The sequence below is a fragment of the Musca autumnalis genome, unplaced genomic scaffold (assembly GCF_047663935.1).
Source record: "Musca autumnalis isolate F117 unplaced genomic scaffold, ASM4766393v1 scaffold_4, whole genome shotgun sequence".
Taxonomy (NCBI): Eukaryota; Metazoa; Arthropoda; class Insecta; order Diptera; family Muscidae; genus Musca; species Musca autumnalis.
The window spans coordinates 201,008,539-202,161,971 of NW_027411977.1; the positions used below are offsets into that span (position 1 = coordinate 201,008,539).

At 35.8% G+C, this 1,153,433-nt stretch overlaps 24 protein-coding genes and 1 long non-coding RNA gene across 54 annotated transcripts; 13 read left to right on the forward strand and 12 right to left on the reverse strand.

Moving 5' to 3' along the window:
• The first annotated feature begins 510 nt into the window (after positions 1-510).
• sstn (stepping stone) lies at positions 511-10,391 on the forward strand. The gene is made up of 3 exons (XM_073981202.1): positions 511-917; positions 986-1,195; positions 7,312-10,391. Exon 3 carries the CDS (start codon positions 7,573-7,575, stop codon positions 10,267-10,269), a length of 2,697 nt encoding a protein of 898 aa, XP_073837303.1. The 5' UTR covers positions 511-917; positions 986-1,195; positions 7,312-7,572; the 3' UTR covers positions 10,270-10,391.
• Positions 10,392-19,997: 9,606 nt separating this feature from the next.
• Plp (Pericentrin-like protein) lies at positions 19,998-184,466 on the forward strand. Of its 19 annotated transcripts, none has more exons than XM_073981187.1 (17): positions 19,998-20,773; positions 76,114-77,509; positions 85,849-87,296; positions 87,355-88,040; positions 91,108-91,137; positions 91,200-91,434; positions 91,496-91,636; positions 99,730-100,116; positions 132,716-132,841; positions 133,655-134,824; positions 140,870-141,037; positions 144,644-144,838; positions 144,905-145,411; positions 172,371-175,450; positions 175,517-175,627; positions 176,257-176,346; positions 183,000-184,466. In XM_073981187.1, the coding sequence occupies exons 1-16, from the start codon at positions 20,747-20,749 to the stop codon at positions 176,339-176,341; spliced, it is 9,792 nt and encodes a 3,263-aa protein (XP_073837288.1). In that variant the 5' UTR covers positions 19,998-20,746; the 3' UTR covers positions 176,342-176,346; positions 183,000-184,466. The 19 variants fall into 19 exon arrangements, with proteins under 19 accessions (XP_073837288.1, XP_073837280.1, XP_073837285.1 ...); XM_073981178.1 differs by lacking the exon at positions 176,257-176,346 and having other exon boundaries at positions 20,002-20,377; positions 20,532-20,773; XM_073981182.1 differs by lacking the exons at positions 19,998-20,773; positions 176,257-176,346 and adding exons at positions 40,297-40,525; positions 40,839-40,928.
• A 13,532-nt stretch (positions 184,467-197,998) lies between these two features.
• On the forward strand, positions 197,999-692,137 carry Sytbeta (Synaptotagmin beta). Of its 5 annotated transcripts, XM_073981205.1 has the most exons (11): positions 197,999-198,039; positions 201,949-202,076; positions 202,158-202,225; positions 364,719-365,135; positions 682,312-682,527; positions 682,591-682,677; positions 682,743-683,145; positions 683,215-683,495; positions 683,560-683,709; positions 691,302-691,442; positions 691,646-692,137. In XM_073981205.1, the coding sequence occupies exons 4-11, from the start codon at positions 364,962-364,964 to the stop codon at positions 691,790-691,792; spliced, it is 1,599 nt and encodes a 532-aa protein (XP_073837306.1). In that variant the 5' UTR covers positions 197,999-198,039; positions 201,949-202,076; positions 202,158-202,225; positions 364,719-364,961; the 3' UTR covers positions 691,793-692,137. The 5 variants fall into 5 exon arrangements, with proteins under 5 accessions (XP_073837306.1, XP_073837308.1, XP_073837307.1 ...); XM_073981207.1 differs by lacking the exon at positions 197,999-198,039 and having other exon boundaries at positions 199,194-202,076; positions 202,161-202,225; XM_073981206.1 differs by lacking the exon at positions 197,999-198,039 and having other exon boundaries at positions 199,812-202,076.
• ind (intermediate neuroblasts defective) lies at positions 434,592-435,548 on the forward strand. Its single transcript, XM_073981995.1, has one exon. The coding sequence runs from the start codon at positions 434,592-434,594 to the stop codon at positions 435,546-435,548; it is 957 nt and encodes a 318-aa protein (XP_073838096.1).
• Positions 692,138-712,792: 20,655 nt separating the features above from the next.
• Positions 712,793-713,143, reverse strand: LOC141403209 (uncharacterized). The gene has a single exon (XM_073985391.1). The coding sequence runs from the start codon at positions 713,141-713,143 to the stop codon at positions 712,793-712,795; it is 351 nt and encodes a 116-aa protein (XP_073841492.1).
• Positions 713,144-738,358: 25,215 nt separating this feature from the next.
• On the forward strand, positions 738,359-951,079 carry Reck (Reversion-inducing-cysteine-rich protein with kazal motifs). Its single transcript, XM_073981199.1, has 9 exons — positions 738,359-738,976; positions 773,164-774,921; positions 850,245-850,300; positions 920,557-920,677; positions 932,051-932,262; positions 938,270-938,417; positions 938,500-939,732; positions 946,485-946,751; positions 946,823-951,079. Exons 2-9 carry the CDS (start codon positions 774,297-774,299, stop codon positions 947,626-947,628), a joined length of 3,468 nt encoding a protein of 1,155 aa, XP_073837300.1. The 5' UTR covers positions 738,359-738,976; positions 773,164-774,296; the 3' UTR covers positions 947,629-951,079.
• Positions 951,080-968,008: 16,929 nt separating this feature from the next.
• Positions 968,009-971,238, reverse strand: CtsK1 (C1 family peptidase 26-29-p). The gene is made up of 3 exons (XM_073986256.1): positions 970,881-971,238; positions 968,812-969,804; positions 968,009-968,755 (listed from the first exon to the last, which is right to left on the reverse strand). Exons 1-3 carry the CDS (start codon positions 970,927-970,929, stop codon positions 968,145-968,147), a joined length of 1,653 nt encoding a protein of 550 aa, XP_073842357.1. The 5' UTR covers positions 970,930-971,238; the 3' UTR covers positions 968,009-968,144.
• A 12,026-nt stretch (positions 971,239-983,264) lies between these two features.
• Positions 983,265-985,550, forward strand: LOC141404127 (CDAN1-interacting nuclease 1). 2 transcript variants are annotated; one of them, XM_073987445.1, is made up of 5 exons: positions 983,265-983,404; positions 983,540-983,857; positions 983,936-984,218; positions 984,331-984,542; positions 984,697-985,550. In XM_073987445.1, the coding sequence occupies exons 2-5, from the start codon at positions 983,601-983,603 to the stop codon at positions 984,893-984,895; spliced, it is 951 nt and encodes a 316-aa protein (XP_073843546.1). In that variant the 5' UTR covers positions 983,265-983,404; positions 983,540-983,600; the 3' UTR covers positions 984,896-985,550. The 2 variants fall into 2 exon arrangements, with proteins under 2 accessions (XP_073843546.1, XP_073843547.1); XM_073987446.1 differs by lacking the exon at positions 983,265-983,404 and having other exon boundaries at positions 983,459-983,857.
• Positions 985,526-988,687, reverse strand: GNBP1 (Gram-negative bacteria binding protein 1). The gene is made up of 5 exons (XM_073987443.1): positions 987,859-988,687; positions 987,187-987,787; positions 986,291-986,451; positions 985,838-986,223; positions 985,526-985,767 (listed from the first exon to the last, which is right to left on the reverse strand). Exons 1-5 carry the CDS (start codon positions 987,983-987,985, stop codon positions 985,582-985,584), a joined length of 1,461 nt encoding a protein of 486 aa, XP_073843544.1. The 5' UTR covers positions 987,986-988,687; the 3' UTR covers positions 985,526-985,581.
• A 126-nt stretch (positions 988,688-988,813) lies between these two features.
• Positions 988,814-991,795, forward strand: GNBP2 (Gram-negative bacteria binding protein 2). The gene is made up of 4 exons (XM_073987444.1): positions 988,814-988,953; positions 989,683-990,420; positions 990,490-990,800; positions 991,502-991,795. Exons 1-4 carry the CDS (start codon positions 988,824-988,826, stop codon positions 991,700-991,702), a joined length of 1,380 nt encoding a protein of 459 aa, XP_073843545.1. The 5' UTR covers positions 988,814-988,823; the 3' UTR covers positions 991,703-991,795.
• A 351-nt stretch (positions 991,796-992,146) lies between these two features.
• On the forward strand, positions 992,147-994,937 carry LOC141404128 (cilia- and flagella-associated protein 45). Its single transcript, XM_073987447.1, has 2 exons — positions 992,147-993,830; positions 994,398-994,937. Exons 1-2 carry the CDS (start codon positions 992,240-992,242, stop codon positions 994,409-994,411), a joined length of 1,605 nt encoding a protein of 534 aa, XP_073843548.1. The 5' UTR covers positions 992,147-992,239; the 3' UTR covers positions 994,412-994,937.
• Positions 994,834-995,798, reverse strand: Sgf11 (SAGA associated factor 11kDa). Its single transcript, XM_073987448.1, has one exon. The coding sequence runs from the start codon at positions 995,713-995,715 to the stop codon at positions 995,059-995,061; it is 657 nt and encodes a 218-aa protein (XP_073843549.1). The 5' UTR covers positions 995,716-995,798; the 3' UTR covers positions 994,834-995,058.
• Positions 995,799-997,283: 1,485 nt separating this feature from the next.
• LOC141402037 (uncharacterized) lies at positions 997,284-998,032 on the forward strand. The gene is made up of 2 exons (XM_073982661.1): positions 997,284-997,493; positions 997,563-998,032. Exons 1-2 carry the CDS (start codon positions 997,393-997,395, stop codon positions 997,957-997,959), a joined length of 498 nt encoding a protein of 165 aa, XP_073838762.1. The 5' UTR covers positions 997,284-997,392; the 3' UTR covers positions 997,960-998,032.
• Positions 998,033-998,624: 592 nt separating this feature from the next.
• On the reverse strand, positions 998,625-999,783 carry Chmp1 (charged multivesicular body protein 1). The gene is made up of 3 exons (XM_073987710.1): positions 999,599-999,783; positions 999,062-999,527; positions 998,625-998,994 (listed from the first exon to the last, which is right to left on the reverse strand). Exons 1-3 carry the CDS (start codon positions 999,618-999,620, stop codon positions 998,871-998,873), a joined length of 612 nt encoding a protein of 203 aa, XP_073843811.1. The 5' UTR covers positions 999,621-999,783; the 3' UTR covers positions 998,625-998,870.
• A 4,561-nt stretch (positions 999,784-1,004,344) lies between these two features.
• LOC141400924 (uncharacterized) lies at positions 1,004,345-1,013,834 on the reverse strand. 2 transcript variants are annotated; one of them, XM_073980623.1, is made up of 2 exons: positions 1,013,780-1,013,834; positions 1,004,345-1,006,024 (listed from the first exon to the last, which is right to left on the reverse strand). In XM_073980623.1, the coding sequence occupies exon 2, from the start codon at positions 1,006,021-1,006,023 to the stop codon at positions 1,004,797-1,004,799; it is 1,227 nt and encodes a 408-aa protein (XP_073836724.1). In that variant the 5' UTR covers position 1,006,024; positions 1,013,780-1,013,834; the 3' UTR covers positions 1,004,345-1,004,796. The 2 variants fall into 2 exon arrangements, with proteins under 2 accessions (XP_073836724.1, XP_073836723.1); XM_073980622.1 differs by having other exon boundaries at positions 1,013,669-1,013,798.
• Positions 1,007,866-1,011,520, reverse strand: LOC141403210 (uncharacterized). Its single transcript, XM_073985393.1, has 2 exons — positions 1,007,924-1,011,520; positions 1,007,866-1,007,877 (listed from the first exon to the last, which is right to left on the reverse strand). The coding sequence occupies exons 1-2, from the start codon at positions 1,011,518-1,011,520 to the stop codon at positions 1,007,866-1,007,868; spliced, it is 3,609 nt and encodes a 1,202-aa protein (XP_073841494.1).
• A 69,627-nt stretch (positions 1,013,835-1,083,461) lies between the features above and the next one.
• RpS12 (ribosomal protein S12) lies at positions 1,083,462-1,084,508 on the forward strand. Its single transcript, XM_073981216.1, has 3 exons — positions 1,083,462-1,083,606; positions 1,083,821-1,083,955; positions 1,084,016-1,084,508. The coding sequence occupies exons 1-3, from the start codon at positions 1,083,590-1,083,592 to the stop codon at positions 1,084,281-1,084,283; spliced, it is 420 nt and encodes a 139-aa protein (XP_073837317.1). The 5' UTR covers positions 1,083,462-1,083,589; the 3' UTR covers positions 1,084,284-1,084,508.
• LOC141401206 (uncharacterized) lies at positions 1,084,429-1,088,875 on the forward strand. Its single transcript, XM_073981214.1, has 2 exons — positions 1,084,429-1,084,736; positions 1,087,198-1,088,875. Exon 2 carries the CDS (start codon positions 1,087,381-1,087,383, stop codon positions 1,088,011-1,088,013), a length of 633 nt encoding a protein of 210 aa, XP_073837315.1. The 5' UTR covers positions 1,084,429-1,084,736; positions 1,087,198-1,087,380; the 3' UTR covers positions 1,088,014-1,088,875.
• Zmynd10 (zinc finger MYND-type containing 10) lies at positions 1,084,451-1,091,961 on the reverse strand. Its single transcript, XM_073981209.1, has 4 exons — positions 1,091,399-1,091,961; positions 1,090,209-1,090,626; positions 1,089,051-1,089,496; positions 1,084,451-1,084,623 (listed from the first exon to the last, which is right to left on the reverse strand). Exons 1-4 carry the CDS (start codon positions 1,091,845-1,091,847, stop codon positions 1,084,566-1,084,568), a joined length of 1,371 nt encoding a protein of 456 aa, XP_073837310.1. The 5' UTR covers positions 1,091,848-1,091,961; the 3' UTR covers positions 1,084,451-1,084,565.
• A 327-nt stretch (positions 1,091,962-1,092,288) lies between these two features.
• Grasp65 (Golgi reassembly-stacking protein 2) lies at positions 1,092,289-1,094,489 on the reverse strand. The gene is made up of 2 exons (XM_073981208.1): positions 1,094,299-1,094,489; positions 1,092,289-1,094,234 (listed from the first exon to the last, which is right to left on the reverse strand). The coding sequence occupies exons 1-2, from the start codon at positions 1,094,359-1,094,361 to the stop codon at positions 1,092,756-1,092,758; spliced, it is 1,542 nt and encodes a 513-aa protein (XP_073837309.1). The 5' UTR covers positions 1,094,362-1,094,489; the 3' UTR covers positions 1,092,289-1,092,755.
• A 1,588-nt stretch (positions 1,094,490-1,096,077) lies between these two features.
• Positions 1,096,078-1,096,677, forward strand: LOC141403647 (uncharacterized). The gene is made up of 2 exons (XR_012412869.1): positions 1,096,078-1,096,253; positions 1,096,367-1,096,677. It is a non-coding gene; the product is annotated as an uncharacterized lncRNA (long non-coding RNA).
• An 825-nt stretch (positions 1,096,678-1,097,502) lies between these two features.
• On the reverse strand, positions 1,097,503-1,142,768 carry LOC141401205 (protein Exd1 homolog). Of its 6 annotated transcripts, none has more exons than XR_012412287.1 (4): positions 1,142,611-1,142,768; positions 1,134,759-1,135,625; positions 1,133,714-1,134,691; positions 1,097,503-1,097,593 (listed from the first exon to the last, which is right to left on the reverse strand). XR_012412287.1 is itself a non-coding variant. In XM_073981211.1 (3 exons), the coding sequence occupies exons 2-3, from the start codon at positions 1,135,599-1,135,601 to the stop codon at positions 1,134,395-1,134,397; spliced, it is 1,140 nt and encodes a 379-aa protein (XP_073837312.1). In that variant the 5' UTR covers positions 1,135,602-1,135,625; positions 1,142,611-1,142,720; the 3' UTR covers positions 1,132,780-1,134,394. The 6 variants fall into 6 exon arrangements, 3 of the variants coding, with proteins under 3 accessions (XP_073837312.1, XP_073837314.1, XP_073837313.1); XR_012412289.1 differs by having other exon boundaries at positions 1,142,566-1,142,703; XR_012412288.1 differs by lacking the exon at positions 1,142,611-1,142,768 and adding an exon at positions 1,139,870-1,140,263.
• Positions 1,099,581-1,100,278, reverse strand: Pfdn6 (prefoldin 6). Its single transcript, XM_073981218.1, has 2 exons — positions 1,100,099-1,100,278; positions 1,099,581-1,100,001 (listed from the first exon to the last, which is right to left on the reverse strand). The coding sequence occupies exons 1-2, from the start codon at positions 1,100,169-1,100,171 to the stop codon at positions 1,099,697-1,099,699; spliced, it is 378 nt and encodes a 125-aa protein (XP_073837319.1). The 5' UTR covers positions 1,100,172-1,100,278; the 3' UTR covers positions 1,099,581-1,099,696.
• On the forward strand, positions 1,111,737-1,114,854 carry Rpn1 (regulatory particle non-ATPase 1). Its single transcript, XM_073981200.1, has 4 exons — positions 1,111,737-1,111,873; positions 1,111,944-1,113,047; positions 1,113,108-1,113,935; positions 1,113,993-1,114,854. Exons 2-4 carry the CDS (start codon positions 1,111,980-1,111,982, stop codon positions 1,114,818-1,114,820), a joined length of 2,724 nt encoding a protein of 907 aa, XP_073837301.1. The 5' UTR covers positions 1,111,737-1,111,873; positions 1,111,944-1,111,979; the 3' UTR covers positions 1,114,821-1,114,854.
• LOC141401207 (uncharacterized) lies at positions 1,115,607-1,117,343 on the reverse strand. The gene is made up of 3 exons (XM_073981215.1): positions 1,116,893-1,117,343; positions 1,116,489-1,116,826; positions 1,115,607-1,116,148 (listed from the first exon to the last, which is right to left on the reverse strand). The coding sequence occupies exons 1-3, from the start codon at positions 1,117,022-1,117,024 to the stop codon at positions 1,116,031-1,116,033; spliced, it is 588 nt and encodes a 195-aa protein (XP_073837316.1). The 5' UTR covers positions 1,117,025-1,117,343; the 3' UTR covers positions 1,115,607-1,116,030.
• Positions 1,142,769-1,153,433: the final 10,665 nt, after the last annotated feature.

The following is a 1,153,433-nucleotide window of genomic DNA, read 5'->3' on the forward strand; positions in this document are numbered from 1 at the left end:
TATGCCTTGAACCCGCAGATGTAATATGAAAGAAGTCTCCCTTGTCCCTTCTGGGATGTTTGTGGAATAATTAATAATTATTATTATAAGTTCGTAGAAAGAGTTCCCACGGCTAAAAAAGCCTACCTATTTTTTTTTTCCATAATATCATAGGTTGTCTACAAATGATCAACATAAAACAGTTTTCTTCTGTACAAAAGACCCTGTGCATGAGTTAGCAACTGCCGCATGAACTGTTTTTAGTTTTGGCTGGTAAATACATATTTCTCTGTGAAAATGAGTTAATTTTTCCAAATATTATTGGTAGTTAAATAAAATTCGCACTTAGATGATTAGCAGTTAAAAGTGTAATTTGCATTGAAAATTTGACAAAAATGCAAATATTTTACTTTTTTGGAAGGAAAATCAAATTCGCACTAAAACGATTGGCAGCAAAATCAAAACTACTGTATTCCTAAAACTCAACTGTGCCACACGTTACGTTTCCCACTAACCCATCCCAAAAATTGGTGTAACAACGGCCTGTAACTACGCCAACCATGCCGGCGTCGGTCTATTTTTCAATTTGACGCCGCAATAAATTTCTCTCAACTTAGTTCATTAGTTTTGGTCGGGGATAATTGATAATTGTTTTTTGTTAGTTCGCTTGACTTATTCTCGACATTTATTTATTTTATTTAAATAAAGAAAAAACAATGTAAAAACATAAACAAGCAAACGACCAAAAGATTTATTTAACAAAGTTCATTGAAATCTTATTAAATTTTCGTCAGAAATCCATGTCGAAAAAAATTCATTAATGTGTGTGTGTGTGCGTGAGAAAGAAATTTTAATTTTCTACTTTTTTGAAACACCACCAACAAACTTCATCATTAGCCAAACATCAGGCAACAACAAACCAATCATTAGAAAAAGTGGTAAATTATTTAAAGTTTCTAAATAAAAAGTTTATGATTTTAAAGCGTATTTTCCTAAATATTTGCAGTTTTTACATGCTTTTAACGTTACCTGTGCCTGCATTCAATTCGAGTGTGTGAAATGACTTCAAGAATCAGTATTGAAGCTTTGATGTTGTTGTTTTCCTGAAAGACTTGTGTATTTTTAAAAGTTGGTGTCATCGCGCAAAAACGAAGACAAGCTTGTTGTTTTTTTCTGTCTTTGAAATCAAATTCTATTGTTTAATTGGAGACAAAAGGTAAGTTTGGCTTTATTGTTGTTGTTCATTATAATATTAATAAGTTTATTGAAAATAGATTAATTAATTTACATAGCATTCAGTGTTGGTAGGCGTGGTTAATTGATTATGCATTTTCTTACACAGCCAGTGTTGGGTAATGCTTGTATGATGGCCGTCTTTTTGTTTACATTTCCAACAGTTATAACGAAGAAAAATATTTTGATTTTGTATAAAGTGAGAGCATAACATTTGTGCTTTTATTTATAGCACAGCGTGTGTGGGGTTGGGTTTGTTTATACCACATGCACACGAAACTAGGAAGTGTTATTGATGATCACCAAATTGTTTCAAATGTTTCTATCCACAAACTTCTTCACTAACAGGAAATTGAATATAATACTTTAGGAAATTGTTCATATGTTTATTGAGTCTTAAGTCATCTCATTTGTAACCTGTCATTTGTGTCTAAAAGATAAACATTTGTTTGAAGGCCATCTTTCAGAAAAATAAACGGCTTAAGTCCAGTGAGTTAAAATCAAAGATTACGGATCTTTGAAGGCCCATATCTCAAAAAAATACTAATAATGGTTTTACCATACTTTTACGGCCCTCTATGACATTTGCATAAACGTTAACACATTAAGACATCGTTGGGTCTGGGGACTAAAGGGACATGAATTGATTTACTTGTTGTTGCTGTTGTTTCAGAATGAGGTGACAGTCGTTGGCCGAGTAAACTCTGGTTGTTTCGAATCAAAACTTCCTCTGTGGCGGAAACATACAAAATGCAGTAATTCTAAATTCGAATTTACCGGGTAAGACCTCATTTTTAGTAATCACTAATAAAATAAAATAATGGTGGGTTACGATGGTAGTAAAGCTACCAGTAACCAATGACTGTCGCCGATTTTCCAATCTGAGTCAGCATTTTCATTGATTGCCACTCGAAGGTCTTCCTTGGGTACCATTGGAGCTGGCTTGTCATCACGAGCTTTGGAGGTTAGTTTTTTGGAATCGGGGTTAATTATTTTAGTGCTAAATTATTTCTACTTGGCTTTCTTGCCAAGAGTGACTGCGTTGGACGTAGATGAAGTGACAGTTTTTGACTGTGGAGAGTGATTCATCTTCCTATCAAAAGATACTGTTTTCTCAGACTGTTCACTTACCTTAGGGTTCTAATAAACATCCCACAATCATTCCAGAAGGTACAATGGAGACTTCTCTTATATCAATGAGTGCACTTCGATTAATATTAGTCCAATGATATGGGACCTACTTTTTATCGATCGATCCGAATGGGATGTCTTAAATTCCATTTGCCTGCGAAAATACATAGAGTGGTATTTTCACCATGGTTGTTGCTGTAACCCCAACAAGAAAAACTGGAACAAGACGGGAATACAAGCGCACACCCGATTTTTTTGAAATTGGACAGTTTTCGCGAAGTATGGGCTTCCCAGAGGTGGTATATATATTTTTGTGTTCAGGACGACGAGACCTACCTGTGGTAAAAATTTCATAAAAATCGGGTGTGCACTTGTATTCCCCTATTATGCCAAAAAAATAATGGAAAGAAATTTTGAAAGTAGATGCCTACTCACATCTAGTCCTAGGAACCGGGTCGCTGGATATGTCCATAGTAACTCCGTTGTCAGGTTTGTTGAATTTGCAGGACATGTGAAGAGGCGTCGTGTGATGTGTAGTGATTAGCCTGATATCTCTGATATCTCAGGTTTAATGAGGGAGAAGTAACTACTGAACCTAGAGATTCCAGACCGAAGTTGGGATAGCGTCGATTTGGTTTCTCTAGGTCGATCTGGTTTCATCTTCGCTTATGGGTGGGGGTGTCCCGCCCAGCACAACACTGCTCGCGTAAGTCCCGTAAGTCAGCGTGCAAGCCGGATGCCATTACACCACGATGACATTCATTATACCCTATACCACAATGTGGAAAAGGGTATTATAAGTTTGTTTTGGTAAAAATTCATGTAACACCGTCGGAGACCCCCAATGTGGTATACCAATCTTCATATCTCGACGAGATAAAGCGATTTTGAGATGTGTGTCCGTCCGTCCGTCCGTCTGTCCATTATAAATTGTAAACACGCTCCAGGCCGCAATTATGGACCGATCGTCACGAAATTTTGTATGGAGGTCGGGTTCAGATCAGAATAGATCCCTATTCTTATTGGTGATGATCGTGAAATGGACCAAAAACATAATATTTATCCAATTTTCTAGCGGCTATGTAGCTCTCAATAATAGTCCGATCAACGCGTAATTTTAAATAAGGTAAGAGTATATCACAAAGGAGAAGCTTGCAATTTGAGATGGCGATGAGATAATATTTAGAGGGTTAAATGGACCAAAACTTTTGTGTGAAAATTGTGAAAATTTTTAATATACAGCTTATATCTTAATTCCTGGAATGACATTCCGGACAAGTGAGATATACTTGAAAGTGGAACGCTTGACCTTTCAATTGATGCCAATTATGTTGGTGTGCATGATCAGATAACAGAGTTACAGCCTAATATATTCCGTTATTTGTTTGTAGTGTAATAATAAACTCGCTAGAAGTCGCAATTATACATCAATAATCACGAAATTTTGCACCGGCTAAGTGTATAGGTCGAAAAAGATGCCTACAATTTTGAATGATGATCTGATATTCTTTAGCGGGTGAAATGGACCATTACTTTTGTATGAAAAATATAAAAATTTTATTTTTGGTCGATATTTTAATTCCTTGAAGACATATATATTTCGCAAAGTAGCCTACATATGGAAAAAAAACTACTGACCTTTCCTCTGATGTAAATTGCAATAAAGTGTTTGCTAGATAACGGGCCTACTGCCTAATACATAATGGGTTCTGTGTAGAGAACCACATTTTTATCCCATGCTACATATTGTCTCTCCAAAAGTTTATGTAACACCACGAAATATTCGCCCCAGACCCCTTATTTGGAATGCCAAAATTCATATCTCGACGAGTTAAAGCTATTTAGCGATGTGTGTTCGTCCATTAAAAATTATAAACAAGCTTAAGGCCGCAATTATGGACCGATTGTAATGAATTTTTTAAGGAGGTTGGGTTCGGGCCAGAATAGAAATGATTAGTTTTTGGTGATGATCGTAAATGTTCAAATGGACCAAAAACAAAATTTTAACCAATTTTGTAAAATAATAACCCGGAGAGCGATTGTCCAGGGATAGTGGTATAGGGTATCCCATGGTCGGCTCCGTCCGACTATAGACTTTTCTTACTTGTTTTTACTACGTTTTCCTTCCTCCGCTTGCTTTCAATTTTCAATTTATTTCCATTTTATAATGCCCAGTCTTTCAACCTTAGGGCTGTATACTACATTTGAGTTTAAAATAACAAATTTCATAACTTAATATAGTAGCTTAAAATTAATAAGGAAAGGCTGTTAAACTACTCCAATCAAAACAGAATACTCATCATAATAAAGGGTAAAAAAAACATATAAATTTGCATCTCCTTACAGAAAACTTTTGATTTAAATGCATGAATTGAAACTACTCCAGCAAGGAGTGGGAGGGATGTTCAACTACTCAGAACAAAACATACAAGGTTTAAGAATTGATTGTATTAAAATATAACTTATATCATATAAAAAAAATCCTATTAAAAAAAAAAAGTTTTGATTGAGTTGAGACTACTCCAGAACAATATTCAATATAAAAAAGGAAAACAGTTAATGGAATTTGAACTACTCTCTTTGAACCAGACACACCTTTGTTGTTGTTGTTGTTGTATTAATTGTGAGGGAGTGTTTACCTTTGTTATTGTTGTTGTAACAGCATATGATATGTTTGTAAGATCGTTTTTATGCTTCATCTGGCTCTGGGTGAATTGCCGAAAAAACTTCGTAACCAGCGACAAATGGCTGTTCGGCAAAGTTCTAGATCATGAAGATCCATCCTGACATGTCTGGCGGGGGAGTCCTATCCACAATATTATGATTGGATTGGCTCTCACGGTAACACCCAAGTAAGTACAGCATTGTGTTGCTGTACTGGTCCAATGAAGATATGAAGAGGCACCCTGTTGCAGTTCTCAGGGCGCCATTCTGACAGGTTTGAATATTTTTTCATCGCATTGCATTTATATTCGCGAACCACACTAGCGCCGCATAGCTTACCACAGCCCGAACCATTGCGTTATGTGTGCTCAACAAGGTTTCTTTATCTGCACCCCAAGTGTTGCTGGCTAAGGACTTGAGGACTTTATTCGTACTTCTCAGCTTGTCGCAGATGCGATCACCTTGTCACTCCTGTTGTCCTTAAGAAACTGTCGATTAAAATAACTCGAAAACCTTTTCAGTCAGGATCAGTCAGCGTAACGCCGCCAAACGGGACTGAAGTCCAAGTCCCTTCTCGAGAGCTCCAATGTTGCAACTCTTCAGATGGTTTAGACACTTGTTTCGCTTATGCTCACCTACCAATCTGTACACTTCCAGTGCCAGCTCCTTGAATCTGGGTTCACGACGGTGCTCATTTGCTAATTCATTCAGTTGCCTCTGCTGGGTTATTTGGTCTCACTTTCAGTATTCGACCAACAGGGATTTGGCGTGAGGCTGCAGCTTATGACTCGGCTCTCTCCTACCCGAACATAAGACAAGCGTTGGTTGGTGAATTCTCTGAATCCTTGCAATTGGCCATGCTTAAGGAAAGTACGGCGTTCAGAGGTTAAGAAGTCGGTTAGTATATTGATGGAAATGAGGATAGGGAGATGGTCCAACCTGTGGAATATGACGGGTTGCCATGTCACGTCATTCGTGCTCAGCCAGCGCAATGCCTCTTTAGTCATTCCCTAGGGTTGAATGCCATAATTCATGATGCGCATGGAAATGTCTTAAGATCAGCCGGTTATCAGCTTCCAAATATGACCTCATGTTAGGTGAATAACGCTAGACACAACTGTGGGATATAAACATTTAGCATTTCTATCTTGGTGGTTCCACACTTTATCTCGACCCTCATACACTCTAAGTAGAGTCGAGCTCAAGCGAGATAGGTCTCTACTGATAGGTCTCTATACAAAGACCATCGTAGTTAAACTGCAGGAATGTCACATTGCGGCTGGTACTGCTGTTGGGGAGATTGTGGAGGAGTTTCATAATCCGATAACGACGACTCACTGGGGATCAGGTTGACGCAGCACGAAGCAACATAATCCCTATCGTTATACTGTCTCAGGAAGGTCTGGCATGAACGATTACTGAAATGTACACACTCACGGCATCCGTTGCATCTCACCGACACCACCCTATGGTGACTATGTAGTAATGAATGCCACAGTGATTCCCACCTATGATTTATCGACTAAGGGTAAGAATATGAACCTACGTTAGGAGATTGTAGGACATATTGTCTTGGATATCCTCCATGCATGTTCCATAAGCCATCTGCGGTGCGCCTTTTCATTTAAGACCTTAGGAAGTTTGCCGATGTATTGGTAAATTGATTGAGCCACCCCGAGCAAGTTCATCTCTTTATTCATTTCCCATTACATTACTGCATTGTTATCCTGGAACCAACGTATATTTTACAGAGGGGTACAAAAATGTTATTAGATTCGATTTACATTAGGCAATTTCACTTGGAGCAATTATCAGTTTGTAGGAGAGATATGTGAGGACTTTTCACCTCAGGAGTTCCAACTTGGGTTGTTTCTATACAAAAATCGCCTTAATTATTGCATTTTTTGAGACAAGATGGATAAAAGGAATCCATCCCCATCTTAACAATTTAGTTTTAATTTATTATAATAATAATTGTTCCACAAACATCCCAGACGGGACAGGGGGGACTTCTTATATAATTTTGCACATTAGTTTTATGTACCTGTTCCAAATAGTAGTGTAAGTTTGTGTTTATAAATAATTTTAAGACTGCTGTGTATACGCGTTTGTTTTGGCAAGTTCATTATCCTCTTATTTACCTAAGTTTAATTATGGTGTTAGTTTCATATGAAAAATGGTAAAAGGGTCCCTTTCACTTTTCATTTGCATGTTCTTCTTCCTAACTAACCACACAAATTTTAACATTTAAACGCTCAATTTCAAAACATTCAAGCTTTAATGCTTTCATTGTTCTATTTCTAGGGTAACGATAAAGAAAGAATAAGAAAGCAGGGGGCCAAATGAAGGTTAGATGAATTGTTGGGTTGTTGGTGCAAGGATTATAAGGACAATGACCTGGACTAAGGGGTGTCATAACATAAATTCATTGGTGTTGATGTTGTTTTTAACGTTGTCATTGATGTTGTTGTCTTCTGCCATGATTTGATAAATCATTTCCCTACCAACCACCAAAACACACACATCTCACAGACTTTCTTACCAGGACCACCTTCTCCAACTTCAATGCATTTGAAATTGAAAACCCAAAATCATACAGATTCGTTAGATTCCAAACACAAGAGTGCAAATAGAAAGTCTAAAAATATGGCTAGTAGTTTGGTAAATGATGATGACGACAATGCCAGTTCAACAACGCGTAGTACACAGCAGTCTCAGTCCCAGCAGCCGACAACTTCACAGACCAACAATAATAATAACAACACAAACAATGGAGCAAGTGCCGCCAATGCGTCGTCCACCTCCACCTCCAAAACACTGCCACCCAATGAAGCCAAGGCGAAAAAGGAAAATCTGCAACAAAGAAAATTGGAATTGGAAAAATTGTTAAATGAGAAAAATTGGCTACTGCAGCAGTTACAAAAACAAGAGTCAGAAATTCTAAATGGCAATTTTGAATATATGAATTTCAATGACTTCATACAAAGTTTGAATCTGCAGTATAAACAGGAGCAGGCAACAACAGAGTCAACAATCACAGGAGGTAGTAGTAGCATTGGTGGAGGTGGTGACGAAGCCATACTCAGACGTAAACCCTTAACGGCCAAAGAAAATCAACAACATCACAATGTTTTACATCGCAGGCAATCGGAAATATCGAATCGCTCCTCTGAATATGACAATTATCCACATCAGGATAACTTATCCACACACTCGGAGGGTGCAGCAAGTGGTGGTGGTGGAGCAAGGGGAGCCAGTGGAGGAGGTTCTGCAACAATGACAATGCAACAAGCCCAACAGGCCCAGCAGCAATACAATGCCAAGTCGGCATTGAAGAAACGTTCAGCCACAGTGGCAGGTACCACACAACAATCGGCAACTAATTTACAAATGATACGGCAGCAACATCAAATGGAACAACAACTAATACAACATCATAATTTGTACAAACAACACTATCATCATCCCCAACAGCATTTGTTCAAACAACACATTGAACATCATCAGGTGTTGATGCCACATTTACAATATGCCACACAGAAATTTTATTATACCACCCTGCAGCCAACCAGTAATCAACCATCAACATCATCGTCATCAAGTGGGGCGCAGCAGCAGCAGCAGCAACAACAACATCATCAACAAGTTGCCCAACAGCAACAAAAGTCAATGCAACAGCAGTTACATCAACAACAGCAACAATATGGTCGCTATATTAAATCTAATCAACTTCCTCAAGCTCAAGCCCAGGCACAGCAACATCACCATGCCCAACAGGCCCAACAACAATCACCAAATCACGCACAACAACAACATCACATGCAGTACAACACACAAAGCTCCCCGAGCTCCTCAAATGTCAATTATAATCAACAACAATTACTGCTAACACCCCCTGGTCATGGTGCAACCGCCTCACACATGGACAACATTTCTTTGTATTCTTTGAATTCCAATAATGTGGCCACCTTACATAGGCAGGCCCAGCAGCAACAACCCATTATAGTGCAATGTGATAAATATTATCTATCACCCACCACACATCATGTGTCACAGAATGATGGTGGGGGATTCATTAAGTCCAGTCAAAATATTAAGGAATATATATCGCCCATGAATTCACCACAACACCATCAACAGCTAATGGGAAATCCCGCACGAGACAAACGTTTAACTTCCCAAACAAACCTCTCCAATCGTGTAAATACCCCCTCCATAGATGCCATATCATTGGCACCGTCATATGTTTCCATGGAGACAATAGATTATATGACAGTACCCATATCACAGGCTCAGCAACAACAGCAGCAAACGCGATGGAAATCACAAACCAATTTACCTCCCCATCAGCCATCGGCCACAAGTTCTTCGGATATAAAATCCTACTCCAGTGATATGTTGAATAATAATCAATATTACAATAGCTCCCTACAACCACCACCACCAGCAGCGGGATCCACTTCCAATCAACAACATCCTCCCCATGTTACCCAAGTTAAACCATTTAAGCCCCTGGATGATATTTCCATAAATTCAGGATATTCTACCGAAACTCAAAAGAAAAACAAACCCAAACAATGGTTGGAGTCATCACTCGATGGACCAGTGATAAGGCAAACCGCACATAATCACCCCAATCACAATGAAGACAATTACTCCACGGATCACAATGCAAACAGCAACACTTCTCATCAACGTTCTAAACTTTCTTCACATTCTTTAAATACCTCAAGACACTACTCCATGTCGGCGGCAGCATCCCATTCTCCCTTGGCCCACTCAGCACAAGCTGCAAAATTAAGTCAATCCACATCATATCTTAATCAAATGGATGCAGCTGCAACGGGACAAACACCCGTCAACACAACACCCTCAATATCACAAGCCTATAATATAGAAATTGTATCACCTCAAACTCCAATTGCCTACAAATTTTTGCCCGTTTCTACAGGTGGTGGTGGTGTTAATACAAATAAACCACCAGCCAGGCCACCACTTTACATTAATGCCACAGCAGCCGGTACATTACACACCTCGGCATCACCTACCACAGGTTTGCTAAGTGGTGTTGCGGGATCTTCAGCTTCTGCCCTTTCGCCAGATATACGTGTAGAATCGCCCAAAAATGTTACAGTTGTACAGCCAGCTACCTTCCAACCCTACAAAGAGGTTACCAAACCATTTGAAATGTCAGATTTTTATAAGTATTCGACGAAATATCGCCAGAAGGAAAATAACAATAATAGTCAGGTGGATAATTGAGGCGAAATTAAGGGAATTTGATAGACATTTGCAAAGGATGTCGGGATTAAAATATGAGGGGAAGTTACCAAAAAGGGGTTTCAATTCAGTTAAACATTTATGTTAGCGCCACACAAGGCAAATTTAACAGGTCACACAGAAGGCGTAGCTCTTAATATAGCCCTTAAAGGTTATATTGTTGGAAACCCATTAAAGAAGAAGGGAAATTATAAAATGGGCTTCACAAATTTTAAATTTAAACGTTGTTGACACTAAAAAAAGCAAAAAATCATTAATGGGCCACTTTTTTTAAATTTTTAGATTAACAACGTCTGCAAGAAAATGAAAACAGATTAAAAACTACCAAACACCTTTGTGATCTTTATTTTGTAATTTACATTGAAACATAAAACGAAGAAAATGATATTACTAAAATAATGTTTGGTAGTTTCTCTTTTGTTTTTATATTCTTGTCTGTTGCATGTCCAGATTTGCATAAGGCAATTTGTCTTTACGACAATTGTCAGTTTATTTGGGCAGGAGGCGAATTATATGGGAATCCTTCACCTCTCAAAACCCCAAGGAAAATGACCAAAAGTAAATCTATACTAAGTTTTGGTTTTTTTCCGCATCGACATGGAGAATCAAGCCTCCAGGCCTTTTTGAACATTCATTATAATTTTATCCATGTTGAATCAAAATCCTCAAATCCCACTATCGACGTAGACAGGAAAGCCGGCCCCTATGGTAATTTTTTAGACATTTTACCCACAAAAGTTAAAGTTTTGACCACTGGGCCGCCCTAGAAATTGTGTTCCTGTGCGTTCCTGGTATGTTGAGGCCATATGTATGTTAAGACAAAATCAAATAATGTTAGACAATTTGGAGAAGTTTTAGCCATGAAATTGAAAGGAAAATTCTAGAAAAATCGCTTACTTTAAGTTCAAAGATGGGCTATATCGGGACATTTCTTTTTAACATACTTCGCTTTAAGGCATTTGTGGGCTTTTTCGAACGGTGTAAACGATTTGGTTTTAACTGTTTACAATCTCAAATATTTTTGGTTCCTCATAAAGAACCAGCATATTTCGCTTAAATTCATTTTAAGAGATTTTTTCAAATTTTGTCTAAATTTTGTGCAGTATGTATAATATTCCAAACATTAATGCAGTTTAAAGGCTTTTTTATGTAGCTTTGATTTTTTACCACAGCTAGTCCTTATTACAAATGTATAACTATTTTCACGGGAAAGACCTACAGAAGCCACCAAGAACAGTCATTTTTTTCTAAATACTTATTGAATCGAGTACTATAAAGCTCACCTTCACCTCATACCGTTTACATTTTTTTTGCGCAGGTAGTCCTTTTTGTCCCTGTTACAGAGAAATTATCATTTACTAAAGGAAGATTATGCTTTATGAGATAAAGGCTTCCACACTTAGGTAAAGTTCCAGAAAAGTAAATCGAGTTTAAGGTCACTTCTCCTTGTGGTTTTTGACCTACTCGATCGAAAATCGATTTCATAATGCCTGTCAGCATTTCTTAGAAGGCTGCCGATTCTACACTATATATACCGATTCTCCCAAAAAGGTTAAACATTTCGCTTAAATGAATTTTTAGGGCTGACCTCACAGAGTTTTGGAATATTTTTTCTTTATATTTCCATACTTTCTGAGATAATAACTCGAATGCTCTAAAAGCTCTTCGGCAGGCAATAAAAATTGATAATTCATGGTCCTCCCAATATTTCGCAATATTTTTGCACTTTAGATCAAATTCAAGGAAGAGCTAAAATATTATTTAATTTCTTCGGGAAAATTATCCACAAACATTTAACATGTTTGGGTTTAAGGTCTATTCTAGGATGATCTTAGGTTTTATGGAGCAGGTAGTCTTTGTGGAAATACCATAATTTCGCAGATAAGGTCCAAGTGTTAGACATTGTAAAATTTATCTTTCCTATATCCCCCCAAAAATGCGTTTAAAGCCTGGGGTTGCATTTACAGAATGTTGTTTTTGAGAAGTCAAAATAAAACGGAAGTCCTTCGGTTTGGTTGTAGGATATTCTACAACGGACAGCTAAAATATTCTTCGAAAAAAGGCATTTCAAAAATGTGTGGTAGAAGTCTATATTGCTTTTTGATCAGCTCAGCAGGTGCCACCAATTGTGAAGTCCCTAGCATAAGTCAGAAGCGATTTAATATAACGAAAGACCAGCTCTAAAAGTACCTTTAAACATGCTTCAAATGATTCGAAGAAAGGGTTAACATCTCTGAAAGTATGGATTTCCCCGTAATAAAGTGGAAAGTTCAGACCAGAGAGTTTATATATACATTCCTTTAAACAAATGTCCTCATTTTGGGTCTACAGGTAAGGTCACATTAGGCAAATATTTGCCCCAGCGACCGGCAGTGTATGCGTAAATAATGTATTTAAATTTATGCTCACTTGCATAAAAGCGCACATTGCCGTTCGCTGGAGCAAATATTTGCCTAATGTGACCTTACCTTAAGAGTCTTAGTCGCACAATTTGTATGGATATGATGTCGTTGATGAGCCGCGACACAATTTCGAAGCTGAATTCGATGCTCTAAGATATCATCTTCACTCTTTCACTGTATCGAATCTGTTCACTACGCTTGGCTGTAGACAAAACCGACTGAAAGTATAGTTTTCTGCTTAATCAAATTGGGACAGTCTTCAGGTGTGAATATTTATGATGGATCTGAGAAGAGCCCCATAAACTGGACTTAGCCAGGGTCGAAATTTTGTACGCAAAGCCAAACCCAGAAAGTTCATACCATGCCTCGGGATATTACCTTCATTCTAGATTTTCTGTGATACACCATCATGGGGCTCTTCATATCTCTTTCTAACGTGGGCATTGTTATTAATTCTGCTACACTGACCACGTCAATGTAATTATTGGATATCCTCCAATTGTCTAATTATATGGAAAATTTTTTTCTGTGATACACCATCATGGGGCTCTTCATATCTCTTTCTAACGTGGGCATTGTTATTAATTCTGCTACACTGACCACGTCAATGTAATTATTGGATATCCTCCAATTGTCTAATTATATGGAAAACTACAAGGAAAAATTCAGATCGGCTATAACAACGCAAAGTTCAGAATTTATGTTGATTTCTTCTTCATCTCATGCGGGAACTAACCTTCCCGTTATGTCACCAGTGCAACTACCTTTAACATCCGTAGCAGACATACTTTCTAGGCAATTCCTTACGTGAATGATATGATACTACACTTACCAATGGTTGTCTTTTCCACAACATTGTAAATTTGCAAAGCTTTTCCATTGTATTGTATTTATGTGAATTTTCAAATTTTCAATAGTTCAAGTTATTTTGTAGACTATTTCTCTAAAACGATTGCGTTTTTTGTTTAAAAATTTACTTTTAATTGTGTTTGTTTCAATTAAAAATGTATGTTTTTTATTTAATGTCTTTTCTTGTTAATCTTTTAAATTTTTCAATGTGTTAAACCTGTCTTTAACATCACTTGAAAACAAATTTACCTTTCCCAATATTCAATGTCTATATGTCGCGCTATGTGATTAATGATTATTATTAAACCAAAGGATTTTAAAGTAGAAACTACTTGGAATCGCTTGGCTTTGAATTATAGTTTACACTTTAAAATATGCTAAGATCGCTAGAAAAGCTTTTGATACTTACCTTTGTAAGTTGTTCAGTGTTAAATTTTAATATAAAGTCACCTTTTAGAAATGTGGACAGCATTAGGCAAGTGGAAGCCTCTTCCAAAGGTCTTGAATCTAAAGACGTGCTGAAGGCTGAGAAGAGTCTTTTTAGATTATTTTTATTAAGTCAGAGGATTTTAAATTAGAAACAGATTTAAATTAAATATCTGGGCTTTGATTACAGCTTTAATTTCAAAATATTCTGTGAACCCTTGAAAACCTGTACACACTTTCCTTTCTAACATGTTCAATGTGATAATATGGATATAATGGTAACCTGTTCCAGAAGACTTCATTCTAAAAGTATAATGAAAGCAATTCGTGCTTAAATATATTCTCAGACCCATAGAAATCTACAGGTTTTCTAATACCTTTTAAACTTGTTTAATGGTAAATTTTACTAATGTGGACCTCATAATGTAAATAGTAGCCTCTTCCAGAAGTCTTGATTCTAAAGGTGTAATGAAGGTCAGTCACATCGTTTTTATGGAACCTTGGCTAAAATTATTTTTTTCTTCTTCGATAATACATCATTAATACATCAAAAATCTTTCTATCATCTCGTAAAGCTTGAAATTTTTTAGGGGTTACAAATCCGTTTGTAGATGTTGTTATTCTACTAAAAGAGCACTTTTAAAACACGAACTGATGGGCGTTTTTATAGACGATCTGAAGGGAATCTTTATAGGAGAGCTGAAGGAAGTCTTTTTACATGACCTGAAGCTTTTTTATAGACGTGCTGAAGGCTATATTTATATAGTTTATTATACGAGTTATTTTACACGTTGCACCTTGTTATCTATTATATACTCAATAGGATTTTAGGCGACTGCAACATTGAGAACGCAGAAGAAACAGGAAAATTGAGACAACAAATTGTCGATAAACAAAGTTATAGAAAAACTTTATCTCCGACAAAAAAAAAAAAAAAAAAACGAATGTCCTTTGCTGGCTATCTTCCTCTTCTTTGATGTGAGGTACCTCTATAAAGGCTAAATTGTGTAGTTTCCCTATATCTTAGTTAGTATATCTTTACTATTCACAATTTCAATATTTATGTGGATTTTGTATAACAATCATCCCCAAAGGAGATGATTATTTAATGCCAAATCTTTTTTTTTCACTTTTACTTTTATTTTTTAAAAACATTTTAATTTAGCTTTTTATATGTAAAAATGTAAATCTTGTAAAAGAAAACATTTCTATACGAAAAACTTGACAATGAAATTGTATTTAAAAACATTTTTAATAATATATGTATAATTTTTAAGTTTTATTGTTATGAAATTATATGAGCATAGCTTTAAGTTGTTTTGTATTTCGCAGATACAGAAAATTTGTCAAATATTTATTTGAAATTTTAAAAATATCTTTTACGCATATTCTGTAGCATTTTAAACGAAAATCGATTTGTGTAAAAAAAATTAACTTGAAAGGTTTTGGAACAATAGTGGAATTTTTAACTCATTTTTGGAGGTACCGACAAAAATCGGCAAGTTATAATCATTTTAATTTTACCAATTTTTTTTGTCGGTAACTCCAAAAATGGGTTACAGAATTCCACTTTCTAAAAAGTTTTAGAATGAAATATGTCGTTAAAATGTTATAGCATAGTTTCAATTGCAACTTAAATATATTTTTCCTCCAATGTTACTATTTGACTTGCCCACAGCCCACCCCACATTTTTTAGCTTCTGTTTTTTTACTCTAAAAAAAATCGCCAAACAAAGCCTACAAGAAATACCAGTGTCTTATATTAAAAAAATAATAATAACAAATAAATCTAAAAGTCCCAAAGGGGCTTTAACATAACCACAAAGGCGCCTTATATAAACAAAAAAACTACTAACAATATACTAATGATATTTTTATACAATATATAAAAAATATATAACAGCAATTATATATGTAATGCTCAAATGTTTTGCCAAATTTTTTAAATGTATCTATTTGTATGTGTGTTATTTTTCTATATATAAATATTTTTTAATTAGTATTTTAGACAATAATTTATGTAATAATTCTAGTTATAAGCAAAATGTAAATTTTTATACAAAGTTTTTATACTTTTATACACATTTTTTATAGCAAATTTTATGCTAAACTAAAAGTTGAAATATTTGTATATTATCTTTTGTAAAAACTTTTTATATATAAAATAAAGAAAACAACTAATTTTTATATGTTAAAAAAGGTTATTAATTTGTTTTTTTTTCGATTGTTTGAGTGGAGTATTCCCCCATTGGCTCAACTTCATTTATTACCCTCTATTACAGAGAGTAATGTTTTTCAAAACGAACTGACAGTGTTGCAAAATTTTACTGATCGCTACCAATATCATGATTTCATCCCGGCGAAGGGAATTATCAATTGGCTTCTCAGTTTTTGAAATGATGCCTTTTTAGCGAAAAACCGAACTCTTTAAGTGTCTAGTATTCTCATATGAATGAGAATCACACTCACTTTTCGGCTTTTCCAAAGAAACACCAAAATCAAAATATTTTGCAACATGTCAGCACGTATCAACTAAGAATTCTTCGAATTCTATGAGTTGAAAAGAACACCAACACAGTTGCCTGTGAGGTTGTTTATTGGAATTTTGTTTTTTTTTTGTTTTTAACAAAGCTCCAATCCGCCCGTGCCTTGGCTGTTTTTTGTTTGTTTTGTTTATTGTTGAAGTTCAATCTCATTTTCGATTGTTTGTTAAGATTCAAATTAGAGAATGAAACACATTAAGGAATTCTTTATAGACGACTAGAAGTACAACACTATCGACCAACTGAAGGGAGTCTTTATAGACAAGCTATAGGGAGTCTTTATAGACGAGCTATAGGGAGTCTTTATAGACGAGTTATAGGGAGTCTTTATAGACGAGTTGAAGTGAGTCTTTATAGACGAGCTGTAGTACGTCTTTATAGACGAGCTGAAGGCACGTCTTTATAGACGAGCTGAAGGCACGTCTTTATAGACGAGCTGAAGGCACGTCTTTATAGACGAGCTGAAGGCACGTCTTTATAGACGAGCTGAAGGCACGTCTTTATAGACGAGCTGATGGCACGTCTTTATAGACGAGCTGATGGCACGTCTTTATAGACGAGCTGATGGCACGTCTTTATAGACGAGCTGATGGCACGTCTTTATAGACGAGCTGATGGCACGTCTTTATAGACGAGCTGATGGCACGTCTTTATAGACGAGCTGATGGCACGTCTTTATAGACGAGCTGAAGGCACGTCATTATAGACGAGCTGAAGGCACGTTTTTATAGACGAGCTGAAGGCACGTCTTTATAGACGAGCTGAAGGCACGTCTTTATAGACGAGCTGAAGGCACGTCTTTATAGACGAGCTGTAGCACGTCTTTAGAGACGAGCTGTAGCACGTCTTTAGAGACGAGCTGAAGGCACGTCTTTATAGACAAGCTGAAGGCACGTCTTTATAGACGAGCTGAAGGCACGTCTTTATAGACGAGCTGAAGGCACGTCTTTATAGACGAGCTGAAGGCACGTCTTTATAGACGAGCTGAAGGCACGTCTTTATAGACGAGCTGAAGGCACGTCTTTATAGACGAGCTGAAGGCACGTCTTTATAGACGAGCTGAAGGCACGTCTTTATAGACGAGCTGAAGGCACGTCTTTATAGACGAGCTGAAGGCACGTCTTTATAGACGAGCTGAAGGCACGTCTTTATAGACGAGCTGAAGGCACGTCTTTATAGACGAGCTGAAGGCACGTCTTTATAGACGAGCTGTAGCACGTCTTTATAGACGTGATGTTCCTATAGACCCTTTCTGAAATAAAGGGTGCTTCTATAGACCCTTTCTGAAATAAAGGGTGCTTCTATACACCCTTTCTGAAATAAAGGTTGCTTCTATAGACCCTTTCCGAAATGAAGGGCGCTTCTATATGAAATGCAGGGTGCTTTTATAGACCCTTTCTGAAATAAAGGGTGCTTCTAAAGACACTTTCTGAAATAAAGGGTGCTTCTAAAGACACTTTCTGAAATAAAGGGTGCTTCTAAAGACACTTTCTGAAATAAAGGGTGCTTCTAAAGACACTTTCTGAAATAAAGGGTGCTTCTAAAGACACTTTCTGAAATAAAGGGTGCTTCTAAAGACACTTTCTGAAATAAAGGGTGCTTCTAAAGACACTTTCTGAAATAAAGGGTGCTTCCAAAGACACTTTCTGAAATAAAGGGTGCTTCTATAGACCCTTTCTGAAATAAAGGGTGCTTCTATAGACCCTTTCTGAAATAAAGGGTGCTTCTATAGACCCTTTCTGAAATAAAGGGTGCTTCTATAGACCCTTTCTGAAATAAAGGGTGCTTCTATAGACCCTTTCTGAAATAAAGGGTGCTTCTATAGACCCTTTCTGAAATAAAGGGTGCTTCTATAGACCCTTTCTGAAATAAAGGGTGCTTCTATAGACCCTTTCTGAAATAAAGGGTGCTTCTATAGACCCTTTCTGAAATAAAGGGTGCTTCTATAGACCCTTTCTGAAATAAAGGGTGCTTCTATAGACCCTTTCTGAAATAAAGGGTGCTTCTATAGACCCTTTCTGAAATAAAGGGTGCTTCTATAGACCCTTTCTGAAATAAAGGGTGCTTCTATAGACCCTTTCTGAAATAAAGGGTGCTTCTATAGACCCTTTCTGAAATAAAGGGTGCTTCTATAGACCCTTTCTGAAATAAAGGGTGCTTCTATAGACCCTTTCTGAAATAAAGGGTGCTTCTATAGACCCTTTCTGAAATAAAGGGTGCTTCTATAGACCCTTTCTGAAATAAAGGGTGCATCTATAGACCCTTTCTGAAATAAAGGGTGCTTCTATAGACCCTTTCTGAAATAAAGGGTGCTTCTATAGACCCTTTCTGAATAAAGGGTGCTTCTATAGACCCTTTCTGAATAAAGGTTGCTTCTATAGACCCTTTCTGCAATAAAGGGTGCTTCTATATATAGACCCTTTCTGAAATAAACGGTGCTTCTATAGACGCTTTTTGAAATAAACGGTGCTTCTATAGACGCTTTTTGAAATAAACGGTGCTTCTATAGACGCTTTTTGAAATAAACGGTGCTTCTATAGACGCTTTTTGAAATAAACGGTGCTTCTATAGACGCTTTTTGAAATAAACGGTGCTTCAAAAGACCCTTTCTTGATTTCGTGGAGGGACTGAGGTTTATCGAGGTCTATTACTCATTGAGGCGCCCAGGTATCAATGAGGCCCCGATCGCCAGTGCAAACCTTGTTTATACACATTATACAAGATTATAGCTGGAATGTTGTCCTTCCTCAGACTCTCTTTGTAATATAAAATAAAGGATGGAGAAAAAATTTATGATTTCATTACTTCCATGCAAAAGGGTTAATAGTGTAGATCCATATATTGAGGTCGACTACATCCTTTCATCCCTTTCTTCTACAGTAGATCACCACTAACAACACAATATCCATTTGACCCACATTTGAAAGAATTGTGTAATGGGTAATCCAAAAAATTGAAACACGGAGATGATCACTTCAAACATGTGTAAACACTTTCCCTGGAATGTAAGAAATATCCATCCTTCCACACACATTTGTTATTTTTCCTACAGAAGAAAACTCATTACATTTTTCAGCACTTTGCCTCATTTGTGAGTGTCACCTAGCAATAATATTCCATATAATTCCCATCGTTCTCTGGTTTTTTGTGTACAAAGTGTCCCATTTTTCATGATGACTACATTTTTCGAGCTCATATTGCAAATAGATTTTTCCAACAACAACAACGAATGTTTTTCAATAAAATCTGGAAAAACAAGCAGTCAAGTGGCGACGATTTTCAAATAAAATAAGGTGGTGCGGTGATGGTGGTGGTGGTGGCGTATACAAGAATAGTATCTGCCTTTGCTTGGCTAGAGAAGAATTTTTCAAGATTTTCTGAGAGTCGCTTCCAAAGTGGGGGGAAAATTAATTTTCAAGAGATTTTATTTTAAATGCATTTTCGTTGTTTTCAAATCGAATTGCTGTTCTTCCCGCAGCAAAAAAGAAACTTTCAGTTGCAATTGGCGCGTTATTTAGAACGTTCGTGTGTCTCGTCTTCGTTGTCGTAGTAGTTTTTGCTTGTCTCTGAAAATTGAATTTGGAAAAAGATTTGAAATTTTTTGGAATTGGTTAAAAAAAATGTTGAAAAGTTAAAAATGTGAAAAATAAAATTTTTAGCAGACAATAGTTTAGTCAACCTTTCTCAAATTTCGTGTACGTGTTGCGTTTCGTTTTTTTGTCGTCTGAAATAATTACGTGAATATCTTAACCCTAAAATTTGTTTGATATCGTAAACATCTAAACAAAAAGAAATCTATTACGATTTTCTCCCAAATAAAAATTAATGGATGGTCCCAGTGTCAGTGGCCTAGTTTATGGGAAATTATTTGTACGTGTGTGCCCAATTTTTTGAAAAACGCATCATTTGACAAATTTGTTTGTGTGTGCCCTTTTTTCTGTTACAAAGTCAACATCATTATTCACGAAAATTTCTTTGCGATATGTTTGTTCATCATGATGCTTAACTAATTGGTGCGGCATAGTGCGGTGCTGATACAACAAAGAATACACAAAATTTTGGCAGTGCACTTAAATTGTTTGTTATTTAAAGTCGAAGAATAGAAGAGAAACGTGATGTGAGGAGAATGAAAATTCTCTTATTTTGTTCGCCACAATGAATGATTTGCCTCTCCACATCTACATTACCCACTTATGTTCCACATCTTCTAATGGGGCCCATTGAAATGCTCATTTAATTATGGATCTGTTTGCCGTTTACGATTGGGTAGGTATTACTTTGACATTGGGATGTTTCGAAATTGGAAATATTCAAATATAATTTTTAATGTAAAATAATACAATTTGTTGGCAGGCAGTGATCCCGTACCGTACTTAAACATGGGATCAAATTATACCCTCCACCATAACATGGTGGGCCATTAAGTTTGTTTTTCCGTTTGTATCACATTGAAATAATTATTTGCGACCCTATAAAGTATATAAACTCTTGATGAGGGTAAAATTCAGAGTCAACATTTGCGTGTCCTTTAGTCAGTCCACCCATCATTTTTTCGTCCCTAAATGGATATTATTTGTGGCCCAAAAGCTTCTACTCCAAAAATTGCGGACATATGTAGGCCCACGTTTCAGATATTTGAATGTTTTCATCGACATTGATATTTTAATAATTTTTTGTTCGACTGATGACACAATCAGCTTTCCGATGAATAAATTCGTTCTAATAGTAGAGGAATTCGAGGTAAAACTTAAAATTTTGAGTGTTTTTCAAGTTTTCCATCAAAATATTAGTGTTTTTGAGGTTTTCATATGTTCTTATCTAAAGGGTCAAACACCAATAAACAAGCCATATATTATAAATTATATATTTAAAAAATGTCAATTTGTGTAAAAAGCTGTAATTAATATGGGAAACGGTATGAAAAAAAATCATATTTTTTACCAATATAATTTTAATAAATTTGTTAAACGAAGAGAACGGTTGGCAACAAAAGTATACATACGAGGGCGGTTCGGAAACTCCTTAGCCTATCAATGAAAGAGAATAGTTAGTTTTTCAAAAATATTTTTATTTTTCAATATAATCTCCTGAAACTTCAATACACTTAGTCCAACGCTTTTCTAGCAATTCTATCCCTTGATTAAAATAGTTTTCCTCCAGGTCTTCAAAATAGTGGTTTACAACTGTAATTGCATCTTCATTTGAGGTAAAACGCTTGCCAGCAAGGAATTTTTTTATATTTGGGAACAAGTAAAAGTCACTGGGAGCTAAATCAGGAGAATAAGGTGGGTGGTCAAGCAACTCGTACTTTAATTCGTTGATTTTAGCCATTGTTAAAACACTCTTGTGCGCTGGTGCGTTGTCTTGATGAAAAATTATTTTTTTGTGTTGTAAGCCAGGACGTTTTTCTCGAATTTGTACATTTAATTGATCCAAAAGGTTGCAATAGTACTCTGAATTTATTGTTTTACCCTTTTGCAGATAGTCAATCAATAAAATACCTTTGAAGTCCCAAAAAACCGTTGCCATAACCTTACCAGCCGATTGAATTGTTTTTGCCTTCTTTGGGCCACTTCCTCCAGCTTCAGTCCATTGTTTGGATTGTTCTTTTGTCTCTGGAGTATAGTGGTGGATCCATGTCTCATCAACAGTTATGAAACGACGCTTATTTCGCTTAAAACGATCCAAACAAGCTTGAGAAATGTTCATTCTTATGCGTTTTTGATCGACTGTTAAGAAATGCGGCACCCATCTTGCAGAAAGCTTTTTCATCTGTAGTTCTTCATGCAAATGAACTCGATCATTTGAGATGCCCATGATATTAGCAATTTCACGCACTTTTATTCGTCGATCATTTAATACCATATCATGCCCTTTGGCTACAATTTCTGTTGTTGTTGCTGTTTTGGGACGTCCACTACGTGGTTCATCTTCAATGCTTGTACGACCACGTTTAAATTCAGCAACCCACTGTTGCATATGAAGGAGCACTTTCACCTAACCCATTCACCATATCATTATGAATGACTTGTCCCGATAAACCTTTTTATGTAAATATTTAATGACAGCACGCATTTCTAATTTTTCCATTGTAAAAAAATTGCGGATGCGTCTTTTTTGAACACCTGTTTCTATATGAAGGAGTTGCCAGATCGAAACAAAATTTAACATGTGTTCATAAAAGAGATGGAAGTTTCCAAAACACTTAACTTTTTTCTGTTTATACCGCGCTTTTTGTGCTAGGCTAAGAAGTTTCCCAACTGCCCTCGTAAAAGAAGACATTGTTCCATGCCATAGTACAATAATCTATAACGTAGAACAGGTTCGAAAAATTGTGAAAAATATGGCCTAAGTGTATTTGTTTATTCTGTAAGAATTACTAAAAATAAATATACAACAGGTTGTACTGTTTATTATACCCTATACCACAATGTGGAAAAGGGTATTATAAGTTTGTTTTGGTAAAAATTCATGTAACACCGCGAAATATTCGTCGGAGACCCCCAATGTGGTATACCAATCTTCATATCTCGACGAGATAAAGCGATTTTGAGATGTGTGTCTGTCCGTCCGTCCGTCCGTCTGTCCATTATAAATTGTAAACACGCCCCAGACCGCTATTATGGACCGATCGTCACCAAATTTTGTATGGAGGTCGGGTTCAGATCAGAATAGATCCCTATTCTTATTGGTGATGATCGTGAAATATTTAGCGGGTGAAATGGACCAAAAACATAATATTTATCCAATTTTCTAGCGGCTCTGTAGGTCTCAATAATAGTCCGATCAACGCGTAATTTGAAATAAGGTAAGAGTATATCACAAAGGCGAAGCTTGCAATTTGAGATGGCTATCGGATAATATTTAGAGGGTTAAATGGACCACAACTTTTGTGTGAAAATTGTGAAAATTTTTAATGTACAGCTTATATCTAAATTCCTGGAAGTGACATTCCGGACAAGTGAGCTATACTTGAAAGCGGAACTCTTGACCTTTCAATTGATGCCAATTATGTTGGTGTGCATGATCAGATAACAGAGTTACAGCCTAATATATTCCGTTATTTGTTTGTAGTGTAATAATAAACTCTCTAGATGTCGCAATTATACATCAATAGTCACGAAATTTTGCACCAGGTAAGAGTATAGGTGGAAAAAGATGCTTACAATTTTGAGTGATGATCTGATATTCTTTAGCGGGTGAAATGGACCATTACTTTTGTATGAAAAATATACAAATTTTATTTTTGGTCGATATTTTAATTCCATGAGGAAAGTAGCCTAAATATGGAAAAAAACTACTGACGTTTCCTCTGATGTAAATTGCAATAAAGTGTTTGCTAGATAACGGGCTTACTGCCTAATATATAATGGGTTCTGTGTAGAGAACCACATTTTTATCCCATGCTACATATTGTCTCTCCAAAAGTTTATGTAACACCACGAAATATTCGTCTTAGACCTCTTATTTGGTATGCCAAAATTCATATGTCGACGAGATAAAGCGATTTAGCGATGTGTGTCCGTCCATTAAAAATTGTAAACAAGCTTAAGGCCGCAATTATGGACCGATTGTAGCGAATTTTTTAATGAGGTTGGGTTCGGGCCAGAATAGAAATGATTAGTTTTTGGTGATGATCGTGAAAAGTTCAGGGGATGAAATGGACCAAAAACAACATTTTAACCAATTTTGTAGCGGCTCTGTAGGTCAAAATAAAACCCGCAAAATTTTAAACAAAGTTTGAGTTTATGATGAAGAGGAAGGGTACAAACCAACGTGGAGATCAGATAATACTTAGCGGGTTAAATGGACTAAAACTTTTGTGTGAAATTGGTAAAAATTTCAATAACGTAGCGGTTAAACAACGGAAGTAGTAGTACTACATAAGTGGGTTTCATTACATTTTAGTTTGTGTGAACTAAATTTTCCTTTCCTGCCACAAAAATGTCTTTGTCGTGCTAGATAACTTTTTGGTTTTGGTCATAAGTATTATACATTACATTTTTGATATTTGCTAATTAAATTTTCACAATCATTGAAAAGAAGTTCCGTGGAGAGCGATTGTCCAGGGATAGTGGTATAGGGTATCCTATGGTCGTCTCCGTCCGACTATAGACTTTTCTTACTTGTTTTTTTTTTGTGTTTGTTTTTGTGTCATTAGCTAAAAATGCGAAAAATGAATGGGAGGCCAAGTTTTCATTTAAAATATTTTGTCATATTTTTTCAAAACAATATACAAATTGTATATACTGATTTGACAGAAAGAGGGGACCAATAGAAAAAATTGTAATCAGGCGTTTGATATGGCCTGGTTCCATGCTGTTCCCTAAAATTTCTAGTCTACTAAGGTTGGAATTTAACTAAAATATAGTACCTGAGGAAAAATTGAAAACAACAACAAATACATGTATTTTGTTTTTGTATTTTTGAACGCACACGCAACACGCAGAGGTTTCGCCCTGACAAAAACAATGAACTCAATATGTTAGTCCCAATTTACATTAGGCGAGTTTACTTGCGGCAATTGTAAGTTTGTAGGTGAGAGAGGGTGTTGAGAGGCAAAGGATTACCATATGCCTCACCTCTCTCTCCTACAAAATGACAATTGCCGCAAGTAAACTCGCCCAATGTAAATTGGGACTTATAGTTTCCGAGAAATAATTTTTTTACAGAAATTTGTGGAAATGACGTATTGGGGAAAATTGTCGTGTTTAGAAGCACGCCACGCCCACGCCTTCCAATATTTTGACCTATGGTATTATTAACAAGTAAAGAAGTATCAGTCAGCTTTGCCGACAGAGATATACCCTCAGCCTGTGTATATTGAAACAATTTTTTTTCCCCAAAAACGTATGTATTTAGGGGGGTTTAAAAATGTTGGATGTATGAATGTTCATTACTTAAAGGAATGGATCGACATTGACCATTATAGAAGTGGATCTCTAGCCCTTACATATGGTGCCATGTTTGCTTAAGAAGTATGGACTTGCCCCTGAAAAAAATTTTACCATCGCAATTGAGGCAGCGAATGCAAGTTGCTTCAACAAAAACCAAAGTGATTCGATTGCAGGTCTTAAAATGAACTTATCCAAAATTTTGTGTGGGAGGTACCGGATGGAGTGGACAAATATAGTCCATATTTAAACCTGATCTATATCTGGTAGATATATTAGGATGTGTAAATTATGAATCAATTCGGCCACTCCCTTCAAGAGTTACGGTACGAACAATTTTTCCGAACATTTTTGAACTTTTGTGGGGGAGGTACCTGAAGGAGTGGACCGATATGGCTCATCTTCGAACTTAAATTATGTTTAGACAAAATATTACTAAGGCCAAATTTTGGACCGAATCGGCAGATCCGTTCGAGGGTTATCTTGCGCCTCAACCACCTCACACGGTGTCATAGGGGTTTTTTTTGCAACTTTCAGGCTATTTTCACAGGAAGTGTGGACTTGCCCCTGATGAAACTTGTACCGTCGTATGGGGATCAGTGAATACCAGTTGCTGAAACAAAAATCAAAGCGATTCGAGAGCAGGTCCTAAACTGAACTTATCCCAAAATTTGTGTGGGAGGTACCCGAAGGAGTGGACCGATTGAGTCCATATTGGAACTTCATCTAAGTCTGGTAGACATTTCACGATTTGCAAAGTATGGACCAAATCGGTTACTCCCTTCAAGAGTTATCGTACGTACAACATTTCCGAACTTTTGTGGGGGGAGGTACCGGAAGGAATGGACCGATATAGCCCATCTTCGAACTTAAACTAAGTTGGGACAAAATATTACGAAAGCCAAATTTTGGATCGAATCGGTTGATCCGTTCGAGAGTTATCGTGCGCTCCAGCCAGACAGACGGACGGACATTGCTCAATCGACTCCAAATTGTCTGAAACACATTTGGTCCAAACATACTTGGGGTCTAAAACCATTATTTCGATGAGGCACATTTTGCCCGCATGCAAGTGTATATACCCTCGTTACATAAATGCTGAGGGTATAAAAAACAAGTAAGATCGGCCAGGCCGAACTTGTTATAACCTCCACCCCCAGTTATATTGAAGTAAAATGCAACAATTAGTTTCCTTTCGTTTATGAAGAAGAATGCCAAATTTCGGCAAGTTCGGTGGCTAACCATCAACCGTTCCATGGGGGCTATATCAAAACGTCGATTTGTACCTAAAATTTCTGGGGGGAAAGTTTTTAGACTCAAAGAAGACTAAATACCAAATGTCCGATATTTCAGTAAAACCTTCAAAATACCGAAAATCAAGACGTACGCTTCTATCCCCCATAGAAGGAACCAACGGACCTATACTAATAACTCTCTTCTGGAATATTTGATAACCCCATGGAAGACTAAATAACAAATTTCAGTCTTTCGGTGTGATATTGACGTCACAACCTTCAGAATTACGAAAATCGCGAGATACCGTTCTATGGGGGCTAATAGAAGGCGTGAACCTATACCGACAAATTTCATATGGAAAGTTTAATACCCCAAATGAAGACCAAATACCAAATTTCAGCCTTTTCGGTGTAATATTGAGGCCACTACCTTCAAAATACCCGAAATAGGGAGGTACCGTTCTAAGGGGGCTATACTAAGGCATGGATCTATACCGACAAATTTCATATGGAACGTTAATTACCCCAAATGCAGACCAAATACCAAATTTCAACGTTTTCGGTGGAATATTGAGGCCACCAACCTTCAAAATACCCGAAATAGGGAGGTACAGTTCTAAGGGGGGCTATACTAATGCGTGGACTTGTATCGACAAATTTTTGGGGGAAAGTTTTATACCCCCCAACGAAGACCTAAGTGCCAAATTTCAGCCATTTGGGTGTGATAAGGAGGCTAAAACCTTCAAAATACGGAAAATCGGGTGGTACCGTTCTATGGGGGCTATATCAAAACGTTGACCGATATAGCCCATTTGCAATACCAAACATGCTAGGACTAATAGGAACTTCTGTACCAAATTACAAAACTCTATCTTAAAAATTTCGAGCTGTATCTTGATTTCAACAGACGGACGGACATGGTTATATCAACTTAAAATTTTACCCTGATCAAGAATATATATACTTTATACGGTCTCCAATGAAAATTTCGATGTATTACAAACGGAATGACAAATTTAATTATACCCTCCATATTATGGTGGAGGGTATAAAAATCCTAATTTTGTTGCAAATATATTAGCCACATCTGTAGGTCCATGTGTTGCAATAGTCCCCATATAAGGCTGCCACCCGATTTCTAGTTAACGTTTTGGAATATGCCCCATATAGCGCTACCACTTGATTTTGGGTATTTTGATGTTTTAGCGACATTTTAAGACCTAGTTAGTTATAATTTGTCATTCGGTGTTCTTAGCAGTCAATGCACTTATAATTGTTCCACAAACATCCCATAAGGGACAAGGGAGACTTCTCTCATATCAGTGAGTGCACCCCGATTCATATTAGCTTAATGATATGGGACCTACAGTTTATCGCCGAGTCCGAACGGCGTGTCTAAGACACCACTTTTGGAGAGAAGTTTTTCATGGCTGAAATACTCAGGAAATATCGCCAACATAGGTCCATGTTTTGAAATGAAACTCATATATCGGTATTACCGATTTCTGGTATTTCGATGTTTTTTTTTTAAATTTACTAAAAATCTTAGACATTGTTGACATTTTCGTCACAAATTGGATGTTATTTGGCATTTAAGACTAAAAGTCGTCAAAAAACTTCTACCCCAAAAATTGGGGATATAGGTCCACGTTCAGATAATTTTTTTTACACACACCCGCCTTGCACGCCTGGTTCGCAGGTTCCCAGGCCAGACAAACATCACATTTTCAACGAATGTGAAAATACCCCTGAGGGTAATGTTGGTTATATATCCTGAGTATTTCAGCCATGAAAAACTTCTCTACAAGTGGTGTAGTAAAACACGCCAATTTAAATCGGCGTGCACTCATTTAATTGAGAGAAGTTTCCCTTGTCCTTTCGGATATGTAGTGGGAATAATATATACTTTAAAATAAGCTAATAAAAGATTGTCATTTTTTTAAGTCATTTAAAATTAATTTTCACTGCAAAAAATGCTATAACTTTTAAATGAAGCTTTACCCTTTCCGTCTATAAAATCAAGTCAAAATCGGATCTGTGATCTACGAGGATTTTGAGCCAAGGTCCACCTTATAAAAGTTTGCATCTTAATGTTGGTTTTTATACCCTCAGCCTTTAGAATACACTTGCGCCCAAGAGATTGTATCGATCAAACTAGTTTCAGACACTTTGGTGTCGACTGAACCCTTTTCGGAACCCTGAACCCTGTTGGAAATTTTCAAGGGCAAGTCAATACTTCTTGAGATAATGGCCCAAAGGTACAAAAATACTCAGCGGCACCTACTAAAATGACTGAGGAGCATGATAACTTACGAATTGAGTATTCGATTTCTTTCAAAAATAAGTCAATTTCAAATACATCCCTCACAAAAGTTCCAAATTTTCGCATAAGTGCAGTTTAAGGACTGTTCGAGGATTATTTTTAAATTTCCATCAAATGTAGTCCTTGCTACTAATCTGATTACAATCGTATAATGGATGTCCATTAAGATATTTTCGTATTTAATTAGCGATGGCACAAATCACTCGAGCGAAGACACAAATCACTTTAGCGGTGACACAAATCACTTTAGCGGTGACACAAATCGCTATGTTAACGCTTTAGCTAACAACGCGTTAGCAGAGCACTGTTAATGTTAACAGAGCTATTCAAAAATGGTTTTCTTTGTAAAAAATACCTTTACGGAAAATTCTGCAATTGGAACGCTTATCGAGATAGCTATCCCATGCACTAATAAAATCTTTAAAAAATATTGTCCGATGTCGTGATTTTTACTGTTTTTGGGATAAACCCTGCAATAAGGATAATTCTTTTGACCACAGATCCTTTAAGGAAAATTCTGCCGGGACAACATGGGTACCATTGGAAAGCTTATGGTGATAGCTAGCCCCTGCGCTAACAAAATCTTTAAAAATATTGCCCGATGTCGCAGGGGATAGCTATCTCGATAAGCTTTCCAATGATACCCATGTTGTCTCAGCAGAATTTTCCTTAAAGGATCTGTGGTCAAAATAATTGTCCTTATTGCAGGGTTTATCCCAAAAACAGTAAATATCGCGACATCGCGACAATATTTTTTAAGGATTTTATTAGCGCAGGGGATAGCTATCTCGATAAGCTTTCCAATGGCACCCATGTTTTACCGGCAGAATTTTCCGTAAATACCCTAAAAAAGATATTTTTACAAAGAAAACCATTTTTTAATAGCTCTGTTAACATTGACAGTGCTCTGTTAGCAAAAGCGTTAACATAGCGCCTTGTGTCTCCGCTAGATTGATTTGTGTCTTCGCTAGAGTGATTGTATATTCGCTAATTAAATACGAATTTATCTTAATGGGCATCGTATAATGGCTGCATCCCGAAACGTCAAAGCAACTGACGTTTCGAAAATCAGCAAATTTTTCCGTGACCAAGCTCTATCAACTAAGAAGACCAACAAAAATGATTGCGTGGTACGATAACTATCGAATGATACGCTATATCGGTCAATATTTTCAGCTACTTCTACCGGAAAATTTGAACACTTTTTACTTCAATACAGTTTAAGACCACTTCGCGGTTCGTGATAATTTTTTTCTGGAGGAGGCCAGTACTTTCTGATTAGAGATAGGTGCGTGGCTAAAAAATGCACCGCCATGCACGAACACGGACCAACAATTTTATGCATTTTGTATATGTTGACTTTTTGCCCGTTGTAATTAATTTGGATGGTGTAAAGGAAGTAGCGATGAATAGAGGTAGACGTTATTCTTAATTATTACATAGTAAAGAGTATTTAAATTTACCAAGAAAACAATCTTAGATGTTTTACCAAGCCATGATAGTAGCAAAGATTGATTTATTGATTACAACTTTAACTCATATCTTAACAAATTACACGCTAAATGTAAAGAAAATTTGCCCATGACAGCTAAGGTCTTAAGCGAAAGTAGCAAAGTTACAGAGTATAATGGAATCTATTTCAGAAAAGAGCCTATATAAAAATCCATATTTAAATCATCTTCTATACCATTTCGATCCTATACCTAACCATGCTTTTCAGTGATGATGGTCGTGTGCTACGTTGCGCGAGGACGGGCCAGATTGCCTAGGATATTCTGGATCCAGATTTTAGTTTCCATATATGGTCCGAAAAGTGATTAACTATGTCTATCAGCGTTAACGTAGCCTGGATTCAAGTTCTGCAAGAATATCTACTGAAAAGATAAAGATAAAGGGATAACTGTAGGGTGTCCCTATGCTTGTATTCGTTTTTAATAAGGAACACCCATCTTAGATTTACCTGAATATACAGCCAGACCATTTAAAGGAGATCTATCTCCAGCCTAGTTATCTTAATAAGCAGTATACTTTTCGATGGCTGTAATCCTTGCTTGAAATACGTTGCAGTTTTCGTTTTGCTCTTATATCTGTCCATATATGCATATTACGAGATCGTCTAGAGGAGGCCTACCTCCAGCCCAGGTATTTTTGTTTGGAATAATTGCACTTAGTATGTCAAAGTTAATAGGGTAGACATCAAACCACTAATTTGATCATCGTCACGCTGTTTTTGACTCACGAAGCAGTCCTAGATGCTTGAAACATAACCACGCTGTCATCAGTGCGTTCATGTTCTCTTGCCAATTGGCCTTCTCCGGCAGAGAAGGTATTCTATCGGTTTGATTTCTTCCTAGTCTCCACAGAACCTGCAGTACTCAATTTTTTTCTCCTCTTACTTGTTTGTCATAGATCTAATGCCGCAGTATCCAGGAATGACCTCTACAGCAATTTTGACCTCTGACTTGCTAAGTGAGAGTAGGGATGTTTTTTTTTCGTCATGAGATTATTGGCCAGTTTGGCCTCGATACCTTGCATCTAGGTTCGTCATATCTGAACCTAAGGTAAGAATTGGTTGAGTTTGAAGCTGATCGGTTACTTGACACAGTCCTCCACCAGAAGACTGAGAACCCAGTCATGCTAGTTTATCAAGTACCTGATTTCAAAAAAAACCTTTGTACAAAAAAACTAAACACAAGATCAATAAAATCATCCTCAATCTCTTCTATCACAAAGGAGAAGAAGGTCAACGACCTTCACTGGGGAATCCCATACAACATGCATATTTACTTTTAATCGTTATCATTACATCTAAAATTGTTCCACTGTGTTACCCATACCTATTCAACTTATCTCCAAAATTTCTTTGTAAGCAAACATTTACAACATCTAACAAAACACATAGAGCCCAGTAGTCAGCCCAATTCATTGAACAGTTTTGATATAAAAGAAATACAACAACAAATCCATCCATCCAGTTGTAATGTGAAGAAGGTTTCTTTGTGTTGTTGTGCTATTCCTTGTTTCGCTGTGTGTTGCAGACACATGTTGGTCTTACTTCTTTCTTGGTGGGCCCAACTTGTTTTTGTTGCTGCTATTTTGGTGCACGGAACCGATTGGAACCGCATGTTTTGCTTCTTCTTCTACTTTTTCGACGACGAAGACTTTTAATTTCGTTTATATGTTTTATTATCGTAAATGCACACAAATAAAATATATAAAAATAAATATGTACAAATGTACATATGTTAGTATTTATGTATAGCAAACAAAGTAAACGAAAACTAAAGCAAATAAATTGACGGTGATAGACGACTTCAAAAGTCACCGACTGATGTTTGATTGGCGTCTTTGTGGGGATAGAAGAATTAGATTCGAATTAGAAAGTTGATGTATAATAAAAGTTTATTATTTCTGCTTACCGAAAATGCATAGGACTTCTGTTCTGCAAATTTCCCCTAGAGAGACCTTATGTTCTATTAAAGTCCTCTAAGGAGGCCTTCTGTTCTGTAAAAGTCCTCTTGGGAGGCCTTATGTTCTGTAAATGTCCTGTAGGGAGGAGTCCTGTTCTGTAAAAGTCCTCTAAGGAGGACTTCTGTTCTGTAGGGAGAGACCTTCTAGGGAGACATTCTGTTAAAGTCCTCTAAGGAGACCTTCTTTTCTGTAAAAGTCCTATAGGCAGGCCTTCTATTCTGTTAAAGTCCTCTAGGGAGGATTTGTTTTCTGTGAAAGTCTTCTAGGGAGGCCTTCACTTCTGTAAATGCCTCTTGGGAGGCCTTCTGTTCTACAAATGCATCTAGGAGCCCTTCTGTTTTGTCGAAATCCCCTAGGAAGACTTCATCTTGTGTAAAAGTCCCCTAGGGAGGGCTTCTCTTCTGTAAAAGTCGTCTATGGAGGCCTTCCCTTCTCTTAAAGCCTCCAGGGAGGCCTTATGTTCTGTAAATGTCCTCTAGTGAGGTCTTCTCTTCTGTAAATGTCATCTAGGGAGCACTTCTGTTCTGTAAATGTCCTCTAAAGGGACCTCCTGTTCTATTGAAGTCCCCTAGGGAGACCTCCTTTTATGTAAAAGTCCTCTAGGGAGGCCTTCTGTTCTATAAAAGTCCTCTAGGAAGGCCTGCACTTCTGTAAATACTTCTAGGGATGCCTTCTGTTCTGTAAAGTTCTTCTAGAAAGGCCTTCTCTTCTGAAGAAGTCCCCTAGGGAGACATCCTCTTGTGTAAAAGTCCCCAAGGGAGGCTTTCTCTTCTGTAAAAGTTGTTTAGGGAGGCCTTCTGTTCTGTAAAAGTCGTCTAGAGAGACCTTCTGTTCTGTAAATGTCCTCTAGGAAAGACCTGTTTTGTAAATGTCCTCTAGGGAGTATATCTGTTCCTTAGAAGTACTCTAGGCCTTCTTTTCTGTAAATGTCCTCCAGGGAGGCTTTCTGCTCTGCAAAATTCTTCTAGGGAGGCATTCTCTTTTGTAGAAGTCCTCTAGGAGGCTTTTCCTTCGGTTAAATACCTCAAGGGAGACCTTCTCCTATGTAAAAGTATTCTAGGCCTTCCCTTCTGTAAAAGTCACAGGCATTCTATGAGGAGGAAGACCGAAGAAGAGGCCTTCCGTTAGGCAAAATACAACTTCAGAGGCCTCATATGAGTCAGAAGACCACTTCAGAAGCCCTTCTATGAGGTAGAAAACAGCTTCATAGGCCTTATATGAGGCAGAAGTCCACTTCAGAGGCCTTGTATGAGGCATAGTAGAACAACAGAGGCCTTCTATGAGGCAGAACAGCACTTCAGAGGCCTTCTATGAGACAGAATACCACTTTAGAGCCCTTCCCTGAGGTAGAAAACAGCTCCAGAGGTCTTCTATTAGGCAGAAGACCACTTCAGAGGCCTTCTATGAGCCACAACACCACATGAGGGCCTTTTATGAGGCAGAATACAACATCAGAGGCATTCTTTTAGGTTGATGAAATCTTCAGAGTCCTTCTAATAAACAAAAGGCAACCTCAGAGGCATTCTATGAGGCAGACTACCACGACAGACGCCTTCTATGAGACAAAAGACCACGTCATAGGCCTTCTATGATACAGTAGACGACTTAAGATATTCTATGAGTCAGAATACCGCTTCACTGTTCTTCTATGAGGCAAAATATAACTTCAGAGGCCTTCTATGAGGCAAAAGACAACTTCTGAAGCCATTTTTGAGGCAGAATATAACTTCAAAGGTCTTCGATGATGTAGACGCAATATCAGAGGTCTTCTATAAAGCAGAAGACAACTTCAGAGGTCTTCTATGAGGCAGAAGAAATCTTCAGAGGCCTTTTATTAGACAGAATACCACATCAGAGGCCTTCTATGAGGCAGGTGACAACTTCAGGGGCCTTTTATTAGGCAGAATACAATTTCAGAGGAATTCTAAGAGGCAGCAGACAATTTTAGAGGCATTTTATAGCAGAAGAAATCTTCAGAGACCTTCTATGAGGCTGAGTAAAACATCAGAGGCCTTCTATGAGGCAAAACACTACTTCAGAGGCCTTCTGTTAGGCAGAAGACCACCTCAGAGGCCTTCTTTGAGGCAGACGACAAATTCTGAGGGCTTCTATAAGGCAGAAGACAATTAAAGGGGCCTTCTATGAGGCAGACAACATCATCAGAGGCCTTCTTTGAGGCAGAACACCATCTCAGAGGATTCTAGGAGGCAGAAGGCAATTTCAAAGGCCTTCTATGAAGCAGAAAATTACTTCAGAGGCCTTCTATTAAGCATAAGAAATCTTTAGAGGCCTTCTATTAGACTAAAGGTCACCTCAGAGGCCTTCTTTGAGACTACTATGAGTCAGAATACCGCTTCACTGCTCTTCTATGAGGCAAAATATAACTTCAGATGCCTTCTATGAGACAAAAAAAAAAACAACTTTTGATGTCATGTTTAAGGCAGAATATAACTTCAAAGGTCCTTGATGATGTAGTCGTCATATCAGAGGTCTGCTATAAAGCAGAAAACAACCTCAGAGACCATATATGAGGCAGAAGAAATCTTCAGAGGCCTTCTATTAGACAGAAGACCCTATCAGAGGCCTTCTATGAAGAAAACTTCAGAGGGCTTCTATTAAGCAGAAGACAACTTCAGAGACCTTCTGTTAGACAAAATATAACTTCAGAGGCCTCATATGAGGCAGAAGGCCACTTCAGAAGCCTTCTATGAGGCAGAACACCACTTCATAGGCCTTCTGTTAGGCAGAAGACCACCTCAGAGGCCTTCTTTGATGCAGAAGGAGCCCTTCATAGAAAACAGCTTCATAGGCCTTATTTGAGGCAGAAGTCCACTTCAGAGACCTTGTATGAGGCAGAGTACAACAGAAGAGGCCTTCTATGAGGCAAAACACCACTTCAGCTGCAATACAACTTGATAGGCCTTATGTGAGGCGGAAGTCCACTTCAGAGGCCTACTCTGAGGTAGAAGACAGCTTCAGAGGTCTTCTATTAGGCAGAAGAGAACATCAGAGACCATCTATGAGGTAAAATACCACATCAGACACCTTCTGTTAGGCAGACTACCACTACAGACGCCTTCTATAAGACAGAAGACCACTTCAGAGGCCTTCTATTATACAGAAGACGACTTAAGATATTCTACGAGTCAGAATACCGCTTCACTGCTCTTCTATGAGGCAAAATATAACTTCAGAGGCCTTCTATGAGGCAAAAGACAACTTCTGAGGCCATTTTTGAGGCAGAATATAACTTCGATGATGTAGACGCAATATCAGAGGTCTTCTATAAATTAGAAAACAACTTCAAAGACCATCTCTGAGGCAGAAGAAATCTTCAGTGGCCTTCTATTACACAGAAGACCCCACCAGAGGCCTTCTATGAGACAGACGACCACTACAGAGGCCTTCCAAGAGGCAGCAGACAATTTCAGAGGCCTTCTATAGCAGAAGAAAACTTCAGAGGGCATCTATTAAGCAGAAGACAACTTCAGAGACCATCTGTTAGACAAAATATAACTTCAGAGGCCTCATATGAGGCAGAAGACCACTTCAGAAGCCTTCTATGAGGCAGAACACCACTTCAGAGCCCTTCTATGAGGCAGAAAACAGCTTTATAGGCCTTATTTAAGGCAGAAGTCCACTTCAGAGACCTTGTATGAGGCAGAGTACAACAGAAGAGGCCTTCTTTGAGGCAGAACACAACTTCAGATGCCTTCTATGAGACAGAAAACAGCTTCAGGGGCCTTCTATTACGCACAATACAACTTGATAGGCCTTATATGAGGCAGAAGTCCACTTCAGAGGCATACTCTGAGGTAGAAGACAGCTTCAGATGTCTTCTATTAGGCAGAAGAGAACATCAGGGACCATCTATGAGGTAAAATACCACATCAGAGACCTTCTTTTAGGCAGAAGAAATCTTCAGAGTCCTTCTAATAGACAAAAGGCCACCTCAGAGGCCTTCTGTTAGGCAGACTACCACTACAGACGCCTTCTATAAGACAGAAGACCACTTCAGAGGCCTTCTATTATACAAAAGACGACTTAAGATATTCTATGAGTCAGAATACCGCTTCACTGCTCTTCTATGAGGCAAAATATAACTTCAGAGGCCTTCTATGAGGCAAAAGACAACTTCTGAGGCCATTTTTGAGGCAGAATATAACTTCAAAGGTCTTCGATGATGTAGACACAATATCAGAGGTCTTCTATAAATCAGAAAACAACTTCAGAGGCCTTCTATGAGGCAGAAGAAATCTTCAGAGGCCTTCTATTATACAGAAGACCACATCATAGGCCTTCTATGAGGCAGACGACCACTTCAGGGACCTTTTATTAGGCAGAATACAATTTCAGAGGCTTTCTATGAGGCAGACGACCACTACATAGGCGTTCTAAGAGGCAGCAGACAATTTCAGAGGCCTTTTATAGCAGAAGAAAACTTCAGAGGCCTTATATGAGACGGAGTAAAACATCAGAGGCCTTCTATGAGGCAAAATAGCACTTCAGAGGCCTTCTATTAGGCAGAAGACAATTTCAGAGGCCTCTTCTATGAGGCAGAAGAAATCTTCAGAGGCTTTCTATTAGATAGAAGACCACCTCAGAGGCCTTCACTGGACTTCTATGAGGCAAAATATAACTTTAGAGGGCTTCTATAAGACAAAAGATAGCATCTGAGGCCTTCGATGAAGCAGACGCTTCACTGGTCTTATATGAGTCAGAATACTTCTTTACTGGCAAAATGAGGCAAAATATAACTTCAGAGGCCTTCTATGAGGCAATAGACAACTTCATAGAGCATCTTTAAGGCAGAAGACAACGTCAGAGGCATTCGATGAGGCAGGATACCACTTCAGAGGCCTTCTATGAGGCACACGACAATTTCAGAGGCCTTCTAGGAGGCAGAAGACAATTTCGAAGGGCTTCTATGAAGCAGAAAACAATTTCAGGGGCCTTTTATGAGTCAGAATTGCACTTCATTGGTCTTCTATGAATCAGAACACCACTCTACTGGACTTCTATGAGGCAAAATATAACTACAGAGGCCTTCTTGCAGTTGTGAAGTATTTTTGAAGCTTTTTTACTATCAAGTCAGCCTAGTGTCTCTGGTCTTCCTAGAATCCTTCTTCAATACACATACATATAGAATCGAAGACTTTTTTCTTCATGAATTGTAATGCCTTCCAGTTCAGAAGTTTGATAGATTGGCAGTGGCTTAGAACGCTAAGACCTCGACAACATTGTCTGTTTGTTGGAGAGGACCCAGGTTCAAACCTCAGCCGGGGCAGCCGGGCAATAAGTTTAGTATATATACATGTTTTCAAACTCAGCCTTTGTCTAGCAGCACATCTAAATATGCCTTATGAGCTGGCTTAAACCACCAGCGAAACGATAGAAGCATATTGGTTGGATGTGTGTGGACTTCGCAAGATATCACTTTTTCAATACAAAACTCCTTAGGTTATGATAAGCTCAATTAATTATATTAAATAAATACTCTCACAAATAAATGAATGACCTTCCTTCGTCCTAAAAAGACAACGATTAAATAAAAACCAGTAAGGAAAGGATCAAAGTCGGGCGGGGCCGACTATATAATACCCTACACCACTGTGAATATGTAAAATATAAATCGGAGCTATATCCAGATCTTAACCGATTTTTATATAATTTGGCACATTTATTTCCAGACCGAATTCAGTCACACATTCCAAATATCATTGAAATCGGACTTATATATCGAGTTTGGAGCTGAAAATGCACGAAATCGGCCGAAAATATATATGGGTGCTATATCCAAATCTGAACCGATTTCGATATAATTTGGCACATTTATTTCTAGACTGAATTCGGTCAGACATTCCAAATTTCATCGAAATCGGAAATATATAGCGTGTTTGGTACAGAAAATACGTGAAATCGGCCGAAAATATATATGAGAGCTATATCCAAATCGGAACCGATTTCGATATAATTTGGCACACTTATTTCTAGACCGAATTCAGTCAAACATTCCAAATTTCATCAAAATCGGACGTATATAGCGTGTTTGGTGCAGCAAATACGTGAAATCGGGCGAACATATATATGGGAGCTATATCCAAATCTGAACCGATTTCGATATAATTTGGCTCAATTTAAGTGGCGAAATTTCGTGGCCACTGGGAACCACATATGTAAAATTTCAGCTAGTTCAAGCAAAAAATGTGGCTAAGATCCCTAAAATACCTTAAATCGGGAGGTGTCGTTATATGGGGACTATACCGAACCGTGGACCTATCTTGACAATTTTTAGTGGATCAATTTCGCGGCCATTGGGAACCTCAAATGTAAAATTTTCAGCTGGTTTGGGCAACAAATGCGGCTAAGATCCTTAAAATACCTTAAATCGGGAGGTACAGTTATATGGGGGCTATACCAAAACTTAGACCGATATAGCCCATCTTCGAACTTGATCTTCCGACGGCTAAAAAAATGGTATTCCCCAATTTTCAGCGAAATCGGTCAACAAATGCGACCTGTATGTTGCGAACGGACGGACGGACGGACATGCATAAATCGACTCAGAAAGTGATTCTATGTATATCCCTAGAAGGAACTATAGGTCTATCTCGCTTCCTTTTGTATGTTACATACAAATGCACTAACACATAATACCCCTTACCACATAGTGGTGTAGGGTATAAAAATCGCGATTCAAGTTGACATTTTAAGGGTTTTCTTTAGTCCCATTTCGATAACACTTGCGGTTTCCAAGCAAAATCGTGAAAACAAAAAAAAACCTACAAATCTGAACTTTGATAGCGATTTATTAAAAAATCCATCCATCGATTTTTTCTTGTTTTTGGATTTTTCTCATCTATAAACAGTGCTGCTTCAGAATCCGCAAAAACTTCCCTGGGGTAGCGGTTTTTATTTAAAGTTAGTTAAGGTGCACTGTGCGTAACATTGTAATATAAGGAGGCGATACAGTCAATCCATTGCCCTAATTTGAACTTCTATATCTCAATAACGGTAAAAACTACGAAGATATCATAAAAATTAATCTTGTAGAAAATCTTCATAGCTACAAGATTTTCTTTAGTCCCGCTCCGGCGATTTTTTTTTTGATTTTTCTCATCTATGAACATTATAGTTTCAGAATCCGCAAAAACTTCCCACGTCTAAGCTTCTTCCATTTAAATTTCAAGAGCACCGTGAAATACCTTTACCCAAAATCAAAGATAATTGATAATCCTCTAAATTATTCTTAAAATATCAAATAGGAAATTTTCTGATCTCTAAGAATGTAGGGTCTTACCTTGTCGGCGCCGGGCAACCATACTTTATTTTATTTATTTAGATTTTTCTTGTTGTTGTTGTAATTTTAATGTGATCATTCACCTGAAATATTGCATAGTCTCTATAATGTGCGGAATTATTCAAAATTATATAGGGTATGAAAATTAGAAGCAACACGAGATATGTGAATGTAAATTAGGCCTTAAGATGTTGTTGTTGGTGTTTTTGGTTCGAAGATTTATTATTTTATTTATTTTGCAAATTTTTACATCATCAATCTCTTCTTCAATATTGTTCTCTCCTAAACGCTAATTGGTTTGCTCCCTTGGATTTCGCATTTGAGGCACTCACTTTTTTCAATAAATGATAAGTTACCGCTGACTGCCGCATGAGAGTTCTCCTTTCTGTTCGTTTGCTGTGTGTCTTCCACACCAAGATGACTGCTGATATATGCGCCTATGCCGCGCCGCTAATTCAGTTTTTCATATCGTTCGTTCGTTGTTTGCTTCTGCTAGCTTTTTGTAGTGCCTGCCGCCAGCCACTCTTGGTGGGGTTTGTTATCGTTGAATAGAAAGTGAAACGTTTAGTTTTTCATGCAACGTCGTCGTGTGGCCTGTGTCGTTTTCCTACACTGATAGATATAACGCGTCTGTGGCGGCATTGAACGTTCTTTCCACATAGAGAACACCAAAAGTAGAAAAAAAGGCGCGCGTTATTTTCGATGTATTGTGTTCGATGATAATCAAGAGCATTTAATATCTGCTTTTCTTCAAGAAATGCAAATAGAAGAAGAAGGAATTAGAAAAAATGTGTTGTGCGTAATTTTATAAAAATTTGTGCAAGTGGATTTGAAATTGAAATCGTATTGAAGTTTTTGTTTTTTTGAATAATGGAAAAGCCATGTGTGTGTTTTTGGCAATAAATATAAAATTTTGAAATTGAATAATCGTTTGACTAGTTAATTCTGATGTGGATTTGAAATGAAAAATTGCAACATTAATTAAAATGACCTACCCACCTTTCAATGTGAAGTAAAAATATATTTTATGTGAATAATTGCATATTATGGAATAAAAAAAAAAACAAAATAAATTCACATCATTTAAAAAAATTATAATTTGTTTCAGTATTATTAAAAGCGTACATTGGACATCTTAAAGACATCTTTTCGCTTAAAAATGTTTTAGATTTCGGCTATCAAAATGCCAAAAATTCATGTAAGTTTTTATAAACCTTTAAACTTCATAAGCATTTGAACTTCGATTTGAAAAACTTGTTCTTCAAAAAAAAAAATGTCTTGAATTAAAGCAAAGTTTGCGACATCCTTTGCAATTTTATCAATTAAATTTCAAATGCAAAAAGAATATTTTGGATGGGATTTTTAAGAATATTTTCTTGGTAGTTTTTCAGATAAATAACCTCGGTTTTTTAGAAGGAATATCAGACGTAAATTGCTATCAAAAGCTATACATTTTTATACACTTCACGAAAGATATAAGGGGTTATTCTCAATGAAAACTCCCCGTGAGTTTTGTCTTTCTGTTGTTTCAACTTAAGGGAGAGAGTCACGGGGAGTTTTTGTTCAAAATAACCAAAATACAACAAGTCAAAACAATATCAACAGCAACGTCTAGGTCAGGTTAAATTAGGTTTATGTAATCGCCGGTGCCACGAAGAGCACTCCACAGGCGGACCTCAATGTTCTACTTAATCTCCATTCATCGGATCTTGTAGCGTAGGAACTGGCAGCCATTTAATGTATACATACCTCAAAAGGAAGCCTGCACCCACAACTTCCCACCTTTAGGCGGTATAGAAATTTATACCGATGGCTCTAAGATGGAAACTGGAATAGGAGCAGTCTTCTATAGCGATAACCCTAACTAATGATGAATTTTATGTAACCTCTATTTTTGGTCCGATTAATGTCAAATTTTGGGACTGGCATATTTTTGGCTTCTGATTAAATTGCAATTGAAACATATCACATATGCAAAATGCATAAATTTTCATATGCAACAAATGTTTCAAAAATATCTTCAAAAATATTTATGTGTAAATTTTTTCTGTTTAAAATTCACTTCAGAGAAGTCAATAAAAGAAAGAAATTTATAACCACAGCCACAACTTCAAAATACCAGAAATCGGGAGATACTGTTCTATGGAAGATTTATGAAGACGTGGAGCTATACCGACACATTTTAGGTGGAAAGTTTTATACTCCCAACGAAGACTAAATACAAAATTTCAGTGATATCGGTTGAATATTGAGGACGGAACCTTAAAAATACCGAAAATCGGGAGTTACCGTTCTATGGGGGCTATATGAAGACGTGGAAATTTCAGGTGGAAAGCTTAATACCCCAAACGAAGACTAAATACAAAATTTCAGTGGGATACTGAGGCCACAACCAACAAAATACCGGAAATCGGGAGGAACCGTCTTATGGGGGCTATATGAAGACGTGGACCTATAGCTACAAATTTCGGGCGGAAAGTTTTGTACCCGCAACGAAAACTTAATACAAACATTTCAGCCATTTCAGTGGGATATTGAGACACAACCTTCAAAATACCAGAAATCGGGAGGTATTGTTCTATGGGGGCTATATGAAGACGTGGACCTATACCGGCAGTTTTATACCTCTAACCAAGACTAAATACCAAATTTCAGTCATTTCGATGGGATATCGACCTTCCAAATACCGAAAATCGGGAGGTACCTTTCTATGGGGGTTATACGAAGACGTGGACCTATAGCGACAAATTTCTGGTGGAAAGTTAATAACCCCAGAGAAGGCGAAATACCAAATATCAGTCATTTCGATGGGATATTAAGGCCACAACCTTCAAAAAACCGAAACTCGGGAGGTACCTTACTCTGAGGGAGTGAAGACCTGGACCTTTACCAACACATTTCAGGTAGAAGTTTTATACCTCCAACGAAGACCTAATACAAAATTTCATCCATTTCGGTGTAATATTGGGGTCACAACCTTCAAAACACAGGAAATCGGAAGATACCGTAATATGGGGGCTACAGGAAGACGTGAACCTATAACGACAAATAAAAAGTGGACATTTTTATACCCCCAATAAAGACTTAATACCAAATTTCAGCCATTTCGGTGGGATATTCAGGCCACAAATCCTTGCAGATGGTTTTGCATATGCTCATTTCATGCAAATGTCTCAAAATATGCAAGATATGCAAAATATGCAAACATTTCTGGGCCTAGTTCGTTTTATTTTGTGATAAAACGAGTTTCTGTCTAATCAGATTTTCGCTACGACTACGATACTCAAGCGACCTTTAAATCACTCAGGTCCCATAGTGAGAATAGGAAATCACAAATTACTGCAGAAGCAGATCTATGCCTCGCAAATGGGAATGAGAAGAAATTGCTGACTACTGCAGGTGTCGCTGTCCAGTGCTCAGGACTGCGCAAAATAGGTGAATACTCGACCCAATATCTCGGACAGCCTTCTGTCAAACCATTCTTCCCGTTGCAGTCATTTTAGATGTTTGGCCAAGAAAAGCAGACTTTTCGTCTCAGTTTCGTAGAAAGTGAACGGTATATTCACCAATAACACACCGTCTTTTGATCGTGAACATTGGACAGCGACATCTTTAATGCTGGATTCTCTATTTTTCTTCATCGTCGGTATAGATTTCTATGTCGTAGGGCCTTATGGTTTCAGATCTCTGTAGGGAATGTGTTTATTGTTGGTTTGAAGTTTATTTGTAGGATCGCAGCGTGACCATCGAAACGGCGCCATAAGTTTAGCTCTTTGAGTCGTAGTACAGTTTTTGCACTTCAAACTCCAGTACCGCATTTAGGTCAGCCTGTAGAGTGATTTTCGTATAAAGCAGAAAAGTAGCTAAGTGCGTTTACTAACCCAATTTTTACCAATTTTCCTACTAATATTTCTGAAGAAAGAAAGGTAGACCTCACAACAATCAGTACAGTCTGATTCCAAATTTTGCCGGTAAGTCAACATGATTACGCTGAAAGGATATTGCCACTTACGAAAATATTTAATATGGACTAGCATGGTAATCGAACCCAATCATTCAGCTGAACATTGCACTACGGTGGCACTTTGCCAGGGGTTGTTCTTACAACGGTTACCCTTACTCGGATGACTCGTCGGAATCGGTGGTGGTTGAAGGGTTTGCTGGGTATCGGGACCCGGTGGTTTCGCTGGTGGTTTCGTGGATATTCGGTAAACTGGTATATTGAAGACGATGTGTAGATAATCGGGATGGCGGTTTGTAGGAGATCGGGGACCTGCTATGATGTCGACAGTTCGCAGGGAACCAGATGGATTTGGAGTCCGGGTGATAAGTTCCGGGTGCACGGTGGATTCGGCCGATGGTGCTTGGTGAACCGATGGATTCAACGTTCAGCTGTTGAAGTTTAGGGAACACTGTGGATTCAGCGTTTGGCTGTTGATGTTCGGGAACACGATGGGTACGATGTGCGGGTGTTGACACGATGAAATCGTCGCTCGGGTGTTAGTCTAGGACTACGGTCTAGTTTCTACAATGTACTACTACTACCCAAATAGTGGAACGTCTAGAGGTGGGGGTTGTGGCACCCAGGCCTCTCTGTAGGGAATGTGTAAATTTTTTGATTCGAAGTTTATTTGTATGATCCCAACGTGACCATATTCAGGTTTAGCTCTTTGAGTCGAAGTGTGCTTATATATACCAGTCTCTGCACTACAAGATATAGTGGGTGGAGATCCAGTAGTGCATTTAGGGCAGCCTTGCGGAGTGCTCTTCGTAGCAGCAGTGAAATAGTTTAATTCATTTACCAAGCCAGTGAATTTTCCTACGAATATTCCTGAAAAAAGAAAGAACGACTTCTCTCATAACAATTAGCACAGACTGATTTCAAATTTAGCTTGTAAGGCGACATTACGCTTAGAGGTTTTTGGCGACGCTGATACTATTTAATTAAGTCCAGCCTGACAATCGAACTCAGGTATTTAGCGTGCCTCATATACCCTTAGCCTTTATGCTAACGATGATATGTACAATTTGAAATGATCAAAAATGTACCTCATCGAAATAATGATTTTGGACCCCAAGTATGTTTGGACGTAATCCGTTTCAGACAATTTAAAGCTGTTTTACCCCAGTGTGTATGTCTTACTAACTGGCTGGGGTGCAAGATAACTCTAGTAGTTCAAGTTCGAAGATGTCCCATGTCGGTCCACTCCAAGGGCGCCTTAAAAGTTTAAATTTTTTGCTAAAGTGGTGCCTACGGGAACTCTCGAAAGAAGTAACAAATTTTACGGTTCTATGTTTTGCAGGGCCAAGTCCACACTAGGGTTATGACTTTTTTACAACCTCGTATCCCCGTATAATATTTTGATGAGTTTTTACCTAAGATTGCATAAAATCTTAATTATAAAGTGATTCGATAAAAAAGGTTCCGCACAAAAAGCTTTTAAAGTTTTTATTTTTCAGAACTTTTGATAATTTTTTGAAGTCACTAAAAGCAGATATTTCACTGAAAACAAGGTATGGGGGCACACGACATAACCAGAATGACATAACCGTTTGTTTCTAGCTAATTTTATCATCGTATTATACAAAATTAAAAGTGATTTGTGCGGGACCTTTTTTAAAATTTAAATGGAATAAAAGTTATTTTAGTTAGTAATAGGCAAACAAACGGCCATTCATTCGTGCAAGAGGAAATAATTTGAGATTTTTTTTTTATTTCACAGAATTTTTTCAATTTTTTTTTTTCAAAGTGATTCGTGCGGATCCTTTTTTATAATAAAATGGAATGAATGTTATTTTCTTACTACAGGAAATCATTTTTGGGAAGAAAAATTCAAAAAGTCATAGCCGTAGTATATACACTTTGATACGAGCAAAAATGTGCCTCATCGAAATAACGGTTTTAGACCCCAACTATGTTTGGACGAAATTCGTATCAGACAATTTGGAGCCGATTTAGACATGTCCGTCCGTCTGTCTGTCCGTCCGGTGGTGTGTATGATAACTTTCGAACGTATCAACCGATTCGAACCAAATTTTGGGTATCGTAATATTTTGTTCATACTTAGTTTAAGTTCGAAGATGGGCCATATCGGTCCACTCCTTCGGGTATCTCCCTCACAAAAGTTCAAAATTGTTGTGTAAAATGGTGTGAACGATAACTCTCGAAAGGATTAATCGATTTGGTCCAAGCTTTGTACATCGTATTATTCCTTCCAGATGTAGATTGGTTTCGAATATGGACTATATCGATCCACTTCTTCGGATACCTCCCACACAAAAAATCGGATAAAGTGAAGTTTTAGAGCTCCTGACGGATCGTTTTGAAAATTTTTTCATGAGGTTATCATTGCGGCTCCCTTTACGGCGGAACATTTTTTTCTTGCGCAAATCCATACTTCCTGAGATATTGGTCTAAAATCTCTAATAAACCCTTACGGACCAATCAAAATGGCAAATCCGCAAGATAATTCTCGCAGGTAGTTCCTGAGTGGTTCAGACTTTCCACATAGTATTATTCCATCCAGTCATGTATCATTTTGGAATATGGACTATATCGGTCCATTCTTTCGGGTACTTCCCACCCAAAATTCGGAAAAAGTGAAGTTTAAGAGCTCCACTCGCATCGTTTTGATTCTTTTTTCAGTAGGTTGTTCTAGCGGCCTCATTTACAACGGTACATTTTTTCCGGAGTAAATCAATAGTTCCTCCAAAACACTGCCCTAACCCTAAAACATAACGTAATTTAATATTTCGAGTCCTTTATGAAGAAGTTTAGAAATCAAAAATGTTTGGTATATGTCAATGATTTGGTATATCCCCATATTACGGTACATACAGATTTTAAAGCAAACTCGTTATACAAAATCAATATATTTCATATTTTTTATTGTCTGTGACTGAGTGTATATCTCCGTCAGCACAGCTGACAGATACTTTCTTACTTGCTTATCACTATAACATTAAAATTTTTTCTAAGAGAAGCCAATACTTCCCGAAATATGGACCGCGAAATGTCGCAAATATTTAAAGCCTGTCCTTCATACACATCCCGCACAAAAGACAATTAAGTCCATATTTTTACTGTAGGTAGACTTTTTACCGCTTACAATTTATCAGATTACAATTTACCTTTTAAGACACCTTCTTATTGCAATGATTTGCGATGGGGAACAAGAATTTAAAAATATGGTTGAAATTTAAACAATCTTCATTTAGTTTTCAAAAAGATTTTTTTCGGATTTCTACCTTTTGCCAATATTTCCCCAAATTTCATAAATTATCTCCTCGTTTTCACGAACATTTGCATCTATGAATTTTTCATAAATTGAATTTAATTGCAAAAGAAAAACAAAATTATTGATGTACTTTGTGGTTAATAAAGCAAAGCAAGCCAGCCGTGGCCACATTTGCTTCTAAATATATCCAATTTTCGTGTTTGAATTAAATAAAAAAGGAAAACTTCTGCTCCCATCTGCGTTTAATGACTCAATATTTTCCCAATTTCGTTGCTCCTTTTTTTCTTTCATTTGGCAAAAATAAATTCTATTTTCAATACATTTTTAGCATCAAATACATTGCTTTGCTAGATTTTTTTTCATTGAAGTTGTTGGTTTTTTATTGTTTAAATAGTAAAGTGTGAAAAGAAATGTGAACCATTAAAAAACAATAATAACAAAAACAACATCATGATCATCGCTTTATCGTCATCGTAGGTACTTCTTCTCTATTGAAGTGAAGTGTTTTCTTTGTGATTTAGCACGTGAATAAAATAGAATGGCATGGTTAATGTTTTTTGATTTGGCAAAGGAAATGCGGTGGTACCCTACCCTACAAATGGACTATGCCTCGGATAGATGTTTTTCGTAGTACTCAAATAGCCATGAGATGGAAATCATGCATATAAAACAGGATGCGAGTGTAAAAAATGTTAAGGACAAAATATTTTTATTATCTTATGACTTATTTAAAGGAAATTCCCATATGATTTGTTTGAAGACTCTGAACACATGTTTTAGCTTCTATGCAAGCAGCCATAGTGTGACTGGACAAAAAACACTGTCAATGTGACTTAATAGCACGGGGTGTCCTCAGTTTATATGTATACAATAAATGATGCTTCATAATTACAACAGAAAGAATTTTCATTGCATAGCTAGTTTCCAAATAGACATGCCATTGATGGATGAATAATGTGTCCATTGTTCGTTTAGTGGCATATCAGTTTCACGGCTGACACTTCAAAATGAATTTATATTTCCGCTTAGTAGTTGTATCACTATTGATTTTAATAAAATCATTTAGTGGGAGAAATTTATTTTAATACGTAGAAACATGAGAACTATGATCGTTGATTAGCTACAAATGTATGCAGATGAATGGTTTCGGAATAAAATAGTATTAGATAGACTATATTATGTCAAAGCAAGCTTCAGTAGATTAAAGGATGCTCGCTGAGCAGATGAGTGATTTAGAACTATTATTAAAAAATCGACTAGCTCTGATAGACCCCTAAATACTTCCAAAAATATTCAAAAATTCAAGAGTCTCTTAAAATATGTTTATAATATTTACGAGTCCGTTAAAATATTTTGAAAAGTCCACGAGTACCTTCAAATATATTTGAAAAAATTCACGAGTCACTTAAAATATTTTTAAAAATTCCTTGAGTTCTTTAAAGTATTTTTAAAAAATCAATGAGTCCCTAAAATATTTTTAAAAAAATTTACGAGTCCCTTAAAATACTTTTAAAAATAATCAGGAGTTCCGCGCACATGGTCTCAGTCACCCGGCGCCTTTAAATCTATATTTTATAAATTAATTTATAAAATATTTGTAAATAAATAAATAAATAAATAATCAGGAGTCCCTTAAAATACTTTTAAAGATAATCACGAATCCCTTTAAATATTTTTAAAAAATTCACTAGTAACTAAAAACATTTTAAAAAAATCGAGGAGTCCCTTAAAAATATTTTTAAACAATTCACGAGTCCCTTAAAATACTTTTAAAAATAATCACGAGTCCCTTAAAATACTTTTAGAGATAATCACGAATCCCTTTAAATATTTTTAAAAAATTCACGAGTAACTAAAAACATTTTAAAAAAATCGAGAAGTCCCTTAAAAATATTTTTAAAAAATTCACGAGTAACTAAAAACATTTAAAAAAATCGACGAGTCTCTTAAAATATTTTTCAAAAATCCACGAATTCCTTAAAATATTTTTAAAAAAATTCAGGAGTCTCTTAAAATATTTTAAAAAAATTCACGAATTCCTTAAAATATTTTTAAGAATATTCACGAGTCCCTTAAAATTTTTTTTAAAAAAATTCACGAGTCCCTTAAATATTTTTAAAAGTCTTTTAAAATATTTAAAAAAATCCACGAGTCCCTTAAAATATTTAAAAAAATCCACGAGTCCCTTAAAATATTTAAAAAAAATCCACGAGTCCCTTAAAATAATTCTAAAAAACCCACGAGTCCCTTAAAACGTCTAAGAAACAAGCAAAAAAGTATCAGTCGGCTTTGCCGACAGAGATATACCCTCAGCCAATGTGAACTGAAACACTTTTTGGATATTTGAACTTGCTGACAAAAATGTGGATTAGGATTAAAGTTCAAAAGTATTGCGGAGAAGGTACATAAAGGGATGGACCGACATAGTCCATTATTTAAGTGGATCTTATTTTGGGAGTCATATCTTTTCGATAGATATCGCGCCCACTAGTCATTTCGGTGTGTCATCGTATAACTTTTGGACCAGTATGCCAGAAAGCATGGATTTGTCCACGGAAAACATAATATCGCTGTAAACAGGACCGTATCGAACAGCATCGGTATGCATTTCCAAAGGATTTTCGAGCGGAACCTTAACTGCACATGGACACAAATGTTGAACTTTTGTGGGGGAGGTATCCTAAGGAGAGGACGGATATGGGCCATTTTAGAAGTTTAACTCAATTTGGACAAAATGTTAGGAGATCCAAAGTTTTGGACCAAATTGTTAGATCCGTTCAAGAGACATAGTGCACACCATTTTAGTGACATTTTTTAAATTTTGGGGGAAGTAGTGGAAGCTGTGGACCGGTATTGCCCATATTCGAACTGAAACTGAAGTTTGGACAAAATATGACGAATGCCAAATTTCGGTGCTCTGCAGCTACTACATATGGTGCCATAGGGGGTTTCACACCTTTCGGGTTGTTTTCTCAGGAAATATGGGCTTGCCCCTAAAAAACTTTTACCGTCATTAGTGAGGCAGCGTATGCAAGTTGTATCAACAAAAATCCAAGCGATTCGGAAGCATGTCTTAAAGTGAGCTTATCCGAAATTTTGTGTGATAGGTACCCGAAGGAGTGGACAAATAAAGTCCATATTCGAAACTGATCTGTATGTGGTAGATATATTTGGATGTGTAAAGTATGGACCAAATCGGTCACTCCTTTCAAGAGTTATTGCGCGCACAATTTTTCCGAACATTATTGAACATTTGTCGGGAAGGTACCTGAAGGAGTGGACCGATATGGTTTATCTTCGAACTTAAACTATGTTTGGACTAAATATTACGAAGGCCAAGTTTTGGACCAAATCGGTAGGCAGACAGACGCACGGACATTGCTAAATCAACTCCAAATTGTCTGAAACGGATTTCGGCCAAACATACTTGGGGTCTAAAACCATTATTTCGATGAGGCACTTTTTGTCCGTATGAAAGTGTATATGAGGAAAAGTCAAAATTTTTTAATATTCCATTTGAAAAAAATTAAAATTTTTTTTTGAAAAAATTCCCATTCTCAAATCTGTTCGAGATACTAATTTTGGTAATTGCGCGCAAAAGTTATGGCGGTTCCAATTCTGGATATAAAAAAAATCTTATAAAAACGCTATTCATTATATTGAGAAACAGTGTTAATTTATGGCTTCCTACATACTATATGTTTACTGAGGTCCCATAACTTTAGTAAAAAAGTTTTAAATTTTCGCGGAAATTAAGAAAGAATTCAAAAAATGGCTTGCTTGCAACTTGTTTAAATAAAATTTAAGCTGTTTATGCATCGGAAAAATATTTTAAAAATATGTACGTAATCTAAACATCGCGACGATTCGAATGAATATTATAGCAAAAACAAAAAAAATATATTGAGGGAAGTTATAAAATTTTTGTAAGAGAAAATATTTTTTCAAATTTATTTTGTGAGTTAGTTGAAGAAAATGTAAGAAAACTAGGTCGGAGTTATTCTTCTTACTTACTTACTTAGCTGGCCCATTACAGAACATTTGTTCTATAAGCCGAACTAAGAAAAGATCTCCATTCCTCTCTATTTGTTGCTTCGCACTCTGGAATACCGCGCCTTGGCCTGTCAATTCTGCGTGCACCGCCAAGCGGTCCGTATTTATACGCCTTTATTTATTTATTTATTTTATTAATCCATTTTGTAATAAAAGGCCTAACAGACCATATATAAATATTACATAGCTTTCTAAACCTGAGTTATAATAATTCATAAAAAATAAAAAAAACGCATTGTACATTCGATGATATGATATATACGTACATATTAATACTAAATAATATTTATTGGCTCCCCAGCCACAAAAAAATTTAATATAAGGGTGCTTAATATCCACGTTAACAATAACTCGTTTATTTGATAGTCAAATTAATTTATACTGCGCTGACATACAAAAATTTTAGGATGCAAATTGCTGCAGCAGTTTTAATCGAAAAACATTATTTGAATGTGAAAAGACTCTTAGTTGATAGGGCAATGTGTTCCAGCATCGTGCGACCCGAATCAAAAACGATCTTGTATAATTGTTTCTATAGATCCTAGGTATAACTATTTGAGGGTTCCTCGTTGAGTGAGAAAAAGCGAAATTCGTCCTAAGTGATACTGGTTTGCCACTGCATATTATATTATAAAAGGATAAAAGATTACGATAGTTAATGAAGTCGTTAAATGAGCATCCAATAAAACGTTTAACATATTCGGAAATATGTTCTCTTCTACGAACATTGTAGACAAACCGAACTACAGAATTTACGATTCTACGCAAACGGAGAAGAAGAACACCAGTAGCACCGGACACTATCTCAATGCCGTATAAGATTGAAGACATTAACAGAGTATGGGCCAACTTTTCCTTTATATAGCAAGGTAAATATAGATTACATATATAAAATCTTCGTTAAGAAGACCACACTTTTCCCGATAAAATGTCAATATGGTTTTTAAAAGATAATTCATTATCAATTACCACTCCTAAACATTTATGATGAGAAACAAATTCAACATCGTTATTGAGCAATTTTATATCAATAGTAGGAAACGGATTCTTAAATGCTCCAAACATCATGGCTTTTGTTTTGGTGGGATTTATTGTTAGTGAATTAATGGATGCCCAATTTGAAAACTGGTGAAGGCACGTATTAATGCGATTCTCAAATCTTAAGGATGACTCATTGTTACAACTAAAAAGAAGAAAAATGTCATCTGCAAATTGATAAGTTATGCATGACTCAGAGTCAGTGACATCCTTAAGTTCATTTACATACAATATAAATAAAAGTGGTCCTAATACCGACCCTTGTGGTATACCACTATAGGTCGAAACCGTATCTGACTGACAACCGTTTATAGCAACAAACTGAGACCTACCGCTGAGGTAGGAATACATAAGCCTACACGCCGTGGACGAAAAATTAAATGTATTCTTAAGTTTATTTACCATAATGACATGGTCAATGGAGTTAAAAGCTTTTGATAGATCAAGAGCAACAAGCACGCTTAATCTGCCTTCATTGATATTTTGGCGTATATCATCCGTTGCCTTTATAAGTAAGTGCGTAGCGCTGTGCCCTCGCCGAAATGCATATTGGGTATCAGATATTTGACTAGACGTATACTCCAAAATTTGATTTTTCATTAAAATTTCAACTATTTTAGACACTGATGGTAGTATAGAAATTGGGCGAAGGTCATCCGGACAGCTTACATTACTCATTTTGGGGATGGGGACGACCCGAGCTGTTTTCCATGCGAGTGGAAATGTTGAGCTTATTAAGATATAGTTAACTAAGTGCAAAATAATGTCACAGACATATGGGTATATTAACTTTATAAATTGTATGGGAATTTTATCAACCCCTATTGATTTCGAGTGAATTTTACACAAAGCTTCAAAAACTTCTGCCTCCTCAACGCATCGAAATGAAAATAACGAGTTGGATTCTACATCCTGCATAAACTCCATTTCCCCCGCAGGTCTATGATCACTGATTATAAAGGAACGATTTATGTCATCCACATTAATATCAAAATCAGAGCTTTTTTGGTTAACATACCCTGCCGTTCTAAGCAATTTCCAAATGCCAGATGCATCTAACCTACCAAATAGACCTGCAAAGTATTTCCTTTTTGCCCTTCTAATAACAGTCCTAGCCCTGTTTCTATATTTGCAGTAAATAGTCCAATTTCTCTCACAACGGTCTAATTGAAATGCATTAAATGCCAGATCTCTAACGGATCTAGCAAATGTGACATCACTAGCCCCAATCCAAGTTTCAGTACGAAAATGAACTCTCTTCCTTACAACAGGCACACAGGAAAATAAATTGTCTATTAGTGAAGTAATTTTAGCGGGTTCATCATCGATCATTCTTATGGCCTAGCCAACGCAATCGCTGCATCATGCGACGTCGATATTCACCGTCAACGCAGATTGGTCCGTAGATCTTTCGATCTGCCATGTCTGCTTGCGCAAGTACCCAGGCTTCGGAGCCATACATCAGCAGGGGTAGTATCAGTGTTTTGTAGAGAGTTATTTTAGTTTGACGAGATGTGGCTTTGTTTTTAAACTGCTTACTTAAACCAAACCAAACAAACGACACCATCAACTTGGTCTTCTCACCGTTTACCGCCAGACCCACTTTAGCAGATTCTCCTTCGACCTTTATAAAGGTATCAGTTACTTCTTTTACTGATCGGCCCATGATGTCTATATCATCAGCATAAGCAAGTAACATGTGACTATTGGTGTAGATTGTGCCACTTCTTTTGACGTTTGCCTCTCGTATAACCTTTTCTAGCAGGATGTTGAAAAGGTCACACGAAAGTCTCCTTGTCTGAAACCTCTTTTGGTAACAAACTATTCGGAGAGGTTCTTTCCTATTTTAACTGAGGACCTCGTGTCAGTTAAAATCATTTTACAAAGCCGGATGAGCTTTGCGGGGATACCAAATTCAGACATGGCTTGGAATACCTTTGAACGCTCCGGGCTGTCGAAGGCTGCTTTATAATCGACAAAAAGGTGGTAGGTGTCGATCTTCATCTCTTGGGTCTTCTCCAGGATTTGCCGCAGGGCAAATATCTGGTCAATAGTGGACTTGCCAGGTCTAAAGCCGCACTGGTATGGTCCAATTATCTCGTTGGCCATAGGCTTTAGTCGTTCGCACAATATCCCTGACACGATCTTGTAGGCAATAGCGAGTAGACTTATGCCCCTATAGTTAGAGCATACAGTCTTATCTCCCTTCTTGTGGACGGGGCACAGGATACTCAGGTTCCAATCGTCGGGTATTCATTCTTCCTGCCAGATGGTGCTAACTAGCTGATGAGTACACCTTATCAGCGTGTCGCCTCCGGTTTTGAACAGCTCGGCTGGTAAGCCATCGGCCGCTGCTGCCTTATTATTCTTCAGCCGATTTATTGCTGTCTTTACCTCATCTTGGCTGGGCGGTATATATTCAATACCATCTGCTGGGATTGGGACTGTGGTATCTTCGTCGTCTTCGCTGCTATTGGATACCAACGGATTTGAAAAATGTTCTTTCCATATCCTGAGTACACTATCTGTATCACTTACCAAATTACCTTGCTGGTCTCTACAGGAGGATGCGCCTGTACCAAAGCCATCAGTTTGATGCTTGACTCTTTGATAGAATTTTCGGACTTCATTCTGGCTCCTGTACATCTCGATTTTTTCACACTCCCGCTTTTCCATCTCTCTCTTTTTCCTGAGGAAAAGACGTTTCTCCTCTCTCCTTTTCTCCCTGTATCTCTCTCGTGCGCTACGCGTTGCTACGGATTGTAAAGTAGCCCTATATGCCGCATTTTTCTCTTCGGTGGCAGCACGACACTCCTGATCATACCATGGATTCCTTGGTGGAGGTCTCTGGTATACAAGTATGGATTTTGCGGCTGTTTGCGGCATTGACAGTGCCTTAAAATATTTCTTAAAAATCCACGAGCATTGACAGTGCCTTAAAAATATTTCTTAAAAATCCACGAGCATTGACAGTGCCTTAAAAATATTTCTTAAAAATCCACGAGCATTGACAGTGCCTTAAAAATATTTCTTAAAAATCCACGAGCACTCACAGTGCCTTAAAAATATTTTTAAAAAATCCAGATCATTGACAGTGCCTCAAAAATATTTTTAAAAAATCCACGAGCATTGACAGTGCCTTAAAAATATTTTTGAAAAATCCACGAGCATTGACAGTGCCTTAAAAATATTTTTAAAAAAACCAGGAGCATTGACAGTGCCTTAAAAATATTTTTGAAAAATCCACGAGCATTGACAGTGCCTTAAAAATATTTTTAAAAAATCCAGGAGCATTGACAGTGCCTTAAAAATATTTTTAAAAAATCCACGAGCATTGACAGTGCCTTAAAAATATTTTTAAAAAATCCACGAGCATTGACAGTGCCTTAAAGACATTTTTAAAACATCCACGAGCATTGACAGTGCCTTAAAGACATTTTTACAAAATTCACGAGCTCTGATAGTCCCTTAAAAATATTTTTAAAATATCCAAGAGCACCTGATAGTCCCTCAAAAAAATTTTTTAAAATTCACGAGCTCTGATAGTATCTTAAAAATATTTTTAAAAAATCCACGAGCTGTACTAGTCCCTTAAACATATTTTGAAAAAATCCACGAGCTGTGATAGTCCCTTAAAAGTATTTGTAAACAAGCTCTGATAGTCATTCAAAAATATTTTTGAAAAATCCACGAGCTCTGATAGTCCCTTAAAAGTATTTGTAAACAAATCCACAAGCTCTGATAGTCATTCAAAAATATTTTTAAAAAATCCACGAGCTCTGATATTCCCTTAAAAGTATTTGTAAACAAATCCACAAGTTCTGATAGTCATTCAAAAATATTTCTAAAAAATCTACGAGCTATGATATCCCCTTAAAAGTATTTGTAAACAAATCCACAAGCTCTGATAGTCATTCAAAAATATTTTTAAAAAATCCACAAGCTCTGATAGTCCCTTAAAAGTATTTGTAAACAAATCCACAAGCTCTGGTAGTCATTCAAAATTATTTTTAAAAAATCCACGAGCTCTGATAGTCCCTTAAAAGTATTTGTAAACAAATCCACAAGCTCTGATATTCATTCAAAAATACTTCTAAAAAATCCACGAGCTCTTATAGCCATTTAAAAATATTTTTAAAAAATCCACGAGCTCTGATAGTCCCTTAAAAGTATTTGTAAACAAATCCACAAGCTCTGATAGTCATTCAAAAATATTTTTAAAAAATCCACGAGCTCTGATAGTCCCTTAAAAGTATTTGTAAACAAATCCACAAGCTCTGATATTCATTCAAAAATACTTCTAAAAAATCCACGAGCTCTTATAGCCCTTTAAAAATATTTTTAAAAAATCCACGAACTCTAATAGTCGGGTTAGTTGTTTTTTTTTAAATCACGAGCTCTGATATTCCCTATAAAAATATTTCTAAAAAATCCACGAACTCTAATAGTCGGGTTAATTGTTTTTTTTTTTTAAATCACGAGCTCTGATATTCCCTATAAAAATATTTCTAAAAAATCCACGAGCTCTGATAGTCCCTTAAAATGTTATTAAAAAATCCACGAGCTCTGATAGTCCCTTAAAATGTTATTAAAAAATCCACGAGCTCTGATAGTCCCTTAAAATGTTATTAAAAAATCCACGAGCTGTGAAAGTCGCTTAAAAATATTTTTAAAAAATCCACGAGCTACGATAGCCCCTTAAAATTATTTGTAAACAAATCCACAAGCTCTGATAGTCATTCAAAAATATTTTTAAAAAATCCACGGGTCTGATAGTCCCTTAAAAATATTTTTTAAAAATCCACGAGCTCTTATAGCCATTTAAAATTATCTTTAAAAAATCCACGAACTCTAATAGTTCCTTTAATTATTTTTTTTTAAATCACGAGCTCTGATATTCCCTATAAAAATATTTCTAAAAAATCCACGAGCTCTGACAGTTCCTTAAAAATACTTTTAAAAAATGATAAAAAAGTCCTAAGTGACTGAAACACTTTTTGGATAAGGAAAAATCAGTCCCGATTAGATTGGATTCATATTGTATAGAATATTCAGTCAGAGGGATTGAGGATATATTAACTTTATGATCATTAATATTTCTTAAGGTCAGGCGGTTTTTTTCCTATATGATTCCATTGGTTGAAAAAGGGTTTTCCCGTTTTCCTATATCACTTCGCTGTAACTGAAAAATGGTTTCCTTTTTGAAAATATTTATGCACTCCAACTAAATGTCCTTGAACTTGTCACCCACTTTTACTTTTTCCTGCCTGCTAACATGCCAGTCAGTATGTTTACCAAAATTAAACTATTTTGCAAAGAAGGTTGGTTGGTTTGGCAAGTAGAAAAATGCGGAGAGGAATGTAGTGCCAGTCAGTGATTGAAAAGTAAACAAAGTAAAGTGAAATTGTTATGGAAACCATGAAAAGTTAAATAAAAACAAAATTCCAACAAAAACAGGACTACTCCTTAAATTCGCAATATCTTATTTCGTTTTACTTGGCAAAATTAATGGTTATTTTTTGGTAGGGAGGTGATAGTTAATCAAAACGATGCCCCAAATTAAAACAAAAAAATCACATATCAACGAAAATAAAAGAGAAATGAAAGACAGAAGGAAGGATGGGTGTGTCTAATGAACACCCGGGTGTTCCTTTATTAGCTTCAAATAATGTTAGAAAGTGTAGAAGAAAGGAATTATACACAAATTTAAGGTGTGACATATGACGTCCTAATTTTAAATTTACCTTTACAAATTAGGAGAGGCAAATGCATTTTCTAGACAAGACTCGCAAAAGCCATTCTCAACACACACGCAGTTGACACTTACCCTATGTAACGGTGTTGAACAAAGTTCTAGGTTAGTTTTTTCATTAGCTGAATTCCTTCCACCAAAAACGTTTACTTCACTTCAGTTCTGTGATGACATTCCAGACGTCACCAATAGGCACTCCTGTTCTAAACCAAAAATAGTAAAACAAAATCAAACACGCAATAGATCCAAAGATAATAATTCCTTAAGATTTACGGCGAAAATAACTTTAGAAGCATGACAAACAAAAATTAGCCCAGTCTAATTTGTGGTTATTAAGGAGCTTATCTATTTGCTTTAGATAGTTCTAAGGATGGGCAAAGGTGTTAGTTTATCTTATCATATGGAAACATTGAGAAATTACATTTTTTCAATACATCTTTGGATATAACTACGTAATCATCGAATACTTTTAGTACTGAGATTGTTTTAAAATATTTGTCTTAAAATCCCTATGGATCGCGGTTTCAACTAACCGTAAAATCGTCTAAAATTTTCTCTACTTCAAATTTAAAATCTTTGTATAATAAAGATATCAGAACAAAAAAATGTTAAATCTTTTTATAATAAAGATGTCAGAACAAAAATTCGATAAGAAGAATATATAAAAGAAGGCTTCTTTGTTATAATTATATGTTGAGGTACATATAATTATAACAAAGAAGCTTTGATACGATTAATAAATGTGTCTTATCGAAAGAATTTTTTTGGACCCAAGTATCTTTGGACGAATACCTTTTCAGATAATTTGGAGTCGTTTTTGCCCTGCGTCTCTAGATTTCTGGCTGGCTGGATGATGCGCCCGATAACCCTTGAAAGGATCAACCCATTTGTTCAATATTTCTCAATATTTCGTCAAAGGGAAAAAATCGATGTCGGATATTTTAGGCGGCACCCCCCTTAAGTGTTTAGTTTTGTTAGATTTTAAGATTGCCAAAGTTTGAGAACGATCGAAATATGTTAACACGTGCCACTGGGGCCTCAAAGTTTCCATAGTAATTTGTATGGGACCAAAGGTGAATTTTTACGAAATTGCCCTAAAGGCCGCATTTATTGTTCAATCGATGAGAAACTTTTACTAGTTCATTTCAGTGGCTAAACAAATAATCCTAAAAAAAATTTTGAAAATTGCGTCGGATTTTAATATTATCTATATGTACTTACTTACTTAGCTGGCCCATTGCAGAACATTTGTTCTATAGGCCGAACTAAGAAGAGATCTCCATTCCTCTCTATTTGTTGCTTCGCACTCTGGAATATCGCGCCTTTTTATCTCATCATCCACTTGTTTGCGCCATCTATTCCTTGGCCTGCCAATTCTGCACGCAGCGCCAAGCGGTCCGTATTTATACGCCTTTTTAGCGGGTTCATCATCGCTCATCGCTGCGTCTCGATACGTTTAACAATATTGATGTCGTTGTATAGCAGATACAGCTCGTGGTTCATGCGACGTCGATATTCACCGTCAACGCAAATTGGTCCGTAGATCTTTCGAAGAATTTTTCTCTCAAACACACCAAGCACTGCCATGTCTGCTTGCGCAAGTACCCAGGCTTCGGAGCCATACATCAGCACGGGTAGTATCAGTGTTCTGTAGAGCGTTATTTTTGTTTGACGAGATGTGGCTTTGTTTTTAAACTGCTTACTTAAACCAAAGTAGCATCTGTTGGCCAATACAATTCTTCTTTTTATTTCAAAACTGATGTCGTTTGTTGTGTTTACGGAGGTGCCGAGGTAGACGAAGTCTTTTACTACCTCAATACTATAGGAACCAACTTCAACAGTCGGTCCGAGCTCAATGGACGCATTGCGTGTCGACACCATCAACTTGGTCTTCCCACCGTTTACCGCCAGACCCACTTTAGCAGATTCTCCTTCGACCTTTATAAAGATATCAGTTACTTCTTTTACTGATCGGCCCATGATGTCTATATCATCAGCATAAGCAAGTAACATGTGACTATTGGTGTAGATTGTGCCACTTCTTTTGACGTTTGCCTCTCGTATAACCTTTTCTAGCAGGATGTTGAAGAGGTCACACGAAAGGCTGTCTCCTTGTCTGAAACCTCTTTTGGTACAAAACTCTTTGGAGAGGTTCTTTCCTATTTTAACTGAGGACCTCGTGTCAGTTAAAGTCATTTTACAAAGTCGGATGAGCTTTGCGGGGATACCAAATTCAGACATGGCTTGGAATACCTTTGAACGCAGCGGGCTGTCGAAGGCTGCTTTATAATCGACAAAAAGGTGGTAGGTGTCGATCTGCATCTCTTGGGTCTTCTCCAGGATTTGCCGCAGGGTAAATATCTGGTCAATGGTGGACTTGCCAGGTCTAAAGCCGCATTGATATGGTCCAATTATCTCGTTGACCGTAGGCTTTAGTCGTTCGCACAATATCCCTGACACGATCTTGTAGGCAATAGGGAGTAGACTTATGCCCCTATAGTTAGAGCATACAGTTTTATCTCCCAATCGTCGGGTACTCGTTCTTCCTGCCAGATTGTGCTAACTGCCTGATGAATACACCTTATCAGCGTGTCGCATCCGGTTTTGAACAGCTCGGCTGGTAAGCCATCGGCCCCTGCTGCCTTATTATTCTTCAGCCGATTTATTGCTGTCCTTACCTCATCTTGGCTGGGCGGTATACATTCAATACCATCTTCTGGGATTGGGACTGTGGTATCTTCGTCGTCTTCGCTGCTATTGGATACCAACAGATTTGAAAAATGTTCTTTCCATATCCTGAGTACACTATCTGTATCAGTTACCAAATTACCTTGCTGGTCTCTACAGGAGGATGTGCCTGTACCAAAGCCATCAGTTTGATGCTTGACTCTTTGGTAGAATTTTCGGATTTCATTCTGGCTCCTGTACATCTCGAGTTTTTCACACTCCCGCTTTTCCATCTCTCTCTTTTTCCTGCGGAAAAGACGTTTCTCCTCTCTCCTTTTCTCCCTGTATCACTCTCGTGCGATACGCGTTGCTACGGATTGTAAAGTAGCCCTATATGTCGCATTTTTCTCTTCGGTGGCAGCACGACACACCTGATCATACCATGGATTCATTGGTGGAGGCCTCTGGTATCCAAGTATGGATTTTGCGGCTGTTTGCATGGAGTGGGCAATGCTTTGCCATTGCGCTGATATGTTATCGGGATGAGGAGTGCTTTGATTGAGCAATTGGGCTAGTTGAGTGGAATATGCTGTGGCTATCTGTTGTGATTGCAGCTTACCGATGTCTAACTTTCGTGTTGTGTCTGTTCGTACTTTGTTTGCTATGTTTAAGCGGGTGCGTACCTTTGCTGCAACAAGGTAGTGGTCCGAATCAATGTTTGCGCCTCGGAACGATCGTGCATCCAACACGCTCGTTGAATGTCTTCCATCTATCACAACATGATCAATTTGGTTTCTTGTTTTCTGATCTGGAGACATCCAGGTGCCCTTATGAATATCGAGATGATTAAATCTGGTACTGCTAACTACCATGTTTTTTGCAGCTGCAAAGTCTATCAGCCTCATACCATTGTCAGATGTTTCACTGTGGAGACTGAATTTCCCGACTGTTGGGCCAAAGATATTCTCCTTTCCAATTTTGGCATTAAAATCGCCTAGAATGATTTTAATGTCATGGGCAGGGCAACGGTCATATGTTTCTTCTAAGCGCTCGTAAAATATATCTTTGGTCTGTTCGTCCTTTTCTTCAGTGGGAGCATGAGCGCAAATAAAGCTGATGTTGAAGAATTTAGCTTTTATTCGAATTGCAGCAAGTCTTTCATTCACTGGCGTGAAGCTGGATACCAGATGTTTTAGTCTCCGACTAACTACGAATCCACAACCAAACTCATGCTTTACGTCATGGCAGCTATAATACAGTGCGTCACCTTTAGGTGTTGTTGTGACGCCTTTCCCAATCCATCGTATTTCCTGTATGGCAGTAATATCGGTCTTGTACTTTTCAAGTACGTCTGCCAATGCGAAGACTGCACCTTCTCTATAAAGAGTGCGAACATTCCAGGTGCAGATTCGCAGATCATGGTCCTTAAAACGTTTGCGGGGTTCGTCCACTTTAGAGGGGTTTGTTTTTCTTTTCTTTCGTTTTTTTCATAGAAGGCTGTGTTTTCTAGGGGAAGGTTACTAACCCGACGCCCAAACCCAAGTTTTTAACGTTCTTATGGGTGAACGCGCGGCACATGTTAGCTCACTACCTTTAACGGGTGTTAAAGGCAGTTCCCCAGATGACACCACGGGGAGGTCAGTGTCAACTTGGGATGAAAGAGGGACCAAGATAAATCCTGGGCTTTGCCATGTTAAAACCGGTCAGGACCGTTGCTTGGTATCTTCCATCCCCTAGGTCACCCACCAACTAACATTAATACTGCAAAAATGGGATTTTCTCGTCCGATCGAGAACAATTTGGCAATCGCTCAAAAAAAGCTCTTGTCGATTGTTGCAAAGAAAATGTGAATGAATACAAGCGCGGTGCTTAAACCGACGCTTATAAGATCGTCACAGACGACCAATCTTGGATCTATGCGTATGAGCCCTAAACAATACAGCAATCGATCGTGTGGGTCTTCGAAGGCGAGCGAACGAAGTTGTTCGCGGAAAAAGAACTTCGAAGCAAATGGTCGCCTGTTTCTTAGACTAAACAGGCCATGTGGCTACTTACTATAAGGCTTGAGGAACGTAGGTCGGTTCATTCGGAGTGGTACGCTACAATTTGTTTGCCTGAAGTCTACTGAGAAATTCGAAAAAAAAACAAGACAAGCCGAGTCGTTGTGCACCATGACAATGCGAGCTCTCACACATCGATTGAAACCAGCCCCGTTTTGCCGGACAAAACGTGGAATTATTGGGTCATCTGCCGTACAGCCCTGACATGACATCCAATGAATTCATTTGATTCCCGCACATAAAGAACGTAAGGCGTGGTCAGCGGTTTTCGTCGCCAATAGATGTTGTCGAAGCGTTCAAAAACCACGTTTTGAGGGTATCTCAATCGGAGTGGATAAAGTGCTTCAACAATTTGATTGAGCGCATGTAAAACTGTGTAAATCGCACTTTTTGAAAATACCTTCTAATAAATAAATCATTTGATTTCAGTAGGAAAATCGGTATTTGATCAGGTCACAGCTGAAAGTCTTACCATCTAGCCGAAGGTCTGTCCCATATGAAAACTGCGAATAGTTCATGAATATGCATTCTCAGAAGATGTTTATAAAATAAATATCTGGGAATTATTGACGTCAGAACTAAATGGTTTTGGGTTTTGCCACTCTTATTTATCGGCATTCACTCCATTATATGAGGCAAGTCTACCGTTTTCCCTTCCATTCGTTTTTAATTTTTATAGTAAATCTCTTTTCCAGAGATTCATCACCTAGCCCAAGTCGCTCTACATTGTTTTCTGGGTTATCAACAGGATAAACCACGTGCAATATATGTATGTATATAGGCGTCAGTGCAATAGATTATTGCTTTAAAAAAAGTAATGAGAACTGATATCTAGTGACAGTTTCGTTTCCTGTAATAAAAATGTCTTTTGAACAAATGTTTTGTCAAAAACTAAATAATATTTACATCATGTGACAGTCCGCCAAATTCTTTTTGACATCAAAGCTCTTTTTGACATCAAATTTTTTGTCAGGACTTCAATAACAATTTCAAATATGTGAACATAAAAATTTCTTCTAAAAAAGAGGAAACCGAAGAGTATCTTCTTTCACCAATGAAAACATAGAACCGCATCTACAACAATACGAAGTTGAATGATTTATGGCAATGATTCCTAAGTTTCTTCTTTTCCACTTCCAAGTGATGAAAGGGCCGTGTAAGAGACATGCTGACTCTATGGCAAACAACAATGTGTGCTTTTGTGGGCGTGTGTGTGTGGTAGGGAGGGACCGACCACAGGAAACAAAATTAAAAATAAAAAAGTTTGAAAATAAAAATTCTCTAAAGATATAAACAAGCGTGGTGTATCCCCGAGAAGACGTAGATAAATTTATGGCAAGCATTGATTTTCTGAAGTTGTCGCTTTTTTGTTATAATAATTTCTATTATTATCGTCATCATCATCGTCACCATCCGCCTAATAATTTCATTCATCTGTAAAGGGAAATTTATGGGAACTTCTTGTAAAAAAATTATAGATGTTGGAATGGTAATTAGTTTTAATTTGTAATAAATTAAGGGCATAAAGGTGAACAAATAAGCTTTGGGGATTCATGGGGGAATTAGTTACAACAGCCCGGGGCATTGGTGTTTTGAAAATATGTCGGATAGTTTGTGTCGGCAATAATTTTGTAAAGCAAACAACTGCCAAGACCTCTCTACTTTATACTGGGCTCTTTACTTCCCAAAAATGAAGGGTTAAACGCGTTGAACGCCTCAGTAATGCTGGCTGCATTTCAGAGTATTTCGGCCATGTAAAATTAGCCATAAGCAGTGTTGTATTTTGTTTGTCATGCCGCTCGAATTCAGTGATAGGAATTAAGACCTCACAACATTTAAATGAAAATAGAATAGACTCTACTCTCTCGGAACGTATAAAAAGTTCCCTGCTAAAATATGAATGCTTCTTACATAGGAGTAGGTTTAAGAACGATCCAATGCCGCCGCTTCACTCTGAGATCAAAGGTCCTATAAGTGGAAGAGAAAAGAGAACTTCAAAATGGAATTCGTCAGCAATTTGTTTAAAGATTGAAGGGGATCAGAGTTTTTTTTCCCATAGCCATCTAAGACTTCTTGAGAAAACGAAAATAACTGTTGGGTCCATTTTGGACAAGTATGAGACAAACGAAAACTCATAACCACCAAAAAGTCTGTATCTAGTCTTGTTTAACATTGGACAGTGACATAGTAGATGCTGTCTGTCTCTTCCTCATCCTCACATAATCTGTTGTAATCCGAGATTGCTTTTATCCCACAAACATCTCAGTAATCTCCGCATTTAAAACATTCCTCTCTCCCTCTGCACTTACTCCCTTATTTGCACTTATTCCCTATGTACTGCCAAATAACCCAAGAAGTTTCATTGCCACCCAAATAGGTTGCACTTTTTCTTCTTTGCCAATAGCCTGAAAACATTCCCACATGACCCAAATAGCAACCTCCCCAATAAACTGCATTTATGTGCCCATTTTTTTTTTTAAGTATAAAATATTTTCTATTTTGTAGGCCACTAGAACATTTTGCCCAGATCGTTTTCGTTTTTTTTGCTGAATTCAAATATAACAGCAAAAAATTATTAATGTCGTAAATGACACAACAAGTACCCACCCGAAATGCCAGAACAGTGAACAAACATAAGTCGGTCATAAAACTAGAACAGACAAGTGCATTCTCATATTTGAACAAACAAATTTGTTATGAGATTATATAAAATTAATTACACGTTTGTCGTATTGTGAGGCAGTGAAGCGACTAGACTGTGCAAAATGTTTATATTGAGATTTGTATTTAAATTTTAGATCCTGATAGCCAGAAACAGACTTAGAAAAACAAGTTAGCAAAGACTATAGCCGGAACGGGAGCGACTATGTGATACCCTCCACCGCTACACCTGCGCATAAGCCTTTCCGTGATCAACAAGTATTATTGGAATTGTTCAATTTATTTACTAAATACCACTCCATTTACGGTTCATGGGTCATATAATCAAACTGGCGTGGCTATGAGAGTTGCCGTTCCCGACAATTGCATGAGAATTTCCCTTCGTTGTCAGTGAAATAGTGGCGCTCATAATTATCATCACTTTTACTAACCAAATCCATGGAAATATCTGTTATTCTCAGGCTAAAATTGCTTTCTTGAACGGCTCGTGTCCATGAGGAACGTTTCACGTTTTCACTCTTCGCTTGGAAATTTTCACGTAACGTAAGAAATTGTTTTTAGCCACAATAATGAACTGGTAATGTTTTTTCATGCTCACCCAATGTAATTTCCAATGAAGGATTTGTGGCCATCATCTCCTCCATTGATTGATCCTTTTCACTGAAATTCGACGAGGAGCCTTATAAAGGGTTTTTATATTGGGATTTTAAAATAATTTAGGCAGGGAAACATTTGTAGGTGGAATTTTTGTTGAAAAGTTCAAACAGAAGTTGACAGCATTCTTGCTATCGGTAGAACTTTACGACTGCTTTTTATTCGTCGCTAACTTACCGAAAAGGGTGACGTAGGGGGTGGAAGATACCAAGGAACGGTCCTGACCGGTTTTAACATGGCAAAGCCCAGGATTTATCTTGGTCCCTCTTTCATCTCAAGTGAACACTGACCTCCCCGTGGTGTCACCTGGGGAACTGCCTTTAACACCCGTTAAAGGCAGTGAGCTAACATGTGCCACGCGTTCACCCACAAGAACGTTAAAAACTTGGGTTTGGGCGTCGGGTTAGTAACCCTCCCCTAGAAAAAAACAGCCTACTATGAAAAAACGAAAGAAAAGAAAAACAAACCCCTCTAAAGTTGACGAACCCCGCAAACGTTTTAAGGACCATGATCTGCGAATCTGCACCTGTTCTGTATCTGTTCGCACTCATTATAGAGACGGTGCAGTCTTCGCATTGGCAGACGTACTTGAAAAGTACAAGGCCGATATTACTGCCATACAGGAAATACGATGGATTGGGAAAGGCGTCACAACAACACCTAAAGGTGACGCACTGTATTATAGCTGCCATGACGTAAAGCATGAGTTTGGTTGCGGATTCGTAGTTAGTCGGAGACTAAAACATCTGGTATCCAGCTTCACCCCAGTGAATGAAAGACTTGCTGCAATTCGAATAAAAGCTAAATTCTTCAACATCAGCTTTATTTGCGCTCACTGAAGAAAAGGACGAACAGACCAAAGATATATTTTACGAGCGCTTAGAAGAAACATATGACCGTTGCCCTGCCCATGACATTAAAATCATTCTAGGCGATTTTAATGGCAAAATTGGAAAGGAGAATATCTTTGGCCCAACAGTCGGGAAATTCAGTCTCCACAGTGAAACATCTGACAATGGTATGAGGCTGATAGACTTTGCAGCTGCAAAAAACATGGTAGTTAGCAGTACCAGATTTAATCATCTCGATATTCATAAGGGCACCTGGCTGTCTCCAGATCAAAGAACAAGTAATCAAATTGATCATGTTGTGATGGAATGCATTCATCCAGCGTGTTGGACGCACGATCGTTCCGAGGCGCAAACATTGATTCGGACCACTACCTTGTTGCAGCAAAGGTACGTACCCGTCTAAACGTTGCAAATAAAGCACGAACAGACACAACGCGGAAGTTGGACATCGAAAGGCTGCAAACACAACAGATAGCCACAGCATATTCCACTCAACTAGCCCAATTGCTTAACGCGAGCACTCCTTGTCCCGATAACATAACAACACAATGACAAAATATTGCCCACTCCATGCAAACAGCCGTAAAATCCATACTTAGATTCCAGAGACCTCCACAAAGGAATTCATGGTATGACCAGGAGTGTCGTGCTGCTACCGAAGAGAAAAATGCGGCATATAGAACTACTTTACAATCAGTAGCAACGCGTAGCTCACGAGAGAGATATCGGGAGAAAAGGAGAGAGGAGAAACGTCTTTTCCGCAGGAAAAAGAGAGATATGGAAAAGCGGGAGTGTGAAAAAATCGAGATGTACAGGAGACAGAATGAAGTCCGAAAGTTCTACCAAAGAGTAAAACATCAAACAGATGGCTTTGGTACAGGCACATCCTCCTGTAGAGACCAGCAAGGTAATCTGGTAACAGATACAGATAGCGTGCTCAGGATATGGAAGGAACATTTCTCCAATCTGCTAGTATCCAATAGTAGCGAAGTCGACGAAGATACCACAGATCCAATCCCAGAAGATGGTATTGAATGTATACCGCCCGGCCAAGATGAGGCAAAAACAGCAATCAACCGGCTGAAGAATAATAAAGCAGCAGGAGCTGATGGCTTACCAGCCGAGCTGTTTAAAACCGGAGGCGATTCGCTGATAAGGTGTATGCATCAGCTAGTTAGCACCATCTGGCAGGAAGAACGCGTACCCGACGATTGGAACCTAAGCATCCTATGTCCCGTACACAAAAAAGGAGATAAGACTGTATGCTCCAAATATAGGGGCATAAGTCTTCTCCCTATTGCCTATAAGATAGTGTCAGGGATATTGTGCGAACTACTAAAGCCAATGGTCAACGAAATAATTGGACCATACCAATGTGGCTTTAGACCTGGCAAGTCCACCATTGACCAGATATTTACCCTGCGGCAAATCCTAGAGAAGACCCAAGAGATGCAGATCGACACATATCACATTTTTGTCGATTATAAAGCAGCATTCGACAGTCCATTCCGATCAAAGGTATTGCATGCAATGTCTGAATTTGGTATCCCCGCAAAGCTCATCCGGCTTTTGACTTTAACTGATACTAGGTCCTCAGTTAAAATTGGAAAGAACCTCTCCGAAGAATTTTGTACCAAAAGAGGTTTCAGACAAGGTGACAGCCTTTCGTGTGACCTATTCAACATTTTGCTGGAAAAGGTAATACGAGATGCAAATGTCAAAAGAAATGGCACAATTTACACCAATAGCCACATGTTACTTGCTTATGCTGATGACATAGACATCATGGGACGATCAGTAAAGGAAGTAACTGATACCTTTAGGAAGGTCGAAGCAGAATCTGCGAAAGTGGGTCTGGCGGTAAACGGCGAAAAGACCAAATTTGACGGTGTCGACGCGCAAAGCGTCCATAGAGCTCGGACCAACTGTGGAAGTTGGTACCTACAATTTTAAGGTAATTAAAGACTTTGTCTACCTCGGCACTGCCATAAACACAACAAACAACATCAGTTGTGAAATAAGAAGAAGAATTGTATTGGCCAACAGATGATACTATGGTTTGAGTAAGCAATTTAAAAACAAAGCCACATCTCCTCCAACAAAAATAACACTATACAAAACGCTGATACTACCCGTGCTAATGTATAGCTCCGAAGCATGGGTACTTGCGCAAGCAGATAAGGCAGTGCTTGGTGTGTTTGAGAGGAAAATTCTTCGGAAGATCTACGGGCCGATTTGCGTTGACGGTGAATATCGACGTCGTATGAACCACGAGCTATATCAGTTATATAAAGACATGAATATAGTTAAACGTATCGAGATGCAACGATTGCGTTGGCTAGGCCATATCATAAGAATGAGCGATGATGAACCCGCTAAAAAGGCGTATGAATACATGCCACATGAAGGTGCACGCAGAATCGGCAGGCCTAAGCTTCGATGGAGCATACAATGTCATATGGTGGATGTGGATCTGGCAAACGGAACAGATTCATGGTCCCGGGTTCTTCTCAATCGCCACACGGACTAAAAGAGATCGGAGCAGGCATTACGAGATATACTACCGCTCCCATGGTGAAAAAATATAAGATCACAAACACATAATTGTTGAGATGATGGCCTATAGTCGAAGATTCCTCCGAGTCAATCCGGTACTTAGATCCGGCAGCCATGGAATTCGGATTTGTAATTTAGGATGGCGGTGTCTAATACACATGTATGTGTGAATAGCAGTTAGTCCTGACCTAGAGGTTCTCTATTGTATCTTTCGAACTCTCTCCCTCTCTAGATTATCAAGATATCGACTTATTAGGCTGGGCGGAGGGTATCTATCCATAAATTGGTGACCAAGCAGGTACTGCATCAACATCTTCGTCTTCTTATGTACAGTTTCAATTGGCAACATGAGAGTACACCCTGTTTCAGTTTTTATGCCATCATTTTGGCAGTTTTGGAGTTTCTTAAACTGAGTATTACTAACACGGGTATCGCATAGTTTATCAAAGGGTTGGTTAACAAGGTTTCCTTATCTGCACCCCAAGTTCTGCCGGTTGGGGCAAATAGTTCGGGCATGTTTGGATTACTTAAAAAAGACTGTCGAATGTGGCCCCTAAAATCTTAGAGTAATAGTCGGAATTTGTATTCCGCCGAACTGTACATTCAAGTACATACCCATTTTCACGTGGTGTATGCTGGACCAGACACCATGATGGACCAGACACCATTATCAAGCAATCAATCACAGATACGATTTTTATGCCGTCCGATGGTAGTTGAAGTCCAGAGTGATAGAGTTTGAACAGTTCTGTAGATGTTACCCACGTTGCAGCGCTTTGAATCTCTAAGCGGATTTGACTTGGGTTTGCTACCGCACATGTAGTTTAGGACTACGTTTCGAACTCGGCTGGAGGCTGGTGACATTAATGTAATCGAATGCCTGCAAAGAGAACCGTCCTGTTACACTGATGGTTTTGATTGAGTTCTCTGCTTACATAAAGGGTAGTCGTTGTGCTAGGCTGCTTCCGGAAACCATGCTACTGATCAGCTATTTGGTAACTTCTTCTATGGCTCGCTAAGGAGTAACGGCCCGAGTGCCTTTGCCGTTGGCAAAAGGTTCTCCCTTAACCGCAAATATCAGTAGCGGGACCACCATGTCCATTTTCTAGACTTCGGGAGCTATATGACGGATGTTCAATCGTTCGTCGTACCAGGTTGGAATGCTATTCAACCCGTGCTTATGTAGCATCGATTTCTGCAGCTTCTGCTGGGAAGTTAGATCTTATCTTGGATATTCTACCTCCAGGAATAGACCTGACAACTGCGGATTTGAATCATTTTCCGACAATTTGGTCTCGGTTTCACTGAGTCCAAACTTGTATTTTTCTTTTTATATGAAAAATTCCCTCTTTACGCCATGCCAAGTGAAGCATCTAAAGTTAGAACTAAGATACAATACTATTGAAAATCTCATATCCTACCCATCTCATTATGAAGTTCTTCCATCAATAACAATTTGTTTGATTTAAGAAAAATATCTGCAATCTACCGTTCAGCAAGACATCAAGCATTTCCCACTTTATCCAATTACGCTCTAGACAAATTGTAGCACTTCAAAATCATGCAACCAAAGATACTCAGTTACATCTTCATTGCTAGGGCATATGGAGTACTCAGATTTCAATTTGTCTGCAACTGTGGCAGAGATAACTTCTGCAAAATGATGATCAATTCCAAAAATTACCAAACAAAGATTGCCGCAGACTAACTGACTGACAGACTCACTGACTGAGTCTCTGGAAACGCTTATCTTTGTTCTGTAATAATTTCCAATTGATTTGACCTGCATTTCATCATCGTCAGAAGCAAAAGCAACAGTTACAGAAAAAGAACGACAGACAATCAACTTCTTCATCATCATCATGCAAACAATTCAATTTTTCTCTACTTCGGCAGGGCTATGCGTTTTGGATATTTAATTACACTCAAAGACAAGACATTGGTTATGATGGCATCATTATGGATGCGGATAATGGATTGTGAGGGGCCGGCGGCAATCCACCTTACCAGCAACGTCTCCCTGCAATTGATTTTTATTGAAATGCCGTACAAATGGCATTATTTAAGGCATGATGTTGTGGTGCATGTGAGCATTTTAAAAATGATGAAGATGACTTAATGAACATTTGATGGATTACATCTGTTGAAAATTTTGTTTGTGTGTATTGGATGTACATACGTATGTATTGAGTAATGGGTTAGAAGAGGGAAACTGAATGGATGCCCGCTGGGCTGCTTGTTTTTTTACGCAAAACAAGTGAATCGAAAATAGAAATTATGGAAAATATTGTTATTATAAATAGAGGATTATGCGTCTGGCAAAATTGAAGAAAATATTCAAATTTATTTCATTGAAAAATGCAAATGCGAAATATTGAGGCTGTGGGAGAATTTATTGTCCAAAACAGTTGCGGAGATCAGATTTATTTTCTTGGTAGTCATCTATAAAGACGTCTTGGTAGTAGTCTATAAAGACGACTTTATAGTTGTCTATCAAGAAGACTTTATAGTCGTCTATCAAGACGACTTTATAGTCGTCTATCAAGACGACTTTATAGTCGTCTATCACGAAGACGACTTTATAGTCGTCTATAATGACGACATTATAGTCGTCTATCAAGACGACTATATAGTCGTCTATCAAGACGACCTTATAGTCGTCTATCACGAAGACTTTATAGTCGTCTATCACGAAGACGACTTTATAGTCGTATATAATGACGACATTATAGTCGTCTATGAAGACGACTTTATAGTCGTCTATCACGAAGACGACTTTATAGTCGTCTATAATGACGACATTATAGTCGTCTATGAAGACGACTTTATAGTCGTTATAGTCATCTATGAAGACGACTTTATAGTCGTCTATAAAGACGACTTTATTTTCGTCTGTGAAGACGAATTTATTGTCGTCTATAAAGACGACTTTATAGTCGTCTATCACGACAACTTTATAGTCGTCTATGAAGACGACTTTATAGCCGTCTATGAAGACGACTTTATAGCCGTCTATGAAGACGACTTTATAGTCGTCTATGAAGACGACTTTATAGTCGTCTATAATGACGGCATTATAATCGTCTATGAAGTCGACTTTATAGTCGTTATAGTCATCTATGAAGACGACTTTATAGTCATCTATGAAGACGATTTTATAGTCATCTATGAAGACGACTTTATAGTCGTCTATGAAGACGACTTTATTGTCGTCTATCAGGACGACTTTATAGTCGTCCACGACTTTATAATCGGCTATTATGACGAATTTATAATCGTCTATGAAGACGACTTTATAGTCCTCTATGAAGACGACTTTATAGTCGTCTATGAAGACGACTTTATAGTCGTCTATGAAGACGACTTTATAGTCGTCTATGAAGACGACTTTATAGTCGTCTATGAAGAGGACTTTATAGTCGTCTATAAAGACGACTTGATAGCCGTCTACAAAAACGACTTGATAGCCGTCTACAAAAACGACTTCGTGGTCGCCTATATAGATGACTTCATGGCCGCCTATAAAGACGATTTCATGGTCTAATATATATATGATTCCATGTTCGTCTATAAAAACGACTTCATGGTCGTTTAAAACGGCGAATTCAGGGTCGTCTATAAAGACGACTTTATTGTCGTCTATAAAGACAAATATATATTGTTGTTATTGTAAAAGTGTTTAATATTGTGTGGTTGCGTGTTCGTTCTTCTGTTAAATCTGGCACTGTGTCTTTCTCTCTCCAGTTCCAGGAAAAAGGCTGCTTCGCTAGGATGTTTCCACAGATCACTTGGAGTTAGACGAGTAGGTTTGGTTGGGCAGTTAAAATGGTGCAGTAGGTTGTGCGGGCCCATACCGCATACTGAGCAGATGTTTTGCACGGTGCTTACGATCTTTGCCCTATAATAACTGCAACTATCCCGAGCGTAGTTGAGCCAAAACTACTATGGTTTTTCGTGGCAGCTCAAGCTTCACAGCTGCGATAGATGGGGGGAGGACTTCTATCACGCAATATTTGTTTATGACCTTAGCAACTCGGTTCGTGTGAATGCTATTCAAACCTTCTTGATATGCTTGTTTATCTAGGGGTTCTCTCCTGTATCGTTGGACCTCTCTCTCTAGAACGTGAAAATCCTTCTTGATGTGCCTGCGTGTTTCGGGCTTATCCACCATATAGTGATGGGATGGCTCTGTTGCTTGAAGAATCTTTGCCTTGTGATGTAGATGGTCCACTGAAGACTTGAGGCACCCTGTTGCTGTTCACAGGGCGGCATTCTGACAATTTTTGAATTTTTCCCCATTGCGTATCACATAAACTCGCAGACCAAACTGGCGCCGCATAGCTTACCACAGACCGACCTATCGCGTTATATATGTTGTCAACAAGGTTTTTTATCTGCACCCAAAGTGATGCCGGCTAAGAACTTGAGGACCTTGTTCCTACTTTTCAGTTTGTAACAGATAGCTGTGGCATGCGAGAACGAGATGATTGTGCTGTCGAATGTGACCCCTAGAATTTTCGTCCACATACCTTACGATCTAAATCCCATCTGGAGGGGGCGGAATACAGAAGAGGTAGATCTTGAAGAGTTCCGGAGATGTGCTTGGACATTTTGTTCCTGAATTCCACATATGGCTGGCGTAATTGATTATCCAGAGTTACAGACTTGGCTGAAGGGTTGTACGCTCAATGTCCTCAAACAGCGTGTAGTGCCTGACAGTATCAAAAGCTTTTGATGAGTCAAGCGCCACCATCACGGTTCTATCACACGGCTTATCCTCGAAAAATATGTGTGGAGATGGCGTGCAGCGCTGTTGTCGTGCTGTGCTGATTACGGATTCCATGCTGATGATCGGCGCCTATATAGCTAATTCTGACGCTGGGGAGAACTAAGGCCTCAAGGGTATTTGTTATAGGCGACAAAAACGAAATCGGCCTGTACGATTAATTTTTGCTGGCATCCTTGCCTGGCTTCAGTAGCGGGATGCCCATTTTCCAGACTACGGGTGGCTAGCGACAGGTTGAGAACTTTAGAGAGATACTCCACTCCCGGCACATCTAGCTGTTTCAGCATAACCATGGAGATTCCATCAGGTCAAAACGCCTTCTCAACATCATCCATTTTTAATTGTGGTAGTTCCTCCTCGGTAGGAAGAGATCTAATGCGATGTAGTACTCTCTTCTTTGCCCTGTCACTCCCTGGGTGCTCGACAAACTGTCGATTGAAATAACTTGCGCGCCTCTTCGGGTCAGTCAGCTTAACATGGCCATACGTGACTGAGGTCCTAACTTCCTTCTTTACAGGGTTTGAGAGTGACTTAACCGTTGCCTACAATTCACTTATTCCGGCTCCAATTTTGCAACTCTTCACATGATTTAACCTTTTGTTCCATTTATTCTCACCGACCAACCTGTTAACTTCCAGTGTCAGCTCCCTGACTCTGGGGTCACTGGGGTTGGCTCGAAGAAGTTCATCACGCTCACTTGGTAATCCCGTCGTTTCTGCTGAAAAAATTGGTCTAATTTCGGGCATTCAAGCAGCAGGTATGTAGCGACCGGCTGTAGATGTGATGATATCCTGGAAAATTCTTTCAGCTACCCTAGGATCTAAGGCAATGGACAGTTGGCTCTCTGAAGCGGTGATTTGCAAATTCTCTGAACCCTTGCCATGAAGATTCTTCGACTCATAAATTCTTAAATTTCGCTGACTTTGTTGGGGAGACCGTTGCAATTGAATTGCAGGAAAATGCATTCCCAGGACGAAGAACAACAACGTGGAGTGTGAGATGCAACGTTTGTTGCGTTGGGGAGACACCGACGACGAAGTGTGGGATACACTGGGAGATGGTCTGACGCATCAAGCAGCAACATAACGCCGATCGCAGTAGACATGGAGGCCAGATCAGCCTCGGAAGTGCATAAAATTTCTACATCTCACCGATGTTTGCATGTGATGAATGTGGAACTGGCAAACTGTTCCATGGCCCGGGGTTCTTCTCTATACCGGCACGGACCAAAAGAGCTCGGAGCAGTATTTCCGGGAAATATGTTGCCGCTGCCATGGTCAAAAAATACACGAATACACACGGCCCGTGGTCGAAGATTTCTCCGAGTCAATTCGTTGCATAGAACCCACCTTCGTATGATTGGCAGACTCTGTAGTTGATCCGATTGTGAATACCAGCCCGAAGACCGCGCTGACTACACCGGCTAAGGAAGAGTGGAAAAACCGCTGACTTCATGTTGCTCGAGTCCCTTGCGGACACCTGTGATGTTTTTTTTTTTACAAACATCCCAGACGGAAAAAGAGAGACTCGTCTCATATCAATGAGTTCACCCCGATTCATATTAGCTTAATAATATGGGCCTACAGTTTATCATCACGTCGGAACGACGTGTCCTAAGACACCACTTGTAGAGAAGTTTTACGTGGCTGAAATACTCAGAAAATGTCGTCAACATTACTGAGGGTATTTTGCCACCGTTGAAAATTTGATGGTGCCTGGCCGGGGAATCGAACCCACGACCTTCAGCGTGCAAGGCGGGTGTGCACACCATTGCACCACGGTGGCACCTGAGATGTTTGTGGTAGGGTCGATTCATTCTTCTGAGTAGAGTGAAGGTGGAAAAAGATGATGAGTCATTGCGCGGATTGATAAGTTATGACAAATATGATCTTGAAAGTAGGATCATTGAGAACTAATTTCTGATCCTGTGTCGCCATAACATCTGCAAGAAGATGCATTAACTTGTCGGATACATTTGTTCTGTTTTTTATTTTTTTTCTTTCCTCTGATTTTAACTATAATTGCCTTATATTTACCTCACTTTCGTCTTTCTTTTTTCTTCCACAGATCACAACGTTGTTGCGACCACGTGCAACATACAAAACATCGACGCCAATTACAACAGCAACACCAACAACAATCCATCCATATTTGAATGTGACCAATAGTCAAGATAACAATTCTGATATTGTGGTGTATGCAGCCAAACCCAACACCAACAATAAGGGCAACGGAGAATCCAAAGAGCAGCTAACTTCGTCACATCTGTTTCAACACGAAACAACAACAATAAATAATATTGAATTGATACCAACACTAGAATTTATCAGTCATACACCCCACAGCCACCACAGCCAATCACCGTGTGAACACTTGCAACAATGTTTACCAGGTTGCTGTGCAACACATCACGAACCAACACCACCGGAACAAGTGTTGCAGCAACATGAATCTGCAGCAACGGAATCACGGCTAACATTTACCATTGAACAGATAACAACGGCAAGTGAAAGTGGATCACCAGAACTTGATAAACAAAAACAACAAGGAGAAGAACAACAACAACAACTTCTTCACAAAAACTGCAACTCTCCATCATCTTCAGCAGCAGATACCAGTGAACTTTTACAGCAGGAGGCCGCACACTTGAGTCTAACAGACACAGCTTCCTTATCAACATATTTCGATGAGCCCACCAGCTCCATTACCATAGACATGATGGAGGGCTCTCAAAAGACAACAGCAACAACAACGGCCAGTGATAGACCAACAACGGCAGGAACATCAACATCCGGCCAGTCAGTTGCCGCCAGTAGAACCAGTAACACAAACACCACCACCCCAAGTCACAGTAATGTGCCACAACAAAGTTCCCATAACATACTCTCTAGTTTAAGTGATGAGCCCAGCGATGAAATTGAAGAGGAGATTGAGGAGGCTCTAGAAGTTAGCGATGAACAGCAAGTGGACTCCTTAGAGTCGCCTTTACCAGGGCCAAGTAAAAAATTCACCAGCAATTCCAAAACAGAACAAATGTTTGGTATTGATTTATCGGATTTATCAAGTGTTGACGGATCGGAAAAGTTATCAGCCACCATTAGTGGAAGTAAAAGTAAGAAAAGCTCCTCCGGTGATAATCAATTTAAAATCGATGATGATCAGTTATCGGGTGGTAAATTGGCTCAACATTTTGTGTTGGAAGATAGTGAAGAGTTATCCGTCAGTTTGCCAAAAGATAAACATGAAATTCATTCAGTGCCACAATCAGAGGATGTGGATGGTGCCAGTTTGGGTCTAGAAGATAATCAACAGCCAGAGCAAAGTTTAAGTAATCAAAGCACCTCACATGATGTCTCGGAATTACAAGAAGAACCAATAGGAGGGGAACCAGATTCGCTGCTCTCTGAAGGATATTATCAGCTATCATTACCCGAGGGCAAAGGTGATAAGAGTAGTAATAAAGGTAAGTTGTATAATGTTTTTGTTAATTGGGAGTAGAGAAAATCGCTTATAATCTCTGTGTGAGTTGTTTGCATAATTTTACTTTACTTGTTTGTGGCATAATTTTACTGGAGCAGGAGTTTCAGTAGCGATTTTAAGTAGAATAGTTTTCCGTATGAGGTTCGACAACAATATACACTATCATCACTGTTCCTCCGCCATCCTGGAAGTAGTTGACCAGTTTTTATCTACTAGTGTGATGGTTGGGAGCCACCATGGTGCAGTGGTAAGCACGTATACATTGCACTCAGAAGGTCTGCGGTTCAATCCCTGACGAGAACATCAAAATTTTCGGCGTTGGCATACATTTCTTGAGCATTTCAGGTATGAAAAACTTCTCTACAATTGGTTTCGTAAAACACGCGGACTCGGTCCGATATGATTGAGCCAATTTGAATCGACGTGCACTCATTGAAATAACAGAAGTCTACCTTGTCCCTTCGAGGGTGTTGTGGGAACATATGAAGGTATGCATGTATTGTGAAGGTTGTGATTCTGCTTACTGATCAGCTTAAACACCTCTACTACATCCGAATCAGGAGGTGACATCGGTGTTGTGGCTGGAAAAATGCAGTGGATTTCAGCAGTTAAGACCGTGTCTAGCTTACAGCCATCGAAAAGTGCGTCCATGTAATAATTTGTCTGTAGGTGATCCTGAGATCCCCCTTGACGACCTTGTAAATCGCTGCCTTTCTAAAATCGGTCTTGCTGATTTTGCGGAGGTTATGTTCTTCCTCTGGTGACACTTAACAAGTACCCAGGAATGATTTCTCGATGATCATACCTTCAGAATCAGACATATCTATGATCTGAGGCAATTATATTCTCAATAGACATGTGAAGAGTTTGTGCTCCATTCCGTTCATCACAGGATGAGCCCCCTTCCCCGTCTTACAAGAAATTATTTTCGCACAGAAAGTTCAGTGATTGCCCGACTGACATCCCACCCACCATCCTCTTTGCAATTGGTTGTGGGTCCTCAGATGAATGCACACATTTTCTTCCTATTGTGAATTGTTTAATATCGTCTTCGAGCTATTTGCCTGCTTTGAGGTTGATGGGACATCGGACGCTTCAGCCACTGAACGCCTTGCAGCACCTCTTCTCCTTCCACCTCCACTCTTCCCAGAAGGCCTAGTGACAGACAGACTGACGGCTCACCACTCTTTTTAAAAATGGTTGTTAATCCTCCCTCTTTCTTTACACTCGTCCGTTGTGATTTGACTAAAATCGACTTGGAGTCACTAGCCTGTTTTGAGGTTGGTGTCTCATCAGATGTTCCAAACACTTGGCTTCTTGAAACACCTCTTGTCCCTCCACATCTACTCTTCCCAGAAGGCCTAGTGATTGCCCGACTGACGACTCACCATCCTCTTTGCAATTGGTTGTGAATCCTCAGAAGATCGCACCAATTTTCTTCACACACGCCTGTTGTGATTTGACTAAAATCAACTTCGAGCCTCTAGCCTGCATTGAGCTTGACGTTAAGACGTTCTAGTCACTTGGCTACCTGCTACACCATCTCCTTTTCACCTTCCACCTCCACTCTTCCCCGAAAGGCCGGGATTTGTCTGCTGATTTACAGTGAATGATGTGCCAGTTCTCTGCAAGTTCGGAGTTCCTGAAACTTTTCTGATCTTTTTCGCCTGCAGTTTTAGTGACAGGTGCAGACGAAGCAGTCACACGAAGTAAGACTGACTTTTGTAGCTGATTCGTAGACGCCTGTCCCTTCTCTGCTTCTCCGATTTCGAAACGTTGGTGCCACTGTTGTTCGCAAGGTACCCGAGCATCTTGAAGCACTTTTCCGGAACCGGTGTAGTCAACACAACCTTTGGGCTGGAGTTTACAACCGAATCAACTACAGAGTCAGAACAATCCCACGGCGGCCGGTTCTATGTACCGAATTGACTTGAAGGAATCTTCGACCGTGAGCCGTTACCTGAATAATTATGAGTTTGTGTTCGTATATTTTTTCACCATAGGAGCGGCAATATATCCTTGAATGCCTGCTCCGAGCTTTATTGGACCGTGACGGGATAGAGAAGAACCTCAAACCGTGGATCTGTTCCTGCCCGTCACCTGTAGCTTGCAACGTAGCGATGGTTACATGTTTTGCGAAAGGATCGTAAAGGAAGCGGATGGGGGGAACGTGCATTTCTTTACACATCAGTCTGCTCAGTAAAGTCCTATCTCGCTTGAGCTTGACTCTAGTGTTCTATATAGCCGTAAAGTGTGGGACTGCCGAGGTAGAGGTGCTTAATGTCCTTGTGCTAAACCCGATTTCAAGCTCGGTTCAGAAAGAGAGAACAAAACGGGGTGTTATGCGACCACGTGCCCATCAGTGTTTCAGGTTTGGAGTCAGGGTACCTACTGTAATAGAATGGAGCCTTGTTGACACCTGGGCGATTCAACGAGATGCCAAGTCCTAATCTGGTAGTGAAGGGCTATGCCATGATTGTCCTCAGGTCCCTTAGATCTAAGACGGAAAAGTTCTCCCTTGAGCAAGTTGGAAGACATCCCTTTGGCGGATGATGAGATGGACATTACGGTCATACTATCAAAATCAAACAAGGAGGGAGGTGTCCTCCTCAGCTGCTCAAAGGAGCACAACCCAAGTGACAGGCAGGGGATGAAACGTATATCGGTGCCGACAAACCTGTCCTCCCCAGGCAGGTAGCCTTGGTGGATGAGGCTGTGGATGAAGAAATGGATCATTGGACTCGGGAAAGATCGAACAAGCAAGTCTATGAAACGCTCTGAATTATTGCTAAAAAATTGTGGATAAATCCTCAGGATAACTTTCACAGGCGGAATCCCGGGATATAAGGTTGAAGCTTAGCTTCGTGAAGTGCTCTGAAAGGAAATACCCTCACTTTGAGAAGCGTTCACTACCTATCGAAAAGATTTCGCACCCTGACACGGAGGCAGTCACTAGTCCAGAAACTAAGTTAACTACTCCGGAACCACTACTCCACCAAGGTGGTTCCCGCCCCGAAATTGCTATAAACTAAATTTGTGGATAAGTCCCCAGGATAACTCTTACAGGCGGAATTCTTGGAGATAATGTTGAAGTATCCTCACGTTGAGAAGGGTTCGGTAGCCATCGAAAAGATTCCGCGCCCTGACCGAGAGGTCACCAGTCCAAATACTGCGTTGACTACTCCGGAGCCACTACTCCACCAATGTAGGTGCCGCCCTGAAAACGAAGAAACCAAAGTGGCAGACACAGACGAAGTAGCCACACAAGGTCCCAGCTAGTGTGACAGCTCCGCCTGTGAATGCTGCTTAAGCTGCTGAGGGAAACAGAAGCTGGAAGAGATCATGAACCTCAAAACATGCTAGTAGTCAGAATACAACCTCTTCACAGCAGGCGTGCGCGAAATGAAGATGGTGAAACGATGGTGAAAAGTTTGGAAAACCGGTGGTTTCAAGCTGCCCGATTCCTTGTAGACATCAACGTTGTCTACGCAGGGCCATATTGATTCCATCGGCCCCAACGACACGGTCGGATTCTACCAAGGTGGTTCCCACACCGAAGTCGGAGAAGCCGAAGTGGCTGGCACAAACGAAGCTGCTGGGGGAAACAGGAGCTGGAAGAGTTTCGGAGCTCCGAATTTGCAGAAATCTGGCAAACAGACCTTTTGTAACTTCGGTGGCAAAAACAAGTACAGATCCTCTGCGAAACTAGAAGGATGGTGCTGCGGGAAGTCTGGTGACTTATACGACTGACGGTCCATCAAACTCTTCAGCACAGGCGTGCGTGAAGAGATAGGTGGAACGCCAGACATTTAAGGGAGATCAACCTGGTAAGACATGAAAAGGTAACCGGTCCGAAAACCCCAAAAACCTTCTGGTGATAAGACACATGAGCCACCAAGACCTATCAGGATGATCGCCCCCCGCTGACCTTCTGGTAGCAATAATTGATAAGTCTGATCCTGAAGGCAGGATAAGTGACGATCATTGGTTGCTGGTGACAAGTCGTCTGAAGAAGGTCATTACATCTGACGATGTGGACTTGTAGAAATATCGACAGACAGTGAACGGCAGTTTGGGAGGTTTGCAACGGTTGGGAGGTTTGCGAAATGTCTCGCGGAATTGCAGTCACAACAGTGTGCCACCTCCAGATTAGGATGTGACAGCAGTATTGAAGCTGATCCGTAAGCAGAACAGAGGCCTCCAAACCGGCAGTTGGAAATAGATGAACTCCTTCCAGGAGTTGGATAGCGAGAGCGCAAAATACATAAATGACTGTAAAGGAGAGCTGTACTTCGGATTGTGATTGTGGTTTCGGTTCCGCATCCCTGAGTCACAGTGAAGAACGTAGAGAAGGCTTCCCTCCAGTCGTGTCTGAAACGTGGGATAATCAATTATACATATGTATGTGTAGGCGGAAATAAGAGGTCGAAGTGTCGTAGAGTGAATCATGGAGTTCCCCAAGACGGGGTGATATCTCCAGGACTGTGGAACATCTACCTTTCTGAAATTTCACACCCTCCAGATGCCATAGAGATCGCAATGTATGCATATGATAACTTAGCACTGACTTGTATAAGTCGGCCGTCGACCCCACATATATTTTTTAAATAATTCACGATTATTGAAGAAATATATTTTAAAAAAATCCTCGATTATTGAAAAAAATATTTTTTTAAAAATCCACGATTATTGAAAAAAATATTTTTTTAAAAATCCACGATTATTGAAAAAATATTTTTTAAAAAATCCACGTTTATTAAAAAATTTTTTTAAAAACCCACGATTATTGAAAAATATTTTTTTTTATAAAAATCCATGATTATTGAAAAAATATTTTTTTATAAAAATCCATGATTATTGAAAAAATATTTTTTATAAAAATCCACGTTTATTAAAAATTTTTTTTTTATAAAAATCCACGATTATTAAAAAAAATATTTTTTATAAAAATCCACGATTATTGAAAAACATAATAAATAAATAAATATTTTTTATAAAAATCCACGATTATTGAAAAAAATAATAAATAAATATTTTTTTAAAAAATCCACGATTATCGAAAAAAATATTTTTTATAAACATCCAATATTATTGAAAAAATATTTTTTAAAAAATCCACGATTATTAAAAAATATTGAAAAAATTGATTATTGAAAAAATATTTTTAAATATATCCGCGATTATTGAAAAATACTTTAATAAATCCAAGATTATTGAAAAAATACTTTTTTAAAAAATCCGCGATTATTGAAAAAATATTTTTTATATAAATTCACGATAGCTGAAATAATATTTTTCAAAAAATCCACAATTATTGAAAAACTATTTTTTAAAAAATATTTTTTCAATAATGGTGGATTTTTTAAAAAATATTTTTTTAAATACGTGGATTTTTTGAAAAAATATTTTTCAATAATCGTGGATTTTTAAAAAATATTTCAATAATATTTTTTTAAAAAGTCCACGATAATTGGATACATTTTTTTCAAAACAAAAGATTATTAAAAAAATGTTTTTTTAAAAAATCTACTATTATTGAAAAAATATTTTTTAAAAAAAAATACACGATAACTGAAAATATTTTTTTTTTAAATCCACGAGTATTGACAAAATATTTTTTAAAACTACGATTATTGAAAAAATATTTTTTTAAAATTCACAATTGTTGAAAAAATATTTTTTTAAAAAATCCACGACTATTGAAAAAATACTTTTTAAAGAATCCACGATTATTGAAAAAATATTTTTTAATAAATCCATGATTATTGAAAAAATATTTTTTTTTCAAATCCACGATTATTGAAAAAATACTTTTAAATAAATCTGCGAATATTGAAAAAATAGTTTTAAATAAATCCGCGATTATTGAAAAAGTATTTTTTAAAAAATCCACGATTATTGAAAAAATATTTTTTTAAAAAATCCACGATTATTGAAAAAATATTTTTTTAAAAATCCACGATTATTGAAAAAATATTTTTTAAAAAATCCACGATTATTGAAAAAAATATTTTTAAAAAAAAATCCACGATTATTGAAAAAAATATTTTTAAAAAAAAATCCACGATTATTGAAAAAAATATTTTTAAAAAAAAATCCACGATTATTGAAAAAAATATTTTTTAAAAAAATTCACGATTATTGAAAAAATATTTTTTAAAAAATCCACGATTATTGAAAAAGTATTTTTTAAAAAATCCACGATTATTGAAAAAATATTTTTTAAAAAATCCACGATTATTGAAAAAATATTTTTTAAAAAATCCACGATTATTGAAAAAATATTTTTTTAAAAAATCCAAGATTATTGAAAAAATATTTTTTAAAAAATCCACGATTATTGAAAAAAGTATTTTTTAAAAAATCCATGATTATTGAAAAAATATTTTTTAAAAAATCCATGATTATTGAAAAAATATTTTTTAAAAAATCCACGATTATTGAAAAAAAAAAATTTAAAAATCCACGATTATTGAAAAACTATTTTTAAAAAATCCACGATAGTTGAAAAACTATTTTTAAAAAAATCCACGATTATTGAAGAAATATTTTTTAAAAAAAATCCTCGATTATTAAAAAAAATATTTTTTAAAAATCCACGATTATTGAAAAAATATTTTTTGAAAAATCCACGTTCATTGAAAAAAATATTTTTTAAAAACCCACGATTATTGAAAAATATTTTTTTATAAAAATCCACGATCATTGAAAAACTATTTTTAATAAATCCACGATTATTGAAAAAATACCTTTAAATAAATCCGCGATTATTGAAAAATATTTAAAAAAAAATCCAATAAAAAAAACATTGAAAAAATATTTTTAAAAAAATCCACGATTATTAAAAAAAAATATTTTTTAAAAAATACACGATTATTGAAAAAAAAATATTTTTTAAAAAATACACGATTATTGAAAAAATAATTTTTAAAAAATCCACGATTATTGAAAAACTATTTTTAAAAAATCCACGATAGTTGAAAAACTTTTTTTAAAAAAATCCACGATTATTGAAGAAATATTTTTTAAAAAAATCCTCGATTATTAAAAAAAATATTTTTTAAAAATCCACGATTATTGAAAAAATATTTTTTGAAAAATCCACGTTTATTGAAAAAAATATTTTTTAAAAACCCACGATTATCGAAAAATATTTTTTTATAAAAATCCATGATTTTTGAAAAAATATTTTTTATAAAAATCCACGATTATTGAAAAAATATTTTTTATAAAAATCCACGATTATTGAAAAAAAATTTTACAAAAATCCACGATTATTGAAAAAAAAATTTTACAAAAATCCACGATTATTGAAAAAATATTTTTTATAAAAATCCACGAGTATTGAAAAATATTTTTTAATAAATCCTCGATTATTGAAAAAATACTTCTAAATAAATCCGCGATTAATGAAAAAAAACTTTTTGAAAATATCCACGATTATTGAAAAAATATTTTTTAATAAAATAAATCCACGATAACTAAAAAAATATTTTTAAAAATTCACGATTGTTGAAAAAATATTTTTAAAAATCCACGATTATTGAAGAAATATTTTTTTTAAAATCCACGATTATTGAAAAAATATTTTTTTTTTAAATCTACGATTATTAAAAACATATTTTTTTTAAATCTACGATTATTGAAAAAATATTTTTATTTTTGAATCCACGATTATTGAAGAAATATTTTTCTACAAAATCCATAATTGAAAAAATATTGAAAACATATATTTTTTAAAAATATAGGATTTTTGAAAAAAATATATTTTTAAAAATCTACGATTATTGAAAAAAAATTAAAAAAAAAAAACGATTATTGAAAAAAATATTTTTTCCAAATCTACGATTATTGACAAAAAAATATTTTTTAAAAAATTCAAGATTCACGATTATTGAAAAAAATATTTTTAAAAAAATCCACGATTATTGAAAAAATATTAAAAAAAACACGATTCTTGGAAAAATATTTTGTAAAAAATCCATGACTATTGAAAAATATTTTTTTTTTTAATCCACGATTATTGGAGAAATATTTTCTAAAAATCACAGGTTATTAAAAAAATATTTTTTAAAAATCCTCGATTATTGAAAAATGATTTTTTTAAAAAATCCTCGATTATTGAAAAATTATTTCTAAACAATTCTTAACAATTTTGAACAATTATTCCACGATTATTGATTTTCCATAGAAGAGGTGCATTTTTTCTTTATAAATAAAATCAGATTTTCTGAGTTCGAGTTATGATATGAGTTTTTCTCCCTCCCTTTTATATCTTCTCTCAGACTTCACTTGATAATTTATTATTCTTTTGCATTTCAGAAACCTCCAAAAATGATCCCAAATCCGTTACTCTGCAAAGCCAAGAAAGTGATCAAGAAAAACTGGAACGAATGGAAAGAGAAAAATTGAAAATAAAAGGAAATGTCAGCCCCGAACAGCCACCAGAAAGTATTAAAACCTCATCAAAAACCTTGGAACCTTTGCAAAGTATTAAAAGTCCAGCAGTCTCCGAGGCATCACAAAAAATTTTACTAAAGCCATTGGCAAAAATTCCCCCCACAAAAGTTTCTCTACCAGAATTATTTGAAAATCCTGATATAAAACCTTTATCTGGCTCCTCATCGAATTACAGTGAAAAAGATCAATCAATGGAGGAGATGATTGCCACAAATCCTTCGTTGGAAATTACATTGGATGAGCATGAAATTAGCTCTTTGAATCCCAGTTATATTGCCAATAATGAGACACTGATCAATGACTTGTTGGGGGAGAATACCCCGGACAAGGTAAGCAGCAAGCGGGCGGAAGATAAGGAAAACAAAGATCCCCAAGGTGAGAGGTCATTGTCTTCTTTGGAGAAATTAAAATTTTTGGAGGTCTCCAAAGCTCCTTTTGAAAAGGCTGCCGAGAAGGAGAGCTTTAAATTAGCCGATTCCAGTCTAAAAAGCCTAAATTATGCCACGGAGGACTTTGTTAAGCCGGCAGATTTCCAACAAGTTGAGAGTTGTGGCGTTCTGCTGGTAGAACCAAATCCACCCATAGAAATTGTAACAGATTTGGATGAAAGTCTGCCGGATAACCATGAAAAGCCATTGACCTCCACTAAAATTAATGAAGATTTGGAACAAACTTTGAGTAGTAATTCAAGGGTAATGAAGGGTGGCAATGCTACACCAAGGTTAGGTGTGGATTCTACTGAAGAAGAAGATGATGAAGAAGAAACAGATTTAAAGCTAATGAAATGCCGCATTATGGCCATGCGAGAAAACATTTTGTCATCGGCTGAGGCACCAACCTCACCTGCTACTGTTAGCGTGGAGGCGGGCAACCAACAAGCTAAACCCATGGAACGGGTTTCCTTGGTGGAATTTGCCAAAGATGTTCTAGAGGATATAACCGAGGAAAGTGAACGTACTTCTTTGTCAACCCAGGAGGAGCAACAGTCCCTGGCTGCCTTGGCTAGCAAACTGGAAGCCCAGGCTAAACAAAATGAAATGGAATTAATGAACTCCAATGAGGCCACTTCCAGCAGTACATCTGTCGCTGTTAGCCTAAATATGATACAAATGTTGGAACAAAAGGTGGGGGAATTGCAGCAAATGTTGGCCACCAAGGATGCCTGTTTGGCATCGCTAAATATGCAGCTGGAAAATATCTCTAGAAGGGAATCTATTGATCAATTGGGTTCGGTATCTGGTCGGGAGACAAGTTCAGTGGCCACAAATTCCACCGAATATCGGACACTACAAGAAGATTTTGGACAACAGGTATGGTACAAGGCTATTCTTTTTCTTCCTAAAAATACTAATTTATATTTTCTTCCAGACCATGGACATCTATATGGAGTTGACCAAACGTGATGAACTGATTGCCAAGCTAACCGATTCCCTTCAGCAATCCCTTACGATACGTGAAAATCTCCAAGCGGAAAGTGAAAAATTGGCCACTGAAGTTCAACTGCTACGCAAACAGCTGACCGATGCCATGGACAGCCTTAAACGGCCCTCATGGCCGCGAGCCGATCAGGAAAGCAATTTTGGCCAAAGAATATCAGAAATTTCCATGGATTTGGTTAGTGAAAGTGATGATGATTTTGAGCGCCACTATTTCACCGACAATGAAGAGAAGTTCTCACGCAATTCTCGGGAGCGGCAACTTTCAATGCCACGTCAGTTTGATTATATGGCCCACGAACCAGAAATCCTTTCCACTCCCTTTAGTAAACAAATCGAACAATTCCAAAAATATTTGACACCCAGTGAAGTGCGTCTCTTCTTTATGGTTCAAAAGAAATTCGATGATTATCTGTGTCAGGAATTGGAAAAGACTAAAATGAAAAGTGAACAAGAGCTGAAGATTGTTATGGATCAATGGGAAACGGAAAAACGTGAGAAGGATGAGGAGATCCAACGACTGTTGACACAAAGGCAAGAGCGGGAGTTGAAACACAACCAGGAAATGGAGGATTTAAGAAAGTATTTTGAAGCCAAATGTGCTGAGCTGGAGAAACAGTAAGTTTTTTACAGGATGTGAGGATATCTGGATGTTCCTAACACAGATACATTTCCACCTTAACGAAAGTTTTAGTAAATCTATCTGTCATAAGAAGAATACAAAAACGCTTGCTGGCAAAAAAGTAGGGGCGAATCAATGAAACCAAAGGTTTTAGACAATGGTTGATAACTAGACCTTCGGCATTTACAGGGGCAAAATTGTTTTTCGTGATAAGCACAAGAGATTAATACAGATAATGAAAAGGATACCCACGTGTGATCATTCCAAAAGTGGCAGTTTTAAGAGAGGTTCTCTGATAGGATGAATGTAAATAATTCCACTGTTAGGTTTCAGTAGATACTTTTGGTAATCTAAAGAGGTACATATTAACCCTGGCGAACGTATTATTAATGCCATATATCGGTTCAGTCCTTCGATTACCTTCGCAACTTAAGTTTACAACATTTGAATTAAGTGCAATTTATGGGCTGTTCGAGAAGAATCGTTTATAATTTTTTTATTGAAAAAGAATAGAAGATCTTTTGTAGGAATTCTTTAGATAGGGTATCTTTTGGATGTATTCTTTAGAAAGGAGAGCTTTTTGGTGGTCTTAAATATATAGAATATCTTTTTGAGATCTTGTAGAGATGGGAAACCTTCTGAAGGTCTCCGGAGATAGGAAAGTCATATATAGAAGATCTATAGGAGACCTTTTGGAGGTATTCTTTAGATAGGAGACGTTTTGGGGTTTTTCTACATTTGTATAAAAAACTTTTTGGAGGTGTCCTTAAAAAGTTTTGCAAGTCTTCTGCAAATGGGAGACCTATTTGCGGTCTTCTTTAGACAAGAGTTTTTGGAGGTATTCAAGGTCTTCTATAAGTATGAAACCTTTTGGGGGTTTACCTAGAGCTAGGAGAGATTTCGGAGGTCATTTAGATATGAGAAAACTTTTGGATGTGTACCAGAGAAAACAAACCTTTTACGGGTCTTATATAGATAACAGGCCTTTGAGAGGTCTTCTGTGGATAGGGGGTCTTTTGGAAGTTTTCTGCAGATATCAAACCTCTTGGAAGTAGTCTAAAGGTAGGAGACCTTTTCAAGGTATTCTAGAGAGAGGAATCCTATTAGACCTTATTGAGGCATTTGAAAGATAGAAGATCTATTGGAGGTGTTCTAGAGAGAAGAATCCTTTTGGAGCTCTTCTAGAGACACTTTTAGGAGATCTTTTAAGGCAGGGCACCTTTGGAGGTATTCTACAGATTGATGACCTTTCGGAGGCCTTTCCTTTTGATGTTCTGATAACTGTTATGACAAGCAGTCATTTTAGTTGGGCATGTTGTTGTTCGTGGAATGCGGTTGCTTGGATGGGATGTAACCACAGATGAGTATAGATGAGTAGTTAGCAGGGCAGTTGAAAAGGTGCAGTGTGTTGTGCGAGCACATGCCGAATGCGGTGACCAAACTGGCGCCGCATAGCTTACCACAGACCGACCTATAGCGTTATATGTGGTCAAGAAGGTTTCTTTTTTGCACCCCAATTGATGCCGGCTAGAGACTTGAGGACCTTGTTCCTACATTTCAGTTTACCGCAGGTAGCTGCGGCATGCGCGGACGACGTGAACGTAGTGTCGAATGTGACTTCTAGAATTTTGGGGCAGTTTGTAGTCCGAATTCTGCTACCGTCGACCACGTGTTGAACAGAGTGGCCGTAGATTTAGTGGCGGATATCTGCATATTCATCGCTTGGAAAAAAGTGGCAAGATTGGTTAAATAGGAGTTCAGTCTTTCATAGTTGTCATCGTTACGATCTCGATGTTGTCTGGAGGGGGTGGAATACAGGTGAGATAGAGGTTAAACAGCTCCGGAGATATCATCCCACCTTGGGGAACTCCCTGTTTTACTCTACGGGGTTTTTTACTTCTTGTTCCTGAATTCGGGGTACGACGGGTGTTGGGTTAGTTTTAGGATGTGCAACTGCTGTGATGGCAGCTATTCCACATTAAGGTTTTAGTGTGATCAGGCTAATTGATTTGCAGGTTGATGATGGGCGTCCACACATATAATTGATTATCCATCGTTTCAAGCTTGGCCGGAGGGTTGTCTCCAAACAGAGTAGAGTACCTGACAGTATCAAGGGCTTTTGATAAGTCAAGCGCCACCATCACTGTTCTATCACACGGCGGTCTATGGTTGAGTCCTTGACAAATATGTGTGGAGATGGCGTGCAACGCTGTTGTGTTGTGCTGCTTACGGAAATGCTGATGATCGGCAACTGCATAGCTTTTTCTGACACTGGGGAGGACTAAGCCCTCAAGGGTCTTTGCTACGGGCGACAAAAGCGAAATCGGCCTGTACGATCCATTTTTGCTGGCATCCTTGCCTGGCTTCAGCAGTGCGACCACCCTCCCCCATTTGCTAGACTTCGGGAACAATGAGGGTGGCTAGGGACAAGTTGAGAACCTTAGTGAGATACTACACTCCCGGCTCATCCAGCTGCTTCAGCATTACCATGGAGATTACATCAGGACCCAACGCATTGGATGACTTAGCGTTCCAGATGGCATTCGCAACATCATCCATTGTAAACTGTGGTGGTTCATCCACGGCATGAAGAGATATGATGCAACGTAATACTCTTCTCTTCGCTCTGTCACTTTCGGGGTGCTCGACAAACTGTCGATTGAAATAACTTGAGCACCTCTTCGGATCAGTCAACGTAACGTTGTCGAACTGAGGTCCTATCTTCCCTCCTTCCAGGGTTCGAGAGTGACATAACCCCAGTTCAAATTACTATGAAAACAAAGATCGCTAGGTTAGCACGGGTCAACGTTAACCGATCGCCATAAAATTTCATATATAAGGTTTTTGGATCAAATGGAAAAAATGTAAGGGGTAGGAAATCCAAAAAAGATTTTTTTGGGTCACCCTATTGTACATTCATAGGCTGCGGGTGTTTAGGTGTCGGCAAAGCCGTTTGATTCATTTTTACTTGTTTATCCCCTAATATATCATAACAACTTTATAATATCCTTCTAATGCCCTTAATAATACTAAATCCAATTTCCAATTTCTTTCCTAACCAAGCATGCCAACCGAAACTAAAGGAAACCCGAAGTATTAACCTCTAATCATTATACCCCACATTAATATCTACTAAAAAAATCCTTTTTTTACAGATTCTCCGATGATGTGTTTTCACAAAAATCACAACGCCAAAGTTTATCCTCACCTGAATCATCGGATCAAGAACAATTGTCACTGGATTATAAGTCTCCCTCACTGCCACGATCCAAGGAGGCTTCACCGCGTAAACGTTATAGAGCTGAACTGCTACTAAGTCCCTCACATCGCCAAATGACACCCGGTAATGATGGTGCCAATGAAGAACCAATTGCACATGAAGGATCACAAGTAAGCTATTTTACCTTCATTTGCTTCCTTGATTAAAATTGTTTTCTTTTTTGTTTTCCAGTTGGCTTTGGAAATTACCGAATTAAAAACATTTTATCAAAATAAAATCCATGAAATTCAACGTTCCCAAGAAGATAATATCAAGAAATTAAATGATCGCTTGAAATATTATGAATCCCGTTATCCAGAAGATGAATTTGTGGTAAGTGATGGAATCATCATCGTTAATTTATTAATTCGTTTTTGTTTCATTTGGCATGTTGTTTTGCTTAAAGATTGTTGCATTATCCTTTAACAAAACAAAATTCACTAATTACATATAAACATACATACATACATATGTATTTATTTACATTATTAATTCTGATAAACAAACATAATCATGCTTTTTTTTTGGTGAGGAGGAGGTTTACATGTATATTTCTCATGCTTATCAGGATCATTTGTTATATTGCGCTAAATGTGAGGATAACTTAATTTTTGCCTAAAAATATGCTTTATTTTAATATGTGTTTGATCAAAGTGTTTGTATTGCCATTCACAACGTGTTTTGTCTATATGAAAGTCCCGGTCCACACTAGCGTGAATTTCATTAAAAAATTTCATGAAATTAGGCGTTCTTAAATCGAATTCCCCACTACAGCAATTTTATGATTTTACTCTACTATGGAAGTCGATCTAGAGACGCATAATTTCATGCAATTTTTACAATGAAACTACTCTAGTGTGGACCGGGACAAAAGATTCTAATTTAAATTATATTATTTAAAGATATTTATGAGAAGTCCCTCACCCGGATACCTTTAGCAGTATATCTTCGTGTAGATTTGACTAAGACAAGAGAATCTACTACTAACTCAGTATTTTGGTAGTTGCCTCTGAAGCAATTTTGAGAGTTAACATCCTAAGACTTTGAGGTAAATAGAAATCAGATCACAGATGGTCACAGAATTTTTCTAAGTTGAACTCAGATTCGATTCGAAAGGCCTGTTTATTCTATAACGATACATGTACGCGTTTTGTTATTGTTGTAGCAGCATTTAACCCTACGTAGACACATAGGTTTAATGTTGGGTTGGCAGTCTCCGGCCGAAACTCTATGGTTCCGGGTCAATCCGGAACGAAAGAACCCGCTGCCGTGGGATTGAGTTTTGGTATCTGGTCATGGTAAATGGCAATTTTCACTACATGACCTGCTTACTTCAGGACAAAATGGATTATTTGGTAGTTTTTTATTTAAAATTTTTGCTTAAAGGGAGAAACAATCGCGAGTTCATTTAGATTCCGTAAACTGTGTCAGGAAGAGAAAAGTCTTCTTTATTTAAATTATATTATATTGGCCCCATTAGGGTTATGTTAGTTAATCAACTATCTGATTTACCTGAGCATTACAGTACCCTGGTAGCCAGCAAAACTTAACAGCTCTATTACAAGTTTTTAAGATAGACCTATAACTTTGAACAGTCTTAGATTTATTCCCTCTAATAGTTCTAAGGCTTTCAACACTGCAAAAACTGCCTGAAAAATGCCTAATGTTCAGTATTTCAAAATACACACCAGTTCTCGTGCCTTCTACTATCTTCGATTTATCAGGAAGTGGTCTGCCCCTCGTCCACTAAATAACATGGAGGATTAATAACCTCAGCTGCGTCAAAGTCCAGGATTGGCGAAAGGTAGTCAGTTTACTAGTGCACCCTACATCAGTTCAGACAGCGTGGACAAACATTTGCCATAGATTAGAATGACTTGTCATAGATTAGAATTTGCCATAGATTAGAATGACTTGCCACCGTGGTGCAATGGTATGCACGCCCGCCTTGCACGCAGAAGGTCGGGGGTTCGATTCCCCGGCCAGGCAAAATCAAACATTTTTCAACGGTGGCAAAATACCCCTCAGTAATGTTGGCGACATTTTCTGAGTATTTCAGCCTTGAAAAACTTCTCCATAAGTGGTGTCTTAAGACACGCCGTTCGGACTCGGCGATAAACAGTAGGTCCCATATCATTGAGCTATAAATATGAATCGAGGTGCACTCATTGATATGAGAGAAGTCTCCCTTGTCCCGTATGGGATGTTGTGGAATAATGTTTTGTTTATGTAGAATGACTTGTCATCTGTATAGACAACTACCCTAGTCCCCAATCGATCAAATTCCTGGAGTATCAAATTCACCACCAGGATTCATAGTAAAGTATATAAAACACATCGCTGTGGGTTGGCTCTGGTGACTGACTTCCTTACGGAGCTCTTCCCAATGTTAGATTTGATTATTAGTCTGCTTTTCAGAATTCTATTAAACCAATTGGTTGGGATAGAGGGGACACTCAGTAGCTCTAGAGTCTAAAGGATGGATTCGAATTTCAAATTATTGAACGCTCCTTCTATGTCTAGAAAGGCGGTCAATGTGTGATTCAAGTCATCCATATTCCTTTCAATGTAACCCACAACCTCGTGTAACGCCGTTTGTGTTGATTTCACTTTGACATAAACCTGTTGCTTATTAGGTCACGATTTATTGAGGATCTTATTTCCAAGTCAAACAGCCTTTCTGGAGTTTTCATTAGAAAAGAGGTAATGAGTGACTTGGCATTCCATCCTTCGGGATGTAACCTCTTTCTATAGTGCCGGAACGTGCACTAGACAGGTGGTATTTTTTAAAGCATTTCCGGAATGACACCATCTGGAGATTTCTCTAGTTCAGGAGATTACTCTAATAAAGACAATGACTCTTCACCTTGAGATCATTTAATTTCCGACAACAAATCATTAATCAATCTCTAATTTCATGCTCATCAAATGAAGGATCTGTGACCATCATCTCCTCTATTGGTTGGTCATTTTCACTGTAATTCGATGACGAGTCAGATAGGGGTTTTATATTGCGATTTTCAAAGAATTCTGACAGAGAAACTTTTGTACGTAGAACTTTTGCCAATGCATTTAGTAAAATCTTTTGTGGTGCCTCGGATGATACTACAGGACTTTTAATACTTTACTACGGATCTATTGTTTTCGACAAAGTTTTAATACTTTCTGGCTGTGGGTGCAAAATTGCCTTTTAGTATCAATGTTTCTCTTTCCAAACTTTCCACATTTTCTTGATCACTTTCCCATTACGGATTTCGAATCATTCTTGGAGATTTCTGAAATGAAAATAAATAATTTTAATCAAGTGCGCTTTGGGATAATATTTTAAAAGGAAAGAAGAAAAAAAATCGAATTCAGGAGATTAGAAAAACAAGGCCAATCTCAATTGTTGCTGGTGAAAGAAATCGCTGTATGTGCAAGCGTTCGTTTTATGCTTAATCAGGCTCTGGTTGAACATGGACTAGTCACCTGACTCTCGGAAAAAGGGCTCTGTTGTTTTTGGAATGGTTGGTTGGTTGTGCAGTGCACAGTGTGTCATGCGGACCTTTTCTCATGCTAGATAAATGTTTGGCATGGTGCCGTTAATCCATTCCCAATAGGAATTAAGGCGGCTGTACCATGCAGAACGTTGTTAAGTCAAAACAATTCTGGTACGTTGTTGCAGGGACAAAAATATTATCTAATTGGATTAATCGAGTTAATATGGCCTAAGGAGTTTTGTATTGAAAAATGAATTCTAGCGAAATACCACACACTCAACCATTACGCTACGATCGTTTCGCCTGGTGGTTTAAGCCAGGCTCATCAGGCGTATTTGAATGCTAATGGCTAGAAGACAAAGGCTGATTTTGATAACTTCTATTTATACAAACATTTTTACAATTTTTTGTAATTATGAAGTATTTATGGAAGTCTTTTTCTTTATCAAGTCACCCTAGTGTCTTGTCTAGAAATCATTTTCTCAATACATACACATATACAATCGAAGGGGGTTTCCTTCATGAATTGTAATGCCTTCAGTTTTTGAAGTTTTGGATATCATGTCGACTAGTTTTGTTGATATGATACATTGGCATCATGTCGACTAGTTTGTTGATATGATACATTGGCAGTGGCTTAGAACGCTGAGATCTCGACAACATTGTCTGTTTGTTAGAGAGAACCCAGGTTCAAACCTCAGCCGGGGCAGCCGGGCTCTGCTGTGAAGATTTTTATTTATTATTGTCTTTTTTAGGACAAAGGCCATTATTTATGAAAGTTTTTAATTAATTAATTGGATTAATCGAGCTAATATGGCCTAAGGAGTTTTGTATTGAAAAATGAATTCTAGCGAAATACCACACACTCAACCATTACGCTACGATCGTTTCCAAAACTCCTTAGGCCATATTAGCTCGATTAATCCAATTAATTAATTAAAAACTTTCATAAATAATGGCCTTTGTCCTAAAAAAGACAATAATAAATAAAAAATATTATCGTTTGTATATCAGGAACAGGAGATAGGAGAGTGGGTTTAGCTGTACAGTAAAACAAATGCAGCGTTTCGTGCGGTCATAATTCACATTCAGGGGATTTGTTGGGTTTCGTGCTATTAAGTCGGGCCCAATACGAATTGAGGTGGTGGCATCGTCCGGATATTAATTGGGCTAAAACCACTCGTATTTGTCTTGGCATCTTTCTTCTCCTGTGATGGATGGGGGTTGATGTTGTTGTAGCAGCTTCTACATGTATGTGTGTGTGAAAGAACGCCACCTGAATAGGATTAGTCCACATTGAGAGTGGTGTTAGGTGAGTGAAGTTGGCTGGGTAGTTAAAAAGGTACTGCATAGTATGTTGCGGGCAGGTGATGTATGCTGGGCATATGTACTGCGTACCATCAATCTTGACCCAGTAAGAATTGAGGCGGCTTAGTTGCGTCAACATGGCTCTCGTTTGCCTTGGCAATTGTTGCCCTTCCGCCGCTCGGATGGTGGAAAACATTCACACAATAGGCTCCTAAAGCCTCAGCGACGGCATCAGTCTGAATATCTCTTAAACCTGCTTAATAAGAACGTTGATCTAGGGGTTCTCTATTGTATCTCTGGACCTCTCACTCCAGATTACGAAACCCTCCTAACTTATCTGGGGGGCTCGAAGATATCCATCAGGTGGTGATTTGGATGGTATATATGGCTTATAACATCCAAGTAAATATTGCATCGACAACATCTTGTTTTGTTGAAGCACTGGCAGGATCTTGGTCTCCTCATGCAAATGCTCCACTGAAGACATGAGCAGACGTCCTATTGCTGTTCTCAAGGCTGCATTCTGGCAGGTTTGCAAGTTATTCCGTTGCGTATCATTTACGTTAGCAAACCAAGACCGACCTATCGCGTTGTATGTGGTTAACAAGGTTTCTTTATCTGCACCCCAAGTGCAGCAGGCTAGGGACTTGAAGACCTTGTTCCTGTTTCTCCTCTTATCGCAGATAGCTGCAGTATGCGCTATCAAACGCGACCCTCAGGACTTTGGGGTAGTTTGTGGTCGGAACAATTCAACCGTCGACCTGCATGTTCAGTGGGAGCTTCATCTGCGTCGTCCATGTGGTGAACAGTATGGCTGTTGACTTAGTGGTGGATATTTTCATATTCCTCGCGTGGAAGAACTCAACAAGATCAATAAGTAGACAGCGGAATCCTATGGTTAGAATGGTCGTAGAGAAAATCTAATTAGACAGAAACTCGTTTTATTACAAAATAAAACGAATTGGGCCCAAACATTTTTGCATATTGCGCATATTTTGACATAGTTTTACATATCTGCATAAAATGAGCATATGCAAAACCATATGCAAAACCATATGCAAAAATATATTCAAGGATTTGTGGTCTAAATATCCCATCGAAATGGCTGAAATTTGGTACTAAGTCTTCGTTATGGGTATGCAACTTTACAACTGAAATCTGTTCGCATAGGTCCACGTCTTCATATAGCCCCTATAGAACGGTACCTACTGGTATTCGGTATTTTGAAAGTTGTAGCCTCAATATCCCACCGAAATGTCTGAAATTTGGCATTTTGTCTTCGTTGGGGGTATAAAACAATCCTCCTGAAATTTTTCGGCATAGGCCCAAGTCTTCATATAGCCCCCATAGAATGTTACCTCCCGATTTTCGGCATTTTGAAGGTTGTGGCCTCAATATCCCACCGAAATGTCTGAAATTTGGTATTAAGTCTTCGTTGGGGGTATAAAACTTTCCATCTGAAATTTGTGGGTATAGATCCACGTCTTCATATAGCCCCCATAGAACGATACCTCCCGATTTTCGGTATTTTGACGGTTGTGGCTGTGGTTATACATTTCTCTATTTTATTGACTTGTCTGAAGAGAATTTTAAACAGAAAAATTGTACACACAAACATTTTTGTACCTATTATTGAAATATTTGTTGCATATGTCATATGTTTTGACGGCAATGCAATCAGAAACCAAAAATATGCCCAGTCCCAAAATTCGACATGAATCGGACCAAAAATAGGGGTTGCATAAAATTCCGCTGTCTATCAATAAGATAGGCGTTTAACCTGTCACATGCCGTAGGGAGGGTGCGGAATCGCAGAAAGGTAGAGGTTAAACAGTTCCGGAGATATCACCTCTCCTTGGGGAACTCCATGCTTCACTCTACGGGGTTTGGACTTCTTGTCTCTGAATTCCGCGTATGACAGGCGACCAAACAAATAGTTTGTGACCCAGCGTTTCAGACAAGGTCGGAGGGTAGTATTCTCGATATTCTCGAACAGCCTAGCATGGCTGACCGTATCAAACGCTTTGGTCAGATCCAATGCTACCATCACTGTTCTGTGACATGGTTTGTCCTGGTGTACTCCTCTGCCAATATATGTGGAAATGGCGTGCAGTGCTGTTGTGGTACTATGCTGGTTCCGGAACCCGTGTTGATGATCCGGACAACTGGATAACACGCTCTAATGCTGGGGAGTAGTAACGTCTCGAGTACTTTTGCTACTGGCGATAGAAGTGAGATCGGCCTGTACGATTCACCTTTGCTGTCATCCTTGCCAGGTTTCAGTCGCGGGACCACCCTGCCCATCTTCCAGGCTTGGGTGGTTAGCGATAGGTTGATGACCTTACTTTTAAATACTCGAATCCTAGGTTATCCAGCTGTTTTAGCTTCACCATTAAAATCTCGTCAGGTCCGAGCGCTTTGGATAATTTTGCGCCTCGGCTAACATCTGCAATATCACCCATCCTAAATTGTGGTGGTTCTTACTCGGTTGGAAGAGATCGCAAACGACGTAAAACACTTCTCTTCGCCCGGTCGCAATCGGGGTTCTCGATAAATTGTCGGCAAAAAATGCCAAACCGAGCACATCAATATTGGTCCTGGGTTTCTTCTCCGTCCCGGTACGGACCAAAAGAATCGGGAGAAGGCTCCCAACACCGAAAAACGCTACAAATAGATACACTGAGATGGCACCGGCTGGCCGGATCACGAATGTAGTTGGGTTCTGGGTCAATCCGCCAACGAAGAACCCACTGCGGTGGCACAATGGTCGAAATCGCTTATTTATTGGCTCTAAATTAATAAGTTTCAGCTTAATTGGGATATATTACTGACAATTTGCATAAAATCTGGGTGAGGCAATTATGGTCCGAATATGGACAATATCGGCTCATGTTTCGGTGCAGCTTCCATCCAATTGTTTTGATATATGTAGCTCTCATACATACAGTCGAAATCGCTTATAACGTCAGTCAAGGGACCGACGGAATTGGACCCTATAACCTATATGTCGTTATATGCGTTATTTATTTTGTGTGGACTTTAAGGTCCCCAGAGATTTAGGACTTTTGGATGTCTTCGTTATAACAGATATGGCGTTATAAACGACGACTTTATAAGTGATACCCCACATCTTTGGAATTTTACTTACTGATTTTATTAACTGATTTAGCCATAATTTGGTACTTTAGTGTCTAAAGATCGGTTCATATTTTGATATAGCTCCCATACAAATGCGCAGCAAAATTTTGACTGATTTCAACCTAAAGCACATTTTTTATCAGAAGATTGGTAGATTTTTAACAACATTTGGTTATTCGACATATGCTGGCCAACATAATTCACCAATGATTCCGACAAGCTTGCGCAGTATTGATAGTTGTTTTGACAGCAAGCTTATAGAACCTCGTGTCCTTCTTCTCCCTTAAAAAGCTAAGATATGTTTGTTTTAATAAAAATTAAACTTTATGCTGTTTTGTTTTAACAAGCATGTATTTGCATTTGAATTTCTTTTTTATTTTATGGCTAAAACACACACACAAATACAACTATTTATATGGATGTTATTGTGCTAACCCAACAAATGTATTTAACCAAAAAATTTGCAAATGTCCACGGAAAATATATGCCACCCAAACATAGACCTCCAATAAAAATTCCACACTCAATTCAACGCAAGAAAGTTCAGTCAATACTGAAGATATGACACTAATGACTGTGCGTCATGTTAATGACTCCAGCAGGGAGCAGGATTTAAGTTCTGAAAATCCTACAAAGGATACAGCTATCAAAGAGGCCAATGTCAACGATTTTAATAATGTGCCTGCAACATCATCATCATCACCTGTGGCACAAAGTAATAACAATAACAACAACACTTCATTGATCATCATAGATACGGATGAATTAAACACGAATAATGAAACACAAATTATACAAAAAATTATCGATGAATATGAACGACGTTTACAAGAGCAGGTGGCATTGGCCCGTGAGGATATTGTACATGAATTGGAACAACAAATACAGGTAAGTAATTGCTCTATTTAATACATACTAATCAAAATTTTAGCAAATTTTCTTTGAACAAAAAGTCAAAGGACTTTTGTTGTTTCATTCATTTCTAAATAAGACTGTTTTGTTTCTTTTTTCGCTTATGTTCCATCCGAATGCATGAATCATTTTTATGTTAATTTATGTTTTCTTTTCTTAAATGTCTTTTGTTTTTTTTTTTTATTTTTTATTATTTGCTTTGTTGGTGTTTTCTAATGCCTTAACAAAATTAAATTTATTGATCACAAAATGAACAGTGTTTTGAAACAGTAAACAAATGTCTTTTACTTATTATTTTTGGATTCGGGTATAAAATAAAATACCTTTAAAACCACAGTACTCTTAGTAATATTAAGACCTATCCAAAGATTCTATAATATTATCACCTTCAATGATATCACATCAGCATAACCACCGTCATCGTCATTATTAGCCTCTAACAAATGTGGTGCCTAAGGTACGCACGAATGTTTTTTCCCTCTTTTTGTCGTCGTTATTTTTTTCTGACAATTTGCCAAAATTGTCGAGTGTTTTCAAAAACGTAACGTGTGGTCATCTAATTTTGTTTTATTTTTTTTTTTTTTCAAACTTCTGCAGACTCAATAAACGTGAAACGATTTGAATGTTGAATGTTATGTGGTGTCTTATGCACAACATTATCTCGGCTAAAGCATATGCTTTGAAAGATTTATATATAGAGCGTAAATACTCACAGAAGATCAGATCTGTTTGTTTGTATGTCTGTCTGTAAGCTATAAGGTCCAAAGTACATCGTTTTTAATTGAATTTTAAATGAAATTGTAATTGATTAGTGATTAAAAATCTTGGAAGGAATACATTGTTGTCGTAATTAATTTGAATTCACTTATATTGTAATATTAATAGATTTCCACGAAGTAGAATATGCCAAGAGCTATGAGAGATCTTTGTCTTTTAGTTCTAAAGTTTTTCATTAAAACCATGATTTCATCGGACATGAGAAGATCTGGCTATTATAACACTAAATTTAGAAATAATTGGAATTCTCTATAAGCTGTGTTCTTCAGGACGCGGCCGCTGGCTGCTGATAGTGGTACGGTCTGTGGGCATATTGCGCTCAGCATTAAAGATGCAGTACATGTCCAAATTCGATGAGGCAAGTTCTTGAAGCACCTAAAATATCCATATCGGATTCACCCATTAGAACGAAAACAAGTAAAAAACATTAAGTTCGGCCGGGTCGAACTTTTTATACCCTCCAACATTAAATATTCTGAAATAAAGTTGAATAATTAATAGTTTCCTGTTAGGTGCCAAAATTGTTCGATCACGGATAATCCAAATGCCATGGGGGATATACCAAAATATGGACCTATGTGGACGATTTTTGGTTAAGGAGTTTCGGTACCTCTGAGAACTTTAAATGTCAAATTAAAAAAAATCGAAAATCGGCAGGTACCGTTATATGGGAGCTATACCAAAACATTGACCTATGTTGACGACTTTTAGTGAAGAGTTTTCGTGACCACAGAGAACCTCAAATGTCAAATTACAGCTAGTTCGGTTAAAAACAGTAGGTAAAATCTTCAAAATACCGAAAATCGGGAGGTACTGTTATATGGGAGCTATATTAAAACATGGACCTATGTTAACGATTTTTGGTGGAAAAGTTTCGTGACCACTGAAAACCTCAAGTGTCAAATTACAGCTAGTTCGGTTATAAATTGTAACTAAAATCCTCAAAATACCGAAAATCGGTGGGTACCCTTATATGTGGTATATTCCAAAACAAATGTCAAATTTTAGTTAATTCTGTCGGAAAATATAGCTAAAAACCTCAAAATACCTTAAATCGGGAGGTACCGTTATATGAGGGCTATACCCAAACGTGGACCCATATAGCCCATCTTCGAACTTGGCCTGCCTATGGAAAAATATACTCGGGTGCAAAATTTTAGTGTTCTATCTCAATTATTGCCGATGCTAGAGAGATTACAACAGACGGACTTGGCTAGAATTGTATCCTGATCAAGAATATGGGTACTTTATATGGTCGCAAAAGATTAGTTCGATGTGTCACGAACAGAAAAACTTATATACCCTCCATATTATTGTGGAGGGTATAAAAACTCAATTCGACAAATTCAATCCCACAGCGCCCAGTGACTCAGAAATCGATTTTCCTGGCCAAACACCCAATTTTTGACATCACCGATTGTTAATTTTTGAAAGGGATTCGATAGTAATCTTATTTCTTACAAATCCGCATTCACCACATGTCGACATCGGTGAGATGCAATGGATGTAAGGAATGGGTGTACTTCCGAGGCTGCTCTGGTCTTAGTCGCCTCCAGGATTACTGCGATGGGAGTTATGTTGCTGCTTACTGCGCTAGACCATATCCCAGTGTGTCCCCGTGACTTTGTCGTCGGAATACGAGACACCATGCAGTCTTCCCAATAACAACAAACGCAGCATCTAACATCACAAGTGAATTGAAACGGCCTCTGTAACAAAGTCTGCGAAATTGTAGACGTCATGAGTCGAAAGAACATCATGGTCACCGCGATCCAGGGAACAAATCTCGCAGTCACCTGTAACCTGCAACGTTACGATGGTTACAACGTAAGGACCGAGAAAATTGATAGTTCCAAATTTTGAAAACGTTCCTATGATGATAAGAGGAGATTGCCACAGCACGCCAGACGTCATTATTGTGGCACCCGGTCTCATAAATGACTTGTCCTGACAAGCCGTTATTTCTCATGGTTCGGACTATCTTCCCATCTCTTCAAAACCTCTGGGAAAGCTGATTGCCCATTCCCTCCGATCCTCGGGTAGTTGAGAGAAAATCCAGGGATATCAGCACAGCTGCAACCACTCACCACATAGCTGCTATTCGAATAGCAGTTGCCTGGACTCGGTCTTATAAATAACGTGCAGTGATAACTCATAATTTCCCTTAGCTCAGACCATTTTCCGATCATCGTCTCCGTTAACAGTACTCTTCTGAACCATTGGAAAGCTGATTGACAAGGATTCAGAGAATTTACTAATCACCGCTTCAGAGAGCAGCCCTCAGATCCTCGGGTAGCTGAGAGAACCTTCCGGAACATCATCATAGCTCAGTTACTGGCCACATACTTGATATTCGAATACCCGGCATTATAACAAATTTCCCAGCATATGCGAAGAGACTAGCAAATGAGCGCAATGAGCTTCGTCGTGTGAACCTTGAAAACCCAAACGTTAGGGAACTTACTCTGGAAGTCAGTAGGCTAGTAGGCGAGCATAAACGGAAAAAGTTGCTAGACCCTATGAATCAATGCAATAGGATTGAATAAATTGAGGGCACTCTGGAATCCGGGAAAGAAGGAAGATAGAATGGTTGTTACTTTCAACGGCGTGACAGTGATAAGGCGAAGGGCTACTCCTTTAAGAGATCTCCTAGCAGAGGAGGTACCACCATAATTTACGATGAGCGATGTTGCAGATGTCATGCAAATCGGAAATCATCCAAAGCGTTGGACCCACACCGAATCTCAATGGTTATGCTTAAGCAACTTGTTGAATCCGGAGTTGAGTATTTTTCAGATGTCCTCAGTTTATCGTCGTAAGCCACCCATATTGTACCAGAAACCTGAAAAATTGGCAGGGTGGTCGCGCTACTGAAGCCAGGGAAGAATGCCAGCAGAGATGAATCGTACAGACCGGTATCCCCCTTCTCGCCAGTAGTAAATATTCTTGAGGTACTACTTCTTCCATGATAAGAAGAAGTTTCCCAGTTACACACGCCATATCCATACATATCTGTCAAGGACTGAACTAGAACAGGCCGTGTGGCCTATTGACCTATCGAAGGCTTTCTATTGGTCAACATAAAGAAGACTCCAGCCGTGTTTGAAACGTTGGGAAATCATTTATATGTGTGTCTTTTGGAGAATTCAGAAATAGGATGTTGTGAAAGAAGTAGTGAAACAGGGAGTTCTCCAAGGCGGGGTGATATCTCCGGAAATGTTTAACCTCTTCCTTTCAGAAATTCCACACCCTCCAGACGGCATAGTTATCGTAATGTATGAGGATGATTGTACGATCTTGGTGTCGCACTATGTCGCGAGTTCATATAAACGGTGGCCAAAAATAGAAGGAGTTGGCGTAGGTGGATGAATTTTGGTACAAGTACTTATTGTTTGCTGACAATGTCGAGGGCAAAAAATTTGGAAGGTAGGTCAACGTTTTAGTATAGCCCCCATATAACGGTATGGGGAATTTTTGCATTGAGGGTTCCCAGAGGACAAAAAATGTTCTTATAACAATTATGAGCATAGGTCCGCGTTTTGATATAGCCCCCATAGAACGGTACCGCCCAATTTTTAGTATTTTTAAGATATTAGCCACATTATCCAATCGAAGTACCTGATATTTGGTATTTAGCCTTCGCCAGGGCTACGAAATATACCTACTGGTCCACATTTTGGTATAGCTCTTATGGAACGGTACCGACCGATTTTCGGTATTTTGAAGGTTTTAGCCACATTATCCACCCGTAAAGACTGAACTTTGGTATTCAGTTTTCATATATTTTTGTGGACTTATTGAATACATCAATTATTTTTCTAAATAAGAGAATTTTCCTTTAAAAATTTTTTGACCGATTATTGGTCAAAAACTTCTCATTTTTTTCCCTAAAAATCGTAATTTGTTTTCCTTCTATCGAAGACCTTCGATACTGTCAACCATGCCATGCTGTTCGAGGTAATGGAGAAGACTTTCCTTCCCCGTGTGTGAAACATTACATACTCAAGTATATGTAAGCTCGCCAATCGTTTGTGGAATTCAGAAATAAGAAGTCGAAGACCCGTAGAGTGTAACAGAGAGTTCTTAAAGGCAATCTTGACGTCTGGTCCCATCATCCAAGATATATGTGGTAGTTTAAATGTTTTTATAGCTGACATAGTGCAATTCTTCCATTTGAGGAATATAAAAATATTTGCGGCTAAATTCACTGTTTTGGTGTTCTGATTCCATTATCTATTCAAACCTGCAAGAATGCTGCCCTGAGGACTGCTTCCTCATGATACCAGTGGACCATCTTCATCTGTGCATCAACTCAACAAGATGTTATCGATGCAGTACCTGCTTGGGTGTTATTGGCGTGAGCATCCCTGCCACGATCTCCAAGACACGCTTCCTCACCATAATCTGGAGAGAGAGGGGTCCAAAGGTACAAGCAAGAACCTCTGGATCAATGAGCCTATTAGGCAGGCATGAATAGCATTCATACTGATGTAGTTTCGCAGGCAATACAAATAGTATGAATACTGTATTGCATCGCTGTGCCCGCATCCATTATAACGAAACAACGCCAAGGAAAACACGAGTGGTTTTAGCCTAGTTAAGATTCTGAAGATGCAGCCGTCTCAATTCATATTGATGGCAATATACCCCCTCAGCATGTGGATTGGGATCGCACGACACACTGCATTTGTTTAGTTACCCAGCTAGCCCCAGTGAGGCTGTCCCACTCATCTGACAGTATAAATTTCTTCGCGCCAGGTTGCTGTTCCTCAGTTGACATCATGTGATTTTGGATTGGTAGTCTATGGACTAGCGATCTTTTACGTAGTTGACGCCGTCATATACCCATAATCAATACGTCTGTTCGCGTTTGCTCTTAGTCGGATGGTTCCCCTTTGTTCATCAACTGACTCACCTCTAACACCTTTTTATGCGGTATTGGAGTTGAGGCAGAGGTGAAACCATCTCGGGAGATTTGAGTACCTTCTTCAACTTTTTGGCTTCTTCTCAGTCTTTTTAAAGCTGTGATTTAGCCCCTTCAGACAAAGGTGTATGCTTTTTTGAGCAAGATGTTTCCTTAGTCTTCGCCTCCTTAGGGTCCTAAATCGGGGTTCCCTCTTAGCTGTGTGAAGATAGTTTCTCTCGAATTTCCTCACAAACTTGAGGTTCGATCTTATCGGCTGAAATTCCCTTCCATTGATAGTATTCGGATCTTTATTTGCGTAACGATTTCAGTATGAATCTGTGCTTCGGTACACTTTCTTGTACATTGCTTCTTTGGTTTTGACATTTTTGAAGGTTTGGAAGTATTGTCCGTCTTATTGATGGATGGTTCTCCCTTACCACTTTCCTCCTTCAGTGCCAAAGGGTTATCGGATTTTTTCGACGCTTAAACGTCCGTCTTGACTGAAGATAGAGCCTTGGATCATTGTGGTGTTCATGGCTTTATCTTGCTCCGTCATTGATAAATTATCCTAAATGGTGTTCGGGATGCTCTCTTACCTGAGATTTAAGGGGACTTTTTTTAATGAGATTACGGAGTACCCTGTCTGTCTATTTAGACTGTCGCTTAGATTGTCCAGCTCCGAGATGTCTTCCAGCCCTTACCTACTGTCCGTTTCTTTATCACACAAGAGCTTGAGTTGCTGGCGACAGCAGTGAGGGTTTCGCTGTCAATGTCCATATTTGCAATATTCAGGGAGAGTGGAGTTGATGCACTTGTAGGAGTGGAGACTTAGGGTATCCACACCTACATCAATCGAAGATTTATTTTCGGGTTCTTTGGAAGCTTTTTTACAATAAAATTTCATATATCAGTAGTCTGTCTACCACGGCAAGGAGTTGATAATTAAGCCTTTTATTGGTTGAGGCGCCCACTTATCAACGAGGTTTCGTTCAAATGCAGTTGGTTCCCTACTGCAAAGCTTGGAAAACACCGATAGGCACGTGGTCGGTTAACAACCAGGTATTTCGCGATCTCTTTTAAGAAAGAAGTAGAAGTAGTAGTCAGGTCACCTCCTTGGCTCACGATAGGATTCTTTCTGGCGACATTTCCTGAGTATTTAAGCCATAAAAAACTTCTCTACAAGTGGTGTCGTAAGACACGCCGTTCGGACTCGGCAATAAAAAGTAGGTCCCATATCATTGAGCCAATATGAATCGGCGTGCACACATTGATATGAGGGAAGTCCCCCTTGTCCCTTCGGGGATGTTGTGGAAACATATGTATGTATGTATGGCATCCTAATCTGTACTGATTTTCGTCTTATTGGCATTGTTATATAATTTCAATGTCTTTGTTATATGGGTGACCTTAGAGTCCTTTGATATTTGAAATCTTAGATTGACGTTGGCGTTCCATTTGGATCTATAGCTATATTTTTTGAACGGTTGGGTGTGTCCATTAAATTATAATCCCCATGAATTCTCCTCTATAAGGCATACAAAAATATATTTTTTCAGTTTTTTAGAATGTTATCGACATTTAAATAAAAAATATGTAAAAAAAGATGAATTTCATAAATTATATCCCAAAAATGTTATATTAATTCCTATACCACATTTATTTTAATATGTTTGTAATTTATTTGCAATTTATTTTTTGATTTTTTTCTGTTCATTCTTGACCTTCAAACGCAACAACCGTATATTTTTCCTTGACACCAGCTAATTTGAAATTTAGTTTAAAATTTATTATTGTAAAAAAATAACAACAAACCAACTGATTCCACTAAAGAAATGTAAATTTGTGTCTATCTACTAAACGTCCACTCGCTAATCTCCTGTGTGTCTGCCTATTCTCTCTGTCCCCTCTCTGGTGTGTTGTCAACCTTTAGAAAATTATATTGAACTTTTCCATTTCATTTGTGATTTTTCCACGGAAAATTCATGGCATTCAACTTAAACGGAATTTTTCTAATCCAAAAATAAATTTTTGATTTTCTTTTTTTTCAAATTTTTGTCAACGAACATTGTTGTTAGGGTCTTAGTGGATTCTTAGGTGGTGTTTGCTGTTGTTTGTGTCGATGATTCTAATTCGAAAAAATGTTTAGAATGATGTTCGAATTCGAATTAAAATTTGAAATGATTTTATGTTGGGTTAGTTGGTTGTTTTAAAAACAACAACAAGTAGTAGTAGTATAAACTACTAAACACTCCTAGCACGTGTCTCTGAAAATGGAGGGTAACACACACAAAAAATCTTCCCCAAAAACATTATTCAGCCATACATCGTGTAGGGATGCCAAGAGTGGTGTTGTGGGGTAAGAGGCGCCTGCTGTCAATTTCTGTTTTTGTTTTTCATTTGAAAATGTTGGTGTAACATGTCGAACCACAAACGACGACCAGCCCATCTATGGTCCCGCTTGTTGTATGTAGAAGGAAGAAGGCAATTCACAACAAAAAGGAGGTACATTCGGGAAATGGAAAGTGTGAAAAGTGTCTTCTAATGCTGAATATGTTGTCACCGTAACATTGGGTCAATGTGTGCGTAATGTTTTTGTTTTGGCGGCTCGTCTCGTTCGTTCATCGCCAATTGACAGTGAAAACGTGGTGTTCGTTGACATCGTGATTTGTCGTGCTAATGACATTTCTGTGTTTTTGTTTTCGTTTTCATTTCAAATTCAATTTCCATCATAAAAGAGGAAACTGTTTCAAAATATTTACCACATTGTTGAAAATTTTGACTAATTATTAAAATTATCGCAAAAGAGAATTTTAAAAATTTAAGCAACAACATTTAAAAATAATTTACTTTTTCCTATTCATAACAATAACATCATTAAGTTTCAATATTGTATAGAACTGTATAACCGAATACATACATTCACTGAAAATAAGTTACATAGTTTCGGATCTCGGCACAGATCCTCATCAGGTCCTTATGTTTTTTCTTTATTCAACGAAGAACATTTTACATCTGAGTGGGTATAATCATTTTCACTGAATAAACATGTTTATGCAGTAATAAACATGGTTTTTACAAAAATCCTTTTGTTTTTTTGCACTGATACAGGTAACAATTGCCTAATTGTTATATGGCTTTTTGTCAAAACATGTTTGTGCAGAATACAAAATTGTAAACACATAACTTTCCTACCTGCGTGGTATTACCAACATATTTCCATGGGATTTATATTTTTATTTGTTCTATAATCGTGGATTTTTAAAATATTTTTTTTAATAATCGTGTATTTTTTAAAAAATATTTTTTCAACAATCATGGATTTTTTAAAAAATATTTTTTCAATAATCGTGGATTTTTTTAAATATATTTTTCCAATAATCGTGGATTTTTTAAAAAATATTTTTTCAATAATCGTGGATTTTTTAAAAAATATTTTTCAATAATAGTGGATTTTTTAAAAAATATTTTTTCAATAATCGTGGATTTTTTAAAAAATATTTTTTCAATAATCGTGGATTTTTTAAAAAATATCTTTTCAATAATCGTGGATTTTTTAAAAAATATCTTTTTAATAATCGTGGATTTTTTAAAAAATATCTTTTCAATAATCGTGGATTTTTTAAAAAATATCTTTTTAATAATCGTGGATTTTTTAAAAAATATCTTTTCAATAATCGTGGATTTTTTAAAAAATATTTTTTCAACAATCGTGGATTTTTAAAAAAATATTTTTTCAATAATCGTGGATTTTTTAACAAATATGTTTTCAATAATCGTGTTTTTTTAAAAAAATATTTTTTTCAATAATCTGTATTTTAAAAAACTATTTTTTAATAACCGTGGATTTTTAAAAATTCTTTTTTCGTTAATTGTGGATTTTTTAAATATATTTTTTGAAATCGTGCATTTTTTAAAAAAATATTTTTTCAATAATCGTGGATTTTTTAAAAATATTTGTCAATAATCTTGGGTTTTTTAAAAATATTTTTTCAATAATCTTGGATTTTTTAAAAAATATTTTTTCAATAATCGTGGACTTTTAAAAAAAATATTTTTTCAACAATCGTAGATTTTTAAAAAAAATATTTGTTTAATAATCCTGAATTTTTTAAAAAATATTTTTTTAATAATTGTTGATTTTTTATAAAATATGTTTTCAGTAATTGTGAATCTGTTAGAAAATATTTTTTCAATAATCATGGATTTCTTAAAAAATATGTTTACAATAATCGTGGATTCTTTAAAAAATATTTTTTCAATAATCGTGTATTTTTTAAGAAATATTTTTTTGTTAATTCTGAATTTTTTTTTACAAAATATTTTTTCAACACTTGTGGATTTTTTTAGAAAATATTTTGTCAATAATCGTGGATTTTTAAAAAAAATATTTTTCAATAATCGCGAATTTTTTAAAAAATATTTTCTTCAATAATCGTGGATTTTTTAAAAAGATATTTTTCAATAATCGTGGACTTTTTAAAATAATATTTTTCAATAATCGTGGATTTTTTTAAAATTATTTTCAATAATCGTGGACTTTTTAAAAAAATATTTCTCAATAATCGTGGACTTTTTAAAAAAATATTTTTCAATAATCGTGAACTTTTTAAAAAATATTTTTTAATAATCGTGGACTTTTTAAAAAAATATTTCTCAATAATCGTGGATTTTTTTAAAATTATTTTCATTAATCGTGGACTTTTTAAAAAATATTTTTTCAATAATCGTGGATTTTTTAAAAAATGTTTTTACAATAATCGTGGATTTTTTAAAAAACGTTTTTCAATAATCGTGGATTTTTTAAAAAACGGGTTTCAATAATCGTGAATTTTTTAAAAAATATTTTTTCAATAATCGTGGATTTTTTAAAAAACGGGTTTCAATAATCGTGAATTTTTTAAAAAATATTTTTTCAATAATCGTGGATTTTTTAAAAAATATTTTTTCAATAATCGTGGATTTTTTAAAAAGATATTTTTCAATAATCGTGGATTTTTTTAAAAAATATTTTTTCAATAATCGTGGATTTTTTTAAAAAAAAGTCCTTCAATAATCGTGGATTTTTTTAAAAAAAATGTCTTTCAATAATCGTGGATTTTTTTAAAAAATATTTTTTCAATAATTGTGGATTTTTTTAAAAAATATTTTTTCAATAATCGTGGATTTTTTAAAAAATATTTTTTCAATAGTCATGGATTTGTTAAAAAATATTCCTTCAATAATCTTGGATTTAAAAAAAAAAAATATTTCTTCAATAATCTTGGATTTAAAAAAAAAATCTTTTTTAAAAAAATGTTTTTTCGATAATCGTGGATTTTTTAATATTTATTTCAATAATCGTGGATTTTTTAATATTTATTTCAATAATCGTGGATTTTTTAATATTTATTTCAATAATCGTGGATATTTTTTTAAATATTTTTTCAATAATCGTGGATTTTTAAAAAATATATTTTTCAATAATCGTGGATTTTTTAAAAAAATATATTTTTCAATAATCGCGGATTTAAAAAAACATTCTTTCAATAATCGCGGATTTAAAAAAACATTCTTTCAATAATGGCGGATTTAAAAAAACATTCTTTCAATAATCGCGGATTTAAAAAAACATTCTCTCAATAATCGCGGATTTAAAACAAATTCTTTCAATAATCGTGGATTTTTAAAAATTATTTTCAAAAATAGTGAATTTTTTAAAAAATATTTTTTCAATAATCGTCGAATTTCCTTAATATTTATTTCAATAATCATAGATTTTTTTAAAAATATTTTTTTAATAATCGTGGATTTTTTGTTTTTTTATATTTTTTTTTTTAATAATCGTGGATTTTTATTTTAAAAAATATTTTTCAATAATCGTGTATTTTTTAAAAATTTGTGGATTTTTTAAAAAATATTTTTTTAATAGTCGTGTATTTAAAAAAATCAATAATCGTAAATTTTTTAAAAAATATATTTTTAATAATCCTGGATTTTTTAAAAGACATTTTTCCAATAATCGTATATTTGTTTAAAAAAAATATTTTTCTAATAATCTGTATGTTAAAAAATATATTTTCGTTAATGGTGGATTTTTTAAAAATATTTTTTCAATGATCGTGGATTTTTACAAAATATTTGTTTAATATTTGTGGATTTCTTAGAAAATATTTTTTCTATAATTGTGGATTTTTTGAAAAATATTTTTTCCATAACCGTGAATTTTTAAAAAAAAGTTTTTTCAATTATCGTGAATTTTTTAAAAATTAGTTTTTCAATAATCTTTATTTTTTTTTTTTTTAATATTTTTCAATTATCTTATCGTGGATTTTTTTTTAAATATTTTTTCAATAAGCGTGGATTTTTAACAAAATATTTTTTTAATATTCGTGGAATATTTTTGAATATTATTTTTGAACAGTATTATTCTTCGATATATTTTTTGTAAAAAAAATTCAATAAAAAATCTGCGTTTTGTGGTCTAGGTTGTTGTAGAAAAAAAACATACTCAAAGCCACATAATATTGGTTTAGCATCGTACCTTTTGATAATCTCATTATAAAATTTTTCTTATACAGTTCGGCATCCCTTTGATGTTTCGATGAACAGCCATTAATAAATTAAAATTATTACAAAAATCGACAAAGGAATAGACTTTAAGTAATCCTCTGCAATTTATTTGTACTTTTAAATTAATAAATATTTAGAGATTAAATTGTCCGCACACACACTGATACAAAGAAATGTGTACATGAACAAATGAAGGGTGAATTATCTGTGCGATTTGGCTTTACACAAGACCAATCAAATAAATCTGTGGCAAAGTTTTCCAGCTTCCTCACTCAGTGTGTGAGTTTTATTTGAGATTTGTGGTGGCATTAGCTTACAAATCTAAACAACAACATAAACTGTCCCCTACATTTGGTGACTATATACAACTTTAATTGAAGTTCATTAACCATAAGTACCTGCATCTGCAAAGTGTATTACCCTCCGTCCCGTACTTTTTCTCTTTCTCTTCATCCTCCAACTTTCAAAAGATCATTTGGTGACAAATAACATCATAAACAAAGTTGTGGTGGCCCTTAGTTAAACAGTTTACCTAACCTAATCTATCTTAGAGATACTTTCATCTCTCTTGCCTGCTGGGGCTCTCTTTTTAGTACAAAAACAATTTTTAGCACACACATTTGCCTGACTACCTCTCCTCACTCAGTATCTGTGAGATACACAAACATTTTCCTCCTCAATTGATGTTTATTTTCGAATGAATTCAAAACAGTTCAACGGAAACATTCAAAGCGTTCGCTAGTCGTTTAACGCGTCAAAACGCTCGGAATTGAAGAAAATTCTAAAAATAATAAAATAAACGTGCGTGTGTGAGAATTTTTTTCTTATAAGAAAAATAACCGCCAAACAGATGACAATAAGAAATACATACATAGTTTATTTTCAAAAGAATTATTGCCAATGGACAATTTAAATGTGTGACAAATTCAATTAAAGTGTGTGATGAAAAGACGCTTAGCGCCTAAATGTGTTCTCAATTGAAGTGTAACGGTTTCATTTTTTTAAAAACATATTTAAATAAATAAAAGAAGCTTTTAGCAAACAATATGCAAATAATAAAAAGTGAACAGAAAAACAAGAATACAATAACAACAAATTGTGTCAAAATAAAGCAATAAAAAAACAATTTTGAAAATTGTGTTTGAATTTGAAATGCAAAAAAACAAAGATTGAAAGATAAACCAAAGTGATTCACAAAAGTGCCAAAAATATTTTTTATAAAAAAATCCTCTATATATTTTGTGGATACTTGAATGCCTGAATATATAAAGTGAGTTTTGATTTATGATTTTTAATATTTTTTTTGGAATTGTGTCAAATGTATTAAGGAAAGGTGGATACTTAAAACATTAATATATAAAAGAAGAGACTTGAAGTGATAATTTGTATCTGAGAATTTTTATTCCTAGAAATTTTAGTTTGATTTTAATATTGGGGGGAAATTGTGCATTGGGGCACCCATAAAGTGCCAAACGAAATATTTAAAAATTTTAAGAAAAATCTTATTGGAATGCTGTGACAATTTGGTATAAAAACTAAATTTTATTGTTATCTGTTAAATAATAAAAAACAAGGAAAAATTGCTGTATTTCTTGACAGCTAAATACCCGCAGCTATGACTGGACAAAAAAAGAAAAAATAGTAACAGGAGTGATAGAGCTAAATGTATTGTGAAAAGACCCCTAAATTTATAATGACTTTTGTGATCATTGAAAGAGTTCCACGTTGGGCGCCATTTAGAGTTTAAACTTATGAAAATAAAAGACGTTCCAAATGCGTGGTGAGTGCCACTTACTCTTCCGGTGTGAAGACTTTTTGCAACTGTTTCCCACTTTGTGTCCCATAAGAGTTACCACGTTGGGCGCCATTTAGAGTTTAAACTCAATGGTTAGTCTTTAAATAGTAGAGTTTCCCAGATGATCGCTCTGAAAAGGCTGCTGAAATGAAGGATTTTTGCGTTTCCCATTTTGGGCCCGATTTAAAGTTCAAACCTTGGGTCTCAGTTTTTAAAATGCGTTCCTAATGTGTGGCGGGTGCCATTTACTCGTCTTCAGGCTGTTTGCTGCCGACTGTTACCACTTTAGGCCCATTTTGCTTCCATTTACGGTCTTAACTTTAATTATCGCCCTGCATTTCAAGGAAGTTAATGGAAAACATATAAAAAATAATGCCTTGGCTCTGTCGACAGCTAAAATCCTCAGCATAGACTGTGAAAAAAAATAACAGGAGTGGTGGATCTAAATGACCTTATGAGCTGATCCCTAATTTTAGAAATAAATAGGATTCTCGTAGGTGACAAAAAAGTTATAGAAGTTTCTAGCGTAAACTATTCCACACAGTCTACCAAAAAATCTTATATTGCCAGAATACCACAAGGGTGTTTTTTTGGAACCTTTGGAACAATTAAAGGGAGAAGTATGGGGAATATAATCACGCCACAACAACGAAGTCCATAAGACTAATAAAAACTTTAGAACGAAAAATGTACGAAGAAGTAGTACTAAATATTGAGACATTTCGGTGCCTCACTTCGGCAAGTAATGGCTCCCCCAAGAAGTGATAAAGTTGTTGTCATGATCCTATCTTTTATCCTGCTACGAAAATGAAAACACGATCCACAAAGTGGCTTAAACTGCATCAGGGCACAAACGTCTTGAACAGTTGCGGAATGGATCGAAAAGTCCATCTTGGAAATAGATCGGATTTTAAGAGTCATGCCTTTCGATGGCAATTCTGTTTGGCACAACCGTTTTATCATTATTGAGGGAGGTACCCGAAGGTGCTTTTCGATATAGACCTTCTTGACATCTGATATACGTTTTGACAGAAATTTTACAATATGCAAATTATCAGCCAAATCTGAAATTTTAGTTGGCGCCGCTAGGGTTTTTTGAGCTTTTGTCCATTATCTCAGGAAGTATGGAATCGCCTCTGATGAAGATTACACCGCCGTTGCAGCGTTGTTGCTGGTCGTATAATTGTTTTCTTAAAAACTTACATACTTCTTGATATACTGGGCCGGAAGCCTATGGTACTCTATCGATATTCAAACTATCGTTTTGATTGCTGGCGTGAAACAAAGATTACGTCGGCTACCAAAACAAATTATTTGTCCGATATTAAGAAATCATTGCGACAGTGATCAAAACGATAGTCTGACTATCGATAGTTTGCCAGCTCTATGGTACACACGGTAACTAACAAATGGAACAAGATATGGAATTCAAATTTTTCTTATCATTCAATTCATCAATCCCTTTGAGTTTTTAAACTTCGATATAGTTCGAAGGCGAACTAATTCGAGTCATGCATACCTTCAAAGACCTTCCTCTTTTAAAATCCAAGTTTCAAAAATATTGACAATACAGATCTATCCATTCGAGCACCTAGGTTTTAAAAATATTTTGTAAGGCCCTAAGGTATTTTGAATTTTTAACAAATATTTTTGGAAGTCCAAAAGTCAAACAAGCGTGGATTTTTTTAAATATTTTTGGACCGCCCTATGGGATTTTTAACAAATATTTATGGGAGACCCAAATGCCTACAAGGGTGGAAAATTAAAAAAAAAAAAACATCCAAAATTCGAGCAATTCCTCATTTGTTTCGGGTTTATTTTTAAAATATCGGTCAATGTGTCCAGTTTTACTAAAAAATATTTAACACAACTGTACTACTTCTCGTCTTATAATGAAACTAAAACACATGAATGAACATTTGTTTAAATTTAGAAAGCTTAAATTTGCATGTGCAAAATGCTTATGCTGCGAACGTTAGGATGGCGCCCAATGCGAAATAAAAATATACGTACATTAAAGAGGGATAGATATGATAAAGTGCAAAAACGATAATAAATGGCGCCAAACGTAAATTATAATTTAATTGAATTATTTGAGTTATCATGCCTTCCAGTTCGGAAGTTTGAGAGCCCCGCTGAGGTTTGAACCTGGGACCTCTCCAACAAACAGACAATGTCTGCCAATCTATCAAAAATCCGAACTGGAAGGCATTACAATTCATGAAGGAAAAACACCTTCGATTTGTATATGTGTGTGTATTGAAGAAGGATTCTAGGAAGACCAGAAATACTAGGTTAACTTGATAGTAAAAGGGCTTTAAAAATACATCACAACTGCAAATTTGCAATAAGTTTAGTATATATACAAGTTTTCAAACTCTGCCTTTGTCTAGCACTACATCTAATATGCCTGATGAGCTGAATTAAACCACCAGCGAAACGATCGTAGCATATTGGTTGGATGTGTGTGGACTTCGCCAGATATCACTTTTTCAATACAAAACTCCATAGGTCATGATAGCTCAATTAATTCAATTAAATAAAACTCTCACAAATAAATGACATTCGTCCTAATACGACAACAATTAAATAAATTAAAATTGTTTTAGAGACGATTTCCCTTTTTATCACCAAGTCCGAACTTTTAGAGAAGTTTTGCACTGCAGAAAAACCCAGGATATGAACAATTAAAATTATCTAGAGCAAAAGCAATCATAAATGGCGCCCAATGTAAACCAAAATTAATTTATAGGCGAATATCCTTTTTTATTACCGAGTCCGAACTTTTATAGAAATTCTACATTGCAAAAAAACCAAGAAAATTAAAATGGCGCCCAACGTAAATCAAAATTATTTGATTAATATTGCAATTCTAAGAAGTTCGTGAGTCAAGTCTTCGGCAAGGCAACATATCAGTTTTATTCTGAATGTAAACTCTCTTTGAGTTTTGGCTCTCTGCTGTTTAAACTTAAAGGAGAGAGTGAGAAAACTCACGGGGAATTTAAGTTCAGAATAAGGTTGTATAATTGTTCAACGGTGGTTAAACCGATCTGGCTTAAATTTACTGCGTTTTTTTTTTTTGAAATGAAGAAATTTTCTACAAGTTCGAAATCGGTGATAAGAAGTTCAAAATAAAAATATTGAGCTAAAAATATAATTGAAGAGAAGAGGTCCTTTGAAATCATTTGAAAATATTTTTTTTTAATCCCAAGAAAATCCTCCGAACATAAGAAATTTAAATTTCTTAAATAAAAATATCATCAAGAATGGCGCCCAACGTAAGCCGCAAAAAATATTAAATAAAAATCTAAAATTTAAGCTGGATAATCCCACTACCCTATTATACGATTTCAAAAACAAAATTAAAGCATATTTTTGGAAGTTCTATTTTTAAACAGACGCATGCATGCATCTATGCAACTTTAGGCACGAGAAATAAAGGCGGACAGATATGGAAAGTTTTCACACACAGATACACAACATAAATTTGAAAATGCTATTTTGGGGATTTTTGGCGTTATATTCGTAATGTATTCGTAAAAAACATGAACATTAAGTGGCCAATATTTTCCAAAAATAAGAATTTCCGCATAGAAATTTTGGTGATGAAGTAGTACGAGTAGAATGTAAGTTTGGCAAATTAAAGTGGGTCATTTTGAAATAATACGCCATGGATTTCTTTGATGTTCGAAAAAAATAATTCTAACAAACTATAGCAAGAAATTACTAAATTCTTTTGAAAATTTCCCTGTCATGCCTTATTGAAACTATGTAGCAGAAATGTTCAAAATACTCCATCCATAATGTGGTGATAGAGAGAGTGTGTTAATCTATCTATGGTCAATTGCAATTTCTTGCCACAGCAGTGTTTGGTTCCTTATCGCCGGCTGCAACAGACGCACACACACACACCAGTTTAAAATTAAAGATGATGCGTTTTATGTCATTTTGCGATCAACAGTTCTTCCCATAATAAGCAGCTTTTACTTATTTTTCTACTGATAAGCGCTAATGATTATCAATTGAACTCTGAATCGTAACTTAATTTAGCACCAGTGGCTATGTTGGGTGTGCAGCTGATGGATGCAGTTGTCTTGCTTAATTTTAAATCCATTTAAAGCTGATAACAACAGTAGCTTCTTTAGAGAACAACAACGGTTAATAGCAAATTATTAAATCTAGCATAGGCGAATGGCTAGAATTATTCAGAAAAGTTGGTTGGCAAATGATAATATTGGCATTTAATGAAGAGAATATAGGAAAATGAGAAACAAAAAACATTTACTTTAGACTCGGTAATCTGAGGGATGAACATTCTTGGGGGTAGCTAAATTCAATTTTCAATCATTCGAAGGCATGTTTCAATCAGTTGAACGATTCACTGAAAGAAGCAAGTGAACTAGTTTAAGTAAAGGCTTTTTCTTGACTTTAAAAGCAATATTTTTGAAAGGCACCAAAGGACAACGAAAAACAATTTTTAGAAGTATGTATGTATTTTGGCAGTTTCTTTTATGTGCTAACTAGGAAACCCAATATTTGATATTCAATAAGGAAGGAATTATTTGTAAAATGATTCTGTGAAGTGAACTATAGGAACTACAGTTAGCTAGTTCATGCATTTAATTCCTTTATTCATCACTATTTTTTAATGCTAGAAAATCGGTAATTCAGAAAATAGCAGTTGTAATTCTGAAATTCCATTTGAAATTCAGATATTTTATTTTTAATTCAGATATTCCATTTGTAATTCAGAAATTCAATTTGAACTTCGGATATTTTATTAGCAATTCAGATATTCCATTTGAAATTCAGATATTTCATTTGAAATTCAGAATATTTTAATTGAAATTCAGAAAATTTCAATTGAAATTCAGAATTACTTTATAACGCTGTTGATGTAAATAAACCACATCAAATTTAAATTACATTTCATAAATTGATTATTTTCTGAAAAAAATAGTGAAGGGTTCTGAATTTTAAATGAAATATTCTAAATTTCAAATGAAATATTCTGAATATCAAATGAAACACCTGAATTACAAATAAAATGTCTGAATTTCAAATGAAATATCTGAATTACAAATAATATATCTGAACTTCAAATGGAAATTCTGAATTAGAAATAAAATATCTGAATTTCAAATGGAATTTCTGAATTACAACTGCTATTTTCTGAATTACAGTTGAAAATTGTTTAGTACTTACCACACAAAATTTAAATATATCTTCAAAAAATCCACATTTATTAAAAAAAAATATTTTTTAAAAAATCCACATTTATTAAAAAAATATTTTTTAAAAAATCCACATTTATTAATTTTTTTCTTTAAAAATCCACATTTATTAAAAAAATTTTTTAAAAAATCCACATTTATTAAAAAATATTTTTTTAAATCCACGATTTTTAAATTGAAAAAATATTTTTTGAAGTCCACGATTATTGAAAAAAATATTTTTTTGAAGTCCACGATTATTGAAAAAATATTTTTTTGAAGTCCACGATCATCGAAAAAATATTTTTTTTAAGTCCACTTCTTCTTCTTTATTTGCCGATCCGCATTCGGATTTTGGCGATCATACAATAACAAATTAAGTATTTTTAGCTGTATATATAGATATATGTTTATGAATATGTTGTGGTAAATTATTCAGCAATGGTGATCTCTCTATTCCTCGCAGCGTTGATAAGGCTTCTTTCATTTGGTTGATTTGTCCACTCCAAAATGTTTTTTATCCAGGATATTTCTCTTCTTCCTCTTGGCCTTTTTCCCTCAATTTGACATTTAATTATGCTCTGGCTGACAGAATACTTTTCGTTTCTCATTAAGTGTCCCATATAGGATATCTTCCTACTTTTTATGATATCAAGAACTTGTCGTTTAGTGTTCATTCTTCTCAGGACTTCTTCATTTGGTACTCGGCCAGTCCAAGGAATTTTCAGTGTTCTGCGATAAATCCACATTTCAAATGCGTTCAATTTTTGTTCGTCTATTGACTTTATTGTCCATGTCTCGGCAGCATATTGTCCACGATTATTGAAAAATATTTTTTTAAAAAATCCACGATTATTGAAAAATATTTTTTTAAAAAATCCACGATTATTGAAAAATATTTTTTTAAAAAATCCACGATTATTGAAAAATATTTTTTTAAAAAATCCACGATTATTAAAAAATATTTTTTTAAAAAATCCACGATTATTGAAAAATATTTTTTTAAAAAATCCACGATTATTAAAAAATATTTTTTTAAAAAATCCACGATTATTGAAAAATATTTTTTTAAAAAATCCACGATTATTGAAAAATATTTTTTTAAAAAATCCACGATTATTGAAAAATATTTTTTTAAAAAATCCACGATTATTGAAAAATATTTTTTTAAAAAATCCACGATTATTGAAAAAGATTTTTTTTAAAAAATCCACGATTATTGAAAAATATTTTTTTAAAAAATCCACGATTATTGAAAAATATTCTTTTAAAAAATCCACGATTATTGAAAAATATTTTTTTAAAAAATCCACGATTATTGAAAAAGATTTTTTTTAAAAAATCCACGATTATTGAAAAAACAATTTTTTTTAAATCCACTATTATTGAAAAAATATTTTTTTTTAAAAATCCACTTTTATTGAAAAAATATTTTTTACAAAAAAAAAACATGAAAAAACATTTTTTTTAATTCCACTATTATTGAAAAAATATTTTTTTTAAAAATCCACGTTTATTGAAAAAATATTTTTTACAAAAAAAATGAAAAAATATTTTTTTTTAAATCCACGATTATTGAAAAAATAATTTTTTAAAAAATCCACGATTATTGAAAAAACAATTTTTTAAAAAATTTACTATTATTGAAAAATATATCCACGATTATTGAAAAAATCCACGATTATTGAAAAAATCCACGATTATTGAAAAAATATTTTTTTTACAAAATCCACGATTGTTAAACAAATATTTTTTAAAAAATCCACGATTGTTAAAAAAAAATTTTAAAAAATCTACGATTGTTAAAAAATATTTTTTAAAAAATCCACGATTGTTAAAAAAATATTTTTTAAAAAATCCACGATTGTTAAAAAAATATTTTTTATAAAATCCACGATTGTTAAAAAAATATATTTTTGTTTGTTTTGTTTATTGTTGAAGTTCAATCTCATTTTCGATTGTTTGAGTGGAGTATTCCCCCATTGGCTCAACTTCATTTATTACCCTCTATTACAGAGAGTAATGTTTTTCAAAACGAACTGACAGTGTTGCAAAATTTTACTGATCGCTACCAATATCACGATTTCATCCCGGCGAAGGGAATTATCAATTGGCTTCTCAGTTTTTGAAATGATGCCTTTTTAGCGAAAAACCGAACTCTTTAAGTGTCTAGTATTCTCATATGAATGAGAATCACACTCACTTTTCGGCTTTTCCAAAGAAACACCAAAATCAAAATATTTTGCAACATGTCAGCACGTATCAATTAAGAATTCTTCGAATTCTGTGAGTTGAAAAGAACACCAACACAGTTGCCTGTGAGGTTGTTTATTGGAATTTTGTTTTTTTGTTTGCTGACATGTTGCAAAATATGTTGATTTTGGTGTTTCTTTGGAAAAGCCGAAAAGTGAGTGTGATTCTCATTCATATGAGAATACTAGACACTTAAAGAGTTCGGTTTTTCGCTAAAAAGGCATCATTTCAAAAACTGAGAAGCCAATTGATAATTCCCTTCGCCGGGATGAAATCGTGATATTGGTAGCGATCAGTAAAATTTTGCAACACTGTCAGTTCGTTTTGAAAAACATTACTCTCTGTAATAGAGGGTAATAAATGAAGTTGAGCCAATGGGGGAATACTCCACTCAAACAATCGAAAATGAGATTGAACTTCAACAATAAACAAAACAAACAAAAAACAGCCGAGGCACGGGCGGATTGGTGCTTTGTTAAAAACAAAAAAACAAAATTCCAATAAACAACCTCACAGGCAACTGTGTTGGTGTTCTTTTCAACTCACAGAATTCGAAGAATTCTTAATTGATACGTGCTGACATGTTGCAAAATATTTTGATTTTGGTGTTTCTTTGGAAAAGCCGAAAAGTGAGTGTGATTCTCATTCATATGAGAATACTAGACACTTAAAGAGTTCGGTTTTTCGCTAAAAAGGCATCATTTCAAAAACTGAGAAGCCAATTGATAATTCCCTTCGCCGGGATGAAATCGTGATATTGGTAGCGATCAGTAAAATTTTGCAACACTGTCAGTTCGTTTTGAAAAACATTACTCTCTGTAATAGAGGGTAATAAATGAAGTTGAGCCAATGGGGGAATACTCCACTCAAACAATCGAAAATGAGATTGAACTTCAACAATAAACAAAACAAACAAAAAACAGCCGAGGCACGGGCGGATTGGTGCTTTGTTAAAAACAAAAAAACAAAATTCCAATAAACAACCTCACAGGCAACTGTGTTGGTGTTCTTTTCAACTCACAGAATTCGAAGAATTCTTAATTGATACGTGCTGACATGTTGCAAAATATTTTGATTTTGGTGTTTCTTTGGAAAAGCCGAAAAGTGAGTGTGATTCTCATTCATATGAGAATACTAGACACTTAAAGAGTTCGGTTTTTCGCTAAAAAGGCATCATTTCAAAAACTGAGAAGCCAATTGATAATTCCCTTCGCCGGGATGAAATCGTGATATTGGTAGCGATCAGTAAAATTTTGCAACACTGTCAGTTCGTTTTGAAAAACATTACTCTCTGTAATAGAGGGTAATAAATGAAGTTGAGCCAATGGGGGAATACTCCACTCAAACAATCGAAAATATTTTTTTATAAAATCCACGATTGTTAAAAAAATATTTTTTTATAAAATCCACGATTGTTAAAAAAATATTTTTTTCTGTAAAATCCACGATTGTTAAAAAAAAACATTTTTTATAAAATCCACGATTGTTAAAAAAACATTTTTTATAAAATCCACGATTGTAAAAAAAATATTTTTTATAAAATCCACGATTGTTAAAAAAAATATTTTTTATAAAATTCACGATTGTTGAAAAAATATTTTTATAAAAACCACGATTATTGAAAAAATATTTTTTAAAAAATCGACGATTATTGAAAAAATATTTTTTTAAAAAATCAACGATTTTTCATTTTTTATATCCACTACTATTTTTTTTAAATCCACGGTTACTGAAAAAATATTTTTCAAAAAATTTACGATTATTGAAAATATATTTTTTAAAAAATCCTAGAAGGTCTATATCGGACAACAACTTCGGATCCCACGCTCATAAAAGTTCGAGGTTTTCGCTTAAGGGTTATTGGAGGATCATTTTGAAATGTTTACCAAAGGTATTCCCAGTGCACCTGATAACAACGGTATATTTCTTTTTGTGGGCAAGTTCATGCTTCCTTTGGTGACCAACTGGTTAGTAGGCACGATAATTGTTGAAAGGAATGACTGCCAAAATTCGATTCAGATCTAAGAAGGACTTTGTAGGTTTATTCTTTCAGGTACCGCCTCCGCAAAAGTTTAACATTATGCATTTTAATCCAATTTGAGGCCACTTCTCTCATAGTGCTAAAACTTTAATAGCAGATAGTCATTGTGATCATGACTAGAACATTATAATTTTTGTTCTATGAGAAGCTAATACATCCTGAGATATGATAAATATCCCAATGTTTAGTACCATTCCTTCATTTACCTCTTGCTAAAAACTTAAGTTCAAGAGCAGAATGAAGGAGTGGACCTAAATTTCGTATACATATCCCCGGATCGGATGTATTCATTTCCTTTTCCTAGAGATGAAAACAACCAACCGATATTAAAATTTTAACACGATCCTAGAATTGGTCTTATACTGTATTATAGAGCAAAAGTGTTGAACTTTTGCGGAGGAGTTACCTGAAGTCTTTGTGTGTGGGGGACCCAAAGTTTGAAACGGTTGGTCGCAAAAAACCTTTTATTAGAAGAATAAATTGGTCGTAAGATGCCTTTATATCAGAAGAGTAAATGGCGCTCAATACACATTTGGAACGTCTTTCTCCGAAGTTTGTCTTAAAGTGAAAATGGCACCCAACGTGTGACACTCACAGGATCCATAAGATGGATTGACGACATTGGATTCATATTTCAGTCAATTTCGTGGAAATATAGCCGACAAATAAAACGACTGTAGATAAAGATAAAATACTAGAAAGATAATTGGCGCCCAACGTGGAATATGGTTTCAGCGGGTTTCTCATAAACTTACATGAACATTTTTAATATTTACCTTTTACAGTAATTCTGGCATCAAACGTCAATACCAGAATCACTTTGTCGTGATTGTAAGTCAAAATGGCTCCCAAAGTGGGACACTCATTGCATTTATAAGAACGGTAATTAAATTTACTTCTATTGTAATCAATTGCTTGGAAATTCAAATAACACTGTGAACACAAATTTTGGGGCAGAGATAATTCCTTTGCAGATGAAAGCCCTTGGAGAGTATATTAAGAACCCCGAAGGATAGATCCGCCGTGAGTCGAACTTCCGCGTTATGGCGCGATGAAGTTTTTGCTAGAAAAGACATTGAAGGAAGCGACTTAGAAGGTCGAAGTGCTCAACGAAAATAATCCTCATTCGATTTGACTGCAGACATGTCATCTCAAAAATAAGCTTAAGCAACAGTGAACAAAGATATAACGCTAATTCATGATGGCTTACAGGGTCTCTAGAAAAAACTTAATCACGCCATAACGCGGAAGTTCGACTCACGGCGGATCTGTCCTTCGGGGTTCTTAATATACTCTCCAAGGCCTTTCTTCCCCAACAGGAATGTTCCATGCCCCAGACGTTCACCTCCGTTTTGTTGCGCTGTGTAATTAGACTATAGTTAAATCAATACTTCAATGTTAAATTAAATGGCGCCCAACATGGAACATGGTAATATCAAAAGCTTTCTATACAATTTTCAATTAAATATCCTTCTAAAACCCTGCATAAATTGACCCAAAGTGGGAAACAGTTGGTCGCAAAAATATATTTAGAACGTCTTTAAATTTAGAACGTCTAATTTCTTTAGGAGCTGGGATATTTTATTTAAAAACTAAAACCATAAGTTTAAAATCAATGGCGCCCAACGTCGTATCTTTAAATCAATTTTCATTCAACTGCTAACATGAATTGAAACATAGAATGAATGAATTCTCTCCTCCCTTACCATTTATCATCCATTGTTCATTGGCCAGTTAGCGATCTTGCTAATGAAAAGTTCGTCTATTGTTTTCATTATAAATTTGTTGTTGTTTTTATTTCAATCTGCGAATGAAAATTGGAAAACTAAAATCAATTCAATGATGCATTTCTCCAGATGCCATATTTATATGAGTGGATCTCTTCCAAGGACATTTAGATTCATCATTGCTCTTAAGTGCTCAAAGTGAGAATTATTTGGTCGTAAGGAAGAGTAAATGACATCTGTCACACCTTTAGTTTCCTTGATGTGTATATTACAAGCAGAGACGTTTTCCTTAGAAAATATAAACATATGTGTAAAATCTAAATGCCGCCCAACGTGGTATCTTTTATGGGTCCTGAAGTGGAAAACAGTTGGTCTTAAAAAGCTTTACATCAGAAGGACAATGACACCCTCCAAACATTTAGAAGGTCTTTCCTTGAAATGTATATAAAACAGAGACATTTTTCCTTAGAAACTAAGACCAAAAGTTTAAACTCTAAATGGCGCCCAACGTCGTATCCTTTTTTATTTGAAAATTTTGCCTTTTAGGGCGAAGATCATTTTTAAAATTAAATTTTTAATTAATTTCTCGTTGGAATCGAGCCTAATGACCAATGATGCAAGTGAAAAAGGAAAGCCGAAGATTCGAACCCACACAACCACCACTATGTGACATGCATGTTTCGCCTTTGGCAGAGGCTCTTCAGACATATCGGCTGTGGAGCAGCTTCTCTGTCATCGAACTTTTCTTCTTTCAAATGCGTTTTTTGTTTTTTTTTTAACAACAATGGACAATGGTTTGTTTATTGGTCACAAAAATTAGTTTTTATTCTACATATAACTTGCATTAACACTTTGAATGAATTAATTCTCCCTTCCCTACTAATTTCCACAAATAAGTTTCGAAGAATATCTGGAAAAGGTGTACTTAAATTCCTCACACTTCTAATGTAAAATTTCAAATAAACTCTGTTCCCCTTAAAGAGCTCCACTTTTACAGATTTCATCTCACAGCTATCACGTTTCAATTCTTCATCAGCTTTACCCATTTTAATAACACTTTCAATTAAAAAACATTATCTACAACCCAACACCACTCTACTTCAATCCTTTTCAGACAGGAAATCGATTTCTAAGAGGAAATGTCTACAAAAATAGAACACACGTGTGAAGTTGTCATCAAACTCATTGGAATTGATTAGAGTTTGACACTTTACTACAACATATAATATGTCAAGTATAGAGCAGTTTAGTATAGAATTAGGGACAACAGAACGAAACGACTGACTTCCAAATAACAAGAAGCAAACAAACCAATAACACATGCCAGACAACAGCAACAACTAATGTCTGTCTTGTATTACTTACACTAAACATTGGAAAATATGTTTATGTGGTACATACAAATTCATTAATGGGCATGTCTATGGATAAACATAAATATGTTCAGACAGACCGTCAGACCACTGTGACGATAAAGACAATGACAACCACCACGAAAAAAAACAAGAACACAAACTCTGGCGACTTTTTGTTTCCCAGATCATCATCATCATCAGCACAGCATTTAAATATGCCTGTAATTCTGGAGTTTTGTGGGTCATCAATCAGCATAATTCTTAATTAAACGCTTGGTATTTGTTTGCAGTGCTACAGAAGATGATGCGCAGAGAAAGATACAGAACATGCCTTAACATAAAAATTGTTTACTCTATAAAAATGAAAGTCTAAAAACGCCATTGGAAGTTGCATTATGCCACTCAACAATTTAAACGTAACAGTTTAGAGAACTTCTCTAATCTAAACACAGTCGTTTTTTTCTGAGAACACTTGTTCTAATAAAAATGGGGTCTTTTAATAAATTTGTTTTAATTGAATTTGATTTATTTGAAAGTTGCAATTGTTAAAAAGAGAAAAGAATCGCCATTCTTTCTAACACCAAATGTTACCTATCATTAATTGACCATAGCAAATGTGTGACCATTTGCCGGTCCAATCTTTAACGACCCCTCCCCACATGGCAACCAAATCAATTCAAATAAAATAATAATTTTGATTGCTTTCAAATTGTCCGTTTTATTTTGAAAAATGATGAGATTCATTCAATACACCCGTGTAGAAAAAGAGAGAGAAAAGTGACGCACTTTCTTTGTGTCTTTTTTGTTATACATTTTTTGGTTGGATTTCCTCCAAACAAAGCATCCAAATCTCTCATTTGGCCATTCAAAAATACTTTTACATGTAAATATGCCTTACACCCACCACCCAAATAAACTTGACCCTGGCATCTGGGAAAAATGCCATCATTGAATTTTGGTTTTTGTTTTCCAATTTTCATTCATCAACCAAATAAAAACAACAAAAATTGATAATGACAACAATAGCCGAACGTTTCATTAGCAAGATCGCTAATTGGTTAGAGAACAAAGGATGATGGATGGAAAGGGGAGCGGGAGAATTTATTCATTCAAAGTGTTAATGCAAGTTGTTGGTTCTATGAAAATGACTTTTTGTGAGCAATAAAATGGTACCACGTTGGGCGCCATTTGGAGTTTGAATTTATGGTCGTAGTTTCTAAATAAAATGTAACTGCTTGTTATATACATTTCAAACAAATAAGTCGTAATGAAGTTTTAGATGTTGTAAGGAAAGCTTTTCATATATGCATAAATATTCCACGTTGGGCGCCATTTAACTTGAGGCATTGTTTTAACTAAATTAATTTTGTTTACCGACTGAATAAAAAAAATGACTGAAATATGGGCCATTTCCATTACACTTGTTGTAGATGGTATAAGTCCCCACGTTGGGCGCCGTTTTGACTTACAATCACAACCATGATTCCGGTAATAATGACGATTAATACAAGAATTTGTACTGTTAACTAGCATTATATTTGATTGGAAACAAATTTCATTACAATGAGTGGCCCACGTTGGGTGCCATTTTGAGTTACAATCACGGCAGGTAAATATTCAAAATGTTCACAATTTCCTAAATATTCTGTATAAAATCCACAAGTCCTCAAAGTTGCCTAAAAATTCTTTGTAAACCCCACGAGTCCTCAAAGTTGCCTAAAAAGTTCTTTACAAACGTCACGAGTCCTCAAAATTTCCAAAAAAAAAATTATAAACACCACGAGTCTCAAAGTTGCTTAAAGAATTCTTTTTAAGCTCCACGAGTCCTCAAAGTTGCCTAAAAAAATTCTTTATAAACTCCACAAGTCCTCAAAGTTGCCTAAAAAGTTCTTTATAAACGTCACGAGTCCTCAAAGTTTGCCTAAACAATTCCTTATAAACTCCACAAGTCCTTAAAATTGCCTAAACAAATCTTTATAAACTCCACAGGTCCTCAAAGTTGCCTAAAAATTCTTTATACACTCCACAAGTCCTCAAAGTTGCCTAAAAACAATCTTTATAAACTCCACGAGTCCTCAAAGTTGCCTAAAAATTCTTTATAAACTCCTTAAAAAATTCTTTATAGACTCCACGAGTCCTCAAAGTTGCCTAAAAACAATCTTTATAAATTCCACGAGTCCTCAAAGTTGCCTAAAAATTCTTTATAAACTCCTTAAAAAATTCTTTATAGACTCCACGAGTCCTTAAAGTCGACTACAAATTCTTTATAGACTCCACGAGTCTTTAAAGTCGACTAAAAATTCTTTATAAACTCCAAGAGTCCTCAAAGTTGCCTAAAAATTCTTTATAAACTCCACGAGTCCTCAAAGTTGCCTAAAACAATCTTTATAAACTCCACGAGTCCTCAAAGTTGCTTAAAGTTGCCTCAAAGTTGCCTAAAAATTCTTTATAAACTCCACGAGTCCTCAAAGTTGCCTAAAAATTCTCTATAAACTCCACGAGTTCTCAAAGTTCACTAAAAAATTGGGCGCCATTTTGACTTACAATCACGACATTGATTCTGGTAATACTTACTTACTTACTTAGCTGGCCCATTACGAACATTTGTTCTATAGGCCGAACTAAGAAGAGATCTCCATTCCTCTCTATTTGTTGCTTCGCACTCTGGAATACCGCGCCTTGTCATCTCATCATCCACTTGTTTGTGCCATCTATTCCTTGGCCTGCCAATTCTTCGTGCACCACCAAGCGGTCCGTATTTATACGCCTTTTTAGCGGGTTCATCATCGCTCATTCTTATGATATGGCCTAGCCAACGCAATCGCTGCATCTCGATACGTTTAACTATACTGATGTCGTTGTATAGCAGATACAGCTCGTGGTTCATGCGACGTCGATATTCACCGTCAACGCAGATTGATCCGTAGATCTTTCGAAGAATTTTTCTCTCAAACACACCAAGCACTGTCATGTCTGCTTGCGCAAGTACCCAGGCTTCGGAGCCATACATCAGCACGGGTAGTATCAGTGTTTTGTAGAGCGTTATTTTTGTTTGACGAGATGTGGCTTTGTTTTTAAACTGCTTACTTAAACCAAAGTAGCATCTGTTGGCCAATACAATTCTTCTTTTTATTTCACAACTGATGTCGTTTGTTGTGTTTACGGTGGTACTAAGGTAGACGAAGTCTTTTACTACCTCAATATTATAGGAACCAACTTCCACAGCCGGTCCGAGCTCGGTCCGATCTTCTCACCGTTTACCGCCAGACCCATTTTAGCAGATTCTCCTTCGACCTTTATAAAGGTATCAGTTACTTCTTTTACTGATCGGCCCATGATGTCTATATCATCAGCATAAGCAAGTAACATGTGACTATTGGTGTAGATTGTGCCACTTCTTTTGACGTTTGCCTCTCGTATAACCTTTTCTAGCAGGATGTTGAAGAGGTCACACGAAAGACTGTCTCCTTGTCTGAAACCTCTTTTGGTACCAAACTCTTCGGAGAGGATCTTTCCTATTTTAACTGAGGACCTCGTGTCAGTTAAAGTCATTTTGCAAAGCCGGATGAGCTTTGCGGGCATAACAAATTCAGACATGGCTTGGAATACCTATGAACGCAGCGGGCTGTCGAAGGCTGCTTTATAATCGACAAAAAGGTGGTAGGTGTCGATCTGCATCTTTTGGGTCTTCTTCAGGATTTGCCGCAGGGTAAATATCTGGTCAATAGTGGACTTGCCAGGTATAAAGCCGCATTGGTATGGTCCAATTATCTCGTTGACCATAGGCTTTAGTCGTTCGCACAATATCCCTGACACGATCTTGTAGGCAATAGGGAGTAGACTTATGCCCCTATAGTTAGAGCATACAGTCTTATCTCCCTTCTTGTGGACGGGGCACAGGATACTCAGGTTCCAATCGTCGGGTACTCGTTCTTCCTGCCAGATAGTGCTAACTAGCTGATGAATACACCTTATCAGCGTGTCGCCTCCGGTTTTGAACAACTCGGCTGGTAAGCCATCGGCCCCTGCTGCCTTATTATTCTTCAGACTTTTATTGCTGTCTTTGCCTCATCTTGGCTGGGCGGCATACATTCAATACCATCTTCTGGGATTGGGACTGTGGTATCTTCGTCGTCTTCGCTGCTATTCGCTGCAGATTTGAAAAATGTTCTTCCCGTATCCTGAGTACACTATCTGTATCAGTTACCAGATTACCCTGGTGGTCTCTACAGGAGTATGTGCTTGTACCAAAGCCATCAGTTTGATGCTTGACTCTTTGGTAGAATTTTCGGACTTCATTCTGGCTCCTGTACATCTCGATTTTTTCACACTCCCGCTTTTCCATCTCTGTCTTTTTTCTGCGGAAAAGACGTTTCTCCTCTCTCCTTTTCTCCCTGATTCTGGTAATAATGAAGTTTAATACCAGAATTTCTTAACTTAACTAGAATTATATTTGATTGAAAATTGTTAGGAACACTTTTCATATGTCCATATTTCACGTTGGGCGCCATTTAACTTAACATTTAGTTATTGCTTTAACTATAGTCGATATGTTTGTCGTCAGAATTTCCAAAAAAATTACTAAAGTAGGAGCCAAATTTCATTACTTTTCTATAGCTGCTTCACGTTGGGCGCCATATTGACCCTCAATCACGACAAAATGATTCTGGTATTGACGTTTAATACCTGAATCGCTGTGTCAGGTGAATATTAAAAATGTTCATGGAAACTTATGAGAAAGTCACTTAAACTATATTCCACGTTGGGCGCCATTTAACTTCCTAGTATTGCTTTAACTGAAATTGTTGTTGTTGTAGCAGCATTTTAACCTACGTAGAAGCATAGGTTTAATGATGGGTTGGCAGGCGCTGGCCGAAACACTATGGTTTCAGGTCAATCCGGTACGAAAGAACCCGCTGCCGTGGGATTGTTTTAACTGCAGTCGTTCTTTTTGGTGGCTAAAGGATTTGAGTTATGATCCAAATACCATTGATACTTCCTATAGCTGCTATGACTGTCCCACATTGGGCGCCATTTATAGCTCAATCCCAAAGAAGTGATTTGATAGTGAACTTTAATATCATAGTCGCTCTGCCAGGCAAATTTCGAATTATGTCATCGAAAACTGATCGAAAGCTAATTGGAAAAAACATTGAAACAAATGGCTCCTAGTCCTGGGCGCCGTTTCAGTATCCCCCAGTTGGTTCGAAATTGTATTATTATTTTTTTAAACCAATTAGAAATCGGATTTCTTCGACGAAAAATTGTGTGTCCACGGTTTATTACGCCATGGTCATAGTTTTAGCCGATTCGATTTGGTGTCCGAACTTCTAATTACTTTAAATTTACATTTCATTAAAAAAAATAAACATTGCACAATTTTGGCCTATTTTTTAAACAGATATAGAAATGGGGAATACGGAGAAAAACAACATTTCTATTGAACTAAACTCCAACATATGCCACTCATATGTTTTGGAAACTAAAAAAAAACATAAAATATAAAAAGCGCCACAACTTTTTCTGACTTCTTTGTGAAACATTTTTATTTTAGTTGTTTTTTTCTTCTTTGAAACATTTTTTGTTTACGTCCATCAAAATCACAGCATTTCCGTCATGCAATGGCGCTGGACAGACAGTAGTGCAAGAAGTGTGTGGTATTGCAGCCATCGTCATCGTTCCCCATATGCATTAAATGCCTTTCATGTCATATTCATCCCTTTAAAGAAAGTTTTTTTTTCTTTAATAATTTTTTAATTTATTGACGAAAATTGGATGGGGGAGGAGAGCACGTCTTGTAAACTTTCTGCGTGCCAAGAAATAATTTAATGTGTCTGCACATTTGATTCTTGATTTTGTAAATATTTACAGAGATTATTTCCTTCATGAATTTTATAATTAATTTTCATTGAAATTGTTTACTAATTTTTGTTATTATTGTTTTTATTTTCATTTGCAGACCTTATTATCGGAAACAACAACGGATGACCAACATTGGCCCAAAGAATTGATTTTATTGCGAGAGAAATTCACAGCTAAAAGTCAATTAGAAATTGCCCAGCTGCAAATTAAACATGCTGAAGAGGTGAGTAGATAAAATGTCCAAATTACTCAAAAATTTTAAAGAATTCCACGAGTGCTCAAAGTTGCCTAAAAATTCTTTATAAACTCCACGGGTTCTCAAAGTTGTCTAAAAAAATTCTTTAAAACATCACGAGTCCTCAAAATTTCCTAAAAAATTCTTTATCAACATAACGAGTCCTCAAAGTTGCCTAAACAATTCTTTATAAACTCCACGAGTCCTCAAAGTTGCCTAAACAATTCTTTATAAACTCCACGAGTCCTCAAAGTTATCTAAAAAATTCTTTATAAACTCCACGAGTCCTCAAAGTTATCTAAACAATTCTTTATAAACTCCACGAGTCCTCAAAGTTGCCTAAAAAATTCTTTATAAACTCCACGAGTCCTCAAAGTTGCCTAAAAAAATCTTTATAAACTCCACAAGTCCTTAAAGGTGCCTAAAAAAATTTTATAAACTCCTCGAGTTCCAAGAGTCCTCAAAGTTGCCTACAAAATTCTTTATAAATTCCACGGGTCCGCAACGTTGCCTAAAAAATTCTTTATAAACTCCACGAGTCCTCAAAGTTGCCCAAAAAATTCTTTAGAACTCCACGAGTCTTCAAAGTTGCCCAAAAAATTCTTTAGAACTCCACGAGTCTTCAAAGTTACCTAAAACAATTCTTTATAAACTTCACGAGTCCTCAAGTTGCATAAAAAATTCGTTATAAAAGGCCTGAAAATAGGCTTCAAAATTCTTTTAAAATCTGCCTAAAATTAGACTTTAAAATTTATTTCAAACTAACATAATAATTTTTTATCTCTTTTCCTCCTCTTTCAGATGTCTCGCCTAAAACTAGACTATGAAAAACAACTAAATCGCAAGAACAAACGTCATTCAACGTTTGATTCTATACGCGATTATGATAAGCTACTAAGTGAACGTGATAATTTGCGTGAGCTATCCAATGCCTTCCGTCAGGTGTTGGCTGAGCTGCTAAAATGCTTGACAAATTGTGAAAATGAGTTAACCGAGGCCTTAATGGATGAGGTGCAACGTCTGCTGACCTGCAATCGCACCTTAGAAGAACATAACCTAGAAGATTTTACCCTCAACACCACACTACTCAATGAAACTTTGAATTCAACACGTATGCGTCTGATACCCGATGTTCACAATCTAATGGAAGTGGTGGAGGATCCAAGCCTCATTGAATATATTTCACAAAAGAACAATGATGTCGCCGAAGATTTCGATTTAAAAGATTGCCTGGAATGCCTACGTTCCGAGGCTTCCTATTTACTACATCTCTCCGAGGATTTGGTTAAGAAACACAATGAGAGTAGTGGTCGCAAAGATTCCTATTCCAGTGAAAGAGAGAAAAATGATAGTGAACAGGAGGATGGCTTGAAGCTGCAACAAAATCGTAGATTCATTCGTGGCAATTCTTTGAATGAACAACAATTGCCTACACATCGTTCTTCCCTTATCACTCAAGCCCAAAACCTTATTTCCCTACCACCAGATCTAAATCGTTTGTATTTGGATAACTCCTCCTCCACAACAGGTGGTGGAGTTAATGCCGCCGAATTGCATTTCCAATTGACAGAATTGAAAAATCGCCTTATCAAATCGGAAAATGATCGTTTGATGCTACAACAGGAATTGGATCATACCATTTCACGTAATTCTGATTTGGGTCAAGAGCTGCAGCATTTAAGAGATCAATTGTCGCAACTCTCCTCCATAAATAATGTGGAATATAATGAGGGATATGGTTTGGGTTCTTCGCTACTAAAATCACCACAAAGACTTTCCGGTTCAGATCATTCTTCGTCGGGTTTTGCCCAGTTACAAGAGAAGGCAAGAAATATTCTATCGACCCCAACACAGAAGCAGTCGAATAATGATTCCACCGCCCAGCTTCTGCAAATGATTGAAGATTTTTGCCGTGAAGGCGATAAGGTTGTTGAATGCAGCAAGAAAGATCGTGAAGATTTGCAATCGCAGGTAAGTTTTGAAATATTTTTTTGGTCTTTGGTTCACAAACTTAGATGAAGTAGAAGTGAATTGTAAATATTAGTAAAGTAGCAACAGAACTGCATGCAAAAATTGATATTGTGATTAAATTGTTATAGAAGTTATGACTCGATTTTTCTATAAGTTTAAAAAAATAAAAATGTTATTGTTCGAATTAATATTGAATTAAAAGCTGTATATAAGCTACGGATGTTCGAGCACCATGTTTGTTTTTATGAAGCCTACATGCATATAGTTCTAAGGGTAGGGTTTATAAAAATTCTTTAAAAACTAGTTAGTGACCTCAAAGTCGTCTCAAAATCTGTTTAAAAACTCCACATGTCCTCAAAGTTGCCTCAAAATATGTTTAAAAACTCCGCGTGTCTTCAAAGTCGCCTCAAAATCTGTTTAAAAACTCCACGTGTCCTCAAAGTTGCCTCAAAATCTGTTTAACAACTCCACGTTTTCAGAAAGTCACCTCAAAATCTGTTTAAAAACTCCACGTGTCCTCAAAGTTGCCTAAAAATCTGTTTAAAAACTCCGCGTGCCTTCAAAGTCGCCTCAAAATCTGTTTAAAAACTCCGCGTGTCTTCAAAGTCGCCTCAAAATCTGTTTAAAAACTCCGCGTGTCTTCAAAGTCACCTTAAAATCTGTTTAAAAACTCCACGTGTCCTCAAAGTTGCCTCAAAATCTGTTTAAAAACTCCGCGTGTCTTCAAAAGTCGCCTCAAAATCTGTTTAAAAACTCCACGTGTCCTCAAAGTTGCCTCAAAATCTGTTAAAAAACTCCGCGTGTCTTCAAAAGTCGCCTCAAAATCTGTTTAAAAACTCCAAGTGTCCTCAAAGTAGCCTCAAAATCTGTTTAAAAACTCCGCATGTCTTCAAAGTCGACTCAAAATCTGTTTAAAAACTCCACGTGTCCTCAAAGTTGCCTCAAAATCTGTTTAACAACTCCACGTTTTCACAAAGTCGCCTCAAAATCTCTTTAAAAACTCCAAGTGTCCTCAAAGTCGCCTCAAAATCTGTTTAAAAACTCCAAGTGTCCTCACAGTAGCATCAAAATCTGTTAAAAAACTCCACGTGTCCTCAAAGTTGCCTCAAAATCTGTTTAAAAACTCCGCGTGTCTTCAAAGTCGCCTCAAAATCTGTTTAAAAACTCCACGTGTCCTCAAAGTTGCCTCAAAATCTGTTTAAAAACTTCACGTGTCCTCAAAATCTGTTTAACAACTCCACGTTTTCACAAAGTCGCCTCAAAATCTGTTTAAAAGCTCCAAGTGTCCTCAAAGTCGCCTCAAAATCTGTTTAAAAACTCCGCGTGTCTTCAAAGTCGCCTCAAAATCTGTTTAAAAACTCCACGTGTCCTCAAAATCTGTTTAAAAACTCCGCGTGTCTTCAAAGTCGCCTCAAAATCTGTTTAAAAACTCCACGTGTCCTCAAAATCTGTTTAAAAACTCCGCGTGTCTTCAAAGTCGCCTCAAAATCTGTTTAAAAACTCCACGTGTCCTCAAAGTTGCCTCAAAATCTGTTTAACAACTCCACGTTTTCACAAGGTCGCCTCAAAGTCTGTTTTAAAACTCCGCGTGTCTTCAAAGTCGCCTCAAAATCTGTTTAAAAACTCCGCGTGTCTTTAAAGTCGCCTCAAAATCTGTTTAAATACTCCACGTGTCCTCAAAATCTGTTTAAAAACTCCGCGTGTCTTCAAAGTCGCCTCAAAATCTGTTTAAAAAATCCACGTGTCCTCAAAGTTGCCTCAAAATCTGTTTAACAACTCCACGTTTTCACAAAGTCACCTCAAAATCTGTTTAAAAACTCCGCGTGTCTTTAAAGTCGCCTCAAAATCTGTTTAAAAACTCCGCGTGTCTTCAAAGTCGCCTCAAAATCTGTTTAAAAACTCCGCGTGTCTTCAAAGTCGCCTCAAAATCTGTTTAAAAACTCCGCGTGTCTTCAAAGTCGCCTCAAAATCTGTTTAAAAACTCCACGTGTCCTCAAAATCTGTTTAAAAACTCCACGTGTCCTCAAAATCTGTTTAAAAACTTCACGTGTCCTCAAAATCTGTTTAAAAACTCCGCGTGTCTTCAAAGTCGCTTCAAAACCTGTTTAAAAACTCCACGTGTCCTCAAAATCTGTTTAAAAACTCCACGTGTCCTCAAAATCTGTTTAAAAACTCCACGTGCCTCAAAATCTGTTTAAAAACTCCGCGTGTCTTCAAAGTCGCCTCAAAATCTGTTTAAAAACTCCACGTTTAAAAACTCCGCGTGTCTTCAAAGTCGCCTCAAAATCTGTATAAAAACTCCACGTGTCATCAAAGTCGCTTCAAAATCTGTTTAAAAACTCCACGTGTCATCAAAGTCTCCTCAACATCTGTTTAAAAACTCCGCGTGTCTTCAAAGTCGCCTCAAAATCTGTTTAAAAACTCCGCGTGTCCTCAAAATCGCCTCATCTGTTTTAAAACTCGACGTGTCCTCAAAGTCGCCTCAAAATCTGTTTACAAACTTCACGTGTCCTCAAAGTCGCCTCAAAATCTGTTTAAAAACTCCACGTGTCCTCAAAGTCGCCTCAAAATCTGTTTAAAAACTCCACGTGTCCTCAAAGTCGCCTCAAAATCGGTTTAAAAAATCCACGTGTCCGCAAAGTCGCCTCAAAATCTGTTTAAAAACTCCACGTGTCAACAAAGTCGCTTCAAAATCTGTTTAAAAACTCCGCGTGTCTTCAAAGTCACCTCAAAGTCTGTTTAAAAATTCCGCGTGTCTTCAAAGTCGCCTCAAAATCTGTTTAACAACTCCGCGTGTCCTCAAAATCGCCTCATCTGTTTTAAAACTCCACGTGTTCAAAGTCGCCTCAAAATCTGTTTAAAAACTCCACGTGTCCTCAAAGTCGCCTCAAAATCTGTTTAAAAACTCCACGTGTCCTCAAAGTCGCCTCAAAATCTGTTTAAAAACTTCACGTGTCCTCAAAGTCGCCTCAAAATCTGTTTAAAAACTCCACGTGTCCTCAAAGTCGCCTCAAAATCTGTTTAAAAACTCCACGTGTCCTCAAGGTCACCTCAAAATCTGTTTAAAAACTCCACGTGTCTTCAAAGTCGCCTCAAAATCTGTTTAAAAACTCCGCGTGTCTTCAAAGTAGCCTCAAAATCTGTTTAAAAACTCCGCGTGTCTTCAAAGTAGCCTCAAAATCTGTTTAAAAACTCCGCGTTTCTTCAAAGTCGCCTCAAAATCTGTTTAAAAACTCCGCGTGTCTTCAAAGTCGCCTCAAAATCTGTTTAAAAACTCCGCGTGTCTTCAAAGTCGCCTCAAAATCTGTTTAAAAACTCCACGTTTTCTCAAAGGCGCCTCAATATCTGTTTAAAAACTCCGCGTGTCTTCAAAGTCGCCTCAAAATCTGTTTAAAAACTCCGCGTGTCCTCAAAGTTGCCTCAAAATCTGTTTAAAAACTCCACGTGTCCTCAAAGTTGCCTCAAAATCTGTTTAAAAACTCCACGTTTTCACAAAGTCGCCTCACAATCTGTTTAAAAACTCCAAGTGTCCTCAAAGTCGCCTCAAAATCTGTTTAAAAACTCCACGTGTCTTCAAAGTCGCCTCAAAATCTGTTTAAAAACTGCACGTGTTAATGTCCTCAAATTCACCTCAAAATCCGTTTAAAAAATCCACGTGTTAATGTCATCAAAGTCGCCTCAAAATCTGTTTAAAAACTGAACGTGTCACCAAAGCGGCCTCAAAATCTGTTTTAAAAACTCCACGTGTCCTCAAAATATGTTTAAAAACTCCACGTGTCCTCACAATCGGTTTAAAAACTCCACATGTCCTCAAAGTTGCCTCAAAATCTGTTTAAAAGCTCCACGTGTCCTCAAAGTCGCCTCAAAATCTGTTTAAAAACTCCACATGTCCTCAAAGTCGTCTCAAATCTTTTTAAAAATCCACGTGTCCTCAAAATCTGTTTAAAAACTCCACGTGTCTTCAAAGTCGCCTCAAAATCTGTTTAAAAACTCCACGTGTCCTCAAAGTCGCCTCAAAATCTGTTAAAAAACTCCACGTGTCCTCAAAGTCGCCTCAAAATCTGTTTAAAAACTCCACGTGTCCTCAAAGTCGCCTCAAAATCAGTTTAAAAACTCCACGTGTCCTCAAAGTCGCCTCAAAATCTGTTTAAAAACTCCACGTGTCCTCAAAGCTGCTTCCAAATATGTTAAAAAAACTCCACGTGTCCTCAAAATCTGTTTAAAAACTCCGCGTGTCTTCAAAGTCGCCTCAAAATCTGTTAAAAAACTCCACGTGTCCTCAAAGTCGCCTCAAAATCTGTTTAAAAACTCCAAGTGTCCTCAAAGTCGCCTTAAAATCTGTTTAAAAACTCCACGTGTCCTCAAAGTCGCCTCAAAATCTGTTAAAAAACTCCATGTGTCCTCAAAGTCGCCTCAAAATCTGTTTAAAAACTCCACGTGTCCTCAAAGTCGCCTCAAAATCTGTTAAAAAACTCCACGTGTCCTCAAAGTCGCCTCAAAATCTGTTAAAAAACTCCACGTGTCCTCAAAGTCGCCTCAAAATCTGTTAAAAAACTCCACGTGTCCTCAAAGTCGCCTCAAAATCTGTTTAAAAACTCCACGTGTCCTCAAAGTCGCCTCAAAATCTGTTTAAAAACTCCACGTGTCCTCAAAGTCGCCTCAAAATCTGTTTAAAAACTCCACGTGTCCTCAAAGTCGCCTCAAAATCTGTTTAAAAACTCCACGTGTCCTCAAAGTCGCCTCAAAATCTGTTTAAAAACTACACGTGTCTTCAAAGTCGTCTCAAAATCTATTTAAAAACCTCACGTGTCCTCAAAGTTGCCTCAAAATCTGTTTAAAAACTCCACGTGTCCTCAAAGGCGCCTCAAAATCTGTTTAAAAACTCCACGTGTCCTCAAAGTCGCCTCAAAATCTGTTTAAAAACTCCACGTGTCTTCAAAGTCGCCTCAAAATCTATTTAAAAACTTCGCGTGTCTTCAAAGTCGCCTCAAAATCTGTTTAAAAACTCCACGTGTCCTCAAAGTCGCCTCAAAATCTGTTTAAAAACTCCGCGTGTCTTCAAAGTCGCCTCAAAATATGTTAAAAAACTCTACGTGTCCTCAAAGTCGCCTCCAAATATGTTAAAAAACTCCACGTGTCCTCAAAGTCGTCTCAAAATCTTTTTAAAAACTCCGCATGTCTTCAAAGTCGCCTTAAAATCTGTTTAAAACTCCACGTTTCCTCAAAGTTGCCTCAAAATCTGTTTAAAAACTCCAAGAGTTAGGGTTCGTCCCCAAAACTTATTTAAAAACTCCAAGAGTTAGGGTTCGTCCCCAAAACTTATTTAAAAACTCCACGAGTTTGGTTTCGTTTCCAAAAATTATTTAAAAACTCCACGAGTTAAGGTTCGTTCCCAAAAATTATTTAAAAACTACACGAGTTGATGTTCGTTCCCAAAAATTATTTAAAAACTCCACGAGTTGATGTTCGTTCACAAAAATTATTTAAAAACTCCACGAGTTGATGTTCGTTCACAAAAATTATTTAAAAACTCCACGAGTTGATGTTCGTTCACAAAAATTATTATTCCACGAGTTCGACACCCTAAAAATTCTTTAAAAACTCCACGAGTTCGAATCCCCAAAAATTTTTTTAAACTCTCCACGAGTTCGAGACCCCAAAAATTCTAAGTGTTCTCAAAGTCCTCCAAATATTAAATTTTATAGAGTTTAGACAATTTTTAGTTTTAAATTTTTTAAATATTTTTATTTTATATTATAGACGTTATAATATAGAAATTATTACTTCAAATAAAATTTATTATCGATAATTGTCTAATTATTACTTATATTTTCTGGTATTAAAAATTATAATATATACATTTTATATATTTTAATTTAAATTTAAAATTTTGAAAAATATAAATTTATATATTTTATAAAATATATATAAATTATATAGTTTAATAGTTATAGTAATAATAAGATTCCCCTAAAATTAAGTAAAAATATGAAAATATACATGAATACAAAATGAAACACCTCTCATTCGCTCGCACCTACTCAGATTGATACTGCGGACAAACAATTGAAAGCTACCCGACAATTCCTCGAAGAGCAGGCCATTGAACGTGAACAGGAGCGTGATGAGTTCCTGAAGGAAATCGAAAATCTAAAGGCTCAATTACGAGATAAGGAAAAGGAGCGATCATCATATGCCAATGCCTCTGAGGAGGTGAGTTTAAAATTGCGATTTTGTAGAAACATCATACAAAATCTAACTACCTCCACCTGTTGCTATCAATCAAACGTTCCCTACTGCATTTGGTTTGGTTTTCTCTGTTCTTTTTCCTTTGCTTTGAAATGGTTATGGATCTTGTTTTTATTTGGGTTTGAAGGTTTAAATTTCCTTATAATTTACAACTTTTGCTGCTTTGAAATTAAATTTTTTTTATGAATTTTTGATATTGTTTTTGAATGAAATTGCTTTTAATTTTTATAAATATAAATTAGTTTTAAGTTGTGTGTCTTTTATATGAATTGGTATTAGTATTTGCTATATTCCTGTCCTTTGCCTTATACATATATTATTTTTTATATTTTTTTCTAGTGGTAATGGTTTTATTATATTTTTATGGAATATGTACCTTTAGTTTTATTTTGTATATAACATAATTATTATTTTTTATAAGAGAATATTTCATTTCCATTCTTTGTAATTTTAGACACAGATTGTGGGCCTTGTAGACCCAGAAATGCATCTTGTTGTTAGTCAAAGTTACGTGATAATTTGTAATATTTTACAAGAGAGTTGTATAGGTGTTCAGATTGTTTACGAATTTTGTCTAAAAAATTCTTTTTAAACTCTACGAGTTCTCAAAGTTGCCTAAAAAATTCTTTATAAACTCTACGAGTTCTCAAAGTTGCCTAAAAAATTCTTTATAAACTGCACGAGGTCTTAAAGTTGCCTAAAAAAATCTTTATCAACTCCACGAGGTCTTAAAGTTGCCTAAAAAATTCTTTATAAACTCCACGAGGTCTTAAAGTTGCCTAAAAAATTCTTTATAAACTCCACGAGTCCTCAAAGTTGCCCAAAAAATTCTTTATAAACTCCACGAGGTCTTAAAGTTGCCTAAAAAATTCTTTATAAACTCCACGAGGTCTCAAAGTTGCCTTAAAAATTCTTTATAAACTCCACGAGGTCTTAAAGTTGCCTAAAAAATTCTTTATAAACTCCACGAGGTCTTAAAGTTGCCTAAAAAATTCTTTATAAACTCCACGAGGTCTTAAAGTTGCCTAAAAAATTCTTTATAAACTCCACGAGGTCTTAAAGTTGCCTAAAAAATTCTTTATAAACTCCACGAGGTCTCAAAGTTGCCTTAAAAATTCTTTATAAACTCCACGAGGTCTTAAAGTTGCCTAAAAAATTCTTTATAAACTCCACGAGGTCTTAAAGTTGGCTAAAAAATTCTTTATAAACTCCACGAGGTCTTAAAGTTGCCTAAAAAATTCTTTATAAACTCCACGAGGTCTTATAGTTGCCTAAAAAATTCTTTATAAACTCCACGAGGTCTTAAAGTTGCCTAACAAATTCTTTATAAACTCCACGAGGTCTTAAAGTTGCGTAAAAAATTCTTTATAAACTCCACGAGGTCTTAAAGTTGCCTCAAAAATTCTTTATAAACTCCACGAGGTCTTAAAGTTGCACAAAAAATTCTTTATAAATTTCACGAGTTCTCAAAGTTGCCTAAAAAATTCTTTATAAACTCCACGAGGTCTCAAAGTTGCCTTAAAAATTCTTTATAAACTCCACGAGGTCTTAAAGTTGCCTAAAAAATTCTTTATAAACTCCACGAGGTCTTAAAGTTGCCTAAAAAATTCTTTATAAACTCCACGAGGTCTTAAAGTTGCCTAAAAAATTCTTTATAAACTCCACGAGGTCTCAAAGTTGCCTTAAAAATTCTTTATAAACTCCACGAGGTCTTAAAGTTGCCTAAAAAATTCTTTATAAACTCCACGAGGTCTTAAAGTTGGCTAAAAAATTCTTTATAAACTCCACGAGGTCTTAAAGTTGCCTAAAAAATTCTTTATAAACTCCACGAGGTCTTATAGTTGCCTAAAAAATTCTTTATAAACTCCACGAGGTCTTAAAGTTGCCTAACAAATTCTTTATAAACTCCACGAGGTCTTAAAGTTGCGTAAAAAATTCTTTATAAACTCCACGAGGTCTTAAAGTTGCCTCAAAAATTCTTTATAAACTCCACGAGGTCTTAAAGTTGCACAAAAAATTCTTTATAAATTTCACGAGTTCTCAAAGTTGCCTAAAAAATTCTTTATAAACTCCACGAGTCCTCAAAGTTGTGAAAAAATTCTTTATAAACTCCACGAGTCCTCAAAGTTGTGTAAAAAATTCTTTATAAACTCCACGAGTCCTCAAAGTTGTGTAGAAAATTCTTTATAAACTACACGAGTCCTCAAAAATTTGCATAAAAAATCTCCACGAGTCCTCACAGTTTCCTTAAAAATTCTTTATAAACTCCACGAGTCCTCAAATTTGCATAAAAAATTCTTTATAAACTCCACGAGTCCTCCAAATTCCACAAAAATGCATATATTATGACCCCATCTATACCTCAAATTTTGGATTTTTGATGGGAGAATTGGCTGGAAAATATTAATTGATGCAAGCATACTTTTAGGCGGAATATTTGAATAGTAAAATTTAATTCATAAGTTTTTGCTTCTTGGGTTCAAAAATTCCAATATTTTTCTAAATATTTTTGTTTGTTAAATTGTATTCATGATTTTTATTTGAATTGTTTGTTTTAGACTATTTTAAGATATTTTTTATTTGGTTACTGGTTCATATATACATATAAATTTATATACATATTAAATATATTTTTCTATTTCAATATTTTTGGTTTAAATTTGCATGTTTTGATTTCGTTTGTAATTTTGTAATTCTAAGGTTTACTAACAACAATTTTTATTAACATCAGCACTTGAACATACATTTTTCGCACATTTTTAACACATAACTAAGTAAAAACACTTGGGCCTCTTTTTACGCAGAAAAAAAATAAAAGTAGTTCTTGTTTTAAGACACCAAAATATTAGGAATATTTCCTCTTTCTCTCTAAATTTAGTATTTTTTCTAATATTTTTAAGTTTCTGAAGTCGTTAAATGCTGTAAACAGAGGCCTAATTGTTTCCCTTTTAAATCTAAAGCATTTTCTAAGCACCCATCTGCTTTCAATATGTTGTGATACAATTTCAAGGTTATTGTCTGCTCAACTTTTGTTTTGTTTTTCAAAAAAGAAAAAAAAAAAAAAATATAATTTTCAAATTCTATTTTTCGCACCTTGGTCACCTCACCCTCTGCTTATGTCTTTCACACTTTTACATCATAAACAAAACATAAATAAAAATATTCAAATTTGTTCTCAAAGTTAATAAAAAAATAAAAAAAAAAAAACAATTAAATACGGTTATAATGGACAATTTTGAATACAATCTATCGATTTGAAGTGATAATATTTTCATTTAAAAATATTGATCCCCTCTAGCTTCCTTATAACCGTGTTTGACTGTAATAAAAGCAGACCACCTAAAACTAACCTAACCTAACAAATAATTTTGTGTTTTTGCACGCTTCAATAATACAAAAACAAATACAAGTTTTTCAATTAAAAAAAGTAAGTTTTAACTCAACAAACTGAACTAATCACGTTTTTTTGTTTTCTGTTTGAATTTTGGGTTAAATGTTTAATTTTCTAATTTTTTTTAATAAAATAATTATCACTTTTAATCTCTACAACTTCCGAATTTTGTCATTTAGGTGGAACATTTAGAGTCGCAAATCCGTGATTTGACTCAACAACTGCAGGATTCGAATGCCAAACGTGATAAATTTGAAGTGGAACTAAAGGCCTCAATTGATAAGATTTTTGTGTTGCGTGAAATTATATCCGATTTGGAGACACAGGTGGAGACTAAGGCCCTTAATGAACATGTTATGGGTGAAAAGGTTAAGGTAAGGAGACACATAAACATTTTTTTCTTCAAGATACCCTCAAAACTCTAATTTTTGAACTTTTAGCAACTTGAGGACTACATCAACTCCCAGTCACGTTCCAATGATGCCCTACAAATGGAGGTGCAGTCCCTCAAGGGGGAAATAGAACATGGCTATCAAATGCGTATCAATCAGTTGGAAGAAAAGCTACAAAACATAAGACCCACCGCAGAGCAAAGTCTCATCATGGATCAAGTTGTTGAACAGTTAAGGGATATTGAAAATACCCTTGAGCAAAAAACTAAAGTTCTCGAGTCATTACATCAATCGAATGCCAGTAGTGTAACAAGCCTTAATTGTCCTGAAGATATTTCGGCAAGAGGTGTGGCTTCCAGCTCATTGCCAACCAACATTGAAACACCCAATCAAGGTTCACCCATCCATCCATCACCGCGTCAACACTCCTGGACCATGGAGGGGGTGCAACGTGTTGTCGATAAGCTATCTAAACATTCACGTGTTGAGGAGGCTGCCGTCAAGCGTATACGTGATTTGGAAATGCAAGTCAATCAAATGCGTGCCAATTGTGTGGTGAGTACGCAAGAATTTGAATTTTTATAGCTTTTACGATACAATGGGGGGTGAATTAACACAAAAAGCTTTAATAATATTCAAGTTTTAAAATGATGAAAGCTTATATGAAAAGGAAAAGTTTTGAACTGTTATAAGTGGAGAGCTTTTATAACAGTTTAACATAATTGGGAGTATTTTCATACATAGACTAATGAAGGTGTAGACGAAGAATTGTTCTCAGCATGTTAGTTAGTATGCTCTGTAATAGTTAGATGGCGTTAGTAGTATTTTTTTTTTAACTTGAGCTAATACACGACATATTTGAGTGAAAACCATAGCATATCGAGAACATATTGAGTGGAAGGGCAACATCTTTATGCATAAACTAATAAAAGAATAGACAGAGACATTTTAGTGTGCTTGTTTTTTGTAGATGGCGCCCATCCATTCAATATGCTCTCGATATCCTGAAGTTGTCACTCAAATATGTAGTGTAGTAGCTCCATAGACAAAATAATCAATAGATAGAGAGTTTTAATGTGTTAATTTTTTATAGATGTTGCCCTTCCACTCAATATGTTCTCGATATGCTATGGTTTTCACTCAAATATGTCGTGTATTAGCTCAAGTTAAAAAAAAACAAGTGAGCAAAGGTTATAGTCGGGACGGGGCCGACCATGTGATACCCTACACCACTACCCCTGTGCATAAACTTTTCACTGGTAAACATTTCTTTTAGGGAATATAATCCGACTACCACCAAAAATAATATGCCTCTTTCTCTCTGGGACCCCCATAAGCAACCAAAATTTCGTGACCATCCGATCAAAATTACGACCTGTAGCTTGATTGCAAAAAATGGAAGAATTTGATGCATTACCCACTATTGTGGTATCTCCCTTGTTTGGCCACCTTCGCCAACCTGCTTTACACCAATGTAAAGGTAATATTTTCTTCTTCCATTGACAGGCTTTGCCGTTGGAATACCCCTACCAGAAGCCGATATATTCACAAAGAATAAAACTTTGAATATGTCTCCAAATGAGTTTTTCCCCATTCCGACCCCTACATATTATCCGACTATCACCAAAATCAATAGGCTTCTTCCTCTGTGGGGCCCCCATCTACCCCCAAAAATTTCGTCACTATCCGATCAAAATTCCAACTTGTAGCGTGATTACAAAAAATTTATATATTGGGTATATTACTGAATTTTGCAATATTTCGGTTTGCTTTGGGAGTATTTTCATACATAGACTAATGAAGGTGTAGACGAAGAATTGTTCTCAGCATGTTAGTTAGTATGCTCTGTAATAGTTAGATGGCGTTAGTAGTATTTTTTTTTTAACTTGAGCTAATACACGACATATTTGAGTGAAAACCATAGCATATCGAGAACATATTGAGTGGAAGGGCAACATCTTTATGCATAAACTAATAAAAGAATAGACAGAGACATTTTAGTGTGCTTGTTTTTTGTAGATGGCGCCCATCCATTCAATATGCTCTCGATATCCTGAAGTTGTCACTCAAATATGTAGTGTAGTAGCTCCATAGACAAAATAATCAATAGATAGAGAGTTTTAATGTGTTAATTTTTTATAGATGTTGCCCTTCCACTCAATATGTTCTCGATATGCTATGGTTTTCACTCAAATATGTCGTGTATTAGCTCAAGTTAAAAAAAAACAAGTGAGCAAAGGTTATAGTCGGGACGGGGCCGACCATGTGATACCCTACACCACTACCCCTGTGCATAAACTTTTCACTGGTAAACATTTCTTTTAGGGAATATAATCCGACTACCACCAAAAATAATATGCCTCTTTCTCTCTGGGACCCCCATAAGCAACCAAAATTTCGTGACCATCCGATCAAAATTACGACCTGTAGCTTGATTGCAAAAAATGGAAGAATTTGATGCATTACCCACTATTGTGGTATCTCCCTTGTTTGGCCACCTTCGCCAACCTGCTTTACACCAATGTAAAGGTAATATTTTCTTCTTCCATTGACAGGCTTTGCCGTTGGAATACCCCTACCAGAAGCCGATATATTCACAAAGAATAAAACTTTGAATATGTCTCCAAATGAGTTTTTCCCCATTCCGACCCCTACATATTATCCGACTATCACCAAAATCAATAGGCTTCTTCCTCTGTGGGGCCCCCATCTACCCCCAAAAATTTCGTCACTATCCGATCAAAATTCCAACTTGTAGCGTGATTACAAAAAATTTATATATTGGGTATATTACTGAATTTTGCAATATTTCGGTTTGCTCACTTACGCCAACATACTTTGCATCAATATAAACGAGATATTTTCTTCTTCCATTGACGGGTAATCCTTTTGGAATACTCCAACCAGAAGCGGAGATATTCGCATAAAAAAAAACGTTGACTTTTCTCCACATAAGCTTTTCGCTTAGTCCGACTCCTGAATATTATCCGACCATCACCAAACTAAATAGGCTTCTTCCTCTGTTGGACCCGCATCAACTCCCAAAAAATTCGTGACGATCCGATCAAAATTGCGACCTGTAGCGTGATTACAAAAAAATTGGAAAATGGGATGCATTATCTACTATTGCCATATCTCGGCTATTTGACCACCTACGACAACCTACTTTACATCCTTGTAAAGGTGATATTTTCTACTTTCCTTGCCAGGTTTTGCTTTAGATATACCTCTTAAAGAAACAGAGATATTGGCTTAGAAATAAAACGTTGACCTTTCCCCAAATAAGTGTTTGCCCATTCCGACCCCTGAATATTATCCGACCATCATCAAAATCAATAGGCTTCTTTCTCTTTGGGACCCCCATTAACCCCCAAAACTTCGTGACGATCCGATCAAAATTGCGACCTGTAGCGTGATTACAAAAAAATCGGAAAATGGGATGCATTATCGACTATTGCCATATCTCTGCTGTTTGACCACCTACGACAACCTACTTTACATCGTTGTAAAGGTGATATTTTCTACTTTCCTTGCCAGGTTTTGCTTTTGATATACCTCTTAAAGAAACAGAGATATTGGCTGTAAAATAAAATGTTGACTTTTCTTCAAATAAGTGTTTGCCCAGTCCGACCCCTAATTATTATCCGACCATCACCAAAATCAGTAGGCTTCTTCATCTATGAGACCCCCATTAACCCTCAAATGTTCGTGACGATACGATCAAAATTGCGACCTGTAGCGTGATTTCCAAATAAATAGAAAAATGGGATGTATTACCGACTATTACGATATCTCCGTTATTTGGTTACCTACGCCGACCTAGTTTGCATCATTGTAAAGACGGGATCTTCTACTTTCAGAGTCAGATTTTGCTTTTTGAAATTTTTCAACCAAAGCTGTGATATTCGTCAATATAATTAAAATCGGAAAAATTAAAATTGGGGTTTTATTTGCTACTATTGTGATATCTTCGTTGTTTGATCACCTACGAGCACCTGCTTTACATCATTAGAAAGGTGATATTTTCTACTATCATTGTCAGGTTTTGCTTTTGGTATACCCCATATAGAAGCTGAGATATTCGCTTTGGAAAAAAACGTTGTCATTTTAACCACCTAAGTTTTTTGCCCTTTCCGACCCCTAAATATTATCCGACCATCACCAAAATCAATAGGCTTCTTCCCCTCCGGGACCCCTATCAACATGCAAAATTTCGTGACGATCCGATCAAAATTGCGACCTGTAGCGTGATTACAAGATTTAGATGGACAGACGGACAGACGGACAGACGGACGGACGGACGGACTGACGGACGGACACACATGGCCAGATCGACTCAGCTCGTCGAGACATTCATTTTGGTATATATAAGTATGGGTCTGCGACCATTATTTCGATGCGTTACAAACTTTTTGGCCAAAACCAACTTATAATACCCTCCCCACATAGTGGTGTAGGGTATAAAAAGGACCATGTTTTGGTATAGCCCCCATATAACGGTGTCTATCGATATTCGGTATTTTGAGCGTTTTGGCTAGATTTTTTGGCAGAACTACCCGTAATTAGACATTTGATGTTCCCTACAGTCACGAAACTTCTTCACAAATTGTCAACATAGGTCCATGTTTAGGTACGGCCCCCATATAACGGTACCTCCCGATTTTCGTTATTTTAATGGTTTTAGCTAAATTTTATAACTGAACTACACGTAACTTCACTTTTGAGGTTCCCCGCAGACACGAAACTTCTTTACAAAAACTTTTCAACATAGTTCCATGTTTTAGTATAGCCCCCACATAACGGTACCTCCCGATTTTCGATATTTTAAAGGTTTTACCTACATTTTTTTGATTGAATTACCAGTTAAGGTTCCCTGCAGTCACGAAACTTCTTAAAAAAATTGTCGACGTAGGTCCATGTATCGGTATAGCCCCAATTATCACTATAAATTTTTTTTTTTCGAAATAGGTCCAGTAATTTTACATTTGAGATTGCCAGTGGTCACAAAACTCCTCCCACAAAAACTGTCAACATAGGTCCATGTTTTGTTATAACCGGTATCTCCCGATATTTGGTGTGTTGAGGGTTTTAGCTACAATTTTTAGCTAAACTAGATGTAATTTGTCATTTGCGGTTTCCAGTTGTCACAAAGCTCCTTCACCATAGGCTTCTCCAAAAATAGGCACCATATAAAAGTGCCGCCCGAATGAAGACATTTTAGGTACATTATCTGATATTTCTAGGTACCCACTTAAAGTTTGGGACAGGAATGAAAACTAATTATTCCTTTTTAGTTCAGAATATTTTATGGCGGATGGTATGAAAAGTTCGGCCTGGCCGAACTAAACGCCTTTTTAATTGTTTTCCTTTATATTTTCGTGTCGCTAAAACTGCGTCCATAGAAAGTTTTTAGTACATAGTTACTTCATTAAAGCACTCCCATCCCTGGAAAGCTTTTTAACGTATAGCTTTCTGTTTTGCAAATCGAATTCAAAAACCATTTCAAAGCAACTTTCCCAGTATTTCTACAGAATGCATTTTCAAATTGTCTGTTTCCGCTCACTTAACATCATCCAACCCCCCAAACAATTCCCATAAACGCACAAAATCTCCTTCCTACATATCTATCGATCTATAGCATTTTATGATCTCTGTGCTGTTGTCAGTTTGTTGTTGTTGATGCTCATCTCGTTGAGAGATGTGTAGCATCATCTCTGTCTGCATAACATCATTATTTCATTCAATTACCCCACATTCCCTCCCTCTCCACCTACATATTCCTCTTTATGTTGTTGTTGTTGTAAATTTTAAAATTTTTCTGTTTATATCCGCTTTTTCCCGTAAACACAATTTAGAACGGTTAGTCTGTTTTCGATCTCTCTTGGAAGAACATTCACCCTCGCCAAACAGCCAGCTAACCAACCAAAAAACGGGAAAATATTGTTTTGCGCGCCAATTAAATTTAATTCAAAAATTTGTTGTTCGTTTAAAAAGAGGCAAACAAAAAGAGACTTTACAATTGCAAAAATGTAGTTTGTTTTTCGTTTTATAAAAATTTGTATTTTTTTATAAAAATTGAGAATAATTTAAAATCCATAACCATGTGAATTTTTTGTGGTGGTGGAATAACACAAATAGTGATTTGTTTTGTTGTTACCAATGTTGCAAAAACATGTAACCTTTAAAATGAGCCCGTTCAGGGTAAGTGTTTAAAGTAATTAGTTTTTTGTTATTTCCAAGTTTAAACAAATTGTATGACGATTTTAATAGTTTATTATAAGTGTTTTTATAATGTGTGAAGGATATATGCAATATTTGTATATAAAATGTTGAAAAAAATATTGTTTTGTTTTCATTGCCAAATTTTTTATGTTATTTTTTCTAATTAAGAACAACAACTTGCTTTGCGGCGTGGGACAGGTGTAGTAGTGTATATTCAATACATATTACACTAACAAAAACGACATATTTTTATAATTTATTATAGGAAATAATATTTAGTGCCAAATTATATCATATCCATAATGTTTGGTAGAAATCCATTGAAAGTGGCTCTAGGAGACAAAGATATTTTATTTTGTACTTTCTATATGTATGTGTGTATGCATTTGAAACAAAATACCACATATAGTTAACAAATTCTAATAGTAGCCTAGCTCGTACCGACCATGTGATACTCTATACCACTATTCCAGTGTATAAGCTTTTCGGGGATCAAAATTGAGTTTAGAAAGGTACTGTATTACACTGTGCGACAACAAAAAAAGTGACAAGGAAAACCGAGTAGAATATGAAAGTAGAGCTAAAAATATGAGAAATGTGTATCGGCGTTTTTAAAGTTTACATCGGAAGGTAACTAAAGTAGGCGGGGCAAGTTCCGCCCATGGGGAATATTTTTGTTAAATGTAAATTTCTAGGGTTAATTCCGTAAATGTCACCAAAGCAGGAGTTACTCCCATCATTATATTATTTTGGACCACGCCAAATCGTGCATGTGAGAGCCCATATGGCACCTATATTTTCACTGGACCATAGGCGTAGACCTCTCATGTATTTTCACATACAATATACGAGCAACCAATGACTTATCCTAACTACGTACTTTAAGTTAAAAGATTTTGGTCCAGTATGGAATTATGTAAAATTAACAGTCCAAAATTAAAAAAAAAATAATTTCATTCTAAAATATATAAATTCGTAATCTAATTTTCTTAAGAAAATTTTATACCTAGATATATGGCTTATTCTGAAACTCATAGTGAAATGTTGTGTAAAAATTTTCTTCTTTTGACACTTTTCACCTAGAACCAAGTTTCATATTACTTGCATGTATCAACTCGAAAAAGAAGGAAAAAAATTTCATCAAAAAATTGGGAAATATTTTCATGTTTTTCAGCAAAATTGATACTGATATTTTCATGATATATAATGAAAACAGACATTTAATTTCTTTGGTTGGTTACCCATAGTGAAATTTGACGAAAAATATTTTTGTCTTTGACGTCATCTCTCTAAAATTATGTTTTGTGGGATAATTTTGAATACACTTAGATGAAGTCCGACTTTAACCCTAAAACCTGTTTTTTATATTTAGAGATTCCTGGCGATTAGATAAGATTTACAGATTTGGTGTATTCTGAGACATGTAATAAAATCTTATGGCGAACAATTTTGTAGAATATTTGAATTTGATCACATTTTAAAGGAGTTTTTGTACGATTTTCGAAAAAAGGCCAAAAAATACCCCTTTGATGAACCACATGAGGATTAACATTTTTAACAAAAGTATTCCCCACATCCTCCTCTGTAAAGTTGCCAAAGACACTATATACCTAAAATGCAAGAATTCCAAGATATCTTAACTCGAATATTTCGAAAAAAAACTAGAAATGGGAGGATCTTGCCCCGCCTACTTTGGTTACTTTCCGATGTAAACGTTAAAAACGCCGATACACGTGTCTCATATTTTTAGCTCTACTTTCATATTCTAACAAGTTTTTCCCGTCATTTTGAAAAAAAAAAATGAATTTTGTTGCACAGTGTTATTTACCCCAAGACAGACGACGTTGGCTGAGAGATCATATTTCTAGCATTTGACAACTTTTGGTAACGAAATTAAGACCACATGAAAGATCAGGCGTGCTCTTCTTTAATATTCGTCACTTTAGTTGAAGCGCCCCCAAACCAAAGCACGTTATTCGACAATACAAATAGAAATCCACAAATAGTCAAAATGGGATTGGTTTGTGCCTATTATTATAGTATCTCTGTTACACATGTGCCAACCTAATTTACATCATTGTAAAGTTGAGATTTTCATGGATAGACTTTCCTTTTTGAGTACCCCTAATAAAAGCGGATTTTTCGCCTTAGAATTAAAACCTGGCTATTTCCCCACAGAACTGTATTGTCCATTCAGAATATTATCGGACCATCCAACAGACATCAATGAGTGCATCCCGATTCATGTTAACTTAATAATATGGGACCTAATTTGTATAGCCAAGTCCGAACTTGTAGTGCGGTTTTACATAGCTAAAATAATAAAAAATGTCGCCAACATTACGCTGAGGGGTATTTTGCCACCGTTAACAATCTGATGTTGCCTGGCTTGAGAATCGAAACCGCGCATACAGTGTGCAGGGCGAGTTTGCTTACCATTAATAGGCTTTTTCCTCTCTAGAATAGGTCAGCAAAACCATCGATAGTACGACCATCGTTTCGTGGTTCAGGAATCGATTTTCCCGTCCAAAGCTTTAATTTTTGTCGTCGCCGATTGTTAATTTCTATATAGGATTCGATAGTAAACATACTGAAACTAAAGAAACCAAAAAAATTAGGTCAAAATATTGGAAGGTGTGGGCAAGACGACCATTTTTTTCGAATTTTTTTGAAAATATGTCATTTTTGCAAATTTCTGGAGAAAGAAATAGCTATTTCTCGGAAACTTTAACAGATATTGTATTCATTGTTTTTTTCTTAGGTAGGTAGCCTTGTTGTCTTTAAGAACAGTTTCAATAAATTAACATAGCGTTTACACGAAGTGAACTATTTTATTTTTCCTCTAGTATTAATTTTTAGTGAAATTCCAATTTTATTGGACTAGAACGTTTAGGGAACAACTTGGAACCAAGTTCCGTTTTCACAGAACGATGCCCGAGAGTGTCCTCCTTCAGCCCATATATATTCTTTTGTACCCGTTCCGTCCGTTAAACACTTTTTTGCATTTTTTGAAATTACATGGGTAAAAATGTGTGTCTTTTCCATACCGTTTCCCGCATATGTAAATTATAGCTTTTTTTTACCGAAATGGACATTTCTTAATATATGAGGTTTTATAAGAGTTATATGAGTTTTATGAAAGCCCAAGGAGATTTTTTTAAGTTTGGAAAAAATTAAACATTTCAAAAATTTTTTTTTAAATTAAAAAAAATCCAAATATTTTTCTTAAATTTTTTGTATTTTTATGGTTTGTTTATTGGCGGTTGACCTATCTTAAATAGTTAGAATATATGAAAAACTCAAAACACTTATATTTTGATGCAAATATGAAAAAACTCAAATTTTTAACTTCGACCTTGAATTCCTCTGCAACACTAGACTGAATTCGAATGTTTTTAATGTATCGGAAAACTATGTTATCTGTAGAACAAAAAAAATTATGAAAATATCTCAACCTGTTCTAAAGTTACAGAGTTTTGACCGGGAAAAACGATTCTGAACTACTATGCGCCAGCGAATTATTTAAAAATAATAGGTTTAGAATCCGGTATAATTTACCAGCTCTGCGCTGGGACCCCCACGGAATTTCGTAACGATCTGATTAAAATTGCGACCTGTTGCGTGATTGCATGAGGGATCGGCTCAGTTCATCGAGAAATTCATTTTGGTATATACAAAGCTGGGTCCACATAAGGGTTCAGCAAGACGTATGCAGGGTTGAAAACATCCTACCTATGCCGACTACACCACAGTTAATATGTAAAATATAGGAGATATATATCAATTTGAACCGATTTCTATATATAATGGTTAACTTATTAAAAAATTCCGTCACACATTCCAAATTTCATCAAAATTTGATCGGGCGAAAATATATATCCTATATCCAAATCTGAACCAATTTCGAAGTAATTTGGCACACTCATTTCTAGATTGAATTCAGTCACACATTCTAAACTTCATCAAAATCGGACGTATATAGCGTGTTTGGTGCAGCAAATACGTCAAATCGGCCGAAAATATATATGGGAGCTATATCCAAATCTGAACCGATTTTCACCAAAAGCAATAGCGTTCTTCCTATGGCTAATAAAATTATATTCCACAATTTTCAACTGAATCGGACAATAAATGCGACTTGTACGTTGCGAACAAAAATACATGGACAGACGGACAGAGAAACGGACATGCGTAAATCGACTCAGAAAGTGATTCTATGTATATCCCTAAAAGCAACTATGGATATACCCATCGTTTCCTTTTGCATGTCACAAACAAATGCACAAATGCATAATACCCCTTACCACAGTGTGGTGTAGGGTATAATTAGTAGTTAACACGATTATTCTGGAAGGAATGCAGGATTTGGACCATAAAACATACATCCCGAGATTCGAAGCCATTCGGGCTGTTCGTACAGAAGTTGCTATTACTTCTAGGATGTTTTGTATTGAAAATGGCCCAATCAATCCATGTTTCGTTTAGAACGGTAACTCCCGATTTTCGGTTTTATCCAAATTAATCCACCGAAACTGCTTAAATTTGGTCTCCTTAAGGGGCATAAAACATTCCTGTAAAGAATAGTCGACGTTTTCATATAGACTTCATAGAAAGGCACCTCCCGATTTCGGATTTTTTGAAATGTCGGAAATTTTGAATTTTTTCTTCGTTGGGGCTAAAAAACTGTCCCCAAAAATGTGTCGGTAATGTGTCCACGTTGGGTGCCACCGTGGTGCAATGGTATGCACACCCGCCTTGCACGCAGAAGGTCGTGCGTTCGATTCCCCGGCCAGGCAACATCAAAATTTTCAACGGTGGCAAAATACCCCTCAGTAATGTTGGCGACATTTCCTGAGTATTTCAGCCATGTAAAACTTCTCTATAAAGTGGTATCGTAAGAGACGCCGTTCTGATTCGGCGATAAACAGTAGGTCCCATATCATTGAGCTAATATGAATCGGGGTGCACTCATTGATATGAGAGAAGTCTCCCCTGCCCCGTCTGGGATGTTTGTGAAACAATTATAAAATGTGTCCACGTTTTGATATAGCCCCAATAGGAGGGTACCACCTGATTTTAGGTATTTTCAATGCGGTAGTCGCACTATCCCACCGTAAAAATTGCTGAAATTTGGATCCTTGTTTTTAAAGAAATAGCTAAATTTGGTATATACGCTCCGTTAAACATTTCTGAAGAGAATTATCTGGAAAGGTCCACGGTTTAATATAGCCCCCATAAAAGGGTACCCTCAGTCTTTAAGCTAACAATGGTACACACACTTTAATACGATCAAGTGGATAATGGTTTTGAAACCAACGAACTCCGTTGCAGACAATTTAGAGTCGATTTAAACATGTCAGTCCGTCTGGCTGGTACGCACGATAACTCTCGAGCGGACCTACTGTCCGATTTGATCCAAAATTTGGTTCTCTTAATATTTCTTCCACACATAGATCATGCTCAAATGTGGACTATACGCATCGCTCCTTTGCGCACCTCCTACATACATTTTCTAATTTTTTCGCAAAAGTGTAGTTCGAGGACACGGGTCTATTTGCTTTGATCGGGGTTGTACTCGTACAATTTTACAGTACAGTCAATACATTCCGAGATCAAATGCCAACACCAAGTTAAATGGCAGATGATCTCGATAACATCCGAATTGAGTTTACGATTTGTTCGAAACTTTGCATCTAGTAAAATTTATATCAAACGTACATAAAGTTCCAAGAAGGTGTATATCGGACACAAAATGTTTTTGCAAAAGTGAAGTTTAAAACCACTCCTCGGATCTTTTTTTAATTTCACAGCAGGTAGCCCTCACTGCTCCTATTACTACGGTTTAAAATTTTGGCCGGAAGTCCATACTTACTGAGATAATGGTCGAGAAGCTCTAAAAACTCTGACGATACCAACTGAAATGACTGATAAGCACGATAACTTATGAAATGAATATCCGATTTGGCCGAAACTTTGCACACCGTAATATTTCTATCAAACGTGCATCAAGTTCCATAAAAGTCTATATCGGATAACACCTGCGGGTACTTCCCTCACACAGGTTCAACAGTTTCGCTTAAGTGTAGTTTAAGGAATGTTCGAGGATACTTTGTAAATTTCTGGTAACAATGGAATAATTTTTTCGTGGGCAAGTGCATGTCACCTGACAATGACCTAAAAGCTCTAAGTACTAAAAGTACTGCATAATATCTTAAGGCCTCGACACATAAGAAGCATGGCATTCTTGCTTAAGTCATATCTGGTAAATGACTAAAGACCAAGTTAGACCTAATTCAAATGTGATTGCGAAATCTTTTTATTAGGTCGAACTTGGTCTTTAGTCTTTTATTAAATATGGCTTCAGGAAGAATGCCATGTTCTTATGTGTCGAGGCCTTTAGGAAAGAAGAGATTCACTGTGATGCAATTTCATGTTCGTACAATACTACCAGCTTTACAAAACTTCAAAATGTTCGCTTAAGGGCTATTCAAGGATTGTTTTGAAACAAATACTTCCCGAGGTATGGGCTCCAAATGTCCCCAAATTTTGGGCAATTTTTTCATACACCTCTCATACTAACCTTGTTTAGTAGTCGATTACAATGCTATAATATTATTATCCATACTTATCCCGATAATGTTCGGAATCTTACAAAGACCCCGCCCAAATGGTATTGTTGCAGTATTAAAAATACCCACCCTGAATACGCCTAAAAATGTACGTTGGAAACTTTCAGTACTTCATTTGACACCTGCGAAAATAACCGACGAAACGACGAAAATAAACTTGTCGGTAGGTCTTACCGATAGCAACAGTGTTGCTAATGTATATTTATAGTTTTGGGTTATAATTCTGCATTTAAGTTTCTACCGAGTTTGTCGGTAATTTTAATATTGAAGATTAGTCGTGGAACTTCAATGTTAAGAAAGGATCCCTAATTTTAAAATTACTTTTGTAACCATTAAAAGGGTACAACGTTGGGCGCCATTTTTAAGTTTATTCATATGATCCAAGGAAAGACATTCCCAATTCTAAATGGCGCCCAACTTTGTGCCTATAGGAAGAAGTTGGCCGCAAAAAGTCTTCATATCAGAAGAGTAATGACACTCGCCACACATTTGGAACGTCTTTCCTTAGGCCATATGAATCAACTTTAAATGGCGCCCAACGTTGAACTCTTTTAATGATCACAAAAGTAAATTTGGGGCTTTTTGCTTCGACCCCTACTACCATTGTTTTATATATAAAGGATGAGAGTATTTAGCTGTAGGCAAAGCTGACTGATTCTTTTTTACTTATTTTTGTTCTGGAATCCAAATATTTTGTTGTGAATTATGTTTGCAGTTAATCTTCTGTCATTTTTTGTTGAACAAAAAAATTGTTTTTAATGTTTCTCCCCAAATCCGTTTTCTGGCAATGTGTTCGAGTTGAGTGACCTTTGTTTTGTTTTTATTAAATAATTGAAAAATAAATGTGTTTGGACATGTCATTATTTTGACATGTTTTGGCAGCATTTCATTAGTGCAATTATATTTCATCCTTGAGTTTCAAACAATAACAAAAAATCAATCATTGGAAATTGGTTTATTAACAGCATATCAGTGTGAAATTTGAAACGCAATGTTCAACAATTGCTCAGTTCCAGAATCTGCAAGAATCTACCATTTTTGAATGTTTTGACAAATTTATAAAGGAGAAAATGGTCAAAATTTCAAAAATCGTACACTCTTACAGGTTCTCCAACATAGCTAATACTTTTGTATTTTTACGTTTACATATTAGGGCGAACATAATTTTCAAATTAATTTTTGAATTTGTTATTGAATTAAATTTATATTTATTTATCTCTCGAGTTGAGTTGGATTATTGAATAAATTTTTGCAAAGGAAAATCGAAGAGATTTCCACACAACCACCAAATTAATAATACGATCGGTTCCCCTGTTTCTTATGCAGCTATTTATATTATCGAATTCCACTGTCGAACACAATATTAATTTTTCCCGCCTAATTCATGTCCGCATTCTATAAAGAAATTTGCCTTTCATATCAATTTCCAAATGAAAACATAAAAAAGGAAATCAACAAATTATTTCTTAAATTATCAAAATCAACATCAATTTTCCCCAGGTTATGTGCCAATTTCACTTTCTCGGTGTGGCACACATAAAAGCACAAACATACACACACACAAATTTCCCTTTATTGCTCTCCATTCCTATTCAATTTTCACCCATTTAGACATAAAAATTGACTTTACGCTGCTTATACAAATATTGTCATCTGGCGGAGGTTGTCATACCGTATAATAAATCGTGTTTTCTGTCCGATTCTATCACAACGTAAATATTTTCTTGTTTTCATTTTTTCGCAAGTGTCCGTGCTGTGCTGCTTGCTATCTATCTGATGAACCCGAAAACAGCACAAAATTTTTATTTTGATTTTTTTTCTCGGGTTTGCTTTGATGCTAATTTCGTAATGGGAGCGCATAAACAAATATACCGACATTAAAATTTGTGTTTTTTAGGGATATTTAGGTTTATGAGCTCAAATCAAAAATAAATTCTATGATTCCCATGTTATTGGGAAAAAACATTAGAGCAGAGCGAAAAGATATGGCCTAAATAAATTGGCGAAGTACGTGATGTGTTTTTATTGAACATTTTTAAGGATGAAATTCGGGGATTCATTTGGTATTGAAGAACAAATATTGAAGGGATTTTATATATAATTGTCTCAATATTATGCTATTTCAATATTATATTAAAAATGCCAACACCAATATTGAAATTAGGGAGGAATAGGTTTCATTATTTTGTAATAAAACGAGTAAGAAAAGAAACAGTCGGAAGAGCGAACTACATGGAGTGGAGTACCTAAATGGCGGGAGTGGAGTACCTAAAGAAGAAAAAATATTAATAAATATTTTTTCAATAATCGAGGATTTTTTAAAAATTTTGTCCATAATCGTGGATTTTTTAAATATTTTTTTTTCAATAATCGTGGATTTTTTAAATATTTTTTTCAATAATCGTGGATTTTTTAAATATTTTTTTCAATAATCGTGGATTTTTTAAATATTTTTTCAATAATCGTGGATTTTTTATATATTTTTTTCAAAAATCGTGGATTTTTTAAATATTTTTTTCAATAATCGTGGATTTTTTAAATATTTTTTCAATAATCGTGGATTTTTTAAATATTTTTTCAATAATCGTGTATTTTTTAAATGTTTTTTTTTTCAATAATCGTGGATTTTTTAAATATTTTTTTCAATAATCGTGGATTTTTAAATATTTTTTTCAATAATCGTGGATTTTTTAAATATTTTTTTCAATAATCGTGCATTTTTAAAATATTTTTTTCAATAATCGTGGATTTTTTAAATATTTTTTTCAATAATCGTGGATTTTTTAAATGTTTTTTTCAATAATCGTGGATTTTTTAAATATTTTTTTCAATAATCGTGCATTTTTTAAATATTTTTTTCAATAATCGTGGATTTTTTAAATATTTTTTCAATAATCGTGTATTTTTTAAATGTTTTTTTTCAATAATCGTGGATTTTTTAAATATTTTTTTCAATAATCGTGGATTTTTAAATATTTTTTTTCAATAATCGTGGATTTTTTAAATATTTTTTTCAATAATCGTGCATTTTTTAAATATTTTTTTCAATAATCGTGGATTTTTTAAATATTTTTTTCAATAATCGTGGATTTTTTAAATGTTTTTTTTCAATAATCGTGGATTTTTTAAATATTTTTTTCAATAATCGTGAATTTTTTAAATATTTTTTTCAATAATCGTGGATTTTTTAAATTTTTTTTCAATAATCGTGGATTTTTTAAATATTTTTTTCAATAATCGTGGATTTTTAAATATTTTTTTCAATAATCGTGGATTTTTTTAAATATTTTTTTCAATAATCGTTGATTTTTTAAATATTTTTTTCAATAATCGTGGATTTTTTAAATATTTTTTTCAATAATCGTGGATTTTTTAAATATTTTTTTTCAATAATCGTGGATTTTTTAAATATTTTTTTCAAAAATCGTGGATTTTTTAAATATTTTTTCAATAATCGTGGATTTTTTAAATATTTTTTTCAATAATCGTGGATTTTTTAAATGTTTTTTTCAATAATCGTGGAATTTTTAAATGTTTTTTTCAATAATCGTGGATTTTTTAAATGTTTTTTTCAATAATCGTGGATTTTTAAATATTTTTCAATAATTGTGGATTTTTAAATATTTTTTTCAATAATCGTGGATTTTTTAAATATTTTTTTCAATAATCGTGGATTTTTTAAATATTTTTTTTCAATAATCGTGGATTTTTTTAAAAAAAATATTTTTTTCAATTATGGTGGATTTTTTTAGAAACATTTTTTCAATTATCGTAAATTTTTTTAAAAATATTTTTTAATTATCGAACATTTTTTTAAAAATATTTTTTCAATTATTGTGGATTTTTTTAAAAATATTTTTTCAATTATCGTGGATTTTTTAAAAATATTTTTTCAATTATCGTGGATTTTTTAAAAATATTTTTTCAACTATCGTGGATTTTTAAAAGAAAATTTTCAATTATCGTGGATTTTTTAAAACTATTTTTTCAGTAATTTTTAAAATTATTTTTCTCTATTAAAAATACACAACAAAAATATTATTCCATTCAGAATTACAAACAAAATGATCCTCGAACAGTACTTAAACTGTTATTGTCGGACATAGTCCATCCTCGAACTTGATTTCGCTTTGAGAAGAAAATTAAGATGTTCAAAGGTTGAACCAATGAACCCAAATTTACACCATTACACAATTTACACCCCATGGTGCCAAATTTTTAATTTAATTTGAATGATATTTTTTTAATACTATCCTCCTTATTTAATCATATTTTTGCAATTACATCAATGCGTTAACTTTAAATCATCTCATCATTCATTTAAATCCATTCGTAATAGACGATTTCCATTGCCATCATCAGTTTCACTATGGGATATATCCTCCTCATATATTTATTGATGATGCAATCTGCTACTGTTGCACAAAACACCATCCGTTTCTTGGTGTTCTTGCTCCAGCTCCATTCCCGTTCATTACAAAACATATTCACCCATTCAACTTATACGATTTCTGTCAAGAGTTTATCGTGTAAACAATGAATTGTTTTGTTTACACAAAAGTGTTAAGAATTACAGCCCAGCACTCCAGCAGAATAAACCGACAGCCAGCCCTTTTTTCGAGTATTTAGGGATACTTTAAAGTGTATCGTACGCATTTTTTTTTTTGGCCAGATTATTTTCCCTTTATTTTGAAAAGTGTTTCATGTTTCTTTCTCATGTTGTTTTGTTCGGTGCAGCTTGTCTTATATTTATGGTTTATGTCATTTTACACTTGGCTGTAATAAATTGTGTGTTAGTGTTTTGTATTTCTTCATTTGCGGTTTCTTTCATTATCTCTTTATTTTTTACAAGTGGATTAGATGGAATTAAAGAGAAATTAAATTAGATTTTATAAATGAAAATAAATTTCAAGGTTTGGAATAAAAGGAGTAAGAAAAGAATCAGTCGGCAAAGCGGACTAGATGGAACCAAAATGCCGGGAGTGGAGTAACTAAAGAAGAAAATATTTTTCCAAGCATCGCGCAATGGTTCAGGAATCGATTTTCCTGGCCAAAAATCAAAATTTTATTTTGTCAAAGATATTTAATTTCTATATGGGATTCGATAGTAAACATATTGAAACTAAGGAAACCAAAAAATTGGGTAAAAATATTGGAAGGCGTGGGCGTGGTGTGCCCCTAAAAACGAACATTTTCCAAATTTTTGGGAAATACATAATTTTTGCAAGTTTCTGGAGAAAGACGTAGCTATTTCTCGGAAACTATAACATATATTGTGTTCATTGTAAGGTAGGTAGGATTGTGGCCTTTAAAACTCGTTTTAGTAAATTACCGTAGAGTTTACACAACATGAGCTATTTAATTTTTCCTTAGGTACTACATTTTATGAAATTCCAAATTTAGTGGACTAGAACTTTTGTGGAACAACATGGAATAAAGCTCTGTTTTTCAAAGAGATGCCCGAGAGTCTCCTATTTCAGCCCATATATACATTTGTATCCGTCCCGTTCCGTCCGTTTAACACTTTTTTCAATTTATTGAAATTACATGGGTAAAAATGTGTGTTTTTCTATACTGTTTCCATATGAATTAAAGCTTTTTGACAGAAATTAACATTTTTTTTAATATATGAATTTTTATACCAGTTATATAAGTTTTATGAAAACCCAAGGAGCATTTTTTTAATTTTTGAAAAAATTAAAATTTTTCTGTAAAATTTTTTTTACAAATTTTGAAAAAAATATTTTTTTTCGACATTTTTTTCGATTTTTTCTTTTTAGTTTTTTTGGTAATTTTTTTGTTTATTTATTGGTGTTTGACCATCTTTAATACATAGGAAGATATAAAAACCACAAAAACACTCATAATTTGATGAAAAATGGTTAAAAAACTCAAAAGTTGAACTTTGACCTTGAATTTCTCTGCAACTACCAGACCGAATTTGACCGCTTATGATTCGTCTGAAAGCTGATTGCGTTATCCGTCTAACAATCAAAGAATTATGAAAATATCTCTATCCGTTCAAAGTTACAGAATTTTGACCAGGAAAAAACGATTCTGAACCACTGTGCATCGTAGATTTTCTAAAAAATATTTATTCCATAAAAAATCTTTTTTCATTAACCCTGGATTTTTTTAAAAATAATTTTTTCAATAATCGTGGATTTTTTAAAAAATATTTTTTCAATAATCGTGGATTTTTTAAAATATATTTTTTTAATAATCGTGGATTTTTTAAAATATATTTTTTTAATAATCGTGGATTTTTTAAAAATATATTTTTTTTAATAATCGTGGATTTTTTAAAAATATATTTTTTTAATAATCGTGGATTTTTTAAAATATATTTTTTTAATAAACGTGGATTTTTTAAAATATAGTTTTTTAATAATCGTGGATTTTTTAAAATATATTTTTTTAAATAATTGTGGATTTTTTAAAATATATTTTTTTAATAATCGTGGATTTTTTTAAAATATATTTTTTTAATAATCGTGGATTTTTTAAAATATATTTTTTTAATAATCGTGGATTTTTTAAAATATATTTTTTTTAATAATCGTGGATTTTTTAAAATATATTTTTTTTAATAATCGTGGATTTTTTAAAATATATTTTTTTAATAATCGTGAATTTTTTAAAAATATTATTCATTATTTTTCGTGGATTTTTAAAAAAACATGTTTTTTATAATCGTGGATCTTTTTAAAATTCTTTCAATAATCGTGGATCTTTTTAAAAATTTTTCAATAATCGTGGATCTTTTTAAAAATTTTTCAATAATCGTGGATTTTTTAAAATATATTTTTTTAATAATCGTGAATTTTTTAAAAATATTATTCATTATTTTTCGTGGATTTTTAAAAAAACATGTTTTTTATAATCGTGGATCTTTTTAAAATTTTTTCAATAATCGTGGATCTTTTTAAAAATTTTTCAATAATCGTGGATTTTTTAAAAATATTATTCATTATTTTTCGTGGATTTTTAAAAAACATGTTTTTTATAATCGTGGATCTTTTTATACTTTTTTCAATAATTGTGGATTTTTTATAAATATTTTTTTTCAATAATCGTGGATTTTTTAAAAAATATTTTTTAATAATCTTGGATTTTTCAAAAAATATTTTTTCAATAATCGTGGATTTTTTTTAAAAAAAATTTCAATTATCGTGGATTTTTTTAAAAAAAATCAATTATCGTGGATTTAAAAAAAATATATTTTCAATAATCGTGGATTTTTTTTAAAAAATATTCAATTATCGTGGATTTTTTAAAAATATTTTTCAATAATCGTGGATTTTTTAAAAATATTTTTTCAATAATCGTGAATTTTTTTAAAAATATTTTTCAATATCCGTGGATTTTGTTAAAATATATTTCAATAATCGTGGATGTTTTAAAAAATATTTTTTCAATAATCGTCGATTTTTAAAAAAAATTTTAATAATCGTGGATTTTTAATAAAAAAAACATTTTGAATAGTTGTGGATTTGTTTTTAAAAATATTTTTCAATAATTGTGGATTTTTTAAAAAAACATTTTTTCAATAATCGTGGATTTTTTAAAAAACATTTTTTCAATAATCGTGGATTTTTTAAAAAAACATTTTTTCAATAATCGTGGATTTTTAAAAAACATTTTTTCAATAATCGTTAATTTTTTAAAAAACATTTTTTCAATAATCCTGGATTTTTTAAAAAACATTTTTTCAATAATCATGGATTTTTTAAAAAACATTTTTTCAATAATCGTGGATTTTTTAAAAAACATTTTTTCAATAATCGTGGATTTTTTAAAAAACATTTTTTCAATAATCGTGTATTTTTTAAAAAACATTTTTTTAATAATCGTGGATTTTTTAAAAAACATTTTTTCAATAATCGTGGATTTTTTTTTTAAATATTTTTTTATAAGTGTGGATTTAAACAAAAAATAATAAATAAATTTTTAAAAATATTTTTTCAATAATCGTGAATTTTTTCAAAATTTTTTTCAAAAAATATTTTTTCAATAAAAAAATAATACTAGTTGGGATTTTGAAAATATTTTTTTGTAATCGTGGATTAAAAAAAAATATTATATCTATAATCGTGGATTTTTACTTTTAAATATTTTTCAATAACCATGGATTGTTTTAAATATTTTTTCAATAATTCTGGATTTTTATTTTTCAATAATCATTAATTTTTTAAAAAAAAATATTTTTTCAATAATCATGGATTTCTTAAAATTTTTTTCAAAAGTCGTGGATTTTTTATAAAAATATTTTCTCCAGTAATCTTGGATTTTTTTAAATATTTTTTTAATAATCGTGGATTTTTTAAAAATAGTTTTTCAGTAATCTTGCATTTTTTAAAGGTATATTTTCAATAATAATCGTGGATTTTTTAAAAATATTTCTTTTAATTACAGTGGATTTTTTAAAATATTTTTTTTTAATTAACGTGGATTTTTTAAAAATATTTTTTAATGAACGTGGATCTTTTAAAAAAAGATTTTTCAATTATTATTATTACAGTGGTTCTTTTTTTAAAAAAAAAAAAAATTCAATTAACGTGGATTTAAAAAAATCTATTTAAAAAAATCAATCAATAATAATCGTGAATTTTTTAAAAATAGTTTTTCAATTAACGTGGATTTTTTAAAAATAGTTTTTCAATTAACGTGGATTTATTAAAAATAGTTTTCCAATTAACGTGGCCTTTTTAAAAAATTTTTTCAATAAACGTACATTTCTTTTTTAAATATTTTTAAATTTAAATATTTTTCAGTTAACGTGGATTTTTGATGTTTAATATTTTTTCAATAAACTTGGATTGTTTTAAATATTTTTTTTCAATAATCGTGGAATGTTTTAAATATTTTTTCAATAATATTTGGATTTTTATTTTTAAATATTTTTTCAATAATCCTGGATTTTAAACTTTTTTAAGTAATCGTGATTTTTTTTAAATATTTTTTCAATAATCGTGGATTTTTTAAAAACAATTTTTCGATAATCGTGAATTTTTTATAAAATTATTTTTCAATAATCGTGGGTTTTTTAAACAATATTTATTCAATAATCGTGGATTTAAAAAAAGCTTTTTTTATCAATAATCATGGATTAAAAAAGAAATTTTTTTCAATAATCATGGATTTTATTTTTTTTTTTTCAATAATCATGGATTTTATTTTTTTTTTTCAATAATCATGGATTTTAAAATTTTTAAAAAATGTTTTCAATAATCATGGATTTTTTAAAAAAATCCTGGAGTTTTTTAAGCAACATTTCTTCAGTAATCGTGGATTTTTTGAACAATATTTTTCCAGTAATCGTGATTTTTTTAAAAATACTTTTCATTAATCGTGTATTTTTTAGAAAAATATTTTTTCTATAATCTTGGATTTTTTAAAATACTTTTTTAATATTCGTGGATTTTTTAAAAATAGTTTTCAGTAATCGTAGATTTTTTTGAAGGCATATTTTCAATAATCGTTGAGTTAAAGTAAGTTCGCTGACAATTACACAACGTTAACTCTCTTTAATTCCCTGATGATGATTGGAGATTCCAATCGAAATATTGGAAATAAAAGAAATCATTAAAAATCACAACATCGATTTTTATTTATAAAAAGCCTATAGCCAAACGATAACAAAAACATAGTGGATTTTTTAAAAACTATTTTTTCGATAAACGTTGATTTTTTAAAAACTATTGTTTCGATAATCGTTTAATTTTTTAAAAATACTTTTTTAAAGCATTTTCCAAATTCGTGGATTTTTTGAAAAATTATTTTTTAATAATCGTGCATTTTTTGAAAAATATTTTTTCAATAATCGTATATTTTTTAATATTTTTTCAAAAATAGTGGATTTTTTAAAACATTACCTTGGATTTTTTTAATGTTTTTTTCTATAATTTTGAATTTTTTTAAATATTTTTTCCATAATCGTGTGTTCATTGACATTATTTTTTCCATAAACGTGGATTTTTTAAATTTTTTTAAATAATCGTGGATTTTTTAAAAATATGTTTTCAATAATATTTTTTTTCAATAGACTTTAAAAAAATCTTTTAAAAAATCGGTTATTTTTTAAAAATACTTTTTCAATAATCGTGGGTATTTTTAAATATTTGTTTCAATAATCGTGGATTTTTCAATAATCGATTTTTTATTTTGATTTAAATTTTTTAAATTTTATTTAAATTTTTTAGCAAATTTTTTTAAGCAAACCAAGTTATCCCTTTTATTGATTTATTGCCTACAATTCCGCACTTTTCGTCTTCCTTGATATGCTACCAGGGACCCTTTAATACTATTAACCTTTTTGTGTTTTTTGTCTCACCTTTAATCTGACATCCTCATACTTTCACCACACACTTCTACTAGATTGCCATGAATAAATCTACGTATGAATGTGGGTGGCCCTGATAAAAAATTATATTTTCCCTCCACTAAAATCCAATATTAAACGCCATGGGGTTCGTGACATTTTAACGCACAAAATATACCTTGCAGACTAGATGGCTGGTTGGCTGGATGACTGACAGACACACACAAACTGACAACATTATGAAAAAATATTAGCACTTCGTCACAGAAACCCCTACAGAATTATCATCACACTAACGTCACCTTCCTTTATTTCCACTTTTCGTACATTTTTAGTAGAATGGGCATTATGACTGCAGCAAGCAGCGTTTTAAGTTTATTGAGTCTGGTTCGGCTCGCTGGCTGGGAAGGAGGGTTTATAATTCAGATGAGCTTGGCTACTAGGTTTGCCACCACCCACCATAAGAGACAATATTGAAATAAAAACAGCAAGTGCTGAGATTGTTTTTATTTAGCACTGGCATAATAGTAAATGATACTCTGGATGAGAGAGGCATCAAGTGGTCTTCGGGGGGTGGTCTAAAGAATTTAGGAAATATTAAAACTCCAATAATTTTGTAATTAAAATTTTACTGTGAATTTATTTAAATGTTTTCTATTCTCAAAACCAAATAGGTTCCGAAGATTTTTTCTTAAGAGTTGTGGAATTTTTTTCAGGGCTTCACGTTGGGCGCCAATTTTTTATATTTGCAGTTTTTGTTGGGATTCTTAACCAACTACGTTTCGAAGTTTTTTCTTACGAATTGTGGATGGGCGTTTTTTTTTCAAGGCTACACGTTGGGCGCCATTTTTTTCTAAGAGTTGTAGAAGTTTTTTTCAATGCTGAGATTTTTGGGATTCTTAACCAAATATGTTCCGAAGTTTTTCTTACGAGTTGTGAAAGTTTTTTCCAAGACTTTACGTCGGACGCCATTTTTAGTATTAGCAGTTTTAGTTAAAATTCTTCACGAGATATGTTCCGAATTTTTTTCTTAGAGTTATGGTTGTGGGAATTCAGAGCTTCACGTTGGGCGCCATTTTTAGTATTTGCAGTTCTTGTTGGGATTGTTAACCAAATATGTTCCGAAGTTTTTTCTTAGATTTGTGCAAGTGTTTTTTTTCAAGACTTCACGTTGGGCGCCATTTTTAGTATTTGCAGTGTTTGTTTGGTATTCTTTTTACTTGGGGATATGGAATTTTTGTTCAAGGTTTCACGTTGGGCGCCGTTTTTAATATTTGCAGTGTTTATTGAGATTCTTAACCAAATAGGTGCCGAAGATTTCCCATAAAGCTGCGAGTTTTTTCCAGGCTTCACGTTTGGCGCCATTTTTAGTATTTGCAGTTTTTGTTGGGATTCTTAACCAAATATGTTCCGAAGTTTTTTTCTTAGAGTTGTGGAAGATTTTTTCAAGTCTTCACGTTGGGCGCCATATTTAGTATTTGCAGTTTTTCTTGGGATTCTTAACCAAGTATGTTCCGAAGTTTTTTTCTGGAGTTGTGCATTTTTTCAAGACATTACGTTGAGTTCATAATCAAAGGACAAATATAAATAAAAGTGGAAAAAAGCTGCCTTAGTATTTGTAATAAAGCATTGAAAAATAGGGTTACCATCCAAGTCGGACCATATGAAAGGTTTGGAATTAAATAACTAACATTAAAATAAATAAATAATTCGAATATACAATTTTCGAATGATTTGTGGTATAAATGCTAGTTTCCAAGCTTAGCCTTCGTCCACCCACTAAAATAACATTCTAATATGCCTGATGATTGGTCTAGAATAATGGTTGAATGTGTGGGGTTTCGGTGGATTCCTAATTTTCAATGTACCTCTTAGGTCATAACAGCTCAACTCGAAAGAGAATTAATTCAAATATCACTCTTAAAATGACCTTCGCCTTAATAGGACAAAACCAAATATGTTCCGAAGATTTTCTTAGAGTCGTGGTTGTGGAAGTTTTATTTTGGAATTTTTTAATCATAACAATCTTTTCACGTTGGGCGCCACTTTTTGTATTTCGCAGTTTTTATGGATATTCATAGCAAATCCTTTCACGTTGGGCGCCATTATGAATATTTTACTGTTTTTGTTGTGATTCATTAACAATACTTTCACGTTGTGCCCCATTTTTAGTATTTTATAGTTGTTAATTGGCCTCCACAAACAATCCCTTTTTACCAAATTGTTCAAACCACCTTCTTCAGTGTATCGAATGACGTGCCACATTGCAAACAAATTGAATTTTTGCCCTCATCTTATGGCATAATTCCGGAAGTGTAACTCCTTAAGCTTAAATATCCAAACAAACAATGCTTCCACTTCATTGCACCCTCTTAAAGGGCTAAGTTTTTAAAAGCAAAACAGTTTAAGATTTGTTTAAGAGGGAAACATAAAAAATTTGAACTCCTCTCTCTTTCACTCCCTCCTCTGATGAAGACGAACACTTTGCAACATGTGTAATCAGCAGCCATTTCTCCTCCTCAACATTCCATTCGAAATTTATTGGTGTTTATTTTGCATTGTTGACCTCATACTTGTTGTTTAATGGTCTCCCATTGTTGTTGGCCATTGAAGTTTTGTTCCGTCGTGGCAAAAAGAGTAGCACGAGTAGCATCTTCAATTGCCATTTATTTTTGCATTTTAAATTAATATTTGTTGGGTCAGTTATGACAAAAAAAAAAGAAAATTAATTCATTTCATTGAAAGGACTATGAACTCGTTAAGGCATTTAAAATTAAATCGCTATTGTGATTTAAAGAATAGATTGAAAATTTGGAGTACGATTTTGTGTTTATAAGAGGCGTCGTGTGGAAGCATTTAACATTTTCAAATATTTATTAAGTATGATTTCTTTACGTTGGGCGCCATTATGGAAAACTGAAGTCAGTTTAATTCTTATATTGGGATTTAATTTCAAAACTGGCACCCAAACAATATCAATTATAAATTTTTATAAATATAAAACAAGAACTACTTACGTTGGGCGCCATTATTCTTACGTTGGGCGCTAATTTCTTAAAAACTAACGCCTACGTAAGAATTAATATTCGGTTAGTTAACAATAATGGCGCCCAACCTAAAAACTTATTTTTTGAAATTGTGCCTGTTAGGGCGAAGATAATTTGTACTGATTTTTATTAATTTTCTAGTTTAGAGTTAAGCTTGATGATCGAAATTTTTTGCAAGTGAAAAAGGAAAGCCAACGACTCGAACCCACACAGCCACCAAATTATGTAACCGGTTTCGCTGTTAGTTGGGCAGCTCTTCAGACATATCGACTGTGGAATGGCTTCTCTGTCCTCGAACTTTTGGTTTTTCAAATGCAAATGTGTTTGCGCTCTATTATTGAAAACTAAATTCAGTTTAATTCTTATATTGGGATTTAATTTGACAACAATGACAACCAAACAATATCAATTATAAATATAAAACAAGGACTCTTTATGTTGGGCGCCAATTTCTTGAAAACTAACTTCTAGGGCGCCATTTGTGAAAGTTAACGCCTCCGTACGAATTTATAATCGGTTAGTTAACAAAAATGGCGCCCAACTTAAAAACTTATTTTTACCTATTCCATGCAAATTTTTACATTGGGTCGCCTTATTGTTGAAAACTAACCTAATTTAGATTCTTACGTTGGGCGCCATATTGAGATCTATTCCAATGAAGAAATTCCCCAACAGGTGGAAAAGGTGCTTAACTATTGCACCCAATTCAATTCGAATATTCTAAAGGCCATTGAAAGTGAGGAGGAGAATAATTCAGATCGTTCTCATGTGGATAAAAATGTGGGTGTTGAGGGCCCCGGCTGAGGTTCCCGGTCATGAAAATTTCACTGGCCAACGCGATCTACTCGATCAATTGGAGACTTTGCGGGTCATTTGTGAAATCTAACAAAAAAAAAAAAAATAAATAAAATAAAAAAAATATAATCCGGATAGTTTTTTAATAATGGCGCCCAACGTAAAAATTTAATGGGCGTCATAGTTCTAATTTTCGAATGTGGGACCTAAACTTTATCAGTTATAGATTTTTATAAATATAAAGAACGAACTTCTTATGTTGGGCGCCGTTATCGACAGCTAAACTAGGTAAATTCTAACGTTGGGCGCCATTTTCGACAACTAACCCAATGTCTCCCTAAGTAAGAATTTAGATTCGCTTAGTTTTCAATAATGGCGCCCAACGTAAGTCTTGCAAAATGTTAAATCTTCAAAATGAGCATCAATTATGAAATTTCGTTTTTTATACACCTTTCTAATCAAAATCTTTCTTCTCTCTCTCTCTCTCGCTTCTCCCCTAGGAACTTCAGGTTGAACGGGAATCGCTGCAGGAGCGTATGTCCGAGCAGACGCAACGCATTTCCGCCTTGCAATCCCGCCTCGAAGAACAGCGACAACGTGCCGAAGAACTGCAACGTGCCAATACCTCGGACCTCAACATACGTATCCATGATTTGCAAAGCGAACTGCAAACGGTGCGGGAAACTCTCTCGAATCGTGATAAACAAATTGCCACCATGAAACAACAATTGGAGAAGAGTAAAATGGTCATTGATCGTTTGGAAGCTGAGCTGGCGGTGGAACATCAACCCGATCGCAGTGCCATAGAACGTTTGGAGAATGAATTGAAGCTGAAACAGGCTGAAAATCAAAAGCTTAAGGATAAAATTAAAAATGAAATGATCAATAAATTGGCCTTGCCCGATTTGATGGAAACCATGTTGGCCGATAAGAATGAGGAGATTGATCATCTGAAGGAACAACTGGAAAACAAGGAGAAGGAGTTGCAAAATGCCTTGGATGCTACACAGGGTTCATCCATGGGTTTGCTGGGCGGCAAGAAACCTGAAGATGCTGGTGGTTCGAAACTTAGTGCCAGAACTTTAAGTGATATTGTTTCGATATCTGAATTTGATGAACCAGATGTGGTGCGCAGAGCAGTGGGTGGCAATACCAGCTCCCCCTTGTTATTGCCTGAGGGTAGTGGTGGATTCTTGCAACATACCATGGATACCACAAAGGGTGCTGTGGCCAACTTGACCCACAAACGCACCGAAGATCTGACAGGCTTTGCCACTTTGCATCAGGTCAACACCTTTGATCATCCCCACTACTTCCAGGATCCCAACATATTGCTGGGTTCGGCTCAATCTGCAGCCACCAATACCCCCACATTAGTGCCAAGACAAATTAATTTCTCGGAATTCAGTGAGGATTCAAAATTGAAAACTCCCGGCAACTATCAAAGTCCACGTCACATGGAGGAGGAACATGGTAAGGCGACAGCTGAAGAGGATAATGCCACCATAGAGGCTTTAAATAAACAAATCGAGGATTTGCACCAACAAGTTGATAAATTGCAAATGGAAAAGGAACTGAGTTGCGATGATTTGGTTTCGGCCCAATTGCGGCTCAACAATCTGCAGGATGAACTGCAAAGATGCCAAGAGGAATTGGAGGAATTCAAACAAAATACCCTAAAAATCAAGGAACTTGAAAAGGACCTTATGGAAAAATCATTAGAAATTGAGAAGCTACAAAGGGAACAAGAGAGATGGCAAAAGGAACGTTCCGATTTGCTTAGCAAACATGAAAAGAATATGAAAAATCTGCAGGAAAGTGAAGAGGTCTTTAAGCGCCGCGTCCACGAATTGGAACAAACACTGCTGAAAAATACCGAAAAAGAAGTTCTCGAAAGAGAAAGTCTGCGCAAAGAGTTAAGGGCCATTAGCGAGGCCCACGAACAATGCAAATACACTGCCAAAGACAACGAGAATCGAAAGAAGGAAATTGAAAATTTCAATTTGGAAATCAAGGCCAAAGATGAACGTCTGCTCAGCCTATCGACCAAACTGTCGATAGCTGAAGATAAAATCGGCGAATTGCAAAGACAAATTGTCAACTTAGAGCGGGAAGTGGAGAAATGGAAACAACAAAGCAGTGATAACAGCTCACGACAATTTTCCGTAGATGAAATTGCCCAACAAGTGGAAAAGGAACTAAACTACTCCGCCCAATTGGATTCGAATATTCTAAAGGCCATTGAAAGTGAGGAGGAGAATAATTTAGATCGTTCTCATGTGGATAAAAATGTGGGTATTGAGGCTCCCGGCACAACAGATGATGAGAATTTCACGGGAGAAAGGGATCTACTTAATCAATTGGAAGCTTTGCGGGCCCAAATTGCTGTGGAAAGAGATCATGCGGAAGAACTAAGGCGTGAACTATTGGAGGAGAAACAGCATTCCCAGGAAGTACAGGAACAAGATGTTCTTATTATTGAGGCAATGCGTAAACGTTTAGAAACTGCCTTGGCCCAAGAGGATGAGCTGCACAAACATTTGGATATCGAAAGGGAACGGTGTGAACTCTTACAAACCCAACTGACCACTCTGCAGAGGACGGATAGTCGCCGCAATTCTTCTCTGCTAAAATCCCCCACCGAATCGCCACGTAAATCTCCTCGATCCCTAAGTGATTTTGAATCGGAACTGGCCGAACGTTTGAAGAGTGAAATTAAATTACTCACTGCCCAAAATGAAAGGGAACGTGAAAGATCGGCTGATCTGCAAAGAAACTGTGAACGTGAACGCTCACGTTACGAAAAGGAACTGGCCGAACGAATTGAATATTGTGACAAATTGAAACGCGAAATGGATAAAGTGGCCCGGGACAAGGAAAATGCCGAAATGGAAATTGATCACTTGCAAGAAAGATTAACTCTACAAACCCAAGAAATTGAAAGCCTTGAAGCACGCATAGGAAGTTTACAGGCTGCCGAGACTCGACGTTTTACCCGCAAGGAACAACAACAAAAAGAAAATGCCCAACTAATGGCTGAAATGAAGGAACTGAAAAATCAACTTTCCCTCCTTGAACTTGAAAAGGAATCCCTCACCAAAACCATTACCCAGTTACGTTACGACTTGGAACGTTCGGCCCAACGTGAAGGCAAATTGGCTGAGGCCTTGGCCAATGCCAACTCACAGCTGGCAGCACGTGAAGGTACCACTTCCGTACCCGAACAATTCCTACAAAAAATGAAAGAAATTAATTCCCTCCTTGCCGAAAATACCCAAGAAAATAAACAAATGGCTGAAACGGTTCAATACCTCGTCGAGGAACGACGTCAGTTACAACGTAAATGTGAAGAACTTGAATCCCAATTGGGTGGCAGTGCCAGTGTTTCAGAACTTGAAGAACGTTGTAATCATTTATTGGGTCGATATCTACGCGTTGAATCACATCGTAAAGCTTTGGTTTATCAAAAGCGTTACTTGAAGATTTCCCTAAAAAATTATCAGGACAGTGAACAAAGGGCTCTGGAAGCCTTCCATGGTGGTCAACTGGTAGAGCAGACAAATCCCAAGAAGAAATTTAAGTAAGTTACATATTTTGTGAATAATTTTTTCGGGGGAAAAGGAACTAATTTGTGTTTGCTTTACAGGACTGTCGCTTTGGCCATTATTGCCATACAACGCATGAAGTACATTGGACGCATCTGGCACACGGGAAAACGGATTGTCTCGAAATCGGTGTTTACCATAACTCAACAGAAGTAAGTTGCAGAATAGATTTTAGGGAAATATTAAGGAGGATCTTCAGTAGATGGAAATGGAAGCTTTTCTTATATGGCAAAAAACGTTTAGGTTAGGGTGAATGGGTTCCCCATAGTTTCAGAAAAAAACACATTTTAAGAACAAAAATACATACAAATATGTGGAAGAATAGATTTTAACGACACCATTAAGACTTTTAATTAAATAAAATTAATAGAAATAGTTTAGAAAAAGGTCTGTGAGGTTGAGTTCAATCTATGTCTTTCCTATACATAATAACAAAATTAGAGCAAATATGTAGGATTAAAATAGTAATTTATTTAATTGAAAGAATTTATTTCTAGTATATCTTAGATTGAATTTAAATTAACTTAAATTGGAGGTAATTGGTAGTGTTTTCCACTATGTGAATATTAGGTTAGGTCGAATTGGGTTCCCTGTTTTTTTATTAATTAAAATACAATCAATTATAAAAATATAAGTCTCTTAATATAAACCTCTTAATATATATAGTGTTTTCAATCCACAACCCCCTTAAATTTGTTGTTATCACTCACATACCTAACCTCAATTTTCTTTTAATGTTTTAACTCTTATTTTCCAATCTTGTAAAAATTGTCCTGGCCAGCTCTGCTAATGGCAAAAAACCCTTGATGACCCTGAATTTACAAGTAAAGCTGAAAAAGGGTAGTAGAAGTAATAAAACCGAGTAACCAATGTTAGTAAATTAACCCAAATTTTATACTTTTCAAAATGTTGTAGATTAGAAAACATTTTTTTCAAATATTTGCACGGTAAAATCGATTGAAATGCACCTCTTCTAAGTTGTTCTGTAGGGTTTTATTCCATTGCACTTCATAATAATGAATATGTGAACAAATAAGTGAGGTTATGGTTGAAATGTAAAACTAAACCTCACTTCTTCTAATTTAGGCGAATAGAAACTACTTAAAATCAAACGTATCATACTAGCGGTATTCACTCATTGTGGTAGATTTACAACTCTTGTTAATGTACTATATGTACCAGGGTTTTTTACAACGAAGTGTGAATGTCTTTTTTGTGAATATCGTAAACAAATCAAAAAATCTTAACGTCGTCGTAAGTCTATCTTTTAGTTTCAGTTTTATTACACTTTTTTCATAAAAAATTGTTTTTTTCTTGGCCTCCATTCTTTTATTCTTTTTGTTATTCCCATTTTTCTACCAAAAAACAAAACTCCGACAAAAATAAAACTCACAACAAAGTGACGACACAACAATCAGCTGTTCTACACCCTTGTAAAAGTACAATGGAATGTTTACAATACTTTTAGGTCGAGTAAATTAACAACCCTGTGGTAAATTAAACTTTCATGTATTTTGTTGTTGTGGTATTGTAAACACTTGTAGATCTACAATATTAACAAGATTTACAAGATCTACAATGCCACTTTACCAACATGAGTGAATACCGCTACTGTATACTTAATATTTGTATTACAAAAGGTTTTGAAATCGTTCCTAGAGGGTTCAGAATCAAATCCATCAGCCATAACCTCATTTAATATAATGTAGTGTTGTTTGGACGTTGACTTGTAAAACATGTCTATTTTTAGCAGTTTTGTAGTCAATTTTCATAGTTAATCCATGTTTAAACGTAAAAATATATTTGTGATAGTGTCCTTGGTCGATAGTGTTTGGTTAGGGATCCTAACACCAACCGACGTGGAAAGAGGTGACCCTTCCCAATTTGTTGATTTTTAGCTATTTTTTTTTTTTACTCAAAAAACGTCAATATTTCTTTCAGTGGTATATAGTTTTGAGATGTATTTCTGCCAACGTCGGTGCTAGTCGAACATATTTACCATAACCTCACATTTTCAAACGTTTGTAATATAATTGTATAATTGTTCCACAAACATCCCGGTAGGGACAAGGGAGACTTCTATTATATCAATGAGTGCACCCCGATTCATATTAGCTCAATGATATGGGACCTACAGTTTATCCCCGAGTCCGAACGGCGCGCCCTAAGGCACCACTAGCAGAGAAGTTTTACATGGCTAAAATACTCAGGAATTGTCGCCAACATTACTAAGGGGTATTTTGTCACCGTTGAAAAATTTTTGATGTTGCCTGGCCGGGAATCGGACCCTAGACCTTCAGCGTGCAAGGCGATGTGCATACCATTGCACCCCACCATAATATAATTTTCCACTCAGTCCACTTCATTTAATTCACATCTCATGTAAACACTTTTTAGTGATTTTTAGTCAAAATTCCTTATATTTTTCTACAAACACATCGAATATGAGAGGTTATGTACTTTTTAACCTCAGTTATACACATTTGAAAGATTTAAAAAGAAAAAAATTACGAATTATCTGAATTCTGTAGTATTTCATTGTCAGTTAGCTATTGTATTCGACAGCTAATTCACTCGGAAACCTTGACTATTGACATAAATAGTAATGGGCCCTATGAAGCTGTTGCAAAGCCTTTCAAACCTACTCAGCTGACTTCCTGATTGACAGAATCGTCCCTTAAAATGAAGTAGGAGTTTGTTGTAGTTTTAATGGATTTTTGCAGTCATTACTGGTACCAAGCTATCCTTGATCTTAGATCCATTTGGGTGTATTGAGAGTCCGTCTGAGAGGGCTTACATCAGACCAGATATCTGTCCTGTTAATAATAACGTTTAATGGATCAACCAAACGGAGGCATACATCACTGATGTTATCAACATCAGGTCGAGTACTTTGCCAATGAAGATCGCCACAATTCCTACTTCGAGAATCTCAATGCAGTTCTTCATGTTTGGAACTAAACCGAAGTTGGAGATCTAGGATCATCTACATGAAATCCTGAGGAGTGTTTTTAATTGCTCTAGAAATCAGATGGGGCACAATACTTTGCACACTCTAAAACTTAGTCCCAATTTACATTAGGCGAGTTTACTTGCGGCAATTGTTAGTTTGTAGGTGAGAGAGGGTGCTGAGAGGCAAAGGGTTACCATATGCCTCACCTCTCTCTCCTACAAAATGACAATTGCCGCAAGTAAACTCGCCCAATGTAAATTAGGACTACGAAAGGAGTGCCTCAAGGCCTCGGTACGTAGGAAGCCTTACTAGCTGGCTTTCTTGCTCCGCTTCATTTCTGACATAATAAAAATGAAAGAATAAATAATGCCAAGCCAGTTTCGAAATAGGTTACCTCACAAAAGGCACAAATAATTTAACACCTAGAATGGCGAGGTATTTGCTAACCAATGGGTCAGCAAACTTTTGACATTGATCTAAGTTTCTTTGTGGTGACGTAGGTACAGAATAGACGTCCAAAAGGGAGTTTTTTTTTTATAGACAACCTGAAAATAGTCTTTGCAGGAATTTAGAGGGCCACAAATAAGTTGTTATAGACTGAAGAGAGTCTTTACAGGTGACCGGAAGAGAGTCTTTATTGGTGGTCACAAAGGGGTCTTTATCGACGAGGAAAATTGAGTTTTGTAGACGAAGGGGTAGAAGAAAGGTGTATTTATAGACGTCCGTAATTAGAGTCTGGAATGGAAACTTTGCAATTGACCGGAATGAAGTCTTCATAGAAGACGGGAAGTGAGTCTTTATAGAAAATGGGAAGGGATCCTTTAAAGAGAACAGAAGGTAGTATTTATTGACGACCAGAACAGAATCTTTATTGCGGACAGGATGATATCCGTTATAAACGACCAAAAGAGATTCTTTATAGAAATCAGAAGGGAGTCTTTAGAGAGACTAGAAGCTGGTTTTATAGACGACCAGAAGGGAGTCTTTATACACGGTTCGGTGTCCAAACCCGTTATTTCGGTGAGGCACATACCCTAGTTAACCCAAAGGCTGAGGCTATAAACATTGCTTGTGGCGGGAGAAATAGTTTCCATATGATGAGTCCCCCATTAAACCTAGTCGCTGTTCTATAGCTCGAATATTATGAAATCTGAAATAAATATAGAATGAAGAACAGACGCTAGAATGGAGAACAGCAGCACGGGCGACCATAAATTCATGAGAAATTTGGTTTTTTGTAGAGACTCACCCAGCTTTCAATAGGTCGGTATCTCCTCACCTCTTGAAATTATTGATATGATAGAAGTCCTTCCGGGATGTTCGTGGGGATTGATGGCTTTTATATCAGGGATTGGTGGTCTGCCCGGCTGACGGGTGCACACGACAACTCTCGACTGGAGCAACCGATTTGGGCCAATCTTTGCACCTCGTAATATTTTTTCCAAACATAGATCATGTTTGTAAATGGGCTACATACATAGGTCCACTGCTTGGGTTACCTCGCCTACAAAAGCTCAAATTTTTTCGCTAAAATGATGTGCATTATAACTCTCGAAGGGAGCAAGCGATTTGATTCCAAGTTTTTTCCTCGTAATTTCCTCTAAAGTCTAGACTTATATAAGGTTTGAATATGGACTATATCAATATTAGTCCACTTCTTCGGTTGGCTGCCACACAAATTTTCAAAATATTTCGGAGAAGTGCAATTTAAGAACATGTCTCGGATCGTTTTGTAGCAAGTTGTCCCTTGTTATGACACTATAACTTTTGTCGGCGACAAGCCCATACTTCCAAGCCTAAAAGCGCTAAAACTCCCTGCCGGTACCAAGTTTCAGGCATTTACGTGGGATTCTGATTCCGCCAAAACTTTGTTCTTTAGTTAATATCTTCCAAAAATACATGAAGTTCCAACATGCGCTATATCCGACAGCACCTTCGGGTACCTCCCTAAAAAAAGTTCCAAGTTTTCTCTTAAGACCAATTTAAGGGTGGTTCGATGATTGTTTTGAAATTTTCACCCAAGGTACTCCCTGTGGTCCTGTTTACAGCGATATAATGTTTTTCGTGGGCAAAGCCATGCATCCCAACATAATGGTCCCCAAAAAAATCGACGGTGACAATTTAAAATGGCTGGCGGGCACGATAACTATCGATAGTGTTTTAACCATTGCACGTTGTAATATACATATCTCTCGAATTTTAATCAAGTTCAAAGATGGACTACATCGGACAACTCATTCCGTTAACTATCTCACAAAAGTTCCAAATTTTTCATTTAAATGCAGTTTAGGAGCTGCTCGAGGATCGTTTTGAAATTTTCATCAAAGGTAGTGGCTTGTGATTCTGATTACAACGATGTAATAGTTTTCGTGAGCAAGTCCATACCCAAAGAAGGCCACTTCTCGTATCGTTTTGAAATGTTAATACCGGGTAGTCATGATTAAAACGACTACCCGGTATCGTATTGTATATTTTGCAAGGGGAAACCAATAGTTCCTAAGATATGGATCCCGATCTCAATATTGAGCCGTTTGTAACACATCGAAATATTCGTCGGATACCCTATAAAGTATATATATTATTGATCAGCATAAAATTCGATGTCGATTTGACCATATCCGTCTGTCCGACCGTCCGTCTGTCTGTCTGTTGAAATCAAGATACAGCTCGCAATTTTAAAGATAGAGAGTCAAAAATTGTTACAGAAGTTTTTATTACTTGCAGGATGGTTGGTATTGAAAATGGGATATATCGGTCCAAGTTTTGATATAGCCCCCATAGAACGGTACCTCCCGATTTTCGGTATTTTTAAGGTTTTAGCTTCATTATCCTACTAAAATGGCTGAAATTTGGTACGTAGTCTTCTTTAGGGGTATAAAACATACCCCCAGAATTTTGTCGGTATCGGCCCACGCCTTCAAATAGCCCCCATAGAACCTCCCGATTTTCGGTATTTTGAACGTTGTGGACTCAATATTCCACCGAAATGGCTGAAATTTGGTATTTAGACTTCGTTGGGGGTACTCAAACTTTCCATTTAAATTTGTCGGTATAGGTCCACCCCTTCATATAGCCCCCATTGAAAATTACCTCCCGATTTTTCGTATTTTGAAGGTTGTGTCTTCAATATTCCACCAAAATGGCTGAAATTAGGTATTTAGTCTTCAATGTGAAATATGTCTGTACAGGTCCACGCTTTCATATTGCCCCATTTCTGACTTAAATTCGTCGGTATAGGTCCACGTTTCGATATAGCCCCCATAGAACGGTACCTCCGGTACTGAAGATTGTGACGTCAATATCCAACCGAAATGGCTGAAATTCGTTATTTCGTCTTCCAAGAGTTATAAAATATTCCAGAAGAGTATTATCAGTATACGTAGGTCCTATATCCCCATAGAAGCTTACATCTTGATTTTCGGTATTTTTGTAGTTTTAGCCACATTCTCTTACCGAAATATAGGAAATTTGGTATTTAGTCTTCTTTGAGCATAAAAACTTTCCGTCAGAAATTTGTCGGTAAAGATCGACGTTTTGAAATAGCCCCCATAGAATGGTGCCTCACATTGTTTTACCGAAATTGCTGAAATTTAGTATTAAGTCTTCTTCATACACGAAAGGAAACTAATTATTCTATTTTACTTCAATATAACTTGTAGTGGAGGGTATAACAAGTTCGGCCCGGCCGAACTTAACGCCGTTCTTACTTGTTTTATCCATACTTTTCTCGATAATGGGCTGAATTTTCCAAAAATCCCGTTCAAGTGGTATTCTTGGAATATTAGTAGGATTACGGTTTAGAGTAGACTATGTTGATTGGGCATGTTTAAAAACTTCTTTTGCCAGTTTGAGCAAGCGGTGAATTTCAAAAAAGCGCCAGGATCCAAGATTGTCAATGATGGTTTTGAATAATTAACATATTTCCGCGACCGTTAGATCTACGATTCGAAAAGACCCGATTTGTTACACAATAGTTTCAGTTGACAGTGTTTGGTTGAGTATGATCCTAATCATTTCTGGTGATAAGCCCAATGGTCGTGAAATCGAAGGACATAGGAATTAAGATTTTTTTTAAAGGATCAACATACCAATCATCATGGATATTTAACAATAATTCATAAAAGGAAAAATTAACCAAAACCAAATGTCAAATCACACAGTATTTTTGAATAGTTCATATTTAACAATCCTAACTCATATGTAACCTCCATTCATTCTAACAACTTGCCCTAAACTACTGATATTTTTCGGTATTGATAATGGACAAATCTCGTAATGGAATTGTTTTTAATCATAACCCATACACATTCCCAACCAGCATGCATAAAACCACCAATATTTATTTCAGATAATCCATCAAAATCGGGATTTCATTCATAAACCCATCCCTATACCTTACTAGTAGCATACATGTAACCTCCAATATTTCATATTAGATAATTCATCAGCTTCGCTTTTTCACAAATCAGATCCATTTTCCCATCTCATTTATTCTTCGTTTATAAAATATTTGATTGATTTTAATACTAATTTTCTTTTTCTATGCTTCTTTTCTCTTCGCCGAAAAACAGACGTTCTCAAGCGCCAACAATAAGCAGTCCCATCATAACCTCCTCCTCGAATGGCCAACAACAACAGCAGTTGCAGCAAGTAACACAACTCAACAACAATGGACGTCTTTCACCACATGTCGGCGGCTATAACTCCCATAAGATACTGGATAGACCTTTGGCACCCTTGAAGACGCCGACATTACTGAATGGAGTTGGTGGTGGTAACAAAACCCCACTTTCAGCTGGTTCTACAGCATCGATTGGAGCCGCTACAACAGCATTTGAATGGCCTAAAGTAACAAAGAAAAAACTTTAAGAAGAACAACAACAGCAACAAACAACCTATAATGCTCAACAACAACAACAGAAAATAACCAAAACTAAAGCCATACATTTTTATAACAGAACAAAAAATTTAGTTTTAAAAATAATGTATTTTGTTAAGTTTTAGAATTTAAGAATATAGCACATCCCTCCCTAATTTAATTAATGTATCGTACTCCTATGCATTAAGGTATCATTTTAAGCACATCATCATACATATTGTAGGCAGTGGAGCTGCAAAGTTTGGAACAAATTTGAGACGACTACAAGGAGTCTTTTATATAAATTGAAGACTAAGTTGATTTCGTAATGGATTTTAAAGATTCTGTTTTAGTATACTTTCATATTCTTATCTTGGTTTGACGACCTGTTTTGATTTCGAAAACCGCCCCGGTTCTTTATTGTAACTAACCATATCCCATTACATGTCATCATTTGCATCTCCTAAGTTTTAACTTGTATATGTCATTTTGTATTCCTCGAATATTGCTTTAAAAACTATTTTGTAATATTTTATTGTTTAATTCTAAAGGTTCAGTATTTTTTCTCTTTTGGTTCAAATTGTACTAGCTAGGAATTAAACAAATAAACTTCACACTTCAAAACATACATTTATAATTTGCAACCTATTTTAAATATTATATATATTCATTAGTAGTTCATTAGTAGTTTTAAGTCATTATTAAATATGTCACTGACTTTCCCGCATCATCCTCTCCTCTTCCCCTTCATTGCAACTACCCCTAGAACATAAACTGTGTTGATCCCCCTCTTGTGTATACTTTTTTTTAATTTGTAGTTTTTAAAACCTAGTTTCCTAAGTGTAATCCCTAAGTCTAATATTTTAACCTTTTTTATGTTTTTTTTAACCATTTTTTGTTTTACCTTTTTTAACTTTAATTTATTTATTTATAAGCCATCTACTAAGTTGAAAAATGAAATAAAATTTTTTATAATAAACTAATTTTGAAAATCATATGCATTTTCTTTTATTCCCAAATATTTTATTATTTTAATTTTCCACGCTTTTTCGGACATCCTCTCCCACATTGCACCCATATTGAATCAAAAAGAAGTGCCTTCGTTAATCTCACCTGTTAATATAAGAGTTTATATTTTAGATATTTTATTCGAAAAATAATAAAAGTTTTAAAATGAGTATTTAAAATTAGTTTCACTTAAAAAAACAGAATCAAAAAAGTTTTACTGGAGAAATTGATGATACCTGGGTTTCGAAAAGTGGCATCTAAAAGAGAGTAATTTCTAAAGGTTGAGGAGCCATGTGTAGTCAAGATCAAGCGATTGTGTTTCGGCTGTTAGCTTGGCACCTACAGCTGTTTTTGCTACATTACTGATAGAAAATATATTACGTACAGGCGATCTCTAGGACAACAATAAAGCCAAGATTGATGCAAACCCGCCTACGGCTGACTGGACTGAAATAATGGACGCGGACGACCTACATCGAAAACTGTTGAGCATAATTAAGAGAGACAAAATAAAGAACTGCTTTTCGACGAACTGGAAAGACTTGCTCCAGAAGAGCAGAATCCGGACATGCTACTCAATCTTACTCTGGCCAAGCACGAGGTGAACACCACGGTGCTCCGAGCCAAATCTACTAACGAAGTAGAGCTGGTCCTATATCGGCACATGCCGGTAATAAACTTTAAAGACAGAATGCTATAGAGACACTGACGATGAAGAATCCAAGGAGACTCCAAAATCATTCCATAAATCGTAGGACAGATCTGCCTAACCTAACCTAATGGTCTAAGACCACATGTACTAATCTGGCTGTATAGGACAGTTGTCAGACCTATGGATGCCTCGTCTAGTGGGAGGCCTTATGTTAAATTTCAAACCTGTCCAGGGGACTGGATTCTTGTTTTATGAAAATTTGAAATGAAAAATGTTTTCTTTATATATTTTTTTCATTTGACATTTATTTCCTTTATGCAAGCCATTTTTCATTTCAAGTTTTCATAGAAACAGAATTGAGCCCGAGGAATTTGACATATGTAGCTGAGATAATAATCATCTTCATTGATGGTTCGAAGAAGGTATGGGAGCTAGTGTGTATTGTGATGAACTGAACATCAGGCGCCCGACAACTGCAGTGTTTTTCAGGCAGCAGTCCTTGAAGTGCTGAAAGCCTAAAACGATTTATCGTCATTTTGACGATTTTTTGGCCAAAAAAGGAAAAATGACGATTTTATGGTCTAAAAAGGGGATTTATCACTTATGAAAAATTTGCATCAAATAAAAAATTTAAACGGCAATTTCAGCCATTTCGGTTGGATTGTATGGGTAAAATTTTAAAGATATCGAAAAAATACTTCAAATTGTATTGCAAGGATAGTTAAAAAACAAGTAAAAAAGTATCAGTCGGCTTTGCCGGCAGTGATATACCCTCAGCCTATGTGAATTGAAACTTTCATCTACGGTCAGATCGAATGTATTTACGGTCTTTTCATTATTTTGTGGCCTTTTTTTGGACATTTGAACTTGCCGACGAAAATATGGATTGGGATTAAAGTTCAAAAGTGTTTGAGAGGAGGTACTTAAAGGAAAGGACCGACATAGTCCATTATGGAAGTGGATCCTATTTTGGGAGTCATATCTTTTCGATAGTCATTTCAGTGGGTCATCGTATAACTTATGGTCCAGTATGCCAGGAAGCATGGACTTGTCCACGGAAAACATAATACCGCTGTAAGCAGGACAACAACGAACAGCATCGGTATACATTTCCAAAGGATCTTCGAACAGAACTTAAACTGCACTTAGACACAAATGTTGAACTTTTGTGGAGGAGGTACCATAAGGTTCCTCCATTTTAGAAGTTAAACTAAATTTGGACAAAATATTAGGAGATCCAAAGTTTAAACCAAATTTGTTCAAGAGATATCGTGCATACTATTTAAGTGATATGTTTTAAATATTCGGGGGAGGTACCGGCAGTTGTGGACCGGTATTGCCTATCTTCGAAATGAAAGTATGACAAAATATGAGGAAGGCCAAATTTTGGACCAAATCGGTTAGTTCGAGAATTATCGTGCTCTCCAGCGTATGGTGTCATAGGGTTTGTTTTACACCTTTCGAGCTGTTTTCTCAAGGAGTATGGACTTGCCCCTGAAAAAAACTTTTAGCGTCGTAATAGAGGCAGCGAATGCAAGTTGCTTAAAAAAATCAAAGTGATTCGAGAGCAGGTATTAAAATAAACTTATCCGTAATTTTGTGTGATACGTACCCGAAGGAGCGGACAAACATAGTCCATATTCGAACATGATCTATGTCTGGTAGATATATTAGGATGTGTAAAGTATGGACCAAATCGGTCACTCCCTTCAAGAGTAATCGTGCGAACAATTTTTCCGAACATTTGTGAACTTTTGTGGGGGAGGTACCTGAAGAAGTGGACCGATATGGCTTATGTTCGAACTTAAACAATGCTTGGTCAAACTATTACGAAGGCCAAATTTTGGACCAACTCGGTTGATCCGTTCGAGAGTTATCTTTCGCTCCAACCACTACACACGGTGTCATAGGGGGTTTTTACATCTTTCAGGCTATTTTCTCAGGAAGTATGGACTTGCCCCTAAAAAAAACTTTTACCGTCGTAATTGTGGCAGCGAATGCGAGTTGCTACAACAAAAATCAAAGAGATTCGGCAACAGGTCCTAAACTGAACTTTTCCGAAATTTTGTGTGGGAGGTACCCGAAGGAGTGGACAGATTGTGTCTATACTAGAACCTCATCTAAGTCTGGTAGAAATTTCACGATGTGCAAAGTATGGACCAAATCGGTTGCTCCCTTGAAGAGTTATAGTGCGCACAAATTTTCCGAACATTTCTGAACTTCTGTGGAGAAGAAGGTAGGTAGGAAGGAGTGGACCGATATAACCCATCTTCGAACTTAAACTAAGTTTGGACAAACGATTACGAAAGCCAAATTGAGGACCAAATCGGTTCATCCGTTCGAGAGTTATAGTGCGCACCAGCCAGCCAGCCAGACAGACGGACATTCGGACGGACATTGCTAAATCGACTCCAAATTGTCTGAAACGGATTTCGTCCAAACATACTTGGGGTCTAAAACCATTATTTCGATGGGGCACATTTTGCCTCGTTAGCATAAATGCTGAGGGTATAATGAAACTTAAGCTAAAATACCAACTATTTTCAATGAGCTTTTAATTTATCGGTCCTAATAATATGAGGCCTGTCTGGTTACCCTAAAATTTGTAACAATTTGTTGTAGCAGGTAGGCTGCAACCGTATGTTTTTCCCTGTAGATGGAATGTAAAATCTCAATTAGATATGATTGTGTGCTGGTGTGTTATGTGTGGAGTGGGTGTGTATTGGGATATTGGTTGTGTGGGTGAGGGATATGAGTGTGTGGATTGATGTGTGCGAGTTAAATAAAAAGACAAAAAATTTACTTTTTTATACGTTTTATTTTTTATTCAATGCGGTGTTATACAACCGTATTGTTAGGAGTACATTAACAGACTGAATTCTTAAAATTAATACGCTCTTTACTTCCAAAGAATCGAATCTTAAGTTCTTTGTTTGACGTGGGAAAATCAGAATTTAATTATGCAGCTGAGTAAACAATCTCAGTTGCAATTTAATAAACAGTAGCCACTGATGGTGGCCGTTTGGTTTAATGTTTAGCCACTGATGGTGGTCTTTTCAAATAAACATAAACAATTCATAAGATGAACGGTTCAATCAAAGGATTGATATTAAGACATTGCAACAATGTAATCCAAAGTTAAGCTGTAAATACATTGTTGCAGTTTTCATTTCTAAAGTTGCATAGGTTTTATATTTAGCCACTGATGGTGGTCTTATCAAATAAACATTAAAATGGACAGTTCAATCAAAGGATTGATATTAAGACATTGCAACAATGTAATCCAAAGTTATGCTGAAAATACATTGTTGCAGCTTTTGTTTCTACAGTTGCATAGGCAAATGTGCTGTGCTGGTTATATGGCTTTCACATATAACTTGCGGATTTATGTGGTTGTGTAGGTTGTGTGATGGATATTGTGTATGTTGGATGGAAGTGTTATAAAATATATCTATTGTTGAACAAGATCATGTCATGGGCTATTGTTATTGTTGATCTGGAGGAACTGTGCCACTTCCACTGGTCTCACCCAGAGGTCCACAGGGCGCAAATCTGTGGGCCTCGCTGGGCAAGAAAACAAGTGCGACGTATTATGCGGGCTTTGGCGACAATTAGGGCACTGGTCTAGTGTGCCTGGAATAATTCTCGCTCGATAGCAGTTTAGGAATGTACTCCAACCAGATCTGAGCTGGGCTAGTGTTGTTCTGACGGATCTGGGGAGCTGCTGCTCGCTGTCTGAGATTGCTGGAGGGTGTTGATTTAGGACAACGTTAGGGCTGTACCCGTTGACGGCTTCATTAACCGCCCTGGTATGCAGCTGTTTCAGGCCTTGCGTTCCCGCGACAATTGGATCTACGTTCCGGAACGACCCGAGCCCAGCTCGGCCAGAGATTGTCAACTCAGCGACAGCTGTACAAACCAAGTGTAACAATTTGTACCAATTGTTGCTGGAAGTCGTCTGTTAACACAAAAAGTCAGCAAAATAGAGCGATTCGAGAGAGACACTTTGACAATTCTTTTACTGAGAGTTGGCAAATTCTTGCTGGACAAATTTCTTCTAGCAAGCATTTGCATCTCTTCTTCTTCCTGAAAACAATCGATCATCTGTTTTTAATTTTTTGTTGATTGATGTTTGTAAAAATTAAGAACAATTTTATTGCGGAAATATCAAGCCTAATTTTATAGTTTTTTTTTTTTTTTTTTTTTTTTTTTTTTGGAGAACAAAGTTGCAAAAGTGGAAAAAATCCTTTTTTGGATTATTTTCTTTTTTATTTTTAATAAAATAGAGCATTTTTGCTTCCTTTGGTTCATTCATTGGCGGACAAATTGTTCTGTTTTGGCAAGTCAGCTGATTTCTTGCTGGTTTTTGCTGGAAAGGTGTCTGTTTTTCTTGCAAAAGAGAATAAAAACTCCTTACTCTCTGAGAAAGTTCTTGCTGGGAAAGTAACCAGACAGACCTATGGCTAACACTTGGTATTTCCTTTCAGACAATTTTCGAAGCTCAGAAGAGATCTAACGAAATCAAAAAGTCATTTAAACTTTAAAAACTTTTAAAACTTTTTTGTTGGAATATTTCTTGATTTTATCTAAAAGTTCTTGGTAACTTTTCCAGGTGGAGAATTGAAACCACGTTCGTAATAAAGCGGGTCAATCTTGTTGTAGGATTTATCAGAATGTTCCATTTTACTAAACTAAACCAAAAAACTGCGCAATATTTGCATGGGTAGTACAATTTGTCAATTTTATTTGATTCAAACCTATTCTGATGATCACAAAAATTGGACACTTTTTTTGTATATTTTTCATTATAATTAGAATATTTTATTATATAATTAGGATATTTTGTAGTCTAGAGCGCACAACAGGCCTACTTCTGGCTAACCTAGGATATTTTACGAAAATATGGCAACACCATTATGTTTTTTCTTGTGAATGTTGGCATAGTTTAGGACAATGTTCGGCAAAAAATGGCACACGTGCCCTTGATGAGAATAACAACAGAACAACCACCTCTCAGTCTTCGCTCAGAAGTCAAAGAAGAAGGTTCTGTTGTCGGTTGTTTCAATGATTTTTAATTTTAGCAATGCATTAACGCACACGCTGTTTGTGGAGAGAGCGAGAGAGAGTCGTATGCGTGAGGCCGCAAACAATGCATTTGTATTGGTGCCGATACCTGGTTTAGGACTCTCAAAAACTAAATAGCAAGGCACATTTATAGAAGGTAGAAATGACAATCAGCTGTATTTTTACTTTTTTTTTGTAAAGTTGGTTTTCAAAATGTAATAGGGTCTACTCATGAAATTTGAAACTTCGAAATTCGTTACCAAAAAATACTTCTTTTCATCATAAACGTGTAATAAATATTACCTACTAGAGTTCTAAATGCGTTATATTTAAATTTTGATTCAAATTTGTTCTATTTTAGATGATTTTCAAAACGTATTTATGTTTTTCTTGAAAAAATTTTTGGAACGACCCTATTACTCAATATTTATCTTTGACAATTAATTTTCAATAACAACAATGTTGTTTTTGTATTTTTTTTTAGTTGTTGTAATTCATGCATATGGTAAATTTCAAATTTCCTTTACAATTACATAGAAAAAAAAAATTAAAAACTTTTTTGGCGAGCACATCCGCCATTTTTGGTACATGGGTTACGAAAAAAATCGTGGTTTCAAATCTGTTCGCGTTCACAAAATTAGATGCTGCACTCAAAAGTTGCATGCGGTTTTACTCTCTTGTAAAGAAAAAATATTTAAAAACTCCTATTGTGTTGTAATAAGAACATGTATATATGAATCGTTAGCAGCATTTGATATCTATCCGTAGGTGCTAAAATAGTTGCTAAATTTATTTTTATTTTCGCGGAAAATCAAAAAATATTGAAGAAATCTTGGAATAAATTTTATTTATTCTAAATCAGAGTCCAAAAAATCTTTAAAAAAAATAATTTAAAAATACGTACAGAATCTAGACAACGCGTAGAAAAATGTGAGACCAAAATTATAAAGATCGCGTTTATAACTTGCATATTACAGCAACAACAAAGAACGGAAACTTATTGTTGGAAATTATTTCAAAAATAGATTTTTGGTTAAATACGAAAAATTTGAAAAATAAATGTTGGGAGTTATTCTATTATTTCGCTAAATTTCGATTCAAATCCTGAAGTATTTTGCTTAAACTTCTACGAGAAAAGTAATTAGACATCGTGAAAGTATATTTGCTTACTGTGATAAGCAATAGAAATAAGAAGTAGAGAGTAATACTGAAATTACAATCAAAGAAAAAACATAGAAGTTAAAACCCGTATAATTCGCGAATTGGTTTAAATCGGTTGACGTGCATGTGCTTTTCGGATACAGGGAGTCCATGTCTATCAATATGCATGGATTTTCCCATGTTTCATTCAGCCAGCGTGACCGCTGGAAATTTTCAAAAAGTGTCACAAAAAGTATCATTTCTGAAAAAAGTGACACAAGTCTTTCGAAAAAGTGGCACAAAAGGTGGCACACTTTTTCACATTTTCTTTGATCTTCTACGGGCTAATAACCCAAAAATAGTATTGAATCACAATTATTTATTAAATAACTAGCAAAGTGCCCGCTACTTCGTATGCGTTAAATATATAAAACAAATAAACAATATATAATATAGAATGGTGGAAACATTTTGTGTACTAATACATACCACTTTAGGTCGATTTTCGTCACGCCTACACATCAAGAGCAATCCAAATTTTTTGAGATATTTTAATTGAGGTTCTCAGCGCAAATACGGCCCAACCCAACAACCGCCATCCTAATTTCTAGCTCTATCTGTTCCCCCAAAACCAATTATAGAACTATTTAGTACTTTACATGTAAATATATACATACGAACCTCCTCCTATTATATCAAAATTCCCATTACACAATAACAAATTGTACCAAATCCTGTGCCATTTACAACTTTTTACGTATATTTATGGCACATATTTCTTAAATCGGACGTTATAAGCAAATGATAACAGTAATCTTAATTCCAAATCCCACGAATCCAGATCTATCCGTTCATCCAATACAAAATTATACCATACATGGAACCATTTCGTACCCCTATGTGTACCTAATTCCACATTTTAGGATTCGAGCGCTATAATTTCACACAAATCCTAATTGTACAAAATGTAGTACTTTTTGTAAGCATAAGTACGCATTTCGAAAACTAAGTACGCATTTCCAAAACTAACCCCAACAGTAATATTAACTCCAAAATTCAGGATTCCAGCTCTAACCGTTCGCTCAAATCCAAGTTGGACCATATCTCAATCCTACACTCCAACAGTAATATTAATTCCAAATTTCTTGATTCCAGCTCTACCCGTTCGCTCAAATCCAAGTTGTACCAAATTTAGTACCGTTTAGTACTTTTCGTACATATAAGTACGAATTTCCAAAACTTCATCAATCCTACACCCCAACAGTAATCTTAATTCCAAACTTCAAGATTCCAGCCTTAGCCGTTCGCTCAAATCCAAATTGTACCAAATTTAGTACTTTTCGTACTCATAAGTACGAATTTCCAAAACTACTTCTATATCTCAATCCTACACTCCAACAATAATTTTAATTCAAAATTTCTTGATTCCAACCCTATCCGTTCGCTCAAATCCAAATTGTACCAAATTTAGTACTATTTAGTACTTTTCCTACCCATAACTAAAAATTTCCAAAATTTTTTCAATCCTACAATTCAACAGGTATTTTAATTCCAAACTTGGGGATGGCGGCTACATCAGATCACCGAATTCCAAATTGTACCAAATTTAGTACCATTTAGTACTTTTCGTACCCATAAGTACAAATTGTCAAAACTACCTCAGTGCTATGTTCAAACAATAAGCTTAATTCCGAATTTCAGGATTCCAGATATATCCGATAACTCAAATCCAAATTTGGTACCATTTAGTACTATTCGTATCCATAGTACAAATTTCTAAACCTACCTCTATCAACACTCCAACATCAAACTTTTAATTCCGAATTTCACGATTCCAAATGTATCCTATCACTGAAATCCAAATTGTACCAAATTTAGTACTATTTAGTACTTTTCCTACCCATAACTACAAATTTCCAAAACTTTATCAATCCTACACTCAAACAGTACTCCTTATTCCAAATCTCGGGTTTCCAGCTATATCCGTTCACCCAAATGCAAACTGTACCAAATTTGGTACCATTTAGTACTTTCGTGCCCATGAGTACGAATTTCTACAACTACCTACACGCCAACAGTAATCTTAATTCCAAATTTCAGGATTACAGCTGCATCCGATCACCGTAATCCAAATTGTACCAAATTTGATACAATTTAGTAATTTTCGTATCCAAAGTACGTACTTCCAAACCTTCCTCTTTCAACACTCCATCAGTAATCGTAATTCCGAATTTCAGGATTCCAAATGTATCCGATCACATAAATTAAAAGTTGGTACCATTTAGTACTTTTCGTACCCATAAAACTAAAAATTTCAAAAACTTCATCAATCCTACACACCAACAGTTATCCTTATTCCGAATCTCTGGATTCCAGTTCACCGTTCAACCAAATCCAAATTGTACCAAATCCAATGGTACCATTTAGTACTTTTCGTACACATAAGTACAAATTTTCAAAACTACCTCAGTGCTATGTTCAAACAATAAACTTAATTCCGAATTTCAGAATTCCAGATACATCTGATAACTCAAATTCAAATTTAGTACCATTTAGTACTATTGGTATCCAAAGTACGAATTTCCAAACCTACCTCTATCAACACTCCAACAGCAATTTTAATTCCGAATTTCACGATTCCAAAAGTATCCCATCATTGAAATCAAAATTGTACCAAATTTAGTACTATTTAGTACTTTTGCTACCCATAACTAAAAATTTCCAAAACGTTATCTATCCAACACTCCAATAGTACTCCTTATTCTAAATCTCGGAATTTCAGCTATATCCGTTCACCCAAATCCAAATTTTACCAAATTTGGTACTATTTAGTACTATTCGTGCCCAAGAGTACGAATATCCACAACTACCTCAATCCTACACGCCAACAGTAATCTTAATTCCAAATTTCAGAATTACAGCTGCATCAGATCACCGTAATCCAAATTGTACCAAATTTAGTACCATTTAGTACCTTTTGTTCCCATAGGGCCGAATTTCCAAACCTACTTCTATCCAACACTCCAAAAGTAATCTTACTTTCGAATTTCAGGATTTCAAATGTATCTGATCACCCAAATCCAAATTTTACCAAATTTGGTACCATTTAGTATTTTTCGTTGCCATAAGTACGAATTTTCAAAAGTATCCCAATCCCACACTTCAATAGTAATCATAATTTCAAATTTCACTATTCTTGCTCTATCCGATCACTCAAATCCAAATGGTACAATATTTGGTACCATTTAGTACTTTTCGTACCCGTAACCAAAAATTTCCAAAACTACCTCAATCATACACTCCAACAGTAATCTTAATTCCAAATTTCACTATTCCAGCTCTATCCGATCACTTAAATTCATATTGTACCAAATTTGGTACCATTTAGTACTTTTCGTACCCAAAAGTACGAATTTCCAAAATACTTCTATCCTACACCCCGACAGTAATCCTAATTCTAAACTTCAGGATTCCAGCTCCATCCGTCCCCCCAAACCCAAATTGTACCTTATTTGGTACTATTTAGTACCTTTCGTACCCATATGTACGAACTTCGAAAACTACCTCCATATCTCTAACCTACACTCCAACAGTAATAGTAATTCACAAATTTCAGAATTCCAACTTTATCGGTTAGCCCAAATTCTTATTGTACCAAATGTAGTACCATTTAGTACTATTCGTACTCATGAGTACACATTTTCAAAACCACCTCCTTATATCAACTCATCTTCCTAACCTTGATTTTCATTTCAAATTTCAAGATTTTAGCTCTATCCGTTCACGTAATACCAAATAGTACTAAATTTAGTAACTTTTAGTACTTTTCGTACACTTATAGTTCGAATTTCCAAAAACCATTTGGTACACCTTTCTAACTCTCCATCAGTGAACCTCATTCCAAATTTCAGAATTCTAGCTCTTCGCGTTTGCCTAATACAAAGGGTACCATATTTAGTACCTTTTAGTACTTTTAGTACAGTTCTAGTTCGAATTTCCAAAAATCCAGCCTTATCTGACACCTTCAGTCCAAGAGTGACCCTCACCCAAAATTTCAAGATTCTAGCTTTAGCCGTTTAGTCTGGGCGTTGATTATCAGTCAGTCAGTCAGTCAGTGAGTCAGTGAGTCATCATTACTGAACTCTTTTATAAGTATAGATTACTTTCAAAATATTGGCTTCTTTCCTTCGAATAGGGAAGTCACACAACTACTTTTTTCAACTAAACTAACCATCTGTTTTTTTTTGTTTTTTGAAAATTAAGAGCTGGCGCACTCCATGGCCCCGCGTATGTTGTTTAGTCCTGTATGTTGACAGAGGTTTTAAGCCAAGCGAAACCCTCTGTTTTTGTAACTAATTTTTGTTCGTTCGTCTATATTCGTAATAATTTTGGCATCCATAGCTCAGCCCCCAGATGACATACATAGATGGGATAATATTGCAAATATCTTCACTTGCAACTTGAGTGTAGCCGTTATGCAGACCAGACTGTCTGACTATCACTGTCAAACCTTTTCGCTCATTTCTACAAACCGAAAAGATGTTTTTTATATCACATAAAAACAACCAAATACAAAAACATGCTGCACGCTACTTCTACACCCTGCTTCAAAATCGTCTAGTTCGACGATTTGGTGATTTATGTAAAGGGTTTATATTACAATGTATTTAATTTAAAAAAATAGTGGCACAAGATATGAAAAAGTGGCACAAAATTTCAAAAAGTGGCACATTTGGTATCGAAATAAAAAAGTGGCACAGAAGTGTCAAAGCCGAAAAATAGTGTCAAAATTGATACTTTAGTGGCACAACGGTCACACTGCATTCAGCTGCCAAAGTGTGCCATCAGTTGCATCTTACTATTCAAAAAACCTTCAAGTGGGTAAAAATTACGCGATGTGCATATGATTATAAGGTGCATCCGATTTCAATGGCCCCCTATTAAAAATACGTCAATATAAATTATTTTAGACAGATTCGTCAAAAACTGCGGATGTGCCACCGCATTCTATTTTGGGATAAATAGGGATATTACTCCTGAATCTTTGTAATTTGTGACACACCTTGTTGGCAAATATTAAATTCGCGTATAAAGGATTACATTTATGCCAAAATAATCAAAGAAAATCGCGGTTCAATTCGCGGAATTGTCAAAATATATTTTTGCAGATTTTCCTACTTTCAAGGTATCTATATCCGGCGTTTTAGTGGATGGATTCGACCGCGGAAGAGCTCATTAGATCCGGCACGTAAAAAAACTAAAATCACGCGGGGTTCAGGGGTACCTGTACGACAGTTGTAAATTTTAAAGCCAAAAAATAGGTTTTTTCAGAAAATTTACGCACCAAATTTTCGCCTTTGGACTCCTATTACTAGGAAGGTGTACGGAGCACACTCATGAGATATACATCGAACGACGTGGAATCGCGAGTTCTACAATCCTATAAACTAGTTTGGGTTATTATCTAGTTGCACCATCTAATTATAAGAAAAATTCGAAAAACACTGAAATCAAAACTTCAAAATGTCAGCATCGATTTTAGGGGGATGCAGTGTATATATCCGAAAGTCATACACTAGAACCATGTTGCCCAAGGGGTATTGTTTAGTTTATTCTTTGAGCACAAGTTCGAATTTGGCGTGGTTTGGCCAGAAATCAAAAAAGAACACAAAAAACATGTTTACTTCAACACATTTTTGCCATTTTTTTATATTACCACCAAAGAAGCAGCCACGAAAATTATTTGTTTTGGTCCATATTATGAGATCGTGGCTAAAACCCTTCAATTAATATAAATATATTCATATTTTATAAAATATATTAACAGTTCGTGACTTATTAAATGGTGAACCTCAACTTCAACGATTGAAAAACTTTTTTGAATATTACCATATACCTTCTATAAATATGCCTTGCTAAATAGTATGGATTTGTAATACACATCAAAATATACCTTAACATATACAAAAATTCAGACCTATTCACATGATCGCGAGTGTATGTTTGGAAAGAATTCTACGACGTGCAAAGTTTTGGCTAAATTTGCGAGAATATTCTTTGTCTATACTAGAATAGACACGTTCTTGAACTGCACTTTTGCGAAAAAAGTTGAATTCTTTGTGATAGCTACCCGCAGGATTGAACTATTTGAACCTGGTCCATATCTGAAAGAAATATTACGACTGGCCAGGTTTGGGCCAAATCGTGGGCACCATTTTAGTGAAAAAATTTGTAGAAGATACGCTACTCAGTTGACCGATATTCCCACTTGATCTAAATGTTGACAAAATATGAAGTGCAGGGTTTAACCAATTTGGTTGATCCGTTCGAGATTTGTTGTGTGCACCAGTCAGACAGACAGAGGCACGGACAGGGCTAAATCTACTCTAAATTTTCTAAAACGTATTTCGTCCAAACATACGTGGCGTCCAAAACCATTGTTTCGATGATGCACATGTTTCATCGCATCGTATCGTTTGTCCTTAAGTCTGAGGATATATAAAGTAATGGAACGGATTGAAATGTTGAAATTGCCACTGACGATTTAATTTCCTATAGGGCAGTTGTGTGGGTCACATTCCTATGTTAAGAGAAACTCTAAGAGAAAACACAAGGCAAAGCTTTTGGTGAAAATTCAGAAAGCTTTTTGTTGAAAATTTTCACCACAGGCGGCAAATTTTGTAAACACAAACAAAACTTTTCTTTGGCTTTTCCACCATTCGGGACTATGGTGTGTGTACGTGTGTTGGTGTTGGACGTTTGATTCCTTTCGCTTGAATTGCAACAACATATGGTTGGTTGGTCGAATGGTAGGGCAAACGACATGGCGTATCAAAATATAAATAAACATTTCATATCCTGACGTGATACGGAATACATGTTTCTAACGGTAGATTTCGGTAGATTCGCATAAACGGCAAAAACACAAAAAAAATATTTTTTGAAAATTTTTGGACAACAAAAATGTGGCGGTTTCTTTGAAGAAATTCAGAGATTTTTAATTTCGAAAAAGGCGGTTATTTTCTTGGCGGTTTTATTTTTTGAAGACGATTGTTCCTAAAATTAGAAGTGATATTTTTTAAATTGTGGAAATTTTTTAAATAAATTTTGAAACCCTGAAAATGTGAATATTTGAAAATATAGAAAGAAATTAAAAAAATAGACGAACATTTTTATAAAGTTTTTAAAACTAAAAATAAAAAAATTAATTAAATAATTAATAAAAAATTATTAAATGAAATTTTTACAATGAAATGCAACTATTCTGAATAACTTTTATCTATACTTATAAAAGAGTTCAGTAATGATGACTCACTGACTCACTGACTCACTGACTGACTGACTGACTGATAATCAACGCCCAGACTAAACGGCTAAAGCTAGAATCTTGAAATTTTGGGTGAGGGTCACTCTTGGACTGAAGGTGTCAGATAAGGCTGGATTTTTGGAAATTCGAACTAGAACTGTACTAAAAGTACTAAAAGGTACTAAATATGGTACCCTTTGTATTAGGCAAACGCGAAGAGCTAGAATTCTGAAATTTGGAATGAGGTTCACTGATGGAGAGTTAGAAAGGTGTACCAAATGGTTTTTGGAAATTCGAACTATAAGTGTACGAAAAGTACTAAAAGTTACTAAATTTAGTACTATTTGGTATTACGTGAACGGATAGAGCTAAAATCTTGAAATTTGAAATGAAAATCAAGGTTAGGAAGATGAGTTGATATAAGGAGGTGGTTTTGAAAATGTGTACTCATGAGTACGAATAGTACTAAATGGTACTACATTTGGTACAATAAGAATTTGGGCTAACCGATAAAGTTGGAATTCTGAAATTTGTGAATTACTATTACTGTTGGAGTGTAGGTTAGAGATATGGAGGTAGTTTTCGAAGTTCGTACATATGGGTACGAAAGGTACTAAATAGTACCAAATAAGGTACAATTTGGGTTTGGGGGGACGGATGGAGCTGGAATCCTGAAGTTTAGAATTAGGATTACTGTCGGGGTGTAGGATAGAAGTATTTTGGAAATTCGTACTTTTGGGTACGAAAAGTACTAAATGGTACCAAATTTGGTACAATATGAATTTAAGTGATCGGATAGAGCTGGAATAGTGAAATTTGGAATTAAGATTACTGTTGGAGTGTATGATTGAGGTAGTTTTGGAAATTTTTGGTTACGGGTACGAAAAGTACTAAATGGTACCAAATATTGTACCATTTGGATTTGAGTGATCGGATAGAGCAAGAATAGTGAAATTTGAAATTATGATTACTATTGAAGTGTGGGATTGGGATACTTTTGAAAATTCGTACTTATGGCAACGAAAAATACTAAATGGTACCAAATTTGGTAAAATTTGGATTTGGGTGATCAGATACATTTGAAATCCTGAAATTCGAAAGTAAGATTACTTTTGGAGTGTTGGATAGAAGTAGGTTTGGAAATTCGGCCCTATGGGAACAAAAGGTACTAAATGGTACTAAATTTGGTACAATTTGGATTACGGTGATCTGATGCAGCTGTAATTCTGAAATTTGGAATTAAGATTACTGTTGGCGTGTAGGATTGAGGTAGTTGTGGATATTCGTACTCTTGGGCACGAATAGTACTAAATAGTACCAAATTTGGTAAAATTTGGATTTGGGTGAACGGATATAGCTGAAATTCCGAGATTTAGAATAAGGAGTACTATTGGAGTGTTGGATAGATAACGTTTTGGAAATTTTTAGTTATGGGTAGCAAAAGTACTAAATAGTACTAAATTTGGTACAATTTTGATTTCAATGATGGGATACTTTTGGAATCGTGAAATTCGGAATTAAAATTGCTGTTGGAGTGTTGATAGAGGTAGGTTTGGAAATTCGTACTTTGGATACCAATAGTACTAAATGGTACTAAATTTGAATTTGAGTTATCAGATGTATCTGGAATTCTGAAATTCGGAATTAAGTTTATTGTTTGAACATAGCACTGAGGTAGTTTTGAAAATTTGTACTTATGTGTACGAAAAGTACTAAATGGTACCATTGGATTTGGTACAATTTGGATTTGGTTGAACGGTGAACTGGAATCCAGAGATTCGGAATAAGGATAACTGTTGGTGTGTAGGATTGATGAAGTTTTTGAAATTTTTAGTTTTATGGGTACGAAAAGTACTAAATGGTACCAACTTTTAATTTATGTGATCGGATACATTTGGAATCCTGAAATTCGGAATTACGATTACTGATGGAGTGTTGAAAGAGGAAGGTTTGGAAGTACGTACTTTGGATACGAAAATTACTAAATTGTATCAAATTTGGTACAATTTGGATTACGGTGATCGGATGCAGCTGTAATCCTGAAATTTGGAATTAAGATTACTGTTGGCGTGTAGGTAGTTGTAGAAATTCGTACTCATGGGCACGAAAGTACTAAATGGTACCAAATTTGGTACAGTTTGCATTTGGGTGAACGGATATAGCTGGAAACCCGAGATTTGGAATAAGGAGTACTGTTTGAGTGTAGGATTGATAAAGTTTTGGAAATTTGTAGTTATGGGTAGGAAAAGTACTAAATAGTACTAAATTTGGTACAATTTGGATTTCAGTGATAGGATACATTTGGAATCGTGAAATTCGGAATTAAAAGTTTGATGTTGGAGTGTTGATAGAGGTAGGTTTAGAAATTTGTACTATGGATACGAATAGTACTAAATGGTACCAAATTTGGATTTGAGTTATCGGATATATCTGGAATCCTGAAATTCGGAATTAAGCTTATTGTTTGAACATAGCACTGAGGTAGTTTTGACAATTTGTACTTATGGGTACGAAAAGTACTAAATGGTACTAAATTTGGTACAATTTGGAATTCGGTGATCTGATGTAGCCGCCATCCCCAAGTTTGGAATTAAAATACCTGTTGAATTGTAGGATTGAAAAAATTTTGGAAATTTTTAGTTATGGGTAGGAAAAGTACTAAATAGTACTAAATTTGGTACAATTTGGATTTGAGCGAACGGATAGGGTTGGAATCAAGAAATTTTGAATTAAAATTATTGTTGGAGTGTAGGATTGAGATATAGAAGTAGTTTTGGAAATTCGTACTTATGAGTACGAAAAGTACTAAATTTGGTACAATTTGGATTTGAGCGAACGGCTAAGGCTGGAATCTTGAAGTTTGGAATTAAGATTACTGTTGGGGTGTAGGATTGATGAAGTTTTGGAAATTCGTACTTATATGTACGAAAAGTACTAAACGGTACTAAATTTGGTACAACTTGGATTTGAGCGAACGGGTAGAGCTGGAATCAAGAAATTTGGAATTAATATTACTGTTGGAGTGTAGGATTGAGATATGGTCCAACTTGGATTTGAGCGAACGGTTAGAGCTGGAATCCTGAATTTTGGAAATGCGTACTTAGTTTTCGAAATGCGTACTTATGCTTACAAAAAGTACTACATTTTGTACAATTAGGATTTGTGTGAAATTATAGCGCTCGAATCCTAAAATGTGGAATTAGGTACACATAGGGGTACGAAATGGTTCCATGTATGGTATAATTTTGTATTGGATGAACGGATAGATCTGGATTCGTGGGATTTGGAATTAAGATTACTGTTATCATTTGCTTATAACGTCCGATTTAAGAAATATGTGCCATAAATATACGTAAAAAGTTGTAAATGGCACAGGATTTGGTACAATTTGTTATTGTGTAATGGGAATTTTGATATAATAGGAGGAGGTTCGTATGTATATATTTACATGTAAAGTACTAAATAGTTCTATAATTGGTTTTGGGGGAACAGATAGAGCTAGAAATTAGGATGGCGGTTGTTGGGTTGGGCCGTATTTGCGCTGAGAACCTCAATTAAAATATCTCAAAAAATTTGGATTGCTCTTGATGTGTAGGCGTGACGAAAATCGACCTAAAGTGGTATGTATTAGTACACAAAATGTTTCCACCATTCTATATTATATATTGTTTATTTGTTTTATATATTTAACGCATACGAAGTAGCGGGCACTTTGCTAGTGGATTTATAAAATTTGGAAGCCATATCAATTCCTGCAGCACTTTTTTCGGTAAGTCTATTTTTCACCAAACCAAAAGATTATTTCCAAAATTTTCGAAAAAATCGAAAATTTTTCTTTCAATATGTTTTTAATTAACGTTTACATAGTGCGAGCGCGTGTGTGTGTTTGTTTTTCTAGGGATGCATTTGCCATAGTGTTGGTGGGCTGGTGTTAGGTTTGTTAGGCGTATTGGGTGTCCGCTGTGCTGTTGCTTTTTCTGTTGATGGCAGGCAGCAGTCAGTATTGGTGTGTGTGTACTTTCCCCACAAACAAGTGGGCCGTTTACTTGTTGTTATCATTCCTAGACCATTTCCATTACTTGCTGTTGTTGCTGTTATTATTATTTATTATTTTATTTTTGTTTCCATTTGTTTGGTTTGGTGTTTGTTTTGCCATTAATATTGCCAACAGAAAAAAGGGGTCTGTGGTTTTATCTACGAATTATTGTCTCCACTAACCGCCCACGCTATGGTTTTTTGATATAGATTTTTTCCAACGATAAGATAACATCGAAATCAGTTCGAATTATCTAGGCTGGTGACCATATTGGGGGAAATATTTACCCAGTCAGCATTTTTTGAAAATTTTAATCAAATTCGAGTCTTTTTTGATCCGACTGCACGATTAAAAAGCTAGAATATGAGCTCATTTTCTGATCATAAATGACTCCTTTGTCGGTAGGAAAACATAACCTCAGGCGACTCTTCTAAACAAATCACAAATGAGTCTTTTTCGAGTCGTATTTCAATCATTTATTGGTGTTTTGTTGATTAATTTCGGACCCTTTTTCGAGTCTTTTTAGAGTCATGTTTATAATCATTTATGAGTCTTTTTGTTAGACGAAATAAATTAAAAAAATTTTCTTTTTATTCTTCTTTGTTTCTTTCCTTTGTTTTATAGTCTTTTCTGCTTTGTTATGTCTTTTAATTATCCTTTATGTTGCTTGGTGGTTAGTATACTGCTTCTTCATTTCACTTGGCAAAACCTGTTGTGTTGTGTTTGTCTGTACCTTTAATATTATACGTTACATTTATATCAAAATTTTGTAGAAAGTGTATATGAGAATTTTATTTTTTTATTTATAAATATTTACAACCAAATAAAAATAAAACAAAACAATCAGTTTTTAATCACCTAACTGTTCAAAATATGATCAGAGTATACATAATTATAATCACTTTTCAAACACCTGTATGACCCTTTTTTGATTAAGCATTTTTCAATCTTCCAGATGATCAAAATGTGACAATAAATAACAAAAAATTGTCACATTTTAAACACCTCAATGATTTATTTGTGATTGCTACACATTTGTTGTTGTATTTTAAATTGAACTCTTTTTAATCATTACAGGGAGTCACTTTCGAGTCCCTTTCTGATCACACAAGCGACTTAATCAATTGTTGATCACCAAAAGGACTCTAAAAAGACTCCTCAATGTGATTTTTGAAAAAACAGTCTTCTAAATGCTATCTGGGTATTCAAAATATTTGATAATTTCCATAAATGAAACACGTACATATGTATGTATGTATGTGAGTATTTATAAAGGATATAATAAATGAGATTTTGTTGAGGAATTTGGTCTTCCCTTCAGACAGCCTATTAGTGGACTTACAAGGAAGGAACTAAAATAGTCACTGTCTGTTTAAAAGCATCAATTCTGGCACAAAATATTCAGAAAACTCCACCGACGGAAGAATCTGTGGAAAACATCTTTGAGAATTCAAATTATGAAATTGTTGAGAGAAATAAAATTAAGGTGAGACTAGCTTAAAACATTAAGTTCGCCAGAGCCGAACTTTTTATACCCTCCACAATAAAATATTCTGAACTAAAACGGAATAATTAGTTTCCTTTTAGGTGCAAAAATGCCTAAATTAGGTAAAAAATGTAGCTAAAAATTTCTTCCATCTGTTGTAGCTAAAATCCTCAAAATACCGAAAATTGCGAGGTACCACTGTAGCAAAAGATGGAACTATGTCGACGATTTTTGGTGGAGAGGTTTCGGAACCACTGATAACCTCAAATGTCAAAAATTGTAGCTAAAATCCTCAAAATGACGAAAATCGGTCAGTACCGTTATATGGGGCTACTCAAATGTGTTGCGGATGATTTACTTGAAGGAATGGACCGACATAGTCCATTTTGGAAGCGGATCATATTTTGGGATTCATTCTTTTTGATAGATTTTGTGCCTACCAGTCATTTCAGGTGGTTACCGTATAACATAGAGGTTTTGGACCACGATGTCAGGAAGCATGGACTTGCCCACGAAAAACATAAAATCGCTTAAACAGGACCACAAAGGATAGCATCGGTATAATTTTCCAAAGATTCTACGAACAGATCCTAAACTGCTCTTAAAAAAATGTTGAACTTTATGGAGGAGGTAATCTAAGGAGAAGATAGATTTCTGAAGTAAAACTACAAAATAGGATTTTTACAGCTTTCGGACTATTTTATCAGTAAGTATGTATTTTCCCCTGAAAAAAAATTGGTCATGGGGGCACCGAATACAAGGTGCTACAACAAAGAAAAAATCCATTCGAAAGCAGGACTTAAACTGCATTTTTCCAAAATTTTGTGTGGGAGGTATCTGAAGGAGTTGACGTATATAGTCGATTTTCAAGTCTGATCGATGTCTCGTAGAAATATCACGATATGCAAAGTATGGACCAAATCCGTGACTGCCTTCAGGAGTTATTGTGGGCACAAATTTTCCGAATATTTTCGAACTTTTGTGGGAGTTGTACCTAAAGGAATGCACCGATGTGACTCACCTTCGGACTTAAAATAAGTTCAGACAAAATATTACAATGACCAAATTTTAGACCGAACCGACAGATCCGTTTGAGACTTATCGTGCGCTTCAACCACTACACATTGTGCCATAGGGGATTTTTACAGGAAGTATGAGCATGCCCCTGTTAAATCTTATACCTTCGTAATGGGGGCAGCAAATACAAGTTGCTACAACAAAAGACAAAACGATCCTATAGCCGGTCTTAAACTGAACTTATCTGAAATTTTGTGTCGGAGGTACCCGAAGGAGTGGACCATTAGAGTCCATATTGGAACCTCATCTATGCCTGGTAGAAATTTAACGATGTGCAAAGTATGGTCCAAATCGGTTGCTTCCTTCAACAGTTATCGTGCCCACAAATTTTCCGAACATTTTTGAACTTTTGTGGGGGAGGTACCTGAGGGAGTGTACCGATATGGCCCATCTTCGAACTTAAACTAAGTTTGGAGGAAAAATATCACGAAACCCAAATTTTGGACCAAATCGGCTCATCTGTTTGAGAGTTATCGTGCGCACCAACCAGACAGACGGACGGACATTGCTAAATCGACTCCAAATTGTATGAAACCGATTTCGTCCAAACATACTTGGGGTTTAAAACCGTTATTTCGATGAGGCACATTTTGCCCGTATGAAAGTGGTTCATACGACGTCGATTTTCACTGTCAACGCAGATTGGTCCGTAGATCTTTCGAAGAATTTTTCTCTCAAACACACCAAGCACTGCCATGTCTGCTTGCGCAAGTACCCAGGCTTCGGAGCCATACATCAGCACGGGTAGTATCAGTGTTTTGTAAAGCGTTATTTTTGTTTGACGAGTTGTGGCTTTGTTTTTAAACTGCTTACTTAAGCCAAAGTAGCATTTGTTGGCCAATACAATTCTTCTTTTTATTTCACAACTGATGTCGTTTGTTGTGTTTACGGAGGTGCCGAGGTAGACGAAGTCTTTTACTACCTCATCGACACCATCAACTTGGTATTCTCACCGTTTACCGCCAGACCCACTTCAGCAGATTCTCCTTCGACCTTTATAAAGGTATCAGTTACTTCTTTTACTGATCGGCCCATGATGTCTATATCATCAGCATAAGCAAGTAACATGTGACTATTGGTGTAGATTGTGCCACTTCTTTTGACGTTTGCCTCTCGTATAACCTTTTCCAGCAGGATGTTGAAGAGATCACACGAAAGGCTGTCTCCTTGTCTGAAACCTCTTTTGGTACCAAACTCTTCGGAGAGGTTCTTTCCTATTTTAACTGAGAACTTCGTGTCAGTTAAAGTCATTTTACAAAGCCGGATGAGCTTTGCGGGGATACCAAATTCAGACATGGCTTGGAATACCTTTGAACGCAGCGGGCTGTCGAAGGCTGCTTTATAATCGACAAAAAGGTGGTAGGTGTCGATCTGCATCTCTTGGGTCTTATCCAGGATTTGCCGCAGGGTAAATATCTGGTCAATGATGGACTTGCCGGGTCTAAAGCCGCATTGGTATGGTCCAATTATCTCGTTGAGAACACAGGCTTTGGTCGTTCGCGCAATATCCCTGACACGATCTTGTAGGCAATAGGGAGTAGACTTATGCCCCTATAGTTAGAGCATACAGTCTTATCTCCCTTCTTGTGGACGGGGCACAGGATACTCAGGTTCCAATCGTCGGGTACTCGTTCTTCCTGCCAGATGGTGCTAACTAGCTGATGAATACACCTTATCAGCGTGTCGCGTCCGGTTTTGAACAGCTCGGCTGGCTGCTTTATTACTTCAGCCGGTTTATTGCTGTTTTTAACTCATATTTGCCGGGCGATATACATTCAATACCATCTTCTGGGATTGGATCTGTGGTATCTTTGTCCTCTTCATTAGTATTCGATACCAGCACACTATCTGTATCAGTTACCAAATTACCTTGCTGGTATCTAAGGATGTTGTGCCTGCACCAAAGCCATCAGTTTGATGCTTCACTCTTTGGTAGAATTTTCGGACTTTATTCTGACTCCTGTTCGTTTCGATTTTATCACTCTCCCGCTTCTCCTCTCTCCTTTTCTCCCAATACCTGTCTCGTGCGCTACGCGTTGCTACTGATAGTAGAGTAGCCCTATGTGCCGCATTTTTCTCTTCGGTAGCAGCACGACAATCTTGGTCATACTATGGGTTCCTTGGTGGAGGTCTCTGGTATCCAAGTATGGATTTTGCGGATGTTTGCATGGAGTGGGCAATACTTTGTTATCGGGACTAGGAATGCTATCATTAAGCAATTGGGCCAGTTGAGTGGAATATGCTGTGACTATCTGCTGTGTTTGCAGCTTACCGATGTCGAACTTTCGTGTTGTGTCTGTTCGTGCTTTATTTGCAACGTATAGACGGGTACGCACCTTTGCTGCAACAAGGTAGTGGTCGGAGTCAATGGTTGCTCCTTGAAACGAACGTATATCCAACAAGCTCGGTGAATGTCTTCCACCTATCACAACGTGATCAATTTGAATTATGGTTCTTCGATCTGGAGATAGCCAGGTGCCCTTATCAATGTCGAGATGCTTAAATCTGGTGCTGCTAACTACCATGTTTTTTGCCGCAGTAAAGTCTGTCAGCCTCATTCCGTTGTCAGATGTTTTACTATGGAGGCTGAATTTCCCGACTGTTGGGCCAAAGATATTCTCCTTTCCAATTTTGGCATAAAAATCTTCTTGAATAGTTTTAATGTCAGGGGAGGGTTATTAAACCGACGCCCAAAACCAAGTTGTTAACTTTCTTAACGGGTGAGATGAAAGAGGGACCAAGATAGATCCACCACGGGGAGGTCAGTGTCGACTTGAGATGAAAGAGGAACCAAGATAGATCCTGAGTTTTGCCATGTTAAAGCCGGTCAGGACCGTTCTTGGTATCTTTCATCTCCTACGTGACAACTGGAAGCCTCAAACATCAAATTGCAGGTTCTGTCATAAACGGTAGCTAAAATCCTCAAAATATCAAAAATCGGAAGGTACCGCTATATGAGGGCTATATCAAAACATGGACCTATGTTGACAATTTTTGGGGGAGAAGTTTGTTGAGACCCCTGGGAACCTCAAATGTCAAATTACACCTAGATTGGTGAATAAATTTAGCTGAAATCCTCAAGATACCGAAAATCGGGAGGTACCGTTATATGCAGGATATAGCAAAACGTTGGCCAATATAGGAAAAAGCTACTCCGGTGCAAAAGTATAGCGTTCCAGCTTTATTATTATTTTAAGAGTGATTTCAACCGGCGGACATGACTATATCGGCTCAGAATTTCATCCTGATCAAGTATACCTTACGATTATTCAATGCATTACGAACGGAAAAAAGCCATATAACCATACTATGGTGGAGGGTATAAAAGCATGTGTCCATTGAATTTGAAAACATTCCAAAGGAATTTCATCTAATGCGTCTCAAGCTGAACTTTGTGAAATGCATGTCCGAGTTTTCACCCATCAGATCTATGCTTGTGACAGATAGTATTCGACGTTATCCCCTTTAACTACTGCCATTGGTTTTGCGACTGACGCTACTGGCAGTTCGTTAGAGGAGGATCCTGCTAGTTCGTCTGATTTTTCATTGCCAACAAGTCCCCTATGACCTTCTCCAGCCTCTTTTAGCGAGAGAAATGGACTCATGCGGTTATTGTTGGGTGGCTCAGTGAAGATTACGGGCCGCTTGTCTACTGGAACATCCTTATTCATTTTCGCCAGACATTTTAGCAGTTTGGGGCAGTCGCGCACTGTATACTGGACAACCAAACTCTGACACGAGGTCTCATTGGCTGATGTCGTTTCAAACATTGTTATTGCATTAGCTACACTTTTCTAGGAATGGACCTCGCTAGAGTCGAAGTGGGGCACAGGAGAATTCGTTTCTAAAAGAACAGACAAATTAGTTTCTACTTTACCCCATTGCGCAGTGGTAATAGGGAACAGCCTTCCCTCCTTTTCGTTAACCACGGCAGATTGTGCTTAAAGTCTTCGTTCAAGGGGATGTCTTGGTATTAAGCATTAGCTTCTTGCTCTTAGCGAGCTTTATGTCCTCTGTCCGGGAACGTTTAAACTTGAATGTGGATGGGCGATCGTTGATTTGAAAAAAAAAACAATTTTGTGCAAACTAAGATCAAGTACAAAACAAATGTCGCTAACATTGTAGGCATGAAGGGTGTAACGATTTGGTTCAAAGTTTGCACCTCATAATATTTCATCCAGACGTAGAGTAGGTTTGAATAAGGGCTATCTATATTGGTCCACTCCTTCGGTACCTCACATAAAAAATTTCAACATATTTCCAGAATAAGTTTATTGTCAGATCTTTTTGATTTTTTAGCAGCAAATTGTACTCGTGCACTATTTTAAGATTGTAAAATTTGTTTTGGAATGTCAGTCCATACTTCCTGTAATAATGGGCCAAAACTCCAAAAACCCTCAAAAACCTCCAAAAAAATGTATATGACAAAATAAGAGCTTTTCGAGAATCGTTTTAAGTGCTTGCTGAAGTTACTCCTAGTGGTCTTCTTTACATCGATATAATGTTTAGTGGGCAAGTCCATGCTTACTGACATAATAGTCCAAAAGCTCTAAGTAATCCTACAGTGACCAACTAAAGTTTCTGATGAGCACTATAGCTTTCGAAAGAAATGACTAACATTTGTCCAGCCTTTGCACATCGTATGATATTTCTCAAACTTAAATCAAGTTCCAAGATGGACTATTTCGGACAAATCCTCTGCATACCTCCTTCACAAAAGTTGAAAATGTTCGCTTGTTTGGAAAATTTCATCGAAAACATTTCTTGTAATTATAACTATATAATTTTTTTCTTGGGTAGTTATCGTGTCAACCAGCCATTCTAGTTGGCTGCCGTAAGATTTTTATAGCGTTTGGATCAATATATCAGGAAGCATGGATATATTGATCCAAACGCTATAAAAATCTTACGGCAGCCAACTAGAATCGCTGGTTGACACGATAACTACCGAAAGGAATGACGCCTAAAATTAGATCCTATTCCAAGATGGACTATGTCGGGCCATTCCTTTAAGGCTACTTCTTCCTACGTTTTTGATTTAATAACGGAACTACCTGCTATGACAGCCGAGTATTCCAAAAATCTCGTTTAAGTGGCATTCATCGAATATGGGAAGGATCATTGTTATTGTAGTAACGCAAATATGTTCTTATGTGGATTGTTTCATCTGGAAGACATGTTAATGGGTGTAACGTGACAAATGTCACATACATACAACAACACCTTCGGTCTACCCATCCCTACCATCACAGTAGCAGTGAATCAGCCTGCACTCAACGGCACCTTCATCTACCCAAGTCATGCATTAAGATCATTCCCTTGCTGTAATCAATGCAGAATAATTCTCATACACTCTCCAGCTGAGCCTCAAGTATTTCACTTTTCGTCGTTGAAGTCAGCTTGCTACTGCTGGGGCTTGCATGCTTGGGAAGGGACTACCCATTGTGGCTGTCCCATTAACAAATTGCACACAGTGAGTTCTTGTTTACTGTCCCTCGCAGAGACTTCGGTTTCCTGTCCCACACAGAGTCTTCGCATTTCTGTCCCACACGGAAGCTTCGGTTTCCTGTCCCACACAGAGACTTCAGCTTTCTGTCTCACACGGAAGCTTCGGCTTTCCGTCCCACACAGAGACTTCGGCTTTCTGTCTCACATGGAAGCTTCGACTTTCCGTCCCACATGGGTACTTCAGGAGTCTATCCCCCGCAGGAACGTCTGTTCCCTGTTTATAGAGATACGTAGTAGTTTGTACACGTTCGTAGCAGTAACTATTGAAGCGTTAGCTAGTTATCACATCGTCGTACCCAATCGTCATCAGCCGAGCTCCCGAAATCATCAATCAACACTTTCCCGATCATCATTAAATCGTTTTATTTCGTAAGGTTTAGTGGGTCCTTATGGAGACCCTGGACGCGACTGGACCTACCCCAGCCGACGAGAAAACCACGTTACGTGGGTTTCTGAGCCCAATTTGAGCCCAATACTGCCGCAACCTCACGGATCTTAATTGAGCGTTTGTGTGGCTCCTAAAAATCGTTAAAAATTCCACGCCTATTGCCATTATTTGTGGCTAAAAAATGTTTGTAAACGTTACGCCTATTGCTCAGCTGCCTTGGCAGCTGGCCTTATTCTGCTGCGATGGATAGGGTGTGGTTGAGTACGGCATTCATACTATACTTGTACCTTTGAAATGGTTGTACAACTACATCAGAGTCAATGATATCCAATTTGTACCTTTGGACCTCTATCATAAAGATCTCTTCTGATCTACCTGCGTAGCGCTAAAGTTTGCATACTACACTGGCGTCTCATAGCTTATCACAGATCGCACCCCAAGTGCTGCCACCCTACGACTTGAGGACTTTGATCTTATCGGAAGTAGCTGTGGCTTGCGCAGACGACTTAAACTTGTTATCGGAATCAGTATACCATCGACCTATATGTTCCGTGGGAGCCGCATTTCAGCCATCCAGGTGGAGATCAGTGTGACAGTATATTTATCCGAAGATATTTTAATATCCCTTAGATGAATCAACTGAACAATGTCAGTTATGTAGATATTTAACCTATCATATACATGTGTCATTGACGATAGGGCCCAACACTAAGATCGTATAATGAATATATTGTAGCATCTCCATTTAAACTGGAAAGTTTTCAATTTCAGGAAGGTATCTGTTTAACAATTCCAGTGATATCACTCCGTCTTGGGGAACTTTTTGTTTCACACTACGAGTCTTTGATTAGCGTCCATACATTTAGTTGATTGCCCAACGTCTCATGCACAGCAGAACAGTTCAGTCCTCGACTGATATGTGTGCGTATATGGCATGTAATAATGCTGTTGTGGTGCTGTGTATTTTCCGGAATCCACAAACTGCCGGTTAAAATAACACGAAATTTAATGGTGTTCTATTTTCTATTTTTCCCGAATTAATGAGTGATTTAACCCTTCCCCACAATTTAATTACTCCAGTACCAATGTTGTGCTGCTTCAGTTAGTCTAGCCACTTTTTCCCACCTACGCTCGCCAACTAGCCTGTTGACTTAAAGAGTATGTTCCCTAACTCTTGGGTCTTCAGGTTTCGTGCGATGGAACTCATCACGCACATTTGCTAATCCCGTCGCCTCTGCTGGCAAATTTGGTATAATCTCGCGTATTCAACCGGTATGTATATTAGGGTGTGGCGATTTGAACACCACCACGGGCGCCTGGATTTTCTGATTATTGGGATTGTACTGAGCAAAAAAGTCCACTAGACCATATGTCTGTAGTGTTGAACTTGCCTCCCAATAGAATCATACTTTCTTACTGCTGTTGTTTCCTACAAGGCTAACGACTTTGAATTCTAATTTGCCATTTTACTTAATTAAGTTCTGTAATTATCTTCAGCGCCATCTGTGTATGGAGTTCAGGCCGTTTCAGCTTGCTATGTATCCGCTTGTGGGTATTTGCATCGTATTTCTTAGTTTGTCTTGCAACTAACTTTAGCTTTTATGGTTTCTAAATTAAGACTTGGTGAGTGGAAATCTTCATTTCCTCTGCCATTTTGCCGGTATTGCTTAAAGGAGGTACTTGGGAAAAATTCGTTTCGTAATTTGACTCTTGAACTATTCAGTTAACTAAATAAAGCGTTTGCCTATCGGATGAAAAGTTTTTACATACCCGAACTTGCAACTACTTATTTTGTTTTCCTAGTAAGTTTGCTAAGTGATTATTTTATTAATTATATTGTGCCGCTGATTTGGTAACTTCCAATTTTCAGTTTTTTACCTAAACCAGATTCTTACTACACTAAGCGGCAACAGTTATATTACGACGTGTTCCTTATTTGTGTGTTAATTCTCGAAGTCCGTTTGAAATATTTCATGTTGGTGCCAATTCGTTCAATCGGTAAGGTTTTGCTGTGGATTTGATAATCTCAATTTAAATGAGATTAAAATTTCATTTTGTTCTTTCTCCCTGTTAGATTGGCACCAAATCACATTTAAAGCACCATCAAAGAAGAATGACTGTAGATTCTACAGTGTAGAAGGTCATAAAAATACCGGTTCTTCTTTATCTGATCAACCACCCTCACAGTCTGTGTAGCCAGCCAGCCCATCCAATTGCAATTTACACGTTGGCATAGACATATTAAGAATTTATAGTGAAGAAGAAACATGCATGTTGATCGCTACTCGAGCCATATGTCCCACAAAAGTTCTAAACCCTCCGTTGAAGTGCTGAAATTGATTTTTGTTCAAACCAATTGCATTCAATTAACAAACTGCTTGGAAATAATCAGAATTTTTGTGAGAGTTCCATCTGAAGGAGATTTGTGGCTCCCGTTTAAAGCCGCTGGAAAAAAAAATACAACAGAACCAAACCCAAATGTGCCGAAATTAATTAAGTATATTTTAAGTTCAAAAAGTGAATAGTAAAAAAAGTGTGCTAACAATCACAAGATAGTGCAAATTCATAAAATTCGTTGAAATATTAATTTCTGATCATCTAAGTGCTTGCCAGAAAGTAAAGCCAAAATTAAAATTAAATAAGACCTTATAATCTGGTCAAAATGCCATTTTCAATAATTCAATAATTCTTGTTTGCAACTCTTGTTTTTGTCCACGCTTTTTTTTAATGTGCTAATAAGTGGTTAAAGAACTTCACATATTCCTGTTGTTTCAAAAAAAGTCTGCCAGCAATGCAGAGTACACAACCTTAATACACATCTAGCCTTACATATTCTCTACATTAACTTGATACGCAATTAGCATTACATACTCACTACATTACATACATACGATACCTCTATTTGAGTCAACGAAAAAAAAGGAAAAAGAAGGTTGAAGGTAAAGTTTCTGAGACATGGTTTGGCCAAACCATCCTTGAAAAAAATTTCAAGTCAAAATCCGGGGGCTCGATTTTCACCTAGGCATATGGTCTAGTGGACTTTTTTGCTCAGTACAATCCCAAGAATCAGAACCCCCAGGCGCCCACTATCACTTTTTTCCTTCCATACAAATCGCCACGGCCTAATGTATATAGCGAACGGCTGCAGCTGTGATAATGTCCCGAAAATTTCTTTCACATACCCAAGTATCTGAGGGACTTTACAGATATTTAAAGTGATTATTGGTAAATTCTCTGAACTGTCATTTCCCTTAGCGCTTGGAAGGTGTTCTGAGCTAAGCGGAATTACTAATTGCCAGGACACGTCATTTATCACTTCTTCTATTATGCTCGTTGGAACGTCTTCGTTCACCTTGAAAAATGTGGAAGTATGAATTTGCACAGTCAGGGTTGTACCTCTGGACGGAATCCCAAAGCTCATGATGAGCGTTGAAGTCCCCTAACTCCAGACGGATATTTCCCACCAAGTGATCGAATTATTATCAGGCATGTAACGCAAGGCACAGCCCTTCGACGGCGGCAGTCCCACACTTGATTTCAACTCCCATAATTTCCATATATGGGTCACTAGTGTAAAATTTAAGCGAGATAGGTCCGTACTTCTAAAGGTAGCGCAAGTCCTCCTCCTTAGCTTCTTGAAGGATTCTTCTGCATAAACAATGATTTTATTTGCTGTTGTGATTTGAGACCTTTTGAAAATTCCAATATATATGTACATGTAGATATACTTAATTAGTAGCGATTCGCTAAACGAAGGCAAGAACGTGTCCCTTGAGCATTATTATACCCTCAGCCTTTAGGCTAAAGAGGGTATTTACACTTTGATACGACCAAAAATGTGCCTCATCGAAATAATGGTTTTAGACCCCAAGTATGTTTGTACGATATCCGTTTCAGACAATATTGAGTAGATCTAGCAATGTCCGTCCGTCTGTCTACCTGTCCGTCTGTCTGTCTGTCTGGCTGGCTGGTGCGCACGATAACTCTCGAACGGATCAATCGATTCGGTTCAAATTTTGGGTATCGAAATATTTTGTCCAGATTCGATTTAAGTTCGAAGATGGGCCATATAGGCCCACTCCTTCAGGTACCTCCCCCACAAATGTTCAAAAGTTGTCGCAAAACTTGTGCGCACGATAACTCTTGTAGGGAATAACCGATTTGGTCCATACTTTACACATCGTGTAATTTCTACCAAACTTAGATGAGGTTCCAATATGGACTCAATCGGTCCTCTATACGACGCTGTTAATTTCATTAGGGGCAAGTCCATACTTCCTGAGAAAATAGCCTGAAAGTTACAAAAAACCCTACGACACCGTGTGTAGTGGTTGGAGCGCAAGATAACTCTCGAACGGATCTACCGATTCGGTCCAAAATTTGGCTTTCGTAATATTTTGTCCAAACTTAGTTCAAGTTCAAAGATGGATTATATCGGTCCACTCCTTCCGGTACCTCCCCTACAAAAGTTCGAAAATGTTCGGAAAATTTGTGCGTACGATACCTCTTGAAGGGAGAAACCGATTTGGTCCATACTTTGCACATTATGAAATTTCTACCAGACTTAGATGAGGTTCCAATATGGACTCAATCGGTAAACTCCTTCGAGTACCTCCCACACAAAATTTCGGAAAAGTTCAGTTTAGGACCTGCTCTCGAATCGCCTTGGTTTTTGTTGTAACATCTTGTATTCACTGTACCCTATACGAAGGTACAAGTTTCCTCAGGGGCAAGTCCATACTTCCTGAAAAAATAGCCTGAAAGTTGAAAAACAAACCCTATGACACCATGTTTATGGGTGGAGGCGCAAGATAATTCTCGAACGGATATGCCGATTCCGGCCAAAATTTGGCCTTCGTAATATTGTTTCCAAACTTAGTTTAAGTTCGTAGATAAGCAATATCGGTCCACTCCTTCAGGTACCTACCCCACAAATGTTCAAAAATATTCAGAAAAATTGTGCGCACGATAACTCTTGATGGAAGTGACCGATTTGGTCCATACTTTACACATTCTCATAATATCTACCAGATATAGATCAGGTTTGAATATGGACTATATTTGTCCACTCCATCCCGTACCTTCCACACAAAATTTTGGATAAGTTCACTTTAAGACCTGCTATTGAATCACTTTGATTTTTGTTGAAGCAACTTACATTCGCAAGTCCATACTTCTTGAGAAAACAGCCCTATGGCACCCCCATGGTCTATGTCGGTCCATTCCTTTAAGTACCTTTTCCGCAAAATTTTTGAACTTTAATCTTAATCAACATTTTTGTCGGTTCATACGACCAAAATTTTGAAACCTCCTAAATACATAATTTTTTGTGAAAAAGGTGTTTAAATTTGCACAGGCTGAGGGTATATCTCTGTCGGCAAAGCCGACTGATACTTTTTTACTTGTTTCATTTGAGGCGACGACGCACAAAAAGGTTATATTAAAATGTTGTATTCTATTCGAGTGAATTTTACCTGGTTTAATTCTTACAAAGTATAATAAAAAATTATCAATATCTACTTTGTTTTAAGTCCTCTAATAAATTTTCAACAAAAAATACGAAACCTCCGTCAAACAAATATATTATAAACAACATTTTTATTATTCTACGGTCGCCTGTTGTTATCCTTGCCCATCATCGACGTCGTGGTTGTCATCATCACACGCAACAACCTGCTGGCCAGCTAGCCAACCAGCCATCCAGCCAGCCAGCCAGCCAAGCAAGCAAACAATCCTCCTAGTAATGCAATAGACAATTGATGGCTACAAGGACAATCGCGCTGTTATTGATTTTTAAACCTCGTCTTTGTTCTTTGCATTGATTGACGTTGTCCACCGCATTCAACCTAAGTTAATAACAACAAAAGCAAGAAGCAACAAAATAGAACAATTCAACAAAATAGAACTCGAACAACAACCAGAAAACTTTGTAAGAAACAAAATGAAGAGTTCAATGGGAGGATGTCGATGGAATGAATGCCAATGATGGTACCCAAAGCTAGACAAAGTTAAAAAAGAACTGATAAGTGTTTACTGCAGGTAATTCGTAAGAATTTACCAAAATTTGCATTTTCTTTCCACACGAATAACGATTTTTTGGAATTAGTACCCCAAATGCTAAATGGGAAAGATGTTAGGGAATTTTCATAAAACGCAAATCGTGTAATCTCTTAAGAAGGATATTGCTTTATTTTAATTCGATTAGGTGAAAAGCAAAGACAGATTTACAAAAAAAACAAGTAAAAAAGCATTAAGTTCGGCCGGGCCGAACTTTTCATACCCTCCACCATAAAATATTCTGAACTAAAATGGAATAATTAATTTTCATTCCTGTCCCCAACTTTTAGTGGGTACGTTAAAATGTCAGATAATGTTTAGGTACATTTATGCTTCATTCGGGAGGCCCTTTTTATGGTGCCTATAACTAACTATGTATGTTGACAATTTTTGGTGGGCTAGAAATTGGGAGGTACTGTTATATAGGGGTTATAATAAAACATGGGCCTATGTTGACAGTTTTTGATGGGAGCATTTAATGTCAAATAACTCCTAATTCGGTTAAAAAATTTAGCTAGAATCTTCAAAATATCGAAAATCGGTACATAACGTGGGAACTTCAAATGTCATTAACAGCTAGTTCGGAGGTATCTGGGCTATACGAAAATATGAACTTAAATGAACCGTTATATGGGGGCTATACCAAAACGTGGACCTATGTCCGCAAGTTTTGTCATATAAGTTTATTGACATTTAAGAACTTAAATGTCAAATTATAGCTACATCGGTCTGAAAATGTAGCTAAAAACGTAAAAATACCGCAAATCGGAGGGTACCGTTATATGGGGGTATACCAAAACGTGGACCTATGTCCACAACTTTTGTTATATGTTTATTGATACTTAAGAACTCTAAGTGTCAAAATATAGCTAAATCGGTCTGAAAATGTAGCTAAAAACATCAAAACACCGTAAATCGGGGGGCACCGTTATATGGGGGCTATACCAAAACGTGGACCTATGTCCACAACTTTTGTTATATAAGTTTATTGACACTTAAGAACCCTAAATGTCAAATTATAGCTATATCGGTCTGAAAATGTAGTTAAAAACATCAAAACACCGTAAATCGGGGGGCACCGTTATATGGGGGCTATACCAAAACGGGGACCTATGTCCACAACTTTTGTTATATAAGTTTATTGACACTTAAGAACCCTAAATGTTAAATTATAGCTACATCGGTCTGAGAATGTAGCTAAAAACGTCAAAATACCGCAAATCGGAGGGTACCGTTATATGGGGGCTATACCAAAACGTGGACCTATGTCCACAACTTTTGTTATATGTTTATTGATACTTAAGAACTCTAAGTGTCAAAATATAGCTAAATCGGTCTGAAAATGTAGCTAAAAACATCAAAACACCGTAAATCGGGGGGCACCGTTATATGGGGGCTATACCAAAACGTGGACCTATGTCCACAACTTTTGTTATATAAGTTTATTGACACTTAAGAACCCTAAATGTCAAATTATAGCTATATCGGTCTGAAAATGTAGTTAAAAACATCAAAACACCGTAAATCGGGGGGCACCGTTATATGGGGGCTATACCAAAACGGGGACCTATGTCCACAACTTTTGTTATATAAGTTTATTGACACTTAAGAACCCTAAATGTTAAATTATAGCTACATCGGTCTGAGAATGTAGCTAAAAACGTCAAAATACCGCAAATCGGAGGGTACCGTTATATGGGGGCTATACCAAAACGTGGACCTATGTCCACAACTTTTGTTATATGTTTATTGATACTTAAGAACTCTAAGTGTCAAAATATAGCTAAATCGGTCTGAAAATGTAGCTAAAAACATCAAAACACCGTAAATCGGGGGGCACCGTTATATGGGGGCTATACCAAAACGTGGACCTATGTCCACAACTTTTGTTATATAAGTTTATTGACACTTAAGAACCCTAAATGTCAAATTATAGCTATATCGGTCTGAAAATGTAGTTAAAAACATCAAAACACCGTAAATCGGGGGGCACCGTTATATGGGGGCTATACCAAAACGGGGACCTATGTCCACAACTTTTGTTATATAAGTTTATTGACACTTAAGAACCCTAAATGTTAAATTATAGCTACATCGGTCTGAGAATGTAGCTAAAAACGTCAAAATACCGCAAATCGGAGGGTACCGTTATATGGGGGCTATACCAAAACGTGGACCTATGTCCACAACTTTTGTTATATGTTTATTGATACTTAAGAACTCTAAGTGTCAAAATATAGCTAAATCGGTCTGAAAATGTAGCTAAAAACATCAAAACACCGTAAATCGGGGGGCACCGTTATATGGGGGCTATACCAAAACGGGGACCTATGTCCACAACTTTTGTTATATAAGTTTATTGACACTTAAGAACCCTAAATGTCAAATTATAGCTACATCGGTCTGAAAATGTAGCTAAAAACGTCAAAATACCGCAAATCGGAGGGTACCGTTATATGGGGGCTATACCAAAACGTGGACCTATGTCCACAACTTTTGTTATATAAGTTTATTGACACTTAAGAACCCTAAATGTCAAATTATAGCTATATCGGTCTGAAAATGTAGTTAAAAACATCAAAACACCGTAAATCGGGGGGCACCGTTATATGGGGGCTATACCAAAACGGGGACCTATGTCCACAACTTTTGTTATATAAGTTTATTGACACTTAAGAACCCTAAATGTTAAATTATAGCTACATCGGTCTGAAAATGTAGCTAAAAACGTCAAAATACCGCAAATCGGAGGGTGCCGTTATATGGGGGCTATACCAAAACGTGGACCTATGTCCACAACTTTTGTGATATAAGTTTATTGACACTTAAGAACCCTAAATGTCAAATTATAGCTATATCGGTCTGAAAATGTAGTTAAAACATCAAAACACCGTAAATCGGGGGGCACCGTTATATGGGGGCTATACCAAAACGGGGACCTATGTCCACAACTTTTGTTATATAAGTTTATTGACACTTAAGAACCCTAAATGTTAAATAATAGCTACATCGGTCTGAGAATGTAGCTAAAAACGTCAAAATACCGAAAATCGGAGGGTACCGTTATATGGGGGCTATACCAAAACGTGGACCTATGTCCACAACTTTTGTTATATAAGTTTATTGACACTTAAGAACCCTAAATGTCAAATTATAGCTATATCGGTGTGAAAATGTAGCTAAAAACATCAAAACACCGTAAATCGGGGGGGACCGTTATATGGGGGCTATACCAAAACGGGGACCTATGTCCACAACTTTTGTTATATAAGTTTATTGACACTTAAGAACCCTAAATGTCAAATTATAGCTATATCGGTGTGAAAATGTAGCTAAAAACATCAAAACACCGCAAATCGGGGGGTACCGTTATATGGGGGCTATACCAAAACGTGGACCTATGTCCACAACTTTTGTTATATATGTTTATTGACACTTAAGAAACCTAAATGTCAAATTATAGCCAAATCGGTCTGAAAATGTAGCTGAAAACGTCAAAATACCGTAAATCGGGGGGTACCGTTATATGGGGGCTATACCAAAACGTGGACCGATATATCCCATCTTCGAACTTGATCTTCCGACGGCTAAAAAAATGGTATTCCCCAATTTTCAGCGAAATCGGTCAACAAATGCGACCTGTATGTTGCGAACGGACGGACGGACGGACGGACATGCGTAAATCGACTCAGAAAGTGATTCTATGTATATCCCTAGAAGGAACTATGGGTCTATCTCGTTTCCTTTTGTATGTTACATACAAATGCACTAACACATAATACCCCTTACCACATAGTGGTGTAGGGTATAATAAGAGGACACGGGGACACTTTTCTGTACTTAGGAAGTCATGGTATGAAAGGAATGAATAATTTTGTAGTTATTCTTAACTAGTAATGAATATTTTCAACATGTATCATATTCAATTGTAGTGTTTTAACAAAATCTCCAGTTATGTAGTTTTTCTTGACCATGAAAATAATAATGAAATTATCAACTGTCCGAGTTTCTCTATTCCCTGTTCTATAATCGCATCTGTGGAATATTGAAATGAATGGAATAAAGTTGAAAGAAACAGTTGTACTGCCTGTTGAAATTAAATGTGTATCCTCCATCTTCTTAAGTAAGTGTTGCTTTGACAACTTTTTAATTGCCAGATGCCAGGATACCAGGAAGACAAAAAGTGTTGGAATAATAATTTCGGTTAAGGAAAATTAATTTAAATCCCCTTGTACATCTAATCAACACAAGGTAATTTTAATTGTGATGAGTGGGTGGGGTGAATAATAATATTTCTCAACTGAAGCTGGGAATTAGGGTAATTATAATTATATACATATAATTGTTTCCTTATACATCGCAGAAGTTAAAAGTGAGAACGGCTTTAAGTTCGGCAGGTATGAACTTTTTATACCAAACCGACGAGTTGTATTGAAGTAAAATGGAACAATTAGTTTCCTTTGTGGAATACGTCACCTGAAGAATATCCAGAGGTTCGGAGTCTAGCATTCTTTCCTCCAGACCAATTTCAAAAAGCAACCAGTGACTGTCGCTGATTCTACCATTCGGGTCAACTCTGTCGATGATTGCCAAATGAAGGTCTTTATCATCTGCCACTGCAACTGGTCTACTGTATGGCTTCTTGCGTCCTTGACCGCGCGCCTTGGGGTTAACTTTTCCAGAGGAGGTGGATGCCTTCTCTGTACTTGGTTGCTTCCCCTTGATAGTACGCTCAACAGCCGCCGCATACGAGGTTGATGGTTCAACCAGCTGAGAAGTCATCGTCTTCTTTGGTGAGGGCTGTGGACCCTCGGAGGAACGAACGAGCTTCACAGATTTATTCTGCGTGACATTGCTCGTTTCTCCAGAAGACGATGTTTCCTTAGCTGGTCCAACCATCTTCCTATTGAGACCAGCATTTCCAGCCGATTCACCCTTGCCTTTCGGAGCAGAATCGGGCTTTGAGGCAGAGTCCTTTACCGGTCGGTCATCACTAGGGATGCCTGTAGGTTTGGGGGTGCACTCAATAGCCTTCTCCTTTACCTGACGGTTCGGGTTAAGCTTCTGAATAGGTTTAGGCGTAGCACATTTGCCAGAGGCAGTAGGCTTAGCCGGCTCCACTACTTTATCCGGGAGGAAGATCCGTTCCACCTGGAGCTCGTGATGAAATTCATGCGGGTAAGTTCTCTCGTACTTCCTTATAAATTTCAGCTTACCCCTGATGAGGTGGACCTCCCTCGCCGAATGCAAGTTCGCATCTCTCCCTACGAACTTGCGAAGATAGGATACAGCACGTTTGTAGTGCCTCGCAACTTTCGAGTCGATGCCCGTTGTCGGGGTCTCGTTAGAGTCCCCGTCGTCGGACATCATTTCTGTTGCAGTCTGTCTTTGAAGCCTATTGTCGGCAGGTGCCGACACAGGACCAGTCGGAATCGGACCCGCATCCGGTTGGGTATCAGGGTTCGCACTCCCTTTGTCAGTGTCACAACAACCTTCCTGTGTAGACTTGGCCGGGATCACCGTGGTGTCCAGCTCATCATCAGTCAGGGTTAGATTGTGTAACAGTTCCTTCGGGAGTGTGTCCTCACAATGCTCCTCCGGTACAAGCCTATCCAGCTGGTCGAGGAGTTCCCTACTTTGCCTCTCTAAACTGTCATGAATAGTTCTGAGGGTCCCGTGAAGGTCGTCCCCGCCCACAACTGCGGTCCTGTCTGCCGTAGACTGGCTTTCACCAGCCCTGGCTAAGTCATGTTCCTTTTGAATTGCCGGGTCGTCATCTAATTTGGGGGTTGGAATTGATGCACTTGTAGCAGGTACAGCTGTAGGTGCCAAGGCATCCACACCTAGAACAGCCGGATCACAATCACTTGATCTCGACGACACATGGCTTGTGGTCACACCAACGCTTGCCGCCGGTACTGGGTTATTAACTCCCTGCACCGTAACTTTATTTCTCCTATTCTTTCTACCCATTTTAGTTAATTTGTTTAAGGGAACTACCCCGATCCAATTTTTGGTCCACGGGGGGTCCGAGGACCCCCAGGGTCTCCACAATGTGCGGGGTCGGGTCCGGCTTTGGTTACCCAAGGACGGCTCAGACTCTACACAAGCAGTGATCCCCTTCCCATCCGCCACCCGGGAAGACGCGCCTGGTAGGAGAATGGCAAACTCCCCCAGGAGTTTGCAGGAACCGATTTGGTCCATACTTTACACATCGTGAAATTTCTACCAGACATAAATAAAGTTCCAACATGGGCTCAATCGGCCCATTTCTTCGGGTACCTCCCACACAAAATTTCGGAAAAGTTCAGTTTAGGAGCTGCTCTCGAATCGTTTTGATTTTTGCTGTAGCAACTTGCATTCACTGCCGCCATGCGACGGTACAAGTTTCATTAGGGGCAAGTCCATACTTCCTGAGAAAATAGCCTGAAAGTGCAAAAAGCCCCTGTGACACCGTGTGTAGTGGTTGGAGCGCACTATAACTCTCGAACGGATTTGCCGACTCGATCCATATTTTCGAAGTTCGAATATAAGCCATATCGGTACACTCCTCCCCCAGAAAAATTAAAAAATGTTCGGAAATTTTTGAATATAGACTATATTTGTCCACTTCTTCGGGTACTTCCCACACAAAATTTCGGATAAGCTCACTTTGAGACCTGCTCTCGAATCACTTTGATTTTTGTTGAAGAAACTTGAATTTGCCGCCTCGATTACGACGGTAAATGTTTATTGAAGAGGCAAGTCAATACTTCTTTAGAAAATAGCCCGAAAGGGGTTAAAAACCCCTATGGCACCACAATAACTCCCAACCAATTTGGTCCAAACGTTGAATCTCCTAATAGTTTGTCCAAATATAGTTTAACTTCTAAAATGGCCCATATAGGTCCACTTCTTAGGGTACCTCTTCCACAAAAGTTGAACGTTTGTGCCTAAGTGAAGTTAAGCCTCTGTTCGAAGATCGTTGGTAAATGTATACCGATGGTGTTCGTTGTGGTCTTGTTTAGAACGATATTTTGTTTTCCATGGACAAGTCCATGCATCCTGGCATACTGCCCCAAAATTTATGCGATGACCCACTGGAATGACTAGAGGGCGCGATATCTATCAAAAATATATGACTCCCCAAATAAGATCCACTTCCATAATGGACTATGTCGGTCCATTCCTTCAAGTATCTCTTCCGCAGGACCTTTTTACTTTAATCCTAATCAAAATTTTTGTCGTCAAGTTAAAATGTCCAAAAAGCTCCACAAAATTCTGAAAAGACCCCAGACATAGGCTGAGGGTAAAGCCGACTGATACTTTTTTACTTGTTTTAGTTTAAATTACACTATGCGACACGAAAATTTTTAACTATATTTTGATACCACAGCGTGATAGAAGACTGAAAATAAGAAGACACGAGTCCCGGCGTTTTTTCATATCACTTCAAATTTCGCGTTTATGGGCCCTCAAAGACCTGAGGCATTGATGTCAAATGGGATCATTTTGTCAGGCACATACCTTCTAAACTGCTAAGAATTTGGGTTTACTCGTGGAAGCAATGTTGTATCTTAGACCCCGCAAACTATATATATTCTTGATCAGCGTGCAATTCCATATTCGACATAGCCATGTCCTTCCGTCTGTGGAAATCACTCTAGCGTCCGAACGGATTGAAGTAGGTTGATAAAATGTTGGTAAAATGTATTGTATATACGTAGGATTTTTGGTATTGAAAACGGGCTATGTAGGTCCACGTTTTGGTATAGCCCCCATACAAAGTGACGCGTGACGCGTCGTCGTTTCAAGGAATTTTCAAGATATTTGTCCCATTTGACCACCGAATTGGTTGTAATTTAGTATTTTGCGTCTACAGATAATAAAAAACATTTCTACCAAAAATTGTTTATATAGGTCCACGTTTTGATATAGCCCCCCATAGGATGGTATCTCCCGATTTTCGGTATTTTTAAGGTTTTAGCCTCGATACACCACTAAAATGGTTGGAATTTGTTATTAAGTTTTCCGTTGGGGTATAAAATCTTCTACCTTAAATTTGTTTGTGTAGGTTAACGTCTTCATATAGCCCCCATAGAACGGTACCACCCAATTTTCGGTATTTTAAAGGATTTAGCCTCAATATACCACTAAAAAGGCTTGAATTTGGTATTTACTCTTCGTTGGGGCTAAAAAAATTTCGACCTGAAAGTTGTCGGTATTGGTCAGGGGGTTAATATAGCCCCCATAAAACGTTACCTCCCGATTTTCGGTATTTTGAAGGATTTAGCCTCAATATCCCACCAAAATGGCTGAAATTTGGAATTTAGTCTTTGTTAGGGGTATACAACATTCCACCTGAAATTTGTTGGTATAGGTCCACGTCTTCATTTAGCCCCCAAGAACGATACTTCCCGATTTTCGGTATTTTTAAGTTTTTAGCCTCATTATAACACCGAAATGGCTGAAATTTGGTACTTAGTCTTCGTTGGGGGTATAAAACTTTCCCCCAGAACTTTTCCGGTATGGGTCCACGCCTTCATATATCCCCCATAGAATGGCACCTCCCGATTTTCGGTATTTTGAAGGTTGTTGCCTCAATATTCCACCGAAATTGTTGAAATTTGGTATTTGGTCTTCATATGGGGTTAATACCCACGTTCCATAAGAAATTTGTCGGTATAGGGCCATGCCTTCATACAGTAAGTTAAGAACGGTACCTCCCGATGTGGGGTATTTTAAAGGTTTTTGCCTCATTATCATAACGAAATGGCTGAAATTTGGTAATTAGTCCTCGTTGGGAGCATACAACTTCCTCCCAGAAAATTGTCGGTATAGGTGCACGCCTTCATATAGCCCCCATAGAACGGCATCTCCCGATTTTCGTAATTCTGAAAATTGTGACGTCAATATCCAACCGAAAGACTGAAATTTGTTATTTAGTCTTCCATGGGGTTATATAGTATTCCAGACGAGAATTATCAGTATAGGTACGCGGGTTCCTATATCCCCCATAAAAGCTTACCTCTTGATTTTCGGTATTTTGAAGGTTTTACCGAAATATCGGAAATTTGGTATTTAGTCTTCTTTGAGTCTAAAAACTTTCCGCTAGAAATTTGTAGGTTTAGGTCGACGTTTTGAATAGCCCCAATGGAACGGTACCTACTGAATTTCGTTATTTTGAAGGTTAGCCACATTGTTTTACCGAACTTGCTGAAATTTCGTATTTAGCTTTCTTCATAAACGAAAGGAAGCGATGTGTTCCATTTTAATTCAATACAGCTCGTGGTGGAGCGTATAACAAGTTCGGTCTGGCCGAACTTAACGCCGTTATTACTTGTTTTGAAAAAAAAAAAAACATTTGCGACCCCATTTTTTATATTCTTGTCCAGGGTCAAATTCTGAGTCGATCTATCCAGACAAATTGAAATTGTACGCTGCATTTTTTGCCGACAGGTCAGGTAAGAAGATGGGCTATATTGGTCGACGTTAACGGTGACGCCTGATTTCAGATATATAGAGGAGTTTAGCTACATTTTTTGATGGAACTACTTGTAATTTGATTTTAATTGGTCACAAAACTTCTCCACCCAAAATTGTCAACATTGGAGCATGTTGTGGTATAGGCCACATATAACGGTACCTCCCCATTTTTATACCCTACACCACTATCTGGGGAGGGTATTATAAGTTGGTTTTGCCCAAAAAGTTTTTAACGCATCGAAATAATGGTCGTAGACCCATACTTATATATACCAAAATGATTGTTTCGACGAGCTAAGTCAATCTGGCTATGTGTGTCTGTCCGTCCATCTGTCCATCTAAACCTTGTAATCACGCTACAGGTCGCAATTTTGATCGGATCGTCGCCAAATTTTGGGTGTTGGTGAGGGTCCCGGAGGGGAAGAAGCCTATTGATTTTGGTGATGGTCGGATAATATTTAGGGGTCAGAATGGATAAAAAACTTATTTGGAGAAAACTTCAACGTTTTTCCAAAGCAAATATCTCAGCTTCTATAAGGGGTATACCAAAAGCAAAACCTGCTAATGAAAGTAGGAAATATCCTTTCTATCGATGTAAAGGAGGTTGTCTTAGGTTGTCAAACAACGAAGATATCGCAAAGCTGCTAATATAACACAACTTTTAATTTTTGCTATTTTAATAATAATGACGAATATCACAGCTTTGGTTGCGGACCTTCCAAAAGCAAAGCCTGACTATGAAAGTAGTAAATCCCATGTTTACAATGATGTAAAGCAGGTTGGCGTAGGTGGCCAAATAACGGAGATATCGTAATAGTCGGTAATACATCCCATTTTTTCAATTTTTTTGTAATCACGCTACACGTCGAAATTTTGATTGGATCGTCACGAAATTTTGGCTGTAATGGGGGTCCCACAGAGGAAAAAACCTCTTGATTTTGGCAATGGTCGGATATTATTCAGGGGTTGGAATTTGAAAGAAAAAACTTATTTGTAGAAAAGGTAAACGTTTTATTTCAAAGCGAATATCTCTTCTGTAAGAGGTATATCGAAAGCAAAACATGGCAAGGAAAGTAGAAAATATCACCTTTACAACGATGTGAAGTAGGCTCTCATAGGTGGTCAAGCATCAGAGATATCGCAATAGTCGGTAATGCATCCCTTTTTCCATTTTTTGTGTAATCACACTACAGGGCGGAATTTTGATCGGATCCTCACGAAATTTTGGGGGTTGATGGGGGTCTCACAGAGAAAGAAGCCTATTGCTGGTTGACGCACATTCCACTTTTGACCTGTGTTATTGAAGACATTCAGAACAAAGGCGCTAAGCTATCCCAATCTTAATATTTTGAATTTTACCAGTCAAAAGCTTATACACAGGGGTAGTGGTGTAGGGTATCACATAGTCGGCCTCGACCCGACTATAGCCTTGGCTCACTTGTTTTATATTTTGAGGATTTAAGCAACATTTGTTGATTGAACTACTGATAATTTGACATTTAAGGTTCCAAGTGGCCGCTAACTTCTACACCAATAATTATCAACAGTTTATAATATTTTTGGTGTTTAGAATTGTTTGGCTGTAGGCTTTTCAAAAAAAAAAAAAAAAATCCAAATACAATAAGACAAACGATACTCTCATCAAAAGTTTGAATATTTTTTTGCTGCCTTCATATGCTTTCTTCCGATATCATCTTGTTTTAGAGTTGTTTTTGCACTTTTACCCGAATCTTGCTCAGACAAATGCCATCTTGTGGTACTTTTATTGCGATTCTTGAAATAAAGTTTAAAAAGTACATGGAAGGTTAGGTTATGTTATCGGATGCGCAGCTGCTGTAAGTAGCAGCCACTCCACTCGGAGACCTTGTGGTTTGAGTAGTGTTGAAAGTTGGTATGTAGTTGACGGTGTAGGTGATGGTTGTAGGTGAAGTAAGTAGTTGCAGATCCGTTGTGGTGATGATTAATACTGGTGATGGAATGACAAATAAGCTCAGGAGATGGAGATTGGTTTTGGATAGGAGAAAGTAGATAGAAAGTGAAGAGACAGGGGAGAGGTAGAAAAGGTAATAAGAGAGCGAAGGAGAGGAAAACAGATGATATTTAGAAGGTAGATTAACTAATATACTTAAGTTAACCCGCCCCATAGCCATTTGAGGCCTCTGCAGTATGTTAGCAAGGCTGTGGGGTCGGAAGAGGAGAAGTAAGACAGGGATTCCGTCATGTGAACGCCAAAAAGCCTGTGCCTTTTGGCACTCAATCTGGGACACAGACAGAGAAGATGTTCAATTGTCTCCGTCTACTCCACGTCCTCACACAGCCTACAGTAGTCACTGCTGCTGTTATCCCATTTGCAGAACATAGATCTAATGTTGCAGTGACCAGTGATAATCCCAACAGTAACTCTGATCTCCGACTTGCACAACGAGAAAGGAGAAATAGTTCTACGCGCCGAGATTACCGGCCAGATTGACCTTGCAACCCGACATCCAGGAGCATCCAGCCAAGTTCTTTTGGCTTTCTCAACGTAGAACTTGGTGAGTTTGTCTATGAAATGACAAAGCGGAGGTTTCACACCAACCTCAATTTGCATGTTGCTTGATTGTGATCCCCGCCTCGCCAGTTCATCCACAATCTCATTTCCCTCAACACCACAGTGACCAGGTACCCAACAAAATCTTACTGACATACCACAGGTTTTCAAGATAGACCTACAATCCCGAACGATCCTAGGCTTTATATTGAAAGACCCTACTGCTTTTAGCGCTGCCTGGCTGTCAACATATATAGTGACTGCCCTGTTTGCTAAGTCCGTCCTTCCCATGGAAAGAAACAAGTTAGAAATTCAAGGTTCTAGGAAAAAATTTTTCATTAGATGTGACTGAAGACATGTCATCTCAAAAATTAGCTAAAGCAACAGTGAAAAGAGATATAACTCTAATTTCTGGTGGCTTTTAGGGTCTTCAGCAAAAAGTTCATCACTCAAGAGTTCGACTCACGGCGGATCTGTTCTTTGTAGTTCTGTATATACTCATCAAGGGGATTCACCTGCAAAAGGAATTTTCCATCCCCCAACTTTTCGGTTTACAGTGTTATATTTTTTTTTTTGTAAATTGTTTGAATTAATAGTTTTGCATATATAATTTAAACGTTATTCCGCCAAGTTTAGCATATTATCTTTCAATTTCTTTTCTCACTGAAGAATTATTATCACCATTATAATTTTACTGTAACAATAAAACATTTCCCACCATTAATTAGTCTCAAGACAAGATGATATTTAAATTTAAACAGTTTTGTGTAAAGGATTCATGTCATCAAAAAAATTTCAAAACGACCACCATTTCATAATAAAGACCAGCCAATTAATTAAACACCTTTGTTCTACAGTTTACTTGAAATTCTCACGAAATAAACAACAAGTACACAAATACATACATAAATATATTCAAAGACAAAATATTTATTTATCAAATAAAATTGTTCACAAATGACTAAACACTTGAAACAATTAAAGAAATTATTATTACTATTATTAGTTTTATTTAATGCCACTTGAATGTAATAAACATTGAATGAAGAATGTTTAATCCTTAAGAATTTGTATTAATGAAGTGCAATTTTTGTTGTTGTTGCTGTATTTGAACTCTTAAGTCCTTTACATTCATTAGCTTAAAATGTTCTTCTTCTGTTTCAGCTTTTTTGTATTAAGAATTGAGTAAATATTTTTGTAATTGTTTTTAATTCCATTAAAAATTATTACTCCCTTGAAGCATTACGCAAAACGTGAACAACAAGAAGAACAGGATAAGAAGAAGACGAAGCGAAGTAGATAATGAATAAGTTTTGTGTATTTCTTTTCTTTGCTTTCTTTGAGTTCAATAGCGTTTTCTATGCTTCTTAATAACAAGTTTGTCTTTATAATTTATTTTGTATCAAGTTTGTAAGAATATAATACAGTGCAGCGGTTTCAAAACAAAATTGAAAAACTTTAAGGGATTTTCCTGTAAAACATTTGAACATTTTATGATAGTCTGGATAAATAGAAAAATCCATCCCACAGTATATTATGTTATATCCATCGTTTTTTGAATTCGTAAAAATAACATTTCATTTTTCATTTCCAACCACTGTGCTTTTTAACAAAATTGTTGGTCTGATTAAGAATTTGTAGAACGTATTACCTTTGGTAGCTAATTGGATCAGTAAAGGTACAAAGTGTAAAGAACTATGTTGAATAGAATTAATTTTAACAAAAAAAAAAGCTTAAATAAAGTTAATTAAAATAGACAAACTAAAAGAGGATTAGTAAGGTTATACACCTGGTGAAATGCGTAACTACATTAAGTAAAATTGGATCGGATCAGAAGATAAGAAAATAGGTTATTAGTGCTTGTAAAAAAAATTATAAAGAAAATTTTGGTTCATTTTTGTAGAATACATTTGCCCTTTTACATACAAATGATCAGACAAATACGTTTCAAACAGCTTAGAGTCGATCTAGCAATGTCCGTCTGTCTATATGCCTGGTTAACACGGTAAATCTGGAAGGGAGTAATCGATTCGGCGTAAATGTTGTTATATTAATTATAACTTTGATTTATCACGCAAATAGGATCAAATTTTTTTAAGTTTGCATGTTGAGGGCTGTTCGAGAATTATCTTGAAATTTTTACTGAAGCTAGTTTTTAAGTTTAGACAGTTATACTGCCTGTACTTACGTACGAATTCGAGGCATGGTGTGTGGTGTAATGAGAGCAATTTTCTTCGAAAGATTTATGGACCAATATGCGTTGGCGGACTAATATGCTGTACCAGCCGACGCACATAGGGTTAAAATTCGAACAAAACGACGCTTAATTGGAAAATCAAAACATATTTTTTTAATAATCTGTCTTGACAGGAATAAGGAGTACAAGATTCTAACCCACTATCCAAAATAGCAATCCCTTTTGTTGTTTACTTTTCTTGTTGCACTGTGTTAAGTTTTTTCGAACAGCTGAAGAAAACACAAATTTGGGTGGTTGTGAACGGTGATAAAGTAGTTTTTAATATATAAAAGTGTCGTTTTTAGTACGGATGTATCAAGTAGAGGTACATATTTCTTAATATTTAAAAAAAATTGTTCTTACAAAAGTGTTGTAGAAATATGCCTAAACAAGTAAAAAAGTGTCAGTCGGCTTTGCCGACAGATATATACCCTCAGCCAATGTGAAGCGAAACTTTTACCTCCGGACAGGTCGAATGTACATATTTCAGGTCTCTTCAGAATTTGGCCCTTTTTGGACATTTGAACTTGCCGACAACAATGTGGATGTGCAAAGTATGGATTACGTCGGTCACTCCCTTCATGAGTTATCGTGCGCAAATTTTTCCGAACATTTCTGAAGTTTTGTGGGGGAGGTACCTGAAGGAGTGGACCGATATAGCCCATCTTCGAATTTAAACTATGTTTTGATAAAATATTACGAAGGCCAAATTTTGGACCGAATCGACAGATCCGTTCATAGGGACGTTTTGCACCTTTCCGGCCATTTTATCGGGAAGTATGGACTTGCCCCTGATGAAACTTGTACCATCGTATGGGGGGAAGTGAATACAAGTTGTTGCAACAAAAATCAAAGCGATTCGAGAGCAGGTCCTAAACTGAACTTGTCCGAAATTTTGTGTGGGAGGTACCCGAAGGAGTGGGCCGATTGAGTCCATATTGTAACCTCTTCTAAGTCTGGTAGATATTTCACGATGTGCAAAGTATGGACCAAATCGGTTACTCCCTTCAAGAGTTCAGGAGTCGTGCTCACAAATTTTCCGAACATTTTGGAACATTTGTGGGGGAGGTACCGGAAGGAGTGGACCGATATAGCTCATCTTCGAACTTAAACTAAGTTTGGACAAAATATTACGAAAGCCAAAATTTGAACCGAATCGGTTCATCCGTTCAAGAGTTATCGTGAGCACCAGCCAGCCAGACAGACAGACGGACGGACATTGCTAAATCATCTCCAAATTGTCTGAAACACATTTCTTCCAAACATACTTGGGGTCTAAAACCATTATTTCGATGAGGCACATTTTGCCCGTATGAAAGTGTATATACCCTTTCTAGCCTAAAGGCTGAGGGTATAAAAATATTCGAAATATGTCCATATTTTCCAAAATTTGGAATTTATTAGAGTATAGAAAAAAAAGAGTGTCGAGAAAGTCGTGAGATTTTTTTTTTTGTATTTTCTCTTGAGTGTTCTCTTTGATTTTCCGCTAAAACCCCATGCCGTTTTTGCGCATTTTGAGTTATGTCAAAAATGGTGAAAATAGCCATGGGTCATACTTTGTTTTTTATCTTCATTTTCTCTGGTCTTGTTGTACATTGTTGTCGTGTTTTGCATTGATGCCTGTGTTCACCCTAGATAAGACTATGAGTGCAGGTTTACTTACTTACTTAGCTGGCCCATTACAGAACATTTGTTCCATAGACCAAACTAAGAAAAGATCTCCAATTCTCTCTGTTTCGTGCTTCGCTTTTTGAAATACCGCGCCTTGTCATCTCTTCATCCACTTGTTTGCGCCATCTACTCTTCGGGCTGCCAATTCTGCGTGCACCGAATTTGTGGCTCGAATTTATACGCATTTTTAGCGGGTTCATCATCGCTCATTCTTATTATATGGCCTAGCCAACGCAATCGCTGCATCTCGATACGTTTAACTATATTGATGTCGTTGTATAGCAGATACAGCTCGTGGTTTATACGACGTCGATATTCACCGTCAACGCAGATCGGTCCGTAGATCTTTCAAAGAATTTTTATCTCAAACACGCCAAGCACTGCCTTATCTGCTTACGCAAGTACCCAGGCTTCGGAACCATACATCAGCACGGGTAGTATGAGTGTTTTGTAAAGCGTTATTTTTGTTTGACGAGTTGTGGCTTTGTTTCTAAAGTGCTTACTTAAGCCAATGTAGCATCTGTTGGCCAATACAATTCTTCTTTTTATTTCACAACTGATGTCGTTTGTTGGGTTTACGGCGGTGCCGAGATATACGAAGTCTTTTACTACCTCAAAGGAACCAACTTCAACAGTTGGACCGCCAGACCCACTTTAGTAGATTCTCCTTCGACCTTCATAAAGGTATCGGTTACTTCTTTTACTGATCGTCACATGATGTCTATATCATCAGCATAAGTAAGTAACATGTGGCTATTGGTGTAGATTGAGGCACTTCTTTTGGCGTTTGCCTCTCGTATAACCTTTTTTAGCAGGATGTTGAAAAGATCACACGAAAGGCTGTCTCCTTGCCTGAAACCTCTTTTGGTACAAAACTCTTCGGAGAGGTTCTTTCCTATTTTAACTGAATATCTTGTGTCAGTACGAGTCATTTTACAAAGCCGAATGAGCTTTGCGGGGATACAAAATTCAGACATGGCTTGGAATACCTTTGAACGTAGCTGGCTGTCAAAGGCTGCTTTATAATCGAAAAAAAGCTGGTAGGTGTCGATCTGCATCTCTTGGGTCTTCTCCAGGATTTGCCGCAGGGTAAATATCTGGTCAGTGGTGGACTTGCCAGGTCTAAAGCCGCATTGGTATGGTCCAATTATTTCATTGACCATGGGCTTTAGTCGTTCGCACAACACCCTGACACTATCTTGTAGGCGATAGGGAGAAGATTTATGCCCCTATAGTTGGAGCATAAAGTCTTATCTCCTTTCTTATGGACGGGACACAGGATGTTCAGGTTCCAATCGTCGCGTTCTTCCTGCAAGATGGAGCAAACTAGCTGATGCATACACCTTATCAGCGTGTCGCCTCCGGTTTTAAACAGTTCGGCTGATAGGCCATCAGCTCCTGCTGACTTATTATTCTTCAGCCGGTTTATTGCTGTCTTTACCTCATCTTGGCCGGGTGGTATACATTCAATACCACGCTCTGGGATTGGATCTGTGGTATCTTCGTCGACTTCGCTACTATTGGATACCAACAGTTTGGAAAAATGTTCTTTCCATATCCTTATCATAGTGTGTATCAGTTACCAGATTACCTTGCTGGTCTCTAGAATAGGATGTGCCAGTTCCAAAGCCATCAGTTTGATGTTTCACTCTTTGGTAGAATTTTCGCACTTCATTCTGTCTCCTGTACATCTCGATTTGTTCACACTCCCGCTTTTCCATCTCTCTCTATTTTTCTTGCGGAAAAGACGTTTCTCCTCTCTCCTTTTCTCCCGATACCTCTCTCGTGCGCTACCTGCAACAAGGTAGTGGCCCTATATGCCGCATTTTTCTCTTCGGTAGCAACACTACACTCCTGGTCATACCATGGATTCCTTGGTGGAGGTCTCTGGTATCCTAGTACTGATTTTGCGGCTGTTTGCATGGAGTGGGCAATGTTTTGCCATTGTCTTGATATGTTATCGGGACGAGGAGTGCTTTGATTAAGCAGTTGGGCCAGTTGAGTGGAATATGCTGTGGCTATCTGTTGTGATTGCAGCTTACCGATGTCCAACTTCCGTGTTGTGTCTGTTCGCACTTTGTTTGCTACGTTTAATCTGGTACGTACCTTTGCTGCAACAAGGTAGTGGTCCGAGTCTATGTTTGCACCTCAAACGATCGTACATCCAACACGCTTGATGCATGTCTTCCATCTATCACAACGTGATCAATTTGATTTCTCGTTCTTTTATCTGGCTACAACCAATATCGAGATGCTTAAATCTGGTACTGCTAACTACCATGTTTTTTTCCGCTGCGAAGTCTATCAGCCTTATGCCATTGTCAGATGTTTCATTGTGGAGACTGAACTTTCCGACTGTTGGGCCAAAGATATTTTACTTTCCAATTTTGGCATTAAAATCGCCAAGAATAATTTTAATGTCATGGGCAGGACAACGGTCATATGTTTCTTCTAAGCGCTCATAAAATATATCTTTGGTCTGTTCGTCTTGGTCTTCAGTGGGAGCATGAGCGCAAATAAAGCTGATGTTGAAGAATTTTGCTTTTATTCGAATTGTAGCAAGTTTTTCATTCACGGGTGTAAAGCTGGAGACCAGGTTTTTTAACCTCCGACCAACTACAAATCCGCAACCAAACTCATGCTTTGTGTCATGGATGTTGTTGTGACGCCCTTCCCGTTCCATCGTATTTCCTGTATGGCAGTGATGTCGGCCTTGTACTTTTCAAGAACATCTAACAATACGTAAACTGCACCTTCTCTATAAAGTGTACGAACATTCAAGGTGCAGATTCGCAGATCATGGTTCTCAAAACGTTTGCGGGGGTCGTCAACTTTAGAGAGATTTGTTTTTCTTTTCTTTTTTCATAGTAGACTGCTTTATCTAGGGGAGGGTTACTAACCCGGCGCCCAAACCCAAGTTTTTAACGTTCTTATGGGTGAACGCGCGGCACATGTTAGCTCACTACCTTTAACGGGTATTAAAGACAGCTCTCCAGGTGACACCACGGGGAGGTCAGTGTCCACTTGAGATGAGAGAGGAACCAAGATAAATCCTGGACTTTGCCACCCACCAAGGCTGCCTACTTCACCCACCAAGGATGCCTCTATCTCACGGTATGTCATGACGATGTTGCATTATCAGTTCACGCACGGGATCAATGTTTTCTAGTACAACGGCCATTTATGGACGATCTTGCCGACGTTCTAAGCAAGCGTTGGCCATGATTGAATTCATTAAACATTTTTCACAGTGCTACAAGATTGTGATTCATCGCCATACATAGATTTACTTTTATCGATGCACTGTTGCCGTTATAACCCACGTCGAAAGCTGTGAAAAACGATCCGAAGAAAATGTTCACAAGAAAATTTAATATTTTTGGCAAATTGATTTTTTCAAGTCGCTTAAACAAAGCAAAACATGATCGTACGTCAAACCGTATTGAGTACGCCTAGGCAAAAAACTGTCAAACTTAAAAAAAAAAATGTCAAATGGCTACATCTGTCAAATTTAAAAAAAGTCAAATGGCGTCTGGCAGCACTACGTATTGCCTAGGCCAGAAACTTTTCTAGTTCCCTATATATTATATTCTATAGAATACCTATAAATTAGTCTGTAAATTAATTTAAATTAGAAAATACTTTGTTTCACAATATTTAGAAGATATATAAAATACCTATTTACAAAAAGCCGGTAAATAGTTTTGTTATTATAGAAGGATGCCGAAGGTCTTCCAAAATGTTGACTTCTCTTTAAACATCAAGTAAGAAGGCGTTGAGTTCAGCCGAGCCGAACTGGTTATATCCTCCAGCACGAGTTTTATTTAAGTAAAATGGAACAATTAGTTTCCTTTCGTTTATAAAGAAGACTGAATACCAAATTTCAGCAATTTCGGTAAAATAATGTGGCTAACCTTCAAAATACCGAAATTTGGCAGGTACCGTTCTACTATATCAAAACGTCGATCTATACCGAAAAATTTCTGGAGGGCAATTTTTAGACTCAAAGAAGACTAAATACCATATTTTCGATATTTCGGTAAGATAATGTGGCTAAACGAGACACTACCAGAAACCTGGACGAAAGGTACCATAATAAAGTTACCCAAAAAAGACGACCTAAAGGTTTGCGATAATTGGCGCGGGGATAACTTTGCTTAACACTGTCTATAAAATCATAGCGACTATAATAAACGATAGACTGCAGAGCATTGAAAAATCATTACGTGATGAACAAGCCGGATTCCGCCCACATCGAAGCTGCGTAGATCAGACGAACACCCTAAGAGTCATTATAGAACAGTCCTTGGAATGGAGAACTCCACTTTATTTGGTATTTGTGGACTTCCGTAAAGCGTTCGACTCCATCAAAAGAAGTGCCATTTGACCAGCATTAAAAATGAAAAGCGTGCCCCAAAAAATTATACAAATAATTAAGGCGATGTACAGCAACACAACCCTGCAAGTAAAACATTGCGGAACGTTGAGCGATCCATTCACTACGAACGCGGGGGTGAAACAAGGATGCCCCCTGTCTCCACTGTTATTCGCAATTGTACTAGACGTGGTTATGGATAAAATATGCTCTAAGAAGAGAGGAATAGTTTGGACTTTCCACCGCCATCTGGAAGATCTTGATTATGCTGACGACATTTGTCTCATGTCGCACAAATTCAACGAAATGCAAGACAAATTAAATGACCTCGTTTTTCACGCTAAAGAAGTTGGCCTAGAAATTAATATAAACAAGTGAGAAAAGGCTATAGTCGGTACGGGGCCGAATATGTGATACCCTACACCACTACCCCTGTGCATAATCTTTTCACTCGAAAACATTTCTTTTACGGAGGCGAACTGAACCAAAATAATTAATATTTAGTTTTATATTTGACTACTCTCGACATCACCAACATCAATAGGCTTCTATCTCGGTGAGAAAATTTCGTGATGATCCGATCAAAATTCCGACCTGTAGTGTAATTGCAGAAAAAGTTGAAAAAAGGGATGCATTATCGACTATTGCGATATCTCTATTATTTGACCACCTACGCCAACCTAATTTGCATAATTTTAAAGATGGGATTTTCTGCTTTCTTAGTCAGGTTTTTCTTATAGAAGGTCCCCAAACAAAGGTGTGACATCCGTCATTATTATTAAAATCGCAAAAATTAAAAGTTGGGTTCTATTAGCGACTATTACGATATCTTCGTTGTGTGTCCACCTATGACAACCTACGTTACATCGTTTCAAAGGTGATATTTTTTACTTTCATTGCCAGGTTTTGCTTTTTATATACCCCTTATAGACGCTGAGATATTTGCTTTGGAATAAAATGTAGACTTTTTCTCCAAATAACTTTTTTGCTCATTCCGACCCCTAATTATTATCCGACCATCACCAAAATCAATAAGCTTCTTCCCCTCCGGGACCCTCATCAACACCCAAAATTTCATGACGATCCGATCAAAATTGCGACCTGTAGCGTGATTTCCAAAAAAATGGAAAAATGGGATGTATTACCTACTATTGCGATATCTCCATTAGTTGGTCACCTACGCCGACTTGGTTGCACCATTGTAAAGATGTGATCTTCTACTTTCATAGTCAGGCTTTGCTTTTGGAAAGTCCCCAACCAAAGCTGTGATATTCGTCATTATAATTAAAATCGCAAGAATGAAAATTTGGGTTCTATTAGCGACTATTACGATATCTTCGTTGTGTGTCCACCTATGACAACCTACGTTACATCGTTTCAAAGGTGATATTTTTTACTTTCATTGCCAGGTTTTGCTTTTTATATACCCCATATAGAAGCTGAGATATTCGCTTTGGAAAAAAACGTTGTCTTTTTATCCACATAAGTTTTTTGCCCATTCCGACCCCTGAATATTATCCGACCATCACCAAAATCAATAGGCTTCTTCCCCTCCGGGACCCTCATCAACACCCAAAATTTCGTGACGATCCGATCAAAATTGCGACCTGTAGCGTGATTACAAGGTTTAGATGGACAGACGGACGGACGGACGGACACACATAGCCGGATCGACTCTGCTCGTCGAGACATTCATTTTGGTATATATAAGTATGGGTCTACGACCATTATTTCGATGCGTTACAAACTTTTTGGGCAAAACCAACTTATAATACCCTCCCCACATAGTGGTGTAGGGTATAAAAAGTCACAAGCAATGCGTATAAATAACACATCGGACAACCAACTTAAAATATATAATCAACCATTAGAGTATGTCAATTCATTTTGCTATCTTGGGTGCTTTATGAATAGAAGACGATGTAAACTATAGACTTAACAAGGCTAGATCCGCATTTGGTCGACTTAATAAAACATGGAAATCGTCCCAAATATCACTTCGAACAAAGCTCAGCATATTCAACGCATGTGTTAAAACAATATTGCTATACGGAAGTGAAACTTGGCTACTATCTAACGCAGTAACACAAAGACTCCAAGCATTCATTAATAAATGTCTTCGCATAATATGCCGTGTATTCTGGCCGAATAAAATATCAAATACAGTGTTGTGGAATTAAACAAATGAAGAATCCATTAGGCGTCAAATCACCAGGAGAAAATGGAAATGGAAGGCCCAGAAAGCATTGCCAAAATCGCACTAGATTGGAATCCTCAAGGCTCCAGAAGACCGGGCCGCCCCAGAAATACATGGCGTAGAACGTTATCCCTGGAAATAAGACATATCAATAAGTCATGGGAAGAGATTAAAACTGTTTGTCATAATAGAGTAGAATGGAATTTTCTTGTAAATGCCCTATGTTCCCAAGTGGAATAAATAAAGGAAAAAAAATGTGGCTAAAACCTAAAAAAACAAGAGGTACGATTGTATGGGGGATGTTTCTGATAATTCTCTTCTGGAATATTTTCTAACCACATGGAAGACTTAACAACAAATTTCAAACATTTCGGTGAGATATTGATTACGAAAATCGGGAGGTATTGTTCTATGGGGGCTATACCGACGAATTTAAGTCGGAAACACCGAAATTCGGGAGGTACCGTTCTATGGGGGCTATATGAAGGCGTGGACCTATACCGACAAAATTATGGGGGAAATTTTTCTACCCCCAACAATGACTAAGTACCCAATTTCAGCCATTTCGGTGTGATAATGAAGCTAAAACCTTCAAAATACCGAAAATTGGGTGGTATCGCTCTATGGGGGCTATATGAAAACGTGGAGCGATATAGCCCATTTGCAATACCAAACATCCTAGGAGTAATAAAAACTTCTATACCAAATTGCAATGCTCTATCTTTAAAATTGCGAGCTGTATCTTGATTTCAACAGACGGACGGACGATAAGACGGACATGGTTATATCGACTTAGAATTTTACCCTGATCAAGAATATATGAGGAAAAGTCAAAATTTTTTAGTTTCCATGAAGCCAAGGTTTGCACTATTATAATACGCGAACTATTGTAGTTTACCAGTAACTGTGACTATTGCTGGATTATTTTAGATGTTTTTGTACATAGCTCAAAAATTTATTTAATTTAATTTACGTGGTAGTTACGACCGCGTAAAGGAAAAAACATAGGTAAAAACACGTTGAAGCTAAACAGGTTTTTTACATTGGTATTCGATTTTTGATTAAACCATTCAAATGACGGACATCTGTCCAAAGTAAAAGTAGGAGAATACAAAATGAAGATTACACTTCTAATGTATCACTTTCCAAAATTCCCACTGCATCCACCATTTATGGATGCTGACATTTTGAAGCCGGATTTCAGGTGTTTTTTGTATTTTTTATGTAACTGGAACACGCATTCGGATATTTCGAAAAACCAATTATAGGATTAAAGAACTCGCGATTTCGCATAATCTGATATGTATATTGAGTATGTAGCCCACACAGCAGCAGAGTAATCTACTGCCAAAGGCCAAAATTTAGTGTGATATTTTTTCTAAAAAACCTATTTTTTGGGTACAGTATTTACAATATCGTTTTGAGTGTGCTGGTACCCCGCGATATTTTAGTTTTTCGACGATCCGGATCATATGAATCACAGATCATAAAAATCCATCTACTAGAACGGCGGAAATGGCTACTGCAAAAATTGAAAAATTTGCGAAAAATGTTTTTCAAAATATCGCTGACTAATTCGCGTTTTATGTGGATCGTTTCCATTTCAATGAAGAAAGTGAATCATCACTCGCGTTTGTGCGAAACAGCGGCTTGAAAAATTTAGTGGCGTGGGAGCTGTATCCGATTTATCCAAAAAATACTGTGTGATGCTACATCCACGGTTTTTGATGGATTTTATTGAAATATGTTTAGATCGATGTATTTTTTCACGGTTGATTGTGAAATCGGATGCGCATAAAAAGTGTATGCACTTTGTGCAAAATATAAGCGTTATATAGTTTGTTGCACACTAAACTGCAGACGATGCTACATCTTAGCGGCCAAAGTAAATCCTGGCAAATGTGTACAAATTAAAAGAGAAGAATTCGCTGTATTGGTAAACCGCATGCGCATCAAGTGATTTTGAGGATTTCGCGCTTTACACGCATTTCAAAATGAACATTACCCGATACAATTTTATTTCAAGATTATACCCCATTTAAAGGAACCCAACATTTATTTGAAAGATATCCATATCTTCTGCTAGATGTTAGCGTGTTTTCGAGAAGTGACTAGAATAAAAAATGTGATTCATTGCGTGAAATTTAACTAAAATAGAAGAAAAACTCCGACCTATTTTGCTTACAGTTTGTTCAACTAACTCACAAAATAAATTTTAATAAATATTTTCTCTTACAAAAATTTTATAAATTTCCTCAATATATTTTTTGTTTTTTGCTATAATATGCAAACCGCTAAACGGATTTGTATAGTTTTGGTTTCATTTGAATCTTCGCGATGTTTAGATTACGTACATATTTTTTATATATTTTTCAGATGCATAAACAGCATGAATTTTATTAGAACAAGTTGTAAACTACCAATTGTTTTGAATGCTTTCCTAATTTCCGCGAAAATTTACAACTTTTTCACTAAAGTTATGGGACCTCAGTAAACATATAGTATGTAGGGAGCCCCTAATTAAGAGAGTTTCTCAATATAATGATTAGAGTCTTTTAAAGATTTTTTTCTTTTTATCAGAATTGAAACCGCCATAACTTTTGCGCGCAATAACCAAAATTAGTATCTCGAACAGATTTAAGAATGGGATTTTTTCCCAATCTATGTACCAAAAATCTTTCATGTAGCTTAAAAAAAATTTTTAATATTTTTTTTTATGGAAAACTAAAAAATTTTGTCTTTTCTTCATATACTTTATAGGGTATCCGACGGATGTTTCGATGTGTTACAAACGGAATGACAAATTTAATTATACCCTCCATATTATAATGGAGGGTATAACAATGATGCTGAATAGCGTTCACTTTAGAAATTTTTCACAGAGAAATTTGGGCTAGCAAAACGTTGCAACATGATTGCGGGCTTCTGATTGGCTGGTACATCGACTTTGACATTTATTCCAGGTTTTTGCTATTTTTCCGGTTGTAGTACTTTTTAAAGAAATTTATATGTTATTAAAACTTCGCTCTTAATTAAATTATTACTAAATTAATGGCCTTTGTTACTGAAAATTTGCCGACTTTTAAGAATATCAAGAATTTGTATTCTAATGTTTTATTTTACAACAGTGATGTATTTTGAGAATTTAATTTTACCTTTACCTCTTTGACATATGTTTAATATTATTCCGCAATTATTACAGTTTCTTTAAACTGAATACAATTCATAATATTATTCAGTTGCCTTTTATATTTTCCTGGTATACTGCCATCCTTGTTAATTAAAAAGTTGTCAAAGTATAGTCAAAGAAAATATGTGTATACAAATAAAATTCAGTTAACAGTGAGGGCGACAGTGGGTGGAATAGTTTTATCTTCTTTACTGCTATCTTTGGCATCTCCGTTGCAATGATAGAACTGGGAATAAGAAAGAAAAACTATGCCATTGGATAATGTGATTATTATTTTCATGATCATAGTTATTAAAAGAGGATAAAAAAAATATTTAAGATATTCTATATCGACTTGGATGTTCTAAAAATATTTTTAAGCCTCTCTTTATCGACTTGGAATTTTTGAAAGCATTTCTAAGCCGCTCTGTCTCGACGTGTTTTTTTTTACAAAAACCGACGTGGATTTTTTGAAAATATTTCTAAGCCTCTCTATATCATTGAGAAATGTTTAAAAAATGTTCTAAGCTTATCTATATTGACGTAGATATTATTAAAAAATATTTCTAAGGATCAATTTTGATTCTGATTATCCTTGATTGTTCATTTCCATCCTACAATCAAGACATTGAAATTTTTGAAGCTGCCAGACATACTCGTGTCGATATTGTAGCTAAATCTAAATAGATTTTCTTTCAATAATGATGTCAAAAATATGTATGTCTGTACATAACTTTCTCCAACAGGCACTCTTATCCAATCTCTACTAGCTAACCTCTTGCAACAACATAACGATGACATTCAATGAACTTAACATCTTTCATATGAAAACAATTGAAACTTTTGTAATGTTTTTTTTTGTCGAAGATGAAAGCAAAACTTGAAAAAGTTTTGATTACTTTATGGCATAGAAATTATTTTCGGGTTAATATTTCTTGGAATCCAAGACAATATGATGATAATGGTGAACGTGTTGTAAATATAAATCGGAAAATTACTCGTACATATGGCAATCTGCTTTGGGTAATTGTAATTTTCGATTTTTTACATTTTGAAAAGGAAAACTTTTGCAGAGCAAATAAATGTCAAGTGCAACATTTTTATTATGCTTTGTATACAAGGCTGTCAAATACAAAGCATACATCTTCAACTGTCATTGGGCTTCATTTTATAGTTATCTTTGAAAAAGTGGGTTGAGGTTAGATGTTCCTTTTTTTAAACTGACATTTGGAAGATATTTGGTATTTAAATTTTTTGATGTTATTAAAATCTATCAAAATTCTATGTATAAAAATCGAATGTCGATTAGAAAAAATGTCGACGTTGCAACGTGATTCAGAATTCGAACCCCCTCCACCTGCAACCTATTTACAAATTTTACATAAACATCAATATTCCCTCGCTTTTCCAAAAATTCGCTCAATTTTATTACACTTAAATTTTAAAACGTGTACAAAATTCAAATAAATTTCAACAAATAAATACATGCAAATACCCTGTCACCAACATGGAGGAGAGAGCCTGGCGACAATGATAACCAACTAGACGACGACAACAGCCACGCAAACAGCTGGCAACATTTGCATATCAAGCAACCAACCAACAACCATCCAAGGAACATTGATTAATATTCACTAATACCTTTATGTACCTGACATTCTTTCTTCTAGGTTCTTACCCAGGGCATAACTTTTGTTTTTCTTTTACATTTTTATGGGTTTATGTGTATTTTATTTAGTTTTTTTTTTCGTTTTGGTTTCTTTCATCTATTTGAAGCTTGTTATTGTTGTTGATGTTAAAATCTAAGAATAGTCACGGGAGAACATGTGGCACAAATCGCATACAACAATGTACTTGTATGCATGCCACCACAACCACCAAAAAGTAATCAAGAAAGAAAACGAAACTGAATCCTGTCACCGCATAATAGCTGTGAAGCGAAAAAAATGGATGGTAATTTAAACCTGTTGATTAATAGCGGTGTAATCGTATATAAATTCTTACGAAGAAGTAGCACCCAAGGTTGGGGACAGTAATGTGAATCAAACAGAAATTTTATATGAGTGTCAAAAACCATTCAAAAAGAAAATATTTTCTTCAGTGAAAAGGGTTATACAATCATCCATCTACAGCTCTATGGAGGGTTTTTTTTAACAATATATCAAAGAAAATCCTTAAATTTATTAACGTGACAATATTTATGAATGTGGAATTTTAAAGATATTTGAAAACAATTTGATTAAAATTTTTAGAATTTTTTAATATTTTTAAACCTCTTCTTATCGACAGGGATATTTTTAATATATTTCTAAGCCTCTCTATATCGACGTGGATTGTTTAAAAATAATTCTAAGCCTCTCTGTAGTGACGTCGATTTTTTAAAAATATTTAGAGTCCTCTCCTTATATCCGCGGTGCAATGGTATGCACGCCCGCCTTGCACGCAGAAGGTTGGGGGTTCGATTCCCCGGCCAAGCAACATCAAACATTTTTCAACGGTGGCAAAATACCCCTCAGTAATGCTGGCGACATTTCCTGAGTATTTCAGCCTTGAAAAACTACTCCACAAGTGGTGTCTTAAGACACGCCGTTCGGACTCGGCGATAAACAGTAGGTCCCATATCATTGAGCTAAATATGAATCGGGGTGCACTCATTGATATGAGAGAAGTCTCCCTTGTCCCGTATGGGATGTTGTGGAACAATGTTTTTTTTTTTTATATTTAAGCCGCTTTCTATAAAAGCGGATTTTTAAAAATATTTCTAAGACCTTATGTAACGACGTGCATTTTTTTAAAATATTTCTAAGCCCCTATGTAACGACGTGGATTTTTTAAACACATTTCTAAGCCTTTCTATATAAACGTGGATATTTTGAAAATATTTCTAAGCCTTTCTATATAAACGTGGATTTTTTAAAAATATTTCTAAGCCTCTCTATATAAACGTGGATTTTTTAAAAATATTTCTAAGCCTCTCTATATAAACGTGGATTTTTTAAAAATATTTCCAAGCCTCTCTATATAAACGTGGATTTTTTAAAAATATTTTTAAGCCTCTCTATATAACTTTCTAAGCCTCTCTATATAAACGTGGATTTTTTAAAAATATTTTAAGCCTATCTATATAAACGTGGATTTTATAAAAATTATTCTACGCCTCTCTATATAACCGTGGATTTTTTAAAGATATTTCTAAGCCTCTCTATATTAAAGTGGATTTTTTTAAATATTTCTAAGCATCTCTATATAAACGTGGATTTTTTAAAACTATTATAAACCTTTATATATAAACGTGGATTTTTTAAAAATATTTCTAAGCCTTTATGTAATGACGTGGATTTTTTAAAAATATTTCTAAGCCTCTATGTAATGACGTGGATTTTTTAAAAATGGTTTTAAGCCTCTATGTAACGACGTGGATTTTTTAAAAAATATTTTTAAGCCCCTACGTAGCGACGTGCATTTTTTAAAAATATTTCTAGGCCTCTTTCAATAAACGTGGATTTTCTAAAAATATTTCTAAGCCTCTCTATATAAACGTGGATTTTCTAAAAATATTTCTAAGCCTCTCTATATAAACGTGGATTTTTTAAAAATATTTCTAAGCCTCTCTATATAAACGTGGATTTTTTAAAAATATTTTTAAGCCTCTCTATATAACTTGGATACGTAACGACGTGGATATTTTAAAAATATTTTTAAGCCTCTCTATATAACTTGGATACGTAACGACGTGGATATTTTAAAAATATTTCTAAGCCTCTATGTAACGACGTGGATTTGTTAAAAATATTTTTAAGCTTCTCTATATAAACGTGGATTTTTAAAAATATTTCTAGGCCTCTTTCTATAAACGTGGATTTTCTAAAAATATTTCTCAGCCTCTCTATATAAACGTGGATTTTTTAAAAATACTTCCAAGCCTCTCTATATAAATGTTGATTTTTTAAAAATATTTTTAAGCCTCTCTATATAACTTGGATATGTAACGACGTGGATATTTTAAAAATATTTCTAAGCCTCTATGTAACGACGTGGATTTGTTTAAAATATTTTTAAGCTTTTCTATATAAACGTGCATTTTTTAAAAATATTTCTAGGCCTCTTTCTGCAAACGTGGATTTTCTAAAAATATTTCTAAGGCTCTCTATATAAACGTGGATTTTTTAAAAATATTTCTAAGGCTCTCTATATAAACGTGGATTTTTTAAAAATATTTCTAATCCTACCTATGTATATAAACGTGGATTTTTAAATATATTTCCTAGCCTATCTAAATAAACGTTGATGTGACAAATTGATGAGTCCGAGGAACAAAAATACAAACACCAACTTTTAATGTGTAGAGGAATGAAAATTTATTAAGAGACTGACAACAAAATGTGTGTACAATATTTTCTTCAATGCACATAAATCAAGGCCTACTATGTTAGAATCTAAACAATGAAATACAGTAGAAATGTATAAAGTATTATTTTGCCATTTACAACACTTCCCCTCAAAATATACTTAATACATTTAATTATCAATATTTACTAATCCTAATTTATCAATACATTTTTCGTGATTCGGTTTTGCCAAAAAAAAACATCCGCCGGCATCTCTTCAATAGGTAGATATTTAACTTCAATAACGTTCTCCATAACAGTCTGCCTAACAAAGTGATGTCTGACGTCCATATGTTTAGTTCTGTTGTGAAATACAGGATTCTTGCTTAACATTCCGGCACCTTAATTGTCATTGAAAATTATTGTCGTTTGTTGTTCACCAAATACATCAGTTAAAAATCTTCGAATATGAATGGCTTCTTTTGTACAATCTGAGAGAGACATGTATTCTGCTTCGGTGATTGATATCGCAACAGTTCTTTGCTTTCTTGAGTCCCAACTCACAACAGAATTAGCCAATTTAAAAGCATAACCCGTATATGATCTTCGGTCATCGATATTTGACCCCCAGTCTGCGTCTGCATATCCTACTAGCGACTCATTTGTTCTTTTAAATTTTAATTCATAATTCTCAGTGCCTTTTAGGTAGCGTAGAACTCGTTTTCCTGCAATCCAATGTTCTTTTCCATAATTCGTATTATATTGACTTAGAATGCTAACTGCATGGGCGATGTCCGGTCTGGTTTATGTTGCAAGATACATTAGGGAACCAACAAGATTTTGGTATGGTAGATTTTCTACTTCTGATTTTTCTTCTTTTGTCTTTGGGTACATATTCAAGTATAATTTTACACTGCAATTTAATGGTGTGCTTACAGGCTTGCACTCGTTCATATTAAACCGTTTAAGAAATGTCTGCACGTACTTCTTCTGTGACATCGTAATTTCTTTTGTATCTTGATCTTGATGAAATTCTATTCCAAGGCATAAATTCAAACGACCTAAATCTTTCATTTCAAAAGATTTCGCATGTTCTTTCTTCAATTCGCGCCATTTACCCCTGTTATTTGTTGCTACTATTAAATCGTCCACGTAAATTGTTACAAGTGTAATATTTTCTTCATCTTTTGACAAATAAATACAGTTTGAACTTCTTAATTTCTCATCCAGCTTCTGATACCACTGCCGACCAGATTGCTTAAGGCCATACAACGCCTTATTCAACAAAAACACTTTATCACCTCTATATGTTTTCATTTCAGAATCTTCCAAAATGTACTTAAATTCGTCGGGTACTTTCATATAGGTTTGCTCATCAATATCACCATTTAAATATGCTGTTACGAAATCTAGTTGGAAAACATCGAGTTTCAACTCAGCAGCAATTGCCATCTCTAAACGAATAGATGGCATTCTGGCAACCGGAGCAAAAGTTTCATTGAAATCCACGTCGGGTATTTGCGTGAAACCTTTGGCTACGAGACGGGCTTTGTAGCGATCAACATCTCCATTTGACTTATTCTTCTTCCTTAATACCCATTTAGCATCAATGATTTTCTTACCATTTGGTCGGTCTACTATTTCCCATGTCCTGTTCTTTTGCAGTGCTTCATATTCCTTTTTCATGGCATTTCTCCATTCTTCTGCTTCACAACTTTGAATCGCTTCTTTTACTGTCACTGGATCATTTTCGTCTATCAAATTAGCGATATTTATTTCCTGTTTACCATCTGCTGGCACTTCATTAAAAATCTTTTTCGGCCTTCCCCTGTTTCCTGTAAGAAGTTTCTTCGGTTGTCCAGGACCTCGTTTCTTCCATTTCTTCATCTTCTTCACTTATGGCTTCCTCTGGTTCAGTTGTATCGGAAGTTGCGTCATCATTTTCAGTTTTTTCACAATATTCTTCATCTTCTAGATCTTCATCTTCAAAAATTTGGTTTTCTTCAATTTTGTTTTCGATACTGGATTCTTGTGGAAGTGTCAATATATCGTCTCCTTGTTTCAATTCATCGTCAATAAAATCGCAATAATTGTTTTCTGGTTGGTACGAATTTGTAAACTTCACATCTCGTGAGCAAAATACTTTTCTGCTTTGGGGATCCCACAATCGGTATGCCTTCGACTTTACAGAATAACCAATGAATATGCATTTCATTGATTTGGCTTCAAATTTTCCATGTCGCTTTGACTTTCCTAACATATAAGCTGTTTGACCAAATTTTTGAAAATAACTCACCACAGGCTTTCGGTTCGTCCACAATTTGAATGGGATTTCTCCACCTAAGCTTCTAGCAGGACATCTGTTTCGTATATGGTTTGCAGTAAGCACAGCTTCTGCCCAAAAACTTGGAGCTAGACCAGATTGAATCATCCTACATCGCGCCATCTCGACTAATGTACGATTCTTTCTCTCAGCCACGCCGTTTTGCTGAGGTGTATATTCGACAGTGTATTCATGTTTTATACCTTCCTCCTTCAAATATTTCTTGAATGCATTATTAGTATATTCCGTTCCATTAGCCGATCTTAGTGCCTTTATTTTCCGTCCAGTTCGTTTTTCAACCATTCTCTGATATTCCTTGAACTTTTCCAACACTTCGGATTTCTTCTTCAAAAAATATATCTCGCACCATTTTGACTTGTCGTCAATGAAAGTCAAAAAATAACGACTTCCGCCATGAGAATTCAACTTCATGGGACCGCATACATCGGTGTGTATTAGCTCCAACAATTCTGACGAGTTTGTTGTTGATCTGGAAAATGGGACTTGAGCTTGCTTCCCCTTAATTCATGTCTCACACACCTGCAATTTCACATTAGTATTGAAATTTACACCAGTTACCTTCTTATTGCGAATAATATCTTTCAAATCGTTTTCATTTAGATGCCCAAAACGTTCATGCCATTCCTTTAAACACGTCCATTGAACTGATCTGCAATTTTCTTCAGGCTCTTCCGCAACATAATATAAGATTTGGTTCCTTTTCGATATCAACAATGTTTCCTTAGTTTTTGGATTAACAACTAAAGCCTTATCCTTGGAGAAAGTCACTTGAAAACCTCTATCTGTCATTTTTGCAACAGACAACAAATTAGATCTTAAATCCGGCACATACAAAGTATTCTCCAGTCTTGCGATACAACCACCTTTTGAGTTTAATTTGACGATTCCATCTCCTTCAATTCTTGTTGAATTATTGTTTGCCAAATGCAAAACATCTGTACTGGAGTCTCTCATACTGTAAAATTTTGCTTTATCAGAACACATGTGCGATGAGGCACCTGAATCCAAACACCATTGTTCTGCCTCTGCATTGATACCCATAGAAATTTCAGCATTTCCTGAAAATTCCTGTTTCTTTGGTTTCCATCTGTATCATTACTTGCATTTCTGATTCTGCAGTCTCTCGCCATGTGGCCAACCCTTCCACATGAAAAACATTCGATAATAAAATTCGATCCATTTTCCTTCTTTGTCACTTTTCTATTAAAACTCTTTCCAGACTTTTTCACATACATTGCATCTGTAGACTCACCGCTTTCATTTCTTTTTCTAGCTTCGTATTCCTCTAGTAATTTCACTTTTAACGTTTCTGGATTAGGTAGCTTCTCCTGGGTCTCTATAGCAATTCTGAATGATTCATATTCTTCTGGAATGCTGTACAATAGCAATATTGTAAGCAAGTCGTCGATTATCTCAAGCTCCATTTCATTAATTTTGTCCACAATGTCAAAAAACTTCCTAATATGGTCTCTGATGTCATCTCCGTTCTTCATTTTTAGAAGAATCAAGGATTTGAGAAGCATTGCCTTGCGAGCGGGACCTTTTGACTGGTATATGCTATGCAGTTTGTCCCAAACTTCCTTTGAGGTATTGCAATTCTTAATTTGTTTCAGTTCCGTAGGGGAAATTGACAAAATCAAATCAGATTTGGCTTTACCATCTTCTGTAATCCATTCTTCCACCTTATCCGGAGGCGCACTCGGCTTCGGGAAACTACCATTTACATATTTCCATGCATTGCAATGCCTCCACTTGAATTTTCCATGTGTCAAAACTCTCCTTACCAAGCGGCTCAATTTTCACATTTGTATAATTCATTTTTGCACAATTATTTTATCTTCCTTGATATTCCTTTAATTCAGCGCTGTGGAAGTGCCCAGGGACCATAACCTGTGACAAATTGATGAGTCCGAGGAACAAAAATACAAACACTAACTTTCAATATGTAGAGGAATGAAAGTTTATTAAGACACTGACAACAAAATATTTTCTTCAATGCACATAAATCAAGGCCTACTATGTTAGAATGTAAACAATGAAATACAGTAGAAATGTATAAAGTATTATTTTGCCATTTACAACAGTTGATTTTTTTTTTAAATATTTCTTAGCCTCTATGTAACGACGTGTTTTTTTAAAAAAAAAGTTAAACCTTTATGTAACGACGTGGATATTTTAAAAATATTTCTAAGCCTCTATGTAACGACGTGGATTTTTTAAAAATATTTCTAAGCCTCTCTATATAAACGTGGATTTTTTAAAAATATTTCTAAGCCTCTATGTAACGACGTGGATTTTTTTAAAAATATTTCTAAGCATCTATGTAACGAGGTGGATTTTTTAAAAATATTTCTAAGCCTCTATATATAAACGTCGATTTTTGAAAAATATTTCTAAACCTCTCTATATAAACGTGGATTTTTGAAAAAATATTTCTAAGCCTCTCTATAAAAACGAGGATTTTTAAAAATATTTTTAAGCCTCTCTATATAACTTGGATATGTAACGACGTGGATATTTTAAACATATTTCTAAGCCTCTATGTAACGACGTGGATTTGTTAAAAATATTTTTAAACTTCTCTATATAAAAGTGAATATTTTAAAAATATTTCTAAGCCTTTCTATATAAACGTGGATTTTTTTTTTAAATATTTCTAAGCATCTCTATATAAACGTGGATATTTTAAAAATATTTCTAAGCCTCTCTATATAAACGTGAATATTTTAAAAATATTTCTAAGCCTTTCTATATAAACGTGGATTTTTTAAAAATATTTTTAAGCCTCTCTATATAAACGTGGATATTTTAAAAATATTTCTAAGCCTATCTATATGAACGTGGATATTTTAAAAATATTTATAAGTGTTTTTATGAACGTGATTTTTTTTAAATATTTCTAAGCCTTTTCTATAAACGTGGATTTTTTAAAATATTTCTATCCCGTTTCTATAAACGTGGATTTTTAAAAAAATATTTCTAGGCCTTTTCTATAAACGTGGATTTTTTAAAAATATTTCTAGGCCTTTTCTATAAACGTGGATTTTTTAAAAATATTTCGACGCCTCTCTAAAGTGAAGTGAAGTTCTTCAACAATATTTCTAAGTTTTTCTATATAGATATGAAGGTCTATTCTGTAACTTTTATCGATTGAAAAGTTGTTAAAATTTCTTTTGTTTTTGTAACAACTACAAAACAAACAAATGAAATTGTTGTAAAATAAACAATGAGTAAAGTTGTTAAAAAGTTAAAGAATAGGCCCCATGGATTAAAAAAAATTAATTTCTATTTCCTTATTTTTTCTTAACCTCTCTATATCGATTTGGATTTTTTGAGAATATTTCTAAGCCTCTCTTTATCGATGTGGATTTTTTTGTTAATATTTCTAAGTCCTTCTACATCGACTTGGATTTTTAAAAACACCTTTCTGTATTGACGTGGATTTTTTAAATATATTTCTTTGCTTCTCTATAAACGCGGTTTTCCTACAAAATATTTATAAGCCACTCTGTATTGACGTGTATTTTTTAATAATATTTCTTAAACTATCTTTATCTACGCAGACTTTTTAAAAATATGCTAAAGACTATTTATATTGACGTGAAAAAATTTAGAAATCCATCCAAGGCTCTGTAGCAAATCCCAAGCAACTCTCTATAAAATTTCCTCAAACTGTCATAGTAGTTTTAACACGATTGTGTAGCCAAGTTAAGGAAATAAATGAATTGATATCCTTATTTCCTCTTTCAATTTCTAATTAATCAATCATTTATTTGTTTTTCAATCCATTTATCATGCCAATCAAGCAAAATATACTCTTCCAACAGTAGTCCAAGTCCCATTTGCCATAAATTGGACAGCTATTTTTAAAACAGTAATTCGAATATTTTGTATAGGCATTTTATTACAAAAATATTCATGGCCAACGGATACAACATAAAAATTCTCAGAAATCCTAAAATCAAATTTCATTTAAGCATATCGACAAAAATATATGTATGTTCCTTTTTATATTTTTATACTGTCCAAAAAACAAAAAACTCCGCAGTATTCGTAGTAATTGGAATCGCAATATGTTACCATATGTTTTGTTAGTGATTTTTTTCTCCGTTGTTTTTCATCTTTGATTCTTTGTTTTTGCCTATCTCTAAGTGCTAAGCCCCCATCCCCAAACATCAACGCTTTCACAGTGATAGTCGATTTCCAACCACATCAGACAGACAAATTTCCAAGCATTTGTTTTTATTTCCATACGACGCCAGTCAACAACCACCATCAAGTCAGTCAGTCAGTTGTGGTTGTGTAGTTCCATCATAAAGCCCATCATGTAGCCATGGCATTTATCTATCTGTTCTGTGTAATAAATTGGTTAGTTGTGTTGATGGTAGTTGTGGTATTGGTGTTGCTGTAGGTGTGCTGCGATGTATTTTGTCCTGATATTTATAGCGATTTTAACGTGTTTTTATCTAATCTCTTTTACCTGAGTAACTTGTACTAAATGTATTTATTTATTGTATAATTGAGTTAAGTGCTAAAGTGAAATAGGCTTAAAGAGGTGGGCACACTTGAAACAGCGTTGAATGGTAATAATGTGAAAAGAGCTAAAGGACAAAATAAGTCTATACGTGGATTTGTTAACGATGTTTCTAATTGCCTGTTTATGTATGTCGATAAGAAAAGGAATGCGGAAGAAAAACTACCAAATTTGAGTGTGTATTTCAAATTTGTTTTTTGTTTTGAAGCAAAAGCAAATGAAATAATATTTCAAAAACTAAAGTTTGGGTGTCTTTCATGCGCACACATTTTCGTTTCGAAATACATAAACTGGGGGTAAGCCTCTCGTTGAGTTTTAAACAAATGTTTTTATAAATATTTCCAAGTTTTTCTCTTAAAGTTTAGATTTTTTAAATATTAAAATGGATTTTTAAATATTTATAAGCCTCTCTCTATAACTGTGAACTTTTTAAAAAAATATTCTCAAGTCTCTCTTCATAAACGTGGATTTTTTTTAATATGTCTAGGACTCTCTATATGTGGCAAATTATTCCAGAGACGTATAGATCCTGTAAAAAATTGCCATTCGGAGACCAGGCTCCTTCGCCTAAGAGGTTTAATCTTTCTGCCTCTGTTGGATCTAGCAAATTGTAATTTCCGAAATAGATATGTGGGTTTCTGTTTCACTATGATTTTATGTAAAAATTGTAGAACTTTCAAATTAAGCAACGAATTTAAACTGAGACCAAAAAAGCTATTTGAAAATTGAGATACATGTTCATTTCTTCTAAGGCCATATACATAGCGCGTTATGCTGTTAAACGCTACATTTAGTTTACGCCGACTCGCTGAGTCACAGTGGGCAAAAAGTTCACACCCGTACAATAAACCAGGAATGAGAAATGTTTTGGCTAGTAGGTAGCGTATGTTCTGCGGTGTGTAAGAGTGAGATAGCCATAGTGTCCGTAGTTTGGCGTATGTTTGTCCTACAACATAATTGACATGGCTAGACCAAGTTAACGAGTTGTTAAATATGACACCGAGATTTTTTGCAGTTGTTACAATATCCACTTTCTCTTGATTTACCAGTATGTCAATGTTCTGCAGCGAAAATTTTCTATTTTTATGTATTATTAAGCACTTTGATTTAGAAGGATTGAGGCATAAACCGTTAGCTTTGGCCCATTTACAGACGCGCGAAAGGTCTTCATTAAGTTTGTTTATGACCTGGGATATATCACTAAGCGGACTACTCAAGTATATTTGTACGTCATCTGCGTACATATGTATACGGCTGTAGGATAATTGAAGAGGCAGATCATTTGCGTACATAGAGAAAAGTAGTGGACCTATAATAGACCCTTGAGGTACTCCTTTATCTACTGGCAACGGTCGGGATTTAATATTTCCCAAGTACACAGATTGCGTTCTATGAGTAAGATATGACATTATAAGATTACTGGCCGAATTGGTAAAATGAAAGAATCTTCTAAGTTTAAAAACCATGTTCCGATGATCAACTGTATCGAAGGCTTTAGAGTGATCGAGAAGCACAAGGAAACAAGCCTGGTTGTCATCAATGTCATTCCTGATTGACTCTGAGACGTCAACTAATGCTGTGATACAGCTATGCCCAGCTCTGAAGCCTGATTGCATATCGCTCAGCAACGATTCACGTTGAAGAAACTCAGACATCTGTTTATATATAATTTTTTCAAATACTTTAGACATATAACACAGTATGGCTATAGGTCGATACTCCATATTGGTTTTTGGAACTGGTATAATTTTGACATGTTTCCAAAGATTAGGATATGTGCTGGTAGTCAGAATAGTATTAAAGAAGTATGAGATATAGGGCAATAGTCGCGGGAGAATAATTCGTATAAACTTCGGATCGACGCCGTCTGGACCAATGGCATTGGATTTAACCTCTTTAAAGCTACTTAGGACTTCTTCATATGCAACACAACGGAATTCAAAATTTCCGACACCAAAAACAGCATCGGAAGTTTCATAGGTATCTGAATAAAAGGTTGGATCAGCCTTTGTAGCTGGAATGTTGATGAACATTTTATTTAGTTCATCTGCATCACCAGAAGAGGGGCCAATATCCTTATGTTTGCCAATACCAAGATCACTAATGGTCTTCCACTTGCTTTTGGAATCAACTGCGGAACTAAAGCGTGTAGCATAAAAATCAGTTTTAGCAGACTTTATGCATTTATTAGCTCTTTTTCTTGCAGAGGAGAATTCTTCATATAGATCAGGTGTTTTATATCTCTTCCATCTGGAATAGGCTATGTCCCTGGCCATTATACATTCTTTAACATGGTAATTAAACCAGGGTTTATTTTTCGATGTACACTTTTTAGTTGTAACAGGAACAGACGAATTATACAGAGAGAGAATATTTTTTTGCAGAAATTCGAGTTGTTCATCTACGGAACTTATACCATACAATTTATTCCAATCCATTTCCATAAATTTGTCCTCTAAGTCTATGTAGTTTAGACTTCTATAATCGCGAAAAGAGTATGTTTGTTCTTCTTCCTGCATGTTAAATCTATATGTGAGAAACAATAAATCATGTTTGGAAAAACATGGAGCAGAGATTTGGTCATAAAGAAGCACATTATCAAGGCTATTAACAAAAAATAAGTCGAGAAGTGTGTTAGCAGTAGCGGAGAAATGAGTGGGATTGCAGTCGTTAGTAGCATAAAGACCAAGCGAACCCATGATATTTGTTAAAGAAGAATCTACCAGTGTATTTGAGTTAAAATCCCCTGCTATAATGACGTCATTATAACCTAACGATACAGTTTCCAGGATGTTATGGAGTTGGCCAATATCAATGGTGTTGTTAGGCCTATAAACACAGCCGATAAGCATTTTCCTATCAAAGGATTTCAGTTCAATAAATACGTGCTCAATATCGTCGCCTGCACTTGATTTTATACGAAATTTTGTATTCAAAGTGTTTTTGGTGAAAATTGCAACGCCCCCACCACGACGTCGGACTCTGTCGGATCTAAAAACGGAGTATCCATTGATATTAATTAAGTTATTTGGTATGGTCGAATGGAGCCAAGTTTCTGAAAGACATATAATGTCAACACCAGAGTTTTCAAAAATGTAGGCGAATTCTTCTGTTTTATTCACTAAACTTTGAGAATTAATATGACAAATATTTAAACCCTTCTTTTGTTTAGCTAATACATTGACTAAGTTTTTAGTTACGTCTCTGGAATCTCTATTTGATCTATGAATATGAGTCAAAGATGTGAGTAGAATGGGGTTTTGAGGTACCAGCAACGTGTATACATTTTAAAACTGATATCCAGATAATGAAAGAATTTAAAAATGTGATCACAACATTTACAATGCTTGAGATGGTAAAGATTATCATATCAGAAGATTGAGTGGATAAGTAATAAATTACAAAGGAGAATGGAATGTTAATATTAATAAAGAATAATATGGTGATATTGTTAAAGTTAATTATGATGTTCCAAGTGCTGTTCGTTACCCATATTGCGAAATTCATCGATAATTTTTTGATGGTAAACGCAGATGGGTTCGTTGCTGTTAAGTCGTTTAATGTAAACGAGACCGCGAAAGGTATAAGCAGCTTGAATGAGGCCTTTTTTCTTAATGTGAATGGCATCCAGCAGGAGTTGGAAGTTGGTGTTGGAAATATTTTCATTAATATAGTACTGGCTGCTGGAATTATACCCAATGGTGTTCAGAATGAGTTTATTACCGTTCAGCTTTTTGTAGCTGGATAAGGACTTAAGAAAAAAATTCTTGTCATACGGCGACATAAATTTGGCAATAATAACGCCATCAGGTGAGTTAACATTCTTTGTGTTATTTCTGTTTTTAAGTCGATGAATAGATTTAGTACGCGGAATGGCTACCTTTATAGACTCGCAGATTCTTCCAAAAACATCGTGTAAGTTCTCATTTTCATAATAGGGGATCCCATTAATTCGAACTTCACATGCAACATTTGCGTTTTCTTGCCTCAGGAGTTCAATTCTAAGATCCTTTAAATCCGATTTTAAAAGTTCGGAGTCAGTAGAAGCCTTTTCAAGCTGGGAGACACGTTCGCTTAAATCATTTAATTCCGTTTTTAACTCACAAAATCTCCGATCTATCTCATTCAAGATGTGATTTTCTGTTTCCCGCAGAATTGACTTAAATTCATCCTTCAACGTCGACGTAATATCCTCCTTTAAACGATCGCTGAGTTTTGTAAACCGATCGTCTAACATTTGAAATAGACGAAGGGGTGAGTCGGATAAACGTGGCGTTTTGACAAAATTCGATCGTTGAATGAAACTTTCTCTGTCTCTTTTTGGAGCACGAGAATTTCTTATAACGCTCTCATCATCCATTACATGTTCCATTTGCGTATTGTCAGCTTCCGTTTGCTCATACATTTAAAAAAAAAAAAAAAAAAAAAAAAAAAAAAAAAAAAAAAAAAAAAAAAAAAAAAAAAAAAAAAAAAAAAAAAAAAAAAATAACGAATTTAGGTTTTATGTGAACAGGGTGATTCAAGACAAACGTGTGTATAATACGTAATGTTTAAAGAAAGATCTGTAGCACACCTTTAGGCTCTCGTTGATAAACTATTTAAATTAACAGTTTTTAAAGACAGAGCTTTTGCAGTATGTTGGTTCGTACTTTAACAGTTGATTGTTGAGTTCGTACTTTAACAGTTTGTTAAAATCAAAGCTTTTGCGGTATGTTGGACAAAATTTGTTTTGACAACTAGCACTTTACGTCATTTGTCATTACACTGACTCTCACTTTGTTTCTCTTTCAATACGGTTTGTTTACTTTATTGTTGTTGTTTTGCAATGATTATGCTCAGTTTAATGAAAGCAATTTCTTTTTTTTTTGAAATTTAAAACGCAATTAAATCCAAAAGCAAAGCTTTTCACAAAAGTAATTTTAGTTTTATGTGACACAGGGTGTTTTGTTTTGAAGATTTACGGTTTGTTACTTCAATGAATGCGTTTTATACCGTTGAATTTTAATATTTTAGGAGAGCTATGTAAAAACACGTCCACACGCGACACGATTGATACCACAACCACTATGTATTTCCTAAAAATAATTCTGAGCCTCTTTCTATAAACGTAGATTTTTCAAAGATATTTCTAAGCCGCTCCCTATAAACGTGGATTTTTTTTAAAAATGTTTCTAAGCCGATTCCTATAAACGTGGATTTTTTAAAAATATTTCTTAGCCGCTCCTTATAAACGTAGATTCTTTAACAATATTTCTAAGTCTTTCCCTATAAATGTGGACTTTTTAAATATAAGCCGCTCCCGTTAAACATTGATTTTTTAAAAATATTTCCAAGCCGCCTATTATAAAGGTGTATTTTTTTTAAAAAATGCACACACAAACAACTGGCGATACCAGCTACCACTGCATGTGGGATCTACAACTCTTATCTTAAAACACTTCCAATATCAAATCAATGGAAAATTTGAAAATCGAAGAGATGGCAACAACAAAATTCTGTTCAAAGTATTTTGAACATGCTAACCACTCACCAAGGGATGACAAATACAATTTTTATTTAACCTTAAAAAAGATCTATCTCTTGCGAAGCATTCTAAAACACTCTTACATTCTTATACAAATCTAAGCAATGTGAGGGCTATAAAAGGCATTATATTAATAATAAACTAAAATTAACCAGTAGTGAAATACATACAAAAACAAAATAGTCTAAAATTTAAAATATGAATAAAGAATAAATGTGACATATGCAGCAAACTCTATGTGATGGCACCCAGTACCTTTTGGAGCCATTCAACCATCGGGCCTCTCTTCCACCGATGTTTCACTTTCTTTTCGGTTATTGAATGTTGCTGGTCAGGATCTTTAAACACTTGAATTTGTTCAGATACATCAGTTCTCAACTCGTTTGTAGCGTCAGAATCACCGGCAGTCATGCCACCACCAAAAATGCTCCAATTGCCAGGTGACTCCTTGTTTATTGAACCATAAGTTCTCATCTTCGAATTCGAACACGTATAAGGACGCTCCAAATGTCTTCTTAAATTAGAGAATTTATAACATGCAAAAGACTTAATTTTACCATTGCTGATTCCTTTTGCCGGAGTTCGTCCTGGGTTTCTTTTGGTCATCTTATTATATTTGTATTTCTCCACTGCCTTTTTCTTGGATCTTTCGTACTGTATTTTGTGCTGTAATCTCTCTCTTTCAGTGGACTGTATTGCTTGTTTAAGTTAAAGTCATCTTGCTTTACCAGGTCAATAAATTGTTCGGCCTGTAACAGCTTCTGCTCTAGTACAAATTGTTGTCCAGCCTTTTCATCTTCATCCAAAGTATTTTCATCTATTTCTTCAACGTTGATTTTCTCCATATGATAAAACAAAAAATCAACAACGACTTTTTCATCGGAATTCGGTATAATTTGTTCTTCTAAATTCTGCTGGCACACAAAATTTTGTTCATTACTGGCGTTTGACGTAGATTCTATCTTGCGTTGTTCCGCTATATGTTCGCCTTCCATACGCAGGTGTTCCAGCGCAACTTCTTTCTCATCTTTATATACTATCTCTTCTTCGACAGCATTTACATCATTTTCAAGTTCACTGTCCCACAAGGAATTCCCTCCACAGTGAGGGCTTGCTGGGGGCACAAACATTTTGTTGGGAGATCTGAGCATATTATCTATCTCATCCAGTGTCTTCTTGTTGATAATCTCAACCCGATTAAACTTAAAAACCAATCTCCCAAATACTCATTCTCGGTCACCTTTGGAAAAAACTGATTTAGCTCCATATATATTTCATTCAATGTGAAAATCCATCCTTCAGCTACATACGTTGCCATATTTTCCAATTTATTTGACACATAGTCGCACTGGTCTAACAAATTGTCAGCTTTCCGAAAAAACATTTTCAGATTCGACTTTTTTTCTTTTACTGGTTCAGTAAATACCCACGTTTTAGACAGAGCGTTGAAATATGGAAAGTCCCATTTTATCGAACGCACTATGGTTTTATACATCTTCTCTATTAGCGGGTCACACAATTCTTTTAACTTTTCCATCCTAGGTATGAAAACTTCCTCACTAATTCTGGTCGCGAACTGCTCCAGATGATTTAAATTATCCTCTATGATGTCAACCCATTCCTTCAGTTGGATTACTTTGTAGACGGATACCCTTTTACATACATGAGAACAAGTTGCGATGAGCTCCTCGACATTTCGAGCAAATCGCCTAATTTGTTCTTTTAACTCCAGCTCCTGGAACATCTTCTCAAAACCTTCAATGCTTAAATCCAGTTTTGAGACCATTTTAATATTTTTTACTTTATGTCGTTGTCCAAGCCACGACAAACGCTTTACCGAACAATAAATCGGTTAATTAAAAATCACTCCTAACAATTCCTGAGCCAATTGCCACAATTGCTAGAGTATTTCTTTTCAGTTTTGATTTTTAAGTCAACTGCTTAAAAATCCCTTCACTAGTTCCATTGAGTCTCTTACCACGGGTTGGGGAAAACTAAATTTTTCGAAGGACCAAAATGATTAAATATAAATTTGATGCCGCAGCATCCAACAGACAGCCGCAGCTCGTCTGTTAAAAATAAGAAAAGACGCAGACGTCTTAGCATAATGAGTGGTTTTAAGTCACTGATTTATTTCAATAATATTTTGCTTAACTGTATCAATACAAAATATTTCTTAGGCTACCCTTTCATTACAATTCTTATCACTAAACTGTATGTTCTAAAAATACAAACATTTTATAATAGAATAATTTTCCCACAATGCATGTGCCATAAAATCTTAAGTGCATAGCGCACACACAAACAACTAGCGATACCAGCTACCACTGCATGTGGGATCTACAACTCTTATCCTAAAACACTTCCATTATCGAATCAATGGAAAATTTGAAAATCTGTTCAAAGCATTTTGAACAGTAGGATTTTGAAATATTTTTTTTTAAAAATCCACGTTTACTGAGCCTTTGAGGGGCTACAAACGTCGATTTTTTTAAAAATATTTCTAAGCCGCTCTCTATAAACGTTGATTTTTTAAAAATATTTCTAAGCCGCTCCCTGTAAACTTGGGTTTTTGAAATATTTCTAAGCCGCTCCCTATAAATGTGTATTTTTTAAAATATTTCTAAGCCGCTCCCTATAAACGTGGATGAAAAAAATTCTAAGCCGCTCCCTATAAACGTGGAGTAAAAAAAATTCTAAGCCGGTCCATATAAACGTGGATTTTTTAAAAAAGATTTCTAAGCCGCTACCTATAAACGTGGATTTTTTAAAAATATATCCAAGCCGCTTTCTATAAACGTGGAATTTTTTTAAAATATTTCTAAGCTTCTCCCTATAAACGTGGAGCTTTTAAAAATTTTTCTACGAATGTCTATATACGCGTAGATTTCTTAAAAGTATTTCTAAGCCTCTCTGTATAAACATGGATTTTTTTAAAAATATTTCTAAGCCGCACCCTTTAAACTTGATTTTTTTTAAAAAAAAATCTAAGCCGCTCCCTATAAACGTGGATTTTTTAAAAAAATATTTGTAAGCCGCTACCTATAAACGTGGATTTTTTAAAAAAATATTTGTAAGCCTCTCTGTATAAACATGGATTTTTTTAAAAATATTACTAAGCCGCTACCTATAAACGTGGATTTTTTTTAAATATTTGTAAGCCGCTACCTATAAACGGGGATTTTTTTTAAATATTACTAAGCCGCTACCTATAAACGTGGATTTTTTTAAAATATTTCCAAGCCGCTACCTATAAACGGGGATTTTTCAAAAATATTTCTAAGCTTCTCCCTATAAACGTGGAGCTTTTAAAAATATTTCTACGAATGTCTATATACGCGTAGATTTCTTAAAACTATTTCTAAGCCTCTCTGTATAAACATGGATTTTTTTAAAAATATTTCTAAGCCGCACCCTATAAACTTGATTTTTTTTTTAAAAAAATCTAAGCCGCTCCCTATATATTTTTTAAAAATATTTTTAAGCCGCTCATTTTAAACGTGGATAATTGAAAAATATTTCTAAGCCGCTCATTTTAAACGTGGTAAATTAAAAAAATGTAGAAGCTTCTCTAAACAGGTAGATTATTAAAAAATATTTATAATTTTAATATTTATTAAAAAATATTTTAAAAATATTTCTAAGGCGCTCCCTATAAACGTGGAGCTTTTAAAAATATTTCTAAGGCGCTCCCTATAAACGTGGAGCGTTTAAAAATATTTCTAAGAATCTCTATATAAACGTAGATTTTTTAAAAGTATTTCTAAGCATCTCTATATAAACATCAATTTTTTAAAAATATTTCTAAGCCGCGCCCTATAAACTTGATTAAAAAAAATTCGAAGCCGCTCCCTATAAACGTGGATTTTTTACAAATATTTATAAGCCGCCCCCATAATCGTGAATTTTAAATATTTCTAAGCCGATTCCTATTAACGTGGATTTTTTAAAAATATTTCTAAGCCCCTCTATACAAACGTGGATTATTTAAAATATTTCTAAGCCAAAGTGATTTAAAATAATCTTTAAATATTCACATTTACTGGGCCTTTGATGGACTTTAAAATAATCTTTAAAAAATCCACATTTGTAGCTGTGATAGTCGTTGAAAAATATTCTTTAAAAAATCCACATTTGTAGCCGTGATAGACGTTGAAAAATATTCTTTAAAAAGTCCACGTTTGTAGCTGTGATCGTCGTTGAAAATTATTCTTTAAAGCATCCACGTTTGTAGCTGTGGTAGTCGTTGAAAAATATTCTTTAAAACATCCACGTTTGTAGCTGTGGTAGTCGTTGAAAAATATTCTTTGAAAAATCCACGCTTGTAGCTGTGATAGTCGTTAAAAAATATTTCTTAAAAAATCCACGTTTGTAGCTGTGATAGTCATTGAAAAATATTCTTTAAAAATCCAGGTTTGCAGCTGTGATAGTCGTTGAAAAATATTCTTTAAGAAATTTACGTTAAAGCTGTGATAGTCGTTGAAAAATATTCCTTAAAAAATTCACGTTTGCAGCTGTGATCGTCGTTGAAAATTATTCTTTAAAACATCCACGTTTGTAGCTGTGATAGTCGTTGAAAAATATTCTTTAAAACATCCACGTTTGTAGCTGTGATAGTCGTTGCAAAATATTCTTTAAAAAATCCACGTTTGTAGCTGTTATAGTCATTAAAAATATTTGTTAAAAATCCAGGTTTGCAGCTGTGATAGTCGTTGAAAAATATTCTTTAAAAAATCCACGTTTGTTGCTGTGATAGTCGTTGAAAATTTTTCTTTAGAAAATTCCTCGTTTGTAGCTGTGATGGTCGTTGAAAAATATGCTTTAAAAAAATCCTCGTTTGTAGCTGTGATAGTCGTTTAAAAATATTCTTTAAAAAATCCACGTTTGTAGCTGTGATAGTCTTTGAAAAATATTCTTTAAAAAATCTACGTTTGTAGCTGTGATAGTCTTTGAAAAATATTCTTTAAAAAATCCACGTTTGTAGCTGTGATAGTCTTTGAAAAATATTCTTTAAAAAATCCACGTTTGTAGCTGTGTAGTCGTTGAGAAATATTCTTTAGCTGTGATGGTCCTTTAAAAATATTCTTTAAAAATCCACGTTTGTAGCTGTGATAGTCTTTGAAAAATATTCTTTAAAAAATCTACGTTTGTAGCTGTGATAGTCTTTGAAAAATATTCTTTAAAAAATCCACGTTTGTAGCTGTGATAGTCGTTGTGAAATATTCTTAAAAAAATTCAAGTTTGTAGCTGTGATAGTCGTTAAAAAAAAATTCTTCAAAAAATCTACATTGAAACATCTTGAAAGCCTTTTATGGTATAACTTGGAGTTTCCGGATTTGATTTTAAATTGCTAATATTGAAGTTAACATATTTTGCAGTTTATCTATTTCCGATTACTATCGTAAAAAATACGCAGCAAACATGATGCTCACCTTGCAAAAAAGCCTTCGATTTGTATAATAAAATTAAAGGTAACACTACCGTATGGTTTTTTACCCTAAAGCGTTTTTACTGTTACTCTCTCTAAAAATTTCCACCATAAACCCTAAATGCTGGAAAATTTAATCAACATGTAAATTTTTTTTTGTTCATCTTCTTTAGATTTTTATTGCAAACTCACTTCCATAAAGAAGTATTTTTTATAGTGGGGGGTGAAATGTGATGTTTGGATATTTGATGGCGATATTTGCATTTTATATGTATGTATATAGCTTTTGATGAACTAGTAGTAGTAGTGTTGAACAGGAAGTAACAGGTGACCATATGCTCAGTTTGCCTGTCTCTTGTGTACATTTATTGAAGTAGTTGAGATTTTTATGTCAGATATTTACATTTGAATTTAATGTCTGTGATTTAATGGCGATGTGAGAGATATGAAAACATTTTTAACAGTTAAAGAAAGGAAATTGACTATTTAGAATATAAACAACGCAATTTTCAAATATGATGAAATTTTAAGAAGGACTTCATACAAATTTTTTGTTCTGTTGGTCCAGCTTAAATTTTAGGAAAAATGTCTTGAATTTTGTGTACATATGCCTGTAAATACATCCACATGAATGAACGTATGTACATGTGGTTGCTTCCCCTAATGGTCTGCTTTCATTAATAATTGCTATACACAATAAGTTCCATATAAAATGTATATTTTGACATTAATTCAATGTTTGTGTATGTACAAATGTATCAAATGGGAGGATATGTTTATTTGTTGACGTGATAAGTCATTGACGTTGCAATCATGGGCGTAGCAAGTCTATTTGGAAAAGGTAAATCAAGTATTCAAGAATGCCTAAATATACACGCTTGAAGGTCTTTTGTGCATTGAGAAAAAAAACTATATTTAAAAATCCACGCTTGAAGGTCTTGTGTGGCGTGAAAAAATATATTTAAAAATGCACGCCGGAAGGTCTTGTGTGGCGTGAAAAAATATATTTAAAAATCCACGCCGGAAGGTCTTGTGTGGCCTGAAAAAAATATATTTAAAAATCCACGCCGGAAGGTCTTATGTGGCCTGAAAAAAATATATTTAAAAATCCACGCCGGAAGGTCTTGTGTGGCCTGAAAAAAATATATTTAAAAATCCACGCCGGAAGGTCTTGGTCTTGTGTGGCTTGAAAAAAATATATTTAAAAATCCACGCTTGATGGTCTTGTGTGGCTTGAAAAAAATATATTTAAAAATCCACGCTTGATGGTCTTGTGTGGCTTGAAAAAAATATATTTAAAAATCCACGCTTGATGGTCTTGTGTGGCTTGAAAAAAATATATTTAAAAATCCACGCTTGGTGGTCTTGTGTGGCTTGAAAAAAATATATTTAAAAATCCACGCTTGATGGTCTTGTGTGGCTTGAAAAAAATATATTTAAAAATCCACGCTTGATGGTCTTGTGTGGCTTGAAAAAAATATATTTAAAAATCCACGCTTGATGGTCTTGTGTGGCTTGAAAAAAATATATTTAAAAATCCACGCTTGATGGTCTTGTGTGGCTTGAAAAAAATATATTTAAAAATCCACGCCTGAAGGTCTTGTGTGGGATGAAAAAAATATATTTAAAAATCCACGCCTGAAGGTCTTGTGTGGGATGAAAAAAATATATTTAAAAATCCACGCCTGAAGGTCTTGTGTGGGATGAAAAAAATATATTTAAAAATCCACGCCTGAAGGTCTTGTGTGGGATGAAAAAAATATATTTAAAAATCCACGCCTGAAGGTCTTGTGTGGGATGAAAAAAATATATTTAAAAATCCACGCCTGAAGGTCTTGTGTGGGATGAAAAAAATATATTTAAAAAATCCACGCCTGAAGGTCTTGTGTGGGATGAAAAAAATATATTTAAAAAATCCACGCCTGAAGGTCTTGTGTGGCCTGAAAAATTATATTTAAAAATCCACGCTTGAAGGTCTTGCGTGACCTAAAAAAACATACATTTAAAAATCCAAACTTGAAGGTATTTTGTGGCCTGAAAAATCCCATCTACGCCTCTGCTTATTAATTATTGACACCATTCTAATGAGCTGAACAATTTCCGAACACACACCACACTAAAAAAAATACGCTTAAAGACAAGTCTTTAACTCAACTAACTGACTGTAACATGAAAATTAACAATAATCTTTGTGAATTGTGAGTTGTAGCTCGTTTTATGCCAAAAATACTCTTGTTGACTGTTGGCTGACATGGAAAAAATAAGCTGTGAATGTTATGACCACCCATTGTTTTGTTTGTTGTTCTTTTGATGCTTCATCATTTCCCTTTTATTTCATTTGTTTACAACTTTGCGCTGTGTATATTTACGAAGCGCGGCGTATAATAAAAGAGTATAACGGGCGTAAACAATTGACTCTGAAGGAAGTTCTAGGAAATGTAAGTATATAATAATGATTATTTATTTTATGTGGCAAGGAAAAGGAAGAAGGTAGAGAGAAACAGAGTGAAGGGGAGTTGTTGTGTAAATAATTTTCTATGAAACTGATATATGATATGTTTGTCGAACTGATAAGATAGCCCTTGGGTGAAAACATATAGATGTAAATATATAAACATGTTAGTAGGAACACACTTCTATGTGTGGTGTATGCGGTTATCTTTGTATACACACATGTATTTATATTTTTGTAGAATATTATTATTATTGGCCTCAAGGTCCAAGAATAAAATATTTTTAAAAATCCACGCTTATTGGCCTGATGGTCCATGAATAAAATATTTTTAAAAATCCACGCTTATTGGCCTGATGGTCCATGAATAAAATATTTTTAAAAATCCACGCTTATTGGCCTGATGGTCCATGAATAAAATATTTTTAAAAATCCACGCTTATTGGCCTGATGGTCCATGAATAAAATATTTTTAAAAATCCACGCTTATTGGCCTGATGGTCCATGAATAAAATATTTTTAAAATAAATAAATATTTTATCGGACTCTTGGTCCATGAATAAAATATTTTTAAAATAAATAAATATTTTATCGGCATCTTGGTTTATGTATAAAATATTTTTAAAAATCCACGCTTATTGGCCCGATGTTCCATTAATAAAATATTTTTAAAAATCCACGCTTATTGGCCCGATGTTCCATTAATAAAATATTTTTAAAAATCCACGCTTATTGGCCCGATGTTCCATTAATAAAATATTTTTAAAAATCCACGCTTATTGGCCCGATGGTCCATTAATAAAATATTTTTAAAATAAATAAATATTTTATCGGCATCTTGGTTTATGTATAAAATATTTTTAAAAATCCACGCTTATTGGCCCGATGGTCCATTAATAAAATATTTTTAAAAATCCACGCTTATTGGCCCGATGGTCCATTAATAAAATATTTTTAAAAATCCACGCTTATTGACCTCAAAGTCCATGAATAAAATATTTTTAAAAATCCACGCTTATTGGCCTCAAAGTCCATGAATTAAATATTTTTAAAAATCCACGCTTATTGGCCTGATGGTCCATGAATAAAATATTTTTAAAAATCCACGCTTATTGGCCTGATGGTCCATGAATAAAATATTTTTAAAAATCCACGCTTATTGGCCTGATGGTCCATGAATAAAATATTTTTAAAATAAATAAATATTTTATCGGACTCTTGGTCCATGAATAAAATATTTTTAAAATAAATAAATATTTTATCGGACTCTTGGTCCATGAATAAAATATTTTTAAAATAAATAAATATTTTATCGGCATCTTGGTTTATGTATAAAATATTTTTAAAAATCCACGCTTATTGGCCCGATGGTCCATTAATAAAATATTTTTAAAAATCCACGCTTATTGGCCCGATGGTCCATTAATAAAATATTTTTAAAAATCCACGCTTATTGGCCTGATGGTCCATGAATAAAATATTTTTAAAAATCCACGCTTATTGGCCTGATGGTCCATGAATAAAATATTTTTAAAAATCCACGCTTATTGGCCTGATGGTCCATGAATAAAATATTTTTAAAAATCCACGCTTATTGGCCTGATGGTCCATGAATAAAATATTTTTAAAAATCCACGCTTATTGGCCTGATGGTCCATGAATAAAATATTTTTAAAAATCCACGCTTATTGGCCTGATGGTCCATGAATAAAATATTTTTAAAAATCCACGCTTATTGGCCTGATGGTCCATGAATAAAATATTTTTAAAAATCCACGCTTATTGACCTCAAAGTCCATGAATAAAATATTTTTAAAAAATCCACGCTTATTGACCTCAAGGTCCATGAATAAAATATTTTTAAAAATCCACGCTTATTGGCCTCATAGTGTATGTATAACATATTTTTAAAAATCCACGCTTATTGGCCTCATGGTCCATGAATAAAATATTTTTAAAAAACCACGCTTATTGGCCTCATGGTCCATGAATAAAATATTTTTAAAAATCCACGCTTATTGGCCTCATGGTCCATGAATGGAATTTTTTGAAAAGTCCAAGGTCTATGAAAAAATATTTCATTTAATTTATTTGTGATTAGGCAAGATCTGCTGATTACTAACTTATATATACCTACCTATGTTATCGCTTACATTACATTCGAAATTTCATGCTATCAACTAATTGAATTGAATTTAGAAATTTCACCATTTAACACATTTCCACATAATCGAACAGCAATAACTCGTTATGGTATCTCATTCATCTCATATAGGCCAATGAAACAATAAAAACTCTTTGGTCACGTCAGGACATTTTGACGTCATATTGACCTGAAATCACGGCAGCTTTCCCATGATACTCCACTTAATTTTTTTATAAAGTTATAAACTTGTTGAGAGAAAACAATAGGAAATAGAAACCTTTTATGCTGCCACACCAAATTGGCGGCAAAAGCTATTTCCATTGTGTTATGCCACAAGAGATAATGCGTAGTTATTTCCCCTCCCACATGCCGGTTATTATTATCATAACCATTATTTTTGTTTTGTTTTTCATCCTTTCGTATTATTAGTTTTTCCATTTTTATGTTATTTTTTCCTTTTGTGTCGAGTTTTTGTTTTTTGTACAACATATCCTTTCGTGTGTTTATGTAAGACTGAATGCAGATGCGTATGTCTAGTTGTGTGCTAGTATATAATTGTTATTGTCTATTTCCTTCACAAGCCAGCAATAGAGAAGATTCAAAAGGGTTAAACCAGGTCAAGTGTCAAATGCGTATCACCATTATACACGCTGACAGAATTTAATGAATACTAATTTATGTAGATATTGGATATTTTGTACGGGTATTTGCATTTGGAACAATACACGCGAACACGAGGGGAGGAATGTACGGAACCATCAAATTTAAATATATTGAATAAATCAATAGGCCAAGATTTTTCTCATGCACCTTCGAACCAATAAGCGTGGATTTTTGAAAATATTTGTCTTATGCACCTTGGGACCAATAAGCGTGGATTTTTACAAATATTTTATTCATGGACCATGAGGCCAATAAGCGTGGATTTTTACAAATATTTTATTCATGGACCACGAGGCCAATAAGAGTGGATTTTTACCAATATTTTATTCATGGACCATGAGGCCAATAAGCGTGGATTTTTACAAATATTTTATTCATGGACCATGAGGCCAATAAGCGTGGATTTTTACAAATATTTTATTCATGGACCATGAGGCCAATAAGCGTGGATTTTTACAAATATTTTATTCATGGACCATGAGGCCAATAAGCGTGGATTTTTACAAATATTTTATTCATGGACCACGAGGCCAATAAGAGTGGATTTTTACCAATATTTTATTCATGGACCATGAGGCCAATAAGCGTGGATTTTTACAAATATTTTATTCATGGACCATGAGGCCAATAAGCGTGGATTTTTACAAATATTTTATTCATGGACCATGAGGCCAATAAGCGTGGATTTTTAAAAATATTTTATTCATGGACCATGAGGCCAATAAGCGTGGATTTTTACAAATATTTTATTAGTGAACCATGAGGCCAATAAGCGTGGATTTTTAAAAATATTTAATTCATGGACCATGAGGCCAATAAGCGTGTTCATGGACCATCGGGCCAATAAGCGTGGATTTTTAAAAATATTTTATTCATGGACCATCAGGCCAATAAGCGTGGATTTTTAAAAATATTTTATTCATGGACCATGAGGCCAATAAGCGTGGATTTTTAAAAATATTTTATTCATGGACCATCAGGCCAATAAGCGTGGATTTTTAAAAATATTTTATTCATGGACCATCAGGCCAATAAGCGTGGATTTTTATAAATATTTTATTCATGGACCATGAGGCCAATAAGCGTGGATTTTTATAAATATTTTATTCATGGACCATGAGGCCAATAAGCGTGGAATATTTTATTCATGGACCATGAGGCCAATAAGCGTGGAATATTTTATTCATGGACCATGAGGCCAATAAGCGTGGATTTTTATAAATATTTTATTCATGGACCATGAGGCCAATAAGCGTGGATTTTTAAAAATATTTTATTAATGGACCATCGGGCAAATAAGCGTGGATTTTTAAAAATATTTTTTTCATGGACCATGAGGCCAATAAGCGTGGATTTTTAAAAATATTTTATTCATGGACCATCGGGCCAATAAGCGTGGATTTTTAAAAATATTTTATTCATGGACCATCGGGCCAATAAGCGTGGATTTTTAAAAATATTTTATTCATGGACCATCGGGCCAATAAGCGTGGATTTTTAAAAATATTTTATTCATGGACCATCGGGCCAATAAGCGTGGATTTTTAAAAATATTTTATTCATGGACCATCAGGCCAATAAGCGTGGATTTTTAATAATATTTTATTCATGGACCATCAGGCCAATAAGCGTGGATTTTTAAAAATATTTTATTCATGGACCATCAGGCCAATAAGCGTGGATTTTTAAAAATATTTTATTCATGGACCATCAGGCCAATAAGCGTGGATTTTTAATAATATTTTATTCATGGACCATCAGGCCAATAAGCGTGGATTTTTAATAATATTTTATTCATGGACCATCAGGCCAATAAGCGTGGATTTTTAAAAATATTTTATTCATGGACCATCAGGCCAATAAGCGTGGATTTTTAATAATCTTTTATTCATGGACCATGAGGCCAATAAGCGTGGATTTTTAAAAATATTTTATTAATGGACCATCGGGCCAATAAGCGTGGATTTTTAATAATATTTTATTCATGGACCATCAGGCCAATAAGGGTGGATTTTTAATAATATTTTATTCATGGACCATCAGGCCAATAAGCGTGGATTTTTAAAAATATTTTATTCATGGACCATCAGGCCAATAAGCGTGGATTTTTAAAAATATTTTATTCATGGACCATCAGGCCAATAAGCGTGGATTTTTAAAAATATTTTATTCATGGACCATCAGGCCAATAAGCGTGGATTTTTAAAAATATTTTATTCATGGACCATGAGGCCAATAAGCGTGGATTTTTACAAATATTTTTCTCATGCGCCTTAGGACCAATAAGCGTGGATTTTTACAAATATTTTTCTCATGCGCCTTAGGACCAATAAGCGTGGATTTTTACAAATATTTTTCTCATGCACTTTAGGGCCAATAAGCGTGGATTTTTACAAATATTTTTTTCATACACCTTGGGGCCAGTAAGCGTGGATTTTTATAAATATTTTTTTCATACACCTTGGGGCCAGTAAGCGTGGATTTTTATAAACATTTTTTTCATACACCTTGGGGCCAGTAAGCGTGGATTTTTGTAAATATTTTTTTCATACACCTTGGGGCCAGTAAGCGTGGATTTTTATAAACATTTTTTTCATACACCTTGGGGCCAGTAAGCGTGGATTTTTATAAAAATTTTTTTCATGCAACTTGGAACCAATAACCTTGGATTTTTTAAGCGTGGATTTTGTAAGATATTTTTTATGCACCTTGGGGCCAATAAGCGTGGATTTTTAAAAATATTTTATTCATGGACCATGAGGCCAATAAGCGTGGATTTTTACAAATATTTTATTCATGGACCATGAGGCCAATAAGCGTGGATTTTTAAAAATATTTTATTCAGGGACCATGAGGCCAATAAGCGTGGATTTTTACAAATATTTTATTCATGGACCATGAGGCCAATAAGCGTGGATTTTTACAAATATTTTTCTCATGCACCTTGGGACCAATAAGCATGGATGTTTACAAATATTTTTATCATGCACCTTGGGGCCAATAAGCGTGGATTTTTACAAATACTTTTCTCATGCACCTTGGGGCCAATAAGCGTGGATTTTTACAGATATTTTAAGCGTGGATTTTAACAAATACTTTTCTCATGCACCTTGGGGCCAATAAGCGTGTATTTTTACAAATATTTTAAGCGTGGATTTTTACAAATACTTTTCTCATGCACCTTGGGGCCAATAAGCGTGTATTTTCACAAATATTTTAAGCGTGGATTTTTACAAATACTTTTCTCATGCACCTTGGGGCCAATAAGCGTGGATTTTTACAAATATTTTAAGCGTGGATTTTTACAAATACATTTCTCATGCACCTTGGGGCCAATAAGCGTGGATTTTTACAGATATTTTAAGCGTGGATTTTTACAAATACTTTTCTCATGCACCTTGGGGCCAATAAGCGTGTATTTTTACAAATATTTTAAGCGTGGATTTTTACAAATACTTTTCTCATGCACCTTGGGGCCAATAAGCGTGTATTTTCACAAATATTTTAAGCGTGGATTTTTACAAATACTTTTCTCATGCACCTTGGGGCCAATAAGCGTGGATTTTTACAAATATTTTAAGCGTGGATTTTTACAAATATTTTAAGCGTGGATTTTTACAAATACTTTTCTCATGCACCTTGGGGCCAATAAGCGTGGATTTTTACAAATATTTTAATCGTGGATTTTTACAAATACTTTTCTCATGCACCTTGGGGCCAATAAGCGTGGATTTTTACAAATATTTTAATCGTGGATTTTTACAAATACTTTTCTCATGCACCTTGGGGCCAATAAGCGTGGATTTTTACAAATATTTTTCTCGTGCACCTTGGGGCCCATAAGCGAGGATTTTTACAAATACTTTTCTCATGCAACTTGGGGCCAATAAGCGTGGATTTTTACAAATATTTTAAGCGTGGATTTTTACAAATACTTTTCTCATGCACCTTGGGGCCAATAAGCGTGGATTTTTACAAATATTTTTCTCGTGCACCTTGGGGCCCATAAGCGAGGATTTTTACAAATACTTTTCTCATGCAACTTGGGGCCAATAAGCGTGGATTTTTACAAATAATTTAAGCGTGGATTTTTACAAATAATTTAAGCGTGGATTTTTACAAATATTTTAAGCGTGGATTTTTACAAATATTTTAAGGGTGGATTTTTACAAATATTTTAAGCGTGGATTTTTACAAATATTTTTCTCGTGCACCTTGGGGCCCATAAGCGAGGATTTTTACAAATATTTTTCTCATGCACCGTGCGGCCAATAAGCGTGGATTTTTACAAAATTTTTTCATGCACCTTGGAATCCAATATTCTTTACTTTTATTACAAAAAAAATATTTGTTCAATATTTAAAATTTAAATCATCACACATGCATGAATATCTTCCCTCATATATAATAAAATAAATTTAAGCATAAATTATCTCCTTTTGACGTAAGAAGAAAACAGACAAGAAGAAGAAATGCAACTGTCTCCTATTAGATAATAATTTTATTTTCTTCTTTCAACCAACTTTCCAAGAAAACTTTTGCACTTTCATCTTTAAACCAGAAACAGACACAAGACGCACATATTTACATATGTAAAGAATATATTGATAACCGCATTCACAAACACACATTTTTATATATGCTTGTATATGTTTCCTTTGAACTTCCAGTTAGTAAAATCATTCAATTGTGAAGAGGGTGCAATGAAGAGCAATTCCATCTACTTCTGGAAACCAAATACGTTACGACGATGATTATCAACATCATCGTAAAATGCAAATGATAAAATATTGGTTTTATGCAATATTTTTCGTCGAATATTTTTTTGTTCTTTTGTCTACTGAAATGACGGTTTAGGGAATTTGGATATGAAGATTATTCACTGTCAATTTCATCAGTTTAGGATTGCAACTGAAATTCGTTTTCGAAGAAATGCAACATTTTATTTAAAATTGAAATATGGATGCCAAAAGAGCAATTTTGTGGAAATAACCAACAGAAAAATTGCAAAAATTTTACTTACAGCTAATATGAACAGAAATGGGGGAGCTAAATATACAACACTATGTGGCTTAAATTTTTAGGCGTTTGTGGGGTAGATATAATAAGCAATGGGTCCTTATTGTTCCGCTCACAGACTTCGTAGACTGAAACTGAGGGAGGATATCCAGAGTTTGGAGATCCAGGATGAGGTTCAAAGCAGCTTGAGCAGTAATGAGAATTGACGCAGCTCTTGTACACCTGATAGTTTGGACAGTAATGTCTTGTTCTCAAGTGCTAGCCACTAGTCAAGTCCATCATATGTTGTGATGGACAGAACCACGATTACTTTCAACCAGTGAATGGCTTGTTTTCTTAGTTCCCAACTTTTGCCAATGGAGTTCTTGCAGAAGTAAAGTACAATCAGACCTTTCTTCGTTCGCTCCTCTGTATTTCTTTTCTATGTCAATCATTGATCGAGAAAAAGTTCTAATACAACACCCTCCAAAACTGTTGAAGGGAAGATTGCATTTTCTAGTGAATATTAAGAGTTCTGTTTCTCTCAGCTTGACAGTTGTACATTGATGGTAAAAATATGTCACTAATCAGCAGCATATATCACCAACTTAGTTTTCAGCTGGTCGAGACACACAAGAATTTCATTTATCACAATATAAGTAAGGGAACCCCCACCCTGCGAGGTACTTCTGTTACAGTTTGTAAAAGTTTTGCAACAGTAGCAGCTTTGCAATGATGTAGATTCCTAATTCAAAGTTTTGCACCCCCTCGTCTTCTTAGATAGCCTTCCTCAGTTGCATCGGTGGCAAACTTTGTGACAAGTCCGCTATTTTTTGGAAGAGAATTCCCATACAAAGACCGACGTTCTCGACTAACCTCAGTATCATGTCCCACTCCACGGAAGGGGTGTACATATACTGAGGTTATCATCCCATAGGGCTGTTAGATTACTGTCTTCCCAAAGTGAGCCATTAACATAACCTGCCTAAGAAAATCTATCGATTCCATATATTTGCATCTTTTGACTTCGACGCCTTTGTACAGGGCTGACTGACAGAGTCATACTTTGCTCTGATCCACAACGTCTGAGATGATGATGCCCTTATTGGACCTTGGCATTGATTGCCAACCTGAGGTCATTTGGGATTATCCGTCGCACAGCATAGTCAACATGCTTCGGAAAAGACAAGCATGGTTTCTGCGAAGAACTAGGCTCCACACTGTCCTTGCTCGTCTTTGCTGACGTAAAAGGTTTCTGTGAAGATGCACTGACTAAAGAGATTTGATCTCTCCAGTAGTGATTTACTTCTCAACTTTATTCGGCATACGACACAGGCGTATGGAAGGGCTGTGAAAGTGAAGCGGCGCGTTGCTGTTCCTCAGAAGACCTTATCCTCTTCGTGATTTCGGATTGGCCGACTGAGGACTAGAGCCCTTAGAAACAGGGATATGCAATCAAAAGCAAAAGTGGACTTTTACACTTTTCGATTTTGCTTTCAACTTAAAAGTCTTAAAAGTTTGATTAAAAAAAAAAAAACAGTTCAATATCGATTTTGGACTTTTTCGAGCTAACTCAAAGTCGACATGGGGATCGAGTTTAGAGTTGTTTTATAAATATTGGTGTTATCTGAGGGTGTTCTTGAAAAATGTGTCCTCTAAGAACTTGTTAATAGGAAAATCGATAAATCAGAAATCGACTTTCGATTTGAACCATAGCCAACTTCGATTTTTAGACTTATCCACGACTTATCTATTCCTAGTTTGAAGTGGTTCGCAATGTCGCAAGACCCATCATAGCTCCATCTGCTCACATCTGCATTGGAAGTGGATGGATTCTTTCGGCCCATCTCACTATCACCCTTGTAAGGGGTTTAGAATTGGGGTCAGATGAGGAGCCTATTCTTCGCATTTTTTACTTCTACTCAGTCTTCTTAGTAGACTGTGTCTTATTGGTTGAGGACTTACCTTTACCTGAACAGCAGGTTCCCTCAGTCGTAACCTTCATAGGGAAGTGGGAATTTCACTGAAAGGAAGCTTCTTCTTAGCCAGGTGAGTATAGTTACTCTCGAACTTCCTCACAAACTTGAGGTTCGATCTTATCAGGTGAAATTTACTTTCGCTAATGGTATTGGGTGGGTGGCATCGTGGTTCAGCAATGTCAATCATTTCTACAAGTGCTTTCTTATACGCGCCGTTCGTCCTCGGCGATGAACAGTAGGCTACATATCACCGGGGTGCACTCATTAATATGAGAGAAGTGTCCCTTGTACCTTCTGGGATGTTTGTGGAACAATTATTATTTTTATTATTGATGATATTCGGATCCTTATTTATATATCGACCGCAGTATGTAACTGCCCTTCGCACGGTGGTCGAAAGCACTGATCTAGCGGCGCGAACTTAATAACTTGCAAACGAATTGAGATACGTCACTGAAATTTGGCACAAACTCAGTTTGTACCTGTGGGTAATAAGGGTCCAAATATGAACAATATCGGCTGATGTTTTAGTATAGCCCCCATATAACGGTACCTTAAAATTTTTGGTATTTTGAGGATGTAAGCCACAATTTCGTAGTAAATTACCTGTAATTTGTACTTATGGTTCCTATTGGTCACAAAATATTTTCACCAAAAATTATTGACATAGGTGCACGTTTTGATATAGCCCCCATGTAACCGTGCCTCCTAATTTAAGGTATTTTGAATATCATGACCACATTTTTAATTCAACTTGGCTGTAATTTTGCATTCCTTGTTCTCACTGCGTATAAAATCTTCTTGCAAAACATTTTCAATACGGATTTATGTTTCGATGTAGCCCCTTTTATGGTAACCCCGATTCGTTGAATTTTTACTTGTTATCCCATATTTAATAACATATTTAGCTATAATATGGTATTATAGTGTCTCCGGGGGGTAGAACTCCTCCTTGCAAACATTTCTCAAGATAGGTTCCTATTTTGATTTAGCTCCCATACAAATGCACAGCTAAATTTGTATAAATTTCATGCAAAATCCGTTATTTTAAAAGTGCAGTCATCAAAAGATTTGCAAATATTTGCAGCCCTAATGTGGTTATTCCGTATCCAGAGAGTCCAATTTCATTCCCCAAAAATAATCGAACCTAAGTTCGGCCAAGTTTACAAGATGCACTCTATGGAACAAGCGCGTACAATCCATACAAATACTAAAAAATTTAATTTTTTGAAAATTTATTGCAATATAACCAAGTACCTCCAGACCCCAAACTAATTTTTATAATTTAAATCACACTCTCTGCTATTAATTAAAAATAAATCTTGTCCAGTTTCATTACGAATTTATTTAACATTTAGACAAATATGAAGATAATTTTTTACAACAATTGATAGTGAATAACTGAGTGAATATTTGCAACAACAAAAATTAAAACAAATTCTTTGTCTGCAAAGTGTCTGTAATTGATACAATGGAAAATATTTCGCAATTTTATAGTTCGATTTTTTTACTTTCGCGCCGCTAGATCAGTGGTTTCGACCAGTGTGCTTCGGTGCGATTTCTTGTCCATTGCAAATCATCCGGAATACCACTTTCCTCTCCTTATGCTTCTTGTCTAAGAATTAATGGCTTGTCGGTTTTGTCTGACGCTAGAAATCCCGGTTGAATGGAACAGGTCAGTTCAGCATCATTTCCAACGGATTGACTGGAGGTGGATACATGGATTACTGTAGTGTCCATAGCTTCATCCTCTTATATCAGTGATAAATTACACAACTTTTTCTAAATTTTTTGAAATTTTGTATTGGAGTTATACGAAGGAGTGGACCACCATACTTCATCTTCGAACCTGATGTAAGTTTACAAGAAATATTGCGATGTGCAAAGTTTGATCCAAATCGGATTCTAACTCCACGAGCTTTCGTGCGTACCATTTTAGCAAAAAATGTTGAACTTTTGTGCGGAGTGGACTGATATGATCTTCGAACTTGATCTATGTTTGAATAAAATATTACTAGGCACAAAGTTTGGACCAAATCTGTTAATCGTTTCCAGAGTCATCGTGTGCATTAGTCAGATCGCCAGAAAAAAAAGGACGGACATGGTTTGAAAACATTATTTCGGTGAAACACATTTTTGATGGGCGAACTGAAAAACACCCAAAAAACATAAAGCCCAAAACTAATTTTTGGTCGTTATGACCATTTAGACCGGCGTTATGACCTCTCTATCGATTTAAGACTTTCAACCGTGTTCAGATGCAAAGTTGGCTGTGCGTATGGAACCTTTTTCAACTTATAATCAACACTTTATTTAAAAGTTCTTAAAATGGCCGGCTTTCTGGTATATTTAAGATTTTAACCCTTGGACAGTCTTCGATTCGGCTACACTTTCAATATTCTCTTTACATTAGTAACATTTTTAATAAAAACGGACTAAATGCCTAATGAGCGCTGTGTGACGGTCATGATGTTCAAAACTAAATTTGACCATATGATCGCGATCTGGACGGGCATAATTCCCAACATTCATTTTGAGCCTTTTGTCCATTGTGCGTTACGACAGGTCGTCATTTTGATTAGCCTAAGGATAAGGGTATATTAAAAATTAAAAAAAAAAAACTATTATTTGAAATTTTGAATTTTTCATAAAAATAATTTAATTATCACCATCTGACTATTTATACCCTACACCACAATATGGAAAGCTTATTATAAGTTTGTTTTTCCCAAAATGCATGTAACACCGCGAAATATTCGTCGTAGACCCCTATGTGGTATAGCAAAGTTCATATCTCCAAAGAGATAAAGCGATTTTAAGATGTGTGTCCGTCCGTCGTCACTAAATTTTGTATGGAGGTCGGGTTCCAACCAGAATAGAAACGATTGATTTTCTGTGGTGATCATAAAATATTTATGGGGTAAGATTGATCAAAAACAAAATTTGTATCCAATTTTGTAGTGGCTTTTAAATTTATGTAAGGTTTTTGTTTAGACTAAGAAAAAGCTGCAATTTAACATGATGATCAGAAAATATGTAGCGGGTGAAATGTACCAACAGTTTTGTGTGACAAGTAAAAACGTATCAGTCGGCTCTGCCGACAGAGATATACCTTCAGCCTGTGTGAATTGCAGCTTTCATCTATTGGCAATATTGAATCGAATGCCGGCTACGCAACCGAAATCCGTTTCCCCAATATTTATATATTAGGTGTTTTCAGATTTTGTGGCCATTTTTCGACGTATGAACTTGCCGAAAAATATACAAATTTGGATTGAAGCTCAAAAGTGTTGCGGATGAGGTACCTGAAGGAATGGACCGACATAGTCAATTTTACAAGTGGAACTTATTTTGTGTTTTCTTTTCGATAGATATCGCGCCCACCAGTGATTTCGGTTATTCACCGTATAACTTAGAGCTCTTGGAACACTTATGCACTTGGCGGTTATGTTAGGAAGCATGGACTTGCCACGAAAAACATAACATCACTGTAAATGGGACCACAAGGGGTAGCATCGGTATAAATTTCTAAAGGATCTATATACTTCGAGCACTTAAACAAAAATGTTGAACTTTTGTGATGAGCTACCCTAAGAAGGAAACCGATATGGGCCATTTTCGAATATGGACAAAATATTAGGAGATCCAAAGTTTGGACCAAATCGGTTGCTTCTTCAACAGATATAGTGTGTACCATTTAAGTGACATTTGAAAATAAAATCGGTCGAGAGTTGTAGTACGCTCCAGCCACTACACATGGTGCCATAGGGTTTTTTATTACAATTTTCAGGCTATTTTCTCTGGAAATATGGACTTGCCCCTGAAAAAGCTTGTACCGTAGTAATGGGGTCAGCAAGTTATTACAACAAAATCGAAGCGCTTCGAGAACTGGTCTTAAACTGAACATTTTTGAAATTTTTTGTGGGAAGTACCCGAAGAAGTGAACCGATTGAGTCCATTTTTGAACCTCATCTAAGTTTAGTAGAAACTTTACAATGTGCAAAGTATGGGTCAAATCGGTTACTTCCTTCAAGAATTATCGTGCGCATAAATTTTCCGAACATTTTCGAACTTTTGTGGGGGAGGTATCGGAAGGAGTGAGCCGATATAACCCATCATCGAGCTTAAACTAAGTTTGGACAAAATATTACGAAAGCCAGATTTTGGAATTTCGATCCGTTTGAGAGTTATCATGTGCTCGAGCCAGACAGACAGACGTACGGACATGGCTAAAGCGACTCCAAAGTGTCTGAAACGGATTTCGTCCAAACATACTTGGGGTGTAAAACCATTATTTCTATGAGGCACATTTAGACCGTATGAAAGTATATATGAGTGAATATCAAAAAAAATTAGTTTCCATGAAGCCAAGGTTTGCACTATTATAATACGCGAACTATTGCAATTTACCAGTAACTATGACCATGGCTAGGTCAATTCAAGTGTTTTTTAACAAAGCTTAAAAATTTGGCAAAATAATTTAATTTGCATGGAAGTTATGACCGCGTGAATGAATAAAAATAGGAAAAAAACGTTGAAGCTGACGAGGTTTTTTACGTTACTATTTGATTGCTGATTAAACCGTTCAAATGACAGACATATGTCCAAAGTTAAAGTATAAGAATACAAAATGAATATTGCACTTCTAATGTATCACTTTTCGAAATTTCCACTGCTTCCACCTTTTATGGATGCTGACATTTTGAAGCCGGATTTTAGGTGTTTTTCGTATTTTTAATTTAACTGGAACGCCCATTCTAGTATTTCAAAAAACAATTAATAGGATTAAAGTACTTGAAATTACGCATAATTTGATATGTATATTGGCTATGTAGCCCACACAGCAGCAGAGTAATCTACTGCCAAAGGCCAAAATTTACTGCGATATTTTTTCTAAAAAAATATATTTTTTTGGGTACAGTATTTACAATATCCTTTTGAGTGTGCTGGTACCCCGCGATATTTTAGTTTTTCGGCGGTCCGGGTCATATAAATCATAGATCGTGAAAATCCATCCCCTAGAACGGCGAAAACAGCAACTGCACAAACCGAAGAATGTGCCAAACATGTTTTTGAAAATATCGCGGATTTAGTCGCATTTTCTGTGGATCGTTTTCTTGTCAATGAAAAAACTGACACATCACTAGCGGTTTTGCGAAAACAGAGGTTTAAAAAATTTAGTGGCATGGGAGCTGTATCCGATTTATCCCAAAAATAGTGTGTGATGCTACATCCACGGTTCTTGATGGATTTGATCGAAATAGGATTAGATCGATGTATTTTTCCAGGGTTGGTAGTGAAATCAGATGCGCATAAAAAGTGTATGCACTTTGTGCAAATTATAAGCGTTATACAGATTGTTGCACACTAAACTTCAGACGACGCTACATCTTAGCGGCCAAAGTAAATCCTGGCAAATGTGTACAAATTAAAAGAGAAGAATTCGCCGTACTGATAAACCGCATGCGCATCAAGCGATTTTGAGGATTTCGCGATTTACACGCATTTCAAATGATACAGTTTTATTTTAAGATTATACCGCATTCAAAGGAACCCAACATTTATTTGAACGTTACCCATATCTTCCGCTAGATGTTAGCGTGTACTCGAGAAGTGATTAGAATAAAAAACGTGATTTTTTGCGTGAAATTTAACTGAAATAAAAGAATAACTCCGACCTAATTTTCTTACATTTTTTTCAACGAACAAAAAAATTTGAGAAATATTTTCTCTTACAAAAATTTTATAACTTCCCTTAACATATTTTTTTGTTTTTGCTAAAATGTGCAAACCGCTAAACAGATTTCTATACTTTTTGGTTCCATTTGAATCGTCGCAATGTTTAGATTACGTACATATTTTTAAAATATTTTTCCGATGCATAAACAGCTTAAATTTTAATTAAACAAGTTGCAAGCAAGCATTTTTTTAATTCCTTCTTAATTTCCGCGAAAATTTACAACTTTGCCACTAATATCATGGGACCTCAGTAATCATATAGTACGTAGGAAGCCCTTAATTAACAATGTTTCGCAATATAATGAGTAGCGTTGTTTTAAGATTTATTTCTTATTATCAGAATTAAAACCGCAATAACTTTTGCGCGCAACAACCAAAATTAGTGTCTCGAACATATTTGAGAATCGGAATTTTTTCCCAATCTATGTATCAAAAATCTTTCATGTAGCTTAAATTTTTTTTTATGGAAAACTAATAAATTTTGATTTTTCCTCATATACCCTCGTTAGCTTAAATGCTGAGGGTATAAAAATTATGAACTGTCAAAGTCAAAATTTCGGTTTTAACGAACAAAAATTGTCCGCTTTTTATCCAAAAATCAGGAAAAAAATAAATTTAAAAAAAATCTGTACCACTTATGTATTTGATTAGCTCACCAAAATATATGAATATCGGTTTATTCGTTTTCTAGCTATCGTTGTCACCGACTTCAAAAATTCCATTTCGAGAAAAACGCGTTCAAAGCTGTGGCTTTTCATACAAAACACCACATGTTCTTTACTTTGAACGTCATTTTTTAGCCAATTTGCCTCCGATTCACTTGATAATCTAAATAAACATGTAAAAAATGATGGAAATATCTCTATCGGAAACGAAAAAACGATTTTAAACCAATGTGCGATGCCCAAAACTAAATTAGGCCATATGACCGCGGTCTGGACGGGCATAAGTCCCAACATTAATTTTGAACTTTTTATTCATTGGCTTTATATTAGGGTTCATATAAAAAAAAAAAACAAAAAAAAATATTTGAAATTTTGAATTTTTATAAAAACAAGTTAGAGAGGGCTATAGTCACATCCTCTGGGCACTGTGACAAAATCTGGTTTCCAAGTTTCGTATTCGTAATTTGTCAAAATATGGCCAAAAAAATTTAAAATTTGGAGCAAAAACTAAATTTGCATATTTTTATACCCTCAGCCTTTAGGCTAAAAAGGGTATTTACACTTTGATACGACCAAAAATGTGCCTCATCGAAATAATGTTTTTAGACCCCAAGTATGTTTGTACGATATCCGTTTCAGACAATTTTGAGTAGATCTAGCAATGTCCGTCCGTCCGTCCGTCTGTCTGTCTGTCCGTCTGTCTGGCTGGCTGGTGCGCACGATAACTCTCGAACGGATCAATCGATTCGGTACACTCCTTCAGGTACCTCCCCCACAAATGTTCAAAAATTGTCGCAAAACTTGTGCGCACGATAACTCTTATAAGGAATAACCGATTTGGTCCATACTTTGCACATCGTGTAACTTCTACCAAACTTAGATGAGGTCCCAATATGGACTTAATCGGTCCACTCCTTCGGGTACCTCCCACACAAAATTTGGGAAAAGTTCAGTTTAGGACCTGGTCTCGAATCGCTTTGATTTTAGTTTACGCAAGTTGTATTCTCTGTCCTCTATACGACGCTGTAAGTTTCATTAGGGGCAAGTCCATACTTCCTGAGGAAATAGCCTGAAAGTTACAAAAAGCCCTATGACACCGTGGGTAATGGTTGGAGCGCAAGATAACCCTCGAACGGATCTGCCGATTCGGTCCAAAATTTGGCTTTCGTAATATTTTGTCCAAACTTAGTTCAAGTTCAAAGATGGATTATATCGGTCCACTCCTTCCGGTACCTCCCACCCAAAAGTTCGAAAATGTTCGGAAAATTTGTGCGTACGATAACTCTTGAAGGAAGTTACCAATTTGGTCATTACTTTGCACATTATGAAATTTCTACCAGACTTAGATGAGGTTCCAATATGGACTCAATCGGTAAACTCCTTCGAATACCTCCCACACAAAATTTCGGAAAATTTCAGTTAAGGACCTGCTCTCGAATCGCCTTGGTTTTTGTTGTAACATCTTGTATTCACTGTCCCCTACACGAAGGTACAAGTTTCCTTAGGGGCCACTCCATACTTCCTGAAAAAATAGCCTGGAAGTTGAAAAACAAACCCTATGACAACATGTTTATGGGTGGAAGCGCAAGATAATTCTCGAACGGGTATGCCGATTCCGGCCAAAATTTGGCCTTCGTAATATTGTTTCCAAACTTAGTTTAAGTTCGTAGATAAGCCATATCGGTCCACTCCTTCAGGTACCTACCCCACAAAAGTTCACAAATATTCGGAAAAATTGTGCGCACGATAACTCTTGATGGGAGTGACCGATTTGGTCCATACTTTACACATTCTCATAATATCCACCAGATATAGATCAGGTTCGAATATGAACTATATTTGTCCACTCCATCCCGTACCTCCCACAAAAAATTTTGGATAAGTTCACTTTAAGACCTGCTATTGTATCACTTTGATTTTTGTGAAGCAACTTACATTCGCTGCCTCAATTACGATGGTAAAATTTGTTTCAGTGGCAAGTCCATACTTCTTGAGAAAACAGCCCGAAGGTCCCATGGTCTCTGTCAGTCCATTCCTTTTCCGCAAAATTTTTAAACTTTAATCCTAATCAACATTTTTGTCGGTTCATACGACCAAAATATTGAAACCCCCTAAATACATAAATTTTTTGTGAAAAAAGTGTCTCAATTTGCACAGGCTGAGGGCATATCTCTGTCGGCAAAGCCGACTGATACTTTTTTACTTGTTATGTATCAAATTGAAAAAAGGCGGAAAATTTTTCATCAAAAAATCGGTAAATATTTTCATGCTTTGTCGTCAAAATTGATACTGCTAAAATTATGTTTTGTAAGGCAATTTTGAATAAACCTTAAAATAATTCTATCCCTTCAACTGGGCCAGGAAAAAAACTATTCCGAATCACTGTGTTCCGGTATAAAGACATAATGGAAGATGGAAATAGTGCTAACTTATCCTAAAAGTGTTCGTCCACGTGCTCCAACATTTCAATATTCCCACTAATCTATTAATATTTCTCTACTTATGTTCCCATCATATTTACTTTATCCTCATATTGTTCCCATCATATTTCCTTTAACCTCGTTATTGTACTCAAGTAAAACTCAAAGTATTTCTCCGATACCAATTTTCATTTAATTGTTTTGTGTCTGAAAAGTTTTGTTGTGTGTTTGTTGTTTGTTTGTGGTTTTACATGGCTAGTCTGGAATGAACTTATCAAAAGTAAACATATGAAAAAGCCTTTACATGTAGTAAACCATTAACATTAGATTAAAATAGTTTGGTAATTGTTTTTTCCTCAAAGCTATTTTATTCATAATAATCACCCTTTTTGATGGGAAAGTAAACATTTTAGTTACTATTCTAGTTTTAAAACAAATATTTGATAGAGTAGCAAAATTAATTTTAATTTAATTTATTACCAGAAAGTTTTTACAAAACTAAAGCAAAAGTAAACATTTCTACATTGTGTCCACCCAGACGTATGAGAAATATTCTTGCTTGGGAGGAAAACATGTTAACAATTATACGCCCCCTATAACGCGCCACAATATTTCTTTTCTTTGTGTTTAAACAAGCTCTTAAATTGCCAACTCAAATTGTGCGTTCGAATTTTTCTTGTTGTTTCATCACATTTTTTGTTGTCTGTCTGTGTGTTTTCTTCTAATCCTTCAATAATTCCTGAATTGGTTTTTTACTTCTCACCACAACTGAAGATTGAATAAACATAAAAAAAAAATATTAATTGAAATGCTAGAAAATCTAATAAAAGGATTTTAAGTTGAAACAATTGGATTTCGATTAAAGCCATACTCGGCTATTGTGGGCAAAAGAAAGCTTCATTTATTTTCCCAGCCATTGGAATAGTACAATTCCTATTGGCAACAGAAGAAAGGGGGATGCAATACACAATGAAAACGACAACGAACATTGGCCTGAATGGTGTTCATTAACACCACCACCACCTCCACAACATAAATAAAGTTAAAGAATGGAACCAGCAGAGAACAGTAATCACAGACGTTACCAAAAATAATAACCTTTAAAATCCAATTTTAGAAAACAACAGAATCTCATTCTTCCCTAAATATTAAAATAGATTAATCATTTAAAATCTTTTTAATCATAAAGTTCCTTTAACCTTTACTGTTAATAATTCGAACACTTTTAACATTTGAAACACTGTTACCCATGGTCCAGCAAATGCTGATAACAATCAAAGTGTCGGTTTATCCTTAGCAACTGTGTCAACAACACCACTACAATAAAAAACTTATAGTCTTGCAGTTGCTGCGTCTGCCGCCGTCTCTATTGATGGCTTTATTTTAGTTTCTTTCTATCATTCGTTGGCGAGGCGATGGCAATGATGATGTTGATGATGGTATTGCGGTTGATAGCTTTACTTCATGGTTGAATGCTTCTTTCAATCGTTGTGGGTTTTTTTTCTTTCTCTTTGCTCTTTGTTTTAATCTATGACAGCATTTAGTACATCTCTCTACATGTTTGTACATATGTACATACATGTATATGTACATGCATGTGATGTACTGGTGTCTGTCATGCATTCCCATATGCCATTCCCATTTACTTTATTTGATTGATTTATTATCTTTCTGTGTAAAGAGATTTTTGTTGTAACACAATCTTCCATTAGGAACATGATTTGATGGGATATTTTTTTCGGATTAAGCTATATTAAAGCCTTAAACATGTATTTTTTGTAAAATGATGACCCTTTTAAGGTCTTCCCTAAGCCGTTTTCTAAAGATAAGGAAATCTTCCATAGATAAAAATTTAATACAATTTGGAGGTCTTCTGCATTTAGAAGACCGTTTGAAGAATGAAAGAAGGGATATAGTTGAAACTCTGAATTTTAGTATTTTGGTAATTAGAACTATAAGCGTACGAAAAGTACTAAATGGTACTAAATTTGGTATTAGAAGAAGGACAGTGAACATAATATGAAGTTAAATATGTTAAGTTAAGAAGATGATTCTTGGAATTCAAACTTCGATAAGTGTATCAAAAGTACAAATTTTAGTACCATTGGTATTTGGAAGGTATATAAACGGAATTCTGAAATATGAATAATTGAATAATACCGGGCACATGCTAGTAGTTTTATATAGCAAATGGATTTGTTTTGGAATCTTTTTTAAGTGTATACGTATTTATATTAGTCATTTTTCAGAGGCTATCTTTCAAAAGTTTTGCGGTGTTCCGCTATAAAACTGGCACAGAAATTTCGAGGAGCTTTCGAACTATTAATTACCACGGTGCTCCTGAACTAACTTTAAATAAAAGGTATTTACAATTAATTGAATTTTTAATCGAGCTAACATGGCCTAAGGAGTTTTGTATTGAAAAAGTTCATTCTAGCGAAGTCACCACACACTCAACCAATATGTTATGATCGCTTCGCTGGTGGTTTAATTCAGCTCACCAGGTATATTGATTGTGAATGGCTAGAAGACAAAGATTGATTTTGATGACTTCTATTTATACAACCATTATTACAAATTTGAAGATATGAAGTATTTTTGAAGACTTTTACTTATCAAGTCAACCTAGTGTCTTTGTCTAGGAAATCTTTCTCAATACATACACATTATTTACAATCGAAGATGGGTTTTCTTCATGAATTGTAATGCCCTCCATTTCGGAAGTTAGATACTTCCTCCATTTCGAAGGTTTGATAGATTGGCAGTGGCTTAGGACGCTAAGATCTCGATAACATTGTTCGTTTGTTGGAGAGAACCCAGGTTCAAACCTCCTCCATTTCGGAGGTTTCATAGATTGGCAGTGGCTTAGATCGCTAAGATCTCGACAACATTGTTCGTTTGTTGGAGAGAACCCATGTTCAAACCTCAGCCGGGGCAGCCGGGCTCTGCTGTGAATTTTTATTTATTGTTGTCTTATTAGGACGAAGGTCATTATTTATAAATTTTTTAATTAATTGAATTTTTAATCGAGCTAACATGACCTAAGGAGTTTTGTATTGAAAAGGAGGATTCTAGCGAAGTCACCACACACTCAACCAAAATACGCTATGATCGTTTCGCTGGTGGTGGTGTTTACACCTGGGATTTTTTTGCGGATTCTGAAACTGCAATGTTCAAAGATGAGAAAAATAAAAAAACGGATTTTCCATTTTAGTTGTTGCCGTCATAGTTTCTTTGAGCTTTTAGGACATTATCTCAGGAAGTATGTACTTTAGATCGAAAAAATTTTACCGTCCTTAAGGAAGTCGCAAGGACAACCTGCTGAAAAAGATGAGAAAAATAAAAAAACGGATTTTCCATTTTAGCTATTGCCGTCATAGTTTCTTTGAGCTTTTAGGACATTATCTCAGGAAGTATGTACTTTAGATCGAAAAAATTTTACCGTCGTTAAGGAAGTCGCAAGGACAACCTGCTGAAAAAATTCAAATTTGTGTGGAGGGTATCCGAAGGAGTGGACCAATATAGTCCATATTCGTACCTGATCTATATATGGAAGGAATAATATGATGTGCAAAGTTTGGACAAATCTATTATCGGGAAGAGCTAGAATCCTGAAAATTGGAATAAGAACAACTAATGGATAGTTAGAAAGGCGTTTTTGGAAAATCGAACTACAAGTTTACGAAAAGTACTGAAAGTTCCTGAATTTTTTATCAATTGTGAAGTTTTAACGGATATAGCTGGAATCATGATATTTGGTATGGGAATCAAGGCCGGGAAGTGGCATTGATATAAGGAAATGGTTTTGGAAATTCTTACTTAAGTGTACGAAAAGTACTAAATGGTACTAAATTTAGTAAAAGTTGGATTTGGGTGAACGAATAGAGCTGGAAACATGAAATTTGAGATCAAGATTATTGTTGGATTGAGTTAGTTTTGGATATTCGTACTTATGGATACGAAAAGTACTAAACTTGGTACAACTTGGATTTGGGTTAGCGGATAGAGCTAAAAACCTAAAATTTGGAATTAAGATTATTGTTGGAGTGTAGAGTTCAGATATGGTGGTAGTTTTGAGGATATTTTGGAAAATCGTACTTATGGGTACGAAGGGTACTAACCGATCGTGTTAGAATTCTGAAATTTGGATTTAATATTGCTGTTGGACTGTAGGATTGAGGTAGTTTTGGAAATTTTTACTTATGGGTAAGAAAAGTACTAAATTTGGTATTATTTCGATATGGGTGAACGGATAGAGCTTGAATACTGAAATTTTAGAATTAAGGTTGCTGTGGGAGTGTAGGATTGAGGATGTTTTGGAAATTCGAACTTATGGGTACGAAGCTTACTAAATGTTACTAAATTGGTATAATTTGAATTTGAGCGAACGGATAGAGCTGGATAGAGCTGGAATTTGGAATTAAAATTACTGTAGGATTGATGTAGTTTTGGAAATTCGTACTTATGGGTTCGGGAAGTACTAAATTATACTAAATTTGGTACAATTTGGGTGGATGGAGCTGGAATCCTGAAATTTGGAAATAAGGTTGCTTTTGGAAATTTGTACTTATGGGTGCGAAAAGTACTAAATTTGGTACACTTTGGATATGGGTGAACGTATAGACCACAAATCGAATAGGGATTGCGATCCGAAATCCCAATTTTCGGTATTTTGAGGATTTTAGCTACATTTTTTTAACCGAACTAGCTTTAATTTGGCATTTGAAGTTCTCAATTATCCCAAAATATCTTCACTTAAAACCGTCAACATATGTCCATGTTTTGATATAGCCCCCATATACCGGTACCCCCCGATTTTCGGTATTTTGAAGATTTTAGCTAAAATTTTTGACCGAGCTACCTGCAATTTGACAGGTGAGGTTCCTAGTAATCACAAAATATCTCCATCGAAAACTGTCAACATAGGTCCATGGTTTGGTATAGCCCCCTTATAACGGAACTTCCCGATAGTAGCTAAATTTTGCGCCGAACTACATACAACTGAACATTAGAGGTTCTTAGTAATCACAAAACATCTCCACCTAAAACTGTCAACATAGGTCTATGTTTTTAAATAGCCCCCATATAACGGTACCTCCCGATTTTTGGTATTTTGAGAATTTTAGCTGCAATTCTTAACCGAACTAACTTTAATTTGGTATTTGAGGTTCTCAATGATCACAAAATATCTCCACTAAAAACCGCCAACATAGGTCCATGTTTTGGTATAGCCCCCATATAAAGGTACCTCCGATTTTCGGTATTTTGAAGATTTTAGCTAAAATTTTTGACCGAACTACCTGTAATTTGAAAGTTAAGGTTCCTAGTAATCACCGAAAACTGTCAACATAGGTCCATGGTTTGGTATAGCCCCCATATAACGGTACCTCCCGATTTTCGGTATTTTGAGGATAGTAGCTACATTTTGCGACCGAACTACTTGTAATTTGGCAGTTGAGGTTTCAAGTAATTACAAAGCATCTCCACTTAAAACTGTAAATATAGATCCATGTTTTGGTATAGCCACCACCTAACCGTACCTCCCGATTTTCGGTAATTTAAGGATTTTAGCTAAAACTTTTCACCGGACTACCTGTAATTTGGCAGTTGAGGTTCCATGTGATCACAAAACAACTCCACTAAAAACTGTCAACATAGGTCCATGGTTTGGTTTGGCCCCATATAACGGTACCTCCCGATTTTCGGTATTTTGAGGATTTTAGCTAAATATTTCCACCGAACTATCTGTAATTTGACAGTTGAGGTTCCTAGTGATCACAAAACATCTCCACAAAAAACTGTCAATATAGGTCCATATTTTGGTATAGCCCCCATATAACCGTACCTTCACATTTTCGGTATTTTGGTCACAGAACATCTCCACCAAAAACTGTCAACATAGGTCTATGTGTTTGTATAGCCCCCCTATATAAATTGTCAACATAAACCCATGTATTGGTATAGCCTCCATATAACGGTGCCTCCTCATTTTCGGTATTTTGACCGAACTATCTGTAATTGGAAAAACTGTCAACATAGGTCCTTGTTTTGGTAGAGCCCCCATACAGCGGTACCTCCCGGTTTACGGTTTTTTGAATTATAGCTACACATTTTGACCCAAGAATCTGCAATTCGACATTTGAGGTTCCCAGTGGTCACAAAACTTCTCCACCAAAACATAGGTCCACACTTTGATATAGCCCCATATAAAGTTCCCGACCGATTGAATATATTTTTATGCTTTTTTACCTTATTAAGGTATGAGTGATCAAAAAATATATCCGCCTAAAATTGTGGAAAGGAAAGAACATAATTATTCCGCTTTAGTTCAGAATATTTTATGGTGGAGGGTATAAAAAGATCGGCTCGGTCGAACTTAACGCTTTTTTACTTGTTTATTTGTTAATTAACATTTTCACCAAAAAACTAGTAATCAAGAGCTCTTCTTAGAGGGTGCCGTGGGAAGGATCTATCAAGAACTAGAGCTTTGTTTTGAGTTCGTAGCAGTTAATGATAGTCTATTTTAATTCAATTCTTCAACAGCAACCTCTGCGTTGAGGTAGCATTCATATACGAGTTAAATCGAACGGAAAATACAAATCTATTCAATGAAAAGTCTTAAGTTTTTTCACACCAGTACACAAAAGGCAAATTTATATAAGGTATATGCATGTATTACAACAACTAACAAATTTACAAAAACAACATTGTTGTTATTGAAAATTAATTGTCAAAGAAAATATTGAATAATAGGGTCGTTCCAAAAATTGTTTTAGGGAAAACGTAAATAAATTTTGAATATCCTCGAAAATAGAACAAACTTGAATCAAAATGTAAATGTAAAGCATTCAGAACTCTCGTAGGAAATTTTTATTACACGTTTAGGTAAAGCAGTATTTTATGGTAGCAAATTTCGAAATTTCAATTTTCATGAGTAGACCCTATTACATTTTGAAAACTAAATTTACAAAAACAGTAAGAATACAGCTGATTGTCACTTCTACCTTGTATAAATATGCCTTGAGTACACACAAACATGTCTTTTATGTTGGTCATAACAATATGTGTTTGTTGATGTTCTAGGTTTCATATGGAATCTGATTTCCAGTTCCTTGAAATAATTCGCTTTTTTATTATTCTCCATTGTTCTCCAAAGATACTTGAGTCTCTTTGTTATTTCTGTAAATTTCTCTTTTGCCTTGTAAAAATTTTGATTTGTTCGTCCTTTGAATACTAACTTAACACACACATCTTCTGAAATTACAGAACCTACCATTGTCTATGATATGCCAGTTTATCAATTACCACTACCACGCTTTTTTCACAAATGATAATTAGTTCCTCTCTCCAAAATTTGGTCAAACACATTCAGATTTCTTGAGAAACACTTGAATGCCTCAGAATAAATGAAACTTTATTTGCCTTGTTAAAACAGTTTGAAACTATTTCAGGAAAAACTCTTGTTGTGTTCGCATAGAAAATATTTTCCATACTTTGGCATCTTCAACATCATCACCATGGCCAACAGTTACTTGACATTAACCAGTCACAACAGTCGTTGTTGTTATTGTTATTACTCAACTTCGTGTTGATGACAACAACCTCTACAAAGATTGGCAGGATATTGAAATTTGCATTTGTCAATCTTTGGTGGCAATTTAAAGGAACACAAACAAAAGTTTCATTCAAGAACTAAATGTCTTTATCACTTCCTCTCGCCTACATCATCCTCCACACCATGGTTTCTCTCACCCACATTATTGAACAAATAATAACAACAGTATTGGCCAGACCATTTCCGTTGAAACCATCCATCCAGAGACGTAGTCATGGAAAAGTTGTTAATAAAATGATAACCTGCTGGGTTTGTTTGTTTTGCAAGTTTTCAAGTCCTGTAAGAAAATGTAGATACACACACATACACATATAAATTCCACTGAAGCAAAGTTTTTGTTTTGCAATTCTAACAACAACTTTTGTAAAATATGTTTGTAACGTCAAATCAATAGGATATATTCTGGAATTTTATTTATGTTTGTTTACATGCTAAAGACATGGACAAATGACAGCACACAGCATGAAATTTCATAATGCATGAAAAACAACAACAAGTGAATGAAAGGGCTTTTGTATTATTTGAAAGTGTGCGTGCATGTACGTGTGTGTGTTTAAATGTACCCTACGCAATCACGTGTATGTTTATTTTTGGTTTAAAAGTTGTTAATAGAGTTTTGAAACGTGGGCTTTTTTACAGAATAATTTTGCAAGGATTATCACAGAGGGTACCACGCGCAATTTTTTGAGAACAATTGGATGTTTGAAATAATTTTTAGGCAATTTTTATCAATAACACTGTGCTGCAGCAATTTGGGGGGGGGGGGGGATGTAAATCCAAAAGGAAATTTTCGCCATAGGTCAAGTTTCTGAGATATCACACGATGAAGTTTTTAATTTTTTCCCCTATAATACTTGGGAAAATAGCTCCATATCTATGTTTGTCGTTGTTGTAGTTTCATTTTGAGATGACATGTCATTTCAACCTTATAACTCAATTCCTTTCATGTCCTTTATGTCTTGAACCGTAGTGAAAATACCACAAATGAGATTTTTCAGCATTCAAAGTTTCATCAATTGATAATATCCAACATGTGGGTGTTACCGGAAGTGGGGCACCGATAATGCCACCTTCGAATATAAACTAAGTTTGGACAGAATATTACGAAGGCCAAATTTTGGACCGAATAGGCTTATCCGTTCGGGAGTTATCATGCGCTGCAACCACTGCATATGGTGCCATAGAGGTTTTTGTCACTTTTGGGACTACTTCGGACTTGCCCCTAATAAAACGTGTACCGTCGTAATGATAGCAGCGAACACAAGTTGTTACAACAAAAATCGAAGCGATTCGAAAACAGGTCTTTTAGCCATAGGTCAAGTTTCTGAGATATCACACGATGAAGTTTTTAATTTTTTCCCCTATAATACTTGGGAAAATAGCTCCATATCTCTGTTTGTCGTTGTTGTAGTTTCGTTTTGAGATGACATGTCATTTCAATCTTATAACTCAATTCCTTTCATGTCCTTTATGTCTTGAACCGTAGTGAAAGTACCACAAATGAGATTTTTCAGCATTCAAATATTCTACAAAAATGTTGCTCAGAAGATTTTACGTACGATTCTTATTGACAACTAATAGATTTTGTGCCGTTTTCATTTTCATTTTTGACATTTATTAGGAATTGGTTGAGAATTAAACTATGTTTTGTTTTTCTGTATATTCGTCATTGGTTATGTATAGGTATGTAGACATGCCTATTGGTGATTGCTTATATAGACATACTAGCAAATGCCCGCTACTTCGTATGCGGAAAGGAAATATATATATAAACAATATTTAATACGGGAATGGTGAATACTGGAGATTCTGTTGTACTAAGACCTATTTTTATTACCGATATTTTTCGATTGTAGTCAGAATTAAAAAACATTTGCCGTATCGCATCCCTACAGCTACCATATTTTTTATTTAGAGTTTCCAAAACTACGAATCATATTGCAAATTTCAGATTTGACATTGGTTTTACCCCTTCACTAACACAACATTCTCTTCCAGTACGAATTTCCAAACACTAAACTTTTTCTCACCCCTTCACAACAACAATCACGCACATTCACAATTCAAGGTTCTAGCTTTAGCGGTTTCGCCCAGAACCCGAATAGGTCCGTTAAATTTTCGGCCACGTTTTCGTATATCCCCATAAATGTATATTGTCCAATTTTTTTTTAAATTTGGACCTTGAATACTCAGAGGATATAGAAGTTTAATTTAACAAATATCCACTTCAATCCACGTTTATTAGAAGAGATATTTTGAAGATTTGGAGTATTTTGAAGATCTTCTGCACATTTTCCAACCAAAATTTGGAATTTGTGGCATGAAAGGTTAGAAAACTTCTTTACAAAAAATTGTACTTAATGTGCACCGGTATGTCAACCATATATAACGGAAAATTTTTCTGAAGGCATTTCAATTTAGGATTTTTTAATATCAGGGGTAAATACCTTCTAGTTAACAAAATTGTCGCATTGGACCACGTTTTCAAATTTACATACCAAAGCGGTCAGAACAAAAAACATTTTTTGCATTCACATTTGACTACTTAATTTCAGTACATTATTTAGGAACTCTTTGGCGTTAACATCAAATCAATGGGGTAATTTTCAGTACAATTTTTCAAACTCAGAACTTTGTCTCAAACTTTAGAGCGATCTTCATAACAAATATTTTTCCATTTCGTATTTTTTGTACAAATAGCGTATTTTTAAATTATATGATCCCAGCTTTGTTCCTACACCCAACACCAAATTTAGTACCTTAACTATTTAAAATGGTTTTGGTATCAACATGTTACCCAACTTTTCCTACCCATAGATAAACGTTTCAAAAATTACTTCCTTATATTCAACATATATCCTAACCCGAATTCAGTTTTCCAGTTTTACCAGTTTTCAAAACCTCCTCCCTACCTCCACTCTAAACACCAATTGCTAATCTAATACCGAATTTTAAAATTCCAGTTCTACCCTTTACAAAATCACAAATTGTACAAAATTCTATACCATATAGCAAATACCAAAAGGTACCAAATTTTGTACCATTTAGAACTTTTCGTACATGATTTTCAAAAATGTACTTTCATATCTCAGCTCTATCCGTTCACCTAAACCCAAATTATAGCCAATGTAGTTCCATTTAGCACTTTTCCATAAGTACGAATTTCCAAAAATACCTTAATCCTACACTCCAACAATAATCTGTTCACTCAAATACAAATTACAGCGAATTTCGTACCATTTAGTACTACTTCGTGCACATTAGTACGATTTTTCAAAGCTACCTCCATATCTCAATTCTATATTCCAACAGTAATCTTAATTACAAATTTCAGGATTCCAGCTCTTCAATCCAAATCTTACTAAACTCACTACCATTTAGGACTTTTCGACCTTTGGTACATCTTTCTTACTCTTCATCAGTGACCCCCATTCCAAATTTCAGGATTCCGGCCCTATTCGTTAACCCATACCCAAATTGTACTATATTTAGTACCATTTAGTATTTTTTCGTATAATTTTAATTCGAATTTCCAAAAACCTTTCTTTTTTACTCTCCATCAGTGACCTTCATTACAAATTTCAAGACTCCAGCTCTATCCGTTCACGCAAACCCAAATTGTACTAAATTTACTACCATTTATTACTTTTCGTACACTTATAGTTCGAATTCCAAAAACCTTTAATTTTTACTCTTCATCAGTGATCCTCATTCCAAATTTCTGGATCCCAGCTCTATCCGTTCACCCAAATCCAAATTGTACTAAATTTAGTACCATTTAGTACTTTTCGTGCACTTTTAGTTCTAATTTCTAAAAACCTTTCTTTGTTACTCTCCATCAGTGACCCTCATTACAAATTTCAGGATTCCAACTCAATCCGTTCACCCAAATCCAAATTGTACTAAATTTAGTACCATTTAGAACTTTTCGTGCACTTATAATTCGAATTTCCAAAAACCTTTCTTTCTTACTCTCCACCAGTGACCCTAATTTAAAATTTCAGGATTCTAGCTCCATCCGTTCACCCAAATCCAAATTGTACTAAATTTAGTACCATTTAGTACTTTTCGTACACTTATAGTTCTAATTTCCAAAAACCTTTCATTTTTACTCTTCATCAGTGACCCTCATTCCAAATGTCTGTATTCCAGCTCAATCCTTTCACCCAAATCAAAATTGTACTAAATTTAGTACCATTTAGTACTTTTCCTACCCTTGTAATTCGAATTTCCAAAAACCTTTATTTTTTACTCTTCATCAGTGACCTTCATTCCAAATTTCAGGATTCCTGCCCTATTCGTTCACCCAAACCCAAATTGTACTAAATTTAGTACCATTTATTACTTTTCGTATACTTATAGTTCGAATTCCAAAAACCTTTCATTTTTACTTTTCATCAGTGATCCTCATTCCAAATTTCAGGATTCCAGCTCTATCCGTTCACCCAAATCCGAATTGTACTAAATTTAGTACCATTTAATACTTTGCGTGAACTTATGGTTCGAATTTCCAAAAACCTTTCTTTTTTACTGTCCATCAGTGACCTTCATTCTAAATTTCAGGATTCCAGCTCTATTCGTTCACCCAAACCCAAATTGTACTAAATTTAGTACCATTTAGTACTTTTCGTACCTTTATAGTTCGAATTTACAAAAACCTTTTATTGTTACTCTTCATCAGTGACCCTCATTCCAAATGTCTGTGTTCCAGCTCAATCCGTTCACTCAAATCAAAATTGTACTAAATTTAGTACCATTTAGTACTTTTCGTACCCTTACAGTTCGAATTTCCAAAAATCTTTCATTATTACTCTTCATCAGTGACCCTCATTCCAAATGCCTGTATTCCAGCTCTATCCGTTCACCCAAATCCAAATTGTACTAAATTTAGTACCATTTAGTACTTTTCTTACCCTTGTAGTTCGAATTTCCAAAAACCCGTTGGTACATCTTTCTAGCTCTCCATCAGTTACCCTCATTCCAAATTTCAGAATTCTAGCTCTTACCGTTTGCCTAATACAAAGGGTACCATATTTAGTACCTTTTAGTACTTTTCGTACACTTCTAGGTCGAATTTCCAAAAACCCAGCCTTATCTCACCCCTACACACCAACAGCAACCTACACCCAAAATTTCAACTTTCTAGCTTCAGCGGTTTCGTCTGGGCGCTGATGAATCAGTCAGTCAGTCAGTCACTCACCTCACTACTCTTTTATATATATAGATAGATGGGGTGCATCTGAAATATTTACCATAAATAGCTCTCGTTAGGTCGAACACGTTAATGACAAATTTTCTTGGAGGATAGATCCGGTTTTCTAAATTTTTGAGCCGGATGTGCAGATATAAAACCTAGGTTTTTAACCGGTTTTAAGTAACCGATTAAGCTTATATGTATACCATTGGAAATCTTATAAAATCGTCAATCATATGAAATCAATTCTTTGATTGCAACCCTGCTACAATATAAAACCCGTTTTCTTAAATCGTTTTTAAGGAAAGGATCAAATTCGGGCCGAATTCTGAAACACATATCATATTTCATCAAAATCGGAAGTATAGAGCGTGGTTAGTGCAGCAAATTCGTAAAATCTGTCGAAAATATATATGGAAGCAATATCCAAATCTGAACCGATTTTCACCAAAAGCAATAGCGTTCTTCCTATGGCCAAAAAAATGATATTCTCCAATTTTCAGCTGAATCGGACAATAAATGAGACCTGTACATTGCGAACAAAAATACATGAACAGACGGACAGACGAACGGACGTACATGCATAAATCGACTCAGAAAGTGATTATATGTATATCGCCAACATGAACTATGGGCCAATTTCGTTTCCTTCTGCATGTTACATACAAATGCGCAAAGTAACAAGTAAAAAAGTATCAGTCGGCTTTGCCGACAGAGATATACCCTCAGCCTGTGTATATTGAAACAAATTTTTCCCAAAATACGTATGTATTTAGGGGGTTTTAAAAATTTTGGGCATTTGAACCGACAAAAATGTTCATTAGGATTAAAGATCAATAGTTTTGCGGAGGAGATACTACAAGGAATGGATTGACATTGACAGTTATGGAAGTGAATCTCCAGCCACAACATATGGTGCCATAGGGGGTTTTTACACTCTTCGGGCTGTTTGCACAAGAAGTATGGACTTGCCCCTAAAAAAACTTTTACCATCGTAATTGAGGCAGCGAATGCAAGTTGCTTCAACAAAAATCAAAGTGATTCGATATTAGGTCTTAAAGTGAACTTATCCGCAATTTTGTGTGGGAGGTACCGGAAGGGGTGGACAAATATAGTCCATATTTGAACCTGAATTATATCTGGTAGATATATTAGGATGTGTAAAGTATAGACCAATTCGGCCACTCCCTTCAAGAGTTACCGTACGAACAATTTTTCCGAACATTTTTGAACTTTTGTGGGGGAGGTACCTGAAGGAGTGGACCGATATGGCTTATATTCAAACTTAAACTATGTTTGGACAAAATATTACTAAGGCCAAATTTTGGACCGAATCGGCAGATCCGTTCGAGAGTTATCTTGCGCTCCTAACACCTCACACGGTGTCATAAGGGTTTTTTGCAACTTTCATGCTATTTTCTCAGGAAGTATGGACTTGCCCCTGATGAAACTTGTACCGTCGTATGGAGGGCAGTGAATACAAGTTGCTGAAACAAAAATCAAAGCGATTCGAGAGATGGCCCTAAACTGAACTTTTCCGAAATTTTGTGTGGGAGGTACCCAAAGGAGTAGACCTATTGAGACCATATTGGAACCTCATCTATGTCTGGTAGAAAGTTCACGATGTGTAAAGTATGGAGCAGATCGGTTACTTACTTTAAGAGTTATCGTTAGCACAATTTTTCCGAACATTTTCGAACTTATGTGGGGGAGGTACCGGAAGGAGTGGACCGATATACCCCATCTTCGAACTTAAACTAAGTTTGGACAAAATATTACGAAAGCCAAAATTTGAACCGAATCGGTTCATCCGTTCGAGAGTTATCGTGCGCTCCAGCCAGCAGGACAGACAGACAGACAGACAGACAGACGGACGGACATGGCTAGATCGACTCCAAATTGTCTGAAACATATTTCGTTCAAACATACTTGGGGTCTAAAACCATTATTTCGATGAGGCACATTTCCATCGTATCAAAGTGTATATACCCTTCTTAGCCTAAAGGCTGAGGGTATAATAACAAAGACATAAATTATTTTTGGCGATGATGAATGTCGATGAAAATAATATGATGAACCCAGAAGGACAGTTCTGCCGTAAGCCAAAATTCTGAGTTATGGCGCGATGACATTTATGTTACGTTGTTTTGTCATGCACTTAAAGTTCATCAAGAATGAATTCAGTTCGCCATAACTCAGAAGTTTGGCCTACGGCAGAACTGTCCTTCTGGGTTATCTAAATTTGGACAACATATTAGGATATCCAAAGTTTGGACCAAATTGGTTGCCCTATTCAAGAGATATCGTGCATACCATTTTAGAGAATTTGTTTAAATATGGGGGGAAGTACCGGTAGTTGGGAACGGGTATTGCCCATCTTCGAACCGAAAATAAGTTTCGACAAAATATGACAGTTAGAGAGTTTTCGTGCTCTCCAGCCACCACATATGGTGACATAGGGGGTTTCTACACCTTTCGGGCTGTTTTCTCAAGAAGTATGGACTTGCCTCTAAAAAACTTTTACCGTCGTATTTGAAGCAGCGAATGCAATTTGTTTCAACGGAAATTAAAGTGATCCGAGAGCAGGTCTTAAAGTGAACTTATCTGAAATTTTGTGTGGAAGTTATCTGAAGGAGTGGGCAAATATAGTCCATATTCGAACCTGATCTATATCTGGTAGAAATATTAGGATGTGTAAAGTATGGATCAAATCGGTTACTCCCTTCAAGAGTTATCATGCGCACAAATTTTACGAACATTTTCGAACTTTTGTGGGGGAGGTACCGAAAGGAGTTTACCGATATAACCCATCTTCGAACTTAAACTAAGTTTGCATAAAATATTACGAAAGCCAAAGTTTGGACCGAATCGGTAGATCCGTTCGAGAGTTATCGTGCGCTCCAGCCAGTCAGACAGACAGATAGACAGACGGACGGACATGACTAAATCTACTCCAAATTGTCTGAAACACATTTCGTCCGAACATACTTGGGGTCTAAAACCATTATTTCGATGAGGCACATTTTGCCCGTATGAAAGTGTACACTGCCGCTCACTTGAATAGAACCCCCTTGCAAATTTTTTTCAACCTCCATTTTTTTCTAAATTATACAAGATATAAAGTTTTTAAGGTTTATTATATTTTACTTCATGTGTTTGGATTAAACTTAGTCATTCATTTGCATTCAAATCCAATTTATATAAGAATTATACAAGGAAAACAAAATAAAGTCAAAAATTAGAGTAACAAGTAAGAAAGTATCAATCAGCTGAGCCGACAGAGATATACCCTCAGCCTGTGTAAATTGAAACACTTTTTTCACAAAAAACTTATGTATTTAGGGGGTTTCAAAATTTTGGTCGTATGAACCGACAAAAATGTTGATTAGGATTAAAGTTCAAAAATTTTGAGGAAAAGGTACTTAAAGAAATGGACCGACATAGACCATGGGGGTGCCATAGGGAGTTTTTACACCCTACGGGCTGTTTTCTCAAGAAGTATGGACTTGCCCCTGAAACAACTTTTACCATCGTGATTGAGGCAGCGAATGTAAGTTGCTTCAACAAAAATCAAAGTGATTCAATAGCAGGACTTAAAGTGAACTTATCAAAAATCTTGTGTGGGAGGTACGGGATGGAGTGGACAAATATAGTCCATAGTCGAACCTGATCTATACCTGGTAGACATTATGAGAATGTGTAAAGTATGGACCAAATCGGTCACTCCCATCAAGAGTTATCGTGCGCACAATTTTTCCGAATATTTTTGAACGATTCGAGAGCAGGTCCTAAACTGAACTTTTCCGAAATTTTGTGTGGGTGGTACTCGAAGGAGTTTACCGATTGAGTCCATATTGGAACCTCATCTAAGTCTGGTAGAAATTTCATAATGTCATCAAAACTTAAATTTTTGAAAAGAAATGCGGATATCCTGGAGGGGCCGCTATATTCTACAGTGGTGAGTGAATATTCTCTAAAATGTATGGGAATGACTTATGCGTAAAATATACGACTAAAGGAGACAGTACGCTTGGCCTTCGTAATATTTTTTCAAATCTTAGTTTAAGTTTGAAGATGGGTAACTCGGTAAACTCCTTCCGGTACCTCCCCCACAAAAGTTCGGAAATGTTCGGAAAATTTGTGCGCACTATAACTCTTCAAGGAAGAAATTTCACGATGTGCAAAGTATGGACCAAATCGGTTTCACTTTCACTTTCACTTCGTGAAATTCTACCAGACTTAGATGAGGTTCCCATATGGACTCAATCGGTCCACTCCTTTGGGTACATCCCACACAAAATTTCGGAAAAGTTCAGTTTAGGACCTGCTCTCGAATCCCTTTGATTTTTGTTGTAGCAACTTGTTTTCACTGCCCCCCATACGACGGTATACGTTTCATCAGGTGCAAGTTCATACTTCCTGAGAAAATAGCCTGAAAGATACAAAAAACCCCTATGACACCGTGTGTAGTGGTTGGAGCGCAAGATAACTCTCGAACGGATCTGCCGATTCGGTCCAAAATGTGACCTTCGTAATATTTTGTGCATACTTAGTTTAAGTTTGAAGATAAGCCATATCGGTCCACTCCTTCAGGTACCTCCCCCACAAAAGTTCAAAAATGTTCGGAAAAATTGTGCGGAAGATAACTCTTGATGGAAGTGACCGAATTGGTCCATAGTTTACACATCCTAATATATCTACCAGATATAGATCAGGTTCGAGTATGGACTATATTTGTCCACTCTTTCGGGTACTTCCCACACAAAATTTTGGATGAATTCACTTTAAGGCCTGCTTTCGAATCACTTTAGTTTTTTTTTTTTTTATTTTTGCCTTATTAAGGCGAAGGCCATTTATAGTGATATTTAATTAATTCTCTTTCGAGTTGAGCTGTTAGGCCTTTAGAGATACATTGAAAAATTAGGAGTCTACCGAAGTCCCACGCATCCAACCATTACACTACGTTTCACGGGTGGTAAATCCGATCTTCAGGTGTATTAGGATGTTGTTTTTGTGGCAGACGAAGGCAAAGCTTGGTAACTGGTATATATATCGAACTTCATTAGATAAATGTTTTTGTTGAAGCAACATGCATTCGCTACCTTAAGGACGGCAGTAACAGTTTTTTTCAGGGGCAAGTCCATACTTCTTGAAAGACTTTCGGGCTGAAAGTTGTAAAAACCCCTATGGCACCATACGTAGTGGTTGGAGAGCTCGAACCGAATACTGCGTTCATCCACACTTTGGATATTGTAATATTTCTTCGAATATTAGATGAAATTCGAAGGTGGTGCTTATAGGTCCACTCCTTCCGGTACCTCCCCCACAAAAGTTCGAAAATATTCGCTAAAATTGTACGCGCGATTTCTCATAGACGTAGCAACCGATTTGATCCAAACTTTGGATCTCTAATATTGTCGAAACTTAGTTTATGTTCAAATTTGGGCCCTATCTGTCCAATCCTTGTGGTACCACCCACACAGCATTTCTGTGTGGTTCAACATTTTTGTGTGGTTCGAGGATCCTTTGGACATTTTTAACGAAGGTTTTCCTAGTGACCCTGTTTATAGCGATATTATGTTTTCGTAGGCCACTGTGATAAAAAGCCCTATCTATCCGATTTCACTCAGAAATCCCCATATATAAGTATGGGTCTACGACCATTATTTCCATGCGTTACAAATTTGTTGGTCAAAACCAACTTATAATACCTCCCCACATAATAGTGTGGGGTATAAAAACTATAAAAACCATCTAACCCACCAACACAAGTTGTGGTACCCTGTGGTGCTGTTGCGTATATAAAAAATAGTTTTGTGGATTTTATCTTTAACCAAATTATTGTTTTGGTTAAATATCTTAGCTTCTGCTATATCATTGCCTGCACATGTGAACTCTTCAACGTTTTCTCTTTCCTCTTTGCAATATTCTCAACTCCCTATTGACTATTATTGTATTTGCTTGGCATTTTGTTTATTTTTCTTGTTAGCAGTGCAAAAGATTTTAGCTATGACCTGAGTTAGAATAGAACAAGAAAATTTCTCTCAAATGTGGTTAATTTATGGCCACAAAATTGTTCTAGATGCATTCGTATCTGTGAGCAGCAAACCAAGAACATATCGTTCATTTATCCAAAGAGTGGCATAACTTAAAAACGCGTTTTCTTTGTTAGCAATTTCTATTTTTTCTACGACTTATATTTTGTATTGTATTAAATTTTCATGCTGGTATCTCTAAAACTCAACGAGTTACAGCTCATTTACTACGAGTATGGCTTAATTCAGCAAAACTGTTTTTTGTATTTATGAAGCACTAACACACTTCAAATCATGCTTGATCTTGCACAAAAATTTAGTACTGATATCTGGCTAGCTGTTTACATAACAGAGTCCAAGTAGTTTTTATGTAATAATCTTTTTAAATTGTGAAGTCAAATTTCAATCGCCAACATAAAACACGTTTTTCTCGAAACTGGATTTTTTGAGATGTGTCACTCTTTGAGTAAATGAGCAATATGTAAGTTATATATACATTGTGCATACATGTGTATGTATATACGATGGTCACTGTGGTATGTGAATACGTTGATGGAGATATGTGTTGTGAATGAAGTTAAAATAAAAATGAATTTTCTGTGGTTAATTTGGCAAGGGAATCTACGGTCAGATAGGTAAAATGAAACGGTTGTACGTGTGTACATACAAAATGAATTATAAGTGTTGGAACTAATTTATAACAATTGTTTTTTTTTAACTGTGTATGAACATAAATAAGTTTCGTTCCGATTGTATGTACGAGTCTTCCACAACGCCTTTCTTACAGACTGAAATACATATGCATACGGAAGTGAAAAAAATTGTACCAAAAGATGTTAACGCGGTCAAATTTTTTGTCATTTTTATACTCTTAGCTTTTATGCTAACGAGGGTGCATACACTTTCATACGGACAAAATGTGCTTAATCGAAATAATGGTTTCAGGCAACAAGTATGTTTGGACGAATTCCATTTCAGACAATTTGGAGTCCGTAACTCTTGAACGGATCTGCCATTTGACCTACGCAATATTTTGTCCAAAGCCATAAGTCATATTAGTCAACCAAAAAAGTTTGAAAATGTTTGGAGAAGTTGGTGGACTATATTTTTTCACTCCTTCGGGTACTTCCCACACAAAATTTCGGATAAGTTCACTTTAAGACCTGCTCTCGAATCACTTTGATTTTTGTTGATGCAGTTAGCATTTTTTGCCTCAATTATGAAAGTAAACGTTTTTTTCAGAGCAAGTCTATACTTCTTGAGGAAACAGTCCGATAGGTGTAAAAATCCCCTATGGAGCCATATGTAGTGGTTGGAGAGCTCGATAACTCTCGAACTGATCAATCGATTTGCTCTAAAATTTGGCCTTCGTCATATTTTGTCCAAACTTAGTTTCAGTTCGATGATGGGCAATACCGGCCAACTACTTCCGGTACTTGAACCCCCCTCCCCCCAACCCCAAAATTTTAAATAAAGGCCACTGAAATGGTATGCACGATATCTCTTGAACGTGACACCCAATTTGGTCCAAACGTTGGATCTTCTAATATTTTGTCGAAATTTAGTTTAACTTCTAACATGGTCAATATCGGTCCTCTCCTTAGGGTACCTCAGCCACAAAAGTTGAACATTTGTCTGTAAGTGCAGTTAGGGTCTGTTCTAAGATCCTTTGGGAATGTAGAACGGTGCTTTTCGTTGTGGACCTGTTTACAGCGATATTTTTTTTCTGTGGACAAGTCCATTCTTCCTGGCATACTGATATAAAAATGTTACCCTGACCCACTGAAATGACTAGTGGGCGCAATATATATTGAAAAGACATGACTCCCAAGACAAGATCCACTTCCATAATAGACTATGTAGGTACATTCCTTTAAATACCTCCTCCGCAACACTTTTGAACTTTAATCCTAATCCACATTTTTGTCGGCAAGTTCGAATGCCCAAAAAGGGCCACACAATTTTGAAAAGACCTTGAATACGTTTGATCTGTCCGAAGATGAATGCTTCAATTCGCATACGCTGATGGTATATCTTTGTCGGCAAAACCGACTGATAATTTTTTACTTGTTATTCGATTGAAAAAGGTGGTTATTACAGCTGATTTTGTTAGAAAATGTTGCTAAAACCTTTCAAACATAAGTCAATAATTTTTCGCAAAAAGACTTTTTGTCCGTAGTAAACTCCAAATTCCGAATTAATTGTAAATCGATTGGAAAATGTAGCTAAACTTCCGAAGTAATTGATAGGTACCTTTGTATGGGCGCAATTGCTGGTAAAGAGCTTTTTTTGATTCTGAAGCGGATTTGTATCTAACACATGTGGGTTCATTATATCTATGACGCACATTTTCGATCGTATAAAATTGTATACACCACAAGATTAAAGGTAAGGTCACATTGGGCTAATATTTGCTCCAGCGAAAGTCAGTGCGCGCTTACTGTGTGCAAGTGAGCATAGACGTTAATGCATTATTTACGTTCACTTGCTCTAATTTGCCTAACGTGACCTTACCTTTAGGATATTAAGATCGGGCAACTTGATAGGATAGGTGATAGGATGCATATCTGTCATCTACTTCATTCGGAGACTAACAATCCATTACATTTATCTTCAAAAAAACATAAGAAGAGGAAAAGTGAAATGGAATGGTACGAAAGGAAAGGTTAATAGGAGTAGGAAAAAGAAAAACTAGAGTAAAACAGAGCTACTAAATTATAATAACTGTTATTTTTCTGTTCCGAACGCACCTACGTATTGTAGTAGAAACGACTAGCGTCTCTATTTGTTGTAACAACTAAAACACAGCAGCAGTTGATTTCCATTTTATTCTGTATTTTATTAATTTATTTTCTGCATCTATCTCCGATGTTGTCTGTAGATTTATTTATCTCTCCAGTGATCGGTTCCCGTTACGCTGTTGGCAGCCCACAATGCCTATGCCATGAGTACGAGAGCAAATAACATAATTGAGTAAAAAATAATCTCGCTTCCTTACGGTAGCGTAAAAACAAACCTCACGTATTCTCTCTTTATTTCTGATTAGCCATTGCTTAACCATGGGGAGAGAGTCTTACCACTACTAATACACCAACTATTCTGAGCACCCCTGATCTAGAGCACTGATGGGCAGAAATGCTCTGCCTCACACACAAAAGTGTAAAAAATACATGAGTCTCTCGCAATTTGCCCATCAGTGATCTAGAGAGTAATAAACTAAGGAACAAATAATTGAGTGCGAGATGACTTAGAGAGTAATACACTATACTACATTTCGACCAATCCTGACCATAAAGATCTCTTTCCGCCTCGGTTGCCTTATGGTGAGAAAGACGTCGTCATCTGCAATTTGTACAGTATTTTCTGTTATTGGCGATGGAAATTATTTCCAGTAATTCGTTTTTTTTTAAATTTTTTGTGTTGGCAAATTTATTTGTGGGCAACTGTAAATTTTGCACGTCGTCGAAAACACCAACAACAATTCTCGATTTCAGTTGTGTTGTTGTACGTTTCACCTCTTCTGATCGTTAGTTCCGTCTAAAAGTTTTTGTGTTCTCCGTTTTCGGTACTTTTGGGTGCCAACGTGGTGCAATGGTATGCACACCCGCCTTGCACGCTAAAGGTCGTGGGTTCGATTCCCCGGCCAGTCAAACATCAAAATTTTCAACGTTGGCAAAATACCCCTCAGTAATGTTGGCGACATTTCCTGAGTATTTCAGCCATGTAAAACTTCTCTACAAGTTGTGTCTTAGGACACGCCGTTCGGACTCGGCGATAAACTGTAGGTCCCATATCACTGAGCTGAATCGGGGTGCACTCATTGATATGAGAGAGGTCTCCCTTGTCCCTTATGGGATGTTTGTGGAACAATTATTATTGTTTTCGGAACTTTTTCCATAACCTTTTGTTGTTTCTGTGTCGGTAACTTGGTTGTGGATGGCTGAACGCCAACAGTAGGTTCGCCATTAATTGTATTTCTGTATACTATGTCTTCACCTGTAGTTCACTAGATTCGACTGCAATTTTCACATATCGCACATTTACTCAAAGAGTGACACATTTCAAAAAAAAAAAAAAAAAAAAAAAAATAGTTTCGAGAAAACCGCGTTTTAAGTTGACGATTGAAATTTGACCTTCCTATTTAAAAATAATATTACACAATAAATAAAATAACTACTTGAACCAATTTCTGCAAACAGCTAGCTAGATATCAGTGCTAAATTTCTGTGCAAGATCAAGCATGATTTGAAGTGTTTTAGTGCTTCATAAACTCAAAAAAACTGTTTTGTTGAATTATACCAAACCCGTAGTAAATGAGCTGTAACTCGATGAGTTTTAGAGATATCAGCATTAAAATTTGACACAAGATAAAGTAGAAGTCGTAGAAAAAATAGAAATTGCTAACTCAAAAAACGTATTTTTGAGTTATGCCACTCTTTGAGTAAATGAGCCACATGATTTTTTTGTACTTTTCTCTACATTTTTATACCCTCAGCCTTTAGGCTAAAGAGGGTATTTACACTTTGATACGACCAAAAATGTGCCTCATCGAAATAATGGTTTTAGACCCCAAGTATGTTTGTACGATATCCGTTTTAGACAATTTTGAGTCGATCTAGCAATGTCCGTCCGTCTGTCTGTCTGGCTGGTGCGCACGATAACTCTCGAACGGATCAATCGATTCGGTTCAAATTTTGGGTGTCGAAAATGGGCCATATAGGTCCACTCCTTCAGGTACTTCCCCACAAATGTTCAAAAATTGTCGCAAAACTTGTGCGCACGATAACTCTTGAAGGGAATAACCGATTTGGTCCATGCTTTACACATCGAGTAGTTTCAACCAAACTTAGATGAAGTTCCAATATGGACTCAATCGGTCCACTCCTTCCTGTACCTCCCACACAAAATTTCGAAAAAGTTCAGTTTAGGACCTGGTCTCGAATTGCTTTGATTTTTGTTTACGCAAGTTGTATTCGCTGTCCTCTATACGACGCTGTAAGTTTCATTAGGGGCAAGTCCATACTTCCTGAGAAAATAGCCTTAAAGTTACAAAAAACCCTATGACACCGTGTGTAGTGGTTGGAGCGCAAGATAACTCTCGAACGGATTTGCCGATTCGGTCCAAAATTTGGCTTTCGTAATATTTTGTCCAAACTTAGTTCAAGTTCAAAGATGGATTATATCGGTCCACTCCTTCCGGTACCTCCCCCACAAAAGTTCGAAAATGTTCGGAAAATTTGTGCGTAATTCTTGAAGGGAGTAGCCGATTTGGTCCATACTTTGCACCGTATGAAATTTCTACCAGACTTAGATGAGGTTCCAATATGGACTCAATCGGTAAACTCCGTCGAGTACCTCCCACACAAAATTTCGGAAAAGTTCAGTTTAGGACCTGCTCTCGAATCGCCTTGGTTTTTGTTGTAGCATCGTGTATTCACTGTTCCCTGTACAAAGGTACAAGTTTCCTCAGGGGCAAGTACATACTTCCTGAGAAAATAGCGTGAAAGTTGAAAAACAAACCCTATGACACCATGTTTATGGGTGGAAGCGCAAGATAATTCTCGAACGGATATGCCGATTCCGGCCAAAATTTGGCCTTCGTAATATTGTTCCCAAACTTAGTTTAAGTTCGTAGATAAACCATATCGGTCACTCCTTCAGGTACCTACCCCACAAAAGTTCAAAAATGTTCGGAAAAATTGTGCGCACGATAACTCTTAATGGGAGTGAAATCGTTCACTTCCATACTTTGCGCATTCTCATAATATCTACCAGATATAGATCAGGTTCGAATATGGACTATATTTGTCCACTCCATCCGGTACCTCCCACACAAAATTTTGGATAAGTTTACTTTAAGACCTGCTATGAATCACTTTGATTTTTGTTGTTTCAGGGGCAAGTCCATACCTCTTGAGAAAATAGCACGAATGCTGTGAAAACCCCGTATGGCACCCCCATTGGTCTATGTCGGTCTATTCCTTTAAGTACCTTTTTCCGCAAAATTTTTGAACTTTTATCCCAATCAAAATTTTTGTCGGTTCATACGACCAAAATTTTGAAACCCCCTAAATACATAAGTTTTTTGTGAAAAAAGTGTTTCTATTTGCACAGGCTGAGGGTATATCTCTGTCGGCAAAGCCGACTGATACTTTTTTACTTCTTGATAATTAGTTTCGTCTAAAATTTTTGTGTTTGGGTTTCTGTATTTTCGGTTTTGTTTTACATCGTTATCCAACGGTACTGTATTTTTTCCAGGGTTTCGGAGTCGATGTATTTTTGGCTCGACTCCGACTTCAGCCGAGATTTTTTCACGACTCCAACTCCGGGTCGACTCCGAGTGTGAATTCCTATACATACCACTAAAAATGAATAAAATGTTCACAAATTTTTAACTTTTTCCTAAATTTGGGCTATATAGGCTTATGTGTTAGTTTTTCCTTACATATTCATTTGAAAGGACTATCTTTGGAATATATTCGAATATATCAATATTGTATCGGCCGAATATTACATTGAAAAATAGCAAAGTTAGAAAGGTTTTTTCGGTTTTCCTTTTTTGCACGAGTATGTTCCGGACGGAATTCTTCCGCTTTCAAAATATCTGAAAATGAAGAGGCAATACAAATCATAAGGACTACATGCAATAAAAATTATAAGGAATTCATGACCAAGTTTTAGACTGCTTAGCTTTAAAAGGAGACCCCAAATTCCACAGCTCAATAAAAGCCATTTTTCATGACTTTTTTCGAGAAAACTACGTAACATTTTGACAGATTTTTTCTTCATCTGAAACGATGTTTTGGGGCCGTATCTGTTCCTGGCGGACAGACCCGGTTATTAGTATGTCTACATCTAAAGCCCTCATTTAGTATATAATGAATCCTAGAAGAAAGATTCGCCGTTTGTCAGACTTCTGAGTTATAGGGGTATGAATCTGTCGTTAACCAACAACGAATTTAGGATGCCTATTTCAGATGCGTAACCATGCGAATTTTATATATAGTTAATAGATTATGCGAAATTTACCGAAATACATAAACAAACATTTTTTTGAGAAAGTAACGGGTAAAACTGATAAAGGACAATGAAAACGTGACAATGTCGATTTCTTGGATATGGAAAACCTACATATAATTTTCGTTGGAACATTTTTGTAGAAAACTTAATTTTGTTTTACTTTTTGAGTTCAAGAACAAAAAGGACATGGAAGAAACTGATCTAGAAGGACAGCATATTTGACAGAAAGGTTCCTCATTCCATTTAACTGAAAACATGTCATCTAAAAATTATGAATCAATATCTCCAAACAGAGATAGAAAACTATTTTCTCAATGATTGATGGGGGTCAATCAAAAAAATCATTATGTCATGACTTAGAAATTTCAGCTATGGGATCCTTTGGGATTCTCGACTGGGGCTTTCATTCCCAAAAGGAATTTTCCTCTCCCAGATCCTAACTTTCATTTTGTGTCACAGGGTATTCAGTAAGATTTCCCATAGAGAACACAATGTCTGTAATAGGAGACAAGGATGACTTCTCATAAAAAACAAGATGAGAATACCAATAGACCTTTGTGAGAAGACCAGTAAGACTTCTGACGAAAGAGGTTAAAGGTCCAATCTTAATGCGATTGTCATAGAACTTTACTTTTGTTTGCAAAACTGTAACGAATCAATTGGATCAACAAAATAGGGATGAATAGACTACACTTCAAAGGATAATAAATATCCTGTGAATTGTCCTTTAACTTAGTATAAAATACCATACTCCGACTCCAGCAAAATTGCTCGACTCCGACTCTACAACATTTTGTTTAGTACCATTTTGAAAGGACTTGTCATTTGCAAGCAAAAAAAAAATGAAAACCTAAAAATGTGAATTTTGACCACGATCTATTTAAAAACCACTTCAGCGATTTTTTTGCTTTTGGATTTGTCTCATCTATTAACATTGCTCTTACAATATCTGTAAAAACTTCCCAGGTGTAAGCGGTTCTCATTTAAAGTTAGTGCATGATATTGTTTTTAAGGAGGCGATACAGTCGGTGCATTGTCCCAATTTGAACTTTTTCATCTCAAAAGTGGTAAAACCTACGAAAATATCATAAAGGGCAATATGATAGAGAATTTTCACAGCTATAACATTTTTCTAATTCTTTTCGATTTAACTTGCGGTTTCCAAGCAAAATTGTGAAAACCCAAAAAACTCTAAAAAATGTGAACTTTGATCGCGATTTATTTAAAAAGCGGCACATGTTAGCTCACTAACGTTACAGGCGTTAAAGGCAGTTCCCCAGGTGTGAAGATCAGAGTCCACTTGATACGAGTATGAAAGGGTGCCCGAAATATGACCTGGACTTAGCAATTTTAAAGCTTAACAGGTCTTGATATCCCATACGTCACTCATTGGAAATAATAACAAAGCAAAACTAGCATATCCACAAACAACATAATCTTATTCAAACAGCAACCGCATTTCTTTCTTGAAACAGATGTTTTGCAAAGCAAAATATAAATACAAACATTGCTGTATTAACCTTCAAAACAAAATCTATAACTAAACTTTAAGTTCGGTGAACTATTCTACACTTTATTTCAACCAATTAAGAGGAAAGCACACAATATGAACGTTTATTCAACGCTTCTATTTCTCATTTTGATAAACTTCAACAAACTCATATCGTCTAACAATATTGTAGAACATACAGAGAATTATTACACAAAATGGAATGTAACATCGGAAAGGAATCAAAATAATGACACAACAACAACACAATTGGAAATTAGAAAACCTGTAATGAGTGCGGATTTTCTAGGTTACTACAATGAAACGAATCTTCGTTTCAAAAGACAATCTAACATAAAAAGTCTGAATAACTCAAGGAGAATGGTGGGGAAACAACCAAATAAAAAGCAACAGAAAAGAAAATGTCGAAAACGTCCATATAAATGTATAAAAGGAAAAGTGCCCATAGATTATAGCAAGAAGCCGATTCTGCACCAAAAATTACCTCCAAGTAAAGTTGTTGGGATATTTAAAAAAAATAAAATTGATTATTTCGCTCAATAAATTATGTATGTGCAAATAAATAAAAGGATGTAGTTTGCCTCATGGAGAAGAAGCTGATGAAATTTTTCTTATTATGGATTTGTTCGCTTTTTTATGTGTTTTTATAGAAATTACTTTTGTAATACCTTTTTAAAAGGTATATTTCAACCTTATCTCTTTTATATATTAAATCAAGTTCATTGTTTGAACTAGAAACAATGCTGCTCGGTAATCCCTTTCAAATTTGTCTATAATAAAGCCATTTTTTAAGCTTTAATAAATTTTCTAGACAAAAACGATTTGTCATAGCCAAACAATTTATCGTAGCAAAGCAATGTAATCCTCAGCAGTTACACAAGTATATGTCCTATTCACGGTTGCATTGGTGTAGCAGAAATATTTTTCATATGGATGCCACAATTTTCATGATGCAAAGCTACAATCCTTTGCATGTAAAATCAAATAAAATTTGAGGGTACTCTATGACCTGTGGTAGTATTTATATTAGATCAGATTTTTGTTTTCCTCTAATAATAGAAGTACACACCCCTACGCCAATGTTAAGTCACAAAAAATAACTTCCCGTCACAAACTGCTTTGCCAACAACTGTTTGTCTCGTTTAAGGTATGTGACAACCTATTGTTGTGTCTGACAAATATTTACATAAAGACAAATGTAAAATTTCTGGTAGTCAATATTTATTGTGACACGATGGATGGTGGAAGAAAACGGCGGTAGTATGTTTTACAATAACAATGTAATAAAATAGATAAACCGACTACACGTTTTTAATCAACAAATATGGATATATATTCATGTAAATGTAATCAGAAATTTGATTCTTAATGTGACAGATTTTTTACCTTTTTGTTGATATCCATATACATAAATGCAAGTAGATATATGCATATGTATGTATATGTAACATATACAAATTCGATAGTAGGCGTTGTTAAAGTACATCGATTTAAAATGAAATTAGATATCGACACTTCTTTGAAGACTTCAATAACCACAAGGGAGCCGGTGAATGGAGTCATTGTAGGTTTACGTCATGCTAGTCTTTGAAATATTAAAAATATTTTTTAACAAAAAAAATTATTATTGTAACAAGTAAAAAAGTATCAGTGAGCTGTGCCGGCAGAGATATACCCTCAGCCTCGAACTTAAAGAAATGAAGCAAACACAATTCTTCTGACGTCTATAGGGGGTTTTGGGGCGTACAAAACATGCTGAGGATTTGCCATTTACTTGGTGCCGTCAAGGCTTCTTGGAGTTTTTAGGCCATTATCTCAGAAAGTATAGACTTGTCCCCGAAAAAAATTTTACCAATGGCCGTAAGAACAATATGCTGATTTTTTTTTTAAAACGTTCCGAGAAGAGATCTTAAACTTCATTTTTCCCGAATTTTGGGTGAGAGGTACCCGAAGGATTGGACCGATATAGTCCATTCTCCAACCCGATATTACCCTATGCTAAGTTATGACCAATTCGGTTACCCCCTTCGAGAGTTATCGTGCGCACCATTTTAGTGAAAAATTTTGAACTTTTTTTGGGAGGTTGTTTCCCCCGAAGGAGTGAACTTGGAACTAGTACCAATTTGGACAACATATTAGGAATACCAAATTTTGGACACGATAGGTTGTTTCGTGCGAGAGAGGACGGACAATCGACTAAAAATTGTCTGAAACAGATTTCGTCCAAATATACTTGGGGTCTAAATCCATTATTTCGATGAGGTATGTTTGGACGATGCCATGTCGAATTAGGCGATTCGGTTCAAAAGTTGACCTTCTTAATATTTTGTCCAAACCTAGTTTAAGCTCGTAGTTGGGCCATATCGGTCAACTACTTCAGGTACTTACCCCACAGAAGTACAAAACTTTTCGCTAAAATGGTGCCCAAGATAACTCGCGAAGGCAGTAGCCGATTGGGTCCAAACATTAATGTTTCTTCCAGACATAGATCAGCTTCGAATATGGACTAAGAAAATTTTTGGCACAAGTGCAGTTCAATGACTCTTGTCTCATCGATTTACCACCATTTATTACGGGGACAAGTCCATACTTCCTGAGGTAATGTCCCAACAGTTTTGAATAATACTGCCTCCTGCATTCCTCAAATGACTGATGAACACTAAAACTTATGAATTAAAATTTCTCCCAAACGTACATCAACTTCTAAGAAGAGTTATGTTGTCGAACATCTTAGGGTACATTCAATACCCTAATAACTGATCTTCGAGGATCGTTTGACAATTTTTACCCATAGTACATCTTTTGGTTCTGTTTACAGCGATACAATGTTTTTCGAGAGCAGGCCCATGGCCCTCACGCAAAAAAATACGCGGAGACCAACTGAAGTGCCTGATGGGAACAATAACTATTGAAAGGAGTGGTTGACATCGGTCCAACCTTTGCGCATCGTAATATTTCTTTCAGACATACATCATGGACTGTAACGATTCACTACTTCAGCTACCTCCTACGCGAACACGCAGAAAAATATATGTTAGAAATATGTTTGGATCCAAACAAATATTTGTTTGGGGCTGATTGCAAATAAATATATGTTTGCATCCAAACATAATTTGTTTGTGTCCAAACAAATATATGTTTGCAACATTTTGTAACATATCTCAATTTTATTTGTTTGGGTAAAAAAACACATTTTTTATGTTAGAACATATATTTTATGGGTGGACAGAGGATTTTTGTCAAAGAGAGTAACAACAGGGTTCTCGCGGCTGCGGAATGCTGTTTCTTAACCCAGCAAAATTTGAAGGAAGGGGTTCTTTGCGATGACGTGATTTCATGTCATCTTTTGAATTGGTTCAAAGGAAGTCGTGAAATATCCGATCTTTTCATTAGGATTTGAACCAATGCAAAGGAAGTCGTGAAAGATCCGATCTTTTCATCAGCACTTGTACCCATTCCATCGATCCAATAGAGATTATGTTTGTGTTTTTATTTACACACCTGTTTATTTTCATTTTGGTATGTTCCAGTACTGCAAAAATCTACTAATTTTTACTATTTTTTCCGATAACAAAGGAAAAATTGTTATCGTAGTAAAAATAAGTAGATTCTTGCAGGTTCTGGAACAGACCAAAGTTGTTAGAACGGTCGCCGTGATGTTGTCTTACATTTCCTGCATATCAGACAACTAAAACTTCTAAACAATTGGTATTGTATGAAGCTCGAAATGTCTGCAATAAAAATGAAGTCCCAATCATCGAGCTAAAAATAGAATCGGACTGCACACATTGCTATTTTAAAAGTTCCCTTGTCTGTTCTAAATCTGACATAGAATGAAGTCAATCAAATCTCGCTTCTTGGAATTTGAAAAAAAGTCCGAAACGAAAAGGAACAAAAATTTGAAAATAAATAAGAAACTTTTGGAAAGAAACAATTAAAAATAAATTAATTAACCATAAATGGTATTTTCCATAAAAAGTCTCTCCTCGCCGTTCGTTACATTTTGTTCTTAGAGATCCCTAAAGCAAGCCGGGTTGTAGATCCCTACATATTTTCGTCACTAAACAAAAGAGTATAAATTACCAAAATGTTGTTATAAAATAACAAAATTATAAAATAAACGTAATTTACGAAATAAAAATACTTAAAGGAGTGCATTTGGAGTCCATGTCGAAATCTGAACTGGTGATGGGAAGATAATAGAAAAAACCTTTTGTAAGATGAAAGAATATCAGTTGCGGAGAACGGAGGAAGTAATCTTTTGCGTTGTAGCGGTGGTGATTACATTGCAATTTTGGATGTAAACTTTTTGCTGATAAATTAATTGTAGTTATTTCATGAATTCGTTTGAATTAATAAAGAGTTTTGTTTTTCATGAAAACCATATTTCAATACAGCATTTCCATTTTCCAAACAAGACATGAAAATTTCATGCCAAGGCGTTGGTGAAAATGACATGCCAAAGCATTGGTTAAAATGACATGTCAAAGCATGGATGAAAATGACGTGTCAATGCATTGGTTAAAATTACATATCAAAGCATTGGTGAAAATGACATGTCTATGCACTGGTTAAAATGATATGCTAAGGATCCAAAAAAGAACGCCATCTTTTGGGGGTCACGCTCATATAAAATTCATGAGTGAAAATGACAAAAAGATGACATGCCAGATCACTTACACCCATGATTCAACTCATGATTTGTCATCGAAGATTTTACTGGGTAATAAACAGCTGTGTGTATAGTGTAATAGGAGACTCAGAAGCTTTGGTGTGTGTAAGCGGTAAATCACGTGTGTTTCGTGCTTTGTTGTTGTTAACCAACGCACAGAGGGGAAACATAGGCCTAAAGTTGCTCAAAACTCAAAATATGAAAATCGTTTTTTATGAAAAAAATGTTTATAAACGGCAACCAGACTCTTTTCTACATTTGCTATAACCGTCCTCGACTTTGTAAGATTAACCAATCCAATGCAGCAGTCGATTGAACTCAGCCATACTGAAAACAAAAAGTAAATTTTCGAAATCTAAGAAATTAGGTGAACATTAATATGACATTATTTTCGCGAAAATTTATATTTTTCAAGATTTATTGTTTTTGTTCAGTCTCCGAACAAGATTAGCATTTAAAATTTTCATATTGATTTTACATCTTTGCTTTTTAATAATGGTGATACATATCCTCTTTATGAAAATTTTTTATAATAATTTTTAAGATTACTACAATTTCAATAGAGAAAAAGTCTATTTCCCCGTCGCACGTTGGGGCAAGATTGAAAGAAACGGCTCTTAATTGAAAAATTGAAACACAAATTTTTGATAATCTGTCTTGACAGGGTTAACGAGTACAAAATTCTACCTCACTAGCCAAAATAGCAAAGTCGTATATTGTTTACTTTTCGTGTAGCACAGTGTTAAAGTTGAACATATTTTTAAAATTTAAGAAACAGGTGAAAAGTTTTAAATTTTGCTGCTTTTAAATCGCCATAACGCAGTTTTTGCTACAAAAACTTGGCATTTTCAAAATAGATATTTCAAGCAGAGGTAATTCTTAATATTTTAGGAAAAAATTGCACTGAAAAAGTCTTGTAGAAATGTGTTTAAAAAATTCCTCAAAATGTGTCCAGATTTTGCATAATTTTGAAATGTATTGGAGTATAAAAAAAAGAGTGTCGAGAAGGTCGTGAGAATTTTTTTTGTATTTTTCTCTTGATTGTTTTCTTTGATATTGCGCAAACAAAACTTGCTCCTTTCTTGCTCATTTTGAGTTATGTCAAAAATGGTGGAAATAGCTGTGGGTCAAATATTTGCATTTTGGGGTTTTTGTCTTCATTTTCCCTGTTACTGTTGTACAGTATGTCGTGTTTTGGTTTAATGTCTGTGGTCACCCTACATAACACAACTTGTGCAGGTCTACCATTATGTTATAGTTACTATATATAATGATTTATATAAAATGATGGCGATGCACAAGGGGTGAAATATCAAAAAATGGAGATTAATTAACATAAATTAAATTCGGTTTTTGGTATAGCTGTCGTTACATGGTAATATGGTACAAAATTGTAAGTCTTTAACCAAAATGTCAAGATCATATATTGTTTACTTCTACAGTTACACTGTCATAAAGCTAAAGTATTCTTAATAATTTAAAGAGCACCATAAAAAATTAAATTTTGGTATATAAAGAGTAATATTTTTTTACGCATCAAAAGTGCCCCTTTTAGAATGGAATCGTCAACTTCAGTTAGGAATCTAAGTCTTAGAAAAACATATTTATGGCAAAAGAAGTTTAGAAGCATATTAAAAATTAATTTAAATGTAGCCATTTTCCCTATTTTTGAAAAGTATTTAGAGTTAAAAAAGTAGCGGAATATTTTATATGGAGCTTATTCCAAAACGAGAATATATAGAGATGATGTTTGATAGAAATATTTTCAATCCCTTCAAAATGTACAATTCACAATTTGAACCAGTTTAGTAGCAATATATGCATATAATATTCGAAAACTCCCAAATTTGACTGCACCTCTATATGGGGCCTAACCAAAACATTGACTTATATTGACAAATTTTCACACTATGAATTCTTAGGCATTCAGAACTATAAATCCTAATTTACAGATAAATGTACTAAAAAATGTGGTCAAGACCCTCAAAATACATAAAATCGGGAGATACCGTTGTATGGGAGCTACACTAAAATATTGACCTAACTTAATAATTTTTTGCCAAATATTAGCTTAACCAATAATTTATCATATTAGAAGATTTTGGATTCATCAAATAAGAAATGAAGGCAAAACCGTAAAAACACTTCATAGTTTTTATGGTACCCATTTCTGAGGGCTTCGAATATACCTCTCCAATCCCTCAATTTGCACCAAAACTGTGTTCCGTTATATTGATTGAAGTGTAAACATTCGAAAAATATTAACATTAGTTCACTCAAATGCTTCCCTGAATTAATCTCCGTTTTTTGGAATCTTGCCCCAATGTGCGTCGTTTCCCGACCATAGTTTCTTCTAATGTTTTATGCGCTTGAGTCTCAAATATCAGATTCAATCATAAAAATTGCGCATATTTGCGCCATTCTGAAAAAATCTAATTTTTCTCAACTAAAATATGAAATATATTTATATGGAATTGCAAGGTTTACCCACACTAAATCTTGTTCCACCTTATAACCGGGACTCTTATTTATCAGACTAAACCAACACCTATCAAATATGTTTGCATTATTCAGAAACATTCACGGCTTTTCTCATGTGAATTGAGAAAAAAATAATTTAAGTAAGTTTCAAAAAATAAAATTTGGAATGAAATATATGTATATGGGACTATATATACATCTGTACTGATTTGTTTGAAAATTGGCTCAATGTTTTTAGGCTAGTTCAGGTTGCATGTGTCAAATTTCAGTGATTTTGGTGCATTTTTATCTCATATAAGATGCGAATATATATGGAAGCTGCATCCAAATCTGGACCGATTTTCATTATTTTCTATAGGATTACTCCTTGTACAGAAGATAGGCTTTGTGCAAAATTTTATATCAATCCGACTATAAATGAGCTTTCTAGGGCTTTTGATCAACTTTTAACACAAATTTTCCCTCTGTGCAACGTAGCAAGCGAAGAGGAAAAGAAAAATTTTATTAATTATATTGTTATTTTTTCTTCAGTTTTCTACATACAATCGATGAGTACAGGCGGTAAAATTAGTGAGTTTGTCTTTTCTTAAAGAAGCGGTGCTTTTTAGTAAATTAAATGCCCAATACCAACCAAAAAGGTGAATGGAAATATTTTATTGAACAATTACATCAATTCATTTTTCATATACATACATATGTATATTTGAAATATGGATGTACCTATTTATTGCATTATATAATCATTTGATTCAAGATTTCCATTTTCCCGCTCTTTCACATCTAAGACAAGCGTTCAACGATGTTTCTATATAATTTTTGCTTTTTAAAAGTACGACTTTTTATAAATTATTTCATTCAGTTTTTCTTTTATTAAAGTCTGTTATGTGTTTCTTTGGAATTTTTTATGTACCTATTGATTTTTTGCTATGTCCTTCAATAAACCAACTGTATAAGTTTGATTCGTTCCATCTCAACTTCCCGAGCTCAGTCGATCACGGATGCTGATTGACAACATCAGGCATCTCCTCTGCACGTTCCCCCTGCGGACACCATAGAGCGCAGATGTCAACGAGCGTTGGTTGTTGAGCTTTCTCTCATTGGAATATGTAATTGTAGTAGTATAAATCGCTTATTAACCAAACGCGTTTACTAAACGGCCTCTGTCGCCAGCCCAGATTACAATTGGTAATCTTTGTTGTTACTAACAGGCCTTTGTCGCCACCCCAGATTACAAGGTAATCTTTGTTGTTTGAAAAGAAATATCTTCTCCAATAAACCAATATATCTTTAATACAAGTAAGAAAAGTCTATAGTCGGACGGAGCCGACCATGGGATACCCTATACCACTATCCCTGGACAATCGCTCTCCAGGGAACTTCTTTTCAATGATTGTGAAAATTTAATTATCAAATATCAGAGATGTAATGTATAATACTTATGACCAAAACCAAAAAGTTATCTAGCATGAAAAAGACATTTTTGTAGCAGGAAAGGAAAATTTAGTTCACACAAACTAAAATGTAATGAAACCCACTTATGTAGTACTACTACTTCCGTTGTTTAACCGCTACGTTATTGAAATTTTTACCAATTTCACACAAAAGTTTCAGTCCATTTAACCCGCTAAGTATTATCTGATCTTCACGTTGGTTTGTACGCTTCTTCTTCATCATAAACTCAAACTTTGTTTAAAATTTTGCGTGTTATTATTTTGACCTACAGAGCCGCTACAAAACTGGTTAAAATTTTGTTTTTGGTCCATTTCATCCCCTGAACATTTCACGATCATCACCAAAAACTAATCATTTCTATTCTGACCCCAACCCAATCTCCTTAAAAAAAATTGTTACAATCGGTCCACAATTGCGGCCTTAAGCTTGTTTACAATTTTTAATGGACGGACACACATCGCTAAATCGCTTTATCTCGTCGAGATATGGATTTTGGAATACCAAATAAGGGGTCTAGGACGAATATTTCGTGGTGTAACATAAACTTTTCGAGAGACAATATGTAGCATCGGATAAAAATGTGGTTCTCTACACAGAACCCATTATATATTTGGCAGTAGGCCCGTTATCTAGCAAACAGTTTATTGCAATTTACATCAGGGGAAAGGTCAGTAGTTTTTTCCATATGTAGGCTATTTTGCGAAATATATATGCATGTCCTCAAGGAATTAAAATATCGACCAAAAATAAAATTATTATTATTTTCATACAAAATTAATGGTCCATTTCACCCGCTAAAGAATATCAGATCATCATTCAAAAGTGTAGGCATCTTTTTCGACCTATACTCTTACCCGGTGCAAAATTTCGTGACTATTGATGTATAATTGCGACTTCTAGCGAGTTTATTATTACACTACAAACATATAACGGGATATATTAGGCTGTAACTCTGTTATCTGATCATGCACACCAACATAATTGACATCAATTGAAAGGTCAAGCGTTCCACTTTCAAGTATATCTCACTTTTCCGGAATGTCACTTCCAGGAATTAAGATATAAGCTGTATAATTGTTCACAATTTTCACACAAAAGTTGTGGTCCATTTAACCCTCTAAATATTATCCGATCGCCATCTCAAATTGCAAGCTTCTCCTTTGTGATATACTCTTACCTTATTTAAAATTACGCGTTGATCGGACTATTATTGAGACCTACAGAGCCGCTAGAAAATTGGATAAATATTATGTTTTTGGTCCATTTCACGCGATAAATATTTCACGATCATCACCAATAAGAATGGGGATCTATTCTGATCTGAACCCGATATCTATACAAAATTTCGTGGCGATCGGTCCATAATTGCGGCCTGGAGCGTGTTTACAATTTATAATGGACAGACGGACGGACGGACACACATCTCAAAATCGCTTTATCTCGTCGAGATATGAAGAATGGTATACCACATTGGGGGTCTCCGACGAATATTTCGCGGTGTTATATGCATTTTTACCAAAACAAACTTATAATACCCTTTTCCACATTGTGGTATAGGGTATACTTAATAACACCGTCCGACAATTTTCAAAAAATTTTGTTACGCTTGAACCGGACTATATACTTTTGAAAGTATAGGTAAAATGGAGTATAATGGTATTTTCAATTTTTCGTTTTCTCATCGTTTTGACCTTTTAGAGGTTAAACAAATTTCAAAGGTCAAAACTTTTCAAAAAAACATTTTAAATACTTTTACTCGTCGTACAATGCAGGTATTGGTGTCATATTAAAGAGGAGAGTATAGGCTTTATATACAAATTATAAATTATTGCATTCCAGGATAAATAGGACATCAAACATATCCTTGAAAAATTAAGTCAAAAGTGAGCATTTTGGCAGGCGCATATCTTCTAAACCGCGAAGAATTTTAATTTGCTCATGGAGCAAAGTTGTAGCTCTTGTCATAAAGAACATCAATTCTGAACAAATGCAATCCACCAAACCGTCTTCTATAAACCGCTTGTGGTCTTCTATAGAACCCTTGAGGTCTTCTATAGACCTCTTGACGTCTTCTATAGGTAGCAGAACGTTTTAGAGGTCTTCTATAGACAACATAGAAAATGGTTCTATAGACAACAGAAGACATTTTGAGGTCTTCTATTTACAACAGAGGCCCTTTAAGGTGTTCTATAGACAATAGAAGACCTTTGTATGTCTTCTATAGTCCTCTTTGGGTCTTCTATAAAACCTTGAGGTCTTCTATAGACCTCTTGGGGTCTTCTATAGAACCCTTGAGGTCTTCTATAGACCTCTTGTGGTCTTCTATAGAACCCTTAAGGTCTTCTATATACCTCATAAGGTCTTCTATAGTCCTCTTTGGGTCTTCTATAAAACCTTGAGGTCTTCTATAGACCTCTTGGGGTCTTCTATAGAACCCTTGAGGTCTTCTATAGACCTCTTGTGGTCTTCTATAGAACCCTTAAGGTCTTCTATAGACCTCATAAGGTCTTCTATAGGCAACAGAACGTTTTAGAGGTCTTTTATAGACAACATAGAAAATCTTGAGGTCTTCTATAGACAACAGAAGACTTTTGAGGTCTTCTATTGACAACAGAGGCCCTTTAAGGTTTTCTATAGACAATAGCAATCCCTTGGGATGTCTTCAATAGCCCTCTTGGGGTCTTCTATAGAACCCTTGAGGTCTTCTATAGACCTATTGAAGTCTTCTAGGACTTCTCGAAGTCTCGAAGTCTGCATTGTTAAGGTCTTCTATAGACAACAAAGGACTTCTCGAAGTCTCCACTGTTAAGGTCTTCTATAGACAACAAAGGACTTCTCGAAGTGTCCACTGTTAAGGTCTTCTATAGATAACATAGGACTTCCTGAGGAAGTCCTTATAGACAACATAATACTTTTTGAGGTCTTCCGTAGACAAGAGAGGAAATCTTGAGGTCTTCTATAGACAACAAAAGACTTTTTGAGGTCTTCTATAGACAACAGAAGTCCTCCTGAGATCTGCTATAGACAACAGAAGGCATTTTAAGGTATTCTATAGACAACAAAAGACCTTTAAAGGTCTTCTACAGACCTTTTAAGGTCTTCTATAGACCTTCTAAGGTCTTCTATAGACCTTTTAAGGTCTTCTATAGATCTTTTGAGGTCTTTTATAGACCTCTTGAGGTCTTCTATAAACAGCAGAGGACTTCTTGGGGTCTTCTACAGACAACAGAAGACCTCTTGAGGACAATAGAATATCTCTGGAGGTTTTCTATAGACAACACATGACCTCTTGAGGTCTTCTATAGACAATAGAAAGCCTATTGAGGTTTTCTATAGACAACAGATTACCTCTTGAGGTCTTCTATCGGTAACACAATGACTATAAAGGAATCCTATAAAAAAGAAAAGGCTTATTGACAATAAAAGGCCTATTGAGGTCTCCTATAGACAACAGAAGATCTCTTGAACAGATCCATGACCCGTGGTTCTTCTAAATCTCGGCACGTATTTGGAAATGATGTCAACCTATTTGTGTGAGAATAAATCAAATGAAACTAAAGTCGCGTTAGCCATTTTTTTCAGAATGAAGAAGAATTGAAGAACGGCTTTATTTTATTTATGTAATTTCTAAATATGTATTCAATATTTCTAAATTGTCGAATAAAACTTATATCCTACAAATTGCACATTATTTTGGTGCTCAGAAGAGAGGAAATCTTTACAAAGAATTGTTATTCAATTTCCAGCGTGGGAAACCACGTGGATAACCGAATTTATTTCCTCGGGGCTTTTGAGGTCTTACTCTGTGGAAGGGTTCCGAGTCGTTAGATTCATCACGATCTTCTTCTGATGATTCAGAAGAGTTTGAGGAGGATTCAGAAGATTCTTCTTCATTATCACCAGCAGGTCCTTCATTATCTTCTGCAACTTTTTCGTTATCTTCAATGGGTTCTCCATGATCATCTTCGGGTTCTTCATTATTTTCAACAGGTTCCTCATTGTTTTCTACAGGTTCTTCATTATCTTCTTCGGGTTCTTCGATTTCTTCAGGAGGAGGAGTTTCGCTTTCTTGGTCGCCTTCGGTAGGTACTTCGATTTCTTCGACGGGTTCTTCATTATTTTCAACAGGTTCCTTATTGTCTTCTACAGGGTTTTCATTGTTTCCTACAAGTTCTTCATTATCTTCTTCGGGTTCTTCATATTCTTCAGGAGGAGGAGTTTCGCTTTGTTGGTCGTCTTCGATTTCTTCGACCGGTTCTTCATTATCTTCAGCTGGTAATTCGTTTTCTTCAACTGGGTCTTTCTGATCTTCAGCAGGTACTTTGTTTTCCTCCACTGGTGCCTCATTATTACCCACAGATGCTTCATTGTCCTCTACGGTTACCTCATTATTTTCATTTTCTACTGGCTCCTCATTATCTTCAACAACTTCATTGATGTCTGTAACACTTCCTTCACTAACTTCTCCGTTTTCTACATTATCTTCGACAGGGGCATAGTCGGGAACATTTGTCAGGTCAATTTCTTCTTGTGGTGCCGAATGGTCGTTATCATTATAATCGTATACAATATCAACATAATCTGGTTCGTAGTCTAATTCCACAACAGTATGGGTATCGGTGGTGACAGTACCATCCAGAGGGGCAGCTTTAACTATCGACTTAAGGCAAAGAGCCAACAACAGTAGAGAAATTTGTACACGCATGTTGAACCGAGTAATGTTTTCAATAAACTATCCATTCCATTTGAGGTTCTATAACTTATATACAAAATTTGGTAATTGAGATTTGAAATTTGTCACGTATTTTGCGTCATTACTTTTTCAGTGTTTGAACAGTTGCTAGTTGGCCGTTTCGCAAATGGGGGGCTCACATTGCCTTTGTTTACAAAATTAGTTTCAGAATGCGGAAGTTAAAAAATCGTAACATAAATACGAATTTTTAAAAAATATTTATTGTCCAATTTTAATTGCGAATTAAATTCTGGAAATTTTCCAAAATCAAATTCGAACAAAGACAACCATTTCTTCCAAACAATAAATCCCTTAGAACTCCACTAACAGTCCTTAACATCCATCCACCTGTCCCATCACAAACAACAACAGCAAATGTTCAAAATTATATTTTTTACAACAATGTTGCAATCTCTTTTCCTACCAGTTTTCTTTGCTATTCATTGAACAAATTGAAAATATACTCTGACACAAAATGTCACATACCTCATGGCAACGATGTCACCATTGGTATGGCAGATTGTGACATTTAAGTATAGCTAACGAACATGTTGTTAAGTGCAAGATGAAAGGTCCTGCTATTCTCATACACTAGAACTAACAAAAAGGTTTGTCATTGATACCAAATGCTGGAGGGAGGCAAGGCCAAGATGATGAAGAAAGAACATGTGATTTGTCTCGGCTGCTCTAATGCAATATGATATGACCAGGGCCCACCAAGCCATATGTCGCAACATATGAATGTGAGGGCATTTTCTGTTTTTCTTCTCCTGCTGTCAGCAGAGTTCATTTTCAACTGAAAATGTTGAAACTTTGTCGTGCGAGAATGAAATCAGAATAAGAGCAGAGTAGCCAATTGGCCAAAGGTCGTTTTGCGTTCTTAGAACTAGAAAAGCAAATAGCAATGACAACAGAACATTTGTTTTCGAAAAGTATTGGGTTAGGTCACAATAGGTTTAGGATTTGGGAAGTTGAGTGTTAAATAGAGAGATAAAATTAAATCAAGTCGAGTGCACTTAATTGTGAAATTGTTCAGGTAAAGCAGAATAATAGAAAGCATTACTTAAAATCCTAAGCCTATAAGTATACAAAAAACAAACAATTAAGCTTGGTCGGGCCGCACTTTTTATACCCTCCCCCAGGAAATATTATGAACTAAAATGTAATAAATAGGAAGTTTTCTGACCGCTGGGATTACCAATTACTGCAAAGTTGGACCGAAAATCTAAATTAAAAATACCTGAAATCTGGAGGTATGGTCATATTTGGTATATATCCCATGCCCACAATTTTAGGTGGAGAAGTTTTTTGGCCACTGAAAGTCCAAAATACCAAATAACCTATGCCCAAAATTGTTGGTGCAGCTAATTCAATTCTGCAAATTTATCTAAAATTCTCAAAATACCTAAAATCTGGGGGTACCGTTAATTTTTAGTGGAGAAGTTTCGTGACTACAGGGAACCTTAAATGTCATACTACGGTTAGTTCAGAAAAAATCTAAGCTAAAAACCTCAAAATATCGAAAATCGGGATGTTACGTCATATGGGGGCTGTACCAAAACATGGACCTCTACAGACAATTATTGGCAAAGAAGAGTTGTAACCACAAAGACGGCCCGCGGTAAACGATATTGTACATTGTCGTTTTTGAGCTTTTATGGTAGGAAGGTACCCCGAAGTGTTGTCCGATATAGACCATCTTCAAACTTGATATGATTGCGATCGGTCTGCAAGCAATTTGTGGTAACTTCTACATAAACTTGAGGCACCTTCCTCCAAAACTCCTTCAATAAATTCACAAATGATCGTCAAACATGGTACCGAATTCACTCTTCAATAATCCGTGCACGAATTAACTGCCAGCAGTTTAAAAACTTACTTAGTTTGAAGCAGAGCTCCGAATACTCGCTCGAATTCTACTCGCGAGTGAAACTCTACTCGAATTTGAGCAAGTTAAGGGGGCAAATTGCACACTCCGCAGCGCCAAACAAAAACTTTTCCCACCCTCAAATAAACTTGCCCCAAATTTTCATTCGCGAGTAAATCGGAGCTCTGGTTCGTAGTCGCTAATAAGTAAAGTAATTAGAGAGTTCCACTCAGAGTCAGATTTTTCTCTTGGCTTGCTAAAGGCTCTATTCTGAAAAGAAGACAGGAATACAGAACTACAAAAATAAATTTTTAAAGTCTTCCCTAAAAAAATTCTGTTAGAAGACCGAATGATCCTCCCAAAGAGATTAAGATGATTAAGAAAGAGATTAAGATGACCTTCTACAAACGACCAGAAGGTCTTCCTATGGAATATAAAAAGGTCTTCTTGTAGAAGACTAAAAACCTCCTGAGGAAAACCCGAAGTTCGTAATAAAAAAGCTTTTTTTAGAGAAAAAAAGAACTCCTCCCATAGAATAGCAGAAGATACTTTCTAAAAGACCAGGACCGGAAGGTCTTCCCAAAGAAGACCGGAAGGTCTTCCCATAGAAGGTCGGAAGGTCTTTCCATAGAAGGCCGGTAGGTCTTTCCATAGAAGTCCGGAATATATTCCCAGGAAGGTCTTCCAATTGAAGGCGGGAATGTCTCCCTATAGACGATAGAAAAGACTTCCAACAAAAGAACGGGAGGTCTTCCCATAAAAAAACCAGTCTTCGTATAGAACACAAGAAGGTCTTCATATAGTAGAACAGTAGTACATCTTCCCACTGAGAACCGCAAGGTTGTCCTATAGAAGACCAGTAGGGAAGGTTGTCCGCAAAAAGACAAGAAAATCTTCCTTGAGAAGTCCGTTGGGTCTTCTTACAGAAGACCAAAAATCTTTCTATTGAAGACAAGAAGGTCTTTCTTAAGAAGACCGGTGGGTTTTCTTGTAAAGACAATCGGCTTACACAGACAAGACCTTTGGGTCTTCTTATAGAAGACCAAAATATCTTCTTCTTCTTGAATACCAAAGTGTATTTCTATAGAGCACCAGAATGTCTTTCTATAGAAGAGCAGAAAATCTTTCTGTTGAAGACCTGCTAAAGAAGACCAAAAAGGCTATTGGGTCTTCTTATAGAAGACCAAAAGATCTTATTCTAGAAGACCAAAGTGTCTTTCTATAGAACATCAGAATGTCTCTCTATAGAAGAGCAGATGCTATTCTTTCGAAGACCTGCTAAAGAAGACCAAACTGTCGTCCTATAGAACATCATAATGTATTTCTATAGAAGAGCAAAAAGTCATCCTGTTGAAGACCAGCTAAAAAAGACTAAAAAGACCTTTGGGTCTTCTTATAGAAGTCCAAAAGATCTTCTTCTAGAAGACCAAAATGCCTTTCTATAGAACATCAGAATGTCTTTCTATAGAAGAGCAGAAGTCTTCCTGTGGAGGACCTGCTAAAGAAGACTAAACAGTCTTCCTACAAAAGGCCAGCAGGTCTTTCTAAATAAGGCCCGATGATTTTCCTATAGAAGAACAAAAGGAATTCTTTTAGTAGCACCGAAAATCATTCTGTAGAAGACCCGAAGGTTTTCCTATAGATGACCTGAATATCATTCTATTGAAGACCAGAATGCCTTCCTAAAGAAGACCAGATGATCTTCTTGTAGGAGACCTCCCTGTAGAAGACCTCGATGTACTCCTGTAGAAGTCAAGAAAGTCTTCTTAAAGAAGACCAGAAGGTATTTCTGTAGAATACCACTATGTCCTCCTGTAGAAGACCAAAATGTCTTCTTTTAGAAGACCAGAAAGTCTTCCTGTAGGAGACCACAAGGTCATCATGTAGAAGTCTTGAAAGTCTTCCTATAGATGACCAGAAGGTATTTTTTATATAAGACCAAAAAGTCCATATGTTCTTCTTATAGAAGACAAGAAGGACTTTCTATAGAGGATAAGATGTTCTTCAAATATAAGACAAACAACTCTTTCTATAGAAGATCCGAAGATCTTTCGATAGAAGACCAGATAGTCTATCGATAAGAGACTAGAAGGTCTTCTTCTAGAAGATCGGAAGGTCCGGAAGGTCGATAAATGACCAGAAGGTCAGTTAACAGAAGTCCAAAAAATCTTCATTTAGAAGACCAGAAGGTGTATCTTTAGAAGGCCAGAAGGTCTCTCTTTTGAAGACCAGAAGGTCTTTTTATAGAGGACCAGAAGTTCCCCTAATAGAATACCATGATATCTTCCTATAGAACAGCAGAATTTTCCTCTAGAAGACAGAAGGGTCTTCCAATGGAAGACCAAATGATCTTCCTAAAGAAGACCAAAGGGTTTTCCTATAGATGACTAGAAGATCTTTCTATAAAATATTAGACCAGAAGGTTTTCATTTAGAAGCCCACGTCTTTTTATAGAATACCTAAATATCTTTCTATAAAAGACCAGTAAGTCTTTCTATAAAAGATCAGAAGGTCTTCTTATATAAGAGTATATAGCCTTCTTATAGAAGACCAGAATATCTTTTTATAGAAGCTCAGAAGGTTTCCCAATAGAAAACCACCAGGTATTCTTATAGAAGACCAGAAGATCGATTTTATATTGATTTTATTTATGGAGTTTAACACAAGGTCCTTCTTCTTCTAATTCTAGACAAGCACAACGCTTTTCTTCTTCTTCTCACTTTTGGTCGTCATTGTAGTTTGTTCTTAAAAACAAACTTGTTTAGGCCCTTGATTTTGAAGGGGGGTTTTGCTCCCCATTTGCTTGGTTGGTATTCATTGTCTTATTGTATCCAAACTTGAGATCGTTATCTTAGTTCAGTCCGATTTGAAGTTAAGTTTTGCGTTCCTATGCGGTTGTCTATGCAAGTAAGGGTGCAGTATCCTTTTGAGGGACTGCGTTCAAAGCCAGACCCGTTTTAAATAGGACAAGCTTGGGCATTCACAACCACTTTGGTGGCGATAGAAATGAGAATGTTCTTCAAGACTTCCTAAGTTTAAACATGACGGAGACAGGTGCAGCATTAGCCTAGAAATCATTTCAGTCAGATTTCTGTGCATGTAATCAGGTTTCAGAATAATGCAACTGTCAGACCAAGGCACCAATAAATATAAAGTCATGTGTTCCAGTATTCCATAATTAAGATCTTACTGGTCTCGAAATTTGAGAGCCACCATGGTATAGTTATAAGCACGCCCGCTTTGCACCACCAAAAGATCTGGGGTTCAATCATCGACCAGAACATCAACATTTTTGGCGGTACATTTTGTTGAGTATTTCAGCCATGAAAAACGTCTCTGAAAGTAGATCCCATATCGTTAAGCCGATATGAATCGAGTGCACTCATTAATATGAGAGCTATGACAGAGTATCCCTTGTCCCTTCGGGGACGTTGTCGGAACTAAAAAAACAAAAACAAACATCGTTGTTTACTAAGCCATGGTGTATTTGCGAATGTAGATGGGACGTCTCGTCAATAGGTTTTCGCCTTGACGGCTCAAACATTGCACGGGAGAAGCAATACAATGCACGATGGGACCGATGATAAGTTTTTGAGGCAAAAAATCACAGGGGCAAGCTAGACCTTTAAAATTTCGTGCAGTTGTTTATAATCGGCCTAGAAGCTAATCAAATTTGGTTGATATCGGTTCATATATAGATATAGCTCTCATATATATGTTCGCCCGATTTCGAGTAATTGATGGACCAAACACGAAAATTCTGTTCAATTATGATGATATTTGGAATATGTGGCGGAATTCGGACTGGAAATAAGTTTGCCAAGTTATTTTGAAATCGTTTCAAATTTGGATATAGCTCCCTTATATATTTTCGCCCGATTTGAGGTATTTCGTGCAACAAACACGCAACTTCTGTCCAATTTCGAAGAAATTTGAAACGTGTGACAGGATTTGGTCTAGAAATATTTTTGCTAAATTATATTGAAATCGGTTCAGATTTGGATATAGCTCCCATATATATTTTCACCCGATTTTAGGTATTTGGTGCAACAAACACGCAAATTTTGTCAAATTTCGATGAAATTTAAAATATGTGACGAAATTACGTCTAGAACAAAAAGTATGCCAAATTATATCGAAATCGGTTTAGATTTGGATATAGCTCCCATATATATTTTCACCCGATTTTAGGTATTTCGTGCAGCAATCATTGACATTTAAAGTGTGTGACAGAATTTGGCCTAGAAAACGTTATTGAGACATCATATTGAAATCGGTTCAGATTTGGATATATCGTTCATAAATTTTCTCTGTCGACGTTAATTGTTTTCTCAATTTAGTTGGTTGATACCGAACTTCCTTGAAAACATAGTTTAAATATTTTTCTTTTGACAAATTGGCCGAAACAGAGGCGGCATGAATCAAGGGTTTGGTATTGTTGCCGTGTTCATAGCAGACTTACGAAGCAGGTTTTCTTCCTTCACTATAATCCACATTAGGGCGCCCTCTCTTCTTTTTATCATTACTGTGTCGCTAGCTAACCATAAGCATTCAAATTGTAATACACGACTTTTTGACCTCCAATTTTTTTATCCATTTTTGGTTAAGGCATGCACAAATATTATAAATTTGCTTTTTTACTTCCGTCATGAAGTTGTCTTTGACACCTCGATTAAATTTTGCAGAAACCCATTCTATAAGGTGTTTAGGTTTTCGCTAATTTTCCAACCAAAAATAAAAAATATCCAAATTTTTAAGTTTTACGAAATCTGGAAGTTGATAATTATTTTATTCGCAAGTATACGCAAAATTTTTTTCAAAATCTGTTAGCCGACACTGTCACCTTTCACCAGATACATATTTTTACGAGAAAGCACCCTGAAGCCGAAAGTTCTACTCCAAAGAACACATGGACGATACCACAGACTACATCAAAAACCATCACTTACTGAAACAACAAATTATTGACCACATATAATATTACATTTACACTTTTAATAATAATCCTAATTTACATACCATTACCCGTATTTTCCATTTTTAAAAAATAGATAATATCAACAGATCAGGTTTTGGCGCCAAAATACTTAAATTGTTTAATTACGACTGAATGTCAGAAATAAACGGAATCATAATTATGACATCTTTGACTGCTTGGCATGTCGCCGTAGGTCGTTGCCAGATTGTAATTTTTTGGTTTTGTAGGTTTGAAAGTGTTAAGAATATAATTCACTTGTTATTTGATTTCAATCGCTGACTTGAAAAAATGACTTTTTGCCTCAAAAACCTGCCATTGGCCCCATCGTGCAATGCACCGGCAAACACCCATTTGGAATTAGAGTGGTTGCCCTCGACAGAGCTTCCAGGTCTATTTCGAAGGCGCCAATTCGAAGATTCACTGTATGGCCTTCACTTGCCTCTTGGGAAGGAGGAATAGGTCTATATTTGGCTCCCCTTCTAGAGACAGACGCAGCACCGTAAGCCGCCCACTGAAAAAGAACGATGTTTACTATGGCATGGATATTTGCAAAGGAAGCGAGAACGTCATCAATATGTTATAAATGATTCTCGCATTAACGGCTCAAACCATGGTGCAACATTGCATGGGACTATCAATAAGATGCGTAGGCGAACGTCCATTTGAGCGGTTGCCCCCGACAGAGCTTCCCGGTCTATTCCGCAGGCACCAATGCTAAGATGCGCTGTATGATTAGGGATATGTGGTCTATTTTTCACTAGAAAAATGTCTCCGGTCAGACATCGTAGTCCACACTACGTCGACGAACGCCCCTTTGGTCACTACTTTTACTTAGATACCTCCTAGAGATTGTATGCCCTTCACAGAGCGTGAAGGTCGATTCCGCAGGCACCAAATAAAAGATCAATATAGGCTTCAGTTCTCTCTTGGTAAGGGGGACGAGCTTTATCTTCTACCAGAAAAATGATTCCGGTCAGTCTTCATCAACACTGCTTCCAGTTTTAGTTCCATAAAAATCAGGTCGCTCAGTTCGCGATAAACTAGTCAAAATCAGTGAAAATAGAAAATTTAACACAAGTGTTACAAGTGTTACCAAATCTTTTAATTTTTCAAAGTGGACTAATGTAATCCACACCTCCCATTATGCGGATTATTTACAATTCTCTTTGAATTATATCGATACATACTGAGAATAACAGCACTACAATGTTTCATATTCTTCATTCATTTTAACTAGTTCGTGGAAATCAAAACCATACAAGTTGGTAATCAGAGATTTCTTGATAATTCAATGGAAACTGGACACTGTCTGGTGTGTGTGTGTGCCAGCAATTTGCCAAACAAAAGAAGTAGAATAGAAACTAATACGAAGAACACAAAGTGTATGGACCATATGTGCTCAGAATTCATAGAGACAATAACTATGTCAGCAACAATATCGCATTGTAAATGTCAACCAGCAACACCCACTATCATGTTGGCAAATTTCGTCATATGGTCAACAACAAAATATGTAAATGAATGAATAACAGGGTGTTCCAAGAAAAACAACAAACATCCGCTGTTTGGCTGGGGCGAACAATAACTCTTGAAGAAAATAACCGACATGGTTCAAAGTTTGCGAGTCGTAAAATTTCTTCCAAACTTAGATCAAGTTCGAAGATGTACCGTTTCGGTACCCTCCTTCGAGTATCTGCCCTACAAAAGATCAAAAAATGTCGATAAAATTCAGTGTAAGGAATATTCGAGGTATCTATCGGAGATAACTTTTTTGAGTTAAGCATTACTATTAGTAATTTGCTAATTTTCACAAATTATTTTTCTGGACACTCCAAAGGACACCCACTTTCTTAAAAGCCACACTTAGGTATATGCACAGGACGAAAAAAAACTCGAAGACCATAAATACCAGAGACAAGACAAACAAAAACAAACAATGCAGTCAGTAACTTATTCCTCTTGTTGTTACTATTTCTCCCATAATGTATGTAACTGAGTCTGTTGTTGATGATGATAATCATAGAGTATAAAAAAAACATCACAACTATAAAGATGATAATAGTTGTGATGACACAGGAACTATATAATTGTAACTGTGATAACAATACCAACAAACATTGGTAATGACGAAGATTGTAAAGAGCTACAGCTCCTGCAACAGAGTATAGTAATTTTAGTAATGACATAGTTGTCATTTTTGTTATTGTTGACTTGGGTCGTGGGGTAAGTGTGTGACCATCATTGGAATGACGTCGAACGAACAAAATAAACTATAAACAATTTGCCTTTATATTTATGTTAATTTGATGTTGTGATAATATTTTAAGGATTCAATGAGTTGCGCGTGCAATAATTTTCTAGAGAAATGTTTTGACATAATTAAGCCTCCTCAAAAATATTGTTTACAAATCCAAGAGCCTTGTGCTGAAACCTCCTCAAAAATTGTCTTTAAAATCCACGAGCCATAAAAATATTTTTTTTAAATCCACAAGTCTTGTAAAGCCTCCTTGAAAATATTTTTTTTTAAATCTACGAGCCTAGTGAAGCCTCCTCGAAAATATTCTTTAAAGATTCATGAGCAATACAAATATTTTGAAATCCACGACCCATAAAAATATTTTTTTAAAATTTGGTGAGCCATACAAATATTTGTTTTTAATATCCACGAGCCATAAAAATATTTTTTTTTTTTTAATCCACGAGCCATAAAAATATTTCTGTTTAGAAATCCTACTTACTTACTTAGCTGGCCCATTACAGAACATTTGTTCCATAGACCGAACTAAGAAAAGATCTCCAATTCTCTCTGTTTCGTGCTTCGCTTTTTGGAATACCGCGCCTTGTCATCTCATCATCCACTTGCTTGCGCCATCAATTCTTTGGCCTGCCAATTCTGCGTGCACCGCCATGTGGCTCGAATTTATACGCCTTTTTAGCGGGTTCATCATCGCACATTCTTATTATATGGCCTAGACAACGCAATCGCTGCATCTCGATACGTTTAACTACATATATTGAAGTCCTTGTATAGCAGATACAGCTCGTGGTTCATACGACGTCGATATTCACCGTCAACGCAGGGTCCGTAGATCATTCGAAGAATTTTTCTCTCAAACACACCAAGCACTGCCTTATCTGCTTGCGCAAGTACCCAGGCTTCGAAACCATACATCAGCAAGGGTAGTATCAGTGTTTTGTAAAGCGTTATTTTTGTTTGACGATTTGTGGCTTTGTTTTTAAAGTGCATACTTAAGCCAAAGTAGCATCTGTTGGCCAATACAATTCTTCTTTTTATTTCACAACTGATGTCGTTTGTTGTGTTTACGGCGGTGCCGAGGTATACGAAGTCTTTTACTACCTCAAAATTATAGGAACCAACTTCAGCAGTTGGACCGATCGCCGTTTACCGCCAGACCCACTTTAGCAGATTCTCCTTCGACCTTAATAAAGGTATCGGTTACTTCTTTTATTGATCGTCCCATGATGTCTATATCATCAGCATAAGCAAGTGACATGTGGCTATTGGTGTAGATTGTGCCACTTCTTTTGACGTTTGCCTCTCGTATAACCTTTTCTAGCAGGATTTTGAAAAGATCACACGAGAGCCTGTCTCCTTGCCTTAAACCTCTTTTGGTACAAAACTCTTTGGAGAGGTTCCTTCCTATTTTAACTGAAGATCTTGTGTCAGTTAGAGTCATTTTAAAAAGCCGAATGAGCTTTGCGGGGATACCAAATTCAGACATTGCTTGGAATACGTTTGAACGTAGCGCGCTGTCGAGGGCTGCTTTATAATCGACAAAAAGGTGGTAGGTGTCGATCTGCATCTCTTGGGTCTTCTCCAGGATATGGCGCAGGGTAAATATCTGGTCAATGGTGGACTTGCCAGGTCTAAAGCCGCATTGGTATGGTCCAATTATTTCGTTGACCATGGGCTTTAGTCGTTCGCACAATATCCCTGACACTATCTTGTATGCGATAGGGAGAAGACTTATGCCCCTGTAGTTGTAGCATAAAGTCTTATCTCCTTTCTTATGGACGGGACACAGGATGCTCAGGTTCCAATCGTCGGGTACGCATTCTTCCTGCCAGATGGAGCTAACTAGCTGATGCATACACCTTATCAGCGTGTCGCCTCCGGTTTTAAACAGCTCGGCTGGTAGGCCATCAGCTCCTGCTGCCTCGTTATTCTTCAGCCGGTTTATTGCTGTCTTTACCTCATCTTGGCTGGGCGGTAAACATTCAATACCATCTTCTTGGATTGGATCTGTGGTATCTTCGTCGACTCCGCTACTATTGGATACCAACAGTTTGGAAAACTGCTCTTTCAATATCCTCAGCACACTATCTGTATCAGTTACCAGATTACCTTGCTGGTCTCTACAGGAGGATGTGCCAGTTCCAAAGCCATCAGTTTGATGTTTCACTCTTTGGTAGAATTTTCGGACTTCATTCTGTCTCCTGTACATCTCGATTTGTTCACACTCCCGCTTTTCCATCTCTCTTTTTTCTGCGGAAAAGACCTTTCTCCTCTCTTTTTTTCTCCCGATACCTCTCTCGTGCGCTACGCGTTGCTACTGGTTGTAAAGTAGCCCTATATGCCGCATTTTTCTCTTCGGTAGCAGCACGACACTCCTGGTCATACCATGGATTCCTTGGTGAAGGTCTCTGGTATCCAAGTACTGATTTTGCGGCTGTTTGCATGGAGTGGACAATGTTTTGCCATTGTCCTGATATGTTATCGGAACGAGGAGTGCTTTGATTAAGCAGTTGGGCCAGTTGAGTGGAATATGCTGTGGCTATCTGTTGTGATTGCAGCTTACCGATGTCAAATTTCCGTGTTGTGTCTAGAAATCCATGAGCCATCATAATATTTTTTTTAAATGTTCGAGACATAAAAATATTTTTTTAAAAATGTTCGAGACATAAAAATATTTTTTTTAAATATCCACCAGCCATAAGAATATTTTTTTAAATTCAAGATTCATAAAATATTTTTTTAAAAAATTAACGAGCCATAAAATATTTTTTTAAAAATCCACAAGCCATGCAAATATTTTTTTAGAATCCACGAGCAATAAGAATATTTTTCTTAAATCCGCGAGCCATAAAAATATTTTTTTTAAAAATCCACGAACCATACAAATATTTTTTTTAAATCCATGAGCCATAAAAATATTTTTTTAAAAATGTTCGAGACATGAAAATGTTTTTTTAAAAATCCACGAACGAATAACAATATTTTTTAAAAATCCAGGAGCCATACAAATATTTTTTAAAAAATCCAGGAGCCATACAAATATTTTTTTTAAAAATCCACGAACCATAAGAATACTTTTTTTAAAAATCCACAAGCCATAAAAAATATTTTTTTTTTAAATCCACAAGCCATAAAAAATATATATTTTTTTTTTAAATCCACAAGCCATAAGAATATGTTTTTAAAAATCTGCGAGCCATAAGAATATTTTTTTAAAAATCTACGAACCATAAAAATATTTTTTTTTTTAAATCCACGAGCCATAAGAATATTTTTTTTTAAATCTACGAGCCATAAAAATATTTTTTTTAAAAATCCACGAACGAATAACAATATTTTTTAAAAATCCAGGAGCCATACAAATATTTTTTAAAAAATCCAGGAGCCATACAAATATTTTTTAAAAAATCCAGGAGCCATACAAATATTTTTTTTAAAAATCCACGAACCATAAGAATATTTTTTTTAAAAATCCACAAGCCATAAAAAATATATTTTTTTTTAAAAAAATCCACAAGCCATAAAAAATATATATTTTTTTAAAAATCTGCGAGCCATAAGAATATTTTTTTAAAAATCTGCGAGCCATAAGAATATTTTTTTAAAAATCTACGAACCATAAAAATATTTTTTTTAAATCCACGAGCCATAAAAATATTTTTTTTAAAATCCACGAACGAATAACAATATTTTTTAAAAATCCAGGAGCCATACAAATATTTTTTTTTAAAAAAACCACGAGCCATACAAACTTTTTTTAAAAAATCCACGTACCTTAAAATATTTTTTTTAAGTCCACAAGCCATAAAAAATATATATTTTTTTTAAATCCACAAGCCATAAGAATATTTTGTTAAAAATCTACGAACCATAAAAATATTTTTTTTTTAAATCCACGAGCCATAAGAATATTTTTTTTAAATCTACGAGCCATAAAAATATTTTTTTTTAAAAATCCACGAACGAATAACATTGTTTTTTAAAAATCCAAGAGCCATACAAATATTTTTTAAAAAATCCAGGAGCCATACAAATATTTTTTTTAAAAATCCACAAGCCATAAAAAATATTTTTTTTTTTTAAATCCACAAGCCATAAAAAATATATATATTTTTTTTGTAAATCCACAAGTCATAAGAATATTTTTTTAAAAATCTGCGAGCCATAAGAATATTTTTTTAAAAATCTACGAACCATAAAAATATTTTTTTTTTAAATCCACGAGCCATAAGAATATTTTTTTTAAATCTACGAGCCATAAAAATATTTTTTTAAAGATCCACGAACGAATAACAATATTTTTTAAAAATCCAGGAGCCATACAAATATTTTTTTAAAAAATCCAGGAGCCATACAAATATTTTTTAAAAAATCCAGGAGCCATACAAATATTTTTTTTTAAAATCCACGAACCATAAGAATATTTTTTTTAAAAATTCACCTACCTTAAAATATTTTTTTAAGTCCACGAGCCACAAAAACATTTTTTTAAAAATCCACGAAACATAAAATATATTTTTTTTTAAATCCACGAGCCATAAGAATATTTCCACAAGCCATAAAAATATTTTTTTTTAAATCCACGAGCCATAAAAATATTTTTTAAAAAAATCCACGAGCCATAAGAATATTTTTTTAAATCCACGAGCCATAAAAATATTATTTTAAAAATCCACGAAGTATAACAATATTTTTTAAAAAATCCAGGAGCCATACAAATATTTTTTTAAACATCCACGAGCCGTACAAATATTTTTAAAAAATCCGCGAGCCATAAAAATATTTTTTTTTAAAATCCACGTAAAAATATTTTTTTAAAAATCCACAAGCCATAAATTTTTTTTTAAAATCCACGAGCCATAAGAATATTTTTTTTTTAAATCCACGAGCCATAAAAATATTATTTTAAAAATCCACGAACCATCAAACTATTTTTTTAAAAAATCCAGGAGTCATGCAAATATTTTTTTATAATCCACGAACTTTAAAAATTTTTTTTAAAAATCCACGAGCCTTTAAAATATTTTTTTTTTTAAAAATCCATGTACCTTAAAATTATTTTTTAAAAGTCCACGAGCAATAAAAATATCTTTTTTAAAAATCCACGAAACATAAACTATTTTTTTAAAAATCCACGAGCCATAAATGTATTTTTTTTTTTTTTTTTTTCTAAAAATTCACGAGCGATAAAAATATTTTTTTTTTTTTTTTTTGTAATCCACAAGCCATAAAAATATTTTTTTTTAAATCCACGAGCCATAAGAATATTTTTTTTTAAAAATCCACAAGCCATAAACATTTTTTTTTTAAATCCACAAGCCATAAAAATATATTTTTTTTAGCAATTCACGAGCCATAAGAATATTTTTTTTTTAATCTACGAGCCATAAAAATATTTTTTTAAAAATCCACGAACGAATAACAATATTTTTTAAAAAATCCAGGAGCCATACAAATATTTTTTAAAAATCCACGAGCCTTGTGATGAAGTTTTCTCAAAAATATTCTTTAAAAATCCACGAGCCTTGTGATGAAGTTTTCTCAAAAATATTCTTTAAAAATCCACGAGCCTTGTGATGAAGTTTTCTCAAAAATATTCTTTAAAAATCCACGAGCCTTGTGATGAAGTTTTCTCAAAAATATTCTTTAAAAATCCACGAGCCTTGTGATGAAGTTTTCTCAAAAATATTCTTTAAAAATCCACGAGCCTTGTGATGAAGTTTTCTCAAAAATATTCTTTAAAAATCCACGAGCCTTGTGATGAAGTTTTCTCAAAAATATTCTTTAAAAATCCACGAGCCTTGTGATGAAGTTTTCTCAAAAATATTCTTTAAAAATCCACGAGCCTTGTGATGAAGTTTTCTCAAAAATATTCTTTAAAAATCCACGAGCCTTGTGATGAAGTTTTCTCAAAAATATTCTTTAAAAATCCACGAGCCTTGTGATGAAGTTTTCTCAAAAATATTCTTTAAAAATCCACGAGCCTTGTGATGAAGTTTTCTCAAAAATATTCTTTAAAAATCCACGAGCCTTGTGATGAAGTTTTCTCAAAAATATTCTTTAAAAATCCACGAGCCTTGTGATGAAGTTTTCTCAAAAATATTCTTTAAAAATCCACGAGCCTTGTGATGAAGTTTTCTCAAAAATATTCTTTAAAAATCCACGAGCCTTGTGATGAAGTTTTCTCAAAAATATTCTTTAAAAATCCACGAGCCTTGTGATGAAGTTTTCTCAAAAATATTCTTTAAAAATCCACGAGCCTTGTGATGAAGTTTTTTCAAAAATATTCTTTAAAAATCCGCGAGCCTTGTGATGAAGTTTTCTCAAAAATATTCTTTAAAAATCCACGAGCCTTGTGATGAAGTTTTCTCAAAAATATTCTTTAAAAATCCACGAGCCTTGTGATGAAGTTTTTTCAGAAATATTCTTTAAAAATCCACGAGCCTTGTGATGAAGCCTTCTCAAAAATATTCTTTAAAAATCAACGATACTCAAAGTTTTTCTTTGGTTTCCTCATAAGTTTCCTCTTGCGAATTCTAGATTGACCAAATGTTTGGTTTTTATGATTACTAAAAATTATATTGCTGTATTAAATAAATTGCCTAAAGACCCATTGAAACGAAAACACTCCCACGTTTTGTGTCTATGATATAACTAAAAAATTATTTAATGGGAATACTCAATTTAAGGACTTTCTCTTTCTCTTGCCTCTTTGACTTGCTTTGCAAATACATATGCATATATTACGACATTGATTTATTATTATGCATTTTATCCTCGGTAGTTAACATTGTTAACAAGCGGTATTGAATAACTAATATTGTTGGCATTTCATATAATTTTTATACCCTCCACCATAGTATGGAGGGTATATTAAGTTTGTTTTTCCGTTTGTAACGCATTGAAATACTCATTTGCGACTCTATAAAGTATGTATATATATTCTTGATCAGGGTAAAATTCTGAGTCGATTGGTGCACGTCCGTCCGTCCGTCTGTGGTAATCACTCTAGCATCCACAAAAATGGAGATAGAACGCTGAAATTTTGGGAAAATACGTCTTTTGTTTGCAGGCAGGTCAAGTTCGATGATGGGCTATATCGGTCCACGTTTTGGTATAGCCCCCATATAACGGTACCCCCCGATTTACGGTATTTTGCTGTTTTTTAGCTACATTTTCAGACTGATTGAGCTATAATTTGACATTTAGGGTTCTTAAGTGTCAATAAACTTATATAACAAAAGTTGTGGACATAGGTCCACGTTTTGGTATAGCCCCCATATAACGGTACCCCCCGATTTACGGTATTTTGCTGTTTTTAGCTACATTTTCAGACCGATTTAGCTATAATTTGACATTTAGGGTTCATAAGTGTCAATAAACTTATATAACAAAAGTTGTGGACATAGGTCCACGTTCTGGTATAGCCCCCATATAACGGTACCCCCCGAATTACGGTATTTTGCCGTTTTTAGCTACATTTTCAGACCGATTTAGCTATAATATGACATTTAGGGTTCTTAAGTGTCAATAAACTTATATAACAAAAGTTGTGGACATAAGTCCACATTTTGGTATAGCCCCCATATAACGGTACCCCCGATTTATGGCATTTTGACGTTTTTAGTTACATTTTCAGACCGATTTAGCTATGAATTGACATTTAGGGTTCTTAAATGTCAATAAACTTAAATAACTAGTAGACATAGGTCCATGTTTTGGAATAGCCCCCATATAACGTTACCGCACGATTTTAGGTATTTTGACGTTTAAATTCACATTTCTAGACCGAATTAGCTATAATTTCATATTTAGGGTTCTTAGTGACCAAAAAACTTATGTTCGAAATAATTATGAACGTAGGTCCATGTTTTGGTATAGCCCCATACAACGGTACCTCCCGATTTTCGGTATTTTGAGAATTTTACCTACAAGTTTTGCCGAAATATCTGTAATTTGAACATTTGACAGTTGAAATTCTTAGTGGTCACCACACCTCTCCACCAAAAATTGTCAAGAAAGGTCGATGTATTGATAAAGCCCCCATATAACGGTACCTCCCGATTTTCAGTAATTTGATGATTTTAGCTACAATACTGAACCGAACTAGCAGTTATTTGACATTTGAAGTTCTTAGTGGTCACAACACCTCTCCATCAAAAATTGTCAACATAACTCCATGTTCGGATATAGCTCCCATATAACGGTACCTCCCAATTTTCAATAATTTGGCAATTTTAGCTACAATTTTTAACCGAACTAACTGTAATTTGACATTTGAAGGTTGTAGTCACCACACATCTGCATCAACAATTTTCAAGATAGCCCCAATATAACGATACTTCCCGATTTTCGGTACTTTGAGGATTTTATTTAAAATGTTTAACCGAACGTAGGTCCATGTTTTGGTATAGCCCCAAAACAAATCTCCTGATTTTCCGTACCTTAGCTCTATTTTTTGGACGAAATTTTTGTAATTTGAACTAGTTGTTAATGACATTTGAAGTTCCCACGTTATGTACCGATTTTCGGTATTTTGAGGATTCTAGCTACAATTTTTAACCGAATTAGGAGTTATTTGACATTAAAGGCTCCCATCAAAAACTGTCAACATAGGTCCATGTTTTATAATAACCTCTATATAACGGTACCTCCCAATTTCTAGCCCACCAAAAATTGTCAACATATATAGTTAGATATAGGCACCATAAAAAAGGGCCTCCCGAATGAAGCATTTTATGTACATTATCTGACATTTTAACGTACCCACTTAAAGTTGGGGACAGGAGTGAAAACTAATTATTCCATTTTAGTTCAGAATATTTTATGGTGGAGGGTATGAAAAGTTCGGCCCGGCCGAACTTAACGCTTTTTTACTTGTTATTTGTTTGTTTTTCGCCATTGATGATGATGATGGCTTTGATGATGGCTCGGATGATGATGACGATGATAATAACTAAAGATGTATATGTATAATTCCATTGTATGCAAGATGTTTACGTAATTGGAGTGCATATTTATTTAACAAACGAACAATAAGTCGGAGAAGACGAAGAACTTGAAGCTAAACAATGAAAGCTATTCAAACACTTACTGGAAATAAGTTCAAATACTGATGATGCTCTTTACAAAAGCCGACAGATGAAGACTAAGAATAAGAGCAAGAAGAACAAACTAAAACTAATGGCAACAATTTGAAGTGTTTTGTTTTGTTATTCAAAGAAATTATTGAGAGTAAATAAATAAATTAAATTAAGACCCGTGACAGCAAAATTTGAGTGTTACATAAATTTTATTGAGATGATGGTAATAATTATTTAATAGTTGTTGGCTGTTTTTTCTTTGGTAATAAATTAAGATAACACATTTAATTCAATTCATTATCGCAATTTATAAGAAAAAAAAACATAATATGAAGGATAATAATTGGACAATACTCACCAATGAACGGATACAAACAAAACGATTCCCGTACCAATCACACAAAGCCACAAACTTTTCAGCTTCTCTGAATCTCACAACCAAAACAAAAACACAAACTTTTCAATGTAAAAAGATGGAAACCGTACGATTGCGGAAATGTAACTTCGGTTATGCTTTGCCGAGTTGTTTCATTCACCACCGAAACAAGAAGTATTTTTGGGAAACGTTTGCCGTGCGTATTGTCAATGACACACTCAGCCACACACACATGTGATTGCTTAACAACCCTATAAGATAGCATCAGCATACCACAGTGAATTTTATCAACCACCAATCAGCATACCACAGTGAATTTTATCAACCACCAAACGTTTTTGATTTATTCACATGTGTTTAGTACTATTCCGTTTTCTATCTGCTCTTGTGGAGTTGAGTACTTTTCGCTTTTCGTTTTGTTCGCACTCACGAATATAAACAAAACAAAACCAAACAGCGAGCTCGGCCAACGAGGGTTATGTTTCGTTTTGTATTGTTCCTATGGAAAATACGAAACGAAACGATTGGAAATGTTATTTAAAGTATTTTTACGTACTCTGATACTCACACTTATATACTTACTTACTTAACTGGCCCATTACAGAAAATTTGTTCAATAGACCGAACTAAGAAAAGATCTCCAATTCCCTCAGTTTCGTGCTTCGCTTTTTGGAATACCGCGCCTTGTCATCTCTTCATCCACTTGTTTGCGCCATCTATTCTTTGGCCTGTCAATTCTGCGTGCCCCGCCATGTGGCTCGAATACGCATTTTTAGCGGGGTCATCATCGTTCATTCTTATTATATGGCCTAGCCAACGCAATCCCTGCATCTCGATACGTTTAACTATATTGATGTCGTTGTATAGCAGATACAGCTCGTGGTTCATACGACGTCGATATTCACCGTCAACACAGATCGGTCCGTAGATCTTTCGAAGAATTTTTCTCTCAAACACACCAAGCACTGCCTTATCTGCTTGCGCAAATACCCAGGCTTCGGACCCATACATCAGCACGGGTAGTATCAGTGTTTTGTAAAGCGTTATTTTTGTTTGACGAGTTGTGACTTTGTTTTTAAAGTGCTTACTTAAGCCAAAGTAGCATCTGTTGGCCAATACAATTCTTCTTCTTATTTCACAACTGATGTTGTTTGTTGTGTTTATGGCAGTGCCGAGGTAGACGAAGTCTTTAACTACCTCAAAATTGTAGGTACCAACTTCCACAGTTGGTCCGAGCTCTATGGACGCTTTGCGCGTCGACACCATCAATTTGGTCTTTTCGCCGTTTACCGCCAGACCCACTTTCGCAGATTCTGCTTCGACCTTCCTAAAGGTATCAGTTACTTCCTTTACTGATCGTCCCATGATGTCTATGTCATCAGCATAGGCAAGTAACATATGGCTATTGGTGTAAATTGTGCCATTTCTTTTGACATTTGCATCTCGTATTACCTTTTCCAGCAAAATGTTGAATAGGTCACACGAAAGGCTGTCTCCTTGTCTGAAACCTCTTTTGGTACAAAATTCTTCGGAGAGGCTCTTTCCAATTTTAACTGAGGACCTAGTATCAGTTAAAGTCATCTTACAAAGCCGGATGAGCTTTGCGGGGATACCAAATTCAGACATTGCGTGGAATACCTTTGATCGGAGGGGACTGTCGAATGCTGCTTTATAATCGACAAAAAGGTGAAATATGTCGATCTGCATCTCTTGGGTCTTCGCTAGGATTTGCCGCAGGGTAAATATCTGGTCAATGGTGGACTTGCCAGGTCTAAAGCCACATTGGTATGGTCCAATTATTTCGTTGACCATTGGCTTTAGTCGTTCGCACAATATCCCTGACACTATCTTATATGCAATAGGGAGAAGACTTATGCCCCTATAGTTTGAGCATACAGTCTTATCTCCTTTCTTGTGGACGGGACATAGGATGCTCAGGTTCCAATCGTCGGGTACGCGTTCTTCCTGCCAGATGGTGCTAACTAGCTGATGCATACACCTTATCAGCGCGTCGCCTCCGGTTTTAAACAGCTCGGCTGGTAAGCCATCGGCTCCTGCTGCTTTATTATTCTTCAGCCGGTTGATTGCTGTTTTTACCTCATCTTGGCCTGGCGGTATTAATTCTATACCATCTTCTGGGATTGGATCTGTGGTATCATCGTCTTCGCTACTATTGGATACCAGCAGATTGGAGAAATGTTCCTTCCATATCCTGAGCACGCTATCTGTATCTGTTACCAGATTACCTTGCTGGTCTCTACAGGAGGATGTGCCTGTACCAAAGCCATCTGTTTGATGTTTCACTCTTTGGTAGAATTTTTGGACTTCATTCTGGCTCCTGTACATCTCGATTTTTTCACACTCCCGCTTTTCCATTTCTCTCTTTTTCTTGCGGAAAAGACGTTTCCCTTCTCTCCTTTTCTCCCGATATCTCTCTCGCGCTCTACGCGTTGCTACTGATTGCAAAGTAGCTCTATATGCCGCATTTTTCTCTTCGGTAGCAGCACGACACTCCTGGTCATACCATGAATTCCTTTGTGGAGATCTCTGGAATCCAAGTATGGATTTTGCGGCCGTTTTTCATGGAGTGGGCAATATGTTGTCATTGTGTTGTTATGTTATCGGGACAAGGAGTGCTCGCGTTAAGCAATTGGGCTAGTTGAGTGGAATATGCTGTGGCTATCTGTTGTGTTTGCAGCCTATCGATGTCCAACTTCCGCGTTGAGTCTGTTCGTGCTTTATTTGCAACGTTTAGACGGGTACGTACCTTTGCTGCAACAAGGTAGTGGTCCGAATCAATGTTTGCGCCTCGGAACGATCGTACATCCAACACGCTCGATGAATGTCTTCCATCTATCACAACATGATCAATTTGGTTTCTTGTTTTCTGATCTGGAGACAGCCAGGTGCCCTTATGAATATCGAGATGATTAAATCTGGTACTGCTAACTACCATGTTTTTTGCAGCTGCAAAGTCTATCAGCCTCATACCATTGTCAGATGTTTCACTGTGGAGACTGAATTTCCCGACTTTTGGACCAAAGATATTCTCCTTTCCAATTTTGGCATTAAAATCGCCTAGAATGATTTTAATGTCATGGGCAGGGCAACGGTCATATGTTTCTTCTAGGCGCTCGTAAAATATATCTTTGGTCTGTTCGTCCTTTTCTTCAGTGGGAGCATGAGCACAAATAAAGCTGATGTTGAAGCATTTAGCTTTTATTCGAATTGCAGCAAGTCTTTCATTCACTGGGGTGAAGCTGGATACCAGATGTTTTAGTCTCCGACTAACTACGAATCCGCAACCAAACTCATGCTTTACGTCATGGCAGCTATAATACAGTGCGTCACCTTTAGGTGTTGTTGTGACGCCTTTCCCAATCCATCGTATTTCCTGTATGGCTGTAATATCGGCTTTGTACTTTTCAAGTACGTCTGCCAATGCGAAGACTGCACCTTCTCTATAAAGAGTGCGAACATTCCAGGTGCAGATTCGCAGATCATGGTCCTTAAAACGTTTGCGGGGTTCGTCAACTTTAGAGGGGTTTGTTTTTCTTTTCTTTCGTTTTTTCATAGTAGGATGTTTTTTTCTAGGGGAGGGTTACTAACCCGACGCCCAAACCCAAGTTTTTAACGTTCTTATGGGTGAACGCGCGGCACATGTTAGCTCACTACCTTTAACGGGTGTTAAAGGCAGTTCCCCAGGTGACACCACGGGGAGGTCAGTGTCCACTTGAGATGAAAGAGGGACCAAGATAAATCCTGGGCTTTGCCATGTTAAAGCCGGTCAAGACCGTTGCTTGGTATCTTCCATCCCCTACGTCACCCTTAGGACTATTGCTGGGTATTTGTAAGCAATAATTTTTGAATAAATATCAACAGGTTTTAAATTGTTACCGCAAAAAGTTGAATGGAAATTTTTACTGCTTAAATAGGCATTTAATAAACGACTACATACATAAATAAATATTTATGTGGTTTTTAATGACCAAGTGTGTTTGGATCTTATTCCAAAGATAGTAACTATGACATTCGTCATACCATAGCATTTCCCCAGGGAAGGTGTTTGCCATAAAAAGTTTGCCTGTGGTAAAATGTTTCTGAATATACATACGAGTATGTATGTATAGTAGGTGCATTAAACATTTTGCCATAAATACATTCCATTGACACTTGAACAATATTCAAATATTTATAGAAACAATTTTTATGATTGTGGTGGAGGAGTAGTGTGAGGCATCATTAAAATTCTTGAAGTTATTTATAACAAATCAAATAAAAAAGATAAAAGTAAAAAAGCAACAGCTGCAGCAATTCGTTAACAGATAAACAAATATGTAAATAAAATAATTTCATGGGAAATTCATAAATAGAAATAAGGTTTACAGAAGATAAAATTGAAAAAAAATAATAATAGTGTTTTTATATGAATTAAAAATAAATTTCCCTGGATACCTCATTTTGCTTTGAATATCAGGAGCCTCTTCGGAGATTCACACACACTTGCACTGCCTATAAAGCAACTTTATGTTAATTATTTTATCTTCGTAATCGGCTTAACGCACACATACATTTCACTGCTATTCTCTCTCATTTTCGCCATGATTTCAAGTGGAGGTCATAACACGCCGCGCTGTATAAAATTGGCCATGAAATTAACATCGTGTGTTGACGATGGTTTCCATTAAAGCGATAAAAGGATAATGTGAAAAGGAAATTGTCTTGAGAAAATATCTAGAAACAAGAAGAAAAAGACGAGGAAAACAAAGCAAAAAAAAGTTCGAAACGTGCTTTCACAAATGGGATTATGAACGATTATCTTGCATTACGAATGTTCCTGTTGTCGTCTGTAGACTGAAAGAAGCCATCAAATGGAGGAAAAAATGTAAAACGTGCACATAGCAAATAAAAAAGTTATGCATTTATTTTTGTGTATTTTTAGCAGAAATTGGTAGTTAGTGATTTGGATGACAATAGAAAAGCAAAAAAATAAAATAATTTATTTATACATATAGGACATGATATATTTAAAAGTAATAAAAAAAAGATTTCATTGGTGGAGTGGAAATTTGTCTACAGCTTAAAACCCTCAGCCAATGACTTTAGAAAAAACCCTTAATTGGAGTGGTGGACCACAATTTTTTGTATATTCGTTCCGTTATCGAGAGAAGTATGGAGAATAAAATCACAGCTTTGTAACAAAGACCTTAAATACTACTAAAAATCTTAGTGCGAACGGTTTATGAATTTTACATAAATTCAGCTTGCAGGGTGACGTAGGGGATGAATGATACCAAGCAACGGTCTTGACCGGCTTTAACATGGCAAAGCCCAGGATTTATCTCGGTCCCTCTTTCATCTCAAGTGGACAATGACCTCCCCGTCGTGTCACCTGGGGAGCTGCCTTTAACATCCGTTGAAGGTAGCGAGCTAACATGTGCCGCGCGTTCACCCATAAGAACGTTAAAAACTTGGATTGGGCGTTGGGCTAGTAACTCACCCCGTCAAAACACCGCCTACTATGAAAAAACAAAGAAAAAGAAGAAAATAATTGCCACAATCCGAATAAAAGCAAAGTTTTCTAACATCAGTCTCATCTGCGCCCATGCCCCGACCGAAAAAAAGATGAACAGACCAAGGATATATTCTACGAGCGCCTAGAGAGAGCATATGACCGCTGCCCTGGCCATGACATTAAGATTGTTCTAGGAGATTTTAATGCTAAAATTGGGAGAGAAAATATCTTTGGTCCCACGATCGGAAATTTCAGCCTCCATGAGGTAACATCCGACAACGGAATGCGACTGATCGATTTTGCAGCGGCAAAAAACATGGTAGTGAGCAGTACCAGATTTCAACACCTCGACATACACAAGGCCACGTGGATATCCCCAGATGGGAAAACAAGAAACCAGATTGATCATGTTGTGATAGACGGAAGACACTCGTCCAGTGTGTTAGATGTCCGATCGATTCGAGGAGCGAACATCGATTCGGACTATTTCCTTTTAGCAGCAAAGGTACGCACTCGCCTTAATGTTGCGGCAAAAGTGCGATCTAACACAGGACGGAAGCTGGATGTCGAGAAGCTGCAAACACAACAGATAGCACAAGCCTAGTCCGCTCAACTGACTCACATGCTGGAAGACGGAACTGCTTGTCCCGATAATGTGGAAGCGCGGTGGCAAAGAATAGCCCACTCACTTCAAACTGCCGCAAAATCTGTGCTTGGGTACCAAAAACCACCACCTAAAAATCTATGGTACGATCAGGAGTGCCGTAAGGCTACTGAAGAAAAGAACGCGGCATACAGAGCAACCCTGCATTCAGTAGCAACACGAAGCGCGAAATAAAAATATCGGGAGAAGAGGAGAGGAGAAGCGTATTTTCAGAAGAAAAAAGAAAGAGCAAGAAAAACGTGAGCGTGAGAAACTCGAGATTTTCAGGAGTCAGAATGAAATCCGTAAATTTTACCAGAGTGTAAAACACCAGACTGAAGGGTATGGTGCAGGCACATTCTCCTGCAAAGATCATGAAGGGAATCTGGTAACTGATACAGATAGCGTACTGAGGATCTGGAAGGAGCATTTCATGAAGCTCTTAGTAACCACCTAACCAAAGCGAGGTCATGGAAGCAATTAATCGGCTGAAAAACAATAAAGCAGCAGGAGCTGATGGGCTGCCCGCCGAACTGTTTAAGACCGGTGGCGAAATGTTGATAAGGAGTATGCATCAGTTAATTATCGAAATTTGGCAGGAAGAGAGCATACCCAACGATTGGAACCTCAGCCTCCTATGTCCCGTACACAAGAAAGGAGACAAGACGGTGTGTACAAACTACAGAGGCATAAGTCTGCTCCCAATCGCGTACAAAGTGCTGTCGAGTATGCTGTGTGAACGTTTGAAACCCATGGTCAATAACATAATCGGGTCATACCAATGCGGTTTTAGACCTGATAAATCGACAATTGATCAAATCTTCACACTGCGCCAAATACTGGAGAAGACCCACGAAAGACAGATCGGCACATACCACCTGTTCGTCGACTATAAGGCCGCCTTCGACAGCCCAATTAGATCAAAGGTGTTTCAAGCCATGTCTGAGTTTGGCATCCCTGCAAAACTAATTCGACTATGCAGGATGACATTGGCTGACACAAGAACATCTCCGAGCCTTTCAACACAAAACGAGGTTTCAGACAAGGTGACAGTATATCGTGTGACCTATTTAATATCCTACTGGAAAAGGTCATACGAGATGCGAATATATATACGGCCAGAGACAAAAACAGCACGATATACAATAAAGATGTAATGTTGCTTGCATACGCAGATTACATAGACATAATAGGTAGATCAGCGCGAGCCGTAACAGCCACCTTGGAAAAATTGAAAAAGAGTCTGCCAAAGTGGCTCTGGCAGTTAGAGGCGATAAGACGAAGTTTATGTTATCAACACGCAAGTCGTCCAGTAGACTCGGACCAACTGTGGATGTTGATAATTATAAATTTGAGATAGTGAATGACTTTATCTACCTTGGCACCGCCATAAATAAAACCAACAATATAAGCCTTGAAATAAAAAGAAGAATAATATTGGCCAACAGATGCTACTTTGGTCTAAGTAAACAGTTTAAAAGTAAAACCACCTCTCGTCAAAAAAACTTACGCTCTACCAGACACGGACACTACCCGTACTTATGTATGGATCTGAAGCATGGGTACTTGTGAAAGCAGATGAGGCAGAACTTGGTGTGTTTGAGAGAAAAATTCTTCGAAAGATTTATGGACCAATATGCGTTGACGGTGAATACCGACGTCTTATGAACCACGAGCTATACCAGCCGACCGACATCGATATAGTAAAACGTATCAAACTACAACGATTGCGTTGGCTTGGCCATGTCAGCAGGATGGTTAAAGATGCCCCCGCCAAAAAGGCATTTGAATACGAGCCACTCGATGGTATACGCCCCAAGGGAAGGCCAAAACTCCGATGGAAGGACCAAGATGAAGAAGATATCACAGAACATGGCATCCAAAATTGGAGAAGTAAAGTAAAAGATCGGTGCGTTTGGAAATCTATTCTTAGTTCGGCTTGTGGAACAAGACGTTCTGTTTAATACAAAAGCCACCTAAGTAAGTAAGTAAGCTTGCTGAATTACCTAATTTTGCACTACAACAGTAGATCATATAGCTTTTCCAATTTTATATTACTTTTCCTTCCAATTCAGCCAGCTGAATTTATTGAATTACCCAGCTGTTTAATACAAAAAGGACATAGAGCCTATTTGGTTAATTTTTAATGTATTTAACACTAATTCAGCCAGCTGATTTGAATAAATTTACACTAGAAAAGTAAACAATATACATTTTTAAATTTTTCATGACCATTTGCTCTAATTCAACTAGCTGAATTATAATTTTCATTGTTTTTTATTACTGTAACATTAGCCGAATTGTCAATTTCTTGAAGAAGAACTGTCAATTTCTTGAAGAAAGAAGAACGGAAATATTGCTTATAGATAACTGAGGTTAATAAATTCATATTCAGCTAGCTGAATTAATTGTATTTTAAAACTTTTTCGATATAATAAAAAGAAAGTACTTAAATATTTAAAAAATTACAAAAATGCTGGCTGAATTGAGTTATCTTCCTCTACAAAAGTAGCCTGTATTGAATTTTATAATTCTTATGAATTTTAATTACAATTCAGCTATCTAAATGTAAACTTTAAAATAGAAGAAATTCCATTTGCTGAATATTGATGTTTTTATTTAAAACCTTCAATCATTCAGCTAGCTGAATATGAGTAAAATTACAGCTTTCACGCAATTGAGCTTGTTGAATATTAATAATTAGACAGCAGAATTTTATGCAACCCTTATTTTTGGTCCGATTCATGCCACATTTTGGGACTGGGCATATTTTCCTACGCAACAAATATTTCAATAATAGGTACAAATATGTTTGTGAGTACAATTTTTCTAAGAGACGCATGGGCTGAGTGCATATCTCCTCTGGACGGTCTGGCAATTTATACATACGGGTCCAAGATGGAAGAATGTACTGGCGCTGGCGTCTACTGCGAGAATCCAATAATTAAAAACTCATATAAGCTGGACGATAATTGTAGTGTTTTTCAGGCGGAGATTCTTGCTATCAGGAAAACAGCTGAATTGGTTGAAGGGCTAAAAGGCAGTCTTACAGGACCGGTGACTATATATGTCGATAGTCAAGCGGCCCTCAAGGCTCTAAATTCATGGACCATAAATGCAAGAGCTATTCTTGATTGCAGGAGAGCTCTGCAGGATATACACGATATCGTAAAGCTATGTTGGTTTCCGGGCCACAGCAACATCATGGAAAATGAGGTAGCAGATGAACTGGCTCAAGGTGGCTCTAGGTCTATCGACTTATCAGTTGATGAAACCGTTCGGCCACCGAGGTGTCACTACATTGGCAAACTTCGGGAGTTCTTCAATGAGAAAGCACATCAAAGATGGCTATTGGTACTTGGTTGTAGAGTATCCAAGGCAATCTGGTCTGTGGTTTCTCGTCGAAGAACGGCTTCCATCCTTATAACTGCAGAGTGAGATCACTAACATCAAAATGGGACGACAGTGGCATTGACTACTGCATACTATGTGAAGATGCGAAGGATATAGATACTGTCGATCATCTGCTTTGTAGGTGCCCCATTTTGCAAACAAGGAGATACCGTACACTAGGCAGAAATGAGATAGACACTCTGACCTTCCTGTCTAACATAGATTCCATCGTCCTACTCAATTTTACCAGACATCTAGCATGGCTTGGCAAAGATCACTAGCAACCCTTAATAAAAACCTTTTCCAGATACGCCTCCTACACTCACCATCATTCTCTTCACCTCTATCCATCATCCTCATTTCATCAAGCTGCATCAACACTCTATCATCTCCTTCATTTTCAAACATCTAAGCAATACACCATCTTTAAATTATCATTTCCAGCATCTCAAAATAGCCTATAAAGGATGAACACAATGGACCAACGGTCTCCGAGTAAAGCAGTCACCTATTATAATAGAGGGTTGCGCATCCTTAAACCTAACCTAACCTAACAATTTTTCTGTTTAAAATTCTCTTCAGACAAGTCAATTTAATTGAGAAATGTATATACACAGCCATAACCTTCAAAATACCGAAAGTCGGAAGGTATCGTTCTATGGGGGCTATATGTAGGGCTGTACCTATACCGACAAATTTCAGGTGGAAAGTTTTATACCCCCAAGGAGGAATTAATACCAAATTTCACCCATTTCGGAGGGATATTGAGGCCACAAACTTCAAAATACCGGAAATCGGGAGGTACCGTTCTACGGGGGCTATTTGAAGACGTAGACATATACCGACAAATTTCAGGTCGAAAGTTTTATATCTCAATCGAAAACTAAATACCACATTTCAGTCATTTCGGTGTGATATTGAGGCCACATCCTTCAATTACCGAAAATCGGGAGGTACCGGTCTATAGGGGCTATTTGAAGACGTGGGCCTATACCGACAAACTTCAAGTCGAACGTTTTATAACCCCAACGAAGACTAAATACCAAATTTCAGTCATTTCGGTGGAATATTGAGGCCACAACCTTTACAATACCGAAAATCGGGAGGTACCGTTCTATGGGGGCTATATGAAGACGTGGACCTATACCGATAAATTGCAGGAGTAACGTTTTATACCCCTAACGAAGACTTAATACAAAATTTCAGCCATTTCAGTGGGATATTGAGGCCACAATCTTCAAAATGCCGAAAATCGGAGATACCGTTCTTTGGGGGCTATTTGAAGACGTGGACATATACCGACAAATTTCAGGTCGAACGTTTTATATCTCAATCGAAAACTAAATACCACATTTCAGTAATTTCGGTGTGATATTGAGGCCACATACTTCAATTACCGAAAATCGGGGTGTACCGGTCTATGGGGGCTATTTGAAGACGTGGGCCTATACCGACAAACTTCAAGTCGAACGTTTTATAACCCCATCGAAGACTAAATACCAAATTTCAGTCATTTCGGTGGAATATTGAGGCCACAACCTTTAAAATACCGAAAATCAGGAGGAACCATTCTATGGGGGCTATATGAAGACGTGGACCTATACCGATAAATTGCAGGTGTAACGTTTTATATCCCCACCGAAGGTTTAATACAAAATTTCAGCCATTACAGTGGGATATTGAGGCCACAATCTTCAAAATACCGGAAATCGGGAGGTACCGTTCTATGGGGGCTATATGAAGGCGTGTACCTATACTGACAAATTTCAGGTCGAAAGTTTTACATCTCAATCGAAAACTAAATACCACATTTCAGTCATTTCGGTGTGATATTGAGGCCACATCCTTCAGTTACCGAAAATCGGGGGGTACCGGTCTATGGGGGCTAGTTGAAGACGTGGGCCTATACCGACAAACTTCAAGTCGAACGTTTTATAACCCCAACGAAGACTAAATACCAAATTTCAGTCATTTCGGTGGAATATTGAGGCCACAACCTTTAAAATACCGAAAATCGGGAGGTACCGTTCTATGGGGGCTATATGAAGACGTGGACCTATACCGATAAATTGCAGGTGTAACGTTTTATACCCCCAACGAAGACTTAATACAAAATTTCAGCCATTTCAGTGGGATATTGAGGCCACAATCTTCAAAATGCCGAAAATCGGGAGGTACCGTTCAATGGGGGCTATATGAAGACGTGTACCTATACTGAAAAATTTCAGGTCGAAAGTTTTATAGGTCAATCGAAAACTAAATACCACAATTCAGTCATTTCGGTGTAATATTGAGGCCACATCCTTCATTTACCGAAAATCGGGAGTTACCGGTCTATGGGGGCTATTTAAAGACGTGGACATATACCGAAAAATTTCAGGTCGAAAGTTTTATAGCTCAATCGAAAACTAAATACCACATTTCAGTCATTTCGGTGTAATATTGAGGCCACATCCTTCAATTACCGAAAATCGGGAGATACCGTTCTATGGGGGCTATATGAAGACGTTTACCTATACCGATAAATTGCAGGTGTAACGTTTTATACCCCCACGAATACTTAATACAAAATTTCAGCCATTTCAGTGGGATATTGAGGCCACAATCTTCAAAATGCCGAATATCGGGAGGTACAGTTCTATGGGTCTATGGTCCGTGCCGGGATAGAGAAAGACCCCGGGCCATGGATCTGTTCCGTTTGCCAGATTCGCATCAACCATATGTCAACATCGGTGAAATATAATGGATGTATGGAATGGGTCACGTCTGAGACTGCTGTGGCCTTAGTCGGCTCCAGGATTACTGCGATAACAGTTATGTTGCTGCTTGCTGCGCCAGATAATCTTCCAGCGTGCCACTAACTTTGCTCAGTAATCATTGTTGTCGTCGGAATACGAGACACTGCTGCAGTCTCCTCAATAACAACAAATCCTGCAATCCAATTGAAAAAAGTCAGCGAAACGTAGACTTTATGAGTCGGATCCAGGGAACAAAGCTGTGACAATGAGCTTGCAGCTTGCAAAATTCGATGGTAACAACGTCTTGGGAAAGGATCGTACAAGAAGCGGAGGAGGAGGACTTGCTTTTACAGAATTACACGCCAGGTCTATACATAGAGGACTGAAACAGAAAAAGCCTTGCGACGGAACAGTTATGGTGGCTGTTGACTTATCGAAAGCTTTCGATACCATTAACCGTGTTTGAAACGTTAGATAATCAACTATATGCGTGTAAATCGTTTGTAGTGTTCTAAAATACGAAGTCCAAGACCTACCTCTAGAGATCGTAATGTATGCGGATAATTGCACGATCATGGCGTCGGGTCCTGTCGTCAATGACATGCGTGATAAGTTAAATGTCTACAAAGCTGACTTAGTACGGTTCTTCCATTTGAGAAATATGGAAACACCCGCCGCCAAATCCAATGCAAGTGAATAGAGTCACTTGGGCGGCTGAAATGAGTCTCCTCCTGACCAAATTGGTAGATCATATTCTGAATCCGACCACTAACTACCCTAATATATTGGGTGTAACGTTCGACCACATGTTTAGGTCGTCCTCCCAAGCCACAGCTAATTGCAACAAGATCAGAAGAAGGAACAAGGTTCTCAAGTTACTGGCCGACAAAGGGTACTGACAAAGAAACCTTGCTGATCTCTTGTAATGCAATCTGCCGGTCTGTGGTATGATATGCGGTGGCAGTGTGATATGTAAATGTTAGCGTTACGCAGTAGAAGAAAATTCAAACCTGCCAGAATGATGAGGACCGCAATATGTTGCACCTAATGACACCAGTTTAACATCGTCATGAAGAGACGAAGATTTTACCGGTACAACAACACAACAAGATGCTGTAGATGCAGGACCAATTGTTCATGATCTGGAGAGAGGGCACAAGCGAGAAGCTCTAAAGCTTATCAGACAGGTTTGAATAGCATCCACACTGATGCAGTTGCTCGGGAGGTACAAAGGTACAGGAGACCACCCCATCTATCGCAGAAGGAGAACGCCAGCTGTCAAGCCTAGTTAAAATCCGGACAATGCAGCCGGAATCTGCACACAAAGGAATCATAACCAGATACCATATTTCCGTTACTACAACAACAACTTTATCAGCTCTGAACGTCGCACTTTCATCAATCAGGGGATAGCTTGACCTATAGTTCACCAATCACCACTTCAGATAACTAGCCAAACCTTCTGATATTCGGATAGCAGAAAGCACGTCTGCTGCTGCTGAATATATACATGATATTCGAATACGAATGGGAATAAGCGCATTATGAACAGGAGTTAAGACACTCACGAGCCCTGCGAACAAGGCGACTTTATGCAGGCTGTGGCTAGATCATCTGAAAAGTTGCAACATTGGAATTAAAATTAATGAGTTGTTTGCAAGGTTAGGTTAGGTTTAAGGATGCCCAGCCCTCTATTAGAATAGGTGACTGCTTCACTCGGAGACCGTTGGTCCATTGTGTTCATTTCTATGTAGGCTATTTAAAGATGATGGAGATGATGATTTAAAGATGATGGAGGTGTGTTGTTGAGATGATTAAAGATGAAGGAGATGATAGGATAGAGGATGACAGGATAGAGATGATGGTGAGTGCAGGAGATGTAGAGATTGACGCCAAGGAATTATCTGGAAAAGTGAGAAGAGTTTGATTATTAAGGGTTGTTAAGGACCTTTGTCAAGCCATGTTAGATGTCTGGCAAAGTTGAGTAGGATCTATGTTAGACAGGAAAGTCAGAGTGTCTATCTCATATCTGCCTAGTGTACGGTACATCCTTGTTTGAAACATGGGGCACCTACAAAGCAGATGTTCGACAGTCTCTATCTCCTCGCATCATCACATAGAGTGCAGTAGTCAATGCCACTGTCATCCCATTTTGAAGTTAGGGACCTCACTCTGCAGTGACCTGTTATAAGTCCCACCGCGATTTTCATCCCTAACTTATCAAGTAAGAGGAGGGAAGCCATTCTTCGACGAGAAACCACAGGCCAGATTGCCTTGGATACCTGGAATAGCCATCATTGATGTGCTTTCTCATTGAAGATCTCCCAAAGTTTGCCGATGTAGTGGCACATCAGTGGCCGGACGGTTTCATCAACTGATAAGTCGATAGACCTAGAGCCACCTCGAGCCAGTTCATCTGCTACCTCGTTTCCCATGATGTTGCTGTGACCCGAAACCCAGCATAGCTTTACGATATCGTGTATATCGTGCAGAGCTCTCCTACAATTAAGAATAGAAAAGAAAAGAATAAGAATTTATGGTCCATGACTTGAGAGCCTTGAGGGCCGCTTGACTATCGACATATACAGCCACCGGTCCTGTAAGGCTGCCTTCAAGCCCTTTTATCAATTCAGCTGCTTTCCTGATAGCAAGAATCTCCGCCTGAAAAACACTACAATTATCGTCAAGCTTATATGAGTTTTTAATTAGTGGATTCTCGCAGTAGACGCCAGCGCCAGTACCTTCTTCCATCTTGGACCCGTCTGTGTAAATTGCCAGACCGTCCAGAGGAGATATGCACTCAGCCCATGCGTCTCTGCTTAGGAAGATAACGGCTAAGGATTCAAACTTGAATAAGGTAGGCATATAATCGCTTACGCAACCATTGTCACCTAACTCAAGTCGACTCGAATTAGTTTTAGGACATTTGAGTGTCCAAATTGTGAGCCACGCCAACACCCTGACTCCCGGAGTCTAAAAGCAGTTCTCGCCGCCTGAAACTGTTTTAGGATATCCAGAGGTTGGAGATCCAGGATGACGTTTAAAGCAGCTTGAGGAGTGCTTTTAATCGATCCGGTAATCAGCAGTGACGCGGTTCTTTGTACACTTGATAATTTGGAGAGTAACGCTTTGTTCCCTAGAGCTTGCCACCAGACCAATCCACCATACGTAAGTATGGGCAGGACCACGGTTACATACAGCCAGTGTATGATCTGTGGTCTCAATCCTCAGCTTTTCCCAATGGAGTTCTTCTGTAAGAATTGTTTGCAATCTCGAATCCAGGGAAGAAGGAAGATAAGATAAGACAGGGTGGGTCGATTTGAACACCTTATTGGGCCCTTCGCGTTTCTGATTCCTTGGATTGCACTGAGCAAAAATTTCAGCTAGACCATATCGCTCATTTACTCAATGAGTGGCATAGCTCAAAAAATGCGTTTTCTGAGTTAGCAATTTCTATTTTTTCTACGACTTCGTTGGGAAGTTAAATTTCAATCTCCAACTTAAAATTCCTTTTTTCTCGAAACTTGATGTTTGGAGATGTGTCACTCTTTGAGTAAATGAGTGATATGTCTACGGTGAAAATCGAGTCTCCCGATTTTGAAGTTTATGTTTTACCTTCCATACAAATAGCCCCGGCCTAGTGCGCAAGTTATTGTAATCGACAATTTGTATAGCAGGGTGAAGAGGGGAGTACTTGCCCATGAAATATGTACATAACATCGATGTAAACAAGACCGCGCAAGAAGTACCTTAGGTACCTTACTGCGCATAATCGAAAATCGAACTTTTGTGATGGAAGTACCCGAACGTTTTGTCCGATATGGACCTTCTTGGAACTTGATATATGATTTGAAGAAATTTTGCGTTGTGCAAAGTTCAGGCCAAATCGGGTACTCACCTCGAATGTTATCGTGTTCATCATCGTTATAGTTAGTTTCGGGAGGGCTTTTTTGAACTTTTGGACCATAAACTCAGGAAGTATGGACTTGACCACGAAAAAAATTTACCGTCCGCGCGGGCACCCCGGAGAAAATTTCAAAACGATACGAGACAGGACTGTATCGACTCCAAATTTTTGGCAACGGATTTCGTCTGAACTTAATTTTTTCGACCATTATTTCAATGAGACAAATTTTTGATCGTATCATAATATACATACATATATACTCTCATTAGCTTAAACACTGGGGTATAATAAGAGTTTGTATTTCGTCATTGACCATCTTAACAAAAATTAGCTTCAAAATGTGAGTCCTACTTACTTACTTAGCTAGCCCATTACAGAACATTTGTTCCATAGGCCGAACTAAGAAAAAATCTCCAATTCTCTCTATTTGTTGGTTCGCACTCTGGAATACCGCGCCTTTTCATCTCTTCATCCACTTGTTTGTGCCATCTATTTCTTGGCCTGCCAATTCTGCGTGCACTGGCAAGCGGTTCGTATTTATACGACTTTTTAGCTGGTTCATCTTCGCCCATTCTTATGATATGGCCTAGCCAACGCAATCGTTGCATCTCGATACGTTTAACTATATCGCTGTATAGCAGATACAGCTTGTGGTTCATGCGACGTCCATATTCACCGTCACACCAAGCACTGCCATGTCTGCTTGCGCAAGTACCCAGGCTTCGAAGCCATACATCAGCACGGGTAGTATCAGTGTTTTGTAGAGCGTTATTTTTGTTTGACGAAATGTGGTTTTGTTCTTAAACTGCTTACTTAAACTAAAATAGCATCTGTTGGCCAATACAATTCTTCTTTTTATTTCACAACTGATGTCGTTTGTTGCGTTTACGGAGGTGCCGAGGTAGACGAAGTCTTTTACTACCTCAAAATTATAGGAAAAAACTTCCACAGTTGGTCCGAGCTCAATGGACGCATTGCGCGTCGACATCATCAACTTGGTCTACTCACGGTTTACCGCCAGACCCACTTTAGCAGATTCTCCTTCGACCTTCATAAAGGTATCAGTTACTTCTTTTACTGATCGTCCCATGGTGTCTATATCATTAGCATAAGCAAGTAACATGTGCTATTGGTGTAGATTGTGCCACTTCTTTTGACGTTTGCCTCTCGTATAACCTTTTCCAGCAGGATGTTGAAAAGATCGCACGAAAGGCTGTCTCCTTGTCTGAAACCTCTTTTGGTACAAAACTCTTGGGAGAGGTTCTTTCCTATTATAACTGAGGAACTCGTGTCAGTTAAAGTCATTTTACAAAGCCGGATGAGCTTTGCGGGGATACCAAATTCAGACATGGCTTGGAATACCTTTGAACGCAGAGGGTCCAATTATCTCGTTGACCATAGGCTTTAATCGTTCGCACAATATCCCTGACACGATCTTGTTGGCAATAGGGAGTAGACTTATGCCCCTATAGTTAGAGCATAAGGTCTTATCTCCTTTCTTGTGGACGGGGCACAGGATACTCAGGTTCCAATCGTCGGGTACTCGTTCTTCCTGCCAGATGGTGCTAACTAGCTGATGAATACACCTCATCAGCGTGTCGCCTCCGGTTTTGAACAGGTCGGCTGGTAAGCCATCGGCTCCTGCTGGCTTATTATTCTTCAGCCGATTTATTGCTGTCGTTAACCCATCTTGGCTTGGGTCAATACCATCTTCTTGGATTGGGTCTGCGATATCTTCGTAGTCTTCACTGCTATTGGATACCAACAGTTTAGAAAAATGTTCTTTCCATATTCTGAGCACACTATCTGTATCAGTTATCAAATTACCATGCTGGTCTCTACAGGAGCATGTGCCTGTACCAAAGCCATCAGTTTGATGCTGGACTCTTTGGTAGAATTTTCGGACTTCATTCTGGTTCCTATACATCTCGATTTTTTCACACTCCCTCTTTTCCATCTCCCTCTTTTTCCTGCGGAAAAGACGTTTCTCCTCTCTCCTTTTCTCCCGATATCTCTCTCGTGCGCATTTTTCTCTTCGGTAGCAGCACGACACTCCTGATCATACCATGGATTCCTTGGTGGAGGTCTCTGGTATCCTGGTATGGATTTTGCTGCTGTTTGCATTGAGTGGGCAATACTTTGATTAAGCAATTGGGCTAGTTGAGTGGAATATGCTGTAGCTATCTGTTGTAATTGCAGCTTACCGATGTCTAACTTTCGTGTTGTGTCTGTTCGTACTTTGTTTGCTACGTTTAACCGGGTGCGTAACTTTGCTGCAATAAGGTAGTGCTCCGAGTCTATCTATCACAACGTGATCAATTTGATTTCTTGTTTTCTGATCTGGAGACAGCTAGGTGCCCTTATGGATGTCGAGATGTTGAAATCTAATGCTGCTAACTACCATGTTTTTTGCCGCTACGATGTCTATCAGCCTCATACCATTGTCAGATGTTTCACTGTGGAGACTGATGTTGAAGAATTTTGCTTTTATTCGAGTTTTAGGAAGTCTTTCATTCACTGGTGTGAAGCTGGAGACCAGATGTTTTAACCTCCGACCAACTACAAATCCGCAACCAAACTCATACTTTATGTCATGTCAGCTATAATACAGTGCGTCACCTTTAGGTGTTGTTGTGACGCCTTTTCCATTCCATCGTATTTCCTGTATGCCAGTAATGTCGGCCTTGTACTTTTCAAGTACATCTGCCAATGCGTAAACAGCACCTTCTCTATAAAGAGTGCGAACATTCCAGGTGCAGATTCGCAGATCATGGTCCTTAAAACGTATGCGGGGGTAGTCAACTTTTGAGGGATTTGTTTTTCTTTTCTTTTGTTTTTTCATGGTAGGCTGCTTTTTCTAGGGGAGGGTTACTAACCCTAACCCCCAGGTGATAACCCCCAGGTGATACCACGGGGAGGTCAGTGTCCACTTGAGATGAAAGAGGGACCAAGATAAATCCTGGACTTTGCCATGTTAAAGCCGGTCAGGACCGTTCCTTGGTATCTTTCATCCCCTACGTCACCCAAAAATGTGAGTCCATTAAACTTATTTTAGTCAAAGCCACCAATTACCCAAAATACTTCGAAAATGTAGCAAACACACAACCCTAATAAAGCGTACATTCACTTGCAATTTGTGGAATGGTCTCTTAATTGACAGTTTAAAGTAATTAAAATCATTTCAATCATTTAAGGGATACACACACACATTTAAGAAACACAAACGCATTTTGTACCAAACGAGAACACACACACGCACATTATACGAATGTAAATTTAAAGTTGGATGTTTTAATTTGTATTTTAAACTCTGCCCATACGTCCCCATATGCTCTTGATCACCCCCTACTTAACTCTTTTTACCAATTGTCTTTTGCAGGCTTTTCGAACGGACAACATTCATGCGCCCGAGGATTAGCATTGAACACACACACACAAAATCCCACATCAACAAGTGTTGCAAACAAATTTTTATCAAAAAATTAGTAAATATACCTTCCCATCAAAAGGGGTTGGACGGAATAACCCCATCGCCACCACAATCACACAGAGTGTAGCCATTCGATAAAACTTAAAACAACATTTGTGGAAATAATTTACTTTTGTCGTCGTCGCCGCTACAATGGTTATGGTCAGTTCGGCGGTACTCGGCGCCGCTGTTGGCAGTGGTTTAGCTTTGATGGTGGCTGTCACCATCGTAATGTATCGTTATTATCTGCTGCGTAGACGTGGCAAAGAATGGGATGAACTGGATCGCTGGGAGGCGACACGCATAATGCGCAAATTGCAACTGAAGGTAGGTGCAAATTTGTTTATAACTTAATTTTGCGTTTCAGTGATGTGGACTGAACGGGATGGAACATTTTATTGAATTATTAAAATGCCAAACTCTGAGGTTTTCGTGCGTCGAGAGTGAATATATTAAAAGTTTGTTCAATGTATTAAATTTGATGGTCATGTGGTTCTTTCGGTAATAGAATTGGATTGTGAATATGCGATGCATATTTATGGAATAATTAAATGCGAAACAGGAGCATATATTTTTATCTAATGGTAGCAATAATAAAATGTTAAGTTTTGAAAACACAATGAAATTTAATGTTGTTATTATTGTTTTTAAATTATAGGATCCAAAGTGTATAAGGCGGAGATAAAAAAAATTGAAGAATTCATCAAGCGTATCGAACAATAAAATACACATTCTAATCAATATTTTTTTGTCATGAAGCAAGAACAATGCCAGAAATTAAAAACTACTGGCGCTGCAACAGAATTCGACCCCCAAAATTTATATTTGTTCTCCATATGGTATGACATGGTATATTTTTTATAACCGCCATTTACATTTTATTTATTAAAATTTATCCATAAAAAATAACAAACCGAAAAAATTGGTAAAGCAAATTTCAACTTTCATTGCGGAAAATGAAAATCTAGAAAAAGTTTATCTTTAGTACATAATCCTGTTTTATTCTAGTTTTAATAGTTCCAATTAGAATTGTGCCCATCTAGTTAAATTGAACGACCCAGTTCACTATCTACTTTACTGAATTCCGGTCGTTTGCATGAACAAACTGCGTATACTTAATTTCACACCTTAACGTTACTCATTCTTTTTTGAATGGGACTCTAGTTCCAATATAGAGATAATTTTTACATCATTGTTTTCATGTAGACAAAGTTGGCAATTCCTATAATGGTTGTTGCCTTCACTAATTTCTTAGTACCTATAAATTTTCTACGGCAAGATGGCAACTTTGTCTAATTGGAAACCAACTAAATACCAAAAAATAGGCAAAAAGAATATTAAATAAGGGGAAATATTAGCTGAGATAACAACCACAGTACTGCCAATTGTAAATTATAGTGGGAAGGAAGAGGAAGTTAGGAAGAGTTTATCTTAACCCTGATGGCGTCATTATTATTTAAATAGGTCGCTAAAAACGGAAACAAAAATACATTTTACGTTTACTGGCAAATATTTTTATACCCTCCACACCCTCCACCACAATATGGAAGGTATAATTAACTTTGTCATTCCGTTTGTAACACATCGACATATTAGTCGGATACCTTATAAAGTATATATGGCAAAAACCAAAAATATTTTACAATCGATGAATCCGAGTTTCACCCTTTCAGAATTCGCGAATTGTTAACATATTCTATATATTATGACTGCAACTATTTAAAATGAAGTGTTTTAGGAGTGTTTTTTTTACCAAAAAATATGATGTGGAGGCACATCCGCGGTTCTTGAAGAATCTATTTGAAATAGGTGTATATTGACGTATTTTTGATGGGTGCTACTGAAACCGGATGCGCATCAAAATCAAAGCGCGACTTTTACCCACTTTAAGGTTTTTTGCATTGTGTGATGCAACTGGCACTTTGACCGCTGAGTGAAACATCGAAATACGCATAAATATTGAAAGAGATTGATTCGCTATATCCAAAAACGAATGCGCATCAATTGATTTTAACTTATTCGCGAATAATACACTTTTTAATTTCCACATTTTTTGAATGATTGAAATTTCAATATTACTCTTAATTTCCTATCCTTATAAGTTATCACAGTAAGCAGTTAAGCTCTTGAGATGGTGAACCATATTTCTTGATGAAGATTTAGCAGTATACATTAATTATTGTATGGGATTTTAGCGAAATAGTTGGAGAACTCCGAAATATTTATACCCTACACCACTATGTGGAAAGGGTATTATAAGTTTGTTTTGGGAAAAATTCATGTAACACCGCGAAATATTCGTCGGAGACCCCCAATGTGGTACACCAATCTTCATATCTCGGCGAGATAAAGCGATTTTGAGATGTGTGTCCGTCCGTCCGTCCGTGTGTCCGTCTGTCCATTATAAATTGTAATCAAACTCCAGGCCGCAATTACGGACCGATCGTCACGAAATTTGGTATGGGGGTCGGTTTCACATCAGAATAGATCGCTATTTTAATTGGTGATGATCGTAAAATATTTAGCGGGCGAAATGAACCAAAAACATAATTTTTATCAGATTTTGTAGCTGCTCTGTAGGTCGCAATAATAGTCCGATCGCCTCGAAATTTTAAATAAGGTACGAGTATATGACAAAGAAAAAGCTTGCAATTTGAGATGGTGATCAGATAACATTTAGAGAGTTAAATGGACCACAACTTTTGTGTGAAAATTGTGAAAATTTTTAATATACAGCTTATATCTTTTTTCCTGGACGAGACACTCCGGGCAAGTAGGCTATACTTGGAAGAAGAACGCTTGACCTTTCTATTGATGTCAATTGTGTCGGTGTACATGATAAAATAACAGAGTTACATCCTAATATACCCAGTTATTTGTTCGTAGTGTAATCATAAACAAGCTAGAGGTCGCAATTATAGCTCAATAATCACGAAATTTTGCATGAGATAAGAGTTTAGGTAGAAGAATATGCCTACAATTTCGGATAATGATCTGATATTATTTAGCAGGTGAAATGGACCATTACTTTTGTATGAAAAATACAAAAAACAAATGTTTGGTCTATATTTTATTTCCTGGAGGGCATATGCCGGCAAAGTAGGCTAGATATGAAAATAGAACTTTTGATCTTGCCCCTGATGCAAATTACAATCACGTGTCTGCTAGATGACGGGCCTGCTGCTTTTGCATTATTACAAATTACATGGTGTCCTAACGTTTTAATTGTCCAATTGGAGTTTTATACATACATTGTTGCATGGGTCGCTTTGTCAACTTTTTGCAAAGCGATTCCCCAGCCAGGCAAAATCAAATTGTCAACGGTGGCAAAATATCTTTCAGTAAGGTTTGCGACATTTTCTGAGTATTTCAGCCATATAAAACTTCTCTACAAGTGGTGTCTTAGGGCACACCGTTCGGACTCGAAGATAAGCTGTGGGGGTCATATCATTGAGCGAATATGAATCGGGGTACACTCACTCATTGATGTGAGAGAAGTCTCCCTTGTCCCTTCTGAGATGTTTGTGAAACCATTATTATATTATTATTTAAGCTTGGTGTGATACGGTACAGAATCCACAAAGTTATTTCTTACAATAAATTTATTTGTTCCATTAAGAAATTTTGATTAGTGAAAAGCTAATTCCCAGTGGTAAAGGTGTAGGGTATCGCATGGTCGGCCCCGTCCGACTATAGCCTCGGCTTACTTGTTTTTTCTATTTTTTTGGAAAAAAATTTTAACAATAAGGTTTTTATACCCTCCACCATAGTATGGAGAGTATATTAAGTTTGTTTTTCCGTTTGTAACGCATTTAAATACTCATTTGCGACCCTATAAAGTATATATATTCTTGATCAGGGTAAAATTCTGAGTCGATCTGTGCACGTCCGTCCGTCCGTCTGCGGTAATCACTCTAGCATCCACAAAAATGGAGATAGAACGCTGAAGTTTTGGGAAAATGCGTCTTTTGTTTGCAGGCAGGTCAAGTTCGATGATGGGCTATATCGGTCCACGTTTTGGTATAGCCCCCATATAACGGTACCCCCGATTTACGGTATTTTGCCGTTTTTAGCTACATTTTCAGACCGATTAAGCTAAAATTTGACATTTAGGGTTCTTATGTGTCAATAAATTTATATAACAAAAGTTGTGGACATAGGTCCACGTTTTGGTATAGCCCCCATATAACGGTACCCCCCGATTTACGGTATTTTGACGTTTTTAGCTACATTTCCATATAGCCTTCATATAGCCTCCATAGAACGGTACCTCCCGATTTAAGTGTCGCTGAAATTTTGGAAAAATGCGTCTTTTGTTTGCAGGCAGGTCAAGTTCGATGATGGGCTATATCGCTCCACGTTTTGGTATAGCCCCCATATAACGGTACCCCCCGATTTACGGTATTTTGACGTTTTTAGCTACATTTTCAAACCGATGTAGCTATAATTTGACATTTAGGGTTCTTAAGTGTCAATAAACTTATATAACAAAACTTGTGGACATAGGTCCACGTTTTGGTATAGCCCCCATATAACGGTACCCCCCGATTTACGGTATTTTGAAGTTTTTAGCTACATTTTCAGACCGATGTAGCTATAATTTGACATTTAGGATTCTTAAGTTCCAATAAACTTATATAACAAAAGTTGTGGACATAGGTCCACGTTTTGGTATAGCCCCCATATAACGGTACCCCCCGATTGACGGTATTTTGACGATTTAAGTCGCATTTTTAGACCGAATTAGCTATAATTTGATATTTAGGGTTCTTAGTGACCAAAAAACTTATATTCGAAATAATTATGAACGTAGGTCCATGTTTTGGTATAGCCTCATATAACGGTACCACGGTATAACGGATTTTCGGTATTTTGAGAATTTTACCTACAAGTTTTAACCGAATTATCTGTAATTTGAACATTTGACATTTGAAATTCTTAGTGGTCACCACACCTCTCCACCAAAAATTGTCAAGAAAGGTCGTTGTATTGATAAAGCCCCCATATAACGGTACCTCCCGATTTTCAGTAATTTGATGATTTAAACTACAATATTAACCGAACTAGCAGTAATTTGACATTTGAAGTTCTTAGTGGTCACAACACCTCTCCATAAAAAATTGTCAACATAGGTCCATGTTCAATATAGCTCCCATATAACGGTACCTCCCAATTTTCAGTAATTGGCAATTTTAGCTAAAAATTTTAACCGAACTAACTTTTGAAGGTTGTAGTGGTCACCACACATCTGCATCAACAATTTTCAACATAGCCCCAATATAACGATACTTCCCGATTTTCGGTACTTTGAGGATTTTACTTAAAATGTTTAACCGAACGTAGGTCCATGTTTTGGTATAGCCCCAAAACAAACCTCCCGATTTTCCGTACCTTAGCTTTATTTTTTTGACGAACTTTCTGTAATTTGAAATTTAAAAGCCAACAAAAATTGTTCATTTAAGTTCATATTTTCGTATAGCCCACATAGCTCCGAACTAGCTGTTAATGACATTTGAAGTTCCCACGTTATGTACCGATTTTCGGTATTTTGAGGATTCTAGCTACAATTTTTAACCGAATTAGGAGTTATTTAACATTAAAGGCTCCCATCAAAAACTGTCAACATGTTTTATTATAACCCCTATATAACGGTACCTCCCAATTTCTAGCCCCCCCCCCCCCAAAATTGTCAACATACATAGTTAGATATAGGCACCATAAAAAAGGGCCTACCGAATGAAACATTTTATGTATGTACATTATCTGACATTTTAACGTACCCACTTAAAGTTGGGGACAGGAATGAAAACTACTTATTCCATTTTAGTTCAGAATATTTTATGGTGGAGGGTATGAAAAGTTCGGTCAGGCCGAACTTAACGCTTTTTTACTTGTTTTGGTTTCATTCGATTGAAAATGGATTAGCAATTATTATACCAGCCGGGCAATAAACTTACTATACTGATAATCAAATAACTAGAGCTTGGGAATTATATGAATGGACATCCGAGCCGAATAATCTATCAAATATTAAAGTAATCTACTAGAGAGATGATTATTTAAGTACAAAGTATGATTTGAATTTGACATATTAAATGGCTAAATCTATCGCGGACACAAAAAAAAAAGTCGGATTACATTAAAAATGTTATCAATTTTTTAATAAATTCCGTGAATACTGAGTAACATTTTACAAATATTATGCAATCTACTCACTGACGTCCCTTCGTGATAACTTTTTAGTGACAATTGTGCCAATTAAAATATTTAGCGTTTTTATAAAAAAAAATCTTAAAAGCAGAAGTAAAACCTCAATACCAAAAGTTTTTTACATGCATACATATCGTCGCCTGAAATGGCCAAAGACGTTACTCTTTGAGGGTCATGTCTTTCTTGACCAAATTTCTAATCGAATGAGATGTAATTCGGATTTTCGAATTCTTTGTGCACAGTAGGGCTATAACCAGAAAATACCACTTCAGTACCCTGTGCGAAAAATTGTCCTGATAACAAAAACGCCTTTTTAGTACGTTACGATGAGAAAGTTCCCGCACCGACAAAGATTACTAAAGGCCTTTGGATAATTTTTTCTTTGTAAAAATATTGGTTGTAATTATTTGAACAAACATTTGTATACATAGTTAAAATTTATTTATGTTGAAATGAACGCTAAATTATCGCGATTTGGCCAACATTGCTTAATCGTTTCATAAAGAACGAATTTCTGTCGTAATGGAAGAAACTTGTATGCAATTGTTGTCTGAACTTTTTCAACGGTAGGAAAAAATTGATAACACATTTCTTAATATTTTTCCATGCATTAGACAGCTATGTGGTGATATTTTTGATATTTTTAAAAAATGTGGACAGGAAATCTCCTCTCACAATATTGTTGTTATTTGTCCATGTTTTAGTATTTCTTATTTCTTATTTATTTATTTGTTACTTCCTACACAACAAGATAAGGAAAACACATTCATCTTACTCTAATACAAAGTCGAATTTATATAAAAAAATTTAATTTGAATACAATTTAATTAAAAAGGTGGATAAAAATAGGATTATAAAAGACTAACACAAACTTGAAAAAAAATAAAGGAAGATTGAAAAAATATTGTGGAAATGCTGTTGAAGCTTTTTATGAAAGGAATGTATGTTGCTGGTGCCTTGTATTACGTGCGGAAGAGTATTCCATAGACGTGTTGTACCGACAAAAAATTGAAATTTCGATAACAAACTCGGTCGCCGCAGAGGAATAATATTCCTTCCCCTATTAGACCTAGTGAACTTAAGTTTATTAAATAAATATTTTGGTCTTTGTTTATGAATTATTTTGTGCAGGAATACAAAGGCCTTGATTTTAAGAAGAGAGTTGAAACTAACACAAAAAAAAAAAAAACAAACATTGTTCCACAACATCCCTTACGGGACAAGGGAGACTTCTCTCATATCAATGAGTGCACCCCGATTCATATTTAGCTCAATGATATGGGACCTACTGTTTATCGCCGAGTCCGAATGGCGTGTCTTAAGACACCACTTATGGAGAAGTTTTTCAAGGCTGAAATACTCAGGAAATGTCGCCAACATTACTGAGGGGTATTTTGCCACCGTTGAAAAAATTTTTGATGTTGCCTGGCCGGGGAATCGAACCCCCGACCTTCTGCGTGCAAGGCGGGCGTGCATACCATTGCACCACAGTGGCACCCAGTTGAAACTAACATCATAAAGAAAAATGGAGAAACGGGAGACATGCTGTGTTCTTCTCAAGCAGTACACATAACGAGCAATGCTGTTGAATGTAACGTTCAATTTCTGACGGATCAGTGATCCACAGTTTGCGAAAATTTCGCTTCCATATATTAGACCGGGTACCAGATAAGTTTTTGCAAGGAGTTTCCGAATGTGGAGTGGTGTTAAAGAATGGGTTATCCATAGGGTGCGTAATTTGGCATAAGTTTGACCAACGTCTTGATGTATATAACTCGGTCGAGATCCCTATTTTTTTTTTTTTTTTTGCTAACACAGTCACTAATATCATGCTCTGCACTGCTTTGATAAATTTGGACATCGTCAGCGTACATGTGTGTCCTACTATGAATAAACTTGCTTGGGCGGTCGTAAGAATAATGGATCCCTGAGGAACACCCTTATTAACTGCAAGTGGCTTAGATTTTTTATTTCCCGAAAAAAAACGTTTGCGATCGGCCAGTTAAATAGGATTTAATGAGTCTTGAGCAGGGTTTCGGAGTCGAGGTATTTTTGGGTCTACTCCGACTCCAGACCAATTTTTTTCACGACTCCGGCTCCGGCTCCGAGTGTAATTTAATAATGTAATAATTTTAACTTTTTCCCATATTTGGGCCCATATAGGCTAATCATTTGGGATTTCCTAACACATTCTTTAGAAAGAGCATTCGTTCGGATATAATACTCAACTACAGAACATAAATATGAAGTAAAATTAATTCCTATATTGTTTCGTCTGAATCTTACTTTAAAAAATGGAAACAAAATACAAGATATAAAGTATTTGTCGGTTTTGCCGGTTTTTTGACGAGTATATTCTGGAAGGAACTCTTCGCCGTGAAACAATTTTTAAGATTTTAAAATATGTGAAAACAAGTAAAAAAGAGTCAGCCAATGTGAAGTGAAACTTTCACCTACGGACAGATCGAATGTATTTAAGGTCTCTTCAGAATTTTGTGGCCTTTTTGCGACATTTGAACTTGCCGACAAAAATGTGGATTAGTAGTTAACTGCACTAAGACACAAATGTTGAACCTTTGTGGGGGAGGTACGCCATTTTAGAAGTTAAATTAAATTTTGACAAAATATTAGGAGATCCAAATTTTAGACCAAATTGCCCCATTCAAGTGATATCGTCCTAGAAGTTGTGGACCCCATGAAACTAAGTTTGGATATAATATGACGAAGACCAAATGTTGGACCAAATGGGTTGAACAGTTCGAGAGTTATAGGCATTTTTGTAACCTTTCGGGCTGTTTTCCTAAGAAATATGGACAGGCCCCTGAAAAACTTTTACCGTCGTAATGGAGGAAGCGAATGCAAATCGCTTCAACAAAAATGAAAGTGAACTTATCCGAAATTGTATGTGAGGGGTACCAGAAGGAGTAGAGAAATATGGTCCATATTCGAACCTGATCTATATCTGGTAGATATATTAGGATGTGCAAAGTATGGATCACATCGGTCACTCCCTTTAAGAGTTATCGTGCGCACAATTTTTCCGAACATTTTTGAACTTTTGTGGGGGAGGTACCTGAAGGAGTGGACCGATATGGCTTATCTTCGAACTTAAACTATGTTTGGACACAATATTACGGAGGCCAAAATTTGGACCGAATTGGCACATCCGTTCGAGAGTTATCTTGCGCTCCATCCACCACACACGGTGTTATAGGGGCTTTTTGTATCTTTCAGGCTATTTTCTCAGGAAGAATGGACTTGCCCCTGATGAAACTTGTACCGCCGTATGGTGGGCAACGAATACAAGTTGTTGCAACAAAAATCAAAGCGATTCGAGAGCAGGTCCTAATGTGAACTTATCTGACATTTTGTGTGGGAGGTACCCGAGGGAGTGGACCGATTGAGTCCATTTTGGAATTTGATCTAAGTTTAGTAGAAATTTCACGATGTGCAAAGTATGGATCAAATCGGTTTCTTCCTTGAAGAGTTATCGTGCGCTCAAATTTTTCGAACATTTTCGAACTTTTGTGGGGGAGGTACCGGAAGGAGTGGACCGATATAGCCCATCTTCGAACTTAAACTAAGTTTGGACAAAATATTACGAAAGCCAAATTTTGGACCGAATCGGCAGATCCGTTCGAGAGTTATCTTGCGCTCCAACCACTAACACGGTGTCATAGGGTTTTTTGTAACTTTCAGGCCCATTTTCTCAGGAAGTATGGACTTGCCCCTAATGAAACTTACAGCGTCGTATAGAGGACAGCGAATCCAACTTTCGTAAACAAAAATCAAAGCGATTCGAGACCAGGTCCTAAACTGAACTTTTCCGAAATTTTGTGTGGGAGGTACCCGAAGGAGTGGACCGATTGAGTCCATATTGGAACCTCATCTAAGTTTGGTAGAAATTACACGATGTGCAAAGTATGGACCAAATCGGTTATTCCCTACAAGAGTTATCGTGCGCACAAGTTTTGCGACAATTTTTGAACATTTGTGGGGGAGGTACCTGAAGGAGTGGACCTATATGGCCCATCTTCGAACTTAAATCGAATCTGGACAAAATATTTCGATACCCAAAATTTGAACCGAATCGATTGATCCTTTCGAGAGTTATCGTGCGCACCAGCCAGCCAGACAGACAGACGGACAGACAGACAGACGGACGGACATTGCTAGATCTACTCAAAATTGTCTGAAACGGATATCGTACAAACATACTTGGGGTCTAAAACCATTATTTCGATGAGGCACATTTTTGGTCGTATCAAAGTGTAAATACCCTCTTTAGCCTAAAGGCTGAGGGTATAATGAAGGGGCTATACAAAACATAAGGACTACATGCGATAAAACTTTTAATCAATTTATGACCAGGTTTTAAAATGGAAGTAAGCCAAAATTTTAGAGGGTGACATCCAGTTGAGAGCCCAATAAAACCCATTTTCATGATTTTTGTCCAAGAAAACTTTTGTGACAGATGTTTTCTTCATCAGAATGAGCATAACATAATCTGCTTTCTGAATTTTTTGCTGAAAAATATTAAGAAGTTTTGTGGCAAGTGGCCGTCTATGAAACCTTGTCTGTTGAAATCAAGATACAGCTCGCAAATTTTAAGATAGAGATCTATAATTTGGTACAGAAGTTTATATTACTTCTAGGATGGTTGGTGTTGAAAATGGGCAATATCGGTTCACGTTTTGATATAGAACCATTGAACTGTACTTCCAAATAGAACTGTACTTCCGAAATGACTGCGTGTATACAACTTTCTTTCTGAGATTTGTTGGTATAGGTCCATGTCTTCATATAGCCTCCATCGAATGGTACATCCCGATTTTCGGTATTTTCAAGGCTGTGGCCTAAAATGGTAAATTTGGTATTAAGTCTTCCATGGGGGTATTAAATATTCTTTCTTCTTTTTTGGTATTTTTAGGATTGCGCTCTCAATAATCGAAACTGCTGAAATTTGGTATTTAGTCTTCGTTTGGGGTTGTAAAACTTTTCACCTAAAACTTGTCGGTATTGCTCCACGATTTTCGGATTTTCCCATTGTTCAATCGAAATGACTGCAATTTGGTATTTAGTTTTCGTTGTAGTTACAAAACTTTCCTCCAGAAATTTCTCGCTAGAAACCTTCGTAGAACGGTACTCCCTATTTTCCTGATGTTGAAATTATTCTTCGCTAAGGTTACAGAATATTGCAAAAAATCAGACAGTATAGGTCCACGTTTCGGTATAGCCCACATATATATTTGTTGTCCCCAATTCTGTTTTTCTTGAAATTTTAAGTCACAAGTGTCTATCGAATTGGTTGTTAATTTGAATTTTGCATTCCCAGAAGATAGAAAACTTACTCACAAAAAACTATCCATATATGTATATCTAGGCTTAGGCCTATCCTCCACGAGCCGGTATCGCCCAATCTTATGTTTTTCAAGGGTTTTTTATTAAAGTTTCGAACCGAATTCCGTTGACGGCCGTTCTTAATCGTTCTTAAAGAGTTTTGCAGCGCCAACTGAAGATCGAAAACTAATAAACATCAAAACCTAGTCCTTTATCGATCGATTTTGTAAAAATATTAGATTTTACGGAAATAATAGTCAGAAAAAGGTACAAATTTAATTGTTGGCTTAAAAAGCTGAAGTTTTTGGTCATATATAAAACGGACAAACAAAAATTTAAAAATAAAATCAATCGATTAATTATTAGATTTTGATGTCCTTATTAATTTTTTTATAACTATGATTTCATATAATCTTTTGTAAAAGCTCATCACAATATCATATAAGAATATGAGGTTGTAAAAAATGCATATCCCTAGCAAGCATCTGAAATTCATACATAGTTGAGCCGCTCAGTGCAAACATTGATTAACTCTACTTTTAAAAATTGTAAATTTAAATGTCAAAGCTTAGAAGACGATAAATCTCCAATTATAATTTCGATTGTCATAGATCTTTTCTTTTGGTTTCAAAAGTTAAAGGATTAATTGGACCAAAAATATTCTCGACTCGCATTTTGTGATCAAAATAGAGATGAAAAGACTAGACTTCAAAGGATAGTAAATATGCTGTAAATCTTCCTCTAACTTAGTATAATATACCGTTTGCTTGTATTTTTTCTTATAGCTTTTTTATACCCTCCACCATAGTATGGAGGGTATATTAAGTTTGTCATTCCGTTTGTAACACATCGAACTAATCATTTGCGACCCTATAAAGTATATATATTCTTGATCAGGATAAAATTCTAAGACGATCTAGCCATGTCCGTCTGTCCGTCCGTCTGTCCGTCTGTTGTATTAAAGACATAACGCGGAAGTTCGACTCACGGCGCATCTGTCCTTCGGGGTTTTTAATATACACACACCAAGGGCATTAATCTCCAAGAGGAATTATCTCTGCCCCAACATCTGTGTTCACAGTGTAATTTAAGCAATAGTGGGAGGCAGTAGGAGTCTATCCATTGTCGAAAAGTTGTTACACCTAAAATTGTGAAAGGACCCTAATTATTCCATTTTAATTAAGACTATTTTATGGTGGTGGGTATAAAAAATTCGGCCCGGCCGAACTTAACAACTTTTTACTTGTTTAAAAATAAATAATGATTTTTGAAACAAATTTTGAAATCCCGAATTTAATGTCATATTTCCATAATGTAAAAAAAATTTTGCCCGGAGTCGGAGTCGATTTTTTTTTTTGACTCAGACTCCGACTCCAGCAAAATTGCTCGACTCCGACTCGTAGACTCCGAAACCCTGGTCTTGAGGAGGTACCCTGAAAGTTAAAAAGATGGTGCAGTTTACAACACAAATTTCGATGGTCTGCAGTGTCGAAAGCTTTAGAGTTGTCATATTTGTCACTCCTGATCGACTCTGAAACTTCCAACAAGGCACTTACGCAGCTATGGTCAGGAAGGAAACCAGACTGTCTATCGGTTAGAGGTAGTTGACACTATCTATCAATGTCATATGACACGAAATAAATGTGGAGACGTAAGTTTACTGCATTTTTGCTGGTGTGGACGCGTTAAATAAATGGCGGAAGGAAAATTCCCAATATTGCACAAATTTCAGGTCATATAGCATTGACAGATAGTGTAAACTACCTCTTAATAAACATTTGTTTTGCATATATTCTGAAATTTGTTTGTGCATTATCTTTTCAAAAACTTTAGATAGGAAAGGTAATATTGCGATAGGCCGATATTCCAAGTTTGTTTTTGGAACCGGAATAATCTTAGCATGTTCCTTGGATGTCAAAATATTGTTGAAAAGATGAGTTAGAAACGGCAATAGGTGAGGAAACAGCATGCGCGCGAATTTAGGATCTATTCCGTCCGGACCTATGGCGTTCGTTTTTTACATTATTGAAACACATGATTATTTAATTTTCCGTGACACATCTAAACTCAAAAATGCCCTGCCTAATGTTATCCATATGAGTATCATACTGGGATGTATCAGCTTGAGTAGTCGGAATCTTTACAAAAGTTTTGTTAAGAGCATCCGCATCGACTTGACAAGTTCTCTTATTTATTGACTTCCCCACACCAATATCTGGAATGAGTTTCCATTTACTCTTAGAATTTATGGCGGAATTGAAACGTCTTTAATACTGTTCAGACTTTGCAGAACTGATGCAGTTGTTTCCCCTTATTCGTGACTCTCGAAATTGTTCATGAAGTTCAGGTGTTTTGTATTTCTTCCACCTTGAATAAGCTTTATCTCTCTCGGCAATGTAAGATTTTATCGTTGAGTTAAACCAATGATTAGTTTTAGAGTTGATTTTTTTAACTCTAAGGGGAACATTTGCGTCATAAGGAGCAGTGATATTATTTTGTAGAAATTGAACTTGCCGATCGACGGAGATCAGACTATATATTTCGTTCCAATAGATATGATAGAACTTATCCACCAGGTCATCATTGTTTGTGGTTCTGGATTAATATTAAAGTTATAATCAAATCGTGTCTAGGAAAACATGGTGCCGATATCTGGCCGTAGAGAATGGTGTTCGACGGATTACTGACAAAGAATAGATCGAAGAGTATGATCGTCTTTATAACCGCCTACGCACATTTTTAAACCTATCTAAATTTGTTGGCCAAAAACCACATTTATTTCGAATTCCACAATTGTCAAGACAAATGCAAGTCGCAAAACAACTTTATACTTTATTGAAGTTCATACTTCCAGAAATAAGACCACACTTTTGTGATACTCTCCTAACGAAATATTTTTAAGAAAAAGGATTTCAATTGAGATTCCAGCATTTGATCAGTATAATTTCGACTAAAAGTAATTCCGAATAACTTTTGAATCTCCGTCTGTACTCGGACCATGTCTATAAAATAATCAGGAACGTTACTGGTGAATATTGTGAAATTATTTTTTTTTTCATATTTGCAATTCAATACTGAGATTCGTTTATTTAGGTCGGTGGTTATTGTTAATATTTCAAATCTCTCTCTCTTTTCTTATAATTTGTAGTCACATGTTCCATCTTCTCAAAGTTAAAATAACAATATTTAATTGTTATTGTTTTTCTTCACCTTTGTTTTATAGAACACAATGCACTTTACAGCCCGGTGCATCTTAAATTGGAAATCTAAATAAAAAATATGTAACTCGTGTAAGAAGCCAGAACAAAAACCGTATTTCGAAAACATATGGAAATTAAAAAACAAATCATTTCTGATACTGTAGCACGAGATTTGTTGTCACGTGAAAGAAAAGAAAACAACCAACCCTCTTTAAATATCCAACATCTTTGGATCTTTTGAATGAATGAATTTGGTGGTTATCATCATTCATAAGTAAGCAGGAACACATGCCTGCGACAAGGATATCATTGTATTGTTACTTCTCAATGATGACGCCTGCCGCCATGTTGCAAGTCCTTTCGCCTGTTGTTGTTGTTGAAGAGCTCGACAATCCAATTGTCCAACGACTGATGGTTGTTTGTTCATTCATTCATTCGAAGAGAGAGACAATAACAATCAATTTTCCACAATGGCTGCCAATGCAAAGCGTTGGTTGTTGCAACGAACGTCGCCGTCTTCGTTATATTATCATCCAACGTAACGAATGAATAGTTTTTTGATATAAATCTGAAACGGCTCGTACTACAATTCGAATGCAGCTGAAAATCCATGAATTGAAACTGAAATTGTTTGTGGATGCGAGATTTTAATATTTTATTCATTACCTTGTTTTGGTTTCCCAAAACAATTGTTGTATCATTCCATTTCATTGATATCCTCCTGCCCTTAACATACAGAAATACATGCGTATATTGTTGTTATACAAGCGTATCATGATAATTTATGAGATTTTCACGGTTCTCTCCCTTCTTTTTTTTTTTTTGAAATACCCATTTGAAAAAGTTACAAATGTTTCTTCCCTCCCCTTAGCAATGGTGGGATTTCCCTGAGAGGGTGATAATTTTTGTTGCGAGAATTTGTCATAGTTGTTGGGATTTAAACTTGAAATGTGTTTGGGGCGATTTTATTCGGCCCTTAAGTATGTGTTGGCTTGGCTGAGGATGGTGATGAAAACTCCATTCAAGTACATTTGAAAATATTTGGATATTTATGTTGTATTTATCTTATATTAAGTTGGATCAAATGCTAAGGGTAAATGGGATTTATTTTGAAGGGAATTTTGAAAATTGTATAACTGGTTAAATTAGATTAAAATACGCGCTTAAACAACTATTTCATAAACTTTGTTTAATAGGCTGGAATTATATTTGTTCCTCGAGAAATACGTAGCTACCTCACCAGGTTTGGCGCAATGCAAATCAAATATCTTACACGGATGGCCGGGAGTAGCATCAGTTTCACATTGGAAGTTATTAAAATCTTATTCCCAAGACAGACACTGGCCCATTAGGGAAAATTATTTTTGTTATACACATTGTGTCATAAATCGGGGAATTGAAGGAATTGAAAATACGTAGCTTGGCTTAGATATTTACGGAGTCATCAATATTTCCCATTTTACCTAGCTTAAAATTAACATCGTCCTCAACACCTCCTTGGGATAACATAATACATCCTACTTTATCTATATTAAATTTCCGCTTATGTTGCTGTTTATTTGAATGTCTTTAGTCTTTCGGATGTTAACGTCTAGGCCGATACGTTTGCAGAGGAATATTATATGTAGCTATGTTTATGGGATATTAGGCATATATCTTCTGCAAAGTCTAAAGGCTTCGTCACATAAGAGGATTTCTGGCTTAATTCATTAAGTTGCATGTTCTTCCGGCTTTAAGTCAAAAGTCAAAGCATACGAAAATCATGTTTTAGGACACATAAAGCCGCGTAGAGTTGCCGCATGTCTACGCGGATTATTTTCAAAGAAAAAAATACAATTTTATTGATCTGACGATCCGCACTTTTCCACTTGAAGAAGAAGAGTAACTCTTTTTGTTGGCGGTGATGAGAGCTTATCGATTACAACTATTCATCGATGTTTATGAGGTCCATATCGATGTCGTCATCGATTGGGATGGGCCGATTCCCAACATTGTATTCTGCTAAAACTTTATCAAGAAATGTGGTTTACAATCACGAAGGTTTTGTTGCTTACAGGGATAATTTTACACGCAAAAATTTACGCATAAAATTTTGAACTTTGGACTCCAATTACTAGGATGCTGTACGTGGCACGCTCATGAGGTAAACATATTCGACGTAAAATCACGAGTTCTGTACTCCTTTTGTCAGTTTTGAATATTATCTTGTTGAGCGTCCGTATTACACTTCTAGTATGCATTTTTTGAAAGTAGATATGGGACTACAAAAACACTAGTAGGGTTTTGTCAATTCGAATTTTATGGACTTATCTCAACCGGGCTAAAACTACAGTTTTTTGCATTTTTCGGGACTATATCTCAGAAACGATTAGGAATTTGGCCTTGCTGTCTTTGGCAATATTGTAGGCCTAAACTTGTAAAACTTATCTTTTGAACATACCACATAAGAAAAACTCCATCTAGGTCATCAAAATAGATAAAATATTGAAAATTTTACATAATTTCTGAAATTCTGATCGGTATCAACTAAACTATTGGGAGTTGAACCAAGTAACATAACGAATTCTGAAAGGGTGAAACTCGGATTCATCGATTGTAAAACTTTTTTGGTTTTGTACCATATATTGTTGTATCGAAATTTGTGTGATGCTTGCAAATCATTTAATATTGCGCTGAGTTTTACCGAATCGGCTTCCGTGAAGTCAATGAACAGTAGATATAGGGACAAATGTCATTCGATGGACTGCCCGATAAGTATTCGGAGTGTATTCGATTGGTCCTAAATCCAGCTTGTTCGTCACGTAATAAGCGCCCGACTGTACCTAATAAATTGAACATTTGTTGCAGTCTGATAAGTCGCTTTTTGGAGTTGTATGATTTCTTCGCGCGTTCAACTGATTGGTAGTCTTTATAGCAGCCAGACTACCGCTGATGTCCTCGGTTCTATCTGCAGAATTTCGTCTGGTTACCGTTTTCTCCTGTTGATTTGTTTGTCTTAAGTGCCATAATAACGTTTGAAATTGCGTATGTTGCTTCCATATTTCGGCATGCAAGTCAAGTTATTATAGCGGCATTTGTGACCTTGATCCCTCAGTTCCTGTTGAGTGATTGGTTATACCAAATAATTGAACAATTATTTAGTATAATTTGCGAATGTTGTGCGCGCCTGCTATGTATTCGGCATCTTTCACCATTTCTCATGGACTTTTCCTCTCCATTTCACTTGTTTTGCAAGGTTTTGATATGTAGCTAATAAGTTTGTTAAATGATTTCTTTCTTCGATCAATCTCCAGATATTGTCGGATATACAGGTTTTTTATCGGTTACTGACATATCTAATTTTATCCAATGTTGTGTTCCTTAGCATTTTACATATCGTCAGCTGAAATGCCGAAAGACGTAACCCTCAAAGGGTTACGTTGAGGGTTACGTCCTTGGGCATTTCAGGTGACGATATGTATATGTATGTAGTTTCCGATGAGTAGTTGTTATTTGGCTCTTTTCTTTTATTTGCGTTTGTACTTTTTCTGTTAAAGAACTTCTCCATTGCTTCTGAATATGATGAAACGCTCTCCGTTATCAATTCTTGTTCCCATCCTGTCTTTGTAATGTGTGTTCTTACGTTCAAAGTTTCTATTCGTATCATTTTACGTGTACCAAATAGAGTTTCTGGTCGGGAATTCCCGGCCCGGGATTTCCCGGGAATTCCCGAAATTTTTTGAACGGGATTTCCCGGGAACATTTTTTGAAATTCCCGGGAATACGGGTATTTGTATTTTCATGTATAATACCCCAGTTACACTAAAACGGATTAACCCAGTGGGTTTGGGTTTCAATTGTCAATTCCATAGCGCAAACGTGAAATAAATTCTCATGAAGTGGGTTAACCCGGCAAAAAACTCTAGTGCAACCGTACTATAAGTCAGATATTATTTGCCTTATAGTTATTTAATATTGGAAATATAATAGAATGGCGATAATTCGGTCCCCGATTATTCGTAATTGCGGGCCCATTGGAAAAATCGCCATAATTCGTACAAAAAATAAATGTATTGATCCTCTCGATAATTGGTGTTTTTTTCTGGAATTCGAAGTCTGTATAACCTCATATAATTCTTCATTTGTAGCTTATCACGGTTGTTCTACTCTAAATTTTTATTGGTGGCATTCTTGAAGGATATTAATTTGCTAACATATGTTGTTTTCTCCAAAATTATTGTTTGCAATATAAAACACTGTATAATGTGTAAGTGGAAAATAGAGCATATTAGGATCAACACGCCTTTCAAACCATAAGAAGAACATACGATATCGTTGACTTTAAAAATATAATCGGACAGAACTCTTTGATATCAAGGAAGCTTTGCTAGGATGGTAGTTGGAAAAAGATATCTTATATAACCTCCGCTAACGTGCTCAGATAACAGAGTTAGAGCCTAATATATCCAGTTGTTTGTTTGTATATAAAAATTTAAAATTTGGTCCATATTTTGCTTCCTGGAGGGCATGTACCAGCAAAGTAGCCTACATATGGAAAAGGAACTACTGACCTTTCCCCTTTCGTGGAACCCTAGCCATAAATTTGTTTGTATGGAAATTATTTCAATTTCTACTCATTATTAGTTGTTTTTACCGGTTAAAATATATTTTTGATATCACAATATATATCCACTATGAACTATTTTCGAAATACCCTAAAAAGCACAAAATCGCGTGCATTTCCAAACAATATGTATGGTACAAGTGCACTTTTTTTTGGACGATAGATCTTCAACAAACCACATGAAATTTTCAACGGTGGCAAAATACGCCTCAGTAATGTTGGCGACATTTTCTGAGTATTTCAGCCATATAAAACTTCTCTAAGAGTGGTGTCTTAGGACACGCCCTTCGGACTCGGCGATAAACTGTAGGTCCTAAGCTTAATGTGATAAGGTGACAGAATCCAAAAAAAGTATTTCTTACAATAAGCTTATTTGTTCCATAAAGGAATTTTGATTTGCTGAAAGCTAATTCCCAGGGACAGTGGTGTAGGGTATCACATGGTCGGCCCCGTCCGACTATAACCTTTGCTTACTTGTTTCCACATATGTACTTCTATTGATATTGGCCGAATTTTCCAAAAAACCCGTCCAAGCGGTGGTTTGTTTCTCTTTTTCGTTGTTACAACATAAATAAACATTTACGGGTTGTTTTGTTATTTTATTTTAAAAAAAAATCGTTTTTTTTGTAATTGTTTAGATGTCGTCTGTGTATTAAAAATATTAAAAAAGTAAAACATTTCTAACAAAAACGCTGTTTTATTTTTTGTGTGTTTCTGAAAGTATTAGTCCCATTTGCCTACCGAATCGTTTGAAATTTAGAGGTTTCACAAAAAGTTGTTTATATTGGTCCACATTTTTAGTATTTTTAAGTTTCAGCCACATCATCAAATCGAAATTGCTGAAATCTGGTTTTTAATATAACTTATAATGGAGGATATAAGAAGTTCCGCTCGGCCGAACTTAACTTACTTGTTTGATCTGATGAGAGCCTTTCCATTTTTATACCCTCCACCATAGTATGGAGGGTATATTAAGTTTGTCATTCCGTTTGTAACACATCGAACTAATCATTTGCGACCCTCTAAAGTATATATATTCTTGATCAGGATAAAATTCTAAGACGATCTAGCCATGTCCGTCTGTCCGTCTGTTGTAATCACTCTAGCGTCCGCAATAATTGAGATGGAGTGCTGAAATTTTGCACCCGAGGGTCTTTTTTCCATAGGCAGGTCAAGTTCGAAGATGGGCTATATCGGTCCACTCTTTGGTATAGCCCCCATATAACGGTACCTCCGGATTTGAGGTATTTTGACGTTCTTCGCCACATTTGCAGACCGAATTAGCTATAATTTGGCACTTAGGGTTCCTAGTGATCAACAAACTTATATCCCAAAGGATATGGGCATAGGTCCATGTTTTGGTATAGTCCCCATATAACGGTACCTCCCGAGTTTCGGTATTTTGAGAATTTTAGCCACAATTTTTAACCGCACTACCTGTAGTTTGACATTTGAGGTTCTCAGTGGTCATGAAAGATCTCTACCAAACATCGTCAACATAGTTCCATGTTTTGGTATAGCCCCCATATAGCGGTATCTCCCGATTTTCGGTATTTTGAGAATTTTAGCTACAATTTTTAACCGAATTAGCTGTAATTTGCCATTTGAGGTTCTCAGTGGTCATGAAACATCTCAACGAAACATCGTCAATATAGGTCCATATTTTGGTGTAGCCCCCATATATCGGTACCTCCCGATTTTCGGTATTTTGGGAATTTTAGCTACAATTTTTATCCGAACTGGCTGTAATTTGCCATTTGAGGTTCTCAGTGGTCATAAAACATCTCCAACCATACATCGTCAATATAGGTCCATGTTTTGGTATAGCCCCCATATAACAGTACCTCCCGATTTTCGGTATTTTGAGAATTTTGGCCACAATTTGTAACCGAACTATCTGCAATTTGACATTTGAGGTTCTCAGTGGTATATCAGTTGGTATATCCCCCATATAACAGTACCTCCCGATTTTCGGTATTTTGAGAATTTTGGCCACAATTTGTAACCGAACTATCTGCAATTTGACATTTGAGGTTCTCAGTGGTCATGAAACATCTCCACGAAACATCGTCAATATAGGTCCATGTTTTGGTAGAGCCCCCATATATCGGTACCTCCCGATTTTCGGTATTTTGGGAATTTTAGCTACAATTTTTAACCGAACTAGCTGTAATTTGCCATTTGAGGTTCTCAGTGGTCATAAAACATCTCCAACGATACATCGCCAACATAGGTTCATGTTTTGGTATAGCCCCCATATAGCGGTATCTCCCGATTTTCGGTATTTTGAGAATTTTAGCTGCAATTTTTAACCGAACTATCTGTAATGATCGGTATTTTGAGAATTTTAGCTACAATTTTGTCTATTCAAAAATAATCGTCAATATAGGTAGGTCCATGTTTTGGTATATCCCCCATATAACTTTACCTCCCGATTTTCGGGAATTTTCTGTGGTCACGAAATTTCTTCACTAAAATTCGTCAAGATGGGTCCATTTGTGAGGGTCTACATTGTTTTGATGAAAGTACCCTCAATTTGACTCTTGAAGCTCCCTGCAGCTATAAAACTTTTCCGCCAAAAAATGTAAAGATAGGTTGACTCTTTGATTTAGCACCGTAGGTGGTACCTTTCACCTAGCTGAACACATTTTTTAGATTAGATTAGATAACACTGTGCAACAAAATGGATGTGAAAGTGTGGGGCACGGAAAATTCCTCTTGGGGAAGAACGGCCTTGGTGAGTATATTATGAACACCGAAGGACAAATCCGCCGTGAGTCGAACTTCCGCGTTATGGCGTGATGAAATTTTTGTTAGAGACCCTGTGGGCCATCAGGAATTAGCTTTATATCTTTGTTCACTGTTGCTTAAGTGCTCTATAAAAACAACAAACAAAGATATAATGCTAATTCTTGATGGCTTACAGGGTCTCTTGCAAAAACTTCATCACGCCATAACTCGGAAGTTGGACTCACGGTGCATCTGTCCTTCGGGGTTTTTATTATACACACACCCAGGGGCTTTCATCTCCAAAAGGAATTATCTCTGCCCCAACATTTGTGTTCACAGGGTAATTTAAGCAATAGTGGGAGTAGGAGTCTATCCATTGTCGAAAAGTTGTTACACCTAAAATTGTGAAAGGACCCTAATTATTCCATTTTAATTAAGACTATATGGTGGAGGGTATAAAAAGATCGGCCCGGCCGAACTTAACGACTTTTTACTTGTTATTCTCTCAGGGTCTTCTTTTAGGACATAGCATTGAACATAGAACTCCATTTCCCGGCTTTCCTCTTCGTCGTAAACTAAACTTCCGTTTGATGTTATAAACATAGGATTCCGATCAAAGATTTCGATTTGGGATACAACCTTCGAAAGGCTTGTAACGTGTGTTCTAACGTTCAAAATTTCTATTCGTATCATTTTACGTGTACCGAAGTTGTCAACGTTACGGGTGTTGTTACTCCATTTCCAGTAGACATTTCGAAAATCGAATAAGTTTCAGGTAATCGGATGATTGCTCCACTATACCCTAGGGAATGCATCCTTTAAGCCACCGTTCGGACTTTATTTGTGTTTGTTATTGGATTTCTCACTCCGGAGCCAATTGCTCGCCGTGTCACTACAGGAATCACATACCAACACGGAAATTTGGGGCCTCTTATTGACCCGAGACTCGTTTACAGGGGGAACCGATGATATGTCCGCGATTGCTTATTTAATTCGCAGCTACCCAATATACCTGGGCTATCCGTTATGCGCAACCCTTGACTTAGCAAGGCAGAGTGAGGTCTTTATTACAACGTGATAATTTTTTCCACATACTTCTATTGATATTGACCGAATTTTCCAAAAACCCCGTACACGCGGTCTTCTTGCAATAAAAAAGGTTAGTGTTTTTATTTGCTGTAGACTGTGTTGACATTTGCCCTGTGAATTGGTTGTTATTTGGGATTTTGCTTTTCCAGAGGTTGAAAACATTTTACCAAAAATGTCTATATGGATCCATGATTTGGTAAAGGCCCTATATATAGCACCGCGTCGCTTTAAAGTATCGCGCTTAATTGGTTGTATCTTGGAAGTTTGTGTGTTTCTGATGTTAACGAATTCTGAAAGTATTAGTCCCATTTGCCTACCGAATTGTTTGTAATTTAGAGGTTTCACAAAAAGTTGTTTATATTGGTCCACATTTTTAGTATGGTCCCTATAGAACGGTTCCGCCTGATTTTCGGTATTTTTAAGTTTCAGCCACATCATTAAATCGAAATTGCTGAAATCTAGTTTTTAATCTATATATATAAAAGAGTAGTGAGGTGAGTGACTGACTGACTGATTGACTGACTGATTCATCAGCGCCCAGACGAAACCGCTGAAGCTAGAAAGTTGAAATTTTGAGTGTAGGTTGCTGTTGGTGTGTAGGGGTGAGATAAGGCTGGGTTTTTGGAAATTCGACCTAGAAGTGTACGAAAAGTACTAAAAGGTACTAAATATGGTACCCTTTGTATTAGGCAAACGGTAAGAGCTAGAATTCTGAAATTTGGAATGGGGGTAACTGATGGAGAGCTAGAAAGATGTACCAAAGGGTTTTTGGAAATTCGAACTACAAGGGTACGAAAAGTACTAAATGGTACTAAATTTAGTACAATTTTGATTTGGGTGAACGGATTGAGCTGGAATAATGACATTTGGAACGAGGGTCACTGATGAAGAGTAACAATGAAAGGTTTTTGTAAATTCGAACTATAAGGGTACGAAAAGTACTAAATGGTACTAAATTTAGTACAACTCGGATTTGGGTGAACGGATGGAGCTAGAATCCTGAAATTTTAAATTAGGGTCACTGGTGGAGAGTAACAAAGAAAGGTTTTTGGAAATTCGAACCACAAGTGCACGAAAAGTAATAAATGGTACTAAATTTAGTACAATTCGGATTTGGGTGAACGGATAGAGCTGGAATCCTGAAATTTGGAATGAGGATCTCTGATGAAGAGTAAATATGAAAGGTTTTTGGACATTCGAATTACAAGGGTACGAAAAGTACTAAATGGTACTAAATTTAGTACAATTTGGATTTGGGTGAACGGATTGAGCTGGAATCCTGAAATTTGTAATGAGGGTCACTGATGGAGAGTAGCAAAGAAAGGTTTTTAGAAATTCGAACCATAAGTGCACGAAAAGTAATAAATGGTACTAAATTTAGTACAATTTGGGTTTGGGTGAACGAATAGAGCTGGAATCCTGAAATTTGGAATGAAGGTCACTGATGGAGAGTAAAAAAGAAAGGTTTTTGGAAATTCGAATTACAAGGGTACGAAAAGTGCTAAATGGTACTAAATTTAGTACAATATGGATTTGGGTGAAGGGATTGAACTGGAATCCTGAAATTTGTAATGAGGGTCACTGATGGAGAGTAGCAAAGAAAGGTTTTTAGAAATTCGAACCATAAGTGCACGAAAAGTACTAAATGGTACTAAATTTAGTACAATTCGGATTTGGGTGAACGGATAGAGCTGGAATACAGACATTTGGAATGAGGGTCACTGATGAAGAGTAACAATGAAAGGTTTTTGGAAATTCGAACTGTAAGGGTACGAAAAGTACTAAATGGTACTAAATTTAGTACAATTTTGATTTGGGTGAACGGATTGAGCTGGAATACAGACATTTGGAATGAGGGTCACTGATGAAGAGTAACAATGAAAGGTTTTTGTAAATTCGAACTATAAGGGTACGAAAAGTACTAAATTTAGTACAATTTGGATTTGGGTGAACGGATAGAGCTGGAATACAGGCATTTGGAATGAGGGTCACTGATGAAGAGTAACAATGAAATTTTTTTGGAAATTCGAACTGTAAGGGTACGAAAAGTATTAAATGGTACTAAATTTAGTACAATTTTGATTTGGGTGAACGGATTGAGCTGGAATGCAGAAATTTGGAATGAGGGTCACTGATGAAGAGTAACAATGAAAGGTTTTTGTAAATTTGTTGTTGTTGTAGCAGCTAGAAACCTACGTATAAGCATAGGTTTTTTGCTGGGTTGGCAGCCGCTGGCCGAAACACAATGGTTTCGGGTCAATCCGGTACGAAAGAATCCGCTGCCGTGGGATTGTAAATTCGAACTATAAGGGTAAAAAAAGTACTAAATGGTACTAAATTTAGTACAATTTGGATTTGGGTGAACGGATGGCACTAGAATCCTGAAATTTGAAATTAGGGTCACTGGTGGAGACTAACAATGAAAGGTTTTTGGAAACTTGAACTATAAGTGCAGGGAAAGTTCTAAATGGTACTAAATTTAGTACAATTTGGATTTGGGTGAACAGATTGAGCTGGAATCCTGAAATTTGTAATGAGGGTCACTGATGGAGAGTAGCAATGAAAGGTTTTTAGAAATTCGAACCATAAGTGCACGAGAAGTACTAAATGGTACTAAATTTAGTACAATTCGGATTTGGGTGAACGGATAGAGCTGGAATCCTGAAATTTGGAATGAGGATCACTGATGAAGAGTAAAAATTAAAGGTTTTCGAAATTCGAGCTATAATATACGAAAAGTAATAAATGGTACTAAATTTAGTACAATTTGGGTTTGGATGAACGAATAGAGCTGGAATCCTGAAATTTGGAATGAAGGTCACTGATGGAGAGTAAAAAAGAAAGGTTTTTGGAAATTCGAATTACAAGGGTACGAAAAGTACTAAATGGTACTAAATGTAGAACAATTTTGATTTGGGTGAACGGATTGAGCTGGAATACAGACATTTAGAATGAGGGTCACTGATGAAGAGTAACAATGAAAGCTTTTTGTAAATACGAAAAGTACTAAATGGTACTAAATTTAGTACAATTTGGATTTGGGTGAACGAATAGAGCTGGAATCCTGAAATTTGAATGAAGGTCACTGATGGAGAGTAAAAATGAAAGGTTTTTGGAAATTCGAATTAAAATTATACGAAAAATACTAAATGGTACTAAATATAGTACAATTTGGATATGGGTTAACGAATAGGGCCGGAATCTTGAAATTTGGAATGGAGGTAAGAAAGATGGAGGTAAGAAAGAAAGGTCGAAAAGTCCTAAATGGTAGTGAGTTTAGTATGATATGGATTTGAAGAGCTGGAATCCTGAAATTTGGAATTAAGATTACTGTTGGAATATAGAATTGAGATATGGAGGTAGCTTTGGAAAATCGTACTAATGTGCACGAAGCTATACTAAATGGTACGACATTCGCTATAATTTGTATTTGCGTGAACAGATTATTGTTCGAGTGTAGGATTGAGGTAGTTTTGGAAATTCGTACTTATGGGAAAGTGCTAAATGGAACTACATTGGAAATCGTGTACGAAAAGTGCTAAATGGTTCAAAATTTGGTACCTCTTGGTATTTGCTATATGGTATAGAATTTTGTACAATTTTGATTTTGTAAAGGGTAGAACTGGAATTTTGAAATTCGGTATTAGATTAGCAATTGGTGTTTAGAGTGGAAGTAGGGAGGAGGTTTTGAAAATTCGTACTTATTTATACAAAAACTACTAAATAGTCCCCAAATGGGTTTCAGGTGAACTGGTAAAACTGGAAAAGTGAATTGGGGTTAGGATATATGTTGAATATAAGGAAGTCATTTTGAAAACGTTTACCTATGTGTACGATAAGTTGGGTAACATGTTGGTACCAAAACCATTTTAAATAGTTAAGGTACTAAATTTGGTGTTGGGTGTAGGAACAAAACTGGGATTATATAATTTGGAAATACGCTATCTGTACAAAAAATACGAAATGGAAAAATATTTGTTGAATATATTTGGTGAGTTTGAAAAATTGTACTGCATATTGTTCCATTGATTTGATGTTAACGCCAAGGAGTTTGTAAAAAATGTACTGAAATTAAGTAGTCAAACGTGAAGTATCTTTTCAAAAAATGTTTTTTTTTGTTCTGACCGCTTTGGTATGTAAATTTGAAAACGTGGTCCAATGCGACAATTTTGTTAACTAGAAGGTATTTACCCCCCTGATATTAAAAAATCCTAAATTGAAATGCCTTCAAAAAATTTTCCGTTATATACGGTTGACATACCCGTGCACATTAAGTACTTTTTTTTGTAAAGAAGTTTTCTAACCTTTCATGCCACAAATTCCGAATTTCGGTTGGAAAATGTGCAGAAGATTTTCAAAATACTCTAAATCTTCAAAATATCTCTTCTAATAAACGTGGACTGAAGTGGAGATTTTTTAAATTAAACTTTTATATCCTCTGAGTATTCAAGGTCCAAATTTAAAGAAAATTGGACAATATACATTTGTTCTTCTTTTTAAATACACTTGGTCGAGAGGTACCGTTATATGGGGATATCCGAAAACGTGGATTTTTATGGCCATTTTGAACGCCGAAAATTTAACGGACCTATTCGGGTTCTGGGCGAAACCGCTAAAGCTAGAACCTTGAATTGTGAATGTGCGTGATTGTTGTTGTGAAGGGGTGAGATAAAGTTAAGTGTTTGGAAATTCGTACTGGAAGGGAATGCTGTGTTAGTGAAGAGGTAAAACCAGGAGTCAAATCTGAAATTTGCAATAGTTTTGGAAATTCGTAATAAAAATATGGTAGATGTGTAGGGATGCGATACGGCAGATTTTTTTTTTATTCTGACTACAATCAAAAAAATATTGGTAATAAAATAGGTCTTAGTACAACAGAATCTCCAGTATTCACCATTCCCGTATTAAATATTGTTTATATATATTTCGTTTCCTTTCCGCATACGAAGTAGCGGGCATTTGCTAGTATAACTTATAATGGAGGATATAAAAAATTCCGCCCGGCCGAACTTAACGCCGTTTTTACTTGTTTGATCTGATGAGAGCCGGGTGCCCTTTTTGCCGCAGCGAGGTCTATCAGCCTTAATTCGAATCAGATGTTTCGCTGTGAAGACTTAATTACCCTACTGGTGGGCCCAAAATATTCACCTTTTCATTTTTATAGATTTTATTTGTCCACTCGTTCGGGTACCTATCACACAAAATTTTGGATAAGTTCACTTTAAGATCTGCTTCCGAATCGCTTTGTTTTTTGTTGAAGCAACTTGCATTCGCTGCCTTAATTACAACGGTAAATGTTTTTTTTAGGGGCAAGTCCATACTTATTGAGAAACAAGTAAGAAAAGTCTATAGTCGGACGGAGCCGACCATGGGATACCCTATTCCACTATCCCTGGACAATCTCTCTCCACGGAACTTCTTTTCAATGATTGTGAAAATTTAATTATCAAATATCAGAGATGTAAGGTATAATACTTATGACCAAAACGAAAAAGTTATCTAGCATGACAAAGACATTTTTGTAGCAAGAAACGAAAATGTAGTTCATACAAACTAAAATGTAATGAAACCCACTTATGAAGTACTACTACTTCCGTTGTTTAACCGCTACGTTATTGAAATTTTTACCAATTTCACACAAAAGTTTTAGTCCATTTAACCCGCTAAGTACTATCTGATCTTCACGTTGGTTTGTACGCTTCTTCTTCATCATAAACTCAAACTTTGTTTAAAATTTTGCGGGTTATTATTTTAACCTACAGAGCCGCTACAAAATTGGTTAAAATTTTGTATTTGGTCCATTTCATCCCCTGAACATTTCACGATCATCACCAAAAACTAATCATTTCTATACTGGCCCGAACCCAACCTCCTTAAAAATTCGTTACAATCGGTCCATAATTGTGGCCTTAAGCTTGTTTACAATTTTTAATGGACGGACACACATCGCTAAATCGCTTTATCTCGTCGAGATATGAATTTTGGCATACCAAATAAGGGATCTAGGACGAATATTTCGTGGTGTTACATAAACTTTTGGAGAGACAATATGTAGCATGGGATAAAAATGCGGTTCTCTACACAGAACCCATTATATATTAGGCAGTAGGCTCGTTATCTAGCAAACACTTATTGCAATTTACATCAGAGGAAAGGTCAGAAGTTTTTTTTCCCATATGTAGTCTACTTTGCGAAATATATATGTCCTCAAGGAATTAAAATATCGACCAAAAAGAAAATTTTTTATATATTTCATACAAAAGTAATGGTCCATTTCACCCGCTAAAGAATATCAGATCATCATTCAAAATTGTAGGCATCTTTTTCGACCTATACTCTTACCCGGTGCAAAATTTCGTGACTATTGATGTATAATTGCGACTTCTAGCGAGTTTATTAATATACTACAAACAAGTAACGGAATATATTAGGCTGTAACTGTGTTATCTGATCATGCACACCAACATAATTGGCATCACTTTCAAGTATATCTCACTTGTCCGGAATGTCACTTCCAGGAATTAAGATATAAGCTGTATATTAAAAATTTTCACACAAAAGTTTTGGTCCATTTAACCCTCTAAATATTATCCGATCGCCATCTCAAATTGCAAGCTCTCCTTTGTGATATACTCTTACCTTATTTAAAATTACGCGTTCATCGGACTATTATTGAGACCTACAGAGCCGCTAGAAAATTGCATAAATATATTTTGTTTTTGGTCCATTTCACCCGCTAAATATTTTACGATCATCACCAATAACAATAGGGATCTATTCTGATCTGAACCCGATCTCCATACAAAATTTAGTGACGATCGGTCCATAATTGCGGCCTGGAGCGTGTTTACAATTTATAATGGACAGATGGACGGACACACAACTCAAAATCGCTTTATCTCGTCGAGATATGAAGATTGGTATACCACATTGGAGGTCTCCGACGAATATTTCGCGGTGTTACATGAATTTTTACCAAAACAAACTTATAATACCCTTTTCCACATTGTGGTATAGGTTATAAAAAGCCGGAATGGTGTAAAAACCCCTGTGGCACCATATGTAGTGGCTATAACTCACGAGCTGATCAACCGGTTTGGTCCAAAATTTGGCCTTCGTCATATTTTGTCCAAACTTCAGTTTCAGTTCAAAGATGGGCAATACCGGTCCACAGCTTCCGGTACTTCCCTCAATATTTAAAAAATGTAACTAAAATGGAATGCACTATGCATCTTCAACCCGTTCAACCAATTTGTTCGAAACTTTGGATCTCCTAACCTTTTGTCCACATTTAGTTAAACTTCTAAAATGGCCCATATCGGTCCTCCCCTTAGGACAGTGCAGTTTAGGGTCTGTTTGAAAATCCTTTGGAAATGCATACCGATGCTGTTCGGTATGGTCCTGTTTACAGCGATATTATGTTTTCCGTCGACAAGTCCATGCTTCCTGGCATATTGGTCCAATGCCTCAAACCAACCTTATATTCTTATCATAGGTAAAAGTTCAAGCTGCCTTCAGATGAAAGAAAGTTCTATACTTCCCAAGTTAAATTCAATCAGGTCCGCTTCATGATATCTATCATCCCTTACCTCATGTAATAGGTTACTGATGTACATAACGAGGTAGACATTTTATACACATATGTTCCTGTAGAACAATCAAATTGGAAATCATCTTTTTCTCATCACATTTTAAGCCAATCAATTATAATAAAAGTCCACCTTCTTACACCCTGATGCATGCCATCCATGACTTATGTTTATGCGTTTTATTTGTTTTCATTACAGTAGCTTATCCAAGCCATCCCCTTTTTTATACCATTTGTTATTCTTTACTGATGTTATCAAATCCATTATGAATACAATTACAACATTTTAATAAGTTAACAATGTTTAAAAAACACTTTATCAATCATCAATAAAATAAAAGGCAGCACAACAACAATTACAACCGGTCTCAGCTGAACAGCCGCTGGTAGGAAGCACGTTTTTTTAGTTACAAAACCGAAAAATAAACAAATCAATGAACAAACGCTATTAAGGGGTTGCTGACAAAGGAAAAGAGGATGTTAAGGAAATAATAAGGGAATGTGGACAAAACAAAACCCAAATGTCAACATAACATTCAAGTATCATTTTAATGGGAAGACTGACGGCATATACAAGGCATCTAATCAAGGTCTTCTTAAAACTAATTAGTGACTTTTGATTAAAGTTATATAATGAAAAAATAAAATGTTCGATGACAGAGAAGCCATTCCACAGCCCATATGTCTGATGAACCTCTACCAAAGGCAAAACATGTCACTTGCAAAAATCATCGGTCACTAAGCTCGACTCCAACGAGAAATTAATTAAAAGTAAAAATATAATGTTTGTAACCACACAATTGTAATAACTTGAATTTTGAGCAACTTTTACACCATATTTCCCTATGTGCAAAATCTGCATTTTCGTTTAAGGGAACCAACATAAATCCTGGTGTCTATCATTCTAAAGAGGGTATATTAAAAAAGGTTTTCACCCTGCAACCTGATATCTTTACTATAATTTACAACCTGTCAATAGCATTTAAAACAAGTGAGCAAAGGCTATAGTCGGGACGGGGCCGACCATGTGATACCCTACACCACTACCTCTGTGCATAAACTTTTCACTGGTAAACATTTATTTTAGGGAATATAATCCGACTACCACCAAAAATAATATGCCTCTTTCTCTCTGGGACCCCCATAAGCAACTAAAATTTCGTGACCATCCGATCAAAATTACGACCTGTAGCTTGATTGCAAAAAATGGAAGAATTGGATGCATTACCGACTATTGTGGTATCTCCCTTGTTTGGCCACCTTCGCCAACCTGCTTTACACCAATGTAAAGGTAATATTTTCTTCTTCCATTGACAGGCTTTGCCGTTGGAATACCCCTACTAGAAGCCGATATATTCACAAAGAAGAAAACTTTGAATTTGTCTCCAAATGAGTTTTTCTCCATTCCGACCCCTACATATTATCCGACTTTCACCAAAATCAATAGGCTTCTTCCTCTGTGGGGCCCCCATCTACCCCCAAAAATTTCGTCACTATCCTATCAAAATTCCAACTTGTAGCGTGATTACAAAAAATGGAAATATTGGGTATATTACTGAATCTTGCAATATCTCGGTTTGCTCACTTACGCCAACATACTTTGTATCAATATAAACGAGATCTTTTCTTCTTCCATTGACGGGTATCCCTTTTGGAATACTCCAACCAGAAGCGGAGATATTCGCATAAAAAAACGTTGACTTTTCTCCACATAAGCTTTTCGCTTAGTCCGACTCCTGAATATTATCCGACCATCACCAAACTAAATAGGCTTCTTCCTCTGTGGGACCCCCATTAACCCCAAAAATTTCGTGACGATCCGATCAAAATTGCGATCTGTAGCGTGATTACAAAAAAATCGGAAAATGGGATGCATTATCGACTATTGCCATATCTCTGCTGTTCGACCACCTACGACAACCTACTTTACATCGTTGTAAAGGTGATATTTTCTACTTTCCTTGCCAGGTTTTGCTTTTGATATACCTCTTAAAGAAACAGAGATATTGGCTGTAAAATAAAATGTTGACTTTTCCCCAAATAAGTGTTTGCCCAGTCCGACCCCTAATTATTATCCGACCATCACCAAAATCAATAGGCTTCTTCATCTATGAGACCCCCATTAACCCTCAAATGTTCGTGACGATCCCATCAAAATTGCGACCTGTAGCGTGATTTCCAAAAAAATAGAAAAATGGGATGTATTACCGACTATTGCGATATCTCCGTTATTTGGTTACCTAAACCGACCTAGTTTGCATCATTGTAAAGACGGGATCTTCTACTTTCAGAGCCAGACTTTGCTTTTGGAAAGTTTTCAACCAAATCTGTGATATTCGTCAATATAATTAAAATCGCAAAAATGGAAATTGGGGTTTTATTTGCTACTATTGTGATATCTTCGTTGTTTCATCACCCACGAGCATCTGCTTTACATCATTAGAAAGGTGGTATTTTCTACTTTCATTGTCAGGTTTTGCTTTTGGTATACCCCATATAGAAGCTGAGATATTCGCTTTGGAAAAAACCGTTGTCATTTTATCCACCTAAGTTTTTTGCCCTTTCCGACCCCTAAATATTATCCGACCATCACCAAAATCAATAGGCTTCTTCCCCTCCGGGACCCCTATCAACGTGCAAAATTTCGTGACGATCCGATCAAAATTGCGACCTGTAGCGTGATTACAAGGTTTAGATGGACAGACGGACAGACGGACAGACGGACGGACGGACGGACTGACGGACGGACACACATAGCCAGATCGACTCAGCTCGTCGAGACATTCATTTTGGTATATATAAGTATGGGTCTGCGACCATTATTTCGATGCGTTACAAACTTTTTGGCCAAAACCAACTTATAATACCCTCCCCACATAGTGGTGTAGGGTATAAAAATTACAAACCTGTCACAATATTGTCTAAAAATGTTTATCTATGCTTCATGGTGGCATTAATGACGTATAGAAAGCGCAAAAATATCCTTTGATACGCCCAGTTTTTCTCCCGTTTCTTTTTTTTAGTTATCCAAACAAACCACAAACACGACATAATTAAAAGAAAAGAAAACAAAAAGTTGCATAAAAACAGGTCCATCCTTACTATTATGTAATGTGGGTAAACCACAAACAATGTTTAATGGTCAAGTGGGTCGGTCAGCAGTCAATGCGACAATGGTCTGTCTATTTTTATTATCAACAAAAGTTATAAAAACAATATTTTTCTATTTTATTACACGACGCATTAAAAATTGCTTAACCCAACCATAGACAAGAGTCCTTGTTGACCAAGTTAACCTATAAAAAGAATCACAAACACACACTACAAAATGCCTGACCTATAAAAAAGTGTCCTTCTTTACACAAAACCCCCGCACACACAAAATTCCATTTACCAAACAACGCTAACAAGACAAAGGTTGACGAATGGAACGAAGAAGAAGACGCAGTAATGAAACAAACACTCACTTTTTGATGAATGAAAAGGTACTTCAATTTATGAATGGACTCTTGGCGGACAACAATTGAAAACAATGACCCGTAGAAATAGCCAAACTATGAATGAAAAGACTGAATTCCATTCACAAGAGTTTTGGATGGATGGCTAAGACAATGAAACTGCAAGATCACTGCAAGTGCATTAAATAGCACTGCTTGAACTGGCTGGATATACGCAAAAGCAGGTCTCTTTAGTTGATAATTTGAAATTATCCTGCCATGATCCTGGTGGCCTTTTGTTTTCTAGAGAAAGGATACTTCATTCAATGATTTTTCCTATTCTTTTCGTTTTTTGCAATTGTTTCAATTTTTTTAAGATTTCCATTCATTATTTTGGTAATCGTTACTACTTTTATTTCATTACAAATGGATTTGAGTTTCTTCTTTTTTAAGAATTGCAGACTTAGTGGCGGCTTTGGTTATTTGATGTTTATTTTTTGGGTGATCTGTTTTTTTTTTCTTATGAAGGATTTGTCATTTTTCTTCTTCAACTATTCGAGAGAATTATAAATGAATTTTATTGTTTAGGTGACAATTTTGTTGGGGTTTATTACGCAAGTAATGATGGGATAGACAGCTCAAGAGGAGAGTTTTAAAAGAATTGAGCCAGACAGTATGACGCCTTAAAAAATTTAAAAAATAATTTCATATTTCAAATTCATTAATAAAATATTGGTTGAGTTGAATTTGTGGCCAATTTGTTATGGTCAAATGACGCAACATTTTTTTTTTTTAAATTCAGAATTCCTCATGGGATGCCTGGAGAACTAAGTGCTTCGATATTTTATGCGAATAATGAAAGAAGGTTATAGACTATTCCGTCATGATTATATTTGTAAACTTTGATTAATGTCGTAAGCGGTCACTGTTATAAGATAAGATCTCCTGAAGAACAAAACACCTCTAAACCGAGTAGAAAAAAGTGCTTTCCGCACCCAATTTCTTCGAGCATACCTATTCAAAACCCACCCACGGAGAAGACTGTCCAGAGTTATGCCTAAGTAAGGAAGATATAGACGGAAATGTTAACAAATTAACCGAGGTACTACTAAGGTCAATCGAAAAAGGTTGTCTCCTTCGAGAAAGAAAGTCTACATAAGAAAAACTGGACGACTGGGGAAATTCGCAAAAAGGGCACAGATGTCCAAAGACTATACAATAGGGCAAAACGTTACAAAATAAGTAAGTCTAATATTCTTAAGTTAATATGCACTCATCGATATGAGAAAATTCTTCCTTGACCCTTCGGGAATTTTTGTGGGAACGTAAGTATGTATGTATGATCCGGTACCTAAAGGAGTAGACCGATAACGTATTTTCAGTTCCATTTTTATTCGTATTTAAAAATGAAATTAAAAATAAAATTATTTGGATGAGGGTCACTAAAAGCTACCATTTGTGGTACCATTTGAGCTTGAACTCTGAAATTTACAATCCTAGTCACTGATGGAGTGTTGAATTGATGTACTGAAGGTTTTTAAAGGTGTTAAAATATACTAAATTCATATGTCCGAAAAGTACTAAATGATACAATTTCGATTTGGGCAAACGGTTAGAGCTGGAATTAAGATTGCTAATGGAGTGGTGGATTGAGATATGGAGGTAGTTTTAAAAATTCTTTCTTAAGTGTACGAAAAGTTCTAAAATTGTACTACAATTTTGGTACCTTCTGGTATTGGGCAAAATATAGAGCTGAAATTCTGAATTTTGGTTTAAATGTCGCTGTTGGTATGTAAGGTTGAGATATGGAGATGGTTTTGGAAATTAATATTTTATTACACGAATAATACTAAATGATAAAACATTTGTGGGTGTCTGAATAGAGCTGGGATTTCGAATCTTGGTATTAGAGTCACTTATCCACTAAAAATTGTTGACATGAGTCCACTTTTTGGAATAACCCCCATATAATGGTACCGCCCAATTTCAAGGTATTTAGAAGTTTTTATCGATGTTTTCGGCCCAAATTTGATGTAATTGGTAATTAGGATTCCCAGTGGTCAGGGTCATCACAAATTAAACTGCCCTTAAGCGGAGATTTTGAACTTTTGTGATGGAAATGGCGGATATAGTCCGTCTTCAAACATTCATCGTGCTATTTTAGTTGGTCATCGTAGAATTTTGTTAGGCTTTTGTTTGCACCATTATGTCAGGATGCATGGCCTTGCTTTAGAGCAGTTGAACCATATTATGTTTCAACTTTCAAAACGACCCGGTACATGCACTTTACAGACAATTTTTGAAATTTTGTATGCGATGTAGATGCGGATCGATGTAGAACATCTTCGAACTTGAGCTAGGTTTGGACAAAATATTGTGAGGTACAAAGTTATTGTTATTGTGCGCACCAGACAAATAGACGAACGGACAGGGCTAAATTTCTGATTCTTCTGAAACTGATTTCGTCCAACTTTTTTATGCGCATTTTTGATCGTTTGAATCGTTTACCCGTATAACGGTACCTCCCGATTTTTGGTATTTTGAGGATTTTAGCTAAAATTTTTGACCGAACTACCTGTAATTTGACTGTTGAGGTTCCTAGTAATCGCAAACTATCTCCACTAAAAACTGTCAGCATAGGTCCATGTTTTGGTATAGCGCCCCACAATTTTTGACCCAAATATCTGCAAATCGACATTTGAGGTTCCCAGTGGTCACAAAACTTCTCCTTCAAAAATATTAGTGCACACTTTGATATAGCCCCATAAAAGGTTCCCGACCGATTGAATACAATTTTATGCTTTTTACCTTATTAAGGTATCAAGGGTTTCAAAATATCTCCGCCTAAAATTGTGGACATGATAGAAAATAATTATTCCGTTTTAGTTCAGAATATTTTATGGTGGAGTGTATAAAAAGTTCGACCCGGCCGACCTTAAAGCTTTTTTAATTGTTTTTAAATAATAGCGCCTATACTTACAAAAATTTTATTGGTGTAAAATAATTCAGGTTGGTTTCGGGTTTTTGTTGTTTTAAATAAAAAAAAACAAGTTTTTAAAAGTGGGATGTATGTAGTTAAAATTGATTTAATTTCGGAAAAGGCAAAGAATACTAGTTTCTTGCAACGCCATTTGGAAACATCAGTTCTCTTAGTTCTTTTATTGAAACAAAGAACTCTTCCCCAATTTTATGACGACCAGAGCTCGAGAATAAACGTAACCGATTTGTTTAAATGCGAATTCAACAGAAATATTTAAAAAATCTCGTAGCCGCATACATATGTATGTATGTAAACCAAATAGCTACTTCCCACTGTTTTGGTCTTTGCAATGCAAGGAAACAACATAACAATTTTGATGTCTTGTTGTAAAGCAACAACAACCTTTCTTTCACCATGCTGTGTGTGTCTATTTTCAAATCAAGCTGAATTATTTTACAACAATAAAATAATACACATCTCAACAAAACTGCCAAATTGAATCTTACAAAAATATATAAAAAAAAATACAAATGCATCCAGATACCGTGAGAAATAAAATGAAGCCTAAGTCGTGAAGGTTGTAGCTATAATATTCACGTTAAAAACTGAAGAAAAAACAAGTAAGAAAAGTCTATAGTCGGACGGAGCCGACCATGGGATACCCTATACCACTATCCCTGGACAATCGCTCTCCACGGAACTTCTTTTCAATGATTGTGAAAATTTAATTATCAAATATCAGAGATGTAATGTATAATACTTATGACCAAAACCAAAAAGTTATCTAGCATGACAAAGACATTTTTGTAGCAAGAAACGAAAATGTAGTTCATACAAACTAAAATGTAATGAAACCCACTTATGTAGTACTACTACTTCCGTTATTTAACCGCTACGTTATTGAAATTTTTACCAATTTCACACAAAAGTTTCAGTCCATTTAACAAGCTAAGTATTATCTGATCTTCACGTTGGTTTGTACGCTTCTTCTTCATCATAAACTCAAACTTTGTTTAAAATTTTGCGTGTTATTATTTTCACCTACAGAGCCGCTACAAAATTGGTTAAAATTTTGTTTTTGGTCCATTTCATCCCCTGAACATTTCACGATCATCACCAAAAACTAATCATTTCTATTCTGGCCCGAACCCAACCTCCTTAAAAAATTCGTTACAATCGGTCCATAATTGCGGCCTTAAGCTTGTTTACAATTTTTAATGGACGGACACACATCGCTAAATCGCTTTATCTCGTCGAGATATGAATTTTGGTATACCAAATAAGGGGTCTGGGACGAATATTTCGTGGTGTTACATAAACTTTTGGAGACTATTGTAGCATGGGATAAAAATGTGGTTCTCTACACAGAACCCATTATATATGTTAGGCAGTAGGCCCGTTATATAGCAAACACTTTATATATGTCCTCAAAGAATTAAAATATCGACCAAAAATAAAATTTTTATATTTTTCATACAAAAGTAATGGTCCATTTCACCCGCTAAAGAATATCAGATCATCATTGAAAATTGTAGGCATCTTCTTCGACCTATACTCTTACCCGGTACAAAATTACGTGACTATTGATGTATAATTGCGACTTCAAGTGAGTTTAATATTACACTACAAACAAATAACGGAATATATTAGGCTGTAACTCTGTTATCTGATAATGCACACCAACATAATTTGCATCCATTAAAAGGTCAAGCGTTCCACTTTCAAGTATATCTCACTTGTCCGGAATGTCACTTCCAGGAATTAAGATATAAGCTGTATATTAAAAATTTTCACAATTTTCACACAAAAGTTTTGGTCCATTTAACCCTCTAAATATTATCCGATCGCCATCCCAAATTGCAAGCTTCTCCTTCGTGATAAACTCTTATCTTATTTAAAATTACGCGTTGATCGGACTATTATTGAGACCTACAGAGTCGCTAGAAAATTGGATAAATATTATGTTTTTGGTCCATTTCACCCGCTAAATATTTCACGATCATCACCAATAAGAATAGGGATCTATTCTGATCTGAACCCGACCTCCATATACAACGCCAATACAACGTCTTACACCCTATTTCTAGGTTTAGGTTCTGAAATCGTTTCAAAATGGATAGTTTTACAATGCTTTAAACAAGTGGGTAAATACTTGGGTAAATACCCGAGTAAAAACTCTTTAACTGTCGAACCACTTGACGTAGGCTGACGAAATTTGGCTCAAATCTTACTTATATAAAGAGAACATCTGGTATTGAAAATTTGGTGTCTGGGTCCATGTTTTGATATAACCCCCATATAACCGTACCTCCCGATTTAAGGTATTTTCACCTATTAGCCACATTATACAACCTATTTGGCTGTAATTTGGCACAGTGAGTCCTCAATGAGTATAAAATATCTTTGCAAAGTTTTGTCAAAGTAGGTTCACGTTTTCTTATAGCCCCATATAAGGGTACCCCGATTTCGAGTATTTACCCAAATATTGGGTAAAAACTCTTTATCTGCGAACCACTTGACGTAGGCAGACGAAATTGGCTCAAAGCTTTCTGCTATCAATAGTATTAAAGGTATTGAAAATGGAGTCTATGGGTCCATGTTTAGGTATAGCTCCCATATAACCGTACCTCCCGATTTTAGAAACCCATATTGTTGCTACAAGAAAACGTGGACCTACGTTGACAAATATTTGCAAGGATATTTTATACTCATTAAGGACTCGTTGTGCCAATTTGGTTGTAAAATGTGGATAATAGGTGAAAAATACATTAAATCGGGAGGTACGGCTATATGGAGGCTATATCAAAACACGGGCCCAGGGACTCCATTTTCAATACACTTAATAAAATTGATATAAGAAAGTTTTGAGCCAAATTTCGTCAGCCTACATAAAGTGGTTCGACAGTTAAAGAGTTTTTACCCAACATTTGAGTAAACACTCGGGTATTTACCCACTGTTTAAAGTATTGTAAAACTGTCCATTTCGAAACGAATTGGGTGTAAGATGTTGTATTGGCGATTCAATATAGTAAATACCCAAATAAATACCCATTTGTGGGTATTCACCGGGTATTTACCGGGTAAATACCCTGTAAATACCATCTCTATTGAAAGCTTCTTCTGTGTCTTAAACCCAAAGCTTAGCTAAAATATCGCGCCGATCAGATTATCATTGTATGTAGTAGACGCAGATAAAATTTTGAGAATTTACATTACATTAGTGAGATGATCCTTGACAGGAAAATTATGAAAAGTTTAACTTCGTCACAAATCGAGAGAAGACAAGAAATGACACGTTGGCTTCAACTCATAGCTTAACATCAATATAGTCACAGCGTTCACGCAAATTAACTTTTAAGGCCAATATTTGTTGCCACGTCCAAAAACATTTCATTATATCCAAAAGCATTCAATTTGTATAATACAATCGAAATTCGTGGGTTATAAAAGGGTTAAATTTGTTAAATGATAAATTTTCAAAAATATTGCCCATATACCTACCCTCAGCCAGTGACATTATGAAAGGAAGCAAACCCAAATACAGATACAGAGCACGCTCAACGTCGCACAATGGTTCAGAAATCGATTTTCCTGGCAAACACACAAAATTTTTGTCGTCACGTTTTAATGAATTATCGCAGCGTTTACATGTAATGAGGTATTTTATTCTTCCTCAGGTACTACATTTTAGATTATGAAACTACAATGTTCATAGATGAAAAAAAATCGCAGAGCGCCTTTTAAATAAATCGCGATCAAAGTTCACATTTGTAGGGTTTTGTTAGGTTTTCACGATTTTGCTTGGAAACCGCAAGTCCTATCGAAATGGGATTAGAGATAAGATAGATAGATGTTTTAGGTTCAGAATCGGTTTTTCCTGGTAAAAACTCTGTAACTTTTGAAAATCTTCGCATGTTCATATTCAGCAGAGAGCAAAATAAAAATTGGAAGTGTGTTGAAATTAAACAAAAATTCATCCCAACTCTTCTAAAAAAAGCACATGTTTTTTGGGCAATAACAACAATATTTTCCGAGGAGATTTGCTGCCTACATAGAGCTAGGTCAACGACTTTAGGCGCAGATGTTTCGTTCCATAGAAAACCCAAAATCGTGACCATAGAGAATTTACTGCTTTCGGTTGGAACACGAGGCTAAACATTTATGGCCTGTTTCACTAAGACGATTCGAAAACAAATTCGCTCGAACTAATACCAAACTTACGTTTTTTGAAAAATATTTGATTCATTTTGGTTTTCAATTAAACCAACATTTTCAATAACAACAGGAGTTTGGTAGTAATTCGAACGAATTTGAATTCGAATCGTCTTATGGAAACAGGCTATTAATAAAAAGGCATGTACCGTTATATATGGGTCTACCTATACCAATATATTGACGTATTTCAACTATTTCATGTAATAAGAACCACGAAAACTATTCAAAATAAACTTTATCCACGAACAGGTCTCAACATGTCCTCCGAAATTGACGTTTTGAAGAAGTACTACGATGTATTTGGTCCAAATTCGTTACTTCCATCTGGAGTTATCATGCGCTCTGGTGACGGTAGATTTTTTTACCGTTTTATGGTTAGTAAAATGCGCGAACAAATAACGAAATGCAAATTTTAGACCAAATCGGTTTATCCGTTTAGGATTTATCGTACTCACCAGCCAGATAAACAGGCGGCACGCAGGCCTAAATAGACGGATTTTTAAAGAATTACAAATATTCAATAAAAATAAGTAAAAACGAAGTTAAGTTCTGCCGGCCAAACTTTTTTTTACTCTCACACATAAATTATATTGAAACCACAGATTTCACCGATTTCTTGCTTAGAGGTTGTCATATATGCTGAAATTTTCCACAATGTGTGCAATATTGAGGATTTTTCTTACGCCATTTATTTTTGCATCCCCACCAGCAAAAATCGGGTGAAATTACGCTTCCACATTGCCAGCGTGGGTAGATATGGAATATTTTTGGTATCACTCTATGGAGGCTATATCAAAACGTGGACATATACCGACAATTCTCCGTACGTGAACCTATATAACGTTTTGGTATAGCCCCCATGCAATATAAAGCGTCAACAGAATATCATAATATCAGCAACTGGCCCACCATACCATTACTATGGAAAAGGATATCGCTTTTGAATGTTTCTCGATAGTTTTGCTGATATTTTGTTCGAGAACGACACACGAGAATGAATTGAAAACGATTCATTCGTCGCTCAGTTTGTGGCAGGAAAACCTTCGATTTCGAATATCGGCAATAGTATTATTAGCGAATGAATGACGGTAGTTTCTACGATAGTGGCGAAAAACATTTTTTGTGGAGTTTTTTGATGTTTCTGTTATGTACCTTTCTGTTTTTATTTCTTTGTTATGTTTGCGACTCGATATGTAACTGTTGATAAACATTGTTGTCTTGTGGATATTTGCCCGCTGAAATGTATTTTCTTCACGACAAACGCTTTTTTGCGCTGCCTTTGAAGTTTTGAGTTTTGGCTTTGAACGGTAACACGCCGTGACAACATTTTTTGATATGTTTTCAAGGATGTGGGTTTAAATCCCAGCCGGGCTCAGCCTGTTTTTTATTTTTTTGAAATTTTGCCTTTTTAGGGCGAAGATCATTTTTATTGATTTTTTATAAATTTTCTCGTTTAGAGTTAAGCTTGATGATCGGAAATTATTTGCAAGTAAAAAAGGAAAGCCAAGGACTCGAACCCAACATAGTCACCAAATTACGTTACCTGGTTTCACTGGTGGTGAAGCAGATCTTCGGACGTATCGACTATGTAGTGGCTTCTCCGTCCTAGAACTTTTCGTTTTTCAAATGCAAATGTGTTTTATACATATACGCGGATATTTGCCCGCTGAAATGTATTTTCTTATGTCTGGCAACCTACCCATATGGAGTCTTTATCAACACTTATTGTTTATATTATACGTAGCATTTATATCGAAATTATTTGAAAACAAGTAAGAAAAGACTATAGTCGGACGGGGTCCACTATCTGATACCCTACTCCACTACTTTTGCATAGACACACTTTTTTAAAAAAGGATTATTTTTCGAGAGACGTGGAATTATATTGGAAAAACAGAAGATCCTCATACAGGTTAAGATACAGGCAACATATAAATAATTGCGTGTACTTTAAATTAAATTTCAGATGGTATGTGATCAATATAGGAAAATGTTGACTCTATACGATATCGACCACATTATTGACATCATTTGTATGCAAGACCGACCAGATACTTTACGTTGAGGGGTCAAAAACTCCTCTTTCATATAATATAGCTCCACACATGGCACAATTACCCAAGTAGTGGCATCGTAAAATTTTGAATATGTTATGTCAAAATTTCTTTATGTTGTTGGGGAAATTACAACAAAAATATTTTTTTATAAAGAGATTCGACATTTCATATTCGAACAGCTGGTGTGATACATACCACTACCTTGGTAATTGTGCCATGGCTCCACAAAACTACAATATACTGTTTTTAATGTTTCACACAAGATGTATAGTCCATTTGACTCACTAAATAGGTCATGAGCAATATCTAAAAGTAGGGTTCGTCTTTGTCATAGGGTCCCGAATTCCGTGCCAGGTGGGACCGATATTTGCTATTGAATTTGTTGCAAAACATACAAACAAAAACATAAAATTCACGAGTTTATAAAGAAAAAGCAAAAATTGCAATAGTATCAAAAGTTCCTAATTTGCTCCGAAATGGCGCGATTTGCGAACAAATTGGTCCAGAACGCTTTGATAATGATTTTAAATTAGATTACGAAAAAATACAAATTTTAATTAAAAGCAAATATGTTGTCATAACAGCTAAAATTAAAAAATGCATTACTGAACTTCAATGCATTTGGTGCGGAAACTTTTTTCGCGATAGAGAAAAATTGACGCCGTATTTCATAATAGTTTTCCATGCTCTACACGGCTGTGTGGTGGTATTTATAGCCCTAATGTACATAGCATTTTGTAGATTGTCATTACTAGAAGGTCCAAGAACTAAATTGTGTATTCTACCCAAATTATATAAAGATCTGTGCCACCAAATGCGTATCTGGAATCAATATTTCGAGGTGGTAAAACAAACATAATGCCCTTAGCACATTGTGGTGTAGGATATGATACACAATAAGAAATGGAATGAACTTTTCTGCCAAATTCAGGACTAAGAATTTACGAATGAGTTGTTTTATCCATGTGTGACAGTCGTAATCATTATAGTTTATATATTTAGTATGTTTTATCTACTCGAAGTATTATGATCGATATACTTAAGGCACCAAAATTATATTTGAGCAAAATCAAAAATTATACAGAAATTTAAAGACTCTCAGCATCACCTAGATTATTCCGAATTACCTCAATGTAAAAGCGTAGAATTTCTTTGTCGTGGTTTCTCCACCATAATAGCGACAATTTCTTTATAATAAAGCGGCATTTCTTAGCATGAAATAAAATAGATAATAAAGGAGGGTTGGCGTTTTTTTGTTTGGGATGACGACTTCTATTTTGTTTTTCAAAATAGTCAGGCTTAATCCCATAGTCGTTGTTTTAATATTTTATTAAAACAACTTTAATTTATTAGTGGGAAAAATTGGCGGTGTTTACCAAGGGGTAAGGCAGGGAATACTATAGTTTCAGATCTCGCCACAGATCTTCATCAGTTCCCTTATTTCTTGTTTTTCAACAAGAAACTTTTTATACCCAAGTGCCAGTTGCTAGCTCAAATAGATACGTGTGCAAAGAAACACTCTGCTCGAGAATTTCTTTGGCACTACCTAAACTCTAGCAACTTCACTTGCAAACAAAACCACATTTTTCCCACTGCTATGCGTTCGTCGATTCTCGACGAAAAAACACATAACTAATTTGTTGGTATTGCATACTACAGCAATAAACAACATTTTGACGGTACCCGGTCTCAAAATGTTGTTTATTGCTGTAGTATGCAATACCAACAAATTAGTTATGTGTTTTTTCGTCGAGAATCGACGAACGCATAGCAGTGGGAAAAATGTGGTTTTGTTTGCAAGTGAAGTTGCTAGAGTTTAGGTAGTGCCAAAGAAATTCTCGATCAGAGTGTTTCTTTGCACACGTATCTATTTGAGCTAGCAATTGGCACTTGGGTATAAAAAGTTTCTTGTTGAAAAACAAGAAATAAGGGAACTGATGAAGATCTGTGGCGAGATCTGAAACTATAGTATTCCCTGCCTTACCCCTTGGTAAACACCGCCAATTTTTCCCACTAATAAATTAAAGTTGTTTTAATAAAATATTAAAACAACGACTATGGGATTAAGCCTGACTATTTTGAAAAACAAAATAGAAGTCGTCATCCCAAACAAAAAAACGCCAACCCTCCTAATTGTGAGACCGGGTACCGTCAAAATGTTGTTTATTGCTGTAGTATGCAATACCAACAAATTAGTTATGTGTTTTTTCGTCGAGAATCGACGAACGCATAGCAGTGGGAAAAATTTGGTTTTGTTTGCAAGTGAAGTTGCTAGAGTTTAGGTAGTGCCAAAGAAATTCTCGATCAGAGTGTTTCTTTGCACACGTATCTATTTGAGCTAGCAATTGGCACTTGGGTATAAAAAGTTTCTTGTTGAAAAACAAGAAATAAGGGAACTGATGAAGATCTGTGGCGAGATCTGAAACTATAGTATTCCCTGCCTTACCCCTTGGTAAACACCGCCAATTTTTTCCACTAATAAATTAAAGTTGTTTTAATAAAATATTAAAACAACGACTATGGGATTAAGCCTGACTATTTTGAAAAACAATAAATAATAAACTGAAATAAACTGCTCCCTAATATCTATATATTAGGTAGCAGTTCCGTTATCAAACCTCTGCATTGTTACAATAGGCAGAAAGTAAAATATCAAGAGTTAATTTTGTCTATATAAGCTAGTTGGCAGAAATATGCCTATACCTCCAGAAATTGAAATATGGACTAAAACTTGAGTTTAAATATTTTGCAAACAAAAGTTATGACCAATTTCACACGCTAAACACCATTCGATCATCATCCAAAATTATTGGTATTATTGGTATGACCTAAACTCTTACCTCGTGTAAAATTTTGTTAGCATTTAACTATAACTGCATTTTCTTGATCATAATACACTACGCACTGTGAGATCCCTTTATACATTAGGCTGTAACCCTACCATCTGACCACCTACGTCAACATAGTCGTAATTGACATCAATGGAAAGGTCAAGAGTGCCTCTTCCAAATATCACTTACTGGGCCGAAGTGGTTCTTCCAAGAATAAAGATACAGGCTGTACATTAAAATTTTTACAATTTTCACACAAAAGTTTTGGTCCATTTAACCCGCTAAATATAATCTGATCGTCTTCTAAGATGGCAAGCTTCTCCTTTTTATTATACTCTTACCTTACATGAAATTTCGAGGCGATCGGACTATTATTGCGACCTACAGAGCAGCTACAAAATCGGGTAAAAATTTTGTTTCTGGTCCATTTCACCCGCTAAATATTTCACGATCATCAGCAATTAAAAAAAAAATTAAACACACATCGCTGTATCGCTTTATCTCGTCGAGATATGAAAAATGGTATAATGGTCTACGATGAATATTTCGCGGTGTTACATGCATTTTTAGGAAAACAAACTTATAATACCCTTCCCACTTTGTGGAGTAGGGTATAAAAACAAGTGGGAATTTTATACAAACAACATAAAATTATTTTTTGAAACAAACAAATTTTCAAAGTAAAAAATGTTTCTCGAAACAATTTTTCTTGTGAAGCAAAACATTCACCAAATGTTCGAAAATGATATCGTTTTCGAACTTTTGACGAACAACAGAACAACGTGCTTGTGTACACACGAAAATCATTTGCCAAACATTCGACGATAGTAGTTTTCGAAAGTTGTGCCGAACATTCAAATAATATCAGCAAATGGTATGGGGGGTAGAGTTTCCAGAGGTTAAAAAACATTTCTACCAAGAATTGTTTATATAGATCCTCGTTTTGGTATAGCCCTCGGGATTTTGTGTTTCTAGATACAAGAAAATATCTTCACAAAGAACTGTCTATATATAGGTCAACGTTTAGGTATATAATGACACCACCTGATTTTAGGTAGTTTTTTTGTCTACACTTTCGGTCTTAGTTGCATGTTATTTGACAATTGGGGTCTCAAGTAGTCTTAAAACTCCCACAAATTACGGACATAGGTCCACGTTTTGGAATAGACGCCATACAACGGTACCACACGACTTGAAGTATATTTTGATTTTTTGTCGACATTTTCAGTCCAAATAGATTTCGATTTGCCACCATTCGGCCAAAGTGCACCATAAATAGAATTGGTTTGTACTCGTTATGTCCCTTCGAGCATGTTCTTGCTTTCTTTACCCCGAGAAAATATCGTTTATTTTTAAAAATCCTCAAAAGATCTCGAGAAAAAATTTACATACACCATTATTTTCTATCCACGATAATATGGACTAATTTGTAAATCCTCTTAATTCTAAATCAATCCTTGGCTTATTTTTAAATTACAATAACTTTTATTATATGAACAAAAGAAAGTACAATAACACAAATGTCAATGTCAATTACTGTCAATTATAATGACATAAATACCGCGCTTACAAGAGACTCCACACGCTCTGCACTGGAAATACGCCGATGAATGTTTAACAAATAAATGTTGCGGCTTTAGAAGAAAAAGAGAAAAAAAAAACAAATACAAGAGCATCAACATCCCCCAGGGCTTAGCGGAAGGAAACGATGAATTTTGTGTTGCCATTGATTCAATTAACCCTTAATTATGATTAGTTTTCATCAAATGAATATGGTTTCAATGTGTGATTGTGAAGGGAAGTGTATTATGATGCCGCAAAAATACACATACTTATCCGAATTTATTCGGTCGACCAATGATAATATTGGTAACTCTTAATCTATGTGTTTCCGTAGCCTTAAGGTGAGATCCTGCAAGTTTACTGTTGTGTTTGGTGGTGATGGTTTTGAAGGATCTTCTTAGTCCATTCACATCCGCAACGTATGTTCGGTACGGTTTGTTTGTCCAATTAAATGTGAATGAGATTGTGTGTTTTGTTATTATTTCTTTCATATTTTGATATTATTTTTATCATATTTTCTAAATTCATACGCGAGTATGTGGCATATACACATGTACATATTTACACATATTTATTTTTGATGGTTGTATATTTATGAGTACTGTGTGTGAAATATGAAATTTATGCTTGAGTGCTAACGAATAACGTGTAAATCCTTGTGGTAAGTTCCGGTTAAACAAGAATCCTTTGAGAAAATTAACTACTGGTGAATGTGAATGATAATTGGTGAGCATGTGAATTATTATTAAGATGTTTTTGAAACAATGAAAAAGGATACATTTGCCATAGTAACTAGTAATAGTATCTATGGGAGAATCATAAAACGAACTTGTCTCTTTAACGAAGCGAATTTTAGAATGAGAATTTCTGAAGAGGTTAAACATGGAATTTACAAAAAAACTGGCTAAATTATAATCTTTTGAAATATTTCATACCCAGTAAAATGTTAGATGCAAAGGATGCTATTTAATCATGGGCGCAAGTGATCGGGCATGCCATCTATTTAGAATTTTCTCTCATGAATATTATATGAGCGTGACACCCAAAACATAGCATTCATTTTTGGATCCTATGCAAGGCATTGGTTACATTGACATGTCATTTTCACCAACCCTTTAGCATGACACGGTGCACTTGAACCAACTTTAAATGGAAGGTGCTTACTAGGATTATGACTTTTTTACAACCTCATAACAATTTATCATAGCGTGATGAGTTTCTACATAAGATGACATAAAACCTCACGCACAAAATGATTTTAAAACTTGAATTGTAAGCAGATATATAATTGCAAATAAACTGTAGAGCCACCAAACTGACATAATATTTGTTTCTCACTAATTTTCTATAATTCTGAGAATCATTAAAATATCGTAAACGCTTCTCGTTGTTTACCGCCAGACCCACTTTAGCAGATTCCCTTTCGATCTTCACAAAGGTATAAGTTACTTCTTTTACTAATCCAGCAGTATGTTGAAGAGATCACCTTGTCTGAAACCTCTTTTGGTACAAAACTCTTCGGAGAGGTTCTTTCCTATTTTAACTTAGGATCTCGTTTCACTTAAAGTCGTTTTACAAAGCCGGAGGAGCTTTGCGGGGATACCAAAATCAGACATGGCTTGGAATACCTTTGAACGCAGCGGGCTGTCGAAGGCTGCTTTATAATCGACAAAAAGGTGGTAGGTGTCGATCTGCATCTCTTGGGTCTTCTCCAGGATTTGCCGCAGGGTAAATATCTGGTCACTGGTGGACTTGCCAGGTCTAAAGCCGCCTTGGTATGACCCAATTATCTCGTTGACCATAGGCTTTAGTCGTTCGCACAATATCCTGACACAATCTTGTAGGCAATAGGGAGTAGACTTATACCCCTATAGTTAGACCATACAGTCTTGTCTTCCTTCTTGTGGACGAGACACAGGACAGTCAGGATCCAATTGTCGGGTAATCGTTCTTCCTGTCAGATGGTGGTAACTAGCTGATGTATACACCTTATCAGCGTGTCGCCTCCGGTGTTGAACAGCTCGGCTGGTAAGCCATCGGCTCCTGGTGACTTATTATTCTTTAGCCGTTTTATTGCTGACTTTACCTCATCTTGGCTGGGCGGTATACATTCAATACCATATTCTGGGATTGGATCTGTGGTATCTTCGTCGTCTTCGCTACTATTGGAACCAACAGTTTGGAAAAATGCTCTTTCCATACCCTGAGCACACTATCTGTATCAGTTACCAAATTACCTTGCTGGTTTCTACAGGATGATCTGCCTGTACCAAAGCCATCAGTTTGATGTTTTACTCTTTGGTATAACTTTAGGACTTCATTCTGGCTCCTGTACATCGCGATTTGTTCACACTCTCGCTTTTTCATTTCTCTACTTTTCCTGCGGAAAGGACGTTTCTCCTCTTCCCTTTTCTCCCGATACCACTCTCTTTGCTCCTGATTGTAGAGTAGCCCTATATGACGCATTTTTTTCTTCGGTAGCAGCACGGCACTCCTGGTCATACCATGGATTCTTTGGTGGAGGTCTCTGGTATCCAAGTACTGATTTTGCGGCAGTTTGCATGGAGTGGGCAATATTTTGCCATTGTGCTGATACGTTATCGGGACGAGAAGCGCTTTCATTAAGCAATTGGGTCAGCTGAGTGGAATATGCTGTGGCTATCTGTTGTGTTTGCAGCTTAGCGATGTCCAACTTTCGTGTTGTGTCTTTCCGTGCTTTATTTGCAACGTTAAGACGTACGTACCTTTGCTGCAACGAGGTAATGGTCCGAATCTATGTTTGCTCCTCGGAACGAACGTACATCCAGCACGCTCGATGAATGTCTCCCTCTATAACAACGTAATCAATTTGGTCTCTTGTTTTCTGATCCGGGGACAGCCAGGTGCCCTTATGAATGTCGAGATGCTTTAATCTGGTGCTGCTAACTAACATCTTTTTTTGCCGCAAAGTCTCAAAGTCTATCAGTCTCATTCCGTTATCAGATGTTTCACTGTGGATACTGAATTTCATAGATGAGAAAAATAAAAAAACCAAAAAATTCGCGGGAGTGCTTTTTAAATAAATCGCGATTAAAGTTTAAATTTTTAGGTTTTTTTTAGGATTTCACCATTTTTCTTGAAAACCGGAAGTTTTAGTTATGAAAATTCTTTACAAGATTGGCTCTTATGAAATTTTAGTAAGTGTTACCATTTTTGAGATATAGAAGTTCAGATTGCTACAATGCACTGACTGTATTTTTTATTTTTTTTTTTATTTTTTTTTTTGGTTCAAGAGCACCGTGATGACATTTTCATGCCTTGTTTGGAAAATGGAAAATGCTGTACGGAAATATGATTTTCATGACAAACAAAACTCTTTATTAATTCAAACGAATTCATGAAATAACAACAATTAATTTATCAGCAAAAAGTTTACATCCAAAAATGCAATTTAATAATCGCCGCTGTACCGCAACAGAGTTTATATCCTCCACTCTTCCCAACCGATTATGTTTCACCTTACAAATGGTTTTTCTAATTATTATATTGTCATCGCTAGTTCAGATTTCGACATGGACTCCAACTGCACTCCTTAAAGAATTTCTAGTTCGTGAATTGCTATTAATTTATACTTTTGTTATTTTAAAATAAAAATTTTAGAAGTTTATACTTTTTTGTTTTGGAAAGAAATTATGCCGCTATTTGTAGGGATCTACAATCCGACTTGCTTTAGGGATCTCTAAGAATAAAATGTAACGAACGGGGAGGAGAGGGTTTTTCATGAAAATATTGTTTATGCGTTATTAATTTCTAACATTTCCAAAAGTCGTTACTACTTTTTTTCAGAATTTCGAGAAGCAAGATGTGATTGATTTCGCTCTATGTCCGATTTAGTTCAGACAAGGGGAATTTTATAAAATCTAACAATGCAGCTCGCTTCTATTTTTAGGTCGATGGTTGGTAATTTCCTTTTTATCGCAGAGTCTGAACGACGTTTCGAGCAACTTGTCTGATATACAGGAAATAAAAGACAACATTACGATGTTGGTTCCAACAACTTTGGTTGCGATTTCGAGTCTCCGACAACATCAAGTCTATTGTAAATAATAAACCTTATATAGATTTAAGCATATTTAGATAAATAAAAGAAATATACAAGTGTGTAAATAAAAATACAAACATCATCATTATTGGATCGATGGAATGGATTCAAATGCTGATGAAAAGATCGTTTCAAGCGAAATGTGGGCCAATATTGCCGTATTCTGCGGATTGATGATTCCTGCCCACTGAAAACATGGCAGACTGATGAAATTCGACCCGCAAATCGAAAGACACATCCGATTTTGGATGCTAGTTAGGAAAGATCTCTGATCGCATGTCATATGGAGTAGTTGACGCGTTGTCTGACCGAAATGTCGGATGAAAAACGAAACGTTCGACATTTAGTTTGGTGGATAATCCACCGAAACGGCTTGACTTAAATCAGTCATGAGCATTAGGTGACTTAAAAGTGGGTGTCAATTTGTCTTTGTTTTTTGAAACATCAACAAATCAACGCTTATGCAATTTGTTATTAACTCAATTTACTGATTAGGATTATTAATGATTTTAGACCTCATAGGTGTTTAAAATATTTTGGTTTAATTAAAGGAACATCAAGAAAGATTCAATATCAAATTGACTTAAATTGATGAAATGTTGCATGTATTTATGATAGTAGGTACGTAATCTTTACAAATCTGTTTAGCGGTTCACATATTATAGCAAAAACAAAAATATATATTGAGCAAATTTAAATAACGTTTGTAAGAAAAAAAATATTTTTTCAAACTTATTTTGTAAGTTAGTTGAAGAAAATGTAGGAAAACTAGATCGGAGTTATTCATCTATTTTAGGTAAAATTCACGAGAAAACACACATTTGTCATTGTAATCACTTCCCGAATACACGCTAACATCTTGAGGAAGATATGGAAGATGTTCATATAAATTTAGGGTATCTTTCAATGGAGAATAATTTTGAAGGAAAACTGTATCGGGTAATATACATTTTGAAATGCGTGTAAATCGCGAAATCCTCAAAATCACTTGATGCGCATGCGGTTTCCCGATACAACGAACTGTTTTCTTCTCATTTGTAAACATTTACCAAGATTTACTTCGGCATTTGCACAAAGTACACACACGTTTTATGCGCATCCGATTTCACTATCAACCGTGAAAAAATATATCAAACTAAGCCTATTTCAATAAAAACCATCAAGAACCGTGGATGTAGCATCACACAGTATTTTCGGGATAAATCGGATACAATTTCCATACCGCTTAACTTTTTAAACCTCTGTTTCCGCAATAACGCGAGTGATGCGTCGGTTTCTTAACTGAAAAAGAAACGACTCACAGAAAACGCGAATTAATCCGCGATATTTCCAAAAACATTTTTCGCAAATTTTGCAAAAGTAGCCGTTTTCGCCGATTATATGTTCCGGACCGCCGAAAAACTAAAATATCGCGGGGTACCAGCATACTCAAAAGGATATTGTAAATACTGTACCCAAAAAATAAGATTTTAGAAAAAAATATCGCACTAAATTTTGGCCTTTGGTAGTAGATTACTGTGATGCTGTGTGGGCTACGTATAATATACATACGTATCAAATTATGCGTAATCGCAAGTACTTTAATCCTACGATTGGTTTTTTGAAATACCCAAGTGCTCGTCCAAGTTAAATCAAAAATACAAAAAACACCTAAAATCCGGCTTTAAATGTCAGCATCCATAAAAGGTGGATGCAGTGGAAATTTTGAAAAGTGATACATTAGAAGCGTAATCTTCATTTTGTATTCTTTTACTTTACCTGTAAAAAACCTCGATAGCTTCAAGGTGTTTTTGCCTATGTTTATTCATTTACGCGGTCATAACTTCCAATCAAAATAAATTTGTTTGCTTCATTTTTGAGCTTTGTTCAAAAACACTTAATTTGATCCAGTAATAGTCATAGTTACTGGTAAACTACAATAGTTCGATCAGGGTAAAATTCTAAGTCGATATAATCATGTTCGTCCGTCCGTCTGTTGAAATCAAAATAGAGCTCTCAATTTTGAAGATAGAGCTTTGTAATTTGGTGTTTAAGTTCCTTACTCCTGAAGGTTTTAGCCTCATTATAACACCGAAATGGCTGACATTTTGATTTTACTGTAAGTTGGAGATACAAAACATTCCCCCAGAGACCTGTCGGTACAAGTTTAGGCCTTAGTATGGCCCCCATAGAACGGTACCTCCCTATTTCCGGTATTTTGAAGGTTGTGGCCTCAATATCCCACGGAAATCGCTGAAATTTGGAATTTAGTCTTAATTTCCATATGAAAATTGTCGGTATAGGTCCAGGATTTCATATAGCCCCCATAGAACGGAACCCCCAATTTTCGGTGTTTTGAATGTTTTAGCCTGATTATCACACCGAAATGGCTGAAATTTGGTACTTGGTCTTCATTTCGGATGTTAAACGTTCCATATGAAATTTGTCGGTGTTGGTCCACGTCTTCATATAGCTCCCGTAAAACTGTACCACAGATTTTCGGTATTTTGAAGGTTGTGGCCACAGCAACCCACCGAAATGGCTGAATTACCGAAATTCGAAATCTGTACCTTCCGATTTTCGTATATATCCGCAGGTTCTTATATACCCCATAGAAAGGTTTTTTCCGAAATATCGGAAATTTGGTATGTAGTCTTCTTCATAAGCAGAAGGAAACTAATTGTTCTATTTTACTTCAATACAACTCACGCATTTTTCAACCGATTTCATTGGTTTTCCCCATTTTGTAAAACTAACTAAATTTCCTCTTTGATAAAAGTAAATAATTACGTAGTTTGGTGTCTTCTACGCAGCCTAGAGCACCAGGAAAATCATTTTCCTGTTTTTAATGCGTTTTTGTCACACTTAAATCACTATAACTCAGCCGTTTGTTACCCGATTTTTAAAAATTATGGCTTGTTCGAAAGACATGATTCTCACCTTTTGTATAAAAAAATAAGCTGTTGTCGAAAAAAGAAGTTATGTCCGTTTTAATTTGAAAATCCAAGAAACCCAGTTTTTCACTACATTTCCCGTTATAAAATCAAAAAACGAAGTGATCCAAAGAAACCAAAGGTATTTTCGTCTTCCATGGACTCCGACAATACCGAATTTATGCATCACTTTTGTCCACTTTTGTATCACAGTGTTATTTACAATAGGCTTGATGTTGTCGGAGATTCGAAATCACAACCAACGTTGTTAAAACTCTCGTCGTAATGATAATGTCATTGCAAAGGGTTGATGAAAATTACAAGCCAAAGCATTGGTGTAAATGACTTGCTTTGAATCCAAAAATGAATAGCTCTTTTGGGTTCCACGCTCATATAAAATTCATCGATGAATATGCTAAAAAGATGACATGCCAGATCACTTTCACCCATGATTGAATGGCCTCTTTGGCATCGAACATTTTGCTGGGTTCCATTCATACGTTTTAATTTTACCGATTTTTTCGGTAACTTGAAAATGAGTTACAGAATTCCACTACTGGTGTATTTTAATTATTTTACATGAGTTTCCATTAATTGAAAAATTTTCAATTTTAGCGTAAACTTTTATTGAACATTTACTTTATTTAATTACATTTACAATAACAACTACTGTATAGAATTTAGCTCAATATTTTCTATGCATATTTTGCTACTGTTTTTGTTGTACTCTCTCTCTCTCTCCCTCTATCTCTCTCATAATTACTTTGACTATGAAGTTATGCTTCTATATTGTGACGTCATTCACTGTAACCGCTTCTCTCTTTTATTTCATATGTCCATTTGTTGTTTTGTATGTGTGTGTGTGTTTATTTGCGAATCGTGTGATTATTGTGAAAATTCTATAGTGAGGATGCTAGAATTGTCTATTAATCAGCGAGCGAGTATAAATACGTGAGGGTAGCAGGCAAACCGCGAATTAAAACCAGTACTGAAGTAAAGAGTAACCAGAAAAAGATCAAAGCTCTGTGCTTACTTGAATTAAGCTATGTGCTTAGTAGTAAATAAAGTCTTGTGTGAATAATTGAATTGCGTCAATAAAGCATTGTATAGTCGTAATCTAAAACGAACCCTTTTTTAATTTGGTACAAATCATATCGGGGAATAAAAAAAACATGTACACGGGCTTAAGTTAAAACTTAATTCCGTAACAATATTTTCCCGACATCTTTCTTTATATATTGCCAAAATGTCATGTTGGTATCTTCAAAACTAACCTCCAGTTTCACTAAGAAACCAAATTCGTTCGAATTACTTCCAAACTTTTGTTTTTGTGTGAAAAATATTTGATTCAATTTTATTTTCGATTAAACAATAAATGAATTCAATGAATTCATATTAATGAAGGAAAATTGCATTTTACATGCTTTATCTTGCGTAAAATATGCAGTGGTATAGACCCTAAATCAAGGTCAAATTAATCCCAATTAGCCGATCATCAACCAAAACCTAAAATTTTAACTATTACTTAATCTGATTTTCTATGTGAGTAGATCCGAGAACAAAACTGAGCACATCCGTTTTTGCTCACAATATGTTGGGAGTTGCAATATCAATTTGCATAATCGCCTCAAAATCCATGCTGCCACCTCGAATACAAAATATTTTAAATTTACGTGACTTCCTTGAAATCCTTCTTTTATGCAAAAGTCGATAATGCTTTAAACCTATTTTCCAAAAAAAAAGTTGACAAAGTGTTGGCATTGCCAATGAAATCCTTTGTCTGTGAAAGTAGTTGAAAAGGTAAAGGTATTCAAGAGAAAATTGTCATGCATAAGTCAGGACTAAGCTGATTGATCCTTGTGACTTTGTCTCATAAAAATGAAAAAAATGACACATTACCCAATGAATAGACCACAGACACAACGAAAGGCAGAGAGAGACAGAGAAGATATGGCTCAGAAAATAGTTGTGTGTGTCTTATAAGGATCACAATTTTGGTGAAGAAAAATTCCTTGTAATTTTGGCGGTAAAATTTTGATGTCGTTTAATTGTCGCATTTCATTGTGGAGACGAGAGGGACGACGAGTGGTCTTTTGTGGCTCCCTGTTCTCTATTTTGAAATGAAACAAAAAAATTAAAGAATTTTTATTTTTTGATAATTGTTCTTTTGTGAGTTTTGAATCGAAACGAAATAGAAGAATGAGCTGAAATTTAAAGTGTGTGCTGTTTTGTTGAGGGACTCGTGTTCAATCATTTTCACGAGAAACGATGTTTGGGTGAATGAATAAAATAAGGGGACACACACGTACCTTCTTTAGTTGTTCTTAGAGAGGCCACAAAAACAAATGTCATGATACTTAAAGGATAGTTTTATTGTGTGGTGGTTGTAATTGTTGTATTGTAAAGCTGTATATGTGTGTGTGGATGTATGTTAAGTGGTAATAAAATCTTGTTAATTGTGTAATTTCAACAATAAACCAATAAACATGAAAAATTTGTCACAGAGGAGGGTCCCTGCTTTCGGTTATTGTTATTTTTGTGTGTGTGTCCTGATGCCAGTCATTCATTCATTCACAATGCATTGTTGTTGCATTTGGAAGCATTTGTGTTTGCATTAACGTAATGACATTTATAAGTAGGTACTTAACACATTTTAATGTCAAATTTATAAATAAAAAATTGGCATGATCCTTTTTTTTTGGTATTTCCTCAATGAATGAATTCAATTTCTTTTGATTGCTGTTTATTGTGTTTTCTTTCTTTACCTTATTTCTGGTAACAGCTGCTTTCTACTGGTCCGCCTTAAATCTTGGCAAATATTTGCTTTTATTGTAACATTTTTTTTTTCTAAAAATATTTTCTTTTTTGCAAAGTCGTCTGCTTGAAGCGTGCGCTTGCCCTACATTGCCATTGCCACGGACTTACCTGCCCTCTTTGGTCAGTTGCTGCTAAATGGCCAATGCAGTTGCTTTTCTTAGCCTTTAGTCGTTGCTCTCTTTGTTATGGTTTTAATTCTTAAGTACTCTCTAATCTGTATCTGAATCCAATTGTTTGAAATTCTGTGTCGGCAACTTCCGTTTTGTATTAGCTTCGTTCGTTATGGATTTCCTGGTAAATTCATTATTGTAGGGGCTTTTGTAGGTGTTAGATGCAATTGTCCATTTTGCAATCTGTTACCTTTGCTGAGTGCGGACACGTGTAGTTTATTCTGAGGAAATTCTTCTTAAGTATTTTTTCATTTTTCATATTATGCAGTTTATTGAATGAGTAATACAATTATTGGCATATGGATTGGATATTTGAGTCATTGACTTTGAATATTGCTCCCTTAGTCAGTAATCTCACATAAAAACAAACAGACAGATCGACGTCGACGTCCCACAACTAGAAATGGCAATTGAGATGGAAAACATGGCCAGATACCTTGCACAAAGTTGGTAGGAAAATAGGTTTCACCATTTCTTTTTCATTGAATTTTTTATTTGAGGCATTGAATAATACATGCTAGGCCTTTCCCAGGTATACCATGTAGAGAGGCTGTGAGCGCTAAAATATTGCTAAAAGATCCGTAGTCATATTTCTTCTTTGAAACGTTTTGGATCTCTTTTCAGAATACAGAGAATACCAAGACCGGGACTACCTTAGACATGTTTATGATTATTCCTTCTTGCTTTGCCAATTTATTCTCGGAATAGATATTTTAAAGGTATATGACACAGTTTGTTGAAAGCATTAGAAGAGGGATAGCAGAACCACTGCAATGTAATTAAACGTTTTGGGAATAATAATTTTATTGCTTTGCTTATGCTGGACGACAGTGCATTGGCAGACGGGAATTTATTTTTTTTTTTCTTCAGGGGTAAGTGTCTCTAAAATCAAATTTTCGGAGACTACTGTATGATGAACCAAATCGGTTACTGCCTTCGAGAGCTATCGTGCGCACCATTTTAGCGAAAAAAATTAAATTCTGTGGGAGAGGTACCTGAAGGAGTGCACCGATATGACACATCTTCGTACTTAAACTAGGTTTAGGTTAGGTTTGGTGAGAGTGGGCAACTTCTTTCTTTCGTGATATATTTAGTTTTGGAAATTCGTACTGATGGGTACGAAAAGTACTAAATGGTACTAAAATTGGTCTTGGGTTTATTTTTTACAATAATGTTTTACCTTATTATTTCTATCCTCAGAAATCCCTTAATTTAAATGCATCAATAAATGTGGTTCGCTGTTGGTGTGTATTTTTCTGAAATTTCTGTACGGAAAATGTACATCATTAAGAATTTTTGGAAAAAAACATTTTAATTTTTTTATATACTCTTTTTGAGAGAAACTTCCAATGAAATCTGAATTACTTCTTAAGCTCATATCATTCCACTATTAAATACGAATTCCGTATTGAATATACTCCATGATATACATCGGTCTCGAGGCATTACACTCATCCTGCATCCCAAAAATACGAGTTCATTATTGTGAGAATGGAAGTGCATGAAAAACTGTTTATTAGACGAAATGAATGAAGTGTTCTTCGTGGACTATATCTTGAAAGTCAATCAGAAATTTGTTTCACCGCCTACACTATGTTATTCTATTTTTCACAAATTTTTGCAGGAGGAAATAATGAAGAAAAAAGAATTTTTGGGTGTCAAAACTGCTAAAATCTGTAGCACACCTACAAGAAATATTTCTGTTACTAGATTATATGGGGATTTCTGAAAAAATCGGACACTTTTTCAAAAAGTGCTTTTTGATTTCCTTTATTTTTTGCTGTGGTGATGCTGCTCATCAGCAATACATTTAAGTATATTCTCAGAATTTTTTGACTAACTGTTCCACAGATATCGAGCCTTGAAAAAGTTGAACTCTTTAAAAATTATATGCAAAGAAATACTCATAAATTCTTTTTTTGTTTTTTTATTGGCTATCTAATAAAAAATAGAATGAAAATTTGCAGAGTGGGTTTGGGTAAAATTTTCGAAAAGCTTTGAGTATTTCTTTGCCTATAGGTTTTACATAATTCTACTTGTTCAGGGTGCGATACATCCAGAAACGCTTGTCAAAAAAAAAAAAAACTGAAAATATACTTAAATGTTTTGCTGTTTTGCATCACCACATCTTCTGTAACTCTGTTTGTCTGGCAAGCTAGAGCGCATGATAACCCTCTAACGGATCAACCGAATATATCACTTCTGGTAAAGAAGTAAATTTTTTTAGGATTTTTATGACATTATATTCGTAGGTTATCGACACAATAGCCGGTTACAGAAGTTCAATCTGCACTCGCGTATTCCCGCGTATTACTTCATAGAAGTCGTTCAAGAATCTCGATATGAACTTTAACAAGTAAAGAAGTGTTAAGTTCGGCCGGGCCGAACTTTTTATACCCTCCACCATAAAATATTCTGAACTAAAACGGAATAATTACACTGGTCAACAGGACTTTTGTTTCAACCGATGTTGCGGTTGTTTCTACATGAAATCGGCGAGTTATTTTCAAATCCGGTCCCGGTTTTCTCCATCAGCTCTTGTTTTTGAGATATAGCTCAAAATCGGTTTTTACGAGTTTAACCCAGACTTTCGTTATTTACGGATACAAACAAATATTTTTGTGGGTTTTTCGACATTAAAATATTAAGGAGATGTTGTACGCTCGATACAAATCGTATTTGAAATAGTTATGGTGAGTATATATCAAAAAAATATAGAAAATATACGACGGACCTTGTAAAAATTGCATATTTTGAGTACTTTAAGCTGTAATGACGTCATCGGGGGAAGTCATAGGATCTCCATATGGTACCTGTCCACAATTTAAGGCGGAGATATTCTGTGACCACTGATACCTAAATAAGGAAAACAAAATGCATATAGAAATGCCTTCAATCTGTTGGCAACCGTATATGGTGATAAATCAAAGTGTGAACCCATGCTGATAGTTGTTGGTGGAGAAGTTTTGTTAGTTTTGTCGAACTCCAGATACTTCGGTCTAAAATTGTAGCTAAAATCCTCAAAAACCCAAAAATTGGGAGGTACCGTTATATGAGGGCTATACCAAAACATGGACCGATGTTGACAGTTTTTAGTGGAGATGTTTTATGACCACTGGGAACCTCAAATATCGAATTAGAAATAGTTCGGTTAAAAATTGTTGCTAAAGTCCACAAAATACCGAAAATCGGGAGGTGCCGGTTTATGGGGGCTATACCAAAACGTGAACCTATGTTCACAATTGCTAGTGGAGAAGTTTTATGACCACTGGGAACTTCAAACGTAAAATTACAGGTAGTGCGGTCATAAAATGTAGCTAAAATCCTCAAAATACCAGAAATCGGGAGGTTATATAGGGGCTATATCAAAGTGTGAACCTATGTTGACAATTTTTGGAGGAGATGTTTTGTGACCACTGGGAATCATAAGTGTTAAATTACAGGAAGTTCGGCCAAAAATTTAGCTAAAATCCTCAATATACCGAAAATCGGAAGATACATTTATATGGGGGCTGTACCAAAATGTGGACCTATGTTGACAATTTTTGGTGGAGTAGCTTTGTGACCACCGGGAAGTCCAAACGTCAATTCACAGGTAGTTATGTTAATATTGTAGGTAAAATCCTCAAAATTCGGAAAATCGGCAGGTACGGTTATATGGAGGCTATACCAAAACATGGACCTATGTAAACAGTTTTTGCTGGAGATATTTCAACTGTCAAATTACAGGTAGTTCGGTTGATAATTGTAGCTAAAATCCTCAAAATGCCGAAAATCGGGATGTGTCGTTATATGGGGGTTATACCAAAACATGGCCATATGTTGGCAATGTTTGGAGAAGATGCTTTGTGACTACTGGGAAACTCAAATGTCATAATACCGAAAATTGGGAAGTACCGTTATATGGGTGCACCTCCCTAGTACTTGACCATAAGGAACCAAATTGTAGCTAATTCTGTCTTAGAATGTGAATCTACGTCTATAATTGTTGGTGGAGAAAATTCATAGTCTCTGGGAACCCTAAATACCAAATTATATTTAATTCGCCAGAAAATGTAGCTAATAATGACAAAATACCTGAATTCGGTATGTACCGTTATATGGGGGTATACCAAAACGTGGACCGATATAGCTCATCTGCAAATTTGATCTGAGTTCAGGCCAAAGACACATGTATAAAAAATTTCAGCCCTCTATCTAAATTCATTTGGAAAATATCGCGTTTACAACAGACGGACGAACGGACATGGCTAAAGCGACTTAGAATTTTAAGCTGATCAAAAATGTATATACTTTATTGGGTCGCAAACGATTATTTCGATGAGTTACAAACGAAATGAAAAACTTATTATACCCTCCATATTATGGTGGAGAGTATAAAAAGCGTTATGTTCCGACCGAAATATACCCCCCAACACATTAAACCCCTGTATAAGTCTACTCGACCTACTCGCGAATAGGGTTATATATGGATTGAATTAAAACGTGGGCATATTTTAACCACTTTCTGCATGGGAGTTCTCAAACGAAAAGGAATCCCAATATCTGTATTACAGTCGATATTCTCAAAAATTAGGCTAATGACATGTTCAACTAAGACGATTAGAATACAAATTCCCTCGGACTTCTACCAAACTTTTTGTTTGAATATTATTTGAATTGTTTTTATTTTCAATCAAACAAACATTTCCCACAACAACAGGAGTTTGGTAGTTGATCGAACGGATTTGAATTTGAATTGCCTTAGAGAAACAGGCCATATGTTCTTCGAAATATGAAAATCTTGCGATATCAAAAATAAAAGCAATTCTCTGTGATTGTAAAATACTGGTATATACCACAACGTGGACGTATGTATGTATTTGATTTAGATCTTCAAAATACTGAAAACGAGGCGGAACTTTTATATGGCGAACGATATGGTTTATTTTCAATTCTAAATATCCGGGGCTTATACATATTTTATACTCTGTCAAAATTTAAAATTGTATCCTAAGTATATATTTAGAACACTCCCTATTGACTTTATATACATTGTGACAATATTTCATTTAAAATCAACTAACAACAACCTTTAAAATAGCTTTACATAACGCTACACTACATTTTAAATTTTCATGTTTTTTGGTCATGTTGGGCCCCGCCCGAAATGAAATCCTGCGTACATCCCTGATCATGAGTTTGTTTCAAAATATGTGAAATCAGTAGGTACCGTAGTCTGGGACGATACCAAATCATTGACATATCGTCTAAAAAATTTTAGTAAGCAATGTTCTGAACTAAGTTTATTCTTGCCATATTAGCCATATTAGTATGTCCGGGAATGGTTTTTTGAGCCATTATCTCAGCAGGTATGGACTTAATCCGGGAAAATTGTACAATTGTACAATAAACTTGCATTCTTGCAAGTCCATACTTCTTGAGAAAACAGCCCGAAAAGTGTAAAAAAAATCCCTTTGCCACCATATGTAGTGGATAACTCTCGAACTGATCAACCGATTTGGTCCAACATTTGGCCTTCGTCATATTTTGTCCAAACAAAGTTTCAGTTCGAAGATGGGCAATACGGGTCCACAAATTCCGGTACTTCCACCCAATATTTAAAAAATGTCACTAAAATGGCATGCACGATATCTCTTAAACAGGGCAACCAATTTGGTCCAAACTATGGATCTCCTGATATTTTAGTACACATTTTGTTTAAATTCAGAAATGACCCATATCGGTCCTCTCCTTAGGGTACGTCCTCCATCAAAGTTCAACATTTGTGCCTTAGTGAAGTTTAGGGTCTGTTCGGAAATGTATATCGATGATGTTCGTTGAGGTTCTGCTTAAAGCTACATTATGTTTTCCGTGGACAATCCATGCTTCACGGCGAACTGGTCTAAAAGCTATACGATGACCCACTGAAATGAATATTGGGCGCGATATATATAGAAAAAATATGACTCCCAAAATAAGATCTACCTCCATAATGGACTATTTCGGTCCATTTCTCCTCTATAACGTTTTTGAACTTTACTCCTAATCCACATTTTTGTCGGCAAGTTTAAATGTCCAAAAAGGGCCACAAAATTCTAAAAAGACCCTAAATACATCCGATCTGTCCGTAGGTGATAGTTTCAATTCACATAGGCTGAGGGATTATCTCTGCCGGCAAAGCCGACTGATACTTTTTTACTTGTTATTTGTTACTTTACTTTCGCAGTTTTAGATATCATTAATTTCGATCTTGTCTTCCACTTGTTTACTCTACCGGAACCTTGACCTTCCCGTTCTGCGTGTACATGGGCGCATGGTGCCCCGTATTTTTAGTGCGCAATACAATAGTTTTAACTCGTGGTTCACGATTTCGTTATTCCCTGTGAACGCAGATTGGTCCGCAGATATTTTGAAGAAATGCTCTCTCAAACACACTATGTTCTGCCTTCTCTGCTTGCGGAAGTACCCGGGCTTCGGGTCGGATAATATTCAGGGGTCGGAATGGGCAAAAAACTTTTTTGGAGAAAAAGTCAACCTTTTATTTCAAAGCGAATATCTCCGCATCTATAAGGGGTGTATCAAAAGCAAAACCTGCTAATGAAAGTAGAAGATATCACCTTTACAACGATGTATAGTACGTTGTCAAACAACGAAGATATCGCTAATACAACCAAGCTTTTCATTTTTGCGATTTTAATTATAATGACGAATATCCAGCTTTCGTTGGGGAGCTTCCAAAAGCAAAGTTTTTTTTTCGAAATCGCGCTACATGTCGCAATTTTGATCAGATCGTCACGATGGATGTCCCACGGAGGAAGAAGCCTATTGATTTTGATTATGGTCGGATAATATTCAGGGGTCGGAATGGGCAAAAACTTATTTGGAGAAAAGGTCAACGTTTTATTTTAAACCCAATATCTCTGTTTCTTTAAGAGGTATATCAAAAGCAAAACCTGGCAAGGAAAGTAGAAAATATCAACTTTAGAACGATGTAAAGTAGGTTGTCGTAGGTGGTCAAACAACAGAGATATGGCAATTGTCGGTAATGCAATTTTATTTGTAATCACGCTACAGATCGCAATTTTGATCGGATCGTCATGAATTTTTTGGGAGTCGATGCGGGTCCCACAGAGAAAGAAGCCTATTAATTTTTGGTTATGATCGGGTAATATTCAGGAGACGGAATATGCAAAAAGCTTATGTGGAGAAAAGTCAACGTTTTTATTCTTATGCGAATATCTTCGCTTCTGGTAGGAGTATTCCAAAAGGAAAGCCCGTCAATGGAAGAAGAAAAGATCGCCTTTATACTGATGCAAAGTATTTTGGCATAAGTGGGCAAACAACCGAGATATCGCAAAAGTCATTAATATATCCAATTTTTCCATTTTTGTAATCACGCTACAGGTTGGAATTTTGATTTTGGGGGATTGTTGGAGCCCCACAGAGGAAGAAGCCTATTGATTTTGGTGATAGTCGGATAATATTTAGGCTTCGGAATGGGGAAAAGCTCATGTGGAGACAAATCCAAAGTTTTATTCTTTGTGAATATATCGCTTCTAGTAGGGGTATTCCAATGGCAAAGCCTGTCAATGGAAGAAGAAAATATTACCTTTACATTGGTGTAAAGTAGGTTGGCGAAAGTGGTAAAACAAGGGAGTTGTCACAATAGTCGGTAATGCATCCAATTCTCCCATTTTTTTTTTGCAATCACGCTACATGTCGCAATTTTGATCGGATGGTCACGAAAAATTGGTTGCTTATGGGGGTCGCAGCGAGAAAGAGGCATATTGTGTTTAGTGGTAGTCGGATTATATTCCATAAAAGAAATGTTTACCAGTGAAAAGCTTACGCCCAGGGGTAGTGGTGTAGGGTATCACATGGTCGGCCCCGTCCCGACTATAGCCTTTGCTTACTTGTTTGACTAGATGTGGATCTGTTTTTAATCAGCTTAGTTCGCTGGACATGCTATTCTGCTCTGACTGTGCCTAGGTAAATGGAATTATTAATTACCTCAACACTTGATTCAAGTTCTGTCGACGCATTGCGCGTCGATATCGCCAATATCTCTATCAATTTTTTAAAGATATCAGTTACTTCTTCTACTAATCGACCCATGATGTCAATGTCGTTGGAACATTGGAATATCAAATTCAGACATGGCTTGGAATACCATTGAACGTCTGTCAAAGGCTTCTTTATAATCTAAAAAGTGTCGATCTGCATCAATTGCATTTGCGGCAAGTAAATATGTGGTCAATGGTGAATTTGCCAGGCTGAAAGCCGCATTGTTATGATCAGGTTATTTCATTGATTATTAGCTTTGGTCGTTTACACAATAGGAAGAAGACTAAAGCCTCTATAATTTGAGCACATGGTCTTATATTACACTGTGCAGCAGCATTTTTGGGGGGTGGAAAAATTCATTTGGAGATGAAAGCCCTTGATGAGTATACTAAAAACCCAAAAGGAAATTTTCGCCATAGGTCAAGTTTATGAGATATCGCGCGATGAAGTTTTGGATTTTTTTCCCTATAATACTTGGGAAAATAGCTCCATATCTCTGTTTGGGGTTGTTGTAGCATCGTTTTGAGGTGACATGTCTTCAGTCAAATCGATTGGCGAATCTTTTTGTAGAACATTTTATTCTTCTAACTCGATGCCTTTCATGTCCTTTTCGTCCTTTATTTCTTGAACCGTTGTGAAAGTACTACAAGATGAGATTTTTCAGCATCCAACTATTCTACAAAAATGTTGCTTAGAAGATTTTAGGTACGGTTCTCTTTGACACCTAATCGATTTTGTTCCGTTTTCATTGTCATTTTTGACATTTATTCGGACTTGGTTAAGAATTAAACTATGTTTTGTTTTTCTGTATATTCGTTATTGGTTATGTATAGGTTTCTAGACATTACCAATGGGTATTGCTTCTGTAGACATCTGGGGTGCTTCTGAAATATTTACCACAGATATCTCTTGTATTGATGAACATGTTAATAACAAATTTTCTTGGAGGATACATCCGGTTATCTCAGTTTTTGAACCGGATATTCCGACATTAAAACCGATTTTTGAACCGGTTTTAAGTAACCGATTAAACTTATATGTATACCATTAAAAAGCTTATAGAGTTGTCAATCAAATTAAATTAATGCGCTTATGAAAACTTTGCTAGTTGCAGTTCTAGAACTAAAAAACCGTTTTCTTAAACCGTTTTTAAGGAAAAATATCAGTACGCGGAAATATGGAGATCAAGGGCCGGGGGGTGAAAAATTCTTTTTGGTGATGAATGTCGATGAGGGTAATATGATGAACCCGAAAGGAGAGTTTTACCATAGGTCAAACTTCTGAGTTATGGCGTGATCAAATTTCGTTAGGGTTTTTGTCATGTAGGTATGTATAGTTTGCCAAGAAAGAATTCACTTCGCTATAACTCAGAAGTTTGACCTATGGTAAAACTCTCCTTTCGGGTTCATCATATTACCCTCATCGACATTCATCACCAAAAAGAATTTTTCACCCCCGGCCCTTGATCTCCATATTTCCGCGTACTGATATTTTTCCTTAAAAACGGTTTAAGAAAACGGTTTTTTAGTTCTAGAACTGCAACTAGCAAAGTTTTCATAAGCGCATTAATTTAATTTGATTGACAACTCTATAAGCTTTTTAATGGTATACATATAAGTTTAATCGGTTACTTAAAACCGGTTCAAAAATCGGTTTTAATGTCGGAATATCCGGTTCAAAAACTGAGATAACCGGATGTATCCTCCAAGAAAATTTGTTATTAACATGTTCATCAATACAAGAGATATCTGTGGTAAATATTTCAGAAGCACCCCAGATGTCTACAGAAGCAATACCCATTGGTAATGTCTAGAAACCTATACATAACCAATAACGAATATACAGAAAAACAAAACATAGTTTAATTCTTAACCAAGTCCGAATAAATGTCAAAAATGACAATGAAAACAGGACAAGATCGATTAGTTGTCTAAGAGAACCGTACCTAAAATCTTCTGAGCAATATTTTTGTAGAATGTTTGGATGCTGAAAAATCTCATCTTGTGGTACTTCCACTACGGTTCAAGAAATAAAGGACGAAAAGGGCATGAAAGGCATAAAGTTAGAAGAATGAAATGTTCTACAAAAAGATTCGCCAATCAATTTGACTGAAGACATCTCACCTCAAAACGAAGCTACAACAACGCCAAATCGAGATATGGAGCTTTTTTCCAAGTATTACAGGGAAAAAATCAAAAACTTCATCGCGCGATATCTCAGAAACTTGACCTATGGCGAAAAATTCCTTTTGGATTCTTAGTATACTCATCAAGGGCTTTCATCTCCAAAAGAAAATTTCCACCCCCCAGACTTTGAGTTCCATTTTGTGTCACAGTGTTATTTCCGTTTCCATCATTGTGTATGTGAGCTTCCTACCAGATGGTACCCGAAGCTGATACATACAACTTATCAGGGTGCCGCCTACAATATTGAACAGTTCGGCTGGTAAACCATAAGCTCCAGCGGCCTTATAATTCTTCAGACGATTTCAATACCGATTGTTATATCATACTGACCGCCAGGTATAAACTCAGTATCATCTTTGCGTAATAAATCTATTGTAGCCTTCGTTAGATGTGGATGCGAATAGTTTGGCAAAATGCTCTTTCTATAGCATCAGCACGCAAATTGTATATGTTACAAGATTACCTTGCTTATCTCTACAGGAGGATATGTATGCCCGTATCATAGTCATCGTGTGATGTCTCACATAATATGCTCTTTCTAAGCGCCTATAAATAAATATATTTTTAGTATAGTTTTCATCAAGGTAAATATGAAGCTAACCACAAATCCATTACTGCTATCGTGAGTCACTTTTACGAGTTGTTCTGATGTCTCTCACTTTTCCGACTACATCCACCAGTTTTGAAGCTGCAACATCTTTGAATGGATTCCAGAAATTAAATTGTTGAGGATTAATGAGGATTAGATTTACGATAGCTATCAGAATAATATTTCAAACAATTGTTAGCTCGTATTGCGTATAAAAATTTAAATACGAATATAATTCCGAAATTAAAAATTAATAAATCCACAATGAAAACTTAAAACTCATACGAAAAAGTTAAACGCGCCAAAAGTTAAATTCTAAAGTCTTATGAATAGCGTGAAGCGTAGAATGGTTCTAAATAAAAATTAGATTATGTAACTGCAAAGATGTCCATGAAGAAAACGTGTCACTGACAATGACCCCATCAATGAATGAATGGATGAATGAATAATTCTTAAATCAAATTCAAAAGATGAGCAGAAGACAATAACAACAATAACTACGCCACAAAAAACACAGGACAACAATGTTTCTTTTTGGCTAGTTTGCTGCTGGGTACCTGCATTTGCTAGCTGAGAACACATCTTAAGGGCGGAGCATAACATTTAGTTCAACAATTTGAAATCATTAACCGGGGATAACAATGCCTCAGTCAGTAATGGTAAACTATTTGTCTAATTTGTCAGAGGCATAGAGGGTTTTTGTGTGAATCAATGAATTGCACACACACACACACAAATAGACAATGGTGGCTGACTGGCTGGCCTGGCTAGAAGGTTGTTTCATTGAGTTAGCAACCAACAACAACAACCCTCAAATTATAATTTGTTGTGGTAGGAAGTTGGAAGGCATTGTCCTCCTAACAGTTATGGCAGTTTAGCAAACAGCAACAACAACAACAATTACTAAGGCCATGAATGCAACGAAGGGTAGTTTTGGTACAAGGGTGCCTGTCTGTCTATCTCTTCGGCCTTAAGGGTGGTTCACTATATAAGCCAGGATCATGAAGGCAAAGAGCATCAGTTCACCTTCATCCGTGATCAACTCAACAACTCTCGCTTTACGAAGAAAAAAAAAAAACAAAAACAAATTCGTGTTTTATTTTAAACGCTCGTTTATATCGAAATCTCAACAAACGAAAATGTCTCGCTCATTTTTAATGGATTCATTGCTCAGCGATAATATGCCCCTGAAAAAGGATACTTTGGGCTCTCCAACTGCTGTTACACCAACTGCCGCCGCCACAAATGCAGCCCATGCTGCCGCCGCTGCTGCTGCAGCTGCCGCCATGTTACCCCAAATCCCCATGCTGCCATATCCGGCCAGCTATGTGGGCAGTTATTTGTTCTCTTTGGGCATACAACAACAGCAGCAGCAACAACAACAAGCCGCTGCAGTAGCTGCTGCCGCCGCCTTGCAACAACAATCATATCATCCTTATGCCTCACTTTTGGCCCAGAAACGCAAGGCCTCCGCTGCATTTGACACCTACAATTCCCTGCCCGCAACCGTTTTACCCAACACCACAATTCCATATGGCACCATCTTATCTTTGGGATCGGAAAATGTATATTGTACCTCACCATCAGCCTCTTCATCCACCTCTACCATGGATTATCCCTCAAATGATGAACAGCAGCAAACGAAACGTTATCGCCACGATTCCTCCTGTTCACCATCCAGTTCTCCACTGAAACCCACTCCTGCCAACCACGCTTCAAATCAAACTCCCTGTGCCACCAGCTCCTCCAACTCCCCCAATGTGGATATAACCCCTGTCATCTCCGACTATGCAGATTCCAGCAAACGCATACGCACAGCCTTCTCAAGCACCCAACTTTTGGAATTGGAACGTGAATTCTCCATGAATCCCTACCTCTCTCGTTTGCGTCGCATTGAAATTGCCAATCGTTTGAGACTCTCAGAGAAACAAGTTAAAATCTGGTTCCAAAACCGTCGTGTCAAGCAAAAGAAAGGTTCCGAATCCCCCACTTTCAATATGTCCAGCAACAACACCTCAAGCCCTTCACAATCTCCCAAGCAACATCATGATGAGTGCTCGCCTTCAAAATCGGTGGAAATTAAAAGGGAACATTAATTCGTTTTGAGATAAACTTTTGTTTTGTAAATATTGTATTTTTTTTGTGAGGTTATGTAGTTTTTTAAGAAAATATTTTAAGATTCTGAATTTTTTATTTTATTTTTGCTTTTGCTTTAGTTTAAGAAATGGAATATGAAAATATAAAATAATTTTTGAAAAATTAAATTTATATGGATTTTTTATTTTACTTTGATGTGGGAAAGTACACTTACCGACGGCTTTATAAAATGAACAATGACAAAGGGAAGAGAAGCTCTCATAGCAGAAGCTTTTTGACTCGGAGAAATAGTGGTATATGGATTTTTCCTAGAGAATTTGGAACCTTGGATCATCGTGCTAATAATAGAATTACAACAAAATGCACTTTTTAATATGAGGAAAGTCTTCCCCTCTCCCTTCTGAGAAAGAAGATGAAAATGATAAAATTGAAGAAAAAACTAAAATATATTGCAACGACAGCTGTGTCAAGAAAAAATTGTTTTAAAATTGGTTAATATTTATTTTGTTCTGAGCGATACATTTTATCAGTACATTAAAACACGAAGATGCGCTACTTTACTGCGACTTCAACTCCAAGAGTCGATCATGAATAGTATGACCTTTGTTCCGAGCAAGAATATGTAGTTAGAGTGTCTATCTTTGAATACAGCATACTGTTTCGCTAAATGGACTTAAATGCATAACCTTTTTAGATAAAAAGGTTAGGCCAGAGGCGTGTATACGAATCCCATCTGATGGATGGTCGACAGAAATGAGATAAATTAGTGGATATACACTTTCATACCAAATCAATCCCTAACAAGTAAAAAAGCGTTAAGTTCAAGTAAGAACTTTTCATACCCTCCACCATAAAATATTCTGAACTAAAATGGAATAATTAGTTTTCATTCCTGTCCCCAACTTTTAGTGGGTACGTTAAAATGTCAGATAATGTACATAAAATGCTTCCTTCGGGAGGCCCTTTTTATGGTGCCTATATCTAACTATGTATGTTGACAATTTTTGGTGGGCTTGAAATTGGGAGGTACCGTTATATAGGGGTTATAATAAAACATGGACCTATGTTGACAGTTTTTGATGGGAGCCTTTAATGTCAAATAACTCCCAATTCGGTTAAAAATTGTAGGTAGAATCCTCAAAATACCGAAAATCGGTACATAACATGAGAAATTCAAATGTCATTAACAGCTAGTTCGGAGGTATGTGGGCTATACGAACTTAAATGAACAATTTTTGTTGCAGAATTTTTTTCGGCTTTTAAATTTAAAATTACAGAAAGTTCGTCCAAAAAATGAAGCTAAGGTACGGAAAATCGGGAGGTTTGTTTTGGGGCTATACCAAAACATGGACCTACGTTTGTAAAACATTTTAAGTAAAATCCTCAAAGTACCGAAAATCGGGAAGTATCGTTATATTGCGGATATGTTGAAAATTGTCGATGCAGATGTGTGGTGACCACTACAACCTTCAAATGTCAAATTACAGTTAGTTCGGTTAAAAATTGTATCTTAAATTGCCAAATTACTAAAAATTGGGAGGTACCGTTATATGGGACCTATATCCGTAGCTAAAATCATCAAATTACTGAAAATCGGGAGGAACTTTTATATGGGGGCTTTATCAATACATACATCGACCTTTCTTGACAATTTTTGGTTGAGAGGTGTGGTGACCACTAAGAATTTCAAATGTCAAATGTTCAAATTACAGATAATTCGGTTAAAACTTGTAGGTAAAATTCTCAAAATATCGAAAATCGGGAGGTACCGTTATATGGGGATATACCAAAACATGGACCTATGTTCATAATTTTTTCGAATATAAGTTTTTTGGTCACTAAGAACCCTAAATATCAAATTATAGGTAATTCGGTCTAGAAATGTGACATAAAACGTCAAAATATCTAAAATCGGGCGGTAACCTTATATGGGGGCTATTCCAAAACATGGACCTATGTCCACTAGTTATACCCTCAGCCTTTAGGCTAAAGAGGGTATTTACACTTTGATACGGCCAAAAATGTGCCTCATCGAAATAATGGTTTTAGACCCCAAGAATGTTTGTACGATATCCGTTTCAGACAATTTTGAGTAGATCTAGCAATGTCCGTCCGTCTGTCTGTCTGGCTGGTGCGCACGATAACTCTCAAACGGATCAATAGATTCGGTTAAAATTTTGGGTATCGAAATATTTTGTCCAGATTTGATTTAAGTTCGAAGATGGGCCATATCCGTCCACTCCTTCAGGTACCTCCCCCACAAAAGTTCGAAAATGTTCGGAAAAATTGTCCGCACGATAACTCTTGAAGGGAGTAACCGATTTGGTCCAAACTTTGTATATCGTAAACATTCTACAAGAGGAAGATGAGGTTCCGATATGGCCTCAATCGGTCCACTCCTTCGATTACCTCCCACACAAAATTTCGGAAAAGTTCAGTTTAGGGCCATCTCTCGAATCACTATGATTTTTGTTTTAGCAACTTGTATTCACTGCCCTCCATACGACGGTACAAGTTTCATTGGGGGCAAGTCCATGCTTCCTGAGAAAATAGCCTGAGAGTTGTAAAAAAGCCCTATGACACCGTGTGAGGTGGTTGGAGCGCAAAATAACTCTAGAACGGATCTGCCGATTCGGTCCAAAACTTGGCCTTAGTAATTTTTTGTCCAAAAATAGTCTAAGTTTGGAGATAAGCCATATCGGTCCACTCCTTCATGTACCTCCCCCACAAAAGTTCAAAAATGTTCGGAAAATTTGTTCATACGTTAACTCTAAAAGGGAGTGGCCGAATTGGTCTACACTTTACACATCCTAATATATCTACTAGATATAGATCAGGTTCAAATATGGACTATATTTGTCCAATCCATCCGGTACCTCCCACACAAAATTTCGGATAAGTTCACTTTAAGACCTGCTGCTTATAAAAACCCCTAAATACATACATACGTTTTTTGGGAAAAATTTTTTTCAATATATACAGGCTGAGGGTATATCTCTGTCGGCAAAGCCGACTGATACTTTTTTACTTGTTAAATATACGGTTTTTGACTTTTGCTCCATCGCTTCCACCATATTCAGGTTCGCTCTGTGACTCAATTTTATTTTCAATGAGGAAACAATTTTAAATACTTATTAACATTTAACTTAACAACTTACGAAAGCGATCGAGCAAAAGTCGAAAACGGTATATTTTATAAGAAATCGCGCACGCAATTTTTTATAAAATATACCGTTTTCGACTTTTGCTCGGTCGCTTTCAACATCTTAGGTTTTATCTATGACTCAATTTTTAATTTACAATAAGAAATAAATCACTCAACACGCTGTTAAACATTCCGTTTTGTCAGTATTCGTTATTTGGAAATGTGTTAATAAATTCCTGAGGAGATTTCGATTTTTCGGAGCTCCTTATGCGTCCAACTGGTTTAAAATCAACTGAATGATGTTTGCTATTTTAGGAATCAATCAAATCATTTTTAAAATCTACTTAACCATAATATAACCTGAAAGAGTCTACCATTTTGAAAATTTTAAAATTTTTTTTATAATAAAATTAGACAGGATGATCAAAATAATAGCTTATTGTAGGTTTTGGAACACAGCAATTGAAACCGGCCCTGCATTACAAATATTAGTTTTTAATCATTAAAATATGAAAAAACACAACATAATATTTTGGGTGTTATGTCCACTTACAAAGCGGACATAACGCCCACATTTTTCTGGCGTTGTGTCCGATTATTCTTGGGCCTTATGTCCGGAGTTAGGGCGGACATAACATTCAATTTTATTTTGGGGGTTAAGTCCGGGGTCGGGGCGGACATAACGCACAAAATTAATTTTGGGCGTTATGTCCTTGGGCGTAAAGTCAGGTCGCCGACAAACTTAATAAATAAAATAGCATTACCGAGGGTTATTTTGTCATCGTTGATTTTTTTATTGTTGCCTGGCTGGTGAATATAACCCACGATCTTCAGCATCAGCATGCAAGGGGGGTGTACATACCATTGCACCACAGTGGCACCAACCTTCAACCTGTACTTAAGCTAAAATAAATGAGCTATCTTGTGGAATATACATTTCAATTGTGGATCTATGTGTTTTCAACTCTTGGGTGATTATTTCAGAAAGTAAGGACTTGTCCCCCAAATTTATAACATCTTAATAGGTGCCGCGAGGATTAACTGCTACAAATATGTCAAAACGATGGGAGACATCCCCTTAAATTGCTCCTGCTAAACTCAGCCTTAAAGCTAAAGAGGGCATATACACTTTCATACGACCAAAATGTGTCTCATCGAAATACTGGTTTAGACCCCAAGTATGTTGGCGAAATCCGTTTCAGGCAAATTGGTGTCGATTTAGCTATATCTGTCCGTCCTACCTGGATGGAGTAAATATAAGCGATAACTCTCGAATGAATGAACTGATTTGGTCCAACATTTGGGCTTCTATTTTGTCCAAACTTAGTTTAAGTTCGAAGATGAGCCATATCAATTAACTTCTTCAGGTACCTCCCCACAAAAAATAAAAAAAAATGTTCGAAAAATTCTGCTCACGATAACTCTTGAAGGGAGTAACCAAATTGGTCCATACTTTAGTGAAATTTAATTTAGTTTAAGACCTGCTCTCGAATCGCTTTGATTTTTATTGCAGCCCCTTGCATTCGCTGACCCCATTACGAACAGAGAAAACCTCTACAGCTCTCTCAAACGGATAAACGATTCGGTCCAAAATTTCGACTTCGGAATATTTTGTCCAAACTTAATTTAAGTTTGAAGATGGGCAATATTGGTCCAAACCTTCCGATACGTCCCCCACAAAAGTTCAAAACTTTTTGCTAAAATGTTGCGCACAATAACTCTAGAAAGCAGTAACCGAGTTACTCACACTTTGTAACTGATCTACATATGTCTTTGAAATTTGATCTAACTTTAGACCAAATTCAGTTCAAATTTATATTAGCAAGAATGGATTTTGAACATATTGATAGTACGTCCGTGCAAATTTTTCCACGTTACTTTGTGTTTTACCACGAGTCCCAAAGGCAAAAGTCTGTCTTTTGAATAGACATGAAGGTTAAAACGACAACCCTGTTGTTATATTCAATCTTTCAAATTTGTCCAGTGTAACCCTCATGTGATGGGTGCCAGATTTGAGGTATATTGAAGGTATCATGGCATTTTGAACTCAGTGATTGGAAATCGTCCTTATAAAACAATTTGCAAGATAGGTCAATGCTTTGGCCCTAACTCCCCAAAGCATTTACATGCATTAAAAAATATAATCCAAAAACCGTATTTTAGATATTTATTTTTATAATGGTGTTGCTGAAATAACATTATTTGCAATACTAAATTGAACGATTCTGGTTTGATGTACCGTTATCTTGGGGACCTCAAATGTCAAATTACAGCTACTTCGAAAAAATGCATCTAAAATCTTCAAAATACCTAAAGTCCGACAGTACCGTTATATAAGGGTATACCGAAACGTGGTATGTGAAATCGGCTTGGGCTTTCATATAACTCCACTATGCATATTTGACCTATTTTAGGTATTTTGGGCCCTATATACATATATGGAAATTTGATACAAATTACATAAAGTTTTGTAGGTTTCGTTTGGTGATAATTCACCTTTGCTATGGAAGGGGACCATTTATAAAAAAATGTTTTTCTTTTTTTTTTTTTTTTTTGTTGAATCAGTCTACTGTATATGTGTTCATATTACATCTAAATTTCCCTACTTCCTCATTCATTTCACCCAAATCTCGTTAAACCGATAAATTATGATATTCATGAAAATCCAATGACAATTGCCAAAAAAAATATTCTTTCCTTTTTTGCTCTTTTCTCCTCTTTTGATGTATATTTGTCAGCTTAAAATATTTCACACATTTCATTTGAATTATGACCATCAAACTGCCTGTGACAGACACACATTTTGTCAACAGCTCGCTCACAAAGTAGTATGTCTGCATAGTCTGATCTAGTTATTTGCATGAAAGGATAATCCGACAAGCATTACTAAAGTAGTGAGGATAAGCCACAGTAATTGTTACTGATAAATACTTCCGTATAAGAATGAAATTTAGCAACAAAAACAATACAAACGAATGTTCGTTGGATAGAATAATGGCCACATCGTATTGTTAGGGAAATCATGTTAAAGTATGAAATTGAGGAAAGATGAGATATAGATGAATTCGGAAAGACAAATGAAATAATTCGTCATGAATAGCATTAAATTATCGATAGGAAATACTAAGGTTTTACTTCTTAGGTTTGAAGAAAAAATGCATGTATCCCTATGTCTATGCTACTGTTGCGTTAATATAATATATACATAATAGTAATTGTTTCACAAATATTCCAGAAGAAGGAGACCTCTCTCATATCAACGAGTGCACCCCGATTAAAATTACCTCAATGATATGGAAAGTTGATATCTTGTACCCAGCGGTCGGACAATGTAGTCTCCACAATGAAAAGTCCGATAGCGGAATGAGGTTGATAGATTTGACAGCGCCAAAAGAAACCAAATCGATCATAGACTAGCAAGAAAATGCTGCATCATATAGAGATAACATGCGTAGGTTATTAGAGAACCATTTTCCAAGCTGTTGGTATCCAGTAAAAGCGATGAAAGATAATGCCATAAATCCAATAGCAGGAGATTGTGTTGAATTTGTCAGAATGAGGTCAACGGGCCCATTGAAATATAAGACATTTTGATAAAGTGTATGCTTAAGCTAGTTACCACCGTCTGTCAAGAGGAACGCATTCCAGATGATTGGAAACTGAGTCTCCTCCTCATTGCATGCACAATTATATGAACCCTACGGTGTTCCAATGTAACTTTAGACCTAGCAAGTCACAATTCTTGAGAAGATTTAAACAGATCGACTATTGCAATCATTTCGGTCATGTTCCTGTCAATATCTGAATTTGGTGTCGCAAAATGACATTAAATGGTATGGGGTCCTAGGGTTCCTAAAATGAAAAGCAAACTTTCCGAATACCTCAATAATTTCCTATATCAATTAGAAGAAAATTTAAATAAAAATAAGGTGTATGTTGTAGCTGTATGTTGTGTTTGCAGCTTCCCGATGTTCAACTTCCATGTTGTAAAGTATTTTCAGTCTCCCCAATAGCAAGAAACGCAGCACCTTACACCACATGTTGTTGGATGTCTGACCCTCCGGAAATGCATCATTCCTGCAATTCAATTGCAATCATCTGTCCACAGCTCGGCAGATATCACCATTGGAGCAAACGGTCTAAAAAATACCGTGTCCAGGGATAGCCATTTCTCTTAGTTCAGATCACCTTCCTATCATCGAATTTCTTAACTTACCAACCGTCTAAATCTCTGACCAACGTAGTTTTCTGAATCATGGAATATCTGATTAGCAAGGGTTGAGAGAATTTGCCAATCAGCGCCCCAGAGAGCTGCCCATTCCATAAGATCCTCATGTAGGTCAAAAAATTTTCCAGGATATTATAACAAGCGCAGCCGCTCGCTATATATGTATCTGTAGGTCGAATGCTCGAAATTAACCCAAATTTCCCAGCAGAGGCGATGGGACTAGCAAATGAGCGTGATGAGCTTCTTCTTGCAAACCCTGAGGAAAAGTTAGGGAACTTACTTTTGAAGTCAAGAGGCTAGTAGGCGAGCATAAGCGGAAGAAGCGGTTAGACCACCTCAAGCAATGCAACATTGATGCAGGACTGACTAAATTGTGGACAACGAATAAATCACTCTCGAATCCGGGGAAGAAGGATGGTAGAACGGCAGTAACTTTCAGCGGCGTGACATATCCGAAAAGGCGTGCGTGTTATTTTAACCGGCAGTTTATAGAGTATCCTGAGAGTGACAGGGCAAAGAGGAGTGTGCTACCACGTATGGGAGCCGAGGAGGTAGCATTAGAATTTACTATGAGACATATTGTAGAAGTCATCCGAAGCGCAAAATAATCTAAAGGCTACACGAAACCTCAAAGGTAATACTTAATCAACTGGATAAACAATGAGTTGGGTACTTGACAAGTATGCTCAATTTATCGCTAGCCACCCATGTTGTACAAGATGCTTGGAAAGTTGCCAAGGTAGTCTCGCTACTGAAGCCATTCAAGGAAGTCGTCAAAGATGAATTGTACAGGCCGATTTCTCTTCTGTCGCCTGTAGCGAAGATTCTAAAGACACTACTCTTCCCCAGACACTACTCCTTTCCTGACATTAGTAGAGAACTGAACCAGCCGTGTGGAAGCCAGTCGTTTGTGGAATTCAGAAATATATAGGTTGTTGAAGAACTGAAGAGTGAAACAGGGAGTTAACCAAAGTCTATGACATAAAGTTGCCATCACTGCTGCTATCGCAGAACTTTCCGACTACTTTTTATTGGTCGCTAACTTATCGAATAATATCATTAAATACAGCATTTTAATTTTTTAATTTTTGTCGATAACCAAAAAATGAGTTAGAGAATATCCGCCACTAAATCTAGTGCCACACTGTTCACAACCTACACGGTGGTGTTAAGATTCCGACCATCATCTACCCCAAGAAATTGGGTGTAACATTTGATAGCATATTAAATTATGGAACAAGGTCCTCAAACCGTTGACAGAACTTGGTTGGCTGACAAAAAAATCCAAATTTCCTGACACAATGGTGCAAGAGCTCAAAAAAATCCTTAGGTGACCAACTCAAATGACTGACATTGATCAATCCTATACTGAAATCAAGTTTGAAAATGGATTATATCGAAAAACTCCTTCAGGTAGCTTCCCCACAAACCTTCAAAACTTTTATGTGCATATTTAGGGCTACTCGAGGTTTGTTTTCCATACAAAATCCATCAAAGGTAGTCCCTTCGATTCTGACATAGTTTTATACACCATATTATCTATCGATAATGACCCGAATATTCCTTAAACCCCTTCCAAGTGACATTCTTGCAATAAAAGCAGGATTATATTTTTTAGACGTAGACTGTGTAAATTGGGTCTGTCAGTGGAATAATTAGGAAAACCTACCCCAATAACTCTTAGAACAAACCGACTAACATTTTTATACCCTCCACCATAATATGGAGGGTATAATTAAATTTATCATTTCTTTTGTAACACATCGAAATATTCATCCAATATATATTCTTGATCAGGGTAAAATTCTATGTCGATATATCCATGTCCGTCCGTTCACTTGTTGAAATCAAGATACTGCTCGCAATTTTTAAGACAGAGCTTTGTAAGTTGGTAAAAAAGTTTCAATTACTCCTAGGATGTTTGGTATTGCAAATGGGCTATATCGGTCCACCTTTAGATATAGGCTTCATTATCACAACGAAATGGCGGAAATTTGGTACTTAGTCTTCGTTGGGGGTATAAAACTTTCCCCCAGAAATTTGTCGGTACAGGTCTACGCCTTCATATAGCCCCCATAGAACGGTACCTCCCTATTTCCGATATATTGAAGGTTGTGGCCTCAATATTCCAGCGAAATGGCTGAAATTTGGTATTTGGTCATCATTTGGGGTACTAAATGTTCCATATGAAGTTTTACGGTATAGGTCCACGCCTTAGTATAGCCCCCATAGAACAATACCTCCCTATATCAGGTATTTTGAAGGTTGTGGCCTCAATATTCCAGCGAAATGGCTGAAATTTGGTATATGGTCTTCATTTGGTGTACTAAACGTTCCATATGAAATTTGCCGGTGCAGGTCCACGCCTTAGTATAGCCCCCATAGAACGGTACCTCCCTATTTCCGGTATTTTGAAGGTTCTGACCTCAATATTTAAGCGAAATGGCTGAAATTTGACATTTGGTCTTCCATATGAAATTGGTCTGCATAGGTCTACGCGTTAGCATAGCCCCCATATAACGGTAGTTCCGGTGTTTTGAAGGTTGTCGCCTCCATATTCTTCAGAAATGGCTGAAATTTGGTATTTAGTCTTCGTTTGGGAGTACAAACCTTTCCCCCAGAAACTTGTCGTTACAGGTCCACGCCTTAGTATAGCCCCCATAAATCGGTACCTCCCGTTTTCCGGTATTTGGAAGGTTGTGTCCTCAATATTCCACCGAAATGGCTGAAATTTGGTATTTGGTCTTCATTTGGGGTACTAAACGTTCCATATGAAATTTGTCGGTATAGGTCCACGCCTTTATATAGCCCCACAACACGGTACCTCCCGATTTTCGGTATTTTGAAGGTTTTAGCCTCATTATCACACTGAAATGGCTGAAATTTGATACTTAGCCTTCGTTGAGTATAAAACTTGCTCCCAGAAATTTGTCTGTATATGTCCATACCTTCATATAGCCCCGATAGAACGGCACCTCCCGATTTTCTGTATTTTTAAGGTTGCAACCAACCGAAATGGCTCAGTCCCACGGCAGCTGGTTCTATCGTACTGGATTGACCCGAAACCATAGTGTTTCGGCCAGCGGCTGCCAACCCAGCATCAAACCTATGCTTCTACGTTGGTTTGTATGCTGTTACAACAACAACAACAACCGAAATGGCTGTACTTTGGTATTTAGCCTTTGTTTGAGATAAAAGCCTTCCTGACTGAGATTCCTCGGTATAGGTCCACGTTTCGATTTAGCACCCAGAGAATAGTACCTCCGTACCTCTTGATTGTTGGTATTTTGAAGGGTTTTCCGAAATTTAGTATTTAGTCTTCTTTGAGTCTAGATCGACGTTTTGATATAAGCCCCATGGAACGGTACCTTTCCGAATTTCGGTATTTTGAAGTTTGGCCACATTGTTTTACCGAACTTGCTGAAATTTGGTATTTAGTCTTCTTCATAAACGAAAGGAAACTAATTGTTCCAGTTTACTTCAATACAACTCGTAGTGGAGGGTATAACAAGTTCGGCCTGGCCGAAATTAACGCCGTTCTTACTTGTTAAAATTTAAAATTGTCTCAAGCACAACTCTGACTCTAATGATAGAGCAGTTCGAAACCACTTTAAGTAACCAACTTACGATTGTGCTGTTGTTTTATGGGATCCATGGAAACAGTTTTTCAATATTAACAAGAAATAAATTTGTTATGCTAATCATGTGTGAGGTCCTGGAATGTATTTCAATTAAAAAAAAAATTTGTTTACTCATCAGGTTACAATTAATCAACCAAACTACTACCAAAAAAATTCTCACAGGTTGTTGAGTGTCACAAAGAGTAAACCCCTCCCCAGCATTTCCCACGACACTTGAAACTGTCAAAGTAATTAAATAAATTAAAGTCTTAGCCTAAGCATTTTCTACAATTTTCGGCTTTAATGACAAGGCAAAATTATCTCTAATCTTAACAAGACCAACAAGCAACATCGTCGGCGAGAGAAGCAGTGAAATTGCAAATATTTGCCCACTCAATTGCAATTGAGCGTAAATAAGCCGAGTAAATGTTACAAACATTGAATGACGACAAGATTTGTGAAATACTTTTTGTTTGGCAATTTCTCTGTGATACCCTTGGGCTTGTCTGTGACCATACAACAATTCTTTTCTATTACTCACAGCCTATTTCAAAAGGGCAGTGGGTAATAAACGCAATTGCACCTACTCCTACAGATCTTAAGAATTTCCACAGTTCTTTTGTTTCTTCGTTTTGGCAAAATTCAATAACTCTGTCGGTGATTTTACAACGAAAATTCATTGTGAAATTCGTTCGTTTTGCATTGCCTCTCTACCTGCCTTTTGCAAACTGTAAACCTGACAATGATCTCCCATAGAGTTTTTCAATTTGAGAAATCTTCGTTCAAGTGTTGTCCACTCCAAACTCAAGTTGTTTGATCGATAGGTATCTGTGTGATCAACTCTTGAACGTTCAAGATGAAACCTCTTATCTTTCAAGTGTTGAGATTTTGTATTTTCAATTGGTTGTGTGTGTAACTCATTCATTAAAATCGCATCGTAAGATCCTGCTGTGTCCAGCCAAGTGATATTGGCTAGCAGATCGAGAGATATTTATTTGTGATTTTAAAATATTCCTAATTTTACAAGGTGAGAATTGTTACGATATGGATCGTAAAAATGTTTAATACGGATTTTCCAGTAATTAAAAGATGTGTTTTATGAAAATGTGCAAATTGTTTTATAGAGATTTTACAAGTTGTTGCTGGTATGGAAGCAGGATAAGGTTGGACGGATTAGATTTCACTTACAAAGGTTTTATGATATGGTGATAAATTAGATCACACCTTTAGGTGATGACGCAGGATCACTATCATAATCTTAACATTTAATTAGTAGATACTTATAAATATCCTTAAAGCTCGATTTCTTCAGGAATGGATTGATTTATTAGCGGTGAATTTCACATTCTGCTACTTGATGTCAACAGAGAAGACCTAACCCCATAGCACGTTTTATTGGAAAATGTATTTAAATATCATTAGCATCAGATGGGGAAACAAGTGAAATTCTGTGATATTAAGTAAAAAATATAAGACAGATATAGTCTCAGCCTGTGTGAATTGAAACATTAATCTATTGACAATATCGAATACTATTATAAGAGATCTTCGAACAGATCCTAAACTGCACTAAGACAACAATTTTGAACTTTTGTGGGGGAGGTACCCTAGGTACCCGATATGGACCATTTTCAAAGTTAAGGGGTTACGCCTACTTGTCCTTTTCAAAAAATCGAAAAAAAACTATATGGCTAATTTTTAAGTACAGGTAGTATAGTATGCCGCAAAAAATCAAGTCGATCGAAGGCTAAAATATTACCGTTCGACGTGAAGAACCCGTTGTGTTTTGTGTGTAGAGGCGCAACTGAAAATGCCTTTTTCTAGAAGTTAAAGTCGGTGCCAACGATAGCTCGAAACCGAACGTCATATATTTTGGTGAGGTTATTAAATACATAAAAACCTTGCCTTTGAGCTATACAATTTTTATACCCTCCACCATAGTATGGAGGGTATATTAAGTTTGTCATTCTGTTTGTAACACATCGAACTAATCATTTGCGACCCTACAAAGTATATATATTCTTGATCAGGATAAAATTCTAAGACGATCTAGACATGTCCGTCTGTCCGTCTGTTGTAATCACTCTAGCGTCCGCAATAATTGAGATAGAGTGCTGAAATTTTGCACCCGAGGGTCTTTTTTCCATATGCAGGTCAAGTTTGAAGATTGGCTATATCGGTCTACTTTTTGGTATAGCCCCATATAACGGTACCTCCGGATTTGAGGTATTTTGACGTTCTTCGCCACATTTGCAGACCGAATTAGCTATAATTTGGCACTTAGGGTTCCTAGTGATCAACAAACTTATATCCCAAAGGATATGGGCATAGGTCCATGTTTTGGTATAGTCCCCATATAACGGTACCTCCCGATTTTCGGTATTTTGAGAATTTTAGCCACAATTTTCAACCGAACTATCTGTAATTTGACATTTGAGGTTCTTAGTGGTCATGAAACATCTCCTTGAAACATCGTCAACATAGGTCCCTGTTTTGGTATAGCCCCCATATAACGGTACCTCCCGATTTTCGGTATTTTGAGAATTTTAGCTACAATTTTTAACCGAACTAGCTGTAATTTGCCATTTGAGGTTCTCAGTTGTCATGAAATATCTCCACTAAGCATTGTCAACATAGGTCCATGTTTTGGTATAGCTCCCATATATCGGTACCTCCCGATTTTCGGTATTTTGAGAATTTTAGCCACAATTTATAACCGAACAATCTGCAATTTGACATTTGAGGTTCTCAGTGGTCATGAAATATCTCCACCAAACATCGTCAACATAGGTCAATGTTTTGGTATAGCCCCCATATAACGGTACCTCCCGATTTTCGGTATTTTGAGTATTTTAGTTACAATTTTTAACCGAACTAGCTGTAATTTTCCATTTGAGGTTCTCAGTGGTCATGAAACATCTCCACCAAACATCGTCAACATAGGTCCATGTTTTGGTATAGCCCCCATATAACGGTACCTCCCAATTTTCGGTATTTTGAGAATTTTAGCTACAGTTTTTAACCGAAATAGCTGTAATTTGACATTTGAAGTTCTCAGTGGTCATAAAACATCTCCAACGAAACATCGTCAACATAGGTCCATGTTTTGGTATGGCCCCCATATAACGGTATCTCCCGATTTTCGGTATTTTGAGAATTTTAGCTGCAATTTTTAACCGAACTAGCTGTAATGATCGGTATTTTGAGAATTTTAGCTACAATTTTGTCTATTCAAAAATAATCGTCAATATAGGTCCATGTTTTGGTATATCCCCCCATATAACTGTACCTCCCGTTTTTTGGAATTTTCAGTGATCGCGAAATTACTTCACTAAAATTCGTCATCATGGGTCCATTTTTGAGGGTCAACATTGTTTTGATGAAACTACCCTCAATTTGACTCTTGAAGTTCCCTGCAGCTATAAAACTTTTCCGCCAAAAAAATTAAAGATAGGTTGACTCCTATTTCACCTAGCTGAACACATTTTTTTAGATTAGATTAGATAACACTGTGCAACAAAATGGAGGTGAAAATCTGGGGCACGGAAAATTCCTCTTGGGGAAGAAAGGCCTTGGTGAGTATATTATGAAACCCGAAGGACAGATCCGCCGTGAGTCGAACTTCCGCGTTATGGCGTGATGAAATTTTTGTTAGAGACCCTGTGGGCCATCAGGAATTAGCGTTATATCTCTGTTCACTGTTGCATAAGTGCTCTACAAAAACAACAAACATAGATATAATGATAATTCATGATGGCTTACAGGGTCTCTTGCAAAGACTTCATCACGCCATAACGCGGAAGTTCGACTCACGGCGCATCTGTCCTTGGGGGTTTTTAACATACACACACCAAGGGCTTTCATCTCCAAAAGGAATTATCTCTGCCCCAACATTTGTGTTCACAGTGTAATTTAAGTAATAGTGGGAGACAGTAGGAGTCTATCCATTGTCGAAAAGTTGTTCCACCTAAAATTGTGATAGGACCCTAATTATTCCATTTTAATTAAGACTATTTTATGGTGGAGGGTATAAAAAGTTCGGCCCGGCCGAACTTAATGGCTTTTTACTTGTTTTAAGTTTTTGCCAGATTTTTGGACAAAAAATGTACGTTTTTTCGTTAAAATCGAAATTTTGATTTTGACAGTTCACACTTTTTTAATTGATTTTTTTTAAATTCTGTTTCGCTTAAAGACAAGATTATTAAGTTCATAAAACGCCCATAAAAATTTATGAAGATCGGTTTTTGGTCTGCACAAGTAGGGATAACCCCTTGAACTAAATTTGGAAAAATATTAGGAGATAAAAAGTTTGGGTCAAGTCGGTTGCTCCGTTCAAGATAATAGTACGTACCATTTCAGTGAAATTTTTGGCACGTTTTTGGGAAAGTACCTGAAGTAAACTAAGTATGGACAAAATATTACGATGGCCAAATGTTGCACCGAATCGACTGATCCGTTTACACCAGCGCACCAGCTACAACACATGGTGTAGTAGAGCAGCTTTTGGACCATTAACCCAGGAAATATGTACTTATCGCTGAAAAAACTTGTACCAAATAATCAAAGCGATTCAAGAGCAGGCCTAAAACTGCACTTTTCCGAAATTTTGTGGGGAAAGTACCCGAAGGAGTTGAGATATATAGTCCATATTCGAACCTCATTTATGTCTCGTAGAAATATTACGATGTGCAATGATGGATCAAATCGGTTACAGCTTTCAAAAATTATAGTGGGCTCCATTGTAGCGAAAAGATTTGAACTCTTGTGGTGCAGCTGCCTGAAGGAGCGGACCAAAATGGCTCATCTTCGCAATTAAATTAAGTTTGAACAAATTTGGACCGAATCGGCCGATCTGTTCGATAATTATCGTGCGCTCCAGACACTACACATGGTCCCATAGGTGTTTTTTTTTAACCTTTCAGAACATTTTTTCAAGAAGTATTGACTTGCCCCTAAAACAAACTTGTGCCGTCGTAATGGGGCAGCGAATACACGTTGCTATAACAAAATTTTAAGTGATTTGAGAGCACATTTTAAACTTCACTTCTCCGAAATTGTTTGTGGGAGGATTGTAACCACAAAACTTCCGGAGTTAGTTGAGTAGGTTGAAAAAGTGCCCTATAGAAATTTAGACGGCTGCACCATCCCAAACGTAGTTGAGCCAAAACTCCTCTGACTTGTCTTGGCAGCTGGTGTTCTTCACCTGCGATTGATGGAGGATGTACTCCACTCCTCCACTTCACACGGTAGTTGTTTATTGTATCTGCGACTGCATCTGTGTGAATACTCATATAATGTTAGATCTCTCTCTCTCTCTCCATCTAGATCATAAAAATCTCCACTAATATTCTGCAGGTCCCTCCTAACATATGCATATTCGCGGACTACACTGGTGTCGCACAGCTTTCCAAGGAGCGACATATCGCATTATATGCTTTCAACAAGGTTCCAATATCTCCTCGTTCACTACTACCGACAAGGGACTTGAAGACCTTGTTCCAAAATTTTGGCTTATCGCAAATAGATGTAGCATGCCCGGACGACGTAAACATACTTGCGAATGTGACCCCTAAAAATTTGGGGTATTTAGTGATCAGAAATATGTTACCATCGACCAGGACATTCCGTTCTGTGCTCATCTCAGCAGTCCATGTTGAGTTGGCCGTATAATTGAGAGTGGCCGTATAATTAGCAGTGGATATTTGCATATTCCTCGCGCGGAAGAAGCTTGAAAAAATCATCAGATAAAAGTTCGGCCACCTGCAGTGGGTGACATACAGAAAAGTAGATTTAACCTAGTTCTCCTCTCTTCTTATATCGATTATGCTTCCAGCAGGTGTATAGTAAGAGGGTGCAGCAGTGATGATATACCTGTATATTAGATTATTGGACAGTTCTCTAAAGCGGTGATTAGAAATTGATCCCGAGATTGATGAAAGTGCGGTGTTCAGAGGTGATGAAATCGGGCGGTCTGCTAATGGAGATAATTATGCGGAGATTGTCTGACGTCATTTGTCAGACCAGGTGACACTATGGCGAACTGCGATACTCTCCGCTGATTCTGGTAAGGGTGTCGTCATTGACCGCGCAAAACGTAGAGCTATCAATCAACTCAGCCAGCCAATCTGCTTAGCCGGTTTATTCCGGTTTACAGCGAGGACAAGTCCATGCTTCCTGGCATAATGGTTTAAAATCCAACTGAAATGTCTGGTGGGTGCTATATCTCTCGAAAAGAACGACTCCTAAAATAACAATCACTGACAAAATGGATTAGCGCGACCCATTCCTTCAGCTAATTCCTTCGCAACACTATTGGGCTTTAATCCAAATTCATATTTTTGACATCAGTACTAAGCTATGGAGAATTTAGAACGCGTAGCAGTTATTTCAGTCTGTGAAAGGGTGAAAGTCTTAAATCCCTGCCGAAGGCCGCCTCATTACAAACATTTTGAATTAAAAGTTGTAAAAAATTTAGTTTTAAGTAGGTTCCATACGAGTAGCCGAATTTGCAGCTGTCCAAGGATGAAAACTTAAAATCCCGGCCGAAGGTCTTTGGGTGTAATTGACATTGGGCATATGGCCAATGGTTGTCAGGACGACTGATTGAGTCTTTTTTCAAAAAATATTTCCTGTTGCACAAATGAATGACCTTTTGAAAAAGGTAACGCACAAACCACTTTCACTTGAATGATATATGGAATAAAGTTATATATGATATAAAATTATATATATGAATTGATGTGGCGATAAAATTGATGAGAAACTAAAGCATATGTCATTTTTGTTATGTCGTGTGGATTTAAAGTTTGTTTTGAGTTAAATATGTGCTAAAAGTGACTTCAAAAATTTTTCAAAAAAAAAAAAAAAAACAGTAAGGAAAGGATCAAAGTCGGGCGGGGCCGACTATATGATACCCTACACCACTGCGAATATGTAAAATATAAATCGGAGCTATATCCAGATCTTAACAGATTTCGATATAATTTGGCACATTTATTTTCAGACCGAATTCAGTCATACATTCCTAATTTCATCGAAATCGGAACTATATAGCGTGTTTGGTACAAAAAATACGTGCAATCGGCCGAAAATATATATGAAAGCTATATTCAAATCTGAACCGATTTTGATATTATTTGGGACACTTATTTCTAGACCGAATTCAGTCAAACATTTCAAATTTCATCAAAATCGGACGTATATAGCGTGTTTGGTGCAGCAAATACGTGATATCGGGCGAAAATATATATGGGAGCTATATCCAAATCAGAACCGATTTCGATATAAGTTGGCACATTTATTTCTAGACCGAATTCAGTCACACATTCCAAATTTCATCGAAATCGGGCATATATAGCGTATGTGGTACAAAAGATACGTGAAATCGGCCGATAACATATATGGGAGCTATATCCAAATCTGAACCGATTTCGATATAATTTGGCACACTTATTTGTAGACCGAATTCAGTCACACAAGCAAAATTTTATCAAAATTGGACGTATATAGCGTGTTTGGTGCATCAAATACGCCAAATCGGGCGAAAATATATATGAGAGCTATATCCAAATCTGAATTGATTTTCACCAAAAGCAATAGCATTCTTCATATTGCTAAAAAAATTGTAGTCCCCAGTTTTCAGCTGAATCGGACAAAAAATGCGACCTCTAGGCTGCGAACAAAAATACATGGACAGACAGACGGACGGACGGCCGGACATGCATAAATCGAATCAGAAAGTGATTCTATGTATATCCCTCAAAGGAACTATATGTCTATCTCGCTTCCTTTTGCACGTTACATACAAATGCACAAAGACATAATACCCCTTACCACATAGTGGTGTAGGGTATAAAAAAAAATCATTTATAAAAATTTTAAAAGCATTTTGTGCTTGAGCTTTTTTATCGAATCACCTTATAATTAAGATTTTATGTAATCTTAGTTAAAAGCTATTCCAAATATGATACCGGAATACGAGGATGTAAGAAAATCATAAACCTAGTATAACATTATTATCCTAAAGACTACCATCAGCTAAAAATATGTGAATACAAGAATTTTTCTGAGTAATTTTGCTGCAAATGGGCAATTATAGTTCCGAGAGTAGAGAAAATGAAATAAAACCCAAAGTATATAGCAATCAAATAATTATGTAAATACATACATACGAAAATGTGAACATTTTTCATTATACCTTCAGCATTTATGCTAACGAGGGTAATAAACTTTCATACGGGCAAAATGTGTCTCATCGAAATAATGGTTTTAGACCCCAAGTATGTTTGGACGAAATCCGTTTCAGACAATTTGAAGTCGATTTAGCAACGTCCGTCCGTCTGTCTGTCTGGCTGGCTGAACGGATGATCCGATTTGGTCCAAAATGTAAAAAAAAACATTGTTCCACAACATCCCATACGGGACAAGGGAGACTTCTCTCATATCAATGAGTGCACCCCGATTCATATTAGCTCAATGCCCAAAATGTGGCTTTCTTAATATTTTGTCCAAACTTAGTTTGAGTCCGAAGATGGGTTATATCGGTACACGCCTTCCGGTACCTCCCCCACAAAAGTTCAAAAATGGTTCGGAAAATTTGTGCGCACGATAACTCTTGAAGGAAGCAACCGATTTGGTCCATACTATCCACATCGTGAAATTCCTAGCAGGCTTAGATGTGGTTCCAGTATGGACTCAATCGGTCCCCCCTTTCGGGTACTTCCCATACAAAATTTTGGAGAAGTTCAGTTTAGGACCTGCTCTCGAATCGCTTTGATTTTTGTTGTAGCAACTTGTATTCACAGTCCCCCATACGACGGTACAAGTTTCATCTGGGGCAAGTTCATACTTCCTGAGGAAATAGCCAGAAAGGTGCAAAACCCCCTTTGACAACGTGTGTAGTGGTTGGAGCGCAAGATTACTCTCGAACGGATCAACCGATTTGATCCAAAATTTGGTCTTTGTAATATTTTGTCCAAACAAAGTTTCAGTTCGAAGATGAGTTATATCGTACCTCCCCCACAAAAGTTAAAAAATGTTCGGAAAATTTTTTCGCACTATGACTCTTGATGGGAGTGACCGATTTGGTCTATACTTTACACATCCTAATATATCTACCGGATATAGATCGGGTTCGAAAATGGACTATATTTGTCCACTCCTTCGGGTATCTATCACACAAAATTTCGGATAAGTTCACTTTAATACCTGCTCTCGAATCACTTTGATTTTTGTTGAAGAAATTTCAACTCGCTGTCTCAATTACGACGGTAAAAGTTTTTTCAGGGGCAAGTCCATATTTCTTAAGGATACAGCCCGAAAGGTGTAAAAAACCTCTATGGCACCATATGTAGTGGCTGGAGAGCACGATAACTCACGTACTGATCAAACTATTTGGTCCAAAATTTGACCTTCGTCATATTTTGTCATAGTTTCAGTTTATAGTTTCCGCTGTTTGTTGTGGTGCTGTTTTTCGTGGACAAGTCCATGCTTCCTGGCATACTGGTCCAAAAGTTATACCATGACCCGCTAAAATGACTAGGGGGCGCGATACCTATCGAAAAGATATGACTCCCAAAATAAGATACACTTTCAAAAGTACCACCTCTGTAATACTTTTGAACTTTAATACTTATCCACATTTTCGTCCACACGTTCAGAAAACGGCCACAAAATACTAAAAAGGCCCTAAATACATTCAATCTGACCGCAGATGAAAGTTTCAATTCACCTAGGTTGAGGGTATATCTCTGTCGGCAAAGCCGACTGATACTTTTTTACTTGTTACCAATTCATTGGTAACTGGTTCCACAGTCTTGTTTTGAGAACTTTGTTTGTTTGAAAACAACATTTCTTACATTTTGTTATCCTTGCCAAAACCGAAACTCACGAGAAAGCAACAAAAGCTTTTATGTCATTCATTAAATTCCCAAACCTATTCTTATAAAGCTTAATTTTGCAACAGAAAACTACAAAGCACTACCACCGACGTAGCCAGGGGGGGGGGCCCGGGGGGCCCGGGCCCCCCCCGAAATGATTTTAGTTCCCATAGGATATTAGCTTATGTTACACATTTTTATAATTTTTGAGTAAAATTTTAAACTTTTTTAACTTGTTCAAGAAATATTTAAAGTAGTTGAAAGCATTACAGAGAAATATCTAACTACATTGGTATACTTATTGTCCAACATATTTGAAGATATAAAAATAATGAAAGTGTTGTTTAAGTGTTTAATCGGAATTTTAGGCTACTGTAAGTGTTACTGAGTTCAGAACAATACGTTTATTTGTATTTATTGAACGCTTGTAACATATTACGCCCAATACTTTGGCTTATAAAAAGCATCCAGAAAAAACATTTTTGCCATATTTTGTTTTTAAATTTTTTTTTTATAATTTAACAATAAAAGGTAAAACCGTTGCTTAATCTTTGTGGTTTTAAGTGTTTGTATATTTTCTCTAACACGTTTTTATGATGAACTATTTTGAAATTCATAACACTTACAAATTCTTTATTATGTTTGAAATTTGCAATAAAAAAACTATGTATTTCAACCATTTTTTATGATATAATTTCTGCAGTGTCGTAAATGTCTATTAAACAAAAGGATTTTTCTGCCGAATTTTTATGTCTTGTTGGTGCCCGGACATAACTCCTAAAATGATTTTGGGCGTTATGTCCCCTTTGCTTTGCGGATTAATTTTTTTTTATTATAGACATGTAAATATATTTTTTCTTAATTCGTAGTAGAAAAAAAATTGCATATTCTTACAAAAATTTTGTATTTTCTTAAATTGTGAAAATATTTTTGAAAAAATCGCGCGATTTTTTTTTCAAAAATATTTTCGCCTGCCGCGTTTTTCGTTTTTTTTTGAAAGTATTTGCATATTTTTTACAAAAATGGTTTATTTTCTTACATAGTGAAAATATATTTGTAAAAAATCGCGCGATTTTTTCAAAAATAATTTCGCCTGCGGCTCTTTTCGTTTTTGAGAAAGTAAGTAAAAAATTTGTTTTTTTAAAAAGTGAAAAAATTGTTTTAAAGAATCACACGATTTTTTCAAAAATTTACGCCTGCGCCAATTTTTAGTTTAAAAATGGTAATTGAATTAAATACAAAGTTTAAATATTTGTTAATAACTTCACATTTTCTTAAAATGAGCAAATATTTTTGTAAAAATCGCATGATTTTCTTTTTAATATTTTCTTCGGCGCTTTTCCACTTCCGACACATCACCAATTAGCTTCATAAGCCTCCATTCATCTTAATGGCTACTAAAAAACAAAAAATATATACACATCCGGCTGGCAAAGTTTTGTTGAAATGTTGATTTGTATTAGCTACTACTTAATTTTCTTAAAAATGTTGAATCAATTATAAATTGTTTTATGAAAGAAAAAATATCTTCGAAATAAAATTTATTTTGTAATTTTCTTCTAGATTGGAAATAAAAATTGTATTTAAAAAATTAAATTTTAAAAACGGACATAACACCCATTGGAAGTTATGTCCGCAAGGGGTGGTTGGACATATGTAGCTCCCAAAAATTTTGCGACTTATGTCCGCAAACAAAGGCGGACATAACTCCCAAAATCGTTTTGGGAATTATGTCCGTGGGGTTATGTCACGGCATCGTTTTGTTCGACCTTTCGATTGTTAATAAAATTAAGATTTTTGAGCTTGAGGTCAATGTTTATATTTCACTAGCTGAACCCGGTGCGCTTCGCTACCCCGAATAAGACAAATTTATTTGTAGGCCAATTTTTGTCACTCATTGCAACTTTCATTAAAATCGGGTATATAAAGCGTGCTTGGTGCATCAAATACATGAAATCGGACGAAAATATATATGGGAGCTATATCCAAATCTGAACCGATTTCAATATAATTTGGCAAATTTATTTCTATCTGTTACCATTCTATAGATATTTACATAAAAAATCTAAATTTTTTGGAGATACCTCCAATTCTAATGCTATATCTCCGGATCAACGATGAATTTCAGAAATTTTTATAGCCTATGTTACTTTTAGGCCATGTAGTGATATATTCTGAAAATTTCAGGAAGATCGGTTCAGCGGTTTTTGAGTCCATAAACTTCAAACAATCAAACGTACAAACATTTTTCTAATTTATATATATTGATTTATTACATATTATTTCCAATATTTCAAAATTACAATGAAGTTCATCTTCATGGATTTTTCTGTCGATTACTCTTTGAATAAAACCAGAAGAAAACGTCATAGAAACCCACAGCAATTGTATTTTGGGAAGTACTTTCAATGGATGCTCATTTCTAGAAATGTTAATTTTTCCATTTTCGGACGTATGAACTTGCAAACAAAATATGGATTTGTATCATTGATCACAAGTGTTGCGGAGGAGGTATGGAGGAATGGACCGGACCGACATAGTTCATTTTGGGAATAGATCTTAGTTTGGGAGTCATTCCTTTTAAAAGATAATTTTACCTTTTGACTCTTATGTCAGGAAATATGTACTTGCAACGAAAAACATAATACGGCTCTAAACACAGGGAATACCTTCAGTAAAAATTTCTAAAGATCCTAAAATAGACCTTAAACAGCACTTGAACAACTATTTTGAAGGTTTGTGAGGGAGGTACACCAGTATGGCCCATTTTCGAGCAAAAACTAAGTTTGGAAAAAATATTACTAAATCCAAAGTTTGGACCAAATCTGTTGCTCCGTTGAGAAAATTCGCGCATACCACTTTAGCTAAAATTCCAGAAGAAGTAGACCGAAAAGCACCATCTTCGAATTTTGTATATATAAGGCTTGCTGAAATATTGCGATAAACAAAGTTTGGACCAACGCAGTATCCGGTTCGAAAGTTGTCGTGCGCACTAGCCACTACACATGATTGCCTTAGGTGTTCTTTACAGCTTTCGGACCATTTTCTCTGGAAGTATAGACTTGCCTCTGAAAAACTTGTACGGTAGTAATAGGGACCCCGAGAACACTTGTTGCAAAAAAGCAAAGCGTTTCCAGAGAGTTCTTTTTATTTATTAATTTATTTATTTCACATTTTTACTTATAACTAAATTATTAGCATAAATGAAGCGAAGCCATGACCATTGAGGTCTTAAGCTTACACAGCTTATCCACAGAGGTCTTAAACTGCACTTCGCTGAAAATTTTTGCCGAAAGAGTAGATCGATGTGGCCCATCTTCGAAGTTGATCGAAATATCAGGAAGGCCAAATTTTGGACCGAATTGGTTGATCTGTTTGAGAATTATCGTGCACTCCAGGCGGCTACCCAGACTAACGGACATAGCTAAGTCGACTCCAAGTTTTCGATGAGGCACATTTTGGCTAACGGCTGAGAGTATAAAAAATGTAGATTGGAAAAAATTGTGTTTATGGATTTTTGCTAAAAGAATGTATACATGTATAGACCTTGGATTTGGCGACATAATTTCATTTTAAAAGAAGTTAAGACTAGGTTCCAGAGTTTCCCTTGTTCCTGATCAATTTATGAGAAGATCCAGAATTTCTGTAAGTGAAGTCCGACGATTTGACGCCAAAATTAGTCTATTGACAGATGCACGATATGACGACAGAATTTGTCATTTACATAACCGCGATTAGGTGCTAGAATTTCTTGATGGATAGACTAACTATTGCTCAGCATTAGTTCTCGGCATTCAGAAATTCTTTGTGATAAGTAGACATCGAATTTTTGCATATTTTTAAAAATTATAGTGTTAAGATATTTGAAACTTAAATGTTATGATATTTCTAAGGTTTTCCGTTCCATTCGCTTTCTTTTGGTCTTACCCAAGTGATATCACTGAATTTCATAACATTCACTGTAGTTGGGAATTATTTAATACGCCCAAAAATATATGGGATTATTAATATATTCATTGTTTTGACCATATATTAACTGTGACATATTGTCAAAAAAGTTCTAAAAACAAGATAAAATTATTAAAAATAGCATTTGAATTAAAATAATAGTAATGAAAATTATTTCATCAGTAGAATAAGTCTAAAATAAGGTTTACATCTTTGCTAAATAAGACATTTTCGCTAACATGAACTTTCAAAATTTTGGCCAGGTGGGCCCCCCCCCGAAATGAAATCCTGGCTACGTCCCTGAGCACTACCATGTCGAAAACTGTTAATTTATTAACTGTTAGTTAAAATTCTGTATAAGAAATTATATTGAAATATCCTACAATGATTTACTCTCACAAAATTCAGCCCTTTTAGTTCAAATACATATGTATATATTTCGTTACTTTTTAATTAATTTTAACAATTCCTAGAACAGTTAAAATCCTCACAAAGAAATAAAATCACCAAAACGAAATTTCTCTATAAATACATTTGTGGTTAGAATATATATCGAACATTTGACTTAAAAAGTCAAACCATTTAACAAAGAACATTTTTCAAGCCCTACTGTTCACAAATATTCACAAGGATTAAATAGACAAATTTCAATTGTCTTCTTTAAAGTAAAAATTTGCATATATGGGTATTTTCCCATGTTGATGTTTGCAAATCGAAAATCAATTATTCCCTAAAGACAAATTGCAATTAAACCATGGTCACTCCTTGAAGTCACTCTCTATTCAATTTTTGCACTTGAAAATGGGCAAAACAAAAACTTCAGTCGACCACACAAAGTAAAACAAAAGATTTGCAAATGCAAAAATCTAACAAAACACAGAAAAATTTCTCAATAAATTTGGCGACAAATTGTCTGGCAGGACATTGGACATTCAACAAAATATGAAAGTATGCTTGTGTGTGTGACCACGCAACTCTCTCTTTTTGCTCGACTAGACATTGTGTCCTTTGGGAAACATTGAACACCTGTGTGTGATATCCCCACAAATATTTTCAAAGAATTACACAGCAAGTAAACAACAATTTTAAACTAATGATGTTCGTATTTTAAAAACAACAACAAAATACGAAAGGTCATAAAAGGAATTTCCCAACCTTGACTTCACGTCTAGATCTCACCACACACACGTGCATAAGTCTCTCTCTGTCTTACCTGTCTAGGATATCCTGCCCTCTCCTTCTTTCCTACACACACACACTCTCCCTACCTTGATGCCTTTGTTCCACCTACCTTTTGTCCATCGCCAGCCTCAGGCAGCCTATGATCATTCAAGCTGATCTTTTGTTTACGCGCACCCACAAAAACAATCCCATTCATTAAAACGTAACGAAATGTTTCGTTATTCTCTCAAGTAGACTCTCATATTTTTTTGAAGGATCTCTCATCGGTTACGCAGTCTGTGTATTTGAGTTGAGTGTAGGTACTTGTGTTTCAAGAGTCTAACACTTCAAACTGAAGAGGATCTCATTGATTCATTCAAGTACGCCTTGTCCATTCTTCAATTCGTTTGCCATAATTGTATAGCTCAGCGGGGGCGTGTGCTAAGGCAATAGCACCGCGGGTCATTCGTCGGTATGACGATTTGTTTTGAAATTTAAAGGATAATTTGGCATAAAATTGTACAGCTGGCTGAGGTGAGATTTTGTTGCTATTTGTATTGTGTGTTTGGATGGATGTTCGAATGGTCATTTTGCAAACAGATGATTTGAGTTGTCTATTTCTTGGTAAATAAATGGTCTCTAGGGTGTTGTAGCATCGTAACCAGCGAAATGGTCAATGTTATTGTTATAATTTGTAAAGATGAGCAGTATCTTTAGTAGAGTAAAGAAAATGTAATAACATTCAAATTCCACATCAATTCCACAAATAATAACATAAAATACATTCAAAAGCTGGAAAAGTTCCATTACCATTTACATTAGAAATTGGTGATGGGTTTAACCAACTGTGTTTGTGTAAAAATTTCCTTAACATTTTGTTATCCTTGACAAAACCGAGTTTTACAAGAAACCAACAAACGATTTTGCCTCATTCATTTAATTCTCAAACCATTTCTAATAAAGCTTTTTAACAACTGAAAGCTACAAAGCACTACCTTGTCGAAGTTTACAGAAAACTGTAAATGTTTTCATGCTAAAAGAACAGTAAGAAAACTTTCCATAATACACAACAAAAGCTTTGGAGCGAGTTAACATGTGCCTCACATTTGAAAAGTAATACAAGCAAAGACTAATAAATGTATAGACAGAGAAATTGTAATGTGCTTGTTTTTTTCTAGGTGTTGCCCTTACGGAAACGGCGGAGAGTTTTCACTCAATTGCACATTGTTTTGGGGTAAATTGCAATATTTTGTTGAACATTTTTATATGAGGATGTAGATGCGGTCAAGATTACCCACATATTGTATTTTACCAGAATAAATACTTTAAAAGATTATAGTTATTGCCATTTTAAAAATTGAGTGCATAGCCAACTGACTCAATTCACACCCAGAGAATTTAGGTGAGAGGATTTCTCTGTCTATACTTCTATTAGTCCATGATACAAGCTTTTATCCTAGACTAATAAAAGTATAGACAGAGAAATTGTAGTGTTCTTGTTTTTTTGTGGTGTCGCCCAAACGGAAACTACTTAATGTTTGTTAAACGAAAAAAAAAAACAAGTAAGAAGCCGTTAAGTTTTGCCGGGCCGAACTTGGTATACCCTCCACCACGAGTTGTATTTAATTAAAATGGAACAATTAGCTTCCTTTCGCTTATGAAGAAGACTGAATACCAAATTTTAGCAATTTCGATAAAACAGCGTGGATAACCTTCAAAACACCGAAATTCGCCAAGTACCCTTCTACTATATCAAAACGTCGATCTATACCGACAAATTTCTGGCGGAAAATTTTTCGACTCAAAGAAGACTAAATACCATATTTTCGATATTTCGGTAAGATAATGTGGCTAAAACCTAAGAAAAAACAAGAGGCACGCTTCTATGGGGGATATATAAAGACGTCGACCTATTATGATAATTCTCTTCTGGAATATTTTATAACCCCATGGAAGACTAAACAACAAACTTCAGTCATTTCGGTGGGTTATTGACGTTCAGAATTACGAAAATCGGGAGGTACCGTTCACAGAGGGCTATACCGACGAATTTCAGTCAGAAATGTTTTAATCACCAACGTAGACAAAATACCAAGTTTCAGCGATTTCGGTGGGTTGTTGTGGCCACAACCGTCAAAATATCCAAAATAGGGAGGTGTCGCTCAATGGGGGCTATATGAAGTCGTGGACCTGTACCGAATAATGTCTGGGGGAAAGTTTTATACCTCCAACGAAGACTAAGTACCAAATTTCATCCATTTCGATGGAATTTTGAAGCCACAACCTTCAAAATTCCGAAAATCGGGAGTTATCGTTCTATGGGGGCGATATGGAGACGTAAACCCATACCGACAAATTAAGAGGGGTAAGTTGAAACCCCCCCCCCCCATGAATACTAAATAAAAAAATTCAGTCATTTCGATGGATTATTGTGGCCATAACCTTCAAAATACCGAAAATCAGGAGGTATCGTTCAATGGGGCCCTTTTAAGGCGTGGACTTGTACAGACAAATTTCTGGGGGAACGATTTATACCTCCAACGAAGACTAAATACCAAATTACAGCCATTTCGGTGCAATATTGAGGCCATAACCTTCAAAATACCGAAAATTGGGATGTACCGTTCGAAGGCATGTACCGTTAAGAGGGGAACTTTAAAAGCCCACCAACGAAAACTAAATACCAAATTCCAGCCATTTCGAAAATTGGGAGGTACCATTCTATGGGAGCTATATTAAGGCGTGGAGACAAATTTCTGGGGGAAAGTTTTATACCTCCAACGAAGACTAAATACCAAATTTTAGCCATTTTCGGAGAAATGTTGAAGCCACAACTTTCAAAATACCGAAAATCGGGAGGTAACGTCCCCATAGGCCTGGAGCCAGACCGACAAATTTCATATGGAAAGTTTTATACCCCAATGAAGACTAAATACCAAATTTCAACCATTTCAGTGCAATATTGAGGCCACATCCTTCAAAATACCGAAAATTGGGAATTGGGATAGGGGCTATATGAAGGCGTAAATCCATACTGACAGATTAAGAAGGGAAAGTTGAAAACCCCCAACGAGGACTAAATACGAAATTTCAGCCATTTCGATGGATTTTTTTGGTCATAACCTTCAAAATACCGAAAATCGGGAGGTACGTTATATGGGGCCATATTAAGGCTTTGACCTGTACCGCAAAATTTCTGGCGGAAAGTTTTATATCTCCAACGAAGACTAAATACCAAATTTGAGCCATTTTCGGAGGAATGTTGAGGCCACAACTTTCAAAATACCGAAAATTTGGATATATCGTTCTAAGGGGGCTATATGAAGGCGTAGGCCCATACCGACAAATTAAGAGTGGAAAGTTGGAAGGCCCCAACGAAGACTTAATACCAAATTCCAGCCATTTCTATGGATTATTGTGGCAATAAGCTTAAAAATACCGAAAATCGGGGGTACCGTTCTATGGGAGCTATATTAATGCGTGGACCTGTATCGACAAATTTCTGGGGAAAAGTTTTTTACCCCCAACGAAGACTAAATACCAAATTTCAGCCATTTCCGTTGAATATTGAGGCCACAACCCTCAAAATACCGAAAATCGGGAGGTACCGTTCTATGGGGGCTATATGAAGGCGTGGACCTATACCGACAAAATTCTGGGGGAAAGTTTTCTACCCCCGGCGAAGACTAATTGCCCAATTTCAGCCATTTCGGTGTGATAATGAAGCTAAAACCTTCAAAATACCAAAAAACGGGTGGTACCGTCTAATGGGGACTATATCAAAACGTGGACCGATATAGCCCATTTGCAATACCAAACATCCTAGGAGTAATAAAAACTTCTATACCAAATTACAAAGCTCTATCTTTAAAACTGCGAGCTGTATCTTGATTTCAACAGACGGACTGACAGACGGATATGGTTATATCGACTTAGAATTTTACCCTGATCAAGAATATATATATATATATACTTTATAGGGTCTCCGACAAATATTTCGATGTGTTACACACGGAATGACAAATTTAATTGTACCCTCCATATTATGGTGGAGGGTATAACAAGTACAAGTTTGCTACCCTTAAGCAATTAGTTTCCTGGTAAAATTTTCTGTTTTATTGGACAATAAATTTGATCTTTAGAGCATTTTCGTGAAAATTCACCTTTGGTCCCATATAAATTACTATGGAAAATTTTCGCATTCTTAAAATGTAATAAAACAAAACACTTTAGAGGGATGCCGCATAAAACAAATCCGACATCGATTTTTTCCCTTTGAGTTAAAAAGAGTCAAGTGTGGACCTATGTTGACATTTTTTGGTGGATAAGTTTTGTGACGACTGGGAACCCAAAATGACAAATTACAAACTGTTCAGTCAACAAATGTGGCAAAATTGTTCTAAACTCCTAAAATTATGAGAAGTCGTTTTATGCGGGCTATACCCAAACATGGACCTTTGACAATTTTTGATAAGAAGTTGTGACTACTGCGAAGCTCAAATGTTAAAATATCGGCAGTTCAGTCATATAATGTAGCTAAAGCCCTCAAAATATCGAAAATCGGGAGGTACCATTATATGGAGGATATACTTAAACATGGATCTATGTTCACAATTTTTGGTGTAGAAGTTTCGTACCTAAAGGGAATCTCAAATGCCAAATTACCGGTAGTTAAGTCAAAAAATGTAGCTGAAATCCTCATAATACCGAAAATCGGGAGGTACTGTTATATGGGGGCTATATCAAAAATGTGAAACCTATGTACATTAGAATGACCCAAAATTTCCTACCCCCTAATTTGTTTCCATTTGATCCAAAACCGTTAAATATGAAATTTTATGGCGATCGGTTAACGTTAACCCGTGCCAACCTAGCGACTTTTGTTTCCATAGTAATTTGTATGGAGCCGGAGGTGCACTTTCACGAAAATTCTCTAAATGCCACAATTATGATCCGATCGATGTAAAAACTTTACCAATTTGTGGCTAAAAAATGATTTCTACAACAAATTTTGAAAATCGATTCGGATTTTTATACCCTCCATGTATTATTAAATTTGCCATTGTTGTTTGTAACAAATCGAAATATTCATCGGAGACCCTATAAAGTATCAGGGTAAAATTCTAAGTCGATATAACCATGTCCGTCTGTTGAAATCTAGATAAAGCTAGCAATTTTTAAGATAGAGATTTGTAACCTTGTATAGGAGTTTCTATTACTCCTAGGATCTTTGGCATTCCAAATGGGCTATATCGGTCCACGTTTTGATATAGCCCTCATAGAACGGTACCACAGGATTTTCGGTATCACACCGAAATGACTGAAATTTGGAACTTAGTCTTTGTTGGGAGTAAAAAACTTTTTTTCCCAGAATTTTGTCTCCTCTGAAATTGCTGAAATTTGGTATTTAAAACTTTCCCCCAGAAATTTAATTAATATAGCCCCCCTTAGAACGGTACCACCCGATTTTCGGTATTATGAATGGCCACAATAATCCATTGAAATGGCTAACTTTTGGTATTACGTCTTCTTTGGGGTATTCAACTTTCCTCTCCAAATTTGTCAGTGTAGGTCTAAGCTTCATATACCTCCCGATTTTAGGAATTTTGAAGGTTGTGGCTTCAGTATTCCACCGAAATGTCTGAAATTTGGGGTATAAAGCTTTCCATATGAATTTTGTCGGTATTATACGCCTTCATATAGCCCCCATAGAACGGTTCCTCCCGATTTTCGGTATTTTGAAAGTTGTGGCCTCAATATTCCTCTGAAATTGCTAAAAATTGGTGTTTAGTTTTTGTTGGGGGTATTAAACTTTCCCCAGAAATTTGTCGGTACAGGTCTACGCCTTCATAGAACGGTACCTCCCGATTTTTGGTATTATGAAGGCTGTGGCCACAATAATCCATCGAAATGGCTGAAGTTTGGTATAAAGTCTTCGTGGGGAGTATTCAACTTTCCCCTCTAAATATACATAGGTATAGGTTCTCGCCTTCATACAGCCCGCCTAGAAGGTTATTTCAATATTCCACCGAATTTGCCAACATTTCGTAGTTGGTCTTCGATGGTTGTATAAAATTTTCCCCCAGAAATTTGTCCATACAGGATCACGCCTTCATATGGCCCCCATAGAACGGTACCTCTCGATTTTCAGTATTTTGAAAATTGTGGCCGTAACAACCCACCGAAATTTGGTACTTAGTCTACAGTGGAGGTAAAAACCTTTCCGATTGAAATTCGTCGCTATAGGTCCACGTTACGATATAGCCCCGTAGAACGGTACCTCCCGATTTTCGTAATTCTGAAGGTTGTGACGTCAATATCCCAACGAAATGACTGAAATTTGTCATTTACTCTTCCTTCCATGGGGCTATAAAGTATTCCAGAAGAGAATTATCAGTATAGGTCCACGTCTTCCTAAAAGCATATCACTTGATTTTCGGTAATTTATAGGTTTTAGCCATATTATCTTACCGAAATATCGGAAATTTGGTATGTAGTCTTCGTTGAGTCTAAAAACTTTCCGCCAGAAATTTTTCGGTATAGATGGACGTTTTGATATAGCCCCCACAGAACGGTACCTCCCGAATTTCGGTATGTGGGTATTTAGACTTCTATATAAACGAAAGGAAACTAATTGTTCCATTTTACTTCAATACAACTCGTGGTGGAGGGTGTAACAAGTTCGGCCTGGCCGAACTTAACGCCGTTCTTACTTGTCATATAGCTATATAGGGCCCAAAATACCTAAAACCGGCCAAATATACATACATATTGGAGCTATATCAAAATTTTTAGCCAAAAAAATGAACTGGTAAAGTTTTTTCATATATAGCCGGGACAGATTCACCATGTGATATCCTACATCACTACCCCAGTGTGTAAGTTTTTCACGAAATAACATTTCTTGCTCAAGTCTCCATTACTGTAATCAAATTGAAAGATTAAGCCGATTCCCTCCTCTTACAGAAAAGCGTGAAGTGGATTAAGATGGAATCGAATTCATCAAAAATCGAAATTCAGCTTTTTCTCACGCTTCCAGAAATCTACAACCACTCTTTTATCCATTCCTCCATTCTCTTTACAAAGGTTGATAGTGATAGTCCAGCCAGATGTAAGAAGATCTGGATCGGAAGCTTCAGCATTTTCAATATTAGCTCTATGTCAACGGTATGTTGGGGAAAGCCATTCTGGAAACCCTTTTTACCAATATTAGCTCCTTTCCAAAGTTCACCAAGGCAATTAACAGCCTAAAACAAGAAAATCTTGCGATTTCTTGTTATAACAGTTTTATGACCTTGACACCCTTCTGAAGGAAGGCGCTGCCGTACTGACGGTCGCCTTGAATTACCAATACAGAAACAATGACACTCCGAAGACCGGTTTCGACTAGCAACTAGTGGCTTTTGCTGATTCTACCATCCGGATCAGCTCTGTCAATAATTGTCACACGAAGGTCTTCAGCGGGCATCATTGGTGTCAGCGGGCATCATTGGTTTATTGCGTCCTCCTCCATGTGCCTTGAAGGCCGCTTTTCCCAAGAAGGTGGTTGCTTTCTCGGTACTGGGCGTATTCTCCTTGACTTTCTGGACAAGTGTAACTGCATCGAAGATCAATGGGTTGACGAACCTGAGAAACCATCGCTTTCTTGGGCGAAGGTTGGGGTCTTTGGAATAGCCAATTCACTTCACAGTTTTTCTGATGAAGTTTTTTCCGTCTTTACAGAAGATTATGTTGTTTTCAGTCGGCCCTAGAGCCGTTTGTCCGTCCGCTTTGTGCTTGACTCTTGGGTTTGAGTTGGGCTTAGAAGCAGACCTCATTCGCCAATCGATCTTTAGCCTTCTCTATTCCCATTACTCCACCTTTTTGCTTGGGACAGTAGGTTTCGTCATTTCAACTTTTTTGCCTTCGCTGCAGCTTCTTTAGAAGCTTTGGCATGAGAAGATACAGCGTCTTAAAGGAAGATCCTGTCCACCTGAAGTTCGCATCGGGGTACATTTGGGTATCTTCTGTCGAATGTCCTCATGTACCTTAGCTTATTTCTGATAAAGAAGGCCTCCTTCCCAGAAGGCAAATTCGGATTTCGTCTCATGAATTTACGAAGTTACATCACAGTAGTGTTTTGTATCTTTATCTTCTCTGGCAGATCTGTACTTAGAGTCATTGAGTGTTGTTGGAGTCTCCATCATTAGTCAGTAATCATGTGGTTTTCTGCCTTTAAAGTTTATTATCGGCATGTGACGACATAGGACCAGTTGGATATCTGAATCCATACTCCCATCTTACCTAGTAGACTTTGCTGGGATCACCGTGGTTTCCAGCTCATCGTCAGTTAGGGTCAAATTGAGTAACATGTCATCCGGAGTTATGTCCTGGTTCTGCTCTTCTGGAATAAGTCTTCCTAATTGGACGAGAAGCTCTCTACTTTGTTTCTTTAAGCTATATTCAATAGTCGTTATGGTACCGTGTAGGTCGTCCTCACCAAAAACTTCGGTCCTGCTAGCCCTAGACTGGTTCGCACCAATTTTGGATTAATCGTTGTCCTTAAAAATAGTTTGTTCGTCATATTTTCTACCATTAATGTTCAATGTGCTTGTAGCAAGTACAGTTATAGCTGCCCAGACATCCACACCTAAAACAGCCGGATCACAATCGCGTGATCTCTACAACACATGGTCTGTGCTCTCACCAAGCTTGTCGCCGGTACTGGGCTATTTAGGCACTGTTCCGTAACTTTATTCCTTTTATTTTTCTTCCCCATGGCAGTTGTTCATTTTTGGTCCACGAGGGATCCAAAGGATCCGCAGAAAGCAGAGGGAAGAATAGCAAATATCTTTTAGAGCTTACTCTCTATTATATGCAGGTCCATGAACTTAAAGAGACATGTTGAGTTAGGTCTCTCTCTAGCTAGCCTTCAGACAGTTCTGATTCAACTAAAAACCCCTTCCCATCCACCGCCCTGGAAGACGCGACCAGTGGGAGAATGGCATCTCCCTTGGGCACAAAACAAGTAAAAGAAGTGTTAAGTTCGGGCGAGACAAACTTTTTATGTCCTCCGCCATGAAATACTCCGAACTAAAATGGAATAATTAGTTTTGTTTTGTGGATATTTAGTTTTGTTTTGTGGATATTTATTAATATAAAGTATTTATTTATTAATATAAAGTGGTTTTCACTGGGCTGATAGTTATGTGATGGAATAAATAAAACTAATTTATTTCATTATCTACTCAACGTTTCGTTGGCGACATTCCAACATCTTCAGGAGTTTTTATTAGAAAATCCTATTGACGCAAATACAATATTTGTTTTATACAGTTTTTTTTTTATATATATCATTAGTTTAATTTACTTACAATTAGTTTTTATACCATTTCCAATAATTATTATTCTTATTATAAAAAAGATAAAAAAATCTGTATAAAACAAATATTGTATTTTTGTCAATAGGATTTTCTAATAAAAACTCCTGAAGAAGTTGGAAAGTCGCCAACGAAACGTTGAGTAGATAATTAAGCTCATGGACCTGAATATAATAGAGAGTAAGCTCTAAAAGATATTTGCTCTTGTTCACTCTGCCTTCTGCGGATCCTTTGGATAACTCGTGGACCAAAAATGAACAACTGCGATGGGGAAGAAAAATAAAAGGAATAAAGTTAAGGAACAGTGCCTAAATAACCCAGTACCGGCGGCAAACGTTGGTGAAGGCACAGACCATGTGTGGTGGAGATCACGCGATTGTGATCCGGCTGTTTTAGGTCTGGATGTCTTGGCAGCTATAACTGTACTTGCTACAAGCACACTGAACATTAATGATAGACAAGATGGCGAATCAACAATCTCTAAGGTCAACGATGAAGCCAAATTTGATGCAAACCAGGACCGAAGTTTCTGGTAGGAAGACCTACACGGGACTATAAAAACTATTGAATATAGATTAAACAAGTAAAAAAAGTGTCAGTCGGCTTTGCCGACAGATATATACCCTCATCCAGTGTGTAGCGAATCTTTAACCTCCGGACAGATCGAATGTATTTAAGGTTTTTTCAGAATTTTGTGGCCCTTTTTGGACAGTTGAACTTGCCGACAAAAATGTTGAATAGGAATTAACTGCACTAAGACACAAATGTTGAACTTTTGTAGGGCAGGTACCCTTAAGGAAGACCGATGGGCCATTTTGGAAGTTAAACCAAATGTTGATAAAATATTAGGAGATCCAAAGTTTGGACCAAATTTGTTGCCCCATTCAAGTGATATCGTCCTAGCATTTTAGTGACATTTTTTAAATATTGGGGAGAAGTACCGAAAGTTGTGTACCGGTTTGGATATAATATGATGAAGACCAAATTGTGGACCAAATCGGTGGAACAGTTCGAGAGTTATCGTGCTCTCCGACCGCACATATGGTGACATAGGGGTTTTTTACACATTTCGGGCTGTTTTCCCAAGAAATATGGACTTGCCCCTGAAAAAACTTTGACCGTCGTAATGGAGGTAGCGAATGCAAATCGCTACAACAAAAATCAAAGTGATTCGAGAGCAGGTCTTAAATTAAACTTATCCCAAATTTTGTGTGAGAGGTACCAGAAGGAGTAGAAAAATATAGTCCACATTCGAACCCGATCTATATCTGGTAGATATATTAGGATGTGTAAAGTATAGATTACATCGGTCGCTCCCTTCAGAAGTTATCGTGCGAAAAATTTTTCCGAACATTTTTGAAGTTTTGTGGGGGAGGTACAAGAAGGAGTAGGCCGATATAGCCCATCTTCGAATTTAAACCATGTTTTGATAAAATATTACGAAGGCCAAATTTTGGACCGAATCGACAGATCCGTTCGAGAGTTATCTTGCGCTCCAACCACTACACAAGGTGTCATAGGGGCTTTTTGCACCTTTCTGGCCATTTTCTCAGGAAGTATGGACTTGCCCCTGATGAAACTTACACCGTCGTATGGGGGGAAGTGAATACAAGTTGTTGCAACAGAAATCAAAGCCATTCGAGAGCAGGTCCTAAACTGAACTTATGCGAAATTTTATGTGGGAGGTACCCGAAAGAGTGAACCGATTGATTACATATTGGAACCTCATCTAAGTCTGGTAGAAGTTTCACGATGTGCAAAGTATGGACCAAATCGGTTACTGCCTTCAAGAGTTATCATGCCCACAAATGTTCCGAACATTTTGGAACTTTTGTGGGAGAGGTACCGGAAGGAGTGGACCGATATAGCTCATCTTCGAACTTAAGCTAAGTTTGAACAAAATATTACGAAAGCCAATATTTGAACCTAATCGATGCATCCGTTCGAGAGTTATCGTGCGCACCAGCCAGCCAGACAGACGGACAGACAGACAGACGGACATTGCTAAATCAACTCCAAATTGTCTGAAACACATTTTGTCCAAACATACTTGGGGTCTAAAGCCATTATTTCGATGAGGCACATTTTGCCCGTATGAAAGTGTATATACCCTTTCTAGCTAAAGGCTGAGGGTATAAAAAGAAAGTAGAGAGCTTCTCGTTCAATTAGGAAGACTTATTCCAGAAGAGCAGAACCAGGACATAACTCCGGATGACATGTTACTCAATTTGACCTTAACTGACGATGAGCTGGAAACCACGGTGATACCAAGAGCAAAGTCTACTAGGTAAGATGGGAGTATGGACTTAGATGTTCAACTGATCCTAAGTCGTTACATGCCGATAATAAACTTAAAAGGCAGGAAACCACATGATTATTGACTTATGATGGGGTATCCAAGAAAGCGATGGTTTCTCAGGTTCTATGCAACTACACTTGTCCAGAAAGTCAAGAAGAAAACGCCCAGTACCGAGAAGGCAACTAGCTCCTTGGGAAAAACGGCCTTCAAGGCACATGGACATGGACGCAATAAACCTTGTGACATACCGGCCCCAATGATGCCCGCTGAAGACCTTCGTGTGACAATCATTGACAGAGCTGACCCCGATGGTAGAATCAGTGACTTTTGTCACTAGTTGCTAGTCGAAACCGGTCTTCGGAGTGTCATTGTTTCTGTAATGGTAATTCAGGGTGACCATCAGTACGGCAGCGCCTTTCTTCAGAAGGGTGTCAAGGTCATGAAACTGTTATAACAAGAAATCGCGAGATTTTCTTGTGTAGGCTGTTAATTGCCTTGGTGAACTTTGGAAAGGGGCTAATCTTGGTGAAAGGTGTTTCCAGAATGGCTTTCCCCAACATACCATTGAAAAAGAGCTAATATTGAAATTGCTGAAGCTTCAGATCAAGATCTTCTTACATCTGCCTGGACTATCGCTGTCACTCTTTGTAAAGAGAATGGAGGGATGGATAAAGGTGTGGTTGTAGACCCCATAGGGGAGGGATATTTCAGAAAAAGCTGAATTTCGATTTTTGATAAATTCTATTCCATCTTAATGCACTTCACGCATTTTTCAATTTGATTACAGTAATGGAGACATGAGCAAGAAATGTTATTTCGTTGATGACCCTATATAACTATATAACAAGTAAGAACGACGTCAAGTTCGGCCAGGCCGAACTTGTTATACCCTCCACCACGAGTTGCATTGAAGTAAAATGGAACAATTAGTTTCCTTTCGTTTATGAAAAAGACTAAATACCCACCATCAACATACCGAAATTCGGGAGGTACCGTTCTATGGGGGCTATATCAAAACGTCGATCTATACCGACAAATTCCTGGCGCAAAATTTTTTGACTCAAAGAAGACTAAATACCAAATTTCCGATATTTCGGTAAGATAATATGGCTAAAACCAATACAATACCAAAAATCAATTGGTACGCTTTTATTGGAGATATAGGAAGACGTGAACCTGTACTGATAATTCTCTTCTGGAATATTTTATAACCCCATGGAAGGAAGAGTAAATAAAAAATTTCAGTCATTTCGTTGGTTTATCGACGTCACAACCTTTATAATTACGAAAATCGTTAGTTTTGTTTCTGTTACGAAAATACCAAAGGCCACAATTTGTGGTGACCACTGACCACACGAAATTTGGTCCGAAAATTTAGATAAAAACTTAAAAATACCTGAAATCGGCTGGTACCGTTCTGTGGGGTCATCATAAATAATCGCCATATTTGGTGGAGAACAAATTCGAACACTAAAATCCAAATTTCCACAAATTTGAGCCGAAAACGTCGATGAAAATTTCAAAATAACTGAAATCGAGCGTTAACGTTATATGGACTCTATGCCAACACGTGGACCTATATCCAACATTTTTAGCGCAGAAGTTTTTTTTTACCACATTGAACCCTAAATGACAAATTACATCCATATTGGACTCTAAATGTCAATTCTATTAAAAGCCCTATTTTAAATTTTATTGAAATATTTAAAATTTTATTGAAATATTTGTAATATTTTCGGCCGATTTCACGTATATGTTATTACACCAGACATGCTATGTATGTCCAATTTCGATGAAATTTTGAATGTGTGATGATATTTGATCTCATATATATTTTCGGCCGATTTCATCTTCATGTAATTCCAATTTCAATGAAATTTTGAATGTGTGACGGAATTTGGTTTAGAAATAAAATTGTCGAATTACACTGAAATCGGTTCAAAAACTTATATCTAAAAATTTTGACGGGATTTGGAATAGAAAAAATCGCCAAATTATTTTGTTTTATATTTAATTCAATGAAAATGTTGGTCAAACCTCCTTTGCCCTCCCTAAAATACACAATGATTATTATTATTATTATTATTTGAGCCCTAAAGTATGCTATCACGAACAAACAAAGTCTTTAAATATACCACATAATTATGCGTTAGGACGTTCATCATAACCATTGCGCACAGTTTACAGTTCTTTACAAACACATTCTGTTCAAGTCGCGATTTTTGGTGGTGTAGACAGACAGACACGCACAATAATCCGTAAATGCTACACATGCCACAAACACGCTCTCGAAATTACGCCCCTAAAGTATGCAATGGATATGTGTGTATTGTGAACATAAAAATACCAAAGCACCTGTAAAAGAATTCACGTGTTGCGGATTTTCCCGTTGATGATTGCGTGATTTTTAAAGATTTCCACAAAAGGTGATAATTTCGTTAGCCATAAAAAACCAGCGTTTAGTCAGGTGAATTGTTTGGCGAAGTAAGTACTTATATTGGTTGGAAGGTTCGGAACATGCACACGTAATCACTACAAAATTCTTCTTTATTATTTTTATGCTTAAATATAAAAAAGCCCACAAAGCTACATGACTTTGAAAGTCGTGTAAAATGTCTGGCAGTGGAATAGCAGAGGAGGGGGAAATCTAGGACATAATTTTGTTTTTGAACATACTTTAAGGCTGTTATATATAAAACAGAAAACATCGTATACTTTCGGGCAACTGGGACATCAAATAAATTCACAACAGCTGTGAAAATGTGAGAAAACAAAACGAGGACAATGACAAGAGGTAAATATTAAACATTTACGAATACCAAAAATTTTCCATGACCTTTATGACAGCCCTGACAAAATTTGCTTTTCCACTCTCATCAGCTTTGCCCTTTTTCCAAATTGCAAATGCGCCTCTCATTTGTCAAGAAGTTAATGATTTATTGATTACCTTTCAATGTAATTGAAATGAAATATAAACAAAGGCATTTACAATATCCGCAGGGTAAAAAGTGTTGGTGGCTGCTTTGCAATTTTATTGGAATTACTTTCTGTAAGTACAGGATGTGACCTTTACATTTGAACTTAGTTTTTCGTTACATCAAATTGTTGGGGTCTGGGGGTTTAATAAAACGAAGATCTTAATTAAGACATTCTAATGTTATCAAATGACATGAAAATTCTTTTAAATGCCCGACTGAGTTGTTGCGCGACAAATTAATATCTTATTTCTGCACTTTAAGGCCAATAACTTTGGATTTTTTTCAAATATTTTATTACTCCACCTTGAGGCCATTAAGCGTGGATTTTTAAAAATATTTTATTACTCCACCTTGAGGCCATTAAGCGTGGATTTTTAAAAATATTTTATTCCTACACTTTGAGGCCAATAAAAGAGGATTTTAAAAATATTTTATCCTCCACCTTGAGGCCATTAAGCGTGGATTTTTAAAAATATTTTATTCCTCCAACTTGATACCATTAAGCGTGGATCTTTAAAAATACTTTATTCCTCCATCTTGATACTATTAAGCGTGGATTTTTAAAAATATTTTATTACTCCACCTTGAGGCCATTAAGCGTGGATTTTTAAATATATTTTAATACTCCACCTTGAGGCCATTAAGCGTGGATTTTTAAAAATATTTTATTACTCCACCTTGAGACCATTAAGCGTGGATTTTTAACAATATTTTATTACTCCACCTTGAGGCCATTAAGCGTGGATTTTTAACAATATTTTATTACTTCATCTTGAGGCCATTAAGCGTGGATTTGTAAAAATATTTTATTACTCCACCTTGAGGCCATTAAGCGTGGATTTTTAAAAATATTTTATTACTCCACCTTGAGGCCATTAAGCGTGGATTTTTAAAAATATTTTATTACTCCACCTTGAGGCCATTAAGCGTGGATTTTTAAAAATATTTTATTACTCCACCTTGAGGCCATTAAGCGTGGATTTTTAAAAATATTTTATTACTCCACCTTGAGGCCATTAAGCGTGGATTTTTAAAAATATTTTATTACTCCACCTTGAGGCCATTAAGAGTGGATTTTTAAAAATATTTTATTACTCCACCTTGAGGCCATTAAGCGTGGATTTTTAAAAATATTTTATTACTCCACCTTGAGGCCATTAAGCGTGGATTTTTAAAAATATTTTATTACTCCACCTTGAGGCCATTAAGCGTGGATTTTTAAAAATATTTTATTACTCCACCTTGAGGCCATTAAGCGTGGATTTTTAAAAATATTTTATTACTCCACCTTGAGGCCATTAAGCGTGGATTTTTAAAAATATTTTATTACTCCACCTTGAGGCCATTAAGCGTGGATTTTTAAAAATATTTTATTACTCCACCTTGAGGCCATTAAGCGTGGATTTTTAAAAATATTTTATTAGTCCACCTTGAGGCCATTAAGCGTGGATTTTTAAAAATATTTTATTACTCCACCTTGAGGCCATTAAGCGTGGATTTTTAAAAATATTTTATTACTCCACCTTGAGGCCATTAAGCGTGGATTTTTAAAAATATTTTATTACTCCACCTTGAGGCCATTAAGCGTGGATTTTTAAAAATATTTTATTACTCCACCTTGAGGCCATTAAGCGTGGATTTTTAAAAATATTTTATTACTCCACCTTGAGGCCATTAAGCGTGGATTTTTACAAATATTTTATTACTCCACCTTGAGGCCATTAAGCGTGGATTTTTAAAAATATTTTATTACTCCACCTTGAGGCCATTAAGCGTGGATTTTTAAAAATATTTTATTACTCCACCTTGAGGCCATTAAGCGTGGATTTTTAAAAATATTTTATTACTCCACCTTAAGGCCATTAAGCGTGGATTTTTAAAAATATTTTATTACTCCACCTTAAGGCCATTAAGCGTGGATTTTTAAAAATATTTTATTACTCCACCATAAGGCCATTAAGCGTGGATTTTTAAAAATATTTTATTACTCCACCTTAAGGCCATTAAGCGTGGATTTTTAAAAATATGTTATTACTCCACCTTGAGGCCATTAAGCGTGGATTTTTAAAAATATTTTATTACTCCACCTTGAGGCCATTAAGCGTGGATTTTTAAAAATATTTTATTACTCCACCTTGAGGCCATTAAGCGTGGATTTTTAAAAATATTTTATTACTCCACCTTAAGGCCATTAAGCGTGGATTTTTAAAAATATGTTATTACTCCACCTTAAGGCCATTAAGCGCGGATTTTTAAAAATATTTTATTACTCCACCTTAAGGCCATTAAGCGTGGATTTTTAAAAATATTTTATTACTCCACCTTGAGGCCATTAAGCGTGGATTTTTAAAAATATTTTATTACTCCACCTTGAGGCTATTAAGCGTAGATTTTTTAATATATTTTATTACTCCACCTTGAGGCCATTAAGCGTGGATTTTTAAAAATATTTTATTACTTCACCTTGAGGCCATTAAGCGCGGATTTTTAAAAATATTTTATTACTCCACCTTGAGGCCATTAAGCGCGGATTTTTAAAAATATTGTATTACTCCACCTTGAGGCCATTAAGCGTGGATTTTTAAAAATATTTTATTACTCCACCTTGAGGCCATTAAGCGTGGATTTTTAAAAATATTTTATTACTCCACCTTGAGGCCATTAAGCGTGGATTTTTAAAAATATTTTATTACTCCACCTTGAGGCCATTAAGCGTGGATTTTTAAAAATAAGCGTGGATTTTTAAAAATATTTTATTACTCCACCTTGAGGCCATTAAGCGTGGATTTTTAAAAATAAGCGTGGATTTTTAAAAATATTTTATTACTCCACCTTGAGGCCATTAAGCGTGGATTTTTAAAAATATTTTATTACTCCACCTTGAGGCCATTAAGCGTGGATTTTTAAAAATATTTTATTACTCCACCTTGAGGCCATTAAGCGTGGATGTTTAAAAATATTTTATTACTCCACCTTGAGGCCATTAAGCGTGGATGTTTAAAAATATTTTATTACTCCAACTTGAGGCTATTAAGCGTAGATTTTTTAATATATTTTATTACTCCACCTTGAGGCCATTAAGCGTGGATTTTTAAAAATATTTTATTACTTCACCTTGAGGCCATTAAGCGCGGATTTTTAAAAATAGTTTATTACTCCACCTTGAGGCCATTAAGCGCGGATTTTTAAAAATATTTTATTACTCCACCTTGAGGCCATTAAGCGTGGATTTTTAAAAATATTTTATTACTCCACCTTGAGGCTATTAAGCGTAGATTTTTTAATATATTTTATTACTCCACCTTGAGGCCATTAAGCGTGGATTTTTAAAAATATTTTATTACTTCACCTTGAGGCCATTAAGCGTGGATTTTTAAAAATATTTTATTACTCCACCTTGAGGCCACTAAGCGTGGATTTTTAAACATAGTTTAGTACTTCACCTTGAGGCCATTACGCGTGGATTTTTAAAAATATGTTATTACTCCACCTTGAGGTCATTAAGCGTGGATTTTTAAAAATAAGCGTGGATTTTTAAAAATATTTTATTAATCCACATTGAGGCCATTAAGCGTGGATTTTTAAAAATATTTTATTACTCCACCTTGAGGCCATTAAGCGTGGATTTTTAAAAATATTTTATTACTCCACCTTGAGGCCATTAAGCGTGGATTTTTAAAAATATTTTATTACTTCACCTTGAGGCCATTAAGCGTGGATTTTTAAAAATATTTTATTACTCCACCTTGAGGCCACTAAGCGTGGATTTTTAAACATAGTTTAGTACTTCACCTTGAGGCCATTACGCGTGGATTTTTAAAAATATGTTATTACTCCACCTTGAGGTCATTAAGCGTGGATTTTTAAAAATAAGCGTGGATTTTTAAAAATATTTTATTACTCCACCTTGAGGCCATTAAGCGTGGATTTTTAAAAATATTTTATTACTCCACCTTGAGGCCATTAAGCGTGGATTTTTAAAAATATTTTATTACTCCACCTTGAGGCCATTAAGCGTGGATTTTTAAAAATATTTTATTACTCCACCTTGAGGCCACTAAGCGTGGATTTTTAAACATAGTTTAGTACTTCACCTTGAGGCCATTACGCGTGGATTTTTAAAAATATGTTATTACTCCACCTTGAGGTCATTAAGCGTGGATTTTTAAAAATAAGCGTGGATTTTTAAAAATATTTTATTAATCCACATTGAGGCCATTAAGCGTGGATTTTTAAAAATAAGCGTGGATTTTTAAAAATATTTTATTACTCCACCTTGAGGCCATTAAGCGTGGATTTTTAAAAATATTTTATTACTCCACCTTGAGGCCATTAAGCGTGGATATTTAAAAATATTTTATTACTCCACCTTGAGGCCATTAAGCGTGGATTTTTAAAAATATTTTATTACTCCACCTTGAGGCCATTAATCGTGGATTTTTAAAAATATTTTATTACTCCAACTTGAGGCCATTAATCGTGGATTTTTAAAAATATTTTATTACTCCACCTTGAGGCCATTAAGCGTGGATTTTTAAAAATATTTTATTACTCCACCTTGAGTCCATTAAGCCTGGATTTTTAAAAATATTTTATTACTCCACCTTGAGGCCATTAAGCGTGGATTTTTAAAAATATTTTATTACTCCACCTTGAGTCCATTAAGCCTGGATTTTTAAAAATATTTTATTACTCCACCTTGAGGCCATTAAGCGTGGATTTTTAAAAATATTTTATTACTCCACCTTGAGGCCATTAAGCGTGGAATTTTAAAAATATTTTATTACTCCACCTTGAGGCCATTAAGCGTGGATTTTTAAAAATATGTTATTACTCCACCTTGAGGCCATTAAGCGTGGATTTTTAAAAATATTTTATTCCTGCACCTTGAGGCCATTACGCGTGGATTTTTACAAATATTTTATTACTCCACCTTGAGGCCATTAAGCGTGGATTTTTACAAATATTTTATTACTCCACCTTGAGGCCATTAAGCGTGGATTTTTAAAAATATTTTATTCCTGCACCTTGAGGCCATTACGCGTGGATTTTTACAAATATTTTATTACTCCACCTTGAGGCCATTAAGCGTGGATTTTTAAAAATATTTTATTACTCCACCTTGAGGCCATTAAGCGTGGATTTTTAAAAATATTTTATTACTCCACCTTGAGTCCATTAAGCGTGGATTTTTAAAATTATTTTATTACTCCATCTTGAGGCCATTAAGAGTGAATTTCTAAACATATTTTATTACTCCGCCTTGAGGCCATTAAGCGTGGACTTTTAAAAATATTTTATTGCTCCACCTTGAGGCCATTAAGCGTGGATTTTTAAAAATATTTTATTACTCCACCATGAGGCCATTAAGCGTGGACTTTTAAAAATATTTTATTACTCCACATTGAGGCCATTAAGCGTGGATTATTAAAAATATTTTATTACTCCACCTTGAGGCCATTAAGCGTGGATTATTAAAAATATTTTATTACTCCACCTTGAGGCCATTAATCGTGGATTTTTAAAAATATTTTATTACTCCACCTTGTGGCCATTAAGCGTGGATTTTTAAAAATATTTTATTACTCCACCTTGAGGCCATTAAGCGTGGATTTTTAAAAATATTTTATTACTCCACCTTGAAGCCATTAAGCGTGGATTTTTAAAAATATTTTATTACTCCACCTTGAGGCCATTAATCGTGGATTTTAAAAAATATTTTATTACTCCACCTTGAGGCCATTAAGCGTGGATTTTTAAAAATATTTTATTATTCCACCTTGAGGCCATTAAACGTGGATTTTTAAAAATATTTTATTACTCCACCTTGAGGCCATTAAGCGTGGATTTTTAAAAATATTTTATTACTCCACTTTGAGGCCATTAAGCGTGGATTTTTACAAATATTTTATTACTCCACCTTGAGGCCATTAAGCGTGGATTTTTAAAAATATTTTGTTACTCCACCTTGAGGCCATTAAGCGTGGATTTTTAAAAATATTTTATTATTCCACCTTGAGACCATTAAGCGTGGATTTTTAAAAATATTTTATTCCGCCACCTTGAGGCCATTAAGCGTGGATTTTTAAAAATATTTTATTCCGCCACTTTGAGGCCATTAAGCGTGGATTTTTAAAAATATTTTATTCCGCCACCTTGAGGCCATTAAGCGTGGATTTTTAAAAATATTTTATTCCGCCACCTTGAGGCCATTAAGCGTGGATTTTTAAAAATATTTTATTACTCCACCTTGAGGTCATTAAGCGTGGATTTGTAAGGCCATTAAGCGTGGATTTTTAAAAATATTTTATTACTCCACCTTGAGGCCATTAAGCGTGGATATTTAAAAATATTTTATTACTCCACCTTGAGGCCATTAAGCGTGGATATTTAAAAATATTTTATTACTCCACCTTGAGGCCATTAAGCGTGGATTTTTAAAAATATTTTTTTACTCCACCTTGAGGCCATTAAGCGTGGATTTTTAAAAATATTTTTACTCCACCTTGAGGCCATTAAGCGTGGATTTTTAAAAATATTTTATTACTCCACCTTGAGGCCATTAAGCGTGGATTTTTAAAAATATTTTTTTACTCCACCTTGAGGCCATTAAGCGTGGATTTTTAAAAATATTTTTACTCCACCTTGAGGCCATTAAGCGTGGATTTTTAAAAATATTTTATTACTCCACCTTGAGGCCATTAAGCGTGGATTTTTAAAAATATTTTATTACTCCACCTTGAGGCCATTAAGCGTGGATTTTTAAAAATATTTTATTACTCCACCTTGAGGCCATTAAGCGTGGATTTTTAAAAACTATTTTATTATTATTTTATTTTTAATATTTTATTATTATTTTATTTTTAAAAATATGTTATTCCTTCACCTTGAGGCCATTAGCCGTGGGTTTTTTTTAAAATATTGTATTCCTTGAAGTAAAAACTTCACAAAATATTGCATATTTTAAGGCGTCCACTTACTTGGCATGCAGTTATCACATGTTTTTTTATTACCAATTCAAGTCATATATCCTTCTCAGGAGCATTTATACATTCACAAAATGTAGCATAGCAAAAGATAAACACAAATATTTCGATTATCAGTTGTTCTGTCACTTCTTGCAGTAAAAATGGGAATCATGTACGTATTCGTATTTGGTGTCAATGTCATTAATTCAATTAGAATTTTTCGTTTGGCAATAAAACAAAGGGTCATTGATTTTGAGATTGTAGTTGATAAGCATTTTCCCCTATAGCACTCATAAAATAAAGGTATTTCAATAAATTCGAAGTAATAGCAAAGTCATTGGCTTTGCTCTTAAAATAGATAATAGCAAAAATGTAAATAATACATAGTCAACGGAATAGTAAAAGCTTTGAGGTGAAAATGCTAAGAGAAGTGATAAGAATATCTAAAAATATGCCTCATAAATAATTATTGCGAATTTCATTGGAATTGTATAAAGGCAATGAAAGAAATTCGATTAAATGGAGGGGGAGATCAGTTAAAACACATAAACGTCATAATTGCCTTTAGAAGAAAAAATATTAAAATTAAATGCACATTATTAAAAGATTACTTTAAAATACTAATTTTATGGATTTTTTAATATTTTTCTTATGAATATTGAATAACCCTCAAATAATCACACAATTTTCGCACTCATTACATTTCTGTACACGCGTACTCGCCCTAAAATGATATTTGCTAAGCCTACCTTCAAAATTCAAGCGATTATTATGTACCTTTATGTGAAAATATTTTGTGGAATATATATGTATTCCACACATATTTATGTATGTATGTGTATATAGAAACATAAGAATGTTTGTATTACTTTCTTCTTCTTTATTCCTTCCTACTCCTCACTTGGTATTTCGGATGAATTTTTTGCAACTTGTTGCTGTTACCAACTGTAACTGATTGTATTTTGGCGAGTTTATTTCGTTTTCCTGCTTTGGTGTTCGGTGTTGTTATATGTTTATAGCACACAAGTTTTCAGCACAAGTTATATTTTGATTTATAGCATGTTTCTCTATGTCACTTTTAAAAGGGAGAGGAGGGAAAAACATCCAAATTTTGCTTTTTTTTGGAATTTTTTCTACGTTTTTTTTTTGTCTAAAGCAAAACTAATAAATAGGAATACTAGGACACACTTCGTTCCCAATTCACAAATTCTATATTGCCTTCCACAGTCTAAAACTGTTGCATATTTTCAGGCATAGTCTTTTAAATATTTTAATTGCATTTTTTAATCTCTATCTAAGAAGTTTGTTATTTTTTTCAAGTTACGGCTTGAAAACTTCTTTAAAAATCAACGTTTTATTTGGCTGAGGTTGGCTTGAAAAATTCTTAAAAAATCCACGTTTTATTTGGCTGAGAGTGGGTGACAAATTCTTTAAAAATTCTTTAAAAAAACACGTTTTATTTGGCTGAGGTTGGCTTGAAAAATTCTTTTAAAAAAAAACACGTTTTATTTGGCTGGGTTTGGCTTGAAAAAATCTTTAAAAAATCCACGTTTTATTTGGCTTGAAAAATTCTGTAAAAAATCCACGTTTTATTTGTCTGAGTTTGGCTTGAAAAATTCTGTAAAAAATCCACGTTTTATTTGTCTGAGTTTGGCTTGAAAAATTCTTCATTAATCCACATTTTATTTGGCTGAGGTTGGCTTGAAAAATTCTTTAAAAAATCCACGTTTTATTTGGCTGAGGTTGGCTTGAAAAATACTTTAAAAAATCCACGTTTTATTTGGCTGAGGTTGGCTTGAAAAATTCTTTAAAAAATCCACGTTTTATTTGGCTGAGGTTGGCTTGAAAAATTCTTTAAAAAATCCACGTTTTATTTGTCTGAGGTTGGCCTGAAAAATTCTTTAAAAAATCCACTTTTTATTTGACTGGGGTTTGCTTGAAAAATTCTTTAAAAAATCCACGTTTTATTTGGCTGAGGTTGGCTTGAAAAATTCTTAAAAAAATCCACGTTTTATTTGGCTGGGGTTGGCTTGAAAAATTCTTCAAAAATCCACGTTTTATTTGGCTGAGGTTGGCTTGAAAAATTCTTAAAAAAATCCACGTTTTATTTGGCTGAGGTTGGCTTGCAAAATTCTTTAAAAAATCCACGTTTTATTTGGCTGAGGTTGGCTTGAAAAATTCTTTAATAAATCCACGTTTTATTTAACTGGTGTTGGCTTGAAAATTCTTTAAAAAATCCACATTTTATTTGGCTAAGGTTGGCTTTAAAAAATCCACGTTTTATTTGTCTGAGTTTGGCTTGAAAAATTCTTTAAAAAATCCACGTTTTATTTGTCTGAGTTTTGCTTGAAAAATTCTTTAAAAAATCCACGTTTTATTTGTCTGAGTTTGGCTTGAAAAATTCTTTAAAAAATCCACGTTTTATTTGTCTGAGTTTGGCTTGAAAAATTCTTTAAAATTCCACGTTTTATTTGTCTGAGTTTGGCTTGAAAAATTCTTTAAAAAATCCACGTTTTATTTGTCTGAGTTTGGCTTGAAAAATTCTTTAAAAAATCCACATTTTATTTGGCTGAGGTTGGCTTGAAAAATTCTTTAAAATTCCACGTTTTATTTGGCTGAGGTTGGCTTGAAAAATTCTTTAAAAAATCCACGTTTTATTTGGCTGAGGTTGGCTTGAAAAATTCGTTAAAAATCCACGTTTTATTTGGCTGAGGTTGGCTTGAAAAATTCGTTAAAAAATCCACGTTTTATTTGGCTGAGGTTGGCTCGAAAAATTCTTTACAAAATCCACATTTTATTTGGCTGAGGTTGGCTTGAAAAATTCTTTAAAAAATCCACGTTTTATTTGGATGATGTTGGCTTGAAAAATTCTTTAAAAAATCCACGTTTTATTTGGATGATGTTGGCTTGAAAAATTCTTTAAAAAATCCACGTTTTATTTGGCTGAAGTTAGCTTCAAAAATTCTTTAAAAAATCCACGTTTTATTTGTCTGAGTTTGGCTTGAAAAAATCTTTAAAAAATCCACGTTTTATTTGGCTGAGGTTGGCTTGAAAAATTCTTTAAAAAATCCACGTTTTATTTGGCTGAGGTTGACTTGAAAATTTCTTTAAAAAAATCCACGTTTTTCTTGGCTAAGGTTGTCTTGAAAAATTCTTTAATAAATCCAAGTTTTATTTGCCTGAGGTTGGCTTGAAAAATTCTTTAAAAAATCCACGTTTTATTTGGCTGAGGTTGACTTGAAAATTTCTTTAAAAAAATCCACGTTTTTCTTGGCTAAGGTTGTCTTGAAAAATTCTTTAATAAATCCAAGTTTTATTTGGCTGAGGTTGGCTTGAAAAATTCTTTAAAAAATCCACGTTTTATTTGGCTGAGGTTGGCTTGAAAAATTCTTTAAAAAATCCACGATTAATTTGGCTGAGGTTGGCTTGAAAAATTCTTTAAAAAATCCACGTTTTATTTGGCTGAGGTTGGCTTGAAAAAATCTTTAAAAAATCCACGTTTTATTTGGCTGAGGTTGGCTTGAAAAATTCTTTAAAAAATCCACGTTTTATTTGGCTGAGGTTGGCTTGAAAAATTCTTTAAAAAATCCACGATTAATTTGGCTGAGGTTGGCTTGAAAAATTCTTTAAAAAATCCACGTTTTTTTTGGCTGAGGTTGGCTTGAAAAAATCTTTAATAAATCCACGTTTTATTTGGCTGAGGTTGGCTTGAAAAAATCTTTAAAAAATCCACGTTTTTTTGGCTGAGGTTGGCTTGAAAAATTCTTTAAAAAATCCACGTTTTATTTGACTGAGGTTGACTTGAAAATTTCTTTAAAAAATCCACGTATTATTTGGCTGAGGTTGTCTTGAAAAATTCTTTAATAAATTTAAGTTTTATTTGGCTGAGGTTGGCTTGAAAAATTCTTTAAAAATTCCACGATTAATTTGGCTGAGGTTGGCTTGAAAAATTCTTTAAAAAACCCACGTTTTATTTGGCTGAGGTTGGCTTGAAAAATTCTTTAAAAAACCCACGTTTTATTTGGCTGAGGTTGGCATGAAAAAATCTTTAAAAAATCCACGTTTTATTTGGCTGAGGTTGGCTTGAAAAATTCTTTAAAAAATCCACGTTTTATTTGGCTGAGGTTGGCTTGAAAAATTCTTTAAAAAATCCACGTTTTATTTGGCTGAGGTTGGCTTGAAAAATTCTTTAAAAAATCCACGTTTTATTTGGCTGAGGTTGGCTTGAAAAATTCTTTAAAAAATCCACGTTTTATTTGGCTGAGGTTGGCTTGAAAAATTCTTTAAAAAAATCCACGTTTTATTTGGCTGAGGTTGGCTTGAAAAATTCTTTAAAAAATCCTCGATTTGGCTAAGGTTGGCTTGAAAATGTCTTTAAAAAATCCACGTTTTATTTGGCTAAGGTTGGCTTGAAAACGTCTTTAAAAAATCCACGTTTTATTTGGCTGAGGTTGGCTTGAAAAATTCTTTAAAAAATCCACGTTTTATTTGGCTGAGGTTGGCTTGAAAAATTCTTTAAAAAATCCACGTTTTTTTTGTCTGAGGTTGGCTTGAAAAATTCTTTAAAAAAATCCACGTTTTATTTGTCTGAGGTTGGCTTGAAAAATTCTTTAAAAAATCCACGTTTTATTTGGCTGAGGTTGGCTTGAAAAGCTCTTTAAAGACTGATGAGCGATAAGCTTATATTGTAAGAAGAACACCGATTGTTATCACAACCCATTATGCAACTATAATAACAATTCAATTGCATACTTTAAGGTGCTGCCAAAATCATTATCTACTTTTAGGAAGCTTTCGTAGTAATACAACAAATATAGACTTAATATGGCTTAATATAAGCATCAAACTTCTTCAAATTATGTTTTCCCCCCTAACTTTGTAACGACGATATGTGTCCTTAACATATTTCTGTTAATGTCAAATGCACACAGTTTTTGTTGTGTCTCTTCCATGCTAAAGTTATACATGGCTTACTGCCGATTACTTTATATGTTTTGTTTTCTTCCCCACATTGTTTTACTTTTTTCACAACAATTTAACAACAATGACCTCTTCTCCACTCCCTTACTCCAAAGTTTCAAGGTGAAAATATAATAAAGTTGTTGTTCTTTTTTCTTTTGTAATTGTTGTGACTCTTTGCTTTGTGTAACTTTATTAAAGAATGCGGTAAGGGGAGTAGAACTCAAAAGCTTTGCTAACGCCTACGTCAATTCCTTTACAGACAAATACAGATTTACAGGATGTGTTCGTTTCGTTGTTTTTGTTCAAATAAAAGCTCTTTTATGGTATTGTTTTCTTAAACTTCTTTGATGTGTATGGCTTATAATCCGCCTTCACCTACATATTTCTTTTTTTCCCATTTACTTGGTAGTTTTTTTTTTATTTTCTTACTTTGATGGTAGTTACCAAGTCATTGACTTTTGTGAAGAGATATTTCCATTGTTTGGAAAACGTATTTATATTTTTCCTTTGATACTGCCTTTAATGTTTTATGTATTTAATTTTGGCAAAAGTCAGCACGAAAAGGGTTGATTTTAGGACTCGAAAATTGAATTTAGTTTTTAAGAAAATGCCATTAGAGAAGATATAAAAATACAGATTTTTTGTTAAATGAAGGAGCATTCTATCTGGATTGAGCTAAAAATAGACATATTTCAATTTTTTAGATTGAAGTTTCATCGTTGATGTATGCTGGAATGAGATTAGAAGGTAATATGTACTCCTAGTTTCGTTCTTTCATGGAGTGGGTATAAAACTTCTTAATCTTGTTTGTTTGTCTTGTTTCATCCTTCCGGAAGTGCTTAAGGTGAGTAAATGTGTGAATTTTTTTTGAGTCGTAGTTGAATAAATGTGTCGTATATGACATACTTTATGTCGTATAATACTTATACTTACTGACGTATTTACTTACTTAGTATACCTAGTCAAAAATAATAGGTTTTTGACAAAAGTAATACGATAAAAGATTGAGCGGATTCCAACAAAACCAGCAAGTCCTAAGAACACTGAACTGAATAGAACGAAAAAATCTTCCCCAGCTCTGACAAGGAAACTACATAGTGACGACTTCTATGTCGTGTTCGTCAGTGTTGAAACCTCAAACCGGATAAATGTCAAAAAGGATCATGAAAACGGGGAAATATCGATTAGTCATCAATGAGAACCCTACATAAAATCTTCTGAACAACATTCTTTTTAGAATATTAGGATACATTCGCCATTCGATTCCGAAGACATGTAATGTCAAAATTAAGCTACATTAACGATTAACAGAGATATAAAGCTATTTTTTTATAAATTAAGGGACCAAAATTAAACCATTAATCAAGCGAAATCTCAGAAACTTGACCTATGGTGAAAATTTACTTTTGGGTTCTTAGTACACTCACCAAGGACTATCATCTCCAAAAGGAATTTCCACCCACTGACTTTGTGTCCGATTTTGTAGCACAGTCTACACCTTCTCGAGGCCATAACGGCCTGAAGGAGCATTCCAATGTTTTTGCGGTGTACTAGAGAGTTCTTTATTATTGTCTTGGCTACAATTTTTATCTTCGCGTTGGATCGAAATTCTCAGCAGTTTGGCTGTTATATGCCAAAATATCCAAAAAACCTTGAAAAAAACTTTTAGCCAAAATCCGGGGGCTCGATTTTCACCGTAGACATATGATCTAGTAGACTTTTTTGCCCAAGAATCAGAAACTCCAGGCGCCCGTGATGGTGTTCAAATCGCCCCACCCGAATGTAGAAAGCTGCTGCAGCTGTCGTGATGTCCCGGAAAACTTTCTCAGCTGTCTGAAACGGTGATTGGTAAATTCTCTGCACCCTCACCAACTATCTTTTCCATAGTTTTGGAAAAACTACGGCGCACACTGGTTCATAATCGTTGACCCAAGGTGGTCAGATCTGGTGACCACATTGTAATATCTGGCGTGCTATGGTAATCTCTTGTTACATTATAGTAGCGGTTTCGTTTACTGTGCAAAATGTGGTGCTATCAATTTGCTCGCCAGAACTGTACCCTTGTGGTCATTTTCAAGGGCTACCCCCATAGATATGGCTCAATATAGCTAAGCTCGAACGTAATAGGTTTGTACTGGACAGTTTGGTGTATAAGGAAGTCAAGTCTTCCGCTTCTGCTACAATCTTTCCGCAAAACGATGTAACCAAAATTTATGCATTTTACATATTTTCTTATGCAACAAATATTTCAATAATAGGTACAAAAATGTTTGTATGTATAATTTTTCTGTTTAAAATTCTTTTCAGACAAGTCAATAAAATTGAGAAATATATAACCACAGCCTCAACCTTAAAAATACCGAAAATCAGGAGGTATCGTTCGGTATATGAAGGCCTGAGCCTAAACCGACAAATTTTAGGTGGAAGTTGTTTACCCCCAAGAAAGACTTAATACCAAAGTTCAGCCATTTGGCTTGATATTGAGGCCACAACCTTCAAAATACCGGAAATCGGGAGGTACCGTACAATGGGGGCTATATGAAGATGTGGCCCTTTACCGACAAATTTCATGTGGAAAGTTTTATGCACCCAAGGAAGACTTAATACCAAATTTCACCCATTTCGGAGGGATATTGAGGCCACAACCGTCTAAATATCGGAATTTGGGAGGTACCATACAATGGGGGCTATATGAAGACGTGGACCTATACCGACAAAATTCAGGTGGAAAGTTTTATACACCCAAGGAAGACTTAATACCAAATTTCACCAATTTCGGAGGAATATTGAGGCCACAACCTTCGAAATACCAGAAAGCAGGAGGGACCGTTCTATGGGGGCTATATGAAGACGTAGAAGTTTTATACCCTCAAGGAAGACTTAATACCAAATTTTAGACATTTCGGAGGGATATTGAGGGTACAACCTTCAAAATACCGAAAATCAGGAGGTATCGTTCTATGGGGGCTATATGAAGGCCTGAGCCTAAACTGGCAAATTTTAGGTGGAAAGTTTAATACTCCCAACGAAGACATTATACAAAATGTCAGCCATTTAAGTGTGATGTTTAGGCCACAACCTTAAAAATATCGGAAATCGGAAGGTACCGTTCTATGAGGCTATATGAAGACGTGAACCCATGCGGACAAATTTCAGGTGTAAAATTTCATACCTCTAACGAAGACTTAGTACCACATTTCAGCAATTTCAGTGGGATTTTTAGACCACAAATTCTTGTATATATTTTTGCATATGGTTTTGCATATGCTCATTTTATGCAAATATGTAAAAATATGTCAAAATATGCACGATATGCAAAATTGCAAAAATTTCTGGGCATACACGCAGAGAAGAGATATTGTAGGAGTAATCATATTCTAAGAACAAAATAGTGTGTTGTAAAAATCTGAAAATATGTATTGTTGTCTTAACCATATATATTGTGTCAGGCACCATAATGACACAAAATATATTGTGTACCAACAATATACATTTTCAGATTTTTACAATACACTATTTCGTTCTTAGAATATGATTGCTCCTACAATATCTCTTATCTGCGTGTAATTCGTTTAATTTTGTGATAAAACGAGACAGAAACTCGATTTTCTCTACGACCATCCTAACCATATATGCATTGGCATAGGATTCCGCTGTCTACTAATCACCTACTCCCGAAACTCTGAACATCGATGTTTTGAGTCCACGATGGAACCATCAACCGTTTGTCTGGCACGAAGCATCTAAGGGGTGTTTTACGCTATATGTAAATGTCATATGACATGAAATTTTCCATCGTTATATATTCGCTAATATGTGGAATATTGGAGATTTTCCTTACGCCATTTACTCTGTGCGTCCACACAAGCAAAAATGTAAAAAAACTACGTCTCCACATTGCCTCCGTGGGTAAACATGGAATGTTTTTATTTCGTGTCATATGACATTGATAGATAGTGTAAACTACCTCTTACTACCAAACGTCCAACCGGTTTGCCGATACACTTCCACATCAAATATCCGATCCTATCCCATACTGTTTAATTATATCTTTTCGCATTCAACACTGGTGGGTGTCAATAAAGAACCGAATTAACCTTCCAGAAAAGGAACAAAAATAGGCTTCATATTCCGTAACGTTAGGGGGTATTTATGAAGACCCTAGACTCGTATTAACTTACTCCAGCATATGATAGAACCGCTTTACCATTTCCCTATGAAAACACGTCATAGAAGAAATCTTAAATTTCCAAGAACAATACATCGATTATGCACAAAAATGTTTTTAATCTTTTTGTAAATATATTGCAAATATTGTGAGATTCGACTAAATTTTCTCTTCATTTTTTAATTTCAGGTAAGACGAAACGCTTTACGAAATCAAAAGTTATCGACAAGGTAATTTCTCCCTCATAGCTGTTAAGAATGCGCATATCGTTATAATATATGTACATAAATTTACTTGCAACACAAACGAAATTTCTGGAAATAACTGAATTTCAATCAACACTTTCCCACAAAGCGTTTTACTGTATATTAAAGTCTACTACAACTGACCTAACCTAGGCATCAATTTATTTCTCCACACTTACATTGTAGAAGACTCCTCAAATCTCACACCCACGCGTTCAAAATAACTGCATTACAATATAAAAAAGTGTGAATAGTGTAACAGGTTTTATATTAGATACGTCGTGTTTTTTTGCTGTGTTTGCGAAAAAGTACATCAACAGTTACACAAACAAAGCCAACCGAAAAAACGAAGAAGAAGGAAAAACATAAATCTTGCCACATTGCCATTATGGCAACTGCTGTTGCTGTTGATTCTTTTTTTTTTGCCGTAACTACATCATCAGCATCCACATCGTCGGTAAGCCCAAAAGTATGCAACAGCTGTTGAATTTTCACAAACAAACAAACAAACGAAAAAAAGAACTTGAATATATGAATGCCAAAAGCATGTACACTATAAACACTCCTATATTTCAAACGCAGATTCACTCGTTCTCATTCCTTTCCTAGAAATGTGGATGGCTGCAAACTTCGCCATCATCATTTCTCCCTGCCAGCCTGTCTGCTGCTAAGTTAAGTTATCGTTTATGGTTGATTTGGGCGTTTGAGTAAGACTAACCTCATCAACCTCATGGCATCACCTACCTATACCATGAAGCAAGTGTTGACAATTACGCACATACTTACAAACGGTGACCCAAGTAAGTGAAAGTGGCAACAAGTTGTGTTGAAAGCTTTTCTTGCTACGTTGATATTTGCAAAGCTTTTTTCATTGTTCAGATACAATCAGCCCCACAACTTGCTTGTCTGGCCCAGTAATTCACAAAAATTTCAATGTCATACACAAAATTTTAAAACAATAACAACAACAAGTTGTTCATTCGGAGAGCGAGAGAGAGTAACAACAACGGTAATAGTTCTTCGGGACTCAAAAGGAATGTCAACAATTTACTCCACAACCAAGAAGTAATTCACGGACAATGCGTATACGCTCTGTGGATGCCAGAGTTGCCATGCTTTGGGTATGATATCCCATTAAATTACAGTTATAGTTTTTTTGTGGGGGTTTTCAGACATAAACCACTATAACTTAGCCATTTGTTAACCAATTTAAAACAATAATTATTTAAAAGACATTATTCACCCCTTTAAAAGGAAGAAGGGTCAAAAGAAATCCGTTGGGGAAAAAATAAGATATGCCCGTTTAAATTTGAAAATATAAGAAACTCAGATTTTCGCTACTTTTACCCTTATAAAAAAATAAAACGAAGTGGCCCAAATGAACTAAAGGCATTTTCGTTCTCCATGGATCCTAACACGATGGAATTTTGCATCAGAACGCTTGAATATTTTTCTGGTCAACTTTTGTAGCACAGTGCCATTTATCGACATTTTCCGAAAAGTTTGCACCTTCTCAAGACCAAAACTGCCTGAAAAAGCGTTCCAATGCTTTTGCGATGTATTAGAGAGTTCTTAATTACTGTCTTGGCTACAATGTTTGTCATTGTTTTGGCTCGAAAATCTCAATGGTTTGGCTGTTATATGCCAAGATGTCAAAAAAAACGTAAATAAAAAACTTAAAGTCAAAATCGGGAGGCTCGATTTTCATCGTAGACATATGGTCCAGTAGATTTTTTTGCTCAGTTTAATCCCAGGAATCAGAAACGAGAAGGGCCCATTAAGGTTTTCAAATCGCCCGGTCTAGTATAAATACTTTCATACGGGCAAAATGTGCCTCATCAAAATAATGGTTTTAGACCCCAAGTATGTTTGGACGAAATCCGTTCCAGAAAATTTGGAGTTGATTTAGCCATGTCCGTCCGTCCGTCTGTCTGGCTGGCTGGAGCGCACAATAACTCTCGAAAATTTGGCTTTCGTAATATTTTGTCCAAACTGAGTTTAAGTTCGAAGATGGGTTATATCGGTCCACTCCTTCCGGTCCACTCCTTCCGTCGGGTACCTCCCACACAAATTTCCGATAAGTTCAGTTTAGGACCTGCTCTCGAATCGCTTTGATTTTTATTGTAACAACTTGTATTCACTGCCCCCCATACGACGGTACAATTTTCATCAGGGGCAAGTCCATACCTCCTGAGAAAATTGCCTGAAATGTGCAAAAAAACCTATAACAACGTGTGTAGTGGTTGGAGCGCTAGATAACCCTCGAACGGATCCGCTAATTCGGTCCAAAATTTGGTCTTTGTAATGTTTTGTTCGAACTTAGTTTCAGTTCGAAGATAAGCCCTATCTGCCTTCTCCTTCAGGTACCTCCCCCACAAAAGTTAAAAAATGTTCGGATAAATTGTGCGCACGGTAACTCTTGAAGGGAGTGACCGATTTGGTCCATACTTTACACATCCTAATATATCTACCAGATATAGATCAGGTTCAGATGTGGTCTATATTTGTCCACTCCTTCATGTACCTCCCACAAAAAACTTCGGATAAGTTCACTTTAAGACCTGCTCTTGAATTTCTTTTATTTTTATTGAAGCCACTTGCATTCGATGCCTCAATTACGACGGTAAAAGTTTTTCCAAGAGCAAATCCATACTTTTTGAGAAAACAGCCCGAAAGGTGTAAAAACCCCCTATAGCACCATACGTACTCGTAGTGGATGGAGCGCACGATAACTCTAGTACTGATCAGTTCGAAGATGGGCAATACCGGCCCACAACTTCCGGTACTTCCCCCCAATATTTAAAACATTTCACTAAAATGGTATGCACGATATCTCTTGAACGGGGTAACCAATTTGGTCCAAACTTTGGATCTCGTTATATATTTTCGAAATTTTGTTTATCTCGACCCGTATCGGTCCTCCCCCACAAAAGTTCAACATTTGTGTCTAAGTGCAGTTAAGGGTCTGTTCGAAGATCCTTTGGAAATGTATACCGATACTGTTCGTTGTGGTCTTGTTTACAGCAAAGTTGGTCCGAAAATGTAGCTAAAATCGTCATAATATCTGAAATCGGGCGGCATCGTTATATGGGGGCTATACCAAAACGTGAACCGATATAGTCCATCTTCGAACAAGATGTTTCTGCAAACAAAATAACATCTTTTCAAAATTTCAGCGTCCTGTGTCAATTTATGTGGATGCTAGTGTGATTAGCACAGACGGACTGAGGGACGGATTTGCATAAAAACCCCAAAAGTTAAAACACAAAAAATTATATAACTAATCTATTTTTCAACCGATTTAATTAGTTTTTCCGGTTTTCGAAAGCTTACCTAATTCCATTTTTGGAAAAAATAAATAATTATACTGTTTGGTATCTTCTAAGCAGCCTGGAGCACAAGGAAAAGCATTTTCCCGTTTTTGATGCGATTTTTTGCACTTCAACCAAAAGAACTTAATCATTTGTTAACCGATTTCAAAACTTAATGACTTGTTCGAAAGATTTTTTTTGCACCTTTATATGAAAAGACTACCAATAGAATTAGTTGTGAAAAATAGAAGTAATGCCCGTTCGAGCTATACCGACAAATTTCTGACGGAAAGTTTTTAGACTCAAAGAAGACTAAATAGCAGAATTCCGATATTTCGGTAAGATAACGTTGCTAAAACCGAAAAAAATATCGAAAATCAAGAGGTACGCTTCTATGGGGGATATAGAATACGTGGACCTAAATTTCTGGAATATTTTATAACCCCATGGAAGACTAAATAACAAATTTGAGCCATAATGAGGCTAAAACCTTCAAAATTCCGAAAATCGGTCGTACCGTTCTATGGAGGCTATATCAAAACGTGGACCGATATAGCCCATTTGCAATACCAATACCATCCTAGGAGTAATAGAAACATCTATACCAAATTACAAAGCTCTATCTTAGAAATTACGAGCTGTATCTTGATTTCAACAGAGGGACGGACGGACGAACGTACCTGGTTATATCGACTTAGTATTTTACCCTGATCAAGAATATACATACTTTATAGGGTCTCCGATTAATATTTCGATGTGTTACAAACGGAATGACAAATATAATTACACCATATTATGTAGGAGGGTATAATTATCTCTTATTTTCGGGTGAACGCTTTGAGGAGCATATGGCCACAAGTGGTATATGAAATATTTACTGAAAATGTAGTGCTCTCTTCCCGACATGTGGAGCTTGTCTCAATTGCGGAAGGATTTGGCCTATGTCTGTGATCTTCTAGGGGATCTTTATTTTTCTTTTGGTTATTTTTTCCATGTTCCGATGACAGGATTACTTCCTTGCTTGTGAGCAGAACGAAAAGCATAGTGAACCTGGAAAACGTCTAAGCGCTAGCGTTAACTTTTGGGAAATCTTTGGTCGCCACCGCTGACCCATACGAGCTCATCCGATGCCAAACCTACTGCCTTGTCCGTCCAAAACAACACAGATATCTGTAAAACACATTCCCCAAGTACATTGGGTTGGCCATTACAGAAATTTTAAAGGAACTATAGGTATTTTTTCTATAAAATGCCACTTGGCATTCGTCAAATTCTCGTTTGTGTGGTCGACTATTGAAGAGAATTGGCTATACCACCACACTTTCGGTTGCCCTTTAGCTGATATCTTCAATATACGCAATATCGGAAGATACCGTAATACAGGGGTCACAAACACTGACCGATACATTACGTTCTGCAAACGAAAGTAGAATCTGCGCAAAATTTTTACGTCCGATTTTGGATGCTAGAGTAATTACAACAGGGCTGGCGGACCGATGGACACTGCTAAAACGACTTATTTTATCCTGATCAAGATTTTTTTTCCATGCGTTACAAACGGAAAGAGAAAATTAATGTATTAAGAGGCCAACAATGACATATGTATGTTGGGCGCCATTTGGACATTGAAATGCTATTTTATCTGCTTCAATTTTTGTGGAGGAAGCAAATCTACTTTCAGACACAATTCAAATAATAACCGGAAAATCGAATATTAAGCTATTTAAATTATGTATCTTAACATCAAACTTAGCGAGAGAGCTCAACGTTGGGCGCCATTTGAAATCTCAATCACTACATTAAATGCATTGGTAGACTTGATTTATTTGACGTTTGTGCTATGGAATTGACATTTTAAATCCATTGAGTTTAAAGTGTAAATGGAATATTTCAAAAATTAGTGTAAAATTGGATGAAAAACAGTTTTCCTCCTACAGATGTGGATCTAAATAACACCGAGAGGCCACGTTGGGCGCCATTTTTACTTTCACACTTAAGGTACTAACGCTTGGCGAGAATTTCAATTTACGCTTGTGACTCCAATTCAGTTAATTCCCATAGCAACATAACTCAATTTCTGACGAAATGTAGAAGAAAACTGACTGAAGACAAGATGGGAAATATTCGTAGGTAAAACTAGATCAGTGATTGAAATCCAAAAAGTCTCCCCATGATTAGCGAGAGAGCTCTACGTTGGGCGCCATTTTAATGTTCTAGTTCTATCACGGTTAATGTGTTAACTTCAAAAGCAAAATAAACATGTCTGTCTTCAGTAGAAATTTCGCAATATGTGTCATGAAATTTAAAAGGAAATTGGCAGAAAACCCAAATTCTCCGTTGAGAAAAAAAGATTTTTATCGTTGGACATAATTTACATCATTCCACTCAACCTCAATGCCATTATTTTAACGGGTGAGGTACTTTTTCAACAGTCTTTTTTTGACAGATCACGCGTGAGTTGTGTCACGTGTTCATGTTATTTTTGTATAGTACTGTACTGACATTTTATTACGTTTACAAATAGTTAAATTTTATTACGAAAATTCGCGTTATATGGGGAGTGTGTTTCGAGTCTAATTTTGTTCAGTGATGAGGCATATTTCTGGCTTTATAGGTATGTAAAGAAGCAAAATTGCCACATTTGGGAAGAAGAGCAACTTTAAGAGATTTAAGAGCTGCCACTTCATCCTGACAAAAAACCGATTCTGGGTCGGTAGAATCGCCGGACCCTATTTCTTCAAAATGATGCCGGTTAGGACTTCATTGTCAATGTCGACCGTTATTGCGCCGTGATAACCGACTATTTGATGTCTGAAATTGAAGGTCGTAATCTCGACGACATTTTGTTTCAACAAAACAGCGCCACTTCCCACACATCGCATCAATCAATGGATTTATTGAAAGAACACTTCGGTGGGCACGTTCTGGACCAGTCGATTGGCCACCAAGATCGTCTCATATCACACCGTTAGACTTTTTCCTGTGGGAATATGTAAAGTCAAAATAGTATGCGGATAAAGCCGCTTCGATTCTGATATTGGAGAAAAACATCATACGTGTCATTCCCCAGTTCCCAGTCGAAAAGCTTGAACGAGTCATTGAAAATTGGACTCAACGGATGAACCGTCTGAGACGTAGCCTCGGCCAATATTTGTTAGATATAATCTGCAAAAAATAAATGTCATCGAATGTTCTTTCAAATTATAAACATTCCCATTCAATTTGATTTTTCGTTTTTTTTTTTCTTTCAAGAAATTAGGAACCTCTACATGGATCACCCTTTATTTGCCGTTTAATTTTGAAGGAAGCAGACTGAAAGTTGAATGGAAAGTCATACACATTTGGCAATCAACAAATTAAAATGAAATGAAGACTTAGATTGAAGAAGATCCCCGATTACAAGAAATTTACTGCGAGTTGAGAGGATATCCATTTGATGAAGGACTTTAGAGACAATCATTGGCCCACGTTGGGCGCCAGTTTTATTTTCTGTTATTTTCAGGCAGCTCATCAAACAAATTGCATAGTACTTGATTAGAGATTGGATGCAAAACTCAGTCAGTGTGGTCATGAAGGCCAGAGGCCTAGACAGCTGTGCAAAATAGAAATATCAGGTTCTAAGGGTACAAGAGAGGACCACGTTGGACGCCAGTTGTATTATAATTAAATTCAAAAATTTCAAGGTAATTGTGTGGAGATTAGATCGGTCCTTACAGAAGAAGAAAAAAAAACCGAAGAAAACAAGTAAGAACGGCGTTCAATTCGGCCGGGCCGAACTTGTTATACCCTCGACCACGAGATGTATTGAAATAAAATGGAACAAATAGTTTGATTTCGTTTATGAAGAAGACTAAATACCAAATTTCAGCAATTTCAAAATACCGAAATTCGGGAAATACTGTGCTATGGAGGCTATATCAAAACTTCGAACTATACCGACAAATTTCTGCCGGAAAGTTTTTAGACTCAAAGAAGACTAAATACCCCACTTCCGATATTTCGGTGAGGTAATGTGGCTAAAACTTTCTATGGCGGATATAGGAAGACGTGTACCTATACCGATAATTCCCTTCTGCAATATTTTATAATCCCATGGAAGCCTAAACATCAAGTTTCAGTCATTTCGGTGGAATATTAACGTCACAACCCTCAGAATTACGAAAATCGGAAGGTACCGTTTTATGGGGTCTATATTAAGGCGTGAACCGGGTTCGAAAAATTTCTGGGGGAAAGTTCTTTACCCCTAATGAAGACTAAATACCAAATTTCAGCCATTTCGGAGGAACATTGAGGACACAACCTGCAAAATACCGAAAATCGGGAGGTATTGTTCTATGGGGGCCATATGAGGGCGTGTTCCTATACGTACTTGTACCCTAAATGAAGACTAACTACCAAATTTTCAACAATTTCGGTTGAATATTGATGCCACAAACTTCAAAAATCCCGGAAATCCGGAGGTACCGTTCTATGGGAGCTATATGAAGGTGTGGACCTATACCGATAAATTTAATATGGAAAGTTTTGTAGCTCCAAGGAAGACTAAATACCAAATTTTAGCCATTTAGGTGGAATATTGATGCCACAACCTTCAAAATTCCGAAAATCGGGAGGTATTGGTCTATGGGGGCTATATGAAGGCGTGGACCTATATCGACAAATTTCATATGGAAAATTTTATACCCGAAATGAAGAACACCAAATTTCAAAAATTTCGGAGGAATATTGATGGCACAAACTTCAAAATGCCGGAAGTACCGATCTATGGGGGCTATATAAAGGCGTGGACCTATACCGACAAAATTCTAGGGAAAGTTTTGTAGACCCAACAAAAACTAAGTGCCAAATTTCAGCCATTTCCGTGGAATATTGAGGCCACAACCTTCAAAATACCGGAAATCCGGAGGTATCGTCCTATGGGGGCTATATGAAGGTGTGGACCTATAACGAAAAATTTCATATGGATAGTTTTATTCCCCAAATAAAGTCTTAATACCAAATTTCAGCCATTTCAGTGGATTATTGTGGCCACAACCTTCAAAATATCGAAAATCTGAAGGTACCGTTCTCTGGGGGGCTATATGAAGGCGTCGACCTATACCGACAAAATTCTGGAGGAAAGTTGTATACCTCCAAATGTCAGCCATTTCGGTGTGATAATGAAAATCGGGTGGTACCGTTCTATGCAAACGTGGACCGATATAGCCCATTTGCAATACCAAACATCCTAGGAGTAATAGATACTTCTATAACAAATTACAAAGCTCTATCTTAAAAATTGCGAGCTGTATCTTGATTTAAACATACGGACGGACGGACAGACCGACATGGTTATATCGACTTAGAATTTTACCCTGATCAAGAATATTCGTACATTATAGGGTCTCCGGTGATTATTTCGATGTGTTCCAAACAGAATGACAAGTTTAATTATACCCTCCATATTATAGTGGAGGTTATAAAGATGGATCGGTCTTTGGTTATGCTAAGGAAAAGGTGAGAATACCGACCATAAGCGGAGCCAATTTTTAAGAGGCTACATTCCACAGCTTTTGTAAATAGTTCGCTGATACCATATTTTTCCATTATAAGTTAAGGAACAGAAACAAATTCGAAAGTTTATTTGATACACCAGTCTGTGTTAACTTGGAGTTATAAAAGAAAACTATTTTCTATGAGCAACCCTTAAAGACAAGGATAAATTTCTCTCGCATCAATGTGTGCCACCTAATTCTATATTAAGGCTATGATTAAGCTCCCATCTATCTAAGCCAACTTACGCTGAGGGCTATTGGCACCGTTCAAAATTTTCGATTTTTTTGGTCGATTGGGAGTCAATCGTATGTAGCAGAACTAAGAACTAAGCACAATTCCCACAGGCGCAAAAAAAAGCACGGTCGGGTGCTCGTGAAGAAAAATAAATTCCAGCACAGGGAAATTTGTCATAAGGGCCGTGTCAGTCGATGGGTTTGGAATTGCTTTCTATATTCAAGAAGTATTCACTCGTGTAACCAGTCCCTGCAGTACCAAATTGCCCTTCATTAACCATAGGCGAATTACTTATATCGCCAATGGTTTAAAGTTAATGAGAATTATTCCCACTAGGTTTTTCTGTGATGTTATACATACAACTGTAAACTGTCCGTCAAATGCATCTCTATGGCGGCATTATATAAAGTAGCATTCTTCCTGAATCTGTCTGGGGGCTAATTCCGCTAAAGAAATTGTTTATACCGCAACAGTTTGATTGAATTCGTTTATAATGCAGCACATCTGTGACCCTTAAAGAACTTAAAGGACCTAAGAGCCTCATTTTCATTATCAAATGGCAACACTACTCCATGATAGGCTAATACTGAGAGAGTCAATTTCTTTGTGAATTAAAGTTCGGGATACATTGGCTCTCGCTTGCTCTCTTTCTTACAAATTCTCCCAAATTCTCTCGCTCATTCCTGACATTGTGCTGTTACACCCGCAAATTTTCCAGACAACTTGTTGGCACCAAGACAATTATTTAAGAGTGTGTGTGTGTAGCCTCTGTTACTTGGAGTGTAAGGACGACGACAACAACAACAACGAATACCAAAAAGTAAAGCATACAAACAGGCTGATACGCAGATACAGAAGAATACGCAAAAAAATAAAATAAAAACGAAGCGAAACCCCAAATGAAGTGAAACACACAACAGGGAGAAGAAAGTCCACATACAACAAACTCCTGTATCCTGAATGTTAAATATTTGCGCAAGAGTTTGTGAATGTAGCAGTTGTAAGCGTGCCGTGGCGAGTGACGATATAAGTTAACGCATAAAACTTCAAATATACAACGGAACAAAGCGCAAAAAATAAAAAGAAAAATAATTATAACCAAAAATATTGTGAAAATAACGGAAACCTTCAAAAAAATATTAAAAAATATTTAAAAAAAGTTTTCAAAAAAATTACAAAAATTGAAAAAGTGCTGAAAAAGAAAATTTGAAAGAACCATTTTGTGTTACCAATAACGGAAAATTTACATCTCTACAAAATTGTAATGGAATTTGAAATTATGTGAAATTTAAAAGAAACTTTTTGTGTTATCGCTAACGGAAAATTCACATCTCCCTACCATTGTAATGGAATTTTAAATTAGAATTTATTTCTATGCTGGTGTAGAGATAAAAATCGCGATACTTCTTTTGTGTGTGGCTGCTAATGGTCTGTCTATGTGTTTGTGTGTTTTTTGAATTTATATTCGATTTTTTGCCAAAACAACTAAATGGAGCCTGTCTGGCAAAAAAAAAAAAACAAAAAAACAATAGGTGTGTTTTTGAATTTATTTTCGATTTTTTGCCAAAACAACTAAATGGAGCCCGTCTGGCAAAAAAAAAAACAAAAACAATCGAATAACCGTAACAAATGATCCTGAAACTGAGTATATATTTGGTATACCACTGGAATTTACAGCCACAACAACAAAAACAACCACAAAAATAATAACAAAACTATCTAATAAACTCACTCACACACAACCGCAAACACATAAAAAATACATGTTCATACACTCATACAATAACAAAATACAAAACATTTGTTGTAATACTCCCTAGGTATTCTTTTCTGTTACATATGGATGACAAATTTGGTAAGGTTGTGTGTGCGTTCGTGCTTGCCTGCTAATATTATTACATGAATTTATATTCAAACAAAGTTTGTATTTAATATTAATAAGCAGACATCAAACAGAAATATTTGTTTGCTTTCAGTTCTTGTTTGGGAGGCCAGGGTGTAGGATTATGTCTGTGTTTTGTGAAACATTCATTTAATAATAAGTCAGATAACAAATTATGAATTTATTTTAACCCTGGGCATGCTGAGCTCAGTCGCAGACAGACAGACAGTCAGTCAGAGAGTTTAGGCAATGAACGAAAGAAATAAAGAAAATAAATAATTTTGCAAATCAGGTATTAACATAATAGCCTGTCGGGTATGCAACAGTTTTTATTCTATGCTTTTATTCCTAAGGTATGCTATAATAAATATACAAAGTTATTACTGAATGTAAAACAAATTATAGTAATTTTATATTCAGCTTTTTATCCAATGAAATATTGTGTAATTAAAATTAATAGCCTAAAATTATGCTATAATTTTCTTACAGGCAGCTATTAGGGTAATTAGGGTACATATACTTTGATAGAATCAATTATATGCCTCATTGAAATAATGGTGTTAGATCACACAGATATACAAAATAAATCCGTTTCAGACAATTTGGAGATGGTTTAACAATAGCTGGTGTTAACACAGACCAAAACTTTCCAGTTTTCGCAAAAGTCTTGAACTATTGTTTTGTAGGCCCAAACATATCTTAGACTCATATCTCAGGTTAATTCTTGAGGCAAATTTGTACCTCTTGTGATAAAGAACAGAAACATATAAAATGAAACAAGTAAGAAAAGCTTTAAGTTCGGTCGTGCCAAACTTTTTATACCCTCCACCACAAATTTCAGCCATTTCGGTGGATTAATGTGGCCACAACCTTCAAAATACAGAAATGCGGAAGGTACCGTTCTATGGGGGCTATATGATGGCGTGGACCTATACCTAAAAATTTCTGGGGGAAAGTTTTATACGCCTAAAGAAGACTAAATATCAAATTTCAGCCATCTCGGTGTGATAATGAGGCTAAAACGTTCAAAATATCGAAAATCGGGAGATATTGTATTATGGGGGGCTATATCAACACGTGGGCCTATATAAACATTTTATGGTAGAAATGTTTCTTAGCCTCTGGAAACACAAAATACAAAGTTACAACCGATTCTTTGGTCAAATGGGTCTAATACATTCAAAATATATTCAAATGACGCGTACTTTATAAGGGACCTTATGTGGGGGCTATACCAAAACGTGGACCTATATAACCCAACTTTGGTAGGAATGTTTTCTGGCCTCTGAAGACACAAAATACCAAATTACAACCAATTCTGTGGTCAAATGGGTCTAATACATTCAAAATATATTAAAATGACGCGTACTTTATATGGGGCCTTATATGGGGGCTATACCAAAACGTGGACCTATATAACCCAACTTTGGTAGGAATATTTTTTGGCCTCTGGAGACACAAAGTACCAAATTACAACCAATTCGGTGGTAAAATGGGCAAAATATCTTAAAAATTCCTTAAAACGAAGACGCGTCACGCGTCATTTTGTATGGGGGCTATACGAAAGCGTGGACCTACATAGCCCGCTTTCAATACCAAAAGTCCTACGTAAAAATAACATATTTTCCCAAAATTTCATCAACCTACGTCAATACGTTCGGACGCTAGAGTGATTTCCACAGACGGACAGACGGACAGACGGACGGACATGGCTATATCGATGTAGAATTGCACGCTGATCAAGAATATATATAGTTTGTGGGGTCTACAATGATTATTTCGAGTAGTTACAAACGTAGTGACAAACTTAATATACCCCCATCCTATGGTGGAGGGTATAAAAATCATCGTCATTGTAAAATTTTTATAAAACCCATTACAGCCTAAAATATGCTACATTTTAAATAAATCAAATAAATTGACGAAACCCAGTATAAAATGGCACAACGCATCTTGTGCGTCCTAAGCTTACTACGGTTTAAATTTTAACTTTCATACCCCGCACCATAGTATGCAGATCATTTGAAATTTATTAGTCAGTTCGTAACACCTCAAAAAATCGTTTGCGGACACATTTAGCATCAAATCTGGATCAGATCTATTTTCTAGGAAGTTGTTTTTTTTTAAACCTAGGAACCTAGATGGTTAAAAATACAATTACATATGCAATATGTATACCCTCTCCTAGAGTAGTGTCAGTCTAGTTCAACTGAAGGATGTAGTTCCCTAGGTAGTTCCAATAGATAAGAACCTTATATTCTTGTCTTTAGGCGAACAGAACTGTCAATGTCAAAATTTCCGTTTTAACGGAAAAAAATTTATAATATCGCAGCAAAAAAAATCCTACCAAAATAATGGGTTTTGTAAGGGATTTTTGGCAGCCGTAACTAATTTGGCAGCCGTAAAATTACATGAGGTAGTACACCATATAGAGAGAACCTTCGAGATGAAGTTGTATACTCTCGCAGTTTGCATCGACATCGAAGAAGCGTTCAAAAACGTCAGCACCGAAACGCTAATCCACTCCTTAGACGAGTTTCAGGTAAACCGAGCCTTGAGGCACTGGATAGACCACATGCTAAGGAATAAATGGATAAGCTGCGCACTACCAGATGTAACAAAAAGAGACAAAGTTGGTCAGGGGACGCCACAGGGAGGAATACTATCACCTCTCCTATGGGTTACCACCATAAATAGTCTACTAAGGATCTTAACAGACGAAGGATTTGAACCCATGTGCTATGCAGACGACGTTATAATACTTCTTAGGGGAAAGAATCCAAATATACTCTGTAGTAGGGCCGAAACGGCTCTAAAAATAGCATACAACTGGGCTAGACCGAGAGGTCTAAATGTCAACCCGAAAAAAACAGTATTATGTCTATTCACTAGGAAAGCGAAAATAGGAGCTTACGAAGAACCCGTTTTCCTAGATAAGATGATAAATATTTCTCCAACAATTAAGTACCTGGGAGTAACTATTCACTAGGAAAACGAAAATAGGAGCTTACGAAGAACCCGTTTTCCTAGATAAGATGATAAACATTTCTCCAACAATTAAGTACCTGGGAGAAATTCTAGACAGGAAACTTAAATGGAGAGACCATATTCAGAAAAGGGCTAATAAAGCCCACAGATGTTGGTCAACCTGCACAGGAGCTATAGGATCAAAATGGGGTTTCAATCCTAGGATGACACACTGGTTATACAGAAGCGTAATTATGCCGATTCTAACTTACGCTTCTGTGGTATGGTGGACAGCTACGGACAAGAAATGCAACGTAAAAGTACTGCAAAAAGTCCAAAGAACGTGCGGGTCTGGGTCTATATATCGAAGACCAGGAAACTAGAATCTCCCTTCGACTGCCGGATCATAATACGATCCTACAGGCCGAAATCCGAGCGATCACAGAGTGTCTGAACTGGTTTAAAGCTAACACAAGGCCAATCACTGTAAACACCCTAATGGACAGTAAAGCAGCAATTAAAGCAATAACAAGCAAGACGGTAAAATCAAAAACTGTCCTGCAGTGTAAAAAATCAATCAACGACTACTCCCACCATGGTTCTGTTAACATTATATGGGTACCAGGACATAAAGGGATTAGGGGTAACGAGATAGCCAACTCCTTGGCAAGGCAAGCCAGAGAGCAAACTACGATAAGCCTAGATAATGCTAAGCCTTTAAAAGCGGGGCGTCTAGAGTTAGAAGCAGGGGCAGAAAACGCCCATACATCCCTCTGGAATACTGAAGAGAAAGGGAAAAATACAAAAATCCTCTGGGGAAACCCAGACGAGGATAAAACAAAGGAACTCCTTCAAATGAGTAAAAAAGACATTAGTAGACTGACAGGCATCCTTACAGGACACCTAGGGCTACAAGCACACCTGCACAAAATCGGTTGTGCAGAAAGCAGCGAATGCAGAGCATGCGGAGAAGACGACGAAACGTTCGAACACTATCTCTGTCACTGCCCAGCCTTCGCGACGCTAAGAAACCAATTTCTAGGAAATAACACTATACCAGAACTCCACCAAATTAGGGCAAGCGAATTCAAAAACTTAAGAGATTATGTCAATGGCACAGAATTTCTTAACTGATAAATTTATTTTCTTTTCATAAATTAAGCAATAAAAAATGTATTCCCTTAGGCTTCCGCAATTAGAGCGCACAACAGGCCTATACTGGCTTAAGTGTATGTCCCATACGGGCATTTGGCGATTCTTATATTCGCCACTCTTTTCAACCTAACCTAACCTAACCTAACCTAACTAATTACAAATCGCCCTACTAACCCATTATTCTAACAAGGGCATGTCGCACTGAATTACTAGTTACTCTATGACCACTAGAATAACTAGTTATTCTACGGCCACTGGAAGTTGAAAAATAAGCTATATTTTTTATATTTATATTTTTTACTAGCGGACCCGGCGAACTTCGTCTCGCTATTAAGGAATAAAATTTCATACAAAAACTCAATTTTCGATTTTTCCAATTTTCCGACTTTTCCAGAGAGATTTTCCAAAATTTTCTTCCGTAAAGACCTTCTCCTCGAAAATACGAATAACTGACAACAAATTTTACAGAAATCGGCCTAGCCGTTCTCATTTTATGAATTACTATACATTTTTTACACCATTTTTATATATATAGATTTTTAGAACAGTGTATGTGGAATTTGTTTTCAATTTCAACACCCTTCATATTTTTATTTTATTTCGCCCCTTACTGGAACACACGAACTTTTGCTTTGTAGCCGAACACACTATATACTAGGCAGCGCACACGAACATTTAGGGTTGTTTCAAGGTTTACATGTGCACCACCAAGTGTTCATTGGTTTTTTAACAAAAAGTACCCGTCTGGCGGTGAGCGTTGAACACACAACACTCTGATTCGTTGTCGGACACACTAGCTCTGTGCCACCGTACTCATAACTTAATAAGGAGTAATTTAAGTAGTTTTTTTTTTGTTTACATTACTTTGTAATGGGTTACATAATGACTAACGGATCCGAATTTTTGCTGGGATTTTGTCAAAAATCGAGCAAAACAATTAAAAAAAAATCTGTCTCGCTTAAAAACAAGATTTGTTTGTATTTAATAAGCTCACCAAAATATACTCCTTTTCGTGCTATCGTTGGCACCGACTACAAAAATGCCATGTCGAGAAAAACGCATTTTAATTTGAGCTTCTACACACAAAACGCAACGGGTTCTTCACTTTGGCAGTCATATCTCAGCTAATTTTGCAATGAATTCGTAAAATTTTCTCATCGATTGGACAAAAAATGTTGCCTTTAAGGCCATTTCGTGAAAATTCACCTTTGGCTGCATACAAATTACTATGGAAACTTTGAGGCCCCGGTGCACAGTGGTGGCACTTACATGGGAAGGTGTGACTAAAATACTGAATTTTTTATCAATGGGTCCTAGTGGCCTAAAACACACTAACAAAAATATTGTAGTCCTATGTCCAAGTTATCGGGTGGTTCACATGTAACGAATCATCCTGAATTGAAGTATTTTACAATTACACTGTGACACAAAATGGAACTCAAAGTCTGGGGTGTGGAAAATTTCTTTTAGAAATGAAAGACCTTGATGAGTATACTAAGAACCCAAAAGGAAATTTTCGCCATAGGTCAAGTTTCTGAGATATCGTGCGATGAAGTTTTTGATTTTTTCCCTATAATACTTGGGAATATAGCTCCATGCCTCTGTTTGGCGTTGTTGTAGCTTTGTTTTTAGGTGACTTGTCTTCAGTCAAATCGATTGGCGAATCTTTTTGTAGAACATTTCATTCTTTTAACTCAATGCCTTTCATGTCCTTTTCGTCCTTTATTTCTTGAACTAGTGAAAATACCACAAGATGAGATTTTTCAGCATCCAAGTATTCTACAAACTTGTTGCTCAGAAGATTTCAGGTGCGGTTCTCTTTGACAACTAATCGATTTTGTCCCGTTTTCATTGTCATTTTGACATTTATTCGGACTTGGTTCAGAATTAAACTATGTGTTGTTTTTCTGTATATTCGTTATTGGTTATGTATAGGTAGGTAGACATAACAATTGACTGTTGCTTATGTAGACATCTGGGGTGCTTCTGAAATTTTTACGACAAATAGCTGTTGAAATGACGAAAGAACGAATTCATTTCGCTATAACTCAGAAGTTTGACCTATGGCAAAACTGTCTTCCCGGGTTCGTAATATTATCTTCATCGACTTTTATCGCCAAAATGAATTGTTCGCCCTCCAGCCTGACTGAAGACATGTCACCTCAAAACGAAGCTACAACAACGCCAAACAGAGACATGGAGCTATATTCCCAAGTATTATAGGCAAAAAATCAAAAACTTCATCGCGCGATATCTCAGAAACTTGACCTATGGCGAAAATTTCTTTTGGGTTCTTAGTATATTCATCAAGGGCTTTCTTCTCCAAATGAAATTTTCCACCCCCCAAAAATGCTGCTGCACAGAGTTACCAACAAATTGTTCAATCGAATAAGCTGTAATCCGGTAACAGCAGTTCTTATTGCATAGTAAACCTTTTTTTGTTTTGGTCCATAATTTTGTCTACTCCCATATGACTTATATCTCGATTTATTTCGGCAGATGTTTACCAAATATTCAAACCCAATGGGATCTACAAATTAATTTAGGACTCAGAAAACAACCTTATAAAGAAGTGTGATATCGGTCCAATTTTGACCACAGCCTCCATATAGGTTTACCATCCATTTTTCGGTACTTTATAAGATTAAATCACCTTCTTCTGCTGAATTATCTGTACGAGGGCGGTTCGGAAACTTCTTAGCCTATCAATGAAAGAGAATAGTTAGTTTTTCAAAAATATTTTTATTTTTCAATATAATCTCCTGAAACTTCAATACACTTAGTCCAACGCTTTTGTAGCAATTCTATCCCTTGATTAAAATAGTTTTCCTCAAGGTCTTCAAAATAGTGGTTTACAACTGTAATTGCATCTTCATTTGAGGTAAAACGCTTTCCAGCAAGGATTTTTTTTAGATTTGGGAACAAGTAAAAGTCACTAGGAGCTAAATCAGGAGAATAAGGTGGGTGGTCAAGCAACTCGTACTTTAACTCGTTGATTTTAGCCATTGTTAAAACACTCTTGTGCGCTGGTGCGTTGTCTTGATGAAAAATTATTTTTTTGTGTTGTAAGCCAAACGTCCTGGCTTCTCGAATTTGTACATTTAATTGATCAAAAAGGTTGCAATAGTACTCTGAATTTATTGTTTTACCCTTTTGCAGATAGTCAATCAATAAAATACCTTTGAAGTCCCAAAAAACCGTTGCCATAACCTTACCAGCCGATTGAATTGGTTTTGCCTTCTTTGGGGCACTTCCTCCAGCTTCAGTCCATTGTTTGGATTGTTCTTTTGTCTCTGGAGTATAGTGGTGGAACCATGTCTCATCAACAGTTATGAAACGACGCTTAAAATCCATTTTATTTCGCTTAAAACGATCCAAACAAGCTTGAGAAATGTTCATTCTTATGCGTTTTTGATCGACTGTTAACAAATGCGGCGCCCATCTTGCAGAAAGCTTTTTCATCTGTAGTTCTTCATGCAAAATTAAATGGACTCGATCATTTGAGATGCCCATGATATTAGCAATTTCACGCACTTTAATTCGTCGATCATTTAATACCATATCATGCACTTTGGCTACAATTTCTGTTGTTGTTGCTGTTTTTGGACGTCCACTACGTGGTACATCTTCAATGCTTGTACGACCACGTTTAAATTCAGCAACCCAATTTTTTACTGTTGCATATGAAGGAGCACTTTCACCTAACACATTCACCATATCATTATGAATTTCTTGTCCCGATAAACCTTTTTTATGTAAATATTTAATGACAGCACGCATTTCTACTTTTTCCATTGTAAAAAAATTGCTGATGCGTCTTTTTTGAACACCTGTTTCTATATGAGGGAGTTGCCAGATCGAAACAAAATTTAACATGTGACCATAACAGAGATGGAAGTTTCCAAAACACTAAACTTTTTTCTGTTTATACTGCGCTTTTTGTGCTAGGCTAAGAAGTTTCCGAACTGCCCTCGTAATAATGTATCTTTGGCGTGTTGCAAAGTTAGAGCGCCCCAAATTTATTCATGTGTATACCCCCAAAACCATTAGTTTTTCTTTCACGAATTTTCAGTGCGGCTCCAAGTTGCCATGAAAAAGGAAATCACTAATAGCACAAAAATATTATCTTAAACATAAATGAAAGAAAGGACAATAAATTTACTTAAAAATATTCCAAAAAATATAAATTCTGCACATAAAAACAGAGTTAAAATTTTGGTCATAACTGTCAAAACCACAAATTTTCACAAAAAGTCAAAACAGTTTCGAAATCTATAGACCCTTGGCTTCAATTTGGTACTAGTGGCGAATCTTGCATATGCTTGCAAAGAACAAGTAAGAACGGCTTTAAGTTCGGCCGGGCCGAACTTGTTATACCCTCCACCACGAGTGGTATTTAAGTAAAACGGAAAAATTAGTTTCCTTTCGTTTATGAGGAAGACTTAATACCAAATTTCAGCAATTTCGGTAAAACAATGTGTTTAACCTTCAAAATACCGAAATTCGGTGGGCCTTATCAAAAAGTCAATCTATAACGAAAAATAAATACCAAATTTCCGATATTTCATTAATGTTGGTGTGATAATGAAGCTTAAACCTTCATAATACCGAAAATTTATAAATAAATGCAATTTAAGGGCTGTTTTAAAAATATTAGTTGTGGGTAGTTTTTGTGGTCTTGAAAATGTCTGACTGCCAAAAAAATCCTACGGTAACAAACAATGCACATCTTAATATTTTTATACCCCCAGCATTTATGCTAACGAGGTTATATACCTTTTCATACGGGCAAAATGTGCCTCATCGTAATAATGGTTTTAAACCCCAAGTATGTTTGGACGAAATGTGTTTCAGACAATTTGGAGTCGATTAGAAATGTCCGTCCGTCTGTCCGTCTGTCTGGCTGGCTGGTGCGCACGTTAACTCTCGAACGGATGAACCGATTTGGTCCAAAATTTGGCTTTCGCAATATTTTGTCCAAACATAGTTTAAGTTCGAAGATGGGTTATATCGATTCACTCCTTCTGGGGTTTTGGGAAAAGAAGAAATATATTGTATAGAAGACAAGAATATGTATCACGGAAAGGAAAATACCCTAAATACATTCGATATGTCCGTAGATGAATGTTTAAATCCACATAGGCTGAGGGTATATCTCTGTCGGTAAAGCCGACTGATACTTGTTTACTTGTTTTGTTTCACGATTTTCTTGAAAACGGTAAGTCTTATCGAAATGGTACTAGAGAAAAATCAGTAAGTCTTATCGATATGGTACTAGAGAAAATCGTATAGCGGTTAAAATTCTCTACAAGATTGGCTTTCGTTATTTTTTCTTAGGCTGTACCATTTTTGATATATATATTAGTGTAAGTTGGGAAATTGCAGTCATGACATTGTTGTCCCAATTTCAACTTCTATATCTCAAAAATGGTAAAACCTACGAAAATATCATAAAAGTCAATATTGTAGAGAATTTTTACAGCTACAACATTTTAGTTCCATTTTTATAGGGCTTGCGGTTTCCCAGCAAAACCGTGAAAACCTAAAACAAAACCCTAAAAATGTGAACTTTGACCGCGATTTATTTATTTATGTATTTACTAGCAAAGTGCCCGCTACTTCGTATGCGGAAAGGATATAAAACAAAAACAAACAATATATAATATGGAAATGACGAACACTGAAAATTTTGTTGTACTAATACCAGTTTTAATCAATATTTTTTTTATTTTAGTACTTTTCATACCCCTTTATTTGATTTTCAAAAATATTAGCCGTATATCACCCTTACACATTAACAGCGAGACCAACGTTGCACGCCAATACTCACCCTAAATACGAAAAATACAGATTCCAGCACTGCCCCTACACCCAACAACAAATTGAGTACCATTAAGTACTTTTCGTATACTTATGGTACGTATTTCGACGACATATCCCAACCCTACATTGGCATTAATACAAAATAACAGTAATCGTAATTCCAAATCTCAAGATTCCAGCTGTATCCGTTCGTGCAATTCCAAATTGTACCAAACTTAGTACCATTTCGTATTCTTCGTACCCATATGTAAGATTTTCGGATTTTCAATCCTTCACTTTAACAGTAATCTTAATTCCGAATTTCAAGACTCAAGCCCTATCCGTTAAACCAAATCCAAATTGTACCAAATTTAGAACTTTCGTACCCATATGTACGAATTGTCTTTCCTCAATTCAACAGGCCTACAATAATCATAATTTCAAATTGCAGGATTCTACCGCTATCCGTTCACCTAAATCCATATTGTACCAAATTTAGTACTTTTTGTAACCATAAGTACGATTTTTCAAAACTACCTGAATTCTACCCTTCGTAATCGTAAACTGTAATCGCAATTCCAAATTTCAGGATTCCAGCTCTATTAATTCACCCAAATCCAAATTGTATGACTTTCCAAAACTACCTGAATCCTACACTTCTACAGTTATATTAATTAAAGAAGTCAACCAAAATATTGGAATAAAAATAAAAATTTAAAACTAAACATAAACAACGTCTTTTCACTGACCTTTAGCCGAAATATACATCAAATATAAATTACCATATTACAGTTCTACAATAAATAACAACAACATTAATTCCAAATTTCAGGATTCCACCTCTATCCTTTCACCCCAAATCCATATTGTACCATAATTAGTACCATTTAGTACTTCTCTTACCCATAAGTACGAATTTCCAAAACTTCCTCAATCCTGCAGTCGAACAGTAATCTTAATACCAAATTTCAAGTGTCCAGCTCTATTCATTTACTCAAATCCAATTTGTACCAAATTTAGTATCATTTAGTACTTATCGTACACATAAGTACGAACTTCCATATTTAGTACCCTTTAGTATTTTTCGTACTTTTCTAGGACGGCTTTCCAAAAACCCCTTTACACAAAAGCAAATTGTTCTAAATTCTGTAACAATTAGTACTTTTCATGGTATGACGCTACACTCGATACCAAATTTAGAACGATTTAGTACTTTTCGTGTATATATGGTATGCACGTACTTTTTAAACCACCTCCATATACGCTACACACCAACACTCATCCTAGCAACCACATATACCAATCCTACACTGACATTAATACCAAATAATAACAGTAATATTATTTCGAAATATCTAGGATTTCACATCTATCCGTTCGCCCAATAACAAATTGTATCAAAACTACCTCAATCCTTCACTTCAACAGTAACCTTAACTCCAAATAACAGGATTCCAGCTTTATTCGTGCACTCAAATCAAAATTGTACTATTTAGTACCAGTTGGTAAAATTCGAATTTCACAAACTACCTCCATGTCTCAATCCCACACTCCAACAGTAGTTTTACCAAATCCAAGGATTCTAGCTCTATCCGTCCCACAAATGCAAATTGTACCAAATTTAGTACCACTTAATACTTTTCATACCCATAATTATGAATTTCCAAAACTACCTCAGTCCTAAAATCCAACAGTAATCCTAATTTCATATTTCAGGCCTCAAGCGCTATCCGCTGACCATAAGTACTAATTTCCAAAACTACCTTTATCCTACACTCCAACTGCAATCTCAATTCCAAATTTAAAGATTCCAGGTCTATTTGTTCACTCAAATTTTACGAAATCTAGTACCATTTAGTACTTTTCGCACACTCATAGTTTCAAAAACCCTTTGGTACATCTGTTTTACTCTTTATCAGTGACCCTCAGTAAAAATTTGAGGAAATAAGCTCTATCCGATCCTAATTCCAAATATCAGGATTCCAACTCTATACGTTAGCCCGAATCCAAATTGTACCAAATTTAGTACCATTTAGTACAAATAAATACAAATTTCCAAACCTACCTAAATCGTACACTTCAACAATAATCTCAATTCCAAACTTCAGGCTTCCAATTCCCCGTTGTACCAAATTTAGTACTTTTCGTTCACATAAGTACGAATTTCCGAAACTACTTCAATCTTACACTCCAACAGTAATCTCAGTTCCAAATTTCGGGATTCCAGCTCGTTCACCCAAATCCCCATTGTACCAAATTTAGAAACATTTAGAACTGTTCGTTTCCATAAGTACGAATTTCCAAATCTACCTCAATCCTACATTTAAGGATTCCAGCTCTATCCGTTTACCCTAATCCAAATTGTACAAAATTTAGTATTATTTAGTGCTTTTCGTACACTCATAGTTTATAAAAACCCTTTTCTCACCCTCAGTCCAAATTTGAGAAATCAAGCTTTATCCGTTCACCCAAACCCAAATTGTACTAAATTCTGTACCATTTAGTGCTTCCCGTATCAATAATTACGAATTTACCACACTACCTCAATCCTACACTTCAAAAGTAATCTTAATTCCAAATTTCAGGATTCCAGCTCAATCCGTTCTTCCAAATGCAAATTGTACCAAATTTAGTACCATTTTGCTCTCTTTGATCCCATAAGCACGAATTTCCAAAACTACCATTCATTTATTCCTATTCTCCAACAGTAATTGTAATATCATATTTCAGGATTTCAGCTCTATATGTTTACCCAAATCTCAACTGTACCAAATTTGGTACCATTTAGTACATTTCGTACACATAAACACGAATTTCCAAAATCACCTCAATTCTACTCTCCAACAGTAATCTTAATTCAGAATTCCAACTCTTCCTGTTCGTCCAAATCCAAATTTAGTACTATTTAGTACTTTTACCACCCATAAGTACGAATTTTCAAACTTATCTCAATCTTACACTCCAACAGAAATCTTAATTCCAAAATTGAAGATTCCAGCTCTTTTCGTTCATCCAAATCCCCATTGTACCAAATTTAGTACCATTTAGTACTTTTCATACACATAAATACGAATTTCCGAATCTTCCCCAATCCTACACTCCAACTGTAATCTCAATTCCAAATTTCAGGTTTCCAGCTCGATTCGTTCACCCAAATCCCTATTGTACCAAATTTAGTACCACTCAGTACCTTTTGTACCCACAAGTACGACTTTAGTACTTTTCGTTGCCATAAGTACGAATTTCCAAAAGTATCCCAATCCCACACTCCAATAGTAATCTTATTCCAAATTTCACTATTCCAGCTCTATCCGATCACTTAAATTCATATTGTACCAAATTTGGTACCATTTAGTACTTTTCGTACCCAAAAGTACGAATTTCCAAAATACCTCTATCCTACACTCCGACTGTAATCCTAATTCTAAATTTCAGAATTGCAGCTCCATCCGTTCCCCCAAATCCAAATTGTACCTTATTTGGTACTATTTAGTACCTTTCGTACCCATATGTACGAATTTCGAAAACTACCTCGATATCTCAAACCTACACTCCAACAGTAATAGTAATTCCAAATTTCAGAATTCCGACTTTATCGGTTCGCCCAAAATCAAATTGTACCAAATTAGTACCATTTAGTACTATTCGTACACATGAGTACATATTTTCAAAACCTCATCCATATATCAACTCATCTTCAAAACCTTGATTTTCATTCCAAATTTCAAGATTTTAGCTCTATCCGTTCACGTAATACCAAATGGTACCAAATTTAGTACCATTTAGTACTATTCGTACACATGAGTACACATTTTCAAAACCACCTCCTTATATCAACTCATTTTCTAAACCTTAATTTTCATTCCAAATTTCAAGATTTTAGCTCTATCCGTTCACGTAATACCAAATGGTACTAAATTTAGTAACTTTTAGTACTTTTCGTACACTTATAGTTCGAATTTCCAAAAACCCTTTGGTACACCTTTCTAACTCTCCATCAGTGAACCTCATTCCAAATTTCAGAATTCTAGCTCTTCGCGTTTGCCTAATACTAAGGGTACCATATTTAGTACCTTTTAGTACTTTTCGTACCGTTCTAGTTCGAATTTCCAAAAATCCAGCCTTATCTGACACCTTGGGACCAAGAGTGACACTCCCTCAAAATTTCAAGATTCTAACTCCAGCCGTTTAGCCTGGGCGTTGATTATGAATCAGTCAGTCAGTGAGTCAGTGAGTCATCATTACTGAACTCTTTTATAAGTATAGATTTATTTTTTGTTTTTTGATTTTTCTCATCTGTGAACATTGTAGTTTCAGAATCCGTAAAACATCCCAGGTGTAATTCCTTTCATTTAAAGTTGGTTCAAACCTTAAAAAACTAATTAATATATGAGGCGCTCAGAGCCAAAACGGCCTACCCCATCCTAAAAAATCAAACTGACTGTAAAGATTTAACTGAAACCTTTTGAAATAAATTCTAGAAAAATCCATATTGCATTATTTTAGAAGGTAGTATAACCTAGTGTTATTCAATGCAATAAGGAATTTGTTTTTTGAGTCTGTGGGATAGGCCGTTTTGGCGCTGAGCGCCTCTTATCTTAATTGTGGATAGAATATAACCATTATTGTATCTCATGTTTGCATGCAAATATTTCTAGTTCAATATTTCTAGTTCAAACCCTAAAAAAAGTCTCCCATATGTACTAAAAGCAAGAAATAAAAGAAAATGTCGATAAACACCATCTCAACTCACCATATACATACATCTTCTATCTTCCAATAACCTATCTATTTGATTGAAAATTGTAATTTTCACCAATTATTTATGCAACAGTTTTTTTTATTCAAGACATTCTCTGAAAACTTCATTTTAATATACATATCCTCATTAAAATATTCCAACAAAATATTGACAAACTACGTCATCTCTTCTATCATCATTCAATATTGTCATATTTGTTGCCTATTTGATATGCAACAGTTTGCCATTACAACCCTTTTATCCTAAATGTATAAATGGGGTATGCAACAGTTTTTCCTTGCTGAACAACACATCATAATATTTTAAATATACTCCTAAAAGTATACTCTAACAACACTATGTATGCAAAGCAACACATTGTCGAAATATCAGAAAATAAAAAGATTGGGAAGTTATAAAACTGACACTTGAAAAAGCACGTGTCTTTCCATATGCTACGTTTGTGGAATACACAAAAGAAAGTTTTCAAGCTCTAATAAGCACGGAGAGTTTTACACGTTGTTTAAAAGTAAGGAAGTGAGTTTTTTGCTTTGTTCTTCAATCGAAATATGAAATTTATAAGCTTTAATAGAATTTCAAATTGACCTGAAAGTGTTGAAGAGAATATTAAATAGTAATGTTTGTGATAAGTGAAGTGTTTAAAGGGTATTTTATATGTTTTCTAAAATTTGTGCATCAAATTTTGAAGTTTATCATCTATTGGGTAGAAGTCGTAAGACGACCCAATATCGTAAGGTGGAATGGAGGACCCAAATTATGGTGTTATAAATAGAAGTGGGAAGTCATCGATAAGAGTTCCCCCTTGTCGACACAAAGTTTTCATGGGAAATATTTTATTTGTTTCTTATTTATTTACACGGTGCTCTTGAACCAACTTTAAATGATAGGAGGGAAACACCTGGGAAGTTTTTGCGGATTCTGATACTACAATATTCATAGGTGAGCAAAATAAAAAAAAAAACGCAGGAGCGCTTTTTAAATAAATAGCGGTCAATGTTCACATTTTTAGGGTTTTTTTAGGTTTTTACAATTTTGCTGGGAAACCGTACGCCCTATCAAAATGGAACTAAAGGAAAGTTGTAGCATTGAAATTTCTCTACAAGATTGTCCCTTATGATATTTTCGTAGGTTTTACCATTTGGAGAATGCACTGACTGTATCTCCTGTTTATAAAACAAGGACATGTACGCTGCCCAGTCAAAATAGGCATGCGTATAAGGGGGAAATAGCAAAAATTCCAACAAAGCTGTATTTTGGTGGAGAGCTAGTGTTTACCAAAGTCATCTAGGGCATCAAAATCTATAAAATATTGAACATTTTACATAATTGCTGAAATTCTGGACAGTATCAGCTAAACTATTGGGAGTTGAACCAAGTAACGTTTTGCAAAAATCTTCCAAATAAAGTTCTCAGTAATTCTTCAGAACATTCTGAAACTCTAAAATGCTTGATTCATGTTGTTTCAGCGGTATTTTGCATCATATCTTTTACAACAGGTATTTCAAACACAGTTCACACCAACAGTTTATTCTCGCATTTCGGATATCACCACATTATTGACATACAGTCGGACCTCGATTATCCGTGATGGTCGGGACCGGAAGCATTACGGATAATCGATTTTCCCGGATAATGGAGGCAATGCTTTTATGCAGTTTTTGAACATATTTTGAAGTAAAAATGGCATAGTATCGTACAATAATATGAAAATCTTAAATTTTTTAAGTTTGTTACGGCAATCCACCAAAATTTTAAAAGATACTTAATATCATCATCATCACTTTCATCTGAATTGACTTTGTCCCATTGTTTTTGTGATACCAAAAATACACAAATTCTGTAATACGGGAGAATTTCCAGTTTTTGTTTGTTTATCGTTTGTTTGCTTAATCAAATTAATTGGAAAGTGTTCTTTTAATGCCGGGTAATGAAGTTTATATCGAAAAATAGAGGAAATGGAACAAAGTCCAACATTTCTTGTCTATCACGGATAATGGAGGTTCACGGATAATCGATTCACGGATAATCGAGGTCCAACTGTATTTATAAAATCGTCGTTGAAATATGTACTGACAACAAAGTGATAGAGTCATTTTACAACAATGTCATGTTCTGAAGAGTTGAGTGATACATTCCAGCGAATATTTTTACAAAAGAAAACATTAAGAAAAGATTGACGGTTTTGGAGATATGGTGCGAAATGTATACAAATTATGGAAATTTTCGATATTGCATAAAATTTGAGGCAATAAATGTGCTTTTTCGAGCTCATTTTTTGTCCAAATATTTTATTCTTGATCTTTTCTACAAATTTGCTCCAGAGGCCAGATGAAGATTCACATAGGTTTCAGAGATATAGTCCAGAGTTGCTTTAAAAAGTCAATATTTAATCATGTTTAGATGGGGCAATAAAATCCAAGCTGGATCTGACACAACAAAACCCGACTGGGGTTTTTTGTCGTTTGGGTTTGTACTTTCAAAAAATCTTCAGTTCAAATTGTTTGCGCAAGATTACCTTAAAAATTTTGCACAGTGTAACCATACTAAGTTTTAGGTATTATTTTTTTTTTGTTTTGCTTGAAAACGGTTAGCCTTATCGAAATACGACTAGAGACAATCTTATTTCTGTGAAAATTCTCTTCAAGACTGGCTTTCGTAGTTTTTTCTTAGGCTGTACCACTTTTGCGATATATATGTTTAAGTTGGGAAATTGCAGTCATGACATTGTGTTATAAGCAGGAGATACAGTCAATGCATTGTCCCAATTTGAACTACTATATCTCGAAAATGATAAAACCCACGAAAATACCATAAGTTCCATTTTGATAGGGCTTGCGGTTTCCCAGCAAAATCGTGAAAGCCTAAAAGACCCCTAAAAATGTGAACTTTGACCGCGATTTATTTAAAAAGCGCTCCTCATCTATGAACATTGTAGTTTAAGAATTCGCAAAAACGTCTCCTACTTTCATTCAAAGTTGGTTCAACAGCACCGTGTTAATTTATTTAATTTATTTATTTATTTACAAGCAGACCGCGGTCCGCGTTGTTGATCCGTGGGCGTAGTCCGGTATTTTGGCTCCAAATATGTACCTAGGGTACACACAACCCCATTGCCTTAAAAAATTTATGCTGAAACCGATATAATCATAAGTTTGGCTTATGCATATAGCGCTTACCCACCATAGCCACCGTACCCCACCACCTCAGAAATGAGCTTTTGCTGCAAATTTGATGGCAATCGGTTCAGTAGTATTGGAGATATGTATAACATTTAAAACAAGTAAGAAAGACGTTAAGTTCGGCCAGGCCGAACTTGTTATACTCTCCACCACGAGTTGTATTGAAGTAAAATGGAACAATTACTTCCCTTTCGTTTATGATGAAGACTAAATACCAAATTTCAGCAAGTTCGGTAAAACAATGTGGCCAAACTTCAACGTACCGAAATTCAGGAAGGTACCGTTCCATGGGGCCTATAAGAAAACACCTCGATTTATACCTACAAATTTCTGGCGGAAAGTTTTTAGACTCAAAGAAGACTAAATACGAAATTTCCGATATTTCGGTAAAACCTTCAAAATAACGAAAATCAGAGGATACGCTTCTAGGAGGGTATAGGAACCCGCGAACCTATACTGATAATTCACTTCAGGAATATTTTATAAACCCATGGAAGCCCAGCTAAATTTGAGGGAAGGGGTTCCATGCGATGACGTGATTTCATGGCATCTTTTGCATTGGTTCAAACGAAGTCGTGAAAGATCCGATATTTTTTTATCAGCATTTGAACCCATGCAAATGAAGTCGTGAAAGATCCGATCTTTTCATCAGCATTTGAACCCATTCCATCGATCCAATAGAGATTAATTTTGTGTTTTTATTTATACACATTTTTTTAAATATATAAGATAAATTATTTACAATAAACTTGATGTTGTCGGAGACTCGTAATCACAACCAACGTTGTTAAAACTCTCGTCGTTATGATAATGTCATTGCAAAGGGTTGGTGAAAATGACATGCCAAAGCATTGGTGTAAATGACATGCTTTGGATCCAAAAATGAATAGCATCTTTTGGGGTCCACGCTCATATAAAATTCATCGATGAAGATGCTAAAAAGATGACATGCCAGATCACTTTCACCCATGATTGAATGACATCTTTGGCATCGAACATTTTGCTGGGAGACTAAATAACAAATTTCAGTCTTTCAGTGGGTTATTGATGTCGCAACCTTCTGAATTATAAAAATCGGGAAGTACCGTTCTATGGGTGCTATATCGAATCGTGGACCTAAACCGATGAATTTCAGTCAGAAAAGCTTTTACCTCCAACAAAGAATAAATACAAAATTTCAGCCATTTCGGTGGAATGTTGAGGCCACAACCTTCAAAATGCCGGAAACAGGGAGGTACCGCTCTATGGGGGGCTATACTAAGGCGTAGGCCTGTACCGTCACATTTCGTATGGAACGTTTAATACACCAAATGAAGACCAAATACAAAATTTCAGCCATTTCGGTGGAATGTTGAAGCCACAACCTTCAAATACCGGAAATAGGGAGGTACAGTTCTAGCGGGGGCTATTCTGGGGGAAAGTTTTATACTCCCAACGAAGACTAAATACCAAATTTCAGTAATTTCTGAGGAATATTGAGGCCACAACATTCAAAACACCGAAAATCGGGAGGTACGTTCTATGGGGGCTATGAACCGAAGTTGGGTTATGACGGCATTTGATTATACCCTCAGCATTTATGCTAACGAGGGTATATACACTTTCATACGGGAAAAATGTGTCTCATCGAAATAATGGTTTTAGACCCCAAGTATGTTTGGACGAAATGTGTTTCAGACAATTTGGAGTCGATTGAGCAATGTCCGTCCGTCTGTCTCTCTGACTGGCTGGTGCGCACGATAACTTTCGATCGGATCAACCGATTCCGTCTAAAATTTGGCTTTCGCAAATTTCGTCCAAACTTAGTTTAAGTTCGAAGATGGGTTATATCGGTCCAGTCCTTCCGGTACCTCCCCCACAAAAGTTTGAAAATGTTCGGAAAATTTGTGCGCCCGATTACTCTTTAAGGTCCGATTTGGTCCTACTTTGCATATCGTGGAATTTCTGCTAGACTTAGATGAAGTTCCAACATGGACTCAATCGGTTCACTCGTTAGGGTACCTCCCACACAAAATTTCGGAAAAGTTCAGTTTGGGACCTGTTATTGAATCGCTTCGTTTTTTGTTGTAGCAATTTGTATTCACTTCCCCCCATACGACGGTACAAGTTTCATCAGGGGCCACCTGCTCCTGAGAAAATAGCCTAAAAGAAACAAAAAAACCTGTGAAGATAACCCTCAAAAGGATCTGCCGATTCGGTCCATAATTTGGCCTTCGTAATATTTTTTGAAAATATAGTTTAAGTTCAAAGATAAGCCATATCGGTCCACTCGTTCAGGTTCCTCCACCACAAAAGTTCAAAAATGTTCGGAAAAATTGTGCGCACTATAACTCTTGAAGGGAATCACCAATTTGGTCCATACTTTACACATCGTAATATATCTACCAGATATAGATCATGTCCGAATATGGACTGTATTTGTCTACTCCTTCGGGTACCTCCCACACAAAATTTCGGATAAATTCACTTTAATACTTGTTCCCGCATGACTTTGATTTTTGTTGAAGCAACTTGCATTCGCTATCTCCATTGCGGCGGTAAAATCTTTATCAGGGGCAAGTCCATACTTTTGGAGAAAACAGCCCGAAAAGTGTAAAAAAATCCCTATGGCACCATATGTAGTGGCTGGAGCGCATAGCAACTCTCGAAGCTTTGAGCTTTTATCGTAGTCCATATTTTTGTCGGGAAGTTCATACGCCCAAAATTTTGAAACACCCCTAAATACATACGTTTTTTCACTGATGCTGACTGATACTGTTTTACTTGTTTTTATTCATAAAGACATAGCATTTTTTAAATATGGCAAAGCAAAGTACCCCGTCCCCTTTGAAATTCAAGAAAATATGCATCCTATTTTCGCCGAGGGCCACAAAAAGTCAAGTCAAGTCGTTGGGTCCTAAATAAGTATGTAAGGTCGGAGACATAACCACAATTGTCTCGCAAATTTATTTTCAAACCGATACATTCGTAATTATTTTAAATATATCATTTTTAAAAAATAGGGTATGGGGAAGTACCCCGCCACCTCCCAAACTAAATTTGTAAACTATTTTTACTGGGGGCCATCCCTGTACATTCCATGACAATTTCATGAAAATCAGTTCAGTAGTTTTTGTAGAAAAGATTAAAATTAAAAATTGAAGAAAGCATAAAAAATTTGACATCGATTTTTTCCGTTTGAGTTAAAACCACTCTAGTATACAAATCTACCGCAACCTCACTTCCAATGAAGTTACCTCCTAGCTCTAGATTTTTCAAATAACCCAAATTGTGTGTATTTAGTAATTTTTTTCCTAAAAGCTGTAGAAACCACTTCCGGCGTTATCATATTAAAGTGTCACGGTATACGTCAAACGCGAAACTCGATAGAAATGTGTGGAAAATTGGACTTCTTTCAAAAATATTTTTGCAAATTTTTCGCAGAATTTCTCGATTTTTTAGGTTTTATCCATTTCTGCCATAATACATTTCCGAATCGGTGCGAACTGTCAAAATCAGTTCAGCGGTTCTTGAGTTGTAAGCGTAATAACTAACATCATTTCCTTTTATATATAGATTGTTAATATTTTTTTATTTTATTTTATTTTATTATTTTTATTTATTTATTTTTTGTAAGAATTTGGGGGACATTTTCTTTTTTCTAGTATATTATACATTTACATGCAGACTACTTTAACATCATAAACCTTTTAAGCTTTAATTTTTAAAGCTTAATGTCGGAACTATGTTGGCTTTTGCAAAATTACAATATACAGTTTTAATAACCACTTAATAATGTGTAATTATGAAAAACCTTTTCTGTGGAAAGCAGCAACACCTTTTCAGGTATCATTTTGCTAATCTGTAAATGCAATCAACAATATTAATTGAGTGCGTGTTAAAATATGTAAAAAGTGTGTGTATATCGTTGTGGTCGTGTTCTTGCTAGTATTGACACCCCCTGAGGATAAATTGCAATTTTAAAAATTTTGTTTTAAATTAAATTGCTGTCATTTGATATATTTCGTGTTGGTTGTTCTTTTTTTATAAAAACAAACATGCGAACTAGATTAGATATAACATGAACGCATATGCTTTAGAAAATATTTTTTTTTAAAGTGGCGCCTAGAGATATGCAATAGATTGGCTAAAGTTAATATGACTATTAAAATCCCAAAGAGAACGGTAATTACTCTCAAAATGCACTGTAGTAAGGTGCATATTAAATTCTATACAACATGTCTATCTGGCTATTTAAGGAGAGATACGTAGTGGGCAGGCAACAATTAAGCCAAAAATTATTTTCATGATAGGCCCAAGTTTTGTCATAGTCTCCATATTTGATGTCCCATATACAGTAGATACATTTTTCATAAGATTTTTCTGTAATTTGGATTCTGAGGGGTTAATCGGCGATTCGGTGAAAAATAATCTGTATATAGTACAGTTATATGGTATGACTTCAATGTAACCGTACTCCCTGATTTGAGGCATTTTGAAGGTTTGCTATATTTTTCAAGAAATTTTACGATCGTTGGCGTTTTTTATTTGGTATGACGACTTCTGTTTTGTTTTTCAAAATAGTCAGTCTTAGTCCCATAGTCGTTGTTTTGATATTTTATTAAAACAACTTTAATTTATTAGTGGGAAAAATTGTCGATGTTTACCAAGGGGTAAGGCATGGAAGACTTTAGTTTCTGATCTCGCCACAGATCCTCATCAGTCCCCTTGTTTCTTCTTTTTCAAGATGAAACTTTTTATACCCAAGTGTCAATTGCTCGCTCAAATAGATATGTGTCCAAAGAAACACAAAGAGTTTCTTTGGCACTACCTAAACACGAGCAACTGCATTTGCAAACAAAACCAAATCTTTCCCACTGCTATGCGTTCGTTGAGTCTCAACGAAAAACACATAACTAATTTGTTGGTATTGCTTATGACAACAATAAACCACACTTTTGACGGTGCCGGGTCTGACAATTATTTTGCTTTTCAAAATAGTCAGACTAAATCCCATAGTACTTGTTTAAATATTTCATTAAAACAACTTTAATTTATTAGTGGGAAAAATTGGCGATGTGGCGTTTCTCTTGGAGTAGACCATTTCCTCATAATCGTCTTCATAAGCAGACAGCCCCACTTCGTCAACCCTGAACGCCACACTGTCGTCAATCATAGGAAAGATAATTGGTCTAGTTTCAGGGAGCTCATCGATCACTGCTTCAGTGAATGTCCCAATCCTTTGGATATTCAGGTAGCATATTCAATGTTCCGGAACAGCTACATGCGCTCGCTGTATACCTGGTAGTCGAATACTCGAAGTGAGAACAAATGAAGGTGATGAGCTCAGAGTTAGGGAACTGAAACTAGATGTTAATAGGCTGTGAAATGTGGCCAACGGTTTAGTCAATCTCGAATGCTGGAAAGAAGGAAGATAGGGCATAAGTCACGTTTGACGATGTTACGCTGATTAATCCGAAGAGGGGCGAAAATTATGTTACTGACAGGGCAAGGAGGAGAGTACTACATCGACCCGTAGACTGAAACAGAGAGTTCCCCAAGGTGGGCGATATATCCGGAACTATTTGCGGATGTGACAAACTGAGCACAGATATATTGGTCCTGGGTTTTCCTCCGTCCCGGCTCGGACCAATAGAATTCGGAGCAGGCATTCCGGGATATGTTGCTCCCAATACAGAAAAACGAAACAAATACGAACATGTACACACTGAGGTGGCAGCCGCTGGCCGGAACATTGGTTTTGTGTTGTTCCGGGTCAATCCGGTACGAAAGAACCCGCTGCCGTGGGATTGAGAAATGAGAAGTAGTTGCAGGTACTTGCAAGAACTTGCAAATACTTTTTACTTGTGAAGTTATCAAAAAGACCTAAAGCTTTACTAACACTACTTCACTTATTCCCACAAGATTTAACTTTACTAAGCACACAGCTTCGCTTAGGGGACTCTTAACTTAGCTGACGATTTAATTTCGCGGCCTAAATTACAATTTACTCACCCACCTGCTACTCTCACGTATTTATGCTCGTTCGCTGATGCATAGACTGTTTTAGCATCCTCAATCTGGGATGTTCTTCAATGTCAAGCTTAATGACAATTGATTCGCAATTACACATACACACACACACATACACACAAGGGCACATGAATTTAAACAACAAATGGGGCAGAGTAAATAAATACGAGAGAGTAGAGTACTAACCTAAAACTGAATATGGGAGAGAGTACAATAAAAACAAAAGAAACATTTTCTCTCCACCATACTATGGAGGGTATAATTAAATTTGTCATTACGTTTGTAACACATCGAAATATTCGTCGGACATCCTATAAAGTATATATATTCTTGATAAGCATGAAATTCTAAGTCGATATAACTATGTCTGTCTGTCTGTTGAAATCAAGATGCAGCACGCAATTTTTAAGATAGAAGTTTGTAATTTGGTATAGAAGTTTTTATTCCTCCTAGGATGTTTGATATTGAAAATGGACAATATCGGTCCACGTTTTGGTATAGCCCCCCATAGAACGGTACCTCCCGCTTTTCGGTATTTTTAAGGTTTAAGCCTCATTAACCCATTGAAATAGCTGAAATTTTGTATTTAGTCTTCGTTGGGGATATAAAACATTAATTCTGAAATTTGTAGGTATAGGTCCAAGTCTTCATGTAGCCCCATAGAACGGTTCCTCCCGATTTTCTGTATACTGAAGGTTTTGTCCCCAATATACCACCGAAATGACTTAAATTTTGATAGATAGTTTTCGTCGAGGTATACAACATTCTACATAAAATTTTTCATTCCGGTACCTCCCGATTTCAAGTATTTTAAAGGTTGAGGCTTCGATATCCCACCGAAATGATTGAAATGTGGCATTTAGTTTGCGTTGGAAGTATAAAAGTTTCCACCTGAAATTTGTCTGTAGAGGTCCACGTCTTCATATAGTCGGTATAGAACAGTACCTCTTGATTATCGTCATTTTGAAGGATGTGGCCTCAATATCCCAACGAAATGGCTGTGATATTTAGTCTTTGTTGAGAGTATACAACTTTCCATATCAAATTTTTCGGTATAGGTCCACGAATTCATATAGACCCCATAAAACAAAACCTCCCGATTTTCGGTGTTTTGAAAGTTGAGGCCCCAATATCTCGCCGAAATGCCTGAAATTTGGTATTTAGTATTCATTTGGGGTGTTCAACTTTCCACCTGAAATTTTCGATATAGGTCCACGCCTTCATATAGTCGGTATAGAACGGTACCTCCTGATTTTCAATATTTTGAAGATTGTGGCCGCAATATCCCAACGAAATGGCTGAAATTAGGTATTTAGTCTTCGTTGAGGGTACAACACTTTCCACCTGGAATTTGTCGGTAAAGGTCCACGTCTTCACATTGGCCCCATAGAACGGTACCTTCCGATTTTCGGTATTTTGAAGGTTGTGGCCTCAATATCCTACCAAAATGGCTGAAATTTGTTGTTAGTCTCCTAGTTTGGGGTATACAAGTATCCAAATGAAAATTTTCGGTATTGCTCCACGTCTTCACATAGCCCTAGTTAATTTTTCGGTATTTTGAAGATTTTCTCTCCAATATCCGCCGAAATGGTTTAAATTTGGTGGGTTGGTGGGTGACGTAGGGGATGAATGATACCAAGCAACGGTCTTGACCGGCTTTAACATGGCAAAGCCCAGGATTTATCTTGGTCCCTCTTTCATCTCAAGTGGACACTGACCTCCCCGTGGTGTCACCTGGGGAACTTCCTTTAACACCCGTTAAAGGTAGTGAGCTTACATGTGCCGCGCGTTCACCCATAAGAACGTTAAAAACTTGGGTTTGGGCGTCGGGTTAGTATCCCTCCCCTAGAAAAAACATGCTACTATGAAAAAACGAAAGAAAAGAAAAACAAACCCCTCTAAGTTGACGAACCCCGCAAACGTTTTAAGGACCATGATCTGCGAATCTGCACCTGGAATGTTCGCACTCTTTATAGAGAAGGTGCAGTCTTCGCATTGGCAGACGTACTTGAAAAGTACAAGGCCGATATTACTGCCATACAGGAAATACGATGTATTGGGAAAGGCGTCACAAGAACACCTAAAGGTGACGCACTGTATTATAGCTGCCATGACGTAAAGCATGAGTTTGGTTGCGGATTCGTAGTTAGTCGGAGACTAAAACATCTGGTGTCTAGCTTCACCCCAGTGAATGAAAGACTTGCTGCAATTCGAATAAAAGCTAAATTCTTCAACATCAGCTTTATTTGCGCTCATGCTCCCACTGAAGAAAAGGACGAACAGACCAAAGATATATTTTACGAGCGCTTAGAAGAAACATATGACCGTTGCCCTGCCCATGACATTAAAATCATTCTAGGCGATTTTAATGCCAAAATTGGAAAGGAGAATATCTTTGGCCCAACAGTCGGGAAATTCAGTCTCCACAGTGAAACATCTGACAATGGTATGAGGCTGATAGACTCTGCAGCTGCAAAAAACATGGTAGTTAGCAGTACCAGATTTAATCATCTCGATATTCATAAGGCCACCTGCCTGTCTCCAGATCAAAGAACAAGTAATCAAATTGATCATGTTGTAATAGATGGAAGACATTCATCCAGCGTGTTGGATGTACGATCGTTCCGAGGCGCAAACATTGATTCGGACCACTACCTTGTTGCAGCAAAGGTACGTACCTGTCTAAACGTTGCAAATAAAGCACGAACAGACACAACGCGGAAGTTGGACATCGATAGGCTGCAAACACAACAGAGAGCCACAGCATATTCCACTCAACTAGCCCAATTGCTTAATGAGAGCACTCCTTGTCCCGATAATATAACAACACAATGGCAACATATTGCCCACTCCATGCAAACAGCCGCAAAATCCATACTTGGAATCCAGAGACCTCCACAAAGGAATTCATGGTATGACCAGGAGTGTCGTGCTGCTACCGAAGAGAAAAATGCGGCATATAGAGCTACTTTACAATCAGTAGCAACGCATAGCGCACGAGAGAGATATCGGGAGAAAAGGAGAGAAGAGAAACGTCTTTTCGGCAAGAAAAAGAGAGAAATGGAAAAGCGTGAGTGTGAAAAAATCGAGATGTACAGGAGCCAGAATGAAGTTCGAAAATTCTACCAAAGAGTGAAACATCAAACAGATGGCTTTGGTGCAGGCACATCCTCCTGTAGAGACCAGCAAGGTAATCTGGTAACAGATACAGATAGCGTGCTCAGGATATGGAAGGAACATTTCTCCAATCTGCTGGTATCCAATAGTTCCAAATAGTTCCGAGAGCGATATAGTTCAATGAGTCTTTCTCTTTCATAGTTCTTTCTGTTTCCTTCATTCCAAATAGTTCCGAGAGCGATATAGTTCCATGAATCTATATGAATTATCGTTCTTTTTGTTTCCTTCGTTCCAAATAGTTCCGAGAGCGATATAGTTCTATGAATCTTTCTGAATTATCGTTTGGTGGAATTGACATAATAATAAATATATTGCAGCGATGTAACGCGCATGTCATTTACGTTTATTTGCCAATGTGGCAGAATCTGAAAACGTAACACAACGAAAAAGGATCGACGTAGGTGATAAATTAATGGAACGAGATGAACAAAAGGAACTATATATGCTAAAGGAACTATATAAAAGCAAGAGCTGGATATAGTTCCAATAGTTCCTTATTCGGAATAGTTCCTTGGAACTAGTTCGTTCCGGAACTACACAACTCTATTGGAACCTGAGCATCCTATGTCCCGTCCACAAGAAAGGAGATAAGACTGTATGCTCCAACTATAGGGGCATAAGTCTTCTCCCTATTGCCTATAAGATAGTGTCAGGGATATTGTGCGAACGACTAAATCCAATGGTCAACGAAATAATTGGACCATACCAATGTGGCTTTAGACCTGGCAAGTCCACCATTGACCAGATATTTACCCTGCGGCAAATCCTAGAGAAGACCCAAGAGATGCAGATCGACACATTTCACCTTTTTGTCGATTATAAAGCAGCATTCGACAGCCCCTTCCGATCAAAGGTATTCCACGCAATGTCTGAATTTGGTATCCCCGCAAAGCTCATCCGGCTTTGTAAGATGACTTTAACTGATACTAGGTCCTCAGTTAAAATTGGAAAGAACCTCTCCGAAGAATTTTGTACCAAAAGAGGTTTCAGACAAGGAGACAGCCTTTCGTGTGACCTATTCAACATTTTGCTGGAAAAGGTAATACGAGATGCAAATGTCAAAAGACATGGCACAATTTACACCAATAGCCACATGTTACTTGCCTATGCTGATGACATAGACATCATGGGACGATCAGTAAAGGATGTAACTGATACCTTTAGGAAGGTCGAAGCAGAATCTGCGAAAGTGGGTCTGGCGGTAAACGGCGAAAAGACCAAATTTATGGTGTCGACGCGCAAAGCGTCCATAGAGCTCGAACCAACTGTGGAAGTTGGTACCTAAAATTTTGAGGTAGTTAAAGACTTCGTCTACCTCGTCACTGCCATAAACACAACAAACAACATCAGTTGTGAAATAAGAAGAAGAATTGTATTGGCCAACAGATGCTACTATGGTCTAAGTAAGCAATTTAAAAACAAAGCCACATCTCGTCAAACAAAAATAACACTATACAAATCGCTGATACTACCCGTGCTAATGTATGGCTCCGAAGCATGGGTACTTGCGCAAGCAGATAAGGCAGTGCTTGGTGTGTTTGAGAGGAAAATTCTTCGAAAGATCTACGGGCCGACTTGCGTTGACGGTGAATATCGACGTCGTATGAACCACGAGCTATATAAGCTATACAAAGGCATGAATATAGTTAAACGTATCGAGATGCAACGATTGCGTTGGCTAGGCCATATCATGAGAATGAGCGATGATGAACCCGCTAAAAAGGCGTATGAATACATGCCACATGGCGGTGCACGCAGAATCGGCAGGCCTAAGCTTCGATGGGGCATACAAGTGGATGAAGAAATGAAAAGGCGCGGTATTCCAAAAAGTCAAGCGATAAACAGAGAGGAATGGAGATCTTTTCTTAGTTCGGTCTATGGAACAAATGTTCTGTAATGGGCCAACTAAGTAAGTAAGTAAGGTTTAAATTTGGTATTAAGTCTTCGTTGGTGGCATAAAACTTTCCTTCAGAAATTTGTCGGTATAGGTCCACATCATCAGATAGCCCCCTAGAACGGTGTTTTGAAAGTTTTAGACACATTATCAAACGGAATAACTAAAAATTGGTATGCACTCTTCGCTAAACGTACAATTATAAAGGTACCATTTATAAAGGTACAAAACATCCCTTGCAAAAAATCATACAGCATAGGTCCACGTTTTGATATAGCCCCCATATTAGCGTAGCCACCATGTCAGGTTTTTTTTTGAAGATGTTTGTCACATTTTTTACCGAATTGTTAGTTGGATTTTTGTGTTCCCAGAAGAAATAAAACTTATTCGTAAATAAACTGTCCATATATTGCCCAATTTTATGTATTTCGAGGGTTTTATTTTCAAATGTTCGAACCGAGATTGCTGTAGTTTAATATTGTGTGTTGCCAGCAGTTCCAAAAGCTCAATTCGGAAAATTGTAAATATTTATCAATGTTTTGGAAAGAATTACGATGACGCACCATATGAGCTCTTTTGAAGGGAGTATTATCAGTTGGGCTATACTACTCCTACAATAAGAGGAAGAGCTAGTTTCATAAACGAAAGGAAACTAATTGTGCTTATTCCCTTCAATACAGTACAGTTCGTGGTTTGTCTATCATTGCATTTTTAAAACATGAATTTTCCAGAAATTGCATGCGGTTAACATGCCCATATGAATACCTACCTAGAAATATTCAATAGATTGCATGGAGTTAATAGTGCCTCTTATCATTCTCACTTATCTCAACATAGTAATTACAGTTTTCTATTATTTATATAGTATTGTGGTATTTATTAATAATAATAAAATATCTTATTAGGTCAAACAACGTTGTAGTCCATGCCGTTAAAACTTGCATGAAGGACTATTTAGACATTCATTTAAAACAAATATTATATTGTTGTACATTAAGGACTTTTAGGACAATTTCTCTTTAAGTGTACTTCATTTATCCATTATATTGGCACTTGCCAATTTTATATTGACTAAAACAATATGGTTATTAAAATCTCTTTTCCGTTTCCTTGAAAATCCCACACAAACATATATGCAATTTTCTATGAAATGGAATAGATTTTTAAAGGTCCCCGCAGAGAATTGGCATGTCAGGCATGTAGCTAATATGGCTAATATGGCGTTTAGCCAATTGATATTAAAATCAATGTTAATGGTTATTTGCTAAATAATGTGGAACAATGGTGGCAAAATAAAACAGATAATGGGTGTCTTATATAAGTTGTTACAGCTCATGGCATTATGGAGCTATGGATGATTGAATTGGATTTAAGGCATACTTTAAAACGAAAATTTGAACAAGTATTTAGGAAAAGAATTAACAGTAGAAAATTTACACCAAAATCGTTTTCAGATCATGAAAACTCATTGGCATATGTCCTTGATTTGTTAAAGAATTTTTTTTCACTATTTTTGGATGGTAATCCAGTAAATAGCATATTTTCTAAACTCAAAATGTTCTTGGGAAGTATTTTTAAAGGCAAACATACTTCATAAATAAATAAAATATAATTCCTAGACAAAAGGCGGCTATTTTCATGTAAAGTGTAAAACTTCCTAGACCAAAAGTCTATTTATGAATTGGAATTTGAAAACAAACTGAAAACTAAATCTTGAACAAAACAACAATAAGAGGAGTGCTTTCCTGCTGGCAATTACTTTTAGTGTTTTCAAAGTAAAGAAAACAAAAGTATTAGAAAGTTTTATGAACTTGGAAGATTTCACCATAAACCCTTTAGGTGTTAGAAGAATCAGATGTAAAGAAAAATTTGTTTTTTTCCTTTCCTAAAAGTATGCAGCGGTTATTTGCAATATAACAGATTACAAATTGTGGATTATTGTTACAAGTTAAAAATTTATTGATTGGATTTTAAAAAATGAAATTTGAAAATTTAATACATTCGTGATTCATTTTGTGATTTTTATTATTATTATTTCTTAATGAAACGATGAACTATTAAAGCCTCCTGGATTGACGTCATTAACATATTATAATAAAATTTAACTCCTACTTATTCTGTTTTTCAAGGAATTATTTTAAAAGTGAGTATGTTTTAAATTAAATAAACTTTTTTAATTAAAAATTAATTATATCGTACATACTTGGAATATTAGTATGATGTCTAACGAATCTGTTGTAGTTCATGGAACAAACAAAGAGATTACGCGTGAACAAATTCTGAGGAAATGACATATACATATGTGCAACTGGAATATGATTCCACATCACATGCACTAAAGATAAAGTGATTTTAATTTTTTTTTAAGAACAAATGTGTAGCACTTGCTTCGGAATTGAAAACTTGAAAAAAAAATATTCGTTACAAAAATCCACGTATTGTGGTTACTTGAAAAAATATTCTTTAAAAAAATCCACGTATTGTGGTTACTTGAAAAAATATTCTTTAAAAAAATCCACGTATTGTGGTTACTTGAAAAAATATTCTTTAAAAAAATCCACGTATTGTGGTTACTTGAAAAAATATTCTTTAAAAAAATCCACGTATTGTGGTTACTTGAAAAAATATTCTTTAAAAAAATCCACGTATTGCGGTTACTTGAAAAAATATTCTTTAAAAAAATCCACGTATTGTGGTTACTTGAAAAAATATTCTTTAAAAAAATCCACGTATTGTGGTTACTTGAAAAAATATTCTTTAAAAAAATCCACGTATTGTGGATACTTGAAAAAATATTCTTTAAAAAAAACAACGTATTATGGTTACTTGAACAAATATTCTTTAAAAAAATCCACGTCTTGCGGTTACTTGAAAAAATATTCTTAAAAATATCCACGTCTTGTGGTTACTTGAAAAAATATTCTATAAAAAATCCACGTCTTGTGGTTACTTGAAAAAATATTCGTTAAAAAAATCCACGTCTTGTGGTTACTTGAAAAAATATTCTTTAAAAAACATCCATTTCTTTTGGTTACTTGAAAAAATATTCTTAAAAATATCCACGTCTTGTGGTTACTTGAAAAAATATTCTATAAAAAATCCACGTCTTGTGGTTACTTGAAAAATATTCTTTAAAAAAATCCACGTCTTGTGGTTACTTGCAAAATATTCTTTAAAAAAATCCACGTCTTGTGGTTACTTGCAAGATATTCTTTAAAAAAAATCCACGTCTTGTGGTTACTTGCAAAATATTCTTTTAAAAAATCCACGTCTTGTGGTTACTTGAAAAAATATTCTTTAAAAAAATCCACGTATTGTGGTTACTTGAAAAAATATTCTTTAAAAAAATCCACGTATTGTGGATACTTGAAAAAATATTCTTTAAAAAAAACAACGTATTATGGTTACTTGAACAAATATTCTTTAAAAAAATCCACGTCTTGCGGTTACTTGAAAAAATATTCTTAAAAATATCCACGTCTTGTGGTTACTTGAAAAAATATTCTATAAAAAATCCACGTCTTGTGGTTACTTGAAAAAATATTCGTTAAAAAAATCCACGTCTTGTGGTTACTTGAAAAAATATTCTTTAAAAAACATCCATTTCTTTTGGTTACTTGAAAAAATATTCTTAAAAATATCCACGTCTTGTGGTTACTTGAAAAAATATTCTATAAAAAATCCACGTCTTGTGGTTACTTGCAAGATATTCTTTAAAAAAAATCCACGTCTTGTGGTTACTTGCAAAATATTCTTTAAAAAAATCCACGTCTTGTGGTTACTTGCAAAATATTCTTTAAAAAAATCCACGTCCTGTGGTTACTTGAAAAAATATTCTTTAAAAAATTCACATCTTGTTGTTACTTTAAAGAAATATTATTTAAAAAATCTACGTCTTGTGGTTATTTGAAAAAAATGTTCTTTAAAAAATTCACATCTTGTTGTTACTTGAAAAATATTCTTTAAAAAATCCACGTCTTGTGGTTACTTGAAAAATATTCTTTAAAAAATCCACGTCTTGTGGTTACTTGAAAAAATATTCTTTAAAAAAATCAATTTCTTGTGGTTACTTGAAAAAATATTCTTTAAAAAAATCAATTTCTTGTGGTTACTTGAAAATAATATTGTTTAAAAATCCAGGTCATGTGGTTACTTGAAAATAATATTGTTTAAAAATTCCACGTCTTGCGGTTACTTGAAAAAATATTCTTTAAAAAAATCCACGTCTGGTGGTTACTTGAAAAAATATTCTTTAAAAATTCCACGTCTTGCGGTTACTTGAAAAAATATTCTTTAAAAAAATCCACGTCTGGTGGTTACTTGAAAAAATATTCTTTAAAAAAATCAATTTATTGTGGTTACTTGAAAAAATATTCTTTAAAAAAATCAATTTATTGTGGTTACTTGAAAAAATATTCTTTAAAAAATCCACGTCTTGTGGTTACTTGAAAAAATATTCTTTAAAAAATCCACGTCTTGTGGTTACTTGAAAAAATATTCTTTAAAAAATCCACGTCTTGTGGTTACTTGAAAAAATATTCTTTAAAAAATCCACGTCTTGTGGTTACTTGAAAAAATATTCTTTAAAAAATCCACGTCTTGTGGTTACTTGAAAAAATATTCTTTAAAAAATCCACGTCTTGTGGTTACTTGAAAAAATATTCTTTAAAAAATCCACGTCTTGTGGTTACTTGAAAAAATATTCTTTAAAAAATCCACGTCTTGTGGTTACTTGAAAAAATATTCTTTAAAAAATCCACGTCTTGTGGTTACTTGAAAAAATATTCTTTAAAAAATCCACGTCTTGTGGTTACTTGAAAAAATATTCTTTAAAAAATCCACGTCTTGTGGTTACTTGAAAAAATATTCTTTAAAAAATCCACGTCTTGTGGTTACTTGAAAAAATATTCTTTAAAAAATCCACGTCTTGTGGTTACTTGAAAAAATATTCTTTAAAAAATCCACGTCTTGTGGTTACTTGAAAAAATATTCTTTAAAAAATCCACGTCTTGTGGTTACTTGAAAAAATATTCTTTAAAAAATCCACGTCTTGTGGTTACTTGAAAAAATATTCTTTAAAAAATCCACGTCTTGTGGTTACTTGAAAAAATATTCTTTAAAAAATCCACGTCTTGTGGTTACTTGAAAAAATATTCTTTAAAAAATCCACGTCTTGTGGTTACTTGAAAAAATATTCTTTAAAAAATCCACGTCTTGTGGTTACTTGAAAAAATATTCTTTAAAAAATCCACGTCTTGTGGTTACTTGAAAAAATATTCTTTAAAAAATCCACGTCTTGTGGTTACTTGAAAAAATATTCTTTAAAAAATCCACGTCTTGTGGTTACTTGAAAAAATATTCTTTAAAAAATCCACGTCTTGTGGTTACTTGAAAAAATATTCTTTAAAAAATCCACGTCTTGTGGTTACTTGAAAAAATATTCTTTAAAAAATCCACGTCTTGTGGTTACTTGAAAAAATATTTTTTAAAAAATCCACGTCTTGTGGTTACTTGAAAAAATATGTTTTAAAAAATCCACGTCTTGTGGTTACTTGAAAAAATATGTTTTAAAAAATCCACGTCTTGTGGTTACTTGAAAAAATAGGTTTTAAAAAATCCACGTCTTGCGGTTACTTGAAAAAATATTCTTTAAAAAATCCACGACTTGTGGTTACTAGAAAAAATATTCTTTAAAAAATCCACGTCTTGTGGTTACTTGAAAAAATATTCTTTAAAAAAAATCAACGTCTTGTGGTTACTTGAAAAAATATTCTTTAAAAAAATCCACGTCTTGTGGTTACTTGAAAAAATATTCTTTTAAAAAATCCACGTTTTGTGGTTACTTGAAAAAATATTCTTTTAAAAAATCCACGTTTTGTGGTTACCTGAAAAAATATTCTGTTAAAAAATCCACGACTTGTGGTTACTTGAAAAAATATTCTTTAAAAAATCCACGACTTGTGGTTACTTGAAAAAAATATTCTTTAAAAAATCCACGTCTTGTGGTTACTTGAAAAAAATATTCTTTAAAAAATCCACGTCTTGTGGTTACTTGAAAAAAATATTCTTTAAAAAATCCACGTCTTGGGTTACTTGAAAAAATATTCTTAAAAAAATCCACGTCTTTTGGTTACTTGAAAAAATATTCTTTAAAAAATCCACGTCTTGTGGTTACCTGAAAAAATATTCTTTAAAAAATCCACGTCTTGTGGTTACTTGAAAAAATATTCTTTAAAAAATCCACCTTGTGGTTACTTGAAAATAATATTGTTTAAAAATTCCACGTATTGTGGTTACTTGAAAAAATATTCTTTAAAAAATCCACGTCTTGTGGTTACTTGAAAAAATATTCTTTAAAAAATCCACGTCTTGTGGTTACTTGAATAAATATTCTTTAAAAAATCCACGTCTTGTGGTTACTTGAAAAAATATTCTTTAAAAAATCCACGTCTTGTGGTTACTTGAAAAAATATTCTTTAAAAAATCCACGTCTTGTGGTTACTTGAAAAAATATTCTTTAAAAAATCCACGTCTTGTGGTTACTTGAAAAAATATTCTTTAAAAAATCCACGTCTTGTGGTTACTTGAAAAAATATTCTTTAAAAAATCCCCGTCTTGTGGTTACTTGAAAAAATATTCTTTAAAAAATCCACGTCTTGTGGTTACTTGAAAAAATATTCTTTAAAAAATCCACGTCTTGTGGTTACTTGAAAAAATATTCTTTAAAAAATCCACGTCTTGTGGTTACTTGAAAAAATATTCTTTAAAAAATCCACGTCTTGTGGTTACTTGAAAAAATATTCTTTAAAAAATCCACGTCTTGTGGTTACTTGAAAAAATATTCTTTAAAAAATCCACGTCTTGTGGTTACTTGAAAAAATATTCTTTAAAAAATCCACGTCTTGTGGTTACTTGAAAAAATATTCTTTAAAAAATCCACGTCTTGTGGTTACTTGAAAAAATATTCTTTAAAAAATCCACGTCTTGTGGTTACTTGAAAAAATATTCTTTAAAAAATCCACGTCTTGTGGTTACTTGAAAAAATATTCTTTAAAAAATCCACGTCTTGTGGTTACTTGAAAAAATATTCTTTAAAAAATCCACGTCTTGTGGTTACTTGAAAAAATATTCTTTAAAAAATCCACGTCTTGTGGTTACTTGAAAAAATATTCTTTTAAAAATCCCCGTCTTGTGGTTACTTGAAAAAATATTCTTTAAAAAATCCACGTCTTGTGGTTACTTGAAAAAATATTCTTTAAAAAATCCACGTCTTGCGGTTACTTGAAAAAATATTCTTTAAAAAATCCACGTCTTGTGGTTACTTGAAAAAATATTCTTTAAAAAATCCACGTCTTGTGGTTACTTGAAAAAATATTCTTTAAAAAATCCACGTCTTGTGGTTACTTGAAAAAATATTCTTTAAAAAATCCACGTCTTGTGGTTACTTGAAAAAATATTCTTTAAAAAATCCACGTCTTGTGGTTACTTGAAAAAATATTCTTTAAAAAATCCACGTCTTGTGGTTACTTGAAAAAATATTCTTTAAAAAATCCACGTCTTGTGGTTACTTGAAAAAATATTCTTTAAAAAATCCACGTCTTGTGGTTACTTGAAAAAATATTCTTTAAAAAATCCACGTCTTGTGGTTACTTGAAAAAATATTCTTTAAAAAATCCACGTCTTGTGGTTACTTGAAAAAATATTCTTTAAAAAATCCACGTCTTGTGGTTACTTGAAAAATATTCTTTAAAAAATCCACGTCTTGTGGTTACTTGAAAAAATATTCTTTAAAAAATCCACGTCTTGTGGTTACTTGAAAAAATATTCTTTAAAAAATCCACGTCTTGTGGTTACTTGAAAAAATATTCTTTAAAAAATCCACGTCTTGTGGTTACTTGAAAAAATATTCTTTAAAAAATCCACGTCTTGTGGTTACTTGAAAAAATATTCTTTAAAAAATCCACGTCTTGTGGTTACGTGAAAAAATATTCTTTAAAAAATCCACGTCTTGTGGTTACTTGAAAAAATATTCTTTAAAAAATCCACGTCTTGTGGTTACTTGAAAAAATATTCTATAAAAAATCCACGTCTTGTGGTTACTTAAAAAAATATTCTTTAAAAAATCCACGTCTTGTGGTTACTTAAAAAAAATATTTTATAAAAAATCTACGTCTTGTGATTACTTGAAAAAATATTCTATAAAAAATCCACGTCTTGTGGTTACTTGAAAAAATATTCTATAAAAAATCCACGTCTTGTGGTTACTCGAAAAAATATTCTATAAAAAATCCACGTCTTGTGGTTACTTGAAAAAAATATTCTATAAAAAATCCACGTCTTGTGTTTACTTGAAAAAATATTCTATAAAAAATCCACGTCTTGTGGTTACTTGAAAAAATATTCTTTAAAAAATCCACGTCTTGTGGTTACTTGAAAAAATATTCTTTTAAAAAATCCACGTCATGTGGTTACTTGAAAAAATATTCTTTAAAAAATTCACATCTTGTTGTTACTTTAAAAAATTATTATTTAAAAAATACACGTCTTGTAGGCACTTGAAAAAAAAAAGTGTTCAAAAGATCCACGCCTTGTGATTACTTGAAAAAAAAATAATGTGTATTCTCCCCTTCTTTTTTTGCGAGATATTGTAAAATGTCCATTACAACTTCGACGAAAAAAAGCACACCATCATTCTTTTCCGCTCAATATTGCATTGCTTATATTGTTCGCAACGCAATGCCTTACCATGGAAACATTAAAAAAGTGAAAATTAACATTTAAAATGTTGCAACACTATTAACAACCCACCCTCTAACCAGGATGGACAACATGTAATGGAAACTATTAAAATAGTAAGTGTATTGCAACAATGTTAAAAACTGTTAAGTCTCACTTTGTTCCCTCTTTTCTCCTCCTGTATTGCCTATTACAAGGTGAATGACTGCTATTAACGAAAGAGGATTTTAGTGGTTGCAAAAAAGTCGAATTCCTGCATTCATAGAAGTACAAAAGATCCTGTTGAAGTAAAATGTTTAATTGAATAGCACCTGACCATGAAGCTACCTCTGGGGAATGGGAAAACATTTTACATTACGAGTTAAGAAATACTTGTAATAGCCTCTCCCGAGGAATGGTAATAATTTGATTTGAGTGTGTTATTAAAGATCTTGAGAATTAATTGGATATGCTAAGTGTTTTGAGGTTTTGTCGAAACTTCTGTTGCATATTTTCAGTTGTTGTAATTGTTAAGTTAAGCAATTGCATACCTTAAGGCATTCTGTTGACTATTGCCTCCCTCCTCTTTATTCATAGAAGGAAAAAAATCCCTGAAAATTAAACTTTCATGAACGACTTTCACTTGTAATCCACAGCAATTAGTTTTTCGTTGTAATTACACGTTGACTTTTACGATTTTACTTTTAATTGCAAGAAACTGTTGCATACTTATGGGGCTGCAGATTTAATATAATGACAGCGTATAATTTTAAACCCTTTTCTCATTTTCCAATTAACTTAAATTACATGACTGAATATTCTTTTGTTTTTTTTTTCGATACGAGTGGGAAAAGTTTGTAGCCAGCTTTCCGTTAATTACCGTGTCGTGTATATTTCCAACGGGTTTGTGTAGGTCAAGTACATTTAGGGTGAGAAAAACAGTTTTAAATTCATTTAAAGAGAAGCAAAGGTTACATGTGAGAATTTTTTAAAGAATAATTTTGGTAATAAATTATTTTAAAATAAATAAAAATAAATTTTATCCCTGAAGATGGTTGACGATGTCAACCGAAATATTGGAATAAAAATTTGAAAACAAAAATAAACAACGTTTTTTACTGACCTTAAGCCGAAAAAACATCAAACAAAAATTAACCACCAACAGGTCAACAATAAACACCAAGAACATTTTAAAATAATATTTTTTCGAGAATCAGCAAACGTAAAGTAACCACAAGACAACGTGGATTTTTAAAAAAATATATATTTTTTTTCAAGTAACCACAATACTTGTTTTTTAAACAATATTTTTTTCAAGACGAGGATTTTTTTAGGAATATTTTTTTTCGAGTAACAACAATACGTGATTTTTTAAATAATTTTTTTTCAAGTAACCATAAGACTTGGATTTTTCAAGGAATATTTTTCAAGAAACCACAAGACGTGGATTTTTTAAAAAATATTTTTTCGAGTAACCAAAAGACGTGGATTTTTTAAAAAATATTTTTTCGAGTAACCAAAAGACGTGGATTTTTTAAAAAATATTTTTTCGAGTAACCAAAAGACGTGGATTTTTTAAAAAATATTTTTTCGAGTAACCAAAAGACGTGGATTTTTTAAAAAATATTTTTTCGAGTAACCAAAAGACGTGGATTTTTTAAAAAATATTTTTTCGAGTAACCAAAAGACGTGGATTTTTTAAAAAATATTTTTTCGAGTAACCAAAAGACGTGGATTTTTTAAAAAATATTTTTTCGAGTAACCAAAAGACGTGGATTTTTTAAAAAATATTTTTTCGAGTAACCAAAAGACGTGGATTTTTTAAAAAAATATTTTTTTGAGTAACCAAAAGACGTGGATTTTTTAAAAAATATTTTTTCGAGTAACCAAAAGACGTGGATTTTTTAAAAAATATTTTTTCGAGTAACCAAAAGACGTGGATTTTTTAAAAAATATTTTTTCGAGTAACCAAAAGACGTGGATTTTTTAAAAAATATTTTTTCGAGTAACCAAAAGACGTGGATTTTTTAAAAAATATTTTTTCGAGTAACCAAAAGACGTGGATTTTTTAAAAAATATTTTTTCGAGTAACCAAAAGACGTGGATTTTTTAAAAAATATTTTTTCGAGTAACCAAAAGGCGTGGATTTTTTAAAAAATATTTTTTCGAGTAACCAAAAGACGTGGATTTTTTAAAAAATATTTTTTCGAGTAACCAAAAGACGTGGATTTTTTTAAAAATATTTTTTCGAGAAACCAAAAGACGTGGATTTTTTAAAAAATATTTTTTCGAGTAACCAAAAGACGTGGATTTTTTTAAAAATATTTTTTCGAGAAACCAAAAGACGTGGATTTTTTAAAAAATATTTTTTCGAGTAACCAAAAGACGTGGATTTTTAAAAAAATATTTTTTCGAGTAACCAAAAGACGTGGATTTTTTAAAAATATTTTTTCGAGTAACCAAAAGACGTGGATTTTTTAAAAAATATTTTTTCGAGTAACCAAAAGACGTGGATTTTTTAAAAAATATTTTTTCGAGTAACCAAAAGACGTGGATTTTTTAAAAAATATTTTTTCGAGTAACCAAAAGACGTGGATTTTTTAAAAAATATTTTTTCGAGTAACCAAAAGACGTGGATTTTTTAAAAAATATTTTTTCGAGTAACCAAAAGACGTGGATTTTTTAAAAAATATTTTTTCGAGTAACCAAAAGACGTGGATTTTTTAAAAAATATTTGTTCGAGTAACCAAAAGACGTGGATTTTTTAAAAAATATTTTTTCGAGTAACCAAAAGACGTGGATTTTTTAAAAAATATTTTTTCGAGTAACCAAAAGACGTGGATTTTTTAAAAAATATTTTTTCAAGTAACCACAAGACGTGGATTTTTTAAAAAATATTTTTTCGAGTAACCAAAGGACGTGGATTTTTTAAAAAATATTTTTTCGAGTAACCAAAGGACGTGGATTTTTTAAAAAATATTTTTTCGAGTAACCAAAGGACGTGGATTTTTTAAAAAAGTAACCAAAAGACGTGGATTTTTTAAAAAATATTTTTTCGAGTAACCAAAAGACGTGGATTTTTTAAAAAATATTTTTTCGAGTAACCAAAAGACGTGGATTTTTTAAAAAATATTTTTTCGAGTAACCAAAAGACGTGGATTTTTTAAAAAATATTTTTTCGAGTAACCAAAAGACGTGGATTTTTTAAAAAATATTTTTTCGGGTAACCAAAAGACGTGGATTTTTTAAAAAATATTTTTTCGAGTAACCAAAAGACGTGGATTTTTTAAAAAATATTTTTTCGAGTAACCAAAAGACGTGGATTTTTTAAAAAATATTTTTTCGAGTAACCAAAAGACGTGGATTTTTTAAAAAATATTTTTTCGAGTAACCAAAAGACGTGGATTTTTTAAAAAATATTTTTTCGAGTAACCAAAAGACGTGGATTTTTTAAAAAATATTTTTTCGAGTAACCAAAAGACGTGGATTTTTTAAAAAATATTTTTTCGAGTAACCAAAAGACGTGGATTTTTTAAAAAATATTTTTTCGAGTAACCAAAAGACGTGGATTTTTTAAAAAATATTTTTTCGAGTAACCAAAGGACGTGGATTTTTCAAAAAAGTAACCAAAAGACGTGGATTTTTTAAACAATATTTTTCCAAGTAACCACAAGACGTGGATTTTTTAAACAATATTTTTCCAAGTAACCACAAGACGTGGATTTTTTAAACAATATTTTTCCAAGTAACCACAAGACGTGGATTTTTTAAACAATATTTTTCCAAGTAACCACAAGACGTGGATTTTTTAAACAATATTTTTCCAAGTAACCACAAGACGTGGATTTTTTAAACAATATTTTTCCAAGTAACCACAAGACGTGGATTTTTTAAACAATATTTTTCCAAGTAACCACAAGACGTGGATTTTTTAAACAATATTTTTCCAAGTAACCACAAGACGTGGATTTTTTAAACAATATTTTTCCAAGTAACCACAAGACGTGGATTTTTTAAACAATATTTTTCCAAGTAACCACAAGACGTGGATTTTTTAAACAATATTTTTCCAAGTAACCACAAGACGTGGATTTTTTAAACAATATTTTTCCAAGTAACCACAAGACGTGGATTTTTTAAACAATATTTTTCCAAGTAACCACAAGACGTGGATTTTTTAAACAATATTTTTCCAAGTAACCACAAGACGTGGATTTTTTAAACAATATTTTTCCAAGTAACCACAAGACGTGGATTTTTTAAACAATATTTTTTCAAGCAACCCCAACTCGTGGATTTTTTAAACAATATTTTTCCAAGTAACCACAAGACGTGGATTTTTTTAAACAATATTTTTCCAATTAACCACAAGACGTGGATTTTTTTAAACAATATTTTTCCAAGTAACCACAAGACGTGGATTTTTTAAACAATATTTTTCCAAGTAACCACAAGACGTGGATTTTTTAAACAATATTTTTCCAAGTAACCACAAGACGTGGATTTTTTAAACAATATTTTTACAAGTAACAACAAGACGTGGATTTTTTAAACAATATTTTTCCAAGTAACCACAAGACTTGGATTTTTTAAACAATATTTTTCCAAGTAACCACAAGACGTGGATTTTTTAAACAATATTTTTCCAAGTAACCACAAGACGTGGATTTTTTAAACAATATTTTTCCAAGTAACCACAACACGTGGATTTTTTAAACAATATTTTTCCAAGTAACCACAAGACGTGGATTTTTTAAACAATATTTTTCCAAGTAACCACAAGACGTGGATTTTTTAAACAATATTTTTCCAAGTAACCACAACACGTGGATTTTTTAAACAATATTTTTCCAAGTAACCACAAGACGTGGATTTTTTAAACAATATTTTTCCAAGTAACCACAAGACGTGGATTTTTTAAACAATATTTTTTAAAGTAACCACAAGACGTGGATTTTTTAAACAATATTTTTTAAAGTAACCACAAGACGTGGATTTTTTAAACAATATTTTTCCAAGTAACCACAAGACGTGGATTTTTTAAAAAATATTTTTCAAGAAACCACAAGACTTGGATTTTTAAGCAATATTTTTCAAGAAACCACAAGACGTGGATTTTTTAAACAATATTTTTTAAAGTAACCACAAGACGTGGATTTTTTTAAACAATATTTTTCCAAGTAATCACAAGACGTGGATTTTTAAACAATATTTTTCCAAGTAACCACAAGACGTGGATGTTTTAAACAATATTTTTCAAAGTAACCACAAGTCGTGGATTTTTTAAACAATATTTTTCCAAGTAACCATAAGACTTGGATTTTTTAAACAATATTTTTCAAAGTAACCACAAGTCGTGGATTTTTTAAACAATATTTTTTAAAGTAACCACAAGACGTGGATTTTTTTAAACAATATTTTTCCAAGTAACCACAAGACGTGGATTTTTAAACAATATTTTTCCAAGTAACCACAAGACGTGGATTTTTTAAACAATATTTTTCCAAGTAACCACAAGACGTGGATTTTATAAACAATATTTTTCCAAGTAACCACAAGACGTGGATTTTTTAAACAATATTTTTCCAAGTAACCACAAGACGTGGATTTTTTAAACAATATTTTTCCAAGTAACCACAAGACGTGGATTTTTTAAACAATATTTTTTAAAGTAACCACAAGACGTGGATTTTTTTAAACAATATTTTTCCAAGTAACCACAAGACGTGGATTTTTTAAACAATATTTTTTAAAGTAACCACAAGACGTGGATTTTTTAAACAATATTTTTTAAAGTAACCACAAGACGTGGATTTTTTAAACAATATTTTTCCAAGTAACCACAAGACGTGGATTTTTTAAAAAATATTTTTCAAGAAACCACAAGACTTGGATTTTTAAGCAATATTTTTCAAGAAACCACAAGACGTGGATTTTTTAAACAATATTTTTTAAAGTAACCACAAGACGTGGATTTTTTTAAACAATATTTTTCCAAGTAATCACAAGACGTGGATTTTTTAAACAATATTTTTTAAAGTAACCACAAGACGTGGATTTTTTAAACAATATTTTTTAAAGTAACCACAAGACGTGGATTTTTTAAACAATATTTTTCAAAGTAACCACAAGTCGTGGATTTTTTAAACAATATTTTTCCAAGTAACCATAAGATTTGGATTTTTTAAACAATATTTTTCCAAGTAACCACAAGACGTGGATTTTTTAAACAATATTTTTTAAAGTAACCACAAGACGTGGATTTTTTAAACAATATTTTTTAAAGTAACCACAAGACGTGGATTTTTTAAACAATATTTTTTAAAGTAACCACAAGACGTGGATTTTTTAAACAATATTTTTTAAAGTAACCACAAGACGTGGATTTTTTAAACAATATTTTTTAAAGTAACCACAAGACGTGGATTTTTTAAACAATATTTTTCCAAGTAACCACAAAACGTGGATTTTTTAAAAAATATTTTTCAAGAAACCACAAGACTTGGATTTTTAAGCAATATTTTTCAAGAAACCACAAGACGTGGATTTTTTAAACAATATTTTTCCAAGTAACCACAAGACGTGGATTTTTTAAACAATATTTTTCAAAGTAACCACAAGTCGTGGATTTTTTAAACAATATTTTTCCAAGTAACCATAAGATTTGGATTTTTTAAACAATATTTTTCAAAGCAACCACAAGTCGTGGATTTTTTAAACAATATTTTTTAAAGTAACCACAAGACGTGGATTTTTAAACAATATTTTTCCAAGTAACCACAAGACGTGGATTTTTTAAACAATACTTTTCAAAGTAACCACAAGTCGTGGAATTTTTAAACAATATTTTTCCAAGTAACCATAAGACTTGGATTTTTTAAACAATATTTTTCCAAGTAACCACAAGACGTGGATTTTTTAAACAATATTTTTTAAAGTAACCACAAGACGTGGATTTTTTTAAACAATATTTTTCCAAGTAATCACAAGACGTGGATTTTTAAACAATATTTTTCCAAGTAACCACAAGACGTGGATTTTTTAAACAATATTTTTCAAAGTAACCACAAGTCGTGGATTTTTTAAACAATATTTTTCCAAGTAACCATAAGACTTGGATTTTTTTAAACAATATTTTTCCAAGTAACCACAAGTCGTGGATTTTATAAACAATATTTTTCCAAGTAACCATAAGACTTGGATTTTTTTAAACAATATTTTTCCAAGTAACCACAAGACGTGGATTTTTTAAAAAATATTTTTCAAGAAACCACAAGACTTGGATTTTTAAGCAATATTTTTCAAGAAACCACAAGACTTGGATTTTTAAGCAATATTTTTCAAGAAACCACAAGACTTGGATTTTTTTAAAAGTCTTCGATAAGAAATCCACTTGTGTTGGATGCTTGAAACAATATTCTTCAAAGAATCCACGACTGTTGGATGGTTAAAACAATATTCTTCAAAGAATCCAATACTGTTGGAAGCTTGAAAAGTCATTAGTAAAAAAAATACTCATCTGTTGGATGCTTGAAAAATTATTCTTTATAATATCCACATTTTTTAGATGCTTGAAAAAATATTCTCTAAAAAATCGACGTGCGTTGGATGCTTAAAAAGCTATTTTTTAGAAAATCCGCGTGAGTTGGATGCCTGAAAAAAAATTCTTTAAAAAAAGCTTGAAAAATTATTCTTTAAAAAATTTACCTCTGTTGGTTGCTTGAAAAATATTTGATAAAAATTCCACGTTGGATGTGGGGCGTATGAGTACCGACAACACTTATACGATAGAGAAATTTCTGATTATTTATACAAATAGTTTCAATAAAATTGTGTGTAATTTAAACTTTTAAAATGGACCTTCCTGTTAAGCTAAACATACGATCTCCCCTGCAATTGACATTTCGTATAAAAGTAAACAGTTTAGCATCAAACTGTCTGTCCAAAACAAGTGGTGCTTTGCTTAAGATAGTGGAAGTAGTTCAAATTGTTGTGTTTTACTTTGTTTTTTTTTTTTTTTTTTTTTTTTTTTTTTTTGTTGTTTAACTTCGTTTGTCCATCGCAAAACGTAAAGTGCTTTTGTTTCTTTTATTTTAAAAAATATGTCCCTTGTTGACATTTAATTTGTGTTCATTTTTTTTTTTTTTGTAATTTTTTTACTTGTTTCTTCTCTTCATTTCTTTTGCTACGTCGTTTTTGTTTTTTGTTTTCTCCCCTCCTCTTTTGTTGACTTTAATTTTGTACAGTAATATCACCCCACTTTGACATACTTGTTTCTCGTCATCTATTTACTGGTTTATCGTTATATAAAAGCTTCATTTCTGTTGTACCACTGATAGTCATGGCCCCCTTCCCTTTCCCGTATTCGTTCCCTTAACGTGTTACCGAAGTACCGAAGCACAGCAACAATAGAGAGGACGACAACATCAACATAAACGCCCATTTTGTAGATATAGAATATTAATTCAAATTATAACGCTAGGGAGTTGTTGACAAAACACATACATTTGTAATCACAATTGATGCTATAGCACAGAGCGAGCGAATCTTCTTATCTTCTATGCACACTTCAATTCTGGCAAATTGTATTTACATTTCATAATGTTTTTTATATTAATTTGAGAAATTGATGAATATTAAATTAGGTTTCATTCCTTGTAACTAAGTTCAAATGATATTCATTGATTTTTCAATTATGAAATGGATAGATAATGAATTCAATGAATTGCAGATTTTGAGCAAAATTTCTGCACAAGTATGGCAATCTGCAATCTGAGGTGGCACAGTAAAGCCACGAGGAAAGTGGGCTCACATAAATTGGGGTTTAAAGTAGGAAAATATCCTTTTAATTCGTCTTATGTCCTATAAAGGGTTACTGAAGAAGAATACGGGTCTGTTTAATGCTTGAAAACATTCACGTCTATTGGATGCTTGAAGAAATATTTTTTAAAAAATCTACGTCTGTTGGGAGCTTGAAAAAATATTCTTTAAAAAATCTAGGTCTGTTGGATGCTCGAAAAAATATTTATTTAAGAATCCAGGACGGTTTATTGCTTGAAAACATCCACGTATGTTGGATGCTTGAAGAAATAATTTTTCAAAAATCTACGTCTGTTGGGTGCTTGAAAATAAATTCTTTGAAAAATCCACGTCTGTTGGAAGCTTAAAAAAATATACTTAAAAAAATCCACGTCTGTCGGAAGCTTGAAAAAGAATTCTTTATAAAATCCAGGTCTGTTGGATGCTTGAAAAAATATTCTTTAAAAAAATCCACTTCTGTTGGATTCATGAAAAATATTCTTTAAAAAAATCCACTTCTGTTGGATGCTTGAAAAAATATTCTTTCAAAAATCCACGTGACTAAATTTTATTGTTAATATTTGTACAGATAACCAGAAATTTCGTCAGTCGTATAAGTGGTGTCGGTACGCATACGCCCACATGCAATGATTACCAATTATTAAGATGCTTTGTTAGCTTGATTGTTCTAGATTCTAAATTCCTTCTAGATTTTAATAATAAACATATTCTTTATTTAACCGTCTGCAGGATATTTGAAAAAATATTCTCAAAAAAATTCAGGAGACTTGAATGTTTGAAAAAAATATTCTTTAAAAAATCCACGTCTGTTTGATGCTTGAAAAAATATTCTTTAAAAAATCCACGTCTGTTTGATGCTTGAAAAAATATTCTTTAAAAAATCCACGTCTGTTTGATGCTTGAAAAAATATTCTTTAAAAAATCCACGTCTGTTTGATGCTTGAAAAAATATTCTTTAAAAAATCCACGTCTGTTTGATGCTTGAAAAAATATTCTTTAAAAAATCCACGTCTGTTTGATGCTTGAAAAAATATTCTTTAAAAAATCCACGTTTGTTTGATGCTTGAAAAAATATTCTTTAAAAAATCCAAGTCTGTTTGATGCTTGAAAAAATATTCTTTAAAAAATCCACGTCTGTTTGATGCTTAAAAAAATATTCTTTAACAAATCCACGTCTGCTGGAAGCTTGAAAAAATATTCTTTCTTTAAAAAATCCACGTCTGCTGGATGCTTGAAAAAAAATATTCTCTAAAAAATCTAGGTCTGTTGGATGCTTGAAAAAATATTCTTTACAAAATCCACGTCTGTTGGATGGTTGAAAAAATATTCTTTAAAAAATCCACGTCTGTTGGATACTTGAATCAAATATATCTTAATTAAACCCAACTTTATTGATAATGTTTGTATAGAGAATCAGAAATTACGTAATTATACCCAATTTTATTGATAATGTTTGTATAAAGAATCAGAAATTACGTTTGTGGTATAAGTGTTGTCGGTACTCATACGCCCCCATACACTGAATACCAATTAGTAAGATTTTTTAAAGCATATTCGTTGTTTGATTGGTGCCACCGTGGTGCAATGGTATGCACACCCGCCTTGCACGCTAAAGGCCGTGGGTTCGATTCCCAGGCCAGGCAGCATCAAATTTTCAACGGTGGCAAAATATCCCTCAGTGATGTTGGCGACATTTCCTGAGTATTTCAGCCTTGTAAAACTTCTCTGCAAGTGGATCTTAGGACACGCCGTTCGGACTCGGCAATAAATGAGAGAAGTCTCCCTTGTCCCATCTGGGATGTTTGTATTATTATTATTCGTTGTTTGATTGTTCTAGATCAGCATCCGGCAAAAAGGGGCACACGTGCCCTTGATGAGAATAACAACAGATAAACCACCACTCAGTCTTCATTCAGAACTCAATGAAGAAGGTTCTGCTATCGCTAGTTTCAATGATTTTTAGTCTTAGCAATGCATTAACGCACGCGCTGTTTATAGAGAGAGACGTATGCGTGAGACCGCAAACAATGTGTTTGTATTAGTGCCGATAACTGTTCTAGATTCTAAATTCCTTCTAGATCTAAATAGCCCAGACCTGTTGAATGCTTGAAAAAATATTCTTTAAAAACCCACGTCTGTTGGATGATTAAAAAATATTCGTTAAAAAATCCAGAAAAAAATTAAAATTTTTTGTACCCGTCCCGTTCTGTCCATTTCTTTAACACTTTTAAAAAAAAAATTAAATGTCATGAATAAAAATTTGTGTTTTTTTCCATACTGTTTCCCATAAATATTATAGCTTTTTCACACAAATTGACATTTTTATACCCTACACCACTATGTGGGGAGGGTATTATAAGTTGGTTTTGGCCAAAAAGTTTGTAACGCATCGAAATAATGGTCGTAGACCCACACTTATATATATATCAAAATGAATGTCTCGACGAGCTGAGTCGATCTGGCTATGTGTGTCCGTCCGTCAGTCCGTCCGTCCGTCTGTCCGTCTGTCCATCTAAACCTTGTAATCACGCTACAGGCCGCAATTTTAATCGGATCGTCACGAAATTTTGGATGTTGATGGGGGTCCCGGAGGGGAAGAAGCCTATTGATTTTGGTGATGGTCGGATAATATTTAGGGGTCGGAAAGGGCAAAAAACTTAGGTGGATAAAAAGACAATGTTTTTTTCCAAAGCCAATATCTCAGCTTCTATATGGGGTATACCAAAAGCAAAACAATGAAATAACAATGAAAGCAGAAAATATCACCTTTCTAATGGTGTAAAGTAGGTCCTCGTAGGCGATTAAACAACGAAGATATCGCAATAGTAGCAAATAAAACCCCAATTTTCATTTTTGCGATTTTAATTATATTGATAAATATCACAGCTTTGGTTACAAATTTTCCAAAAGCAAAGCCTGACTATGAAAGTAGAAGATCCCGTCTTTACAATGATGCAAACTAGATCGGCGTAGGTAACCAAATAACGGAGATATCGCAATAGTCGGTAATACATCCCATTTTTCTATTTTTTTGGAAATCACGCTACAGGTCGCAATATTGATCGGATCGTCACGAAAATTTCAGGGTTAATGGGGGTCTCCCAGATGAAGAAGCATATTGATTTTGATGATGGTCGGATAATATTCAGGGGTCGGAATGGGCAAACACTTATTTGGAGAAAGGTCAACGTTTTATTTCAAAGCCAATATCTCTGTTTCTTTAAGAGGTATATCAAAAGCAAAATCTGGCAAGGAAAGTAGAAAATATCATCTATACAACGATGTAAATTAGGTTGTCATAGGTAGTCAAATAGCAGAGATATGGCAATAGTCGATAATGCATCCCATTTCCGATTTTTTTGTAATCACGCAACAGGTCGCAATTTTGATCGGATCGTCACGAAAGTTTAGGGTTTAATGGGGGTCCCACAGAGGAAGAAGCCTACTGATTTTAATGATGGTCGGATAATATTCAAGGGTCGGAATGGGCAAAAACTTATTTGGAGAAAAGGTCAACGTTTTATTTCAAAGCCAATATCTCTGTTTCTTTAAGAGGTATATCAAAAGCAAAACCTGGCAAGGAAAGTAGAAAATATAGGTTGTCGTACCTGCTTAAACAACAGAGATATCGCAATAGTCGGTAATGCATCCCATTTTCCGATTTGTTTGTAATAACGCTATAGGTCGCAATTTTAATCGGGTCGTCATGAATTTTTTGGGAGTTGATGCGGGTCCCTCATAGAAAGAAGCCTATTGATTTTGGTGATGGCCGGATAATATTTAGGGGTCGGAATGGGGAAAAACTCATTTGGAGACAAATTCAAAGTTTTATTCAAGCAAGGGAGATACCACAATAGTCGGTAATGCATCCAATTCTTTTATTTTTTTGCAATCAAGCTACAGGTCGTCATTTTGATCGGATGGTCACGAAATTTTGGTTGCTTATGGGGGTCCCAGAGACAAAGAGGCATATTATTTTTGGTGGTAGTCGGTTTATATTCCCTAAAAGAAATGTTTACCAGTGAAAAGCTTATGCACAGGGGTAGTGGTGTAGGGTATCACATGGTCGGCCCCGTCCCGACTATAGCCTTTGCTCACTTGTTTAATATATGAGTTTTTATAAGAGTAATAAGATTTTAATGAAAAGGAGTATTTTTTAATTTAAGAGAAAAAAATTAAACACTTTGAAAAAAAAAAATTAAAAAAAAATTTTTCCATTTTTTATTTTTTCGTATTTTTATGGTTTGTTTATTGAGGTTTGACTTTTTTAAATAGTTAGAACATATAAAAAACTCAAAAAACCTCATATTTTGATGCAAAATATGACAAAAACTCAAATTTTGACCTTGAAGTCCTCTGACTGAATTTGATGGCTTTTAATGTGTCGAAAAGCCGATACTGTTATCTGTCGAACGAAAGAGAATTATGAAAGTATCTCCATCCGCTCAAAAGTTACAGAATTTTGATCAGGAAAAAAACGATTCTGAACCACTGTGCCTCTGCTGGTTGCTTGACAAAATATTCTTAAACAAAATTCACGTCTTTATTTTAAAATATTGCCTATTAGGGCGAAGATAATTTTTAATATAATTTTATTTGAGTTAATTTTAATTAATTTCTCTTTAGAGTCGATCTTAATGATCAATGATGCAAGTGAAAAACCAACACAACCACCACTATGTTACATGTTTCGCCTTTGGTAGAGGCTCTTCAGACATATCGGATATGTAATAATTGTATAGATAATCAGAAATTTCCTTTGTCGTATAAGTGTTGTCGGTACTCATACGCCCCCATACACTACCAATTAGTAAGATGTTTTACAGCATATTCGTTGTTCGATTGTTCTAGATTCTAAATTCCATCTAGATCTAAATAATAAAAATAGTTTACTTATTTAATAGTTTCCTCAATTTCTTAAAATATTCTTCAAAATAAGTCCAAATTTTCAATATAAAATTTTATAATTTCATAACTAAAACTACAATCTATTCAATTCTTCCTGCATTATTTTTTTCTCCTCTGCACATTCATATCCTTGAGCCAATTACAATATGTATATCCACAGAAACAAAATTATAATAAAATTCACCATCACTAGCAGCAACAACAACAGCACAAAATTAAATATTTTTATTATGATTTATTAGCTAAAAAATTTCTATTCATTCATCTCAACTCCCAACAAACATGTGAAGCCAAAAACAAGCTGAAGCAACAATCATCAGTTGTCCTTGGGCAATGCGATATGCAACAAATGTTTTCAAATGGCTTATGGATATTGCTTTCATTTCCTCTGAATGTAATTGTATGTGTGTTTTTTTGGCTGTGTGGGGAATATTGTGGGTTCTTTATTTTTTTTTGTGGGGTGGAGGAGGGCAACCACAAACATTGTGTAGTTGGGATTTTGGCATTGGCTTAAATATGAAATGCTACAGAAATCGTATATGTGCATTGGTTAGTATAGCTTCGTATATATGCATATATGTATGTATGTGTGTTTGTAGTTTGGCTGGCTTGAAATGCAATTAAATATTGATAAATATTTGATGTTTCTTTTCTATGGTTTCAATTCAATTCAAAGATACGACGTAATTTCAACAAATGCTTTTAATAATGTCATGCCAACGCCAACCAACACATTTTGGTATTTGGTTTGGGATGGATTTTGCATAAAATTAGCAAACTTTGCATAAATAATTAATTTTTTTGTGAAATTGAGAGTTGTGGAATTAATAATTAATTGAAGGAAAAGAACAAATGTTTAAAAATAATTTAAATATAACAGGTAAAGAAGCGCTAAGTTCGGCCGGACCGAACTTGTTATACCAACCTCTATGAAACTCTTTAAAATATCACGTTTTTTTTTGCTGAGGTTAGCTTGAAAAATTCTTAAAAAATCCAGTTTTATTTGGCTGAGGTTGGCTTTAAAAATTCATTAAAAAATTCACGTTTTATTTGGCTGAGGTTGGCTTGAAAAATTACTTTAAAAATCCACGTTTTATTTGGCTGAGGTTGGCTTGAAAAATTCTTTAAAAATCAACGTTTTATTTGGCTGAGGTTGGCTTGAAAATTTCTTTAAAAAATCCACGTTTTATTTGGCTGAAGTTGGCTTGAAAAATTCTTTAAAAAATCCACGTTTTATTTGGCTGAAGTTGGCTTGAAAAATTCTTTAAAAAATCCACGATTTATTTGGCTGAGGTTGGCTTGAAAAAAATCTTAAAAAATCCACGTTTTATTTGGCTGAGGTTGGCTTGAAAAATTCTTTAAAAAATCCACGTTTTATTTGGCTGAGGTTGGCTTGAAAAATTCTTTAAAAAATCCACGTTTTATTTGGTTGAGGTTAACTTGAAAAATTCTTTAAAAAATCCACGTTTTATTTGGCTGAGGTTGGCTTGAAAAATTCTTTAAAAAATCCACGTTTTATTTGGCTGAGGTTGGCTTGAAAAATTCTTTAAAAAATCCACGTTTTATTTGGCTGAGGTTGGCTTGAAAAATTCTTTAAAAAATCCACGTTTTATTTGGCTGAGGTTGGCTTGAAAAATTCTTTAAAAAATCCACGTTTTATGAGGTTAGCTTGAAAAATTCTTTAAAACATCCACGTTTTATGAGGTTGGCTTGACAAATTCTTTAATAAATCCACGTTTTATGAGGTTGGCTTGAAAAATTCTTTAAAAAATCCACGTTTTATGAGGTTGGCTTGAAAAATTCTTTAAAAAATCCACGTTTTATGAGGTTGGCTTGAAAAATTCTTTAAAAAAACCACGTTTTATGAGGTTGGCTTGAAAAATTCTTTAAAAAATCCACGTTTTATGAGGTTGGCTTGAAAAATTCTTTAAAAAATCCACGTTTTATGAGGTTGGCTTGAAAAATTCTTTAAAAAAAACCACGTTTTATGAGGTTGGCTTGAAAAATTCTTTAAAAAATCCACGTTTTATGAGGTTGGCTTGAAAAATTCTTTAAAAAGTCCATTTTTTTTGAGGTTGGCTTGAAAAATTCTTTAAAAAATCCACGTTTTATTTGGCTATGGTTGGCTTGAAAAATTCTTTAAGAAATCCACGTTTTATTTGGCTGAGGTTGGCTTGAAAAATTCTTTAAGAAATCCACGTTTATTTGGCTGAGGTTGACTTGAAAAATTCTTTAAAAAATCCACGTTTTATTTGGCTGAGGTTGACTTGAAAAATTCTTTAAAAAATCCACGTTTTATTTGGCTGAGGTTGGCTTCAAAAATTCTTTAAAAAATCCACGTTTTATTTGGCTGAGGTTGGCTTGAAAAATTCTTTAAAAATCCACGTTTTATTTGGCTGAGGTTGGCTTGAAAAATTCTTTAAAAATCCACGTTTTATTTGGCTGAGGTTGGCTTGAAAAATTCTTTAAAAAATTCACGTTTTATTTGGCTAAGGTTGGCTTGAAAAATTCTTTAAAAAATCCACGTTTTATTTGGCTAAGGTTGGCTTGAAAAATTCTTTAAAAAATCCACATTTTATTTGGCTGAGGTTGGCTTGAAAAATTCTTTAAAAAATTCACGTTTTATTTGGCTAAGGTTGGCTTGAAAAATTCTTTAAAAAATCCACGTTTTATTTGGCTAAGGTTGGCTTGAAAAATTCTTTAAAAAATCCACGTTTTATTTGGCTGAGGTTGGCTTGAAAAATTTTTTAAAAAATCCACTTTTTAATTGACTGAGGTTGGCTTCAAAAATTCTTTAAAAAAACCACGTTTTATTTGGCTGAGGTTGGCTTGGAAATTTCTTAAAAAAAATCCTCATTTTATTTGGCTGAGGTTGGCTTGAAAAATTCTTTAAAAATCCACGTTTTATTTGGCTGAGGTTGACTTGAAAAATTCTTTAAAAATCCACGTTTTATTTGGCTGAGGTTGACTTGAAAAATTCTTTAAAAAATCCAAATTTTTTTGCTGAGGTTGGTTTGAAAAATTCTTTAAATAATCCACGTTTTATTTGGCTAAGGTTGGCTTGAAAAATTCTTTAAAAAATCCACGTTTTATTTGGAAAAATTCTTTAAAAAATCCACGTTTTATTTGGCTGAGGTTGGCTTGAAAAATTCTTTAAAAAATCCACGTTTTATTTGGCTATGGTTGGCTTGAAAAATTCTTTAAGAAATCCACGTTTTATTTGGCTGAGGTTGGCTTGAAAAATTCTTTAAGAAATCCACGTTTATTTGGCTGAGGTTGACTTGAAAAATTCTTTAAAAAATCCACGTTTTATTTGGCTGAGGTTGACTTGAAAAATTCTTTAAAAAATCCACGTTTTATTTGGCTGAGGTTGGCTTGAAAAATTCTTTAAAAAATCCACGTTTTATTTGGCTGAGGTTGGCTTGAAAAATTCTTTAAAAAATCCACGTTTTATTTGGCTGAGGTTGGCTTGAAAAATTCTTTAAAAATCCACGTTTTATTTGGCTGAGGTTGGCTTGAAAAATTCTTTAAAAAATTCACGTTTTATTTGGCTGAGGTTGACTTGAAAAATTCTTTAAAAATCCACGTTTTATTTGGCTGAGGTTGACTTGAAAAATTCTTTAAAAAATCCACATTTTTTTGCTGAGGTTGGTTTGAAAAATTCTTTAAATAATCCACGTTTTATTTGGCTGAGGTTGGCTTGAAAAATTCTTTAAATAATCCACGTTTTATTTGGCTGAGGTTGGCTTGAAAAATTCTTTAAAAAATCCACGTTTTATTTGGCTGAGGTTGGCTTGAAAAATTCTTTAAAAAATTCACGTTTTATTCGGCTAAGGTTGGCTTGAAAAATTCTTTAAAAAATCCACGTTTTATTTGGCTAAGGTTGGCTTGAAAAATTCTTTAAAAAATCCACGTTTTATTTGGCTGAGGTTGGCTTGAAAAATTCTTTAAAAAATCCACTTTTTAATTGACTGAGGTTGGCTTCAAAAATTCTTTAAAAAAACCACGTTTTATTTGGCTGAGGTTGGCTTGAAAAAATCTTTAAAAAATCCACGTTTTATTTGGCTGAGGTTGGCTTGAAAATTCTTTTAAAAATCCACATTTTATTTGGCTGAGGTTGGCTTGAAAAATTCTTTAAAAAATCCACGTTTTATTTGGCTGAGGTTGGCTTGAAAAATTCTTTAAAAATCCACGTTTTATTTGGCTGAGGTTGGCTTGAAAAAATCTTTAAAAAATCCACGTTTTATTTGGCTGAGGTTGGCTTGAAAAAATCTTTAAAAAATCCACGTTTTATTTGGCTGAGGTTGGCTTGAAAAATTCTTTAAAGAATCTACGTTTTATTTGGCTGAGGTTGGCTTGAAAATTTCTTTAAAAAATCCACGTTTTATTTGGCTGAGGTTGGCTTGAAAAAATCTTTAAAAAATCCACGTTTTATTTGGCTGAGGTTGGCTTGAAAAATTCTTTAAAAAATCCACGTTTTATTTGGCTGAGGTTGGCTTGAAAAATTCTTTAAAAAATTCACGTTTTATTTGGCTGAGGTTGGCTTGAAAAATTCTTTAAAAAATCCACGTTTTATTTGGCTGAGGTTGGCTTGAAAAATTCTTTAAAAAATCCACGTTTTATTTGGCTGAGGTTGGCTTGAAAAATTCTTTAAAAAATCCACGCTTTATTTGGCTGAGGTTGGCTTGAAAAATTCTTTAAAAAATCCACGTTTTATTTGGCTGAGGTTGGCTTGAAAAATTCTTTAAAAAATCCACGTTTTATTTGGCTGAGGTTGGCTTGAAAAATTCTTTAAAAAATCCACGTTTTATTTGGCTGAGGTTGGCTTGAAAAATTCTTTAAAAAATCCACGTTTTATTTGGCTGAGGTTGGCTTGAAAAATTCTTTAAAAAATCCACGCTTTATTTGGCTGAGGTTGGCTTGAAAAATTCTTTAAAAAATCCACGTTTTATTTGGCTGAGGTTGGCTTGAAAAATTCTTTAAAAAATCCACGTTTTATTTGGCTGAGGTTGGCTTGAAAAATTCTTTAAAAAATCCACGTTTTATTTGGCTGAGGTTGGCTTGAAAAATTCTTTAAAAAATCCACGTTTTATTTGGCTGAGGTTGGCTTGAAAAATTCTTTAAAAAATCCACGTTTTATTTGGCTGAGGTTGGCTTGAAAAATTCTTTAAAAAATCCAAGTTTTATTTGGGTGAGGTTGGCTTGAAATTTTTTTAAAGAAATTCACGTTTTATTGACTGAGGTTGGCTTGAAAAATTATTTTAAAATCCACGTTTTATTTGACTGAGGTTGGTTTGAAAAACTATTTTAAAAATCCACAATTTATTTGGCTGAGGTAAATATTGTGCGATTTGTTTAGAGATTTTATCAAATTTCAAAATATAAGGAAACGTCAGGCAACAAGATTTTCTAATTTAATTTTGAAATCTCATTTTTATAAATGACCACCTAAACCACTCACCTCATAAAATTTCAGGCTGAAATTACTGTACGTGCCGTTTGGTCAATTCATCAATCTACCAATTTAAAATTCAAATTGCAATGTCATGTAAACCGAATGAACGAATGATTCTTCTCCTTCCTCCTACAATGATCCGCATAAACTATTTTTCAAGCGAACAAACATATACAACTCAATAAAATATTTAAAAAACCATTTCACAAACCTTTTAAGGAATTTCCGGAATTTACTATCACTGAATCTCGGTTGTGGGAAGAAACAAAGAGAGAGCGACAGAGAAAACCAAACGATGAACATACAATTTTATTGCCTTAGGCTTTCAGTTGGTTTTTACACAAAACCATAGACAATTTACAGCCTATCCATTCCATTTACAGCAAATTTACTCAACAATGTCACCTTAAATGCCTGGGTGGATGGACCGGAGCCGGCAGTGAACAACCGCCACCACCAGCACCACCACAATCAATTCCATATGGGAGTACAAAACGCAGCCATCAAAAGCTTTCAACAAAATTGAAAATAATCCATAAAATGTCGAAGACAACAACTACAAACGACAAGAAGAGCAACAACAACAACAAGGAACGCATCAGTTTACTCTTACATACATACATATGTTAGTGGAGGAACAAGTTAAATAAAAGATAACACAAATACCCGCACTTAACTTCACACACACACATTACATTCTAACAATTATGTAAGGAACATTTAACACAGGATATGTTCGGGATATGTCAGAATACTTGAGGACCAACTAAAAGGAAATTGTTGTTCACCAATCTATGGGAATTTGTATTGTGGGGTAAATATTGTGTATGAGATTTAGTATACATGTATGAGCTTTTATATTTATCTAGATGTGTGTGTGCGTGTCTGTGGGGAAAACATACGTTTTGAAATTAGTGGCCTATCTGATGTTACTTCAACACAAGACGAGTAATCACTTGGCGTATCCATAAAACATCATGCAGTACTTTCATTTATCTTTCTTTCGCATGGTTTGTCTATCTATCTATCGGTTTGTTATTGTTGTTTTTCACAGATGTTTATTTTCTATCTCACCCAATCATAGAGTTGAAAAGTTAACAATGCTCTGGAGAAGCTTTTAGTTAGAAGTCGAGGGGTAACAATATCGTCAAATTTATGGATGATTGATGTTGAGACATATTTTATTAATAGAATATGTCTTTCAAGGACTATCGTGGAGTTTTTAAGGCATAATTATTTAGATGGGATCCACCGTAGTGCAGTGGCACTCAGAAGGTCTGTTCAAACTTTTTCAATAATAAAAGTAAATTCAGCGAACTTTTCATATAGAAAACGTCAATTCAGAGAACTGTTTCTATTGAAAAACTCAATTCAGCGACATTTTTCTATGGGGAAAGTCAATACAGAGAACTTTTTAAATAGAAGAGCGATCTTTTTTATAGAGAAAGAAAATTCAGCAAACTTTTTCTAGGAAAAAAGTCAATAAAACAAACTTTTTTCTATAGAAAATGTCAATTAACTGATCATTTTTTATAGGAAAAGTCAATTCAGCGAAATTAATTCAGCTAACTTTTTCCATAAAAACTGTCAATTCAGCGAACTTTTTTCTATAGAAAAACTCAATTCGGTGTACCTTTTCAAAAAAGTCAATTCAGCGAACTGTTTTTTTTATAGAAAAACTAAATTCAGCTTACATTTCCTACAAAAAAGTTAATTCAGCTAAGTTTTTTTTCAGAGAAAAATCACACCAACTAACATTTTATATAGAAAAATTCCATTCAGCGAAAAGTTCAATTCAGCGAAATTATTCTATAGAAAAAATCAATTCAGCGAACTCTTTCAATAGAAAAACTGATTTTAGCGACCATTTTTTATAGAGAAAGTCAATTCATCGATCATTTTCTATAGGAAAAGTCAATTCAGCGAACTTTTTCTAAAGGAAAAGTCGATTCAGCGAACTTTTCTATAGAAAAAGTCAATTCAGCAAACTTTATCTATAAAAAAGTCAATTGAGCAAACTTTATTTATGAAAAAAAGTCAATTCAGCGACCTTTTTTCAGCTCAATTCAGCGAAGCTTTTCTATAGAAAGTTAATTCACATAACTTTTGTTATAGGAAAAGTGAATTCAGCAAAAAAACTTAATTCAGCAAACTACATAGAAAAGCTTCGCTGAATTGACTTTTTGTGTAGAAAACTTTCGCTGAATTGACTTTTTCTATAGAAAATGTTCCCTGAATTGAGTTTTTCTATCGAAAAAGTTCGCTGAATTGACTTCTTGTATAGAAAAAGTTCGCTGAATTGATTTTTCTATAAAAAAGTTCGCTGAAATGACTAGAAAACGTTCGTTGAATTGACGTTTTCTATACAAAATGTTCCCTGAATTGAGTTTTTTTTATCGAAAAAGTTCGCCGAATTGACTTCTTGTATAGAAAAAGTTCGCTGAATTGACATTCTATAGAAAAAGTTTGCTGAATTGTCATTTTCTGTAGAAAACGTTAGCTGAATTGAGTTTTTATATAGAAAAACTGCGCTGAATTACTTTTTCTATAGTAAGAGTTCGCTAATGTGATTTTTCTCTTGAAAAACTTACCTGAATTAACGTTCCTTGTAGAAATGTTAGCTGAATTGAGTTTTCTATAGCAAAAATTCGTTAAATTTTTTTATGAATAAATTGTTTATATATATTTTTTTATTAATGTTAATTCTATATAAAAAATTTATTCATAAAAAAATAATTAAACGAACTTTTGCTGTAGAAAACTCTGTTCAGCTAACATTTCTACAAGCAACGTTAATTCAGTTAAGTTTTTCAAGAGAAAAATCACATCAGCGAACTCTTACTATAGATACAGTAATTCAGCGCAAGTTTTCTATATAAAAACACAATTCACCTAATGTTTTCTACAGAAACTGCCAATTCAGCAAACTTTTTCTATAGAATGTCAATTCAGTGAACTTTTTCTATAGAAAAATTCATTTCAGCGAATTCTTCTATAGAAAAAGTCAATTCAACGAACTTTATCTATAAAAAAGTCAATTCAGCGAACTTTTTCTATACAAAAAGTCAATTCAGCTAACCTTTTCGATAGAAAAAGTCAATTCAGTGAACGTTTTCTACACAAAAAGTCATTTCAGCGAAGATTTTTTATAGAAAATTTTAATTAAGCGAACTTTTGCTATAGAAAAAGTCAATTCAGCGAATTTTTCTTTAGCAAAAGTCAATTCTGCGAAGTTTTTTTATAGAAAATGTTAATTAAGCGAATTTTTGCCATAGAAAAAGTCAATCCAGCGAACTTCTTGTATAGAAAAATTCAATTCAGCAAACATTTTCTATAGAAAAATTCAATTCAGCGAACTTTTTCTATTGAAACAGTCAATTCAGCGAGCTTTTACCATTGTAAATGTCAATTCAATAAACTTTTTCTACTTAAAATGTCTATTCAGCTAAATTGTTCGATAGAAGAAGTCAATTCAGCTAACTTTTTTTATGAAGGTTCAATTCCTGACCAGGACATCCAAATTTTCGGCTGTGGCAAATCCCCTCAGCGTAACATTGGCATCCATTTTCTGAGTATCACCTCAGCGAGCTTTTTATATAGAAAAAGTCCATTCAGCGAAAAGTTCAATTCATCAACTTTTTCTATAGAAAAAGACAATTCAGCAAAATTTTTCTATAGAAAAATCAATTCAGCGAACTTTTTCAATAGAAAAAGTTAATTCAGTATAGAAAAAGTCAATTCAACGAACTTTTACTATTGAAAATGTCAACTTTTTGTACTGAAAATGTCTATTCAGCTAAATTTTTCTATGGAAGAAGTCAAATCAGCTAACTTTTTTATGAAGGTTCAATCCCTGACCAAGACATCAAAATTTTCGCCTGTGCAAATCCCCTCAGCGAACTTTTTATATAGAAAATGTAAATTTTATATAGAAAAGACAATTCAGCGAACTTTTTCTAAAGAAAAACTTAATTAAGCGACGTTTTTCTATAGAGGAAGCCAATAGGAGAACCTTTTCTACGGAAAAAAGTAAACTCAGCGAAGTTCATCAAAGACATCAAAATTTTCGCTTGTGGCAAATCCCCACAGCGTAACGTTGGTTTTCATTTTCTGACTATCACATCAGCGAACTTTTTATATAGAAAATGTCCATTCGGCGAAAAGTTCAATTCATCAACTTTTTCTTTAGAAAAAGACAATTCAGCGAACTTTTTCTAAAGAAAAGCTTAATTAAGCGAAGTTTTTCTATAGAGGAAGTCAATAGGAGAACCTTTTCTACAGAAGAAAGTAAACTCAGCGATGTTTTTCTATAAAAAAGTGAATTCAGCGAACTTTTTTATAGAAAAACTTAATTCAACTGACTTCTTCTACAATGAAAGTTAATTCTATATAAAAACTTAATTCATCGACCCTTTTCTATAGAAAAGGGCAATTCATCGATTTTTTTTATAGAAAATGTCAATTCAGGAAACTTTTTCTATAATAAAAGTCAATTCAGGGAACTTTTTCTATAAAAAAAGTCAATTCAGCTAGCATTTTCTACAAGGAAAGTTAATTCAGCTAAGTCTTTCCAGAGAAAAATCACATCAACAAACTTTTGCTAAAGAAAAAGTAAATTCAGCGAAATTTTTCTATATAAAAAGTCAATTCAGCTAACTTTTTCTACAGCAAACTTTTTCTATAGAAGATGTAAGTTGAGCGACCTTTTTCGATTAATTATGCATTTTTTTTCTATGAAAAAAGTCAATTCTGCGATAATTTTCTATGTGAAAAGTAAATTCAGCTAACTTGATTTTCTATGAAAAAATTATATTCAGTCAACATTTTCTATAGAAAAAGTCAATTTAGCCAACTTTGTCTATAGAAATATCATCTTCCACCATCTGACCAATAAACGTTGATTGTTTAATGAATATTTTTCAACAATATTTTCAAAAAATATAAAAATATATGTGGGGACTATATCCAAATCTACATTGATTTGAATCAAAATCGGCAGACTTTTTTTAATGAACTAATTTATGTATTCGTATGGTTCTCAAGAGAAAATCTTCCCTTGTCTCCTCAGAGATGTCCATGTGTAAAATGTATTTTTTTTTAATCAGACCTATGAAAGATCTCATCTTTTCACTGAAATACTGAAATAATTTGCTAATTCCAGCGAATTTTAAATGACAATGTGTGGATATTTCTAATGTATCATGTTTTTCAGCGGAATTTCATTACTTTCACTACATGACAACGTTATTGTGAACAAAAGGAAAGACGATGCTTTCCATAAGGATAACATTAAATAAAAAAGGTTGCCTAGCAAAAGCTACACAAAAAAAGGAGAGATAAATTTGATGGAAATATAATATTTTCTAAGTATTCATGTTGTTGCCATGGGTCACCAAAAAGCAAACGCATTTTCTGTACAACAAGTTATAGAATGGCAAAGAAAGTCAAGGTGAAAATATACACAAATATATTTTGAAAGCATTACTTGGCATTGCATAAATTTGTGAAATTATGGAGCATAGTTACATGTTGTGACAAGGGTTACAATGGTGTAGAGAAGATTTTTTCCTACTGAAATGGGTAAATATAAACTAGCTTGAGAGGCGCAGACAGGACAGTTTCAGAATGCGATTGTGCCACCACTGTCGAATACATCTTTAGGATAGTCTTTGACTGTTTCGGCTTCGTCACCGCATTTTTTAGAAGGTTGAGACTTAACAGCATTCGTGGAATACTTGCCTTTAATGATGACAGGTGGATCTGATATCCTTGGTATCAGGGTATCCCATAGCCATGACATCTTCTCCAACTTAGTAGGATGCGGCTGTACCATCATCTTGGGATCCACCATTCCGCTTGAATAGAAGATGCCCAGTCGTAACCTCCATAGCGGTGACGTGGGGATTTCGCTGATAAGAACTTTTGTTGTGGGATAGCCCTGTATGCGACCGCGTCATCAACCTTCTATCCGTCATTGGAGTGGTTTTTGACTGTTTCGGCTTCCTCGCACCTTTTTCAGAAGTTGGCGACTTAACCGCATTAGTCGCTGAATGGCTTTTGAAGATGAAGGAGGGATCTGATACCCTTGACACCTTCTCCAGATCTGATGGACTCGACATATTCTCCAATTTCTTAGGACGCGGCTGTGTCGTCGCCATAGGATCCATCATTCCACTTGAACCGAAGGTTCCCCCAGTCGTTATCTCCATAGAAGTGACCCTGCACTCGATGTGGAAATTTCGCGGAAATGAACTACCTTTGAAGCAATGTGAGGATAGTTTAGGGATGCCACTGTGTCATCACCCTCGGATTAATCGTTGTAGCAGGCTTTGAGTGTTTTAGCCTCGTAGCACACTTCATAAGACTGGTTGAAAATATTTATAACCTTCACCATAGTATGGAGGGTATACTTAATAAACTAATCATTTGCTACCATATAAAGTATATATATTCTTGATCTGGAGAAAATTCTAAGATGATGTAGCCATGTCCGTCTGTTGTAATCACTCTAGCGTTCCCAATAATTGAGCTAGAGCGCTATATTTTTGCACCAGAGTGTCTTTTTCCATATGCAGGCCAAGTTCGAAGATGTGCTATATCGGACCACTTTTTGGTATAGTCCATATATAACGTTACCTCCCGATTTTCGGTATTTTGGGAATTTTTGACTGAACTACCTACAATTTCACGTTTGGTCAGTGGTCATTAAATAGCTCCACTTTAAACCGTAAACATAGGTCTACGTTTGAGTTTAGGCCAAATATAACGGTACCACTCCATTTTCGATATTTTGAAGGTTGTGGCTGAAATTTGGTATTTAGTGTTTGTAGAAGTTAAAAGCCTTTCTGACTGAAATTCGTCGGTATACGTCCAAGTTTCGATATAGCCCCCATAGAACGGTACCTCCCGATTATCGTTATTCTGAAGGTTGTGACGTCAATATCCCACCGAAAGATTAAAATTTGTTATTTAGTCTTCCATGGTGTTATAAAATATTCCAAAAGAGAATTATTAGTAAAGGTCCGCAGGTTCCTATATCCCCCATAGAAGCGTACCTCTTAATTCTCGGTATTTTGAAGGTTTAACTGGAATATCGGAAATATGTTATTTAGTCTTCTTTTAATCTAAAACTTTCCGCCAAAAATTTGTAGGTATAGATCGGCGTTTTGATATAACCTCCATGGAACGGTACTTCCCAAATTTTCGGTATTTTGAAGGTTAGCCACATCGTTTTATCGAACTTGCTGAAATTTGGTATTTAGTCTTCTTCATAAACGAAAGGAAACTAATTGTTCCTTTTTACCTAAATACAACTCGTGGTGGAGGGTATAACAAGTTCGGCCAGGGCGCACTTAACGCCTAACGCCCTGTATTTACTTGTTCTATTTAAGTTGTTAAGTTTTCCTTTTTCTATTTACTTCCACGTCCCTTGTATAAAAAATTTAACCTTTCCTAAATGCAAAGCTCATCCATTAGGTGTAAATCCATTGTAGAATGTATCACATGGTAGCCCTTGCTTACTGATTATTATTTTATGTAATATATTTTATGATTTTGGTAAGCTTTCCTTAAATCTTACACAAAAATTAATTTTAATTACAACTAATGTAATACCTTTTGGCCCTAATATTGAAACCATGAACCTGCAGGAGATACATAACGGAAATATTAAAAGTAATTTCGATAACATTAAGTTATCACCATGGCACCATGACAGTAATCTTATTTGTAACCTTTTTCGTCCTTTTTTATTTGCCGACGTCTTTATCAACTTTTTCATGGTTAAAAGTGTAATTTCTTTACTTGTGGTAGCTGAAGAAGACATTTTTAAATTGTATATTACTAGCGGATGAAAGGGAAAGTTAAGACTTTGTTAAACGAAAAACAACAACAATTTTTTTTTTAAACTTCCATAAAAAATAACGACGAAACAAAAAATAATCTTTGATCTTCCTTGTCACAAACAATTTCCTTTTTCCTTCATTTAACGATGATTTTACTCCCAACCAAGAAATTCTTTTTTTGGCAAAGTTATTTCATTTAATTTACTCACAGTCAAACAAAGGTTTCACGGAGTTTGTTTTTTTACGATTTTAAATTTTTTGCTTCCCAATATATCCATGTCCAATGACCTGCTTGGAGTATAAAGAAATAGAAAACAAGTAAGAATGGCGTTAAGTTCGGACAGGCCGAACATGTTATACCCTCCACCACGAGTTGTATTAAAGTAAAATGGAACAATTAGTTTTTTTTTCGTTTATGAAGGAGACCAAATACCAAATTTCAGCAATTTCGCTAAAACGATGTGGCTAACCTTCAAAATACCGATATTCGGGAGGTACCGTTCTATGGGGGCTATATCAAAACGTCATGCTATAGCGACAAATATAAATACCAAATTTCCGATATTTCGGTAATGTGCCTGAAACCTTCAAAATACCGAAAATCAAGAGGTTTGCTTCTTTGGAGGAGATATAGAAAGACGATGTTGTTGTTGTTATTTTAACAGTGTTTTATTATAATGTTTGTATGTTCGTTCTCCTGTTCAATCTGGCACAGATCCAGTGGAGTCAGATGAGTAGGCTTGACGGGGCAGTTGAATAGGTGCTTAGTATCGTGCGGGCCCATGCCGCATACTGGGCAGATGTCTTGCACGGTGCGATCGATTCCCGCCCAATAGGAATTTAGGTGACTGCTGACGCTCTTCAGCTGCGATAGATGGGGGATGTACTCCGATGACTGCATTCATACAATAATTGCTTATGGTATTAGCAACTGTGTCAGTGTGAATGATGTTCTCTCCTATATTGTTGGACCGCCTTCTCTAGAGCATGAATATCCTTCTTGATATGCCTGGGTGAATCGGTGGCCAGCAGATGATGATTGGGATGGCTCTCACGGTAACACCCGAGCAAGTACTACAACGATAGCATCTCATTATGTTGTCGTACTGGAAGAATCTTTGCCCCCTCATGTAGATGGTCCACTGTATATTTGAGGAGGCACCCTGTTTCTGTTCTCAGGGCGGCGTTCTGACAAATTTGAATCTTATCCCACTGCGTGTCACATAAATTTGGGGACCAAACTGGCGCCGCATAGCTTAACACAGACCGACATATCGCTTTATACGTGGTCAGCAAGGTTTCTTTATCTGCACCCCAAGTGCTGCCGGCTAGGGACTTGAGGACCTTGTTCCTACATTTTAGTTTATCGCAGATAGTTGTGGCATGCGAGGACGAAGTGAAAGTGGTGTCGAATGTGACCCCTAGAACTTTGGGGCAGTTTGTGGTCGGAATTCTGCTACCATCGACCCTGATATTCAACTCTCTTCTATACTGCGCGGTCCATGTGGTGAAGAGAGTGGCAGTCGATTTAGTGGCGGATATCTGCATATTCCTCGCGTGGAAAAGGTGGTAAGATCGGTTAAATAGGAATTCAGTCTCTCACAGATGTCATCAGGGTAGGTACCTGACGCCAGGATCGAACAATCATTCGCATACGTTACGATCTCATTGCCGTCTGGAGGGGGCGGAATACAGGAAAGGTAGAGGATAAACAGTTCCGGAGATATCATCTTTCCTTGGGGAACTCCCTGTTTCATTCTACGGGTCTTGGATTTCTTGTTCCTGAATTCCACATACGACTGGCGACCACACATATAGTTGATTATCCAACGTTTCAGACTTGGCCGGAGGGTCGTCTGCTCGATGTCCTCGAACAGCGTGGAGTGACTGACGGTATCAAAGGCTTTTGATAAGTCAAGCGCCACCATCACTGTTCTATCACACGGCCGCTCCTGGTTGAGTCCTCGACAAATATATGTGGAGATGGCGTGCAGCGCTGTTGTCGTGCTGTGCTGCTTACGGAATCCATGCTGATGCTAGCTATTGATAGCTATTTCTAATGCTGGGGAGGACTAAGGCCTCAAGGGTCTTCGCTACAGGTGACAAAGCGAAATCGGCCTGTACGATTCACCTTTGCTGGCATGCCTTGGCTTCAGTAGCGGGACCACCCTGCCCATTTTCCAGACTTCGGGAACAATAAGAACTTTAGTGAGATACTCCACTCCCGGCTCATCCAGCTGTTTCAACATTACCATGGAAATTCCGTCAGGGCCCAACGCTATGGACGATTTAGCATTCCTGGTGGCATTCGCAACATCATCCATTTTAAACTGTGGTGGTTCATCCTCGGCAGAAAGAGATCTAATGCGACGTAACACTTTTCTCTTCGCTCTGTCACTCTCGGGGTGCTCGACAAACTGTCGATTGAAGTAACTTGCACACCTCTTCGGGTCAGTCAACGTAACGTCACCAAACGTGACTGAGGTCCTGTCATCCCTCCTTCCGGGGTTCGAGAGTGACTTAACCGTTGCCCACAATTTATTTATACCGGCTCCAATGTTGCAACTCTTCAGGTTGGTTCGAAGAAGCTCATCACTCTCATTTGCTAAACTCGTCGCCTCTGCTGGGAAATTTGGTCTTACTTCGGGTATTCGACCAGCAGGTATATGGCGAGCGCCTGCAGCATTGTTGATGTCTCGGAACGTCCTTGCCGCTACCCGAACATCAAAAGGATTGGGCAATTCTCTGAAACGGTGATTGGTGAACTCTCTGAAACTCGGCCAATCAGCTTTCCCATGATTGACGAATGTGCGGCGTTCGGAGGTGATGACTTTAACGCGATTATAATTGCTCGAGGCTCCCAAAAGTTGTTTAATGTTCACGAGTATTGTCACTTCGAGCATTCCAAATGCCATGCACGTATTGAGGCTCCCAAAAGACTTTTACAATCCTCCATTTTTTCACTTCGTACAACCACAAGCTTTTAAAATCAACATCTCGAGGCTCCCAAAAGCCTTACAATTACACGATTATTATCGCTTCGAGTGTCCCAAAAGGTTTGAAATATTCACCATTAATGCCGCCTTGGACCTCCGAAAAACCTTTAGAAATTCGGTTAGGTTAGGTTATAGGATGCGTAGCTGTTGTGATGACAGCCATTCCACTCGGAGACCTTGGGGTCCATTGTGATCATCCTGAATATTGGAACGGATTATAGATCTGGTTATGATATAAAGGAGATGTAGATGTGTGATAGTAGTTGTGGATAGATGAAGATTGTGAGTGATGTGGTTGTAGATGTGTAGTTTCCGATGGTTCAGGTGTGGTGGTGATGTGAAGGTGATGGTGGGTGTGAAGGTGATTGCGGGTGAGATGTAGTGATGTAAAGGTGATGTCTGTAGATAAGATGTCATTTTTCTGCAAGAAGTAGAAAGAGGTTGTAGATGAGACTGTAGATGTGGTAGTTATACAGATATAGATGTAGTGAAGATTGTAGTTATGAAGATTGTGGTTAGTTGTAGCTGGGACGTGGTTGACGAAGCTACTGTGTAGAGGTGGTGCTTGTCATGTTCTCAGCACGTTGAAGCCATTTCAGGCCTTTCGCCATGTGTAGTAGATCCAACGGCTCTGTTTGTCAGAATGCTGTTAAAGATTGGATGGTGTGCACATCCATGGTGTATTGTCTTCTAGAAAGGAGCATAGGACAGCGACATAATAGGTGCTCGTTCGTCTCTGTTTCTTCCTCATCTTTGCACAGCCTGCAGTAGTCAGCGGTGTCGTCTTCTTCCCATGTGCTCGTCATGGATCCCATTCTGCAGTGACCCATGATGATCCCCACTGTTAGTTTCAGGTCTGTTTTCCTCATTGAGAGCAGTGGGGCGGTTCCTGACTTGGACGGGATTGGCCAGATTGCCCTTGATGTGCTGCAGTTTGGCGTGTTTTGCCAATGTTGGCAGAATTTCTTCCGGCATTACTGCTCTATTGTTTCCCTGAAGAGGCACAGTGGTGGCTTGATGGAGTAGTCGATTTCAATGTTTTGTGATCCGATCCGTAGCATGCCAATTTGTCGGCTGCCTCGTTTCCTTCGAAGTTGCAACGCCCTGGGACCTAACACAAGGTGACGATTGATTTTAGTGGCTCCAAAGCGTGTTTGCAGTCTAGAACCGCCGCGGACTTGATATAATTGGACTTGAGTGATTTTAGGGCTGCCTGTTTATCAGTTCTGAGGCCTTTCTGATCGCAAAAACTTCGGCTTGGAAGACACTACAATATTCGTTCAGCTTGTATGATTGTCGTAGCCCAAGGGACTTGCTATAGACGCCTGTGCCTGTTTCCATCTTAGAGCCGTCAGTATAGATCTCTATACCGTCTAGAGGTTGGCCGCTGTGTGTCCATTCATCCCTATGGAGTAAGTGAACCTTCGTTGCCTCGAGGCACATTTGTAATGATATATAATCATTAATGTTCCCCGAGGCCGTTGATACTCCGAATCGACATAGAATTGCAGTTCTTCCGTGTTCGGAACTGCGCCATGAACCTAGCTCCTTAAGACGAAGTGCACTCATTGCTGCCAGTTCCTGTACTACTAGGTCCAGCGGATGTAGATCTACTAGCAATTTAGGGCTGCTTGTGGAGTGCTCCTCATGGCAGTAGTGATTAGGAGTGATGCCGCTTTTTGGACGCTATTCATTTTGTTTAGATTTGTAGTTTTGTTGAGAGCATTCCACCATACCAGAGAGCCATATGTAAGAATTGGACGTACAGTGGTCGTATATATCCACTGGATGACCGTTGGTCTCAGACCCCAACTCTTGCCAATGGAACTTTTGCAGGAGTGTAGAGGTATTAGAGGTATATCATTGAGCTAATATGAATCGGGGTGCACTCATTGATATGAGAGAAGTCTCCCTTGTCCCTTATGGGATGTTTGTGGAACAATTATATAGAGGTATTAGACCTCTCTTGGTGCGCTCCTCGACATTTCTTTTCCACGTGACGTGGTGGTCCAGGATAATACCAAGGTATTTGGCTTCCGAAGAGAGAGAGAGAATAACTCCGTCCGGCACTGGTAGGATGAATGGTCTGACCGTCCTTTGGTTTGTAAACCGAACTAGCTCAGCCTGTGATGGGTTCAATCCGAGGCCATTGTTGAGTGCCCATCTTGATAACTTGACCAGAGCTCCTTGCATAAGTTCTGATAGTGTCTGTGGAAACTTCCCGCTAAACTTGATGACAACGTCATCAGCATATGCGATTGTCTTTATACGCAGCCTATCAAAATCCTTGAGTATTTAATTTATCACTAGAAGCCATAGTAGTGGTGATATGACACCACCATGGGGTGCACCTCTGGTGACATGCTTCCGGATGGAACTTCCATCGATACTTCAATTGATTATTCGACTGCTAAGGATGCCATCAATCCAATTGACCAGTGTGGACGAGATCAGAGACTTGTGTATGGATTCGAGTCTAACGTTATTAAAGGCACCCTCTATGTTAAGGAATGCAGTTAGCGTATAGTACGAGCCCTCCATATTTCACTCAACATATCCTACTACCTCGTTTAACGCTGTTTCTACCGATTTGCCTTTTAGGTAGGCATGTTGGCCGGAACTTAGGTCTGTGGCTGAAAGCTTGGTCCTAATGTCAATATCCAGCAGCCTTTCTAAAGTTTTCAATAAAAAGGAGGAGAGACTAATTATTCTGTAGTCTTTTGGAGTGTGTGGCTTGACTTCCCCGCTTTAGGGATCTATACCACAGTTACTTCTCTCCATAGAGCCGGTATGTATTATAAGAACAGATAAGAAATTGACGATTATAATTGCCCGAGGCTCCCGAAAATTTTTAGGTGTTCACGATTATTTTCACTTCGAGCCTTGCAAAGTCCACTACAAGCCATGCTTGTGGCTCCCAAAGGACTTTTAAACTCCTACATTAGTTTCACTTCGGGCAACCACAAGCTTTTCAAAAATCAACATCTCGAGGCTCCCAAAAGCCTTTAAAATTTCTATTGCACACTCCCAAACTTCGGCAAAGTTGTAGCCAATGACTAGGAGAAAATAAACTCAAAAGGAACCATTGCTTTCACATAACATCTAGTGCGTCAAAAACTACACAAATTTTTGCTGCAAATTTGAAAACAAGTAAATTTTGGTAGTTACATTCTTTTCCATGTGAAAATTTTATTTCTCATACCATATACATAATTTTATCCTTGCTTTCTGAACAAGTCCTAAAATGAAGTTAGCTTTATCTCACATTCCTTACATTTTACACATTTAACATTATCATCCCATCATAATCATCATCTTCTTTGTATACCATATTTTAACAACATTACTACTACTAAAGCCCAAAAACATATTTATGAAATTTGTGTTTGGAAAATAACCTTATTAGAAGACTATTTACTTAGGGTGAGTAAGAGTGAACAAACGAAACCGATTCCCAGTGGGCGAACGGAATGTAAACAGTATTTCTAATTAAGATGAAATGCTCCCCAAATATCCTACCCGAGAAAATATGTTTAATAAAACAACAGGAGAGTCAATATTAAAAACAACAAACAGCAACAACAAAATCAACTCTGAATTGAGAACTTGAGATTTTTTTGGTAGAGAAGATTTACCATCCATATACCTTTGTATATATACATACATACCTATATATGTTTTGGTATATGTATCTTTGTTTGTATGTCTACCTTTTAATAAAATGTCCATGGCTTTATTTGTTCTAAATGAAAGATAAGATTCGGAGAATTGCCTCTGTGTATGCTGCTGTGCTGTATATGTTCTTATTAAATCCATGAGTTGTATATGTCGTTGTGAGTGTGTGTTTGTCAATTTGTTCATATGTAGTTTCAAAGGACACAGGGACTACCAATGTTGAATTACTTTGGGAGGATGATATGATAACAAGCATTCAAATAATGAAAATACTTTTCATACACGTGTGGTTTGTTCTCCTTCTGAGAAACTGTGTTTAACCTTTAAAATATTCACAATTTTTTAGATTTCTCGGAGGTGAGATATTGTCAAGATTTAAATGTTTTGTAATAGATTCAGATTTAAATATTTTATAATAGTAAATTGTACTTGTATTAAGGATATAATTTCTGAAACAAGAAGCAAAAGATATGGGACTTGCTTTGTAGGTGGTCCCCGAGAGAATTCTAGTTTCATAAGCAGAAGCTAAGTTCGATTCTAAGACTACCAAACGTAATATTGTTCACTACTTTTTCCAATATGATATACCATCGAAATGCCCTCTTTATTCGTCTAAAACGTCATACGATCTGTGTTCATATCAGGATCATCCTTAGAAACTATTTCTGAAGAGGCCTAATGTTCACAATCTGATCTCTTGAAAGAAAAAGGGGTGCATATTTCATAAATTCCGACGGGATTGCCTCCTTTCCCAAACCTGTGTATGTCCATGATCCATATACATATATATAGAGGACATAATCACTCATTCTCATAGCACAACCTTGCCCACGTAATTTTTTTTGTATATCTTTGCGTTTAAATATGTCGGTATGGGTATATAGCTTAGTATGTTCCATCTGAGATTCCAACATTTAACCTCGATGCTGATTAGACGAAATCATTGAAATTGTATCTGCTCCAGCGTTTCCTACGATATAGCGTTCTGGATTATATTTGTGGTATCACCCCTGCTAAATTGCGGTGATACTTCATCAACAGAGAGGGGTCTCATTCGTCGTACCACAGTTCGCCCTCTCAGTCTCGGGTGGCTTAATAAACAGTCGATCACAGAAACGCGTGCAGGAGCGATTTAATCTTAAAAAAGTAACAAAGCGTTAAGTTCGGACGGGCCGAACTTTTTATACCCTTCACCATAAAAAATTCTGAACTAAAACGGAATGATTATTTTCTATCCTATCCTTATACCTAAATAAGGTAAACAAAATGCTTATAGAAATGGCTTCAATCGGTTGGCAACCTTATATGGGGAATAAATCAAAGTGTGAACCTATGTTGATAGTTGTTGATGGAGAAGTTTTGTGACCACAGGGAACCTCAAATGTCGAAGTGCAGATACTTCGGTCAAAAATTGTAGCTAAACAAGTAAGAAAGTATCAGTCAGCTGAGCCGACAGAGATATACCCTCAGCCCTGTACCCGAAGAAAAACAGTTAACACAATACTTCTGTAGGTTTTTTAGCTGTTGGGAAAATTTTCCAGGATGGAAAGGGCAACAAAATTTAGAATGATCCAAGACGAGTGAATTTTTTCCAAACTTTGGGTAGAGTGTACCCATAGGAGTGATCCGATGTAGTACATATTCTAACCTAATACAAATCTGTAGGAAATATTTTTTTTTCTTTATTAGTCTATGGATATTTTCCTTACAGACTATATAATTAAATATGTTGTACTTAATTTTCTGAATTTAAATATATTACAATTTTACTTTTCAATTTACAAAGTTTGAGCTAAATCGATTTCTCTCTTAAAGGGTTATTTTACACATTAGCCAGTTTAGGTGGTGCCGGTAGGATTTTCTGGACCTTTCTGGGTCATTATCTCAGGAAGTATGGACTTTCCCACGAAAAAAAAAATTACAACGTCGTAACAAAGGCCGCAAGTGCAACCTGCTGCGTCACAAATTAATAAGATCAGAGAGGAGTTGTTAAACTATACTTTTTCCAAATTTTGTGTGGGAGTTACTCAAATGAGTGGACCGATGTAGTCCATATTAGAACTCGATCTATGCCTGAAAGTAATATTACCAATAGCAAAGTTTGGCTCAATTCGGTTATTCCCTCCTAGAGTTATCATCCCCACAATCTTGGCGAAAAATTTTGAACCTTTGTGGGGGAGGTACCGGAAGGAGTGGACCGATATGGTCGATCTTCGAATTTAAACTAAGTTTGGACAAAATATTGAAAGACCCAAAATTTTAACCAAATATGTTGATCCGTTCGAGAGTTATCGTGCACTCCAACTACGACACATGGTATTATATGGGTTGTTTGCAGTTTTCGTGCTGATTTCTGAGGATACATGGACTTGCTCCTGAAAAAAACTATATCGTCGTAATGGGGGTAGTGAATACAAGTGGCTGCAACAAAAATCAAAGCGATTCGAGAGCAGGCCTTAAACTGCACTTAAGCAAAATTTTGTGTGGGAGGTACCCGAAAGAGTGAACCAATGGGGTCCATATTGGAACCTCATCTATGTCTGGTAGAAATGTCACGATGTGCAAAGTATGAACTTATTCGGTTACTCCCTTCAAGAGTTATCGTGCGGACAATTTTTCCGAACATTTTTGAACTTTTGTGGGGGAGGTACCTGAAGAAGTGGACCGATATGGCCCATCTTCGAACTTAAATCAAATCTGGACAAAATATTTCGAAACCCAAAATTTGAACCGGATCGATTGATCCGTTCGATAGTTATCGTGCGCACCAGCCAGCCAGACAGACAGACAGACGGACGGACATTGCTACATCGACTCAAAATTGTCTGAAACGGATATCGTACAAACATACTTGGGGTCTAAAACCATTATTTCGATGAGGCACATTTTTGGCCGTATCAAAGTGTAAATACCCTCTTTAGCCTAAAGGCTGAGGGTATAAAAAGACTTGGACTTAGAATTACACGCACTTTCAACTTTTGAATTTCCAAAATTTGTTTAAAGATAAAAAATTAGAGTTCTAGAGTTTTGGAAAACAGTATGTGAATTAAGATGTGCAAATTCTGAACCATTATTTCCCATTTTGTCCAAATTTATTAAACATATTTTAGTCGTGAACCCAGGTCCACGATTTTTTGTGGATATGTTTTGTGACCACTGGGAACGCTAAGTACCAAATTACAGCTAATTTAGTAGGAAAGTGTGGCTTAAATATCCAAAATACCGAAGATCGGAAGGTACTGCTATAAGGGGGCTACACCAAAACATTAGCCGATATTGTTCATATTCATCCAAAAATGATGCTACAGCATCCTCTGGTCAAATACTAAATAGCTTAGGTTTAAAAATTAGCAAAAGAACGATTCACAGAAGAACGGCAGACGCCGGCTTATTCAGTCAGCAAAAAAACCTTTCATATCGACTAAAAATGAAGGAGTCAGACTGGAAGACCCATTTAAACTGGAGTAGAAAAAATCGACGACTGTGCGGTTTTCCGATGAATCCATGATTAATTTAAAGTAGTCAGATGGTAAAAGGCGTGGGCCAAATTGGCAACCGTTACATCCTAACTGTAAAACATGGAGGCGGAAGGGTTTTTTGCTTGTCGTTGGCTGAATAAGTCGGCGTCTAGCGTTCTTCTGTGAATCGTTCTTTTGATAATTTTTAAACCTAAGCGATTTTATATTTGACCAGAGGATGCTGTAGCATCATTTTTGGATGAATATGAACAATATCGGCTAATGTTTTGGTATAGCCCCCTTATAGCGGTACCTTCCGATCTTCGGTATTTTGGATATTTAAGCCACATTTTCCTACTAAATTATCTGTAATTTGGTACTTGGGGTTCCTAGTGGGCACTAAACATACACACCAAAAATCGTGAACCTGGGTCCACGTTTGGGTATAGCTCCCATATAACGGTAACTTCCCATTTTCAGTATTTTGGGGATTTAAGCTAAATTTTCCGAAAATCAATTATTTCGCCTGCAATAATTAATAATTTAGTATCCTCTATGTCTAAAAGATGTGATTGTATCATCCAGAATAGAGGATACGCAACGAAATATTGATTTCAATAGTTATTGTTATACCTCAAATTGGGGGGGGGGGTGCTTTAGTTTTGTCCGCTTATATTTGCGACCTAAAATGTTTTTTGAATTTTAACTTTTGTTTATTAAATTCTTAATTCCTTATTTTTGTGTTTTACAATAACAAAGATATAAACAAGTAAAAAAAAAATAAAAAATAAATTTATTACTTTGTATTCTTAAAAAAATTATCATTTAAAAAAATGTACTGAGGGGGTGCTTTAATATTGGCCGATACTGATATGGTAAAACCATTTATATTCAAAATATGAACTGTTGCCTTGTTTTATGAATTTTTAATTATTTATTGTACTTAAAATGTTATGTTTTTAACTTATGCTTATTAAATAAAGCGATAATATGAACTGAAATAAGTGCTTTTTAAGTTGCCGATTTTTTGCCGATTTTGAAAATTTTTTGCCGATTTTGCCGATTTTGGCACCCGAAAAGTGCCGATTTTCGACCAAACTTATCTGGCATCCCTGGGCGGAGATATTCTGTGACCACTTTACCTAAATAAGGTAAACAAAATGCATATAGAAATGCCTTCAATCGGTTGGCAACCTTATATGGGGATAAATCAAAGTGTGAACATATGTTGACAGTTTTTAGTGGAGATATTTTATGACCACTGGGAACCTCAAATGCCGAATTACAAATAGTTCGATTAAAAATTTTAGCCACAATTCAATCGGGAGTTACCGTTATTTGGGGGCTATACCAAAACATGGACCTACGAGGTCGGTTCGGAAACTTCTTAGCCTATCAATGAAAGAGAATAGTTAGTTTTTCAAAAATATTTTTATTTTTCAATATAATCTCCTGAAACTTCAATACACTTAGTCCAACGCTATTCTAGCAATAGTTTTCCTCAAGGTCTTCAAAATAGTGGTTTACAACTGTAATTGCATCTTCATTTGAGGTAAAACTCTTGCCAGCGAGGAATTTTTTTAGATTTGGGAACAAGTAAATGTCACTGGGAGCTAAATCAGGAGAATAAGGTGGGTGGTCAAGCAACTCGTACTTTAATTCGTTGATTTTAGCCATTGTTAAAACATTCTTGTGCGCTGGTCCGTTGTCTTGATGAAAAATTTTTTTTTTTGTGTTGTAAGCCAGGACGTTTTTCTCGAATTTGTACATTTAATTGATCAAAAAGGTTGCAATAGTACTCTGAATTTATTGTTTTACCCTTTTGCAGATAGTCAATCAATAAAATACCTTTGAAGTCCCAAAAAACCTTTGCCTTAACCTTACCAGCCGATTGAATTGTTTTTGCCTTCTTTGGGGCGCTTCCTCCAGCTTCAGTCCATTGTTTGGATTGTTCTTTTGTCTTTGGAGTATAGTGGTGGATCCATGTCTCATCAATAGTTATGAAACCACGCTTAAAATCCATTTTATTTCGCGTAAAACGATACAAACAAGCTTGAGAAATGTTCATTCTTATGCGTTTTTGATCGACTGTTAACAAATGCGGCACCCATCTTGCAGAAAGCTTTTTCATCTGTAGATCTTCATGCAAAATTAAATGGACTCGATCATTTGAGATGCCCATGATAATAGCAATTTCACGCACTTTTATTCGTCGATCATTTAATACCATATCATGCACTTTGGCTACAATTTCTGTTGCTGTTGCTGTTTTTGGACGTCCACTATGTGGTTCATCTTCAATGCTAGTACGACCACGTTTAAATTCAGCAACCCAATTTTTTACTGTTGCATATGAGAAGCACTTTCACCTAACACATTCACCATATCATTATGAATTTCTTGTCCCGATAAACCTTTTTTATGTAAATATTTAATGACAGCACGCGTTTCTAATTTTTCCATTGTAAAAAAATTGCGGATGCGTCTTTTTTGAACACCTGTTTCTATATGAAGGAGTTGCCAGATCGAAACAAAATGTAACATGTGTTCATAACAGAGATGGAAGTTTCCAAAACACTTAACTTTTTTCTGTTTATACCGCGCCTTTTTGTGCTAGGCTAAGAAGTTTCCGAACTGCCCTCGTATTTTGACAATTTTTGGTGAAGATGTTCTATGACCACTGGGAACCTCAAATGCCGAATTACAAATATTTCGGTTAAAAATTGTAGCTAAAATCCTGAAAATACCGGGAATGGGGGCTATACCAAAACATGGACCTATGTTCACAACATTTTATGACTTTAAACTTTAACTTCAAATTACAGGTAGTGAGGTCATAAAATGTAGCTAAAGTCCTAAAAATACCGAAAATAGGGAGGATATATGGGGGCTATAACAAAACGTGGACCTATGTTGACAATTATTTAGACAATTATTGGTGGAGATATTTTGTGACCACTGGGAACCATAAATGTTAAATTACAGGTAGTTTGGTCAAAAATGTAGCTAAATCCTCAAAATACCGAAAATCGGAAGGTACCTTTATATGCGGCTGTACTAAAATGTGGACCTATGTTGACAATTTTTGGTGGAATAGCTTTGTGACCACTGGGAAGTCCAAACGTCAGTTCACAGGTAGTTAGGTTACAAATTGTAGGTAAAATCTTCAAAATACCGAAAATAAGGAGGTACCGTTATATGGGGGCTATACCAAAACGTGGGCCGATATGGCCCACTTTCGAACTTGATAGAAAAAAGACATTCGGGTGCAAAAATATACCGCTCTAGCTCAATTATTGCGAACGCCCGTCTAGCGTTTTGAGCATTTCTAGATCGTCTTAGAATTTTATACGGATCAAGAATATACATATGTATATACTTAATATGGTCGCAAATGATTAGTTCGATATGTTACAAACAGAAAAACAAACTTAAAATACCCTCCATGCTATGGTGGGAGGGCCTTCTGTAGGTCTAAACAGAGAAAACCATTATTATAGTGGCCTCAAGCATCCGAAAAGTATTATAAAATCCACGCAAGGTGTTTTTACACTTTTGAAAAATTAAATGAATTCCTCGAAATCCTCAAAAATACACGATTACTGTCTCCTGGAGCCTACTAAAAATTCACCATTGTGGTCAGTCTCTCCACGACTGTAATGACCTCAAGCCCGCAAAGGCTTTAAACTCTGCTACTAAAGTCACCTTAAACCTGGTCACACTGAAGTCACCTATCGAGCATCCCAAAAAGTTTTTCCAATCCACGACTATAGTCATCTCCAGACTCTTCACGACTGCAGTCACCGCGAACTTCCCAAAAACGCTTTAAAAATCCACGACAGTAGTCATTTCAAGCCTCCCAAATGGTTATGAAATACACAACTGCTGTCAACTCAAACTCCTCCATGACATTAGTAACCTCGAGCCTCCCAAAAGGCTATAAAGCCCATCCTTTTTACGACTGTAACCACCTCGAGCCTCCCAAATGGCTATAAAACCCATCCCCTTTACGAATATAATCACCTCCAGCCTCACAAAAGTTACCTTGAGCCTCCCAACAGGCCTTAAAAATGCTCTTCACGACTTTAGTCACCTTAAGCCTCCTAAAGACTTTAAAAATCCACGACTGTAGTCACATCAAGCCTCCAAAAAGGCTATAAAAACCCATCATCTTTACGATTGTAACCAAAGCCTTTAAACATCTATCCTCTTCATGGCTGTAGTCACCTTTAGCCTCCCACAGGCTTTAAAAATCTATGACTGAAGTTATCTCCAGCCTCTTTACAACTGTAGTCATCCCGAGCCTCCCAAACGGGTTTAAAAATCCACTCTCTTTACGACTGTAGTTAACTCGAGCCTCCCAAAGTCTTTAAAAATCCACGACTGTAGTCATCTCCAGCCTCTACACGACTGTAGTCACCTCGAACCTCCCAACAACGCTTTAAAAGTCCACGACAGTAGTCATTTCAAGCCATCCCAAATTGTTATGAAATACACAACTGCTGTCAACTCGAGCTCCTCCATGACTGTAGTAACCTCGAGATCCCCCAAAATGCTATAAAACCCATCCTCTTTTCGACTGTAACCACATCGAGCCTCCCAAATGGCTACAAAAACCCATCCTCTTTACGACTGTAACCACCTCGAACCTCACAAAGGCCTTAAAAACTCTCTTCACGACTAAAGTCACCTTAAGCCTCCTAAAGACTTTAAAAATCCACGACTGTAGTCACATTAAGCCTCCCAAAAGGCTATAAAAACCCATCCTCTTTACGATTGTAGTCAAGCCTTTAAAAATCTATCCTCTTCATGACTGTAGTCACTGCAAGCCTCCCACAGACTATAAAAATCCACGACTGAAGTTACCTCCAGCCTCTTTACGACTGTAGTCATCCCGAGCCTCCCAAACGGGTTTAAAAATCCACTCTCTTCATGACTGTAGTTAACTCGAGCCTTCCAAAAGACTTTAAAAATCCATGACTGTAGTCACCTCCAGCCTCTACACGACTGTAGTCACATCGAGCCTCCTAAAAACGATTTAAAAATTCTCGACAGTAGTAATTTCAATCCTCCCAAATGGGTATGAAATACACTGCTGTCAACTCGAGCTCCTCCATGACTGTAGTAAACTCGAGCCTCCCAAATGGCTATAAAACTCATCCTCTTTACGACTGTAACCACCTCGAGCCTCACAAAAGGCTAAAAAAATCTATCCTCTTCTCGGCTGACTTTAGTCACCTTAAGCTTCCTAAAGACTTTAAAAATGCATGACTGTAGTCACATCGAGCCTCCCAAAAGGCTATAAAAACCCATTCTCTTTACGATTGTAACCAAAGCCTTTAAAAATCTATCCTCCTCATGACTGTGATCACTTTAAGCCTCCCACAGACTATAAAAATCCATAACTGAAGTTACCTCCAGCCTCTTTACGACTGTAGTCATCCCGAGCCTCCCAAACGGGTTTAAAAATCCACTCTCTGCATGACTGTAGTTAACTCGAGCCTCCCAAAAGACTTTAAAAATCCATGACTGTAGTCAAATCGAGCCTCCCAAAAAGCTTTAGAAATCCGTGACTTTAGTGACTTCCAGCCTCTCCACGACTGTAGTCCCAAAAGGCTTTAAAATCGAGCCTCTCCAAAACTCACACCAATTTTAATTGAAAGGTAACCTTTGGTGAAAGGTCGTCTTCTATGTATAAGAGAAAGCCTTTGAGAATAGCACGCCCTTTAGGAAGACATTCCTAGAGGACTTCTACGGATAGAAAAACTTGCTGAAAGTCTTCTATCAACGGAAAACTCTCTTCTATCAACTGAATATTTAGAGAATATCTTTTTCGAACTTCTGCTATAGATAGAACTCCGCCGGAATACTCTCTTCTATCAACTGAATATTTGGAGAATATCTTATTCGAACTTCTGCTATAGACAGAACTCCGCCTAAAGGTTTTCTTCGGACAGAAGACATAATAAAGTTCTTAACGATAGAAGATATTCTAAAGGTCTGTTATAGGCACAAGATATTCCTACAATTAATTTTCTATAGACGAAAGACTTCCCCAAATTCTTCTATTCAAAAATATTTTAATGGAAGGAGGCGCTTAAGGTCTTCTAAGGCCAGTGCGCTTTCTTAACGTTTTTTTTTTAAGGAAGAAGGCTTCGAATGCTCTTCCACGGATGGAAGATCTTTAAGGACATAAGACCTAGGGAAGAATTTCTTAAAAAAATTTTATTAATAGGATCGCCAGTACCGCTGAGTTACATGTATGACCTTATAAACAGAAAGCCTTCAAAAGGTCTTCTGATGCAGGATGTCTTCTAAACAGATTTTCTATTTACAGAAATGTCCTCTTATGGTGATCTAAGGGCAGGACACCTTGTAAGAGTCTTCTAGGGATAGAGTACATATCGACACCTCCAAATAATAGTATGCTAAGTCTAAAAAGTGAGTTTTGCAGGAGATGCTCTCAAAGCGTGGACATTTTTTTAAACTTCAGTACTATGCTAAGTCAATATTTGTTTATAACTTCTGTTCGGATTGACCGATCATTACCAAAATTTGACAGAATTTAAGTTAAAGGACGTTCGACACCTCCAAATAATAGTTTGCTAATTCTGAACAGTGAGTTTTGCAGGACAAGCTCTAAAAGTTTGGACATTTCTTTGACCTTCAGTACTATGCTAAGTAAATATTTGTTTATAACTTCTGTTCGGATTGTCCGATTATTACCAAAATTTGACAGAATTTAAGTTAAAGGACGTTAAATATAAAAATGTAAAGAACTTGAAAACATGCTAAGTCGACTTAGCATACTATTGTTTGGAGGCGTCGATATGAAGTTCTCCAAAGAACAAAAGTTCTTCCAATGTTGTCAAGCTTAATTTTCTATAGATCAGGACAAAAAGCATTTTAGATGTCATTTATGGTCGAAAGTAGTTCATATTGTTCTCTTAAGGGACACATGGTATTCTAAACGTCTTCTATCACCCAATACCCTCTAAAGGCATTCTATCAGGTTTTCTATGGCAGAAGACCGTTTTAAGAAGACCCTATAATTGTCCGTAATGACTTAATTCCACATAAAGGCCTCAGGACCTTCTAAGAGCTTTAATAGATGAAAAATTTTAATGGAAAGTTTCCTCTTACGGACAAAGATATTTTATGGGCAGAAAATCTTCTTAAGATTTCCAATAACATATGACCTACGGATGGCTTGTCCAATTGTTTTTATAAAGAAGGTCTTTTGTACACCTTCTATCGTTACAACCAAAGTGTAGTGCGATTCTCTAACACATTTTTTGAGTTACCGACAAAAATCGGTAAAATTAAAACGCAAAATTATTAATGAAAAGTTGGAATAAAACTTGACAACACTCTTGCGATCGGTAGAACTTTTCGACTTTTTTTTATTTGTCGCTAACATACCGAAAAACATCGGTAATTACCGAAATTATAAGCATTTTAATTTTACCGACAATTGTCGGTAACTTAAAAAATAAGTTAGAGAATCGCACTACTGGTGACCTTTCGAAAAATGTTTCTAGGCCACAGGACCTTCTAAAGATATTCCACAGATGAAAATCTAAAACCACCTTAGTTTCGATTGCTATGTAGGTATTCATGTGGTCCTGCCACTTTGTACACTTGTGTTCTCTCTCAAGCCTGCTTACTTCAATATTGCGGGTGGGGAAAACTGTGTGACTGAGGAAAGTTTTGCCAGGTTTAACTAAAAAGTCAACAAAGTGAATGAAGAAACTAACTACTCCATTGCGCTCATCCAAGCACCCACCGCAACAGAAAAATAAAAAGCCACAACAAATATGAGAGGAAAGAACAAGTTACGACCAGGCAGGTTACCTCCCAAAAACAATTCTCAGATTTTGCCAGTGTAACTCAACCATCAAAAACCAAAAAAAGAAAGAAAAAGAAAAAAAAAAATACGAATACAAACAAGAGTTATCAGAGTCTCCATTGTTGGTGTACATCAATGATAAATACAAAGAGAACATTTGTATGATGAGTGCGAGTGCTCATCTTGTTCCATATATGGTGTACATACACAGAAAAAAACAAAGATAAGCAAAACTCACCAAAATTGTTCTTTTTTCATCGAAAACCAAGAGAAGGGAATAAAATTGTGGAAGAAAAGAGAATAATATTGTCCAGTGGACAAAAACTATTGTTGGATATGACAAAAACAATTGTTGTAGTTGACAAAAACCATTGTTGGAGTTACAATACTACAAACGGAATCTTACAATATCTTTGCAATACATATTTTGTCTTCGAATATTCTTGGATCAATCATATTTTTTTCTCTGCGTGCAATGTTCAAAAAAGTTAGGGTGCAGCAACAATATCTTTTTAAAAAGTTACAATACAATATTTTACTGAAAAAACTGTTTTTGTTCTATTATATTTGCTCTCTGCGTGTATGTTTCCAAAGCAATTTCGCAATAGTTTTGTAATAGGTTCCGATTGGAGCGTCATCAAAATTGCACCACAATCATACATACACTGACGTCGACCTATGAAATATAAGGATATGACAAACGGTGCAGATCCAGGATTTATGTATGTCTATCATGGCATGGATTAACAAATCGGACATTTTGAAATTTATTGTGGTGTATTCCTATAGCCAACTTGACGCAAAAATTTCTGTCGCCTGGGTACTAATCTAACTTTTGTCCAGCTCTTATTATGTATGATAGTTGTCTATCGCGTCACTCCTACCAATTATTCTTTATATTGTCATATTATACGTTTCACAAGCAGCAAACTTTCACGGTAACCCTCACCTAGCATCCCAACATAGATCCCTCCCCAAATGTCATCTCCATGGCTTCTATGGAAACCGTTACCAAAGTTAATAAATATAGTAACAACAACAAAAACAAGGATTTCACATAACAAAAAAACCGCAAATATTTACATTATTTGTGCAAAATATTCTCAAATCAACAAATATGTACATATGTATGTATGTCTGTAGATTTCTTTGACTTTTGTATTTGTCACCACAACATTACTCCATTGACGACGACGGCCACGTATCTATCCATATCCCTTGGTTGTTATCGATGACATTTGTAATCATCATCACTCTTGTTGAAACAACGCACAACACACTGACAAGCGAAAAAAAAAATAATTATAAAACAGGCGACACTGATACATAACAACGGCAGCAACAACAAATCGGTGGGCCGACCAACAACTTCCTCTAGACAAGAAATAACATTGTTCGCCTTTGAACAACAGAGTAATAAAATCAACAAAAAGAATTCCAATAAAATTCTAGTACTATTCTCGATGTTCCCGATGCTGCTGCTGCATAAAATGATTACGGAAATTGTGTCGCCGGTGCCTGTCTTCTAACTGTCGCTACCAAACTGACATTTTCTTTCAACATCATCATTGTATCCTGTGACTGATAGTAATTTCTGGAATAGAATGAGTTTCGGGGTATAAGTCAAGGAGTGTGTATGTTTGTGCGACTTTTTATAATATTTATAAAACTCATCAGCATTTATGAAAAATTTTCATCAACATTCTATTTATTTTTTGTCGTTTATATTTGATTTCTCAAAGACACCATGGTAACCAACAAGGAGGTGCTACAGTCAAACATGGTTATAACAAGTAAAATAGTATCAGTCGGCTTTGCCGACAGAGATATACCCTCAGCCTGTATATATTGAAACAATTTTTTTCCCAAAATACGTATGTATTTAGGGGGTTTTAAATTTTTTGGGCGTTTGAACCGACAAAAATGTTGATTAGGATTAAAGACCAAAGGTTTTGTGGAGGAGATCCTAAAAGGAATGGATCGACTTTGACCGTTATGGAAGTGGATCTCCAGCCACAACATATGGTGCCATAGGGGGTTTTTACACTCTTCGGGTTGTTTGCTCAAGTAGTATGGGTTTGCCCCTAAAAAAACTTTTATCATCGTAATTGAGGCAGCGAATGCAAGTTGCTTCAACAAAAATCAAAGTGATTCGACATTAGGTCTTAAAGTGAACTTATCCGAAATTTTGTGCGGGATGTACCAGATGGAGTGAACAAATATAGTCCATATTTGAACCTGATCTATATCTGGTAGATATATTAGGATGTGTAAAGTATGGACCAATTCGGCCACTCCTTTCAATAGTTACCGTACGAACAATATTTCCGAACATTTTTGAACTTTTGTGGGGGAGGTTCCTGAAGGAGTGAACCGATATGGCTTATCTTCGAACTTAAACTATGTTTGGTCAAAATATTACTAAGGCCAAATTTTGGACAGAATCGGTAGATCCGTTCTAGAGTTATCTTTCGGTCCAACCACCTCACACGGTGTCATAGGGGTTTTTTGCAACTTTCAGGCTATTTTCTCAGGAAGTATGTACTTGCCCTTGATGAAACTTGTACCGTCGTATGGAGGGCAGTGAATACAAGTTGCTAAAACAAAAATCAAAGCGATTCGAGAGATGGCCCTAAACTGAACTTTTCCGAAATTTTGTGTGGGAAGTACCCGAAGGTGTGAACCTATTGAGACCATATTGGAACCTCATATTACTCTGGTAGAAAGTTTACGCTATACAAAGTATGGACCAAATCGGTCACTCCCTTCAAGAGTTATCGTGCGCACAAACCTTCCGAACATTTTCGAACTTTTGTGGGGGAGGTACCGGAAGGAGTGGACCGATGTAGCTCATCTTCGAACTTAAACTAAGTTTGGGCAAAATATTACGAAAGCAAAAATTTGAACCGAATCGGTTCATCCGTTCGAGAGTTATCGTGCGCTCCAGCCAGCAGGACAGACAGACAGACAGACAGACAGACAGACGGACGGACATGGCTAGATCGACTCCAAATTGTCTGAAACACATTTCGTCCAAACATACTTGGGGTCTAAAACCATTATTTCGATGAGGCACATTTTCATCGTATTAAAGTGTATATACCCTCCTTAGCCTAAAGGCTGAGGGTATAAAGAATGCTGATATAAATGTTTATAGTAATGAGTGCACTCCGATTCGTATTAACTCAATGACATGGGACCTACTTTAACAGAGTAAAAACGTTTTACATGGCTAAAATCTTCAAGAAAAGTCGCCTACATTACCGTTGAAATTTTGGTTTTTTCTGGCCTGGGAATCGAACGCGGGCACTCTTTGTGCAAGGCGAGTGTGCCTATCATTGCACCACTGTGGCCCCATATGAAAGTTTACATGACTGAACTTGAATCATTAAATTTAATGGCGCCCAACGTGAGGTTCTCATATTCCAGACATTCGACTACTTCCATCACATAATTTCCAAAATGTTCGCAAAAGTGCAGTTTAAGGACATGTATCGGGACCAAATCAATACTTCATGATATAATGGCTTAACGCAACTTCAAACCACTTTCTCGAGCAAAGCACCTTCAAACTTCTTAGTCGGCTATTAAACATCCTTCTCGAGTACCAAACGACCTTCAAAATTATTTTAGATATCAAAAAACCTTCAAACTTATTTCTCGAGTATTAAGTACCTTCTAACTTCGTTGTTGGATATCAAACTTCTTACTGGAAAACACAACTACCTTTGAACTTCTTTCTCGAGTATTAAAGCCCCTTTAAACATCTTTGTCGGGTACCAAAATACCTCGTTGAGTATCAAAAAACCTTTAAACTTCTTTGTTGGCTATCAAACTATCTCCTTGAGTATGAAACCACCTTCAAACTTCTACAATGGCAAACTTCGTAAGATCTAAATTGAAGAATGTAGTTTATGGAACCTACACGCAGAAAATCCAAATCAATCTGACCTGCGATCCCCAAAACAGAACCATTTTCCTTATCTCACTCTATAAGTTAAGCATAAAGATCACTGTGAGGATCATTACGGCAGTTTAATGGCATGCCTCGGATCATTTTATTTTTTAAGAAGGTAGCCCCTTTATCGACGATACAATTTTTTTTGGCGGCCAAGTCCATACTTCCTTATATAATGGCTCAAAATTTCTAACAAAAACATGCCGTCACCAACTAAAATTACAGCTGGGCGTGATAACTTGAGAATTTAGTACCCGATTTGGTTGAAACTTTGAACATCGAAAAACTTCTTCCAAATTTACATCGTGCTCCAAGAAGATCTATATCGGACGACATCTTTCTTCATAAAGGTTCGAAATCGCTTAAGTAAGGATTAAAGGGCTGTACTGATGGAGGTGGAGGAGTGTCTTACATTGGTTCAGCCTATGCATATCGTAATACTTCTCCCAAACATATATCTCAACTTCCAAAACGGACTAAGTCGGTCCAGTGCTGCAGGTATCTCTGCCACATAAGTTCAATACTTTTTACTGCCTCCTTGAGTAGGAAACCACTTTCAAGCTTCTATGTTGAGTATCAAAGCACCCTCAAACTAATTTTATGAATATCAAAGTACATTCAAACTTATTTGTTTGGTATTAAACTACTTTCTCGAGTATTACACCACATTCAAACTTCTTTGTCGGATATCAAAGCACTTTCAAACTTCTTTGATGAATATAAAACTACTTTCTTGAGTATATAACGACATTCTAACTTTTCCTCGTGTATCAAAACACTTTTAAACTTCCTTGTTGTGTATGAAACTACCTCCTTGAACATCAAACCACCTACAAAGGTCTTTATCGAGTACCAAACTACCTCCTTAAGTATGAGACCACATTTAAACTTATTTTCGGATCTCAAACCTCTTTCAAACTATTTTGATGGATATCAAACTACCTTCTATAGTAACAACCGACCGAGTATGAAACTATTTTAAACTTCTTTTCGGGTATAAAACCACCTAAAGACTACTTTCTCGATCATCAAACGACATTTAAACTTTGTTGGTTATTAACCTCCCTTCTCGAGTATCAAACGACCTTCAAATCAAACGATCTTCAAATTACTTTCTCTAGTGTTACACCACATTCAAACTTATTTTCGGATACTAAACCAGATTCAAACTTTTGTGGGATATCAAACCACTTTCAAACTTCTTTGATGGGTATCAAAGTGCATTTTAGACTATAAAATAAAACGACCATCAAAGTTTTTTTCTCGAGTATCAGAACACCTTTAAACTTCCTTGTCTGATATTAATACACCTGCAAATCTCGTTATCGGGTATTAAACTACCTTCTCGTGTTTCCAACTCTTTTGATGGGTATCAAACTACCTTCAAATTTCTTTGTCGAATATAAAATCACTTTCAAACTTATTTGATGTTATCCATCCATCCAGCTAGCTTCTCGAGTATAAAACTGCATTCAAACTTCTTTCTCGAGTATCAAACACCTTTAAAGTTCTTTGGCGGGTATGAAACTACCTCCTTGAGAATCAGACCAACTTCAAAAATCCTCATCGAGTATAAAACAACCTCCATGAGTATGAAACCACCATTAAACCTCTTTTAAAACACCTTCAAACTTCTTTGATGGATATCGAATCTTTCGAGAAAAAACCACCTACTTTCTCGAACATCGAACTACGAGTACCTTTAAACTTCTTTGTTGGTTACTAATCTACTTTCTCGAGTTTTAAACGACCTTCAAACTTCTTCCTAGAATATCAAACGATCTTTAAAATCCTTTCTCGGGTAACAAACCACCTCTAAATTTTTTTCAGATAAAGACCCACCTTCAAACTACTTTTAGGATATCAAACCATTTTCCAACTTTGATCTGTATTACACCTTTAAACTTGCTTGTCAAACATCTTTGACGAGTACCAAACTACCTCCACGAGTATGAAACCACCATTAAAGTTCTTCTCTGGTATCGAACCGACTTCAACTTTGTTTGATATATATCAAACTACCTTCTCTAGTAACAACCGACTTTCAAACTTATTTCTTGGGTATCAAACCACGTTCAGACAACTTTCTCCAGCATCAAACCAACATTAAACTTTTTTGTTGGGATTTAAACTACCTCCTCGAGTATCAAATGAGAGAAAGCTAAACTATCTCATTGAGTATTTAACAATCTCGGGTATCAAACCACCTTCAAACCTCTTTCTCTGGTATTAAACTACGTTTTCCAGTAACAAACGACCTTCAAACTTATTTGTCGGGTATCAAACCATCTTCAAAGTACTTTCTCGAGCATGAAATCACTTCTAAACTACTTTCACTGGGTATTTACCTACCATCTCGAGTATCAAACTACCTTGAAAGTTCTTTCTCGAATATCAAACGGTCTGCAAACTTTTTTCTCGTGTATCAAACCACCTTTAAACTTACTTTCGGGTATCAAACCAACTTCAAACAACTTTCTCGAGCATCAATCTGATTTGTTGGGTTTTGACGTACCTTCTCGAATGAAAAACGGTCTTCAAATTTCTTTCTCGAGTATCAAACCACCTTCAAACTTACTTTGGGATATAAAACCACCATCAAACATCTTTATTGGACATCGAACCTTTTTCAAACTATTTTATCGATTATCAAATCACCGTCTAACTTCTTTGGTTAATATCAGACTACTTTCTCGAGCATCAACGAAACTTTTAATTTCTTTGATGGATATCAAACTACATTCTCGAGTATAAAATGACTTTCAAACTTTTTCTTGGGATATCAAAACACCCTTGAACTTACTTGTCGCCTTTGAAACCACCTCTTTGAGTATAAAACCACATTTAAACTTCTTTTAAACCACCTTCAAACTTCTTTGATGGATATCTAACTGCCTTTTCGAGTAAAAACCACCTTCAGACCTATTTGTCGGGTATCAAACCACATTTACACTACTTTCTCGAACATCAAACTACCTTTAAACTTCTTTGTTGGCTATTAATCTACTTTCTCGAGTATTAACGACCTTCAAACTTCCTCTTCGAATATCAAACGATCTTTAAAATGCTTTCTCGAGTATCAAACCACCTCTAAACTTACATTCGGATATAGGCCTACCTCCAAAGTACTTTTCGGAATAAAACCATTTTCAAACTTCTTTGATTTGTATTACACCTTTAAACCTGCTTGTCAGGTATAAAACTACCTCCTTGGGTATCAAACCACCTTCAAACCTCTTTGACGAGTATCAAACTACCTCAACGAGTATGAAACCACCATTAAATGTCTTCTCTGTTATCAAACCGACTTCAAATTTCTTTGATGGATATCAAACTACCGTTTCTAGTAACAACCGACTTTCAAACTTATTTGTTGGGTATCAAACCACGTTCAGACTACTTTCTCGAGCATCAAACCAACATCAAACTTCTTTGTTGGAATTTAAACTGCCTTCTCGAGTATCAAATGACCTTCAAACTTCTTTATCGAAAGCTAAACTAGCTCATTGAGTATTTAACAATTTCGGGTATCAAACCACCTTCAACACTCTTTATCGGGCATTAAACTACCTTCTCCAGTAACAAACGACCTTCAAACTTATTTGTCGGGTATCAAAACATTTTCGAAGTATTGTCTCAAGCATCAAACCACCTTTAAATTACTTTGTTGGGTATTTAACTACCTTTTCGAGTATGAAAGTTCTTTCACGAATATCAAAGGTCTTCAAACTTCTTTCTCGAGTATCAAACTTTCGAAACCAGCTTCAAACTACTTTCTCGAGCATCGATCTACTTTGTTGGGCTTTGACCTACCTTCTCGAGTATCAAACTACCTTGGAACTTCTTTCTCGAATATCAAACGGTCTTCAAAATTATTTCTCGTGTATCAAACCAACTTCAAACTTACTTTCAAATATAAAACCACAATCAAACTTCTTTGTTGGATATCAAACTACTTCCTCGAGTATCAGATCACCTTCTAACTTCGTTGGTTGGTATCTTTGATGGATATAAACTACCTTCTCGATTATAAAATGACCTTCAAACTTTTTCCTCGAGTATCAAAACACCTTTAAAATTCCTTGTCGTCGTTGATACCACCTCTTTGAGTATCAAGCCACCTTCCAACTTCTTTTTGGGATATCAAACTACCTTATTGAGTACGAAGCACCGCCTATCAACTTCTTTTCGGATATCAAAGCACGTTTAAAATGCATCTTTTGCTTCACATTCAAACTTCCTCCTCGAGAATAAAAGTACCTTCAAACTTCTTTTCGGATTTTTAACCACCATCACTCTTCTTTTCTTATATCAAAACACGTTCAAACATTTACAACGGCACACTTCGTAAGATCTACCTTCAAGAATAAGGTGTATGGAACCTGGATGTAGAAAATGTCAAGCAATCTGGCCTGCGTTCTACCAACATAGAACCATTTTTTTCTGAAACAAAGGGTGCTTTTTAGACACTTGCTGAAAGAACGGGTGCTTCTATAGACCCTTTCTGAAAGAAAGAGCGCTTCTATAGACCTTCTCTGAAGGAAAAGGTGCTTCTAAACACCTTTTCGTAATGAAAGAGTTATTTGATAGTCCCTTTCGGAAAGAAAGGGTATTTCTATAGTCCCTTTTGGAAAGAAATTGGTGCTTCTATACTCCCTTTCTGAAAGAAAGGGTGCTTCTATAGTCCCTTTCTGAAAGAAAGGGTGCTTCTATAGTCCTTTTCTGAAAGAAAGGGTGCTTCTATAGTCCCTTTCTGAAAGAAAGGGTGCTTCTATAGTCCCTTTCTGAAAGAAAGGGTGCTTCAATAGTCCCTTTCTGAAAGAAAGGGTGCTTCTATAGTCCCTTTCTGAAAGAAAGGGTGCTTCTATAGTCCCTTTCTGAAAGAAAGGGTGCTTCTATAGTCCCTTTCTGAAAGAAAGGGTGCTTCTATAGTCCCTTTCTGAAAGAAAGGGTGCTTCTATAGTCCCTTTCTGAAAGAAAGGGTGCTTCTATAGTCCCTTTCTGAAAGAAAGGGTGCTTCTATAGTCCCTTTCTGAAAGAAAGGGTGCTTCTATAGTCCCTTTCTGAAAGAAAGGGTGCTTCTATAGTCCCTTTCTGAAAGAAAGGGTGCTTCTATAGTCCCTTTCTGAAATATGATTGCATTAAAGTCTCACCACTGCTATTGGCTCATATGATATAAATGATAATAAATTTAAATTTATCTCATCTTGGAATAAAAACCAACGATATAATAAACATGCAACAGCTATTGTTGCTGTTGTTGAAAGTGTGAAAATCCCCTTTATGAGATAGCAAACAAAAAATGATGTGAAGCTCCTCAATAAAGAAGAAAATACCATTATAAATTATGATGAAAACATGCATCATAAAATTTTCAAAGAGGGATAGCAACATGAAAGCTGTTTGGCATGAGAATTACGGATTATCCTGTGGAGAAGTGTGAATAGCTGGTCCATTATTATGGGGCGAGCGCCACTGAGTGTGATAACTCTGGGAGATTCAGTCTGGTGCAAACAAATGCAATCCATTGTGGTATTAATACCTCCTGCAAACTTTTTATATGACATGAAAAATTCTACTTATCCTCCTCCTGCTATTTTTTTTTTATTTTCTTCAAATGGTAAAATATGTTGCATGCAAAATAAAATTGCAAGCTGGAATAAAATGTACATATACATAAAATTGCAACACATGCCACAGTAATAAAAAACAACGCCAATAACAACAAGCAAAATTGAAAATAACAGCATCGTCATCATCATCAGCAGCAGGAATATAACAAACATCTGTGATAATGGCAGTTAGAAGCAACAGCTTCTAGCTGCAATCATGATGATACCATCAATGAGTGGCTGTTCGCCTTCCCGTCATCTCGCCTGCCTGCCAGGCTGGCGGCACCAGTTATTCACATTGGCTGGGGAACAATAGCTCGGCAAACTACAACGATGTGTTTATGACTACAATAAGGATTTAGTGTTGCTCTCTAGCTTTTCATTGGGAATGTTTCTGTTTTGTTTTTCTTCTTTTCTCACATTTTTTCTCCATTTATTCAACAACTAAGTTGCCATCAATGAATGTCGTGGTATAATGAATGAATGCCATTAACATTTGTATACAAAACAAAAAACACTCATGCCATAAATGAATCGAGGAGCAATAGAGAGCCAAGCCAGGCAAGGACAGTCACGTCAATGTCATTTTTTGTTGTTCAGCTCGTTCTCAACATTGGTAGTAAAAACTAGTGCTGGAGTAAGTAAACAATGGGTTTTTTCTGTTAGCATATATATTTTTTTTTTTGGAAAATTTGCATTTTGCATGCTAAATAATGCATACTTTTCGGGATTGCCAGGAGAAAGAAAATTGATGCCATAATAAAGTATATCGATTGTTCATCAATTGAATTTTTTACATTTTTCATAGTGGCAATTTTACACTTTCTTTAATATTTTCAAATTAATCGGATTTTATAAAAGGTTATTATGAAGGGTCAGAAAGCTGGGTAAGGGGAATGTAGTGAAACAAAATTTCGGAATATTTTCAAGGTAAATATCTATATAAATAAAAATCAAATGTCGTTCGCTGGTAATGGCATCAGTTGAGAACGGCTGCATCGATTTCGATAATTCTTTCTGTAAAATGTGCGCCATAACCCGACTTATGCAACGACCACGCCCACTTTTACACCCACTTTTTTCAACTTTTGTCATTTCTACAAAAAGTACTGAACCGATTTTTCTGAAATTGCCAAGGAATGTACAGGCATGGCCCCGGTTAAAATAGGCTACAAATTTTGTTGAATTTCAGAAGGGGCGAGGTACTTCCCCTATACCGAATTTCTTTAAAAATGCTACATCTATATAAATAAAAACCAAATATTTTGTTTTTCAAAATAGTCAGGCTTAATCCCATAGTCGTTGTTTTAATATTTTATTAAAACAACTTTAATTTATTAGTGGGAAAAAATTGGCGATGTTTACCAAGGGGTAAGGCAGGGAATACTATAGTTTCAGATCTCGCCACAGATCTTCATCAGATCCCTTGTTTCTTGTTTTTCAACAAGAAACTTTTTATACCCAAGTGTCAATTGCTAGCTCAAATAGATACGTGCGCAAAGAAACACTCTGATCGAGAATTTCTTTGGCACTACCTAATCTCTAGCAACTTCACTTGCAAACAAAACCAAATTTTTCCCACTGCTTGCAAACAAAACCAAATCTTTCCCACGCCAACCCTCCTAATTGTGAGACCGGGCACCGTCGAAATGTTGTTTATTGCTGTAGTATGCAATACCAACAAATTAGTTATGTGTTTTTTCGTCGAGAATCGACGAACGCATAGCAGTGGGAAAGATTTGGCTTTGTTTGCAAGTGAAGTTGCTAGAGTTTAGGTAGTGCCAAAGAAATTCTCGATCAGAGTGTTTCTTTGCGCACGTATCTATTTGAGCTAGCGATTTTCCTGAAATTGTGAGGGAATGTACAGGGATGGCCCTTTTAAAATTGTCCAAATTTTGTTGAATTTCAGAAGGGGCGGGGTACTTCCCCTATACCCTATTTCATTAAAAATGCTATATCTATGGTGAAAATAGGCTATATATTTTTTAATTTCGGAGAGCGCGGGGTACCTCCCCATGCCATATTTTTAAATACATTAAATACCCAAAAGTACTGAACCGATTTTCCTGAAAATTTCAGAGAATGTACAGGGAGGACCCGTGGTTAAAATAGGCTATACATTGTGTTGAATTTCGGAGGGGTTTGGTACCTCCACTATGTCTGATTTAATAAAACCGCTATTTTAGCAAAAATTAAACGAGTAATTGAATTAATTCTTCCGAACAACCACCCTCTGAACCACCCCGTTCCGAACCACCCTGCTGCGGACTTGCACTCTCCGAACCACCCCGCTCCGAACATTCACCCTCCGAACCACCCCTCCCCGAACTTCCACCTTCCGATCCACCCTGCTTCGACCTTCCACCCTGCTGTCCGCAGTCCACCCTCCGATGCACCATGTTTCGATCTTCCACCCTCGGAACCAACCCGCATGTAACTTCCACCCTCCGATCCACCCCGTTCGGAATTTCCAACCTCCGAACCACACCCTCCCATCCACCCTGCTCCGAATTTCTACATATCGAACCACTCTGAAACGAGCCACCCTGCTCCGAACTTCCACCCTTCGATTCTCCGACCTAGGTACTCATTTTGGGACCTTAAGACCCGACCACGCCCAATTTCTATCTCCGAAACTTCTGAGCCGATTTTCCTACAAATTTCAGGGAATGTACCGGGATAATCCTGGTGAAAATAGGTTGCTTATATGTACCCTGGTGCTTGAAAATTATTTCGATAGCCAATGGTGGTTGTGTCTCCGCCCCGAGGGACTTTTTTGTGGCTTTAAGACCCGGCCACGCCCACTTTTTTAAATGTTTTATATCTTCAAAACTTCTAAACCGATTTCCAAATAATTTTCAGATGATGTAAAGGACCATGGTGGAAAAATTCTATAAATTTTGTAAAATTTCGGAGGTGCTGGTTATACCCTGCGTCCTATTGTTTTTTAAATGCGCCACATATGTAAAATGTACAAACCATAAGACCCGACCACTCCTACTTTCTTAAATATGTTACAAATCAATGGAAATACCAGATGTTATGCATATCGAAGCTTTTATCTTATTGGAAAGCAAGTATTTAAATTAGAAGCCAACATATCGATAGCTATAGCTTCATCAGGTATATAAGATGTACATTATAAGAAGGTGGAAGGACGACACAGTTGGCCCTTAAGTTGCCACTGAACATTCATGTGAATGAAGGGCACATATGCAATATTAAAAATAAGTTATCACCTGGAACGAATTTACATAGGACATAATAATTTAAGAAGCAATGCACCTTTAGATTTCAGACAAACACTTCCAGTTATACTATTCCAGCAGATGAAATAAATGCATGCCTCAAGTCATCAGCTTTTTGGCGGTATGTTAAAATTATATATCGACACAAACAAATCTGAAGATTTTTTATTTATAATCACTTGCAGATCCCGACTAATTAGCGATGCAATAGAAATACAATCGCTGACTTAAGGTAACATAAAACTGCTTCAAGGGCCAGCAACGCGGACCGGGTCGGCTAGTATTTAATAAAAACATATGTAGGCAACTTCAATATACATGACTTCCATTTAAATTTTAAACCCACTTCCAAAATCTATACATATAAATATATACATATATGTAAATATGTATGTATGTATGTATATGTATACAATTCATATTAAAAATAAAACTCAATAAACTTCAACAGCAGTCATGTCATTTACATGACATTAAGTGTCATAAAAAATATTTTACTCAAACCTACTCCACTCTTTAAACGTACAACCTTTTTTAATAGGCAATTAAATATGCCTTAAAGGAATATATAGGAATTTATAAAAATAAAGTAATTATCTCATTGCATAAAAATGATTTTAATACTATTTTTAAAATTTAATTATTTAACAACAAAATCAACTAAATCGAATTATATTTTTTGAAATTTGATATGCAAAATAATATGTTTTATTTTACATCGTATCATCATGAACATATTATATTGCATACACACTATATGACCTTTTGCATATATTTTGTTGCATACTTTTAGGATATTGTTGTATACACTTAACATTTGCATACAAGCACAAATTTTGTTAGTAAACTTTTGTTCGTAACCCTCACAAATGCTGCAATTTATATTGTCAAAGTTCAGCAACTTTTTTTTTTTGTGCAAAGTAAAGTGATAATTATTTTGTTATATTACCATGCTGTTGGTAGTGGTGGCGTTGATGATGATGATAGTTTTCAAACAATTTTTTGTTTCGTTTTGTGGCAAAATAGTTTATTAACTGCCACAATTAACTTTGGTTTTTTGTGGGGGTACGTACGGCTGGGTGGAATTTAATAGCAAACAAGTTTTACAATAAAACTCAATAAAAATTGTTTTTAAGTGGATTTGAAAAAAAAAAGTTCATTACTGTTATACTCGTATGTACATATATGATTTTGAATAGAACAATAACGTATGTGATATACTGTTGATGTTGTTGTAATTAAATAATGGACACCTTTGTATACTATAAAGTCACATAGACTCTTTAAACAATTGGCCTAATTAAAAATCCTTTTAAATGCAACTTCTTTTCAATAATTCACATTTGTCACGCCCCATGCCTATCGCTGTACAAAAATACAACAACAGAAGTTCTTATATTACAAAAATACCACGAGGGCGGGATTTTCGGAACATATTTCGAAAGAAATATGGCGAATAAAATTATAGCATTGTAATAAAGACTACTAAAAACAAGTAAGAGGGCGTTAAGTTCAGCCTCCACCATGAGTTGTATTTAAATAAAATGGAACAATTAGTTTCCTTTCCTTTATTAAGAAGACTGAATGCCAAATTTCCGCAATTTCGGTAAAATACTGTGGCTTACCTTCAAAATACCGAAATTCGGCAGGTACCGTTCTACCGACAAATTTCTGGTGGAAAATTTTTAGACTCAAAGAAGACTAAATAACATATTATCGATATTTCGATAAGATAATGTGGCTAAAACCTAAAAATTTTATACCACCAACGAAGAATACGTACCCAATTTCAGCCTTTTCGGTGTGATAATGAAGCTAAGGAAGCCTTGGCTTTCCTTTGCAAAAAAATTATAATGTTGTAGTCATGATCACAATGACTACGCACTATTAAAATTTCAACAAGGTCCGAGCCTAAATAGACATAAGTGCAAATGTGTCTAAGTTTGAACCAATCTCAGCCAATTAAGCATTTAAGCAAATATTTAAATATTTGTGAGAGAGGTACCCGAAGGAGTTGTCAGATAGTGTCCAACTTGTGCAAAAGTTGGACCAATGTCAGTTATTTCGCCGCAGGTTTCTTTGAAGCTATTAGGCCATTATGTCCGGAAGCATGTACCTGCGCACGAAAAACATTATTACCTTCGTTAAATTTGCGCTGGAGCGAAATTTCACGGTGTGCAAAGTTTCCCATCGGATACTGTAGCAACACAAATTTGTTCGTTCGCATATCTTTTTCAATTATCTGGTTCCGACTCCTCTGCGTCCAGATTCAAAAATTCTCACCTCAGGAGATAGGTGAGCGCGTAGTTAAATAAATGCAGTGTATCGTGTTATAAATTCGGTACCAATGCTAATAGAGGCGGCTACATCGTCCGGATGTTAATTGTTTTGCCTTCTCAGTTGGCTTTCTTCTGCTGCGAAGGATGGGGGTGGTCTTCTAGTATAGCATTCACACTGTGTCATTGTATGTGGGCCAACAGTCGCTGCTCCGTTTGGGGACCAATTGGTTGTAAGTAGTCGTCGTGGTTACAAGGTCGTACCACAGACTTAATTCTGGGATCACGGGTGCCAGTTGCCCCTAGATCTTTTTGCTAGACTGGTATTTAGTGGCCAACTCTTGTGGGAGTATCGTGGTGGTTGTTCCAATATCGCGGGTAGAGTATTCGGTTGAATGTAGAGTTGCATTACAACCGGCTGTCTAAGTCATGGTTACAAGGTCGTACCGGGGACTTAATCTGGCACCACGGGTACCAGTTGCCAATCTCTTTGCCTAGACTGGTAGTTGGTGTGGAGTTGCATTTTGATTTTTTGGTGGCGTACTGGGCCAAATTCTTGAACACAATTTGCACTAAGGTGTAAGGAACGATGATTGGTAGCGCGTAATGAGTTCAGTGTTGTGTGAACAAGGTGTGATTAGACCGTAAAGTACGTACCCACGTTATCCACATATATTTGTGTCATTGTCTGCCAGCGCATCGGCGTCAGTGTCAACGCTATCCAACCCTTCCTGATAGCCTCAGTAATCTAGAGGACCTCGTTTCTACTTTTGGATCTCTCTATTGGTAGGGAAACTTACCCAACAGATTGTAGCAGGGATGCTCATGGTAATACACAAGCTGATTCTGTACCGACAACATCTTGTTTTGCTGTTGATCTGCTAAAATCTTCGTCTCCTCTTGTAGTTGATCCAATGGCGTCATATGGAGGCACTTCGTCGCACTCCTCAGTATGGTATTTTATTTTTTCTATTGTGTGTTGCCGGCCAGTGACTTGGGACCTTGTTGCTACTTGGATCTTGTTGCCAATAGACAGTGACATGTGGCGGACGACTAAAACATGCTATCGAACGTTACATCCAATATCTTTAGGAAGTTGAAGTTAGTTGATTATCCACCGTTTCAAACATGACTGAGGGGAGGTCGTCTCTATATTCTCGAACAGCTGGGCATGATTGACGGTATCGAAGGCCTTCGATAGTTCAAGACACACCATAAGTGTTCGGTCGCAAGGCCTGTTCTGGTTCAGTCCTCGATTGATATGTGTTGATATGGCGTGCAATGTTGTTGTGGTTCAGTAATGAATCCAACCTGATGTTGGTCAACTGGAAAACAGCTTATCATTATGTACAAGTGTAGTGCATCTAGAATCCTCGCTACTGGCGACAGGAGGTAAATCGGCCTATACGATTCGCCTCTGCTATAATTATTGCCTGGTTTCAGTAGTGGGAGCACACTGCACACTTTCCAGGCTTCTGGCACAATATAGGCGGTTGTTTAAGCATTGCCATTTAGATTTCATTTGTGTCCAACACTTTGGATGATTCCGTGTTGCGGATAATATCTGAAACATTGTCCATCGTAAATTGTGGTGGTACCTCATCGGCTGAAAGGGCTCTTCTTATACGGCGTAGCACACTCCACTTCGACCTAACACTCTTGGGGTGCTCTATAAACAGCCGTTTAAAAAAACATACGCACCTCTTCGCATCTGTCTTTTTCGCGCCGTTGAAAGTAACAGCCACTCTATCATCCTTCATTCCTGGATTCGAGAATGATTTAACCATTGTCCACACTTTACCAATGTTGCGTTCTCAGGTGGCCTAGACCTTTTTTCGCTTATATTCGCATACTGGCATGTTGACTTTAAGATCAAGTTCCTAACTCTTGGGTCTTCAGGTTACACAACGCTCATCACCCTCATTGTTTCAGCTAACCGAGGATTTCTCTGAAGGATTGAATTCTCTGAATCCCCACCAATCATCAGATCGATGCTGATGTAAGCCGCCACCACTCTATGTATTATCGAGGTTCATTGAGCAGCTATGACTTAAAATTTAGAGAGTCAGCGGTGCTATACATCCCACACTTTTTGACTGAACTACCTGTTAATTAACATTTAAGATTTCCAGTGGTCTCAAAAATGTCCATCAAAACTTCTCATTATAGGTGAACATTTTGATACAGCCTTCATGTATGTTCCGATTTTAGGTAGTTTGAGAACTTTTGGTACTTTTCTTGATCGAACTACCATTTGAGGTTCCCATTAGTCGTAAAACTTCTCCACCAAAAACAGTATAGCCCCCATATAACCGCACCTCCGAATTTTCGGTACTTTTCGCCGAACTACATATTCTTTGATATTTGAGGTTCCCAGTGGTCACAAAACTTCGCCAACAAAATTTGAGGATTTTGCTACATTTTTACCGAACTAACTGCATTCTGATATTTGAGAATTTTTGCTACAATTTTTAACCGAACTATTGATAATATGACATTTGAGGGTCTTAGAGGTCACAACGCCAAAAAAATGTCAACATAGCCCCATGTTTAGGTAAAGCCACCATATAACGAAACCTCCGGATTTTAGGCATTTGAGGATTGTTGCTACATTTTTTGGTCGACATTTGAGACATTTGAGGTTCCGAGTTGTCACAATAAACATATCCTTCAAAAATTATCAACATAAGTCCATATTTTGGTTTAGGTGACTCAACTACCTGTAATTTGATGTGTGAGGTACCTACTGATCGCAAAATTTCTCCAAAAAAAATTTTAACATAGGTCCTTAGTTTGGTATTGTCCCCATATAACGGTATCTCCCGATTTTCGGTACTTTGAAGGTTTTAGCAAAATTTATTGACGAACTACCTTTTTTTGACGTTTAAGGTCCCCAGATGTCACAAAAAATTTCTACCAAAAATGGTGAACATAGGGCCATATTTTTGTATAGGCCACATATATCGGTACCTGCCGATTATCGGCGTTTGGAGGATTTTAGCAACATTTTTGACTAAACTACCGCAATTGGACATTTAACGTTCCCAGCGGTCATAAGACATGTCCACCAAAAATGGTCAACATATGCCCATGTTTCGATATAGCCCCCATATAACTGTACCTCCGGATTTTAGGTATTTTGAGGATTTTTGCTAAATATTTTAACCGAACTAACTGTAGTTTGAAATTTGAGGTTGTCAGTTGTCACAAAACTTCAGCATTTTCAACATATGTGAAAATTTGTTATAGACCTCATACAACGGTACCTCGGATTTTCGGTATTTTGAGGGATTTAGCTACATTTTTTGACTGAACTATTCGTAATTTTAAATTTGAGGTTCGCTGCAATCACGAAACTTCTCCACCAAAAATTGTCAACATAAATCCATGTTTTGCCGTGGCCCCCATACAATGGTACCTCCCGCATTTCGGTTTTTTGAGAACTTTAGCTACAATTTTTAACCGCACCAGCTGTAATTTTACATTTGAGGTTCTCAGTGGCCACGAAACTTCTCCGCATATAACCACAACGCACTGTGGTCGAACTTGTATGGGAAGAGCGGCCAAAAATACTTCCTGTGCAGATATCAATACGAAAATTTCAATAAAGGTTAATTTAACAACACAAATTAAAAAACAAAACAAAAATGCATCATAGGTCCAACTTTAAGTATTTCGGTTTTTTGAGAACTTTAGCTACAATTTTTAACCGCACCAGCTGTAATTTGATATTTGAGGTTGTCAGTGATCACGAAACTTCTCCACCAAAAATCGTCAACATATATCCATGTTTTGGTGTGGCCCCCATATAACCGTACCCCCGGATTTTAGATAGTTTGTGGATTTTTGCTAAAATTTTAATCGAACTGTTGGTAATATGACATTTGAGGTTCTAAGAGATCGCAACACCAAAAATTGACCACATAGGCTCATGTTTAGATATAGCCCCGGATACCTCCGGATTTTAGGCATTTTGAGGATTTTGCTACATTTTTGGTCGAACATTTGAGGTTCCCAGTGCACGGTGCTCTTCAAACACTTTTAAATGGAAGGTGCTTACACCTCGGAAGTTTTTGCGGATTCTGAAACTACAATGTTTATGGATGAGAAAAATCAAAAAACAAAAAAAATCGCCGGAGCGCTTTTTAAATAAATCGCGATTTAAGTTGACATTTTTAGGGGTTGTTTAGGTTTTCCCGATTTTACTTAGATGCCGCAAGTCCTATCAAAATAGGACGAAAGAAAATGTTGTAGCTATGAAAATTCTCTACAAGATTGACCTTTGTGGATTTCTCGTAGGTTTTACCGTTTTTGAGATGGAGAAGTTCAAATTGGGACAATTCAAATTCAATTCAATTCTGTATAGTCCCCTTATAAAACAATGCCATGACTGCAATTTCCCAACATAAACTTATATATCTAAAAAAATTGCACAACCTAAGAAAAATTACATAAGCCAGTATTGTAGAGAATTTTCATAGCTATAAGATTTTCTCAGGTCCCATGCCGATAAGACTTGCCATATTCAAGCAAAATCGCGAAACCCTAACAAAAAAACCTTAAAATGTAAACTGAGTTTCTTTATCTCAAAAATGGTACAGCCTGAGAACAAATCATAAACGTTAATACTGTAGAGATTTTTCACAGCTACAACATTTTCTTTAGCTCCATTTCGATTGGTGTAAACTTCCCAGGTGTAAGCACCTTCCATTTAAATTTGATTCAAGAGCACCGTGAGTGGTCACAATAAAACATTTCCATCAAAAATTATCAACATAAGTCCATGTCTTGGTATAGCCCCCATATAACGATACCTTCCGATTTTCGGTATTTTGAGGGTTCTAGCAAAATTTATTGACCGAACTACCTGTTATTTGACGTTTAAGGTCCCCAGATGTCAGAAAACATATATACCAAAAATGGTCAACATAGGACCATATTTTTGTATAGCCCCCATATAACGGTATTTCCCGATTATCGACATTTGGAGGATTTTAGCTACATTTTTGACCAAACTACCTGCAATTTAACATTTTAGGTTCCCAGCGGTCACATCTCCACCAAAAATTTTCAACATATGTCCATGTTTCGGTATAACCCCCATATAAGATTATCTCCCGATTCTCGGTACTTTGAGGGTTTTAGCAACATTTTTTGACCGAACGACCTGTAATTTGAAATTTGAGTTTCCCAGAAGTCACAAAACTTCGTCACCACAAATTATCAAAATAGGTGCATATTTCGTTATAGCCCGCATAAATAGACCGAACTACCTGTAATTTGACACTTGAGGTTTTCAGTGCTCACAAAACTTCTCCACCAAAAATTGTCGGTACAGATCCACGTTTTGGTGTGGCCCCCGTACAACGATACCGCCCTATTGATGACATTTTTAGATACATTTTCTGGCCTTAGTTAGGGATTTGGAGTATCCGTGGTCGATAAACTTCTCCACCTAAGATTGTAGACAAGAAAGGAAACTAATTATTCCATTTTAGTTCAGAATATTTGATGGTGGAGGGTAAAAAAATTTCGGACCTGTCGAATGCTAGATTTTTTACTTGTTTATTTTTTGCATTGGTAAGTGCGAATTAGCGGGTGCTAAGGCAGTGCTCTAGGTATGCGTTTTGAATTTGTCATTTAAATCCCGATTTTATTTGAACTTTCTCTTAAATCTTCTTCATACATCGCCCCTCAATAAAAGTAGTGTTTCCAAAAATAGTTCAAATCGATTCGTGTTTAGAAATATTCTCCCTTTAAAGTACCTTAATGCTGTTATATTTCCAATTAAAATTCCGAAATTGCCCCATCATAAAAATTTCTTCACTAATTATAATTTCACCGTTTTCCCGACTTTGGAATGAGAGATTTCTTTAAGAGTTCGCAATTTCCTCCCCCACCCATTCGCATATTTGGCAATTTCATAATAATTACAATGAAAATTTCAATACCAAATCAAATTCCTTTGAAATTGCTCTTTTCCTCTGGTTCTCACTCTCCTTTCTCTCTCACTCCACCACAGCATTTTCTCTGTCAGTTATAATTTTTGACAGGTGAATAATTTAAATATGAATTCGCTTGATTTGCCTTTTGCCGAAAATTTTGTTCATTTTATCTAAACGGTAGAAATAAACTGAAATGTATTCATTATAAATGAATAAATATTTGAATAAAAAATGAGAGAGACACAACTCCCTGGAGGGTAGGATGGATTTTGACAAATGTCTAGAGTAATTCCAAGGAAATTGTTGACGAGAGTAAACACTTGTCAACTTTAGAATTTCTTCCCAGGGATTGCTTAGGTTATGGCGCTTAGAATTTTGTGCCATGATTTTCTTATGCTGAGTCCCCATCCATAATTCAACGTATTGAAGAATTTGACTTGAAATGATTTACTAAGGATGTTGTTGTTGCTGCTCTAAAGGCAACACATTTCCAACACACATTCACTCACACTTTAACATAGATGTTGATTATACTTTAATCTCCTCGTCAAACGTCAATACGTTTTTTCTTCTTCTTGTGCCAATACAAAAGCCAAAGAGGGATATGAGAACTGTAAAAATATATGTGGACAGATATGCTGCTATGCTGTTTTAGACGTATATCCTTGCGTTGTCTTGATTGTGAAATTCACAGTTGAGCACATCCAATGTTTGAGGTTATACTCATTTCCCGCTTCCTCTTTTTTTCTTCTTCTTCTGATGAAGATGATTTCTTTGCCATAATCGATAAGTCATAAACAATCGCTCACTCATTCAACAGCTTAGTGTTTGCTGTCACCGCCACCCTGAAGCCAAATTTATGAAAGAATCCGAAGCAGAAAATGTCGAAGCAAAAACAGAAATGGAGGATTAACATGAACAATCATCCAATAATGATTTTAAAATCAATGCACGAATCAAATCCCAAAACAAAATGGTAGGGAATTCTATTGAAAAAAAAAACCGAGAATCAACGAGCCAAGAACTTAAAAACAAATAACAACAAACAATGGCTGAATAATGAAGAACAAGAAGAAGATGAAAAAAATGAGAAAAATAATGGTATACCATAAAACAAAAAAGTAATAAAGCAACACGAATTAAATTAAAGCCCTTAGGCCACACACACACAGGATACGAATTTTCTCTTTTGCTTAAGCCTTTTTTCTTTATCTTCTGCTTCACTAACCTTAAACGCAATATGTGTGCCAACTCGACCTCTCAATCACTCAATTCACTCAACTCACTGACTCACATTGATGAAGTTCTGGAAAAATTATTTTCCGTCACCAACCAACAACCGTCGGTTGGTTCTATGCCCCAGTGTCTGTCTGCCGCCTAAGATTGACAAACAAGAAAATTCAATTCCTTGGCCATTTTAAGCGTAAACTTTTCCAACCAACCGTTACAGCTGGCTGTACTCTGGGTACATACTATACGCATACATACGCACGTACCAGGTTGATGACGTCAATGTTAATTTCCTTTTTTAATTGTTTTGTGTTGCAAAACAAGAAGACGTCGAAGGCGAAGAAGAAGGCGAGATGATTGTTTTCATTTTCCCCTTTTTATGTCATCATCATTTGGGAGCGACCCAACATAACAACTTCATTAGAATTGCATATTAGAGGTAAACTTTGCCATAGACGACAAGATTATCGGGAACTTTAAATGGTTTTCTTGGTTTGTTGGCCAAGTTGTACCTATATATAGATGTCATATACATAAAAATAACACAATGTTGTTCCTTTAACCAATGACCTTGTCAAAGTAATTCAATCCTACGCTTAGTTATAGCTACGTTAACTTCGTTACTGAATAAGCAGTCCTTCATCAATGAGAAATAAGTAAAAAAGCGTTAAGTATCATAGGGAACCCCAAATATGTAACTCTGGCTAATTCGATCAGCTAAAACTTAAAATTACCTGAAAAACGAAAAATCGGGAGGTACCGTTCTGTGGGGGCTATACCAAAACGTGGACCTGTGATAAAAATTTTTGTTGTAAAAGTTTCATGATTGCGTGGGACCTCAAATGTGAAATTACAGGCAGTTCGGTTAAATAATGTAGCAAAAATCCTCCAAATATATAAAACCGGGAGGTACTATTATATGGCGGCTATACCAAAATATGCACCAATGTTGAGCACTTTTGGTGGAAAAGTTATGTGGCCGCTGGAAAGCTTAAATGTCAAATTACAGGTAGTTCAGTCAAAAAATGTAACCAAATTACCCAATATACCTAAAATCGGGAGGTAGCGTTACGTGGAGCTAAGCCAAAACATACACCAGTGTTGACAATTTTTGTTGCAGAAGTTTTGTGACCACTGAGAACCCCAAATTTCAAATTACATGCAGTTTGGTAAAATATATAGCAAAAGTCCTCAAAATACCTAAAATCGAGAGGTAGTGCTATATGGGGGCTATACCAAAACATGGACCTATGTTAAAAAATTTTATAGCATTTATGCTAACGAGGGTATATACACTTTCATACGGGCAAAATGTGCCTCATCGAAATAATGGTTTTAGACCCCAAGTATTTTTGGAGGAAATCCGTTTCAGACAATTTGGAGTTGATTTAGCCAAGTCTGTCTGTCTGTCTGGATGGAGCGCACGATAACTCTCGAATGGATGAATCGATTCGGTCCAAAATTTGGCTTTCGTAATATTTTGTCCGAACTTAGTTTAAATTCGAAGATGGATTATATCGGTCCACTTCTTCCGGCACCTCCCCGACAAAAGTTCGAAAATGTTCGGAAAATTTGTGCGCACGATATCCGTTGAAGGAAGTAACCGATTTGGTCTATAATTTGCACATCATAAAATGTATACCAATATTAGATAAGGTTCTAATACGGACTCAATCGGTCAACTCCTTCGGCTACCTTCCACACAAAATTTCTCGAATCGCTTCGATTTTTGTTGTAACAACTTATATTCACTGCCCCCATACGATGGGACAAATTTCATCAGGAGCAAGTCCATACTTCCTGAGAAAATAGCTTGAAGGATGCAAAAAACCCCTGCGACACCGTGTGTAGTGGTTGGAGCGCAAGATAACTCTGGAACGGATCTGCCGATTCGGTCCAAAATTTGGCCTTAGTAATATTTTGTCCAAACTTAGTTTAAGTTCGAAGATAAGCCATAGCGGTCCACTCCTTCAGCTACCTCCCCCACAAAAATTCTAACTTTTTTCGGAAAAACTGTGCGCAGTATAACTATTGAAGGGAGTGACAGATTTAGTCCATACTTAGTACATACTACACATTCTAATATATCTACCAGATATAGATCAAGTTCGAAAATGGAATATATTTGTCCACTTCTTGGGGTACTTCACCTTAAGACCTGCTCTCGAAACACTTTGATTTTTGTTGAAGCAACTTGAATTCGTTGCCTCAATTACGACGGTAAAAGTTTTTTCAAGGGCAAGTCCACACTTCTTGAGAAAACAGCCCGAAATGTGTAAAAAACCTCTATAACCGATTTGGTCCAAAATTTGGCCTTCGTCATAATTTGTCCAAACTTAGTTTCAGTTCCACCGGTCCACAACTTCTGGTACTTCCACCAATATTAAGAAAATGTCACTGAAATGGTATACACGATATCTCTTGAACGGGGCAACCAATTTGGACCAAACTTTGGATCTCCTGATATTTGTCCAAATGCATTTTAACTTCTGAAATGGCCAATATCTCCTTAGTGTACCACCACCACAAAAGTTCAACATTTGTATCTATGTGCAGTTAAGGGTCCTTTGGAAATATATTTTCCGTGGACAAGCCCATGCTTCCTTGTATACTGGTCCAAAAGATATACAAGGAGTCACTGAAATGACTAGTGGGCGCGATATCTATCAAAAAGATATGACTCCCAAACTAAGATCCACTTCCATAATGGACCAAATCGGTCCATTCCTTCAAATACCTCCTCCATATTTGTCGGCAAATTCAAATTTCCAAAAAGGCCACAAATTTCTGAAAAGATCCTAAATAAATTCGAACTGTCCGTTTACATTCACATAGTCTAAAGGTATATCTCTGTCGGCAAGCCCGACTGATACTTTTTTACTTGTTGGTGGAGAAGTTCTGTGACCGCTGGGAACCTCAAATATTAAATTGCAAGTAGTTTGGTCAAAAATGTGATATAAATCTTCAAAGTACGGAAAATCGGGAGGTATTGTTATATGTAGACTATGCCAAAACATGAACCTATGTTGACAATTTTCTGTGGGATATTTTGTGGCTACTGGGAACCTCAAATGTTAAATTACTGGTAGTTCGGTCCAAAAATGTAGCTAACATCCACAATATACCGAAAATAGGGAATTATACCAAAACGTAACCCTAGGATCTATTTTTGCGGTGTATTAAGCAGTTCTCCGCCTTTGCTCACCGGTCATTCTGACTAAAAAAGAGGACTTGCCTTCCATATTCACCAATCCGTAAAATACTCTAGTGAGAAATGTATGGAATATATGGGGGCAACATACGATGAATACGATACGATGAATATTTATAATGTGTCTTATTTCCTTGATATTACTCCGCTATTGTGGGTCAATAACCGTGCCGAACCAGGGGACTTCAATGATCATCATGAGCGTTGGCATTCCGACGTTGGATAAGAGTAGATTGCCACAGCTCGCCAGAAATCAACATTGTAGCACTCGGTGTGATAAATGACATTTCCTTTTTTCCTTGACTCAGACAACCGTCATCATCGTGACGAGCTTCGTCGTACGAATCCTGACGACCCAACAGTTAAGGAACTTACTCTTGAAATCAACAAGCTAGTCGTAAGCGGAAAAAGTGGCTAATACAACCTAAAGCAATGCAATATTGGTACAGAATTAAAACACTCTCGAATCCGCACGGAATCTCAATGGTAATGCTTAAGCAACTGGACGAACACGGAGTTGAGTGTTTGAAAAGTGTCCCCAATGTATCCTTAGCCCCCCAGCCGATTGTGTCCTGATTCCCCGACCAAGATATGGGATGTAGCGGTGATAGCTTATTTAAGTCGTGCGGTAAGATCAGAAATTGGAACAAAGTCCTCAAGTCGCTGGTCGGCAGTACTTGTTTGCTGCTAAAGAAATCTTGCGGTAACTGCCGTAAGATTAGAAATGGGAAGAAATTCCTTGTTGACCTCTTTTAAAACAATAGGCAGTCCTTGTCCTTGCGGCAACAGTGTGGTATGACAATGTTTAAGCTGCTCAGTGAAAGAATATTCGAATCTGCAAAAATACCGCACCGAGGTCAAAATGCCGCCCTGAGCACATGAGGAGGCGAAGATTTTACCGGTGCATCAGCACAACAAGATGTTGTCGATGCCATACCTGCTTGGGTATTATCGCCGTGAGTATCCCTGTGCACAGGCTGTGGACTCCCAGACACGTCAGTAGAGATCTTCATGATCTAGAGAGAGAAAGAGGTCCGAAGGAACAACGCCTTAATAAGCTTTAGGTCACTTTCCGGGTCGTGCTGAAGTTGAAAGTTGTGGTCATGACTCCAACATTATGTTTTTTGCAAAGGATAATCAATACTTTCTGAGATTTAGACCCAACAACTCTATGATTTAATTAAGCAGAGGTCCGCCATTGCACTGTGGTCGAACTTGTATGGGAAGAGCGGCCAAAAATACTTCCTGTGCAGATATCAATACGAAATTTTCAGTAAAGGCTAGTTTAGCAACTCAAATAAAAAAGAGCAAAACAAATTCAACATAGGTCCAACTTTAGGTATAGCCCCTACAGAACGGTACCCCCTGATTTCTGGCATTTTGGGGGTTTTGAGCACAGATTTCAATGAAATTCGCTGAAATTTGGCTATCGGTATTCCCTAGTGTTAGAAAACCTTCTTGCAAAAATATTTTGTGAATTGGGTCCACGTTTTGATAGGGTCCCCATATTATGGTACCACCCGATTTTCGGATTTTTGAAGGTTTTATATAAATTTTTAATTCGAAATGGCCGAAATGCCACTAAATCTTTCCTGGAGTTAAGGTGTGAACAGAATGAAATACGCCGCTTTTTTCACGCTCAGTTTCATGTAAAAGATTAAAGGCCAAGTACTACCTAATTCAAATGCTGCCTAATTCATTCGAATTAGGTAGTACTTGGCCTTTAGTCTTTTATATGAAACTGAGCGTGGAAAGGCGGCGTATGTCATTGTGTTTCTACCTTTAGGCTACCCCCAGAAAATTGTCGATTAATGTAGGTCGACCCTTTGATGTTCTCCCCATAAATCGATACCGCCCGATATTCGGTATTTTTAGGGTTCTAGTCGTAATAATCAATCAAAATGGCTGAAATTTTTTACATTCAGGACAAATTTTACATTCAGTACAACATTCTGGCGTATCCTTCATATAACTGAACCGTGCAATATCTCTTCTATATATTTAAAAAGCTGAAATGTATCACTTGCGCATTTGAAAAAAATTACAAAACACCCTGAAAGGTACCCTTAGTATTTTGGGAACAAGTTCCAAAGTTGCGTAAAGTTGCAGCTGATATTTTGAAAATAGAATCTATAGACTACTACTAATCTTCTAAAAAAATTCGTTGGGGGGAAAGAGGGGGAACATAACTAAAACTTTACATGAAATTTAATTATACTGTAGAAATGACATTACAAAAGTCCTTCAGACAACACACATATTCAATAATTAATCTCAAAAATTAACAAACACAAGACTGAATAAAAATTAGGTTAATACATTGTTTTTCAATATTCGAATTAAGTTTGGCCAATATAGAGTTCATTTAGTTTGATATTAATATTTTACTTTCACCTAACTTTTGCATTGAATTCACCTCGAAATCTAACCTGTTAAAATTCCTCTTTTTGATGCTATTCTCAAAGAGTACAGTAATAAGTAATCCATAACAAATTTATTTTAGAGAAATTTAACATGCTAGGAGTAGACATGAACACATTTGGTACCAAAAATTATACATTCATTTTTTTTAATTTTGGCAAATGGCAGCGACCACTGTGCATTGTGCTCATTCTGAAAATAGATAAACATGTTAGGAAAAGATAGCAAGGGAAGTAAATAAAATAAAGAGATAGGAAAAATAAGGTAAAATGAACTCATTATTCTAGGATGACCCTACCCGTGTTAAGCTCCCTGAGCCTCAAAGCACCTCGGAATCTAGGGATGTTGGATAAAGGCCCCCTTCTGCTCGTCTATAAAGACTTCCTTCTTCTTGTCATCTGCATTATCAACTACCCTAATTCCTAATCTATCAAATTTCGTGAGTATCTCGTGAACCACCAAGAGCTAGAGTAAAGGAGATAAGACTCCTTCTGTGGGGTGTTTTGAAGAAATATCTCTAATGTTTGAATAGATTAGTCTTCTTTCCACCATTTAATCAATCCGATTAGTTAGAATACAGGGGAAAGCCAGTAGTTCTTGAGACGAATGGATGGTGGCCAACATGTGACTCGACTCACCCATTACTCGTCGACAAAATTCCATTCCGTTTGTCTATAAAGACTACCTTTTGTTTGTCTGCTTTTTGCCCGTCTATAAAGACTCCCTTCTGCTCGTCTATAAAGACTCCCTTCTGCTCGTCTATAAAGACTTCCATCTGCTCGTCTATAAAGATTCCCTTCTGCTCGTCTATGAGGATCCCCTTCTACTCGTCTATAAAGGCTCCTTTTCTTATTTATGTTCGTCAATAAACCAACTTTAAATGAAAGGAGCTTACACCTGGCAAGTTTTTGCGGATTCTGAAACTACAATGTTCATAGATGAGAAAAATCAAAAAATCTGAAAAAATCGCCGGAGCGCTTTTAAAATAAATCGCGGTAAATGCTCACATTTGTAGGGGTTTTAGGTTTTATTATTTTGCTGGGAAACTAAAGTAAATGATGTAGTAGTGAAAATTCTCTACCAGATTGTCCTTTATAACATTTTCGTAGGTTTTACAATTTTTGAGATATAGAAGTTCAAATTGGGACAATTCACTTACTGTATCAAATCTTTATAAAACAATGTCATGACAGCAATTTCCCAACTTAAATTTACGCAACAAAATTTGAATGAAGGGATTACATGCGATGACTTATTTCATGGCATCTTTTGCATTGGTTCAAACGAGGTCGTGAAAGATCCGATCTTTTCATTAGCATTTGAACCCATTCCATCGATCCAATAGAGATGAATTTTGTGTTTTTTATTTATACACATTTTTCTAAATATGTATAAAAGATTAATTATTTACAATAGGCTTGATGTTGTCGGAGACTCGAAATCGCAACCAACGTTGTTAAAACTCTCGTGGTAATGAAAATGTCATTGCAAAGGGTTGGTGAAAATGACATGGTGAAAATGACATGTCAAAGCATTGGTGAAAATAACATGTCAAAGCATTGGTGTAAATGATATGCTTTGGATCCTAAAATGAATAGCCTTCTGGGGTCCACGCACATATAAAATTCATCGATGAAGATGTTAAGAAGATGGCATGCCAGATCACTTGCACCCATGATTGAATGACATCTTTGGCATCGAACATTTTTCTGGGTACATATCTCAATAACGGTACAACCTAGGAACAAATTACAAAAGCCAATCTTGTAGAGAATTTTCACAGCTATAAGACTTTCTCCAGTCCCATTTCGATAAGACTACCCTTTTTTAAAGCAAATCCTTAAAACCTAACAAACAAGTAAAAAAGTATCAGTCGGCTTTGTCGACAGAGGCATACCCTCAGCGTATGTGAATTGAAACTTTCATTCATCGATCGAATGTATTTATGGTCTTTTCATATTTTGTGGATTTTTTGGACAGTTGAACTTGCCGACGAAAATATGGATTAGAATTTAAGTTCAAAAGTGTTGCAGAGGAGGTACTTAAAGGACCGTCATAGTTCATTATGGAAGTGGATCTTATTTCGGGATTCATATATTTTCGATAGATATCGCGCTCATTAGTCATTTCAGTGAGTCATCGTATAACTTTTAGACCAGTATGCCAGGAAGCGTGAACTTGTCCAGGGAAAACATAATATCGCTGTAAGCAGGACAACAATGAACAGCATCGGTATACATTTTCTTCGAACAGACCTTAAACTGCTTTTAGACACAAATATTGAACTTTTGTGGGAAGGTACCCTAAGGTACCTCCATTTTAGAAGTTAAATTTGTTCAAGAGATATCGTGCATACCATTTAAGTGACATTTTTTAAATATTCGTGGAAAGTACCGAAGGTTGTGGACCGGTATTGCCTATCTTCGAACTGAAACTATGACAAAATATGAGGAAGGCCAAATTTTGGACCAAATCGGTTAGTTCGAGAGTTATCGTGCTACGGTGCCATATGGGGGTTTTTACACCTTTCGGGCTGTTTTCTCAAGAAGTATAGATGTTCCCCTGAAAAAAAAGTTTACCTTATGTTCGAACTTAAACTATGTTTGGACAAAATATTATGAAAGCCAAATTTTGGACCAAATCGGTTGATCCGTTCGGGAGTTATCCTGCGCTCCAACCACTACACACGGTGTCATAGGGGTTTTTTGCATCTTTAGAGCTATTTTCTAAGGAAGTATAGACTTGCCCCTAATGAGACATGTACCGTCGCACAATGGTGCCTCAGTGGACAAAAATCGAAAAATGTGTTGTCGACTTTTTTATAATTTTATGGTTTTTTATAGGGAACACTTCAAATAGGACAATCATGAAAGAATTTTGTCGATATATGGTGTAACTATAAAGTTATAGCTCCTCAAACATAGAAAATTTTTCGTAGTTAGTTTATATTGAAATTTATACAAAAAAGGACCACTTGTTCATGGAACTGTATTTAAACAAGTTATTAGAAATGTTAAAACTTTTGAATTGGGAATCAAAGAGTGGCCAATATCTTTCCTTTTTGTGAACAAAAAAGTTTACATATAATGTTTATACATAAAGTACTGTTATGTTGATTGAAGCAATAGCATGTTATACATTACTCACGAATTTCGGTACTTTCATGGAGTGTATCTAAAAATTGCAGCAAATTGCAGCTTCGGGCATTTGGTACATGAAACACACATCCCTTTCGAATAAAATTATGCAAATATTACATCCGACAAAATCCAATTCTTTGAGACACAACCACATTTTCATAAACAGTGTGTAAGAAAAATGCAAGTTTGGTTAGTATAAACATGATTATAGTTTCAATTAATTTTATTTCAAATTTAAGCCAACTATGTGGCAACTCCAGGCAGGTTGTTAAAGAGAGAATATTAAAAACAAAAGTACCATTATACACAGGGACTTCAACCAAATCTGAAAAAAAAATTGTTTAAAACGGTAACATTGAAGCAAAAAATTGCATATTAAATATGAAGGCTATTAAATTCAAATTGACTGAGTTATATCAAAATCTGAAATTTGTATCAAAATCGATAACACTTATCAACGGCCTATGAAAACATCGCATATTCAATTTGAAGAATATTGAATTAAAATTGACGGATATTTGCAAAATTGGTAAAAGATATATATGGGGGTTATATCCAAATCTGAAGCGATTTTTATCAAAATCGCTAAAACTAATTAGGGGCCTAAGAAAATATCAGATATTTAATTTGGAGGCTATTCTCCTACAATTGACCGATTAATAGCAATATCGGGGAAAGATATATATGGGGGATATATCCAAATCTGAACCGATATGGACCAAAGTTGGTATTTTTCATTCCTATGCCCTCATAAGTATTTGTGCAAAAATTCATCCTTTTATTTTTGTCCACGTTCACATGGAAGCGGCACCACTGTGCGTCGTAAGCGGGGCAGTGAATACAAGTTGCTACAGCAAAAATCAAAGAGATTCAAGAGCTGGTCCTGAACTGTACTTTTCCGAAATTTTGGGTGGGAGGTACCCGAAGGATTGGATCGATTGAGTCCATACTAGAACCACATCTAAGTCTGGTAGAAATAACACGATGTGCCAAATCGGTTACTCCCCTCAAGAGTTATCTTGCGCACAAATTTTCCGAACATTTTCGAACTTTTGTGGGGGAGGTACCGGAAGGAATGGACCGATATAACCCATCTTCGAACATAAACTAAGTTTGGACAAATTTTGGACCAAATCGGGTCATCCGTTCGAAAGTTATCGTGCGCACTAGCAAGCCAGACAGACGGACGGACATTGCTAAATCGACTCCAAATTGTCTGGAACGGATTTCGACCAAACATACTTGGGGTCTAAAACCATTATTTCGTATGAAAGTGTATATACCCTCGTTAGCATAAATGCTGAGGGTATAAAAACCTAAAAATGTGGGCTGAACTTCCATATCTCAAAAATATAAAACCTAGGAATGTAGCGGCCCGTTTAATCAACATTATTAATAATTATTATTTTTATTATATGACAACTTAATTTCATTTAATTTTGTAAACATCTTTTTCAATTTCATTTATAAATGTATATGTTAACGTCATTTACATGTTATTTTACATCCGATGGTTATGTTAACCAAATAACAGTAGCTTCTGTTACAAAGATTAATTTATGTTTCACTCGAAGGAGCAACTAAATAACTTTCTCATTTACTCAATTAGAGTTGTACAATCTAGGTCATTTGAAAGATCTAGTTCAATAGCTCAGCTCTTTTAACTGAACTAGTTCAGTAATCTAGTTCATAGTTCACTATCCAGTTCAATCATTTGGATCAGAATCGTTCACGAGCTCTTAATCGTTCTCTTGATGAAAACACATACATACATACATCAAATAGGAACAAACATTAGAATAGTATAATTAAACTACAAAAATATTACATTTAGATATTTTTATTCCATTCATAAAGAAAGATTAAGTTTAGAAAAAAAAACATCCTTCGAAAAAAATGTATTTACAATTTCATTTAAGTGGCCGGCAAAAAATCTTACGTTGTGTGTTTGTAGAAATTATCACTGTATGTCATGGTAGAACAAATACAAGGTTAAGTTAATACTACAACAAATACAACTCGAACAACAACCACAAAGGAATTTGTTTTTGTTTGTAAACCTTAGTGTCAACGTAAATGTAAACAAAACAAGGAAATGTCTATAAATTATTGGAATTTAAAAAACTAATAATTTTTCACATTTGATTGAATATTTTGGAAAACATGAATGAAAACTCGTTAGATTTTCAATTTGAATGTTTCCATATCATTCCACTAAATACATAATTTCTCGCAGAAAGTAGAATACTTGCAAAAATGTTTCGGGTCGCTGGTAATTCATTGAAAAAAGAGAAGATGTTTCAATCATTTGCTTTTGAAAACAAAAAAGCACATGTTTATTAGGGCTTTATTCTTTTCAAGTTTAACAAAATACCACACATATTAACAAATATTGTACCGCCTCTATAAGCGGTGTTTTAGTGTGCGGCATGTCGTTCGGACCTGGAGGAGGTTACATGTCAATGATATGAAGCCGTCTTTATGGGAAATAGTTTTTTTTCTGATGAATAAATTTGTTCTTCAAAAATATATATCCCTAATAAATACATAAAATGTCGAATGGAATTTGACACTAACACTACAACCCAGTTCAGTCAGCTGGGTATTGCTGCTACCTTTTCTTGTTCTACCATGACTGTATGTATGTTTCTTTTTTTTTTCCTTTTTTTCTATTCGATATATTGGGATGGATTCGATATATTGGGATGCTCTTAAATTGATCCAAAACATAAACAAAACTTATTACATTACGAAGGCGTCACTTAGCACAGAGGATGGCGTCACTTTATGTGAATGACATGCTGAACTAGATTGTGAATCGTTCGTTCGTTGATCGTTCTTTTTGGATCTTTCGGTCGGCGCTCAGTGAGCTATTGAACTATAATGAACTATATCGACTGATCTAGTTCATACGCTCTTTTCAATGAATCGTTCAATTGAACTAGTTCGTTCATGAACTATACATCTCTATACTCAATAAATATGCTTCTTCTTTTTCGCTTAACGAACAAGTTAATGTCTTTGTTAGTGTATTGTTCTCGCAAATGTTTTCGTCATTGCTCTCGCGTACCATTAAACTTGACGATAATTGTATCTGTGTACACTCATTTGCTCAATAGCTCTCAAATACTCGATTTATGTAAATTAGCTATGATTGCAGATCAATAAGAACTCAATGTTTGTTGTTACTTATCATGTTAATATATTAAAGTACATTAAGTAGTAGATAAGTTCTAACCGATGTTAAAGATTTTAATGATGTCCAGCTGGTCATAGAAATGATTTTTATTCTTTCTATTGTGACCGAGCTGCAGACGAATAAAGTTGGTAAAACTGAAATAAACCTTGTTTTATTTGGAAAAACCAATAAAATATAAAATATAATATTCTCTTAGACTTTGGAAGCCTTAAGGCTACATTGCAATAGAGAAACTGAGGACGAATACTGCATTGCGACTTATTCATGTCCCAGTATAAAATAATAAAATTAATAAAAACAATAAACCCAAAACTTAAGGGAAGTATTTTCCAATATTTGGATATTTCTCCCCTTACAGGAACAAATAATAAAGGTTAATCCTCTAGAGAATTTCCACATCTGCAACATTTTCTTTAGCCCTTCACTTCAATATGACTTGCGGTTTCCAAGAAAAATCTCGAAGACATAAAATGTAAACTTTTGTTTTTTTTTTTAATTTTCTAATCTATGAATATTGCTGTTTCAGAATCCGCAAACACTTCTCAGGTGTAAGCGGTTTTTATTTAAAGTTGGTTCAAGAGCACCGTGTCTAACTATCGATTTTTTGACATTCTGCACCCACATGTATTCTACTTCTTGATGGTTAGTTTCACTAACCGAATTTGTGGCGTTGTGCGCCAACCTACATTTTGCTTGTTGATGAAAAGTTCCACTGATTGGATTTTTTACGTTGAGCACCAAATCCGCCATAAAAGGGGGTGCTAACCGTCATAAAAATATAAGTATTGCAGGGGCAATGTTGCCTAAAATTTTTTGTGACACCACACGTTTAAAAATTTTGTTGTCACAATTCAATATACCATGGGTATGAGATTTATTGTCACAATTCAAAGTACCATGGTGGGAGATTTAAAACAAAAGTTGTCAAAACATGCTTCAATGAGAAAATTCAGTTTCTTTCATAATACTCACCCATAACATAAATCCTCGCTATTAATTAGGAATTATGTGCGATCAATTACATCTAACACCACTAATTATAAACTGAGATTAACAGTTTCCACCTCAAAACATGCACTTTTGAATACACCTCCCATTGCTTTTGCAAAAATTCTCCCAATTTTAATAGAAAATCCACTAAGAACGCCCTTAAAACAGAACAAAATAAACATACATATTTTTGATGACAACCCTCTAATGAAAAGCAAAACATATAATTAAATGCTGAGTGTGTAGGTAACCTTCAAATGACCACTATCATATTACATACACATGTATGTATGTATGTATTTATGTTCGAGATACTTTATAAACCTCCCCTTAAACACATTAATGTGTATTAATGTTACAACCCTACAATAAGTGTGCAGTGGTAAATATCATAAAAGAGCATCATTTATTGAACATCATCGATTGAATAGACAGACCATTGAACGAACCATCAACGATACTTAACGAACACGTTTAGCTAAGTAAATGTGCATTAACTTTTTTGTTTGTCCATTTTTTGTTGCAACAAATTCATTCATTCTGATTCATTGCCGTGTTAATATCAACGCCCATCCATCAATCCATGGTACATAAATGCCAAATGGAAAATGAAATGTGAAATTCCATAAAATTTGAGCTATAAAATTTTTTCTCACCTGAAATGAGAATAAACATTGGAGGGTAATCCCCAAGTAAACACTAAATACGGCAACACGGAATATATGACACATTCACATAGCATGGGTGGGAGTGGGGTAGAGTGCCATCTTTAGCTTGGTGGTATGTTTGCATGTTCATCCTGCAATGTAACACCAAACCTTATCGACAAAACCAGATGACAAACGAGCCAGCATCATTATCATTGTTGACTTTGGATGGCGTTGTCGCTATTATCGTCATCATGGCCAGAGTATTAAATAGCCAACATCAAGTGAATGTTTATTGTACGGTACGGTGTCCAAAACATGTTGAAAGTTTGAAGATTATTGCAAAAAGGAATGACAACAACAAAATGTGAATTATACAAAGTATGCATCAAAAGCTTTCCATTTGGGGGAACGTGACACATGTTGGGTAAAATACGAGGATCAAATTTAAGAATTTTCACAAAAGGTCTTTGGAAAAAATAATTAAAAAAATTCGAATCAAAAAACACAATTTTCGACTCCCTTTTGATCGCAAAAAAAGACACCCTTCAAAGTCCCTCGAAAATAATTTAAAAAAAAACCAACGTTTATTGAAATTCCTCAAAAATAATTTAAAAAAAATACGTTTATTAAAAGTCCCTCAAAAATAGTTTTTTAAAAAATCCAGGTTTATTGAAATTCCCTCAAAAATAATTTTTAAAAAATCCACGTTTATAGAAAGTACCTCAAAAATAATTTTTAAAAAATCCACGTTTATAGAAAGTACCTCAAAAATAATTTTTAAAAAATCCACGTTTATAGAAAGTACCTCAAAAATAATTTTTAAAAAATCCACGTTTATAGAAAGTACCTCAAAAATAATTTTTAAAAAATCCACGTTTATAGAAAGTACCTCAAAAATAATTTTTAAAAAATCCACGTTTATAGAAAGTACCTCACAAATAATTTTTAAAAAATCCACGTTTATAGAAAGTACCTCAAAAATAATTTTTAAAAAATCCACGTTTATAGAAAGTACCTCAAAAATAATTTTTAAAAAATCCACGTTTATAGAAAGTACCTCAAAAATAATTTTTAAAAAATCCACGTTTATAGAAAGTACCTCAAAAATAATTTTTAAAAAATCCACATTTATAGAAAGTACCTCAAAAATAATTTTTAAAAAATCCACGTTTATAGAAAGTACCTCAAAAATAATTTTTAAAAAATCCACGTTTATAGAAAGTACCTCAAAAATAATTTTTAAAAAATCCACGTTTATAGAAAGTACCTCAAAAATAATTTTTAAAAAATCCACGTTTATAGAAAGTACCTCAAAAATAATTTTTAAAAAATCCACGTTTATAGAAAGTACCTCAAAAATAATTTTTAAAAAATCCACGTTTATAGAAAGTACCTCAAAAATAATTTTTAAAAAATCCACGTTTATAGAAAGTACCTCAAAAATAATTTTTAAAAAATCCACGTTTATAGAAAGTACCTCAAAAATAATTTTTAAAAAATCCACGTTTATAGAAAGTACCTCAAAAATAATTTTTAAAAAATCCACGTTTATAGAAAGTACCTCAAAAATAATTTTTAAAAAATCCACGTTTATAGAAAGTACCTCAAAAATAATTTTTAAAAAATCCACGTTTATAGAAAGTACCTCAAAAATAATTTTTAAAAAATCCACGTTTATAGAAAGTACCTCAAAAATAATTTTTAAAAAATCCACGTTTATAGAAAGTACCTCAAAAATAATTTTTAAAAAATCCACGTTTATAGAAAGTACCTCAAAAATAATTTTTAAAAAATCCACGTTTATAGAAAGTACCTCAAAAATAATTTTTAAAAAATCCACGTTTATAGAAAGTACCTCAAAAATAATTTTTAAAAAATCCACGTTTATAGAAAGTACCTCAAAAATAATTTTTAAAAAATCCACGTTTATAGAAAGTACCTCAAAAATAATTTTTAAAAAATCCACGTTTATAGAAAGTACCTCAAAAATAATTTTTAAAACATTCACGTTTATAGAAAGTACCTCAAAAATAATTTTTAAAAAATCCACGTCTGTTGAAAGTCCCTAAAAAATAATTTTTAAAAAATCCACGTCAGTTGAAAGTCCCTGAAAAATTATTTTTAAAAAATCCACGTCTGTTTAAAGTCCCTGAAAAATAATTTTTAAAAAATCCACGTCTGTTTAAAGTCCCTGAAAAATAATTTTTAAAAAATCCACGACTGTTTAAAGTCCCTCAAAAATAATCTTTAAAAAATCCACGTCTGTTTAAAGTCCCTGAAAAATAATTTTTAAAAAATCCACGTCTGTTTAAAGTCCCTGAAAAATAATTTTTAAAAAATCCACGTCTGTTTAAAGTCCCTGAAAAATAATTTTTAAAAAATCCACGTCTGTTTAAAGTCCCTGAAAAATAATTTTTAAAAAATCCACGTCTGTTTAAAGTCCCTGAAAAATAATTTTTAAAAAATCCACGTCTGTTTAAAGTCCCTGAAAAATAATTTTTAAAAAATCCACGTCTGTTGAAAGTCCTTGAAAAATAATTTTTAAAAAATCCACGTTTATTGAAAGTCCTTGAAAAATAATTTTTAAAAAATCCACGTTTATTGAAAGTCGCTCAAAAATAATTTTTAAAAAATCCACGTTTATTGAAAGTCGCTCAAAAATAATTTTTAAAAAATCCACGTTTATTGAAAGTCGCTCAAAAATAATTTTTAAAAAATCCACGTTTATTGAAAGTCGCTCAAAAATAATTTTTAAAAAACCACGTTTATTGAAAGTCGCTCAAAAATAATTTTTAAAAAATCCACGTTTATTGAAAGTCGCTCAAAAATAATTTTTAAAAAATCCACGTTTATTGAAAGTCGCTCAAAAATAATTTTTAAAAAATCCACGTTTATTGAAAGTCGCTCAAAAATAATTTTTAAAAAATCCACGTTTATTGAAATCGCTCAAAAATAATTTTTAAAAAATCCACGTTTATTGAAAGTCGCTCAAAAATAATTTTTAAAAAATCCACTTTTATTGAAAGTCGCTCAAAAATAATTTTTAAAAAATCCACGTTTATTGAAAGTCGCTCAAAAATAATTTTTAAAAAATCCACGTTTATTGAAAGTCGCTCAAAAATAATTTTTAAAAAATCCACGTTTATTGAAAGTCGCTCAAAAATAATTTTTAAAAAATCCACGTTTATTGAAAGTCGCTCAAAAATAATTTTTAAAAAATCCACGTTTATTGAAAGTCGCTCAAAAATAATTTTTAAAAAATCCACGTTTATTGAAAGTCGCTCAAAAATAATTTTTAAAAAATCCACGTTTATTGAAAGTCGCTCAAAAATAATTTTTAAAAAATCCACGTTTATTGAAAGTCGCTCAAAAATAATTTTTAAAAAATCCACGTTTATTAAAAGTCGCTCAAAAATAATTTTTAAAAAATCCACGTTTATTGAAAGTCGCTCAAAAATAATTTTTAAAAAATCCACGTTTATTGAAAGTCGCTCAAAAATAATTTTTAAAAAATCCACGTTTATTGAAAGTCGCTCAAAAATAATTTTTAAAAAATCCACGTTTATTAAAAGTCGCTCAAAAATAATTTTTAAAAAATCCACGTTTATTGAAAGTCGCTCAAAAATAATTTTTAAAAAATCCACGTTTATTGAAAGTCGCTCAAAAATAATTTTTAAAAAATCCACGTTTATTAAAAGTCGCTCAAAAATAATTTTTAAAAAATCCACGTTTATTGAAAGTCGCTCAAAAATAATTTTTAAAAAATCCACGTTTATTGAAAGTCGCTCAAAAATAATTTTTAAAAAATCCACGTTTATTGAAAGTCGCTCAAAAATAATTTTTAAAAAATCCACGTTTATTGAAAGTCGCTCAAAAATAATTTTTAAAAAATCCACGTTTATTGAAAGTCGCTCAAAAATAATTTTTAAAAAATCCACGTTTATTGAAAGTCGCTCAAAAATAATTTTTAAAAAATCCACGTTTATTGAAAGTCGCTCAAAAATAATTTTTAAAAAATCCACGTTTATTGAAAGTCGCTCAAAAATAATTTTTAAAAAATCCACGTTTATTAAAATAATTTTTAAAAAATCCACGTTTATTGAAAGTCGCTCAAAAATAATTTTTAAAAAATCCACGTTTATTGAAAGTCGCTCAAAAATAATTTTTAAAAAATCCACGTTTATTGAAAGTCGCTCAAAAATAATTTTTAAAAAATCCACGTTTATTGAAAGTCGCTCAAAAATAATTTTTAAAAAATCCACGTTTATTGAAAGTCGCTCAAAAATAATTTTTAAAAAATCCACGTTTATTGAAAGTCGCTCAAAAATAATTTTTAAAAAATCCACGTTTATTGAAAGTCGCTCAAAAATAATTTTTAAAAAATCCACGTTTATTGAAAGTCGCTCAAAAATAATTTTTAAAAAATCCACGTTTATTGAAAGTCGCTCAAAAATAATTTTTAAAAAATCCACGTTTATTGAAAGTCGCTCAAAAATAATTTTTAAAAAATCCACGTTTATTGAAAGTCGCTCAAAAATAATTTTTAAAAAATCCACGTTTATTGAAAGTCGCTCAAAAATAATTTTTAAAAAATCCACGTTTATTAAAATAATTTTTAAAAAATCCACGTTTATTGAAAGTCGCTCAAAAATAATTTTTAAAAAATCCACGTTTATTGAAAGTCGCTCAAAAATAATTTTTAAAAAATCCACGTTTATTGAAAGTCGCTCAAAAATAATTTTTAAAAAATCCACGTTTATTGAAAGTCGCTCAAAAATAATTTTTAAAAAATCCACGTTTATTGAAAGTCGCTCAAAAATAATTTTTAAAAAATCCACGTTTATTGAAAGTCGCTCAAAAATAATTTTTAAAAAATCCACGTTTATTGAAAGTCGCTCAAAAATAATTTTTAAAAAATCCACGTTTATTAAAATAATTTTTAAAAAATCCACGTTTATTGAAAGTCGCTCAAAAATAATTTTTAAAAAATCCACGTTTATTGAAAGTCGCTCAAAAATAATTTTTAAAAAATCCACGTTTATTGAAAGTCGCTCAAAAATAATTTTTAAAAAATCCACGTTTATTGAAAGTCGCTCAAAAATAATTTTTAAAAAATCCACGTTTATTGAAAGTCGCTCAAAAATAATTTTTAAAAAATCCACGTTTATTGAAAGTCGCTCAAAAATAATTTTTAAAAAATCCACGTTTATTGAAAGTCGCTCAAAAATAATTTTTAAAAAATCCACGTTTATTGAAAGTCGCTCAAAAATAATTTTTAAAAAATCCACGTTTATTGAAAGTCGCTCAAAAATAATTTTTAAAAAATCCACGTTTATTGAAAGTCGCTCAAAAATAATTTTTAAAAAATCCACGTTTATTGAAAGTCGCTCAAAAATAATTTTTAAAAAATCCACGTTTATTGAAAGTCGCTCAAAAATAATTTTTAAAAAATCCACGTTTATTGAAAGTCGCTCAAAAATAATTTTTAAAAAATCCACGTTTATTGAAAGTCGCTCAAAAATAATTTTTAAAAAATCCACTTTTATTGAAAGTCGCTCAAAAATAATTTTTAAAAAATCCACGTTTATTGAAAGTCGCTCAAAAATAATTTTTAAAAATCCACGTTTATTGAAAGTCGCTCAAAAATAATTTTTAAAAAATCCACGTTTATTGAAAGTCGCTCAAAAATAATTTTTAAAAAATCCACGTTTATTGAAAGTCGCTCAAAAATAATTTTTAAAAAATCCACGTTTATTGAAAGTCGCTCAAAAATAATTTTTAAAAAATCCACGTTTATTGAAAGTCGCTCAAAAATAATTTTTAAAAAATCCACGTTTATTGAAAATCGCTCAAAAATAATTTTTAAAAAATCCACGTTTATTGAAAGTCGCTCAAAAATAATTTTTAAAAAATCCACGTTTATTAAAAGTCGCTCAAAAATAATTTTTAAAAAATCCACGTTTATTGAAAGTCCCTCAAAAATAATTTTTAAAAAATCCACGTTTATTGAAAGTCGCTCAAAAATAATTTTTAAAAAATCCACGTTTATTGAAAGTCCCTCAAAAATAATTTTTAAAAAATCCACGTTTATTGAAAGTCCCTCAAAAATAATTTTTAAAAACTCCACGTTTATTGAAAGTCCCTCAAAAATAATTTTTAAAAACTCCACGTTTATTGAAAGTCCCTCAAAAGTAATTTTTAAAAAATCCACGTTTATTGAAAGTCCCTCAAAAATAATTTTTACAAAATCCACGTTTATTGAAAGTCCCTCAAAAATAATTTTTAAAAAATCCACGTTTATTGAAAGTCCCTCAAAAATAATTTTTAAAAAATCCACGTTTATTGAAAGTCCCTCAAAAATAATTTTTAAAAACTCCACGTTTATTGAAAGTCCTTCAAAAATAATTTTTAAAAAATCCACGTTTATTGAAAGTCCCTCAAAAATAATTTTTAAAAAATCCACGTTTATTGAAAGTCCCTCAAAAATAATTTTTAAAAAATCCACGTTTATTGAAAGTCCCTTAAAAATTAATTTTTAAAAAATCCACGTTTCTTGAAAGTCCCGCAAAAATAATTTTTTAAAAATCCACGCTTCTTGAAAGTCCCGCAAAAATAATTTTTAAAAAATCCACGTTTATTGAAAGTCCCTCAAAAATAATTTTTAAAAAATCCAACTTTATTGAAAGTCTCCCAAAAATAATTTTTAAAAAATCCAACTTTATTGAAAGTCTCCCAAAAATAATTTTTAAAAAATCCACGTTTATTGAAAGTCCCTCAAAAATAATTTTTAAAAAATCCACGTTTATTGAAAGTCTCACAAAAATAATTTTTAAAAAATCCACGTTTATTGAAAGTCCCTCAAAATAATTTTTAAAAAAATCCACGTTTATTGAAAGCCCCTCAAAAATAATTTTTAAAAAATCCACGTTTATTGAAAATCCCTCAAAAATAATTTTTAAAAAATCCACGTTTATTGAAAGTCCCTCAAAAATAATTTTTTGAAAAATCCAAGTTTAATGCTTTGAAATTTCCTGAAAAATAATTTTTAAAAAATCCCCGTTTACAGCTTTGAAATTCCCTGAAAAATAATTTTTAGAAAATCCCCGTTTATTGCTTTGAAATTCCCTGAATAATAAAAATCCACGTTTATTGCTCTAATAGCCCCTCCAATATAAAGTTCTTACATCATTCCCCTACCAAAACTTTCCAAGCCACCTCCCTATCTTCGACCACAACATTGTATTACTCGATAATAACATAACACGCAGTTTTCCCTCTTTTAATGGGAAGGACATTAAGTGTCGAATTAAAACAAGAGTCCTTTGTGGCTCCTCCAACCCCACTTCCAATACACTGGAGAGAGGGAATCATCATTATTATCAATACAAAGACACTCATCTATAAGCACCACCAACAATGACAGCAGCAGCAATAACAACAACAATAAACACAAGCACGCACTAAAACTCAACAGGAGAATGACGACAACGACATAAATCCATCTATTGAAAGGGATTTTCACTTTTGGAGATGGATTTACAAAGTTATTGTTGTTGTGCTTTGTTTGGGGTTTAGGGATTTGATGAGAGAGAACAACAAGAAACAAAACAAAAACATAACCACAAAAGCAAAAAATCTTTAATGTGTTTTTTTATTATTATTTTTAATATAAAAACGTGTTGATTAATGGGATTAGCAGAGTAGAGCAGCGTTTCCTTTTTCCCTCTCATAACCATCAAAACACTGAAAGTCTCCCAGATTTATTGTCGTCCTTTAGACGCAAACCACCAGAGTGACATTTAAGAGAGATGGCTGTTTTGGAAAAATATTGAGTGTGAAGAATATCACATGCCAAACACACATTTGTTGTTGATGTTGTTTTTGTTGCCATGGGATGCTTTGCCATTGTTTGTGGGTGGGTGGGCCAGTCCATCCATCCATCCATGCATGGCGGTCCTTTATTTATGTTCTTGCCATTGAAATTCAGTCATGTGTCAAGTAATGACCACACCTTATCACATGAACATTGTATTTTATTTGTTAAAGTACCCAAGGGATAGAGGAAAATAAACAACAAATTTTTATTGCAGTTGGTTTTTGTCAATATGCGCTAAATACACATAAGGTTGTCACTAGCTAAAATATTTAGGATATGCCATAGAAAGCGCAGAATATTTATCATTGCGAGTTTTTTTTCCCACCGCAGGAATGTGGAAAATATTAAATGAAATGGGTCTTCTTTTTATTTATGATGATATTTAATTTATTGCAAGAATGTTGTTTTGAAAGTCCTTCAAATATTATGGAAACATATACTCATGAGAACATATTAAAGGTCACCAACAGGCAGTTTTTGTAGGCGACCGCAAACAGTTTCAATAGACCTATTATTTTTGAGAGACGTTCAGAACGATAAACGTGGATGTTTTAAAAATTATTAGGCACTTTCAAAGCAATAAACGTGGTTTTATTAAAAACTATCGTTCAGAGACTTTCGAACCAAAAAACGAGGATTTTTTAAAATTTATTTTTCACGTACTTTCAAAGCAATAAACGTGAATTTTTTAAAAATTATTTTTCACGGACTCTCAACGCTGATTTTTTTACATTATTTTTGACGTACTTTCAAATCAATAAACGTGGATTTTTTAAAATATATTTTTGAGGGACTTTCAGAGCAATAAACGTGGATTTTTTAAAAATTATTTTTCACGGGCTCTCAAAGCAGTAAACGTGGATATTTTGAAAATTATTTTTGAGGGACTTTTGAAGCAATAAACGTGGATTTTTTTAAAAATTATTTTTGAGGGACTTTCAGAGCGATAAACGTGGATTTTTTAAAAATTATCTTTGAGGGACTTTCAGAGCAATAAACGTGGATTTTTTAAAAATTATTTTTGAGGGACTTTCAGAGCAATAAATGTGGATTTTTTAAAAGTTATTTTTGAGGGACTTTCAGAGCAATAACCGTGGATTTTTTAAAAATTATTTTTGAGGGACTTTCAGAGCAATAACCGTGGATTTTTTAAAAATTATTTTTGAGGGACTTTCAGAGCAATAACCGTGGATTTTTTAAAAGTTATTTTTGAGGGACTTTCAGAGCAATAACCGTGGATTTTTTAAAAATTATTTTTGAGGGACTTTCAGAGAAATAACCGTGGATTTTTTAAAAATTATTTTTGAGGAACTTTCAGAGAAATAAACGTTGGTGTTTTAACAATAAAAAATAAAAAGTGTAGTCTTTATAGATGCCCAATAGGGAGTCTTTACAGAAATCCAAAGGAGAGTCTTTATAGAACACCAAAAGTGAATATTTGTAGGCGTTTAAGGTGGAGTCTTTATAGACGAACAAAATGAATATAAATTGAATGTAGTCTTTTACAAGCGACCAGAAATACTTTAAAGATCTGCAGGATTGATGATTTAAAGGTGTGTAAAATGAAGAAAGGAAGTATAGGAAGGCAAAAATTAGTCGTAATTGACGACTTAAAGCGAGTCTCTTATAAACTACAAAAGAGAATTTTGAAAGAGCAAAAGAAGGGAGACTTTATAAACGACCAGAAAGGTTTCTGATTAAACAACCAGAAGTATGTCTTTCACAAATGCCAAGATAAGGGCACAAAGGTTACTTCCTGAAAAAAGGGCCACAAAATGCTGAAACACCTTCGGATATCTCCCTCACAAAAGTGTGCACAGCAGCTCTCGAGGGCAGTAACCCATTTGGTCCAAGCTTTGTCAAAGCATATCTTCCAGGCATAGATCAGGTTTGCATACGGACTTTATCGGTCCATTTCTTCAGGTAACTCTTACACACAAGTAAAAAATTTTCCCAAATGTGTAGATTAAGACCAGCTCTCGAATCTTTTTAAAGTTTTTCGCAGAAGGTTTTCTTGCGGTATTTATTACCAAGGTATATATTTTTCATGGACAAGTCCATGCTTCCGGAGATATGACCCAAAAACTGCAAAAAAAAAGCCTGCCTGCACCGTTAAACTAGCAAACGAAGTGGGTGTCCGGTTTGGCCGAAACTTTGACATCATAAAATTTCTTCCAAATATATGAGGAGTTCAGCGCCAAAATGGATTAACCCACATGTTCAAAAAAATCAATGTGACTAAAGATATAACCGGAATCTTTTAAAATAAACGCGAAACAAAACTCCATATTGCATTTTATAACACTAGGTTATACTACCTGCTAAAACAATGCAATATGGAGTTTTTTGGTATGTATTTCAAAGGGTTTCGGTTAGATTTTTAGTAACTTTGATTTTTTTTTTTTTTTTTGAACATGTGGGTTAAGCCGTTTTGGCGCTGAGCGTCTCATATATCAAGTTACAGGAATGTCTATATCGGACAACAACTTCGGGTACCTCCCTCACAATAGTTCAAAATTTTTCCCATAAGTGCAGTTTAAGGATTGATTTCTAGCAATTCTATCCCTTGATTAAAATAGTTTTCCTCAAGGTCTTCAAAATAGTGGTTTACAACTGTAATTGCATCTTCATTTGAGGTAAAACGCTTGCCAGCAAGGATTTTTGTTAGATTTGGGAACAAGTAAAAGTCACTGGGAGCTAAATCAGGAGAATAAGGTGGGTGGTCAAGCAACTCGTACTTTAATTCGTTGATTTTAGCCATTGTTAAAACACTCTTGTGCGCTGGTGCGTTGTCTTGATGAAAAATTATTTTTTTGTGTTGTAAGCCAGGACGTTTTTCTCGAATTTGTACATTTAATTGATCCAAAAGGTTGCAATAGTACTCTGAATTTATTGTTTTACCCTTTTGCAGATAGTCAATCAATAAAATACCTTTGAAGTCCCAAAAAACCGTTGCCATAACCTTACCAGCCGATTAAATTGTTTTTGCCTTCTTTGGGGCACTTCCTCCAGCTTCAGTCCATTGTTTGGATTGTTCTTTTGTCTCTGGAGTATAGTGGTGGATCCATGTCTCATCAACAGTTATGAAACGACGCTTAAAATCCATTTTATTTCGCTTAAAACGATCCAAACAAGCTTGTGAAATGTTCATTGTTATGCGTTTTTGATCGACTGTTAACAAATGCGGCACCCATCTTGCAGAAAGCTTTTTCATCTGTAGTTCTTCATGCAAAATTAAATGGACTCGATCATTTGAGATGCCCATGATATTAGCAATTCCCCGCACTTTTATTCGTCGATCATTTAATACCATATCATGCACTTTGGCTACAATTTCTGTTGTTGTTGCTGTTTTTGGACGTCCACTACGTGGTTCATCTTCAATGCTTGTACGACCACGTTTAAATTCAGCAACCCAATTTTTTCTGTTGCATATGAAGGAACACTTTCACCTAACACATTCACCATATCATTATGAATTTCTTGTCCCGATAAACCTTTTTTATGTAAATTTTTAATGACAGCACGCATTTCTAATTTTTCCATTGTAAAAAAATTGCGGATGCGTCTTTTTTGAACACCTGTTTCTATATGAAGGAGTTGCCAGATCGAAACAAAATTTAACATGTGTTCATAACAGAGATGGAAGTTTCCAAAACACTTAACTTTTTTCTGCTTATACCGCGCTTTTTGTGCTAGGCTAAGAAGTTTCCGAACTGCCCTCGTAGTTCTTCTTATTCTGATTATATCGACATATTTTTTCGTGGGCAAGTCCTTGCTTCCTGACATAATGGCCCAAAAGCTCTGAAAAATTCCATGGCGACCAACTAAAATGACTGCTTGGCACGATCACTATCGAAAACTATAGTGACTGGCATTGGTACTGCCTTTGCAAATCGTAACTATTCTCTGAAATTTAAATCAATTTCTAAGATTGAACTTCTTCTGGTATCTCCCAGCAAAAATTTGGATCCGATAGTCATTACGTAACCCATTACAAAGTAATGTAAACAAGCTTCTTTTCGCATTACAAGTAATCTGAAAAGTAATGGGTTACTTCTTAAAAAATTTACAAGGTATACCTACTTACTTTACTCCTCACTAAGTAATGAGGACGGTGGTACAGTGTGTGTGTGTGTGTGTCCGACTATAAATCCTACGGTTGTTTGTTCAACGCTCACCGTCGGCACGCAAGTTTTTGACAAAAACAAAAACTTTTTGTTAATTAAAAAATAACAGTTCGCGGTGCACTGCACATTTAAGTTCTTAAGCAACCCTTAATGCTCGTGTGCGTGCACAGTGTGTAGTGTGTTTGGCTAGAAATCAGAGGGTTCGTGTGTTCAACTCGGGCAGAGAGCGAAATAAAAGTATGAAGTGTGTTGAGATTAAAAACAAATTCTCCACATCAACTGTTCTAAAAATAGATTTCTTTCACCTTACTTTTCAACTTCTATTGGCCACAGAATAACTAGTTATTCTAGTGGTCATAAAATAACTAGAAACTGAGTGCGACATGCCCTTGTAAAAATAATGGCGAAGAAAGGGGATTTGTGAGTAGTTACGGCTGCCAAAAATCCCTTACGAAACCCATGATTTTGGTAGGACTTTTTTTGATGGGCTCCTATTTCCTCTTTCTTTTTGCCTAAGTGCAGTTTTAGGGGTTGTTCGAGATTTTTTTTTTTTTTAAATTATCTATAGTTACTTATAAAAGAGTTCAGTAATGATGAGTGACTGACTGACTGATAACACTGTGAACACAAATTTTGGGATAGAGATAATTCATTTTGGAGATGAAAGCCCTTGGTGAGTATATTAAGAACTCCGAAGGACAGATCCGCCGTGAGTCGAACTACCGCGTTATGGCGTGATGAAGTTTTTGCTAGAGACACTGTAAGCCATCAGGAATTAGCGTTATATCTTTGTTCACTGTTGCTTTAGCTTATTTTTGAGATGGCATGTCTTCAGTCAAATCGAATGAGGATTATTTTCGTAGAGCACTTCGACCTTCTAACTCGCTTCCTTCAAAGTCCTTTTCGTCCTTTATTTTAAGAGCCGCTATAAAAGTACCACTAGACGACGTTTTTCAGCTTCGAAATGTTCTGCAAAAATGTCGCTCAGAAATTTTTATTTAAGTTTGCTGTTGGAGTATAGGATTGAGGTAGTTTTGGAAATTCGTACTTATGGGTCCGAAAAGTACTATGTAGTACTAAATTTGGTACAATTTGGATTTAGGCGTACGAATAGGGCTAGAGTATTGAAATTTTGAATTAAGATTACTGATGAAGTGTAGGATTGAGGGAGTTTTGGAAATTCGTACTATGGGTACAAAAAGTACTAAATGGTACTAAATATTGTACAATTTGGATTTGGGTGAACGGACAGTGCTGGAATCCTGAAATTTGGAATTAAGATTACTGCTGGAGTGTAAGATTGAAGCAGTTTTGGAAATTCGTACTTATGTGTGCGAAAAGTACTAAATGGTACTAAATTTTGTACAATTTGGATTTTGGTGAACGGATAGAGCTGTAATCATGAGATTTAGAATTAAGATTAAATGGTACTAAATGAGCTGGAATCCTGAAATTTGGAATTACGATTACTGCTGGAGTGTAAGATTGAAGTAGTTTTGGAAATTGTAAAAGTACTAAATGGTACTAAATATTGTACAATTTGGATTTGGGTGAATAGACAGAGCTGGAATCCTGAAATTTGGAATTATGATTGCTGTTGGAGTGTAAGATTGAGGTAGTTTTGGAAATTCGTACTTATAGATACGAAAAGTACTAAGTGGTACTAAATTTTGTACAATTTGGATTTGGGCGAACGGATAGAGCTGGAATCTTGACATTTGGAATAAGGATTACTTTAGGAGTCAACGATTGAGGGAGTTTTGGAAATTCGTACTATGGGTACAAAAATTACTAAATGGTACTAAGTTTGGTACCATTTGGTATTGGACGAACCAATAGAGCAGAAATCCTGAGATTTTGAATTAACATTAATGGTTCTTTTGTGCTAATGTCAGTGTAATATACGTACTATAAGTATACGAAAATTACTAAATGGGTACTCAATTTGTTAATTTTATGACGGGTTGAATGTTGTTGGATAATTGGTTTAAGAAATACGTACCATAACTTTACGAAAAGTACTAAATGGGTCGAAATTTGGTATCGGTTGTAGGAACAGAGCTTGAATTCTAAAATTTATTCTTGGAGTCACTGTTGGTATGTGGGGTTAAGATATGGAGATGACTTTGGAAATACGTACTATGAAAAGTGTTAAATGGTACAGAATTTGGTACAATTTGTTATTGTTTAAAGAAAATCGTTGGCGAAGGTTTCGGAATAGTACTACGATTGGTTTTGGAGGAACAAATAGAGCTGGAAATGAGAATCGCGGTTGGTATATTGGGTTGATAAAGGAGGTAATTTTTTGAAGCTTATACCCAAGTGGGTTTTGGGTGCCACCGTGGCGCAATGGTATGCACACCCGCCTTGCACGCTGAAGGTCGTGGGTTCGATTCCCCGGCCAGTCAACATCAAAATTTTCAACGGTGGCAAAATACCCCTCAGTAATGTTGGCGACATTTCCTGAGTATTTTAACCATGTAAAACTTCTCTACAAAGTTGTGTCTTAAGAAGACACGCCGTTCGGACTCGGCGATAAATAGTACGTCCCATATCATTGAGCTAATATGAATCGGGGTGCACTCATTGATATGAGAGAACACATTTACTTCCTGAGGACAGAAAATCCTTAATTAAAATACCTTAAAAATATGACTCTTTTTTGGTGTGCAGGGGTGAGCTACGGCTGAAATCGGACTAAAGTGGCACAAACAGTACTTACATAAATATAAATATCATTTAAAATAGATATTAATACAACACAATTTTCAGTGTTCACAATTTGCATATTAAATATTGTTTATTTGTTTTTTTATATCCTTTCCGCATACGAAGTAGCGAAAACTTTCTAGTATCGATATATTTTGATTTCTAATGAGTGGGCTAACTAAAATGAATGTTTGGCACTTTAAGTTTCGAATGGAATGACTTCCAAGACATTACTTCCTTGAGAACTTTTCAAACCACTTTTTTCATTGTTCAAAGAGGCGTTAAGTATTTTAAAACGCCCCTTTTAAATACTCCAAAGTGTTTTCTCCATACTCAATGAAAAATCTATTTTCCATCACATTATGTGTATCAAATTTGCTATAAAATATTCTCGAATTCACATTTATCCGAAAACAATGAGTGTCAAATAAAACTTTCTACTACTGAACAGACACCGAAAAAAATATAATGGAAAATAAATCAAAAAATAAATACGACAGCGTGACAAATATTTGGCAAAAAAAAATGTTACAAAATACTCTCAGCATTCATGGACATCAACAACCAAGGGTAGTGGGCTGAATTATAGAACTTCCAGTCATACATCAACACAAATATCCTTTTCTCTGCATATCTAGCAAAATGTTCACCCATCATTTTTTAACAATTGACAATTTCCGTAACACGTTCTTGTATGCAGGATGTACCCTCTTAAAAGAGGACAAAGAAATTTCTATAAGCACACACTCAAACTCTATAGCAGCAATTTGTCATGCCCCAGCCAGCAATTGGGAGTGAGTGAGTCACTTCCTCTATCAGAAGTAATCGCATTCTGAACTTCTATTCTAGAAAATAGCGATCCTTTATCATTTTACAATAACAATTGCATTGCTGTCCCTTTTTGAACTTCTTGAATAACTACCTAGTGTCAGAAAAGGAGATCGAAATTCTATTATTGCTTTTTTACACTAACAATGCTACTACTTACGACTATCGCATGGGCAGACACTTTCTCTGGTCAATGCAGACACTTCGATTGTTTACGTTCATTTGAGGCGGGTACAACCTCAAACTAATATAAGACTTTAGTCTATCTGGTGTTTATAAGGTACGGTGGTGCAGTGGTAAGCATGTTCGCTTTGCATTCTTAAGGTCATGGGTTTGATTCCCAGGCCAGGCAACATAACATTTTTAAAAGTACAAAAATTAATTTCATTTAAGGATAGTTCTTTAAAAACGTTTGTAATTTGGAACATTAATTAGAATAGTAAAAAAATAAAAATTAAAAGAATAACAACAGATAAAATGAAAAACGAAAAAAATGTTTTTTTTTTCGTCACAACCAATTTTATCGCTAAAAGTACTTCTAGGAAGTCTCGAAAGCGGCATTCACAAGTAGTGTCGCGGACGTGGTTCATTTCTTCCCGAACGGTGTGCCTACTTCAATTAGAATGCGAGATCGCGGATGTGTATTTCTATCGCCTGGGAGTGACTGCTTCGGGTAATGGGCGATAAAAAATGCTTGCTGGGGCGTGTTTGATTTAATTTAATTTATTTATTACACTTTGACAATGATGTTCATGATGGTTGGCATATTACTAAATGTGTTACAATGTGTAAAAACGCTAAATGTTGTGAGATCGGAAGGGGATGAGAGCAATATTAATTTTTTTCTAACAGATAAGTAAGAATTCTGAGTATGTACTGATAAAATGGTGGTGGTTGAAGTACTCGACATTACTGATATTGATGACTGAAATCTCTGGAGTATCATTTTAATAGGCATTCATTGCCTTTAAACGATTTTATGCGTATTAACAATATTCGCTGGGTTTGTTAGGATACACCAAAATGGGTGTGTCTATCCTAAAGAGATGTGTTTTTTGTGTGTTAATGTTGCGTGGTATGTTCTTGTTGTTATTCTTAAGCATTATCAACTTCAAATAATGTTGTCGAATAATGTGTGTCTATTTTATATGTATTTTGTTGGATTTTTTGGGATGTATTTTAGGGGTTATTATTTTTGTCATTAACATCGTTGTAAATATTCACATTTTTGGTTTGCATATAAAATATTTAAATCTCCAAAAATGTTATTAGATATGTACCTAAAGTGTGTCGAAAATTTTGCAATAATAATCCATTTTGGAACTGTATAAAAACGATCCGAGAGGACCTCTTCAACATCACTTCTTCCTAATTTTATGTGGGAGGTACCCGAAAGAGTGGGTCGATATAATCCATACTCGAACCCGATATATATCTGGAAGGAGCTGTGCGATGTGTAAAGTTTGGACGAAATCGATTGTTCCCTTCGAGAGTTTTCGTTCATACCATTTTACAGAAAACTTTTGTGTGAGAGGTACCCGAAGCAGCTTATTCCTAACAATAAGCCTTGTTGTGGCGGAAGTGCTTAGGAGGAAAGGAAATTAATTGTTCCATTTATTTTAATACAATTACTGGTGGAGGTTATAAAAGTTCAAACCGAAATCAACGGCATTCGTATTTTTTTAAGGATAAGAAATGTACTACAAAATAATCCACAAATATTAAGTTAAAATTCTTCTTATGAATTTGTGAATTTCTTTTGAAATAAACTCATATTTACATCTTTATGTTTTCTGTAGAAATATAAACGAAGAACGAAGAGTAGAAATGTTAAAATTAAATATTTATTAAGAAATGAGAGCAAACTAGCACATTCAGAGAAAAGAATTCTCGGAATGATGTCAACTACTTGAACTAACTTTTAAAAAACAGCTCACAAAAGTCGGCAATAGTTTTGTTAATTAAGAAAAGCTGAAAAGTATACTTTGAAAAGTTTTTCTTGTTTGTTGCTGTTGATTTCAAAAACACCAGCCAATATTGTGTGCGGTTAAGTGACAAACAAAAAGAGTCTACAAAGTAACTTTGCAAGATGTTGGAATTTAATGTCATTAAAGGGGCTTCTAAAGTATTTGAATGTAAAATATTTGACTAAACCTTAACAAAACAAGTAAGAAAGTGTTAGTAAGCTGTAATAATTTTTAATTGTAATAAATATTTAAATAAATAAAAATTGTATATATCCCATATGAATGTTTCTCCCAATTTTATAATTATTCTACAAACATCCCTGAAGGGAGACTTCTCCCGATTTTAAGTATTTTAAAGGTTGTATACACATCGTCCCAATCGAATGACTATAACACGAAAGTGATATACTTCAGTTAGCAATTTTCACTTTCTTTCAGATACTGCTTAATACTTTAATTAAAGAAATGAAATCAATTGTTTCATTTTACTTCAATACTTACTTACTTAGCTGGCCCATTACAGAACATTTGTTCCATGGGCCGAACTAAGACAAGATCACCATTCCTCTCTATTTGTTGCTTCGCACTCTGAAATACCGCGGCTTTTCATCTCATCATCCACTTGTTTGCGCCATCTATTCCTTGGCCTGCCAATTGTGCGTGCACCGCCAAGCGGTCCGTATTTATACGCCTTTTTAGCGGGTTCATCATCGCTCATTCTTATGATATGGCCTAGCCAACGCAATCGCTGCATCTCGATACGTTTAACAATATTGATGTCGTTGTATAGCAGATACAGCTCGTGGTTCATGCGACGTCGATATTCACCGTCAACGCAGATTGGTCCGTAGATCTTTCGAAGAATTTTTCTCTCAAACACACCAAGCACTGCCATGTCTGCTTGCGCAAGTACCCAGGCTTCGGAGCCATACATCAGCACGGGTAGTATCAGTATTTTGTAGAGCGTTATTATACCCTACACCACTATGTGGTAAGGGGTATTATGTGTTAGTGCATTTTTTGTAACATACAAAAGGAAGCGAAATAGACCCATAGTTCCTTCTAGGGATATACATAGAATCACTTTCTGAGTCGATTTATGCATGTCCGTCCGTCCGTCCGTTCGCAACATACAGGTCGCATTTGTTGACCGATTTCGCTGAAAATTGGGGAATACCATTTTTTTAGCCGTCGGAAGATCAAGTTCGAACATGGGATATATCGGTCCACGTTTTGGTATAGCCCCCATATAAAGGTACCCCCGATTTACGGTATTTTCACGTTTTCAGCTACATTTTCAGACCGATTTGGCTATAATTTGACATTTAGGATTCTTAAGTGTCAATTAACATATATAACAAAACTTGTGGACATAGGTCCACGTTTTGGTATAGCCCCCATATAACGGTACCCCCCCGATTTGCGGTATTTTGATGTTTTTAGCTACATTTTCAGACCGATATAGCTATAATTTGACATTTAGGGTTCTTAAGTGTCAATAAACTTATATAACAAAAGTTTTGGACATAGGTCCACGTTTTGGTATAGCCCCCATATAACGCCCCCATAGCCCCCATTGACGTTTTTAGCTACATTTTCAGACCGATGTAGCTATAATTTAACATTTAGGGTTCTTAAGTGTCAATAAACTTATATAACAAAAGTTGTGGACATAGGTCCCCGTTTTGGTATAGCCCCCATATAACTGTGCCCCCCGATTTACGGTGTTTTGATGTTTTTAGCTACATTTTCAGACCGATATAGCTATAATTTGACATTTAGGGTTCTTAAGTGTCAGTAAACTTATATAACAAAAGTTGTGGACATAGGTCCACGTTTTGGTATAGCCCCCATATAACGGTACCCTCCGATTTGCGGTATTTTGACTTTTTTAGCTACATTTTCAGACCGATGTAGCTATAATTGGACATTTAGGGTTCTTAAATGTCAATAAACTTATGTAACAAAAGTTGTGGACATAGGTCCACGTTTCGGTATAGCCCCCATATAACGGTACCCCCCGATTTACGGTATTTTGACAGTTTTAGCTACATTTTCAGACCGATTTAGCTATATTTTGACACTTAGGGTTCTTAAGTGTCAATAAACTTATATAACAAAACTTGTGGACATAGGTCCACGATTTGGTATAGCCCCTATATAACGTTACCCCCGATTTGCGGTGTTTTGACATTTTAGCTACATTTTCAGACCGATGTAGCTATAATTTGACATTTAAAGTTCTTAAATGCCAATAAACTTATATGACAAAACTTGTGGACATAGATCCACGTTTTGGTATAGGCCCCATATAACGGTTCATTTAAGTTCATATTTTCACATAGCCCAGATACCTCCAAACTAGCTGTTAATGACATTTGAAGTTCCCACGTTATGTACCAATTTTCGATATTTTGAAGATTCTAGCTAAATTTTTTAACCGAATTAGGAGTTATTTGACATTAAAGGCTCCCATCGAAAACTGTCAACATAGGCCCATGTTTTATTATAACCCCTATATAACAGTACCTCCCGATTTCTAGCCCACCAAAAATTGTCAACATACATAGTTAGATATAGGCACCATAAAAAAGGGCCTCCCGAATGAAGCATAAATATACATAAACATTATCTGACATTTTAACGTACCCACTTAAAGTTGGGGACAGGAATGAAAAGTAATTATTCCATTTTAGTTCAGAATATTTTATGGTGGAGGGTATGAAAAGTTCGGCCCGGCCGAACTTAATGCTTTTTTACTTGTTTTTGTTTGACGAGATGTGGCTTTGTTTTTAAAGTGCTTACTTAAACCAAAGTAGCATCTGTTAGCCAATACAATTCTTCTTTTTATTTCACAACTGATGTCGTTTGTTGTATTTACGGAGGTGCCGAGGTAGACGAAGTCTTTTACTACCTCAATATTATAGGAAGCAACTTCCACAGTCGGTCCAAGCTCAATGGACGCATTGCGCGTCGACACCATTAACTTGGTATTCTCACCGTTTACCCCCAGACCCACTTTAGCAGATTCTCCTTCGACCTTTATAAAGGTATCAGTTACTTCTTTTACCGTAAGTAACATGTGACTATTGGTGTAGATTGTGCCACTTCTTTTGACGTTTGCCTCTCGTATAACCTTTTCCAGCAGGATGCTGAAGAGATCACACGAAAGGCTGTATCCTTGTCTGAAACCTCTTTTGGTACCAAACTCTTCGGAGAGGTTCTTTCCTATTTTAACTGAGGACCTCGTGTCAGTTGAAGTCATTTTACAAAGCCGGATGAGCTTTGCGGGGATACCAAATTCTGACATGGCTTGGAATACCTTTGATCGCAGCGGGTTGTCGAAGGCTGTTTTATAATCGACAAAAAGGTGGTAGTTGTCAATCTGCATCTCTTGGGTCTTCTCCAGGATTTGCCGCTGGATAAATATCTGGTCAATGGTGGACTTGCCAGGTCTAAATCCGCATTAGTATGGTCCAATTATCTCGTTGACCATAGGCTTTAGTCGTTCGCACAATATCCCGGACACGATCTTGTAGGCAATAGGGAGTAGACTTATGCCCCTATAGTTAGAGCATACAGTCTTATCTCCCTTCTTGTGGACGGGGCACAGGATACTCAGGTGCCAATCGTTGGGTACTCGTTCTTCCTGCCAGATCGTGCTAACTAGCTGATGAATACACCTTATCAGCGTGTCGCCTCCGGTTTTGAACAGCTCGGCTGGTAAGCCATCGGCCCCTGCTGCCTTATTATTCTTCAGCCGATTTATTGCTGTCCTTACCTCATCGTGGCTGGGCGGTATATATTCAATACCATCTTCTGGGATTGGGACTGTGGTATCTTCGTCGTCTTCGCTGCTATTGGATTGGATCCTGAGTACACTCTCTGTATCAGTTACCAAATTACCTTGCTGGTCTCTACAGGAGGATGTGCCTGTACCAAAGCCATCAGTTTGATGCTTGATTCTATGATAGAATTTTCGGACTTCATTCTGGCACCTGTACATCTCGATTTTTTCATACTCCCGATTTTCCATCTCTCTCTTTTCCCTGTGGAAAAGACGTTTCTCCTCTCTCCTTTTCTCCCTGTATCGCGTTGCTACGGATTGTAAAGTAGCCCTATATGCCGCATTTTTCTCTTCGGTGGCAGCACGACACTCCTGATTATACCATGGATTCCTTGGTGGAGGTCTCTGGTATCCAAGTATGGATTTTGCGGCTGTTTGCATGGAGTGGGCAATGCTTTGCCATTGCGCTGATATGTTATCGGGATGAGGAGTGCTTTGATTAAGCAATTGGGCTAGTTGAGTGGAATATGCTGTGGCTATCTGTTGTGATTGCAGCTTACCGATGTATAACTTTCGTGTTGTGTCTGTTCGTACTTTGTTTGTTACGTTTAAGCGGGTGCGTACCTTTGCTGCAACAAGGTAGTGGTCCGAATCAATGTTTGCGCCTCGGAACGCTCGATGAATGTCTTCCATCTATCACAACATGATCAATTTGATTTCTTGTTTTCTGATCTGGAGACAGCCAGGTGCCCTTATGAATATCGAGATGATTAAATCTGGTACTGCTAACTACCATGTTTTTTGCAGCTGCAAAGTCTATCAGCCTCATACCATTGTCAGATGTTTCACTGTGGAGACTGAATTTCCCGACTGTTGGGCCAAATATATTCTCCTTTCCAATTTTGGTATTAAAATCGCCTAGAATGATTTTAATGTCATGGGCAGGGCAACGGTCATATGTTTTTTCTAAGCGCTCGTAAAATATATCTTTGGTCTGTTCGTCCTTTTCTTCAGTGGGAGCATGAGCGCAAATAAAGCTGATGTTGAAGAATTTAGCTTTTATTCGAATTGCAGCAAGTCTTTCATTCACTAGGGTGAAGCTTGATACCAGATTTTTTAGCCTCCGACTAACTACGAATCCGCAACCAAACACATGCTGTACGTCATGGCAGCTATAATACAGTGCGTCGCCTTTAGGTGTTGTTGTGACGCCTTTCCCAATCCATCGTATTTCCTGTATGGCAGTAATATCGGCCTTGTACTTTTCAAGTACGTCTGCCAATGCGAAGACTGCACCTTCTCTGTAAAGAGTGCGAACATTCCAGGTGCAGATTCGAAGGTCAACTTAAGAGGGGTTTGTTTTTCTTTTCTTTCGTTTTTTCATAGTAGGCTGTTTTTTCTAGGGGAGGGTTACTAACCCGACGCCCAAACCCAAGTTTTTAACGTTCTTATGGGTGAACGCGAGGCACATGTTAGCTCACTACCTTTAACGGGTGTTAAAGGCAGTTCCCCAGGTGACACCACGGGGAGGTCAGTGTTCACTTGGGATGAGAGAGGGACCAATATAAATCCTGGGCTTTGCCATGTTAAAACCGGTCAGGACCGTTGCTTGGTATCTTCCATACCCTACGTCATCAGCGGGAAATGGGCATCTGGAATCAAATGATTATATAATGTAATAAATAGGTGGAAAAAAAGAACAACATAATTACATAATTCATATCATTTTTTTCTTTTCCTCTTCGCTTGCTAAGTTGGTTAACAACAACAAAGCACGTAACACACGTGTTTGGCCGCATACCACAAACAAAAACAAAAAAAAAAATTTTTACTCTCCATCTTCGCTTCTGCGTCTTCTACTACTCCATACACACATCTCTTTATTATAAAACAGCATTCCGCAGCCGCGAGAGCCCTGCTGTTACTCTCATTGACAAACATCCTCTCTCCACCAATAAAAAATATGTTCTAACATAAAAATTTGTTGGTACCCAAACAAATAAAATTGAGATATGTTACAAAGTGTGGCAAACATACAGTTTGTCAAATAATTGTTTTCGAACTAAGAAAACTAACATTTTTCTGTAATAATTTATGTAAAAATTACTGCTAATTGTGAAAAAATGTCGGGTGTTTTGCAAAAATTAGTTGGACGACTTATTTAAGACAAGATAGGATGTATAAATAAACAAGTGAGAAAAGGCTATAGTCGGTACGGGGCCGACTATGTGATACCCTACACCACTACCTCTGTGAATAATCTTTTCACTCGAAAACATTTCGTTTATGGAGATACGAAAGTTTTCACCTATCTGGCTTTTATACCAAATGACTTAAGGCGAACTGAACCAAAATAATTAATATTTAAGTTTATATTTGACTACTGTCGACATCACCAACATCAATAGGCTTCTATCTCTGTGAGAAAATTTCGTGATGATTGCAGAAAAAGTGGAAAAAGGGATGCATTAACGACTATTGCAATATCTCTATTGTTTCACTACCTACGCCAACCTACTTTGCATAATTTCAAATATGGGATTTTCTACTTTCTTAGTCAGGCTTGGCTTTTAGAAGGTCCCCAACCAAAGGTGTGATATCCGTCATTATTATTAGAATCGCAAAAATGAGAAGTTGGGTTTTATTAGCGACTATTGCGATATCTTCGTTGTTTGACCACCTACGACAACCTACGTTACATCGGTGTTAAGGTGATATCTTCTACTTTCATTGCCAGGTTTTGCTGTTTGTAGATCCCTTTAGACGCTGAGGTATTTGCTTTGGAATAAAATGTTGACTTTTTCTCCAATTAAAGTTTGTGCTCATTCCGACCCTTAAATATTATCCGACCATCATCAAAATCAATAGGCTTCTTCCTCTGTGAGACCCTCATTAACCCTCGAAATTTCGTGACGAACCGATCAAAATTGCGCCCAGTAGCGTGATTTCCAAAAAAAATGGAAAAATGGGATGTATTATCGAATATTGCGATATCTCCGTTACTTGGTCACCTACGCCGACCTGCATCATTGTAAAGATGGGATCTTCTACTTTCATAGTAAGGCTTTGCTTTTGGAAAGTTTCTAACCAATGCTGTGATATTCGTCAATATAATTAAAATCGCAAAAATGAAAATTGGGGTTTTATTTGCTACTATTGTGATATCTTCGTTGTTTGATCACCTACGAGCACCTACTTTACATCATTAGAAAGGTGATATTTTCTGCTTTCATTGTCAGGTTTTGCTTTTGGTATACCCCATATAGAAGCTGAGATATTTGCTTTGGAAAAAAACGTTGTCTTTTTATCCACCTAAGTTTTTTGCCCTTTTCGACCCCTAAATATTATCCGACCATCACCAAAATCAATAGGCTTCTTCCCCTCCGGGACCCCCATCAACATCCAAAATTTCGTGACGATACGATCAAAATTGCGACCTGTAGCGTGATTACAAGGTTTAGATGGACAGACGGACAGACGGACGGACTGACGAACGGACCCACATAGCCAGATCGACTCAGCTCGTCGAGAAATTAATTTTGGTATATATAAGTATGGGTCTACGACCATTATTTCGATGCGTTACAAACTTTTTGGCCAAAACCAACTTATAATACCCTCCCCACATAGTGGTGTAGGGTATAAAAAAGAAAAACAAACAATGCTTTGCCATTGCGCTGATATGTTATCGGGATGAGGAGTGCTTTGATTAAGCAATTGGGCTAGTTGAGTGGAATATGCTGTGGATATCTGTTGTGATTGCAGCTTACCGATGTCTAACTTTCGTGTTGTGTATGTTCGTACTTTGTTTGCTACGTTTAAGCGGGTGCGTACCTTTGCTGCAACAAGGTAGTGGTCCGAATCAATGTTTGCGCCTCGGAACGCTCGATGAATGTCTTCCATCTATCACAACATGATCAATTTGATTTCTTGTTTTCTTATCTGGAGACAGCCAGGTGCCCTTATGAATATCGAGATGATTAAATCTGGTACTGCTAACTACCATGTTTTTTGCAGCTGCAAAGTCTATCAGCCTCATACCATTGTCAGATGTTTTACTGTGGAGGCTGAATTTCCCGACTGTTGGGCCAAATATATTCTCCTTTCCAATTTTGGCATTAAAATCGCCTAGAATGATTTTAATGTCATGTCTGTTCGTCCTTTTCTTCAGTGGGAGCATGAGCGCAAACAAAGCTGATGTTGAAGAATTTTGCTTTTAATCGAATTGCAGCGAGTCTTTCATTCACTGGGGTGAAGCTGGAGACCAGATGTTTTATCCTCCGTCCAACTACTAATCCGCAACCAAACTCATGCTTTACGTCATGGCAGCTATAATACAGTGCGTCGCCTTTAGGTGTTGTTGTGACGCCTTTCCCAATCCATCGTATTTCCTGTATGGCAGTAATATCGGCCTTGTACTTTTCAAGTACGTCTGCCAATGCGAAGACTGCACCTTCTCTGTAAAGAGTGCGAACATTCCAGGTGCAGATTCGCAGGTCAACTTTAGAGGGGTTTGTTTTTCTTTTCTTTCGTTTTTTTATAGGGGAGGGTTACTAACCCGACGTCCAAACCCAAGTTTTTAACGTTCTTATGGGTGAACACGCGGCACATGTTAGTTCACTACCTTTAACGGGTGTTAAAGGCAGTTCCCCAGGTGACACCACAGGGAGGTCAGTGTCCACTTGGGATGAAAGAGGGACCAATATAAATCCATCCCCTACGTCATCAGCGGGAAATGGGCATCTGGAATCAAATGATTATATAATGTAATAAATAGGTGGAAAAAAAGAACAACATACGGGCATGTTCTGGAATTCACAGTGTATCCATTTCACATCACACAGCCACTTCACCTGTGAAAGCAATTGATGTTCTGTATTTCACGTGAAAAGAGCTTTCATATTTCACGAAAGAACTTTTGAAAGCTTTATTACAGCTTTCAAACTTTATCATTAACAATGACAAATGCCAGTCTGTGTTGGCGCATCAACGAATACATATGCGTGTGTGGGTATGTACGCTTTGATCTTTTGATTGTTTACGAAACAGACGTAAACAAAGAAACGAACTTCTACAAGAGCGCGTACATGTTAAATTTAGTATTTTAAGAAAAAAATACATTTTTAAATCATATTTTGTTAAGAAAATTAAATATTTATTTAAATTCTAATAGAAAACACATTAAATTTTAGTCCTATGCAGTTTTTTGTAGAAAATTTCAATTAGTTTCTTTAAAAAATAAGGATTCACTCAGCTCTCTCCATCAAAATTACAGTGTGAGGAATACACCCCAACTAGGTGTAAAGTGTGTTGCAGAACAGCTTTAGGTGTGTTCAATACACGTGAGGTGCAGAGGTGAATGCCAGAACATGCCCGATAATTGCATAATTCATATAATTTTTTTCTTTTCCTCTTCGCTTGCTAAGTTGGTTAACAACATCTCCATCTTCGCTTCTGCGTCTTCTACTACGCCATACACACATATCTTTATTATAAAACAGCATTCCGCAGCCGCGAGAACCCTGCTGTTACTCTCTTTGACAAAAATCCTCTCTCTAACCATAAAAAAAGTTCTAACATAAAAAATTTGTTGGTACCCAAACAAATAAATTTAAGATATGTTACAAAATATTGCAAACATATATATTTCTTTAGACACGAACAAATAATGTTTGGATCCAAACATATATTTGTTTGCAACCCGTCCCAAACAAATATTTGTTTGGATCCAAACATATTTCTAACATATATTTTTCTGTGTGTATATAAAAATGTTCGAATCGGCCGAACTTAACGCCGTTCGTACTTGTTTATAAATAATCCACGGATATTAAGTTAAAATCTTTCTTATGAATTTGTGAATTTCTTTTTAAATAAATTCATATTTACATCTTTATGTTTTCTGTAGAAATAAAAACGAAAAACGAAGAGTAGCAATGTTAAAATTAAATATTTATAAAGTAATGAGGGCAAACTAGCACCTTCAAAGAAAAGAGTTCTCGGAATAATGTCAACTACTAAGATTTAAAAGTTAACCTTTAAGGAACAGCTCACAAAAGTCGGCAATAGTTTTGTTAATAAAGAAAATCCGAAAAGTATACTTCAAAAACTTTTTCTTGTTTGTTGTTGTTGACTTCAAAAACACCAGCCAATATTGTGTGCGGTTAAGTGGCAGCAAAAGAGTCTCCAAAGTAATTTTGCAAGATGTTGGAATTTAATGTCATTGTGGTGTCATTTTTGGCAATTGAGTCTATTTTAAAGGGGCTTCTAAAGTATTTCAATGTAAAATATGCGACTAAAACTTAACAAAATGAGTGTGTTTCCCTTCAGAAAAAAAAAACTGGGTAAAATATTTGATGATTTAGTAAGCAAAATTAACTTTGAACGTTGTTTTCTGCAATGAATGGTGATTTACAACTGTGCGCGAGTTTTGTAATACGAAATTCATTCTAAATTTAAATTAATTTCAGGTCTCATAGACCAATGTCTTTGTGAATTTTGTTTATTTCCAATTGATTATATCTCTGCTGTTCTATGTGACAAGCCAATTTAAAATTAATACCTTAAAATTATTTTCATGTCCATAAGCTCAACATTAACCCATCAATCCGAGCATAAGCTCCCTATAAACAACACAACACAATTCGCATTATCTTATTAAACAGTGAATGGTTTTTGTAAAAGGATTAAATGTCATTAAAACAGAAAAAACACCAACAATGATTCCAATTCGTCATTGAAGTGATGGGTAGATAGGTAAATACCTTCAATGAATCACACATGCTTACCTATAATCCCCTCAAACATCCTCACAAACACTTCTATGCCATACAAAACATGTAAGCCATCAGCAAAAAATAGAAGATAACAACAACAAAAACAATTGTAGGTAACATGCAACGCCTGTGGCATCAGGACTCAAAACTACTTAATGTCCTGTTTACAATTCACATTTAGCAGCAACACATATTCCAATGCTGATAAAGATAACTATGTTGATTTGCTTGTAACATGAAAATTTCTCATATTGGAAATGTAACAAAACAAAAAACGAAAAGAAACCAAGTAGGCAAAAGGGTTGTGTGTGAATATCCCTTTGGCTAGGTGCAATAACTACTACAATCATATGTGTGTGTCTGTTATCCTTGAGTAGTTTTTTTTCGCACAACTTACCTTGTTTTTTGCACATTTGTAATTATTTACTTGTCTCTGTTGATTGATCTAAACCGCAAATAATGTCATTATATGTGAATAATAGAATTCAATTAAACAAGGATATCAAAGGATTCTTTGCCGCAGCTTCTGTTCTCTTTCAAAGGGTTTATTTTGCAAACTTCTTTACGATAATTATCTGCAAAAAAGATACAAATCTTGATATGTTTGTTACCTTTGTCGAGTGTAAGGAAGTGCCGCATTTGTTGGCAAACTCTTTGGAAGTTATTTGCCTAGATCACACACCTGGTAATTGGCATTGATCCGTAAATAAAGTTCCTTTTTTCTTTTGGAACAATTTTCGGGGATATGAGTGCTTACGTTCTTTTATTATAGAGAAAGATTTCAGATCTCAATTAGACATACATTTTCATCTTCATTATTTCAAGCTATAGATAGTGGACAGATCCGATTTTAATAATGTTATATAGACCTTATTTGTATTGAGTTCGAAAGAAAAATTAACAAGTAAGAAAGGCGTTAAGTTTGGCCGGGCCGAATTTTTTATACCCTCCACCACCACTGTATTGAAGTAAATATGAAAACAAAACAAAAACATTGTTCCACAACATCCCATACGGGACAAGGGATACTTCTCTCATATCAATGAGCGCACCCCTTCACATTAGCTCAATGATATGGGACCTACTGTTTATCGCCGAGTCCGAACGGCGTGTCCTAAGACACCACTTATAGAGAAGTTTTTCAAGGCCGAAATACTCAGGAAATGTCGCCAACATTATTGAGGGCTATTTTGCCACCGTTGAAAAATGTTTGGTGTTGTCTGACCGGGGAATCGAACCACTGACCTTCTGCGTGCAAGGCGGGCGTGCATACCATTGCACAACGGTGGCAATGGTGGAAGTAAATATGAACAATTAGTAATTCCTTGGAGGAGAATAATATATTAACTGATAACACTGTGCTACACGAAAATTATTAACCATATTCTGACACCGCAGCCTGATAGAAGACCAAAAAAGAAAGGACACGTGTCTCGCCGTTTTTTCGTATCTCATCAACTTTCGCTGTTATAGGCCTCCAAAGGTTAGAGGCTTTGATGTATATCTTCGAAACCGTTAGGAAATTTGAATTCATCTCAGAAGTAAAGTTGTAGCTCTTGTCTTAAAGAACAAAAATTGTGAACACATATTATCCATCAAACTTCATCTGCAAGGTCAAAATTGCCATAGTCAAATTTCTTTTAAAATTTTTTTTCAAGTTTTGTTATACAGCTATCAAACCGATCAAATTTGAAGCAAACAACCAACTACAAAAATGTACCTCAGATCTCAATAAACATCTTTCTAGAATATACGAACTCTATAAAAACAAATATTCGGCATCTGCTCCATAGATACTAAACCGTTCAAAACTCAAGAAAACAATTAACCACAATATTGTAGCAAAGGCATCAATAAACAATTTTCTGGAACATACGAAATGTCTATGCACGGTTCTTAATGGTAAAAATAGCAAAAATCTTTTGAAAATATCCAATTATAATACTTTTTTCTCCGACTCTGGTCCAAAGATACGCAACCGCCCAAAAATTAAGGATACAGTCAACTACAACAATGTACCTTAGATTTCAAAAAACATGTTTCTGGAACAAATGAAGATTCTAGGAACGATTCTTCAAGCTTAAAATTCGATTATTTTAGATGATTCTTTCCTGTTCAGGTCCGTAAATAACAAACCTTTCAAATTTCCTTGAGTTTTTAACAGTTCGTTATTTCCAAACCTGAGTAGGGGGAATGTTAAAAATAATTTAATTGTTCGTGAATTTCAGACCTAAGAATCATTCCTAGAATCTTCATATGTTCTAAAAAGTTGTTTATTGAAATCTTAGGTACCTTTCCATGGGTGTTATATGAAGACGTGGACCTCTATCGAAAAATGTCTAGTGGAAAGATTTATACCCCCAACTAAGACTAAATACCAAATTTCAGCCATTTCGGTGGAATATGGAGGGCGCAACCTTCAAAATATCGAAAATCGGGAGGTACCTTTCTATTAGGGCTATATGAAGATGTGGACCTATTCCAACAAATTTTAGAAGGAACATTTTATAGCCGCAACGAAGACTCAATACCAAATTTCAGAGATTACGGTGGGATATTGAGACTAAAGCCTTAAAATTGGGAGATACCGTTCTCTGGGGGCTATATCAAAACGTGGATCGATATAGCTCATTTTCAATAGCATACATCCTATCAGTAATAGAATCTTCTACACCAAATTATAAAGCTCTATCTTTAAAATTACGACCTGTATCTTGATTTCAACAGACGGACATGTCTATTTCGACTTAGAATTTTATGACAAATTTAATTATACCCTCCATATTATGGTGGAGGGTATAAAAAAGTGGATTTGCGAATAGTATAAACAGAATCCGTAGTAAATCCTGAAGTCTCTTAGCAATTATTTATTATTTTCCAAAAATGAATATTTCTCACGAACCTGGACACACTTCTCTCAAATTAAAGTCCGATTCTATTTCTGGCTCACTGATATGAGATTAGTCGATTAGAGTACAACACGACTTGCAGACAAGTTTTAAATGACAGATGACCATAGAAGACGTTAAGTAACGTAACGTAAGTTAAGTTTTTTAACCAAGGCTATTACTACAATTATAATAAAACTTCTCGCATATTTAAGATTGTAATTTTGCCTCAATGACATGGGAACATAGGGCGACAACACTTGTAGAAAACTTTTACATAACTGAAATCCTCACAAAATGTAGCCAACAATACGCTGAGGGCTTTAAACCAAAGCTATGAGTCCAATCCGGTGGCCAATTGACCACTACTCCTTAACAAATCCTTAAAATTAATGCAATATCTACATCAGTCTCCGATCTAATGCTCGCTTTCCAAGCTCTCCTCTTACGTGATTCATGTCGCTTTATTTAAATTAAGCTTAACACCTGAACATAACCAGGATATTCAGAGGTTGGAGAGTTTTTGTAATCAGAATTAACGCAGACCTTTGCACACTTGATAGTTTGGACAGTAATGCCTTATTTTAAAGTGCATGCCACCGGACAACTCCACCGTAGGTTATGATGGGCAGAACCACTGTTACATACAGCCAGTGTATGAATTGTGTTTTTCCACATAGAGTTCTTTTCTTAATCTGCCCCTTGGTTTTCCTTTTCCATGTCAAGCGGTGTCATATCATTGTATTAAGGACCTCTTTACAGTAGTAACGAATTTCTACGCCATTATTTTTGGTTTTTATCCTCGATCCAAAAGTTTTTTAATCATTTCTTCATTGGTTTGCTGATGAATTTTATGTAGCCTTCCAGATCTCCTACTATCGTCGATTTTTGTTAAAGCATCTTGCATTCGCTGCATCAATTACGATGGAAAAAGTTGTTTCAGGGCCAAGTCCATACTTCTTGAGCAAACAGCCCGAAGGGTGTAAAAACCCCCTATGGCACCATATGTAGTGACTGGAGATCCATTCTTTTTAGTATCTCCTCCGCAAAACTTTTGATATTTAATCCTAATCAACATTTATGTCGGTTCAAACGCCCAACATTTTTAAAAAACTCCGTAAATACATACGTTTTTGGGAAAAAATTGTTTCAATATATACAAGCTGAGGGTATATCTCTGTCGGCAAAGCCGAATGATACTTTTTTACTTGTTTCGAAAATTTTTCAAACCTTTTATTCATATGCTCATAGTGAAATTTGATTTGGAACATATGTCCTTTTACTAAATCACCAAAAAGTGAAGGATTTTGTTAGATTTTAATCCAGTATGGAACTATGTAAAATTAATAGTCACAAATTAAAACAATTTTGTAATCTAATTTTCTTAAGAAAATAGAAAATGGTTTATTCTGGAACTCAAATTGAAATTTTGTGTAGAATTTTTCTTCTTTTGACACTTTTCGCCTAGAACCAAGTTTCATATTACTTTCATGTATCAACTCAAAAAAAGGAAAAAATCAACAAACAAGTAAAAAAGTATCAGTCAGCTTCGCTGACAGAGATATACCCTCAGCCTGTGCGTATTAAAAAAATTTTTTCCCAAAAACGTATGTATTTAGGGGGTTTTAAAAATTTTGGATGTATGAACCGACAAAAATGTTGATTAGGATTAAAGATCAAAAGTTTTGCGGAGGAGATACTTAAAGGAATGGATGGGCATTGACCATTATGGAAGTGGATCTCCAGTCACAACATATGGTGCCATAGGCGGTTTTTACACCCTCCGGGCTGTTTGCTAATAAGTATGGACTTGCCCCTGAAAAAAAAAAATTACCATCGTAATTGAGGCAGCGAATGAAAGTTGCTGCAACAAAAAGCAAAGTGATTCCAGAGCAGGTGTTAAAGTGAACTTATCCGAAATTTTGTGTGAGAAACACCGGATGGAGTGGACAAATATAGTCCATATTTGAACCTGATCTATATCTGGTAGATATATTAGGATGTGTAATGTATGGACCAATTCGGCCACTCCCTTCAATAGTTACCGTACGAACAATTTTTCCGAACATTTTTGAACTTTTGTGGGGGAGGTACCTGAAGGAGTATACCGATATGGCTTGCCTTCGAACTTAAACTATGTTTGGACACATTATTACTAAGGCCAAATTTTGGACCGAATCGGCATATCCGTTCGAGAGTTATCTTGCGTTCCAACCGGTGTCACAGGTTTTTTTTTTTTGCAACTTTGGGGCTATTTTCTCAGGAAGTGTGGACTTGCCCCTGATGAAACTTGTACCGTCGTATAGGGGGCAGTGAATACAAGTTGCTAAAACACAAATCAAAGCGATTCAAGAACAGGTCCTAAACTGAACTTATCCCAAATTTTGTGTGGGAGGTACCCGAAGGAGTGGACCGATTTTCAAAGTATGAACCAAATCGGTTACTCCCTTCAAGAGTTATCGTACGTACAAATTTTCCGAACATTTTCGAACTTTTGTGTGGGAGGTACCGGAAGGAGTGCCCGTATGAAAGTGTATATATCCTCGTTAGCATAAATGCTGTGGGTATAAAAACTTGGGAAATATTTTCAAGTTTTTTTTCAGCAAAATTGATACTAATATTTTCATGATATATAATGTAAATAGACATTTCACTTCTTTGGTGACCCATCTCTCTAATATTATTTTTTGTGAGAGAATTTTGAATAAACTCAGATGAAGTCAGACTTTAACCCTAACACGACTTTTTCATTTTTAGAAATTCCTGGCGATTAGATAAAATTAACAGATTTGGTGTGTTCTGGGAATAATTTTGTAGAATATTTGGATTTAATATGATCACATTTTAAAGGAGTTGGTGAAAGAATTTCGAAAAAAAATACCAAAAAGACCCCTTTGAGGAACCGCATGAGGATTGAAATTTTTAACAAAAATATTCCCCACATCCTCCTCTGTAAAGTTGCCAAAGACACTACCTAAAATGCAAGGATTTCAAGATATCTTAACTCGAATATTTCGAAAAAAAAAAACTAGAAATGGGCGGAACTTGCCCCGCCTACTTTGGTTCTTTCGGATGTAAACTTTAAAACCGCCGATACACGTGTCTCATATTCTTAGCTCTACTTTCATAATCTACTAAGTTTTCCTTGTAATTTTTGTCGCACATGGTAATTTGACATTCGACGTCGTTGTTGACTATTGGGTGTGCTAAAACCGCATAATTGAGGGTACTTTTTATACCCTACACCACTATGTGGGGAGGGTATTATAAGTTGGTTTTGGCCAAAAAGTTTGTAACGCATCGAAATAATGGTCGTAGACCCATACTTATATATACCAAAATGAATGTCTCGACGAGCTGAGTCGATCTGACTTTGTAATCACGCTACAGGTCGCAATTTTGGGCGGATCGTCACGAAATTTTGGATGTTGAATGGGGTCCCGGAGGGGAAAAAGCCTATTGATTTTGGTGATGGTCGGATAATATTTAGGGGTCGGAATGGGCAAAAAACTTATGTGGATAAAAAGACAATGTTTTTTTCCAAAGCGAATATCTCAGCTTCTATACGGGGTATACCAAAAGCAAAACCTGACAATAAAAGTAGAAAATATCAGCTTTCTAATGATGTAATATAGGTTCTCGTAGGTGATCCAACAACGAAGATATCACAATAGTCGCAAATAAAACCCAAATTTTCATTTTTGCGGTTTTAATTATAATGACGAATATCACAGCTTAGGTTGTGGATCTTCCAAAAACAAAGCCTGGCTATGAAAGTAGAAGATCCCATCTTTATAATGATGTAAACTAGGTCGGCCCAGGTGACCAAATAACGGAGATATCACAATAGTCGGTAATACATCCCATTTTTCCACTTTTTTGGAAATCACGCTACAGGTCGTAATTTTGATCGGATCGTCACGAAATTTTGAGGGTTAATGGGGGTCACACAGATGAAGAAGCCTATTGATTTTGGTGATGGTCGGATAATATTTAGGGGTCGTAATGGGCAAAAAACTTATTTGGAGAAAAAGACAACTTTTTTTCCTAAGCGAATATCTCAGCTTCAATATGGGGTATACCAAAGGCAGAACCTGGCCATGAAAGTAGAAAATATCGCCTTTCTAATGACGTAAAGTAGGTTCTCGTACGTGATCAAACAACGAATATATCGCAATAGCCGCTAATAGAACCCAACCTTATATTTTTGCGATTTTAATAATAATGACGAATATCACAGCTTCGGTTGGGGATCTTCCAAAAACAAAGTCTGACTATGAAAGTAGAAAATCCCATCTTTACAGTGATGCAAAGTAGGTTGGCATAGGTGGCCACATAACGGAGATATCACAATAGTCGGCAAAACCTCCCATTTTTTTCATTTTTTTGTAATCACGCTACAGGTCGCAATTTTGATCGGATCGTCACGACATTTTGAGGGCTAATGGGGATCCTACAGAGGAAGAAGCCTATTGATTTTGCTGATGGTCAGATAATATTCAGGGGTCGGAATGGGCAAAAAATTTATTTGAAGAAAAAGTCAACGTTTTATTTCAAAGCGAATATCTCCGCTTCTAAAAGGGGTATGCAAAAGCCGCTAATAGAACACAATCACAACTTTGGTTCGGGACCTTCCAAAAGCAAAGTCTGACAAAGAAAGTAAAAAATCCCATCATTACAATGATGTAAAGCAGGTTGACGTATGTATCCAAATAACGGAGATATCGCATTAGTCGGTAATACATCCCATTTTTCCACTTTTTTGGAAATTACGCTACAGGTCGCAATTTTAATTGGATCGTCACGAAATTTTGGGTGTTATTGGGGGTCCCACAGAGGAAAAAACCTTTTGGTTTTTGATAATGGTCGGATATTATTCAGGGGTCGGAATGTGAAAAAATATTGGAAAAAAAGTCCAACGTTTTATTTCAAAGTTAATATCTCCCTTCTGTAGGAGGTATATCGAAAGCAAAACCTGCAAGGAAAGTAGAAAATATCAACTTTACAACGATGTGAAGTAGGTTGTCATAGGTAGTCAAACAACAGAGATATCGTAATAATCGATAATGCATCCCTTTTTCCATTTTTGTGCAATCACACTACGAAATTTTGATCGGATCCTCACGAAATTTTGGGGGTTGATCAATATGGATCTCGCTCCCGACTTGTGCACCTGACAAAAATTGACAACTCCTTATTTTTTGTTGTGAGCTTCTCAGTTATCTTGGTCACTTCGTTCTCCATGTAGTGTTCGGAGTCTGTGTCGCTATTTGTTCCTGATGGTGTGACTCTCTAGAAGATCACTAATCCAAGCCGTTATTGGGTTATTTTGCCCCTGAATCATAGCTTTTTCCGACTTATTCTATATTCCTTTTTTTAGGGGAACAAACCGTAGTGAATTTTTGTTCATACTATTACGCTCCGAAGAAGGTCATATCAAAAGTGATTTGCTTATTTTGCAGCCGGATAATACTATAGTGTGGTCGTTTATTAGAATGTTCGTGATAAAACGAATGTCAGCTATTGACTAATTCTTAGGTTGCCAGTTCGTCATATTCACCATCATGATATTAGGTATTTAGGAGATCTGCTAATCTCTCTCTACCTTTATACTTGATTTCTTTTGTTTATCATATTTTCAGAAATATTCATCGTCTATGTTGTGAATTGAATTTTTAAGAATGTAGTTACTGCGACGTAATAGAATTCCTTGACTTACTGCATTCCATCCCCACCATTACCATAGTACTCCTTGACTTTTTTTCATGCTATTCTTCTCATTCTGTCTTGAGACGATAAAATTTACATTTACATGTACTATTTCATCTTTACGATTCATATGAAATGAAGACACAATCTTGTCCACAACTTTATCTGGATGTAATATGTAAACTATATGTTTACAATTTTATATATATATGTATGTAGTACACATGTATGTACATATGTGTGTTCACAACTACTATTGTACTATTCTTGGAATCATCTATCCTGTACAAGTTTACATGTTGTATGATTTATCGATATTCATTATTTCTAATCCTATTAAAATTTACATAATCGTTTATAAATTTACATATCCTTAGGTAACTATGTTACTTCGTGTGAATGTGTGTGTGTGTGCAATTGACAAACATAAATGTAAATTACGAGAAATTTGATAAATGTTATTAAATTATTTTTGGCATTATAAAATAGTTGTTGACATTTGATTGTAATTGGAATTCTATTTATGGATAATTTGTTTGATTGATTGTTTAGGTATGTTCACATAGATATGTATGTGTGGAGTGGATGTGTGAAGAATATTAATATCGTTTGTGGGATTTTAATATAATCGTTTTGTGTAGATTATAATTTTGTTTATTTTAATTAATTTCTAATGAATGAAAAGTGCATTTGAAATGAAGATTATAATTTTGTTTATTTTAATTAATTTCTAACGAAAAGTGCATTTGAAATTAAAGTTCTTATACACATTTAGATCCGATAAGAGGAGGATAAGTTATTATCCTGAGAATTGTCAATATTCCTACAAGATTTTATTTCTTCTTAAAAGACTGATAGCTTTCTTATTCTGTTATTTAAACCCTTTGATATGGCTTTGGCTTCCACATCCAAATTGCAATTTATTACACACATACACATCTACTTTCCAAGAATAATATTTCCAAATAAAACTTCATAGACGACAATATAACACTTTGACATCTAAAGTGAAAAGCTTTCTTTTACTACGTCATTCCTGTGAGATTGCTGCCTGTGCCAATGTAAATGTGAAAAATTGTCTTTGGCATTTTTATGTTCACATTTCATTCTCATTGACATAGTAAAATATTCGCCGGAATTTACATATTAAATCAACAAACACGCGCACACACACACGCCAGCAAACACAGAGACATTGGCAAAGATATTGCTCAGTTTTACCGCATTATTGCCCGATTACAAATTCCTGTGTGTATTTGTGGATGGATGGGCGATGACAGCCTTGTTGCCAGTTGTTAATTGCCAATGTAATATCCTCGTTTGCTTACGGTTATGCCATTTAAATACATGTACACACATACATATATATATATTGATGCATACATTCATTGTCTGTTGTTCAGGCAACCGGAAGTTATAAAACGGAAATCACTATGCAAATTATAATTTACTATGAATGTAAACGTGTATATGCGTGACTGTATGTGTGTGTGTGATTTTAACTGAGATTTTGTCTACGTGGCTAACAATTTGTTTTCCATTCAGTTGTCTGTCATCCAAAAGAAAAATGTCACTAATTAATATCAGATTGAAATGCGAGTGAAACAAATGTGGAAAACGGAAGTCAAGGATTAACCTGCATTTCATTTTTTGTGGTAACAAAAGTGAACGGAGTCACTACTACTGAACGAACAGTAGCAGCTTAAGACATGTCACAAATTGCAACAATAGTCAAAAGTCACAATGTTAAGGATTAAAATAGATTTTCCGATGACATTGTGCCGGGGTTTTAAATTCAAATTCTAAAAGGATTATTTTACATGGTTGTTGGCCTTAGGATTTCCTATGGATATTTTAGGGAGAGAATGGAAGAGTCAATATATTAATTTGTAAATAGATTAGGACATGGATTTTTGTTAAATTTTTTAGGTGCCACCAAAGGACCAATTGGCGCGAAGTTTTTAAAGATCTTTGGAAGCCCCTAAAAGGGACAATGGGCGTGGAGTTTTTAAAGATTTTTGGGTGCTCCTAAAAGGGACAATGGGAGTGGAGTTTCTAAAGATTTTTGGGAGCCACATATCATAGCAATAGGCGTGGAGTTTTTAAAGATTTTTGGGAGCCACATATCAAAGCAATAGGCGTGGAGTTTTTAAAGATTTTTGGGAGCCATATATCAAAGCAATAGGCGTGAAGTTTTTAAAGATTTTTGGGAGCCACATATCAAAGCAATAGGCGTGGAGTTTTTAAAGATTTTTGGGAGCCACATATCAAAGCAATAGGCGTTGAGTTTTTAACGATTTTTGGGAGCCACATATCAAAGCAATAGGCATGGAGTTTTTAAAAATTTTTGGGAGCCACATATCAAAGCAATAGGCGTGGAGTTTTTAAAGATTTTTGGGAGCCACATATCAAAGCAATAGGCGTGGAGTTTTTAAAGATTTTTGGGAGCCACATATCAAAGCAATAGGCGTGGAGTTTTTAAAGATTTTTGGGAGCCACATATCAAAGCAATAGGCGTGGAGTTTTTAAAGATTTTTGGGAGCCACATATCAAAGCAATAGGCGTGGAGTTTTTAAAGATTTTTGGGAGCCACATATCAAAGCAATAGGCGTGGAGTTTTTAAAGATTTTTGGGAGCCACATATCAAAGCAATAGGCGTGGAGTTTTTAAAGATTTTTGGGAGCCACATATCAAAGCAATAGGCGTGGAGTTTTTAAAGATTTTTGGGAGCCACATATCAAAGCAATAGGCGTGGAGTTTTTAAAGATTTTTGGGAGCCACATATCAAAGCAATAGGCGTGGAGTTTTTAAAGATTTTTGGGAGCCACATATCAAAGCAATAGGCGTGGAGTTTTTAAAGATTTTTGGGAGCCACATATCAAAGCAATAGGCGTGGAGTTTTTAAAGATTTTTGGAGCCACATATCAAAGCAATAGGCGTGGAGTTTTTAAAGATTTTTGGGAGCCACATATCAAAGCAATAGGCGTGGAGTGTTTAAAGATTTTTGGGAGCCACATATCAAAGCAATAGGCATGGAGTTTTTAAAAATTTTTGGGAGCCACATATCAAAGCAATAGGCGTGGAGTTTTTAAAGATTTTTGGGAGCCACATATCAAAGCAATAGGCGTGGAGTTTTTAAAGATTTTTGGGAGCCACATATCAAAGCAATAGGCGTGGAGTTTTTAAAGATTTTTGGGAGCCACATATCAAAGCAATAGGCGTGGAGTTTTTAAAGATTTTTGGGAGCCACATATCAAAGCAATAGGCGTGGAGTTTTTAAAGATTTTTGGGAGCCACATATCAAAGCAATAGGCGTGGAGTTTTTAAAGATTTTTGGGAGCCACATATCAAAGCAATAGGCGTGGAGTTTTTAAAGATTTTTGGGAGCCACATATCAAAGCAATAGGCGTGGAGTTTTTAAAGATTTTTGGAGCCACATATCAAAGCAATAGGCGTGGAGTTTTTAAAGATTTTTGGGAGCCACATATCAAAGCAATAGGCGTGGAGTTTTTAAAGATTTTTGGGAGCCACATATCAAAGCAATAGGAGTGGAGTTTTTAAAGATTTTTTGGAGCCACATATCAAAGCAATAGGCGTGGAGTTTTTAAAGATTTTTGGGAGCCACATATCAAAGCAATAGGCGTGGAGTTTTTAAAGATTTTTGGGAGCCACATATCAAAGCAATAGGCGTGGAGTTTTTAAAGATTTTTTGGAGCCACATATCAAAGCAATAGGCGTGGAGTTTTTAAAGATTTTTGGGAGCCACATATCAAAGCAATAGGCGTGGAGTTTTTAAAGATTTTTGGGAGCCACATATCAAAGCAATAGGCGTGGAGTTTTTAAAGATTTTTGGGAGCCACATATCAAAGCAATAGGCGTGGAGTTTTTAAAGATTTTTGGGAGCCACATATCAAAGCAATAGGCGTGGAGTTTTTAAAGATTTTTGGGAGCCACATATCAAAGCAATAGGCGTGGAGTTTTTAAAGATTTTTGGGAGCCACATATCAAAGCAATAGGCGTGGAGTTTTTAAAGATTTTTGGGAGCCACATATCAAAGCAATAGGCGTGGAGTTTTTAAAGATTTTTGGGAGCCACATATCAAAGCAATAGGCGTGGAGTTTTTAAAGATTTTTGGGAGCCACATATCAAAGCAATAGGCGTGGAGTTTTTAAAGATTTTTGGGAGCCACATATCAAAGCAATAGGCGTGGAGTTTTTAAAGATTTTTTGGAGCCACATATCAAAGCAATAGGCGTGGAGTTTTTAAAGATTTTTGGGAGCCACATATCAAAGCAATAGGCGTGGAGTTTTTAAAGATTTTTGGGAGCCACATATCAAAGCAATAGGCGTGGAGTTTTTAAAGATTTTTGGGAGCCACATATCAAAGCAATAGGCGTGGAGTTTTTAAAGATTTTTGGGAGCCACATATCAAAGCAATAGGCGTGGAGTTTTTAAAGATTTTTGGGAGCCACATATCAAAGCAATAGGCGTGGAGTGTTTAAAGATTTTTGGGAGCCACATATCAAAGCAATAGGCATGGAGTTTTTAAAAATTTTTGGGAGCCACATATCAAAGCAATAGGCGTGGAGTTTTTAAAGATTTTTGGGAGCCACATATCAAAGCAATAGGCGTGGAGTTTTTAAAGATTTTTGGGAGCCACATATCAAAGCAATAGGCGTGGAGTTTTTAAAGATTTTTGGGAGCCACATATCAAAGCAATAGGCGTGGAGTTTTTAAAGATTTTTGGGAGCCGCATATCAAAGCAATAGGCGTGGAGTTTTTAAAGATTTTTGGGAGCCGCATATCAAAGCAATAGGCGTGGAGTTTTTAAAGATTTTTGGGAGCCGCATATCAAAGCAATAGGCGTGGAGTTTTTAAAGATTTTTGGGAGCCACATATCAAAGCAATAGGCGTGGAGTTTTTAAAGATTTTTGGGAGCCACATATCAAAGCAATAGGCGTGGAGTTTTTAAAGATTTTTGGGAGCCGCATATCAAAGCAATAGGCGTGGAGTTTTTAAAGATTTTTGGGAGCCACATATCAAAGCAATAGGCGTGGAGTTTTTAAAGACTTTTGGGAGCCGCATATCAAAGCAATAGGCGTGGAGTTTTTAAAGATTTTTGGGAGCCACATATCAAAGCAATAGGCGTGGAGTTTTTAAAGATTTTTGGGAGCCACATATCAAAGCAATAGGCGTGGAGTTTTTAAAGATTTTTGGGAGCCACATATCAAAGCAATAGGCGTGGAGTTTTTAAAGATTTTTGGGAGCCACATATCAAAGCAATAGGCGTGGAGTTTTTAAAGATTTTTGGGAGCCGCATATCAAAGCAATAGGCGTGGAGTTTTTAAAGATTTTTGGGAGCCGCATATCAAAGCAATAGGCGTGGAGTTTTTAAAGATTTTTGGGAGCCGCATATCAAAGCAATAGGCGTGGAGTTTTTACAGATTTTTGGGAGCCACATATCAAAGCAATAGGCGTGGAGTTTTTAAAGATTTTTGGGAGCCACATATCAAAGCAATAGGCGTGGAGTTTTTAAAGATTTTTGGGAGCCACATATCAAAGCAATAGGCGTGGAGTTTTTAAAAGATTTTTGGGAGCCACATATCAAAGCAATAGGCGTGGAGTTTTTAAAGATTTTTGGGAGCCACATATCAAAGCAATAGGCGTGGAGTTTTTAAAGATTTTTGGGAGCCACATATCAAAGCAATAGGCGTGGAGTTTTTAAAGATTTTTGGGAGCCACATATCAAAGCAATAGGCGTGGAGTTTTTAAAGATTTTTGGGAGCCACATATCAAAGCAATAGGCGTGGAGTTTTTAAAGATTTTTGGGAGCCACATATCAAAGCAATAGGCGTGGAGTTTTTAAAGATTTTTGGGAGCCACATATCAAAGCAATAGGCGTGGAGTTTTTAAAGATTTTTGGGAGCCACATATCAAAGCAATAGGCGTGGAGTTTTTAAAGATTTTTGGGAGCCACATATCAAAGCAATAGGCGTGGAGTTTTTAAAGATTTTTGGGAGCCACATATCAAAGCAATAGGCGTGGAGTTTTTAAAGATTTTTGGGAGCCACATATCAAAGCAATAGGCGTGGAGTTTTTAAAGATTTTTGGGAGCCACATATCAAAGAAATAGGCGTGGAGTTTTTAAAGATTTTTGGGAGCCACATATCAAAGCAATAGGCGTGGAGTTTTTAAAGATTTTTGGGAGCCACATATCAAAGCAATAGGCGTGGAGTTTTTAAAGATTTTTGGGAGCCACATATCAAAGCAATAGGCGTGGAGTTTTTAAAGATTTTTGGGAGCCACATATCAAAGCAATAGGCGTGGAGTTTTTAAAGATTTTTGGGAGCCACATATCAAAGCAATAGGCGTGGAGTTTTTAAAGATTTTTGGGAGCCACATATCAAAGCAATAGGCGTGGAGTTTTTAAAGATTTTTGGGAGCCACATATCAAAGCAATAGGCGTGGAGTTTTTAAAGATTTTTGGGAGCCACATATCAAAGCAATAGGCGTGGAGTTTTTAAATATTTTTGGGAGCCACATATCAAAGCAATAGGCGTGGAGTTTTTAAAGATTTTTGGGAGCCACATATCAAAGCAATAGGCGTGGAGTTTTTAAAGATTTTTGGGAGCCACATATCAAAGCAATAGGCGTGGAGTTTTTAAAGATTTTTGGGAGCCACATATCAAAGCAATAGGCGTGGAGTTTTTAAAGATTTTTGGGAGCCACATATCAAAGCAATAGGCGTGGAGTTTTTAAAGATTTTTGGGAGCCACATATCAAAGCAATAGGCGTGGAGTTTTTAAAGATTTTTGGGAGCCACATATCAAAGCAATAGGCGTGGAGTTTTTAAAGATTTTTGGGAGCCACATATCAAAGCAATAGGCGTGGAGTTTTTAAAGATTTTTGGGAGCCACATATCAAAGCAATAGGCGTGGAGTTTTTAAAGATTTTTGGGAGCCACATATCAAAGCAATAGGCGTGGAGTTTTTAAAGATTTTTGGGAGCCACATATCAAAGCAATAGGCGTGAAGTTTTTAAAGATTTTTGGGAGCCACATATCAAAGCAATAGGCGTGGAGTTTTTAAAGATTTTTGGGAGCCACATATCAAAGCAATAGGCGTGGAGTTTTTAAAGATTTTTGGGAGCCACATATCAAAGCAATAGGCGTGGAGTTTTTAAAGATTTTTGGGAGCCACATATCAAAGCAATAGGCGTGGAGTTTTTAAAGATTTTTGGGAGCCACATATCAAAGCAATAGGCGTGGAGTTTTTAAAGATTTTTGGGAGCCACATATCAAAGCAATAGGCGTGGAGTTTTTAAAGATTTTTGGGAGCCACATATGAGGCTAAGAGGCATGTAGATTTTTGGGAGCCAAAAAATGAAAGCAAACATTTTTTCTTTAAAAAAATTTTCTTTTTAAGGTCTTGCAGAACTTTCAAAAAATCTGTAATGATCTAATAGATGCTCTGTCATATCTATATATTTATTTCCCATTGGGCAAAATAATTAACCTTTTTTATTACATTCTAAAAATAACCAAGATGACAAACTATCTTAGCAATTTATTCAATAAATCTCTGTCCACCTGTTATGGCCTTCAGCAATGACTTCATTTTATCATTAGTTTACCTTTTACATACATACGGACACATCTGTCAATAATGTTTACGTTGAGTGACTTCGGAACCATTGCCATTTTGACATCATAAATAATAAGAATAAAATCCGATCTGATATAGTGACACAGGATAGGGAAACCACAAAAGAGAATTTGATAATAGCACAACCTTGAAACGATGGCCAAGTAAAGGACAACTTGATCACAAATTGTGTGGTTGTGTGTGTGAGTGAGTTGTAACAAAAGACAGGTGAGACAATATTTGATACTGTCACATCATGGAAATGAATGAATGAATGAATGAATGAAGAATTGAAATGTCCTTACAACCTTCGAATGGTGCAACTTGTGAACAAATATTGCAAAATATTTAAGCTGGGATGGAAATTTAGTAAAATTAAACAGAGCGGGATATACACTCTAGACTTAAGCAATTCTTGAAAAAAAATATAAAAAATGTTGGAAAACTTCCGTTACTGCCACATGACAGAAATCATTGGAGGAAAGGAAAGTAATGACAACTTTCTTAACCCGTAAATTGTGTAAAAAATATTGCAAAAAATGCTGCCCAGAATAAGGAGTTTTGAATGACGAATCAGTACATAACATATTCTTGGAAAAAATTTAAAAAGTTGTTCATTTTAACAATGTGTCTCTCCACATTTCTTCAAATAATTTATGAAAATAAATCTCAAGTTTTTTTTCTCCATTCATTCATTTCCTGTGGTAATGAAAAAAAAAGATATCAACTTAATTACATTTTATTTCCACATACACGCACACACACGCACGTTTGAAGAGATAAGGATAAATCTCTGCCATAAAATTACACCCACCACATAATTTAACATAAATCTTGTCTCTTCATATTTGGCATGATTTTTGAGGTCAAAAGCTTGTGTTTTCTACAAACGGAAAACAAGATTCGTTGCCAAATGTAGACATTAACCCTTTTATGCTGCTTTCATTTATCATTGTTGCTTCTTCATATCCTTTGGCTCTGTTATACATTAAAATTATATAAAATAATATAATGAACACAAACAATCGTGTACACACATAGAAACACTCATATGAGGAATGTAGACCGCCATTAAATAGGCTCCAGTTTGTCTGTAGGCATAAACAAGTAGGAAAATTTCTTTCGTACATATTTTTTAGCAAATATTCAGGAAGCTATGTAAAGCACGGACTTGATATTTGATATGGAAAAGTAGAGGAAATTTATTAAATATCTTCAGAAGGTCTACTATACAAGGGGAACTAGAAAAGTTTCTGTCCCAGGCAACACAAAATGTTACTAGACGCAATTTGACATTCTTTTTGGAAAGATTGACAGTTTTTAGCCTAGACGTACTCAGGAAAGTTTGACATACGATCATGTATTGTGTTGTTTACAGTGACTTGAAAAAATCACTTTGCGGAAAAAATGGAATTTACTTGTGAACATTTTCGTCCGATCATTTTTCACAATTTTCGACGTGGATAATCACGGCGAGAATGGATCGATCAAATTGAATCTTTGTATGTCGATAAAAGACCAACCTATAGCACAATGCAAAAACCGTGCGTGAACGGATAATGTATGATCGCCATGTTATATACCGTAAGATACAGGCATCCTTGGACTTTTCTTCTACCGACTAACATTTGATATTGTACGAACACCTGGCCGCAAAAATAAGTTTTATACCCTCCACCATAGTATTCAGGGTATATTAAGTTTCTTTTTCCGTCTGTAATGCATTGAAATAATCATATGCGACCCTATAAAGTATATACATATATTCTTGATCAGAGTAAAATTCTGAGTCGATCTATGCATGTCGGTCCGTCCGTCCAACTGTGGTATTCACTCTAGCATCTACAAAAATGAAGATAGGACGCTGAAATTTTGGGAGGATACGTCATTTGTTTGCAGCAGGTCAAGTCCGATGATGGGCTATATTGGTCCACGTTTTGGTATAGCCCCCACATAACAGTTCCGCACGACTTGAGGTATTTTGACGTTTTTCGTCAAATTTTCGAACCTATAGCTAATTCTATAATTTGACATTTAGAGTTCCTACTGATCAACAAATTTATATTCCAAAAATTATGGGCACAGGTCCATGTTTTGTTACAGCCCCCGTATAACGACACCTCCTGATTTTTTGTATTTTGAGGATTTTACCCAACATTTTTAACCGTACTAGCTGTAATTTGACATTTAAGGTTCTCAGTGGTCACAAAACTTCACCACCAAAAACCGTCAACATAGGTCCATATTTTGGTATAGCCCCCATAAACCGGTATCTCCCAATTTTCGGTATTTTGAGGATTTTAGCCAAAATTTTTTACCGAAGTAGATCTAATTTGACATTTGAGGTTCTCAGTGATCACGAAACTTCTCCGCAAAAAACCTTCAACATGGGTCCATGCTTTGGTATAGCCTCCATATAACGGTATCTCCCGATTTTCGGTATTTTGAGGATTTTACCCAAAATTATTAACCGAATTAGCTGTAATATGTCATTTAAGGTTCTCAGTGGCCACGAAACTTCTCCACCAAAAATCGTCAACATAGGTCCATGTTTTGGTACAGCCCCCATATAACGGTATCACCCGATTTTCGGTATTTTGAGGATTTTACCCAAAATTATTAACCGAATTAGCTGTAATATGTCATTTAAGGTTCTCAGTGGTCACGAAAATTCTCCACTAAAAATCGTCAACATGGGTCCATGTTTTGGTATAGCCCCCATATAACGTTACCTCCCGATTACGGGTGTTTTGAGGGTTTTAGCCACTATTTTAACCGAACTAGCTGTAATTTGACATTTAAGGTACTCAGTGGTCACGAAAGTTCTCCACCAAAAATCGTCAATATACGACCATGTTTTGGTAAAGCTCCCATATAACGGTACCTCCCGATTTTCGGTATTTTGAGGGTCTTAGCTACTACGGAACTACCCGTAATTTGACTATTCAAGTTCCCTGCCAATGGGAGCTCTCACATATCGATTCAAACCAGCTCCTTTTTGACCGGACAAAACGTGGAAACAATGGGTTAACCGACGCACAGCCCTGACTTGGAACCCAACGATTTCATTTTATTCCCGCAAATCAAGGTGTGGTCTATCTCCAGTTCTAGGGTCGTGACTTTGTCTGCGCCCCAATTGCTGCCGACTAGGAACTTGAGGAACTTGTGGCATGCACAGACCATGTGAACATGCTGTCGAATGGTATCCCTAGAATTTTACGGTGGTGGAAAAAGGTGGTAGGATCTGTCATTCCTTGAGTGGAAAAATATGGTATGACATCACGGAAGGTACCTGAAACCAAGATCGTACAATCATCCGCATACGTTACAATTTCAATGCCATCTGCAGGGGGTGAAATACAGTAAAGGGAACTCACTGTTTCACTCTACGGGCCTTAGACTTCTTGTTCCGAATTTCCTCAATTATCCAACGTTTCAAACTGGGCTAGTGGTTAGTCTGCTCAATGTCCTAAAACAGCGTGGAGTGCTTAGCAGCACCAAAGGCTATTGGTTTGTCGAGTGCCACCAACACTGTCCTATCACACGACTTGGTCTGGTGGAGTACTCGACTCAAATGTGTGGAGATGGCCTGCAGCGCAATTTTCGTGCTGTGGTACTTACGGAATCCATGCAGATGATCTGCAAATGGATAGTTATTTCTGCCGCTGGAATGGATTAATGCCCCAAGAGTATTTTCTACGGGCGACAAAAGCAAAATCGGTTCACTTTTGCTGTCATTCATGCCTAGCCTTAATAGCGGGACCATTTTCCAGACTTCGAAAAGGAACGATTTAGGTGGCTAGCGACGGGTTCAGAACATTGCTCATCCTGCTGTTTCAGCATTACCATGGAGTTTCCATCAGGGCCCAACGCTTTCTTGATGACATTCGTAACATCATTCATTGTTAATGGTGGTGGGTCATTCTCGGTAGGAAGATATCTAATGCGACCTAGTATTCTTCTCTTCGCCCTGTCACCACCGGGGTGCTCGACAAAATGTAGATTGAAATAATTTGCGCACGTTTTCAGATCAGTCAGCATAATAGCCCCACATGTGACTGAGGTCTTATCTTCTTTCTTCCGGGGGTTTTTGCTCACAATTCACTAATTCCGGCTCCAATGTTGCAACTCTTCAAATTATCTGGCGCTTGGCACGACAAAGCTCATCATGCTCATTTCCTAATTCCGTCGTCTCTGCTGGGAAATTAGATCTCACTTCGGGTATTAGACAACTTGGTATATGATGAGCGGCTGTTGCAGTGATTATGTCCTTTCTGCTACCTGAACATCAGAAGTTTTGGCCACATCTCTGATGCGGTGATTAGTGAACTCTCTGAAAACTGGGCCAATTAGCTTTCCCATGATTGATGAAAATGCGGTGTTCAGAGGTCGGGCGGTCTGCTGATAGAGACAATTTCGGGGATATTGTCTGATCCAAGAGAAACGACGGGTTGCTAGGTGATGTCATTTGTCAGAGCACACAACTCATGATGAGCATTAAAGTCCCCAGACCAGACGGTTATGATCTTCAATCGGACGGCACCTTTATATGGGGCTATATGAAAGGGTGGACATTTGTTGGCAAATTTTGGTGGAAAAGTTTTGTGACCACTGGGAACCTTAAATGTGACAGATAGTTCGACCAACAAATATAGCTAAACTCTTTGACACACTTAAATCGGGGAGGAACTTTATATGGGGGCTATACCAAAAACATGGACCTATATTGACAATTCTCAGTGGAGAGGTATTGTGGCCGCTATGGAAAAAAGAGAAAATTCGGTTTAAAATGTAGCTAATATCCTCAAAATATCGGAAACCGGTAGGTACCGTTATAGGGGGCTATAGCAAAACACGGACCCGTATTGACAATTTTAGGTGGATATGTTTTGTGACCACAGGTAAACTCAAATGTTAAATAATAGGTAGTTCGGTTAAAAAATTTAGTTAATTCCTGAAACTACCGAAAACAGGGAGGTACCGCTATATGTTGGCTATATCAAAACATGGACATATATTGACAATTTTTGGCCGAAATGTTTTGTGACCACAGGGAACCTCAAATGTCAAATTGCAGATAGTTCTGTCAACAAATCTACCTAATGTATGGGGGTAGCAGTCAGGTGTGGAGCTGCCGAGATAGAGTTGCTGAATGTATACATCCCGCCGAGAAATAGCTGTATCCATGATTATAGGCCTGACATTAGCCCGCTCTTGCAAGGTCATAATCGTCTGGTCCTGGGGGATTTTAATGCGCATCATGAGATGTGGCATTCGGCCCTCGGAAACGACCAGAGAGGTACAGCGCTGGCTGAGCAGATTGATAGCTCTACGTTTTGCACGGTCAATGAGGACGCCCCTACCAGAATTAGAGGAGAGTGTCACAGTTCGCCTGACATAACCATCGTGTCACCTGGTCTGACAAATGACGTTACCTGGCAACCCGTCATTTCCCTTGGATCAGACCATCTCCCCATAATAGTCTCCATTAGCAGGCCACCCGACTTCATCACCTCTGAACGCCGCACGTTCGTCAATCATAAAAATGCTGATTGGCCGAGTTTCAGAGAGTTCACCAATCACCGCTTCAGAGAATTGCCCAATCCTTCTGATGTTCGGGTAGCGGAAAGGACGTTCCGGGACATCATCACTGCTGCAGCCGCTCGCCATATCCCTGCTGGTCGAATACCCGAAGTAAGACCAAATTTCCCAGCAGAGGCGACGGGATTAGCAAACGAGCGTGATGAGCTTCGTCGTATCAACCCCAATGACCCCAGAGTCAGGGAGCTGACACTGGAAGTTAACAGGCTGGTCGGCGAGCATAAGCGGAACAAATGGTTAAATCATCTGAAGAGCTGCAACATTGGAGCCGGTATAGGTGAATTGTGGGCAACGGTTAAGTCACTCTCGAACCCTGGAAGAAGGGAAGATAGGACCACAGTCACGTTTGGCGACGTTACGTTGACTGACCCGAAGAGGTGCGCAAGTAATTTCAATCGACAGTTTATCGAGCATCCCGAGAGTGACAGGGCGAAGAGAAGAGTATTACGTCGCATCAGATCTCTTCCTGCCGAGGATGAACCACCACAATCTACAATGGATGATGTTGCCAATGCCATCAGGAACGCTAAATCATCCAAAGCGTTGGGCCCTGATGGAATCTCCATGGTAATGTTAAAGCAGCTGGATGAGCCGGGAGTCGAGTATCTCACCAAAGTCTTCAACTTGTCGCTAGCACCCTCGTTGTTCCCGAAGTCTGGAAAATGGGCAGGGTGGTCCCACTACGGAAGCCAGGCAAGGATGCCAGCAAAAGCTTGATCCTCCCCAGTATCAGAAATAGCTATCAAGTTGCCGATCATCAACATGGATTCCGTAAGCAGCACAGCACGACAACAGCGCTGCACGCCATTACCACATATATCTGTAAAGGACTCAACCAGAGACGGCCGTGCGATAGAACAGTGATGGTGGCTCTTGACTTATCAAAAGCCTTTGATACAGTCAGGCACTCCACGCTGTTTGAGGACATTGAGCAGACAACCCTGCGGCCAAGCTTGAAACGTTGGATAGTCAACTATATGTGTGGACGCCAGTCGTACGTGGAATTCAGGAATAAGAAGTCCAAACCCCGTAGAGTGAAACAGGGAGTTCCCCAAGGTGGGGTGATATCTCCGGAACTGTTTAACCTCTACCTCTCCTGTATTCCACCCCCTCCAGACGGCATTGAGATCGTGACGTATGCGGATGATTGCACGATCTTGGCGTCGGGTACCTATCCTGATGACATCTGTGAGAGACTGAACAACTATTTAACTGATCTTACCACCTTTTTCCATTCGAGGAATATGCAGATTTCCCCCACAAAATCTACAGCCACTCTGTTCACCACATGGACAGCGCAGTTTGGACGTGAGTTGAATGTCGTGGTCGACGGTAGCAGAATTCCGACCACAAACTGCCCTAAAATTTTAGGGGTCACATTCGACACTACATTCACGTCGTGCGCACACGCCACAGCTATCTGCGACAATTTGAAAAGTAGGAACTAGGGCCTCAAGTCCCTGGCCGGCAGCACTTGGGGTGCAGATAAAGAAACCTTGTTGACCACATATAACGCGATAGGTCGGTCTGTGGTAAGCTATGCGGCTCCAGTCTGGTCCCCGAGATTGTGTGATTCGAACTGGAAAAAGATTCAAACTTGCCAAAATGCAGCCCTGAGAACAGCGACAGGGTGCCTCCTCAAATCTTCAGTGGACCATCTACATGAGGAGGCAAAAATTCTTCCTGTAAAGCAACACAATGAGATGCTTTCGTTGCAGTACCTGCTTGGATGTTATCGTGTGAGCCATCCCAATCACCATCTTGTGGGTAGGCCCGGCCCATTCAGGGAGATCAGGAAGGATATCCATGCTCTAGAGGGAGAGGTCCAACGATATAGGAGAGAACCCCTAGATCAACAAGCATATCAAGCAGGATTGAATAGCATTCACACGGACGCAGTTGCCAAGGCCTTAAGCAATTATAGTGTGAACAAAGTACTTGGAGTACATCCTCCATCTATCGCAGCTGAGGAGCGTCAGCTGCCACGACAAACTAGAGTAGTTTTGGCCCAACTACGCTCGGGATATTGCAGTCGCCTAAATTCTTATTGGGCGGAAATCGATCGCACCGTGCAAGACATCTGTCCAGTATGCGGCATGGGCCCGCACGACACACAACACCTTTTTAACTGCACCGCCAAACCTACCCATCTAACTCCAGTGGATCTATGGCTACATCCCATCGAAGCAGCCACTTTTCTTGAACTGGAGATAGACCCAGAGCCAGATTGAACAGAGGAACGAACAAATAAACATAACAAAAACACTGTTACAACAACAACAACAACAAATCTACCTAAAATCCCCGAATACCGAAAATCGGGAGGTACCGTTATATGGGAGGCAATACCAAAACGTGTACCATAGGGAACCTTAAACGTTAAATTACAAGTAGTTCGGTCGAAAAATATAGCTAAAATCCTCAAAATACCGAAACACGGGAGGTACCGTTATATGGGACTTGGACCTATGCCCATAATTATACCCTCCACCATAATATGGAGGGTATAATTAAATTTCTCATTCCGTTTGTAATACATCGAAATATTCATCGGAGACCCTATAAAGTATATATATTCTTGATCAGGGTAAAATTCGAAGTCGAAATAACTATGTCCGTCTGTCCTCCATTCCGTTCGTACGTCTGTTGAAATCAATCGCAATTTTTGAGATAGAGCTTTGTAATTTGGTATGGAAGTTTATATTGCTCCTAGGTTGTTTGGTATTTCCAATGGGTTATATCGGCCCAGGTTTTGACATAGCCCCCACAGAACGGTACCACCCAATTTTCGGCATTTTGAAGGTTTGTGCCCTCAATATTCGTCAGAAATGGCCGAAATTTGGTATTCAGTATTCGTTGGTGGTATAAAACTTTCTTCCAAAAACTTGTCATTACAGGTCTACGCCTTAGTATAGCCCCCATAGAACGGAACCTCCCTATTTCCGGTATTTTGAATGTTGTGGCCTCAATATTCTACCGAAATTGCTGATATTTCGTCTTAATTTGGGGTATTAAACGTTCCATATGAAATTTTTCGGTATAGATCCACGCCTTCATATAGCCCCCATAGGAAGGTACCTCCCGATTTTCGGTATTTTGAGGGTTGTGGCCACAGCAACCCACCGAAATGGTTGAAATTTGGTATTTTATCTTTGTTGGAGGTGAAAGTTTTTCTGACTGAAATTCGTCCGTATAGGTCCACATTTCGATATAACCCCATAGGACGGTACCTCCCGATTGTCCTTATTCTAAAATTGATACTTCAATATCTCACCGAAGGACTGAAATTTGTTATTTGGTCTTCCATGGGGTTATACAATATTCTAGAAGAGAATTATCAGTATAAGTCCGCGGGTTCCTATATCCTAATAAAAGCGTACCTCTTGATTTTCGGTACTTTGAAGGATTTATTGAAATATCTGGACTATCAAAAGGATGATTTTTTTCTTTCTTACTTCTCCTCATATCACTCGTAATTATCTTCACATGGAAAAGCAATGCAAAGCCTTGAGATATCAACAGGCATGTGAACATCAACATACTACTGCGATTGTTCTAATTTCGTTCTTGACATTTGCTTATATTCTTTTCTGTATTTTCGAGAGCTCGAATTTTTGTTAATTTCCCACACCCTAAAGACCCATCTACGTTCTACTATTCTAGCGAAAAAACACTCTTACCTTTAATCACTCACCATCCATTTGAACGTCAAATCCCACACCCATCCTTTGAGCTTTTCCTTTGTCATATCAACTTTCATTGCTCGTTTTGAGGTTTTTGGAGGACAAAAAATTGCCATTATGTGGTTTTTGGCCATTAAAACCATCTAATGGGGAGAAGAATGCCACAAAAACATGTCCTTCTCGTCATCAGGGCCTTGTCATACAATCACCCAGTACATCAAAGTCTGGCTGATAAATGACCACCCCCACCACCTCCCATCAGCTTAATAATGCACGTTGCTTTGATATTTGTTAAGGTAGCAGAGAGTGGCTTCTAATTGTGTAGAGGTTACTTTACGGTAAGTCAAAATTCACATGGTTAACCGACGAACCATGATGCAGTGATAGCCATATGGGTTTTTGGCAGGCAAAAGTATACGAGTGGAGTAGTTAGCATGAATTATGTGCAGAAAAACCACAAGCCAGAAAAATGAGAAAGCCCCACACACTCATTATTGAGGAAACATGTAATTAGTGGTGGGAGAGAAGTTAGGAAGATTTCGAAATAATACAAGGAGTATAAAGGCACAAGCACACACACATAACTGCTTACAAACTCTTACTCATATTTTCGTTAGCAACACAATAACCTTCTTTACCATCAGGATAATCATCATCATTTGTGGTACGATTGTCTTCTGTTACTGAAACGGCCAAGGACAAGGCCAATAATCAAGCACATACTTTGCTTTGGGTAAATTAATAATTTTCCCGCCCGCCTGGTTTATATTAAAAACCCAAAGGACCAAGCGAGCACAGACACACACAAAAGAAGTTCTTTATTAAATATTTGTGAAAACCGCAAAAACAAACTTTGAACACAGTCAAGCAGGGTTGTAAAGGACATCGGATATTATGAACCTGCGAACATTGTTTCTTATGCCAGAAAGCTTTATAACCCTGATCCACTGTTTCAATAAAACAGTAATTTCAGCTTTTTTTCAATGACTAAAAATCTGTAACAAAAAAACACCAACAAAAATCAACATCAACACCACAGAAAAACAACAAGAACTTTCCTTCCAGTCCGTTTTATAACCTCAAAGAAAGTGACAAAAACGGACCAACAACTTCTGCAAAATCTGCCTGCCAGCCTGCCACAAATCACATCACACCCCCTCACAATTTACCACCACTTTAGCCTCAACGTGTTTACCGTAAATTTGTCAAAATATTTTCACAAATAATGAGCGGTCTTGGTCCAGCAGCATGCTGGCTTGCCCACAAACGTATTGAATCATGGTCTCGCATGGCCAAAGAACGTGTCGGTGCGGTACGTAAAGTAACATTAGATCGCCATTCGGAAGATACGCCATCAACATCACAGCAACAACAACAGCAGCAGAGTAACAGCAGTAACAGTAATCATGGAACAACAAATACCAGCAGCAGTTGTAGTAGCAGTAATGCTACGGCAACATCCCACACACCACCGCTATCACAGCCAATGACACCGCCACCATCGGCATCATCGATAACATCAAATACGAGTGGTATATGCAGTGTAACGGATAGTTATGAATTACATACGGATTCAGAACAGGTGGGGATTTTTTAATAATAATAAAATGATTAAAAAGCTTTAGAAGCATCAAAAGCCCTTTTATCTATAAAAGAGCTTTAAAATACCTCTATACATAAAATAGCTAAAACTCTTCTATGCAATAGAAGACCTAAAGCTCTTCTATGCCATAGAAGACCTAAAGCTCTTCTATGCAATAGAAGACCTAAAGCTCTTCTATGCAATAGAAGACCTAAAGCTCTTCTATGCAATAGAAGACCTAAAGCTCTTCTATGCAATAGAAGACCTAAAGCTCTTCTATGCAATAGAAGACCTAAAGCTCTTCTATGCAATAGAAGACCTAAAGCTCTTCTATGCAATAGAAGACCTAAAGCTCTTCTATGCAATAGAAGACCTAAAGCTCTTCTATGCAATAGAAGACCTAAAGCTCTTCTATGCAATAGAAGACCTAAAGCTCTTCTATGCAATAGAAGACCTAAAGCTCTTCTATGCAATAGAAGACCTAAAGCTCTTCTATGCAATAGAAGACCTAAAGCTCTTCTATGCAATAGAAGACCTAAAGCTCTTCTATGCAATAGAAGACCTAAAGCTCTTCTATGCAATAGAAGACCTAAAGCTCTTCTATGCAATAGAAGACCTAAAGCTCTTCTATGCAATAGAAGACCTAAAGCTCTTCTATGCAATAGAAGACCTAAAGCTCTTCTATGCAATAGAAGACCTAAAGCTCTTCTATGCAATAGAAGACCTAAAGCTCTTCTATGCAATAGAAGACCTAAAGCTCTTCTATGCAATAGAAGACCTAAAGCTCTTCTATGCAATAGAAGACCTAAAGCTCTTCTATGCAATAGAAGACCTAAAGCTCTTCTATGCAATAGAAGACCTAAAGCTCTTCTATGCAATAGAAGACCTAAAGCTCTTCTATGCAATAGAAGACCTAAAGCTCTTCTATGCAATAGAAGACCTAAAGCTCTTCTATGCAATAGAAGACCTAAAGCTCTTCTATGCAATAGAAGACCTAAAGCTCTTCTATGCAATAGAAGACCTAAAGCTCTTCTATGCAATAGAAGACCTAAAGCTCTTCTATGCAATAGAAGACCTAAAGCTCTTCTATGCAATAGAAGACCTAAAGCTCTTCTATGCAATAGAAGACCTAAAGCTCTTCTATGCAATAGAAGACCTAAAGCTCTTCTATGCAATAGAAGACCTAAAGCTCTTCTATGCAATAGAAGACCTAAAGCTCTTCTATGCAATAGAAGACCTAAAGCTCTTCTATGCAATAGAAGACCTAAAGCTCTTCTATGCAATAGAAGACCTAAAGCTCTTCTTTGCAATAGAAGATCTAAAGCTCTTCTATGCAATAGAAGACCTAAAGCTCTTCTTTGCAATAGAAGATCTAAAGCTCTTCTATGCAATAGAAGACCTAAAGCTCTTCTTTGCAATAAAAGATCTAAAGCTCTTCTATGCAATAGAAGACCTAAAGCTCTTCTATGCAATAGAAGACCTAAAGCTCTTCTATGCAATAGAAGACCTAAAGCTCTTCTATGCAATAGAAGACCTAAAGCTCTTCTATGCAATAGAAGACCTAAAGCTCTTCTATGCAATAGAAGACCTAAAGCTCTTCTATGCAATAGAAGACCTAAAGCTCTTCTATGCAATAGAAGACCTAAAGCTCTTCTATGCAATAGAAGACCTAAAGCTCTTCTATGCAATAGAAGACCTAAAGCTCTTCTATAACATAAAAGACCTAAAGAGAAGGCCTAAAGCTTTTCTACAGCAGAGAAGGCCTAAAGCTCCTCTATAGCATAGAAGACCTAAAGCTCTTCTATAGCATAGAATATCTAAAGCTCTTCTATAGCATAAAAGACCTAACGCTCTTCTATAGCACAGAAGACCTAACGCTCTTCTATAGCACAGAAGACCTAAAGCTCTTCTATAGCATAGAAAACCTAAAGCTCTTCTATGCAATAGAAAACCTAAAGCTCTTCTATGCAATAGAAAACCTAAAGCTCTTCTATGCAATAGAAGCCCTAAAGCTCTTCTATTGGATAGAAGACCTACAACTTTTCTATGGAATAGAAGACCTACAACTTTTCTATGGAATAGAAGACCTGAAGCTCTTCTATGGAATAGAAGACCTGAAGCTCTTCTATGGAATAGAAGACCTGAAGCTCTTCTATGGAATAGAAGACCTAAAGCTCTTCTATGCAATAGAAGACCTAAAGCTCTTCTATGCAATAGAAGACCTAAAGCTCTTCTATGCAATGGAACACCTAAAGCTCTTCTATGCAATAGAAGACCTAAAGCTCTTCTATGCAATAGAAGACCTAAAGCTCTTCTATGCAATAGAAGACCTAAAGCTCTTCTATGCAATAGAAGACCTAAAGCTCTTCTATGCAATAGAAGACCTAAAGCTCTTCTATGCAATAGAAGACCTAAAGCTCTTCTATGCAATAGAAGACCTAAAGCTCTTCTATGCAATAGAAGACCTAAAGCTCTTCTATGGAATAGAAGACCTAAAGCTCTTCTATGGAATAGAAGACCTAAAGCTCTTCTATGGAATAGAAGACCTAAAGCTCTTCTATGGAATAGAAGACCTAAAGCTCTTCTATGGAATAGAAGACCTAAAGCTCTTCTATGCAATAGAAGACCTAAAGCTCTTCTATGCAATAGAAGACCTAAAGCTCTTCTATAGCATAGAAGACCTAAAGCTCTTCTATAGCATAGAAGACCTAAAGCTCTTCTATAGCATAGAAGACCTAAAGCTCTTCTATTGCATAGAAGACCTAAAGCTCTTCTATAGCATAGAAGACCTAAAGCTCTTATATAGCATAGAAGACCTAAAGCTCTTCTATAGCATAGAAGACCCAAATCTCTTCTATAGCATAGAAGCTCTTCAATTTTATATAAGACCTAAAGCTCTTCTATAACATAGAATATCTTAAACATCTCCTATGACATAGAAGACCTAAAGCTCTTCTATGGCATAGAAGACCTAAAGCTCTTCTATGGCATAGAAGACCTAAAGCTCTTCTATGGCATAGAAGACCTAAAGCTCTTCTATGGCATAGAAGACCTAAAGCTCTTCTATGGCATAGAAGACCTAAAGCTCTTCTATGGCATAGAAGACCTAAAGCTCTTCTATGGCATAGAAGACCTAAAGCTCTTCTATGGCATAGAAGACCTAAAGCTCTTCTATGGCATAGAAGACCTAAAGCTCTTCTATGGCATAGAAGACCTAAAGCTCTTCTATGGCATAGAAGACCTAAAGCTCTTCTAGCGCATAGAAGACCTAAAGCTCTTCTATGTCATAGAAGACCTAAAGCTCTTCTATGTCATAGAAGACCTAAAGCTCTTCTATGGCATAGAAGACCTAAAGCTCTTCTATGGCATAGAAGACCTAAAGCTCTTCTATGGCATAGAAGACCTAAAGCTCTTCTATGGCATAGAAGACCTAAAGCTCTTCTATGGCATAAAGCTCTTCTATATCATAGAAGACCTAAAGCTCTTCTATATCATAGAAGACCTAAAGCTCTTCTATGGCATAGAAGACCTAAAGCTCTTATATAGCATAGAAGACCTAAAGCTTTTCTATAGTATAGAAGACCTAAAGCTCTTCTATAGCATAGAAGACCTAAAGCTCTTCTATAGCATAGAAGACCTAAAGCTTTTCTATAGTATAGAAGACCTAAAGCTCTTCTATAGCATAGAAGACCTAAAGCTCTTCTATAGCATAGAAGACCTAAAGCTCTTCTATAGCATAGAAGACCTAAAGCTCTTCTATAGCATAGAAGACCTAAAGCTCTTCTATGCTATAGAAGCTCTTCTATAGCATAGAAGACCTAAAGCTCTTCTATAGCATAGAAGACCTAAAGCTCTTCTATAGCATAAACATCTCCTATGACATAGAAGACCTAAAGCTCTTCTATAGCATAAACATCTCCTATGACATAGAAGACCTAAAGCTCTTCTATGGCATAGAAGACCTAAAGCTATTCTATGGCATAGAAGACCTAAAGCTCTTCTATGGCATAGAAGACCTTAAGCTCTTCTATGGCATAGAAGACCTAAAGCTCTTCTATGGCATAGAAGACCTAAAGCTTTTCTATGGCATAGAAGACCTAAAGCTCTTCTAGCGCATAGAAAACATAAAGCTCTTCTATGGCATAGAAGACCTAAAGCTCTTCTATTTCATAAAGCTCTTCTATAGCATAGAAGACCTAAAGCTCTTCTATAGCATAGACGACCTAAAGCTCTTCTATAGCATAGAAGACCTAAAGCTCTTCTATAGAATAGAAGACCTAAAGCTCTTCTATAGCATAGAAGACCTAAAGCTCTTCTATAGCATAGAAGACCTAAAGCTCTTCTATAGCATAGAAGACCTAAAGCTCTTCTATAGCATAGAAGACCTAAAGCTCTTCTATAGCATAGAAGACCTAAAGCTCTTCTATAGCATAGAAGACCTAAAGCTCTTCTATAGCATAGAAGACCTAAAGCTCTTCTATAGCATAGAAGACCTAAAGCTCTTCTATAGCATAGAAGACCTAAAGCTCTTCTATAGCATAGAAGACCTAAAGCTCTTCTATAGCATAGAAGACCTAAAGCTCTTCTATAGCATAGAAGACCTAAAGCTCTTCTATAGCATAGAAGACCTAAAGCTCTTCTATAGCATAGAAGACCTAAAGCTCTTCTATAGCATAGAAGACCTAAAGCTCTTCTATAGCAGAGAAGACCTAAAGCTTTTCTATAGTATAGAAGACCTAAAGCTCTTCTATGGAAGAGAAGACCTAAAGCTCTTCTATGCAATAGAAAACCTAAAGCTCTCTTTTATGCAATAGAAGACCTAAAGCTTTTCTATGGAATACAAGACCTAAATCTCTTCTATGGAATAGAAGACGTAAAGCTCTTCTATGCAATAGAAGACCTAAAGCGCTTCACCTAAAAGCTCTACCAAAAGCTCTGTAGGCAAGGTGTAAAAGTCATATAGACAAACTGAGTTTACATCCGATGACTCTCATGGACATACCTTCTCAATTCGGACTTTATTCCAGTTTCTCAGATCACTCTGTGGGAAAGCCATCTTCTCTCTATGATTACCTGAATTTAACTCCCATTTCTCTTCGTCTTTTGTCTTTGTAGGAAGTCAACTTCACCAAGGAATCCCAACACATACAGCCACAATCAAACTTGGGTTCGTCGCACACGGTTAATGCCGATGTACTGCGTGGTCCTTCGGACGCATTACACAGTCCATTGCATTTGCATCATCAGTCAAGATCCTTTCCTCCAAGACTACAACGGACGCCTTCAATATCTAGTCAATCCAGTGTAGATAGTGCACCTTCAAGGCAATCGGTAAGTTGTACCCCCTACCTCTTTACTCCAATCCCCAATAAAATGTCCTCTCTTCGTTTACAGTGTCATCGTGGCTCATCACCACAAATTCGTACCTTTGGTCCAGATGGCCGTAGTTCATTGCCCTCGGAGCCGGCATTTCCTTATTATGTAAGTTTTTTTTTGTCTTCCAAAGGAATTACAAAAATTAACCTTTAAACTCCTTCATCTTACAGTTATCCCGTACCCCCAGCCCAATGCGCACAATATCCCTCGATGCCCGAGCAGCCAGTCAGATAGCCGCAGAAGTCAGTGATTTACGCACACCAAGTCCATCACAGAATAGCCTAACATCGCTATCAAGCATACCGAATATGTCGATGACCTCACCCCATGGTGGGGGCAAACATGCAGGCCGTTGTATTTCCCCTTTGTTAATACCGCCTAGAATACAACCAAATTCCGATCCTAATATTGGACCAGCATCACCATTGGGCGCCATACAACCAGATCTGTATCGAGGACCAGATGGTCCCATTTATTTAAATGCTCCAGAAAATAGTCCGGCATTGGGACGTTTGCATTTAAGAATTAAATACGATTATCATTTGTTTGATCTGACGGTACATTTGATTGAAGGTAGGGAGGAGGAACTTTTTCCGAACTTTTTTAATTATTTTTGATCTTTTCCCTTCCTTTTCTTCATAGCTCACAATTTATGTCCCATTGAAGAGGGCGGTTTCCGGGATCCTTATGTGCGCCTTTTATTGGAACCTGAAGTGGACAAACGCAAACGCCAAACCCTAATACATCGCGGCGAATCAAACCCCTATTTCGATCAACATTTCAAATTTCCCGTTTCCCGAGACCAGTTGCAGGGCAAAGAATTAATTTTACAGGTATTGGACTATGATCGTTATTCGCATAATGACATTATCGGAGAGGTACGAATTTGTATCGACAGTTTGGATTTATCAAAATCTGTGGAGGTAAGTACATTCGGAGAGGTTGGGTAGCCAGAAGATTTATAATTGTTAATTTTATTTGTTATAGATTTGGGGTGATTTATTACGCACAAAGAAACCACCAGAGGATCGTCCTGAATTACTTTGCTCATTGAATTATTTGCCACAAGCAGAACGTTTGACGGTTGTTATAATGAAGGCAAAGAATTTGGATACCATTCAGGAGACATATGTGAAGGTAAGTACATAATAAAATAGAACATCTAGGAGGTATTTTTCAAAGTCTCATACTTTGCAAATACTTATTAAACTTTTCAACGTAGATCTGTATAAAAAATGCTTTGCCAACGAATTTCAAACGAAGACCTCAGAATGTAAATTAAAGGCTCTTCTATGCATAGAGGAGTTGTATAAGGTCTTCTATTACTAGAAAAGCTTTAGAAAGTCTTCTATCAATAGAAAAGCTGCAAGTCTTAAAACAACTTCAAGTTTTATATTCATAGACGAACTTCAGGTCTTCTATTTATGTATGCGAACATATAACCTATCAAATATGTCGTAGACAATAGGACCGATGCCAAAATCGTTCAATCATCCGCATACATTAAGATATAGATCGTCTGGAGGGTTGATGGAACTTCCGAAAGATAGAAGTTAAATAATTTCGTCCACACAGTGGATTATCCAACGTTTCAAACACGGCTAGAGGTCTTATCTATATCTACGAATAGGCCAAAACCCACCATGAGTGTTAGGTCAAAAGGCCTGTTCTGGTTTAGTATTCCGTAACCATGCTGATGTTGGGCAACTGCGAAACTGCTTCTCATCATGGGGAGGAGTACTGCCTCTAGATTCTAGAGTCTAGAATCTTCTTTACTGGCAAGAGCAACCTTGCCTGGCTTTAGAAGCGGAACACTTATCAAATACTCAACTCGGATGACATCGTTCATCGCAAATTGTGAAGGTAACTCCTCGGTTCTTTTTCGACGTAGCACACTCCTCTCCCTGTCGCTATCGGGGTACTCTATGAATTTCCGGATAAAATAATAAGCGTACCTCATCGAATCTGTCACGCAGTTGAAGGTAACATATGTTCTTCTTTCCCGGATTCGTAAGTAATTTTACCACTTATTTAATCCAGTACCAATGCTGTATGGTGGTCTATTCAATTTTTCGATTATTCTTACTCTTGAGTCAAAAGGCTAGTAAGCAACCTCTTGACTTCTAGTGTATGTAAGTTCCCTAACTAAGCTTGAAAAACGTGGAGTTATCAATTTGGCCAGCTCTGTACCCCTCTGGTCATTACCTAGGACGGAATTCAAAGCTCATGATGGTCAATGAAGTCCCCTAGCAACAGACGGTTATTGTCATCTAAAATCAAAGCACATCTATTCATCGGCGGTACGTATATATTAAGTAACTCCACCTCTGCAGGCTCACACATTACTGCAGCATTCCATTCCATACATTCCATGTATGAAAGCTCAAGCGAGATAGGTCTGAACTGAACATACTGGTGTATATGGAAAGCAAATCCTCCTCCGCTTCTTCAATTCTTTCGCAAAACGTTGTTTGCGTCGGAACGTTACAAGCTACAGGTGATCCTGAGTTTTGCTTCCTGAATCGCGGCAATCATGATGTTTCTCCGACTAATAAAGTCCACTATATCGCTGACTTCGTTGGGGAGATCGCTGTAATTGAATTGCATGAACGATAAATTTCATGAACAACAACATGTGGTGTAAGATGCTGCATTTGTTGTTGTTAGGAAAATGTTCTTGCTCAGCAAGCGGCAACACAACCTATATCGCACTAGTCCTGGAGGCGGCAAATACCAGATCAGCTTTGAAAATGCAGCCACTCCCTACATGCATTACATCTCACCGATGTTCACATGTGGTGGATGTGGATATGACAAACGGAACAGATCCATGTCACGGGGTTCTTATCTACCCCGACACGGACCAAAGGAGCTTGGAGCAGGTAAAATACACAGATTTCTCAAAGTCAATCCCGAGCATAAAACCGGACGCCGTGGCATTACTGCAATTCTATCTGTCTGGCTGGTGCGCACGGTCGGTAAATTGGTCCACTCCTTAGGGTACTTCCTCCACAAAAGTTGAAAATATTTGGTACGCACCGGAGTCACGTCCGCGTCAATCCCTGACCAGAGGCCTGAATTGTCGTTCGGATTTTTACACCTAGCTGCCGTATGACCAAAGTCCAGGTATTTAAAACATCACCTCACGTATCCGGCAGTCCGTCCATCCAATCCGTACTATTATTTTCTCTAAAAGAATATTCGCTAGCAGGGAGCTTAAGGAAGCTGTAGCAGTTTGTGTACCTCTATATGCCTTTCCTAGCTGCCGTATGACCAAAGTCCAGGTATTTAAAACACCACCTCACATATACAGTAGTCCGTCCATCCAATCCGTACTATTATTTTCTCTAAAAGAATATTCGCTAGCAGGGAACTTAAAGAAGCTGTAGCATTCTATGTACCTCTATATGCCTTTCGTAAGTATTTTATTGCTGATGCTTTCAATGCTTTATAACATTGTTGGCTAGCAGAGAAAAGGCGGCATTAAATCCTATTCACGAGTGCATAGGATTTAATGCCGCTTTTTGTGTTGCTTGCGCTTACGCAGCTTGTGTGGGTATAGTTTGTGTGTAAAACTAATGGTGGTGGTTTTGTGATCTGCTGCTAATTGCGTAAGCAGCAATTGCTTGGCCATCATGACTTTAAAATCGTCCAAAACGTCGCTAATAGCCTGGAAAATATCGTCTATAGTAGACACCCCATCTATATCTTTAATTTCCATTTGACTTCCTGGATTAAAGCACGCACTTCAGCAGCTGGGCCTAACACATTTTCAATGGCTTCCCTAGACTCATTTGTGTTCTGGTGTGCTGGTTTATTTAGTTCCAGCAATAGAAAGACAGAGATCCTAATTATTTTCACATTTTTACCTAGGACAGCCTGCTTTTTCACCCTTCTTTTGCTTCAGAATGTCAGAATATGAGGAATCTCCACATGTTTTAATTATTAAAGCATTTGGTTTATTGGGTTTCCTTTTCCTTCTAGACCTAGATTGTACTTTATTCCAGTCAGCTGCCTTGTGTAGGGTATCAGATCTTCCCACGTTTTCATTAGTCCCTTTTCCGCTGTTTTTACAGATTCCTGCTCACTAATGTTGGGAAGGACTTGTTTCTTCTTTTTATTTACTCTTCCTCCGTGCTTTGAGTTTTTGGGTATCTTTTCAACGCAGGTGTTGTTGGTTTGGTTTGGGTCTGCTTAGTGTGCTTATTGTCTACCTGTCCCATTTGACGTATGTCAACCTCTTCGTTCAGATCGTCAGCTACTTTTAAATATATCGCCTGTAACTCTCGCGTCGTTGATTGAATATCCTTGTGGATATTACTTTTCGATTTAACGAATTCATCCAAATGCGTTATTTTTCTTCCGAGCCCCCTCAGATTTTCGCTACCAGAACATTTATTTTAGGCATGCCTTCACCTGGATTGTTAGATTTCGCCATTACAATTAGCGAGCTTCTTTCTAATGGGGAATAAACACCTACCGTAGTTTCTGCTCGTAGTCCCGAGCATCTTCCGAGTGGGTTTCTTCAACCTCAATGTTTGTTCTTTTTGTTTCTTGATGTACTTCGTTCATTTTAGGTTTCGTGGTCCAAACTCAAAGCCGCTATCTTCGCTAGTGAAATCTGCAGTCACGTTAAAATCCCATGGGTTGCTTTTTCTAGGTCCACGCGAGGGTTGACGGGAGATCCTTATAAGGTCTCCCGTTCAGAGCCAGATCTATGTTAATCGGGAATGTGTATCCGAACCTAAACTGCCAACAAAATGGGACGAACATTGAACGAACTTTGAGACTTTAACGGAACGGAAACAGCTGTGGCATTAGCCTGAAAGCCATTTCTGTAAGTTTCCACCCCAACATACTCAGGTTCCAGAATACCACAGCCGTTAGCCCAGGGTTCAACAATTCCAAATTGTAGTACAGTAATGACATAATTAAAATCGTGCTGGCTTGTTCTTGATGCCTTTCGGCAGGATTTCATTTTCTTCCATGTAGAGGGTTTGACTGAAGATAACAACGGAGTCGTCAACTCCTTTCCAACCCGCTCTTAAGGCGTTCCCTTATGGCGGCATTCACTCGCCGCGACACAGGGTTTCTCAGAGCACTTGCACCATTTTCATACGCTCTACACACCTGCCAAAACTAGGGTTCGCGGGGTCGTTACTCCTGTCATCCTCTCCTACTGTATGAATGTATGTATGTAATGGTGCGCACAATAACTCTCGGAGGGAGTAACCGAGTTGGTCTAAACTTTGTATCTAGGCTCGAATATGGACTATACCGGTTCACTCTTTCGAATACCCTTACACAAAATGTCAAACATTTTCTCAAAAGTCAAAATATCAGGTAGTCATTATACCCTCAGCATTTATGCTAACGAGGGTATATACACTTTCATACGGCAAAATGTGCCTCATCGAAATAATGGTTTTAGACCCCAAGTATGTTTGGACGAAATGTGTTTCAGACAATTTGGAGTCGATTGAGCAATGTCCGTCTGTCTGTCTGGCTGGCTGGAGCGCACGATAACTCTCGAACGGATGAACCGATTCGATTCAAATTTTGGCTTTCGTAATATTATGCCCAAACTTAGTTTAAGTTCGAAGATGGGCTATATCGGTCCACTCCTTCCGGTACCTCCCCCACAAAAGTTCGAAAATGTTCGGAAAATTTGTGCGCACGATAACTCTTGCAGGGAGTAACCGATTTGGTCCATACTTTGCCCATCGTAAAATGTGTACCAAACTTATATAATGTTTCAATATAGACTCAATCGGCCCACTCTTTCGGGTACCTCCCACACAAAATTTCGGAAAAGTTCAGTTTAGGGCCATCTCTCGAATCGCTTTGATTTTGGTTTTAGCAATTTGTATTCACTGCCCCCCATACGACAGTACAAGTTTCGTTAGCGGCAAGTCCATACTTCCTGAGAAAATAGCATGAAAATTGCAAAAAACTTCTATGACACCGTGTGAGGTGGTTGGAGCGCAAGATAACTCTCGAACGGATCTGTGGATTAGGTTCAAAATTTGGCCTTCGTAATATTTTGCCCAATCTTAGTTTAGGTTCGAAGATAAGCCAAATCGGTCCACTTCATCAGGTACCTCCCCCACATAAGTTCAAAAATGTTCGGAAAAATTGTGCGCGCGATAACTCTGGAGGAGAGTATCCGAAATAGTCCGTGCTTTGAACATCGTAATATTTCTACAAGACATAGATCATGTTCGAATATGGACTGCATATGTCGACTCCTTCGGGTACACAAAATTTCAAAAAAAATCAGTTTACGGCCTTCTCTCGAATCACATTGATCTTTGTTGTAATAACTTGCATTCGCTGTCGCCATTAGGACGGTACAAGTTTTTTAAGGTGCAAATCCATTCTTCCTGAGAAAATAGCCCAAAAGCTATAATAAACCCCTATGGAACCATGTAAAGTGGCTGAATGAAGCGCACGATAACACTTGATCGGATCAACCGATTCGGTCCAAAATTTGGCTTCCGTAATAGTTTTTCCAAGCTTTGTTTAATTTCGGAGATGGGCACTATCGGTGCGCAAAATCCGGTACCTCCCCCCAATGTTAAAAAAATGTCACTAAAAAGCTACGCGCTATATCTGTAGAACGGAGCAGCCGTCCAAACTTTGGATCTCCTAACATTTTGTCCAAAGGTAATTTTACTTCAGAAATGGTCCATATCGTCTTTATCCACAAAAGTTCAACATTTTTGTTTAAGGGCAGTTTAGAATCTATTTGGAGACCCTTTGGAATTAGATTAAAGTTTCAATTCACACAGGCTGAGAGTATAACTCATGTGAAAAAAATATTTTTTCAAACAAAAAATTATTTTTTTGACCAAAATATGTCCCAATTTACATTAGGCGAGTTTACTTGCGGCAATTGTCAGTTTGTTGGAGAGAGAGGTGAGGCATATGGTAACCCTTTGCCTCTCAGCACCCTCTCTCACCTACAAACTGACAATTGCCGCAAGTAAACTCGCCTAATGTAAATTGGGACTATGTGCTTATTTTGGTTGTAACATCGAAACTATGAGACCAATCTGTATGATTGTAGTCATTTGATTCGCCGTGAAGTTTTGACCCACAACAAATTTTTATGTAATTTTATGACCACTAAATGGGCCTTAATTTTGAAAAAGGTTGACTTAAATTTAATAATTTATCAATATTATGTACATTCCGCGAATTCTGTGAAACATTTTGCAGGTATTATGCAATCTACTCGCTGAAGTCACCTCGAGAGAACTTTTTTGTAACAATTGTGCTCATTAAAATAATTAGCGTTTTTATAATATTTTCTATCTTAAAAAGCGAAATAAAACCGCCATAACTTTTGTCCGCAACAACCAAAAATTGGCTCGCGATCAGATTCGTACTGGGATTTTTTTCTTAACCTACACCTTAAAACTCGTTGATGTAGCGCGAAAAAATATATCCTTTTTTTCTGAAATGGAATATGAAATAATTGACTATATTCGTGATATATACCACTTGACATGTCAATGTCCTGATACTTAGTATAGAGGGTGTATTAAGTTTATATAAAGTATATACATACATATATTCTTGATAAGAATAACAGTCTGTGTCGTTCTAACCATGTCCGTCTGTTTGTCTCTTGTAATCACCCTAGGGTCCACAAAAATTGAGCTAGAGCGCAACCAAGGGCAAGTCAAGTTCGAAGATTGTCTATATCGGCCCATGTTTTGGTATAGCCCCCATAAACAATACCTCCCGATTTTCGATATTTTCAGGATTAAAGGACAATTTCTTGAAAGAACTACCTGTAGTTTAACATATGAGGTTCTTACAGGTCACAACACTTTTCCACAAAAATTGCCAACATATAACGGCACGTCCCGATTTTCTGTAATTTTGACCGAACTATCTGCAATTCGATAGTTGCAATTCCCAGTAATTACAAAACTTTTCCACCAAAAATTGTCGACATATGCCCATGTTTTGGAATAGCCCCCATATAACGGTACCTCCCTATTTTCGGTATTTTCAAGGTTTTAGCTACATTTTTTACATTTGAGATTCCCTGTGGTCACAGAATTGCTCCACCAAAAATTGTCAACATCGGTCCATGTTTTGGTATAGCCCCCATATAACAATACCTCCCGATTTTCGGTATTTTCAGGATTTTAGCTAAATTTTTGAACGAACTACCTTTAATTTACCATTTGAAATTCCCAGTGGTCACAAAACTTTTCCACTAAAAATAGTTAATATAGGTTCATGTTTTAGTATAGCCCCCAATATAAAGGTATCTCCCAATTTTCGGTACTTTGAGGATTTTGGATACAATTTTTATCCACCCGGTTCCTAGTGGTTGCAAAACTTTTCCACCAAAAATTGTCAAAATACGTCCACCCTTTATAGGCCCCATATTAAGGTGTTAATCGATTGAAGATATTTTTATGTGAATTTTCTGACTTAATTAAGGGATAAGGGATAATAAACGGGATATCCCCGTTGTCAAAAAATATGTTTACCTAAAATTGTGTACAGCAAAAAACACTTATTCAATTTTAGATCAGAATATTTTATGGTATAAAAAGTTCGACCCGGCCGAAATTAAGATTTTGTACTTGTTTTGTTTTTTTGTACAGTCATAGGGTATTTAGCAGTTGACAAAGACAACTGATTCTTTTTTTACTTTTTTAAGGATATTTATATCATTGCAATTCCTTATTCTTCTTATTTTTCAGCTTTACCTAATACAAAATGGCAAGCGGGTTAAGAAGCGCAAGACAAGCATTAGCAAAACCGATGATCCCACACACCCAACATGGAATGAACCCTTCACATTTAATTTACAATCGTCATATTTGCACAATGCGGCTATTGAGGTAAGTGAGGTGTCAATGGAATTGACAGAAGTTTAACTTTTAACCTTTTCAAACGGAAAAGGCTGATTAAATTTCTGTCAATTTTAGTAGTTGAATCAATATTTCTGCGTATTTGTGGGTTCTATTTTTGGAATTCTCTAACATTTCCTTTTAATTTATTCCTTTCCTCTTTATGTCTCTTTTCACTTCCCACATTCTTGCAGATTTATTTAGTTACAGTTGGTGGTGAATCACAAGAAATCGGCAGCATTGGTTTGGGACCACAAGAAAGTGGTACAGGTTGTCAACATTGGCATGATATGATTAATAATGCCCGTAAACCAACAGCTATGTGGCATTATATACGTTAAGGGAGATGCGGGTGAGGGAGATAAATTGCACAAATACAAAACGTATGCCATAGAACAACAACAACAAATGTAACAAGTAATTTATATATGACATTATAAATATATATTTCCAACAAAAAGACGCCCACACATATAACACATATTAGATAATAATACAAATATAAATATAAACAAAACATACACACATAAATATGTATATTATATAAATATTGTAATGGCAGCATCAATGCAAACTAAGCTAACCTTCATATCTCTAAGTTTCTTAAAGTTTCCATGTTATAGATCTGGCCCAATAGGACCTTACCTTCTTAATAAATTGACCCGATACAGCAGATTTCACTCATTTACTCAAAGAGTGTCACATCTCAAAAAATACAGTTTGGAGAAAAAAACACGTTTTAGGTTGCCGATTGTAATTTGACTTCTCAACTTGAAAAGATTTATACACAAAAAATAAAATAAGTACTTGGACTATTTTTGTAAAGAGCTAGCCAGATATCAGTGCTAAATATCAACCCAGCAAAAAATCCTTACTAAATAATAGCTTTTTATAGTACTTTACTAAATTACTAGTTATTCTGTGACCACTAGAAAAATAAGCTAAAAATATATTTTTAGGACAGTGGGTTATAACCTTTTTGCAATTTTTGGAAATATCAAAAATTCTACCGCATAGCCGCGTAGAGCACGAAAAACTACTATGAAATAAGGTGCAATTTCTCTCTATCGCGAAAAAAGTTTCCGCACCAAATGCATTGAATTTCAGTAATGCATTATTTAATTTTATTTGTTAAAATGGCATATACGCTTTCCTTAATAACTTATTAATAGTTTTAATCTAATTTAAAATCAATATCGAACCATTCTCGGCCAATTTGGCTTTTGGTATTTAATAAAATAAAAAAAACAACGAACTAGTTCACGGTGCTCTTGAAACAATTTTAAATGGAAGGTGCTTACTCCTCGGAAGTTTTTGCGGATTCTGAAACTACAATATTTATAGATGAGAACAATCAAAAAACAAAAAAATCGCCGGAGCGCTTTTTAAATAAATCGCGATTTAAGTTGAAATTTTTAGGGGTTATTTAGGTTTTCGCGATTTTTCTTAGAAACCGCAATTCCTATCAAAATGAAACTGAAACAAATGTTGTAGCTCTACAAGATTGACCTTTATGGCATTCTCGTCGGATTTACCGTTTTTGAGATATAGAAGTTCAAATTCAAATCAATTCTGTATAGCCCCCCTTATAAAACAATGTCATGATTCCCAACTTAAACTATATATCTAAAAAAATGTTACAACTTAGTATAAGTTACTTAAGCCAGTCTTGTAGAGAATTTTCCCAGCTTTAAGATTTTCTCAGGTCCCATATCGATAAGACTTACCGTATTCAAGCAAAATCGCGAAACCCTAACAAAAAAAACCTAAAAATGTAAACTGAGCTTCTTTATCTCAAAAATGGTACAGGCTGGGAACAAATGATAAACGTCAATCCTCTAGAGAATTTTTACAGCTACAACATTTTCTTTAGCTCCATTTCGATTGGACTTGCGGTTTCCAAGCAAAATCGTGAAAACCTAAAAAACACTTAAAAATGTGATTTTTTATTGTTTTTGGATTTTTCTCATCTATGAACACTGCTGTTTCAGAATTCGCAAAATGTTTCCCTGTGTAAGCGGTTTTCATCAAAAGTTAGTTAAGGCGCACCATCCATGACATTGTTTTATAAGGGGGCGATACAGTCAGTGCATTGTCCCAATTTGAACTTCTATATCTCAAATATGGTAAAAACTCCGAAAATACCATAAATGTTGATCTTGTAGAGAATTTTCATAGCTACAACATTTTCATTAGTTCCATTTTGATAGGACTTGCGGTTTCTAAGCAAAATCGTGAAAGCCTAAACAACCCTTAAAAATGTCAACTTAAATCGCGATTTATTTAAAAAGCGCTCCGGCGATTTTTTTGTTTTTTGATTTTTCTCATCTACGAACATTGTAGTTTCAGAATCCGCAAAAACTTCCGAGGTGTAAGCACCTTCCATTTAAAATTGTTTCAAGAGCACCGTGAGTTGTAAATATGAAAATTTTTTATCGATTGAAAAAAATATATTCAACAATTTTTTTCACCAAGAAAATATTTTGTTTTATCAAGCACAATGTGGAATATTTTGATAAATATTTTTGTCAATATGTGAAATATTTTATCAGTTGAATTTTTACTTTGTGATCAAATAATTTTATCGAATTTTGTCAATATGACAATTTTTTTATCGCCGGAAAATCGATAAATTTTTGATTGAATCTTTGAATTTTTTATCAAATGGATAAAACTTTTTTCTGTGTAGCAAAAAAATTAAACTTTCTAGTCATAATCTAAATCACTACCCGCTATTTACACACCATTCGAAAATGTGGCCAAATCGAATTTAAGCAAAGGTTTTGAACTTTAGGAAGGAGGTGCCTGAAACTAGAGCTGGATAACAGCCATTTTAGTTGATCAACGTATGCCTTTTTAGAGTCCTTGGGCCATTATGTCAGAAAGCTTGTTGTAATCATAATCGCAAGAATTACCTTCGGTGGAAATTTGGAAACAATTCTCGAGCTTAAGGTCTGCACGACATTTTTAAATGTTTGTGAGGGAAGCGCCGGAAGGAGTTATCTGATATCCTCCATTATTGAACTTGGTTTATGTTTGAGAGAAATATTATGATGCCCAAAGCTTAGATCAACCAGCCATTTTATTTAGTCACCTTAGGATTTTTTCTAGTCTTGGGACCATTTAGTCAGAACAGACTCGTCCAATAAAAACATTATATCGCTGTAAACAGGACCACAAGATGTACCTTCGGTAAAAATTTCAAAACTATCCTCGAATAGCCCCTAAATTGAACTATTGTGAGAAATTTTGAATCCGATGGAGTTATCCAAAATAGACAGACATTCTTGGAACTTGGTTTATGTTTAAAACAAGAACAAGTAAAAAAGTGTCAGTCTGATTCGCCGACAGATACATACCCTCAGCCAATGTGAAGTGAAACTTTCACCTACGGACAGATCGAATGTATTTAAGGTCTCTTTTGAATTTTAAGGTCTCTTCTGAATTTTGTGGACCTTTTTGGGCATTTGAAATTGCCGACAAAAATGTGGATTAGGAATTAACTGCACTAAGACACAAATGTTGAACTCTTGTGGGGCAGGTACCCATAGGGAGGACCGATATGGGCCATTTTAGAAGTTAAACAGAATTTTGACAAAATATTAGGAGATCCAAAGTTTGGACCATATTGGTTGCCCCGTTCAAGTGATATCGTCCTAGCATTTTATTGACATTTTTTAAATATTGGGAAGAAGGACCGGAAGTTGCGGACCGGTATTGCCCCATGAAACTAACTTTGGATATAATATGACGAAGACCAAATGTTGGACCAAATCGGTTGAACAGTTCGAGAGTTATTGTTCTCTCCGACCGCCACATATGGTGACATAGGGGGTTTTTACACCTTTCGGGCTGTTTTCCCAAGATATATGGACTTGCCCCTGAAAACACTTTTACCGTCGTAATGGAGGTAGCGAATGCAAATCGCTTCAACACAAATCAAAGTGATTCGAGAGCAGGTCTTAAAGTGAACTTATCCGAAATTTTGTGTGAGAGGTACCAGAAGGAGGAGACAAATATAGTCCATATTCGAACCTGATCTATATCTGGTAGATATATTAGGATGTGCATAGTATGGATTACATCGGTCACGTGCGCACAATTTTTCCGAACATTTTTCAACTTTTGTGGGGGAGGTACCTGAAGGAGTGGACCGATATGGTTTATCTTCGAATTATGTTTGGACAAAATATTACGAAGGCCAAATTTTGGACCGAATCTGCAGATCCGCTCGAGTGTTATCTTGCGATCCAACCACTACACACGGTGTCATAGGGGCTCTTTGCAACTTTTAGGCTATTTTCTCAAGAAGTAAGGACTTGCCCCTGATGAAACTTGTACCGTCGTATGGGGGGCAGTGAATACAAGTTGTTGCAACAAAAATCAAAGCGATTCGAGAGCAGGTCCTAAACTGAACTTTTCCGAAATGTTGTGTGGGAGGTACCCGAAGGCGTGGACCGATTGAGTCCATATTAGAACCTCATCTAAGTTTGGTAGAAATATCACGATGTGCTAAGTATGGACCAAGTCGGTTATTCCCTTCAAGAGTTATCGTGCGCACAAATTTTCCGAACATTTTCGAACTTTAGTGGGGGAGGTACCGATATAACCCATCTTCGAACTTAAACTTAAAGTTTGGACAAAATATTACTAAAGCCAACATTTGAACCGAATCGGTTCATCCGTTCGAGAGTTATCGTGCAGCCAGCCAGACAGACGGACGGACATTGCTAAATCGACTCCGAATTTTCTGAAAAACATTTCGTCCAAACATACTTGGGGTCTAAAACCATTATTTCGATGAGGCACATTTTGCCCGTATGAAAGTGTATATACCCTTTCTAGCCTAAAGGCTGAGGGTATAAAAATCGTTCGACCAAGGGTACCCCAAATGCCTAAATATTCTAATCTAATCTAAGAAATGTGTTCAACCAGGTGATAGGTACCACCTATGGGGCTATATTAAAGTGTGGACCTATCTTGACAATTTTTATGGAACAGTTGTGTAACTGCAGGAAATCAGATAGCTTCATCAACAAGTGTAGCTAATATCCTCAAAATACTGAAAATCTGGAGGTACCGTTATATGGGGCCCATACCAAAGCATGGACCTATGTTGACGATTTTTACTGAAGAAGTTTCGTGAGCACTGATATCCTCAAATGTCAAATTAAAGCTAGTTCGGTTTAAAACTTTAGCTGAAATCGTCAAAATACCGAAAATCGGTAGGTTCCGTAATATGGGAGCTATATCAAAACATGGACCTATATTGACGATGTTTAGTGAAGAAGTTTCGTGACCACTGAGAACATGAAATGTCAAATTACAGCTAGTTCGGTTTAACATTTTTAGCAAAAACCCTTAAAATACCAAAAATCGGGAGGCACCGTTATATGGGGGCTATACCACGACGACGATTTTGACGATTTTTGGTGGAAAACTTTCGTGACCAATGAGAACCTAAAGTGTCAAATTACAGCTAGTTCGGTTAAAAATGTTAGCAAAAATCCTCAAAATACCGACAATCGGGAGGTACCGCTATATGGAAGCTATATGAAAACATGAACCTATACTAATGATTTTTGGTTGAGAAGTTTCATGACCACTGAGAACCTCAAGTGTCAAATTACAGCTATTTCGGTTAAAAATTGTAGCTAGAATCCTCATAATTACGAAAATCGGGAGGTACCTTTATATGGTGGCTATATCAAAACATGAACCTATGTTAACGATTTTTGGTTGAGAAGTTTCATGACCACTGAGAACCTCAAATGTCAAATTACAGCTATTTCGGTTAAAAATTGTAGTTAAAATCCTCATAATACCGAAAATCGGGAGGTACCTTTATATGGTGGCTATATCAAAACATGGACCATGTCTATGGTTTTTGTTGGAGACCTTCGTGATCACTGAGAACTTCAAATGTCAAATTGCAGCTATTTCGATTAAAAACTGTAGCTAAAATCCTCAAAATACCGAAGATCGGAAGGAACCGTTATATGGGGCTATACCAAAAGCATGGACCTTTTTCCATACTTGTTTGAATATACGCTTTGTGGTCACTAGGAACTCTAAATGTCAAATTATAGCTAATTCTGTCAAAAAATGTGAATCAAAACGTCAAAATACTTGAAATCGGGCGGTACCGTTATATGGGGCCTTTCTCAAACCTGCACCTATGGTCAAATGTTTTTTTATATAAGTTTCTTTACACTTACTTACATAGCTGGCCCATTACAGAACATTTGTTCCAAGACCGAACTAAGAAAAGATCTCCAAATCTCTCTGTTTAGTGCTTCGCTTTATGGAATACCGCGCCTTGTCATCTCTTCATCCACTTGTTTGCGCCATCTATTCTTTGGCCTGCCAATTCTGCATGCACCGCCATGTGGCTCGAATTTATACGCCTTTTTAGCGGGTACATCATCGCTCATTCTTATTATATGGCCTAGCCAACGCAATCGTTGCATCTCGATACGTTTATCTATACTGATGTCGTTGTATAGCAGATATAGCTCGCGGTTCATCCGACGTCGATATTCGACGTCAACGCAGATCGGTCCGTAGATCTTTCGAAGAATTTTTCTCTGAAACACGCCAAGCACTGACTTATCTGCTTGCGCAAATACCCAAGCTTCGGTATCGTACATCAGCACGGGTAGTATCAGTGTTTTGTAAAGCGTTATTTTTGCTTGACGAGTTGTGACTTTGTTTTTAAAGTGCTTACTTAAGCCAAAGTAGCATCTGTTGGCCAATACAATTCTTCTTTTTATTTCACAACTGATGTCCTTTGTTGTGTTTACGGCGGTGCCGAGGTATACGACGTCTTTTAATACCTCAATATTATAGGAACCAACTTCAACAGTTGGTCCGATCTCAATGGACGCATTGCGCGTCGACACCATCAGCTTGGTCTTCTCGCAGTTTACCGCCAGACCCACTTTAGCAGATTCTCCTTCGACCTTCATAAAGGTATCAGTTACTTATTTTACTGATCGTCCCATGATGTCTATATCATCAGCATAAGCAAGTAACATGTGGCTATTGGTGTAGATTGTACCACTTCTTTTGACGTTTGCCTCTCGTGTAACCTTTTCCAGCAGGATCTTGAAAAGATCACACGAAAGGCTGTCTCCTTGCCTGAAAACTCTTTTGGTACAAAACTCTTCGGAGAGGTTCTTTCCTATTCGAACTGAAGATCTTATCTCAGTTAGAGTCATTTTACAAAGCCGAATGAGTTTTGCGGGGATACCAAATTCAGACGTTGCATGGAATACCTTTGAACGTAGCGGGCTGTCGAAGGTTGCTTTATAATCGACAAAAAGGTGGTAGGTGTCGATCTGCATGTCTTGGGTCTTTTCCAGGATTTGCCGCAGGGTAAATATCTGGCCAATGGAGGACTTGCCATTATTTCGGTGACCATGGGCTTAAGTCGTTCGCATAATATACCTGACACTATCTTGTAGGCGATAGGGAGAAGACTTATGCCCCTATAGTTAGAGCATAAAGTCTTATCTCCTTTCTTATGGACGGGACACAGGATGCTCAGGTTCCAATCGTCGGGTACGCCTTCTTCCTGCCAGATGAAGCTAACTAGCTGATGCATACACCTTATCAGCGTGTCGCCTCCGGTTTTAAACAGCTCGGCTGGTAAGCCATCGGCCCCTGCTGCCTTATTATTCTTCAGCCGATTTATTGCTGTCTTTACCTCATCTTGGCTGGGCGGTATACATTCTGGGATTGGGACTGTGGTATCTTCGTCGTCTTCGCTGCTATTGGATACCAACAGTTTTGAAAAATGTTCTTTCCATATCCTGAGTACACTATCTGTATCAGTTACCAAATTACCTTGCTGGTCTCTACAGGAGAATGTGCCTGTACCAAAGCCATCAGTTTGATGCTTGACTCTTTGGTAGAATTTTCGGACTTCATTCTGGCTCCTGTACATCTCGATTTTTTCACACTCCCGCTTTTCCATCTCTCTCTTTTTCCTGCGGAAAAGACGTTTCTCCTCTCTCCTTTTCTCCCTGTATCTCTTGCTGCGGATTGCAAAGTAGCCCTATATGCCGCATTTTTCTCTTCGGTGGCAGCACGACACTCCTGATCATACAATGGATTCCTTGGTGGAGGCCTCTGGTATCCAAGTATGGATTTTGCGGATGTTTGCATGGAGTGGGCAATGCTTTGCCATTGCCCTGATATGTTATCGGTATGAGGAGTGCTTTGATTAAGCAATTGGGCTAGTTGAGTGGAATATGTTGTGGCTATCTGTTGTGATTGCAGCTTACCGATGTCAAACTTTCGTGTTGTGTCTGTTCGTACTTTGTTTGCTACGTTTAAACGGGTGCGTACCTTTGCTGCAACACGGTAGTGGTCCGAATCAATGTTTACGCCTTGGAACGATCGTACATCCAACACGCTCGATGAATGTCTTCCATCTATCACAACATGATCGATTTGATTTCTTGTTTTCTGATCTGGTGACAGCCAGGTGCCCTTATGAATATCGAGACGATTAAATCTGGTACTGCTAACTACCATGTGTTTTGCAGCTGCAAAGTCTATCAGCCTCATACCATTGTCAGATGTTTCACTGTGGAGGCTGAATTTCCCGACTGTTGGGCCAAAGATATTCTCCTTTCCAATTTTGGCATTAAAATCGCCTAGAATGATTTTAATGTCATGGGTAGGGCAACTGTCATATGTTTTTTCTAAGCGCTCGTAAAAAATATCTTTGGTCTGTTCGTCCTTGTCTTCAGTGGGAGCATGAGCGCAAATAAAGCTGATGTAAAAGAATTTTGCTTTTAATCGAATTGCAGCGAGTCTTTCATTCACTGGGATGAAGCTGGAGACCAGATGTTTTAACCTCCGACCAACTACAAATCCGCAACCAAACTCATGCTTTGTGTCATGGCAGCTATAAAACAGTGTGTCACTTTTAGGTGTTGTTGTGACGCCTTTCCCGTTCCATCGTATTTCCTATATGGCAGTAATGTCGGCCTTGTACTTTTCAAGTACATCTGCCAATGCGTAAACTGCACCTTCTCTATAAAGAGTGCGAACATTCCAGGTGCAAATTCGCAGATCATGGTCCTTAAAACGTTTGCGGGGGTCGTCAACTTTTGAGGGATTTGTTTTTCTTTTCTTTCGTTTTTTCATAGTATGCTGTTTTTTCTAGGGAAGGGTTACTAACCCGACGCCCAAACCCAAGTTTTTAACGTTCTTATAGGTGAACGCGCGGCACATGTTAGCTCACTACCTTTAACGTGTGTTAAAGGCAGTTCCCCAGGTGACACCACGGGGAGGTCAGTGTCCACTTGAGATGAAAGAGGGACCAAGATAAATTCTGGGCTTTGCCATGTAAAAGCTGTTCAGGACCGTTCCTTGGTATCTTCCATCCCCTACGTCACCCCATGTACTATACTATGTACTATTGTTCTTGAAATACTATACTATGTACTATTATTCTTCAAAATGTCATTTATCAAATCTTATTAAACTTTTATTCTTTGCATTTATGCTGACCATAAAATTAAGATGTAAAAGAATAATTATTTTAAATAAAAAAAAACATTAAATAATAACAACAAAATCAAATTAAGTATACAACAATAGTAACAACAAAGAGAACAACAACAACTAAACAACAAAAATACCTTACAAAATTATTATAACAACAAAACAATGAATCAAATATCCTGCAAAGCATCATTTACGAAAAGTTAAATCAAAACACAAATGGAAACGAATAAAAAAAATTGTATATAACAATTTTCAATGATGAACAACAACAAAACTTACCAAATAATGTTAACAATAAATGAAATTTACTTTAAATAACAGAAACAAGAAAAAAACTTTAAAAACAACAAAAAACTGAGATTAAGCTGCATTACCTTACAATAATAAACCCAGAGAACAACAAATTTAAGGACACATTCTCTGCCCCACTTACTTTAAGAGAATAGTTATAGAAAACCTCTAAAGTAAATAAGATTTACCACAAAGTCCACTATAAAACAAGGAGATTTTTTAAACTGAAATTTTATATTTTAATGGAAATTTTATTTTTGTTAAATAATTTTATATGAATTTTTTACATTGGATTTTTGTTTTTTTAAATAATTTTATATGAATTTTAAATATTCCTAATGTAACAAAGAAATACTAATCTGTAGCTAGGAGCTATTATTCCAATATAATTTTGTAAAATGATTTGTAATGCTGATATCGAAGTTGTCTTGGAGATGCCTTCTCCGGACGCTGCTTAAAAGCGAATGTTATAGGTTTGTGGTCCGTAAAAATGCAGAACTGACGACCTTCTAAGAAGTATTGGAAATGCTTCAGTGTAGAATATATAGCCAACAGTTCACGATCATATGCACTATAATTTGTCGGAGTAGGCGACAATTTCTGACATATTGCTGTAGGACACCAGGACACCCATGGCATAATCTGATGCATCGACACAAATTGATGTTCCAGCATTTTCACGCGGATAGGACAGTAAAGTAGCACTTGCTAGCCCTTGTTTGCACTGCTCAAACGCCTGTTTCTGTTCCTCAGACCAACTTATAACGCTTTTATCGTTCTTCACCTTTCCGATGTACAGGCTGTGTAAAATTGCTTGTGAATTTGCAGCACCTGACAGAAATCTTCTGTAGAAGTTGATCATACCCAGGAAACGGCGAAGATCCTTGATAGTTCTGGGAAGCTTATATGTTTGTATTACCTGAACTCTGCTAGGAAGGGGTTTCAATCCATCCTTGATCACAAGATAACCAAGAAATTCTAATTCAGTAGCTCCAAAAACACTTTTAACGATGTTGATAGTGAGACCGTACTCGCGAAGTTTTTCAAATAATATCCAAAAATGCTGTTGATGTTCTTCTGGACTCTATGGTGCAACGAGAATGTCGTCTATATAAACGTAAACGAAATCCAAGTCTCGACATACCTTGTGCATAAATCGCTGGAACGTTTGTGCAGCGTTGCAAAATCCAAATGTCATCCTGGGAAATTCGAAATTCCCTATGGGTGTTGTTATTGCTGTCTTCTTTACATCTTCTTCGGCCACCGGTATATGGTGGTAAGCTTTCACTAAATCAATCTTGCTAAAAACCATCTTACCATCAAGCAATGAACCAAAATCATGAATATGTGGAACTGTGTATCGGTCTGGAATTGTGCGAGCATTCAAACCTCGGTAGTCCCCACACGGGCGCCACTCTCCATTGGGTTTCTTCACCACATGTAGCGGACTAGCCCAACTGCTATTTGATGGGCGACATATTCCAAGACGAATCATTTCCTCGAATTCTTTTTCAATTTTTCAGGTGGAAGACGTCTAGGTTTGCAGAAAACGGGTGGACCTTTGGTTGTATCAATGTGATGCTGAACTGAATGCTTTGCCTTCGATTTGAAATTGATCTTTGTTAAATCGTCGAATTCTCGAAGTAATGTGGTATATTCAGATATGCTTGATATGCATTTAATTGAGGAATCCTCCACACTTGCTATGGATCCACTACATCTCCGCTGGGTTTGGGGGTCTATAAGACTATTATTTTTAATATCAATAAGTAGTCCATATTTACCCAAAAAATCTGATTCAATAATAGGTTTATGTACATCAGCAATCACGAAATTCCATTTAAACAATCTATTCAGCCCCAAGTCTATGGAAAGGGTTTTTGTGCCATACGTCCTGATCGGTGTCTGGTTAGCGGCATACAAAATCAATTTACTGAGAGGTTGACTGCGCATGGATTTTGAGACAGGATACACCGTTAAATCCGTTCCTGTATCTACAAAATACCTGATTTTCGATTTAGTGTCTCGAACAAACAGGCGACATACTTCTGGGGTACACTCGCCCGTCACCAAAGCCGGTGCACCATTCAGTTTTCCGATGTTGGTGTTCTGTAATTGCATGGTGCAACACATTTTCTGCCTTTCTCGCCAAATTTGAAATGATGCCAGCAATACGGTTTTGATTTGCTTCCGGAATTCGAACGTCTATGTTTTGAGGATGACTTACCACTGCTTCTTGATAACCGGAATGAACCCATCTGCGTGCAAAGGGCTTCTAATTTCTTCTTTATATATTTTAAGCGAGTGTTTGATGGAGAGAAGCTACATTCATCTGATTCGCTACCGTCCGCAATCCTTTCGGCCATCGCTGCCAATTTTTCCAGGCTATCTTCATTAACGGATAAAATTGCTTCCATCTGTGGCGGAAGTCTTTGCATCCACAGCTGTTTCAAAATATCGTTGGAAACCTTACTCTGAGATAATGACCGCATTTCGGATAACAGTTCTGAAGGCTTTTTGTCTCCGAGCTCAATGTTTGTCAAAAGCTTCTTGAGACGCTTCTCCTCTGAATCCGAGAAACTGCTAATAAGTTTGCCTTTTAAGGTGTCAAACATATTTTCAGCAGGAGGATTGATGATTATATCGGCAACTTTCTCTAAAATATTGCTTTCAATTGATGCAACAATGGTGTGGAATTTTGTAGAATCTTGCGTAATGCCGGCCATGATAAACTGTGATTATATTTGCTTGAACCAAAGCCGCGGATCGGAACGCCAAAATGGAGGAGCTTTCACAGCTACTCGTGAAACTTCCATTGTTGATGATGTATTTGTTGAGTTTGATGGGCTTGTTGATTCATTTGTAGCGTCCGTTTTCATTAGAAGTTCTTTATTTGAGTTATTTTGTCGGAGGTAAAAATGAACAAATCCACAACAATTTAATTTTATAAAAAATTTAATGTTTATTTTTCAAAAGACAAATTAGAACTAACTGGAAAAATGAAAATTATTTTGATTGTCACAAAATGCATAAATTATGAAAATCATGCTAAGTTGATAATAGAAAATTACAAAGCCAAAGGAAACTTGATGAAATCTATATTAATAAAAGAGTAAAGTGATTGACTGACTGACTTAATGATTCATCAACGCCCAGACGAAACGACTGAAGCTAGAATCCTGAAATTTTGGGTGTGGGTCACTCTTGGTCCGAAGGGGTCAGATAAGGCTGGGTTTTTGGAAATTCGAACTGGAAGGGCCCAAAAAGTACTAAAACGTACTAAATATGGTACCGGTTGTATTTGGCGAACCGGTAGAGCTAGAACTTTGAAATTTGGAATGAAGGTCACTGATGGAAAGATGTGCTAAAAGGTTTTTAGAAATTCGAACTATAAGTGTACGAAAAGTACTAAAGTGTACTAAATTTGGTGCCAATTCGTATTTTGTGAACGGATAAAGGTTAAAGGTTTAAATTTGGTGTGAGAATCAAGGTTAAGAGGTACGGTTGAGATAAGGAGGTGGCTTAGAAAAAGTGTACACATGTGTACGAAAAGATCTAAATGGTACTAAATTTGGTACAATTATGATTTTTGCGAACGGATAGAGCTGGAATCCTGAAATTTTGAATTAAGGCTACTGTTGGATAGTAGAATGTACGTATTTTTGAAAATTAGTACTTATGGGTACGAAAAGTACTAAATTGTATTAAATTTGGTACACTTATGATTTGGACGAACGGATAGAGTTGGAATCCTGAAATTTTGAACTAAGGCTACTGTTGGAGAGTAAAATGGAAGTAGTTTTGAAAATTCGTGCTTATGGGTAAGAAAAGTACTAAATGGTACTAAATTTGGTACAATTTGGATTTAAGTTGAACGGATAGACCTGGAATCCTGAAATTTTTAATTAAGGCTACAGTGGGAGGGTTGAATGGAAGTAGTTTTGAAAATTTGACTTATGGGTACGAAAAGTACTAAATGGTACTAAATTTGGAATATTTACGATTTGGGCGAACGGATGGAGCTGGAATCCTGAACTAAGGCTACTGTTGGAGAGTAGAACGGAAGTAGTTTTGAAAATTCGTACTTATGGGTACGAAAAGTACCAAATAATACTAAGGGGTCGATCATCGATAACAATTGTGGCGGACAGCAGCAAATCTTTTGCAAATGAATTTGGTGACAAATACAGTGGGTTCAGTTTAAGTACAAATGACGAACATCCTCCATCTATATAGCCAACTACACCAGAGAATTTCGTTTTTGAATAAAAATGGTTTTTATTTTGCCTTTTTTCCTCCTCTGCCATCTTCGAAACGATCCAATTTTGGCACAATTTGTCCTCTATCAAGTGGACAACTTCCTTCAATACTCTCGACAATGTAGATTGAGCCATGCAATTGTTGAAATCATTGCCATGGGACTTTTGGAAACTTCCGTCCTCCAAGAATCGCAACGCTGCGCACACTTTTAAAAGTGGGGGGGTATTCCTATCTGTAACTTTCTTTGAAGTCATCCTTTAACGTTTCCACAACGTAAACTACGGCATCCTTTGGCAATCCAAAATACGCCTTAAACCTGAGATAATTTACTGATTATACAGATCTTTCCACATGATCATCAGCTTACAGTGCAGATGGCAATTCCAATGGATTCGACCTCAAATTTCTTCTAATAGATGCAATGTCCTGTATATTTTCTTCATCATCAAAAAATAATTCCACCGAACTTATCATTTTTTGGGACAGCAAATAAAACTTGACGATCCGAAGATTCAATGGGCAGGTTACATTCCAATCTTGGGTTGTTTTCCAAATTTGCTCGAAAACTCGGCCAAAATATTAAAATATTGTCCAGAATACACAAAAGAGTTATCCAAAGCGCAATTATTTTTATTTATTTTTTTTTTATTTTTTTTGGCGAATAGAGGTCACAAGTTTGAAAAAACACTGATCGATAACATGTTTATCGACCACCCAGTTGAGTTGACATTAATGGTACAACATTTCGTCTCAGTCGGGCAGACAACTGACAACGCAACTCAAGTTTAGTGACAATACAAGATAGACCCATAAATTTGGTACAATTACGATGTTGGGCGAACGGATAGAGCTGGAATCCTGAAATTTGAATTAAGGCTGCTTGCTGTTAGAGATTAGAATGGAAGTAGTTTTGAAAATTCGTACTCATGGGTACGACAAGTACTAAATCGTACTAAATTTTGTACAATTTGGATTTAAGTTGAACCGAAAGACCTGGAAACCTGAAATTGTGAATTAAGGCTGGTATAAATTTGGAATAATTACGATTTGGGCGAATGGATGGAACTGGAATCCTGAACTAAGGCTTCTGTTGGAGAGTAGAACGGAAGTAGTTTTGAAAATTCGTACTTATGGGTACGAAAAGTACCAAATGATACTAAATTTGGTACAATTACGATTTGGGCGAATGGATAGAGCCGAGATCCTGAAATTTGAATTAAAGAGTAGAATGGAATCAGTTTTGAAAATTCGTGGGTACGACAAGTACAAAATTTTGTACAATTTGGATTTAGGTTGAGCGGATAGAGCTGGAATCCTGAAATTTTGAATTAAGGCTGCAGGTGGAGGGTAGAATGGAAGCAGTATGGGCACGAAAAGTACTAAATGATACTAAATTTGGTACAGTGGGTATTTGGGGGAACGAATAGAGCTGGAATCCTGGAATTTGGTAAGACTACGATTGGAGTGTAGGATTGAGACATGGAGGTAGTTTCTGAAATTCGTACTTATGGCCACGAAATATACCAAATGGTACAATTTGAGTGCACCGATAGCGCTGGAATCCTGTTTTTTTTTTTTTTTTTGAATTAAGGTTACTGGTGAAGTGAAGGATTTAGGTTGTTTTGGAAAATCGTACTATTGGGTGTAGGAACAGTGCTGGAATCTGCATTTTTTGGATTTAGTGTTAGTACTGGTGTACAATGTTGGTCTAGCTGTTAACATGTAAGGGTGAGATACGGCTGATCTTTTTGAAAATCGAACTAAAGCGGTACGAACAGTACTAAAATAACAATAAATATTGATTAAAATTGGTATAAGTACAATAAAATTTTCAGTGTTCGCCATATTATATATTGTATATTTCATATTATATATTGTTTATTTGTTTTTTATATCCTTTCCGCATACGAAGTAGCGGGCACTTTGCTAGTAAAATAATATTTGTAAAGTAAATAATAATTGATTTTTTTCAAGCCACCACACCCTCAGTAAAATTCCCATTACCAAATAAAGGGTTTTTTGGTAGCCGTAACAATTTACAAATCAACCTACTCTCCCATTATTTTAACAAGGCCATGTCGGCCACTAATAGTCCACAAAAATGCTAAAAAACATATCGCTCATATACTCAAAGAGTGACATAACTCAAAAAAATCGTTTTCTGTGTTAGCAATTTCAATTTTTTCTACGACTTCTACCTTATTTTGTGTTCATATCTCTTAAACTCTGCGAGTTACAGTTCATTTACTACGGATATGGCATAATAAAAATAAGTTTTTGAGTTTATGAAGCACTAAAATACTTCAAATTATGCTTGATCTTACACACAAATTTAGTACTAATATCTGACTAGCTGTTTGCAAAATATGGTCTAAGTAGTTATTTTATTTTTTTGTGGAATAAACGTTTTAAGTTGGGAAGTCAAATTTGAATCTCCAACTTAAAACGCGTTTTTTTTCGAAACTAGATTTTTTGAGATGTGTCACTCTTTGAGTAAATGAGCAATATGTTTTATTTTTAAAACTGCTGGAGCGAATATATGTTCCTTTTTTATTTCGTGTCACCGTAAAATTTTTAATAAAACCCCATTTAGCCTGTTGATACACGCAGAGAAAAAATATTTTTCGCTTTTGTTGGAACAAAAATATCTGTATTGGTTCCAAAAATGTATTTGTTTTGTTCAAACATTGTAATCCAAATCCAAAAATACCATCTTTTGTTCCAAACATAGAAAACAAAAACAACTTTCGAATTTCCGCACTATCATAATCTAATTTTGTTTACAAAAAGTATTGTCAACCCAGAAAAACAGCAGAAATTTTTGATTTGAGTTTATATACTTCTCATATACACTTTTCGCATAACTTGGATATAAATGTCGCGTATAATATTGCAATCATTGATGAACGCAATACATGGTTTGCTGCATTGGCTGACAACAAAGACAAACAAAAAGCCACAAGCACCCACCACAACATAAGGAATAATTAAACACCATAACATAATTTTAAATTTAATTAAACACCATAACATACTCCGGTATAACACCAAACCTCAAAGCACAATGAAGATAGAAGAATGAAACAATACCTTGTTGGTATACATACACACAAAAACAAAGATAAAGGCATCATGTCATACAAACAAAACTCACCATAATTGTTTTTTTTCAACACGGCATCGAATAGCGAGAGAAGAGAAAAAATTGTCGAAGAAAAGAGAGAACTATTGTCCAGTTGACAAAAACTATTTTTGGATTTAACAAAACCCAATTGTTGGAATCACAATACTACATTTGGAATTTAACAATATCTTTACAATACATATTTTGCTCTTCGAATATTGTTGGATCAATCATATTTTTTTCTCTGCGTGTAAAGCAGAACTCAAACTCCAGAAGGCTAACTTCTCACATGCAATCTTAAAGAACTCAAACTCCAGATCAATTACATGCAAATTTATAGAGTACAAACAATCCATCATCAAATTGTTCTTTTTCGTCGACGGCAAAACAAATAAGCACAACAATAAAACTCAACACTTGACATTACTTTACCAATTGAGAGAAGTCATAAAAGGAAAAAAAATGTCAAATTTTTTTTTCAAGATTGATTATGACGAATACATTTCACTTTCGTGTAAACTCGTCTATTCAGAAACGCTTTGCATAACTGTTATGTTAATACGATTTTCTTACTTCTTTTTGACATATTCAAGAGCTCTTCTTCACGGCATCTAAGGTAGCACGGCTTTTGTATGCAGGTCAAGTCGAAAGGAACAACTTGTCATCGTCAATCATAAATGTTATTTAAAGAAAGGAGAAGAGAATAAAGACGTCATAAAAGTAAGGGACACACCCCTTGCTCATTGAATACCTTTTATAAGGATTTAAATTTGTACGTTGACAAATTTGGTTTCTTGTTATTGTTATTGCTGTTTTGTATTGTCCTTGCTAATGCGATTATTGGTCTCGAAGGACCCACCCTTCTTTGAGCTATGTTAAGTGTCACTTAAGACGATGTTGACATTTCTGCGTATAAGTATGTAATTGAGGATCATTTGTGTAGGTAAGGATAATTTGTAAATCTTCGGTTTAAGAATAAGGATTGACTTTGTAAGCCAGACTTTTTTCAATAGACTTGCCTTAAAATTCTCCCACACTAATCATGCATCATTGTCAAGTGGTTTCATAAATTTCACAATAAAAAATATATTAGCCAAAAGAAGAGTTATATTAAGGGGAACAAACTTACCATCCAAATGCAATGTTTTCAAATAATCTTCATGAGAAAAAATGCGATATACAATACGTACGAACCGCTGGCTTCCATAATATTGAGACTACTCTCAAAGATGAGAAACGCTCTATGAAGTTGAATTTGAATCCATTGAAAGTTAGACACGAATTGAATTAGCTTGAAAAAAGTGTCCATAATCACCGATGTACTAGCGAACATACACTTACACCACATTATGCCTGTTGTGAGCTATCCCAGCAAAATAAATTGGAAGTAGTGCAATGCAGACTAGTTCCTTCACGGCATGATTTCATACGGTTCTAACGGAGTCGTGCAAAAGGCACCATTCCCCACATTTTACGCGCAATCGGATGCGATCCAACGAATGACATGCCTTCCTGACATTCTAACAGCATCTGGATGCAGTTCAATCGGAGTCGTAAAAAAGGCATTCCAATTCCTTACATTTTAACAGCATTTGGATGCGATCCAACGATTGTCATCCATTTCTCACATTTAAATCGCATCCGGATGCAGTTCAAGTGAGTTGTGAAAGGTACTCCGTTCGATACATTTTACAAGCAGTTCCTTAGTGAACCCTATAAGCAAGCAAACCCATTTGTAGGTACCTAAAAAACAGTTGCGATTGAATTTAATGAAGAAATTTAATCATTTGTGTTTATGTATTAAAGTTTGTAATATTTTTGTCTTACACAAATAATAAATTATTTTTATTTTACAATTTCTTGCATTTTTATTGCATCTTTGAACTGCATAAAAACACATTCCGAAGAGTGTCTTTTGACTCCATCCAAAGCACTGCATCAAAACACGTGCTTTGGATGCAAATTGGATTGCATCCTATTTTATCCTAAAGGGTTAGTTAAAATGAGATTCCAAAGTAATAGATAAAATGCAGTGGTAATGGAGTGCATCATTCAGTAGTCACGCTCTTGTAAAAATCATAAGTGAAAATGCATAATTTGCATCTTGGGAGGCAAACTTTTTGCTGGGATAAAAATGCGTTTTTTCGGTCTGGCGATTATTTCAGTTGTCTTAAAACTCGACTTTTCATAACCGATTATAATCGACTATTCGTCGATTTTCGAGTTTTCTTTTGAAATTGTAAAACCGCCAAGTCAACAATTTATGGGCAAATTCGAAAATCGATGATAATCGATTATGCGATTTTCTCTCCAAACAAAAGTCGACTACGATTTTTAGACTTTTGTATGTATCCGTTGAAACCAGATTGTTGTGAATGCTTCTTATGAATATATGTATGTATTGTTGTACTAATACAAGGTTCTCAACTTCGATAAATATAAGAAAACTAAATCTCATTTAATACGGGGATTTTTTTAATTAGAATAGATCATGTTTGAATACATAACTGGATTCTAGTCATATAGAATCTAATTGGAACGTGCTTGTTTCTGATTTTTAAATCCATTTCAAAAGTTCCAATTGGAATATCCAAGAAATCTACCAGCAAAATTAGTTGTTAAAAATGATATTTTTATAAATCTGCCCGAAGAAATTGGAAACAAAAAGATGGAACGAATAGTTTTGTGGGTAGTACTAATTTATCAAAACATTTCATCAAAAATTTTTGCCTAGTAATAACTTTATTTCATTGAAATATAAAAAAAGACAGCGACTTCAAAAAATTGGCCATAATTCTCATAAATTCAAATACTAAAATCATTTTGTTCGTGTGGTTTTTTCACCAAAATATGATACAGGGATATGAGGTTGTAAAAACGTCAGAACCCTAATATACATTTTGACACGACCAAAAATGTTTTTATACCCTCAGCATTTATGCTAACGATGGTATATACACTTTCATACGGGCAAAATGTGCCTCATCGAAATAATGGCACGATAACTCTCGAACGGATCAATCGATCCGATCCACATTTTGTAATATTTTGTCCAAACTTAGTTTAAGTTCGAAGATGGGTCATATCGGTCCACTCCATCCGGTACCTCCCCCACAAAAGTTCGAAAATGTTCGAAAAATTTGTACGTACGGTAACTCTTGAAGGGAGTAACTGATTTGGTCCATACTTTGAAAATCGTGAAATGTCTACCAGACTTAGATGAGTTTCCAATATGAACTCAATCGGTCCACTCCTTCCGGTACCTTCCACACAAATGTTCAAAAATGTTCGGAAAAAATGTGCGCACAAAAACTCTTAAAGAGAGTAACCGATTTGGTTCACACTTTACACATCCAAATACATCTAGCAGATATAGATCACGTTTGAATATGGACTTTATTTGTCCACTTCTTCAGGTACCTATTACACAACATTTCGGATAAGTTCACTTTAAGTTCGCTGCTTCAATTACGACGGTAAAAGATTTTATGGGCAAGTCCATACTTCTTGACAAGACAGTCCGAAAGGTGTAAAAAACCCCATGGCACCATATGAAGTGACTGGAGAGCACGATAACTCTCGAACTGATCAACCGATTTGGTCCAAAATTTGGCCTTCAAACTTCAGTTTCAGTTCGGAGATGGGCAATACCGGTCCACAGCTTCCGGTACTTCCCCCAATATTTAAAAAATGTCACTAAAATGGTTATGGACTATGTCTCTTGAGTTGAATAATTTTATTGAAGTGAAAATACAAAGTACAATGAAGTTTGTATGTAGAATAAAAGACAAAAAGCAAAGGTTACTTATACAATGTAAAATATTAATTGATTAAACACAGTACTTCAGCACTTCCCCTTGTTTAAATGATTAATATTTAAAATTTTTACGAAGTGCAGCAATCGAAGTTTTGGTAATGGTTTGGTCATCATGTCTGCAATTTGATTTTCAGTTGAGATTTGAGACACGATAATATCGCCTTCAATTACCTTTTCACGAATGAAGAAGTGCTTTAAAGAAATGTGCTTCGTTCGCTTGTGAAACTCTGGATTTTGAGACAGTCTGATAGCAGCAGTATTATCGATGTGTATTACCGGTACTTCATTATAATTAATTAAGTCATTGTAGAGGCTTTTCAACCACATCTATTCCTTAGCGGCCTCACTCGCTGCTATGATTTCAGCTTCGGTTGTTGAGGTAGATACGGTTGGCTGTCTTTGACTTATCCATGATATAGGACTGCCTGCATAACATGCTACTACTCCAGTTGTTGATCGTCCTGTGCTCATACAGCCTCCATAATCTGCATCACTATAGCATTCCAATTTCTTTAAACCGTTCGTTTTGTAAATTATTCCATAGTCAAGTGTGCCAGCAATGTAACGAAGAACTCGCTTAAGTCTTTGTACATCTTCACTTGTAGGGGATTCCAGAGATCTTGACAGAACACCGGCACTAAATGCCAAATCTGGCCTAGTTCCCAACATTAAATACATTATTGCTCCAACTGCTTGACGATACGGAAAATCATTTGTTGATTTTTGAACTTCTGCAACGGTTGTTGTACTTTCCATCGGAGTTGATACTGCTCTACATTCAGAAAAGTTAAATTTTTTCCAAAATTTTCTTAGCATATGACTTCTGACTTATCTTTACAGAATCATCCGACTTTTCAATTTCTAGACCAAGAAAGTAATTTGCATCTTTGTGTGTAATTTTGAGTTCAGCTTTAAGTTCCTCCAGAAAGATCTTCAAGTCGTTTACATCAGACGCAGCAACTAAACCATCGTCTACATACAGAGCAAGAATGATTTTCTTCCCCTGTTTCTCTCTGATGTATAGACAACTGTCAGCCGAGCTTGTTTTAAATCCCAATTTGATTAAAAAATTTCGCATTCTAGTATTCCAGCACCGTGGTGCTTGTTTAAGACCATACAGACTTCTTTTTAGAGAACAAACTCTATTTGTTCCGTCATCAAATCCTTTTGGCTGTTTCATGAAAATTATTTCGTCCAACTCTCCATAAAGGAAGGCAGTCCAAACATCGAACTGTGCTAAGTGCATCTTCTCTGTGACTGCAACACTTAACAGAGACCGAATTGTGGACATCCTTGCTACCGGACTGAACGTTTGGTCATAATCAAGTCCTTTTGTTTGATTATATCCTTTAATAACTAGTCTCGCCTTGAAGGTATCCACACTGCCATCCGCTTTGGTTTTTACTTTGTAAACCCATTTTGATGGGAGAGCTTTAGCACCCTTCGGAAGTTCGGTAAGTACCCATGTTTTGTTTTCTATTAACGAATTCATTTCCTTTTCCATGGCTGCTACCCACTCTGATCTTTGGTCGCCTTTAGTAGCTTCAGAATATGAATTTGGAGTTTCTATGCTATTAATAAATTCCCGGGAAACCATAGCCAATTCGTCATGAGTTGTTTTTGAAATTATTACCTTTCTATTTCTTAATTTCCTGTAATTGCAATTCTCTTCTTCAGATTCTTGTCCATCGTTGCTTCCTGATATAGCATCTTCAAACTCACTGTCAGATGTTGCATTTCTCTCTAAATTATCTTCAGGGTTGCTGCTCGAAGGTTTATCATTTTGTTCTTCTAAATTTGGTGAATCTTTGGCTTATTGATCATCTTGTGGTTCTATGTTTGGATCCAACTCTTCATTCAGTCCACTCTGAATTTCATCATCTTGAATTAAATCATTGAAACGTCTAATCTTTGACAAATCAATACGTTGTGTATCAGGATTTACGTTGGATTTTACGTTGTTTTTTTTTCTTCTAAGCGATTATTATTTGTTTTCTCTACAAATTTAACATCTCTCGAAACATGAACTTCTCTCTTTTCTGGTATATAAATACGATATCTCTCGTCCCCATCCTACCAGCCTTTATGTCCATTTTCTTTCGCTTTTGACCTGGAATGTGCATATAACATGTCTACGCAATGATTCGCAAATGTCGGATTCTAGGTTTCTTACCATACCATTTTTCGAATGGGCTAATATCAGCTTCGGATGACTTTCCTGTTCTGTTTAAAATATATATTGCTGATTTCACAAATTCACACCATAGTGATTCTGGAAATTCAGTTTCCTTATTTGCGTACGTGAAAGTCCTTGCCATTTCTACGATCGTTCTATTCTCTCTTTGAGCACACCTATTTTGCTGCGGGGTATATGGAGCAGTCAACTTATGAGTAACTCCATGCTGAGCAAGAATTTTTCTGACGTCATCGTTGTCAAATTCGCCACCGTTGTCGCTAATTAACGTTTTTACAGTGTGACCTTGACATTTTGCGTGAATCAACATCTCTTTAAGCGAATCTTTCACTTCTGATTTTTGTTTTAAGAAAAACCCATATCGATATTTCGTATAATGATCTTTAAATACTACAAGGTACCTGTCTCCTCTGAATGAAGGTGGAAAAGGGAAACATACATCTGTTGATACTATTTCTCCTGGTTGACTAGCAGCGTCACGTCTTCCAAAAGGTTTCCTAGAAGACTTTCCAAAAATGCATGGTTCACAATTTTCACTTGTATTCTTCACTGAAATTCCCATTTTCTTTTTAAGCTTCATTTTAACATGGCGATAGTCCTGATGTCCCCAGCGTTCGTGGTATAACTGTAACACCGACTTTTCTTCAAGCAGGGATATATTCTGTGTGTGTGAATTTGGACGGACATTAAGCTTGTATATTGTGCCATTGATTTCTCGTTGACCATGTACCACAAGTTCTTCATCGACGTACATTTTGCATTCTTTTGTGGTAGATGTAAATTTGCTATTTGGGTTTCTATCGTGTGCAGCTAAAATCGAAAAAAGGTTTCGAGATATAGTTGGAACATACCATACATCGTTTAGAGTTACAATTCTTTCCTTATTGTTGACTTTCGATAACAGCTCTATTTTTCCCTTCCCAATGGCTTTTAAACACTCTTTTCCTGCAGACTGTATTGAATTGGGTTGTTCAAATTCTTCGCATTTCACAAAATACTTATCTGAATTGGTAACATGCTTTGTTGCACCATTGTCGAACCACCATTCCAAACTTGAATCTGCGATATTTACTTCGTTTGACATCGCATGTAGTGCCACATGTGTATGATTCTTAACTGGTTGTGACTTGGAAGGCTTGTCATCTGCAATCCACTTGCGACATTCTTTTATCCAATGGCCTTTCTTCTTACAGTAATGGCAAATACTGTCCTTTTTAGCACTTACATTCTTGCTTTTGGAATACTTCTCATTGATGACTAAAGCTTCTTGACCTTCAACATTCTCCGGTTTCTTGAAATTGCGTTCATATGGGCAAAGCTGCATAATAAGTTCGTCTAAGGACTTATCCTCATCCCGAGTTATCATCATCTAACTCGATTTGAACATTTCGAACGATGATGGTAGCACGTGCAGAATCTTGCAAATAAGAAGCAGTTCTGGAAGTTTTTGATTGCCTTTTAATTCCAAACCATCGTTAATTTCTGTCCACAAACTTCTAAGTTTAGAAATGTGCGTTGAAACATCCAAATTTTCAACCCACTCAAACGAGAAAAGTGCTGTGCACATCTTGAACAATTGGTCCTTGGATGTTGCTTCGAATTGTTGGTGTAATGCTTCCCAAACATCTGCTGCCGATTCTTTGTCCATTACCTTCATATATATCTCATCAGATATGGTACTAGCAATAAGGGTTTTGGCGAGACCGTTCGTTTTCCTGTAAAACGCAGACCGAGTATTGTAATCTTTCACTACAGCTTCAGTTGCTCCCTCTTTTAAAGGTTCTGACTTTGTAATTTTTCTTGAAACCACATCCAGAGCTCCTTCATAAAAATCGAGGAGATCTTACACTTTTCTTTTCCAAATTGCCCAATCGCATTCTCCTGTTAATGGCTTGATGGTCTTGCAAAACTCCATGATTCTAACGTTCAAATTCTATTCACAAATTGAAAAAAAAAAAATTCACAATTCTTGAATTTAATTTCTTATTTTTCTTTTTCAAATGTCATGGAGGGCCCATAACCTATTGAGTTGAATAATTTTATTGAAGTGAAAATACAAAGTACAATGAAGTTTGTATGTAGAATAAAAGACAAAAAGCAAAGGTTACTTATACAATGTAAAATATTAATTGATTAAACACAGTACTTCAACAGGGTCAACCAATTTGTCGATCTCAGAACATTTTGTCCAAATTTGGTTAAACTTCTAAAATAGCCCATATCCTCTCCTTAGGATACCTCCCCCACAAAAGTTCAACATTTGTGCCCAAGTACAGTTTAGGGTCTGTTCGAAAATCCTTCGGAAATGCATACCGATGTTGTTTACAGCGACTTTATGTTTTCCGTGGACAAGTCCATGTTTCCTGGCATACTGGTCCAAAAGTTATACGATGACCCACTGAAATGACTAGTGGGCGCGAAATCTATAGAAAATATATAACTCCAAAAATAAGATCCACTTTGATAATGGACTATGCCGGTCCATTCCTTTAAGTACCTCCTCCGCAACACTTTTGAACATTATTCCTAATCCACATTTTTGTTGGCAAGTTCAAATGTTCAAAAAGTCCCAGCAAAAAAAGTGCGGTGGCACACAGCTAGTGTGTCTGACTACAAATTCTAGGGTCGTGTGTTCAAAGCTCACCGGCGGCATGGGAGTTTTTTGTTCACAAAATTACGAAGAAATGTTGATGTGCATGGATGTTCGTACGAGTAGACTAGTGTGTTTGGCTACAAATTAGAAGTTCGTGTGTTCAAAACCGGGAGAGAGCGAAATAAAAGAAAAAAACAAAACAATGTGTTGAGCGTGTTTATATATGCTTTTTAGCTTTTTTCGACTACCGGTATGTGGTAAAATATGTACTTAAAAACATATTTATGGAAGTACTTCCTTCCTATGACATCCCCATGTAAAAATAATGACCTTTACGGTCAATTTGTAAGTAGTTACTACTGCCAAAATTTACTGAATAAAGTCATTATTTGGTAATGACTTTTTTTGCTGGGGTGTTTCAATTCACGTGGGCTGAGGGTATATCTCTGTCGGCAAAGCCGACTGATACTTTTTTACTTGTTTGATTGTCATTTACGTCGTTCAGGTATATCGTCCCCGTCCACAACTTCATTGCGTTTCTGTGTTACATAGGAGCTTGAGCTGCTGGCGAGAGTAGTGAGTAAATTGTTGTTATTATCGATATTTGTAATAGTCAGGGAGAGGAGAGTGAGGTTGATGCACTTGTGGAAGTGAAGGTTGTGGCTGCCAAGGCACCTACAGCGAAATCAGTCGAAGCATTAATTTTAGGTTTTTCGGGTTTATTTTAATAAAAGTTCATGTACCCATGATACATTGATTTTGGGGAAGGATTGAGGTCAATTGTGGCATAGCCTTGTGGCGACGTGTTTTCACTTTGAAGCTGGTGTAGTTCAGTGGGGCTAGGGTCGTCACAAGAATTTATTTGTTGGGAACTTTAGAGAGAGGGAGAGATAAAACAGTTAAGAGATTGGTACGTCGATTGCTCTCAGTACCCCAATTAACTCACTACAATAACTACACTACAGAGTTAAAAGATTGGTACTTATCATACCCCAGTTAACTCACTACTATCCCACAGAGTTAAAAGATTGGTACTTGTCATACCCCAGTTAATTCGTCAGCGGTCGACAGACAACTGTCCCGAGTGACGACCAGGCATCTTCTTTTATAGCGTGGCGGTGGTGACTGCGCCAACCAACTGCAGCCAACTTCAGTTGGTATGCTGTGGTTTATTTACTTTATCGCTAGGGGTGGGGCTGATGTGGTAGTACCATCTGTTGACATTAGAGGTCGTCGCTTGGCCGTTAATTTAAAATTTGATTCAAAAGTCCTTTGAATTAAGTTTATTTTTAATAACATAATCAATTTCCTGTAACCAAAAACGAGAGTTCCGAGATCACGACTTTTGGGGACTTACAGCCTCCGTACTAGTGCAGGACTTGATAACTAAGCTTGTAGAGGTGTCAAGGTATTAGGAAGATCTGTTTTTGTGTAATATTATTATTAAAAAGGTGTCCACAAAGGAGTCACACGCAAGTAAAGTTCCGTTTTGATAAATCTTATTTTTATTTTAATTACACTGTGCAACACTGAAAATGCAAACAACTTCTAGTGGGCATTTTCTGAAAGTACATATTAAGACTACAATACCCCTAGTTTGGTTTCGTGTTTTTGGATCGGGCTTGGATTTTATGGCCTCATCTATACCGGGCTAAAACGACCCTTTTTTTAATTGCTTCGTTCATTATCTCAGAAACTACTAAGAATTTTGCGTTGCGGTCTACAGCAATATTGTAGTCCTAAATTAGTAGAACTTATATGTCTGACATACGAACTACGAAAAACCGCATATAGGGTATCAAAATTGATAAAATATAGGAAAGATTACATAATTTCTGGAATTATGGTCAGTAACTGCCAAACTATTGAGAGTTCAACCAAGTAGCCTTTCGCAAAAACTTTCCAAATAATGTCCTTAGCAATTCTTCAGAACATTCTGAAACTGTAAAACACTTATTTCATGTTGTTTAGGCGGTATTTCATATCATACTTTCTACAAAACATATTTCAAACAACGTTCACACAGGCTGTTTATTCTCATATTTGAAATTTCAATGTATTGTTGATATATTTATCAAATTGTCGTTGAATAGTATGCCAAAAACAACGCGATAGAGGCATTTTACAACAATGATATGTTCTGAAGAGTTCTGTATTACATTCCAGTGAATAATTTTCCCAAAGATAACATTAAGGAAAATTTGACGGTTTTGGAGATACGCTGCGAAATATATACAAATCACGGAAATTTTAGATAAATTATAAAATTTTTAGGCAATAAATGAGTTTATTCGTGCTCATTATGTTTTCAAATACATTCTTTTTGTTCTTATCTACAAGTTTGCTGCGGATGTCATGGAAAGATTCGTATTGGTTTCAAAGATATAGCCCCGATTTTCTTTAAAAAGTCAATATTTAGCCATGTTTAGATAGGGCCATAAAATCCGAAGCCGATCTAACAAAACAAAACCCAAAGAGGGTTTTTGTCTATTGCGTCTGTACTTTCATAAAAACCGCATATGAAATTGTTTGCACAAAATTACCTTGAAAATGTTGCACAGTGTTAATTATGTATTATTTTTTTACAAACGATGATAACTAAAATGGTTTCAAAGTATATACAAATCATATTATCAATAAAAAATAAATTATTTCTCCAACATTCCATTATATTCTATAGACTTTTTCATTTTCAATAACAAAAATGCAAATAAATAAATAATAAATACATTTGCATACAAAAACTAAAACCAAGTGTCATGTAAAATATTGAACTAATTATACGCTTAATAAATCTGCTGTAATACCAAAAAAATAATGTACTGTTATAAATATGAATGTTGAAAAGTTTATTAATGTTATAAGTAACAAAAACTAAAGATAAAAATCAAATGAAATTAAATATAAAAATAAAAACAAAATCAAAGACAAAATCCCTAATAACAATGATACAAAAGGATCAAACAATAAGTATAACAAAATAATATATAATGAAAAATATAACTATAAATTAAATATAAAAATAAAATACATATATAATAAATACAAAAAATAATAATTATATATTTACATACCACCACCACCTTGTCCCATATAGACAGGCAACTACAAACCTTTATAAATATTTACCATTAAGCTCTACTTTAACAATAAATGGATGGTCTTGTAAAACAAAGAAACACTAAACAATGAATTTAAGAATATTAAAATTCACCTTTAAGAATATATAACATTTTTAATTATGTATTTTTTAATATCTACTGCAAAACAACTATTCAAAATTATAACAACATTTTAGTTTATTTATACCAAAAAAAGAAAAAAAAGAAAAGTTTTTTTAATATCAATAATGTTTTCTAAAAAATTTTTTTTAGAAAAATTTTCGAAAATATTTTTAAACGAAACGTTTTCAATTTTAGAGGCAAAACCAAAAAAATTCCACAAATGGTTTCTAATAAAATTCACCGAAGATGTGCGAAAAAAGAATGTTGAATATAGCTCGCAATTGAAAATAGATGAACTCGTAGTGATGCTTGAATTTCTAGTATCGGCAAAATAATGTATAATTTTGAAACCTATTTTTGTATATATTAAATACTGAAACAGCGGTTCACAAAACAACAATGTGTTTATTTATTTATATCCATATATTTATTTATTCATTATTTTTTTTTTTAATTTTAATTTTAATCCCAATAAAACCATCTAAAAAATTGCTCTTTAAAACTCAAATCAATAAACTAATAAATGAATGACATTTTAAGGGAAATTATTTGAAAAATAAACAACAAAACTACAATTTATAAAACAAAACAAAAAAAAACAACTACAAACAACATTTACAAGTCCTACAATAAACTTACAAACAACAAAAAATTTTACTAAGTGTTTCCTATTACAAAAAAAAGTATTTTTTATAATAATTTTTAATTTTTTGAAATAAGAAATTTACTTAACGAAACGAAACTGAAAACAAATGTCCAGAAATCAAAAATTAAGGAAATTCTATAAAATATATATTACTAACTAAAAATAAAACTATACAAATAACAAAAATAATAATTACTTTAAATATGCAAATGTCTAATATAACAAATACAACAACTACTATTATTACGAACAAAGAAAACTAACGACAACAAATAAATCCTTAAAACTACTAAGCTATTGCATTTTTTATATACAGTATCTGAAAATGTTATAACTTTCAAATCTAAAAAAATAACTTATATATTTACTTATGATAAATATACACAAAATTTAAATATAAATTCTTTATCTATACTATCAACAAATATTGATAACAAGAACAACTAAATATACTAATTAGATATAATTTACAATTATGTGAGAAAATAACGTGTACATATTTATATACCAAACAAAATACTTATAATTTATCTATATATTCCTATATATTATTACTATTATTATATATATGTATATTTGTGTATAAATGTGTAATAAATTCCTAATAAAAATTTAATAAAACAACAACAAAAACAATAAGACATTTTTTTGCTTCGAAGGGCAACTAAAGAACGCCAAGGTAAGTAGGCTTCACAATTCACTTCACTCGAACTATTTGGGCTAGTGTCGGACAAGAAGAGAATGGACAAAAATGCGAATGTTCTAGCACAAGTATAAAAGAATCAGTCTGTGTTGACTGCTAAATACCCTCAGTCTATGTATGCGCTAACTAAAACAGTAACAAGAGTGGTGGATCTATATTAACGACTAGCTGAACCCGGTGCGCTTCGCTACCCCGAATAAGGTAAAATATATTTTGCCACATTCATTTGTAGGTCAATTTTCGTCACATAATCCAACTTTCATTAAAATCGGTTATATATAGCGTATTTGGTGCGTCAAATACATCGGACGAAATATATATGGTAGCTGTATCCATATCTAAACCGATTTCAATATAATTTGGCAAAGTTATTTCTAGACCCAATTCCGTCACACATTCCAAATTTCATTGTAATCAGACATACATATCGTGTCTAATGCATAAAATACATGAAATCGGCCAAAAATATATATGGGAGCTATATTTAAATCTGAACCGATTTCAACATACTTTGGCAAATTTATTTCTAGACCAAATTCCTTCACACATCCAAAATTTAGTGACATTATCTGTTACAATTCTATAGATATTTGCATAAAAATCTAACATTTTTGGAGGTACCGCAGATTCTGATACTATATCTACGGATCAGAGCGAAATTTCAAAACTTGCTATAGCTTTGTTCCAGAACTAAAAAGTTTTTACAATTTTTACCACTTTTACACATTTCACCCGGAAAAGCGTTCCCGTACACAAAAAAGTCGTAAAATGTTCACTTCTCTTTAAACAAAAATGGCGCTGAATGACGCTCTCTTTAAAAACTTTTTACACGACAGATTTGGGCGAGTAAAAAAAAGTAACATGGTTGCCGGCGTCTGATTGGCCGATACGCAGAATTTGACATTTGTTCCAGTTTTTTGACGTATTTTGCATTTTTCCGTTCCTGAACTATTTCAAAAAACAAATTTTCTCTCTTTTACGAGTTTTACTATTACTATAAGTACGGAAACGAAGCTTATGTTACTTTCAGGCGATGTAGTAATTTTTCAGCAAGATCGGTTCAGCGGTTTTTGAGGCCATAAATGTCAAACAAACAAACAAGCATACAAACATGTTTATACCCTCCACCATAGTATGGAGGGTATATTAACTTGGTTTTTCTGTTTGTAACACATCGAACTAATCACTTGCGACCATTTAAAGTATATATATTCCTGATCAGGATAAAATTCTAAGATGATCTAGACATGTCCGTCTAGAGTGCTATATTTTTTGCACCCGAGTGTCTTTTTTCCATAGGCAGGTCAAGTTCGAAGATGGGATATATCGGCCCATTTTTGGGAATTTTAGCTACATTTTTTGACCGAACTACCTGTAATTTCACGTTTGGGGTTCCCAGTGGTCACAAAATATCTCTGCTAAAAACCGTCAAGATAGGTCAATGTTTTGGTATAGATACCCCACTGGAGTTGCCAATCTTCTACTGGGCGCATCTTCCCGGGTGGCGGATGGGAAGGGGGTTTCTGAGATATGCGGGGCCAGCAACGCCCGAGGGAAACTGAAATTGTCTCTGTCTCCAGAGACCCTGGGGGTTTGTTTTTTCTTTCAAACCCCCCGTGGACCAAAATTGGATCGGGGTAGTTCCCTTAAATAAATCAACTAAGATGGTTAAAAGGAAAAAAAGGAGTAAAGTTACGGTGCAGGGAGTTAAGAACCCAGTACCGGCGGTAAGCGTTGGTGAGATCACAAGCCACGTGCCGTCGAGATCAAGCGATTGTGATCCGGCTGTCTCAGGTTTGGATGCCTTGGCACCTACAGCCGTAACTGCTACAAGTGCAGAAAATACAACCCGAACTATTGTTGACGAACCGGATTTTCAAAAGGATAATGCTTTAGCCAAAACTGATACTAATCAGTCCACGACTGACAGGACTGGAGTTTTGGGCGGGGACGACCTACACCTCAAAGTCTTGAGAGACAAAGTAGGGAACTCCTTGACCAACTGGAGAGACTTGTTCCGACCATACCACCAGAGGACATGCTCAACAATCTCACCCTCACTGACGATGAACTGGACATTACGGTGATCCCAGCTTAGTCAACAAGAAGGTCTGATGATGACATGTCCACTGACGGTGATGTGGTCGGAGAGGTTGGGAACCTAGGTTCGCAACCACAGACAGGTCGCAACCAGTCTGGTCCTGTATCGGCACCAGCCGATACTAAGCTTCAAAGGCAGATTGCCACGGAGTCAATGGATGTTGATGGAGAATCTAAAGATGATCCACCAACAGTCACTGACTCTAAGTCGATGACCATCGAGGGGGAATCAACGGAAACTACAACAATAGCCACTGACTCTGAGTCTCCGGCCTGCGTTGGGGTATCCAAGGAAACCTCATCGACGGACACCGACGCAGTCGCAATCTCCGCCAAAGAGGCTTCAGATACGAGGCACTACAAGCGTGCGGCTTCGCATCTGCGCAAGTTCGTGGGAAGGGACGCAAGCTCGCATACCAGGAGAGAGATTATGTTCATCAAGAGCAAGCTCAAGTACATACGGGAGTTCGAAAGAAACTATCCAAATGCACCCAGATGCGAGCTCTTGGTGGACAAAATCTTCCTCCCGAACCCTGCTTCAGCCAAAGACTCAGAAGAGACTGCGGCGACTAGCAAAAAGGTGGAGGTGAAGCCTGTTGCTTCTGGCAGCAAGGTGGAACCTAAAACTGTTCCGAAGCCGAACCCGAGCCAGAAAGGACTGGAAAAGGATAAGGGGCATAATCCGACACCAAATGATTCTCGTAAGAGTAGTCAACTGGAGAAGGTGACTGTCCCAAATCCGGATCCTACCCCAACTGACGAGGGTAAAGCGGACGAACAGAAGGTGTCCAAGACCTGCACAAGCTAATCGGGAGCAACGACGGGTGGATCGACTGGGACGCCATCGACTTCGGAGAAGACGAACAAGCCCTCGCAGTCAAAGACTGCTCTTCAGGAGGCCCACAGCCTTCGCCAAAGAAGACGATGATCTCCCAGACGGTCAACACGGCGGACTCCTATGCTGGTGTCCTTGCTCACAAAGCCAAGGGAAGTAGCACCAGTACTGAGAAGGCGTCCACCTCCTCAGGAAAAGCTTCTACCAAGGCCCGTGATCGAGGACGTAGGAAACCCTACGCCAAAACGGCCACGGTGGCAAACGATGACGAGCTCCTAGTTGCAATCATCGACCGAGCTGACCCCTTCGGGAAAATCAGCGAAAGTCACTGGTTGCTCTTCGAGACTCGGCTTCGATTAGCCATTGTGTCCACTGAGGAGAACCAGGGTGACCGCCAGTTTGGTGGCGCCTTCCTTCATAAGGGAGTTAAAGTCATTAAATGTCTCAACAGGAGCTCGCAAGAGTACCTTAAGAAGACCGTTAATGGCTTTGATGAACTTTGGGAGGGGGCAAAAATTGCTGCGGTGTCCATAACGGAGATTCCGTCTAGGAAGGTATTCCCAGCATGGGTTCCCCCACCTACCGTGGATAAGGAACTTCTGCTGAGGATGCTGGAGCTCCAGAACCCAGGTCTCCTTACTAAGGACTGGACTGTAATGAGTCTAACCCCTTGTAAGGAGAATGGTTAAGGTTCGTGAGGGAAAACTGAACTTTGGTTCAGGATGGGTTCGGTTCCGAGATTAATCTGCATCATTGTAAAGCAGCTGCCGCTGAACTACTCCTGTCCCTCACGAACTCAGAGGTGGATATTGTTCTAGTCCAGGAACCTTATATATACAAAAATAAGGTCTCTGGACTGAACAATGCCAACTTCGAGGTCTTCGCATCGTCCGAAGGGCACAAGGTGAGGACCTGTGTAGTAGGTAGGAAGAACCTCAATCTAATCTTTCTATCTAATTATAGTAATGGAGACATGTGCACGGTGCGACTGGAGAACGGTAAAGAGAAGGCCACTCTCCTGTCCTCAATTTACATGCCATATGAGGACCCTGATCCACTTAATGGGGGGGTACACAGGCTGCTAAAGGAGAACCTGAGCGTTTGTAACGTAATCCTTGGATGTGACGCCAACGCCCACCATTTTCACTGGGGCAGCAAAGATACAAACACTAGAGGTGAGTCGATTTTCAACATTATATTATAATAAAGGAAACGACCCTACCTTTAAAATTAGAGACAGGGAGGAGGTCATTGATCTAACCCTATCAAATTTAGATGATTCTGTCGTCAAGAACTGGAGGGTATCCAACAAATGTTCCTTTTCGGATCATATGAGGATATACTTTGAAATCTCTTTCGACGGAGTCCGCCAAAATCCTTATAGGAACCCGAGAAGGACGGACTGGGGCAGGTTCACTGATCTGACGAACCATCAACTGTCACTCTCCGGAAGGTTAGAAACAGTTGCTGAGCTTAACAGTAAGGTGTCCAACGTAACAGAAGTCCTTCTCCGCTGCCATAAGGATGCCTGTCCATTAACTTATCCCGGGAAGAAATCCCAACCGGTGTGGTGGAACAAGGATCTTGGCGAACTGCGGAAAAACAAGGTGTACAACAGGGCGCACTCGACGAAACTTGACTGTGACTGGGAATCGTATAAAGCGAGTTTCACCAAATACAAGAGTGAAATCAAGCGCGCCAAAAAGAAGTCATGGGTTTGTTTCTGTGAGTCTGTAGAAGGGGTAAATGACGCTGCCAGATTCCGTAAGATACTCTCGAAGGACCCCAAATCCATTGGTAGTGTCAAAAAACCGGACGGCACGTGGACAGACTCAGGTCTTGAGACTCTAAACCTTCTAGCTGAGACCCACTTCCCTGACTGCACGGACGCCAGTAACCATCACTATGAATGTGATAACTTCCAAGTCCAAGCGTCAGTGGACGAGAGCCTCATTGATAAGGTTGTAAGCAGAAACAAAATAAAGTGGGCAGTAAGTACATTTAAACCCTATAAGTCACCTGGTCCAGATGGAGTAATTCCCGCGATGCTTCATTTTGCCGCACCGCAGATATACCAATTTCTGGAGGAGATCTTTAGGGCCTGTTTGTTTCTTTCCTGTGTACCAGATCTGTGGAAAGAGGTAGAGGTGACTTATATCCCCAAGGCGGGGAAAGCCAGTCACTCTGCACCGAAAGACTACAGACCTTTCAGCCTATCCTCCTTTCTCCTCAAGACACTCGAACGACTGATCGATCTGGAGATTAAGAGCTTTGTAGACACTGCCTCGCTGAGCAACTCGCAGCATGCCTACATGAAAGGTAAATCTGTCGAAACTGCTCTTCATGAGGTCGTGGGTTTCATTGAGAGAAACATGGAGAATTCAAACTTTAACTTGGCTGCTTTCCTGGATATAGAAGGAGCCTTCAACAACGTAAAACCTGAATCCATTCATCTCTCGCTTAGAGCGGTCAACACCCCGGAAACCCTGATCTGCTGGATAAAGAGAATGCTGGAGAGCAGGATCATAAATTCCAGCATTGGGGAGTTGACAACAAGGAAGACAGTAACTAGAGGTACTCCCCAGGGAGGTGTACTCTCACCGCTGCTGTGGCTACTTGTGATAAACAATATTTTGGCGGAATTCGACAATCAGGGCATTAAGGTTGCCGCATACGCGGATGATGTAGTTATACTAATAACTGGCAAATTCTTGTCCACAATTTCGGAGCTTATGCAAAGAGCCTTATCAAAGCTGTCCCGTTGGGCCACCACAAATGGCCTTGGTGTAAATCCAACGAAAACAGAACTGGTAGAAAGAAAGCGTAAGCTCGGCGACTTCATACCACCAACATTGGATGGAGTGCAGTTACATCTATCTCCTGAGGCCAAATACCTAGGTACAATCCTCGATTCTCAATTGAGATGGAAAAGGAACGTCGAGGAACGGACGAAGAGAGGTATGATCGCACTGTATTCATGTAAGAATTCGATTGGGAAAAGTTGGGGGTTAAATCCAGCTATTATACACTGCACTGAGGCAAAAAGTCGATTTTGCAACTTTTAATAATAATAATTTTTTAGTTGGCATTGAAAAAAGAACATGTCAAAATTTATTAATATGTATGACATTTTTCAAAATAGCGTCATTATCGCGGTTTAAATTGCAGTCAAAGTGAAAATTTCGAAGAAGAACTAAAAAAATATATATTGTAAGGCATATTTCAATGTACTTAAAACCGCGGAAAAATAAACCAAATATAAATATATGTAAAATGGAATAGATTGGCAATTGCGAGAGGAATTTATTTCATATATAATATAGCTTAAACATTTTGGGTAGCGACCAAAAAACACAAAAAGTCAGAAATAAATATTTTATTTTTCTTAAACTCACTTCATATAGGCTTATACTAAATTGGCCGTGTTTGGCCGTGATTTTGCCACCTAGAACACATTACTGAAAGTCTTCTGCATTCGTATTACTAGGTTTCAAAACCCGATTTTGCCCGTTTTTTAATATTTATGAGATTTTATTAGGTTACTTCTCAATAAAAAGTCTTAAAATTGTGGAAGTTTGGTTTGAGGAAATAAATAATAAATGTAAAAATATTGTTGTTTACAATTGCATTGCAAGTAAAATAAGTAATGGCGACAAATTGTTCGGTATATCTGTGGTTTTCTATAAACGGTGCGGCAGTAGTAAGCTTTATTTTATCTCTCTATTACATATTAATCATTGATACGGTTTAAAGGGTACTAAACTCGTCCTTATTAACGTATATTCAAAAAAATATACAAAACTGTAGTAACAATTCGTTGGAAAATCTACTCGCGGGGACAAAATTTGTGTTATTTACTACGGTGGTCGTTTTCATCAGTTTGTTGTATATAAGAAAACTAATGAAAATGGCATTGGAAGAAATAGCTTTGTTCGTTATACACGTAGTTGCTTATAACCGTTGTTCCTTATATCCGAATTTATCTGTAAAAATCTTTGTTTTATCTCACTTTTACACATAAATAATTTAAAAAGTTAAAAAATCATTTAATTCCGCTGTTATTAATTTTTGTCTCAAAAACAGGGCAAATTACCTATAGTGCACTGGTTGTATAATACTGTTGTGAGACCCATCCTATCCTATGGATGTCTTGTCTGGTGGCATGCGCTTCGACATAAGTCGAACTCTGGCAACATGGACAAGGTGCAAAGGGCAGCCTCGATCCTGATAACTGGAGCTTTTAGAAGTACACCACAAGCAGCTCTGAATGCGATGCTAAACCTCTTGCCCACGAGACTTAGCATCAAAGGTCAAGCAGCACATAGTGCCCTAAGGCTACATGAATTGAATCGTTGGCGTGACAGCACCTAACAGTCATGCATGCATTCTTCGGGAGCTAGGGCCAAACCTTAGCTTGAATCAGCAGGGGAAATTCAGCGACTACTTATCACCAATCCATAGATTTGATGATTTTGAGGTCGTTATCCCTAGTAGAGATGACTGGATCCGTAGTAACCCTCCTCTGGACGGTCTGGCTTTCTATACAGACTGTTCCAAGATGGAAGAAGGTACCGGAGCTGGCGTCTACTGCGAGAAGCTTTGCCTCGAATACTCATATAGGTTGAACAGCGACTGTAGTGTTTTTCAAGCAGAAATCTTCGCGATCAAAATGGCCGCAGAGTTGATAAAAAGTCTAGATGCTGAAATCTTTGAACCGGTCACTATCTTCGTTGATAGTCAGCCGGCTCTTAAAGCCATCAAATCCTCCAATATCAAGTCTGAGGCCGTTCTTGAGTGTAGAACTGCTTTGGCGAACCTCACTAACGCTGTCCGACTCTGCTGGGTACCGGGACACTGTGACATTGTGGGAAACGAGAAGGCAGATGAACTGGCAAGACAAGGATCTCAATCAACAAGTCAAGCTATCACTGATTCTATCAAACCACCCATATGTCACGTTTTCCGGAAGGTGGAGACGTTCTTTGAAGAACAAGCCAAGGAACTATGGCTTAATGAACCAAGGTGCAACGTGTCAAGGGCCATTTGGCCGAATCTTTCAACAAAGAGAACAACTTCACTTTTAAGTTTGAGTAAATCAGAAATCAGGGTATTGACGGGAGTCATTACCGACCATTGCAACATCCGAGCTTTTATCGGCAAATGGGAAGATGATGGCGTGGACTATTGCAGGCTCTGTGAAGATGAGGAGGAAACGGAGACGATCGAGCATATTTTATGTCGTTGCCCGATGTTAACTCGAAAGCGATATAGATTAACAGGAATACGCTTTCCTCCAAGCTTAACCTTCTACTCAAACATGGAACCAACAATCATAAACAACATCATCAAAAATCTGAATTGGCTGGTACGGCGCGACCCATAAGCGTAACTACTTCTCTAAAAGTTTTTTCCACCATCGCCAAATAAACCACCCTCTCTTTATTTATTATATCTTCATTCTCTTTTATAATTATTTCATTTATTACTACTTTCCAAACAACACCCCCTTTTTTCTTTATTTTTTCTATCTTTTCTCTTCTCTTGTCTTTTCAGGTAATTCTGAACTCTCTTTTTTCCTTATGGATGATCACAATGGACCGAAAGGTCTCCGAGTGGCGTAGTCAATATATATATATATATATATATATATATATATATATATATATATATATATATATATATTGACTACACATCCCCAAACCTAACCTAACCTTGGTATAGACACCATATAACGGTATTTAGCTAAAATGTTTGACCGAACTACCTGTAATTTGACAGTTGAGGTTGCTAGTAATCACGAAACATCTCAATATAAGACTGTCAACATAAGTCCATGTTTTGGTATAACCCCCATAAAACGGTGCCTCCCGATTTTCGGTATTTTGAGGATTTTAGCTACAATTTTTGACAAAACTATCTGTACTCGTAATTTGGCAATGGAGGTTCCTAGTAATCACAAAGTATATCCACTAAAAACTGTCAACACACGTCCATGTTTTGCGATCCAAATTTTGCGACCGAACTACATGCAATTGTACATTTGAGGTTTCTAGTAATCACCAAACATCTCCACCTAAAACAGTCAACATAGTTCCATGGTATGATATATCCACCATTTAAGGGTACCTGCCGATTTTTGGTATTTTGAGGATTTTAGCTAAAATTTTTCACCGAACTACCTGTAATTTGACAGTTTAGGTTCCTAGTAATCACAAAACATCTCCACCGAAAACTGTCAACATGTTATGGTATAGCCCCCATATAGCGGTACCTCCCGATTTTTGGTATTTTGAGGATTTTAGCTACAATTTTTCACCGAACTACCTGTAATTTGACAGTTGAGGTTCCTAGTAATCACAAAATATCTCCACTAAAAACTGTCCACATAGGTCCATGTTTTGGTATAGCTCCCATATAACCGTACCTCCCGATTTTCGATATTTTGAAGATTGTAGCTACATTTTGCGACCGAACTACATGCAATTGAACATTTGAGGTTCCTAGTAATCACCAAACATCTCCACCTAAAACTGTCAATATAGGTCCATGTGTTGATATAGCCACCATTTAACGGTACCCCCGATTTTTGGTATTTTTAGGATTTTAGCGAAAAATTTTCACAGAACTACCTGTGATTTGACAGTTGAGGTTCCTAGTGATCACAAAACATCTACACTAAAAACTGTCAACATAGCCGAACCCACCGATTTTCGGTATTTGGAGGATTTTAGCTACAATTAAATAATGTCAACATAGGTCCATGTTTTGGTATAGCCCCCATATAACCGTACCTCCTGATTTTCGGTATTTGGAGGATTTTAATTTGACAGTTGAGGTTCCAAGTGAGCACAAACCATCTCCAATAAATACCTTCAACATAGGTCCATGTTTTGGTATAGCCCCCATATAACGGTACTTCCCGATTTTCGGTATTTTGAAAATTTCAGCTACAATTTTCGACATTTCAGGTCACACAGTGGTCACACAACATCTCCACCAAAAATTGTCAATTACACTGTACAACAAAATTGAACTTTTTTTAAAATTACAAGAAACCCCGCACAGATTATAAAAGAGGACCGAAAAAAAGAAGACACGTGTATCGGCGTTTTGAAAGTTTACGTCGGGAAGTAACCTAAATAGGCGTGGCAAGTTCCTCCCATTTCTAAAGGTTTTGAAATATTCGACATCAGATTCCTTGGAATCCTTGCATTTTAGGTATCAAGTGTCTTTGGCAATATTACTGACAACAATACGGGGTATCTTTTTATGTAAAAAATTAACCCTCATGCGAGTCACTAAAGGGGTCTTTTTGGTCCATTTTTTCAAAAAAGTTTAAAAACTCCTTTAAAATGAGATCGTATCAAATCAAAATATTCTACAAAATTATTTGTCATAAAATTTTACTATAGGTTCCCGAATACCCCAAAACTCTAAGTCGTACCTAAATGCCAGGAATCTGCCAAAAGTAAAATCACATTTTAGGGTTAATGTTGTACTTTATCTGAGTTTATTACGTTTTGTCCCACAAAACTTCATTTTAGATAGAAGACGTCAAAGACAAAAATATTCTCCATCAAATTTCAATATAAGTTGCCAAATAAATGAAATATGTATTTACAATATATATCAAGAAAATATATATGTATATCAAATTTGCCAACAAAACACCCAAATTTTTTGGATAAATTTGTTTTGTTCTTTTTTCGGGTTGATACATGAAAGTAACACGAAATTTAGTTTTAGACGAAAGTTGTTAAAAGAAGAAATATTTTGCACAAAATTTCACTATAAGCCCCGGAACAAACTATATATCTAAGTAAAATACTTTGTTAAGAAAATTATGTTACAAAATTAGATATTATAGGTAGAAATTATTTGCTAACCTTTAAGAATCTTAATTGAAATTTATTCCATCCTTAGTCAAAATCTCCTAAAGTACTTCATTTTTTGGGGATTGTGTCAAAGGAAGAAATGTTCCAAATCAAATTTCATTATGAGTCTCTGAACAAAAGAAATTAGTAGCTATAATATTTAACATCTGCAGAAGCTTTCGCTTTTCATATATGATTTAAGACCATATTCTACCGTTTTTATTCACATTTTTGTTATCTGGGGTTACAAAATATATTTTATTGATGTCTGTCATTCAATTTTGTCAGAGCAGGAGTAGCTGCCACCATTATAGTATTTAGGACCATGCCAAAATCATGGATGTTAGGACTCGTATGTTAGATATACACATAGCCCAGAAAGTCTGCGTTCACCTTACAACTTTTCAAAAACGATGCTAAAACTTTCATAAATAGGTAAATGAGATCAGTTTTTCTTTCATAAATATGTTATTGGCACTCTTTACTACCACAATAAAAAGAAAAATTCCAGAAAATATATTATTATTACGAAGATAACGGTAAAAAAGTGTTACAACTGCTAAATTAGAGCCCCAAAAAGTCTGCGTTCACTTTGTATGTTTCAATAATACCGTTAGTTTTTTTAATTTTTTTTGCAGTTTTCTCCCATTTTTAATCAATATTGTCACAACTGGTCATTCTGTGAGGTCGTTTGCACACTTAACTTAAAGAAGTAAAGTATTTCAAGAATGGAAAACACGGGCAAGGATATTGGCATCGATAAATGGAAAATTCTAGGTAAATAATGGAAAAAGCTATCGAAATATTGGCGAAACTGTAGGTAGAACATATTAGCCTATACATAGAGTGATAATTAACAATAAACAAATCGGAATTTTGAAGTCAAAGCCCAGATCTGGACGGTCATAGCTCAGTTTTGGACGGTCAAAATATTATCAGAACGGGAGGAGCGTAACATAACTAATATAGTTAAAACAAGCAGTCCGATAATTACTTCGAAAATTGTTGAAAATGTGAAAATGGCATCCAAAAAAAGTATTTGTGCACAAACCGCCAGAAAAATACTGCATAAAGCTGGATATCACGGTATAGTCGCACGGCGAAAGCCGTACATATCACTAGTGAACAGGCAGAAGCATATTGAATTTGCTAATAAATACATAAACAAGCCTCCAGTGTTCCGGAATCAAGTCATATTTTCGAACGAAAGCATGTTCTATATGTTTGCAATGAAAGGACTTCAAACTGTGTGGAGAAAGCTCGAACAGCGCTTGAAAAACAAAATCTTGTTTTACACTGTAAAAAATGGCGAGGGTGCTGTTTTGGTTTGGGGGTGTGTAGCAGCTTCTGTAGTGGGCCAACTTGTATTTATTGAATCGACAATGGTCAAGTATGGTTAGCTAAACATCATGAAGCGCAATTTGAACCAAAATGCAGAAGAACTTGGCTTAGCTACGAAATTTTGGTTGCAACAACATAACGTTTCAAAGCATACTGCTGAGATTTGGCTCCTATATAATGCCCAGATCTGGGTTTTGACGTAAAAATTCCGGTTTGTTTATAGTTAATTATCACTCTATGTATAGACTAATATGTTCTACCTACAGTTTCGCCAATATTTCGATAGCTTTTTCCATAATTTACCTAGAATTTGCCTTTTATAGATGCCAATTTCTTTGCCCTTGTTTTCCATTCTTGAAATAACTTACTTTTTTAAGTTAAGTGTGCAAACGACCTCACAGAATGACCAGTTGTGTCAATATTGATTAAAAATGGGAGAAAACTGCAAAAAAAAATTAAAAAAACTAACGGTATTATTGCAACATACAAAGTGAACGCAGACTTTTTGGGGCTCTAATTTAGCAGTTGCAACACTTTTTTACCGTTATCTTCGCAATAATAATATATTTTCTGGAATTTTACTTTTTATTCTGGTACTAAAGAGTGCCAATAATATATTTGTGAAAGAAAAACTGATCTCATTTACATATTTATTACAGTTTTACCATCATTTTTGAAAAGTAGTAAGGTGAACGCAGACTTTCTGGGCTATGTGTACATTCACTGGACAATAGCCGTAGACTATCCCCGCATTTTCACATACAATATCAGGAACCTATGACTTATCCTGATGACGTTATTTTAGTTTATAGTACTAAAATACGTAATTTTTCAAAGTCCGATCTGGGTTATCAATATTTTCCCTATATATATTCACCATAGATATTTCAAAAACAGTTTGGATCGAGCACGCATAATCTTCTGAAAGAATTTATTATGAAAAAACATCAATAACATATATTTTGTGACCGCAGATAACGAAAATGTGAATAAAAACGGTAGAATATGGTCTTAAATCATATATGAAAAGCGAAAGCTTCTGGAGATGTTAAATATTTCAGCTACTAATTTCTTTTGTTCAGAGACTCATAATGAAATTTGATTTGGAACATTTCTTCTTTTGACACAATCCCCAAAAAATGAAGTACTTTAGGAGATTTTGACTAAGGATGGAATAAATTTCAATTAAGATTCTTAAAGGTTAGCAAATAATTTCTACCTATAATATCTAATTTAGTAACATAATTTTCTTAACAAAGTATTTTACTTAGATATATAGTTTGTCCTGGGACTTATAGTAAATTTTGTGTAGAATATTTCTTCTTTTAACAACTTTCGTCTAAAACTAAATTTCATGTTACTTTCATGTATCAACCCGAAAAAAGAACAAAACAAATTTATTCAAAAAATATTTGGGTGTTTTGTTGGCAAATTTGATGTATATATTTTCTTGATATATATTGTAAACACATATTTCATTTATTTAGCGACTTATATTGAAATTTGATGGAGAATATTTTTGTCTTTGACGTCTTCTATCTAGAATGAAGTTTTGTGGTATAAAACATAATAAACTCAGATAAAGTACAACATTAACCCTAAAATGTGATTTTACTTTTGGCAGATTCCTGGCGTTTAGGTACGAGTTAGAGTTTTGGTGTATTCGAGAACCTATAGTAAACTTTTATGTCAAATAATTTTGTGGAATATTTTGATTTGATACGATCTCATTTTAAAGGAGTTTTTTAACTTTTTTGAAAAAATGGACCAAAAAGACCCCTTTAGTGACTCGCATGAGGGTTAATTTTTACATAAAGATACACTTGATACCTAAAATGCAAGGATTCCAAGGAATCTGATGTCGAATATTTCAAAACCTGTAGAAATGGGCGGAACTTGCCACGCCTATTTAGGTTACTTCCCGACGTAAACTTTCAAAACGCCGATACACTTGTCTTCTTTTTTCGGTCCTCTTTCATAATCTGGCCGAATTATCTTGTAATTATTTTTTGTGTTGTACAATAATTATTGTAATTGTCCATGTTTAGATATAGCCCTCATATAACGGTGCGTCCCTATTTTCGGTATTTTTGACCGAACTACCTGTATTTCGAAAAACTGTCAACATAGGTCCATGTTATGGTAGAGCACTCCTATTACGGTACATCCCGATTTTCGGTTTTTTTGGATTTTAGCTACAATTTTTGACCCAAGTGTCTGTAATTCGACATTTTAGGTTACCAGTGGTCAAAAACATCTCCACCAAAAACAGAGGTCCGTATGAACTTGCATAGGACGTATGAACTTGCCGATAAAAATATCGAGAATTTTTAGGTATTTATCTCAAAATTTGTGGACGTTCCGAATAAATTATCTTTTGGTATTAAATTTTATTTGGATTCAAGCACAAAAGTTTGAAAGTGGATCTTATTTTGGGATTCATTCCCATCTTATTGTCCGGCATAGAACATCAGGGAGGTTGACGCACATTTTACCTTGTGCAAAGTTTCGCTCAAATCATACTCATATAGTGCTCATCAGTTATTTTAATTGGTGATGACCGGGTTTTTTTTACAACTTTTGGTTAATTATCTCAAAAAGTATGGACTATCTCCCGATAAAAATCTACCGTCGTAATAGGAAATTTTATGTGGGTAATATCATTAACCAATTTTGTATTAGACATTTTGCCATGTTCAAAGTTTGGACCAAATAGGTCCGTGCCAGTCGATTAACTTGAGTATCATATTAGCGAACATTTTTTAAATGTTGTGGGGAATTACCAGAAGGTGTTGGTGTGCCAATCTTCGGGCACTTATTGTTTGTTGAAAATATTAGATTGTACAAAATTTGGACCGAATCGTTTACGCAGTCCGAGAGTTACCGTGTATTCCAACCAGACATACGGCCGAGGAGGGCATTCTAATTGTCTGGATTTGTTTTCGTCAGCATAAAGGCAGAGGGTATATAAAAGGCGGCGAAATTTTTTGAGCTTTGGAGGGAGCGGTACCCAGAGGACCAATGTCCATCTTTGAACTTTATCTATGATACGCAGAAATGTCTATTACAATATGTAAAGTTTGCACCAAAGCAGTAGCCAGTTCGCAAATTGTAGTGCGCACCAGGCACTAAACGCGCATGTTGGCCATGAGGTTTCTACAGTTTTCAGTGCATTTGCTCAGCAAGTATGGACAAGCCCCTTAAAACACTTGTACCGACGTAATGGAGTTAACGAATTTAAGTTGGTTCAAAAAGAATCAATGCGATTCGAGAGCAGCCCCTGAACGAAACTTTTGCGAAATTTTGTGTAGGAGGTACTCGAAGGTGTAGACCGATATAGTCCATATTCGAACCTGATCTATATGTCTGTGTAAGTATGGACGACGTGCAAAGTATGGACTAAATCTGTTACTCTCTTCGATAGTTACCATGCGCACCATTTTTGGTAAAAATTGTGGAACTTTTGTAGGGGAGGTACCTGAAGGAGTGGGCCGGTATGGTTCATCTAGAACTTAAACTATGTTTGCACAAGATATTACGAAAGCCAAATTTTGGACCGAATCGGTTGATCCGTTCGAGAGTTATCTTGCGATCCAGCCAGACGGACCGCAAACATACATAAACCGACACCAAATTGTCTGAATCGAATTTTGTCCAAAAAACTTGGGCCTAAAACATTATTATTTTGAAAATGTTTGAGTTTCGAAAATTTTAAAATGTTTAGCAGAGAGTTGCATCTTTAAATTTTTAAAATGATGACATGAATTTTTTGATTTTTGTCGTTGGGCGCAACAGACGGCCATTGCTAGAACGAGCCAGAATTTTAGGGTCGCAAATGAAATAAAAAAAAATTACTTTCGAAGTCTTTAAAAACATTAGCTCTGTTCCTTTACGTACCTGAGGTTACCGTTTTTAACCTGCAAAGTGTTCCTTTACTTTAAAAAGCATACAATTTATATGAGACCAGTTCACCACTTTTACCATTTTTTGCCACTGTTACCATTTTTAAAAGTAAAGGAACAGACCAATTTGTGAATAAGAAAATACCCAGCGAAATAAAATTCCCATATTTCACACTTTCGAAAAATTTCTGGCAACACCAAAAACAACTTTGGCGCCAACATATCGGTTGTTTGTGGTTGTGTTTACGTTGCGAGCCAGCAACCACCTTCAGCCACACAACGAACATCAGACAACACTTGTTGGTGTTGTTATTGATGAAAAGCCGGCAATTGTTTTGAAGAGAGAGCCATCCATGCACGTTGTACAAGGGGAACAATGTGGAATTGGGCATATTTAAAAAATTGTGAGAATGGAACGAACAAAACAAAAAATATGCATTTTTCCTATTTGAAAATGGAAATACGAAAACAAATAATTTTCAGTGTTCTACGGAAAGAGAACGCATACGGGTCGTTTGAATTTTTTTAAACGGATGTCGATGCGAAACGGAGAATAAAAAATTTTAAAACGGGAGACAATTTTTTAAATAAAATACATATAAAGAAAAGAACCTAACTGACATAATTTCACAAAAAAAGAAAAATAACGTTTGTGGCAATTTTTAGAAAAATAAAATGTTAAAAAACAAGGGAAATTAAAATAATTTATATAAAAGAAAAATAATAAAATTTTAAACAAAAATTAAATATTAAAAGTTTTTTGACATACCTACACTGTAATAAAAAAAAATTAAAAAAAGTATATAAAAATTGAAAATAATATTAAATTTAATTTTTAATAAATGAAAAATAATACAAATTTAAAAGAAATATTAAATACTCACAGTTTTTATGACATACATATATTGAAATAAAAATATTAAAACAAAATTATAAAAATTGGAAATTATCAAAATAAATATTTAACGGTTTCATAGTGTTATAAAAAATAATTTAGTGTGACATCCAAAATAACAAAATTTGCATAAACATAACTCCACAACCTTGGCGCTTCGCCTTTAAAGCAAAGCAAATAAACGTTTGGTGATTTAAAAAAAAGGTTTGTGTCATCCATCCACAGTGCAAAGGGCCTTTTACTTTATCGCCCTACCAAGGATATTTCTTCTTTTCTTTTGTGTTTTTGTTGATGTTTTTTTATTATTATTAATGGTCGGTCCAATTTTCTGGTGAATAAAATTTTTCATTTGATTTTACGAGTGAATGTTTTTCTTCTTTGATGCCGTACATTATTAAAGAGATGAAAGAAAACAAAAAAACACAACGAAATCTCAACACAAAGTTAAATAGAAACACACGTGCAAAACTGCACTTGTACAGATGAATCTGCATACATGCAATTTGCGGAAGTAGAAAGTAGAGCAGAACACTGCACTTTGTACATACAGTTTGACAAGTAATTGTTTTCAAACTGAGAAAACGAGTACTTTTCTTGCATTAATTTCTAAAAAATTACGAATAGTTGTGATAAAAATGTCGGGTTTTTTGTAAAAATTAGTTGGTCGACTTATTTAAGACCAAAATGAATGAATGAATAAATAAAAAATTAACCCGCTTAGTTCAACAATAATAACCAAAAGAATAATTAACATGAAATGCAAGGTGCCAAGAAAATGTTTTCAAAATGTAATTGAGGTTCCAAAATACCCCATGTTTTCGGTAAATACTTAAAAATCATGACATTTTATGAATTTTATTCTTAACAAGGATTAGTTGCTAACAGGTGTCAACAATATTAGGCATGGAATATCCCAACTAAGAGGGTTACCATATGGACCAAGGGGGTACCAGATCGTATTACATGTAAACGATGTTCTATAGGTCTCAAACCGGGAATATCTAAAAACTAAGACATTTTATGAGTATTTTTAGTTCACCAGGATGGACTTCCATCAATTAGAATAAATATTGCCTACAGAATAGCTCGATCAGGAGGTTGCCAGACCGACTAAAAAAGTACCAGGACTCATTAACAGTCAAAGGGATCAACTAGGCCCACAACCACACCCTACAAGTGGTTCATTCAACTCAAAATTTATTAAGAGATAAGAATATTTAATGAAACAGTCGAAAATAGCACATTTGGAGGCTAATATTCCTTAGAAATTTGTGGGGTACAGATTTCTAAAATTTTCGCAAATGCTTACTATGACCTACTGGAGACATTTCGTGTACTGTGAAGTAATACTGTGACAAAAATTTCTAAGTGACGGGGAAATAATGCTACAGTGTTACCATGGTATACCATCAAAGCCAAAAAACTTATGGGAATTCCTCAATCTGGCTGTTAATAGATAAAATTGATGTCTATAGCAAGCTCAGTATAATTTAGTAATATCTTCCATATGCATTTCTAACAGATTTTTGTACTTCTTGGTTATATTTTGGTTTGTTTTAGTGAATATCCTTATCCCTAAATTAAATTTCAGTTAAATAAACTACTATTAAGATATAATTGTGGGCCTAGGAGGTCCAGTTTACTGTTATTAAGACCTGGTACATTTTTAGTCGATCTGGCAACCCTCCTGATCGAGTTCTGCTGTAGGTAATATTCATTGTAATTGATGTCATACCATCTTGGTAAACCATAATACTCATAAAAGTCTTAGTTTTTAGATATTCTCGGCTTGAGACCTATAGGACATTGTTTACATGCAATATGATCTGATACCCCCTTGGTCCATATGGTAACCCTCTTAGTGGGGATATCTCATTCCTAATATTGCTGATACTTGTTAGCAACTAATCCTTGTTAAGAATGAAATTCATAAAATGTCCTGATTTTCAAGCATTTACCGAAAACATGCATAATTAATGCATGAAAAGTGTTCGTTTTCTCAGTTTAAAAACAATTACTTGTCAAACTGTATGTACACACATAAACATGCCGCCAAGTGGAGGAATCTTGGAAGGTTGAAGGGTGATTGCTGATACTTTTTTTGTTAAATGATATGAAGTATCTTTTAAGTGCAGTACACATTGTCGGTTCTAAATGTCGATTTTTCGCAATTATCGATAACGGTCCTACCGTCCAGCAACCACAAAATATTTTGCGTTTGCATGATGAATGACATAAATGAACGGCCACACTAGCAAGCAACCGCAAAGCTGTCATTCAAAACTGACAATGTGTACCCAGCTTTATATGTATATTCGAAAACAAATTCCGTGCTTAGACTTTTACTTTTTTTCAGTGGGCCTAACTTTCCCTCTCATGGAATTCAACTTAATTTATTGCGTTGTAACAAAGACCACAAAGACTAATATACATTTTAGTTCGAGAGGTGTTAAGTAGTGGCCCTAAATATCGGGACATTTCCGGGCCCATATCTCACGAAGTTATAGAAATTGTTGGCGTCGTGTTCATTCAAAATATCAATACGATCCTCGGAGTGACTTTAAACTTAAACGAAAAACGTGTTGAGCTTCAGTGGAGGTATCTGAAAGAATGAACCGACATAGTCCATCTTTGAACCGGATCTAATTTTGGGTTTCATTTCGTTCGATAATTATCGTAAGAACCAGTTATTTTAGTTCATCACTGTAGGAGTTCTTAGAGTTTTTGTCATTATGTCAGAAAGCATTGACTTGCCCATGATAGTCACAAGTACTATCTTTGACGAATAATATCAAAACTATCATCCGCAAAGTTTTGATTGTTTAGGGTTTTTGGACCATTAAAACAAAAAATTATATCACTGTAAATAGGAACACCACAAGGAATATCTTCGTTAAAATTTTCAAAATTATCCACGGACAACTACACTCAGGAAGCATGGACTTGTCCACGAAAAACATTATCAGGGCAATCATGAATATTTCCCTCGGAATTTTCTGCACGGAAACGTAATTTCAACAAGTAAAAAAGTATCAGTCAGCTTGGCCGACAGAGATATACCCTCAGCCTCGGATCTATAGAACAGAAGTAACACACAATACTTCTGACGTCTATATAATATGATGTACAACGTTTGGACCAAATCGGTTTCTCCCTTAGAGGGTTATCTTACGTACTACCCAGCTTAGTTGGTGCCGGCCGGGTTATCGTGCTCTCCAGCCACTACACATGGTGCATAGGGGTATTTTAAACCTTTCGGACTGTTTTCTTAGGAAGTATAGATTTCCCCTGAAAAAACGTGTACTGTCGTGATGGAGGCAGCGAATACAAGTTGTTACAATGAAAAGCAAAATGTGCAGGTCTTAAACTGCACTATTCACAAATTTTGTGTCGGAAGCACTCGTAGGAGGGGACCTATATAGTCCATATTCGTACCTGATCTATGTCCCGTAGAGCTATCGGTCACTCCCTTTAAGAGTTATCGTGTGCACAATTTTTCCGAATATTTTTGAACTTTTGTTGGGGAGGTATCTGAAGGATTGGACCGATATAGCTTATCTTCGAACTTAAACTATGTTTGGACAAAATATTACGAGGGCCATCTTGTGCTCCAACCACTGCACACAGTGTAATAGGTGTTGTTTACAACTTTCAGGATATTTTCTCAGGAAGTATGGACTTGCCCCTGATGAAACATATACCGTCGTATGGGGAGCAGTGACGACAAGTTGCTACAACAAAAATCAAAGCGATTCCAGAGCAGGTCCTTCACTGAACTTTTCCGAAATGTTGTGTGGGAGGTACCCGAAGGAGTGCAACGCTTGTATCCATATTGGAACCTCATCTATGTCTGGTAAAAGTTTCACGATGTGCAAATTATGGTCCAAATCGGTTACTCCTTTCAAGAGTTATCGTGCGCACAAATTTTCCGAACTTTTTTCGAACTTTTGTGGGGGAGGTACCGGAAGGAGTGGACCGATATAACCCATCTTCGAACTTAGACTAAGTTTGGACAAAATATTGCGAAAGCCAAATTTTGGACCGAATCGGTTGATCCGTTCGAGAGTTATCGTGCGCTCCAGCCAGCCAGACAGACGGACGGACATGGCTAAATCAACTCCAAATTGTCTGAAACATATTTCTTCCAACATACTTGTGGTCTAAAACCATTATTTCGATGAGGCACATTTTACCCGCATGAAAGTGTATATAACCTCGTTAGCATAAATGCTGAGGGTAAAAAAAAGTGAAATTCTTTTGAAATCGATATTTTAAAACGCTAAAAACTACTAGAATCACTTAACTATGGAATATTGTTGCCGAATCAACAAAGCTATTCCCTTTTTGGGCACAGATATGGAAATAAAAAATTAGGAAAAAAGAAAAAAAATTCGCACGGAATTCGTCAAAATTTTCAAAATAATCACCGGACAACCCTTAAACGAACAACAAATACTTAGAAAATGTCGCCAACATTACTGAGATGTATTTTGCCACCGTTGAAAGTTTGGTGTTACCTCGCCGAGGAATCGAACAGACGACAATCTGTGTACAAGGCTGATGTGAAGCTCTATTGGAATAATATTAGAAACGAAGATACGTAATGATTTGATGCTTTGAGCATATAAAATGTCTCCGAAGTCAATTCTTGACAAATCAGAAAATGTTTTGACGTATCTAATAGGGTGCAACCGTGGTGCAATGGTATGCATACCCGCTTTCACTCTGAATGCCCGGTTTCAGTTTTCTTTGAATATCAGGTTCCTTTTTGGAATACACCTAATACAAATAAATATATAAGCTGCTGCAAATATACCCAATTACAATGCAACAAATTTTCAAAGGGAACATTGTTAGTTTATTGAAGATCTGTCGTCCAAAAAAAGTGCACTTGTACCATACATATTGTTTGGAAATGCAAGCGATTTTGTGCTTTTTAGGGTATTTCGAAAATAGTTCATTGTGGATATATATTGTGATATCAAAAATATATTTTAACCGGTCAAAAACAACTAGTAATGTGTAGAAATTCAAATAATTTCCATGGAAACAAATTTATGGTTAGGGTTCCACGTAATTTGCAATAATGCTGGGAATTTATCTATCATGGTAGAGACAAATTGTAGCAGTAGGCCCATTAGTTACCCAGGAGACACATTATTGCAATTTGCATCAGGGGAAAGATCAGTAGTTAATTTTCCATATGTAGGCTACTTTGCTGGTACATGCCCACCAGGAAGTAAAATATGGACCAAATTTTAAATTTTTATATTTCTCATGTAAAAGTAATGGTCCATTTAACCCACTAGATAATATGAGATCATCATCCAAAATTGTAGGTATGTTCTTCGACCTAAACTCTTACATCGTGCAAAATCTCGTGACTATTGATCTATAACTGCGACCTCTAACGTGCTTCTGATTACCCTACAAACAAATAACTGGATATATTAGGCTGTAACTCTGTTATCTGAGCACGTAATTCAACATAATTGGCATCAATTGAAAGATCAAGAAATGGGCTTCCTAATTTTATTTACGTGGGCGGAAGGTATCTTCCATGAATACATATCGACCTTTTGTGGAAAATTCACTTATGTTGAAACTGAGGTATGGGGTATTGTAACTCGCGAATAGTTGTACTATACCATAACTTTTTAACACATGTCGGTAAAATAAACTGTTTTAGGCCGATTCACCGATGGGTTTCTTAAAATCATAATTTAAGCGGAAGCTGTGGTCGTATTAATGTAAAAAAGTCGGAAAAAATCGTTGAAGAAAACGAGTTTTTTTAAGTCAATTTTCAATTAGTGGCTTTACAATACAATGTAGAGTATAATGTTCAAAGAAGAAGTTAAAGAATACACTTCAGAGATGATGTTTCTAATGTATGATTTTTTAATATAATCACTGCATCAATCTCAAACGGATGCTGACATTTTGAAGACTGAATAATTGGTTTTTTTGAATTTTTGCTCTAATCGGGACGCGCAACTGTACTCGTTTAAAAACTGAATATGAAATGGTAGTACTCGCGATTACGCATTTTTTGATGTATAATTCGGGCGTGTAGCCCTCAAAGGTTCGCAACAATCTCAGCTTAAAGTCGAAATTTTTTTGTGCGTAAATTTTTATAAAAAACCTGTTTTTTTATTCAACTTGCAACTGCCATTAAATTGTCGGTGAAACCCGCGTGAACTTTGTTTTTTTACGTTCTGAATCTAATAAGCCATGATGCGTCCAAATCCGTCCACAAGATCGGCGGATATGATACCCCTCAAATTTCGAAAATCTTCAAAAAATGTTTTTGAAAATTGCGCGCATTGAAACGCGTTTTCGAAGTGTATTTTTTACTGAAATAAATAGAGCTATATGCCTGTTGAAAATGTGCGAAAACATGTATTTCAAAACTATCGCTAATCCGGAGATACAATTGATTTTTTCTAAAAATTAAGTGCGATGCTACATCCACGGTTCTTGATCGCAATGAAACGACATCAAATATTGTATTTTTTAAAGGTTATCATCAAAATCGGATGCACATAAAATGTAAATGAACTTCGTGGAAATTATGACCATTTTACTGTATTTTGCGCCCTAATATGCAACAGATGCTACATCGTGGCCGCCAAATAGAATTGCACAAACTGTACATCAAATAAAAGGGATTGATTAGCTATATTGGAAAATCGGATGCGCATTATGTCATTTTCACTATTACGCGGTTTATATGCGTTTCAAATGTTATAGTATTCAATATAACATTATTTTAATGTTATGCCACAATTGGTATTCCTTGTGATTTTATATAATGTTCTAAAAATATTTGCCAATAGGAAAACTATTAGCGAAAAAATTTGTTGCAACGGAATATCTTCATTATTGCGTGAAATTTGGACGAAAATGACGAAGAACTCAAACATTTTTTCTTCAACCTTTCCTATAAAACCATAAATAAATAAAATTAGAATAACATGATTTTTATTGGTTTCGTCATATTTTCTTTGTATTTTTGCAAATAACATGAATACTGTAGCTCCAAACTTCACGACTTAGTTTTCATTTTATTCCTCACAATGTCTGGATGCTGCTATAATTTTTTATATATTTTTTGTAAGTATAAGCGCTATTGTTTCAAAAATATGTTTGTAAATAGGTGAAATTATTTAACAAATTTAATTTTTCGCGAATCCATTGAGATTTTTCAAATTTATTTTTGTATAATCGCAAAGGGTACGAATTCAGTTAACGATAATAGGATATAACAGCTTACTATATTAAGCCGCGATTTGTTTAGAATTTTTTCTAATTAGCATAATTAAAACTGTCATATCTTTTGCGCGCAACGATCAAAGTTAGTAACGAAAACAGATTTGGAATGCAGATTTTTTTCTTAATCTATGTACCAAAAATCATTGATGTAGTATCATTTTTTTTTTGATTTTTTTGAAATGGAAAAGACAATTTTAGACATTTTTCCTGATATCTCCTATATTTTACATATTCACAGTGGTGTAGGGTATCATATAGTCGGCCCCGCCCAACTATGATCCTTTCCTTACTGGTTATTGTAGCAACTTGTATTCACTGCACCCCATACGACGGTACAAGTTTCATCAAGTTCATATTCATACTACCAGAGAAAATAGCCTGAAAGGTACAAAAAAAACCCTATGACACCGTGTGTAGTGGTTGGAGCGGAATCGAACGTATCCTCCGATTCGGTCCAAAAAGTGGCCTTCGTAATATTTTGTGCAAACTTAATTTAAGTTCGAAGATAAGCCATATCGGTCCATTCCTTAAGGTACCTCCTCCACAAAAGTTAAAAAAATTTTCGGAAAAATTGTGCGCAAGATAACCCTCGATGTGAGTGACCGATTTGGTCCATACTTTACACATCCTAATATATCTACCAGATATAGATCAGGTTCGAATATGGACTATACCCAGCAAAAATTCGGATCCGTTAGTCATTACGTAACCCATTACAAAGTAATGTAAACACGCTTCTTTTTGCATTACAAGTAATCTTGCAAAGTAATGGGTTACTTCTTAAAAAATTTACAAGGCAAACCTACTTACTTTACTCCTCACTAAGTAATGAGGACGGTGGTACAGTGTGTGTGTGTCCGACTATAAATCCTAGGGTTGTGTGTTCAACGCTCACCGTCGGCACGCGAGTTTTTTTTAATTAAAAAATAAAAGTTCGTGGTGCACATGTGCACTGCACATTTAAGTTCTTAAGCAACCCTTAATCTTCGTGTGCGTGGAACAGTGTGGAGAAGTGTGATGAAATTAAAAACAAATTCTCTACATCAACTGTTCTACAAATAGAATTTTTTCACCTTACTTTTCAACTTCTAGTGGCCACAGAATAACTCGTTATTCTAGTGGTCACAAAATAACTACAAACTTAGTGCGACATGCCCTTGTAAAAATAATGGGGAAGAAAGGGGGTTTGTGAGTAGTTACGGCTGCCAAAAATCCCTTACAAAACCCATGATTGTGGGAGGACTTTTTTGCTGGGTATTTGTCCATTCCTTCAGGTACCTCCCTCTCAAAATTTTGGATAAGTTCACTTTAAGACCTGCTCTCGAATCACTTTGATTTTTGTTGAAGCAATCTGCATTCGCTTCCTCAATTACGACAGTAAAAGTTTTTTCAGGGGCAAGTTCATACTTCTTGAGAAAACAGACCGAAAGTTGTAAAAAACCCCTATGGCAGCATATGTAGTGGCTGGAGAGCACGAACCGAATACTGCGTTCGTCCGCACTTTGAATATTGTAATATTTCTTCGATTAGATGAATTGGTATTAGATGAAATTCGAATATGGTGCTTATAGGTCCAACCCTTCCGGCCCTAACTGTCCAATCCTTGTGGTACCACCCACACAAATCTTCAACATTTTTGTGTGGTTAAGGGTCTGTTCGAGGATCCTTTGGACATTTTTACCAAAGGTTTTCTTAGTGGCCCTGTGATATCCAATCTATCGATATTCACGCAAATTTTTGAGCTTTAATCCTATTCATACTTCTGTAGGTTCATATGGCCAAAATTTTGAAAACCCCCCTAAATACATAAGTTTCTTTTTTGGAAAAAAGTATTTCAGTCCACACAGGCTGAGAGTGGTAGGTGTCGATCTGCAACTCTTGGGTCTTCTCCAGGATTTGCCACAGGGTAAATATCTGGTCAATGGTGGGATTGCCAGGTCTAAAACCGCATTGGTATGGCCCAATTATTTCCTTGATCATAGGCTTTAGTCGTTCTCACAATATCCCTGACCCTATCTTGTAGGCAATAGGGAGAAGACTTATGCCCATATAGTTAGAGCATACATTCTTATATCCTTTCTTGTGGACAGGGAACAGGATGCTCAGGTTCCAATCGTCGGGTACTCGTTCTTCCTGCCAGATGGTGCTAACTATCTGATGAATACACCTTAGTTGTGTTCCTTTACTTACCTGACGTTACCATTTGTTACCATTTTTAGCCTGCAAAGCGTTCCTTAACCCCAAAAAGTGGTAAAACTGGAAGAAATTTTTAAGTGAGTGAGAGAGGAGAGAGTGCACATATGCCTCTCTCTTCTACCACAGGCTACCAGACAAATTTCTGCAGTTAAAAAATGGTAGAACTGATTTTTCGACTTTTGTTTGACGATTATTTCACAATGAAGAAAAAAAATGGACGAAAAACAGAAGAAAAAGTCGAACGCTGACAAAACTAAATTAAAAACTGTGAAATAAAAGACGAAAATTGATATTTTATGTTTCTTTTTGACATTGCTACCAGATCTACCATTTTTCCGTTTCTTTACTTTTCTGGTAAAAATGTTCATGAGAGAGCAATTTTGACACTTTTCTCTTTTACCACTTTTACCATTAAAAAAGTAAAGGAACAAAGCTCTTATCAGCATGTCGCCTCTGGTTCTGAACAGCTCCGCTGGTAAGCCATCGGCTCCTGCTGCCTTGCTATTCTTCAGCCGGTTTATTGCTGTCTTTACCACATCTTGGCTGGGCGGTATACATTCAATACCATCTTCTGGGATTGGATATGTGGTATCTTCGCCGTCTTCGCTACTATTGGATGCCAACAGTTTGGAAAAATGTTCCTTCTACATCCTGAGCACACTATTTGTATCAGTTATCAAATTACCTTGCTGGTCACTCTTGGGTAAAACTTTCAGACTTCATTCACGCTTCCGTACATCTCGATTTTTTCCACACTCCCTCTTTTCCATCTCTCTCTTTTTCCTGCGGAAAAGACGTTTCTTCTCTCACCTTTTCTCCCGATATCTCTCTCGTGCGCTACGCGTTGCTACGGATTGTAAAGTAGTCCTACATGCCGCATTTTTCTCTTCGGTAGCAGCACGACACTCCTGAACATACCCCGGATTCCTTAGCGGAGGTCTCTGGTATCCAAGTAGTAATTTTGCGGCTGTTTGCATGGAGTGGGCAATAATTTGTCATTACGCTGATATGTTATCGGGACGAGGAGTGCTTTCATTAAGCAATTGGGCTAGTCGAATGGAATATGGTGTGGCTATCTGTTGTGTTTGCAGTCTATCGATGTCCAACTTCCGCGTTGTATCTGTTCGTGCTTTATTTGCAACGTTTAGACGGATATGTACCTTTGCTACAACAAGGTAGTAATCCGAATCTATGTTTGCTCCTCGGAACGATCGTACATCCAACACGCTCGATGAATATCTTCCATCTATCACAACATGATCAATTTGATTACTTGTTCTTTGATCTGGAGACAGTCAGGTGCAAATTTTTAACGTTCTTATGGGTGAACGCGCGGCACATGTTAGCTTACTACCTTTAACGGGTGTTAAATAGGTCAGTGTCCCCTTGAGATGAAAGAGGGACCAAGATAAATCCTGGGCATTGTCATGTTAAAACCGGTCAGGACCGTTCTTTGGTGTCTTGCGTCCCCTACGTCACCCACCCATAATTGCTGTATAAATATTTCATTTATCCAGCCACAATTGTTCCATACAGACTCACTCACATTCGTGTCATTTACATTCATAATTAATACGCTCTATTTTCACGTTTAACATACGAAAAAATCCGTTAAAAATACAGACTTATGCTCTGAACACACAAACCCACACATACATACTCACACTGTGCGCTTTACTGTGTGATGATGTACGCGCCGGAAATGCTATCCTAACGGTATTATTGTGTGGTGCACACACACACACAGAAAGGCAAGTTGGGAAAATTAAAACAACTACCAAAGCAACTACAAAAGGACTCCGCTCTACTCAGTTTAACAACACCGAATGTGCACATGTACATATATGTACGTATGTATGCATGTATGTATGTGTGTCAATGCTTTGTGTAAAAAACAACAAGAAGACGACGGTAAAAAAATAAGAAAAGCTGTAGTTTGCGCGATGGTTCAGAGGCAAGGACGAATGGAATATACCCTGCGGGAAATTAGTTTGTGGGAAAGATTTGAGGTTCAATTTTAGCTCAGAATTCAAACAATTCACTTGGATAATATATTTCATTATTTTACATAACTTCTAAATCCTAATATCCTGCCCAGCATAGAACTATAGATTACAACTTTTCTAGTTGCTCTTACCTAACCATGATATATCCTATCTTACCACCATCATTTCTATTCGGATATGTCAGTTACAAACGGAATAATAAATTCAATATAAAATTAGTGTAGTTTGGGCAGAGAGTTGATACTAGACAGGAAAAATCCAAACAAAAGCAAACAGAAATCAAAAAGAAAAGAAATAAAGCAGGTTGGCTGGCTGACTAACTGCCTGATAGCATAGCCAGCCAAACAGCCTGGCCTAGCTTGTTGGCTACAAATGAAAATAGCAAACATTTGAAAGCGCCAACCCTAATAGCAGAACAGCGGCATGCTTTAGTTAAATACATACATACTCCTCATCGTCCTTGTCGGTCGGTCGGTGTTAAAAGCTGCACAAAGAGAACTCAACAAAAAAAACTATAAAAACAGAGGTTCCTATTTATTAAAGTGTGTGTGTGTGGTGCGATGTGGTTGTATTTGTATGCCACAAACAGTTGTAGTGGTGGCGATGGCAACAAACATCCTTTAATGATGTATGTATATGTGAATGTGTGGGTTTTTAGGAGAGCCGCCTTGTAGAAAGAGAGTTTGTATGCGGCATGTTTTTTTTTTTGTGGCACCCAAGTGTTTGAGTGCATTTCTGTTGATGATTGTGAGTGTGTGTAATGGTGTTTGTGTGGCCATAAGAAAGCCTTAATGGATGCAAGTGCGGATGATGAAGATGTTATTGCTGTTGCTGACTTTGATAATGATGATGATGATGATGATTATGAAAGGCTCAAGTCACAATAAACCTACGAGGATGATGATTATTAGGATATGTATGTATGTAAGTTGTTGTAGTGGTTATTTGCTTTGTAGAAAGGATAACAGATACCGGTTTAGGCTGCTAAACTTTAGAGAGAGTTCTAAAACACATTCAAGTTAATAAAGAATTCTCATGACAGATAGAATTTGTGAATTACTGGAGGCGAAGAGAGATAGGAACGTGCCTATAGAGAGAAATGATAAAACAAAATCCACGTGGTTACTTTAAAAAAAATATTTTTTAATAAATCTTGTGGTTACTTAAAAAAAATATTTTTTAAAAAATCCACGTCATGTGAATTATTAATTTTTTTTTTAATCCGCGTCTTGTGACTGCTTTAAAAAATATTTTTTAAAAAACTTATTTTAGTGGTTACTCTAATAAAAATTAAAAAACTTCACCTCTTATTTATTTTTTTAAAAAATCCGCGTCTTGTGGTTGCTTAAAAATTATTTTTTGAAAAATCCACGTCTTTTGGTTACTTTAAAAAATCAACGTCTTGTCTTGTGACTGCTTAAAAAACTATTTTTTAATAAAAAATCGACATCTTTTGGCTACTTTAAAAAAGCGATAGGCACCATCTACTTCTGTTGCATACTTTTGGGGGTGTCATTGTGTGAGTGCATGCTTTTTCAATTAGTTGAATTGTGTGTCTGGAGAGAAAACCGTTTACTGAGAGCACGTGTGCGCTCTCTTGTCTGAAGCTGCTTTAAAAAAATATTTTTAAAAAATCCACGTTTTTTGGCTGCTTTAAAAAATATTTTTAAATAATCCAAGTTTTTTTTTGCTGCTTTAAAAAATATTTTTAAAAAATCCACGTTTTTTGGCTGCTTTAAAAATATTTTTTAAAAAATCCAAGTTTTTTGGCTGCTTTAAAAAATATTTTTAAAAAAATACACGTTTTTTGGCTGCCTTAAAAAATATTTTTAAAAAAATCCAAGTTTTTTTGGCTGCTTTAAAAAATATTTTTTTAAAAATCCACGTCTTGTGGTTTCTTTAAAAAATATTTTTTTAAAAAAATCCACGTCTTGTGGTTTCTTTAAAAAATATTTTTTTTAAAAATCCACGACTTGTGGTTTCTTAAAAAAATATTTTTAAAAAATCCAAGTTTTTTTGGCTGCTTTAAAAAATATTTTTTTAAAAATCCACGTCTTGTGGTTTCTTTAAAAAATATTTTTTTTTAAAAATCCACGTCTTGTGGTTTCTTTAAAAAATATTTTTTTTAAAAAATCCACGACTGTTGGTTTCTTTAAAAAATATTTTTTTAAAAATCCACGACTGTTGGTCTCTTTAAAAAATATTTTTTTAAAAATCCACGTCTTGTGGTTTCTTTAAAAAAAATTTAAAAATCCCCGTCTTTTGGTTTCTTTAAAAAATATTTTTTTTTTTAAATCCACGACTGGTGGTTTCTTTAAAAAATATTTTTTTAAAAATCCACGTCTTGTGGTTTCTTTAAACAATATTTTTTTAAAAATCCACGTCTTGTGGTTTCTTTAAAAAATATTTTTTTTAAAATCCACGTCTTGTGGTTTCTTTAAAAAATATTTTTTTAAAAATCCACGTATTGTGGTTTCTTTAAAAAATATTTTTTTAAAAATCCACGTCTTGTGGTTTCTTTAAAAAAATTTTTTTTAAAAATCCACATCTTGTGGTTTCTTTAAAAATTATTTTTTTAAAAATCCACGTCTTGCGGTTTCTTTAAAAAATATTTTTTTAAAAATCCACGTCTTGTGGTTTCTTTAAAAAATATTTTTTTAAAAATCCACGTATATTTTTTAAAAAATCCACGTCTTGTGGTTTATTTAAAAAATATTTTTTTAAAAATCCACGTCTTGTGGTTTCTTTAAAAAATATTTTTTTAAAAATACACGCATTGTGGTTTCTTTAAAAAATATTTTTTTAAAAATCCACGTCTTATGGTTTCTTTAAAAAATATTTTTTTTTAAAAATCCACGGCTTGCGTTTTCTTTAAAAAATATTTTTTTAAAAAATCCACGTCTTGTGGTTTCTGTAAAAAATATTTTTTTAAAAAATCCACGTCTTGTGGTTTCTTTAAAAAATATTTTTTTTAAAAATCCACGTCTTGTGGCTCCTTTAAAAAATATTTTTTTTAAAAATCCACGTCTTGTGGTTTCTTTAAAAAATATTGTTTTACAAATCCACGTCTTGTGGTTTCTTTAAAAAATATTTTTTTTAAAAATCCACGTCTTGTGGTTCCTTTAAAAAATATTTTTTTAAAAATTCACATCTTGCGGTTTCTTTAAAATTTTTTTTTAAAGATCCACGTCTTGTGGTTTCTTTAAAAAATATTTTTTTTAAAAATCCACGTCTTGTGGTTTCTTTAAAAAATATTTTTTTTAAAATCCACGTCTTGTGGTTTCTTTAAAAAATATTTTTTTTTAAAAAATAGTTTTTAAAAATCAACGTCTTGTGGCTCCTTTAAATAATATTTAAAAAAAAAAACGTCTTTTGGTTTCTTTAAAAAATATTTTTTTAAAAAATCCACGTCTTGTGGTTAATTTAAAAATATTTTTTTAAAAACTCCACGTCTTGTGGTTAATTTAAAAATATTTTTTTAAAAACTCCACGTCTTGTGGTTTCCTTAAAAATATTTTTTTTAAAATCCATGTCTTATGGTTTCTTTAAAAAATATTTTTTTAAAAAATCCACGTCTTGTGGTTTCTTTAAAAATATTTTTTTTAAAAATCCACGTCTTGTGGTTTCTTTGAAACATCCACGTCTTGTGGTTTCTTTAAAAAATCCACGTCTTGTGGTTTCTTTAAAAAATCCACGTCTTGCAGTTTCTTTAAAAAATATTTTTTAAAAAATCCACGTCTTGCAGTTTCTTTAAAAAATATTTTTTTTAAAAATCCACGTCTTGTGGTTTCTTTAAAAAATATTTTTTTAAAAATCCACGTCTTGCGGTTTCTTGAAAAAATATTTTTTTAAAAATCCACGTCTTGTGGTTTCTTTAAAAAATATTTTTTTAAAAATCCACGTATATTTTTTAAAAAATCCACGTCTTGTGGTTTATTTAAAAAATATTTTTTTAAAAATCCACGTCTTGTGGTTTCTTTAAAAAATATTTTTTTAAAAATCCACGCCTTGTGGTTTCTTTAAAAAATATTTTTTTAAAAATCCACGTCTTGTGGTTTCTTTAAAAAATATTTTTTTTAAAAATCCACGTCTTGCGGTTTCTTTAAAAAATCCACGTCTTGTGGTTTCTGTAAAAAATATTTTTTTAAAAAATCCACGTCTTGTGGTTTCTTTAAAAAATATTTTTTTTAAAAATCCACGTCTTGTGGCTCCTTTAAAAAATATTTTTTTTAAAAATCCACGTCTTGTGGTTTCTTTAAAAAATATTTTTTTACAAATCCACGTCTTGTGGTTTCTTTAAAAAATATTTTTTTTAAAAATCCACGTCTTGTGGTTCCTTTAAAAAATATTTTTTTTAAAAATCCACATCTTGCGGTTTCTTTAAAATTTTTTTTTAAAGATCCACGTCTTGTGGTTTCTTTAAAAAATATTTTTTTTAAAAATCCACGTCTTGTGGTTTCTTTAAAAAATATTTTTTTTAAAATCCACGTCTTGTGGTTTCTTTAAAAAATATTTTTTTTTAAAAAATAGTTTTTAAAAATCAACGTCTTGTGGTTCCTTTAAATAATATTTAAAAAAAAAACACGTCTTTTGGTTTCTTTAAAAAATATTTTTTTAAAAAATCCACGTCTTGTTGTTAATTTAAAGATATTTTTTTAAAAACTCCACGTCTTGTGGTTAATTTAAAAATATTTTTTTAAAAACTCCACGTCTTGTGGTTTCCTTAAAAATATTTTTTTTTAAAATCCATGTCTTACGGTTTCTTTAAAAAATATTTTTTTAAAAAATCCACGTCTTGTGGTTTCTTTAAAAATATTTTTTTTAAAAATCCACGTCTTGTGGTTTCTTTGAAACATCCACGTCTTGTGGTTTCTTTAAAAAATCCACGTCTTGTGGTTTCTTTAAAAAATCCACGTCTTGTGGTTTCTTTAAAAAATCCACGTCTTGTGGTTTCTTTAAAAAATCCACGTCTTGCAGTTTCTTTAAAAAATATTTTTTAAAAAATCCACGTCTTGCAGTTTCTTTAAAAAATATTTTTTTTAAAAATCCACGTCTTGTGGTTTCTTTAAAAAATATTTTTTTAAAAATCCACGTCTTGCGGTTTCTTGAAAAAATATTTTTTTAAAAATCCACGTCTTGTGGTTTCTTTAAAAAATATTTTTTTTTAAAATCCACGTATTGTGGTTTCTTTAAAAAATATTTTTTTAAAAATCCACGTCTTGTGGTTTCTTTAAAATTTTTTTTTTAAAAATCCACGTCTTGTGGTTTCTTTAAAAAATATTTTTTAAAAATCCACGTCTTGTGGTTTCTTTAAAAAATATTTTTTTAAAATCCACGTCTTGTGGTTTCTTTAAAAAATATTTTTTTTTAAAAATCCACGTCTTGTGGTTTCTTTAAAAAATATTTTTTTAAAAATCCACGTCTTGTGGTTTCTTTAAAAAATATTTTTTTTAAAAATCCACGTCTTGTGGTTTCTTTAAAAAATATTTTTTTAAAAATCCACGTCTTGTGGTTCCTATAAAAATATTTTTTTTAAAAATCCACGTCTTGGGGTTCCTATAAAAATATTTTTTTAAAAAATCCACGTCTTGTGGTTTCTTTAAAAAATGTTTTTTTAAAAAATTCACGTCTTGTGGTTACTTTAAAAATTATTTTTTTAAAAAATCCACGTGTTGTGGTTTCTTTAAAAAATATTTTTTTAAAAATCCGCGTCTTGTGGTTCCCATAAAAATATTTTTTTTAAAAATCCACGTCTTGTGGTTTCTTTAAAAAATATTTTTTTAAAAATCCACGTCTTGTGGTTTCTTTAAAAAATATTTTTTTAAAAATCCACGTCTTGTGGTTTCTTTAAAAATATTTTTTTAAAAATCCACGTCTTGTGGTTTCTTTAAAAAATATTTTTTTAAAAATCCACGTCCTGAAATTTCTTAAAAAAATATTTTTTTAAAAATCCACGTCTTGTGGTTTCTTTAAAAAATATTTTTTTAAAAATCCACGTCTTGTGGTTTCTTTAAAAAATATTTTTTTACAAAATCCACGTCTTGCGGTTTCTTTAAAAAATATTTTTTTTAAAAATCCACGTCTTGTGGTTTTTTTAAAAAATATTTTTTTAAAAAATCCACGACTTGAGGTTTCTTTAAAAAATATTTTTTAAAAAATCCACGTCTTGTGGTTTCTTTAAAAAATATTTTTTTAAAAAATCCACGTCTTGTTGTTACTTTAAAAAATATTTTTTAAAAAATCCACGTCTTGTGGTTTCTTTAAAAAATATTTTTTAAAGAAAAATATTTTTTTAAAAATCCACGTCTTGTGGTTTCTTTAAAAAATATTTTTTAAAAAATCCACGTCTTGTGGTTTCTTTAAAAAATATTTTTTAAAAAATCCACGTCTTGTGGTTTCTTTAAAAAATATTTTTTAAAAAATCCACGTCTTGTGGTTTCTTTAAAAAATATTTTTTTAAAAATCCACGTCTTGTGGTTTCTTTAAAAAAATATTTTTTTTTTAAAAATCCACGTCTTGTGGTTGCTTTAAAAAAATATTCTTTTAAAAAACCATGTCTTTCTTTTTTTCAAATCCTATTTGAAAAATATTCGTAAAATATTGCAACTGGTATTTATTCGAACTGCGATAATATATCTTTAACATCCCGGCGATTGATAATTATATGTAATTTACATAGACTAAGTTGCATTGTTAGAATTTTTCTTTGAAATCATTTGAAAAGAAATTTGATTTAAACCGCGTTTAACTAAGTTTTATAAAAGAGTTTTTGTTAATCCTCTAAAAGAATCTCATTTCTTAACAAAACAGTACCTGGGTTTATTGCTCAGTTGGTTGTCAAAACCAGCCCACGGCTTAGCATAATTTCTTATAAACGAACAATTTTTGTCCTACGAACAAAAGAATGGTCCCCATATTCATATCGTGGCGGCAAAATGTATGCAACAGTGACCCCTTTTTCAAGAGACAAATGATGCAGTGTATGGACAATGGGTGCAGCGCCATAAAGCTTGCTTAAACATACCCTTGTGCATACTCAGGTATATATATGTGTGTGTGTGTCTGTAAGGTCGGAGCTTACACATTATATCCTTTTGCTGTAGTATGTATGTTGTTGTATTCTATGTGGCTATGAGATGATAAGCGTGTCGTGATGCCTTTGTAAGCACATTATCCTTTTCTGTTTATACATTGCACTGTGTATGTATGTGTGTGTGTGAGTGCGATTGTGTGTTGCAGAATGCATGCCGGCATGTTGCCTCGGCTTTTTGATGTTGTGTTTATTCTTGTCTTCATTTAGCTCTTCTGTGTATCCTTTGAGTGAATAATAAAAACAAAGGCAGTAACACGATGACGACGACAACAGCAGCGGCAGCAACAAAAACAAAGGAAAGAGTAAATACAATGCATCAACATAAAAGCAACAAAAACTGACTACAGCTTGTTTAAAAATGTTGGTGTTGCTGGTGAAGTCGTTGATGAGATTTTGTTGGGGAGGGATACCCCCCAAACGTTCATCATTCATGTGACTACTCCATTTTCCCTAAATAGGTTTCGAATAGTCCTTAAAATACATCTTTACTTTCTTCTCTCTTTGATTCTCTTAACAGTTGTAACGTGGATTTTTGCACACTTGCTGCCTCCTTCTACGTACAACCATGTCTTCTCTTCCGCTTACAGAAAAAATGTCCTCTTTGTGATGCTGTGGAGACTTGCCTCATTTGGGGATGGGGGCGAACATCAACAGCAACATGAAACCCTTTTGAAGCAACAAAGCAACGACAACAACAACAACAACAAAATCATCAGCAACAACAACAACGCCTACAAATACACTTTTACCCCATTCTCCCGAAATCCAAAAAGCCTTTATCCATGCCGCCGACCTGCTAGCCAATGTTAAAGCCACAAAAAGCAAACAAAACAAACAACACAAAAAAACGAGCAAACAACCAAGTTAACAACTAAATCCTTTATAAACGTGCTATTCTATACACTGGGGTTGCTAACTCTAGTTTTGTTGCTGTATGCCAGCATCATACTCTAGCTCCAAAACCCATGATGCTAAAATGTGAATGCCACCCTTCTTGGGGGTTTGGCATATTAGGCTTAATTTCTACCACACCATTACCAATGGATTTTCGGCCACCACAAAGATCCCTTGAATAGTGGTCCGGGTGTTTAACTAGTTGTTGTTTGTTGTTGTTAGTTGGCTCCTAGTGAGCGCGGGAAATATGCTTTTAAAAACAGCAATTAAAGTACAACATCAAAGCTAAAAGAAATTCTTTCTGTTGTAGAGACTCGATGTGCATGTGCACGTTGTTGTTGCATTTGTTGTGTGTGTGTGTGTATTTTGTAGTTGCTGTTGTCCTATTTGTGTGCTAACATATCCATTGTGTGGATGTGATTGTGCGAGTGTATTTTAATCTCTTAGAGGGCCTTCGGATTTAGGGATACTTGGTTTGGATTTTATTTGTATAATGTAGATATATTATCCGCGTCATTTTGGATAATGTAGATACATTATCCACGTCATTTGGATAATGTAGATAAATTATCCAAGTCATTTAGAAAATGTAGATAAATTATCCACGTCATTTGGATAAAGTAGATATATTAACGACGTCATTTAGATTATGCAGATATTTTATTTATTTGGTTTGGATTTTATTTGGATAATGTAGATACATTATCCACGTCATTTGGATAATGTAGATAAATTATCCAAGTCATTTAGAAAATGTAGATAAATTATCCACGTCATTTGGATGATGCAAATATGTTATCCACTTAATTTGGATAAAGCGAATACATTATACGCGTCATTCGGATAATGTAGATACATTACCCACGTCTTGTGGATAATGTAGGTACATTGTCCACTTCATTTCCATAATGTAGATACATTATCTACGTCATTTGAATAATGTCAATACATAATCCACATCATTTGGATAATGTCGGTACATAATCCACGTCATTTGAATAATGTAGATACATTATCCACGTCATTTCGATAATGTAGATACATTATCCACGTCATTTCGATAATGTAGATACATTATCCACGTCATTTAGTTAGTAAAAATTCATTAACCATGTAATTCGGATACTGTGAATACATTTTCACGTCATTTGGATGATGTAGATACATTATCCACGTCATTTGAATAATGTCGATACATAATCCACGACATTTGGATAATGTTAATACATCATTCACGTCATTTCGATAATGTAGATACATTATCAACGTCATTTGAATAATGTAGATACATTATACACGTCATTTGGATAGTGAAAATTCATTATCCATGTCATTCGGATACTGTGAATACATTTTCACGTCATTTGGATAATGTAGATACATTATCCACGTCATTTGAATAATGTCGATACATAATCCACGTCATCTGGATGATGTAGATACAATATCCACGTCATTTGGATAATGTAGATAAATTATCCAAGTCATTTAGATAATGTAGATAAATTATCCACGTCATTTGGATAATGTAGATACATTATCCACGTCATTTGTAAAATGTAGAAACATTATCCACGTCATTTGGATAATGTTAGTACATCATTCACGTCATTTGGATGATGCAAATATGTTATCCACTTAATTTGGATAAAGCGAATACATTATACGCGTCATTCGGATAATATAGATACATTACCCACGTCTTGTGGATAATGTAGATACATTGTCCACTTCATTTCCATAATGTAGATACAATAACCACGTCATTTGGATAATGTAGATACATTATCCACGTCATTTGGATAATGTAGAAACATTATCCACGTCATTTGGATGATGTAGATACATTATCCACGTCATTTGGATAGTAAACATTCATTACACATATCATTTGGATAATGTAGATACATTATCCACGTCATTTGGATAGTAAAAATTCATTACCCATATCAGTTGGATAATGTAGATACATTATCCACGTCATTTGGACGATGTAGACACATTATCCACGCTAGTTGGATAATGAAATACATTATCCACGTCATTTGGATAATGTAGATACATTATCCCGTCGTTTGGCTGATGTAGATACATTATCCACGTCATTTGGATGATGTAGATACATTATCCACGTCATTCGGATAATGTAAATACATCATTCACGTCATTTGGATGATGTAGACACATTATCCACGCTATTTGGATAATGAAATACATTATCCACGTCATTTGGATAATGTAGATACATTATCCACGTCATTTGGATGATGTAGATACATTATCCACGTCAATAGGATTATGTAGATAAATTATCCAAGTCATTTGGATAATGTAGATACATTAACCACTTCATTGGAATTATGACAAATCATTATCCAAGTCATTCGGATGATGTAGACACATTATCCACGCTATTTGGATAACGTAGATTCATTATCCACGTCATTTGGATAATGTAGATACATTATCCACGTCATTTGGATGATGTAGATACATTATCCGCGTCATTTGGATGATGTAGATACATTATCCACGTCATTTGGATGATGTAGATAAATTATCCAAGTCATTTGGATAATGTAGATACATTAACCACTTCATTTGAATAATGACAAATCATTATCCACGTCATTCGGATGATGTAGACACATTATCCACGTCATTTGGATGATGTAGATACATTATCCACGTAATTTGAATAATGTAGATACATTATCCACGTCATTTGGATGATGTAGATGCATTATACACGTCATTTGGATAATAAAAATACATTATCCACCTCAATAGGATTATGTAGATAAATTATCCAAGTCATTGGGATAATGTAGATACATTAACCACTTCATTTGAATAATGACAAATCATTATCCACGTCATTCGGATGATGTAGACACATTATCCACGCTATTTGGATAATGAAATACATTATCCACGTAATTTGGATAATGTAGATACATTATCCACGTCATTTGGATGATGTAGATACATTATCCACGTAATTTGAATAATGTAGATACATTATCCACGTCATTTGGATGATGTAGATGCATTATACACGTCATTTGGATAATAAAAATACATTATCCACCACAATAGGGTTATGTAGATAAATTATCCAAGTCATTGGGATATTGCAGATACATTACCCACGTCACTTTTATAATGTAGGTACATTATCCACGCCATTTTGATAATGTAAATACATTATCCACGCCTAATTGATACTGTAGATACAGTATCCATTTCATTTTGATAATGTGGATGAATTATCCACGGCATTTGGGCACTGTAGATAAATTATCCACTTCAATTGGATAATGTAGATACCTTATCCACGTCATTCGGATAATGAAAATACATTATCCAAGATAATGATAGATAATGAACATACATTATCCACGTCATTTGGATAATGCATCTACATTGTCCATTTTATCCACGTGATTTATATAATGCAGATAAATTATTCCCAATTTGTTGGCCCTAGAAAAAATATTCTTATAAAACCCACATCGTACTCCAATCGTATTCGTCCCAATAATCCGATTACTAGCCAATCCCAACGCCACGTTTTCCATTATTCTTTAAAATCTTTTTGAAAAGGCCCTCCTCATACTCATTGCCGGCGGAAATGTTTTCTGTGTGTGTGTGAATGGTTTTCTATTTGTAAAATTGCACATGTATTCGTGTGCTTATGAATTCTCTTTGATGTTTTGAATGCTGCCTGTTCGGGCAAATACAGTTACAAATGCTTCTACTGCTGTTGCAGGTACCGATGCTTCTGCTGGGGGGTGCTACTGTTGTCGAGTATCCTTCACAGCATCACCATCGGTACTCAAATAGAAAAATCCTCGGTGACTATGACGACACATCGTCATCATAGTCATCATGGCATTCTTCCATCCCATCCTTGTGGAAAGGTACCCCCTTACCCATTATCCCGGCTCCCACCATGAACATCACAATTTGTATTGGTATTTGTCGCCTATACTCTCTCTTATACTGGTTCTCATTCTCTGTTTGGTTCTCTGTGCCATGGTTTCCTTTGGCAGGGATGGAAGTATGGAATTACATTTTATTTAGTTTCTTATGAAACTGTTTCCTTTTTCCGCAAATGAAAAAAGGAATTAAGTTCCCATCTCCGGCCATGCTGTTCGCCTGACTTTCTAAAAAAAAGTTCACTTGAATATGCAAAAATCTTTGTTTTATAGCTTGTTATTCTCTTGTTGGTTGGCGTTTATTTCCCACTTTGTTTTTTTGTGTAAGTGAGGTAGTATGTGTGTGAGTGATGTGTATTTGTTTATGAATATGTATGCACCATGTACTTTTGATGTTATTTTGATGTTTCTTATTGTGACTTTGTGACAAAGACACACTACTATTCTTCAAAGAGCAAAGTTCCATCTCCCAACAATTCACCTCCTACCCCAATCATGGCACTGCACCCTTGGCGCTTTGTGTAGTAAGGCCCCTCTATGAAGTTTTTATTTGTTTTGTGTTTTTTGCATGCAATAATTGTTTGCCAAAAAAAACGCCAGCAAAAGAATAAAGAAAGCTCAAAAAACAACAAAAAAGAAATCATTTATTCTTTCACAACTGTTTCCACAACAAAGTGAAATATGAAATGAAAACAAAGGACAAAGATAAATTGGTTAAAAAGTTTGTTTTATGTTATTGTCGAGAAAAGCAGCAGCACACACACACACATACATCGCAAATCATAACCCAAATAAGAAGGACTCTTTGAAGGTGATTCCATTACTCCCACTCTTCCATCCATCCACTCACTGGCTATGTTCTTTTCTTTCGGCAATCAATGTGCAACGTTCTTTTGTGGCCCACAGCACTTAGGCCGTTCTTGTCAATTTGCATCATCAAAGGCAAGTTAACCAAAGTAAACGAATTTCTTTGAAATCTCTCTGAATGTGGCCAAAAAGACTAAAAGTAGAGCAGGCCTATTTTGTTCTCTTCACAACAACGACAACAACAACAACACAAGTAATGTTCTGATTCCATTTTGTTTTTTTGTTAAAGTAATTTCAAAGGATAATTTGTACAGTAATAGAATTGCCTTGGTTTTGTATGAATAAGAAAGGCAGAATAAAAGGACTGTCAGAGCTCTACAAATGGTTACTAATGGGCAAGTTTTTTACATCAAAGGGTGTTACATAACCATTGTTCCATGGAAACTATTGTTATAGGATAACTTTTCAATAGAAAAGGGTGTTTATCGAAAGACTTTTCTATAGAAAAGATTGTTACAGAATACCTTTCCCATAAAAAAGTAATAATCGAAGGACTTTTCCATAAAGCATGTTGTTATCGAACAGATTTTCCATTGAACAGAACTTTTCCATAGAAAATGTTGTTTTCGAACATCTTTTCTATAGAATCTTCTCTATAGAAAATATTGCTATCGAGTAATTTTTCTATGGAAAAGGGTTTTATCGGACAACATTTCTGTAGAAAAGGTTGTTATCGGACAACTTCTCCACATTGTCGGACGACAGAAAAAGGAAGGTGGTAGTCGAATAATTTTTCTACAGAAAAGGTTGTTATCGAACAACTTTTCCATGTAAAAGGTTGTTATCGGACAACTTTTCTATCGAAAAAGTTGTTATCGGACAACTTTTCAATCAAAAAAGTTGTTATCGGACAACTTTTCTATAGAAAAGGTTGTTATCGGACAACTTTTCTATAGAAAAGGTTGTTATCGGACAACTTTTCTATAGAAAAGGTTGCTATCGGACAACTTTTCTATAGAAAAAGTTGTTATCGGACAACTTTTCTATAGAAAAGATTGTTATCGGACAACTTTTCTATAGAAAAGGTTGTTATCGGACAAATTTTCTATCGAAAAAGTTGTTATCGGACAACTTTTCAATCAAAAAAGTTGTTATCGGACAACTTTTTTATCAAAAAAGTTGTTATCGGACAACTTTTCTATAGAAAAGGTTGTTATCGGACAACTTTTTGCTATCGGACAACTTTTCTATAGAAAAATTTGTTATCGGACAACTTTTCTATAGAAAAGATTGTTTTCGGACAACTTTTCTATAGAAAAGGTTGTTTTCGGACAACTTTTCTATAGAAAAAGTCGTTATCGGACAATTTTCTATAGAAAAGGTAATTTTCGGAAAACTTTTCTATAGAAAAGGTTGTTATTGGACAACTTTTCTATAGAAAAGGTTGTTATCGGACAACTTTACTATAGAAAATGTGTTTATCGGACAACTTTGCTATAGAAAAAGTTGTTATCGGACAACTTTTCTATAGAAAAGGTTGTTATCGGACAACTTTTCTATAGAAAAGGTTGTTAAACGTTTCTATAGGTCGGAAAACGTTTCTATAGAAAAGGTTGTTATGGGACAACTTTTCTATAGAAAAGGTTGTTATCGGACAACTTTTCTATAGAAAAGGTTGTTATCGGACAACTTTTCTATAGAAAAGGTTGTTATCGGACAACTTTTCTATAGAAAAGGTTGTTATCGGACAACTTTTCTTAGAAATTTTTTTATATAAAAGGTTGTTATCGACAACTTTTCTATAGAAAAGGTTGTTATCGGACAACTTTTCTATCGGAGAAGTTGTTATCGGACAACTTTTCTTTAGAAAAGGTTGTAATAGGACAACTTCTCTATAGAAAAGGTTGTTAGGTTAGGTTAGGTTAGGTTGATAAGAGGGGTGATACTAGATCACCACATGCCCATGTGGACATACACTTAAGCCATAAGTAGGCCTGTTGTGCGCTCTAATTTTGGGTTATGGAAGGATTATCCTTTTTTTTTACTTAGTCTAGGATCTCTGTCCTATTTACATAGTCTCTGATCTTTTTGAACTCGATTGTCCTAATTTGGTCGAGTCCTGGTATAATGTCATTCCCTAGTAACTGGGTTCTCAGATTTGTGAAGGCTTGACAATGGCAGAGGTAATGTTCCAACGTTTCGTCGTCCTCTCCGCATGCTCTGCATTCACTGTTTTCTGCACAACCTATTTTGTGCAGGTGCGCTTTTAGACCTAGGTGACCTGTAAGGATTCCTGTCAGTCTACTAATATCTTTTTTACTTAGTAAAAGTAATTCTTTTGTTTTGTCCTCGTCTGGGTTTCCCCATAGGATTTTTGTGTTTTTTCCCTTCTCCACTACTCCAGAGGGATACATGTGCATTTTTTGCCCATGTCTTTAGTTCTAGTCGCGTAGCTTTAAACGGCTTAGCGTTTTCTAGACTTACTGTTGGTTGCTCCTTGGCTTGTTTTGCCAAGGAGTTTGCTATTTCATTACCCCTAATCCCGGTATGCCCTGGTACCCATATAATGTTTACCTTACCGTGTTGGGAGTAATTATTTATAGATTTAATACATTCCAAGACAGTTCTAGATTTCACTGTCTTGGTTGATATAGCTCTAATGGCTGCTTTGCTATCCGTAAGGATATTTACAGTGGTAGGCCTTGTGTGTGTATCAAACCAAAGCAGACACTCTGTTATCGCCCGGAGTTCCGCCTGCAGGATCGTGTTATGATCCGGCAGACGGAGGGAGATTTCCGTTTCCGGTTCCATTATATAAAGACCCAGTCCGGTTCTCCCCCCTAGCACAGCCCCATCCGTAAACCCACAGCTTCCAGCGGGAATCTGTGCTAGAGCTCCCTCGATCCACATGTCTCTGTCAGGTATTGACACTTCACACAAGGCTACTTCACTAGTTTCAGGTATACGGTCCGATACTACCTGATTTATAGATTCACCCGTTGTGACCTTTAATATGTTTTGGTGGTATGTTTGGTGGCTCTTTTCGATCCACTCGCTCATCGACTTTAGCCTTACAGCTGCGATGGCTGCCTCATACCTTACCTGAATCTCTATTGGGTGTACAAACAAAATTGTTTCTAGAGCCCTAGTCGGTGTGGTCCTCATTGCTCCGCTAATGCTTAGGCAGCATGTTCTTTGGACCTTTTGCAGTATTTCCACATTGCATTTTTTGTCCATGGCTGTCCACCATACCACAGACGCGTAGGTTAGAATTGGTCTAATTACGCTTCTGTATAGCCAGTGTATCATCCTAGGATTGAACCCCCATTTTGAGCCTATCGCCCTTCTGCAGGTTGACCAACATATTTGGGCCTTGTTGGCCCTTTCTTGTATATGGTCTTTCCATTTAAGTTTCCTATCCAGAATTACTCCTAGATATTTAACTGTACAAGAGATATTTATTGTCTTATCTAGAAAAACTGGTTCCTCGTAGTGCCCCATTTTCGTTTTCCTAGTGAATAGACATAATTCTGTTTTTTCTGGGTTGACGTTCAGACCTCTCGGCCTGGCCCAGTTAAAAGCAATTTTTAGAGCCGTTTCTGCTCTGCGACAGAGTTGATTCGGATTCTTTCCCCTCAGAAGTATTATAACGTCGTCTGCATAGCAGACTGGGTCAAATCCTTCTTCGGTTAGGGTCCTCAAGAGACTGTTTATGGTGGTAACCCACAACAGAGGTGAAAGTATCCCTCCCTGTGGCGTTCCTTGTCCAACTTTGTCTCTTATTTTCACGTCGTATAGCCCGCAGCTTATCCATCTATTCCTTAGCATGTGGTTTATCCACTTCCTTAAGGCCCTGTCTACCTGAAACTCGTCTAAGGAGTGGATAAGTGTCTCGGTGCTTACGTTATTGAAAGCGCCTTCGATGTCGATGCATACAGCAAGTGTGTACATTTTCATTTCGAAGGTTCTTTCTATGTGGTGTACTACCTCATGCAATGCGGTTTCCACTGATCTGCCTTTAACGTATGCATGTTGTTTGAATTTAAGCATATCGTTGGGGATCTTACTCTTTATCATGGTGTCGACTGTCCGTTCCATTGTTTTGAGTAAGAATGAAGTTAAACTTATCGGTCGATAAGATTTTGGTGTTGCATAACTTGCCTTGCCAGGTTTGGGTATAAAGACTACCCTTGCCTCCTGCCAGGATATAGGAGTGTATGCAAGTTTTAAGCATGCATTGAAGATCCCGACCAGTTTGGACGCAATAAAGTCCACTTCCCTCTGTAATAAAGCCGGGAAGATCTGGTCTGGTCCAGCTGCTTTATATGGTGAAAAGCTTAAAATGGCTTGTTGGACCATTAAGCTGTCGATCTTTGGTGCTTCTTCCGATGAGTTAATACATTCCGTCGATGCCTCAGTGTTAACCATGGTATTCTGCGGGAAGTGCGTTTTCATCAGAAGGCCTAGAGTTTCTTCTGTTGTTTCAATCCTTTTTCCATTTCCATCGACCAATTGCTCGGTCTGTGTATGGGTTTTAGATAGAAACTTTTTAATCTTTGAAACGTCATTTACACTATCCACCTGTTCGCAGAAAAGCTTCCAGGAGTTTCGTTTGGCGTTTCTTGTTATTTTGTTGTATTCCTTTAATTTTGCCTGATAGTTGTCCCAGAATACAGCTGCTTTTTTACGTTTGGCCCTATTATAAAGTCTGCGGACCTCCTTGCCTTTATTCCGAATTTCCCCTGTCATCCAGGGTTTTTCGTAGGCGGATTTCCTCTCTCGAAGGGGACAACTTTCCTCGAAAGACTTTACTAGTGCCTCAGTTAACTTTAGGACATCTCTCTCTATGTCCTCCTTACTTAGGCATTCCTCATCTGGTTGCCCAAGTCTTTCTTTTACTCGTTTTCCGAACTTTGTCCAATTTGTTTTGGATTTGTTTCGGAAGGTTATCGGGTTAGGCGATGGCCTAGCTATTTTAAATCTAATATACTTATGGTCTGAGAAGGAGTGTTCCTCCAGGACCCTCCACTCGTGTACCTCGTTTATTAAATTTTCTGAACATATCGTTATATCTAGTACTTCCTCCCTAATTCTATTAACAAAGGTTGGCGTATTCCCGGTGTTAAGTGTAATTAGGTCGTTAGTATTTAAGTAATCTATAAGGGCTTGTCCCCTTTTGTTAATGTTAGTACTACCCCACGAGATGTGGTGAGAGTTAGCATCGCTACCTACTAGTACTTCGTTACCTGTTTGCTTTATCCTTCTCACCAGTTGCTGCAATTCCGACGAAGGTGGTAATGTCGGGGAGTCGAACGGCAGGTATAATGATGCTAGGTATATGTTACCATTCCCCTGCTTCAATACTGTAACGTCCGACGATGACAACTCTGGAGAAAAAAGAAAGCATAAGTTTTTGTGGCATATAATGCAGGTCCTCGGTCGGGATCCCGTATTTGCGTAAAAAAGTTGATAATTTATATGGTTAAGTCCAGAAACCTTGTTTTTTATGGTCCAAGGTTCTTGGATTAAACCAATATGTATATTACCTTTAGTTATTTTGTCCATCAGGGCTAGTGTTGCCGTTTCGCTCCGATGGAGGTTGATCTGGATGACCTCAATCATTGGTCCTCCAGAAGGTTGGCTTCTTGGGAGTCGCTAATTTCGTCTGCTCCTCCCTCCTGAAAGCCTTTTGGTAGGTTGACCTCTTGGTTATTTGGTTTGGCAATCTCCTCCTCACCAACTCTTGCCTTTCCAACTTTGAAGTAGACCGAGTTCGAGACGAAGAATGCCTTGCCCTTGGTTTTGACGAGCCCGGCTAGCGAGAGATCGTCGATCCCCATCACAAGGAGAGTGCCGTCTTCCTTCTCCTCCCTGTGGAAGACCTCCCATCTTTCCACCTTTAGGGCCTCGTTTTGTACGCCAAAGACCTCGAGCATGCGCTCCGTCTCGAGCTTGCAGCCATACCCCTTGACGTACACCGATGCTTTGGTTAGGTGAGGAATTTCGTCTTTCCTCACCAGTTTTAGTCTGCCACCTTCCCATGGAGTTGCTATACTGCTGACTACCTCCCCGAGAGCTGCAGAGTTTGCGTGTGAGTCCAGGTGGTACAATAGGAGGTCCCCCCTTGGCTCACAGCAGTTTATTTTTATTGAGACTCGTCCTTGCAGGATTTGTTCCAATATTTTATCGTTGATCGATTTCTCGATCTCCGGTAAGTACTCTTTGTGTAGCCTTCCAGATCCTTTACTAGTATCGATTACTGCGTAGCACAGCTCGTCCTTGTAGTATCTCTTGGCTACCTTGGCGTAAGTCGATGGCGGCTCCGTTCCGGTTTCAGCGTCCATCTTCCTCTTCTGGGTGGTAGTAGGCTTCTTTACTGAGTCCTTGGCCACCGCAGAAGATTCCGACGTCGCGCTCACCTTCTTTTTGTCAGAACTCGCCTCTTCAGTATCATTTGAAGGATCCTTTTGGCAGTCTTCTTGGCTTTTGTCCTGACGAGGTTTGTTCTGGGCAATTGAAGGTGGGAAGCCCTTTTTCTTCTTACTGGGTTTTGCCACGTTCTGCTCCTCAGGAGACCTTGTCCTCTTCGCCGCTTCCGAAGAAGTGGAGGGACTTTCTGTGGTAACCTTTGAAGCAGCCAGCTGTTTTTCCTTCTTTAGTTTTGCCTGGTTCCTCTTAAATTTCTTCCTTTGGGCCCCAGACCACTGTACTCTTTTCGTCGTGAGCTTTGCGATGCTCTCGCTCACTTCTTCTACCATCTTGTGGACTTCCTCTTTCATGGGATTTTCCACAACGGTGGTGTTTGTTTTGCCGCAGCTATCGGATTCGGAATCAGGGTCGCTACCATCATCAGATAGTTGGGTCAAGTTAATCCATCCCCTGTGCTGCCCTTTATCCTCCTCCGTTTTTACACTAGGTTTTACACTAGGTTGTGTGCTTGTAGCATTACCTTCGACCACAGATGCCAAGGCACCCACATCTATGGGAGATTGCTCACGATCGCATGATATCGACGGGGTGTGACTCGTAGGCAGATCACTGGTCCCCGCCGGCACTGGGTTTATTAGGCCCTGCACCGTAACTTTTTCTTCTTTTTTTCCTTCCATATTTGTTTTTTGTTTTAGGGGAACACCCCCATAGTCAGTTTTTTGTCCGCGGGAAACTCAAGGTTTCCAGAGGTGGATAATCCCACCTCTCTGCCCCAGACCCACCATGCAATAGGTATTGGACAGAGTGGTACGACCATCCTCCTCCCCCTATCCGCCGGTGGGGACGCGCCCGGTAGGAGAACTAACAAACTCCCGCGGGTAGAAAAGGTTGTTATCGGACAACTTTTCTATAGAAAAGGTTGTTATCGGACAACTTTGCTATAGAAAAGGTTGTTGTCGGACAACGTTTCTATAGAAAAGGTTGTTATCGGACAACTTTTTTATAGAAAAGGTTGCTATCGGACAACTTTTCTATAGAAAAGGTTGTTATCGGACAATTTTCTATAGAAAAGATTGTTATCAGACAACTTTTCTATAGAAAAAGTTGTTATCGGACAACTTTTCCATAGAAAAAGTTGTTATCGGACAACTTTTCTATAGAAAAAGGTGTTATCGGACAACTTTTCTATAGCAAAATTGATATCGGACAACTTTTCCATAGAAAAGGTTGTTATCGGACAACTTTTCTATAGAAAAGGTTGTTATCGGACAACTTTTCTATAGAAAAGGCTGTTATTCTATAGAAAAGGCTGCTATCGGACAACATTTCTGTAGAAAAGGTTGTTATCGGACAACTTTTCTATAGAAAAGGTTGTTATCGGAAAACTTTACCATAGAAAAGGTTGTTATCGGACAACTTTTCCATAGAAAAGGTTGTTATCGGACAACTTTTCTATAGAAAAGGTTGCTATCGGACAACATTTCTATAGAAAAGGCTGTTATCGGACAACTTTTCTATAGAAAAGGTTGTTATCGGACAACTTTTCTATATAAAAGGCTGCTATCGGACAACATTTCTGTAGAAAAGGTTGTTATCGGACAACTTTTCTATAGAAAAGGCTGTTATCGGACAACTTTTCTATAGAAAAGGCTGTTATCGGACAACTTTTCTATAGAAAAGGTTGTTATCGGACAACTTTTCTATAGAAAAGGTTGTTATCGGAAAACTTTACCATAGAAAAGGTTGTTATCGGACAACTTTTCCATAGAAAAGGTTGTTATCGGACAACTTTTCTATAGAAAAGGTTGCTATCGGACAACATTTCTATAGAAAAGTTTGTTATCGGACAACTTTTCTATAGAAAAGATTGCTATAGGACAATTTTTCTATAGAAAAGGTTGTTACATTTTTATTAAAAAAGATGTTCCATATAAAAAGTTGTTATTAAAGAACTTTTCTATAGAAAATGTTATTATTGAACAACTTTCCTACAGAAGAGGTTGTTATCGAACAAATTGCCTATATGAAATCGAACAATTTTTCTATAGCAAATATTGTTTTCCAACATCTTTTCTATAGAAAAAGTTGTTATTAAACAACTTTTTTGAGGAAACTGCAGTTATCGAATAACTTTTTAAAGAAATGTGACTATAAGAAATTTTTCTATATAGGACAACTTTTTTGTGGAAATTGTTGTTATCGGACAACTTTTCTATAAAAAAAAGTTGTTATCGGACAAGATTTCAACAGAAAAGGTGTTATCGAACAACTGTTGTATAGAAGAGATTGTTATCCAATAACTTTTCTATAGCAAAACTTGCTATCGAATAACTTTTCTATAAAAATGTTGTTATCGAATAATTTTTTATAGAAACGGTTGTTATCGAACAACTTTCCATAGAAAATATAGTTATCGAACAACATTTATTATTTTATTGTTATCGAACAACTCTTATTTAGAAAATGTTGTTATCGAAAAATTGTTATAATTTACAAAAGGTATTTTCGAATAGTATTTCCAACGAAAAAGTTGTTATTGAACAACTTTTCTGTAGAAAATATTGTTATCGATAAAATTTTCTGTAGAAAATGTTGTTATCGAACAAATTTTGTGGAAAATGTTGTTATCGAACAACTTTTTTGTAGAAAATATTGTTATCTAACAAAATATTGTTTTCGGAAAAATTTTCTATAGACAATATTGTTATCGGAAAATTTTTCTATAGAAAATATTATTATCGAATAAATTTATTACAGAAATTATAGTTATTGAAATATTTTGCTATAGTGAATATTATTATTGAACAAATTGTGTACAGCAAATGTTGTTATCGACCAGCTTTTTTTAAGCAAAGGCTGTAATGGAACAAGATTTCGATAAAAAGTTGTTATCAATTAACTTTTCTATAAAAAAAAGATTGTTATCGAACAACTTTTCTGTAGAAAATATTGTTATCGATAAAATTTTCTGTAGAAAATTTTGTTATCGAACAACTTTTTTGTAGAAAATGTTGTTATCGAACAACTTTTCTGTAACAAATGTTGTTATCGAACAAATCTTTAATAGAAAATGTTGTTATCGAACAACTTTTCTGTAGAAAATGTTGTTATCGAACAAATTTTCTATTGAAAATTTTGTTATCGAACAACTTTACTATAGAAAATGTTGTTGTCGAACAACTTTTCTGTAGAAAATGTTGTTATCGAACAACTCTTTAATAGAAAATGTTGTTATCGAACAACTTTTCTGTAGAAAATTTTATTATCGAAAATCTTTTCTGTACAAAATGTTGCTATCGAAAAAATTTTCTATTGAAAATGTTGTTATCGAACAAATTTTCTATTGAAAATGTTGTTATCGAACAACTTTACTATAGAAAATGTTGTTATCGAACAACTTTTCTGTAGAAAATGTTGTTATCGAATAACTTTTCTGTAGAAAATTTTGTTATCGAATAAGTTTTCTGTAGAAAATGTTGTTATCGAACAACTCTTTAATAGAAAATTTTGTTATCGAACAACTTTTCTGTAGAAAATATTGTTATCGAAAAACTTTTCTGTAGAAAATGTTGTTATCGAGCAACTTTACTATAGAAAATGTTGTTATCGAAAATTTTGAAAATCTTATTATCAAACAACTTTTCTTTAGAAAATCTTTTTAACAGCTTTTCTACAGAAAAGTATAACAAATCGACAATGTGCCGTAGCAACATTTCAAACAATACTAATTAATGTTTCTTTTCCTTTTTTCAGAATTTAAATTTCTGCTGCTGACAACATCTTCCTTCATACTAAAAAAAAATCTTTAAGTTTTATGCCTAAAAATAATAATTGCTGTTTCATTTAAAGTACAACCCACTCACAGGGAAAGAAGAACAAGAAATACAAAGCCTAGAAAGTAAGAACTCTGTGTCCCATAAACAGGAAAAAACACACATACCACAGAAAAACGAGGAAGGAACAAGTGCCATAAAATTAACAACCTACAACATCAACAACAACAAAACACAAATGAGAAAATTTTTCACAAAAGCAAAGAAATATGAATGAGACAATTAAAAGTAATAAAGATTAATTAACAAAAAATTACAACAACACCAGTCAGCAAGAAAAAAATAACTACGCTCAAAAACCCGCAAAACCTCCAGCTATGGTGACATTAAACAAGCAGCCAGTGTAGCTCGTTGGTTGGTGGTGATAATAAAGACGACAATCGTGATGATGATGACGACGAAGAACAGCATAAAAAGCAATTAAAACCGCATTTACTTGCAAAATAGCTGGGAGTCAATAAAAAACAGAAGAAAACGAACTTAACAACTGTCGTTCGTCGGGACAAAAATCTGAATCTGCATTTGTTGGAATAAAATAAGTGATATCCCTTGTTTTTCTGGTTGTTGGCGTTTTTCGTTTTTCATTTTTGTGCATAAAACTTTGTTATCAAAGCTACAACAAGAATAAACCCCTGGAAATGCATTAAAATTCAAATAAGCGAGCGAATGATAAGCAGTTGGTCGGTCCCCCATGCAAATTCCATTGCAGGACCTAAAAGCGAGGCCTTTAACAAACATACAAAGAACCAAACAAATTATAATCGCATTGAAGCAACGGAAACAAAGTCCATTTTTGAGTAGTTGTTGGGTCAAGTGACCGCATTGACAACGATTGACAGCAGCAACAAACGACTGTGGTGATTGACACATAGCCCAGCGTGGTCTAAGTGGCTGGCTACTCGTCTTGTTGAGGGTGAAACCTTTTTGTCATTAAGCAAGCACCACACCAAAGTACAAAACAACACACAAACACACCCATCCCCCCATCCAATACAAATCAAATGCGTACAAATTGCTGTCATCAACAACAAAAACAACAACATTACGTAGAAAATGCAGAATTCTTCCTTCCAGCGACTTCGAATTTATCAATTCCAGCTACTAATAGCTGCTGGTCTCTTACTTTTGCTGTTAATGCCTGCTTTAGTCACTTCCGTTCGCCATATTGATAATGACGATGAATATCATGATGAGCAGCAACAACTGCTGCGACAACAGCTACAGCTACGGTATCAACAACAGCAGCAAAAACAACTGCAGCAATCACACCACAACCAAAGACACCAAAAAGATCAACAATTACAACAACGACGTCGTAGCAGTGGATTTACAAGCACGTCCGCTGCCAATCATCGACCCAATGAATCACAACAACATTGGAAACGCATTAACAAGCAATATTACACAAGTGTTGGAACGCCTAACTATTACAACAATAACAACAACAACAAATTATCTATGGCCCTTACCAAATATCCACAAAGTGCCGAGGCTCAATATGCCGATGACGAAGAAGATCCCAATGACAATCAATATCATTTGAGAGATGAAAACACTGATGATGGCGATGAAGACGATGATGATGATATGTATTCCGAAGATTCGACAGATGTTGAGGCATCAGTGGGTTCGGTGAGATCGCCGAATGTTAAGCAGAATATGCAACATCCACCGTATGGTAAGTTTTTGAGTTAAGATTTTATATAACAATTTGAAAATTCTGACCGATAACAGGAATTTATGTTTCGATTATCGTAAAAAAAATTCTTCAATAACATCATTTTCTATAAAGAAATTTCGAGAACAAAATTTTCTAAAGAAAAATTTTTCGATGAAAATCTTTTCACAAAAATGTTGTTCGATAACAACATTTTCTGTAGAAAAGTTGTTCGATAACAACATTTTCTATAGAAAAAAATTTCGGTAACAACATTTTCTATAGCAAAGTTGTTCGGTAAAAACATTTTCTATAGAAAAGTTGTTCAATAGCAACCTCTTCTATAGAAAAGTTGTTCGATAGAAACATTTTCTAAGGAAAAGCTTTTCGTTAACAACAGTTTCTATAGAAAAGTTGTTCGATAACAACATTTTCTATAGAAAAGTTGTTCGATAACAACATTTTCTATATAAAAGTTGTTCGATAACAAAATTTTCTATAGAAAAGTTGTTCGATAACAAAATTTTCTATCGAAAGGTTGCTTGATAAAGTTGTTCGATAACAACATTTTCTATAGAAACGTTGTTCGATAACAACATTTTCTATAGAAAAGTTATTCGATAACAACATTTTCTATAGAAAAGTTGTTCGATAACAACATTTCTATACAAAAGTTTTTCGATAACAACATTTTCTATAGAGAAGTTATTCGATAACAACATTTTCTATAGAAAAGTTGTTCGATAACAACATTTTCTATACAAAAGTTGTTCGATAACAACATTTTCTATAGAAAAGTTGTTCCATAACAACATTTTCTATAGAAAAGTTGTTCGATAACAACATTATCTATAGAAAAGTTGTTCGATAACAAAATTTTCTATCGAAAGGTTGTTTGATAACAACATTTTCTATAGAAAAGTTGTTTGATAACAACATTTTCTATAGAAAAGTTGCTCGATAACAATATTTTCTATAGAAAAGTTATTCGATAACAACATTTTCTATAGAAAAATTGTTCGATAACAACATTTTCTATAGAAAAGATATTCGATAACAACATATTCTATAGAAAAGTTGTTCGATAACAACAATTTCTATACAAAAGTTGCTCGATACCAACATTTTCTATAGAAAAGTTGTTCCATAACAAAATTTTCTATAGATAAGTTGTTCCATAACAACATTTTCAATAGAAAAGTTCTTCTCGATAGCAACATTTTCTGTAGAAAAGTTGTTCGATAACAATATTTTCTATCGAAAGGTTGTTCGATAACAATATTTTCTATCGAAAGGTTGTTTGATAACAACATTTTCTATAGAAAAGTTGTTCGATAACAACATTTTCTATAGAAAAGTTATTCGATAACAACATTTTCTATAGAAAAGTTGTTCGATAACAACATTTTCTATACAAAAGTTGTTCGATAACAACATATTCTATAGAAAAGTTGTTCGATAACAACATTTTCTATACAAAAGTCGTTCGATAAAACATTTTCTATAGAAAAGTTGTTTCACAACAACAGTTTCTATAGAAAAGTTGCTCCATAACAACATTTTCAATAGAAAAGTTCTTCTCGATAACAACATTTTCCATAGAAAAGCTGTTCGATAAAAATATTTTCTATCGAAAAGTTGTTCGACAACAACATTTTCTATAGAAAATTTGTTCGATAACAAAATTTTTTATAAAAAAGTTGTTCGATAACAACATTTTCTATAGAAAAGTTGTTCGATAACAAAATTTTCTATCGAAAGGTTGTTTGATAACAACATTTTCTATAGAAGAGTTGTTCGATAACAACATTTTCTATAGAAAAGTTGTTCGATAACAACATTTTCTATAGAAAAGTTGTTCGATAACAAAATTTTCTATCGAAAGGTTGTTTAATAACAACATTTTCTATAGAAGAGTTGTTCGATAACAACATTTTCTATAGAAAAGTTGTTCGATAACAACATTTTCTATAGAAAAGTTGTTCGATAAAAATATTTTCTATCGAAAAGTTGTTCGACAACAACATTTTCTATAGAAAAGTTGTTCGATAACAAAATTTTCTATCGAAAGGTTGTTTAATAACAACATTTTCTATAGAAGAGTTGTTCGATAACAACATTTTCTATAGAAAAGTTGTTCGATAATAACCTCTTCTATAGAAAAGTTGTCCGATAACAAATATTCCTGTAGAAAAGTTGTCCGATAACAACTTTTCCTCTAGAAAAGTTGTCCGATAAGAACTTTTCCTGAAGAAAAGATATTCGATATCAACTTTTCCTGTAGAAAAGTTGTCCGGTAACAACTTTTCCTATAGAAAAGTTGTCCGATATCAACATTTTCTATAGAAAAGTTGTCCTATATCAACATTTTCTATAGAATAGTTGTCCGATAACAACTTTTTCTATAGCAAAGTTGTTCGATAACAACTTTTTTATGAAAAAGTTTCTCGATGACAACCTTTTCTATAGAAACGTCTTTCGATAAAAACCTTTTCTCTAGATAAGTTTTTCGATAAAAACCTTTTCTATAGAAAAGTTGTTCGATAACTACATTTTCTGTAGAAAAGTTTATCGATTACAACTTTTTCTATAGAAAAATTGATCGATTACAACTTTTTCTATAGAAAAGTTGTTCGGTTAAAATTGTTTTTATAGAAAAGTTGTTCGATAACAAATTTTTCTATAGAAAAGTTGTTCGATATAAACTTTTTCTATAGAAAGGTTGTTCGATAACAACTTTTTTTTGTAGAAAACTTGTTCAATAACGAAATTTTCTATAGAAAAGTTGTTCGATAACAACATTTCAAATCGAAGAGAATAGTTGCCCGATAACAACTTTTTCTATAGCAAAGTTGTTCGATATCAACTTTTTTATGAAAAAGTTGCCTGATGACAATATTTTCTATAGAAAAGTTCTTAGATAACAACATTTTCCATAAAAAAATTGTTCTATAACAAAATTTTCTATTGTAAAGTTGTTCGATAACAACTTTTTCTATAGCAAAATTGTTCGATAACAACATTTTCTATAATAAAATTGTTCGATAACAACAATTTCTATATAAAAGTTATTCAATAACAATAATTTCTATAGAAAAGTTGTTCGATAACAACATTTTCTATAGAAAAGTTGTTCGATTACAATTTTTTCTATAGAAAAGTTGGTTGATTTCAACTTTTTCTATAGAAAAGTTGTTTGGCTACAACTTTTTCTATGGAAAAGCTGTTCGATTACATCTTTTTCTACAGAAAGAAAAGTTGTTCGATTGCATATTTTTCTATAAAAATTTTTCGATTACAACATTTGCTATAGAAAAGTTGTTCGATAACTACCTATTCCATAGAAAAGTTGTTCGATAACAACTTTTTCTATAGCAAAATTGTTCGATAACAACGTTTTCTATAGAAAAATTGTTCCATAACAAAAATTTCTATATAAAAGTTATTCAATAACAATAATTTATATAGAAAAGTTATTCGATTACATCTTTTTCTATAGAAAAGTTATTCGATTACAACATTTTCTATAGAAAAGTTGTTCGATAACTACCTATTCCATAGAAAAGTTTTTAGATTACCATATTTTGCACTAAAAGGTTGTTCGATAACAAGCTTCCATTGAAAAGTTGACCGATAACAATTTTTGCACTAAAAGGTTGTTCGATAACCAGCTTTTCCTTAGAAAATTTGTCCGATAACAATTTTTTTCATTGAACATTTTTTCGATAACAACCTTTTCTATAGTAAAGTTGTTCAATATCACACTCTTTTTTTACAGAAACATTGTTCGAAACAAACCGTTTCTTCCTTCAAGTTGTTCGATTAAAACTTTTGTAACCCAAAATTGTATAGGATGGAACATTTGTCCCTCTTCTCACATGAAACAATTCCCGTTTAGTCAAATTGTGGTGACATCAAAGTTCAAATTCTGTTCTAGTTCACATTTCCATTTAGGTCAATTATCTCTTGCATCCCTTGCATCACCAACAAAAACAACAACAAAATTGAAAAACAATGATAGGCTCAAAGCAATAAAATTAAAATAGTTTTCTGTCCGCACTTCATCTTATTTAGACGCATGTCAAATCTCTAATCACTCTTTCTCTCTATAGCTGTTATAAATAGTGAAACGCTTCTAATTTGTAAATTCTTTAAAAGTTCAACGCAAAAGGTTATCACATCGACAACGACATTTGCAACACAGCGCAGCACAAACAAAACAACTCATACACAGCACAAAGCTCCCTGGCTTTTCGCTTAACCAACAAACAACCACAGCCCATATTGTCGTCGTCCCGTCCATCGTCTGGGCAATGATGAACAATCAATTCTTTGAAGTGTCGAGGAATTTTTTTCATTTTCTCTATAAAAAAAATCGGAATTCAAAGATGCCGCCTTTCAAATAAATAAGAAACTGAACTAAATAAAAAAATAAATATTTTTATTTCTGTGTTATCAGCCAACAGATGTACAACTCTGCGTTTGTTTCTGCGTGCCTGTGTGTGTTGTACATCTCTTTGGGCGCACAAATGAGTTCAAATGCAAAGCGAGTGATTTTTCTTTGTGCTAAAAAGAGAATAAATTATTTTATGTTTTTTCTTTCTTTTTTCCTTTCCCTCTATTTTGCAATTTGTAATGCAAAACACGAGCAAATAAGTGTAAGAACGACTAAAAACAGATTTGAATAATCAGATATAAAGGCTGGCAGGCAGACAGTTAGTCAATAGCCTTTGGTGTGGAAAAGGGGATTTTAATAAGGATGTTAATACAATAATCATGAAAACAAATGGAAATGTTTTCTATTTAGAAAGAAATCAAATTTAAAATATGTATGCCACAAGGACATTTCTGGGATACAAATCATTAAGTATTTTTTAGAGTTTGCGTTAGACTCTTGGATGTGTGTCACAACCCTCTGAAGTGGTAAACTATTAACCTGCACGGATACATTTTACGCATGCTGGATGGATTTGTCTGAATGAGTCTTACCATATATTGTAAAACTAAATCTAAATATGTAGTCCCAACGGTATATTATAGTAGCTACCCAATTACCAAACCTATTCCAAATGGCGCCCAACGTGTATTCCGTATTTTTTAAGGACACTTTGATGACTTTAGTAGGACATCAAACTGTTGATAGAGAACTAAAACCGCCCTTCTCTAGATACGCAATTTTTGAAAAATATTGTAGATTTTAGTAAAGTCTTTCGAAGTTAGGTGTCTCCTTCAAGAAAGCAAATCTGCCCACGAAAACCCCTGCATAACTGAAGAAATTCGTAACAAGGGGAAAGATATCCAAAGCTTTTTTTGTTGTAGCAGCTTCTAAATGAATATGTTTGTCTTCATTTTATTGATTCGGCTCTACCTCTAACTCCAACATCAGAAAGGACGCCACTTGGATAGGATTAGTCCAAAGTGAGAGTGGAGTTAGGTGAGTTTGGTAAGATGGGCAGTTAAAAAGATGCAGCGTATTATGCGGACCGGTACCGCTTGCAGGGCAGATGTTCTGCATTGGCCATCAATCTTGGTCCAATAAGAATTGAGGCGGCTGCCCCAACCAGATCTTAGTTGCGCCAACACGACTCCCGATTGCCTAGGCTGATGTTGCTCTCCCTCTGCCACGGATGGTTGGTGATCTTCGAGGACAGCATTCACACAATAGGCTCCTAACGCCTCATCGACTGCATCGGTGTGAATATCTCTCAAACCTGCCTGATAAGCTTATTGAACTTGAGGTTCTCTTTTGTATCTCTGGACCTCACTTTGCAGATGACGAAGATCTCTCTCTAACTTGTCTGGGGGGCAGGGCGCTATCTATTAGGTGGTGGTTTGGATGGTTTTGCCTAAAACATCCAAACAAATATTGCATCGACAACATCGTGTTGTACCGGCGCACCGGCGCACCGGCAAGATCTTAGATTCCTCATGTACATGGTCCACTGAAGGCATGATGAGATACCCTGTTGCTGTTCACAGGGCTGCATTCCGACAGGTTTGCAAGTTTCCCTATTCTATTATCACTTACGTTGGCAAACCACTCTGGCGCCACATATCATACCACAGACCGACCTATCGCGCTGTATGTGGTTAACAAGGTTTCTTTATCCACACTCCAAGAGCTGCCGGCTAGGGAATTGATGATCTTGTTCCTGCTTCTCATCTTATCGCAGATAGCATGCGATCGAATCTGACACCCATGACTTTTGGGTAGTTTGTGGTCGAAATTATTAAACCATTGACCTGGACATTCAGTGGGAGCTTCATTTGCGCCGTCGATGTGGTGAACACTGTAGATGTGGTAGTGGATATTTTCATATTCCTCGAGGGGACGAACTCAACAAGATCATTGAGATAGGCATTTAGCCTGACACAAATGTTAACAATGGTGGCACCTGACGCTTTGAGCGTACAATCATCCGCGTACGTTATTAACTCAATGGCGTTCGGGAGATATAACTCCTCCTTGGGGAACTGCTTGTTTCACTCTACGGGGTTTCGACTTCTTGTTTCTGAATTCCACGTGTGACTGGTAACCACACAAATAGTTCGTGACCCAGCGTTTCAGAAAGGACCGGAGAGTAATATTCTCGACATCCTCGAACATCTTAGCATGGCTGAACGTATCAGATCCAATGCTACTATCACTGCTCTGTGGCACAGTTTGTCCTTGTTGAGTCCCAGGCTAATATATTTGTGGAAATGCTGTGCAGTGCTGTTATGGTAGTATGCTGCTTCCGGAACCGGTGTAGATGATCCGCAACTGGATAACACGCTCTGATGCTGGGGAGGAGTAACGCCTCAAGTATTTTTTTCTACTGGTGATAGAAGTGATATCGGTCTGTATGATTCACCTTTGCTGGCATCCTTGCCAGGTTTCAGCAGCGGGACCACCCTACCCATCTTCCAGGCTTCGGGAACTATTAGGGTGGCTAGTGATAGGTTGAGGACGTTGCTTAAATCCCGGGACATGCAGCTGTTTTACCATCACCATTGAAATTCCATCAGGTCTAAGTGCTTTGGATGATTTTGCGCCTCGGATAACATCTGCAACATCACCTATCGTAAATTGTGGTGGTTCATCATGGAAGAGACGTAATACACTTCTCTTCCACGATCGCTAGGGGGTGCTCGATAAATTGTCGGTAAAAATAGCCTACGCACCACTTCGGATCTGTCATACCCACATAGTTTAACATGACAGATGTCCGATCTTACCAAGTTCGATAGCGACTTAACCGTTGTCCAAAATTTACTACAACCGGTTCCAATGTTGAAGCACTTCTGATGCTCTAGAGCCTAGACACCTTTTCGCTTGTGTTCACTATTGACTTCCAAAGTTCGTATGGCGCTCTGCTGGGAAATGAGGTCTTTTTTTCAGGTATTCGACCTGCAGAAATATGGCTCGCCAGAGGGATAGGGCCAGTTAGCTTCCCATGTTTAATGAAAGAACGACATTCAGATGTTATGAAGTCGGTTGGTCTATTGATGCAGATGAAGATAAGGAGATGGTCCGACCCAAGGGATATTAGAGGTTGCCAAGGCTCGTCATTCGTCAGACCAGGTGACACGATGGATATATCAGACGAACTATGACATTCTCCCCTAATTCTGGAGGTCGTGTCCTTGTTCACGGTGCATTATGCGTAGATATCAACTTGCTCAGCCAGCGCTATGCCTCTCTGGTCATTCCCTAGCGTTGAATGCTATAGCTCATTATGCGGATTGAGTCCCCTAGAACCAGCCGAATATCACCTTCCAACAACGGCCTGTGAAAGAATATTCAAATATACTAGAATGCCGCCCTAAGAAGTTATACATTGTGCTTCCTCTTGACATCAGAAGACCATCTTCATGAGAAGAGGAAGGTTTTACAGTTGCGTCGGCACAACATGATGTTGTCGATGCGGTACATGTTCGGGTGTTAACACAGTGAGCATCACACCAAGATTAAATTGACAGGGGTTCCCCCACTCAGGCACGCTAGGAGAGATCTGCATGATCTAGAGAGTAAAAGGTCCAAGATATAAATGAGAACCTCTTGACCAACAAGCCTATCACACCGACTTTGATAGCATTCACACTGATGCAGTCGCGCAGGCAGTACGGAGATCCAGTTTAAATGCCGTACTTGGGGCCACCCTCCATCCAAGGCTAACACGAGTGGTTTTAGTCGATCAGGACGATGCAACCGCTTAATTTGATGCCACGTTATCCAACACATGCACGGCATGTGGATTGGGACCACACGACACGTTGCAATTATTTAGCTGCTCAGCAGCCAGTCCAGTTTGCAGAATTTTGAGTCTGGATACAGAGGAACCATATTTGCGTTGCTACAACAACAAGAACCGCATAACCTGCTGCAATGGACTGAAGGTGGTCTCCGAGGACGGTAGTCACTTAATACCTTTGAAGTGACTGAGCCACCATGAATGTTCGGTCGCAGGGCCTGTTCTGGTTCGCTACTTAACTGATCCTGAATCCATGCTGATGTTGGACAACTGGGAAACTGCTTCTCATCACGAGGAGGTATAGTGCCACAGGAGTTAATTACTAGCTACAGAAAATCCCACGGCAGCGGGTTCTCTGTACCGGATTGACCCGGGACCACACAACATCAGCGTTCCGGCCAGCGGCTGCCACCTCAGTGTACATATGTTTGTATTTGTTTAGTTTTTCTGTGCTGGGAGCGGCATATCCCGGAAAGTCCGTGCCGGGACGGAGGAAAACCCAGGACCAATATATTTATGCTCGGTTTGTCACATCCTCATCTTCACCCATATCCAATCTTCGGTGAGATGCAATAGATGTCAGGAGTGGGTGCATTTAAGGGATTGCTCTGGACTTGCCCACGCGAGGGACTACGATAGGGACTATGTTGCTGCATGCTGCGCGAACACAGCCCCCAGTGAGTCGTCGTCAGATTACGAAACTCCTTCATCGTCGGATTACGAAACTCCCTCGCAGTCCCCCCAACAGCAGCCGCACGCGCAGCATTTAACACCAGCCGTTGTTGTTCCAATCCCAGAAAATGCATCCTTTTTGCAAATTAATTGCAATGGGCTCCGTGGTAAGATCGATGAAATAGTGGACTTTATTAATCGGAAGAAGATCAAGGTCGCGGCGGTGCAGGAAACCATGCTGAACGACCACTGCTCGGTACGTTGTGATGGTTACAACGTAATAAGCAAATGAGCGCGCTGAGCTTCGTCGAACAAACCCCGACGACCCCAGAGTCAGGGAGCTGACACTGGAAGTTAACAGGCTGGTCGGCGAACATAAGCGGAACAAATGGTTAAATCATCTGAAGAGTTGCAACATTGGAGCCGGTATACGTAAATTGTGGACAACGGTTAAGTCACTATCGAACCCCGGAAGGAGCGATGACAGGACCTCAGTCACGTTTGACGACGTTACGTTGACTGACCCGAAGAGGTGTGCAAGTTACTTCAATCGACTGTTTGTCGAGCACCCCAAGAGTGACAGGGCAAAGAGAAGAGTGTTACGTCGCATTAGAGCTCTTCCTGCCGAGGATGAACCACCGCAGTTTACAATGGATGATGTTGCGAATGCCATCAGGAACGCCAAATTATCCAAAGCGTTGGGCCCTGACAGAATTTCCATGGTAATGTTGAAACAGCTGGATGAGCCGGGAGTGGAGTATCTCACTAAAGTTCTCAACCTGTCGCTAACCATCCTTATTGTTCCCGAAGTCTGGAAAATGGGCAGGGTGGTCCCGCTACTGAAGCCAGGCAAGGATGCCAGCAAAGGTGAATCGTACAGGCCGATTTCGCTGTTGTCACCCGTAGCGAAGACCCTTGAGGCCTTAGTCCTCCCCAGCATTAGAAATAGCTATCAAGTTGCCGATCATCAGCTTGGATTCCGTAAGCAGCACAGGACGACAACAGCGCTGCACGCCATCTCAACACTTATTTGTCGAGGACTCAACCAGGAGCGGCCGTGAGATAGAACAGTGATGGTGGCGCTTGACTTATCAACATCCTTTGATACTGTCAAGCACTTCACGCTGTTCGAGGACATCGAGCAGACAACCCTCCGGCCAAGTCTGAAACGTTGGATAATCAACTATATGTGTGGTCGCCAGTCGTATGTGTAGTTCAGGAACAAGAAATCCAAGCCCCGTAGAGTGAAACAGGGAGTTCCCCAAGGAGGGGTGATATCTCCGGAACTGTTTAACCTCTACCTTTCCTGTATACCGCCCCCTCCAGACGGCATTGAGATCGTAACGTATGCGGATGATTGTACGATCCTGGCGTCAGGTACCTACCCTGATGACATCTGTGAGAAACTGAACTCCTATTTAGAGCCTTTGATTTAGTTTTATATTCGTATCCCCTGCACGATATTTTGCTGTTAATATATTTTCCGTAAATCTTATTTAAATACTTTGTGTATTCTGTGGTGGGCAATATTTGTTTGGTGTAAATAAGTATATTTTTACAACCACGTTAACAGGTCATTTAACTTAATGAATTGCTTATAAACAAATACATTCATACATATGTATGTATTTGTAATTTAAACTGCATCATTATCCATAGTGTGTTGTGGATAAAAAGACATGCGAGGGTACCAGCATACAGTTTTAAAGGCATCACTCAAATGGTGTCGTGATAAAGGCACTCCGCTCATAATATTTTATTAGCATTTGTTAAGAGATTCCTACAATCAGGTGAGTTTGCAGATCCCTACAAACAGCCACATCATTTCATCTGAAAACGTTTTTATTGCATTTTAAACATGGTTAAGACTATACACTTATACGATGATAACGTGAATTATCTCGATTTATTTGGCATAGGTATGTTGTATGAAAATGATAACTTAAATCTACTGAATTTGCTAACCCAAGCATGGTCTAAACGGGGTATAAGAGTTAGTGATTGATTTCTACTTCAAGTTCTCGTTTTACCTCGGGAGACAATAATTTCGGCTCATTTCTGTTGCCGTCGGTGCATTTGTTCAATTCTCCTCAAATATTGATCATATGCTCCGAAAAGGAAAGCTTTTCAGATACTTGCCAGTTTTTAGAGTGTCAGAGCCAATTTTTGTAAGGGCTTTTCATACTGTAAAGGTCATATGGAATTCCTAGACAGTATATTCGAAATCTGACTGCTTATTTGACTCCTTCTATAGACTGAATTGAAATAATTCAGGATCAATTTGACATTCTTGCTTCACTTTTCATCGTTATTATAATATAAAATGACGGTGTATTTACTTTTAATTATTGCATGCTTGTTTGTAAACAAAGAAACAGCTGTAAGTAGGGATCTTTAGGTGGGAATATTGTTAACAAGCGATTACACCCCGCTCGCGTTTAACTTGGTTGCTTTCTATACCAAACCTTTTAATACAAGATTTCAATATCCAAACAACTTCAAAATCCTCCCCACTCAATCATATATCCAGCATCAATTCCCACTTAATGTTCTTCTACACAAGTGGTTGCTGATAATGATGATGCCGATGAGAGATGATGGTTGTCCAAACAAACATTATTGGCAGGGTGATGTTTATGTTTTAATTACGGTTTGCTTGTTTGTTTATATTGGAAATGCTTTATTATTTTCACACGCACTTAAACGGTTTGCAACGGAGATTTGTTTACAAAATATTGAAGCAAATCAACGGGGACTTTTTTTCAAAAAATAATTAAAGCAACTTAAAGTGTTCCAAAATTTAAAAAAATGCAAGAAAAAAATGAAAGATTCCTTTCAATAAATCAAATCAAGTGGGTAGAGAACAAAATTAAAAAAATCAAGAAAAACGTGAAAGATTTCCCTTCAATAAATCAAACCACTTTGGGTATTTCATAATCACCTCATTTTCCCCAGACACTTATTGTTTGTTTTTATGTGTGTGAGTTTTTTATGATTTAATTAAGTATAAAAGTTCATTTTTTTCAATAATTTTCTTTTTGATGTTTGTGGTGTTTCATTTTCACTCTGCTTTTTTCTGCCTAGTTGGTTTTATTTGGCTGTTGTTCACGCTAAAAAAGAAGAATGAAACACCATTCTTGGTGAAGGGAGGAACAGAGAGAGAGAGAGGAAGTGATCGTTTTATTTGCCATTTTGGTGAATTTCTTTAGAAATTCACACATGCTTATTTTCATGACTTTTGGGGTCTTCCTCTTCTCAATGAATGAAGGAGCAGTAGCGTGTTTTATTATTTGTAGATTTTGTGTTGTTCAACGCCCTCATCTCACTTTGAGTGAGACGAAAATAAAACACATGTACGTCATGTACATTCAGATGACAAATGTCTAAACTAAATACCCAGTATTCATTTTATACACACATTTTGTGTTGAACACTGGCTACAAGAAACAGTGGTTCAGAATGGGAATATGAAGACTGCACAAGTTCTATATTTCTTTTCTTTCAGAAAAGGCCTACAGAAGTACGCTTTCAGAAAGAGACTGAAGAAGCATTCTTTCTTTCTAAAAGGGTCTATAGAAGCATCCTTTCTTCAGAAAGGGTCTATAGAAGCAACCTTTCTTTAAGAAAGGGTCTGCAGAAGCACCCTTTTTTTCAGAAAGGGTCTATAGAAGAACCCCTTCTTTTAGAAAGGGTATATAGAAGCACCCCTTCTTCCAGAACGGGTCTATAGACACACCCTTTATTTCAGAAAGGGTCTGTAGACTCACCCTTTATTTCAGAAAGGGTCTATAGAAATACCTTTTCTTTTAGAAAGGGTCTATAGAAGCACCCTTTCTTTCAGAAAGGGTCTATATAAGCACCCTTCCTTTCAGAAAGAGCCTATAGAGGCACCCCTTCTTTCAGAAAGGATCTATAGAAGCACCCTTTCGTTCAGAAACGGACTAAAGAAGGACCCTTTCTTTCAGAAATTGTCTATAGAAGAACCCTTTCTTTCAGAAAGGGCCTACACAAGCATTCCTTCTTTCAGAAAGGGTCTATAGAAGCAGCCTTCTGTCAGAAAGGGTCTATGGAAGCATTCTTTCTGTCAGAAAGGGTCTAAAAAAGCAACCTTTCTTTCAAAAAGGGTCTATAGAACCACCATTTCTTTCAGAAAGGATCTGTAGAAACACCCTTTCTTTCAGAGAGGGTCTATGGAAGCATCCTTTCTTTCAGAAATGGTCTATAGAAGTACCCTTTCTTTCAGAGAGGGTCTATGGAAGCATCTTTTCTTTCAGAAATGGTCTAGAAAAGCATCCTTTCTTTCAGAAAGTATCTACAGAAGCACCCTTTCTCTCAGAAAGGGTCTGTAGAAGCACAATTTCTTTCAGAAAGGGTCTATAGGAGCACCCTTTCTTTCAGAAAGGGTCTATAGAAGCATCCTTTTTTCGAAAGGGTCTATAGAAGCATACTTTCTTTCAGAAAGCGTCTATAGAAGCACACTTTCTTTCAGAAAAGGTGTATAGAAGCACCCTTTCTTTCAGAAAGGGTCTATGGAAGCAACCTTTCTTTCAGAAAGGGTCTATGGAAGCAACCTTTCTTTCAGAAAGGGTCTATAGAAGCATCCTTTCTTTCCCAATCCAAATGGTATCGTGCCATCAATTCTGGCCCATATGAATTGAAGCGGCTGCATCTTCTTTGTCGAGTTGCTGACAAAGGTCTGCGGCCAGCGTCTTGAGGACCTTGTTCCTACTTCTGATCTTGTCACACAAAGCTGACGACTGTATGATGCTGTCTAACGTTATACCCTATATTTTGTGGTAGTTAGTGGTCGGAATCAGGACACCATCGACCAATATATCCAGGGAAGCCTCATTTCAGCCATACAGGCGTTGATCAATGTGTCAGTGGATTTAGCGCCGAATATTTTCATATTCCTCAGATGGAAGGAGTTCTTATATACTCGTACACCCTTTAATATTCCACGGCTTTCGATATGTCAAGAGCCACCATATATGTTCTGTAGCACGACCTGCTCTGGTTTAGTCCTCGACTGATATATGTGCATGTTGCGTGTAATGCTGTTGTTGTGATGTGAGTTTTGCGGAATGCATGATGATGCTGTGCAGGGGAAGGAGTAGCGCCTCTAGAATTTTTGCCACTGATGACAGAAGCGAGATCATCCTGTACGATTCTCCACTGCTGGCATCCTTCTCTACAGTAGTGGGGCCACCCTGCCACTTTTTTTTTTGCTTCTGATACAATGTTGGTGCTTGCGAGGCTGTATCTAATTCCGACAAAGAAGTTGGAGACACGCTGGGAGATAATCTGTCGCAGCAAGTAGCAACATAGCTCCTATCGCAGTAGTCCTGGAGGCAACGTAGACCAGATGTACCAATTCCATACATCTATTAAATCTCTCCGATGTTGTCGTATGGTGGAAGCGTGTAGGGCAAACGTAGCAGATCCATGACCCGGTGTTCTTTCCTAGCACCCTGTTTTCAGAAAGGGTCTATAGAAGAACCACTTCTTTTAGAAAGGGTCTATAGAAGAACCCCTTCTTTTAGAAAGGGTCTATAGAAGAACCCCTTCTTTTAGAAAGGGTCTATAGAAGAACCCCTTCTTTTAGAAAGGGTCTATAGAAGAACCCCTTCTTTTAGAAAGGGTCTATAGAAGAACCCCTTCTTTTAGAAAGGGTCTATAGAAGAACCCCTTCTTTTAGAAAGGGTATATAGAAGCACCCCTTCTTCCAGAACGGGTCTATAGACACACCCTTTATTTCAGAAAGGGTCTGTAGACTCACCCTTTATTTCAGAAAGGGTCTATAGAAATACCTTTTATTTCAGAAAGGGTCTATAGAAGCACCCTTTCTTTTAGAAAGGGTCTGTTGACACACCCTTTCTTTCAGAAAGGGTCTGTAGACACACCCTTTATTTCAGAAAGGGTCTACAGAAATACCTTTTCTTTCAGAAAGGGTCTATAGATGCACTCTTTCTTTCAGAAATGGTCTATAGATTCGCCCTTTCTTTCAGAAAGGGTCTATATAAGCACCCTTCCTTTCAGAAAGAGTCTACAGAAGCACCCCTTCTTTCAGAAAGGGTCTATAGAAGCACCCTTTCGTTCAGAAAGGGACTAAAGAAGGACCCTTTCTTTCAAAAAGGATCTATAGAAGCAACCTTTCTGTCAGAAAGGGTCTATAGAAGAACCCTTTTTTCAGAAAGTGCCATTTCCACCATTTCCATTCAAAAAGGGTCTTTCGTTCAGAAAGGGTTCGCAGAAGCACCCTTTCTTTCAGAGATGGTCTATAGAAGCAGCCTGTCTTTCAGAAAGGGTCTATAGAAGTACCCTTTCTCTCAGAAGCGGTCTATAGAAGCAGCCTTTCTTCCAGAAAGTGTCTATAGAAGCAACCTTTCATTCAGAGAGGGTCCATAGAAGCATCTTTTCTTTCAGAAAGGGTCTATATGGAAGGCATATGTTGGTTATCGTGCCATCAATATGTATTGAATATGTATTGAAGCGGCTGCATTGTCCTGATCTTAATGGGGTTAAATTCCCTCTATTTGCCAATAGATCGAGGAATGGATTCTCATGACAATAGCACCCAAACAGGTGCTCCATTGACGACATCTTGTTGTGATAATGCACCGATAAAACCTTAGATTCCTCAAGACGATTTTCCACTGATGTCATGAGGAGGCACCCTGTTGCAGGCATTCTGGTAGGTTTGAAAATTCTTCCACTGCATTGCGGTAGCATATGCATAACACACTAGCGCTGCATAGCCTACCACAGACAGGCCTATCAAAACTTATTTGTCGGGTTGCTGACAAAGTTCTGCAGCCAGCGTCTTGAGGACCTTGTTCCTTTTCTACTGCTGATCAGATTCGTTGTTCCTACTTCTGATCTTGTCACACATAGCTAACGACTTAAACATGCTGTCGAACGTTATACACTATAGTTTGTGGTAGTTAGTGGTCGGAATCAGGACACCATCGACCAACATATACAGGGGAGCCTCATTTCAGCCATACAGGTGTTGAACAATGTGGCAGTGGATTTGGCGACGAATATTTTCATATTCCTCAGATTGATGGAATTCTTATATACACCCTTTAATAGCTTGGCATAGTTCACGGCTTTCGATAGGTCAAGAGCCACCATATGTGGTCGATCGAACGACCTGCTCTGGTTTAGTCCTCGACTGATATATGTGCATATGGCGTGTAATGCTGTTGTGGTGATGTGAGTTTTCCGGAATGCATATGATGCTAAGCCTCTAGAATTGTTTCCACTGATAACTGAAGTGAGATCGGCTTGTACGGTTCTCCTCGGCTGGCATCCTTCTCTTCAGTAGTGGGGCCACCCTACCACTTTTTTGTCTTCTGATACAATGTGGGTGCCTAAGGATACATTCATCCAGATGCTTAAACATTACCATTGAGATCCTGTGTAGTCCCAACACTTTGTATGATTTCCTGTTTCGGATGATATCTGTAACATCGCTCATCGTAAATTGTGGTGGTACCTACTCGGCTGGGAGGCCTCTTTTACGGCGTAGTATACTCCTCTGCGCCTTATCACTTTTGGGGTGCTCTATAAACTGCTCGCCTTCTAGCCTTTTGACTTCCAGAGTATTTTCCCTAACTCTTGGGACTTCAGGGACCGTACGACGTTCATTTGCTAGTCCCGTCACCTCTGCTGGGAAATTTTGTTTAACTTCGGGTATTCGACCAGGATTGCCGTCAGCTGTGATAATGTGATTGCTAAATTCTCTGAATACTTGTAACATGGCTCTTCGTAAATTGTGGTGGTACCTACTCGGCTGGGAGGCCTCTTTTACGGCGTAGTATACTCCTCTCCGCCTTATCACTGTTGGGGTGCTCTATAAACTGCCGGTTAAAACAACACACGCGCACCTCCTCGCATCTGTTATGCCGTTAAAAGAAACAGTCGTTCTGCCATCATTCCTTTCCGGATTCGACAGTGATTTTACCGTTGGCAACAATTTACTCAATCTAGCCGCTTTTTCAACTTATGCTCGCCTTCTAGCCTTTTGACTTCCAGAGTATTTTCCCTAAGTCTTGGGTCTTCAGGATCCGTACCACGCTCATTTGCTAGTCCCTTCACCGCTGCTGGGAAATTTGGTTTAATTTCGGGTATTCGACCAGTAGTGGCGGCAGCTGTGATAATGTGATTGCTAAATTCTTTGAATACTTGCAATTAGCTTTCCCATAGTTCAGAAAGTACGGCGTTCAGAGGTTTGAAGTCGGGTGATCTATTTCAGGAGACAATGATAGTAAGGCGGTCCGAGCCATGAGAAGTTGCGGGTTGCCATTTACCAGACAATGGTAATATCTGGCGAGCTGTGGCAATCTCCTCTTATCCTCGTAGGAGCGTCTTCATACACCGTGCATAAACGAAAGGAAACTAGTTGTTCCATTTTACTTCAATGCAACTCATGGTGGAGGATATAACAAGTTTGGCATGGCAGAACTTAACGCCGTTCTTATTTTTTTTTTTCTTATTGAGGAGCTTGCGAGGCTGTATCTAATTCCGACAAAGAAGTTGGAGACACACTGAAAGATAATGTGTCGCAGCAAGTAGCAACATAATTCCTATCGCAGTAGTCCTGGAGGCAACGTAGACCAGATGCACCTATTCCATACAAGCATTATATCTCTCCGATGTTGACATATGGTGGATGCGTGAATGGAAACGTAACAGATCTATGACCCGGTGTTCTATTCTATCCCGGCACGGGTCAAAGATTTAATGATCCACTGTGTGGGCTTCACTTTCCTCTTGGTAAGAGGTTGAGATCTACCTCTCACCAGAAAAGAGTCTTTGCTACGAAATTCGACACTACTACCAATTGTAATGCCTCACATATCGAGACTGGTCACCCGAGGCGTAAGAGATTATGTACAATCAGGGAAAGTGGAACAAAAGTTATACTCTGGTGGAACAATGCAATAACCGTGTTTATTCATGGGTGAAGCCAATGTCGTCCCAAGCGTCGCTATGCTTCTTTCAGAAATCCCTTTGTGTACTCACCCTTGAACCACGATGCTCCTAGCCAGAGTCAAAATGGGGAGCGAGGAATCCTCCTGCGTAAGACCATGTTCCATATTATGCTCCGACAACTTTGATTCTACCCGAAGATTTCATTTCGGATCTTAATAAATTTCAAGGTTTTCCTTGCGAGATTTATTTGATTGGGCGCCAGAATCAAACAATTATCGTTTGCAAGAATATTTTCCATAACTCGTATAATAACACACATATCGGGACTGATCATCTGAGGCTAAGATATTAGGAAAAATCAGGAAATAGGGAGAGTGTTGTTCTACCCTGGTGGCACCACATTAAATGGACAATTGCGATGTCGAGCCAAGCATCACTAGGCATTAGCTAAGAATCCTATGTATTTGGTCACGTTGAAACAACGATACTCCACGCCAGATTCAAAATGGAGAACAGGGGAATCCTCCTCTAAAGACCCTGTTCCACATTTTTCCCGACAACTTTGATTATATCTGAAGATTTCCATGCGTAATATATTTTGATTGGGCGCCAGAAGCTTGTGTCTATTTAATAGCATCCAATCACCACGTCGTCCCAAGCATAGCAATGTATTAGCATTGTTGTTTTTTAGGAATCCCATAGACTACTCATCGATGCATTTGATTACCCTAAAACCAACGATGCACTTCACCAGGGTCAAAATGGGGTACAGGGGAATCCTCCTTTCTAACACCATGTTCAATAATTTGTTCCGACACCTTTGATTGTAATTGAAGATTATATTTTGGGTTTTAAAAAATTTCAATATTTTCGATGCGAAGTTTATTTTGATTGGGCGCCAGAAGCTTGGGACTATTTAATAGAATCGAATTACCCCGTTTACATACACAAGGCCAATGTAGAGCTGGCAAAAAATCTATGGCACTATCGATAGTATCGATTATTTTAAAAAATCAATATCGATAGATAGTTTTGTCTATCGATATCATTCGATTTTTAATTCCCTAAAATCTTTTGAAATTAATAGAAATTATGAGATTTTTCGGTTTTGTGGATGTGAGAAAGTAAGCCAGTAGTCACACGTACAAATTTAACGAAAAACTAACTTGTAGTTTAAGGACTTGTGAAAAATGTCAACAAAAGCATAGGCATTTCCGCCATTTTTATTTGCAAATAATTGTGATGAAATATTAACGATAATATCGATAATTTGACATGAAAGCTATGTTTTTTTTTCAAAAATCCCTTGGAGTACTCTTCCGAACATTTGATCATCTTGAAACCACGATGCTCCTCGCCAGAGTCAATATAGGGGAACAGGGGAATCCTCCTTTGTAAGACCATGTTCCACATGTTGTTCCAACAACTTTGATTATACCTGAAGATTTTATTTTAGATGTTAATACATTTTATACATTTGGCGCCAGAAGTTTCATAATGGAATCCCATTAATTTTGAAGGGACCTCACAAGGCATATTGATTTACTGAGTCTTACCCACTGTTCTTCTCTGATCCTTCCCCCTACACCACGATAAACGAAATTATATCAAATTTTTGTCACTTCATATTAAGTGAAGCCTGAGAACAAAAAAACCAAAAACTTCTTTGAAGAAAATTTGCAAGACACCATGCAAAACCGTAACAATAACACCAAAAAAACAGACTGAAACAAAAACAACAACAAAGCAGTTTATGATGGCAAATGTTGGCAAGTGTTGGCGTTACGCTGTGTTATGCATAAAACCCAAAAAGCGGCAGCAGAAAAAATCTGTTTTAGATCAAAAACCACTCATTAATTAAGTGTGTAATTCCTGCTTGTTACGTGTGACGGTCGGTAGTTTTGCTGTTGGTCTTTATGCGTAATGCCAGGCAGGCAGGGCATAAGCCATCATCATTGCCAGCATAATTCAGTTGAATTGAACCACAGGGCTGGTTGTATTTCAGCTTGTTCGACTGTTCTTGGTCTTTGCAAAGATATTTTTAGTGGATTTTAGACCCCCAACGCCACCTACAAACAGGCAAACAAACACTTTGGCTCTCAAAGTTGTGGCATCGTTACCGCCACCATCACCACCACTAACATCGTCAAGCAGCATCATACTCATCATCTCCATCATCCTCAACAACAAAGAGAAAATAATGTATTTTGAAAATAAAGGAGCTTTCGTTTGATGTCTGTCTTAAAGAGTTCTTGTTGTTATGGATTCCTTGTGATGCTGCTGCCGCTGAAGCTGATGCTCCATTTCTATTCCTTCCTTCGATTCTTCTGTGCTTCTGTTCGCTAGCATATATGAGGGTGTTTTGTTTGTAGTGTTCATATTTGCTTTTTGTTTCATTCAACCAACCAACCAACCAACCCGGCAACAATCCGACCGACCCGATTTGTGTCCCGCCATAGAAACAACAAAACACCCAGTCCTCCTTTTCCATACATCCATCCATCCATCTAAGCGTCTGTCCGTTCAATTCATTCATTTACTCTACTTTATTGTTGTTGTAGCTTTCATGTTCTCGTTGTTGTTCCTCATCTTTTTGATGTTGTTGTACTTTGTTGTTGTGTTGTTTTCTTCAATGATTAAATATGATTTAATGTGGTGGTATAAATTTTGTAAATTGCAAGAAATCCTGTGCAAATTTTTCCCGTTGTCTTGTCGTTCTTTTGTAAACCGCACAGACAATTATCGAAAAGGGGGACAAATGAAAACCGACGAGAGGGAGAGAGAGACATAAAAATATATGTCTGGAAAATAACAAGCATAACGGTCATACATACAATTCTGAAAAATAGCTTAATAAGGAAATTGCATATCAGTTCAAATCATGTCATTTGACTAGGCGGCAAAGTGTGAAAGTGCAGGAATTGAAAGTAGTTTTCAATAATGGTGGTAGGTTTAATTTATGGGAGTTTTGCAATTCAAATTTTTCATACCTAGATTTCGAAGTTTTAAAGGGAGAAAGGTTTCCCCAAAAAATTACCATACCAGGTCATTTTATGATTGGTAACCTTGGGGGTTATGGAATCTCCTATGCCCCTTTTTTTGTTTTCTCGTTATCCGTTGAACTTCTTTGTTTTCCATCTGTTCCGGTATACCATCATGAGTTTCTCCTACGACCTTGCTCAAACAATAAAGCTATATAGAAGAATATTTACATTCAGAAAGGGTCTATAGAAGGACAATTCTTCCAGAAAGGGTCTATAGAAACAGCATTTTTATTCAGAAAGAGTTTATAGAAGCACAATTTCTTTCAGAAAGGGTCTATAGAAGCACCCTTTCTTTTAGAAAGGGTCTATATAAACACAACTTCTTTCATAAAGGGTCTATAGAAGCACCATTTCTTTCAGAAAGGGTCTACAGAAGCACCCATCCTTTCAAAAAGGGTCTATAGAAGCACCCTTTCTTTGAGAAAGGGTATATTGAAACACCATTTCTTTCAGAAAGGGTCTATAGAAACACAATTTCTTTCAGAAAGGGTCTATAGAAGCACAATTTCTTTCAGATAGGGTCTTCCGAAGCACCCTTTCTTTTGGAAAGGGTCTATAGAAGCACCCTTTCTTTTGGAAAGGATCTATAGAAGCACCATTTCTTTCAGAAAGGGTCCATTGAAGCACCATTTCTTTCAGAAAGGGTCCACAGAAGCACCTTTTCCTTCAGAAAGGGTCTATAGAAACACCATTTCTTTCAGAAATTGTCTACAGAAGCATCTCTTCTTTCAGAAAGGGTCCATAGAAACACCATTTCTTTCAGAAAGGGTCTATAGAAGCACAATTTCTTTCAGATAGGGTCTTCCGAAGCACCCTGTCTTTTGGAAAGGGTCTATAGGAGCACCATTTCTTTCAGAAAGGGTCTATAGGAGTACCCTTTATTTCAAAAAGGGTCTAAAGAAGCACCATTTCTTTCAGAAAGGGTCCACAGAAGCACCATTTCTTTCAGAAAGGGTCTACAGAAGCACCATTTCCTTCAGAAAGGGTCTATAGGAGTACCCTTTATTTCAGAAAGGGTCTATAGAAACACCATTTCTTTCAGAAAGGGTATATAGAAGCACCCATTCTTTGAGATATTGTCTACAGAAGCATCACTTCTTTCAGAAAGGGTCTACAGAAGCACCATTTCTTTCAGAAAGCACAATTTCTTTCAGAAAGGGTCTTCCGAAGCACCCTTTCTTTTGGAAAGGGTCTATAGGAGTAACCTTTATTTCAGAAAGGGTCTATAGAAGCACCATTTCTTTCAGAAAGGGTCCATAGGAGCACCATTTCTTTCAGAAAGGGTCTACAGAAGCACCCTTTCCTTCAGAAAGGGTCTATAAAAACACCATTTCTTTCAGAAAGGGTCCATAGAAGCACCATTTCTTTCAGAAAGGGTCTATAGAAGCACCATTTCTCTCAGAAAGGGTCTATAGAAGCACCATTTCTTTCAGAAAGGGTATTCCGAAGCACCCTTTCTTTTGGAAAGAGTCTATAGGAGCACCCTTTATTTCAGAAAGGGTCTATAGAAGCACCATTTCTTTCAGAAAGGGTCCATAGAAGCGCCCTTTCCTTCATAAAGGGTCTACAGAAGCACAATTTCTTACAGAAAGGGTCTATAGAAACACAATTTCTTACAGAAAGGGTCTACAGAAGCACCCTTTCTTTCAGAAAAGGTCTATAGAAACACAATTTCTTTCGGAAAGGGTCTAGAGAAGCAGATATAGATACACAATTTCTTTCAGAAAGGGTCCATAGAAGCACCATTTCTTTCAGAAAGGGTCTACAGAAGCACCCTTTCCTTCAGAAAGGTCTATAGAAACACCATTTCTTTCAGAAAGGGTCTATAGAAGCACAATTTCTTTCAGAATGGGCCTATAGAACCAACATTTCTTTCAGAAATTGGATACAGAAGCACAGAAAGGGTCTATAGAAACACAGTTCCTTTCAGAAAGGGTCTATAGAAGCATTGTTTCTTTCAGAAAGGGTCTATAGAAGCATTGTTTCTTTCAGAAAGGGTCTTCATAAACACAATTTCTTTCAAAGAGGGTCTATAGAAGCACCCTTTCTTTTAGAAGGGGTCTATAGAAGCACCCTTTCTTTTAGAAGGGGTCTATAGAAGCACCCTTTCTTTTAGAAGGGGTCTACAAAAGCACCCTTTCTTTCAGAAAGGGTCTTCAGAAGCACGCTTACTTCCAGAAAGGATCTATAGAAGAACCATTTCTTTCGGAAAGAATAGAATAGAATAGAAGCACCCTTTCTTTCAGAAAGGGTCTTTAGAAGTAACATTTATTTCAGAAATTGTCTACAGAAGCACCCTTTCTTTCAGAAAGGGTCTATAGAAGCACAATTTTTTTAGAGAGGGTCAATAGAAACGCCACTTCTTTCAGAACGGGTCTATAGAAGCACCCTTTCTTTCAGAAATTGTCTATAGAGACACCCTTTCTTTCAGAAAGGGTCTACAGAAGCACCCATCCTTTCAAAAATGGTCTATAGAAGCACCGTTTCCTTCAGAAAGGGTCTATAGAAACATAATTTCTATCAGAATCTGTCATTTCCACTCTAAAGCTTTCAACAGTGCAAAAACTTCTGCCTGAAAATCGCTGCAGTTGTTGCTTTTTTTGAATGAACGTCTGGCACCAGAAGGTCATCTGAGGCGATCATGCATGCTGGCTTGGATGGTACACGTGCCTTCTCACCAGACGTATGAGATAGCATTTGAACGTGCCTATCTTTGCAGATCCACTCTTCTGTTTCCACCTTCGATTTTCCCCGGATACCTTCAAACGATCTATAAACCATTTCTCTGCAAGTTCAGATGTGAAGTGGTCGTCTACGAGACACCGGCCTGCTTAGGGGTTAATGTTCCATCAGTCATTTCAGATACTTGACTTCTCACAGCACCATCCATCCATCCTCTCATTGTAACTCCGCCTTTCCCGTGATCTGTGAACCATTGCTCTGCAAGTTCTGATGTGAAGTGGTTATCTTTGAGCCACCAACCAACTAAGAAATTGCACCAACTCCTCAGCTCCGTCTAAGTTCGCTTTTCCCAGAAGGATTAGACTTACAGTCATTTAAGTACCAGTTCTCTGCAAATTCGGAGCTCCAGAAACTTTCTCATGCAGCATTAGTAACGATCACACAGCATTAGTACACTCACACTATGTACGGCTTCTCCAAGTTCGGAATGGATGACACTTTGCAGAGTTCTGGCCTGATACAGACAGCTCTGATATCTGCAAGGAACTCCAGCAGGTTGAAGCCGCTGCATTCATGCTCTTCTCTGGAGCCGGTATAGTCACCGCAGTCTTTGGATTGATAACCACATCTGGATCAGGGGTCGGATTCCGTTCGATTGAGAGGAATCGCTTTTCCACGCGAAGATATTTCTTTTGGGAATGCTCCACGAATTGAAGTTCCAGACTAATCTTCCAAAATTTCGCAGTAATTCACTGGCCTTCGAAACGCGTGCTTACCGTTCCCTTCCCAGGCCTTGCTACTTTTATTTTGCAGGGCTGTTTCCGACAATGATTACCAAAACTATTCTTGCCAGCTCATCCAACAGGTCCTGCGTGACCTTGCTTGGTGTGAGGGGGTCCACATACGGCATGTAGATCGATTACAAGATTAAACAGCAATTGAATCCTCCATCCATACGTACTGTGGCGATTTTACCTCTACTTGTTTCCATTTGAGGCGGTGAACACAGTATAATAGGTCTTGCCGCTGAGCCCACTCACTTTATTTTTATTTAAAAAAGGTTCATAGACTTTGGTCATGTCGATATCTTACGCCAAGAGGTTTTACAGGAGTTCAGAAGCAGCACCTTTGCCATTTTGCAGATTTATATGCACAAAGCTAACTCTTTTTCCATTGTACTGGTACTTCGGAGGAATTCCGAAGTTTAACACCGACTTCGATATTCGTACACCGTTTGATCGGTGGCAAACTTTATGACAAGTCTGTCATTCTTCGGAAAGGATTTTGTAAGTATTCAACTTCCCATTCGATGAACGACGTTCTGCTTTTCGACTAACTTCAGTATCCTGTCCAGCTCCATAGAAGAATCCTCGACTTCTTAGATATTCTTTCCCAGTTTGATCGATGGCAAACTTTAAAAAAGTCCGCCATTTTTCCGAAAGGAATTTAGAATTTTGCAACCTCGTTCCGCTTTTCGACTAACTTCGATTTCCTATCCAGCTCCATAGAAGGTGGAGCTAGACATATTGAAGTTACCATCCCATTATGAATTGCAATATCAGCTTGGACCACCAAATTACTGCTTTCACAAACTGCCTACCTACATGAGGAAATAAACAATTCCAACCCTCCTATAATATGGGGTCCAGCGAGCGCACAGTTTTGTAATTATGCTTCGAGTTTGACGCACTGGCGAGAACTGGGCTTCCTAACAAGGTTAAGTTTTTGCCGATGTACAAGGTTGCTGTGAAGATGCGCTAACTGAAGGGATATTAGTCTTCTCACTATTCTTCATCGTCACCGAGGCATACGAAACGGACGGATGGACCGGCGGTGATAGTATAGACTTCTTAGCGGCAGAGAAGCCGTCTAAGTGCTTTTCGGCTTTATGGCTTCGTCATAGCCTGTGAAGACTGTGGCCAATCCGCATTGGTCGAATACATTCCTTTTGCGTTGGGGAAGAGGTACCCATACTGAAGTTACCATCCCCACAGGCAGCATGAGGAAATTGATCGATTTCTTATTCCCGCAGTTAAAGAGATTGACTTCTTTGTACAGAACTGGCTGACCGAATCGTGCGTTGCTTTGAGAAAAGGAAGTCTTTACGATGACCCTCGATAGTAACAACGCCCATTAGAATCAACTATGATTTCAACGCTAAAATCTTTCGGGACCATTTGTCGCACAGGCATACGAAGCAGACGGATGGACCGGTTGTGACAGTATCGACTCCTTAGCGGCAGAGAAGCCGTCTAAGTGCTTTTCGGTGTAGTCTTTCCCTTTATGGCTTCGTCATAGCCTGTTTGCAAGACTGTGGCCTAGCCGCATTGGTCGAAGACATTCCTTTTGCGTTGAGGAAGAGGCACCCATACTGAAGTTACCATCCCACAGCATGAGGAAATTAATCGATTTCTTATTCCCGCAGTTAAAGAGATTGACTTCTTTGTAAAGAACTGACTGATCGAGTCGTGCATTGCTCTGAGAAAAGGATGTCTTTACGATGACCCTCGATAGCAACAACGCCCATTAGGATCAACTATGATTTCAAAGCTAAAATCTTTCGAGACCAATTGTCGCACAGCTTTGTCATTATGCTTCCAGTTAGACAAGCAAGTTTCCTGCGAATAACTAGGCTTTGTAAACTAACCTTGCTCGCTTAAGCAGATGTACAAGGTTGCTATGAAAATGCACTGTCTGAAGGAATTTTGGTCTCTTCAGTAGTGATCTACTCACTTTCCTTCATCACCGAGACATACGAAACGGAGTGAGCTCCTGTAACAATGTCGATTTCTCATCGCTTCAAGACCACTATTTATGGTTTCAGGTTGGTTGACTACGGACTTACGGTCTGTTAGGAGTTCGACGATGTCACAGACCAATCATTGTTCCGCCTGTTTGCGTTTGCGCCTTTGTTGGATGACTTCTGTCTCACCTCCATCATTTTTAAGGAATGAGGCAGCTTAGGAGCCCAGCCAAACCATCTCAAAGCTCTTCGCTATATTCTTCGCCTCTTTGGCTTTTTGAGCGGAATCTGAAAATTTCATAGGTGGCGACCATTCATCACCTTCGGATTTAGTTTTTAGACTTCTTTAAGCATGGAATACTGCACTTAATGAGGGAATTCTACTGATAGAACATTTCCTAGCCTAGATGAGCCTATTTCCTTTCGAACTTCCTCACAAATTTGAGATGCGTTCTTATCAGCTGTAGTTGCTGTCCTGTCAGAGAGCTCCGCCATGTTGGCTTCGTAGCAGCAGACTGTTCCCTAGCTGCATTGATTGGAGACTTTCCTTTTGCATTGAGGGGAGAATCTCATGACCTTCTTAACTTTTACAGCTTGTGACCGTGTCGTCACCTTCGGACGACATATACCATAGGGAGGGTATAATTAAATTTGTCATTCCGTTTGTAACACATCGAAATATTCGTCGGAGACCCAATAAAGTATATATATTATTGATCAGCATAAAATTCTATGTCGATTTGACCATGTCCGTCTGTCCGTCCGTCCGTCAGTCCGTCCGTCTGTCTGTTGAAATCAAGATACAGCTCGCAATTTTAAAGATAGAGAGTCAAAATTTGGTACAGAAGTTTTTATTACTTGCAGGATGGTTGGTATTGAAAATGGGATATATCGGTCCACGTTTTGATATAGCCCCCATAGAACGGTACCTCCCGATTTTCGGTATTTTTAAGGTTTTAGCCTCATTATCCTACCAAAATGGCTGAAATTTGGTACGTAGTCTTCTTTAGGGGTATAAAACTTTCCCCCAGCATTTTGTCGGTATCGGTTCACACCTTCATATAGCCCCCATAGAACGGTACCTCCCGATTTTCGGTATTTTGAAGGTTTTAGCTTCTTTATCCTATCAAAATGGCTGAAATTTGGTACGTAGTCTTCTTTAGGGGTATAAAACTTTCCTCCAGAATTTTGTCGGTATCGGTCCACACCTTCATATAGCCCCCATAGAACGGTACCTCCCGATTTTCGGTATTATTAAGGTTTTAGCCTCATTATCCTACCAAAATGGCTGAAATTTGGTACGTAGTCTTCTTTAGGGGTATAAAACTCTCCCCCAGCATTTTGTCGGTATCGGTTCACACCTTCATATAGCCCCCATAGAACGGTACCTCCCGATTTTCGGTATTTTGAAGGTTTTAGCTTCTTTATCCTATCAAAATGACTGAAATTTGGTACGTAGTCTTCTTTAGGGGTATAAAACTTTGCCCCAGAATTTTGTCGGTATCGGTCCACACCTTCATATTGCCCCCATAGAACGGTACCTCCCGATTTTCGGTATTTTGAAGGTTTTAGATTCATTATCACACCTAAATGGCTGAAATTTGGTACTTAGTCTACGTTGGTGGTATAAAACTTTCCCCCAGAACTTTGTCGGTATCGGTCCATGCCTTCATATAGCCCCCATAGAACGGTGCCTCTCGATTTTCGGTATTTTGAACGTTGTGGCCTCAATATTCAACCGAAATGGCTGAATTTTGGTATTTAGACTTCGTTGGGGTACTCAAACTTCCCCTTTAAATTTGTCGGTATAGGTCCACGCCTTCATATAGCCCTCATGGAAAGGCACCTCCCGATTTTTCGTATTTTGAAGGTTGTGTCTTCAATATTCCACCAAAATGGCTGAAATTTGGTATTTAGTCTTCAATATGATATAAAACTGTTCGCCAGAAATATGTCTGTACAGGTCCAGGCTTTAATATTGCCCCATTTCTGACTAAAATTTGTCAGTATAGGTCCACGTTTCGATTAGCCACATTCTCTTACCCAAATATAGGAAATTTGGTATTTAGTCTTCTTTGAGCCTAAAAACTGTCCGTCTGAAATTTGTCGGTATATATCGACGTTTTGAAATAGCCCCCATAGAATGGTGCCTCACATTGTTTTACCGAAATTGCTGAAATTTTCATACACGAAAGGAAACTAATTATTCCATTTTACTTCAATACAACTTGTGGTGGAGGGTATAACAAGTTCGGCCCGGCCGAACTTAACGCCGTTCTTACTTGTTTTTATTTAGATTCCGATCGCTTCTGCAACTCCTTAACCTTCGAAGGTTGCAATTGTGCTATTGGATAGTTCTTTCGAACCTCCTCCCAATTTTTATCAGCTGAAATTCGTGCTCACTTATGTTTTCGGATTATTTGCAGATTTATGAAAAACTTTTGGGACATTTTGTGTTTTGTCAGTGTCGACTTCTTCATGGTAGGCTGTTGTTCCATGGATGACCTAATCCTCTTCGCAACCACTTTTCGAAGTTTTGGGTTCATCGAGTTTTATAGTTATAGAGTTTTATAGTATAGTTATAGAGTTTTATAGTTCACGAACTAAATAGCTCAGCTGAATAATTCATTGTAAGGAGAGTATGAACTTGATCAATCGATATAGTTCACAGAGCGTCGAGCGAAATATATACGAACGATTCAGAGCCGGTGATCGATAGAATGAAAAGAAATCTGACCTGAAGAACTACTGAACTAAACGAACGACCTAGTTCACTTAAAAGAGCTGAAAAAGAAAATATTAGAGTTGGGCAATCTAGTTCCTGGAGCCGATCGATCTTTCTAGTTCCTTTTCCCAAAAGGATCTAGTTCCTTAATATAGTTCCATAGTTCCAAATAGTTCCGAGAGTGATATAGTTCAATGAATCTTTCTCTTTCGTCGTTCTTTTTATTTCCTTCGTTACAAATAGTCCCGGAGTGAAGTAGTTGAACGAATCTTTCTCTTCCTTTTTGTGTTTTATCTTTTGGAGGATAAATTGACATAAAAATGTTTATTTAAAAATGTGGTCGCATCTGAATGATGAAGAAACCGAACGTGGAAGATCGAAGTAAGTGTGGAATTAAATTAAGGAAATAAATTATACAAATGAAAGGAATTATATGCACGGTTGGAACTATATGAACTTAAGAAACTATATAAATGCAAGAGCCGGATATAGTTCCAATAGTTCCTTGTCCGGAATATTTCCTTGGATCTAGTTTGTTCCGGAACTACACAACTCTTCACTTCGAAGTGGTCGACGCAATAATAAGGTGAAGTAATACATTCGTATTGCATCAATTAGTGCATTACGTAATGTTGCAATTAGTGGAATGCGTTTCGGAATTACGTTACACGTTCTTACCTTTCTTACACCGGAAAGCGTTATCAAATGTCCTACCTTTGACTGTCTTCACCTCAAAAATATCACACTGGCTGTCAAAATGCGTTATTTTGATGAAATCACATATTAAAGGTAAACAAACAATTGCGAACGAAATATAAATAAATATTAATGTTTGGGCTGAATTCGATCCACCAAATTAGTGCATTACGTAAGATGCAATTAATGGAACACGTTACGAAATTACGTTATGCGTTCGTAAACCCATGCCTCTCTATTGCAATAAATTTTTCCATCAATTAAACTTATTGACCTCTTGTCACTTAGTCTATGGGCACCGGAAAGCGTTATCAAATCCTCATACCTTCAACTGTCTTCAGCTCAACACACAACTTGTGATTATCTCGGAAATCATGTAGGTTTTTTTCATTCAATAATAATACGACATCTTGACAGCTAATAAATGTCAGAGAAAATGAAATCTTTCAATATTTCATGTAGCTGCCAAAGATGAGAACGTTTGCCGTTTTGACTTTTAATTTGACATTTTGTCTCCTACGATAAGCCTTCAAATCAAGTAGAAAAAAATATAAACAATTCTATGGAAATTTTGAATTGATTATCTTTAAAAGAAAACTTATTTATGCAAAATTCTTTGCACTTCTTTTGCCGTGTGTGACTGATAGTTTCCTTTGAAATAATTTTCAAAAAGACAAAAACACTTTACACATATTTCTGTTTCTACTGAAGAGAAAGAGACACACAAAGCAAAGAGTCTAGAAGAAGAAGAAAAAGATAATCAAAATGTCTGAACATTTTTGAGTTTGCAAAACAACTAATTGAAATTCTAATAATGTTTTTCTTTGACATTCTGAGTTGAGTATTTTTTCATAATTTTGTATTGTTTGCGGCTCCACACAAACATGGCCTGAAAAAGAAAAAAACCGCCATTTTTATGAGGTCTCCTCGCATGACTAGGCAAACAAATAAACACTTCGAGCACGAAAGGTGGTATTCACCACAAAATGTTGGCCGGTGGGGGTTGGGGTAATTTCATTATTATTGTTATTATTTTATTGCCAATTATTTTTTAATTTTAATAATTTCTTAGCACGTTGTGCGTTGCATTTTATTTTTAATATGACTTGCTGAGGCAGAGGCACCTTTGCGCACCTCTGTCATCCGCAAACTACTTATGTATGTTCTAGGCGAGTGGCTACACAGAATATTGTCACCTTTCCAATTAAAAAAATTTTATTTACATTGAAAATTATTTTTATTGAATACTAATTAAATAAATCTAAATTATATTGGTTTTAAATTGTTGAATGGATTTTCAGTGGGTGATGGTTGCTAAGGCGGATGTTCTTTCTGGCAACATCTCCATTATAATTGATTGAACTAAAACCTATAGAAAATCCACCTAAATAAATGGGGAGCATCTAATGAAGAGGAATAGTCGAATTTATTTTCAAGTTAATATCTTGGATTTTGGATGTATGCAAACGTGTTGTTAAATTGGCGCCCAACGTGGGGGCCATATGACACGATGAGCCATTTTCTTAGCGAAGATTGGACACAAAGTGCATATCAAATTCAGGTTTTTTTTAAATCCATAGCAAAATATTGATCCTAAACAATTTTGTGTCGCAACTATATGAAAATGACTAAAGCGCTGTCAACCTCTTCTGGATCAATCCCACGGCAGCGGGTTTTCTCGTACCGAATTTACCCGGAACCACACAACATCAGTGTTCCGGCCATGAGGTGACAGTGTACATGTGTTTGTATTTGTTTCGTTTTTCCGGATTCTCTTGGTCCGTGCGGGGACGGAGAAAAACCCAGGACCAATATATTTGTGCTTGGTTTGACACATCCGCATCTTCACCCATATCCAATATTTGGTGATATGCAATTGATGTCAGGAGTGGGTGCATCTTAGGGGTTGCACGCGAGGGACTACGACTGGGACTATGTTGCTGCATGGTGCACGAACACAGCCCCCAGTTAGTTGTCGTCAGATTAGCGAACTCCTTCGTCATCAGATTACGAAACTCCCCCACAGTCCCCTCAACAGAAACCACACGCGCAGCATTTAACACCAGCCGTTGTTGTTCCAATCCCAGAAAATGCATCCTTTTTGCAATTTAATTGCATTGGACTCTGAGGTAAGATCGAAAAAATAGTGGACTTCATGAATCGAAAGAAGATCAAGGTCGCGCAGGTGCATAAAACAAGCTCAATAACAATTACAGTTCACAGGGACTACGACTGGGACTATGTTGCTGCATGGTGCACGAACACAGCCCCCAGTTAGTTGTCGTCAGATTAGCGAACTCCTTCGTCATCAGATTACGAAACTCCCCCACAGTCCCCTCAACAGAAACCACACTCGCAGCATTTAACACCAGCCGTTGTTGTTCCAATCCCAGAAAATGCATCCTTTTTGCAATTTAATTGCATTAGACTCTGAGGTAAGATCGAAAAAATAGTGGACTTCATGAATCGAAAGAAGATCAAGGTCGCGCAGGTGCATAAAACAAGCTCAATAACAATTACAGTTCACAGCGTTGTGATGGTTATTACGTACTGAGGAAGGATCTCACCAGAAATTGAGGTGGGGAATTAGCTTTCCAATTGCACCAGTCTGTTCAATACAGACCTATCTTGCTTGAGCCTGACTCCAATATCCCGTACATGGAATGTATGGTGTGGAACTGCCTAGATAGAGTTGCTGAACGTATACATCCCGCCGAATAATTGATGTATCTCAGATTACAAGCCTGACATTAGCCCGTTTTTGGAAGGTCATAATCGCCTGGTGTTGGGGGACTTTAATGCGCATCATGATATGTGGCATTCGGCCCTCGGAAACGACCAGAGGGGTACAGCGCTGGCTGATAGCTCTACGTTTTGCTCGGTCAATGAGAACGCTCCTTCCAGACTTAGAGGAGAGTTTCACATTTCGCCATCAGGTAACGCTCCTACCAGAGGTCTGACAAATGACGTTACCTGGCAACCCGTCATTTTCTCTTTGATCAGACCATCTCCCCATAATTGTCTTCATTAGCAGACCACCCGATTTCATCACCTCTAAACGCCACACATTCGTCGGTGATGGGAAAGCTGATTGACCGGTTTCCGAGAGTTCACCAGTCATCGCTTCAGAGAACTTCCCAATCCTTCTGATGATCGGGTAGCGAAAAGAATATCCCAAGACATCATCACTGCTTCAGCCGATCGCCATATACCTGCTGGTCGATAACCCGAAGTAAGACCAAACTTCCCAGCAGAGGCGACGGAATTAGCAAATGAGCGTGATGAGCTTCGTCGAGCCAACCACAATGACCCCAGAGTCAGGGAGCTGACACTGGAAGTTAACCGACTGGCAGGCGAGCATAAGCGGAACAAGTGCTAACAGGTCTGATAAATGACGTTACCTGGCAACCCGTAATTTTCTCTTGGATCAGACCATCTCCCCATAATTGTCTTCATTAGCAGACCACCCGATTTCATCACCTCTAAACGCCACATATTCGTCGGTCATGGGAAAGCTGATTGACCGGTTTCAGAGAGTTCACCAGTCATCGCTTCAGAGAACTTCCCAATCCTTCTGATGTTCGGGTAGCGAAAAGAATGTCCCAAGACATCATCACTGCTTCAGCCGCTCGCCATATACGTGCTGGTCGATAACCCGAAGTAAGACCAAACTTCCCAGAAGAGGCGGCGGTATTAGCAAATGAGCGTGATGAGCTTCGCCCAGCCAATCGCAATGACTCCAGATTCAGGGAGCTGACACAGGAAGTTAACAGGTTGGTCGGCGAGCATAAGCGGAACAAGTGGTAACAGATCTGAAAAATGACGTTACCTGGCAACACGTCATTTTCTCTTGGATCAGACCATCTCCCCATAATTGTCTTCATTAGCAGACCACGCGATTTCATCACCTCTGAACGCCACATATTCGTCGGTCATGGGAAAGTTGATTGGGCGGGTTTCAGAGAGTTCACCAGTCAGCGCTTCAAAGAACTTCCCAATTCATCTGATGTTCGGGTAGCGAAAAAAATTTCCCAAGACATCATCACTGCTTCAGTCGCTCGCCATATACCTGCTGGTCGATAACCCGAAGTAAGACCAAACTTCCCAGCAGAGGCAACGGAATTAGCAAATGAGCGTGATGAGCTTCGCCCAGCCAATCGCAATGATCCCAGAGTCGGGGAGCTGATATTGGAAGTTAACAGGCTGGTCGGCGAGCATAAGTGGAACAAGTGGTTAAATCATCTGAAGAGTTGAAACATTGGAGACGGTATAAGTGAATTGTGGGAAACGGTTAAGTCACTCTCGAACCCTGAAAGAAGGGAAGATAGGACCTCAGTCACATTTTGCGACGTTACGTTGACTGATACGAAGAGGTGCGCAAGTTATTTCAATCGACAGTTTGTCGATAACCCCTAGAGTGACAGGGATTAGAGAGGAGTATTACCTCGCCTCAGATTTCTTCCTGCCGAGGATGATGTTGCAAAAGCCATCAGGAACGCTAAATCATCCAAAGCGTTGGTCCCTGATGGAATCTCCATGGCAATGCTGAAGCAGCTGGATGAGCCGGGATTGAAGTATCTCACTAAAGTTCCTAACCTGTCGAAGTCTGGAAAATGTGCAGTGTGGTCCCGCTACTGAAGCCAGGCAAGGATGCCAGCAAAAGTGAATCGTACAGGACGATTTCGCTTTTGTCGCTTGTAGCAAAAACCCTTCAGGCCTTAGTCCTCCCCAGTGCCAGGAATAGCTATATAGTTACCGATCATCAGCATAAATTCCGTAAGCAGCACAGCATTTAAGGAACAAGAATTCCAAACCCCGTAGAGTGAAACAGGGAGTTTCCCAAGGTGGGGTGATATCTCCTGAACTACCCCTCCTATATTCCGCCCCCTCCAGACGGCATCAAGATCGCAACGTATGCGTATGATTGTACGATCCTGGCGTCAGGTACCTACCCTAATGGCATCTGTGAGAGACTGAACTCCTATTTTACCGATCTTACGACATTTTTCCACGCGAGGAATATGCAGATATACGTCACTATATCTACGGCCACTCTGTTCACCACATGGACGGCGCAGTATAGAAGAGAGTTAAATGTCGCGGTCGATGGAAGCTCTACCTCTCCTGTATTCCACCCCCTCCAGACGGCATCAATATCGTAACGTATGCGGATGATTGTACGATCCTGGCGTCAGGTACCTACCCTGATGACATCTGTGAGACACTGAACTCCTATTTAACCGATCTTAACACATTTTTCCACGCGAGGAATATGCAGATATACGCCACTAAATCTACGGCCACTCTGTTCATCACATGGACGGCGCAGTATAGCAGAGAGTTAAATGTCACGGCCACAAACTGCCACATTCGACACAACGTTCACGTCGTCCACGCATGCCGCAGCTATCTTCGACAAACTGAAATGTAGGAACAAGGTCCTCAAGTCCCTAGCCGGCAGCACTTGGTGTGCAGATAAAGAAACCTTGTTGACCACAAATAACGCGATAGGTCGGTCTGTGGTAAGCTATGCGGCTCCAGTTTGGTCCCCAAATTTATGTGATACACATTGGAATAAGATTCAAACTTGTCAGAATTCCACCCTGAGAACAGCAACAGGGTGACTCCTCAAGTCTTCGGTGGACCATCGACATGAGGAGACAAAGATTCTTCCAGTACAGCAGCACAATGAGATGCTTTCGTTGCAGTACAAACCAGAGTAGTTTTAGCTCAACTACGCTCGGAATATTGCAGTAGCCTAAATTTTTATTCGGTAAGAATCGATAGCACAGTACAAAACATCTGCAGCATGGGTCCGCACGACACACTGCACCTTTTCAACTGCCCTGCCAAACCTACTCATCTAACTCCAGTGGATCTGTGGTCGAAGCAGTCACTTTCTTGGAACTGGTGATAGACCCCGAGTCAGATTGAGCAGAAAAAGGAACACAACACCAAAACAAGACTTTTATTCTGTTTTCGGGTTCTGCGTTTTGTCAGCGTTAATTAGGAGTTAAAAGTTTTGTGCCCACCCCGATACATATCCTCTCTTAAAAACAGCAACTAAATTATTTTCGCAAATGTGATTTTTTAATTTTCACAATTATTTGATTATTGTTATACAACGACATTAAATAGCTCATAAACCATAGCAGTAGTGCCTTCCTCTCCTCCTACTTTTGTTTGAAATTTGTGCGGGCAAAAATAATGATCTCAATAACAGCTAATTTAAAATATCTCACCCAGCAGAATAGAATTTGAGTCGACTGAAGAGTGCTCGAAAGACAGTTTGCTTTGAAATTCGACAGGCGAACGAACGAACGAACACACACGCCAGTCTGGAAATTCCCCCACATAACAACGACGGCAAGTGCAGTGGCGTTGAATATTTTTTTGTCTTTGACTCTTGACAAGTCTCCTCCATTGTACATAGAGAACCAGAGCCAAACACGAGAAGAACATTGTATGACAGATGACAAGTGTCGATGACAGCTGAAAGTACTTTTTTTGTTGTGTGTTTTTGATGTTATTATTGCTCAGATTGTAGTTATTGCTGTACAACTGTGTTGTTGCTTTTTGTTGTTCATGATGTTGTTTTTTGAAAAAAAAAAAAGATTTCAAAGCAAAACTATTTGAGAAAAATTCTCTGTAGTCTATGATGCATATGACAGTTGCCCAACAACATCAAAAAAAGCACAAAGTACCGCACAAAGTGTGGCACATAAAACACAACAATTTTAATATACATAGAAGAACAACAAACATCAAAGGATTTTACTCCTTTTTAGACTTTACAAAGCAAGTGAAACCCGCCGGAGAAAGAAACCAGCAGCAGGCCTTTTGATGTTTGTAAATTCGACGCCCAAATTGAAACATAAAAACTGAAGGGCTTTTCTTTTTCCAGAGTCTCCAAACAACATCATCGTCATTAATGTTTTGCAAAGGTGTTGACAAGTACATAATTTAGGCGTTCTAATAGAACACAAGCTAATTGCTTTTCTAATTTAGTTTTGAGTAATTCGAAAGCAGGAAGAACCGCCCACCCACACTTGTGACGTGGAGAAATCTTGTTAATTAATTTTCTCTGAGTTTATTTTTTTTTTTTTTTCAAGAAATTTAATATTCATTGTAACAATGTCAACAGATGTCAAGTGACCCGCATAGACATGCACTGCACAAGTTTCGGCAGAATTTCTTTGATGGTTTGACAGATAAAAATTTTTATTACGAGCAAGTCAAACTAAGTTAGCTTTGGCAGAGAGGTGTCTTCTTTTCATACAATAAATTGTTTGTGTTTGGATATCTAATAGGGAAAGATAGGAAAAATATCTTTGCCCAAATAATAATAAATCGGATCCTCCCTAGTGTCGATGGTCAGGTGTCATCGTCGGAATGAACAGACTAGTTTTTGAAAAATAGGTCATGTGCTGCACATCATCATCGAGCAGTGCCGGGAATACAATTGCCAACTCCACACAGTATTTTTCGCCAGCCTTGGCATCTTGAGACTATGAAGTCCAAGTAAATTAAATTAATTACGGAGCAAGCACCTCATTTCCAACTCTTACCGACGAAAAAGGTGGATATGTTATTTTTTATACCCTCAGCATTTATGCTAACAAGGGTACATATATACACTTTCATACGGGCAAAATGTGCCTCATCGAAATAACGGTTTTAGACCCCAAGTATGTTTGAACGAAATCCGTTTCAGACAATTTGGAGTTGATTTAGCCATGGCCGTCCGTCTGTCTGCCTGCCTGGCTGGCTGGAGCGCACGATAACTCCCTAACGGATCAACCGATTTGGTCCAAAATTTGGCTTTCGTAATATTTTGTCCAAACTTAGTTTATATCGGTCCACTCTTTCTGGTACCACCCACACAAAAGTTCGAAATTGTTCAGAAAATTTGTGCGCGCGATAACTCTTAAAGGAAGTTACCGATTTGGTCCATACTTTGCACATCGTGAAATTTCTACCAGACTTAAATAAAGTTCCAGTGTGGGCTCAATCGGTCCATTCCTTCGGGTACCTCCCACAAAAAATTTAGGAAATGTTCAGTTTAGGAGCTGCTCCCGAATCGCTTTGATTTTTGCTATAACAACTTGCATTCACTGCCCCCTATACAACGGTGCAAGTTTAATCAGGGGCAAGTTCATACTTCCTGAGAAAATAGCCTGAAAGGTGCAAAAAGCCCCTGTGACACCGTGTGTAGTGGTTGGAGCGCATGATAACTCTCGAACGGATTTGCCGATTTGGTCCAAAATATGGCCTTCGTAATATTTGTTCAAACTTAGTTTAAGTTCGAAGATAAGCCATATCGGTCCACTCCTTCAGATACCTCCCCCACAAAAGTTCAAAAATATTCGGAAAATTTGTGGCCACGATATAATTCTTGAAGGGAGTTTCCGATTTGGTCCATACATTACACATCCTAATATATTTACCAGATATAGATCAGGTTTGAATATGGACTATATTTGTCCACTCCTTCGGGTACATCCCACGCAAAATTTCGGATTTTTGTTGAACCTGAATTTGCTGCATCAATTACGACGGTAAATGTTTTTTTCAATGGCAAGTCCATACTTCTTTAGAAAACAGCCCGAAAGGGGTAAAACATCCCTATGGCACCATATGTAGTGGCTGGAGAGCACGATAACTCCCGAACCGAACAACCAATTTGGTTTAAACTTTGGATCCCCTAATATTTTGTCCAAACTTAGTTTAACTTCTAAAATGGCACATATAGGTCCACTTCTTAGGGTACCTCTCCGTCAAAAGTTCAGCGTTTGTGCGTCAGTGCAGTTAAGGCTCTGTTCGAAGATCGTTTGTAAATGTATACCGATGGTGTTCGTTGTGGTCCTGTTTAGAACGATATTATATTTTCCGTGGACAAGTCCATGCTTTCTGGCATACTGGTCCAAAATTTATTCGATGACCCACTAAAATGACTAGTGGGCGCGATTTCTATCGAAAAGATATGACTCTTTAAATAAGATCCACCTCCATAATGGATTATGTCCGTCCATTCCTTCAAGTACCTCCTTCGCAACACTCTTTAACTTTAATCCTAATCAATATTTTTGTCGGCAAGTTCAAATGTCCAAAAAGGGCGACAAAATTCTGAAAATACTCTCTGTCGGCAAAGCCGACTGATACTTTTTTTACTTGTTTAAAACTATATTTCAGATTCTTCGTGGCAGCGTAATGAACCAAACGGAAATAACTGCTCTCCGAGGAATCCAATGGACTATAACCCGTCAATACGGGATATAAAACTGAAACTAGAACGGTTTGCAGGGCTCAAAATCAACATAAATAAGAGCGAGTCTAAACTCTTAAATGGATTACTTATTAAGGATGCTGAATCCTTCTGCTATCTGAAAAGCATCTTATCCAAAAGCGACGAAGACATAAAGATGGCCAAGTACGTCCGAGATGATGATATCCCTAAGACGACCTTTCACCAGCAATCAATACATATGACAGTCGCTGAAGCGCCCATTGGGTCAGCTTTGTCGATGATGGTTGGTCGTATTTCATCCCAAACATTCCGTCGAGCAGTATTGTCATAGTTCCGATTAGACGAGCAGGCAGTCTACAATACACTAAGCTACGCGTTGTCCTTGCTCGCCTTCGCAGAAGTACAAGGTTTCGAAGAAGATACACTTATTGAGAAGATTCTGGTCTCTTCAACAACGAGGAAGGCCAGTAACTTCCTCGTCACCGATGCAAACGATGCAGACAGCGCATGCTTTTTTGCAGCAGGAGGCTGTTCTTCGGGCGACCTCAGCATCTTCACAACCACTGGTTGTGATTTTGGATCGGCCGACCGAAAACCGGCCTCCTTTGAAACCGTCGGTGTCGTCACAGGCCTGCCCATCATTATTCCGTCTGCTCGAGTTTGTACCGGAGTTGGATGGTTCTGCTTGCTCATCAGCTGACTCACTTCTATCGCCCTTTGGTGGAGTTTAGAAGTTGGGACAACTATAGAGTCAGTCGAAACCTTACTGGAGGACTTGGATGTCTTCTTTTCCTTTTTTGACTTCTTCTCAGCCTTCTTTGAGGGCTGCGACGTTGACGCCTTTGATGACGGATGTGCTTATTTGAGCTGGATGTTTCCTCAGTCTTCGCGTCCTTGGGGGTCTTGAAATTGCTCCCGCTCTTGATGCAGGGATTTCACTGACACGCAGTTCTCACTTAGTTACTTTAGGATAGTTTCTTTCGAACATCCTCACAAACTTGAGGATAGATCGTATCAGCTGAAAACCCCTTACGGTTGGTGTTTGGGTCTTTATTTGCATACCTTTGCTTCTTTGGTTTTGGCATTTTTGAAAGTTTATGGAAGTAAATCATCCGTTTTATCGATGGATACGTCACTTCTGCCACTTCTGCTTTTTGCCAGAGAAGCAACGATTTGTCGGATTTATCCGACACTGAAACGTCTCTTCCAATTGGACAAATTGTTTCAACAGCTTTGTCCTCGGATTGGGTTTCAGTATCAAGACTAGAGGTTGTGACATGGATCACTGTCGTGTCCATGGCTTCCTCCTCTTCAGTCAGCGATAAATTCTCCTAAATTTCATACGCAATGCTCTACTCCTTGAGAGTCAAGCGGATGTTTTCCTCAATAAGGTTGAGGAGTAGAAAAATATGTCTCTTTAGGCTGTCGTTAATGCGGTCCAGTTCCGAAGTATCGTCCCCAACCTTAGTGAGTGTCCGCTCCTCTGCAACACCAGAGTTTGAGCAGCTGGCGGCAACATTGGGTAAGTCGTTGCCAGAGCCCATATTTTTGATAGTCAAGGCTAAAAAGGTTGATGCACTTGTGGTAGTGAAGACTGAAGGTCCCAAGGCATCCATACCTACATCAGTCGAAGGTTTGTTCCATGAGATATTGATTTATGGAGGGACTGAGGTCAACCATGACATAGCCTCCTTACTACGGCAAGAACTTGATAGCTAAGCCTAATACTCATTGAGTAGGAGAAAGATTTTTGTTTTTGTTGCAACGCAAATAATTTCGTTCGTATATAGTTTCGGTTATCGGCTTCTAGTTCTTCTGTGTTCAGATTTAAAAATTCACTTAAACAGATCCAGCGTATTGTGCGGTTCCAGTCATCATGCAGGGCATGTGTTGGGCATCAAGCTATCAATCCGGCCCACTTCAAATTAAGGAGGCTGTACCGCTCAGATCTTTATTGGGCTAAAACCGCCAGTGTTTGCCTTGACAGCTGGCGTTTTTCTGCTACAATGGATGGTGGTGGTCTCCGAGGACGGCATTCACTCTATACTTTTAAACTGGCTGCGCAACTGCATCAGTTTGAATGCTATCCAAGCCTGCTTGATAGGCTCGTTGATATAGAGCGGTGGTGCTCACATTCATTGATGCCAACGCTTGTACGTTGTCGTAATAACAGAGAATAACGAATTCAAATGAGAGCTACGTCAGTCGTTGTTTAACAAAGGGACAATACTCTCCCATCAATTTTCTCTCATTTATTTTGGACACCAATGCTCACAATATTTTGTGCATTAGTCCCTCTGAGCGAGTCTTATTAGTATTAGTAGTGGTAGGACACTCTCCCCATTACTAAGCAATGGCAAATGAGAAATAAAGAGAGAATACGTGTGGTTTGTTTTTACACTACCGTAAGAAAATGATCCCCAATGATCTAGAGGTTCCCGTTAGACCTCTCTCACTTTCTTCCTCTCTCTCTCTCTAGATCATTGGTGCTCGCTTCCTTAAGTAGCGTACAAACAAACCACACGTATTCTCTCTTTATTTCTGATTTGCCATTGCTTAGCAATGGGGAGAGTGTCTTACCACTACTAATACACCAACTGTTCTGAGCACCCCTGCTCTAGATTATGAAGATCTATCCTGACGAGAACATTCCATTGACAAATTCTTATTGTGCTGATGCAAAGGTAAAGTATTTGCCTAATCATGAAGATGGTCCACTGGTGTCACGAGAGGCGTTCTTCTTGTGCGATGGATGGGGGTGGTCCCTGAGTATGACATTCACTCTACAACTTTAAATTGTCTGTGCAACTGCATCAGTATAAATGCTATTCAAGCCAAGCTTATTGATCTACAGCATTGGTGATCACTTCCTTACTGTAGCGTAAAAACAAACCACACGTATTCTCTCTTTATTTCTCATTTGCCATTGCTTAGTAATGGTGAGAGTGTCTTACCACAACTAATACAGGGACTATTCTGAGCACCCCTGATCTACAGCATTGGTGTCCAAAATAAATGAGAGAGAATTGATGGGAGAGTAATGTCCTTTTGTTAAACAACGACTGACTCATTTGAATTCGTTATTCTCTGTTGTTACGACAACGTGCAGGCGTTGACATCAATGGTCTACAGGTTCTCGCTTGTACTTTTGACCTCTCCCTCCAGATCATGAAGATCTCTGGGTGGGAAAATATTGTTTCCACAATATTGTGAAAGGGATGCTTACGACGATAACATCCAAGCACGTACTGCATTGACATCATCTTATTGTACTGATGTTCTCGTAAAACCTTTGCCTCCGGCCGGTCCACTGGTGTCATAAAGGAACTCTCCGTTGTTGTCCTCAGAGCAGCATTCTGTCTGGATTGAATACTCATAGTTTACCATAGACAGTACCATTATGCTTTATATGAACTCAAAAAGGTTTCTTTGTCAGCAGCCCAAGTGCTAACGGTCATTGACTTGAGAACATTATGTTGCTTTGGCTTGCGCGGACGACTTCCAACATGCTACGAACATTACACCCAATATCTTGCACCCAATTAAAATCAGGACACATTCTTCAGATGGAAGGTCTGTACTAAGTCAGCTATGTAGATTTTAAAACTATCATGTATGCCATCGCTAATAGGATCCTACCCCAAGATCGTACAGTCATCGATCTCCTTCGAATCCCAAGCCAGGCTACAACCCATTTTCAACGGTGGCCAAAATACCCCTCAGCGTAATGTTGGCGAAATTTCCTGAGTACTTCAGCCATGTAAAACTTTTCTACATGTCATGTCGCAAGACGCTACGTTCGTGATCGGCAATAGCCCATATCATTGGGTTAATGTGGGTGCACTTGTTGATATGCGAGAAGTCTCCCGTGTCGCTTCGAGAATGTTCGTTGTAACTTTCGTATGTATGTATACTAGACCGGGGCGATTTGTATGGAAGGAAAAAAACTTAATGGGCCCTTCGCGTTTCTGATTCCTGGGATTGAACTGAGCACTATAGCATAGGTCTACGGTGAAAATCGAGCCTCCCGATTTTGACTTTAAGTTTTTTATCCACGTTTTTCGTGATTTTTGATCGAACATAAGGACAAAATTGTAGCCAAGACAGTAATTAAGAATTCTCTGATACATCGCAAAAGCTTTGGAATGCTCCTTCAGGCAGTTTTGGCCTTGAGGAGAAGCAAACTTTTCGAAAAATGTAGATAAATGGCGCTGTGCTACAAAAGTTTAACAGAAAAATATTCAAGCGTTCTGATGCAAAATTATATCGTGTTAGGATCCATGGACAACGACAATGCCTTTAGTTCGTTTGTGTCACTTTGTTTTATTTTTTTATAACGGTAAATGTAGTGAAAATCTGGGATTCCTAAATTTTCAAATTTAAACGGACATATCTTCTTTTTTTCACAACGGATTTCTATTGATCCTTTTTAAAGGGTTGAATAATATCTTTCGAACAAGTTATTATTTTTTTAAATCGGATAACAAATGGCTAAGTTATAGTGTTAAAGTCTGAAAAACCCCACAAAAAAGCTATACCTGGGTCGTGACACGCGTCCATCTCTATCGCACGGCAACATCTTCTTATTTCACTCTACGGGTCTTCGGCTTCTTACTTCCAAAACAAAAAAACGACTGAGGTCCACAAATGTACATGTATTATCCAACATTTCATACACGCCATGGAGGGAAATCTTCTATATATCCTCAAACAGCTTAGCATGGTTGACGGTATCGAAAGTCTTAAATAGGTCAAGAGCCACCACCATGGCTGTTCGGTCGCACGGTAGAGATGGGCGCATGTAACGACTAAGTATTAAATACTTTAGTTGCCGTTGTTTAGCGTCACAATCGTGACACGTGCCCGTCTTTGTCGCACGGCCTGTTCTGCTAAGTCCTCGTTTGATATTTTTAGATATGCTGTGTTGTGCTGTTGTGGTTCTATGCATTTTTCGGAATCCATGCTGATATTGGGTAACTGGGAAATAGCTTATCATGATGAGGAGGAACAGTGCCTGTAGAACGGTCATGGACACCAAAGCATATGCAGACATTATTGCATATGCTTACGTGCAGCTAGGTTAGGTTTAAGGATGCGCAGCCCTCTATTATAATAGGTGACTGCTTCACTCGGAGACCGTTGGTCCATTGTGTTCATCCTGTGTAGGCTATTTAAAGATGATGGAGATGATGATTTAAAGATGATAGAGGTGTGTTGTTGAGTATTGTTGAGATGGTAGAGTGTTGATGCAGCTTGATGAGGTGAGGATGATAGGATAGACATGATGGTGAGTGTAGGAGATGTAGAGATTGACGCCAAGAGTCTGATTATTAAGGGTTGTTAAGGACCTTTGCCAAGCCATGCTATATGTCTGGCAAAGTTGAGTACGACGATGGGATCTATGTTAGACAGGAAGGTTAGAGTGTCTATCTCATATCTGCCTAGTGTACGGTATCTCCTTGTTTGCAACATGGGACACCTACAAAGCAGATGTTAGACAGTCTCTATCTCCTCCGCATCTTCACATATTCTGCAGTAGTCAATGCCACTGTCGTCCCATTTTGAAGTTAGGGACCTCACTCTGCCGTGACCTGTTATAAGTCCCACCGCGATTTTCATCCCTAACTTATCAAGTGAGAGGAGGGAAGCCGTTCTTCGACGAGAAACCACAGGCCACATTGCCTTGGATACCCTACAACCAGGTTCCAATAGCCATCTTTGATGTGATTTTTCATTGAAGATCTCCCGAAGTTTGCCGATGTAGTGGCATATCGGTTTCATCAACTGATAAGTCGATACACCTATAGCCACCTCGAGCCAGTTCATCTGCTACCTCGTTTCCCATGATGTTGCTATGACCCGGAACCCAACATAGCTTTACGATATCGTGTATATCCTACAGAGCTCTCCTACAATCAAGAATAGCTCCTAAATGTATGGTCCGTGACTTGAGAGCCTGGAGGGCCGCTTGACTATCGACATATATAGTCACGGGTCCTGTAAGACTGCCTTCAAGCCGTCACCAATTCAGCTGCTTTCTTGATAGCAAGAATCTCCGCCTGAAAAACACTACAATTGTCGTCAAGCTTATATGAGTTTTTAATTAGAGGATTCTCGCAGTAGACGCCAGCGCCAGTACCTTCTTCCATCTTGGACCCGTCTGTGTAAATTGCCAGACCGTTCAGAGGAGATATGCCCTCAGCCCATGCGTCTCTGCTTGGGAAGATAACAGTTAAGGAGTCGAATTGAATGAGGTAGGCATATAATCGCTTACGCAACCATTGTCACCTAACTCAAGTCGACTATCAACTAGTTTTAGGACATTCGAGTGTCCAAAGTGTAAACCACGCCAACACCCTGACTCCCGGAGTCTAAAAGCAGTTCTCGCCGCCTGAAACTGGATTAGGATTTCCAGAGGTTGGAGATCCAGGATGACGTTTAAAGCAGCTTGAGGAGTGCTTTTAATCGATCCGGTAATGAGCAGTGACGCGGTTCTTTGTACACTCGATAATTTGGAAAGTAACGCTTTGTTCCCAAGAGCTTGCCACCAGACCAGTCCACCATAGGTAAGCATGGGCAGGACCACGGTTACATACAGCCAGTGTATGATCTGTGGTCTCAATCCCCAGCTTTCCCCAATGGAGTTCTTACAGGAATAGAGTGCCATGAGTCCTTTCTTCGTTCGCTGCTCTACATTTCTTTTCCATGACAAGCGATGGTCCAGAATAGTGCCGAGGTATTTAGCTTCCGTAGAAAGTTCCAGGGCCACCCCGTCCAGGACTGGAGGCAGGAAATTGGGAATTTTGCGTTTCTTAGTGACTAGTACAAGCTCTGTTTTTTCCGTGTTTACTCCCAGACCGTTGTTCTGGGCCCAATTTGCAAGCTGTACTAAGGCTCTTTGCATGAGCTCAGAAAGGGTTGGCAGGAATTTGCCACTTATCAGCACAACCACATTATCAGCATAAGCAGCCACCTTGATCTTCAGCCGGTCGAAGCACACAAGTATTTCATTTATTACTAGAAGCCATAGTAGGGGTGAGAGAACTCCTCCCTGCGGAGTGCCTCTGTTAACATATTTCCTCACGGAACTATGCCTGAGTTGATGATTCTACTCTTCAGCATTTCATCAATCCATTTCACAAGGATGGAGGAAATGCCTGTGTTGCTGAGAGCATTGTGGATTGATTCAAGCTTCACGTTATTGAAATCCCCCGCTATATCGAGGAAGGCCGCCTGAATTTTCCATATGCTTCTCACTGCTTTGCATTTAGTGTCGGCATGTTGTGATTTGCTGATGTTACCCCCAGTTTTTGTAACTATTTTTTGTTCGTTCGTCTATATTCGTAATAATTTGGGCATCCATAGCTCAGCTCCTAGATGACATACAGACCTAATTCTTTGTAGACACGTTCTATATATAGTTAAGAATTCCTCTTTTAAAAATCAGCGTTCCACTTTTGCGCTAAGGCGAGTAAATCGATCTACAAAATTTGACAATTCGTGTGAGAACAATAAAAATTTTTACAAAAACAGGGGGTTAATCGGGTTTAATTGTGTTCTAATTTCAAGATCCAGTAACCTTTCTAATGTTTTTAAGAGAAAGGAAGAAAGACTAATTGGTCTGTAGTCTTTTGGTGGAGTATGACTTGGTCACCTTAACCTCCTTCCACAGACCAGGTATGTACGATAATAATAAACAAGCCTTTAAAATTTCTACCAGGATTGATAGCGCCGGCTCAGCACATTCTGTAGCATTGCCGGTATTATACCATCCGGTCCCGGTGATTTATAAGGCTGGAAACTGTTGATCGCCCACCGAATTCTTGTATGATTAGTTATTCTGTCAATCGGCTGTTCATCTTCGACAGTTCGGACTCGACTGTGTTGGCAAGGCTCAACACAACCGGGAAAATGAACCCCTGACAGCAGATCCAAGTCTCTAGACCGGAGTTATTCCAGGAACCATCGCTCCATTTGATACTACCTATGTATTTTGGGTCCTTAGATAGTATCTTACGGAACCTGGCAGCTTCACTAACCCCTTCTATCGACTCGCTGAAACTAACCCAAGAATTTCGCTTAGCTTTCTTGATTTCACTCTTGTACTTATTGAAATTGACCTTGTAGGCATCCCAATCCGTACTGAGTTTCGTCTTACTGGCTTTATTGTAGGATTGCCTTGCTGCTTTACGCAGCTTGACTAATTGTTTGGTCCACCACACCGGTTGGGATTTCTTTCCCGGATAGGTGATTGGACAAGAGTCTTTATAGCTCGTCAGAAGGGTTTTGGTTAGGGAATCCACAGCTCTCTCAACCTCCTCGACAGTATGGAGAGTGTTGCTTCCACCTCCACATAGTTTTGAGGCCAGGGTTATGTCAAGTGTTACACCGATTGTGTACCTGCGTTACACATCTGCTCACGAGCATAGGCAATTTAGTTTACATCTGCATTGGTGTCCATGACTGCTCTAGAATCTTCGCCAATGGAGGGAAATCGACATATACGATTCGTCTCTGCTGAAATTCTTGCCTGGCTTGAGTAGTGGGACCACTCTGCGATCATTCCAGGAAATTTGAAATGAAAAATATTTCCTTTATAATTTTTTTCTTTTGACAGTTTTTTTCCTTTATAAAAGTTTTCATTTCACTTTTTCATAGAAACAGAATTGAGACCCAGGTTTCTGTTACAATATGGATGGCTAACGAAACATTCAGATTACTTGTCAAATACTCAACTCCGGGTTCATCCAATTGCTTAAGCATTGTAATTGAGATTCCGTGTGGACCCAGTGATTTGAATGAATTCGTGTTTCGAATGGCATCTGTATAATCGCTCAACGTAAATTGTGGTGATACCTCTCGACTCTGTCCGAGCCTACTAGACGTTTCTTACTTAAACCAACAATTTGATCTTTTCACCGTTTAGTGTCTCGGCATATCAGTATACGGTAATTTAAATTTCCAAAATTCTAAACTATCAGCATGACATTACCCCAAAAAAACTTCTTACAAACACCTACATATGTATATACTACGAAACTTTGAAACAAGAACAGTCTTTGTGTACGTCTCTTCCCTTCCCTCTCTTCCCAAAGTTTGAAAACTGGTGGTCCACTATGAAACATTTATTGTCGTCTGTCATACTTTTCAATTGGCCATTTATTGCCTAAGAACCACCTCGTACGTGTATGCTGGCTGGTCCTATGACGACAGAACGTGACATTACGGCCAATAAGTGAGTCGTCATAATTATGTTTTTGTTGTTGCTCTTGTGGCGGGCAATAGTTGTTGGTTCTTTGTGACACATTCAACTTGAATACTTTCCTCATTCTTGTCGGATATTTAGCATCAATGCTGTCACCCAAAATGTTAAAATTGGGCATTGTAATACTTCTGCTAGTCTGTGTCTGTCTGTCTGGCAAATTGGTTTGTTTGTTTGTTCGGGGTTGAGTGTTTGGTTTTTTTGTTCTTGGGAAAGAAAACTATTGGGAAACTATTTTTAAATATTCTTATTTTTATGTTTTCATTTTGGGCAAACTGCGAAAAAAAACACTATTTGAAAAAGAGGAACTTATGAGGTGGACAGTGGGCCGCAATTTAATTTTTTAAATAAAAAGCATTCAATTGAAAGGGAATAAATAAATTGAGGAAGCGCTAAATAATTGTTGAACTTCTATTTTGTGAAAGCTTTAGTTCCTCTTTGGTTTTTCGAAGATATTTGTACAAAATATAGTAACCTCTTTTTGATTATTGTTAATTCCAATTTTCCTCACTTACTTTTCTAAATTAAGAATCTATTACATCCCTCCTCTGTAATAAATATCCCACTTAAACATCGAATTTGTTATTCACATTACACACGAAAGGATCAACATAATATCCCATTTATTAGAAGACAGCCTATAAAGATTTGTAATCACCTCTGGTGTTGTTGTTGTTTTCGTATTATTCAAATTGGATTGGATTCAAAAATAAGACATCATCAAAAACATTAATGAAGAAGCTTGCCTGACTGTCAGTCTGTCCACCCATTCAGAGAGTATGTGTCTCTGTTCTTGGATCATCATGTATATTTTCATTTTCACGCTTTTGATAGTCGAACACAGAGTGAGAGGTGGGGGAATTGAAAACTAATTTTTGTGTGTGGAGTATTTTTATAAAGTGTCAAACGAAATAAATGTTGCAGTAAATTACTTTCGTTTTCCATTCCGCTTTTCGTTTTGGGTTTTTTAAATAAATTTTGAGGAAAGAGTATTTTTTATTTCTTCCTGGTCGGGGTGTCACGACATGTATGTGGAGAAATTTTTTATAAAAAATGCAATAAAAATTAAATAAATTTCAAAATTTTATGATTTATTGCAGCAATTATTGAAAGAACATTTGGGAGGAAGTAAAATAAAATTTAATTTCCTTAGAAAGTTTAAACACAACGAGAATGTGGAAAAGTGTGAGCTTGATACCGTATCGATGGCGCAATAAAAGTCGGTTGCGCCAAAAACAGCTGACCATCATACTAACTGTCCTCCCGTCTGTCTGGACTATCTAGATCAATCGAACTTGTCTAGATCAAGTCCATATCGGTCCATTCTTTTCCGCTATAATGGTGCACACGATAACCCTCAAAGGGAATGACTAATTTTGTCGTTAAATTTCTTCCCAACATAGATCAGGTTCGAACATGGACTAGAGTTGTGTAGTTCGCGAACGAACTAGTTCAATTGAACGAATCACCTAACAGAACGACTGAACTAGATCACTCGAAGTCGTTCTTTATAGTTCAGTAAAAGAACGAAATAAATGTCAGCTGTTTCAACCACTTCATACAAAACGCTGATCTAGTTCATTGTGTCTAAATGAACTCAGCAGTAAACGCGTATGTTTATATGTATGGGTAAAAGAAACAAATATGTTGCGAGCCTCTTAGGAGCCAATACGTTAACTAGGCGTTTACTTCAGACAATTTGTATTCAAATACAACTTTGATTTAATGAATGAATTTTAATGAAGACCACCCTGCAGAAAATCTGCAAAAAGTTTTTAGATCTTTAATAACCGATTTTAAGATTTATAACAATTGTGACCGACAATGCGTCAAGCATAGTGGCCGCAATACGCCGAGGTAATGGAGACGATTGGATGTTTTGCCCATTTACTAAATTTGATTGTCGAAGCTGAGCTAAAACCGATCATGGATATTTTAGTCAAAGTCAAAGGTATTGTCGAACACTATCGAGGGAGCACCAAAGATGCGAAGAAGCTTCTCAGTAACCAAAAAATGATGGGTCTACAAAAGCTGAAGCTAAAACAGTTCCAACGAGATGGAACTCTACATACCAGATGCTAGAGCGGATATTATTGCTTAAAGACACAATAATAACAATAACATCTCTGGTCAAGCCTGATTTATTATTACCTTCAGAAATTTGGGTAATTATTTAGGAAGCGTCTGTCATTTAAAACAATTTTACGAGATAACAGTTGAAGTTTCAGCAGAGAAGAATGTTAGTCATTCAAAGGTAATGGTAATGTGCAACATTTTAAAGAGTTTTATTGCAATGTGATTGCTGAACGACGAACTGAACTACTGAACTAAAAGAACGACCTAGTTCAATCAAAAGAGCTGAACTAAAATGATCGATCATCTAAACGAACTAGAAAGCACAACTCTAACATGGATTATATCGATCCACTCGAAATTTCAAAAAAAAAATGGCAACAGGTTGCCCTTATACATAATTGTTCCACAAACATCTCTGAAGGGACAAGGTAGACTTCTCGGATATCAATGAGTGCACACCGATTCATATTGGCTCAATGATATGGGATCTACTTTTTATCGCCGAGTCCGAACGACTTTCCTTACTACACCAATTGTAGAACATTTTTCATTGCCGAAATACTCAGGAATTGTCACCTGCATTACACTGAGGGAATTTGTCACCAGCGAATTTTTTGATGTTCTGAGTGCAAGGTGGACGTGCTTACCATTGCACCACGGTGGCAGGCCCCTCTTACATATAAATAATTGTTCCAAAAACATCTTTGAATGAACAAGGGAGACTTCTCTCATATCAATGAGTGCACGCGGATTTATGTTGACTCAATAATATGGTATCTACTTTTTATCACCGAGTCCGAACGGCACCACTTATAGAGATGTTTTTCATGGATGCAATAACCAAGAAACGTCGCCTACATTAAACTGAGGGGCTTTGCCACCACCAAACACGTTGATGTTCTGATCAGAGATTGAAACGCAGACCTTCTGAGTGCAGGCGGACGTGCTTACCACTGCATCACGGTGACTTCCTAAATGGTCCAAAAGTTCCAAAACAAAATTCTAAAGTGACCAACTAAAATGTCTGGGGGTCCCGATAACTGTCGATAGAAGTGAATGGTATGGGTAAAACCTAGGCATATCGTCATATTTCTTCCAGACATAGCTGTAGGGACCAAAAAGACCCCTTTAACGACCCGCATTAGGGTTAAATCATATGACAAATGTAACCTGCGGCTCAAAAAATATAAGTACCCAAGGTTGGGTGAAAATCCATTAATTTTAAAAGTTTTTGCCACATTTTTCCGAGAATTGTCCACTGCGCATAGATCAGTAGTGCGATTCTCTAACTCATTTTTTGAGTTACCGACAATTGTCGGTAAAATTAAAATGCTTATAATTACGGTAATTAACGATGTTTGTCGGTAAGTTAGCGACGAATAAATAGTAGTCGTAAAGTTCTATCGATAGCAAGAGTGTTGTCAACTTTTATTTGAACTTTTCATTTATAATTTTGCGTTTTAATTTTACCGATTTTTGTCGGTAACTCAAAAAATGTGTTAGAGAATCGCACTACAGCTTCGAATATGGACTACATATATCGGTGATTTCCTCCTCCCATACACAATTTCAAACATTTTTTCAAAAACTGTTTAAAGACTCTCCTGGAATCTATGCACCAGGTTATCCGTTGTGGCCCCATTAAGACAGTACAAATTTTTATCGGTGGCAAGTCCGTGCTTCCTTAGATAACGATGACCGATAATCACGTAATTTGGCCAAATTTCCCAGTAGAAGCGACGGGACTACCAAATGAGCAGCTTGAGCTTCGTCGTACAAACCCGTGACAAATACGACGAAGGGAGCGTGTTATTTTAATCGGCAATTTATGGAAGATCCCGAGAGTGGTAGGACGAAAAGGAGTGTGCTACGCCGTATAAGAGTCGAGGAGGTATCACTTAAATTTACTATTAGCCATGTTGCAGATATCATCCACACGGGCCCACACCGTATTTCAATGGTAATGCTTAAGCAATAGGATGAACCCGGAGTTGAGTATTTGACAAGTATCCTCAACTGAAGCCAGGTAACAATACCGGTAGAGGCGAATCGTACAGACCGATTTCCCTCCTGTTACCAGCGGAGAAGATAAAGAAAAGCCAGTTCCCAGTTGCCCAACATCCACATGGATTTCGGAAAATGCACAGTATTACAACTCTTGACCTATCGAAGACCTTTGATACTGTCAACCAATCCAAGCTGTTTGAGGATTTAGGGAAAACTACTCTCCAGCCGTGTTTGAAACGTTGGGTGAGCAACTATATGTACGGACGCCAGTCGTTTGTGGAATTCAGAGACAGGAAGTCCAAACCCCTTAGAGTGAAACAGGGAGTCCCCAAGGAGGGGTGATATCTCCGAAACTGTTTAACCTCTACCTCAAAAATCGGGTGGTACCGTTCTATGGGAGCAATATCAAAACTTGGACCGATATAGCCCATTTGCAATACCAAACATCCTAGGAGTAATGGAAACTTCTATACTAAATTACAAAGCTATATCTTAAAAATTGCTAGCAGTATCTTGATTTCAACAGACGGACGGATGGACAGACGTACATTGTTATATCGACTTAGAATTTTATGCCGATCAAGAATATGTATATTTTATGGGGTCTCCGACGAATATTTCGATGTCTTACAAATGGAATGACAAATTTAATTATACCCTCCAAATTATGGTGGACGGTTTTATTATTTCCCAAGCACTAACATAGAACCTAAGATATGTTTTTCAACCTAAGATATGTAGACGATAAAAGTGGTAGGCAGACATTAGAATGGTACAATAGCATCACTTGTCTCATGGCTTTGGATCAACACTTGCATGTTTTTAAATTGTTTAATTTTATAATTATTCGTTAAATATTCTATTCTATAAAAACCATTAATTTCAACCCATAATTTTACAATCCTACATACTCGAACATCATTTTTTCCAACAAATTTACATTAATTTGCCCTGAAAGACCTCTTACATGTTCACATGTTATATTTCTTTCATTAAAAGAAACATTTGTATGAATTATGACAACTTCAATTTAATTGAAATTAATTAACAATTTAGAAATCAACATTTGTCTCTTCATTTTTTCTTTATTTCAATTCAAATAATTTTAAAATAACACAAATTATGATCGTCATATTGTCTTGTCTTTCCCCATCAATGTCATCATTACCATATTCATCGTTAGTCATCATCATCATCGTCGTCATCATCACGATACTTATTCTGCATAACAAAACCATCAAAAATTCTGCTGGCGCCTTCATTCCATTGAAGAACTTAAATTTTGTTCTTCCTCAGTTTGTCTCTTTGCTAACCAAACCAAACAGACAGACAAATATCAATTTCTTTCTTCAGTTGCTATTCATTTCATTGGCTGCTTGGAATTTCTCTGCTTGTGCTTCCTCTCGTTGGTTGCCATATCCAGAATTAATAGAATTAAATTTAACACTTTTAATTAAAATTTTAATAACACTTCAAGTAAATCAAATTCCTGGAAAAATGGAAAATAGTGGTTTTCTATTGATTTCAATAAACGATTGAATTTAGGAATGAACGTTTTGGAGGAAGGAAGCGAATTGACTGATGTTGATTAATTCTAATTGGCAAACTGAATCCATCGTTTGACTCCCTAGTTGGAAAAGCAATAGCCTTTCGAAATTGTTCTTAGAAGTTAGGTCCTAATGAATATATCAGAGATGTTTTTATTGGTTCCACCGAACATCTTCGAAGAGATACGAGGAGATTTATTTCTCCTATCCCGCCAACCTTTTTTGCATCATTGTAAAGGTGGGAATTTCTACTACATGTTTCTATTTCCCATAGATTGTTTTGCCCATTCCCACCCCGTGACGATCCTATCAATATTGCGGCCTACATCGTGATTACAAGGTTTAGATCAGCGTCGCCTAAGAATTTCCATCAATGTTTTAGTATGTGTTTATGTATGGGTGAAGAAAACAACAACCACATGATGTTTATCGTTTATTTTTATTCACGTACACAGTACGTGAGAGAAAGAAGCAAATGCAAAAACAACTCAGTTGGCGCCCTTCTTTGCAAAGAAGCCCGTCTCTGGTTTAGATGGGCACACATTGCCAAATCGACTCATTAATTTTGGTAAATGGTCGGACGTTTCTGGGATAGGTACCATAAAGAGTGTGCTAACTATTCCACAGACAGGCCAAATCAATACAGTTCACGTCAAAATCATTGGCCTTAAACTGGATTTAAGCGCAAAAGTGTTGCACGTTTGCGGAGAAAGTAATGTTCTGAAATAGTTAATCTTGGGACTGGATCTAATTTTTAGAGACATTGGAACGTGACAGTGCCATAAAATGCTTACATCTCCTTCAACCATATTTAACACAGTGATGATATTTATTTTCGTCCTCCATAGTAAACATTGTCGCAACTATCGTAGGGCATATCTTAGGTTCGATGCAAGTGTTTGGGAAATAATTCTCATTCATTTTTTGTTACGGCCCAAATACATATTCTGGTTTTCCTCACCTAAGATGGCGAATTCCTGCGACAAAGTAAGAGTAAAATAGACATGTGGTTCGTCCACTCTCTCGGTATGTGGTACTGTTAGTCAAGCCTTTAATCCTGCACTAAGCGCGCTCTGAAACTCCAACTTCTTAGTAAGCTCCAATCTCTTAATAAGCTCCCTGTGCTTAGCACGCTCCAAGTTCTAGAAAGCTCCTGGCGCTTAGAACGCTTCACGTTCCAATCGACTCTGGCAAGGGCTCGGCTTACTTTCAGCCCTAGACAAAACCACTCGTTATATTATTCCTTTCGATAGTTATTCTGCCAACCCGTCATTTTAGTTTTCTAGAACTTTTGGGTAGTTATGCATCAGGAAACATAGATTTGCCCAGGAAAAAAATACTTATATAGTTGTAATCAGGATTTTTGTTTGTTTGAAGAAAGTGCCTTTGGAAGAAACTTTACGATTTTCAATTAAGTCGGATACTTTATTTATATTATTTGTTCATTATTTTTTTTATACCCTCCACCATAGTATGGAGGGTATATTAAGTTTGTTTTTCCGCTTGTAACGCATTGAAATACTCATTTGCGACCCTATAAAGTATATATATTCTTGATCAGGGTAAAATTCTGAGTCGATCTATGCACGTCCGTCCTCCGTCCGTCCGTCCGTCTGTGGTAATCACTCTAGCATCCACAAAAATGGAGATATGACGCTGAAATTTTGGGAAAATGCGTCTTTTATTTGCAGGCAGGTCAAGTTCGATGATGGGCTATATCGGTCCACGTTTTGGTATAGCCCCCATATAACGGTACCCCCTGATTTACGGTATTTTGACGTTTTTAGCTCGATTTTCAGACCGATTTAGCTATAATTTGACATTTAGGGTTCTTAGGTGTCAATAAACTTATATAACAAAAGTTGTGGACATAGGTCTACGTTTTGGTATAGCCCCCATATAACGGTACCCCCCGATTTACGGTATTTTGACGCTTTTAGCTACATTTTCAGACCGATGTAGCTATAATTTGACATTTAGGGTTCTTCAGTGTCAATAAACTTATATAACAAAAGTTGTGGACATAGGTTCACGTTTTGGTATAGCCCCCATATAACGGTACCCCCCGATTTACGGTATTTTGCCGTTTTTAGCTACATTTTCAGACCGATTTAGCTATAATTTGACATTTAGGGTTCTTAAATGTCAGTAAACTCATATAACAAAAGTTGTGGACATATGCCCACGTTTTGGTACAGCCCCCATATAACGGTACCCCCGATTTACGGTATTTTGATTTAGCTCTAATTCGACATTTAGGGCTCCTAAGCGTCACTAAACTTATATAACAAAAGTTGTGGACATAGGTCCTCGTTTTGGTATAGCCCCCATATAACGGTACCCCCCGATTTACGGTATTTTGCCGTTTTTAGCTACATTTTCAGACCGATTTAGCTATAATTTGACATTTAGGGTTCTTAAGTGTCAGTAAACTCATATAACAAAAGTTGTGGACATAGGCCCACGTTTTGGTATAGCCCCCTTATAACGGTACCCCCGATTTACGGTATTTTGACGTTTTTAGCTACAGACCGATTTAGCTAATTATTGACATTTAGGGTTCTTAAGTGTCAATAAACTTATATAACAAAACTAGTGGACATAGATCAATGTTTTGGAATGGCCCCCATATAACGGTGCCCCCCGATTTACGGTATTTTGAAGTTTTTAGCTAAATTTTCAGGTCGATTAAGCTATAATTAAAATTAAGGGTTCTTAAGTGTAAATAAACTTATATAACAAAAGTTGTGGACATAGGTCCACGTTACGTTTTTAGTTACATTTACAGACCGATTTAGCTATAAATTGACATTTAGGGTTCTTAAATGTCAATAAACTTATATAACTAGTGGACATAGGTCCATGTTTTGGAATAGCCCCCACATAACGTTACAGCCCAATTTCAGGTATTTTGACGTTTAAATTCACATTTCTAGACCGAATTAGCTATAATTTGATATTTAGGGTTCTTAGTGACCAAAAAACTTATATTCGAAATAATTATGAACGTAAGTCCATGTTTTGGTATAGCCCCATATAACGGTACCTCGGTATAACGGATTTCTGTATCCCCATATAACGGATTTTCGGTATTTTGAGAATTTTACCTACAAGTTTTAACCGAATTATCTGTAATTTGAACATTTCACATTTGAAATTCTTAGCGGTCACCACACCTCTCCACCAAAAATTGTCAAGAAAGGTCGATGTATTGGTAAAGCTCCCATATAAAAGTACCTCCCGATTTTCAGTAATTTGATGATTTTAACTACAATATTAAACCGAACTAGCAGTAATTTGACATTTGAAGTTCTTAGTGGTCACAACACCTCTCCATAAAAAATTGTCAACATAGTTCGGATATAGCTCCCATATAACGGTACCTCCCAATTTTCAGTAATTGGCAATTTTAGCTACAATTTTTAACCGAACTAACTGTAATTTGACATTTGAAGGTTGTAGTGGTCACCACACATCTGCATCAACAATTTTCAACATAGCCCCAATATAACGATACTTCCCGATTTTCGGTACTTTGAGGATTTTACTTAAAATGTTTAAGGTCCATGTTTTGGTATAGCCCCAAAACAAACCTCCCGATTTTCCGTACCTTAGCTTTATTTTTTGGACGAACTTTCTGTAATTTGAAATTTAAAAGCCAACAAAAATTCTGCAACAAAAATTGTTCATTTAAGTTCATATTTTCGTATAGCCCACATACCTCCGAACTAGCTGTTAATGACATTTGAAGTTCCCACGTTATGTACCGATTTTCGGTATTTTGAGGATTCTAGCTACAATTTTTAACCGAATTAGGAGTTATTTGACATTAAAGACTCCCATCAAAAACTGTCAACATAGGTCCATGTTTTATTATAACCCCTATATAACGGTTCCTCCCAATTTCTAGCCCACCAAAAATTGTCAACATACATAGTTAGATATAGGCACCATAAAAAAGGGCCTACCGAATGAAACATTTTATGTATATTATCTGACATTTTAACGTACCCACTTAAAGTTGGGGACAGGAATGAAAACTAATTATTCCATTTTAGTTCAGAATATTTTATGGTGGAGGGTATGAAAAGTTCGGCCCGGCCGAACTTAACGCTTTTTTACTTGTTTTTTTTTTTTTGTGTATGAGAAGTTTTTCTAACGTTTGAATTCTAGGGTGTATGGCTTTGCAATAATAGGGGACTCTAGGACAACCTATTATGAAAAAAAAGAAAATGTGTGTAATTTTGTGTAGGCGTAGCCGTGTACCGATATACTCCATAATCGAGTCTGATCTAGGTTTGGAAGAAGTATCATGATGTGCAAAGTTTAGACCAAATCGGTTACTCCATTAGAGAGTTGTCGTGCGCACGATTTTAACAAGAAATTTCGGAACTTTGGTGGGGCAGGTACCCAAAGAAGTGGTCGGATATGGCCCATCTTCGAACTTTATCTATGTTACGAAAACCAAATATTGGACAAAATCGGTTGATCCTTTCGAGAGTTATCGTGCGCTCCAGCCTGCCGGATTGAAAGACAGACGGAACCTCTACTGATAACGATCATTGTATAACATAGCCTAAATATAAATAAATATGTTTGTTCGTGTATCGTCTTCAGACATGTGGTTCCTCTGTGTCTAGATTTAAAAAAATTACCTTTACTGGCGCCAATATAGTATCTGGAAACAGGTGAGTGGATGTGGCTTGTCTCCGACTACGGCATAGGTAACCGTATCAGTGTGAATGCTATCCAAGCCTGCCTGATAGGCTAGTTGATCTCGAGGTTCCCGTTTGTATCTTTGGAACTCTTTGTCTCTCTCTAGATCATGAAGATCTCTCCTAACCTGCCTGAACGGCTTAAACATATCCATAAGATTGTGATGGTGGTGCGCTTTGTTCAATCTTCGTCTCCTCATGAAGATGGTCCATTGGTGTCATGTATCCTCAGGGCGGCATTCTGGCAGGTTTGTAGGCTGGAGCGCACGATTTGTAGTGGTAACATTTGTACACAACATTGGCGCCGCATAGCTTATCACTGATCGACCTATTTATTCATAATAGGTCAACAATGTTTGCTTATTGGCACCCCAAGTGCTAGCGACCAACAACTAGAGAACATTGTTCCTACTTCTCTCTGATCTTGTCACCAACAGCAGTGGCTTGCGCGAACGACTTAAACATCCTATTAAACGTTACTTCGAATATCTTGGAACGTTAGTGGTCAGAATCAGGACACCATCGAACAATATGTTCAGGGGAAGCCTCATTTATGTTCCTCAGATAGAAGAATTGTACTAAGTCAGCTATGTAGATATTTTACCTATCACATGTCGTCGAAAATATGATTCCATCTAATTGCCGTCTGGATAATGTGGAATTTTGAAAAGGTAGAGGTTAAACTATCTGGTGAGTACGTCCGCCTTGCTCTCAAAATGTCTGATCAGAGCATCAACATATCTGATCAAAGCATCAACATTTTCGGCGGTGGCAAATCCCCTGAGTGTAATGTTGGATTACATTTTATAAGTATTTCAGGCATGAAAAACTTATCTACAAATGATGTCGGAAGACACGCCGATTGGACTCGACCATAAAAAGCAAGTCCTATATCATTGAACCAATATGAATCGTCTTGTACTGAATGATATGAGAGAAGTCTCCCCTATCCCTTCGGGGATGTTGTGGGAACATATGTACATACGTATGTAGAAATTTTATGATGTGCTAGGTTTCATCCGCTTCGGATGCCCAATTCGTAAGTAAAGTGTGTTCATTAGTTATTACACTCTTCACCATTATGTGGAGGGTAAAATTAAATGTGTCATTCCCTTTGTAACACATCGAAATATTCGTCGGTGACCCCATAAAGTATATATATTCTTGATCAGCATAACATTTTAAGTCGAAAGGGCCATGTCCGTCAGTCCGACCATCTTTTGAAATCATGATACAGCTCGCAATTTTTAAAATAGGGCTTTGTAATTTGATATAAAAGTTTCCATTACTCCTAGGATGTTTGGTATTGAAAATGGGCTATATCGGTCCACGATATAGCCCCCATTGAACGGTACCTCACGATTTTCGATATTTTGAAGGTTTTAGCTTCAATATCCCAATGTAATGGCTGAAATTTGGTATTTAGTCTTCGTAGGAGTTACAGAACTTTCCACCTGAAATTTGTCGTTATAGATCAACGTCTTCATATATCCCCCATAGAACGGTACCTCCCGATTTTCGATATTTTGAAGGTTGTGGCCTCAATATCCCATTGAAATGGCTGAAATTTGCTATTTGGTCTTCGTTGGAGGTATTAAACTTTCAACCAGAAATTTGTCGGTATATTTCCATGCCTTCATATAGCCCCAATAGATCAGTACCTTCCGATTATCGGTAACTTGAAAACTGCGGCTTCAATATCTCACAAAAATGTCTGAAATTTTGTAGTTAGTTTTTGTTGGGAAATATAAAACTTTCCATCTGACAATTTGTCGGTATAGGTTCACGTCTTCATGTAGCCCCCATAAGACGGTATCTCCCGATTTTCGATATTTTGAAGGTTATGGCCTTAGTATCCCACCGAAATGGCTGACATTTGATATTTAGTCTTCGCTGGGTGTATAAAACTTTCCGACTGAAATTCGTCGGTATAGGTCCATGTTTCGATATAGCCCCGATAGAACGGTACCTCCCGATTTTGGGTATTTTAAAGGTTTTTGCCTCAATATACCACCGAAATGGCTAAAATTTTGAATTTGGTCTACGTTGGGATATAAAATCCATCTGAAAAAATTTCGGTATAGGTTCCTGTCTTCATGTAACCCCCATAGGACGGTCCCTCCCGATTTTCGGTATTTTGGGTTATGGCCTTAATATCTCACCGAAATGGCTGAAATTTGGTATTTAGTCTTCGCTGGGTGTATAAAACCTTCCACCTTACACGCTTTCAAATAGCCCCCATAGAACGGTATCTCCCGATTTTCGGTATTTTGAAGATTGTGGTATCAATATTCCAGCAAAATAGCTGAAATTTGGAATTTAGTCGTCGTTGTGGGTGTAGAACTTTCCACCTGAAATTTGTTCGGTAGTTTGAAGGTTTTGGCCTCAATAACAAACCCAAATGGCTGAAATTTGGTATTTAGCCTTCGTTAGGGGTTTAGAACTTTCCACCTGAAATTTGTCGTTATACGCCCACGTCTTTGTATAGCCGCCATAGAACGGATCCTGACGATTTCCTGTATTTTGAAGGTTTTATCCCCATTATCTTACCGAAATGTCTGAATTTCTGTAATACGGGTTCTCAGATTAAAGGTACTACGTTACCCGTTAAATGTGAAGTCATTTAAAGGACTGTAACTTGGTATTTCAGCTTGTCAATGGGTAGAAAAACTCCCCGAAGAAAATGATCATATATGTTCATTTTTTGTTGTATTTTTCCGATAAGAGGGTACCTCCTTGGGGTCTATTCTGTAACTCTGTAACAACTTTACTCATTGTTTATTTACAACAATTTCATTTGTTTCTTTTGTAGTTGTTACAAAAACAAAAGAAATTTTAACAACTTTTCAATCGATAAAAGTTACAGAATTCCTACACAGATTTTAAGAATTGTGAGGGTTCCACATGCACAGGTCCAATTGATTTACTGTGACGTGGTATTTCGGATTTTGAATGGATAGAAAACATCGATATCTTATTTTTATTAAACCCATTGCTCCATTTTACGTCAATATATCTCATGGTGGAGGGTATAAAAAGTTCGTCCGGCCAAATTTAACGCCTTTCTTACTTGTTTCAGTTGGTTCCGTCGAAAGTATTTAGGGCTTTTGGGTCATTATCACAGTAAGTAATGACTTGCCTCCGAAAAAATTATACCGTCGCATAGTGGAGTGGACCGATATAATACCATATTCGAATCTGATCTATATATCGAAGAAATATTACGATGGAGGGAGGTACACGAATTAGTGAGCCGACATGGTCCATCTTCGAACTTGGTCTAAAAGTTGATTTAATCGACTCCAAATGATCTGAAATACATGAAAATATTTGAGGTTCAAAACAATTATTTCGATTATTTCATAATCTCTTTAAATCCACATCACATTTTAAAATTTCTAAAAAAATCTCAAACTTGTTAAATGTGTTTTATAGAGTGTTATATACGCAATAAATTCGTTTTAGATATGTTTGCTTCTCGCTCTACATTTCCAATAGACCCACAATCGTACAAACACTCATTTATCAGGTTATTACAGAGCAAAAAACATTTTTTAGTTTTGTTTTTCTCATAGCTGGACATCTACAAAAGATAACAACAACGACGACGCATGGCCCTGTTGGACACAGCATTCATTCCCCATTGTACGGCATGGCATGCATGCAAATCTCATGTGCATTTCTTGCCTTCTCATTGCACTTAGGAGGAGGCTTAAGATGTTGGCTGGCCCGACTATCGTTTATGCGCCGTTGTATTTGATTGCACTACAAGTGTCACAAGTTAAGAAGACTGATCATCTAAGTCGGTTAGAGGCAAAACCCCCTGACAAGGGGTGGGGGAGTTGGTTGCGTTATGATGCAAATTTAATATGCGATCATGTCTAAGTGATGCATCTACATGTAGTTGCGTTGTAGTTACGATCACCACCATCAATAGAGAAATTTAAGTGTGCGCGCCAATATCAGACAGGCTTTTGAGTTACTGCAAGCAAGCTGGGTGTTGAATGATAGTTTGGAATATTCATCTGCATTTAAAAAGAAAAATGTGTGGAAAAATTATGAAGTCTGGAGAAATGTGTTTGGGATGATCGTTCGTACGTATGTATGTACATATGTATGGTGTTAATGTTCTGTGCAACATAGTTGTAGCCACTACTACGCATTGAAAGTTTGTGAAGTGATAAATTTCGACAATCTTTAGTTTGTCCATCCGCAAGGTTGTAACACTATAGAAGCATCCTTTCTTTCAGGAAAGTGTCTAAGAAGCATGCTTTTTAACGAAAGGGAATAGGAAGCATCCATTCTTTCAGGAAAGGGTCTATAGATGCACCCTTTATATTATTAAAGGGACCATAGAAGCACACTTTCCTTTAGAAAAGAATATATGAAGCAGAAAAGCACCCTTTCTTACAGAAAAGGATCTATAGAAGCGTCTTTCCTGTAGAAAGGGTCCATAGTAGCAGTAGGAAAGGGCCTATAGATGCACCCTTTATATTAAGAAAGGGGCTATAAATGCACCCTTTATATTATGAAAGGGACTATAGATGCACCCTTTATATTTAGAAAGGGACTATAGAAGCACCCTCTCCATCAGGATAAGGTATACACTAGCGGTCATCTGAATAGGTTTGAATTTTTTTCTTTTTATATGTTAAGGTATCTTCTGATGTGTTCGTATTGCAGATCCATACTATTTAGTTTTTGAGAGTCCTATACTATGCCAACATTCCCAAGAAAAAACTTGACGATGTTGCCATATTTTCGGAAAATATCCCAATTATAATAAAAAATGTACAAAAAAGTGATCAATTTTTGCCATCATCAGAATAGGTTGGAATCAAATAAAATTGAAAATTTGTACTATCCAAGCAAATATTGCGCAGTTTTTTGGTTTAGTTTAGTAAAATAGAACATTCTGATAAATCCTACAACAAATTTGACCCGCTTTATTTGGAACGTGGGTTCAATTCTCAACATTGAAAAGTTACCAAGATCTTTCAGATAAAATCAAGAAATATTCAAACCAAAACGTTTTATAAAATTGCTTTAAATGGCTTTTTGATTTCGTTAGATCTCTTCTGAGCTTCGAAAATTGTCTGAAAGCAAATACCAAGTGTAGCCATATTATTAGGATCGATAAAATAGAAAGGTCATTGAAAATAGTTGGTATTTTAGTTCAAGTTTCATTTTTTAACTATCCTTGCAGTACAAATTTATGTGTTATCATGCTCACAAATCCACCATAGTTGCCCACATGTATCATAAATGTTCGAAAATTGGTATGGGAGAATGTTTCTTCGACGACAATAAAGTAGAACATTGTAATTCATTGTAATGGCTACACTTGGTATTTGCTTTCAGACAATTTTCGAAGCTCAGAAGAGATCTAACGAAATCAAAAAGTCATTTAAAGCAAGTTTATAAAACGTTTTGGTTTGAATATTTCTTGATTTTATCTGAAAGTTCTTGGTAACTTTTCAATGTTGAGAATTGAACCCACGTTCCAAATAAAGCGGGTCAAATTTGTTGTAGGATTTATCAGAATGTTCCATTTTACTAAACTAAACCAAAAAACTGCGCAATATTTGCTTGGATAGTACAAATTTTCAATTTTATTTATTTTCAATTTTATTTATTTATTATTCTGATGATCGCAAAAATTGGTCACTTTTTTGTACATTTTTTATTATAATTGGGATATTTTCCGAAAATATGGCAGCACCGTCAAGTTTTTCCTTGGGAATGTTGGCATAGTATAGGACTCTCAAAAACTAAATAGTATGGATCTGCAATACGAACACATCAGAAGATACCTTAACATATAAAAAGAAAACAATTCAAACCTATTCAGATGACCGCTAGTGTATAAGAAGCACCCTTTCCATCAAGATAGGGTATATAGGAAGCAGAAAAGGTCAAGAGAAGCACCCTTTCTTTCAACAGAAACACTTTTTCTTTCAGAAAGGGTCAATAGAAGCACTTTTCTTACAGAAAACGGTCTACAGAAGCACCCTTTTTCTAAAAAAGGGCCAATAGAAGCAGCTTCTCTTTCAGAAAGGGTCAATAGAAGCACAATTTATTTCAGTAGGGGTCAATAGAAGCGCAATTTCTTTCACAAAGGCTCAATAGTAGCACAATTTTCTTCAGGGAGCGTCAGTATAAGCAACATAGAAGCCCCTTTTCTTTTAGAAAGGGTCCATAGAAGCACCCTTTCTTTCAGAAAGAGTCCATAGAAGCACCCTTTCTTTCAGAAAGGGTCCACAGAAGCACTCTTTCTTTCAGAAAAGGGACTATAGAAGCACCCTTTCTTTTAGAAAGGGCCTATAAAAGCAACATTTCCTTCAAAAATGGTCTGTATAAGCACCCTTTCTTTCAGAAAGGGTCTGTAGAAGAACATTTTCTTTGTGAAAGGATTTATAGAAGCACCCTTTCATTGAGAACGGATCTACAGAAGCACCCTTTCTTTGAGAAAGGGTCTATGGAAGCACCCGTTCTTTGAGAAAGGGTCTATTTAAGCACCTTTTTTCAGATGGGTCCTACAGAAGCACCCTTTTTTCAGATGGGGACTATGGAAGCACCCTTTCTTTCAGATGGGGTCTAAAAAAGCACCCTTTCTTTCAGATGAGGTCTACAGAAACAGCCTTTCTTTCAGATGGGGGCTATAGAAGCACCCTTTCTTTCAGATGGGGGCTATAGAAGCACCCTTTCTTTCAGATGGGGTCTAAAAAAGCACCCTTTCTTTCAGATGGGGTCTAAAAAAGCACCCTTTCTTTCAGATGGGGTCTAAAAAAGCACCCTTTCTTTCAGATGGGGTCTAAAAAGCACCCTTTCCTTCAGATGGGGTCTATAGAAGCACCCTTTCTTTTAGATGGGGTCTATAGAAGCACCCTTTCTTTAAGATGGGGTCTATAGAAGCACCGTTTCTTTCAGATGGGGTCTATAGATGAATCGTTTCTTTCAGATGCGGTCTAAAAAAGCACCCTTTCTTTCAGATGGGGTCTAAAAACGCACCCTTTCTTTCAGATGGGGTCTAAAAAGCACCCTTTCCTTCAGATGGGGTCTATAGAAGCACCCTTTCTTTAAGATGGGGTCTATAGAAGCACCGTTTCTTTAAGATGGGGTCTATAGAAGCACCGTTTCTTTAAGATGGGGTCTATAGAAGCACCCTTTCTTTCAGATGGGGTCTAAAAAAGCAGCCTTTCCTTCAGATGGGGTCTAAAAAGCACCCTTTCTTTCATAAGGGGTCTAAACAAGCACCCTTTCTTTCAGATGGGGTCTAAAAAGCACCCTTTCTTTCAGATGGGGTCTAAAAAGCACCCTTTCCTTCAGATGGGGTCTACAGAAGCACCCTTTCTTTAAGATGGGGTCTATAGAAGCACCGTTTCTTTAAGATGGGGTCTATAGAAGCACCGTTTCTTTAAGATGGGGTCTATAGAAGCACCCTTTCTTTCAGATGGGGTCTAAAAAAGCAGCCTTTCCTTCAGATGGGGTCTAAAAAGCACCCTTTCTTTCATATGGGGTCTATAGAAGCACCCTTTCTTTAAGATGGGGTCTATAGAAGCACCGTTTCTTTAAGATGGGGTCTATAGAAGCACCGTTTCTTTAAGATGGGGTCTATAGAAGCACCCTTTCTTTCAGATGGGGTCTAAAAAAGCAGCCTTTCCTTCAGATGGGGTCTAAAAAGCACCCTTTCTTTCATATGGGGTCTATAGAAGCACCGTTTCTTTAAGATGGGGTCTATAGAAGCGCCGTTTCTTTAAGATGGGGTTTATAGAAGCACCCTTGCTTTGAGAAAGGGTCCATGGAAGCACCATTGCTATGAGAAAGGGTCTATAGAAGCAGCCTTGCTTTGAGAAAGGATCTATAGAAACACCCTTTCTTCGAAAAAGGGTCTATAGAAGTACCCTTACTTTGACAAATGGTCTATAGGTGCACCCTTTCTTTGAAAAAGGGTCTATAGAAGCTAGAATCGCTTTTATATGGTTATAAGTCATCTGGTACATCTCTCTACGTGGAATCCTATTATAAGTCTATAGGTCTTCTGATACATGTGTATGCCATCTATACGTAGAATCCTTCTTAAAAGTATTATTGGCGGAAGACATTTGCCACTTCTGTGATAGATCTTCCTTAGATTAGACCGTCCGCTAAAAATGTTGAAAGGCGTTCTTCTTTTTAGGTCGTAGAAGCCCTATAATTGGACTACTAGTCTTCTGATACATGTGTATTTCATCTATACGTGGAATTGTTCTAAAAGTCTTCTATAGACGGAAGACATTTGCCACTTCCGTAAAAGATCGTATATATATTAGACGATCCGCTAAAAATTCTTAAAGACCTTCTTTTATCCATATAAGACTTTTCGATCAAGCAGGTCGCTATGGAGATAAAATCCCTTATATAGTTCTATAAGTATTCTTATACACATGTATGCCATCTATACGCGAAATCATATTATATGTGTAGGATTTTATTAAAACACATGTAATAATTTTAGTGAATTATTTAAACATTTAATTATTATAATTTAATTATATAAAATCCTAACAATTAGTTTTCGGAATTGATGTTCCTTGCTTTGCTTTTTCAACAATGGAAACCATTGTAGCTGCCAAAAATGTATTTTACAAGAATGGACGAGACTACAAGTGGCTCAACTGCCGATTGCAAAGTGATTAAATTTGAGATTCACTCTATTTAGTTACAACTCATGAGAAGCCTCTAGTATCATATGATTAAATTAGTACTTTACAGTTGCTTAAACTAGTAGTATTAAATATATTTCACAGTGTTGCATTTCGCCAGTTAAAGTTTAAATTTTAAGATCAATCACAATATTAAAAGATATTAATTCACAATGATAAATAAAAATACAAAAGCTTCCAAATTGTTAATATTAAAATATAGAGAGCGGGCTTACATTTTATATTTTACATGTAGAGTTGTATTTTAATGTTATACCACTATTTGTCATTATTATATGTGTTCTTTTACTATTGGATGGATTTTAAAACGCAAATTTAACCAATTTGGAGGAATTAAAAATATAATTTTAACATTAAAAGTTAATGCCAAGAAGGTCCTCCATGAAATTTAATGATCACTTTTAACTTTAAGTTAACGGGAACGCTATAAATCTGTTCGGTAGATCCAAACTATAACAAAAGAAGACTTATAATAATGGGGGTTAGTGTAGTAAGTATATTATACCCACTTCCCACATACATATGTATATAGGTATTGTTATACATTTATAACCCACCTATACGTGCAATCCTTCTAGAAAATCTTTTATAGACGGAAGGCATGTGCTACTTCTGCAATAGATCATACCCTCCGCTAAATACTTTTAAAGGTCACCTTCTTTTAATCATATAAGACTTTTAGGTTAAGAAGAACCTCATGAAGGTAGAAACCGTATTGTAAGCATATAAGTTTTTTTATACACAGGTATGTCATCTATACGTGGAATCCTTCTTAAAAGTCTTCTATAGACGGAAAACATTTGTCACTTCTGTAGTAGATCCTCGTTAGATTAGACCATCTGCTAAAAATTCTAAAATTCTTTCTGCTTTATTTAAGTCAAGATGATCCCCATTGAAGATCTCATATTATACATGTTTATGCCATCTATAGGCGAAATCCTTCTTAAAAGTCTGCTATAGAAGATGGACATTTACCGCTTCTGTAAATGATCTTCCCTAGAGTAGCCATTAGGCCGGGGCGATTTGCATGGAAGGAAAAAAGTCTTAATTAAGGTTTTCAAATCGCCCCGGCCTAGTAACCATTATCTAAAAAGTCTTCTTTTATACATATAAGACTCTTAGGTTTAAGAACACCCCTATGGACCTAGAAGCCCTTTTATAGGTCTATGTATAAGTCTTCTGCTACATATGCCATCTATATGTGAAATCCTTCTTAAAAGTCACCCAAAGACAAACGATATTTGCCACTTCTGTAATAGATCTTCGTTCATGTTGCATATCTCTCCCTCCACCCAATATACCCACCCATTTTATATAGAACTCCCATGAAAATTAATGCTTCAACATTAATCTTTTTGCACACAAGCAGACACGCATTAAATGTGTTATTTGAGTTCACTTGAAGTCGAAAGAAAACACATGTAGTGTGCCACAGAGGATAGAGTACCACCGAGAACTCTATATGTACAGTGAAAATTACAAAATAAACTATTATGACTACGATGACAACAACGACAACAACAAGAACATGAATATGGCCTACAACATTAAAAACAGAATTGCCTAGAAATGCTGCGTGCGTGTGTGGGGTGATGCGGAAAGAGGAATTTTGTGCGATAATATGCTAACGCACCATTGAGAGTTGTTTGCAAAAAAGTCCAACATCCAACGCAATCGACCATAATAAGGAAATAAGTAATCACAGCTATTCGCTATACAAAGACACGGGGGTAAGAGGGACAGCTTGGAAAAAGTCATTGCAGTTATCCCAGAGTCCATATGATGGATGATGTATTTAGTTCTTCCTTTGGTTTGTGACGAAACAATATGAAGGTTAGGTCGAAGGATGCAGGGACGCTGTATAACATTTTCGAAATAGACACAAAGATATTTGCCTATGTTATAGATCGGTCAGTTGTGAGTAGAGATGGGCGCGAGCCTAAAACGTACGAATTTACCACGTATCAGCACCACAATAACATTAGCATAATCCACCACCTTAGTCTCAGCTGGTCAAAGCTCACAAGAATTTCTTTAATTTGCAGGAGAAGCAACAGTAGGGATAAGAGAACTGAACTTCGAATATCGACAATATCTTTCCATTCCTTTGGTATGTCCCACACAAAATTTACGCAAAAGTGTAAATTTTAAATTTTTTGCAGCAGATTGTCCTCTCGACCCCTATTATCGTGGTAGTTTTGTTACTGAGAAAATGATACAAAAGCTCTAAAACCCCTGCCGAACTCGCTAAAACTTTGCACGTCGTTTATTTTTTTCTTTTCAACTATATTAAAAAACACTTTCGGGCATCACCCTCAAAAAATTTTAAAATTACCGCTGAAGTGCAGTTTTGTGGCTGTTCTAGGGTCATTTTGAAATGTTTACCGAAAGCAATATTTAAGGTCCCGCAAACTTTAATCAAGCTCGAAGATTGAAGAGATTCTAAAGCATACCCTGTCTAGCCCAGAGTTCATTTTCTACGGTTTTGTCATTGGCAAACTAGATAAGAAGTCCACTGATTTTCGGAAGGTTGGCACGGCAAACTTCCCAAAGAGCGCCACTGTAATTAATCTACAATTTTCCTTTTAGCGCAATTAACGGCTTTGACTCATTCGTAAAGTGCTGACGGGCCAAGATATACCTGCTCTGATTGACTACGTTTCCGCTCTCTGGGATATCGCTATGTTTACTTTCAATCTGCTACCAGTGACATTTGCCGATTGTCCCATTGGGGATAGCCCTATCAGTTGAAAAGTTGTGTCATCTTGCTTCGGCTTGACCTCCAAAGACTTTTAAAAAAATCTGTCCAGGTGATTTTATTCCCTTCAGTACTAGGGCTTTGGTCTTCACCGACTCATAGGTCGAACTTATCACAGTCCCATCAATATTTCGTCATCAGTTCACTTTTGCAGCTGTTGGGGTTAGTTTATTTCTGTTTCATCGTGGTGAAAGGTATAAAACTTGGAGCACCCAACCAATAATTCGTCCGTTCTCGTTTAAATTCGTGGCTCAGCTTTCTCCCTGCTTATCAACTATTTTTTTTTTTTTTTTGTGGAAAATGATGGATTCTTGGCAGTTTTTTATTCGACTATAACCTACACAAAACTTCCAGCCATTTGGTCGAAACCTTACACTTTCTGCGCCTACCTTCAGACGCTCTCTGCTTAGCAACTATTTCACTTCGGTTGTCCTGGAGAAGGATTTAAATGGTGGTGGCTGAGTGAAACCGCCATGAAGTGGTCCTTGGCCTAAACACAACTTTTTAATCAGACCTCAAAACCTTTCCGAATTATCCTTGAAGAAATATTTTAAATATCCACCATTATCCTTAAAGGAATATTTTAAAAAACCACCATTATCCTTCAAAACAAAAAATAATTAATGATTATCCTTGAAAAAAACAATAATTGAAAAATCCAACATTATTCTTGAAAAAATAAAGAATATTAAAAAAATCCAAGATTATCCTTGATAACAATTATTAACAAAGTCTACGATTATCCCTGAAAAAATATTAGTAAAAATCCACGATTATCCTTGAAAACAATTATTAAAAAAGTCTGCGATTATCCCTGAAAAAAAAATATTGTTCAAACCCACGATTATCCTTGGAAAAATACTTAAAAAACGATTATTTTTGAAAAAATTACATATTTAAAAATCCATGAATATCCTGGAAAATATTACACATTTAAAAATCCACGATTATCCTGGAAAAAATACGTATTTAAAAATCCACAATTATCCTTGAAAAACATTATCTAAAAATCCACGATTAAATTAACTATTATCCTTGGTTAGAAGTACATAAAAAATCCAAGATTATCCTTGAAAACAAACTTATTTAAAAAATCCACGACTATTCTTGATTAAAATTACTTTAAAAATCCACGATTATCCTTGATTGCATTTAGTTTAAAAATCCACGATCATCCTTGATTACAATTACTTTAAAAATCCAAGAATATCCTTGAAAAAAATTATCTAAAAATCCATAATTATCCTTAAAAAATATTTAAAAAATCTGCCACTATCCTTGATTAAAATTACTTAAAAATCCATAATTATCCTTAAAAAATATTTAAAAAATCCGACATTATCCTTGATTAAAATTACTTAAAAATCCAAGAATATCCTTGAAAAAAATTATCAAAAATCCACGATTATCCTTCAAAAAAATATATTTAAGAAATCCGCGATTATCCTTCAAAAAAATATATTTAAGAAATCCACGATTATCCTTGAAAAATATATACTTAAGAAATCCACGATTTTCCTTGATTAAAACTACTTTAAAAATCCACGATTATTCTTGATTAAAATTACTTTAAAAATCCACGATTATTCTTGATTAAAATTACTTTAAAAATCCACGATTATCCTTGATTATCTTGAAAATAAAATCTTTACAAAATTATTAATCCTTGAAAAATACTCATTAAAATACCCACGTATTTTACTGATGTGGGAATCCTTGAAAAATATCTTTTAAATATTTAGAAAAAAAACCTTTAAAAATAAAAGTTTATTAAAACATTTTTAAAAATATTCTATAAAAACTATTTTTATTTGTGGTTGATTTATTTTGGCTTAAGGTCAATTGAAAAGAATTAGTTGTTTGTTGTATTTTCTTTTTTATTTTTTTTTTTTTTTTTTTTATTTTCCAATATTTCGACTGTATTCTACAGTCATCTTCAGGGAATATTTGATGAGAAAAGCAACAGCTTTGTTACACCGACTGCGCTAAAGTTTAGCGCAGTCGGTGTAACAAAGCTGTTGCTTTTCTCATCAAATATTCCCTGAAGATGACTGTAGAATACAGTCGAAATATTGGAAAATAAAAAAAAAATAAAAAAGAAAATACAACAAACAACTAATTCTTTTCAATTGACCTTAAGCCAAAATAAATCAACCACAAATAAATACACAACAGGTCAACAATAACAACAACACAAAACTATTTTTATTGTAAATATATGAAAAATATTTTTAAAAAAATCCACGTTTATTAAAAAATTGAAAAATCTAAAAAATACTTTTGAAAAGAATTCACGTTTATTGAAAACATTGAAAAATATTTCCTAAAAAATTCACGTTTATTTAAAAAATGTGAAAAATTTTTAAAATATTTCATCCAGGTTTATTGAAAAAATCGTTAAAAAACCTACGTTTATTGCAAAAATTAAAAAAAAAACATTACCTAAAAAATCCATGCTTATTTAAAAAATATGAAAAATATTACAAAAAAATACAAGGTTTATTGAAAAAATTTCTTTGAAAAAATCCACGTTTATTGAAAAAAAATTAAAAACCATTCCCTAAAAATCCACCTTTATTAAAAAATGTGACAAATATTTTTAAAAAAATACAGGTTTATTAAAAAAAAACTTTAAAAACTCCCCGTTGTTGAAAAAAAAATACTTTAAAAATCCACGTTGTTGAAACAAAATCTTAACAAAAACCCACGTTGTTGAGAAAAATTATTTTAAAAATCCACATCGTAGAAAAAAATTCTTTAAAAAATCCACGTTGTCGAAAAAATCTTAAAAAAATTTAAAAAAAAAATTAAAAATCTCAGGTTTATTGAAAAAAAATCGTTAAAAATTTTACGTTTATTGCATAAATTAAAAAATATTACCTAAAAAACCATGTTTATTTAAAAAATGTGAAAAATATTATTAAAAAATTCAAGGTTTATTGAAAAAATTTCTTTAAGAAAATCCACATTTATTGGAAAAAAATTAAAAAATCCACGTTTATTAAAAAAATGTTAAAAATATTCTTAAAAAGATACAAGTTTATTGAAAAAATACTTTAAAATTCACGTTGTTGAAACAAAATCTTTAAAAACCCTGAGAAAAAATCTTTAAAAAATCCACGTCGTCGAAAAAAATTCTTTAAAAAATCCACGTTGTCAAAAAAAAATCTTAAAAAAATCCACTTTATCGAAAAAAATTCTTTAAAAATAATTACTTAAAAATCACGTTGTCGAAAGAAATTATTTAAAAAATCCACGTTGTCAAAAAAAAAAATTAAAAAAATCCACTTTGTTGGCGTTTTCCACTTTATCGAAAAAAAAAATTCTTTAAAAATTATTACTTAAAAATCAAATTGTCGAAAGAAATTATTTATAAAATCCACGTTGTCGAAAAATTCAACAATTCTTTAAAAAATCCACGTTGTCGAAAAATTCAACAATTCTTTAAAAAATCCACGTTGTCGAAAAATTCAACAATTCTTTAAAAAATCCACGTTGTCGAAAAATTCAACAATTCTTTAAAAAATCCACGTTGTCGAAAAATTCAACAATTCTTTAAAAAATCCACGTTGTCGAAAAATTCAACAATTCTTTAAAAAATCCACGTTGTCGAAAAATTCAACAATTCTTTAAAAAATCCACGTTGTCGAAAAATTCAACAATTCTTTAAAAAATCCACGTTGTCGAAAAATTCAACAATTCTTTAAAAAATCCACGTTGTCGAAAAATTCAACAATTCTTTAAAAAATCCACGTTGTCGAAAAATTCAACAATTCTTTAAAAAATCCACGTTGTCGAAAAAAATCTTTAAACAATCTACGTTGTCGAAAAGTATTATTTAAAAATAATTATTTACAAAATCCACTTTGTGGAAAAATTTCTTTAAAAATAATTATTTAAAAAAATCACGTTGTCGAAAAACAATTCTTTAAGAAAAAATATTTAAAAAATCCAAGTTGTCGAAAAAATTCTTTAAAAATAGTTATTAAAAAAAACATTGTCCAAAAAATTCTTTAAAAATCCACGTTGTCGAAAAAATTCATTAAAAAATCCACGTTGTCGAAAAAAAATTCTTTAAAAAAATCCACTTTGTCGAAAAAGAATACTTAAAAAAATCCACGTTGTTGAAAAAAGATCCCTAAAAAATCCATGTTGTCAAAAAAATCTTTAAAAAATCCACGTTGTTGAAAATATACTTTAAAGAATTCACGTTGTTAAAAAAATGCTTTAAAAAATTCACGTTGTTGAAAATATCTTTTAAAGAATCCACCTTGTTAAAAAAAATCTTTAAAAAATCCACGTTGTTGAAATAACTTTAAAGAATCCACGTTGTTAAAAAAAAAAACCTTTAAAAAATCCACGTTGTTGAAACAAAAAAAAATCTTTAAAAAATTCACGTTGTCGAAACAAAAATCTTTAAAAAATCCACGTTGTCAAAAATAAATCTTTAAAAAATGCATGTTTTCGAAAAAAAATCTTTAAAAATCCACGTTGCCGAAAAAATCTTTAAAAAATCCACGTTGTTGAAAAATATTCTTTAAAAATCCACGTTGTCGAATTTTTTTAATCCACGTTGTAGAAAAAAAATCACCGTGGTTCAATTTTTTTAAAGAAGAAAATTTTTTAAAAAACCGCATTTTTAAAAAATCCACGTTATTAAAAAAATAAATTTAAAAAATCCAGTACTTTAAAAAGTCCTAGTCTTAAAAAAATTCTTTTAAAAAAACCTTTAAAAACATCCCCAAAAATCATTAAAAAATCCAAACATTTAAAAAATTCACGGAATTTCAAAAAAATTCTTTAAAAAAACAACACTTCCACAAGTCCAGGTCTTTAAAAAATTCTATAAAAAATCCTTTAAAAAATTCATTAAAAAATCTATGTCCACAAAAAAATCTTTAAAATAACCACGGCCTAAAAAAAACCTTTAAAAAATCCACGTTTTTTGTAGGGTATCTAATATTCTATTCCCAGCATATCTCAACTTGTTCATTATCTTCCACATATTCTCTACTTCATCTGCAGCTTTCACATTTAATGATGAATAATAACATTTTAATAAAGAACTAATGGTGTACACAACATCAGATACTAACCCAGCCAGCCAATTGACACCATGTGTAGCCTGGCTCTGGCTACATGGCAGGCTAATGAAGTCATTACTGTCACATTTAACAAATTTTTCGGCACAACCAGATTTTCTTAAAAAAAAAACACCAAAAACAGAAACTTTCCTTTTAAATCTAATCATGTTTTTTCATGTTTGAATTTCCTGTTTCATGTCTTTTCAGATTTCTACAATTGCTGTAACGAAGTATTCGGTTCATGTAGGACATCCTGTGAAAATGTAAGTAAAGCTTAAAAACTTGATCTCCTTGTGTCGCAGCATTTGGTTGTTCTTTTTTTCTTAAATCTCCAACATTATAAATTATTTTTAAAACTGACATTAAAACTGATTAATGACAGGCAACTACTTGAAAATATCACCAGAGTAATGTTAAGCGTAAACCTATACCCACCACAATCTATGGTGGTGCTCGTGGTGGTGATGGAGTCATTCATGTGCACATGCCACAAGTTTCGATTGCAAACAGCATTCAAAAAATGATTTTAAGATCATTTAAGCCGTTCGTGTGTTTTGTTTGATTTGTCACATAAAGGCCCGCCTTTTTGCATGACAAAGATCGCGAAAGCAAGTTCTATAATACCCTCTAAATAAGGACGTAGCTAAGTCCCAAAAAATTATTAAGGGAATTAGTTGCTTAGAAACTCTCCTGAAATAATTTTGAATGAACATCACTTTACCCTTAGAGAAAAAATAGGGCAATTCCTTTCATAGAATCACAAAACCCATTTCTGCTTTATGATCACGTCCCTGTTATTAGTATTGGTCTTATCCAAAAAATTATTGCCATTATATTTAACTAGTTTCTCATTTTTCTTGCCTCATCTCTCTCTCCCCTCCCCCCTAAAAACACATTTCCTTTCCTCGACGACATGGCTTGACTTGCCTTCATTGTTAATGTCTTTTAATTTAAATTTAAATGACTTTTCATGAAATATGGCAACACTTAAACAGAATATCAACTCTGTATTGCTTGCTTGACTGTATCTCTCTCTTAACATTGTCGGATGGCGAATGGCAGCTAAAAACATGTCAAAACTAATTACCCTTCCCAGTTGGATGGTTGTTTGCCTGTTCGCTGCTGCTCGAATGCTTGGCAGGCAGGTTGAATCGCAGGCTGGCGGGCTGTCTGCCTAGCTGGGAGTTTTTAGGTGATTTGTTGCTGTTGAGACAATTTGTTTGAATCGTATTTTTTCCACATTCAAAATATCGACAAGATTTTTATATTTAAATTGAGTCGATAACAAGTGAAATAGATTTCGTTTGCAAATCTACATTTCAACTGGCAAAGCAATTTTGTGGTCCATTAGTGAACTATTATTGGTCATTTATGTTCGAAATGTTGGGTAATTATGGGAAATGTTTGGCAAAAAAAAAACAACATCATTTAAAATATTAATGGACAGATTGAGGGTTTTGGATATCAATGATACATGTATTTTTTTTTTCAAAACAAGTCGATACAGGAAATTTTTAGGCAATAAATGGCGCCCAATTTATGTCAAATGAGGGAAACTTGGAATCATGTTGAAAATTCTTAGAGGGGCGTTCTGTAATTTCATATGTGGGTGTCGACGTGGTGCAATAATTTTCAACCATGTGACGTTCAATTTCCTTCGCTAATGGTTCATCGGATAGGAAACCAACCCACAGAGAACACGTAATGTCAAATAACAGCCAATTTGCTTGTAAAAAATCCAAACTATCTACAATCGGCGCCATTCCAGTGCAGTATTAGGAACTTCCTTTAGATACATAAGCCCCACGTTGGGCGCCATTTAAACATATAGTTTAAACTAGCCAATGAATGGCGCCCAACATATGTTAACCCACTTAAAGCCACTGGTCGTTTAAACGCCAGCAAAAAATGTGCACAAAAATGCTGGTAAAAAACAGTTAGATAAGTGTTTTATTGCGGGGTTTTTTGTATTTTCTAATTGTTTGCTCATATGTCTGTCCTTCTTCGTTCATAAATTGACATTTGACCTGCGTAGTTTTTCGCGGACCAGTCACAAAAATAACCCTTTTCGTGAAGTAATTTTTTGATTTTCTTACAATGGTAAAAAACACATAAGTAGATAAGTTAAACTTATACAACGCAAAGTTTTAAGAAAAAAATTTATTTTTTTAAAAAATGCTTAGAAATGAAAATAAAACTGAATTCAATAAAAAAGTTTTAAATTTTCCAAAAAAAAATTTTCTGGCGCTAAGAAATATTTTTTCAATAATCGTGGATTTTTTAAAAAATATTTTTTCAATAATCTTGGATTTTTTAAAAAATATTTTTTCAATAATCGTGGATTTTTTTAAAAAATATTTTTTAATAATCGTGGATTTTTTTAAAAAATATTTTTTCAATAATCATGGATTTTTTAACAAATATTTTTTCAATAGTCGTGGATTTTTTAAAAAATATTTTTTCAATAATCATGGATTTTTTAAAAAATATTGAAAATGCCGATAGTGGGTATTTCTGTAGGGAAGAATGCTGGATTTACTGCTGTGTTTTGGATAGAAAAATACTCCGTGGATTTCGAAATATTTTCTTCCGGTTGCAGTTTTGGCAGGAGTGGAAGAAATAGAAATAAAACACGGGCGTATCAGTGGTTTGAAAGAACAGTAATGGTTCTTTATTTTGTTTATTCAAATTTGGATATTTGAATAAAGCGCTTACCGAAATGAACAACAATATTGGTTGTCGATTTGGTAACAAGTGTTTATTAAAAGGAAATTACAAAGGGAGTTACAAAATGCAAGGAGAGAAAGAGAGTGTACATGACACAATTCTGAGTGAAATCAGATATGTTTTCTGCGTTTATTTCGGCATGCAGGAAAATCAAAATTAGGGTTGTCGATTAGGGAAATCCGGCGTGAACATCCCGGGCCCCTTGCAGTACCACTGCAATAAATTATAACGCAATTGTGCCGTGTACTCCCTCGTTGATCCCAATGCGTAATAAAAAATGAAAGAATTGTAATTGAGGAATGAATTATGAATGTTTTGAACTTAAAACTAATGAATTTAATGTAAATATATTCTGCTATAGCGACTCCAGGGTAAGGATATTCATCGCAACATCGATTGACAGCTCTCCTTTGGAATTTGGAATATACAGGTATCTGAAAAGGAAGTTTGTGCTTTGCAGGGAATAAAATACAGTAGTGCACTCGAAGTGTTGGATGAAGTAATATTAGTTTGGAACATAATTTCGAAGTTGTACCTCGGAATGAGTACAAACGTATAGAAAATGGATAATGGAAAGAAAACTTTGGAGTTGTACTTCGGAAATAGTACAACGATATGGAAAACATTTTATTGGAATGGAATTTTTTAGTTGTATTTTGGAAGAAATACAACAAGTTGGTAGGAAGAATCATGCATACGGATGGAATTAATGCATGAATAATTGTTGAATTGGACAGTGTTTCCACTGGCGCAACACTTACTTTGGAAAAACCCAAGTGACTGGATACGGACGTACCTGTAGCTATTCGCATATAGAACGTTATAACGGATGAGATACTCGGAACTTGGAAGTAGTCAAAATGATGTACAACAGGGTATGGAGAATAACTGCCATGGTTACGAATTTTGACCCCGTCTGGTACGAATCGGGTTGCAGCTTCGTCCGAGTGTGCACTACAAAGTACATAACGCAGAGCTTTGTTTGCATCAGGAATCATGAATGGAACATTATCAGCTAGACCATGGAAAATGCGAATAGAGCAGTACGGGTTACAAACGACAAGTAATGTGCCGGTTTGTAACTGAAATTCAGGAATTGCGTCACCTGGGTGGTTGCTAAATTGAATTATCTGGGATGGAGTATGATTGGATTGACGAGTGTTGGGTATATGGATAAAGAAATTGTTTGGACTGAACCTCAATTCTGGAGGACAGTTTGGAAATCTTGAAGCATGCAAGAGACTCAGTTTTGGAGTCCGATTGCCGGAAAGGAACAAATACAAGCTTGAAATCAGACGGTTTGTATTTGAGGGAATATTCGCAGTAGTGGCGACTGACTGTAAGTAATAATTCTTTTCCGAGCACAGAGGCTGAAACGGAAATGTATCTTTAACAGGAATAAATTCTGGAATTAGTTTATCACATTCCCAATAGTGGAGAATGTGAGTTGTATCTTTGGAATAGATGTGTATCGGAATGGAGTTATGATACACACGAATTGAAATGTTATCTCTCGGACCAACGTATTTGGAAATGGTCTTATCATACTCCAACAAGCCAGAAAAATTCACGTTCTGCAACGGAATAATGGAAACACAAGGAGACCTCTCGGAAGTGGAGGGCTTCTTCGGATTGTAACCATGGGGTGCAAGAACTGGATAACTAACACCGACATGGAAGTCATTCAGGAACGGAATAATGGATACACTGGGGGACCCCTCGGAAATGGAGGGCCCCTCTGGATTTGAATCATGGATTACAGGAACTGGATGAGTAACATCGGAAGGAAACTCACCCTGGAATGGAACAATTGATGCACAAGAAGACCTCTCGGAAGTGGAGGACTTCCCTAGATTGGAACAATGGAGGACCGGAACCGAATGAGTTACACTGGAAGGAGACTCATTCCGGATTGGAACAATTGATGTACAAGAAGACCTCTCGAAAGTGGAGGGCTCCTCTGGATCTGAATCACGTAGTGCAGGAACTAAATGAGTAACCCCGGAAGGAGACTCATTCTGGAATGGAAAAATTGATGTACCAGTATACCTCTCTGAAATGGAGGGCTGCTCTGCATTGGAAGCATGAAGTGGAAGAGCTGGATGAGCAACACTGGAAGGAAACTCATCACGTATTGGAAGAATGGATGCATCAGGAAGCCTCTCGGAAATGGAGAGCCCCTTTGGGTAGGAACCAATAATCGCAGGAACGGAAGAAGTAACACTGTCAGGAAAACTATTCACCAAATCAGCACCCAACAAACTGCATGTGGAATTTTGGGAACATGTTTGAATGTTTTGACTGGAAGAAGTGGACTGTATGAAAGAATCATAATTTGGATTGGATTCAACATTCAAACCAGGATCGGAACTTTTGCTAAATGACTGATTTGATGAATAGGTGTTACTAGAATCTTCATGGAGCATGACATGATGTCGCTTTTGACAATGGACACATGTACTCTTTGCGGGACAATTGCTCACATGATGTGTCTTGGAAAAGCAGTTGCGGCAAAGACCAAATTGCCTAACTTTTGACGAACGTTGCTTTGGATCCATAGAGATGAATAAGGGACACTTTCGGATTGAGTGCAGAGATGATGAACATAAGCGGCATTTTGGAATAGAACATTTGCTTTTAGTAGGAGTGGAAATAGTTGAAGTACATGGAATCGTCTCATCTCGAATGCTATGTGAGGTAGATGAGTGGTTTGAATTCGGAAAATGATCCATGACTTCTTTTAGTTTCGCCGAGCATGCGGAATAAGTAGTGGAAGCGATGTGGAATTTCTCGCGAAGGGAATTTTCATTTATATGTTCTCCAGCATACATGTTGTAGGCAGATTCCAGTTCAGTCCATGTGGACGCTAGCTCGATTATGTGGATTTTAACCAGCTGTACTGAAGTTAGTGGAATAATGCCACAACTCACGGCAGAAGCAAACTGTTCAAGACGACTGAAGGAACTTAGGAGTTTATGAAGAGCCATTCTGAGAATGTTTGGAAAATATTTGGAGAGTACCCAATTGCAAATGTAGAAAAAACGGTCTGAAATAGTCCCAGTTTTCCGTTTTGAATCTTGTTGCCTTGAAAAGGTTTTATCGGAGTACAAAACCTCAAAGGGAAAAAGATTAATAAGTTGAAATTAGTTTTAAAATGAACTTGAAATTATAAATTTCACAAGTAATGGAAAACTACAGAAAATTTACAAATTATATAAGAAATATATAATCGAAATATGGGCTTATTTGGAACACGTGATGATGAGAGTGGACAATCGGGATCTCTTTTGGTTACAGGAGATAAAAATGAATGAATCACGATCGCTTAGGATGGATTAAGAAAAGTATTGAACACACTGGAAATAGTATCGGAGGGAGTAAATGGAAATACGTTCTGTGAGAAGAAGTCGACAAATTATATGAAGTGGAAAAGGAAACGAGAAAAAGTAATGTTCTCGTTCTCCAATGGAAACTTCACACGGAAATAGAAATAATAAGCCAACTTTTCCACAAGAGCAATAACTGCTTCCTTGAAAATAATATAAAATAATAAGTAACACTTCGGAAAAAAATCACACGGAATAATTGATATACTTTCCAGAAAGAAGCTAAATCCAGGAATGAATCGGAAAAATACTGAAGGTCTTACGTCTTTACAAGTACTCCCTTTATGGAAAGTGCCCTCTAGCGGTCGCTGCGTGTAAAACAAGACACAAATATTGAAAAAGAATGTGGAAAGTATAGAAGAACCGGAAGAAATTCGTTCAGTAATGGAACAATTGACGTTCTTCTAGCTACTTTCGTTTTGTAGAGCGACGCCTAGCGGAAGTATGGAGCACTATAAATTAAGGGAAAGTTAGGAGACTTGAAAATGTTGAAGATGGTGCCGATAAAATACCGTAAAGCCAGAATAATTTGGAAGAAATAATAAAAATTAAGAATTCTCGGCTATTTCGGAGCGTGAGCAGCGACACCTAGCAGCGGTACGCGACACTACGTATTCAAAAAGGCAAACCAAGTCGACGATATCGAAGAATTTCCAGAAGAATCAGCAAATATCCCGAAGAAATAGGAAAAATCGGGCAAAAAATAAGGTTTTTGGAGTATTTTCCTTTTTACGGGGCGACACCTAGTGGCGGAAAAAGATACTACAGGTGACAGCGAGTAGCGGATAAGGGATAACTACTCCAAAAGGTCCGGAATAATAGGAAAATTACGGAAAAATTGGAAAAAGTAGTGGAAAAATAAGATTTATCAGCTCTTTTTGTATATCGAAAGCGCCCCCTAACGGCAATATGGTGTACTATAAAGTTGCGGGAAGGAAGTATCTCAATACACCACTTCTGTATATATGTCAATATACGATAATATATATGTGTCGCAAACCAGTTACAGTCCGACCATATAAAAGGGCTTGGTGTAGGGTACACTTTTAATAAGGAGCACAACGAAGAGAACAGCAAAGGAAAGATCAATCACTGTTGAGTGGAAATCAGCAACAAACACTGTGTTGGCTGAGTGGACGAACGACTCAAAAGCGACCAACAAGAAGTAATATGTATGTGCGTTTATGTGTGGATCAGGGATGGAAAATTAAAAATTTCAAAAAGTACTAAAATGGTACTTTTTTCATTGAAAAGGTACTTTTTATTATAAAAAAAATATTATTTTATTATATCTATGAAATCTGAAGAATATTGCAAAATAGCATATACTTTTATACCATACTGGAGGGTATAATTAGCTTTATCATACAGTTTGTAACTTATCGAAATATTCGTCGGAGACCCTATAAAGTATATAACCAGGTCCGTCCGTATGTTGAATTCAAGATAAAGCTCTCAACATTTAATTTGGAGCTTTTTTATTTGGTACACAAGCTTCAATTACTCCTGGGAAGTTTGGTACTGAAAATGGGCTGTATCGGTTCACGTTTTGATATAGCTCCCATACAACGGTACCTCCGGATTTTCGGTATATTGAAGGTTTGAGCCACATTATCATACCAAAGTTTTTGAAATTTGGTATTTTGTCTTCGTTGGGGCTACAAAACTCTCCACCAGAAATTTGTCAGTGTTGATCTGATATACCCCCCTTAGAACGGTATTTTAAAAGTTTTAGCCTCATTATTCCATCGAAATTACTGAAATTAGATACTTTGTATTCGATATGGGTATAAAACATTCCTATGGAGAAATAGATATAAATACACGTTTTAAGTAGCCTAGAACTGACAAACTGTCGATAGTCCGACTATCGTTTTGATCGCTGTCGTAAACATTGTTTATATTGAACTCTGAACAAATTATTTTTTACATACATAATTCGTGACAGATAGTCCAAAAAGTAATCAATCAGTAATCAAAACAATAGTCAGCACTAATATAGCCCCAATAAAGGAGAAATATAAAAGAAACAAAAGTTAACTTTAAATAAAATATAAAAGAAAATACATCACACCCCAAAAATATTACACAAAATAATATACTTATAAATAAAATTCTCGCATATTCAGCTAAAAAAATTAAGGCAAAACCATGTAACTTGATATTTCGGATTCTCAAAGGATCGAAAAAAATTATCAATATCTGTTCATATTTTGGTATATTCCCAACATGAAGGTACATACATCTAGATTTTTAAATCTCGAAGTTTGTATTTTTAGTTCCACATAAAATGTTTCTAGACTAGAGTAAGTCCCGACTTACATTAGACGATTTTCTTTGCGACAATTTTTCTCGCTCTCTTTTAAAATTGCCTCTTGCGTTTATACAAGCAATTTTGTTTCGGCAAGTTTTGTTTTTAAAACATTGGAAATAATGTCAAAAACGAACAATTTAAAAGGAATTTCCTGAAAATTGCCGATACGAGCAATTTTTTTCCACTTCCATTCCCCTTACGTGTCTCTCCTTCAAACTGAGACTTGCCGCAAGTAAACTTGCCTAATGTAAATTGGGGCTATGTGAAATGGTACTGAATTGGCCGCGGGGGTACTTCGGTACTTTTTACAGTGAAATGGTACTGAAAAAAGTACTATTGTACTGAATTTTCCATCCCTGGTGTGGATTAGTAGTTATGTTGTTGAAGAGACTATTCAACAGTGGATATTTCTCTAACAACAACAACAACTGCAGTGGAATAAAGCGGTGATGGATCAAATGCATAAACACACAAACCAATAGAAATGAATAGGGATATTCTCGCGGCGAGAAAAAATAATGGAACAACGATATGGAGAGAAGCACACTGCCGCGAATGGGAAAATAAAAAATGTTGTACTTTCAAACAAATGAATGCAAAGGAAATATAAAATGTAATTATTTGGAATTATAAAATGAAGGAAAAATATGAATTAAATTATTTTAATTTAATTATTCACTTCAATATATGGAAAAAATTGGAAAATTAATTTACGTTAATTAGCACAAAAAACAAGTGAAACTAATTAAGCAAATTTGGAACACTGTGCGTTGGATAAACGAAAAAAGGAAAAAATCAATTTGCCGACGGCAAGACGCACTTGGACTTTGACACTTTGAAATTGAAATGCACTATTGTATTTTCACTTTTGGATAATAAAAGCACAAACTTACCTTGATTTTGGTGAAAAATGGATTGGAAAAAATGTCTGGATGGAAGGAAAAATTACACAGCAATAAAATCCGGTTCGATGAGGACCAATGAAAATGCCGATAGTGGGTATTTCTGTAGGGAAGAATGCTGGATTTACTGCTGTGTTTTGGATAGAAAAATACTCCGTGGATTTCGAAATATTTTCTTCCGGTTGCAGTTTTGGCAGGAGTGGAAGAAATAGAAATAAAACACGGGCGTATCAGTGGTTTGAAAGAACAGTAATGGTTCTTTATTTTGTTTATTCAAGGAAAAAGGAAAAATTACACAGCAATAAAATCCGGTTCGATGAGGACCAATGAAAATGCCGATAGTGGGTATTTCTGTAGGGAAGAATGCTGGATTTACTGCTGTGTTTTGGATAGAAAAATACTCCGTGGATTTCGAAATATTTTCTTCCGGTTGCAGTTTTGGCAGGAGTGGAAGAAATAGAAATAAAACACGGGCGTATCAGTGGTTTGAAAGAACAGTAATGGTTCTTTATTTTGTTTATTCAAATTTGGATATTTGAATAAAGCGCTTACCGAAATGAACAACAATATTGGTTGACGATTTGGTAACAAGTGTTTATTAAAAGGAAATTACAAAGGGAGTTACAAAATGCAAGGAGAGAAAGAGAGTGTACATGACACAATTCTGAGTGAAATCAGAAATGTTTTCTGCGTTTATTTCGGCATGCAGGAAAATCAAAATTAGGGTTGTCGATTAGGGAAATCCGGCGTGAACAAATATGTTTTCAATAATCGTGGATTTTTTAAAATTATTTTTTTAATAATCATGGATTTTTTAAAAAATATTTGTTCAATAATCATGGATTTTTTAAGAAATATTTTTTCAATAATCGTGGATTTTTTAAAAATATTTTTTCAATAATCATGGATTTTTTTAAAAATATTTTTTCAATAATCGTGGATTTTTTAAAAAATATTTTTTCAATAATCATGGATTTTTTAACAAATATTTTTTCAATAATCGTGGATTTTTTACAAAATATTTTTTTAATAATCGTGGATTTTTTAAAAGTATTTTTTTAATAATCGTGGATTTTTTAAAAATATTTTTTTAATAATCGTGGATTTTTTAAAAATATTTTTTTAATAATCGTGGATTTTTTAAAAATATTTTTTTAATAATCGTGGATTTTTTAAAAATATTTTTTTAATAATCGTGGATTTTTTAAAAATATTTTTTTAATAATCGTGGATTTTTTAAAAATATTTTTTTAATAATCGTGGATTTTTTAAAAATATTTTTTAATAATCGTGGATTTTTTAAAAATATTTTTTTAATAATCGTGGATTTTTTAAAAATATTTTTTTAATAATCGTGGATTTTTTAAAAATATTTTTTTAATAATCGTGGATTTTTTAAAAATATTTTTTTAATAATTGTGGATTTTTTTAAAATATTTTTTTAATAATCGTGGATTTTTTTAAAAATATTTTTTTAATAATCGTGGATTTTTTAAAAATATTTTTTTAATAATCGTGGATTTTTTAAAAAATATTTTTTCAATAATCTTGGATTTTTTAAAAAATATTTTTTCAATAATCGTGGATTTTTTTAAAAAATATTTTTTAATAATCGTGGATTTTTTTAAAAAATATTTTTTCAATAATCATGGATTTTTTAACAAATATTTTTTCAATAGTCGTGGATTTTTTAAAAAATATTTTTTCAATAATCATGGATTTTTTAAAAAATATGTTTTCAATAATCGTGGATTTTTTAAAATTATTTTTTTAATAATCATGGATTTTTTAAAAAATATTTGTTCAATAATCATGGATTTTTTAAGAAATATTTTTTCAATAATCGTGGATTTTTTAAAAATATTTTTTCAATAATCATGGATTTTTTTAAAAATATTTTTTCAATAATCGTGGATTTTTTAAAAAATATTTTTTCAATAATCATGGATTTTTTAACAAATATTTTTTCAATAATCGTGGATTTTTTACAAAATATTTTTTTAATAATCGTGGATTTTTTAAAAGTATTTTTTTAATAATCGTGGATTTTTTAAAAATATTTTTTTAATAATCGTGGATTTTTTAAAAATATTTTTTTAATAATCGTGGATTTTTTAAAAATATTTTTTTAATAATCGTGGATTTTTTAAAAATATTTTTTTAATAATCGTGGATTTTTTAAAAATATTTTTTTAATAATCGTGGATTTTTTAAAAATATTTTTTTAATAATCGTGGATTTTTTAAAAATATTTTTTAATAATCGTGGATTTTTTAAAAATATTTTTTTAATAATCGTGGATTTTTTAAAAATATTTTTTTAATAATCGTGGATTTTTTAAAAATATTTTTTTAATAATCGTGGATTTTTTAAAAATATTTTTTTAATAATTGTGGATTTTTTTAAAATATTTTTTTAATAATCGTGGATTTTTTTAAAAATATTTTTTTAATAATCGTGGATTTTTTAAAAATATTTTTTTAATAATCGTGGATTTTTTAAAAATATTTTTTTAATAATGGTGGATTTTTTAAAAATATTTTTTTAATAATCGTGGATTTTTTAAAAATATTTTTTTAATAATCGTGGATTTTTAAAAATATTTTTTTAATAATCGTGGATTTTTTAAAAATATTTTTTTAATAATGGTGGATTTTTTAAAAATCTTGGATTTTGAACCGAACATTGGTGGCGTCGTTTTTTATTGGGATAGCTAATACAATTTTGTTTTTCAAAATAGTCTGGCTTAATCCCATTGTTGTTGTTTTATTATTTTAAAACAACTAATTTATTAGTGGAAAAAGGTTGGCATTGTTCGCCAAGGGGTAAGGCAAGGAAGATTAGTTTCGATCCACGCCACTGGATCTCATCAGTTCCATTGTTTCTGTTTGTGGATATTCTCCACCGAAGTTATTTTTAATAACTTCTTCAACAAGAAACTTTTTATACCCAAACATCAATCGTCAGCTCGAAGTATAAAGGTGAACAAAGAAAAAACTTCAATGAGAAGTTTTTCTTTGGCAGCTTAACACAACTCCGACGAAAGTGTTTGCGAAACACACCAAACCTTTTCCCACTGCTATGTGTCGTCAAATTTCGACGAATGCACATAACAAAATGTAGTTGGTAGCTTGTCGCAGCCAACCATACAAACGGTGCCAGTGTTCCTCAAATCGAACATTGGTGGCGTCGTTGTTTATTGGGATAGCTAATACAATTTTGTTTTTCAAAATAGTCTGGCTTAATCCCATTGTTGTTGTTTTATTATTTTAAAACAACTAATTTATTAGTGGATTTTTTAAAAAAATATTTTTTCAATAATCGTGGATTTTTTAAAAAAATATTTTTTCAATAATCGTGGATTTTTTTTAAATATTTTTTCAATAATCGTGGATTTTTTTTAAAATATTTTTTCAATAATCGTGGATTTTTTAAAATATTTTTTCAATAATCGTGGATTTTTTTAAAATATTTTTTTCAATAATCGTGGAGTTTTTTAAAATATTTTTTCAATAATCGTGGATTTTTTTAAAATGTTTCTTCAATAATCCTGGATTTTTTTAAAATATTTCTTCAATAATCGTGGATTTTTTAAAAAATATTTTTTCAATAATCGTGGATTTTTTAAAAAATATATTTCAACAATCGTGGATTTTTTAAAAAATATTTTTTCAATAATCGTGGATTTTTTAAAAAATATTTTTTCAATAATCGTGGATTTTTTAAAAAATATTTTTTCAATAATCGTGGATTTTTTAAAAAATATTTTTTCAATAATCGTGGATTTTTTAAAAAATATTTTTTCAATAATCGTGGATTTTTTAAAATATTTCTTCAATAATCGTGAATTTTTTTAAAATATTTTTTTCAATAATCGTGGAGTTTTTTAAAATATTTTTTCAATAATCGTGGATTTTTTTAAAATGTTTCTTCAATAATCCTGGATTTTTTTAAAATATTTCGTCAATAATCGTGGATTTTTTAAAAAATATTTTTCAATAATCGTGGATTTTTTAAAAAATATTTTTCAACAATCGTGGATTTTTTAAAAATATTTTTTCAATAATTGTGGATTTGTTTAAAATATTTTTTTCAATAATTGTGGATTTGTTTAAAATATTTTTTTCAATAATCGTGGATTTTTTAAAAATCGTGGATTTTGAACCGAACATTGGTGGCGTCGTTTTTTATTGGGATAGCTAATACAATTTTGTTTTTCAAAATAGTCTGGCTTAATCCCATTGTTGTTGTTTTATTATTTTAAAACAACTAATTTATTATTGGATTTTTTAAAAAATATTTTTTCAATTAATCGTGGATTTTTTAAAAAATATTTTTTCAATAATCGTGGATTTTTTAAAAAATATTTTTTCAATAATCGTGGATTTTTTAAAAAATATTTGTTCAATAATCATGGATTTTTTTAAAATGTTTCTTCAATAATCTTGGATTTTTTTTAAAATATTTTTCAACAATCGTGGATTTTTTAAAAAATATTTGTTCAAAAATCGTGGATTTGTTAAAAAACCTTTTTTCAATAATCGTGGATTTTTTAAAAAATATTTTTTCAATAATCGTGGATTTTTTAAAAAATATTTTTTCAATAATCGTGGATTTTTTAAAAAATATTTTTTCAATAATCGTGGATTTTTTAAAAAATATTTTTTCAATAATCGTGGATTTTTTTTAAATATTCTTTCAATGATCGTGGATTAGAAAAATTTCAATAATTGTGGATTTTTTTAAATATTCTTTGAATGATCTTGGATTAGAAAAATTTCAATAATTGTGGATTTTTTTAAATATTCTTTCAATGATCGTGGATTAGAAAAATTTCAATAATTATGGATTTTTTTAAAGAGCTTTTCACTAATCGTGAATTTTTTAAAAATTATTTTTTCAATAATCTTGGATTTTTTAAAAAATTGTTTTTCAATAATTGTGGATTTTTTTAAATAGTTTTTCAGTAATCTTGGATTTTTCAAAAAATATTTTTTCAATAATCTTGGGTTTATTAAAAAATATTTTTTCATATTCGTGGTTTTTAAAAAAATATTTTTTCATATTCGTGGTTTTTAAAAAAATTCAATAATAGTAGATTTTTAAAAAATATTTTTTCAATAATTGTGGATTTAAAAAAATCAATAATTGTGATTTTTTTAATTTTTTAATAATCGTGGATTTTTAAATTTTTTAATAATCGTGAAATTTTTAAATATTTAATAATCATGGATTTTTAAATTTTTTAATAATCGCGGATTTTTTAAATTTTTAATAATCGTGGATTTTTTAAATTTCTTAATAATCGTGGGTTTTTTAAATTTCTTAATAATCGTGGTTTTTTTAAATTTTTTAATAATCGTGGATTTTTTTAATTTTTTAATAATCGTGGATTTTTTAATTTTTGTTAATAATCGTGGATTTGTTTAGAAAATATTTTTGAATCCTTAAATTATTAATTTATACCGGCTTGAAGATCTCTTGCCCCACATTGGGCGCCATATACCTTTTGTTTAAAATTACGCCAGTCTTCGATATACATACATATGTATATCTACTGAAAGGATAACAAATGTTACATCTTATATGATACCTGTAAACAGGTTCTTGTTTTCCCGCTTATTATTCCAAGACATTTCCCTTGCCTGTGTTTTCCCTAAACAATATGTAGGGACAGTAGGAATCTCGTTAAATATCTTTAAACCTTTAACGGGTAGAAGTTGAAGAGTTTGAAAACCGTAACATCGGAAGTTTTAAAGCACTTAAAAAAATACAATAAAGATAATCAAGTTCAGCGATAACCTTTTAAAAATCACTTGCCCCACATTGGGCGCCATATAGTAATGTTTAAAAATTATGCTACAATTTAAATGATGATGAAATGATACCTGCTTTGCAGAGTTGTATATTACCGCTAATTATTACATTGTTGTGGTTTCGCTAGGTAAGAATCGTGTTAATCATCTTGAAAGCCTAGCAAGCGTTGCATTTGATGACTCTTCGGTGGGTGAGTCTTTGATCTATTAATCCGTACATGCAGCAAAAACAAAGTATACTAAAGTTCAACGAGAAACATTTGAAAATCTCTTGACCTACATTGGGAGTCATATACTTTTGTTTAAAAACTATCGAAATAGTTAATATATATACATGTATCTGTTGAAGATATAAAAACTATAATATATAATCAACGATTCATTGGACAGAATTGAAAACATAACCTCTAAACAATGTCTAACTTAATATCAACTCTTCAAAATTACGCATAATTCCAATTTCTTTCATTTAAAATAAAATTATTTGAAATGCTTAAGCTAATTAAAATACCCATACATATGCACAAAAATAATAATGTACATACATAACATGTATTATATATGATTTCATTTTGACCCCAATAGCTAGATATTGCTTCTTCTGAGGGTGCTACTTGGCTACCATGGATAGCTTATAATGTTGGCGATGGTGATGAAAAACATGTGTTTATCGTTCACATAGAAAGAAAACTCCCGCCAACAACACCAGAGCGAGCACTTTTGTGACAGTTGACACTTAATGGAGCGTCACGTTTCTGTTTGTATTGGTCCAGTCTCATTACGAATGGTGTTCCAGAGTTTTATGGTGCATCATCATATGGATCTTAAGCCACATCAACACCACCAAAGGGGGTTTTCTCGTTTTTGTTTTTGCTTTGAAACAACATCAAACCCAACCAAGTGCATGATGGATGAAATAATTTAAATTAATTACAAGAAATAGCTTTCAAAATTGATTTAAACCTCATGTGAAGTTAGCACGGTAATTGTCACGGAGTTGAAAACTTGACTTTGTAAATTATGGAACAGAAAAAAGTGTTAAAGTTTATTTTGTGTCATTTCTTGACTTTAAGGATGGCTCATTCATATCAGAACTTCTTGCTTTAGAGGATAACAATTTATTTAAATAAAGTGTACAATTATTTATAAAAGATATTCAGATATCACCACTGCGGTATGGGGTATTCTAGCATGTTGTCCGAACTTGTTATGGAACATGTTCTTGCACATGAGGATTTTGCTGGGCCTCATTTATCTTTTGCGAGGCGTATATTTTTTAAAAAATCCACGATTATTGAAAAAATATTTTTTTAAAAAATCCACGATTATTGAAAAAATATTTTTTAAAAATCCACGATTATTGAAAAAATATTTTTTAAAAAATCCACGATTATTGAAAAAATATTTTTTAAAAAATCCACGATTATTGAAAATATTATTTATAAAATCCACGATTATTTGAAAAAAAAAAAAACATTTTAAAAAATCCCCGATTATTTAAAATATTATTTATAAAATCCACGATTATTGAAAATATTATTTATAAAATCCACGATTATGGAAAATATTATTTATAAAATCCACGATTATTGAAAATATTATTTATAAAATCCACGATTATTGAAAATATTATTTATAAAATCCACGATTATGGAAAATATTATTTATAAAATCCACGATTATTGAAAATATTATTTATAAAATCCACGATTATGGAAAATATTATTTATAAAATCCACGATTATGGAAAATATTATTTATAAAATCCACGATTATTGAAAATATTATTTATAAAATCCACGATTATTGAAAAAATATTTTTTATAAAATCCACGATTATTGAAAAAATATTTTTTAAAAAATCCACGATTATTGAAAATATTATTTATAAAATCCACGATTATTGAAAATATTATTTATAAAATCCACGATTATTGAAAAAATATTTTTTAAAAAATCCACGATTATTGAAAAAATATTTTTTAAAAAATCCACGATTATTGAAAAAATATTTTTTTTAAAAAATCCACGATTATTGAAAAAATATTTTTTAAAAAATCCATGATTATGGAAAAAATATTTTTTTAAAAAATCCACGATTATTGAAAATATTATTTATAAAATCCACGATTATTGAAAAAATATTTTTTAAAAAATCCACGATTATTGAAAATATTATTTATAAAATCCACGATTATTGAACAAATATTATTTATAAAATCCACGATTATTGAAAAAATATTTTTTATAAAATCCACGATTATTGAAAAAAAAATTTTTATAAAATCCATGATTATTGAAAAAATATTTTTTATAAAATCTACGATTATTGAAAAAATATTTTTTATAAAATCCACGATTATTGAAAAAATATTTTTTATAAAATCCACGATTATTGAAAAAATATTTTTTATAAAATCCACGATTATTGAAAAAATATTTTTTATAAAATCCACGATTATTGAAAAAATATTTTTTATAAAATCCACGATTATTGAAAAAATATTTTTTATAAAATCCACGATTATTGAAAAAATATTTTTTATAAAATCCACGATTATTGAAAAAATATTTTTTATAAAATCCACTATTATTGAAAAAATATTTTCTATAAAATCCACGATTATTGAAAAAATATTTTTTTATAAAATCCACGATTATTGTAAATTTTTTTTTTAGAAAATCCACGATTATTGAAAAAATATTTTTTTTAAAAAATCCACGATTATTGAAAACATATTTTTTTTAAAAAATCCACGATTATTGAAAACATATTTTTTTAAAAAATCCACGATTATTGAAAGAATATTTTTTAAAAAATCCACGATTATTGAAAAAATATTTTTTAAAAAATCCACGATTATTGAAAAAATATTTTTTTAAAAAATCCACGATTATTGTAAAATTTTTTTTAAAAAATCCACGAATATTGAAAAAATATTTTTTTTAAAAAATCCACGATTATTGAAAAAATATTTTTTTAAAAAATCCACGATTATTGAAAAAATTTGTTTAAAAAATCCACGATTATTAAAAAAATATTTTTAAAAAATCCACGATTATGAAGAAATATTTTTAAAAAATTCACGATTATTGAAAAAATATTTTTAAAAAAACCACGATTATTGAAAAAATATTTTTTAAAATATCTACGATTATTGAAAAATAAATAAATACATAAATCTCCAAAATCTAGAAATCCTTCCAGCAATATTTTCAATTCCCTAATAGACATTTACCACAATATGTACTGCATATCATAGGATACAATTTGATGACACATGTCATTCCAACTCCGCATGCCCTTACGACCACCAGACCACCACCACCATCAATTATTATTATAATAAATATTTTTCCACACACACACACAATACAAAAAAATTAAATATTTAACCAACCTTCTCGTTGACATGCCATTGCATTTAATCAAAGTCCGCGCATAAATTATTCATGCCGTAGAAGTAAATTGCCAACAATTTGTCTTCGCATATATTTCGTTTTTGCATATTTCATTTTTCAGAAATGTGTCTTCGTTGTTTTTCAATTTACCAAGCAAATTGATTTTTTTTGTTGTTGGCGTCTTCAAGATGATACCTGATGAGAAATAATGAAACCACATCGTGTGTGAGCCTGTGTGTGCTTTGGTAATTTTTCAATCCTAGTCACTGATTAAATGTCAAAATACGTCAGTCAGATTGTTTAAATGAGAACATAAAACGAAAACAATCTACGCAATGATGGTATCAGCAGTGAAATTTTCCAATCTGATAGCATCAGTTAGGGAGTTTGAAATAAGTGCGGAAGCGAGAGATTTGAAAATATTTTTTAAAAAATTTACAATTACTGAAAAAAAATTTTAAAAATATCCATTTTTGTCTATTATTTGTAAATTCACTATAATTGAAAAATATTTTTCTTTAACTCCACGATTACTGAAAAATATTTTTTTAATCAACGATTATTGAAAAATAATTTTTTCTAAATTCAGGATATTGAATTTTTTTTTTAAATTCTCGATAATCGAAAAATATTTTTTTTTAAATCCACGATTATTGAAAAATATTTTTTTTAAATTCGCGGTAATTGAAAAATATTTTTTTAAATTCTTAAAAAATCCACAATTATTGAAAAATATAAAACAAAACATTGTTCCACAACATCCCATACGGGACAAGGGAGACTTCTCTGATATCAATAAGTGCACCCCGATTCGTATTAGCTCAATGATATGGGACCTACTGTTTATCGCCGAGTCCGAACGGCGTGTCTAAAGACACCACTTGTAGAGAAGTTTTACAAGGCTGAAATACTCAGGAAATGTCGCCACCATTACTGAGGGGTAATTTGCCACCGTTGAAAAATGTTTGATGTTGCCTGGCCGGGGAATCGAACCACCGACCTTCTGTGTGCAAGGCGGGCGTGCATACCATTGCACCACGGTGGCACCCATTGAAAAATATATTTTTAAAAAATAGCGATTATTGAAAAATTATTTTTAAAAAATCCACGATTATTGAAAAAAATATTTTTTAAAAAATCCACGATTATTAAAAAAAATATTTTTTAAAAAATCCACGATTCCCAGCAAAATTTGACGGAAGGGGTTCTTTGTGATGACGTGATTTCATGTCATTTTTTGCATTGGTTCAAAGGAAGTCGTGGAAGATCCGATCTTTTCATTAGGATTTGAACCAATGCAAAGGAAGTCGTGAAAGATCCGATCTTTTCATCAGCACTTGTACCCATTCCATCGATCCAATAGAGATGATGTTTGTGTTTTTTTCTACACACCTGTTTATTTTCATTTTGGTATGTTCCAGTACTGCAAAAATCTACTAGTTTTTACCATTTTTTCCGATAACATAAAGAAAAAATTGTTACGTTGTAAAAATAAGTAGATTCTTGCAGTTTCTGGAACAGACCAAAGTTGTTAGAACTGTCGTCGTGATGTTGTCTTACATTTCCTGCATATCAAACAACTAAAACTTCTAAACAATTGGTATTATATGAAGTCCCAACCATCGAGCTAAAAATAGAATCGGACTGCACACATTGCTATTTTAAAAGTTCCCTTGTCTGTTCTAAATCTGACATAGAATGAAATCAATCAAATCTCGCTTCTTGGAATTTGAAAAAAAAGTCCGAAACGAAAAGGAACAAGAATCTGAAAATAAAGAAGAAACTACTTTTGGAAAGAAACAATTAAAAATTAATTAAGCATAAATGGTATTTTCCATAAAAAGTCTCTCCTCCCCGTTCGTTACATTTTGTTCTTAGAGATCCCTAAAGCAAGCCGGGTTGTAGATCCCTACATATTTCCGTCATTAAACAAAAGAGTATAAATTACCAAAATGTTGTTATAAAACAAGTAAAAAAGTATCAGTCGGCTTTGCCGACAGAGATATGTATACCCTCAGCATGTGTATATTGAAACAATTTTTTCCCAAAATACGTATGTATTTAAGGGGTTTTAAAAATGTTGGCAGTTTGAACAGACAAAAATGTTGATTAGGATAAAAGATCAAAAGTTTTGCGGAGGAGATACTAAAAGGAATGGATCGACATTGACCGTTATGGAAGTGGATCTCCAGCCACAACATAGGTGCCATTGGGAGTTTTTAAACTCTTCGGGCTGAATGCTCAGGAAGTATGGACTTGCCCCTAAAAAACTTTTACCATCGTAAATGAGGCAGCGAATGCAAGTTGCTTCAACAAAAATCAAAGTGATTCGGAAGCAGGTCTTAAAGTGAACTTATCCGAAATTTTGTGTGGGAGGTACCAGATGGAGTGGACAAATATAGTCCATATTTGAACCTGATCTATATCTGGTAGATATATCAGGATGTGTAAAGTATAGACCAATTCGGCTACTCCCTTCATGAATTACCGTACGAACAATTTTTCCGAACATTTTTGAACTTTTGTGGGGGAGGTACCTTAAGGAGTGGACCGATATGGCTTATCTTCAAACTTAAACTATGTTTGGACAAAATATTACTAAGACCATATTTTGGACCGAATCGGCAGATCCGTTCGAGAGTTATCTTGCGCTCCAACCACCTTACACGGTGCCATAGGGGTTTTTTGCAACTTTAATGCTATTTTCTCAGGAAGTATGGACTTGCCCCTGATGAAACTTGTACCGTCGTATGGAGGGCAGTGAATACAACTTGCTAAAACAAAAACCAAAGCGATTCGAGAGATGGCCCTAAACTGAATTTTTCCGAAATTTTGTGTGGGAGGTACCCGAAGGAGTGGACCTATTGAGACCATATTGGAACCTCATATTACTCTGGTAGAAAGTTTACACTATACAAAGCATGGACCAAATCGGTCACTCCCTTCAAGAGTTATCGTGCGCACAAATTTTCCGAACATTTTCGTACTTTTGTGGAGGAGGTACCGGAAGGAGTGGACCGATGTAGCTCATCTTCGAACTTAAACTAAGTTTGGGCAAAATATTACGAAAGCCAAAATTTGAACCGAATCGGTTCATCCGTTCGAGAGTTATCGTGCGCTCCAGCCAGCAGGACCGACAGACAGACGGACGGACATGGCTAGATCGACTCCAAATTGTCTGAAACACATTTCGTCCAAACATACTTGGGGTCTAAAACCATTATTTCGATGAGGCACATTTTCATCGTATCAAAGTGTATATACCCTCCTTAGCCTAAAGGCTGAGGGTATAATAACGAAATTATAAAATAAAAGTAATTTACGAAATAAAAATACTTAAAGGAGTGCATTTGGAGTCCATGTCCTAATCTGAACTGGTGATGGGAAGATAATTGAAAAAACCTTTTGTAAGATGAAAGAATATCAGTTGAGGAGAACGGAGGAAGTAATCTTTTGCGTTGCAGCGGTGGTGATTACATTGCAATTTTGGATGTAAACTTTTGAAAAACTAAACTGATAAATTAATTGTAGTTATTTTATGAATTCGTTTGAATTAATAAAGAGTTTTGTTTTTCATGAAAACCATATTTCAATACAGCATTTCCATTTTCCAAACAATACATGAAAATTTCATGCCAAGGGGTTGGTGAAAATGACATGCTAAAGCATTGGTTAAAATGGCATGTCAAAGCATGGGTGAAAATGACGTGTCAAAGCATTGGTGAAAATGACATGTGAAATCATTGGTGGAAATGACATGTCAACGCATTGGTTAAAATGACATGCTTAGGATCCAGAAAAGAACGTCATCTTTTGGGGTCCACGCTCGTATAAAATTCATCGATGAAGATGCTAAAAAGATGACATGCTAGATCACTTGCACCCATGATTGAATGTCATCTTTGGCATCGAACATTTTGCTGGGTTATTAAAAAAAATATTTGTTAAAAAATCCACAATTATTGAAAAAAATATTAAAAAAATCCACGATTATTGAAAAATATTTTTTAAAAAAATTCACTATTATTGAAAAATTATTTTTTAAAAACTCCAGATTATTGAAAAAATATTTTTTAAAAAAATCACTATTATTGAAGAAATATTTTTTAAAAAATCCACGATTATTGAAAAAATATTTTTTTTTTTTAATCCACGATTATAGAAAAAATGTTTTTTTTTAAATCCACGATTATAGAAAAAATGTTTTTTAAAAAATCCACGATTATTGAAAAAATATTTTTTAAAAAATCCTAGATTATTGAAAAAATATTTTTTAAAAAATCCACGATTATTGAAAAAATATTTATTAAAATATCCACGATTATTGAAAAAATATTTTTTAAAAAATCCACGATTATTGAAAAAATATATTTTTTGAAAAATCCACGATTATTGAAAAAATATTTTTTAAAAAATCCACGATTATTGAAAAAATATTTTTTAAAAAATCCACGATTATTGAAAAAATATTTTTTAAAAAATCCACGATTATTGAAAAGATATTTTTTAAAAAATCCATTATTATTGAAAATATATTTTTTAAAAAATTCACTATTATTGACAAAATATTTTTTGAAAAATCCACGATTATTGAAAAATATTTTTTAAAAAATCCACGATTATTGAAAAGATATTTTTTAAAAAATCCATTACTATTGAAAAATATTTTTTAAAAAATTCACTACTATTGACAAAATATTTTTTGAAAAATCCACGATTATTGAAAAATATTTTTTAAAAAATCAACGATTATTGAAAAATATATTTTTTAAAAAATCCACGATTATTGAAAAAATAATTTTTAAAAAATCCAAGATTATTGAAAAAATAATTTTTAAAAAATCCACGATTATTGAAAAAATAATTTTTAAAAAATCCACGACTATTGAAAAAATAATTTTTAAAAAATCCACGACTATTGAAAAAATAGTTTTTAAAAAATCAACGATTATTGAAAAAATAATTTTTAAAAAATCCGCGATTATTGAAAAAATAATTTTTAAAAAATCCACGATTATTGAAAAAATAATTTTTAAAAAATCCGCGATTATTGAAAAAATAATTTTTAAAAAATCCACGATCATTGACAATAAATTTGTTAAAAAATCCACGATCGTTGAAAAAATATTTTTTTAAAAATCCACGATCGTTGAAAAAATATTTTTTTTTTAAAAATCCACGATTATTGAAAAAATATTTTTTAAAAATTCCACGATTATTGAAAAAATAATTTTAAAAAATGCACGATTATGAAAAAATAATTTTTAAAAAAATAAACGGTTATTGAAAAAATTTTTTTTTAAATCCAATATTAAGTAAAAAATATTTTTTTTAAAAATCCACGATATTAAAATTTAAAAGAATAAGAATAAAAAGAATATTTTCTTAGAAAATCTACGAATATTGAAAAAATATTTATAGAAAATAGTGGATTTTGATATTTTTTTAAATCCGCGATTATTGAAAATTATTTGTTTTTTGTTTTAATTTTCGATTATTGAACAATTTTTTGTTAAATCCAGAATTATAAAAAAGTATTCCTTTACTCTCATTTGAAAATAATTCCGGAAATTTTACCCAACATCTGATCTACTTCAAATTCCCCAGCCCCAATCAAACACAACGGTTAGTAACTTTAATGAAAAGCCGAATGAAACCTCAACCATCTCCTATCGTTTTGAAATATTTTTACCACCTCCATTATTCATTTTAAGCCTTCACGCCTGCCCAAGCCTTAAAATCAGGGCATAGCTAATATAAAATTCAAGGCACATGACTAACCGGTAGCCTTTGATTGAAAATGGCGGTAATAAATCTTTTTTTCTCTTCTGCCAAGTCAACAACTAAGCCAACCATTGGAGAAATGTTGAAGGTGTCTTTGACGAAAGTGTGCCGTTGATTTCAGAAAAATTTTGCATAGACCATTGGGTTGAAGTGAGGGCATTAAATAACCGGATTCTTGGTAATGGTATTGTAACGACAGCTATTACAAACAACAACGCATTGCCAGTTACTTACCATGAAATTGGTATTGAATTGCAACTCAAAACTCAACTAACCCGCACATGTGTTTTTGTATATCTTGTAATTCTGGGCAAGACACATTCTTGGGCCAGCAGTAGTTTAACTACAACAACAACACATGTGTGCTGTGATCGTAAATAAGTTTATGGTCTAACGGTGATCAAGTAACTTGGTTTTTATAGGTTAAAAATCATAAGAAAAAAATATGGACAAACAAGATTTTCAAGACAGACATTTTGACCATTTGGCCCAAAGTGGTGGAAACACCGACCAGATTTATAACAACAATCTGACCCAACACACTTTTTTATGGCATTTTAATTAACAATATTTTTGAGGTCCAAGCATTGAACCATTCCAACACTTGTTGCCGCAACAAATTGTTTGGCTAACGAATGCAAATGCAATTCCGTACAACCAACCAGATTTGACACCCACTTAGTCAAAACAATACAGAAAAAAATGAATTGAAGAATAAATTTCGATTTGTTTTTTTTTTTTTTTTTTGCAAATCCAGCTGTGAAAATTGAAATCCTGCCTTTTTCAATTGCCGTATAACACTCCTTGGAGGCCGTCATTCATTCATACATATTATCCATTCGATGGTGGGTTGTTTATGCAGCTGATATTGTTGCCATTGTCAATAGTCGTCCGTCCGTTGATGTCAATGAAAATTGTTGTTTGGAGGATGATGTTGTAGGCCTTAAGATATTGGCAATGACTTCGAAAGCAATTAACTTGATAAAATGTATATTCATTTTGTTGATTTGCCCAGGCTCTCTTGTTGCCAGTCTGCCAACAGGCTACATCATCTACACATCCTGAGCAAGCAATATTTGTTTCGTTGTGAAATTAAATGAAAACTTGTTGCATTTGTTTAATCGTCTTGAAAATAATGTTTATTTTCTTTATTTATTAAATACGCTGCACAGTGGGTTGGGATTCTGGGAAAATCGTGAATTTATATCTAAGCGGTAGATTTTTTGAAGACTATTTTTGAGGATTATTTTTTCAATAAAAGTGCATTTTTTAACAATTATTCTTTTCAGTAAACGTGGATTTTTTAAAAAAATATTTTTTCAATAAACGTGTATTTTTTAAAAATTATTGTTCAATAAACGTGAATTTTTTAAAAATTATTTTTTCAATAAAAGTGGATTTTTTAAAAATTATTTTTTCAATAAACGTGGATTTTTTAAAAATTATTTTTTTAATAAACGCGGATTTTTTAAAAAATATTTTTTCAATAAACGTGGATTTTTTCAAAATTATTTTTTCAATAAACGTGGATTTTTTAAAAATTATTTTTTCAATAAACGTGGATTTTTTAAAAATTATTTTTTCAATAAACGCGGATTTTTTAAAAATTATTTTTTCAATAAACGTGGATTTTTTCAAAATTATTTTTTCAAATAAATGTGGATTTTTTAAAACGCATTTTTTCAATAAACGTGGACTTTTTCAAAATTATTTTTTCAATAAACGTGGATTTTTTCAAAATTATTTTTTCAATAAACGTGGATTTTTTCAAAATTATTTTTTCAATAAACGTGGATTTTTTCAAAATTATTTTTTCAATAAACGTGGATTTTTTAAAAATTACTTTTTCAATAAACGTGGATTTTTTAAACAATATTTTTTCAATAAACGTGGATTTTTTAAACAATATTTTTTCAATAAACGTGGATTTTTTAAACAATATTTTTTCAATAAACGTGGATTTTTTAAACAATATTTTTTCAATAAACGTGGATTTTTTAAAAAATATTTTTTCAATAAACGTGGATTTTTTAAACAATATTTTTTCAATAAACGTGGATTTTTTAAAAAATATTTTTTCAATAAACGTGGATTTTTTAAAAATTATTTTTTCGTGGATTTTTTAAAAATTATTTTTTCAATAATCGCGGATTTTTAAAAATTATTTTTTCAATAAACGTGGATTTTTTAAAAATTATTTTTTTCAATAAACGTGGATTTTTTAAAAATTATTTTTTCAATAAACGTGGATTTTTTAAAAATTATTTTTTCAATAAACGTGGATTTTTTAAAAATTATTTTTTCAATAAACGTGGATTTTTTAAAAATTATTTTTTCAATAAACGTGGATTTTTTAAAAATTATTTTTTCAATAAACGTGGATTTTTTAAAAATTATTTTTTCAATAAACGTGGATTTTTTAAAAATTATTTTTTCAATAAACGTGGATTTTTTAAAAATTATTTTTTCAATAAACGTGGATTTTTTAAAAATTATTTTTTCAATAAACGTGGATTTTTTAAAAATTATTTTTTCAATAAACGTGGATTTTTTAAAAATTATTTTTTCAATAAACGTGGATTTTTTAAAAATTATTTTTTCAATAAACGTGGATTTTTTAAAAATTATTTTTTCAATAAACGTGGATTTTTTAAAAATTATTTTTTCAATAAACGTGGATTTTTTAAAAATTATTTTTTCAATAAACGTGGATTTTTTAAAAATTATTTTTTCAATAAACGTGGATTTTTTAAAAATTATTTTTTCAATAAACGTGGATTTTTTAAAAATTATTTTTTCAATAAACGTGGATTTTTTAAAAATTATTTTTTCAATAAACGTGGATTTTTTAAAAATTATTTTTTCAATAAACGTGGATTTTTTAAAAATTATTTTTTCAATAAACGTGGATTTTTTAAAAATTATTTTTTCAATAAACGTGGATTTTTTAAAAATTATTTTTTCAATAAACGTGGATTTTTTAAAAATTATTTTTTCAATAAACGTGGATTTTTTAAAAATTATTTTTTCAATAAACGTGGATTTTTTAAAAATTATTTTATTAAAATAAACGTGGATTTTTTAAAAATTATTTTATTAAAATAAACGTTGATTTTTTAAAAATTATTTTTTCAATAAACGTGGATTTTTTAAAAATTATTTCTTCAATAAACGTGGATTTTTTAAAAATTATTTTTTCAATAAACGTGGATTTTTTAAAAATTATTTTTTCAATAAACGTGGATTTTTTAAAAATTATTTTTTCAATAAACGTGGATTTTTTAAAAATTATTTTTTCAATAAACGTGGATTTTTTAAAAATTATTTTTTCAATAAACGTGGATTTTTTAAAAATTATTTTATTAAAATAAAGGTGGATTTTTTAAAAATTATTTTATTAAAATAAACGTGGCTTTTTTAAAAATTATTTTATTAAAATAAACGTGGATTTTTTAAAAATTATTTTATTAAAATAAACGTGGATTTTTTTAAAAATTATTTCTTCAATAAACGTGGATTTTTTAAAAATTATTTTATTAAAATAAACGTGGATTTTTTAAAAATTATTTTTTCAATAAACGTGGCTTTTTTAAAAATTATTTTTTCAATAAACGTTGATTTTTTAAAAATTATTTTTGCAATAACGTGGATTTTTTTAAAAATTATTTTTTCAATAAACGTGGATTTTTTTAAAATTATTTTTTCAATTAACGTGGATTTTTAAAAATTATTTTTTCAATTAACGTGGATTTTTTAAAAATTATTTTTTCAATAAACGTGGGTTTTTTAAAAATTATTATTTCAATAAACGTGGATTTTTTCAAAATTATTTTTTCAATAAACGTGGATTTTTTAAATTTTATTTATTCAATAAACGTGGATTTTTTAAAAATTATTTTTTCAATAAACGTGGATTTTTTTAAAATTATTTTTCCAATAAACGTGGATTTTTTAAAATTTATTTTTTCAATAAACGTGGATTTTTTAAAATTTATTTTTTCAATAAACGTGGATTTTTTCACAATTATTTTTTCAATAAACGAGCATTTCTTAAAAATTATTTTTTCAATAAACGTGGATTTTTTCACAATTATTTTTTCAATAAACGAGCATTTCTTAAAAATTATTTTTTCAATAAACGAGCATTTCTTAAAAATTATTTTTTCAATAAACGTGGATTTTTAAAAATTATTTTTTTAAATAAACGTGGATTTTTAAAAATTATTTTTTTAAATAAACGTGGATTTTTTTGAAAATTATTTTTAATAAACGTGGATTTTTAAAAATTATTTTTTTAAATAAACGTGGATTTTTTAAAATTTATTTTTTCAGTAAACGTGGATTTTTTTGAAAATTATTTTTAATAAACGCGGATTTTTTAAAAATTATTTTTTTAATAATCGTGTTTTTTATAAAAAATAGTTTAATATTCAATAATCGTGTTTTTTATAAAACAATAGTATAATATTCAATAATAGTGGATTTTTTTATAAAATATTTTTTCATTAATCGTGGCTTTTTTACAAAAACGTAATTTTTAAATAATTGTAAATTTTTTATAGAATATTTTTTTATTAATTGTGGCTTTTTACAAACATATTTTTTTAAATAATTGTAAATTTTATATATATATATAAGGTTTATAAGGTTTTTACAATAATTGTGAATTTTTTATAAAATATTTTTACAAAAATTGTGAATTTTATATTTTTTCAGTAATTGCGAATTTTTTATAAAATATTTTTTCAATAATTGTGATTTTTTTTAAATAGTTTTTCAATAATTGAGAATTTTTTAATGAATATTTTTTTAATAATTGAGAATTTTTTATAAAATATATTGTCCACAATTGCGAATTTTTCTTAAAATATTTTTTCAATAATTGTGAATTTTTATAAAATGTTTTTTATACAAATTTTTATAAAATGTGATATATAAAAATGTGAAATTTTTATGAAATATGTTTTCAATAATTCTAATTTGTTCACAATATATTTTCCTAAATAATTGTAATTTTTTTTTAAAGATATAATTTCAATAATTATGAATTTTTTCAAATATTTTTTCAATAATTTTTAATTTTTTGTAGAATATTTTTCAATAATTGTGCATTTTTTATGAAATATGTTTTCAATAATTCTGAATTGTTTACAAAATATTTTCTTAAATAATTGTAAATTTTTTATAAGAGATATTTCTAATAATTGTAAATTTTTTTATAAAATTTTTCTGATTATATTTTTGTCGACCTTTAATCTTTTTATATTGTTGTAGTTTGTTCGGCTGTAGGTCTCTATTTAATAAAACAGCGTTACATTTGTTTTATTTTGTTTCCAATATTTCGGCCGTCTTCGACGGTCATCATCAGGGATCTTTATTTTAGTTAAAATAAACATGAATATTAATTATATAAAATAATAACAAAAATACAAAACAATATTTACTTTTTGGTATTATTCAACTAGCAAACAACTTTCATCCTTTGTCACTGGTGGTGTTGAACTGATGTTTCTGTTTTTGGTTTTGATGTTTCTGGATGACATTTCGATATATTTGTGCACAGTGTTCTGTGTCTGACTTATAATTTATTCTTTTTTCCGTAGGAACATTTATTATGTGGAGCATTTCCAACATATATCGACGTTTATAATTATCTTCTTGAGCTAAGATTTTCACATCCTTAAAGTTCGGAATGTGACCTGTTTGGGAACAAACAGCGCATCGAAGATGATGAGATATTAATATCTTTCGATGTAGTATCATTATTTCCAAGTGTACCGATAAACTTGGCATTAAGTATAATAAAAAACAAATGGATCCTCATAGAAAAACACACCAACATACCAATAAACATTTTTATTGAAAGTTTAATGTTATGCATTAAAGATTCAAGATACTTCATATATAAAGATAAAGTTTATGAACAACAGAAGGGAATGCCTATGGGGTCGCCGATTTCTCCTATTGTCGCCGACATTGTAATGGAAGAACTACTCCATGAAACAATCAAAACATTAAAGGTGAAACCGAGGATAATAACAAAATACGTTGATGATATTTTTTGTATTATAAAGAAAAACCAAATAGAGAATACATTAATGACCTTGAATAACTTCAATAAACAAATTAAATTCACAATGGAATGTGAAAGTAACAGCCAATTACCATATCTAGACGCGGTGGTGCAGAGATATGGAAACCGACTACTTTTGGATTGGTATCAAAAACCGACTGCCTCGGGTAGGATCATAAATTTTCATTCAAAGCACCCAAGGAGAATAAGGATAAACACGGCGACCAACTTTATAAGGAGGGTATTCTATATCAGTGATCAAACATTTCATTCCGAAAATGAGAAGAAGATTCGCAAAATTCTACAAATGAATGATTTTCCTAAACACACAATAAATCAACTAATTATACAAGCAAAAACAAAAACACCCAACAATGTAGAAAGAGATACAAAAATATACAAACGATCAACATATGTGCATGGTTTCTCAGAACGATTCTCTAGATCCAATTTATATAACAAGGAACAGTACCAAATAGCTCTAAAAAGTACGAACACAAACAACAAGTTTTTCAGCAACACAAAATCCAAAATACATAACGATGACAAATCAAATTTAGTATACAGAATAGCATGCAATGGAGACAAGTCCAACATATGCCAAAAGGTATATGTTGGCACAACAAAAACAAAATTAAAAACTAGACTCAGTGGTCATAAGTCTGACCAAAAGTCAAAAAACAAACCATTAGAACAAAAAACTGCTCTGGCAGTACATTGTTCCCAAACAGGTCACATTCCGAACTTTAAGGATGTGAAAATCTTAGCTCAAGAAGATAATTATAAACGTCGATATATGTTGGAAATGCTCCACATAATAAATGTTCCTACGGAAAAAAGAATAAATTATAAGTCAGACACAGAACACTGTGCACAAATATATCGAAATGTCATCCAGAAACATCAAAACCAAAAACAGAAACATCAGTTCAACACCACCAGTGACAAAGGATGAAAGTTGTTTGCTAGTTGAATAATACCAAAAAGTAAATATTGTTTTGTATTTTTGTTATTATTTTATATAATTAATATTCATGTTTATTTTAACTAAAATAAAGATCCCTGATGATGACCGTCGAAGACGGCCGAAATATTGGAAACAAAATGAAACAAATGTAACGCTGTTTTATTAAATAGAGACCTACAGCCGAACAAACTACAACAAAATTTTTATAAAATATTTTTTTAATAATTGTGAATTTCCTAAAATAAATATTTTTTATAAAATATATTGTCCACAATTGCAAATTTTTCTTAAAATATTTTTTCAATAATTGTGAATTTTTATAAAATGTTTTTTATACAAATTTTTATAAAATGTGATATATAAAAATGTGAAATTTTTATGAAATATGTTTTCAATAATTCTAATTTGTTCACAATATATTTTCCTAAATAATTGTAATTTTTTTTAAAGATATAATTTCAATAATTATGAATTTTTTCAAATATTTTTTCAATAATTTTTAATTTTTTGTAGAATATTTTTCAATAATTGTGCATTTTTTATGAAATATGTTTTCAATAATTCTGAATTGTTTACAAAATATTTTCTTAAATAATTGTAAATTTTTTATAAGAGATATTTCTAATAATTGTAAATTTTTTTATAAAATATTTTTTAATAATTGTGAATTTCCTAAAATAAATATTTTATAAAAACACAATCATTAAAGTGTTTTTATAAAATATTTTTTTAATAATTGTAATTTTTTTACAAACTATTTCTCTATAATCGTGAATTTTTAACGAATATTGTTTTAATAATTATGCATTTTTTATGAATATTTGATTCAATAATTGTGAATTTTCTAATGAATATTTTTTTATAATCGTGGATTTTTTATAAAATATTTTTTCAAAATTTTTAAAATTTTACCTATTAGGGCGAAGATTGTTTTTAAATTAATTTCTCGTCAGAATCGGGCTTAATGACCAATGATTTTTGCAAGTGAAAAAGGAAGACCGATGATGATTTTGAATTTTTTATACAATATTTTTTTCAAAATCGTGATTATTTAAATATTTTTCTTTAAAACCCATTGTGCATCCCTATTTGAATCTCTTCCCGTTTACTCCTTTTAGTCATTAGGTGGCTTTTAAATATGCATTCATGCCTTAACTACAACTGGCATTGACATCATGCAGTGTATGGCAGAGTGGCGAGGTGAAGTGTACTCACCTAAGCGTGCGTAGCTACGCTTGCGAACACTGCAAATATCGTTGAACATAAATTCTAGGCGCATGCGCTGCAGGTAGTCTGGGAGGTTTTTAAGACAATAATAAATCTTTTTACGCTAACTTAGGATTGTGGCTGCATACAAAAAGCTTAAAATGTGTTAGACCTGCATGCCAGATAGAAGCAACCTGAGGCACCCAGGGAAGAAGTGTTGAGATGATTCACGATATTCTATGATTTGTGAAGTATGGTTCATCGTAATTGAAAAATCTTCGATTTCAAGACTTCACTGATCACTACTGATGGAACAACTTTCGGAGCTCTTCGGGAGTCCTTTAGACTTTGGAAAACTATCTTTGACGCCATTATTAATCTAATCCATTTGTTTTTCCCCGTTTTCATCCAACTAATCTCATCATCTTTCCATACAATTTTCTCTGAAAATTCCCTCGCAAATCTTTCGTACCGTTAGTTTCAATGTGACACTTATAATCCCATTTATTTTCCTTTCAATAATTTTCCCATTCACCTCAATCAACCGCCAATTGAACACCTTTTACTGTTCAATTTACAATTTGATCGAATTTCACACTTCAACATAATTTTTGCACCTTGTGATCGAGACACGATCAGTGATGGAAGTTGATAATACCTGCGGTATGAAACGATTCACACTTAAACGTCAGCGAGGTCTTTGAATGAAAAGAGAGCAAAACAAAGGAAGTTTGCAGAAAAACAATTCACCACAATATTTATTGGATCTTTAAAAATGTTTTCATAACACCTACACGAAAATAATTGTAAAACGCCCAGATTCAATAGAGCAGAGGGAGAGAGAAAAAGACAGACAGACATACATACATATCGAACGAACGACATATCGATTGAGCCTGCATATCTTGCCCATCTAAAGTGAGAAACATAAAACAACACATATGGTTCGGTGTATGGTTGACTGGCTGAACGAACGGTTGTCTGGTGGTACATTGTGGTTGTTATCTGGTCAAAATGATCTTAACATTGCTGTACAACAACACAACAACATTTTATAGCAATGACAATTAAAATACAGGATCATGTTACACACTTCACCAGTCAGCCCGGCAGTCCCACACACAACACAATGAACCACCACCAATATTTGAATCTCATGAATGAATGAACCACAAACAACCCTGGCGATCGATCTGTGAAGATCAGATGCAGGCCAAAGATTGCAAAAAAAAAAACAAAAATGTTATTTGGAACATGAACAATATGCAGAAAAATGGAACCTAACCTGCTGCTACTGGTCGTGTCCGTGTGAAACCTCACACCAATTAAAAATCCTTTTTGCAATCTCATTTCATGTTAATTGTTCTGTTTTATTGCTACAACAAATCTGAAATATTTTTTTTTAATTTTTTGTTTGCAAAATGATCTGTTGAATGAAATAAGCAACATGTCAGACCACCAGGTTAGATAGGGGTGTTTTGTAGAGGGAAAGCAACGATAATTGAAAATATTTTTAAAAAATCCACTGTAATTGAAAAATATTTTTAAAAAATCCACGATAATTGAAAAATATTTTTAAAAAATCCACGATAATTGAAAAATATTTTTAAAAAAAAAATCCACGATAATTGAAAAACATTTTTAAAAAATTCACGATAATTGAAAAATATTTTTAAAAAATCCACGATTAGTAAAAAAAATATTTTTAAAAATCCACGATAATTGAAAAATATTTTCAAAAAATCCATGGTTATTGAAAAATATTTTTTAAAAATCCACGATTATTGAAAAATATTTTTTAAAAATCCACGATTATTGAAAAATATTTAAAAAAAAATCCACGATTATTGAAAAATATTTAAAAAAAATCCACGATTATTGAAAAATATTTTTAAAAAGTCCACGATTATTGAAAAATATTCTTAAAAAATCCACGATTATTAAAAAATATTTTTAAAAAATCCAGGATTATTGAAAAATATTTTTAAAAATCCACGATTATTGAAAACATATTTTTAAAAAATCAATGATTATTGAAAACATATTTTTAAAAAATCAATGATTATTGAAAACATATTTTTAAAAAATCAATGATTATTCAAAAAATAGTTTAAAAAAATCCACGATTATTGAAAAAATATTAAAAAAATCCACGATTATTAAAAAAATATTTAAAAAATCCACAATAATTGAAAAATATTTTTAAAAAATCTGCGATTATTAAAAAAATATTTTTAAGAAATCCACGATTATTGAAAAAATATATTTAAGAAATCCACGATTATTGAAAAAATATTTTTATGAAATCCACGATTATTGAAAAAATATTTTTAAGAAATTCACGATTATTGAAAAAATATTAAAAAAATCCACGATTATTAAAAAAATATTTAAAAAATCCACAATAATTGAAAAATATTTTTAAAAAATCTGCGATTATTGAAATAATATTTTTAAGAAATCCACGATTATAGAAAAATATTTTTAAGAAATCCACGGTTATTGGAAAATATTTTGAAAAAATCCACGATTATTGAAAAATATTTTTAAGAAATCCACGATAATTGAAAAGTTTTTTAAGAAATCCGCGATTATTGAAAAAATATTTTTAAGAAATCCACGATTATAGAAAAATATTTTTAAGAAATCAACGGTTATTGAAAAATATTTTGAAAAAATCCACGATTATTGAAAAAACAAATATTGTTTAAAAAATCCACGATTATTGAAAAAACAAATATTGTTTAAAAAATCCACGATGATTGAAAAAAAATATTGTTTAAAAAATCCACGATTATTGAAAAAACAAATATTGTTTAAAAAATCCACGATGATTGAAAAAAAATATTGTTTAAAAAATCCACGATTAGTGAAAAACTATTGTTTAAAAAATCCACGATTATTGAAAAAATATTGTTTAAAAAATCCACGATTATTGAAAAAATATTGTTTAAAAATTCCAAAATTATTGAAAAAATATTGTTTAAAAAATCCACTATTATTAAAAAAATATTGTTTAAAAATCCACTATGATTGAAAAAATATTGTTTAAAAAAAATTTACGATTATTGAAAACAATATTGTTTAAAAAAACCCACGATTATTGAAAACAATATTGTTTAAAAAAAACCCACGATTATTGAAAAATACTTTTAAAAAATCCACAATTATTGAAAAAATATTGTTTATAAAATCCACTATTATTAAAAAAATATTGTTTAAAAATCCACTATGATTATAAAAATATTGTTTAAAAAAAAATTTACGATTATTGAAAACAATATTGTTAAAAAAAAAACCCACGATTATTGAAAACAATAATGTTTAAAAAAAACCCACGATTATTGAAAAATACTTTTAAAAAATCCACGATTATTGAAAATATATTTAAAAGAAATCCACGATTATTGAAAAAAATATGTTTAAAAAAATTTTTTGAAAAAATTGTTTTTTTAAAAAAAATTCAGGGTTATTGAAAACATATTTTTTTAAATATCCTCGGTTATTGAAAAAAATGTTTTTATAAAATCCACAATTATTGTAAAAATATTTTTTAAAAAATCCGATTTTATAGATTTTTTAAAATTTTTTTTAATATTATTTTTCACAAAATAATTTTTCAGTAATCGTGGATTTTTTAAAAATATATTTTCAATAATCGTGAATTTTTTAAAAATATATTTTCAATTATCGTGGATTTTTTAAAAATATATTTTCAATAATCGTGGATTTTTTAAAAATATATTTTCAATAATCGTGTATTTTTTAAAAATATATTTTCAATAATCGTGGATTTTTTAAAAATATATTTTCAATAATAGTGGATTTTTTAAAAATATATTTTCAATAATCGTGGATTTTTTAAAAATATATTTTCAATAATCGTGGATTTTTTACAAATATATTTTCAATGATCGTGGATTTTTTACAAATATATTTTCAATAATCGTGGATTTTTTACAAATATATTTTCAATAATAGTGGATTTTTTAAATATATATTTAAAATAATCGTGGATTTTTTAAAAATATATTTTCAATAATCGTGGACTTTTTAAATATATATTTAAAATAATCGTGGATTTTTTAAAAATATATTTTCAATAATCGTGTATTTTTTAAAAATATATTTTCAATAATCGTGGATTTTTTAAACAATATTTTTTCAATAATCGTGGATACCTTAAAAATAGTTTTCAATAATCGTGGATACCTTAAAAATAGTTTTCAATAATCGTGGATTTAATAAAAATATTTTATCAACAATAACAGATTTCTTAAAAATATTTTTTTTAATAATAGTGAATTTTTTAAAAATATTTTTCAGTAATCGTGAATTTTTTAGAAATATTTTTTTCAATAATCGTGGATTTTTTAAAAATAATTTTTTCTATAATCGTGGATTTTTTAAAAATATTTTTCTATAATCGTGGATTTTTTTAAAAATATTTTTTCTTTAATCGTGGATTTTTAAAAATATTTTTTCAATAAACGTGGATTTTTTAAAAATAATTTTTTCTATAATCGTGGATTTTTTAAAAATATTTTTTCTATAATCGTGGATTTTTTAAAAATATTTTTTCTATAATCGTGGATTTTTTAAAAATATTTTTTCTATAACCGTGGATTTTTTAAAAATATTTTTTCTATAATCGTGGATTTTTTAAAAATATTTTTCTATAATCGTGGATTTTTTAAAAATATTTTTCTATAATCGTGGATTTTTTAAAAATATTTTTTCTTTAATCGTGGATTTTTTAAAAATATTTTTTCTGAAATCGTGGATTTTTTAAAAATATTTTTTCTATAATCGTGGATTTTTTAAAAATATTTTTTCTATTATCGTGGATTTTTTAAAAATATTTTTTCTATAATCGTGGATTTTTTAAAAATATTTTTTCTATAATCGTGGATTTTTTACAAATATTTTTTCTATAATCGTGGATTTTTTAAAAATATTTTTTCTATAATCGAGAATTTTTTAAAAATATTTTTTCTGAAATCGTGGATTTTTTAAAAATATTTTTTCTATAATCGTGGATTTTTTACAAATATTTTTTCTATAATCGTGGATTTTTTAAAAATATTTTTTCTATAATCGAGAATTTTTTAAAAATATTTTTTCTGAAATCGTGGATTTTTTAAAAATATTTTTTCTATAATCGTGAATTTTTTAAAAATATTTTTTCTATTATCGTGGATTTTTTAAAAATATTTTTTCTATAATCGTGGATTTTTTAAAAATATTTTTTCTATAATCGACAATTTTTTAAAAATATTTTTTCTGAAATCGTGTATTTTTTAAAAATATTTTTTCTATAATCGTGGATTTTTTAAAAATATTTTTTCTATTATCGTGGATTTTTTAAAAATATTTTTTCTTTAATCGTGGATTTTTAAAAATATTTTTTCTATAAACGTGGATTTTTTAAAAATATTTTTTCTATAATCGAGAATTTTTTAAAAATATTTTTTCTATAATCGTGGATTTTTTAAAAATATTTTTTCTATAATCGTGGATTTTTTAAAAATATTTTTTCTATTATCGTGGATTTTTTAAAAATATTTTTTCTTTAATCGTGGATTTTTAAAAATATTTTTTCTATAAACGTGGATTTTTTAAAAATATTTTTTCTATAATCGTGGATTTTTTAAAAATATTTTTTCTATAATCGTGGATTTTTTAAAAATATTTTTCAATAATCGTGGATTTTTAAAAATATTTTTTCTATAATCGTGGATTTTTTAAAAATATTTTTTCTATAATCGTGGATTATTTAAAAATATTTTTTCTATAATCGTGGATTTTTTAAAAATATTTTTTCTATAATCGTGGATTTTTTAAAAATATTTTTACTATAATCGTGGATTTTTTAAAAATATTTTTTCTATAGTCGTAGATTTTTTAAAAATATTTTTTCTATAATCGTGGATTTTTTAAAAATATTTTTTTTATAATCCTGGATTTTTTAAAAATATTTTTTCTATAATCGTGGATTTTTTAAAAATATTTTTTCTATAATCGTGGATTTTTTAAAAATATTTTTTCTATAATCGTGGATTTTTTAAAAATATTTTTTCTATAATCGTAGATTTTTTAAAAATATTTTTTCTATAATCGTGGATTTTTTAAAAATATATTTTCAATAATCGTGGATTTTTTAAAAAATATATTTTCAATAATCGTGGATTTTTTAGAAATATTTTTTTCAATAATCGTGGATTTTTTAAAAATATTTTTCAATAATCGTGGATTTTTAAAAATATTTTTTCTATAATCGTGGATTTTTTAAAAATATTTTTTCTATAATCGTGGATTTTTTAAAAATATTTTTTCTATAATCGTGGATTTTTTAAAAATATTTTTCTATAATCGTGTTTTTTTTAAAAATATTGTTTCTTTAATCGTGGATTTTTTAAAAATATTTTTTCTATAATCGTGGATTTTTTAAAAATATTTTTTCTATAATCGAGCATTTTTTAAAAATATTTTTTCTGTAATCGTGGATTTTTTAAAAATATTTTTTCTATAATCGTGGATTTTTTAAAAATATTTTTTCTATAATCGTGGATTTTTTAAAAATATTTTTTCTATAATCGTGGATTTTTTAAAAATATTTTGTCTATAATCGTGGATTTTTTAAAAATATTTTTTCTATTATCGTGGATTTTTTAAAAATATTTTTTCTATAAACGTGGATTTTTTAAAAATATTTTTTCTATAAACGTGGATTTTTTAAAAATATTTTTTCTATAATCGTGGTTTTTTTAATAATCGGGGATGTTTTAAAATATATTTTGTAATGATTTTCAGTGCATTTCTTTAAAAGTCGTGGATTTTTTAAAAAATATTTTTTAATAATTTTCCAGTGGTTTCGCCGTTTTTATAATATTATTATAGATTTTTTAAAACATTTTTCAATAATCGTGGTTTTGAAAAAAATTTAAAAATATTTTTTTCAATAATCGTGGAATTTTTAAAAATATTTTTTTTCAAATTTCGAGGTCCTATTATTTTGCCTCCTCCATCTATCCATGCGTACTGTGTTGTTGTCACCACATCCTTGTGCTCTTTAGCCTATGATTACCTCATTAGCATAATACAATGATGCAAACTCTCTCTATTATTAACAATTTTGATTAAAATCTTTTCAAAATACAATTATGAATTTTAACGCCTATTTTAAATATTTTGTTATTCTTGCATGAATAAAATGAATGTCTTGTAACTTTATTCAAATAGGAAAGAAAATAGGCGGTTTCTTCGCTGATTGCTCATAACTTAAGGCTACAAAATGGCAGACAGGCAGCAAAGCCTTCCTTAAGCTAATAACAACTGTGAAGTGGAAATCCAACTTCAATTTCCACACAAGCACATCCACATTTTCGAACAAATTTTCGTTTTCAGTTTGATTTTCATTCAAACAAGGATTCCACAAGAAGAAATTTTCCAAAATGCTGCTTTAGCCAAGTTTGCCGTTGTTGTCATCACCGGGATCATTGTAATCTTGTTGTGATTAAGAAACACCTTAAATTTTGAAAAGCATTCTCCCCCTACATCTTCTTCTCCTTATGTCTCCTTCAATTTCGATTTCAGGTTTTATTTTCAAGTTGTTGCCTATAAAATAGTTTGTTATCTTTATGCAAAAAAAGCTATCGCAGCACGAAAAAAATACATAACTGTCTTATCTCGTTTTGAAAATCCAAGTAAATTTTTGCTGTTGTTCTTGTTGTTGTTGGTTTGTTTATTGTCATCCATTAAGTGCTTAAATGATTTTTTTTATATTTTTGTAATTTCAAATTTTTTATGTTGTTTATGGTGCAACTCCATAAAGCCGGCCTTAGAGACGACAAGATCACTCACTCGGCCAAAAAAAACTTAAGGTAACAGCTGAATATTATTGGCACAGGAATTAAGAAACTTGTTCAGATGGCGGTAACAGCAACTGTAGCAACTGTTGCTTTGGCTTTGGCTGGCTGGTGTTTGGCAGGCAGCAAAAAGCAATCACCGCATGTTGCCGTCAATTTTTGTCGGAACAGTAGGTTCGCCATGGCATTAACAATAATCAATAGAGACATTTTTAAGTTCATTAAAGTATAACAAATCCGCTCATGTGGAAATAATTTATTATCATTCAAATCTTGTGCAATCTTTCCACCCCTCCTCCCCTCTCCCCCTCTCCTTTATGATTTCGCAATGCAATTCCAGCCCAAGAACATGACAAGATATTTTTAGATATTTTTTTCTAAATTTTTATTTTGTATTTAATAATAATTGAAAACAGCTTTGCAGTTGTCAAGTTCGTTGCTATAAAGGCGAAGTAAATCTGCACAATCATATATTCATTAGTGAAATATAATTTAAAAACAAGTAAGAAAAGTCTATAGTCGGACGGAGCCGACCATGGGATACCCTATACCACTATGTATCCCTGGACAATCGTTCTCCACGGAACTTCTTTTCAATGACTGTGAAAATTTAATTATCAAATATCAGAGATGTAATGTATAATACTTATGACCAAAACCAAAAAGTTATCTAGCATGACAAAGACATTTTTGTAGCAGGAAAGGAAAATTTAGTTCACACAAACTAAAATGTAATGAAACCCACTTATGTAGTACTACTACTTCCGTTGTTTAACCGCTACGTTATTGAAGTTTTTACGAATTTCACAAAAAAGTTTCAGTCCATTTAACCCGCTAAGTATTATCTGATCTTCACGTTGGTTTGTACGCTTCTTCTTCATCATAAACTCAAACTTCGTTTATAGAGCCGCTACAAAATTGGTTAAAATTTTGTTTTTGGTCCATTTCATTCCCTGAACATTTCACGATCATCAGCAAAACTAATCATTTCTATACTGGCCCGAACCCAACCTCCTTAAAAAATTCGTTACAATCGGTCCATAATTGCGGCCTTAAGCTTGTTTACAATTTTTAATGGACGGACACACATCGCTAAATCGCTTTATCTCGTCGAGATATCAATTTTGGCATACCAAATAAGAGGTCTAGGACAAATATTTCGTGGTGTTACACAAACTTTTGGAGAGACAATATGTAGCATGGGATAAAAATGTGGTTCTCTGCACGGAACCCATTATATATTAGGCAGTAGGCCCGTTATCTAGCAAACACTTTATTGCAATTTACATCAGAGGAAAGGTCAGAAGTCTTTTTCCCATATGTAGGCTACTTTGCGAAATATATGTCCTCAAGGAATTAAAATATCGACCATAAATAAAATTTTATATTTTTCATACAAAAGTAATGGTCCATTTCACCCGCTAAAAAATATCAGATCATCATTCAAAATTGTAGGCATCTTTTTCGACCTATACTCTTACCCGGTGCAAAATTTCGTGGCTATTGATGTATAATTGCGATTTCTAGCGAGTTTATTATTACACTACAAACAAATAACGGAATATATTAGGCTGTAACTCTGTTATCTGATCATGCACACCAACATAATTGGCATCAATTGAAGGGTCAAGCGTTCCACTTTCAAGTATATCTCACTTGTCCGGAATGTCACTTCCAGGAATTAAGATATAAGCTGTATATTAAAAATTTTCACAATTTTCACACAAAAGTTTTGGTCCATTTAACCCTCTAAATATTATCCGATCGTCATCTCAAATTGCAAGCTTCTCCTTTGTGATATACTCTTACCTTATTTAAAATTACGCGTTGATCGGACTATTATTGTGACCTACAGAGGCGCTAGAAAATTGGATAAATATTATGTTTTTGGTCCATTTCACCCGCTAAATATTTCGCGATCATCACCAATAAGAATAGGGATCTATTCTGATCTGAACCCGACCTCCATACAAAATTTCGTGACGATCGGTCCATAATTGCGGCCTGGAGCGTGTTTACAATTTATAATGGACAGACGGACACACATCTCAAAATCGCTTTATCTCGTCGAGATATGAAGATTGGTATACCACATTGGGGGTCTCCGACGAATATTTCGCGGTGTTACATGAATTTTTACCAAAACAAACTTATAATACCCTTTTCCACATTGTGGTATAGGGTATAAATACACATATATGTATTTTTTTTCAGGGTTGTACTCCAAGCATAGCAGAAAGGCCAAGTAATTTTCCCTTTGCTGACAATTTCACAGGAAATTTATATTCGTTATCGATATGATGGTCTCCTTGGATCTTTTCTATTTGAGAATGTATTAAAATATTGGTCAATTGTGAATTAAATCATTGAAATGATCTCATTTAATTGTTACTCATTAAACTGTTACTCATTAAAAAGTTCTTAGTTCCTAGCTCACCTCATGGAATAGTCCATTGAACTATAGTTAAGTTCAACGATACAAATCTACCTGAAACACAAGTACATGAGATAATAAAACTTTTTAATTAATTGTATCTGGAATCTATATCTGAATTAAATTACAAATGGTCATTGCCCCACGTTGGGCGCCATTTATAATATTTCATTATTTTAGTATACACCACATCCGTTGTGACATTGTTGTATTTAAGTGTCAGATCCCCTATGATTGAGTATCATTGATTAAAATTGTCCCAGTTTTTACTCGAATAGGTACGTAACAAAGAGCGGGATATAGTTCCGTAGCTCATTTCATTGAAGTTCAGTTCATTTGAACGACACAGACCAAAATAAACATACTTTTTTAGATTAATTGGATATAATAGAACCTCTAATTCATTACCAGCGATCATTGCCCTACGTTGGGCGCCATGTATAATATTTCATTATTTTATTACAGATCGTTTTCGTTGTACCATTGTTGTACTAAAGGGTATGGTCCCAAATGCGAATCGTCTCATTAAAATGATCCCAGTTCTTCCTGGAATAGATACGTATTAAAGAGTTATTTTATTGAACTTCAGTTCAGGTGGAGGACACGGATCTAATTGAAACACGAGCGCATAAGTTAAAACAAATTTTCTTAAATTATTGCATACTACCCATGTTGGGCGCCATTTTTAACATTTAATATATATTAGCCTCCATAGTACGGTAACACCCGATTTTCAGTATTTCACTCAATATTCCACCGAAATGGCTAAAATTTGGTATTTAGTCTTCGTTGGGGTATCACACTTTCCCCCTGTAATGTTCAATTCATACCAAAACTAGTTAAAGAGGATGGAGGGGATGTCCTCCATCAATTTACTCCATTTTGAGTCATTGAACGAGGAAGGATATCAAGATGGAAAAAATAGGATTTCAGTTGCGAGCAAGGAAAACAAAGGGAGCCATTTATTTGTCTAGCTAACAGTCGGGTACGGGGGGTTCGGGTCTCCCTTGACTCAATTCTTATCACTTCCTGAACACAAACAAAAGTTTATTTTAGACTCCCGAATACTAAACATAGCTACAATTGGCTGGTCAAAGTCTCTAATCAACGCCTGCACCCTCATTGATTCAGAGTATAAGAAAAAAATGGAAGAAAAATAATAACGATCAATCCTAAATACTCTAAAGGAACTCCTGTTGTTAATTGGAGTTCGAGCCTCTTTACCCTACCCGGCCATGGTCTCGTTGGCTTTAGTTTTATACGAGACCCCAAATACGAACATTTACCCCATTAAATTACCTCACCACCTTAAGGAAAAATATACTGTTTAGCTTTCCATTTTGTATCGGACAAGAATACTTTCAAAATTCATCAATGGATTTATTATAAAGATTCATTTTTTTCAATTCAATTACGCATCAAGATACTAATTGTACATATTCCATGGTAGATAGAAATTTCATAAACTAAACTGATTTTTAAATATGATACTAAAACTGATTTTAATATGTAAGGTTTATAATGGCCTGGAATCCATCCAAAAATTACGCTTCCTCATAAATAATCCAACTTAAGAGTTCGTTAACAGATATGGACAATTAATGGCTTATTATATTATGAGTTCATATAATAGTGGTTGTCAAGATTTCTTCTTGAAGCCAAAAAACAAATATTGAAAAGGATTTTTAAAGGAGACAACTTGTGGATGAATTATCTATACATTGTTTGTAGGATATGGAGATATGGATTAAAGTACTAGCATATAATTAGAAAATGATTCAACGGATGGATAATGAACGAAACCATTCGCAACATACGAATTGGTATTGTCTATTAAAAATATTTATCATTGATTTAGAACAATAGCATTTCTGCGTAAAAAAAAAATCTTGCTGAGGCTTATTGCCTTCACCTAATTCGGAATTTCAGCAAGGATAAACGGATAACATTAAAAAAATCGAAATTTTATATAGAATGATAGGCATTGAAAAGAATGCTTTCAGCTTATTATTTTGATTGCGGTCTTACTTTTGATATTTGTAGATCCTTTTACCTATTATCCTTACTGGCAATTCCTCTTTTTTTCATAAATTATAACTAATATTACTCTCTTTTTTCATATGCAAATATTTACATTATTTTAAGTTTCACTTTTGTTAACTCACTCTTTTGGTTCATGAAGGCGGTAGTAGATCCTTCTCACACTTGGACGATGCTGATCCTCGAGGCCTCGTTGAACAACTCTGTGTGTGTGTAGTATGAATGCTGGAAATCTTGGGAAATAATGATTAAATTCTTATGAAATGTTTGCATATGAAAGTTTTCTATGATGTTCGACACTAAATAACACTTAGCTGATATTCCGAAATTATAAATAATTTTGCCTGAACTAGGAATTGAACCCAGGCTGTACTGATGTAATGCTTGTGTTTCTGCAGCGCCACTTGCCCTCTGGGCTACTGCTAGCTGATGCTGACTCCGGTTTAAGTACGATGATTATTGCAATGGACTGTTGATGCGGCGAGGCTAACACAGTCTCTGTGCTGGTCTAGCTGATATTAGGAAGTATTCTATTTTTAGCATACGCACTGTAGCTGCCGGTTCTGTGGAAATGATGGTAGGAGCTTGGGGTTATTTCCACGTTATGCCTCCCAGTTTTCGATATGGTCACAATCGAGGGATTTACACAATATCCAATTGGTTGGTATGTAATTTTCGCCTTTTTATCAGCAATATTAAGGGTAACAAGAACAATGGACGTCGCTCATAAATTTGGCCTACCAATCGTTAGTAAGAACGATCTGCTTAATGTTGACGTAGAACAAGGAGTTATCATGAACTGGATGTAAGGGGTTTTGTTTTTTTTTTTTTTTTTTTTTGTGTGTTAATCGTGCCTTCATCGGAATGGAATATGGATTGGTAAAGTGGTGTTTTTATCACTTCACTCGGTCAAAGTCTGTCCTCATTTACGGCAGAGAAAAATTGATGCCGCAAATGAGGATTTTGGAGAGGATCTAAGCGAAAGAAGAAAATATCGAAAAATTTTCTGACCGTTTTCTTTACTATGGGTATGATAATTCTTACCTTAATACAAGTATGAGGTATAGTGAACACAGTTTCCTTTTATAAAAAAGGTAGATAACACAAAGAGTTTCACAGGCTTTGCTTCGGTTTCTATTACGAAAAAGTTAACTCAATTGGTTATGAAATAATCGCACAAACCAGAATATTTCGTTTACCTTTTAAATAGGTTGTTTGAAATACATAGATTGATTTTTCTATGGAAATTTCAGTGGAAAATTTATTGCTCGTTATGATATTTTCCGATTATATATATGTTTTGCACTATTACATCACACACTCTTATTGTTTTAACAAACAATATGACTCCCAAGTTCTTACTTCTTCTTATATTCTGTGTGATCGCTTCAACTTTAAGAAACAAAAGAATGTTCATGAATTTTGTCAGAAATAGGAGAACTCAAATGTCGATGGATTTTTTTTTTTTGTTCGCCACTAGTTATAAAATAAATGAGTAAAACTGCTAGAAAACCATAACATAATACATAGGTTATATCTCTCACCAATACTATGGCAAACCTAGATCACCAGATCAAGTCTCCAAAAAAAAAACGGTACCTTAACTTTAGTGCAAAAAAAAATTAAAAAAAAAAAATCGTTTGCCCTGACCGGGATTCGATCCGCCAACCTTACGACTCAGAACTAGGTACTCTCCCTTTGAGCTATCCAATGGGGAGGGGGTGGCTTGGTTAATAACGAATATCCGTTGTATGATGACTCACTTTGTTTACTTCCCGAGGAACTGCGTATAATGCGTAAGCATGGAAGTTGTAAAAATAAAAAAAGGGGATCATAAAAATACTGGGAGACACATTACAATTGAGTCCCAGCAAACATTTCGTTCGATTCGTATGTTTGTGGTCGGAAGGTTTATGGTGAACCATAATTTACCACACCCCATAAATTTGTCGGTATAGGTCCACGTCTTCATATAGCCCCCATGGAACGGTTCCTCCCAATTTTCGGGATTTTGAAGGTTGTGGCCACAATAATCCACCGAAATGACTGAAATTTGGTATTTGGTCTTCATTTGGGGTACTAAATGCTCAAATACGAAATTTGTCGGTATAGGCCCACGCCTTAGTATAGTACCCCATAGAACGGTACCTCCCTATTTCCGGTATTTTGAAGGTTGTGGCCTCAATATTCCACCGAAATGGCTGAAATTTGGCATTTGGTCTTCGTTTGCGGTATTAACGTATCATATGAAATTTGTCGGTATAGGTCCACGCCATTTTATAGCCCCCATAGAACGCTACCTCTTGATTTTCGGCATTTTTAAGTTTTGGCCGAAATTTGGCTGGTTTTGGGTGAAATTTGGTATTTAGTCTTTGTTGTAGGCAAATGCCTATCTGACCAAACTTTGTCGGTATATGTCCACGTTTCGATATAGCCCCCATAGAATGGTACCTCCCGATTTTCGTAGTTCTGAAGGTTGTGCAGTCAATATCCCACCGAAAGACTGAAATTTGTTATTTAGTATTCCATGGGGTTATAAAATATTCCAGAAGAGAATTATCAGTATAGGTCCGCGGGTTCCTATATCCCCAGTTGAAGCGTACCTCTTGATTTTCGGTATTTTGAAGGTTTTACCGAAATGTCGAAAATTTAGTATTTAGTCTTTTTTGAGTCTAAAAACTTTCCGCCAGAAATTTGTTAGTATAGATCGACGTTTTGATATAGACCGCATGGAACGGTACCTCCCGAATTTCGGTATTTTGAAGGTTAGCCACATTGTTTTACCGAACTTGCTGAAATTTGATATTTAGTCTTCTTCATGAAAGAATGGAAACTAATTGTTCCATTTTACTTCAATACAACTCGTGGTGGAAGGTATAAAAAGTTCGGCCTGGCCGCTGTCTAATAGTACTTCATTGCATGTTTGTTTTGCCTATCAGCTAAACCTATCAGCCTATCAGCAGCTCGGCAACCATAGCAAAGCGGCAATTTTTGTGAAATATATTTTGAAGGATCTAAAACCCGTACATTTTAGAAAATCCCTTTTATAAAAGTGGATTTTTTAGAATATTTTTGTAAGATCCCCAACAAGGTTGGATTTGCGGGAAAACATTTTTAAGGTCCTCAACAAGCGAGTATTTTTTGAAATTTTTTTTATAGGTCCTCGACTAGAACTGATTTTTGTGAAAATATTCTTGCAAGGTCTTCCACAAGCCTTTATTTTTTGAGTCCTCGACAGGCAACGATTTTTGTGAAAATATTCTTGAAAGGTCCTCCACAAGAGCTCACTTTTTAAATATTTTTGAAAAGCCCTTTACGAAAGTAGATTTTATAGAATATTTTTGAAAGATCCCCGACATGGGTGAATTTTCGGAAAAATATTTTTAAAGGGCCTCAACAAACGAGGATTTTTTGAAAATATTTTTAAAGGTCCTCGACAAGCGTTGATTTTTTTAAATATTCTTGCAAGGTCCTCCATAAGCGTTGCATTTTTAAAAAAAATATTAGAAAAGACTTTTACAAAAGTGGATTTTATTAGAATATTTTTCAAAGTTTCTCGACAAGGTTGGAAAATATTTATAAAGGTTCTCAATGGGAGTAGTTTTTTTTTTTGAAAGTCTTCAGCGTTTGTGGATTTTTTGAAAACATATTTTTGAAAGGTCCGTAACAAATGTGGAATTTCAGTTCAGTTGACACAGTCATAGCTCTATCTTAAACACAAGTACATGACATCATACATTTTTTCAATTAATTTAATTAGAAGGATCTTTCCTTAACTACAAATGACCAATGCCCCACGTTGGGCGCCATTTATAATACTTCATTATTTTATTTCAAGGGTGGACAATATTTATAAAGGTTTTCAATAAGCGTATATATATTTTTTTAAATATTTTTGAAAGGTCCCCAACAAACGTGGAATTTTTGTTGCAAATATTTTTGAAAAGTCCCCAGCAAGCGTGGATTTTTATACCCTCAGCCTTTAGGCTAGAAGGGTATATACACTTTGATACGAAAAATGTCTGTCTGTCTGGCTTGTGCGCACTCTCGAACAGTTCAACCGATTCGAACCAATTTTGGGTATCGTCAGGGACGTAGCCAGGATTTCATTTCGGGGGGGGCCCACCTGACCAAAATTTTTAAAGTTCGTGTTAGCGAAAATTTCTTATTTAGCAATGATGTAAACCTTATTCTAGACTTATTCTACTGATGAAATAATTTTCAATACTTTTTTTTAGTTCATATGGCGCAAGACTTCTTGGCCAATTTTATCTTGTTTTTAGAACTTTTTTGACAATATGTCAAGTTAATGTATGGTCAAAACAATGAATATATTAATAATGCCATATATTTTTGGGCGCATCATTTATCAAATAATTCACAACTACAGTGAATGTTATGAAATTCAGTGATATCACTTCGGTAAGGCCAAAAGAAAGCGAATACAATAGAAAACCTTAGAAATATCATAACATTTAATTTTCAAATATTTTAAAAATTTAATTTTCAAAAATATGCAAAAATCCGATGTCTACATATAGCAAAGAATTTCTGAAGGCCGAGAACTAATGCTGAGCAATAGTTAGTCTATCCATCAAGAAATTCTAGCACCTAATCCCGGTTATGTAAATGACAAAACTATCGCCAAATCGCGCATCTGTCCATAGACTAATTTTGGCGTCCAATCTTCCGACTTCACTTATAGAAATTCTGGATCTTCTCATAAATTTATTAGGAACAAGGTAAACTCTGGAATCCAGTCTAAACTTCGTTTAAAATGAAATTATGTCGCCCAATCCAAGGTCTATACATGTATAAATTCTTTTAGCAAAAATCCCTAAAAACAAAATTTTTCCCAATCTAAATTTTTTATACTCTCAGCCTTTAGCCGAAATGCGCCTCATCGAAATAATGGCTTTAGGGCCAAAGCGTGTTTGGAAGAAATCTGTTTCAGAAAACTTGGAGTCGACTTAGCTGCGTCCGTTCGTCTGGGTAGCCGCCTGGGGAGCACGATAATTCTCAAACAGATCAACCGATTCGGTCCAAAATTTGGCCTTCGTGATATTTTGATCTATCTATCTTTCGGCAAACTTCCGCAGAGTATTTCAAAAATTTTCAGCGAAGTACAGTTTAAGACATCTCTGGATAAGCTGTGTAAGCTTAAGACCTCAATGGTCATGGCTTCACTTCCTTTATGCTAATAATTAGTTTGTATAAGTAAAAATATGAAATAAATAAATTAATAAATAAAAAACTCTCTGGAAACGGGGCTCCTATTACTACCGTCAAGTTTTTCAGAGGCAAGTCTATACTTCCAGAGAAAATGGCCCGAAAGCTGTAAAGAACACCTAAGGCAATCATGTGTAGTGGCTAGTGCACACGACAACTTTCGAACCGGATACTGCGTTAGTCCAAACTTTGTTTATCGCAATATTTCATCGAGCCTTATATATATATAAAATTCGAAGATGGTGCTTTTCGTTCTATTTCTTCTGGTATTAGTTTTTGCTCGAAAATGGGCCATACTGGGGTACCTCCCTCACAAACCATCAAAATAGTTGTTTAAGTGCTGTTTAGAGCGGTATTAAGTTTTTCGTGGGCAAGTCCATATTTCCTGACATAAGTGTCAAAAGGTGAAAATTATACTGTGGCGAACTGAAATGACTGGTGGGCGCAATATCTTTTAAAAGGAATGACTCCCAAAATAAGATCTACTCCAAAAATGAACTATGTCGGTCCGGTCCATTTCTCCATACCTCCTCCGCAACACTTGTGATCAATGATACAAATCCATATTTTGTTTGCAAGTTCATACGTCCGAAAATGGCTACAAATTTCTGAAAATCTCCTACTGCATAGTTTTTGGGTTTAAGGATTTTCGCTGTTTAAGTTCACACAGGCTCAGGGTATATTCCTGTCCGCAAAGTCGAGTGGTACTTGTTGAGATTTTGACGAAGAAGTTTCCGATCAGTTTTTATATTTCGTTTGTCGTCACAAGGTCCTTTACCGAAGCAGCAAAAATTAACATTTCTAGAAATGTGCATCCATTGAAAGTACTTCCCAAAATACAATTGCCGTGGGTTTCTATGACGTTTTCTTCTGGTTTTATTAAAAGAGTAATCGACACAAAAATCTCTGAAGATGAAATTCATTGTAATTTTTAAATATTGGAAATAATATGTAATAAATCAATATATACAAAGCTGAAAAATCTTTGTACGTTTGTTTGTTTGAAGATTATGGACTCAAAAACCGCTGAACCGATATTTCTGAAATTTTCAGAGTATATCACTACGTGGCCTGAAGATAACATAGGCTATAAAAATTTTTGAAATTCCGCGTTGATTTTTTGCAAGTATCTATAGAATGGTAACAGATAATGTCTCCAAATTTTGGATGTGTGCAGGAATTTGGTCTAGAAATATATAGGTCTAAAATGGTCTAGAATTGAAATCGGTTCAGATTTTGATATAGCGCCTATATATATTTTCGGCCGATTTCATGTATTTTATGCAATTAACAGCTATGTATGTCCAATTTCAATGAAATTTGGAATTGTGCCGGAATTGGTTCTATAAATAAATTTTTAAAATTATATTGAAATCGGTTCAGATTTGGATATGGCTCCCATATATATTTTCGTCCGATTTCATGTATTTGATGCACCAAACACGCATTATTTACCCGATTTTAATGAAAGTTGCAATGAGTGACGAAAATTGGCCTACAAATAAATTTGTCAAAATATATTTTACCTTATTCGGGGTAGCGAAGGCCACTGGGTTCAGCTAGTAAACAAATATAATAAGCATTGACCTCAAGCTCAATAATCTTGATTTTATTAACATTCGAAAGGTCGAACAAAACATAAAAATTCGACAGAAAAATCCTTTTGTCCAATAGACATTTACGACACTGCGTTGGAACAGAAATTATATCATAATAAAAAATGGTTGATATACATAGTTTTTTTATTGCAAATTTCAAACATAATAACGAATTTGTAATTGCTATGAATTTCAAAATAGTTCATTAAAAAAACGTGTTAGACAAAATATACAAACACTTAAAACTGCAAAGATTAAGCAACGGTTTTACATTTCAAAAACAAAATATCGCAAAAATGTTTTTTTCTGGATGTTATTTATAAGCCAAAATATTGGACCTAATATGCTACATACGTTCAATAAATACAAATAAACGTATTGTTCTGAACTCAGTAACACAGTCAGCCTAAAATTCCGATTAAACGCTTAAATAACACCTTAAAACTTAACAAGAACTATGCATAAAATTGCTCCAAAAGCCTAACTTGTTCATTATTTTAATATTTTAAAATATGTTGGGCAATAAGTATACCAATGTATCTAAACAATTCTCTGTAATGCTTCCAACTACTTTACATATTTCTTGAACAATTTAGAACAGTTTGAAATGTTACTCCAAAATTAAAAAATGTGTAACATAAGCTAATATCCTATGGGAACTAAAATCATTTCGGGGGGGGCCCGGGCCCCCCGGGCCCCCCCCTTGGCTACGTCGGTGGGTATCGTAATATTTTGTCCAAACTTTGTTTAAGTTCGAAGATGGGCCATATCGATCCACTCCTTCTAGTGCCTCCCCCACAAAAGATCAAAATTTTTCTGTAAAATAGTCTGAACGATAACTCTCGAAGGGAGCAATCGATTTGGCCAAAATTTTGCACATCGTATTACTCCTTCCAGATATAGATGTGGTTCGAATATGAACTATATCTGTCCACTCCTTCGGGTACCTCCCACACAAAATTCGGATAAAGTGAAGTTTAAGGGCTCCTCTCGGATGGTTTTGCAATTTTTTTTCAGTAAGTTTTCCTTGCGGCTCCCTTTATGACGGTATAATTTTTTTCTTGCGGAAGTTCATACTTCTTGAGATATTGGCCTAAAAGATGCAATAAACCCTAACGGCACCAACCCAAATGGCAAATCCGCAAGATAATCAACGCAGTGAATTTCTGATTGGTGCAGGCTTTGCACATCGTATTATTTCATCCAGTCTTGTATCAGGTTGGAATATGAATTGTATCGGTCCACTCTTTTGAGTACCTCCCACACAAAATTCGGATAAAGTGAAGTTTAAGAGCTGCTCACGGATCATTTTGAAATTTTTTTCAGTAAGTTTTTTTTGTGGCTCGCTTTACAACGGTACAATTTTTTGCCGGAGTAAGTCAATAATTCCTGAAATATTGGCCTAAAAGCTCCAAGAAATCCTGGCTGCACCAAACAAAACGGCAAATCCGCAAGATAATCCTCGCAGGGAGTTTTTGATTAATGCAGGCTTTGCACATCGTATTATTTCATCCAGTCCAGTATGGGATTGAAATATAGACTATATCGGTCCACTTCTTCGGGTACCTCCAACACAAAATTCGGATAAAGTGAAGTATAGGAGCTTCTCTCGTATCGTTTTGACTCTTTTTCAGAAGATTGTTGGAGTGGCTCATTTACAATGGTACATTTTGTTCCGGAGTAAGTCAATACTTCCTAAGATAATGGACCAAAAGGTTCAAAACCCTGTCGGATATTGTGCAAGATAACTCTAAAACTTTTTCAAAAATTTCTTTCAAACTTATTTTAACATAATTTAATATTTTGAGTCCTTTATGAGGAAGTTTGGTTGCCAAAAATCTTTGGTATATGTTAATGATTTGGTATAAGCCCACGTTACGGTACCTACAGATTTTAAAGCAAACTCGTTATATAAATTCAATATATTTTATATACGGCATAATTATTGTGTTTGGTTTGGTTTTCTTGTTTTTTTTTTCTTGGTCAGTGGCTGAGAGTATTTCTCCGTCAGCACAGCTGACTGATACGTACATACTTACTTATTCTGAAAAGACTTTAAAATCTTCGACACGCATGGATATTTAAGGCATCATCAAGTTCTACATTAAGAGAGTGGCATGCTCCTTCTCATCCCCGTGGAAGAATTTTCCATCTCTTAAAAACGATCGTCTTATTTTGGTTGTCAAAGCCTATATGGTTTATTTGATTATTTGATGTTGGTACTAGGATCAAATCACACGTATTCTCTCTTTTCCACTCTAATGTACGAAATATTTTGAGCAATCCTGCCATTGAGATTTCGTCAAGGCCTAGCACAAAGTGATTAGCAATCTCCTTTTCCTCCCGGTAGTAGATTTCCCATTTCTTCAGGTGCAACGTCTTATATTGCTCACCAAGCAACGTCGCGTTTCGTCTTGAGATCCTTTCTTTCCTTTCCTTTCCATCTTCTTTCTTTTTCCATTTCTTTCTATCCTTTCTGGAAGGCCATGACGATTTAGTCAGGTGACAGATCTCATCCATAGAATAACTAATTATTTCAAGTGACATATCCTTCATAAAATAATGCGTTAGTAGATTGATTCATAAGTAGTTACAGCTACCAAAATGTACCCGTTATTTGGTAATGGGTGTATCAAATCACACATATTCTCTCTTTACTATAATGCACGATTTTTTTTTTGTTTTTTTTTATGAATCCTCCCATTGAGAGAGAACAACCTCGATCGTCTACCACAAGGAGAATGGCATTTTTCTCCTTACCGTATAAAATTTCCCATCTCTTCACGTACAACGTCTTATTTTGGTTGTCAAAGCGTTTGAGCATGCATTCTGACTGGAGTTTAGTGCAACATTCGTTGAGGAACCAATTGACCGACGACTTAGTCGGCCTAGGGACATTATGCGTCCTCACCAATGCCAAACTCTTCGATCATGCGTCCTGGTTCAAGTTTACTCTCCCATATTTTGAGAATGCCTGACCATTTAGTCAGGCGACGGATCACATCATTTCTCACATATTAAATGTGTTGTCAGGTGTGATGTTGCTGACTATTTCCTTGAGAGCGGCAATGTTTGCATGTTGCAGAAATTGCAACAGTAAAAACTCTTCATAACCTCACTGCTAATAATTTCTAATTTTTCCTTCATGGCTTCTTGATGTTATTTGATTATTCTTCCAGAATCTCTACGGTTAAACAGAGTTTGTTCCTCTAGCATATCTTGACCAATGAACGCAAACAAACAAAACGATTCCCGTACCAATCATACAAAGTCACAAACTTTTCAGTTTCTCTGAATCGCTCTCAGAACAAAACAAAACCACAAAATTTTCAATGCAAAAATACGAAAGCCGTACGATTACTGAAATGTACTCCAAAAAATTTTTTGGCAAACATTTGCTGTGCGAAATGATCAATGCCACACTCAGAAACACACACACACACATTTGATTGCTTAACAACCCAATCCGCTAACAGCATTAGTGAGTGGAGAGAGAAGCTCTCTTTGCTTGCTCGCGAGATGCGGAATGTTGTTTTTTCAACCACCAAATGAATCATTCATGTGTTTTGAACTTTTTCGTTTGCTATCTGTTGCTGGGGAATTGAGAACTTTTCGCTATTCGTTTTGTTCGCACTCACGAATGTAAACAAAACAAAACAAACAGCGATTTCGGTGAACGTGGGTTATGTTTCGTTTTGTATTGTTCCTATGGAAAATAAGAAACGAAACCATTGGCAATTTTTCATAAAGTATTTTTACGTACGCTGCTCTTGACTGCTTTTACTTAAAATTGCGACTTCTTGCCAATCTCCTCAACCATCTTCATCTTCTACAGATTCCGGGATTTCTTATGAAAATGCTCAAGATCTTCGATGGATTCTACCGCCAGGTTCCGGGACGCTCACCTATCTCATGCTCGAACTCACTTCGTCGACCTCTGTTAAAGGGTTCTCGGAACGTTCTAGCTCGAGTTTTCCCATCCTTTGAGGAACAATGATGACTTAGTAGGGCAAGGAATATCTTCCTTCTTCACCAGATTAAGTTTGCCGCCATGCCAAAGGGTTCTGATATCGCATGCGCACGAATTGGAACATAAAATGTCTCCTCTAAGGTCGCCACCCGCTGCAGTGTCTAGGATTTACTTTCAGAATTTCCATGATCGTCCGTGGATTCCGCGCTCACCTTTTTCATGCTCGAACTCACTTTGTTGTTCTCTGCCAAAGAGTTTTTGGAAAAGTCTTCGTTTTGCGGTTTCCGACGCGGTTTGCTTGATGCATTAGAAGGCCAGAAGCTCTTTTTCTTCTTCGGAGGTGTTCTTCACTTTGTTCGGTTCTTCAGAAGCAGACCATCTCCTCAATGGTATTTGTTAAGTCGCTAGAACTTTCTTGTTTATTTGCTACTTTTATGTGAGGTGGGGAGCACTTGCCAGCCTCCTCAGCCATCCAGCTCCTCTTCTAAGGTCGCTGCTGATAATTTCTATTGGACAATAATTTTTTTGTTTTTAACCATCCCCTCAATGACTTCCAGATGGTCCGCTCTTTGTTTCTTGGCTACTTTTGCTTGCCAGCCCCATAAGCCATCCTCTACAGTGTCCGAAATTTATTTTCAGAATTCCCAAGATCTTCAGTGGATACCGCGCTCACCTTTTTCATGCTCGAACTCACTTTGATGTTCTCTGCCAAAGGATTTTTGGATAAGTCTTCTTTTTGTGGTTCTCGGCGCGGTTTGCTTGATGCATTAGAAGCCCAGAAGCTCGTTTTCTTCTTCGGAGGTGTTCTTCACTTTATTCTGTTTTTCAGAAACAGACCATATCCTCAATGGTCTTTGTTAAGTCGCTAGAACTTGTCTTGTTTATTTGATTCTTTTATGTAAGGTGTGGAGTGCTTGCCAGCCTCCTCAACCATCCAACCCCTCTGCAGGGTCCGGAATATCTCCTCAGAATCGTCAGGGTCTCTAGTCGATTCCACATTGATTCGAGCTCAATTGGTCTCCCGCTCTCGAAAGATTTTCGAAACAATTTCCTAGAGACGGGTAGCTGTTTTTCTTCTTCATTGGTGTTCTTCGCCGTGTTCTGTGCTCTACAAAACATATGATCCTTTCCGTCGCTTCCAAGGATTTGTTTATGATTTCCTTAGCAAGATTAAGTTTGCCGCCATGCCAAAGGGTTCTGATATCGCATGCGCACGAATTGGAACATAAAATGTCTCCTCTAAGGTCGCCACCCGCTGCAGTGTCTAGGATTTACTTTCAGAATTTCCATGATCGTCCGTGGATTCCGCGCTCACCTTTTTCATGCTCGAACTCACTTTGTTGTTCTCTGCCAAAGAGTTTTTGGAAAAGTCTTCGTTTTGCGGTTTCCGACGCGGTTTGCTTGATGCATTAGAAGGCCAGAAGCTCTTTTTCTTCTTCGGAGGTGTTCTTCACTTTGTTCGGTTCTTCAGAAGCAGACCATCTCCTCAATGGTATTTGTTAAGTCGCTAGAACTTTCTTGTTTATTTGCTACTTTTATGTGAGGTGGGGAGCACTTGCCAGCCTCCTCAGCCATCCAGCTCCTCTTCTAAGGTCGCTGCTGATAATTTCTATTGGACAATAATTTTTTTGTTTTTAACCATCCCCTCAATGACTTCCAGATGGTCCGCTCTTTGTTTCTTGGCTACTTTTGCTTGCCAGCCCCATAAGCCATCCTCTACAGTGTCCGAAATTTATTTTCAGAATTCCCAAGATCTTCAGTGGATACCGCGCTCACCTTTTTCATGCTCGAACTCACTTTGATGTTCTCTGCCAAAGGATTTTTGGATAAGTCTTCTTTTTGTGGTTCTCGGCGCGGTTTGCTTGATGCATTAGAAGCCCAGAAGCTCGTTTTCTTCTTCGGAGGTGTTCTTCACTTTATTCTGTTTTTCAGAAACAGACCATATCCTCAATGGTCTTTGTTAAGTCGCTAGAACTTGTCTTGTTTATTTGATTCTTTTATGTAAGGTGTGGAGTGCTTGCCAGCCTCCTCAACCATCCAACCCCTCTGCAGGGTCCGGAATATCTCCTCAGAATCGTCAGGGTCTCTAGTCGATTCCACATTGATTCGAGCTCAATTGGTCTCCCGCTCTCGAAAGATTTTCGAAACAATTTCCTAGAGACGGGTAGCTGTTTTTCTTCTTCGTTGGTGTTCTTCGCCGTGTTCTGTGCTCTACAAAACATATGATCCTTTCCGTCGCTTCCAAGGATTTGTTTATGATTTCCTTAGCAACATCCTATACTTTAATTTCGTTGAGGCCAGCCTAGTTCATCTTGAGCCTTGGAGGCAGCCCCTTTTGAACTTTGCTATGCTCTCGCTTTCTTCATTTACCATATTTTTTATTGACCATCTCTACAAAATATATTATCCTTTCCGTCGCTTCCAAAGATTTGTTTATGATTTCTTTAGCAACATCCTGTACTTTAATTTCGTTGAGGCCAGCCTAGTTCATATTGAGCCTTCGAGGCAGCCCCTTTTGAACTTTGCTATGCTCTCGCTTTCTTCATCTACCATATTTTTTGTTGACCATCTACTCAATGGTTCTGCAGTGCTCTGCTCTTGATGGGACCTTATCCTCTCCGCCACTTCCAAGGATGTGAAGTAAGTCTGCATGATCCTCTTATGGACATCCTTCAATTAAACTCTATTTAGCCATGTCTCGCTCATCCTGAACTTGCGTCATTGTGTCCCAGGCAGCTGCTTTTATTGTGCTTTGCAATGCTCTTCTCGCTCACTTTATCGAACGTCTTGTGACCTACGTTAGTAGCAACGACGGATGTCTTTGTGTTGTTGTTGCTATCATATTTGAAGTCTGGTAAAATTCCGCAAATTTTTTCAGTCCTTTTCGCTAGAACCTATAGTGTTTCATGGCTACTTTGCATATGATGGGAACTGCTTTCAAATCTCTTCAGACATCTGTCTCCCCAAATTCTCTTGTCTATTCCTCGTCAATTCCTCACATATTTCATGCTTCAGCTCACTTTTTCAATCATTGCAAAGGATTAACGAAACAGGTTTGCGGTTCTCGTCGAGGTTTGTCCAAAGCAGTGGAAGTCGGAAAGGCCTTTTTCTTGTGTGAGGTTCTGCATTTTAGAAGATCTTCTTTGTCGACGCTGAGGAAATTAAGTAAGTATTCAGGATCCTTCAGTTTAACTTTATTTGACCATATATCCCTTGTGATCTAGCAGCTGCTTTTGAGCCTAGCTATGCTCTCGCTTTCTTCATTTATTATGTGACCCTCCTCCTTAGTAGGTACAACGACTATGTTGGTGTTGCTATCGGATTTGAAGTCTGGATATCTACCTGTCTCTGAAGGCTGGTTCGAGCTTGAACTTTCCATAAGTTTTTCAGCCTCCTTCTCCATGCATTTGCCCGTAGGCTGCGCCACAAGTTTCCTTTAAGCTCGCTGCTGATAATTTCGATTGTATAACACTCCAGCAGTAACTGTTCCAATAGTATTTTATTGACCATATCCTCAATGGCTCCGATGGTCTTTGTTTAGTCGTTAAAATTGTGGGGTTAATAGCCTTTTATTGTTAGATGACAACTGCTTTAAAATCTCCTTATTCTTGTTCAAGTTCGGCAATTTTTTTCAAAATTCCAACGCTCGACGGGATTTTACGGTCACTCTCACCAATTTCATACTTAAGCTCACTTTGTCGCTTACTGCCTCGGAACAGTGTCGTTTGTGTGATTCTCGTCAAAGCTTGCTAGAAGCATCCAACTGCGGAAAGCTCTTTTTCTACTTCAGCTGTGTTCTGCTTTTCAGTAGATATGGTTCTCTTCGTCGCTGCCTAGGACATGTTCATTGTCTCCTTAGCAGCATCCTGCGGCCTACCTGGCTCTATAAGCTCTAAAAGGTCGAGCAAGTCATTAAATAATCACCAAATCTCCTAAGTCCAAACCTTTAGTTTCGGAATATTGTTTTTTTTTAACTTGGTTCGCCCAAACTAAAATTTCTCTACAGCCATTTCCTGCTCACATTTAGCCAATTAGGAAAAAAACTCTAACACTATCACACTTCTAACACACCCTAATCGAAGGTCATCAAACTTTTAGAGTGGTCATCATAATTCGATTGTAATATTCAACAATAACAATTGTAATATTCAACAGTTAATTTAGGCCATACAAAGGAAAAGCCGCCGCCACCACCGACGCCAATACAAACAACACAAGCGCCATAATCAACAGGTAACAGTTGGCCGGACGCCTATTGACAATGTTGCTTTGCTCATCAGTTAACAATCAAAGATTTCTGACACTGTCATATCAACCGCTATTCAAAAATAACAACAACGAACAACTGACAGGCATTGAAAACAAATCAACTAAAACGAAACAATGAGGATGATGATGACAGTAACTATCACAACAAGCCCACTTGACCGACCAACCGACCGCCTTTGTGGAAAACCTAACTTTTAATAAACATTTTCTATAAAAACACAATCTTTGTCATAAAAACAAATTACTCAATTAGCATAAATATTATCAAGCCTAAATGTCGCCTTCGAAACGCAGGCCGGCACTCAAACAGACACTCACACTGGCGGCGTTATGAGCCAACTGAAACTTCTATCAACCGGTGTACATGTACAAGCTACGGAGTTTTCTTTGTATATTGCCAAGTGGTGGTGGTGCTTTGCCATCATCATCAAAACCTCCTCTTGGCTAAGAATCAATTCAATTTTATTTAAATTAAGACAGATCAGTTGATAGGTTGCTTGCTTGTTGCAAGCTATGTTTAGGTTAGCTTGTGTTGTGTTTCGTGTTATGTTTACCCAGGCGCCGTTAAACATGTTGTGTGACATGGAAAAATGTAACGATTAAAAAAAGTTTCAACACAATAAAAAACAGAACATTTAAAAATATATTTATATGGTCAAAAGAGCACTTAAAGTGAATTATTGTTGAGTTTTTATTATTTTCGTTTGTTGTTTGTTGCCATTAAAATGTCAATTCGAATAATTGATTATTTCAAAATGTCGAACATAAAAAAGTTATTAATCTTTATAGTACTTATTTGTGAGAAACTTGAGATAGTTACGTTAAAGATTAGGAAGTTGAAAGTGGTAATAACAATAAATTGCTAAAAAGATCTTGTGGAATATGTTAAGTTTAACAGTAAACCGTCAAAATATTTTAATGGCGCCCAACGTGGGGTAATAAGCTAAATATGCCTTACATGAAATAATTCACATTTGAGAAAGTTCATTGGTGAGAACTGAATAAGTTACGGTTCTGGACGATCTTCCTCACCTCAGAACTACCAAGACTCCCTTCTCTGCTCTAGCTCACTTTGTCGCCTAAAGCTTCACGATTCTCGTAACAGTTGTATCTGATGGTTGCGTCGTGTTTGATATTTCCCTAAGTTTTTCATTCACATTCTTCCAGTATTTGTCAGTAGGCTGTGTATGTCAAAGCACTCACATACCCAGCAAAAATTCGGATGCGTTTGTCATTATGTAACCTATTACAAAGTAATGTAAACAAAAATCACTACTTATATTACTCCTTACTAAGTTATGAGTACGGTGACACAGAGCGCGCGTATCCGTCTACAAATCAGAGGGTATTGAGTTCAACGCTCGCCGCCAGCCGGGTACTTTTTGTTAAAAAAACAAAGAACAGTTGGTGGTGCACATATAAACGTTTAAACAACCCTTAATGTTCGTGTACGTAGCCTAGTGTGTAGTGTGTTCGGCTACAAATCCGAAGTTCGTGCGTTCAAATCCAGCAAAGAACGAAGCAAAATAAAAATATGAAGTGTGTTGAAATTGAAAACAAATTCCACCTCAATTCTTCTAAAAATAGAAAATACTTTTTTTAGCTTATAGCTTATTTTTCAAATTCCATTGGCCATAGAATAACTAGTTATTCCAGTGGTCATAGCATAACTAGTAATTCAGTGCGACATGCCCTTTTTAAAATAATGGATTAATAGGGGGATTTGTAAGTATTTACGGCTTCCAAAAATCCCTTATAAAACCCATTATTTTGGGGGCACATTTTTGCTGGGTGCGGTCGCTGGTCCCGCCCGCCGATACTGGTTTATTTAACTTTGTTGAGTCGTGCCTGATTCATCTTGAACTTTAGTCATTTTGCTCCAGGCAGCATCTTTTTCGTTGTTGTGAGCTTTGCAATGACCTTGCTCACTTCATCGACCATATTGTAGGGACCTGAGTCTAAACCGAAACTTTAGATACTTACGTTATCGATTTAGAAGCAAGAAGTGGTAATAAAAAATTGCTACAAAATCTTATGGAACTCATAAGTTCATCAGAAAACCGTTAAAATATTTCAATGGCGCCCAACGTGGGACAATAATCTAAATATGCCTTTCAAGGAATAATTCTCATTCACAGAAGACCAATCAAAATATGCCAACATACACTTTGGTGTGATTACAGTTGGGAATTCTTTTTGCAGGGCTTTTTATTGCTGATCTACTGCTGTTTTAACTTATTTGGCTTCAAAACTTTCTGACTGTTGTTCCATAGGAGCTTCATCTACCTGTTTTATAGAACATTCTGATTGTTTTTCCACACGAGATTAAACTTATTGTTCCACAGAACCTTCGCTAGACGAGGGACAATAATCTAAATACGCCTTACAGGGAATAATTCTCATCTACTTTGTGACTTAATTAATTCAGTTCTGGGCGATAAATTCATGAGACCTTTCCAAATATGCCACCATTCACCTTGGCGTGATTACAATTGGAATTTTTTGGCATATTTAATTATTGGTGATCCAGTGGAGCTTCGGTTTGGAGGTTTGTTTTGGTTTGTTATTCCACAGGAGCTTCATATCTTTGTTTCATAGAACCTTCGAGTTGTTGTTTAGCAGAAACATTTGTTGTAGTTTGTCTCTTTTATCCACAGAATATTCGCGTGGTTTTGATTGTGCAGAAGAACATCTAGAGCTATCATCTTCGAGTTGTTCAGATGGTGGTTGTGCACGTTGTCACGCAGGAACTTTGAATCCTTGTTCCGTAGGAACTTATAGAGCCAACATTACTCAATATTGCTATCATCTCACTCGCAATTTTTGCTCAGTATTGCTAAGAGAGGGAGAGATAGAGTGTAGGGAATTGTGGGTCCTTTGAAATTACATAACGAAATTTCGCTCTATCGCACGCAGAGAAAAAATATTTTTCGCTTTTGTTGGAACAAAAATATCTGTTTTGGTCCCAAAAATGTATTTGTTTTGTTCAAACATTGTAATCCAAATCCAAAAATACCATCTTTTGTTCCAAACATAGAAAACAAAAACAACTTTCGAATTTCCGCAATATTGTAAAAATCGTTAACAATACCGATTGTAGGAACTATCATAATCAAATTTTGTGTACAAAAAGTATTGTCAACCCAGAAAACCAGCCCAGAAATTTTTGATTTGAATGTATATACTTCTCATATACACTTTTCACATAACTTGGATATAAATGTCGCGTATAATATTGCAATCATTGACGAACACAATAGCTGTGTTCCAGAACTAAAAAGTTTTTACAATTTTTACGACTTTTACACATTTTACTCGAAAAAGCGTTCCCGTGCACAAAAAAGTTGTAAAATGTTCACTTCTCTTTAAACAAAAATGGCGCTGAATGACGCTCTCTTTAAAAACTTTTTACACGACAAATTTGTGCAAGTAAAAAAATAGTAACATGGTTACCGGCGTCTGATTGGCTGATACGCCGACTTTGACATTTGTTCCAGTTTTTTTTTTTTTGACGTATTTTCCATTTTTCCGTTCCCGAACTTTTTGAAAAAACTTGTTTGTGACAACAATTTTTCTCTCTTTCTCTCTTTTACGAGTTTTACTATTAAAAAGTACGGGAACGAAGCTAATACATGGTTTGCTGCATTGGCTGACAACAAAGACAAACAAAAAGCCACAAGCACCCACCACAACATAAGGAATAATTAAACACCATAAGTAACTCCGGTATAACACCAAACCTCAAAGCACAATGAAGATAGAAGAATGAAACAAAATAGAAACAAATAAAAACAAGAGTCTCATTATTGGTATACTTACACACAAAAACAAAGATAAATAATTGGTTTTTTTTCAACACGGCATCGAATAGCGAGAGAAGAGAAAAAATTGTCGAAGAAAAGAGAGAACTATTGTCCAGTTGATAAAAACTATTTTTGGATTTAATAAAACCCAATTGTTGGAATCACAATACTACATTTGGAATTTAACAATATCTTTACAATACATATTTTGCTCTTCGAATATTGTTGGATCAATCATATTTTTTTCTCTGCGTGCGGATTTGGAGGCTGTGTCGTCTCCAAGAAGAAGACTAGGTCGAGCTTGAACTAGCCCTGAGTTTCTCAGCTTCTCTGGCTGCGCAAAAAGTCTCCTCGCTCGCTGCTGATAATTTTTGTTACAATTGCAGTATCTGTTACAATTGTGTTTTGTAGACCAATGACCTCAACGGCTTCTTGGTGGTCTTTGTTTAGTACCTGTGATATGTCCACTTTTGCTTAAGATGGCGACTGCTAACAGATCTCCTCAAAATTTCTATTCGATGCCACTGTAGCGTTTACCGTTTTTATATTCGAGCTCACTTTGTCGCCTGCTGCGGAACGCTCTCTCTCTCTCTCTCTCTCTCTCTCTCTCTCTCGAGCTTACGGCCCCAAAGTTCATCAAAAAATTTAGATTTAGTGAAGCTAGGAATATTATCAATCCTCACCAGCTTTTGTTTGCCGCCTTGCCAAAGAGTTGTGATGTTCGCAGTTTGCAACCATTGGAATAATAAAAAGTCTTCTCCAGATCGCTGATGATTATTTATATTCGATTACCTTAATGCCTCCTTTATGGTCCTTGTCTAGCTGCAACCATTGGAAAAGAAATTGTACAACCTTCGGGGTTTCTTGGCTACTTTTGCGTAGGAAAACGATTACTTTCCAGTCCCCTCAGCCATCATTCTCTTCGGAAGGATCCGGTATTCAGAATATCCGTTCTCACATTTTTCACATTCGAGTTGACTTTGTCGTCATCTGCCAAATCATTTTCGAAACAGTCTTCTTCGAGTGATTCTTGACTTTACTCGAATCATTAGAAGACAGGAAGCTCATCTTCTTCTTCGTCGATATTCTCAGCAGTGGTCTACTCTTCAGGAGATATGATCCTCTTCGCCGCTTTCGAGAAAGTTAAGGATGTTGTCATGATCTCCTTAGTGACAACCTGCAGTTTAACTTAGTTTAGCCGCCCGTGTCTCGGTTATGTTGAACTTGCGTCGTTGTGCCCCAGAAAGCTGTTTTTGTTGAGATTTGAAATGCTCTCGTTCACTTCATCTGCCATCTTGTGACGCTTAGTAAGGACGACCGTTGTCTTGGTATTATTGCTATCGAATGTTAAGTCTGGGTCCCCTGAGTTTCACAGTCTCTTTCTCTCTGAACCAATCGTAAACTTCATCACCGTCCTGCCAGTTATCAGAAAGTATTTGATCAGTGAATGGAGACAGCGATTTTGCTTGCGGAGCATCTTCAACACATCTATGTAACCATCACTTTAATTATAGAGTCGAATAAGTTTTAAACTTGGCTACAATAAAAAAAATTATCTTTATACCGACATTATCGTGAAATGCGACCTGGTCATATTCCTCGCGTGGAAAGAAGTTGTAAGATCAGCCAAATAGGAGCTCAGCCTTTCACAAATAACATCAGTGGAGGTACCTGACGCCAAAATCCTACAGTCATCCGCATACGTTACGATCCCAATGCCGTTTGGAGGGAGCAGAATTCAGGAGAGGTAGAGGTTAAACAGCACCGTAAATATCATCTCACCTTGGGGAACCCCCTGTTTCACTGTACGGGGCTTGGACCACTTGTTCCTGAATACCACATACGGCTGGTGTCCACGTATATAACTGATAATCTACCGTTTCAAACTTGGTCGGAAGGTAGTCTGCTTACTGTCCTCAAAGAGAGTGGATTGCTTAACAGTACCAACGGCTTTTGATAAGTCGAGAACCACAAACACTGTCCTACCGCACGACTTGCTCTGGTTGATCCCTCGTCTAATATGTGTGGAGATGGCGTGCAGCCCTGTTGTCGTGCAGTGCTGCTTACGGAACCCATGCAGGTGATCGGCAAATGGATAGCTGTTTCTGATGCTGGGGAGGAGTTAAGCCTCAAAGTCTTTGCCACGGACGACAAAAGTGAAATCGATCTGTATGATTCGCCTTTGCTGGCATCCTAGCCTGGCTTCAGTAGCGGGACCACCTCGCCCATTTTCCAGACTCTGAGAACGATATGGGTGGCTAGCGACATGTTGAGAACTTTAGTTGGATACTTGACTTCCGGCACATCGAGCTGTTTCAGCATTACCATGGAGATTCCATCAGGGCCCAACGTTTTTGGATGATTTAGCGTTCCTGATGCCTTTGCCAACATCATCCATTGTAAATTGTAGTGGTTCATCCTCGGCAGAAAGAGATCTAATGCGACATAGTACTCTTTACTTCGAAAAACTGCCGAGGGTAAAAAACCGTGCGCCCTTCTTCGAATCAGTCAACGTAACGCCGCCAAAAGTGACTAAGGCATATCTTCCTTTTTTCCGCCGTCCTAGAGTGACTTAACCGTTCTCCACAATTCACTTATTTCGTCTACAATGTTGCAACTTTTCAGATGATTTAACCACCGACTAACCTGTTAAGTGTCAGTTCCCGGTCTCTGGGGTCATTGGGCACGACGAAGCTCATCACGTCCATTTGATAATTCCATAATCTCCGCTGGGAAGTTTAATCTCACTTCGGTTATTCGACCAGCAGGTATATGGAGAAGGGCTGCAACAGTGATGATGTCTCTGAACGTCCCTTCTGATACCCGAACATCAAAAAGGTTGAGCAGGTCTCTGAAGCGCTGATTAATGATCTCTCCGAAACTAAGCCAATTAGTTTTTCCATGATTGGTGAATATGCTGCGTTTAGAGGTGGTGAAATCGGGCGATCTGCGGAGGGACACTATTGTGGGGAGATGGTCTTATCCAAGAGAAACGAAGGATTGCTAGGTTACTTCATTTGTCAGACCAGGTGACACGATGGTTATGTCTGGCTAACTGTGACAGTCCGCTAATTCTGGTAGGGACGCCCTAATTGATCGTGCAAAACGTATCAATCTGTACCCTTTATCAATAACCTCTGGTAGTTTCCGAGAACCAAATGCCACAACTCATGGTGTGCATTACAGTAGCTCAATACCAGACAGTTATGACTTTCCAAAAGCGGGCTAATGTTGGGCCTATAACCTGGAGTACAACTATTTATGCGACGGAAGGTATAGGTTAATCAACTCTACTTCGGCAGTTCCACACCTGACTGCCACCTTGTTACATTCCATGTACGGGTCATTAGATCCAGGTTCAAGCGAGATAGGTCTGTATTGAACGGACTGGTTCAATAGGAAAGCTAATTTCCTACCTCCATTTCTGGTGTGATCCTACAACGCTATAAGCTGCAGTTGTTTTTGAGCTTGCTTTCGTGCACTACCACGACCGTGATATTCTTCCCACTCATGAAATCCAATATTTCCTCGATCGTACCTCCGAGTCCATTGCAATTGAATTGCAAAAAGGATACATTTTTAGGGATTGGCTGGTGTTAAGTGCTGCGTGTGCGGCTCCTGTTGCGAGGACTGCGGGGAGTCGCGCTTTTTAAAGACGACTCGACTCACTGGGGCTGTGTTCACGCAGCATACAGCAACATAGTCCCTGTCGTAGTCCCTCTCATGGACGAGTCCTGAACAACCCCTGAGATGTACCCACTCCCGGCATCTATTGCATTTTACCGAAATGTGAGTGTGGTGGATGCGGATGTGACAAACTGAGCACATCCAAAGTGGTCCGGGTTTTTCTCCATCCCCACTCGGACCAAAAAAAATCCGCTGCTCCCAATACAGAAAAATGATACAAATACAACCGCAGGCCGCAACACGGGTGTTGTGTGGTTCCGTGTCAATCCGGTCCGAAAGAACCCACTGCCGTGGGATTGAGAAGCTCTTTTTATTCATCGGCGGTGTTTTGCTTTTCAGGATATCTGATCTTCATTGCCACAGCCAAGGATATGTTCATCATTTGCTTAGCGGCATCCTGCTGTGTAACTCTGTTTAGCATTGCCTGATTCACCTTGAACTTAAGTCGTTGTACCCCAGGTAGATGTTTTTCGTTGTTGTGAGCGCTACAATGCTTAGGCTCGCTTCATCTACCATACCTTAAGAACTGCGGCTGGGTTTGTGTATCAGATTCGAAGTTAGTGCTGCTAATGGCGCCCAAAATGGGGTAATAATCTAAGTATGTATTGCAAGGATTAATTCTCGTTCTAATTATTATTGAAGCAGTCTTTCTTTCAGCAAGGGTCTGTAGAAGCACCCTCTCTCTCAGCAAGGATCTATAGACGCAACCTTTCTTTTAGAAAGGGTCTATAGAAGCACCTTTTCCTTCTGAAAGGGTCTGTAGAAGCTCTCTTTCTTTCAGCCACGGTCTGTAGAAGAAACCCATCGCTTAGCAAGGGTCCATAGAAGCACCTTTTCTTTCAGAAAGGGTGTGTAGAAGCACCTTTTCTTTCAACAAGGGTCTGTAGAAGCACCCCTTCTCTTAGCAAGAGTCTAAAGAAGCACCGTTTCTTTCAGAAACGGTCTGTAGAAGCACTCCTTCTTTCATCAAGGGTCTGTAGAAGCACCCTTTCTCTTAGCAAGAGTCTATAGAAGCACCTTTTTCTCAGAAAGTGTCTGTAGAAGCACTCTTTCTTTCAGCAAGGGTCTGTAAAAGCACTCTTTCTTTCAGCCTGGGTCTATAGAAGCACCCTCTTTCTTAGCAAGAGTCTATAGAAGCACCTTTTTTCAGAAAGGGTCTGTAGAAGCACTCTTTCTTTCAACAAGGATCTGTAGAAGCACCCTTTCCTTCAGAAGGGGTATGTAGAACCACCGATTTTTTCAGAAAGGGTCTATAGAAGCACCGATTTTTTCAGAAAGGGTCTATAGAACCACCGATTCTTCCAGAGAGGGTCTATAGAAGCACCCTTTCTTTCAGAAAAGGTCTATAGAAGCACCCTTTCTCTCAGAAAAGGTCTATAGAAACATCTTTTCTTTCAGAAAAGTTCTATGGAAGCACCCTTTCTTTCAGAAAAGGTCTATAGAAGCACCCTTTCTTCCAGATAAGCCTATGGAAGCACCCTTTCTTCCAGAAATGCCTATAGAAGCACCCTTTCTTCCAGAAAAGGTTTATAGAAGCACCCTTTCTATCGGAAAAGGTCTATAGAAGCACCCTTTCTTTTAGAAAAGGTTTATAGTAGCACCCTTTCTTTTACAAAAGGGTCTATAGAAGAGCCTTTTTTCAGCAAGGGTCTATGAAGGTACACTTCCATTAAAAAACGGTCAGAAAAGCAACATTTATTGCAGAAAAGAGACTTCCCATGGCGCCCAATGTGGAATCTGATACTTATTAAACCACATTTACACCAACGTTTTGTTGAGTTGTGAATTCCATTGATATGCTTATAGTATGTATTTGCCCAAAACGCTTTTACTAAACGAATGCTTGTCATAGTAGAGGTAGTGGAAGAGGAAAGTGAACACAACAACATCCGCCTCGCCTAACGGACCACCAACATAAAATTTGTTCATAATTATGATTAAAATATTAATTATTACTAAATAAATTCTCCATAAAACGAAACCCTCGGCTTTATGGAATCTTTTAAAATTATTTTTCTACATAATTTTCCATAGAATTTAAATGACTTTAAAAAAAAATCATAAAAATAAAAAAATAGTATTTTCTTTCTCTTACAAAACGCTGTGGCTACTTTGCCTTCTGGCTGGACGCCCGCCGCCTGGCCAGGCCTAACTTAATTAATAATTCTGCACACATCGAACAGCATTTAACAACAAAATAAATACAATGGAAAATGTATAGAAGAATGAATGAAGAAAAACGAACAAACAAAACTAAATTAACAACAACAACAAAAACAAAGTGGCTACTAATTTTCAAACTCCAGCTAAACAATGCCAGACCAAGCCAAGGCACTTGCTCAAACCAAGTCAAGGAGCCAGTGAGGCAGACAGACAGACACAGGGAATAATAGAATAGAATTCATGCCACAACAACAACAACACCAACAACATTAATAATGTCATAGTGTGTTTGCTTTTGTTTGGGTTTTGAGTTTAGAATTCTAGGAATGGATGCAATGCACCCATTTGAGATGATAATAATGATTACAACGATGTTGTTGGAAGATAGAACTGAATAAAACCCATAAAACATTGACTAACTTAACACACACATCCAATGAGGAGACAAACTAATAAAATATTGTGTAATAGTTTTCATTATCTGTTTTAAATCAAAATGGAATTGTAAGGCATTTATTTGTTGTGCCCTGGGAATCGGAATCCAACAATAATCAAAACATTCCAACCTCAACATGTTTAATGGTGCTGATAAGGAGGAATAAACGGAATAAACTAAAAGTGAAACTGAAATGCATAAAAATACCGCATTATTGCAAGCCGGAAAGGAGAATTCTCGCATGCATGTGTTTCATTACCATTTCGTTTCCGTTGACATCAAACATGTTTGATTGTCAAGAGATCTCTCAGTGCTTTATTAATTTGTTTTTCACTCTCTCACAACTGTCCCCCTTTTGAATTGCATTTTTAAAAAATGATTTTTTTATATGCCGTATATTTTTTTCTCATCGTTTCCCTTTCTCTCTCTCTCTGTTTCATTCCAGTTGTCATTGGTCCAATTGTCACCCTCAGATGTAAATGGTCGCAGCATTCGCCTGGAAATGAAAAAATATTGTCCTTCAATGCAATTGGAATTTTGGTCTTGTATGAATAGAACGTTAGAAGGTAAGTTGTTACTGTGAACTTCATACCCATCATCCATAACAATAACGGTTGACAGCCAGTTAGATTAGGGATGCCACACGAAGATATTTAAAAACAAAATAGTTTTGTTTAAATTATAAAAATTTGTTAACGCTATTAAAATTTGAAATTTGTATAAAAATGCTGCTACATCCATGGATGGGCGAGAATTTATACGAGGTTTTCTTTAGACCCTCTGCCTTTAGGCTAATGAGGATACATAGACTTTGACATGAGGAACAAGTAAAAAATCGGTTCGGCCGTGTTATACCAAAACATCAATAAATGTTCACAATTTTGGACCACTAATGGTTCCATTAATGTCAAATTACAGATAGTTCGGTCAAGAAATGTAGCTATATTTCTAAATACACCGAAAATCGGGAGGTACCGTTATATGAGGCTATACCAAAATATGAACATAAATTAACATTGTTGGATAGAGAGGTTTTGTGACTGCAGGGAGCCTCTAGTGTCAAATTACGAGTTGTTCCGTCACAAAATGTAGCTAAAACCCTAAAAACACCGAAGATCGGGAGGTACCGTATTATGAGGGCTATACGAAAGCATGGACCTATGGCGACAATTTTTGATGGAGAAGTTTGGCGTCCACTGGGAACCTCAAAAATATAGGTAAAATCCTCAAAATACCGAAAATCGGGAGGTACCTTTATTGGGACCATAGCGAACCATGAACCTAAAATTTCTGGGAGAAAGTTTTGCAGCTCCAAAGAAAACTAAATACCATATTTCAGCCATTTCGGTGGGATATTGAGGCCACAACCTTCAAAATACCGAAAATCTGAAGGTACCGTTCAATGGGGGCTATATGAAAACGTGATAATTCTCTTCTGGAATGTTTTAAACCTCCTCCTTCAACGAGTAAATACCAAATTTTAACCATTACTTACTTACTTACTTAGTTGGCCCATTACAGAACATTTGTTCCATAGACCGAACTAAGAAAACATCTCCATTCCTCTCTGTTTTTCGCTTGACTTTTTGGAATACCGCGCCTTTTCATATCTTCATCCACTTGTATGCTCCATCGAAGCTTAGGCCTGCCGATTCTGCGTGCACCGCCATGTGGCATGTATTCATACGCCTTTTTAGCGGGTTCATCATCGCTCATTCTCATGATATGGCCTAGCCAACGTAATCGTTTCATCTCGATACGTTTAACTATATTCATGTCTTTGTATAGCTTATATAGCTCGTGGTTCATACGACGTCGATATTCACCGTCAACGCAAATCGGCCCGTAGATCTTTCGAAGAATTTTCCTCTCAAACACACCAAGCACTGCCATGTCTACTTGCGCAAGTACCATGCTTCGGAGCCATACATTAGCACGGGTAGTATCAACGTTTTTATAGTGTTATTTTTGTTTGACGAGATGTGGCTTTGTTTTTAAATTGCTTACTTAAATCATAGTAGCATCTGTTGGCCAATACAATTCTTCTTCTTATTTCACAACTGATGTTGTTGGTTGTGTCGAGGTAGACGAAGTCTTTAACTACCTCAAAATTGTAGGTACCAACTTCCACAGTTGGTCCGAGCTCTATGGACGCGAGCTCTATGGACGCATTTGGTCTTTTCGCCGTTTACCCCCAGACCCATTTTCGCAGATTCTGCTTCGATCTTCCTAAAGGTATCAGTTACTTCCTTTACTGAACGTCCCATGATGTCTATGTCATCAGCCTAGGCAAGTAACATGTGGCTATTGGTGTAAATTGTCCCATTTCTTTTGACATTTGCATCTCGTATTACCTTTTCCAGCAAAATGTTGAATAGGTCACACGAAAGGCTGTCTCCTTTTCTGAAACCTCTTTTGGTACAAAATTCTTCGGCGAAGTTCTTTTGAATTTTAACTGAGGACCTAGTATCAGTTAAAGTCATCTTACAAAGCCGGATGAGCTTTGCGGGGATACCAAATTCAGACATTGCATGGAATACCTTTGATCGGAGGGGACTGTCGAATGCTGCTTTATAATCGACAAAAAGGTGAAATGTGTCGATCTGCATCTCTTGGGTCTTCTCTAGGATTTGCCGCAGGGTAAATATCTAGTCAATGGTGGACTTGCCAGGTCTAAAGCCACACTGGTATGGTCCAATTATTTCGTTGACCATTGGCTTTAGTCGTTCGCACAATATCCCTGACACTATCTTATAGGCAATAGGGAGAAGACTTATGCCCCTATAGTTGGAGCATACAGTCTTATCTCCTTTCTTGTGGACGGGACATAGGATGCTCAGGTTCCAATCGTCGGGTACGCGTTCTTCCTGCCAGATGGTGCTAACTAGCTGATGCTTACACCTTATCAGCGCGTCGCCTCCGGTTTTAAACAGCTCGGCTGGTAAGCCATCGGCTTCTGCTGCCTTATTATTCTTTAGCCGGTTGATTGCTGTTTTTACCTCATCTTGGCCGGGCGGTATACATTCTATACCATCTTCTGGGATTGGATCTGTGGTATCATCGTCTTCGTTACCAGATTACCTTGCTGGTCTCTACAGGAGGATGTGCCTGTACCAAAGCCATCTGTTTGATGTTTTACTCTTTGGTAGAATTTTCGGACTTCATTCTGGCTCCTGTACATCTCGATTTGTTTCTTCTAAGTGCTCGTAAAATATATCTTTGGTCTGTTCGTCCTTTTCTTCAGTGGGAGCATGAGCGCAAATAAAGCTGATGTTGAAGAATTTAGCTTTTATTCGAATTGCAGCAAGTCTTTCATTCACTGGGGTGAAGCTGGATACCAGATGTTTTAGTCTCCGACTAACTACAAATCCGCAACCAAACTCATGCTTTACGACATGGCAGCTATAATACAGTGCGTCACCTTTAGGTGTTGTTGTGACGCCTTTCCCAATCCATCGTATTTCCTGTATGGCAGTAATATCGGCCTTGTACTTTTCAAGTACGTCTGCCAATGCGAAGACTGCACCTTCTCTATAAAGAGTGCGAACATTCCAGGTGTAGATTCGCAGATCATGGTCCTTAAAACGTTTGCGGGGTTCGTCAACTTTAGAGGGGTTTGTTTTTCTTTTCTTTCGTTTTTTCATAGTAGACTGTTTTTTCTAGGGGAGGGTTACTAACCAGACGCCCAAACCCAAGTTTTTAACGTTCTTATGGGTGAACGCGCGGCACATGTTAGCTCACTACCTTTAACGGGTGTTAAAGGCAGTTCCCCAGGTGACACCACGGGGAGGTCAGTGTCCACTTGAGATGAAAGAGAGACCAAGATAAATCCTGGGCTTTGTCATGTTAAAACCGGTCAGGACCGTTCCTTGGTATCTTCCAACCTCTACGTCACCCAAATTTCAACCATTACGGTTTGAAAATGACGCTGAAACCTTCAAAATACCGAAAATGGTGAGGGAACGTTTTATGGGCGAAATCCGTTTCAGACAATTTGGAGTCAATTTAGCCCCGTTCGTTTGACTGGCGGCGGATGTGCACGATAACTCACCAATGAATCAACCCATTTTATCCAAACTTTATCGCTCGTAGTATTTTGTTCAAACTTAGATCAAGTTCGAAGATGGGCCATAACAGTCCACACTAGGGTTATGACTTTTTTACAACCTCATATCCCTGTATCATAGCGTGATGAGTTTTGCCATAAGATTACATAAAATCTCACTTATAAGGTGATTCGGTGAAAAAACCTCACGCACAAAATGATTTTAAAATTTGAATTTATCAAAATTATGGACAATTTTTTGAAGTCACTGAAAACAGATATATTATTGAAAATAAACTTTAGAGCCACATGAGATAATTAAAATGACATGACATTTATTTCTCACTATTTTTGTTCAATTCCGAGAATCGTAAAAATTTCGTAAACGCTTTTATTCAAAAATATAATTTTTTATCAAAAAACAAAAAATATAAAATTTTTTCAAAGTGACTTTTTTCGGGACTTTTTTTAATATTTGAATGAAATAAACGTTATTATAGTTGTTAGTAGGCTTATATTTATTCATTCGTGCAACAAAAAATAATTTTTTGAAAAAATTTTTTTTTTTCATTTCATATATTTTTTCAAAAAATTATTTTTTTAATATCGATTTGTGCGTGAACTTTTTTTATATTTCAATGGAATAAACGACAGTATAGTGATTAATAGGCAAAAGTTCATTCATCCCTGCTACAGGAAATCATTTTTGAGGAAAAATGTCAAAAAGTCATAACCCTAGTCCACACCTTCGAACATCTCTCCTACGAAAGTTCAACATTTTTCGCTAGAATGAAGCGCACGATAACTCTCAAATGCAATAATCGATTTGTTCTAAATTTTGCACAACGAAATATTTCTTTCAGGCATATTTCAGGTTTGAATATGGACTATATGGATCCAATCCGGCGGGTACCTCCCACACAAATATTAAAAATGTCATCGCAAAAGTGCAGTTTAAAGACATGTCTCAGGTCGTTTTGAAATGTTCTGCAACAGATTGTCATCGTGGCCCTAGATGCGACGATGCATTTTTTCCGGGAGAAAGTCCATACTTCCTGAGTTACTTTCAATACGTTTGAGCTTCTCGAATTGTGTATAAATTTTAATAGGAGATAGTCGTTGTAAGGATGACTACAACATTATATTTTTTTTTTTGCTACGGAAACCAATATTTCCTGGGGTATGTTTGCACACTATCGTAAATCATAGCTCAATAGGAATCGAGGCGACTGTATCATCTCAAATGTATTTGATTCCACCGAATAGACTCGGTGGAATTTTCGAACTCAACAATTACGTGTTCTTATATTTGATTCACCATGGTAGCGGCAATTTATCCCGGAATGCCAGCTCCGAGCTCTTTTGGCCCTACTCGTAATAGAGAAGAACTCCGGGCCATTGATATGTTCCTTTTGCCAGATTTGCTTCCATGACATGTCAACATCGGTGAGATGAAATGGATGTAGGAAATGGTGGCACTTCCAAGGCTGTTGTGCTTAGCCGCCTCCAGGACTACTGGAGTTATGTTCCTGCTTGCATGTCTTCCACTTCGTCATGGGAATAGGAGACACCCCCGCCTTTATCTTGCAACGTTACGATGGTTTTAATGTTTTGCGAAAGGGTCGTACAAAAAACGGAGGAAGAGACTTGCCTTCTTTATTCGCCAATCTGTCCTGTACAGACCATTCTCGCTTGAGCTGATTTTAGTGACCCATTTATGGAACGTATGGGGATAACAATGAAGTGTGGGGCCGCCGAGGTAGATTTATTTAATGTGTACATACCGACGATCAATAATTGTAGCCTGCATCATAAGTCTGACTTTGGCATTCTATCCAATGTAACGAGGGGTACAGAGTTAGCCATGGGCGTAGCCAGTAATAGCTGGGGAGAGGCAGCTGTACATAGCGCCGATGAATAATTGTAGCCTATATCATAAGTCTGACTTTGGCATTCTGTCCAATGCAACGAGGGGTACAGAGTTAGCCATAGTCAGTAATAGCTGGGGAGAGGCAGCTGATAAATAACCCGTCGTTTCTCATCTGACAGTAACAGATCCGAAAAGATGCTCGTTATTTTAACCGGCAATTTGTAGAGCACCCCGAGAGTGATTGGGTGAAGCGCAATTTAAGATTAGCGATGTTTCATCCGAAATGCAAAAACATCCAAAGCGTTGGGCCAATCAATGGTAATGGTTAAGCAAGTGGATAATCCCGGGTTTGAGTAACAATTGTGCTCAACCTTTCGTTAGCTGGCCATATTGTACCAGAAGCCTGGAAAGTTGGCAGGTTGGTCCCGCTAGTGAAGCCTGGCAAGGATGACAGTAGAGGTGAATCGGACAGGCCGATTTCCCTTCGAATCGGACAGGCCGAGGTCTTCCATACCGTCAGCCATATCAAGCTGTTCGAGGACATAACCGTGTTTGAAACGTTTGATAATCAACTAGTCCTTTGTGGAATTCAGAAACAAGAAGTCGTAACACGTTAAGTGAAGCAGGGAGTTCCCCAAGGCGGGTGGAATTACACACTCTCCAGACGGTGTAGAAATCGTAATGTATTATGGCGTCTGGACGTCGATGACATACATACATATGTATATTAGATATTTACAAAGCTGACTTAGTACAGTTCTTCCATCTGAGGAATATGAAACTATCCGGCTCCTGAACGGCTGAAATTAGGCTCCAACTGAACAAATTCGTCGATGGTGTCCTGATTCCGACGACTAACTACCCCAAACTATTGGGTGTAACGTTCGTAGCATGTTTATGTCGTCTGCGCAAGCCACAGCTATTTGCGATAATATCAGAAGTGTGAACAAGGTCCTTAAATCGCTGGCCGGCAGCACTTGGGGTGCTGACAAAGAAATCTTGTTGACCTCTTACAAAACAATAAGCCGGCCTGTGGTAAGCTATGCGCTCCAGAATGGTATGCAATTGTTAGCGCTACGCTTACTTACTTAGTTGGCCCTCTAGAGAACATTTGTCCTATAAGCCGAAGTTAGATACGCTTTCCATTCCTCTCTATTTGTTGCTTTACTTATTCAATTTGGAATACTGTGTTTTTCGTTCTCGTCTTCCACTTGTTTATTCAAACCTGTCAGAGAGCCGAACTGGGGACGAAGGATTTACCGGTGCATCAGCACAACAGGATTTTGTCGATGCAGTACCTGCTTGGGTGTTATCTCAGTGAGCACCCCTGTCATGATCTAGAGGAAGAGAGGTACAAAGGTACAAGCGGAAAACTCTAGATCAACGAGCCTAAACAAAGTAATTGCGGGATATCAGAACGAAACTTATTCATAATAAGAAACCAGAAAAATGTTATGCTAATATTCCGAAGAGTAATAGGTTAGGTTAAGGAGACTTTTGTTTCATTGTGATCACTCCTACATAGTATATGTTCGACAATCTCTATCTCGTTTTCGTCTTCACATAACCTACAGTAATCAATGTCATTGTCATACCATTTTGAAGTTTTATATCTAAACCTACCGTGACCCGTAATAAGTCCAACAGTGACGGATTACGCGATTCGTGTCGTTTGGTTCAAGCTAACTATCAACTAAGTTTGAGACTTTCGCATGTCCGAAATGTGAAACTCGCCCCGATCCTGGCTCCCGAAGTCTAAAAGCTGTCCTCGAAACCTGAAGTTGGAGTAGGATATCTAGAGATAGGAGAAGTTGGAGTAGGATATCTAGAGATAGGAAGTCTAAAAGCTGTCCTCGAAACCTGAAGTTGGAGTAGGATATCTAGAGATAGAAGATCCGTAATCACGTTTAAGGCAGCTTGAGGAGTGCTTTTGATTGATCCGGTTAATGTAATTAGTTTGGACAAAATGCTTTATTTCCAAGTGTATGTTAAGATGTGCCGAAGTGTATGTATGAGGGAAAGAGTGCAACAAGAAATTTCTTTGTCCGCTCCCCGGTATTTACTTTTCATGTCAAACTTTGATCCAGAATTGCACCGAGGTGTTTAGCTTCCGGAGAAAATTCCAATGCAATTTCGTCCAAAACAGTGAGCAGGAATTCGACAAAGTAAAGTTTGAATTTTCCGTATTGTTCTCAACGTGCCCAACCACCTTTAGTAGAACGGTTTCTGTTGATTTGCCCTTGATATAAGTGTGCTGAGATCTACTGATTGTTTTGGAATATTCGGCTTCCCCGCTTTATGAATATAGGCCACCTTTACCACTTTCCATTACCGGGTATAAGCACAGACAGGCGTTAAAAATCTCCGTCAGGGTATTTAACACCGACTCCGCTACATTCTAAATCATGGCTGGAGTTATACCAATCCAGTCCCGGTGACTTGTAAGATGAGTCCTGATAGCTGTCAAGAGTCTCTAGTCCGGAGTTAGTCCTCAAACCGTCGTCCGCTTAATACCCTGGTTACACTTAACCGGATTAACTCAGTGGGTTTTGGTTTCAAATGCCAATTCCATGCGCAAACGTCAAATAAATCCTCATAGTAACCAGTGTAACCATACTATTAATACTACCTTGGGTTTGTGAGCCTTAGATAGGAGAACGAGGAAAATGTGATGTTTACATAAACTCCATTTCCAAAAGTAGTAAATCGGGACTCGACTTAAAATATTATATAATTGTTTATAATTTGACTGGAGGATAGTCTGCACGATGTCCTTAAACAGCGTGGAGTGTTTGACAGTATCAAAGGCTTTTGGTAAGTCAAGCGCCACCATCACCGTTCTATCACACGGCTTGTTCTGGTTGAGTCCTCGACTAATATGTGTGGAGATGGCGTACAGCGCTGTTGTCGTGCTGTGCTGCTTACGGAACCCATGCTGCTGATCGGCAACTGAATAGCTATTTCTGAAGATGGAGCAAACTAAACCCTCAATGGTCTTTGCTACGGGCGACAAAAGCGAAATAGGTCTGTTCGATTCGCCTTTGCTGGTATCCTTGTCTAAGTCCCACCCTGCCCATTTTCCAGACTTCGGGAACGACAGGTCAGTAACTTTAGTGAGTTACTAGACTCCCGGCTCATCCACCTGTTTCAGCATTACCATGGAGATTCCATCAGGGCCCAACGCTTTGGATGATTTAACGTTCCTGATAACATTGTAAATTGTGGTGGTTCATCCTCGGCAGGAAGATATCTAATACGACGTAGAAATCGCCCTGCCACTCCCGGTGTGCTCGACAAACGGTCGATTGAAATAACTTGCGCACCTCTTCAGATCAGGTTCGATTTTCCTTCTTTCCAGGGTTTTGGAGTGACAACGCGCAACTTATTCCGGTTTCAATGTTGCAACTTTTCAGATGATTGAACCACTTGTTCTGATTGTACTCGCCGCCAACCTGTTAACTTCCAGAGTCAGCTCCCTGACTCTGAGGTCATTGGGATTGGCACCACGAAGCTCATCACGCGGATTTGGTATTCGACTAGCAGGTTTATGGCAAGCGGTTGCAGCAGTGATGATCTCTCGGAACGTCCTCTTCAGATCAGGTTATATTTTCCTGCTTTCCAGGGTTTGGAAGTGACTTAACAGTTGCCTTAAATTCACTTATTCCGGTTTTGATGTTGCAACTTTTCAGATAATTGAACCTCTTGTTCTGCTTGTGCTCCCCGCCAACCTGTTAACTTCCAGAGTCAGCTTCCTGACTCTGAGGTCATTGTGGTTGGCACCACGAAGCTCATCACGCGGATTTGGTATTCGACTAGTAGGTTTATGGCGAGCGGTTGCAGCAGTGATAGTCTCTCGGAACGTCCTTTTCCGCTTCCCGAACATCAGAAGGGTTGGGCAAATGTCTGAAGCTGCGATTGTTGAACTCCTGAAATTCGGGCAATTAGCTTTTCCATGCTTGATGAATGTACGGTGTTCAGAGTTGATGAAATCGGGCGGTCTGCTGATGGAGACAATTATAGGCAAATGGTCTCACCCAAGAGAAACTACGGGTTTCCAGGTGACGTCATTTGTCAGACCGGATGACACAATGGTTATGTCTTGACGAACTGTGACATTCTCCGCTAATTCTGGAAGGGGCGTCCTCATTGACCGTGCAAAAAGTAGAGCTAGTAATGTGTTCAGCCGGCACTATATCCATCTGGTCGCTTCGGAGGAACAAATGCCACAACTCATGATGAACATTAAAGTCCCCCAAGACCAAACGGTTATGACCTTCCAAAAGCGGGCTGATGTTGAGCCTACAACTTGGAGTAAAGCTATTTATCGGGTGGATGTATACGTTATGCTAAGCCTCGGCAGTTCCACACTTGACTGCTACCCCCATGCATTCCATGTACGGGTCATTAGAGTCAGGCTCAAGCGACATAGGTCTATATTGAACAGACTGATGCAATAAGAAAACTAAGCCCCATCTCCAATTCTGGTGCGATCCGTCCTCAGTACGTTGTAACCATCATAACGCTGTAGGCAGCTGTTGTTGTTGAGCTTGGTTTGCTGCATCGCCGCTGCACCGCACCATGATATTCTTCCGACTCATGAAATCCACAATTTCACCGATCTTACCTCAGATTCCATTGCAATTAAATTGCACAAAGGATGCGTTTCCAGGGATTGAAAAAGCAACGGCTAGTGTTTAGAGCTGCGTGTGTGGCTGCTGTTGAGGGGACAGCGGGGTAGCTGCGTATTCTGATGACGACGTCAATTCACTGGGGACTGTGTTCACGCAGCATACAGCAACATAGTCCCTGTCGTCCAGAACAACCCCTGGGATACACCCCACCCCAGCATTTATTGCATCACACCGAAGTTTGAGTGCGATGGATGCGGATGTGACTAACTGAGCATATCTATATTGGTCCTGGGTTTACCTTCGTCCCGGTGCGGACCATAGAAATTCAGAGCAGACATTCCGGGATATGCTCATATATATAAGTTTTTCTGTAAACTAATGATATAAGTAACATAGTTCCATATCCACACAGGGACCTTTTATGAGAAGTTACTGCAAGCACAATGATCGAAAAGCCATTATATCTCAGTATCTCTGGCTTTTTGCACCTTATTAGGTAAAGAGTTTTACATTTAGAGTCTTAACTTAATACCAAAAGATACCAGGATCTGAAGTCAATAGGGCCATGTTTATATTATAGCCTCTTGCAGGGTTATAAGGATTTATTTGAAATATAAAGAATGGAATTGACCCAGTGGATTTGTTAAATCCGGTTATATATAAACGTACTCTAGGTCCCCTTTCTCCACATACAATCAAACACAGATACCTATTTATTTTTCGTCATTTTAAACAATCACCTACATACTCACCTACATGACACATTGAAATAAATCTTTTAAATCCTCTGGAATTTACATGACACTAGAATTAACTACTGAAAACTATAATTTTCATTTCAATAAGAGGCCCTCCCCCACCCCATGATTTACAAATTGATACTACGACGCATTTAATATTCATTTACTCACTCAATCATTTATACGCGATTCCATATGCTAATCTTCTCAAACGAATAAAACAACAATTACAACAACAACTATAAGTATAAGTGCGGGAAATATACGCCCACTTTGCAACACTTGTTTGATTGGTGTTTGCAAATCCGATTTTGAACGCCAACTATTGGCAATACCCCTTTTCACAATCAATAATGGATTTAAATTAGACGATGACGATGATGGTCGTGAAGACGTCCACGACGACGAGACATTGGCATAGCCGACGGATTAAACTAATTGAAATGTGATTTATTTACATTTTGTTGTTGTAGTATGTTGCACTTTATAATTGTGAAAAAAATATAACGAAAACAAATAATAAATAGAAGCTACTTTGTATAGTGGCTCAAGTGCACAGGGTTACCATATTCATCAAATTTCGAGCATTCTCTTCGGTAAATAATAAATATTATCTAATATTTCATTATCTTTTTCTTCTTTATCTCTTCTAGCTGTTGCCCGTGGTTCCCAATGGTCGGGACGCCGCTGTTGTGCCTTGGGTGTTTCGCCACGTTGTAGTAATGCCTGTGCCACAATGTCCTCAACGGGTGAGCTAATAAACGCCTGCCGCCAAAGTGATGAGCAACACATGTTCGCATGTTTCGAACGTCAAGAGGCCGGTGATCGTTGTTGTGGCAATGCAAAAACTCCAGAGTGCTTACAGGTGAGAACAAAAGAAAATAATAAAAAAATCTTCAATATCGTTTCAGAAAGGGTGTATAGAAGCAGCATTTCTTTCAGAAAGGTTGTCAGGAGAACCATTCTTTCTTTTAAAATGAATGTATAGAAACAGCCATTCTTTCAGCAAGGCTCTCAAGAAGCAATCTTTCTCTCAAGAAGCAGCCTTTCTTTCAGAAAAAGTCACTAGAAGCAGTCTTTCATTCAGAAAAGGTCTCTAGAAGCAGCCTTTCTTTCAGAAAAGATCTATAGAAGCAGAAAGTCTGCCTCAGAAACGGTCTCTAAAAGCAGCCTTTCTTTCAAGAAGGGTCTATACAAAAAGCCTATCATTCAGAAAGGGTCTCTAAATGCATGCTTTCTTTCAGAAAGGATCTTTAGAAGCAGCATTTCCTTCACAAAGAAACAGACTTTCGTTCAGAAAGGGTCTCTCGAAGCAGCCTTTCTTTCACTTTCTTTCATAAATGGTTTATAGAAGTACCCTTTCTTTCAGAAAGTGTTTATAGAACCAGCCTTATTTTCAGAAAGGGTCTCTAGAAGCAGCCTTATTTTCAGAAAGGGTCTCTAGAAGCAGCCTTATTTTCAGAAAGGGTCTCTAGAAGCAGCCTTATTTTCAGAAAGGGTCTCTAGAAGCACCCTTTCATTCAGAAAGGGTCTATAGCAGCACCCTTTCTTTCAGAAAGGGTCTATAGAAGCACCCTTTCTTTTAGAAACGGTCTATAGAAGCACTCTTTCTTTCAGAAAGCAGCCTTATTTTCAGAAAGGGTCTCTAGAAGCAGCCTTATTTTCAGAAAGGGTCTCTAGAAGCACCCTTTCATTCAGAAAGGGTCTATAGCAGCACCCTTTCTTTCAGAAAGGGTCTATAGAAGCACCCTTTCTTTTAGAAACGGTCTATAGAAGCACCCTTTCTTTTAGAAAGGGTCTAACGAAGCACCCTTTCTTTTAGAAAGGGTCTAACGAAGAACCATTTCTTTTAGAAAGGTTCTAACGAAGCACCCTTTCTTTTAGAAAGGGTCTAACGAAGCACCCTTTCTTTCAGAAAGGGTCTCTAGAAGCAGGCTTTCTTTCAGAAAGGGCCTATAGAAGCGACCTTTCTTTCAGAAAGGATCTATAGAAGCACCCTTTCTTTCAGAAAGGGTCTATCGAAGAACCCTGTTTCCAGAAAGGGCCTATAGAAGCAGCCTTTTTCCAGAAAAAGTCTCTAGAAGCAGGCTTTCTTTCAGAAAGGGCCTATAGAAGCGTCCTTTCTTTCAGAAAGGGTCTATAGAAGCAACCTTTTTCAGAAAGATCCTATAGAAGCACCCTTTCTTTCCGAAAGACTTTCTTTCAGAAAGGGTCTATAGAAGCACCCTTTCTTTCCGAAAGACTTTCTTTCAGAAAGGGTCTATAGAAGCACCCTTTCTTTCCGAAAGACTTTCTTTCAGAAAGGGTCTATAGAAGCACCCTTTCTTTCAGGAAGGGTCTATAGAAGCAGGCTTTCTTTCAGAAAGGGCCTATAGAAGCGTCCTTTCTTTCAGAAAGGGTCTATAGAAGCACCCTTTCTTTCAGGAAGGGTCTATAGAAGCACATTTTTTCAGAAAGAGCCTATAGAAACACCCTTTCTTTTAGAAAGGGTCTATAGAAGAACCCTGTTTCCAGAAAGGGCCTATAAAAGCAGCCTTTTTTCAGGAAGAGTCTCCATAAGCACGTTTTCTTTCAGAAAGGGCCTATAGAAGCGTCCTTTCTTTCAGAAAGGGTCTATAAAAGCAACCTTTTTCAGAAAGGGTCTATAGAAGCACCCTTTCTTTCCGAAAGACTTTCTTTCAGAAAGGGTCTATAGAAGCACCCTTTCTTTTAGAAAGGGTCTAACGAAGCACCCTTTCTTTTAGAAAGGGCCTAACGAAGCACCCTTTCTTTTAGAAAGGGTCTAACGAAGCACCCTTTCTTTTAGAAAGGGTCTAACGAAGCACCCTTTCTTTTAGAAAGGGTCTAACGAAGCACCCTTTCTTTTAGAAAGGGTCTAACGAAGCACCCTTTCTTTTAGAAAGGGTCTAACGAAGCACCCTTTCTTTTAGAAAGGGTCTAACGAAGCACCCTTTCTTTTAGAAAGGGTCTAACGAAGCACCCTTTCTTTTAGAAAGGGTCTAACGAAGCACCCTTTCTTTTAGAAAGGGTCTAACGAAGCACCCTTTCTTTTAGAAAGGGTCTAACGAAGCACCCTTTCTTTTAGAAAGGGTCTAACGAAGCACCCTTTCTTTTAGAAAGGGTCTAACGAAGCACCCTTTCTTTTAGAAAGGGTCTAACGAAGCACCCTTTCTTTTAGAAAGGGCCTAACGAAGCACCCTTTCTTTTAGAAAGGGCCTAACGAAGCACCCTTTCTTTTAGAAAGGGTCTAACGAAGCACCCTTTCTTTTAGAAAGGGCCTAACGAAGCACCCTTTCTTTTAGAAAGGGTCTAACGAAGCACCCTTTCTTTTAGAAAGGGTCTAAAGGGTCTAACGAAGCACCCTTTCTTTTAGAAAGGGTCTAAAGGGTCTAACGAAGCACCCTTTCTTTTAGAAAGGGTCTAACGAAGCACCCTTTCTTTTAGAAAGGGTCTAAAGGGTCTAACGAAGCACCCTTTCTTTTAGAAAGGGTCTAACGAAGCACGCTTTCTTTTAGAAAGGGTCTAACGAAGCACGCTTTCTTTTAGAAAGGGTCTAACGAAGCACGCTTTCTTTTAAAAAGGGTCTAACGAAGCACGCTTTCTTTTAGAAAGTGTCTAACGAAGCACGCTTTCTTTTAGAAAGGGTCTAACGAAGCACCCTTTCTTTTAGAAGGGGTCTAACGAAGCACCCTTTCTTTTAGAAAGGGTCTAACGAAGCACCCTTTCTTTTAGAAAGGGTCTAACGAAGCACCCTTTCTTTTAGAAAGGGTCTAACGAAGCACCCTTTCTTTTAGAAAGGGTCTAACGAAGCACCCTTTCTTTAAGAAAGCGTCTAACGAAGCACCCTTTCTTTTAGAAAGCGTCTAACGAAGCACCCTTTCTTTTAGAAAGGGTCTAACGAAGCACGCTTTCTTTTAGAAAGGGTCTAACGAAGCACGCTTTCTTTTAGAAAGGGTCTAACAAAGCACCCTTTCTTTTAGAAGGGGTCTAACGAAGCACCCTTTCTTTTAGAAAGGGTCTAACGAAGCACCCTTTCTTTTAGAAAGGGTCTAACGAAGCACCCTTTCTTTTAGAAAGGGTCTAACGAAGCACCCTTTCTTTTAGAAAGGGTCTAACGAAGCACCCTTTCTTTTAGAAAGGGTCTAACGAAGCCCCTTTCTTTTAGAAAGGGTCTAACGAAGCACCCTTTCTTTCAGAAAGGGTCTCTAGAAGCAGGCTTTCTTTCAGAAAGGGCCTATAGAAGCGACCTTTCTTTCAGAAAGGATCTATAGAAGCGCCCTTTCTTTCAGAAAGGGTCTATCGAAGAACCCTGTTTCCAGAAAGGGCCTATAGAAGCAGCCTTTTTCCAGAAAAAGTCTCTAGAAGCAGGCTTTCTTTCAGAAAGGGCCTATAGAAGCGTCCTTTCTTTCAGAAAGGGTCTATAGAAGCAACCTTTTTCAGAAAGATCCTATAGAAGCACCCTTTCTTTCCGAAAGACTTTCTTTCAGAAAGGGTCTATAGAAGCACCCTTTCTTTCCGAAAGACTTTCTTTCAGAAAGGGTCTATAGAAGCACCCTTTCTTTCAGGAAGGGTCTATAGAAGCAGGCTTTCTTTCAGAAAGGGCCTATAGAAGCGTCCTTTCTTTCAGAAAGGGTCTATAGAAGCACCCTTTCTTTCAGGAAGGGTCTATAGAAGCACATTTTTTCAGAAAGAGCCTATAGAAACACCCTTTCTTTTAGAAAGGGTCTATAGAAGAACCCTGTTTCCAGAAAGGGCCTATAAAAGCAGCCTTTTTTCAGGAAGAGTCTCCATAAGCACGTTTTCTTTCAGAAAGGGCCTATAGAAGCGTCCTTTCTTTCTGAAAGGGTCTATAAAAGCAACCTTTTTCAGAAAGGGTCTATAGAAGCACCCTTTCTTTCCGAAAGACTTTCTTTCAGAAAGGGTCTATAGAAGCACCCTTTCTTTCAGAAAGGGTCTATCGAAGAACCCTGTTTCCAGAAAGGACCTATAAAAGCAGCCTTTTTTCACAAAGAGTCTCTAGAAGCAGGCTTTCTTTCAGAAAGGGCCTATAGAAGCGTCCTTTCTTTCAGAAAGGGTCTATGGAAGCACCCTTTCTTTCAGGAAGGGTCTATAGAAGCACCTTTTTTCAGAAAGAGCCTATAGAAATACCATTTCTTTTAGAAAGGGTCTATAGGAGCACCCTTTCATTTACAGAGGGTCTTTAGAAGCAGCCTTTCTTTTAGAGAGGGTCTCTAGAAGCAGACTTTCGTTCAGAAAGGGTCTATAGAAGCACCCTTTTATCACAAAGGGTCTATAGAAGCACCCTTTTTTCAGAAATGGCCTATAGAAACACCCTTTCTTATAGAAACTGTCTACAGAATCAGACTTTCTTTCAGAAAGGTTATATAATAGCAGCCTTTCCTTCACAAAGATCTTTCAGAAAGGGTCTCTAGAGGCGGTCTTTCTTTCAGAAATGGCCTATAGAAGCATTCTTTCTTTCAGAAAGGGTCTATAGAAGTACCGTTTCTTTCAGGAAACGTCTATGGAAGGGGTCTATAGAATCACCATTTCTTTCAGAAGGGGTCTATAGAAGCACCCTTTCTTTCAGAAAGGATCTCTAGAAGCAGACTTTCTTTTAGAGAGGGTCTCTAGAAACACCATTTCTTTTAGAAAGGGTCTATAGAAGCTCCCTGGCTTTAAGAAAGGGTTTATAGGTGCTCCCAGGCTGGGTCTCTTATCCTTTCGGTGCGAACCCCCGTCGACCTAACTCTCTTTACCCTGTTTTTGGTGGGGAAGGATTGGTTTTGGTTTGATCCACACGTCCAGATATCGAAGCCGATGCTGAGCCAGTCTTCTCACCCCCTGGGTCCTTGATTTATCTTCGGGCAGACTCGTTTTCTTTTACGTCGCATCCTTCAGCTGCCGGTGTGGCGGCGGAACCATCATAAGGGATGAAACATCTATGTGTGAGCGACGTGAATCAACATCACTACCGATATGACCTTAGGGACTATTGGGGTAAATGTTTACCCTCTATGCATCGGGATGAGAGAGAGAGAATTTGTTGAGAACAGGATTTTTTCTTGGTCATATGAGGGTATCTCCTTTCGAATTTGTTCACCGCCTTGAGATTAATAGATTTTGGTGGGATCCACGCGTCCACGCCGATGCTGATTCAGTCTTCCCAGCCGACTGCGTCCTTGGATTATCTAGGGGCTAATTCTTCTCCTTTGAAGTCACATCCTTCAACTTCGAGAGGTGTCCTGCCGTTGTGGTGGTAAAGCCTTTAGAAGAAGTTGTTTAGTTCAGAAGTTATAAATTACCCAAGGAAATAGAGCCAAATCAACGTCACTCCCGATGTGGCCTTTAGGGTCTATTAAAGTTGATTTTTAACTCAATCGGGATGGGATAGAACTTGCTCAGATCAGGATATCTCAAGCCAAGGTGTCGAGGCCAGTGCTGAATTAGTCTTACCAGCCCTCTATGTATTTTGTTTATCTTGGGTATCCTGCCAGACCTGCCAAACCTTGTTTTGAAGAAGATTTTGAAGTCACAAGGGAAGAATCCGCCATGGTAAATTGAGCCAAATCACATAGTCCTCTGTGTTGTCTTTAGGGGCGATTGCCTCCAATGTTGAACTTAGTTTGCCCTCTGTTGACATCGGGATGAGATTTATAGTGCGATTTGCCATTGTGATGCCAGAGTCCAAAGAGAGCGGCTAGCATCATTTTTTCTTCTAAGCAAAGGCAATAAAAGACTTTTAAGGGCTCCTCCAAGGTAGTTTCAATATAAAAAGAACATCAAATCTAGAGAATAGCTTCTCAAAATTATGTCTCTTTCTTTGACCCTTTTTGCGGATATATTGATTAAAACTTTTTAATTACTATTTTCAGGCATGTCGGGAAATTTTCGAGCCTCATCCATCACATAAGCGCAACAATCGCAGACATCTCCACGAAATGTGTGGTGAGAAAAATGCCGATGTTATACAGTGTGTCAAGAATGTCACAGACATGTCACCGATAACCAATTCCCACAAATGTAAGTAACAACAACAACAAATTCGCCAAAAAAAATACCAGCCCGATCATTTTCTAAAAACCTTATTTCCTCTTCTTTACAGATCTACCCTGCTGCGATTTCTCGGACAATGACAGCTGTCGCAATACCTGTCGGGCAGTTCTGAATACCACAGAGAGCACCGACATTATCATAGGAGAACTAGAGACGGGTGGCTGTGGTACAGTGTTGCCACATCTTCCACTGTGGCAGTGTTTTTTTACGGCCGAGAGGAAAATGTTCGTTCCGGCTGTTAGTGTGAACAATCATGAAACTGAAGTGTCACAAATAAATCGCCTGGGTATAGATGGAGCCAAACTGCACTGCTGTGAAAAAGTTCTCTCCGCCAAATGCCGACGCCTGTGTCTGCAAACGTTTACCACAGATTGGACAAATACCATGAATAATTTTGAAGAAGCCTGCCTCATGCAACCAAATGAAGTGGAGCTACGACAGTGTATAGATGAGGTCGATGAACCCTGTGAATTAGGTTGTGATGGTCTGAGCTTTTGTACCAATTTCAATAATCGTCCAACGGAACTGTTTCGCAGCTGCACCGTTGAGGCCGATATGGCAGCAAAATCAGACCTAATGATGTGGCAACAGAGAGGATTTGTGAGCTTACCCGGTGTTAATTTACCAATTAAAAATATGACAAGATGTTCACCGGAAAAATGGAAGGCAATTGCGTGTATCCTTCAAACTAAACCGTGCTCTCGTCAGGGCCACTACAATCACATTTGTCGGGAGAATTGTTATGAAATATTAAGTGAATGTATGGATTGGACCCGCATGAATACCTCACTGAATGCTGATGCCATTTGTGCCCGACTACATCCTGAGGGGGAAGGAGTGCATTGTATTTCGTTGAGACCTTATCTGGAGGAGAGTGATGCTCCGAAAGATACTGGCGGTCACCATCGTATTACCTCCCCCTGTAAGGGTCATCCTTGTAATGCTAGTGAAGTATGTTTGGCGGCCCGCAATGGTTCTGCAACATATGAATGCATACCCGGTTGTGCATTGGGAGAAACATCCAATTATTTGGTACCATTTGGAGCATATGTTCGAATACCGGTGCAATTGACTGCAAGTCGTGGTGGTTTTAAGGTTTGTCGTTGCGGCATGCAGGGTCGCATTGAACATTGCCAGCCGCTGCCTAGTGTATCTTTTGAAAGTTGTGTCTTACCCGGAGGTAGGAAAATCAAACATGGCACTTCATTCTATTTGGAGTGTAACCTATGCACCTGTTATGCTGAGGAGATAACATGTACCAAGAAACAATGTAAAACGACAGGTGAGTTCCAAAATACAAGATTTGATAAAATTTAAATCCACGATTTAAAAAAATACGATTATTAAAAAAATATTTTTTTTAAAAAAAATCACAATTATGGAAAAAATATTTTTAAAAAAATCCACGATTATTGAAAAAATATTTTTTAAAAAATTCAAGATTATTGAAAAAATATTTTTTTTAAAAAAATGCACGATTATTGAAAAAATATTTTAAAAAATTCACGATTATTGAAAAAATATTTTTTTTAAAAAAATGCACGATTATTGAAAAATTATTTTTTAAAAAATTCACGATTATTGAAAAAATATTTTTTTTTATAAAATTCACGATTATTGATTTTTTAAAAATCCACGACCATTAAAAAAATATTTGATAAAAAATATTTTTAAAAAATCCACGATTATTGAAAAAATATTTTTAAAAAAATGTACGATTATTGATTCTTTTTAATTCACTATTAATTTTTCACTATTTTTAAAAAATTCACCATTATTAAAAAATATTTTTTATAAAATACACGATTATTGATTTTTTAAATTATATTTTAAAAATCCACGATTATTGAAAAAATATTTTGTAAAAAATCTACGATTATTGATTTTTTTAAATCCACGAATATTGACTATATTTTTAAAAAAACCCGAGATTGAAAAAATATTGTTTTAAAAAATCCACAAAAATTGAAAAAAATTTTTTTAAAAAAATCCGCGAAAATAAAAAAAAATATTTTTTTTCAAAAAAATCCGCGAAAATAAAAAAAATATTTTTTTAAAAAGTCAAAGATTTGTTAAAAAATATTTTTTTAAAAAATCCACGATTATTAGAAAACCATTTTTTTTAAAAATCTACGATTATTAGAAAAATATTTTTTAAAAAATCCACGATTATTAGAAAAATATTTTTTAAAAAATCCGCGATTATTGAAAAAATATCTTTTAAAAGATCCGCGATTATTGAAAAAATATTTTTTAAAATCCACAATTATTGAAAAAACATTTTTTATCCACGGTTACTGAAAAAATATTTTTTAAAAAATCCACGATTATTGAAAAAATATTTTTTAAAAAATCCACGATTATTGAAAAAATATTTTTTAAAAAATCCACGATTATTGAAAAAATATTTTTTAAAAAATCCACGATTATTGAAAAAATATTTTTTAAAAAATCCACGATTATTGAAAAAATATTTTTTAAAAAATCCACGATTATTGAAAAAATATTTTTTAAAAAATCCACGATTATTGAAAAAATATTTTTTAAAAAATCCACGATTATTGAAAAAAATATTTTTTAAAAAATCCACGATTACTGAAAAAATATTTTTTAAAAAATCCACGATTATTGAAAAAATATTTTTTAAAAAATCCACGATTATTGAAAAAATTTTTTTTAAAAAATCCACGATTATTGAAAAAATACTTTTTAAAAAATCCACGATTATTGAAAAAATATTTTTTAAAAGATCCGCGATTATTGAAAAAATATTTTTTAAAAAATCGACGATTATTGAAAAAATATTTTTTAAAAGATCCGCGATTATTGAAAAAATATTTTTTAAAAAATCCACGATTATTGAAAAAATACTTTTTAAAAAATCCACGATTATTGAAAAAATATTTTTTAATAAATCGACGATTATTGAACAAATATTTTTTAAAAAATCCACGATTATTGAAAAAATATTTTTTAATAAATCCACGATTATTGAAAAAATATTTTTTAAAAAATCCACGATTATTAAAAAAATATTTTTTAAAATATCCACGATTATTAAAAAAATTTTTTTTTAAAATATCCACGATTATTGAAAAAATATTTTTTAAAAAATCCACGATTATTGAAAAAATATTTTTTAAAAAATCCACGATTATTGAAAAAATATTTTTTAAAAAATCCACGATAATTGAAAAAATATTTTTTAAAAAATCCACGATTATTGAAAAAATATTTTTTAAAAAATCCACGATTTTTGAAAAAATATTTTTTAAAAAATCCACGATTATTATTGAAAAAATATTTTTTAAAAAATCCACGATTATTGAAAAAATATTTTTTAAAAAATCCACGATTATTGAAAAAATATTTTTTAAAAAATCCACAATTATTGAAAAAATATTTTTTAAAAAATCCACGATTATTGAAAAAATATTTTTAAAAAAATCCACGATTATTGAAGAAATATTTTTTAAAAAATCCACGATTATTGAAAAAATATTTTTTAATAAATCCACGATTATTGAAAAAAAAAATTTTAAAAATCCACGATTATTTAAAAAATATTTTTTAAAAATCCACGATTATTTAAAAAATATTTTTTAAAAAATCCACGATTATTGGAAAAATATTTTTTAAAAAATCCACGATTATTGAAAAAATATTTTTTAAAAAATCCACGATTATTGAAAAAATATTTTTTAAAAAATCCACGATTATTGAAAAAATATTTTTTAAAAAATCCACGATTATTGAAAAAATATTTTTTAAAAAATCCACAATTATTGAAAAAATATTTTTAAAAAAATCCACGATTATTGAAAAAATATTTTTTAAAAAATCCACGATTATTGAAAAAATATTTTTTAATAAATCCACGATTATTGAAAAAAAAAATTTTAAAAATCCACGATTATTGAAAAAATATTTTTTAAAAATCCACGATTATTTAAAAAATATTTTTTTAAAAAATCCACGATTATTGAAAAAATATTTTTTAAAAAATCCACGATTATTGAAAAAATATTTTTTAAAAAATCCACGATTATTGAAAAAATATTTTTTAAAAAATCCACGATTATTGAAAAAATATTTTTTAAAAAATCCACGATTATTGAAAAAATATTTTTTAAAAAATCCACGATTATTGAAAAAATATTTTTTAAAAAATCCACGATTATTGAAAAAATATTTTTTAAACAATCCACGATTATTGAAAAAATATTTTTTAAAAAATCCACGATTATTGAAAAAATATTTTTTAAAAAATCCACGATTATTGAAAAAATATTTTTTAAAAAATCCACGATTATTGAAAAAATCCACGATTATTGAAAAAAAATTGTTTAAAAAATCCACGATTATTGAAAAATTATTTTTTAAAAAATCACGATTATTGAAAAATTGTTTTTTAAAAAATCCACGATTATTGAAAAAATATTTTTAAAAAAAATCCACGATTATTGAAAAAATATTTTTTAAAAAATCCAAGATTATTGAAAAAATATTTTTAAAAAAATCCACGATTATTGAAAAAATATTTTTTAAAAAATCCACGATTATTGAACAAATATTTTTTAAAAAATCCACGATTATTGAAAAAATATTTTTTAAAAAAATCCACGATTATTGAAAAAATATTTTTTAAAAAATCCACGATTATTGAAAAATTGTTTTTTAAAAAATCCACGATTATTGAAAAAACACTTTTTAAAAAATCCACGATTATTGAAAAAATATTTTTTAAAAAATCCACGATTATTGAAAAAATATTTTTTAAAAAATCCACGATTATTAAAAAAATATTTTTTAAAAAATCCACGATTATTGAAAAAATATTTTTTAAAAGATCCACGATTATTGAAAATATATTAAAAAACATTCACGATTTGCTCAAAAATATTTTTTAAAAAATCCACGATTATTGAAAAAATATTTTTTAAAAAATCCACGATAATTGAAAAATATTTTTTAAAAAATCCACGATAATTGAAAAATATTTTTTAAAAAATCCACGATAATTGAAAAATATTTTTTAAAAAGTCTACGATAATTTAAAAATATTTTTTAAAAAATCCACTATTATTGAAAAAATATTTTTTAAATAATCCAGATTATTGAACAAATATTTGTTTATACACGATTATTGAAAAAATATTTTTTAAAAAATCCACGATTATTGAAAAAATATTTCTTAAAAAATCCACGATTATTGAAAAAATATTTTTTAACAAATCCACGATTATTGAAAAAATATTTTTTTAAAAATTCCACGATTATTGAAAAAATATTTTTTAATAAATGCACGATTATTGAAAAAATATTTTTTAATAAATGCACGATTATTGAAAAAATATTTTTTAAAAAATCCAAGATTATTGAAAAAATATTTTTTAAAAAATTCACGATTATTGAAAAAATATTTTTTAAAAAATCCAAGATTATTGAAAAAATATTTTTTTAAAAAATCCACGATTATTGAAAAAATATTTTTAAAAAATCCACGTTTCAATAATTGTGGATTTTTTAAAAAATATTTTTTTTTAAAATCCACTATTATTGGTAAAATATTTGGCTTAAGTCTGTTTAGGGGCACCTCTCGGATAGGGCTGAAATTTCCACCATAGGTAGTCCTTGGGACACTGATAACAACTATATATATTTCCCGGGGGAAGTCTATACTTCCCGAGATATGGGTCTTGACATTTCGGGAATGTCCTACTTTAACACCATTACTTTATTTATGGGCACCTCTCGGATCGGGCTGAAATTTTCACCATAGGTAGTCCTTGGGACACTGATCACAACTATATATATATTTCCCAGGGGAAGTCCATTCTTCCCGAAATATGGGTCTTGAAATTTTACTATTTTTACTTGGGCAATATGGGTATCATTTTAAAGCTCGTGGTGAGTACTTTTCTTGCAATTTTCTTTTGCTCCTGTCTTTAGTTGAAACTCTTAAATCCCGGCCGAAGGCCGTCTACTTAAAGAAAACTTATAATTTTGGAAAAACTTTTGTTCGCGTAGCCCACTTTTGCTCCTGTCCAAAGTCTTAAATCCCGGCCGAAGCCCGGCTACTTAAAGAATTATTATAATTATTCACCCGATCAGAGATGTGCCCCTAAACGAGACTTGTTCCAAATATTTTTTTTAAAATCCACGATTATTGAAAAAATATTTTTTAAAAAATCCACGATTATTGAAAAAATATTTTTTAAAAAATCCACGATTATTGAAAAAATATTTTTTAAAAAATCCACGATTTGTTTAAAAAATATTTTTTAAAAAATCCACGATTTGTTTAAAAAATATTTTTTAAAAAATCCACGATTTGTTTAAAAAATATTTTTTAAAAAATCCACGATTTTTGCAAAAATATTTTTTAAAAAATCCACGATTATTGAAAAAATATTTTTTAAAAAATCCACGATTATTGAAAAAATATTTTTAAAAAAATCCACCATTATTGAAAAAATATTTTTTAAAAAATCCACGATTATTGAAAAAATATTTTTTAAAAAATCCACGATTATTGAAAAAATATTTTTTAAAAAATCCACGATTATTGAAAAAATATTTTTTAAAAAAACCACGATTATTATTATATATATTTTTTTTTTTGAAGAAAGCATTTTTAATCCACGATTATTGAAAAAATATTTTTTAAAAAATCCACGATTATTGAAAAAATATTTTTTATTATTGAAAAATATTTTTTAAAAAATCCACGATTATTGAAAAAAATATTTTTTTAAAAAATTCACGATTATTGAAGAAATATTTTTTAAAAAATCCACGATTATTGAAAAAATGTTTTTTAAAAAATCCACGATTATTGAAAAAATATTTTTTAAAAAATCCACGATTATTGAAGAAATATTTTTTAAAAAATCCACGATTATTGAAGAAGTATTTTTTAAAAAATCCACGATTATTGAAAAAATATTTTTTAATACATCCACGATTATTGAAAAAATATTTTTTAATACATCCACGATTATTGAAAAAATATTTTTTAAAAAATCCACGATTATTGAAAAAATATTTTTTAAAAATCCACGACTATTGAAGAAATATTTTTTAAAAAATCCACGATTATTGAAAAAATATTTTTTTAAAAAATCCACGATTATTGAAAAAATATTTTTTAAAAAATCCACAATTATTGAAAAACATTTTTTTATCCACGGTTACTGAAAAAATGTTTTTTAAAAAATCCACGATTATTGAAAAAATGTTTTTTAAAAAATCCACGATTATTGAAAAAATATTTTTTAAAAAATCCACGATTATTGAAAAAATATTTTTTAATAAATCCACGATTATTGAAAAAATGTTTTTTAAAAAATCCACGATTATTGAAAAAATATTTTTTAAAAAATCCACGATTATTGAAAAAATATTTTTTAAAAAATCCACGATTATTGAAAAAATATTTTTTAAAAAATCCACGATTATTGAAAAAATATTTTTTAAAAAATCCACGATTATTGAAAAAATATTTTTTAAAAAATCCAAGATTATTGAAGAAATATTTTTTAAAAAATCCACGATTATTGAAAAAATATTTTTTAAAAAATCCACGATTATTGAAAAAATATTTTTTAAAAAATCCACGATTATTGAAAAATATTTTTTTAAAAAATCCACGATTATTGAAAATATATTTTTTAAAAAATCCACGATTATTGAAAAAATATTTTTAAAAAATCCACGATTATTGAAAAAATATTTTTTAAAAAATTCACCATTGTTGAAAAAATGTTTTTTAAAAAATCCACGATTATTGAAAAAATATTTTTTAAAAAATCCACGATTATTGAAAAAATATTTTTTAAAAATTCCACGATTATATTTTTTATTTAAATACACGATTAACCAAAAAATATATATTTTTTAATATTCTTTAAAATTCCATGATTAATTATTCTTAAAATCCATTTTTAAAAAAATTGAAAAAATCGCATTTTATGGTCCTGAAAAAATTAAGATAATCCTTTAATAAAGATTCCATTTTTTATTGTTTTACAGTTTATACCGATGTTTCCTATACCAGCTTACCCTGTAACTGCCCCACCCACTATGTACCGGTATGTGGTATCAATGGTCGCACCTATCCCTCGCTGTGCATAGCACGTTGTTTGGGTCTACAGGATAGTGATTTGGAATATGGCGCTTGTTCGGTATGGAATCCATGTGCTCCGGGAGCTTATCAATGTCCAGCTGGCATGCAATGTGTGGAGCATAGGCAAATTTGTTTGTCCTCCATGCACAGACCCTGTTTGCAGTACAAATGTGGTAAGTATGGAATTTACATCTCAGGTTTAACACAAATTATTAAAACATTTCTCTTGTTTTTCGTTTTGCAGTTAATCAAACCTTACCCTGTGAAGCTTCGGATCAACCGGTGTGTGATACCAAAGGCATAACCTACAAATCAGCCTGTGATCTTTTCAATGCCAAATCCAGTTTTGCCCATTGGGGTCCCTGCAGTAGGGGTTGTTCTTGGAAGGGCCCTGTGTGTGGCATTAATGGTGTCAATTATCCCAGTGAATGTGCTGCCTGGTCAGATTATGTATTGGTTGACTATAAGGGACGTTGCCGTGAGGTGGGCCTACTAAGTCATGATTTGGAACGAAAACGATGCCGTTTGGTCAAATGTCCAGATTTACCCTCACCCTACTGTCAAGCCATAACTCCACCCGGTGCCTGTTGTCCTCTGTGCGCTTCAGCATTTCGCGTTATTTATTCGAGGAAACAAATTGACAGGGCCCTATATGCCCTGCGGGGGCAACATAAAGATTTGCTTACCCTGCGTAGTGTGCTGCACGAATTAGATAGCCTTATACAAGTGACAGAATGTCAATTAACCGGTTTCCTTACCATGGAAGTGGGCATATTTGTGGCAATTGTACCACGAGCCTCAACACCAACCCGCATGCAAATTGAGGCCTGCACAAGGGAAGCAGAAAAACTTTCATCTTTCATCACAGCCCAATCACATAAAATTACAACAAATCTTATTCTATCCGGTTTGACAATGTCAAATATGCTGGATCCTAGTATTGAAAATTCATCGATGCGTTGGATGGAGGGAACAAATTGTTTGCTGATAATGCTCCTCTTGGGTGGCATTATGTTAATGGGTTTGTGGCGGAACAAATATTTATCATAGTCTTAAGAAGTACTGCTGCTGAGAATAGGCAAAGCTCAAATGGTTTCGAATATTGTAATATTTTTCGTTATTTATTTAGAAGAAAACAAAATGTAGAGATTGTTTTAAGGTTAGAAATCCTAGAGTTGATATATTTTTTTTTTTTTTTGCTTTGGAAGGAGAATTTTCACAATGCACAAACTTCTATAGCTCTTATATAGACGACGTGAAAGGCGTCTTTATAGACTTCCTGAAAGGCGTCTTCATAGACGACTTGAAAGGAGTCTTTATAGACGATTTGAAAGGCGTCTTTATAGACGACTTGAAAGGCGTCTTTATAGACGACTTGAAAGGCGTCTTTATAGACGACTTGAAAGGCGGTTTTATAGACGACTTGAAAGGCGTCTTTATAGATGACTTGAAAGGCGTCTTTATAGACGACTTGAAAGGCGTCTTTATAGACGACTTGAAAGGCGTCTTTATAGACGACTTGAAAGGAGTCTTTATAGAAGACTTGAAAGCCGTCTTTATAGAAGACTTGAAAGGCGTCTTTATAGACGACTTGAAAGGCGTCTTTACAGACGACTTGAAAGGCGTCTTTATAGACGACTTGAAAGGCGTCTTTATAGACGACTTGAAAGGCTTCTTTATAGACGACTTGAAAGGCGTCTTTATAGAAAGACGTCTTTATAGACGACTTGAAAGGCGTCTTAATAGATGACTTGAAAGGCTTCTTTATAGACGACTTGAAAGGCGTCTTTATAGACGACTTGAAAGGCGTCTTTATAGACGACTTGAAAGGCGTCTTAATAGACGACTTGAAGGGCGTCTTTATAGACGACTTGAAAGGCGTCTTAATAGATGACTTGAAAGGCTTCTTTATAGACGACTTGAAAGGCGTCTTTATAGACGACTTGAAAGGCGTCTTTATAGACGACTTGAAAGGCGTCTTTATAGACGACTTGAAAGGCGTCTTTATAGACGACTTGAAAGGCGTCTTTATAGACGACTTGAAAGGCGTCTTAATAGACGACTTGAAAGGCGTCTTTATAGACGACTTGAAAGGCGTCTTCATAGACGACTTGAAAGGCGTCTTTATAGACGACTTGAAAGACCTCTTTAAAGGCGACTTGAAAGGCGTCTTCATAGACGACTTGAAAGGCGTCTTTATAGACGACTTGAAAGGCGTCTTTATAGACGACTTGAAAGGCGTCTTTATAGACGACTTGAAAGACCTCTTTAAAGGCGACTTGAAAGGCGTATTTATAGATGACTTGAAAGGCGTCTTTATAGACGACTTGAAAGGCGTCTTTATGGACGACTTGAAAGGCGTTTTTATAGATGACTTGAAAGGCGTCTTTATGGACGACTTAAAAGGCGTCTTTATAGACGACTTAAAAGGCGTTTTATAGACGACTTGAAACGCGTCTTTATAGGCTTCCTGAAAAGCGTCTTTATAGACGACTTAAAAGGCGTCTTTATGGACGACTTGAATGTCGTCTTTATAGACGGCTTGAAAGGCGTCTTTATAGACGACTTGAAAGGAGACTTTATAGACGACTTGAAAGGCGTCTTTATAGAAGACTTGAAAGGCGTCTTTATAGAAGACTTGAAAGGCGTTTTATAGACGACTTGAAAGGCGTCTTTATAGACGACTTGAAAGGCGTCTTTATAGACGACTTGAAAGGCGTCTTTATAGACGACTTGAAAGGCGTCCTTATAGACGACTTGAAAGGAGTCTTTATAGACGACTTGAAAGGCGTCTTTATAGACGACTTGAAAGGCGTCTTTATAGACGACTTGAAAGGCGTCTTTATAGACAACTTGACAGGCGTCTTTATAGAAGACTTGAAAGGCGCCTTTATAGACGACTTGAAAGGCGTCTTTATAGAAGACTTGAAAGGCGCCTTTATAGACGACTTGAAAAGCGTCTTTATAGACGACTTGAAATGCGTCTTTATAGACGACTTGAAAGGCTTCTTTATAGACGACTTGAAAGGCGTATTTATAGACGACTTGAAAGGCTTCTTTATAGACGACTTGAAAGGCGTATTTATAGACGACTTGAAAGGCGTCATTATAGACGTCTTGAAAGGCGGTCTTATAGACGACATGAAAGGCGTCTTTATAGACGACTTGAAAGGCGTCTTTAGAGACTTATGGATGACTTTAAAGGCGTATTTATGGACGACTTGAAAGGCGTCTTTATAGACGACTTGAAAGGCGTCTTTATAGACGACTTGAAAGGCGTCTTTATAGACGACTTGAAAGGCGTCTTTATAGACGACTTGAAAGGCGTCTTTATAGACGACTTGAAAGGCGTCTTTATAGACGACTTGAAAGGCGTCTTTATGGATGTAAAAGGATGTAAAAAGAATTCTTTGTAGACGACTTGAAAGGCGTCTTTATAAACGACTTGAAAGTCGTGTTTATAGACGACTTGACCACAAGTTCTTTTTAAAAGATGGAAGGCGTTTAGATAACCTTTTATAGATAGAAGATGTGTACATTTTGAAATCTCTCCCTTTATTTCCATGACATTCTCCTTCCAAAAGTAATTTTCCCCTATTTTCATTTTTTTTTTAATTTCTTATAAATCTTAAAATTAATATTGTAAATTTTGTTCTTTATCAAGTGTGTGTGAATTCTTGGTGCCAATATAGTTTTTAGAAAAACAAATGAATTTATTAATTAATTATATAAAAAATTGATGTTTTAAAAGTAATTATACAAAACAATTTCCTTTCATTTTAAGTTATAATTGCAAAAACAAAGTGCCTTTCTTCGTTTGAATTTTATTGTAATTTATTTCTTTTAATTATAACGTTTATTTTTAATTATTATGCATAATATTACACAAATTAAGTTTAAATTTTATATGTTAGATTAGGTTTTGTTTTTGTCCATTATTATTATACTTATAATTATTTAAGTTTAATTGATCTCCTTGTGATATTAGGTATTAAAAATCAACAACAACAACAAAAACAAAACAAGAACTTTTTAATAAAAACATAAACCATATTAATTATCATAAAAAATAAAAACAAATCACAACACAAATAATTATTTAAAAAAAAAAATTACGTAAAAAATAATCAAACTAAAACATATCTGCATAGTTATACACTAAAGATTATTATTATATTATTACTATACTATAAGTAAAATAGCTTTTTTTATTATTAATAGAACAACATAAAAACTCTGTTTTTGTACATATTAACAAACAGAAATACACACAAAAAACGCCTTCATCTTTTTTGTCATAACAAATTACCAAAGTTGTTTAATATTTATCCCTGAATTTATCCCAAAAAATTATTATATTTGTATTAAAATATAAACAAAATAATACTCAAATAGTCATTAAGAAGTACCTTTTTTGTATAAAAATTATATATTGCAACAACAACAAGCGCATTAAATTTTAATGAAAATGTTTAATAAATTATAATATCATTTCATTTAAGCCATTTGGTTTTTATTTATAAATGGAAGGAGATTGAAGTTAAGAGTTTTTTTATATTCCAATCCTAACCTAAGCGACAGGTAAGTTTGAATTAAAAACGGCGTTGCTAAAAAAATTCTTCAAATTTTAAAAATATTAATGAACTATTCATGATTTCCTAATAAATATCTTTGTAATTCATGTTTTGATAAAAGATATTTTTTTTTTAAATTCTTGATGGGAACAGAATTCCACGATTTGCTAAACAATAATTTTTAAAAAATTCACGATTTGTTAAAAAATAATTTTTAAAAAATCCACAATTATTGAAAAAAAATTTAAAAACCCACAATTATTGAAAAAATGTTTTTTAAAAAATGATTTCCTAAAAAACATTTTTTAAAAAATTCACGATTAGTGAAAAAATATTTTTAAAAAATTTACGATTATTAATAAAATATTTTTTTAAAATTCTTGATTGGATAAAAAAATCCACGATTTACTGAAAAATAATTTTTTAAAATCCACGATTTGCTAAACAATACTTTTTAAAAAATCCACGATTTGTTAAAAAACAGTTTTAAAAAATCCACGATTTGTTAAAAAATTAGTTTTAAAAAAAATCCACAATTATTGAAAAAAAATTAAAATCCACAATTATTGAAAAAAAATAAAAATCCACAATTATTGAAAAAAAAAATTAAAAATCCCCAATTATTGAAAAAAATATTTTTTAAAAAATGATTACCTAAAAAAAAATTTAAAAATTTCACGATTATTGGAAAAATATTTTTAAAAAATTCACGATTATTGATGAAATATTATTAAAAAAAATCCAAGATTATTGAAAAAATATATTTAAAAAAAATCCACGATTTGATAAAAATATATTTAAAAACAATCCACGATTTGATAAAAAATATTTCTGAAAAATCCGCGATTTGATAAAAAATATTTTTTTAAAAATTCACGATTATTAAAAAATATTTTTTAAAAAATCCACGATTATTGAAGAAATATTTTTTACACAAGTAAGAACGGGTGCCACCGTGGTGCAATGGTATGCACACCCGCCTTGCAGGCTAAAGGTCGTGGGTTCGATTCCCAGGCCAGGCAACATCAAATTTTCAACGGTGGCAAAATACCCCTCAGTGATGTTGGCGACATTTCCTGAGTATTTCAGCCTTGTAAAACTTCTCTACAAGTGGTGTCTTAGGACACGCCGTTCGGACTCGGCAATAAACAGTAGGTCCCCTATCATTGAGCTAATATGAATCGGGGTGCACTCATTGATATGAGAGAAGTCTCCCTTGTCCCATCTGGGATGTTTGTGGAACAATTATATATAGAACGGCGTTAAGTTCGGCCTGCCGAACTTGTTTTACCACGAGTTGTATGGAAGTAAAATGGATCAATTAGTTACTTACTTACTTAGTTGGCCCATTACAGAACATTTGTTCCATAGACCGAACTAAGAAAAGATCTCCATTCCTATCTGTTTTTCGCTTGACGTTTTGGAATACCGCGCCTTTCCATTTCTTCATCCACTTGTATGCTCCATCGAAGCTTAGGCCTGCCGATTCTGCGTGCACCGCCATGTGGCATGTATTCATACGCCTTTTTAGCGGGTTCATCATCGCTCATTCTCATGATATGGCCTAGACAACGCAATCGTTGCATCTCGATGCGTTTAACTATATTCATGTCTTTTTATAGCTTATATAGCTCGTGGTTCATACGACGTCGATATTCACCGTCAACGCAAATCGGCCCGTAGATCTTTAGAAGAAATTTCCTCTCAAACACACCAAGCACTGACTTATCTGCTTGCGCAAGTACCCATGCTTCGGAGCCATACATCAGCACGGGTAGTATCAGTGTTTCGTAAAGCGTTATTTTTGTTTGACGAGTTGTGGCTTTGTTTTTGAAGTGCTTACTTAAGCCAAAGTAGCATCTGTTGGCCAATACAATTCTTCTTTTATTTCACAACTGATGTCGGCACCTCCGTAATGCCATGTAGACGAAGTCTTTTACTACCTCAAAATTGTATGTACCAACTTCAACAGTTGGTCCGAGCTCTATGGACGCTTTGCGCGTCGACACCATCAATTTGGTCTTTTCGCCGTTTACCGCCAGACCCACTTTCGCAGATTCTGCTTCGACTTTCCTAAAGGTATCAGTTACTTCCTTTACTGATCGTCCCATGATGTCTATGTCATCAGCATAGGCAAGCAACATGTGGCTATTGGTGTAAATTGTGACATTTCTTTTGACATTTGCATCTCGTATTACCTTTTCCAGCAAAATGTTGAATAGGTCACACGCGTACCCGACACGTACCCTTGTCTGAAACCTCTTTTGGTACAAAATTCTTTCCAATTTTAACTGAGGACCTAGTATCAGTTAAAGTCATCTTACAAAGCCGGATGAGCTTTGCGGGGATACCAAATTCACACATTGCGTGGAATACCTTTGATCGGAGGGGACTGTCGAATGCTGCTTTATAATCGACAAAAAGGTGATCTGCATCTCTTGGGTCTTCTCTAGGATTTGCCGCAGGGTAAATATCTGGTCAATGGTGGACTTGCCAGGTCTAAAGCCACATTGGTATGGTCCAATTATTTCGTTGACCATTGGCTTTAGTCGTTCGCACAATATCCCTGACACTCTCTTATAGGCAATAGGGAGAAGACTTATGCCCCTATAATTTGAGCATACAGTCTTTTCTCCTTTCTTGTGTGCGTCGGGTACGCGTTCTTCCTGCCAGATGGTGCTAACTAGCTGATGCATACACCTTATCAGCGCATCGCCTCCGGTTTTAAACAGCTCGGCTGGTAAGCCATCGGCTCCTGCTGCTTTATTATTCTTCAGCCGGTTGATTGCTGTTTTTACCTCATCTTGGTCGGGCGGTATACATTCTATACCATCTTCTGGGATTGGATCTGTGGTATCATCGTCTTCGCTACTATTGGATACCAGCAGATTGGAGAAATGTTCCTTCCATATCCTGAGCACGCTATCTGTATCTGTTACCAGATTACCTTGCTGGTCTCTACAGGAGGGTGTGCCTGTACCAAAGCCATCTGTTTGATGTTTCACTCTTTGGTAGAATTTTCGGACTTCATTCTGGCTCCTGTACATCTCGATTTTTTCACACTCCCGCTTTTCCATTTCTCTCTTATTCTTGCGGAAAAGACGTTTCTCTTCTCTCCTTTTCTCCCGATATCTCTCTCGCGCGCTACGCGTTGCTACTGATTGCAAAGTAGCTCTATATGCCGCATTTTTCTCTTCGGTAGCAGCACGACACTCCTGATCATACCATGGATTCCTTGGTGGAGGCCTCTGGTATCCAAGTATGGATTTTGCGGCTGTTTGCATGGAGTGGGCAATGCTTTGCCATTGCGCTGATATGTTATCGGGATGAGGAGTGCTTTGAATAAGCAATTGGGCTAGTTGAGTGGAATATGCTGTGGCTATCTGTTGTGTATGCAGCCTATCGATGTCAAACTTCCGCGTTGAGTCTGTTCGTGCTTTATTTGCAACGTTTAGATGGATACGTACCTTTGCTGCAACAAGGTAGTGGTCCGAATCAATGTTTGCGCCTCGGAACGATCGTACATCCAACACGCTGGATGAATGTCTACCATCTATCACAACATGATCAATTTGATTACTTGTTCTTTGATCTGGAGACAGCCAGGTGCCCTTATGAATATCGAGATGATTAAATCTGGTACTGCTAACTACCATGTTTTTTGCAGCTGCAAAGTCTATCAGCCTCATACCATTGTCAGATGTTTCACTGTGGAGACTGAATTCCCCGAATGTTGGGCCAAAGATATTCTCCTTTCCAATTTTGGCATTAAAATCTCCTAGAATGATTTTAATGTCATGGGCAGGGCAACGGTCATATGTTTCTTCTAAGCGCTCGTAAAATATATCTTTGGTACTGTTCTATAGGGGCCATATCGAAACGTGGATCTATACCAACGAATTTTAGCCATTTCTGTGGGTTATAGTGGCCACAACCTTCAAACTACCGAAAATCGTGAGGCGCCGTTCTATGCGGGGCTAAATGAAGGTGTGGACCTCTACCGACAAACTTCGGTACCACCAACGAAGTCTAAATACCAAATTTCAGCCATTTCCGTGGGTCATAGTGACCACAACCTTCAAAATACCGAAAATCGGGAGGTACCTTTCTGTGGGGGCTATATTAAGGCGTGAACTTTTACCGACAAATTTTTGGGCGAAAGTTTTATACCACCAACGAAGACTAAATACCAAATTTCAGCTATTTCGGTGGGTTATTGTGGAAAAAATCTTCAAAATACCGAAAATGGGGAGGTACCTTTTTAAGGGGGCTATATGAAGGCGTGGACCTATACTGAAAAAATGTATATGGAAAGTTGTATACCCACCAAATTTCAGCCATTTCGATGGATTGCAGAGGCCGCAACCTTCAAAAAAGGGAAAATCGGAAGATACCGTTCTATGCGGGCTAAACGAAGGCGTCCACCTGTACCGACGAATATCATATGGAAATGTTATACCCCAAATGAAGACTAAATACCAAATTGTAACATTTTCGTGAACCTAAATAACCACAACCATCAAAATACCGAAAATCGGGATGTACCATTCTATGGGGGCTATATGATAGCGTGGACCTATATCAAAAAATTCCCGGGGGAAAGTTTTATACCCTCAACGAAGAGTAAGTGGCAAATTTCAGCCACATCTTAGTGAAAATAAGGCTAAGACCTTCAAAATACCGAAAATCGGGTGGTACCGTTCTATGGGGGCTATATCAAAACGAGGACCGATATAGCCCATTTGCAATACCAAACATCCTAGGAGTAATAGAAACTTCCATACCAAATTATAAAGCTCTATCTTAGTGGTGTAGGGTATAAAAAGACTTACAACCAGTTTCTGTATGTCGAAAGAAGAATGTGTGCGAAAGAAACACGTCCAAACTCGTGTGTGTTATTCAAATTTGTTTTTTGTTTTGAAACAAAAGCAAAGGCAAAATTATTTTGAAAACTAAAGTTCGGGCGTGTTTCATTCACACACATTCTTCTTTCGACATACAGAAACTGGCTGTAAGTCTTTTTATACCCTACCCCACTATGTGGAAAGGGTATTATAAGTTTGTTTCTTCATCTTCATATCTCGATGAAATAAAGCGATTTTGAGATGTTTGTGCGTCCGTCCATCTGTCCATCATAAATTGTAATCAAACTCCAGGCCACAATTGTGGACCGATCGTCACGAAATTTTTGCATGGAGGTCGGATTCAGACCAGAATAGACACCTATTGTTATTTTTAACCGATTTTGTAGCTGGTCTGTATGTCGGAATAATAGTCGGATCCCCTCGAAATTTAAAATAAGGTAGGTTAGGGGATGTGCAGCCACTAACTTGTGACTGCGTCACTCGGATACCTTCCGGTCCATTGTGATCATCCAGTAGAAAAAAGCTGCAAAGAAAAGAGAGGAGATGGAAAAGAGAGGATAGGGGGAAGAAATAAAAAGAGGAAGTTGTTAGAAAAGTAAAGAACGAATAAATTACAAGAAAGTTTAAGAGGGGAGGAATAGTTTTAGAGAAGGAAAAAAGATTTATTTTTTTAATGGTAGTCAGAATAGTTATATTAATTGACGCGTTCAGGTTGCGCTGTCCCAGCCACTTCAGATTTTTGATGATGTTGTAGATCACAACAGGTTCCACAGTTGAGTAGAAAGTTAGACACGGTGGAAAGTGAACACCTACTAACCTATGCCGTCTACGAGCCAGGGCTGGACAACGACACAGGATGTGCTTGATCGTCTCTAACTCCTCCTCATCCTCACAGAGTCTGCAGTAGTCAGTAACATCCTCATCCCATTTGATGGTATGGGCCCTGATATAGCAGTGTCCAGTAATGACTCCCGTCGTTACTCTAACTTCAGCTTTACTCAGGTTCAACAGAAAGTTCGTTCTTTGACTGACAGAGACGGCCATATGGATCTTGCCACAATGCACCTAGGTTCATTATGCCACAATTCACTGGCACTTTCGTCAGAGAACGTTTCAATTTTTTGAAAGAAATGACAAATGGGTGGTTTGATAGAGTCAGCGATAGCTAGATCTGTAGACTGCGATCCTCGTCTAGCTAATTCGTCTGCTCTTTCATTACCCAGATAGTCGCGGTGTCCTGGTACCCAGCATATCCGAAAGCCGTTAGTTAGCGTTCCCAAAGCTGATCTACACTTAAGGACGACATCGGATTTGATGTTGCAGGATTTGGTGGCTTTAACAGCCTCCATCTTGGAACCGTCTGTATAAAAAGCCAGACCGTCCAGAGGGGGGTTACTGCGGTTCCAGTCGTCTCTACTAGGTATAACGACGTCTATATCAAATCTCAGGACTGGTGATATATAGTCGCTCAGTTTTCCGTGTTGGTTCACGTTTATACTGAGCTGAAGCTGCACTCCATCCAGTGTTGGTGGTACAAATACGCCGAGCTTACGCTTTCTCGTGAACATTACCAGTTCTGTCTTGGTTGGGTTTACTCCAAGGCCATTGGCCTTAGCCCAGCGCGACAGCGTCGATAATGCTCCATGCATAAGCTCCGAAATGGTTGACGGAAACTTACCGGAAATCAGTAGTACAACGTCGTCCGCATAGTCGACAACTTTTATACCTTGATTGTCCCGGTCCGTCAAAAAATATTGTTTATAACAAGTAGCCGCAGTAGCGGTGAGAGCACCCCTCCTTGGGGGGTGCCTCTAGTTACTGTTTTCCTAATTTTTGTCTCCCCAATGCTGGAGTTTATAATTCTGCTTTCTAGCATATTATTTATCCAGCAAGTTAGAGGTTCAGGTGTGTTAACTTTCTTAAGTGTGAGTTTTATGGACTCAAGTTCTACGTTGTTAAAGGCTCCTTCTATGTCCAGAAAGGCAGCCAAGGTAAAGTTTGAGTTTTCCATATTCCTCTCAATGAAGCCAACCACCTCATGCAAGGCAGACTCCACAGATTTGCCTTTAATATAGGCGTGTTGTGAGTTGCTTATAGAGGCGGTGTCTACATGGCTCCGATCAGTCTTTCAAGAGTCTTAAGAAGAAAGGATGATAAACTGATGGGTCTGTAGTCCTTTGGTGCAGAGTGACTAGGTTTTCCCGCTTTGGGAATGTAAGTACCTCTTTCCACAGACCCGGTACATATGAGAGAGTCAAACACGCCCTATAGATCTCCTCCAGGATTTTATATAAAAGCGGCGCTGCAAATTGAAGCATCTCCGGCGTTATACCATCCGGTTCAGGTGACTTATATGGCTTGAAAGTGTTGACAGCCCATATAATCTTATTTCTGTTAACCACCTTATCAATGAGATCCGAATCCATAGGCTCTTGAATTTGGAGGTCGTCACATTCATTATTGACGGTGTCCGCATCCTTACAGCCTGGGCAGTGGGTCTCTGCCAGGAGGTTAAGAGTCTCGGTAGCAGAGTAAGTCCACGCACCATCTTGCTTCTTGATACTTCCAATGGATTTAGGGTCCTTGGAAAGTAACATTCGAAACCTAGCTGCATCGTTGACTCCCTCTACTGACTCACAGAAATTAACCCAAGATGTTTTCTTAGCTCGCTTGATCTCACTCTTGCATTTATTGAAACTCAACTTGTAGGAGTCCCAATCAATGTCGAGTTTAGTCTCATGCGCGCTGTTATACAGTCGCCTGGTGGTTTTTCTAAGCTCGACAAGTTCCTTGTTCCACCATACGGGCTGCTTATAGAGGCGGTGTCTACATGGCTCCTTATCTCCAGATCGATCAGTCTTTCGAGAGTCTTAAGAAGAAAGGATGATAAACTGATGGGTCTGTAGTCCTTTGGTGCAGAGTGACTAGGTTTTCCCGCTTTGGGAATGTAAGTAACTTTTACCTCTCTCCATAGACCCGGTACATATGAGAGAGTCAAACACGCCCTATAGATCTCCTCCGGGATTTGATATAAACGTGGCGCCGCAAATTGAAGCATCGCCGGTGTTATACCATCCGGTCCAGGTGACTTATATGACTTGAAAGTGTTGACAGCCCATTTAATCTTATTTCTGTTAACCACCTTATCAATGAGATCCGAATCCATAGGCTCTTGAATTTGGAGGTCGTCACATTCATTATTGACAGTGTCCGCATCCTTACAGCCTGGGAAGTGGATCTCTGCCAAGAGGTTAAGAGTCTTGGTAGCAGAGTCTGTCCACACACCATCTTGCTTCTTGATACTTCCGATGGATTTAGGGTCCTTGGAAAGTAACCTTCGAAACCTAACTGCATCGTTGACTAATTCTACTGACTCACAGAAATTAACCCAAGATTTTATCTTAGCTCGCTTGATCTCACTTTTGTATTTATTGAAACTCACCTTGTAGGAGTCCCAATCAATGTCGAGTTTAGTCACATGCGCCCTGTTGTACAGTCGCCTGGTGGTTTTTCTAAGCTCGCCAAGTTCCTTGTTCTACCACACGGGCTGAGATTTCTTCCCAGGATAGGTTAGTGGACAGGATTCCTTATGGCAACGGAGAAGAATTTCTGTAAGATTTTTTACGGTCCCATTAAGATCCTCAACTGTTTCTACATTAATATTAAGAGCCTGTTGAGAACTCGTTAGTTCCGTGTACTTATCCCAGTTTGTTTTTCGCGGGTTCCTATAAGGAATTTGGCGACCTCCGCCCAAAAAGACATCAAAGGATATCTTCATATTCTTTAGATACCCTCCAATTCCTTAGGACGGAGTCATCTAGATTAGAGAGGGTTAGATCGATGACCTCCTCCCTATCCCTAATTTTAAAGGTTGGATCATTACCCTTGTTACATATTCGTAAATTATATGATAAAATAAAGTCGAATATACACTCACCCCTTTCGTTGGTGTCCTTGCTGCCCCATTGGAAATGGTGAGCGTTTGCGTCGCATCCCAGGATCACGTGCAGGTACCCATCATATCACCGAGCAACCGTCGGACATCCAGGTTTGGTGGGTCTGGGGCCTCAAAAGGCATGTATACGGATGACAGCAGCGTGGCCTTCCCCGTACCATGCTCCAGCCTAACCGTGCACACGTCACCGTTGCTGTAATTAGATAGAAAGATTAGATTTAAGCTCTTTTTACCTACTATAGAGGTCCTCACCTTGTCCCCCTCGGACGCGGCGAAGATGTCGAAATTGGCATTGCTTAGTCCAGAAACCTTATTCTTATAGATATAAGGCTCCTGGACTAAGACAATGTCCATTTCAGAGGTCGTGAGGGACAAAAGTAGTTCAGCGGCGGCGGCTTTGCAATGATGCAGATTAATCTGCAAGATGCGCAGCCTTTACCGCTTCCCTACCCTTACTGAGTTTCGTGGGGTGGACTCAATCGAAACCGAACCCATCCTGAACCGAAATTCAGTTTTCCCTCACGTTCTCTAAGATATAACTCCCCAGGGGGGTCAACCGCTACACTTGCAACCAAACCACCATCCTCGTTACAGGGTGCTAGACTTATTACAGTCCAGCCCGTCGTAGTGAGGTTGGGATTTTGCAATCTCAGCATTTTCAGCAGGAGCTCCTTATCCACAGTAGGTGGGGAATCCACGCTGAAAAAATCTTCCTGGACGGAATATCGGATAGGGAGACCGCCGCAAGATCAGCTCCTTCCCACAGAGCGCCAAAGCCCTCAACTGTCCGAACAAGAAAATCTCGTGACTTCTTGTTTAGACAGTTAATAACCTTGACACCCTTTTGTAAGAAGGCCCTGCCAAATTGTCGGTCTTCCTGATCTTCCGGTCCAGAAACTATGGCAGACCGAGGACCAGTTTCAAAAAGCAACCAGTGACTGTCGCTGATTCTACCATTTGGGTCAGCTCTGTCGATGATTGCCAAATGAAGGTCTTTATCATCTGCCACTGTAACCGGTCTACTGTACTGTACTGTATTAACTTTTCTAGATGAGGTGGATGCCTTCTCTGTACTCAGTTGCTTCCCCTTGGTTGTACGCTCAACAGCCGCCGCATACGAGGTTGATGGTTTAACCAGCTGAGAAGTCATCGTCTTCTTTGGTGAAGGCTGTGGACCCTCGGAGGAACGAACGCGCTTCACAGATTTATGCTGCGGGGCATTGTTCGTTCCTCCAGAAGACAATGTTTCCTTAGCTGGCCTAACCATCTTCCTATTGAGACCAGCATTTCCAGCCGCTTCACCCTTGCTTTTCGGAGCAGAATCGGGCTTTGAGGCAGAGTCCTTTACCGGTCGGTCATCACTAGGGGTGCCTGTAGGTTTGGGGGTGCACTCATTAGCCTTTTCCTTTACCTGTCGGTTCGGGTTAAGCTTCTGCGGCGCAGCACATTTGCCAGAGGCAGTAGGCTTAGCCGGCTCCACTACTTTATCCGGGAGGAAGATCCTTTCAGCTTACCCCTGATGAGCTGGACCTCCCTCGCCGAATGCAAGTTCGCATCTCTCCCTACGAACTTGCGGAGATAGGATACAGCACGTTTGTAGTGCTTCGCATCCGATGCTTCTCGTGCAGATGCAACTTTCGAGTCGCTGCCCGTTTTCGGGGTCACGTTAGATTCCCCGTCGTCGGACATCGTTGAGTGCATGACAAAGAAGAATTTTGGCAATTTGAGATGTTGATCAGATAATATTTAGAGGGTTAAATGGACCAAAACTTTTGTGTGAAAATTGTGACAATTTTTTTATATATAGTTAATATCTTTAATCCTGAAAGACACATTCCAGGCAAGTAAGCTATGTTTGGAATAGCATCTCTTGACCTTTCTATTGATGCCAATTGTGTTGGTGTGCAGGATTAGATAACAGAGTTACGACCTAATATATCCAGTTATTTGTTTGTAGTATAATCATAAACACGCTAGAAGTCGCAATTATAAGTCAATTGTCACGAAATTTTGCCCGAGGTAAGAGTTTAGGTTGAAGAAGATGCCTGCAATTTTGTATAATGATCTGATATTATTTAGCAGGTGAAATGGACCATTATTTTGGTATGAAAAATATGGAAAATGTACTACTGACCTTTCCGCTGATGCAAATTGCAAATAATGTGTCTGCAACATAACGGGCCTACTACCTATTATATAATGGGTTTTGTGTAGAGAACATATTTTCCTCCGATGCTATAATTTTGCAATAATAGGTGATTTGATCGGCGCTAAATTTTAAGTAAGGTTTGGGTTTACGATGAAGAAGAAGCTTGCAATTTAACATGATGATCAGATAAAATGGACTAAAACCGTTGTGTAACATTTTTATTATGTCGTGAAGGAAAACGTGAGTCATATGAAAAATATGATTTTTTTAACCTTTCCATTGATGTCAATTACGTGATGTACGTGGTCAGATAAAATAGTTACATCCTGTTATATACACGGATTCCACAGTTTTAATTGTCTGCAGTATAATTACATTCAGGCTAAATGTCGCAGTTATAGTTCAATACTGACAAATTTATGGACGAAGCAAGAGTTTTGGTCAAGGAAGATGTCAATAATTTGGATAATTATCGGATAATATTTAGCGGGTAAAATTAACAAAAAATAAATTCCCCTCAGTAATGTTGGCGACATTTTCTGAGTATTTCAGCCATGTAAAACTTATCTTCTTCCAATTAGGACCTGCCGTTCGGACTCGGCAATAAACAGTAGGTCCCTTATCATTGAGCTAATATGAATCGGGATGCCCTCATTGATATGAGAGAAGTCTATCTTGTCCCGTATGGGACAAGAAGTTTTGCCTTTTAAATCCACAAACTGTTTCCTACCAGATAAGTATGATAAGATCAGCCTGCAAACTGACACAGAAAAATTATAGTCTTGTTTCAGTTTAAGAATCATTATGTTGTAACACAGCGAATTGAAAGATTTGGTTAAATCTAAGGACACCAGAAAGCTCATTTTATTATAATTTTCACAAGCTCTAATTCTATCAGTAAGGTTTACCAGAAGAGTAGTGGTATTGTGACCCCTCCTAAAAGCATATTGAGAATCGGAAATTTTATTATCAACCGAAATGAGCCTTTGACTCTTAATTATATGCTCCATCACCTTCGACAATGCAGGCATTATTGATATAGGTCGCATATCCTCCAGACACGAAACACTGCTAGATTTCGGAATGGGCACGACTCTTGCCACTTTCCAACTGGAAGGGATATTAGATGACATTAAGATTTATTTAAACAGATGCAGGATTATTCCAGAAATATAGGGATATATTATTTTCAAAAATTTAATGAAGATATTATCAAAGCCAATTGAATTAGACTTCACCTTATTAAATGCTTCTATTATTTCATTTTCATCAACACATCTAAAAGCTGTTTGTAATATGTACATATTTCTAACAACAAATGGATATCAATAAACAAAATTACGCGTCATTCTAATGGAAAATAAAAGCAATATTCAGCTTGTATGGATCCCAGGACACGTTGGTTTAACCGGAAATGTTTGCGCAGTTACCGCCGCAAAATACGTCTCTTCTGATCCATTGATAGCAGATAATATAATAGAAAAAATTGACATAAAAAACAAGTCAAAAATACTTTCCAACAACACATTCTAGAACAATACATAAGTCTTCAACACACTCACTATAACCTTATAAATCAAGACTGTCAAAGCCCTTCATATCCCACCAATATAGAAAAAAGGAAAATTCGGATCTTTTCCCGGCTTCGAATGGGACACACCATCACAACACATCTCCATCTGATAAATAACAAGTAAAAAAGTATCAGTCGGCTTTGCCGACAGAGATATACCCTCAGCCTGTGCAAATTGAAACCCTTTTTTCACAAAAAACTTATTTCAAAATTTTGGTCGTATGAACCGACAAAAATGTTGATTAGGATTAAAGTTCAAAAATTTTGCGGTAAAGGTACTTAAAGGAATGGACCGACATAGACCATGCCATAGAGGGTTTTTTACACCCTTCGGGCTGTTTTCTCAAGAAGTATGGACTTGCCCCTGAAACAACTTTTACCATCGTAATTGAGGCAGCGAATGTAAGTTGATTCAACAAAAATCAAAGTGATTCAATAGCAGGTCTTTAAGTGAACTTATCCAAAATTTTGTGTGGGAGGTACGGGATGGAGTGGACAAATATAGTCCATATTCGAACCTGATCTATATCTGGTTGATATTATGAGAATGTGTAAAGTATGGACCAAATCGGTCACTCCCATCAAGAGTTATCGTGCGCACAATTTTTCCGAATATTTTTGAACTTTTGTGGGGGAGGTACCGGAAGGAGTGGGCCGATATAATCCATCTTTGAACTTGAACTAAGTTTGGAAAAAATATTACGAAAAACAAATTTTGGACCGAATCGGCATTTCCGTTCGAGAATTATCTTGCGCTTCCACCCATAAACATGGTGTCATAGGGTTTGTTTTTCAACTTTCAGGTTATTTTTTCAGGAAGTATGGACTTGCTCCTGAGGAAACTTGTACCTTCGTTTAGGGGACAGTGAATACAAGATGTTACAACAAAAACCAAGGCGATTCGAGAACAGGTCCTAAACTGAACTTTTCCGAAATTTTGTGTGGGAGGTACTCGAATGAGTTTACCGATTGAGTCCATATTGGAACCTCATCTAAGTCTGGTAGAAATTTCATAATGGGCAAAGTATGGAATGAATCTGTTACTCCCTTTAAGAGTAATCGTACGCACAAATTTTCCGAACATTTTCGAACTTTTGTGGAGGAGGTAACGGAAGGAGTGGACCGATATAATCCATCTTTGAACTTGAACTAAGTTTGGACAAAATATTACGAAAGCCAAATTTTGGACCGAATCGGCAGATCCGTTCGAGAGTTATCTTGCGCTCCAACCACTACACATGGTGTCATAGGGTTTTTCGTAACATTCAGGCTATTTTCTCAGGAAGTATGGACTTGCCCCTAATGAAACTTTTAGCGTCGTATAGAGGACCCCAAATACAACTTGCGTAAACAAAAATCAAAGCGATTCGAGAGCAGGTCCTAAACAGAACTTATCCCAAATTTTGTGTGGGAGGTACCCGAAGGAGTGGACCGATTGAGTCCATATTGGAAACTCATCTAAGTCTGGTAGACGTTTCACGATTTTCAAAGTATGGACCAAATCGGTTACTCCCTTCAAGAGTTATCGTACGTACAAACGTTCCGAGCATTTTCGAACTTTTGTGGAGGAGGTAACGGAAGAAGTGGACCGATATAATCCATCTTTGAACTTGAACTAAGTTTGGACAAAATATTACGAAAGCCAAATTTTGGACCGAATCGGCAGATCCGTTCGAGAGTTATCTTGCGCTCCAACCACTACACATGGTGTCATAGGGTTTTTCGTAACATTCAGGCTATTTTCTCAGGAAGTATGGACTTGCCCCTAATGAAACTTTTAGCGTCGTATAGAGGACCCCAAATACAACTTGCGTAAACAAAAATCAAAGCGATTCGAGACCAGGTCCTAATCTGAACTTTTCCGAAATTTTGTATGGGAGGTACCCGAAGGAGTGGACCGATTGAGTCCATATTGGAACCTCATCTAAGTTTGGTAGAAATTACACGATGTGCAAGGTATGGACCAAATCGGTTATTCCCTACAAGAGTTATCGTGCGCACAAGTTTTGCGACAATTTTTGAACATTTGTGGGGGAGGTACCTGAAGGAGTGGACCTATATGGCCCATCTTCGAACTTAAATCGAATCTGGAAAAAATATTTCGATACCCAAAATTTGAACCGAATCGATTGATCCGTTCGAGAGTTATCGTGCGCACCAGCCTGCCAGACAGACAGACAGACGGACGGACATTGCTAGATCTACTCAAAATTGTCTGAAACGGATATCGTACAAACATACTTGGGGTCTAAAACCATTATTTCGATGAGGCACATTTTTGGTCGTATCAAAGTGTAAATAGCCTCTTTAGCCTAAAGGCTGAGGGTATAAAAATGTCAACAACAAATGCCAAGATGCGACAGCATATGTACGTTGGAACACATTTTTACTGAGTGCAATTCATTAAGCCATCGCCAAAACACATTTCTTCAAAACAAAGGAATAGACATCCTCCAACAACCTACAATGGAAAATATTAATTCTGTATTCAATTTTATATCTTCTTGTAAAATTCCTGTATAATATCTAAAACCATTTGTAAACTATTACGTAGCTGATAGCCATTGCTGCTAATGTCATCTTTTCCATAATATTTATCTTATATTAAATATAAGTTAAATACGAATAAATAAATAATAAAAAATATATTTTTTTGGTGGGGGGCTGCACATTTAATGGTGTTAATGTCAAAATCCTGGGTCATAGAGCTGCTTGTAAACTTCTGGCAACTCAGGCTTTAGCATTCTCCGTATCTATTTTCCTTCACACTATCGCTCACCTATTCATACCCATGCATGTGTATGCGCTTTCTCGGAGATTTCTATTTTTCTCTTAACTCACTTGCTATTGATTCAACCCATTGTACAATTCGGTAAGGATCGATCTCCACACTTTACTTCCTACTTTCTTTCAATAAAAAGAAACATTATTCTGCTCAAATTTACAAATTAATTCCGCTTGTGTTTTTACTTTCTTTTACTTTCACGCAATCCAATCTGGGAGAAATATTGTGTTTCCAGCAATATTTCTTTGGTTCGGGTTTCAAGCCTTTTCACTTTCTACAGGAAAACCACCAACGTTCATTCTTGGTGTTTTCAAAGGGACTGAGTCAACCCAACGTTTTATTTCTTCTCCGATAATTTCAGAAAGCCTTTCAAAATACACGATTATTGTCCCCATCGAGCTACCCAAAAGCTTCCATAAACCATGGTTTTTATCCCCTTTAGCAGCACTCAGAAACATTTAAAAGCGCAAGATTATTGCCCCTTCGAGTCCCCAAAAACCTTAAGAAATCTAAATCGTAAAAACCAAACACCCTTGCGGAAAACAAAAAGCTTTTACAAATTTGCGAGTATTGTCAACTCGAGCCAGCAAAAAATTTTCCAAGTTCACGTTTATAGTCCCCACTTGAGCCTCCCAAAACCTTTCAAAACGTTCTAGAAACATCAACAAAATTAGCTTTTAAACTTCCAAAACTTCTTTTGCCACCTTTTTACTTTAAACATTTTTCCTATGTGCGGGAACTTTGCATAATTTTAGGCGCTTTGAAGTTAAACTTGCCTTGCTTTGAAAGGCGTCGTTTCGGCTGACTTCCGTATCGTCATTTGCTTTGTGTTGTTTAAACTTCGTCAAAATATTTCAGTTGCACACTCATACATTGTTCCTCGAAAATGCAACTAAATGTATCAGAAATAAAAATGATACATGTTTGCTTTGTACCTGCTCTGAAAATGTGTTTTTTTTTATATTTTGCAACGGCGTTAAGAAACATACTTCGCACATTTTCAGTCATTTGTAAAACAACTGACTATACGGAAGTCAGCCTCTTTATAAACAACTTGAAATTATGACAACTTACAACAACTTTTATAGACGATTGGAAACGTATCTTTATGAATAACTTGAAACGCTATGTCTTTCTAAAAGACCTAAAGGCATAAGTTGAATACACGGACTGGATTCGGATCGATGATAAAAAAAATTTCGGTTTAAAGGAAAATTCTGTTCGCGTTAGCCGAGATTTGCTCCTGTCCATAGGAGAAAGTCTTAAATCCCCGGCCGAAGGCCTGCTATATATGACAAATTTCGATTTAAACTAAACTTACCGTCAAAACCAAGGGAATTTTTGAATTTTCGGAGCCTATATCTCGGGAAGTATGAACTTCCTGCCCATGATATATACATTGGCGTGATCAGCACTACAAGCCCTACCTGTGATAAAAATTTCAGATCGATTCGAATCCAGTCCAAACATTCATCCTGGTCCGCGAGTGCTACATTTATTAAGAGTATTCAAATGAAATAAGAAAACAATTCATTTTCCGTATTTGTTTATTCATAAATCATACATTTCATGTGATTTAATAAGTATAAAAAATTAGTTTTTCATATAACAAAAAAATGCCGGCATTTTTTGTCGTGCATTAAATTCTTACCCTCCTTGTTCTTCTTACATCTCTACATAAGTTGGCATTGTCATAACACCACAATTATTTTTACGTGCTGACATTAGGATGTAGCCATCATTACCCCAGTAAGTGGACCAAGAATTCTTTACTAACCAATAATCTTCACCATTTATGGTGCCATAACCAACTGCCAACACAGCATGATCCAATTCATCTAGACCATTTTTACAAGTGGCCTCATAGTAGACACCATGGGAATAGAAACTAAATGTTTTGGGTGATGCATCAATGGCCACCGAAAGGGGACCGTGTTTTAGTAGGGCGATTTTAAAGGCCTCAGGATCGTTGGAAGTGACATTAACAAAACCTTTAATGGGAGCCACAAGGGAGACATTTTTGGCATGGCAATAACCATCTTGGCCTAAATAGGGACCATATTGTTCTTCCGTGGGCACACCACCCATTTCCATAATCCATTGATAGGCACGGAAATCTTCACCACCATCACAACCATTGTTGCCATACTGCCATGAGCAATCGATTAAAGCTTGTTGTGACAAACGAACCAAGTTACCGCCATTCTTGAGGAAATAGGCACCCTCAATGTGACCAATGGTACCAAACGACCAGCATGAGCCGCAAACAGATTGATCTGCAAGGGCACAAAGAGTCAAAAAATACCATATTAAATAGTTGTATGTTGCTTACCCTTAACCGGAGTCACTGCACCAAAAATACGCCAATCATATTGTTCGGGTATCTGATCTCTCAATTTTGCTGTATTATATGGGAAAGGTTTGCCGGTATTGTAAACACCTGTTGATCTAAAACCACGACGAGCCTTTAATTCTTCATCGGTTTTGTCAGCCAAATGATTTACAGCCAATGTATAACTCAATTTCGCGCGATTCTTGGAATTGATGAATCTCAAATTTTGCCTAAAAATATTCTTGCGATATTCATGCTCATGTTCAGTCCTATAGTCAATGTTATGCTTGTTTTTGAATTCCTCAAAATGATGATCCACATGATGATCGGCGGCAGGATGGACAAATTCTTGCATGGGATTGAATGTGGCATAGTGTCCCTTACCGGGTCCAGGGAAAGCCATGCATTCCATGTCATCATCCAATTCAAACACTTCATTGGGAATGTCATCATGTTCATAGCTATCATAATCCAAATAATAATGATCATAATGAGAACCCAATAGCGTATTATAACCACGCATCTCATAGCGTACAGGAATTGGCATACGCGAAGCGGGATAATGGGGAGATTTCTTGTAACGCACCCACAACGTGTACACATTTTTCTTTTGTCCAATAGTCTCTTCCAAACGGAATTTATCACAAGTAAAACCCAAAAATGTTTCAGTTCCAATCAAGGTGAAATCTTTTACATATGGTAAAATAGATTGAATCTCAACGGGATTGTCGGCAGTACCATTCAATTGTAAACATGTTACTTTGTTCAATTCATCTCTTGTAGTAATCGGAGCCAATTTCAACGATGTTCCATAGGGATGTTCATTAGCCAATTGATAGGTTTTAACCATACCTCCATAGTAATCGATACGTGAACGTTTTGTGTTCTTGTCATACCAAGCATAGAAAGGTTCTGCAATTTCAGCATATGGTATATACAATGTACCCTTGACAATGTAGTTTGGATCCCATCTAGGAGGTTTGGTGGCCAGTGCTGGAAAGGGAAAACAAAATATTCATCAATAGGAACTTCTATAAAAAAAAGTGAGAAGTCTGTGGATACTGACGACTTTTAAAATAAATCTTTTTAAGTGAATTTAAGGAAATTTTGAATGAATTTTTATAGGAGTCTTTATAGTTGAGAAGAATTTTTATAGCGTATCTATTTCTTAAAGAATTTTGAAAAAGTTGTAGGAGACCTGAAGCTGATCTATATTTTAGTCCTAAATATGGTCTATATTGAAGACCTGGAGATTCGGTGCAGACGGAGACCTAACTAATTACAATCTGAAGGTGATGGAAGGCTTTTAAAGGTTTTTGGACGGAGCAAGTTGAGTTTAAGCATTAAGCTCGGATAAAATTATAATTTTTTCAATATAGCCGGCCTTCGGCCGGGGATTTAAGACTTTCTGCTATGGACAGGAGCCAATCTAGGGAACGGGAACAACATTTTCTTTTAAATTAAAAATTTTCTCTAAGTAGCCGACATTTAACAAGGGAATTTTCGGAACTTCGGAGGCCCATATCTCGGGAAGTATGGACTTCCGCAATAAATGTTATATATATATATTTGTGATCAGGGTGACGAGACCTACCTGTAACAAAAATTTGGTCCCGATCCGAGCTTAATGAAAACATTCAACTTATGCCCTCTATATTGGCTTTAAAACGCTACATACATAAAAGTCAAGACTCATATTTCGTGTAGTATGGACTTTCCCATGGAAAACTATATATGACTATGATCAGGGTACCATTAGTCTTATCCATTAGACATTTTTCTGACAATTCTTATACTACCGTTGAAACAGGGCTTGAGTCTGGGAAGATTTTCCATTAACTTCTCCTTTTTCGAGAAATCAAAATTTACTGCAAACAAAATTGCCTAATGCGCAAACTGCATTAAACGATTTGGCCTCTCCCCTCAATGGGTTAAACATTTCTAACTTGTTTCTGGGACAAACATATATATAAAACAATATATCAATCGCATGCCCTTTACATATTAAACTCAGTTTATTTTCCACCTTAAAAACAATCACATATTAAATTACAATTATTTTTTGTTACCTGTAACAGCACAGCCCACAATAAACAAAAATATCAATGCGCAACGCATTTTTGCTTTCTATGATTAATTACACTTTTGTTGTTGCACTTTATCAGTGTTTTCCTTTGTTGCTTTAAATTAAATTCACTGTATTTATTCTTTCGGAAAACATTTAATTATAAAATACACCAACTATAAAACTTTCTTCTGTACAGAAGTAATTTGATGAACCTCGTCGTTTGAGGTTAAGTTCGGTAGTAATAATCTATTGTGTTCGGAATAATTTATTTATTTGCAAAATCGAAAGTTTCATTTATTCATGTATGTGTGTGTGAGTTTGTTCTTTTGTTTAATACAGTTAAGAGATAGAGAACGCTCTCACAAAAATGCATTTAATAGTGTTGGGCAAATTTGTGGGTTTCTGAAAAGGGGAAAAAGGATGTAAATTTTTCATGAATAAAGGGAAAATAGTAAAAATATATAAAAGAAAAAAATTAATCCCAATAAAAGAATATACAATTTATCCTATATTCATAATTCCAAATTTTCGCAATTTTTACTTATGTACAAATTATTTGCCAACACTGTTGACTCAACACACATACTTGCAATAAAAAACAAAGCCGGTGAATTCATTTTTGCAATTACATTTGTTTTATTTGTTCATCATATTTTTCCTTTGGTCAGCTTTTATCATTAATGATAAAAGAAAAATTGCAGAAATAGCATTGTTTGTTTGCTGACTTAAACAAAGCAAATTGTTGAAAAGGTCATACATATTTGCTCTCTTGAGGCCATTATGCTGAAATTGGGAAAAATACGTACACATGTATGTACAGTGTTGCGCAAAAGCTTTTGATAGTTACTGTTTATAGTACGATTAAACTGTAAGTAGAAGGTCACACGAGAGTGGTTTCATTGAAACTTTTAGGGATTCTTAAATCTAGTTCTCCACTGCAGCAACTTCTTGATTTTACTCTAGTATGGAAATTCACTCGATTTCAACAGTCAATTCCATTGCTTAGTCCCGGTCCACACTAGCGTGAATTTCATTAAAAAATTTCATGAAATTAGGAGTTCTTAAATCGAATTCCACACTACAGCAATTTTATGATTTTACTCTACTATGGAAGTCGATCTAGAGACGCATAATTTCATGCAATTTTTTCAATGAAATTACTCTAGTGTGGACCGGGACTTAAATATCAAATGAAATCCAATGGATTTCAAATTCGATTTCATTTGACATATACACAAAGGAATTGACAGTTGAAATCCACTCGAAACACTGTATAATAACTACTTTGTACTCTTTTCCAACCTAACCTGCAATTTTCAGTTAATTCCTATCAATGAGTTGAAAAAGTCAATGATCTCTAATGTTGTAGTTAGCTACTATTTGCTTACGAAATGAAAGCTACAACTTGTTCTTATCACATTTTAAATATAAACAGAGAATAAAAATTGAACAGCAAAACTTCATGAAAAACATTTAATTAAATTGATAAGGCCATGATATGTGGCTATATGGTCAGAAAATTTAATGACCCAGCAAGAATAATCATAAAATTAAAACTAAACTAAATACAACTATTCGAAACAGTTCATAATAATCACAGCAAAAAGTTTGCATCCACTGATGCAGTTGAATCACTAGTACAAGTGCTTTGGAAGTACATCATTTTCTATGAATTCCTCAATGAATTTTACAAGAGAGTGCGCAGAAAAGAAGCACTCCATTTTGCTTTATTTGTGTAAAACAAGAACATTACAAATTATAAAATATCTTCATTTTATGCCGAAGCAATTGATTTTGCTCCTGTTTAGATTTGGACGTGGACTCCACTCCAATTACCACAATGTTCGCAACTTTAGTTTGTATTTCTTTATAACCTTCTTAATGCGGATTTATTTGACGTATAGGCAAAGGAATTGACATTCTTTATACACTCTTTTTTTCTATTTGGAAGAAATTGTGTTGGTGCTTGTAGGGATCTTTAAGCAAGTGCTTATATATTGTATCGAACGGGGCGTATTTCTCATAACTCCATGTGGGCTGCATAGAAACATGTAGTGAATCCATTGCACCACTTCCAAATTTTTTGCAGGGCAATATTTGTGGATTTACCCTGCGTTTACAAATGCCAGTATTGGCAAGACAATAGCAAAAATACAAACCTTTTTCACAAATACATTTATACATTTTTAAATATGTATAGAGAAAAATATGAATGTATTGGTGAAAATGGTTTGTAACTTTGCTATTGTCTTGCCAATACTGTCTTTGTGTAAACGCCTAGTTAAGCTTCAACCAAGGCATATTTATATTGCAACAACGAACAAATTTACAAAAACAACATTGCTGTTAGGCCATGTTTATATTAGTTGTGTTCGTTTACTCAACAATTTGTACAAATTTGTACAAGTCCAGAAACTTCTTGTAATCGGCTAATGTCTTTTGCATTGTACTGTAGAGTAAACGAACAACATCCAGTAACAATTTGTACTAATTTTGAGGAAACGAACACACATATTATAGCCTTTTGCAGGGTTAACCTTCTTAATGCGTATTTATTTGACGTATAGGCAAAGGAATTGACATTTAAAACCCAGTGAGTTTGGAACTCGGTCTAAAAACGCCTAATTTCATGAAATTATACCCTGCAAAAAGTTTGCATCCGTGGATGCAGCCCAGCAAAAATTTTTGGAAATTGTGCATGTGGAGTTATGAATTCACAACATCCTTCGATGCAGTCCACATGGAGTTATGAAAAATGCACTCCGTTGGATACAATTTATAAGCAGTTACTTTAGAGATCCCTACACAAAAAAAAAAAAAAATAGTTGGTTGATCCCTACCCGCCGCTGGCGAAATCATTTATTCTAAAAACACTGTGCAACACTGGAAATGCGAACAACTTCTAATGGGCATTTTCTGAAAATACATATTGAGACTACTAAAACCTTAATTGGGTTTTGTGTTCATAGATCGGGTTTAGATTTTATGGCCTCATCTAAACCGACCTATAATGAGCCTTTTTTCCGGTGATCGGACCTTTATCTCCGAAACTAATAAGAATTTTGCTTTGCAGTCTTCAGCAATATTGTAGCCCTAAAGTAGTAGAACTCATGGTATAAGTAAAGAGGTAGATTTAATTGAAACAAATTTATAGAACCCTTGTTTTTCTTGAATTCCTAAAACTTCAAAATAAAAGCAACAAGTGGGTTTGTTTACAATCCATTTTTGAGCATTTTATAAAAAAAGCGAAAAATGAATGAAGTGTTAAGTTTTCTCCACATAATCGAGTTGTGAATATGATAAACTGATTGTTTCAATGCAAATCTCACCAATTTCTTCCATACAAATGGTCTAAAAACAATTTTAAAAATCATTGAATTCGATTGTTTTTAAAATTGTTTGGCATATTATTCAAACACCACACACACATACACAGTTTGTTTATATTGTTTTGAAGTTTTAGGCATACTCGAATGAAAAAATTTAAATTGACATAAAGCTTTGGCTAACCTTTCTTATTAAACCATGGTAGAACTTATGTGTCAAACAGATGAACAAGGAAACGCTGCATCTAGTGCATCAAACTCTTTAAAATATAAAAAAGTTTACATAATTTCTGAAATTCTGGTCAGTAACAACTAAACTGTTGGGAGTTGAAACAAAATAACCATTCTAAAATTTTTCCAAATAATTTGACCATCAATTCTTCAGAACATTCTGAAACTCTAAAATGGTTATTTCACGTTGTTTAAGGGGTATTTCATAACATATGGTCTGTTCCAGAACTGCAAGAATCTACTAATTTTTACTATTTTTTCCGATAACATAAAGGAAAAAATCTTATCGTAGTAAAAAATAGTAGCATCTTGCAGGTTCTGAAGCAGAGCAATACCTTTTACAAAACTTATTTCAAACAATGTTCACACAGGCTGTTTATTCTCATGTTGGGGCTTTCAATGAATTATTGAAATATTTAACAAATTGTTGTTGAAAATATTGCTATAAACAAGGCGATAGAGGCATTTTACAACAATATAATGTTCTAAAGAGTTGTGTATTACATTCCTGAGAATATTTTCCCAAAAGGTAACATTAAGACGAATTTAACATTTGGGATATACGCTGCGAAATATACACAAATTATAGAATTTTTAGATATCTATATATATAAATGAGCTTGGTGATAAGTGATTGACTGACTGACTGACTCATCATCAACGCCCAGCCAAAACGGCTAAAGCTAGGAGCTTGAAATTTTACCAGTGGGTCACTGTTGATGCAAATGTGCGAGATAAGGCCGGGTTTTAGAAAATTCGTCCTGGAACCACAAAAAATAACAACAACAAAAATCCTTATTTTTCATTATTATTACGTACTTATTCACTTAGTTGGCCCTCTGCAAGACATGTGTCAAATTAACAATGCTATAACTTCATGATACCGTAAACGATCACACATAATTTCAAATTTTGTAGTTTACTTCTAGGCGCACTGATGTTATCGTAAACCACTAAATAATAGAAAGACAAGACATTTGTTATCTTCCATTGCAACAGATGTCGCAGGTGGTGATAATGATATAAACATCAATTACGCGAAAAATACAAACCGATCCTGATTTAGTTTTCACATAACAGGTATCGCACAAAAGATTTTCATTCGTTAAAATACAGTTAGAAAAGATGATTACAAACGATGCATTTGTAAAAATTTTGATTTTCAATTTAAAATTAAAACAAAAATTCTTTCAATAAATGATGTTGGGTTTGTTGAACAAATGAGTTGCTGTTGAAGACAACATTAGGGGAATAAATTCAGAAATCGGCCAGAAATAACAACAACTAAAAACTGTATGGACCTCACTTTTTGGTAATAACTAAATGTTTGCAAATCAATGAAAGTGCAATAATATTGTGCATATTACCACGATTTATTTGCAATTAAGAATTTTATCGTACATGGAGATGTACAGTTATAACTATTCAATTTCAAAATCTGTAATTTGAAGAAATCGCTAAATGATTAATGAAATCAATAATAGGCCCCAGGAATATAGGAATATAGGAATTTGGTATGGAAATCAAGGTTGGGAAGTGGTGCTTCTAAAAGGAAATGGTTTGCAAAATTACCAATCATGTGTACGAAAAGTACTAAATGGTACTAAATTTAGTACAATTTAGATTTGGGTGAACGTAAAGAGCTGGAAACCTGAAATTTGTGGTGTAGGATTGAGATATGAGGGTAGTTTTGGAAATTCGTGCTTATGTGTACGAAAAGTACTAAATAGTACTTAATTTGGTACAATAGGAATTTGGGTGAACGGATAGAGCTGGAATCCTGATATTTGGAATTGAGATTACTGTTGGAGTGTAGGATTGAAGAACTTTTGGAAATTCGTACTTATGTGTATGAAAAGTACTAAATGGTACTAAATTTGATACAATGGGGATTTGGGTGAATGGATAATAGCTGGAATCTCGAAATTTGGAATTGAGATTACTGGTGGGGTGTAGGATTGAGGTAGTTTTGAAAATTCGTACTTATGGGTACGGAAAGTACTAAATGGTACTAAATTTAGTACAATTTGGATTTGAATGAACGGATAGAGCTGGAAACCTGAAATTTGGAATTAATATTACTGTTGAAGTGTAGGATTGAGATATGAGGGTGTTTTGGAAATTAGTACTTATGTGTGCGGAAAGTACTAAATGGAACTAAATTTTGTATAATGCGGATTTGGGTGAACGGATAGCGCTGGAATCTCTAAATTTGGAACTGAGATTACTGGTGGAGTTTAGTATTGTGGAAGTTTTGGAAATTCGTACATAGGGTACGAAAAATACTAAATAGCACTAAATTTGGTACAGTTTCGATTTGGGTGAACGGATAGAGCTTGATTCCTCAAATTTGGACTGAGGATCACTGATGAAGAGTAAGAAAGATGCACCAAAGGGTTTTTGGAAACTTGAGTGTACGAAAAGTACTAAATGGTACTAAATTTAGTACAATTTGGATTTGGGTGAACGGATAGAGCTGGATTCCTGAAATTTGGAATTGATATTGCCGTTGGAGTGTATGACTGGGGAAGTTTTGGAAATTCTTACTTATGTGAATGAAAAGTACTAAATGGTACTAAATTTGGGACAATGGGGATTTGGGTGAACGGATATAGTTGGAATCTCGAAATTTGGAATTGAGATTACTGGTGGGGTGTAGAATTGAGGTAGTTTTGAAAATTCGTACTTATGGGTACGAAAAGTACTAAATTTAGTACAATTTGGATTTGGGTGAACGTATGTATGTAGCTGGAAACCTGAAATTTGGAATTAAGATTACTGTGAAGTGTAGGACTGAGATATGAGGGTGGTTTTGGAAATTCGTACTTATGTGTTCGAAAAGTACTAAATTTGGTACAATAGGGATTCGAGTGAACGGACAGAGCTGGAATCCTGAAATTTGAAATTGAGATTACTGTTGGAGCATAGGATTGGGGAAATTTTGGAAATTCGTATTTATGTGTACGAAAAGTACTAAATGGTACTAAATTTATTACAATTTGGATTTGGGTGAACGGATAGAACTGGAATCCTGAATTTTAAGTATTTTTATTTTATTTATTTTAATTTAAAGTATGAATTTTAGTAAACGGAAAGAGTTAGAATTTGCAACCCGTTCGCGGTAGGCTATAGAGGTAGAATTTGGATTTGGGTGACGGATAGTGTATGAGTCCTGAAATTTGAAATTAGGATTACTATTGGAGTGTAGGGCTGAGGTAGTAAGGGTACGAAAAGTACTAAGTGGTACTACCTGTGGTACAATTTGGATTTGGGGGAACGGATAGAGCTGGAATCCTGGAATTTGGTCAGACTGCTGTTGGAGTATTGGATTGAGATGGAAGTAGTTTTTGAAATTCGTACTTATGGGTACGAAATGAACCAAATGGTACAACTTGGAATTGAGAGCACGGATAGCGCTGGAATCCTGTTATTTGGAATTATGGTTACTGTTGAAGTGAAGGATTAAGGTTGTTTTGGAAAATCGATTTGTACAGAATTTGGTATAATTTGTTTTTGTGTAAATGGGTTTTTGGAAATTCGTCGTAGAAAGGTATGAAAAGTGCTAAAGTGTACTAAATATGGAATCCATTGTATTAGGCAAACGCGAAGAGCTAGAAATCTGAAATTTTGAACGAATGGTCATTGATGGAGAGTTAGGAAGATGTACCAAAGGGTATTTATAAACTCGACCTATAAGTGTACGAAAAGTACTAAAAGTTTCTAAATTTGGTACGAATTGCATATATTTAATGGATAAAGCTAGAATCTTCAAATTTGGTATGGGAATCAAGGTTGGGAAATGGCGTTGAAATAAGGAAATGGTTTTGGAAGTTCGTATTTATGATTACAGGCAGTATTAAATTTGGATTTGGGTGAACGGATAGAGCTGGAATCCTAAAGTTTTGAATTAAGATTACTGTAGGGGTGTAGGATTGAGATAGTTTTGGAAATTCGTACCTGTGGGTACGAAAAGTACTAAATGGTACTAAATTTGGTACAATTTGGATTTGGATGAACGGATAGAGCTGGAATTCTGAAATTTGGAACTAAGATTACTGCCGGACAGTAGAATTGAGGTAGTTTTGGAAATTCGTACTTATGGGTACATAAAGCACTAAATTTGGTACAATTTGAATTTTAGTAAACGGATAGTGTTGGAATTAGGAATTAAGATTACTGTAGGAGTGTAGTGTTGAGGAAATTTTGAAAAGTCGTACGTATGGGTAAGAGAAGTACTAAATGGTACTAAATATGGTACAATATGGATTTGGGTGAACGGGTAGAGCTGGAATCCTGAAATTTTTGTTTGGGAAAGAAATGGTACTAAATTTGATACAATTTGGATTCGGGTGAATTAATAGAGCTGGAATCCTGAAATTTGGAATTACGATTACAGTCGAAGAGTAGGATTCAGATTGTTTTGAAAAAGCAAACTTATGGTTACGAAAAGCACTATATGGTACTAAATTTAGTACAATTTGTATGTAGGTGAATGGATAGCGGTGGAATCCTGCAATTTGAAAGTATGATTATTGTAGCCCTGTTGCGTTGAGGAAGTTTTGAAAATTGGTACGAAAATTATAAATTGTTCTAAATTTAGTACAATTTTAATTTGGTTTAACGGATAGAGTTTGAATCCTGAAATTTTGAAGTAAGATTACTACTAAAGTGAAGGATTGAGGTAGTTTTGGAAAATCATACTTATGGGTACGAAGAGTTCGACTTGATACTAAGTTTGGTACAATTTGGAATTGGACGAACGGATACAGCTGGAATCTTGAGATTTGGAATTACTGTAATTATTATGGAATTTACTGTAATTATTTTGTATTAATGTCCGTGTATGGCTGAGATATGTCGTCGAAATACGTACCATAAGTATACGAAAATTACTTAATGGTACTCAATTTGTTTTTGGGTGTAGGGACAGTGCTGGAATTTTTATTTTTTGGAGTTAGGGTGTGTATTGGTGTGCAACGTTGATCTCGCTGTTAATGTGTAAGGGTGATATACGGCTAATCTTTTTGAAAATCGAACTTAAGGGGTACGTACAGTACTAAGATAAAAATAAATATTTATTAAAATTGGTATTAGTGCGACCAAATTTTCAGTGTTTGTCATTTCCATATTATATATTGTTTATTTGTTTTTTATATCCTTTCCGCATACGAAGTAGCGGGCATTTTGCTAGTATTATAATATTTGAGGCAATAAATGCAGTTTTCCCTATTACTCCAAATATTTTCTTCTTGCTCTTATCTACAAGTTTGCTACAGATGTCAAAACAAGATTCTTATTGGTTTCAAAGATACAGCCCCGATTTGTTTTAAAAATTCAATCTTTAACAATGTTTAGATGAGGCCATAAAAACCGAACCCGATCTAACTCTTATGTTACACGCTAAAACTTTCATACGAAACTTTCCCATTATTTTGGCGTTCATAGATCGAGTTCCATACAAAAGTAATTTTATGAGATTACTGTAATAGGGAACTCGACCTAAGAACGCCAAAATAATGGGAAAGTTTCGTATGAAAGTTTCAGCGTGTAACATAAGAGTAAGAAAACAAAACCCAAATATGGTTTTTGCCTATTGGTCCTCTACTATCATAAAATTCTGGACAGAAGTTGTTTGCACGCGATTGGCTCAAAAATGTTGCACAGTGAAATAAGAGAGAGTGTTTACATTTCTAAGAAATTGCTAAAAAAATAAAGAAATAAAAATTTAAATTGCGAACATTTTTGCGGTAATTCACTAGACGAAAATTTTTAATGGAGAGGAGTGCAGTTGGATTCCATGTCGAAAGCTGAACTAGTGATGGGAAGGCAACATAAAAAACCTTCAGGATGATGAAGCAAAATCAGATGCGCTTGGATTAAGAAAGTAAGCTCAAATGTGATAGAATTTAATGGAAACTTTTTTAATTTGTCGAAAGCTGAACTAGTGATGGGAAGGAAACATAAAAAAACCTTTAGGATGATAAAGCAAAGTCAGATGCGCTTGGATTAATTGGAGAACGGAGAAAGTAAACTCAAATGTGATAGAATTTAATGGAAACTTCTTAATTTGCTCTTATGTTACACGCTAAAACTTTCATACGAAACTTTCCCATTATTTTGGCGTTCATAGATCGAGTTCCATACAAAAGTAATTTTATGAAATTACTGTAATGGGGAACTCGACCTAAGAACGCCAAAATAATGGGAAAGTTTCGTATGAAAGTTTCAGCGTGTAACATAAGAGTTGCGTTTATATAAGGGCGAAACCTATAGCTCTGCTTGTTGCGTGTGCGTTCAAAAATACAAAAACAAAATACATGTATTTCAAATTGAAAACAACAACAAATACATACATGTATTTTGTTTTTGTATTTTTGAACGCACACGCAACACGCAGAGCTATAGGTTTCGCCCTAATAAAGTTCTTTGTATTATTGTTTTACACAAATAATAAATGCATTTTATTTATTCTGGGATATTTCGCAATAGCTTGCATTTTTACTGCATCTTTAGACCGACTAAAAATGCAATCCGAAGAGTGCCTTTAAATTCAATCCAAAACACTACATCAAAAGCTGTGATTTGGATCGAAAATCTAGTGCATCCTAGCTGTGTGCTGTGGAAGCAAAATGGAGTGCATCCTAACTGCGCGCTCCCTTGTAAAATTCATAAGTGAATTCATAGAAAAAGATGTACTCCAACGGCTCTTGTACTGTACATTTGTAGTGATTAAACTGCATCCGCGGATGCAAACTTTTTGCTGGGTAGTTCAGCATGGACTCCAACTGCACTCTACTCCATTAAAAATTTCCGTCTCGTGAATTTCCGCAAAAATGTTCGCAACTTGAGTTTTTTTTTATTTTATAACAAATTCTGAGAAATGCTTACACTCTCTCTTATTTTTAAAATAAATGATTTCGCAAGCGGCGGGTAGGGATCAACCAACTGTTTCTTTTTTTTTGTGAAGAAACTGCTTATAAATTGTATCCAACGGAGTGCATTTTTCATAACTCCGTGTGGACTGCATCGAAGGATGTTTTGAAATCATAACTCCACATGCACAACCTCCAAAATTGTTTGCTGGGATTAATTCACTTATGAATTTTACAAGAGAGCGCGCAGCTAGGATGCACTCCATATTGCTTCCACAGCTAGGATGCAGTCTAAAGATGACGCATCTCTACGCGGCTTAATGTGTGCTGAAACACGATTTTCGTATGCTTAGACTTTTGACTTAAAGCCGAAGGAACATGCATACAATCCTCTTATGTGACGAGGCCTTAAGTTTTTCCAAATACTTTTTACTTAAGAAGTTATCGAACAGCCATATTGCCTGAACCTTATTCCAGGGGCTGGATTCTTGTCTATGAAAATTTGAAGTGAAAAGTATTTTCTTTATAATTTTTAGCATTTGACAGTTTTTTCCCTTATAAAAGTTTTCATTTCATATTTTCATAGAAACAGAGTTGAGTCCATGGTTTAATAAGAAAGGTTAGCTAATAGCTCATTTAGACTAGCCATAAATCCTCGACTGGATTTAATAAATCCAGTACAAATCTCATTGCATTTAGATATACATATTGGAGGATTTAAATGGCAGTCAGCTGATTTTTGTTCATAGCACAATTACCAAGGTAGATTCATCAGCCCATCTGAACGAATGTGAAACGTCAAAAGAATTTTTTGCAAATTGAATTCGTCTCAAAAAACATACGTCAAATTACAAATGTATTGTTTAATACTGAAAATGTTAGCACATTATGCTACTAATGCTTACTAAAAAGCAAATAAAGAATTATTTTATCGCAGTTTGCCCATCTAAAATAAATAAACGAATTATTTTATCGTTTAGACATCGTAAATATTAGTCTTGGTTGATTAAAATCAACTTTGTACATCAAAACAAATTTAATTTTTCCGCCTTGTTTACAAATTTTTACATTTTAAATTATTTTTAGTGTAGCAATTCACCGATGCATCTACCTTGTTTCTTGTGCCAGCTTGCAACTTTTTGTATTTTCTAGCAATATGTTGCAAAAAACAGAGGTGTATACGAGAATTTATGCCAGATTTAAAACAAATCCACTCAATAGGATGATTTATTTTTGTATGGGAAATCTGGTCGATTTTGGGTGGATTTAGCAAATAAAACCTGATAATGCGCTAAATCCGGCTAATGGTGTCATATCTAAATGGCATATAAAGCTTTCTGTCAGTTCAATTTTTTTTCTTTCAACTGTTCCTAAAACGTCAAAACAATATACACAATCTGTGTATGTGTGTGTGCTATTTGAATAATATGCCAAACAATTTTAAAAACAATCGAATTCAATGATTTTTAAAATTGATTTTAGAACATTTGTATGAAAGAAATTTGTCAGCTTTGCATTGAAACAAACATTTTATCTTATCCACAACTCGATTATGTGGAAAAACCTTGACACTTCATTCATTGTTCGCGTTTTTTATAAAATACTCAAAAATGGTATTGTAAACAAACCCACTTGTTGCTTTTGTGTTTACTAATTTTGACGTTTTAGGAATTTAGGAAAAACAAGGGTTCTAAAGATTATTTTCATTTAAACCTACCTCTTTACTTATACCATAAAAGCAGTGGTTTATTCTCCATTACATTTCTGTGAACTACTTTTGCATAATTTCAAGAAAATCATTGACATTTCCGCCATTTTCATCTCCAAATTAATGGCGATGACAACTTAACGATAATATCGATAGCGATCGATATTTTAAAACATTATATCGAAAATATCTAATGTTGGGAATATCGATGGTTTGTCAGCTCTAGCACATATCCATCGTGTGCTATCCTTCTACGGTGCTTGTTTAAGTTAAGAAAAAGAAGAAGCCAGATGTTTTTTTGTTTACATTATCAATTTTTTACTGGGACAGATGATTTCAAGGATAATTATTGATGAATAATAAATAGGATTTATTTGTGTTTTATTAAGTATGTACATATATCTACTAAAATATTAAATTAATTCGTTAAAGTCAAAACGTGCGAATATCGAAAGAATATAAGAAAAAGTGTTCATGACGGCATAGGACTAAATAGCAGATGATGAACTTTATATCTTTCTAGAGCATCGATGGTCATATATTAACAAAAGAGTGAAATATCCTAACACGATACCTGCAATACCATGGACAACTCCACATCAAATACCTCATCAGCTCTTCCTAACAAACGACGCATTGTCAAAGCTGCGGAATATGATGTGATATGTGATTTCATTGATAAATATAAAGGATTGGCGATTGATTGTGAGATTGAGTTATTGGCAACATTTCCTCAGTTCGAAAAGTTGACACTGAAAAGTATTCTGGAAACAATGTTTACAAATCGTATGCGTAATCAATATTGGCGTTATGATGCCAATGCAAAAACATATTTAAAAATGTAAGTAGAGAAAACTTTGCAAATTGCTATTGGTTAATGAAAAGTATTTTGCAATTTTGCTTCTTCCCGCACAAAAAGGTATGAGGAACGTTGCCAGTTGACATATCCCATGGATCGCAGTGTATTACTTAATATTGCCCGAGAATCGGATATGGGACCGGTAATGATGTGCCGTTCGTTACTTAAAGTTAAATATAACATTAGCAATAAAGTTGAGCTGACACAGTTAATACGATCGCCACATCTAATCAATGATCCTATGTTATCGGCCAATGTTGCCCAATGTATTTGTAGTGATTCTACAGATGGCCCCTTAATCGATTTAAAACGAAGAGTTTTGGGGGAAGAATATGAATTTAAGGTAAGTAAGAAGGTGTAATATTTTATTTACTATTATCGGAGTGGGATCACTTTCATTATCCTTGTTTTTACATATATTCCAAATTAGTAACATTATTGCTTTCCCTTTTTAGTTAAAACAAATGGCCACAAAAGCCGGAATGCACTTTTATGACGAAAATGATCTCAGACGATTGGGTTATGACAAAACACCCGATATTAAAATGATATTGCCGTTTCTCTATAAAGGAGAAATTATAAATTGGATCGAAAGTAAAGCAAATTTTGGTGGTATTAAAACACACAAGACTTACATACAACAACAACTGAGCAGTTATTGTAACAGGTGAGTCAGAACCCAAGCACACACAGGCGAAGTTTTGGGGCACCAATTGGATTGACATTATTAAAACAAAATATCATAGCAAACCTCGTGGTGGTCTTAAATTTTGTGGTCTGCCAAATCCTGTAAAAATAATTCTTATTTTTTTTAATTTCAGATTTGGTCCCGGTATTGTAATCTATTGGTTTGGTTACCATGAAGATATTGCCACCTTAACTGACAATGGTATAGGTATAACTGTTCTCGATGATTTTCCTGCCAAAGAAGACATCCAATTATTGGATTTAAGCGAAGCCTGTGAATCTTATGATACAACAACGACTGAAGAGCCGCAGCATCAGTCACAAACTACATGATATTTGTATGCTACCTCCATGGAACCAATTTGCCTATATCAAATATTTTTTATTGTTTTAATTAGTTAGAATACTCATTTGACATATTATATTTTTTACACATACAAACGATGTTTTGATTAAATTAGGAATACACTTCTCAGTTTGTTGGTGAAAGAGGGTGTTATCCTTTTCTCACTCATTAGCCTTTCCTACCAAAAAAACTAAGAATTTACAATTGCATAAAGAAAATCAAAACGAACTATTTGTTACCTAAAACAAAAGATAAAATTATTCACATTAACCCCCATTATTATATGTATTCTTTTGTTATAGTTTGGATTTACCGAACAGATTTATAGCGTTCCAGTTAACTTAAAGTTAAAAGTGATGATTGGATTTGAAGGAGGAGCTTCTTGGAATTAACTTTCGATGTAAAAATGATATTTTTAATGCCTCCAAATTGGTTTATTTTGCGTTTTCAAATCCATCAGATAGTAAAAGAACACATGTAATAATGGCCCTAAAAGTTTTTAAGAAAAAATTTAAGCAAAACAAGTGTTATAAAAAACAGGTTGTTGTATATTACAAAAACATTTTTTGTTCGATTTTTTTATTTTTTATTAAGGCAAAGTAATAAAAGAAAAACTATTTGTATATTTGTATATGTTTTAAATAGTTTATTGTTTATATATTACATAAATATCTCAAATTGCATATACTCTCACATAGTCAACTTCCAATGAAGGCTGTTCCCATGATGAATGCCACTGCTGGCGTTTTTCATTGAAACGTAAAATTGCTTTTGGATCGGTATTTCTCCAAGGTTTGTTTGCAGTTTCAAGTGGGAAATCACCATGTCCTCCAGCTGATAATCCCAGACTAATGTAAAACTAAAGAACAAAACATACAAATTCCAAATTTGAACTATAAACCAACAATAATGTAATTGTATTTTTTTACCATATCATCAAATGGAGCATCATTTCCACCCAAGTTCCATGCTGTTTCTTTGATTGTGTTCTTAAAATCACTTGGAATTCTACCATATTGATATCCATCTACGGATAGCAATAACTCTGTAGGTTTCCATATCAAGGAGTACACATGATAATTATTGCCGAAATGTTCTTTGAAACCATTGACATCATCTAATGTTACATTGGCCATAAAATCATGCCTTTTATTTGCATCAATGCTAACTACAGCTCCACCATATAAATGTGAACCATCAATTTCTACGTTATTCCATTTCAATTCTTTATTTCCACGAAGGAATGCCACTCGTATTTGACCACTTTTATATTGTGTATCACCATATCTCATTGCATTTGGCTCTAGCAGAAGTACTGGAATTATTTTTAATGAACATATCTAATAAAATTATAGACGTAATATTGTTTATGACATACATACATGGAACTAACCAATCGCCTTTTGGTACTTTTGCTCTGATTTCAATGCGTCCATATTTAAAATTGAAGGAATCTTTGGAATTTATACGACCCGATACAATTGGAGGTATGTAAAAGTTGGGCTTAGCTTCTAAATGACATTTATCAAACTTGTCGGTGCATCTGAAAATAAGACACAACATTATCGCCTAAAAATATGCTTTAAAGTTGTGTTTTGTCATGATCGACAGGCTGCACAGACTTCCCTATAAAAAGGGAATCCCACATTGATCAATATAATCGGCCTCCGATCTATATTACGAGAGCAGTTATTCCGTTGTTCCGTCTCTGATGATCGCCCTTGTCACATGATATATTTCTCCTTCTGTAAACATAAGATACCTTGAAGTGTGCTAAATTCTAGTTCGTTAATAAAAATTAATGAACCATATTTTAACAGATTGATATTTTATCCAAACTGAGATCAAGTTCGAAGATGGACCATATCGGCCCACACGACAAAACTTACAAAAAATTCACTAAAATGATCCGCATCATAACTATCGAAATGACCCAAAAGCTGATGGACACAACTACTTACGAATTTAATATCCGTGAATCAAGTTCCGAATGTCTACACCTTCGGGTACCTGCCTCACAAAAGTTCAAAACTTTCGAGAATGTTTGAAAATTCTGCCAAATATTCTTCGTGCGTAAGTCCATGCTTCCTGACAAAATGTTTTAGAAGCTTCTAGAGGAGATTTGTATGGAAATTGTACATTAAATACAAAACAGCACTGGACTCTTTTGTCTATGACATCGACAACCTGTCTCAAACTTTTGGATCGACTTTATAATGGTCAAAAGGCCTTCTATTAAATTTGCCCCACCATAAGGCTTTATGTATATTCCACTTACCTATTTCCCAAATTCACTCGATCTCTATTAATCGATCCATCATATAATGTTGGTGTTATCTTCAACACCCCACCATCCACATACGCCGTACCGTTGTACATAACAAATTCATCATCAGTTGTTGTTCTAATGGGTATGCGCACTTCATTGATCCAACGATGCTCATCAAGACGATCAAAATTATCTTCGAATAAAAGATCACCTTTACAATGTTTATTATTTCCCTGTGGCAATTCAGTTTGCGAGGCAAAACAATCCTTGTCATCGACACGATTAGAGAGAGGTGGTTGTTGTGGCGACTCTGTTGTTGTAGTAGTCGTTGTTGTTGTAGAAGATGTAGTATCTGCTATTATATTAAGATCTCCCCTACGTATTGCACCCACCGAAAATGGACCTTGCTTATCACGAAATATAACCCTATCATGTTGTATTGCTAACCAAATATAAATAACATCGGAGTCTGCTAGTGAACGTTGAAATTCATGTGTCCATAACTGATCTCTTGGCATTCCCACTAAACCGGATAATTGACCTGCTTCGAATGCACTAAAGGCTTTATTGATATTTACGTTGTAAGCAACCCATTTTATATCAGGATCATCTAGAAAAAAAAAGCGAAGCGGAATTGATTTTCTTATTTGCATTCTACAATACCAATGGCTGAAAGCTTACTTGGAATTGATGCACGAAACTTATCATCAAAAATTTCCAATTTAACATTATCCACAGTATAAGTGTAATTGAATTTTAATCTAATTATAAACAATAGACTGCCAATAAATAAATGAACTTTATTCATTTCTAAGAAGACTGCATCAGTGTATGATCGTAAACCTGGCTTGGCGCTGTTCAAAACGAGACTGTGGCATAAGACAACATCGTTTGTATGGATTCATTTCTTGGGGATTTCCATTATCAGCTAAAAGGGAAAGAGTCATAATTGAGCAACCGAAAGAAATCAACAGTTCTATAAATAAAGCCGAATATGATGTACCCTTTACATTTAAGAATATTTTATATATTATTCTTCCGGATTTATATGATTATAATACTATATAACAAACTGAATTTTCCAGCTCATTTCACATATAGTCTGTTCCCAGACTTTGTTAAATGGTAAAAGTAGCAAAAGTCGTAAAAGTGGTGAACGACTCCCATATAAAATGTAAATACCAAAAAATTTGCAAAAGTGGCAAAAATTGCAAACCCTTTTAAGCTCTGGAACACATACATTTTTTTTAACATGTGTTTGGGGTTTCTCTCATTGAGGATTATAATTTTGTCAAGACTGATTTCTACCTCTAGCGGACATTTCGATTTCTTTTCCCACTGATCCTAATCTCAATGATAGCATATGTTAGGTTAGGTTTAAGGATGTGCCACCGCCAAAAACAGTGAAGTTGTTCCAATGATTACAAAATTATTGCCCATGTAGGGTACTGCTCGATTCTGATTGAAATTATGGAGATGATATGTACAAAAAAACAAGTTTTGAGATGATCATCACACACACACATTCTGATTCAATTTCTCGCGTTTTTAATTTTTTGTTGTTGTGCCTTTAAATCTTATCTGTGAAGTTCAATGCGGTTGTGCGCGAATAATTTGTATTGTTATTGGGACTTCTTCATTGAACAATGCAAGTGTTGTTATTGTTGTGCGGTAAAATACTACTACTTATCTTATGCAGCAGGCAATGTTGGTCATACGAGATACCCAATATCAAGCTGGAGCTACTAAATAATGGATTCTCTTTGAGTTTAGCGGGTATGTGGAAAAAAGCACAAATAAAAACAAATTTGACATTAGACGGCTTTACTATGTCCAGGCAACTGTCAGTTAGATGGAGAGAGCGGTGAGTCATTTGTGAGCCATCCCACTAGCAAGATGAACTACACCTTTTTCAGATGCAATTCGAATTATTTTACTTGCAGTTCCAGAATTTTATTTGTAATTCGTAACATTTCATTTGTAATTCGAATTATTCCACTTGTAATTCGAATTATTCCATTTGTAGTTCGAATTATTCCATTTGTAATTTGAATTATTCCATTTGTAATTCGAATTATTCTATTTGTAATTCGAATTATTTTATTTAAATTCTAATTATTTTAGTTGAAATTGGAATTATTCCTTTTGTAATTCGAATCATTTTATTTGTAATTTGAAAAAGGTGTCAACTGGTTCCCTTCCGATTACCTGGCGAAATATTTTGTACTAGTACTGCTTCGAACTAGTTCTGGACCAATTTAATTGCGACAATTGGAATTTTCTTTGCCTCTCAACAACTTCTCTCACCAGCAAAGAAATAAACCATTATTTGAAAAATGCCCTAACGTTAAAGTTTCCTATTGGGAGGAAATGAAACAAGGGCATTGACCTTCCAATAAGTTGAAATGTCAAATTACAGCCAAATCAGTTATAAAATGCAGCTATGGGGACTACGATCCTACTTGGATTTACCTTTTTTATAATACCTTAAAATATATCTTTCAGATGAACCCGGTATCAGGAAAGTATTATATTATATCAAATTAAATAATGTATGTCCTGGATTAATAGATTTAATTGTGGAACCAAATCCTAATTGGAAAACGACTCAGCTATCTGCAGCTCTTAAGCCCAAAGATAAAGTGAACCTCTCAATATTAGTAAACTACAATGGCGAAGCCTACAAAGAAACACAATATATTATTGTAGGTGAAAATGGTAATGTAGCAAAAAAATCTCCAAAAAAGCAAACCCCCGAATCACGATGTGGTGGTCAGAAGAAATCTGATCGCCCCAAAGATGACTGTGAACCCTCACAAACTATTGTCAAGGGCCTTACAAATATTTGTAAAAATCAACTAATTTTTGAAGAAAATTTTAATGATGACAAATTAGATCTCACTAAATGGTCGTTTGATATACGCAGCCTATTAACAGGTCGTCAAAATGAGGAATTTGTTTTGTTCGATAACGAACAAGAAAATCTGTTTCTTCTCAATGGCACTTTATACATTAAACCCACCTTTACCCAAGCCAGTGTACGGACGGCTGCCTTTGATTTTGGTTCACGTTGTACTCCAGTGGAAAATATCGTCAAGGAATGTAGATCAATGACACAATATCCATTCACATATATTCCACCCATAAATTCATCGAATATCCACACAAAGAATAGTTTTCAATTTAAATATGGTAGAGTGGAGATTAGGGCGAAATTGCCCAAAGGAGATTGGTTGCTGCCTTGTAAGTATTTCTACAATGAGTTCCTCTCGTCTGGATCATGGGAAATTTATAATATTCCTTCTTTTCAAGATATAACTTTGGAAAGTCGTGGAACCTTATTGGAGAACAGAAAACAAATTCGCATTGCCTTTGCCAGGGGCAATGAACAATTATTAACTGCCAACCCCATGAAAGACATAGGCGGTCGTCGTCTTTATGGTGGTCTTGTGAAAAATATCGAACAACATCAAACAGATTTTAAAGAACTTTATGCCACGGAACACTTTGCAAATGATTTCCATGTTTACACTTTAACTTGGAGTAATAATTCTATATCTCTGGCAGTTGATGACCGAACATATGGTGAATTCCAGGGCAATCTTAATGAGTTTAATGAAGGGGTAAGGTTTACAAATCGAATCTTTTTATAATACCTATGTCTTTTAATAACACTGTGAACCGAAATTTTGGTGGTGTGGAAAATTCCTTTTTGGGGTGAAAGCCCTTGATGAGTTCCAAAGGTCAGATCCGCCGTGAGTCGATCTTCTGAGTTATGGAGTGATGAATTTTTTGCTGGAGACCCTGTAATCCATCAGAAATTAGCGTTATATATTTGTTCGCAGTTGTTTTAGCTTCTCCTTGAGATGACATGTCGTCTTCAGTCAAATCTAATTAGGATTTTTTTCGTAGAATATTTCGACTTTCTAACTCACTTCCATTTTTGTAGAAGATTTCGAAGTTGAAAAATGTCATCCTGTGGTACTTTTATAGCGGTTCTTGAAATAAAGGACGAAAAGGGCATGGAAGGAAGCGAGTTAGAAGGTCGAAATGTTCTACGAAAAAAATCCTAATTAGATTTGACATGTCATCTCAAGGAGAAGCTAAAACAACTGCGAACAAAGATATAACGCTAATTTCTGATGGATTACAGGGTCTCCAGCAAAAAATTCATCACTCCATAACACAGAAGATCGACTCACGGCGGATCTGACCTTTTGGGTTCTGTATATACTAATCAAAGGCTTTCACCCCAAAAAGGAATTTTCCACCCCTACACCTTGAGCCCCATTTTGTTGCACAGTGTAATATATTTATTTCATAGTTCTTTATATCCCTTGGTGTCTCTGCTGGAGGTCATCTGGAATTCCCTGATAATTTAGTTAATTCTGAAGAAAAGCCTTGGCAGAACACATCACCGAAAGCCATTGGGATATTTTGGAGAAATATCAAAGATGGAAAAATCACATGGCCTGGAGATAACCAGGCAATGCGCATTGATTATGTTAAGGTGTATGCGGTTTAAAAATGATGGACAGTTAGTAGTGAATGTTACACATTTGGAGTGTCTTCCTATTTGCTAAGTTTTTAATAAAGAAAAGTTGCATTAAATTCGAAATCAGATTAGTTTTCAACTTAATACCTTGTTGAAGGACATAGTTAGCATACTCTAACTATGTCGTGATAGTTGTAAATTCCGACCTTGCAAGTGCCGTGATAAAGTACTGAGATTGCCATTTTGTTTACAAATCGCTGTATACTGCTGCACCTTTTCCTTCTTGCTTAGAGCCACTATAATACTCACAAATATCGACACTTTCGAAAGCAAAAGAGACAGTACAAAAACAGTCTCCCAAGAAACAATAATTTCTTGGATACCATGGTTTGCAACATTACTATGGTTGCACCACCAAACAACTTTTAAGTAGGTACGGTTTTGAGGCTACGTTATTTTGTATTGGCAACCGACAGTCCTCAGTCGACATTCAAAATAAAATACAAATTTTATTTATAGTTTTTTTTTCCTCTTTTATCGGCCTCAATTTGTCGATTATTCAATAAAATGCCTTGCTTCTCGGCATGTAACCGACGTTCGGTCCACCACTTTCCACAAACTACAACAACAAATCGAGCCAAAACTGCGGTACGTCATGGTTCTGATATACGCTTGCCAAGCTATGCATGTAAGCAGGATATATCTTTTAATCCATGTGCGGATGTTTTTTATACCCGAGGTTTGGCCCCAAAGAGCCAACCGCTAACGAAGAAAAAACAACCCAACTCCAAGGATGTACGTAAAGTCTCCATACCGCCCAGGGAATTGGAACGTCTGAAAACAGCTTCTAAGGTGGTGTCCATTGAAGAGCGCCTCGATGCATTAATGAAACGTGAGGAGGAGGCAAAGCGTTTGGAATTGGAAGCGGAGCGGACCAAACAACGTTTTAAAGAAATGGATGAGGCGCGGAAAAAACTCGAGGCAGAACGTAACAAAAACTTAGTTGTCGATGAAGGGGGTAACGATCAAGTGCGTATTTTGGAAAGGGCATTCTTGGCCAAACATGAACAAGAGGAAGAAGTTAAGAAAGCCAATCGTATTATCCTCGAAGCAAAATGTCATGCCGTACGTGATGCTCAGGTCCAGGAAAAGACACAAATACAAAGGGAACTTAAAAATCACGAACAACGTTTGGAACGCCAGGTAATAGACAATGCCATAAAAGCTCTCTCTGAGGAAGATGAAAAATTCAATAAACTCCATGAAAGCAAACAAAAATATGCCGATGAAATTAAAAAACAACTTCATGAAAGAGAAAATCTACGTTTCCTGGAGGCAGAACGGATTGAGGAGGAGGCACAAATTTTGCGTAAAGCCAATGAGGCCATAAAACGTGATGAAGAACGCCGCCTGAAAGAGTCGCAGGAAAGAAGACGTAAATACCGCGAAGATTTGGCCAAAGTTGTGGAGATGTCACAACAGTTCCGTAAAATGCTTTGGCAACAGGAACGTGAAGCTGAAATGAAGGTGGCTGCCTATATGAAAGAAAAAGCGGAACGCCTCAAAGCTTTACACAATGAAAAAATGTTGGCCAAACAGGAATTTGAACGTAAACAACAACGCATCTATTCACTGGCCGAGAAGATTCTACAATCCAAATCGGATCGTGAAGAAATGTCCTATTTGCGGGAACAAGAGAAAATAGAACGTGAATATCGGCGTAAAGAGCGCGAAGCTGCTTTGAGGAAAAAACAGATTGAAAAAGAATTGGCTGATGCACGTGAACGACAAATGCAAGAAACTAAACATCGCCAGGCATTGCAAATCGCAAGGGCTGAAGAAGATTTTAATGTTCTCATAGAACGTCTTAAAAGGGAGGAGGCCAAAGAAAGGCGAGCTCAAGAGGAACGCGATCGCAAGCGTGATATGTATCGCCTTGATATTATTCGTCAAATGGGTGATAATGAAATGCAAAGGCGGCATTTAAAGGAATTGGAAAAAGCTCAGGCAGATGCCTGGCGTGAAAGTGAAAGACAACGCGATGCTAATATACGAGCTGTTATTAAGGCTAAGATTTCGGCTATGCGAGAGGCTTGTCTACCCGAAAAGTATATTAAGGATGTGGAGAAACAGTTATCAAAAATTGTTGGTGGTCAAGGTAATAACAATAACCCAGTGACCAAACTGCAATAAAAATAATAATAACAGGGAAATCGCTGTTCCAAAAGCTGATTCGTCGTCATGGCAATAAGTAGCGTTTAAAAAAAAAAGAATTTTAGTTAGTGGTATTTTTCTAAGGTGTTGAAAGATTTCTGTAGTACGATTCTCAAACTCATTTTTTGAGTTACCGACAAATATCGGTAAAATAAAAACGCATAATTATGAATGAAAAGTTCAAATAATAGTTGACATCACCCTTACTATCGACCTTTACAACTATTTTAATATGGTCGCTAACTAACCGTCGCTAAAATATCGTTAACTACCGAAATTATAAGCGTTTTTATTTTACCGATTTTCGTCGGTACTGATTCGGAAAACTTTTCACACATTATAAAAATGTTTGAACTTTATTTATAATTCAATATCTTTTAAAGGTCAATTCTTATGGTCATGACGACAAAGCTAGTTTATGAGAAATATTTAAGGAAAATTACCTATAAGATTTCTTAAATTTGAGAGTAAATTTGTACTAACCCATAAAATATTTTCGAATTTAAATTAGTGAAAAATTATTAAAGGAGTACCAATCCAGGTGGTGGGAGTTACTCAAATCTCTTTCTATGAAAATGTGAAATAAATGATGCCTAATATTTATTTGGAATTCAATACTACGTTTGGAAAACATTTTCTTCAGCATCCAAAATATATAGAATGAGGAAACATTTAGAGGCACCACCTAAGGATGGGTGCAAATACCGACCTAAGGTACATTCGTTAGAATTTGTCCAATTCTCGTAACTGCTGAGGTAAATAAATAGTAGAATTACGATATTGCGTACGTTGATAAGAAGTATCTGAAAGCCGTTCCATTTTAAGTTTTTCCTCCTTTGGATTACGAATTATCGGTATCGTAATCCATATTTCTACCCCAGATAAATGTTCATAGTGTGTATCCCTTGCCTACTTATAATGGCCTTCAATTGTAACTCAAATTTCCATTATTTCAGAGATTTTTTAATATATAAAAAATATGTAGTGTAATGAATAGATCATATCCAAAACTAAATATACATTAATAATACATTTATAAATTAAACTAAAATATAATTATATAAAAAACTTAATTAGTTACTACAGCAGAACTAGGTATACACTATAATTGATAATCCGATATTTTATCATAGGAGAATGAGGTCATTCGAAGAAGCTGAACGCACAGAGATTCAAAATGTTTTACCATTATTCTTTTTGGAGCCATTATTACGTGAATTTTGGCTAGACTTCTTGCGACGTTTCTCCGATGACCAATCAACATCATCTTCATCATCACTTCCGGCATTTGCATTTTGCAGATATGACGAGGAAGATGAAGAGCTGGCACTATTACTCTCTTTTGTGGCCAATCGACGGCTGGCAATGCGACTGGATATACGACCCATACCCATACACTTCTCTAAGTGTGGGGCAAAGCGTGCAGCCGACACAGGCCTATCACAGTTTGGACAAGTGCAGTCAATTGGTTTCTTAGCGGTAGATATCCCAAATATGTCGAAATTAGGCATGTCAACAATACGAAAAGATGTTTCAGACTCATCTTCATTCACACCATCCATCGCTGTTAGATTGCCAGTCTTGCGCAAATGATGAATTTCCAAAAATACACCTACTACTGCATCGTCCAACAGCGATTGATACAAATAGTTGGCAGCTTCATCAAGGTTTTTAGGGTCGTTTACAATTTCTTCACGGTAAGATTTTATAATACTGGCAGTTGAGGTATTTGCGTTCGATTTTTCATTAGCAGGAACTTTAGATGATGAGGTTGTTGAATTTGTCGATTTGCTGGAAACAGCAGCATTAGAATTATTAGTGGTTGACATCTCCTTGCAAAAAAGAATGCTGCAAAACAAGCAGCAGACGGCAAGATTAGTGTTGTGTAGTTCCGGAACGAACTAGTTCCAAGAAACTATTCCGGACAAGGAACTATTGGAACTATATCCGGCTCTTTCATTTATATAGTTCCTTTGATTCATATAGTTCCAGCTCCAACCGTGCATATAATTGCATTCATTTATATAATTCAGTTTCTTTCTTCGGTCTTTCACGTTCGGTTCCTTCATCATTCAGATGCGGCCACATTGTTAAATAAACGTAAATCACATCCTCGTTACATTGCTGCAATTTATTTATTTTTATGTCGTGCTTTTTCGAATGAACATTAATGAACCTGTACCTTTGATTCTCTTTGGTGAATAACGTGTTCAACGAAAAACGAATGAGTAAGACAAAAGAGATCAAACGATAAATAGGAATAACCAAAACAAAAATAACTACCGAAGAATTGTGTGAAGCATAATGCAACTGCTTAAGCGCAAAACCTAAAAAACTGGGTGTGCGTTGAAATTGATTGCTATTTCAAATTGAAATTCGTGTATTTTGTTTTTGTTTTTTTTTTAACGCACACGCAAAACGCAAAGTTATAGGTTTTGCCCTAAGACGAGGCTTAAGACCTGGGTACATAAGCTGCTTTGCCTGGTTGCCTTGCTTTCCTGCTTCATTTTTGACATAATAAAAATAAAAGAATAAAGGAGGCCGAGCAAACTGGGCTGCCCTTTTCGTTTTTATTCTTTTATCAGAAGCAAGCAGGGTAAGCAGGCATGGTAGCTTATGTACTCACCCCTTTAGTCGGCTTTGTCCATGGTGGAATAAGAAGGTGGTACATCAAATCATAACAACGTCAAAATTGTTCACAATAACGCATTACTGTGAATTGCTTGTTTACCTTCTGTATATGATTTGATTCACAGTAATGCATTTTGACAACTAGTGTGATAATCAGCTGTTTTTCCCGTTGCACCTGTATTATTGTGCCATATCTTTTTCGATATTTCTGTTTCAGCGCATCTGATCGGACTTGAACTGTCAAAATAATTGTTGTAAATTAAATAAATAAATAAAATGTTGACATTTTAGGGCTATACCTAATTAACTGCGTGTTGCGTTCAAAAAAACAAAAACAAAATACATGTATTTGTTTTTGTTGCCAATTTGAAATACATGTATTTTGTTTTTGTTTTTTTGAACGCACACGCAAATTATTAGGTAAAGCCTTTAAGTTTACTACAAGACATGACACAATTACCTAGGTAGATGCATCAGCGAATTGCTACAACAAAGCAACTTTTTTGTAATGTAAAATGTCAAAAAATCGTGCTAGTCTGACCATCGACCATAGGTTTTTGTTTAGATTTTTCATTGCGAATTTCATAGTTTTTTTTTGACGTTTTAAATTCGATCAGCTAGGCTGACGCATCTACCTTTTTACCAGTTCACTTCACGAAAACCTGCCATTGAACGTATTAAGCCTTTACCTAATTAAATGCGTGTTGCGTGTGCGTTCAAAAATACAAAAACAAAATACATGTATTTCAAATTGACAACAAAAACAAATACATGTATTTTGTTTTTGTTTTTTTGAACGCACACGCAACACGCAGTTGATTAGGTAAAGGCTTTAAATAAAATACTAAACAATAACAAAGTAATAATAAAACAAAATGCTGCTCAACGAAAAGGATGCAAAATACAAACCTTTCGTAGAAAAACTATTGTCTCGCTGTCAGGAGATACAAACAGAAAATGAACGATTTGTATTGAGGTGAGTTTTTTTCAAATTCCATTCATACCAATTGATTGACTAATTTAAATTTTTCTACGTCAATTATAGGATAAATACGCTTAAGAAAATGATAAGACGACGTGCCCGAGATGTTGAAATCCTAAAAGCGAGACTGGATAGACACAATGACGGCTGGAGAAGTTTGCCCATGATTGCTCCTCATCCGAAACGTAAAATTGAACAGAAACGAGGTCCAAAGCCCAAAAATAAGGATACTAGTGCCACAAACGCAGAAGCAACACCCAAGGAGAAGAAACCACGAAAACAACGGGTAAAGAAATCAGCTAGTGATGATAAACTTGTAACTTCCACAGTACAAAGTGGTAGCATCAGCACCATGACGGCTATGGATATGCAGGATATGTTATACCAGGAAAGTCAAGCCCAACAATTACTAATGATGCAGCAACGGCAAATGAATCTCAAAAATGATCAGTTGCTGTAGGGATTTTATCTAGTTGTAGAAATGTAGTTCTAGTTTTACAATATAGTGTAATAAATAATAAGATATATGATAATCAGATCGAATTTTTATTGCATGGGTATCTGTAAAGGTCCACAGTAAGATCAAGAGTTCCAAAAATCTACTGAGATATTTAAAAGCATGCACTTAATACAACGACAAAAATAAATGCAACGATTTGAGATACCTAGGTCGAATGGGCGAAGATCCATCGCCTTTAGAAAGAACGTTGTGATTCACGTATCTGGCTAAAGATGGTTGAAGTGGTAATGGGTATAAAAAGTCTAGGTTCAAAGATGCATTCGGTTTATAGGATGTACGTCAGTGCCATCCTTTTTGGTTATCTTTTTAATTTAATTGAATATCTTGAACCAGAATGTGCTTTAAAATCGATTAGATATCTGAATATATACTTTGTGATTTGATATACATACATATGTAGGTCGAAGAGGCGATTTTTTGATAACACTCGGTGAACATGAGTCACGTCATCCCAACTGAACCCATATTATCTATTATCATATTATTCTATTGTTAAATCATAACAAAACGTCATTCAAAACAATTCTGGTTTAAGATAGAATAGGTCCACACTACCTCCATAGTTCCATAGCGCCATTCGTTTGTATTATTAAATGAAAATCATATTTTTCCAATTCAATGGAGTGCAACGGATTGTATATTCCACAATCCGTCTTGAAGGTATATATTTTTGCACACATTAAAAATATCTTTCACATTTTTTATATTATCAGACGGTGAGAAGTGAACTTAAATTATATAAAAACTATAAAATTTTTCCCTTAAGGGCTCGAAAGACGATCATATATAAGTAAGCATAACAATCAAATTCCATATCATACATATTGGAGAAACAAATACACTAACATTTTTTATTCAGTTTGTCTCAAACGTGCCAAACGTTGAGTTAACTCGTCTTGTTCCTGTGATACCTGTGTGGAGGCACCAATTGTTGATGATTGTACACCACTGGGCAGTTCCATGTTTAGCTCCAAACTAAAATTAACAAACAAGCCATTTTTAATACCACATAAAAGTCAAACACCATTTCCAAAATACATACCCAGCTTCATCGGCCACTTGTTGCAACAAATTATCAACATCTCCCTGTGGCACTGAGGTTGTTGTGGTATCAGACATAGTATTTTCCATGACAGAACTTTGTACATCCAAGTCTTCAAATTGCTGTTCAAACTTCTCCATCAATGATGAGATTTTCTCTAAATTCATTCCCTTCATGGCAGCATCCATAGCCTTTACAACACCAGCCATTGAGCCTGTAACCTTACGTGTGGTCAAGGCAGATTGAACACGACTTGCAACAGCATCTACTCGCGCACTCATACGCAAATAATTGACTGCTTGATTTTTCTGTCGTATTGCATTTTCGGCATGTATTCGAGCCACATCCATATTACCCTTTTGTATGGCCTTCTTGGCTTTGGCCTTTTCGAGTTTTTCTTCTTTTTCGCATTTCTTGCTATTGCGTTCTAGCTCCTTAACAGCAAATTTTAGATTGAATAAATGTTCTAAAGGTTTTCAGAGAAAAGAAATCATTGAACTTTATGTTCCAAAATACGACTTTCTTCATTTTACTTACTTTCCATTTGTGCCGACGACATTTCGTTCCCCAGTTTGATAGATTATTTAAGAAAAAGAAAAAAGATAAATTTGTTTGTTTTTGAAACACAAATGTTACAAAGTTACAAATGTTTTTCAACTAAAAAATTTTTAGTAATGAATCACGAATGTACGTCATATTCCAATTTACATCTAAACAACGACGTATGTCAAATGTGAAGTTATTATTGTTACCATCTTCAAAAATTCTTGTTTGTTTACATATATTGTCAAAGGAAATTATTGAAGTTCATGTAAACATTTGAGGTTGGTAATACCAAGATATTTGCCTTGTTCCCGTAATTTTTTAATAGGCCTGTTCGATAACTTCGCAAATAAAAAGTATTTGCAAGTTCTTGCAACTACTTGCAAATACTTCTCATTTCTCTTTTACTGAACAAGTCTGTTATCGAACATCATTTTGTAAAAGTTTGTACAAATTTGTACAAACTTTTGAGTTATCGTACAGAACTAATGGTAAAACTATCAAAAGAGCAAACTGGCAAAATTTCATTTATAATAGAAATTTACTCAAATTTATGGGAACGAAAAAATGGCATTCAATCTCCAGTTTTACTAATTGGAGACGTCAACTGCTGGAATATACAGTGGGGTTCTCAAAAAAATAATTCTAAAGGAGTACTTCTGGAATAGGCTTTGAATATGCACAATTTGTGTATATTAAACGATGGCAATCCTACTCACCTGTCGACCTTAAACACATTTACCAACATTAGCTCTGTTCCTTTAAGTGCAAGAATCTTCAAGTTTTACCACTTTTTACTCGAAAAGCGTTCCTTTACTTCTGACACCACACAATTCATATGGGAGCAGTTTACAACTTTTACTACTTTTGCCGGTTTTACCATTTTCAAAAGTAAAGGAACAGGCCAATTGATATTGCGTGTTGCTCTGCTGCACTTTTACCCATGGTTTAATAAGAAAGGTTAGCCAAAGCTTTATGTCAATTTAAATTTTTTCATTCGAGTATGCCTAAAACTTCAAAACAATATAAACAAACTGTGTATGTATGTGTGGTGTTTGGATAATATGCCAAACAATTTTAAAAACAATCGAATTCAATGATTTTTAAATTGTTTTCAGACTATTTGTATGGAAGAAATTGGTGAGATTTGCATTAAAACAATCAGTTTATCATATTCACAACTCGATTATGTAGAGAAAACTTAACTCTTCATTCATTTTTCGCGTTTTTTTTTTAAATGATCTAAAAATGCATTGTAAACAAACCCACTTGTTGCTTTTATTTTGAAGTTTTAGGAATTCAAGAAAAACAAGGGTTCTATAGATTTTTTTCATTTAAATCTACCTCTTTACTTATACCTATAAACTGTGCTTATACCATGCTTTTACCATTTGCATTAGAGCTGGCAAAAAATCGATGGCACTATCGATAATATCGATTATTATTTAAAAGTTCAATATCGATAGATAGTTTTGCCTATCGATATTATCGGAATAAAAACCCTAAACCTGAAATCTATTGAAATAAATAGAAATGTAGCTGCTTTTCGGTTATGTGTATGTAAGAAAGTAAGTCCGTAGTCACACGTACACATTTTTCGGTAAAAAAATGTTTTTTTTTTACATTTTTCATAAAATAAAAGCAGTTGTTTATTCTCCTTTACATTTCTGTGAACTACTTTTGCATAATTTCAAGAAAATCATTGACATTTCCGCCATTTTAATATTCAAATTAATGGCGATGACAACTTAACGATAATGTTATGTCACCCTGCTGCCTACGTCATTTTAAAAGAATCACCACCTGCGTGCAACACTGTATGGCGATCAGATGTTTTGCTGACGTGTCAGCATTACATTGGTCGAAGCAAATTTCGCCCTGGTGATCCCTAACCGACTGCATATGTTTTTGCATCATTTGCAAAAGTTGCAGCCGGCGAGATCAGACCAAGGTAAACAAAGTGGAATTTGGCAAAGAATTGTGCGTTAGTGGTATACACACTAATTAGTTAAAAGAAAAGTACATCCAATTGGATGTACTAAAAGGTGTTAGTGATTTTGGTGAAAACAATTGTAAGTAACAATTGTTAAATAATCTGGTGCAGCAAACTATAAAAGGTGAGTTAGTGCACATTAAAGGATTATCCCAAAAACAGTATTTATATGCAATTTTATTGCATTTTTCTTTCTTTGATAGAATCGCCACATGGTTGCGAAGACTGTACCCTGCGTATGACCACGCTTTGGGAAACACGTTGTTGGATAACGGTACTATAGTACCACGCCATCTCTCAGGCTGAGAACAAAATTTATATTCCACAACATCGCTAATCCAATTCTGACAAAACCACTAGTATTCAACAAAAGAATTTTTCTTGCCACCCCATTAAAATTTTATGCCGGTTTCTAAACAATTTATGCCAATTCCTGAGATTTGTCGCAGCTTCAAGAAATTTCTACTCCTGCTAATTGGAAAATATCTACTTGGAACGCTTGAAGTACAGTCATTAAACTTGTTGGTACACGAACACCATCTGCCCGTGTTACCAAACTTCAACCAACGATCTTTCCACAGTGTGTTTTATCCAGAATTATCTGGATTTGATTCGCCTGCTGTAGGATAATTTTTGGGAAATTTCCACCAGACTCAACAATAAACTTTTGCACCCCAATCAGCCATAACGCTGAGGCGTCATTCATATAAACATTTCGAGCTTTCATGCCGGCCCCTTTATGGCGCAAAACACCTCAAGTTTTCCAAAAGGATTTGAATTTTGATGCCCGCAATATCGGAGACAGATGTTCAGAACAATTAGTGACCGTTTTCAAGAAAATTTAACCACCACGTGGACCATACACTGCAGTGCAAAATTGAATTTAGATGAGAATCCAATTCATATCAACTTTAGTCGCAGCCATCATTCATCACATCATGCCAATAGCCCATTTAACAGCAATAGCACAGATCATCATCACCAATAGACTGGACATTAAGTATTTTTCATCATCATACCCATCATTATCACAATCATAGTTCATCATCACCATCATAACATAGCCTAAGTTCTCTGGATGTACTGTAAGTAGAACCGTGATTGAATTGAAGACCTAAGTGAAGCCGTAGTGCAGCAATCGAATTATTGAATGTTTTATGTGATTTTTTTTTTGTTTGGTTATAATTTTCTTCACGGAATTATAATCAAACACATTTATACATGAACAGTTTGGCTTTGATTGAGCATATTGAATCTTTCATGTGATTTTACTAAGAACTGAGATAAGCTTGGTTATAATTTGGTTCACGGAATTATAATCAAACGCATTTACGTATAACAAATTTTGTATGTTTAAATTAAACACGTATGGATTTTAAAGTGTGTTATATTAGAATCAACATTCAATAATTGCGGTCACATACTATCCATCTGTATGAATATAATTATCTAGTATTTTATATTGGATCTCATCTTAATTATTAAGTACAATTATTGCCCAATATCATAACCTATAGATCAGTCACACCTTCTTTCTGAATATATGTATATATATTTATATAAGTTAACGTAAGTTAACGTATGTTAATAATTATTAACTCTAATTATTTAGCCCTACCTCGTAGTAATAACACGCGCAGACAATTCGCGCATCATATTTCATCACGCCACTACCTGGTCGTTGAAATGCTGATGCGCTTATTAGTGGTGCGGGTATTCGACCAGTAAATATTCATTTTTGCTGGAAGAATGCAAGGTAAGCATTTTCACACACTTCTGTCAAATTATATTAAACCACAAAATGAAAGAATAAAATCAGATTGTATTTACACGTCCACATAAGTGGACAGCAATCAAAAAAACATTAACTGGCGCCCAACAGTGAGATTTTATGAAGAAATCGCAAAAACCAAAGTGAAAATCGGTTATAAGATTTTATAAAAAAAATCTCGGAAAATAAATTAAGTCTAAGTGTGGAAAACTAAAAAATAAGATTTCATAGAAATCGACTAAACAGAGTGAAACACGAACGACAATATAATAAACCAAAAGAATTTTAAGTCTAGTGTGGAAAACTAAAAAATAAGATTTCATAGAAATCGACTAAACAGAGTGAAACACAAAAGACAATATAATTAATCAAAAAGAATTTTAAATCTAGTGTGGAAAACAAAAAAATAAGATTTCATAGAAATCGACTAAACAGAGTGAAACACAAAAGACAATATAATAAACCAAAAAGAATTTTAAGTCTCGTGTGGAAAACTAAATGATAAGATTTCATAGAAATCGACTAAACAGAGTGAAACACGAAAGACAAAGTAATACACCAACAAAAGTGTTATTTTTTTTTGGAGATTTTTTACTAAAAAAAATCATAACTAAAACAAAAATCAAATAAAAGAAAAGTCGGTCGGACTTTCAAAATAAAGTCGGACAGACTTTAAAGAGAAAAGCCGGACGGGCTTTAAGGTAAAGTCGGACGGACTTTAAACAAAACCGGGAGTTATCAACTCAACAAAGCAGATACTATCAACTCAACAAAGCAGATACTATCAACTCAACAAAGCAGATACTATCAACTCAACAAAGCAGACACTATCAACTCAACAAAGCAGATAATATGATGAAATTAATGTAAGTACCACTTCATTTTCAAGAAACCGGCATTATTAAGTTTGTTTGCGCCAATGCGGGGAAATATGCAAAGCCCAAACCGATAAATAAATAAAAACACAATAGTGGGGTTTTAGTTTTAAATAATAATGGCAAAGGCCGAGTTTATTAATAATAATAATAAATAAGGGTTGGTAAGACAGATTACCTGGTTTGCACAATAGCGGGGGAGCGCGACTTCGTATCGAGAGATAGAAGAGACGAGAATAAGTAAAATGTCAACGATCATAACATGAAGGAAGGTGGAGGCTTTGGCGCCATTCGCCAGTCGTTGAAATCTGTTGACAGTGACGTTGACAGATCTAAACGAGGTTAACCCTTTAAGGACTCAAATGTGTTAACCCATTGTTAACAAACAATAATTTAAATCTAAATTATTCATGCCGGCCACCTTACAACACATTGCGATGTTGTAACTAAAATACAATACATCCATATAAATGTTTTCAATTCAATTCAATTATTTTTTTTTTTTATTTTTTTCCAATTCATTCTATTTTTTTCAAAAAACATGTTGGTAACACTATATGTTACATATGCCCGACAACACCCAACCAAAAATGGTATAGTGGGCTATCGGCAACCCTGGCGTCGCTTGCACCCGATGAGTTATGACCCTGGCATAAACTTCCGGCCCGAGTACCAAGGCCACCCGACCAGGCCTATTAAAATCGGGATCTGCCAATGGAAGACCTAAAAATGAGTCATGAATGCGCTCTGGGATTGCCGCTGTAGGCGTAAGCGCATGGTCCAAATTGGTCACCACAGCCACAATTGAAATGGACTGACTCCGGTCATAGATCGAACTAACGGTCAGGCGACATATTTGGCTACCTTCGATCATAGAAGTAGGGAGTCGAAGACTATGCACCAGAGAGGAACATATCTGACTCTGCCTACTGCATTGGTCCAAAACCGCCCTCACAATAGTGGGCCGATCGGACGACACAATCTTGACTATCAAAGTCGGGGATAGGCAGATACCTGTCTGGAGGGACAACAAGCCGACCAATCCTGTCTGCGAGGGGGGTGCGTTATCAGACGGACGACTATACGGACTGTTACGTGGCCGATATCTATACTCGGTCTGCGGACGACGCTGACGATTATTTGTGGGTTTAACCACGGTCTTCGCATCTTCATGAAGGAGCGTGTGGTGTTCTCCATTGCATACGGCACATTTTCTTTTGCTTCGGCAATCCCTAGCTTGGTGGGATTTAGATAAACACCGTACGCAGTCATTATATTTTACGACAATGCGACGTCGCATGTCAACATTCATAACCCGGAAGTCACTACATCTATCCAGCGGGTGCATGCGATCACAAAGGCGACATTTGTGTGAGGCCGCAGATGAAACCTTATGGGTTTCGGACCTTAAGCTTTTGGCCGACTCCTCCGAATGAGGTGTGGCAACCAGAGCCGCAGATGGACCCGAAGATCCGGACTCGGTTCGTATAGTATCATTTTGGGGGGATGACGCAGGGACCGGAGCCGCAGATGAACCCACAGAGATGGATTCGGACTCGGTTTGCATGGTGTCGCTGGTAGAGGCGGGGGCCGCAGATGAATCCTCATTATTGGACTCGGACCCGGGCTCGGATATTTTTACAGCCGCGATTGGCTCAACAAGGGCTTCTTCCACTGCAGCCGACGACATTCCAGTTTGGGGATCGGTGGGGCGAGGTTCCATAACCATATTGTCATCAACGTTCAAAAGTTCGTCTTCCGAATAGATTTTCATCGACATACTATATAACGAGAAGAGAACCATATTATTCGATTGCGGGGGTGTGGTCGGTCAGAACGACCAATTTTGTAATGGGCCGTCTTACAACGCCGTTTTCGGTTCGAACGTCCGCGACTCGAACGTGCCCGTCGGTGCCCGGAAAAACATTTTCGATACGCCCTAATTTCCACGACGTGGGCGGAAGCTGATCATGACGAACAACAACTAGATCGTCTATCGCTATTTCTCGTTGTGGAAATTTCCACTTATATCTCATATGCAAATGCTTGAGATATTCATCTTTCCACCTCAAACTAAACTGGTGGGCAAGGGCCTGAACTTTCCTAAACCGATTGACTAGACTTAATGGTTGCTCTGTGATGAGAGGTTCAGGCGGGGATAACAAGGGGGCACCAATCAAGAAATGACCTGGCGTTAGTGCCACTATTTCGTCTGGACTGTCCGACATTGGACATAAAGGACGAGAATTAAGGCACGCTTCGATCCTAGCCAATACCGTTGCTAATTCCTCAAACGTGAATTTTAAATTTCGAGATTGCTTTCGAAAATGTAACTTGAAGCTCTTGACTCCCGCTTCCCATAACCCTCCCATATGAGGGGCACCAGCAGGTATAAAATGCCACGAAAGGCCCTGGTCTGATAAAGACGAGGAGACGGAGTCAGCGCTTTTTCGGAGGAAATCTTTAAAATTCCTTTGAAGTTCTCGCGAAGCTCCAACAAAATTTGTTCCATTATCCGAAAAAATGGAATGGGGACAACCACGTCGAGCAATAAATCTATGTAACGCAGCCATAAAATTAGCAGTCGACAAATCGGACACTGCTTCCAAATGAATTGCCTTTGTAGAGAAACACACAAAGACACATACATAGCCCTTGGTTATTTTACAAGACCGACCTAGATAAGATTTTACATCAAACGGACCTGCGAAGTCCACGCCAGTATTGGTAAAAGGCCGATTAAGAGTTGTTCTCTCTGGGGGAAGGGCAGCCATAAATTGATTGCAAGCCCGTTTCTTCAACAAAAGGCACACTTTGCAACGCCGAACAACCAACCGAACCAAATTTTTCATACGAGGAATCCAATATTCCAATCTCAAAGTTCGCATCATTAACTGAATATCACCATGAACACATTTTTGGTGAATATATTCTACCAACCGTAGAGCAAAGACACTCCTATAGGGGACAATAATAGGATTACGTTCCGAAGGAGCAAGTGTAGGCGAATATACCAGTCTACCATTCATTCGCATGACGCCATTGTCATCTACGAAAGGATTTAGAGGAGCCAACAAACTCTTACTATCTAACGGCTTCTTGTCTAACAAATTCTTATAATCGTTGGCGAAATATATTTTTTGAGCCGTAATTGCACAATAATTACGTGCGTCAATAATATCTGCCGAAGAAATGCGTGTAGAAGGATAGTAGTAATGGTTTCTATACCGGGGATGCGTTTGACGAATGAATCTAAACGCGTATACAATGAAGTGAAGAGCTCTACGCAAACAAGAAAAATCTTCCAAAATCTCTTTAAATGTCGACGGAAAAAAAGAGAAGTGACATTTAACCGGGCGCATTTCCATTTCAGTACTAATCGGAGCCAGATCACGAATAGACCATTCCGATTTAGTTTTACCTAGCCAACTAGGGCCGTTCCACCATAGGGGGGAGGCAGACAATTCTACCGGAGACAAACCACGACTTCCTAAATCCGCGGGGTTCTCTTCTGATTTGACATGGTACCAATTGTAATTGCCAACATTTTCTTGGATTCGACACACCCTATTGGCTACAAAAGTCGTCCAAGTAGAGGGGGTTCTTTTCAACCAAGCAAGAACTATCGTCGAATCTGTCCAACAATAAATTTGATTAAATTCCAGATCTATTTCCCGCACAATAGTTTTCAATAGATCTGATGCTAATACTGCTCCACAAAGTTCCAAGCGAGGCAGAGAAATTGATTTCAACGGGGCGACTTTTGTTTTGCACGATAGCAAATTAACGAAAATGTTTCCATCAGGGGACTCGACACGTATATAGACTACCCCCGCGTATGCCTTTTCCGAAGCATCGGAAAAGACATGAAGTTCAGCAGAAAATCCTGGAACATATTGAACCCATCTAGGTATCCTAATCGAGTTAATATGGGGAAATGTTTCAACAAAACTTCTCCATTCAGCCTCAGTAGCTGCTAGAAGTGAATCATCCCCACCAATGTTGTCCAGCCAAATCTTCTGCATGATAATTTTCGCCCTAACAATCACAGGGGCCAACCAACCGACGGGGTCAAACAATTTTGCAATTGCCGAGAGAACTTCCCTTTTAGTGAAGTGTTTATTGACAATAGGACTCACTTCGAAGAAGAAACAATCTAAACGCGCATTCCACCTAATGCCCAAGGGTTTAGAACTACTAGCTTCTACAAACGATAACAGTTGAGCATCTACCAAATGCTCAGGGGGGAAACGATTCAAAATAGCTCTACTATTCGCTGTCCATTTTCTCAGCTCGAACTTTGCCGACGATAGTGCCCTAATCAACTGGTCCCTAGCTGCCAATGCAGTCTCGATGTCGTGAGCTCCGGCTAAAACGTCATCAACGTACATACATTTTCGCAATATATGCGCCGCGAGGGGAAACTCTGACTCAGTATCATCTGCCAGTTGAAGAAGCGTCCTAATCGCTAAGTATGGTGCACAATTTACACCGAACGTCACTGTCTGTAGTTCATAGTCTTGGACTTGTTTTGTTGTTGAATCCCGATACAAAATTCTCTGAAGAGGCGAATACTTTGAGTCCACACGAACTTGCCTATACATTTGAGTAATGTCCGAGTTAAACACGAATTTGAAGATACGCCAACGGAGGATCAAAAGAACTAAATCTTGCTGTAACGTTGGACCTACGTGCAATATGTCGTTAAGACTCTGCCCATTCGAAGTTTTATTTGAGGCATTAAACACTACTCTAAGTTTCGTGGTCGGTTTTTCAAGGTTTATCACGGGGTGATGGGGTAGATAACAAGAAAGGACATTCATTGAAGTATTTGCGGATACCGGTCTCATGTGGTCAAGTTCCAAATATTCCGATAATACTTGGTCGTAAACTAGTTTTATTTCAGGCTTTTTCATTAGAGAATTCTCGTTCCGAAAATATTGTTTGAGGACGTTTGTGCGGGACTCTCCCAAGTACCCGATAGCGCTAATCTCAGATTTAATCGGCAGCGTAACAATATACCTACCCTCTGAGTCCCTACGAGTAGTTCGGACGTAATTCTCCTCACAAAAACGGTCCGATGGGGATAATATTTTGCGTTTGGGAGTCTCCTCGATTTCCCAGAATCTCAAAAGGGTCTGGTTGATTTTGTCTTCCTCTGCTACGTCAACAGTAGTGGCAAAAGTTCGAACTTGTGCTGCAGGGACAGGACCCGTAACAAGCCAGCCAAATACAGTATTTTGAGCCAGTAGTGCTCCAGACAAAATGGGACGACAACCATCTAGCAATATTTTGGGATACAGATCAGCACCTAACAGCAAATCGACAGGACGAGATTCAAAAAAGTTAACATCTGCCAAGCGAAGCTCGGGAATTTGCGACCTTAAGTCAGAATTAACCATAAAAGAGGGGAGATTTCCTGAAATGGTACGCAAAACTAAGACGTTGGTTTCTAATTCCAGAGAAGGGTCGAAGGGACTGCTAATTTGAATACGACAAGCTTTACTAGCAGTGGCCGAGAGTGAACAACTAACTCCTGAAATTACAGCATTCGCAGAACGAACAGGAAGCTTCAAACGAGTTTGGAGTCGCTCGGAAATAAAAGAGGACTCTGAAGCAGGATCTATCAACGCCCTAGCAGGGTACGAAACACCTAGATGAACAATATTCACCATTGCGGTACCCAAAAGTACAGCTTTGTTCTGTGCGGCGTGAAACACTTGTCGGGGCAAGCAACCAGCGGACGTGGATGGTGCGCAATTTTCCGAATTAGGGGGGACAGTCGAAGAAGTAGTACTAGAATTTTGGGGGACATGGCTAGTCACGGTGGAACTTCGAGTTGAATTATTCGATGTAATATCCTCCCGATGCAACAAAGTATGGTGGGTCTTATTACACTTCGAACACCGACGTTTGCTATCACAATTCTTTACTTCATGATCGTTCCTAAGACAATTAATACAAAGATGATGACGTTTCATCACTTTGTACCGATCTGCGGGTTTAAGACTCTTAAAGCGGGGACAGTCATACAATTTATGACGCTGATTTTGACAAATTATACAATTTGAACCTTTCGAAGCGCGGGGAGAACGCGGCGGCTCTGAAACTCTGGTATTCGAATGATGCGCTTGAACTTTACTATTATTTGACCGCTTAGACTGATCTGTACCACGCATATCATGAAGGCACATGAGTGTACGAATTCGCTCAGTGAGAAAGGTATCCAAGTCTTTCCATGACGAAAGAGAGGATTTATCTTTTACACTCTGCTCCCAAAGAGTCTGAGTGATTTTTGGCAATCTCTGGAGACACAAAAATACTAATATCGGATCCCAATTTTCCGTGTTGACATCATACACGGACATCGACGATAGGCATCCGTTGATACCACGTTGGATCGACTTTAATCCCGAACTAGTCTCACTATAGAGGACCGGAATATCAAACAAAACTTTCAATTGGTTGTGAACCAGAAGCCGGGGATTATCATAAGTTTCGACTAGTGCCTTCCACGCGAGCTCGAAACTACGATTAATTAAGGGGAACCTCGAGACAATCTCGCGAGCTTCACCAGAAGTCTTCCTAACGAGATGACAAAGTTTTTCTACGTCGGTAAGACGACCATTAACAATATATATAGCCGTAAACAAATCCCTAAAGGTTGGCCACGAATGGAAATCGCCTTCAAAAATGTCCGTATCGCATGGCGGTAGGGCAAGGTTGTGGACACAATCCAAATGAGAAACTTCATCCATAGTCCTAAAACTGGCACTATTATTTCTCGCCATAGAGGAAAGCGGCGTTTCTATCTGCGAATGATTTTCGCGAGAAGCATGAGTCGAAGAACTCAAATTGTTGTGCGTTGCTTGCGGGTTTTCTTTAGGCGACTTAGCTAAATTCTCTCCTGGCGTTTCTATCAACGAAGCAACCGAACCACAAATACTACCATTAATAGAGGAGGTACGATATTTCTTAAATTGCCCTAGTTTCCTATTAATTGCTGACTGGCAGTCGACATAAATTTGAAATGACGAATTGTACTTCTGATCGACCGCATCGATAACCTCTTTCGTCGTCTCTACTGACGACATCATAAAATCACAGCAACTTTCAAATTTTTCCTGTGCTTGTGTCCAAAGTTTTTCTAATGCACTAAGATGAGACTGTAGCGCATGAATATCAAGCTGCTCATCACGCATCGTATTGAAACGAGCATTAAACTGGATGACCGCATCCGAAGTTCTAGTGAACATATCTATTGGGGTGAATGACATTTTGAACAAGTTTCCCGAAATATGTACTACAACAAGCAAGAAGGGAAGGACTAAAGCACGATTTGCTCTTATAATGTATCCAAAAACCAAGAATAAAACTGATTCTACTTCGCACGATATACGAAGAAACCACAAAAGGATCAAAAAGTTATCCACAAACTCCAAAAGTTTCAAACAATCGACCGAATTTTTCAAAGGTCCAAGAAAAACACCAAAAGCTTCCGAAAATCTAACGAAACCGCACAATAGGGCCAAAGAAATCGGAAATGTTCGCGAAATAAATGCCTTGAACCTCTCACACAATAGTGAAATATCAAAAAATTGGTCTATAATCACCAAAATTATAATCTGCGATGAGATATTTAGCAACCAAATGCAAAGATACGACGCAAAATATGTGAAAAATTTTTAAATAAATAATAAATATTTCAAATATATTCCAAAAAAATATCAAAAAATATATAAAAATGGTTAGTTTTTATTAAATTGTATATTTTTCCCGGTAATTTTCCAAAAACCGTATTTTCGCGCACAAAAAATTCAAAATATTTTAATTTTTATATTTTCTACCGAAAATATTGAGATTTTATAACTTTTATTTCCACAGTTTACCTACTATTTAGGCCATCGAACTATCGAATTTAGCGTATTTTCCAAAAATAATCAAAAATCTACAAGAGTAATTAAAAGTTTCAAATTCCGCACGAACAATATCAAGTTTAACACTTTTTTATTTTAAAAAAGTCGTATTGACCGATCGTAGGGTGTACGCGTTATTAATTTTTTCAAAAACGTCGTTTTCTAACACCCAATTATCACTCAATAATAGAAAATAAAATTCAAAAAATTTTAATATTTTATGTTGGTTCCGTTTATCGAGGGTCACCTGTATAATATGTTACGTTGCGTATATCGAGGGTCACCTGTAACACAACAGACAATACCAAACTTATGTAAGTATATGAACGTTTTCACACGATAAGGTTTGCCTGCTCAAAAATGCGTTGTCCGTTTTGGTTCTCATTCGTAAATTGTGTCAGTGTTGAAACAAAATGTGGAAGTAAGTGAACGAAAACGTACATAAAGTACTTTTTGGATAAATTCGTTCAAGAAATACTTTTTATTTAATTTGTATTATACAAACATTACTTCAAGAAGATGTTATGATTTTTAATTAATTTCTTTTATAGTTTTCGTAATTGAGATTATTTTAAATGTTTTGAAAGAAAAATGTTCGAACAGAATTGTTTGTATAAAAGGGGACGAAAAAATCCATCAAGAAAAATTGCCTAATGTAAATCTGATCATGGTATAGTAATTACTGTTTCCTCACATATTTTTATAAAATTAAGAATGTGTGTGTGCGAAATGTGTAAGAAAAAAAATGTAAACAAATACTCATTTTTGTGTTAAATGCTGTAAGAAGTGACAATACTCACATAAACCTTTTTGGTACATTTATGTAAAACCGTACTTCTTTTTGTTCAAAAAGTACGCTTGTATACAATGACTTCAAAAACGCAACACTAGATGTGAAAATTACGAATGAGAGTCAAAACGGAAACCACGTTTTTGAGCAGTCAAACCTTATCGTGTGAAAACGTTCTATGCGTATCAAGTGGCTGACCGACTAGGCAACGATATTAGCCGTATGATTTCTATGGCGTTTGTGTGTAGGTACACCTATTACTGATCACTAGTGGACGAACGAACAAACAAACAAACCAATGCAATTGAAGTGCGTGTATTTTTTGGGGGTGATTTATGAATAATATTTTAATTATTAAAAATGCAATTTTCCAAAAAATTTAACAATTTTAAAATTTCAATTACACCAATCGATGGGGAATTTTATGCACATTAAAATGACACCGCACATCAATATTTTATTTTCAACAGAAAAGCCAAAAAATACACTTTTCTTCAATTATTTTGATTTTTTCTTTATTTTCAATTGCCGTCGGCAAAACAATATTTGCATTCAAGACGGAGGGGGACGGGGTACGCGACGCGTTGTAAAACGGCCACAAGGAATATAAACGACGCGATTGTTGTTGTTTTCACACAATTTTTTCTTCGATATTTATTTCTTTTTAAGAATATTAGTATTTATTTAATTTCACCGGCACTTTTTTTCACTGTACGTACCTGTTTGCTTTAAATGTAAACAAGATGATGGTGATAATGAGATGATGTGGGGTGGACTGTATTGATGGTGATGATGTTGATGCTTTGCAAAAAAAAGAAGAAAACAATTACTTCTTTGACAACAGCTCGTTCGTAATCCGGCTCGAAGGACCAATGTTTGCGCCAATGCGGGGAAATATGCAAAGCCCAAACCGATAAATAAATAAAAACACAATAGTGGGGTTTTAGTTTTAAATAATAATGGCAAAGGCCGAGTTTATTAATAATAATAATAAATAAGGGTTGGTAAGACAGATTACCTGGTTTGCACAATAGCGGGGGAGCGCGACTTCGTATCGAGAGATAGAAGAGACGAGAATAAGTAAAATGTCAACGATCATAACATGAAGGAAGGTGGAGGCTTTGGCGCCATTCGCCAGTCGTTGAAATCTGTTGACAGTGACGTTGACAGATCTAAACGAGGTTAACCCTTTAAGGACTCAAATGTGTTAACCCATTGTTAACAAACAATAATTTAAATCTAAATTATTCAAAGTTATTTGTCTTAAACAAAAGATACTTATTTTTAATTGTTTGTTAAAAAAAAGACTCAATAAAAGTTGAACTGAAATTGGAAATCTGATAAATTTAAATTTGGCTTAAATAGAAAAAAATGGCTACTAGAGACGAAATCATAGGGTTAGTCACGGCTACTGTCGATGTTATGACAGAGGAACTTAAGGCTCAACTAAATATTATAGCGAGCCAACTTCAACAGTTGCAAATAAAAAAAGTAGAGACATACGAGCCAGTTTCATTAGGCGGTGCTACGGGAACGTCATTAGATTTGATTAAATCTCTCCCAGAATTTAAAGGGGACCTAGCAGCTTACCCTGCCTGGCGAGAAGCCGCCCATTTTGCCATTAGCTACTACCAAGAGAATACTGAACCGTACTACATAGCCATGGGTATATTTCGAAATAAAATAGTTGGAACGGCAAACGACAAGTTATCTGCCTTCAACACTATTTTAAATTTCAAAGCGATAATCGCTCGCCTTGATCAGTGTTTTGCTGATAAGAGATCGGTCCAGGTTTTAGAGAATGAACTGAGCATTTTAAGACAAGGTAAACTGTCAATTAATGAATTTTATGATGAAGTTGATAAACACCTGACATTAATAATAAATAAAAATAAAATGACTTACTCCAACAATGCGGAGGTAAGCAAAGCTTTAAATGAGAGGGTCAGAGAAAATGCTCTTAGAGTATTCATATCGGGACTAAGAAAGCCACTTAGTGATATCTTGTTCTCGACAAAACCCGTAGATTTGCCAACTGCATTGGCAACAGCTCAGGAGTTAGAGTCGGACAATCGCAGACAGGAGTTTGCGAGAGTTTTCGCGGAGGGCAGCATTGCGAACAAGTCGAAACCTAGTTATTCGCAGAATAGTCATCCAACTTTCCGGCGCACAGCGCCAAATGCTCATAGATCTGAGACAAATAAACAAGATATCGTACAGATGGAAGTGGACCCAGGGTCATCAATGTTTAGACGTCCCACTGCTTTTAATTCAAATAACAACCGCAATGCGTATCAAAATAATACAAAGCGGGAGCGGGAAGTGGATTCTGGAAGAAGTGCGCCTCTCCAGAAACAGCAGAGAGTAAATCATATTAATGCGGAGGAAGAATCAGAGGACTCAACCTTTGAGGAGGATTTCCCTCAGGATGAGGACGACGAAGATCATGTCGTGGAAGAGTTGCATTTTTTAGAGTAAAACCGCTCCTACCTTTTATAATAAAGACTATAAACGGAAGGGAGCTAAAATTACTAATAGACACTGGTTCATCAAAAAATTTCATTAAACCATTAGACGGACAAATTAATGCAGTACATTTGAGTAAACCCTTTAATGTCAAAACACTAAATGGCACGAATACCATCGAAAAAAAATACACTATGGTTTTATTCGGACATATCACGACATTTTATTTGATTGACACACTAAAGACTTTTGACGGAATAATAGGATATGAGTTTTTGAAGCAAATCAATTGCAAATTGGACACTGGAAACGACACTCTGACATATGACAAAAATAAAACAGCTATATCAAAAAATTGTGAGCAAATAAACTTTCACGCTATAGATCAGGAATCCGTACCTGACTCTGTGGTGGAGGATTTTAGCAGGGTTATTAGGGCTAATGCCAATGCCTTTGCAGATCCAAACCGGGCACTACCCTACAACACAAGCGTTGAAGCAACCATAAAAACAAAAACCGAAGAACCAATTTACTCGAGATCCTATCCATACCCAGTACAAATGGCGGATTTCGTAAACAAAGAAATTGAATCGCTTCTAAGCGATGGAATTATTAGGAAATCATTTTCCGCATATAATTCCCCGGTACTGGTTGTGAGAAAAAAGGGTACCGACGACAATGGGAACCCTAACCACAGGTTAGTGATTGACTTCAGGAAACTAAATGAACAAACTGACAACGACAAATATCCCATGCCTGAAATTCCGGCATTACTATCTACGTTAGGAAGATCGTCGTACTTCACGACACTAGATCTTAAATCAGGATACCACCAGATTCGACTAGCTGAACGCGACAGAAGTAAAACAGCGTTTAGTGTCAATAACGGCAAATATGAATTTTGTAGACTACCATTTGGTCTAAAAAATGCGCCGAGTATTTTTCAGCGCACGATAGATGATATATTGCGAGAACATATTGGGAAAATATGTCAAGTTTATATGGACGACATTATTATTTTCTCACCTGATGAAAGGAGTCATTTAGAACATATTAACATAATAATGAAAAAAATTAGTGAAGCAGGAATGAGGATATCTGCTTCGAAATCTAAATTCTTTAGACAAGAAGTAGAGTTTCTCGGTTACATTGTAACCAGGGAAGGAATCAGGACATGTCCAGATAAAGTTAGAGCTATTAAGGAATTTCCAAAACCTGAAAATTTGAAAAGCCTCCGATCGTTCTTAGGCCTTTCAGGTTTCTATAGGAGATTTATAAAGGATTATGCAGTTATTGCTAAACCTCTAACTAGATTGTTAGAGGGCGAAAATGGTAACATCTCGGCGAAGAAATCGAAGGGTGTAAGAATAGATTTGAAAGAAGATGCATTAGCAGCATTCGAAAAATTAAAACAAATTCTTTCATCAGAAGATGTTATTCTAGCATATCCTGACTTTGAAAAGAAGTTCGAACTAACAACGGACGCTTCTGCAATCGCTCTTGGAGCAGTTTTAGCACAAGATGGGAGACCAATAACCATGATATCTAGGACTTTGTCTGCAACCGAAGCAAACTATGCTGCAAACGAACGAGAGTTACTCGCAATCGTCTGGGCATTGAAAGATTTAAGGCATTACCTATACGGTGTCTCAGAAGTTCATATTTTCACAGATCACCAACCATTGACATTTTCTATGTCAGATAAGAATCCGAACTCAAAAATGAAAAGATGGCGATCTTTTATAGAAGAATTTTCTCCGAAATTTTTCTATAAACCTGGCAAAGAGAATGTTGTCGCGGACGCACTCTCCAGGCAGTACGTAAACCATACTCAAGACGAGTCGGATGATGGAACAGTTCACAGCGAAATTTCTTTATCGCAAGTTATAACTTCTGTTAAATACCCAGTAAACCAATATAAAACGCAGATAATATTATCTAAGGAGCAGTCAGCCTCTAAGACAAGAAAGATTTTATTCCAGCGTTTTTTAAGACATACCATAACATATGATACTGTGGAAAATTTGATAACTCTTCTCTTGGAAATCATTAATCCAGGGACGGTAAATGCAATTTGTTGTGACCTTTCAGTTCTTGCTGAAATACAGAATTGCATAAAGACCAAATTTCCATCAGCTAAATTCATTCATACAGAAAAACTGGTCATGGATGTTATCCGGGAAGATGATCAATGGGATATAATAACGACAGAACATAATCGGGCACACCGATCGTTACAAGAAAATTATGAACAAATTATTAATGAATATTATTTTCCGGGAATAAAGAAAATGTTAAAAATGGTAATAGCTAATTGTAAGATTTGCAAAGAAAATAAATACCAGAGAAAACCGGAAAATGCAGTAATATCCCCTACTCCAATACCTGAATATCCTGGTCATATCCTGCACATTGACATACTAATAACAAATAAAAGTAATTTTTTGACAGCAATAGACAAATTTTCGAAATTTGCGATTATTGTCCCAATTGCATCCAGGAATGCAATCGATATCAAAACGGCTCTTTCCCAAATACTAAACAGATTTGGAAACGTGAGACTTATTGTATCGGACAATGAGAAATCGTTCAAATCAAGTCTAATTGGTACCTTTCTCAGAGACTATTACGGTGCGGAACAACATTTTGTACCTCCAATGCACAGTCAGAGTAATGGCCAAGTTGAAAGATTCCACTCCACTTTATTAGAAATTGCCAGATGTGTTAAAGCACAGCAAAATGTAGAAGATACAGTCGAACTGCTGCTTTTGTCCACATTTAAATATAACAATACCATTCACTCTGTAACAGGAAGAAAACCAATAGACATTATTAACTTAATTCCTAACAAAGACCTAGAAGAAATTAAAGGAAAATTGAACGTTGCTCAGGAAAAAACTCTAAGGATTCATAACGAAAACGCCTCGTTTAAAGTTTACCATCCAGGTGAAAAAGTGTTCGTTAGGAGAAATCGTAGGCTTGGGAATAAATTTGATAAATGGTACGTCGAAGGGACAATTGAACAAGACCTAGGCTCGACAGTGTTGATTAATGGAAGAAAAGTTCATAAAAGTAATTTACGGTAATCTTTTTTTTTTTTTTTGTTTAATTTTTTTTTCTTCTCTACTAGACTTCTAATGACATGGACAATACTGACATCGGAAACAATACTGGACTACACGGACTCTTACTTCATAGCTGTAAAAGATGGAGACGTAGCAATTTATAATGACCACAAATACATTCTGCACAGGACAAATTTAACGGAGTACGAAACGATTTTGGAAGAAACAAATGGGTTATTAAAAAATTTTTCAGACAGAAGGGAAATTGACTTTGTAAATGACCAGATGAGACAGATCCAGCGGTTGCTGCGAACACTATCGGTACATGGCCGACACGCACGCTCACTGGATTTTATAGGATCAACTCTTAAGTTCATAGCCGGAACACCAGACCGTGCTGACTTTGAGTTACTAACAACAGAAGACAATATGATTATACGTGACATCAATAAACAGACAATTATCAACTCGGCCCTTCAAGACAAAATCAACGAACTGACGGAAAGAATAAACGAACTGCAAAAACTATCCAGGACATCCAATTCCATTAATGTTGATGAGCTAGTATTTCTTGAACTTTTGAGTGCCAGGAATAGCGAAATTATTTTCTTTTTGAGCCAAATGTCTTTATCAATAACTCTCGCTAAGGCTAACATTGTAAATCCTATTATACTTGACAATGCCGAAGTAAGTTATATTCTCGAGAATGGAATGGTACCGTTAAGTATAAATAGTTTACTTAAAGCTAGTGATGTAAGCATTTACGAAAGTAATAACACTATTTACTACACTATTAAGTTGCCCCTAATTGAGCGAAAATGTAATTTTGTAAGAATTTTTCCAGTCATTCACAACAACACTATTATCCAACTAAGTGTAAAGACCTCAGCGGATTGTAACAAACAACATATCCCTGTAACTGATTGTATAAATGTGGGGAACACAAATATTTGCAAAAGTATAGTTAACGAATGTCTATCTCAAATTTTAAATTCGAATTTTGCAACTTGCCCTACTGAGCCTGCTGATAACATTCCGCAAATTCAAATGATATCAGAGGGTTCAATATTACTTAATAATGTTAAAAATACTAAAGTGGTTGATATAAAACCAATGATGATTGAGGGAACCGCGTTAATACGCTTTGCAGAGAATGTTACTATAAATAACACTGTTTATCTTAACAAACGTCGTCAAATTGATTTTACTGAGCCACACCCACCAACAATTTTAAATATAACAACATCAACTCACAATGTAAATCTTTCTTTGCCGTATCTTCATAGAATTTATTTGGATAATACTAATTTACTGCAAATAATAGAAATTAAGATATCACACCATAAACTGTTATTCATACTTACTTTAATTTTCGTTTTATCAATTACTATTGGAATTTTCTGTTATAAATTAATTAAGAAACAAAAACCAATTGACATAGACGACATTGTTAAGAAAATACAAAGTCGGAGTAGAGACTCTCCGATTTCAAACGGGGGGGCAGTTAACGTAAGTTAACGTATGTTAATAATTATTAACTCTAATTATTTAGCCCTACCTCGTAGTAATAACACGCGCAGACAATTCGCGCATCATATTTCATCACGCCACTACCTGGTCGTTGAAATGCTGATGCGCTTATTAGTGGTGCGGGTATTCGACCAGTAAATATTCATTTTTGCTGGAAGAATGCAAGGTAAGCATTTTCACACACTTCTGTCAAATTATATTAAACCACAAAATGAAAGAATAAAATCAGATTGTATTTACACGTCCACATAAGTGGACAGCAATCCAAAAAACATTAACTTGCACAATTATAAGTATGTTAATAATTACACTCGGGTGTATAAATGAAATTATTCATTAATTTTTCTCTATATCTGAATCTGTTACTCGATCGATATACATATATATAAATATATATACATATATTCAGAAAGAAGGTGTGACTGATCTATAGGTTATGATATTGGGCAATAATTGTACTTAATAATTAAGATGAGATCCAATATAAAATACTAGATAATTATATTCATACAGATGGATAGTATGTGACCGCAATTATTGAATGTTGATTCTAATATAACACACTTTAAAATCCATACGTGTTTAATTTAAACATACAAAATTTGTTATACGTAAATGCGTTTGATTATAATTCCGTGAACCAAATTATAACCAAGCTTATCTCAGTTCTTAGTAAAATCACATGAAAGATTCAATATGCTCAATCAAAGCCAAACTGTTCATGTATAAATGTGTTTGATTATAATTCCGTGAAGAAAATTATAACCAAACAAAAAAAAAATCACATAAAACATTCAATAATTCGATTGCTGCACTACGGCTTCACTTAGGTCTTCAATTCAATCACGGTTCTACTTACAGTACATCCAGAGAACTTAGGCTATGTTATGATGGTGATGATGAACTATGATTGTGATAATGATGGGTATGATGATGAAAAATACTTAATGTCCAGTCTATTGGTGATGATGATCTGTGCTATTGCTGTTAAATGGGCTATTGGCATGATGTGATGAATGATGGCTGCGACTAAAGTTGATATGAATTGGATTCTCATCTAAATTCAATTTTGCACTGCAGTGTATGGTCCACGTGGTGGTTAAATTTTCTTGAAAACGGTCACTAATTGTTCTGAACATCTGTCTCCGATATTGCGGGCATCAAAATTCAAATCCTTTTGGAAAACTTGAGGTGTTTTGCGCCATAAAGGGGCCGGCATGAAAGCTCGAAATGTTTATATGAATGACGCCTCAGCGTTATGGCTGATTGGGGTGCAAAAGTTTATTGTTGAGTCTGGTGGAAATTTCCCAAAAATTATCCTACAGCAGGCGAATCAAATCCAGATAATTCTGGATAAAACACACTGTGGAAAGATCGTTGGTTGAAGTTTGGTAACACGGGCAGATGGTGTTCGTGTACCAACAAGTTTAATGACTGTACTTCAAGCGTTCCAAGTAGATATTTTCCAATTAGCAGGAGTAGAAATTTCTTGAAGCTGCGACAAATCTCAGGAATTGGCATAAATTGTTTAGAAACCGGCATACAATTTTAATGGGGTGGCAAGAAAAATTCTTTTGTTGAATACTAGTGGTTTTGTCAGAATTGGATTAGCGATGTTGTGGAATATAAATTTTGTTCTCAGCCTGAGAGATGGCGTGGTACTATAGTACCGTTATCCAACAACGTGTTTCCCAAAGCGTGGTCATACGCAGGGTACAGTCTTCGCAACCATGTGGCGATTCTATCAAAGAAAGAAAAATGCAATAAAATTGCATATAAATACTGTTTTTGGGATAATCCTTTAATGTGCACTAACTCACCTTTTATAGTTTGCTGCACCAGATTATTTAACAATTGTTACTTACAATTGTTTTCACCAAAATCACTAACACCTTTTAGTACATCCAATTGGATGTACTTTTCTTTTAACTAATTAGTGTGTATACCACTAACGCACAATTCTTTGCCAAATTCCACTTTGTTTACCTTGGTCTGATCTCGCCGGCTGCAACTTTTGCAAATGATGCAAAAACATATGCAGTCGGTTAGGGATCACCAGGGCGAAATTTGCTTCGACCAATGTAATGCTGACACGTCAGCAAAACATCTGATCGCCATACAGTGTTGCACGCAGGTGGTGATTCTTTTAAAATGACGTAGGCAGCAGGGTGACATAACAAACCCGAAGAGTTACCGAAGACCAGTCGGAGGAGAACTAGTTCCGGAAGTCAACCTAAAACAACTTTGACGTGGGGAAGAACTGCGACCCTGAGATAAACAAACGAAAACATCAAAGCAACAGCCGGGCATCTACTTAATCGGAACCATGTGTTGAAGGTCTTTCGAGTGATAGACCCCTATCTTTCGTCCTTGTAGATCTTCTATTTCGTAAAGTGAATTTCCTACCTTTCTGGCAACCCTACATTTGACAAACTTATGACAGAGCTTTGAATTAAGATGGCGCGAAGCGTCACTCAAAATGAAGTTCCGTCTAAGTATTTCCTGTCCTGGCTGAAAGTTAACCTCGCGTGTCCGTGTATTATAACGTGCCGCTGACTTCTCATACGAATCGTGAAGTTTCTCTTTAATCGAAGTTTTAATTAAATCGTGAACGTTGTGTTTCGGTATAATTTCGACCGATCCATCTTCCAAAGTGCCTAGTTTCTTCGCTAAAGCATACGCGCTACCGTGTGTGATCATGTGTGTTCCGAACAGTGAAAAATAAGGAGAACATCCTATGGATGTATGGATGGTGGACCGAAGTGAACATTCAATTGCTGATAAATATCGGTCCCAATCTTTCTGATCTTCGGACACATACGTTCTAATCGCCGCGATAATTGTTCGGTTGACTCTCTCCGATGCATTCGCCTGTGGAGAATATACCGCGTTTCGGATTTGAGTGCAACCATAACGATCTAGAAAGGAAGTGAATTCCGACGAAATGAACTGTTTCCCGTTGTCCGAGTGAACGGTTTGTGGGACCCCAAATTTGTGAAATACTTCACTTTCTAAAAATCGGATAACACTTCGCGAGTTTGCCTTCGCTACAGGCTTCAAAAGAACAAATTTTGTTAAGTGATCTAACACTATAAAAACATATGCGTTGCCTAACTTAGACCGCGGAAAAGGTCCTATAAAATCGATAAAAATTTTCTGCCATGGCCTATCAGTGACGGTTTCGTTTCCCATTTTCGGTCGTAACACCTTGTTTGGAGCTTTAGTCTCCTTACACAAAACACAACAGTTAATATAATCGCGAACTTGCTTTGCCATCTTCGGCCAGTAAAAATATTGTCGAAGTGCGGCTATTGTCCTGCCAATACCACAGTGACTCTTTACTATAGACTTGTGAGCGTTTTCAATCAAACTTTCTGTTAAAACAGTGGGAACCCATAGTTTCCATACGAAATTCTCGTGTACGGGAGTGCCATCAGACGGAATCGTCTTTTTATATACAAATTAATCAACAATTTTTAAGTCCGGAAGACTGTCTTGGTTCTCGCGTACCATTTCTAACAACTGAGTGTACTCTTCATTCTTGAAATCGGGCGAATCTAAATCAATCAAAGGCTTTTCATCAATGAACATGTTGACTTCATCCATGTGTAAACGAGATAAAGTGTCCGCGACTACATTTTGCGATCCCTTTCTGTGCTGTATATCGAAGTTAAAAGCCTGAAGCTTCAAGCTCCACCTTGCCAACCGACCACTGAGATCTTTCTGCCCCATCAACCATTTCAAAGCGCTGTGATCAGTGATAACCGTGAACGGCATCATCTCGATGAAGGGACGGAATTTCTTTATTGCACTGATCACGGCTAAGCACTCTCGCTCAGTGACACTATAATTCCGTTCAGCATTCGTCAACTGAGCGGAATGAAAGGCGATGGGGCGTTCCAGACCTTCAGCGTCTAGCTGGAACAGCACTGCGCCTAACCCAAGATTGGAGGCGTCGCATTGGACGTAAAATCTTTTATCGAATACAGGATGGTTCAAAACAGGACTTGTAGTCAGAGCTACTTTTAATTTATTGAAAGCCTCGATTGCGGAATCACCGAATGAAAAAGTTCTGCCCTTCTTCAAGGTGCTAGTCATAGGAGCGGTTATTTCGGCATAATCTTTGATGAAGCGCCTAAACCAAGAAGCCATCCCTAGGAACCTACGAACATCTCTAGCGGACTTTGGAATTGGAATATCAGTGATTGAGTTAATCTTTGATGGATCAGGCTTTAATTTTCCTGCCCCGACAATATACCCGAGGTATTTAAGTTCTCGACGACAAAATTTGGATTTCTTGAGATTGATGGTCAAGTTTGCCCTGGTCAACATTTCACCTACCTGACGAAGTAGTTGGATATGTGAGTCAAAATCCGGAGAAACTACAAGTAAATCGTCGAGGTATACGAAAACCTTGTTTTTCAGTTCCGGTGAGATCACTCTATCCATTAACCGGCATAACCGTTGGGCTGCATTGCACAACCCAAACGGCATGACAGTAAATTGATAGTGTGGTCTCCCCGGAACTGTAAACGCAGTCTTCGGACGGCTTTCTGTTGCCAGAGGCACTTGCCAAAATGCATCCTTCAAGTCTATGCTTGATATATAATAAGTGTCTTGTAGCCTGCCTAAAAGTGCATCTATAAATGGTAGCGGATACGCATCTTTTACGGTAACTTCATTTAGCTTGCGTGCATCCAAGCAAAGCCTGTTCTTTTCGCCTCTACGTACAAGTGTGACTGGCGAATTCCATGGACTTGTACTCGGTTCTATAACACCTAGACTCAACATGCGATCCAATTCCTGATATATAAGAGACTCGACAGCTGGCGATACTGGATAATGTCGCTGTTTAATGGGGACAGCATCCCCAGTGTCGATGACATGTTCCTCCAGATCTGTCTTGCCGAGACCATGCTTCTCAAAATCTCTAAAACTTTCCTTAGCTTTCTCAAGCATGGCTAATTGGTCATCGGACAAGATATGCATATCGGAATCTACTTTATCGGAATGGATCTCTAAGCTGCTAATAAGTTTTGGTGCTACACTGAACTCTTTCCAAAAGTCTACCCCGCAGTACATGGAATTCTCGAGACCAGGAATAAGATAAACATCCATGGTCTTCGTCTTACCGTCGTACGAGAGCTCAACACTAACTTTACCAGAACAAGAAACTCGCTGGCCACTAGCTGTACCGACGCTACATTTATATACAGGATTAACCTTCAGATTTAATTTATCAACCAAAGAAAAACAATTTTTACCTAAGCAGGTGACACTGGCTCCACTATCAAAAAGAGCTAAAACTGATACTCCATTAACAAGAACTTCTCTAAATGGTCGAGGATCATTGGGTATAAAATCAGAAAATTGAGCAGACGATATTGATAACCTCTTAAGTCGCCTACGTTTATATCGCTCACGAGTCTTCATAATACGTTTGGAAACAAAAACAGTGGTATCGGCCGTTATTTCGGAATTGAAAATTCTATCACGAGTCTTCATATAATTGGCCATGCGGACGTGAAAAGGTAATGTCAAATCAGGTTTGGTTTTGGCTAAGTTATTGGAAAGTCTGGGTAATACTCTACATGGATCAGGAAAAATTGGATCTGTATGAGTGGAAACATCAGTAGAGGCTAGTCAATCCACTGTCTGAGTAGCTATGGATTCGGACTTAGAAACATTAGAACGACTAATTTGTTTGCAGTTATTGCATTGTGGGGTGGTAACACCTGGTGATCCGCAGCGGAAACAAAATACCGAACGATGAGAACTGGAGCAATTCTTAAAAATGTGGCCATTGCTGCCGCAATTCCAACACCGTGAAGGCTCATTTTTGGAAACACCAGTTGGCTTCTGCCGTAAACGCAACTCCTCAACATCATGGACTAAATCATCAAAATCAGAATCGTTAATTTCATTTATCATTCGAGGGGGTTGGTTGGTCCTAAATCTCAGTGATGATTCCCTTTCCAGAAATTCCTCAGCTTTCCTAACTTCATTTCGGAATTGTTCCACCGAATAAAAAGTGCCACTAAATGTTAAATGGGCAAGTTTGGGTTTCAATCCAGCTTTGAGGATGTCTATAACTTCAAAATCTTTCAAAGGTTCCCTTAATTGAGTACGCAGATTATTTATAGCGTCTATATATTGTGTAGCAGACTCATCCCTACCCTGCTTCCTGTCCATAATCTGCCTCATTACATCAAGATTTGATTGAAAACGCTGGAATTCCCTAACTATACACAGCTTTAACATCTCCCAGTTCAAATTTGGATATTGACGGATCAGACCCCAGTACCACTGACAAGGACGGCCTTCCAGTAAATGATGAAATTCATCAACCAATTCTTGTTCTGGGCAGCCATAACTATTTCGAAGCCTTTCTACTCGAAAGATGAAATCTTCGACATTTGGTGTCTTTGGGGTGGCATCAAACTTAATGCCCCACTTACTGAGATATGGATACCTGGGCCTGCTAAAATCTTCCCTATAACGATTTGGAACTTCATTGTTACGACTACCTGAATCTGCATAACCTGTATCAGTTCGTAAAGGTGGCAACTCTCGAGGCCAATCAATACTCGGAGAATGTAATTCACGCCTACCATTTGGATTCCCCGGAGGGACTGTTTTAGAAAAAGCTTCTCTAACTGCAGCAGCATTCGCTGTCTGCATTTCTTTTTTCATGGTCTCAACCATTGATGCTTGGGTGGCCTCTAAAGCGGACTGAACAACGTCAAGAACCCCTGTGCTACTAAGTCTATCTACCTGATCGTCATCATTTCCTCGAATTGTCAAAGGACTAAACGAAGGCCTAGTAATGGTACTTGGTTGCTCATTTACTTGCGCAAGAGTAGGTGGACTTGCAAATTCGTTTGGTATAGACGGATCATTGCCATCAGCGCTAGCTGGGATACCTGATCCGGTACCTGGTTCTGTTCCAGCAGCTTCTCCCACTGCTTGACTTGTCGACCTGGTAATAATGCTGTAAGTTTTTGGCTTAGCACCTGTAGCAGGCTGCATGATGTCCCACAAGTCAACAAAAGTTACAAAAAAAATGTCCTTGTACTACTCAGTCCAACAAGAAATTTCAATAAAAAGCTCAAAATCCAAAAATGTCTTCTCTAATGACCGACAGGTTTTCAAAAAGGTAGGTATGATACCATAAATTCAACAAAAATACCAAAGATATATAGATGAAACAGTCAATCACGGTTACTGCCTTAAGGTTCCGAAAAGTCCAATATAGAAAATCTCATACGCAACAAAACTCAATATGAAAATTTAAATGGTTCCAACAGGTCAGATATTTCGAAAAAGGATCGAACCAAAAAAAACAATAAATCTTGCAAAGTTTCTCATAAGCAGAAAAAAACTCAAAAATCCTGAAAACAGGATAAATTGAGACAGTAGATTATCTAGGCTGTGGTAGATCAGGGTAAAAGTTTGTAAGTCCGGGTAAAATTAATTCGAATAATATTCGAATCAGAAAAAGAAAGGTCTTAGCTGGTGAAGAAAAAAAATATAGGACTTCGATAGGCTCTTCAGTCCTCTTCGCCTACCCCTATTGTTCTATGAGGTAAACTGTTCAAAACGTAGGAGTGATTGTTGCCGGTTAGAATTTCCTCAAAGAGTTTCTCGAGGTCTCTTCAGTGTATCTTTAGTTAAGCATAGAACGGCTTTCTAAAGATACACTGAGAAATCGACAACCAGACAACAACCAGTCCTACGGAAAATGCTCCAACTCAATGTTGAGCGCTGCCGTCCGAAGGCTCTCCAGACTAACCGCCCCTACAACCTTAAGGTACTTCAGCTGACCTCGAGTCGAACTGAAGACCAGTCTTCGGAAACAGTTAGTCCAGTTCTGTGTACACCCTGTGTGTACGTGAAAACAAACAAAAATATACTACTACTTAAAGCCTGTATATTTTAAAAGTAAGAACTAGCAATCAGTAGTTTGAGCCTATCAAACCCCTCCTGCAGTCTTTTAATCAAAAAGAGAAAAACAAATGTCTTGAGGGCGACGACCCTTTGCCTCACGCAATCGGAAAAGAATGGTAACAGTAGAAAATGAAGAAATCTAACAAGACTAATGCACTGCAGATCACCCACAGAAATCTCAAAAAAAAAGTTTCACCAGGTTCCACGACGATGCTTCACATTCAATTTTCAAACCAGACAGGAAATAAGATTGTGCCAAAAATTCCCTCTAGTGTAGGTGCCAGAAAGTAAAGAAAACGAAATACAAAGTCTTAAAGTGTGCGACAATTAACGTCAATAACTGTATTCAACAAAAAAATTACTCTTTTCAAAAATAAGCTTTGAATCCGAATTCAATGTTTACTACACTGACGAACATTGAGTGCAATTTCGTCAAAATATTCGCTTTAACCAAATTTCCAAAATCAATCAACATGAAGTCTCAAATCATCAACAGCAAATCGCAAAGAATCAAGAATATAGGATTTAAAATATCAAGAAGGATTATTCCAATTTTCTTCTTCAGAAAATTAAATCAGATAATGTTCGGAAAACAAATCTTTAAATGTTTATCGTTCATATATAATAAGAAGGCTAATGTAAAGAGGTTTGGGTCAGTCATAATTAATTATAAACAACAACAACAACAAGTGAAAATCCAAAATTCAAACATCCAGAAAATTTTTCAAAAAGTTTTCAAAAATTGATATAACATTAAATAGGCTGTTGGGTAATATCGCAAATTACCCTCAATCATAAACAAATCGATGGTGAATGACTATATACTACCAACTGCCAATATTATTAACAATATGATTATCTCACAATAATATTTTGTCACAAATTGAAAATGCCATACAAACTATTTTTCAAGACGACTAAAATATTTCTCAAAGAGATGGAATTTCGAGATATAAATCCTCTGAATAAATGTATTGCAATTGAGTGTTGTAGTTTAACAACAACTCAAGACTCATAATCAAAATCAAAAGATTTAAAAAGTTTTGCAAACAATTTTTAGATATGGAAATAACACTAGACATCTAATGCAAAGCATTAGATCCGAAACCTAAAAATTGCCTTTACGTTGGGCGCCATTTTGTTATGTACCCGGGAAGTATGACCTCTATTGGTTACCAAGGTGACAATGGCATTTGACTATTTTGGCTCCGGCTTAAGCTCTAGCGGCGAGGAGGTGCACTTGGGCACATACAAAAAAAAATATATATCAATTTATAAGAAAACCAGGAAAAGACTTGTTGTTGTATCGAATTTGGTTGTTGTTGTTGTTGCTGGTACCCCTAGGTGGAATTTGGGTACCCTCTGCCCTCCCTATGGGTTCCTAACATAAACCCCCTAATGGGCCTCATGACTATGAAGACCCCCAAACGTAGATTATGACTGCCCAGTTACCTTTACATTACCTTATTATTATTTTCTCCAAATTAATTCATATTTTGATCGTTTTCCTTATATACAAGATTCATCACTACATTTATTCATGTACGTATAAAACAATTCAGGTTAAGGCTTATGATTACTTAAGGCTATTATGCTTAAGTCTAGTAATACTTTAATTCCATTTTTTTCTGTTTAAGTGGATTGAAGAAGTAATATTATGTAATAATATTACCAATGTAAAAAAAATGATAAACTATGAGGTTCTAAAAAGGTTAAGGATACACTCTCTGGTGATCTCCCTATTGTTATACGTCTCCACGCACAATATAGAATTTACTTTAAAGCCAAAATAAATACCTCAACCTATCGAGCTCGAATGGGTATTGGGGTTTGTCCATGGGAAGCCATGGATTTATATATGAATTTGGAAAAATCAATTAAATAGGGGTATCGCTGAGGTGCATCGTACAAGATTAAAAAAAATTATAATTTCGTATCGATGGAAAGATTCAATATTTTGGTATTATCAACAACAAAAAAAAAATTAACAATATATCTGATCAACAATTAACACCTTTCTGAACATATATAAAAAAAATCCGTATATAAATGCATCCATGAGGGTATAATCAACAATTAACGGTATAATTAAACACATGCACAATTATAAGTATGTTAATAATTACACTCGGGTGTATAAATGAAATTATTCATTAATTTTTCTCTATATCTGAATCTGTTACTCGATCGATATACATATATAAGTTAATGTTTTTTTGATTGCTGTCCACTTATGTGGACGTGTAAATACAATCTGATTTTATTCTTTCATTTTGTGGTTTAATATAATTTGACAGAAGTGTGTGAAAATGCTTACCTTGCATTCTTCCAGCAAAAATGAATATTTACTGGTCGAATACCCGCACCACTAATAAGCGCATCAGCATTTCAACGACCAGGTAGTGGCGTGATGAAATATGATGCGCGAATTGTCTGCGCGTGTTATTACTACGAGGTAGGGCTAAATAATTAGAGTTAATAATTATTAACATACGTTAACTTACGTTAACTGCCCCCCCGTTTGAAATCGGAGAGTCTCTACTCCGACTTTGTATTTTCTTAACAATGTCGTCTATGTCAATTGGTTTTTGTTTCTTAATTAATTTATAACAGAAAATTCCAATAGTAATTGATAAAACGAAAATTAAAGTAAGTATGAATAACAGTTTATGGTGTGATATCTTAATTTCTATTATTTGCAGTAAATTAGTATTATCCAAATAAATTCTATGAAGATACGGCAAAGAAAGATTTACATTGTGAGTTGATGTTGTTATATTTAAAATTGTTGGTGGGTGTGGCTCAGTAAAATCAATTTGACGACGTTTGTTAAGATAAACAGTGTTATTTATAGTAACATTCTCTGCAAAGCGTATTAACGCGGTTCCCTCAATCATCATTGGTTTTATATCAACCACTTTAGTATTTTTAACATTATTAAGTAATATTGAACCCTCTGATATCATTTGAATTTGCGGAATGTTATCAGCAGGCTCAGTAGGGCAAGTTGCAAAATTCGAATTTAAAATTTGAGATAGACATTCGTTAACTATACTTTTGCAAATATTTGTGTTCCCCACATTTATACAATCAGTTACAGGGATATGTTGTTTGTTACAATCCGCTGAGGTCTTTACACTTAGTTGGATAATAGTGTTGTTGTGAATGACTGGAAAAATTCTTACAAAATTACATTTTCGCTCAATTAGGGGCAACTTAATAGTGTAGTAAATAGTGTTATTACTTTCGTAAATGCTTACATCACTAGCTTTAAGTAAATTATTTATACTTAACGGTACCATTCCATTCTCGAGAATATAACTTACTTCGGCATTGTCAAGTATAATAGGATTTACAATGTTAGCTTTAGCGAGAGTTATTGATAAAGACATTTGGCTCAAAAAGAAAATAATTTCGCTATTCCTGGCACTCAAAAGTTCAAGAAATACTAGCTCATCAACATTAATGGAATTGGATGTCCTGGATAGTTTTTGCAGTTCGTTTATTCTTTCCGTCAGTTCGTTGATTTTGTCTTGAAGGGCCGAGTTGATAATTGTCTGTTTATTGATGTCACGTATAATCATATTGTCTTCTGTTGTTAGTAACTCAAAGTCAGCACGGTCTGGTGTTCCGGCTATGAACTTAAGAGTTGATCCTATAAAATCCAGTGAGCGTGCGTGTCGGCCATGTACCGATAGTGTTCGCAGCAACCGCTGGATCTGTCTCATCTGGTCATTTACAAAGTCAATTTCCCTTCTGTCTGAAAAATTTTTTAATAACCCATTTGTTTCTTCCAAAATCGTTTCGTACTCCGTTAAATTTGTCCTGTGCAGAATGTATTTGTGGTCATTATAAATTGCTACGTCTCCATCTTTTACAGCTATGAAGTAAGAGTCCGTGTAGTCCAGTATTGTTTCCGATGTCAGTATTGTCCATGTCATTAGAAGTCTAGTAGAGAAGAAAAAAAAAATTAAACAAAAAAAAAAAAAAAAGATTACCGTAAATTACTTTTATGAACTTTTCTTCCATTAATCAACACTGTCGAGCCTAGGTCTTGTTCAATTGTCCCTTCGACGTACCATTTATCAAATTTATTCCCAAGCCTACGATTTCTCCTAACGAACACTTTTTCACCTGGATGGTAAACTTTAAACGAGGCGTTTTCGTTATGAATCCTTAGAGTTTTTTCCTGAGCAACGTTCAATTTTCCTTTAATTTCTTCTAGGTCTTTGTTAGGAATTAAGTTAATAATGTCTATTGGTTTTCTTCCTGTTACAGAGTGAATGGTATTGTTATATTTAAATGTGGACAAAAGCAGCAGTTCGACTGTATCTTCTACATTTTGCTGTGCTTTAACACATCTGGCAATTTCTAATAAAGTGGAGTGGAATCTTTCAACTTGGCCATTACTCTGACTGTGCATTGGAGGTACAAAATGTTGTTCCGCACCGTAATAGTCTCTGAGAAAGGTACCAATTAGACTTGATTTGAACGATTTCTCATTGTCCGATACAATAAGTCTCACGTTTCCAAATCTGTTTAGTATTTGGGAAAGAGCCGTTTTGATATCGATTGCATTCCTGGATGCAATTGGGACAATAATCGCAAATTTCGAAAATTTGTCTATTGCTGTCAAAAAATTACTTTTATTTGTTATTAGTATGTCAATGTGCAGGATATGACCAGGATATTCAGGTATTGGAGTAGGGGATATTACTGCATTTTCCGGTTTTCTCTGGTATTTATTTTCTTTGCAAATCTTACAATTAGCTATTACCATTTTTAACATTTTCTTTATTCCCGGAAAATAATATTCATTAATAATTTGTTCATAATTTTCTTGTAACGATCGGTGTGCCCGATTATGTTCTGTCGTTATTATATCCCATTGATCATCTTCCCGGATAACATCCATGACCAGTTTTTCTGTATGAATGAATTTAGCTGATGGAAATTTGGTCTTTATGCAATTCTGTATTTCAGCAAGAACTGAAAGGTCACAACAAATTGCATTTACCGTCCCTGGATTAATGATTTCCAAGAGAAGAGTTATCAAATTTTCCACAGTATCATATGTTATGGTATGTCTTAAAAAACGCTGGAATAAAATCTTTCTTGTCTTAGAGGCTGACTGCTCCTTAGATAATATTATCTGCGTTTTATATTGGTTTACTGGGTATTTAACAGAAGTTATAACTTGCGATAAAGAAATTTCGCTGTGAACTGTTCCATCATCCGACTCGTCTTGAGTATGGTTTACGTACTGCCTGGAGAGTGCGTCCGCGACAACATTCTCTTTGCCAGGTTTATAGAAAAATTTCGGAGAAAATTCTTCTATAAAAGATCGCCATCTTTTCATTTTTGAGTTCGGATTCTTATCTGACATAGAAAATGTCAATGGTTGGTGATCTGTGAAAATATGAACTTCTGAGACACCGTATAGGTAATGCCTTAAATCTTTCAATGCCCAGACGATTGCGAGTAACTCTCGTTCGTTTGCAGCATAGTTTGCTTCGGTTGCAGACAAAGTCCTAGATATCATGGTTATTGGTCTCCCATCTTGTGCTAAAACTGCTCCAAGAGCGATTGCAGAAGCGTCCGTTGTTAGTTCGAACTTCTTTTCAAAGTCAGGATATGCTAGAATAACATCTTCTGATGAAAGAATTTGTTTTAATTTTTCGAATGCTGCTAATGCATCTTCTTTCAAATCTATTCTTACACCCTTCGATTTCTTCGCCGAGATGTTACCATTTTCGCCCTCTAACAATCTAGTTAGAGGTTTAGCAATAACTGCATAATCCTTTATAAATCTCCTATAGAAACCTGAAAGGCCTAAGAACGATCGGAGGCTTTTCAAATTTTCAGGTTTTGGAAATTCCTTAATAGCTCTAACTTTATCTGGACATGTCCTGATTCCTTCCCTGGTTACAATGTAACCGAGAAACTCTACTTCTTGTCTAAAGAATTTAGATTTCGAAGCAGATATCCTCATTCCTGCTTCACTAATTTTTTTCATTATTATGTTAATATGTTCTAAATGACTCCTTTCATCAGGTGAGAAAATAATAATGTCGTCCATATAAACTTGACATATTTTCCCAATATGTTCTCGCAATATATCATCTATCGTGCGCTGAAAAATACTCGGCGCATTTTTTAGACCAAATGGTAGTCTACAAAATTCATATTTGCCGTTATTGACACTAAACGCTGTTTTACTTCTGTCGCGTTCAGCTAGTCGAATCTGGTGGTATCCTGATTTAAGATCTAGTGTCGTGAAGTACGACGATCTTCCTAACGTAGATAGTAATGCCGGAATTTCAGGCATGGGATATTTGTCGTTGTCAGTCTGTTCATTTAGTTTCCTGAAGTCAATCACTAACCCATTGTCGTCGGTACCCTTTTTTCTCACAACCAGTACCGGGGAATTATATGCGGAAAATGATTTCCTAATAATTCCATCGCTTAGAAGCGATTCAATTTCTTTGTTTACGAAATCCGCCATTTGTACTGGGTATGGATAGGATCTCGAGTAAATTGGTTCTTCGGTTTTTGTTTTTATGGTTGCTTCAACGCTTGTGTTGTAGGGTAGTGCCCGGTTTGGATCTGCAAAGGCATTGGCATTAGCCCTAATAACCCTGCTAAAATCCTCCACCACAGAGTCAGGTACGGATTCCTGATCTATAGCGTGAAAGTTTATTTGCTCACAATTTTTTGATATAGCTGTTTTATTTTTGTCATATGTCAGAGTGTCGTTTCCAGTGTCCAATTTGCAATTGATTTGCTTCAAAAACTCATATCCTATTATTCCGTCAAAAGTCTTTAGTGTGTCAATCAAATAAAATGTCGTGATATGTCCGAATAAAACCATAGTGTATTTTTTTTCGATGGTATTCGTGCCATTTAGTGTTTTGACATTAAAGGGTTTACTCAAATGTACTGCATTAATTTGTCCGTCTAATGGTTTAATGAAATTTTTTGATGAACCAGTGTCTATTAGTAATTTTAGCTCCCTTCCGTTTATAGTCTTTATTATAAAAGGTAGGAGCGGTTTTACTCTAAAAAATGCAACTCTTCCACGACATGATCTTCGTCGTCCTCATCCTGAGGGAAATCCTCCTCAAAGGTTGAGTCCTCTGATTCTTCCTCCGCATTAATATGATTTACTCTCGGCTGTTTCTGGAGAGGCGCACTTCTTCCAGAATCCACTTCCCGCTCCCGCTTTGTATTATTTTGATACGCATTGCGGTTGTTATTTGAATTAAAAGCAGTGGGACGTCTAAACATTGATGACCCTGGGTCCACTTCCATCTGTACGATATCTTGTTTATTTGTCTCAGATCTATGAGCATTTGGCGCTGTGCGCCGGAAAGTTGGATGACTATTCTGCGAATAACTAGGTTTCGACTTGTTCGCAATGCTGCCCTCCGCGAAAACTCTCGCAAACTCCTGTCTGCGATTGTCCGACTCTAACTCCTGAGCTGTTGCCAATGCAGTTGGCAAATCTACGGGTTTTGTCGAGAACAAGATATCACTAAGTGGCTTTCTTAGTCCCGATATGAATACTCTAAGAGCATTTTCTCTGACCCTCTCATTTAAAGCTTTGCTTACCTCCTCATTGTTGGAGTAAGTCATTTTATTTTTATTTATTATTAATGTCAGGTGTTTATCAACTTCATCATAAAATTCATTAATTGACAGTTTACCTTGTCTTAAAATGCTCAGTTCATTCTCTAAAACCTGGACCGATCTCTTATCAGCAAAACACTGATCAAGGCGAGCGATTATCGCTTTGAAATTTAAAATAGTGTTGAAGGCAGATAACTTGTCGTTTGCCGTTCCAACTATTTTATTTCGAAATATACCCATGGCTATGTAGTACGGTTCAGTATTCTCTTGGTAGTAGCTAATGGCAAAATGGGCGGCTTCTCGCCAGGCAGGGTAAGCTGCTAGGTCCCCTTTAAATTCTGGGAGAGATTTAATCAAATCTAATGACGTTCCCGTAGCACCGCCTAATGAAACTGGCTCGTATGTCTCTACTTTTTTTATTTGCAACTGTTGAAGTTGGCTCGCTATAATATTTAGTTGAGCCTTAAGTTCCTCTGTCATAACATCGACAGTAGCCGTGACTAACCCTATGATTTCGTCTCTAGTAGCCATTTTTTTCTATTTAAGCCAAATTTAAATTTATCAGATTTCCAATTTCAGTTCAACTTTTATTGAGTCTTTTTTTTTTAACAAACAATTAAAAATAAGTATCTTTTGTTTAAGACAAATAACTTAATAATGCCGGTTTCTTGAAAATGAAGTGGTACTTACATTAATTTCATCATATTATCTGCTTTGTTGAGTTGATAGTGTCTGCTTTGTTGAGTTGATAGTATCTGCTTTGTTGAGTTGATAGTATCTGCTTTGTTGAGTTGATAGTATCTGCTTTGTTGAGTTGATAATTCCCGGTTTTGTTTAAAGTCCGTCCGACTTTACCTTAAAGCCCGTCCGGCTTTTCTCTTTAAAGTCTGTCCGACCGACTTTTCTTTTATTTGATTTTTGTTTTAGTTAAGATTTTTTTTTAGTAAAAAATCTCCAAAAAAAAATAACACTTTTGTTGGTGTATTACTTTGTCTTTCGTGTTTCACTCTGTTTAGTCGATTTCTATGAAATCTTATCATTTAGTTTTCCACACGAGACTTAAAATTCTTTTTGGTTTATTATATTGTCTTTTGTGTTTCACTCTGTTTAGTCGATTTCTATGAAATCTTATTTTTTTGTTTTCCACACTAGATTTAAAATTCTTTTTGATTAATTATATTGTCTTTTGTGTTTCACTCTGTTTAGTCGATTTCTATGAAATCTTATTTTTTAGTTTTCCACACTAGACTTAATTTATTTTCCGAGATTTTTTTTATAAAATCTTATAACCGATTTTCACTTTGGTTTTTGCGATTTCTTCATAAAATCTCACTGTTGGGCGCCAGTTAATGTTTTTTGGATTGCTGTCCACTTATGTGGACGTGTAAATACAATCTGATTTTATTCTTTCATTTTGTGGTTTAATATAATTTGACAGAAGTGTGTGAAAATGCTTACCTTGCATTCTTCCAGCAAAAATGAATATTTACTGGTCGAATACCCGCACCACTAATAAGCGCATCAGCATTTCAACGACCAGGTAGTGGCGTGATGAAATATGATGCGCGAATTGTCTGCGCGTGTTATTACTACGAGGTAGGGCTAAATAATTAGAGTTAATAATTATTAACATACGTTAACTTACGTTAACTTGCATGTGTTTAATTATACCGTTAATTGTTGATTATACCCTCATGGATGCATTTATATACGGATTTTTTTTATATATGTTCAGAAAGGTGTTAATTGTTGATCAGATATATTGTTAATTTTTTTTTTGTTGTTGATAATACCAAAATATTGAATCTTTCCATCGATACGAAATTATAATTTTTTTTAATCTTGTACGATGCACCTCAGCGATACCCCTATTTAATTGATTTTTCCAAATTCATATATAAATCCATGGCTTCCCATGGACAAACCCCAATACCCATTCGAGCTCGATAGGTTGAGGTATTTATTTTGGCTTTAAAGTAAATTCTATATTGTGCGTGGAGACGTATAACAATAGGGAGATCACCAGAGAGTGTATCCTTAACCTTTTTAGAACCTCATAGTTTATCATTTTTTTTACATTGGTAATATTATTACATAATATTACTTCTTCAATCCACTTAAACAGAAAAAAATGGAATTAAAGTATTACTAGACTTAAGCATAATAGCCTTAAGTAATCATAAGCCTTAACCTGAATTGTTTTATACGTACATGAATAAATGTAGTGATGAATCTTGTATATAAGGAAAACGATCAAAATATGAATTAATTTGGAGAAAATAATAATAAGGTAATGTAAAGGTAACTGGGCAGTCATAATCTACGTTTGGGGGTCTTCATAGTCATGAGGCCCATTAGGGGGTTTATGTTAGGAACCCATAGGGAGGGCAGAGGGTACCCAAATTCCACCTAGGGGTACCAGCAACAACAACAACAACCAAATTCGATACAACAACAAGTCTTTTCCTGGTTTTCTTATAAATTGATATATATTTTTTTTTGTATGTGCCCAAGTGCACCTCCTCGCCGCTAGAGCTTAAGCCGGAGCCAAAATAGTCAAATGCCATTGTCACCTTGGTAACCAATAGAGGTCATACTTCCCGGGTACATAACAATAATATCGATAGCAATCGATTTTTTAAAACAATATATCGAAAATATCTAATGTTGGGAATATCGATGGTTTGCCAGCTCTAATTTGCATCGTCGGAGACAATAAATAATCGATATAGCAGCGACCACTTCCCCATTGCAACAACAATCAACACCAATTCTTCCTGGGATCTGTAAAACGTATGCCGAGATACAACTTTAAAAATGCAAATTGGCCACTCTACAGTTCTGCTGTAGATTCTGATTTAAACGGCAAATCATTCAGCAGCAGTCCTAATAAAATCAGCGCTACAATTACCAAAACAATACGATCTGCGGCAAACAAGTATGTTCCACTAAAAAAGGATTACAAGAAACAGTATGTCCCCTGGTGGAACAAAGACCTAAATATCTATCGCCAAAACAAAACAAGAACATATCGGATTTTCCGTAGAAATCCAACAATCAGCAACCAAATTATTTACACAAAATCAAACGCAAAATTCAGGTATGAATGTAAACAAGCAAAAATAAAATGTTCCATACAGTTCGCAAATACAATTAGCAGGGATTCTCCCTTGTCAATTATTTGGAGTAAAGTGAATAGAATGTCCAACCGGAATACATCGCACACTTTCACTCCCATGGAAGACAATAACGACATTTTTACTAATCTTTCCTATATTGCAAATCTCTTTGGTCAAAAATGGTCTGCAGAATCTTCGGATGACAATTCCACCACCGAATTTTGTAACGCAAAAAACGCCATCGCAAACAATTTCTCCAATCCAGCAGCCAATAAATACTCATCATTTATGGAACATGAGATAACCGTCTCGGAATAAAATTTAGCTTTAAAAAAAGTTAAGGGTAACACACCCGGACATGACCGCATCTCTTAAGCTGAAAACAGATACAACGTTTGATTAAAGTTTTGTGTCGTTTTGGTCGTTTTTACACTGTTGGGCATGATGCCGAAAAATTCAAATTCATTTGAAATATATGCCGGCAAACAGATAAACGCTGGACTTTGGTGTCGTCGTCGCCCTGTTGTTGTTGTTTTTTTCTCGATGCCCAACGCAAAACTTTAATCAAACGTTGTATCTGTTTTCAGCTTTACGTATTTTTACAAAACCTCTCCAGTGTGGGCAAAGATAAACTTCTGGCCTTATACAACGTAATCTTTGACACTGGTGTTATACCCTACTCATGGAAATCAGCCATAACTGTCCCCATTCCAAAACCTAATAAGAGTAAAACCAACTTCTCCGGATATAGACCAATCTCATTACTGCCTTGCATTTCGAAATTACTGGAACGAATAATTTCGAATCGTTTAGCATGGTATTTGAAAACAAGGAAACTAGTTACAGGATTGCCGTCACTAGAGGAAAGATATATAGTAGAGAGACTTTTGCCCAAAATTATGTCCATAAACTCATCGATAATAGATGAAGACGTTAATAAGGCGATTTCATCGAAACGTATACCGAAATTGCCATCTTTTATTACAACAATATCATTGATTTTAAAAATAAGGTGATGAGTTAAGCTGTAAACAGATACAACGTTTGGGTAAAGTTTTGTGTCGTTTTGGCCGTTTTTACACTGTTGGGCATGATGCCGAAAAATTCAAATTCATTTGAAATATATGCCGGCAAACAGATAAACGCTGGACTTTGGTATCGTCGTCGCCCTGTGGTTGTTGTTTTTTTCTCGACGCCCAACGCAAAACTTTAATCAAACGTTGTATCTGTTTTAAGCTTTACTCTTCAAAATATCCGGTGTGGATGTTCCCAAAAAAATCATGTGATATATCGTTATCATTTTTCAAAAGGGATAACACACCCAACGAAGTATACGTATCACATTTTCAACAACTAATCACCCTGCACGCCGATTGGTCAACACTTTTTACTGATGCGTCAAAGAATGATTTTACAACCGCTTATGCAGTTGTAAATAATGCTGGTAATATACTTGCATCTAAAATTACATCTAACTACTGCTCTATTTTTACCGCAGAAGTAGCAGGAATTCTACAAGCTATCACTATAGCAAAACAATCTAAAGGAAAAACGATGATTCTTACCGACAGTTATCCGCTATAAAATCAATACTGAATATTTCAAACATCAAATGGGCCGGCATCAACAAAATAAGGGACTTACTTACGTCCAACATCAATAAAATAAAACTAATTTGGTTTCCCGGACATGTTGGTTTACCTGGTAATATGCATGCCGACGCTGCTGCAAAGTTAAGCTGAAAACAGATACAACGTTTGATTAAAGTTTTGTGTCGTTTTGGCCGTTTTTACACTGTTGGGCATGATGCCGAAAAATTCAAATTCATTTGAAATATATGCCGACAAACAGATAAACGCTGGACTTTGGTATCGTCGTCGCCCTGTTGTTGTTGTTTTTTTCTCGACGCCCAACGCAAAACTTTAATCAAACGTTGTATCTGTTTTCAGCTTTAGCATGCAATTCTCCATTGTTCTTTGATAATATTATCGAAAATCTTGATCTCAAAGCAAACATCTTCGTCCATCTTCATGAAAAACACGCTGCAAATATGAACAGCTTTAAACATCAGCACTATATAAACCCACAAAACCAAGCAGCAGTGTATCCTACGAACACTGAGAAAAAGAAAGTTAAGATTTTTTCCCGTTTACGCATGGGACATACAATTCTAACACATCAACATCTAATTAATAAAAATATGGATAATAAATGTCCCAAATGCGGCGCTGTTGCAGACGTCAAACACATTCTTCAGTCTTGCAGTAATCTATCCAAACAACAACGCACACTTTTGCAAAGCAGAGGTGTTGAATTATTTAAAACCATTAATCATCAAAATGTAAACTCAATATTTATGTACATAAAACGAAACAACCTAATTATTTTAAAAAATATATACAGTGAGTGTCAAAAATATTCGGTTATAAATTTCACCAATAATAACACCTCAGTATTTTAGAAGCCCATACCCAATATTCAAAAAACCAAATACTTAAAAAAATGTTGGTCCTGTGGCAATTAAAACATGTATGTAACATGGATCCATGGCAACCCTATAAGCGAGAATAACAAATAAAACGTTGTTAACCCTGTTTTCTATGCGTCAAAAATATTCGGTTTTTGTAACTTTTGTTAAATATTTTGGCAAAAAACCGGTCAATATCGAACTTTTTCTGCAATATTAGTATAAATTTCAATAATTATGAATAAAATCTTTGTGCCTGTGTGCAAAAATATCACATTTCATAGCAAATTATCAAAATTTAGGGCTAAAGAAAAACGCTATCCTAGAAAACTGTTTATATTTTATTATAAAAACAGCAGAAATAAAAGGAAATTTTGCTTATTTGTGAATATTTAGTCGAACATTGTTGAAATAATGTGCAAAAGTCACGAAAACACAGAAATAATCGATTTCGTGAAACACATAAGCCAGCCAAACCAAGGACTGGGAGGGAAGGTAGAGGAATCTCCTGAAAAATTACGGCTAAACCACCCTCAATTTTCTTGAAATTAGTCACCGAGCCCTAAATTACTTTCAGAAGATACAAAATATGCACTTACTTTCCAAAAAAATCGGAAGGATAAAGCCTTTCATGGCCTTGTAATAGATCACACACCATCGGCTTACTTACATAACCAATAATTTAGTATAAATTTCGCCTTGATGTAGCTTCAAAACTTGATGTACATCAGAAACTTGGTGAAAAGGAGTTAGTTTTGAATGTCTAAGCAGGAAAATCAGTATACCACCAAGTTTCCGGCCTTTCTGTGTACTCCAACATAAAAAGTACGAAGGAGCTTCTAGGAGGCATGTATTTATCAATGACTTATGATGCGTTACAAGGCCATGAAAGGGTTTATCCTTAAGATTTTTTTGGAAAGTAAGTGCATATTTTCTATCTTCTGAAAGTCATTTAGGGCTTGGTGGCTAATTTCAAGAAAATTAAGGGCTGTATAGCAGTAATTTTTCAGGAGATTCCTCTACCTTCCCTCCCAGTCCTTGGTTTGGTTGGCTTATGTGTTTCACGAAATCGATTATTTCTGTGTTTTCGTTACTTTTGCACATTATTTCAACAATATTCGACTAAATATTCAAAAATAAGCAACATTTCCTTTTATTTCTGCCGTTTTTATAATAAAATATAAACAGTTTTCTCTTTTCTAGGATAGCGTTTTTCCTAAGCCCTAAATTTTGATAATTTGCTATGAAATATGATATTTTTGCACACAGGCACAAAGATTTTGTTCATAATTATTGAAATTTATACTAATATTGAAGAAAAAGTTCGATATTGACCAGTTTTTTGCCAAAATATTTAACAAAAGTTGCAAAAACCGAATATTTTTGACGCATAGAAAACAGGGTTAACAACGGTTTCTTTGTTATTCGTGCTTATAGGGTTGCCATGGATCCATGTTACATACATGTTTTAATTGCCACAGGACCAACATTTTTTAAGTATTTGGTTTTTTGAATATTGGGTATGGGCTTCTAAAATACTGAGGTGTTATTATTGGTGAAATTTAAAACCGAATATTTTTGACACTCACTGTATGTATATAATTTATCATTAATTTTACCAAGCATTTTACTAATGCTCCTGTACTCCTTGTAATTATCCTTATATTAACTATAAGTATAATTGTAAATAAATAAATAAATAAAAATGGTAATTCTTGCAAACAATCTGGCCGAAATATCCAAATCAACGTATCAGCCAATCAGATACCAGCAAACAAGGTGCTAGTTTCTACTCAAACAAATTTGTATGGTAGAAAATAGCAGAATGGAGCGTCATTTAGCGCAATTTTGGTTTAAAGAGAAGTGCATGTTTTGATACTTTCTGGAATACTGAAACAGTTTTCTTTTTCTAGCACAAAATGCACAATGAGGTTCTTGCACTTAATTCTATAAAATCAAATTCATCTGGTTATGATCAAATTCCAATTAAATTTATAAAAATGATTTTCCGGCTATTTCAGCTTATAGCCCGTTTCCACGGTACGTCGTTCGTTCTCTATTCGTTGTTCGACCCATAACTACGAATAAATTACTTATTTCCCAACACAAAATTCAATGAACGAACGACGATTTTTCTACATTGTCCGATCAGAAATACTCTCTGAACGACGAAAAAGTATGTCCCATCCCTAACAAATGAGAGAATTTATCGAAAAAATTAATTATGACATGCCTAAATTCAAAATTGAAAAATTTGTTGAAAACACAAAAATTTTTAGAAAAAAGGAAAAAGATGAATGAAAGTTAATGAACAAAACATTTTATATAGATGCAGAAGGAAGATGGTTGTGTTTCTTTCTTAATTCCACACACATTTCTTGTCAATTAGTTGAAAATCGTGTAAAAAATCAGAAACAAAAAGGAAACAAATAACTGAAAGTCTACATACACAAATATTGTTTTGACATATCTCTCTCTTTAACATTGAAAATAGAAACATATAAAAATATATTGAAAATACAAAATTATTCAGAATTTATGGAAAAAATGAATGAAATGTGTGTTGTTAAATATAGAAGATACATATGAAGGAAAGTCTATTGCTTTTCCTATTCATTTAATGTATATTTTATGTGTTTTCCGTTAAAATTTTCTTAAAAACAAGGAAACAAAAATGAAGGCAAAATTATTTCAAATGAATTTGAATTTTTCGGCATCATGCCCAACAGTGTAAAAACGGCCAAAACGACACAAAACTTTACCCAAACGTTGTATCTGTTTACAGCTTTAAGCTGGAAACAGCTGGGTAAAGTTTTGTGTCGTTTTGGCCGTTTTTACACTGTTGGGCATGATGCCGAAAAATTCAAATTCATTTGAAATATATGCCGACAAACAGATAAACGCTGGACTTTGGTGTCGTCGTCGCCCTGTTGTTTTTGTTTTTTTTTTCTCGACGCCCAACGCAAAACTTTAATCAAACGTTGAATCTGTTTTCAGCTTTACTGTTTCATGCTTTCCATCTGCCTGGAAACTTGCTCGGGTTGTCCCTATCTCTAAAGCTGGAAACACATACAATGTTTGGGTAAAGTTTTGTGTCGTTTTGGCCGTTTTTACACTGTTGGGCATGATGCCGAAAAATTCAAATTCATTTGAAATATATGCCGACAAACAGATAAACGCTGGACTTTGGTATCGTCGTCGCCCTGTTGTTGTTGTTTTTTTCTCGAGCCCAACGCAAAACTTGAATCAAACGTTGTATCTGTTTTCAGCTTAAGGGTGGACAGAACTCATTAGACAATTACAGGCCAATTTCTGTACTTCCGTCTATGTCAAAAATTCTTGAGAACGTAATGAAAACCCAAATTCTTGAACATTGCCAACGTTACTCTATTTTTAGTCCATGCCAGTTTGCTTTTTGCAAAAAACCACAACACTACATCGGCTTTACTAGCAATCACTGATTCCATAAGTCCCGGTCCACACTAGCGTGAATTTCATTAAAAAATTTCATGAAATTAGGTGTTCTTAAATCGAATTCCCCACTAAAGCAATTTTATGATTTTACTTTACTATGGAGGTCGATCTAGAGACGCATAATTTCATGCAATTTTTTCAATGAAATCACTCTAGTGTGGACCGGGACTAATGCTATGTCTACATTTACGAAATCCACTCGATTTCATCTGTCAAATCCATAGGTTAAACGTCAAATGAAATCCAATGGATTCCAGATGAGATTTCATTTGACGTTTGAGCTATGGAATTGACAGATGAAATCGAGTGGATTTCGTAAATGTAAACGTAGCATAAGAAAGCTTATTGAAAACCATGGTACAAATACACAGGTAGACGCATCGGCAATTATTGGTAACATAAGATGTCAAAATTTGACATCAATTCAATGCAATTGACACATTATGTTACCATCAGCTGGCTTGATAATGCTACCTGTATTATTGTACCATGTTGAAAACCATGCTAGTTGTATGTTGGTATCCAGCTGATTAAGTTCACCCGTAATACTAGTGTCAAATACAATATGAAGTTTATGAAGTTGTTCTTTTCGTTTATTGTCAATTGATATTTATATATTTTTACTTTCTGATAAACAATATTAAACACATATTTTTGAAGTTATATGCTGTTTATATTAGAGCTTTTTGCGGGGTTAACCTTCTTTATGAGGATTTGTTTGACGTATATGTAATGGAATTGACATTTCAAACCCAGTGGGTTTGTTAAATCCGGTTATATATAAACGTACTATTATTATAGACTTCACGAGTAATATGTACGTGCGAACTTCGAATAAATAGATCCACAGGATGCAACTTTCGAATAGTTTAACAATCTGTAAGGATGGTGTAAGAGAACAAAAGGCCGTGTAAAATGGTGTGTCAGGCATTGGCGGATACAGGTCAGTGCTATATTTATTTAGGGTCAAGTGGGTATTTATGCACTTAAAAATATCTCATTGCAGACAAGGATCTGATGGAAAACAATATGAATGAAATCTCAATATATTAGATGCACTATACGGAATAAGGCAATTGCAGAGTACGGTTAAACTTCTATTATGGATCCTCAGTCGTGTTTTTTGATGACGAAGCAGATTTCTTCAAAATATCCCTAGTGGGCACCTCTTGCTAAGGAAGAGAGGAAGAGGAAGCTAAAGAAAAGTTATCGTTTCAAGTGTTGCTGTGGTTGGCATCACGAAACCAGTCTTATGTGGTTGTTGTTTTTAGCTACACAAAACGTCAAGTGATGGATTAAACAGAACATAAACCCACGTTCAGATTTCATAAATCTGAACTTACTATAAGGCACGTTGAAACTCTCCTTTCGTTACACCTGTAGGATGAAAATAATGAACCCATTTTGCATCTATGAACTTCAGCCAACAATTTTTGGGGATAATGTCCAAACACACTGATTTTATTTAAAACATATGTACATATATAGAACAAAATATATGTTATATATCGAATTTAGATGTTTCATTTGTTTATGCCGTATAAGGGAGTCAGAAATAGAGATGTTTGCTTATCCTGGCAACATCGGCTGCATTTCCTATTACAGCAGGTATGTAGTTTTCTGCCGTACTGCATCACCATCGGCTTTTTTGATTTGTTTCTAGCAGTGGTTATTCATTAATATTGATAAATTTCATTCTGAATCGTGCATTTCATCTTTTCTTCCCATATAATATGTTTGGATTTGGTTAATTGAAAATTGTGATTCAATGTGCCCCATCTGAAATTAACCATGAATTATTAGTAATTCTGGATATTTAGATGCAGTGATACTTACCTCTGTCAATGTTTGTTAAGAAAAGTAACACGCGGAATTATTATTGATGTTAGTTTGAATAGTTTTTAATACATTTATTAAATTTACATATATTTGTATTTCATTAAAACAATATTTATGAGGCATATTGACATTTTATATTTTTGTTTACAATTTTCAAAAATGAAGTTGACACTAGTATTACGTACAACAACAAATTTCTATATGGTTGTTGTATCGATTGTTGTACAACAACACTTGCTTTTACCTGTAATAATTGTACCATGGTTGGTATCTTTGTATGTCTCTTAAGCTGAAAACAGATACAACGTTTGATTAAAGTTTTGCGTTGGGCATCGATAAAAAAAACAACAACAACAGGGCGACGACGATACCAAAGTCCGGCGTTGATGTGTTTGCCGGCATATATTTCAAATGAATTTGAATTTTTCGGCATCATGCCCAACAGTGTAAAAACGGCCAAAACGACACAAAACTTTACTCAAACGTTGTATGTGTTTTCAGCTTTAAGCTGAAAACAGATACAACGTTTGATTAAAGTTTTGCGTTGGGCGTCGAGAAAAAAACAACAACAACAGGGCGACGACGATACCAAAGTCCAGCGTTTATCTGTTTGTCGGCATATATTTCAAATGAATTTGAATTTTTCGGCATCATGCCCAACAGTGTAAAAACGGCCAAAACGACACAAAACTTTAATCAAACGTTGTATCTGTTTTCAGCTTAAAGCGTTTGATCGTGTGAATTATGTAATCTTACTCCAAAAATTGAGAGATAAATGTATGTTCTCTAAAACAGTATGTAAATTAGTTTATTCGTTTTTAATTCAGCGTAAGCAGTATGGGTCTTTAAATGGTTTAAATTCTGGTATTGGTAACGTGACTTCTGGTGTACCGCAAGGGTCGATTCTAGGCCCCATACTCTTTCTTGCCTATATTAATGATGTCGTAGATGCACTAGTAAGCTCTATATGTAAGCCTTATGTTTTCGCAGACGACATTTTCCTACTGTTTCGTTATTATTCTTCGGAAACATCTGTAAAGCTGAAAACAGATACAACGTTTGATTAAAGTTTTGCGTCGGGCGTCGAGAAAAAAACAACAACAACAGGGCGACGACGATACCAAAGTCCAGCGTTTATCTGTTTGCCGGCATATATTTCAAATGAATTTGAATTTTTCGGCATCATGCCCAACAGTGTAAAAACGGACAAAACGACACAAAACTTTACTCAAACGTTGTATGTGTTTCCAGCTTAAATTCCCACCTTGGCTTCATTTCAAATTTATTATTATAACAAGTTGGAAATAAACCGTGCGAAGACTAAAGCTTTGTATTTTCATCCACGAAATCAACCTAATTCTCACTGCAATATTTCAATAAATGGTCAAAATATTAAATTTGTAGACTCTTTAAAATGTCTTGGTTTAATTCTCGATTCGCAACTTTATTTTACTGATCATATTAATGACATTTCTAAAAGAGTTTGCCTGACTTTGAGAAGACTTTATAGCCTTGAACCTCTTAAGCTGAAAACAAATACAACGTTTGATTAAAGTTTTGCGTTGGGCGTCGAGAAAAAAACAACAACAGGGCGACGACGATACCAAAGTCCAGCGTTTATATGTTTGTCGGCATATATTTCAAATGAATTTGAAACTTTAAAGCTGAAAACAGATACAACGTTTGATTAAAGTTTTGCGTTGGGCATCAAGAAAAAAACAACAACAACAGGGCGACGACGATACGAAAGTCCAGCGTTTATCTGTTTGTCGGCATATATTTCAAATGAATTTGAATTTTTCGGCATCATGCCCAACAGTGTAAAAACGGCCAAAACGACACAAAACTTTACCCAAACGTTGTATGTGTTTCCAGCTTAAGTTTTGTGTCGTTTTGGCCGTTTTTACACTGTTGGGCATGATGCCGAAAAATTCAAATTCATTTGAAATATATGCCGACAAACAGATAAACGCTGGACTTTGGTGTCGTCGTCGCCCTGTTGTTTTTGTTTTTTTCTCGACGCCCAACACAAAACTTTAATCAAACGTTGAATCTGTTTTCAGCTTTACTGTTTCATGCTTTCCATCTGCCTGGAAACTTGCTCGGGTTGTCCCTATCTCTAAAGCTGGAAACACATACAACGTTTGGGTAAAGTTTTGTGTCGTTTTGGCCGTTTTTACACTGTTGGGCATGATGCCGAAAAATTCAAATTCATTTGAAATATATGCCGACAAACAGATAAACGCTGGACTTTGGTATCGTCGTCGCCCTGTTGTTGTTGTTTTTTTCTCGAGCCCAACGCAAAACTTGAATAAAACGTTGTATCTATTTTCAGCTTAAGGGTGGACAGAACTCATTAGACAATTACATGCCAATTTCTGTACGTCCGTCTATGTCCAAAATTTTTTGAGAACGTAATGAAAACCCAAATTCTTGAACATTGCCAACGTTACTCTATTTTTAGTCCATGCCAGTTTGCTTTTTGCAAAAAACCACAACACTACATCGGCTTTACTAGCAATCACTGATTCCATAAGTCCCGGTCCACACTAGCGTGAATTTCATTAAAAAATTTCATGAAATTAGGTGTTCTTAAATCGAATTCCCCACTAAAGCAATTTTATGATTTTACTTTACTATGGAGGTCGATCTAGAGACGCATAATTTCATGCAATTTTTTCAATGAAATCACTCTAGTGTGGACCGGGACTAATGCTATGTCTACATTTACGAAATCCACTCGATTTCATCTGTCAAATCCATAGGTTAAACGTCAAATGAAATCCAATGGATTCCAGATGAGATTTCATTTGACGTTTGAGCTATGGAATTGACAGATGAAATCGAGTGGATTTCGTAAATGTAAACGTAGCATAAGAAAGCTTATTGAAAACCATGGTACAAATACACAGGTAGACGCATCGGCAATTATTGGTAACATAAGATGTCAAAATTTGACATCAATTCAATGCAATTGACACATTATGTTACCATCAGCTGGCTTGATAATGCTACCTGTATTATTGTACCATGTTGAAAACCATGCTAGTTGTATGTTGGTATCCAGCTGATTAAGTTCACCCGTAATACTAGTGTCAAATACAATATGAAGTTTATGAAGTTGTTCTTTTCGTTTATTGTCAATTGATATTTATATATTTTTACTTTCTGATAAACAATATTAAACACATATTTTTGAAGTTATATGCTGTTTATATTAGAGCTTTTTGCGGGGTTAACCTTCTTTATGAGGATTTGTTTGACGTATATGTAATGGAATTGACATTTCAAACCCAGTGGGTTTGTTAAATCCGGTTATATATAAACGTACTATTATAGACTTCACGAGTAATATGTACGTGCGAACTTCGAATAAATAGATCCACAGGATGCAACTTTCGAATAGTTTAACAATCTGTAAGGATGGTGTAAGAGAACAAAAGGCCGTGTAAAATTGTGTGTCAGGCATTGGCGGATACAGGTCAGTGCTATATTTATTTAGGGTCAAGTGGGTATTTATGCACTTAAAAATATCTCATTGCAGACAAGGATCTGATGGAAAACAATATGAATGAAATCTCAATATATTAGATGCACTATACGGAATAAGGCAATTGCAGAGTACGGTTAAACTTCTATTATGGATCCTCAGTCGTGTTTTTTGATGACGAAGCAGATTTCTTCAAAATATCCCTAGTGGGCACCTCTTGCTAAGGAAGAGAGGAAGAGGAAGCTAAAGAAAAGTTATCGTCTCAAGTGTTGCTGTGGTTGGCATCACGAAACCAGTCTTATGTGGTTGTTGTTTTTAGCTACACAAAACGTCAAGTGATGGATTAAACAGAACATAAACACACGTTCAGATTTCATAAATCTGAACTTACTATAAGGCACGTTGAAACTCTCCTTTCGTTACACCTGTAGGATGAAAATAATGAACCCATTTTGCATCTATGAACTTCAGCCAACAATTTTTGGGGATAATGTCCAAACACACTGATTTTATTTAAAACATATGTACATATATAGAACAAAATATATTTTATATATCGAATTGAGATGTTTCATTTGTTTATGCCGTATAAGGGAGTCAGAAATAGAGATGTTTGCTTATCCTGGCAACATCGGCTGCATTTCCTATTACAGCAGGTATGTAGTTTTCTGCCGTACTGCATCACCATCGGCTTTTTTGATTTGTTTCTAGCAGTGGTTATTCATTAATATTGATAAATTTCATTCTGAATCGTGCATTTCATCTTTTCTTCCCATATAATATGTTTGGATTTGGTTAATTGAAAATTGTGATTCAATGTGCCCCATCTGAAATTAACCATGAATTATTAGTAATTCTGGATATTTAGATGCAGTGATACTTACCTCTGTCAATGTTTGTTAAGAAAAGTAACACGCGGAATTATTATTGATGTTAGTTTGAATAGTTTTTAATACATTTATTAAATTTACATATATTTGTATTTCATTAAAACAATATTTATGAGGCATATTGACATTTTATATTTTTGTTTACAATTTTCAAAAATGAAGTTGACACTAGTATTACGTACAACAACAAATTTCTATATGGTTGTTGTATCGATTGTTGTACAACAACACTTGCTTTTACCTGTAATAATTGTACCATGGTTGGTATCTTTGTATGTCTCTTAAGCTGAAAACAGATACAACGTTTGATTAAAGTTTTGCGTTGGGCATCGATAAAAAAACAACAACAACAGGGCGACGACGATACCAAAGTCCGGCGTTGATGTGTTTGCCGGCATATATTTCAAATGAATTTGAATTTTTCGGCATCATGCCCAACAGTGTAAAAACGGCCAAAACGACACAAAACTTTACTCAAACGTTGTATGTGTTTTCAGCTTTAAGCTGAAAACAGATACAACGTTTGATTAAAGTTTTGCGTTGGGCGTCGAGAAAAAAACAACAACAACAGGGCGACGACGATACCAAAGTCCAGCGTTTATCTGTTTGTCGGCATATATTTCAAATGAATTTGAATTTTTCGGCATCATGCCCAACAGTGTAAAAACGGCCAAAACGACACAAAACTTTAATCAAACGTTGTATCTGTTTTCAGCTTAAAGCGTTTGATCGTGTGAATTATGTAATCTTACTCCAAAAATTGAGAGATAAATGTATGTTCTCTAAAACAGTATGTAAATTAGTTTATTCGTTTTTAATTCAGCGTAAGCAGTATGGGTCTTTAAATGGTTTAAATTCTGGTATTGGTAACGTGACTTCTGGTGTACCGCAAGGGTCGATTCTAGGCCCCATACTCTTTCTTGCCTATATTAATGATGTCGTAGATGCACTAGTAAGCTCTATATGTAAGCCTTATGTTTTCGCAGACGACATTTTCCTACTGTTTCGTTATTATTCTTCGGAAACATCTGTAAAGCTGAAAACAGATACAACGTTTGATTAAAGTTTTGCGTCGGGCGTCGAGAAAAAACAACAACAACAGGGCGACGACGATACCAAAGTCCAGCGTTTATCTGTTTGCCGGCATATATTTCAAATGAATTTGAATTTTTCGGCATCATGCCCAACAGTGTAAAAACGGACAAAACGACACAAAACTTTACTCAAACGTTGTATGTGTTTCCAGCTTAAATTCCCACCTTGGCTTCATTTCAAATTTATTATTATAACAAGTTGGAAATAAACCGTGCGAAGACTAAAGCTTTGTATTTTCATCCACGAAATCAACCTAATTCTCACTGCAATATTTCAATAAATGGTCAAAATATTAAATTTGTAGACTCTTTAAAATGTCTTGGTTTAATTCTCGATTCGCAACTTTATTTTACTGATCATATTAATGACATTTCTAAAAGAGTTTGCCTGACTTTGAGAAGACTTTATAGCCTTGAACCTCTTAAGCTGAAAACAGATACAACGTTTGATTAAAGTTTTGCGTTGGGCGTCGAGAAAAAAACAACAACAACAGGGCGACGACGATACCAAAGTCCAGCGTTTATATGTTTGTCGGCATATATTTCAAATGAATTTGAATTTTTCGGTATCATGCCCAACAGTGTAAAAACGGCCAAAACGACACAAAACTTTACCCAAACGTTGTATGTGTTTTAAGCTTTACACCGTTAAATGTTAGAACACTTTTGGCTAATTCATTATTAATGAACGTATTAAATTATGGCATTGAAGTTTTTTCAGGAACGTGGTCTTATACCCCGTTTATATATAACCGGATTTAACAAACCGACTGGGTTTTAAATGTCAATTCCATTGCTTATATTTCAAACAAATCCTCATAAAGAAGGTTAACCCTGCAAAAAGCTCTAATATAAACAGCATATTACAATCTTGATAGGATTGAACTAATAGTGCGTAAAATTGTAAGATATATTTTTCAGTTTGGTATCCATGAACATGTACGTGCCTTCCAATTAACATCTGTTTTTCTTGGTTGCAATTATCGGGATTACATTAATCTGCGTACAGTTCTTCATTTTTACAAAATAATGAGAACTCAACAACCTCTAGCTTTGATTCGAGATTTCTCCTTTATTAATTCCACACGCAACATACAAATTGATGTTCCATTAGTTCGAACTTCTACTTTTGAACACTCTTAAGCTTAAAACAGATACAACGTTTGATTAAAGTTTTGCGTTGGGCGTCGAGAAAAAAACAACAACAACAGGGCGACGACGACACCAAAGTCCAGAGTTTATCTGTTTGTCGGCATATATTTCAAATGAATTTGAATTTTTCGGCATCATGCCCAACAGTGTAAAAACGGCCAAAACGACACAAAACTTTACCCAAACGTTGTATGTGTTTCTAGCTTTACCTAGTACGTGTTTATCGTGTATGGAACTGTTTTCCAAGTTCGCTAAGAAAGTTTTGCTATTCTTACTCCACCTATAAGAAGTTATTGAAATCTTATTTTAATGGTGAATTGAATACATAAGATTTACTCATTGCTATGGGGTCATTTATTTTTTATTTATAATTTTACAATATTCATATGGCTGGGGCCATCCTAATTATAGTTAGTTTTTTTAAATCTGTCTATTCTATCATAGTTTAGCTCTATACTAAGTTAATCTATCAATACATGTATAATTGGCCTTAAATGGCTTCCTTTGTATTGAATGTAAATAAATTGAAATTGAAAAAAATGGAAATTAGTACTTTTTTGCATGTTCTGGAACGCAACCATTAGCTTTGCTCCTTTACTTTTTATGTGGTAAAAGTGGTAAAAGAGAAGAGAACGCCATTTTTGTTCTCTCTCTCTTATAAACGCTTTGCAGGTTAAAAATGGTAAGCTCAGGCACGCAAAGAACACAACTTTGATATATACACAATGGAATTAACATTTGAATCGCGGTTATATAAGTTAACGTAAGTTAACGTATGTTAATAATTATTAACTCTAATTATTTAGCCCTACCTCGTAGTAATAACACGCGCAGACAATTCGCGCATCATATTTCATCACGCCACTACCTGGTCGTTGAAATGCTGATGCGCTTATTAGTGGTGCGGGTATTCGACCAGTAAATATTCATTTTTGCTGGAAGAATGCAAGGTAAGCATTTTCACACACTTCTGTCAAATTATATTAAACCACAAAATGAAAGAATAAAATCAGATTGTATTTACACGTCCACATAAGTGGACAGCAATCCAAAAAACATTAACTGGCGCCCAACAGTGAGATTTTATGAAGAAATCGCAAAAACCAAAGTGAAAATCGGTTATAAGATTTTATAAAAAAAATCTCGGAAAATAAATTAAGTCTAAGTGTGGAAAACTAAAAAATAAGATTTCATAGAAATCGACTAAACAGAGTGAAACACGAACGACAATATAATAAACCAAAAGAATTTTAAGTCTAGTGTGGAAAACTAAAAAATAAGATTTCATAGAAATCGACTAAACAGAGTGAAACACAAAAGACAATATAATTAATCAAAAAGAATTTTAAGTCTAGTGTGGAAAACTAAAAAATAAGATTTCATAGAAATCGACTAAACAGAGTGAAACACAAAAGACAATATAATTAACCAAAAAGAATTTTAAGTCTCGTGTGGAAAACTAAATGATAAGATTTCATAGAAATCGACTAAACAGAGTGAAACACGAAAGACAAAGTAATACACCAACAAAAGTGTTATTTTTTTTTGGAGATTTTTTACTAAAAAAAAATCTTAACTAAAACAAAAATCAAATAAAAGAAAAGTCGGTCGGACTTTCAAAATAAAGTCGGACAGACTTTAAAGAGAAAAGCCGGACGGGCTTTAAGGTAAAGTCGGACGGACTTTAAACAAAACCGGGAGTTATCAACTCAACAAAGCAGATACTATCAACTCAACAAAGCAGATACTATCAACTCAACAAAGCAGATACTATCAACTCAACAAAGCAGACACTATCAACTCAACAAAGCAGATAATATGATGAAATTAATGTAAGTACCACTTCATTTTCAAGAAACCGGCATTATTAAGTTATTTGTCTTAAACAAAAGATACTTATTTTTAATTGTTTGTTAAAAAAAAGACTCAATAAAAGTTGAACTGAAATTGGAAATCTGATAAATTTAAATTTGGCTTAAATAGAAAAAAATGGCTACTAGAGACGAAATCATAGGGTTAGTCACGGCTACTGTCGATGTTATGACAGAGGAACTTAAGGCTCAACTAAATATTATAGCGAGCCAACTTCAACAGTTGCAAATAAAAAAAGTAGAGACATACGAGCCAGTTTCATTAGGCGGTGCTACGGGAACGTCATTAGATTTGATTAAATCTCTCCCAGAATTTAAAGGGGACCTAGCAGCTTACCCTGCCTGGCGAGAAGCCGCCCATTTTGCCATTAGCTACTACCAAGAGAATACTGAACCGTACTACATAGCCATGGGTATATTTCGAAATAAAATAGTTGGAACGGCAAACGACAAGTTATCTGCCTTCAACACTATTTTAAATTTCAAAGCGATAATCGCTCGCCTTGATCAGTGTTTTGCTGATAAGAGATCGGTCCAGGTTTTAGAGAATGAACTGAGCATTTTAAGACAAGGTAAACTGTCAATTAATGAATTTTATGATGAAGTTGATAAACACCTGACATTAATAATAAATAAAAATAAAATGACTTACTCCAACAATGAGGAGGTAAGCAAAGCTTTAAATGAGAGGGTCAGAGAAAATGCTCTTAGAGTATTCATATCGGGACTAAGAAAGCCACTTAGTGATATCTTGTTCTCGACAAAACCCGTAGATTTGCCAACTGCATTGGCAACAGCTCAGGAGTTAGAGTCGGACAATCGCAGACAGGAGTTTGCGAGAGTTTTCGCGGAGGGCAGCATTGCGAACAAGTCGAAACCTAGTTATTCGCAGAATAGTCATCCAACTTTCCGGCGCACAGCGCCAAATGCTCATAGATCTGAGACAAATAAACAAGATATCGTACAGATGGAAGTGGACCCAGGGTCATCAATGTTTAGACGTCCCACTGCTTTTAATTCAAATAACAACCGCAATGTGTATCAAAATAATACAAAGCGGGAGCGGGAAGTGGATTCTGGAAGAAGTGCGCCTCTCCAGAAACAGCAGAGAGTAAATCATATTAATGCGGAGGAAGAATCAGAGGACTCAACCTTTGAGGAGGATTTCCCACAGGATGAGGACGACGAAGATCATGTCGTGGAAGAGTTGCATTTTTTAGAGTAAAACCGCTCCTACCTTTTATAATAAAGACTATAAACGGAAGGGAGCTAAAATTACTAATAGACACTGGTTCATCAAAAAATTTCATTAAACCATTAGACGGACAAATTAATGCAGTACATTTGAGTAAACCCTTTAATGTCAAAACACTAAATGGCACGAATACCATCGAAAAAAAATACACTATGGTTTTATTCGGACATATCACGACATTTTATTTGATTGACACACTAAAGACTTTTGACGGAATAATAGGATATGAGTTTTTGAAGCAAATCAATTGCAAATTGGACACTGGAAACGACACTCTGACATATGACAAAAATAAAACAGCTATATCAAAAAATTGTGAGCAAATAAACTTTCGCGCTATAGATCAGGAATCCGTACCTGACTCTGTGGTGGAGGATTTTAGCAGGGTTATTAGGGCTAATGCCAATGCCTTTGCAGATCCAAACCGGGCACTACCCTACAACACAAGCGTTGAAGCAACCATAAAAACAAAAACCGAAGAACCAATTTACTCGAGATCCTATCCATACCCAGTACAAATGGCGGATTTCGTAAACAAAGAAATTGAATCGCTTCTAAGCGATGGAATTATTAGGAAATCATTTTCCGCATATAATTCCCCGGTACTGGTTGTGAGAAAAAAGGGTACCGACGACAATGGGAACCCTAACCACAGGTTAGTGATTGACTTCAGGAAACTAAATGAACAAACTGACAACGACAAATATCCCATGCCTGAAATTCCGGCATTACTATCTACGTTAGGAAGATCGTCGTACTTCACGACACTAGATCTTAAATCAGGATACCACCAGATTCGACTAGCTGAACGCGACAGAAGTAAAACAGCGTTTAGTGTCAATAACGGCAAATATGAATTTTGTAGACTACCATTTGGTCTAAAAAATGCGCCGAGTATTTTTCAGCGCACGATAGATGATATATTGCGAGAACATATTGGGAAAATATGTCAAGTTTATATGGACGACATTATTATTTTCTCACCTGATGAAAGGAGTCATTTAGAACATATTAACATAATAATGAAAAAAATTAGTGAAGCAGGAATGAGGATATCTGCTTCGAAATCTAAATTCTTTAGACAAGAAGTAGAGTTTCTCGGTTACATTGTAACCAGGGAAGGAATCAGGACATGTCCAGATAAAGTTAGAGCTATTAAGGAATTTCCAAAACCTGAAAATTTGAAAAGCCTCCGATCGTTCTTAGGCCTTTCAGGTTTCTATAGGAGATTTATAAAGGATTATGCAGTTATTGCTAAACCTCTAACTAGATTGTTAGAGGGCGAAAATGGTAACATCTCGGCGAAGAAATCGAAGGGTGTAAGAATAGATTTGAAAGAAGATGCATTAGCAGCATTCGAAAAATTAAAACAAATTCTTTCATCAGAAGATGTTATTCTAGCATATCCTGACTTTGAAAAGAAGTTCGAACTAACAACGGACGCTTCTGCAATCGCTCTTGGAGCAGTTTTAGCACAAGATGGGAGACCAATAACCATGATATCTAGGACTTTGTCTGCAACCGAAGCAAACTATGCTGCAAACGAACGAGAGTTACTCGCAATCGTCTGGGCATTGAAAGATTTAAGGCATTACCTATACGGTGTCTCAGAAGTTCATATTTTCACAGATCACCAACCATTGACATTTTCTATGTCAGATAAGAATCCGAACTCAAAAATGAAAAGATGGCGATCTTTTATAGAAGAATTTTCTCCGAAATTTTTCTATAAACCTGGCAAAGAGAATGTTGTCGCGGACGCACTCTCCAGGCAGTACGTAAACCATACTCAAGACGAGTCGGATGATGGAACAGTTCACAGCGAAATTTCTTTATCGCAAGTTATAACTTCTGTTAAATACCCAGTAAACCAATATAAAACGCAGATAATATTATCTAAGGAGCAGTCAGCCTCTAAGACAAGAAAGATTTTATTCCAGCGTTTTTTAAGACATACCATAACATATGATACTGTGGAAAATTTGATAACTCTTCTCTTGGAAATCATTAATCCAGGGACGGTAAATGCAATTTGTTGTGACCTTTCAGTTCTTGCTGAAATACAGAATTGCATAAAGACCAAATTTCCATCAGCTAAATTCATTCATACAGAAAAACTGGTCATGGATGTTATCCGGGAAGATGATCAATGGGATATAATAACGACAGAACATAATCGGGCACACCGATCGTTACAAGAAAATTATGAACAAATTATTAATGAATATTATTTTCCGGGAATAAAGAAAATGTTAAAAAATGGTAATAGCTAATTGTAAGATTTGCAAAGAAAATAAATACCAGAGAAAACCGGAAAATGCAGTAATATCCCCTACTCCAATACCTGAATATCCTGGTCATATCCTGCACATTGACATACTAATAACAAATAAAAGTAATTTTTTGACAGCAATAGACAAATTTTCGAAATTTGCGATTATTGTCCCAATTGCATCCAGGAATGCAATCGATATCAAAACGGCTCTTTCCCAAATACTAAACAGATTTGGAAACGTGAGACTTATTGTATCGGACAATGAGAAATCGTTCAAATCAAGTCTAATTGGTACCTTTCTCAGAGACTATTACGGTGCGGAACAACATTTTGTACCTCCAATGCACAGTCAGAGTAATGGCCAAGTTGAAAGATTCCACTCCACTTTATTAGAAATTGCCAGATGTGTTAAAGCACAGCAAAATGTAGAAGATACAGTCGAACTGCTGCTTTTGTCCACATTTAAATATAACAATACCATTCACTCTGTAACAGGAAGAAAACCAATAGACATTATTAACTTAATTCCTAACAAAGACCTAGAAGAAATTAAAGGAAAATTGAACGTTGCTCAGGAAAAAACTCTAAGGATTCATAACGAAAACGCCTCGTTTAAAGTTTACCATCCAGGTGAAAAAGTGTTCGTTAGGAGAAATCGTAGGCTTGGGAATAAATTTGATAAATGGTACGTCGAAGGGACAATTGAACAAGACCTAGGCTCGACAGTGTTGATTAATGGAAGAAAAGTTCATAAAAGTAATTTACGGTAATCTTTTTTTTTTTTTTTTGTTTAATTTTTTTTTTCTTCTCTACTAGACTTCTAATGACATGGACAATACTGACATCGGAAACAATACTGGACTACACGGACTCTTACTTCATAGCTGTAAAAGATGGAGACGTAGCAATTTATAATGACCACAAATACATTCTGCACAGGACAAATTTAACGGAGTACGAAACGATTTTGGAAGAAACAAATGGGTTATTAAAAAATTTTTCAGACAGAAGGGAAATTGACTTTGTAAATGACCAGATGAGACAGATCCAGCGGTTGCTGCGAACACTATCGGTACATGGCCGACACGCACGCTCACTGGATTTTATAGGATCAACTCTTAAGTTCATAGCCGGAACACCAGACCGTGCTGACTTTGAGTTACTAACAACAGAAGACAATATGATTATACGTGACATCAATAAACAGACAATTATCAACTCGGCCCTTCAAGACAAAATCAACGAACTGACGGAAAGAATAAACGAACTGCAAAAACTATCCAGGACATCCAATTCCATTAATGTTGATGAGCTAGTATTTCTTGAACTTTTGAGTGCCAGGAATAGCGAAATTATTTTCTTTTTGAGCCAAATGTCTTTATCAATAACTCTCGCTAAGGCTAACATTGTAAATCCTATTATACTTGACAATGCCGAAGTAAGTTATATTCTCGAGAATGGAATGGTACCGTTAAGTATAAATAATTTACTTAAAGCTAGTGATGTAAGCATTTACGAAAGTAATAACACTATTTACTACACTATTAAGTTGCCCCTAATTGAGCGAAAATGTAATTTTGTAAGAATTTTTCCAGTCATTCACAACAACACTATTATCCAACTAAGTGTAAAGACCTCAGCGGATTGTAACAAACAACATATCCCTGTAACTGATTGTATAAATGTGGGGAACACAAATATTTGCAAAAGTATAGTTAACGAATGTCTATCTCAAATTTTAAATTCGAATTTTGCAACTTGCCCTACTGAGCCTGCTGATAACATTCCGCAAATTCAAATGATATCAGAGGGTTCAATATTACTTAATAATGTTAAAAATACTAAAGTGGTTGATATAAAACCAATGATGATTGAGGGAACCGCGTTAATACGCTTTGCAGAGAATGTTACTATAAATAACACTGTTTATCTTAACAAACGTCGTCAAATTGATTTTACTGAGCCACACCCACCAACAATTTTAAATATAACAACATCAACTCACAACGTAAATCTTTCTTTGCCGTATCTTCATAGAATTTATTTGGATAATACTAATTTACTGCAAATAATAGAAATTAAGATATCACACCATAAACTGTTATTCATACTTACTTTAATTTTCGTTTTATCAATTACTATTGGAATTTTCTGTTATAAATTAATTAAGAAACAAAAACCAATTGACATAGACGACATTGTTAAGAAAATACAAAGTCGGAGTAGAGACTCTCCGATTTCAAACGGGGGGGCAGTTAACGTAAGTTAACGTATGTTAATAATTATTAACTCTAATTATTTAGCCCTACCTCGTAGTAATAACACGCGCAGACAATTCGCGCATCATATTTCATCACGCCACTACCTGGTCGTTGAAATGCTGATGCGCTTATTAGTGGTGCGGGTATTCGACCAGTAAATATTCATTTTTGCTGGAAGAATGCAAGGTAAGCATTTTCACACACTTCTGTCAAATTATATTAAACCACAAAATGAAAGAATAAAATCAGATTGTATTTACACGTCCACATAAGTGGACAGCAATCCAAAAAACATTAACTTATATAAACGGGCTATAATCTGCGTCTCGTGTATTAAGGCCAGAACAGAATCAATCGTCGCTTGCTTTGCTTGCTTGTGGTGTGCGCATATTTAAGGGTTAAGCGTTATAATAATAAGAAGAAGAGCAAATATTCATGTCATAAGCAACAGCTGTTCCCAGATAAATTGGCAAAAATGTCAAAAGGGGGAAACAAAGAGGGAGAGAAAAAGTTTTTGTACAAGGAGGAATTTCCTGGATAGAGATAAAAAAATCTTCCCTTTTGATTTGAGCCCTGAAGAAGATTGGATGTGTGGTCACCAGGCAAAGAAGAAAAAAACAACAGTGATATGCTTGTTTGAAACTTTTATTGAATATAAAGTAAACACATAAAAAAAACTACAGCTAAATAAATATACTTAAGACTAAAATTATTGGAACGAAAAAGACTTTAAACCTGAAAAGAAAATAAATAAAAAATTATTAAAATTCCTGAAAAGAAAGAAAAGGTTAAAATATGTAAATCCTGAAAAGAAAAGAGATAAAAAAGACAAAAGAAAGGTTCCTGAAAAGAAAATTAAAAAAAAAAACTTAAATCCTAAAAAAAAGGGATAAAATAAATTAAGTAATAAAATATCAAAACTGAGATTTTCCATACACAAATAAAAAGACTAAGATAAATTAAAGCGAACGCAACTAAACATTAAACAAAGTTAACCAAGATTAAAACTAAATTAACAATATTGAAATAAGCAGCCGCAACTCCTGGTACCACACCCAACACCCATCCAATCCATCGTGGGAGGCGCAGGATTCATGGCATGTCCAGCCCGGCTTGCCTTTTGGTATAATTCCCACACTCACACTTACACTGCTCCACTCAGACAGACAGATGTATGACCAGCTTATAGTTACATTCCGGGTAGCATAAAAAGATAAAAAAGAAGGAAAATATTAGTGAGAAGAGGGTAACAAGTGTTTAGTTTTTTTTGCATGTTCCTACCTTTAGCAGCTTATTGGGTAGATAATCCTTGTACTCGTGTTTGAGCTCAGACTAGGGTTATAGGGACGTCAGTGGTAATCTCGACGCTCAGAGTGGGAGTGTCATCTACATTTGTTGTCCTTTCTGAAACTAGGAAAAAAGGAAGAGAATTTAATGTATATATATATAAAATTTACTCCTGGAATATAATTAGATGCTAAATACGTACATTAAGACTACTTACCTTACAAATACTCACCTTACGAAAACGCATACTTACCTTGGGGAATACTCCCGATCCATCGCCAGTACCTCTGCTCGGGAAAGCCGCAGATCGTTACCTCATCCAGTCCTCACCTAAAAAGAAGGAAGAAGCATAAAATTAGTTGTTTAAATATACATATTGATTTTTTTTGAATTTTGATTTAATAGTAGTTTAGCGTTGCAATTATGAATCGTCTCGGTAACGTAAAATGAAAGGATTCACAATAAGAATGATATTTTTGTAACTGAAAATGGAAGTTAATAAAAACTATTGTAATGTTTATTGAAATTTTGTGATTTTTCATAATGGCTAACTAAGAGAATTCAAAGGTAAGAAAACTTAGACGAAAACAGGTGGTGTAAAGTAGGGGTATTCCAATCTGAGTAGGGGAATGGGAATACCATGGTGGGGTGGGATTTCTCCGGCGTTATTAACAACTAACCAGCGCCATGAAACTAATCATAACCAATAATCAAGTCTGTTTACATTCTCGTACGACATTGTTGCCATAAACTTTTGTATTATTATCCAACCTGGCAATAGAAAATGGTTTTTGTCCACTCTGCTGAGAAGCTCGTTCACCAGCAAGAACTGCGGCCCCAAAGGCTGAGCTAACGTCCGGGTAAATAACGACTTGCCAGCAATCGCGGTGAACAGTTTCTTGCTCCACAAGCAGAGGTCCCTTAGGACAGGACAAAAATGGCGCCCGCAACATGGGGCCTGAGTAATCAGGTGTCCTACTTCTGTTTTTTTAATGCCACTCCTTACGCTGTTCTACGTCCTGGGTGTTTGGACACTCAAGGCCCGGTGGGTGGGTTTGTGATGAGTCACAACCGAGAGCGGGGTGTTCGACCTCAGAGGGGTAGGATGGGGTTGGGATGGTAATGTTTTTCTTTTCATGAAGAGTTGTAAGTCCCGATTTGCATACCTCTGTGTTAAAGTAACAGATCGGTAGCGACGAGTCTGAAAGTAAGGAGAATATACGGATAGTTTCTGTAACTAGTGTAAATAGCCCAAACTGATTTGATGACCTGTCTGTCCGGCTAAAGTACTATCGTTTCAGGCTACCAGACAAGGGAGTCCTGGGTTCACTCAAGAAGAGTGATCCAGTTGTCCTCGAGTTTTGTCCGCTAGGGAACAAATCAGTCCCGAATTTCATTTTTTTATTTTGGCAACAAGTCGTGAAGATTAAAGAAAGAAATTGAAACATTTACTGGTTGGAGGCCGAGTGAGTGTTTTTACAATATACGTATTTTTCCGTGTGCATGTTTTTTAGGACATGATATGGTTTTTTGATTAGTTAGTTAAACCACCTGTGTAAGTCTAAGTTTTCGAAGCCTTTAGTATCGATAATTGTGTTGGTATCCGATATAATTCAGCTATAATAGAGAAAAAGATTTTGGGTTTTTTTTTATATAATTAGTAGCGGAGATTGACTTCGAGGAAAATTTTTGTTTTGTAAGGGATTTGGAACTCGTATGCAATTAAGGGAGTTTTAAAAACGTAATTTTTTTTAATTCAAACATATATTTTCTTTTATAATACGCGTTTGTGCTGTGTTATTATTCTTGACAGTAAACCTGGTTGTCCTTATCGGGGGTACAGAGATAGGCTTCGTGATTTCGGAGTTAGAGTAGAGGGATGAAAACTCGAGCCAAGTCTTATGAAGTAGATGATAGTGTCCCAAACGGTTCCAGCATGGCTACGAATATGACCACGGTAACAACGGATAGTGCCGGGATTGCAACCACGGCGGCAACAGCATTAGGCGCAAATACCACGATGGTGGGGGGAGGAGGTCTGGCTTCGGCAACGTCAAGCCCAGCCCAATCAGAACACGGGTCGGTCTCGTCAGTGGGGGGAGCTACGCCGGAAAGCCCCGATTTTAGCAGCATTACAGCGCAGAACATTCGGCAAGCGGCGCGTGAGCAGAGGAGTCGGGTACCTCTAGAGCGGGACGAGGAATCCGCAGTGGACCCTCTATTACGAGAGGTTATCAATTCGGCAGTTAAGGTAGGGCAAGGGGAACTAATAAAGCTATTGAATGAGAAGTTAACCATACTAGTGCCGCAGCTGGTGCAAAAGACCTTAGGAGATACAGACTCCGCACAGAATACCAGCCGCCCTACCCAAACTGGAAACAAGGCCAATCAAGAAGCTGAAAGACAGACTGGTTCGGCATTCCAAAGTGCCGAACAATGGTCCCAGGAAAATGGGCAACCAAACCCACAAAGTTCTCCTCCACAAATTCCTCCACTTCAGGCGTCACAATTTCCTCCTTCGCAACCGCCACAATATCCTCCACAACAGCCACAACCAATTCCGCCACCACAACAATATCCTCCACAACAGCCACAACCAATTCCGCCACCACAACGATATCCTCCACCACAGCCACAACAATATCCACCATCACAGCTCTATCCAACAAGTTGGACCCAGTGGGAGCAGCCGCCGGCAAATAACGGCCCACCGCTACCACCGCAGCAAGTGTCACCTACAGCGTATGCAGGGTATGGCTTTGGGCGAAATTATATTGATAAATGGAAGTTGAAGTTTGATGGGTCTGCCAAGTCAATAACAGCCGAAGACTTTATATTTCGTTTGGAGCAGCTGAAGGAAGATTATGGGTGTAGCGACGAGGATGTTTTAGTGAAATTCCCGCAACTGTTGGAGGGGGCTGCGGAAGGTTGGTACTGGATGCAACGTCGATTAGGACGATTGAACAGTTTCCAAGCTCTCAAACAGTCATTTTTGGCACAATTTAGGAAATTTGAAAGCGATTTTGATGTGCAGCGAAAAATGATGGATCGTCGGCAGGGATCACAAGAGGTGTTCGAGGACTATTACAACGCGATGCTGCAATTGCGCCACCAGCAGAGGGAGCCGATGGAGGAGCGCATGTTCATCGACATGATGAAAAACAACCTGAAGCCCAGTATGGCATCTTTGATTTTCCCGGTAAAGATATACGGTTTGCAACATTTCAGAGAAGAATGCCGGAAAGCCGAGCAACTTTTGGGGTATCAGCGCCAGGCCACTCAGGTCAACAGACAGCAATATGTTCCCCGAGTTCACTCCCTCGAATATGGAGCTCCCGAGGAATGGGAAGTGGATGCAATATCGAGGCAATCAAATTACCTATGCTGGAACTGCCGGGAGAAAGGGCACGGGTTCATGAATTGCCCGTCTGCCACTCGCAACTTGTTTTGCTACGGCTGTGGGTTGGAAAAAGTAGCAAAGCCAAACTGTCCAAGATGCCAGGGAAACCAGCAGACCGGTACGGCGAAGGGGATAGCACGTCCGGCTCAGCCGAATCCCCGTTAGCGAACCCTGAGGAGCAGAAGGGACTAGGAATTAGGATTCTTGAAAGGAATAGAGATAGTGTAGAGGAGGATGAAGATTTTGCAGCTAGATTTAAGAAAATTAAACCCTGGCCTGTTCGTCTGCGGGAATATGAGGCGGCTAGGGAAAAGATTTTTAATGGAATTGGCTTGAAAGATTTAGACAGTAGAGATCATGAAGTAATAGAAGATAGGTTAGATGTTGAGAATGCTGAAGTAGATGAATTAAAAACAATGAATTTCAGTACAGTAGTAAATAGATTTAAGGGAAATGAATTAATAGGAATAAGCACAGCGAGTAAGAACGCTAGTTTAGGTAGGCTTAAGAGAATTGAGAGAGCTAGAAAGAGGTTTAGAGATAGAAAGAAGACAAGGCACCAGATCGCAGAGGCGAAGTTATATGAAGGAAAGGATACACGATTGTATGCACGGATAGAAATTGGTTCTGAAGAGGTTGAAGGGCTATTGGATAGTGGGGCCACTGTCACTTGTCTAGGGAGAGGAGGAGTCGAACTGGCAGAACGTGCCAATATTCCAATATATCCCTATCGATCCCTGATTAAGACTGCCGATGGTACCTCCCACCAAGTTGTAGGAAGAATTCGCACTAGCATCAGGTTAAATAAAATAGAGAAAGAAGTGGAATTCTTTATAGTTCCAACCTTGAGCAGAGCACTCTATCTAGGAGTTGACTTCATGAGGTCATTTAGGATGTTAGCTGCCATCGAATGCTTGTCAATGGAAGACGAAATGGGGGCGGAGGCCGTTGATCCAACAATGCACACGCTTTCTGAGGGGGATAAACAGCGATTAGAGGAGGTAATCGCACAGTTTCCCTCATTCGTTGAGTTGGGCTTGGGCAAAACCAGTTTAGAGACCCACTATATTGACACGGCAGATGCAGAGCCGGTAAAGCAAAGGCACTACCCAGTTTCGCCCGCTGTTCAGGCCCAGATGTTTGCGGAGCTGGATAGAATGCTTGACATGAAGGTCATTGAGCCAAGCCAGAGTCCATGGAATAGTCCTGTTACCTTGGTGCGCAAGGGCACTAAGAACAGGCTATGCCTGGACGCTAGGAAGCTCAATGCCCTGACTGTTAAGGATGCCTATCCGCTCCCAAATATCGAGGGTCTGCTCAGTAGGCTGGGGGATACTCATTTCATCTCAAGCGTGGATTTAAAGGATGCTTTCTGGCAAATCCCGCTTGAGATGAAAAGTCGAGAGAAGACGGCGTTTACTGTCCCTGGAAGGCCCTTATATCATTATACCGTCATGCCTTTTGGGCTGTGTAATGCGGCCCAAAGGTTATGTCGGTTGATGGATAAGGTCATTCCAGGGCACCTCCGTGAGAGAGTATTCGTTTACTTGGACGATTTGCTCATAGTGGCGCCTGATCTTGAGACTCACCTAAGCCTTCTGCGAGAAGTGGCTGGCCTTTTGAAAAGAGCTAATTTGACAATTAACGTGGGAAAATCGAAGTTCTGCTTCAGAGAATTGAGGTACCTAGGGTATATTGTGGGTGGAGGCCAATTAAAAGTGGACCCAGAAAAGGTGTCGGCCATTCTTAACTGCAGTTACCCTAAAAATGCTCGACAGGTCAGAAGGTTTACAGGGATGACAGGCTGGTACCGCCGATTTATTGCGGACTATGCAACTCTAGCGGCACCAATATTCTCTACACCAAACCCGTTCGTGGGTATTGATTTGGTTACGAAGTTTTTCGGCAAATCACACACACGCGACCCGAACGCAAAGTAAGAGAGCAAATGTTTTGATTTTTTTACTTCAGTCTTGTACTGAATTTCATGCAAGCAGGTTGATGCCGCTTTATTTGTTTATTTTTGGGTACACAGAAAAGATTTTGCAGTTGTCCAGCAAATATGTGAAGGGAAGAATTTGAAAATGATTTTTGTTTTGTATTAATATTTTTTATGACGCAGAATGCCTCGTCTGCAATGCAACAATAAAAAATGTATGTATGCTTAGAAAGTCTTAAAAAATCATTTTTATATACAATTTGTTTTTTCTCTAAAAAATTAACATATGAAGAAAAATACTTTTCAAATTATGAAGTTATTTACAGTATGCAAAGTTCATATTCGTACACCCCTAAAAAATGAATAAAATCGTTATTAATTCCATATTTTATGTGCAAATAATGAAATATTTGATAGGAATTGCCATAACGAAGAAAGATTTAAGAATAACAAAACAAAGTTTTAATTTATTCCGTCATTTAGGTATAGATGGCGCCTGTGTGGGTGGCAAAATTCGTATTCGTACGCCTATAAGCACTATATATTTGGAGTTTTTAAGGATTTTCAAAGCAAAATACCGCAAATTTTTGTTTTAGTCCTCTTTTTGAATCCCTCTGCTATAGAAATATTTAAAAATAACGGTAATTTTATGAAAAATGTTGCATGAATAAAAAGTCGGAGCAATATTTAAAATCCTAAAGAAAATTGTGCTAGATATGATTAGCTATTGCATCTTATTCCCGAATTTTTGACGAAAATAGCTAATAGCAGTCCTTCTGTAACAATATTCGAGGTCTAATTGAAAATAAATGTTGGAAATGCAAGGAAACGTAATGCGGGTTTAGGTAAAGTAAACACATTTTTGGTTTTTACTTGGTATATATCGCAAGTTTCGTTTTATATTTGACATAAAACGTATTGAAGTTTTAGAATACGGTTTCGAAAATCATTTTATGCCGAAAACTGTGAGAAATTATGAAGAAAAATGAAACTGTACAAGTTTTCATACTGTCTGCGTAAGACTGAAATTCTACGTTTACAATGAACGAGGGTTATGGCTACCGAATTGCGTAAATAATGGTTTTTACTTCTTGAGAATTATATTTTTTATATATGTAGGATTTTATTAAAACACATGTAATAATTTTAGTGAATTATTTAAACATTGCTTTATTTATTATAAAATCCTAACAATAAGTTTTCGGAATTGATGTTCCTTGCTTTGCTTGTTCAACAATAGAAACCATTGTAGCTGCCAAAAATGTATTTTACAAGAATGGACGAGACTACAAGTGGCTCGACTGCCGATTGCAAAGTGATTAAATTTGAGATTCACTCTATTTAAGTACAACTCATGAGAATCCTCTAGAACCATATGTTTTAATTAGTACTTTACAGTTGCTTAAACTAGTAGTATTAAATATACTTTACAGTGTTGCATTTCGTCAGTTAAAGTTTAAATTTTAAGATCAATCACAATATTAATTCACAATGACAAATAAAAATACAAAAGCTTCCAAATTGTTAATATTAAAATATAGATGGCGGGCTTACATTTTATATTTTACTTGTAGAGTTGTATTTTAATGTTATACCACTATGTGTAGTAAGTATATTATACCCAGTTCCCACATTCGCCATCCTGATAATTCATTCGACCCGAATGACGTACTCCACCACTTCAAGTACTCAGCCTCAGTATTACGCTTCCCTGGGCCCTCACATTCACCGATCATCTCTATTTCGTATCTCTCACGGTTTAATTCTCTGAACTTTTTAAATTTTTTATGCTTTTGTGTAAAACCAAACCCTGCTTGGTACTTAAAACGCTTAATGGCGTCCAGTCCACCTGGCTTGTACTCACTTGTCTTTACAAATTCTTTTCTTTTACTCTTACTTTGGTTTCTTTCTCTACCCTTACAAGAAACGTTCCTCATCTTGTCTAGTTTCTGAGAATCTTCTACAAATGTTCTTTCCGGATCAACCTCTTTACTCTTTACCTCTCTTGCACTTATGTTTTCTTTCTTACTCATTTGTAGCTCATTTACACTAGCTTTGTCCATCTTCACTAAAATACACGTTGGTTTATTATTTTTCTCAACTACACTCCCCTTTTCTTTGTGCTCTGTGCCCTTCTCCTGACACTTTTCCGATGTTTCCCTTAATTTTCGTTCCTCAAAATGGCTCCCTTTTCGTGTTACTGTTGACCCCTCTGACGTCATAACAAAATCAACATTGCTCAAAATGTCATTGGACTTACACGCATTTCCTACACGACCTAACTCACCGCAGTTGAAAAAATTTCTATCATCTCTTTCCTCACAAGTCACGTTTTTCTCTTCCAACTTAGGGGTACACTTTATGGTTGGTGCCTGATTAGACGAACCCCTAATTTGTTCGTAAATATGCATCTTCTCCTTTAGGTCGCTAATATTTTTGGCTTGATATAAGATACTCTTCCCCAATTTAGAATCCGGAATACCCTCGATGAAATATTGTATGATACTCTGATCATCTATCGAAATTGGATTTCCAATTTCCATGAGCGCATACAAATATTCCCGGAAACTCTCGTCATTTTTCTTTTTCCTGTTTCTCAATAACTTATGGACCTCAATACTTGTTAACGTTGTACCAAATTCCTTAGACAGAGCCTCTTTAATTTTGACCCAACTCTTTATTCCCGACTGAATTCGAATAAACATTCGAGCTGCACCCTTAAGTAATTGTTTACAATACACAAGCTTTTGTAAATCATTCCAACCAAAAGTCTCCGCGTTGTCCTCAAAGTCCTCTAACCAGTTGTAGATATTATTACCATCTGTTCCCGTAAATTGTGTAAACGAATCTTCTACGTCCCTCAATGTAATACGATTTCTGTACTGTATTGGCTTTGGTACATTACTTGAAGCTGCATCATCGTGGTCGGATTCTGAATTATCATACACAAGTCTATAATGTTTTAGTACTCTTCTTTGTAAATCGGATTTTTGGCCATTTGTTTTTAAACCCACTGACTCTAACTCCCTTCTCAAATCATCCACTGTCATTTCTAATACTTTTATTAAATCCATTTTGTTTTAAATTATTCAAATTTGCTTAAATTTAATATAAAATAGTAGTTTGTTTATGTTCGTTAAGAAATGTAGAATAGATTATTTTTAATTCATATAGTATAAACACTTAAAGAGAATAGTAAACAGTTTTAATCAAAGTACATTAACTTCATACACACTCAAATATGACATTACATAAATAAACTCGAATTCTCAAACTGTGTTTTTAAACAATGTTTTTTCTTGTCAAACTATACTTTTAAATTAATTGAAACTCTCAAACTGTACCATTAAAATTGGTTATTGTCTGCACTAAACTTTTAAAGTTTGTTTATCATTGACCTGAACTTTTAAATTTTCAAACTTTAGCGAGTTTTCGAATTAAAAAAACTTGATCTTTTCCCAAACCTAAAAGCTTTTACATTTAATGAAACTTTTCTACTTAGCTTAAAGTTCTGCAACACATCTGCATTTACTCCGCAATTTGATCCCGTACACACAATTTCCCTCTATCTCGTTCTGCCACACACAGGTTCTCTCTCGGCATAAAATAAGGGTTGTTTCCACACAATAGTTTGTTGTTGTTGTTTAATGCACTTGGCAACTGGATGAGTTATGGTTGTTTGAGCACTTGACAGCAAATTCTTATTTTTCATTGTTTGTATGTGTGTTAGCTACCACGAACTGATGCTTGACTTAATGGTCATTACATAGATCATGTGGCGTTTTTTTTATCACTCACAATAATAATTGTCTTTGTGCACTAAAGTTTGTGTTGTTATGCTGTCTTTATTTTTCATTCGAAAAGCTTTGATACACAGCGTCTTTATATAGCTTTTAACACAATTTATTTTTCACTTTTTTATTTTCTGCTCAGTTCTTTGTTCTAGTCTTTCAGACTTTTTCACAAAATTTTGTAACACAGTTTTTTGTCTCACACACAAATTAGCTTGCTTGGCAGTTTATTGCAACACCGTTTTATTTTCAACCACTCAGGTTATCTCTTACACAGTTTATTTTCTCTTAACCACTCAGGTTATTTTCATGAACATTCTCTAATGATCACTATTTTTCGTGCCACTCAGGTATTTTCTAGTTCATGACCATTCTCCAATGATCTTTTTTCTCGTACCACTCAGGTATATTTCTAGTTTATGACCATTCTCCAATGATCTTTTTCTCGTACCACTCAGGTATTTTTCAAGAATATTCTCTATTCACAGTTCACATTTTCTCACAAACACTTTTCTCCAGTGGCTTAGCTCCGGTACGAGCCCCCAAAATGTAGGATTTTATTAAAACACATGTAATAATTTTAGTGAATTATTTAAACATTGCTTTATTTATTATAAAATCCTAACAATAAGTTTTCGGAATTGATGTTCCTTGCTTTGCTTGTTCAACAATAGAAACCATTGTAGCTGCCAAAAATGTATTTTACAAGAATGGACGAGACTACAAGTGGCTCGACTGCCGATTGCAAAGTGATTAAATTTGAGATTCACTCTATTTAAGTACAACTCATGAGAATCCTCTAGAACCATATGTTTTAATTAGTACTTTACAGTTGCTTAAACTAGTAGTATTAAATATACTTTACAGTGTTGCATTTCGTCAGTTAAAGTTTAAATTTTAAGATCAATCACAATATTAATTCACAATGACAAATAAAAATACAAAAGCTTCCAAATTGTTAATATTAAAATATAGATGGCGGGCTTACATTTTATATTTTACTTGTAGAGTTGTATTTTAATGTTATACCACTATGTGTAGTAAGTATATTATACCCAGTTCCCACATATATAATGAGTACAAAAATGTCAAAAGAATGAAGTAAATTGTCCAGGAAGGAGCGTGGGGTAACCTTTTGAAGAAATGCGTTATTTCTGGGAAAATTTTCTTCCTTAACATTTTTTTTATTCCTCGTAATTTCCGATATTTCTTGACATAAAATGATTTTCGAAACCGTATTCTAAAACTTCAATACATTTTATGTCAAATAAAAGACGAAACTTGCGATATATACCAAGTAAAAACCAAAAATGTGTTTACTTTACCTAAACCCGCATTACGTTTCTTTGCATTTCCAAACGCTTACAGCATTTATTTTCATATTAGACCTCGAATATTGTTACAGAAGGACTGCTATTAGCTATTTTCGTCAAAAATTCGGGAATAAATTGCAATAGCTAATCATATCTAGCACAATTTTCTTAAGGATTTTAAATATTCCTCCGACTTTTTATTCATGCAACATTTTTAATAAAATTACAGTTATTTTTAAATATTTCTATAGCAGAGGGATTCAAAAAGAGGACTAAAACAAAAATTTGCGGTATTTTGTTTTGAAAATCCTTAAAAACTCCAAATATATAGTGCTTATAGGTGTACGAATACGAATTTTGCCACCACACAGGCGCCATCTATACCTAAATGACGGAATAAATTAAAAATTTGTTTTGTTATTCGTAAATCTTTCTTCGTCAATTATTTCATATTTGCACATAAAATATGGAATTAATAACGGTTTAATACATTTTTTAGGGGTGTACGAATATGAACTTTGCATACTGTATATTATTTTTAATTTAAGTCATACAAAGCGAACGCGCCAACAATATATTTTTCATTTCACACTCAATATGAAAATCATCACCCTGTTCTGTCAGTGTAATTTTACCCACACATAAACAATTTAAGAGCTCGCTCTTCTTGGTCGGCTATGCTCTACACTCAAAAAAGGGCGGTCGTTCGAATTTGGAGACGAAGCTAAGGCAGCATTTGAAAAGCTGAAACATGCCCTGACACAAAGCCCAGTGTTACAGCATCCAGATTTCCAAAGACACTTTTACGTGCAGTGCGATGCCTCGGATCTGGGAATTGGGGGAGTTCTCTTTCAAAAAGACGAAGAGGGAGGAGAGCATCCGGTGGCATACATGTCGCAGAAGTTGACTCCAGCCCAGAAAAACTATTCGGTAACAGAGCGAGAGTGCCTAGCCGTCGTGATGGCAATAAAGAAGTTCCGGCCTTATATAGAACTCATGCCGTTTACTGTCATCACTGACCACTCGTCTCTAAAATGGCTAATGACGAATAAAGAGCTAAGTGGGCGATTAGCTAGGTGGAGTCTTCTTCTGCAAAGCCATTCATTTGAAATCGAACACCGTCGAGGAACTCAAAATGTGGTACCGGATGTTCTCTCTCGATATAATCTAGAAGAACTTGTGGACCAGATGGAAAGTCTAGTAGACCTAGGGGCTGGGGACTTTAAAAATGATGAGTATGTGGCGAAAATCCAGACAATCGAGCAGAACCAAGACTGCCTTCCAGATTTGATGGTCAAAGATGGTTATATCTACAAGAGAACGATTCCGGTTACGGTGGATATACCTCAGGAAGACTTTGTCTGGAAGCTCTGGGTTCCGGCGACCTTGACGTCAAAGGCCATAGAACTAGCTCACAATTCCCCAACAGCAGCTCATGGTGGTTTCCATAAAACGCTGAAGCGCCTCAAACAGTTATATTACTGGCCAAGCATGAGTGTGCAAGTGAGGGAATTCGTGAGAAATTGCACTATCTGCAAAGAGTCTAAGGCCAATTATCAGAATATGCAGCAGCCAATGAATACAAATATACCATTTGGAAGACCCTTCCAGAAGATCTACGTAGACTTCTTGGGCCCGTATGTGAGATCAAAAGCGAATAATTCGTTTATATTCATTGTGCTGGATCACGTCACGAAGTTCGTTTTGCTGAAACCCTTAGCTAAAGCCAACTCCAAAAGTGTAATTAAATTTTTAATGGACGAAGTTTTCCATAAATTTGGAGTCCCTGAAATCTTGACGTCAGATAACGGCCAACAGTTTGTAGGGAAAGACTTTACGGCGTTCTTAGAGGCATATGGGGTTAAACACTTCAAAACTGGATTGTATTCCCCACAAGCCAATCAGTCAGAGCGCGTAAATCAGTCCATACTGGCAGCAATCAGGTCTTATCTGAAAGAGGATCAGCGAGATTGGGATCAAAACCTATCCGCTATAGAGTGTGCTCTCCGATCCGCGGTTCACACTTCGATAGGGATGACTCCATATTTTGCATTATTTGGCAGCAATATGATTACACATGGAAGTGTGTATAGATTGGCTAAACAGCTCGAAAGCCTGAATGACCCAGAATTTAATGCTTTGCCCAAAGATTCGAAATTGGAGTTAATTAGAAACGAGGTTAGGAAAAATTTAGAGAGAAGCCACAATTCCAGAGCAAAGAAATATAATATACGGTCACGGAAAGTTAAGTTTGTTCCTGGTCAGGAGATTTACCATCGAAACCACCAACTTAGCGATTTTAGTAAGAACATTAATGCGAAGTTGAGTAAAAAATTTGTCAAATGCCGAGTAGTACGCGCTGTAGGTAGCTGCCTATATGAATTAGAGGATTTGAAGGGAAAGTCTCTGGGTGTATACCATGCTCGCGACCTCAAGCAGTAAGAGCCAAGAAATATAACCAGTTTTGCTGGAAACGAATCAAAAAGCCATCGACAGGTATCATCCACATAATTAGTAGAGTTTTTAAGCCCGAATAGAAACCTAGTGTGAAAGGAAATCTCCCCGAAGTAGCAATCAAAAATCGCAAATTCGAAAAATGCTTTGCCTTGGACATACTCACTTTCTCATCAGAGGTGACCAGTCTTCGGAAGCCAGCAACAGAAGTCAGAAATGTAAAGTCAGAATACGAAGAGAAGCATCCCATGTTAGGCGACTCAAACTTTTGATTACGATTCTTGAGCTGTCACGTTGTGACTGTCGTTGACCATGGGTGCATTTCCCTTCTTGGTATACAGATATAACACATTATGCATATATTTATATAAAATATATATATGCACCTATGTAACATATGTACACCTATACCCATTTGAAACTAGTGACACAAGGCAGGGAATTGTTGTACACAAGGTCGCGGATCTGTCATTCATCGATTTATGTAGTTAGAGCCTGTAAACAGGGAAGACAGGATCAGACACACATGGATGTGTTTGAAATAACAACGTATCCGACATTCTGACAAAAGTTGGAGGTCCCGTTGGCGATACACCGGTGGGAGAGAAGCGAAGAAACGGGCGTAAAATTCTTCCACAGCGCCTTTGGTTGGTTGGCTTTGCTGTTCGGTGAGATTATCCACAGATATTTTGTCTTATTAGGAAATGCTATGTGGACAGAAGTCCAATAATAATATTGCATGAACCAATGGTCAAGGCAATTTTCATCTATAGATGCAAGATTTCGTAAGATAAATAAGCGAAACAGACAAAGTTTTATAGATATATCGCTATTTGTTCGCTTGGTACAGACGAAAGTAATCACTGGAAATAACATTATATGGGGTAGAAGGAAATATATAAATCGGGTAAATACAAACCTTTTTTTTTAACACAATTTCAGTTGCGAAACAATATTTGAATACAAAGCAAAACATCAATATAATTTAATTCAAACTATATTGCACCACTCTTTCAGTCAAACAAACATTTAAATAAATCAATTCATATAATTGCAGACTTTTTTTGGAAATAGCACAGATACGCCACTTTCGCAATTCGTAACTAATATGTTTGCATCATGAATAAAGAGGCAAAGGAAATCATGTTGAAGGATATATTTAAAAAAAAAAATCATAAACAAGATTGACATCCATGGTGGATACCGTTGCTCAGGTATTTTGAGTTATTCACACATCATTCATTCTTTTCAAATCTTGAAAGTATTTCTTAGGCCAACGGCATATGGCAAACTCCATTTACCTTTTTCCTATAGTTTTTAAATTTCTCAAAACATTGCACATACAGTGTTGGTCACACAATTAGCACACCCCACTATCAACATTTATTTTGTCTAAAAAGACCTTCAAAAGTAGTTGTATTTAATAAAGTTTTTGTACTAATATATTCTCAGTAGTATGCTTAAAGAATACAACGCAATACAGAAACTGAAACATAACTGTCAATTTGAATAACCTCCAAAAATATAAAAAATGTCCTAAATTCACTGGACACGTAATTAGCACACCTTAAAAGAATCACTAATATTGTGAATAGTTTCAATATTTTCGTCCATATTCAGTTTTAAATCCCTTTCGTTTGGGAATAAGTTCTAATCTGCTATTTATACTCTCCACCAGTCTCCGAAATTTCAGTGTCAGAAGGGAGTTATATGGGGTACACCTTGGGTCCCAAGGACTGATGGAAATTTCAGTTTTTTTTAGTGTTTTTATCGATTTTTTCACATGTAAACAAATTCCTTGAGGCAAGTAGTTCATAAAAACATCAAATAAAACATCATATTCTTGTTAATCTTTGTAAATTTGCGAATAGTGGGATATACCCACCAGCAGTGTGCATCTGTAAAGTCCGTTTGGCACAAAAATGTTCAGTAAAAAACTGTAATATGATGCTTCGAGCTACTGATTTTATAAATACTTATCCATCTGGACTGAGTTTTACCGATATTTCGTGATGTATGCCACGATAAACCTATGTTCATCTCTATGGGACCTATGCAAATTTCAATAATTTTCTAAACATAAGGCAAATGGGAGATAGTCTTGTGAGACCGCAAGATAATATGTTTCCCGGAGCTTAAAACGATTAAATTTAAAATCAATAATCCAGAAAACATTTATCTTGAACCGCATATGCTTACTTTCATGGATTTTAACCAATTTCAGCAAACCTCAAAATCCTTTATTGTTAGAAAGGGGTTATACCTTTAAACATACTCATGTGCTACGTGTTCACCTAGTGCTTTGTTGGCAGTTTTGTAGTGATAGGTCTTTGGTGTTATTCAGACGTGTAATTTTGAATAACAAATGGTGTTATAAGTTGATCCTTCTTCAAATAAGGGTGCATCTTCTTTCTATAAACCTATTCCAAATCGAAAATTTTCTTGAATGAATCATCGACCTTAAACACTTTTTGAAAAGTTTTTGCACTTTATATTTAAATTTCGGTAATCGGTTAACAATTCCAATAATTTCAGATCAAATTGTACATTTTTCTTAAAGTTATGGCGACTTTCTGAGGTTTAAGTGTACATTACGAAAAATGGTCCGCTATTGGGATATATTTTGAGATTCCGGGGTGATAAATTATTTTTTCTTTCAAAAAATGATTTGTTCAATACGTTTTGAATATGAATTAACTTCAATATAAATTAATTTTTGTATATTAATTGAATTAAATTAAAAAATCTTAGGGTGTGCTAATTATATGTCCCCTTGATAATTTGGTCGTCTTCACAAAACTTTTATTTTCAAAAAACCACTGATAATACTATTCACTTATATCTTTAAATCTGTTAAATACATTATAGAAAAGGATTTTGTTTACGAAAATATTTCAATTTACCCTATCAAAACTCTTAGCTGACTGAAATCATTTTGAACCAAAGGGGTGTGCTAATTCTGTGACCAACACTGTATTTGTATTGGCGTCTGAGATGGATAGCTGATTTAGGCCTTCAGTTGTCCTGATAAATTATATTAATCCACTAAACGATTGTTTTGGGTATCTTAAACGTATATTTATAAACACACACACACATTTTCAATTTTGGTTGACATCCTAAAATATGTTCGCTATTATCAATCCACAATTTTATAATGAAAAAGAGGAAAAGCTGGCCGATTAAAGTGACACTTTATTTTTAATAGAAGTGGCAATCATTGAACTTGCTACAAATCCTTTTTTTGCAGGTTTACTCAGGAAAGTTAAGGATTCGAAGTTCGCTTATATAAAATACAATCTTTGTTATTGTGAATACTTTATTATTACACTTTGATCCAAATACGTTGCGTTTTAGATGATTTTCAACATGTTTTTATGATCTTCCCTGAGAACATCTGTATAGCCAACCCATTTCTCAACCTTGTCTTTGACATATATTGTTTATCTACTATCTTATAGAATTGTTGTTGTGAATCTCACAGGTATCTTCTTTTAATATACCCGTATCTTGATAAAAATGTTCGTGGATTACACCTTAGCGAAAGCTTAAATAATCAAATATTGCAGTGGTCTGGAGTTATTTCATTTAATTTCTTAATGGTTATAATATGTGAAATAAAATACATATTCCTCCAAGTCGTTTAAATGTCAGGAAGAATGGTTGCGAAAACTGATGTAACAGTATATCTTTTTCTTCTATTTTGTTATGCATTTCTTAGTTGTATAGCATGTTTTAGGCCGTTCCACCCTTACATACATACAACTTTTCACCCATATGTAATCACTTTTTATTTGTGGTAATTGTTGATTTTGACCGAGAAATGCTTGTTGTTTAATCATTTCAGTAATATCTCTATATATATTAGGCGATTTATGGGATATGCAGTAAGAGGTTTCCTCCATAAATACCCAAGAGATTTGAATATATAATGATACAATTATATAACCTTCAAAATAAATGTTTGGTAATATTTATTTTGAAGGCCTAATATCAAAAGGGAGAAGGATATATTCACGAAATTTGAAAATCCAAAGTTTTCATCCAGCACCTGGTCACTTTCATGCTAAACGAGTAATAAAAACAACAGTTGTGAACGATTTATTATTCCATTCCGAGTCAAGTTAGTTAGATTTTGAGAGATTTTCAAAAGGTGTTTACGTTTTCACATTAGAAAAATTTTGGAAAAAACACCTATTATTCAATAGTTTCCTTCACATTTTATTTTCAATGTAATGTTGTTTTCGTAAAGTGGTTAATTGTTGAAGAACGTAATTTGCATGACAAATTTTAGGTTTACTCACAAACAAGCAAATTCCGTGGCTGTGTTCCTTGAATTATGTTTATCGGGATTCAACTGTAAAATGTAAACACATACCTGAGGTCCGCTGTACGTTTGATACATAGTAAAATTGTTGGCTTAATGCCACATGTTGGCAATACTTCCATGCTATTGATGAGGGCATTGTGTAGTATTTGACTTCCAAAACATTCCACTATAGACATATTTTTCACTTTATTCCATAGCATTTTCTCACACTTAAATTTTTTTCCTAACCTCGCATATAGTAATTTTGCAATGATGCCGCCATTCATGATGAGGTCTCCATTGATATTTTTTTTTCCAGAGCACACACACACCCGAAGTTCATTCATTCACAGATTTCTTTATTCTTTTGTAACTAATTTATTACCTTTTTATTTCACACTCACCGTATGTATTTTCGGAAGGAAATATCGTTTTAAAACAAAAAAAATATATATTAAAATTACTATTGTTTTTATTGTTCACTTTTGGATTTAATATTTGTACCGCGAACTCACACACGACCGACCGAACGAGAAAAAATATGCGTAATTTATGCTTCTTCTAGTTGGGAGACGCTCGTAGTTACTATGAATTGACATTAGATGCCAATTTGGAAATAGGGTAGCTCGTACTGGTCGATTTGTCGAAGTCGAGCGTATTAAGGGGGCTCGTTCTATGTCATGTCACGTTTACAGCGAGATAAATAAATCATGATGCTTTAATTCAAATTTTAGGGATTTCGAACCACGAACTAATAGGGATGCGAAACCTTGATTTTTTTTGTTAAAAATGTCCCAATCCAATTTAGATATCACTCCACTTTTCGCCTTTTGTTGTCGCACCTTTTTCCCTCCTATCCTTTGATAAGGACATCGGCAGGATAGTGGGGTTTGTGGTGTGCGCATATTTAAGGGTTAAGCGTTATAATAATAAGAAGAAGAGCAAATATTCATGTCATAAGCAACAGCTGTTCCCAGATAAATTGACAAAAATGTCAAAAGGGGGAAACAAAGAGGGAGAGAAAAAGTTTTTGTACAAGGAGGAATTTCCTGGATAGAGATAAAAAATCTTCCCTTTTGATTTGAGCCCTGAAGAAGATTGGATGTGTGGTCACCAGGCAAAGAAGAAAAAAACAACAGTGATATGCTTGTTTGAAACTTTTATTGAATATAAAGTAAACACATAAAAAAACTACAGCTAAATAAATATACTTAAGACTAAAATTATTGGAACGAAAAAGACTTTAAACCTGAAAAGAAAATAAATAAAAAATTATTAAAATTCCTGAAAAGAAAGAAAAGGTTAAAATATGTAAATCCTGAAAAGAAAAGAGATAAAAAAGACAAAAGAAAGGTTCCTGAAAAGAAAATTAAAAAAAAAAAACTTAAATCCTAAAAAAAAGGGATAAAATAAATTAAGTAATAAAATATCAAAACTGAGATTTTCCATACACAAATAAAAAGACTAAGATAAATTAAAGCGAACGCAACTAAACATTAAACAAAGTTAACCAAGATTAAAACTAAATTAACAATATTGAAATAAGCAGCCGCAACTCCTGGTACCACACCCAACACCCATCCAATCCATCGTGGGAGGCGCAGGATTCATGGCATGTCCAGCCCGGCTTGCCTTTTGGTATAATTCCCACACTCACACTTATACTGCTCCACTCAGACAGACAGATGTATGACCAGCTTATAGTTACATTCCGGGTAGCATAAAAAGATAAAAAAGAAGGAAAATATTAGTGAGAAGAGGGTAACAAGTGTTTAGTTTTTTTTGCATGTTCCTACCTTTAGCAGCTTATTGGGTAGATAATCCTTGTACTCGTGTTTGAGCTCAGACTAGGGTTATAGGGACGTCAGTGGTAATCTCGACGCTCAGAGTGGGAGTGTCATCTACATTTGTTGTCCTTTCTGAAACTAGAAAAAAAGGAAGAGAATTTAATGTATATATATATAAAATTTACTCCTGGAATATAATTAGATGCTAAATACGTACATTAAGACTACTTACCTTACAAATACTCACCTTACGAAAACGCATACTTACCTTGGGGAATACTCCCGATCCATCGCCAGTACCTCTGCTCGGGAAAGCCGCAGATCGTTACCTCATCCAGTCCTCACCTAAAAAGAAGGAAGAAGCATAAAATTAGTTGTTTAAATATACATATTGATTTTTTTTTGAATTTTGATTTAATAGTAGTTTAGCGTTGCAATTATGAATCGTCTCGGTAACGTAAAATGAAAGGATTCACAATAAGAATGATATTTTTGTAACTGAAAATGGAAGTTAATAAAAACTATTGTAATGTTTATTGAAATTTTGTGATTTTTCATAATGGCTAACTAAGAGAATTCAAAGGTAAGAAAACTTAGACGAAAACAGGTGGTGTAAAGTAGGGGTATTCCAATCTGAGTAGGGGAATGGGAATACCATGGTGGGGTGGGATTTCTCCGGCGTTATTAACAACTAACCAGCGCCATGAAACTAATCATAACCAATAATCAAGTCTGTTTACATTCTCGTACGACATTGTTGCCATAAACTTTTGTATTATTATCCAACCTGGCAATAGAAAATGGTTTTTTGTCCACTCTGCTGAGAAGCTCGTTCACCAGCAAGAACTGCGGCCCCAAAGGCTGAGCTAACGTCCGGGTAAATAACGACTTGCCAGCAATCGCGGTGAACAGTTTCTTGCTCCACAAGCAGAGGTCCCTTAGGACAGGACATGCTTCCCAAATGTCAAATTATAAAGGAATGCCAGAGCCTCCTAAAGGAGAACGCGGGCGGATTTGCAAAGAGTCTCTGGCATTGAAAATTGAAAAATTGAAATTGAATAACAAAAGTGGAGACAAATATTAAAAAAACTTGCAAAATTATGTTGTTTTTTTTTGTTTTTGAATTAAGTCAAATTGATTTTTTTTTTGTGTGTGATTGTGTGCGTATGGATATGTAAAGGGTTGTTTACACCATCTATCAATGTCGTATGAGATGTCAAATTTTCTACCTGCGAATGTTGTACACATAGTGTGACCACTATGAAAATTTTCATCTATCAAAATGATTTGGCAACTCATATGTAAATTTTTCATTTAGGGAGAGCTCTATTTGATACGGCATTCTTGTATGTAAACATAAATTTATCAGCTGTTTTCTGGCATTCTCAAAAAAAGAAAATGAAAAACAAAATCTTTAAAAAAAGAAAATGGAAAGTTATGTATATTTAAATATTTATAAAAGTTAACAAAGGGTGTTTATAATGTAATTTTCAGATCGATTGGTCGAAAGAAGCAGTCTTGGAAATGATTGCTTTGTGGCGAAAACATAAATGCCTCTATAACCCCAAAAACCTATTCTACCATAACAAACATGCTAGATATTCATTTTCCTTCAACCAAAATTAAAATTTGCGCAAATTTGCAACTCAACAATAAATGTAAACAATGACAAAAACAGCTGTTTTTATATTTATAGGTTATGTCATACGAAAATAACACTTGTAGGTATGAACGCACAAATTGAAAGTTGTATGGATGACGTCAATTTTGACAAACATAGAGAATGTCGAATGGGTGAAAGAAATGACAGCTCATATGACATTGATATATGGTGTAAACAGCCCTTAAGCAAATGACATAAAAAACAAATGTAAAAACACTTCCCTTATTTCTAGCATTTCGTAAAATGAAACCATACAATGTGCTAATGTAAAAAGGATTTTAATATGAACTATGAATTTTCTGTTGGAAAACCTTAAAACGGAGTATGAATTTGAGTTTTTGCCGGGTTGAACTGCTTTATGGGGAGTTTATATTTGCGCTATGGAATTGACGTTTGAAACCCAGTGGGTTTATTAAATCCGATTAATACCCCATTTGCACTTATAGTACGGTTACATTAGAGTTTTTTGGCGGGTTAACCCACTTCGAGAGGTTTTATTTGACGTTTGCGCTATGGAATTGACATTTGAAACCAAGTGGATTCATTAAATCCGGTTAAGTGCAAACGGGGACCATAATTGAATATTTCAATTCATTTCATAGAAATTCTACGTATCATGTGATCACCCCTTATACCAACGAAACACACCTTAACGAAACTGTCAAAAAACTTAACGAAAATGTCAAAAAAATAACAACATGAAGTTGGCAGCAAAAACACCTTCTTTCTTTCCGGTTGTCAAAAAGGTACGAAAGCAATGAATATTTTTTGCCAAAATTATTCATAAATAATTTTCAAATATGATGAACATCTTTAAAATAATATGTGAAATTGTTTATAATTTCAGTGCAAGGACGACAAATACATTAAAAAATGGCTGACGTTGATGTGTAAGTTTGTAAAAAAACAAATGTAATGCAAGTTGAGCCAAAACTAAAGAGACGCACCATGTAAAACGTAAACAATTGTTAAACATGAATGAATGAGTGTGAATTTTTTGGTGTACTGGACTCAGCTGGGATACAACTTCAGCATTAGTTAATAGGTTTTGTTTTTAGAAGTGAGTTTTATTAATAAATTGTGATGCTTTGTTTATTCCTATAGAGATGTACCCTCCGCTGCTCCCGCTGTTGGTGGCGCCATGGACATTAATCAAGCTTTGCAAGAAGTCTTGAAGAAATCCCTCATTGCCGATGGTCTTGTTCATGGTATTCACCAAGCCTGCAAAGCTTTGGACAAGTAAGTTGACTATTCAACAATAAATGTAACATGTCTAGTAATGAATTAATTTTTTTCTAGGCGTCAAGCTGTTTTGTGTATCTTGGCTGAGTCTTTTGACGAACCCAACTACAAGAAGCTCGTTACTGCCCTCTGTCACGAACATCAAATCCCCTTGATCCGTGTCGATTCCCACAAGAAATTGGGTGAATGGTCCGGTTTGTGCAAAATCGACAAGGAGGGCAAGCCCCGTAAGGTTTGCGGCTGTTCCGTGGTTGTCATCAAGGACTTCGGTGAGGAAACCCAAGCTTTGGATGTCGTCAAGGAGCACCTCAGACAAAACAGTTAAACTGTGTTTCAATAGTTTATTACTGTAATGGGGTTCAGTTGATGATAACGTAGCTGCTTGTTTTTGTTTTTATCAAAAACACATCAACCAATACCATCAATAACAACAACTACAAAAAAGTGACTAAACTATAAATCCATTATAGATTTAAAAGAAGTGAAACAACATTTTTTATGTGTTGAGACGTTTTTATTAATAAAAAAGCAACAAAAAAACTGAAAAAAAGATTAATTGGCGTAAATGGATGATTAAGATGATCTGTGGTGTGATAAACATATTCGTTTATTCGATTTTAATACAATTGATTTTGTGTTTGGGCCAATCTTCCAGTTGACATTTCCTATAAATGAAAAAAAAGAAGAATGGATATCAGTAGGAATTAAAGTGGCAATTGCTTTATTAAAACTATCAGTAAGAAATGGGAGAGAGAACTTTCATGGATTCCTTATGAAGGTAATGTATTTTGTTATGATTTAGAAATCTTCTGTATAATAATGAAATTTAGAGTATGTATTAAACGACATGAGGACATCAATATTTATGATGAACGCTAATGCAAACGAAGACATTAAACTGAAATGTTTACCAACCAGACACGATGTACAATTAGTAGTGCTTCTATGGCTTTTTGATACAGGGTGGATATTTAGCCGGTATTTCATATCGCCAATTGAAAATATTGTAATATTATAGTTATATATGCCTATACTTGATACTTAATACTTAAATACTTACATTTGTATATACAAGCCGAAGATTTAACTTCTTCAATTCTGTGTCAAAAAAGTTTGTTCCATCTCTTGTAATGTTTTAAAACCCTAACCATTTCACGATTCACTAATGTCACATCAAATCCTATCCTATGCCTAAAGTATGGGCCAGATTTGTCTTTCAATATGATTATTGATGGAATTATACAAGATTTAGCCGTTATAGAGATCTCATCTCTCATTGGAGAACTCCCCGTTTTATTATACGGAAGATTTTACTACACACAACGTACACAACGTATCAAACTAGGGCTGAATGTTATTTTGATCATCTTAAAAAAAAGCCATGGCTTGATTGACAATGTCAAAGTCCTTTGGTAGGTCAAACCAACACTAGTTTGTGGTACTGCGTGTATGGAGATGGAGCGGAGTTGTATTGTTGTACTGCGTTTCTTTTAAAATTTGACTACAGTGAAGCAATCGATTTGAACGGGAGCGCTAATATCCTTTACCGGCACCTGAAAAAAGTTCCCTTGAAGTTGAAGGCTATGCGAAAGTCTTTGGTCATCTTTAGGGAATGGACGAAGCGCGGCCAGGTTTCGCAAGCTTCTATATGAGGATCCCAAATCCTCAGCAAAGATACGATTCGTGGACTAACTTTGGACTAGACACTCTGGATCTACTATCAAGGATTGACTCGCGCGGTTGCATACAGCAAACCATAATCAACACCAAACTGAAGAGGTGAACAGCCGGTAGACAGAATAAATAGCATCCCAAGAAAAATTGGGGTGTCAGACCACAATTCATACATTGGCTGTATGTAACAGCAACATAGGAATTTTCTCCATGCTAGTGGAAAAGATTGATGCTGAAACCCAGGATTTTCCGGATTTCCAGCCAACAATTTTGGACGGAGTTTCATTATCAGCCCAATTAACGTCAACTCCCCGTCAGTTTTCTCACTCCTTTAAATAGAAATGACAGAAAGGCTAAACCCACGGGGAGTTGACATTCATAATCGCCCTGTATTTTTTTCTTCGGAACCTAAATACGTCGGTACATTTTGGACCATCGTTTGACATGGAAATGGTACAACGAGGAGAGGTCTAGGAAAGTTCTTAAGGTCTAGGTACATAAGAAGCATCGCCTGCTTGCTTCTGATAAATGAATGAAGAAGGCCGAGCCAATTTTCTAACTATGTTGCCGTTTTCTTTTTTTATTCTTTTATCAGGCGAGGCTGCTTATGTTCTCAGGCCAACTCCTCTAAGAACTCCATTGGGAAATATTGGGGACTCAGACCACAAGTCATACATTGGCTGTATGTAGCCGTGATTCTGCCCATCCTAACATTTTTTGGAATTGTCTGTGAATAAGACACTACTGCTCAAACTATCAAGTGTGTAAATTCAGGAGCAATCAAAAGTGACGCAAACTCTACCTTGAAATTGATCCAGAAGGTTTTTAGGGCATGCAAAGGTCTTATACTAAATTGAAAGTCGGCTTGAATTAAATCACAGTAGGTGTGTAAGCGATTACATGTCCTCCTTCATCAGGTTTGACTCAAGAGGAAAAGCATTTAAGCTTAATGATAACACATTTAGAAATTCTTGTTATTAGGATAACAGCAGGGTTGGTAAAATTGCTTGAAACTGCATGATATATACAATATCCTTAGACTTTGCTGGGTTCCAGGGCATAGTAATATAAGAAATTGGCACTGGCTCTAAGTCTATTGATCTGCCGGTTGATGAAACTGTCCGGCCAACCAATGTGCTACTATATCGGCAAATTTAAAGACATCAGTCTATTCATTATTCAATTTTTGACATGTTTCTCTATGATTCTACTAGCCTACCTTAATACCCTCCACTAAATTTTTATCACCTTGTTCACCACAGGAGGTTGTACCTAAGTTTCATCTAATACAGGTGAACATGTACGAACATTTATCATTTATACATATTTGGATAATAATGTTTGGTTTACATTTACGAAATCCACTCGATTTCAACTGTCAATTCCATTGCATAAACGTCAAATGAAATCCTATGGATTTCAGATGAGTATTCATTTGACGTATACGCAAAAGGAATTGACAGTTGAAATCGAGTGGATTTTGTAAATGTAAACAAAGCATAAAACTTCCAAAAAGAATGCTAATCTTAACGGTCACATTTAAAAATTTTCTTTAAAATCAACAGTTGCACCTAACATATGATTTGCCCCACCAGCTGTCATACTTACACAGAGTGTCAAATAAATTTACAACCTGTGCCTTGCGCATTATACGTCATCATAATCATTATCATCATCTTCAGTTTGACATTTACAATTCGCTCTCTCTGAAAACAACAAATATTATAATAAAAATAAACTAAACTACTATGCCCAAAAGTAAATCCGGTATTAAACGACCTATTATGAATATTGAAGGCATCAATGCTGCTATTCTGGACATAGAAAAAGGAATGACCATTGAAATGGCAGCAAAAAAGAATATGATAGCGAAAACCACTCTGTGGCGGCATTATAAGAAACGCAAACTACAAATAGGAGCCTCAACGACGACTTCTGCTGCTGTTGTGGTACCCAATGTTGTTCCCAATATCACAGCCATCGCCTCAACGAATAACAACAACAACAAACAAGTGGATGCTGGATGTGTCTTTAGCAATGAAGAAGAAATCTTTTTGGCTGAATATATTAAAACATTGGCCCAATTAAAATGTGATCTAAATCGTAATGATGTTATGAAATTTGCCTACGTAATTGCCCAGAAAAATCAAAAACCTATTCCCGCAACATGGTCAGCAAATTATGCTGCAGATGATGTGTGGTTAAATGGTTTTCTACAAAGGCATCCTAATATACCAATAGAAAAAATCGAAGAAAATACCATACAAAAGGCAAAGGAATGTTTATCCCTATTGCTGTTTAATCAAATTTTCAATTATTTAAATATGACGGTAAATAATGGAAATTCTTCTGCCAATAGCTCGAAATCCAAAAAGGAGTGAATGCCGTGATGAGTTGTTTTCTTGAAATTTGTACAAAGTTTAATTTGTAAACAAACATTATGGAATGCGATTACCATATCACACTATGTAGAAAGTTAGATTTAGTTTCACGAGATACAACAATAGAAAATCTTAAGCCGGCCATTAAGATAGAGAAAAATAAACTTTGGAACAAGAAAAACATGAAAGAAATTTGTGATGATACCATCGAATAAATGGCTGAATCTGTTTCACTGGTTGAAACAAAGAACCAGATATTTCTTTCACACAACAGCCCTGTTTGATAAGGAGAATAATCTGAGCTCGAATTCTTTAAGGACTGCTATCTACCATAATTGTTTTAAGAGTGGTATATGTAATCAATGGATAATCTGAAACATATTTTATGTGGCCCTTTATTTGAGTGGGTAAATAGACTATAGTTCGTATAGCTGAGCTGAGGTCCCCGAGCTGTTTAAATTCTTCACGACATAACAGCTTCTACAAGGATTGGCTAGATGAAAAATACTTCGAGTATGAAGTTGGTTATTAGTTTGTAATTCTCTGATGAATGTAGCCAAGAATTCCAATTGTTGGAATATCGACAAGAAATACATAATTACGACAAGAACTTTAAGTTTTTATGTCCACATATGATATACGATATAAATAAGATATATTTAGTATTTAGTATGTATATAACGTATTTATTTAAAATAGCTATAGTGTACATTAGTTCTTCAGTCTTTTAGCATGATAAATTACTATTATAAAGAGATAACCTGTAAAAGTCGTTTGCTCCTATTTTAAATGTAGAAAAATTATGATTCCATTATATCAACAAAAAAGTAAATAAAAAATGTATAAAAATGAGAGTTAAAAATGCAATGTTTGTTAAATTTTGAAAGACTAATAGAGCTAAATGTGTTGATTCTTAATGTTTTGGCAATCAAAATGTTTATCTCCAGTTCTCCAATTTCAATACCTCAAAATTTCTTTTTTTTTAAGTGTTTAGAGCTTTGATTTCAAAACATCAAGTAATCTCGTCCATAACTTACCTGGAACAATAGTAGACAGTTTTACATTGTGAGCATTTTTTCTCTGCACTTCCATAACAATTGCCGCATTTGTTTGCTACGTTCTTTTCTAAATCAGAAGTTGTGTTCGTTTGCTTATTAGTTTCTGCTGCCTTTTCCTCTAATTCAGCTAACATGTCAGTATTATAGGCTGCATTAAGTCTCTGAGCAATAGTCATAATATGATCTTTATCTTTGGAGAGAAAAGTACTTTCCTGCAATTGGGCAATACCCAAAAATCCACCATATTTTTCGGTATTCGCAATAAGATTTTCTTTTATTTCAGGCAATTCTTCCAATACTAAATTGGATTTCTTTGATGCGGATGTTTGATTGCTGCTCGACATTGACAGTTGACAGAGATATTGTTTCAAATCAATTAGCGGTGGTAATTGATCCAGCAGGGATTCGTGTAATAAACCCAAACACTATTGAAATTTGCGAAAAATATTAATTTTAGAATATTCTTGATCTACTTGGATGATGGTGATTTTAAGGTAGTTTGAGCGTCAGACACAAAGGATCCACAATAGAAGGTCAAATGTTTATTCATCTTTCGTTTTAACCATGAAACATTCGTGTCTAACTCTCAAAACACATTTGGGAAATTCTGAACAAAAATTCCCCGTGAGCTTCGTTATTCCGCCATTTTTAAATTAAGGAGCAAGTGAGAAAACTAACGCGAAATTTATGTTCAGAATAACCCCCATTGTACTAGGAGACCGATGTATACAGGGCAATCATGAATTTTTCCCTCGGCATTTTCCGCATTGAAAATAATTAAAAAAACGTTAAAATCTACTCGAATCACTTAATTAAGGAATATTTTCGACGAATCGACAAAAATATTATCTTTTGGGACATACCGCCCGGAATTTTTATTCATAATTGCCCTGTAACTTCTTTTTTGAGTTACCGACAAAAATCGGTAAAATTAAAATGCTTATAATTTCGGTAATTAACGATATTTTTCGATTACGTAACAGCCAAAATTAAGTAGTCGTTAACTCCTACTGATAGCAACAGTGTTGTCAATATTTATTGATACTTTTCATTCATAATTTTGCGTTTTAATTTGACCGATATTTGTTGGTAACTCAAAAAATGAGTTACGGAACTCCACTACTGCTGATAATATACCTTTCCCAAATGTTTTCGCCTCTCCTCATTAAGCTCATACGATTGCATAACATTGGTATTGAACAACAATTGTCTTAGGCAAAACCAGGCCTGAGCTTCATGCTTAACCACTTTGACAACATCTTCACCTTTGACAACAATCCACTTTTCTTCTATGAATTTTTCTAGACCACGTTTAGTTTTTCTTTGCCATGGTCGAAATTGTAAAAGATCTGCCATTAACCAAATAATATCGTGAGTAACAACCATACGTCGTGATGCACTTATGGGCAAGGCATTTAAATTATCGGCCATATAGCAAAGTATCGAAATGCAACGTATACCAATTTTGTATATTAAATCCCTTTTCTGGCGTTCGAGTTCAGTTAGTATTGCCTCATCTACATCAATGTTGTCCTCATTTTCGTGATAGCCCATGCTGTGGGGAAGGATAGGGAATATGTTAAGGATTGGTAGGGATAGGAGGCTTTGAAATCGAACTACAGTCGAACTTCTCTATAACGAGCTGCTAGGGATGAAGATTTACTATGTTATAGAGAAAAGAGACTATTTGGTGTAGAATACTCTCCCAGCTGAAATTGTTACCACTGTTAGGAATATTCTTCCTCATTACTGCATACTTCCCGAAAACTGCACTTTTCCCCTGAAAAAAGGCCGGGTACTTGAAAAAAAACACAATTTAAAAAGAAAATTTTGTTCCCGTGCCCGAGATTTGCACCTGTCCATATCAGAATGTCTTAAAACCTAGGCCGAAGTTCGGCTACATTAAAAAAAAAAATAAATTTAAAAGAAAATATTGTTCCAGTACCCGGGATTTGAACAGTCTGAAGGTCGTCTATTTAGTGATACATTGCATTGTATATGGAAGCGTATTTCGTTAGCTTTACAATGTGGATACCATTGTTATCATTATCCATTCAAAAGTGGTGAAGTTATAAACAAGGGAATTATCGGAATTTTAAAGGCCCATATCTGGGGAAGTATGGAATTCCCCCAAAGAACTTTATATTTTTGTAATAAAGACTGAAAAATATACCTGTGATAAAAATTTCAGATTTGTCCCTTAACTGGGAGAGTGTTCAATTTGTTCCACTTTTTTAAGATTTGTTCTTTATAGAGGCGTTCGTTGTAGAGAAGATCGACTGTACTTTTGTCATTCATTAGAGATTTTTAGAATAATTTTTGCTTACCTTACGAGACCAATAACTTGTGCCACACCTTGAGCACAGTAATCAATCAAATCCAAAGATGTATCCTGTAGGGCTTCACATCCACTAGAGTGATACAGAGCCACATCTAGCAGTGCAATAGCAGCACCCTCGTGATATAACACCGTGTAAATTAGAAATGTTGCTTGAGGATTGGGGTCAATGTCCAAAAGATGAGGCAAAACTTTTGTCTTCCACAAAAATATACAATAGGCTTCGTGTATGAGTATCTTCAATTTATCACGAGATATTAACATTTCCTTAACTTCTTCCTCACGATGTTCAGCAGCCTCCAGTATGGCCTGTTGACTCAGCTTTATAATCATTTCATGAATATCTAACCATTTGTCAGAACCCACATCACGTATTTCAAAGGGTCGAATACTCTCGACAAAGAAACTTAATTCTTCGGGAAAAACGAAATTATTCATTTTTTTCGTTAGCAGTCGCTAAAAAGTTGTGTTTACAAATAAATGCAGTTGGTTGAAATTTCTTGTTTGTAAAGCTGAAAATAGTTTTCTTAAATAAACAAAATTTGAAATTGGTTGCTATGGTTCTTTTTAAAGAGTGAGTTTACAACAGGAAAGAAATAACTGTATTTTACAGTTGGCAAGAAGAACTGGTACATAGTTCATATGATGTAAGTACGATACGTAGACATAGTCAACCTTACTTTTATCCACGTCATCAGAATTACCACATTATTACCAGATTATTACCAAATTCAATACCCTCTTCTAACTATTAAAAAATAAACCCACGTTTAGTGGCATCTTCGAGCCCATTCAAAAAGTTTTAAAAAGTCCAGTTTTTGAATCCATTTAAAATCTTTTCCACGAAATCAAAATGTTGCAGAGAAAACAAAAAAAATGTAGAATTAATATTGTGACATCATTTATGATGAGTTTAATGGGTCGATACATACTTCTTAGTCTATATTACGATTGTTTTACATGTACGTTTCTTTTATGGAATAAAAATTTATTTATAAAGCATTTCACACACTTTCTGTATAACGTTAGCCATATATTTTTTCATATATAAATTATAAAATTGAATAGAATATTGCAATTGTTTTGTTATTTATTTGAAATAAATGAAAACCAGATGATTACCGATTGGTACAACTGGAAACTAATAAAACATATAGAGAGATAATAAACTATGAGCGCACTATTTTCCTCCACATAAGTATATCCAGGGGTACAAGTAGTTAGTTATGTGGAATAATGAATATAAATCTAAGTAGAGGATATAGGCATTGAGACATCAAACAATAATATTGTATCGAAAAGAAGGGAAAACAACAAAAGAATTTTTTAATGTTATCACTAATAACTTAATTATTAAATGCTGTTGAAGCGGATGTAGGAGGTGGTGGGGGTAGATTAGATGCAGCCGCCGACGGTACTGCTGATGGTGTCATAATGGGTACTAGAGGTGGTTGTTGTTGTTGTGGATGCTGTTGCAAATGTTGCTGCTGTTGTTGTTGAAGATATGCAGCCATTTGTGGTGGCATAGGTGTTGGTTGTGTGGGATAAAGACCACCCATAGATGGTTGGATTTGTGGATAGCTGGCCACAGTCTGAGCTGCTGGATATGACAGAGCAGCTGGAGATGACATATATTGTTGATGGCCAGTGGTGTACATTGGTATCGTGTTTTGTGGAACAGACATTTGGGGTTGTTGTTGAGGAGCGGTAGCTTGAGGATAAGGGAGTTGTATGTTTGATACATTGCTAGTAGTGGGGGCTTCAATAACACCGGGAATATATAAATTCGATGGGGGTGGTAATGTTGTTGCTGAGGCTGGAACTGGCATGCTTGGTTGCGAAGGAGAAGAAACTTGCACGGTTTCTGGTGACGTTGGTACAACAGGAGCTGGAGCTGCAACTTGAGAAGTTGTTTCGGGTGCAGTAGTTTCAGTTTGTGGTTTTTGCGTTTCTGTAGTAACTTGTTCGTTTTCCTTTTGTGTTGGACCCTCAGGTGTGGGAGTGGTTATCAATTCAGGTGTATTATCATCTGGATTGAAATATTGTTTGAACACACTTTGCTGTTGTTGTTGCTGAGTTGCAGATGGTGTTGTCGTTGCAGTTGATGTACTAGCAAAGGTATTGCTCAATGGAGGCACATATGGTAATGTTGGAGCAATAACCGAAGTTGCCGCAGTTGCTGGAACCACAGGTGTGGTAACAGATGCAGGAATTGTTGGTGCTGCTGTAGGTATACTTTTAGGTGGTTGAGCAACACCTCCTGGATTTGCAGCCTGCAGTGGTATACGGTGAAGGTAACCATAACCAATACCGCAACCCAAAGCACCCTCACCACCCCAATTAGAATTAGGTTTAATGGTCACCTCACGGCAAGCATCGTCATCAATGTTGTAAACATACATCTTCAAGGGCTGTTGTTCATGGGTCATTATCAATGTAAACAAATCATCATTTTCATGACGTATAGCATCAGCACCAATGACATAATCGGAATAGGCCCTTAAACCAGCCAATTGGGCTGGCGAATCTGGATACACTTCCAAAATATGCCACACATGTTCGTTGGCACCCTCAAACGAACAGAAACGTATACTAACACCCAACAAACCCTGACCACCCCAGCCAGTACTGGGTGTCAGTGTCAACTCACGAACTGACTGTGTTTTACTTGAATACACCACTAATTTTACCGGCTTATCAACATTTTGTTTCAGCAACTCTTTCAGCATATCATTATCTTGATCCAGCCTGGTACCAGCAATTGCAATAATAAAGTCGAAAAATGCCTCCAGACCAGCTTTTTGTCCGGGAGAATTATCTTGAACCTTTGAGGAAAAAATATCGAAGAATTTTACAAATTAAAATATTCACAATCTCATGTACTGTTACCTTTAATACGTGGTATCCTTCGGTACCACCACCAGGAATTTCTACACTGTGTCCTGATCCCATTTCTTCTAAATAGATGTTTTTTCTTCAAAAATCCAGAAATTGAGATGATCTGATGTGGCACTATCAAGAAAAATAAGCAAGCAACAAAAAAATAATTCTAACTCTGTCACTCTCTGTCAAAAGTGTGCACAATTTACAGTGAGTGGGCTAATGTCAGATGTAAATGTGAGATTTATTGTACGACAAATTGTATACAAGAATTCTAATTAGAAAATATATGTAGAATAGCTTCTAGAATGGATAATTTCAGAAGAATTCCAATAGGTGGAAGGAGCGAGCATCCAAAAACAGGAGATCATATTTATGATTTTTTAACAACAATCCCTTTCAAATATATTTATACATTGAATGCTCACCCAGCTGGCGGAATCTTTACCACAGGTAAATCTTTTCGGCCTGATTACAAAGTTTTTTGTTTCATTGCTTCAAGAATTGGGCATTGGAATATTGCCCAATCAAAAGCAAAGTATTAAACCTTACTTAACATTCCGCGTAATATTTATAATATATTTTAAGATATTTTTTTTTACTTTTTGTGGTTGATTGGACACTTTGCATGATTTCATTTTATAAATAGCTCTGTTCCAGAACTAAAAAGTTTTTACAATTTTTACCACTTTTACACATTTTGCGTTCCCGTACACAAAATTTATATGAAAATCGTTTACGACTTTTACAACTTTTACCACTTTATAAAGTACGGGAACAGGCCAAATATTGTGAATTTACCATACGTCCCTAGTTACGGGCCTCTGTGAAGTTCCGAAAATTCCCTTGTTATGTCGGCTACATAAAAAACAATTTAAAGGAAATTTTTCTTCCTGCCGAGGTTTGCACCGGTCTATAGGTGATAGCATTAAATCCCATACGAAGGCCGAACAATTTACATTTAAAAATATTTTTTCCCTAATTTTGAAGGCAATTTGTGGAAATTTTAAGGGCTCATAGATAGTATATCCGAAAGGGGTGCCTAAGGGAAAGTAGTTCCCATGAATATCAACCTCCCTTTACTTTTCTGAAATGTCCTTTAATTTGAAACGGGGTTTACCTTCATAACAGAGACCTGCGCCGATCGGCTCACAGCCGGCTAAGCCGAGCCGCCGATCAAATTTTAAAGCCGCCGCCGCCGACAATTTTGTCGACTGAGCCGTTAAATTCATATTAATAATAAAAATATGAAAATAGTAATGTTTTAATGCTTAAATATTAAAAACTTGGTATTGAAAATGAACTTCAAAAATATATTTTTGTATATTTACTTGCTGTTGATTTAAAACATCTTTTTTATTTTTGCTGAAAAAACTTTTCTGTTTTTGGCGAATGGGGTAACACTTTTAGGTGCACGTTATATGTAATTTTTATTTGAAAATTCTTTGATATTATCTTTTAAATTTTCATTGACGTCCACACACATTTATGAAATCATATGAAAATTTTGATATGTTCATTATTTTGCATTGGTTTGAAAGTTACGAATTTAAAAACCAAGAATAATTTCAGATTACAGAACCATAAGACCTTGTGTACCTCCCTTCACACCTCTTACCTATGAACTAATTTTCATGTTAATGAAATTTTGCATAGTCTGGTTGTTATGAACTTAGAAGACTTTTTCCGTTAATTTGAAATTTAAATTTATTAACGTTCGTTTTTATGATTTTTTAAAATTTATGTTTTTTTGTATAATGTACAATTTGTTTTGTATGATCAATTTTATTAAGATCGATTTTATTTTAATAGTGTAAACGTTCTATAATATGTTTGTTATCGTTTTTAAAAGATGTGTTCAGTAATATCTTTGTAATAGATAAACGATATATTATCGTTTGGTATTTCTCACAATGGCTCCTTTAAGTCATTCCAGGAGAAACCGCCAAGAGAGAAAGAATTAAGTAAGATCAACCTTTGTACCTTATTTGATTACGCAATCATTTCATTTAATTTACTTTGTAATTTCATTTAATTTATTTAATTTACATTGTCATTTCAATTTCATTTATTTTAGATAATAAAACATCATCAAATATCATCAAACCGACAAACCAAATAACATGAAACAAACAGATGTACAAACTAACGTACAATCGAAATAAACAGACTTTGTAAAAGAACGAAAGGCCAAAGAGTTTGGTTTCATTTCAATCGAGGGCAAAGTTTGTGTTTTATTATAATTCTTCTGCCAAAAACAATAAGTTGGCCATTTGCCATAGTGGAAACTTATTCGAAAACGTTACAGCCGTAACACTGGTCTTATACCTAATTCCTAATCCTTAAATTACAAATAAAATTTTTTTTAATAAAAATGTATGCAATATTTTTAATTGTTGTTTAAAATGCCTATGTGTGTACATATATATTTTTTTATTATTAAAAAGTAAAAAAGTGTTAAGTTCGGTCGGGCCGAACTTTTTATACCCTCCACCACAATTTTCAGTCATTTCGGTGGATTAATGTGGCCACAACCTTCAAAATACCGAAAATCGGAAGGTACCGTTCTATGGGGGCTATATGATGGCGTGGACCTATACCTTCAAATTTCTGGGGGAAAGTTTCATACCCCCAACGAACACTAAATACTAAATTTTAGCCATCTCGGTGAGATAATGAGGCCAAAACCTTCAAAATAATGAAAATTGGGAGATATCGTCCTATGGGGCTATATCAAAATGTGGACCTATATAAACGTTTTATGGTAGAAATGTTTCTTAGCCTCTGGAAACACAAAATGCAAAGTTACAACCGATTCTGTTGTCAAATGGGACTAATACATTCAAAATATATTAAAATGACGCGTACTTTACATGGGGCGTTATATGGGGGCTATACCAAAACGTGGAAATATATAAACCAACTTTGGTAGGAATGTTTTTTGGTCTCTGGAGGCACAAAATATCAAATTACAACCAATTCGGTGGTTTCCCAAAATTTCATCCACCTACGTCAAGACGGACGGACATGGCTATATCGATGTAGAATTGCACGCTGATCAAGAATATATATAGTTTGTGGGGTCTACAATGATTATTTCGAGTAGTTACAAACGTAGTGACAAACTTAATATACCCCCATCCCATGGCACAATTACCCAGGTAGTGGCATCGTAAAATTTTGAATATGTTATGTCAAAACTTTCTTTATGTTGTTGGGGAAATTACAACAAAAATAATTTTTTTATAAAGGGATTTGACTTTTCATATCCGATCAGCTGGTGTGATACCACTACCTGGTAGTTCTGCCATGCCCCATCCTATGGTGGAGGGTATAAAAACGATGCAATATAAAAAAATTTTAAAAACATCGGCTCACAGCCGGCTGATAGCCGCCGCTGACATTTTTCAACATAAGCCGCCGCCGCCGACAAACTTTGCTCGGCGCAGGTCTCTGCTTCATAATCACCATGGTACAAATACACAGGTAGCCGCATCGGCAATTGTTGGTAACATAAGATGTCAAAATTTGACATTAATTCAATGCATTTGACACATTATGTTACCATCAGCTGGCATGATAATGCTACCTGTATTATTGTACCATGATAATCACCCTGGATCAGCGTTGCCAGTATTTTTTAGACTCATTTCCCCAACTTGTCCAAAACTTTTCCCCAAAATTCCCCAGATTTTATTGAATTTCCTCAAAAAAATCCCCAAATTTTTTTTTACAAATAATTACAAAAAAATCAAAATTAGTTTTATTTTACTATTAAAATATATCATTAAACTTGTAAAGTATTCTATACACTTATATATGAATTAAATTAACGATATTCAAAACTTCACTTTCAAGTGATTCAGAATCATTAGTCTCATTGGATTTATATAAATTTGTATAATGAAAGAGTTGTAACATTTCTTTAGCTGGGTCAAAAATTCTACAACAAATGGAGTTGTTAGAAAATTGATTATTTATTCTAGTAACTCGTACTGCATTTTATTTCCGAATATGGTTCAAAATAGAAGACTCTTTCTACTTAAGAATTAAGGACTGTGTACATAAGCTGTCTCGCCTAGTTGTCTGGCTTTATTACTTCATTTCTGACATAACAAAAATAAGAGAATAAAGAAGGCCGAGCAAATTTCGAACTGGGTTGCCCTTTTCTTTTATATTCTTTTATCAGAAGCAAGCAAGGTAAGCAGGCGAGGCAGCTTATGTACCCAGGCCTTCACTTGTTGGAACGGAAAGCATATTTAATGCCATCTCCAATTTACGAATGATAACTATCTCCATTGCGATTCGTAAACAATCGTGGAGATTTTTGTGTTGACAACTGGTTCTATATAGAGCTAAATTGTGTTCACCCAGTGAATTGCTGCAAATATTTTTTCAATATCTTCTTCCTTTTTATAAATGGTTTCAATATTCGAGTGCACAGGGAAAAATGCATATTAGCAATGTGCATCGGTTTGAAAACTTAGATTAAGGCCCGTTCTTACATCTTTTCTTTAAAATCCCTTTTTGTTATACTTTACTTTAAGAAAAAAAAGGAATAAAGTTCGCATTACCAGGGATTTGTTATTACATCTTACATTCCATTTCAAGCAAAACCGTCTGTATACATCAAATTTACTCAAATTGGGTTGGTTAATTTGAATTTGCTCTCAAATTGTTCTTGTTTTTGGGCGCACTTTAAATTATAAAAGAAACACAAAGTTCCTTTTAATTTATCTGACACTTATTATTAAAGCAAACTTGTAGGAATTAAAAACGGGTTATCTGTCCGATATCGGCCAACATTTAACTACAAAAAGTATTATATCCTTTTTGGACTTAGCATATTTATCTCTTTTATAATTGGAGCCATGAATGTTAAATAAAGTTTAATTTAATCATTGCCCATAAATACAGTAATCATTTCTGCAGTTAAGTCCCCTTATTTCAATTCAACCCACTGTTCTAGTACGCTGTCAGTCGTCGAGCCGCATGATAACACTTCAAATCTGTCATAAATTATTACAGCTGCGACCAGTTAGTATATGATGCATGTTATTTGTGCGGCACGCGTGCGCTGCTACTATTAACGTACTGAAATTAAAAGATGATCTGAAGTAATTAGACAAAAAAGAAATTCCCCAAAAATCCCCAAATATTTTTCAGATTTCCTCAACATTTTCCCAATTCCCCAAGTCGAAAATTTTTTCCCCATTGCAAATAAAAATTCCCCAATTTGGGGAAAAATCCCCAATACTGACAACGCTGCCCTGGATAAGAAAATTTGTCACTTGTTTAGCATTTAATACATTTTATTTTGTTGGAAAATAGTGTTCCTTTCTCATTTGCCGATTATATTTAGCTTAATAAATACACACATCTGGATATTCTGGATGGTCAATCAAATTTACTTCATTGCCAAAGCTACTTGATATTGTTGTTGCAATTTTTGTACAGATTCGCGATGCTTAGCCATATCCTTTTCTACACTTTCCAATGTGTCCGTAGAGCTCTTCAATTCTTTAGAAATGTATTCAATACGTTTTCCAACATTTTGACGAGATTCCTCCAGTTCTTGTTTTACCAAAACGGGACCATACAGTTTGTAGACTTTATTGTCGGGAGCCAGCAGATTTAATTCATCCAAAACACATTTGTTCTCATTCAATTGACTTTCCAAGAGTGTACGCTGTTTCACCAATTTCATGCATGCTACAAGAAAACAACATACACACAAACATTCGAATTTTGTGGTTAAGTAGTTTTTTGTGCCCACAATGGACATCAAATCTTCGAAGGGGATACGTACTTTTTTGTAAATTCTGATAGACTTCCAATTCAGATTGCAGTTTCTTTACTAAGGCAGCACTGTTTTTATCCATTGTGGGGGAGTTTTTCCAAATAGTTTAATTGATTTTTTATAAAATATAAAGCAGATGCCAAATTAATTCCTCCAAACGAGAATAGAGTATATTCTGGTGAATCACAGTTGTAAATGTTCGGAGTAGGTTTAGTGAATCATCATCTGATTTCACACCGCCTCGAAACATATGATACACTGAGCAAAATTTATGTTTTTTGTATAAAGTCACTCTAGCAGTTGCTCTGTTCCAGAACCTGCAATAATCTACAAATTTTTGCTACGATAACAATTTTTCCTTTATGATATCGAAAACATAAGCTCTGTTCCTTTAGGTGCAAGAATCTTCAAGTTTTACCACTTTTTAATCGAAAAGCGTTCCTTTACTTCAGAGACCATACAATTCATATGGGTGCAGTTTGCAACTTTTACTACTTTTGCCGGTTTTACCATTTTTAAAAGTAAAAGAACAGACCAATAGTAAAAATTAGTAGATTCTTGCTGGTTCTTCAACAGACCACGTGTGTACCAGATTGTACCAAGGCAAATTTATATAAGGTAAATGCATGAATTACAACAACTAAAAATTTACAAAAACAACATTGTTGTTATTGAAAATTTAATTTCAAAGAAAATATTGAATAATGGGGTCGTTCTAAAGCTACCCATACACTATCAAATTGGCTTGTTAAGTGTGTAGCAAAGCATTCAATCAGCCTTCAATCTGCAACCGAAATCTTCAAATTTTCCTCTAAAAATGAATGAACTTAATTTTTTTTTTTATTTTTTTTTTTTTTATTTCATCACAGACATATGCTCTGTTCCAGAACCTGCAAGAAGCTACTATTTTTTACTACGATAACATTTTTTCCTTTATGTTATCGGAAAAAATAGTAAAAATTAGTAGACTCTTGCAGTACTGGAACAGACCAACAATGTTCTGCTTTTCAAAATTGCTTTTTGACAACTTTGAAAATGAATCATATTGACAATTTTGAAAATAAATCATATTCATCGGATTGACTGGGTTTATTTTGAAAATCAAAACAATTTTGATTTTCCTCAATCCATGAAGTTCGCACACACATACTCATATTTTAAAAAAAAAACACATACTACATGGTACAATACGAGTAATACAATTAAAAGCAAGTCCCAGCTGATTAGATTCACCCGTGATACTACCCAGCAAAAATTTGCATCCGCGGATGCAGTTAAATCACTAGAACAATTGCCGCTGGAGTACATCTTTTCCTATGAATTCACCTATGAATTTTACAAGAGATCGCGCAGCTAGGATGCACTCCATTTTGCTTCCACAGCACACAGCTAGGATGCACTCCATTTTCGATCCAAATCACAGCCTTTGATGTACACCTTTTTCAGATGTAATTCGAATTATTTTATTTGTAATTCGAGATTTCTATTTGTAATTCGTAACATTTCATTTGTAATTCGAGAATTCCATTTGCAATTCGAATTATTCAATTTGTAATTCGAATTATTCCATTTGTAATTCGAAGTATTCCATTTTTAATTCGAATTATTCCATTTGAAATTTGAATTATTCCATATGTATTTCGAATTATTCCATTTGTTATTCGAATTATTCGATTTTAATTCGAATTATTCCGTTTGAAATTCGAATTATTCCATTTGTAATTCGAATTATTTCATTTGTAATTTGAATGATTTCCTTTGTAATTTCAAATAAAATAATTCGAATTACAAATGGAATAATTCGAATTAAAATCGAATAATTCGAATTACAAATGGAATAATTCGAAATACATATGGAATAATTCGAATTACAAATGGAATAATTCGAATTACAAATGGAATAATTCGAATTACAAATGGAATGATTCGAATTTCAAATAGAATAATTCGAATTACAAATGGAATAATTCGAATTATTAATGGAATGATTCGAATTTCAAATAGAATAATTCGAATTAAAAATGAAATGTTACGAATTACAACTAAAATGTTTCGAATTACATCTGAAAAAGGTGTAGTGTTTTGGATTGAATTTAAATGCAGTCTAAAGATGTTATAAAATGCAAGCCATTGCAAATATCCCAAAATAAATAAAATACATTGCTTATTCGTGTAAACAAGAATATTAACTTTATTATACTGATACAGGTGATAAAAACTCTCCATTAAATTTGATCATAACTGAGTTTACTTCCTCCGCTCTGCTTTTTGTGACACCGCAACTGATATTGCTTCATCATCCAAATGGTTTTTCATTTTTCCTCCAACTCCAGTTCAGATTTCCAAAAAAACTGTAACTCCACTTCAAAAATAATTTGCGTCTTGCGAATTACACCAATGTTCGTATCTTTAGTTTGTATTTCTTTATTTTTTTTTTTGACAAATTCTTATAATTTTAGACACTCAAAAATTGGCTTGCTTGGCTTGGGATCTATAAGCGAGTGCTTCTAAAGCCCTCGGCACATACGGTCCGTTTAGTGACACGTTGGGACATGCGTTGTCCCAAAACAGTTAAATTATGTTTAACTTTAATGCGCCAGCCATGTTGTCGTTTTCCAAAAAACTTGGCATCACTTACACATTTTTCATGTGGTTGTTGTAGCGCGACGCACAACGCACCGTATGTGCCGAGCGCTTAAAATGTATCGAGCGGAGTCCATTTTCCGTTTAGTCATTGTTTTTCATTGTGTATACTTTTTTGCCAACCGTTGTTTTCAAAATAAAAAATAAATCATCCACATACAAACATATTGTTACGGAATTAGATTTAACTAATGTCCGTGTAGACGTTGTTTTATTCCCCGATACGATTTGTACCAAATAAAACAGGGTTCGTTTTAGATTACGTTTCTACAATGCTTTATTTACTTTATTACACTTATTCGGAACCGAATTTAATTACTAAGCACACAGCAAGTCTCTAGTTAGCACGCAGCTCTTATTTAACCGATCTGTTCAGTTTAACGCTTAAAACACAACTACTCAATGTTGCCATTCGTAACTCTATTTATACCCAAAATCTCCTTGGTCTAGAATTATCTAGAAATCTGGCAACACCTCGAATCTGTGCAACGAACACACAGACGCACATTCGCACTAAGCGAACAACCATACTCACATACATACATGGGGGGAATACAGGCGGACGACAAGCAAAGTAATGACATAATTACAACAACAAACAAATGCAAGAAAGAAGTAGCAACTAAATGATAATTACATGATTATGGCAAAACAAACAAAAGAACATTAACAAAAGGTAATGTAACGACTAGAATGATGAAGAGAGTTCTACATGGTCGTTGTTGTTGCTTAAATAAAGTAACTGCGTAATACAAACTTTACGTTATAATTCAAATTTTTAAATTAACGGAAATTAAACTAAATTAACTTAAACCTATCAGTTACATTCGTAACATTGCCTCCCGCTTAAGCCTGTTCGTCCCGAATAGGCACAGTTCCCTCTCTGTGGTATGGGCATTGGTAACACACTGCCTCCCGCTTAAGCCTGTTCCTCTTGACTAGATGCAGTTCTCGTTCTGTAGTGGTGGCAACTGATTTAGATGTACCCTCTACTGCGTCAGCTTTGGACTCTTGCTCTTCTGGACGACGTTGCTTTCTCTCCAGGAATCGCGATGCTATACCTTCTTTCTTCGTGGTCACCTTCCTAAGTGCCACCTGGTCTTCCTCGGATTTGCCCTTCCTTGCTGTACGGCCGCTTTTCGATAGACCTTTCCTCGACTACATCTTCTCTTTTTCCTCCTCGTCGCGAGATTTTTCCACTTTCCTACGGGCCAATTGTCAGCGGCTTCCACCTTCAGCGTACGGACATCTACAGCGATCTCGTCGGATTCTGCACTTTGGCGATGCTTGCTTTTCTCGTTGTAGCCCACATTTATCGGTATTTCCACATTGGACCAAGTCATCACACGGTGCTTTATGTCCAGGTTGATGTCGAAGGCAATCATAAAGTCCACGCCAAGTATAACTTCGTCCACAATATCGGCCACTATAAAATCGAAATTTACCGATTTCCTACCCATACTTAGCCTTTGGTAGGCCTTTCCATGCACCGGGGTCTTCTCGCCTGTGGCCGTCCGCAATTTGACTCCATTTAACGGCAATACCTTCCCTTTTACCAAATCCGGTCTAATAATGGACTTTGTTGCACCGGTGTCCAATGTCAAGGTACGCAATACACCATTGACGAAGCCTTTAACCGTTAAGTTGTGATTCTTCTGCTGGACTATGGCTATAGAGATTGTGGGACCATCATTTTCATCCTCTGCCAGCAGCGTCTCGTGATTGACGGAATTCCCTTTATTTGATTCACCTGATGTCACCCTTTCCAGATTCTTGGCCACCGGTTGGTCGTCGCTTTTTGAAGGCGGTGAGGTGGATCTGGGCCTTGCTTGTCTCAATCTGCATTCTCGGGCCAAGTGTCCAGTTTTCCGACAGTTATAACAAGTTTTTCTCGTTTTTCCAGCCCCTCGTTTCACACGCATTAGTGCATCTTTCAGATGATCGACCACGGTCTGGGAATTGTTGTCCTCAATTTCCAGCCTCCTCACGTTGTAAGCTTTAGGTTTCACCAGCATCCTCGCGGTTTCTTGGGCCAGGGCAAAGGACACGGTTTCTGCAAATGTTCCTATCGGTGCCGCATACGTCGCAAATTTTATCTCTGGATCATGAATACCACTTGCAAATGTCTCAATCTTTATGCGGTCCACCAATGGATGTGTCTCTCCTGGATATGCCAACTGCGCCAACCGCTCTATATCAGCCGCAAAGTCTTGTAAAGTCGCATTTGGCTTCTGGACTCTTCCCCTCAGTTCCATTCGGTAAATCTCTAGCAGCCACTGTCTCGAACTGTAATTTGAACACATTGAAAGAGGTAGAGCCGTCGAACACTGGAGGCTTAATTTTTAACGCGTTGTGGATAGCTCTCACTGGGCCGCCTTTGATTTCCAGTTCCGACATTTTCTTCTCAAGGTTCACAAATTTCTCATCATGGGCCAGAACTTTCTCGTCAACAGACAAAATCTTTTTATCCAACTCTTTCATTTGTACCTTCACGTTTTCTACTCTCTTTTCAATCACCATCGTGATGTTCTCGAGTTTCTCGTTAATTTTTCTAGAGTTCTCTTCTAACTTTTCCTCTAATTTTCTGGAATTTTCTTCGCTCTTTCTGGACATCTCGTCCAACATCTTACAGTTGTCAGATTCATTTCCGCCATAAGTCTGGAATTTTCTGTTTTAATTTCCATCATAAGCCTGGAAGTTTCATCATTTTTCTTATTCATTTCCAGCATCATCATAGCCAGCATTGATTTCAAATCGTCACCCCTGGCAGCTACCGACGAAATTTCCTCAACGCTGGATTCGCCCTTTGCCGATAACTCGACTTCCTCCTTACCGTCGAACTCATATTCATCGATGTTCATTCCACGGCGCTCGAACTCTTCCAACAAGCGTTTTTGTAGTTCGGCCTTGTTGCCAGTAGAACACAACTCCAACTTGCTTAGCTCCTTCTTCAAGTCTTCCACTCGTAGATCCTTAAACTTTATTGTAGGATGATCGTAATCTCACTGCTGACACCAATTGTTACGGAATTAGATTTAACTAATGTCCGTGTAGACGTTGTTTTATTCCCCGATACGATTTGTACCAAATAAAACAGGGTTCGTTTTAGATTACGTTTCTACAATGCTTTATTTACTTTATTACACTTATTCGGAACCGAATTTAATTACTAAGCACACAGCAAGTCTCTAGTTAGCACGCAGCTCTTATTTAACCGATCTGTTCAGTTCAACGCTTAAAACACAACTACTCAATGTTGCCATTCGTAACTCTATTTATACCCAAAATCTCCTTGGTCTAGAATTATCTAGAAATCTGGCAACACCTCGAATCTGTGCAACGAACACACAGACGCACATTCGCACTAAGCGAACAACCATACTCACATACATACATGGGGGGAATACAGGCGGACGACAAGCAAAGTAATGACATAATTACAACAACAAACAAATGCAAGAAAGAAGTAGCAACTAAACGATAATTACATGATTATGGCAAAACAAACAAAAGAACATTAACAAAAGGTAATGTAACGACTAGAATGATGAAGAGAGTTCTACATGGTCGTTGTTGTTGCTTAAATAAAGTAACTGCGTAATACAAACTTTACGTTATATTTCAAATTTTTAAATTAACGGAAATTAAACTAAATTAACTTAAACCTATCAGTTACATTCGTAACAATATTGAACTTAAAAATATAAAAAAATTAATAGATTAAAATTTATGTAATATGTATTTTGTTCAGTTCCACAGATGTAAATATTACATTCCATTCCATTTAAAATGATTGTTTTCAATCATAAATATAAAAGCTGTGTTCCTTTACTTACCTGAGGTTACCATTTTTGCCATTTGTTACCATTTTTAACCTGCAAAGCGTTCCTTAACCCCGAAAAGTGGCAAAAATGGAAGCAATTTTTAACTAGGCGTTTACACCAGACAGTTTGTCTTCAATTTCAACTCTGATTTACTAACACATGCATACATTTGTCGTTTGTCTCTCAGCTGCCCATCAGTTTTTCACAGACATCCGGGTTGACAACTTTTTGACATTTTTGTGAAAAAGAAGTGAGATGATAATTCAAATGTTCTGAAAACAAAAGAATATGTACAAAACAAAATATGTGAACGGAAAACAAAATGAAATCGGTGATTTTCATTCATAATTTTACAATTGTTTTCGCAGTTGTCTGGACGCCTACGTCGCACAGGCAAGTTGTGGGATTTTGACAATCAATACATGAAGTCAACTGTCCTGTCATTTGTAAACGCAGGGTAAGAGAGTGAGAGTGGAGTGGAGAGAGCGAAAATGGCTTTCTCTTCTACCACAGGCTACCAGCAAAATTTCTGCAGGTAAAAAATGGCAGAACTGATTTTTCGACTTTTGAGTCGAACGCTGACAAAAATAAATGAAAAACTGTGAAATAAAAGACGAAAATTGATTTTTTATGTTTCTTTTTGACATTGCTGCCACATCTACCATTTTTCCGTTCCTTTACTTTTCTGGTAAAAATGTTCATGAGAGAGCAATTTTGAGCAATTTTGACATTTTTCTCTTTTACCACCCTTACCATTAAAAAAGTAAAGGAACAAAGGTAATGAATCTGGTATTCTCTTTTCAATATTGTATAATCCCAGAGGGGAAATTATTTGTCAACCTATATTTTCATGAAAAACATCAAAAGTACGTCTTTATTTACCACTAGTATATAGCAGCTACCGAAATGTATTATTTGTTTTTCATAACCTTTTTGAAAATATGCATTATATCTTTGCATTCGTAAAAAAAGACAAAAATCTACATACTTGGATTAAAAAATAGTCTCGGCAATTTTTTTTCATTTTCGACATAAAACTGGCAGCCAGTTCAAAATTTTACTGGCATGAAAAGTCTAGTGTCAGTGGAGTCGACAATTCAAAAAATGTAATTGTGGTAGTTAAATATTGTGTATGTATTGAATTTTTCGAACTATGTAATTGTAATTGCTGAGTAATGGATTTCAGATGAGATTTCATTTGACGTATACACAAAGGAATTGACGGTTGAAATCCACTCGAATTCGTAAATGTAAACGTACTATAATCCCAAGGTTCTTATGTTCCGGGCCACACTATAATGAGATTTGTTCCTTTACTTTTTAAATGGTAAGAGTGGTAAAAGAGAAAAGTGTAAAAATTACTCAAAATTGCTCTCTCATGAACATTTTTACCAGAAAAGTAAAGGAACGGAAAATGGTAGATCTGGCAGCAATGTCAAAAAGAAACATAAAAAAATCAATTTTTGTCTTTTATTTCACAGTTTTTAATTTAGTTTTTCCAGCGTTCGACTTTTTCTTCTGTTTTTCTTTTTCATTGTGAAATAATCGTCAAACAAAAGTCGAAAAATCAGTTCTGCCATTTTTACCTGCAGAAATTTTGCTGGTAGCCTGTGGTAGAAGAGAAAGCCAATCCCTCTCTCCGCTCTCACTCTCTTAAAAATTGCTTCCACTTTTGCCACTTTTTGGGGTCAAGGAACGCTTTGTAGGTTAAAAATGGTAACAAATGGTAAAAATGGTAACCTAAGGTAAGTAAAGGAACACAGCTAAGATATCAATTAACCTGTTCCCGTACTTTACAAAGTGGTAAAAGTTGTAAAAGTCGTAAACGATTTTCATATAAATTTAGTGTACGGGAACGCAAAATGTGTAAAAGTGGTAAAAATTTTAAAAACTTTTTAGTTTTGGAACAGAGCTAATGAAATAATTTCATGAAATTAGGAGTTCTTAGATCAGGGCTGAGCAAAATGGAGAGAGAGGGAAATTTAAGGGAGAATTAATATTTAATTTTTCTTGATATTTCATTACTTATTTCAACACTATTTTAACATTAAAAAACTACACTAAATCAACCACAATGCAAATTATTAAAAAATATAAATAAAAAATTGAATAAATGTTTAATTATTCATGGTTCACAAAAATTAAGAGTACGTTTTCACAATTTTCCTGTGTGCTAGCACACAAGCGAGCTCAGCCATGTCTTAAGCCCTCGGCACATACGGTCCGTTTAAGCGCTCGGCACATACGATGCGTTGAGCGTCACGCTACAACAACCACATGAAAAATGTGTAAGTGATGCCAAGTTTTTTGAAAAACAACCACATGGCTGACGCATTAAAGTTAAACATAATTTAACTTTTTTGGGACAACGCATGTCCCAACGTGTCACTAAACGGACCGTATGTGCCGAGCGCTTTAGTGACACGTTGGGACACGCGTTGTCCCAAAAAAGTTAAATTATGTTCAACTCTAATGTGTCAGCCATGTTGTGTTTTTCAAAAAACTTGGCATCACTTATACATTTTTCATGTGGTTGTTGTAGCGCGACGCTCAACGCACCGTATGTGCCGAGCGCTTTATATTGAGTTCCGTACTAAAGTAATTTTATGAGATTGCTATAGTGGGGAACTCGATCTAAAGTCCAATTTACATATGCACATTAAATGATTTCGTTTTACGAAATCCTAGAAACAAATGAAGTGTATTTACATCTGGTTTTTTGCGTCATTTGCGTACGCACACAATCGCACATACACACGGATACTATAACACATACACACGCTCATAATAACCCTGTAGGAAGTGTAGGGTCATGTGTTGACATGTCGCCACTTTGTCTACTAATATGGTGACAAAGTCAACACTTTGTCACCAGGTTGTCAACTATTGATACCTTTACCTTAATAAGAAGAAGCATTGTGTATTTTGACGAAGCGTCTTTTTTTAATTTTCTCAATTGTTTGGCGTAAAATAATTTTTGCGGTCGGTGAAAAAAGTGTGTTTGTAAAAATCAATAAAATATCGCGAAAACTTAAAGCATATAATTCCAATAACAAGTATGAGCAAAAGAAAATATGAAAGACATGTGAAAAAATAAACAATTCTATAGCAAAGTACGAATTCTGAGGCGACTAACAACATTTGTGAGGAAATTTCGACAATTAGACATAATGTGGAACCTTTAGAGAATATTGTGGAGCCTGATGTATATATTGTCCCGTCTCGCTGGAAATGCTGAATGCAACTAAACATAATAATGAATTAAAATGTTGAAGAATTAAGCTGTGTTCCAGAACTAAAAAGTTTTTACAATTTTTACGACTTTTACACATTTTACTCGAAAAAGCGTTCCCGTACACAGAAAAGTTGTAAAATGTTCACTTCTCTTTAAACAAAAATGGCGCTGAATGACGCTCTCTTTAAAAACTTTTTACACGACAAATTTGGGCGAGTAAAAAAATAGTAACATGGTTGCCGGCGTCTGATTGGCTGATACGCCGACTTTGACATTTGTTCCAGTTTTTTTGACGTATTTTCCATTTTTCCGTTCCCGAACTTTTTGAAAAAACTTTTTTGTGACAACAATTTTTCTCTCTTTCTCTCTTTTACGAGTTTTACTATTAAAAAGTACGGGAACGAAGCTTTAGTTGGCAAAAATCGATTGTGAGATTTTTCCTATGTTATACAGCTGTAATAGGCAAGCAAATTTAAGGACATATTTTTATTTATGTATATTTATAAATGTTTATTCTTTTCAATTCCTAGATGTTATATCAACATTCAGCGAATCGCCTGATAAAACGTTAAGTGCAACAGAAGAAGAACTATTTTAAGCAGACAAGTCATTGGTGCGACTTGGCCAAGAAAATAAAACGAAAACGTTTTTTATTATTTATATGTTAAATGTTTAAGCAGCCTTGAAAACATTGTCTTTATTTACTAATTTTTACTTATGTGGAATCTTTGGCTTAGCCATTTAAAAAGATAAAAATACTGTAATACGCAATTTGTACATTTTTAGCATTTTTAATATTATTTGTTTTATTCTTTAATGAAATATAGTATTTAAACAAATGTGTAGCTTCATCTTCTTATTAAACGGACTATATAGCTGTTTTATCTATGAAAAGTTCCAAATAAGTTAAAAAATTTAGTATTGAATATCTGGTACTATTGACTCACTACCTCCATTGTCTATACTGACTTACTACCTCCAATGACTATACTGACTCACTACCTCCAATGTCAACACATGGTTCCTCAGGAACTACTGACGTACTATTGACATACTAGTTCCATTGTCAGTACTGACTTTCGAATGACACGTTCATACAAAATGTCTATAGGAAATTACATTAGTTGTCTACAGTTTGTCAGTAGTACTGTTGACAATGTCAGTAGTAAGTCAGTATAGATTCACTATTGACATTTCCTACAGGGTAATTTTAATTTCGAAAAATAAGAATTTCACAACACTAATGTTTACCAAATAACATGACTTATACTATGTTTACATTTACGAAATCCACTCGATTTCAACTGTCAATTCCATTGCTCAAACGTCAAATGAAATCCAATCGATTTCAGATGAGTTTTCATTTGACGTATACGCAAAGGAATTGACAGCTGAAATCGAGTGGATTTCGTAAATGTAAACATAGTATTAATTTAAAATTAAAAAAAAAATATAACTTTTGCAAGTTTTTTTAACCATTTATTTACATTTTTGTCATCGTTTGATTATTTTTGTTTTTCTACAACACACAAAAAAAAACAAAGACATTATAAAACAGTTGCATTTTTTGGTAGTTTATGACGAAAAACAGGGTTGCGTATATTAGTATGGTGTTTTCGTGCGTTGTTTAGAATAAACGACGCAGCTATCGTCATTTATTTTTGTATGGTAAATGACGCAAAATGTTGCCTGTTTTAGCAAATAAATGACGAAACAGTCCTAAAACCTGTTTTTAGTGCTAATGTAAAAAGCACATAATAACGCCTAATTTCAAAAAAATTAGATCATTGAAATCACTCTAGCCGAGGCTAACGAATACTATTTTGCAAAGTTTTTTAAACTTAAAATTATTTTAAAACTTCTTAATTTTTGCACAGTGTATATTTCCCAATCGTATTGTATATCTATCTCTTTCTACAATGCAATACAAATACAACCCTGTTTGCGAGACTCAGCAAATTATTCAAGAAAAATTTGTTACTGGCAACACTGGCTTTTGACAAACCAAAACTTGCACAGTAATTGTTGAAGAAACGCGAATTTTTGCAATACAATTACAATTTGTAATAGGAAAAATTAAAGGTAATTATCATAGATTTTCACCAGAAACATGATTAATTTTATAACATTTTTATGTTTCTACCCTTGGCAGATATTTAAAGCACAGAAATCAAGGTAATCTATCAAAATGCCAAGCGATACCGCAAAAGCCGAAAAGAAACCTACTGCCACAAATGAAAAGAAGGATGAAAAGCCAGCTACGGATAAGAAAGATCCCAGCAAAGATGAAAAAGAACAAGAATTATCCGATGAAGACCAACAGTTGCAGGAGGAATTGGATATGTTGGTGCAACGTTTACAGGAACCAGATACCAAACTGTATATGCCTGCTTTGGAAATGATGGCAAAATTGATTCGTGCCTCTACAACTTCAATGACATCGGTACCCAAGCCATTGAAATTCATGAGGCCCCATTATGAGACCATGAAGACCCTTTACAAGCAAATGCCCGATGAAAAGACCCGCTATTTGTGTGCTGACATTATTTCAGTTCTATCCATGACCATGGGCTCTGGCAAGGATTGTCTGGCTTATCGTTTCTTGTGTGATCGATCACAAAAGATTGGTGAATGGGGCCATGAATATGTACGCCATTTATCTGGTGAGATTGCGGCCCATTACTTGGATACCTCTGGGGAGTTTAGGGCACAATTGATTGAATTGGTAAAACAAATTATACCCTACAATATGGAACATAATGCTGAGGCTGATGCCTGTGATTTATTGATCGAAATTGATCATTTGCATTTATTACAAGAATATGTGGATGAGTCAGCATATCCTAGAGTGTGTTTGTATTTACAATCCTGTTATCCCTATGTTCCGGAGCCGGATAATACCATTATCTTGGAGACTGCATTACAATTGTCGCGGAAGTTTAACCAATACACCCAGGCCATGCGATTGGCTTTGATGTTAAATGATATGGATAAGATTACGGAAATCTTTAAGGAGACAAAGGATACTGCGGTGCAAAAGCAGTTGGCATTTATGTTGGCTCGCCAACAGGTTTGCTTGGAATTGGATGAATCATTCCCCGATTATGATGATCTCATGGAAATTATGTCCAATGCCAATTTGAATAAGCACTTTTTGAATTTGGCCAGAGAATTGGATATTATGGAACCAAAGACCCCGGAGGACATTTACAAATCCCACTTGGATAATGCCAGGACAAGATTTGCCTCTATACAGGTAAGTACAGTGCTAGACAAATAATGGAATTGTTAACTAATTTTGACTTTTATTTTCAAGGTTGATTCTGCCAAACAAAATCTGGCCGCTAGTTTTGTAAATGGCTTCGTAAATGCCGGTTTTGGTGTTGACAAACTTCTTTCCGAGGATGGCAATAAGTGGCTCTATAAGAACAAAGAACATGGCATGCTATCAGCTACCGCCTCATTGGGTCTCATTTTGTTGTGGGATGTTGATGGTGGTTTGACCATGATTGATAAATATTTATATTCCACGGAGGATTATATTAAGTCAGGTGCCCTCTTGGCTTGCGGTATTGTCAATTGTGGCATACGCAATGAAGTCGATCCTGCCCATGCCTTGCTTTCGGATTATATACACAATCAAAATACTTCCATGCGTATTGGAGCCATCTTGGGTTTGGGTATTGCTTATGCCGGTTCGAATCGTTCCATTGTCATTGATACCTTGAAGACTGTTTTCTCACAACAACCAAGTGTGGAAATTATGGGTATTACGGCTTTATCGCTGGGCTTAATCGGAGTGGGTTCCTGCAATGCTGAAATCACAGAGATTTTATTGCAGACCATTATGTTCTTAACTAAATCTGATTTAAAGGATACCTTTGCCCGTTTTCTATTTTTGGGCTTGGGTCTACTCTATTTGGGACGTCAAAAGGCCACGGAAGCTGTTATGTTAACCTTGGAGGTGGTAGAGGAGCCCTACAAGTCGATGGCCATGACCATGGTTGATATTTGCGCCTATGCTGGTACTGGTAATGTTTTGAAAATCCAACAACTCTTGCACATTTGCTCCGATCATTATGAAACCTCAAGTAACAGCGAAAATGAGGATAAAAATAAAAAGGATAAGAACAATAAAGAAAAGGTAGGATTTTGCGAATAATAGATTAATGGATTTCTATAAAAATTGCTTTTATTTTAGGAAAAGGCCGAAAAGGAGAAGGAGAAAGAAAAGGACCTCTCTGCAACACAATCCATTGCTGTTTTGGGTATTGCCCTCATAGCCATGGGTGAAGATATTGGTGCTGAAATGGCTTTCCGTTCATTTGGCAATTTGTTACGTTATTGTGAACCATGCATACGACGTGCCGTACCCCTGGCCTTGGGTTTAATATCTGCCTCCAATCCCAAACTCAACATATTGGATACATTGAGTAAATTTTCCCACGACAGCGACGCCGAAGTGGCACATAATGCCATTTTTGCCATGGGTCTTGTTGGTGCTGGCACCAATAATGCTCGCTTGGCTGCAATGTTAAGACAATTGGCCCAATATCACTCCAAGGATCCAAGCAACTTGTTTATGGTACGCATTGCCCAAAGTTTGACCCATTTGGGTAAGGGTACCCTTACCCTTAGCCCATATCACAGTGATCGTCAACTTATGAATCCTATGGCGGTGGCTGGTCTTATGGCTACATTGGTTTCCCTGCTCGATGTTAAAAATCTCATCTTGGGACGTTCTCATTATCTGCTCTACACATTAGTACCAGCCATGCAGGCACGTATGTTGGTAACCTTCGATGAAGATCTTAACCAACTGCAAGTACCCGTACGTGTTGGTATGGCTATTGATGTTGTGGGTCAAGCTGGCAAACCTAAAACAATTACAGGTTTCCAAACACACACCACACCTGTGTTGTTGGCAATGGGCGAACGTGCTGAATTGGCTACAGAGGAATATATTACCCTGACGCCAATTATGGAAGGTTTCGTTATACTTAAGAAAAATCCCAATTATGTTAAATAAGCCGAGCTATAAAATGCAAACGAAAAAAAAGAAATTAACAAATGTATTGTACTAATTAAATAATTGTAATGTGCTTTTCTTCTTCTATTATTTCGTCGATTTCTAATTTAAACATTTTAAGGCTTTTTCTTTTTATATAAAAAAGGCTTAATGCATTACAGCAGCAGCAAAGAAACAATATTAGGGTGGTTATTGTGCTGACCACAACGAAAAGCGTAATCTTAAGTCGAGTTAGTCCTTGCTTAGATAACAAAGGAATATCGAGGACATTAAATAAACATTTTTTAATGATAATTTTTAATTTTTATTTCTTGACAGCCTCATTTTACAATGAAGGTTTTTAAAGGATTGCATAAAGCTGAGGTTAGCCACTACTTCCAAGTTTAACGGCTTTAAAAGTTTACTTTCAAACGTCATGAGCTTTTTGAAACTCCACCTTCAAAGGTATAAGGTATAGGTCCTGCAAAAACCCACGTTCAAAAGCCTTAGATAAGTCTTTAAAAATTCACGCTGCGAATATCATGGGAAAGTGTTTTAAAATCTACGTTTGAAGACTTAAGATAAGTGTTTGGAAAGTTCACGTTTATAAGCCTTAGGGGTGGGTTATGGATAGCAACTCAACTGCAGTTGTGTTGTCAAATGTGAAAATCATACAATTAAAATAACTGGAACAGAAATTTTCTCTTCGAATACTTAAAATAACACTTCTAAAATCCCCCAAGTATAGCGTTCATAAAAAATCTTTTAGAGAATCTTCTAAAGAGGTGTCTTAAAAATGCACGTAGATCATTTTTCTATTTTCTAATTTTTATTTTCAACATTTGATTCGATAACACTATTAAGTATTGTTAATAACTTAGTAATTGCAACTATAACAATGAACATTGATACATTTATCTAATATCACCAAATTAACTTTAAAAATCAAACATTTTTGTGATGTTTCCTCTAAGAATATTCTTCAAAAATAGAAGAAGTTATCATCTAAACTAAACATACATCATATAGATTTTATAGAACAATCCTTAATCTACATAAAAGTTTCTTTATAAAAAATATAACACTACAAAAATATGTTATTAGATTATTATTTACTATTTTGTAACTCGTGTAAGGTGGTTTAGGTTTAAAGTACTTCTTCTTTGGACTATTTGTAAACCATTTGTTTTGTGCTTTGTTTTGTTGTTTGTGTTTACTGTTGACAGATGTTTCAACGATATAGACTTAATTGGGCGGTTAATTCATTTTCATCAATTTCCTTCATATTTAGCTCAGCTTCTTGTTTCTTCAGCAACTCAAAGATAGCAGCTAATTGTTCTCTTTCAATTCTGGAAAGTTAAGAAGAGAAATATTGAGATTGAAATCCCCAGAAATCATTCGTGAACACATTTCGTCGAAATGTGGCCACATTAATATGCAAAAGCACCACTCAATTTGACATATTCTTAAGATTATTCGTTATTTCCTTTTTTCCTGGCGACCAAACATAACTCGCTTACCACTTGTATGTCCATATTTACATTAGGCAATTTTCCTTGCGGCAAAAAAGAGTAGTCGGTGAGAGAGGGTGTTGAGAGGCAAAGGGTTACCATATGCTTCACCTCTCTCTCCATCAAACTAAAAATTGCGGCAGGGAAAATTGCCTAAATGTACGTTGTACATCCCTACCTTCTTTCCTCCTCCAATTGATCCCTTGTCAGCTTGGCCTCCAATTCTTTAGCTCTTTTCGACTTTAATTTACCAACCAAACCATCAGTATGAATGCCATCGTCATCATCATCATATTCACTATTTGTTTCTGTAGATGTTCCATAGTTACGTTTAATGTACTCCAATTCGTCTTCATCATATTCATCGGTACTCATGTCTTCTGAATAAGTTTCCATATAACGTTCATTATTGGAATAATAATGATTTTCCATTTCAGATGCTTTCACGGCATTCTCTTGCAAATATTCATCTTCTATATCATCTTCTTCATAGCCATTTCTTTGGACGATGATTTCCTAAAAGAATTTCATATCCATATCAATCAACATCTTGACTAATTGCCAAGGTTTTTGTTTACTTACGCTCACTTCTTCTTTAAGTAGATTACTAAAATATAGGGCAATAACAACGGCTAAAAGCGCTGTAGCAATGCTAACCAAATAAATATTTGATACACCACTTAATATTGAATCGGAAGCAGCATATTCGTACATATTTTTTTAGAAAATATAAACAATTTCCACCAGAAAACTAAGAAATTATTGAAATTATCACCCTTCAATCCTTCAATAAAAAATTGGCAATAACAGCTGATAGCAGCCAGCAGTCGCTTAAAAAGGTAGTATATGTTAATTTAACGGTTTTAAATGAAGAAAACAGCTGATAACGGGGGTTTTTAAACCACGTTCACACGGCAATTAGAAATGCTTCGCAGTATAGATTTGATTTTTTTCCACGAGATTTTCGACACGAATATGCAATATAAAGGTAGAAACAGAATCAATCGTCGCTTGCTTTGCTTGCTTCCGAAATGTCAAATTATAAAGGAATGCCAGAGCCTTCTAAAGAAGAACGCAGGCGGATTTGCAAAGAGGCTCTGGCATTCCTTTATTATTTGACATTTGGGGAAGCAAGCGACGATTGATTCTGCTCTGGCCCTAAAGGCCTGGGTACATAAGCTGCTTCGCCTGGTTGCCTTGCTTTCCTGCTTCATTTCTGACATAATAAAAATAAAAGAATAAAGAAGGCCGAGCAAATTTCAAACTGGGTTGCCCTTTTCTTTTTTATTCTTTTATCAGAAGTAAGTAAGGTAAGCAGGCAAGGCAGCTTATGTACGCAGCCCATAAAACCCAATTTACATTAGGCGACTTTACTTGCGGCAATTTTTCTCGTTCCTTTATAAACTTGTCTCTTGCGTTTATAAAAGGCAATTCTGTTCCGACAAGTTTTGTTTTTAAAACAATGAAAATAATGTCAAATACGAAAAATATAAAATCATTAAGCTTAACTCTAAACGAGAAAATTAATAAAATCATTAAAAAAAAATGATCTTCGCCCTAACAGGCAAAATTTCAAAAAATAAAAAAAATAAAAATAAAATTAATTGCCTGAGAATTGTCGGTATGAGCAATTTTTTTCCATTTCCATTCCCCTTACGTGTCTCTTCTACAAACTGGGACTTGCCGCAAGTAAACTCGCCTAATGTAAATTGGGACTAAGGCCATGTTTATATTATAGCTTTTTGCAGGGTTAACCCTCTTTATGAGGATTTATTTGAAATATACACAATGGAATTGACATTTGAAACCCAGTGGGTTTGTTAAATCCGTTTATATATAAACGTACTATAAGTGGAGAGAAGGGATCTAATTAAAGGTCTGTTCCTTTACGTGCAAGAATCTTCAAGTTTTGCCACTATTTACTCGAAAAGCGATCCTTTACTTCTAACACCATATAATTCAAATGTGAGCAACTTAGAGGTAGTTTACACTATCTATCAATGTCATATGACACGAAATAAAAACATTCTATATCTACCCACGCAAGCAATTTAGAGACGTAATTTTATTACATTTTTGCTGGTGTAGACGCACAAAGTGGCGTAAGGAAAATCCCCAATATTGCACATATTGGCGACTATATAATGATGGAAAATTTCATGTCATATGACATTTACACATAGTGTAAACTACCCCTTACAACTTTTACTACTTTTGCCGGATTTACCATTTTCAAAAGTAAAGGAACTGACCATATGTGATTCGATATCGAGTTGTTTCGAGGCGAGCACTCAATATGTGAGTTCGTTTACTCGAAATTTGGACAAATTGTTACTGGATGTTGTTCGTTTACTCTACAGTACAATGCAAAAGACCTTAGCCGATTACAAGAAGTTACTGAACTTGTACAAATTTGTACAAATTGTTGAGTAAACGAACACACCTAATGTTGGAATGACAACATTCTTTATCGAGTAATTGAACATAAATTTGCGAGTAATTTCTCGTAGCCAAATAAGTGTGTTACTGAACAAATTCCACAAATATTTACATTGTTTTATTTATCATTTTGTTCTTTATTTTTTGCTTTTAAATAAACAAAATTTTTTGAAATCTACCTTCATAATATTCCCTGAAGAACACATAGGTTACTCTCGAAACATTCGATCAATGATTTCGATCGAACCTCGATTTTTTATTTATTTTTTTAACAATAATGCCCAGTCTTACGACCTAAGGCTGTAAACTACAATTCGATTTATATAACATGATTTAGATGTAGTATAAATAAAAGGGATCGCTTACTACTTAAACAAAGTTACATTAGTATAATAATATTCACCCTTATTACGGTTGGCGTTGTCTGTCGTAGGCGTTCAAGTGTCGTAGACGTAGTCGTAGGCGTTGTCGTAGTCAATAATTTTTGGTATTATGTAAAATTTTCGACTACGTCTGTTTTGTAATAGATTGCAAAAATACAGGGTGTTGAAGATTATTAACATTTTCGACTATTACACGCCACCCTGTTATAAAAAAGAAAACAAAAAATAGAGTCAGTTAAAATAAAAAAACAATTATTTATTAATAAACCATAAAAATGTTAAGTGTGGGTTATTTTATATCCGACGATGAGGATGAATATACTCCGAACGATTTAAAAGTAAGACGAAAACAGTTACGACAAGAATCAAACATATTTTCCATGACTGATACTCAGTTGCTGTTGCTGAAATCCATTTCTGTGAGGTGTATTTGTGACTAGTGGGCATAGATCCTGGTTCACTTGGACCTGTTGCTCATTTCCATGAGTGATACCTATGCTTACAGGGGTTATTGTGCGGGGATCCTGATTCACTACGACCTGCGGCTCTTTTGCATGAGGCCTGCTTACGCTTTGGGGAGTAACTGTGCAGGGATCGTGGTTTTCTAAATCTTCATGGATTATACATGCTTCAAACAGTTCTTCCTCAGTGGTTGTTTCTCGAAGCGTTGAAGGCTGCTGGATTCCAATTGACTGATTGCCCGCGTTTACAATTGTATCCAATTGTAACAAGCTGGATGCTGCTTCTTCCGTGTCTGTTAGTATGTACTGTTTGAAGGATCCTCCACCTGTAGCACGACATTCCGCCTTATTGTGAACTAACTTCTTCCTTAACTTGAATTTGTAGTCCGCCCAGACTTTCATCCAACCCTCACCTGTTCGTACGTTCGTACTGGCGGTCCTAAAATGTTGAGTTTCGTACTAATTTTATTCCACTCTTCTTTCACGCTAATTTTTTTTATTCCATTGCTGTAACCTCTGGCCAAATTTGGATTGTTCTGCAAAATCTGGACCATTGTGTCAAACTGCTTTTTTGTGGTGACTTTTGTTCTAAAACATGTGCAATATTATAAAATTTATACGAATATATAATCTTTTTGTTATATAGACACATACCTTTTGTTTAAATCCATTTTATTTGTTCGTTTTTATTAACGTTTTAAGATATTTGTCTGTTGTCGTCAACAAAATCTCTAACGACTAATTTCACAGCGTTTCTCGTAATAAAACGCCTCTCGTGGTAGCAAAATTGTAAAAGAATGGCATACAGAGTTGTAATATCTCGTATACGACATACATAATACCAATTAGTCGTTGCGAAAATGTCGTGTACGACATACATAATACCAATTAGACGTTACGACACGTCAATTTGCAATTTTGGATACGACTACGCCAACCGTAATAAGGCTGATTATTGTTAAAAAATTATCTTTAAAAAAATTAACCCCCAGTTTATGTATTTCGAAACGAAAATGTGTGCGCATGAAAGACACCCAAACTTTAGTTTTTGAAATATTATTTTATTTGCTTTTGCTTCAAAACAAAAAACAAATTTGAAATACACACTCAAATTTGGTAGTTTTTCTTCCGCATTCGTTTTCTTATCGACATACATAAACAGGCCCTAAAGGTTTGAAGCTATCCATAAAAAGCAGGTGATAACTGTACAAAACGTATTCTAAGAATCGGGATTGTATCCGACAATATTACAAGGCAATTCAAGGCCATCTATATGTAATTTGCACCAAGAATTTCGCGGAATCTATTCACTTCCTGAGAAATCTGAGGGAAAACGTGCATTTATCGGTGTTCAGGAAGGTATATTACGCACAAAAACAACTTCAAAGCTTTCTAGGGTCTCAAGATTTGCCATCTGATACGAATTTTGTGCTTTTTATAAAGTACAATACCTAAAAACGCAAAAAATAAATATACTTTTCTTTAACGAGGTATATAAGAAACTTGACCCTAAATAACGGCATTTGAACCCCAAAAATTACTTTCTTTTCTCTAAAATATATCTCAGACTCCCAGACACATTCGCCAAAACTAACAAATTTATAAGTTTTGCTACTAATTCCATACGTTTTACGATAATACTCGTATTTCCTTCGGGTGTATGTATACTTTTCTGTGTTGTGAAAATTTAATTTCTTTAATTGTATTAAATGTAAGTATTAGATTAAAATAAATATGTGTAATTATGGTTATTTTGTCACTAACGAGCCACACAGTGCAGTTGTTGCTGTAAAAAACCCAACGATTTAGCCAAAACTGCATTTTTGTAGGGTGTATGTATACTTTTCTGTGTCACTGTACATAATATATTAGTTTATATGGCTTTTTAAGAAACGTTTAAAAGATTCCCTTGGTGCATTAAAATCAACCATGGATATTCTATTAAGGGCATTAAAATTTTGCAAAGTCCCTATATGTGGACTATTTATTATATAATTTTGTCGATATATACATATCTATCGCGAACATATTGTATCCTCGAAGACTGCGACAAGGAACAGTGAAGGATAATTTATTTAAAATAGAAGGACAATTGACATTATTGTTAATAACATCATAAATGAACATCATTGACTGTAATTTACGTCTAATTTCCAAGGTTTCCATCCCAATAAGTAAACATCTAGACTCATATGTTGGCATTGGCTGAGTAAAATTTAATGAACGTAACGCCATCTTTAAAAACTTTTTCTGGATTCGTTCGATTCTGTAAACATTAATTGCTGAATGAGGATTCCAAATCATAGCACAGTATTTTAATTTAGACCTTATAATAGAGGTAAACAAAGTTTTCAAAATGTATGGATCCTTGAAGTCATTGCAGTGACGTCTAATGAAAGCTAGCATAGCATAAGCCTTCGGCACCAAACGGTCTATGTGCGGAGTAAAGCTCAATTTATAATCAAAAACCACACCTAAGACTTCAATTTCATTAACTTTTTGCAAAGCCGTTGAAGCTATACGGAAATCATATTGAATAGGATTAAGTATTCTATAATAAGAAACGTGAAAGCATTTCTTTACGTTTAACTTCAAACGATTGCGCTCACCCCAATTAGAAAGCCTATACAAATCAGACTGCAATGTTCTGAAGTGTTCATGGGTTTTTGCACGACATAACATTTTTAAATCGTCAGCGTATAATAAAGGTTTCAGCTCATCTGTAGAAAAATCTTGTCACGGACTGTCTTATTTTTGGTTTATAATGCAAACTTTTTTTGGATTTATTATCTCTTATCTTCCATTTTCTTTCAAATGGACTCCAAAGGAAATGAACAATGCAAATATTCCTTGAGTAAATAAAGAACATATAATTTTATTATTTTTTCAATTCATTCGAAATAATAGTTTCTTTAATAATAACAAATGATAATTTTATAAAAATGTAGTTAAAAATAATTTTAAGTTGAATTTAATATGTAATGATATGTAATTGCATTCAATGCACTTGACGTTAAAGGTGTGTAGAATAATACATACTTCTTGGTAAATCACAAAAATAATTAAAGAAAATAATATAAAAAACAAAAAAGAATTCAGTTATAAAATAATTTCATTAAGATCTCTATCTTAAAGTTAGTGAATATTTTTGTAGTAAAATCAGAACGTTTTTATCATGGTACAATTAGTAAGTACTAACTACAGTAGATAAACAAGGAGAGCACGCGCCTTTAATTAATTAATCTGCATACAAATACTCTCGCCGTGTTCATCCCGGCTTAACGTAATTTTACTCGAAAAGCGTTGCCTTACTTCAAAAAGCATACAATTGATATGAGGCTCATTTTTTGTTCTATGAAAATTTGAAATGAAAAACATTTATAAAGAAAATAAATTAGGGATGCACAAAACAATATATCGTCACCATAAATGCCGGAAGACGTAACCGACATGAAAATTCGAATTCGTTTTTTGGTGGAATCTGATACATAAAGCTAAAATACATGCTCTGGCAAAATTTCAAGCTTCTACGTTCAAAAACAACGATGCTATTCAAGAAATGGCATTTCGGAAAATGGGATAATATTACCGATTTTGTTGTAATGGAGGATCTCAATACTAAGCACTTCAGCGGTTTTGGTTTCAGTATTAATTCCCCTTCGTATATGATCGATAATATCCCATATACTCGCCTTCATAAGATTAATATTCCATAAATCAGTTTTTAATTTTATAACGTTTTTTGCTTCTCCTGTAAAGTTTTATTTTTGTGGGTTACGTCTTCCGGCATTTATGGTGACGATATGTATGTGACAATATATGAAACGAAATGAAATTTACGCTAGACTACTGTTTTGTGCATCTCTAAAATAAATGTACATAATTACATCATCACTCAGAGAGTAATTCAAACGGAACAAGTACAAAAATCGTCTTCCGCTCGCAAAATGTTTTAGATTTTCTAACACAGTCAAAACTTGGACCGATGGAGTAGTCTTGTATTAGCTGGCAAAACAAATTTTGCGCGTATTTTGTGGCAGCAATGGAAATTTCGGACTATTGTTTAGTAAATTAGGCCACAATTAGATTCCAAAAAGATCAGGAGTCTCTGCATACTTACATCAAGAGTAAATCCGTAGAAACCGACCAACATGAGGTGCTTCGCCACGATAAGTAGCATATGGAAAATTCAAAAGTTACCTTGACGATTTTTCTCGATATCATTGGTGTCCAAAATAAATGAGAGAGAATTGATGAGAGAGTAATGCCCCTTTGTTAAATAACGGCTGACATAGCTCTCATTTGAATTCGTTATTCTCTGTTGTTACGACAACGTACAGGCATTGACATCAATGCTCGATATAGATCAATGGTGGGCAAATTGCGAGAGACTCATGTATTTTTTACACTTTTGTGTATGAGGCCGAGCATTTCTGCCCAACAGTGATATAGATGTAAAGCAGGAGTGAGCACGCCTGTGTGCTAGCACACAGGCAAATTGTGAAAACGTACTCTTAGTTTTTTGTGAACCATAAACAATTAAAAGTTTATGCAATTTTTTATTTATATTTTTTTAATAATTTGCATTGTGGACACCATTAATATTTAAAAAATGTTGAAATAAGTAATGAAACATCAAGAAAAATTAAATATTAATTCTCCCTTAAATTTGCCATTCTCTCGATTTTGCTCAGCTCTGATATAAAGCTTGAATCTATTCTAAAGCATGGATAGGCAATGTGCGCTTACTGAGAGCAAGTGAGCATACATTTCAATGCATTTTACATTGATGTTTTCGCTCACTTGCTCTCAGTAAGCGCACATTAATCACCACTGGGCTCGCGAGCCGTGTCTGTGTGAACACACACAATCTCAGTTGTGGTGAGTTTGAACGTTACTCTCACCACCGATCATCTTCTTTGTTTTAGCAATGAATCAACGCACACGATGTTTATCTAGAGAGGGACAGATAATCTCGTGTGTGTGCCCAACACAAACGAAGCTGTTGAATTTGTTGTTGCTGGTGAACACTGTTCTAAAGCAGTGTCGACCAAGAAGAGGAAAGCCAAGATGTGAATGTATTCAAAACATTGGCAATTTATGACAGTGTGTTAGTAAGTTTGTATGCTCGCAAGCTATAAAACAAAGACAAATCAAAACATTTTCTCTCTCTTGCACGCTCTTTCTTTGCGTTCGGGTCGTGTGTGTGTGAATTGCCGAAACACTTCGTAACCAGCGACAAATGTCTGTTCGGGACTGTTCTAAAGGAGTGGATTCATAATATGATTATCAATTTGCATAAAGGAGAGAGAGTTCCGTGAGGATGACTTGTAAAAAAAAAGTAAACCGCAGGGTGGAGTTCTCTCACCTTACCACTTGTTTCTGGTAATAAATGAAATGTTTGTGTGTTTCGACGACCAGCTGAAAACTAGACTGGTGACTGTTAAGCTGGACCAATGATTATGGTCTTGGAGTCAAACCTGGAAAAGACGGAACTCGTATTCGTAAAATTCCCACATTCCAGTCACCAGTTTTAGACGGTGTTGCATTGGAACTTTCTCCGGAAGCTAAATAAATCGGTACATTTCTGAATTATCGATTGACATTTCAATTCACCGTTTTCTTCCTTGATCTCACGCGTTTTCATAGTTCTGATCTTCTTTTTTTTTTGTGGAGGTACTAGGTAGTTCCGGTACTATCAAACTCTAGTTGATAGTCAAAAGAGAGAAATCGCCTAAGCGATTATATGCCCCTCAGGGATATACGTAGGGTATTTTGCTTACAAAAAGTGAAATTTGTACAAGAGACCTTTCGCCCCAAAAAAAAAAAAAAAAACTTTTGTGTACGTTGGTGCCCCTCCTTTACAAATTTTCCAAGGAGGGACCAAGGAGGGCTGAACGGCTTGCCAATATACACAGATGAATCCAAGATGGATGGTGCCGGCATCCATTGCGAATATTCATTAAGCAAACACTCATTTAAGCTTAATGTAGCGTCTTTCAAGCAGAGATTCTTCTTATCAGAAAATCGGCAGACTATCAGGGCAATCATGAATAATTTAAAAAATGAAATTCTTTTAAAATCAGTGTTTTAAAATGTTGAAAACCATTAGAATCACTTAAGAATGGAATATTCTCGCCCAATCGAAAAATACATACAGTGTCCCACAAATGTCTTCGTACCCCTGGTAATAAAATATTTATTAGTGATAATCAGCAGCTTGGAAAAAAGTTTTGCAAAATATTTAACTGTATTTGTCCTTCTTATACATTTCATCCATGTTACTTGAAAGAACTGGCGAATTTTGTTAAATAATTCAAATGTTATTCACGAAATACTAAAAAATGTGCCCTTATTGATCCCACAAAAGTCTTCGTACTTTTCGGAACTTCTTTGATTTTATTCAAATTTCTTCAAATTTCCACGGTTTCTGTTATAAGTCAATAAGGAAGAGATGTTCGGATACTTTTCTGGTCTGTTGCGCTGAATATGTAGTAAGATTTGTGAAAAAAAAAACATTCAAAACAAATGGGACATGTTTGTTGAACTTTAATGATCAAGTTAATCTTCAAAGATAAATATTTCGTTCAGTGAGTTAATTCTGCTAATCGCAAATAAGTATACTCAAAGAAAACTCCGATTTGCCGCTTTCAAAAATGAAGTTTCACTTGAAAGAAGGCCAAAATTTAATGTAATTTGACTTACGGTTACTAAAGATATGATCATATCTTGCATATGACAACTAAAGATCTGTTTATTTTTGTGTCGAATATAAGGTAAGACCTCTAGAAATCACACTGCAATATTATGATTGATGTAATTGTACAAAAGGCGGCCATAAATGCAGTTCGAAAATATTGAACAAATACTAACACTCCTTTTGTAAATTATGTAAAAAGCAAATAACGCCTAGACCTTGCACGTGAATGAAAAAATGCGACTTTCACATTTAGTAGGGATTTCATATACTTCCTTGAAGTTAAGTACTGAATTTGGGGTTTATTTGGTGGATCGAAGGTGTGAAAATAACAACAAAACCTGATTACCTTAAAATAAGAAATTTAGTCGATAGGCATATATTAATTATGTTGTGATTTTGAGCCATACCGCAGTTAGTGGTATTTACTAATTGGAATAAATAGATGCATTCACCTGAAATCTATGATAAATTTACATTATTGAGATAAATTTATATTCCCGTTCAGAAAAATTGAGATGCCTTAAGACATAAAGTCATATATAAAGGGCATAATTAAGGTGTATTACCTATAATATTAGGTTAAATCAGACGTATATTGTTTCAAAACGCTAGACAAAGGATAATAGTGTAAACTCCGTCAAATTTTTAGGAGTTTAGTTGCGAACAGTGTCTATATTCACTATAAGATTTAAATTTCTCTATCAAGCTATAAATACGCCAATATAAGGTTACTCTACGCTGAAGACGCAATGAAAACCCCTCAAAATATTGAGTCTGGCAGAAACACGTCGAAACAGAAACCAATGACATCACTTTTAACAGATTTTAGTGTCCATTTTGATAAATTCTGTTAGGGGTACGAAGACTTTTGTGGTGTCGAAATATCAACCTTTTTCGGGTTTGGCGTAATAAGTCCGTTATGGTTCATCAAAATACACTCTTCTTTCGAAACTTGAATAAAGGTCTGCTGCAGCAAACAGCCTATCATTGTTAATATTTACATCTTTCTTTTATCATCGTGTTCTTACATCGATTAAGGAAAATCTTGTAGGGGTACGAAGACATTTGTGGCACACTGTATTTCCTTTTTGGACGTAAATAAGAATTGAAATAAATTTAATTGAAAAAAAATTGATTAAGTATGGAAATAAAAAACTGTGAAATTGGAGAAAGAAAACAAATTCCGAACTAAATTTTTATTCATAATTGCCCTGCATACATAGCCAGTAGTGCGATTCCGTAACTTTTTTAAATAACGAACCGACATCGGTAGTTAACGAAAATATTCGGTTGAATTAACGATTGTGTTATTCTATAACTTTATGTTAACGATTGTAGAAATCGTTAACTCATACCGACGAATATCGATGTGAAGAAAAATGTCAATTATTATATTTTAATATTAAATAAATATATTTTGAAGCTGAAACATTATTTCGTCGCGAATACAAAACACAAATCATTTAAGGAGAAAACAATTTCTGCTTTTTGGAGGAGTGTGGCTCAAATTAGTGGTGTCTTCAAGAATTCCAGCATGGATAACCCAAGAATACCTTCAATTTTTAAAGTGTCAAGTATGTATGTATTGCTAGAAGTTAAATGACCAATACATTCATTCCATAGATGTTGGTGGTTTTATTTCAGGGTATGAATAAACATGTCATTAGCCATCACGTAATATCTCTGGAAGCAAAATAGCCAGAATAATATTGGTAGCCAAAAAAGGAGTTGAATAATGAGTGCAAGTGAATCGAGCATACATCTTGTTAAATAAAAGAAGTTATTATCTTTACAAGGGTATTGTGGTGCAGCTAGGATGCTGTCAATTTAGCAAGGCCACTTCTTTTGCATGACTACGGATGCCAGTGAAGAAGCATTTCTTAAGATGCTTTTGACAAACACAACCAAATTTTCTAGGATAATAAGTAAATAATGTGTAACCACTCCGGATCATCGGCCTGAAGGTCACTTTGTGTGTGTGATTTAAAAACAATAAAAGTGATAAAACACGTATACCTTTATTTAAAGCGCAGTTGTATTTATTCTAATTGAATGTTAGGGTCATATTTTGATTTGTGGCGCTTTGTAAGGAAATTCAAAGCAGTGCAAAAAGAGCTAGCTTCGCTATATGATTATTGAGCTTTGAAATTAGACATGACTTAAGCCCCTTCAATGATGTTTGTGGATCCACGTTACAGTCATTTGAGTTTATATATTCACATATTCAATTCACGCTCACGTTAAATGGAATTTCTCTTAGCGGAGAGTATGAAAAGTTCGGAAATCCAAGTTTATACGCAATTTTAGCATTCTGCTTGTTAGTGATGCTGAGTCTAAATGTATAAGATTACCACAGAACAAAGTAGGTTACAGAAATACTATACACGTTTTGGCCTCAGTACGGCATTACCCCAACGAAAGCATCCTAGAAAGATAGTGTTAAGGACATTGATATATGTAGGTCTTACATAGCAGTACCACACTTGAGTTCTTGAAGCATTAGGCCATGTTTATATTATAGCCTTTTGCAGGGTTAACCTTCTTCTTATACGCAAAGGAATTGGCATTTGAAACCCAGTGGGTTTGTTAAATCCGGTTATATATAAACGTACTATTAGCTAACGTTTTCCATCATTAATAATTAAAACAAAGGATAGTGCAGCGTTTATATGTGGGGTAGCATGGGGCAACTTCGCCACTGTTGCGGCTTCGCAAGCGCCGATTTAATTGATGCTACATAATTATCATCTTTAGCGCTCTTTATGCAGGTTCAATAAAATCGGCGCTGGTATAAGCACAACAATGGCGAAGCTGCTCCATGTTATCCCACATAGTTAACACTTATGTAAATGCCTTTAGAACATTTTTCTCAATAAGGCGGAATTTACCTTGTGTACCCTCCTTATTAACTTAACATGTGTTCGTATAAAAACGCCGTTTTTAAATGAAATCAGCAAAATATTGCAATAATGTACTGTCGTAAAGACTTAACAACTACTTTTTTTTGGTTGTTAACTTAACAATAATTTTCGGTATTTAACGACAAAATTTACCGACAAAAATCGTTAAAATTTGTATACAGAATAGCACTTACCGAAAATTGTCGTTAACTACCGACATTCGTCGTTAATTCTGTCGTTAAGGAGTTACAGAATCGCACTACAGGTCGATAGTTAGGCGGCCCTTGAGGCTCTCAAGTCATGTATCATAAATTCTCAAGCTATCCTTGATTGCAGAAAGGCTCTGTATGATATATAAATTATCGTTAAACTTTGCTAGGTTCCAGGTCACAGTAATGGAATGAAAAACGAATTAGCAGATGTGTTGATCGAGGAACGTCTAAGTCTATCGATTTGATGAATCTTTTAGGCCACCAATGTGCTACTACATCGGCAAACTTTGTGAGATCTTTGAGAAGGCACACCATAGAAGGGTTATGGAACATGCATGCCGGAAATATAAAGCAGTCTGGCCTGTGATCTCTCATAGTAGAACCACTTCCCCTCTCTTACTTGATAAGTTAGGAATGAAAATCATTGTGCGCCGTATTACGGATCAATGTATGGTTAGATCTCGAATAGGTTGTTTATATTATAGGTTTTTGCTGGGTTAACCTTCTTTATAACCATTTATTTGACATAAACGCAAGGGAATTGACGTTTGAAACACAGAGGGTTTATTTAATCCGGTTATATGTAAAAGTACTATAATGTTAATATGAGATGACGGTGGAGTAGATTATCTGAAGATACAGAAGCGATGGAGAGGGTCGAACGAACATATACTTTAAAGGTGCCGTTGTTGCAAACAAGAAGATACCGAATACTAAGTACATACGAGATAGATACTCTGACCTTATTTTCTAACATAGATCCCATTAATTAAGTAGATTAACTTTGCTAAGCACCTATCCTGGCTTGGCAAAGGTCCATAGCTACTACAATTTTTCTCTTTCTTCTATCTATGATTCTCCAACAATCCGGTAATCTAATCTTCTTCATCTCTAACCCAACTAGCAATAACCACACACTTCCCAGGGAAAATGGAAGCAATGGTAAAGGAGAAGGTAATGCAGAATCACAATGGTTTATTGATTCCAGAATACATTATTGCGAACACGGAACATGTCATAGGAAAATAATGCATTCTTTTCATGAGTCCAGAAGAAATGAATGTCTATGAATTGTCTGTGTACTGAATCCATTACCATAGGATTTTGGAATATAATGGGTAATCAATGTGCAATTTTTTGGTCATTTGCATTCCTTTCTCGATTACAAAGTTAATACATTCCCCATTTCCCAACTGTGTTGGTTTGGTTTGAGCATGCGCAGCTGCTGTGATTGCAGCTACTCCACTCGGAGTATATATTAGTTTTAGAGATCATCATCACCACCTTATATCCTCCTCCATCTTCAACTCATCGAGCAATAAGTGCTAATACCCTATCGTCACCTTTACCCCATCTTCATCTTTACTTCATCAACCTCATCATCATTTTACCACACCACCATCTTTACACCACCTTTAACCTACCCGGAATGAACACAATGGACCAATGGTATACGAGTGAAGCAGTTAGCTATACTATTAGATTGCTGGACTTCCTTAAACCGGGTTAATCTCCTTTGTGAGGACTTATTTGACGTACATACAGTATAGTCTCGATAATCCGGACAACTAACTTTTTTTATATTGTAGACTCTGTAATCCGGACATCACATATTTTTCTTTCCTCGGTAATCCGGACACGAATATTTTTTTCCTATCTTAAGCATTATATTTTTTATTTATTTCATTGACGTTTTTGTTCTTAGCAATAGCAATTAATGTATGAACATGTTTTTCAAAAAATTAAGTTTTTCAAAATTTTCGGCCCAAATCTCGACTTTCTGGCTAGCCAGTGTTGACACAATTATGGATTTAACTATCTGAATCTGTCAATTGATTTTCCCATCGTTCAGCCATTGATGACTGGCTATGATTTAAAACCTAGTTCCCTGAAAAATCGATGTTGCGTGTTATTTTTCTCTAAAGGAATTAGTTCATTAGCCCTCCGGTTAGTGAGAAGGCTCTTGGGGAATGTAATGTATTCCAAGGATATTTTATATAGAAATGTTTAAATCATTTAAAGCGTTGAGTTTAATAGCTTAGTTTTTATTGGGAATTATAGGGTATGTGATGAAAACCGAATCGACTCGATATGGAGAATCGAAATGGTATATAATCGGAAAGCCGTTGATGATATATATAGTTTTGCTTCGCAAACGCCCCTTATTTGAATAATACTTTTAAAATCCTTTTTCAATTTCATTAAAATATTCACCAAAATTGGAGATATACGATTTCGATTTATGGCAAAACGAGTCGAATCGTTTTCCATCACATACCAGTATAACTAAACGAGGAAACGAGTAGATACCTTATATAGGAATTTCAATAAATTAAAAAAAAAATCGTATGGCCCCTTTTATTTTTTTTTCTTTAACATTCAAAATCACGGACTATTAAGGATTGTTGTATTACATTCTCGTAGTTATGCAACCAAAAGATTTAAATTCCATTTTGTCATACTCATAAGCTAAAACATTTATATAAAGGAACATCTCTCTTTGGTTCGTCGACGAGATGAGCCATTTGTTGATGTTTATAGAACTGGCTAAATATTCATCATAATGAGATGAGTGCATTTGAATTCTGAATTTCTATCGCGAGTCATAAGAGGCTCGTGTCCCATGGAAAAAGGAAATCATTATATGTATATGGACTACGAAGTTTATATCCTTAAAAAAAAACTTTGAATTAATATACACCAGTTGTAAAGAAGTTTTAGATGACAAAAATACTCAGCAAATGTCACCTTACGATGGAGGAATATAAGAAGTAAATTTGGTTGTTGTTGTTGTAGCAGCATATAATGCTGGGTTGGCAGCCGCTGGCCGAAACACTTTTGGTTTCGGGTCAATCCGGTACGTAAGAACCCGCTGCCGTGGGATAGTAAATTTGGTTGTTGTTGTAGCAGCACGAAACCTACGTTGAAGCATAGGTTTGATGCTGGGTTGGCAGCCGCTGGCCGAAACACTATGGTTTCGGGTCAATTTGGTAGTCAGAGAAGCTGCTCCCGGTATTTAAATGATCGCAACCCTTCATATTTGTATAATATGCATTCTTTAACCTTATATGTAGCGTTATTATCTAGTAAACGTCCCTTATTAATGATTTTAACTTTCAAAATTATATGTTTTTATTACAACTCGGTAATCCGGACAATTCGATAATCCGGACAATTCGATAATCCGGACACCGCCGAAACTTGTGGAGTCCGGTTTATCGAGATTATACTGTATATACAATGGGTTTGACAATTGAAACCCATTGGATTTACTAAATCCGGTACAATGTAAATGTAATATTTTGTTTGCTTCCAAAAAAGTTCTATACCGGTGTCTGGCAACATTTTTTTTTTGGTTTTATACCCTACACCTTTACAATGATGTAAAGTAGGTTGGCGATAGTCGGTAATACATCCCATTTTCCGTTTTTTTATTTGAGTTGTAATGCCGAATATCCCAGCTTTGCACGGACGGAGCCAGGGGGGCGGTCCTGGCTTTTTTATTATTTTGGTTCAGTTAGCTCTAAGTCATTTGATATACAAGTCAAGATGACTGATAACTTTAGCCCTAAAAAAGTTTACCAGTGAAAAGCTTATGCACAGGGTAAAGGTGTAGGGTATCACATAGTCAACGCCGTCCCGACTATAACCTTTGCTCACTAGATATTTTTTGCTGGTTAATACAAAATTCTACAGCGAAAGTATACTGATAAGTGGACGTTTTAGGACGAAATGGAAAAGTATTAACCCCATTTTATGTGGATGACATTCGTGTTAGGGGTTTGAATAAATTTTGTGGTTTTAGCTCTCACAGAGCCAAGGGTGAGTAATTGATTAGGATATCACACCAGATTCTGGTGTTGTTGTAACAGTTCGGTTGTAGTCGAAAGTTTTTCCTTTAGGAAATACATAAAAGGAAATACAAAACAAAAATAAAAAATAAGGTAAAAAAAAAATACTTATTTTTGTTTATAGATAGAATTAGATATGGACCAGCTGGAGAAACTAGGTCACCTTATTTGTGTAGACGGGCAATAGAATAAAAGCGAAATATCATAAAGTTTTGAAGGCAATAAGAGCACCGACAAATTGCAACGCAATGGGATATTGCATTCAATTCTGGCGTTAGAGGGCTAAATAAATAATATCAATTTCCCATGAAGCAAAGGAGATGTAAAGAAAATTATTTTCTTTATATCCGAAATCATTCTGAGAAAGATAAAAGTACAAAAATTAATTCATTCAACCCTATGTTTAAAAAAATAATAATAATATAAATATATAGTAAAATAATAAAAATAATAATACTTGGATTTTTACCAAATTTTTGGCAATGAATATTTCATTAGAACGTTGATATAGTAAACTAAAGAATAAAAAACGAAATTCACTAAAAGATAGTATTTTTTGTATAACTCTTCAGTGTTTAAAAATCGAATTGAATATTGAAATCAAAGAATTCATTCTGAAATCACTGTAATTAAAATAATAAAAAATCAGCAAACTTGCTAATTGTACCATGCTGGGGGCATTCATTAAAACGTTTTTGCAAAATGGACTTAAGATTAGGTTAAAAATATGCAAGGTAAATTATTTCAAGTCCTTGCACAACATGAGCTCAAAACCATTAACAGGTTTTTTTGTGGAATCTTAAAGACAAAATGTGTATGGGATCTTATGCAATAGTCTCTTAAAGAGTAATTAATTTTTAAATAAATATAAATTCGAGTTCAAATAAATTGCTACTTATTTTACTAGGAATTCACTAATTGATTTGAAGAAAAATAAAATACTTCCAACAGACTTCTCTTCTTATGACTAATAAATAAATATGACATATTACCCACACTATTTTATAGCTTTCAGTTCCAAGGATTGATTTTTTCCCGTTCTTCAGACGGCTTCGAATAAATTCGACAAAGTCGCGCCAAAACTGATTAAATAATATGTAGCAGAGTCCCGACTACTTTGTACCGCCCCTTATGTCCCTTACAAAGTGTCATTATTCTTAAATTCAAAATTCGTTTTTAGCAAGTCTTTCCAATTACCATCGGGTTGTATGTGTTCATGGCCGATTGTACTCTTCGCATGTAGCTGTTGAGCCACCTCGTAGTCATCCTCATTGTGGGCCAATGTATGAGAGAATTTCTGGCATTGTTTGTAGAAATTTCTTAGCATATGTTCGTGCAGCAAGTGATCATAGAGTTTAAGTTGAAATGCCACCAGCTTGGCAATTTTTAAACGATATTCTGTGCATAAAGGTCGGCCATAGGGATTTGAGGTGGACTGAAAAATAGAAATGACACAAATAAGTAAAACTAAATAACAACTAAAATTCATAACATCAACTTACCTTGTTTTCTTCCCCTTCCATGTGAAAATAAACATTGGATATGTTGAAAATCTGCTGTACAACCTCCTCCAAGGATTTATTGGTCTTCTCATTGCTTACCAAACAATAGGAGACGAAGGTATCAAATATCCCCGCCAACTCGATGCCATGGCGATGTTTAAAATGATCCACAATACGATGGCTATAGTGAACAGCCTTACGTGGTCTCTCTGCAGATTCGAGGATTAAGCGAAGCTCCTTAAAAACTTTACCCAAACTTATTATGTCAAATATATAAATATTATGTGGTGTTGAAATTGCTATCAACGAAGTTTTACGATGTCGGGCACATTGCCAGGGATCAATGAGTAAACCAATCATGGTTTGAGTGCGTATGTCAGCAATGGCTTTGTGATATTTTTGATCAGTTTGTGTAATAAAAACCAAGGAGTCATATTGTGTCTGCAGCAATTGAAAATCCAAGGCTGACAGTTGTATACTAAATCCGTCACATGGTTCTTTACTGCTAACCGAGTGATCTCTTTGTTCTTTCGGTGACTTTTTACTACAGGGTAATTTTGTTTCTTCTATTTTCGATTCTTCAGATTCTGTTGTAATATCACTTGAATTTTCTTCTACCGTTTCTTCTGCAACTATTTTGATGCTTCTCATTTGCTGATAGGCCAGCATTTGTGGCGTGTGATAGGTAAAGTTGGTTTTCACATCATGAGCATTGTCCAGTTCCAACATTAAATGTTTTACATCGATATACGATAGTGTACCCATTAAGAGTTCGCGATTTGTTTCGATGAGTAGAGTTTGCCCCAAGCTGAGGCTGTTTACAATCGCACTGGGTGATGTCATTTTGTTGTGCGATTTTTATTTTTGCTGAAAAATATAAAAAAGAATAAAAAGAAAACTATCAAAAACCTGAGTGGTGGACCGAAATGGACATATGAATAGACCCCTATATTATAAAGCAAATAAAATTTCCATAGGTGACAAAATAGTTGGAACTTTTGCGATGGAGATACGTGAAGATATGGACCGATTCATCCTCCAACAGCCCTTTCACGAAAATGTTGAGCTTTTGTTGTTGTTGTAGCAACGTAGTAGTTTTCTGGTTAATCTGTGTCCAAATTAAAAATTCTGCAGCCTGGACCGGCTGCGTCCATAACGAATCAGGCGACAAGTGCTCTTATAAACCCTTTCTGAAAGAAAGGGTGCTTCTGTAGGGTGCTTTCTAAGGCCCTTTCCAAAGAAAAGGGTGTTTTCTAAGGTCCTTTCCAAAGAAAATGGTGATTTCTAAGAACCTTTCCAAAGGAAAGGGTGCTTCTTAAGATCCTATCCAAAGGAAAGGGTGGTTCCTAAGATCCTATCCAAAGAAAAGGGTGTTTCTTAAGACACTTTCCAAAAAAGGGTGCTTCCTAAGATCCTATCCAAAGAAAAAGGTGCTTCTTAAGACCTTACCCAAAGAAAAGGTTGCTTCCTAAGACCCATTTTCAAAGAAAAGGGTGCTTCCTAAGACCCTTTCCAAAGAAAAGGGTGCTTCCTAAGACCCTTTCCAAAGAAAAAGGGTGCTTCCTAAGACAGTTTCCAAAGAAAAGGGTGCTTCCTAAGACCCTTTCCAAAAAAAAAGAGTGCTTTTCCAAAGGAAAGGGTGCTTTTTCATACCCATTTCAAAGAAAAGTGCTTTTCAGACCCTTTCTAAAGGAAAGGGTGCTTTCTCAGAACCATTCCAAAGGAAAGAGTGCTTTCCCAGACCCTTTCCAAAGGAAAGGGTGTTTTATTAGGCCGTTCCCAAAGGAAGAAGTGCTTTTCAGACCCTTTTTAATGGAAGGGTTGCTTTTTCATGCCCTTTCCAAAGGAAAGGATGCTTTCTCAGAACCTTTCCAAAGGAAAGGGTGCTTTTTCAGACCCCTTCCAAAGAAAAGGGTGCTTCTTAAGACCCTTTCCAAAGCAAATGATGCTTCTTAAGACTTTTTCCAAAGGAAAGAGTGCTTTTCATACCCTTTTTAAAGGAATGGGCGCCTTTTCATGCCCTTTCCAAAGGAAAGAATGCTTTTTCAGACCCTTTCCAAAGGAAAGGGTGATTTTTCAGAACCTTTCCAGAGGAAAGTTTGCTTTTCCAGACCCTTTCCAAAGGAAATGGTGGTTTTTCATACCCTTTCCAAAGGAAAGGGTGTTTTATTAGACCGTTCCCAAAAGAAAAAGTGCTTTTCACACCCTTTTTAATGGAAAGAGTGCTTTTTCAAACCCTTTCCAAAGGAAAGGATGCTTTTTCAGACCCCTTCCAAAGGAAAGGGTGTTTCTTAAGACCCTTTCCAAAGAAAATGGTGCTTTTCATACCATTTATTAAGTAAAGGGCGCTTTTTCATGCCCTTTCCAAAGGAAAGGATGCTTTTACAGACCCTTTCCAAAGGAATGGGTGATTTTTCAGAACCTTTCCAAAGGAAAGTTTGCTTTTCCAGACCCCTTCCAAAGGAAAGGGTGCTTCTTAAGACCCTTTCCAAAGCAAATGATGCTTCTTAAGACCTTTTCCAAAGGAAAGAGTGCTTTTCATACCCTTTTTAAAGGAAAGGTCGCCTTTTCATGCCCTTTCCAAAGGAAAGGATGCTTTTTCAGACCCTTTCCAAAGAAATGGGTGGTTTTTCAGAACCTTTCCAAAGGAAAGTTTGCTTTTTCAGACCCTCTCTAAAGGAAATGGTGGTTTTTCAGACCTTTTCCAAAGGAAAGAGTGCTTTTTCAGACCCTTTCCAAAGGAATGGGTGATTTTTCAGAACCTTTCCAAAGGAAAGTTTGCTTTTCCAGACCCTTTCTTAAGGAAATGGTGGTTTTTCAGACCTTTTCCAAAGGAAAGAGCGCTTTTTCAGACCCTTTCCAAAGGAAAGAGTGTTTTTTCAGACTTGTTCCAAAGGAAAGGTGCTTCTTAAGAGCCTTTCCAACGGAAAGTGTGCTTTTCATACCCTTTCTTAAGTAAAGGGCGCTTTTTCATGCCCTTTCCAAAGGAAAGTTTGCTTTTCCAGACCCTTTCTAAAGGAAATGGTGGTTTTTCAGACCTTTTCCAAAGGAAAGGTTGCTTTTTGATGCTCTTTCCAAAGGAAATGGTGCTTTTTCAGACCCTTTCCAAAGGAAAGAGTGCTTTTTCAGACCCTTTCCAAAGGAAAGAGTGCTTTTCCAGATTTAGCGTTCTTGATGACATTCACACATAATCCATTCTAAATTGTGGTGGTTAATCTTCTGCAGGAAGAGATCTGATGCGACGTAATGCTCTTCTTTTCGCTCTGCCATTCCCTGGTTGCTCAACAAGTTATCGTTTAAAATAATTTATGCACCTCTTTGGATCCATCAGCGTAACGTCGCCAAACATGACTGAAGTTCGGTCGAGAGCGACAGGCCCACAATTTACTTATTCCGGCTCCAATGTTGCAACTCTTCAGATGATTTAGCCACTTGTTCTGTTTATGGCCACCGACCAACCAGTTGACTTCCAGACAGCTCTGGGGTCACTAGGGTTGGTTCGACGATGCTCTTCACGCTCATTTGATAACCCCGCCGCCTCTGCTGGGAAGTTTGGTCGTACTTCGGGTATTTCACCAGCAGGTTTATGGCGAGTGGCTACATCAGTGATGATGTCTCGAAACGTTCTTTCTGCTACTCGAACATCAAAAGGGTTAGGCCGATCTTTGAAACCGTGGTTTGTGAACTCTCTGAAAATAGGCCAATTAGCTTTTGATGATAGTGAGGCGTTAAGAGGTGATGAAGTCGGGTGGTCTGCTAATGGAGACAATTATGGGGAGATGGTCTGATCCAAGAGAAACAACAGGTTGTCGGGTAACGTCATTTGTAAGACCAGGTGACACAATGGTTATGTCTGGCGAACGTTGAAACTCTCCGCTAATTCTGGTAGGGACGTCGTTATTGACCGTGCAATGGGTACAACCATCAATCTGCTCAGCCGAGGACAGAATGCCGCAACTTATGATGAGCATTAAAGTCCCCCAAGATCAGTCGGTTATGACCTTGGAAAAGAGGGATAATGTTGGGTCTATAACCTAGAGTATAGCTATTTGTCGGCGTTCAGCAACTCTACCTCGACAGATCCACTGATCATTAGAGCCAGACTCAAGTTAGATAGGTCTGTATTGAACAGACTGATGCAATAGGAAAGGTAATTCCCCAACCTCCACTTCTGGTGCGATCCTTCCTCAGTACGTTGCAACCATCACAACGTTGTAAGCTGCGGTTGTTGTTGAGCTTGGTTTCCTGCACCGCCGCGACTCTGATATTTTTCCGACTCATGAAAAAATACGGAGTAGGCCTTCCGGGATATACTGCTCCCAACACAACAACGATATAAATACAAACATGTACACTGAGTTGGCAGCCGCTGGCCGGAACATGATTGTCAAAGAACCCGCCGGGTTTGGTACTCCAATGAAAGCCAACTAATGTCAGCCATAAAACGCAGGGCACAGCTATTCATCGGCGGTATGTACACATTAAACAACTCTACTTTGGCAGTCCCACACTTTACTGTTACCCCCATACATTCCATGTATGGGTCACTAGAATCAAGCTCAAACGAGATAGGTCTGCACTGGACAGACTGGTGTATAAGGAATGAAAGTCTTCCTCTTTCGCTTCTTGTACGATCCTTTAGAAAAACGCTGTAATCATTACAGGAATGAACAAGAACATGTGGTGTTAGATGCTGCATTTTTTGTTGTTGGGGAGACTGCGAGGGTGTCTCGTATTTCGACTACGACGATGAATCCGAAGTTTTAGAAACTTGATATGTAGTCCTGAAGGCGGCTAAGACCAGAGCAGCCTCGAAAGCGCACACATTTCATAGATCCATTACATCTCACCGATGTTCACGTGTGAAACATACTGACTCGCCTCTTGCTTTGAAGGGCATGTTAGGTTAGGTTGAAAGGAGAGGTGATGAAAAATAGCTCAAGACTCTCCTTTTTCTGGAAGAATTTAGATCCAAATTTGTTAGCATCATTTTAGAAATTATGCGCCATTGACAACGTTCCTTAAGTTTTTTAAACTCGTTTGCCCAAATCTTGTTAAGTTCCTCCTCCAACACACTAGAAATTAATAATTCGTAAAAAATATTTGCAAACCTGTTAATTTTTTTATTATGTGCAAGTTCTGCTATGCGGGCGATGTCGAAGATTTCGGTAAGTAACCGATTAGTTCCTGATGCCTTATTATTCTTCAGCTAGTATACATTCAATACAATCTTTTGGAATTGGTTCGGTGATATCTACTTTGATGTTTGTAACGAGTTACAGTATGCAGAAATGATTTGTAAAAGCCATGTGCTAACTCTCTGAAGGATGTGTTCAACAATTTTTTGAGGTTATGAAATTTGTAAATTCTCTTGCATGTAAGTTTTGCAAAAAATTATATTATTTTATTCATTCTGACTCCTGTACATTTCGATTTCTTCAGTTTTGCAAATATAATTCTTGTATTCCACATGTATCAGAATAAATGATTTTTTTTAAAGAGAAATACGACACTGGATGTGAAGTACAGTTAAAATTTATGACTGACGGCTGTCACTCACATATAGACATAAGGAATGTTCGACAACTTTTCGAGTAAAAATTCCTCAGTAATTTTATAATACAAGTGACCTTAACCTATCAATAATTTAGTAAATTTGACTTTCATTAATGTTTACGTTGTCTCATGTACCCAAAACGTCTTACGAAAAGATAAAGTTTTTATTTACGCACTTTAACAAATAAAAGAATTGAACTAATGGTGGCGATGGACAATACTGCAGCTACTCGAAATACAATAACTATGATAAAGTTGTACAATTTTTTTAGCACAATCGATCGTGCAGAAGAATATGCCACCATTGGCGGGTTAAATTGAATTCATCTTCTGAAGAAACCTTTGGGGGAAGTCCACATTTTCCCGAGTTATGTGCATTTAAAATTTTCCAAGACAGACGGCAGAGTTAATTTGTTGTCATCTACTTGCAAGGATTCCGTGTAATTGCGTTTAATACAACAGCTATCCCATCAAAATATTCTACACTTAAAACATTCCCATCATCTTACACAAATGTTGGCAGTTAAATTCAAATGTAACCTGGTAACTTCTTCATCAACCTCCTCGATATTTGAGCTGATTTTGGTGGTGGCGGCACAGCTCGTTTCTATCCCACTCTAAGCCCTATAGCCACCTGAACGTGGTGATCACATCTAAACCGATCCCATATACGGTTGTAGAAAATTGTGTGAATCGTTTTATTCGTTTAAACAGAATGTGTATACCTAGAATCAATGGCGTAAATTTGGGCTATTGCTCTACGGCTGTCCTATGGTGATGTCAAAATGTTCGATAATATCGATATAAATACCTATTCATCGATATTGGCGTCAAAAATTAAGTATCGATAATATCGATATTTCCATCGATGGTTTGCCAGCTCTACATTAACAAACTTAAAGGCCTGCGTACATAAGCTGCTCTGTCTGATTACCTTGCTTTCCTGCTTCATTTTTGACATAATAAAAATAAGAGAATAAAGAAGGCCGAGGAAATTTTGAACTGGGTTGCCCTTTCCTTTTTTATTCTTTTATCAGAAGTAAAGGCCTGCGTACATAAGCTGCCTTGCCTGCTTACCTTGCTTACTTCTGATAAAAGAATAAAAAAGAAAAGGGCAATCCAGTTTGAAATTTCCTCGGCCTTCTTTATTCTTTTATTTTTATTATGCCAAAACTGAAGCAGGTAAGCAAGGCAATCAGGCAGAGCAGCTTATGTACGCAGGCCTTAAGCAAGGTAAGCAGGCAAGGCAGCTTATGTACGCAGGCCTTAAAGATGAGAACACAATGAGAAATTCATGCTTATCCAAGCCTGAAATTGTGTAAATGCAAAAAGAAATCCAAAATCGCATTTGAATTAGGTAGTACCCGGCCTTTATTCATTTACATAAAACTGAGCGCGAAGCAAGCAACAAAACTCATTGTATTTCTATCCTCGCCTTGCTTTCCTGCTTCATATCTGACATAATAAAAATAAAAGAATAAAGAAGGTCGAGCAAATTTCGAACTGGATTGCCCTTTTCTTTTTTATTCTTTTATCAGAAGCAAGCAAGGCAGCTTATGCAACTAGGCTCGAAATTTGCTCGGCCTTCTTTATTCTTTTATTTTTATTATGTCAGAAATGAAGCAGGAAAGCAAGGCAACCAGGCGAAGCAGTTTATGTACCCAGGCCTTTAAGGCCTGCGTACATAAGCTGCTCTGCCTGATTGCCTTGCTTACCTGCTTCATTTCTGACGTAATAAAAATAATAGAATAAAGACGAAATTTCGAACTGGGTTGCCATCAGTTGGAAATTGGGTCGGCCTTCTTTGTTCTTTTATTTTTTATTGAAGCAGCAAAGCAAGGCAATCAGGCAAAGCAGCTTATGTACGCAGGCCTTTAATCTCAGGAAGTGTTCAGTCATGAACTAAAGTTCACATACACCCTATAAATCTCGAGTTTTAGGATAAGGTATTCTCTATGTAATTTTCGCCAAGAGTTCCGCGGAATCTATTAAATTCCTGAGAAATTAAATGCATTTAATGACGCCCAGGAAGGTTTATTATTTACAAGGATAACACTGTGTAGTAGGAATTTCATAAAAATCGGGACAAACTGAACTCAATTTCCATGATCTGTAATAAATAACGCAACTTCAAACCGTTCTTATTATGTTCCATTGCTCTTATTCACTTTTCCACAGGTTGTTTATGCATGATTAGTCGTGTTTTGTAGTTTCATTTACGACGGAACACTAGGTTATTCTTGTAGCTTACTTCAGAAAAACATATAACAGTCTTTTTTTGATTAAATAAACTCACTTTAATTAATTATTTGAGTATTTATATTAATTTCTTAATTAATTATTAATAAACACGTATTGTTGCAGAGCCGATCTATTTAAAATACGTTCCGCAAAATTCGAATAAGCACCACAAAAGGAAATCAATGATGAAAAATAAAAAAGCAAAATGACGACCTCCATTGCCATTATTTACGAATAAGGATGAAGCATAATGGCCGTCTCGCTCTATTGATATGGCATCACTGGAGCAAAAATGCCGATAGGGGGAATAGCGTCCATGACGCAATCATTCAGGTAGTCGCAACAGCCCAGTTGATGGTACAATTAGCTTGTAACTAAAAACAAAAAGGTAAAAACCAGATTATAAATTAAAAACCAGATTAACCCACTGGAGGGTATATTAAAAGCCTTTTTACATTAGCACAATATATGATTTAATTTTACAGTTGCACTTTTCGGTAGTTTATGACAGAAAAGCAGGGTTTCTTAAAATAGTATGGTTTTTTCATGCGTTGTTTAAAATAAATGACGCAGCTATCGTCATTTATTTTTGTATGGTAAATGACGAAAAATGTTGCCTGTTTTAGCCAATAAATAACGAAACAGCCCTAAAACCTAATTTTTGTGCTAATGTAAAAAGCATATAAGTTTGTTTTTCTGTTTGTATCGCATTGAAATAATCTTTTGCGACGCTATTACCCAGCAAAAAATATTCGAAGTTGTGCAATTGGAGTTATGATTTCACAACATCTTTCGATGTAGTCCAACAGAGTTATGAAAAATGCACTCCGTTCAATACATTTTATAAGCAGTTGCCATAGAGATCCGTAAAAAAAAAAAAAAACAGTTGGTTGATCCCTACACATTTCTTAAAAAATAAACAAAAGTGCATACATTTCGTAGAATTTGTTATAAAATAAAGAAATAACAACTTAAGTTGCGATCATTTTTGCGGTAATTCACGAGACGGAAATTTTTAATGGAGTGGAGTTGGACTCCATGTCGAAAGCTGAGCTAGTGATTGGAAGGCAACATAAAACAACTTTAGGATGATGAAAGAAAATCAGATGCGCTTGGATTAAATCGAGAACGGAGGAAGTAAGCTCAAATGTGATTGATTTTAATTGAACCTTTTTTTAATTTGTGTTTATATAATAAAGTTCTTTGCGTTCTTGCTTTACACAAATAATAAATGCATTTTATTTTGGGATATTTCGCAATGGCTTGCATTTTAATAACATCTTTAGACTGATTAAAAATGCAGTCCGAAGGATGCATATAAATTCAATCCAAAGCACTATATCTTACGTTGTGATTTGGATCGAAAATGGAGTGCATCCTAGCTGTGTGCTGTGGAAGCGAAATGGAGTGCATCCTAGCTGCGCACTCTCTTGTAAAATTCATAAGTGAATTCATAGGAAATGATGTACTCCAATGGCAAATGTACCGTACACTTGTAGTGATTCAACTGCATCCGCCGATGCAAACTTTTTGCTGGGTCTGAATGGAATACTGAAAAAAATAATCTGAAAAATTGCTATTAAATATGTTGTTTACAATTTGTATTAAATTAAAGCTACATCCATTTTATTTTTATTTAATATTTTTTTTTATTTTTTCCGCTTCTGTTTGTTTTTGTGTGTTTGTGTTTACAGTTATTTGAAAAATGTAAATAATAGGGTTACGACTTTTTTACAACCTCATATCCCTGTGTCCTATTTGGATGAGCTTTAGCATAAGATTAGTCCCAATTTACATTAGGCAAGTTTACTTGCGGCAATTGTCAGTTTGTTGGTGAGAGAGGGTGCTGAGAGGAAAAGGGTTACCATATGCCTCACCTCTCTCTCCTACAAAATGACAATTGCCGCAAGTAAACTCGCCCAATGTAAATTGGGACTTAGATAAAATCTTAATTACAAGGTGATTCGATAGAAAAAAGCTCACTCACAAAAAGCTTTTAAAGTCTTTATAGATGAGCTTTTTTGAAAAACTTTTAGAGTCACTTTAAGCACATAAATAACTCAAAACAATCATTATACTATGTTTACATTTACGAAATCTACTCGATTTCATCTGTCAATTCCTTTGAGTATACGTCAAATGAAAACTCATCTGAAATCGATTGGATTTCATTTGACGTTTGAGCAATGGAATTGACAGTTGAAATCGAGTGGATTTCTTAAATGTAAATATAGTGTTAAAGCAACACGACATATCCAGAATGACATAAGCTTTTGTTTCTCACCAATTTTATCGTCATATTATTACATATATATCATATATAGCTTTATTCCATGTATCACATAAATTGAAAGTGCTTTTTTCGGGACCTTTTTCAATATTTAAATGGAATAAAAATTATTTTAGCCATTAATAGGCAAAATGTCATTTATTCGTGCAACAGGAAAAAAATTTTAGAGCAAATTTTTTTTTCATTTCATAGGATTTTCCAAAAAAATTGTCAAAGTGGTTTGTTTGTGCGTGACCTTTTTTAATAATTAAATGGAATGAACGTTATTTTTGGCATTAATAGACAAAAGTTCATTCACTCTCGCTACAGGAAATCATTTTTGAGAAAAAAGGTTATAAAGTCATAACCCTAGTAAATAAACGACACACGGACATAGTTGCCAATTTTGGTACAGACTGCAATAGTTGAATTTTTAGGAGCAAAAAGCAGTGTTGCATATCAAAATATTTCGATTTAACATTTGATTTAAAACAAATCCAAGTTTTGAGTTGATTTAATTTTGTATGGTAAATCAGGGTGGATTTGGGTGGATTAAGCACTTAAATCGAGATAATGCCCTTAATCATCGTATAAGGGTATAGTCTAAATGGGCCATGAGTTGACCTAGCCCTGTTCGTCTGTCCGCCTGTGTTAATTACTCTAGCGCGTCCACAAGATTGATATGGAGCGTTATTTTAGCTCCAAACTAGTTGTAATTTGCAATTTCATAAAATTACTCTAGTATGGAACTCGATCTAAAGCCCTCGGCACATACGGTCCGTTTAGTGACACGTTGGGACACGCGTTGCCCAGCAATAAAGTTTGGAAGCAGTGCAATGCAGAGTTATGATTTCAATACATCCTTCGATGCAGTCCAAACGGAGTTATGAAAATGCACTGCGCTCGATACATTTTGGAAGCAATCGCTTAAAGATCCCTAGCCAAGCAAGCCAATTTTTGATCCCTGCAGTCGCAGTCTTTTTTCTGAACACAAGAAGGAAATAGAAACTAAAGTTATGAGCATTGCTATAATTCACGAGACGCAAATTATTTTTGAAGTGGAGTTGGAGTTTTTTGGAAATCTGAACTGAAGTAGGAGGAAAAATGAAAAACCATTTGGATGATGAAGCAATATCAATTTCGATGTCATAAAAAGCAGAGAAGAGGAAGTAAACTTAGTTACGATCAAATTTAATGGAGAGTTTTTATAATTTGTGTTAATGTAATAAATATTCTAGTTTTACACGAATAAGCAATGTATTTTATTTATTTTGGGATATTTGCAATGGCTTGCATTTTATAGCATCTTTAGACTGCATTTAAATTCAATCCAAAACACTACATCAAAGGCTGTGATTTCGATCGAAAATGGAGTGCATCCTAGCTGTGTGCCGTGGAAGCAAAATGGAGTGCATCCTAGCTGCGCGCTCTCTTGTAAAATTCATAGGTGAATTCATAGGAAAAGATGTACTACAGCGGCAATTGTTCTAGTGATTTAACTGCATCCGCAGATGCAAACTTTTTGCTGGGTAATAGTATGGTGTTTTCGTGCGTTGTTTAGAATAAATGACGCAGCTATCATCATTTATTTTTGTATGGTAAATGACGCAAAATGTTGCCTGTTTTAGCAAATAAATGACGAAACAGCTTCAAATGACGAAAAAGTTGCTAATGTAAATTGGTCATAACCTTATATTCTTATATTCTAAAATGACATGAACTCTACTGTCCTGCCATATGTTACCTTGCGCTTACAAATGCCAGTATTGGCAAGACAATAGCAAAAATACAAATCTTTTTTACAAATACATTTATAAATTTTTAAATATGTATAGAGAAAAGTATAAATGTATTGGTGAAAATGGTTTGTAACTTTGCTATTGTCTTGCCAATACTGTCTGTGTGTAAACGCCTAGTAAACGCAGGGTATAGGGAAGTTAATTATAGAGAGGTTAAAATAGGTGAAAATGGACTGAATAAAGCTGTTTTCAAGTTTTCTTCGTTATAGAGAAAAATGCGTTATAGAGAAGTTCGACTGTATTTTGATTCCACAAATTTCAACCCACCGCAGACTTTACAAATTCTTGCAGTGGTTGTGAGATATGCTGTTGCAGAGCTATTCCAAGACAACAACCAAACCTTTAATAGTTTATAATTTATAATGTAGATGTATGTATTTTGGTAACAAAAAAAAAAAGAAAATCTTAAGGCCTGCGTACATAAGCTGCTTTGCCTGATTGCCTTGCTTTTCTGCTTCATTTCTAACGTAATAAAAATAATAGAATAAAGACGAAATTTTGAACTTCTTTGTTCTTTTATTTTTTATTGAAGCAGCAAAGCAAGGCAATCAGGCAAAGCAGCTTATGTACGCAGGCCTTGAGTATTTCTGAAATCCTGCTGGGATGATGATGTTTTTATTTAGACGTTCTACATGCATAAATGGAGGATATTATATTATAAATGTTTATAGAATATTATATATGTGTAGAAGAATTAAAAACTGATATGAAGATATATTTTCCATAAGATTTTCAATTGAAAATCAATGCTCCATCCAACATTATTACCCAGCAAACCAATCGTACCGATATCGTAACGAAATCGGAACAAATTTCGGACGTTACGTCCTATATCTGATCCGAAATCGTAACGATATCTTAACGAAAGTTGTATGAAGTGGTTGACATAATTTCGGAACGAAATGTCGGAGCGAAATCGGATCGATTTCGGTCAGAATTCGCAACGAAATCGGAAGAAAATCCTTGGGAAATTCGGAATTCGATTTTTTTCCTCCGAATTTTAGTACAGATTTCTGAACGATTTCGGAATAATGTCGTATGAAAATCTGAGGTACCTTCCGAACTTTCGTAAAGATTTCTGAACGATTTTGAACTGGTTTCGTATGATTATCGAAGGAAAACATTTTTCTCTGATGCATCTTTTTTATTGATAAATTTTCTTTGTTATGTTTTTTATTGGAAGATTATAATTTCAAAGATATCGAATGATTTTCACTGTTGTTATCATTTTGTAGTTATAGTAGAGCAATGTAAACTTTGTGTACGAATATGTTGAGTCTATCAGCACTAGCTTGAATTATTATGTGTGTTCGTTCAATCAAAATTTTTACAAATTATCACTGGATGCTGTTCGTTTACTCTACTGTACAATGCATAGTACCTTAGCCGATTACAAGAAGTTACTGAACTTGTACAAATTTGTGCAGATTGTTGAGTAAACGAACACACCTATTATATGTTGCATTTATATTTAAAATATTTAAAAACTGTATATGCGAATTTTATAACCAACCATTTTATTTTTCGACAACAAAGTCCCGGTCCACACTAGCGTGAATTTCATTACACTACAGCAATTTTATGATTTTACTCTACCATGGAGGTCGATCTAGAGACGCATAATTTCATGCAATTTTTTCAATGAAATCACTCTAGTGTGGACCGGGACAAACTAAAATGTTGCTTGTTAGATATATACAAAAGGTGGTTGTTGTGCGGAGGGAAATTTGTTTCCGACATATCGATCCGATCGTAACGAAATCGGAAGAAAAACATTAGCAAATTCGAAGGAAAATTTCCTTCCGACATTTTCTCCGAAATCGGAACGAAATCTGAACGAATTCCCCTACGAAAAATCGTATAGAAATCGATACGAAATCTGAACGATTTTGCTTCCGAAATTGTTCCGATATGTCGGACATCTGACATTTGGTTTGCTGGGTTAGTCGCTTCAGTCAATCAGTGTCCTCAAAAATGATTATAGCTTCGTTCCCGTACTTTTTAATGGTAAAACTCGTAAAAGAGAGCACTGCAAAAATTTTGTTCTCACACACAAGTTTTTTGAAATAGTTCGGGAACGGAAAAATGGAAAATACGTCAAAAAAAACTGGAACAAATGTCAAAGTCGGCGTATCAGCCAATCAGACGCCGGCAACCATGTTACTATTTTTTTACTCGCCCAAATTTGTCGTGTAAAAAGTTTTTAAAGAGAGCGCCATTCAGCGCCATTTTTGTTTAAAGAGAAGTGAACATTTTACAACTTTTTTGTGTACGGGAAAAATTGTAAAAACTTTTTAGTTCTGGAACACAGCTTATATTATGACGTTTCTACTAGCAAATTTTTGGAGTCACGTCGTCACAATAAAATTCACAAACTACTTTTTAAAATAAAATTTATGTCGTACTACTTACATACATTAAACAAAGAAAACAGTGGTTATGCTAAGTCGTTGAAGTTTTAAAAAGGAACAAGCGACATGGAATAAGAAAACAGACATATGCATGTATAGGTCTGTTCGTTTACTCAATAATTTTTACAAATTTGCAAAAGTTCAGTAACTTCTTGTAAACGAATATGGTCTTTTGCATTGTACTGTAGAGTAAACGAACAACATTCGGTAATAATTCGTACAAGTTTTGAGTAAACGAACACACATTATCTTCGCCTGGAATATGTAAATCGTAATGTCGACTGTGATATCTTTTGAGGATTCAATCAAAATCTCGTAGTAGTCAAATGTTCTCAAGCAGACGTACAGACAAAAATTAGTATGTACAAATTTACTTACAAATTGTAACATTTTGCATTAATGATACTTAGCGGCATATGGTGATGATATTTGTATGAAAAATGTTAGATATAGTGTACATTAATGGTCTGTTCCTTTACGTTTGAAAATGGTAAAACCGGCAAAAGTAGTAAAAGTTGTAAACTGCTACCATATGAATTGTATGGTTGGTGCCTGAAGTAAAGGAACGCTTTTCGAGTAAAAAGCGGTAAAACTTGAAGATTCTTGCACGTAAAGGCAGCGGGTTCTTACGTACCGGATTGACCCGAAACCATAGTGTTTCGGCCAGCGGTTGCCAACCCAGCATCAAACCTATGCTTCAACGTAGGTTTCGTGCTGCTACAACAACAACAATGGAAGCCGTTTACAACTGTTACTACTTTTTCCGGTTTTACAATTTTCAAAAGTAAAACGCCGCACACACTAGAGCTTTTTGCCGGGTTAAGCTTCTTTATGAAGATTTGCTTGACATATTAGCAATGGAATTGACATTTAAAATCCAGTGGGTTTGTTAAATCAGGTTATATGTATGTAAACGTTCTATAAAGGAACCGACCAATAAATATAACAAGATAGGAATTGTTTTGCTATCACAAATCTCATTGCTTTTAGATATAGCTTTGGAGGATTTAAATGGCAGTCAGCTGATTTTTATTCATAGCACAATTATGCTTGGTTTACATTTACGAAATCCACTCGATTTCAACTGTCAAATCCATAGGTTAAACGTCAAATGAAATTCAGATGAGATTTCATTTGACGTTTGAGCTATGGAATTGACAATTGAAATCTAGTGGATTTCGTAAATGTAAACTTAGCATTAGTCCCGATTTACATTAGGCGAGTTTACTTGCGGCAAGTTTTCTCGTTCTCTTTTAAACTTGCCTCTTGCGTTTATACAAACAATTCTGTTTCGGCAAGTCTTGTTTTAAAGACATTGGAAATAATGTCAAATACGAAAAATATAAAAGAAATTGCCTGAAAATTGCCGGTACGGTCATGTCAGGTGTAAATTTTAGCTATGTTCCAGAACTAAAAAGTTTTTACAATTTTTACCACTTTTACACATTTTGCGTTCCCGTACACAAAATTTATATGAAAATAGTTTACGACTTTTACAACTTTTACGACTTTTACCACTTTATAAAGTACGGAAACAGGCCAATGATTATAAAAAACTATTGTTTATTGTAATATGTCATTGTAGAACAAATATAAGGTAAAGTAAATACCAAGGCATATTTATATAAAGTAGAAGTGACAATCAGCTGTATTTCTACTTTTTTGTAAATTTAGTTTTCAAAATGTAAAAGGGTCTACTCATGAAATTTGAAAATTCCAAATTTGCTACCATAAAATACTGTTTTTCATCCTATACGTGTAATAAAAATGACCCACGAGAGTTCTGAATGCTTTATATTTACATTTTGATTCAAATTTGTTCTATTTTAGAGGATTTTCAAAATGTATTTATGTTTTTTCCTGGAAACTTTTTTTAAACGACCCTATTATTCAATATTTTCTTTGACAATTAATTTTCAATAAAAACAATGTTGTTTTTGTAAATTTGTTAGTTGTTGTAATTCATGCATATACCTTATAATAAATTTGCCTTGGTAAATACTACGACAAATACAACTCAACAGCAACCACAAAGGAATTTGTTTTTGTTTGTAACGTTACTGTAACCGGTACATGTAAACAAAACAAGAAAATGTCTATAAATTATTGGAATATATAAAACTAATATTTTTCACATTTGATTGAATATTTTCGAAAACATGAATGAAAATTGGTTACATTTTACACATCATTCCACTAAATGCATTTCTCGCAGAAAGTAGAATTCTTGCAAAAATGTTTGGGGTCGTTACAACCCAGTTCAGTCAGCTGTGTATTGCTGTTATCTTTTATTGTTCTACTATGGTAGTATGTACTGAATTAGTCCGTGTTTAGACACACGGGAAAGTAAATTCAGTTTTTAGGCAATATGGGGTAGGAAAGAGTATTGAGGAGCTCTTTCCTCTCCGCTCTCTCCCAAAAACTCAATTTACTTTCCCGAGAAATTTGTGTGTCTAAACACAGACTTATAAAATCTCAATAAATTTGACAAATAGCCTCATAGTACATCTTATGCTTGGTTTACATTTACGAAATCCACTCGATTTCAACTGTCAAATCCATAGGTTAAACGTCAAATGAAAACCAGATGAGATTTCTATTGACGTTTGAGCTATGGAAATGACAGTTGAAATCGAGTGGATTTCGTAAATGTAAACCAAGCATAAGATGTACTATGAGGCTATTTGTTATTTTGTACATTCATAGGTTGATTATACTTTGTTTTCTTTTCTTCTTCTTATATTCTTACCATACTTTCATGTTTCCAATCTTTAGAATCCTACCAAAACACAAAGGAAATATCTTTATTTATAACCAATTGTCAATATTATTTCTCTTTTTGTTATCACCAAAATATATTAGATTATACTGCTGTATTACAAAAGAAGAATGAAAATTCTATCATCATTTTGCTTCTTTTTCTATGAACCATCAGACCTACCTACCTGTCGTTTTCTTTTTACTATTCTCTTCATACATATTTTAGAATATCTTATCATCGAAAATGTATAAAAATTTTGCCGTTAAATCAATTGCTTTTGTTCTGCTGTTTTCTGGCTTTGTTACATTATTGATAACATATTCGTTGTGTTAAAATCCCATAAAGAAAGTAAGAAGAAGAAGAAGGAAAAAAGTTGCAATAGTGGATCCTAGCCTTAAAGGTATTGTCGGTGCATGCACAACACATGAGTGAAGCAAAAGGAATGCATATAAATGTCTATATAAATTTTAATAGAAAGCTATAAAAAGAGGATGTGTTAACGTGTTACTTGATTCAATTTTATGATATTGCACTGTGGATTTTTAGAAAAATGTTCAATGTTTATGAATTGTAAGAATAATATAACAATTTGTTTTATTTATTTATTTAATACTAGCATTTGCCCGCTACTTCGTTAGCGGAAGTGACACAATTATAAAGAAAATCTCAACATTAAAACTATTTTTTAATAGAAATTATTTCTTTTTAATTAATTAATTTGATTAATCGAGCTAATATGGCCTAAGGAGTTTTGTATTGAAAAATGAATTCTAGCGAAATACCACACACTCAACCATTACGCTACGATCGTTTCGCCTGGTGGTTTAAGCCAGGCTCATCAGGCGTATTTGAATGCTAATGGCTAGAAGACAAAGGCTGATTTTGATAACTTCTATTTATACAAACATTTTTACAATTTTGTAATTATGAAGTATTTATGGAAGTCTTTTTCTTTATCAAGTCACCCTAGTGTCTTGTCTAGGAATCATTTTCTCAATACATACACATATACAATCGAAGGGGGGTTTCCTTCATGAATTGTAATGCCTTCAGTTTTTGAAGTTTTTGGATATCATGTCGACTAGTTTTGTTGATATGATACATTGGCATCATGTCGACTAGTTTGTTGATATGATACATTGGCAGTGGCTTAGAACGCTGAGATCTCGACAACATTGTCTGTTTGTTGGAGAGGACCCAGGTTCAAACCTCAGCCGGGGCAGCCGGGCTCTGCTGTGAAGATTTTTATTTATTATTGTCTTTTTAGGACGAAGGCCATTATTTATGAAAGTTTTTAATTAATTAATTTGATTAATCGAGCTAATATGGCCTAAGGAGAGAGGTGAGGCATAGGGTAACCCTTTGCCTCTCAGCCCCCTCTCTCACCTACAAACTGACAATTGCCGCAAGTAAACTCGCCTAATGTAAATTGGGACTAAGCATTTTTTGAAAGTACCATGGTATAAGTAAAGAGGTAGATTTAAATGGAAAAAATCTATAAACATAAAAGCAATAAGTGGGTTTGTTTAAAATACCAATGTTGAGCATTTTATAAAAAAAAACCGAAAAATGAATGAAGTGTCAAGGTTTCTCCACATAATCGAGTTGTGGGTATGATAAAATGTTTGTTTCAACGCA

Bases quoted from the DNA above. Each gene is read 5' to 3' on its own strand.
- sstn (XM_073981202.1), top strand. From the start codon at position 7,573: ATGCATTTGAAATTGAAAACCCAAAATCATACAGATTCGTTAGATTCC.
- Plp (XM_073981178.1), top strand. From the start codon at position 20,747: ATGGATCTGTTTGCCGTTTACGATTGG. The intron at 20,774-76,113 runs GTAGGTATTACT...TTTCTTCCACAG, and splicing joins TGTTTGCCGTTTACGATTGG to ATCACAACGTTGTTGCGACC. The intron at 145,412-172,370 runs GTGAGTACGCAA...CTTCTCCCCTAG, and splicing joins AAATGCGTGCCAATTGTGTG to GAACTTCAGGTTGAACGGGA.
- ind (XM_073981995.1), top strand. From the start codon at position 434,592: ATGTCTCGCTCATTTTTAATGGATTCATTGCTCAGCGATAATATGCCC.
- Sytbeta (XM_073981204.1), top strand. From the start codon at position 676,840: ATGAGCGGTCTTGGTCCAGCAGCATGCTGGCTTGCCCACAAACGTATT. The intron at 682,528-682,590 runs GTAAGTTGTACC...CTTCGTTTACAG, and splicing joins GTGCACCTTCAAGGCAATCG to TGTCATCGTGGCTCATCACC. The intron at 683,496-683,559 runs GTAAGTACATTC...TATTTGTTATAG, and splicing joins ATTTATCAAAATCTGTGGAG to ATTTGGGGTGATTTATTACG.
- LOC141403209 (XM_073985391.1), bottom strand. From the start codon at position 713,143: ATGTATTTAATGTTGGGAACTAGGCCAGATTTGGCATTTAGTGCCGGT.
- Reck (XM_073981199.1), top strand. From the start codon at position 774,297: ATGCAGAATTCTTCCTTCCAGCGACTTCGAATTTATCAATTCCAGCTA. The intron at 774,922-850,244 runs GTAAGTTTTTGA...ATGTCTTTTCAG, and splicing joins TATGCAACATCCACCGTATG to ATTTCTACAATTGCTGTAAC. The intron at 939,733-946,484 runs GTGAGTTCCAAA...ATTGTTTTACAG, and splicing joins GAAACAATGTAAAACGACAG to TTTATACCGATGTTTCCTAT.
- CtsK1 (XM_073986256.1), bottom strand. From the start codon at position 970,929: ATGCGTTGCGCATTGATATTTTTGTTTATTGTGGGCTGTGCTGTTACA. The intron at 969,805-970,880 runs GTAACAAAAAAT...TTCCCTTTCCAG, and splicing joins TGTGGGCTGTGCTGTTACAG to CACTGGCCACCAAACCTCCT. The intron at 968,756-968,811 runs GTAAGCAACATA...GTGCCCTTGCAG, and splicing joins TGCAGTGACTCCGGTTAAGG to ATCAATCTGTTTGCGGCTCA.
- LOC141404127 (XM_073987445.1), top strand. From the start codon at position 983,601: ATGGACAACTCCACATCAAATACCTCATCAGCTCTTCCTAACAAACGA. The intron at 983,858-983,935 runs GTAAGTAGAGAA...CCGCACAAAAAG, and splicing joins GCAAAAACATATTTAAAAAT to GTATGAGGAACGTTGCCAGT. The intron at 984,543-984,696 runs GTGAGTCAGAAC...TTTTAATTTCAG, and splicing joins CTGAGCAGTTATTGTAACAG to ATTTGGTCCCGGTATTGTAA.
- GNBP1 (XM_073987443.1), bottom strand. From the start codon at position 987,985: ATGAATAAAGTTCATTTATTTATTGGCAGTCTATTGTTTATAATTAGA. The intron at 987,788-987,858 runs GTAAGCTTTCAG...TTTTTTTTCTAG, and splicing joins GTTTCGTGCATCAATTCCAA to ATGATCCTGATATAAAATGG. The intron at 986,452-987,186 runs GTAAGTGGAATA...TCTTATTTTCAG, and splicing joins CGAGTGAATTTGGGAAATAG to ATGCACCGACAAGTTTGATA.
- GNBP2 (XM_073987444.1), top strand. From the start codon at position 988,824: ATGCAAGTGTTGTTATTGTTGTGCGGTAAAATACTACTACTTATCTTA. The intron at 990,421-990,489 runs GTAAGTATTTCT...CTTCTTTTCAAG, and splicing joins AGGAGATTGGTTGCTGCCTT to ATATAACTTTGGAAAGTCGT. The intron at 990,801-991,501 runs GTAAGGTTTACA...TTTATTTCATAG, and splicing joins TTAATGAGTTTAATGAAGGG to TTCTTTATATCCCTTGGTGT.
- LOC141404128 (XM_073987447.1), top strand. From the start codon at position 992,240: ATGCCTTGCTTCTCGGCATGTAACCGACGTTCGGTCCACCACTTTCCA.
- Sgf11 (XM_073987448.1), bottom strand. From the start codon at position 995,715: ATGTCAACCACTAATAATTCTAATGCTGCTGTTTCCAGCAAATCGACA.
- LOC141402037 (XM_073982661.1), top strand. From the start codon at position 997,393: ATGCTGCTCAACGAAAAGGATGCAAAATACAAACCTTTCGTAGAAAAA. The intron at 997,494-997,562 runs GTGAGTTTTTTT...CGTCAATTATAG, and splicing joins AATGAACGATTTGTATTGAG to GATAAATACGCTTAAGAAAA.
- Chmp1 (XM_073987710.1), bottom strand. From the start codon at position 999,620: ATGTCGTCGGCACAAATGGAAA. The intron at 999,528-999,598 runs GTAAGTAAAATG...GAAAACCTTTAG, and splicing joins GTCGTCGGCACAAATGGAAA to AACATTTATTCAATCTAAAA. The intron at 998,995-999,061 runs GTATGTATTTTG...TGTTAATTTTAG, and splicing joins CAAGTGGCCGATGAAGCTGG to TTTGGAGCTAAACATGGAAC.
- LOC141400924 (XM_073980623.1), bottom strand. From the start codon at position 1,006,023: ATGTCGATGAAAATCTATTCGGAAGACGAACTTTTGAACGTTGATGAC.
- LOC141403210 (XM_073985393.1), bottom strand. From the start codon at position 1,011,520: ATGTCATTCACCCCAATAGATATGTTCACTAGAACTTCGGATGCGGTC.
- RpS12 (XM_073981216.1), top strand. The intron at 1,083,956-1,084,015 runs GTAAGTTGACTA...ATTTTTTTCTAG, and splicing joins GCCTGCAAAGCTTTGGACAA to GCGTCAAGCTGTTTTGTGTA.
- LOC141401206 (XM_073981214.1), top strand. From the start codon at position 1,087,381: ATGCCCAAAAGTAAATCCGGTATTAAACGACCTATTATGAATATTGAA.
- Zmynd10 (XM_073981209.1), bottom strand. From the start codon at position 1,091,847: ATGAATAATTTCGTTTTTCCCGAAGAATTAAGTTTCTTTGTCGAGAGT. The intron at 1,089,497-1,090,208 runs GTATATTATCAG...AAATTTCAATAG, and splicing joins GGCGAAAACATTTGGGAAAG to TGTTTGGGTTTATTACACGA. The intron at 1,084,624-1,089,050 runs GTAAGTTATGGA...TTTCATTTATAG, and splicing joins ACTGTCTACTATTGTTCCAG to GAAATGTCAACTGGAAGATT.
- Grasp65 (XM_073981208.1), bottom strand. From the start codon at position 1,094,361: ATGGGATCAGGACACAGTGTAGAAATTCCTGGTGGTGGTACCGAAGGA. The intron at 1,094,235-1,094,298 runs GTAACAGTACAT...TTTTCCTCAAAG, and splicing joins AAGGATACCACGTATTAAAG to GTTCAAGATAATTCTCCCGG.
- Pfdn6 (XM_073981218.1), bottom strand. From the start codon at position 1,100,171: ATGGATAAAAACAGTGCTGCCTTAGTAAAGAAACTGCAATCTGAATTG. The intron at 1,100,002-1,100,098 runs GTACGTATCCCC...GTTTTCTTGTAG, and splicing joins CTATCAGAATTTACAAAAAA to CATGCATGAAATTGGTGAAA.
- Rpn1 (XM_073981200.1), top strand. From the start codon at position 1,111,980: ATGCCAAGCGATACCGCAAAAGCCGAAAAGAAACCTACTGCCACAAAT. The intron at 1,113,048-1,113,107 runs GTAAGTACAGTG...TTTATTTTCAAG, and splicing joins CAAGATTTGCCTCTATACAG to GTTGATTCTGCCAAACAAAA. The intron at 1,113,936-1,113,992 runs GTAGGATTTTGC...CTTTTATTTTAG, and splicing joins ATAAGAACAATAAAGAAAAG to GAAAAGGCCGAAAAGGAGAA.
- LOC141401207 (XM_073981215.1), bottom strand. From the start codon at position 1,117,024: ATGTACGAATATGCTGCTTCCGATTCAATATTAAGTGGTGTATCAAAT. The intron at 1,116,827-1,116,892 runs GTAAGTAAACAA...AAATTCTTTTAG, and splicing joins TACTTAAAGAAGAAGTGAGC to GAAATCATCGTCCAAAGAAA. The intron at 1,116,149-1,116,488 runs GTAGGGATGTAC...TTAACTTTCCAG, and splicing joins CAATTGGAGGAGGAAAGAAG to AATTGAAAGAGAACAATTAG.
- LOC141401205 (XM_073981211.1), bottom strand. From the start codon at position 1,135,601: ATGACATCACCCAGTGCGATTGTAAACAGCCTCAGCTTGGGGCAAACT. The intron at 1,134,692-1,134,758 runs GTAAGTTGATGT...TCTATTTTTCAG, and splicing joins TGGAAGGGGAAGAAAACAAG to TCCACCTCAAATCCCTATGG.